This window comes from Rhinoraja longicauda, chromosome 5, assembly GCF_053455715.1.
Source record: "Rhinoraja longicauda isolate Sanriku21f chromosome 5, sRhiLon1.1, whole genome shotgun sequence".
NCBI classification, from domain to species: domain Eukaryota; kingdom Metazoa; phylum Chordata; class Chondrichthyes; order Rajiformes; family Arhynchobatidae; genus Rhinoraja; species Rhinoraja longicauda.
The window spans coordinates 19420730-20574162 of NC_135957.1; the positions used below are offsets into that span (position 1 = coordinate 19420730).

The 1153433-nt window shown below is 43.3% G+C and overlaps 5 protein-coding genes and 1 long non-coding RNA gene across 10 annotated transcripts; 3 read left to right on the top strand and 3 right to left on the bottom strand.

Moving 5' to 3' along the window:
- The first annotated feature begins 30711 nt into the window (after nucleotides 1–30711).
- On the top strand, nucleotides 30712–379709 carry LOC144593848 (protein eyes shut homolog). Its single transcript, XM_078399967.1, has 18 exons — nucleotides 30712–30776; nucleotides 32567–32826; nucleotides 49858–49954; nucleotides 52700–52807; nucleotides 75615–75760; nucleotides 105057–105228; nucleotides 112229–112307; nucleotides 137954–138153; nucleotides 201853–201977; nucleotides 205488–205612; nucleotides 217750–218005; nucleotides 239661–239813; nucleotides 248274–248462; nucleotides 330528–330724; nucleotides 332973–333064; nucleotides 334867–335017; nucleotides 351247–351359; nucleotides 379409–379709. The coding sequence occupies exons 1-18, from the start codon at nucleotides 30712–30714 to the stop codon at nucleotides 379707–379709; spliced, it is 2829 nt and encodes a 942-aa protein (XP_078256093.1).
- A 5895-nt stretch (nucleotides 379710–385604) lies between these two features.
- On the top strand, nucleotides 385605–577880 carry LOC144593849 (protein eyes shut homolog). Its single transcript, XM_078399968.1, has 13 exons — nucleotides 385605–385623; nucleotides 414205–414375; nucleotides 420364–420517; nucleotides 463529–463637; nucleotides 468176–468396; nucleotides 518167–518339; nucleotides 531140–531322; nucleotides 544411–544577; nucleotides 547546–547690; nucleotides 554553–554727; nucleotides 561367–561539; nucleotides 569559–569720; nucleotides 576624–577880. The coding sequence occupies exons 1-13, from the start codon at nucleotides 385605–385607 to the stop codon at nucleotides 577817–577819; spliced, it is 3048 nt and encodes a 1015-aa protein (XP_078256094.1). The 3' UTR covers nucleotides 577820–577880.
- A 14362-nt stretch (nucleotides 577881–592242) lies between these two features.
- phf3 (PHD finger protein 3) lies at nucleotides 592243–689317 on the bottom strand. 5 transcript variants are annotated; one of them, XM_078399007.1, is made up of 17 exons: nucleotides 689141–689317; nucleotides 682354–682439; nucleotides 673425–673688; nucleotides 668962–669123; nucleotides 662929–665194; nucleotides 657464–657707; nucleotides 645932–646127; nucleotides 630890–631037; nucleotides 627501–627657; nucleotides 626551–626667; nucleotides 625284–625412; nucleotides 624237–624381; nucleotides 622926–623127; nucleotides 619357–619504; nucleotides 617360–617449; nucleotides 598284–598479; nucleotides 592243–595871 (listed from the first exon to the last, which is right to left on the bottom strand). In XM_078399007.1, exons 3-17 carry the CDS (start codon nucleotides 673666–673668, stop codon nucleotides 593368–593370), a joined length of 6948 nt encoding a protein of 2315 aa, XP_078255133.1. In that variant the 5' UTR covers nucleotides 673669–673688; nucleotides 682354–682439; nucleotides 689141–689317; the 3' UTR covers nucleotides 592243–593367. The 5 variants fall into 5 exon arrangements, with proteins under 5 accessions (XP_078255133.1, XP_078255134.1, XP_078255136.1 ...); XM_078399010.1 differs by lacking the exon at nucleotides 673425–673688 and having other exon boundaries at nucleotides 592246–595871; XM_078399008.1 differs by lacking the exons at nucleotides 673425–673688; nucleotides 682354–682439; nucleotides 689141–689317 and adding an exon at nucleotides 688719–688769.
- A 48313-nt stretch (nucleotides 689318–737630) lies between these two features.
- On the bottom strand, nucleotides 737631–745011 carry ptp4a1 (protein tyrosine phosphatase 4A1). Its single transcript, XM_078399012.1, has 5 exons — nucleotides 744874–745011; nucleotides 743594–743686; nucleotides 742939–743069; nucleotides 741942–742016; nucleotides 737631–740804 (listed from the first exon to the last, which is right to left on the bottom strand). The coding sequence occupies exons 1-5, from the start codon at nucleotides 744982–744984 to the stop codon at nucleotides 740687–740689; spliced, it is 528 nt and encodes a 175-aa protein (XP_078255138.1). The 5' UTR covers nucleotides 744985–745011; the 3' UTR covers nucleotides 737631–740686.
- A 277-nt stretch (nucleotides 745012–745288) lies between these two features.
- Nucleotides 745289–754824, bottom strand: LOC144593850 (uncharacterized). Its single transcript, XR_013547293.1, has 3 exons — nucleotides 754801–754824; nucleotides 754376–754405; nucleotides 745289–745384 (listed from the first exon to the last, which is right to left on the bottom strand). It is a non-coding gene; the product is annotated as an uncharacterized LOC144593850 (long non-coding RNA).
- Nucleotides 754825–791075: 36251 nt separating this feature from the next.
- On the top strand, nucleotides 791076–801934 carry lgsn (lengsin, lens protein with glutamine synthetase domain). Its single transcript, XM_078400012.1, has 4 exons — nucleotides 791076–791143; nucleotides 794881–795619; nucleotides 797237–797409; nucleotides 800736–801934. Exons 1-4 carry the CDS (start codon nucleotides 791099–791101, stop codon nucleotides 801924–801926), a joined length of 2148 nt encoding a protein of 715 aa, XP_078256138.1. The 5' UTR covers nucleotides 791076–791098; the 3' UTR covers nucleotides 801927–801934.
- The last annotated feature ends 351499 nt before the right edge of the window (nucleotides 801935–1153433 follow it).

Below are 1153433 nucleotides of genomic sequence, written 5' to 3' on the forward strand. Positions count from 1 at the left end.
TGCATTAAAAGCATGGTAAGGCCAGAATGTTATTGTCCATCCTTAATTACCCCAGGAAGCTGGAGGTGAGCTGTTTCCCTCAATTGTTGCAATCCTTGTGTGGAAAGTTGCATTTTGTTGTGCCAAGATGCATGCTTGCCCGTAACCAACCACAATACTCTCGGAGAGAGTTACATATGGCTTAGATTGGGTGATGAGGGTGGTAGATTTCTCCCCATGAAGAACATGGGAGACCTTGGTACGTTTTACAAAGTTTTGGTAATTTTATGGCCAATGCTGCTGATTGTTATATTTTTTCTTCATCGCAAGGTGATAACACTAATTGCTTTGTTTCGGTCAATAGACAATAGACAATAGGTGCAGAAGTAGGCCATTCAGCCCTTCGAGCCAGCACCGCTCAGTCTGTAAAGGTCGGGAAGTTGGAGAGAGGACGACCGTTGGCTGAAAGTAAGTACCTGCTAATAGTGGTAGGAACGGCAGTTTAAAAAGAGCGCCAATAGGGCACTGTTAATCAGTCTGTAAAGGTCGGGAAGTTGGAGAGAGGACGACCGTTGGCTGAAAGTGAGTGGCAATTACAGTGTAATAAGTCAGTTAGAAGAGAATACGTGGATTGGTTGATCATTTAAGTGAGAAGTCTGGTAAATTGGACAATCAGGCAATTTAAATGGTGATATAAGCAAGACTTGCAAAAGGGTGCAGCCCAGTGAGAAAAGTGCGAGTCTTCGGCGAGGAGGCTGAGGTGAGGAGGGTACAAGGTAATGGCGGAAAAGTTGGTGCAGTGTGTTTCCTGCAGGATGTGGGAAGATATGGACGTCGCTGGAGCTTCTGGGAGCTACACCTGCAAGAACTGTGTCCAGGTGCAGCTCCTGAATGGACGTGTGGTGGAGTTGGAGAGGCAGTTGGATGACCTCAGGGCCATCCGGGAATGCAAAAGTTTCCTCGACAGGACCTATTGTGAGTCTGTCACGCCAAGGGTCCAGGTCGAGCGAAGGTGGGAGACTGTTTCAGGGGGGAGTGGACGTGGACGTGGACTACAGGAGACCCCAGTGGCTGTGCCTATTGCAAATAGGTATACCCTCTTGGGAACTGTCGGGGCAGAAGACGTTTCCAGTCCGAGTGGCGGACCTGTTGGCAAGGATACTCGACAGGGGAGACCGAAGTCAGGAAGAGCCGTAGTGGTGGGTGAGGGACGGACAGAAGATTCTGTGGCAGCAGGAGGGACTTGAGGATGGTCTGTTGCCTCCCTGGTGCCAGGGTTCAGCACATCACGGACCGGCTTCAGAAAATCCTAGTGAGGGAAGGCGATCAACCTGAAGTCGTTGTGCACGTGGGCACGAATGACGTCGGGCGGAAGAGGAAGGAGGTGCTACAGCGGGAGTTTAGAGAGTTAGGAAAAAGGCTGAGAAGTAGGACGTCGAAGGTGGTTATCTCTGGACTGCTACCGGTACCTCGTGCTGGTGAGGCCAGGAACAGAGAGATAGAGGGTATGAATTTATGGCTGAGGGGCTGGTGCAGAGAGCAGGGATTTAGATTTCTGGACCATTGGGATCTCTTCTGGGCTAGGGGTGACTTGTACAAAAGGGACGGGTTACATCTTAACAGCAGGGGGACAAATATTCTGGCAGGCAGGTTTGCTAGTGCGACACCTGTGGCTTTAAACTAAGTAGTGGGGGGGAGGGGTTAACAAATTGGGAATATGAAGATGAGGTAAAAAAAGGGAATACAGGAGATATTGCAGATGACTCTCGGAAGAATGGGAACAGAAGTTCTAGAGGGGAAAAGAGATTAAGGGCAGGGCCATTTGTGACCGATGTGAGAGGGCAGTGGAGGCCAGTTCATTGGATGCTTTCAAGAGAGAGCTGGATAGAGCTCTTAAGAATAGCGGAGTGAGGGGGTATGGGGAGAAGGCAGGAACGGGGTACTGATTGAGAGTGATCAGCCATGATCGCATTGAATGGTGGTGCTGGCTCGAAGGGCTGAATGGCCTACTCCTGCACCTATTGTCTATTGTCTATCATGGCTGATCACTCTCAATCAGTACCCCGTTCCTGCCTTCTCCCCATACCCCCTCACTCCGCTATCCTTAAGAGCTCTATCCAGCTCTCTCTTGAAAGCATCCAACGAACTGGCATCCACTGCCTTCTGAGGCAGAGAATTCCACACCTTCTCCACTCTCTGACTGAAAATGTTCTTCCTCATCTCCGTTCTAAATGGCCTGCCCCTTATTCTTAAACTGTGGCCCTTTGTTCTGGACTCCCCCAACATTGGGAACATGTTTCCTGCCTCTAATGTGTCCAATCCCCTAATTATCTTATATGTTTCAATAAGATCCCCCCTCATCCTTCTAAATTCCAGTGTATACAAGCCTAATTGCTCCAGCCTTTCAACATACGACAGTCCCGCCATTCCGGGAATTAACCTAGTGAACCTACGCTGCACGCCCTCAATAGCAAGAATATCCTTCCTCAAATTTGGAGACCAAAACTGCACACAGTACTCCAGGTGCGGTCTCACCAGGGCCCGGTACAACTGTAGAAGGACCTCTTTGCTCCTATACTCAACTCCTCTTGTTATGAAGGCCAACATTCCATTGGCTTTCTTCACTGCCTGCTGTACCTGCATGCTTCCTTTCATTGACTGATGCACTAGGGCACCCAGATCTCGTTGAACTCCCCCTCCTCCTAACTTGACACCATTCAGATAATAATCTGCCTTTCTATTCTTACTTCCAAACTGAATAACCTCACACTTATCTACATTAAACTGCATCTGCCATGTATCCGCCCACTCACACAACCTGTCCAAGTCACCCTGCAGCCTTATTGCATCTTCCTCACAATTCACACTACCCCCCAGCTTAGTATCATCTGCAAATTTGCTAATGGTACTTTTAATCCCTTCATCTAAGTCATTAATGTATATCGCAAGTAGCTGGGGTTCCAGCACCGAACCTTGCAGTACCCCACTGGTCACTGCCTGCCATTCCGAAAGGGACCCATTTATCCCCACTCTTTGCTTTCTGTCTGTCAACCAATTTTCTATCCATGTCACTACCCTACCCCCAATACCTGACATTATGAAAGGATCATTATCGACAGGTCTTTGATTGAAGCATCTTTGAAAGAATGCAGTATGTCTGCTGACTTGAGGGAAATTCCAGTACTTGGCTATTCCAAGTGGAGAAGGAACATTCAAGATGGTATTGAGTACCGTAGGTCCATGCATCAGACGCACACAGAAGATGTGCATAAACAGTGGAAGGTGGGCACCATCTCACAAACGATCTATCCATCCACTCACCCTACCCTGGCAGCATTTGCCTCATCTATGGAATAAACTGCAGTTCCCATATTTGCCTCATGAGTTGTCCCAATCCAAAAGATGCTGCAGAAGAAAACAAGGGAGAGACTTAATTTGCAAGTAATATCAAATCCGCGTACTTGTGCATTATAAAATGCTGCTTTTCAAATAGTTTCTCATTTATTCTATTTTCATAGAAATCAAACACAGAAACATAAGGTAGACACAAAATGCTGGAGTAACTCAGGGGGTCAGGCAGCATCTCTGGAGAGAAGGAATGGGTGACGTTTCGGATCGAGACATTGTTACTCCAGCATTTTGTGTCTACCTTCGATTTAAACCAGCATCTGCAGTTTTCTTTCCTAAACACAGAAACATGCACTGCATCTGATTGCCCATGCCTATGATCCACATAAGCATTCTCCTTCACTGTTCATCTCACTCTGTTACATATTTCCTTTTTGTACATATCAAGTTTAGCCTTAAATACACCTGCCTCCTGCATCAATAACTCTTTGTAGTGATGTTTTCTGCATTTTAACAATTTTGGTAAAAAATCATCTCCCAAATTACCTACTGCATTAATTTATGACTATCATATCTCCACAGCTGTAATTTGTGATGCAGAATTTGTATCAACATTATCTCCACATCGATCTTGACTTGGTGGTTATGTTTGCAGGAACACTGAATATAATGAATGTTAGACAGCAATGTGTAGTTTTGTACCTGCTAAAGTTACTATCACCCCTTCTTTCCCTTTCCCTAAAATATTTGCTTCTGCAGTATGGAAATAGACTCACTCTGAATTGAAACTTTTCCTAAAAATCCTAAGAGATGACACAGAGATGCGCAAGTTGTACAGTCCCAGGTTTGAGGGTAAATTTACATCTTTACCCAATAGTGCTTCTTTAAGTTATTTCCCCATCATAACACAGGTGCCATGTTGATGAACTAAGTGTGTTGTTCAATGGCACACATGTACTACGCATCCCTCTGTATTTAACTGTCAAGAAATTTTCACAGTCTTCAAGGTTAATGCAGTGTGACTGTTGAAAAACATTTCCTTCGATATAAAAAATATATCGTTGGATGTCCTGTTCATTTTGGTGCTCATTAAAGTGAAAATTGACAGTTCTGGAGCCAGAGCTACTTTGCAGTCAGAGTCATTCTTCGTCAACTCAAAGTGTAGATCACAATATTTTAAGTGAAGTTCATCATATAATTGCATCCTAATTGTGAAGTTAGGGAGTATGTTTCCTTCTGGTATCAATTTCCCAGAGTTGTATCAGAGGTATACTGTGTGTTAATGGAAGTATCGTCAATCTGTTGATGCAAAGCTCATAGTCTTTGATATTAGCTAATGGTTCTCTCCAGAATCAAGGGTGCAGTAGCAAAGGAAATACACTGTCATAACCCATCAAGTACAGTAACCTAATTTCCAGGATATTTAAAACTCTCCTCGTCAAATCATTTTGTCGTGGAAAATGTTGTTTCCAATACCAACACATTACATCATTTTTGTTTTGTACTCTTTGAAATGTAACAAAAAAAATGAGTAACTTGTGCGATTTGCAGATTTTTTTCCCATATTGTTCTATTTTCTCATATTATTTTGCAGTAGAACTTGCAATGTTAATTAAGTAATGTTAGAAAAGACGCACTTATATTTGTAATATTAATGGTATATACTTCAGTATCAGAGGTCTGTTGAATAAGGCAGCTGAGTCGAGGGGACAGATAGACACATGAGAACCAATGTCAGAGTTTTAAAAAGGGCAGGAATAGCAGCTCATCATTTCTAGTTACAAGATTTTCAGGCAAGATGGAGAGCAAGATAAAAGCTGAGCAGTGAAGCAGGGAGGTCCACACAAGAAATTGTGACAATTATGAAGAGTGATATCCTCGAAAGATTACCAATAAAGACTATCCAGATTGAACAAGAGAACAAACTGACTAACTGCAGAGCATACTAAGCACTCCTGTAGTGACTAAATTTACTGATAAATGCAGAAACAACAGGGCATTAACAGCACAGGATTTCAGATACCTTTGTGTTAACTGGAGCAGAATTGGTGTAAAATGTAGGAATGGCACAGAAATGTTAAAATACATTTGTGAAAACCTTTTAAGCCAGTCCTTAATGGGCTGCATGTGCTCCAGTGTTGTAATGGTTTGATGACTCTAATATGTGGCAAAATTAACATGGAGTGGGGTTGAGGAGATGGGAGAAGGGTTGCTGTAGTAACCTCCTCAAATTTTACCTAAAAAATCTGTCTCCCATTGGTCAGACATAACTTTCCCTCACAAATCCATGTTAACCATCACTTACTATTCTGCACATTTCCACATAATAATGAACCCTATTTCCAAAATATTTTCCTGACATTTTTCCCCTACTGTGCTTGAGCTGTCATTCCATTCTTGTTTTTACTTTCACTATTGCATTTTTTATAACCTATGATTATATCATGAGTTGACATAAGATTCTTCTTTCTGCCTCACTTCTTACCTGTTGCACTGTTTACCATGTAGCAAACTCTTGATTTGACAATCTCACCCATTTGGTTTGCCAGAAAAATATATCCCCAAAATATGTGGCTTGATTGCCTTCATTGGTGTGACACTGCTATCTTCTGGGTGCTACTTCTACTCTTATCATCTCCATATTTCATGTTATGTTCAGCACGGCATAAAGATAAAGTACACTCACACGTTCGTTGCCTGAATCGCGCCAGCTTTTATTTACCCAGCGTTCTCGGCTAAAGGAACACCCACTCATTAACATGGCACATGAATATGCATGAATACATTACACTGCTCTCCCTTTTTTAAAGTATTAAATCCAAGTACTCAGTTACAATTTTGATGTTGTGATACTTGATTTAAACCAATACCTTTAACCATATTCACAAAATTTCAAATGCTAAACATAATACATTTATTTTACATATTCACACATTTTCGTTTTAGTTGTAGAGTGAGTTGTCTAACTTACAAATTTAACCTAATTACTGGTTTGCGGTTCCTGCCTGATCGTCTAACAGTAACAGGTGCAACAGGCGTAACAGATGTACGTATAGACTCAACTGTTGGCTTGTTTGGCTCTATGTTAGTACGCTGACCTTGACTAGACAAGTCTGTTTCTTTATCTGTACTCACTGGATTTTGTGTATCAACCACAATAGTCTTTTCTAACTTACTTTCAGATGAATACTCAGGGATTAGGAATTCATGCTCAGTTTTTGGTTCATCTTTGGCTGGAATCATTTGATCCACATGAACACTTTTGATCTCAATAGTCAATAGTCAATAGTCGTTTATTTGTTACATACACATAAATGTGTAGTGAAATGAAACATTACCCGCAGTTGAACAATAAGACCAATAAGATTAATCAATAAAAATGCAATAACACATACAATCACAACTAACACCAAACAAAAAGAAACATCCATCACAGTGAGTCTCCTCCAGTCCCTCCTCACTGTGATGGAAGGCCAGAATGTCTTTTTCTCTTCCCTGCCGTCTTGTCCCGTGGTCAGGCTGTTGGAGTTGCCACGTCGGGGCGGTCGGGGCTCCCGATATTGAAGCCCCCGCTGGGCGGTGAAAAAAAATCCCGCGGCCTATTTCAGGCCGCGCCGGATGGTGAAAGGTCCGTGGCGGGCCGACCCAAGCCCCGCGATTCGGGGCGGGCGGACACGTTGCCTCTGCCGCTGCCGGAGCTCCCGATGTCGGCCCCCATCCAGGGGCCTGCGGGCTTCCGACGTCCACGCGGCCCGCGCCGGAGCCTCCGGAGACGAGTCGCAGCCGTTCCCGCAGCATTCGCAGGCAGCCAGCGCCGCAGGTGGTGAGTCCGGACCGCGGGCTCTGCGAACCAGAGACCCAGGTGGTCCCAGGTGCATGGCCGGTGGATGTCTCCAACATCCACTAAGTATCTTTTTGTCCCACACACTTCCACTATTTTCCCAACATCCCATTTGTCTCGACTGGACTTGTTGGGAGGACTGAGCACACGAACTTGCTCATCTGGCTTGAAGTTCCTCTCCTTTTTGTGGAAGTCAAAGTGGTGTTTTTGACTTAACTGTTTTTGCTCAACTCTCGAGGCCAAATTGGGTTGAACTAGACTTAGGCGTATTCTTAGCCTTCTCTTCATCAACAGTTCTGCAGGTGAATAACCCGTAGTTGTGTGTGGTGTGGTTCTGTACTTCAGCAAGAAACTAGCCAAACGATGTTTCATGCTGAGCTTTGAACTACCCTGCAAAACCTGTTTCTTGAGAGCCTCTTTGACTACTCTAACAGACCTTTCCGCCGCCCCATTGGAGGCTGGATGGTATGGAGGAACAAGTGTGTGTTTTACCCCATTACGCTGCATGAACTCTTTGAACTGTTCTGAACGAAACTGAGGTCCGTTATCAGAAACAAATTCTTCTGGTAAACCATGACATGCAAAAACCGATCTCAACTCGTCTATGGTACGCTCAGCAGTAGTGCTTGACCCCATATGCTTAGCCTCAATCCATTTGGAATGACTATCTACTAGTACCAGAAAATTATCATTACCCTTTTCACAAAAGTCTACATGAACTCTCTGAAACGGTCTACTTGGCCATGACCAGGGTTGCAGTGGTGTTTTTGGTGGTTTACTGCGGCAATTTTGACACACGCTACATTTGCTCACCAGTGACTCAATGTCACTGTCTATACCAGGCCAATATACAAAACTTCTAGCAATTGACTTCATGCTAACTATGCCAGGATGTTCGGCATGAAGTTCGTACATAATCTTGTTTCTTAAAGACTCTGGTACAACCACTCTGTAACCCCACTTTATGCATCCCTGCTCACATGATAATTCATGTCGTCGATTATAGAAAGGCTTCAGTTCCGAGTTTGATCCACTCTCGATTTCAGTCCAACCATTCAATGTCTATTCATAAACACTCTTCAGCACAGTGTCCTTCTCTGTTTCAGCTGCTATTTCTGTTGCAGTCACTGGAAAGTCTTCATCTACGACTTGCAGTGTGTAGATTGAGTTCTCGCTTCCCACATCAGAGTTCTCATGGGGCAATCGGGACAATGCATCTGCCACTGCGTTGCATTTGGAGCTTCTGTACTCCACCTTGTAGTCATACTGGGACAACAGAATTGCCCAGCGCTGCATCCTTGATGCCGCCATGGAAGGTATAGCTGACTTGGGACCCAGTATCGTGAGTAGTGGTTTGTGATCAGTCACAAGGGTGAATGGTCTGCCAAGAAGAAACTGGTGGAATTTCTTGATTCCGAACACAATGCTGAGTGCTTCCTTCTCTATCTGTGCATAGTTGCGCTCACTTGGTGATAGGGTGCGGGAGGCAAAAGCAATAGGCTTTTCCTGTCCGTCATCCATTACGTGGCAAATCACTGCACCTACACCATAACTTGAAGCATCACAAGCAAGTTTCATCTCGCGCGTCGTGTCGTATTGAACAAGGAGTTTGTCACTTGTCAGGTTTTTCTTGCAGATGTCGTATGCATGTTGTTGTTCCTTTCCCCATATCCAATTCTCATCCTTTTGTAACAGATGATGTAGTGGCTTTAGCACGGTTGCTAAATCTGGAAGGAATCGTGCATAGAACTGCACCATCCCAAGGAATGATCGTAGCTCTGACACATTGTTGGGCGTTGGAGCATTCACAATTGCTTCAATTTTCGCCTTCACAGGGCGCAGTCCATTGGAATCTACTTTGAGTCCAAGGTAGATCACCTCTGATTGTGCAAATGCACATTTGCTCTTTCGCAGTTTGACGTTGTGGCAGTTCAATCGTGTGAGAACTTGCTCGAGTATCTCCAGATGTTCTTCCATGCCCACTGTGAATATCAGTAGATCATCCTGGTTGCACACACAGTGTGGAATGCCTTGCAACATTTTGTCCATGACGGACTGAAAGATTTTCGGGGAAGATTTCACACCATAGGGCAGCTTTGTGTATGAATACAAGCCCTTATGGGTGTTGATGGTCAAGCACTGCTGACTTTCTTTGTCAACATTGAGTTGGGCATAAGCGTGAGACAAATCCAGCTTAGTGAAGACTCTTGCTCCGCTAAGTTCTGCATACAGATCCTGCGAGTTTGGCAAAGGATACTGTTCGTCGTCAACAGCTTGGTTGATTGTGACTTTGTAGTCACCGCATAGTCGAACAGTTTTGTCAGCCTTGAGCACGGCCACAATTGGCGTTGCCCAGTTGCTCTGGTCTGTCTTCACGAGTACTCCATTCCGCTCCAACCTGTTGAGTTCTTCCTCCACTTGTTGCTTTAGCGCATATGGTACTGGTCTTGGTCGACAATACACAGGTCTCACATCTTGCTTCAGTCGAATGTGTGCAGAGTACCCTGTTATTCCCGTGTAACTATCAGCAAATATTTCAGCATGTTTGCTTATGACATTTTCAAGACGTGATCTGGACGCATCGATGCTGAAAATGTTCTTCCAGTCTAATTTTATTTTACTCAGCCAATCCTTTCCAAGGAGGGTTGGTTTATTTCTGTAGCTGGCCACTATGATGGGCAGTGTTACTGACTGTCCATTACACTGAACTTTGCAATTCATTTGTCCGCACGTCTCCAAGGCTTCGCCCGAGTAGGTTCTCAGTTTGACCTTACTCTCGGACAATGGTATCTGTGAGAACTTTGTTTCATACAGATCTTTGCTCATGACCGAACTGTCTGCTGCCGTGTCAATGCACATATCAATTAACTGTTCATTAACCAATAGTTTAATTCGAAAGTCCTTGTCTTGGCTGGTTGTAGGCTTATTGACATCAGTTGCATGAATGATGTACAACCCAAGTTCACTATCATCCGGGTTCATCTCTAAGTTGTGAACTCTTTTCTGGTGTTGTCGTGTGTTTCCCACTTTAAGCTTAGCCCGACATGCTGAGGCGATATGGCCTTTCTTCTGGCAGTTATAGCACTTAGCTGTTTTGAACTGACAGGATTGGGATGGGTGCTTACCGTTGCAACGATAACAACTGACTGCACTCGGCTCCCCGCCATACTTCGGTTTCAGTTTTGCCCCTTTTGGATTGGCCATAGGCGCTGCTTTGTGTGTGTACACGGCCACTGCAGAATGTGGTGAACGAAACTCGCGAGCATTCTTTGATGCCATCTCCATTGTAGTAGCAATCTTGCATGCCATCTCAAACGTAAGATCAGGAGTGCTCATGAGTCTGGACTGAATTCGTTCGTCCACTAGACCACAAACAAATCTGTCGCATAGTGCGCGTTCAAGAAAGGTTCCAAAGTTACAGTGCAACGTTAAGTTTTTCAAGGCAACAATGTACTCACTGATTGTCTCGTTTTGCTTCTGGTTTCTCATGCCGAATTTGTAGCTTTCTGCAATTTCCAGAGGCTTTGGGTTGAAGTGCTCCTCCAACTTCTTTATAATGTGACTGAAGGGCACATCTTTTGCCTTTATGGGCGCAAGGATATTCACGAGTGTGCCGTACACTTCAGGTCCGATCTCCGTGAGCAGAATCGCTTTCATGCGTTCACGAACGGCCTTGTTTGTTGCAGCCACTACCTCTCCTTCACCACTGGTCTCCGTGATGTTGTTTGCCATGAAGAACATGTTGGCTCTTTCTATATAGGAGCTGAACGGCTCTCTACTTTTGTCAAAGATGCCCAGGCTTCCAATGTAGCCCGTGGACGCGGCCATTTTGTCCTTCTCTTTTTTTTTAAAACAAAGGAACGAGGAGAGTTTTTTTTCCTTGCACAAGCTCAGATTTCCTGCCTGTTCTGGTGTAGCAAAGCAACTAAAAATTAGCAGTACAAAAGCTATGCTAGCTATGCAAAACAAACTGTCTCCTCCACAATCCCATCCTCGTCGCCAAATTTTGTTATGTTCAGCACGGCATAAAGATAAAGTACACTCACACGTTCGTTGCCTGAATCGCGCCAGCCTTTATTTACCCAGCGTTCTCGGCTAAAGGAACACCCACTCATTAACATGGCACATGAATATGCATGAATACATTACACTTACCCCCCAAAACTAGTCTCCATCCGTTTTTGAAAGCTCGATTCCTGGTCAATTCCAAACAAGATGTTTCCATTTGGTTCTCATGCTGGCAAGTCCAACCTGTTTCCACCACCAAATAGTGCAGCTGGAAACATTAACTCCCTCCCCCCATCTCTACTACAGCACTGCTTTTCAGTATTGCCAACATAGGTTGGAGCTTTTAGGCCCCCACTGTAGTTGGGCGGTCATGAATAAAGCAGTTTGTTGTAGCACTGTGTGCTTCAACGCAATGCTGTTTCAAAAAACACTTGCATTACAACAGCAAACGGTGGTAGGCTGCCCTATTGGAGCTTATGTTGAAGAGCAAAAGAGCTCAGAGCCAACACAGCCAAGCTGTAAAATAGGCACCTGCTGAACACCTATTGCAGGTGTTTCCATGGTCACACTGCTTCTGAGTGGAAGGGTGGGGCTCATGATGAAGGCAGGCTTGGGACTAAGCATGGGGAAATGGACATGCATGCCGTCAAGGGACCATCCCCAAAGAGTCTATGTGACCTGCATTGATGGTTACGCGAGGAAGAAGAGCAGTAGTGTGAAGAACATCCATCACAAACGCAGGGACATAATCATAATCATACTTTATTAGCCAAGTATGTTTTGCAACATACGAGGAATTTGATTTGCCATACAGTCATACCAATAAAATCTCTTGCCTTGCCTTAAGAGGGAGGCTAGATCTGGCGATGCTATCAGAAATATTTTAATACCCGCAGATTCACTTCATCACTTGTTAAACACTGCTTGTTTATCTTGTACATGATATATGCACATATCGATTATCAACAGCCAGAGGCAAAGCTGGTGGAGCTGCTGCCTCATAGCTCCAGCAACCCAGGTTTAATCCAGACCCCGGCTGCTGCCTGTGTGGAGTTTAACCATTCTGCCTGTGAACATCCATTTCCTCAGGGGCTCTGGTTTCCTCCCACATTCCAACACTATGGACTGGGAATGCGGCGGGAGGCCGTTATCGAGGCGCCGCTTTCTTGATGCCTCCCGGATCGCCACGTAGAAGCCAAGGTTGGGGCACGGCCGGGGGCTCGTGAGTCAGAGTCCAAGTCTGCGGAGCGGCTGACGGAGCCCTTGGCTGGGGCCCTGGTCAGCATCACGGAGCCGTGAAGTGGGGCATCGACAGCGGTGAGGCCTCGGTGGTGATGATGCGACAGCAGTGGTGAAGCCTCGCGATGATGGGGCCTTGGCGGTGGTGAAGCCTCACGGCGGCAGCGATGCCTTGCGGGTCGATGAGAGCATGGAGGACCACCATGAGTGGGGAGGGGAAGAACAGTGGAGGACCCGGCGTGAGGGAACTGTTGGGGGGATTGGGGAACAAAAGGGAGAGCCGGCGTACTTTGTAACTTTGTCAGCGCCGTAGGTGGCTGCTATTTGTATACATTGTGTATGCAAGCAAAGAATCTCACCATGCCTAGTCACATGCGACAATAAAGTATTCCTATTCCTATTCCACTTTGTAATTTATTATGACTTAAGTTGCCCCTCATATGAAAGTGAGTTGTAGAATCTGGGGAGAGTTTAATGCAAGTGAGGAGAGAATAAAATGGTTTAGTGTGGGATTAGAATAAATGGGTGCCTAATGGTGAGCACATTTTCAGATGGTCAAAGTGACTGTTTCCGTGCTGGTTTACTCAGAGTCATAGAGTCATGCAGGATGTAAATGGACCCTTCGGTCCAACTTGCCCAAGCTAACCAACATGCCCCATCTACAATAGTCCCACTTGTCTTCGTTTGGCCCATATTCCTCTCAACCAATCCTATCCATGTACCTGTTGGATCATTCATTATCATTGAATTTTTAAACATTGTAATCATCCAGGACTCCATGATAAAGGTGAAAGAGTACAATATTACTGGAAATTCGGGTCATTCGGACAAAAAAAGTAAACATTACTCGAAGGACATCAATATGCCGAGGTAATAGAGGTAATGAGGTAATTGGTTACCTCATGCCCACAATGTCCTCTCAGGTACTGTCTATGGATTTGAATTGTAAGCAACTGAAATGGTAATATACTTGGTCTTAAAGGATTATATAACATGGTCCATGGAAGCCATGTGAGAATAAGGAGCTGTGGCCATTGGACACTTTAATAGATTAAGACATTTGCAAGTGTCTATTAGCAATGGTTCTTAAAAACTTGCATCAAAAAACTTATTCAACCAACTGTTAAAGGACTCTCACTGAAATCTGAATGATGGCTGATTTTAAGATGGCAGTTTTCTCAATTAAAGGGGGATTATGAGATCCTCTTGTCAGAGCTAATGGCATTTGGGAACAAAATTATCATGGAGAAAATTCAGCGTCAACAATGATTATATTTTTCACACCGATGAAATGAATATCTGAGTTGAGTGAGGTTACCCAGGATGATAGTTTCCTCTGGGCAGATGTATTCAGATTACTGGAATCTTAACTGCGATCTTCTGCCTGAGCCATTCCAAGGAAAGGTAACAGCACAGCTGAAGCCTAAGTTGTTGCAAACACACTTCCTGAAAGGTGATTTATTGATGAAACCCTTCGTGTTCACAATAAGCCATGCGGAGGATGGGACAGCAGGGATCTACAAGCAGCAGTGTCATCAAACTTTGCTTTTTAACATTGTGTGTTAACATTGGCACTGTGTATAATGATTTATTGAATATACCTCAAGGATGCAAGGTCATGGCACTTTGAATGAAAGGGAGATTAACCCCTGTGTGGATCGCAGGCAAATCAACAATACATATGCTGTCTCTATTTCAGCATCAAATTCCCCAACTCTACGGAGATCCCAGATAACATTTTTTTTAATCAAAAAAGTTTGATTGTAATTGGGAATCGAATCCTTGAGTCAGATGCTGTGGATTCATCAAGGAGGTGATCTCTGAGATACCTTATTAGACAGTAATTGAATTTCTTAGTTTGGGTTTGCTTTGAAAAAGAGGTTTATTGAGAAGGCCAGCAGCATCTGATGTAATATCTGCAAAATATGAATGATTTCTTGGAAGGAGTCTTTAAAAATATTGTGTACTCTGCAGTGCAGGGGAGATTCAGAACCAAGCCTTGTTAACTTCACAATTCAGATTAATGGCTTGCTAGCCTGTCCAAGGTGAAATTAAACAAATACTATGCTTCATTAAGCTAATTTTAATTAACTTTAACATCAATTTTATGGCTGAAATGAAAGTTGGCTACTGTTAGTGAGTTCCTTTCCGATGGACTAAGATGACCCAGTACCACAACATAGAATGTTCCCCGATGTCAATAGTGTTGGGTTATTGGTTAGGCTGCTTCTTTCACTTGGAGAATCTGTGGATGCCCAAGCTATATGACTACAAGAATCTCTTGCTCTTGTTGGGACAGCTTCTGACTGTTGTCTTTTGCTACCTGAAGTCTCAGTCTAGGTAGGTTGGCAATGGGGCAAAAGTAAGCGTGCTTTAGTTTAGTTTAGATACAGCATGGAAACAGGACCTTCGGCCCACCGAGTCCACGCCGACAAATGATCACCGTTACACTAGTTCTATCCAACACATTTGAGACAATTCACAGAAGCCAATTAACCTTCAAATTTGCGTGTCTTTGGCATGTGGGAGGAAACTGGTGGAGGAAAGTGAAAGGCCATCGATGATCTTATTGAATAGCAGAATGGATGTCCATTGCTTCTATTGCCTGTGTCAATACATTCTGGGAAACTGTTCCTTCTATCCACCAAGTCAAGTATTAGGAGTATAAAAACCAAAAAAGTTGCAAACATTTAGCAGGATAGACCTCATGGACAGAGTACGTGTTGACATCAGGTGGGCAAGAGAGAAAGCAAATTAGTTTTAAGATGCAGAGGATGGAGAAGAAGGATGGTTAGGGCAAAGGGAATATCTCTGATAGGGTAAGACCAAGGTTGCCTGACCTGCTGAATATCTCCGCATTTCCAGTTTTTATTTCAGACTTCCAGCATAGAGTCATAGAGTGATACAATATGGAAGCAGGCCCTTTGGCCTAACTCATCCACACCGGCCAACATGTCCCAGCTACACTAGTCCTACTAGTTTGGTCCATATCCCTCCAAACCTGTCCTATCCATGTACCTGTCTAACTGTTTCTTAAGTGTTGGGATAGTCCCTGCCTCAACTACCTCCACTGGCAGCTTGTTCCATACACCCACTACCCTTTGTGTGAAAAAGATACCCCTCAGATTCCTATTAAATCTTTTCCCCTTCACCTTAAACCTATGTCCTCTGGTCCGCGATTCACCTACTCTGGGCAAGAGACACTATGCATCTACCCGATCTATTCCTCTCATGATTTTATACACCTCTATAAGCTCATCCCTAATCCTCCTGCGCTCCAAGGAATAGAGTCCCAGCCCAGTCAACCTCTTCCTATACCCTTTAGTCCTGGCAACATCCTCGTGAATCTTCTCTGTACCCCTCTGCATAATTTTCATTCAAACTCAGAGGTTCACAGTCAAATGTCCCTTTGAGGTGTGGTCACATTTGTAATTCAGGAAATTAAGTTGCCTACTTTAGTCTAGTTTAGAGATACAGCGTGGTAACAGACCCTTCAGCCCACCAAGATGGTGCCACCTAGTGTTCACCATACAAAAGTACTATCCTACAAACTAGGAACATTTTTTACAAAAGCCAATTAACATACAAACCTGTACATCTTTGTGATGTGGGTGGAAATTGGAGCACCCAGAAAAACCCACATGGTTACAGGGAGAACATGCAAACTCCATACAGACAGCACCCGTCGTCAGGATTGAACCCGGGTCTCTGACGCTGTAAGGCGGCAACTCTACCTCTCTGCCACCATGCAGCACTTATTAGTTGTGCTTAGCAAGGTTCAACATGCAATATGAGGCAATGATCAAACACTCTTTATATTTTATTGATTTTTGTTGGTAGATAATTAGAAGGATTGCCCTGCTCCTCTTTAATTTTTTTATGATAGGCTATTCTGGGACCATCTGGGAGGACACACATGATTCATCTAAATGTGTTCAGTGTTTCCAGTAGGTCCTATCACCGTGGATTCTGTTCTGTACTCAGACTGGCAACTGAACCTCATATATTTTGACTACTGAAGTAAGAAAGTGACCATCTGGGGCATGGCTGACATTAATGGGCAGGCAGAAGTTAGGCCAGGCCCACTGCCCTGAATCACACACGCACCTGTGGGCCTCTTCTGCTGTCCTTTACCCTCTGGTGTGGTCCTTAGACAGAAGGCTTTTGCTGCCCTGTTCTTAGAACACATCCAATGAACTCAGATAGAAGTCAAAATACTGCATGGAGATGGACCTCCCGTTAAAGCCTGTAAGTGCTTTCATCGTTTTATTGTTGCTGCCCTTTTAAAAACTATAAAGCAAAATAATGAAGATAAAAATGGCCTTTCCTTTTATCTCTAAATTTTCAGGCTAACTAAAATCCCTATTCAACGATACAATTTTCAATTCCATCCCATTACCCACCGTAATACTGGGGATATCTGCAGTGTTGGACTCCATGGGGAGTCTGGTAACAAAGCATATTGCCACAGAAGCAATAAATGGTGGAGAAGCTCAGCAGGTCAGGTACTGTCAGTCCGGAGAGAGAGTGAATGGGGCCAGGTTATGGAGGGCTTTGTAGGTTATGAGGAGGATTTTGTACTGGATTCTCTGGGGGATGGGGAGCCAGTGGAGTTTGTAAAGGACGGGGGTGATATGGTCACGGATCGAGGTGTGTGTGAGTAGACGGGCAGCGGAGTTTTGAATGTATTGAAGTTTATTGATGATTTTTGAGGGTGCGCCATAGAGGAGGCTGTTGCAGTAGTCCAGACGGGAGGTGATGAAGGCGTGGATGAGGGTTTCTGCAGCTGTGGAGGAGAGGGATGGACGGAGACGGGCAATGTTTTTGAGGTGGAAGAAGGCTGTCTTTGTGATGTGTTTGATGTGTTTGTCGAAGGAGAGGGTTTGATCAAGGATGATTCCAAGATTCCGGATGTGAGGTGAGGTGGATACTGGGAGACCATCAATGTTGAGGATGAAGTTTTGGGTGGATTTGGTGAGCATTTTTGGACCAATGATGATGATTTCAGATTTGTTGCAATTGAGTTTGAGGAAGTTTGATTGAAGCCAAGATTTTATTTCAGTAATGCAGTTTGTCAGTGTAGAGTGTGTGGTGGAGGAGATTGACTTGGTGGAGATGAGGAGCTGGATATCATCGGCGAAGCAGTGGAAGTTGAGACCATGACGGCGGATTAATTGACCAAGGGGGAACAGGTAGAGGATGAAGAGGAGGGGGCCAAGGACTGAGCCTTGGGGGACACCTTGGGGGAGGGGAGCGGTGGGGGATTTACAGTTGTTAATGGAGATGAACTGGTGTCTGTCAGAGAGGTAAGATTTGAACCAGGATAGGGCTGTGCCGGTGATGTTAAGGGAGGTTTCAAGTCGGGTGAGGAGAATGGAGTGATTTATTGTGTCAAAGGCGGTGCTGAGGTCAAGTAGGATGAGGATGTTGAGGTTGCATATATCCATTTCGACCAATCTTATTCTAGCCAGCTCATATCTATGACTCAATGATAATTTCAAAGAACTTCAAAGCGAGTAATTGAATTGTCTATCAAACCAAATACTTTGATGCTGGGAATCTGAAATAAAAACAGGAAATGCTGGAGATACTCAGTGGGTCAGGCAGTATCTGTGTAAAGAGAAACAGAGTTAATAATTCAGGTTAACGACCTTTCATAAGATGTAGAGATCATCTGACTGGTTCCATCAGTTTAAAGAAGGGTCCTGATTCAAAACATCATCTGTCCACATGAGCCTCACTTGCTAAATTCCTCTAGCACTTTGTTTTTTTGCTCAAGGAGTCAACATCTGCAGTCTCTTGTACATCCATGTTTGCACTGCGGTCTAGTATGGCAATCCAAAGCACATGGACACAAGATTCTGTAGAGTGTGGTGGACTTAGCCTGGTCTATCATGGGCACAGCCCTCTTTAACATTCAAAGCATCTATATGGGATGCTGCCCCAATAAGGTGACATCTATCATCAAGGGTCCCCACTATCAATGCATCTGTCAGGCAGGGGGTGTAAGTTCAGGAACAGCTGCTTTCCAACAACCATAATGTTCCTGAACAGTCATGCACAAACCTAATCCTACCCTGGCAATAGAACACTACAGTACATCTCATGCAATACCGTCAACTTGTTTTTCTAATTGTGTATTTTTGCACTATTTTTTTCCTTTTCACTGTCTTGTGGAATTTATGTGGAAGTTATGTATAATGTAATAATTGGAGTGAGTCTTTCTGCCTGGAATGCTGCTGCAAGCAAGGGTTTCATTGTATGTACCTTACCATACTTGTGCATATAACAGTAAAGTCAAAGGTTGACACAAAATGCTGGAGCAATTCAGTGGGACAGACAGCATCTCTGGAGAGAAGGAATGGGTGATGTTTCGGGTCGAGACCCTTCTTCAGACTGATCAGTCTTTCAAAAAAGAAGGGTCTCGACCCGAAACGTCACCCATTCCTTCTCACCAGAGATGCTGCCTGTCCCGCTGCCTGTCCCGCTGCTTTTTATGACTAATTTATTCGTTTTTTTCTTCAAAGCTTGGTTCAGATGTTCAGTCAGTTGATGTTCTTTCAGTGCACAATGTTTGCAAACATTGAGGCCACAGAAAAGCTGATCTTGACAACTGTCATTGCCAGGTCATGCCTCTGGTTTCATCAGCAAGATAATAGCTGACCTTTACACAACGTCTTCAGAGATATTGTACGAAGAGCCCACGATATTTGTTTTGTTTCTATAGAAAAACGATTTCCAATCAGGTCACCTTTAAGACATTAATCCGGAGAGAGATGTTTCTCTTTCGGCCTACAGGGACTGCCTTTGACATTTTGGAGTTTAGATTGTATCCTTTTTTTAGGTCTGGTGAAAGGAGGTAGTGACCTTTCTAGCTATTATCACAGTAGGTGGGGAGGGCTTGCTCTGATTTATCAAACTAGAAATTGATGGAAGTCCATGTTTGTACCAATTGGAGCTGCAGAGTGTAGACAGCCACAAATGTCACCTGTCAGAGCTTTAATGGAGTCGCCACTGTTACCTCCCAAGCTGGAATGATTGGTAAAGCTGTACAAGAATGTATGTAGGCACACCAAAAAAAAATGCTTCCTTTCATTGTAAGCCTGATTACACTGAGTTGATTTAAACCGATGACGACCTGAGCAGGGGACAAATCTCTTATTTTCCTGCATTTTAATAAAGCGCACAGGTTCAGCCTACATCAGTGAAACTCCTGCCAGTTCCTGTCAAAGCTCTGTAATGTTCCAAGAATAAAAGTGACCTTTCAATTGTGATAGTCACTCCAGGCACCGATGAGCTATCTGCAAAAAAAACCTGACAGCAAAACTGAGGTCTTCAGGTTCATCATAGGCTGCATGTAATTGTAGCCAAAGCTAATGCCACATTAGATCTCCTCAGAAGAACTACTCTGCAAACTATTATTAAAGTGGGATTTGTCACTCCAGCCTTGGAATGCCTTTAAGGTGATTAAATATATACACATTTTCTGGAATAGAACCAAGGAGAAAATTAGATACTCTCCTCTCGTGTTGGCTTTACTTTCTGTCTGGTTAGAAAACGAATGAAAATGAGCTGTCGAGGCAGAATCCCATCATGTATTCTTGCCAAAGGATTGCAAGCAATATGTCTGAATAGAGCTGCCTCATTGTCGAGGTCCACCACCAATTTTCCGGCCCCTTGATTACAGAGTCTTGCTGGATTATCTATTTTGCCGGGACAACAGAGATCACATAATAATGATACAATACACTTCTGATTTAGACTTTAGACTTTAAACTTTGGAGATGCAGCGTGGAAACAGGCCCTTCGGCCCACCAAGTACGTGCCAACCAGCGATCACCCTATACGCTAACACTATCCTACCCTCTGGGGACGATTTACAATTTTCCCAAAGCCAATTAGCCTACAAACCTGTTGGTTTTGGGGTGTGAGAAGAAACCAGAGCACCCGGAGAAAATATATGCAGTCAAAGGAAAAATGTATAAATTCTATAGAGACAACACCCGTAGTCAGAATTGAACCTGGGTCTCTGGAGCTGTAAGGCAGCAACTCAACTGTTGTGCCACTGTGCCTCTCCTGATCCACTAATTTTATCCCTCCCATGTCTCCAAAGCACCATGGACTGCTAGAAACTTAAATAAAACAAATATTAAATGTCAATTAAATTTAAAGTGAAATGTTTATTTTGCGCATGGGCAGCCCAGGCACCCGTTAACGATTTGCCCTTGGAAGTCCCAATGAGAGTTGGATTGGAGGCTGCCCATGGTGCCGTGGTGCCAATTTTCTGGCAGATCCCCGCTGATCTGAGACTTGCCAAAAATACAGTAGGGCGGGCCCAGCCTCCGAGAGGAGTTGAAAGGCACTAGAAGTCTGCCTAGGCCGCCAGGGGGGCCGAGATACTGGCCTGCAAATTTGGGCTCAGAGGTCGGCCATGGGAATGGATCCAGTGGCCCCGGCCGAGCTGGAATTCCAGAGCCCCGGCCGCAGGGGGGGGGAATTTGACACGCCTATCGGAAATCCCGACACGGACGTCCCCATGAGTTTGAGATTGGCCATCTCACCCGACCTAAGCGTCACATTTTCGTGTTGGCCTCTGGGGAAGATTTCCCCAGTGCTCTCTCGTAATTTTGGCTTGATTAAAGGAGATGCCAGACAATCAGTTGCCTGAAAATCGGCAGTGGGCCTATATAGATATAATTCAGGATGTCGGGAAGGGGCAAAAGTGTTTTATGCTTTCTTAGCTAGAGATTACAAACTAACTTTGAAGGCTACTGACCAAAATAACTCCAGTGCAACTGCGAGTAACATCTTTATTAGGCAGGATGTGTTCAGCAATGATGAGGAACTTAAGCCACATTTCATCAATCTCCTGGTCTGAGTTTCTCCTTCATGGGGTCGGGAAGAAAATGTTTCCGATTTCTGCTCCACTATCTTCTCCCATTCTTTTACCCAGGGTAGGAATGTCAAAGACTAGCGGGTATAGATTTAAAGTGAGAGGGGCAGATTTTAAAGGAGATGCGCAGGGCAAGTTTTTTACAGAAGATGGAATATGTTACCAGGAATGGTGGTGGAGGCAGTTACACAGGCTTTTAGATCGGCACATGGATATGCAGGAATAAGGGGGGTATGGATCATGTGCAGGCAGATGAGTTTAGTTTATCTTGACATTATGTTCGGCACAGACATTGTGGGCCAGAAGGCCTGTTCCTGTGCTGTACTTTTCTATATTATATGTTCATTCTCCACCTTCCCTCTCCGATCATTTTTTTTTATTTACACTTTCTTCTCTCCCAGATGTTGCTTGGTTTAAGGTGGGATAACATATAACATTGTGATGAATAAAATAGAACAATTGCACAGAACATGTTGGATGAATATTCTCTTTCCATGCCAGGAATCGTTCAATAGATTTTACACCCCATATGTTCATTTCAGTTTGGAGTCATTAACAGGTTGAGCTCAATTTGTGTAGTTGAATCTCCACAGAGTAATTTGGACATCATAACCAACCTCCCAGTCATTCACCCATTCTTAACACAGTCATATGTACACATCTTTAAATTGCACAACCAAACATGTTAGCGAATGAGGATGTGTCTACCTTCGATTTAAACCAGCATCTGCAGTTCTTTCCCAAACAAGTCAGCAAATGAATTGTTTAACAATTAGAATCAAAGTGCCAGTGGGGAAAAACAAACTGGCAAATATTCAAGATAACATTGTAATTATTTTCCCTGGATCTTTTTTTCTGCAGTAATCAATTTGGAAGCATTCAGCAACCTTAGCTCAAATAGAACTGATGCAATTATTAATTACTCTGTACTTTTTTGATACTTATATTTACATATGAAAGTTCACATTGCATCAGATCAAGCTGTTGGATATCATATCACAATGAAACTGCATCCAAAGATAATACACACTTCTGATGTTGCACTGTGATATGCTTTCCAAAAGCAACAATGTTATGTTGATGTATTTAAATCAATGGAAATAACAAGCTGTAGAGAAAGATATTTGCAACTACTTTGATATTACTTGCTTTACACTTGTGTCCAAAGTCAAAATTACTACCAATGAATGTAACTGGCAATTAGTCTTCAAGGCAGTTTTTCTTCGTCACAGCTGTTCTCAGATGTATTCTGTCTGAATTCAGTGAAGTCTGGAATGATGAAGACACTCAATTTCTACTTCTGTTCCTGGTAGAGCTGATTAAAGCTTTGCTCTCCCTGCTGGTTTGGGCTTGGCAGAAATAGATGCTGTCAGCTTTAATAGATATGTTAACCATGTTGAGGATTGCCGTCTGAGGCCGTTGCGAATAGAAAGACAAGTGGTCGAGGAATGGATCGCGAGAATGAACTGAGCAACAAATTGAAATGGAGTAAGCCGAACGATGGAGTTAGTGGAATACAAGAAACTAAGCTGTTTTATACTATCAATAAAAGAAATGTCTGTGAAAAGGGAAAGTGAATGCTCGAACAAGCAACTGAGGATGATACAGAAGGAAAAAAACAGATTGATCAAGAGCAGCTCATTCAGCTCCTTGTTTTATATGTGGCATTGATTTCCAATAAGAATTTCCATTTCTGGGTTGGAATGGAAGGTTTTGAATGGAAATTTGAATGCTCCTTGCCATCTTTATACTGAATCAGCCAAGGGACTATAAGTAAACAATGCAAATGTTTCTGTGCAAGAACATGGAAGATCAGAGCTTCAGAATAGGAAAGTACCACAAGGTTCAGAGAGTGCGTTTAACCTTCCAGCAATATTCTTCCATCCAAGGATTGTTCTCATTTGACATACATTGTGTTATGCTTTTGCACCTAAATGCTAGTAAACACAAATGATGTGTTTAGAGAGAAAATAACTAGATTGCTTCCTTCTTGACAGTTCCTTTCCTCCTATGCAGAGCTACCTGTGCATGTGTCTTCCAGGCTGGGAAGGGAATTTCTGTGAACAAGGAATCAATGAGTGTGCCTCCAAACCTTGTGCAAACAGAGGAACCTGCACGGATCTTGTAAATGGCTATCAGTGAGTACCCAATCCAAAAGTCATGGACATCCTTGATCATGAACTATAAGGTCTGTGTTTGTGGGTAATTAAAGGGTTTTACAATCCGAGTATGAAATTGTGTTGAACCTACAATCCAGTTGCATTCAACCCTCCATTCTCTCCTGATAAGGTAATAATTTTCTTCCTTTCTCCTTCAGCTACCCCATGTTTTCTCCTTTATCTACTTCATGTCCTCTTGCCCTTAACATTCTGTGCAGTTTTTCTTCGATCCCCAAAGTGAATTTTTAGTGATTATCTTCTATTCGTTTCTTAGCTCTTGATGTGAAAACAGGAAGCCATTCAACCCATCAAGTCTATGCCATCTCTCGTGAACGTTCCGATCAGTTCCATTCCCTACTTATTTCTCTATGACATATTGTCTCTCCAAGACTATTAATTCCTGCCTATTCTCCTGCCAGCCACCTACCTTAGTCACAAACCAGTATGTCTTTGGGGTGTGGTTGAAAAGTGGAACACGTGGAGGAAACCAACATGGTCACAGGGAGAATATGCAAACTCCACAGACGCAGCACCCAAGATCAGGATCATACCTGAGTCAAAAGAGCTGAACGGCAGCAGCACTAACTGCTCCACCAAAAGCCTTATATTATGGCTCCTGGTTTCGAACACCAGCAAGTGGAACCACCATATCCCTATCCACCCTAACAGGTGAATTTTTACTTTAAACACTGTTGCACCGCCACTCGTTTTCTCCTTTATTGAGAAAAGAGCCCCAGCCCATTCACCCTTTCTCAACAATTATAATCTCTTGGTTCGATTAACTTGTAGATTTTTGTTTTGCAATTTCACCTGAGTCTCCGTATCGTCTTTATAATGTCAAGACCAAAACTGAGGTATTGGTGGCAGAGTGACTTCCCTTTACACTAAGGTGGGAGTTGGCCACCTGGCATCAAAGACTTCTTGAAAAATTTAAATCAATTGACATCAAGGGGAAAACGCTCCCTATAGTTGGAGACATACCTGAACAAAGGAGGTTGGTTATGGTTTTGGAGATTAACCATCTCAACCACAGGTCATCACCTCAGAAGTTCTTCAGGACAGTTTCCAAGGCACATAAGCTGCTTCATCAATGACCGTCTTCTATCATAAGGTCAGAAGTGGGGATGTTTGTTGATGATTGCAGAAAATTTGCTTCCATTCACAATTTCTCAGCAAATGAAGCATGCATCGCTTGCATCCAACAAGAAGTAATCAATATTGAGACATAGGCTAGTAAGTGGCTAGTAACATTTGTGCCACTAAAATGCTAGTCAATGACTGTCTCCAACAAGAAAAGTCTAACCATCCACCGTTAATGTTCAATGGCATTACCATTACTGCATCTTCCAACGACAACATCCTCAATCAAAAACTCAACTTGACCAGCTACATCAATTTTGTTGTTACAAGAGCAGATCAGAGACTGGATATCCTATAAGAGATTACTCATCCACTGATTTCAACCATTTGCAAATAAGCAGTGTGAGGTGACGTCAAATCATGTTGAGTTTATTATCATATGTATAAGTTCAGGAGGTACAGGTAAAATAAAACCTTACCTCTCGTTGCATTACAGGCACAAAGACTGAGACAAACATACGAAAACATTAAATTTTCCACAAATTATACATAAGATTCTGCAAGAAGAAGTAAAAAGAAAGAAGATTGTGAATAAAAAAAATTAGTTAAAACACAATTAGACAAATAAAAACAAGTCCATGATAGTGCAAGAAGTAGTCCGCAGTACTCTGTTGATAAGGTAGGATTTGGGTTGTGCAGGCTGGTTCAAAAACCTGATAGTTGCAGGAAAGTAACTGATGCTCAACCTGGTGATGTGGAACGTCAGGCCTCTTTACGTCTTGCCAGGTGGTGGGAACGAGAAAAGGGTATGGCCCGGATAGTGGGGATTCTTCTTGAGGAGGTGTCTCATGTAGATGCTTTCGATGGTGGGGAGGGCTGTGCCCATGATGGACTGCGCTGAGTCTCTGCAGTCTCGTATGTTCTTGTACTCCCCATTGCCTGAATGAATGCATCTCTAAAAGCTCACACAAAGCTCAGCACTGTCGACCAAAAAAAGCTTCATTCCCCTCCTCCCCCCCCCCCCCCCCCACCGATACCTAAACATTCATGGCCCAATAATCTAGCACAGTGGCTGCACTGTGAATCATACTGGAATAACTTACTTGGATCACATCAGCAGTACCTTGCAAGCTTGTGATCGCTCTATCAAGAAGAGTAAGGATGGCCGATGTATTGGGATGACAACCCCTAATGGTTATCCTCTGATGCATCTGACTTGAAATTATACCACCAGTCATTAATCAATCCTTCTAAATCCTGGAACTCTCTCCCCAGCCATATTTTGGTACACAATTCAACAAAAGGACTGCAGCAATTTGAGATGGAAATCATCACCACCTTCTCAAGGGCACTTAGAATTTGGCAATAAACACTGCCCTTGCCATTGAGAGCCAGCTACTAAGAAATTAATTAGAAAAGAATTATGTATTTATTGGAATTTTTAGATTTAAAAAGCACTATTTCATAAAATTAAACATTATAAAGATGGAAGCAAAAACCCATTGAAAACCCAAGAGCTTCAGTTTAAATACTGAAGCAGATATGTGGCTATTCAACTGGTGATCCATCCAAAGTTTGTAGGATTTAGTAATTATTCAAAACAGGCTACCAGCTCTTTCAATGGAAGTAATGCCTCCGTAAAAGTCTAGGATTTATCTGTCCAAGAATGACAGAGTTAGTGATGGCACTTGGTAATCTGTCTCTGGATCCTGTGCAGCTGGACCTAGACTTTCTGCACTTTCCCAAATTACTTGGGAGAAATTATCTCTGTGATCCTCGCAAGGTCAGACTGATTGTGGGAGTGAAAACCAAATTAATTTCATTCTTGGCCTTTGGGTTAGGAAAAAAAAGCCTGGTTGACTTTAGACTTTAGACTTTAGACTTTAGAGATGCAGCGTGGAAACAAGCTCTTCGGCCCACTGAGATCCATACACTAACATTATCCTACATACTTGGGACAATTTACAATTTTACCAAAGCCAATGAACCTACAAACCCGCAATGGCTGCCTCGCCAACAGTCTGTCTGTCACTTTCTTCTTCGTTGTTTTTTAGTATGTGTTAAATGCATGTTTTTAGTGTTCTTTAGTTTGTTTTATGTGGGAGGTGGGGGAGGGGGTTGGGGGAAACTTTTTCTAATCTCTTATTTTGACGGAGATGCGATTTTTTTTTTCCGTATCGTATCTCCGTCCGCACTGTTGCCTAACATGGAGGAGTTGGCGGCCTTTGCTGGAGACCGATTTCGATAGCTCCACCGCGGGTGCCTGCGGGACTTTAAATTTGCGGAGCTCGCGATCCCTTTGCCAGGGATCGACCTTTAATCTCTACCGCTGGTGCCTGCGGACTATAACATCATGGAGCCCGCGGTCTCTATTCAGAGACCGACTTCGGGAACTCCAAGCCACAGGAGCTTCGACCGCCCCGACGCGGGGGCTTCAACCGCCCCGATGGATGGTTTGACTGCCCCGACCGCTGGAAAAAAATAAGGGAAGAAGTTTGACTTTATTGCCTTCCATCACAGTAATGAATGTGGGGAATCCACTGCGGTTTATGTTAACTTTTATGTAGTTGTGTGTCTTGTTGCTTTTTTTGGTATGGCTGAACGGTAATTCGCATATCACTTGGTGATACACACCAATTTGCATAATTGGTACACGTGACAATAAAAGACCTTTGAAACCTTTGATCTTTTAGATGTGGGAGGAAAGCAGAGCACCCAGAGAAAACCCATGCAGCCACAGCGAGAGCGTACAAACTTCGTACAAACGGCAACCATAGTCAGGATCGAACCCGGGTCTCTGGCGCTGTAAGGCAGCAACTCTACTGCTGTGCCACTGTGCCGTCACTGATGGACTTGGGCAGTAGGAGGCCAACGAGGTCAGCTGCCCACCTCTGGACAGGTGAAGGTGCGAGTGGTGTCATACCCAAGAAGATCTTTATCCAGCAGATTAATAGTAAAGTAAATGGAATTTGCTTTAACATTTTTGCCAACCCAGTCTTCTTTATGGCAAACTATGGAAGTCTACAGTAAGTGAGCACAAGCTTGGTAGTGAGAGAAAGAGGAGATTATAAATCTCCAAAAAAATCTATAGTTTTTAACCAAACAGAAATTGCTGGAAGCTTGGTTGGAATTGGAATTCATTTAGAGAAAAATCAAAGTTGCTGGCTCAGGAAAATCTTATTTTGCCAAAATCAATTTCAAAACTTGTGTTTCCTTTCATGACAAAGAAGAATTGATTTTTATTACTGCTCTGGTGCACTTATTGGTGTAACATAAAGAAAGGCCCATAAACAAAGCAATAATCAGACAATTGGCAGTATAGATTTTAACACACTTGAGGAAACCTCTCTCAATTTTCTTCTCCCACCCTGAGCTGTTGCTATTCTTTGTGCCCCCCACCCTTGTATGAACCTCGAAAGGGAGTTTTAATATCCCTTCTAAATGTGCTATGCACAATCACTGCTTTAAACATCAAATATCACACAAATCACACCTCCTCATCCCTGTAACCTCCCTCAGCTCTAAAATGTCCCTGCTGAGGTTTCATACTTCACTGAGTCTAACCTCTCTCAGGCCCTGACTGCCTTTGCCGCATCATTGTTAGGCCTGATTTGAGCTGACAAGATCCGAAGCTCTGAAATCCCTTTCCGTGTTTCTGCACTTCACCATTTGCCTCTCTCCTTTTTTGGGAGGAACCATCATCTTGCTCATCCATCCTAATATCGCTTTACGTGGCTATCTCAGATTCAGTTTGCTGAAGTCGATTTGAAACACCTTGGCAATTTTCACTCTGTCAAAGACCCTTGACAAATACATGCTCTTATTAGACTGCACTGCAGGACATTGAAAAATGCAACAGGAATGTTCAAGAGGAAAACGATACGTACTTAGTTTTAGTTTAGTTCAGATATACAGTACAGAAACAGGCCCTTTGGCTCATCGAGTCCGCACTGACCAGCGATCCACGCACATGCCTGCACACTAGGAACAATTTGCACTTATACCAAGTATGCAAACCCAGGCCTATTAACCTACAAACCTGTACGTCTTTGGAGTGTGGGAGGATTTTTTTTTAAGGATGTAACTAGGAAAATTGACAGGGGAGAGCCGGTCGATGTGGTGGACCTCCACTTTCAGAAAGCCTTCGACAAGGTCCCATATAGGAGAATAGTGGGCAAAATTAGAGCACATGGTATTGGGGGTAGGGTACTGGCATGGATAGAAAATTGGTTGGCAGACAGAAAGCAAAGAGTGGGGATAAATGGGTCCCTTTCAGAATGGCAGGCAGTGACTAGTGGGGTACCGCAAGGCTCGGTGCTGGGATTGCAACTATTTACAATATACATTAATGACTTGGATGAAGGGATTAAAAGTACCATTAGCAAATTTGCAGATCATACCAAGCTGGGTGGTAGTGTGAACTGTGAGGAAGATGCTATGAGGTTGCAGGGAGACTTGGACAGGTTGTGTGAGTGGGCGGATGCATGGCAGATGCAGTTTAATGTGGATAAGTGTGAGGTTATCCACTTTGGTGGTAAGAATAGGAAGACAGATTATTATCTGAATGGTGTCAAGTTAGGAAAAGGGGACGTACAACGAGATCTGGGTATCCTAGTGCATCAGTCACTGAAAGGAAGCATGCAGGTTCAGCAGGCAGTGAAGAAAGCCAATGGAATGTTGGCCTTCATAAAAAGAGGAGTTGAGTATAGGAGAAAAGAGGTCCTTCTGCAGTTGTACAGGGCCCTAGTGAGACTGCACCTGGAGTACTGTGTGCAGTTTTGGTCTCCAAATTTGAGGAAGGATATTCTTGCTATTGAGGGCGTGCAGCGTAGGTTTACTAGGTTAATTCCCGGAATGGCGGGACTGTCATATGTTGAAAGACTGGAGCGGCTAGGCTTTGGTACACTGGAATTTAGAAGGATGAGAGGGGATCTTATCGAAACATATAAGATTATTAAGGGGTTGGACATGTTAGAGGCAGGACACGTGTTCCCAATGTTGGGGAAGTCCACAACCAGGGGCCACAGTTTAAGAATAAGGGGTAGGCCATTTAGAACGGAGATGAGGAAAAACTTTTTCAGTCAGAGAGTTGTAGATCTGTGGAATTCTCTGCCTCAGAAGGCAGTAGAGGCCAATTCTCTGAACGCATTCAAGAGAGAGCTAGATGGAGCTCTTAAAGATAGCAGTGTCAGGGGGTATGGGGAGAAGGCAGGAACAGGGTACTGATTGAGAATGATCAGCCATAATCACATTGAATGGTGGTGCTGGCTCAAAGGGCCGAATGGCCTACTCCTGCACCTATTGTCTATTGAAACCGAAGATCTCGGAGAAAACCCACGCGTTCAGGGGAGAACGTACAAACTCCGTACAGACAGCACCCTTAGTCGGGAACGAACCCGGGTCTCTGGCGCTGCAAGCGCTGTAAGACAGCAACTCTACAGCTGCACCACCGTGCCGCTCAGAAAGAAAATGCAGGTGTATGAGACTAATTGGATAATCCCATTGAAGACCACCTAGCTGTGCCCTCAATCTTTCTGAAGAGGACCATGGCTTCTTGAAGACGTCATGCAATTTGAAACATGGCATCAATATTTTAAATTCATCGTTGAAGAGTTAGATGGCCTTAAATTTTACTTTTGTTGTGAATTCAATTTTGTATCAATGAAGGGCAGTTTTTTTTCCATTGCATTTCTTTTATAGCCAGTCTTTCCATTGGCAACAATTATGCAGTTCCTGAGAAAACATTGTCTGCAATATGTGGGTACATGTGGGAGCTTTGATGGCACGGCATAATTTTAATTTGCCAGATGAATCGATGAGATGATAAGAATTAGACCACAGATATTAGCCAACCCGTGAATTACATGCTTTGGCTGTTGCTGAATCATCATTTAGACTGCATGATTCCATGACTCAGAAAGTTTTCAAGGAACACTACTGCAAATGTGCAACAGGCTGTCTTTTCAATGGACTCGAGATTTGTTTAAGCTTCTCTCTTGTTTCCCACTTTGTTTTGTCCATGCATCGTCCAATTTTAGCCATTTTTAGCCAATCTCCAATTGTCACCACTTAAGGCATCTCGGGCTCATTGCAACAAGGCGCAAGAATCAGACAACACATAAGAGATAAATAACACATAAATTAAAAATGAATTCTACTAGACGATGAAAAAGAAAAAGACTACGCAAAAACAAAAGAGTGCAAAACACAACTATTTCAAAAGTCTATGGTATTGCAAGCAGTGATCCATAGTGCTCCTTTCCAGAAGTAGGAACAGGGTTGGGCAGTTCAAGTACCTGATGGTTGCAGGAAAGTAGCTGTTCCTGAATCTGTATCTGAATCTGAGGGACATGAAGCTCTTGTACCTCCTGTTTGATGGTAAGAGCGAGAAAAGTGCAGAGCCCAGATGAAAGGGATCCTTCATGATAGTTGCAGCTTCCTTGGGCCAGTGCCTTATGCAAATGCTTTTGATGGTGGAGAGCACTGTGCCTCAAATGAACCAGGCTGAGTCCACCACACTCTGCTGCCTCTTGCATTCCTGGACGTTGGAATTGTCATACCAGACCATGATGCAACCAGTCAAGATACTATCTACAGTGCATATGTGGAAGTTTGTTAGTATTTGGTGCATGGCATGCCTTCTTAATGATTACATCTGTGTGTTGAGCCCTGGATCGGTCATCCGAAATGTTAACACCCAGGAATTTGAAGCTGCCAACTCTCTCCACCACTGACCCTCTATTGAAAACTAACAGGCAGTCTCCTACCTTTCCCTTCCTGAAGTCAACAATTAGTTCCTTGGTTTATTCATATTTTATTTTCCCTATATTCCCATTATTAGCCCGCCCCCCCCCTCCCACACATGTGCTGCACATCTAAATACTAGGGGGTATTTAGTGTGGTCAATTAGTCCACCAACCACCACATTTTTGGGACATTGGAGGAAGCATCAGAGGTCAGAATTGAACCTATGACACAGAGCTGTGCGGCAGCAACTCAACTAGTTAGCATTACAAAGGGAAAGGTAATTGGCAAAACACCAGTGGGAAGAATTGCTTTTAAGCAGTAAGTTGTTGTGATCAAGGATACATTGAGTGGTAAAGAATAATTCAATATTAACTTCCAAAAGGGAATTGGATAAATTCTTGAATTAAATTATAGGCTTCAGGGAAAGATCAAGGGAACTGGGCTTATTGAATAGTTCTTTAAATAAGCAATCCTTTCTACCTAGGTTAACACCCAGGGGGGGAAAAAAATAAAGTCCGTCAATCACGAAATAGAGTGGTCAGAACTCTCTTGCTGATCCTATCGGAAATGTCTGTTCTGGATATTCATTGTCAAGATGAATGGCAACCTAAGATTCAGTGATTTGTAACGTCAACGTTTTCTAAATGATTTTATATTTCTTGTGATTTATTTTCAATTTATTACCCCCAAAAGAGTTGAAATTAGGCTGGTGTTGACTGGATATTGCTAGCTTCAATCTATATGCATAAAACAGGGGCGTTGAATAAGGAGTCCCTGCACCATTTGTCTGTGTACATTGCGTATATGTATCACTATGCCTTTTGACCCCATGACTTAACTAAATTCCAATGAGTGTGTCTGAGTTAAAACAACACCACAGAAAACATCTGGTAATATGTTCAATGATATAAGCACCTGTTTGAGATGAAGTGTTTAACTGAAAGGACAAAAGACAATCTGCTTGCAATGCAAGCACATTTGAACTCCAGAACAATGCATCTTTTTAGTGTATAATGGAGTTTTTTAAAAAACACTCTGATGTTATATTGAAAATGTTATTTATCTACAGTGAAATATTTTATCTTCCTTTATTAAATCAGATATTGGCAGGAACTCTCAATTGTGATTTGGTAGATTAGATATTACGCTGGCCTCCTTTTAGTATGGATGCCTAAAGCATTGTCAGAGTATTGAGATAAAGAACTGAAGTATGGCTATTCGTTGTCCAATGGTCCATTAAGCTAATAACCTTTCTGTTTAATGTTTTTGTAGCTGCACATGTAATGCAGGCTGGCAAGGGTCAGATTGCACAGAAGATGTGAATGAATGTGATTGTAATCCCTGCCAGAATGGTGCCACCTGCTTTGAGCCTGCCATTCCTGGAATATTTGAATGCATCTGTCCTCCATTCTTCACTGGCGACCTGTGTGAACAGTGGTTTAATCCCTGTGCCGTCCACAACAACCCATGCAGTAATTTTTCCACTTGCATTACACAAAGCAACGGGACAGCTCTCTGCATCTGCCAGCCAGGTAAGAAAAATAATGCATGTTCAAATATCATAGAGCCATACAGTACAGTAGCTGCTCCTTCAACCCAGTGAGACTGAGCTAAATATCATTTAAACTAACTCTACCCTCTTTCCATTTCTTATTCTTCCCAAATTCCCATCAATTCCCCTGGATTCTACCACTTACCTACACACTCGGGGCAATTTACAATGGCCAATTAAACTACCAATCAGTACATCTTTGAGCTTGTAAGCAAATCGGAGCACACGGAGGAAATCCACGGGGACATTGGGAGAACGTGAAAATATGTACTAACAGCACCAGAGGTTAGGATTGAACCTGTATCGCAGAGGCTGTGATGCAGAAGATCTATCTGCTGTGCCTATGTGCTGCCTGAAGATTGACCTCTATAGCTGGAAATAATTTTTGTATGGCTTACTCTTTGTACGTGGTTTCCAAATCCAATCCAGCGATGCTCTCTGTGGCTGCAGCTTCCTCACATCCGTACTTAATACATACCCCTCCATACTTAATACATACCCCTCCATACTTAATACATACCCCTCCATACTTAATACATACCCCTCCATACTTAATACATTTCCTTTTTAAAGAAACTATCAAGTGTCTGTCTTTGTTCAAACACCTTTGATTTGCTTTATTTCAGGAATGCAGTCATTGTAGAAATTTGATCTGTAACTGAAATGTTTGCGTATCATATGTTTTCTTTCTCCCTTCAATTCTACCAATATTTTCAGTGCACCTTCCCACAAATGGTCTCATCAGCTAAGATAATGGTCTCTGTCGATACATGTAGTCCCAGTGACATTGGATGTTTTGCATGGATTACTTTTCAGATTATTCCTGAAATGTTGGGGAAGACATTGCAAGGAACCAGGGATAAAGCATGGAAGTGAAACAATTTGACAGCTATTTCATAGTTGGCACAGCCCAAATAGACCAAGTGGCTGCCTTCAATGTTGTATAGTTCCCTGATGCTATAACACTCCAAATCTATATTAGTTCATAGCAACGCTGTTGCCTATTGATAAAAAAACGTGATGTGTAATTATATAAAATGAACTAAGTGTAATTGCAAATCTGAGTTTATCATGCATCAGTTGATGGTAAGAAAGCAACTGTCATGCTCCAGAACATTCTGTCCATCACATTCTACCATGTTTATCAACTTATAATGTAGATAAGTGGTAAAAGAATAAAAGGAAAGCTGAGGGTATTATGAAGTGGAATAAATTGCAGGGCCACAAGGAAAGACAGAGAGAGGAACTGATGAAAAATTGAACTTAATTTTTTTTTCTAAATTATACCCACCATCTCCAAAACTGCATTGCCTACTTAGGATGCATGTTGGCTTGCCAGCTTTACATCAATTTGAAAATGATATCCTGAGTTTTGATAAGCAATCTCTAATTTATTCATTTAAAGGGGTGACACAAAAACCAAACAAAATAAATGAGCTCAAGCTGGGGAAAGAGAGAAATTCAAACACACAATCAGGCCATGGCATTTCAGATTTCCATTAAATATCTAGGCACTAGTCATTAAATTGCAAAGTTCATTTCACCCTAATGGGGTACAACACGTATTGCATAAATACTACTTAATTTTCAAAATAATTTGATTAGTGCGACAAAGCAAAATTGGTAAGAGATATATTGTGTGATCTCAGTAACAAAAATATTGTGTGTGTTTGTACTATAATGAAGCCTGTTTTGTATATGAGTTAGTCAGGGCATGGCTTTTGCATTTTTTTGTCATTTCCATTTTGGGTATTCACCTCATCTGTGATATGAATACCATTGCTCAGATAATGTCTTTATGAAAAGAGTTTGTCAAGGTAACAATGCGGTTTCACCATGACTCACATTATTCTCCAGGCACTAAAGGCTCCAAAGTCATTGTTTTTTATAATGGGAATTTCCATGCCTAATAGACTAAAATGATTGCATCCACTGTAAAAGTTTTTTCTTGCACAACATCAGATCCAACAATAGTTAATCATCACTGTTTCCCACATTGCAATAACTAAGTATATTGATGCAAAATTTCATACTTTGAATTTCATACAACTTGATGTCCTATACCAGTAACAATGAATTAATCCACTTGAAAGTGAAAATATTTTGAGCGTCTTTTTTTCCCATGAACGTGTTAGTTCAATTTCACAGTTATTTTTATAAAGAGAGCTTCTTAAATTAGCTTCAGAGTCAATGTGATGAAATTGGATCTTTCATGAGAGTCTCAAATAAACCTTGTCATTTTGTTTTAAAGGCATTAATTGAGAGTAGGAGGAGTTGCTAAGTTTAACTTATTTCCTTTTGTTCCCTTCATCCATTATCCCAAGGATCTGAAAATAGATATCAGGGGATAAGTATTAGTACAGGCTATTGTTGTCAGATCTTAAAGTCACCTACAGTACAAAATCAAAGCAGAATGTATCAGACTCCTGCTGAAACATCATGAACTTAGGACAATGATGGAATAGATTTTCTCTTCTTCCCTTGAATCTGATGTAGTTGCTGACCATTCAGAACATCACATCTGTGACAACTGTTCAGCAGAGCAGTTCAAAACTCATAGTTTGCCATATGCTCCCTCACGTAATGTCTACCTCAATGGTATGAGAGGCATTACCGTCAAATTTTACAGGGACTTCTCCATTGATGTTAACATTGAGCTTGATGGAGTTCTGGTGCTGATTAGCTGTGATCTAGTTAAATGGTAATATGGCGAGTCCGAAAACTTGTTGGTTGTAGAAGAAGTTTATTGCAGCCGCAATATTCGAATACAGAGTTAAACAACAAGGTAAAGGACAACCATCAAAAACTTACTGTCTTCTTCGAAGACTTCGCCGAACTGAACATTTCGGGCGCCAAAAGCGCACATGACCACGCTGGCCAATCAGCGATGTCGCTCCCTGGACCAATCCCCATGGTCGCATTCACACGTGACCTCGCTGGCCAATCTGAGGGTTCGACGACCTGGACCATTCTCTATGGTCGCTACATGACCCCCCCCAGAACCCGAGGTACGGAACCTAGCAGGGAGCCGGATTTCGCGACCATAACGAGTACGGAGAGGGACAGCCTGAACCACAGGAGCCGGGGGTTCCGGACTTGGAGGAACTGCCGGAACGGGGGGTCCTGGAGGAACTGCCGGAATGGGGGGTCCTGGAGGAACTGCCAGAACGGGGGGTCCTGGACTGAGCGGAACTAACGGAGGTCGGCCTCTCCTAGGGGTTTGACCGACCAGGACTGGTTGATCTGGATCCAAGTGTGCAGGTTTGAGCCGGGACACCGAGACGAGCTCACTCTTGCCGCACATGTCTAAGGTGAAGGTAGCCGTTCCCTTACGCAAAACCCGGAACGGCCCTTGATAGACCCTCTGCAACGGGGCGCGATGGGAATCTTTTCGCAGAAAAACAAACTCACAGTCCTTCAGGGAAGGCGCTTCATGTACCATGGGACACCCATGACGTGAAGTCGGAACTGGAGCCAGGGAGCCCACCCGTGCCCGGAGAGATGCTAACACTGATGGGACTGTAGGCAGCTGGTCTGAAGGGTCCGGAAACAAATCTCCGGGTACTCGAAGTGTCGAGCCATATACTAGCTCCGCGGACGACGCACCGAGATCTGGCTTAGGAGCAGTCCGGATGCCCAGAAGAACCCAGGGGAGCTGGTCTACCCAGTCCGGGCCTTCAAGCCTTGCACTGAGGGACGCCTTAAGTTGACGGTGGAACCTTTCTACAAGTCCATTTGCCTGGGGGTGATATGCAGTGGTGGGTTGTAACTTGGAACCGTACAGTTCTGCGAGCGCGGCCCAGAGGGACGAAGTGAACTGCGGCCCCCTGTCAGTGGTAATAACTGCCGGGACCCCGAAACGAGCTACCCAATGGAGGGCCAAAGTCCTGGCACAAGACGCTGACGAAATATCAGACAATGGGAAAGCCTCTGGCCACCGGGTGAACCGATCCACCACCGTGAGGAGGTGGGTGTAGCCCCGGGAGGAAGGCAAAGGCCCGACTAAATCCACGTGGATGTGGAAAAAACGAACTGCTGGGACCTCGAAATCCTGTACGGGGGGCTGGACATGGCGCTGGACTTTAGCGGTCTGACAGGGAACGCAGGAACGTGCCCAACCCGCTACCTGTTTCCGTAGGCCATGCCAGACAAACCGAGCTGCTACCAAAGCAGAGGTGGAGCGGATGGACGGGTGCGCCAGCCCATGAATGGCATCAAAAACCCGGCGCTGAAGGGAGGGCGGTACTACCGGCCTGGGACGGTGAAGAGAAACATCGCACCACACTTTTGTGCCTTCTGACCCGCAGGCTACCTGAGCCAACTTCAATCCCGAAGTGGTGGACTGGTATGCCGAAGCGGTATCCGCTAGAAGCTGTGCCTCCGCAAGCTCCTGGGGATCCACCTCGCAGTCCACCGCCGAAATAGGGGAAAAAGCAGGTCTAGACAGGGCGTCAGCAACGGCATTAAGCTTACCCGCGACATGACGGACATCGGTGGTAAATTCGGAGATAGCAGTCAGGTGCCGCTGCTGGCGGGCCGACCATGGGTCAGACAATTTGAAAAATGCAAATGTTAATGGTTTGTGGTCCGTAAAGGCCACAAATGGGCGGCCCTCAAGGAAATACCTGAAATGACGAACAGCTAAATAGAGGGCCAGAAGCTTTCGGTCAAATGCGCTATACTTCAGCTCAGCCGAATTTAGTTGCCGGCTGAAAAACGCCAAGGGCTGCCAACGGCCACCGACCTGCTGCTCTAAGACCCCGCCCACCGCCACGTCAGAGGCGTCAACCGTCAGGGCCGTGGGGGCGGAGGGGCTCGGGTGGACCAACATGGTGGCGTCTGCTAATGCTGCCTTAGCTGCTGTAAAAGCCGACTCTGCGGCCGGGGACCATATCAACTCTACCGGTTTTCCCGCAAGGCACTGGAAAAGCGGGCGCATGACCCGCGCAGCTGCCGGAACGAACCTATGGTAGAAGTTAACCATGCCTACGAACTCCTGTAGTCCTTTTACTGTGGTGGGCCTGGGAAATGCCCGGATAGCCTCTACCTTCTCGGGCAAAGAGGAGGCGCCAGCAGGGGTAATTCTGTGCCCCAGAAAATCAAGAGAAGGGAGGCCGAATTGACACTTGGAAGGTTGGATAATGAGCCCGTGGTCTTGGAGCCGCTGGAACACAGTCCGCAAGTGGACCTGGTGTTCCTGCACTGAGGGGTGGCGACCAGGATGTCGTCTAAATAAATAAACAAAAAGGGTAAACCCCGACCCACACGGTCCATCAGTCGTTGGAAAGCCTGTGCCGCGTTCTTTAAACCGAAAGGCATACGCAACCATTCAAACAACCCGAACGGAGTAATCGTTGCAGTTTTCTGTATGTCCTCCGGACGCACCGGAATCTGGTGGTATCCTCGCACCAAATCGATTTTGGAGAACACCACCGCTCCTTCCAGCCCAGACGAAAAGTCCTGTAGGTGCGGTATGGGGTAGCGATCAGCCGTGGTGACAGCATTGAGACGCCGATAATCGCCACATGGTCTCCACCACCCAGATGCCTTGGAGACCATATGCAACGGCGAGGCCCACGGGCTGTCGGACTGACGGACAATTCCCATTTCCTCCATCTTCCTAAATTCCGCCCGTGCCACCACCAGTTTGTCTGGCGGTAGTCTCCTGGCCCGAGCGAAAACGGGAGGGCCCTCGGTGCGGATGTGATGGACCACGCCGTGCTTGGCCGAAGGCGTGTCAAAACGTTGGATGAGCAGCTCTGGAAACTCCGCCAGGATCTCAGCATACGAGTCAGGGGCCGCGACGACGGCCTGGACAGTAGGGCTGGGCGGGGAGGCGATTGTCGGAGCGACGGGCTCCTCTCCGGCGGAGGGTCGGAGGTCATTACCACGGACATCAGGGACCAGTGAAAAAGCCCAGAGAAAATCTGCGCCCAGGATCGCTTGTCTGACGTCTGCTATGATGAATGGCCATTCATACGTGCGGAGGCCTAACACAAGGGACATCTTCCGTATACCGAAAGTGCGAATGGGGCTGCCATTAACCGCGATGAGGGTGGGACCTGTCTTACCCATTCTGGTTTCGAGGTCGGTCGGCGGCACTATACTGACGATGGCTCCCGTGTCCACCAAAAATTCTGTGTCCGTGAATCGATTGTGGATGTAGAGGCGTTGGTTCTGGCCAATCGTAACTCCCCCTATGTACGATCGGCCGAGGGATTTCCCGCGAAGGTACAAGGTGAGCGGCAGTTGCGGGATTCGCTACCCCATCGTAGGTGATAATAGCACCAGCCGCGCTTGTGCGGATCTTTTTGGCGGGCTTTCGGAGAAATGGCGGGAGACGCGGCGCCATCTTGATGTCGCTGTGGCGTGGTCACTGATGTCGAGACCTTGTTGATCGAACCGCTTGCCTTGTTTTTAGCCGCTATGAGCACGTCCGCTTTCGCTGCATATGCTTCGGGGTCCTTAAAAGAACAATCCGTGAGTAGCAGTCGGACATCCTCCGGAAGCTTCTCTCGGAATGCCTGTTCGAACATAAGGCAATCCGTATGCTCACCGGCTAGCATCATCATTTCGGCCATGAGAACGGAAGGCCGTCGATCTCCGAGGTCCGGTAGGTGCAGAAGTCTTGCAGCGCAATCATGCCTATTAAACCCGAAGGTTCGCAGTAACACTTTCTTCATGGCCTCGTACTTGTTTTCCGCAGGCGGATTAATGATGAACCGCATCACGCGTGTGGTCGTCTCCGGTGAGAGAGCGCTGACGAGATAGTAATACATCGTGGAGTCGTCCGATATCTTCTTTATATGAAATTGAGCTTCGGTGTGGACAAACCAAGATTGCGGTGAATGTGTCCAAAACAACGGAAGGTGAACGCTTACCGCGCTTAACTCCGGTGTGCCAGGCGCGGCAATCAACAACGAGGCGTCGTGTCCCTGCATAGTCGGTGATCATCCAGATCACGTCGGGGTCACCAATATGGCGAGTCCGAAAACTTGTTGGTTGTAGAAGAAGTTTATTGCAGCCGCAATATTCGAATACAGAGTTAAACAACAAGGACAAGGACAACCATCAAAAACTTACTGTCTTCTTCGAAGTCTTCGCCGAACTGAACATTTCGGGCGCCAAAAGCGCACATGACCACGCTGGCCAATCAGCGATGTCGCTCCCTGGACCAATCCCCATGGTCGCGTTCACACGTGACCTCGCTGGCCAATCTGAGGTTCGACGACCTGGACCATTCTCTATGGTCGCTACAGTAAGACATTAAAAAAAATCAATGTCCTGACGCTGTTCTTTGTCAAGACATAGTAATGACTGAGAAACTTATTGTTTTCCTCTCTCCCAAAGGAGGTAGTGGAACCCAATATGATGTAAATTGATTGGATTATTAATTAACATTTATCCACTCTTATTCTGACTGGGGCTTGGCTTGAATTCTGTCTGAACCACTTGACTCCAGGCCTTATTACAACCATAGTTCAAACATAGATCAAAGGCGTGGCGAGGTGAAAGTGACTGTCCTTGACCACAAGGCAGCTTTTCAAGGAGTGTGACATCAAGAAGTCAATGGACATAATGGTAAGAATTTTCCAATGGTTCATGGATAATCTCATATGAAAGCTAATTTTGTTAAAGATCCATTCAGCCCCAGAACATCACAGAATCCTAGCCCTAACCATCTTCAGCCACTTCATCAATCGTTCTAACCATCATCGAGTTAGAAGTAGGGATGTTCAATGATGATCGCCCAATATTCAATTCCATTTGCAACTCTTCAGCAAATCAAGCAGTCAATGTCTGCATACAGCAAGACCTACACAACTGACAGGTAACAAGCAACATTCACATTACTGAAGTACCAGATCAAGATGGAGATTTAGGTTTATTATTACTACATGTACCGAGATACAGTGAAAAGTTTTGTTTTGCATTCTATCACATCAGATCAGATAAATACAATCAAGTCAAACTCAGTACAATATTTAGAGCAAAGGAGAAAATGCAGAGTGCAGAATATATTTCTTAGCACTGTAACGCAGCAGTTCCATAGACAAAGTCCAATGTCCGCAATGGGGTAGAGGTGAATCAGACAGTACCCTCGTTAATGGTAGGACTGGTTGGAACCCCAATAACAGAGGAAAAGAAGCTGTTCCTGAGTTTGGTGGTGTATGCTTTGAAGTTTCTATACCTTCTGCTGGATTGGAGCAGGGAGAAAAAGGAATAACCGGGGTGAGACAAGCCTTTCTCTGAGAGAACTTAAGTGAGGATGAGCACGACGGAAGTCCATATACTCAGCATCCAAGATGCCACCATTACACAGAATACCAGTTGGAGCCACGACTGTGATGACAGATCAGAGGCTATGTATCCTGCAGCAAGTAGCTTGCCTCTGTCATATTTTTTAGGCATAAATCAGGAATGTAATGCAATAATTTCCACGCCTAAATGAGCGCAGCTTCAAGAAGACTAGCGGGCAATTTTTTGTGTTTAGTTATCCTGCCTCCCTCCCACGCACAGTATAAAAAATAGCTGCATTCATTATTTTCACACTCTAGATACTAGTCATACGAAGAACAATACGTTATCTTCAAACACATGTTGCTCTTAAAAGGGAGAAACAGCACGATAGCGATAGAATTACCAAGAACCATACTGCTGCATCAACCTGGACAAAGCAGTTCACTTTTTTTGACATGCTGTCCACCATCCGAAACCTTCATTAATACATAGGCTGGCCACGAACACCTATTACAAGCATAGAGACACCCACAACTTCCTGACCATATGCCTGTTAGGATTTATTCCCATTTTGTGAGTGTCTCCATCTCCTCCACATTTAATTTTTTAATGAGACAATATGTACAGGTGTCGCTGAAACTCCTTCCTCTCTCCTGAACTGTGGCTTCCCTTCTACTGCAGGTGAAGATCCTTGAACATACTGTGTTTTTTCCCAAACCTCTGCTCTCACTTCAGTGACAGAGAAAGCAAATGCAGATTGTGCATTTGTTTTACGGAGCAATTGTATCCACTGACCCCTATGTTTCCAGTGAGTTCTTGCACTGATGCAACAAGGCACACTGGTGCAGTGGTAGAGTTGTTGCCTTACATAGATTGAGATCCGGGTTCGATCCTAACTACGGATGCTTGTATGTATGTAGTTTGTTCGTTCTCCCCGTGGCCCCTGTGGGTTTTCTTCCCACACTCCAAAGACGTACGGGTTTGTAGGTTAATTGGCTTGGTAACATTGTAGATTGTCCCTTGTGTGTGTAGGATAGTGTAAATGTGTGTGAATTGCTGGTCGGCGTGGACTTGGTGGGTCGATGTAAATGTAGATGGGTTGGTGAGTAGGATTGCTGAGACAACCAAATTGGAGCAGTTGGAGACAGTGAGGAATGCTGTCAGAAGATTCAGTAGAATATATGGCAGCTAAAGAAATGGCAGATGGAATTTAACCTAAGCAGCTGTGAGGTGATGCACTTTGGGAGGTTGCATGTAAGGAGAGAGTACACAGTTAAAGGCAAGACCCATAACACCATTGATGCGCAGAGAGATCTTGCAGTCCAAGTTAATAGCTCACTGAAGGTGGCAGCACAAGCAGCTAGGCTGGTTAAGAAGTCATATGGTATGTCTGCCTTCATTGTTAGGGGCATTGAATATAAGAGTCAGGAAGTCATGATGCAGCTCTGTCGGACATTGATTAGGCCGCATGTGGAGTATTGCATACAATTTTAATTGCCCCATTACAGGGAGGGTGCAATGGTGGTTTACCAGAATGCTGTCTGTATTAGAGGTTTTCATTAAAGGGAGAGTTGGATAGACTTGGGTTACTTTCACTGGAATGTCAGAGGTTCAGGGGAGATGATAGAATTATATAAAATTATGAGAGGCATAGATAGGCACTAGAGGGCATAGCTGTATGGTGAGAGGGAGAAAGTTTAATGGAGATTTGTGGGCAAAGTTTTTTTACACTGAGAGTGGTGGGGGCCTGGAACGCATTACCAGGGGTGGTGGTGGAGACAGATTTAAGAGGCTTTTGGACAGGCACATGGAAGTGCAGGGAATAGACCGATGTGGATCATGTACAGGCAGATAAAATCAGTTGAACAAGCCATCATGTTTGGCACAAACATTGTGGGCTGAAGGGCCCTTCTCTGTGCTGTACTGTTCTATGTTTTATGTTAATCAGGTTTGGGCTTCACACTAACCTTTCAGTTTCAATACTGAGTGCTTTGGAGACTAAGAATAAAAAGCTGTCCCTCACCTTGCAATCCATTATAATAGCATTTACTTTGGAACTAAAATTTAACAAATTTAAAACTGCTGGAGGAGACCAGCAGGAGTCTGAAGGAAACCTGAATGTCACTTTGGCTATTTGGGAATTTGCTATAGATTGTCTCTGACTAAAATAATTTTCCCTGAAATCGACTCTTGGAAATGATAGTTTTGATCAAAGCCCTTATTCAGTAATAGTTCTGGCTTGGCTGCAAAAGTTTGAAATTATTATTTCAGTATTTATTTGTCAAATGATGAAGCACCCATTATATCCCAACTTCATGGAGGTTACTGATGCTTCTTTCATAAACATAATATCCTTTCACATTGATCCAATAGTGCTGGGCGTCATAGAAAGGTGAACAAAAATATGTGCCACATTCCAGTATGTGAAATTAATTCATCATTGACAAGCTCAAGGAATGATATTTGACACTAAGTCATTTGAGCATGCAAAAAGATACACAACCTCAATACCTCAAAAAAAAAACAATTGCCTAGAACAGATCATTTATGGTTGCCATCGATTTTCAATTTCAGGTCTAAGCTTCAGTGATTTGTGCAACCCAAGAAGCAATAGGTTGCATTTAAATGTGCTTTTTACCCTGACACGTGTATCACTAAATAATATCAGATTGAAAACATTCTCATTTTCTGCTTAATTTAATATCAAAGCAAGGTGGCTGAGTAATAGCTGATGAAATAATATATCAAATTTTTAAAAAACTAAATATCAAAATAAAACCTGTGACGTGATATGTTTCATGGATTTTATTTTTTTAACTTATATTTTAATTTCATTCGTGTTTCCATTTTAGCAGATTATTTATTGATCAGGGAGAGTTCTGAATTCTGATAGATTTTGGATCATTTTATTTTCACCTCTAATCATGGGGACAGTGCAAATGGGGCATTTGACATTCAGCAAGTCACGTCGAGTTTTTGTCATATTTTTCCGAAATAGTGCATATACTGTAAATAAACAACAGTGGTTCATCCAAAGGTTTATAGAATGAGTTTTGAACCCAGTGATCCATGTTTTCCAGGATCTCAACATGAAGCTCTATTGTTGGAGGACAGTGTTATATAATGGAGTGCAACTTGATTGAGTACTTTCCCCTTGCAGTGTAAGACCCATCCTTTTCTATACTTCCACCAATGAGTTAATGGTAGATTATTCTCTGATTGGAGATTATTCTCTGATTGTGCACCACGAGCACCTCACGCCATTATGGGGATGTGCAGTTAAGCAAAAACCTTTGTCAAGAAATTGAGGTGATCAGCAAACTGCGATGGAGCCACAGGGTAGAAGAGGTGATGTTGGGGTAGAAGTGCATTTTCTGTTCTATGCACAAGACATCAATGTAATGACCTTTGTATATTGATGTCAATGGAAACAAATTTCAGAAGCAGAATTCAACATTGTACGTTCAGTGCATGGAACAAAACATATATTTCCCCCCCCCCCCCCCATTATTTTGCAGCATGTTGTTGCAACCTGAAATGTGTGGTGGTGCAGAGTGGTGAAAGCAGATTTGATAAGATCTTTCCGAAGGAAACCAAATAAACAGGGAAAAAAGCCACAAAGTACTGGAGTAATTAAGCTGGTCAGGCAACATCTCTGGAGAACATAGGCAGGTGATGTTTCGGATTAGGACACCTTTTGGTGGGGGAAAAGCTGGAAGAGATGCGGAGGCAGGACAAAGTCTGGCAAGTGATAGGTAGATGTGGGTGGGGAAGTTTTGATTAGTAGACAGTTGTACAAAGGCCAGAGATGAAAAGTCAAGAATTGTGGTATATGGATAGAAGATGCACAAATTATGATGGTAGAAGATGGAATATAGGTGAGGCACATTGGTCCACATAACTATCCTGGCAATCATTTTCTGTAGTTTAGTCGTACATGGTTTATCATGTCTCTGCCTGCAAAAAATTGAACTAGTTGGTTATGCCTACTTTGCAGCTCTCAATCTGTACAATCCACTCATTGGGCTCGTATGGATTGAGAGCTGTGAATTAGGATCTTACCTCTGTCATTCCTTCAGCATTGAGTTGCAGACCAAAATTGTTCTGGAGTGAAAAAAAAATCCCTAACGTCTTTCTCATACCAACACCAATTAATTTTGATTTATGGCCCCATTCCAATCAACCTTTCTGCCTAAATAACCAAGAGAACAGGAACAAAGCTAAGGTAAGCCATATGATTTTGTGCATTTCAGTTAAAGTTCCCCCCACTCACTTGTTCTAAGAAATCAATGTTAGTCCAATGAGTATCTTACCATATCTATAGTTCTACCACACTGGCAACATCCTCCTGCAATTTGTGCACCTAACTGAATCAATTCCCACAAGTAAATTGTCGGCCTCCATTCTGAGAGCTTTTAACAAGCCGACAAATAGCTGGATGAGTCAATGACTAGTGCAGTGGCTGGTGACCTGAGTGTAGAGATGCAGCATGAAAACATTCCCTTGGGCCCACCGAGTCTGTGCCGACCTGTGGCCACAGGTTCTATCCGACACACTTGGGACAATTTACAGATGCTAATTAACCTACAAACCTGCACGTCTTTGGAATGTGGGAGGAAACCAGAGCACATGGAGAAAACACAAGCAGTCACAGGGAGAATGTAAAACTCCTTATAGACAGCACCCATGTTCAGGATCAAAACTGGGTCTCCGGTGTTGTAATACAGCAACTCTACCGCTGTACCACTGAGTCGCACCCCTGTAGTAGGAAATTCTTCCCAAGGTTTCAACTAGTTAATTTATGTTGGTGTGTGCTTTTTATTCAATGGCTGTTGTGATTTAGTGCTGAGACTAGTTTTCAAGTTTGAGCTGGATGCGATGATCTGCTTTCTAAATTTCATATTCTCCCTTGCTGGATTAGTGTCGAGGCATGGCATTTAGCATCACTTGCTGTGTGACTAGTCGAGAAATATGTAGATGAGAATTAATGGTCGGTGCGATAAGGACATTGTTCCTAATTTATTCTGTCATTCATTTGTTTCATAGAGTAGATTGGGATCAAAGTGATGATTGGAAACAGACACAAGCAATCCATATTCCTTTCAAATGCAGACGATATAATTATTTTTTATGAATAATAGAGCTGGTGACATGCTGTTAAGAATACTGGCTTGCAATACCATGTCATTTCCTCAAGAAATTAGACTGTGGAACTCCAGCAGAGACCTTTTGCATATTTTTTGAAACACATTTAATAATTGCTGCCTTATTGCAAAGTGTTTGTATTGGAAAAAGTTTCAATGTTAGTTTAAGAGGATTTAAGGCATTTGAATTGGGTTGGCATAGGTAGTATAAGACAATAACTGCAGATGCTGGTACAAATCGAAGGTATTTATTCACAAAATGCTGGAGTAACTCAGCAGGTCAGGCAGCATCTCAGAAGAGAAGGAATGGGTGACGTTTCGGGTCGAGACCCTTCTTCAGACTGATGTCAGGGGGGCGGGACAAAGGAAGGATATAGGTGGAGGCAGGAAGATAGAGGGAGATCTAGGAAGGGGGAGGGGAAGAGAGGGACAGAGGAACTATCTAAAGTGGGAGAAGTCGATGTTCATACCACTGGGCTGCAAGCTGCCCAGGCGAAATATGAGGTGCTGTTCCTCCAATTGGCATAGGAGTCATTATGTTTCCTACATTGGCTGGGAGAAACATTTTAGAAGCACTATTGCCTCTGACAGCTCCATGGAGGTCATTCAGCCCAATGAGGCCGTACTGGCTTCTTGGGAGAGCTGCTCAGCTAGTCACATTCCCTTGTTCTTTCACCACAGCTTCATAAATTTATCTCACCTTCATCCAATTATCTTTGAAAAGTTCCCAGAGAATCTGCGACCACCAATCTTACCAATCACAATGTGACCCTCACCCTCGCTTCTCCTCACCCTCGCTTTTAAGAGTGCTTTTAAAAAGACAGTTCACAGTTTGTTTAGTTTAGCTTAGTTTGTTGTCAATCAGCAGAAATACATGATTACAATCAAGCTGTCCACAGTACAGTTACAGGATAAAAGGAATAACGTTTAGTGCAGGATAAATTCCAATAAAGTCCGATTAAATGGATTCAGCTGCTTAATAGTTTCTCCCACCAGCCCTACCAACCTCAGCCTTTTTCCACAATTTTGTCTTCCACCCATCAAAGCAGAAGTGGTGGTCCCTGGTCAGAACCTGGCTCATGCCTAAGTCTAAATAGCAAATGCCAGCCAACTGTTTAAACAAAGGTGCTGAGATTCACAATGAAGGCTCCTGTCTAACATCGCCTCACCAAAAGCACAGTGTTTAGTAGCTGTCATAGTACACCAGCAAACAATGGAAATCCACACTGAATTAGTATTTACTTGTTCCCTCCCTAGCCCCGGGATATTGAAATTAATTAAAGAATCTAATCATACACAAATGGGGGGCAGAAAGTGGAAGAAATTCGGCATTTCTGTGGCTTGGTTTTCAATAAGCTGCAAGGAAAACAAATTTTAAAAGCAATATTACAATTTTAGGATTTCTATTTCCTTGTTATACTTTTCCATCTGGGTACCAAATACTGGGACACAGTTAATGTTGGTTTTGAGAGATTTTGCTATTTTCTAATTCATGTTATTCCCTTTAATAAAATTAAAGATTCAATAATGAATGTAGTATTCAGAGAAATGGAATCACAGAGAATAATATACCACAAATGCATGCATTACCGGAGGATTATCCTTGCGTAAATTTTGAACGACATCGAACTTGAACTAAGATCTGAAAGTTGACATCAACTCGCATTTCTAAAGCACCTTTAATGACATTTCTGGGTCATTATCTTCATTGGATATTTATGAAGAAAATTATTGATTCTGATTCACATGAAAAGAGTATCAGAGTTAATTTTAAAGTAGATAAAAATAGAAATTGCTGGAAATATTTAAGAGGCCAGCATCTGGAGAGAGAGAGGGACAGTTGATCTGAAGCTCTACTTTGGTACTTTTCCCCACAGACACTGCCTGGTTTGATGAATAACTCTACTTTGGTACTTTCCCTCACAAACTGCCTGATCCAGCATTATTTGATTTTTCCAACAGATTTCTGCTTCTTGATTTTGCTTTACAATTGGATACAAGGTAGCATTTTAAACGTGGAAATGGAGGTTTCATTTTGTACAGTTTGGAGATACAGCATGGAAACTAGCTATTTGGCCCACTGAGTCCACACTGACCATTAATCACTAGTTCTGTGTTATCCCACATTCTCAGTCACTCCCGACATGATAGGGTCAATTTACAAAGATCAATTAATCTACAAACATGCATGTTTTTAGGATGTGGGAGGAAACAAGAGCAATCTATACAGTCACAGGGAGAACGTGCAAATTCCACACAGACAGTACCTGAGGTCAGGATCAAACCTGGGTCTCTGGTACTGTGAGGCAGCAATACCAGCTGCGCCACTGCGTCACTGTAATTGAAGTAATGTGGCGGAAATCCCTAAGGAGAATATTGCAGATCTTCAAAGGTTCAGCAGGAGATACATCCTGCAGTTTCAAAGCAATGGAAATCTGGCATGCAAGTCGGACAAGTTTGAGATCTTGAAGAGTGTAGGAACTAAAGGGCAAGAACATAGAGCAATTTAAACACCAAGATAAGCATTTTAAGATTTCAGTACATTAGCATATACAATTGTGATTGGAACTCATTTACATATTGTGGCACCAGGGTCACCCCCAGATCAGCCATGACTACACAGGCACTCATAGTAAGGTGAACTCACGCAGTTGTCAAATAATAGAGTCGGTAAGGTCCAGGTGGACAAGTCCTTTATCGTCAGTGTGGAGGCACAGTTGGCAGAGGTTCTTCCACTCTCTCCCTTTGCCCCTCCCTCCTTTCTTCCCCTTTGCCCCATGTCCTTTCTCCCATACTCTTTTCCCTCCCTTTTCCCATCCTCCTTACTGCCCCTATCCCCTCCTGAGTTTTGAAAGGGAATAGTTTAGTTTATTGTCACATGTATTGAGGTACAGAGAAAAGCTTTTGTTATGCGCTAACCAGTCAGCGAAAAGACAATACATGATTACAAATGAGCCATCCACAGTGTACAGACACATGATAAGGTGAGTAACGTACAGTGCAAGATAAAGTCCAGTAAAGTCCAATCAAAGATAGTCGGAGGGTATCCAATGAGGAAGATAGTAGCTCTCCAGTTGTTGGTAGGGCTGACGAGGTGCAGGTGAGTTGATCCAATAACCACTAATTGGAGCCAGCTGAGGCTTGTTTACCTGTGGCCTCAGTCTACTGCAGTGATGGTGATTTCCAGCAGCCAGGCAGTGTTTGTGCTGCTGCTCCTAGGCTTCTTCTGGCCCGGCTGCTGGGGATGGGAGTAGCCCTAAGGGAGGGGATGTCGTGTCAAGAGTGTTTTATTATCGTATGTCCCCGATAGAACAATAACATTCTTACTTTCAGCAGTGCAGCAGTATGTAAAATATTTTTTAAGGACTGTGTATTATTGGTCTCTTTCTCACGAAGTCTCAGTGACCACATATTTCCTCATTTTAAATCTATCCATCTCCTTTCTTAAAGGTTTGACTCAGTTTTTAATTATCCAAGAGGGATGATGCCTGACGTTTGAAGCATAGGCTATCTGGGTTACTTGTTTCATTAAATGTGCCCAGTGGGGTTTTTGGTATCAATGGGAAAGACATTTATAATGTGTACTGGAGATTATTGAGTCATGACAGCTTCATTTGCTATTTCAGGTTTCGAAGGAGCTTGCTGTGAAATTGACACAAATGAGTGTCTCTCCAATCCTTGCCAGAATCGGGGACCCTGCTTGAATGAGGTCAACGGCTATAGGTAAACTCAAGGATTGGCGTTGTGTATCTTTGTGCCTACTTAGAAAGTGCTGATCTATGAGTAGCCATGTGTGGGGAAACAAGTTTCCTGAATTGTGGACCAACGGACTCAAACATAGTTAGTAGGAAAAGCAATAGGATTTGTCATAATGAATTATAGCTTATTATTAGCCATGACACCTCTATATATTTAAATAACAATTTAATCTGGTCCTCACATTACCCACAGTGATCATGATTTCAGGAAAGTAATACGTTTTCGATGAGGCTTCAGTTAACTGCTGATTGAATGGTAAACAGACTGAAGTTTGCAGCAGAAGGAGCTAAGTATTATTAACATACATCATTATTAATGCATAAATTAGCCATCAGACTCCAGGGTAAAAAAAAGATGTGCCATGACTTGTGTATCATCGCAATTTGCTGGTCAATTTACTCTGCTCTGTCATTTACTTTGCACAAGCAGTGTCTTGCCCTCAAATTTCTAGCTGTTTTTAAGAATTTCTTGATTTGAATATTAATTACCCATTAAGACCAGCAGGACAATTTAGGATTGGACCTGAGCATATTTTTTATGTGATCATTTTCAATGCAGTGGTAATTGAAATCTTTGTGCCCAGAGGGAACAATATGGACTCTTTTATACCATTCTTCTACATAATCGTTCTTGGTATTTTAAATACAAAATATTTTTAATATGTATGTTTTTATTTTCCTTTTTGCATGTTCTTTTAGTCCAGTCTGTTTCACTCTCTTTAGTTCACTGTCTGTGCTTGACGAGTGCACAATTTGTCTGGTTTCTTCCTCCATTGTTCCTTTACAATGGATGTTCATCTTTCACCATTGATGTATAATTTTTTCACACCTCCATCCTACAACATAATAAGATGAGGGCCCTCCATATCTTCCTTGTTCAGAAACCCAATGACTTCCCCTCCAATACATTATTGCAACTAGCTTGTTGTTCAAACATTGAACAACTTTTTCAACTCCGTTCTCTTTCTTCCAGATCGAAGCTGCAGCCATGCAAACTCACATGGACCCACGCCATTCTCATCATCTTGTGGGATGCATGGAACAGTCTTTGTTTCACTCCACTTGGCTTCCTTCCTCAACTGAGGACAAGGTTAACCTGGCCCCTCGCCTTCCACCACACCAGTCTCTGCGTTCAATGCATTGTCCCTTGCAATGTCCATCACCTTCAATGTGATTCAATTGCGAGACCAGACCTCTCCAGTCAGCTTCTCATCGACGAATACAACACTCCCCTCTTACAACACAGTGCTATGAAAAGACAAGACATGTAACACTGTCAATTCACTTCTTTCCTTCCCACCATCCACAGATCCAGACGTTCCAGATGAAACAGTGATTTACTACTTCTAATCTACATTCAGTGTTCACAATGTGGTCTCCTCCAAAGTGAATAGTTTGCGGCTCGCCAACATTCTGATCGTGAACGTTCTGTTGCCAGCTATGTTAATTCTCCATCCCGTTCCGACTCTGATCTATCTGTGACCTCCTGTACTGTTACAGCGAGGCCCGATGCAAATCTGAGGAACACTACCTCATCTTCTGTAATGCCACTTTGCAGCTTTAGGAACATTAAGCTGCCACAGCTTAGGATAACTTATTTTCCCTGTGAAAGAATTGGCCAGTTCTTCTGTTGGTTATTCATCTGAGTAGAGTATCTTAACTTTAAGTAATAGCAGCCCAATTACTGCTGCAAATGAGCAGGAAAGGTGTGGTTAGCACACTGCAGTGATTGGAAACCACAACTGCGTTTGTCACAAACTATGACGGTCTGTCAATTTCCAGAGGAATGGAAATATGAGAGGAAGGGGAAATAAAGAAGGAGCAAGGAGAGTAAGTTGGAAGGATGAAAGAGGCAACAATTTGGACTGGAGAATGGAAGAAGGAAAGAAAAGCAAGGTGGACAGAAAAGTTAGAAAATGGCAAAAGGGGGGAGGTTATCGATTACATAATCTCCTGTTGCATGAGTGGAGTGACCAATGACATAAGCAGATAGTCTGACTGCAAGCAAGGTTACAAAGCCCGAAACCATCCGTACCTCTGCAAGAAGTGCATTAGACTTGCCAATAGGACCTGCCCTCCTGCCACAACCACCTCCTGCTCCCACTCCAGCTCCCTCAATCCTGGCTCACATCTCTCCTTACTTTGATAACAGTGCAGCGATCTGCTTGCAGCAGCACTTTGCAACAAATTAAATACTGTTGTAAGCACGTTTACAGTTCTAATGCTTGATGTAAAGCAATCAATTTCAACACAGTAGGGCACCACAAACAGTCTGAATATAATGATCAAAGAATCAGTTTTAACAGTGTTGGTTGAAAGATGTATACAGGCCGGGACTGTTCGGAAAACTCCCCTGTTCTTTGAAAAAGTACCACAGGATGTCTACTTGTGGATGGACTGCAGATGAGCATCTTTGATGAAATCTGACCTCGCTCACAGTCAGCCTGGAGTGACAGTTTAGATTTTAGTCTCTGAAATGGGAATTGCACCTACACTCACAAACCAACAGAATTAACAACTATATCAGAGTTCATTTGCCACTGCATGTTTGACTTGATTTTAACAACCATCCTTTGAAGTGTTAGACATGCAGATTAATTGCTTATATTATTATTCATTTCTTTTAGCTATTGTTGTCAACCTCTCTAATGACTACATGGTTGTAAGCACTTTTCTTGCTATTAATTCTCTTCTCTTCCTGCTCTGCTAGATGCCTCTGCTTGCCGGGTTTCTCTGGGACGCATTGTGAAACAAACATTAATGAATGTTTATCTGGCCCCTGCCAAAATAACGCTGCTTGTGTGGATCTTGAAAATGGGTAAGTTTGAGTGAACATGCATGATAGTGTAGCGACCATAGAGAGTGGTCCTAGGTGTCGAACCCTCAGATTGGCCAGCAAGGTCACGTGTGGGTGCGACCGTAAGGATTGGTCCAGGGAGTGAGACCGCTGATTGGACAGCGTCGTCACGTGTGGTTTTGGTGCCGAAATAGTCAGTTGTAAGACTTCTTCGAAGTGAACAGTTAGTTTTAATGGTTGTCTGTAATCTCGTTAAATAAACTTTGTGATCGAATATTGCTGTCGCAATAAACTTCTTCAACAAAGAACGAGCCTCCAGACTCGCCATATTGGTGACCCCGACGTGATCCAGCCGATCACCTACCATGAGTGAACAAGACGCCTCATTTTTGGCTTCTATGCCCGGCACACCGGAGCTAAGCGCGGTCAGCGTTCACCTTCCGTCGTTTTGGGCACATCAACCACAATCTTGGTTTGTCCATACCGAAGCCCAGTTTCACTTAAGAAACATCTCAGCAGATGCGACAAAGTACTACTACCTCGTCAGCGCTCTACCGCCGGAGACGACCGCACGGGTGATGCGGTTCATCGTCAACCCTCCCGCAGAAGACAAGTACGAGGCCATGAAGGCACTGTTGTTACGAACCTTCGGATTCAGTAGGCATGACCGAGCTAAGAGGCTTATGCACCTACCGAATCTCGGAGATCGACTGCCGTCCGTTCTCATGGCTGAAATGTTAGCGATAGCAGGTGAACACACGGATTGCCTCATGTTCGAGCAGGCATTCCGAGAGAAGCTTACCCGAAGATGTCAAACTCATGCTCACGGATTGTTCTTTTAAGGACCCCGTGGCATATGCAGAAAAAGCCGATGCGCTCATGGCGTCCAAATCAAAAAGAAGCAGTTCGATCAACAAGATCTCGGCATCAGCGACCGCGCCACAGCGGCATCAAGATGGCGCCGCGTCTCCCGCCATTTCTCCAAAAGCCCGCCAAAAGGATCCACACAAACGCGGCTGGTGCTATTACCATCTATGATGGGGTGGAGAATCCCGCAACTGCCGCTCACCTTGTACCTTCTCGGGAAATGCCTCGGCCGATCGTACATAGAGGCGGTTGCGATTGGCCAGAACCGACGCCTCTACGTCCGAGATCGATTCATGGACACAGAAATTTTGGTTGACACGGGAGCCATAGTCAGTATCGTACCGCCGACCGGCCTCGAGACCAGATCAGGTAAGACAGGTCCTACCCTCATCGCGGTTAACGGCAGCCCCATCCGCACGTATGGTACGCGGACAATGTCCCTGACTTTAGGCATCCGCACGTACGAATGGCCATTCATTATCGCGGACGTCAGCCAAGCGATCCTAGGCGCAGATTTCCTCTGGGCCTTTTCACTAGTCCCCGATGTCCGCGGTAATGACCTTCGACCCTCCGCCAGCAGCGATGAGCACGCCGGCCGCCAACCCGCCCAGCCCGACGGTCCAGGCCGTCGTCGCGGCCCCCGACCCGTATGCTGAGGTCCTGGTGGAGTTTCCAGAGCTGCTCATCCAACGCTTCGACGCCCCTTCGGCCAGGCACGGCTTGGTCCACCACATCCGCACCGAGGGCCCACCCGTTTTCGCTCGGGCCCAGAGGTTACCGCCCGACAAGCTGGTGGTGGCGCGGGCAGAATTCAGGAAGATGGAAGAAATGGGCATTGTCCGTCATTTCGACAGCCCGTGGGCCTCGCCGTTGCATATGGTCTGCAAAGCATCTGGGGGGTGGAGACCATGCGGTGATTACCGGCACCTCATTGCCGTCACCACGGCTGACCGCTACCCCATACCGCACCTCCAGGACTTCTCGTCTGGACTGGAAGGTGCCGTGGTGTTCTCCAAGATCGATTTGGTGCGGGGCTACCACCAGATCCCTGTGCGTCCGGAGGACATACCAAAAACTGCCACGATCACTCCGTTCGGGTTGTTGGAATGGTTGCGCATGCCTTTCGGTTTAATGAACATGGCACAGGCTTTCCAGCGTCTCATGGACCGTGTTGGTCGAGATTTGCCTTTTGTGTTCATTTATTTAGATGATATCCTGGTCGCCAGCCCCTCGGAGCAGGAACATCTGGCCCACTTGCGGACTGTATTCCAGCGGCTCCAAGATCACGGGCTCATCATCCAACCCTCCAAGTGTCAATTTGGCCTCCCTTCTCTCGATTTCTTAGGGCACAGAATCACCCCTGCCGGCGCCACCCCTTTGCCCGAGAAGGTGGAGGCTATCCGTGCATTCCCGCGGTCCACCACAGTGAAGGGTCTGCAAGAGTTCGTGGGCATGGTGAACTTCTACCATAGGTTCGTCCCGGCAGCAGCGCGGGTCATGCGCCCACTCTTCCAGTGCCTCGCGGGTAAACCTGCAGAGTTGGTATGGTCCTCGGCCGCGGAGTCGGCCTTTGCAGCAGCTAAGGCGGCTTTGGCAGACGCCACCATGCTGGTCCACCCGAGCGCCTCCGCCCCCACGGCCCTGACGGTTGATGCGTCTGACGTGGCGGTGGGAGGGGTTTTGGAACAGCAGGTCGGTGGCCTTTGGCAGCCCTTGGCGTTTTCAGCCGTCAACTGAGTTCGGCTGAGCTAAAGTATAGCGCCTTTGACCGAGAGCTTCTGGCTCTCTATTTAGCTGTCCGTCACTTCAGGTATTTCCTAGAAGGCCGCCCGTTTGTGGCCTTTACGGACCATAAACCATTAACTTTTGCTTTTTCCAAATTGTCCGACCCATGGTCGGCCCGCCAGCAGCGGCACCTGACTGCCATCTCTGAGTTTACCACCAATGTCCGTCATGTCGTGGGTAAGCTTAATGCCGTTGCTGACGCCCTGTCTCGTCCTGCTGTTTCCCCCATTTCAGCGGTAGACTGCGAGGTGGATCCCCAGGAGCTTGCGGAGGCACAGCTCCTGGCGGACACCGCCTCGGCATACCAGTCTGCCACTTCAGGGTTGAAGTTGGCTCAGGTGGCCTGCGGGCCGGCGGGCACAAAGGTCTGATGTGATGTTTCCCTTCCCCGTCCCAGGCCGGTGGTGCCGCCCTCCCTTCAGCGCCGGGTTTTTGATGCCATTCACGGGCTGGCGCACCCGTTCATCCGCTCCACCTCTGCCTTAGTAGCCGCTCGGTTTGTGTGGCATGGCCTGCGAAAGCAGGTAGCTGCTTGGGCCCGTTCCTGCGTTCCCTGCCAGACCGCTAAAGTCCAACGCCATGTCCAGTCCCCGGTACAAAAGTTTGCGGTCCCAGCAGTCCGTTTTTTCCATATTCACGTGGATTTAGTCGGACCTTTACCTTCCTCCCGGGGCTACACCCATCTGCTCACGGTGGTGGATCGGTTCACCCGGTGGCCGGAGGCTTTCCCATTGTCAGATTCCTCCGCTGCCTCTTGTGCCAGGGCCCTGGCCCTCCATTGGGTGGCCCGTTTCGGGGTTCCGTCTGTTATTACTACCGACAGGGGGCCACAGTTCACCTCTACCCTCTGGACCACACTAGCAGAGCTGTACGGCTCCCGGTTGCAACACACCACGGCGTACCACCCTCAGGCTAATGGGCTCGTGGAGAGGTTCCACAGACAACTCAAGGCGGCCCTCAGTGCGAGGCTGGAGGGCCCGGATTGGGTAGACCAACTTCCCTGGGTCCTTTTGGGCATCCGGACCGCTCCTAAGCAGGATCTCGGTGCTTCGTCCGCGGAACTAGTATATGGCTCGCCACTTCGAGTACCCGGAGATTTGCTTCCGGAGTCCTCTGGTCAGCTGCCTCCAGTTCCATCAGTTTTAGCAGCTCTCCGGGCACGCGTGGGTTCCCTGGCTCCGGTTCCGACTTTGCGTCATGGGTGTGTCATGGTGCATGAACCGCCTGCCTTGAAGGACTGTGAGTTTGTATTTCTGCGTAGGGATGCCCATCGTTCCCCGTTGCAGAGGGTCTATGAAGGGCCGTTCCGGGTTTTGCGTAAAGGGACGGTCACCTTCACCTTAGACGTGGGCGGCAGGAGTGAGCTCGTCTCGGTGTCCCGGCTTAAACCTGCGCACTTGGATCCGGACAGCCCTGTCCTGGTCGGCCAACCACCTCGGCGAGGCCGTCCTCCTGCAGTTCCACCCGGTCCGGGACCCCCCACTCCTGCAGTTCCACCCGGTCCAGGACCCCCCGCTCCTGTGGTTCCGGCTGCCCCTCTCCTTACTCGTTCTGATCGCGAAATCCGGCTCCCTGCTAGGTTCCGTACTTCGGGTTCTGGGGGGGGGGGGGGGTCATGTAGCGACCATAGAGAGTGGTCCTAGGTGTCGAACCCTCAGATTGGCCAGCAAGGTCACGTGTGGGTGTGACCAGCGTCGTCACGTGCGGTTTTGGCGCCGAAAAGAGTCAGTTGTAAGACTTCTTCGAAGTGAACAGTTAGTTTTAATGGTTGTCTGTAATCTCGTTAAGTAAACTTTGTGATCCAATATTGCTGTCGCAATAAACTTCTTCAACAAAGAACGAGCCTCCAGACTCGCCATAATAGGATTATTAATGAGCTGAATAACGTTGCGTTTGATTGGATGAAATGGGATGAAGAATCATCACATTATGTATTTTTAGTGCCAGCAATCAGGGTGAGGGGAGCAGGTTTGGTTGCTTGGATTTGAGTAAACTGTTTTTCTTCCTGCACATATGCATTACTGTAACAGAGCTTGCCTTCCACATTCAGCCCTTCTGATCTCTTTAAAGCTCCCTGATGCTTGGAAAATCTGGCCAAAATTGGATGAACAATTTTGTAAAGTCTATTTAACTCTCTGCTAGTGGCCTCTTTAAAAGCTTTTACCCGTTAAACAACTACCTGAGAACAGCTTGTTTACCCACCATGCACCTTCACCTCCATTAAACCAGATGTGTACAGCTGTGTGGTGGCTTGGGCGTTGTTCTGACAATGTACTAACTTAAATTCTCACTTGGTTCCTAATCACTTCAAAGATTTATGGGTTTGTACATTAATAGTAAATTGTCCCTGGCATGTAGGATAGTGCTAATGTACAGGGTGATTGCTGGTTAGCGTGGAATAGGTGGGCCAAATGGCCTGTTTCTGCGCTGTGTCTGAAGTCTAAATTCCTTGAATGCTTTAAGATCTGGGGTCTGTTTATTATTGATCTATAATAAGCAAAGAATGAAAATATAGGCCCGTGCAAAAGAATTCTCCTTTGCGACTCAGAAATTCATCATGTTGTATACCTTGCCTATCAATCTCTTAATGTTCATTTTGTTTTTATTAACTTGCTGAGTTCCACATAATCTCCACACCTCTTTTGACCTGCTAAGCTCTTTAGCAAGATCTATCTACCATTTACATAATGTATTCCTTTGTCCTGAGCTTTCTGCAGCTTTTTTTAAGGTCACAATTTACTATCTTCCTTTGCTATTAGTGCATTAAACTAATTTCTGGTCTGAGAAATTGATGCTTTTTGTTTTAGAGTACACTATTTATTTTCCCTTAACAGTGATATTGAAAAGTCCATAATCCTTTAATTGCTTTCTCTCAGATGAGCTGACTCCTGAGAGTTAGAATCACTCTGAGGTTGCCTAATTAAGGCATAGTGTTGGTGAAAACATTGACACCAGCAAAGGGGATACAAATGACTAAGAGCAAAACACAAAGTGCTGGTGAAATATGGCAGGTTTTACCCAAGATCCCAGCATCTGCAGTTTCTTGTTTCTCCACAAATGACCAATGGATGATTAGTTTCCCTGTTCATTTCATAGGAGTTATGTGTCCTGACAATGCCAGTGTTTATTGTCCATGTCCAATTGCCCTTGTGCTGAGTGACTTTCTGAACAGTCACTAGTTTAGAGGGCAGTTAAGAGTGATGATTTTTCTTTTTAATTCGGAGTTGCATATAAGTTGAACCAGGTAAGGTCAGTGGAGGTCCTTCCGTGAAATGCATTAGTGAACCATATGCATTTTACAACAATTTGAAAGTATCATGGTTATCTTTACTGACAAATTTATTACGGAAATAACGTAATTACCTACATTTCAGTTCACCCACTGCTCTGGTGAATTTCAGCACATTGCACTGCATTATTAGATCAGACCTCTTGATGTCAGTTAAGTAAGCTAATCACAACGCTAATATACCATGCACCATTTGTTATGGTATATGAACTTCCACAAGGTACTGAATCTTCGGCACAAGTCCACGATATTGGTGAAACCCTATTACAGAATTTCACTAGGGTTGTGCTATGTTCACCCTGGTGCCTTATTTTCTAACTGGAACTAATTGCACAAATATTTATGCAGTTGAGGTCCAGATCCAGAAATCATTGCATTGGAGTGTGCAGGTTCAACAAACAATTAAAACATCTAATGGGATATTTCCCTTGATCACAAGAGCGTTGGATCACAGATCAGTAGAACTCGTGTTCCAACAGCTCAGACTTTGCTTGGGTCCAATCTGGAGCTCCCAACTGTTCTGTTCTGTTCTGTACCTCCAGTTAGGTATAAATGTCTGAGAGGGAAAATAATGTAGATTCAGCAAAATGATTCAAGGACTAAAAGGGTTAACATGAGATGACAGCTTTCTCAAGGGTGTAAGAGAAGGGCAATAATATATTTTTTAACTCGCCTAAATTAGTTTATTCTTTTAGATTAAAGAACGGGATTAATAAAAAACCTAATTGAGGTATGCAACCTGATTGGAGGACTTTAGACTCTTAGACATAAGAAAGTGTTCGGCCCACTGAATCCGCACAACCAATGATTGCCCCAGACATTAGCACTTTCTTACACACTAAGGACACTTTTACAATTTACAGAAGCAATTAACCTACAAACCTGTATGTCTTTGGAGTGTGGGAGCAAACCGAAGTACCCTGAGGAAACACATGAGGTTATGGAGAAAACGTACAAACTCTGTACAGACAGCACCCACAGTCGGGATCGAACCCAAGTCTCTGACGCTGTGAGGCAGTAGCTCGATCACTCTGCCAGAGAAGTTGACCGGTTGGAGCTGGATATTAATTGATGATTTTCTTCACACTGAGAAATTTAAACTCTGTCAAAACATTATTTAGTGTCCAGTGTCCAGGAAACATGCCATTAAAGTGTCCAGGAAACATGCAAAACTGTAGTGATGGATTTTTGTTTTGAAGATAATTGGGATCAATGAATTGTGGAGTGGGCTTGAGGGGCTGATTGATCCACTGGGACACCTTTGTAAAGGTTCTGCTCTACATGGAGCCTTCCCAGTAAAGAAGCAAGGCTCAGTTGCTATTTCCACCACATTTTGTACCATTTGAATAGAACCATTTCTGTCCAGGTGGTATCTGCTCCTTGCTTCTTATTCCTCGAGATTAATGCAACCTATTATATTATGTGTTGATGCAGCTAGAAAATGTATCATGGAACTAAAACTTCAAATTATAGGCTAAGGAAGTTAAATGAAATCACGTGGTTTCCAAGTTAACTTTCAATCGGATGCATTTCAAATCATTGAGACATTAATAAAACTGGACAATGATAAAATTGCATAGTGTAATTAAACCTCCCAGAGTAGATTTACTTTGATTGCTATAGACTGCTTTTGACTTGCTTGAGTGTGGGTTTTCTTGTTCTTTGTTTGACTTGTGCTATTACCTGTCGTTGCATCCTTCTTTCCGATGGTTTGCCTGACCATGCCAGAGGAAAGAAACACTGCTCCGGCTGAGTACATTCCCAAAGGTCTTATCACAGGATCTCTCTACCTCAAGCTCACACTCCTGTCTTTGGCTGCCCCTCCAGTATTATTGAAAGAGCTTGAAGAAGATAACAAAACAACAATTATGTTTTATATTATCCCAATATTTTATTTCCTGTCTTGTTCCAATTTATTTATTCACAAAATGCTGGAGTAACTCAGCAGGTCAGGCAGCATCTCGAGAGAGAAGGAATGGGTGACGTTTCGGGTCGAGACCCTTCTTCAGACTGATGTCAGGGAGGCGGGACAAAGGAAGGATTGTTCCAATTTATCATCTATATATATATATATATATTGACTTTAAACACCTAGAGAATATGGGCATTGCTGAAGCCTTGGCAACAGTTAATTGAACATTGCCCTTATGAAGATAGACACAAAAAGCTGGAATAACTCAGTGGGACAGGCAGCATCTCTGGAGAGAAAGAATGGGTGATGTTTTGGGTTGAGACCCTTCCAGCTCTTATGAACATCAGCAATTGTCTTTAAGTTAGCACACTTCACAACCTCAGGACTGCAGAAAGGGCTCCATAGCCATTGAAAGATTTCTGGAACATAATTACTTTTAAAAATGACAGAAGTATAAAAGCGGATATAGTAAAAACGCTAGGTTCCACAAACTGGTTTGAAATAAGTGTCTATGTTATAGGATGTAGGTGTTTGGTAATACATGAATATTGATCAGGATAATTGCAAGCTCATCTCCTGGAGAGGGTAGGTTAGGCCTTGGTTTAATCAGCCACTTCTTCATGACTGTTTTGCAGTATCAGCCTTGATTAGCTTCTTATTCCGAAACAAGACTACTACCAAATGGACTGAAGATTACAATCACCTCATCAATGCAATTTAATTCTTATTTTAGAAATGTATGGCACATCCTCAAACTCTGATCACTAAAGTTTTGACAATGATTTGTCTTTTCCTGCTGCTCCAAGATCCACCCCTGAGGTGCTTTCATGACTATGCTTGCTTCAGAAGCAACAGTTTAGTTTAACTAAGGTACTTGCCTCATTAATTATTATTATTATTTTTTAATGTAAAATCGTTAAAAACATTAGCGACACAGTGGTGCTGGCTTCCGACAGGCACGATGACGGACGCACCACATATCTCTGTCCTCCACACAGCTGGCAAGCTCCTCTTTTGTCTCTACATATGCGTCTTCCATCAACGTCTTCAGCACGGTCTTCTTTGGTCGTCCCGGGTTCTGTCTTCCGTGGGTGGGTTCCCACAGCACAACCTTGTTTGCTGGTATTTCTGGATGGCGGTGGCAATGACCAGCGAGCTTGATCTTCTCGGTCAGAGGCGGAATCTCCCCAAAGACCTGGGCGTTGGTGGTGTGATCCCTCCAACTGACATTTTGAACTTTTCTGAGCCTTCAAGGGCAGATACCATCGAGACACTTGGACAGTGCTCGAGTGAGAGTCCATGCCTCACACCCGTACAATAATATTGTCTCTACAGTTGCATGGAAGAATCCCAGTTTGAGACACTTAGACATTCGAGACGTCCAGATTTTACCCATGTTATTGAGGGCTTTCCATGCGAGCGCTTTCTGGACCTTGATGTCATTCTCCGAGCTCTGCATCCTCGCTCCCAGGTACTTGCAGTCCTCCACTTTCCTGAGAGATGCACTGCCACTGGCCTTAAGAGGCTCATGGTCACCACGGTTGAACGCCTTGTACTCCGTCTTCTTGGCATTGAGGTGTAGGCCCACTTTCTCGCACTCCGTCTCGACCCTGCCGAGCAGCTCCTGTGCCTCCTCAATTTGGTCTGACAGCAGGACGATGTCATCAACGAAGTCGAGGACTGACAAGTTGACAGACCCGATTCTCCTCGTCGCTTATTGAACATGGTGTTGACTGCTAGGAGACTATACTCTTGGAGAAAGCTGGCTAGGTGTTGACCATTCCCGTTAGTGTCACCAGTGTGATAGATGTAACATACATCCTCTGGTCCAAGGCGGGCATTGAAGTCCCCAAGCACAGCCACAAAATTGTGCGCAGGTACTCGACCCATTGCAACTTGGAGGACAGAGGAGAATTGTTCCACTTTCGCCTCAGGGCTGCTGTTGTGAGGAGAGTAGCATACTATGGCAGTGGTGATAGGGTTACCCCTAAACTCTGCAATAAGGACTCGAGGACTGACAGAGTGGACACCCTGTAGCGCGTTCCTTACTCTCCGACTCAATAGCAGACCCACTCCTCCCTGAGCAGAGTTGTTTATGGGACCACTCCACGCTGACGATGTGATGAGGTCCATGCCATCCGCTTTGTCAAACTTGATCTCGGTGTGTGTGCTTCATCATCATTCCTTACAGTGCTATGTACAGCAGTGATCACAACTTCTACTGAAGTGTGGATGGCCGTTGGCTCGATAGGATCTCATCCACCCTTTGGAGAGCTGAGGCTGACCGGAGAGAGGGGAGTGGGATGGGGAGAGCGGGGCCATAGAGGTGGTGAGTGGGCCGGAGAGAGCGGGGAGTGGGATGGGGAGAGCGGGGCCATAGAGGTGGTGAGTGGGCCGGAGAGAGAGGGAGTGGGACGGGGAGAGCGGGGCCATAGAGGAAGGGAGTGGGACGGGGAGAGCGGGGCCGTAGAGGAGGGGAGTGGGCTGGGGAGAGCGGGGCCGTAGAGGAGGGGAGTGGGCTGGGGAGAGCGGGGCCGTAGAGGAAGGAAGTGGGCTGGGGAGAGCGGGGCCGTAGAGGCGGAGAGTGGGGCCGTAGAGAAGATCAATGGGCCGGGGAGAGTGGGGATGGAGATGAGGTGAGCAGGGTCAGGGTGAGCAGGGCCACAGAGGCGGTGAGTGGGCCGAGGAGAGTGGGGATGAAGAGAGGGTCAGTGTACTGCTCCCAAAGAGCTCCCCGAGTCTCTGCTGCCTCCCAAACCTCCATGGATTCCTATGTAAAATTTGCCTCCCTCAGCCAAGGAAGGGACAAGATTTTCAGAACTACTCAGTATGCAAACATATTATTAAATTGTCTCATTGACAAGAATGGCAGCAACAAGGAGCCGGCTGCCAAACTTAAACTTGAGTTCAGGACGGAGTCTGTGCTTGGGGACTTAAATGCCCGCCTTGGACAGGAGGGTGCCTGTTACACCTATTACCCTCGGCCGACCCAAAGGCAACTCAGGCTTACAAACATAGGGAGGTTGGGAATTCTCCCCGCCACGAGTACCATGTCATCCCATGCTACCTGCTCCATGGTCGGATAGCTGGCGACTAAACCGTCTCCCCCACCTGGTTTGCGAGGTGAGGAGGGGGCTGTGGACCCCAGCAGGACCAAAAACAAGACTTGCCTCATAGTTATTAAAAGCCTAGTTTATTTCCCTTTCCCTTAAGTGCTGATTGTTCCATCACATGTAATTGCCAATCATCTAAGAATTAGTTCATCAGATGTTTATTTTACAGTTGTTTAAAATGTTGGTTAGGCCGCATTTGGCTAATGTTTGCAGTTTTGGTTGTGACACTCGAGGAAGGACATGATTAACCAGGAGAGCATGCAATAAAGATTCCCAAGGATATTACCTGGATTGGGGGCCTTGTAGGCTGGTTCAGTTCCCCAGGAGTAAAGGAGTCTGAGTGCTGACATGTGAGACTTTAGCCAGGTTAGTGTCTGTTTCCCAAAGTAAGGTATCAAAAACTATTGGACATAAGATTGTGAGAGAAAGGAGGTTTAAAGGGAATCTCAGGGTGGCACTCTCTTGGTGCAGAAGGGCAGCACAATGGAGCAGCGGCAGAGTTGCTCCCTTACAGTGCCAGCGACCTGGGTTTTATCCTGAGATCGGGTGTTGACTGCATGGAGTTTGTACTCCATGTGACCATGTGGGTTTTCTCCGGTTTCCTCCCACAATCCAAAGACACGCTAGTTTGTAGTTTAATTTGCTTCAGTAAGAATTGTAAATTGACCCCTGTGTGTAGGAAGTGCTAGTTTAAGGTGTGATCGTTGGTCAGCGATGACTTGGTGGGCTGAAGGGCCTGTTTCTGTGCTGTATCTCTGTATCTGAGGGGCAAGCTTTTCTCACAAATAGTAGTTTGTTTCTAAAATGAGTAGCCAGAAGGAGTGGTTGAGGCAGTAACAACATTTAAGAGGCATCTGAGTGGGTATTTGAATGAGCAGGGCAGAAAAGGTTATGGAATGAATACAGGCATGGATGGCATAGATGTGTGGGCAGAAGGGCCTGTTTTGATGCCATACCACTCTGCACTTTGACAACAATTCTTTCAATGTCATCCACTACCTGCTCTTAAAGTTATCCCATTAGTATAAAGTGGTGGTTTAGTACAAGGATAAAAATGGCCTAGAGTTTAATCTTTCCCACAGGCCTGGTGACATAGCTTTGTTGGTTTGCTGATCGACAAAGATGCTGCCCAAATGCAAACAACAATTCAATCATGCAGATGAACATGATCAAAGGAATCAACAAATTCTCTGCAAGAAAGCTACTTCACTGCTGTGGAAATCAGGATAAGAGATTTTCTAGCCGACTTATTTATGACAGCAATTGGGGGTTATTTATTCAAATCTGGACCTCTTTGCCTCTACAAAAACTTTGATACTGGATTGGTTTGACTTCAAGATGCAGATTGATATATTTTGTGGGTTCAGGCTACAACAAAACATGGAGTGAAGGACAAACAGTCTGACGAGGGGTCTCGACCCGAAACGTCACCCATTCCTTCTCTCCAGAGATGCTGCCTGTCCCGTTGAGTTACTCCAGCATTTTGTGTCTACCTTTGATTTAAACCAACATCTGCAGTTCTTTCCTACATATGCAATGACACAGCTGAAAGACCCACTGCCACACCTCCGGTGACCCGAGCTCAATCCTGATCTCCAGAGTTAGCATGTTGCCCCTGTGTTTTTTGACCCGGTGCCCTGGTTTTCTCCCACACCCCAAAAAGACAAGGATTGGTGGGTTAATTGGCCATTGTTAATTGCCGTGTGTATGCGGGTGCCTGGAGAGAGTTGATGGGAGTATGGAGAGAATGAAATGGGATGAATGTGGGGACACTGTAAATGGGTGCTCTATGGTCAGCATGGACTCAGCAGTCAAATGGTCTGAATATGTGCAGTGTGACTGCATGTGAATGGATTTGGGGTACAGATCAGCCATGGTTAAATAGAACGACAGAGTAGCTGAATAGTCTACTTAATACAGGTCCTTTGGCCCACCATGACTGTATCCACAATGTCTGTGCTTTTAATCAAATGTTCTCCAGTGATTTCCTCTAACTTCCGGTAGTAGCGGTCATCGACAATGAGATTACTTGAGTCAGGTCAGGGAATACATTATTGAAGGGCAGTCATCATGAGGATCCCTCGGGCATAAAAACATGAAATATAACTAGCAGTAGTTAATCAGTCCAGTTACAAAATCCTGGGCGATCTTCCACCACCCGCACAGCTTCCAAATCTCTTCATTTGCTTCGTGTCTTATGCTTCCAGCTGTAGCTCTTTACCAGTCTGTTTTCTCTGCTTCATTAACTCTGCCCCACAGGCAGAACTGCTCAAATTTATTTTGTTTGTTGTTGAAAATAGTAAGATTAACACAGCAGTCTGTGCCTGATGCCTGATGCTCCACTGCTTGACTCCTGCATGCAGCTGGATTTTAATGCACATTTTGTGGAGATTTAGATGGATAAATACTAAGCATTTTATTTTCCCAAACCTTAACGGAAATCTGATCAAGAAGAAAATTAAACTTCTTATTGCTAAATAACTCTTTAAAATAAACATATGAAAGGGTGATTTATTTTTCTTTGGAGTGATTATTTTAGCAAATATGTAACTCCTGCCCCTTCAGCAGCTTTAATGCATTCCTGGGCTGGGTTCCAGATGCCAGTTGGTCGTTTTTGTTCTTTGTATATGTAGGCATACACACTGAAGGGTAATCTTTTTTTTTTGAGCAGGAAACTGAGGGCAATTGGAGTTGGGGTAAAAATAGAAAAAGCTGGAAGCACCAATGGACACATAGTGCTGGAGTAACTCAGTAGGTCAGGCCCCATCCCTGGGGGTGACATTTCCGGTTGAGACCTTTCTTCCCTCTGACCCTTCTTCATATCAACCCAAGATGTCACTTATTGGAATCTGAAAGGATAGTCTTAACCTGAAAGGTCACCTTTCCATGTTCTCCAGGGATGTTCCCTAACCTACTAAGTTATTCTCGCAGCTTGTGTCCTTTTGTGTATTAACCAGCAACTGCGGTTCCGTGTTTCTAAATGCTGGAAGCACTTATTTAGTCTGACAGCATCTGTAGAAAGAGAACCAATAATTCTTGTTGAAAACCTTTCTCGGAATGTACCTCTGCTGTATATTTGTGAAATGATTTTTATTTTCAATATCTAAAGTCCTTTGTTTTCATTTTCAATTGACCTGGAAACTTGCACGATTTTGCACAAACTTGCATGACTTCTCTGCCTAGGATTCTTTACAGTAAGCATGTGTTCTTTACAAGTTGTGCATCACTGATTGTGATGGAAGAACCATTGGACAGAGGCTACCAACAGGTACCAACATAGGTTGTATGTGGAATCATGTTCAGGGGTTGGGGGTAGTGACCACAATCCTACCAGATTGTCACCTGGCTATTAACTTGCCACTGTGGTCTTTGGTGCAACATCAGAGAGACTCCCACTGAACCTGGCAAGTGCCTTTGTTCTGCAAAGATAGACCTCTTTTGAGGTATTATGAGATGTGGGTGGTGTAGGAATGGGCAGTGAGCTTTGCAACAGTAATTTCACCTGTATGAAAAGCCATCTGCTCAACTGCAGACGGTAACTGGAGCCAGCCTGAGTGGCTATTTTATTTACTTACACACTCGCACCTTTCCAGCAAGAGATCCCCTGGCACCTGAACCCTGTTCAGCCATTGAACTTGTAACTTAACACAGCAGATAGGATGAAATGAGGCAGGGTGGGAGGAGGCTGGAGTGGAATGTAAAGAACAGATGGACAAAATGAACTGTTTCTGCACTGGAAATTCCTCTTCATTGCGATTGGTGGGCTGGAAAGCCAGTTCCCATGCTGAATGGCTGTATGATTCTCATTCCATCAGGTTTGCTTTCCATTGATGTACTCCTGTAATAGAGTGAGTGAGTCTGTGGACAACGTGTCAGGTCGTGTGTGCAGGGTTAGTCTGTGCAGGGAGATCTCGTCCTGCAATGAAGATTAACACATGAAGCAAGCTGTGCACACATGTGAAGCAATCCACGTGCAAACCTAATGCATGTTTAGTACCCATGCACAGAGTTGGGTTGCTCACCCATTACAGGAATTGGGAGAAACGGCTGGAGACTTGTTGAAGAGATGCCTGCCAGTTAAGGAATACCACAGGTGGTTGGACAATTGGGCCATTCTGTCTTTACCTTTGCTAAGATGGCAGCTTACTGTCAACCTGCAGATGGGGTTCAGGAGGTTTCTGCACTAGTTCAGGAATTACGAGTTCACTGACCAGACGAGCAGATTTTCTTGAGGTGATGTGTTCCTTCTGCCACTTATGCACAATTGGCATATGCTTCATCTCCACTTCGAATGATCGTGGAACAGAAGTTCCAAACAATGCGTATGTTGAACCTCTTCAAGGGTACTTCAATCACATCCTTGAATAACTGAGTCCTTCCACCTTGCTAAGTCCATACTTCTAGCCACTTTGTAGAAAAGGCATTTTCAACTTAGAAACAAGAAACTGCAGATAATGGTTTATACACAAAGTGCTGGATAACTCAGCAAGTCAAGCAGCATCACTGGAGAACATGGATAGGTGGCATTTCAGGTTGAGACCCTCCTTCAGACATTCATTTCAATGTGAATGGTTCGGGTGCCGATGCAAGTCATCGAGTTTATTGTCACTTGTACATGTAGGGTGAGGTGCAGGTGCAAAAAAACATCTAGTTTCCAGAGCATCACAGGCAAGTAAGCACAGACAATGCCGCAAAACATTAATTACACATAGATTATACATAACTCTCCTATGAGACAGTGGGGAGAAAAAACAAGGTATTTTGTAAAATATACACAATTAGAAAACAAATCCTTTGGTAGTGCAAGAGAAGCTTGTAATGTTCTGTTGAGAAGTTGGATTGGGGTTGTGTAGTAGATTCAAGAGCTTGATAATTGTAGGAAAGAAGCTGTTCATGAACTTTTGTCATTGAATTATTGAAGTTGGTGGTGTGAGACTTTAGGCTGCTATATATACCTCCTGCAAGCTGGACTGCACTCTTGGGGAAGATTTCACCTGGTACCTCTTGTAATTCCCAGGAGTTCCCACCAATAGTGGTTATTTTCAACCTGTGCATTAACTGAAAGCTCGGCTTCAAATTCTAGACTGGCAAGAGTCAGGATTTCTTTGGACAAGTGACCTTCATTTGGTTTTGCTGCTCAGGAATGTGAGCATGTTCAAAGTAAAGATCTGTATAAATGTTTGAAGTGAGAGATGTCGCGTGATCTGAAATGTGTCAGAGTTGCAGTGTGTTTAATTTCTGTGGGACATGGTGCCAAGGATAGCAAGGACAGAGAGTATTTTTCTCTTGTACACTTGTAATGTGTTTATTTTCACTGACGTGATAGATGACTGGTAGCAGGATTTGTAAAAATAACGCAAGCAGATGTTTTGTCAATAAAGCTGTAAAATATTTCTGGCTGTGCTTTGGAGATATGAAGAGTGAGGAGCTCTCAAAATAATTTAACCCACATGATGCTTTGGTAGTTGTCACCTGCTGATAAAGTACAAATGATGGTGTACTTTTGAAGCCTAAATACGACTGTGACTTGTCACCTGACTTGACCCCCCCCCCCCCCCCCCCCCCATCCAAACAGTTCAAGCCAAGACTGTGATGGAATACTCTTGCCAAAAAAAATGTAGATTACATATTAATGGTAGCTTTATGTTATCTATAAATTAGACTGTGAAGTTCTTTGGCACAAGATACCACAAGATGACCTCTGATATAAGGTCTCTAACTTTGGTAGTTGCCTTGTATTAAATTCAGAGAGAGAGAGTAGTACAAAATAAGTAATACTGGGAGAGTTGCTGAAATCAACTGTAATCAATATTCAAGAAGATGGAAAGAAAAGCATTGTTCTCTAATTCCAAAATTGAATATTTTTTAAATTGTTTTCAGAAGATTCTTGCAGATAAATCTTTAATTCCTAGAAATTCTAGGATAATATTGGATGTTTGTTAGCCTGATTTTACTTTCAGCAGGTGGGAAGTAAGGAGTTATTAGAATATAAAAGCATGTCATCTCATGAGTTGATAGAGGTAAAAGGATCATCACAATAGCTATTGAGCTCCAACTCTTTGTCAGGGGTTTTGATGAGCATCAAGGGGCTGGATAGTTTGACATATTCCCAACTGATAATTGATTGGATGGATTGAACTAGTCAATGGTTCCATTTTTTGGGGTCGGGACCCTTCTTCAGGTGCTTGCAACATCCTTGCAAATGGTCTCTGCACTCTTTCCAGCTTAATGACATCCTTCTTACAGTATGGTGACCAAAACTGAACAAACTGAACAAAGTACTCCAAATGCAGCCTCACCAACATCACAAATCATTGAAGTTAGGTCCATTGCTGCAGGTTATTGAGAACAGTCTGCTTTGGCTGCGGTTTCCTTTTTAGCAAAGATGAGACGGGGGGGGGGGGGGGGAGAGAATGAAAGTAAATTGGCTGCATCTTGTGGCCAATTTACAATAGTAGTCCATACTTGGCATCCAATCGTTGTGCAGCATATTCCCTGAACCAGCAGACACAAGGTGCGTGACCAGATAATCTGTTCAATGGAGTTCATTCAACTGCAGTGCATCCCTGTCTAAATACAACACTGAGCTGTTCGTTTGGGGTTTGGGCAATAGATTCATTTCAATGCTTTTGATGAATTTTATGTGGTAGTTCTTGACTTGTTCTCCACTGCAGTTTAATGCAAATCAAAGTTGGGAGTAATTACTGACTGATCTGCAAGAAACTTCTGCAAATAATTCAGAAAATATTCCATTTTGGAATTGGAGAATAAATGCTTTTCATTCCATTTTCTTGAATATTAATTACAAAAGTAATGGAAGTGGGAATCAATATTGTTTGATTGTTATCCAGTCTAGCAGTGATGACTGCTGTTCTGGTCGAAGGTATCACAAAATGCTGGAATAACTCAGCGGGTCAGGCAACATCTCAGGAGAGAAGAATGGGTGACGTTTCAAGTTGAGACCTTGTTTTGATGTGATTCCTTCTGTTGTTCTGGCATCGGCACAGAGGGTCAAATGGCCTTCTTGCAAGCCTTAAATTCCTGATTTTTTTCTTGTATTTGAAAGAAGGCTGAGTGGTGCGAGACTGGATGTATGTGTCAGTCAGCCAAAGGCAGGACGGCGGGTTGGGGTAAGAATGAATGTTCCATCTGGGATAGTTGAAGCAAAAGGTGGATATCACAACACCAGAATATACCCAACCAGCTTTGGCAATGATCGGATTTCAAGAGATCCAGTCACGACTGACCTCGTTTTCCAAGTCTTTAATGCATCCACTCATAATTACCTCCCACGATTATTACCATATAGGTATATGATTAGTACATAACCTCCACATTTGTCAATCCTCTGGAAGGCAAATGCTGGTAAGATGCTGAAGTTGTACCTTTGCTTGAGCTACAAGCATGTCACCACTTATACCAATTAACTAGCTCTTTAGCTGCTTTAAAAGGTGTTAAGCCTTATTATCACAGGTACACCGAGGTTGGCTGTGATTTGCCACAAATTAACAACATGATGTTTGCGAGATCCACGGGTTTAAAAATATGGGAATTCATTAAATTATCCTCGCTGCGCAGGGCCATTGAAAAGAGAAAACTCCCATATTTTTGAGAAAAATTAAATAATTGTAACTTTTATAGTTATGATTATTAGTTATTGCAAAAATAGGAAGTCCTTGCAGCCACGCAAATGCTGTGGAGGGAAGGAAATATGGCCTTCCTTGAGACTGGAAAAATGCTAAAGATATTAGCTTTGGAAAAATATCAGCTGTTGTAGATTTATCAGCCAATCTAATAGTTGTTACCCAAATGATAATGCACGTGTATTAGGAATTCTAACCTTAAGGTGAATCTCAAGGTGCACATCAGGTAGAGCTGCTGTCTCACAGCAGTACAGACTTGGGTTTGATCCTGACTTCAAGTACTGTCCATGTGGAGTTTGCACTTTCTCCCCATGACTGTGTGGGTTTCCTATGGGAGCTTTGGTTTTCTCCCACATCCTACCTGCTGGGTTTGTAGGCTAATTGGCCTCTGTGAACTGTCCATTGTGTGTAGGAAGTGGATGAGAAAGTGGGATACTTGTGTGAAAGTGTGATCAGTGTGGAGTGGGTGGGTCAAATGGCCTGTTTCCATGCTGGATCTTTCAATCAATTTCAAAAGGAAAACATCAGCAGAAAATGCTCTCATTAGGAGTTTCCAAACTCTGAAATTTTCCATCATGAATGGAATGCGCAGTGGATGGTCGGGCTCTGGGTTGTGTTCCAGAGCAGACGGATCTAGGAGTGCAGGTGCCTAGTTCCCTGAAGGTGGGGTCGCAGGTAGATTGGGTGGTCAAAAAGGCTTTTGGCACATTGGCCTTCATCAGCCAGATATTGAGTATAGATGTTAGGACCTCACGTTGCAGTTGTACAAGACGTTGGCGAGGCCACATTTAGTGATTTGTGTTCAGTTCTTGGCACCGTGTTATAGGAAAGATGTTGTCAAGCTGGAAAGACTACAGAGAAGATTTACGAGGATGTTGCCAGGACTAGAGGGTCTGAGCTATAGGCAGTGGTTGAGTAGGCTGGGGCTCTATTCCTTGGAGCGTAGGAGGATGAGGGGTGATCTTATTGAGGTGTTTAAGATCATGAGAGGAATAGATCGGGTAGATGCACTGTCTCTTGCTCAGAGTAGGTGAATCAAGGACCAGAGGGCAGAGGTTTAAGGTGAAGAGGAATAGATTTAATTGGAATCCAAGGGGTAACTATTTCACACAAAGGTTGGTGGACATATGGAACAAGCTGTCAGAGGAGATAGTTGAGGCAGGGACTATCCCAACATTTAAACAGGTAAATAGATAGGCCACATTTGGAGAGATATGGACCAAATGCTGGCAGGTGGGACCAGTGTAGCTGGGATATGTCGGCCGTTGTGGGCAAGTTGGGCCAAAAGAACTGTTTCCGCACTGTATCACTCTATGACTCATCTTCAGAACTTGTTTTAACCTGCTTTATTTCTTTGGTTGTGTAAGCAACCTGACTTGGATTATTTCATTCAGTGTTGCGTACTGCTTCTTGGACAGGATGTTCTGACCTTGGAGGGGTCCGGCTCAGACTCTCCAAGGCTCAGAGGTTTAGACTCTAATGTCAGACTGCATCGATTCCAGGTGGTGCAACTCCAGTGACCTGGTTTGAAAGCTGATCTTGGTGCAGTCTGTGTGGAGTTTGCATGTTTTTCCCATGACCGTGAGCGTTTCCCCCAGGTTTCCTCCCACATGACTAAGATGAACTGTGAGGTTAATTGCCTTAGATTCAGTGGCTGGTGAAAAATCAGGGTATGTTAATGGAGACGCAAGAACTGCAAATGCTAGAATATTGAGCAAAGCACAAAACGTGAATATCTCAGCGGGTCAGAGAGCATCTGTGGAGGAAATGGAGAATGGAGGGAACGTTTTGCATTGGGAAATTTCTTCATGGGCATGATGGACATGTGTTACAGGATCGGTTGCAAGGAAATGAGATTATTTTAAGGGCTGGCATAGAATTAATGGGTCATTTGACTTTTCAAGTGTGAGGGGAAAAAACCCCATCTAGATTGAAGGAGTTTTTAGTTTTAGAGATGCAGTGTGGAAACAAGCCCTTTGGCCCACCGAGTTTGCACTGATCCCTGCACATTAATCCCTGCACATTAACTTAATCTCTGCACATTAACCCTATCCTACCAACTAGAAACAATTTTTATAATAGGGCTGCAATGATGAGCTGAATAGATACCTCCTGGACGAACACTTACAAATACAAAAAGATGAAGCTGCAGCTTGAAATGGAATTGCCATGAAATCTGCTCAACTCTTGAAAATCAGTGGGAATATCCAAGCCAGACACATTAATCTGTTTTACAGCAGCATATCTGAAGGGAACAGTCCTGTGCCCTCAACACTCTCAGGAGGGAGAATTGTGTTCTGGTGGAGTGCTATTCAGAGACTTAACCTCACAACATAGCCCTGACTCCAATCCACACTTTCCCCTACGTGTTACTGCCCTTCTGACAGTGAGGAATAAGCAGACTCGCACCTGCATAAACAGCTGTGGGAACATCGACTTTATTAAGCTCAATTGCACCTCCTGCTTGAATTCCCCAGTACTCACTGTTCAAATAGAAATAGCCCCAAGAGTGGAAAATAAGCAAATAAAATGTGCTTGAAGTTTTAACTTTAATGCTTATAGTGTAATTCCTATCATGTAAGTGAATCTGTAAACATTCATGGGATTTATCGGAAACCACTAACATCATTAATAAATGATGTCACAGACTATACCTGCCTTCCAACATTATCTAAACGGAAGCTTCAAAAAAAGAAAAGTTAATATAGATAAAGGAAAACACTTGCTTTTATATTGTACCTTTGATAACTTCAGGATACCACACAGGGCATCACAGCTAATTATTGTTTAGAAGTGTAGTTATTGCTGCAATGTTGGGAACAGAGGTTAATTTGTACACTGCAATCTCTAAAAAATGGGATTGTAATAAACCGGGAAAATCTGTTGAGAGGTAAATGATGGCCAAAGCATTGAGGATAACTGTTTTAGTTTAGAGATACAGCATGGAAGCAGGCCTTTGGCCCACTGATGACCCACATTAGTTTGATATTATTCCAATTTTGCATTCGACACACAGGGGCAATTTACAGAAGCCAATTAACCTACAAACCAGCACGGTTTTTTAGAGATAGTGTAGCAACAGGCCCTTCAGCCCACTGAGTTTATGCCAACCAGCGATCACCAGTACACTAGTTCTATCCTATGCACAAGGGACAATCTCCAGAAGCCAATGAACCTACAAACTTGCATGTCTTTGGAATGTGGAAGGAATTTGGAGCACCCTGAGAAAACTTGCGAGGTCACATACAGAACCCTGCAAACTCCATGCAGGCAGCTCCTGTGGTCAAGATCGAACCTGGGTCTCTGGTGCTGTAAGGCACCAGTATCTCTACTATCGTGCCACTGTGCTGCCACAGTTCTTTGATTCATGTCTCCTTCAAAAAACAGCACCTCTGATAAGGCAGCATTCCTCATCAGTGAAAATTAATTAAATTTTCTCGCTAAAATGTACAAATTGCAAACATTTCTGATTTAACACATTTGTGCTGTCAGCCACCTTCTTACCAGAGGGCGAAAGTAGCTCAATGCAATGCACTCTTGTCTCTGACCCATCGTCAGGGTGGTCTTGGAGTGTTTTATATCTGTTCCCACTGAACTGAGATTTCAATCTGCAACCACCTGACTCAGACGCAACTGGTGTTGGCACGATGTCCAACTCGGAGTTTGCTTGTTCCCCCTGTGACCGCGTGGGTTTCCTCTGTGTGCTCCAGTTTTCTCCCACATTACACCCATCTTAGATGTTACTCTTCCTTCGAAATACTGAATTTGTGGAAAAATGTCTAATTGCTTTAAGAATAATGAGTGTGTGATATATGCAACACTGGCTTGGAGACTACTCTTGAAACAGGGCTTGGCATAAAGGGAGTAGTCTGATTTGGAGTAAGTTGAATTAAGACAGAACCATTAATACTCACAAAGGCATTCCATCCAATCTTAGTCTGTAGTTTTTGTGATTTGAAATTACTGTAATGTTAACTTGCTGTCCGATACAACCTCTGTTGAAAGACAGGGAATGTCTGGAACAAATTAACTTTGCGCTGGTAGTAGTCCAAATAAAAAATTAAGTTTCAGCTAATTATACCACCTCTATATGTAAATAGACCCAAGCCCTAAATCAATGTGCAGTTGGATAACATGAAAGGTATCTTTATGATGCGCACGCTTGGTTGATTGATATTATTGATGTAATTTGTGCTTGGCTGTGCATTTCTCCCCTCAGGTTCCAGTGCAATTGTACAGTGGGATACCACGGGATTTTATGTGAGCTGGATGTGAATGAATGCGAACTTCTACCTTGTCTGAACAATGGCAGCTGCTATAATATGCCAGGAGGCTTCCAGTGTCTCTGTCCCCATGGATTTACAGGTAGAAAAACGCTGTCTGAATGTCAATGCAACATCAGCACTTTGCAGTCTCTCTTGTACAGAAATATGCAACTCGTGAAACGCCATGCATAGGGATGCATCGGCACACGATGTCGGACAGCCAGGCCCAGCTGGTTTCATGACTTAAAATCCCTCCACGACCACAAGATTTCTCATCTCTGTACTTTACAAATATCTGAAAACACTAACTATAACAGCAAGTTTGCAAATGATACAAAAGTTCGTGGTTTTGCAGAAAGTGAAGATGGTTGTGAACGATTGCAGCAGGATCTGGATTGATTGGCCAGGTGGGCGGAGGAATGGTTGATGGAATTTAATACAGAGAAGTGTGAGGTGTCGCATTTTGGGATGTCGAACAAGGGCAAGACCTACACAGTAAATGGTAGGTCTCTGGGTAGTGTTGCAGTGCAGAGGGATCTAGGAGTACAGGTGCATGGTTCCTTGAAGGTCGAGTCACAGGTAGATAAGGTGGTCAATAAGGCTTTTGGCACTTTGGCCTTCAGTCAGAATATTAAATATGGAAGTTGGGAGGTCATGTTGCAGTTGTATAAGACATTGGTGAGACCGCATTTAGAATATTGTGTTCAGTTCTGGGCACCATGTTATAGGAAAGATATTGTCAAGCTTGAAAGGGTTCAGAAAAGATTTACGAGGATGTTGCCAGGACTAGAGGGTGTGAGCTCTTGGGAGAGGTGCAGTAGGCTGGGTCTCTATCCATGCAATGCAGGAGGATGAGGGGAGATCTTATAGAGGTATACAAAATCATGAGATTAATAGATCGGGTAGATGCACAGAGTCACTTGCCCAGAGTAGGGAAATCGAGGACCAGAGAACATAGGTTCAAGGTGAAGGGGAAAATTTTTAATAGGAATCTGAGAGGTAACTTTTTCACACAAAGGGTGCTGGGTGTATGGAACAAGCTGCCAGATGAGGTAGTTGAGGCTGGGACTATCCCATCGTTTGAGAAACAGTTAGACAGGTACATGGATAGGACAGGTTTGGAGGGATATGGACCAAGCACAGGCAAGTGAGACTAGTGCAGCTGGGACATTGTTGTCCGGTGTGGGTGAGTTGGGCCGAAGGGCCTGTTTCCACACTGTATCATTCTATGACTCTATGACTCTTGTTCATCTCACTTATGCATCTTGATTTTCATCACTCAGCATTGGTGGCAAAGCATAAGCTTCCTTATCTCTATCGTTGTTCCTTATAATCTACCACATTTTGCAGAAGTCCCAATGTGATTTGACATCATTTTTTGTTGCAGAAGCTCCTGAATAGCACCTTCACTCTGTTAAAGACACTTTATGTTGTTGTTGATTAAAATATTTTTTTTAAGTTTAAAGATTAATATAACTAACTGGTTCATTGCTGCATTTTTCTCACAACCTCATTGAAATGGTTTTCCTTCCTCTTACATTCTGCCTTCAATTCAGCATTAATAATATTGAAAGAGCACGGAGCTTGAAAGAACATGGGCCTTTTGAGATTAGAGTCTGACATGGACATCCTAATTCCCAACACGGAAAATTTCATTTTGGGCACCTGCTCAGTACGTCTCAAATTATTACTTTCCATTTCCCCAAGCTCTGCTGAGAATAGTAACTCCTCCACCGAACACCTACCCAGGGAATGTACAGCTATAATGTTCTTTCAACAGCTTTCTGAAATATTAGACAAAAGCCTGCAGGGAATAATCAATTCCGGACTGAAATCTTAGATTTTCTCTTTTTCGGTTTAAGTCCAAAGGCAAAAATGTGTATCCGTACTTTAATTTGCTTCATGTCTTTGATTTTGGGAGTGTTCAGATGAATTGATTCAAGGTACAATGAAAGCAGCAGATTTGAAAGGGGCCATGTTATGTCTACATTCTCTCCTGAAAAAAATAGTATAACGTGTTGTTTGGTGTTGTGTCCTGTACAAGTATGATTTGCAGTGGAGAGTGTCAAAGCAATTAGATACAGAACACCCTCGTTTTTCTTAAGCTGCAGGGAGGTCGATGATGGGGAAGTCATCCATTTTCAATATTCTGAAATTTGGCAGCGTTCCCATGCTAATAGTTCTTCTGGTTAAAAGCAATTTAGTGGCAAGACATCTCAAAGTCCTTTTACAAAAATATCTTGACGAGACGATTAAAAGATGCATGGAATGATATATGCGCAATGCAGCCATTTATATTGGGTTTGTGTCAGTATTTTATAGGGATGGAAAATGCACTCATTCACTGAGAATTTAGCAATCACACGTTTGAATAATGAAGAAGAGACAGACATTCAAATCAATATGTCAGTTATTACGGTAAAATATGTAGCAGTTAATAAGAGCTGCGTTATTTTATTATTGTTGTTGCCGCTTGTAGTTTACCCTGAGGGAGCATTTTAAATCAAAAGCAGGTGCATAAATATACATTGTAATCAAAGCATATTTTTCAGCTCTCCAATCCTTCCCTTTCTTTCCCCATTGACAGAATGTAATTAACATTGAAACTGCACAAAATGGCTTGAATCTTCTTCCCGGCTGCGTCCAGAAGCTGCAAGATTTGGTTTGTTATCCCATAATTTTATAGGCATTGGAGACATTAAATTGGTCCCAATATGATGTGCAGAATTCATGCATCCATTTGTGACATAAGCTGTACTAACTATCACATTCGTGAGCAGGACTGCGTGGTTGCATCTCTCATCTGCCAGACAAATAGGAAGAACTTGAAATTAGGGAGTGTAGCACCAGTTTGATGCCAGAAATTATATTTTGGAATCTGTGCCCACCTTTCCCTCACACAATTTCTGATGCAAGGCCATAAGGTCATCGATGATAGGAGCCGAATTAGGCCATTCAGCCAATAAAGTCTACTCTGCCATTCAATCATGACTAGTCCATCTCTCCCTCCTAACCCCATTCCCCTGCCTTCTCCCCATAACACCTGACACCTGACCTGATCATTGACCTGAAACATTGTCATGAGTTCTCGTTCTATAGATGCTGCCTACATTTGATGATTCATTCCAACTTTTATTTTTAATTTCCAACATCTGTTATATTTTGCTTCCATGTACAAGGAACATGTTTATCCAGCTATTCCTCCCCTTGCTGGAAATTAAGGTGAATGAAACATACATTTTGCAAATTAAAACATAGGTGACCAATCTAGAGGAAAAAAAGGTCTCTTGGGTAAATAAAACCCGGCTGACCTCCTCACAAGATCCCTTAAAACATCCTTAAGGCAGGAAGAACATTTAGAAATATGACAAGATTGGCTCGACAAGATATTGCATCTATAAGAGCTTGCAGCTACAGTATAATATTGGATGGCATATCTCGGAGCATTCACAGAATTGTGCAATATCTTACAGGTAAAAGCTGATCAAAGTGTAGGTTTTGAGGAACACCTCAAAGGATGAAAGAGATTTAGACAAGCAGGGAAGAAATTCAGACCTTGGGATCTGGGCAGCTGAAGGGATTTTCGACTTGGATTTTGCAGGTACTATCTGCAGGTTTAAGGAACATTTGGACAGGTACATGGATAGGAAAGGTTTAGAGGAATATGGGCCAAAAGAAGGCAGGTAGAACTATTGTAGATGGGACATGTTGGTCAGTATGGGCAAGTTGGACCGAAGGACTTGTTTCCACGCTGTATGACTCTCGGACGATTGAGAATTTTAAATTTTGAAACTAAGGCTCTGGGAACCAGAAACCTGTACAAGTTATGATAGGGGCAGCAGACTCATCTTTTTTATTATATTCTCCATTCTCTCTCCAGAAACACATCTCATCACCTGTCCTCTGTTTTAGTTCACTTTTACAGATCATATTTAGCCTCATCATTTGGAAAAAACCAAGGCCAAAAACAGAAGAAGAGTGCTTTAAAATCTTAAATAAGCCAATGCTGAACTGTTACTTTTTAAAAGTATGATGTTTGTTTACGACTGCCAGTCTCATGGTTGACCATCAATGACACCAATGATGAATGTTCTGTCAGCTCACGCACCATCAGAGAATAGTCGGTCAGGGCACAGAAGAAATTCCTAAATCACTTGTGTTACTTATCAGTAGATATGAGGAAGAAGAGTGCCTTATCTTTCTAATTCTCTGCTAGACATTGCCTAATTAGAAATAAAAAGGCTGATATGGAAAATGTAGGTTAAAATCACAATCACAATCACAATAAAACTTTATTAGCCAAGTATGTTTTGCAACATACGAGGAACTTCATTTGTCATACAGTCATAATGATAAAAAGCAACAGGACACACAAAATACATTTTAACATGAACATCCACCACAGTGACTCCTCCACATTCCTCACTGTGATAGAAGGTGAAAGAAAAGTTCAATCTCTCCCTTCATTGTCCTCCAGCGGTCGGGGGCTCTAACCTTCCGTTGACGCGATGATCTTAATCCAGTAACCGGCGGCGAGCCTTCCTCGTCGGGGCGATCAAGCTCCTTCATCGGGGGTGATCTCAGCTCCCCCGTGCCGGCGATCTACCCCGGGTCGGGACCAGTCGAACCTCGTGCAGCTTTCGGAACTCCCGATCGGTCTCAACCCGAGACTGCGAGCTCCTGATGTTAAAGTCCGCAGGCTGCATTGGAGCGTCGATCCCAGGCAAGGGATCGCAGGCTCAGATGATAAGTCCACGCCCCCGAGGGGACTCAAGGTCAGTCCCAGGCAAGACCTCCAGCTCCGTGATGTTAGGCCGCAGAGCGACCAGAGATACAATCCGGAAAACAATCGCATCTCCGGCAAGGTAAGCGATTGAAAAAAAGTTTCCCCCAACCCCCTCTCCCACCCCCCACATAAAACAAACCAGAGAACATTTACACAAACTTTTAAAACTTACCAAGCTTCATCCCAGAGGCAGCCTGCACTGACACATCACTAATCATCTGCTGTAACCAAGGGAGAAAGTTGCGAAGGTTCCATTCATTATCACTTTCAATACTTCAATAAGCAATCTCCCACTGAAGGGGCTGGGAAGGTGGCACAAGGTGAGTGCATGGGTGCTGTGCGAATTAATGTTGTCTCAGTATCTTTCTCAGGCTCCTGGATTATATAAGGCAAATTAAACTAACAAACCCAAAAATATATATTTAGTTGACCTTACTGAGAGTAAGGACATGTTTTTAGCGACGTCTTTGCTGCACAGAGGCAAGCAGATTCACAGAAGCTTCCCAGACAAAGCATTATTTCAACAGAGTCCAATTATTCATGGATACAATGCTGTAGTGGTACACTACCAATATTACAAATGATATCTAGGTTACATTCTTCCCTTTGTAATGAAAAGCCACTAGGAGAAAATAGGCATCCAAAGAAACTGTGTACGAAGGAACAGTAATGCTGGTTTACACTGAAGATAGATAGGGCAGCACGGTGGCACAGCGGTAGAGTTGCTGCCTTACAACACTTGCAGCACCAGAGAGCCGGGTTTGATCCTGACTGGGTGCTTTCTGTATGGAGTTTGTACGTTCTCCCCGTGACCACGTGGGTTTTCTCTGAGATTTTCAGTTTCCTCCCACATTCCAAAGATGTACAGGTTTGTAGGTGAATTGTCAGGGTATAAATGTAAATTGTCCCGAGTATGTGCAGGATAATGTAATGTGCAGGGATTGCTGGTCGGTACGAGCAAGATGGGCCGAAGGGCTTGATCCTTGCTGTATCGCTAAAACTAACACTAAAAATACAAAATGCTGGAGTTACTCAGTGGTTCAAGCAGCATCTCTGGAGAATAGGAATAGGTGACATTTTGGTTGGGATCCTTAACTCAAGCATTTGTTGTGCATCTGCAAAGAAACTATTGTTTTTAAGTGATTTATGTTGGCACAAGGTCACTGAGTTACCGAGAGTCAGCAAAGTGATCTTGCAAACCTAGCTCTGAATGGTTGCAGGTCTCGTGGGGCTTGAGGTTGTGTCCAGGGGTTCTTGCTCTGCAATTTAAAGGCTGCATCCTTTGGCATCTTCACAGCCATAACCAGATAAACAAGCCACCACCATGGTCTGCCCGAGATGGCAATTGTTCCTCTGCCATAACTTCACATCAAATGGAATGTGGAGTATGGTGACAAATGGATTTTCTCTAAGAAATGTGGCACCCCAAAATTAGAGTGGTAATCAACTGTCACCAGACACGCTTCGCTCCATCCAGGTGAACCAGCGCTCACCTGACTTTTACCCAAGGTCTCTCTGGGACTCAGTCAGAGTGAAATATTTTCTTTGTTTAGTTTAGAGATACAGCGTGTAAACAGGCCCTTCAACCCACTGAGTGCACACTGACTAATGATCACCCGTACACTGGTTTTATCCGACACACTAGGGACAATTTACAGAAGCCAATTAACCTACAAACCTGCACGTCTTTAGAATGTGGGAGGAAACTGGAGCAGCTGGAGAAAGCCCACAAGGTCACAGGGAGAATGTACAAATGTACTGTGCCCGTAGTCAGGATTGAACCCGGGTATCTGGTGCTGTAAGGCAGCAATTCTACTGTTGTACTACTGTGCCATCCTTTACTCAGTTCCTTTCTGGAGAACCGCAGGTCTTGCATTTCTGCACAATGATACTGACCATCCCTATTCACCCTTGGTCAGTCGATATTTTCTCTTCCTCTGCGGAGGCGACAATTTCTTCCAAAATGTGAGAAATAAATGTGTTTGATCCTGCTATTCCTTTGCAGCTTAGGGACAATTATTCTTTCGCCTCAGAGAGTCAGATCATTTTAGGTATCCAGTTCATCTCTCAGATGGAAGTATGTCCTGAGAACTTGCTCGACCTTGCACTTTTTCCATCCTGTCTGCATCACCTGCTTCCAGCAATGTCGTCTGTGGTAACCTTCTCCTTCAATGGGCGAGAGATCTGAAAACATCTTGCCATGCTGATTGTCTCAATTTACATCCTGGAGAAGGCCAAGTGTTGGTGATAGGATGTTTTTATCACAGATATTACTGAATCTTTACCTTGCATGCCTGCATCCTGACAAGAATTTTCTGTAACCTCTGGAGCTGAAGATGCTTAACAGCAGAGATCCCAAATAACGAGATCACGGCACGTCAGCACCATTTTCCCATGCTGTTACCGGAGGAATTTCTCCCTTTAAAAGATCACAGCATGAAGGACAATTTCCTTGTGATACATCTGTCAGAATTCTATCCTTCATAATTACTCTTTAAGATACTGGAGAATAGAAGTTAAATTAAACTAACACAGTCCATTGTTGATGATAAACTTAGAGGGCCAAGGCAACATTGGTACTGTGTGCTTTCTCCACAGACATCTGGAGCCTTTAACATCACATGTTGTTGCAACATGTAGGGAACAATTAGCCACGGTACAATCCTTAGGTACTTCTGAAATAATACTGCAAAAACATTTAAATTACAAATGGTTTCTTAGGTGACAGTTTTAGTCAAAAGTCAACAGTGTTTTATTGTCATATGTCCCAAATGGAACAATGAAATTCTTGCTTGCAGCAGCGCAACAGATATATAAACCTTGTACTCTGTATACACCATTAATAAAGGACAAAAAAGTTCAGTATATAAAAAAACAAACACAATAATAAGGCTAAGATAAAAATAAAGCCTCCAAGTCTACATCATTCAGAGCTTGATTGCAGCTTGACGTGTTCAATAAATACTGATGGTTGTTGGGAAGAAGCTGCCTGTGAACCTGAACAATTTTCAGGCTCCTATACCTTCTTCCAAATGGCAGGTATGCAATGCAGGCTACTTTTTTTAGGCAACGACTCCAGTAGATCCCTTCGATGGTGGGGAGGTCAATAATTGTAATGGTAGTGTTCACCACATTTAGCAACCTTCTTCGATTCTGGCCATTTGAGTTGCTGAACCAGGCCATGATACAACCAGTCAATATGCTCTCTATTGTACACCTGTAGAAGTTTAAGAGTATTTGTCTACAGACTGAATCTCCTCAATTTTCTAAGCTGCCATCATTGGTAGTACTTGGTGATGATGAAATTCTCTGGGATTCTCAGTTGCCATTTCTATCGAGGCAACACTTTTTGCAGCTCAGGTGAAATGTACCACATACTTTGAGCTGAATGAGTTGGTCACATTAACCACTCGACTCAGTCGCACAGCAGGCAGTTTAATAATCCATAAGACTTGCGACGTGAGGATAAATCCTATAATGCAACAATTTCTTTGCTGGCCATTTCTCCTGCACTTTGATTCCTTGTGCTGAGCTTCTAATTCCCTGCAATTTCAAATAGGACAATTGAAATAATCCTCCAATTTCTTTACATCTCCGGCTCTCTGTGAGGCTACCAGATTAGTAAACCTGCGATAGGTCTCGAGACTCAACTCTGTCACTCCTCATGACACTCTCACAGCAGTATGCAGTTACTGCATGCCTTCAGTGTGATCTTTGCTTGGAGAATACTATTGGCAATAAAGAACATCTCTGCCCTTTCTCTGCACCCTGACTGCAAAAGTGATTGAGCTGCCATTTCATTCCCTTTCTTCCCACAACACTGGTGCTGCACCACTCTCTGTGTGTCTGCCCTCTGCTTACTCTGCACCTATGGCCGACTTCAATGTCGAGCTGGCTTCATCTCCCTCAATGCAGAATTTCAAGGACCCAGCTGTCGACAATGCTTAGTCGGTGCTTCAAAGCAATTTCTTTTTTCCAAGCACCATTTAAGTGTTCTGGTTATTTTCACTGCCTACACCACGGGTTGTGTATTTGTAAGATAAAGCCACCATTCAGTAACCTCTACCTTAGTGCCATTTTTTCTGCACGCTCTGCATAGCATTTGATTCCCTCAATATCCAGAAATCCATTAACATTCATTTTGAATTAACTCGAGGACCAAGCCTCCACAGCCATCCAGGGTAAAGGAATACAAAGATTCACCACCCTCTGCATGTAGATTTTTTTCCTCATCCCTGTTCGAGACGGCCTACCCCTTACTCTGAAATTCTGACTCATTAATTGGCACCTCCTCAGCCGGCACTACCCCTTTCATGCATGAAAGCTGGGGTCCTGTAAGAATTTGGCAAGTGTCAATGAGATTTTGTCTCATTCTTCTAATCTCCAGAGAATGCATGCTTCGTCTTCTTGAACCTGTTACGTGATAACACCATGAGACTGGGAGCATGAAGATGCTCATCAACTAATTTGTGCTTACTTTAGTACCATTTGATGATGATCGCATGCTTATGTGCCTCATTTACTTATTTACAAATGAATATATTGCAGTGTGTAAACCTGTTGTGCCTGTATATGTGCATTTGTGTTTTGAGTGCAAGCATGTACATGTGTGGAGCCCAATGTTTTAAAGGATGCTCTTTTATTTCCTTAGTGAATAAGCAGAGACCATCTTGAGCTTGACAATAGATTGGCTTACTTAAAAGGGAGAACATATTAAATTTTGGTTGCATGCTCACTTAGACAAGTGCAAACTCCTCAAAGCTCTTTCAACTTCTGTGTGTAATGTAGTAATTCTATAATTACAGGTTGTAAATAAATGCTGAAACAACATAGTTTACGTGCACCTCGGCATGTGCTGTACACCACCGTCTCCTACTGAATCAATAACAAATTAGGTCCAACAAGTCTTTTACTTTTACACGTGATTATCTTTGATTCTGCTTATTGGTAAATTGACATTCATAATTGCACTTAAGCCTCTGAATTGTGCCTTATACTGGGCAAGGAAAACCATCATAAGTTCTTTAAAAGTAAACCAAGCTGTATGTAAAAGAAAAGGCTTGCATTTATACAGAGCTCTTCATGATCTCAATATTTTCGAGAGGACCTGCAAGCTCAGTCATTCAGTACACATAAGTATTTGTATTCCGTTGAAACCTTTTTATGGTTTCTCGTGGTGAAACATATTCTCTATTGCGTCTATCCTCATCATCTGGCACAGTGCGTTTACAGCTGGTTTGTAAGCCAGGCTAGAGCCAGGATATACTTTCTATAATAACCTCTAAAAGACACCAGGAGATTCAGGACGTGTAGACTTCAGGTAATCAATAATCAACATATGTTCACACATCGTGTATATGAAGACATCATTGCATCACTTACATATGTGATCATTTACATAAATATGGACAAATATACTATACTCACGCTAGCTCACAGATTTCATTCTTGATACTGAATTGTACATAAGGTATAAAGATGACCTTGCTACAGATATACATATTATCTTTATTTGATTTGGGAGAGACACAATGCAGCTGATTCATGGAACCATGGTAGCAGTGATGACCCGCTGAGGTTACATTAGTATGTGCACCAAGTAGATTTTACCACTTACCACTGGAGAATGGGTTTAACGTTTTAGACAAATTATTATCTGTCTCCGCTCTAGACATCATTCCAATACATTGTTTTATTTCTGTTTCTTCTCCTTGGTGACAGGTCAATAATGGACACATGGTATTTATAAAAACTCAATGGGTCAGGCAGCATCCCTGAAGAACATGGGTAGGTGACGTTTCAGATCGGGACCCTTCTTCAGACTATTTCAGGTCCAGACCCGAAATGTCACCTATCCATATTCTCCAAGGATGCTGCCTGACCTATCCATATTCTCCAAGGATGCTGCCTGACCTGCTGAGTTACTCCAACACTTTGTGTTTGTTTTGTAAACCAGCATCTGCAGTCCCTTTTCTCAACATCTGGTACTTTACCTTGCTTGGTGTGAGGTAGCTGAACAACAAGGCTGTTTGACCATGACCATGTTGTACTACATTGATCCTCTCTTTAGCCACATTTCACAGCTTGCAAACACTTCCTGAAGATAAGGCGATACAGGTAGTCCATTGTTCAGATTAGTTTAGTTTATTGTCTGTATCAAGCTGCAGTGAAAAGCTTTTGTTGCATGCTAACCAGTCAGCAGAAATACAATACATGATCGAGCCATTTACCATTTACATGATAAGGGAATTACCTTTAGTGTAAGGTAAAGCCAGCAAAGTCCGATCTAGGGTAGTCCGAGGGTCATCAAAGAGGTAGATAGTGGTTCAGCACTGCTCTCTGTTTGTGGTAGGCTGATAACTGCTAGGAAGAAACTGTCCCCAAATCTGGTGGTGGCACACTCACCATGTTGAAGCAGCCATACTGTTTTGCGGACCAGCATATTAGCCTGGTGTTGCGCAATACAGAGCAGTAAAATTGGTCCTAATCTACCAGCTACAGCTGGGCATGAGTTTGTTACTTGATCACATCAACATAGAAACAATATTCGGTCCCCCTGCTTCATCCAGTGGTCCCCACAAAATATGATACCTTGGGAATGCACTCCACTCGCTACTTCATTCCTTTCCAAATGTATTTGATCTCCTGGTGTTGATCATGTAAATATAGAAATAACTAGACCAGTGGACCCATTGGGCCCAAACCTCTCCTGCATTGGTGCAGCACCCTCTCACCCCCCCTCCCTCCCCCCCTTTCCCCCCTCCCTCCCCTCCCTTTCCCCCTCCCTCCCCCCCTCCCCCCCTCCCACTCCTCCTCCCTCCTCCCCTCACCCCCCTCCCTCCCCTCACCCCTTCCCTCCCCTCACCCCTTCCCTCCCCTCCCCCTCACCCCCCCCCTCCCCCTCACCCCTCCCCTCCCCCTCCCCCTCACCCTCACCCCTTCCCCTCACCTGAAACGTCACCTATTTCTTTTCTCCAGAGAAGCAGCCTGACCCGCTGAGTTACTCCAAGATTTTGTGTTTATCTTCTGTGTGAGCAACAGCTGTTCTTCCATGACACTTGCCATAACGCAACAGGAAAGCAGGTTGTTTTGGTTGAATGAGCCGGGAGGGAATGTTGGTGTCATCAGAAATGTAATGTTTTCAATCTCTTCACTTTGAACTGCATTTGAACTTAAGATCTCAAAGCAGAAGAATGAAGCCTCTTCCTGTTCCACTTTGCTTCGCTTGTGTGTCAGACGACGTTCTGCCAGCGCTTTGCCACAGCCAGTGCCACATCTGTGCCTCTGCGGATATCGTCTCTCCGCCACACGTCAGTAGGTGGGCCATTGTCTGTACCTATTTGCATTTGTCAGAGTCCGAGAAGCCTCACTTCTTCAGGTTGTGTCCGCAATGTCCCACTCCAGTGCGTAGGCGGTTTAGGGCTTTGCAGGTAGTATTAGGCAGGTGGTGTCCTGGTGCCATCTGTTGTTTGGTTTTGGTACCTGGTACAGTTGGCTCTCGTTCCATGAAGCTGTTCCGACTCTTCAAGCTTTTCTTGGCAAGTTGGTGATTGTGCAAGGGGTGATCACGTCTTTGAGATGGTTCGTCAATGCCAGCCAGCTCGTACAGATGTTCAACCTTTGTCGGCTTCAGGCATCCTGTGATTTACCTGCAGGCAGTGTTCATTGCAGAGTCCACCTTGCGTGCATGTTTAGAGTGGCTCCAGACGGGGCTTGCATATTCTGCCACTGAGAAACAGAGCGCCAGGGCTGCAGTGCGGAGGATTGTTGTGGGTCACTTCCAAATGAGCTGTTTGCCAGTTTTTCAATGACATTGTTCCGGGTGTTGACCTTTGCCTTGGTTTTCTCAACATGTTGGCGATATGATAACGTGCAATTGAGGACCACACCGAGGTACTTTGGGGCTTTGCAGTGTTCCAACAGGACATCATTCCACCGCACCTGCAGTTGATGTTTCGCATCCTGGTTCCAGAGGTGGAAAGCTGCGCTTTGCGTTTTTGTTAGGTTTGGACGCAGGGAATTCTGTTGGTAGTATGTTGTCATATTCTGCAGAGCAGTCTCTAGTACGATCTCAATCTGGCTGAAGTCTGAGTTTCACTCATGCCTTGACATGATTTGAAGTAAAGTTTGAAATTATCTTTTCTATTCAAGAGGTGTTAACATAGGCATATGTAAATGTAGGGAATGGAGGGACATGGATCACATGCAGGCGGAGGAGATTAGTTTAACCTAGCATCATGTTCGGTACGGACATTGTGGGCCGAGGAGGCTGTTCCTGTGCTGATCTGTTCTTTGCGTGTATTCATCCTACAGATGCAGAGGTTGCTGACAGTTATTGTCCATTGCAAATTACCATTATCGATGTCAGGTTGTGTTACCTTCCTGAATCTTTGTATTTTGCATGGTGAAGGCACTCCCATTACCGTAAAATTCCAATAATCTGCCATGTTTGGGACTTTGATGGATGAGTTTTCCAGATGAGTTTTCCAGACTATTAGATGTTATCCATCACATTTTAAAATTACTTTTGTTTTTATATTTGCCTTAGAGTACAATAAATTTAGCAGTGAACCTGCTAAATTTAAAGGGAGCGCGGGGAAAGGAACTCTGGTTCGTTTAAGGAGAGCATAGGAAATGGTGCCCATCTGCTTGGAATGGTCACGCAAACTTAATCTAGTGAGTGAAAGGAAGCACGGGACCAGAGCCCGGTGAGTCGGAAGGGAGCATGGGAACTGGAGCTGGGATGAGTTAGAAGGGAGCGTGCGAACTGGAGCCCTCGTGAGCCAGAAGGGGGTGCAGAAAATGTTACCTGACAGTCCAAATTCTGAGTCATCAAGATCTCTGAATCATAGAGGATTCTTGGAGCTTTACTCCAAGCCATTTCAGGACTCATGAACCAGCAACGATGAAGGAATGTAGGTTATTTCCAAGTCAGGCCAGTGTGTCGCAGAAGAAGAGGTGATGGTACTCCCGTGTGTCTGCTCCATTGCCCATTTCGGCGAGAGGTTTGGAAGTGTTTGTACTTTAGACACTACTGTGTACCATCCATAAGAAAAGTTCCATTCTTGTAGTTGGTACACAGTACAGCCATTACTGTAGGGTGTCTGTCATATATAGGAGTGCTGGCAAACTGAAATATGGCTCTTACAATCAATGTACTGAAAGCTCATGGAGATCAGGGCCGTCACCTGACTAAAATCTATCTGCTTCTGCCTGGAAATCCCCAGAAGGCAATAAATTATGTTTTAAATAAAGCTCATAAAACAGTTTCAGCATGGGGTGGTGAATGCAACATCAAAAATGATCCCACGCAATAACTTAATGGCATTACATTTTTGTAACTAATTTGCCTTTGTTCAGTGAAGTCATACAACTTTACTGGTTCTGTGCAGAGCTATTAAAATAGAAATTGATTCATTAATTCAGTATGGCTCAGTTAAAGCGCTAGCTATGTGGACCTCATAGAAAAGCACCAACAACCTTGTTGAAATACAAAATGTTAATTATCTTCTTGTCCATGAGTGCACCATCACTCTTCCCATCAGGACAGAGTATGTTTTTTACAGATTCCACAGTGTGTTTGAGGATTTGCTGAAAGCAAACAGACAGGGCCCACGTCAAAGCTTAATGATAAGCAAAATCAATTCAGATAGCAAACATCAACCAACTCTTTGATGGCTGAAGATGGGTCTCGACCCGAAACGTCACCCATTTCTTCTCTCCAGAGATGCTGCCTGTCCCACTGAGTTACTCCAGCATTTTGTGTCCACCAACTCTTTTATATGTGATGAAACAACCAGGTAAAGAACGTCTATATAGCCTAACGTATATTGTATATTCCCCACCCCAGCTCAGAGTATCTGATCTCTTAGGATTAAAACTCAGACGAGTTTTAGGTAAATTGGAGAGAGATTGGTACAAACTGGGAAAGCCCATTCAAACAAATTTATAATTGATCGATCCAGGAGATTGCTCTGTTCCTGACTTTCCTGAACTATGTACCTTCTGTAGGTCTGATAACCGACATAGTGTCTAGTAGGTTTCTCTTGCCTGAAGGATCTTAGCCAATTTTTCATCAGCCAAATTGACAGCTTTTAGCTATTCTCTGGTTATGTTTGTTTCCTGTCCTGTTTTTCAAGAAAGTAAGAAATGGAAGCAGGAACAGAAAATACGCTACTTAAAGAATCCTCCACTATTCCGTGAGATTGGGTCTTTTCCTTTACTTCAGCAAGATTTTATACCAATGCCAAACTCTGTCTCCACTCTTTGCCAAGAGTCTTGCAAATTATTTTCTTTCAAATGCTTATCCGGTTTCCTTCTGAAAACCACAATTATTTCCATTGCTCTTCAAGAACTTGGTATTGATTCTACAAGTCAAAGATAATTTGTGCTGTTACAGTTCTATGACTCTGTACCTCAGCTTGCATCATACATATTGTCTAGGCCGTTGAAGAAAACACTTGCATTAGATTTTTAAAGAAATCCATGAGAATATTTACATTCAGCTGAAAGAGATTGGTGTCTTTATCCAATGTCTCCTCTGAAAGGTGGCACCTTTTCAGAATACTGCACACCCTCAGTGACATATTGAACGGTCAGTATAGATATTGTACCCAATTTTTTATCGATTATGTTGAACTCACTAGCTTCGAGCTCGGAGCAGTATCTGCAGCACACTGAACAAGTTTCAGGTAAATTTAGGGTTAGGCAGAGCAGCCCCTTTTGTATTCTCTTCAATTGACTCTCTATTATGGTCTGTCAATGTAGCCAAAGTAAGTTTGTACCCAGTGAGGTTACCATGAACCGAGGTGTATGCTGAGGAGTATGCCAGTCACATGTAATTAAGTGATCACTTTTAAGTCGCACGGATTTGAATGCTTGAAATGTAAATGTGTCTCCCTCGACTGTGATGTTTCTGCAGAGATCAACATATTTGATGGAGGTCATGTTTAATGTTCAAAAGTGCTTCATACAAGTGCAAAAGAAAAAGAGAAAAAGCACTTGATTCTGAGGAGAGAGTGAAGAGACCAAAGGGTTTTGTGGAGTCATAGAGTCATAGAGCCATACTGCACAGAAACAGGGTGTTCTGGCCAACTCATCCATGTTAACCAAGTTGCCTAATCAAACTAGTCTGAGGATATGTACTTGGTCCATATCCCTCTAGACCTTGCTATCCATGTACCTGTGCAAGTGTATTTTAAATGTTCCAATTGTACCCATCTCTACCACTTCCTCTCACAGCTCATTACATATATGCCCCACCTTATGTGTGGAAAAAGTTGCCTCTCTTGTTTTGTTAGTGTGTTTCCTTTCTGTAACCTGCTACAGTACAGCTACACAACTAATTAACAGAGGCTTTACACTCGAGTCTTGGGTTCAGCCATTTTAATTCAGGATCACTCTGGCTACAGCCTCATGGGTAATATATCCCCGGTACTGCACCACCGGGTGCGCTATTCCCATAACATCCCCCTTTATATACAAAACAGATATGTACAGGAACTTTACATGTATAGCCATAAATTAAATTCTTCCATGGTATCTTATTTCACTGAGTCCAACATGTCTCCAACAGTCCCTTTTCCAACATGCCTTTGACAATCCATTTCCGTGGTAGCTTCCAAATTTTCCTCCCTTGGATCTGCGACAGTTCAGTGCTCAGAATTATCTAAACTTTGAACAACACATGTCTGGTTCCTCATTCCCTTTCCCTTTTTATCTATTAATGTGTTTGTTTATTTATTTAGTTTTATTAGCCATTACATAAAACAATGCATATCAAACTATAACCGAAAATATAACATTAACTTTTTAAACATAACCTAATAGCCTTTACATCTATATTTAACTACATGTACAGGCCCTATCCTTATTTGGGCACATAATCCTGCAGAAGCGTGGTTTTCGAACGCATCTACCAGATCTTGTTGTCAGGGTTTGATGCTCCCTGGGGACCGGTGGTCGGCTCATAGGTCGATTTTCTCGCTCTGGTTCAGGCAACGTCACCAGGTCATCTAGGTCAACATCAACGCGATGAAATGGCTCGTTGGTCTTCCTCAGATGGCGCCGATTCCGACGATAGATGACGCCGTCCTCGGTTCTGACTTCATAAGATCTGGGTTGCGCAACACGGCCTACAACCACAGCCTTCCTCCAGGACTGATGTCGATTATCGGTCGGCTTCACTCGAACTGGATCGCCAGCTTTCAGGGGAATCAGATCTTGAGATCCTCTGTTGTAGTAGTCTGCTTGTCTGTCTCTAGCTGCTCTCAACTCATCTCTTACTTTTTTTGGAATTTCAGGTTTGAGCAGCCTCTGAGTAGTCGGTAGAATGGTCCTGGTACGTCTGTTCATCAATCTTTGAACTGGACTGCTACTCATGCCAGGTGTTGGTGTGTTGCGAAAAGCTAGTAGGCTCAGGTAAGGATCAGCTCCGGCAGCCTTAGCCTTCCTCAGCAATGACTTCGCAACTTTCACACTGCTCTCCGCCTTTCCATTACTCTGTGGATAATAGGGTGATGTGCTCGTATGTTCAAACTGCCACTTCTTGGTAAAACTCTTGAACTCTTCAGCTGTGAACTGTGGCCCATTATCTGTGATGAGCTGATCTGGTATTCCATATCTTGCGAACTGGCCTTTCATTTTATGGATGACATTCACTGCCAGTGTTTTCTCTAGATAGTCTATTTCCCAATATCCTGAGAAATAGTCCACAGTGATCAAATAGTTCCTTCCATCCAAGTGGAACAAATCTGCACCCACCTTCGCCCATGGTCTCTCTGGAATTTCATGGGAATGCAGCGTTTCTTTTGGTTGCTCTTTCCCTTGAGCTTGACATGTCTCACATTTTTGTATGAAGTCCTTGATTTCTGCACTCATTCCGGGCCAGTGCAGACATTCTCTTGCCCTTCTTAGACAGCCATTCACACCAATGTGGGAATCATGTACTCTTGTGAGCATGTCGCATCTCCTGGCTTTAGGGATGATTACTCTCTCTCCCCTAAATATGAGACCATCTCCAACACTCAGCTCGTCCCTCACATGGAAATAGGAGATGAGCTCTGGGTCAACATCCTTCTTGTTCTCTGGCCAGCCTCGTTTGATCACCTCTTGCAGTTTCTGCATAGTCTCATCTTCTCCTGTTGCATCCCTTATGCCATTTAGCAGAGGCTGTGCTATTGGGATGTGCCTTGCCAGGTTTACAGTCTCCAGTTCTCTCATGGTCTTGTCAGTCTTGCCAGTCTGAATATATGCTCTGCTCAGCGTGTCTGCAAGGTGCATCTCCTTCCCTGGTCTGTATCTTATTGTCACATCATAGGTCTGCATCCTCACCAGCATCCTCTGCAATCTCTTTGGTGCCCGATGAAGTGGTTTTGTGGGGATTATCTCCAGTGGTTTATGGTCTGACTGCACATTCACTGGCCTTCCATATGTGTACACATGGAACCTCTCTAGACCAAACATCACTGCCAGCAATTCTTTTTCTATTTGTGCATATCTGGTCTCCGCATCCGTCAGGGCCCTGCTGGCATAGGCAACTGGATGGCCCTCCTGCATCAGCGCTGCACCAAGTCCAGTTTCTGACGCGTCGGCCTGTACTGTCAGCTCCTTGGATGGATCATAGTATCTGAGTACTGGCTCGGCAGTTACTAGCTTCTTTATGTCCATCACCGCCCTGTCATGCACCTGTGCCCACCACCAAACTACATCCTTCTGTGTCAGCTTGCTTAGCGGTTCACATAGGTCACTTAATCCAGGAAGGAATTTGCTCAAGTAGTTAACAAAGCCAATAAATCGCTGAACTCTTTGGACATCCGTTGGGTTAGGCATATGTAGCACGGCTTCTACCTTCCCTGGATCTGGTTTCAGTCCTGCAGCAGAGACTCTATGTCCTATGAAAGTGACTTCCTTCACCTTCAGCTTTGCCTTCTCTATGTTCAGCTTCAGGTGACGGTCACGACATCTCTCCATCAGAGCTTTAACCTTCCTGTCATGGTCTCTTTCTGCTTCCTCTGCCGTTTTTCCTTCCCCAAACACCAAGATGTCATCAGCAATAGACCTCACTCCTTCCAGGCCCTCCAGCACTTGGTTCTGTCGTCGCTGGAACTCCTCAGGGGCGGTGGACAGACCAAACGGCGTGCGTCTCCACCTATATCTACCATATGGTGTGTTAAATGTCGTAAGCTGAGAACTCTCATCATCCAGTTCCACATGCCAAAACCCGTTCTTGGCATCAAACGTGCTAAAGACCTTGGCATCATTCAGGTCGGTGAGGACATCTTCGATCGTCGTCATTGGGTAATGACTTCTTTTAAGCCCCTTGTTCAGATCCCTCGGGTCTAAACACACTCTCAACTTCCCATTGGGCTTTTCTACACACACAAGGCTGGATACCCATGGTGTGTGGGTCTCTACTGGGGCAATTATTTCCGCTTCTGTCAGTCTGCCCAACTCCTCTTTCAGCTTACTCCGTAAGGCTACTTCCTCTCACAGCTCATTACATATATGCCCCACCTTATGTGTGCAAAAAGTTGCCTCTCTGGTCCCCTTTAAACTTCGATGAAGGCAAATGTGTCAAACGCCTTGCTGCCTTCACCACCCAGTCTGGGTCGCTATTTTCCTAGAACTATGTACCTGTATCTCTCAGTCTCTCTGTCCTATGATGCTCCCCAGGGCCCTGACATTTATTATGTAAGTTCTGCCCTTGGTTTCTCTTACCAACACTTTGTACTCATCTGAATTAAACTACAGCTGCCGCTCCTCGTTTATTGACTCAGTTGATCCTGCTGTCATCTTAGTTAACCTTCTTCACTATCCACTACACCACCCTGCCTGGATTCTTTCTGTAATCGCATGTATGAGGAACTGAGCAGACTCTTAATCTCAGGGTCTGCAACAACAGCATTAATATTTATTCCAAGTCTCTCCACATTAGTTGGGCAAACCTCAGCGAACAATTGGTACAACCCTGAAAGTAAGTTAACAAAGTAGCAGCCTAGAAGCAACAATCACCTTGTTAGACCCAGTACCGTCTACACTCCTCCTTCTAAGGCAGTCCTTTGGAATTGAAGATGACTTGCTTACATGCCGATTCTGTAGGTTCTGAGACCAATGTGGGAACTGCAGACTCTTCCACAGACATAGCATGAGATGAGGTGGGCGGGCGGATAATTAGTGAGACGGTGCTTAAGCAGGGTTTCTGTATGCTGCCAATGCATGGACTCTCTGCTCCCAGTGCCATCCTGAATGTTATTCCTCCACTTTGAGCAGTGATATGCCAGAGATTCCCAGAAGTTGATGACTTTTTTAAAAAAAGGCAGATGTCGAAAATCAGGAGTCAGTGGAGATATTGGACATCCTTGAATCTTTTCCACTGACCTCCCATGTTAGGGCTCGGAATAGTGTGTCTGTTTCAGAGCACTGGCTTCTTGCATTTGGATAACGTGGCCAATTCACATGGTGCACCGAGTGAAACTAAGGCCTCAAACAGTGTTGGCCTGGGAGTGAACGCTGATGCTGTTTCACTGTTTCTTCTGGTAGATACGGTGTGTTTACAACAATGGTGTTAATTATTTCTGTTTCTTAGGATGTCAGCTGTAGGTATTTCGGGTCTCAGAAGCATACAGGAAAGCAGAGATAATGGCTGCCTGACAAATACAGGGGTGAGGAGAGAACTCAAACACCGCCAGTTGAAAGAGAACACTGCTGCCAAAAGTGAAACAAAAGGAAGGGTAGGAATGAGGATTGCAAATGCATCTGGATGCTGTGACACGGAGAGCTGTAATTAGCAATGTTGAGGGTTAAAAATGGGATTAACCACACAAATGAAAATTGGAAATTTGAAGCATTGCAGGCAGGGAGTAATGGTAGATCAGTGATGCTGGCAGTGACTGGGCAGCTGGGTTCTGAGCTGAGGTTTATAGACCCAAGGATGGGAAACTGATCAGGAGAATATAGAAACATAGAAAAATGATGCAGGAGTCGGCCATTCAATCCTTTGAGCCAGTAGCGGCATTCATGGGTGATCATCCAGAATCAGTACCCCATTCCTGCTTTCTCCCCATATCCCTTGATTCCATTCGCTCTCAGACCTCTCTCTTGAAAACATCCAGTGAATTGGCCTCCACTACCTTCTGTGGCAGAGATTTCCACAGATTCACAACTCTCTGGTTGAAAAACCTTTTCCTCATCTCAGTCCTAAATGACTTTCTCCATATTCTTAAACTGTGACCCCTGGTTCTGGACTCCCCCAACATCGGGAACATTTTTCCTGCATCGAGCCTGTCCAATCCCTTAAGGATTTTATATGTTTCTATAAGAACCCCTCTCATCCTTCTAAATTCCAGTGAATATAAGCCCAGTCGATCCATTGAGGATATTAGAGGAGTGTGGCTTTTTTTTTACAAGGCAAGTATGGGGATATCAGCTGCAATGGATTAAAGCAATGCAATGTCACAGAGGTGTGAGTGATTGATGTTTGTGATAAGATCCAGAGGACATAGGTTTAAGGTAAAGGGGGAAGTTTAATAGGAATCTGAGGGGTAACTGTTTCATACATAGGGTGGAGGGTGCATCGAACGAGCTGCCAGAAGAGGTCATTGAGGCCGGTACTATTGCAACGTTTAAGAAACATTTAGACAGGCACATGGATAGACAGATTTAGAGGGATATGGACCAAACGCAGCAGGTGGGACTAGTGTAGATGGGACATGTTGGCCAGCATAGGCAAGTTGGGCTGAAAGGCCTGTTTCCATGCTGTAAGGCTCTATGACTTTGACTTTCGAATGAGCACAAGAGGAGGACAATTCATCACGGGTGAAGAAGACGCTGGGGTTACAAATAGTTTGGGATCGGGTTTGACCAAGGCTGGAGAATGGGACAATGACAATGGCTCAAGCTTGCCCAGAACTCAGCTGTAGTGTATTGTAGTTCATCCAATATATTTCAGGCAGTCTAACAGGTCAGAGAAAGTATGTGCAGTATCTTGATGTTTGACCAATTAATTTACCGCAACAAGTGACATTCTGTTGTTAACCACATAAAAAATGCCCTGACAATTAAATAAGCTCTAAGCTGCAATGACTGAAATAGTGTAAACTGTACCTTTGTTTAAAAAAAATATGGGCAATGGAGGTCAAATGGACAAAGCAAACTTCTTCCTTTTAATGTTTCAATGCCAGCAATCTTTCTACAAAATCCTCTCAAATTTTATATTCTTTACAGGCACTTAAGAATCAATTTTAACACTGTTTCATTTGCCTTTCTGGCCCTCAATTATATTCCTATCTTTTGTTGAAAACAGTTGTTTGATTTCTGTGCCATATAATGATGTAAACTATGGCTATTTCACAACAGTTGAATGTGATATCTGAACAGTTTTGATTGCTTTTTGCCTTTCTCCAATAACAAACAATTGGGAGAGATTGGAGCAGCAATTAGGAAAGCTGCAGGGATCAGGTAAAGGTGGAGGAGAGAACAGTGAGGTTGCGGTGATGGGAAGAGGAGATTGTTGAAAACTGTGCTGTTTCAGTGAGTGTCAGGCAGATGAGTATTTTAAAAAGCATAGCTCCCTTGTGGCGGGTTAAGATTAGTGGGTTTGGCTGCATATAGACTTAGTTTCCTGAACATAGTTAACCAGTTCTTGTCACAACTTTGTCCTAGCTCTGCTCAGGAGAAATGGTTGGATCAACGTTAGGCTCTCTACATGCATATGCAAAGGGATAACACTCCTTCTGGCTGAAGGACACCATGGAGACATAGGATCATAGAGAGATATAGCATGGAAACCAGGCACTTCGGCCCACTGGATCCCCACCAACCATCAAACACCCCATTTATACTGATCCTACAATAATTCATTTTTTTATTATCTCCACATTCTCGTCAACCCCTATAAAAATCTACCATTCGCCCACACATTAGGTGCAATACAATGGGCAATTAACCTACCAACTCAAACATCTCTGGGTTTTCCAGTTTCTTCCCTCATCGCAGAAAGAATATACAAATTCCACACAGATGATACCCAAGGTCAGGATTGAACCTGGGTCTCTGGCTCTACTAGCTATGCCATTGTGTGGATTGGATGCCCCTTCTCTCTACTTAACATAGTGTCAGTGCCATCCTTGCAGGATATGTTGAGTAGGTGCATTCTGTTGGGAGGTTGAGTACTTTGGCTTCTGCTTTGTCTTTTAACAACAGATGCTATACTGCTGAGTTTCTCAGCCTTTTGTGATGGATGCATAGCATCCAACAAATTAATGTATTGCCCCTTTCTAATTGTTATCTCAATTTTTAATGAGTTCCCTCACACTTGAAATGTACACGGTAACTGAAATATCCTGTACCACTCAAATGTTTTAAAGCAGATAATATAGTGCATCTTGAGTTAATTATGAGGCTGAGCTTATTCAGGTCATTCATCATTAACTAGTTCCAGGCATGGAGTGCTGAGAGACAAGTAATAAGATATTCAGCTGGATTCTTATGGTGCTCCATAAAATTAGCCTTAGAGTGCCCTCTACTGCTCCAGTGTTAAAGGTTTGATGCAGTTGTCGCCTGGCATGGTCAGGGTGCGAGGACATCTTGGAATGGACACCGTTTAAGCAAAAAGAAAGAGAGAAGCAACCAGCAAGTCTGGGCAACAATACCAAGTTCAAGAATTTAGCCTGAAGCATTATCACACAGAGGCTAGGGTTCAGCTGGGGGACTGTAAGCAGTTCAAAGGTTCGAAGGTCAGTTTATTGTCACGTACCAATTAAGGTACAGTGAAACTCGAATTACCAGGACCATGTTTTATGTCAGGAATCAAGCTTGGAGAGAGTGTAGTGGGGATTTACTGGAGTGGTCTCAGGAACAACTGTCTTAGTTACCTGGAGGGACTGGAGAAGTGTGTTTGTTTTCCTTTGAACAGAGATATAAGGGATTGATAGCCCCTATCTGCAAATTTTGGCCTAGCTATTGTCTGATGCTTGGAAAGGCTCTAATGGGGCAATGTGTCACAAGCGAACAGGCGGTTAGTTCAAGGGATCGCTTTATAAAATTCTGTGGTGAATGTGGCGGAAAATGTCCAATCAATAGAAACGGACTTCAACATTTAGTGCAGTCAAAATGCTTCTGACTATGTTTTCAGGCAATGTGGGAGGGGTCAGGGAAGTTTGGAATATCAATCTGGATAGCATTGAAACCGGAGGCTTGAGACCATTTATCTTTGGTGGTGCGGATTGTGATCAGCCGGTGGTGATGGGGGGCCTGGAGATGGTTGATGGGAGGGTTAGATTGGAGATTGCTGAGAGGAAGAGCAAGTTGTGTGGGGCTATGCAGGCTGGAGATACACCATGATAGATGGCTTGAGGGTCATGGTGCTTCCAGTCTGGATGCTATTTATTCCGGAGAAGGGAGTCCAGAGTCTTCAAGTCACAGAGCACAACATTGTCGGAATTTCATTTGAAGAAGATATCGAAAGCAGAGAGATGTTCTTAATTCAATGTGCTGGATGACTCTGACAAGGCAAGAGACCAGAAGCAAGGATGCTTATTTGTCATATTCATTGGATAGGAACCTGGAAAATGATTTTCTTACTTGCTGCAGCTTTACAGGCACATTATAGTCAACAACAACAGTATATAAATTACCAGTTATCTCAGTAAACAAGACCACAATAGTGAAAATTCTATAGTGTGTAGGGAAGAACTGCAGATGCTGGTTTAAATCGAAGGTAGACACAAAATGCTGGAGTAACTCAGCGAGTCAGGCAGCATCCCTGGAGAGAAGGAATGGGTGACGTTTCGGGTCGAGACCCTTCTTCAGACTGATGAAGGGTCTCGACCCGAAAAGTCATCCATTCCTTCTCTCCAGAAATGTTGCCTGACCCGCTGAGTTACTCCAACATTTTGTGTCTACCTCAGTGCAAATTCTAAAATGGTTGGTCTTTTTTGGGATTAGATAAGTATTTAAATGTTTCAATTGTTTGGGTTAGAGTTTAACTATTTTAATGACACAGTGGAGAGGACTTAAAGGGCACAAAATATTTGAGTCCAGTTCTGTAACTAATGATACCGTGAGCAATAATCCCGTGTACAAAGCCTTCATTAGTTTGCCATACACACCAATATATATTTTTAACTTAAAAAAAAAATTGCTGGGATTTAAGAAGTCAAAATTTTAATGGTTAAATTGTGCTGGTTCCCCTTCTCAGGTCGGTCAGTCCTAGGTTTAGGTGAACACAGTTTAAGTCAGGGATTTGCTGGGTGACAGATACCAGCACACCTATCACTCTGCTCTGTCCCTGGGCTGCAGGCTTCCAATGGTGCCGTCCTGTCGTGCTGAGATTCTCTAGCAATATGCTGGTAAATCTGCCTCTCTAATCTGTTTCCAGCCAACTCTGCCCATTTATTGGGACTGTAGGCCAAGTTAATAAGAGATGGTATGTCTTTTTCTTTTCAAATCATATTACCCTTTGTTTAGTGTTTTTATTGATTTGTGATTGTTTTTTTTTGTTTTACTTTATTTAAATCATGTGCAGAGATCACAGACACTGACTGCTAATTGATGGAAAAGTCTAGCTAAGCCTGAGCAGAATTTAAAGTTACATGATCTCTTTTGTCGTTGTTGAACATAATATTATCTAACGTGCCACAAATGAGCTTCTCGTGTTTTATGAGCACCAAGCGGAAGAAAACAATTATCAATGCACATTGTAGCAGTGGTGTTGTACAACTGGCACTCGTGTTTGTAGCAGTAATTCTTATTAACTTTTCAACATCCTTGAGTAACCTCCATCCCAGGATACTCAAGGAGGTGGCTCCAGAAAACGTGGATGCATTGGTGATCATTTTCCAATGTTCTATAGATTCAGGATCAGTTTCTGTCGATTGGAGAGGAGCTAATGTTATCCCACTTTTCAAGAAAGGAGCAAGAGAGAAAACGGGGAATTATAGACCAGTTAGCCTGACATCGGTGGTTGGGAAGATGCTGGAGTCAATTATTAAAGAAGTAATAACGGTGCATTTGGATAGCATTAAAAGGATTGGACCAATTCAGCATGGATATATGAAGGGGAAATCCTGCTTGACTAATCTTCTGGAATTTTTTGAGGATGTGACAAGTAAAATGGATGAAGGAGAGCCAGTGGATGTAGTGTATCTGGACTTTCAGAAAACCTTTAAGTTCCCACACAGGAGACTAGTGGGCAAAATTAGAGCACATGGTATTGGGGGTAGGGTATTGACATGGATAGAAAATTGGTTGGCAGACAGGAAGCAGAGTAGGAATAAACGGGTCCTTTTTAGAATGGCAGGCAGTGGAGTGCCGCAAGGCTCGGTGCTAGGGCCAGAACTATTTCCAATATATATTAATGATTTGGATGATGGAATTAGAAGTAACACCAGCAAATTTGCAGATGACACAAAGCTGGGTAGCAGTGTGAACTGCGAAAAGGATGTTTGAAGGTTGCAGGGTGACTTGCACAGGTTAATTGAGTGGGCAGATGCAGGGTAGATGCAGTATAGTGTAGATAAATGTGAGGTTATCCACTTTGGCGGCAAATACAAGGAGGCGGATTATTATCTCAGTGGTGTCAGATTAGGTAAAAGGGAAGTACAACGAGACCTGGGTGTCCTTGTACACCAGTCACTGAAAGTAAACATGCTGGTAGAGCAGGCAGTGAAGAAAGCTAATGGCATGTTGGCCTTCATAACAATAGGATTTGAGTATAGGAGCAAAGAGGTCCTTCTGCAGTTGTATAGGGCACTGGTGAGACCACATCTGGAGTATTGTGTGCAGTTTTGATCTTCTAATTTGAGGAAGGACATCCTTGCTATTGAGGCAGTGCAGCATAGGTTCACAAGATTAATCCCCGGGATGGCGGGACTGTCATATGAGGAAAGATTGGAAAGACTGGGCTTGTATTCACTGGAATTTAGAAGGATGAGAGGGAATCTTATAGAAACGTATAAAATTATAAAAAGACTGGACAAGCCAGATGCAGGAAAAATGTTCCCAATGTTGGGGAGTCCAAAACCAGGGCCCACAGTCTAAGAATCAAGGGGAGACCATTTAAAAATTAGGTGAGAAAAAACTTTTTCACCCAGAGTTGTGAATTTGTGGAATTCTCTGCCACAGAAGGCTGTGGAGGCCAATTCACTGGAAGAATTTAAAAGAGAGTTAGATAGAGCTCTCGGGGCTAGCGGAATCAAGGGATATGGGTAGAAGGCAGGCACATGTTACTGATTGTGGATAATTGAAGAGCTAAATGGTCTCCTCCTACACCTATTTTCTATGTTTCTATGTAACATCAGGGACAACATCTGTTAATGATAACATTTATCCACAAAATAGATTTTGTCCTTTAACTCCTGGCGACATTCTATTCCTCAAATGCAAACTTTTATATATCCTATCCCTACATATTTCTGTAATCTTTACCAGTCCTAATGTATGCTGTGTATCTTTCCCATCCTCGTCTCTTGGATACTCCTGACCACCATTGTTGGCTGTTCTTTCTGGCATTTTGAATATTGGTAAGGTGGAGATTGACATAATCTTGATAAGTACGGGTGTCAGGGTTATGGGGTGAAGGCAAGAGAATGGGGTTGAGTGGGAAAGATAGATCACCCATGATTGAATGGCGGAGTAGACTTGATGGGCCGAATGGCCTAATTCTTCTCCTATCACTTCTGAACTTATGGACATGTACACCCCATGCTGTGGAATTCCCATTCTCCAATTCCCAGTACTTCAGCGATGTACAGACAGCTTTTTAATACAAAAGCAAAATTATTGATATTTATATCTGTCCTTTATTGGATAATTTTTCTTAGACTGATGGAATAGAGCCTTTTAGTATTTCTTGTTATGTGATTTTTCTCAACTGCATGTGGTATTGATCCTGTCCAAAGTTTTTATTTTTAACGATGATCTATTTGGCAGCTAAAAATGGATGCACTATTTTTCACTTATCTGGTAATATCATAGTGCTAAATGTGAAGGGAAAGATATTCAACTTTTACCAGAAAGCTGTACCATTGTGTTATTAATAGTATAAAATAATAGAATGGTGGCTAATACAGGAGAATTTAACAGCAGCAACCGTAATAGCTAAAATTGATAATATGTACTTTGTTGATTAATGAAATATTAATTATTTTTAAACTTTCCTCCTCTAACCCTTCTCAGAACTGCGGTAAACGATTTTATGGTTCTTGCTTTCTCCATTGTCATTTCTCATAGTCTCCTTACGGTTTCTGCATTTCTCCAAATTCCTGCTCATCCTCGAGTTATGCTTTCACCTACTCTGTTTCCAGCTAAGTTTCTCCGTCTCCTTAAGACCCTCCTTCAAACCTTTTTATGGTCACATGCTGTGCCAACTCCTTATGGGGCTCAGTTGTATTTGATTGTTTTGAAGTACCTAGTTTAATTTTGCCATACTTAATGTACTATATAAATGAAAGTTGTTGTTTTTTACCGGTTTTTGAAGGCATGCTGTGTAGGAAAGAACTGCAGATGCTGGTCAAAATCGAAGATAGACACAAATGCTGGAGTAACTCAGCGGGACAGGCAGCATCTCTGAATAGAAGGAATGGGTGACATTTTGGGTCAAGACCCTTATTCAGACCCGAAACGTCACCCATTTCTTCTCTCCAGAGATGCTTCCTGTCCCGCTGAGTAACTCCAGCATTTTGTGTCTATCTTCAGTGTAAACCAGCATCTGCAGTTCCTTCCTACACGAGGGGATATCTATGTAGATTGTAAATACTGTCACAAAGTGGTTAGGCAAAATGGTCTCTCCTGGTGCTGTACAATTCTGTGCAGAATTGTATTTTATTTTACTATCTTTTGGATGATGTTGGTTGATGCAGATATATTGGTGGAGAGGCTTGCCTGCTCCTCTTCAGAATAATATAATCAGGTACTTCTGTTCACCTGCGAGGGCAGACGGGACCCTGGTTTAACTAGCATCAGCAGCCTGATATATCTGACATTGCTGCAACTCTTCACTACTGTATTGCAAGAGCCCGACAGGATTATGGCCTCAGAATGCAGTGGTGCAGCTCAGAGAATACAGTGGCACAGCTCGTAGAGGTGGTGGTGCAGCCGGTAGAGCTGCCACCTGACAGCTTCGGGGACCCTGGTTCAATCCTGACCTCTGGTGCTGTCCGTTTGAAGTTTGCACGTTCTCCCTGAGGCTGTATGAATTTTCTCCCGATGCTCTGGTTTCCTCCCAAATGCGCTGGGAGATAGCTGGCCACTGTAAATTGCTGCTAATGTTTGGATGAGTGATAAAATCTGAGGGGAGCTTTGGGAAGAATAAAATTGAATTAGTGCAGTATTTGGATGCGCAAACACATTGGGCCAAAGGGCCTGTTTCGGTGCTGTATGACTCAGTGACTCTGTAACTAAGTCTCTGAACGGTAATCAACGAAAAGACAGCCGTGTTTAAGGTTTGTTATGTTGACTTTATAAAGAGCCCTTTTGTATGGGTTAATAACTGTCATTTCTCAATCCCTGGAAGAATAATTCCACAGCTGCTTTAGTCAAAGCTGCAATCACTGAATATATTGGTGGGCCAATTTGCAAAGCAGCTCACGTGCTCTCTTATTCTCTTTTCTAGGTAGAAGATGTGAAGTTAATATCAATGACTGTGCATCTGCTCCATGCAACAATGAGGGGACGTGCATCGATGGTATCCGTCTCTACAGCTGCATCTGTTTGAAAGGGTTTGCTGGAACGAATTGTGAACACAATGTCAATGAATGTGCCTCAAACCCTTGTCTTCAGGGCATGTAAGTTCAGAATGATAAGCCTTTCAACATTTACAGTGGGATCGTTTTGTATGGAAAGCGATACCATAGTGCTTGAAGCACTGTACTGAACCACAAGCTCAGCTATTCTTGTCGCTGTTATTCAAGGAAGAGAATTTTCTTTTTATACATGTGCAGCGAACATTACCACAGCAACTGTGCTCGGAAACTGCTTCTTGATGTGGTGGCTTGTGTACAACTTGGAGACATGACAAGCACTTTTGCATTCCCCTTAATGAATCTCTGGGGTTCTCTGTCTGCGGCAATATTGGCAGCAAAAGTACCTCCCTTGGATCCAGAAATGCAACCAAGGTGGCACCAAATCAGCTCCAATTCACCTCTGCTCAGAGATCACCTTCCCCCATCCCCAATATTCCCCAGGCATAGCCGTCCAAAAATACAGCAAGAATTTACATGAGAAGTATAGATGCTGGTAGCAGTAGCTCAAGTGGTTTGTCCTTGTCAGCAGCAGTGCCCTTTTCAATCACCAGCTTATAAAGCATTCTTCTGGCACTGAAGAACTGCCAAGCATAGACTTGCAAAGAGCCTGCTGGACGGGTTACATCTTCTCTTAAGCTGCAGACTGCAGAAAATACGTCTGTGATACCAGTTACTCTGTAACCAGCCACATCAGAATATGGCTCAAGGTGGTTCTATCTCCCATTTGGTCACAAACACAGACTATGGCCTTGCCAACCTCATGGATGGTTGGAATGGAATATGCTAACTCATCTCCCAATCTTACCTTCGCTATATAGCAGTTAGTCCAGCTCATTTGAGAGGTAGGTAACTCAGGCATCCTAAGAAACCAATAAGGTGGATGAAGATAATCCAGCATAAGGGAAAGAAAGCAACCTAGCATTTGACCAAAAACACCTGTGGAAGGTTTTTTTTCACAGAACAGTTGAGGCTGGGGACCAATAAACAAAAATATAAATAGACAATAGCAGGAGTAGGCCATCTGGCCCTTCGAGCCAGCACCGCCATTCAATGTGATCATGGCTGATCATCCACAATCAGTACCCTCTCCCCATACCCCCTGACTCCGCTATCATTAAGAGCTCTATCTGGCTCTCTCTTGAAAGCATCCTGAGAATTGGTCTCCACTGCCTTCTGAGGCAGAGAATTCCATAGATCTGAGGTGGATAGAACCTTGCTCTGTCCTTGTGCAGGGTCTCAACCCAAAACGCGGACTACCCCTCTGCCTGCACAGATGCTACTTGACTAGCTGAGTTCCTCCAACAACTATTTTTGGGCGTTTAGAATTAATCTTCAGATCAGCCACAATCTGAATGACAGCAAAAACATGCTTGAGAGGATGAAATGTTTATCCTGTTTCTGGTTTTCCTGTCATATGTGGAGAGAGGATGTAAATGAGCATCAAGCTGCCTTTGCTTTTGTCCAATTGGTATTCCAGTCAGTTGGGTTTGGTTCAGTTTGATTGAGGAGATGAGATGTGGTGAGAGTGAGATAGTATTTGTTTAGTTTAGTTTCGAGAAACAACATGGAAGCCGACCCTTCGGTCCACCACGTTCACACCAACCAGCGACCACATGTATACTAATTCTGTCCACACTAGGGATAATTTACAGAAGCCAATTAACACAAACCTGCTTGACTTTGGAATGTGAGTGGAACTGGAACACCCAGAGAAAAACCACACGGTCACAGGGAGAATGTACAAACGGCGTACGAACAGCACACATAGTCAGGATCGAACCCGGGTCTCTGGCTCTGTAAGGCAGCAACTCTACCATTGTGGCATTGTGCCACTGTACCGATTCAGTTCAATTTATAACTGAACGATTGGAGTCAAACTTATGCACTACATATCTCATTATGACACGTAAAAGGGCCATTTCCCCCAAAGAGTCTCTGCCATCTCCCAGAGAAATCCCATTGATTCAATTCCCCTATTTATTTCCCTGTCACATATTCTCTCTCATATTCACTTTAACTCTCATTTGATTCTTTTGCAACCCACCTAAAGGGTCATTTTCAGTCGCCAATTTATTTAGAAAACCAAACATCTCTCGGATGTGGGAGAAATCTGGAGCACCCAGAGAAAACCAATGGGATCACTGGAAGAACGTGCAAACTCCACCGGAAGTCAGGACTGAACCTAGTTCACTGTAGCTGTGAGGAAGCAGCTCTACAAGCTGCACCACTACACTGCTTCTGTCTCTCATGTCCCATAGCAAAGTTAACACCTACATATCTAAAATAAAATGTTGCAGATATCATTAATCTGAAATAAAAACAGAAAACGCTGGAAGCATTTAGCAGCATCGATGCAGAGAGAAACCGCTTGAGGTCGATAACTTACATCAGAACTGAACACTTCTAAACATCTTAAATTAAAAAAACAATACTTCCATGCCCAATGCACATCACAGACTCTTCAACAAAACAACATAACGGCATATTAGGGCAGGTAACCAAAGCTTTGACGCACTGGCATAAAAACAGCATCTTAACTAAGTGGAAAAAAGAGAGGAGAGGCATAGGAAGGAATTCCAGAACTTATGGCAAAAGTCGTTAAAGACTATTGATGCATGAATGGTGAGATCCACAAGTCATCTCATCGAGTAATATTCTGAGCCTGAGTTTTCACTGTGGCTGCCTTACTTAATGATGAGTTTTGCACAAGGTTTTTTTTTACTTCTCCAATTTTCACTCAAAGAGCACTGGTAAAAACAAAATCGGCCATGAACTCATGCATGTATAAATGCAGTTTAAAAGGATGCTTTTGTATTAAATACTATTTTTTGATACCCGTGAGAGACAAAGGTAGGTGGCATTTGGAGCATTGTGTGCAGTTCTAGTCCCACAATGATGAAAGAACATGGAGACCTCCAAAACGATGGAGAGAGGTTTACCAGAATAATGTGTGGCTAGAAACATATAAAACATAGAAAACAGGTGCAGGAGTAGGCCATTCGGCCCTTCGAGCCTGCACCGCCATTCAATATGATCATGGCTGATCATCCAGCTCAGTAACCTGTACCTGCCTTCTCTCCATACCCCCTGATCCCTTTAGCCACAAGGGCCACATCTAACTCCCTCTTAAATATAGCCAATGAACTGGCCTCAACTACCTTCTGTGGCAGAGAATTCCACAGATTCACCACTCTCTGTGTGAAGAAATGTTTTCTCATCTCGGTCCTAAAAGACTTCCCCCTTATCCTTAAGCTGTGACCCCTGGTTCTGGACTCCCCCAACATCGGGAACAATCTTCCCGCATCTAGCCTCTCCAACCCCTTAAGAATTTTATATGTTTCTATAAGATCCCCCCTCAGTCTTCTAAATTCCAGCGAGTACAAGCCTAGTCTATCCAATCTTTCTTCATATGAAAGTCCCGCCATCCCAGGGATCAATCTGGTGAACCTTCTCTGTACTCCCTCTAAGGCAAGAACGTCTTTCCTCAGATTAGGAGACCAAAACTGCACACAATACTCCAGGTGCGGTCTCACCAATGCCCTGTACAACTGCAGTAGAACCTCCCTGCTCTTAAACTCAAATCCTCTTGCTATGAATGCCAACATACCATTCGCTTTCTTCACTGCCTGCTGCACCTGCACGCTTGCTTTCAATGACCGGTGCACCATGACACCCAGGTCACGTTGCATCTCCCCCTCTCCTAATCGGTCACCATTCAGGTAATACTCTGCTTTCCTGTTCTTGTTGCCAAAGTGGATAACCTCACATTTATTTGGGGGTATTAGCTACAGGGAGAGATTAGACCAACTTGGAAAGGACACAAAGTGCTCAAGTAACTCAGCTGGTCAGACAACATCACTGGAGAACCTGGATAAGCGATGTTTTGGGTCGGGACACTTTTTCAGACTGATTGTAGTGGGGGGGGAAGCTGAAAGAGAGATGGGTATGGGACGAATACAGACGAGTGATAGTCAGATTTTTTTTTAGTTTAATTTGTGTACTGACATGTACTGTACAGCTTCTTGTTGGTATAGGTGAGGTGATATTGTGGGGGTGTGGTTTGATTGGCCTTTTAAATCTGTTTTAAATCTGGCCTTTTAAAGCATTTTAAATCTGTGGCTCAGTACATTCACGGAGAATAACTTGTTTTAAGTTATTGAGGATAACTGAAAACCTATATCGAAGCTATTACTATAATATTGATGTATATTTCCTTTGTAAATTAAAATTTTCCTTGTGGGATGGCAATTGGGAACTATTAGAATTAATTTGCCATGCCAATTAATTCAGTTTGTGATATTTGTAGATGTTTCCTTGTTACAGCATGTTATTTCAAAATAGCTGAAATTTGAGTTACACTGAATATAATTAGTGCTTAATGTTCTTTCACTCTAGTTCAATTAACTTTGTGGAAAATTGTGTTGGCTAAAGAACCAGTCTACAAACACCAGTCTAAAAAATCTCTTCTCTACTGAAATAATCCTAGATAGCCCAGTGGTTTTCTTTTGTTTCAAGATAAATGTACAAATATCGAGATAATTCCCTCGAGTAGTCATTGTAAAGATAGTTTCTCTTGCAGTTCATTTATAAAAAGAAATCATTTAAAGGATGACAGATGCTGTATATTGATACAATCTGTTCCTTCTTTCGTGTTCATTAGCAAAAAGACACTTTTAATAAATGAGGAATAATTAGATTTTAATACAGCTGAAAGTAGCTACTATAATTGACAGGTCAAAATGAGCAGGCAGATTCAAGCAGTTGTCACTTCCAGTGTCAATTAATATTTTAAACCAGATTCTCAGTATTTTTTTTGCCTGAGCAAAATCTGCATGTTTTTAAGAGTGCAGCAATGTTGCCAAGGCTGATGTTATAATCCTGTTTAAATAGAATGACTTGTATTTTTTGAGGATCTTTCACCTCCTCGGGACATTCTAACGCAGCCCAAAAATGAAAGGGCTTTTTAAACATGCTCTCTGTTGTAATGTCAAAAAGAGGAACTGCAGATGCTGGTTTTTCAAGGAAAGACACAAAATGCTGGAGTAACTCAGCCGGTCAGGCAGCATCCCTGGAGTACATGGATTAGTCTAAAGATTGGTCCCGACCTGAAATGTCACCTATCCATATTCTCCAGGGAGGCTGCCTCACCCTCTGAGTTACTCCGGCATTTTGTGTCTTACTCTATTGTAATGTAGAAGCAGGTGCCAATAAAAATATGCATAGTAAACAGCAGTGTGATAATAACCACAAGACACACTTCCTGGTTATGGATGAGGGTACCTCAGAAGACCCTGAGGTCTTGCAGCACAACATCTTGAATGGTGTGGTGGGATCTTTACCATCCTTTTGAGATGGAAATGCAAGTGGTGTTGAGTTTGTATTTTTATGCAACATACAGCTTAATTCCAATGTAATTGCTAATCTGCACTAGCCACCACACCCCCCCCCCCCACCCAGCAAGCTCACATCCCCCACCCAAACCAACACTTTCAGCACCACTGATCTGCAGCCCGATCAAACCAGACTGTCCCTCGTAACATCTGATGGTATCCCGATCACCTCTTCTTCCAACAGCCGATCATACTCTTAACCACATATCTCCATCCCAGAATTTGATCACTGATATATTTCTGATTGCAGCCCCTCCTCCCTTACTTGATTGGTGACCTCTCCCTCAATCAGTGACAACCTCATTCCTCATTCCTGATCCAGTGGCTCATCCCTTGTGAGACTATTCCATGTTTACTCTCAGACATGAAGCCACCTACATCCATGCTGGTCACCAGGTAGCTCCACCTCAGTGCGTTAAGTTAATCATTGCAGACTGGTTTCCAATTGAATGGTCCTCCTTGCCACTGGCCCCAAGCCTTGCTCTGTCAGACCTGCCTGGTAGCTGATGTGAAACGGCTATCCCACATTAAAACAATTCATTGATAGGCAGCTTCTAATCTTCAATTGCAGTGAAGCAAGTCATTCTTAATCCCGAGAGATTATCAAAAACAAAGATTAACGTTTGTATTGATGAAGTCGGAAGTATTGTGTCATTAACATACATGTAAACTGGAGATTATGTTTTTCTATTTTTATTCATAGTGAAAATAGTACTTTTCACCTGAATGTAAAAAGTGACAATGGTGTAAACATACAATAGATCAGTTAAAATCAATACTGCTAACATTCTGCATTGGTGGGTTGCATGTCAAACATTCATCTCCCTGTTTATTTCTGATGCTGATTTATTTACTGATGCATTTTCTGCATTCAACCTCTTAATATTTTTCACCCGGTTATTACTGAACGTTCGTGTGCTACAATATGTTACGTTAATCAGGAACCATTTGCCCAAAGGGAGCTCTGTCCAACTGGCAAAGAAAAACAATTGCTTCTGATACCATGCCCTTGGTATCAATCAGCTGGCTAAATATTTACACTATTCAATACCTGCTCACTAAGTACTGACAGCAATGCTCAACCAGTATGTTGCTCCTCATTATTAAGGCCTGCCAATGAGAATTGGAAGGAAGGCAAGATATATCTGATCTACACACACTTAACACCCAGAATCCGGTGGTATAAATTTAAGGACTTGCAGCAAGCCGAGACTCAGGCTGCGGACAAACCTAGCACTGCCGTAGTCCCAACAGTGGAGGCCAGGTGATGCTGTCATTGCCTTGATGTTATTTTGCAGGACAGGTTGGTTGAGGTTGGTTCAGATTCACCTCTACCAAAGGTAGCCTGGCAGGTGATGCCACCTGAATCCTGAGGATCTCAAGGTTCCATGACCAATTTCCTCATTGCCCTCCTACCCAACTTAACTCCCGGTATGTTTATGAGGGAGACTCCAATGTGTTAATTCATGGAGAATTTTGTGTTTAAAAAAATCCTGCACTGCAGCCTCTGTGGTATTTCCCTTTCCACTCAACCCGTTGCCTTTAAATCATGTTTCCCCTCTCTGAAATTAAAATTAAGGTGTTATTTTCACGATATATTTGTCAACAAATCAATCTGGTAATTTAATAACCCTTTTAATTTTATTTTTCAGTTGCATGGACTTGGTGGATAGATACAAATGCCACTGTAAGCCAGGATGGATGGGTTCACGATGTGACGGTGATATTGACGTATGTTTCATTCAGTATTTTACTGTAGGCTTCTTTCAGCTTTGATAGTGGTTAAGGTTTGTTGTAGAATTTCCAATCTGTATCTAAAGAGGGAGATCAGAGGGGATGGGCAGAGTAAGGGTGGGAAGGAGGGGTAGGGGGAAAGAGAGGGCAGAGGGAATTGCATTCAAAATTATGCTTGTTCATTAGTCTTGTACATACTTTGGACCAAGCATCGATTGAACTGAGATAAATAAACCGACTGGGTCGGATTTTGATCAGTTCAGCGCACTGCCCATAACTCCAGGACAACACATTTGGCCTCGACACCTGGCTGTTGCAGCCATCCTACAAGGGGGATTGGGTGCAACTTTCAACAAGATGGTGGATCTGAAGGTCTTGCCCTCCAACCTTACTGGGAGCTCAGTGCTGTCAAAGCCTTAAGGCCCTTGAATTGCTTTGAAGAACCTCTGGTGGTACTTAAAACGGTTCAAAAGGATTTGAATTATTTAAAAAATAATCTGGCTGTTTATTTTATTTTATTATTGTCACAAGTAGCAAGGTACAGTGAAAAGCTTTCTTGTGGTGTGCTATCCAGTCAGCAGAAAGACCACACATGATTATAATCAAGCTGTCCACTGTGTACAGATACAGGGTAAAGCGAATATCGTTTAGTGCAAAGTCTGATTAAAGATGGACTGAGGGTCTTCAACATTGCTCTCTAGTTGGTGATAGGATGATGCAGATGCCTTCACTATCACTGAACCTGGAGGTATGCGTTTTAATACTCCTGTTTCTCTTGCCTGATGGAAGAGGGGAGAAGAGGGAGAGGGGAGAAGAGGAAGTGACCGGGATGAGGCTGGTCCTTAGTTATGCAGCTGGCCTTGCTGAGGCAGCGTGGTGTAGATGGAGTCAATGGAAGGGAGGTTGGTTTGTGTGATGGTCTGGGCTGCGTCCACAATTATCTACAGTTTCTTGCGGTTTGGATGGAGCAGTTTCCAAACCATGCTGTGATGCATCCCAAAAAAATGCTTTCTATGGTGCATCTGTCGAAGTTGGTGAGAGTTGTTGGGGACGTGCGGACCTTCCTAAACCTTCTAAGGAAGTAGATGTATTGGTGTGCTTTCTTGGCCATTGCTTTGATATGGTTGGTCCAAGGCAAGTTGCTGGTGATATTTACTCATAAGAACTTGAAGCTTTTCACCATCTCTACTTCGGCACCATCAATGTATACGGGGTATGTGTACTGCTTCGCTTCCTGAAGTCAATCATAATCTCCTTTGTCCTGCTGACATTGATGGATAGATTGTTGTCTTAGCACCAGGACTAGAGGCCTCTGGTGAATGAGCAGCCTGACCACACCCAATGGTTCACATCAATGATTTACCATCAGAATTTGGACTGGAGGAATAAGCAAAACAGATCTCACTACCATTGGATCAGTACCAATGTAATCCTGCCTCATCCAGTCATCGGTGGTGCTTGGCCATTAAAATAGTAATGGGAGCACAAGGCTAGTGAACATCACCTCCTCATTGGTGGCAAAAAGACAGAGCTGAAACAATTGAGATCACCTCCAGCCTGTCGTGTGGAATAGACGATGCATCTTGGCTTCCTCCTGAGATGACATGCCATTCAATATGCCTGTCTTCAGCCAATTCAATTAATCCCATATCAAGATACAGCTGAGGGCACTGATACACCAAAGATCATGGGACCAGGCAACATCCTGACTGTTAAGATCAGGACCCCTCTTCAAACCTATCCATGTTCTCCAAAGATGTTGCCTGACCTGCTGAATTACTGCGGCACTTTGCGTCTTTATTTGTAAATCTGCATCTGCAATTCCTTGTATCTTTTTGTTGGGAATGCAGAATTCAATTGACTGAAAATGGAAGAGAAACTGAACAGAGAGTGAAATGGGTTGCACAATTCCTATTGCTCAGGATGAATTTCACCCCCCACAGACTTTCCTTCTCCTAATTTAATTCTTTTAAATTGAATTTAAATTGAACTAAATGAAGTTGTAATTATCAGCTACATAGAATCTTCAGCACAGAAACAAATTATTCAAACCAACTGCTCTATGTTCACACATGTTCTTATTGCACAAGTGCCTTCTATATATTTCCCACCTGTTTTTATATATCCTTGCATTTTTTTAAATGCATGGCAGATGCAGTATAATGTAGATAAATGTGAGGTTATCCACTTTGGTGGCAAGAACAGGAAGGCAGATTATTATCTGAATGGTGTCAGATTAGGAACGAGACCTGGGTGTCCTTGTACACCAGTCACTGAAAGTAAGCGTGCAGGTACAGCAGGCAATGAAGAAAGCTAATGGCATGTTGGCCTTCATTGCAAGAGGATTTGAGTTTAGGAACAAGGAGGTCCTACTGCAATTGTACAGGGCCCTGGTGAGACCACACCTGGAGTATTGTGTGCAGGTTTGGTCTCCTAATTTGTGGAAGGACATTCTTGCTATTGAGGGAGTGCAGTGAAGGTTCACCAGGTTAATTCCCAGGATGCCGGGACTGACATATGAGGAAAGAATGGGTCAACTGGGCTTGTATACACTGGAATTTAGAAGGATGAGAGGGGATCTTATAGAAACATATTCATTCTTAAGGGATTAGACAGGCTAGATGCAGGAAAATTGTTCTCCATGTTGGGGGAGTCTAGAACCAGGGATGTTGGGGGAGTCCAGAACCAGGGGTCATGGTTTAAGAATAAGGGGTAAGCCATTTAGTGCTGAGATGAGGAAAAACGTTTTCACCCGGGGAGTTGTGAATCTGTGGAATTCTCAGCCACTGAAGGCAGTGGAGGACAATTCACTGGATGTTTTCAAGAGAGAGTTAGATTTAGCTCTTAGGGCTAAAGGAATCAAGGGATATGGGGGAAAAGCAGGAACGGGGTACTGATTTTAGATGATCAGCCATGATTATATTGAATGGCGGTGCTGGCTTGAAGGACCGAATGGCCTACTTCTGCACCTATTTTTCTGTTTATATTTTTCTATCTTTATATTTTGTAATCCAGCATCTGCAGTTCCTTGTTTCTATTTCTTCTATATCCCTCTATCCTTTGAGTCTGAAGAATGATCCTGACCCAAAATGTCACCTATTCATGTTCTCCAGAGATACTGACTGACCTGCTGAGTTACTCCAGCAATTTGCGTTCCTCTTCCGTTTTCCTTCTTGGTGCTTCATGTCTCTTCTTAAAGCTCTGCCTCTTGTGACAACCGTTGATGTGGGTTTGTTCTCCACAATTGCCACTCTGTCACTTTGCATTCTCGAACTGCGCAACGGTGCAAATTAACTGCATGGCTGCAGTGATCTAAATTGCAGTTTGGAGGGCAACATATTGCGTGAAGAAGCCAAGATGAAAGCTTAGGGAAACTTGAAATTGGCCTGAATTTCTTGTTAAAATCATTGATCCAAACATCTGTTATCAGTCAAAGTGCTCTCTGGCTCAGAGCATCATCCTTCCACCGTCTTGGTTTCAGTTGGGAATTATGCATATCTGACAGAAAAGTTACAGTGCTAAATGCCCTTTTTGTTCTGTGGCACCCTATCAAACACTGCAAAGCGCCTGCACTACATAATGTGCAATTAAGCACAAATCGGTTTTCAGCTGCACCTATTAATTGTGTTGCACATTAAGAAGTGATCTTTTGTCACTGGAAACAAGAACTCCAGCAGTTTATAAACATAATAAAGTCTTGCTATTTGGGCAGAGTTAAGGTACTTCCCATGACTCGCTGCTCTATTCACAAACTAAATGCATGTCGCTGTGATTGTAAAGCAAATAGCTAGATGATTGTACGGTATGGTGGCACAGCAGATGGTGCTACTGCCTCACTGCACCAAAGGCCCAGCTTCGATCCTGACCTCCGGTGCTGTCCGTGTTGGGTTTACACGTTTGCCCTGTTACTGTGTGAATTTCCGTTGGGTGCTCTCATATCCCAAAGGTATGCTGTGAGACGTGGAAAGCCGATGTGGCCCATGTCCTCCACTGCTGCTCTGCCATTCCATGCCACTGCAGGCTGCACCTGATCCACCGCTCGGCCAGCTGCAGGGCCTCCAGCAGCACACTCCATTGGCGCCTCGATTCGGACACATCGGCCCAAGAATACGCCGTCCCTGGTCTCATACGGACACCACTCCAAATCCATGCCCTGCGTGCCTCCTGCAGCCAACCTCTGAACAACCAGAGTGCCTCCGAGGTTGTGGGAGCTAAAGTTCCGGCCTGCTTACAGGCACCAGGGGTTTTCTTGCATCCACCACTACTGCCATCTTGAATCAGGAACCTCTCCTTATAGTTTATACACTCTAATCTGGGCAGCATTTTGGTAAATCTCTTCTGCACCCACTCCATAGCTGAAAGCGGAGGGGAGTAGAATATGTGTCTTGTCATGGAGTCTTGCTGGCGCTGGCAGAAATTGTGGAGGATGATTCCAGGATAAACCAGACTTTGCATCATATGTAACACAGGAATGACAAATGATCTCAACTGATCCTTAACCACATTATTTCAACATGTCAGGGAAATTCCTTTTGTTTCTCCCATTGCACCCCCCGCCCCCCTCCCCCCCCCCCCACACCACCTCTTCCACGCTACCTACACTAGCATGGCTTCTTTCTTTGTCAGTTCTGATGAAAGGGCCTCGACCAGAAACACTATCATTCCACAGATACTGCCTGACCTGCGAAGTTTTAACAGCATTTTATGGCGAGTCCGAAAACTTGTTGGTTGTAGAAGAAGTTTATTGCAGCCGCAATATTCGAATACAGAGTTAAACAACAAGGTAAAGGACAACCATCAAAAACTTACTGTCTTCTTCGAAGACTTCGCCGAACTGAACATTTCGGGCGCCAAAAGCGCACATGACCACGCTGGCCAATCAGCGATGTCGCTCCCTGGACCAATCCCCATGGTCGCGTTCACACGTGACCTCGCTGGCCAATCTGAGGGTTCGACGACCTGGACCATTCTCTATGGTCGCTACATGTGCCCCCCCAGAACCCGAGGTACGGAACCTAGCAGGGAGCCGGATTTCACGACCATAACGAGTACGGAGAGGGACAGCCTGAACCACAGGAGCCGGGGGTTCCGGACTTGGAGGAACTGCCGGAACGGGGGGTCCTGGAGGAACTGCCGGAACGGGGGGTCCTGGAGGAACTGCAGGAACGGGGGGTCCTGGACTGAGCGGAACTAACGGAGGTCGGCCTCTCCTAGGGGTTTGACCGACCAGGACTGGTTGATCCGGATCCAAGTGTGCAGGTTTGAGCCGGGACACCGAGACGAGCTCACTCTTGCCGCACATGTCTAAGGTGAAGGTAGCCGTTCCCTTACGCAAAACCCGGAACGGCCCTTGATAGACCCTCTGCAACGGGGCGCGATGGGAATCTTTTCGCAGAAAAACAAACTCACAGTCCTGCAGGGAAGGCGGTTCATGTACCATGGGACACCCATGACGTGAAGTCGGAACTGGAGTCAGGGAGCCCACCCGTTCCCGGAGAGATGCTAACACTGATGGGACTGTAGGCAGCTGGTCTGAAGGGTCCGGAAACAAATCTCCGGGTACTCGAAGTGTCGAGCCATATACTATCTCCGCGGACGACGCACCGAGATCTAGCTTAGGAGCAGTCCGGATGCCCAAAAGAACCCAGGGGAGCTGGTCTACCCAGTCCGGGCCTTCAAGCCTTGCACTGAGGGACGCCTTAAGTTGACGGTGGAACCTTTCTACAAGTCCATTTGCCTGGGGGTGATATGCAGTAGTGGGTTGTAACTTGGAACCGTACAGTTCTGCGAGCGCGGCCCTGAGGGACGAAGTGAACTGCGGCCCTCTGTCAGTGGTAATAACTGCCGGGACCCCGAAACGAGCTACCCAATGGAGGGCCAAAGTCCTGGCACAAGACGCTGACGAAATATCAGGCAATGGGAAAGCCTCTGGCCACCGGGTGAACCGATCCACCACCGTGAGGAGGTGGGTGTTGCCCCGGGAGGAAGGCAAAGGCCCGACTAAATCCACGTGGATGTGGAAAAAACGAACTGCTGGGACCTCGAAATCCTGTACGGGGGGCTGGACATGGCGCTGGACTTTAACGGTCTGACAGGGAACGCAGGAACGCGCCCAACCCGCTACCTGTTTCCGTAGGCCATGCCAGACAAACCGAGCTGCTACCAAAGCAGAGGTGGAGCGGATGGACGGGTGCGCCAGCCCATGAATGGCATCGAAAACCCTGCGCTGAAGGGAGGGCGGTACTACCGGCCTGGGACGGGGAAGAGAAACATCGCACCAGACTTTTGTGCCTTCCGACCCGCAGGCTACCTGAGCCAACTTCAATCCCGAAGTGGTGGACTGGTATGCTGAAGCGGTATCCGCTAGAAGCTGTGCCTCCGCAAGCTCCTGGGGATCCACCTCGCAGTCCACCGCCGAAATAGGGGAAAAAGCAGGTCTAGACAGGGCGTCAGCAACGGCATTAAGCTTACCCGCGACATGACGGACATCGGTGGTAAATTCGGAGATAGCAGTCAGGTGCCGCTGCTGGCGGGCCGACCATGGTTCAGACAATTTGAAAAATGCAAATGTTAATGGTTTGTGGTCCGTAAAGGCCACAAATGGGCGGCCCTCAAGGAAGTACCTGAAATGACGAACAGCTAAATAGAGGGCCAGAAGCTCTCGGTCAAATGCGCTATACTTCAGCTCAGCCGAATTTAGTTGCCGGCTGAAAAACGCCAAAGGCTGCCAACAGCCACCGACCTGCTGCTCCAAGACCCCGCCCACCGCCACGTCAGAGGCGTCAACCGTCAGGGCCGTGGGGGCGGAGGGGCTCGAGTGGACCAACATGGTGGCGTCTGCCAAGGCTGCCTTAGCTGCTGTAAAAGCCGACTCTGCGGCCGGGGACCATATCAACTCTACCGGTTTTCCCGCAAGGCACTGGAAGAGCGGGCGCATGACCCGCGCAGCTGCCGGAACGAACCTATGGTAGAAATTAACCATGCCTACGAACTCCTGTAGTCCTTTTACTGTGGTGGGCCTGGGAAATGCCCGGATAGCCTCCACCTTCTCGGGCAAAGGGGAGGCGCCGGCAGGGGTAATTCTGTGCCCTAGAAAATCAAGAGAAGGGAGGCCGAATTGACACTTGGAGGGTTGGATAATGAGCCCGTGGTCTTGGAGCCGCTGGAACACAGTCCGCAAGTGGACCTGGTGTTCCTGCACTGAGGGGCTGGCGACCAGGATGTCATCTAAATAAATAAACAAAAAGGGTAAACCCCGGCCCACACGGCCCGTTGGAAAGCCTGTGCCGCGTTCTTTAAACCGAAAGGCATACGCAACCATTCAAACAACCCGAACGGAGTAATCATTGCAGTTTTCTGTATGTCCTCCGGTCGCACCGGAATCTGGTGGTATCCTCGCACCAAATTGATTTTGGAGAACACCACCGCTCCTTCCAGCCCAGACGAAAAGTCCTGTAGGTGCGGTATGGGGTAGCGATCAGCCGTGGTGACAGCATTGAGACGCCGATAATCGCCACATGGTCTCCACCCCCCAGATGCCTTGGAGACCATATGCAACGGCGAGGCCCACGGGCTGTCAGACTGACGGACAATTCCCATTTCCTCCATCTTCCTAAATTCCGCCCGTGCCACCACCAGTTTGTCTGGCGGTAGTCTCCTGGCCCGAGCGAAAACGGGAGGGCCTTCGGTGCGGATGTGATGGACCACGCCGTGCTTGGCCGAAGGCGTGTCAAAACGTTGGATGAGCAGCTCTGGAAACTCCGCCAGGATCTCAGCATACGAGTCAGGGGCCGCGACGACGGCCTGGACAGTAGGGCTGGGCGGGGAGGCGATTGTCGGAGCGACGGGCTCCTCTCCGGCGGAGGGTCGGAGGTCGTTACCGCGGACATCAGGGACCAGTGAAAAAGCCCAGAGAAAATCTGCGCCCAGGATCGCTTGTCTGACGTCGGCTATGATGAATGGCCATTCGTACGTGCGGAGGCCTAACACAAGGGACATCTTCCGTATACCGAAAGTGCGAATGGGGCTGCCATTAACCGCGATGAGGGTGGGACCTGTCTTACCCGTTCTGGTTTCGAGGTCGGTCGGCGGAACTATACTGACGAAAATTCTGTGTCCGTGAATCGATCATGGACGTAGAGGCGTCGGTTCTGGCCAATCGTAACTGCCCCTATGTACGATCGGCCGAGGCATTTCCCGCGAAGGTACAAGGTGAGCGGCAGTTGCGGGATTCGCTACCCCATCGTAGGTGATAATAGCAACAGCCGCGCTTGTGCGGATCTTTTTGGCGGGCTTTCGGAGAATTGGCGGGAGACGCGGCGCCATCTTGATGTCGCTGTGGCGTGGTCACTGATGTCGAGACCTTGTTGATCGAACCGCTTGCCTTGTTTTTAGCCGCTATGAGCGCGTCCGCTTTCGCTGCATATGCTTCGGGGTCCTTAAAAGAACAATCCGTGAGCAGCAGTCGGACATCCTCAGGAAGCTTCTCTCGGAATTCCTGTTCGAACATAAGGCAATCCGTATGCTCACCGGCTAGCATCATCATTTCGGACATGAGAACGGAAGGCCGTCGATCTCCGAGATCCGGTAGGTGCAGAAGTCTTGCAGCGCAATCATGCCTATTAAACCCGAAGGTTCGCAGTAACACTTTCTTCATGGCCTCGTACTTGTTTTCCGCAGGCGGATTAACGATGAACCGCATCACGCGTGTGGTCGTCTCCGGTGATAGAGCGCTGACGAGGTAGTAATACATCGTGGAGTCGTCCGATATCTTCTTTATATGAAATTGAGCTTCGGTGTGGACAAACCAAGATTGCGGTGAATGTGTCCAAAACAACGGAAGGTGAACGCTTACCGCGCTTAACTCCGGTGTGCCAGGCGCGGCAATCAACAACGAGGCGTCGTGTCCCTGCATAGTCGGTGATCGTCCAGATCACGTCGGGGTCACCAATATGGCGAGTCCGAAAACTTGTTGGTTGTAGAAGAAGTTTATTGCAGCCGCAATATTCAAATACAGAGTTAAACAACAAGGTAAAGGACAACCATCAAAAACTTACTGTCTTCTTCGAAGACTTCGCCGAACTGAACATTTCGGGCGCCAAAAGCGCACATGACCACGCTGGCCAATCAGCGATGTCGCTCCCTGGACCAATCCCCATGGTCGCGTTCACACGTGACCTCGCTGGCCAATCTGAGGGTTCGACGACCTGGACCATTCTCTATGGTCGCTACAATTTTCTGTTTTTGTCTCTTTCTTTCCTGCGCCATTTACCGCAGTCGCAGGTATTTTGGAGTGTCAAGTTTTGTGCAACTTAATTCACCTCCTTTGCTCAAACTGCGTTGTCCAAAGATTCTACTTCAAAACATTGATGTTTCGTCTGTTTGTAAAATAAATAAAAAGGAAATTGAATGTGTTCGTAGACAATGTCCAGCTGGCGTTTGGGTTGGCATCGGGTTTGGATGGAAGATGAGTTGAGCAGAAAATGAGTAAATAGAAAATTAATGAGTGGACAGGCAAACTAATACATGAATGCTGGTATATTGACAGATCTGTTGAATTCTGCTTAAGTGGCTATATACAGTAGAGTGAGAGAACGGCATATTGGGCAGAATATGCATAGCAGTGAGCCAGATAGCTATGCCAGGTACATTCGAATCGAATGGATAAGTTGGTAGTTAAATTTATTTAGCAAACATAGATAACAGGACATGCATAAATTGGTAGGAAGATGGATTTGGCAGTCAACTAGTTGTAAAGAAATGTGGATGGAAATGCCCAATTCCAATAAGAAGACAGGAAAAATAATAGATTGATAAAAAGATAGGCAGCGGGGGTGGGGGGGGGGGGGTGAGAACAGCCAATATTATACACAACAGGGGAAGATTACATTTGGCAGGCAGAATTGTTTTTTTCATTGCCTCCAAATTGAGAATGCTTTCAAGTCATGCTGTGAGGATGATTATTCATCTGGGATTAGTGTGAACAAACAAATTCACACACTTGTTAAAAACCCTTTCATGAAATCTATCAAATGGCTATCAAGCTCCATAACTTATTTAATGGAAAGAATACTGATAGCTTTCTTCAGTAACAACAACGACAACAATTTCAAGTTAGATTCAGCCTAAGTACAACAATCCCAGCTATAGTTTGAGAATCCATTCTATTCTGTTCTCTTCAATAATAAGCAACAACGTGAATTACAGCGAAAGTTGAGCTGTACAATTTATTTTGATGCAATATGCTGTACAATTTATTTTGATGCAATATGTTGTCGGCTTCACAAACTGCATGGTGTAATTGAATTGGAAAGTCACACAAATTAGAATGAAGCAGTAATGAAAGTCCATCTCCAAAACGTAGTTTCACCTTCCTTTTGGCCTCATAGATGCTAATAGTGATAGCAGATTTCAAAATAACAATACCAGTGGTTCATTTCCTGATATATCCAAAAATAAATTCCATTTATTAATTTTTCTTGAGTCAACAAAAGTATTAGCACAGTTGTCATTCTACTAAACATAAACTGGAGTCTCGTTTGGTTAATGAGAATATTGGACCAGGAGAGCACTATTCAGCCTCTTGAGGCTGTCAAGTGAGATATTGAATGCTGCATATCTCTTGATACCGCTCCCTTACAAATATCTATTGAACTCACTTTCGAAAAAATAAATTAATGCATAAATCTTTTTTTTCCCTCAGAAATGAAAGCAAGTATAACTAATGGTGTTTTTTGAATGGCAAGGAATTGCCAATGTTTAGTGAGGAAACGTGGACCAGAGAAATCAACTCTGGTTCCCTCCCCACAGATCTTGCCTGTCATGCTGAGCATTTCCAACATTTTCTACTTTATTTCAAACTTATTGGTGTAGCAAGTGTGCTTTCTTACATTCAACAAAAAAATGCACTTCAATTGTTGTCATCTCTTTGGAGAAAATGTATAGTTCAAGATAGCCCAGAGGTCTCAGATATAAGTTCATAAGGCATAGGTGTAGAATTAGGCCATTTAGCCCATCTATAGAAATTCCTTTCCATCTCCATTCTAAAAGTATGTCCTTTTTTTCTGAGGTTGTTCCCTCTAATCACTACAGGAAACCTTAACAGAAACACCTGCATTTTTATTTTGTATGATGTTGCAGCAAATGATAAGAGGTGTCCATATTAAATGAATAGTTGGTGTAGACCAGGGAAAGGAATCTGCAGAAGAGAGCATAGTTTTAAAGTGAAAGTTAGGCACTTTTAAAAGGGATTTGATGAGCGAAAACATTTTACAAGATCTGGAACTCGCTGCCAGAGGAGGTGGTGGAATCGGATACAATTGCTGCATTTAAAAGTGCTTCCGAAAGATACTTGAAAGAGTAAAGTATAAAAGGACATGGCCCTAATGTAGTCAAGTGGAGATGGACAATGGTTGGCATGGATGTGTTGGGGATCAAAGGGCTTGTTTCTCAAACGTACAACTCCATGTCTGAATGATACTCGCCATGGAAATTTGGGAAAACTTCTGTAAGCCTCTTTTGTTCATTATTGACATGTCACAGGTAACAGTCATTGCCCCAGAGGCAACATGATTGTCCCTGGAAAACACCAAAATTGGCTTGGATTGTATATGAAAAGAGGAGGGTGGAGAATTGTTGGCACAGTCAGGGTAACACCGTGTGACTGAGATTGTGTGACTGATGAAGCCCAATGTTTTCAAAGTGAAGAGATAGCTTAACAGATGCATAAGAGGGGGTGGCATGTGGTGCAGCTGGTAAAGCTGCTACCTCACAGAGCCAGAGGCCCAGATTTGATCCTGACCTCGGGTGCTGTCTATATGGAGTTTGCTGCATAGGTTTCTCCCCGGTCCTCTAGTTTCCTCTCACATTCCCAAATATAGAGTGGATTGTAGGCTAATTGGTCACTGTAAAAATTGCTCCCAATGTATAGGGAGTGAAGAAGAAAGCGAGATAACATAGATTGAGTGTGAACGAGTGATCAAGGGTCGGCATGGACACAGTGGGCCGAAGGACTTGTATCTCTAAATTAAACCTAACTAAGCAGCTGGCACATGCGGTAAAAGAGCAATTATAGAACAGGTAGCCAGTTAATGATAGAAAAGAAGTCGCCCGAATGGTCCAGTGTCAGGTAAAGGGAAAGGCTTAAAAGGCTTACTTTCCAAATGATAAATGGTACAGATTTATAAAATTAATATATGAATACATTTAGTGGGGGGGGGGGGGGATAATAGTCTTGACTTGGTAAGGATGTGTTCAAAGCACATGCTCACACTTGCCAGGAAAGCACTTGCCTAATTACGAGATAAAGACCACAATAAGCAACATGCTAAATTTGGCATGAAAAGAATGCTTCAATCACATTGTGAGAAGCTAGCAGGGGTCTGATTGTGCTGAAGAATTTTACTCGTTTGTACATCGAACAATCCCGTATGAAAATTAACATCCTAATCACTGACTCATTTCTGTTTAATCATTTGAAACAAATACCATTCCATTTTTTAACTCGGGCTTTTGGTGTTTAAAGCTCATAATCAGTATTTTAATAGTGATCCAAATGGGTGAATAGTTACCAGTCGCACTTTATAATATGTAGTTGATGTTTGCCGCTGAATTTTTAATATGCCAGTCATCTTTTGCAGTGAGGAACAGTGCTAAGTGTGAACCTGGTGGTTTAAGAGCAGCTCACACTGAAGGAACATAGTTAAAGCTATGGTGTTTTGAACTTTCTGTCAGGAAATGTGGTTCAGCCAAACGGAAGTTGAATAAATACCTAATAGAGATAGAAGCAGAAATTTATTGGGAAAATATTAAATGAATCAGAATGAGGGAATGGTGAAGTTGAATATAAACACCAGTTTAGATCAGTTACATTACCATAAACAGGGGTTTACGCTGAAGGACTATAAGGTGCCAACTAGTTTAGTTCAGTTTAGGTTAGTTTATTGTCACGTGTACCATGGTACAGTGAATTTTTTTTTATTGTTGGCTATCCAGTCAGCTGAAAAACTATGCATACGGTGTGCAGATACATGTTAAGATACATAACAATGTTTTGTGCAAGATAAAGTCTATTAAAGTCTGATTAAAGTTAGTCCAAGGTGATAATAACTCAGGTCCATTCTTTAATTATTGCTAGGATAGTTCAGTTGCCTGATAACTGCTGGGAAAAAATCTGGAGGTGTGCATTTTCACATTTCTGCACCTCTTGCCTGATGAGCGAGGGGAAAAGAGGGAGTGACCGGGAGTCAGACTGGTCCTTGATTATCCTGGTGGCCTTGCTGAGGCAGTGTGAAGTATAGATGGAGTCAATGGAAGGGAGGTTGGCTCGTGTGGTGGTCTGGGCTACATCCATAACTCTCTGCAATTTCTTGCAACTATGGGCTCGGCTTTGGTGCGTTCCGTTAAGGCAACGTGGATCTGCCATTTGCAGTGATCAAAACTGATCTGCACCTTAGTATAAGAAAATAACTGCAGATGCTGGTACAAATCGATTTATTCACAAAATGCTGGAGTAACTCAGCAGGTCAGGCAGCATCTCGGGAGAGAAGGAATGGGTGACGTTTCGGGTCGAAACCCTCCTTCTGCACCTTAATCTCTCCAGCTGCCTCCATATAATTTAGACCAGAAACTGAGGTCATTGGACAAGGGTTAAACTGATGTGTTACTCTGCATGCTGCATCAGTGCGAGGAGCAAACATTCCCAGTGTTCAATTCAGAGTTCAGTGGTTTGCTGTCCAATTTACAAACTCTATGATTGTGTTCAAAGTTCCTCTTAATAAATGAACTAAAATGTACATTCTGCACCATTGTAATCTAATAGAGTTATACTGGAGGCCCAGATAATGAGCATAGATGACTAACAATCAAATAGCTTCTGATGGGATTTAGATTTAGATTTCATTTGTTTGGTAGAATGAATGAGTGCAATGATAGAGTATTTCTGAATGGTGGACACCAAGATCAATCTGAAGCTTTATGATTTATAATTCCACTTTAAAAGATATGTAGAAACAAAAAACTGCAGATGATGGTTTACAAAAAAAAGACAGAAAATGACAGAAATTTTGTGCAGGTTGGAAGCATCCCTGGAGAACATGAATAGGTGACGTTTTGGGTCGGGGGCCTTCTTCAGACTAATTGTATTGACGACAGGAGGGGGAAGGCCAGAAGAGAGGAGGGGCTGGAAAAAGCCTGGCAGGTAATAGATTGAGAAGATACAGGTGAAGGGGAGTTTTGATAGGCAGATGGTAGATAGATATGCGTTGATACTGTTGATGTTTGGCTATATTTTAGCTTTCAATGTCTCATCTTGATACTCTTCATGTTTCCTCTGTTGGGAAAATCTAGATTTCGTAGTCACTGTTTAAGAATAAGGGGTCACCCATTTAAAACGGTGATCAAATGTACTTTGTTTCTGATAGAGTAATGAATCATTGGAACTGCCTTCCTCAAAGTGTGGTGGAAACAGGGTCTTTGAATACTTTTTGAGGCATTGGATCTTGCTTACTTCATGAATAAAGAGGTAAAAAATGGCAGAAATGAAAAGTTGTGGTAAAGGCTGAAACGACCATGATCTTGTGAAATGGTGGATCAACCCAGATCAGCCAAGTGGACTGTTTCTAAAACCAATTTTGTGATGTTTGTGTTCAAATAACAATGGCATTTTTGTTATGGTACAATTTGTGCTGAGGCAGCAGGAGCTTTTTCTTTCTCTTTTCTCAATATTTTTTCCAGTTTTTTGCTTTTACACTAAAATCAGTCTACTTGTTGCCTCAGTTTATGGAGTTTGTGAACTTTCAACAGTAATGGTGTTTGCTGTAAAATCATATGGCAGTCTGGGAAGATGGAACAGCGATCTCTTTTTATTTTTTAAAAAAATCAAGTACCAATTTTAATGATCTCGGTGAAGTGATTATTGGCTTGGCCATATTTCAATTAATTTACGATCATTATTGGTTTAACAGGGAGGTGAAATTTCAGAAATTATCTTTTCCTGATTTTATGGCTTGGGGAAGGGCCAAATGTGTGCCAAATTAGAGTGTTTCAACCTTCACATCCTGCAACAAGTGACAATGATAAAATGTGTGTCAGTGGCAAATGGCCTCTAGAAACTGGCATAACAGCTGGTCTGCTAACATTACTGCAGCGTCGATTTGTGTTGTGCAAGACATCCCCTATTGTTCCAGATCACAAAAATGCAAGGCAAATGCAAGCATCTATTCTACATCCTCTGAGGCCATTGAGAAGATTGGGGTGAACTGCCTTCATGAGCCACTTTATTCCTTCTGGCGCAGAAGAGACAGTCTCAGGATTTAGACCAGTGATATTGAAGGGCCAATTAAGTATTTGCGAATTTAAATGGTGTGTAACTTTGAAGGCAATCTGTAGGTGGTGCTGCTACCAAACTGCTTGGATGTTTCTGGAAAGTGCTGTGGACACGGAGAGCCTAGGCGAGTAATTACTACGCATCAGGAGTGCAAACAGGGGGCTCTGGCAGATAAGATTTTGGAGAATCCAAGTCTGAGGTCTAAGGCCCCCCTCGGTCATGGCTGACCATGGGTGATGCATCCTGCTTGTTGGCTGCTTGCTCCAAACCTCGGCTAGAGCAGCTTCGATGTGTGGTCGGATGCAAGCCTGGGCGATGTCATATGAAGGACAGGCTGTTGCCCATCCAGCACGACCCACCCTCTCCACGTCGCTGATTGATCCAAAGAAACAGCAGAGCCATTACAGTTTGGCACCAGCGCCGTCGCAGGAGCTGTCAGAACGAGGTTGTAGACAACGACAAACTGCCTTAGGGACTCTGGATTTTTCTTAAGGTTTACTCCTGGGGCCTTTTCCATGACTGGATATGGCTATAAGGCAGTGGAGGTTTTAGATCAGAGTTTTCCCTCTCCTAGATGGACTGCCTTCCCAGGCTGACGAGCCTCATCTGCCCGAGACTCGTGGGAGTGGAAGCGTTTACCTTTCCATCTATAGCACCTGCCCACTGCAGCCTTCATCCGCCTTCCCAGCCATTGTGACGCTCCACTAAAGTCAGCCATCATCCTCTGCCTGTTTCACCATTGAGGTCTTGGTTGGATTGCTCTTTGTCAGGGACCTCCCCCTCGACCTTACCACCATGGGTGACCCTACAGGTGCATAGCTCCAGGTGGCACCGCTCTCAGGATCTCAGGACCATACACGCTTCTCCACCATGGCAAGGTGACAATCCACGGAGAAGAGAGAATCCAAAGAGATATGGTAATTATATTAAGGGGAAAAAGGATAACCAGAAAGAGAATAAGGCTGCTCAGAAACCAAAGTGGTCATCTATGTGCGGAGGCATAGGAGATGGACCAGGTCCTCAATGGCGATTTTTCCTCTGTTTTATCATGGAGAAAGACATGAAGACTGAGGAACTTGGGAAAGTTAATGGTGATGTCAAGAGGACAGCCCGTTTCATTGTCAAGGAGGTGCTGGATGTTCCAAAACTTGTGAAGTTTAATAGGTCTTGTGAACCTGATCAGGTATATCCAAGAATACTAACAAGAGAAAAATTGCAGGAGCCCTGGCTCAGATATATAAATCATTGATAGTCATGGATGAGGTGCTGGAAGATTGGCCGATGTTGTGCTTCTATTTAAGAAGGACTGAAACAAAAAACCTGACAACTATAGACCAGTAATACCAACATCTGTGGTATGTCACTGGAATCTGTTGAATCTGGAATATATTAAAGGTTCCGCATGGGAGACTACTCATGGGACCCATGGAGAGCAAGCTAACTGGATACAGAATTGTCTTAATGGTAGGAAACAGAAAGTGGTGGAAATTTGTTTTTCAGGAGGTCTGTGACTGTGTTGCACCTTAGGGATCATTGCTGTTTGTCATCTATCTCAACAATTTGGATGAGAATGTACAAGGCCTGATTACTAAGTTTGTAGGTGACACCAAAATAAGTGGCATCATATACAATAAAGATAGTTATCAAGATTTATAGTGGAATCTTGATCAGCTGGGAAAGTGGGCTGAGGAATTGCTCATGGAGTTAAATCCAGATATGTATGAGGTGTTGCCTTTTGGGAGATCAAACTAAGACAGGACCTTCGCAATGAATGTAGGCCCTGAGGTGTGTTGTACAGCAGGGGAATCTAGGAATGCAAGTACATAGTTCTATGAATGTGGTGTTGCAGGTAGATAAGATGGTAAAGAGGACTTTTGTCATGGTGGCCTGCATCAGTTTGGACATTGAGCATAGAAGATTGGATGTTACATTGCAGTTGCACACGACATTGGTGGGGCCCTACTTGGAATATTGTATTCCGTTTTGGGCACCCTACCATAAGAATGATGCCATTAAACTGGGAAGAGAACAGAAAATTACGAGGTTGGTGCCAGAATGCAAGGGTCTAAGCTACAGAGAGAGATTGGGAAGGCTAGGATTTTATTCCCTGGAACGCAGGAGGCTGAGGGGTGTTCTTATAGAAGTGTATAAAATCAAGAGGGTGTGGCGGTCCCTGGTGGTGAGCCACGCATGGTGCGAACCCTCGACTCGGTGGGGGTGGCATCACGGAAGTTAGAATGGGGAGGAGTGGCAGTTGGTAGTGGAGTTCCAGGAAAGGTTGAACTGGTTGGGGGTTTGGGGAGCTGCCGGGTGCTTGAGTAATAAAGGAATAAAGGAAACTTTGCTTGACACGTGTCCCACTTCATTGGTTTTGCTTGACCTCGTGTCCCGCTTCATTGGTGATCCCGACAGTCCGAAATAGGTATTTTGGATCGCAATAAAGGACACCGCCAGCATTCAGCGTTTTACCGCCATCGGGGGTGGACACTTGTTCTGGGAAGCGGGGCCCTCGTTAACTGCTGCGAATGGCAGCACAATACGAACTTACGGCGGCCGCACCATTCTGCTTATCTTTGGCTCTTGCCACTTCACCTGGCCTTTCACCGTTGCAGACGTGACCCTGCCCTTGCTGGGCGCCGATTTCCTGTGGGCGCAATCACTTTTAGTTGGCATGAGGGGGCAACACCTCGTCCACGCTTCCACATTGGAAGTGATCTCCTTGCGCCCTGCTGCAACCGCCATGTCAATCTCTGGTTCGCTTCAAGGGGATTAAATACCATGGATGCATAGTATTTTTCTTTGGGTAGGGGAATCAAGAACTAGAGGGCATATGATTAAGGTGAGAAGGGAAAGATTTAATTGGAACGTGAGCGACATCTTTTACTCACAGTGGGTGGTGGGTATATGGAATGGGTTGCCAGAGGAAATAGATGAGGCATGTACAATAACAACATTTAAAAGACATCCGAACATGTACATGAACAGGAAAGGTTTAGAATGATATAGGCCAAGCATGGGCAGGTGGGATTGGCCTGGATGGGGATTGGCATGAGCGCCTTGGGCTATAGCCTTTTTTCTTGCTGTACTGTATACCGTTTTGGGCACCCTACAATAAGAACGATGCCATTAAGCTGGGAAGAGAGCAGAAAATTACAAGGTTGTTGCCAGGATGTGAGGGTCTAAGCTACAGAGAGAGATTGGCCAGACTAGGATTTAATTCCTTGGAGCGCAGGAGGCTGAGGGACATTCTTATAGAAGTGTATAAATTCAAGAGGGGAATAAATAGTAGGAATGCATAGTCTTTATCTTTGGCTCGGGGAATATTTGGGTAGGGACTATGACATTTTGTAGTGAAGTTCTCTGAGAGGTGCCACGACAATTGGTGCCAACCAAGTAGAAATGTGCTTACTCCTTGTTCACATGTGCGTTAAAGTTGCTTTTTTTCTTTGCAAAAAGCAGAGATTTATTCATGGAAACCTATGCGCTTGTGGAAATGGGTGGTGTTTTCTGATATGTTTCTGGACCTCTGAAGAATAAAATCGTATTCAGAGTTTTGATTTAACCTTTACATGAGTGCAGTTGACCAGCTAAAAGCTTATGATAGTTAGCAAATAAAAATAAACAGCAGTTCGCATGTGAATTTTACTAAATAATGGATTAAAATGTTATTGGAACAACTCTATAATTGTTGATGATCCTGGATGAAAGAAGCTTTGCATGATGGAGTTTGTCCTACCGCTGGCTTTGAATGCCTTGAGGATGGCCAATTCTGGGTCCTTCAATATGCTAAAATATGAACAGAAGTGACACCCTTAAAATATTTATTTTATAATACACCTGTACCCATTGCTGATCTTATAAAATCAAATGATTACATGTGGCTTTAATAGTGAAGCCACTTACTGCATTCGATACATTTAATACAACAATTCTTATCGGTGTCTGCTACTGCCTCAATGAGATACAAACAATCAATCCTTCAAGCTTTAGCAGAAAATAAATCTGCCAAGGAAAGGCAGCCATCAAATGCTTAACGATAAAACTGAAGGTTAAAAGTGAAAACATTGTTCTTAACTGTTATCAATCACAAATACAAATCTGACAAATCTATATAAAGTATGCATTATTTATATATAGATGCTATTTAATATAACTTAATGAAATAATGCTTTCCATCATTGTTGTTCCTGTATCAATCATCTTCTCTTTGTCTCTCCAATACTCATCCATCTTTGTCTCTTACACCCTCTCTCGGTGTCTGTCTCCATTTCTATCTGTCCAAGTTTGTGTTCTATCTCTCTGTATGTATCTCCTTTTCCGTCTTCATCTTTTTCCTCATCCCTCCTTGTCCTTTACTTGGTCTGATTACCAGACATTTTGGCTGCAAAGTCATTTTTAGCAGTGTCATAAGTGCAGATTTGGTTCCAGTCCTGGTCATGAATAGGGAATGCACATTATAAGTGTACATTATTCAGTAAATTGTGCATTGTGTTCATTACAAGCACACTCTGGAGGTTTGCACAGCAGGCAGTTAGCAAAGTCGATCCCTATGAAATGCTGATTCCAAACGAACCTTGCCAAATTGGATCATGATGATGCAGCTAATTCTGTATGTTACTTGGTCATCACAAAATTGATCCAAAAACAAAAGCCTGCAGGAGCTGGAAATTTAAAATAAAAACAGAAAATGCTGGAAATACTCAGCAAAATAGGCATCAACTCTCGAGAGATAAACAGAATTAACATTTCAGTCCTCTTGATAAAGAATCATTGACCTGAATCATTTTCCATTTCTCACTCTATAATTGCATGGAATCTAGGATAGAGAAATGGCTTCATGGAAGGAAGCAAATGTAAATGGTAATGGAAGGATATTTTTCAGATTGGAACCCTGTGACTATTGGTGTGCCTCAGGGATCGGTCCTGGGCCCATTGTTGTTTGTGGTGTACATCAACGACTCAAATGAAAATGTACAAGGCAGATTTAGTAAGTTTGCAGATGACACGAAAGTGGGTGGTATTGTAGATAGTGAAGATGGTTATTAAAAATTACAGCATGATCTTGATCAGTTGGGCAAGTGGGCTGAGGAATGGAGATTAATGCAGACAAGTGTGAGGTGTTGCATCTTGGGGAGTCAAATAAGTGGAGGAACTGCACAGTGAATGGCTGTGCCCTGGGTAGTGATGCAGAGCAGAGGGATCTTGAAGTACACGAACATAGTTCCATGAAAGTGGCATTACAGATAAATAGGGTGGTTAAGAAGTTTAGTTTAATTTAGAGATACAGCACGGAAACAGGTCCTTTGGTACCGAGTCCACGCTGACCAGGGATCCCCGGACATTAATACTATCTACAAACACTAGGAACAATATACAATTATACCAAGCCAATTAACCTACAAACCGGAGATCCTGGAGAAAACCCACGCAGGTCACAGGGAGAACATACAAACTCCATATAAACAGCACCCGTAGTCAGGATAAAATCTGGGTTCATGGCACTGTAAGGCAGCAAATCTATCGCTGCGCCACCGTGTCATTCCTTTTGGTATATTGGCCTTCATCAGTCAGGATTTTGAGTATCAAGATTGGAATGTTATGTTATTATTGTACAAGACGTTGGTGAGGTCGCACTTGGAGTATTGTGTTCAGTTTTGGTCAGTAGGCCATTCAGCCCTTCGAGCCAGCACTGCCATTCAATGTGATCATGGCTGATCATTCACAATCAGTACCCCGTTCCTGCCTTCGCCCCATATCCCTTGATTCCGCTATCTTTAAGAGTTCTATCTAGCTCTCTCTTGAAAGCATCCAGAGAATTGGCCTCCACTGCCTTCTGAGGCAGAGAATTCCACAGATTTACAACTCTCTGACTGAAAAAGATTTTCCTCATCTCCGTTCTAAATGGCCTACCCCTTATTCTTAAACTGTGGCCCCTGGTTCTGGACTCCCCCAACACTGGGAACATGTTTCCTGCCTCTAACATGTCCAAGCCCTTAATAATCTTATATGTTTCGATAAGATCCCCTCTCATCCTTCTAAATTCCAGTGTATACAGGCCTAGTCGCTCCAGTCTTTCAACATACGACAGTCCCGTCATTCCGGGAATTAACCTGATGAACCTGCGCTGCACGCCTTCAATAGCAAGAATGTCCTTCCTCAAATTTGGAGACCAAAACTGCACACAGTACTCCAGGTGCGGTCTCACTAGGGTCCTGTACAACTGCAGAAGGATCTCTTTGCTCCTATACTCAACTCCTCTTGTCATAAAGGCCAACATCCCATTAGCTTTCTTCACTGCCTGCTGTGCTTGCATGCTAACTTTAAGTGACTGATGAACAAGGACACCCAGATCTCTTTGTACTTCCCCATTTCCGAACTTGACACCATTCAGATAATAATCTGCCTTCCTGTTCTGACCACCAAAGTGGTTAACCTCACACTTATCTACATTAAACTGCATCTGCCATGCATCTGCCCACTCACACAACCTGTCCAAGTCACTCTGCATCCTCATAGCATCCTCCTCACAGTTCACGCTGCCACCCAGCTTTGTATCATCCGCAAATTTGTTAATGTTACTTTTAATCCCTTCATCTAAGTCATACAGCGTGGAAACAGGTCCTTTGGCCCAACTTACCAACACACTGACCAACATGTCCCATCAACACTCATCCCACCTGCATGTGTGTGACCCATATCCTTCTAAGCATATCTTATCCAAAGCATATCCTTCGAAGCATATCTGTCCAAATGTTTCTTAAACGTTGTGATAGTACCTGCCTAAGCTAAATCTCTTTTTTCCTTTCTTTCTTCCCTCATCCCTTTACCTTTGCTTGTCTCCTTCAATGGCTATCATTATCTCTGCTTCGGTCTATCTCTGTCCATCATTGTTCTTTCTGTATCCTCTCCTGTTCTTTTCTATCACCCTCTCTCCTTCTCTCTCCCTTTCATTTAGTAATTCTCTGCTCTGTATGCCTTACTATTCAACATCTCATCTCTCCCTTGTTCGTTTTCTCTCTTTCTCTCTTTCTCTCTTTCTCTCTCTCTTTCTCTCTCTCTCTCTCTCTCTCTCTCTCTCTCTCTCTCTCTCTCTCTCTCTCTCTCTCTCTCTCTCTCTCTCTCTCTCTCTCTCTCTCTCTCTCTCTCTCTCTCTCTCTCTCTCTCTCTCTCTCTCTCTCTCTCTCTCTCTCTCTCCCTCTCTCCCTCTCTCCCTCTCTCCCTCTCTCCCTCTCTCCCTCTCTCTCCCTCTCTCTCTCTGTCTCTCTCTGTCTCTCTTCCATTTCTATTGTTGACTTCCTTCTCCATCATTATATGTCGATAACTTTTTCTCTGTCCATTCTTTTATTTTTCTTTCTCTTCCATTCCTTTCCACTCAGTCTCCAGCTGAAATATTGACTATCTCTTTTGAATAAATATGCCTTTTATTTCTCCGTACTGTGCTTCATTATAAATATATAAAACTCCTGGGAACGTAGAACACAGGGCCAATTAAAAATGATGAGTTTTTCTTTAAATATTGACCTTTCAGAAGCCATTATTATATATCTTTTGGGATAAAACATTTGGAAGCCACCAAAATCAGCTGATTTTATATTTTGCATAAGCTACATAATTCAATTAGATTGTACTGCACATTGTAACAATTCTACTGACAGGGTGTCATAACATATAAAAAAAATCACTGAACCTTCTGAAGGAATTCCCAATAGAAAATCTATTTTTGCTTTCCTACTAAAAAAAAGGTTTGCTCTAGCTAACTGCTTCTACAACAACTTTCCAGCCTTGTGCTGTGGAAGGAAGGAAGAACGACTGGCAAGAAGCTCAGTAAAATTAAAATCAATTTGAATTGGAAAGATTCTGAATAAAAATCAAGTCCCCAAGGCTGAAGATCTGAAATAAAAACAGAAAATGCTGAAAACATGCATCAAGTTAGGCAGCGTCTCTGGAGAGAGAAGCAGATCTAACATTTCAGATCAATCTCTTGCAAAAGCAAGTTTGCACTTGATTTATTTGACACCCTGCACAATTATTTTACACAAAGGTAAAAAAAAACGAAGTGTGAAGTCAGGCACAAAAAGGTTCTTCGACCAGAACTATTAACTCACTCTTTTCACAGATGCTGCCCAACCTGCTGAGTTCCAGCATTTTTTGTTTCTGTCCAGGGAGAAAAATTATACCTGTTAGAATCATATCCAGAACAAAATAAATTGGCTGTGGCTGCCCAAGGCTAAATATCACTGCTTTGCTCTGCATGTGTTTCTTCAATGTTCTAGGCTTCAATAACCATCTTTCCTCTGTCAGAAGTTCTGAAGAGTGGGATGTTCAAGGATGACTGTGCAGTGTTGACTTTATTTCATAGTTACTTAGCTAATGAACAAGTTGAGTCCAGAAGCAGCAAGATTTGGACAAATTCTGGCATGGGTTAATGTGACAAATAGTATGCATGCCAGATAAGTGCAATGCAATAAGTACCTCCAGAGAGAGAAACAGATAGATCTGAAATGTAATATTCCAACACATCATAATGCAAATATGCATAAATTGAATTTGAATGATCATTGCTAAATTTGTAAATGGGAAATCGTGTTTTCTCATCAGCATCCATAAGAAATTACAGACTGAAATTTAAATTTGCAGGTGATGAAAATTTAAAAAATGACACTGGAAATTCAAAATCTAAGCAGCTAGTTGTGGTTTGTTTCATAGTTTCAATTTATTTTAAATAGCGTTTTCAGTTGATTGTATCTTTTTATTTGTAGGATATTCTAAGATTTTTTTTCATTTCCTTTTTAATTGTTTCCAAAACTAATAAAAGTTAGTCCACGTGGGCAAAAGGGGTGTGATGAGACAGAAGGCCTGTTTCTGTACCATGCAACTCCATGACTGTATGACATTTAAGTACATAAGGAGCTGGCAAAGCTGGGGCAGGCCTTTGCTTTCTGTCGGGGGACTTTCAGGTTCGTTGTGTTAAGGAACCTGCCCTTGCTCAAGCACTGGTTGCTGGGTTCAAGGATGGTTGGTGCCCACTGGCAGGCCTTCTTCATCTGATATTGGTGAGTGGTAGGTCTCGTAAAAGCAGCTCAAGTCCCATACACGCAGAGGTCATTTCTTCACTCCCCCATCAAAAGGCTCCACAAGCACTGCAGAAACTTGAGCTACATCTTCCATTGGAAGGTGCTCATTATTAGGCAGCTCATCCATATTGAAAAAGAAACAAAGGAAGCCATTTTTATTCATATGCATGTAGTTTTGCCATAACTCATGCTTCCCTAACGTAAATTGGATATAACGCAGATGAAAAATTAGGGAACACTGTTTGTATTACGTGGCCCCAGTTAGATAAAATTTGTAGTTTAGAGATACAGCTTAGAAACTAACTGGGTCAGTTTTACCGAGGCCAATTAACTGACAAAACCACACGTCTTAGGGGGTATGGGGAGAAGGCAGGAACGGGGTACTGATTGAGAATGATCAGCCATAATCACATTGAATGGCGGTGCTGGCTCGAAGGGCCGAATGGCCGAATGGCCTCCTTCTGCACCTATTGTCTATTGTCTTTGGGAAGAAACCGGAGCACCCGGAGGAAATCCATGCGATTACAAAGAGAACATGCAAACTCCACACACGGCCCGAGCCCAAGCACTGATTCCTGCCACTGATTCTCACCAACCACAGTGGGGGTCATTTATTCCTACTCTTTGTTTACTATCTGTTAGCACATTCTCAATCCACACCAGACTATTACACCCATTCAATTTGCTACCATTTCATTCCCTGAACACCTGTGAAGGACCTGATTGAAACACTTTTGAAAAACTAAGGGTGCCACATCAACTTGTTTGCTCTTGTGGGTACATCTTTAGAGAATCTCAATAGATTAGTCAATTATGAATACCTTTCTTTATGTTTATGTTGACTCTTTTTAATTGTATAATTACTGTATTTTCTATGTGTCTTGAGGTAGCCTCGTTTATTATAGATTCCAGAAATTTCCCAGCTGCCAATGAAAGTTTAACAGCTCTGTACTTCACTAATCTCTCCCTCCTATTTTTTAAAATATCGGGTACATATTTTTTAGCGCTTAGGCTGCAGGGGAACCATTCCAGAATCTTTAGAAGATAATAACTGGGGCATCATCCATCTCCTTTCTCACCTCATTCCAAGTTCTGGATCATTGGGATTTGGCAGATTTAGGACTCTTTAGCTACGTGCAGCAGAAAATTCAGCCTTTCATTGAAAAGTGACGTTCAGATCTAACACACTACCCTAAAGAAATAAACCTCTGTAGTTCTCTCATTGATGTTGTATTTTCTTCTAGGAGTGCAGTTCCGACCCTTGTTTAAATGGAGGAGCATGTCAGGATTTAGTTGGTGCCTATACCTGCACGTGTTTGGATGGATACAGTGGCAAGAACTGCCAAACAGACCTTGACGTCTGTAAAGAAAATGTTCTGAACTTCACCCGCTGTCTCAACGGGGGAATATGCATTGATGGACCAGGCACAAATTTCAGTTGCTGGTAAGTGAAACTGCAATCTTGTAACTTTTTGTAATGCTTTCTAAACCAATTATTTATTTTAAATCAATTTAGTGGAGGTAGAGTTAGTAGGCTGGGGTGAAGGGGCAAATTTGGGAGGAAATTAAGCTGGTGGAGCCACTGCCTCACAGCTCTAGTTTGATCCTCCCCTTCGATGCTGTCTTTTGAGTTTACATGTTCTCTCTGTAACTGTGTGTCTTGGTGCTCAGGTTTCCTCACACATTGCATAGACATGTGGGTTGGCCACTGTAAATTGTTCCTGGAGTTTAGGTGAGCAGTGTAACAAGGAGAGCATAAAATGGGATTAGTGTAATTATGTGCTTGATGGTTAGCACGGATGCAGTGGGCTAAGTGGCTATTTCCACGTTGTATACTCTTGCTTTGTCTTTGACTAAGACTTTGATGAGACCAAATCTGAAATACAGTGTGGAGATTAAATCTTTAAACAAAATCATTGCTCTCTTGAAGCTGCATGGAGAATCAGATTGGCCCACTAATTCAGAAGAATAAAAGATGATTTAATGAAACACAAAGCCTTCATCAGTCACAATATTGTATAGAAGTTAGGAAGTCATGTTGCAGTTGTATAAGACATTAGTGAGACTGCATTTAGAATATTGTGTTCAGTTCTAGGCACCATGTTATAGGAAAGATATTGTCAAACTTGAAAGGGTTCAGTAAAGATTTCAATAGTCAATAGTCAATAGTCGTTTATTTGTTACATACACATAAATGTGTAGTAAAATGAAACATTACCCGCAGTTGAACAATAAGACCAATAAGATTAATCAATAAAAATGCAATAACACATACAATCACAACTAACACCAAACAAAAAGAAACATCCATCACAGTGAGTCTCCTCCAGTCCCTCCTCACTGTGATGGAAGGCCAAAATGTCTTTTTCTCTTCCCTGCCGTCTTGTCCCACGGTCAGGCTGTTGGAGTTGCCACGTCGGGGCGGTCGGGGCTCCCGATATTGAAGCCGCCGCTGGGCGGTGAAAGGTCAACGGCCTATTCCAGGCCGCGCCGGACGGTGAAAGGTCCGCGACGGGCCGACCCAAGCCCCGCGATTCGGGGCGGGCGAACACGCTGCCTCTGCCGTTGCCGGAGCTCCCGATGTCGGCCCCCACCCAGGGGTCTGCGGGCTTCCGACGTCCGACGAGGATGTTGCCAGGTCTAGAGGGAGTGACCAATAGGGAGAGATTGAGTAGGCTCGGTCTCTATTCCATAGAGCACAGGAGGATGAGGGGAGATCTTATAGAGGTATACAAAATCATGAGAGGAATAGATCAGGTAGATGCACAATCTTTTGCCCAGAGTAGCGGAAATCAAGGACCAGAGGACATAGGTTCAAGGTGAAGGGGAAAAGATTTAATAGAATCAGAATCAGAATTCAGAATTACCTTTATTTGTCATCCAAAAAAACAAGTCTTTTGGACGAGGAGTAACTTTTTTACACAAAGGGTGGTGGGTGTATGGAACAAGCTGCCAGAGGAGGTAGATGAGGTTGGGCTGGATTTAAGAAACAATTAGGCAGGTACATGGATAGGACAGATTTGGAGGGATATGGACCAAGTGCAGGCAAGTGGGACTAATGTAGCTGGGATATTGTTGGCCGTTGTGAGCGAGTTATGCCGGAGGACCTGTTTCCACACTGTATCACTCTATGACTCTATATAGGATAGATTCCCCCAGCTGGAAAACCTGAAATTAAAAGTCTCAGGTTCAGATAAAGGGTTTAGCCATTTAACATCCCTTTACTCAGGTTGTTGCAGATGTTTGGTTCGCAGTGCATTAGAGGGCTGTGGACACTCCATTGTTGAAGAACATCAGTATGGTAGAGAGTTGGTGCTAAAACCAGTGTAGAGGTGCAGCATAATGAGTAAGGTTTAGAGAAGACCTGAGGAAGAGAGTAATTGGAATTTGGAATACACCCGAGGTGATGGTAGAGGGAGATATTTTCAAAATATTTAGGAAGTATTTTTTACAAGCAATTGAATTACCAAGGCATAGAAGATATGGACATGATGGGCCAGAGTGCAAAATGTGTGCTGTATGAATCTGTGCAAGTTCGTTAGAATTATTTCTTAAAATTGAGGCACTGAACCATATCATTCTGTTAGTATAGTCATAAAATCAAAGCATTGTAAAGCACTGAAGAAGGCCATTCAGTCTATTTTGCCCATGCTAGCTCTTTGGGGGAGCTATTCAGCTTATCCCATCCCCTGCTATCTCCACATATTCCTGCATACTCCTCCCATTCAGGATATGTGGAATTCCCTTTTGAACATTGTTATAGAGCTTTGCAACTGCTGCCCACATCCTGTCAGGTGTCATATCACAGACCACAACGCAGACCACAAAAAAGTATTCTCTTCCTCTCCCCTCTCATTCTTTGTTAGCTGCGGCAAATTAATCCACTAGGTTGTTTCCAAGCTTCCAACCAGTAGAAGCAGTTTCTCCTTGTTTACTCTGTGAAAACCTTTCATCATTTGAATCTCCCTTTGAACATTCTCAACTCTTGGGAACATAGCCCGACTACTCTAGCCTCCCTTCTTGAGTAAACTGAAAATAATAATATTTTCTTTCTTACATTTATCTGTTTACTTTTTCTACATATTAGAATTATTTCTGTCATCCTGATTCCTCTGCTCCTACCATTCAATTGGGCCCTGTTTCCTGCCCTTCTTGCACTTACCAGGGTTCTGTTTTCTGTTTCCGGCAGTCTTTTTAATCCCCAAGGATTTGTTTCTCATGCTCCTTTTACCAACCAAGAATTCAGGTTCAAATTCTGACCCAGATTATTTTGTTATCATGTGTGCAGGGTGCTATAAAATTCCCAGTTTTGATCTTCAAACACGTTTTCTCTCGCAAATCCACAGACAACATTGGCGCACTGAAGGTGATTGTGAATTTCATCTTCAATGTCAGTGTTGTAAGGTAAAAAATAGTGAGGGCTAATAATTAGTAAATAGAGATGTGAATTGTGCTAATGTGGTGACAGGAAACCACCGACAAAGCCTAAATGTAAAGACATGGAATGGAGCCGTGACGACACCCAAGTTTCAGGGACTTAATTGATTATGGATTATGGATTATAGAGTATACCTCTCATTGTAACAGAAAATTGAGTCTACTGTTTATGAAGTTAGACTTGTGGATAATAATCTCATTCCATTTGTCACCTAATTAAGTATTTCTGAGTTCCATCATGTGTAAGACCGCGTTTTACTGTTTGTCAAGTGTCCGTGGAAGACTTTATTTTCTTGTTAGTCAAGTTTCTGTAATTAGGACCTCATTTTACTGTCATGTTTCTGAGTAATCTTGAGAATATAAAAACTATACCAAAGTCACACTTGGTAGGTTAGCTTTAGCTGGCCTCCTGATGTGTATCAGTTTAATAAATCGCCCGTTACTTCAAACACCAACTCCGCGTGGCCTTTCCATTTTGCTCCTACAGTCAGCCTTTGCTGAGAGCTGGAGCTGAGAAAGAGGAAACTGTCCACTTTTTGTCTAGGGTCTTATTATTGAACTTTGTTGTTTGCAAAACTGACTTCTGTAATGGTGCCAGGTTCCATCAAGTCTAATGTGATTTCACTACTGGTTACATCTTCCTGCCCCTACCTTTCTCTGCTTTCTGTAGAGACCACTCTCACTGCACCTATTTAGTTCAGTCCCTATTGCAAATTTGATACATCTGCTTGTTTCATACCATTGTCTCCATAATGATGCAGGCTCAGGCCAAATACCTGAATCATGTCAATGCTCCCTACTTGTAAATGGGCTACTAACTAAAGTTCTGTATTTATAAATGGGAAACTAAGGGGGACGGACAAAAGAGTGGGCATTCCTGAATTATAATCTTCAAAATGTTTTCAGAACTGAAATAGTATAAACTATTGTACACGTAAGATAGACACAAAATCCTGGAGTAACTCAGCGGGTCAGGCAGCATCTCTGGAGAAAAGGAATAGGTGACGTTTTGGGTCAAGACCCTTCTTCAAACTGAGAGTCAGGGGAGCGGGTAAACTAGAGATGTAAAAATGTACAGAACAAATCAGAGCCGGCACTAATGACCACGGAAAGGTGGAGCCCACAATGGTCCATTGTTGGCTGTGGAAGAGGGATACAAACAGTGAAAATAGCAGGATGACGATGGTGTGGGAGGGATGGAGAGAGAGAGGGAATACAAGGGTTACTTGAAATGAGAGAATTCAAGTCTCATACTGCTGGGTTGGAAGCTGCCCAAGTGAAATTGTACTTATAATTGTACATGTAAACTCAGTGCAGAAAAGGATGCAAATAAACAAAAATGCCAGGGTCAGTTTAGAATTATATGCATAAAGCAACATGTATCGCCAGTCAGAGCTTATCATGAGAAACCAGCCCTGCACTTGCTCTTGATGGCCTTCAGAATGGTAATTTAAGTCCTGCTGCAGCAATGGATGGAAGGCTTCCCTTATGTATGGCATGTAGCAATACTATAAACATGTTCAGAATGAACTTATTTTTGATTCTGCTACATTGAATAATCACAGGAGGTTTTTCCCAATAATATCAGCCAATTCTGCGATCATGAGGAGATTCCAAGTCATATGCAATGTTATTAGAACAAAGAATATCACAACACATAATGATAATGCTGGAAAGAGAAATCTCTACGCCCAAGTTGCTGTCTGTTTCAGTCGCTTTGATGTATGTTCAACACCACTTCAACAAGCTACCATGAAGTAGAGCAAGGTGGTATAGATAGCTGGAGAGAATTGTGCCTTTGGGATTGATTTCAAACACAGCTTATATTGAGGGGATTATACTATCTCTTTGTTGGGAGATTCCCTTGCACAAAACTGCCTCTAAATTTGACTTTTTCACATAAGAAAATTCAGTGAAGCTACTATGCATCAGAGTTGAATTCCTAGGCCTGACATGGATCTGTTTAGGAAGGGCTGCATCCTTGCAGTATAGGGCGGCACGGTGGCACAGCGGTAGAGTTGCTGCCTTACAGCGTAAGAGACCCAGTTCGATCCTGACTACGGTGCTCTGTGCGAAGTTTGTACGTTCTACCCATGACTTGCGTGGGTTTTCTCCAGGTGCTCCGGTTACCACTCGTACTCCAAAGATTTACAGGTTTGGAGGCCATTATGCTTGGCAAAAATTGTTAAAAAATCATCTTTAGTGTGTAGGATAGTGTTAGTGTGTAGGATATTGTTAGTGTAGGGGATCGTGGTAGGCATGGTCTCAGTTCCGCACTGTATCTCTAAACTTGCACTTGAGAAATAACAAAGAAAGACTATCACATTTGAATAGGAGCTGAAGCCGCACAGAAGTTGCATCACAGGGGTCTTGGTGGGGGGATAGGCAAAGCTTTAATCTGCAATTGGCAAGGGGCTTTGAAATTAAACTGGATAGCTTGAACCAAGAAGGTGTCCCACCCTTTGTACAATAGTTGTGCCATCTGTTTTATTTCAAAATTAGCAATCCTTGTATTTCTTTTGAGAAGTTGTGCAGCTGGAGTCACGTCTGTCTCCAGAAGCTTACTGTGCACAGTTTGAATTCCCCTTTTCATACATCACAACAGCAACTGAACCTCAGTCTTTTTTTTTGTTTAAAAATGATTTAGGGCTTAATGTAGGATGCTGTGCAAGCTTCTTCTTCCAAAATTAAATTGAAGTTATCCAAATTCATTTCAAGTAGGCAAACGAGAAGCACCAGGAAACTTCCATATTATTAAAAGACATTTGGACAGATGCATGGATAGACAATAGACAATAGGTGCAGGAGGAGGCTATTCGGCCCTTCGAGCCAGCACCACCATTCAATGTGATCATGGCTGATCATTCTCAATCAGTACCCCGTTCCTGCCTTCTCCCCATACCCCCTGACTCCGCTATCCCTAAGAGCTCTATCTAGTTCTCTCTTGAATGCATTCAGAGACTTGGCCTCCACTGCTTTCTGAGGCAGTGAATTCCACAGATTCACAACTCTCTGACTGAAAAAGTTTTTCCTCATCTCAGTTCTAAATGGCCTACCCCTTATTCTTAAACTGTGGCCCCTTGTTCTGGACTCCCCCAACATTGGGAACATGTTTCCTGCCTCTAACGTGTCCAACCCCTTAACAATCTTATACGTTTCGATAAGATCTCCTCTCGTCCTTCTAAATTCCAGTGTATACAAGCCTAGTCGCTCCAGTCTTTCAACATATGACAGTCCCGCCATTCCGGGTATTAACCTAGTAAACCTACGCTGCACGCCCTCAATAGCAAGAATATCCTTCCTCAAATTTGGAGACCAAAACTGCTCACAGTACTCCAGGTGTGGTCTCACTAGGGCCCTGTACAACTGCAGAAGGACCTCTTTGCTCCTATACTGAACTCCTCTTGGTGTGAAGGCCAACATTCCATTGGCTTTCTTCACTGCCTGCTGTACCTGCATGCTTCCTTTCAGTGACTGATGCACTAAGATACCCAGATCTCGTTGTACGTCCCCTTTTCCAAACTTGACACCATTCAGATAATACTCTGCCTTCCTATTCTTACCACCAAAGTGGATAACCTCACACTTATCCACATTAAACTGCATCTGCCATGCATCTGCCCACTCACACAACCTGTCCAAGTCACCCTACAACCTCATAGCATCTTCCTCACAGTTCACACTACCACCCAGCTTTGTATCATCAGCAAATTTGCTAATGGTACTTTTAGTCCCTTCATCCAAGTCGTAATGTATATTGTAAATAGCTGCGGTCCCAGCACCGAGCCTTGCGGTACCCCACTAGTTACTGCCTGCCATTCTGAAAGGGATCCATTTACCCCCACTCTTTGCTTTCTGTCTGTCAACCAATTTTCTATCCATGTCAGTACCCTACCTCCAATACCATGTGCTGTAATTTTCCCCACTAATCTCCTATGTGGAACACCACATCCACCGGCTCTCCCTGTCAATTTTCCTAGTTACATCCTCAAAGAATTCCAGAAGATTAGTCAAGCCTGTTTTCCCCTTCGTAAATCCATGCTGACTCAGAACAATCCTGTTACTACTATCCAAATGCTCCAAAATCAGATCCAAACCCTTAAAATTCACTTACAAATGCACATATTTCAATACAGATCAACTATAAATTAAATGGACATCAGATTATTTTAAAAAACAGGTATCATTTAATACGCAATTTTGTCTTTTATAATTGACTCCAGCATCTTACCACTGATGTCAGACTAACTGGTCTATAATTTCCCGTTTTCTCTCTCCCTCCTTTCTTAAAAAGTGGGACAACATTAGCTACCCTCCAATCCACAGGAACTGATCCTGAATCTATAGAACATTGGAAAATGATCACCAATATGTCCACAATTTCTAGAGCCACCTCCTTAAGTACTCTGGGATGCAGACCATCAGGCCCTGGGGATTTATCAGCCTTCAGTCCCATCAGTCTACCCAACACCATTTCCTGCCTAATGTGGATTTCCTTCAGTTCCTCCGTCACTCTAGGATCTCTGGCCACTAGAACATCTGGGAGATTGCTTGTATCTTCCTTATTGAAGACAGATCCAAAGTACCGGTTCAACTCGTCTGCCATTTCCTTGTTCCCCATAATAAATTCCCCCGCTTCTGTCTTCAAGGGACCCACATTTGCCTTGACTATTTTTTTCCTCTTTACATACCTAAAAAAGCTTTTACTATCCTCCTGTAGCGACCATAGAGAATGGTCCAGGTAGTCGAACCCTCGGATTGGCCAGCGAGGTCACGTGGGAACGCGACCATGGGGATTGGTCCAGGAAACGACATCGCTGATTGGCCAGCGATGTCAGGTGCGCGTTTGGCGCCCGTTTTAGCCAGTTCGGCGAAGTCTTCAAGGAAGACAGTAAGTTTATATTGGTTGTCCTGTAACTTGTTGTTTTGACTCTGTATTCGTGTATTGCGGCTGCAATAAACTTCGTCTACAACTAGCAAGTTTCGGACTCGCCATATTGGTGACCCCGAACGTGATCTGGACGATCACCAACTGAACAGGAATCAACGCCTCGTTGACGATGACCGAGCAGGGCGCACCGGAGTCAAGCGCGGGAGGCGTGCATCTTCCGTTATTTTGGACGTACGCACCGCAAGCTTGGTTTATCCACGCCGAGGCTCAATTCCACATAAAGAAGGTGTCGGACGATGCAACGAAGTACTTCTACCTCGTCAGCGCTCTATCGCCGGACACAACCAAGCGCATGATGCGGTTTATCATAACTTCACCTGCGGAAGACAAATATGAAACCATGAAGAAGGCATTACTGCGAACCTTCGGGTTAAATAAGCATGGTGGTGCGGCAAAACTTCTGCACCTACCGGAGCTTGGAGACCAACTGCCTTCCGTCCGCATGGCCGAAATGATGGTGCTAGCCGGTGAGCACACGGATTGCCCGATGTTTGAACAGGCATTCCGCGAGAAACTTCCCGAGGATGTCCGACTGCTGCTTACGGATTGTTCTTTTAAGGACCCCGAAGCATATGCAGCGAAAGCGGACGTGCTCATAGCGGGAAAAAACAAGGCAGGGGATTCCATCAACAAAGTCTCGACATCGGTGACCACGCCACAGCGACGGCAAGATGGCGCCACGTCTCCCGCCAATTCTCCGAAAGCCCGCCAAAAAGATCCGCACAAGCGCGGCTGGTGCTACTATCACCTACGATGGGGTAACGAATCCCGCAACTGTCGTTTGCCTTGTACCTTCGCGGGAAATGCCTCGGCCGATCGTACATAGGGGCAGTTACGATTGGCCAGAACCGGCGCCTCTATGTCCATGATCGATTCACGGACACAGAATTTTTGGTAGACACCGGAGCCATCGTCAGCATAGTGCCGCCGACCGACCTCGAAACCAGATCGGGTAAGACAGGTCCCACCCTCATCGCGGTTAATGGCAGCCCTATTCGCACTTTCGGCACACGGAAGATGTCCCTTGCGTTAGGCCTCCGCACGTACGAATGGCCATTCATCATAGCCGACGTCAAACAAGCGATCCTGGGCGCAGATTTTCTCTGGGCTTTTTCACTGGTTCCTGATGTCCGCGGTAACGACCTCCGACCCGCTGCTGAAGACGAGCACGTCGCTCCGGCAATCGCCTCCTCGCCCAGCCCTACTGTCCAGGCCGTCGTCGCGGCCCCCGACTCGTATGCTGCGATTCTGGCAGAGTTCCCAGAGCTGCTCGTCCAACGTTTTGACGCACCTTCAGCTAAGCACGGTGTGGTCCATCACATCCGCACCGAAGGCCCTCCCGTTTTCGCTCGGGCCAGGAGACTACCGCCAGACAAACTGGTGGTGGCACGGGCGGAGTTCAGGAAGATGGAGGAAATGGGAATTGTTCGTCAGTCTGACAGCCCGTGGGCCTCGCCGTTACACATGGTCTCCAAGGCATCTGGGGGGTGGAGGCCATGTGGCGATTATCGGCGTCTCAATGCTGTCACCACGGCTGATCGCTACCCCATACCGCACCTACAGGACTTTTCATCTGGACTGGAAGGAGCGGTAGTGTTTTCCAAAATCGATTTGGTGCGAGGATACCATCAGATTCCGGTGCGACCGGAGGACATACAAAAAACTGCAACTATTACTCCGTTCGGGTTGTTTGAATGGTTGCGTATGCCTTTCGGTTTAAAGAACGCGGCACAGGCTTTCCAGCGACTGATGGACCGCGTGGGCAGGGGTTTACCCTTTGTGTTTATTTATTTAGACGACATCCTGGTAGCCAGCCCCTCAGTGCAAGAGCACCAGGCCCATTTGCGGACCGTGTTCCAGCGGCTCCAAGACCACGGGCTCATTATTCAACCCTCCAAATGTCAATTCGGCCTGCCTGCTCTCGATTTTCTAGGACATAGAATTACCCCTGCCGGCGCTGTCCCTTTGCCAGAGAAGGTGGAGGCTATCCGGGCTTTCCCCAGGCCTACCACAGTAAAAGGGCTGCAGGAGTTCGTTGGCATGGTTAATTTCTACCATAGATTCGTTCCGGCAGCGGCGCGAGTCCTGCGCCCGCTTTTCCAATGCCTTGCAGGTAATCCGGTAAAGTTGTTGTGGTCCCCGGCCGCAGAGTCGGCTTTTACGGCAGCTAAAGCAGCCTTGGCAGACGCCACCATGTTGGTCCATCCGAGCCCCTCCGCCCCCACGGCCCTGACGGTTGACGCCTCTGACGTGGCGGTGGGTGGAGTTCTGGAACAGCAGGTTGGTGGCCGTTGGCAGCCTTTAGCGTTTTTCAGCCGGCAACTAAATTCGGCCGAGCTAAAATATAGCGCATTTGACCGAGAGCTTCTAGCTCTCCATTTAGCTGTCCGTCATTTCAGGTATTTACTCGAGGGCCGCCCATTTGTGGCATTTACGGACCACAAGCCATTAACATTTGCTTTTTTGAAATTGTCTGACCCATGGTCGGCCCGCCAGCAGCGGCACCTGACTGCTATCTCAGAATTTACCACAGATGTCCGTCATATCGCGGGTAAGCTGAATGCCGTTGCTGACGCCCTGTCTAGACCTGCTTTTCCCCCTATTTCGGCGGTGGACTGCGAAGTGGATCCCCAGGAGCTTGCGGAGGCACAGCTCCTGGCGGATACCGTTTCGACGTACCAGTCCACCACTTCGGGATTGAAGTTGGCCCAGGTAGCTTGTGGGTCGGAGGGCACGAAAGTCTGGTGCGATGTTTCTCTTCCTCGCCCCAGGCCGGTAGTACCGCCCTCCCTTCAGCGCCGGGTTTTCGATGCCATTCATGGGCTGGCGCACCTGTCCATCCGCTCCACCTCTGCCTTGGTGGCAGCGAGGTTTGTCTGGCATGGCCTGCGGAAACAGGTAGCGGGGTGGGCACGTTCCTGCGTGCCCTGTCAGACCGCTAAGGTCCAGCGCCACGTCCAGCCCCCCGTACAGGATTTCGAAGTCCCGGCTTTTCGTTTTTTCCACATCCACGTGGATTTGGTCGGGCCTTTGCCTTCCTCCCGGGGCTACACCCACCTCCTCACGGTGGTGGATCGGTTCACCCGGTGGCCAGAGGCTTTCCCATTGTTTGACATCTCGTCAGCGTCTTGTGCTAGGACTTTGGCCCTTCATTGGGTAGCTCGTTTCGGGGTCCCGGCAGTTATTACAACTGACAGAGGACCACAGTTCACTTCGTCCCTCTGGGCCGCGCTGGCGGAACTGTACGGGTCCAAATTACAACCCACAACTGCATATCACCCCCAGGCAAATGGTCTCGTAGAGAGGTTCCACCGCCAACTTAAGGCGTCCCTCAGTGCAAGGCTTGAAGGCCCGGACTGGGTAGACCAACTCCCTTGGGTTCTTTTGGGCATCCGGACGGCTCCTAAGCCAGATCTCGGTGCGTCGTCCGCAGAGCTGGTATATGGCTCGACCCTTCGAGTACCTGGAGATCTGTTTCCGGACACTTCAGCACTGCTCCCTACAGTCCCAGCAGCGTTAGCAGCTCTCCGGGAACGGGTGGGTTCCCTGGCTCCAGTGCCGACTTCACGTCATGGGTGTTCCATGGTACATGAACCGTCTTCCCTGAAGGACTGTGAGTTTGTTTTTTTGCGTAAAGATGCCCATCGCGCCCCGTTGCAGAGGGTCTATCAAGGGCCGTTTCGGGTTTTACGTAAGGGAACGGCTACTTTCACCTTAGACATGGGCGGCAAGAGTGAACTCGTCTCGGTGTCCCGGCTCAAACCTGCCCATTTGGACCCGGATCAACCAGTCCTGGTCGGTCAAACCCCTAGAAGAGGCCGACCTCCGTTAGTTCCGCCCAGTCCACAAACCCCCATTCCGACAGTTCCTCCGGGACCCCCAGTTTCGGCAGTTCCCCTAGGACCCCCCGTTTCGGCAGTTCCTCCAGGACCCCCCGTTCCGGTAGTTCCTCCAGAACCTCCCGTTCCGGCTGTTCCACCAAGTCCGGAACCTCCGGCTCCTGTGGTTCAGGCTGTCCCTCTCCGTACTCGTTATGGTCGCGAAATCCGGCTCCCTGCTAGGTTCCGCACCTCGGGTTCTGGGGGGGGTCATGTAGCGACCATAGAGAATGGTCCAGGTAGTCGAACCCTCGGATTGGCCAGCGAGGTCACGTGGGAACGCGACCATGTGGATTGGTCCAGGAAACGACATCGCTGATTGGCCAGCGATGTCAGGTGCGCGTTTGGCGCCCGTTTTAGCCAGTTCGGCGAAGTCTTCAAGGAAGACAGTAAGTTTATATTGGTTGTCCTGTAACTTGTTGTTTTGACTCTGTATTCGTGTATTGCGGCTGCAATAAACTTCGTCTACAACTAGCAAGTTTCGGACTCGCCATACTCCTTTATATTATTGGCTAGTTTACCCTCGTACCTCATCTTTTCTCCCCGTATTTCCTTCTTAGTCATCTTCTGTTGCTCTTTAAAAGAGTCCCAATCCTCTGGCTCCCCACTCTTCTTTGCTTTGTTGTACTTCTTCTCTTTTATTTTTATACTGCCCTTGACTTCCCTTGTCAGCCACGGGTGCCTCTTACTCCCCTTGGAATCTTTCCTCCTCTTTGGGATAAATTGATCCTGCAACTTCTGCATTATTCCCAGGAATACCTGCCATTGCTGTTTCACCGTCTTCCCTGCTAGGTCCTCCTTCCAGTCAATTCTGGCCAGCTCCTGCCTCATGCCTCTATAATCCCCTTTGCTATACTGTAATACTGACACTTCTGATTTTCCCTTCTCCCTCTCAATTTGTAGAGTAAAACTTATAATATTGTGATCATTGCATCCTAATGGCTCTTTTACCTCAAGTCCCCTTATCAGATCAGGTTCATTACACATAGGGAAAGTTCAACGTTTCAATGGTTCTATTGTTCAATGGCTCTTAATTATCACATATGCAGTGAAATTCTTTTTTTGCATATTGTTCACTAAAGTATTGCCACACCTAAGCACAATCCCCGATTTATACAAAGTGCATAGAAATAGTCCTCTGAGACCATATGCAAGAGTCGCCAGGTTTTGCCGCCATTTTCAAAGTCCAGTCCGGTTCAGCTCTCGGTCTCCTGGAGCTGCGCCCAATCCAGATGTGCTTCCCAGGCTGCTGCAGGGCCTCCAGCCATCGTCTCTGTCTGGATCGTCCAACGAACCGTTGATGCTCTCCTCGCCTGGCCACCTTCAGCCTTTGTGTCCCAGGGAGCATCCCAATGCCAACTTTGAGGGCACGGAAGGTCAGACCCCTGCCCACCATCGCTAGCTCCCTTCATCCTCCTCTCCGGTCCTCGGGGAATGAACAGGCCTGGTTTGGTGGCCCAAAGCTCCTGCCTTCTAGCCGCATGTCCCTAGAGGAACAGGGTCAATCACCAGGGACTGTTTCCATGATGTATGACTCTATGGCTCTCAATCTTCACTGCATTCAAAGCTTGGTCACAGAAGTGAAAAAGTAGTGGGAGAAACTAACCTGCCACAAAGCCTCCTGAGAGCTTCCATTAACAAGAGATCTATTAACTAGCACATCCAGTGACAGTCAGAATGTATTCGTATTGATGGTAACATTTCCTTTTTTCTTTCATTTATAAATTGACCTCCCTAACCTTGCAGTAAATCAGATTATTTGTCTTTTCTACCATGGGTCTTTACTTTGGCCTCAATCCCCAGATTGTTCTGTCAACCACAGCCTTTTTGTCATTTGTTATTTCATTGATTTTCTAGAGATTTTGCAACTTTCAAATTTTTTTTGTCTGCAACCACTAACTTGACAAGAAAAACAAAACCTCCTTTGGCAGATGTTGCAGTGCAGTGTTCGTCAACATAATTTCCCTCTGAGGATAGCTGGAGCTGCATTCATTCACTTTGAAGCTCCCAAATTGTTTATATAGTGCCCTCCATAATGTTTGGGACAGAGACCCATCATTTATTTATTTGCCTCAGTACTCCACAATTTGAGATTTCTAATAGAAAAAAATCACATGTGATTAAAGTGCACATTGTCAGATTTTAATAAAGGCCATTTTTATACACTTTTGTTTCACCATGTAGAAATTACAACAGTGTTTATACATAGTCCCCCCATTTCAGGGCACCATAATGTTTGGGACATAGCAATGTCATGTAAATGAAAGTAGTCATGTTTAGTATTTTGTTGCATATCCTTTGCATGCAATGACTGCTTGAAGTCTGCGATTCATAGACATCATCAGTTGCTGGGTGTCGTCTCTGGTGATGTTCTGCCAGGCCTGTAGTGCAGCCATCTTCAGCTTATGCCTGTTTTGGGGGCTGGTCCCCCTCTTCAGTTTTCTCTTCAGCATATAAAAGGCATGCTCAATTGGGTTCAGATCAGGTGATTGACTTGACCACTCAAGAATTGACCATTTTTTCGCTTTGAAAAATTCCTTTGTTGCTTTAGCAGGATGTTTGGGATCATTGTCTTGCCGTTAAATGAACCACCGGCCAATGAGTTTTGAGGCATTTGTTTGAACTTGAGCAGACAGGATGTCTCTATACACTTCAGAATTCATTATGCAGTTACCATCAGCAGTTGTATCATCAATGAAGATAATTGAGCCAGTACCTTCTGCAGCCATACATGCCCAGGACATAACACCCCCACCACCGTGTTTCACAGATGAGGAGGTATGCTTTGGATCGTGGGCAGTCCCTTCTCTCCTCCATACTTTGCTCTTGCCATCACTCTGATATACAGGACATAGATTTTGTTTTAAACATATACATCGAGCAACCAGTTCAGATGAAGGATATGTGAAGTTGCTTTTCTAGAAATATGCTAAGGTCCACAAGACCATAAAACCATAAGACATGGGGGCAGAATTAGACCATTCAGCCCATCGGGTCTACCATACCTTTCAATCATAGTGGATCTATTTTTCCTTTTCAACCCCATTCTCCTGCCTGCTCCCCATTACCTTGGACACCCTTACCATTCAGAAATCTAACAGTCTCTGCTTTAAAAATACATGATGACTTGGCTTGAATTACATGATAACTTGAATTCCACAGATTCCTCTGGCTAAATAAATTCCTCCCCATCTTCATTTTGAGATTAGGCCCAATTTTCTAGGCAACCAGAGCCAGATAAAGATAAGATGTGAATCTGCAGAAGGTAGATCAAGTAAAGTTCGGCTATGAATTATTAAGGTTGCAAACTAATTATGATCACGAAACTGATTAAGGATTTGATGGCAAGGATAGAGTGGAACTATTTCCTTTGCTGACAATGTACAGAACAAAGAGGTTGTAACCTTAAAATAGTAAGATTAAACGAGAACTTACCAGTTCGAAGTTTGATCTGTATTTTATGAGGAGTTACGATGAGGGATTACGTGAAGACCCCGTCCAGCACGTGTGCGCGACATTCTTCAAAGCAGCGGTGTGGATTCACAGAAAAAACACAACAATTGAAATAAATATAGTAAAGAAAAAATAAGAACTTAATTACCAGTTGATCTGTATAATAGAGGGTGGGAGCGGAGGGCACGTAATCCCTCATCGTAACTCCTCATAAAATACAGATCAAACTTCGAACTGGTAAGTTCTCGTTTAATCTTACTATTTTATTTCGGAGTCACGTGAGTGACTACGTGAAGACTTCAAAGCTCTGTGATTCCGAACCGTGTACCAGCTCATGCTTCACTCACTGTCTGAAGACCTTAGAGGGAGGAAGTATGTTATCGCAATCAAGAACCTGTTTGTGAACAAAAAAGGTTTATTAATGACAACAAAAAACAGAGAGCTCCCCAGGGCTTAAATTAAATATTATCTGCAGACTCTAAAATTCTGTCTGCAAATGTAGCAGGTTGCGCCAGCGGCTTATTATAAAACCTTTGGAAAGTTCTTTCCGAGGACCATCCTGCTCTGGCCAGAATATGGTCCATAGGCACGTCCATTCGACTAGCCGCCGACGTAGATGCAGCCCTGGTGGAGTGAGATTTGTAAATATTAGTATTGACTCCCGCGGACTTAAGCACCTGCTTGAGCCACCTTGAGATGGTTTGGCTCGTCACCTGACCATGAGGCTTCTTGTGGCTTATCCATAAGGCTTTTTCTCTCCCTGTTAAGTTGTATGTTGTGTCTATGTAATTGGCGAGATGGGTCTTGGCACACAGCCGTGGGTCAGATGAATATGCCCAGAACTCCATGACTGGAGGCGTGGTACCTGGTCTAGTTTGTTTGACCAGTCCCTGAATATGGAATGTGAAACAGTCCAATGACTCTGTCATGCTGTCCAGCCTCAGAAGGTGGAGGGACTGTACCCTTTGAGCTGACACTAGTGCCATGAGCATGACTGATTTCAGTGTAAGTTGTTCCAGCGTGAGTGCCCTGGGCGGTGGCCATCCCCTAAGGTACGTCAGCACAATGCTGACATCCCAGATCTGAGTGTACCTTGGTCTGGGGGAGTTAGTATTAAAAAATGCCCCTCATGATTTTGATTACTAGTGGATGGGACCCGAAAGCCAGTTGTCCTGCTGCTGGAACCAAATAAGCTGACAACGCACTCCTGGCTGTATTTATGGCGCTGTAGCTGAGTCCTTCCCGATGTAATCCAACCAGGAACTCCACAACACTGGTGGGTGTCGCTGTAGTGTAGGTAGTTCCTGTTTTGGAGCAATACCGTTCCCATTTCCTTATGTTGGTCAGGTATTGTCTCCTGGTGGACTCCCGGTGGGATGCGGCATCATGTTGATGGCGTCCTCAGACAGTCCCAGGCCCAGTAGAGGTCTTTTTAGAATCTGCAAGCGAGGAGATTGACTCTGTCATGGCACGGGTGACTAATGCCTGACACTGGGTGGATTAATAATTCCGGACTGCTGGGGAATTCCAACGGTGTTTCGACAGCCATGTCGAGGGCCACTGGGAACCATGGCTGTGTAGGCCAGTCGGGTGTTATCAAGATTCCTGAAGCGGAATCCAATTGAATCTTGCGTAATACCCGACTGATGAGGCAGAAGGGAGGAAAAGCATAAACGAACATTTTCCCCCAATACAGTGTGAATGCATCAACTGCTGCTGCCTCAGGGTCTGGTTCCCAAGCGACATACGTTGGTACCTGGTGATTCAGCCTGGATGCAAATAGATCGATATCTGGTGTGCCATATTGCTTTGTAATTTCGGCAAATACTTTGGGATTTAACATCCATTCGATGTTATCGTTAAATTTGCGTGACCTGGTGTCTGCCACTGTATTTTGCTTACCTGGTAGGTAAGTTGCTGATAACCAAGTATGTCTTTCGACACACCATTGCCAGATTAGGTTGACCAATTTGTCACACGATATCGACTTTACACCACCCATGTGGTTGATATAAGCCACCACCGTGGTATTATCTAATTGCAACCGGACATGTGCATGATGCGTATTAGATGAATATGCTTTTAAACCATAAAACGCACCCAACATTTCTAAATAGTTGATACCCCGTGTCTGTAGGCAAGATGATTCAGAATTAGTCCATCTGCCCCCTGTGCTGGATTGCATGTTAGTTGCTCCCCAGCCCAAAGCACTGGCATCCGTTTGAATGGTTAATACTGGGTTGGTGATTATTATGGGACTGGAACTGAGCCTAATGTTCCTTGTCCACCATTGTAACTCTGGAATGGATTCAGCAGTTAAATCCATAGCTCGGTCAAAGTGACCTGAGTTTTGCTTTAGTGCGTGCACTTTTGCTCTTTGTAAATTTTGGTAGTGCAAAGGCCCAAATTGTACAGCTGGAAAAGCTGCTACCATTTTACCAATAACTCTAGCTACCTGCCGTATGGTTGGCTGACGTTTATGCATTAGTTCGTGGCATGATAGTGCCAATTCTGATGCTTTCCCCTTCGGCAGAGTTACAAACATGCGAATAGTATCAATCGTAAATCCAAGATAGTCCATGGTAGTGGACGGTGTAAAATTGGATTTATCTGGATGTATGACAAACCCCAAAGTTTCAAACAAACGTTTGGTGGCTGCTACTGCCAAAATAGCTGTCTCCAAGGTTTTCCCTACTATTAAAATGTCGTCTAAGTACGCCATGACTATATGCTTTCCTCAATAATGCCAAGGCGGGTTTTAAGATTTTAGTGAACAACCTTGGAGCGGAGGTTAGTCCATTTGGTAAGGCTTTAAATTGCCATAGCTGTTTCATCCAGATAAACTTTAAGTATTTACGATGCTCCTTGTGTATGGGTACTGAGTAGTAGGCATCTTTTAAATCAATGCCTGCTAGAAAGTACCCTCTAGAAATCAAAAGTCTGGCGGTTTGAAAAGTTTCCATCTTAAAATGTGTATACTTAACTGACTCGTTTAACGTAGTTAAGTCAATGATGATGCGACATCCACCATCTTTTTTAGTTTTAGTGAAAATATTAGACACAAATTCCAAAGGTTCATGTTTTGTTCTTTCAATGACACCTTTTGCTAGTAGCCTCACAAGTTCAGCTTGACCCTCTTGTTTCTCTTTGACTGAGAGGGTGAATACCCTTTGGGGTATATGCTGAACTGGCGGAATGTTTTCATGAACAAAGTCAATTTTATAGCCATGAATGCAGCTTAGTATGTACTTGTCATTAGTGATGGTTTCCCATGCATCCAAAAACAAGTGCAATCTCCCCCCTGATAGTATAGAGCCCCTACTGCTCATATGCTGAGAGGAACCAGATCCACCTACATCCATGGTTACTGGTGCTGTAGAGGGCTGCTGTTGATGTAGATGTTGACGTTGATGTTGTTGGGGGTGGCGCATTTTCCATGGGGTCCGCTCTGGGCGCGGGCCTAAAAAAGGCTTACGGGGAATGGTTGCGGACCCCGAGCTTTCACCAGTCCCATATGGTGGTCTACGACTGGTGGACGCCGTGGTGTACTGCCGCCTGGGTTTGTTAGGTCTGCTCGGTCCCAAACCTGCCCTCACGAGACCAAAGGTCTTGGATTCTTTCTCTAGGTCTTTCACCTTTTTTGGAAGGTCCTTTCCAAAAAGCAGAATTGGAGGTTCTGAACCCGGTGTTTTGCAAAGTCCCGCAAACTTAGGGTTGAGGGCAGGCTTGATGATTTCCTTCCGTAAATTGATATTGAGTGGTGCACAGCAGAGCTAATGTATCTTGCTGATTTGTGGAGATGTCCACACCATCAATGGACCGAGCATATGATGTCATCCCTGCAGTCAGGAGTTTAAGGATTTTCTGGAGCTTCAACTCCAGGTTCCTGATGTTCTGCCCCAAATGTCCCCAAATTTGGCTGTTTACAGCTGGTACATTCAATGATGTACAATTTTTCTGGGGCTGTATATAGTTCAAGAGCCTCATTGACCACCCGTTCTTGTAGGGGTTTTGAGGACAGGTGGTCAATGCTGGCTGCAAGTTTCGGCTCTAAAGGCCGACCCCCTCGTGGAATGACCACGTAGCGGTTGACCACACCCAGCAGCTCTTCCTGATCCTGTACACTCTGCGTACTCCGGACATCTTCAGCCAACAACCCCTCTTGTTGACCAGCCCAGACCTGGTCGCCAATGCTGCCTTCAAAAGAAGGTGAGGCAATGGCCAGTGCCGTAAAGGGCACTGCGGGAGTGCCTGGGCTCCCTTGGCGAGTCTGCTGCTGCTCTCTCAGCAGATCTCGCTGGAGCATTTGCTCCATAAGCCGTTCCATTCGGCTTAGGCGGCTGCCAGTGCCGCTCTCGAGCGGTGTGGCATCTTCATCCGAATCGTCGGATACTACCGCCCGGTTCTGGCTGCAGGTACCTACAGCTCGCTGCTCAGGCTGCACTAGCGGTGCTGGGCTCGGCTCGGTAGCTATTGCTGCCGCCTCTTGCCCCCCCTCCAAAGAACGTTCCTCAACGGAAGACGAACGGGGGCGAGCTGCAAATTTCTTCCCTCTGGTCTTGCTCATTCCCCTGGAACATAAAGCAGACCACAGAGAAAATACTCACGGCCACGGTAAAACTTACCTGTCGGCCCGACTTTTCAATTTGTAGCGGGAGCACCTTGAACTCCCGTTCGTCGCGGGTGCACTGCATGAACGCTAATGTCGCGCACACGTGCTGGACGGGGTCTTCACGTAGTCACTCACGTGACTCCGAAATAAAATTACAGGGCTCAGGAAGCATTATCTCACATTAGGAGCAATTAAAAATCCGGAAATTCCACAAAAATGGTAACTGCAAATTTCAAAACCAAAAGATACAGATGATTATCAACCATAAAAATTAAAAGTGTCAACTCCAAGGCGATGTGAAAATAGGGTCAAGATATGGATCAGCAGTAACTTCACTGAATTCTGGAAAGGATACAAGGCTGAAGGGCAAGTGCAAATTGATCCAAATTGTGTGGGGGGGGGGGGGGGGAGGGAACGGGAACTGTAACATTCTCTCTCCCGAACGGAGACGCGACCTTTGTTCTGTGTCGTGTCTCCGTTCCCGTTGCGGCCTACCATCGGCCATGCACCTGGGACCACCTGGGGCTCTGGTTCGCAGAGCCCGCGGCCCGGACTCACCACCTGCGGCGCTGGCTGCCTGCGGATGCTGCGGGAACGGCTGCGATTCGTCTCCGGAGGCTCCGGCGCGGGCCGCGTGGACGTCGGAAGCCCGCAGGCCCCTGGATGGGGGCCGACATCGGGAGCTCCAGCAGCGGCAGAGGCAGCGTGTTCGCCCGCCCCGAATCGCGGGGCTTGGGTCGGCCCGCCACGGACCTTTCACCATCCGGCGCGGCCTGGAATAGGCCACGGGATTTTTCACCGCCCAGCGGGGGCTTCAATATCGGGAGCCCCGACCGCCCCGACGTGGCAACTCCAACAGCCTGACCGCGGGACAAGACGGCAGGGAAGAGAAAAAGACATTCTGGCCTTCCATCACAGTGAGGAGGGACTGGAGGAGACTCACTGTGATGGATGTTTCTTTTTGTTTGGTGTTAGTTGTGATTGTATGTGTTATTGCATTTTTATTGATTAATCTTATTGGTCTTATTGTTCAACTGCGGGTAATGTTTCATTTTACTACACATTTATGTGTATGTGACAAATAAACGACTATTGACTATTGACATTGACTATTGACCATAAGCAAAAGGCTATCACTGGTTTATTGTCTGCTTCCCTTCCCAGGCACTGGTGTGTGACAGATGAGTGAGAGTAATACAGTTTGAAAAAAGGCAATTGTTTTAGCACTCCTCATTAACCGGAGATAGTACATTGATGTCAACGATGATAAATGTGTTTAATGTTTCACTGTGACTTGTCCAGCAAAGCTCTGTGAACATTTCTGCAAGTTGAATGGCAGCTCGAGAGCATCTTTGTGCTCAGAAACAAAATGGGGAAGTTTCTGTCCACTGCTTCCAAGATGATATGGTTGAATCAGAGGACATCAGTTTAAGGTGAGGGGAGAAAGGCTTAACAGGAACCTGAGGGGCAACGTCTTTACACAAAAGGTGGTAGGTTTATGTAATGAGTTGCCAGAGGAGGTAGTTGAGGCAAGTACTATCACAACGCTGAAAAAACATTTGGACAGGTACATGAATAGGATAGGTTGAGAGGAATATGGGCCAAATGCAGGCAGGTTTCCACGCTGTTTCTATGCTCCATGACTCTATGACTCTGACTCTAAGATCAGAATCAATTGTAAGAAGGTAACACAATGTATAGAATATTAAACATCAAATAATGATCGAAGTACTCAGCAGACCTGACACTAATGTGGAGAAAGAAACAGAACTCGTATTTAGGATCAGACATAGTTATAGAGCTTTTCGACCCAACTTGTCCACGCTGACTAAGGTGCCCCATCTTTGGAATCTTTGGAATTGGATCTTTGAAATATTGACTGCGTCTCAAGGGGATTAATTGCTTGACAATTTATCGATTCTAAATTATTTCCTCCACCCCTCTCTTATTGCTTGTGTCTTTCAAGGATTTATCCTTATCTCCTTTCAAATTTTCAGTCATTTCACAACAATATCATCCAAATTCAAAGCACAAATTCATGATGGCTGAAACTGAACAGACCTGGTGTTATTCCTGTGCTTTGAATTACATACCTATGGTGTCACTATGACCATCTATGGCTTCCTTCCCATTGGCTCAGCACACTTGTTGCTGAAACTTTTATCCACACTTTTCGCTGTTCCCATGCATTCCAGTGCCAGTGACTGTGATGAAACTCTGGGGTGAATTAGAACAGCACAGAAAAGGCTAGAATTAGAGGGCCACAGGAATCTCAGAGTGGAGTATATGGAGAGAGCCAAGAAGGGATTAGAAAATAAGAGTGAGAACTCTAACTCTGAAGCAGTCTATCCAGGAACCAATCCTTCCAAACCAGTTTGTACTCTTAAAAATTGATCACGTGCAAACATAACGTGTGGATTAAATTAACCGATTTAAATTTTCAGTTAATTAGCTCATACTAAAACCTGCCAGCAAAATCATTGAACTCTTATTCACTACCATCTTCACCTTAAAACCATTTGTCACTAATTTCTGAACCATTACCAGCTCTCTGGTACTTTTGTACTTAAGGTATTTCAAATTTGTTCCTTTATCTTTCTTTGTTTTTGTCTATAAGATATGGAGGCTTTGGAGAGGGTGCAGAAGAGGTTTATCAGATTTCTGCCTGGATTGGAGGGGATTAGGTCAAAGGAGAGTTTGAACAAACTTGGATTGCTTTCTCTGGAGTGTTGTGGGTTAAGGGGAGACCTAATAGAAGTCAATATCATTTTGAGACGTATTGACTGGGTGGACAGTCAGAATGTTTTTCCAAGGGTGGAATTGTCAAACAATTAGCTGAGCTTTAAGGTCAGAGGGGGAACATTTAAAGGGACATGTGGGACAGATTTTTTATACGAAGAGTGGTGGATGTCTGAAACGTGCTGCCAAGGGTGGTGATGGAGTCAAATACGAAAATGGTGATAAAAATAGCTTTCAGATAGGCATATGTATATGCAGAGAATAAAGGGATATGGATCACAAGTGGAGGATATTAATATAACATGATTTCATGTTTGGCGCAGACATTGTGGGCCGAAGAGCCTATTCCATTGCTGCACTATTCTATGTTCTATATTATATGAGATTAATAGTATATGTTGATTCCAATGGGATATTTCTTTATTTGCCAAATTGGTTAACAATTCCGAGGGGTTGTTAAGAAGTAAAAGCTGATGAAACTAACTTTACAATAAAATGTCCACAGACTTCATTTTGACAGCTATGTTGGCAACTTGTTGACTGTCTAATCTTAATCAATTTGAGTCCTTTTTTGAACACTTTATATTTTCTGCTTCTGTACATAGTCAATTTTATCCAGCCTTTCACTTTCTGTCCAAAACTATAAACAGCAATTTGTGTTTCTACAAGCTGTTTCACCAAGTCAGCCTGTACTCCACTGCCACCAATTTCATCCTTGAACCAACATTTAGTACAGATTGTCATGGAGGTGTCTGTACTGCTTCGTTTAATTTTTTTAGATTTAGTTGCCACACACCTCAAACAACAATCTCCATTCAGTTCTTGATTTAAAATGCATTTGGAAATGATTTTCTGAATTCAAGTTATTCCACAAGGACTTGGTGCAATCTGACCATGATGGAACATCATGCTACCAAGGAAGTTTTAGTAGGGAGAATGCATGTAAAGAATATCCTTTGTTTCCTTTGTGGCTCGAACTTGACCTCAAGGTGCATCTAAAGCGGCCATTGTAAAGATTCAGCCAAGCATTAGAATGAGACTGCACTTAAAATGGACACAATTGAGCCCCAAAGAATGCAGCCGGTATATTTCTTTAAGTTTGAATGTTTACATTTCGGATCATTTGAGCATCATTCAGGTGCAGCAGGCTGAAGAACCTGCAAATCAGGAAAACTTTTCAATTATTTATGTGACACACAGTTCTACCACAAAAAAATCCATTGAAATAAACCAAAATTCACAGCAGGACTTAGAAAGGATAAATTAAATGAAAACACTCAAAAGATTGCAATTGAAGGACCTGAAAAATGGCTTCCCTTCCCGCTGGGGCTGAAAATGTGTTCACAATGTTAAGAGATCCACGAGATTGGAGAACAGTTGGAGATGAGTGCAATTGAGGGTAATCTCAATTGAGATTGGGTGTTTGCCTTATTTTGCAGGTAAAGGCTTGTCCAGGCAGAGGCTTTGATGGGCATTTGTAAAAGACTGAGGATACTTACATAGGAAATTCATAGATGTCTCAACCTCTGATCTTTCAAGTTCCTCAATCGTTTTGCATCAGATTTTTTGGGGCCTGATGGAGGAAACTCAAGGTCTCATGTCAACAATGACAAGGCATAGCAATTACAGTGTTCCTGATTCAACTTTCTGCTAAAATGACACACTGAATGAATGAATTTAGAGCCCCCAGATCTATTCTACAAGAGAAAAGAATATTTCTGTGATTTAAAGATCTCAACCAGAAACGTCACCCATTCCTTTTATCCAGGGATGCTGCCTGTCCAACATAGTTACTCCAGCATTTTGTGTCTATTTGGGAATGAAAGCTTGGCATGGTCACATAGGAAGGCAACTATTTATTTATTTATTTATCTATTTATTTATTTATTTATTTACTAATTATAGTTTGTTTCTTCCAGTAGTATTTACACATCTTCAGGTGTAATGATGAATTCAGTGAGATGTTAAAAGGTGGTTTAAAGTCTTTGTTCATTAACTACCAGACGAGACAGTTGAGGCAGAGAATATAACAGTTAAAAGACATTTGGACGGGTGCAATGACAGGAAAGGTTTAGAAGAATATGGGCCAAACGCAGGCAGATGGGACTAGTGTAGATGGGGCACCTTTATCGGCATGGGCAACTTGGGCTGAAGGGCTTGTTTTTGTGTTTCTGGGTATAGCTCGATGACTCTAACTGAATTCGGACATTGCTGGCAGTGCCAACATCTATTATGTATTCCCCAATTGAGAAAACAGTTAAAGATCTACCGGATTAATGGTCACATTGGACTGCAGATTTCCTCCTCCAAGGATATTAGTGAACCTGTTTTTTTTTTTAACAACACGGGTAGTTTCATGAACTCCTTTATAGATGCCTTTATTCCAAATTTGTTCATTTGCTTGAAATTAAATTCCCAGATGTCATGGTAGATCAGTCTTCATGGTCCTGACCTCGGGACAATTAATCCATTGGTCAATCACTAATCTACTGTGCTATACTAAAGGAAGGAAGGGAAAGCATTCTGACTCAACCCTGCTCGTGTTCGGGGTGATCATTGGTCAGCATGGGCAGTGGGCCGAAGGGCCTGTTTCCGCGTTGTATTGATAAAGTCGTAAGTAAAGTAATCCTTATGCCTGCAACCATCGTGACCCCACGCTCCCACTGATCACCCAGACACATGATGCATTGCCGTTCCACAGCCAAATTGAAACTTGGAAGAATAATTCTTAACAAGTCTAAATCAAAGTATTTTCCAATTCATTTTCATCGAAAGTTTTAAAAGTACACCCTTTTTTTAAAATTGCCATCATGCCTCAGAAAGCTGCACTCTTCAATTTCAGCATGAAGAAAGTTGAAAGGACAAAAACAGTTTGTCCCCTCCTGAGAAATGTTGCATTATTTGGCTTCGGCTCCAACGTACTTTGGCATTTTGTCCCTGGTCCAGGTTTAAGATGATTGATTTGAATTCATTATTGATCCCATCACAAATATGTTTTTCCACGCTATCCTCATTCTGGAGCCTTCAGGATGTGATTGTGAGCAGCACTCGAGGGCAATTTAAAAAAACAGTGTGTTCTTTTAAAACTTTGAAAATTAGTTGGAATATACTTTGATTTTGACTTGTTAAGAATTATTCTTCCAAGTTTCAATTTAGCTGTGGAACTGCAATGCATCATGTGTCTGGGTAATCAGTGGGAGCGTGGGGTCACGATGGTTGCAGGCATAAGGATTACTTTACTTACGACTTTATCAATACAGCGTGGAAACAGGCCCTTCGGCCCACTGAGTTCGTGCAGTGATCACCCCGTACACGGGCAGTACCCTACACACTGGAGTGTGGGAGGAAACCGGAGCACCCAGAGAAAACCCACACGGGCACAGGGAGAATGTAAAGAAAGCGCCCATAGTCAGGTCTCTGGTGCAGTAAGGCTGCAACTCTACTACTGTGCCGCCCATGTGATGTGATGTGATGATATCCCAAGTAAAATGCCCAGCCAGGGGTTTGCAACTCTCATCATGTTTAGCATCTGACATGCTGCTCCACCCTGAAGCTTCGTGTTAGTGAGGGCCAGCTACACAAAGGACTTCTAGTTTTGGTTCCATTAAATGCTTTGTGACAGTTCTCTTGGCCAAGTGTCAAGACATGATAGGGCACAAGAAGATATTGGGCATGTGCATTTTCCTGTAATTACATCAGCACTTCAGCACTTGGTCGGCTGTAAGCAATGTCTGCTAATTGTAGAGCACATTTAAAACATAGTACAGTGTGGTAGTACTGTGTAAGGTGGTAATATGTAGAACATATAATGACAGGGTGACACAGCAGTTAGTGCTGCTGTTTCACCATTACATTGACCTAACGATCCTTATCTCAGGTGCTGTCTGTGTGAAGTTTCATATTTCTCCCCACGACTGCCCTAGGTTTGCACTGAATGCTTCGATTTCTGCCCACATTCCAAAGACATTGCTGAAACTTTAATTGGCTACCTCAGCAAATTGCAAAAGTATCAAAGGAGAGTCGATGGAAGTGCATGAGAGAATAAATTACAAGTGTATAGGGAAGTAACAGGAAGCAGGAATGAGATTGCAGAAGAGGTTCAGAAGAATATTATCTGGATTGGATGGTGCTAGCTTTAAGGAGAGATTGGACAAACTTGGATTGTTTTCTCTGGAGTGTCAGAGGCTGACAGAAGACATGATAGAAGTATATACAATTATGAGAGTCATAGAATAGGTAGACTGTCAGAACCTTCTTCCCAGAGTGGAAATGTTACAGACTAGAAGGCAGAGTTTAGTTTTTTTGGATAGAGGACAGAAACAGGTCCTTCGGCCCACCGTGTCCATGCCGACCAGCGATTCCCAACACACCAACACTATCCTACACACACAGGGGACAATTTACAATTTTACCAAGTCAATTGACCTACAAACCTGTACGTCTTTGGAGGATGACACTGGAGCTCCCAGAGAAAACCCACGCAGGTCATGGGGAGAACGTACAAACTCCATACAGACAGCACCCATAGTCAGGATTGAACCCGTCCATATTCCTGGCACTGTAAGGCAGCAACTCTACCACTGCACCACCATGCCAAACTAAGCTTTAAGATAAGAGATGCAACGTTTAAAGGAAGTGTGCGGGACACGTTTATTTTATACAGAGTGGTGGGTATATAGGGCACACAATCAGGGATGGTGGTGGATGCAGATAAGATAGTGGCATTTAAGACACTTTTGGGTAAGCACTTGGAAATGCGCGGTATGGAGGCAAAGATTAGTATAACTTGGCATCATGTTCAGCCTGAACATTGTTGCCAAATGGCCTGTTCCTGTGCTCTACTGTTCTATTTCCTATGTTCTATGCACTGATGCACTGGAGGTTGCAGCTTTAAATTAAGAGGGGCAAAGTTTAAAGGAGATGTGTGGAGGAAGTTTGTTTCACACAGAATGGTGCTGCTTGAGATGGTGGTGCATACGAATACAATAGCAACATTTTAAAGGCAATTATACTGGCAAGTGAATGGAAAGGGGATGGATGGATACCGACCATGTGCAGGCAGATGGGGTTAGTTTGAATTGGCATCATGGTCAGCATGGACATCGATGTTCCTATGCCGCACTGTTCTACACACCATGTTTTATGGTCTCTGCTGGCAGCCATTAGGCCTGACCAAATGGGCTTCTGTGTTGTAATAAATAAATATGCACAACAGGGCACTTCCCAGGAACGTTGTCAAATAATAGGATTGTGTCTGACATCCAGTCACATGAAGGGAAAATCAGATAAGTAACAGTTTGATTGAGACAAAATCGTTACACTGATAACCCATGAACATATTGCACAAACAGTCTATCCCTAAAGTACATGGGTTAACTTGCCGCTAAAATTGTAGTCAGTATTACTATGAAGACTGTGGCTGGATACAATCAAATAGCTTACGAAAACAAAAATCATTCCCTTAACATGTGAAGCTGAAGAAAATCGTATTTTTCTTGCGGTCTTGATCGGTTGATTGATACCTATGTTTTGATGTCAGCATCAGAAATATGGACACTGTAACGACAGCCAAATTTTCAATGATTCAAGAAAAGTCTTTTAAATTAACTTAAGACTGTGGCAGTCAATAGATAAACACATGCTTGATCCCAACATTAAATTTAATTGTTCCTTAATCACTATCCATTCATTCATGTTAGAAAGAATTGTCATTCTGGCAGACAACTCATATCTGTAACACCAGCCCTGGAATAAATGTTTCAAGTTATTCATTGTTCAATGTATTTAATGTTATCAGGGTGGCCTGTCAAACATCTTTTGCACCTTAACAGCATCTTGTAAAATATATTTTCAACAGTAAAGTGTTCTAATTTCAATTCTATTGCAATGTACAAATGATTGAATAGAACGAGGTACAAATGTTACAAATTGGTGACATTTTCATTGACACTCAATGGAAATCCCAATCCACCATATCCTGACCCAAGCATCAGACTTTTCTGTGGCAATCGAGTTATCCAACAGTATTCACCCAGTGTTGCAATGAATCTTTCTTAATAATGCAATGACAATAGGCAGCTTAGTGTGGTGCTGAAGTGAAATTAAATCTAGTCCTCTTCTTGCAAACCCATTCACTCGTATCAGAGTAAAACCTGGTTGTGAAAATTGGCAGGTTGGTTGCATTTGCACAGGCTGTATGTAGTCAAACAGAACACAGGAAGCTGATCAGAACATTTAGTTTAAAAAAAATAGGAATGTTGGGAAAAAAATCCATTAGGTTCTTCAAAGTCCGAGTTATTCCACTTCCAGGTATTTAACAACATGGTCATTGCCCATAACTCAAAAGTATACAAGAGACTGCATTGTCATTGTCCGTAACTCAAAAGCGTACAAGAGACTGCACATCTCCATGTGTAGTCATAGTGATCCACTCATCATGGTGAAGGACGGATCAGGGGAGGATGGGGACAAATTCGGGTGATCCCAAATTTAATTGTCATCATTGTCTGCATTTACCAGCAAAATGGTCACCCAACTGGTTCAACTGCTGTTGCTGACTCTCAGTACTGGAATCACCATGTTAGATAGAGCTCTAAGGGCTAGTGGAATCAAGGGATATCACGGTAGGCGCAGTGGTATTGGGCAGCACGGTGGCGCAGCAGTAGAGTTGCTGCCTTACAGCGAATGCAGCGCCGGAGACTCAGGTTCAATCCTGACTACGGGCGCCGTCTGTACGGAGTTTGTACGTTCTCCCCGTGACCTGCATGGGTTTTCTCCGAGATCTTCGGTTTCCTCCCACACTCCAAAGACGTACAGGTTTGTAGGTTAATTGTCTGGGCAAATGTAAAAATTGTCCCTAGTGTGTGTAGGATAGTGTTAATGTGCGGGAATCGCTGGGCGGCGCGGACCCGGTGGGCCGAAGGGCCTGTTTCTGCGCTGTATCTCTAAATCTAAAAAATCTAAATCTAAATCTAAAATATGGGGAGAAGGCAGGCACAGGTTATTGATTGTGGACGATCAGCCAAGTCAAGTCAAGTCAAGTCAAATTTATTTGTCACATACACATACTGTGCAGTGAAATGAAAGTGGCAATGCCTGCGGGTTGTGCACAAAAAAGAATTACAGTTACAGCATATAAATAAAGTTAATAAGTTACTATTAGTGTAGACAAAAATTTAGTCTCGGGGTTATAAAAGTTGACAGTCCTGATGGCCTGTGGGAAGAAGCTCCGTCTCATCCTCTCCGTTTTCGCAGTGTGACAGCGGAGGCGTTTGCCTGATCGTAGCATCTGGAACAGTCCGTTCCTGGGGTGGCAGGGGTCCCTCATGATCTTGCTTGCTCTGGATCTGCACCTCCTGATGTATAGGTCCTGCAGGGGGATGAGTGTAGTTCCCATGGTGCGTTCTGCCGAATGCACTACTCTCTGCAGGGCCATCCTGTCCTGGGCAGAGCTGTTCCCAAACCAGACTGTAATGTTGCCGGACAGGATGCTCTCTACAGCCCCAGAGTAGAAGCAATGAAGGATCCTCAGAGACACTCTGAATTTCCTCAATTGTCTAAGGTGGTAAAGGCGCTGCTTAGCCTTACCCACCAGTGTGGCAATGTGCGTTGCCCACGTCAGATCCTCTGTGATGCGGACTCCCAAGTATTTAAAACTGCTCACCCTATCCACAGTAGACCCATTTATCTCCAGTGGCGTGTACGTCCTTGGATGTTTAGCCCTTCTGAAATCCACAATCAGCTCCTTTGTTTTAGTGACATTCAAGAGGAGGCTATTGTCCTGACACCAGAGTGCCAGATCAGCCACCTCCTCCCGGTAGGTGAGGTGCAATGATCATGTGCCATGATCACAATGAATGGCGGTGCTGGCTCGAAGGGCCGAATGGCCTCCTCCTGCACCTATTTTCCATGTTTCTATGTACCCCCCCACCCCAACCTGGTCGTTTAAGTTAAGAGGCTGACAGTCTGCCTCAAGTCTAGGAAGGTCCATCTGGGGTAGTTGAACTTGACAGGGCTGACATAGGTCAAGCTGTCTCAGTACCAACCTCTGGCACTCACCTCCCTAGAAGATGGCTACTGAGTGGGGTTCCCAAGATGGTATTGCAAAGATGAGGGACAAATTGTGGGTGGGACTTGTTGTGGGAGGTGATTTTGTGTGTGGGGCTTAATGCAGGAGGGGCTTGGTGTAGATTGATTTGTGGGCAAGATTTTTGTGAGAGGGAGAACAACAAGACCCACTGCATAACAGAAGATCCTGGGAGAAGCAGAGGCACATTGGACCAAAATGCCTCCTGTAACCACGTACATTGTATGCAATTGTGTTAAAAGAATGAAGGAAGTAAAGTAAAATCTAACCCAGGATTTGCCAATTACTGGGCTTCTGAACTGAAATCAATAAATTCTAAAGACAACGCATCAGGTCATTCAGAAAATATACATAAAGAGTCTGTGTACATTCCGCAAGTTTTACACTTTAATCTCAAAGGGGTAATATTTCAGGAGTTGTACAAATTCCCTCCCTGTTCACCCTCGGATGCCATGGACTGCAGCTTCAGCTCTCCCTGGGTTGTGATTCAGGTGTGGCTGCCAGTCTCCAACTAAAGTGAAAGCTGGGAGAAAGGGCAGGACTGAAAGATAAATCAAAGAATATTGTAAACTATCATGCTTCTAACTGCTCTTTGGAGTTGCAGTTAGTGGCAACAAGACACCTAACATGGCTTAGGCTGGTCACTGGTGCCCAGCTGATGCTTGTCCCTCAGCATCAACACCATGATCAAAATCATCTGCTTTACTGCTTCTCCTTCAGCAGGCGAACTGACAAACACAACAGGGAACAGAGAATGAGAAACTTTAGAGATATAGCTTTCGGCCCATGGAGTCCGCGCCGACCAGCGATCACCCTGCACACTAGCACAATCCTACACACTAGGGACAATTTACAATTTTACGGAAGCCAATTAACCTGCAAACCTGTATGTCTTTGGAGTGTGGAAGGAAACCGGAGCACCCGGAGAAACCCCACACGGTCACAGGGAGAACGTACAAACGGCGTACAGCCAGCACCCACGGTCAGGATTAAACCCAGGTCTCTGGCGCTGTCGGGGAGCACCTCTACCGTTGCACCACTGTGCCGCCCAAGACGCCCAAACGTTTGGAAATTTCTTATATGTAATCACTGCAAACAGAGTGGGTGGAGAAAACTGGTTTTCATTAGCAGGAAGAATAATCTTTAGTCTTGTAATATTGACTACGATATTGCTCAAAGAAGATTTAATAGAACTATTAAAACCCATTTAGCATTTTGAAAGGCTGAATACACAACAAATATTTCAATGATGATGGAGTCATAAGAACAAGAAAATCAGAGAATAATCAAGCCACTTGGCCCCTCAAGCCTGCTCCACCATTTAACATGATCATGGTTGATCTGCCGCTGGTCTAATCTCCTCCTCTGTGCAAGTTCTCCATTTCCTCAGTTCCACTTTGAACAATGCATAATATAAGGATCCTCAGAAGGATCCTGATTGTACTTACGCAGTGAAAGATGACTTACTTCCACTCCATCTCACTTGAAATACTTCTAATAATCTGGAGATAACACATTCCAACTAATTGTCTCCTCTGGTCAGTCACCTGTGGACAAAATCCACATGTATTAATGAAATACAAAAAAAAGCGATAAATGGTTAAAAAACATTTCAGTCACAATCTAATTGAACAACCAGCTTGAAAGGCTCTACAGCTTGCTCTTGTTTACATATTTATTTTGCGGATGATGGTAGCAAGACTGACATTTATTATTCATCTCTCATGCCCTGTGAATGTTCTTGTGAACCTTCTTATTGAACTGTTAATTTGATTCAACTAATACCTCAAATGGTTTAAATGCTGGGTGAGTCAGGCATGTTGGCATGTGCCTGTAGTCAAGGTGATATTCACTTTAGCTTCATACCAGACCAGTCCCATTGCTGACATTGCTGAGATAACCACTTTATATTAATTTTACTGGTGACTTTTTTACTGGTGCTCTGTAAGGCCTTTCCATAATGGTGATTTGAATGAGAATGCCAGACTCCCTATAGGTCAATAAGGAACCAAGGGTTTTACTTACTAGGGTTATGATGTCATGGACAGATTGGGAGAGTGCGTTGTTATGATCAGGAATGCATTATCTGAGGGTATGGTGAAATCCGATGTAATGGTAGCTTTCAAAAAGAAATTGGATAAATATTTTAAAAGGGAAATGTTTTGCAAGGAAATCTTGGGAAAGTGTCTTAAAAAGGATACCATATTCAGTGGTACACAGACATGTTAGGCCGTGTTAAGCATGAATCATTAAGTTGTTGTTTAGACAAATAAATGAAGCTTGATTGGGGTCCTTGCTACCATGATCTGCTCCTATATTTGTCAAAGACCAATAAAAGAGGAAATAGTAAAATATTCAAAGTCAATAGATGTATTGCGTCATGGCCTCGAGTGTTCTTATTCATTTTGCAATCCCTTGCTTTCTGAATATTAATTATGTTTAATTTTTCATGGTTGCATGCTGCCTAGCTAATGTCAATTAATTTGCATTGCTGTCACGGCTATTTAAATAGAATTATGTTATGGCATGGAAGCTAAAGTCCAATTCTTCCAAGACAACTCTTCAAATTATTGAAGTGCCTCCTGCGTTTTATTAAAGGAATTAAGTGTCTAATGATGCACAGCAGTAAATTAATATTCATACAAGAAATGTCCATCACTTTTCAAATTACCGTCACAATTAGCTCTAATCTGTTTTCCCTTCTCAGTGGTGATAAGGGAAATTTAAAAAGTACTAGACCAAGTGGACCCGTTGGGCCAACACTTACATTACAATCCAATTTTCTACCATCCCTCTTCTTTTTACTCACAATACATCCAACCTTCATCCGCCTCACCACACCTCAAACCTCTTGATATAACATGCCTCCACATGTTAAGCATGAATGTTAGACAATAGACAATGGACAATGCAGGAGTAGGCCATTTGGCCCTTCGAGCCAGCACCGCCATTCACTGTGATCATTGCTGATCATCCACACTCAGTACCCCGTTCCTGCCTTCTCCCCATATCCCTTGACTCCGCTATCTTTAAGAGCTCTATCTAACTCTCTGTTGAAAGCATCCAGGGAATTGGCCTCCACTGCCTTCTGAGGCAGAGAATTCCACAGCTTCACAACTCTCTGAGTGTGTGTCATCTGATGACTATGCCTACTGAGAGATGGGATACATATTTCAGTGGAACTTGTACAATTTTGTAATCATTAATGAATCAAGAGAAAGGCAATGGTGTGAGCTGAGTGAAATTCAAGTGGGTAAGTAGAGATGCTCAATTTTATAAAGTCAGGTGTTAACAAATACCAAGTTTAGATGTATTTTTCAGGATCTGGATATCACTGGAAATGTTAGCATTCACTACCCACCTTTAACACTTTTGAACTGAATGACAGGATATTAATTGAAGTCAAACTGTAAATCCGATCAGACCGACAGCTTCCATTCTCTTACCATCAGCTGAAAGATCGAGAAACCCTTTTAAAAGGATCCTGATGGTAATTACACAGTGGAAGATGACTTCCTTCCACCCCAGCTTGAGCAAAGAAGAGTGAAAAAGACCAATTAAAAGAAATTTTACTTTTAACAATTTAATCAGGATTGCCGATTCAAATAATTTATTGCCAGATGTTTCGAGGGACTCCTTTTCTCTGTTATTGGAATGTTAATAATTGTGAAATACTGTTGCTGGGGAGGGCTGAGTGAGGTGGTGGGATGGTTTGGAACTTACATTTGCTCCATCTCCCTATAATTCTTAGAATTTTATCAGAATGCTCCTTGGGCCTGCTAAACACCACCTGGCTAGCAATTCTCTTCTTCGCATATATTAGTTAACTGTGATCCAGCAGCATTTTAAACCTCTTCAGCTATGTCTCAGCCCTTTATATCCAAGTTCCATTCAGATTAAATAACAACACACGTCTGCATGCAAAATACGCACCCAAGCAATCTCACAAACAGATCAGATAAAAGCTCGGTAGCCCTGCCACATTCGGGGATGTGTGGTGCTGGTCGACAGTTAAACAACTGACAGGAGGTATTGTATATATACACATGTTAAAATGAACTATCTCAGCATCTTGCTGTAGATCGCACATCACAGATGCCAGTTTTAATGCAGTTCTATTGAAATCGTTAATTGTTCAGTTATGTTAAAGTATAATTCTATATCCTGGCAAGGTTGACAACTCTTAGCACTATTGGTCTTATTGTACAATCTTTATTGCATCCTAGTACACTACATGCCATACCCTTTACATCAGGGGCCACCTCCCACACACACAAACCCCACCAAGGTTGACTGTGAACCAACCAATATCCGGGCAATCTTTCTTGTATTGCAGAAGTCAAGAATAGCCATTCTGGCAAAGTGGACAAGCTTCCCATGTAAGTCTGTCTTCCAATTTCCAATTCCAACTTATGCATTCTCACCTGGAAGGAACATTTAACCGCAATTTCCAAAAATGTGAGGAATCACATAGGTTACTCATTTCTTCCTTGGCAATTTCCTGCTCTAGGCATCATCTCTTTGGTCAGATGGCTTTTCACATGGATTCTCTTCTCTTGTTACAGTATTTCTTCAACCATATCTGGCCATCTTTGAGGCAGAAGCTGCTGAAATCACCTGGGTGTGTGGTAGCATGATCCAGTTAGGGTCAGTCTTTTTGAAATTGTCTTGGCAGCACTCTGTCTATGACTGCAGAAGGGATGTGCCTGAACCTGGTTACTACAATTGCTATAGGTGCTCATCTGCATTGATTTCAGTGTGAGTCAGGAGACACTGGGATTTGCCAGTATTACTGGCTTCCCATGAATTCAAGCAGTCTCAGCAATAATCATATTAAAAGCTGGTGCTTTGTTGAGAGCAGGGTCATTGGTGAGACCACTGTGACTAAAAATATTGCCAGAGACAAATTGTGAATATAAATGGAGAGTTTTCATGGATACATGAGATTCTTACTGCAGAAAGTCTTTATTCATTTATGGCTGGTCTTAACTCAAATGGAGATGTGTGCAAAATTCATTAACATGGTTTCCAGCTTGAATTTCTTTAGGCATCGAACAGACAAATTTCTAGGTCCACTCTTTAAGTATAATAGCATTGGGACAAATTTATCATTTACTTAGTTTATTATGTAGAAAGGTGTTAACAAAATAAAACAATGACTGCATATTGTATTAAGTGTTTTATTCCAACAAATCATGAGCTGCGTACCAGACATTTCTGGGAATTTGAACCCATTCAATTCATAATTACTTCGATAATTGCATTATGCATGTTTTCATTAGACTTTGTCAAAAAAAGATTTCTTCGTCTCTAACTACTTCAACAATTTTGTCCCAAACTAGTGCCAGTCAAAATGTACTTCCATTATTTCTAAATAATTCCCACCATGTATGATATGGCCATTGTTCCTTAACATGCAATATTCAGTGATTAATAATATCATTTTTTTCTCAAATTTTCCCCCTCACTTCCATGCCAGGCATTCTCTAAACTATAAATTTTTCATGAACTACAATTTGCTGTTTTAAAAGCCCTTTCTTTGTTAGTGATTCATTGGTTGTCATGTTCTGAGGAAATTTGGTCCTTCAACGCTTCCAGCTGGCACGTCACAACACATTAAGCTCTCTATTACACTGCATTAGATGATGACAGGGAACTTCTTCCTTGGTTCTGCATTCTATTAAATGTCAAGGCTGTGGCATCATTTTATGTCAATCTCTATTTTAGTATAGTTATTCTCTCCTGGGATCAGGGGAGCTGCAGGAACAATGGGTGAGTGACCTTTCCACCAAATGATCAGGACACTCTCAGTAAATTTCTATTTAAAAAATAAGTTGCTTAAGGCTTTCATTTGCAAAAATCGGACATTGCAGGGAATGGAATAATATGGATTCTGTCCAGACAGATAAGAGTTGGTCTTGGCTTTATGTTCAGCACAGACATTGTGGGCTCCAGGGCCTCTTCTTGTGCTTTACTATTTTATGTTCTATATTTTTATGTATATTTGATCTCTCATCAACTACAATAATAAATGTGATCTGTCATTGCTACATTATTGCATGTCAGAGTTTCCATCTGCAAATTGACCGTCATGTTGCTTGCATTCCAATAGTGGCCACATTGCAAAATGCAAAGTAGTGGAAATCGCTGGTTTGGGATGTGTAATTTAAATAGTTTTGATGACTAGTTGCATACATACTATGCAGAATGTAGACCAGTCATAGAATGGTGGTGATGAAGAGAAGGTCTATTTAATGAAGTCATTTGGGATGCCAATTTAGAGCATGCAGATCTTCTTGTGTATTTAATCAACTTCATTAATATAGCTGTGTGGGAAGTGCTTCATCAGATAGTTTAACTTGTCACTTGAATGGTTTGCCACAAGCAGGCACTGACAGCTTTGATGTCTAAGCAATTGCAAATGCAACCGAGCATAATGAACTTATTGGTGATGTATCCACTCCTGATCTTAGGCAGAGATGGGGTCATTGATAAAGCTGCTAAAGATGTCTGGGCAAAGGAAACTGTCCTGAGGAGTTCCTGTAGACATTCTCCAGACTTGAGGTGAACTATCTTCAAAAGCCTCCAGTTATCAGATGATTTTTACCATTTTGCCTTGTAATAGCTCCCTGTTCATTTCACATAAATACCTCATTAATTACCAATTCATTATGCCTCAGACACTTCAGTAAGTATGAGCAAAAGTATTTTATTGAAGGGATAAAATGGTGTGCAGTTCTGGTCGCCAAATTATAGGAAGGATGTCGACAAAATGGAGAGGGTACAGAGGAGATTTACTAGAATGTTGCCTGGGTTTCAGCACTTAAGCTACAGAGAGAGGTTGAACAGGTTGGGTCTTTATTCTTTGGAGCGTAGAAGGTTGAGGGGGGACTTGATAGAGGTTTTTAAAATTTTAAGAGGGACGGACAGAGTTGACGTGGGTAGGCTTTTCCCTTTGAGAGTGGGGAAGATTCCAACAAGGGGACATAACTTCAGAATTAAGGGACAAAAGTTTAGGGGTAACATGAGGGGTAACTTCTTTACTCAGAGGATGGTGGCTGTATGGAATGAGCTTCCGGTGGAAGTGGTGGAGGCAGGCTCGATTTTATTATTTAAGAGTAAATTGGATAGGTATATGGATGGGAGGGGATTGGAGGGTTATGGTCTGAGAGCAGGTAGATGAGACTAGGTCAGAGAAAGTGGTCGGCGTGGACTGGTAGGGCCGAACGGGCCTGTTTCCGTGCTGTAATTGTTATATGGTTATATGGTTATATGGATTTTTCTTATAGCAATCTTTCCATCCAAGACTGAAATGTTAACGTGGAATCTCCTGCAGCAAGTAAATTATTCTCAAGAATTATATATTTTGTGCTTCACCCTTCTATTTTCTCCTTTTTTTCTGCATTGAAATTAACTCTGAATGATCCTATTTCTTTTCCTGCTCTTCCTCAAAGTTTTCCTGAGACTTAAACTCTTTGGACTGAAATGGTTATCTGGCAGTCCAGTTGTCTACCAAGGTGCCAGCTGCTCCATGTTATATGGCCATGCAGCATGGCAACAGGACCTCTGGCCCAACTGGTCAATGTCAGCCAAGATGCCCCAGAGCCAACCAAAATGCCCCAGTGGTGCCTCGTCATGGTATGAACAGAACATATGCCCAGCAGACTGCAGGGGTAAAGAATCTCCAGCTGAAGGATGTGGGAGGAGAATGAATAGTTCACTCTGCAGAAAAATTAATGTTATAAACTGGTATAATTACCAGCAGAACAAAATTGCTCAGAAATCATAAGAGTGAATTTAGAAGGAGAAAGCCAGATAAAACCAGGTCCTTAAGCTATCCCTAAATTACTAGAAGGAATTTAAATAATTCAGGGATAAGTATATTTAACAAACAATATAACTGCAGGAAAAGCATTAATTAGCACAAGAATTAATCCCTTGGGATAGAAGACAGCCAACAGCATGATATTTTATTTATTCAACATGTCAAATGGGGTCTAACCAATCTGTTTTTCATTGTCAACTTACTTACATTCTGTGATCGAACCCTTGGCAAACCTCGCTCAGAAAAGGCTGACACCTAGAGAACTTTTTAACTGCTTCGCTTCACTTTGTAATCAACCCAACTTTGTGAAATTCTATTTCCACTTTGTTGAACTCCTTACAATTGCCAGCTTTCCTTTCTTGAGATACGATGGGTTCTGCCATTCAATGGCACGTTTGCATGAATGTTGAACTGACTCTATTGTCACCCTGCTACTCTATGATCAGAGTGGGATTCCTGACCACCATCTCAACAGCAACGCTTTTAACCTGACCCTTGGACCAGGAATCATCACGTTAGCTTTCCTGAATTTGAACATGTGCCCGGCATTGAACCTTCACCAAGGCTACTGATCAGATAGCGCTAGAAATTCTAGCCCGTCCACAGCCCCCGACCTTATCGTTCCCCAGCCCTGCACAGCCACAGTTTTACCTTCTCCCTAAAATCTGTAAACACAACTGCTGTGGCTGACCCATTGTTTCTGCCTGCCCCTGACCCACTGAAATCATTTCCATGTACCTCAACTCCATCCTCTCCCCCAAGGTCCAATCCCTCCCAAATAATGTCCAAGATGCCTCAGATGCCTTACATCTCTTTAATGACTTTTGCTTTCTGGGCTCCCACTGCCTCATCTTTTCTATGGATGTTCAGTCACTCTACACCTCCATCCCCCAGCAGAAAGGCCTTAAAGCCCTCCGTTTCTCCCTCGACCGTAGAATCATCCAATTTCCCCCTACTGACATTTTCCTCCCGTAGCAGAGCTGATCCTCACTCTTAACAAATTCTCCTTCAAGTCTTCTCACTTCCTCCAAATCAAAGGCATAGTTATGGGCACTTGCTTGGGTCCTAGCTATATCTATCTCTTTGTAAGATACTTTGAACGATCCCCGTTCCAGGCGTACACTGGTCCTATCCCAACTCTATCTCCGTTACATTGATGACTGTATTGGTGCTACCTCCTGCACCCTTGCAGAAGTCATGGACTTCATTAACTTCACCACCAACTTCCATCCTGCACTCAAATTCACGGACCATCTCCGACACCTCCCTCCCCTTTCTTGATCTCATCGTCTCCATCGCAGGAGATAGACTATTGACAGATGTCTATTATAAACTGACTCCCACAACTATCTAGCGAAATATGAGATGCTGTTCTTCCTATTAGCGTTTGGCTAATTCTTACCACACTACTCCCTGCAAAGACTCTATCCGCTACTTCCAATTCCTCTATCTACGCCGCATCTGTGTCCAAGATGAGGTAATCCATACTAGGGCATCCGAGATGTCCTAATTCTTTCGGGGATGGGGGTTCCATCATAGATGAGGCCCTATCATGTGTCTCCTCGGTGGCCCGCAGCTCTGCTCTTGCTTCCCCTCCCCCCATTCGCAACAGGGACAGAGTCCCCCTAGTCCTTCCCTTCCACCCCATCAGCTGTCGCATACAACACATAATCCTCCAATATTTCACCACCTCCAACGGGATCCCACCACAAGTCCCATCTTCCCATTTCCACCTCTTTCTGTCTTCCGCAGAGACCGTTCCCACCCCAACTCCCTGGTTAACTCATCCCTTCCCACCCAAACCACCACATTCCCACGTACCTTCCCCTGAAACCGCTGGAGATGCAACACCTGTCCCTACACCTCCTCCCTCAACTCTGTCCAGAGACCCCGGCACCTCCTCCAACCTTATCTACTGTATTCGTTGTTCAAGGTGTGGACTCTAATACATCAGCGAGACCAAACGTAGATTGGGCGATCGTTTCGCTGAACACCTTTGCTCAGTCCACCTGGACCTACCTGATCTCCCAGTTTCCAAACACTTGAATTCCCATTCCCATTCCCATTCCCACATAGATCTTTCTGTCCTGGGCCTCCTCCACAATTAGAGTGAGGCCAAACGCTAATTGGAGAAACAGCATCTCATATTTCGCTTGGGCAGTTTGCAACCCAGTGGTATGAATATTAATTTCTCTAGCTTCAAGTACCCCTTGCATCCCCCCTCTCTCCATCCTTCCCCCACCCATTTCATACTAGCTTCAACTCGTCTTGTTGAGTCTTATTGTCTGTCATTTGTTTTCACCTAGCTCACAGCTCACAAATGGCCTGTTTCCTTTATCATCATTATTTTTTTGTGTATCTTTCATTCATTTTTTTTCTATATCTCTCTATATCACAGTCTATATCTCTCATTTCCATTTCACCTGACTCTGTCTGAAGAAGGGTCTCGACCGGAAACATCACCTATTCCTTTTCTCCAGAGGGGCTGAGTGACCAGCTGAGTTACTCCAGCTTTTTGAGTCTATCTTCGCTAGAAATTGTAATGCCGCTGAAACCAGGAATTGGGCATGCTGTTGAAGGAGAGCCAAGTAGACAATGTTGGGGGTGTTGGGGATCTAATCAGGCAGGTGAGCAAGAAGTTGAAGAAAGATCATTTCAAGAAAGATAGAGGTTTGGGACTCCTCAGCTGTCGAACAGGGTCGTGCTCTTCAACCAACTAACTGTTGATGCACCCTTCCAGTTAAGGTCTAAATGCATGGATAAGGCCTATGGGCTGTGGCTTTTTATCATAATTCTGTACCGTCATTTGCTCTCCACCATTTGAAGTCACTGCATGCATGTAAATTCTGGTCATTGGCACATCACACGTACATGAAATTCCCAGCATTGAATCATCAGGGCATAACATAACAGCATTTCAGTCAGCCATGAATGTTGGTTTATGGATTAGAATTTCTCTGCTGTGGCATTTTGATTGATCTTGGTTTTGGAAGCACCAGAAGAGCAAAGTAGAGTGTTTCATGGATGAATGCCAAAGAATTGTGCCTACTGCAGTCCACCACAGTCATCAGTGGTGGACTGCAGTGAACTAGGACTTCTTAGTAAATGCTCAAAAATACTTGAGGATCTGTTGTATGTAGATTATGAGAGAGGAAGAGATAAGAATAGGAAGGAAGGTCAGCAGAAGGAATATAACTGGCTTTAAGCTGAGCTCAAAAAATAAATGGCCTTTCATGTCAGGGCCTCTCTGGGCCAGTGGAAGGATCAGAGGGAGCCTCAGAAGAATTCTTTGTGGAAGCCCTCAGCCCAGTCCACAATAATTTTGATTAAGCAGGCAACCAGAAGCCCAATTGAATTGCAATAAGAAGGAAAATGGGAGAAAGATGGGAGGGAGAGTGGGCAGGGAAAAAATAAGGGGACAGAGAGAGGGGGGTGGGGGAGAGTGTGAGAAAGGCAGGTGCAGGGAGGAGAGATGGTGGGAGGAAGAGGGATGTAAGATGAAAAGCGCAGCGGTAGAGTTGTTGCCTTGCAGCGCCAGAGACCTGGGTTCTGACTATGGCCTCTTGTCTGTACGGAATTTGTAATTTCTCCCCATGACCTGCTTGGGTTTTTCTTCAGGATTTCTGGTTTCCTCCCATGCTCCAAAGAAGTACAGTTTTGTCAGTTAATTGGCTAGGTATAAAAATGTAAATTGTCCCCAGTGTGCAGGATAGCTTTAGTGTGTGGGATCGCTGGTTGACGCGGACTCGGTGGGCCAAAGAGCCTGTTTTCCGCGCTGTATCTTTAAACTAAAAACTAAATGAAAAAGGAGAGGTAGGATTACTAAGAAAACACTGTATTGGACCGGCTTTCCTAAATAGAAACATTTTGCCCCACAATGTTAGCACTTCATACCCATTTTCTATATAATTCTCCTGAGACAGACACCTAGCAAACAAGGCATTAGTAATGGCCTTGGTCCTGAGCTTTATTTATTTATTCGTGCCATCACACAACTGTTTGCCAATAGCGAGCAAATTTTAGTGCCACGTTGTTGGCCTCTGCAAGATCCTTTACAGTGCATATGTCATGCAGCATGTCACAGCTCAGGAGATGTTCCATAGTCTGGAGGCCCCATCCACACTCGCAGTCTGCCGCATCTTCAGTATATCCCCACTTCAGCATGTTCGATTTGCTCCTCCCCATGCCTGTCCGCAGTCTGTTGAGACTGCGGCAGGTTATCCACGGTTTGTCGGAACCTGGTGGGAGTTTCTCAGAGGGATCGATTGCCATGTGAATGTCTTCCGGAGATTTCTCTAGTTTCTCTTCCCAGAGTTTGAGCCTTCTAGACGATGCACTGCAGTTCAGGGGATGGACAGAAGAGAGGAAACTTCTGCGTGATTTCAAACGCTGAGGTAGCAAAGGGTGGTCTTTCATCCTCTGATTGTCTGAGGCGTTCTTTTTGACTGGCTACAGCTCTGCTGATTCCAGGAGGTGCAATGCCAGAGAGTAGGTAGATGTTGTCAGTCTTGGTAGGTTTCATGCATCCACTGATGCAGTGATGGCTTGTGTTTAGCACAGGATCAGTCTTCCTTGCATGAGCTGAGCGCTCCCATACTGTGCAGGCATACTCGGCCAGTGGAGAAGCAGCGAGCCAGAGCTGTTGATTGAATGGTTTTAGAATTTGCTCCCCATTTTGAGGTACTCAGCTTGCTAAGAAGAGCATTTCTGGAACTGACTTTTCCTTTATGTTTGGTGATATGTGCTTTGTAGGTCAGAGATCGATCAAGAGTCACACCGAGATAGACTGGACTGTCACAGTGCTCCAATCTAACTCCATTCCATATGATCTTCAACCTTCGATTTGCATACTTGTTCTTCAAGTGGAAGGTGCAGATTTGGGTTTTAGATGGATTGGCTCTCTGAACGACTTCTGATCCCTGAGTCACCTGAGAATTCATATTCTATGGTGAATGGCCATGTTCCCAGCTCCCTGCTGGCATTCGAGTTATTTGAAATCTCTCTTGAAGTGATAGACAATAGACAATAGGTGCAGGAGTAGGCCATTCGGCCCTTCGAGACAGCACCACCATTCAATGTGATCATGGCTGATCAATCTCAATCAGTACCTCGTTCCTGCCTTCTCCCCATATCCCCTGACTCCACTATCCCTAAGAGCTCTATCTAGTTCTCTCGTGAATGCATTCAGAGACTTGGCCTCCGCTGCCTTCTGAGGCAGTGAATTCCACAGATTTACAACTCTCTGACTGAAAAAGTTTTTCCTCGTCTCCATTCTAAATGGCCTACCCCTTATTCTTATACTGTGGCCCCTGGATCCAACAGGAATGGTTGGAACCTACAACCTCACCCCAGTCACATCCCATCCACAGCAAGGTCCACCCAACTCAAGCCACATCCTTGATGGGTCCCTTGTGGTGATGCACTGAGTTGGCTGCTCTAGTACCCTCCCTACCTTCTGTATCATTGTTTTCAGGTACAGGCCAATTCTTAGGCCCTCAGAGCTTGTGTCAAAATAACGTCTTACTTTTCTACACTATAGTATGATGCCTTTTTTCATAATAAATCTGTGCACAGATTTACTGTGCGTTGGAAATAAACTATTGAAGAGCATACTGCTCCTTTGAAAACTTTCTATTTGACCACCTCTGTGAGTACCGTAGCAGACTGTAATCGCCTGTTGAGACTCAGCTGTTGTAGATAATTGGCATCACACTTGCACTGTGGAGGAAGCTGTCAGTTTGTGTTCCCCGCTGCAAATTTGAGCAGAAAAGCTGGGTTAACACTCCCAGAACATTATGAAATAGGCACTGCACAGTCAGAGTTGCTGTCTTTCAAATTAGATGCTAAATCCAGATCCTATCTGCCCTAATGAATGCAGTTAGAAGATCCCATTGTACAATACTGACAAAGGTCAGGGGATTCTTCCCCAATTTCATGGCTGTTCCTGTCCTTCAAATAGCCCATCTGGTCCTTGTCTCATTGATCCTCATGGGAAATTGCTGTGTACAAATTGCCACTGAGTTCTAAATATGACCAGAGTTTGGTTGTAAAGTGTTTTTTAGAAAATTCTGAAATTATAGCAAGAGCAATGTAAATGTAAGTTTTATCACACTGGATATAATGGAACATTATTCCTTTATTATAACTCAAATATTTGTGTGGCACAGTGGCACAGCGGTAGAGTTGCTGCCTTACAGCGCCAGAGACCCGGGTTCAATCCTGACCGCAGGTGCTGTCTGTAAGGAGTCTGTACGTTCTCCCTGTGATCGTGTGCGTTTTCTCTGAGTCCCTCCACCCTTTCCTCCTATTCCAAAGACCTGCAGGTTTGTAGCTTAAATGGCTTCTGTAAATTGTCTCTGGCGTATAGGATATTAAACTGGGATAATGTAGAACTACTGTAAGGGTGATCGTTGGTCATCGCAAACTTGGTGAAGCGAAGGACCTGTTTCCATGACGTATTGCTAAATTAAAATTTAAACTAAATCTAATGATTTTTCAGATTTTTTTTCTTCAACTTCTCTGTTTTAAAGCAGAGATTCCCAAGTTGTAATCAGGTCTCAAAGGCTGTGTTCAGCTATAAAGAGCATGCAGGTCCTGGCTGGATCTGGTCTGTGCTGAACTTACAAAAGAAAGTAATTCGAACCATTGTGCCTGTGTCAGAATTAATGGACCAGTTCCAATTGTTGAGAATTGGAGGTGTGTTGGAGACCCCAAGATGGAAATTCAGGATTTGTACTACTGGTCGTTCCAATTGGAAGAAAGTACATGTGTCCTTTTCAGAGTTAAATTTCAGGGAGAGGTTGTAAACTTGTCATAATTCTCTTTAACATGGAGGAACAGAGTATGATATACTCATTGAGAAGTTATTTACTCTAATATGATAGTGGTGTTTAAGAGGCTTTTAGCTAAGCATATGAATATGCAGGCAATGGAGAGACATGGTTGACTTACAGGCAGGGGAGATTAGTTTAATTTGGCATCATGTTTGGCATGGACACTGTGGGCTAAATAGCTTGTTCCTGTGCTGCACTGTTCCATGTTCTATGTTCTGAAGAGAGAAGTGTGGAAAAGAGCTCAGAAAATTAGAGCCATATCTTTCAAACACAAAATCAGGAGGCACACCTAACAAAAAGGGCATAGAAAGCCTATGGATGGTGACGGACATTTGGATTTTGTTTCATACGGATGTCAGCAGTGTGCAGAGGTTAGGCAGAGATCTGGTGGGAGTTAACTGAGTCCCTGTCCAAGGTAAAGTGTTGAATGACTTACTCCTGTTCCCCTGGATACAATGTGAGGCGAGTCACCTCCCCCCCCCCCCTACTGCTCGGTTGTGTGGTCTTCCGAAATGGGGAAAGCTTTGGGTGTATGCAGGGTGGGCGAGAGGGGGCAGCAGTGCCAGAAAGAACAATGCCTGAAGGATAAGAGAAGGCCTATTGCATGAAGCTCCATTTAGCAGCCTGAACATGGTGAAAGTTCATTCATGTAAAGTAAGTTATTATGAGTCAGTGACTAATAAAAATTAATTCATGTAACTAAAAGGTCATTATCCTCCACACATAAGTCACTTGCCAATTCCCTGACTTTTACATAGTTTATCTGGTGTGAGTACATATTAATAAAAATGAAGGTCACTACAAGTATCGTCCATTAATCAGTCGACATTGTGGTAACATTAAGCTGTTGCACCCATGTTTTGTTCAAATTATTTGAACGGACTTGAAAGGAGCAATCTTATTTATGTTTTACAAAGACGATACCCAGAAGTGAAAGGTTATAACTGACAGGTGAAACCAAAGGCCAGAGCTTCTTGCTCTTAGAAAAGAGAAAACTGTAAAGTAAATGCATTGCAATATTTGTAGTTGGAGACAAAAAGAGAAGAATGTTTCCGTGTACTAATGTGCAAATGTGGACACTTTAAATATAAAAACAAAATGTTGAAAATACTCAGCTGGCCAAGCAGCACCTGTGGAAAGAGAAACACATTGTGTGGCTCCTTGGCACAGTGTTAGAGATGCTGCCTCACAGCGCCAGACACTTGGGTTTGATCCTGACTACGGGTGCTGTCTGTACGGAGTTTGTACATTCTCCCTGTGATTACGTGGGTTTTCTCTACATGCTCTGGTTTCCTCCCACACTCCAAAGGTTAATTGGATTCTGTAAATTGGCTCAGGTTTGTAGAATGATCTCGCATGGAAGTAATGTACGGGTGATCAATGGTCGATGTGAACTCGGTTGGCCGACGGACTTGTTTGCACACTGCATCTCTAAAACTAAACTAAACTAAATAGAGTTAACGTTTCAGGTCCAGCTTTGTCAGGACTGTTCCAACAGTTAGATAGAGCTCTTAATGATAGCGGAGTCAGGGGGTATGGGGAGTGGGCAGGAACGGGGTATTGATTGTGGATGATCAGCCATGATCACATTGAATGGCTCGAAGGGCCGAATGGTCTTCTCCTGCACCTATTGTCTATTGTCTATTGTCTATTAACACAGTGTTCGATCTGAAATGTTCACTGTTTCTGTCTACACAGACGATACCTGACCTGTTAATTGTTTCTTGCATCTGTTTTTATTTCAGATTTCCAGCATCTGTAATTGATTTTATTACCTTCAAATTAAATTAGTTATTAATACATCCACAGTGGAGAATGCTGGATAAAATTCTTTACGCAGGAAGTGGTTAGAATGCAGAAGCAATAATATTATTTTTTTTAATATTATTTTTCTTTTTTGAAAAATCCAGTGTTATTGAATTTCAATTATTTTGACAAACACTTGATTTAAACAACAGGATTAAGATCCAGGATGGTTGGGCCACAAAGCTGTCAGTGGTGTCCTTGTCACTGCAGCTGGTCTGTTGCCATTAGAGGCTCTTGAACTGACTGATGTGATGGAAACCTGTCTCCCAACAGAAGTCTACGCCCAAAACTACAATGGAGAAACCCAGCATGGTCCACGATATAAACAACAGTACAAATCTAAGTCAGTGGAAGATCTGTCCACAATATAGGCTGGGATTCCAGTGCAGAACTGTCAGAGTACTCCATTAACTCAGATGCCACTTTTCTAACTACTGTAGATGTGACAACAGTACTGCAACCCTTCACTTGGGTAGATCAAATACCGTGGTTCAAAAAGAAAAGGTTGTCTGGGAAATTGGGATGAAAGGTTATCTAGGGTATCTGGGAATGTGGTGCTGAAGTTACAATATTATCTCAATGAGTGACAAAATAGACTTGAGTGGAATTACATCTGCTCTTAATTTACATGTTTAAATATAGTATATTGTATATACTGGAGGTAAGGCATTTCAGTGCGTTTTGAGTTTGTGAAAGGCATTATTAGAAATGTGAAGCTTGCCTTTCTGTTCAACAAGATATTCAATTGCACCATTTTTGTATCGAAACCAATTAATCTACAAACCACATGTTTTATGGGAGGAAACCGGAGCATCCGGAGAAATCTCACGCAGGCAGGGGGAAAACGTACAGACTTTGTACAGACAGCACTCATGGTCTGGACTAAACCCAGTTCTCTGGTGCTGGAAGGCAGTAACTCTACCGCTGCGCCACCGTGCAACATTTCTGCCCAAAAAGAAGAGTTATTTAAACAACTTTGAACAGATTTAATTGCATGCAATTTTCTGTCAAACATCTGACTGTTTTTTGGCACGTCAGTCAAAACACAACTCTGTGGGCAAGCTTACTCTCACCCTTGTGTGTCTCCACTCAAAGCCAATCCCTGCACACTGGCTTTGCAAAAACAGAGTCATTGAGCTGCACAGCAAGGAAACAGGCCCTTCAGCCTATCTTGTCCATGCTGACCAACTACACATGCTGGGCTAGTAAAATTTGCCTGCATCTTGAAATATTTAAATAACATTTTGGAATATTTAAATATATTTCCTTTCTTTACATTTAATTTATATTAACATCCTCTTATTTCACCACAAAATAACAGAGAGGAACACCATCATCCCCTCTCCAAGGCACATAAGGAGTGAGCAAATTAATTGAAGTGTTTCAGAGAAGGTAAAATGACTCTGGTAAAAATCTCGTCTTCTGACAGCAGAGCTTTTTTGGACATTCCTGATAGTACAAATTCTTTTACATGTTTTATTTATTTCAGATACAGAAAATGAAATAGATAAGTGGTTAAAATCTTGCAAGTTCTTTATCCCTGTGCTCGATTGCACTTCATGGTTTCTGGCTGAAATTTTCACTATATTTTATCTTTAATTTAAGCAAGTTGACAGATACCTAGCATACAATCAATGTGCATTATTCTAATGCAGCTTCGTGCAGTGATGCTTTTTGTATCCCTCAGCACACAGCACAATGAATGGCTTCTGATCTAATTAACTGCTAAAACAATAGGCTGAGGAGGTACATTAATCTGCCATAGCAGTTAATTTACAAGGACATGATGAACAAATTAAGATTGCTTTGCAATTATGCTGTGTTTTCTTGGAAAGACATCAAGAAGAAAAATATTATTTTGCTAACCCTTTTGCTCCTTGTATGGAATTGTGGGTTGTAGACAGATAGTCTAATTATATTATGATGGAAATAATCATCAAAATATTCCCAAGTTGCTTCGCAAGACTATATTAATGCAAACCATGTGAGGAGATTCTAGGATGCGCAGGTAAAGTTTGGTCAAAGAGATAGGCTTTTGGATCTTCTTTGAAGGTGAAGGAGAGGTGAAGAGGTTTGGGGGAAAAGGTTGTGAGCACAGTGGCGTGGAAACTGACAGCAGAGCTCATAATCTTTTTTTTTAAGTGATTGGGATTGTCGAAAAAGAGAGAACTGAACGAGTCCCGAAAATACAAGGATTTATATGACGGAGAAGGCTTCTCTGGAGTGTCAGAGGTTCAGATGAGACTATAAAATTAGGATAACCTTTTTTCAGGGTGGAAATGTCAAAGCTAGAGGGTATTTATTCACAAAATGCTGGAATAACTCAGCAGGTCAGGCAGCATCTCAGGAGAGAAGGAATGAGTGATGTTTCGGGTCGAGACCCTTCTTCAGACTGATGACGGGGGGGGCGGGACAAAGGAAGGATATAGGTGGAGACAGGAAGATAGAGGGCATAGTTTTAAGATGAGGGGGGGGGATTTAAAGGAGATGTGTTGTGCAAGTTATTTACACAGAGAGTGGGGTGCCTGGAATGTGCTGCCGGAGGTGAAGGTGGAGGCAGATACGGTCATCGCATTGGAGAGGCTTTAAATAGATGGATGAATGGCCGGAAATGGAAAGGAATGAATCATTTGCAGGCATAAGTGATTGGTTTAATTTGGGATTATGTTCAACACAGCCATTGTGGGCCGAGGGGCCTGTTCCTGAGCTGTACTTCTCATTGTTCTATGTTAGAGAGAATGGAGATGAAAGTAGTCAAGTATCAGAATTTTAAGGTTGAGACATTGCAAAACCAGAGGTCAGCAAGCACAACCTGAGGATTGTCTCAGCCATAATAGTTCAACAGGAAAAAAGAAAAATGCTATTGAAAGGGAGAGATCCCATCCAAAAAATACAATTGACTTCTCCGAGTAGACACAAATACTTGCAGATGCTGGAATATTATGTAGAACACAAAATGCTGGAGGAACTCAGCGGGTCAGGCAGCAACTCTGGAGAACATGCGAGGCGATATTTTGGGTTGGGATATTTCTTCAGACTGAAGTGTGGATTCTCGGAGTGGTGACTTCCCAACAAGACAGCAGAAAAGATATGAATATTCTGTACTCTGACCTCCAAAAGACATTTAACATCTAATATCTTACACTTTGCACCCAATGGTAAAATCTTTCCTACAGGCCGAACAAAGTGGATGACTGTAGAACAGTAAAATAGAACATAAGCTAACACAATCTTTAGGAATTGGACTCTTGTGCTTTTTCTCCTTCATTTCTTTTTCTGGACATCTGTACAACATGCTCATTTCATTTTGTACCATTATCTGCAATTGATCGTCTTATTGTTGACAAGTCTGAAATAATGTTCCTGCACTTAGCTTCTGCATAGCATTCATTTATTTTCAATACCTCGATTAAATCAACTATTAAATGTTATCTTTGAACACTGAAAATCACTGGGATTAGTAGGGCGTGACATGAGGGATCACTCCTTGCATTTTCATCAAAATAATGCCACAGGATCTGATTTGTTCTACTCAAAGGCCAATTAACATTTCTTCATAAATTAGCTCTACTCAACGTTTGTAAATTTAATGGAACAACACCCACACCAAATTTGTCTCCAATAATTCATATCACCTAATAGCTGTTACTTTGCAAATGCTCGGCGGAGATCTGTAAGAAGTTATGGACAATGATTCCTGTAATAACCGAGAGGAAAGGTCTTCCACTCAACATCTGCAAGATCAAGGGCCTCTACAGTTGCCTTCATTGCATAGCACTGTCCTTCCACAGTAAAAGTTCACAGACCCTAGATCACGGCCATATTGTTGGTACATGAACTGAGGGAAAGAGTGAAGGATGCGTTCAAAGTTTCAATGAGGATATGCAAATCTCCACCGACTCCTGGAGAGCCTCAAAGTGGATTTGGCATTGACAACCTGTGGGACCACAGAGATTTGAGGATGACTAATGCTGAGGTGCTGGAGAAAGGACCTGGAGAAAGGAGTGCACCAGCTCTCAATTTGTTGAGGCTATGGGGAACTGGCAGAGAAGAAGATATTGAATGATGACCCAATCCTGGTCCTATTTTTTATGTTTTAAACACTCACTGCCAGCCCATCAGCCACCTCCTCTGTGGAAGAGTCTGCAGTTCCCACATTGGCTTCATCAGCACCTCAGCATTAGTCATCCTCAAATCTAAGGGACTGCCTAAGAAGAAGTACAGCAATTCCTTCCATCATATAATCCAACAGTTGTAATCCAACAGTTTTCTTACTGCATTATGGATAATATGCAGGCCATGGAGTAAATGTGGTGCTCATATTTCGAAGGATTGACATTTTGCTCTCATGAGATGACGTTATTATTTCCTTCCAATTCAGATCTTAAGCCATGTGATTTTAGAAGACTGAGTAAATAATCCCGAGCTGCCTGAATCTATCTAGTGTGCTGAGTTTCAGACAGAAATCAGGGATCTAACTGCTGCAAACAACCATTAACCTGATGAGGGCAACATCAGAAACCAAACATTCTCTGATCTGTCACGAATTTACCACTTCACCGAGCTGTTTGAGTTATTGCACTGCAGTCAGATTGCTGAGATATTGATGATACATTTAACAGATAATTCACAGTTAGCAAATAGCACAATGTGCAAAGAAGGGAGACAGGATTCGAGCTGAGAAATATAGAGATATTCACTTCTGGGCAGGAAAAATAATCAATGACACAGAATATAGGTGTGTGTGTGTGTGTGTATATATATATATTTTTTTTTTTTTCACACACACATATGTATAAGAGGATTGGGGATTCATACAATAGAATTATATTCATATAACAGAATTTACTATTTTAAGGAGTGGCAGTAAATACACTGTCCAAAGACGTACAGGTATGTAGGTTAATTGGCTGGGTAAATGTAAAAATTGTCCCTAGTGGGTGTAGGATAGTGTTAATGTACGGGGATCGCTGGGCGGCACGGACTTGGTGGGCCGAAAAGGCCTGTTTCCCGCTGTATATATATGATATGATATGATATGATATGACTCGTTCTGTGGAAATGAAAAAAGTATGGCCACTTTCTGCTTGGACATCGTCAGTCAATCAATTTGTCAACTAACTTGTGGAGAGAAACTTAGCTTCTTGATTCAGAAGAATAATTTCCCGGGAAATTGAGGAACCCAAAATAATACTTCCGTAAGAAGCGGTCTGGAAATGTTTTGTAAAATCAAAAACTTGACAACTTTGAAATGTTGCTTGTCACAGAGAACCACGGCAATTTTCTTCAAACTACAATGAGATGATTTTGATACGTATGGAGAAATTGGTCTTTGTGAGCCTGTTTTTAAGGTGACAGTAAATGAGCCTTTCGAGTTCCAAAGTGATGTCCATGATACCAACACCGTGTGCACCTCAGAGTGCCAACAGCCAACAAAGTCCAAGTGCAGAATGTGCAGATAAATGCAAATAAGACCCAAAAAAAAGCTCAAAGTGGGCATGTCCACCTAATTTAAGCATTTCACACAAAGAGCCTTGATGCCAGAGATACTGCCTGACCCTATGAGACACTCCAGCACCTTCTGTTTTACTCAGGATTCTAGCATCTGCAGTGTCTTGTGTCTCCAGTCTTCCTGAAACCTTTTATAAACAATGCGCTGGCTCTGGAATAGGTTAGTCACATGACACAAGGAGCTGTAGGTGCTGGTTTACAAAAGAAGATACATAGTGCTTGAGTAACTCAGCGGGTCAGACAGTATCTGTTCTCCTCTGGAGAACATAGGTGATGTTTTGGGTCGGGACTCTTCTTCAGATTGATTGTCGTGGGGGAGGGGGGAGAAAGCTGGAAGAGCCAAAACGTTGCCAAGTCTCATGACACGTGCTTAACAACGTAACAGTTTTAATGTTTGAAATATTGTATGCATTGATTGCAACAGCAAAGAGCCCCACAACCAGCACTTTAAAGGGATCAATAATTAGATGAGATGATGCTTTATTTCTTCAGGCTGTTGCTACATTATTATGTTTTTTGCACTCTTTTGAGCTGGTTAAAGTTGCAGAAGTCATTGCTTTTTGAGTCCAACATGGCTGAGAAAACAAACAAAAAGCAGGGGACACCATGGGGAGGATAAAGAGAAAGTGGGGGGGGGGGGGGGGGGAGATGAGAGAGATGAAGATGGGAAGGGAGAAAGAGTGGAAGGGAGAGCAAGGGGAAGGAAAAAGAAAGGTAATAAGGGAAGAGGAAGAGATGAAGGAGTAGACAGAGGAGGAGTGGAAGGGAGAAGTAAGTGAGGGAGCAGTAGAAAGAAATAGTGGAAGGAGGAAGGGAAAGAAGAAGAGGAAGAGCGAAAGGCAAACAAGAGAGGAGGGTTTGAAGGAGAGCTCTCAGCAAGAGGTTTTAACTTCCCAAGGTGATGAAGGAACAAACTTCCTTCCTGTACATCAGCAATGGACCAAGTGTTTCCACGGCAATGCCTTCCTCAAAATCTGGCACAACCTGATTTACATTTTAGAAGGCATTGCTTTTGGAGTCCAACATGACTGAGAAAATGAACAAAGAGCAGGAGACACCACAGCGAGGACAAAGAGAAGGAGGAGATGATGGGGAAAGAAGAGTGGGGTGAGGCTACAATGTTAGACACAGCCAGTGGCTGAGATTTTCACTAGGCAAATGGATATGGAGATGATTCCCATCCATTATTGCATATGGTAGATCACTAACACTCTTACATAAAACCGGCCTCAATTCATTCTTTCTTACCAGAGAGCAACATGAATAAAATGCTTGCGGTCTTATGAAGTCTGCTATCTTCCTTTCAGTATCAGTGTTGTTGGTGGCACAAATTGAGTTGTTCAGCTCTTGTCAACTCTGCCATATACACTACTGGAAGTGAAAGGGATTCTGTTCTCTGATGTGTGATGTGTAGACCAACACCTGATAATCTGCCAGTTGTAATCTTCACACTGTGGCAGATGGTCTTAAACCAATACAACAAGGCTGGCATCTGTGTCATGATTCTCATGAGCAACATGAATGGAATGAAAGTCGTGCGTTCACACGAGGTGTTTTAGGGTCAACTATTGGCCTTTTGGAATATTTTTTTTTATCTCACTGACTGCCTTGAAGCAGTCCTGAAGCACTCAACAGAGTGTCAATTCCTGCTGGTGTGCTATTTGTTTGGTTTAGTTTAGTTTAGTTTAGTTTAGTTTAGAGACACAACGTGGCAACAAGCCTTCGAGCCCACTGAATCCTCAATGGTCAAGAATTACCCTTACACTACTATCCTAGATACTAGGGACAATTTACAGAAACCAGTTAACCTACAAATCCACACGTCTTTTGGAATGTGGGAGGAAACTGGAGCACCCAGTGAAAACCCACGTGGTTACGGGGAGGACGTACTAATTCCATACAGTCAGCAACCCCTAGTCAGAATCAAACCCATGTCTCTTGCACTGTAAAGCAGCAACTCTACTGCTTCCCCACCATGATGCCCTTTGCTGCGGGTCTTCACCACTGTATGGGGAGAAGGCAGGAACGGGGTACTGATTGAGAGTGATCAGCCATGATCGCATTGAATGGCGGTGCTGGCTCGAAGGGCTGAATGGCCTCCTCCTGCACCTATTGTCTATTGTCTATTGTCTATTGAGATGGGGAGGCAATTCTGAATTCACTGTTAATCCCGTTTGTTACCTGTAATCAAAAATACAATTGTTCAACATTTCTTTTGTTCTGCATTCATAATCATGAGGGATTGGCAAAACAGTGAAGACATTCTGTAAACATTGATATAATGATCAAGCTGATCAATATTTCATTATTTTTAATTTAGTGGTGTAAAGTATCTGTCGTAATTCAGCTGAAGAATGGGAGCTCGGTTAATAGAAGGGCAATCAGAAAGGGAGCTAAATGTTAAAATTTACATCCCTAATGTCAAGGCACCTTGTGTTGGCTGATGATTAAAGTAAAACTATTTTCCATATAAATCCTGTGACTTGGCTGTATTTCAACCCTTCAGTGACATTTTGCCTGTGCTTCCTTTTGCCTTCTCAATGATGTATAGCTGTCCAAATATAAATGTGAGCAAATGAGTTTGACACAGTAAAAAACAGCCAGTAAATTAGATTTATGTTCAAACACCGAAAAAATAAAATGCATATTTGGCCAAGGAATGTGATTAAGGTAAATAGAGATTGCCTTTTGGGATCCAAAAATATTCAAAGGGTTCTTCTAGTAATTAACGATTGCTATACAAATAAAGGATTCTCACTTTGATTTAGAACTCATTCAGAGCTTCAATTATCCAGAGGTGAAAGATGTTATAAATTACATTTTTGTCATCAGGAATTGAATTTTTAGATCATAAAATTAATATTAGAAATTGCTATTTAAATCATTACCTCCATGGATCAGTCTAGTACTTATCCACAACCAACATCATTTAAAAGCAGCCTACCTGATCACTTTTTTCAATGTGGGTTTTTCGAGCAGGCTTTGCATGACGTGGCTGCGGCATTATTACAGTGACTGCACTGAAAACTACTACCATCCAGTGGCTGCCTAACTGGTGATGCCCCTAACCACATTCCATTCCTCAAGGTGTACGTATGGCCATGGCTGGGTACACAGGATGGACTGATGACTTAGTGCAGGAGTAAAGGTATGCCTATCAGTGAAGGACCTCTTCAAGACCCCACCGCTCACCGAGATGTCTCAGATGAACGACCGAGTTGTATGCTGAGTTTTTCCAAGGTTCCAATCATGGTACTTACCACAAGATGACTTTTTTTTTTAAACGTATGCTTTCTCACAATAATCGTTCCATTCCATGGAACTTTTTTTTTTCAATAACTCATCCAATGAATGAGTGGCCAAACCCGGTATTAATTTACTTTGGTCATTCATTAGCCTTAATATGAACCAAAATTTTCTTGGGAGTTGTTGCATTGTTAGTTCCATCAAACTTTTCCTTGTACACTCTAAGACCTAAATGTTCATACAATTTGAAAGCATCTCTAATTTGTGTGCTTTAACGTATACTTCATGGTTTATTCACAAAATGCTGGAGTAACTCAGCAGGTCAGGCAGCATCTCGGGAGAGAAGGAATGGGTGACGTTTCGGGTCGAGACCCTTCTTCAGACTGATGTCAGGGGGGCGGGACAAAGGAAGGATATAGGTGGAGACAGGAAGATAGAGGGAGATCTGGGAAGGGGGAGGGGAAGAGAGGGACAGAGGAGCTATCTAAAGTTAAAGAAGTCAACGATCATACCACCGGGCTGCAAACTGCCCAGGCGAAATATGAGGTGCTGTTCCTCCAATTTCCGGTGGGCCTCACTATGGCACTGGAGGAGGCCCATGACAGAAAGGTCAGACTGGGAATGGGAGGGGGAGTTAAAGTGCTCGGCCACCGGGAGATCAGTTTTGTTAATGCGGACCGAGCGCAGGTGTTCAGCGAAGCGATCGCCGAGTCTGCGCTTGGTTTCGCCGATGTAAATAAGTTGACATCTAGAGCAGCGGATGCAATAGATGAGGTTGGAGGAGGTGCAGGTGAACCTTTGTCTCACCTGGAAAGACTGTTTGGGTCCTTGGATGGAGTTGAGGTGGGAGGTAAAGGGGCAGGTGTTGCATCTCGTGCGGTTGCAGGGGAAAGTGCCTGGGGTTGGGGTGGTTTGGGTAGGAAGGGACGTGTGGACCAGGGAGTTACGGAGGGAACGGTCTCTGCGGAACACAGAGAGGGAAGGGGATGGGAAGATATGGCCAGTGGTGGGGTCCCGTTGTAGGTGACGGAAATGTTGATGGATGATATGTTGGATCCGCTGGCTGGTGGGGTGGAAGGTGAGAATGAGGGGGATTCTGTCCTTGTTGCGAGTGGGGGGAGGGGGAGCAAGAGTGGAGCTGCGGGATGTAGAAGAGACCCTAGTGAGAGCCTCATCTATAATGGAGGAGGGGAAGCCCCATTTCCTGAAGAACGAGGACATCTCGGAAGCCCTAGTGTGAAACACCTCATCCCGGGCGCAGATGCGACGTAGACGGAGGAATTGGGAGTAGGGGATAGACTTTTTGCAGGGGACCGGGTGGGAAGAAGTGTAGTCCAGATAGCTGTGCGAGTCAGTGGGTTTATAGTAGATGTCCGTCACTAGTCTGTCTCCTGTGATGGAGATGGTGAGGTCCAGAAACGGGAGAGAGATGTCGGAGATAGTCCAGGTATATTTAAGGGCAGGATGGAAATTGGAGGTGAAGTGTATGAAGTCAGTGAGTTCTGCATGTGTGCAAGAGGTAGATGTAGCGGAGGTAGAGTTCGGGGATGGGGCCAGTGTACGTCTGGAACAGGGATTGTTCGACGTACCCGACAAAGAGGCAGGCGTAACTAGGGCCCATGCGAGTGCCCATAGCTACGCCTCTGGTTTGGAGGAAGTGGGAGGAGTCAAAGGAGAAGTTGTTGAGGGTAAGAACCAGCTCTGCTAGGCGGAGGAGAGTGTTGGTCGATGGGGATTGGCTGGTTCTACGGTCGAGGAAGAAACGGAGGGCTTCGAGACCATCCTTGTGGGGGATGGAAGTGTAGATTGACTGGACATCCATGGTGAAGATGAGGGAGTGGGGGCCTGGGAACCGGAAGTTATCGAGGAGATGGAGAGCGTGTGAGGTGTCTTGGACGTAGGTGGGGAGGGATTTAACCAGGGGGGATAGGATGGAGTCGAGGTAGGTAGAGATAAGTTCGGTGGGGCATGAGCAGGCAGAGACAATGGTTTACCAATTTTACCAAACTTCATGGTTTACCAATTTTGAAGCATGTTTTTCAGCCTGTCATCTTAGGTCTGCCTGTTTGTGTCTGAGGTATGGATATTGTCCAGGGAACACATCACCCGCTGAAACCGTGTCAAATTTGATTTGTTATACCATTAAAAATTCTTGGATCAAGAATGGTTAACTAAATGGGTGGCTTGCTGAAACAGACCTAGCTAGATATGCCATGATTAATTATGACTTCCGTGCTTCATCTCACTTAAGTTGAAGGTAAATGTTTATCAGATCTATCTGAAAATATTTGTCTGCTGTCAACCTTTTGAACCAATCTTCCCCATTTGGCAAAGTATCAGGTGGATTACATTCAAGAACTTGATTAATAGTTACTTTATAAACTCCGTACCTTTGAACTATCACCTGATTTTGCATCTCAACTATAGGCATGGACCAATAACATTGTATAATCTTGAGAATTATATTCACGGTCTAGACTTTTCAGTTCTTGCTTTATTTTTCTTCTAAGACCTGGTAATACTGGGCATGGTTTGGAATGAATGGACTTTATTTATATGCTGTAACTGTATTTATATGCTGTAACTGTAATTCTTTTTGTGCATAACCCGCAGGCATTGCCACTTTCATTTCACTGCACATCGTGTATGTGTATGTGACAAATAAATTTGACTTGACTTGACTTGACTTGACTTTGCATTGCTTTCATCTCCTTGAACCCTTTCACTGAAACCCTCAAATGTTTCTTTACCGTATTGTGAATTGTAATCCAACACAACTAATCTGATTGTATATTCAAAGACCCCAACCAATTTCTTCCCATCGAGACTGGTTTCTCTACATAAGATCATAAACTCATGTCATAAGATCAGAATTAGGCCATTCAGCCCATCGAGTCTACTCCGCCACTCAATCATGTTGATCCATCTTTCCCTCTCAACCACATTCTCCTGCCTTCTCCCCATAATCTTTAACACCTTTACTAATCAAGAACCTGACAATCTCTGCTTTAAAAATACCCAATGACTTGGCTACCACAGCCATCTCTGACACTGAATTCTACAGATTCATCACCGCTGACTAAAGAAATTCCTCCACATCTCCTTTTGAAAGGTATGCCCTTTTATTCTGAGGCTGTGCCCTCTGGTCCTAGACTCTCCCACTAGTGGAAGAACCATCTCCACATCTACTCTATCCAGGCCTTTAAATATTCGGTAAATTTCAATGAAATCCCCGTTATAATGATGGGCAAGTTGATATTTGTTTCATGTCGTGGTTGGTCCAGTCACACTTCCATAGTCTTTTCCTCTGTAGCTTTATAACTATCTGTGATATTTCCAATTTATGATTACACACCTTTCACGGTACGCTGCAATGTCACTAACTGATGCATCGGTGTTGACCTCCGCAGACATTTCCAGAATGACAATGGATTGGAAACACTTTGATTCGTATAATCAGGTCACATATCTCCTCATTTTGGAACGGATTCAAAACAGCTTTCAGCAATTTCCAAGGGCTCAGGATTGTAAAATTGTCCTTCTCTGGGTTTGCTGCGTTAAGTAAGTTGTTAAGAATTTCATAAACTACAGAGCATGTTTCAATCCAAAAGATTGCCCATTTTCACATCAACAGTGACTGGATCATAACAGTATCATATCATATCATATCATATATATACAGCCGGAAACAGGCCTTTTTCGGCCCTCCAAGTCCGTGCCGCCCAGCGATCCCCGTACATTAACACTATCCTACACCCACTAGGGACAAATTTTACATTTACCCAGCCAATTAACCTACATACCTGTACGTCTTTGGAGTGTGGGAGGAAACCGAAGATCTCGGAGAAAACCCACGCAGGTCACGGGGAGAACGTACAAACTCCTTACAGTACAGCACCCGTAGTCAGGATCGAACCTGAGTCTCCGGCGCTGCATTCGCTGTAAAGCAGCAACTCTACCGCTGCGCTACCGTGTAGCTCTAATAATGTTACTCAGATAGCGATGCCAAGCAATTCCTGTCAGATATCCTTGTGCTCTGGATGCTGTGAATCACAAATGAATCCTCAATCTGCCAATTTTCCTCATTAGTGTGGACAACTTGCATTTGCTCCTTTTAATGTTTCAGATGCTGCTCTTCTGAAAGCATGGCTTAGCAACGTCACCGATCGTCTTCCCAGAGAAGGACAATTTTCAGAGAAGGTTTCAGAGGAGGACAATTCTGCACCAACTGCAATTTAAAACACCCAAATTGAGACCTCATCTTGGCTCCATCATTTCCAACATTAGCATCATATTCACCATGGCAAAATCCACTTCTCTGGGAACCATGACCATTAGAACCTATCTACAACTTGTTCACTTCCACAGGTTTCTGTGAGTTATTCTGGATGTAACATTCATACAAATTTCTCTGGTGAACTGTGGATATGGTTATCTGACTTTTAGTGGAGGAAAAAGGGGGAGGGGTAGTGAGGGGAGAGATGAGAGGAATGTTTGTTCGCAATATGTATCCCTCTTGTGATCATACCATCTCTAGCCAGCAATTGGCCTATCAGGGAACCTTCCTGATTGAGGTCATCTGTTGCCGGCCCTGATTTGCTATTTTCTTGCTTTCAGTTTACCCCCCCCCCCCCAAATCATTTTGAAAAAAACACCCCCAACCTGAAACAAGACCTATCTATGTTCTCCAGCGATGTTGCCTGACCCACTGAGTTACTCCAGCATTTTGTGTCAGTCTATGTCCAGTATGATGTTTGCAGTAAAAAAAACCTATCTCTAATTTCTTCACAGACACACCAAAATCTTAGGATTGCAGCCATACATTCCCCATCACAGTTATTTCCATGGGCACACCATCTTGAATTGGCAGATCTATCACAGGCCCAAATTTAATGGCCTCTTCACCCAATCTTTTGGTCTGTGCTACTTGATGTAAAAGTGGATTTTCCCAGCTTTAACAAACCAAGAACAGCATCACATAATTGCATGGGTTGGCAGGATTATTCTCTGAGCACTGAACTCTCATAGCTCTGCATTAAAATGTCAGCCAAGATATTGGGTTCAAGTTTCTGAAGGCTGTAGTTTAAACCTGACACAGACATGTGGCAGCGCCATACAGCTGATACTCGAGGGTACAAGTTTTTTAAAAATATATATTTTGGGAATATATAAAATGCACAATTTAATATAACCCCTTAAATGTCGTTTGACTGAGAATAAGTTAAGAACAAGAGAACAAGTTAAACACAGGTTTTGCCATTAGGCAGAAGCTGTCTTTATATGGGAAGGAAGTTTCTGACACTAACAAGTAGTGTCAAAACTCCTCAGTTTTGCTCAGTTTTTCCAACCATTTCTGGCACTTGTTCAGATGAGTATAGTGTGCAAGGTGAGTTAGCTCATGTTGCCATTGCTCATCACACATAAAAAGGCTTTTTTTCTGAAGAAAGATCTCGACCCAAAACGTCACCCATTCTGTCTCTCCAGAGATGCTGCCTGTCCTGCTGAGTTACTCCAGCATTTTGTGTCTATCTTCGATTTAAACCAGCATCTGCAGTTCTTTCCTACACAAAAAGGCTTCCTTATTTAGTTAAGATTTCCTTCAAAGTAATTTTTCAGGCAATTTATGAGCACAAAGCCAAAGGATGGATCAGAGACATTCGGAAGTTCATCAAACTAAAGTGAAGAACTTCGGGCAATGTAAGAATGATTTTATTTGAGAACCACCCACACAAAAGCTTAGGTCCTTGCCCAGACAAACAAAGGCAGTGCAATGAAAAGGAGAAAGGAGGACATCATGGGTCTATGTGTAACAAATGGAACACTCGATGGATAATTCATTGTGGTCAACAACGTGTGCTTCAGAATCCATCACGAGAACTCTAATCCACTTTTGAAACTAAAACCCGAATTCACTCGCTCTGGAACTTCAAAGATAGAATGTAATTCAAACCCATTGAAAGCCTTTTCCCAATAACTAGGAAAATAATACATGCTTCAACCTGGTGTATTTCAGTGTGCCAAATTAAATGAGTGATTCTTCCTGTGATTCATACACTTTTCTGGCCCTTTATAAATACCAGCTGTTTCTGATGAGAGCAAACTACCCAACCAAGGCATCAGATGATTGATCAAGGAACCGTGAAATAGGACTCAAATCAAAAATTATAGTGCGATCCTACTTGAAAAGGAACATAAAATCTTAGCCTTTGGCATAGAGACAACAGCCATTTGAAATAATAATTATTTTATAGGTTTAATAAAACATAAGATAGATCTTTCAAAGATTATTAGTATGGCGGTCATCATCCTTGGATTGTCACATTTCCAATATACAGGAACAGCATAGCATGTTCAGTATCTTAATCCTTTTCTGCCATTCAATTAGATGATGGCTGATCTGTATCTCAGTTCTATTGCTTCTGTATCCTCAGTATTCTTGCCGTTCAAAAATCTGTTAATCTTGGTTCTGAAATTCTCAATTGGCCTCCAATCTCAGCAATTTTTTTGGCAGAGAGTTCCATTTGTCCGCAAGCTTTTGCCTGAACTATTGTTTCCTGTCATTTTCTTGGAAGTTCAATGCTCCAATTTGAAGGTCACACCTCCCATTTTGATGGATTCCCCCCATCCCACCATCCAACTCCAGCAGAGGAAATAGTTTGTCCCAATCTGCCCCATCAATTGATCTAAAAAATCGCTGGATATACATTAGTTAGAGATGCAACAATCAACGATCTAACTAATGTGTAGCCTGCTTTCATAATTTGATCTTTATAGCTCCAACAATGCAATAGAGTCATGGTCGTACAGCACGGAAACAGGCCTTCAGCCTGACTCATCCATGCTGACCAAGATATCCCATCTAACCTAATCCTATTTGCCCAAGTTTGGACCATGTCGCTCTAAATCTTTCCTATCGATGTACCTGACAATTTGTTTTTTTAAATGCTGTTCTAGTACCTACCTCAACTACCTCCTTTGACAGCTCATTCCATATACCCACCACCCTCTGAATAAAAATTTGCCCTTCAGGTTCCTATTAAATCTTGCTTCTCTCACCTTAAACCTATGACCTCTGGGTCTTGATTTCCCTATCCTGGGTAAAAGACTATGAACATCCACCCCATCCATTCCCCTCATGATTTTATTTACATCTATAAAGTCATGCCTTAAACTCCTGCACACTGAGGAATAAAATCTTAGCTTGCCCAATCTTTCCCTGTACCTCAGGCAACATCCTCGTAAATCTTCTCTGCACTTTTTGTACTCTTAGTGGCATCCTTACTACAGCAGGGTGACCAAAACCGAGCACAGTACTTCATATGCGACCACACCAACATTTTTTACAACTGTAACATAACATCCCAACGTCTAATGTGTAGGAAAGAACTATAGATGCTGGGTTAAATCAAAGGTAGACATAAAATTCTGGAGTAACTCAGCAGGACAAGCAGCATCTCTGGAGAGAAGGAATTGGTGACGTTTCAGGTCAAGACCCTTCAAACTGAAGAAGGTTCTCAACCCAAAACGTCACCCATTCCTTTTCTCCAGAGATGCTGCCTGTCCCGCTGAGTTACTCCAGCATTTTGTATCTACCATCCCAACTTCTAAACTCAGAACCCTGATTGCTGAAGGCCAATGTGTCAAAGGCCTTCTTTATCTATCTATGATGCCACTTTTAAGGTTCTGTCTACTTGTCCTTCTATTTCACAAAGTGGTCTGTTATTTGGTCAATAATCAAATGATGTGACTTTGTTCTTTTCATGCAGGTGTCTTTCAGGCTTTGGTGGGCAATTTTGTGAGAAGGAGGTTGATGAATGTAGTTCTGGACCTTGCCTCAACAATGGATTCTGCCAGGACTATGTGAACGGCTATTCTTGCATCTGCACACAAGGTAAGCCTTCAAAACACAGCAACTGGAACCCAATATCCTGGCTAACATTCGGCCTGTTCCAGTTTCAAATCTCCTCCCCCCCCCACAAATCCCCACTCAAAGGCTGAATTTTCTGTCTTCATCTGTACATGCAGGCAGCTGATTAGCGTTGAGTACATAATATTAGTTTGAAGCAAGATAGAGGAGGCAATTGTGGTGTATGAACACTGACAAAGGTTGATTGGACCAATCGTGTGTTGGAAAATCTGTGTGCTTAGCAGCCGTTGTCCCTTTTGTTGGTTATTTGTCTGGATATTCTAGTTACAGGTGTGACTTCGACTTGTTTTATAACTGAGAAAGGATACTGTTGCTCTCTCTCAGTTCCCATCACCGACGTCTAGGGTTTTTTGAATGAATGCATCAAAAGTTCCTTTGAGATTAAGAAAAGGGCCTGCACTAATAAAACACTTGTTGTAACAAAGCTTGTTAAAGATAAAAAATCCCAATGTGACCCATTAAAAACAATTTATATACATACAGTGTCACATGTAGATGAAAATAGACTGCTGGAGTTTCCTTTCCCCCACCACTCATTACTTTTTACGCCATCTGATTTGCTGTCAACTGCTTTCTCAAACATGACAGATATCTGTAAAATGTTTCCTGTATAAAGAAACATGTACACCACCAGAAGGGAGACACAAAATGCTGGAGTAACTCAGCGGGTCAGACAGCATCTCGGGTGAAAAGGCCTGTTACCTATTCCTTTTCTCCAGAGGTGCTGCCTGACCCGCTGAGTCACTCCAGTATTTTGTGTTAATCTGCAGTGTAAACCAGCATCTGCAGATCCTTCCTACACATGTATACCACCAACATGAATTGAAGCAAGCAGCATCTTTTGGCCAATGGATACATGGGGAGAGCGTGGAGCATCTGGCATTTTGAACTGTTAGTGTTAACTCCAAACCCTCAATCACCCTTGCTTAATGAGTGACAACCCTCGGTCACAATATCCCCAGTTTAGGGAGGTCGCAGGAGAATGATGAGTTTATAGTTGATTGGGATATAAGAGGAAAAATGGAATTGGTGTAGATGTGTTCTTGATTAAAAGCATTTGGATTTTGTGATCTAATTCCTCTTCCTTGTTGTATGACTCTGTGGCCATGCTATTTATGCACCTGTTTCCAACTAGTTTCTGGTCAATGGTGACCCTAGAATGTTGGTGGTTGGGGACTCAGTGATGGTAAAGTCAGGAGTAAGTGTCTACACTCTTTTAGAAGATTAATATTGCCTGGTACGTTTGCTGGTGAATGTCACTTGCCACTTCTCAGTCCATGCTTAAAGTGTTGACCAAGTTTCGCTGCATTTTCGCATGGATTGGTTCATTTGCTGAGGAGATTAAAATGAAATTGAACTTTGTGCAATCGTCAAAGAGCCTCCCCACTTCTGACATTACGATGGAAGAAATGTCATTAACAAAGCAAATGGAGATGGTTGTGCAAGGATTGTGCCCCAAGAAACTCCTGCACTGATGTATTGAGGCTGGCCTGAATGCATAGACTCATAGAGAGATTTTATATGGAAACATACCCTTTGGCCCCATTCTGGACCAACCACTCATTCACCCTGATCCTACGTTAATCCAATATTTAATTCTTGCCACATTTTCATTAGCACCCCCAGACTCTACCAATGGCGTACACATGATGGACTATTTACAGTGGCTATTATCCCACCAACCTGCACATTTTGAAATGTGGGAAGAAACCAGAACATCTAGATGAAACCCACACAGTCACAAGGAGATTGGGCAAACTCTCTACAGAAACGGTCAAAACAGTTCTACTTTATCCGTAGCAGAATTCAATGCAACCCAAACAATTGCTTTGTCGTCAGGGTGTGTCGGAGGTGGGGAACAGCCGATCTATCTTTTAGACTTATCTAGTTCCAACTTTTTCTCTGGTGGATTTGATGGCACTACAACAGATGGCTTAGTTTTACCACATTATTTTTTTTGTGCGGATTTGTTGTTTGCAATTAGCTGCCATGCTTCCTATTATCCCAACAGCGACTACGTTTTGAAAGTACTTAATTGACTGTGAAGCGCACAGGGACTTCCCAAGGTCAGCTCAGGTTTCCATGACAGTGCAACACATCAAGTGCTGGAGTGCCACTTTAGAATTAAATCTCTGTTAAGGAACAACCCACTGACAGTCTGATTGATTGGACGGGGAAGCCGAGTCATACAATCTGTCACGTGCTCTTTGGAGAAAAGATATGCAATAGGCAAAAAACCTGAGAGAATTACAGTCTGAGGTTTGTTGACGTTATAATAATCAAACAACAAAAAAAAGACTAAGATTAAGCTGAAGGAGGGAGGAGGTAGGAGGAAAGACTAGAAGTATATCCTGCCTATGATATTAAATTTGGTCTCCGTTGTAAATCTACATAAATCCATATAGGATTGTTTCTTAGATAGTAAAATATAAACATGGAGCATGGAGTTATAAAGCATGAAAAAGGCTCCTCGGCCAAACCCGCTCATGATCAGCAGTTGCAGAGTACTGACAGTCAAGAATGTGAATAAGTCGGGTGGTGGATCACAAAGTTCTGGAGAGAGTTGCAATGAGGAAAGCAATTTAAAATTCAAAGATATTACAATGAATCAAATGAGAGCAACGTTGAAAACATGGGTGATGGGCAATGAGAACCAGTGCAAGTTGGGGCGCCAGCAAACAAGATTTGGATGAGCTCATGCCAATATTGACTTACAGCAGGACAGTTTCACCCAGGCCACTCTCACACTGCTCCTTAGACCCCACCACCCTTTCCTTATCCGTGTGTGTATCTCAATGAACATAGAGCAGTACATCACAGGAAATAGGTCCTTCAGTCCACAATATATCTGTGCCTAACATTGCCTGCAATATGATCCACATCTCATCATATTAATGTGTTAATTTAAAAGCCTATCATATCTGCTAGTTGAGAGTCGAGATAATTTAATTACTGAAAACAATGAAATTCTTACTTGCAGCAGCTTAACAGGTTTGTAAACAAAGTATTCATAGATAACATAATAAACAAAAACACAATTTAAAACCCCCAATATTAGTGCAAAAAACCTCTAGCATCACTTTCCAGGTGCTCACCACTCTCTGTGAAAATAAAACTTTCCCTGCATGTCTCTTTTAGATAATCCCTCTTTGACCTTAAAGATATACCCTCAAGTATTTGACATTCTCACCCTGGGAAAGAGGTTTTGACTCTCTAGTCTATCTGTGGCTCTCATAATTTTATAAACTTCTGTCGGATCTCCCCTCAGCCTCTGGCACTCCCGAGAAAACTATTCAAGATAGTCCAATCTCTCTTTATAGCTAATGCCCTCTGATCCAGACAGCATTCTGGTAAGCTCTTCTGCACTCTCTCCAAAGGTTCCACATCCTTCCTGTAATGGGGCGACCAGATTTTTGTCTTATTTTTAATATCTTTCTCATATCACATGTCTTTGGTCTCTTTTGTTTCTGACAGGTTGGACAGGGTCACACTGCCAAGTGGACATTGATGAATGCCAACCAAATCCATGCATCAATGGGATTTGCTTCCAGAAAACTCCTCGGCCTGGCTACACCTGCTTCTGCAACCCGGGATTCGTGGTGAGTCACAATGGCTGGCTTCATTGGGGCTTTGTATTGGTATTGATATTGTTTTATTATTGTCACTTGTTGGAAATACAGTGGCACACTTTGTGCACCATCCAGTCAAATCATGTTATACATGAGTGCAATTAATCCATACACAAGTACATCAGTTGGTTTACGTAGAAACCCCATATAAGAGCAAGTAGATGAATTGGGTGCACTCTGTGATTTCACCCATCCAGTTAGAAAGAAAGGCTCACATTTATAGCACACCTCTCATGTCTTCAGAGCCATTGACTAAAGGGCTTCAAAGCCAATGGACTAGTTTTGGAATGTTTGCTTTTTTAGTTTAGTTTAGTTTAGAGATACAATGCGGAAACGCCCTTTGGCACACCGAGTCCGCACCCACCAGTGATCCCCGCATATTAACATTACCTTACACATACTAGGGACAATTTACACTTATACCAAGCCAATTAACCTTAAAACCTGTACATCTTTGGAGTGTGGGAGGAAACCGAAGACCCCAGAGAAAACTCAGGCGGTCACGGAGAGCATGTACAAACTCCATACAGACAGCACTGTTAGTTGGAATCAAACCCAGATCTCTAGCGCTGCAAGCGCTGTAAGGCAGCAACTCTACCGTTGTGCTACCGTTGCACCGCTATGCCGCCTGTAGTATTTAATATAATGTGGGAAACAATGCAGTCATATTGTGCACAGCAAGTATGAACAAACCAGCAACAATGACAATATCGGATTATTAGCTAGAGAAAATGAATAGGCAACGTTTTGGGTCAGGACCCTTCTTCAGACTGTTCTTCTGAGGGAGAATGGGGGAAAGATACCGGAAGCGAAAAAACACAGGACAAATCGGGGCCGGCATCACATGTGCACCTGCACAACAGTGAGACCAAACGTAGACTCGGCGACCACTTCGCTGAACACTAGCACTCGTTCTGCCAGGCCTACTGGATCTCTCAATTGTTAACCTCTTTAACTCCCCTTCCAGTTCCCACATTGACCTTCCTGTCATGGTTCTCCTTCATTGCCACAGTGAGGCCATATGGAAGTTGGAGGAACAGCACCTCATATTTTGCTTGGGTAGCTGAGAACCGAGCGGTATGAATACTTCAGGTAGCCCTGGCATTTCCTCTCTCTCTATCCCTGTCTGTCTTTGGTATAAAGCAGCATCTGCAGTTCATTTTTATTACATTATCAGATTATTAGTTGCTTTGAGCTTAGCTGTGAGAAAGCTATTGGCCATATGAATTTGCTGGCACGTTTAATAGTGCAGCAGTCCCTCCATGATGCACTATTTAATTCATTCAGTATCCAACCACTAGAACGTATGACGATAATAGTCAGGAGAACCCATTATTAATATTAATGACTTTCTATCTCAATCTGTATGCTAAAGACAAGTTTTAGTATTTTATTGAAAATTAGTGCTGAATAAAATGGATTAGCTGAACTGAAGTAGTTGAGGCCTGTTCTCCAATTTTGAAGATTTCAGAGTTGAAGTCTTAAAAACAGAAAATGTTGGACAAACTCAGCAGACCACATACAGGGTCTTAGACTTGAAACATTAACTCTGTTTCTCTCTCCACAGATGCTGCCTGACCTGCTGAGTGTTTCCAGCATTCTCTGCTTTTATTTTGAAGTTCCAGAACCTACAGTCTTTTCATATTATTTTTCGTAGCTTAAACAATAGGTATGCATGGGCACCTGAACGTCTTGTCAAACAGTGCAGCTGCACTTGCACTTGCCTTGTGCACTGCTACAATGCAATTAAAACTGTCTGAAGCATTTCAGTGCAGCCGTTCTTGGTTCACTTTTATCTACGTCCTTTTTTTCAAGTACCACATTCCTCCACCCAATTGAAGCATCTAAAAAAATACCTAAGATAGACACAAAAAGCTGGAGTAACTCAGCGGGACAGGCAGCATCTCTGGAGAGAACGAATGGGAGATGTTTCAGGTCAAGACCCTTCTTCAGACTGGTTAAGGATAAGGGAAATGAGATAGAGATGATTATGTAGAGAGATAAAGAACAATGAATGAAAGATATACAAAAAAGTAATGATGATAAAGGAAACAGCCCATTTGTTGGGTGAAAACAAGAAGCTGGTGCAACTTGGATGGGGGAGGGATGAAGAGAGAGGGAATCCCTGAAGTATTCATACCACTGGGTTGTAAGCTGCCCAAACGAAATATGAGGTGCTGTTCCTCCAATATGTGTTTAGTCTCACTCTGACAAAGGAGGAGACCTAGGACACAATGGAGGAGAATTAGGTCTGCACTGGATTTTAATGGCTTCCCCATTATTAATGGTTAAAGGATGCAGCAACAATGAATTGAGGATCATCCCAAATTGCTAGATGACGAATCTCTCTGCCCTCAGTCTCCCTCCATAACATCTTTTGGGTTTCATTAAGATACTGAAATAAGTAAATAAAGTGCCAACGAAGATCCTGCAGAAGGTTGTCTTGCAATTAAAAGCACAGTTATCCTTTTAATTATGGGATTCATATCATTCAGACTCAGAATATACCGGTTATAAATTCCTTTCAGAAATCAATTTTACTCTTCATTTTCATCGTCTTCTTTTCTTTCCCAATTTTCCTTTCCCTCTCCTTATTTCATTATCTGTGTGTGATTTGAGTCTAATTCACTCATTATTCCCTGTTATGTCACTGTTTCTTTCTAAATCCTTCATGCTCATGGGGAAAAGTGCAATTTCATCCCAATAAATGCCGAGTTGAATATTCGGTTTCGAAAATTCAGTTCTGTTCTTTGAACGGAGCTGAATTTCCAGAATGACGTGAAAGACTTTCTTTGTTGTTGCATTGGACATCTGGTAAACATGATCAAGGATAAACATCTCTACCTACTGTTGTTCCTAAATCCCACATTATCCTCATAGGTGAGTTTGTTAACTTGCCAAACAAGCTTGCCATTTATTGCACTGACGTTTGAGAGGAAAGGTCTATCTGAAGCAGCAGTCTGAGTGATGATGTGGAGCAGCAGTAACCCAGCTTCACGTGGTTCCCCTTGGATTTCTACACTCTGGGTATCTGAGGCACTCTGGGCATTTGAAGTTCTGCAGCAAGCTGGATCGTCATGAGGTACAATCACTTGGGAAGATACTTAATGTTAATGAGATCCTTGAGGCTCGTTCTGAAAAATACCCAGTTGCCCATTGAGACAAAGAGAAATTACTGGAAAATAGTATGAAAAGACCATTTCAGTGTCAATTATTTTGCACACTGTCTGTCCTTTGTCTTTGAGTCATACAGCATGGATTAGGACCCCAATGCCACTGAGTCTGTGTCAACCATCAGTCCCCACTATACTAATCCTATGCTCATCCCATATAGTCCATACTTTCACCTCATCTCCCCACAGATTCACCCACTTATTCACATACTAGGTTTAATTTAACCTGGCCAATTAATGTACCAACCCACGTGTCTTTGGGATAGAACAGAACAGCACAGGAACACACCGTTATGCTCACAATGTCTGTGTCAAACATGATGCCAAGACCAACCACTATCTGCCTGCACGTAATCCATATCCCTCCCTTTCCTGCATATTCATGTCCCTATCCAAAACTCTCTTAAATTAGAGAGGTAATTTGTGGGATGAAACAAGAACACGGATTAAATCCAGATGGTTGGAGGGAGAAACGGCAGATTCCACACAGACAGCACCAGAGGTCAGATCAAGCCTGGTCCTTGGAGCTGTGAGGCTGCAATTCTGCTCGCTATGGCACAGGCATTGACCTCCAATACCATCTTTAAGCAATTCATAAACACACTGCAGTTATTTCAAGTCAAATCAAGTTGAAAATATCAATTTTTTGTGATTTTTAAAAACCTTTATTTAACCTTATCAGAGAAGAGTTAAAATAGTTTGGTTTGTATCATGCATTGTGAATGTTGAAGCAAATATAATATCTCCTAATCCTGTTCATATGCTAATGTGGCTCCCTTACACATATTATGGAGATCTCATGGTAAATATCATATCCCAATAGCTGAGAATATGTCACTAAAAATTAAAATATCCCCGACTAATCCAAGAAAAATTGTTAGGCGTGGAAACAACAAATGAGATAGGGTTAACAAAAAGGTAGAGTTTATGAAGCTCAATCATTGTATTATTAACATCACCGGCACAGCCCTATCCTGGTTCAAATCTTACCTCTCTGACAGACACCAGTTCATCTCCATTAACAACTGTAAATCCCCCATCGCTCCCCTCCCCCAAGGTGTCCCCCAAGGCTCAGTCCTTGGCCCCCTCCTCTTCATCCTCTACCTGTTCCCCCTTGGTCAATTAATCCGCCGTCATGGTCTCAACTTCCACTGCTTCGCCTATGATATCCAGCTCCTCATCTCCACCAAGTCAATTTCCCCCACCACACACTCTACACTGACAAACTTCATCACTGAAATAAAATCTTGGCTTCAATTAAATTTCCTCAAACTCAATTGCAACAAATCTGAAATCATCATCATTGGTCCAAAAACGCTCACCAAATCCACCCAAAACGTCATCCTCAACATTGATGGTCTCCCAGTATCCACCTCCCCTCACATCCGGAATCTTGGAATCATCTTTGATCAAACCCTCTCCTTCGACAAACACATCAAACACATCACAAAGACAGCCTTCTTCCACCTCAAAAACATTGCCCGTCTCCGTCCATGCCTCTCCTCCACAGCTGCAGAAACCCTCATCCACGCCTTCATCACCTCCCATCTGGACTACTGCAACAGCCTCCTCTATGGCGCACCCTCAAAAATCATCAGTAAACTTCAATACATTCAAAACTCCGCTGCCCGTCTACTCACCCACACCCCGATCCGTGACCATATCACCCCCGTCCTTTACAAACTCCACTGGCTCCCCATCCCCCAGAGAATCCAGTACAAAATCCTCCTCATGACCTACAAAGCCCTCCATAACCTGGCCCCATCCTACCTGACCGACCTCCTCCACAGGCACACTCCCACCTGCACTCTCCGCTCTGCTGCTGCCAATCTCCTATCCCCCCACATCCGGACCAAACTCAGATCCTGGGGGGACAGGGCTTTCTCCATCGCTGCTCCCACCCTATGGAACTCACTACCTCAAACCGTCAGAGACTCCTCCACACTCACCACATTCAAAACATCACTGAAGTCTCACCTATTCAGTACTGCCTTCAACCACTGAAGGTCACCCCACCCTCTGTCTCCTTTCTCTGTTCGTTTACTTATTTATCTATTTATTCACTTCCCTATGTTCTCTAAATCCCTGTAAAGCGTCTTTGAGTATATGAAAAGCGCTATATAAATGTAATGTATTATTATTATTATTATTATTATTAAAGCCAGGCCAAGTTTCATTTATACTTGTCCAGCCTTCGTTAGCAGTTTAACAGAGGTTATAGCCAGGAGTCAGAGATTAGAAGAGACCAATTAACATTATCAAAATAACTGATTATCAAATGAACATTATCAAATGAACATGTTGGCCTTCATAACGAGAGGATTTGAGTATAGGAGCAAGAGGTCTTTCGGCGGTTGTATAGGGCCCTGGTGAGACCACATCTGGAGGATTGTGTGCAGTTTTGGTCTCCTAATTTGAGGAAGGACGTCCTTGCTATTGAGGCAGTGCAACGTAGGTTCATGAGGTTAATCCCCAGGATGGCGGGATGTCATATGAGGAAAGATTGGAAAGACTGGGCTTGTATTCACTGGAGTTTAGAAGGATGAGTGGGGATCTTATAGAGACGTATAAAATTATAAAAGGACTGGACAAGCTAGATGCAGGAAAAATATTCCCAATGTTGGGGGAGTCCAGAACCAGGGGACACAGTGAAAGAATAAAAGGGAGGCCATTTAAAACTGAGGTGAGAAGAAACTTTTTCACCCAGAGAGTTGTGAATTTGTGGAATTATCTGCCACAGAAAGCAGTGCAGGCCAATTCACTGGATGAATTTAAAAGAGAGTTAGATAGAGCTCCAGGGGCTAGTGGAATCAAGGGATATGGGGATAAGACAGGCACAGGTTACTGATTGTGGATGATCAGCCATGATCACGATGAATGGCGGTGCTGTCTCTAAGGGCCAAATGGCCTCCTCCTGCACCTATTTTCTATGTTTCTATGTTTCTATATAACTTTTATAGTTACACGGAATGATTTACCGAAGTTGCTTGAAGCAGTTTTTTAGGCCGCAACAGGAAAACTAAAATAATATGTAGAACTGAATATCAGAGATAAAAATAGTAATGAAAGAAACCAAATAGTCAAACATTCAGTGAAGAAAGGAGAAAACAATCTTATAATTTTTGTCAAACTTTAATCAACTTTATTTTCTACAATTAGTCAGGTCATTCATCATGCAGTATTCAGCATGAAGATCTTTTAACATTTTCTGTGTCTATGAACACAAAATCTGGCCACTCAGTCATGAGTGTAGTCAGTGATGAGTCAAAATCAGTCTAAATGGAGATGGAACTCAGAGGGTCAAGCCGCATCTGTTATGTTTGGAGTTAGTCTCAGTCAGGTTCGTGTTGAGTAGGCAGTGATCATAGTTAGCGAGGTGGAAGAGGTAAAGCACTTGTCAATAAACTAAACTGAACTGAACTAAACTGAACTGAGATTTTTGTCCCGATTGTTTTCCCTGAGTTGTCCACATCCACGCATTAATGGCAAAATAGTGGTGCTCTGCACTGATAAACAGTATGCAAACATTCCTTCCTTGAAAAGTAACCACTGAACGATAACTTCAGCATGAAAGCCTCCCCTTAACAAGGTTACATACTTTTCACACTAAAGAGGGAATAGAGGCAACTGGAAAGAATTACAGAGAATCATACAGCACAGAAAGAGGCCAGATATCCATCGGCTATATACTAGCTCTTTGAAAGAAGAACCCAGTTCGATCCACTGATTCCCTGAAAATAAGAACTAGAGTAACTCAGTGGCTCAGGCTTCATCTCTCAAGGGCATGTAAAGGTGACGTCTTGGGTTGGAACCCTTCTTCAGACTGAAGATGGGTCCCGACCTGAAATGTGGCATCCATGTCCTTCTTCCCTGACCCACTGAATTAGTCCAGTATTTCGGCTTTTTTTGTAAACCTGCAGCTGCAGTTGCTTATATCTCCCTGAAGGTTTTTCGTAATTAGCTGAAATCTACAATTTCATTTGCCAAAATCATCCTCTCAAGCAGCATATTCCCGATCATAATAATGTTACGAAATCACCCTTCACCCCTTTAGTTCATAAATCTTTGACCTATGGATCCTGGATATCTGCTGTAGATGAATCGATGCAGGTTCATCACTCTGATCAGTGCACTGTTTATCAGTGATATCTCAGGCAGAATGTGAACCTAAGGCATTTCCTAATCATTAACACTAAGGATTCTACCTGCTGAATTTGTGCCAGGAACTCCACCTCCTATTGATAATCCGAGTTCTTTACCTTCAGCCTGAATAATATGCATCTCATACTGGCTGAGTGCAACAGATTTATTCCACAGTGGGGTTCTTCCCGTGAGGATCTCCAAATACACTGCTAGTGTCTGAAAAGATCTCAACTGGGGAGAGGGAAAGAACAACTTTTCCACGATTGTTTACTTTTTAATACAGAAACGAAAAAGGGGTGTAACAAATAAAATCAAGGACCAATTACAATTCTAATACAATTCCCATGGTTACAGAGAAAACAAAACCATTAATACAAGCCACATGCTTAGAAAACAAACCATTAATATAGGTCACATGCTTTCGGGGAAACGCATCAATTTACCTAGAGTGGATTCGAAACTTTTCCTACTTTCACACGCACCCATATAAGGAGTTGTTCTTGAGAAAGAAACGTTTTATCTATATATGAGCAATCTCACAGCTGCACGACCTTGCTTCTAACTGTTTTAGTACACAAGCTACCGCCTAGAATACTGCAACTCCCTATACACTGGGATCAGCCAATCTTCCCTGTCCCGCCTGCAACTGATCCAAAACGCCGCAGCGAGACTCCTGACGGGTACCCGTAAAAGGAACCACATCACCCCGATTCTGGCCTCTCTCCACTGGCTCCCTGTACGGTACAGAATCAACTTCAAGCTCCTCCTATTCACGTATAAAGCCCTAAATGGACATTCCCCCCCATACATCAAAAATCTTCTAACCCCCCTCTCTAACTCCAGGTCCCTCAGGTCGGCCGACTTGGGGCTACTCACTATCCCGCGGTCTAGGCTTAAGCTCAGGGGTGACCGCGCTTTTGCGGTTGCAGCTCCTAGACTGTGGAACAGCATCCCTCTCCCCATCAGAACTGCCCCCTCCATCGACTCCTTTAAGTCCAGGCTCAAAACCTATTTCTACTCCCTAGCGTTTGAGGCTCATTGAGGAGGCGCTGTGAACTGTTTGCGTGCTACTGTATGTTTCATTTTTTTTCCTTAGTACCTAATCAGATGTACAGCACTTTGGTCAACGTGGGTTGTTTTTAAATGTGCTATACAAATAAAATTGACTTGACTTGACTTGACTTGACTATCAGACAAGGGAGTAATTTAAGAACAAAGAACCCCTATACTCCTCTGTCTACTCCCTATCACTCGCAAAGGGACAAACACATTCCATTCCCAATGATAACATTTCTGCCACAAGCATCCATCTTACTGCTTTCTACTGAAAATAAGCATTAATTTTATATTAGCTAAGACAACAGCAAAATAAACCATCTTCAACCATCTACAACAAAGTATCAATATCTCTATAATTAACTATATCAGCTAATAGCATATATCTCACTATCAGTGCATTGCTTGAATAGAAGAGAAAGATTGATAGAGACAAGTATTTGCTATGTTTGTTTTGTTTTAAATGTTTAATTTTTTTTTAATTGTTAGAAAGGTTATAAATGGTAGAATTGTAAAGAAGGCATATGGTATGCTTGCCTTCATTGGTCAAAGCATTATGCATAAGAGTCAAGAAGCCATGATGCTGCTTTGTAGGACTTTGGTTGGGCTGTATTTGGAGTATTGCATGCAGTTTTGGTTGTTCTTTTCCAAGAAGGATGAATGAATGAATTAATTAATTAATTAATTAATTAATTAATTAATAAGTTTATTGGCCAAGTATGCATATACAAGGAATGTGCCTTGGTGCTCCGCTCACAAATGACAACACAAACATACAATTAACAATTAAGAATAAAGCATAACCACATCAAAACAATAAGGATACAACATTACGGTCTAAACATGTGGGTGAAAATAAACCAGAGCAAAAAAAGAGACTACAGACTTTGGTTATTGAGTAGAATTATCACTCGTGGAAAAAAAGCAGTTTTTATGTCTGGCTGTGGCTGCTTTGACAGTCCGGAGTCGCCTTCCAGAGGGAAGTGCTTCGAAGAGTTTGTGGCCAGGGTGAGAGGGGTCAGAGATAATCTTGCCGGCTCGCTTCCTGGCCCTTGCAGTGTACAGTTCGTCAATGGGGGGAAGGTTGCAGCCAACAACCTTCTCAGCTGTGCGAACGATCCGTTGCAGCCTCCGGATGTCATGCTTGGTGGCTGAGCCAAACCAGACCATGATGGAGAAGGTGAGGTTGGACTCAATGATAGCAGTATAGAATTGGACCATCATTGCCTGTGGCAGATTGTGTTTCTTCAGTTGCTGCAGGAAATACATCCTCTGTTGGGCCTTTTTGACTGTGGAGTCGATGGTGGCCCCCCATTTAAGGTCCCTTGGGATGATGGTTCCAAGGAACTTAAATGACTCCACAGATGTGACTATGGTGTTGTTGATGGTGAGTGGGGGGAGGGGAGGGGGATCTCTACAATTAGTCTACAATTAGTTCCACTGTCTTGAAAGCATTGAGCTCCAGGTTGTTGCAATGGCACCAGGACGCCAGCTGTGTCACTTCCCCTCTGTAGGCAGATTCCTCCCCATCCTGGATCAGTCCAATCAGGGTGGTTTCATCTGCAAACTTGAGGAGCTTGACAGGGGAGTCTGTGGAGGTGCAGTCGTTGGTGTAGAGAGAGTAAAGGAGAGGGGAGAGTACGCAGCCTTGCCGAGCTCCTATGCTGAGGGTCTGCGGGTCCGAGGATGCAGAGGCTTTGAAAAGGGTAAAGAGGTTTACCAGAACAATGCCTTGATTGAAGGAGAGGTTAGACAGACTTGGATTGTTTTCTCTGGAATGCCAGAGTTGAGAAGAGACCTGACAGAGTATATAAATTTATGAGGGACTTAGATAGGGTAGGTAGTCAGAACCTTTTCCCCAGGATGGAAATATCAAATGCAAGAGGGCATAGCTTTAAGGTGAAAGGGGCATTAATGTGGGAGTTGTCTGGGATGGTGGGTTCTTGTCCGAGGAGAGAATCAGCATAGATACTATCTCCCTTGATTTCAGGACAATGAGAAATTAACTCTATGAATAACATTGAATATGAATGGGGTTTGACAGCATAGATGCAGATATGCTTAATCTCCCAATTGGTGTGTCTAGAACCAGGGATTGCAGGGGGGAACAGGCTTATTTTAAATGTAATCAGTTTTGTAGAGGGTGGTTAAATTTAGAATTCCCTGTCCAAGGGCTATGAATGCTTAGTCATTGAGATTGTTCAAGAAAGAGATCAATAGATTGTTATATTTGTTCGATTCTTCGATATTAGGGAAATAACGGGATATGTGTTTGGTGCAGAAACATAGGGTGAGATTAAGATAAAACACCCCAGATCTCTTACAATGGAGGAAAGGGCATTTTGAGATAAATGGTGTACTCTTACTTATGTCCTCATGGTAAATGTTCTTGGTGGGTGCGTGATAATGCATATTGAATAGAGCAAGGTTTGAGGCTCATTTTGGTGCATTCATTTATTATTGTCACATGCATTGAGATTCAGTAAAAACCTTTCTTTTGTGTGTTAGTCAGACAAATTACACTATCCACGAGTACATCAAGTGGTGCAAACGTGAAAATAAATTGAATGTTGAATATAGTGTTGCAGCTGCAGAGCAAGGGCAGATGTAGAAAAAAAAGTGCAACTAAGTATTGGAAGATTGGAAAATCCATCCCTAGCCTATGAGAACTCCATCCAAGAGAGTGGTAACAGTGAGAAACCTTGGATCACACTCTCTTCGGTGTTGCTGAATGGTACCTCTTCCAGGATCAGGTTTACTCCCTGCACACCTCCCGACACCTGCATTGAATGTGTCATTGAATGAATGAATGAATATTTCATTTTCACGTGTGACAAGTTACAGTGAAATTCTTTGCTTCAGCCGGCATGTGAAACTTACTCATGGGCCCATCCATGCAACCAATAAACTGAAAGTTAGTTGTGTCTGCATGCTGAAATCTTTATAATAAATAGGCAGAACGACATTTTCGAGTAGCCTGCATTTCCATCAAGCTCATTGTGATCCCTGTGATCATTTCCATTGGCTCTCCAATTTAGCACTATAAATATTCAAGCACTCAAACATCATTTGAAATTCAAAAACCGAACCAACAACTAAGAAATTTAAATGCCTTATAATTTTGGGCACTGTATCCGCTTTCATTGAAAGTTATGAATGCAGGTTTGTGACAATTTGATATATAATATATCTTTCCTGACTGATATGTCTGATTAAAGCATTCTGATAGCCTGGAGCCTGAAACACTCAATATGAAATTATTGTACTTTATGCCTGCACCACCCCACAATGGTTCATATGGTCAACGTATAAATTGCAATTAAACCATTGAGAGGACTGCGATTGGCTTCAACTGAGTCATTCTCCCTCATGGTCATCTCCCATTATATATCTCAGCATGTGGTGGTGAAGTGTCTTGGAATTTTAATGACATTACAATAGTTTATTTTATAAATGCAAGCAGTAATTCCTAGCTATCAAGCCAAGGCTCAGGTATAAGAGCAGAAGATGTTGAAATTACACAGTAGGTCAGTCAGCATCTACAAAGAAAGATGAACTTTTTGAGCGATGACCTCTCTTTTAAACAAATAATAATTAGCAGGAGAGAAGAAATTTGCTGTTATCAAGTTTGTAAGCTACAAGTTAATGCTGGATATCAACAGCCACAAAGCTTGTCAAAATACTCGAGACTGACTTGTTTGTGAACAGCTCAATTTTTGTTCCTTTTTGTTTCAGGGAATAAATTGTGAGCAAAATTACAATGATTGCTTCATCTATTCTTGCCCCATGGGTTTTAAATGTGTTGACGGCCTGAACAATGTGAGCTGCATTCCGGTTTTCACTACAACTGAGACTACAAACCCCGTTACAACAACGCCTATTGCAACACCACATGTCGTTCCTACCTTGATCTCAACAATGCCTCTCATGTCAGACAACACCGGCAGTCAGCATGACAGAGAATCTGAGAGTAATTCATCTGACATTGAAGGTATGTGAAAATGGTGACAGGTTTTGTAACCGTGTTGTTTGTAGAATACTGCATTATTATATTAGAATTGTGCTTCTCTCTTTTGCAACAGTGATTGCATTTCAAATTATATGTTATAATTCATCTCATGACCAACAATATTTCAGATTTCACAGCAGATACTTAAGGATTATTTAAGGTCAGCCACTTCGAACTGAGATGAGGAGAAATTCTTGAAACAGATGATTGTAAGGCAAGTAACCTGCGGGTACTTTGCCATTGAGTAAGTTCAAGATTGAGTTTAGTTTAGACTAGAGATATAGCATGGAAACAAGCCCTTTGGTCCACTAGGTCCGCACCGACTAGAGATTGCCATACATTAGTTCTATCCTACACACTAGGGACAATTTACAGAACCCAATTAACCTACAAACATGCACATCTTTGGAGTGTGGGAGGAAACCTAAGCACCCAGAGAAAACCCACATGGTCACAGGGAGAATGTACAAACTCCATACAGGCAGTACGCATAATCAGGATCGAACACGGGTCTCTAGCACTGTAAGGCAGCACCTCTACCACTGTGCCACAGTGCCGCCTTTGACAGGTGACGTTTCGGGTTGGGATCTTTCTCCAGACTGAGCCTGAAGAAGGGTCCTGGCCCGAAACATCACCTATCTAGAGATGCTGCCTGATCCGCTAAGTTACTCTAGCACTTTGTGTCCTTTTGTGTAAACTAGCATTTGCAGTTCCTTGTATCTAGTGACATGATCTTGCTGGATATTGTAGTAGGTTCCTGCTTCATTTCCTTTTGTAGATTTTGTTAATTGAACTTGCTTCCATTCTATTATTTCTCCAATCTCACTGTCATCCTCAATATCGCAACGCAAAGAATATAAATTAGTAGCAAATGAGATCAATGCTAACCTGCCACCTGGTATGTATGTTATCCAGCCCACTGGACATTTGTTCCATGGAGCAGATTGATACACTTGAGACTCCTTTACTGTCCTCATTGATTGCTCAAACATCACTGTAATGTCAGTGTGATAATAACAGACAGGTTTCATTCGAAGACTAGACAGGATCACTGCTATGAATCTGAAATTAAAACTGTAAATATTGTGAATAGGCAGTATTAAAAATGAGAACACTGGGCACCATTTCAATGCAATGATCTTTCATCAGACGTGGAAGACCTTTCTATTTCTATACTGGATTTATTAGTGCAGGTGACCTAAAGCTTAGGCAAAGGAATGGGTTTTAAGGAACTCTGAAGTTGGAAAGTGAGATGGAAAGGTTAGGGTGAGAGCTGTGACATTTAGAGGAAGACATGGTCTTTGATGATGTGGTAAAAGACTCAAATATATGAGGGGCAGCATTGGAGCGGTGCTGGAGGTAAAGAGAGCAGGTCCACAGGTTTGAACTCAAGGATGGATATTTTAAATCCCAGGCATTGGTCATTTGGGAGAGTAGGGCTCTCCTAGAGCCAGGGCTGGGGAAATGGATGAATTGTATTGTGTGTGATGGAAGTCAAGTGGTAAAGTTTTAAATAAACTCAAGTTTGTAAATAGGCCTGAAGAAGGGTCCAGACCTGAAAAGCCCTCCACAGATGCTGCCTGACCCAATGCATTATTCCAGCATTTTTGTTTTGTTTATAAATAGGCCAAAGTTTTCTTGTCAGAGTTATGTAAGATGGCAAAGTTTGAATCCAGGTGATTGAGAATGAAATGTACATCAGTCTCAGGCCAAGGGAGTGCAGCACTGTTGAGGTGTTGCCTTTGGGAGATTTATCCTCCTCCTTGCTCCATCCTTTGCTTAGCGAAAGAAACGACCTGGGCACCTCAAAAAATGCATAATGGAAGGTGTGTTCTATGCCATGACAGATGAAACCAGTCAGTTGTGCTTAGCAGTGGAGTGCGAGAATTTGGAGGATCCTCCCAGGCTGCTGCTGTCAGATATATGCTGAGTGCACCCTGCTTCCTGACTATTTTGTACACCGCAGCCTGAGATCTTTACTTTAGAGATACAGCATGGAAACAGGCTCTTCGGACCATCGAGCCCACGCCATCCAGTGATCACCCCATACACCAGCACTATCCTACACACGGGACAATTTGCAATTTTACAGAAGCGAATTAACCGACAAACCTGTTACGTCTTGGGAGTGTGGGAATAAACCGGAGCATTCGTAGAAAACCCATGCGATCACTGGGAAAATGTACAAACTCTGTACGGACAGCACCCATAGGCAGGAGCGAACCCGGTCCCTGACGCTGTAAGGCAGCAACTCTACCGCTGCATCTGTGCTGCCCAGGACTGGCATCTCTGCAGTGAATACCCTGACCTTGACCTGGCTCCTCCAGACCGAGCGGTTGCCAGTGGGAATACTGAATGGCTTTGCTTGATAAGCGGTGGCACAGTGGCACAAACTAAACTCAACTCATGTTGCAGGGGTTGGTGGAAGGAGGGGTGGGAAGGTGGTGGTTGATTCGAATAAAGGCGAAGTGATTTAGGGTATTGAATATAATAGGGTATTGAACTAGTTTATCTGAAAGACAATCTACAGAACATTAAATGAAGCCTCAGGTATCACAAAATGCTGGAGTAACAGCAGGTCATGCAGCATCTAGAAGAGAGGGAATGGGTGACGTTTCGGGTCGAGATCCTTCTTCAGACTGATCAAGACTTCTTCAGTTCAGTCTGAAGTATTGTCTCGACCCGAAATGTCATCCATTCCCTCTCTTCTAGATGCTGCCTGACCTGCTGAGTTACTCCAGCATTTTGTGATACTTTCGATTTGTACCGGCATCTGCAGTTATTTTCCTATTAAATGAATCCTTGTCGCCTTCAGATATTATCAAGAATACAATACACTCAGCTGTAATTCAATATATAAAATAGTGAATTGTGTTAGCTGTGAATTTTAAAATTCCTATACGGTACACAGAAATACATATATATTTGATACTAGGGAACTCACACAGAACAAGGACCAGAGCACAATATATATTCCACACTCGGGTACAGTCCGTGTAGAAGGGTGAGAAAGAATATGGAGATGTGTGAGTAATATTGCTCTTGTGTACAATGGGCAATGTCAAACCACTTTCCATTGCACATGTCTCACAAGCTCTCTCATGGTCATAACAGCACTGTGACTAAGTTACTGCAATGACAACTGAAGTTCTGGCCCATTAACTAGAGATATGAGCTAAAAGTCCACCAGGGAAGCTGAGGAATATAAATGCAAGGAATTAAATAAAATCATTCATCAACAATGACAAGAGAAGATGAACCATTGTGAGAACCCTGGAGAGAAGGAATGGGTGATGTTTTGGGTCATGACCCTTCTTCAGACGTCAGAGACTGTTTTTTCAGTCTGATGAAAGGTCTTGACTCGAAACATCACCCATTCCTTTTCTCCAGAGTTGCTGCCTGTCCCGCTGAGTTGTTCCAGCATTTTGTGTCTATCTTCGGTTTAAACCAGCATCTGCAGTTCCTTCCTACACATTGTGAAAACCCATTTGGTTCACTAAAGCCTCTGACATCCTTTCCTAGTCAGAATCTGTCTCACCAGCGTACCATTGCCAGCACCTCCATGTCCTGTGAATAAAAAGATAAAACTAAAATTAGTTCTGTTACTTTCATGGAAATTAAAATGGGAAATGGCTGATCTCTATTTAACACAGATTTCCCCAAGTCAAAATGTTTCCCTGTGATCACGACGCCATTCATCACTGTACCATACAACCTTTGTGCTCCCCACACTTGTCCCTCTACCTGCTCTTTCCAAGAGCTATCAAAGTACTCCCATTTGTTGCTTCTTTCCTCGTTAACATTTTTTTCCAAACATGTGTCTAGTTCTACTTTAAAGGTTTCTATTGTGTTTGCTGTCAGGCAGTGCATTCCAGATTATAAATATTCCTGTGTAGAATAAATTGTTCCTTCTCCTCAGATTCAGTTTTCGATTTGTTGATTGCCATACACACCAGGGTGCAATAAAACTCCTTGTTTGCATGAAGCTCATAGTTATTTTGTTATTTCGGTAGTTTTCTTAACTCTGTCCCTTGGTAATGGCCCAGATTCCACTGGAAATAGACCTTCACTATTTATCTGCCTAAACCCAGCATTTTAAATGCATAATCTATTGAAAACACGAGTACATAAAGCTCTCAAGGAAACCCATATGTATGATGTATGTTAAGAAATAGGGCATGCTGACAGTAGCTGTGATATATTTCTAACAGAGCTAAGCAGACCACAGTTGAAATGCCAGAGTAGCCCAGCATCCTTGCATGTTTCAGCAAGGTCACAAAAGCCATCAGGAGCATTATTTGTAAATTCAGGAGTCTGAATCCAGTGATAGAAAGCTCCAAATCAGAGACTTGTGGCAAATGAGATATTTCCATTCAATCAAGGAGCTCGCGGTGATATTTTGTAGGATTGTAAAGGATTTGGTTGGAAGAAATGACATGTTCATTGCTGCCTGCTGCAGGCTAGGAAGGATATTTGGCCCATGGAATGGTAGACATTAAACTCACTGAATGAGTACTGTTAAGGATGAAATTGGGAAGAGATGCTGCCTCATAGCACCACAGACCTGGCTTTGGTCCTGACTTTGCATGCTATCTGCATGGAGTTTGCATGTTCTCTCGGTGACTGTGTGCGTTTCCTCCAGGTGCTCTGGTTTCCTGCACATCCAGAAGACATGCAGATTTGTGGGTTAATAGGCCTCTGTAAAATTGTCCTCAGTATGTAGGGAGTGGATAAGAAAGTGGGATAACGCACATCTAATGTGAACGGGTGATCAATGGCCGGTGTGGACTCGGTAGGATGAAGGACCTCTTTCCATGCTGCATCTCTAAACTAATCTAAATTAAACTAAGCATCTCCGACAAATAGAGTTAATCGCACATTTAGGAGAATGAGTGGTGACTAATTGAGGTTTTAAAAATGACGGGGAGGATTGTTTGTGTGGATAATCAGTTCCTCTTGTTGGTGAGGCCAGAACAAGAAGGCATAACGGAGTTCGTACGTTCTCCCTGTGACCGCGTGGGTTTTCTCCAGGTGTTTCAGTTTCCTCCCACATTCTAAAGATGTGCAGGCTTGTAGGTTGGTTGGTTTCTGTGAATTGTCTGTAGTGTTTAGGATTGAACTGGTGTATGGGTGATTGCTGGTCGGCAGGAACACGGTGGGCCAAAGGGCCTGTTTCCCACTGTATCTCTAAACTAAACTAAACTAAACTAAACCTAAAAAATAACCTTTACCTGAGAGCCAAGCTGAAGTCGGCTGATTGCCTCCTCTGCCCACCATTGATTACCCGTTCACACTAATTATCCCACTACACATTGGGGGCAATTTACAGAGGCCAATTAACCTACAAACCTGCACATCTTTGGAATGTGGGAGGAAACCAGAGGACCCGGAGAAAAAACGATGCAGTCACAGGAAGATTGTACAAACTCCACACTGACAGTGCCTGAGGTCAGGCCCAAACCTGGATCTCTGGCACTGTGAGCGACATACTGACTTGATGAGGCGGATGGTCTCCTTTTTAATGTAAGATATGTATTTAACTGATATGTGATTTTAACAGATTGTGTTTCTATTTGTGTGCATATTGCCAGGTCAGTGTTATTTTTTCTATCATTAAGGTATCCTATCCAAAGTTTAGTCAAATGAACTTGATGCACTTCAATAGATCTGTTCTTTGTAATGTGCCTCAGATTATGTTTGCTTCCTATAATTTAATATCTCCCTTCTCAGGCACAAGATAAAAGCAAACTAGGATTGGGGAGGGAGCATTTAATATTATGGATCTGAAACTTGTGCACTGTGACCAAATAGGTCTTGCTGTGAGCAGAAGTCTGGCGATATAAATTACCAGACCCCTCTACTAAACCTCTCTCGTGAGCATTAATTTTCAGGGAATAAAGATGCTCTTTTACAAGCTTCAGAGTGTCCAAGGTTGCAGTCACGCTTCAGTAACATTGCCAGCACTAGATCATTTTATTCACTGGATAATAATTGGTGCTCGGAAATTTATGGCCATCCCGTTGTTGTTTTCTTAATGGATGATAGGTTGAACATACTAAACATAGGAAATTTTTGAAACATTTGTCAGCGATGTCAGGCTAGGGTTGCCAACTTTGTTTGAATGATTTGCTTGAGGCTTCATCAGCACCTTTGTTCATTATCCTTCACCAATCTCCACCCCGCCTTTCCCGCCACTCAACAGAGACATCAAGTATACAGACCATTCAGCAACCAGTTTACCTTCACATTAAGTTTCTCGTTCCCGCACCTCCAACCTTCCTGCAGCAGACAGTTAAGTTGTTCAAAGAGCAAAGTGCTGGAGAAACTCAGCAGGTTAGGGAGCATCTGTGGAAGGAATGGAATGACTATGTTTCAGGTCAGGATCCATCCTCAGACTGATGGAGTAGAGGAAAGGGAACTGATAAAGAGGTGAGGGTGATGTGCGGGGAGGGACTGGCAAGTGATAGGTGGGTTCAAGTGAGGAGGAGTGATGGGCGGACGGAGTGGAGGTGGCCACCAAGGCTGGAGGTGAATTGGAAACAAAACAGTGTGGATGGGTGAATTCTGATAAGGAAGGAAAATGGTTGATAAAATGTAGAGCCAGAAGGATAGATAATAGGTGGAAAGGAAAATAGAAAACTCGGTGTAGGGAGGGGTGTGAGATGAGTGGATGGAGGAGGGGATAGGAATTGGGCAGAGGGAGTGGAAAGAAAGGTACGTGTGGGGGTTGTGGGGGGAATCTAGGTAGATGAGGGTGGAGGGGCAGTGTTTACCTGAAATTGGAAAATTCGATGTGCCAATTCAAGGTGCCAATAGATTTTCTTAAAGGTATAATCAATTTATCTTCATGATGCCTTCAGACCGTCAATCCAGGACTACAAAGGAATCAAACAGCCAAAATGGAAAGGGTTCACCACTCTCCTGGCTTTTACCTGTAACCTCGCAATTTTCTTTAACTTTGCACACTTTGATGTACTTTGCATTGTGGACCTTTAAAATTTACAATCTGGACCTGCCTCATTTTAACCCTTTCTGTCGATCCTCACATTGTTTGTGTGATGCCTGCACTTCTTTCCACCAAAATTAAATATCTCCCTGAAGAAAGAAACACAGTATTCTAAATGAGGCACAACTCGTGATTCATAAAGCCACATTTTATTAGGTCCACCATCTTCAAACATTCCTATTGGATGGTTAGAGATTTGAGTGATGGAAATAAGCAATTTATTAAGCTTAATTCATTAAGCCTAGACTTGAAAAAACAAGGAAAACTGTAAAGTCCCTGGCTGTGCCTCAGTTAGTACCTACGTCTTCTTGTGGCTTTTTGATCAGTAGGGTTTTGTTTCCAACATTGCATCAATTTGAACCTACCCACCTCCCTTTGTTGGTACTGCCCCATTAATCTTGAGTTTTCCTCATTTCTACAGATATCAAAATGACTGTAAGTGGTTTAAAATCATATGGTGGGGAAAAAAAAGGTGCCAATAGATTTTCTTAAAGGTATATCCAAATTTATCTTCATGCTGCCTTCAGACCGTCAATCCAGGACTACAAAGGAATCAAACAGCCAAAATGGAAAGAGTTCACCACTCTCCTGGCTTTTACCAGTAACCTCGCAATTTTCTTTAACTTTTCAAGTTGTGTAACCACTTCTCTGCTGCCCATTTTACCTCAGTCAACATCACAGGAGTATTTCCCAATAAATACCTCTTCATTCTCCTCACTGATTCATTCATCCGTGATCATAAATCTTTGCCCACTGATTGTCCTGTCATTAAAATCAGCTTTAAAATATTTACGACGACTTCCGGTGGCGCCATGTTGGACTAGACAATCTAAAAAGTTAGCTCTCAAAGAAACCAATTAAAACTAGCTCTTTTAAACATTAGTAACAATAGGAAGCGGGCCAATCGCAAGTTATATCGACAACGAAAGTTAACGATAAATAAAAATATGGAGACAAGGTTAAACAAAAAGGATAATGCGGATACTAAAGCTACGGACTTGGCAAAGAGAGCCACGCCAGATAAGGGAACCAGCTGTGGGGAACAAGACTCCGTAATATTGGCGGAGCTACGCAAGTTAAGACAAGAGCACACAGAAGCGGTAAATGACAACAAAAAAGCTCTGGTGAGACTAGAAACTAATTTAAAGGAGCTTTTGGAGAGAACCGCTTCACTGGAGCGACGAACAGTGAACATAGAAGAAAGGTTGGGGGAGACGGAAGACAGGGCAGCGCGGCTGGAAAGATCAGTCGCCTTTCTTCTTCAAAGAGAGGCGGCGTTAGCCGCAAAATGTGACGACTTGGAAGCAAGAGCGAGACGTAATAACATACGGATACATGGGATCCCGGAGGGCGCTGAGAAAGGCGACACCATAGGATTTGTGACTGATTTCATCCGAACAACATTACAAATCTCGGCGGCTGTCGATATCCGCATCGAAAGAGCGCACCGCTCGCTGACTACCAAACCGAAAGAGAGTGCGGCTCCCCCGCGAGCCATCATCGCCCGCTTCATTGACCACCAGGTGAAAGACCGCATCATACAACAAGCATGGAAACAAAAAATAACATATGAGGAACGGACCATTTACTTCAACCATGACTACACTACCGAGATACAGAAGAAGAGGAAACAAGTGCGGGATGTAATAAAAAAGTTGAAGGAGAAAAACATAAAGGCACAGTCCCCATATCCTGCAAGACTGAAGGTGTTTCTGGGAACAGAGACGAAGACATTCAATACACTGATGGAGGCTGCCCCCATGCTGAAGGACATGGGGATCCATGTGGAGGAGGACGAGTGGGAGAAACTACAGAGAGTGAGGATGGAGGGCAGCTGGACTACGGGGACAGGACAGAAGGGAAAGAGGAGACAGCCACCCATCACAGAGGCGGACATACAAGCCCTCGGTCTGTGAAATCTGAGGTTCACAGTGGTAAGGACTAAAAAAAAAAAACAGCCTGGAACTAAGGGTAAAAAAATAATGACAATCCTGAAGTATATATAATGCGGACAATCTGAATTTATGTTTAATGTTCAAAGAATTGAAAAGGAGCTAGTTATGGGATTTAAGTAACACTTATACTGAATAATGTCAAAATTGGTTGAAGGAGCAAAGCTGGATCTCAATTTGAGCAAGGAGCAACTTAATTCTGAGAAGTTGCAGGTGCACATTGTGCTATTTCCCCAGAGAGATTGCCACACTCTCTGATGACGGGACTTTTGGGAGTCACATGTTATTTTTGTATAGTAGTTCAGAGGGAGATGTGTATTGTTTGTTTGTTTTTTCGCTGTGTATCGTTTTGCACAGTTGTTTTGATTTATAGGAGGAACCGAGTTTATGGCCTACATCTTAAAATGTCATGAATAAGTTGAACCTTGTTTCTTATAATGTGCACGGTCTAAATCACCCTATTAAGAGAAAGAAAATATTGAGTCAGTTGAAGAAATTACAATGTGCCATTGCACTAATCCAAGAAACTCACTTGAGTGAAAATGAACATAAAAAACTGAAAAGGGAATGGGTAAACCAAGTATTCCATGCTTCATATGGTAAGAAAAGGGGGGTGGCCATACTAATTAATAAATCCCTACCATTTTCTGTAGAGAAAGTGATTAAAGGTGATATGGGAAGATATATCATGGTGGTTGGCACAATAGGAGATATGAGTATTTCAATATTAAACATCTATGCCCCAAATGAAGAAAATGAAACATTCTTTAAAAACATAGCCAATATACTTACCAGTAACGGACGAGGGATGATAATTTTGGGAGGGGATTTTAATACCATACAGAATGGTAACTTAGACAGGTTGCCATCTGAGAGGGGACCAAAAACAAAAAAATCTAGAGTCCTAAATAATGTTATAAAAGAATTAGGTCTGGTTGATCCATGGAGACATAATAATCCTAAAGGAAGAGATTTTACCTTTTATTCTAACCCACATGGGAGTTATTCGAGAATAGACTTTTTTTGTGTGTCAAAACAACAGATACATACAGTCAGGGACTGCAGTATAGAATCCATAACTATAAGTGACCACGCCCCTGTCATACTATCCATTGAGCTGGGCAGGGAATCCTTCTTTAAGTACTGGAGACTTAATGTGTCAATCCTATCAGATGAAAAGGTTGTCAAAGAACTAAAACTAAACTTAAAGGAATATTTTCAAATAAATGACAATGGCGAGGTCTCACCATCGACATTATGGGAGGGAGGAAAAGCAGTCATGAGAGGGAAAATAATAGAGATAACTTCCAGATTGAAAAAAACCCGAATGGAAAGGCAAGGAAAGCTAGAAAGTAAAATCAGAGAGTTGGAGTTAGAACATAAAAGAACAAGAAACAAATCTATTCTCGTCGAATTTAAAAAAATGAGACAAGAGTTAGACGAACTTTTAACATATAAAGCAGAAGGAGCTCTTCGTTTTATAAATCAAAGATATTATGAGATGGGTAACAGAGCAAGCCGGTTACTGGCATTCCAACTGCGAAAAGCTCAAACAAATAGAATAGTTACAAAAATAAGACATCCCACTTCCAATTTTATTATGGCTAAGCCAAAAGAGATAGCAAAGGCCTTTGCAGAATATTATGAAAACTTATACAGTGACTCAGAATCTAATCTCACTGAGACCAAAACACAAGAATTTTTCAAAAAACTACATTTACCAGCATTAAAGGTAGAAGAAGCATCTGAAATGATAAAACCAATTTCGTCACAAGAATAGCCGATACTATAAAAACCCTTAAAAGTAACAAATCCCCAGGTACAGATGGCTTCTCAGGGGAGTATTATAAATGTTTTGCAGAAGACATAACACCAGAATTATGTAAAGTTTTTAATTATGCGCTATCAACAGGAAACCGCCCAGATACTTGGTCAGAAGCCATAATTTCCGTATTACATAAGGAGGGCAAAGATCCGACTTCATGTGAGGGATATAGACCGGTCAGCTTGCTCTGTAATGATTTAAAAATATTAACAAGCATACTAGCAAAGAGAATGCAACAACATATAACTAAATTAATCAAGCCAGATCAAACGGGGTTTATCCCGGGGAGACAGGGGGCTAACAATATCAGGAGAACACTAAATCTTATATCATGTGCTAAAAATAATCCCAGACCTACCATGCTGCTTAGCCTAGATGCACAAAAAGCGTTTGACCGTGTGAAATGGAACTTTTTATATCAAACATTGAAGGTTTTTGGGTTTCACTCAACGTTTATAGACTGGGTAAGAATTGTTTATAAAAATCCCAAATCACGGATCAGAATTAATGGCTGCTGCTCAGACTTCTTCTACCTCAAAAGAGGAGTCAGGCAAGGAGATTGCCTGAGCCCGCTACTGTTTGCTGCAAGTATTGAACCGTTAGCAGAGTCAATAAGACAAAATAAAAACATTAAAGGAATAAAAGATGAAGGGGGCATAGAACACAAGACGTCATTATTTGCGGACGATTTATTAACATACATAGTGGAGCCCTCCACGTCTATACCAGCTCTACTAGATAACCTAAAAGAATATGGTGAAATATCAGGATATTTGACAAATGAAGCCAAATCAATAGCAATGATGCTCTCAGGAGATTGTCCAGTGGAACTTAAAGAAAAAGTCCATTTTAAATGGACCAAAAAAGGGTTTAGATACCTTGGTATAATTATCACTTCGAATACAGCACAGCTATTTGAAGCTAATTATGGGAAACTGATATCTGAGATAAAGGATGATTTGGCTGGATGGGAGATTTTACCGTTGACTCTGGTGGGAAGAGTAGAAACAGTCAGAATGAATATATTGCCAAGACTGTTGTTTTTGTTCCAATCGTTGCCTATTATGATCTCGGGAGCTTTTCTAAAAAAACTGGATAAAATTATATCGAAATTCTTATGGCAAAGTAAAAAAGCAAGAATTAAATACAAGACGCTTCTTAGCAAAAAAGAAAAGGGAGGGTTGAACTTGCCTAATTTAAGAAATTATTATTGGGCAACGCAACTCAGAGCCTTAATCATGTGGACCACTAAAGAGAAAGATTCAATGTGGGTGGAGATGGAGCAAAACGCTTGTAAAAATTTGCCTTTAGAATCACTCCCATTTTTAAACGAGAAGGCCCTGAAGAGGCTCAGGATGAGCAACGAGTGGATTAGGGTAACAATGAAAATCTGGTCAGCAGTAAGAAAGAAGCTGAAGCTGTCAAATTCGGTAAGCAGGGCTACTAGAATAGCAAAAAACCCAGACTTTGTACCATCTACCATGGACTCAGGATTTGACAGATGGGCTGACAAAGGGCTAATATACATAGATCAAATGTTTCAGGGACAAACAATGAAAATATTCACACAACTTCAAAAAGAATTCAATTTACCTGCTCATGACTTTTACAAATTCTTACAGCTAAGAGATTACCTACAGAAACATCAGGAATGGGAGAACATCTGCAAGACTCCATCTAAATTAGAGGAAGTGTTGTGGGGGTTCTCGGAAGACAAGTCAAAAAAAGGGATTATATCAAAAATTTATGAAGCACTACAACATGAATCCAAAGAGAACAACTTACATATCAAAGAAAAATGGGAACTGGAAGCGAATATCATAATATCAGAAGAAGGGTGGGAGGAATCATTTAAAGAGGGACATAAACTAACTAAGAGCCCAACATGGAGGGAATTTGACTGGAAAGTTAAAATGCGTTACTTTTATACTCCATTCATTACATCGAAATATAGTAATACAACTGATTTATGTTGGAGGGAGTGTGGAGAAGTTGGGGACTCCACTCATATATTCTGGGATTGCCCAAAAATACAGGATTTCTGGAAGAATATTCAAAAGGAAATTAAACAGATTATGGGCATTAACTTCCCTCTGGAACCAGCACTTTACATTTTGGGTATAATTCCTGACAGTATGACAGATAAGAGTTCGAAACATTTACTGACAATCCTGCTGCTGATAGCAAAGAAGACGATAACAACTTCGTGGTTGAAACCACAGCCTCCAAGCATAATGCAATGGAGAGATAGGGTAAAAAATGTGTATATAATGGAAAAAATCACAGCAAGGTTACAGTTGACAACAGACATGTTTGATAAAAGATGGTCATTATTAATACAGGCAATGCCGGGACTCGAGTCTCTTCCGTTTTTGGGAACTTAAAGTAAGGGTATTTACATTCAATATGCATCTCCTATGTTTGTTTAGTTTGTGTTTGTATGTATGTAAAAAAAAAAATAATAAAAATAAAGTAAAAAAAAAATAAAAATATATATATATATTTACGACTTTCAGCACTTATATCTAATCTCCCCTTAACTTTGAAAATCTAAACTAAAACTGTGGATGTTGGATGTCTGAGACATAAATGCTGGAAATATTGAACATGTCAGGCAGTATCTGTGGAGAGAGAAACAGTAATGGTTTGGTTTGATCACCTTTAAAGAGCTAGAAAATTCACTATTCCTCTCTCTATAAATGCTGCAGACCTGCTAACTGTTTCTCTAGCTCTTCTGATTTTGTTCCCCTTAATCTTCTCTGGTTTAAGAGCAAGAGTCTCAGTTTCTGCATTCTCTGCATAACTGAAGACCCTCAACCCAGCCTGTTTTCTATAGATCTTGTTAATTTTGTTCTTAAACAGGATGTGGGTGTAATCGCCAATGCCAACATTCATTGTTCATCCCTGGTCATTCCTGAACTGAGGAGGTAGTCAAGAAAAGACATGGTGCTGGAGTAACTCAGCAGGTCAGGTAGCATCTTTGGATAACATTGATAGGTGACGTTTTGAGTCAGGAACCTTCTTCAGATTGAGCAGCAGGAATCTCAGAGGGGGAGCGGTGAGAGAGGGTCTCACAGAAATCCCATTGGAAAGAGGAGGAGAACTATTTCAAATTTAGATTTAGAGATACAGCGCAGAAACAGGCCCTTCGGCCCACCGGGTCTGCGCCGCCCAGCGATCGCTGCACACCAACACTAGACCTACACCCACTAGGGACAATTTTAAATTTACCCAGCAAATTAACCTACATACCTGTACATCTGCGTCTTTGGAGTGTGGGAGGAAACCGAAGATCTTGGAGAAAACCCACGCTGGTCACGGGGAGAACGTACAAACTCCGTACAGACGGCGCCCGTAGTCAGGATCGAACCTGAGTCTCCGGCGCTGCATTCGCTGTAAGGCAGCAACTCTACCGCTGCGCCACCGTGCCACCCACACGGGGCACCTTGGGCATTCCTTGAGGGAATTTTGCAGTGGAGCAGTAAAATGTAGATACAAGGAACTGCAGATGCTTGTTTATGAAAAAGAAATGGTGAAAGATTGTAGTAAATCAGAGGTGTTTTTCTGTGACATGGTTTACTGGTGCTGAGACTAGATTTATCTCTCAATTTATAATTACTTGAATGTAAATTCCCCATCGGACATGATGGGATTTGAACTTGGAACTCCCTTTCACTAATCCAGAATGGCTGGCCAGCATGTAATACATAGGAAAAAGATAGACACAAAATGCTAGAGTAGCTGAGCGGGTCAGGCAGAATCTCTGGAGAAAATGGACAGGTGACGTTTCGGGTCGGGACCCTTCTCCAGACTTCAGTTACTCCAGCATTTTGTATCTATATATGGTTGGGCAGCAGTTGGTGCAGCTGTCTTACAGCTCCAGGGACCTGGGATTAAGCATAACCTCCAATACCCTCTGTGCAGAGTTTGCGTATTCTCTCTGTGATCATGTGAGTTTCCCTTGGGTGCCCCTTTTTCCTCCCACTTCCCAAAGATGTGCTGGTGGATCAATAATTACTTAAATTACACTTTAGTGCAGATAAGTGGCAAAAGAATTTAAAAAAGGGTTGATAAGCATGAGTTAGAGAAAGAATAAGTTTCAGGAATACAAAGAGAAAGGAAAATGGAACTAACAGTAGCTGGCATTAACCTAGTAAACTGAATAATCTCCTTCTGTGCCATAATAAATTAATGTTCAGAAACTCCAGCAATGATCTTGACTATGATGTTGCACTTCTTTAATGCTGCTAACTAAAGAGGACCTTCCTCCCAAAGGGATTTCTGAAGAAAGAAACATTATGTTCTCCATCCTATTCCCCCAGGTCCAATCTCCCCCGACCTATGTCCAAGATACCTCACATGCCCTTCGTCTCTTTAATGACTTCCGCTTTCTGAGCCCCCACTCCCTCATCTTTACTATGGACGTTCAGTCTCTCTACACCTCCATCTCCCACCAGGAAAATCTTAAAGCCCTTTGTTTCTTCCTCGACCACAGAACCATTCAATTTCCCTTTACTAACACTCTACTCTGCTGGTCCTCACCCTCAACAACTTCTCCTTTGACTCCTCCCACTTTCTCCAAGTTCATGGCATAGCTATGGGCACCCGCATGGGCCCTAGCTATGCCTGCCTCTTTATAGGGTACGTTGAACAATCCCTGTTCCAGGTGTATACTCGCCCTATCCCCAAACTCTATCTCCGTTACATTGATGACTGCATCGGTGCTACCCCCTGCACCCATGCAGAACTCATGGACTTCATCAACTTCACCACCAATTTTCATCCTGCACTCAAATTTACTTCGACCATCTCCAACACCTCCTTCCCCTTTCTTGATCGCACAGTCTCCATCACAGGAAATAGACTATTTGCTGACGTCTATTACAAACCCACGGACTCCCATAACTATCTCGACTACACTTCTTCCCACCCAGCTTCCTGCAAAGACTATCGCTTACTCGCTATTCCTCCGTCTAAGCCGCATCTGTGCCCATGATGAAGTGTTCCATACTAGGACATGTCTGAGATTTCCTCATTCTTTAGGGAACGGGGGTTCCCCTCTGCCATCATAGATGAGGTCCTTATTCGTGTCTCATCGGTACCCCGCTGCTCCAACCTTGCTCCTTACCTTCCACCCCATCAACCATCGCATGCAACACATAATCCTCTGAAATTTTCGCCAACTCCAATGGGATCCCACCACTAGCCACATTTTCCCATCTCCACCCCTTTCCACCTTCCGCAGAGACCGTTCCCTCCGCAACTCCCTGGCTTAACTCATCCATTCCCACCCAAACCACCCCCTCGGTACCTTCCCCTGCAACCGCAGAAGATGAAACACCTGTCGCTATACCTCCTCCCTCGACTCTGTCCAGGGACTCTGACAGTCCTTTCAGGTTAGGCAGAGGTTCACTTGCACCTCCTCCAACCTTATCTACTGCATCCGTTGTTCAAGGTCTGGACTCTTATACATCGGCAAGACCAGGCGATCATAGACTGGGCGATCATATCGCAGAACATGTTCACTCAGCCCGCCTGAACATACCTGATCTCCCAGTTGCTGGACACTTTAATTCTCCTTCCCATTCCTACACAGATCTTTCTGTCCTAGGTCTCCTCCATTGTCAGAGTGAGGCTAAATGCAAGTTGGAGGAACAGCATCTCATATTTCGCTTGGGCAGCTTGCAGCCCAGTGGTATGAATATTGATTTCTCTCACTTCAGGTAGCCCCGGCATTCCCTCTCTCTCTATCCCTCCCCCACTCAATTCACACTAGCTTCTCATTTGCACCCTACAAACAGCAAACAATGGCCTGTTTCCTTTATCATCATCACATTTTTGCATATCTTTCATTCATCTTTCTTTGTCTCTCCACATCAGCGTCTATATCTCTCGTTTCCCTTATCCCTAACCAGTCTGAAGAAGGGTCTCGACCCAAAACATCACCCATTCCTTCTCTCCAGAGATGCTGCCTGTCTGGCTAAGTTACTCCAGCTTTTTGGGTCTATGTTCTTACAAAGGCCTAACTAATAATTTATAAAGATTTAGCAAGCTTTATTGCTTATTTCCAACTTTAGAGATCAGTATAACACAGGTGCAGGCCCTTCAGTCCACAATGTCTGTTCCAAACATAATGTTACGTTAAATTAATCCCTTCTGCCTAGACGTGATCCATTTCCCTCCATTGCATATCATTGCAAGTATTCAGTCTTAAATGGCACTATTGTATCTGTCTCCAGCCTCGCACATCTCCGTTAAACTTTGTCACCCTCACCTTAAAACTATGCGCTCCAGTCCTTGACATTTCCACGCTGGGAAAAAATTCTGACTGTCTACCTTATCTATACCATATAATTTTATACACTTCTATCAGGTCTTCCCTCAACCTCCATCATTTCAACTTTTTACCAAATCATTGCGAAACATTGAAGCCAATAGGCTTCATAAAAATATCGATTCAATGTAATGACATAAACTCTTCTTTAAAGTCATCTGGTGCATTAAAATAAAGAATAGGTTTAAAGCACTGAAGAAGTTTTGTAGGATTTGTCACAAGTACCTGAAGGGGGTTCTATTCCTTCCTGACAGAGATAAGCAAATTGTATGAGATTCAATTAGAAAATGTAATTGTGGTAGTTACCCTACTGATTCTGAATGTTAAAGACTCTGAACATTTCAGGGACACAGATTTGTAATTCATATATTTTATATTGATTCAGAGCAGTAAATTTGATTTAGAAAATTTAATGCACCTTATTTGAACAGTACCATTTGTTCTGAATAGTGGCCTCACACAGGCTATGAATAATTGGATGGTTTACATTTACTAAGCTCTTGAGGTCACTAAAATTCCACTTACATGTTTATTAAGAATATGATTTACTGAGCAGTATTCAACTGTGCTTTTGAAGCTTTTTGCCTATCGAAGAATTAATGGATTCTTTTAGCAGTACCATTTGCTGTAATCTCAGAAAACAAGCCCAGAGCAAAACGCTGTTCAGGCTGAAAAATATACTTTCCTCCTTCCCATCCCCCTCATCTCGTTTCTTTCTCCTTAGGTCTATAAATGACAAAATTCTTCATCCAGCCGTTTATGACAGCTTCCATTACCAACGAAACAGTCAGCAGCCCCTCATCCGAAAACAGTTTGCAGGGGATGGGTTCACCTGGATACCTCTGCTGGTGTTTGGGAATGGCTGGCACTCCCCTTCATTGTCACGGTTACTATTTTCTCTATCAATCTTTGCATGAGATTGTGCTGGGGAGCTTATTCAGTGTATTGTTTCCAACAACATAACCGAGGCCATTTTGAAATACATGTGTTTCTTTTTTATTTTCGTAATAATCAATAGTGTTTGAAGGACATTGCTGATAATGCTGAACAGCCACTCCACCAAGATACAAAGGGCTCCTCTCTCAATATCCCCCACTTATATAATAAGGATTCATCACCTCGTTTCTCTTATGCTTCTAATTTATCTTTCCCATGATCATAAGCAACTCCAGTAATTCCAGGTTCCTGATTCATTACCCTCCACAAGATTTCTGTTTTGCCATTGATTCGATCCATTACTCCTGCACTGAGGAACATCTCCCTATTAGATTGGACCCACTCAGTCAACGGGAGCCTGTTGGGGTTTGAGGTATTCACGTAGGTTGCCACACTGAAGGAAGTGTACACTGCACCATGCACGGGACATCAAATTTCACCCTGTGCTATGGAGGAGCTTAAGTAATAGGAACAGGAGGAGGTCTTTAGGCCCCTTGTGTCTGCTCCACCATTTAATTAGGCCATGGCAGAGCTGTTCATTGGCCTCACATTTTCCACTCCCGAAAACCTTTGAAACACGTAATAAAAGTCAATATTCTGTCTAACTTCTTAATTATATGGTGGACCCGCACAGTAACTTTCTGTACATCTCATTCAACGACACCAAGATCTCACCGACGTTTCATATTGTCATACCATTTAAATAATCTTTTGCTGTTCTATTTGTCCTGACAAAGTGAATAACCTTACTTTTCCCTCATTATACTGCATCGGCAATCTTTTTGCCCGTTTATATAACTTCAATCTCTTTGTTGACTCTTCTTGTGTGACCTTGGCAACTTTCCCACCAAAAACCCAAACAGTTGTTATGATTACTCCTCCCCAGATGATTGTTTTAAGAGGTTTAGTTTAGAGATGCAGCATGGAAATATGCTCTTCGGCTCACCGAGTTTGTGCCAACTATTGATCATCCGTGCACACAAGTTACTCCGCTTTCTCATCCACTCCCGATACACCAGGGGCAATTCACAGAGGCCAATTGACCTACAAACTCATTCATCTTTTGTTTGTGGGAGGAAGCCAGAGCATCCAGAGGAAACTCATGCGGTCACAGGATAAATGTGCAAACTCCACACAGACAACACCCATAGTCAGGATCGAACCCGGGTCTCTGGCACTGTGGGACAGCAGGTTCGCCAGCTGTGCTACTGCTCCACACTCATTTTGTTTCATGACACGTGAACAGATCTAAAAAATCCAGTTCTATGAACTTATCATCAAGTCTATCATTGCCAACTTGATGTGCCCAACCTATCGAAAGATTATAGATTAATTGGTCAGTGTGGGAATACATCTCTTTTCAAAATATAACTTAATTTTCTATTTTCAATATAAAAGGCAGAAGTGGAATGTTTGCTGAATGTTTACAACATTCAAATCCATTTGCAATTTGTCAGCAAACTAAGCAACCCATGCCTGCAAGATCTACACATCATGTAGACATGAAATGATTTGTAGCAAGTAACATTCACATCACTAAGTGCCAGGCAATGACAATATCCAACGTGAAAATCAAACAATCTACCCTTGACCTTCAATGGCATGATCATCGCCAACTCCCTGCCATCAATATCCTCAGGGTCATCTTTGATTAGAAACTCAGTTGAACCAGCCACATACACACTATGACCACAGAGCAGGTCAGAGACAAGGTATCCTGTAGCAAATGACTCATCTCCTGACACCCCAGACGAAGAACAAGGTCAGAGCGCCTAATGCTATTATGTAAATCAGAAGTAGTGCAAGTGAATTGCTGCTTCAGCTTGAGTCCCTGGATGATGGAAACAGAAGAAATAACATGGTGGCCGCTGTATCTCATGTGGTTGCTTGGGAAATGGGTGTTGGTGGAGATGGAGGCATAGGCCAGGGAGTCACGAAGGTCATAATCCCTTCTTTTGAACAACAGTTACGGAGAAAAGAGCGTGTGAGATTTCTTTGAATTCGCATCCCTGCCACAGGCCCTGTCTCAACCTTTGGTTAGGGATAACATGATGAGCTCTTCAAAACTTCCTCCCACGAGGTTCTTTACATGCATTTGTGAAGGCTCACCTATCAGACTCATGGGGCACTGCAATGTTGTATCATTGAGTCATAAAGTCATGGAGTTGTACAGTATGGAAATTCCAGAAAAATACAATCCAAATTTATCCAACCTCTCCTTATAACTAATACCCTCTAATTCAGGAAGCATCCTAACAACCCTATTCTGTCCTTTCTCCAAAGCCACAACATCCTTTTTGTAATGAGTTGACCAGAACTGTACACAATACTCCAAATGTGTCTGAACTAAATTTACTTTCAAGTATGGTGAGGTACGGCACAGTTCTTCCTGGCTCTTATACTCAATAACCTAAATGTAACGATGACAAATTTAAAACGTTAACAATTCTGCTAGGCATCTGATAATGCTTTCATATATTAAAAATGCAAAACACTAGGATGAAAACATATGCTTGTTTGTTTGTCCATAGTGTGCTATGATACATTTCAATCTGGAACTATTTTGATTTAGATTTCAGTTGATATCTCTTTTTCTAGCTTCTTTGCTGGTGATATTTTTTTTTCTGGATGGTGTGGGTCTTTGAACTTTGCAAATGTTTTAATTCTTTCAGTACTTTCGGTCTCGAAACCTGGCAGAATACCAAGATGTTGTTCAACCCATCACAGCTATGAAGAAAATCAGTAAAATTCCTCAGATAGTCATACATGCCCGCTTTCACTCTGCAAATGCTACATCTCCAGCTTCCCTTTCAAAGTTCTTATTGAATCTCCTTCTCTGCCCTTTCAGGCTCTGCAGTCCAAATCACAACAGCTCAAGGCAATGGAAATATTCCTTTTCCTTTCCCCTCTGGTTCCTTTGCTCATGTGTGCTGTTGGGGTTATGCAAGTCATCATTCAATGACAGCAGTGTACCTACTGCAGAATGATAGGGATATCTTAATAAGTTCAAAGTTAAAGGAGCAGAATTAGGCCACTCGGCCCATCGAGTCCACGATCACTAAAGCTTACCTCTTTCGGAACCCTGGGGTGCAGCCCATCTGGTCCAGGTGGCTTATCTTGGGATGAATGGAGGAACCACCAGAGACATTTGAGAAGTTAGGGAAGATTAGCAAATAGGACAAAGAGAATTACATGCTAAATGCAATTACAAAAAAAAATCACTTTTGGACAAGTCCATTGAAAGTGAATCAGAAAAAAATAATGCAATTGTGACCTAAACTAATCTTTAATATCAGGTGTGTCAGTTACATCCACAATTATTCCCTGCAAAATTATTCCCTGCCCATGAAATCCCTTCTAAATTAATATCTGTTTGCAATGTTTGCAGCCTTTGAAAGTGTACTTCCTTACTCCATTGGTGCTCAAATGGGAACAAAGTGATTCTTTACAGCTTAAAAATATGGACATTGAGTAGGAACCAGTCACCTTTTTGTCCAGTTGCTCAAATGGTCACTGGGCTTTGCTTGTAACCTGTGGCATTTGATATCCTTCCCACCCCAGTAACACCTCCTCTTTCTCAACAGGCATCTGGCCTTCGAAGGCGGCAGTGTCATCAGAGAGATTCCTGTGGTTACCTGCTGTCTCTGCTGGAGGTACCGTTGATTCATCCTCAACATCCGCTCGCAGCCTTGCATCAGCAACTCAGACTCAGCCTCTACCACCGCCAGACTTAACAGGTACAGGACACTCCTGCTTGAGTTCAGTAGATTCTCATCATTTCTTTCCGAATGCTGCTTCACCGTGGCACAATCCTGTCGCTTCCCCCCCTCACCAACAGGCCTGCTGCAGGAGCAACACGTTATTCTATGGCTTGTCTCTCTCACCTTGCCAGCCATGTAATCACTTCCTAATCTCTTGACACCTTGTCTGTAAGCTTCTTGAAAAGGTTGCTCTGTGCTTTTCCAGATATCTTCTGACACACCTGAAATTATGTGTTAATTCCAGCTGTCACAGAGCATGATTTAATCATTATTCAGCTGTCTTCCATTGGCAGCTCTCGTGGGATTGAGCAGTAGCTGTCACTGTTACATAGTTGAGCACCGATTGGACCCTAGGTCGTGGATTAACAGCTGTTAAACATTATTTTTCTTCCTGTTCATTGCCTCCCCTTTTCAACGAGAAACTGCAAAAGCTTTGAAGCCAGGGATGATTGAAGGAAAGGTATCAGTAAGTATTCAAAATTCTAATGGTACCAAGAGTACCAATTCCCTGGCTGGTGGAGATTAAGATAAAACTACAGATGATGGAAATCTTCAAGTCTGGCAGCAAATTTTCAAGGAGAAACAGTTAATATTTCAGGTCAGAGATCTTTTTGCAGAACTGGAAAAGAAAGATGTAAAAAGCATTGTGAAACACGGAACTGTACTTGCTGGTTTACAAAACAAATACAAAGTACTAGAATAACTCAACAAGTCAGGCAGCATCTCTGGAGGACATGGATAAGTGATGTTTTGGAACTGGGGCCTTCTTCAGGGTCCCTTTTTGAGACAGGACTCTTCGGAAGTGTCCCGATCCGAAATGTCACCTATACACATCCTTCAGAGATGCTGCCTGACTCACTGACTTACTCAAGCACTTTGTGTTTTCATAAAGGTGGGTGTGAGTTGCAGAGAAAGTGATGGGAAGCATAGGTGTCCCACAGCCCTGTTAGTTACAACAGATGACACAGACAATGAAGCACTCTCACCGTCTAACTCTCTCCATTGACCCATTTGACCTGGTCTCAACCTATCGTAGATATTACCTTCGCCCTATCCATCCCTCCCTCAAACATTACCATGGAATCAGCCTTGGTGCAATGAGTGCAGAAGAGAATTCCCAAGGTAACACCAGATATACCAACACGATGAAGCCACAGCAGCAGCAGTGGAGGACATCAACAACTTTGCTTGGTCAGGCTAACCCTGCAATGTCGCCAGGACAATGGGCCTTTATGGCCAGCTTATGAACAATATTTATAACAACTTGAGACTTCAGCCATGAATAATGGTGCCAAAACATGGCGACATGGTGTCTCAGTGTACTATTCCTATACACTTGTACTTAAATAAGATTGTACATATGTAGAGTAATACTTTCACTGAACTGTGTGTAAAAAAGGAATTTCTCTGTACCTTGGTACATGTGACAATAAAGTATCAGTGAACCATTGAACCATTAGGTTATGTATAAGCTAAATAGCAGAAACAAAAGAAAATAATTGTAAAAAGACCTGTAGATGTTGCAAATAGAGTCATGGAGTCATATAGCACGGAAACAGTCCCTTCAGCCCAACTTTCCCATGCCAACCAGGTTGCACCATCCACTCTAGTCCCACCAGTCCGCATTTGGCTCATATCCCTTTAAACCTTTCATAAGCATGTACCTGTTCAAATGTCTTTTCAACCTGAAATGAAAGCAGAAGATGCCAAAAATACTGAGCAGGTCAGGCAGAGTGTGTGGAAGGAGAAACCGAATTAACATGCCAGGTTAGAACTCTTTTGTCAGACTTGACGACTGGTGGAAGCAGCATGCTATGGACAAAGCTGAAAGATCTCATTAGCAATGGATCACATTACAGTTTTGCTATTATTTAAACAGTTAACAGGATGAGGGGCTTTATGACTGACAGTGGAGACCATATATTAGGGATGAGGCTAAGACGAAAGCAGCTTATGTGAGGGGTGGAAACCTGTTGATGTATATCTGCAGGCAGTGCATCTGTGTGGGGGAAATCCCAAACCCATGCTGAGAAATATTGGCAGTAAACTGCCCTGCAATAACCATACCAGCAACCAATCTGCCAAAATCAGTCTGAGAATGGTCCCATCCCACAACCTCACTTGTCCATTCCCTCCAGAGATGCTGCCTGACCCGTTGTGTTCCTCTAGCGCTTTGTGTTTTGATTCTGCGAAAATAATTAAAATCGTGGCAACCTCTTCTTTATGCTTAATTCAATATTCTTTGCCTATCGCAGTGAACTTGCATGAATTGAAATTTGATTACAATCAAGTAATCTGAATAATTCTTCACTGGAGCACTCGGCTAGTTTGGGGGAGGGTGGGGATGACTTATCTGCATACTTACCGAAGGGGCCAAGCAGGTGAAGGAGCAAGTAAAGGGGCCTATTTAATCCAAATGTCTGCAATGGTTTGAACAACAGTGCAGTCTAACCCCGGACTCTCAGCCTAAATCATATGTTCTCAGGGACACAAAGCCACAGCATTATGCATCAAAATTTCGAGTGCTGCAACCAGAGACGAGGTGACATTTATCTCAATATGATACCTGGAAAACAAAGTCATTTTCCTTTGAAACACCACTGGAAATGGAATGCTTGGAACCAGGACACTTGCAGTGATCAGGGAGAATTTCTGAACCTGTCAATGCCAAAAGTCTGCTTCCGTGTCACGATGTCAGCCATGACTCATTGAAAGCACTCACGCATTTTCTACATTATCATAGTGAATATCACTTTAAATGTACTTCTTGGCTGTAAACTGCTTTAGGACATTGTGAAGGGCACTGTTTACTTATTCTGTTCCTTATTAAGCTGTGACAGTACAGCAAGGTCAACGATTCAAACTGACAAGCAGCAAACTTCAGCCTGCTTATCGGGATTCTAATCAATACCTGGAATGTCATTCGAGTTCAAAAGCGAACACAGATTCAGATAGCTGAATGTTGTGAGGCTGGAATTGTTGTACTGAACTGCAACCATGTAAGAAATGTGTAGTCAAACAGCAAGATTGCACGCACGCACAGGTGGCACGGTGGCACAGCGATAGAGTTGCTGCCTGACAGTGCCAGAGGCCCAGGTTCGATCCTGACTACGGGTGCTGGATGAACGGAGTTTGTACATTCTCCCTGTGACCACATGGGTTTTGTCCGGGTGCTTAGGTTTCCTCCCACATTCCAAAGACATACAGGTTGTAGATAAATTGGCTTCTGTAAATTGTCCCCAGTTTGTAGAATATAACTAGTGTATGGGTGATTGCTAGTTGGCATGGACTTGGTGGTCTGAAGGGCCTGTTTCCATTCTGTATATCTAAACTAAACTAAACTGAATATAAATGTAATTGTTTCCATGCAATCTGTGGGCTGCCAAATAGATAATGGTTGGATTCCAAGGGGAACACATCTTCAGACAGCACAATAGTACACAATATTCTGCTACCTCACAACCGAGGTCCAGGCCTGACTTAGGTGCCATTTATGTGGAGTCTGCATGTTTTTCCTGTGGCACCATGGACTTTCTTCGGGTGCTCTGGTTTCTATCAACATTAAACATGTGCAAGTTGAAAGGATGACTTACAGTGGCTAATTAACCTGTGTTGGTGGGAGGTGGGAGAATAAAGTGTTGGGGAGAGAGCCCATATCTGGATTTAATTGGGACGTGAGAGTAAAAATGAGCTTTTGGTGAGCACGGACAGTGGTTGAAAGTCCGGTTTCCATGCTGGATGACTGTATGATTGTCATATCTACTGCTGTAGAAATAATGACAGGGCATAATCAGCACACATCAGCGGTTCCTGTGCTCCGTGTTTTCTCTCTTTACTACTTTAACCTGAAATTCAGCCTGATCTGTTGAGTTAATAAACAAGTCTTGTGGCATTGCTTTAAAAGGCTCGATAACTTATTCCAAATTTGGCATTTTCCTTTTTGATGCTGTAGGGTTATTTTTTAATTTGTGAATCCAGTCGAACCTTCCTGTCAGAAAGATATTCATGTTTGCTTTGAAAATTGCCCCATCTAAGTAAATGTCAGATAATAGACAATAGACAATAGACAATAGACAATAGGTGCAGGAGTAGGCCATTCAGCCCTTCGAGCCAGCACCGCCATTCAATGCGATCATGGCTGATCACTCTCAATCAGTACCCCGTTCCTGCCTTCTCCCCATACCCCCTCACTCTGCTATCCTTAAGAGCTCTATCCAGCTGTCTCTTGAAAGCATCCAACGAACTGGCCTCCACTGCCTTCTGAGGCAGAGAATTCCACACCTTCATTCCATAATAAAGACCCATCAGTCAGGGAACCTGGAGTTCACTGACCATTCGGGGAAAGAAAGTAATTTTTCCTTGTAAAGAACAAATTCCCACAGTAACATCATGCAATGTATTCTACATACAGTTTTTTTAAAAGGGGAATTTAATTGGTGGAAATGTTTTCGTGTAAGGACCCCAGGAGCATCGATGTACAGTTGGATCTTGGGATGCAATTCCACAGCTCCCTGAAAGTGGCAATATGAGAAAATAGTGCAGTAAAGAAGGCGTGTACAGTAGTATGCTTGCCTTTGTCAGTCAAGGCACTGGGTATATTATAGTTAAAGTGGAGTATTGTGTGCACTTCCGGTCACTCCATTAGGATGTTTAGTTAAGTTTAGTTTAATTTATTATCTTCACATGTACCAAGCTTTTGTTTGTGTGCGATCCATTAAAAATGCGATCCAATGCGATCCATTGCGCTATCGTGTACCGTTTTTGCTGTATTTCAGGAACGTACTAAAATGCAATATATATATCTAGATATATATATACGCATATATATACTTATATATAGATATATATATGCATATATATACTTATATATAGATATATATATATGCATATATATACAATATGAGAGTTTTAGTAATCTATTGATCAGCTCAACTCTTAATCTTCTGCACACAAGGGAAATGTTTGGAATTGAGTTTCAGAATGTATGCCTTTTATCCCAGTATCATTCATATGACTCTGCACAGTTTCCCTTCCAGTATCAATATATATGGCTAGTGAGGTGTTGCCCAAAAACAAATATGAAACTGAATCAATCGGTTTAAAGACCGACTCCTGTCCACCAAGAAATTGGGCAAGGGAAGAATTTTTCTTCCAATGTATCCCAAGGGGAAAGTGCTGGTCTTATTGAAGATATACTGTATGTCAGTCTATTCGGCTTTATTTATTATTTTTTCAGGGTATTGTTTGAGGACAGCATGTACTGCCCATACTAATTGCTTTTGAACTGAGAAGCTTGATAAACAATTTCAGAAATTAGTATTAGTATTGTACACAAAATTAACCAATTTGCTGATTGCATGAAAATTGACTGCTATATTTCTTGCTTTACACTGGAAACTGTTTTCTAATTAGGCATTGGTGGGAAAATGCTTTGGAGCATTCCGAGGTCATGAAAATTCCACAAAAAAACAAGGACTTCCTGGTTTAAATTCAAAGGTCTCATCAGCATCATTTGAATGTCTACACAGCCATCTCAGGAGAACAAATAGAAGCAATCTGTCTGGATTAATATCAGGAAGAGTGCGGAGAAAGCTAAGCAGGAAAGAGTGCAGAGAAAGTTTGCAAGGATATTGCCTGGTCTTGAAGGCTTGAACTATTGGGAGAGGTTGGGCAGATAATGAGTTTATACCTTTGAGTGCAGGAGGATCTGGGGTGATCTTATAAAGATGTATAAGATAATGAGGGGAATCGATAGATTAAATGCACAATCTTTTATCCAGAGTTGAGGAATCAAGAACCAGGGGACATAGGCTTCAGGTGAGAGGGGAAAGATTTAATGGCAATATGAGAGACAACGAGGGGCAATGAGGGAATATGAGGGGGAACAAGCTGCCAGAGGAGGTAGTTGAGGCAGCTACTATAACAACATTTAAAAGGCATTTAAACAGGTATGTGCATAGGAAAGGTTTTTGGGTCAAAGTGGGACTAGTGCAGATGGAGCATGTTGGTTGACATGTGCAAGATGAGACGAATGGCCTATTTCCGTGTTATAAGATAAGACCAGAAAATACTGGAAACTTTCCACAGAACAGGCAGCATCTTTGAAAGAAAAACATTGTTAATATTTTAATGTTATAGATCCTTCAAGGAAGATGCTTCCTGACCTGTTAATTGTTTCCAACATTTTCTGGTTTTATGGAAGATTTCCAGCATCTCCAATTCATCTTTAAATTTCCATTTTCTGCCTAGTTTCATTTTGTCCTTGAATCCTGGGCTAAGTTTGCAGAAAGTTCTGAGGAAATGTGTGGAGAATCTTACTCATCCTCAGTATATCCCATTGTGCTTTTCATCCAATGGATAAGCCAGAAAGTCAATTTGTGGTCAAAGTTGAATTGTTGAACTTGTCGTTTGCACAGAGAAAGCACTTCACAGCAGTTAATATAAACTAAACCCAGGCAAAACACTGAATGGTAACATCGATGTTGGCTTTTAATGTAGCATGGAGGCACAGTGGCGTAGTGGTAGAGTTGCTGCCTTACAGTGCCAAAGTCCCAGATATGATCCTGATTACCGGTGCTGTCTGTACGGAGTTTGTACATTCTCTCTGTGACCGCGTGGGTGCTCCGGTTTCCTCCCACACTCCAAAGATGTACAGGTTTGTAGGTTTCCATAAATTTGTAAAAATTGTCCCCAGTGTGTAGGACAGTGTTAGTTTATGGGATGATCGCTGATCGGAGCCTGTTTATGTGATTTAAAATAACATAAAGTCTAAAGGTGGTCTTAAAGGAAGAGAGGATGAGGGAGACATAGGCAAGGACATGGTTACCAATGGTGAGATGATAGTCATTCACCTGTACTATATCAACCACTTTGACCTCCTTTCCTCCACCTTAAAGCTCCATCAAATGATGTAATTTTTGTAACCAAGAGCTGGAGTTATGAGTAAGCACTGTAAGAAGTTTGGCAAATTGTCTAGCTCTGTACCCTTTCCAATAATGAGGCAGTGGTCTTACTGGAGATGCTAAGTTTTGGAGGTACTTTTAAAATCATATGCTTTGCACATTTGCTACGATGCACATAAATGACACGGGGGGAAGCATGTAGAGCTTGCTCACAATGTTCCAATTATAATTAATTCTTCAATTGCCTATTCTGTAATTCTAATGCCAGTAATCTAATGCCATCCCATTCCAAGCATTAACGTGTCTCTCCTTCATCAGCTTTTCTTTAAAAGCCTCTTAAAAATTAACTCTTTATCTCTGTAACCTCCAGTCACTCTGCCATAACTTCATATTGTTCCAATTGTGGTCATTTTCTCATGTCCATTGTTGATTGTGTCTTAGGGTGGTGGGCCATGAACTCTAGAGTTCATTCCCCATCCCTGTCCCTTTCTTCTCTTTTAAAACATTCACAATTGTTTCAATCAGAAGTGTTAGGATTTTATTTTCAATGATAAAGACTTGATTTAAATGTGTGTTGTTGGAACTGATGCATTAGTTGGCCATTACCTTGGTAACAGGAAAGCATTTTGGGATACTGCACTGTTGCTATGGTTACATCAATTTAAGTGTTAAATATAGTCTGAAAACAAACCAAAAAGTTTGCTTGCTCGTAACTGCATAGAATTATTTTTGGACGGGGTTAAGTGGCAGAAGATTCTAAATAGAAGGAAATAAAGTTTTATTGTAAATGCACCCTCACAGGCATCTACCTTTCCCCTTGCCATAGAAATACTTGTGGCACCATCTCTTCCCCCGGATGATTACTGTGTAACTGCCAACGGTAGTTTGCTCCCCTGTAAACACCAATGTGAATTTATTTCTTCTATTGTACAATTCAAATGGTTAACACAAACATTTGGTTTGATGAATCTAGCTGTTCGGTATCTACTGGATCAAGATTCATAGATAGGGACATTGCCTACGGTAATAAAGTAGATTAACTCCTTCTGTTAGTGCCATTATCATGCTCTGCAGAAGCATGATCCCACCAACGTTTCCCAAGATTTTCCCCACTTTCAGCTGACCTATCATCAGTGCATGCCTTTGGCACTGACATTTAATAAGTGGGTATATCTATGTCTGGGTTTCTGGCATTAACATAGAGTGCCATGGTGAAGGAAGATATTAGAAACCAGAAGCAGCAAGTGAGTTTATTTAATCTAATCTGCTCTTGTTTCCATGCAATATTAGTTCCTCCTGGTGATAAATCATGAGTATAAAAAATGGCCGGGTACGTAGAGATGGGAGATAATGATTAATCGGAAAACTTGCTATGAGGTTATTCATTTTAATTACCTTTTTCACAGCTACAGTATATCATACTAAAATATGTTTCCATTTAGTGATCTTACCATGTGACATTGTTTAATGGCAGCTCTCCATTTTTTTAAATACTGTGATGTTTGACACCTAACACACATTTCTTTTGTTCCAGATGTCTGGCCATCAATTATTCCCTCTTCTGTACATGTTCCTGACATCTCCCTGACAACCGTCTCCATAGCAACCACGGTGTCTTGCGCAGATAGTCCTTGCCCGGCTGGGGCAACCTGTGAGGATTTAGACATCGGAAAAGTGAAATGTCACTGCTCATCACAACAAGGTGCAGAAGGCTGTAAAGCAGGTACAATTATTTAAAGCATTGGAGTATATTTTTTTCTTCTCTGCTATACAAATTGCCCAACTGGTTTACAGAATGACCATTTCCTTCAAATAGAAAAGTGGGGAATAATTCCAAAGGCAATACTGGCTAATGACATGGCGGGGTATGCTGCTGGGTAAGAGTTGGCACATGTGGAGCATAAATAACAACATGGCCTATGCATGGAAAAACATGTTTATGCATTATATATTCTTAAGTAATACTGCCCAAATCTAGACTGCTTATTAATTATTCACATTGTGATGTCTTCAGAATGCATGAAGATACCCACTGGTGATTAGATTGAAGGCCACCAGCATAATCAAGGACGAGTCTCACCGTGGTCACTCCCTTTTCTCTCTTCTCCCAGCAGGCAAGAGGTACAAAAGTGTGAAAATGCATACCTCCAGATTTAGGGACAGTTTCATCCCAACTGTGATCAGGAAACTGAACCATCCTCGCACCAACTAGGGAGTTGTTCTGACCTACCATCTACCCCATTGGAGACCTTCGGACTATCTTTAATCAGACTTTACTAAACGTTTGTCTTGCACTAATCGTTATACCCTTTTTCCTAGGGACAGCTTGATTGTAATCAGGTATAGTCTTTTCACTGACTGGATAACACGCAACAAAAAACTTCGATACATGTGACAATAATAAACAAAACTAAATTAGTTACCTTTCTAAGAATCCCTGCATTACAGAAAATCGCGTTAGAGAAACAATTGTGTCAATGAGGAAAAGGAGGGTTAGGGGTCAGAGAGTTTCAGGCACGTAATAAAGATGTTATTTTTCCTGTAGGATTTTGAAATATATAAATCTTTTTAATAGCAATAAGTTTATTTTTGTTACTGCAAGGCATAGTTAAAAATACTAAGGGCTCTATGTTACATTGCTTCATAGAGCATTGTTGCAGAAGTGTCAATATAAACAATTGCCTGTCAACATCAATGAAAATCCATGGTGAAACTAATAGCTACGTCCTTAAGAGACAAAGGTGTCTGTGGAAACAATATTTTTCCACATATTTTTTTCTGCTTGCCAATTTACAAAGTCACTGTTAAATGCTTCCCTAGTTCCTGATCAAAATCAGATTATTACCAGTTCGGCCAGTGCACGCTAATTTATTGGTGGTGTTATCTCCAATTAGTGAGCAGCACCCACTAGTGAGCAGCGTCAGTGGTTGCGGACAGATTCTTGTGCACAGGGCAGGCTGCTAGATCCATCGTAAGGCTCTGCAGCCAGCCTCTCTTGCTGGCAGAACTTCCAACCACACCTGATGTTTGAAGTCTGAACCAAAGACAGAATATGCTGGAAGTACTGTGTTGGAAGGAACTGCATATGCTGGTTTACACCAAAGATAGACGCAAAATGCTGGAGTAACTCCTGTCCTGCTGAGTTACTCCAGTATTTTGTTTCTATGTGGCAAATGTGAAGTTAATATGCGGTTAACCTTTCACCTGAAAAACCGAAGCTTTAACCATTTTTCTCTCTGCCTTGACTGCTGAGTGTTTCCAGCATCTTCTGCTTCTGCTTCTGCTTTAGCACTGCCCTCCCTAAGATTACTCTTTTTTTTAAATGCTCTCAGCATTTCCCCAGGTTCCTGATGATGGATCTCACAGAAGCAATCTACAATTTAAAGTTGGACACAACAGATGAATGATGTTGAAACCTGTGGTGCTGGGTTGACTTTTTCACATCTAGTCATGGCTGAGCGGGTATTTGTTGTGTCTATGATTCAGAGATTTGGGCATTGAAACCCCACTTCAGAGACTTAAGTGTAAAGGTTTATGCTGAGAGTTCAGGATTGCTGCACTCTCTGGTCCACAGTCTGGATCAAATGTTAAGCTGAGTATCTCAGGTGATTATAATAGATCCCAGGCCATTAGTTTGAAGAGAACCAGATAAGTTCTCCCTGGGTAGCCCAGATAAATTTTATTTCTCAGCAGCAAAAGAAATACAGATATGCAGCTCATTTTCTGTCAGAACAAGTTGTGAACATTTAAGGATTGTGTATTTCAAAGTACAAGTGTTTCCCCTTTGTACGAATGATCAAACTAATTGGTCTCATCCTCCTTCAACCTTTCCCATTGGCCCTGCATGTCTTTTCTTTTCCAAGAAGGAATTTAGTCCAGTGGTGACAGATGCCTGTGGGATGATGGGTTCAGTGGAATCAACACTGGCGATTTCAAAATGCGTACTTGCGGATCCAAGAATAATTGACACTTGTACATCAGGTTACTGAGATGGTGGGGTGAAAGCCATCGTCAATTAAATGTCTGAATGGATTCCCTTTAGTATGCATGAAGTTGGTTTGGGGCCTTAATCATTTTAATTCTAAGGCTTTGACTATCATACATTAACAGCCAGGAGGAATATACTTTGCAAAGAGGGATATACTTTGGTCGTCATATTTTCTTGGGACTATCCCCATTAAACAAAGCCGAATCTCAGAGCAGAGTGAAATACACATCCATGTTGTGAACTATGATTTGGCCTTTGATCCTGCAGGTCTAGAGAATCAATGGCTGCACCTTCTTGCCAGCCACCCTACATGTGGACCTGTGAAAGTGCCCTAAATTGCGTGTGGTCTTACCCATTGGATGCTGAACTTTAGTATAGGGATCTTTGACAACAAATTAGGGAAATAATGTATTTCTCATCGCACCTTGACTTCCAATCCGCCCCATCTCGGCCTACCTGGCAAAGAAGGACTATAAGTGATAAAGCCTCTAACAGCTATTTGATTGTGGTTGCTTTCCCAAGGTGTTTTGCAAGTCTGAGGTGTACTTTGCTGTGTGTGATGACTGCCAACTTTATATCCATCTGATGTTTATTTGGACCCAAACCAGTAACTGGACTACATTGAGACATCTTGTGGCGTTTCAACGTTTGGAGATGAGTTGCTTGCAGCATAGCTGGTAGCAACATTTATTTTGTTGCAGTGTATTTACCTAATCTGTTTGTGTGTGTTCCAAATATCTTTGCCATTGATAAGGTGTCTGCATAGAACTCGTAATATACAGTGTGGTGTGTTAATATACTGGGTTTTTTTCACTTTTAATGAAGAGAATTTAAATGTGGCATAAACTTGTGTGTTTGGAGAGCACATATACAATGTTGTGATCTATTGTGTCATTTGTGGCTGCCATCACATAGTCAAACTGTTGTGGGTTCAAGTCCCATCCCAAAGACTGGAGCACAGACAAGACTGACACAGTCAGGTATGCTCTGAGAGAAAGCCCCATTCTCCAATGACATTAAATTGAGTGGATGTAAACTCCTTTTGAAGAAAAGAAGAGTTATTTCTACATACAGAATAATATTTATGCAAACAGAAATAATAAGTTTGATTGCTTGATGATGATCACATTGCTGTTAGTAGGTGCTTGCAGTAGTCTTGTGATAGTATTTCTGTTAGTTCCCATTGTGGGAACAATAGCACAAGCCTTCCTACCGAGCTCTCGTAGTTGCAGCTCCTTTCTACGTGAAATAAATTAGTCCTGCTAACACGTTGGAAGGGACAAATGAATGCATTTGCAGTTTGACCTATGCTACATCCAACGATTGGATATGTGTCCTCTTTGGCGGACCACAGACAACAACAATCGTCATGTGCAGTGTTGACCACAGAGTCTTGAAATGGCTCTCCTTTACACTCAAGACAACAGGTGCAATCATCCCAGGCTCACAGGTTTGTGATTGCAACTTTCTCTCTCCATCCTCGAGCACCTATGGTCAGAAGAGTCTCACATAGCTATCTAAGCTCTCAGAAGGTAGTTTTCCAAGGTGTCAACGTCTCTCATCCTGACCATTGACCCTGTGCCGCCATTGCCTCCAGCAAATTCCAGACCTGTTTTGCTAAATTGTGTCCAACCCTGCTTCTCCCAAAGCCCTCAATATCTGACCAGTCTCTTACAGATCCAGGGCTCTCTGTTATCGGCACCTCTTTCGTTCTTGCCTCCTGTGCAATCCTAATTTTATTTGCTGCATACTGATCATCATGGTTTCAGTTACCAGGGGATAAACTGAATTAAATACCCAACATCTTTCTGCCTTTCTCAACCTCTCTCCCACTTTAAGTCAACTTTTAATATGTTTTGCTTTAATATGTTTTGCTTTGTACAAAAGAGGAACAAATATTTCATTTTCATGATCACATCACTGCTAAGCATATTGGACTATCTCCGTGTATTAAAGGTAAAATGTTGCTGTTCAGTACTATCTCTGTTTGGTAGAAACAGCATTATTCAGGTTTAATTGGCTGTTCTGGTGATAGAAAGAGCACTGATGTAGCTGCCTTATTTATATGAGTGAAAAGGGGTCAGTGCTCCAAATGGAAGATCACAATGATATTCAAACCTGACCCTCTGAGCTTATACGTGGGGAATACTAATTCTGCAATAACATTTCAAATGCAGGATCTAAAAGACAGTGGACACAGTTATTTCCTCTCTCTGTAACACCTCCAGTGTCGGAGAGAGCGCTACATTTATTGGACAGTCTTTGCTTTCCTTACAAATGTGTTTGTTTGAATTCCCTATTCCCCCCACGTACAAGGAGCCAACGCTTTTTCTAACATGGTTGCACACTAATTGCAAGTGTCAAGCTATGTTTTGACAGAAATCAAAGCAGCTTGCCAGAGGTGCCCCCATTACCAAACACCTCCATCCTCTGACCCTCATTTTATAAGATGGTTTTGGTTCATATAGAATGACATAGAATTGATAACACTGAAATAGGCCATTAGTCTAACTGACCGTCTGTAATACATACAAGATTCCTCCTTCTCAATTTAGTGCATCTCACCGTCTCAGCAAATTCTTTCTTATCATTCTCATTCGTCTGCCTCTGCTTTGGAAAATATTAAAATATTCTGCTTTGCTACCCTTTGAGTAAGAAAGATCCAAAGACTATAAACCCACTGATTCCCACAATTGTCAGGATTACACCTCCTCCCACCCTGCCTCTTGCAAAGATGCTATCTCTTACTTTCAATTTCCCCATCTCCGCTGCATCTGCTCTCAAGATGAGGCTTTCCACTACATCCAAGATGTTCTCTTTCTTTAGTAAACATGGTTTATCTCCTGCTGCTGGAGATGGATTCCTCATCCACATTTCCTCTGTGTCCTGTGGTTCTGTCCTCGCTACCCATACCCCCAGCTAGACCAAGGTTAGAGTTTTCCTGGTCCTTACCTCACACCCCACCAGCCTCCTCATCCAACACATAATTCTCCGACACTTCTGGCACCTTTAATGTGATCCCACAACCAGTCACATCTTCCCATCCCCACCTTTCAGCTATCCACAGATGCTGATTTGTCTGCAGCTCCTTGATTCACTCATCCCTTCAATCCAAAGCCACTCCCTTCCCACGTACTTTCCCCTGTAATCGCAGGAGATGTAACACCTGTCTCTATACCTCTATCCCTCACATTCATCCAGGAACTCCAGCCGCCCTTCCAGGTGAGACAGAGCTTCACGTACAAATCCTCTAACCTTACCTACAGCATTTGGTACTCCCGATGTGGGCTCCTTGACATTGGCAAGACTAGGGAACCATTTCATGGATCACCTTGGGCTTTGTCTGCCAAGGCTTGCTGGATCTCCCAGTTGCTAACCATTTTAACTCTCCTTGTCATTCACATACTGATCTTTAAGTTCTGGGTCTTCTCTGTTGCCAGAGTGCAGATGTGCACCCATTTTCCCACTATTCCTCCCCCCCCTTTCCCTTTCCCTTTCCCCCAACCACCTATATCCCTTCCTCTGGCTTCCCATTCCGGGCATCTTTACTCCGAATCTCACAGACTTTTGTCTTCTTCCCATCTGCCAATCAAAACCCACCTCACCTTTATCCACCTATCACTTGCCTGGCTTTGTCTGGTCCCTACCTCTTTTCCAGCTGACTACAATTAGTCTGAATAAGAGTACTGACCTGAAACATTGTCTGCCCTTGTTCTCCAGAGATCCTGACAAAACTGCTGACTTTCTCTAGCACTTTATGTTCTTTTTGTTTGTAAATTGGCATCTGCAGTTCTTTGTGTTTTCCAAGACTCAGTCCCCACCAAGAAATGAAATAATCCATTTCAGTTCCGTCCTAAATAGATGATCGTTATTTTTAAATAAATGACTATAATTTCCAGATTTTCTTGCAAGAAGAAGCATCCTCACAGCATACATCCCACCAAGACTCTACAGGAATTTATCCCACAACATTGGTAATCTTTTGTTTTGATTTCCTGGTCTTTCAGCTGTAGGTGCAGTCCAGGGGAGTTGAAAAGTTTAGCATGTCACATTAGTTGGTGACCGTGCAGAAATAAAGAAAAGTGTGGTATTAATACCCACTATACCACGGCGAACCCACATACCTCTCCTCATCATAACAAAGCATGAGCACAGCCTGCTCATGTGGTGATGTTTCCTGTACGTTCTGAGATGGATGTGTGAACTGGTTACAACCAAGGCTGTTGAACTATTCAGGGCCTTGAATCTCACATCATCAAAATCAGGTGGAGACCCTTCTTCAGACCCGAAACGTCACCCATTCCTTCTCTCCTGAGATGCTGCCTGACCCTCTGAGTTACTCCAGCATTTTGTGATACCTTCGATTTGAACCAGCATCTGCAGTTATTTTCCTCCTCATCAAAATCAGGAGTCAAAAGATCTATAGCATTAATACTCAAGCCAAAGTAGTGAAAAATTGGAACCATTGAAAATAGATGAGGATTTCATTTGGACTGGTGATTTCAAAATTAAAACAGAATTAAAGTGTCTGTCCCACCTCGGCGATTTTTAAGGCGACTGCTGGTGACTAGGCTGCCGCCGCACAGTCGCCGGTGTGTCGCGGTGTGTCGCGGGCGTGGTCATGAGTCGTCTCCAATGAGTCGTAGCTTTTCTCGGGTCGTCGAGAAAATTTCTCTCTGCTCGAAAATTTTCGGCGACAGTTGGCTTGACGCCAATGACCGCAGCTTGTTGTATCCTGTCGTGGGCGCTGTCGTAGGTTGTCGCCAGGTTGTCGCCAGGTGACTTTGGTTGTCGCCGGTGCTGATCCACCTTTTATAAGAATTTTGTTTGTTTGAATTAAGTAAATTTTGCTCATTTTGACCAAAGATTGATGTTTGAAGTTATTGTATTTCAGAGTAGTTTCTCATGGCATCTCTTTCAAATATTTAAATTTCATTTATTTTGACCAATAAAACAAACACAGACACAAGCATTGCACTGCATTGAAAAGCGAACTCTTTTAATTTATTATGACATTGCACTGCATTGGGTCTCTTCAGGGACAAGGGCTTCAACCACACAGACCTCTTCTTGGGCTTCTTCTTCCCCATTCTACTTGTCCTTCTGTCTTGTAGAATTTTAAGCACGAGGGCCACTGCAAGCAGCAGGGCTTGCATTTGGTGTTGGAGCAATGCCATCATATGTTGCTTCCTGGCAGTCATGATGCTGAATGATCGGAGACCCTTCCCAAACCCATTTTTGCGCCAAAATTACATGAAATGGCTACCGTTGTCATCAGTTGTAACCTGACAGGGTCGTAGCTTGTCGAGGGTGGAGGTAGGTTGACTTTGGTTGTCGTAGCTTGTCGTAGTCGCTGTCGTAGATGGACGTCGACTGGGTCGCCGCTTGTTGGCAGCTTGCCGTCGCCTAGGTGGTAGGTTGTCATAGCTTGTCGTAGGCATTGTCATGGGGGAGTCGTGGCCATTGTTGTAGGGTTAAAAAAAATCAAAGGTTTTTCGGCGATCTGCTACGACTTTGACAGTCGCCGGCAGTCGCCTTAAAAATTGCGGTGGGACAGGCCTTTAAGTTTTCTTCAAACGTTTTGCAACAGTGTAAATCCTTTGATACCTTAATCCAGCCCATTTTTATATGTCATGGAATAAAAAGTTGCATTTCTACATTTATCAGATACTTGCTCTCTTTTCTTTCAGTTGTTCTGGCGACTGAATTCCACATGTCTATCTAAAAGCCTCATCTATCATATCTATCATTTCTATTATATCTGCCTCTGCCGCCAAACCTGGCAGGCGATCCAGGCACCCACTATTCTGTGCGTGTAAAAAAGCTTGCTCCACACATCTCCTTTAAACTATTCCCCTCTCACCTTAAATCTAGTCTTTAACATTTCCACCCTGGGGAAAAAAAATTCTGACTGACTTCCCTACCTGATTTTATATACTTCTCTGCTCTTTTACCATTGCCATTGTTGTGATTGAGAATTGTTTGTAATACTTTCTCTATTGAGGTAATTATTTTCCCCTCCCCTCCCTTCTCTCCTAATTTTAAACTGAAAATGGACCAATAATTAGGATTTAACAGCTGGATGAACAGAGATGCTTTACATACTTTGGCTGTGAAAGAAGCACTATTAATCTTTGCCAGTGTTTTCCATGCAGAACATCACGAGTTAAGTCTCTGGAAAAATATGCCCAGAGAGCTGGAGGTTTATTGCAACCCAGTTCGGCCAGTGTTCTAGTGCTGAAATAGTGCATAAACAGTGCTGCTGAAATATTCTGTCATGGTGCATTGGGTTTTATGTCTAGCTTGAGTCTCTTGGTGCTCTTGAGCCGGATGCGAATTTCACAAAGTCATGCGATAGTCTGTCAAAAAAACAATAACTAGTTTTCTCTGTAGACATCACCAAAATAACGCATGATTTAATATGCGATAGACTGTGGCTTATACAAATATCTCACTGTTATTCTTTAAAAATGATAATGAAGTTAATCCAAGGAGGGTGTCGTAAGTGTATGCGCAAGGAAAAGCAGTATGATTTTATCCATTTAGTAACATGCGATTGCTTCAAACTTTCATCAGATGTAATTGACTGATATGGGCAAATAATGAGCAGAAATATTTATAATTATATCAGGCCTGCTTTCTTGTGATGAGCCAGAACTAATGTCTAATGGTTTGCAGTCACTCTGAATGGCACTGCTAGTTATTAGACAAAAGCAGTCGATAATTGTCCTTTCAATTAACTGCAATTTATAAAAAGTATTGGTTTATCTGGTCCAAAAAATCTATGAAGTCCAGTGCAGTTCATTTCATACTGAAGGTTGTTTTATTATCCACAACAATCTCCACATAACCCGGTCAGTCATGGTCATAATATTTTCGACAGGGCAGTCCTTTAAAAAGAATCTACCCAGGTTGATCAATAGTGAGGACATTGTGAAATTACATTTTGTCTTATGCAGCATGTTTTAATTTCAAAAAGCATTCAGTTACATTGTGATGCTATGAAGCAGCCAGAGAGGCAGACACAGACCAACAGAAAGACTCCGTCCATCCAATCTTTTCACCCAGCTTGAAGCCCTCACTTCTGGCAGCATTCTGATAAATCTATCCTTGGTACCAAAGTACAAAGACAGGGACTGACGGTGGGTGAGGAAAAACAAAGCAAGTTATATCTTTGGAATCTGCTTTTGCTTACGATTCCTTCATTTTGTTCGAGAACAAACAAAATGTTTAAGTCCCTGCATTTATTGAGACTAAGTGTTATTACCCTTTTTATATTTCCTGCATTTGAGTTCTCACTTTGCAGTGCAAACCATAGCCCTAAAAAGGACCAGCACTTCAGGTTGATAAGTCCCAAGGTTTCCTTAAATAAATATTTGGCTGAAATCCATTTTCTAGTTGAACCGTGTGAGGAAGCAAAAGCAGTGTTCTTGTCCTTCAAAGATTATGAGAGCAATTCCTTTTCAGCTAAGCTGGGGTAAAATGGTTCAGAAGGAACCTTAATTCTAGATTGAGATATTAAACATGCAGCCTCCATTAACTTCTTGTCCAGCAACAGTACTAAACCACATAGCATTGCAGTCATTGCATCATACATTAATTAACTTCTGTGTCATACAGAAATGTTAAACTTGGGCAAAGTTAGAAGCCACGCGAACCTGTAAACATTTAGTTGGATCGGGGCTGGTTTGCATTTTAATCCTAACCAATCCAAGTCCACAAGCCTTAATTCACTTGTTTAATTTTAAAAATCCATCAACCTCAATTTTGAAATGTTCACTGACCCTCAGCCTGGGCAGCATTTTGTGACAAAATGTTATAGATTTCCAATACCGTTTTGTTGAAGAAATACTGCCTGAAAACAGTCTAGCTCTAATTTTAAGGGAATATCCCTTGCTCTGCCGCAAGATTATTTAAAAATAAAACTAAATATCCTATATGGTTCATATAGTGAAGTGATACAAACAGTGAAACTGGCAAGATGACGGGTGGGGAAGGGACACAGAGAGAGGGAATGCAAGGGCTACTTTGCTACTAGGGCTATGTTCCTCCCTGGTCGTCTTGCTAGTTTTACTGTTGGTATCCCATCATTATCACCTCTTCAACAGCCAACAATGGACCATTGTGGGATCCACATTTCTTGAGACATTGGTGCCGGCTGTGAATAGTCTTGTACCTTTTCATACCTCAAGTTTCCCTCTCCCCTGACTCTCAGTCCGAAGAAGGGTCTCAACCCGAAATGTCACCTATTTCTTTTCTCCAGAAGTGCTGAGTTACTCCAGCATTTAGTGTCTATCTTTGGTGTAAACCAACATCTGCAGTTCCTTCCTACACATGAAATCATGGGGTGTAGTCCCCTGCCTTTTTCATGGGGTGCAGTTCCCTGCCTATGAAACTGTAATTCAGCTTTAAGGAGAAAGTTTGAGGTAAAGAGTAAGCTGCGAACATGGTGATTTATAGCAAGACAAAGTTGACCCAGGGTGAGCAGTTTTTGGAGGAATCTGTAATTTTATGATAATCTCTTCTCAGGGTGGAATGATTTGATTGAAATTGTTGCCCGATATGTTTCAAAGAGTTGTTGTAAGTTCATACAAAGTTCACAGAAGACCTCTCATTTCCTGTCTTATTTATTGGAATGACTGCACTGCGAGGAGCCCTGCTGAGAAAACCTCATTTGGTGCACTGAAAACCTATGCAATCACACCCTGCCTCCTGCTCTATTTCTGCTGGAACTCTGCAGTTGTACGGTTAGAAAAGTGCTGATTTGGAGTGAAGTAAACACCAAGTAAAGCGGCAGGAGGAGAAATGCTCAAAGTTTACTACAAACTTAAAGGTTACTTATCGCAACAAAAAAATTGCGACTTGCACAATTCCAAACTCCGATATCAGAGGTGAACCTGTATATGTTGTTCATTCAGTTTGGTGCCACCGATTTCAGGAAAATAGTTTTCGAGGAAAAACACAGCACGGTGGCGCAACTGGTAGAAACGCTGTCTCACAGTGTCAGAGACCCAGGTTCGATCCTGACCTTGGGTGCTCTCTGTGTGGAGTTTGTAAGCTCTCCCTGTGCCCATGTGGGTTTCCTCCAGGCGAACTGGTTTCCTCCCACATCCTAAAGACGTGCAGGTTAGTGGGTTAATTGGCCTCTGTAAATAGCCCTCATTAGTAGGGATTAGATGAGAAAGCGGGATAACATAGAACTTGTGTGATCGCTTGATCAATGGCCAGTGTGAACGGTGGACCAAAGGGCCTGTTTCCATGCTGTAGCTCTAAACCAAAATAAACAAAATTAAAACCTTGACACCTTTTAAGTCCAGTTGACGAAGAGATGTCCACTTTGTGAATCGTATCCAGAATTGAAAAACAAGGTTTGAAATCTTGCTGACTGTGCTTGAAACCAGTACCCTGACCTGCCGTTTGTGGATGGCGGCAGAATGGGCACTTCTAGTGAGAGAGCAGTCAAACCGTGGAGAAGCAGTGGGAGGGAATATTTCCATGCTATAGAGCTGTGACTTATAGTAGGTCGACTTATACCCCAGTATTTCTGGTATGTTATGCTTTACGTAGTCTCAGACTGTCCCAAAACGCTACATTTTATGGACTAGCAATTGTTATTTTATGTGTTTTCCACCTTTACATCGTTGGTATTATGGCAGCCAATTTATGTCATAGGGTCATAAGTCAGAGTCAAACAGCATGGAGATAGATCCTTTGCCCCAACTTGCCCATGCTGACCAAGATGCCCCATCAATGCTAGTATCACTGTGTTTGGTCCATATCCCTCTAAACTTTTCCTATCCAAGTACCAATCCAAATATATTTTAAACGTTATAGTGACTGCCTTAACTACCTTTTCTGGCAGCTTGTTCCATATATCCATGACCTTCTGTATGAAAATGTTGCCTCTCATGTTCCTACCTATTAATTATTTCTCTTCTCAAACATGTCCTCTGGTTCTTGATCCTCCTACTCTGATAAAAAGATTGTGCAATCTATCTATCCCCTTCATGATTTTATACATAAGATCACTCAGCCTCTTGCACTCCAAGAAATAAAGTCATAGTCCGCCCAACCTCTCCTTATACCTCAAGTCCTTGCAACATCTTTGTAAATCATCTCCACACTCTTTCCAGCTTAACATTCTATAGCAGGGTAACCAAAACTGAATAGAAAACCTCAAATGCGGCCTTATCAATGTCTTGTACAACTGTAACATGACATTCCACCTTCTATGCTCAATGCCTTGACTGATGAAGGCCAATGTACTGGAAGCCTTCAGGGGCAACCCTATCTACCTGTAATGCTACTTTCAGGGAGCAATAAGCTACAATACCTGGCGACACGCCAACTGTCGGCGAGAAATTTCTATCTGGAAATTTTGTCCGTGACGCGCCGAGATCCGCTATGATTCATTGAAGACTCCTCACGATCATGCCCGCGACACCCCGGCGAATGTTTGGCGACAGCCTAGTCGCCGGCAGTAGCCTTAAAATCACCTAAGTGGGACAGGCCCTTTAATTGTCCCAAGTTCCCCACAGTAAAAACAGAGGGGAAATACTCTTTGAGGACCTTGCCCATTTCCTCTAGCACAACAAGAGATGATTGCTGTGGTTTCTGAGAGACCCTTTTCTCTTTCTAGTTACGCTCTTTCCCTTAAATATACATAAAATCTCTGGATTTTCCTTAACATTATCTGCCAGAGCTTGCCTTTTTACCATCCTGATTTCCTTCTTAAGTATGCTCCTCAGTTCCCAAAATGCCTCCAGGGATACATTTGATCCCAACCCCTATATGTGTACCATGCCTCCTTTTTCCTGACCAGACCCTCAATTTCTCTTGTCATTCAGGCTTCCTTACTCTCACTTGCCTTCCCTTCACTTTAATAGGAATATGTATTCCCTGGACTCTTGTCATCACTCTTCCCAAAGCTTCCCACTTTCCAGATGTTCCTTTTCCTGCAATCAACCTATTCCAATCAACATGAGCATGTTTTTATCTAATACAATGAATGTTAGCCTTGTCCTGATTCAGAATTTTAACTTGAGTCCTATCCTGTCCTTATCCATAACTATTTTAAAGCTAATAGATCTGTAGCTTCTGGTCCTAAAAGCCTCACCTATTAATATTTCAGTCTCTTCCCTTCCCAATTTCCTAAGAGTAAATCAAGCTTTGGCCTTTCCCTTGCAGGGCCCTCTACATATTGCTTGAGGAAATATTCCTGAGCACATTTGACAAACACCACCCTGTTTAAGCCCTTGACACTATGGCAGTCCCAATCTAAACTGTTCAAAACCCCTTAAAAGATCTCACACACAGTCATAAAATGTTGACAAGGTGGCCATCTTGTTGTTGTTCATTGAGGGATAGTTCATGTCAAAAGCACCAGGAGAGCTGCCTTCTTTTAAATTTATTCATTCTGATCTTCCTGCTATGGTTCTTTCAGTATTCAGTTCAATGAGGTGTTTGATTTCAGTAAGGAAGCAGGTTGCCATCATACATCAAGTGGACACAAGATCTGAATTGGAATTGTAAAAGTTACTTTCTCTGACTCTAAGGCAACAGTAAACCAAATGAAGCATCAAGAAACCTTGAGTTAACTAGCATCTGGAGGAAAGTTCTCCACTGAATGGAATCATTTACACAAAGGCATATCATCATGGTAATCGTAATCCTAATTTATTAGCCAAGTATGTTTTGCAACATACGAAGAATTTGATTTGCCATACAGTCAGACCAAAAAAGCAACAAGACACACAACTACATAAAAAATTGACATAAACATCCACCACAGCAAATCCTCCACCTTCCCCACTGTGATGGAAGGCAATTAAGTCTTATCTTCTTTCCTCCTTTTTTCCCCGCGGTCGGGGGAGTCGAACCATCCATAATCGGAGCGATTGAAGCACCCGCAGCCAGCGATTGAAGCTCCCGCGTTGGGGTGATTGAAGCTCCCGCGATTGGGGCGGTCGAAGCTCCTGCAGTTTGGAGCTCCCAAAGCCAGTCCCTAACCAGGGACCGCGAGCTCCACTTTGTTAAAGTCCGCAGGCTCCCACGGTTGGAGCTTCCGAGGTCGATCCCTGGCAAAGGGATCACCAGCTACGAGATGGTAAGTCCGCACGCTCCCACGGTTGGAGCTCCCAAGGTCCCAGCAAGAGGCTGCCAGCTCCATGATGTTAGGCCCCAGTGCAGACAGAGTTACGACACAGAAAAAGTCGCATCTCCTTCGATCATAGTGGTTGGAGCCCAATTAAAATACCGGCAGGTAATGACTAACTCTAACAGAAGAGAGCAATAACCACTTCTTAGTGTTCAATGTTATTACCATCTCTGAAATGCTGACCAGAAAGTCAAGAACACCAGCCTTATGGGTTAAAACAGTTGAATCGTTGAGTTCAGGCCAATAATATTGCAGCAATGCTCAACTGCTTACTCCTCTGAAGCCCTTTCCCCGGCACAACACAAGTCAGGACTTTAATGTAATGCTCCCCACTTAAGAGATGAGTACACCTTCAACAATACTCAAGTAACTCGGTATCGTTCAATATAAATTTGCTTGCTCAGCACCCATCCCCATCATAATCATTCACTCTGCTCATCACTTGTTCAGTATGACTGTAGTCTGTACCACAAACTGACACCATCTCCCAAACGTACAAACTATGCTATCCAGAAAGATGAGTAGCAGACCTATGGGAATGTCATCAATTCCATGTTGATCTGTACCTCTTACACCACCTAGACGTGGACATGTTTTGGTCTCTACTCTTCTAATGAAAGGTCATCAACCTGGAATGTTAACTGTTTCTCACTCCATAGATGCTGCCCGACCTACTGGGCATTACCAGCATTTTCTGTTTTCATTTTAGATTTCCAGCATTTGCACTTTTTTTGTGTAATTTGTGTAATTTTCTCATTGAAGTCCTGGATCTGTACATTTGGAACATGTCGACCATGTGGTTGAAGCTGAAAGTCAATGAACATTGTTTTCCAACAATTAAGGATGGTCATGGATGTTGGTGTAACCAGCAGCACATTCATCCCATGTACTAACAGGAACAAAAAAACACATGGCAAATATAGAATAATAGAATAGGAATTGATTCTAAAATTCCCTCTATCCCACCCGGAGGGCCGGAATGGTTTCCTTCTGTGCTATGCATTTTTCGTGTTTCTCTGATATGGGTCAGTTGTTTCATTCTCCCCCAATTCATCCTCACAAGGGTGCCAGCGAAGAAGAATTGCACATCTTTCATTTGGCTCCCAGATGCAAAGCAATAAAAGTGTTACTCATCAATCAAGTAATAGTTCACCATGAAGTCTAACCACTGCAATATTATTTTTTTCTCTATCGACTTTTATTTTTACTGATGATGAATGTAAAATGTCAACTATATCAAAGGCTGGTCTATTCCGCACTGAGCTGTCATATGTTGGCATTTCATTTTGTTCCATTGCAATCAGGCAAATTAAGGCAGTTTAGTGATGATTACATTTAGACCCTGATAAATTTATCCTTGCAAAAGAATGGATAATGTTACCAAGGGACTGAAATTGGAAGCATCTCATGACCAAAGTTTCTCTATTTATTTCTTTATCAAAATATCAAATACAAAGTAACATGGGAAGAGTAGGAAGTCAATAAATGACATCATTCAATGAAATCCTCATTGGTCAATCTGGATCTGTCCCTCCTTTCAATCATTGAACCTAGAACAGTACAACACAGGAACAGGCCCTTCAGCCCACAATGTCCATGCCAAACATGATGCCAAGTTAAACTAATCTCCTCTTCCTGCATGTGATCTATATCCCTCCATTCCCTGCACATCCACGTGCCTATCTAAAAGTCTCTTAAATGCCACTATCATATCTCCAAATGGTTTGCAACTGCTTCTGCAACTCCTTTTTGTCCCTTCCTTCATGCTCCGAGCCAACAAAAACATTCTATCAAGCTCATGAAATCATTCTGCAATAAACTTCTGTAACTAAGCCAAATTTCACAAAGGGAAAGAAAAATGAACTCATGTTGTGCTCGTTCATCTCAAAGTGTAACAGAAACTGAATGTAAATTCAAAGGCATTTTTGTTCACCCAAGAGTTTGAAACTTAACGATAAATAGCAGTATAATTAACTACTTAGGATCCTAATGCATCTAATACATTTACCAATTACCAATGCTGTTTATTATTTCAATTCTGAATGATGATTATTAAGTGCTAAGCCTGTTCTTTCTCTGTTATCCCTTCACTGTCTTCTCAGTCCCCCTTCACTAAGCATTTACATTAAGGCAAATTAACTGGTATTTGCGTGGTCCTGTGACTGATCATGTGGACACAGGGAAGAAACCCTCATAAGTGTCCCTCCATCTCACACCACTCTGTACGGCGCTACTCTTCTTTCCTTTTGTGGAAAGCATAGCTGACATATCTGTCCGAAGAAGGATCCCGACTCAAAACATCACCTATCTTTTATCTCCAGAGATGCTGCCTGACCCGCTGAGTTACTCCAGCACTTTGTAGTTGGTCACAGAAACTGATGAGGCAACATGGTTCCAACCTAAAGCACTTACTAGCAAATCTGAGACCACTGATTGTGTGACCACTTTGTCAGCAGTTTACATTTAACTCTATCCCACTCTGACTTTTTTTGTCTGTATTGTTCCAGTGAGATTCAACATGAGCTTGAGGAACCACACAACATTAGGGTGGCACAGTGGTGCAGGCCGTAGAGCTGCTGCCTCACAGTGCCAGTTATTCGGGTTCAATCCTGACCTCTGTGTGGATTCAATATCTCATGTAATGATTGCAGGTAATGTGCTTTCTCTGTATGTGTCAGAACGAACCAATTCTCCATCTATTACATCAGCTCCATTTTCCTCTCACCACAGACACTGCCCGATCTACTGGACATTTCCAACATGCTCTTTTTGATTTAATTCTCTGCAACGACTTGCATTTCACTGTGCTTTCACATATCCTTTTGTTTGTTCTTTCTTTACTGCCATCGTTAATCTATCAACCAGACAGGTTCATAAACAGCATACTAATCTGACAACTTGGCTCCACTCTATAAGAGATATTCCCTTTACCCAATCCCTTCCTCCCCAGCCTCTCCACAACCTGAAACTAATTTAGTTTCTCACTTCCCCAGTGCTAATTAATTTGAAACACCATCCCTGTTTCTCCTTGCCCAGATACTGCTTGACCTGCAGTCTTTCCAGCATTTTCTGTGTTTTTTTTTATTTCAGATTGACACCAACTGTATTTTTGCTTTCCAGCTGTTAGTTCTGGTGAAGGCTGTAGAATTGAGTTTTATGGTTGTCAATGTGATAAAATTCTTGCAACATTTCAAAAACGTTCCACATAAACACCAACGGCAGAACATATTGCATGACTTATTTTGTTTATAATGACAACAAAAATTTGCTTCAGTGTAAATGGGGTACATTTTGTGGAATAAGTAGTGGAATCACTATATTTTATTTTCTTATGGTGTCCTATCAAAAGCTGTTGAATGTACTGACAAATAAGTACCTTGCAACCAAACTGGCATTTAATGCTTTGGATATATCCATAACCGAGTGCATTTATTAAAAATCTAGCCTTACAAGGCTATTTGGTTAAGAATTTAACTTGATCAGAGGATACAAAATTATTTAATAACAAGGAACTGTAAGATGCCAGTTTAAACCAAAGAAAAACACAAAATGCCTGAGTAACTCAACTGGTCGGGCAGCATCCCTGGAGAACATGGATAGGTGACATTTTGAGTCAGGACCCTTCTTTGAAATTATTTCCTTTACCTTGCTTTGCTGTAAAGGTTGAAGCTGGTATGACTTTGTGCACTGAGTTCTGAAGCCATTCAACTGATTAGACATTCCTTAATTGGTTCCTGACTCACACTGCAGTGCTCTTGTGTTATAGTCATTGTGGATCAAAATTCATCCTATTATTTTACCATAAGGATCCGAGGACTAAAACAAAATTTAAGACTTAACGGGCTAATCATGCTTAGAGTCAACCAAAACTCAAAGTAAATGAGTCTCTGCGTTCATAACCATGGCAACAATCATATAAATTAAACAAAGACTGCAGAATGAGAAGTCGTGAATCTAAGCTTCCACCGAACGTGGATATTTAAGCACAAATTCGCGATTCAGGCACCACCAGCTCGCAGGAAGCATCAGTTGAGAAATGGACTGGCAACAACAGCAGATTATTATTTATTTATGTATTTTGAAATGGGGTGATGGCAATAATTACTGCAGCAATGTATATTCCTTGTGGCTTGGCTTGTTAGACTGCTAGCCTTGGGTCCATCATTGAACAAACATTTCATTGCTTGGCGCAAGTGCTACTGAGACGGGAACAGTTTGGGGCCTTGAGTCAAAATATTGAGAGTTCAAATTCCTCTCTGGAGACTTGAACACAAAACCTGGGTTGACTAACTAGTTTGGTACTGAAAGAATTTGATGACATTAATCCTAGGCCCCAACAGCTGCCTCAGGATCCATAATTCCTTGCCACCATTTGGAAAAAAGCAGAGAAGTCTGGTCAATATTTCTCCTCAATTTAATGCGGACAATTTCATTATTGTTCTCATTTTTTTTGTGGGGCACAACAGTGCAGAAATTTGCTGACACCCCTATCCTAATATTAGAACACTCTTAAAGTTGAAATGGCTGCCTTGAGATAAAGAATGTTTTTTTATCTTGTTAACTTGCAAATGCTCAGTGTTTACAATTATGGGTAAGTATTTCAAGGAACTCTGCTATTATAGAGTTTTGATGAACAAGGACACAACAGCAGAGCGGATAGAACTGCTGCCTCACACAGCCAGAGACCCAAGTTCAATCCTGACTTCGGGTGCTGTCTGTATGGAGTTTGCACGTTTTCCCTGTGACTGCCTGGGTTTCCTTTGAGTGCTCTGGGTTTCCTCCCACATCCCAAAGATGTGCGGGTTTGTACGTTAGTTTGCCTCTGTAAATTGCCCCTAGTGTGCAAGGAGTGGATGAGAAAGTGAGATAACGTAGAACTAGTGTGAATGGGGGATTGAGGGTCAGTGTGGACTTGAAGGGCGGAAGGGCCTCTTTCTAGTTTGTATCTCTCCATCAATCAATCATATTGTGTTCTATTAACAACATTACATGAATTGGTAAAACCCTTACGTAGAGGATTCAGGAGGGAGCTGAGTGGTGTGTTTAACAGATTTTAGTATGGCAACTCAAGAAAAGAAATCCCTTGGTGGTGATATAAAATAAACTTGGTGGAGAGATCAATACCCAAGGGTCAAAATAAGAGCCAAGAAAGAGTGGAGAGAAATCATGAAACAGATTTTCCAACTTTGGAAGAAAGGAAATTAGATTAGTATGGGTGTCAGGGGTTATGGGGCGAAGGCAGGAGAATGGAGTTAGGATGGAGCGATAGATCAGCCGTGATTGAATGGTGGAGCAGACTTGATGGGCCGAATGTCTTAACTCTGTTTCTTATCACTCATGACCTTATGAAATCTTTCTTCCTCTGAAAGCTGAGACTAGTGGAACTTTCAAATAGAAGTTAAGCAGGATTTTGCTGGGTGAGGTATCAAAATACTAAGAGAAAAGGCAAAAAGTCACACTCTAGAAATAAGCTGTTTGGAGAACAAGAAGTTAGTAAATACGTAAAGAAGTAAAATAGAGAAAATATGACTGTGGAGAAAAATGCACCAATTAGTTAGACCACAGTGGTTCAGAGCATACATTTATCATGTGCTGTCTCCTGCAACTATTTGCTTCCAGGCTTAACTGAAAATTAAAACTGACTCCAGAAAGTGTAAAGCTTGATGAATGTGCACTTGTATCTTGCAATTGTCACGGTTGCTGGCCTGTGTAACTTTATTTGTTGCCAAGCATTTTAAAGACTTCTAGTTGCTAATTCTATTTGCTCTGATGTACAGCCATAAGACAAGGCTTTTATGACCTCAAAACAGCCTAAAGTGCTTTATAACCAACGAGGTACTTCTGTGGAGTCGTTATTCCTGTGGGAGATGTGGCAGCCAATTTGCAGAAAGCTGATACTGAAACAAATAAAAACTGTACAGTAGCAGGAGCTTAAACTCAACTCTGTACTTCGTTAAAAAAAATGTCTGATATATTGCATTTTAACAGTCCTGCCTTTTCATTCGTTCCCATTTGTGTTGGGTTGGAATTTAGGTTTAGTTTCACAGATACAACATGGATACGGGCCCTTCGGCCTACCGAGTCCTGTGAGCACCCATTCACACCAGTTCTATGTTATTCCATTTTCTCATCCACTCCCTACACATTAAGGGCATTTGTACGGAAGCCAATTAATCTACAAACCCGTACGTCTGTGGGATGTGGGAGGAAAGCAGAGAACCCAGAAGAAATCCATTGTGGTCACTGGGAGAACGTGCAAACTCCACATAGACAGCACCAGAGGTTAGCATCAAACACAGATCTCGGGCATGGAGAGGCAGTGGTTCTACCAGCTGCATCACTACAGATTGGTGACATATATCATATTGATAATGCATGAACAGCAAACATCCTGCTGAAGCTTAGAATTTGCAGGAAATGCCAGAGTAAATGAATTTTGCTTTTGCTTTCAATATTTTTCTGAGGCATTTGCCCCATCCCACAGATACCGTCACATACACTAAGGATCATGGAATTTCCTCACTCTGCCTAAACTTGCAGGACTTTGGCCAGCAGGGATTTTCACTTTTGCAGGATTTCGGTCATATTTTGAAAAATAATAATGAAATATTTAAAGGAGATCTGAGAGGCAAGGTTTTTGCACAGATAATGGTGGGTACAATCAACAAGTTGCCAAAGAAGGTGGTTGAGTCAGGTAAATCACAACATTTAAAAAGCATTTGGACAGATACTTAAATATGAAAGGAAAAGAGAGATATGGGCCAATTGCAGAAAATGGGCAGCTTGGTGGCATGGATGGTTTGGGCTGAAGGGCTTGTTTCCGTGCCGTGCAGCGCAATGACTTCTACTATCGCTGGAGGTAAAGTAGTTTTGTCAAAACTCTTTATTGGATACACCCTGAGTTTTTCTTTCAGCAGAGACTTGAAGCTGTCATCAGCAGCGACTTTGAAAAGGCTGTTTCCCCAGGCAACAGGCATTTATAATTGAATTGCCAATAGTTCTACTCTCATCTGAATAAAGATATCACAGCTCAGGAGACCTGGATGGTCCTGGCCTTTTCAAACAGAAATAAAAACACAAATCTTTATACCACCTGAAAAATTCTACTTACACAGTCAACTTTTGATTCGTATTTTCTTTATAAAATTCTGAAGCAATACTTCTGAAGATGGGCAACATTACCCCTAGCTCACCATCTAAAAACAACACCGCCAGCGCGCTGGCTAGCGAGGCTGGAGGGGGATCCACTGCTGGGGATGTGCACACATTCTTGGTGTCCGAGCACGACGTGAGAAGGGCTCTGACGCGTGTGAACATGAGGAAAGCTGGAGGCCCAGATGGTATATCTGGGCGAGTATTAAAGTCTTGTGCCACTCAGTTTGCTCCAGTGCTCACCACAATATTCAACCTCTCCTTGGCCAAGTCCGTGGTCCCTGCATGCTTCAAAAGATCCATCATCGTACCAGTGCCAAAGAATGCCTCTCCAGCTTGTTTGAATGACTATTGACTGGTGGCCCTCACCTCGGTGGGCATGAAATGCTTCGAGAGGCTGATCAAGAACCACATCTGTGCCTTCCTCGCAATATGGACCCGCTGCAGTTTACATACCGTCCGAACAGATCCACGGATGATGCGGTCTCCCAGGTTCTGCACACCGCTCTCTCTCATCCTGACAGCCAGAAGGGGGGCTATGTGAGGATGCTGTTCATTGATTTTAGTTCAGCTTTCAACACAATAGTCCCCACCAGACTGGCTGAGAAGCTGCTGAAACTGGGGCTTAACACTCCCCTGTGTGCCTGGGTCCTGGACTTTCTCACCGCCAGGCCCCAAGTGGTCAAGATGGGGAGACATACATCTAACCCCTTCACCCTGAACACAGGATCCCCCCAGGGTTGCGTCCTTAGCCCCCTACTGTACTCCCTGTACACACATGACTGTGTGGCCAGGTTCAGCTCCAACTCCATCATCAAGTTTGCTGATGACACTGTGGTGGTGGGCCTGATCTCTGATAACGAGGAGAAGGCCTACCGGGAGGAGGTGGCTGATCTGGCACTCTGGTGTCAGGAAAACAGCCTCCTCTTGAATGTCACAAAAACTAAGGAGCTGATTGTGGACTTTAGAAGGGCTCAACATCCAAGGACGTACACGCCACTGGAGATAAATGGGATTACTGTGGATAGGGTGAGCAGCTTTAAATACCTGGGAGTCCACATCACAGAGGATCTGACATGGACAACACAAATTGCCGTACTGGTGGTATAAGACAATAACTGCAGATGCTGGTACAAATCGAAGGTATTTATTCACAAAATGCTGGAGTAACTCAGCAGGTCAGGCAGCATCTCAGAAGAAAAGGAATGGGTGACATTTCGGGTCGAGACCCTTCTTCAGACTGGTGAGTAAGGCAAGGCAGCGCCTTTACCACTTCAGACAGTTGAGGAAATTCAGAGTCTCTCTGAGGATCCTTCAGTGCTTCTACTCTGGGGCTGTAGAAAGCATCTTGTCCGGGAACATCACAATCTGGTTTGGGAACGGCCCTGCCCAGGACAGGAAGGCTCTGTGGGGAGTAGTGCGTTCGGCTGAACGCACTATGGGAACTACACTTGCCCCCCTGCTACATCAGGAGGTGCAGATCCAGAGCCAGCAACATTATGGGGGACCCCTACCACCCCAGCAATGGACTGTTCCAGCTGCTACGGTCAGGCAAATGACTCCGCTGTCACGCTGTGAAAACAGAGAGGATGAGACGGAGTTTCTTCCCACAGGCCATCAGGACTGTTAACTCTCATATCACCATGGACTAATTTAATTTACTGTATTAATTTATTTGTGTTAAAAAAATAATTCTATTCTGTTTTGTAGTTTAGCACAATCCGCAGGCGTTGCCACTTTCATTTCACTGCACATCTCGTATATGTATGTGACAAATAAACTTGACTTGACTTGACATGAAAAAATCTTGACAAAAATGGTCATGTCTTGGCAACAATCACTCAATCATGGGATGTTTCAATTGGTATTCAGTTCCTTAGATCCTGCAACCATTCTTTCTGACTCACCTGATAAGGAGGATGTTCCTCGGTTAGTTGGCTTCACTGAAAGGAAAATTGCTGTCATTTGTCCTGAAAGCATTTCATTGCAATGTGCCAGAAGCACTCTAGGACTTGGAGTGATCCTGAGCCTCCAGTTGCCTGCAACTTTAATTCACTTTCACCGATCTTTCGGTAGCTCCCTATAACGAGGCCCAATGCAATCTTGAGAAACAACACTTTATCTTTTGTCTGAGCGCATTGCACTTATCTGAGTACTGAATTCAGGACTGAAATCTGCAACTTCAAATCATTCACTCTTGCTATTACACTGTATTAAAACTGGACATTTCTGCCTATCATTTTGGCTCAGTTTTCTTTTTCTGTTGTTATAGTCTGGCTTTAAGTACATGTTCCACAACCTTGCTATTAGCAACACATTACACAGGCACCCAAAACATAATCTGATGTTAACTGCTATTTAACTGCGACTTCTGGTATCACCTTATCAGAGGTATTCCATCTATCCACCACCTCTGCTTCTGAAAACTAACTTGTTTTGTCCCATTTCTGATGAAGGTTTCTGGACCTATAATATTGACTTTTTTATTGAGTCAGAGAGTCATAGATTGATACGGTGTGTAAACAGGCCCTTCAGCCCAACTCGCCCACACCAGCCAACAATGTCCCAGCTACCTTAGTCCCACTTGCCTGCGCTTGGTCCATAACCCTCCAAACCTGTCCTATCCATGTACCTGTTTCTTAAATGATGGGATAGTCCCAGCCTCAACTACCTCAGCTTGTTCCATTCACCCACCACCTTCTGTGTGAAAAAGTTACCCCTCAGATTTATATTAAATCTTTTCCCCTTCACCTTGAACCTATGTCCTCTGGTCCTCATTTCCCTTACTCTGTGTATCTACCTGATCTATTCCTCTCATGATTTTGTATACTTCTATAAGATCTCCTCTCATCCTCCTATGCTCCATAGAATAGAGACCCAGCCTACTTAACCTCTCTCTACAGCTATCTCCTTGGATCCCATGAGATCTAACCTTCCAGAGCAGCCTACCATGTGGCACCTTGTTGAACCCCTTACTAAAGTCCATGTACACAACATCTACAGCTCTGCCCTCGTCAACCTATTTGCCCACGTTTTCAAAAAATCAATCAGATTTGTGAGACATGACCTCCCAAGTACAAAACCATGTTGACTGTCCCTAATCAGCCCTTGCCCATTCAAATGCCTGTATATCCTATCCCTCAGAATACTCTCCAGTAACTTACCAACTACAGATGTTAAGCTCACCGGCCTATAGTTCCCAGCATTTTCCCTGCAGCCCTTCTTGAATAGAGGCACAACATTTGCCACCCTCCAATCCTCTGGCAGCTCTCCTGTATTTAAGGACGACTAGTAAATTTCAACCAAGGCTCCCGCAATTTCTTCTCTAGTTTCCCACAATGTCCTCAGATATATCTGATCAGGCCCCGGAGATTTGTCTACCTTCAAACACAACAGTACCTTCAGTACTTCCTCGACGGTAACCCTGACTGCTGTCATGACACTTCCAGCGACTGCTCCAATTTCCTCCGTCCTACTGTCTTTCTCCTTGGTAAATACAGAGGGGAAATACTCATTAAGGACCTTGCCCACCTCCTGTGGCTGCGCACAGAGGTGACCGCTTTTATTCCTGAGAGGTCCCACACTCTCTCTAGTTACCTTTTTCCCCCTTATGTATTTATTAAATCTTTTGGGATTGTCTTTTATGCTACCCACCAGAGCTATCTCCTGGCCCCTTTTTGCCCTTCTGATCTCCTTTTTTAGTTTGCTCCTTAGTTCCCGAAACTCCTCCAGGGATGCACTTGATCCCAATTGCCTATACCTGTCCCCTTCTTGTTTTTGACTAACGTCTCAATTTCCCTCGTCAGCCAAGCTTCCTTACGTTTGCCTGCTTTGCCTTTCACTGTAACGGGGACGGACACATCCTGAGCTCTCTTCAGTACACTTTTAAAAACATCCCACTTGGCCGATGTTCCTTTCCCCTCAGCTCACCCATATAGCCTCACTAGACAAAGCGTCCGTAATGTCACTTCTGAACACAGCCGTTTTCTCTGGGTGCTCCGGTTTCCTCCAATGCTCCAAAAACATGTAGGTTTATAGGGTAATTGGCTCCTTTAAATTGTCCCTAATGTGTTGGATAGAATTAGTGTACAGGTGATCGCTGGTCATGTGGACTTGGGCCAATGGGTATGTTTTCATGCTGTATCTCTAAACTAAACTGAACTAAACTAAACTAAGCTAAAATAGAGCAGTCGAAACTAAACTATTGTTTTTGGGATTTTCAAATAGTGAATCATACAAGTTTGCAAAAGGTGATGTTCGGACATTGGAAATAAACTTTTTGCATTGTTTTACCAGTTTCATTTAATTTAACTTCTATAGAACTATTTCAAAGTGATTTTGCAGGATCGAACTGGGCGTTTTGATTGGCTATTAAGCAGTGTTCTTTCTCATTGAGTCATAGACACAACACAGAAACTGCCTATTAGACAGCATTTATACAATAATCCTACTCTAATCAATTTTATTCTTGCACATTCTCAACAATTGCCCCCTAGGTCCTATCACTCATCAATGCACCAGAGAGAAATTTACACAGATTGATAAACCTATTGACCTGTATGTTTTTGGAATGTGGGAGGAAACAGGAGCACTCTGAGTAAACCCACTGGGAGAATGTGCTAACTCACCACAGAGAGTACCAGAGGTGAACTCAGGAAAATTTGCTGAATCGTTATCCAGAAAATCTTAGTCCACATCTGGTTGGACAAAAGCAGGAAGCGCAGATCCTCTGGTTAACAGAGTGTTGCCGATCAGTATAGAGTGGACAAAGGCAGCATGGGTACGTCAATTGAGAGTTGATCAATTTTGAACCTTTGATCCACAAGTTCAAATCCCCCCATCAGCTGGGAAAAACTACTACCAATAATAATACCCATTAAATTGTGAGTTGAACTTATCCTGTTCTAGCAGCAGAATTAGGCCATTTGGCCCATCAAATCTCCGCCATTCGATCATGGCTGATCTATCTTTTCCTCTCAACCCTATTCTTCTGCCATCTCCCCATAACCACTGACACCCTTGTTTACTTATATACTTCATCCTTACTAAAAAGGCTTTTTGGCCCACCAATATTGTTGAATCTGAATTCTCTCCACATTTCCAGGGTAAATAGAGATGAACAATGAGTATTGTCATGTACCAATGATGCACACATCTTTCAAATGAATAAGCAAAAATAAAACATCTGTGTAAAATGGAAATATGTGGTTAGAAGCACAAATGGCCAATCAAAATAAAAACGCATATGTTCCATAAATTCAAAGCAATTAGTGAGTGGAGAGGTGGAATGGAGAATCGATGAAGAATTCAAATGCACGGGATAGAGAAAAGAAAGATTCTTTTGACGAGAAAGGGATGAATAGTGGGTGAGGGAGGAACAATGGGTGGAAAATGGCAAACTACAAACTGCAACAAACTCTGTCCCACTACTTTAGATTTGCATTTTGCAGGTAGCAAGTGAGATAGTCCAGCTTCTCAGAAATAGTTAGCTGTTAATAAATGATTTTCATGCCCTTATCTTAACTCCTGCATCTGACCATCTGCTTCAGAAGTAAGAAAAAAAACAGCTGCTGATTAATTGAAAACTCAGCAGTCCAGACGTGATTGGCTCATCAGAAGTGCAAGCTGGTCAATCTATGAGGTGAACTTCCAAGACATTGCTCCACGGGTGTTAGTCATCTCATTGACAGCACAGGTCACTCCAAACTACTGAACTTAATTCAGAAACAACAAGGTTCAAAAACTTAACGCAAAGTGGAAATTTGCACAAAGGTCTGTTAACCATCATTAGTTTCACTGGGGATAAATAGCATATGCTGTTTGCAGCTGCCCAATTGTTTAAGTGTCAATAACTTGCATTTTTATCTCATCTATACAAAAGAACTGAAAGTAAAATAGACTCATAGAGTTATATAATGCACGCAGGCCTTTCAGCCCACCATGGCCATGCCAACCAGCAAGTGCCTCAATATATTTTACCAGTATTTGTCTATAGCCAATGCCTTGGTGATTCAAGTGCTCATCCAAATACTTTGCAATGTTATGAGAAACCTGCCTCCACCATGTTCTCATCTGTGTGTTCCAGACTGAAACCAGCCTCAGGGTGAAAAATAATTCCTCACATTCTCATCAACCTTCTAACCTTCTGCCTTCTGCCTTAGACACATGCATTAAGAGGAAAGATTCTTCACCATCCACTATGACAGCGCCCCCTCACTTGGATGCTGCTCTGGTCCCTATCATTGGCTGACTAACAAGGAAAACAAACTTAAATCTACACAAATCCTCCTACACAAACTCTCCAGGGTGTTCATTTCATAAGTGAATGCAATGAAAGAGAACTACACACAATACTCTAGTTGTAGCTTAACCAAAATTTTATAAATTTGTACCATGACCTTCATACTCGTCTATTTCATAGCACAGCTAATGAAGACCAAAGACCAGTTTGCCTTCTTCACCATCTTACCTACCTTTGCTGCCACTTTTGGGAATCTTTGGGCTTGTTCGCCAAGACCCCTCTGATCCTTAATACATACTGGTCATATCATTCTTGATATATCTTCTTTTCTTATTGGGGGACCTTCCAAAATGCATTGCTCCAACTTTGGGATTAAATTCCATCTGACAATGTTCTCGCAATTTAACAGCAAATCGGTATTGTTCTGTAAATTAAGAATAAACTCCTCACTGTCAACGTCACTACCAATTACAGTAGAAAACAAAAGGTTTGCCCCAGAGATCTCTGATGATTTTTATGCTCCCCATGACAAATGACCCATTCTACTTTGCCTGTCCCTTTCAACATATCCTTCTGATCCTTTTTGCTTCACATATTTATTTAGCTGTTTCTCAAATGTACCTGTGCTACTTGCCTCTACCATTTACTATGGTGGTGTGTTCTCAGTTATTCTCACTTGTATTTTCTTGAAATTCCTACTGCATTAATTATCTTACACCCTGGATCACCTCATCTTGGGCAACTGCAGAGCAGAGTGCCAAAGGACATCTCATGATGGAGACCAGGTGATATGGTATTTGAACAAAATTAGGTCGAAAAAGTAGATAACAAGGAGCAATCGCAAAGAAAAGAAAATCGCAAAGAGAGAAAAATCATGAAGGAAAGCTGCAATTTGAGACAGTTTATCCAGTGGCATAGGTTCATAAGTCATAGGATCAAAATTAGGCCATTCTGCCCATCTAGTCTACTCCGCCATTCAATCACGGCTAATCTATCTTTCCCACTCTCCTCCATTCTCCTGCCTTCCCATCATCTGTTATGTGACTTTGTATGTCGGTCTGTCATCGCAGAGCTGATGTGATGGCACATTTCTAGTTGCCAGATGATGGTATCTAACAAAGGATTAGAAAAAAACAATAAATCTGCTTCGCTTCAGCTTTAAAAGTTCAAACTATCAAAACTGTTATTGATTTTTATGCACGTGTCTTGCTGAACTTAATTTGTTGCAATTTCATGACAAATTAAAATGTTAAGCCAGGTTTGGTGGATGAAGAGTTATGGGTCATTGGTATAACATCTGCCAGCTGCATTAATAGATTATCTGAGCTCAGCATAGGTAGTTGATTTATGTGTCATGTTAGGTGACATACATAGATTTATTGTATTTATTACTTCAGTGGTAATAGAGCTGCCACACCATGGATTCCCTGGAAAATTTTAAGTTCACTCATTTAATCATTTTTGGGTTTTTTACATTTTAGTTTACAACATAACTGCATTGCAATATTTTGGTTACGATAAAGAACATGCTGTAGAAAGGTTGTAGAAGCAGATTTATTAACTCTCAGAAGGAAATTGTGTAAGTAGTCAAAAGGGGAATAATTCCAGGGTTGTTGGGAAAAGACGGCGAACTATGACTGGCTGGTAGTCTGCTCAATGGGTTGGCACAAGTATAATGGTCTAAATCCATTTGTGATTGCCGACTGTTTCTCTAGCACTGTGACTTACATTCTTCATTTTAATAACCCTTCTTCAGAAAAGGTGTTCTCTAAGTGCATGCAAGATTTTACCGGTAAGTATCATATTACCAGCTAGATGGAATGTAGGCAGGGCAGTATTGAAGTTTAATGATGCCAGTTGAGAACTGGAATTCAAATCCTGCAATGTCATTTGGTTGATGTAGATTTTGTTAAGGTACTGGAGAGGATTTTGAGAGATAAAATATACATGCATTTGGCTAGTTAGGGGCTGATGAGGGATAGGGTTTGCACGTGGGTGTTAGTATCTTACTAGACCAAGTGGACCCGTTGGGCCCAAACCTCCTGCAATGGTGCAGTACCCTCTGCTCCCACCCACCGCCCACTCCTACTTCCCCCTCCCCTCTCCCCCTCCTCCCCCCTCCCACCCTCTCCCCTCCCTCCCTCTTCCCCCTCCCTCCTCCCCTCCCTCCCTCCTCCCCTCCCTCCCTCCCCCCTCCCCCCTCCCCCTCCCTCCCTCCCCCCTCCCCCCTCCCCCTCCCCCTCCCCCTCCCCCTCCCCCTCCCCCTCCCCCTCCCCCTCCCCCTCCCCCTCCCCCTCCCCCTCCCCCTCCCCCTCCCCCTCCCCCTCCCCCTCCCCCTCCCCCTCCCCCTCCCCCTCCTCCACGCCTCCTCCCCCTCCCCTCCCCCTCTCCCCCTCCCCTCTCCCCTCCCTCCCTCCCTCCTCCCCTCCCTCCTCCCCTCCCTCCCTCCCCCCCTCCCCCCTCCCCCTCCCCCTCCCCCCTCCCCCCTCCCCCTCCCCCCCCTCCCCCTCCCCCTCCCCCTCCCCCTCCCCCTCCCCCTCCCCCTCCCCCTCCCCCTCCCCCTCCCCCTCCCCCTCCCCCTCCCCCTCCCCCTCCCCCTCCCCCTCCCCCTCCCCCTCCCCCTCCCCTCCCCCTCCCCCTCCCCCTCCCCCTCCCCCTCCCCTTCCCCTCCCCCTCCCCCTCCCCCACCCCCTCCCCCTCCCCCTCCCCCTCCCCTCCTCCACGCCTCCTCCCCCTCCCCTCTCCCCCTCCCTCTCCCCTCCCTCCCCTCCCACTCTCCCCCCAACCCCCTCCCCTTCCCCTTCCCCCACTCAATCCCCCTCAACCCCCCTTAACCTCCCTCTTCCCCCCTCCCTCCCCCTCCCTCCCTAGGAGATAGATTTAAACTTTAAAATGCGAATAACTTAAAAAATATAGCACCTTCAATGAAACTTCTTCCATTAGCACCAAAGGGACGACGGTGAATAAGGTGGGCCTACAATTGTTGCGCTATTGTGTACCCTTTTGGCTGTAGTTCAGGAACGAACAAACAAACAAACGAGAGTATTAGTATATAGATGAATTTGATTGAGATTTTTGAACAAAAAAGAAGGGCAAAGTCAAGGTTGTCGGCATTATCTACATGGACTTCACTTGATAAGGTTCTGCATGGTAGGCTGCTCTGGAAGGTTAGATTGCATAGAATCCAAGCAGAGCTAGCTCACTGGAGACAGCATTGACTTCATGAAGGAAGCAGATGATGGTGGTGGAAGCTTGTTTATCGGACTGCAGGCCTAGTGGTGTGCCTCAGGGATTGGTACTGGGCTCATTGCTGTTTGTGGTTTCTTACAACAATTTGGATGAGAATGGGTAAGTTTGCAGATGGCACTAAAGAAGGTGGTATTGTAGATAGTGATGTTTATCAAAAATTACAGTAGGATCTTGATCAGCTGGGCAAGTGAGCAGTGGAATGGCGAATGGAATTTAATTCAGGTGTGCAAAGTGTTGCATTTCGGAGAGTCAAACCAGCGCTGGACCACAGCGAATGGTAAGGCCCTGGGGAATGCTATACAGCAGCGAGATCTAGGAGTACAGGCACATAATTCCCTGAAAGTGGTGTCACAGGTAGTTAAGGTGGTAAAGAAGTCTTTCAGAACATTGGCTTTCGTCTGTCAGCGTGTTGAGTATAGGAGTTGGATGTTATGTTACAGTTCTCCAAGACATTGGTGAGTCTGCATTTGGAATATTGTGTTCATTTTTGGTCATCCTACTATAAGAATGATGTCGTTAAGCTGGAAAGAAAGCCGACAATATTTACCAGGATTTTGCCAGGCCTCAAGGGCCTGAGCTGCAGGGAAAGAGTGGGCAGGCTAGGCCTTATTCCTTGGAGTGCAGGAGGTTGAGAGGCGATCTTATAGAGGTGTATAAAATCATGAGGGGAATAGATAGAGTGAATGCACAGAATCTTTTATCCAGGTTAGGGAAATCAGAACCATAGGTTTAAAGTGAGAGGGGAAAGGTTTAATTGTATCCTGAGGGCCAACTGCTCTACTCAGAGGGTGGTGGGTATATGAAACAGGGTTCCAGAGGAGGTACTATAACAGCAAAGACACTTGCACAGGTACATGAACAGGAAAGGTTTAAAGGAATATGGTCAACGCAGGCAATTGGGTCATCCTCACTCAGATTGTGCCTGTTGGTCAGCATGAAAGTGTTAGGCTTAAGTTTCTGTGCTATATGACTCTATGACTCTATTAGATTGGATCCTTCAGTCTGTATAGCTGGGGCTATGGCCATACCGTTCAAACAAATGCAGGGTCTCCAGACTTAATGACCGTAAAGCGTACCATCTGACCTGAACTCTGTCAACATGGCACACCAGTCTCTCACTATCCTCTTTCGGAACACAGAGGCATTTTATTAATGCATACCCTTTGGGGGAAATAGCCTCTCTCACATGGCCATGTGGTAATTGAGTTGCTACACCATGGGTTCCCTGAAAGATGTTAGCTTCACAGGTTTAGTACCACTGTTGATCGCACTGTGACCTATGAACATAAGACCTTGCCCTTCCAGCCTGAAGTCATCCCAGTGCACTTCACAGCCAAGGAAATGTATAAAAATTGTGGGGAAAGTGACAAGGGTGAACCGGGAAGACCTCTTCCTTCCGCCAGGGAACTCTAAAACTTGCGACTGGGAGAGGAAGACACAGATTTTAAGTCGCAAATAGACAATGAGAATAGTTGAGGCAAACCTTTTCCCCCTGAGGAGTGGCTGGTATCAGGAGCTCCTGGCGTTGAGCTGGAAACCTACGTCACATTTATCTGGCTCTTTACATCCTGTTAACCACAGTGCTGGAAAGTAGAGGGAGTCACAATAGCTGAAGAAAGGTCTCGACCCGAAACGTCACCTATTCTTTATCTCCAGAGATGCTGTCTGATTCGATGAGCTACTGCAGCGTTTTGTGTCTTTCTTTGAGTCCCAATAGCTATTGTAAAGCCAGCGTGGGTGGAAAGGGCGAAAAGTTCTCCTTCTATGCATCCATTTATATAATACTAAGTTCTTTTGACATGTTTTCCCTGCTCTAATCTGGGAAGACATCAGTCAATTTCAATGCAACAAGTTTCCACAAGTGGTAGAATGATAATGACCAGGTATTCTCTTTCACTGGTGTTGGTTGAGGGATAATGCTGGCCAGAACACTAGAGGTAATGACTCTGCTCCATTTTTAAAATGCATCATGGAATATTTAATTTGCACCTGAGACTGTTGAAAGGGTCTTGATTTAATACGTCATTTTAAAAGACAATCCCAACACTGTGTATTCTGCTGTGCGATTGTGAGGAATGATTAATGCTAAACCAGGATGCTTTGCTAGAAATACCGATAGGGTGGCACAGCAGTAGAGTTGCTGCCTTACAGAGCCAGAGACCCGGGTACAATCCTGGCTATGGGTGCCTGTCTGTACGGAGTTTGTATGTTCTACCCGTGACACGCATAGGTTTTTTTCCGAAAGCTTTGGTTTCCCCCCGCACTTCAAAGATGTACAGGTTTGTAGGTTAATTGGCTTGGTATAAATGTAAAAATTGTCCCTAATGTAGGATAGTGTTAATTCTGCCGGGATCACTGGTCGGTGGGGACTCAATGGGCCAAAGGGTCTATTTATGCGCTGCATCTCTAAACTAAACTAAACTCAATTATATCCCAGAGACGAGAATGCAGAACAACTATTTGATGCAGCAAAACTATTGCCAAGTAGAACATCTCCTGGAGGCATGAATATTATTGGAGCTCCTCCAAAATCAGACAAACAGCAATGGTTCTCATTAGCAAATCCCAGTTTAATTCTTGGGAAGGTCATGCATCAAGATAAATGGACAATGGGAGGGAAAATGTTTCCATGGTTAATTGTGTCACATGCAGTTCGTGACATATTCTCTTCTGGGTTCAACAGCCTTGAGGTCCACTCCATTCTTGAAACCTCAGTCTGAATAATGCCATTCTTGGGCCGAGGGAATGCTGCATTGTTAGAGCTGCTCTCTCATGGGAGATATGATAAGCCTCGGCCCTATGCTCCTGCTTGCATGTATGCAATACATCACACTATACAACTTTGATGAAGTGCAGGCATTATTGATACTTTAAACAACACCACAAAAATGCAAGTTTAGGTCAGGTCACCATTGCTGACTGTATTTATGAGCTTGTGTGGAAATCAGCTGTTGTGCTTTCTACTTTAAAATATTTCAGAGCTACTTCATTAACTAGAAAGTGCTTTTGGATATGCTGAGTTTGTAAAAGCCACAGTGAAAATGCAAGTCTTTTTTTTATTTCCCAGCCAAAGCTGGGAAGTGCAAAAGACACATTTAAGGTTGTCATGGTTCCCAATGCTGAATCACATTTTAGGCCGCATAGGTCAAAGTGTTTGGGGAACCTGTGGAGATGATATTATGGCAGGTGGTGGTTCGGGATGCTAAGACGCTATATTCAAAATTAGGCTAAGCAGAATGTTCACGTTTAGAGCAGAGTCATCTCACCATAAGTATTTTTTAAATCACGTGGCTGAGGAATAATGGTTAGAAATGAAACTTTACTTATAGCACATTTTTTTACAGGGCTTGACAGAGTTGATGCAGGGATAATGTTTCCCTTCATCAGCTTGCTGTCTACATGGAGTTTACATGCTCTCTCTGAGACTACATGGTTGTGGAAGGTAGACTAGTCGCCCACTGTAAAAGTATCCCCAGTGCGTAGGTGAATGTTATGGAATCTGAGAGGAGTTAATGGAAGGGTGGGGAGAATAAAATGGGATTAGTATTGGATTGGTATGAATGGATGTCTGATGGCCAGCATTGACCTAATGGGCCAAAGGGCTGGTCTAGGTGCTGTCTGGCTCTCTTTGATGCAACTTGTGACATCAACGGCACAGTGTAAAAACAAGGTGCAGTTCTTGAGATTGAAGACTTCAGTTTAATTGCAATATTGTTCCCTCAGAGTTCTGTAATTTTAAACATAATCAAGCTACAGCAAAAATAAATTACTGTCCCAGTTCCTTTTAACTATGCATGTGGCACAGCGATTTATGGCTGATTAATGAGCTTTATTATGTTCATGTTCTACATCATTACTTTCTGAAAATGCATCAGTTTTTGGTTTATATTCAAACTTTAGATCCTCTCGGCTGAAGATTTCGTAAAGACAGTGGCCCTGATGTAGTTGAGTGGGCGTCACCACATACATTCCACTCAGGCTCGGATTGTCCGGCGCTTACCCATTTCCCTTAGGCTGGTCAAGGCTTCCAGTCTGATCTGCAAGGCCTCAGGCCTCTGTGTGTCACAACTGGGTCAGGTGGGTGAGCCTGACCAAGCCCCAACCACAGAACCACAAGGAAAATCTCTGGCAAATGGCCAAATACACCCTTCACTCTTTCTCAGTGCTACTGAGTGTCCCCACCATTTTCACACTGAGGTTAGTAGATTTTGGTCAGGTAAGACTGCTAATTGTTATGGGGACATGGTTGGTACATAGAGCTGACTTGTAAATCGCCCATAATCTCATTCAGGGGCAAGCCAAGACCATGAGCCTCCCTCTTGTCCTGCAGTCAGTTGCGTGAAACTAAGTTGCTTCTGCCTAGTTCAAGTAACTAAAGATGCATGTCCTTCAGTAATATTTCTTGATGGTGACCTCAAAATTACTGATTCATGAATGTCCTTCTGGATAAGGAAGATTCCTAACCTTGCATCTTCTGGTCAAAATGCAATGATGGACTGGGATTAATAAATATCCTTGGCATTTAAAACAGACATGTTGCAAATGACAGGCATATAGCCCAAATTGAAGATATTGAAAGATGAGGCGAAAAGATGTTGAAAGCTACAGTAACACAATCTCATAAATAACACAGAGGGAATAAAATTTAATATAAGCAAGGTACAGATGGGATGTTTTCTATTCTGAGAGTGACCATATTTGAATATAGAAACATATTAAATTCTTCAGGGGTTGGAGAGGCTAGATGCGGGAAGATTGTTCCCGATGTTGGGGAAGTCCAGAACCAGGGGTCACAGCTTAAGGATAAGGGGGAAGTCTTTTAGGACCGAGATGAGAAAACATTTCTTCACACAGAGAGTGGTGAGTCTGTGGAATTATCTGCCACAGAAGGTAGTTGAGGCCAGTTCATTGGCTATATTTAAGAGGGAGTTAGATGTGGCCCTTGTGGCTAAAGGGATCAGGGGGTATGGAGAGAAGGCAGGTACAGGTTACTGAGCTAGATGATCAGCCATGATCATATTGAATGGCGGTGCAGGCTCGAAGGGCCGAATGGCCTACTCCTGCACCTATTTTCTATGTTTCTACGTTCTAGAACAGTACATCACAAAAACAGGCCCTTCGGCCCATGATGTTTGTGCTGAACATGATGCCAACACCATCTCTTATATACCTGTGCATAATATATATCCTTCAATTCCCTACATATCCATATAACTATCCAAAAGCCTCTGAAATGCCACTTGAGTATTAGCCTCAGCCATCAAACATGGCAATGCATTCCAGGCACTCATCATCTCTGTGTAAAGACGTTGCCCTGCACATCCCCTTTAAACGTTGCCCCTCTCACCGTAAAGTTATGCCCTGTAGTATTTGATTTTTCCATCTTGGGTACAAAGATTCTGAATGTTTAACCTATCTAAGCTTCACATAATTTTATATACACTGTTTTGCTGTTTTAGTTTTTTCTACGAAGACTGGCCCCGACTCTCTGATGTTTGCCTGAATTGTCAAATGGCATTACCAATCCTCATTTACAGCCTACTGGGTCTATGCCAGGTCCATGTAAAAGAGTCAAATGCCCTTAGTTCCCTGTAACCTATTCTTTCTCACAAGCCTATCAACTCCATCCAGATTCTCCTGCCACCCAACTGCATTCAGGGTTTGTCACACCGGTTAACCCACCAGCACATCTTTGCGATAGGGGAAGAGACCCACACAGTCATGGAGAGAAGATACAAAGTACAACACAGCACCTGAGGTCTATTTTGCCGACGGTTACTATTGCTATGAGGCAGCAGCACTAACTGCTGCAGCATTATGTAACCTGCCTACATATAGCTCTGGATCTATTAATTTGTTGACTGTTTGAAATGACCTGGCAAGTGCTCACTTGAAGGAGCATCTAGGCTTGGATAGCAAATATTTAGCCTTTGCCAGCGGTCGCCTCGTCCCTTCAGTGCAACTGCTTTGGAATGAAGCACCTTCTTTTTGCATAGCATAGCAGCTGTTCTGACTTGGCCACAACTGCAATGAAAAGCAGTAAGACTTGAATTTATTTAGCACTTTCCATGATCTGGAGTGTTTGCAAGGTGCCTGGCCAGTGTGACTTATGAAGTCACAATAAACAAATTCGTTTTAGTAGATTAAAGTACGAACATTTTCTTGGGCACTGAGGAGAACTCAAATTAAGATGGAAAGCCATCTTCATTTTTTTGTTTTTGCTTTCTGATGTCTCGCATCTGCAGTCTTTTGCTTTTGGATCACAGAAGTGGAGTCACTTGCCTGACTTTTAAATAATGTTGTGCGATCTTTTGTGGCCACCTGACAGGTGCTCAGTATAAAAACTAATTTGAAAAGATGACACATCTGGCTGTGCTGTGTTATCTGCTCTGCACGGGAATGATATGCACATGTCTCTGGAGTGGGACATGAATGAAAAGCTTGTGACTCAGAGACAAGAGTGCTACCCTGCTACCCATTGAGCTACAGCCGACAACACAGCGATTCATGGGTGAATGATTGTCAGACTCAGGTCATGAATCTTCCACCCCTCTCCCCCCAACCTTCACCTTCCCACCCCTTTGTGGAGGACAACAGTTTTAAAACCTGGTGCTGACAATTTTGTTCCTTTTTTAAAAAAATGTATTTATCTGTGGGATGAATGTGTGCTCAAAATATTTTAAACTAAAAGTTAATTGGTTATCATACACTTAGGATTCATAATGAGCCATGCCGCAACCATTTCCAAAACTTCTTTGTCTTTTTCTAAGTGGCCTAAAGGGAGTTCTAATCACGTCAGATGATCTATTCCATACGAAGCAGGCAGTATTGTTTGCAAGAAAGATCTGCTTGAAGTTAGAGGCAGGCTGATGTTTTTCTTAAACCCTCTGAGATTGTGATATTGTGAGATAGAAATTTATTCATGTACCATTTGCATTTCATATGCCAGGGTCCCCATTTATGGATGAAGTTTGTGACTGATATGTTAACACACACCTTACCTCCTAACTCCAAGCATTCCATAGGCATCCAGAGAGCAGAGTGTTCAGAGGGATGGCTTCCGTTCTCGTTCATTGATCACAATTTTGTTCTGCTCCGATGTCTGAACAGCAAGAAGTGGTCCAGCCCTTCAGCCGGCTAATGCCCTGGGGATATCCAATGACTAGCTCTGGTGACTAGTGACTTTATGGCTCTATGTCTCTGATGAACCATTCCTGATCATCACGTATCATCAGGTATACATCAGCACAAATCAGAAACACAAAAAACTAAAGCAATGAGCCAAGCAATTTAACATCAAATTAACCTGTAAACCCGAATACCAAAACCCTACAATTGTCAACTAATTATCCATGGGTTCTACTTTATAGTTTCTTTAAGACAGGAAAGCGTGGGATCAAAAGATAGACTTATCTAAATTGAAAAAGAGTACAATGGGTGTTCTTGTACGTGAAGCACAACAGTAATCAAGGAGGTCTGCAAGTGATGAGGAAGGCATCGCATATTAATCTTTATTGCCAGGAGTTGCAATTTATTGCAATTGTACATGATGTTGAGGTCACACATGGAACACTGGAGACTATTTTGCCCCCCCCTTGTAAATGGAGGAATGTGCTAGCGTTGGGGGCAATCCAAAATAGATTTCCAAATTGAGAGCAGCACAGTGGCAGAGCTCCTGCCTCAACGCACCAGAAATCCGGGTTCAATCCTAACCTTGGGTGTGGAGTTTGCACATTCTCCCTGTGACTAAGTGGGATTCCTCTGGGTGCTACTGTTACCTCCCACATTCCAAAGGAAGGTGTGTTTCTAGGTTATATGGCCTCTGCAAATTGCTCCTAAATCATAGCAGATCTATCTTTCCCTCTCAACCACATTCTCCTGTCTTCTCCCCGTAAACGTTGACACCTTTATTAATCAAGAACAGGTCAATCTCTGCTTTAAAAATACCCAAAGACTTGGCCCTGCAGCTGTCTCTGTCAATGAATGCCACAGATTTACCACCCTCTGAGGCTGTGCCCTCTGGTCCTAGATTCTCCCACTAGTGGAAACATCCTCTCCACACATCGACTCTATCTGGGCCTTTCATTATTCGGTAAGTTTCAATGAGTTTCTCCCTCGTCCTTCTAAACCCCAGTGAGTACAGTCTCAGAGACATCAAACGCTCATCACATGCTAACCCAATCATCCCCAGGAACATTCTCGTAAACCGCCTCTGGACCCTCTCCAGTGCCAGCACATCCTTCCTCAGATGTGGGGCCCAAAACTACTCACAGTACTCCAAATATGATCTGACCAGTGCCTTATAAAGCCCCAGCGTTACATCCCTGCTTTTATATTAGAGTCCTCTTAAAATGAATGCTAACATTGGATTTGCCTTCCTTCATACTGATTTAACGTGCAAATTAACCTTTTGGGAATCCTGCACCAGCACTTCCAAGTTCCTTTGCACCTCCAATTTCTGAATCCTCTCCCCATTCAGAAAATAGTCTATGCCTTTATTCCTTCTACCAAAGTGCATGACTGCACACTTTGCTATGCTGTATTCCATCTGCCACTTGTTTGCCCACTCTCCCAACCCATCCAACTCCTTCTGCAGACTCACTGCTTCCTCTACACTACCTGCCCCTCCCTCCACCTATCTTCGTATCATCCGCAAACGTAGCCACAAGGCCTTCACTTCCATACCGGCCCTGTGGGTGTGTGGTAGACTTGATAGAAAGGATATAACGGAATTGGTCTAAGTTTGGTGTAAGTGGTTGGTTGAAACCAATAAAAACACTTCAAATAAAACAAATTAAAAATAAAGGAGGAATATTAAGAAAATGGAAAATTTTGTTTTCAGAACTTGGGGATTGCTGAAATAAAAAATCCACAAGTTTTATGGAATTCTGCTTTCAATGTAAACATTGCCATGTACTAATTAGACCCTCTGTTTTAAACCATTCATCCAGAATCGTGCTATATTCAGCATAGTCATTCAGTATCCAGCTAGGATGAGAGCCTCACCTTGCAATCTCAGAAGGCAAATTCAGAAGGAACGTGGAAGGAAGCTTGGGAGACACACCATCTGGTGTGCAGGGCTGTGGGCATTTGATTGGCAAACCATTGGGTATAACTGGAATTACAATCTGATCCCTTCCGATCTCTATTTTGTCTCTTATTGCTTTCTCATTTCCTGAGCACATTCTGTCTGCTTCTTATTGTTTTTTTCTCTCTCTCTCACTCACTCTTGTGGCTGCTTAAGAGCCCAAGTAGAATGAGTAATGGCTGTTGCAGTTTGAGCACTTTCTTGATTTATGGTCACATAGTGCAGTTTGTATAAGCAGTCTCACATCTCCAATCAGCTGAAATTTATCACCCCATGCTTGCTATAAATGTGAGGAATGTGCCTCGGAATTACCAATTAGCCTATTACCACATTATTTTTTGCAGTAAATTGCATAGGGGGCTTGTTGTGAATTCTTGTCCACACCAAAAGGTACAACTTATTAAGAAATGTGACATAATAATTCAAACTAAAGTACATGCTTAAGAAGCTTGCATTTATGCACAGCCTTATGTGACCTCAAATCATCCCAAAACAGAATAGCAAAATGTTGGTTCATGGTATTGGGTTTATTATTATTGCCATGTTTACTGGGATAAAGTGGAAAATTTGGTCCAGGATTAAATATTGGCAAGTACACCGTGAAAATTCCAATTTAAGATTGTGCCATCAGATCTTTTGCATCAGATCTGAGGGAGAAGAAATAGCCGAGGTTAAAATTGCATTGAAAAGACGGGAAGTCCAATTGATGAGCTTCCTCAATTCTGTGTCCGATTGTACTGAACACTGAGATTTTGTTTTCATGTAACTTGAATGGGATTTGAAACTACAGCTTGTTAAACCTGTGTCTTTGTCAGATAGATAATAGGTGCAGGAGTAAGCCATTCGGCCCTTCGAACCAGCATCACCATTCAATGTGATCATGGCTGATCATTCTCAATCAGTACCCCATTCCTGCCTTCTCCCCATACCCCCTGACTCAGCTATCCCTAAGAGCTCTATCTAGCTCTCTTTTGAAAGCATTCAGAGAATTGGCCTCCACTGCCTTCTGAGGCAGAGATTTCCACAGATTTACAACTCTCTGACTGAAAAAGATTTTCCTCATCTCCGTTCCAAATGGCCTACCCCTTATTCTTAAACTGTGACCCCTGGTTCTGGACTCCCCCAACATTGGGAACATGTTTCCTGCCTCTAACGTGTCCAACCCCTTAATAATCTATATGTTTCAATAAGATCCCCTTTCATCCTTCTAAATTGCAGTGTATACAAGCCTAGTCGCTCCAGTCTTTCAACATACGACAGTCCCGCCATTCCAGGAATTAACCTAGTAAACCTACGCTGCACGCCCTCAATAGCAAGAATATCCTTTCTCAAATTTTTTGTAGAGGCAAGAGTGGTAGCCACTGGGAACCTGACTGACAAATACATTAAGGCTATTTCAATTAAAACTATAGCACACAGCTGAATAATCAGCAATTAAATTCTCTGCTTTATGCAGTACACTCAGATGTCTGGAAGATAAAAGCCTAAAGGTTTTCCACAATTTTTTAATGGGCCTTTTAATCATTGGGACAGGCAACAGCATATTTACTTTTTTCGGCATCTGAGAAGATTCGGCATTTCCACAAGAATTCTCTCGAACTTCTGCAGATGTGCTACAGAAAGTATTCTGATGGGATGCATCTCTGCTAGCTCTGGTAACTGCGCTGCCCTTGACTGCCTGAATGTGCAGAGAGTGGTGAACTTAGCCCAGTACATCTCAGACTCACCACTTCCTTCCATTCAGTCCATCTTCACAGTGTGCTGCATCAGGAAGGCTGGAAGTATTGGCAAAGATGTCTGTCACCATGGCCATTCACTTTTCATTCTTCTGCATTCTGAGAAGACACAGGAGCCTGAATGCTCCAGATTTAAGAACAGCTTCTTTCCTACTTCCAGCAGTCTCCAGAACCAATCACCTTTTTCACACCACATTCCCGGAGGTGCTGCCACACTCTTAATTCTACCTCATTCAACTATTCCATTATTGCACTTTAATTTATTTTGTGCTACTGCAAATTGCCCAACAATATTGCACTATTATGCTGTTTTTGCAATCATCATTGTATTTATTGTATTTGTCATTAATGTATATATACTGTTTGCTTTCTGAGGTTTATGTGAACAAGGAATTTCATTGCACCCTGGTGTATACGACAATAAACAGAGCTGAAATCTGAAATCCACTTTCACTCATGCAGTTCCATCTTACATTAATATACAAATGGTTGAAGATCAAGGTGGAACAGAAGAGGGAAGCCAAGCTACATCTATTATGTCTATTGTTTTCCGGATGCGATTGTTTTCCAGATCTTATCTCCGGTCGCTCTACGGCCTAACATCATGGAGCTGGAGGCCTTGCTCGGGACTGACTTTGAGGCCTTGCTCGGGACTGACTTTGAGCCCCACCACGGGGACGTGGACTTACCATCGGAGCGTGCGATTCCTTGCCTGGGATGGACCCCCCAACCGCGACCTGCAGACTTCAACATCGAGGAGCTCGCAGTCTCGGGTAGAGACCGATCTCGGGAGCTCCAAACCATGCAGAAGGTTTCGTTTAGCCCCAACCCGGGTCTGATCGATCGGTGCGGGGGAGCTGAGATTCCCCCCGATGCAGGAGCTTGATCGCCCCGACAAGGAAGGCCCGACCGCTGGCTACGGGAGTCAAGATCGTCCCGTCAACGGAAGGTTCGAGGCCCCCAACCACAGGAGGACAAACAAGGGTTGAACTATTTTTCGCCTTCCATCAGAGTGGGGAATGCAGAGGAGTCACTGTGGTGGATGGTCATGTTAATATGTATTTTCTGTGTTCTGTTGCTTTTTATTGATATGACTGTATAGCAAATGAAATTCCTCGTATGTTGCAAAACATACTTGGCTAATAAAGTATGATTATGATTAAGATTATGATTATCATGGTTATGATATTCTGGCTAATATTTATCCCTCAAACCCCATCACTACAACAAATCATCTCTTCATTATTACATTGCTACTTGTGGGAGCTTCCTATGTGGAAGGTTTATGCCTCTCTTAGGCAGTGCGTTCCAGACCCCATCACATTTTATCTTGATTTACTTTCCACCTTCTTTGCCAATTCAGATCTCTGTCCCTTTGTTGTTCACACTCCAGTGAAGGGAAATAGGTACTTGATCGAGTTGTCTCCTAACTCTGTACACCCCAGTTAAATCTCCCCAGTGTTTATCCCTTGATACCCATTGACCTCTGTTTCTGAAGAATCTGTTTCTGCTTCTGAAAAGTCTGAAGAAGGGTCCTGACCCGAATTGTCACCCATCCTTTTTCTCCAGAGATACTGGCTGACCTGCTGAGTTACTCCAGCACTAAGTGTCTAGCTTTGGTATAAACCAGCATCTGCAGTTCCTTGTTTCGCCTTCTGTTTCGCCAGGGTTCCTTCAGGCCTCAAACAGTCAGATGTCACCTTAATGTCAAAGGTATTTTGCAGTCAATTTCACCTCATCTTTGGAATTCAAGGCTGTAATGAAGTCAGGAACCATCTGGTCCAGGTGAAAACATGTGGACATTTGTGATGATGATTAAGTTATCAATGAATAATTGTTACTTGAATGTACTTTCAACATCTTCTACCATTTTGCTGATGATTGAGATATGTTACAGGATGATTAGTCAGATTACATTAGTCCTGCTTTTTGTCAACAGGACATCCATTGGCAAGTTTCAACATTGTTGGGAAGTTACCAGTGTTGTGACTGTTTTGGAATAGCTTGGCTGAAGACAAGGCTAATCGTGGAGTACAAATGCCACAGCACCATGGCTGAGACATTATGTGGTCCCATGCCTTTGCAATATCCAGTGCTTCTATACATTTCTTGATCTCACATGGAGTGCATCAAATTAATTTCTGGGGAGGTTGGATGAAGCTGAGGTTGATCATCGACACTGTATTTTAAGCTGAAGATGATTAAAAATGCTTTAGTCATGCGTTGTGTCCCTTATGTGGGTCGCATATGTCCTTGCAGATGCCTCCTTCCATTATCTGTTTAATTCTCAACCACTATTCATGATTAAATGTGGGAGTATTGCAGTAATTTGATCTGATCCCTTGATTGTGGGATTACTTAGTTATGTCTTTGGCTAGTTTTGCTCATTGCACACTGTAGTCCTGCGTTTTAGCTTCAGAAGGCCAGTATCCTACGCCATCATATATTGTGGCACTGATACTGGAATGTCAAATATTGTATCCTTAGATACTTTGCGGACGCCTGCAAACTTAAAACCAAATGCTATTGAAAACGCAATAATTATTTTTCAGAAGGTCAGGCGATCAAGTTAATCTCAACAAATGTACAAATCATCAGGCAACTTTGTCGTACACAAAGTACTGGAGGAACTCAGAGGGTCAGGGAGCATCTGTGGAGTGAATGGAGTTGCAACATTTTGGGTCGGGACCATTCTTTGGACTTGCAGACTCACCGAATCTGCAGTCATTGCGTCTCCAGGCAGTTTTGTAAACACATTTGTTCAATCTGCCCATACAAATGAAGTAAATCCTTTCAGAAAGTAACTCTGTTCTATTTTTAACTTACTCAAAATCAATTTAATTCGTTTCATCAGGAAAAAGCCACAGTAGGAGTAATTGCAATTTAAGGCAAGGATCAACAAAAGTGTTTGCTCACAGCAGGATCTGGTTGTTTATCGTGAGATGATAATTGATGTGGCATTAACAGCAACCACCTTCCGAGGACCCCACCCAACCCAGCTCCTTGAACACAGTGACATTCTTCATCATGCATGACACTTTGCCGAATACATTAATTACTGGCATAATGTTGACCGCTATCTTACAGTGGCTACTTTTTGTTTTTGTCTTTGGAGCACAATGACACGGCATCAGTATTTTTAGTGATTTATTAATGCTTTCTCAACATGATTTTCTTTTGAAAGCCTGGCCTATTTTGTCACTTGAGTATGCAGTAAGCAGCCATTAATTTTGGCAAAGTGTGGGCAATGATTTAATTATTTGGGTCATTGTTTGTGCAGAAGTATAATAAGCCTATCTTTCAGAACAATACTACAAACTGCAATTCCAAAACTGCAGAAATACTAGCAGCTGTGAGGGTAGACCTTGTAAAATGGCACCCCGTGATCAAGAGCACATGATACTGAAATATCACTGCACTTAATAACTTACGTAATTCTTTATTTCTTGATGTAAAAAATAACAGGTGGGTCATGTACTTGCTGCATTTACTTACTGTCATAGTCATACAGCACTGAAACAGGCCCTTCAGCATAACTGGTCCATGCCAACCAAGATGCCCCGTTCAAATTTGCCTGCGTATGGGTCAGATCCCTCTAAACCTTTCGTATCCATGTACCCATTTAAATATATTTTAAATGTTGTTATTGTACCTGCCTCAACTATTTTCTCTGGTGAATGTGCTCCAACAATGCAACTGGGAGCAAGTTCCGCGAGTTAGACCCAGTGATGATAGTGGACATATTTCCAAATCAGGATGGTGTTTTACTTGGAGTTTGGGGAACGTGCAGGTGGATTTGTCCCCATGCTCATGCTGGCCTTGGCTTCTTGGTGCTTGGGGTCAATTGTTTGAATATTGGTATTCAGTGTAGCCTGAGTGAGTAACTGCAATGCATTTTGCAGATGGTGGACTCTGCAACCACTGTGCATCAGTGATGGAGGGAATGCATGTTCAGGGTGGTTGATGGGATGGCAAGCAAGCAAGTGAGCTGCTTTGTCCTGATGGGTGTCAAGTTGCTTGAGAATTGTTAGACCTGAACAACTCTGATACAACTGAAGGGTATATAATCTCACTCCTGACTACTGCTTTATAAATGGTGTGGGCTTTGGGGTTTCATGAGATAAGTCACTGTGACAGGATTCCTAGCCTCTGACCTTCTCTTGTAGCCATGGTATTTATGTGGCAAGTTGAGGTGAGTTTCTAGTTGATGGTGACCCCAGATTGTCGATGGGGGTGGACTTAGAGATGGTTATGCCATTGAATGATAAGGATAGATGTCTCGCTTGTGGGAGTCTGACACTTCTGTGGAATGACTGGTACTTCCCAATTATTACCCGTTCCTGAATGTTATCAAGATCTTGTTGATTGCAGATCTGGACTGCTGCATTTGCTGAAGAGTTGCATGTGGAATTGAACATTGTGGCATCAGAAGCAAACATCCCTACTTCAGGCCTACGATGGATAATTTTTTGAACCAACTGAGCCCAGGACATTGCCGTTAAGAACTCTTGCAGTGATGTTCTAGAGGTGGAATGATTGACCTTTGACAAATCTAACCATTTTTGATGTGTGAGGTATGGATTTATTCATGGCAATGCTTTTCCTTTGAAGCCCATTAACTTTGGTGTTACCAGGGCACCTTGCTATCACTTTTGGTCAAATGCTGCATTTACGTCAATGACAATCACTTTAACCTCACCTATGGCCCTTTTGGACCATACTGTGATGAGGAATGGAGGGTCTTGGTCAGACTGGAGAGTGAGTAGTATATTGGTGATTAAGTACCTTTAGATAGCACTGTTGGTGACAGAGTGTAAAAACAAGGAACTGCAGATGCTGGTTTCCAAATAAAACCCCATAAAAAGCTGGAGTACCCCAGCGGGTCAGGCAGCATCCTTGGGTAGGTAATATTTCGGGTCAGGACCTGTCTTTAGACTAATTGTAGGGGAAGGGGGAGGGGGAAGAACGGTGGAAGAGAGGAGGGACAAGGCAAAGCATGATAGCTTCCATTCCCCTTGCTGATGATTAAGAGTAGATCGATTGGGCATCAATTAGCAAAATAAATTATGTCCTTTTTGTGAACAGGGTATACCTGAACAATTTTCTACATGTTTTGGTAGAAGTCGGTGTGTAATTGTACCGGGATCTGGTTGTCAAGTTGTGGAGCACAAATCTTCAGTTCTGCAGCTGAGCTGTTGTCTTTTTTCATAGTCTTTGCTGTATCCAGTGCTCAGACATTTCTTGATAGCATGTGGAATGAATTGTATGAGCTGAAGGCTCTCTCCGGTGATGGTGCAGGATCTCTGGAGGAAGCTCAGATGGATCATATATTTGTTACTTACGGTTGAACATGGTTGCAAATGTTTCAGCCATTTCTTCAGAGCTCACATACTGGGCTCTGCCACTGATGAGGGGTTCTGAGGTAACTCTGGGCTGCTAAAGTTGCTGTCTTTTCGTGAGACATGAACTGTTGACCTTGTTTGATTCGGAGTGAAGTACAAGTAACAGTGCATCTACCTTGAATTGGAGCAGAGGAATTCTTCCTGGCTGATATTAATTCCATTTGTGCCTTTCATCTAACATCCAAGATTGTACTTTTGGGTCTTTCAGCACTGAAGTAACAAACCATAACAACATCCTCAAACCTTTGACTGGGCCTTGGCTTTCTAACTTTCTAAATCAAGGTATAGTGTTATTTGATGAGCTGTGGTGTCCGATTCTAGATTATGGCTTTAATTTTTTTTTAAATATGCTCAGAAAATGGTACTCACTATTTTAAAAGAACAGCAATGCTAATGTACAGTGTAATTTGAAACTATACAGGTCACATTTGATTTAAGTAATGGTTGGGTTTGATACTGTCAATGGACACAAATTAGTTTCAAGGTATGTAGGAAAATAACTGCAGATGTTGGTTCAAATTGAAGGTAGACACAAAATGCTGGAGTAACTGAGTGGGTCAGTTCTCCCACTGTCTTCCTGTCTCCTACTACATCCTATCTTTGTCCCGCCCCCTCCCCTGACATCAGTCTGAAGAAGGGTCTCGACCTGAAACGTCACCCATTCCTTCTCCCCTGAGATGCTGCCTGACCCGCTGAGTTACTCCAGCATTTTGTGTCTACCTTCAAATTAGTTTCAAGATCAGTGTGTGACGTAGGAGCCAGGGGGCAGTAATAAAATTGGGGAAGAAAAAAGGCCAGTGGTGAGATGAGGGAACTGTTCTGCTTTATGCAGTGAGCTGATACGACCTGGGATAAAACTGCTTGAATGGGTGGTGGAAGCAGCTTGCACCTTGGGTTGAATAAATGACAGGAAAGAAGAATTGGTAGGGAAAGAATAGGGAGGGGGCTTGGGTTTCCATGACTCAATGCTCTGCTTGGTCTTCATTTGTGATATCTGATTCCATGATGAATTAGCCTGAGAGCCAATGTGTCAGTCTGATATCATTCTGGCAAAGCAGCCTCGTGTTCAGTGGAGGTCAAATGTCTCCCCACGCAACAGAGCAAATTTGTTGAGCCATATGTTCATCCTCGATGTATTTGTGAAGCTTGAAAGTGTAGGAAAATAACTGCAGATGCTGGTACAAATCAAAGGTATTTATTCACAAAATGCTAGAGTAACTCAGAAGGTCAGGCAGCATCTCAGGAGAGAAGGAATGGGTAATGTTTCGGGTCGAGACCCTTCTTCAGACTGATGTCAGGGGGGCGGGACAAAGGAAGGATATAGGTGGAGACAGGAAGATAGAGGGAGAACTGGGAAGGGGAGGGGAAGAGAGGGACAGAGGAACTATCTAAAGTTGGAGAAGTCAATGTTCATTCTTGCTGGGCTGCAAGCTGCCCAAGCGAAATATGAGGTGCTGTTCCTCCAATTTGCAGTGGCACTGCACTATGGCACTGGAGGAGGCCCATGACAGAAAGGTCAGACTGGGAGTGGGAGGGGGAGTTGAAGTGCTCAGCCACTGGGAGATCAGGTTGGTTAAGGCGGACTGAGCGAAGGTGTTGAGCAAAACGATCGTCGAGCCTGCATTTGGTTTCGCTTGTGAAGCTTGAAAAGTCCACTGGATGAGGAACAGGAGAGGTTTCTGATCTCCATTGTGCTGACTATATATATATATTCCTCATTTAAAGAAATCCGTAATGCACTGAAGAAATAATGCACCAACATCTACTGGAATGGTTATCTTGTGAGGTACATTTATTCATTCATTAACAGGATGTGGGTATACTTTGAATTACCAGCATTTATTATTCATCCCGAAATACTCTTCATAAAATAGTGTCATAGAGTGATACAGTGTGGAAATAGCCCCTTTGGCCCAACTTGTCCACACTGGCCAACATGTCCCAACTTGCCCACTGAGTCACTCCAGCTTTTTGTTTCCTTTTCATGTACCTATCTGTTTCTTAAATATTAGGATAGTCTCTGCCTCAATGACCTCACCTGATAGCTTGTTCCATACAGCCACCACCCTTTGTGTGAAAAAGTTACCCGTTAGATTCCTATTAAATCTTTTCCCCTTCCCTTTCAACTTAAACCTATGTCCTCTGGTCCTCGATTCACCTACTCTGCACAAGAGACTCTGTGCATCTACCCAATCTATTCCTCTCATGATTTTATACCTCAATAAGATCACCGCAGTCAGGTGATGCACACCTCCTGCGCTCCAAGGAATAGAGACCCAGTCTAGTCAACCTCTCCCTATAGCTCAGACCCTCCAGTCCTGGCAACATCCTCATAAATGTGGTGAGTTATCCTCGTGAACCGCTCCAACCCTTCTCATGAAGGTTCTCCTGCAATTCTATCAGAAATAGATATTTTGGATTTAGATCAAGTGGATCAGTGGTGCAATTGTGTAGAGATGCAGCCTCACAGCACCAGAGATCTGAGTTCAACCCTGACTATGGTTACTGCCTGTACGGAGTTTGTATGTTCTCCCCGTTTTCCGGGTGCTCTGGTTTCCTCCCATGCGGTCACGGGGGGGAAAATACAAACTCCATACAGACAGCATCCATAGTCAGGATCGAACCCGTGTTTCTGGCACTGTAAGACAACAACTGTGCCGCTGTGTCACCGTGCCGCCCTCATGATGAAGAAAGAGCAATATGTTTCCAAGTCAGGATGCTGTGCAATGTCAAGTGGGACCCACAGGTGGTGATGTTCTCCAGCGCCTGCTGCCTTTGTCCTTCCTGGTGGTTGAGGTCATGGATATGTGAGAGGCTTATCAAACAGCCTAGATGAGTAACTGCAGTGCACTTTGTAAGTGGTACCCACCGTGTGCCGATGATGGAGGGAATGACTATCTGATGTGTTGGATGATGTGCTAATTAAGTCGAGAATTTTGGGCAGGAAGGCATTAAGCCTTTTGAGAATCATTGGAGCTGCACTTATCCAGACTAGTAAAGAGTACTTCAGCACATCCATAGTTTGTACTTTGAAGGTAATGAAAGACATTGGGTACTTAAAAGTCAGTTACTGCACACTCAGTGTTCACAGAGACACAAGAGAAAATTGATGGTAGAATCTGGAGCAACAATTTATCTGATGGAGGAACTCAGGGGGGTCGAGCAGCATTTGTGGCTTGGTCCAATTCAGATATCTTTCAATAATCATCCCCAGGCATGATAATGGAGGAGTCAGCGCTTTCATAATGCCATTGAATGCCAAAGGGTGTTAGATCTGTTAGTTTCTTTTCTCTCCATTTTAAGAAAGTTTTTGCAGCCTCAAAAGCTGATGTTGCAAGGTGATACTAATGCCAAGAGCATTGAGGTGACTTGGTCCTTAGTGGGAACCAGCTGTAAAACTGAAGAAAGTTAGGATTAAGCAAGAGTGGACTTGCATGAAAGGAGATGGGTGAGTTAAAAATTATATTTAAACTAGAAAACTAAAGTGCATAGGTTTATGGTAAAGGGTAAAAGATTTAGAGATCTGTGGAAGAAAGTTCTCACCCGGAAGACGCTTGGAATCTGGAATGCACAGCCTGAGTGGGTGGTTGGGGCAGGTATTCTCAGAACATTTCAGAAGAATTCAGATGAGCACGAGAATTGTCAATGTAAAGGGCCTGTCCCACTTAGGCGATTTTAAGGCGACTGCCGGCGACTAGGCTGTTGCCGAACATTCACCGGGGTGTCGCAGGCATGGTCGTGAGGAGTCTTCAATGAATCGTAGCGGATCTCGGTGCGTCACAGAAAAAATTTCCAGATAGAAATTTCTCGGCGACAGCTGGCTTGTCGCCAGGTATCGTAACTTATTGCGGGCGCTGTCGCATGCTGTCCCCAGGTTTGCTAGGCTGTCGCAGATGCATTTAGAAGCACATAATATGAAGTTAAGAAAAGGCATTTGAAGATACCAGAAGATAGTTTTGTTTAACCAATTTATTTACCGTCAGGACATTTGACAGGTAGATTGGAGGCGACAGTTTGACGGTCAGGTAAGCGTGGGAATTTTGCGATGTTTCCGAAGACGGTGTAATCTCTTAGCCAGGTGCTAGTTTCACAAAAAAAGTAACTTGTATCGACCTGACTTGGCATTGTCGTGGTCATTGTCGTAGGGTAAAAGAAAATTTCGGCGATCTGCTACGACTTTGACAGTCGCCGGCAGTCGCCTTAAAATCGCGTAACTGGGACAGGCCCTTAAGGATCCACTTGAGCACAACAGGATCAAGTGCTGCTGAATGGAATTAGTACAGACAGGTGGCCAGCATGGTCATGGTGAGCTGAAGAACTGATTCCTATGCCCTATGATGACATAATTAGAGAATGAAGAGTAGAAAAAGGAAAAGAATAAAGGGGTGGAAGATGAGCAGATGGAGGATGGGAAAGAAGCTGGAAATGGGGGTGGGAGGAGAAAGTAGAATTAAAAGTGTGCATGTGGATGGGGTGGGGTAGTTAGCTGAGAAGGAGGGGGTAGTCATCTGCAATTGGATCCACTTGCTAGTTCTTGCCCCACCCTTTTTGCTCACCTCTATCTACTGGCTATCTCCCCTCTCCTCCAACAGTCTGAAGAAGGGTCCCGACCTGAAATGTTGTCTGTTTATTTCCTTCCACACAGAGATAGAAACATAGAAAATAGGTGCAGGAGTAGGACATTCGTCCCTTCAAGCCAGCACTACCATTCAATATGATCATGGCAGATCATCCAAAATCAGTACCCTTTTCCTGCTTTTTTTCCATATCCCTTGATTCCTTTACCCATTAGAGCCAAATCTAAGTCTCTCGTGAAAACGTTCAGTGAATTGGCCTCCACTGCCTTCTGTGGCAGAAAATTCCACAGATTCACAACTCTCAGGGTGGAAAATGTTTTCCTCATCTCAGACCTAACTGGCCTACCCCTTATTCTTAAACTGTGACCTCTGGTTCTGGACTCCCCATACATGGGGAACATGTTTCCTGCATCTAGCCTGTCCAATCCCCTAAGATGTTTTTAATGTTTCTATAAGATCCCCTCTCATCCTTCTAAACTCCAATGAACACAAGCCCAGTCAACCCATTCTTTCATCATGTCAGTCCCACCGTCCCGGGAATTAACCTGGTGAACCTAAGCTACACTCCCTCAATAGCAAGAATGTATTTCCTCAAATTAGGAGATCAAAACTGCACACAGTACTCCAGGTGTGGCCTCACCAGGGCCCTGTACAACTGCAGTAGGACCTCTTTGCTCCTAAACTCAAATCGTCTTGCAATGAAGGCCAAGATACCATTAGCTTTCTTCACTGCCTGCTGTGCCTGCATGCTTACCTTCAGGGACTGATGTACAAGGACACCCAGGTCTCGTTGCACCTCCCCTTGTCCTAATCTGACACCATTCAGATAATATTCTGCCTTCCTGTTTTTGCTACCAAAGTTTATTTTCCACCTTTTTTACATTTATCCACATTATACTGCATCTGCCATGCATCTGCCCATTCACCCAACCTATCCAAGTCACCTTGCAGCCTCATAACATTTTCCTTGCAGCTCACACTGCCACCCAGCTTTGTGTCATTCGCAAACTTGGAGATGTTATATTTCATTCCCTCGTCTAAATCGTTAATATATATTGTAAATAGCTGGGGTCCCAGCACCGAGCCTTGCTAGTCCACTAGTCGCTGCCTACCATTCTGAAAAGGATCCATTGATTCCTACTCTTTGCTTCCTGTCTGCCAACCAGTTCTCTATCCATGTCTATACCCTACCCCCAATACCATGTGCTCTAATTTTGCACACTAATCTCTTGTGTGGGACCTTGTCGAAGGCTTTTTGAAAGTCCAGATACACCACATCCACTGGCTCTCCCTTATCCATTCTACTTGTTACATCCTCAAAAAATTCCAGAAGATTAGTCAAGCATGATTTCCACATCATAAACCCACGCTGACTTTGACCGATCCTGTCACTGCCTTCCAAATGCGCTGCTATTACATCTTTAATAATCGACTCAAGCATCTTCCCCACTACTGATGTAAGGCTAACTGGTCTATAATTCCCTGTTTTCTCTCTCCCTCCTTTCTTAAAAAGTGGGGTTATATTAGCTACCCTCCAGTCCACAGGAACTGCTCCTGAGTCTATAGAACTTTGGAAAATAATCACCAATGCATCCATGATTTCTAGGGCCAACTCCTTGAGTACTCTGGGATGCAGACCATCAGGCCCTGGGGATTTACCTGCCTTCAGTCCCAACAGTTTACCCAACACCATTTCCTGACTAATGTGGATTCCCTTCAGTTCCTCCCTCCTACTAGATCCTCGGTCCCCTAGTATTTCTGGGAGATTGTTTGTGTTTTCCTTCGTGAAGACAGAATCAAAGTACTCATTTAATGGGGGGTCTGACATTTCCTTATTTCCCATTATAAATTCACCTGTTGCCTAACCTGCTGAATTCCTCCAGCAATTATGTTAAGGATAGAGATATTCAGGAACTACTTTGATGAGTCTGGGTCGTCCATGCTGAGTAACAATTCACAGTTCTAAACTGGATTATATTGAGCTGTTCTCAATCTGCACATCCGCTGGGACTTTCCTAGGTAATCAGTTTCTTCCAAGTTCTCTGCAAAATCACAGGTGTTCGCTTCTGGCAGGTTTGCTCTGCTTGATGTCTCTGCTAGTGCTATGTTTTTCTCCTTCTTTGTACTCTATTTTCCATCAAATCTTTTGTGTTCTCAGAATCATTCCCTCAAGGTATTATTATGTGGTTTGACAACAATGGTTTCCCATGATGTTTCATCTGTTTCAACATTTATCATGCCCCGGCCATAGACACATGGTTCAAACTCATCACAGGCCGTACAGTTGTCATGAGCACTTTGTTGATTTATTCATGTTATTTATATGTCTCCTTCTGTTAATGCCCTTGATGCATTAGAGACTGGGTATCTATTGTACATCTTTGTTTCTCCAAATACTAATGAAATTATCTAAGAACTGACTTGCCAATTATTGCTACTTTTACATTTCTGAATCACTAAATTTTGGGATTCCACGAAAAAATGCATCTTTCCCTATTAGATACAAAACATGGAGCAGTACATTACAGAAACAGGCAATTCAGCCCACAATGTCTGTGCCAAACTTGATGCCAAGATAAACAAATCTCCTCTGCCCGCACAGGATCCATATTCCTCCATCCTCCGCATCTCCATGTGCCTATCTAAATGCCCCTTAAATGCAATGATCATATTCACCATCACTCTTGGCAGCTCGTTCTAGGCACTCACCATCTAAAAAAAAACCCTGCGCACCTCTTTGGATTTCCCCCCATCGTCTTAAATCTATGCCTTCTACTCTTTGACCATTTCACCCTGGGAAAACAATTCTGACTTTCTACCCCATCTGTGCCTCTCATGAGTTTATATGTTTCTCTCAGGTCTCCTCTCAACCTCCAGAGAAAACAAACCAAATTTGTCCAACCTCCCCTTGTAGCTAATACCTCCTCATCCAGGCAGCATTCTGGTATCTGAGTGGATTCACCATTTCTGCCACATGTGTCAGTGTTGGCATCTCTAAAACTGCTTTAAGGTCAGTTGGATCTACCAAAAGCCCTTGCTTGACCTGTAACAATATTGGGTGGCACAGTAGCATTAAGGTGGCATGGCGGCACAGCGGTAGAGTTGCTGCCTTACAGCGCCAGAGACCTGGGTTCAATCCTGACTGCAGGTGCTGTCTGTACGGAGTTTGCATGTTCTCCCTGTGATCGCCTGGGTTTTCTCCGCGTGCTCCCGTTTCCTCCATACTCCAAAGACATACAGGATTGTTGGTTAATTGACATCGATAAAATTATAAACTTATCCCTAGTGTGTTTAAACTGTTAGTATAAGGGGTGATTGCTGCCAGTGGGGACACGGTGGGCCAAAATGCCTGTTTCCGCGCTGCATCACGAAACTCTAAAGTCTACATATGGTTGATGAAAATTACTCTTGATTCCAAACTTTTACTTTATCTTTATTTATTGCAAATCTAATCGCAAATAAATGTCTTTTAAGGCCTTGACTTGCTTCTTCCAGCATTTTGCATAATGTATGGCCACATAATCCTTAACGTTGATTCATAGAGGAAGAGGAAAGATATTCTGCAGCGTGACTTTAGAGAGCTCGGAAGAAGGCTGAAAAGCAGTACCTCTAGAGTGGTTATCTCCGGTTTGCTTGCAGTTCCTTGTGCTGGTGAGGGCTGGAACAGGGAGATAGGGGATCTGAATGTGTGGCTGAGGAGCTGGTGCTGGGCTGGGATTTAAATTCTTAGACCACTGGGAGCTGTTTTGGGGTAAGGGTGGATTGTACAAAAGGGACGCGTTGCACCTCAACAGGCAGGGGACCAGCATTCTGGCAGGCAGCTTTGCCATTGCTGCACGGGTGGTTTTAAACTAAACTAGCCAAGTGGACCCGTTGGGCCCAAACCTCCGCTGCATTGGTGCAGCACCCTCTCCTCTCGCCCTCCTCCCTCCCTTCCTCCCACACCCTCCTCCCTCCCCCTCCCTCTCCCCCCTCCCGCCCCCCGCCCCCTGCCCCCTCCCTCCCACACCCTCCTCCCTCCCTCCCCCCTCCCTCTCCCCCCTCCCGCCCCCCGCCCCCTGCCCCCTCCCTCCCACACCCTCCTCCCTCCCTTCCTCCCACACCCTCCTCCCTCCCTTCCTCCCTCCCCCCTCAACCCCCCCTCCCCCACCTCCCCCCTCTCCCCCTCCCCCCCTCTCCCCCTCCCGCCCCCTTCCCTCCCTCCCCCCCTCTCCCATCCCCCCTCCCCTTCCCCTCCCTCCTCCCGCCCTCCTCGCCTCCCTACTCCCCCCTCCCTCCACCTGCTCCCCCTCCTTCCTCCCCTCCCCCCTCCTCCCCTCACCCTCCCTCCACCCCCCTCCCTCTTCCATCCCCCTCCCTTTCCCCTTCCCCTCCCCATCCCCTCCTTCCCATCCCCCCCACCCCCTTCAACCCCCCTTATCCTCCCTTCTCCCACCTCCCTCCCTCCCATCCCCCTCCCTTCCTCGGAGATAGATTTAAACTTTAACATGTGATTAACTTTAAAAATATAACACCAATTTCAATTAAACTTCTTCCATTAGCACCAAAGGGACAATGGTAAGTCAGGTGGGGCCTAAAATTGTCGCGCTATCATGTACCATTTTGGCTGTAATTCAGGAACAAACAAACAAACAAACAAACAAGAGTTTTATTATATAGATTGTGGAGGAGGGGGTGTGTCAAATGGGATAGACAAGGATGGAGTTGAAGGGAAAGAGAGTATAGGAAAAGTTAAGAAAGACCCCAGAATTAATGGGACAGAAAGCTCATGAAGGGATAGGAACGAATGGCCAATTGTAATAGAAATCGATGTGAAAGGTGAGGTGAGTAACTGATTAAAAGTATTATCTATGAATGCGCAAAGTATAAGAAGTAAAGTGGATGAGCTTGAGGCTCAGTTACAGATTGGTAGATATGATATTTGTAGATATGATATTGGGAGTAGGGTTGGCAGACAGAAAGCATAGAGTAGGAATAAACGGGTCCCTATCTGAATGGCAGGCTGTGGCGAGTGGAGTGCCGCAAGGCTCGATGCTGGGGCCGCAACTATTTACAATATATATTCATGATTTGGACGATGGAATTAGAAGTAACACCAGCACGTTTGCAGATGACACAAAGCTGGGTGGCAGTGTGAACTGCGAAGAGGATGTTAGGAGGTAGCAGGGTGACTTGGACAGGTTGAGTGAGTGGGCAAATGCATGGCAGATGCAGTATAATGTAGATAAATGTGAGGTTATCCACTTTGGCGGCAAAAACAGAGGCAGATTATTATCTCAATGGTGTCAGATTAGGTAAAGGGGAAGTGCAACGAACCCTGGGTGTACTTGAACACCAGTCACTGAAAGTAAGCGTGCAGGTACAGCAGGCAGTGAAGAAAACTAATGGCATGATGGCTTTCATAACGAGAGGATTTGAGTATAGGAGCAAAGAGGTCCTTCTGCAGTTGTATAGGGCCCTGGTGAGACCACATCTGGAGTATTGTGTGCAGTTTTGGTCTTCTAATCTGAGGAAGGACATCCTTGCTTTTGAGGGAGTGCAGCGTAGGTTCACAGGCCATTTAAAACTGAGGTGAGAAGAAACATTTTCACCCAGAGCGTTGTGAATTTGTGGAATTCTCTGCCACAGAAGGCAGTGGAGGCCAATTCACTGGATGAATTTAAAAGAGAGTTAGATAGAGCTCTAGGGGGCTGGTGGGATCAAGGGATATGGGGAGAAGGCAAGCACAGGTTACTGATTGTGGATGATCAGCCATGATCACAATGAATGGCGGTGCTGGCTCGAAGGGCCTAATGGCCTCCTCCTGCACCTATTTTCTATGTTTCTATATTATCTGAGGTTGTTCCACCAACTTGCACACTTCCCTGTGGAAAACTGGAACTGCAGAGCAGAGTTGATGCCAAAAGATACAGGGAAAGTATTTCAATACAACAACTGTTGTACAAAAAAAGCACATCATCTTTCCCTATTAAACATGGAACATAAAACAATACTGCACAGGAACTCATTTAAACACTGTTGCCAAAACTATTTCCAATATCTAGAGTAATAAAAGCTCTAGCATTATGTATAGCTACATCTTTGTAGCTCAAAGATCATGCTCCCTTTCAATTTCTTTGAGTCAAATGTGCAGTGATTTAACCTTTTGATATTGGCCAGTGATCTGATCCAAGCACTCAGCATTATTACTGGAATTATCTGCACGAAACATTGTGTTTTATTTTAGCTTACCTTCACGGGCTCCCATCACCAGTGGTGGTGCACCGGACCTGCTGTTTCAATTAGCCTGATTCAATACCTTCCTTTAACTTGTCAAGTGCCAACACTGAACACCTGAGGGTATTTCTAAATCAAACACAACTTGGCTCTCAGCATATTGTCACTTAACATTTATAGTACGTTAAAAGTACAGAGCCGGCTGTACTTTTTGAGAAGATTCCGCTCCTTCAATGTCTGCACCAAGATGCTGCAGATGTTCTACTAAACAGTGGTAGCCAGTGCCATCTTCTTCTTCCCTGTCATGTGCTGGGGCAGCAGGGTGAAGGCCGTGGACGCCAATAGGATTAACAAACTCATCAGGAAGGCTGGCCCCGTCCTAGGGGCGGAAGTGGATTCATGGAGGTGATCTTGGAGGGGAGGATGCTCCTCAAACTGCGGAGCATCTTGGACAATACGGCTCATCCCATCCATGACACACTGGTCAACCTGAGGAATACCTTCAGCAACAGACTGGTTCCACCAAGATGCAGTACAGAACGCCACAGGAGATCCTTTGTCCCTGTGGCTATCAAACTGTACAACTCCTCCCCCTTCTGTTGTGGAGTAGACTGACTTCTCCCTCCACCCTCCCCCCCCCCCCCCCACCCTTCTCCCTCGCCAATCTTTGCACATCCTTTCCACTCATCACTTTAATTTTGTGTTTTATGACAGTTGGCAGATCATTTTCCCTCCCGTAGTTCGGATCGAACCTGGGTCTCTGGTGCTGTAAGGCAGCAACTCTACCGCTGTGCCACTGAATTAATAATTCAGACATGCCTTTCGGGCCAGAGGAAATCTTATTCCTGCTGTACACTAGTTTGCAGCCCAGCAAATATTTACAGTTAATACACTAAACCAATTGCATTGTTTCTCTGACAGGGAGATGAGCTCCTAGTATCGCAGCTTGAAGTAATTCCACATTTGCAAGAAGAAAATCTTTGTTTCCTTCTGTCAGCGAAGCAGAATTTGATTACTTTTGAAAGCTCACATAGTTGCCTGACTGTAATTTAAGTGCAACACCCTATTCATCATCCAAACTGTTAGTGCTGACCTCGTCGACAACAGGAATACTTGTTCCTGGTACTTCATCAATTGTTCAGACTTGCTTGTTCAACTGCAGACAACATTTTGTGCAGCATTTCCAGTCACTCGAGATTGCTCTTTCTGCATTTCTTACATATTTTACCAAAACCAGGACACAATTTTCTTTCGTAAAAGCAATGTTTCCTCCCACAGTTCCAATACTCCCATGAGCTTGCAATTGTTTTAATTTGCACTTGAAACCTTTATCTGTCACACAGTACAATGAAGAGGCATGGAGACTGGCACATGAACAGGTAGGGAATGGAGGGTTATTGACCAGGCAGATGGAATTAGTTAGGTTAATTTTGCATCACGATCAATAGGGACATCATGGGCCAAAGGGCCATACTGCAATACTGTATACTGTTGACATACAGAATACAGAATAGCTTTATTGTCATTCGTTTTACCAAACGAGATTAATTTGCCAGCAGTACAAAAAAACAAAAAAACACAAGACACACAACCCCAACACAAACATCCATCACAGTGACTCCAAACACCCCCTCACTGTGATGGAGCCAAAAAAACTTCCTCTCTCTTCCCCCATGCCCCTCCCACGGACAGACAGCTCGACCTCTACCGAGGCGACCGACCCGCACAGCCCCCGCAAGGGGATGGAAGGTCCCGCGGCCGAGCCGCACCAGGCACTGGAAAGTCCCGCGGCAATACTGCAATCATGTTCTACCTTGTTGATTCACTAATAATTTTAAGATGAACATCCATACTTTCCAGCAGATGCAACGTCTTTCTGTTTCATCAGAACCGAAAATGAATGGACAATCTGTTTTGTTTACTTCATGGCTACTGCCTGACCTGTTGGGTACTTCCAGCTTTTTCTGTTTTTATGTAGAAATAAAGAGCTGCAAATACTGGTTAACGCACAAAAATACACAAAGTACTGGAGTAACCTAGCAGGTCAGGCAGCATCGCTGGAGCACATGGATAGGTGACGTTTGGGTTGGGAATGGACCTGACCCGAAATGTCACCTGTTCGCCTGAGTTCCTCCAACAGTTTGTTTTTTTTTGCTTAAGTTTCCAGCATCTGTGGTCTCTTGTGTTCCCTCCATTGTATGATTCCCAGAGAACAAATCCAAGTGAACCACTGTTAATGGTGTCAATGGCACCTTTCCAACATTCGCCATTCATTACATTCTTCATTATATCTTTCAAAATTGCCAATCAAGGATGATTTGTTCTCAATTTTAGACAGTTTTATAGCCAAGACTGCCTGGAACAAGTAGCCTCCCCATTTCCTTTGTGTTTTATAGTTCCCAAATCACAGAGAATAATTTTTAATCAACTGCATTTTTAACTACAGAGAGCAGGGTTTTGATCTAGTGGTATATATTTACTCTTGCTCTTCAGTCTTCTATCTCTTCTTAAATATTTTGGCTGTGAATTTACCCATCCTTGCCAAGTAGAAAACACCCCATTTATGACACAATCTCACCTTTTTAGTTTTGCCCAGTTGTGTAAAGATTCCTTGCGTTTAAGTAGCCTCTAAAATATCCTTTTCCTAGTCTTATTGGTTTTTAACTGTGCTGTTGTTCTCATTTGTACCCCTTTCCAACCTTGGAGCAATTGATAGTTTACAACACTAAAGCCAGCCATTTGGCTCTAGCTGCCTCCAAGCAGTGCAATCTCATCATTTCCATTCCCTCTGAATTTATTTCCCCATCAACCCGCTAAACATTCTCTCTCGCATGCTCAGCCACAAAGGGCGGCACAGATGTGCAACTGGTAGAGCTGCTCCCTTACATCACCAGGGACCCTGTTTCAATCCTGACCTTTGGTACTATCTGTGTGGAGTTTGCACATTCTCCTTGTGACCGCGTGAGTTTCCTCTGGGTTCTTCACTTTCCTTCCACATCCTAAAGAGATGCGGGTTTGTAGATTAGATTGGCCTATGTAAATTGCCCCTAGTGTGTAGAGAATGGATGCAAAAGTGAGATAACATGGAACTAGCCAACAGGGACCTAGAGTGAATGGCTGCTTGATATTGGCGTGCACTCGGTAGACCAAAGAGCTTGTTTCAATACCATATCTCTAAATTAAACTCCCTTTTGATTGTCTTACAACTTACGTACAGCATGGGGTAAAGTACAGAAGTCATTAACCAACAAGCACAAACTGCAGCACCCTGCAGAATCTCACATAATCAACATACAAACTCCACAAAGAAAATACCTGAGATCAGGGTTGAACCCAGGCCCTTGAAGCTGTGAGGTAGCTGTGCTTAATATTGCACTGGTTTGCCCCAATTAACCAGGAGAAAATTAAGTATAAATTCATCTTTTGGTTGCTGATAATAAATGGATGATACGATATCTCCAACCTGTTGTGTAGACACTTTGGACCTCTGCCATGGGAAGAGATTCAAGGATATGACAGAGGAAAAGATTCAAGGATATGCTCAAAGGCTCCTTGAAGAAATCCAGCATCTTATTGACTCTTGGAAATCCAGCGCATGACCACTCAGAGTAGTGAAGGAGCATTGAGATGGCACTAAGAGCCTCTTGGTAATGCATCAGAACTATTAAAAGCCCTGTGTAAGTGCAGAAGGCACATGCCACTTCATTTTATACCTACCCATCTTCCCCATAAGCCACTTCCTGTCCCATCTATCGAAGACTCCACAGTCCCCACATTGCCCTAGACAATAGACAATAGGTGCAGGAGGAGGCCATTCGGCCCTTCGAGCCAGCACCGCCATTCAATGTGATCATGGCTGATCATTCTCAATCAGTACCCCGTTCCTGCTTTCTCCCCATACCCCCTGACTCCGCTATCCTTAAGAGCTCTATCTAGCTCTCTCTTGAATGCATTCAGAGAATTGGCCTCCACTGCCTTCTGAGGCAGAGAATTCCACAGATTCACAACTCTCTGACTGAAAAAGTTTTTTCTCATCTCAGTTCTAAATGGCCTACCCCTTATTCTTAAACTGTGGCCTCTTGTTCTGGACTCCCCCAACATTGGGAACATATGCCACCATCAGCCACCATCATAAAAAGCGCAGAACTGATTGGAAGTAAGTTCATAAGTACATAACACAAAGGAGCCGAATTTGGCCATTTGGCCCATCGTCTCTACTCTGCCATTTAATCATGGCTGATCTATCTTTCCCTCTCAACCCAAATCTCCTGCCTTCTCCCCATAACCTTTGACATCCTTACTAATCGGGAACATATCAATCTTTGCTTTAAAAATGCCCCATGGCTTGGCCTCCACTTCCATCCGTTGCAATGAATTCCACAGATTCACTCTGGCTAAAGAAATTCCTCCTCATCTCCATTCTAAAGGTACACTCTTTTATTGTGAGGCGTGAGCCACAGGGTGTTGCATGTGTCTAGAGCCCTGGTATAAATCCAGATGCCGCTAGCTACCAATTTTTGCGAAAAAGGGAGCCGAGTGCATGACTCCCCCTGCCAGTACATAATCTCTACATCATCAAGACTCTCACAGTGCCTCCTCGTGGCAACACATGGTAACTGGGACCACTTTCAGTCCCAGGCTAAACTGCGAGGGGATCTCAGTGGAACTCTGGCCCCAGAGATACGCCCTGGCGTCCGTCAACCAGGTCCCAGCTATGGGTTAACTAGCATCCCGCTGCCTTGTGGGTAAGGCTCATGAAAGCCAAAGTCACTGGAGCTGAGTCCCTAGAGATGGTCATCTAATCCCTCGTGTATCCCCCTTCCGGCAACTCCAGCAACCGATTAGGCCTCAGAAATCAGCCTATTAGTTTGAGAGGGAAACGCAGATGCTGGGCAAGTCTGTAATCCCATTTACCTGCCCAGGCTCAGCGGCCTAATCAAATAGAGAGGACACTTCATCCTTGCTGATCACAGAGGACAACACCAAGCCGCACCATCACCTCCCGCAGATGGACGGATGCCAAACGGTGCCCTCTGGCCCTAGACTCTCCCTTTACGGAAAACATTCTCTCCACATACACTCTTTTAGGCCATTCATCGTTCATAAGTTATCCTCAATCTATAGACACTGCTTGAAAAGTATTCCCCACCAGAAGTTAGTTTCTATCAAAGGAATGTGGGAGAAGTTGTCAAATAGTTCATGACATGCAAGGTCCTTGCATTTATAAATGGGCACAAGTGGTCTGATATGTTATGCAGAGGGTGCGTAGGTAGGGATTCTGCACTTGGGGTCGTGGGACTTTTCATTCATTTTCTGACAAGTTTATGAATAGAAAAAATGTAGAGGGATATTGGCTAACCGCAGGAAAATTAGACGAGCTCAGTTGGACATCTTGGACGATTTGGGCTGTTGGGTCTGTTTCCTGACCCATTCAGAAGATCCATTCAGAAAATGAATGGAATGTCCCACATCCCCTAATACAGATTCCCAACCTATGTACAGGACATCAGGCCGCTTGTGCCCACTTCTAAAACTCACCATTTTGCACTTACCACAGGATTATTCCGTTTCATAGAGTGTCAGGGCTATGCCTAACAAGGTGAATAAATCAGCACTGAAGCTAGAACCAAATTTAAAGAAAAAAAATTAATTGAATTATTCAGTTCATAAATAATTTAGCAGCAATGCCTGCCAAACGAAACAAACAGATGGGCAAGCAGCAGCCACTTAGTCAATCCATTGTTGCAGTGCAAATGTATTTTGGGAGGAATCATTTAGAAATCCTAAATTGAAGCATTACCTTTAAAAAATGTAGAAGGAAATTTAGTCTAAAGGCCTGTTAGGGAAGAATATCCATTATATTATCAACCTTTATCGGTCACAAAATGTCATTTTGTTGCAGGTTAGCTGATCCCAGATTAGTTTCTGCAACACTTTGCACAGATGCCCCTAAATTAAGAAAGAATAAAATAGAGTATAGAAATAATCCCAACATCCCAACTCATCCATGCCAACCACGACGATCATGTGAGCTAATCTCAATTAATCGCTCTAAACCTTTTCAGTTCATAAACTTGTCTTTTAAATGTTGTTATTGTATCTGTGTCTGCTGCTTCCTTTGCCAGCTTGTTTCATGTCCCCACCACATTCTGCGTGAAACATTTGCCATTCAGGTTCCTATTAAATCTTTCGCCGATATCTGAGATAAAATATATGTCCTCTAGACTCCCCTAGCCTTGGAAAAAGATTGTGACAATTCACATTATCTATTCTCTTCATGATTTTATATACCTCTGAAAGGTCACCCCTCAACCTCATACTCTCCAGGGAAAAAAGTCCCAGCCTATCCGGTCTCTCATAATTCAAGCCCTCCTGTCCCAGTAACATCCTGGTAAATCTGTTCTGAACAACTTTCCAACTTAATGACATCCTTCCTAGAGCTGGCCGACTGTGCACAATACTCCAAGTATCAGTGGTCTTACCAACGATATGTACTGTTGCAGTAAGACGTCATAGCTCCAGTACGCAATGCTCTGACCAACGAAGAACATAAATCAATGAGAATTCCACACCAACAAACCAGTCCCAGGGTCATTCACTTTATTTGTATCATTCATGTTATTACAGAGTATTTACATGGTTTTCGTAAGGGTATAGAGCATAGAATTAGAGCAAGCTACAAACCATCACTGCTCCACTTGAGTCCCCTTCCATAGGTTTCTATTTGTGTTTATCAGCATAGCTCCCTGTTCCATTCTCCATCTAATTATTGTTGTTAATGAAAGTTACCAATTGCTCACAACTCTCACTGATACTGTAGCGTTCTATATTCTCTCCACTCTGGGTAAAGCGGTTTATCCACAATTCCTTGTTGTTTTTCTTCAGTAATGTCTTGTGTTGATGCCATCTAATTTTGTGAAGAAATTCACATGGAGACTTTGTGCTTTATGTTCATTCTCCCAAAATGCTTGAGAATTTTAGTGAGTTCTCTTCATTTGCCTCTCCCACAAAGGAAAAGTGACCGTCCCAATACCTGTGTTCCTGGCGGCATCCCTGTAAATCTAGTTGGCATCTCTCCTGTGTCTCGCAATTCTTTCTCTATTAAGAAAAGCAGAACAATTTTAAGTATTGCATGGTTTGATAAGGGCTGAGAATAACTTTTCCACAACCGTTCTGCCCTTGTGAAATAACCACAGAATTCGGTTTGATTTTTTATGGTCTTAATAACTGACGTCACAATGTTACTGATTTATGCATTTGTACTCCGAGATACCTTTCGTCTCTCCTATTTTAATTTTTCTCTTCCCAGTAAACTGTGATTTTTCAAAGCATAATACAATAGTGTATAACTTCGTAAGGCAACCCATTCTAGAAATATATTGCTATCTTGTAGTTAGTTGCAGCTCCGCTCCATGTTGGCTATTTTCCCGCTGCATCCTGGAGCAATTAGGCTTGTATACACTGGAATTTAGAAGGATGAGGGGGGATCTTATTGAAACATATAAGATAATTAGGGGATTGGACACATTAGAGGCAGGAAACATGTTCCCAATGTTGGGGGAGTCCAGAACAAGGGGCCACAGTTTAAGAATAAGGGGTAGGCCATTTAGAACGGAGATGAGGAAGAACTTTTTCAGTCAGAGAGTGGTGAAGGTGTGGAATTCTCTGCCTCAGAAGGCAGTGGAGGCCAGTTCGTTGGATGCTTTCAAGAGAGAGCTGGATAGAGCTCTTAAGGAAAGCGGAGTGAGGGGGTATGGGGAGAAGGCAGGAACGGGGTACTGATTGAGAGTGATCAGCCATGATCGCATTGAATGGCGGTGCTGGCTCGAAGGGCTGAATGGCCTACTCCTGCAGCTATTGTCTATTGTCTATCTCCCAATAAATTGTCAGAGCAATTGTGAGCGATGGTGATGCTGGTCCCAGCACAGCTACTTGTATGTCCCCACTTTCAACATCCTGTCGTTCCGAATACCTACTCTTGTTCCTTTCTGTCTTCAAAATATTATCGCTCCATTCTATTACTTTTTTCATTGCTCTGCATGTATTACTTAGTGGTGGTTTTTTTTAGGCCCCTTCACTAATCTTGATAAGTAGCATCTTTTGCATTCACTTTATTCCACCACTCTGTCCCCTCTCCAAGCAGTTCAATGAAATTGGTCCAGCAAGACTTGCTTTTACGAAAACCCTGCTAAATATAGATTTCATTTTTTTGCTTCCTCGTCATTTTTTCTATTTTTTTCATTTGTAGGGATACCATAACATTTAATAGTATCAAAGTTAAATGGGCCTGTCACTGCTTTCTTGGACTGTTTCATCCTTTTTCCTAACTATAGGTGTAATGTTGGCTGACTACCAGTCTCTTCAACGGCTCAATTTTCTAACAAATAGTTACATATGTAAAACAGCGCCCTTTATCTCTTCCCCAAACTCTCTTAGAATGCTTGGGACGGGGTAATTTTCTTCATAAATCTGGGGTTTGATTAGTCAATTTAGTTATTCCTATAATCTTGAATATGATATTTTTGCTTTCTGATGATCTATGTTGTAGTCATGTCCACCTGACCAGTTTTCCAGCTGGAAGGTCATTAGTTACCATTTTTACTATTTTTCCATTTCTGTCAGGAATTTCTATCCGACTCTACCAGTGACACTCATCCCATTCCAACAATCTTTTATTGATATGCCTGTAGTACATTTATCTCCTCATTGTTTCCATTCCATTTTGCCATCCTGGTTGTCTTTTTGGTTTTTCCTGATCTTTATCATTCTCCTACCCCTGTCCTCTCCGTTGTTCCTGTATTTTGTGTTTGATTATTTCTGTATTCTATTGGTGTTCTACATCATTGTTTGCCAGTATTGTGTCCACTTTATTACAAGGTATTTACATTTTTAAAAATTCAGTCTGTAACCTTAATCAACATATTTACGATCCTCACATTTAATATAATCTGGAGTAAACTAAAATAATTGTATTATTGCCATCCTTTTACTTCAGAGAATAGTGTCAGAGCAAGGAGATCTGAACATAGAATCAGAACTCTATTTTACTATCCTCCACATTGACTTCTCATGCTGAATTAACCACCCCACAAAGATTCTTATTCCATGTTAATGACTCATTGTCCGTAATTTTTTTGGAAATTCCTTCCTCCATCTCCTTTCCTCAGTTAAGTTGCTTGTATATTAATATCAAGGTGGTTCATTTATTATCCTTTACCTTTTTCACATATGTTCTTTTTTTGTATTGTAATATCTCCATTTCTTTTCTTATACTACTATGTTATCTCTAATAATACTGCTTATTTCTCATAGACATAGAAACATAGAAAATAGGTGCAGGAGTAGGCCATTCGGCCCTTCGATGGCTGATCATCCAACTCAGTATCCCGTACCTGCCTTCTCTCCATACCCCCTGATCCCTTTAGCCACAAGGGCCACATCTAACTCCCTCTTAAATATAGCTAATGAACTGGTCTCAACTACCTTCTGTGGCAGAGAATTCCACAGATTCACCACTCTCTGTGTGAAAAAAAACGTTCTCATCTCGGTCCTAAAAGACTTCCCCCTTATCCTTAAACTGTGACCCCTTGTTCTGGACTTCCCCAACATCGGGAACAATCTTCCTGCATCTAGCCTGTTAAGGATTTTGTAAGTTTCTATAAGATCCCCCTTCAATCTTCTAAATTCCAGTGAAATTCTCGCACTCAACCTCTCTCTCTCTCTCTCACATTGTCTTTTTCAATGTTACATTCCCAATTCATTTTTTTCAATGCCATATCTCAGTAGTATCTGTCCTATCTGTTTGCTCATAATAAATTACTGCCTCCAATTGTTTTACTTGCTATGAACATTATTCACCTAGTGATATTACAGACTAATTCTTCTCACTGTATTTAAACCTACACATATTTAAGAAAATAGGTGCAGGGGGAGGCCATTTGGTCCTTTGAGCCAGCACCGCCTGTAGTTGAACAAGTAGTTATTTTATAACTACTTATTCCTTAGTATTTATGATTTTGTTTTGCCTGCTGTATGCTCTCTTTTCCCTTGTTGGTTATGGTGTTTGAACTTCCCTGTCGATCCCTTCAGTCCCTCATGAGTTCATCCATCATTAGCATATCCTTGTGGTGGTCTGTTAAATGAGCTTCATCAATTCTTCATATGTGAAGAGTATTAAGCGTTTGCATTCTCCAGAATTATTTATGAAGGTGAGGATTTGAATTCATGGAGCACATTTTATGGAAGAAGACATTAAACGGCTCTCTTCCCAAAAATAATGAAGAACTGCACATTTAGAGTGCAGGGAGAGCTAAATAGCAAAACAAAATATGAGATCGAAGGAAAAATAAACTGTGGATGCTGGTTTACAAAAAAGGCAAAAAGTGCTGGAGTAACTCAGTGGATCAGGCAGCATTTCTAGAGAACATTTATAGGTGGACCGCTGGAAAATGATGCAGGAGAAGTGATAATGGATAATAAAGAAATGGCAGAGGAATTGAATATCTTTTTTGCATCAGTCTTCACAGTGGAAGACACCAGCAGCGTGCCTGAGATTCTAGAGTGTCAGGGGGTGGAAGTTAATGGAGTGGCTATTACTAACGAGAATGTGCTTGGGAAGCTGAAAGGTCTGAAGGTGTATATTAATGATTTAGATTAGGGGAATTGAAGGCTTTGTGGCCACGTTTGCAGATGATACGAAAATAGGTGGAGGGGCAGAAAGTGTAGAAAAAGCAGGGACTCTGCAGAAGGACTTGGACAGGTTGGGAGAGTGGGCAGATAAGTGGCAGATGGAATACAGTATAGCAAAGTGTGGAGTCATGCATTTTGGTAGTAGGAATAAAGGCGTAGACTATTTTCTAAATGGGGAGAGATTCCAGAAATCAAAGGTGCAAAGGGACTTGAGAGTGCTAGTGCAGGATTCCCAAAAAGTTAATTAGCAAGTGGAATTGATAGTAAGGAAATTATAGCAAACAGAATGCTCACAATTATTTCAAGAGGACTAAAATATAAAAACAGGGATGTAATGCTAAGGCTCTATAGGGTGCTGGTCTGGCCACAGTTGGAGAGGGTCCAGAGGAGGTTTACAAGAATGATCCAAGGAATTAGTATGTTAACATATGATGAGCGTTTGGTGGTACTGGCCCTGTACTTGCTGGAGTTTAGAAGGAAGAGGGGGGACCTCATTGAAACTTACTGAATAGTGAAAGGCATGGATGGAGTGGATGTGGAGAGGATGTTTCCACGAGTGGGAGAGTCTAGAACTGGAGGTCATAGCCTCAGAATTAAAGGACATTCCTTTAGGAATGAGATGAGGAGAAATTTATTTAGTCAGACGGTGGTGAATCTGTGGAATTATTTGCCACAGTGGAGGCCACGTCAATGGATATATTTTAGGGCAGAGATAGATAGATTTTTGATTAGTACATGTGTAAGGGGTTATGGGGAGAAGGCAGAAGAATGGGGTTAGGAGGGAGAGATAGATCAGCCATGATTGAATGGCGGAGTAGACTTGAAGGGCCAAATGGCCTAATTCTGCTCTTATCACTTATGATCTTCCCGGTTGGTGCCGCAGTGGCTGCCTCACCAACAGACTGTCTCGTCCTTTTCTTCTTTGTTGTTTTTTAATATGTGGTAAATGTATGTTTTAGTGTCCTTTAGCTTTGTTTTATGTGGGGGGGGGGGGGGGTTGGAGGAAACATTTTTAAATCTCTTACCTCGACGGAGAAGTGTTTTTTTTCCGAATCGTATCTCCGTCCGCACTACGGCCTAACATCAAGGAGCTGCCGGCCTCTTGCTGGGGATCGACTTTGAGAGCTTCAACCAGGGGAGCCTGCAGGACTTAACATTGTGGAGCTTGCGGTCCCTGTCGGGGATCGACCTCGGAGCTCCAACCGGGGGAGCCTGCAGATTTTAACATTGTGGAGCTTGCGGTTCCTTGGTTAGGGACCGACTTCGGGAGCTCCAACCGCAGGAGCTTCGACCGCCCTGACTGCAGGAGAATAAAGAGTGAAGAAGATTAGACTTTATTGCCTTCCATCACAGTGAGGAATGTGGAGAATCCACATTGGTGGATGTTTATGTTAACTTTTATGTAGTTTGGGTGTTTTGTTGCTTTTTATAGTACGACTGTACGGTAAATCGAGTTTCACTGTACCTTAATTGGTATATGTGACAATAAAATGCCCTTTGAACCTTTGAACCTTATGAAAGCAGAACTGTGGGACAAAGAGGTGACATGGGTGAGGGATCCATCTATGACAGCAGAGAGTTAGAAAGAGGTCATCCCAGATGTCCAAGAATGGAAAGCCTCATCTTGTGAGCAGATGTGGCGGAGATTGAGAACTTGAGAGAAGGGGATAGCGTCTTTGCAAGAGATAGGATGGGAGGACGTATAGTCCAGATAACTGTGGGAGTCGATAGGTTTGTAGTAGGCATCCGTCGATAACCTGTCCCCTGTGATGGAGACAGCGAGATCAAGAAAGGGGACAGGGGATTTATTTGTCAGCAGGGTGGAAGGTAGTGATAAATTAATGAAATTAACGGGATCAATATAAAGTGCTGAAATAAGGTCAGGCTGCACCTCTGGAGGACAGGGATAGGTGATGTTTCGGGTCGGGACCCTTTTTCAGACTAATTGTAGCAGGGAACAAAATCTGGAAGAGAGGTGGGGGTGGGACGAAGCCTGGCAAGCCAGCAGCCTTTCCAAGTGAGACATGTACCTCCTCTAACTACATCTACAGCAGTTCGTGCTCCCTTTACATCGTAGACTATGCAATCGCTTTGCCTAACACTTGCATGTGGTCCATTTTTTCCTGGGCCAGAGTGAGGGATCTGGTGGAACAGCACCTCATATTCCACTTGGGTTGCTTACAACCCAACAGTATGAACTTTTAATTTGCCATTTTAAGTAACTAACCAGTAAACATCCCCCCACCCCCAACCCCCTTTTTCCTGCCTCTCTTCCGTGTATCACAACTGCATGTACACCCATTTCTCCCACAACCCCAGCCACCTTTCCACCCAGTCCCCTTCCACCTGGATCCCTTCCTCTGGATTCACATTTCACGCCTCCTCTCTCCTTATCTCGCTATGTTTTCTCTATTCATCTCTGGCCTTTGTCCAACCATCTGCTAATAAAGCCCCCCCCCCCTTATCTATGTCCATCTGTCACTTGCCAGGCTTTGCCCCACCTCCACCTCTCTTCCAGCTTTTTGCCCCTTACTACAATCAGGCTGTAGAAGGGTCCCGACTCAATGTCCTCCAGAGGTACAGCCTGACCCGTTGAGTAATTCCAGCACTTTGTATCTTTTTCTGAGGACAAATGAGTTACTTTGGGTTGAGAACCTGGCTCTCTGGCACTTTATATCTTTAATATTAAAGTAAATATGTTATTAAAATATATATATTTTAAAATAGCCAATTAAACAGAATGAGACCAAGTGTATATGATGGGGTTGTTTATAGAGGCGAGGCTCATATCCACGTGCATAAAAGGGTAATCTAATTGATATATTTAAGGCTGAAATGGGGTGAATGGAATGAAGGGAGACGTGTAATGAAATATAATCACTAGCAAAGTCAAGGAGACCAAATGGTCTGTTTCTGTGCTCAGCATTTCATATCTTCTCTCTGTCTCTTGCTGGCATAGAGTCAGGTTTCTGAATTTCTTCCATAACTCTTCAGGATTGACCTTCACCTTTTTTCAGCTGGGAATTTGCTGATGATAATGTGCAAAGAATTCCAAATTTTAAGTCTAGTTACATTTTTTAAGTCTTGTTTCTTTTACTTCTCCACATACGCCTGCTGGGAAAGTCATTAGGAGCACAGCTGCAAAGAATAAACGCTGTGGTTCATAAGGACAAAAAGAAGACTCTTTGAAAAAGGAAGTAACAAAGTAGTCTCCCAAATTATTCAAAAGAATTACACAGCAGCCAACTTAAAACTTATTATAACTTTTCAGTATTCCTTTAGGCTAACCCATCTGAAAGTCCAATCTTCACAGAATAGTGTTTGATGTATAGAGCAAAGGTCTGAACAATGTGAGTGATTAGTGAAGTTATTTGGTTTTGCCGATAAAGATAAATAGTTTCCAGTGTTATTTATGTGTGTTAGTAGCCAAAGGACAAAGGGTTAGGATAATTGGCAAAGATGCCAACTGGGAGAAGATATTGTTTTACTTTTACTTCACCATGAGTTGTAACAGTACAGAATTTACTCTCAAAGGGGCAAAATATCCAGAGCCCAGGGGAAAGAACATAGAAGGGGGACTCCAAAAGTAAAAGATGCTTAAACTACTCAGTGAGCCAGGCAGCATCTGTGGAGAGCACCTTTGGTCAGCATTTGGAAAAAATTGAGATAAAGCAAGTTTGAAATCACAAGGACAGAGATTGGGCCATGAAAGAAGCTAAGACATCAGTTAGTAATACTCACATCTGAGTCAGAAGATTTGGAATTTTTGCGATGAACACAAACGTTTCTGTTAATACGTAGCTAAAAGTAAACCAAGCACAGACATCAATCTCAATGAGTGCAGAAGACGGCATGGCAATATATTGCAAAAGTGCTACTGAAATGTGAGCCCATCCTTTCCAATCAGATGTGTAGGCCGGTTTTTATTTTGCAGTCCAATCTAGTTGTTTCCTTGCAGGTAAACATTTGATCAAGATACTTTTGTATCTTTAGAAGTTATCAATGTCACCACTGTTCCACAAATAGTGGTAGCAAATTTGCTCAAAGATGTACTGTTTACAGTCTGTGAGTTTGTTACGTTGGGACATTGAGACCAATTCCAGCCAACTCAATGTTTATATCAGTGCACCATCCAGCAAAAAGTTGTAGAGTGCAGGCAAAGAGGTAGAGGAAGAGAATGGACAGAGGTGGTTATTATTCTTATAACTTCATCGGTAGGCTGTGGAAAATGAAAATAATGTACAAAAGGAAATTAAATGTAAAGCCAAAGAACAAATGTGTTCCTATTCCACCCATGGTTTCTATCACATGTGGTTTACAGCCAACATGACACTTGTCTCTCGTTAAAGGGAAGGTAAATTGCTTCTAATGTAGCAGACTGGATTCAGCAAAACTTAGGAGCACGAAGAAGCCCTAATATTTTTAGATTTAGATTTAGAGATACAGCGCAGAAACAGGCCCTACGGCCCACCGGGTCTGCGCCGCCCAGCGATCCCCGCACACTAACACTATCCTACACCCACTAGGGATAATTTTTACATTTGCCCAGCCAATTAACCTACAAACCTACACTATCCTACACCCACTAGGGATAATGTTTACATTTGCCCAGCCAATTAACCTACATACCTGCACGTCTTTGGAGTGTGGGAGGAAACCGAAGATCTCGGAGAAAACCCACGCAGGTCACGGGGAGAACGTACAAACTCCATACAGAACAGCACCCGTAGTCAGGATCGAACCTGAGTCTCTGGCGCTGCATTCGCTGTAAGGCAGCAACTCTACCGCTGCGCCACCGTGATCGCGTTGCTCAATGTTCTAAGCAAGACCATAAACTAGGATGAAGAATCTGGAACAGCAACTATGATATTGATTGAGGCAGTCTGGACTAGTGGGTCTAACTGGTTAAAATAATAGTGATGCTTCCCATGAATTTGAGGAGGTGTGTAAGAGTCAATGCTTGTATGGGCATTCAGAAAATATTCAGTGGGGCTCCACATATGAATATGTTAACAAAAGTAAAAGTTGATGGGATTGGAAGGAATCTATAGCCTTGTACTGTGATGGTAAAAAGAGGGGGGCAACAGAGTCAGATGAAAGGAGACGATTAACACAATGTGTTTTCTATATTGCACTAGTCATCTCACCTTTTCACAGTTTATAAACAATGGAAAAACAGAATTGTTTATTTACGTTTAATGGCATGATTAAGTTAGATGGCAAACTAAAGAGTATAGCTGCGTGCAGAAGATTGTAAAGGGACTGCATGGTGGCACAGCAGTGCTGCCTTACAATGCTTTCAGCGCCAGAGATGTGGGTTTGAACCCGACTACGGGTGCTGTCGGCACGTTATCCCAGTGACTGTGTGGGTTTTCTCTGAGATCTTCGGTTTCCTCCCACACTCCGAAGACGTACAGATTTGTAGATTAATTGTCTTGGTATAAATGTGAATTGTCCCTAGCATGTGTACGATAGTGTTAATTTGCGGGGATCGCTAATCAGTGCGGACTCGGTGGACCGAAAGGCCTGTTTCTGCACTGTATCTCTAAACTAAACTAAACATATGTAGATGAATTGATTGGATGATACCATGGTAGATGATGCTCAGGGTGGGGAATTGTAAACTCATTCACTTTAGAGATAAGGAAGATAACTAAGTATTTTCCAAGTGGTCAAAAGGTAGGAATATGAGAGTAATATTTAAGAGTCCATATACAAAAATCACCAGGACTCAGTGGACTAATACAAGAAATAATTTAAAACATTACTAAAGCTTTGATGTTTATACAAAGAAAAATACAATGGATGAAATTATGTTTTAACAATAGAGAGACTGTCCCCATTCTGGAGATCACATGTCAGGAAGAATGTTTCGGCCTTAACAACGATATCGATTGATATTGTGATTGAAAGATATAGCATGGAAAGAGGCTCTTCGGCCCACTGACTCTATGCTGGCCATTGATCACCGGTTTTCACCAGTTCCATGACTCCCACTTGCTCATCCACTCCATACACAATAGAGGGCAATTTACAGAGGCCAATTAACCTACAAACCTGCATGTTCTTTGGGATGTGGGAAGAAATTGGAGCACCTGAAAGAAACCCATGTGGTTGAAGGGAGGACATGCAAACTCCACACTGGCAGCACCTTAGGTCAGAATCAAACCTGGGTCTCTGACACTGAGTACATAGAGCCAATAACCAGAATGAGACCAGGTGGAGTCGGCTACGGAGGTGAGGCTCATATCCACAAATGAAAAATGGTGATCCAATTGATACATTTAAGGTGATTAAAGCACACGGTACAATAGGGAGCAACCATGTCCACTAGTGAAGGAGTCCAGATAAAAAAGTTAGTATAACCGTACTATTAAAGTCAAACTATTGAGAAATATCCCACAATACTTCTGTGCAGAAAGGGAATAGAAAATCCTGAACTCTCTTCCCAAAAAACTATTGGGGCTGGTGATCTACTGAATTTCTGCATTGGGATCATTTACTGTTTGTTCGCTGCTCATCCATATTTCCATATTTCAGGTTCCATATTTTAAATTACGATTGGGAAATTGACATGTTTAAGATGTATATCATAATTTCAAAAGTCATAGGAGCAGAATTAGGCCATTTGGCCCATCGAGTCTACTCTGCCATTCAATCATGGCTGATCTTTCTTTCCCTCTCAACCTAATTCGCTTGCCTTCTCGCCACAACCCCTGACATCCTTATTAATCAAGAAACTATCAATATCCACTTTTAAAACACCCAATGAGTTGGCCTCCACAGCCTTCTGTGGCAGTGCATTCACTACCCTCTGACTAAAGAAATGCCTCCTCATCTCCTTTCTAAAATTATTTCCTATTATGAGACTGTGCCCTCTGGTCCTAGACTATCCTACTAGTGGAAACATCCTCTCCACATCCACTCTATCCAGGCCTTTCACTATTCGGTAAGTTTCAATGAGATTCCCCCTCATCTTTTTAAACTCCAGCGAGTACAGCCCCAGTGGTGTCAAATGCTCATCCTCGACGGGGTAATTCTTGTAAATCTCCTCTGGACCTTCTCCAATGCCAGCACATCCTTCCTCAGATATGGGCCCAATCTTGCTTACAATATTCCTAATGCAGTCTGACCAATGCCTTATAAGGTCTCAGCGTTACATCGTAGTTTTTATATTCTAGTCCACTCGAAATAAGTGCTAACATTGCATTTGCCTTCCTTAGTACCAATTCAACTTTCAAATTAAGCTAAGGTAGACACAAAATGCTGGAGTAACTCAACGGGACAGGCAGCTTCTCTGGAGAGAAGGAATGAGTGACTTTTCGGGTTGAGACGCTTCTTCGGACTAGTCATGGGAAAAAGAAATGAGAAATATAGACAGTGATGAAGAGAGATAAAGAATAATGAATGAAAGATATGCAAAAAAGTAACAATGATAAAGGAAACAGGCCATTGTTAGCTGTTTGCTAGGTGAGAATGAGAACCTGGTGTGACTTGGGTGGGAGAGGGATGAAGAGAGAGGGAATGCAGGGGTTACTTGAAGTTAGATAAATCAATATTCATACCACTAGGCTGTAAGCTGCCCAAGCCAAAATGTGAGATGCTGTTCCTCCAATTTGCATTTAGCCTCACTCTGACAATGGACAGAAAGGTCAGTGTGGGAGTGGGAAGGGGAATTAAAGTGTTAGGCAACCGGGAGAACAGGTAGGTCCTGCACCAGCACTGCCAAGTACCTTTACACCTCCGATTTCTGAATCCTCTCCCCATTTAGAAAAGAGTCTGTGACTTTATTCCCACTACCAAAGAGCACTGCACACTTTGCTACGCTGTATTCCATCTGTCACTTCTTTGCCCATTCTCCCAATACTTCAACCCTATGTGTCCCTCCACCTATCTTCAATCACCCTAACGTGAACCTTAAACAACATGCATCATATTGTCGGTTGTTTCCAATTAAATGTTTATTGGATCGATAAAATTATTTCTAATGTGTTGATTTTCTGCAGTCTAATAATCCCACAACATACAACTAATTCAACAACACAGATCCAAGTGGAACAGTCATTGCTTTTTTTTTTATTACAAAAAAGGTGCCAATTTGCACAGTTAAATATACATGTCACATGACTGAAAACAAAATAATGGCATTTAACTTTAGGGGTGCTGGTATGCTCTCTCAAACCACAGCACTGGGAATGTGTTACTGTTAGAGAGCTATGATCTGATTGAATGTTGGAATAGGTTTGTGAGACTGAATTACCTTTTCTTCTTATCTCTTACACTCTTATTTTTATGAGTGTTAAAATGCCATCTATGTATTAATGTATATTTATTATTTATATTCAATAAGATACAACACGATTGCAATAAGATTCTAAAACCATCTATATTTTCATTCATTATGTGTGACAGTTATTGGTAAATTGGTATTCCATACACTATCTTTGTGTCGTAGGTTAATTGGCTATGGGAATGATGCTGAATTCATGTAGGATTATTGGACTACAGAAGATCAACACATGAGAAACAATTTTATTGATTTAATAAACATTTATTCGAGGAAAAGGACACCAACAATATGATGCAAATTGTTTAAGGTTAAGGTTAGAGTAATTGATATGCATCTCAAACATGACAACTTCCCAATCTTAATTGAAAATGTGGATCCTTGTTAGTAGATAATAGCCCTATATTAGCAACTGGTCGATTGTTGTTTTGAACACTGGAAATTTGTACAGCCGTAGTGTCCAGAAAAAAGGTATGATTGGCACAGTCACCAAATGAACCTGAAACTTATTAGTATAAACAATCTTACAAAAGACAGCTTTGATGAGGATCTGCATGTGAGCTATTAACCCAAGTTCTCACCTGCCTATCAAGAGCTCGAGGTCCCACATGAAAGACGGGCAATATTGATGGATTCCTCAGAGCGTGCTGTGCTGTTGAAAGTGCAGAATGTTGAAACAAGGAACTGCACATGATGATTTTTTAAAAAGAGACACAAAGTACTGGAGTAACTCAGCAGGGCAGGCTGCATCCCTGGAGAATGCTTAAGAAATGTTCTTAGTCTTGAGCCTACAGTGTGCTCTTTAGTTCAAGATAATTTTCTCCCACGAATTTGATGAAAGTATGAACAGATTATATAATGCAGTAAATGAAACCAAACACCCAATATCAGTATGGATTGGCCTATCACTGGGTTACCAGCTGAATCAGTCAGAATTAATGTTTTTTTGGCAAATATATCAAGTCTGATTGGCTACGCTGCTGTCCATATAAACAATTGCACCCTACTTATTCTTCAATATCTTTTTATCCTCACAGCACCATATGAAAAAGAGTACGCTAATTTAACCCTTCAAGCCTATTTTGCAAACTAAGAATTATTCTGTTGCCTGCCCTTTTCATTTGGATCCTATGTGGTCTTGGAGAATATATTCTCTGAACTGATGTAGGGGAACCCAGTCCTATCTGGACATTCAAATTCTCTCTCAATATTTACATCAATTTTAATTGCATGGCACTGTGCTTACTTGAGGAACAGATCAAATTATGTTTCCTGGATGCTTTTGGGTTCAAAATGCTTTCAAACTTCCTTCACTCCCACCCTGCAGAGACATGAAATCAACCACTGTTCTTTTACTTGTCTTCTGCTCTTCTGGTTTGTGCCTGAGTTGTATTGCATCATGGGAAGCACTTATGAGACGCTCAACTCTGTTTCAATGTGTTAAAATTTTAAAAGTTACAAAGTTTTTGAAAATATGTTTAGCTGTCAGAAAGAATCTAAGCCTATTCCTTGGCAACTCAGAATATGATTTCTGTTTAATAGTCTAAACGTGTTCTCCTGGGCACCCTCTATACCTATCACATCCTGCTCCCCACTTCCTAACACACTCTCACATTCATAGTCATATGGTCACACAGTACAAAAACCGTCTCTTCGGCCCAACTCATCCATATCAACCAAAATGCACATCTGTGCTGGTCTCGTTCGACCCATTTCATTTTCAACCTTTCCTATCCATATACCTCCCCAAATGTCTTTTAAATGTTGTTATACCTGTAGTATCTTCCTCAAGCATTTCCTCTGGTACCTCATTCCTGATATGATGAGCGTTTGACAGCACTGGGCCTCTACTCACTGGGGTTTTGAAGGATGAGGGGGGGGACCTCATTGAAACATAAAATAATGAAAGGCATAAATAGAGTGGATGTGGAAAGGATGTTTCTACTGGTGGGGGAGTCTAGGACCAGTCATAGCCTCAGAATTAAAGGGCGCTCTTTTTGAAAGGAGGTGAGCAGTAGCTTATTTAGCCAGAGGGCAGTTAATCTGTGGAACTCATTGCCACAGAGGGCAGTGAAGGCCAAGCCAGTGGATATTTTTAAAGCAGAGATAGACAAATTCTTGATTAGAACAGGTGTCGTGTTATGGGGAGAAAGCAGGAAAATGGGATTAGGAGGCAGAGATCAGTCATGATTGAATGACGGAGTTGACTCGATGGGCCAAATGGCCTAATTCTACTCCCATAACGTGTGGGCTTGTGGATCACCACCTGTGGAAACCTGTCCATTGTCCCTTGTGCCATCATGGACACCACCAGATTTGCAAGGACTGCACTGACACTTGTAGTAAAGGCGACTCTCACAATAGGCTTTATTTCCAATGTCAAACAATAGAGTCTCTAAGGTACCGTGTGCTCTAGGGAGCAGTCCCTCATCATCAGCGAGGAGGCAAAGGCAACTTTGATCCATCCGAACAGCTTCCCCTGGCTTCAAGAGGAACTGCTGACAATCTCAGGTTTGTCTGGGTGGCTCAATCTTATTCTGAGCCTGAAAAAAACCCAGAAACACGGGTAGCAGGGTATCATCTATTTCCCCCTCCCCCATCTCCCCCTCCCCCATCTCCCCCTCCCCCATCTCCCCCATCCCCTCCCCCACCTCCCCCCCATCTCTCCCCCTCCCTCTCCTCCCCCCCTCCCCCCTCCCTCCCCCCCCTCCCTCCCTCCCCCTCCCCTCCCTCCCTCCCCCTCCCCCTCCCCCTCCCCTCCCCCTTCCCCCCCTCCCCCCCTCCCCCTCCCCCCCCCCTCCCCCTCCCCCTCCCCCTCCCCCCCCTCCCTCCCCCTCCCCCTCCCTCCCCCTCCCCCCCCCCCCCCTCCCCTCCCCTCCCCCCCCTCCCCTCCCCCCCCTCCCTTCCCCCCCTCCCCTCCCCTCCCGGGTTTATTTCCAAGGAGTAGGGCTGACGAGGTGCAGGTGAGTTGATCCAATAACCACTAATTGGAGACAGCTGAGGCTTGTTTGCCTGTGGCCTCAGTTGACTGCAGAGTGCTGGTGTTTTTCAGCAGCCAGGCAGTGCTTGTGCTGCTGCTCGTAGGCTTCCTCTGGTCTGTCTGCCAGTGATGTGGATCGGTGAGGCCCTTAGGGAGGATGTGTCATCACACGCTGTGCTCATTTACTCACACCAGCATTTGCTCAGGTAGTACCACAACTTCAAGATGTGCATCCTTGTGTTTAAGCCCTTCCACACCCTCAATCCCTCCTCTGTAACCTCTGTCAGTGGAGCAGCTGCTCAACTAATGGCTTTCCCCTCTTCCATTTGACCCGCAACACTTTTGGAGTTTGCCATAGTTTGTTAAGATTATAGAGTTGGTAATGAAAAATCTGGAATCAGCAGTTGTAAGCACTGTTGACACACTATTACAAAGATAATATTTCCAAGCTGGACAAGGTAAATTTAAATCAAGTCAAGCTGAGTTCATTGCCATGTGCACAAATACAGTGAGGTAAGGGTGCAATGTAAAAAGGTAAAGGAAATAACAAGCACAGAAAATGAAAGAGAGATATGCTAAAAAAAACAGGTGAAAGTGTATTTGCTGATTGGACCCATCTCATGATGTTCAGTTCCATTGGCCACAATGAGATTGACTATCAGAGGATGAGTACAACTAAGTGACTGACACAATCACACCAATTTAACCCAAGGAATCAATGGCAAATTGCTATTAAATTGAGGCTATTGCAGCAGAGCAGAGAATCGAACAAATCAGATGTATGTTGAACGGTTCATCTTTGAGCAAAAATATTGCAGATTTCAATAGAACACAGAATGCAGTAAGTAGATCTTTTTAATCAATTTCAACTTATTCCCAAGATCCAAGCATGTGACCTACTGGGCCTGGGATGAGAACATAAAATTAATGTGTGGATGGTGGTCCGTGGATGGAAGTGTGAGGACAGTTAATGTTGATGTAAATGGAGATTTCTATCTTCTATTTCCTCCCAATATTCTGAACAGTACAGCATAGGAACAGGCCCTATGGCCCACAATGTCTGTGCCAAATATGATCCCAAAACCAACTCTTGTCTGCCTGCATTCTCTACAAAACCCTGCATATCTGTGTGCTGAGCCCAAGGCCCTTAAATGCCACTATCATGTCTACCTCCACTGCAACTGTAATGTATGAGGTGATTTGCGATATGGTACATATAGTGTATTTAGAAGAAGCAGGCTACTGGAATTCTTCACCACTGGGTACTTTATCTTCCAATAGATGGGTCTTCTGTCATTGACAAGGAAAGAAAATAAATTGCCACAACTGGTGAAGTAGTAGATAAACTCTGGCCTTTTTACCTCCATTAGATTTCACAGTCTTGCCATGTATTTTAGGTATACCAAACTTCATAGCCAAAACTTCAGTGCCAAAGTTGCAATGAAGCAGATTCTGTCATCAAAACCTGGAGCATGTATATTATGAAAACATGGGCATTTTATTCAGTTTGGCTTGAGAAAGGATAAGTAATTTGATTTTGTTGAAAGCCTTTTATCTGAAACATTTATCTCTTTTGTTCTCCACAGATGCTGCCTGGCTGGCTGATTGTTCCCAGCAATTTCTATTTTTATTTCAGCTTTCTAGCATATTCAGCTTTTAATTTTTCAGTGCACAACATAGTGGCTAGCTGGTAGAGTTGTTGCCTCACAGCACCAGAGACCTGGGTTTGATCCTGACCTCGGGTGCTGCCTGTGTGGAGTATGCCAGTTCTCCCTGTAACCGCGCGTGTTTCCTCTGGATGCTCTGTTTTTCTCCTGCCTCCCAAGTCATGTGGGTGAATTGACTGCTGTAAAAAGTGCCTCGAATGTGCAAGGTGTGGATGAGAAGGTGGGATTATGTAGAACTCGTGTGAACAGGAGATCAATGGTCAGTGTGGTCTCAGTGGGCTGAAACATTTGTTTACAGGCTGTATCTCTAAGCTAGAAAGTCATCTCTGATAATGTTTCTGCTCTCTCGCCCTCTGCAGATTCCCAACTCAGTTATGCTCAATACCATGGGAATTCGCACTTGGAATTTTTAGGTTTCAATTTGCTACCTCAAAACAACATCTCGGTTCGATTCCAGACCTTCAGCTCCAGTGGAACACTCTTCTATGCTCAACAAAGCCAGACAGCAGCTGATGTTTTCTTCTTCAAGCTCTTTATTGAACAAGGCTTCTTGCAGGTACAAAGTGACTCCAGCTGTGATGAATGGTTCTGATTCTTACATTACAACCTTAACTAAATTGTGAGCAAACCTGTCGACATTTAATTTTCTTTGATATATCTTACACAGAAGATAATGAACTGCCCTGTGTCAATTCTCTACGGACCCTTCAGATTTTGTGAAGTACAAGTGTTTGATATTATAATTTGGCGAAATGATTTAAAGTAGATAAACAGGATAATCATATCACTTTTTAATCCTTCCACAAGGCTCAATGCTCAGTCTCTAAGGTGTGTGTGGATTATAGGGGTGGGGTGGGTTTCTGGAATTGGTTAGGAATGTATGGCAGGGCATTGCAATTGGCTGTCTTAACTCTGGACGAGAAGCAAGGTAAAATTGAGAAATCAAGGTTTTATTTTTCCAGAATTCTCCACGTGTCAAGGGAGATGGAATAAAATAAAGGTTTGAGTTTATAAGCATAGCAGACCTGATCTTCAGTTTAGTAGCCCATCCCTAAACACTTTACAGGGGCTGAAATCATACAAAATCTGACATCATGCCATACAGGGAGATGTTAGGTAGCAAAAACCTGGTTGAATATGGAAGTATGAGGGAGTGTAGCATTTCAAGAAAGAAAGATGATTCGAATAAAGATCATATAGAATCCGGGGAAGGTCTTGATGAGGTCATTTGTGAGGCGATGTTCCCCCTTGTGGTGGAATCAATTCATCAAGTAGGAGGGATATTTTCAAAATAATTGGTTGCCTGTTTACGATGAAGATGACGGAGAACTGCTTCCTTCCATGCACTGTGAATCTTTGGAACTCTCCATCCAAGAAAGTTGTGGAGACTGAATCGTGTGGTATTGGTTTATTATTGTCACGTACCAAAATACAATGGAAAAACTTTGTTTTGCGTGCTCTCCAGGTAGATCAAAACGTAGAACAGTCCAATTATACCATACATGAATACAGCAGGTGGTTGAAAAAAACAGGAAGGAAACAGAATGCAAAGTATAGTGTTGCAGCTACAGAGAAAAAGTGCAGAGAAAAAAAGTGCAAGGTAGATTGAAAGATCAGGAATACATCTTTAGCATGTGAGAAATTTGTTCAAGAGTCTGATAGCTGCTGGGAAGAAGCCTTTCTTGGATCTGGTGGTATGTGCTTTCAATCTTTTGTATCTTCTGTCTGATGTGAGGGGGGATAAGAGAGAATGTAGTGTGAGTGGTGCTTGATTATATTAGTTGCTTTCCTGAGGCAGCTTGAAGTGTAGATGGAGTCCATGGAGGGGAGGTAGGTTTGCTCAATTAACTGAGCTGCGTTCACAACTCCCTGCAACTTCTCACTGAAGGCAGAGGTTGATTTTGGAAGTGTTGGGGATGTGTGTATTGAAGGGAACAGTCAGCAAGGGGAGGTGTACCCAAGATTAGATTAGGCATGATCTTATTGCATGGCAGAGACAGCAAGGGTGTGTCGGGATGGGATATGGCCTACTCCCCTCCTTTTTTTCATGTTATGTTACAGAATCATACAGCATAGAAACAGTCCCTTTTGCCCAACTTGTCCATGCAGACCAAGGTGCCCCAACTATGCTCGCTCCACCTGCCCACGTTTGGTCGATGTATTTCTAAACCACCTCTATCCATGTACTTGTCCATGTTCGTACGGTTACCACAATGGAGATTAATGAGTAATGGGGGTGACTGCGACGTCTTGTTCAGTGCCAAAAAGGTGGTAAATATTCACGCTTGCTCATCACCATTGTTCAGGGGAGCAAGGTGGCACAAATGGTAGAGCTACTGACTCTTGGCTCCAGAGTCCCGGGTTCAATCCTTGCCTCGGATGTTGTTTGTATGGAGTCCCAATGTTCTCACTGCGACCCCATGGGTCTCCTTGGCTGCTCTCGGTTTCCTCCCACGTCCAATATCATCCCATTGTTTCAGTTGGTGTGTTAATTTGCAACTGATAATTGCCTCTTGTGTGTTGCTGTGTTTTAGAGTCTGAATGAGTTGATGGGAATGTGGGGAGAGTCAAATGAATTCAGTTTAGATCGGTGACAAAATAGGGTGGTGGTTGGCACAAAATTTGTGGGCTGAAGGGCGTGCTTCAGTGCTCACCAAGTATATAGAGGTGCATTTAAAAGCCCACCATATCAAGTAAATTGCAACTGAGGTAAAATTTTCTATTTGAAATGACAACTATCTTTACTTCCAAGTTTACTTTTTCTTGTTTTGCTTCCTTAAAGTCAAAAATTATTTTTTTTTCAGTTCCAGTTTTTATGCACGCCTCCAGGAGAAGTAAAGAGTGCAAACACGTCTGCAAAAGTCGACGATGGGAGGATGTATGTTGTTCACATCAGGTGAGAAGCCTTTTGTAGTTATACTTGCAGAATAAAAACTCTCACATTTACTGCAGGTGTGCCTTTTTGCCAGAGCTTTGGCATCACTAAGTGTTCCTTTATTTTCCGCTCTCTCATCTGAGTGGGTATTTCCCACAGACCATATTTACACATCAATTTCTCTGTGGAGGTCTAGCAACGTGGACTAAACTTTAAAGGTTTCTATGTGGTGAATTTAAATTGTTACGCTTCTCAAAAGCCTAAAACTTGGACCAGTTTCCAAGTGTTCAAGCAAGTCCCTGCTCAGATCTGCAGCCATCTATGCTTTGCTTATCCTGCAGTGCTGGGAGCTGCAGTTGGATTTTCACTCAATACAATGGATACAATCAGGGTCACAAAGCAGTACAATGTGATGTGATTGCTTTACCTCCTATGAGGAATTCAAGTATGACCATTTCTTAAGAGAAACAAGGAACTGTAGATACTGGTTTACAATTAAAGACGCAGAGTGTTGGAGTAACTCAGTGGGTTAGGCAGCATCTCCGGAGAAAAAGGAATAGGTGAAACGTCACCATTGTTGGGGGGGCAATGTGACACAAATGGTAAAGCTACTGACTCACAGCTCCAGAGTCCCGGGTGCAATCCTTTGGCACGCTGAGTTATTTCAACATACTGTGTCTGTCCTCTAGTAGATTGTTTGTTGGCTAAAAGCATGATTCTTCCTACTGGAGGTGTATTGAGTAACCTTCAGCTTTTTGTTAAATTCTAATTCATCTTGTAGTTGTCGTGCCGGATATCACTAAAGCTTGTGTCAGTGTCAAGAGTCAGGAGAGGGTCAATGGTGTTTAATCTTCATAAGAACAACAGAACAATGCAATTCTTGCAGCAGCTTAACAGGCCCATAAATGCAATACAGACAGATAAATATAAGAATTAAAAAATTAATAACTGCAAAACTATTGCAAAATACTAAAGTCCACACTGCAACCAAAGACAGTCCATAGAAGTTTATAGTCACGGAGGTTAGTGTTGTGTAGTGTTCAATAGCCTGATAGTTGTGGAGAAGAAACAATTCTTGAGCCTTATGGCCTGTCTTCAGATTCTTGGACCTTCTTCCCGATGGTGGGAGCAAACTGAAAGGGTGGCCAGTGTGTTGTGGGTCTTCGATATTGGCTGACGTTTTAAGGCTGCTTCTCCTATAAAACCCCTTGCTGATGCTAAGGTCAGTACCTGTGATGGACACAGGAGTGTCTACCAGTCTCTGTAATCTCCCTTGTTTCTGGGCATTTGGGTTGCCGAAACCAGACCATGATGAAACACACGATTCTTTTCCCAAGGCCCTGGATATCTTTTATTTTCTGCAGTTAATGATTTATTCAATTTCTCTTCTGAAGTGATTATTGGACAGCTACACATTTTTATATTGAAACATAGAATATAAAATGAGCAATGTTCAGCAAGCAGTTAAGAAATCAAAGCATGTATACGCAATGCGGAGTTTATTTGCTGGCTTTGTAAACTTATTGTGCTGTTGCCATTGCATCTATGATCTGGATAGGTCAGAATGAATGAATGAGGGAAGTTTTAAGTTACATGCAATTTGTATTGAACTTCAATGATTTAACTCTCAGAACTAGCTACGTGGCTGTACAATTACCTTCTGAAATAAACAATGCATTGTATTTTAGAATAAAATCAACGCGCATCTAACCACATTTATTTACATTTTTAGGTGCCAAAAGTTGAGCTTGAATATAAAATTTATTGACATTCATGCCTTATATGTAAAAATATTTAATTTTCTGTTATAATGTTTCACACAGACAAGACCTACGTCCTTGCAATGCTGCAGTCACATTATCTGGAGTTACCATGGTGACCAGCACATCCCACAATATCTGGTCTCGTCTCATCAATCAACAGACAGGGCCAGTCTTTGTAGGCGGCCTACCAATCAGCTACCACCCAAATCAGGTAAGGCATCAGATCCTCCAACATGCCTCTGTTAGATATTTTATTCCTTTATGTTTCTGATGCAGAATGAAGAATCAAGAGGCAGCACAGAGACGCAGCGGTAGAGCTGCTGCCTCACAGCACCAGAGACTGGTTCGATCCTGACCTTGGGTGCTGTCTGTGCGGAGTTTGCACGCTCTTCCTGTAACTGCGTGGGTTTTCTCCCACATCCCAAAGACTTGCGGGGTTGCAGGTTAATTGGTCACTGTAGTTGCCACTAGTGTGAAGGGAATGGATGCAAAAAGTGAGAAAACATAGAACTAGTGTGATCGAAGGTTGGCATGGATTCTGTGGGAAAAGGGCCTGTTTCCATGCTGTATTTGTTTAAAATTCTGGCCTTTAGCAGAAGGCTTTGGCCTCATGGTGAACGTATCAAAAAAGCAAGCAATTACATCCTTTCTTTATTTTCCAACATATTCCTAAAGATATTTTTGAGCAAGCTTCCATCGTCCCATTAGGCACATCATCGCATTACAATTTGCTATGAAGATTTTCCTTATCTTCTTTTCCATAAGACATGGGAGCAGAATTAGGTAATTTGGCCATCGAGTCTAGTTCACTATTCAATCACTGCTGATCTATTCTTCCCTCTCAACCACATTATCCTGCCTTCTCCCTATAACCTTTGACGCCCTCATTTTCTTTACTTACTTTATCAATGTGTGAATGTTGGTTTATCAAATAGTGAAACAGTTTTTGCCAACTATTCTGTCAAATCCATTTCTTACTTAGAACATCTCTAAAGGTAGGGACCTGGAGAGTATTGTAGAATGCGGGGACCAAGGAATACCAATACATCGTTCCCAGAAAGTGGTGCAGTAAGTGGACAGGATGTTGCAGAAGGCTTTTGGCACACTGGTTTTCATCAGTAAGGGCAATGTGTATAGAAGTCAGGATGTTATATTATAGTTGCACAAGATGTTGGTGTGCTTGCACTTGGAGTATTGTGATTAGTTTAGCTCACCCTGTTATAGAAAAGACACCATTAAGCTGGAGAGAGTGCAGAAAAGATTTGCGATGATGTTGCCAAGATTTAAGGGACTGAGCTATAGGGAGAGATTGGGCAGGCTAGGACTTTATTCCTAAAGAGATTGAAGGATAATCTTATAGTGATGTATAAAATCACGAGGAGCATAGATAGAGTGAATGCACACTTTATTTCCCGGTGTAGGGGAATAAAAAAACTGGAGGGCATAAGTTTAAGGTGGGACAGGCAAGATTTAACAAGAACCTGAGGGGATACAGAGGGCGGTGGGTAAATGGACTGAGCTGCCAGCAGAAGTGGTTGTGGCAGATATTTGGAAACATTTAAAAGACATTTGAACAGGTTCATGGATAGGAAAGGTTTAGAGAAGTATGGGTTCAACATGAACAAATGGGACTAGTGTAGATTGGTATTTTGTTTGGCATGGATGAGTTGGACTGATGGGCCTGTTTCCATCTTGCTGATACTAGGACTTGATAATTATAACTAAGATTCCTCAACCAGCGTTTCTCAACCGGGGTTCCCCAGAACCCAGGGGTTCCACGAGAGGTCGCTAGGGGTTCCGAGAGAAATAGTGATAAATAGGCTAATCATATGTAAATGCATATTTTAGTCATTTTTGTGTTTAATTTCATATTTGTAATTTTATTATACACATACGGCATATTCTTGGAAAATTCTTGGGTATTATAATAAAGTCTTCAACCGGTTATCTATTTACCCTCGCTGTCGGCCGCGTTCAACGTCACAATGGGACCTGCCCCAGTGACGGGAGTGGTGGCCAATGAGGACAAGGGGGGTGCCAGCTGAAACATTAATAAATGCACTCCCCTTCCCCCCCCCGGTGTGCCCCGCACCTGACCTTCCTCCCGTGGTGCGGCACGGCGGCAGACGGTCAAACAAGGTGGCCATGGCCGCCGAGCTGCCGCTACAGGAGAGGTTTCCACCCAACGGGTCCACAACTCACTATGGCCGACGCGATGGCCGCCCGGGGCTGAGGTGAGTGGCTCCCTCTCCCCTTTCCTGTCCTCCCTCGGCCCATGGGGACACTCCCTGGCTGCCAAAGGGTCCATGAGCCGTCAGTTGGGGGAGGGTTGCCGGGCCCGCAGGAGAGGCTTGCACCCAACGATGTTTGCCGCGCACGCAGGAGAGGTTTGCACAGAGGGTTCAGTTTTATTTGTTTAAGTGGTATTTATCAAGTTAATAAAGATATATAATAATTTTTATGTAGGGGTTCCCTGAGACTTGTAAATAATTTCAAGGGTAAAAAGGTTGAGAAACGCTGCTCTAAACCTTTATTCTTGAAAGAGAACAACCTCAACTTTTCTAATTATTTCGTGGACTTCCATCATAGTTCTAGTCCAGCAAATCCAGTGTGCTCCCTCATTTGACTACTGCATCCTCGAGCATTTTGACCAGACTTAAACCATGTCAATTGTAACACAGCAATGTCCCATGCTCAGGAATGGCAGAATGACTGGACAACTTATTCGAGCTGAGATTTCGGTATAGATGTTGACTAAGGCCCTGGACAAAAATCCTCTGTTCCTGTTCATCTTGCAAATTATGTCATTGGATTTTATATTGTTCATTAATGTCAGCCTTCTAACAACTTTCAAATCTTCAATTGTGCAGATCAAAAGAAAAAACATGTCACTGTGGTTACTGACTAAGGACTAAGAATTGCCATACTCTTCTGTCATTTAATCATCTTCATTAGGAATCCATTTTCAAGTCACTCCATGGATATCCCTTCATCCCAAACCTACCATGCTACTCTTTAATAACTGTGGCAGATTTGTAACAAATAAAAACAAATTAAGATCTGAATCGATGAAATGTTTAAGTGGGGGGAAAAAAACTGCAGATGCTGGTTTAAATCGAAGGTAGACACAAAATGCTGGAGTAACTCAGTGGGTCAGGCAGCATCTCGGGAGAGAAGGAATGGGTGACGTTTCGGGTCGAGAACCTTCTGACTAATGTCAGGGGAGGGGGCGGGACAAAGATAGGATGTAGTCGGAGACAGGAAGACTAGAAGGAGAACTGGGAAACCCACTGACTCCCATAGCTATCTTGACTACACTGAGGAATTAGGAGTAGGGGAGAGTAGGGGCCACCACCAACGGGATCCCACCACTGGCCACATCTTCCCATCTCCACCCCTTTCTACTTTCCGCAGAGACCGTTCCCTCCAAAACTCCCTGGTCCACTCGTCCCTTCCCACCTAAACCGCCCCCCCCCCAGATACTTTCCCCTGCAACCGCAGGAGACACAACACCTGTCCCTTTACCTCCACCCTCGATTCCATCCAAGGACCCAAACAGTCTTTCCAGGTGAGACAGAGATTCACCTGCATGTCCTCAAACATCATCTATTGTATCCGCTGTTCCAGATGTCAACTTCTCTTCATCGGCGAGACCAAGCGCAGGCTCGGCGATTGTTTGAATGAATGAATGTTTATTGGCCAAGTATGCAGATACAAGGAATGTGCCTTGGTGCTCCGCTCACAAATGACAACACAAACATACAGTTAACAATTAAGAATAAAGCATAAACACATCAAAACAATAAGGATACAACATTACGGTCTAAACATGTGGGTGAAAATAAACCAGAGCAAAAAAGAGACTTTGGTTATTGAGTAGAACTATCACTCATGGGGAAAAAAGCTGTTTTTATGTCTGGCTGTGGCTGCCTTGACAGTCCAGAATCGCCTTTCAGAGGGAAATGTTTTGAAGAGTTTGTGGCCAGGGTGAGAGGGGTCAGAGATGATCTTCCCCGCTCGCTTCCTGGCTCTTGCAGTGTACAGTTCGTCAATGGGGGGAAGGTTGCAGCCAACAACCTTCTCAGCTGTGCGAACGATCCGTTGCAGCCTCCGGATGTCGTGCTTGGTGGCTGAGCCAAACCAGACCATGATGGAGAAGGTGAGGACAGACTCAATGATAGCAGTATAGCATTGGACCATCATTGCCTGTGGCAGATTCTTCAGTTACCGCAGGAAGTACATCCTCTGTTGGGCCTTTTTGACTGTGGAGTCGATGGTGGCCCCCCATTTAAGGTCCCTGGAGATGATGGTTCCAAGGAACTTAAATGATTCCACAGATGTGACTACGGTGTTGTTGATGGTGAGTGGTGGGGGGGGGGGGAGGGGAGGGGGAATCTCTTTGAAAGTCTATAATTAGTTCCACTTTCTTGAGAGCATTGAGCTCCAGGTTGTTGCGATGGCACCAGGACGCCAGCTGTGTCACTTCCCATCTGTAGGCAGATTCCTCCCCATCCTGGATCAGTCCAATCAGGGTTGTGTCATCTGCAAATTTGAGGAGCTTGACAGAGGAGTCTGTGGAGGTGTAGTCGTTGGTGTAGAGAGAGTAAAGGAGAGGGGAGAGTACGCAGCCTTGCGGAGCTCCTATGCTGAGGGTCTGCGGGTCCGTGGTGTGCTCTCCCAGTCTCACATGCTGCTTCCTGTCCCTCAGGAAGCTGATGATCCACTGACAGAGGGGTTCAGGCTCTGTCAACTGGGAGAGTTTGTAGTGTAGTAGCTCTGGCACAATGGTGTTAAAAGCAGAGCTAAAGTCCACAAACAGAATCCTGGCATAGGTCCCCTTGTGGTCTAGGTGCTGGAGGATGAAATGCAGGCTGAGATTGACTGTCGTCCACCTCTGAACACCTCTGCTCAGTCTGTCTCAACCAGCCTGATCTCCTGGTGGCTCAGCATTTCAACTCCCCCTCCCATTCCCAGTCTGACCTTTCTGTCCTGGGCATCCTCCATTGCCAGAGTGAGGCCCAGCATAAATTGGAGGAACAGCACCTCCTATTTCGCTTGGGCAGTTTACACCCCAGCGGTTTGAACATTAACTTCTCCCACTTCAAGTAGTCCCTGCTTCCCCTCTCTATCCCCTCCCCTTCCCAGTTCTCCTACTAGTCTTCCTGTCTCTGACTACATCCTATCTTTGCCCCACCCCCTCCCCTGACATCAGTCTGCAGAAAGGTCTCAACCCGAAACGTCACCCATTCCTTCTCTCCTGAGATGCTGCCTGACGCGCTGAGTTACTCCAGCATTTTGTGTCTACCAAATGTTTAAGTGGACTGTTTAGAGTTGTAAACTAAATTAAATAGACTAATATGGTTTCAGTACAAAACGACAATGACAAGCTCATGAGCTAGAACAGATGATAGATTGAGAATAGATATGAAATAATTGCAAATGTCTGAATATGCATATTCTATTTTTCATTTTAATCTTGCTTGTAACGCTTGTTAGGCATTAATCATTTGTTTTATTTTCAAATTGAGTAGACTATGTAATGCACCATTGTTCATTAAATGAGATAAATATAAAGCAGTGAACAAGGTGATGGAAACCTTGGGATTTAGAAAGTGGCAGAGGGCAGTAGGAAGGAGAAACTAAGAAAATGTGCTCTTGGTAATCTCATGGAAGACTATGGATACTGATTTATTAATCAGACAATAACCATAGTAGTGCAGCAGTGCTTTGGCAGGACAGACTAGAAGGCTCGATTAAGGAGGCTGTTTGGGTGGAACTCAGAAATGAGAAAGGTTTAGCAACACTTATAGGGGTGTATTATAGACCGCCAAATAGGGAACAAGAATTGGAAGAGCAAATATGTAAGGAGATAGCAGATATTAGTAGTAAGCACAGAGTGGTGATTGTGGGTGATTTCAATTTTCCGTATATAGACTGGGAATCACATTCTGTTAAAGGGCTGGATGGTTTGGAGTTTGTAAAATGTGTGCAGGATAGTTTTTTGCAGCAATACGTAGAGGTGCCTACCAGAGAAGGGGCAGTGTTGGACCTCCTGTTAGGAAATGAGATGGGTCAGGTGACGGAGGTATGTGTTGAGGAGCACTTTGGGTCTAGTGATCATAATGCCATTAGTTTCAATATCATTATGGAGAAGGTCAAATCTGGACCAAGGGTTGAGATTTTGGATTGGAGAAAGGCTAATTTTGAGGAGATGAGAAAGGATTTAAAAGGAGTGAAATGGAAATTGTTGTTTTATGAAAAGGATATAATAGAGAAATGGAGGATATTTAAAGGTGAAATTTTGAGAGTACAGAGTCTTTATGTCCCTGTTCGGTGGAAAGGAAAGAATAATAATTTGAAAGAGCCGTGGTTTTCCAGGGAAATTGGACACTTGGTTCGGAAAAAGAGGGAGATATACAATAAATATAAGCGGCAGGGAATAAATGAGGTTCTTGAGGAATATAAAGAATGTAAAAGGAATCTTAAAAAGGAAATTAGAAAAGCGAAAAAAAGATATGAGGCTGCTTTGGCAAGTAATGTAAAAGTAAACCCCAAGGGGTTCAACAGATATGTCAATAGCAAAAGGATAGTGAGGGATAAAATTGGTCCATTAGAGAGTCAGAGTGGACAGCTATGTGCTGAGCCGGAAGAAATGGGGGAGATATTAAACAATTTCTTTTCTTCGGTATTTACCGAGGAGAAGGATATTGAATTATGTGAGGTAAGCGAAACAAGTAGAGTAGTGATGGAAATGAGGATGATTAAAGAAGAGGAGGTACGGACACTTTTGAAGAATATAAAAGTGGATAAGTCTCCAGGTCCTGATAGGATATTCCCTAGGACATTGAGGGAAGTTAGTGCAGAAATAGCAGGGGCTATGACGGAAATATTTCAAACGTCATTAGAAACAGGGATGGTGCCGGAAGATTGGCGCATTGCGCATGTTGTGCCTTTGTTTAAAAAAGGTTCTAAAAGTAAACCTAGCAATTATAGACCTATTAGTTTGACGTCTGTGGTGGGAAAATTAATGGAAAAGATACTTAGGGACAATATATATAATTATTTGGATAATCAAGGCCTGATTAGAAACAGTCAACATGGATTTGTGCCTGGAAGGTCATGTTTGACTAATCTTCTTGAATTTTTTGAAGAGGTTACCAGGGAAATTGATAAGGGCAAGGCTGTGGATGTTGTCTATATGGACTTCAGTAAGGCATTTGACAAGGTTCCACATGGAAGGTTGATTAAGAAGGTTAAATCGTTGGGTATTAATAGTGAGGTTGCAAGATGGATTCAACAATGGCTGAATGGGAGATACCAGAGGGTAACGGTTGACAATTGTATGTCAGGTTGGAGGCCAGTGTCTAGTGGAGTGCCCCAAGGATCTGTGTTGGGTCCACTGTTGTTTGTCATTTACATTAATGATCTGGATGATGGTGTGGCAAATTGGATTAGTAAATATGCAGATGATACTAAGATAGGTGGAGTAGTTGATAGTGAGGTAGATTTTCAAAGTCTACAGAGAGACTTGGGCCTTTTGGAAGGGTGGGCTGAAAGATGGCAGATGGAGTTTAATGCTGATAAGTGTGAGGTGCTGCATTTTGGTAGGACAAATCAAAATAGGACGTACAGGGTAAATGGTAGGGAATTGAGGAATGCAGTGGAACAGAGGGATCTGGGAATAACTGTGCATTGTTCCCTGAAGGTGGAATCTCATGTGGATAGGGTGGTGAAGAAGGCGTTTGGTATGCTTGCCTTTATAAATCAGAGCATCGAGTATAGAAGTTGGGATGTAATGTTAAAATTGTACAGGGCATTGGTGAGGCCGAATCTGGAGTATGGTGTGCAGTTCTGGTCGCCAAATTATAGGAAGGATGTCGACAAAATGGAGAGGGTACAGAGGAGATTTACTAGAATGTTGCCTGGGTTTCAGCACTTAGGCTACAGAGAGAGGTTGAACAGGTTGGGTCTTTATTCTTTGGAGCGTAGAAGGTTGAGGGGGGACTTGATAGAGGTTTTTAAAATTATGAGAGGGACGGACAGAGTTGACGTGGGTAGGCTTTTCCCTTTGAGAGTGGGGAAGATTCCAACAAGGGGACATAGCTTCAGAATTGAGGGACAAAGGTTTAGGGGTAACATGAGGGGGAACTTCTTTACTCAGAGGGTTGTGGCTGTATGGAATGGGCTTCCGGTGGAAGTGGTGGAGGCTGGCTCGATTTTATTATTTAAGAGTAAATTGGATAGGTATATGGATAGGAGGGGATTGGAGGGTTATGGTCTGAGTGCAGGTAGATGAGACTAGGTCAGGGAGAATGGTCGGCGTGGACTGGTAGGGCCGGACAGGCCTGTTTCCATGCTGTAGTTGTTATATGTTATATATGTTATAGTAATACGAGAGTTTTTATCTGCATTCTTGAAAATCTAGAAGGTGATGAAGTCTGAGAGCAAATTAAAAAATGCAGATGATGTAAGTTTATAACTTCAAGTCAAAGAAGTAGAATTGAGCCATTCGGCCCATCGAGTCTACGCTGCCATTCAATCATGGCTGATCTATTTCCCCCATTCTCCTGCCTTCTCCCCATGACCTTTGACACCCTTACCAATCAGTATCTGTCAATCTCTGCCCTAAAACTACCTGATGACGGCCTCCAATGCCATCTGTGGCAATGATTTCCACTAATTCAACACCCTCTGACAAAATACATTCCTCCTTGTTTCCTTTCTACGGGTACGTCCTTTTATTCTGATGCTGTGCCCTCTGGTTGTAGACTCTCACGCTAGTGGGGAAAAAAACATATTCCAGGCAACACCTGCATTAGACATCTGGATTATGATAATTCACCTTTACAGAATTCACAAATCACTACCCAGTAAGTTGGTATGAAATAATATACACCCTCATGGCATTTTTGTGGAGAAAAAGTAAATAGCATAAAACTTATTATTTTTTAACTCTCATATTTCGATGTTTGTGTCGATGACACAGTTTCATTTAGCAAAGTTCTGAAATCACCTACTTTCTAGGAATGTAACCCCCTTGTAATATGAAGGACAACTGTATCCATTAAAAAATTCCAATGGGACATTTTGGAAGAGGAACTGGGTAGGTTGTCTCAGTGTCTCAGCCAACAATTAAATTGCAAGTCACAACAATCAAACCACTTGTCCAGTCACTGTGCCATTCCTGTGTAATGGGCATTATAAAGCAAAAATTGACAAATGTGTTTCAAACATTATAATAGCATCTTACTCCAACAGTGTTTCACAGATTGTGAGGCAATTTGGGGAATTTTGGAGTAAGAACAGTGCGGTTCTGAAGATAAGAAGAGCACAGTTTTGGAGATCTGAGCAATATTGTCCTGGCGATGGGACCGGTGTAGTCAAAAACTGACTTCATTGTTATCGGCAAAATTGACCACAGTTCTTTGAGTCTGAGAGAAGGGATCCAGAAGTCTCAACAGTCACAAATGGAAAATGAATGGCCCTTGACATTTGGGGAATGGCTGAAGCTGTTTTTAAAATATGCATATGTTCAGTCCCTTTATTTTATCTGGAGGATTGTATTATACAATCATGTTGCCTTGTGGTTCAGATTAATTTTAACCCAGAATGATCACCTTTGCATTTCAACCATCCACCGACCCAACCTGAGAGTTCCTAGATGCTGCAGGTATGTGGCTGAGCAACTGGGTGGACATGTTGACCAGCTGATATAACATGTAGTCATGGCCATGACTTAGTATGAATGAGGTCTGATATTCATGTTCATGTTTTTATTCAGGAACTGCTGTCATTTAAAGCCAGAGCTTGAAGCGCATAGATCTAATTAGAGTGCTTATTTTATACAGTCACTGAATCTGATCAACTGACAGGACTCATTAGTTCTTTTTTAATAAAGTTGAAACCTGTTATTTGGGCTGCCTTCGTGGAAATGCGAAGATTGCCATTTATCAGGCCATTTCTATAAATAAAACCATCAGTGCTAATTTAGATACATTGGAAATCAATTAGCTTGGGAAAAATGTCCTCTTTAAAGTAATGTCCTTATTATCTATGCCCCTATTAACTAGTGCCAACGATAATGTATTTGCATTGGAAAATTAAGACGTAAAGCAGATGGTAGGCGTCTGAGAGCAGTTGAACAAGTTGTCTGTTTGATTTCTCTCTTGACCAGGCTCCTACCTTTCACCTTTTTTTAACCGTGATCTCTAGTCTGTCTCCCCCTCCAAGTTGTGATCATCAATGCATCATGTCGCCTTTATTCATATATCATCATTTCGCAGATGGCATTCTTTACTACCTTTTTAAAAATTGCTTGGTGCATTAAAAGGAACTAAATAAATGCAAGTATTATCCAAAGGGAGGATAACTGAGACCGTAATGGCATGGCAACAATTATAGTTTTACTTAATAGTTAACTGTAAATTTCCCCGGTGTGGGACGAATAAAGGAATTTATTATAGTAACTCATGTTAACATTAATCCTACTTGCATTTTATAACTATTCAACTAGGAAAGCGAGACCATGCTTGACAAATTTACTGGACTTGTTTGATGAAGTAATTAGTGGCGTGGATGGGAACGAATAGAGAACCAGTGGTAGATTTCGATTTCGATTTCGATTTAGAGATACAGCGCGGAAACAGGCCCTTTCGGCCCACCAAGTCTGCGCCGCCCAGTGATCCCCGCACATTAACACTATCCTACACACACTAGGGACAATTTTTACATTTACCCAGTCAATTAACCTACATACCTGTACGTCTTTGGAGTGTGGGAGGAAACCGAAGATCTCGGAGAAAACCCACGCAGGTCACGGGGAGAACGTACAAACTCCGTACAGACGGCGCCCTTAGTCAGGATCGAACCTGAGTCTCCGGCGCTGCATTTCGCTGTAAGGCAGCAACTCTACCGCTGTGCCACCGTGCTGCCCAGTGGTAGTGGTGTATTTAAACTTCTGGAAAGCTTGAAATAATTCTACCTACAAAATAAATGTGCAAAATTAAAGCAAATGAGTTTGGGTGCAATGTACAGTCGTTGTCAGAGGGCTGATTGGCAGACAGGAAACAGTGTAAGAACAAACAGGTCCTGTTGTGAGTGGTTGAAATGACAGCGAAGTACCACAGGGAACATTTCCTAGACCCAGTGGTTAAGTAAAATAAATGTATAGTCTCCAAGTTTGCAGCTGATACAAAGCTGATACAAAGATAAGTGGCAGTGTTAGCTGTGAGGAGGATGCACAGGGAATTCACTGTCACTTCCACAGGCATAACGAGTTAGGTGATGCAATCAATCGAATGTGGTTAAATGTGAGGTTGTCTACTGTGCTTGTTGAAATAGTTAAGCCAATTATGATCTGAGTATTGTTGTATTGGGAGAGGGAAAAATACACAAAAGTTAGGAGTGTAGTAGAATGCTAACTGTTCCAACAACTGACAAGGATTTCAATGCCATGCAGGACAAAACTTGACTGGAACACCACCTTAAAATTCCTTTCACGACACCGTGCAAAATGCATTGCGATTACTAAACAAACCTATTTCTAACAGCACTTCACAAGCAGAAGCCCTCTGCCATTACCAAGGGCAAGCATAACAGGCGCATGGGAATACTGTCATCTTTTCTCCAAGTCTTACATTGGGGACTCCCTCCCCAACAGTATCGTGAGAACATCTTCACCATAGGGATGGCAGCAATTCAAGAAGACATGTCCTGACCACCTTCCCAAGGGCAGTTTCACATGGGGAATGCATACTGGCCTGTCTAAGGAAACCAGTGACATGAAAATGGGTTTTAAAGTGGGTGTAGTTGACTGTGGGGTCAGTCGTATCAGAGACTATGGTGAATAGAGATATCAGAAGAAGATTGCACCTAACATTCCCACAAACGCTGAATGTTGATGCTGATTAGTAAGTTTAACATTCGGGGGTGTTGTTTCTATATCTTGAATGGATTCAATTTCCTTCATTGTTTTGGGAGCACATCCTAAGCTCGCTTCTGTGAGCCTGGAGCTTCAGCAGATACAATATCAAAACACTAATGCACGACCAAAAATATTGATAACTAGAATGAAACTTAGTAAACCTGACTGCTCAAGTTTAGTTTAAAGTTACAACATGGAAACAGGCCCTTTGTCCCACTGAGTCCACACCTATGTATTTACAGTCCAACAAGTTTCCCTTCAATGTTATAAACAGCAGAGGATAAGCTGCAATCATGATTTTACTCTGATTTGCACACAATTGGGATGCAACACTTTTGGAAAATATGTCACGTCACCCAGTTTCTACATCGGCAATTATGCTTCTGATTCAAAATCCAACGTAGCCCCATGGTTTGACACAAGCATTGATATACATTTGTGAATTCAAGCAATGATCATTGTGCCAGATTGTGAATAACAATTATCAATTACACAAAATGTCTTCCTGATTCCTTTCCATGAACAGAAAGTCACATCGCATCATCTTTTGCCCAATATTCTCCTTCAAATTGCTAAACCTTTCTTCAACGGGCATGCATTTTCGCGATAGAGAAGAGCCGTACTTTGAACGGAGAATATCCATAATGGATATGTATTCCATTTTCAGCCTGCAAATCCATCACTTTAATGGACGTATCTTTTTTCAAATGGATTTAGTTATCTTTAAAGTCACAGCAATTTTGTGAGGCTTTGCATCCCGTGTGCTCGTTATTGAAAGATAGGGCCTGACTTTGTGCCTCTAATTGCTTCTCAGTTAAATGTTTCAGAGGGAAACAGAGATGATCCCAGGTGCTTCTTCATAGAGAAGGCAAGGAAATAAGTGTGTGCAATGCTTTCCCCACACCCTTTATTGAAATCAAACAAAGCAGAACCTCTTAATTTTAATTTCCATTCAGAGGGCTGATTGGCAGACAGGAAACAGTGTAAGAACAAACAGGTCCTGTTTTGAGTGGTTGAGATGATAGTGAATTACCACAGGGAACATTTCCTGGACCCAGTGGATAAGGAAAATAAATGTATAATCTCCAAGTTTGCAGCTGATACAAAGCTGATACGAAGATGAGTGGCAGTTTTAGCTGTGAGGAGGACAAATTGACAGCAAGGAGAATATGTTTAAAAGTGAAGGGGTTAACAATAACCCCAACAACTTGTGCTTATTTCAATATGTGAGAGAGACAAATTTCTGAAGTACTGTCTTTGAAACTGTGGAGAGATTAGACAACATTTCTACGAAAAATTACTTCTATTCCACTAACCAGTGCATTTAAGTGGTATAATAGTAGATAGCTTTTCCTTGATTTTTATTTCCATTTTCATTCCATTTTATATTTAAAATAGAAACCTGATGCAATTTTCTAATTCTGAAAATAAGGTCATGATCATATCATATCATATATATACAGCCGGAAACAGGCCTTTTCGGCCCACCAAGTCCGTGCCGCCCAGCGATCCCCGCACACCAACACTATCCTACACCCACTAGGGACAATTTTTACCTTTACCCAGCCAATTAACCTACATACCTGTACGTCTTTGGAGTGTGGGAGGAAACCGAAGATCTCGGAGAAAACCCACGCAGGTCACGGGGAGAACGTACAAACTCCTTACAGTGCAGCACCCGTAGTCAGGATCGAACCTGAGTCTCCGGCGCTGCATTCGCTGTAAAGCAGCAACTCTACCGCTGCGCTACCGTGCCGCAAACATGCATTTAAATACAACTGTTGAGTCCTTCATCTGTAGGTAACCTGACTTAAATTTATTGAACATGACTGAAACAAATACAGTGCATCATTTAATAGTTTCATGGTGTACACTGATCAGTTTCTTTGTCAATTAAATGTTTTGACATATTTTAATATATACCCACTACTATTGGTGTGCCCAAGGAAACCATCTTCCCAAAGCAGCATAGGTTCGTGGAAGCTCAGTTTCAATCTGTTTAGAAGCAGAAAACTGATTCAGGCAAATTGCTTCTTGACCTAAGATAGATGATGTCAGAAAAAAACAGATCTAAGTTGCTTTAATCACAGTTAACATTTCCCAAGCTGATGCATTGGCTCATTTGATTCCACTCTGATGATTTGGATACTGACAGCAGAAACGTGAATGATGCAAGTCTGTTGTGGTCCTAGCGACACTCTCGATAAATCGATGTGATCAGCCAAGATGTCCTGCCGATGTTAATTTCAACTTCATTTCTCACAAGAGTACTCCAAACCTGCGAGTTGTAATGGTTGGAGTTACTGATCAAGGATGTAGAGGCTAGTGCATGAATCACAAAGTGTTGGCAGGCAGGTCCAACAGGTAGTTAAGAAGGCAAATGGCATGTTGGCCTTCACTGCCAAGAGGTTGGCGTTTCAGGAATAGGGAGGTTTTGTTGGAGTTGTACATTGTGTTGGTGAGGTCTGGTCTGGAATGCTGTATACAGGTTTGATCCCCTTAGCTAAAAATGGAGGTGGGTGCATTGGAGGCAGACCACAGAAGATTCTCCAGGCTAATTTCTTGGGATGAAAAGGTCGTCCTATCAAGAGTAGCTAGACAGTTTGGATCTGCGTTTCTTGGAATTTAAAAGAACGAGGGATAGCCTTATTCAAACATGTAAGACCCTAAGATATGGAGATTTTTGCACTCATGAGAGAATCACAAACAAGTAGACATAGCTAAAAATACGTTGCTAGTCATTTAAAACTGTGGTAGTTAGAAATTTCTTCTCTCAGAGGGGGGTGAATCTCTGAGGTTGTTGGAGGCCCGATCATGTTATATTTATTGAAGGGATCAATAAATATTTGAAGGAATTAAGGGTTTTGGGAACTTGCAGAGAAGAGGAGTTGAGGCCAGCAGAGATTGAGTACACTCTTATTTATTGTAAATCTCCTTTGCCCCCTTTCTATAACATGGATTCTGTAATTCAAAACAACCTCGTCCTGGACACCCTTTCCGCATTACTCGAATGCTCCTTGTAAATCTCCTCTGCCCCCTTTCTATCTCATCTACTCTGTAATGTGATCAGGATTGTCATCTAACTAGTGCTAGATTTATTTATTTATTTTATAGCATCGATATGGAAGTGGCAATTCTTAATCTCGTTGTACTTGTACAATGACAATAAAGATATTGTATTGTAAATACCACGATCATGTCATATTCTGTGTTTCATGCAGTGCAGGCAAATCTAATGCACACCTTCATACCACCTTGTCTACCTGATGTACGAACAACGTGATCATGCTAGAATGGTATATATCACAATCCTATATTATATATGTCATGTCACCCAGTGGTATTTTTACTTCTGGAAAGCTTGGGAAATGATTCCACCAGGGGTGCAGTGCTTGCCTTAGCTCACCGGAGCGCCATCCTGGCACCTCTGTAAAAGAAAGCCGAAATAAACAGCGGGGAATTTTAACCAGCAGGGAATTTAACAGCAGCCGCTCCAGCACCAATGACAGCTCTGGCACCTAGACAATGATAAGTCAAGTACCCAGTGGATAGGTAAAATAAATGTAACATTTTCAAGTTTGCAGCTGATATAAATGGAATACCATGCACCCCGCATGGGGGAGGGATGCACTTTGATCCTGTTTTGATTTTCATGAAGGGCATTCAATCTGCATTTACAGAATGATATCTCGATACAATGTTAAATTTTGAGGGCAAGCCAGGTTTGCATAATGTTCTTCCTGCAGATGCAAGTCTTGCCGCTTACATGGTATTGTATAGCATGGTGCAAACCGTCACCACTCTGCAGAACCTGGAGGAAAATCTTCAAAGAGTTACTGCCTCAGAAGGCTTAGGAAGTCCAGCATGTCACAAACAACTCTCTCTCAAATTGCTACAGATACACCATATCCCTCTATTAACTATCTATGAAGAGGAGGGCAATGTTGGGTGGGAAAGGGGTATATCTTCATATACCATATAGGCAGTTCCTCTCGTCTCGGGTGTATTTCCAACTCTGATCTGTCTGACTGGTCCATACTTACCAAAGACATCGTACATTTCTTCAGCTGTTATTTTGTATGGCAAGAATAGAATGGATATTGTAAATAGTGCTTGAGATCAGAATGGAATGGGTGAGCCAAAGGCCCTCTTTCCGTGCTACATGACTTTGTGGCTCTAAGGCCATATCATTGAGCAATTCATAAACTGAAACTGACACCTCACCTGTCCCAAGCTTTGTGGAAATGGAAAAAAAAATGTGATAGGTTGGAACAGGCTTCCCAGTGCCCAGTCACATTTTCAAGTATTTTCAAGTTGCTTGATCTTGCATGTTAAAATTCATTCCAAACATCTGTAATTGGCTGTGCAAATGCTCATTCAATCAACAACCCTTTCTCCTGTAAGATCTACTGTTTCACAGGGAATTAAGAGATTTATAAAATGTCCACAGAAATTAGGTGGATCTGTGCAGTAAATGTGAGACAACATATTTTGAGCTGCCGATCCTTGTTTTGCAGATTGCAGAGCCATTCAACAATTTTACTGGCTGCCTGGAACTAACGGAAATCAATGGGTTGGGCCCTTTCATCCTATTAAAGGCTGTCAACAGACACAATATTGACCGCTGCAGGTAGGGAAAAGATAACTTTGGATTTTGAAGTCGCAATATTTAATGCAAATCTACCTTTTTTGTGTTCTGCTTAAGAAGAAAGACCTTGTTTGCAGTTATTGTTCAGACTTGCACGTAGAATTACATTTGAGCCTATAACACCCAGAGTAGGTGAGTCGAGGACCAGAGGACATAGGTTTAAGGTGAAGGGGAAAAGTTTAACAGGAACCTGAGGGGTAGTTTCTTCAAACAAAGGGTGTATGGAACAAGCTGTCAGATGAGGTAGTTGAGGCAGGGACTATCCCAATGTTTATGAAACAGTTAGATAGGTACATGGATAGGATAGGTTTGGAGGGATATGGACCAAACGCAGGCAGGTAGGACTAGTATGGCTGGGACTTATTGGCCGGTGGGGGCAGGTTGGGCCGAAGGGCCTGTTTCCATGCTGTATCACTCTATGACTCTAAAACACAAAAATAGCAAATTTAGCACCATGAACCAACACTGAAAGAATCTGAAAGAAATTGAGGGAACTGTAGTGAGAATAAAGTGAAATTAGTGGGAGATTAGTGCAAATGATTGGTGTGTACCATGTGACTCTGTGCCTCCTCGTGTCATCAAGTCAGGTCTGTATAACAAGAAGTAGAAGCAGACAGACCATTCAACCTCTTGGGTCTGCTTTATTGCTCAATAAATTCAGAGGTGATCAGGCCTTTCCTGATATGTATATCATTTAAATTCTGGTCCTGCCTAATTATGAACGTTCTTTCAAGCTTGTAAAATGTTTTGTTTTAATCTTCCTGTATATTCCTAAACGATGTGCGTTTAAAGTGCCCATTACACGAAGTGTTGATTGTGCCTCTAGCAAAGTTTATTGTAGAATTGAAGAGTTGGCAAAGTTGCATAGCCAAACACTTTGGCATATCTGAAATATTCTTCATGATTGATTGTGCGCTCTTTAAATATTGATTGTGCGCTCTTTCCAGAGAAGATGGGAATTGCTATTGCAAATGGCACTGCTGTAAAAGTAAAAAATGCATCCCTGCATGGAAGTTCCTTTTGTATGAAGATTCATTTAAACATCATGCTTTCTTAAGAAGGATCCAAAGAAAATTAAAATTGGAGATAATTTGGTGGAACCCCTGGTGCAAAATGAGAGTTTGCACTGCATTTGGTATGGCATTTAGAAACAGGCTTGCCCAGGGAGAATAACCGTGCAATCTATTCAGATCAAATGTTGAACAGACCAATTTCCCTTTGGCAGTTTTGCCAGTTAATTTGCCACTGAGTTAATGAAAAAGAAGAACAAGTTGCTGATCTCGCGGCCTGCCGTTTTGCTCCAGATCTTGTCTGAAAACTGCCTCCTTCCCCCTCTGGCTTCTATGGCTTGAAGGAAAGAGCGACGTTTGCAGATTTAGAAGCAGTCTCACTCCCCTGCAATCATCAGCAAGTAAAATAAAGCCACAGTAAAGCATATTTAAATGTTAATTTTATTTACTTACTCATCCTGGATGTGGGTGTCATTGGCAAGGACAGCATTTCCTCTCCATGCTTTGGTTTCCGTTAAGAAGCTGGTGGCTCCCTCTATTTATTTCTGTCTTTGCCCATGATGTTTCTTTCAGAAATGTTAGCTAAGAATTGCCGTCTTGGCCGTCCTGATAAAGGAAAGACTTCTAGGGGTGGATGCAAGGAACTGCAGACAAAATGTGTAGGAAGGAACTATGGATGCTGGTTTAAACCGAAGATAGACACAAAAAGCTGGAGTAACTCAGTGGGTCAGACAGCATCTCTGGGGAAAAGAAATAGGTGACGTTTCGAGTCGAGACCCTTTTTCAGACTGAGGACTGAGACCCTCAGTCTGAAGAAAGGTCTCGAACGGAAATGTTACCTATTCCTTTTCTCCAGAGATGCTGCCTGTCCCACTGAGTTACTCCAGCTTTTTGTGTCTATTAAAGAACTGCAGATGCTGGCTTACAAAAAAGAAAAAAGTGCTGGAGTAACTGCAGTTCAGGCAGCATCTCTGATTAAGATGGATAGGTGACATTTCGGGTCATGACCATTTTCAGACTGATTGTGGGGGGGGGGAGGGGGGCAGTGGTGGGGGGGGGAGAAAGCTGGAAGAGAGGAGTAGCAGAGCAGTGCAGCTGCAGGAGATGTTTCTCTGCAATGTCAGAGATTGAGGGGAGACTTGACAGAAGTATATAAAATTATTGAGAGGCATAGATAGGGTAGACAGTCAGAACCTTTTTCTCAGGATGAAAATGTCCAACACAGGAGCTAATCGCTATAACGTGAGAGGCAGAAGGTTTAATGGCGATAAATGGGGCATTTATTTTAATGCAGAGTTCGATAGGGGCTGGAGCAGGTTTGGATAGGCACATGGAAGTGTAGGGAATAGAGGGATGTGGATCATGTACAGGCAGATGAGATCAGCTCAGCCAGGCATCATGTTTGGCACAAACATTGTGGTGCAAATGAGCCCGTTCCTGTGCTGTCCTGTTCTATGTTCTATGTCCTTATAACTCTACTCTCAACAACACCCAGCAGTCTTGCCAGATGAGACAGAGATTTACACGCACCTCCTATAACCTCTTTTACTGCAGCCGGTGTTCCCGATGTGGGCTCCTGTACTTCAGTGAGAACAAACGTAGACTCAGTGACCGCTTTGCTGAACACTTGTGCTCAGTGTGCCAAGGCCATTTGGAACACCTGGTTGCTCACCATTTTAACTCCCCTACCCATTCCCCTCCATTGCCTGATTGAGACCACACTCAAAATGGAGAAACAACACCTTATATTCCGCTTGGTGGCTTGCAACTCACCCGTATAAACATTGAATTCTCCAATTCTAGGTAATGTCTGCAAACACCCGGCCCCCTCTCCTTTCTCCTCTTGCCCAACACTCTCCACCGTTACTCTCCCCCCCCCCCCCCCCCGACCCCCCCTTCCACCTGAAGCCTGGCCAATCTTGCACCAGTCGTCCCCCCTCACCACTTTAAAGTCCATTAACCAGCTTTGCAGTTCGCATCTATGTATCCCTCATGGGCACACCCCTGCTTCTATATCTAACCTTTGTCTAACAACGAGGCCATCCGAAAACCCCCATGCCTGAGGTCATCTGTTTCCGACCATGATTTATCTTACCTTTCTTTGCTGCCAGTCTTTTCCCTATTACAATCAGTCTGAAGAAGGGTCCTGACTGAAATCGTCACCAATCTATGTTTGCCAAAGATGCTGCCTGACACATTAGGTTATTCCTGTATTTTGTGTCTATCTCAGGGGCAGGACAAAGCCTGGCAAATAATAGGTTGACACAGGTGAGGGGGGCTTTCGACAGGCAGATGGTGGTCAAAGGCCAGAGATGAAAAACAGAAGGTGTGAGATAAAATTATTAGTGTTTAGAAGCTAGAGGATAGAATGTAGAAGTGCACTGGGGTACTCTTGTGATATGGGAGGCATGGATGAGGCTTTGGGCAGCAGGTCAGCTGCTGTCAGGTAGAATTGTGATGATGTTATGGAGGTGATAATTAATAAACAGCATTATTTAAGACAGTGATCTCACCTCAGAAGAAGGGTGTCCCTGAAGAAGGGTCTTGTCCCGAAACATCACCCATTCCTTCTCTCCAGAGATGTGCCTGTCCCACTGGGTTACTCCAGCATTTCGTGTCTACCTTCGATCTCACCTCGGGGTCAAATGTGGTACCAAGGATTTGATTGACAAATTCATTTTTAAGTAGTTGCCAAAGAGTGGGGTGTCTGGTGATGGAAGTTGTTACAGGAACCAAATCTGTCCATCGTTCCAATTGGAGAAAGTATCTATTCAAGCAATACTGACTGTTAGACAATTGGAGGGTGATACGACAGGTGGAATGATGGCAGGATGCCTGTTAAATCAATGGATTAATAACCTAGAGGCCTCGATTGACAATCCAGTGATCTGAAATCAAATCCTTCTATGGAAGTTGTTGAATTTAAACTCGGATTAGCAGTTTGGAATTAAAATAAAACTGGGCAGTGGTAATGATGAACAAAAACCCATCTGGTTTGCTAATGTTCATTAGGAAAATAAATTTGCCACCTTTATCCACCATGGGGCCTTTGTGACTATAGGTTCACCACCGTGAAATGGTTTATGAAGCCATTTGGTTCCAGGGCAGGTAGTGATCAGCAATAAACAGTGGTCTATTGAGGTATTAATGAACACAATATGTGAAAAGTGACGATGTGCTTTTAGATGATGCTACCAGGGAAAGAATTTGACCGGATGTGGCAAAAATATGTATAAACCTAATGAGAATTAATTGCTTGCATGATGCAAACAAAGATTGCTGAGGCCATCTGGTCAAATGTTTGTAGCCTTTGGTATGAGTTGTTGTATTAGGAATTAGTTGTTATGAGCAATTAAAAACAGACTTGACTTGAATTCTAAACACTTTTTTCACTGACATCCCAAAATGAATATACATTTCTTCCGACTTCAAAATGCTTCACATGTGCTTTGCTTGTCTCCATCTGGCAGTCCAGAATTTTATGCCGTAATTATAAAAAAGAAAGGTGACACAGGAACTGCAGATGCTGCAAACTTGAATAAAACACGAAGTGTTGGAGTAACTCAATGGGTCAGGCGGCATTTCTGGAGGACACAAAGCACTGGAGTAACTTACCAGGTCAGGCAGCATCTCCTCAGAACATGGATTGGTAATGTTTCAGATCGAGACCCTTCTTCAGATTGGTGTCTGAAAAAAGGGTCTCAACATGAAACGTCACCTATCCATGTTTTCCAGAGATGTTGTCTGCGTTGCTGAGCCCCTCCAGCACTTTGTTTCCTTTCGTGTATTAACCAGCACGTGTGGTTCCTTGTTTTTACATCTCTGGAGGACATGGATAGTGCTGTTCTGATATGTGCTATCAGAACAGCGCCTCAGGTGATAGACCCAAAATGAGATGTATTAATTCTGTAAGCTCTCCTCTGAAATGAGATCCCATATCTCATAAAAGCATAAAGTGGTGCAAACACTCAGCAGGTCAGACATCATCTGTGAAGATATAAACAGATATTGCATTTAACATAAGAAATGGTAGCTCTGCTTTTTCCACAAATCTCCCTGACCTGTGTATTTTGACTCTTTCCTGTTTTTATTTGAGATTTCCAGCATCTAGGTCTTTGCCTTTATAGTCCTGCTTTAGAAGTTGGACATTGCTGCAGGCAATGACAAGAAATTAATGTTATGAGAACACAGAGCAGCATTGGAATATGCAAGGTTAAGTTATGAGTTAGGCTTTAGACTTTAAGCTGGGCCTGCATTTTCTTCACCATGGTCAAAGAGTTATACAGCATAGAGTTATGCAGCAATGGCCCATTGGCCCAACTTGTCTATGCTGACAGTGGTCTATCCAAGTCAGTCCCATTTGCCTGCATTTGGCCATATCCCCTTAACCTTTGCTATCCATGTACCTGTCCCAGTGTCTTTTAAGCATTTTAATTGTACCCACCTCTATAAACTCCACAGCTACCTCTGGCAGCCATCTATTTATGTGCCACCCTGTGTGAAATGTTGCCTCTTTGGTTCCTTTTAAATCTTTTTCCATCTCATCTTAAACCAATGCCCTCCAGTTTTAGATTTCCCTATACCCAGGAAAAGTTGTGACTATCCACCTTTTATAAATGTCCCTCATGGTTTTATATACCCTTTTTGTGATCTCTATAAGGTCAACCCTCAGCTTCTTATGCTCCAGGGAAAAATGGCCCTGCCTATCCAGCCTCTCCTTATAACTCAAACCTTCCAGACCCGGTAACTGTAACATGTACTATACACAGTGCTCCAAATGCAGCCTTACCAATGTCTTGTACAAGTCTCCTTAACTCAAGTCCTCCAATCCTGGTAACATTCCAGTGGATCTTTTCTCCATTTCCAGCTGGAATATGAAAGATTGAAGTATGGTCCAAATGAGATCCTAAGTATAACTAAAGGAGTTGATAGTGTAGATAGAAATTATGTTTACTGGTGGAGGAAAGGAGGGAGTGGGTGGGACTCAATGTTATGCTTAAATTTAGAACTGAGGCCCAATGTCAGCAGCAGCTTCACCTAAAGGGGGGTGAAAATCTGAGCCACTTTTTCACAAAAACCCATTGAAGGTTCAAGTCAGTTTAGACAGACATTCGTGTTAGGTAAAAATGCTTAAGTTATGAAAAGTATGGCCCTAATTGAGAATGATCTAAGTGAATAACAGATCTGGCTTAAAAGGCTAGATGGCTCTCTGTTTCCAAGTTCCTTGGAGTAAAAAATACCAAATGCAGCCAACTGTTAAAAGCAATGGTCTTAAGAAGTTAACTTGCATGCCAATTAGCAATAGAAGTAGACTCCTCAAGCCTGCTCAGCTTATATAATAAGATCATAGCTGATGTGTTTGTAACCTCATTCCTCCTACTCTGGTTACATTTCACCCCCTTGTTTATCAAGAATCTGTTTACCTATGCCTTAAAGTATTCAGATCCCCTGCTTCATTTGATCTCATAAGAAGTGAGGGAATTAGTTCTATGTCATTTTCATCTTGAATGTCAAACTCTTATTTTTAAACATTGATACCCCATTTTGGATTCTCCCATAAGCAGAAACATTCTCTCAAATTCACCATGGAAAGGCCTCTCTGGATCTTTTCCTCGTCATAGAAACATAGAAAATAGGTGCAGGAGTAGGCCATTCGGCCCTTCGAGCCTGCACCGCCATTCAATATGATCATGGCTGATCATCCAGCTCAGTAGCCTGTACCTGCCTTCTCTCCATACCCCCTGATCCCTTTAGCAAAAAGGGCCACATCTAACTCCCTCTTAAATATAGCCAATGAACTGGCCTCAACTACCTTCTGTGGCAGAGAATTCCACAGACTCACCACTCTCTGTGTGAAGAAATGTTTTCTCATCTCGGTCCTAAAAGACTTCCCCCTTATCCTTAAGCTGTGACCCCTGGTTCTGGACTCCCCCAACATCGGGAACAATCTTCCCGCATCTAGCCTCTCCAACCCCTTAAGAATTTTATATTTTTCTATAAGATCCCCCATCAGTCTTCTAAATTCCAGCGAGTACAAGCCCAGTCTATCCAGTCTTTCCTCATATGAAAGTCCCGCCATCCCAGGGATCAATCTGGTGAACCTTCTCTGTACTCCCTCTAAGGCAAGAACGTCTTTCCTCAGGTTAGGAGACCAAAACTGCACACAATACTCCAGGTGTGGTCTCACCAAGGCACTGTACAACTGCAGCAGAACCTCCCTGCTCCTAAACTCAAATCCTCTTGCTATGAATGCCAACATACCATTCGCTTTCTTCACTGCCTGCTGCACCTGCACGCTTGCTTTCAATGACTGGTGCACCATGACACCCAGGTCACGTTGCATCTCCCCTTCTCCCAATCGGTCACCATTCAGGTAATACTCTGCTTTCCTGTTCTTGCCGCCAAAGTGGATAACCTCACATTTATCCACATTATATTGCATCTGCCATGCATTTGCCCACTCGCCTAATCTATCCAAGTCACTCTGCAGCCTCCTAGCATCCTCCTCGCAGCTAACACTGCCACCCAGCTTCGTGTCATCCGCAAACTTAGAGATGTTGCATTCAATTCCCTCGTCCAAATCATTAATATACACTGTAAATAACTGGGGTCCCAGCACTGAGCCTTGCGGTACCCCACTAGTCACTGCCTGCCATTCCGAAAAGGACCCGTTTATTCCTACTCTTTGCTTCCTGTCCGCCAACCAATTTTCTATCCACCTCAACACTGAACCCTCAATACCGTGTGCTTTAAATTTGTACACCAATCTCCTATGTGGGACCTTGTCGAAGGCCTTCTGAAAGTCCAGATATAATACATCGACTGGTTCTCCCTTATCCACTCTACTAGTTACATCCTCGAAAAATTCTATAAGATTCGTCAGACATGATTTGCCTTTGGTAAATCCATGCTGACTTTGTCCGATGATTTCACCACTTTCCAAATGTGATGCTATCACATCTTTAATAACTGACTCTAGCATTTCCCCCACTAGGCTAACTGGTCTATAATTCCCCGTTTTCTCTCTCCCTCCCTTTTTAAAAAGTGGGGTTACATTAGCTACCCTCCAGTCCTCAGGAACTACTCCAGAATCTAAAGAGTTTTGAAAAATTATCACTAATGCATCCACTATTTCTGAGGCTACTTCCTTAAGCACTCTGGGATGCAGCCTATCTGGCCCTAGGGATTTATCTGCCTTTAATCCATTTAATTTACCTAACACCACTTCCCGACTAACCTGGATTTCCCTCAGTTCCTCCATCTCATTAGACCCCCGGTCCCCCGCTATTTCCGGCAGACGGTTTATGTCTTCCTTAGTGAAGACAGAACCAAGTGTAGCAGGTCCAATCTTTCTGACACGTGACAATCTGCCCATTCCAATAAACTTCCTCTGAACTGTTTCTATTACATTTACATCTTTTCTTAAGCATAACAGTCATTGATGTTCATAGCAATGTAAATAATTAAATTACAGGAATTGAAAATGCATCATGTAAAAACAGTTTTATGCTTTTATTGATCCAAATGATTTCACAATTAAGATGAAACAGGATTTAAAAATGTACTACAGCCAATATTATCTACCAGTGTTTGTGGAGCATTTTGCTGGTTGGATGTCAATGCAACTCCATGTCCACTTTCTCTGAAATATGTCAGCAAAGATTCCTGGCACTCCTATAACTTCATGCAGCATCTCTTTGATAATGTTTTATACCTCTATCTGGTCTCCCCACAACCTCCAGCATGCCAGAGAAAATTATCCGAGGTATAGATAGGGTAGACGGTAGGAACCTTTTACCCAGGATGGATAAAAATCATATACTGGAGGGCATGGTTATAAAGTACGAATGGCAAAGTTTGAAAAAAATGGGAAGTAAGTTTTTTACATGGAAGGTGATGAGTGCCTCGAACATGCTGCCAGGTATGGTGGTGGAGGCAAATAAGATAGTGACATTTCAGAGACTTCTGGATAGGCACATTGATATGCAGGGCATGGAGCGATATGAATTATATGCAGGCATACAAGATTTGGTCACTGTATCATGTTCCTCACAAACATTGTGAGCTGAAAGGCCTGTTCCTTTGTTGCTGTGTTCTATGTTCTATCTCATTGCTCCCACCTTCTGCATCATTTCTCTATTGTTCCTCAGATCAGGGACAATGCCCTCATCTGTCTCCTCTTCCCCTGTACTGCTGCATTTGTCACATCTGCAGCCAAAACTTCATTTTGTACATCACCCCTTGAACACCTCTGAGGTAGCCAAGCTGTCACACTGGTAAACTTCATGCTGTGCAACATGAAATGTCGACAAGTGCCAGATCCCATGCACAATAAAAGCAAAAACCTACTCTGTCTTTACAATGCCATTGATGTGGCAAAATTAGCAAAGTACGGTTAAGCTGGGAATTGACAGCCAGTGAGTCTTCTGTCAACACAGGAAATTATGGAAAATATTCTAAGGGACAAGATTAATGTTCAGTTAGAAAGACAGTAACTGATTAGAAGAAGCATTAGAGTCAGCATGGTTTTGTGTAGGGAAATTCCTGTTTCACCAATCTGAAATCTTTGAGGATGTCACAGAAAACTGATGAAGGAAGGGCAGTCAATATGGTTCACATGCTGACAGGGCATACTTCTGTTCGATTGGTTGGATGCTTTATGATCAGGATGCAAAGCCAGCTTGATCCAACCCATTGCAGCAGTGGCCAAAGTACTTTCAAAAAGTACTTTGTCAGCGATAAGACTTTAGAGATACAGTGCAGAAACAGGCCCTGCAGCCCACCTAGTACACTCCAGCCAGCGATCAATAGACAATAGGTGCAGGAGTAGGCCATTCAGCCCTTTGAGCCAGCACCACCATTCAATGTGATCATGGCTGATAATTCTCAATCAGTACCCCGTTCCTGCCTTCTCCCCATACTATGCTAGCACTATCCTACATTCTAGGAACAATTTACAATTTTACCGAAGCCATTTAAGCTACAAACCTATACATGTTTGGCGTATGGGAGGAAACCAGAGCACCCAAAGAAAACCCATGGGGTCACAGGGAGAATGTACAAACTCCATGCAGGCAGCACCTGTAATCAGAATCGAACCCGATCCCTCGTGCAGTAAGGCAGCAACTATACCTCTGCACTATTGTGCTGCCCATGAGGCTCCCTGTGATCAAGACATGGAAGTCATTCCTATTTCAGGGGGATAGCCTTGTAGGGTTAACATTTTTTGCCAACAACATGTGGTTTATTTTGGGAAGGAAATGGACTTTATTAAAGCAGCAGACCTTTGTTACATTTAATGTTTTTACAGTGCTGCAGTGCCCCCTGCAGCAGCTTTTATTGTTTATTAAAGAATGAAAAGACAAGAGTACATGGTGTACCCTGCTGTTATTTACAGGGTGATGTTTTCCACACTGCAATAATCTGTGGCTGTAACCTGTTATCAATCTGGATTGATGTCAAGTCAAGTCAATTTATTTGTATAGCACATTTAAAAACAACCCATGTTGACCAAAGTGCTGCACATCTGACTAGGAAAAAAAATGTGGTATCAGTGACACTCTGTTGCTTTATAAATTCTGTGTACATTTACCACCTGCCAAATTCATTTACAACAGGCAATGACTGCAGCATCTCAAGTGATCCTCTCGGGTGACTTGCATACATTTTTCGCTTTGAGAAAATAATGTGGTGTTTGTTCAGTTTGAGCACTGAGAGCCAGTAAACTAATTCACTTCATAAAAATAACAGGGAGGCTTTTAGCTAACAGTAAATGGGCAAATCAGACACTCAAAATAATTGCTGCGCTTTTAAAATGTATTCATATTTGACAAAAAAGGGAATTTGTACAGCGAGTCTTTAGTATTACACTGACAGGTGAACATTTACCAAGCACATAGTGTGGCCCCTCACGTGAACTTCAAAGATTCTGTTTTGAGGGAAAGGAATGTTCTGCCCAGTGTCATGGCCAATTGCAGAAGCCTGAAAACCAATTATCTGTTCATTACCGCTCTTTGCGCTTGAGATACCCAAATCCGTGATCTCAAAGGACAAAGGCAGCAGGTGTAATGGAGCACCACCACCTTCAGATCCCTCTCATGATCAGCATAGATAAATGGTGTGAAGGGTCTGTTTCTATATTCTCTGTCTCTCCTTGCAGGGCATCCTGAATTAGAAAAATATTGTCAGTCCTTTATCGCTGCTAGGTCTAAATCTTGGGATTTCCTACCCGACACCATTGCCAGAGAGACTGGCGCAAATGAAGATGGCCAGTCACCACCAAATTCTGAAGAATTTTTAAGAGTGGACAATAAATCCTGGCCTTTCAAGCAGTATCGAGATTGGTTCAGAGATACAGCATGGAAACGGGCCATCCGCCCCTCTGGGTCCACACCAACCATCGACCCATTCACACTTCTTCCATGTTAACCCACTTTCACATCCACCTCCTACACACAAGGGGCAATTTATTGAGGCCAATTAACCAATAAATCCGCACATCTTTGGGATGTGGGAGGAAATTGGAGCACCAGAGGAAACCCACACGGTTATAGGGAGAGCATGCAAACTCCGCACAGAAACCCGAAGTCAGGATTGAACCAGGGTCTTTGGTGCTGTGGGACAGCAGCTCTACCAGATGCGCTACTGTGCCGCTCACAGATAATGAAATAAAAATAATAATTGCTGCATTTCCTACAGTACGGATCTGAACCTACTTCACAGGTGGACTTCATTGGACGTTATGAAAATATCTATATAAATGTATGGCCTTTCCTATAAGTCAATTCATGCATGCACAATTAACATTTCAGCAGCTCAACAGCTGAGAGTTAATTCCGTTCCCCTTTCATCTGAAGCAGAGGCAGGTGAGGAGGACTTCATTTGTTTGCTTCTGAAAATGGATGGGCTTAAGGTGGAGGGGACAACATGATACCTGAATACCCACACCCATTGAACACGTTGCCGGCAGCATCCATCCGTGCTGTCCACATCAAAGACTTCCAGGATTACAGCATCCAGTCTGAGCTACCACAGGTTCCCATGGCTGGAACCATGATCATGGTGGCTAGCTTCCGTTAAAGGGAGGTGCACTGCTCTGCTCTATACCAGCTTGCATCCCTGGAAGCAGCATTCCAATTTGACTGACATTTTAGGTGAAACTGACTCGGGAGGCATTGAAGAAAGCATCAATGCAAAATGTGCAGGCTTCAAGGTTTTTAGAGACCTGCTATTCTACTGTGATGGCCACATCATCCACTTGTAGCCTTTAAGAATCTTGTCAAGGAACACCATGAGTGAGACTGAAATTGTGGAGTCACCCAGAAGTGACCAAATCCACCCACAAAATGGCTTCAAAGTAATATTCTGCAATGCTTCAATAGTGACAATACTAATTATGTACACCTCTGCAAAATCATCTGCTTTGTTTCTCCGATATCTGGTTTATTTGAATGAGCTTGGTATGCTGTCTGGCATCTTCTATATACTAAAACTCTTGTTTGTTTGTTTATTTGTGATCGAACTACAGCCAAAACGGTACATGATAGCCTGACAATTTTAGGCCCACCTTACTCACTGTCATTGTTTTAATGGTAAAGCAAGTCGTTTTATTGAAATCGGTGTTATATTTTTAAAGTTATTCACATTTTAAAGTTTAAATCTATCTCCTCGGGGGGAGGGAGAGAGGGAGGTGGGGGGTTGGGGGGGGGGGGAAAGGAGGGTGGATAAGGGGGGTTGAGGGGGATGGAGAGGGGGAAGGGGAAGGGGAAATGGGGAGGGAGGGGGTAGGGGGGTAGGAGAGGGTGCTGCACCAATGCAGGAGAGGTTTGGGCCCAACGGGTCCACTTGGTCTAGTACATGCTAAAATTGTGTGTCTATTGTTTAATTTTTGCTGCATTTCGCAGATAACTATGTTGATCTTGGCCACTGATACAATTACCCAATGGCTCTTCTGCTTCAAATATGATATCTGCATAAATGCACCAATCTTTAAATAGCGGATTTACGAGTGCAAAACCAAAGTAAAATATAGATCAATACATAAATAATGAGTTTTCAATTCTGTTATTTTTATTCACGTGCTTCTGAATAGTCCATAAGCTAGGGTACTGTCCGATTCACCTCTATCTCATTACGGTCATTGGACTTTTGTCTGTGGAACCAGTGCATTACAATGCTGTGAACTATATTCTTCACTCTATGTCTTTTCCTTTGCTTTCCCAATTGTATTTGAGTTTGGCTTCATTGTATTTATTTATGGTTTTATCTGATTTGATTGGTTAGTATGCAAAGCAAAGCTTTTTGCTGTACCTTGGTACATGTGAAAATAATAAATTCAAAACTAGAACTTTTAATATCCACTTTCTACACTAGGAGTAATATCACACTCAGCACCTGCTCCTCTGAATGTGAATCTATTATGCACAAGTAATGCAGGGCATGCAACAAGCATGTCATCGCTATGCAATGTATGCTTGATGCCTTTCACGAAGCTTCAGACTTCAGATAGACGAGTTAACACCGTGAGCTACGAACAAGAAATCAGGCCCTGACTGAAAGAAGTGGGTTCATGAATGCACATTAAGGGGTCAGAGATTTTGGTCCTGGGAAGTATGCTATGGAAGCCAGAATGGGTTCAGTTTCATGTCAATTTGTCTAGCATTTTAACAGGAGAGCCCTTTGAGGCGAAGCTGTCCAACTCTGACGATCCTCAGCCATCAGAACATAAATGCACCATTGGAGAAGTTGGTCACTCATTGCCATGTGTGACCAGTCAACCTTTACATTGGGTGAACCCAATCCAACCTCCACCTCCAGACACTGCCCTGGCTAGGAACAACCACTATTAGAGCTCCAGACAGGATGGACCTTGGGCAGATTAGTTCATGGCTCAGCACATCTTCCAAAGTTGAGACACCCGCAAATTGCCAACATACTCTACTTTGTACATCACAAGTGCCTGCAAATTATTCCCTAACTGCCCCACGTGATATTAACACTTAGACAGGAAGTTTAAATGCAAAAACAACAATGCTTTTTTGGACACTAGAAAACTCTCCTATTGATATCAGCTGGCCAATACTGAGGATGCAGTTTATTTTTTAAGTTATAACTCTCTGTGCGAATGTGCACTGACGGTTTTGGCTCATGATCTTATAGAAACTTACAAAATTCTTAAGGGGTTGAACAGGCTAGATGCAGGAAGATTTTTCCCGATGTTGGGGAAGTCCAGAACAAGGGATCACAGTTTAAGGATAAGGGGGAGGTCTTTTAGGACCGAGATGAGAATTTTTTTTTCACACAGAGAGTGGTGAATCTGTGGAATTCTCTGCCACACAAGGTAGTTGAGGCCAGTTCATTGGCTATATTTAAGAGGGAGTTAGATGTGGCCCTTGTGGCTAAAGGGATCAGGGGGTATGGAGAGAAGGCAGGTACGGGATACTGAGTTGGATGATCAGCCATGATCATATTGAATGGCCGAATGGCTCGAAGGGCCGAATGGCCTACTCCTGCACCTATTTTCTATGTTTCCATGTTTCTATGATTAAATTTCCTCATGTCCACGCTACATGGGGATCTTGGAGGTATTTGGGATAGGATACATTTATCTAATTTGGACCTGAAGCTGGTTTTCATTTTGTTGACTGGATGTCCCAGCCATGCCTGTCTCTTTGTTTCTTTCATTAGAATCTGACAGTTGGTGCTCGCATGATTCTCAAGCTGACCTCGAGAGGAAAAGAAAACTCTTGCAGCTTTCTTTTTTTTTTCTATGTTTATTTTGTCTTCCTTTTCCTCTCCAGGATATTTGCCATGACAACTTGCTCGCCAAAACGGATTCTTGATTGGTGAGGCTTGTGCAGTTTTGACAGGCAATTAAGGGGCTATGTAGGTCTTTGACATTTACAGATGTTCAGAGCTTAAACAAAATAGCTCTAAAATGAAAACCAGCTTTAAACCTATTATAAATATTGTAACGGCTAGCTTCTTGTCGTCCTTATAAAGCCCAATAAAAAGCTTACCTATGACATGGAAACGGGAGCAGATACCTTCCTTACGCACATAACAACAGAAAGATCTACACGACGTAGTAGTTAATCATTTATTTGAAGTTGCAATAAAACATATTGACATATCTCTTGTCATTGACTTATTTATGACTTGTTGTTAACTTGTGTGGTAAAAATCGAATATCCTATCGTCGTTCCTACGTGGCTTATACTGACTTGCCAGACCTTTTATCCAGCAGGCACTGACTTGCATGGCCTGCTAACCTTATGTAGCATGTTCATTTTTGTCACATACACACACATACTAAAGCATTACGTAAGTGTTAGGCAGGTTATACTAATGATCTGGTCCTGCCCATGGCACCTCCCAGTGGTATATGTAAGCATAATATTGCTGGCTATCCACCGAGGTTGAGGATGATGGTCTAGTTCCAAAGAACTAAGACACTTGTGCGTGTGTTTGTTTAACGTGTTGCACTCCAAGAAGCACACAGGCCTTCACAAATCAATCAACTAATTCCAATGGCAAGGGAACCAAGACGATTGGAGCTGATAGATCTGTTGCAGCCTTCATCCGCCTTCACAGCCGTTGAGTTCAAGATAACTTTGTCCGCTTGGTCTGCCATTGAGGTCTTGTAGGTCTGATCGTTCTTAGTCTGGGCCCTCATCCTCGACCTTACCGCCATGGGTGGCCCGACCAGAAGCTAGTGCTTCCGACGGCATCGCTCTCGGAATCAAGGTGACACGCAAGCCTCATCACCACAACAAGGTGAACGATCTGAAGAGGTCGATTAACCTCTTGGTGTCCAAATAATACAGCAGGATACAAAGTAGTATAATAATGTGAAAGATAATGAATAAACATAAAATGGCTCCTACAAATATGTCAATATAGATATTTCAAAAACTAAAAAATTATAACAAATAGTAATTAAGGAAAACAGTAGTAAATGTGGAAAATGATTAAGTATATTTGTTAGCAATTAAATACTTTAAAATAAACCAATTTAATTCAGAAAAAAAATGGAAATGACATGAAATTTTCCCGTTTCCCTGAATTTGCCTCAGAAGGCAGTGGAGGCCAATTCTTTGAATGCATTCAAGAGAGAGCTAGATAGAGCTCTTAAAGATAGCGGAGTCAGGGGGTATGGGGAGAAGGTAGGAACGGGGTACTGATTGAGAATAATCGGCCATGATCACATTGAATGGTGGTGCTGGCTCGAAGGGCCGAATGGCCTACTCCTGCACCTATTGTTTATTGTTTAACAGGTCTAATATAGCAGAGATGTAATATGCCAAGTCTTACCTGCTTCAAGACTTAATTGATGGCGATCTTTCCTGTCCCTGTCTAATATGGCACATGGTATAATTAGCTTCAGGGCTAATTGCATAGCACAGATCAAATATGGCATAGTGTTAGCATGCCTCAAGCTGAAAATCTAACATCACATGTCAGATGTTTCAAGTATTATTAAGCATTAGACAAGTCTCACAAAGAGAGATTGGGATAGTCAAGCTGATATTCAGTGGAGGGTAGAAAATCGAGAGGGGATCTCAGAAAACACCATAGAACGGAGTTAACAGATAAACAGGTCTCCGATAGATAGGATGCCGGAAGAAGGTTCCTGATGGCTCAGGACTCTAAGAATAGAGGTTACAATCTAAAAATTGTGGAGGTAGCCTTTAAGTTTGAGAAAATGAAATATTTCTTCCCCAGAGAGAGAGCGACCTGTGGAATTTTCGACACAGAGTGTAATCAAAGGCAAGTCATTGAATATATTCAAGAAGGTGTTGGATATTTTACTCAGGACCAGAGGGTATTGAAAATGCCAGAGGCAAGAATAATAGGGTATTTACTTTTGATGATCAGCCATGATTAAATTGAGGCACATACATAACCTTAAACTTTCTGCACCGAGTGTAGAGCAGACTCGAAGGGCCAACTCTTGCTCGTACTCCCATTTTTCAATATTTCCCTGTCAAACATGGTAAAGATCTGACTTTTCTTAACCTGCAATGCCAAGATGCTGAAGATAGATTTCCTCGCACAGTGATTGCAATCTGCAGGAGTTCAGTGTTTCACCACTAATAAGCACAGAATGTAAGGTCAGATTAAGAGCAATGAGGACCTCTCTCGGAGTTCATGACTACTGCATTCCTGTGAGTTGTCCTCAGATGTGCTTCACGTGCTTGTTCTGGCTCCTCACAAAATAGTCGAGCATCACTGTTGCAGCATTATTGTTTGTTCGCACTATTTTCCCTTTGTGAGCCTACATCTTGTCAGCTCGTGTGTTTGAAGAGCCTGCCAAGAATTGGCCAATTGTTTTGTTTATTTATAATGGTGAAAAGAGGTTTGAGCAGATGATTTCAAAATTTCTTTCTCAACAATTTTTTAACTAGATGAACCTACTCCACCCTATAATTAATCTATAACCGTTGTCTCATTTTGTGGAAATTGTACAGTGTGCTCTAAAAAGACTTAATTTATTCAAATTTCCAGAATCCCACTGGAGATAGTTTTTGTATTTAATTACAGTGTGTGCAAATTGTTCCTTCTCTGGCTTGCTCTATCATGAAGATGTGGGAATTGCATATCATTTTGAGCATCCCATAAAACAGTGAAAGCATGATATTTGAGATACTGTCATAAAAACAGAAGCTGAAACATGGAAAAGGTCAGAAATCTTATAGAGATGATCGATTGCTTATTTATCTTCTGCCACGTGCCTCAATCCTTTCAGTTACCCAAAAATGCATCCAATTGTCACTTGAACCCTTTCTTCATCAGTGATCTTCACCAGTAATTAACCCTGCGGTTCTCTCAGCTTTTTATTCTACTTCTAATTCCCACATTTTTAACTTATCTTGTCTGACATTTTCAACTCAGTGAGCAACTTGCTAAGATTAATGATGTGAATTCCATTCATTATCTTCAACTTTCAGTCGGTCACCTCCCCCCCCCCCCCCATACCCTCGTGTACAAAAAGAACCAGTTATACCTGCTTATCCTTTCCTGGTGACTTACATTTTTACTACTTAAATTGCCCACCTTATATCCTCTGAAGAATGCAAATTATACGATTATACACATTTTAACATTAAGCAACAAATAACTTGATATGATCTGTCATACGGGCATGTGTTTTATGCAAAATAGTCTGCTTTCGACCTCTGGTTCCCAATGCGACTTGAAAACCTATTCATTCCACGGTCTTTCATAAACCAGGGCGTTTTCTTCACCACATCTCTGTTTTTTTTGTAGATTGATTTATAGAGGGTAAATGGCTATGATTTCATCTGTTCATAGGTTATAAGATCAGAATTCGGCTCATTGATTCTACTCCACTACATAATCATGACTGATCTACCTTCTCTTCTCAACCCCATTCCTCTGCATTCTCTACCTATGTTTGCCAACTGCACCATTATCATTGCATCGTGTAAATACCAGGACAGTAGAAAATGATCTAGATTAAGGGTACTCAAACCTTTAGACTGGAAAACTGCATTCACACCAGAGCAGAAGACCCAAAGCCAAAGTTGTTCTCTCATTTCTCTGCACCCACTGGACCTGCATTGGACCTATTAATACTACCCATACCACATCTGCACAAATTCTTTCATCTGCACAAGGCTTATGAATAGTAAAGACTGACATATGCCTTAACTGGAGAGTTGAGACCTGCTTTGGCAATAGTATAGAGGGCCTGAACTTGCCTGGGCCACTGCCATAGAATTGAAAATAATTCCCCCAGTCACTGTGATTGTCATCATCCTCTGAACCTGCTGATTGAGAGTCCAACTGTATAAATAGTAGACTCAACCTGTACTTCATATAGTTCCAAGAGATCATTGCTTTCATTTCTTTGCCAGGGCAGCCAAGTTTATGATAATTTAATAACAGCAGTTTTGCACTATTCTGTATCATTTTTTTAACCATTGTAACCTTATCCGAACAACTGAGCATGCAACTTCACTGCTCTGTTGCGTCCATGTTAGTTGTTGGACTGTTATTCACATCAAATTACCCTGAGAGACTTTGCCTGAGAGATCTGATTCCTTTTGAATATGTCAACTATAATATGCATTTTCGTTGATGAATCAGAACATGTTTGGTACAAAAACTACTTCTGAAATTAGTTTACATAATCTAGCCTGACACTTGTGGACAAGGTGTCAATAAATATTTCTCATCTGTATTAACCCTGGAGGAGGTCACGGAGGCTATGTAATTGTGGGAAATAAATAGTGAAGTATTGGTTATTGGTTTGTTACTGTTACATTGCTACCAAGATACAGTGAAAAAAATTGTGTGCCAACCAAATCAATCATAGCATACATGAGTGCATGGTTCGATGGTACTTTATTGGCACATTTCCCCCAGCACAATGAAATTTCACTTTTGCATACAGTTTAGTAAAAATCTAACTATAAATAAACACAATCATACAAGTACAAGAGCATAAAAGAATAGATTAAACTGAGGCAGGTGACACGGATCACCATGTTTCTGGCGCCACCTTATACCGTTCAACCTCAAAATTGTTAAAATTATAGCGTCTAACCTTGGCTATAAATGCCCATTATCCTGGCAGAGGCACTGGATTAGGGATGAAGGGGCAGCCTTATCAGTGATGATGTTGATGTCCTCCACTGCTTCTCCACTGCTCTGTGCTGCTGCAGGCTCTGTCTGATCCGGGTCCTTTGGAGCAGTGCCCAATCCAATCAGCCTCCGTAGGTGCTTCCCATAGCCAACCTCGGAACATGCAGAGCACTCAGGGGGTACGGGAGCTGTGTCCCCTGCCTGGTCACCGGCACAGTTCCTTTCCTCTGTCCGCCAGCACCGCCATCTTGAATAAACTCTCATGTGGAGCAAAAGGAAAAAATGAACAGTGCAGAATACAGTGTTACAATTCCAGATAGACTGGGAGATAGGAAATTCATCCCTCTGATACGAGACCCAAAAAGTCACTTTTCCTTCTCTCTCTCGAGATGTTGCCTGTCCCGATGAGTTACTCCAGCACTTTGTGTCAATCCTGTGATGCGAGAGGTCCACTCAAGAGTCTGATAACAACGGGGAAGAAGCTGCTCTTGAATCTGGTGGAACGTGCTTTCAAACTTTTGTATATTCCGCCTGGTGGGAGAAGAGAGAATAACTAGGGTATGAGTGGTCCTTGATTATGTTGGCTCCTTTCCCGAGGAAGCATAAAGTGTAGATGGAGACGATGGGGCAGGGCTTGTTTGTGTGATGGACTGGAACATATAAACACTACAAATGATAAAGGAATCAGGACAGTCGATTTGAACAACGCAAGATTCCAGATGCGTCAGTGCAATGATGACCAAATGATCTATAAAATAATATTAGCAGAGAGATAAATATAAACCAGGACTAACCTGCTCTTTTAGAAGTAATCAAATGAGATTTTGTTTTACCTTCATTGATACGGGCTAGACAAGACCTTGTTTTAACATCTCATCCAATGTTTTTAAACAGCAGAAGTGCAACATTCTCCTCACATCCTCCTCTCGTCTGTCTTTTGTGTTTTTTGTTGTTTTTTTGTATGAATTGTAGTTTTAATACGGTGTAGTGTTTGTGTGTTATGTGGGTGGTGGGGGGGGGTGGAGGGAACGGGAACTGTAACATTGTCTCTCCCGAACGGAGACGCGACCTTTGTTTTCTGTGTCGTGTCTCCGTTCCCGCTGCGGCCTACCATCGGCCATGCACCTGGGACCACCTGGGGCTCTGGTTCGCAGAGCCCGCGGCCCGGACTCACCACCTGCGCCGCTGGCCGCCTTCGGATGCTGCGGGAGCGGCTGCGACTCGTCTCCGGAGGCTCCAGCGCGGGCAGCGTGGACGTCGGAAGCCCGCAGGCCTCTGGGTGCGGGCCGACATCGGGAGCTCCGTCTTCGCCCGCCCCGAATCGCGGGGCTTGGATCGGCCCGCCGTGGACCTTTCACCGTCCGGCCTGGTCTGAAATAGGCCGCGGGAATTTCTCCGCCCGGCGGGGGCTTCAATGTCGGGAGCCCCGACCGCCCTGACGTGGCAACTCCAACAGCCTGACCGCGGGAGAAGACGGCAGGGGGAGAGAAAAGACATTCCGGCCTTCCATCACAGTGAGGAGGGACTGGAGGAGACTCACTGTGATGGATGTTTCTTTTGTTTGGTGTTAGTTTATGATTGTATGTGTTATTGCATTTTTATTGATTATTCTTATTGGTCTTATTGTTGAACTGCGGGTAATTTTTCATTTCACTACACATTTATGTGTATGTGACAAATAAACGACTATTGACTATTGACATTGCACTGGAATGTCCCCTGCATTATGTATTCAGTCCTTGGCTGGAGCTCAAATTTTGAACATTATGACCCAGATTTACAAGTCCTACCACTGAGCACCAGCCAAATCATACACATCTGCTGCCTCGTGGTCCATTATTATCAAATGGTGCACTCCTTGAACACACAATAGCAAAGTTTCTGCCATTCACAAATGAAATGTAGCCATTGTCCCAAGAAAGATCCTTGGCTGCAAGGTTTGTAATTTATGTTTTGCCTGACTGGTTCTAATTCTGTGTTTTAAAATGATTTTCTGTCTGACAGATAATATTGCTTCCCTCTGCATGATTCTTTACCCTAGGCATTATAAAAAGAAAACCACCATGCAAAAGTCATCAGGCGCTTCTGTCAAACTCTGTATATAATCTCCACAGCATTCTCTTGGTTAGCCTGTCCACAATAAATCCAGCAGGTTAATTAAACATGACCTCCCTTGCTTGAATCCGTGCTGACAGTTGCTTAACAAGTTATGCTATTATAGATGTTCTCCTACTAAACCATTCATTGTAAATTTACGTACAATCTCTGAAGTTAGTTCCTACCTTTCCAAAGCCCTGGATCTATATTTAGAAAACAAAGATATTTTAGCCATTTTCCAAACCCCAGCAATATATTTTGCATTTAACAAATTTGCTTAAATTATTAAAGATGCAATATATACTGACACTCTCTTTCCAAGAAATCTTACATTGTGACTTACTTTCCATCCTCTTTCTGGTCCAATATCAAGAGTGTTTAATTGTCAAAGGTACCGACACCAGAACATTGAAATTCTTACTTGCTGCAGCTAAACAACCCTGTAAATACAATAACACACAAATAATATATATAATAATCAAAAATACAATCAACTCGTACTGTAACCATAATACTGGATGATCTTAATAGTGCAAAAACCAAAGTCCGTATTGCAATTAAAGTCGCAGTTCAAAGAAAATCACAGTTGCTGAGGTTAATGTTGCGTTGTGTTCAAGAGCCTGATAGTTGCTGGGATGAAGCTGGTCCTGAACCTGGTGGTCACGGTTTTCAGGCTCCAATTTATCATCACTTATTACCAATAAGTATCATCTCTTCTTCCATGTTTTAAATATAAAGCGAGTCTAATTCATTCTGTGAGAAGAATTTTTGTGGGACAACATTTTTCATGAGCAGCCTTTCAGCAGTTTGGAAAACTTGGGTCTTTAAACTTTCACTTTGCTTGATATTTGTTTTTTTTCAGTTGTTCATGAGGTGCATTTAAGAAACAACATCTACACAGCAGAAAGAAAAAAATAGAGTGTGCTGTTAGGGTGAGATGAAGTAAGGCTGAGTCTTGTGTACAATTTTGATCTCCTTGACAGCCTTTGTAAGGATGCATTGCCCTAGAGAGAAAACTCCAGGCATGCCATTTATAGAGCGACGAGGTCTTCATTCTCTGTAGTTGAGAAGAATGAGATATCTTAGGAAACTCATAAAATTCTCAAAGAGCTTGACTAGCTGAATACATGGTGATTGACTCCCCTATTCAGAGGGTCCACGACCACAGGACACAGCTGGGGAATAAGACATTACCATTGAGGGTTGAGCTGGAGAGAAATTTCTTCACTCAGAGGATAAGGAATCTTTATAATTCTCTAAATTTGGTCAATCATGGAAGCTCGGTCATTGAGTTTATTCAAAACAGAGATTGCTACATCCATAGCCATTAAGGGAATCCTGGGGTATGGGATGAGCACGGTGGTTGAAGATTGGCGCTGATTTTAATGCAGAACCATTTGCAGAGCATGCACTTTGGCAAGGATCAGTTGCTTCTGTTATGTTATCTACCACTGGAGTGAGTATGTGTAATCCCACACAAAAGAAGATAATCAGTAACATTTTATCTCTGGTGCCTTCCAGTCTTCCATTGAAAACAAATTGAGAGATTGAGAAAAATCTCGCCAGGTAGCATCTATTGAAGGAGAAATAGAGTTATTATATCAGATCAATGATCTTTTATTGGGATTGAAGATAGACACCAAAAGCTGGGTCAGGCAGCATGTCTGGAAAAGAAGGAGGTGATATTTCGGGTCGAGACCCTTCTTCAGACTATTGGGATTGTTCTGGTGGGCTCAGGAGAACAGGGAGATAGGAAATCATGAAAATCCTTGATTCCCCACACCTTGTGATAGTTGCATCTAAAACTGCAATTAAATGTTCAGCAAAACTCTGCATCGTTTATAATGTAAAATGCATTTCAGTATGACATTGAAACTGCAGCCAGCATTTGTGTGTGTTGGATTTGAAATTTTTTCGTTCAGACCTTTTAATGCTTCAACTGATATATTTTAAAAGGGTCAGTGCTTCTGCCTGTCTGATTTTGTTATGTTTGCTTAAATGTGGTCCCTTCATTCTTATCATCTGTACAACTTCATTGTTTGCAGAACTTTGAAGGATGCATTTAATAGTCACTTGTGCATTTGCCACTATTCTTTTATCCACTGAAGGTATTGCCTGATCTCTGAATCTGGGAAAAGATGAATCTGATTGTTGATGGTGAACTTCAGTCATAATGGGTGGAAATTGAATATGTAGTGCTTCTTCGGTTTTTGTTCCAATCTAAGTGTCCGAGAGAGAGAGCTCACAAAGATTTGTATGTTGAAAGCAAAGGCTTAAGAATTCTTAAAATTTCTTCATTGGATATATTCTGCAACTCACTACCTTATAACTGCAGTTGGTTTGCAATGCAGTAAGAAGAACATTCTTAGGTTAATTAACAATGGGCAATAAATACAGCTTCACCGATATTGTCCAAATTAGTCCCACAAATAAAGAGAAAATCAAAGCCAACCTTCCGATAAGGCAAAGCTGCAGTGTAAGCTTTGTGCTTAAGTACTGATAAGGGACTTGTACCCTCAAACGTTTTGACCCTTGAGGTTGATAAAACTGCTAGCTGTGCTTAAAATGCACTGGTGTAATGATCATTGTGTCGTGAACACCCCAGCACATCAAAAATTATTGCTGCTCTTCTACCTTTACACCCATGATGCCTATAAATGTGAGCTTAATTTCCCAAGCTCCCACTTTCTTCTTTTCACTTAAGAAAAAGATAATTTAGCAGGGATCTCACCTTGCAGAAAAGGTAGATTAAAGAACCATAGACAATGTCGTAACACTGCATTGGACTGGTGCAAAGCAATTCCACTGGGAGTCTAAACTGCAGATTTAACCCTATAAGTTTCAGCAGCACGATGGCGCAGCGGTAGAGTTGCTGCCTTGCAGCACCAGAGACCCGAGTTCAATCCTGACCATGGGTACTGCCTGTGCGGAGTTTGTATGTTCTCCCTGTGACTGCATGTGTTTTCCCCGGGTGCTTTGGTTTCCTCCCACATCCCAAAGATGTGTGGGTTTGTAGGTTAATTGGCTTCGGTAAAAGTTGTGAATTGTCCCTAAAGGGTAGGATAGTGCTATTGTATGTAGGTCATTGGTCGGTATGCAAATAAGGATAGTAAATCTGCTACGTCACAGCTCCAACGATCCAGGTGAAGGGGAGGGGGCATCGATCCATGTATAGGGTGGAAACTGAGGTTGTCCACATGACCAGGTTGCTTTGTTGCCATCCGAATGAAGTATGACTGACCCGAATCAAGTCAGTGGCTCGGGCACAGCTTGACCTGCTGAGTATTTACAGCTGTTTCTCGTTTTATTTCCAGCATCTGCAGTTTTTCTGCTTTTTAATCTGCCTTGAATGTTCATTCAGATGGAGAGGAACACGGTCAGCTTCAGGCTCCCCACTGAGTTTCATACCATCAAGTTCCTTCAGCGTAGTAGGCTGAAAATGTAGTAGGATCTCTCCTCATCACACTGACTGCAGTATCTCAGAAATATAGCTGACCATCTTTGCAAGGGCAAGTGGAGAGAGGATTTGCCTGCAATGCCTGCATCCCAAGAAATATTGTTTTTAATGACCCTGGGATCATGATGAAAAGATTAGAAAAGAAAAATTATACCAAAAAATGAATATTTAATTTTTTTGCTTCATGCAAAATATTTAAAGGTCTATCGGCTTTTTGGGTATAGTGAACATGTGCACCAGAAGCAAAGATTTCTTCAATTATCCAGGTTTCGTTTAGAGCATAGAAAATACAATGGAAGAATCAGCCCTTCGGCCCACAATGTCTGTGCCAAAGATAAGATGCCAAGATAAACTAATCTCATCTGCATGAGCATGATCCATATCCCTCAATTCTCTGCATATCCATGTGCCTATCTAAAAGCCTCTGAAACGGCACTTTTGTATCTTCCTGCATCATTGTCCTAGGTAGCAAATTCCAGATACTCACCACCCTCTGTGCATACTGAGTACAAATCCAGGGACTGCACCTCCGAATGTATGGCAGGACAAAGAATAGGATGAAGAGGAGTTATGCTAGAATACCAGATACCAGGTACAGGTTAGGCACGTGAAGAGAATAGAACAGAGATTTGAAGAGAACAGAGAATTATTTTTCAAGCTGACAATGATGAAAAGGATTTAATCATGACTTTCAAATTCACAAAGAGTTTTGAAGGATTGGTTTGGATGTTATTTCCACTTGCAAATGGGTCAATAACTACAGGGAAATATTTAGTCATGAAGCTATTCAGCATGCAAACAGACCCTTCAGCCCAACCTGTCTAGGTTGGCATTCTGTGCAAGCCCCCTTTGCGTGCATTTGCCCATATCCCACTAAGCCCTTCCTATCCACATATCTATCCAAATGTCTGTTACGTCATAATTGTATCAGCTTTCATACCTTCCTCTGGCAGCTCATTCTTAGATACGGACTACCCTCTGAGTGAAAAATCTGCCTCTGAGATCCCTCCTAAATCGCTTCTCTCTCACCTTAAGCCTTTATCCTCCAGTTTTAGAAACCTCTGCTCTGGAAAAAAGACTGTGAACATTCATTTTATCCATACTTCAAAGTATACTATGATACTTTGGAGCTGCCAGATGAGGTAGTTGAGGCAGGTACTATCACAACGTTTAAGAAACATTTGGATAGTTACATGGATAGGAAAGGTTTGGAGGGGTATGGGCCAAATGCAGGCATGTGCAACCTGTAGCTGGGGCATGTTGCTTGATGTGGACAAGTTGGACTGAAAGGCTTTTTTCCATGCTGTATGACTCTATGACCCTATGACCCTCTGTTCCACAACACGGTCCATGTTTCACTGTGTAAATCCTGCCCTGGTTTTGACATACCAAAGTGCCATATGTCGCATTTAGAATATGGAACAGTAAAGTACAGGAACAGGCCCTTTGGCCCTCTATGCCAAACATATGAAGGGAAGCACACAATACAAATTATTTACCATTCTACTTGTTTGTGTTGCCATATTGAAGGGTCTTTGGATTTGGACCTGTATATCCCATTGTACATCAAAGTTGTTAAGTGTCTTTCCATTAACTGCCATTTGTCGGTGTTAAATTTCAATTGCCATTCATGGCCCAACTTCACAACTGATCTTGATCCTGGATAAATTTAGATATCTTTCCTCACCATACCAGTTTGGTGGTTTGGCTTATACTAGTTTGGTATAACATTGGTGTCATCTGCGAAGTTACCAACAATGTTAACTACATTGGCATCCACATCATTAATGTTCATAATAATATGGATAAATGGACACAACATGCTGGAGAACTCAGCAGACAGAAGATGGAGGCAGAATGTCGAAACAAAGAACTGCAGATGCTGGTTTATCCCAAAGATAGACATAAAGTGCTGGAGTAACTCAGCGGGTCAGGCAGCATCTCTAGAGAAAAAGGATAGGTGACATTTTATTTTTAAACATTTCACTTTCTGAAAGGGCAGTGAAACAGGTTCAATAGTAACTTCTGAAAGATCATTGAACCAACATTTGTAAGATGAAGGTGTTTGCTCTTTGAAGTCTGTGTGGTAAATTAAGGCTGATTAGTAGTTCTTTTTAAGAATGGATATTGCTTGAATGACCTTGTACTGTCAGGTTGTGGGATTCGATGCTGGGAGTATGCAGGAAAGGATTTTTGGAGTAAGAGGTTGAAGAGAGGACTTAATTTTTTAATGGTCTACTGTCACATCTATTAATTTTTGTGAATGTTTAAAAAGAACTCATGGGTGAATAAATGTCACTCCAAGAGATAGGCCAGACAAGAGTCATAGAATCGTAGTATCATAGTTATAGAGTCATACAGCATGGAAACAGGCCCTTCAGCCAACTCGTCCATGCTGACCAAAATGGCCCTTTTAAGCTAGTCCCATTTGCCCGTGTTTGGTCCATTTGCCACTAAACTCTTCCCATCCATGTGCCTGTCCAAGTGTCTTTTAAATGGTATTGTAGTACCTGCCTCAACTACCTCCCCTTGCACTTTGTTCCATATACCTACCATCCTCTGAGATGGAAAGTCAACCTGTCCAAATGTCTATTTTTTATGTTGCTATATATCTCCCTCAACCACTTCCTCTGACAACTCGTTCCATATACCCACCAATCTCTGTTTCCCTTCAGGTTCCTATTGAATCTTGCCCCTCTCACCTTAAACCCCTGACCTCTGGTTTTTGATTCCCCTACCCTGGGTAAAAGATTCTGTGCATTCATCTGATCATTTCCCCTCATGGTTTTATACAACTTGATAAGATCTTTGCCACATTTGGTATTGTAACTGATTGCAATAATTTTGCTTCCTTACAGCTTTCCTGAAATAGATGGAAACCACCTGAATTCTGCAGCAACACCTAGGTCAAGGCTTGGCAAGGATGCCACCTTTTCGTTGCTTCCAATGCCACCATCCTCTTTTCTCTCAATAATGGCCACAAGGGCTCCATCTTCAGAGACCTCCAACTGCCAAGGAGACGTGTGCCAGAACGGGGGTACCTGCCGTGAGATCTGGGGGACCAACGGAGCTGCATCCTTACAGTGTGATTGCCCATTACATTTCGTTGGGCACTTCTGTGAAAACGGTACATTTCTGTTAATAAGAACTGCTCTGTAATATAAAATGACGCAAAGTGCTGGGGTAACTTATCAGGTCAGGCAGCAGCTCTGGAGAACACAGATAGCCAATGTTTCAGCTCGGGACTTTTGTTCCATCTGAAGATAGGTCCCGGCCGTAAGCGCTACCCATCCAAGTTCTCCTGAGACGCTGAGTTATTCCAGCACTTCGTGTCCTTATGTGTAAAGCAGCAGCTTCAGGTTTTTTTTGCTCTGTAATATAACTGAGATGGAAAAGTGAGGCACTGAGAGCTGGAGAACTTCCTTGATTTTCCATATTTATGTTGTTGAGCTGTGGTAAATCTTTCCAGCAAGTACAATGTCTTTAGGAGAAATTTAAGGAAAATAACTCATTTGTGTAATCTTCCGAGCTAAATTTGAGGAAAAAAAATCAACAAACAGGAGTGCCCTTGCAGACACATCGTTTAGAGTCATAGAGTGATACAATGTGGAAACAGGCCCTTCGGCCCAATTTGCCCACACCGGCCAACATGCCCCAGCTACACTAGTCCCACTTGCCTGCGCTTGGTCATATCCCTCCAAACTTGTCCTATCCATGTACCTGTCCAACTGTTTCTTAAAAGTTAGGATAGTCCCAGCCTCAACTACCTCCTCTGACAGTTTGTTCCATACACCCACCACCCTTTGTGTGAAAAAGTTACCCCTTAGATTCTGCATGCTCCTGCCCCACCAATCTTATCTTCAAATACCTTGATTCTGTCTTGTTCCCCATTGTCCAATCCTTTCAGATCTGTGTTTGAGAAAAGGGCTCCCCTTGACTCATTTGAATTTCTATTGCAGAAATGGCAGTTTCAGGATGTCCCAAACTGTGTCAGCTGAGTTGGCTTAGATTAGCCAGACTTGGAGTAAATAATTGTTGCCAAAATAGTTGCTGATATATATCAAAATGCTGGAGTAACTCAGTGGATCAGGCAACATCTCTGGAAGAGAAGGAATGGGTGACATTTTGGGTCGAGTACAGAAATATCATCTTTAAAGAATTATACTCAGTAATTAGACTCACCTGCCGGTGTTTTTTAATGTGCAATTTTTACTAAAGAGCCATTTTGCAGATGAGTTAACATGATAGCAAACAATGCCAATTGATGATCAGCACATCCAGAAATTGGATCAGGCACTTTCCTACACTGCTCGCCTTAACACGACATGCTGATCCAGTGTTAATATTATTTCATATTTCTTTATTCTATGGGAGGAGGCCATTCAGCCCATCAAGTTCATATCTGCTCATTGAGCAATCCTGTCATTGCTCGTACCCCTAGACCTATTCTCTCTCACATGCCCATCAATTCCCATTGATTCTCCTATCTCCTCCTACATGAAGGATAACAACCAATGCATCTTTGCAATGTGTGAGGTAGCCAGAGCACACAGGGAGAACATACAGGATCACATGGAGAATGTGTAGGTTCCACACAGGCAGCATTGAAGGTCAGGATTTAACCCAGGTGCCTGGACTGCATCGGCAGCACTAATTACTGTGCCACTGTGCCTTTCTTGCACACAGGATGTTATCGATGCATGTCCCTCATTTCTATCTACCTGACTGACTCTGGAGCAATAATGCGTAATCCTCATTTATAACAGCCGGTATATCAAAGAGCAAGTCCTAACCACAAGAAATAATAAACTGCTGGGAGAACTCAAAGTCAAAAGGCATTATGAAGGAAAATGGACAGGCGATCTTTAGGGTCAAACCCCTCTTCAGATTAACCTGCTTCCTGACCTACTGAGTTCCACAAGCAGTTTAAAAAAAAAATTATTGCAGCATCTTCATTCACTAGTATTCCATCTTAATTAGTGAAAATAGCACAAAATAGAACTGGCAGGTGAGTCCAATTTCTATGTACAAATCTTTAAAGATTATATTTATCTAATATCTTGCAATAGTTAAATCCTAACTGGGGCATTGATGTTTAGTGCCTGCATATGTTGGCCTGAGCTTCCAATACCTTTGGTATACTTGTTTAAATTATTGCTGGGACTCACAGTGCTTACAGCAGCCTCTTAAAATACCACAAAGAGATGTTTTGGAGTCTGCCTGAATAATGAGATCTCTCCCTGCTGAGACTTGGGGGCCATTCACTGCACAACATTCAATCAGTGAGAATGATCTTGGTTTGGAGGAGATGCAGTGTCACCTCTGACGTCCATCCCTTGTATTTTCCTCCATTTTGGAAACATCCTTTGCAAAAGGATTTTACAAAAGTAAATGTTCTCCAGTTTTGCTGTTTTGGGGGGAGGTTGAGCTGCCCCCAGTTGAGTTTTGTGCCAAACAAAGCATCAAGTAATTGCATCAAATAAGTGTGAGATTCAATTTCTACGGTTTTGGTATTAAATGCAATGTGACTTTCATTGTGACCTTCAAGGGTGAATTGGACGATTATATGGTGAGGAGGAACTTGTCGGGATAGAGAAACAGTGGATGTGAGATAATGGAACTGGAAAGTTGTTCTGGTGCAGATGAGCTGAAAGGTCTCTTGAAAGTAACCATTCAGTGATTCTATGATTCATTTTCAGTGTCTTTTTCATTCTCACACTTGTGGTCTTGCTATACTTCTCTCTGTGGTGTATGGTTCAACAATGCATAAGCTCTCATTATAAAGGACCCGCGTTGCAATGGTAATGAAATTCACAAAAATTCCATTACAAGGGTTGGAATAAAAACACTTGAACAGCAACATTATTTCAATCCATGTTGATCAAATACAATAATATCCTGACAGATTCTGCTGAAATATCTGTTGGCATTTTTATATATCAAACCACATGCTAAAAACAATGCTGTTGATAGCTCTGGTGTAATTAAGTTATTGTTTTCCTCGCAATGTTTGGGTATTAACAGGAGTTCAACCAATAACTTTCGGTGCTATAATAGCAATTTGAAGTTTATACATAACAGTATTCCCAGTTATAATCCTTCCTCATTATTGCTTCCTCCTAGGCTTTTTAAACAATCCACTGATTCTTGAATATAATCTTTATTGCTATATTTCTGTATCTAAATATTGCAGTATGCAGTATTTCCCATCTCTAAACCAAACTGCAATAGGCAAGTAATTTTCTAATGTCCACTCTATTACCGTTTAGACAATACTGAAATGAGGTTATCAAAATTTCCTCTTTTCCCTGCTTCTGTCTGGCAGAAGCTATGAAAGCCTGCACTGCCAGACTCAGGAACAGCTTCTTCCCCTCCATTATTCCCCTCCAGGCTTCCGAACAGTCATATCATATCATATCATCATATATATACAGCCGGAAACAGGCCTTTTCGGCCCTCCAAGTCCGTGCCGCCCAGCGATCCCCGCACATTAACACTATCCTACACCCACTAGGGACAATTTTTTAGATTTACCCAGCCAATTAACCTACATACCTGTACGTCTTTGGAGTGTGGGAGGAAACCGAAGATCTCGGAGAAAACCCACGCAGGTCACGGGGAGAACGTACAAACTCCTTACAGTGCAGCACCCGTAGTCAGGATCGAACCTGAGTCTCCGGCGCTGCATTCGCTGTAAAGCAGCAACTCTACCGCTGCGCTACCGTGCCGCCCATAAGTTCAATTTAATTTATTCAGTTCAGTTGTAGGTACTGTCCAATTCACCTCTACCCCAGTGAGGACATTGGACTTTGTCAAGGACCAATGCGCTGCAATGCTGACTGTAATCTTCACTCTGTATCTTCCCCTTTGCTCTACCAATTGTAGTTCAGTTATGATACGATATGATACGATAGAATTTTATTTATCCCAGGAGGGAAATTGATCTGCCAGCAGTCATAAAACGCACAAAACACACTTTGAGTTTGAACTGATTGCATCTATTCATGGTATATCTGATCTGTTAGGGTAGCATGCACAACCAAGCTTTTCACTGTTCCTTGGTACATGTGGCAATAATAAACCCGAAACCTAAAATTGAATTAATTTTCACAAATTTAGTATAATTCCATGATTATTGCAAGAGTAAATAGATATCTATATTCCTAAAGGCACTTGCATCAAGCCAAGTCAATTTGAGTTTATTGTCATGCGCATAGGAATGGGAATGTTTCGATGCAATTGAAGGTCTTTCTGGCAGCAGCATCATAGACACATAAACAACACACAAAGATATAAATTACATGTAAATGATACATAAATTACACATAAATTCTGCAACACAGTGAAAAGAGGAAAAGAGAAACAAAAAGTCCACCGTAATGCAAGAGGTGATCGAAGGTATTCAATTATCAAGGTAGAATTAGGGTTTTAATGGGTCAACTCAAGAACCTGATAGTTGTAGGAAAGTAGCTGTTCCTGAACCTGGTGGTATGCGACTTCAGGCTTCTGTACCACTTGCCCAAAGGTAGCAGAGAGAATAGGGTACTATCTCTACTTGGGTACTGCAACACTCATTGGTTCAATATTTCTTATAGAAATGTTACATTCTATCTCTGACACTAGATAGAATAAGAGAAAATCTAAAACACAGAGGAACTAACATGTGCATTGTATTGGTGGCAGTCAAAAAAGAGCTTTCCAGTTTTGTTCCACCTTACAGCTCCTCACAGTCCTGATGGTTACAGCTCTTTGGATGCATCCCAAATGCAGATAAGTGCGAGGTGTTGCATTTTAGGAAGTCAAATTAAGGCAAGATCTTCACAGTGAATGGCAGGGCTCTAGGGAGTGTTGTAGAGCATAGGGATCTAGGAGTGCAGGTACAGAGTTCCTTGAAAGTGGTGTCGCAGGTAGATATCGTGGTCAAGAAGGCTTTCTGTATGTTGTACATCATCAGTCAGGATATAGGTTGGGAAGTTAAGGGCCTGTCCCACCTAAGCGATTTTTTAGGCGACTGCCGGTGACTGTCAAAGTCGTAGCAGATCGCCAAAATTTTCTTTTACCCGACGACAATGACCACGACAATGCCGAGTCAGGTCGAGATTACACCGTCTTCGGAAACATCGCGAAATTCCCACGCTGTCAATGCTTCTCCGGTGTCCTAATTTTTGCTGAAATCACTGACAAGTCGCTAAGTACTTGAACTATAACATCTTGTATGTGTTACTTAGAAACCAAGCTTCATGGTAACAAGGCATAAACTGGATTGACGTCCAGTTTACTAATGGCAGTATTAAGAAAATTAATTTAAAAAGTGGTTAAATGGATTTTTTGTGAAAAGTGTGTGAGCATTCTTTGAAAATGTACGGGAGATGCATATCTTGTTTCTGGGTTGCATATCTGGGTTGGGAGCCTACTTTAAATGTGATCGCTGATGGCCATAAACATCGCGAAAATTCCCACGCTTACCTGACCGTCAAACTGGCGCCTCCAATCTACCTGTCAAATGTCCTGACGGTAAATAAATTGATTAAACACAAGTATTTTATGGGATTTTGAAATTATTTTACTTATTTTAATATTATGTGCTTCTAAATGCATCTAAGAGAAACTAGCAAACCTGGGGACAGCATGCGACAGCGCCCGCAATAAGCAACGATACCTGGCGACAAGCCAGCTGTCGCCGAGAAATTTCACTCCGGATGATTTCTCAGCAATGCGCTGAGATCCACTACGATTCTTGGAAGACTACTTACGATCACGCCCGCGACACCCCGGCGAACTGTCGGCGACAGCCTAGTCGCCGGCAGTCGCCTTAAAATCGCCTAAGTGGGACTGGCCCTTTATGTTACAGTTGCACAAGATGTTGGTGGGTCAAATTTAGAGTATAGTGTTCAGTGTTGGTAACCTTGCCGTAGGAAAGATGTTATTAAGCTCAAAGTGCACTGGTTGTCCGCCGGGGCTTCTTCCCACTCAAAACAACAGCCGTCGCCGTCGAGCTGCCGTTGCAGGAGAGGTTTGCACCCAACGGGTCCATGAGTTGCTCTAGATGCCGCAATGGCCACCTGGGGCCAGGGTGAGTGGCTCCCTCTCCCCTTTCCTTTGGCCGCTCGCCCGCCTCCAGCCCAGGGGGAGACTCCCCGGCCAGCAACGGATCCACAGGTCTTCAGTTGGGGAAGGGTTGCCGGACCTGCAGGAGAGGTTTGGACCCAACGGGGGTTGCCAGGCCCGCAGGAGAGTTTTGGACCCAATGGGTCCACTCCCCTCTAGTAATATTTAAAAGACATTTGGACAGGTACATGGATAGGAAAAGTTTAGAGAGATATATGGGCCCTGCGTGTCCAAGTGGGATTAGTGTAGATGTGGCGTTTTGGTTGGCATGGGCAATTTGGGCTGAAGTGCCTGTTTCCATGCTGTCTGACTCTATGAATCTAAATTCCTTGGAATTGTGATGAGGGTTTGTGCATTCACCAGCCTTTCAGGCAGTGGGTTCCAGACTCTCATTCCCTTCAATAAAAATAACCATCAGTGACCTATTTATTGGAACTGAATTTGATGCAGAAGCATATATCTAGTGCTAGATCTGGCATTAGTTTGTGAATATTTCAAGGATGGCTTATAATTGTAATTTAAAGTTTTGCGTCGGGCCTCTGATTTATGCAGTCGAAATAGATTTTATCGCAAATTGCAGGTTTGCTCTGAATTGTAAACTGCTCAGAATCTCATGCAATCCAGGAGAGCACTTTCACCTCTTGATTCAGCTTAGTTCAGATCAACTCCAGACTATCTGGTAATTGCCATGTTTGTTCCTAAGATGTCTTTGGCAACATGAAATAGTTGTGAGAGCTTCTTCATTGCCACAATGATTCCATATTAAAGGTAGCAAATTGAAAGTAACGCATTTTGAGATGTCCTGTAGTTATGAAAGATGGACCATTAATGAAAGCCTTTATTTCAAAATAAGTCCCCGAGGCTATAAATCGGTTAGTATAATAGTTTTAACACTAATTGTCTCATTGGCAACCAATACCTAAATGGTTCCTGGTGTCAATTGCTAGGTCTGGGTGGAATAAATTCATTCAGCTTTTTGCTGAGCTTTTGGACATAGCAATTTCAAACAGGAGACTGCAACAAATTGTTTCAAATTATTGATCCAAATCCATAGTTTACTCATCTTTGATTACCAAATCTAATACTCTTTCACTCATATTTTATTTCACAGCACTTCACAGATATAATACCAGTAATAGAACATTGCAGGATTTTCATAATGTCTATACGTCACTATACTTGTGTAAATGACAATATACTCAAGTTGATTTGGTGTGACTACTTTCCAAGATCCTTGCTCATGCATGGAAGAACAAGAGAAATTGTCCTGAGAAATGGTGGTGAGCTGCCTTAGTCCCTTCAGCTTCCAGTGACGAAGATGCTGCTCAGATGCCATCAGGTGGCAAGTTCCAGGATCTTCACTCGGAAAGTTATTCCTTATGCATTGCTGTAACTATTTTTGCTGCCCTCAGACTACTGCAAAGTAGTGGCAAGTAGACTTACTACCTCACAGTTCTAAAGACTAGACCCAATCCTGCTCTCTGGTGTTTGCACATTCCCCTAGGATTGTGCAGGTTTCTTATGTGTGCTCTGGTTTCCCACCATGTCCCAAAGACTTTCAGGTTGGTATGTTAATTGGCCACTTTAAATTGCTTCAAATCTATGAACCTGGAAAGAAGTTAAAGTGAATATGGGGAGAATAAAAGGACAATCATGCAATTGAATGCTTGATGGTTAATATAAACATAGAAAATAGGTGCAGGAGGAGGCCATTTTGGCCCTTTGAGCCAGCACCGCCATTCATTGTGATCATGGCTGATCATCCACAATCAGTAACCTGTGCCTGCCTTATCCCCATATCCTTTGATTCCACTCGCCCCTAGAGCTCTATCTAACTCTCTTTTAAATTCATGCAGTGAATTTGCCTCCACTGCCTTCTGTGGCAGAGAATTCCACAAATTCACAACTCTCTGGGTGAAAAAGTTTCTTCTCACCTCAGCTTTAAATGGCCTCCCCTTTATTCTTAGACTGTGTCCCCTGGTTCTGGACTCCCCCAACATTGGGAATATTTTTCCTGCATTGAGCTTGTCCAGTTCTTTTATAATTTTATGCGTCTCTATAAGATTCCCTCTCATCCTTCTAAACTCCAGTGAATAAAAGCCCAGTCTTTCCAATCTTCCCTCATATGACAGTCCCTTCATCCCAGGGATTAACCTCGTGAACCTACGCTGCACTGCCTTTCTCAAATTAGACCAAAACTGCACACAATACTCCAGATGTGGTCTCACTAGGGCCCTATACAACTGCAGAAGGACCTCTTTGCTCCTCTATGTTATGAAGGTCAACATGCCATTAGCTTTCTTCACTGCGTGCTGTACCTGCACGCTTACCTTCAGTGACTGGTGTACAAGGACACCAAGGTCTCGTTGCACTTCCCCTTTACCTAATCTGACACCATTGAGATAATAATCTGTCTCCTTGTTTTTGCCGCCGACGTGGATAACCTCACATTTATCTACATTATACTGCATCTTGCATGCATTTGCCCACGCACTCAACCTATCCAAGTCACCCTGCAACCTCCGAACATCCTCTTCGCAGTTCACACTGCCACCCAGCTTTGTGTCACCCGCAAACTTGCTAGTGTTACTTCTAATTCCATCATCCAAATCATTAATATATATTGTAAATAGTTGCGGCCCCAGCACCAAGCCTTGCGGCACTCCACTCTCCACTGCCTGCCATTCTGAAAAGGACCTGTTTATTCCTACTCTTTGTTTCCTGTCTTCCAACCAATTCTCTATCCATGTCAAAACCCTACTCCCAATATCGTGTGCTCTAATTTTGCTCACCAATCTCCCATGTGGGACCTTCTCAAAGGCTTTCTGAAAGTCTGACGTGGACCATGCTCTATGCCTTCATAACACACTATGCAGAATGTGCCGCACTTGTCAATAGCTGTTGTGAATTAGTATGTTTAGGGTTTGCTCTTGTGACCAGAATAGTGATACTGTCTTCCTTTTCTGGCACACTGGCGTTAGCTTTCACAGTGTCTCGTCAACAAACTCCTTCAGTGCCAGTTGCCTGTTCTCTTTGGACTTTTAATTTGGTTTAAGTCTGCCTTGCACAAGTGCTGGTACTCAAGCTTGCTTCATTTTCATCCTCCCTCACCTCAGATTCTCATCCATTTTCTCCGCCTGTTCTAACCAGGTATGGGTACTTACACTAAGTCCTCATTGTATGCTGACTTACCATGCGCTTGTGAAGTCAGGGTTAGGATTAGGATCACTGGAGGTCAGGTATTATGGAAGGAATACCTTCAAGCTGAAACCTGCATTGTAGTTGTTATATTATTGGAGGGGTTGTATATCACTGACAGCAGTTTTGGGGGTTTCCGCATTTTTTTAAATACATATGTGAGGACTCTGACCCCATCACAAATAACAAGGACTTACTGTAATTTAATTTTCGTAACCTTCTAAAATCACCTTCAACAACTGCTACATTCTTGCACATCATTCTTGCAGTACAAACCAAAGGAATCTCCTAACCAGAGCAGAAACAAGAGATTCTAAAAGAATCTCCAAAAATGAAGTAACCTTTGCTATTCTGCTCTTTTCAGACAGTTGTAGACATGCAAAACAAACCAATGTCAGAATTTTAGGTAACATTTCTTTGCATTTAATTGACTGATCAATCATCTCAAATCAGGAAGCGAATCAAGAGATTCTACAAAGACCTAGCAAAGATAACCTGCCTTTGGTACTCTGCTGATAAGCAGATACAAACAGATAAAGCCCAGCTGAATCAAGCTATCAGATGCTTCTTCCACTGAATTGGCCAGTCAGAGTACTGTGTGTATTACAAGATTTTTCCCCATCAATGGCATGTGTTGATGGATATTGAAAACCTTGTTCAAACATAGTTCACCAGCTCGTTACCTGTTCACCTTTTACTTCTATAAGTGTCCAGCTTGCCAAGATGAGACCTGAATGTTGGGGTTAGAAGGTTTACAGTTCAAATTCAACACAAGAGACTTGAGCACTAAACCTGTGTTGTAATTTCTCAGCAATATCAATGCTCCACTGTCAGAGGTGCCTTTTTTTAAAATGAAATGTTCAAGTAAGGCAAGATCTGTCCTGTCAGGTGCAAGTAAAAATCCCATGGCAATACCACCCCGAGGAACTGGCTAATAATTAATCCTCTAATAAATCCTAAACAACATGCACCAGTAAGTTTAATCACTGTTTTTGGAATCTAGCGTGCAATTGTGCAGTCAAGCTTGCAAAACTGCAACAGTGATAACACTTAACTGATGGTATTAGCAATTATGACAGGTGTAGTAAGGGTGCTAATCTGTCCTTGATTCACACAAATTAGGAAGTGAGTCATTTTCCTCCTGCTCAGACAAATTCTATTTTTTTTTCCCCCAAGTACCTTTGAGCTACCAGTAAGAAATCTCTGCACACAATCCTTCAAGATGTAGCAATGTCTAATTTAATTAGCATGCGAGCTTTTGTTTCCTGTTTGACAAACTGAATATCTTCTTTTATATTATTGGCAAGATGACTTTCATCTTTTCCCCCCCATGTTGCATTATTAGTTGCCTTCTGTTATTTTTTAAAGCTTCCCAATCCTCTTGCTTCTCACTAATCTTTGCAATATTATATGCTTGGAAGGTATATAACAGTAAAAATTTCAGGTCAAAAACCTACATCAATACTGTTCAATCATATCTAAGCAATTGTTGATGAATTCTGTCTGGCATGTTTCAAGAACCAATTTCAAGAGAGAGGTAGACACAAAATGCTGGAGTAACTCAGTGGGTCAGGCAGCATCTCAGGAAGAAGGAATGGGTGACGTTTCGGGTCGAGACCTTTCTTCAGACTGGACACAAAATGCTGGAGTAACTCAGTGGGTCAGTCAGAGAGAGTTAGATTTGGCTCTTGGGGCTAAAGGAATCAAGGGATATGGGGAAAAAGCAGGAATGGGGTACTGATTTTAGATGATCCTATGATCATATTGAATGGTGGTGCTGACTCGAAGGGCTGAATGGCCTACTCCTGCACCTATTTTTCTATGTTTCTATGTCTAACCATTTATAGGGGCACAAATTTAAAAGGCAATAGATGCTTTCTTTGTCCTAGAAAAGACCAGAGACTCGTACGGTTCTGAAACCAGCCGTCTTTTCTGCTGGTTGCAGAGAAATGATACCATTAGTGACCCTTCGGCCCTGTGCAGTTTTAAGTGAGGCTTGCTGAAACTGCCAGATTGAAATAACTCTTGTTATTTTCTGAAGGAAAATCGCATGCTTCAAAAGCACCCATGTAGCAATTACCGGTGCACTTATTGTACAGCAGCCCTTTTCAAACCACAAATGTCTTATGGCCAGGAGCAGGAGGAAGGTCTTTTAAAAGACTGCTAATTATTTAAGACTTACGCTAGACAAAGAAACAGCAACTAAATTTTAATCTTGTCGAAAAGTTTCCATGAATGTTTTGAATCTTCTGAATCTTCTGACCTGCCAACAGTATCCTGGACCTTGCTGGTGTTCATGCCCTTGCAATCAGGATTGATGGGATATTTGGTCATGGAACTTGGCAAAATGTTTAAATGCATGAAGATAAGAACATTTAGGCATAGGTCGAATTAAAGCCTTACTCAATATGAATGATAGTTTAAGAAATATAAAAATGCTGAACAGAAGGAGATCATTTGGCCCATCAATGGCCTGTGAACACCTTTTTTCTACTCCCCTCCATCACCCAGTTCCTTTCATCTCTTCCACCCATTTATTAGCCACCCTCTACTCCAAATTCTCCATCTCCAACTCCCTCAGTTTTCCAGTACTCTCATTCCTCTCTTTATTTCTATATTTAACTCGCACCGTCCTTTCCTATCATCTGCACGAGATAACCACTTATGAGATGTTTGCGCAGTAATCAACCAGAGCCAGAATCCACCATCAATTCTCTTTTGTCTTCTCCACTTATCACCTCCAGCCTTTGTTTCTATCTCCACCCTTCTCTACCCCACCTGACTCGACAGCCAATCGGCCTATCCTTAACTTGGATCCTCTGCCATTCAACCTCTCCTTACCTGGAGCCAGCTTTGCCGCACCTCTTCTCTCACCTCTTTCTGTCAGTTATCTCTTATCTTGACCATCAATGTGAAGAAAGGTCCCAATCTGAAACATTGTCCGTCTGTTGCCCTCCACAGACACTGCCTGACCCGCTGAATTCCTCCATCAGTTTGTTTTTCCTTAAGATTCCAGCATCTGTATTCTCCTGTATCTTTATTTGTCCCATCATGTCCATGCCAGTTGATAAAAATGTATTCTGATCCCTACATCCGAGGTAAATATCCTGAATATCCTATTTGCTTTTGGAATTACTCATGAGTGATCAAAGTGTTCCCGCCAACCTTAGAGACAATGCATGCTAAATCGCAGCTAATATTGCATACAGTGATGGGAAATGGATCTACAATCAATAGCAGTTGATTGGCTGGATCCCAATGGCTTAGATGATGATGAATTCCAAATGAGTCCCTAATTGCATTTAAAATGGGGCATCAGTAGGAATAATGGTTATTTGCCACCTTGGGACTTGTGCAGGAAGGAACTGCAGATGCTGGTTTAAACCGAAGATAGATGCAAAATGCTGGAGGAACAAAATGGGACAGGCAACATCTTTGGAAACAAGGAATGGGCGATGTTTCGGGTTGAGACCCTTCGTCACATTTCAGACTAGTGAATATTTGGACAGCACCCTCTGTAACTGAGCCAGGAAAGGCAGCTCTGTCCCAGGCCTTTATGGTTTTAGCTCTGTTTTTCAAGTTAAATATTAAAGTTGGCAGAGAGACGATTATTTTCTTTAAAGTATGATGTTCAGTTCACCATATTTGCCCTCATTGGAAACCTTCTAAACGTCACTTTGTATTCTGCCACCAGAATCTTTACATTAGCAACCTCGTGAGGCCATAATGCCAGCCTCAACCAGACATTATCCTCCACTGGTTGGGGGTCATTTTTAGCATGTTGAAGTCTTTCTGGTGTTGCTGGGGGAAGGCTACAATATTTCACTCATCTTTCAAAGATTGCTGCTTTCATTTTAGTCAGAAGGATGAATAGTTTTGCACTAATCCCAAGCCATTTGCAGTCTTTAAAAGAAGCCTGTGGAATATTTAAAATGACTCTGTGATTTGCTGTTCAAGAAACACTTCCTCGTTCCCAATAAACTAAAATAATTGGTTTGATGAACAATTATGCTAAATAGCTCTTACTTTTCATTTAGTCAATTTTGCAGGGTGGATAATCCATAATTTAGAATTAACATTATCTAAAGGAATATGAAGAATTGTACTCTTCAAATTATTCCAAGCAATTTTCTTTTTTGAAGTGATAATATTAGCGAGCTCCATCTATGTTGTGGGAGATGACTGACTTATTCTACCACCTGTGAAGTTCAGAGGGAATGTCAAGGCTTTCTGAGAATCACGTGCTTAATAAAAGGGATTTGTTGTCTAATTTATGTTCTAATAATACCAAACCACTTCATCACCACATACAGTTTTCTCTTGTATTGCCATGGCTTCTGCCATCTGTGCTGTTTACTGCTAATTTACAGTCAATTAAGCTCTCCCTGAGATCTGTTGATTGTTCCTCCCAGATGTTAAGGGAAAATAACTGGACTCCCCTAAATGGAGAATATTATTTGCATGTGTAGGAAAGAACTGCAGATGCTGGTTTAAATCAAAGGTAGGCACAAAATGCTGGAGTAACAGTGGGTCAGGCAGCATCTCTGGAGAGAAGGAATGGGTGACGTTTCGGGTCAAGACCCTTCTTCAGACTTACTTTTAGCATTACTTTCTGAAAAGCTTTTGCATAATGTGGCTTATTAAGTATTGAGGCAGTTCCTCTGAGCTTTATTACATTGTCTGAAAGGAAAATGTTGCTTTTAAAAAAAATTGATATCCTTACAAAAATCTTGGCCGACTTTATGTATTTGCATTTTTGTTTTGTGAATTTGTACAAGCAATCCCACTGCACCTGTCTTGAAATGCCTGCACAACAAGGTCTAAGTTCATCTGTTTGGGGATAGCATGTTCATAATATATGATATGAAATATCTAATTTGGGTGTGAAGAAAGCGAACAGCGTTCCAAATATATTTTGCACCCGTTCAGTCTCAGTCCTCTGGAGTGGAGTATTTTGCACATCATAAAGAGATGTGAGAGACAGTTAACTCCCTTGTACCTTGCATAAAATAAACATGACGTTTAGTCCCCGTGGCCTGGTAATCTTAAAAAAGGAGAACTGAAAAACGCAATAAAGGTTGGATGAAATGCCTTCACACGATAACCAATATTTACTAACCATCATATTAGTTGAGCTGCCCTTTCAGGGGACAGGTTGTATTGCTGGTTAGCAGGTTCTCCGCAATCCCAGGAGACCAGGTAATGAGAAAAAATAGCTAAGTTGATGAGAAAATTGTGTTGTCTTCTCTGAGGTCCGGGTTGAGCTGAAAGCTTCCTATCTCTCATTTGTTTCAATGATTTCCATAAACCGCAATAGATGGGCTTCTGTCCGAGCCTGCTGAACCAAGCTGCCCTTAACTCTGCCTAAAATGTGGCATAAAGGTCAGGACGACATTAGAATGTCACATGCTGCTGTCTGTAATACCAGAGTCTCCTTGATGATTGAGGTGGGTAATGGCTCCAGAGATGACTTGATTCAGTTTCTAAATGTGCACCCCCTGACTTGTGATACTTTGATTCTGAATGGCAAAAAAAGCTCAGATGCATCTTCCAAATGCTTTAGATCAATTATCTTGTTGTCTGTGGAATAGCAAGTTATAAAGGGGTTGAAACTGCTCTTTGATATATCCTTTTCCCAGTGTTTATGATACAGGCCCAAGGTAGCCCGAAAATCATAAAATCATAGAATCATATATCATGTAAACAAACCGTTCATCCCAACACATCCAACGCATGCCTAACCAAGCTAGTCTCATATCCCTCCAAACCTTTCTTTCAATGCACCAGTCCATGTGTATTTTTAACTGTCATAACTGCACCAACCTTTACCACTTTGGCAGCTCGTTCCATTTACACACCGCCCTTTGAGTGGAAATATTGGCCTACAGGTCCCTTTGAAATCATGTCCTTCTCACTTAAACCTATGCCCTCTAGTTAAAGACTCCCATACCTTGGGGAAAAAGACTGTGGCTATTCACTTTATCTATGCCCCTCATGATTTCATTAACTTCTAGAAATCATGAGGGGCATAGATACAGCCTCCTACGTTCCAGGAGAAAAAAAAACAATGTCTATTTAAAAAACAACCTTTTCAGATCCGGTATCATCCTCGTAAATATTATTTGCACCCTTTCCAGCTTCACGATGTATTTCCTATATTTGGATGGCTAGAACTGTACACATCAGTCTGAAGAAGGGTCTTGACCCGAAACGTCACCCATTCCTTCTCTCCAGAGATGCTGCCTGTCCTTCTGAGTTACTCCAGCATTTTGTGTCTATCCACACTATTTCAAATGTGCCCTTACCAATGCTTTGTATATCTGCAGCACGACATCCCTACTCCCGTACTCTGACCGATGCAGGAGAGCCAAACACCTTCACCACCCTGTCTACCTGTGTCGCCACTTTCATGGAATTATATACTTGCGTCTCCAGGTCTCTGTTGTAACACTGCCCAACTTACTCAAATGTAGCACATCACATTTATCAGTATCAATCTCAATCTGCCATTTATCGGCCAATTGGCCCAGCTTATCAAGATTCAGTTAGAATCGGAGTTACCCTGTTTCACTGTACATATGCCGCCAATTTTCATGTCATCTGCAAACATAACAGGTATAACAGAGCTTTATTTGTCGTTCGGCACCGAAGTACCGAACGAAACTACATAGCAGTCATAGAAAAAAAGAACACAAGACACATAACCCCAACACAAACGTCCATCACAGTGACTCCAAACACCCCCTCACTGTGATGGAGGCAACAAAACTTCCACTCTCTTCCCCACGCCCACGGACAGACAGCTCGTCCCCGACCGACCCGCACAGTCCCCGCACCGGGCGCTGAAACGTCTCGCGGCCGAACCGGGCGATGAAAGGCCCGCGACCAAGCCTTGCGCAGCTAAGTCCAGTGGCCGAGCCGCACCGGGCGATGTAAAGTCCCGTGGTCGAGCCGCACCAGCGATGTTAAGTCCCGTGGTCGAGCCGCACCGGGCGATGTTAAGTCCCGTGGTCGAGCCGCACCGGGCGATGTTAAGTCCCGTGGTCGAGCCGCACCGGGCGATGTTAAGTCCCGCAGTCGAGCCGCACCAGCGATGAAAAGACCCGCAGCCGAGCCGCACCGGGCGATGTTAAGTCCCGCAGTCGAGCCGCACCGGGCGATGTTAAGTCCCGCGGCCGAGCTGCACCGGGCACTGTTAAGTCCAGCGGCCAAGCCGCACCGGGCGATGTAAAGTCCAGCGGCCAAGCCGCACCGGGCGATGTAAAGTCCAGCGGCCAAGCCGCACCGGGCGATGTAAAGTCCAGCGGCCAAGCCGCACCGGGCGATGTAAAGTCCAGCGGCCAAGCTGCACCGGGCGATGTTAGGCCCCGCAGCCGAGCCGCACCCCGCGCCGTGAGGAAGAGAAAAGTCCCCCCCCCCCCCCCCACACCACCACCCCCTCCCACACATACACAACCAAAAAAATATATAAAAACCATCCCAACACCGACACACAACAAAAAAAAAAAGGAAAAAAGACGAACAGACTGCTAGTGAGCCGCTGTCGTTAGGCGCCGCCACTTCCATACATTTTAAGTATGCCACCAAATCTGCTTCCAAATCATTAATATAAATAACAAGCAACAGTGAACTCAGCACCAATCTCTGTGGTTACTCACTTGTTACAGGGCTCTGGTCTGGAAAAACAACCCCAATAACACCACCCTCGTTGTCCTGCCTTCAAGCCAGTTTTGTATCCAATGGACTCGCTCCCTCGGGGTCCCTTTCGATCCAACCTTCTAGACCAGCCTACCATGTGGTACCTTGTTTAAAAAGGCCTCACTAACGTCCATGTAAATAACATCTACCACACTGTCCTCATCAATCTTTTTGGCCCCCTCTTCAAAAAAGCTTAATGAAACACAATTTATCACAACATTAGCAACCCTCTAATCTTCCGGCGCCTCACCATTGGCTTTCTATATCAAAATATCTCTGCCAGAGGCTCCACAATTTCTTCCCACAAAATCCTAGAATATACTTGGTCAGGTCCTAGGGATTTATCATCGTTTTTGTGTTTTAAGACCTCCAGTACCTCCTCTTCAGTTCTCTGTACTTCTCTTCAAGACATCACCATTAACTCTTTAGAATCCATATCATTCTCCATGATGAATACAGATGAGAATTTATCACCTCGTCCATCTCCTGTGGCTCCATACATAGATGAGCTCGTTGATCTTTAAGAGGACTGAGTCTCCCCCCCTAATTACCTTTTCCCCTTAATATTTTTTTGGAATCTCTTTATCTCTTTTATCTTATCTACCAAATCTATCTCATGTCTTAGTGTTGCTCTCTTGATTTCCCTCTTAAGTGTCTCCCTACACCTCTTGTACTCCTCAAGGTATTCATTTGATCCCAGCAGCCTAAACCTGACTTAAGCCTCAATTTCTTGTCATCTAGGATGCCTACTCCTGCAGGCATTGTCCTTCAATCTACCAGGAACATGCTGGCCCTGAACTAGGGTAGCACAGTGGCATTGACAGTGGAGCTACTGCCTTAGAGCAATGAAGACTCGGCTTTGATCCTGACTATGGGTACTGCCCGTACGGAGTTTGTACGTTCTCCCTGGGACCGCATGTGTTTTCTCCGGGTGCTCCAGTTTCCTCCCACACTCCAAAGACGTACAGGTTTGGAGGTTAATTGGCTTCAATAAAATTGTAAATTGTCCCAATCGTGTAGGATAGTGTTAGTGTGCAGAGTGATCACTGGTCGGCGCTTACTCGATGGGCCGAAGGGCCTGTTTCCCTGCTGTATCTCTAAAGTCTAAAGTCTAACTCCTCTTACCTCATATTCAAAAGCCTCCAACTTATCTGACATCCCTTTACCTCCAAATAGCCTCTACCAATTATCTTTTGAAAGTTCCTGTGTAATACCATCAAATTTCTCTTGCGTCAATTTAGAATCAATTTTGGACCAATCCTATCCTCCATAATTATTTAAAAACTAATAAGATTATGATCAATGGTTCCAAAGAGCTTGCGACTGACACTTGGGTCACATACCCTGCCTTAGTTCCTATGAGGAGTCTAGTTTTGCCCCTAATCTAGTAGTGCCACCTGTATCTTAATTGAGAAAATATTCCTGAACACCCTTAACAAATTCAACTCCATCAAAGCCCTTTGCACTATGGCAGTCCCAAATGAAATTTGAAATGTTAAAATCCTGCATAATTACAACCTTATTATTGCAACTGTAATCTTTAAACTCAGAACCTCTCATTACTGAGCAAAGTGAATAATCCAAAGTAAGAATCTTACTAACAGACCAACGAGCCACTGCTGCAAAGGTTTCAGACACGTTTCAGGCATCATTGAGAGTACTAAAGAATCATAGAGTCAAATAGCAGAGAAACAGGCCTTTTGACCGACTCATCCATACCAATCAAGATACTATGGCGAGTCGTAGGCGAAGTACGTTGAGGTAGACGTTTATTATAACATTAACAACCGTGACAATCAACGCATCAAACGACAGACAACCATAAATCTTACTGTCTCCGCTGGAGGACTAAACGAGACTGCCTCGTTCCCTTTACCTGCGTACCACCTCACCTGTCTACCAATCAGAGGGTTCGATGGCCTGGACCAATCCCTGTGTCCCTACTTGACCCCCCCCCCCCCCCCAGAACCCTCGGTGCGGTACCGGGCAGGTGCCCGGACCACCCGACCGGAGCGGGTGCAGAGAGGAGAGGGGGGCCCTGCCGGGGGTGGGGACGGGGAAACCGGCACCGCGGGAGGAGGGGAAAATGCTGGAGCCTGAGGGGGCAGTGGCAAGGAGACCGGGGGAAGCGGGGTCCCGAACGGGGGCAGCGAGGGGGGAAACTGCTGTACAGGAGCCGCGGCCGGAGGGCGGCCTCTGCGAGGAGGTTGAGCCGCTGTAACGGGCTGGCCTGGGTCCAAATAGGCAGGCTTAAGGCGGGATACCGAGACGACCTCTTGTCTTGTACCCACTTCTAATGTGAAGGTGACTGTGCCTCTCTTCACTACCCTGAACGGACCCTGGTAAACTGGTCGGAAAGGGGGGCGGTGGGCATCTATGCGCCGGAAAACGAACTCGCAGTCGCCCAAAGCCGGCGGGACGTGTGAAGGGGGATCCCCGTGACGAGAAGCAGGGACCGGGGCCAGGGACCCCACCCGCGCTCGGAGTGCGGCTAAGAGTGCTGTCATGGAGGGAGGGGGGGTGGAGCATTGGGGGAGAACGTCGCCTGGTACCCGCAGGGGCGAGCCATAGACCAGGTCTGCCGAGGAAGCTCCGAGATCGTGCTTTGGAGCCGTGCGGATACCCAGGAGAACCCATGGGAGCTGGTCGGCCCAGTCGGGGCCGGACAGGCGGGCAGTGAGTGAGGCTTTAAGCTGCCTGTGGAACCGCTCCACCATCCCGTTGGCCTGGGGGTGATATGCGGTGGTTTGTTGTAACCGGGACCCGCACAGCTGGGTCAGAGCCACCCACAGGGATGAGGTGAATTGGGCGCCCCGGTCGGTAGTGATGACGTACGGGACGCCAAAACGGGCAAGCCAATTTAGCGCCAGAGCCCGCGCGCAGGAGGCTGCTGAGATGTCGGACAACGGGAGCGCCTCTGGCCACCGGGTGAACCGCTCGACTACCGTGAGGAGGTAGGTGTAGCCCCTGGAGTGGGGTAACGGGCCGACGATATCTACATGGATGTGGAGGAATCGGACTGCGGGGATCGTGAACTGCTGGACGGGGGGCCGAGTGTGTCGGAACCTGGCGCCGCATGGAAGTGGGTACTACCGGGCGGGTGCGCAGCAGGGAAACGTCGCGTGGGACCACAGGCTACCTGTGCCAACAGCAACCCCGAGGTGGTGTGGGTACAGGGATGGGGTGTCTTCCAGGCGCTGAGCCTCCGCGAGCTCCTGGAAATCCACCCCTGAACTTACCTCGGCCACCAGGGAAACCGCCGGTCTGGACAGGGCATCCGCGACGGCGTTTAGTTTTCCCGCAATGTGCCGAACGTCGGTGGTAAATTCCGAAACGTAAGTGAGGTGTCGCTGCTGGCGGGCCGACCACGGATCGGAAACCTTCGAAAAAGCAAACGTCAGTGGCTTGTGGTCAGTGAAAGCCACGAAAAAGCGACCCTCTAAAAAATAGCGAAAATGATGGATCGCCAGGTAGAGGGCCAGGAGCTCCCGATCAAAGGCACTGTAAGCTATCTCGGGGCGAGTAAGCTGGCGGCTGAAAAAGGCCAAAGGGTGCCAGAGGCCGTTAACCTGCTGTTCTAAGACGCCCCCCACCGCCACGCCGGAGGCATCGACGGTGAGGGCAGTGGGGGCAGAGGCGCGCGGATGGACGAGCATGGTGGCGTTCGCGAGGGCCAGCTTGGCTGCTGCAAAAGCCGCGTCGGCAGCAGGGGACCACACGAGCTCGGTGGGGCTACCCGCGAGGCATTGGAAAAGGGGGCGCATGATCCGGGCTGCTGCCGGGACGAAGCGGTGGTAAAAGTTTACCATCCCTACAAACTCTTGTAACCCTTTGATAGTGTCGGGGCGGGGGAAGGAGCGGATAGCAGCCACCTTCTCGGGCAAGGGAACGGCACCGGCCTGTGTGATCCGATGACCCAGGAAATCTACTGCGGATAGTCCGAATTGGCATTTGGACGGGTGTAGGATCAGACCGTGGTCCTGCAACCTTTGGAATATGGAGCGCAGGTGGGACCGGTGTTCGTGAGCCGACCGACTTGCCACGAGAATATCGTCGAGGTATATGAATACAAAAGGCATACCCCGACCCACATGATCCATGAGACGTTGGAACGCCTGGGCGGCGTTTTTGAGGCCGAACGGCATCCGCAGCCACTCAAAAAGCCCGAACGGGGTGATCGTGGCGGTCTTAGGGATGTCTGCAGGGCGAACCGGGATCTGGTGATACCCTCGGATTAAGTCCAGTTTTGAGAAAACCGTGGCACCCTCTAGGCTGGCAGAAAAATCCTGAATATGCGGGATCGGGTATCGGTCAGCCGTGGTGATGGCGTTCAGGCGTCGGTAATCGCCACATGGTCTCCACCCCCCAGATGCTTTTGGGACCATGTGTAACGGTGAGGCCCACGGGCTGTCTGACGGGCGTATGATCCCCAGTCGTTCCAAAGTGAGGAACTCTTCGCGAGCGACTGCCAGCTTATCAGGGGGTAGGCGTCGGGCTCAGGCAAAAACAGGCGGTCCCTCCGTAGGGATGAAGTGTACGACTCCGTGCTTGGCAGCAGGTGTGTCGAAACGCTGGACTAGGAGCTCCGGGAATTCAGCGAGTATCGCAGCAAACGGGTCGGGGGTCGTGGTGACGGCCTGGACGGTCGGGCTGGATGACACGGAAACTGAAGGAGCGGGAGGGTCAACGCTACTGGACGACGGTTGCAGGCTCTTCCCGCGGACGTCAGGGATTAACGAAAAAGTCCAAAGGAAATCCGCTCCCAGGATTGCCTGGCCTACCCCTGCGATGATGAATGTCCAGTTGTAGGTCCTGGAACCAAAGGACAGGGACATGTCCCGTGTTCCGTAGGTACGGACAGGGCTGCCGTTGACCGCAATGAGTGGGGGGCCGGTCTTACCTGATCGCGCTTCTTGGCAGGATGGAGGCACAATGCTGACGATCGCCCCGGTGTCCACGAGGAAAACGGTACCCGTATGTTGCTCCGCCAGGTAGAGGCGATGGTTCTGGCCGATCGAGATTGCCTCTACATTTGATCGGCTGAGGCATTTCCCGAGAATGTGCAGGGGCTTCTACAGTTGCGTGCCGCTGCTCCCCACCGTCTATGAAAGAAACACCAGCCGCGCTGGTGTGTTTCTGTGTCGCGGGCCTGTTTCAAAATGGCCGCCGTCGACGTAGCAGCTTGGCGGGCTTTTTGAAAAGTGGCGGGCGGATGGGCGCCATCTTGGCCGCGCAGTCGGTCACTCACCTGTGTTGAAACCCGATTTACTGACCCGGGGCGCCTCGCCTTTGCCGCGACCAGTGCATCCGCCTTTTCTGCGAAATCCATCGGGTCCCCGAAGGTAACGTCTGCTAGGACTATGCGGACGTCCTCTGGCATCTTTTCGCGGAATGCCTCCTCGAACATGAGGCATTTGGTGTGTTCTCCCGCTAGAGTCATCATCTCCGTCATGAGGACCGACGGCGGTCGGTCCCCGAGCTCAGGTAAGTGCAGGAGTGTGCTGGCCCGCTATTGTTGGCTGCGCCCGAAGGTTTTCAGCAGCAGCCACTTGAGGCCCGCATACTTGTCGGTTTCTGGCGGGTCGGTGACGTACTGCGCGACCCGTGCGGACGTTTCCGACGGCAGGACGCTCAGTAGGTGGTAGAACCAGGTCGCGTCCTCCTGTATTCCCCGGAGGTGGAACTGTGCCTCCGCTTGGGCGAACCACAGGCGTGGTTGGTGGGCCCAGAACGGGGGCAGATGAACGCCAACTGCGTTTGGCGTCGATGCCTCCCGTTGGGACATCTTGGTGATCTGTGATCACGTCGGGGTCACCACTATGGCGAGTCGTAGGCGAAGTACATTGAGGTAGACGTTTATTATAACATTAACAACCGTGACAATCAACGCATCAAACGACAGACAACCATAAATCTTACTGTCTCCGCTGGAGGACTAAACGAGACTGCTTCGTTCCCTTTACCTGCGTACCACCTCACCTGGTTTACCAATCAGAGGGTTCGATGGCCTGGACCAATCCCTGTGTCCCTACAATACTCCATTTAAACTAATCCCATTTGCCCATATTCCTCTGAAACTTTCACATATAAAACTAATCACATATGGCCCATATTCCTCTGAAACTTTCCTATCAATGTACCTGTACGAGTGTCTTTTAAATGCTGCTATAGTACCTGCCTCAACTAACTCCTTTGGCAGCTCATTGCATTCGAATGAAAAAGTTACCCATCAGGTTCCTATTAAATCTTGTCGCTCTCACCTTAAACCTATGGTCTCTGACCCTTGATTCCCCTACCCTTGGAAAAAAGATTCTGTGCCTTCACTTTATCTAATCCACCCATGATCTTTTACTCCTCTTATGATCACCCTTCAGACTTCCTGCGCTCCAAGGAGGCTGGCCCCTTGCTTGCTCCGGTATACTCTTATAGAGGGATGTGTTTTAGGTCCAGTCTAAAAAACATGACTTATGCCTGATGCCTTCAGGTATTTTTACAACTGGTAGTGGTTCATGAAACAGGTACCATAAAAAAGTTAGTTCATTAATTTATTTTTAATAATTTATGCATTGTCAAAAGATGTAATATCCCTCTGTTATCCTTCATGGTCATGCATCATTTGCCCACTCATAGTCCTACAGAGAACAGGAGGGTTTTGTATCCAAATGCAGTGCCGGATTAAGCTGGTGCGGGGCCCATAGCATATGTTATAAAGGGTCCTTAAATACGAGACAAGGTGATGTCACCGTCTGTGACCCATGTGATCTCATCCAGCCAGCGGCCACGTGCTCCCGTTCCACCAATGACGGCCGCCCGGGCCGGGAGGTGGGTTGCAACCTCCGTTCAGCGAACGCGATTGGCTCCGCTACCCGAACACACTCGGCCCCGCTCCCTGAACACACTTGGCCCCTTTCCCCGAACTCTGTTAACGTAAACGAGTCTGTTAGCCTACACTGTCCGGGCCTACAGTGTCAGGGACTACAGCGGCCCGCGGGCCTGATACGGGACTTTCAGAGAGTGTGTGATGGAAGGCTTTAGTTTAGAGATACAGCACGAAAACAGGCCCTTCGGACCACCCTCCGTACTGACCAGCGATCCACTCACACACTAGGGACAATTTTACGCATACACCAAGCCAATTAACCTACAAACCTGTACGCCTTTGGACTGTGGGAGGAAACCTAAGATCTCGTTGAAAACCCACATGGTCACGGGGAGAACATACAAACTCCGTACAGACGGCGCCCGTAGTCGGGATAAAACCCGGGTCTCCAGTGCTGCAAGCGCTGTTAGGCATCAACTCTACCGCTGTGCCACCGTGGGGAGAATGACAGAGGGTTGTGAGGAGGTGGTTGGTGAGCGGTGCACTCAACACAGCGTCCCTGCCGATTTCAAGCATTTGGGGATGCCGATTTCAAGCATTTAGCGCGGGGCTCTCGAAACCACGGGGCCCTTAGCAAATGCTACTTTTGCTACTATGTTAATCCGACCCTGTCCAAATGGGCAATGCCTTACCTAATTCAGTGTTGGCGCTGGTTGCATACCTTCCACATAGCGTTACTGATCTCGGCATCCACTTTGAATCCCTGGCAAGGCAGGACTGAATGATTGGGTAAAGCAGGCAGGTGCCTACAGACACAATGGGTGATGAAGGAAACATTCCCGAGAAGACAAAGCAAGCCCTGAGCACAGATTCCTTACACGCTCAGATTCAAAGCAGATTTGCCGTTGCAGTATTGGGCTTATGAGCATGAGATCAGCATGTCAGGCATTGCTTGTCTCTGCCCTTGTCACAACCCTTCCACTTTTCCCAATTCTGATAAAAGGTCATTGATCTGAAGCAGTAACTCTGTTTCTCTCTCCACAGATGTACTGAGTATTTCCAGTAGCAGTCTATGGCTTTATTTTGTTTTTGCTAGTATTTTTCCGTTTTTTACTGTTTTTTTTAATGTTGCAGACTTTAAAAATAGACAAGCTTTATTTCAAAGCAGTCAGTGAGGATACCGTACACTGAATGTACTGTGATCATTTCAGGTCTTTGCATAATAAAGATTATATAGAGTACAGGACAAGGGACAGGGAAGATTTTCAAAATGATATTAGAACAGAGAAATTATATAACTGTCAGAGAATAATTAATCGACTGGGACTTCTTTAGCTTGGGGGAGAAATGGGCTGAGAAGTGACCAGAATGGATTTTGTTTGAATAGTTGTACAGAGGAAAATGCACTTGCAAGAGAGATCAAAGGCAAAGGCTGCAAATATTAAATAGACAGCAATAAATGCCACAGAGAATTGAGCAGGAACCTCGGGACCAGTGAGAATTGATCATTATGATGAGGAGTCGTGGAGGTAAATATTACAAATGCTCTTAAGGAGTAACTTGATAAAAATATGATGGAAAATAAATAGCAGGCTTCACTGAAAGCTTCACTGAACGAAGGTGGGAGGAGGCTCACTTGAATCATATCCTCCAAGACAATTTTCTTGGCCCACCTAGGTGTTTCTGTGCTTTTAGTTGTTCAGGGTGTTTCAGTTCTGGCAGGGTTTGAGGCTATGCAATGCTCTTTCATCACAGTGAATTTCGTGGAGCATAGAACAGATGTTTCATTTTAAAGTTTATCGATGCATATTTGCTCAAAGGCAGAGAAATGCTCGGGAAACAGATTTCAAATACTCTGCGGTATCACATTTCAATGTCCAATATAATCGTGCGCAGATCGTATTCAGAACAGAACTTCAGAGCATTGAACCAGTGACACCTGTTTCTTGCCATTCCACCGGAATCCCCATCACACTACCACCCTCTAGTTCTATGGCCAAGTATTGTTCATATTGTTGGAAATGCCAAGTACAGCACTCACAATGGAATTTTGGATGTAAAACGGGTGAGGAAGCTGAGAGAATAACTGATTGGAGAACTTTTAACCATTACTCAGGTATGAGCTTTGAGGATGAGTGCTTTCATGCTGCTTTGGATCTTTGTACCAGCATTTCAATTTGTTTATTTGTCTCTTGGCAAATAATGACATCAGTAAGTTTTTAACTGACTTCAATTTCTATAATTGTGACCCCTTGTTCGCTGAACGATCCAACAGCCGGAGGCCCTGAGGCTCGCCTGGATCAGGCACCACTCTATAAGACCTAGGGCACAGACCGTTTTTTGTAACTTTGGAAATGGTGCCGAATCTGGAACCTCGTAAAATAATTTCAGTGTTGAGCGTTGAGCCATTGAACCAATGAGTCTCTCGACACTTGTGGAAACATCTCAACATTTACCCTGAGGATAGACACAAAAACCTGGAGTAACTCAGCGGGACAGGCAGCATATCTGGAGAGAAGCAATGGGTGTCTTTCGGGTCGAGACCAAGTCTCAAATATAATCTTTCATCTTTGCCGATGAAGGTCAAAACCATTGCCTTTTGCTGCTTTCCCAGCCCCAGAATCAGTCCAGGTTGCTACTGCTGATCCCTAGCTTATCTCTTGGTTTACTGCTCACTGCTACATTTGGAAGATCTTCAAAACTCAACCCTAAAGGAGACTTCATTTCATTCATTTCCACATTGTTAAATGATGGTGCGAGTCTGACTATGTACATACACATTGCAATATGCAGTTGGCTTTTTTATGGCATTTACAATGAAGTGTTGGTAATATCCCACAAGCCGGGTGTCAGGCCTTCAGTTAAGCAGTCAATTGCAGCTTACCTCACATTTTCTGGCAATTTGGTTACAATAATAAGCTTGGTCTTCATGGGTCATGGCTCTCAACTGTTGAATCAGAAGACTGAAGGTTTGACTCGATTAGTACGGGTGTCAGGGGATACGAGGAGAAGGCAGAAGGATGGGTTTGAAAGGGAAAGATAGATCAGCCATGATTGATTTAGATTTTTTAGATTTAGAGATACAGCGCGGAAACAGGCCCTTCGGCCCACCGAGACCGTGCCGCCCAGCGATCCCCGCATATTAACACTATCCTACACACACTAGGGACAATTTTTACATTTACCCAGTCAACTAACCTACATACCTGTACATCTTTGGAGTGTGGGAGGAAACCGAAGATCTCGGAGAAAACCCACGCAGGTCACGGGGAGAACGTACAAACTCCATACAGACGGCACCCGTAGTCAGGATCGAACCTGAGTCTCCGGCGCTGCATTCGCTGTAAGGCAGCAACTCTACCGCTGCGCCACCGTGCCGCCCGCCCATTGAATGGCAGAGTAGACTTGATGGGCCAAATGGCCTAATTCTGCTCCTATAACCTATGAAGCTGAAGACTAAATGCATCACCCCAGCTGGATGTGTTAAATGAAGGTCTGCATTATTCTCCCAGAATGGATGTAAAAGATCCAAAAACCAAGGGATTTTGTTCAGTGCACCCTGATCAACATAACAAGCACATTACCTGCTTGTTCCAGCTTTAGCTGGAGTAGAAGCTTGCACTGTGAAAATTATTGATTACATTTCCTACAGCACCACAGTAAATGTACTTCAAAAATTATTTTTCACAATTTCACAAATGTTTCTTCTTTCATGTTGATTTTGAGTCCTCAGTGATATCAGATTAAAGTCAGCCAAGAAAAGACAGCAAACTCAGTTGTCATGTGATTATCATATGATGGTCACATGATAAGTCAGCTGCACTTTATTGAAGACATAGAGCACAAAATAGCTTGGCTGAGACCGTATTGATCCTGATTTCCAAGAATACTTCATCAGCAATGTACCTCACAGTCTACCTAAACCTATTGCAGTCCAGGGAGGAATCATTCATTGTTAAAACTGACAGGCTAATCCCTCCTGGCTCAGTGGAACACCAGCATACTTACACATGATCTCTCAGTTGCATGCTTCTTGCAACCTTGCGTCTAATTTTGTTGGAGACTGAAGTTCCCTATCGATCGGCCTCTAAAAGTTGTAAATTTGATGTATGAGATGTGTTTGATTAAAACATTGACCACAGGAAGGAATTGAGTATTGTCTTCCTTGATAACAACTACTTAAGTCTGCACCTGCATGTGAGATGATGTAGAGTCACGAGGTTAAAGGATCTGAAGGTCACTCAGGACAGAAGAAATGTAGGAAGCATTTTTCCAAAGCCAGACATTTTCTCATCTTTGATTTTCTTTTGCCTTCTTTTCTCTGTGTGATGTCTTCACAAAGGTATTAATATCTTTATTTTAAAAGGTAGTAGGTTATTTGTAAAACACTGCAGTTAATGTATCCCCCTGTAAAGAACACAAAATGCTGGAGTAACTCAGTGGGTCAGGCAGCATCTCAGAGAACATGGCTAGGTGACCTTTAGGGTCTGGACCCTTCTTCAAACTGAATGTAGGGTGGGAGTGGGGGGAAGAAAGCTGGAAGAAAGGAAATGCAGGACAAAGTATGGCAGGTAATAAGTAGACACATGCGAGAGGGTGGGGGTGATAGGGAGATGGTGGAACAATGGTCAGAGATTAAAGCAGGTAGGAGACAGACATAGGAAGGAATGGAGCAGTTGAGGAAGAGGGAGGAAAGAAATAGGTGCAAGTGGGTGGGCGAAGGGGAGGGGGGATGGGGGGAGAGAAAGAGGGTGTGTGGGGGGGGAAAGGGGAGGGGGAAGAGAGGGTTGTTAGAGGTGACCTAAAATTGGAGAATTCAATGTTCATACCATTGGGTTGCAAGCTACCCATGTGGAAGAAAAGCTGTTGTTCCTCCAGTTTGCATGTGGCCTGACTCTAGTAGAATCGCCTTTTTGTACCACCTTACTTTGGCTCTTCCATTATTTAGTTTCTCTTCCCGTATCAAGGCCAACCGTCAGTCTTGGCTGCAACATTCTCACATGGGAATCTATGGAGACTGTGTGATCACAGTGTTTTACCGTCATTGTGCACATTCCCAAATACTTTAGACACCAACACCACAATGGTGGTCAACTCACTGAACCAAGTTCAGAGTGAAGCTTGCCCTACTGTGGAGCAATTGGTTCACGTCAGAAGGAAAAGAGGAGAAAATGTTTGTAAATTCATTCATTCATAATCCCACTGTTATGTCATCCTTCATCATTAGAGACAGGATGAAGGTGTTTTATACAAAACAACGTCCAGGGCAAATGGTGCAGGGAAGAAACTGTGCATGCTGGTTTATACTGGTTTAGATTGACACAGTGCTGGAGCAACTCAATAGGTCAGGCAACATCTCTGGAAAAGAATGGAATTTGCCCAGGGCAAATACATATGTAGTCATCATGAGATAAAATATCTGCATTGCCAAATGTTGAAAGGAACATAAACTTCGAATAATCGCCATGAAACACAGAAGTGGAAGAGAACTTTGAAATTTATCTCGTAATCATGTCTGAATGAAGGGAAAGTTTACCGCTGTGAACATTTCATTTATTTGGCTGTGAGTTGAGAGAATTTTTATTCAATTTGACCTGACTTCCTTGTGATGTGAACTTTAAATAGGAGAGTTCAGGAATCAAGGCTCATTGCAAACTGCGGTCAGCATGGTACTGGGAAGTGACGGGTGCATTTTAAATCATTTATCTTTAAATAAAGCTGAAGAAGTCGATCATAAGCAGCATTGGAAGGAGACACAACAAAAGAATGAGGAGCCATTGTAAAGCTGCTCTGAAATAGGTGGTAGTATTTGATTAGATTCACTGAAAGGTCAGCACTGCTCCTGCATTGATAAGCCAATGTATGTGTTTTTCCTTTCCTGGGTTAACCTGCGATCACTGAATACTTTTGAAAGCCTTCAAAGTACAACTGAGTTTAATTTAATCTGTTTGCAGGGAAAATGAACTGCTCCACATTTCCATTATGGCATTTCAAAGGTGAACCACAATGCAATATAAAGGGTCTGAGTTATATAGGGAGCATTTTCATCTCCGGGTGCTGGATATGATTTTGCCATGCATGCTGAAATGAGAAATCTTTCTCTCGTTATCACACTGGTGCCCTTATACATTGTTGTCCATATGACAGTTGTTCACTTACCTTTTAAAATTCTTGATTAACCTAGGATACAATGGTGAACCCGTCATTTGTTTGCCACCATAACTCGTATCATCCCATTATTTTTAGCACCTCAATGTCAAATCAATACAACAACTCGGGTCAAATTTCTTTCAGTCTCCTGATGGCAAACTGCCAGATTCTTCAAGGATGTTCAACCAATGTTGATTATTTGTAACCCTTGGTGAATCTGGCAGTTGTTTTCTTATCCTATGGAATTCTTGCCTTTTATTGCATTACTTTCAAACTGTATCAACATATCCCATCCAAAAATAGTGCTATTTGCTCCTTTGTGCTCGGTATTGATTGCTCCGCTTCAAAATCCCTGGGCTTTCTATCACATCAATGATTTGAATTTAGATCTCCTGCAGTTGAAGTTGTTTTTCTTTCTTTTATATTTCTGATTTCAGAGTCGCATCCTTGATGGCAAATACCCGTTATGTTGAGCAGTGCAAGTAGGTTCAATCATGTTTAGGTTTATTATTGTCACAAGTACCAAGGTGCAGTAAAAAGCTTTGTTTTGCATGCTGTCCAAACAGATCAGGTAATACTATACATAAGAACAATCAGTTCAAATGCAAAAGGTAGAGCAGAGGGGAAGATAGAGTGCAGAATATAATTCCCAGCATTGTAGCATATCAGTTCCATTGGCAAAGTCCAATGTCCTCAATGGGGTAGAGATAAATTGAAAGCACCCTAGCTTATAGAAGGACTATTCAGAAGACGGACAAAAGAGGGGAAGAAACTGTTCCTTGATCTGGTGGTGCATGCTTTCATGCTGCTGTACCCTCTGCTGGACAGGAGCAGGGTGAAGGAATGACCTGGGTGGGACAGGCTTTTGATTATGTTAGCTGCTTTTCCGTGTAGATGCAGTGAATGGTAGGAAGTGTGGTCTATGTGATAAATCTTCCTATATTTACAACTCCATGCATTTTCTTGGGGTCTTGGGCAAAGCTGTTCCCAAACCAACCTATGAAACAACCAAACAATATACTCTCCAGGGTGCATCTGTAGAGGTTTGTAAGAGTTACTGGAGATATGCCGAATTTCTTGGATGTCGCATGGGTCTGCTTGGTCCATGACAGATCACAGGTAATATTAACGCCAAAGAACTTGAAGCTCTCAACCATTTCCACCTCTGCATCATTGATGCTGATTTGTGGCATGCACTCCTCCATGGTTCCTGAAGTCAATAACTAGTTCCTTCAACTTGCTAATTGAGGAAAAGGTTACTTGTCTTGAGGATTTAATTGAGGAAAAAGTTATTTATCTCTTTCCTTTATTCCATCTCATCATAGTTTGTGACTCGCTCATTCGATGGTGTCGGCTGCAAACATGCAGATGGAATTAGAGCTGAATGTGGCCATATAGTTGTGTGTGTATCGGAAATATAGTAGGGGGACAGGAAACGCATCCTTACAGCGCACTGACGTTGAGAATTACTGGAGGAGGTGTTGACACTTATTCTCACTGATTGAGGTATGTGGGTCAGAAAGCCGAGAATCCAGTGACAGAGGGGGGAGCTGATTCTGAGGTCAATAGACAATAGGTGCAGGAGTAGGCCATTCAGCCCTTCGAGCCAGCACCGCCATTCAATGCGATCATGGCTGATCACTCTCAATCAGTACCCCGTTCCTGCCTTCTCCCCATACCCCCTCACTCCGCTATCCTTAAGAGCTCTATCCAGCTCTCTCTTGAAAGCATCCAACGAACTGGCCTCCACTGCCTTCTGAGGCAGAGAATTCCACACCTTCACCACTCTCTGACTGAAAAAGTTCTTCCTCATCTCCGTTCTAAATGGCCTACCCCTTATCCTTAAACTGTGGCCCCTTGTTCTGGACTCCCCCAACATTGGGAACATGTTTCCTGCCTCTAATGTGTCCAATCCCCTAATTATCTTATATGTTTCAATAAGATCCCCCCTCATCCTTCTAAATTCCAGTGTATACAAGCCCAATCGCTCCAGCCTTTCAACATACGGCAGTCCAGGAGTTCGGAGATGTGTTTGGATGGGATTATAGCATTGAAGGCAGAGCTATGGTCGATAAATAAGAGTCTAACGTAGGTTACCATCGAAGTATCCCAGAGATAAGTTTAGGGTCAGGGTGATGGCATCTACCGTGGATCTGTTGCAACAGTAAGCAAACTACAGTGGATCAAAGCTGGCTAGCGATTCAATCCAGACCAGTTGCTTTCTCCAGATTCTCTCACAGGAAGGCCGAAGTTACATCTGCCACAGTAACCCTTGGTACAGGTACACCCGAGGTGACCTTCTTTGCACAAAGGACGTAGAATGCATTGAGTTCATCTCAAGGGGAGGGACCTTTTGTTGCCAGAGGTACTGCCCGCCTTTACTTTGTAGCCCGTTAAAGCGTGAAAACCTTGTCGTAATCTATGAGTATCCTTGTCATTGCCTCAAGACTGAAGCTTAGTGCAGAATTCACTCTTGGCATTCTTAATGGCTCTACAAAGGTCGTAGATAAATTTCTTGTACATCTCGGGATCACTTGACTTGAAAGCTGCAGACTTGGACTTCACCTAGGAATGGATCATGTGGTTCATCCGTGGTTTCCTGTTGGGGGATGCATGTATTGTGTTCTTTGGTACACCGACCCCTACACACTTGCTGATAAAGTATGTGACAGCAGTAGCATATTTATCTCGGTTAGCCGCAGATTCCCTGAATATAGTCCCAGACTATGGGATGCAAAAAAAATACTGTTGCAAAGAATAAACATCTGGCACATTTGCTGCACATGTGTCAGCACTGTTAAGGGTCCCAACCCGAAACATCTCCTGTCCATCCCCTCCACAGATGCTTCCTGACCCACTGAGCTCCTCCAGCACTCTGTGTTTTGATTGTTACTGTTAATATTGTCGTGGGACTTGTTCAGAGTCCTTTCAGTTTATGAGAACATTTGTGAAATTTAAATCATGCCCTTTTTTCCGTCCTCCAAAGTTTAATTTTTCGCTATAGGGATCAAAATGGCAAACACATCTTTAAAATTGAGTTTAATTTGAATATCAATTACTGCTGAATCAGTTCTGAGTTAGCTGATGTGCAGAAACCTCAGCAATATGTCAAACCCATTTACTGAGAACCGAGCCCACCTGTGATTATTTACTTTTTTGAATTGCGATTTTCAGTCTCATCCAAAACAGAAACTTGTCAATGCAGTGATTTTACTTCACACAGATTATACCAACACAAATAAAATACACTGATTTTGTAGTTACAAAATTACCACACAATGTTGTTTAAAATTATGAGTGGAATCGATAGGGTAAATGTTTTTTTCCCAAGGTAGAGGAATCAAGAACTAGAGGACATAGGTTTAATGTGAGAGGGCAAAAATGTAATTAAAAAGTGAGATGTAATTTTTTCATTCAGAGAGTGGTGGGTATATGGAACAATCTGCCAGAGGAAGCAGGAACTATAAAAATAATAACAACGCTGGTAGGGTTCGATCTTGACTTCAGGTGCTGTCTGTATGGTGTTGCACCTTTCCCTTGTGGCAGCATGGATTTCTTGTGGATGTTCTGATTTCCAGAGTGGTTGGGAAAGTGGGATAATGTATAACTAATGGAAATGGATGGTCATTGTGGATTTGATGGACCAAAGGACCTGTTCCCTTGCTGTATCTCTAAAAATAAACCTAACGACATTTGGACGGATACATGGATAGGAAATGCTTTGAGGAATAATGGGCCAAACGTGGGTAAATGGGATTAGCTTAGATGGAGCATCTTGATCAGCAGTGATGAATTGGGCCAAAGAGCCTCTTTCCATACTGTAAGGTTTTTTGACACTGTAAAATCATTTATGTTTACAATGTAAAGATTTGAGCTAGGTCGGGTAATTGGATAAGAAGTGATACTAAGGAATGGCAAAACGTGAAAGGAACAGCAAAGTTTTGGATAATTACAGAGGAAAGTTTGTTTAACAATTTATTCTTCTGCTCTGTGGTGAATGTGATGAAAAGAACTCAGTTCCAGGAGCCTGAGTAGCTAGTGTGCTCAAATCAGAATACCAGGAAAACTGGAAGCAAGTTGTCACTTATCTGGAACAGATGCTGGAACCTGGAGTAAAAATTAAACTGCTAGAAGAACTTGGCTGGTCTAGCAGCATCTGTTGAAGCGAAGTGGTGATCATTGTTTCAGGTCAAGACTCTGCATCATTATGCAATATTACTTTCAAAGTGCTTAATTGACAATCACACTCGATTGTGATGTTCTTGGTGCTATCAGCTGAGCTGTAGTGGTCATTAGAATAACACATCATGTACATAATTAAGTAAAGCAAAAGGATACAAATAATTGAAAGCATTTCATTATTACTGCAGTCCACAGTTTTTGTAATGAGGTGAATTTTGAATCACTTATTTCTAGATTTGGCAATAAATTTGCAAACTGAATTCACTTTGGAGCCAGTGAGTAATCTTATTTGATTAATGAACTCGTTATATTTTTCCTCATTAGGAATTTATCATATTTTGTGATTCACTTTATGGTTCTTGGTGCTATTTTCAGCTGTCGAGTTAGACCAGAAGTGTAATTACCAGTATTTATGCATTTTGTTTCAAGTATTGCCATGGTGCAGTTTTTGCACAACTGTTGGAAACAAAGTGTAATGTGCCACCTCTTCTTTTTCAGATATCACCCTGATTTTTCCATCATTCGATGGCAATGCTTACCTAGAGCTTCCGTCACTTACATCAATACTGAGAAGAGATACGGACTTTAATAATAAAACAGCAGTTGAAGCAGATGTGACACTGTACCTTATGATAAAAACATCCTCTTCCAGCGGAACTATTCTTTATAGTGAGTATTTACGACGCTTGAAATTATGCATTCTGTGGCTTTAGATGTGCTTCAAGCTGTCGTAGGGTAGGGGAAGCTCTTGGATTATGATTAGCAATGATCTACATGCCAATCAGCCTGGTTCTGACTTATCAGTTTTCATGTAATTCTTTGAATAGCACCTTCACATTGCTGCAACAACCCAACAAAGTCAGGCTAACCCATTATTTCACCCTTCACATTGTTCCTATCAATGCCCTCTCCCTGCAAGCCAGTGAGCGAGCCATGGATCAATGGGAGGGAAGTTGCTCGAGACCATTGTGATTGAGAATTCATCGGCACTTTGACATGCAACAATTGATCAGGAGGAAATAGCGTAGTTTAATTCAGAGGGCTTCATATCTCCCATGACTTAATGAGTTTTTGAGGTGGTAACCAAGGCCGGGCATTAGATGTTGTCTATGTGGACTTTAGTAAAGCTTTTGATGAGATCCCGCAGTGTAGGCAGAAGGCAGCTGAGACTTGTTGGCCTCAGAACTGGACCCAAAATTGGATACGTGATAGCTGCAGAGATAAGTGGTGAAATGGTGTTTGTGTGACTGGAAATCTGTAGCAAGTGATGTACTGCAGGGATTGATGCTGGAATCTTGTTTGTTTGTAACACATATAAAATACTTGGATGAGCATGCTGAAGGTACAATTAGTGAATTTACAGACAACACAAAAATTGGTTCAGTCATAGATAACAAAGAAGGTTTATTAAAGCTATAGCAGGACATGGATCAGTTGGAAAATTGTGCAGAACAGCAGCAGATAGAAGTTAGTCCACATATGTGCAATGTTAGATTTTGGTCAAATTCTGGTAGAATGTATAGGGTTGGGAGTTTTGGGGTAAAAGTTGGGCTAAAAGCCTTCCTAAAAGTTGTGACATGGTGGATAATGTAGTGAAAAAGGCATTTAATATACTTGCTTGAAAAGGCCAAGGCGTTGAGTATAAGATTTGAAACATTGTGTTGCAGTTACACAAAACATTCATAAAACCACATAGTTTTGATCGCCACACTGGAGGATGTGATAGCAATAAGAAGCAGGTAGAAGAGTTTAACTAGGGTATTGCCTAGAACGGAGGGTTGTAGTTATAAGGAGAGATTGAATAGACTGGATTACTGATGGATGACTTTATAGAAGTTGGGAAAATTCAGAGGGACATAAATAGTATAGGTGGTCAGAATCTTTTTTTTTTTCCCCAGGGCAGGGAAGTCTAGAACTAAAGGGCAGAGGTTTAAGGTGAGAGGGCAAAATTTAAAGGAGACCTGATGGTTAAGGTTTTCACACAGAGGATGTTGAGTATTTGGACCAGAGAAAGTGGTGAAGGCAGATCCAATTACAATGTTTAAAATACTCTGGACAGATTTTTAGGTAGCAAATGTGCAAAGGAAATGGTCTTAATGTGGGCAAATAGGATTAGCACAGATAAGCTTCACAGTTGGCAAGGTGGACTGGTGGGAATGAGGCACAGTGGAAGTAGGTTACCTGAAATTGGAAACTTCAATGTTCTTGCCATTGGGCTGCATTCCAAGTGGAATGTGACCTATCCTTTTTCTAGTTTTCATTTGGCCTCATCGTGGGAGAGAAGAAGTCTGAGAAAAGACAGTTAGTGTGGGAATGGAAAGAAGAGTTGAATGGGAGGGCTATTGTCCCTCTACACTCTCAGTCCCGAGGCACGGTCATGACCCAAAATGTTGACCATCTTTCTGCCTGACCAGCTGACCAGATTCTGCTTGACCAGCTGAGTTCTATGTCAGAGCCAAAGCCAAGTGATCCTACGTCTAACTACTCAAATAATACATCTAAATTTCTGCCACACCCAGTTGTGCATGGGGATGGCAATTTAAGAAGCGGGGTTCCATGCATATAGTCAATTTCAAAATGTAAGCAAACACACTGTAAATATCTTTGATTATCCAAGAACCCTGGAAGAGCTTTACTACCCACTGCAATACTTTAGCCCATGTGCTAAATGAACAGACCCCCAAACAGCGCTCAAATGAACAAATCAATCAGTTTGTTTCTTCAGCCTCTGTAATAATTGTTTGCACTGAGCTTTTTATATTCCCAAAGCCTGCCACTGCATCAAATTTTAGTTAAGTCTGTGTACTTAAGTTCTTGATAAAGAACTATTCTTGACATAATTACTTCATTTATCCTATTTCCTTTTGCCAATTTTCAGCTTGTCTTGCTGTGCCCGACCAGTGATAGCATTTCCCTTAGATGGGTGTAAAGGACTTCATGACACTCTGTTAAAGGCTGCATTTGGAGTATTGTGTTCAGTTTTGGTTGCCCCATCACTGGAAGGATGTGGAGGCTTTGGATAGGAGTGGAGAAGAGGTTTACGAAAATAATGCATGGATTAGAGTGTATTAGCTGCAAGGAGAGCTTGAACAAACTAGGGTTGTTTGCTCTGGAATGCCAGAGGTTGAGGAGAGATCTGATTGAAGTATCTAAAGTTATGAAAGGCACAGATAAGGTGGGCAGTCAGAACCTTTTTGCCAAGGATGGAAATGTCAAAGACGAGAAGGCAAAGTTTTAATGTGAGAGGAGTAAAATTTAAAGGAGATGTGCTGGGCAAGATGTTTTACACAGATGGTTGGTGTTTGGAACGCACTGCCAGGCATGGTCATGGAGGCAGGTACAATAGTGGCTTATAAGAGGCTTTTAGTTCGGCACATGCAGGGAATGCAGAGATATAGATCATACGTAGACAGATGAAATTAGTTTATCTTGATGTTATATTCAGTACAGACGTTGTGGACCGAAGGGCCTGCTCATGTGTTGTACTTTTCTATGTTTTAAGATAAGGTTTGACTTCCTCCAAAAAAACAACACTAAAACAGATTATCCAATCACTGCACATGCTGTTTGCAGTACTTGGTAGTTTGCAAACTTGATGGTGCAATTCTAATGACTGACTTGAGGGCATATTATCAATGAATTACTTTGTTCATCTATAGCTTTTATATCACTGACGGGTTAGCACACAACAAAAGTGTTTTACTGTACCTTGGTACACGTGACAATAAGCTAAGCTCAGTTTATGAAAAACAGAATAGAAGTGCAATTCTTTCATTTTCTTTAGAGATCTCAAACCTGCTTCTAGATTTCAGAATCTGAAAGCTTGTTACTTCAAGAGCCAAAGACTTTAATTAACTTTAAAATATTGTTTCATTTGATTGAAACATATAAAATCCTGGCGTCTTGACGGAATGAATCTGGAAAGGATCTTTTCTCCTGTGAGGGATCTAGAATTAGGGATTAATGTTTCAAATATTCAATGGGATGATGAAAGAAGAATGGTTGTATAGCTGTGCTTCTCCTGAAAGATTCATTGCTTGATTTCCTCCCTCAGAATAGTTACGTCAGAGGACCAATCATCACATTGTAGGGGAGGGAATCGACTTAAGTTGAATGACATTTTCTTCTTCCATAAATTCTCCAGCTCTGCAATTAAAGCTCAACCACAGGGTGCTATTTTCCAAATCGCTGTTTAGTTTAGTTTAGATTCAGCGCGGAAACAGGCCCATCAGACCACCGCGTCTGCGCCGACCAGGGATCCCCACACACTAACACTGTATGACACATTCACCAGGGACAATGTTACATTTATGTTACATTTATACCAAGCCAATTAGCCTGCAAACCTGTACGTCTCAGGAGTGTGGGAGGAATCCGGAGATTCCCGGAGAAAACCCATGCAGGTTACAGTGAGAATGTATAAACTCCGTGCAGACAGCACCCGTGGTCAGGATCGAACCCGGGTCTCTGACGATGTAAGGCAGCAACTTTACCGCTGCACTGCTGTGCCATCACTGGTCCTTCCTTTCTACAGTATGTCTGTCTCCCGCCTCTGCCCTCTCACCTCATCCCTAAGGAAGTCATCATGTTCTAAATAAAACAACGAATTGCACTCATATGTTACCATTGACATTGTAAAACATTTTACACAGCTTTACAAGAATGTTACCAAATTCTAACACGTCACCGTAGATGGAGAAATTAAATCAGGTAACCAACCTGTGTTCCCTATCAATTACATTCAGCTCTGAGAAACTGAAAATTATTTGGAATCACACATGGGAGTAAGATAGACTGAAAAAATGGATGAAGGTATTGGGAATAATCGCGATAAATAACTTCAACGTCATAAGTACTTGATCATTTTGGGATTATTCATGGAAGCTACTGACATCTTTGCATGTGGGAGATGCTTGAAGTTCATGTGGGTTGGCTTGTCAGATGTTTTATTAGTCACAGCCGAATAGATGTACCTTGGATATCAGAGGCTGTGATGTTGTGAGCAGTTCCCGTAATACCCCCACCCCCCCACCCCCTCACCCCACCCCCCCCCCCCCCCCCCACCCCACCCCACCCATTGAGGTCACGCTCCAATAAACAAGTGAACTGTTAGCTCTAGTAAAGGTGATTCTTTGCCATTTGGAAGGCATCACAGCAAGGGAAACAGAGCGCTGACATGCTGCGGTTATCTTTCTGTCTGCAATGGGAAAAATAGACGATCACACTTAATTATGACAGGTCTTTCATCATTTTATTACCTGACAAACAATACCAGTTGACATTTAATTTTATCTTTCAATCAAGTGTGGGATTTTGGAGGATAGATTCATTCACGATGTAAGCTCTGTTATACCCACTCACAGGTTAACCAGACAATGATTTTGCCACCTTCTCCCGGAGTCTTTGTTCCCTGTCACATACGATCCCTGAAGGTGCTAGAGCCGCCCACCTCCTCCAGTTGCTTGACGTAGTCTCAATTAAAGTAATAAGCATTGTTCATTTTAACTGGAGCATGCAAATTTAGCTCCACACACTAGAAGGTGCTTTGTTTACCTAGATGTTCAGTTTTTATCTTGTGCCAACAGTTTGCAGATAAATTGAGATGAATTTGGGTGGGAGGAAGCTCTCGAAGACTATGAATGTTGCGTGGGCTTATTGAGCGGAACTGTTCATGTCTGTACTATAAACTCCACGTGATTGTTCATTAACTATTTAAAGTTTTCATTTCAATCAAAGTAAAAAATGAACAGCTATTATTTCAAAAATTAAATCATCTCCATCATGCATTACATTTGCAATATAAAATGTAAGCTTCGGGACCAGTTCAATAGCAAAAAGAGGAATACTGGCAAATTATGGAGTAAATTGGTTGGGCAAGTTGCAAGATTTAAGTAAAGGCATTACGTAGAATTTGGAGTATAATATTTATTCTTGTGTTTACTCACAGTAATTTATTGATTTGTCAACTTTGACGTAGTATGTTTAGTTTACTTCAGTTTAGCTCGGTTTAGTTTCGTTGAGAGACACAGTGTGGAAACAGGCCCTGCGGCCCACTAGGTCCAATAATTACCCGTACACGAATTCTATGTTATCCCAGTTTTGCATCCTATCCACTCAGAGCAATTTACAGAAGCTAGTTAACCTATAAACCTGTAAGTATTTGGAATGTGGGAGAAAACTGGAGCACCTGGAGAAACTACAGTGGGTTACAGGGAGAACATACAAAGTCTGTACGTACAACACCCATAGTCAGGGTCGAACCCAGGTCTCTGGCTCTATAAGGCAGCAACTCTTTTGCTGCACCACTGTGCTTGCATTTTTTCTTTTGCCCCAATTATTTTAAAAAACAAGTCTGAGTCATGTATCATTCACTGAAGTTGTGTTTCTAAATGCCGTGAATGAGGAGTGTGGTGGGGATATTACTCTTATGCCCTATCTCATTGAAACATCTCAGATTACTTTAGAATGTTACTTTTGGAGCTGTTTTGAATTTTGTGTAATGGTTAAACTGTGGCTCTTCTGAAGTAGGTTACTTGAATTTTCAAAAGTTCAAGTAACCTACTTCAAAAGCTGACAAAATTGCTTTTCGCCGATGTATGTACTTTAATGATCGTCCATTACTTAAAATCATCAGCAGTGAATTAATTGCATTTCCAGCCACCGCTGAAAATTTTGGAAGCCAGTTCCTTCATCTGTTTCTCCTCAATGGAAAACCTACAGTGAAACTAGGATGTGGATGGTCACGAAGACCATTGATTGTATCTGCCAGTCAAAGAGTTGACGCTGACCAGCTGACTTCCATCACAGTGCGGTAAGCCATTCCGATATTCAATGTTGATAAGAATTTGAAACTGACGGCGTACTGGAGGAGAATAAACTAGTGGAAGCCAAATTAGTCAATGAGAGGAAGAACTGGAGGCAAAAGAGACTGCAGATGCTGGGAATCTGGAGGGAAAAAAAGGAAAGTTGCCAGAGGAACCTAGCTGGTCAGGCAGCATCTGTGGAGGGAAATGGACAGTCAACATTTCCAGTCAAGACCCTTCATCTGAACTGAAAGAGTAGAGGGATATAAAGAGGTGGGGAGGAGATGGGGCAACAGCTGATGATGAGTATACTGGTGAGGAGGGGTTGATTGGCAGATAGAGGCAAGTGATAGAAGGAATGGTGGAGATAGCAACATCGGCTGGAGGTGATAAATGGGGACCACAATAGGCTGCAAATTCTGTAACCTGATAGAAAATCAAGGGGAAAAGTGGAACTAAATAAGGAGAGATGGTGACAGATGGGGACACCGAGTGAAGGGTGAGCAGTGGGGGGAGGAGAGGGATAGGAAATTCCTGAGGCAGAGGTGTGGGGGTGATGACAGAATGGGGTAGGTGGGAAAGAAACAGGATGATAGGAAATGGGAGAGCATTGTGGGGAGAAGCATATATGTGAGAGGACCTGGATAGATAGGAGGTGAGAGAAAGGTAGGGTGGAGGGGCAGGTTACCTGAAAATGGAAAATTCAATGTTCTCGCTGTTGGATTGTAGACCAGCCTGAGATGCTGTTCCCTATGCCTAGCTCACCCTGGCAGGCTGACGATAGACAGGTTGGTGTGGGAATGGGAAGAGGAATTAAAATAGCTGGCAACCAGGAAATCCAATGGCGGAAATTGTGGGATGAGCACCCCAAATAATGGGGAAATAGGCACATAGGATGAGGTGAAGGGAATGTGAGGAGACAATGGATGAGAAGTGGAAACATCAGTGTAGCACGTTAAGGAATAGAAACAAGGATCATGTGGGCTGAATGGCCTGATTCTGTGGTGTACTTTTTTAACCATGTAAAATATCATCAAGAATTGTTTGAATCTTTTCCCCTGCCTGTTGCATCTCTTGTTCACAAGCCATTGTTTTGGTGAACGACATTATCTATATACTAAAACTGTCGTTTGTTATCTTCTTTGTGACTGAACTTCAGCCAAAACAGTACACGATAGCGTGACAATTTTAGGCCCACCTTACTCACCATTGTCACTTTAGTGATAATGCAAGTAGTTTTATTGAAATCGGTGTTATATTTTTAAAGTTATTCACATTTTAAAGTTTAAAAGGAGGGGAGGGGGTGGGGAGGGGGGAAAGGGGGAGAAGAGAGAGGGGGGTTGAGGGGGAGGACAGGGTGCTGCACCAATGCAGGAGAGGTTTGGGCCCAACGGGTCCACTTGGTGTAGTGATTATTAAAAAGATTTGTCTGGTAGAAATAAAAGTTTTCTTGAAATAGTGCAAAGATATAATTTCTCCTCAGGTGAAAACACTGCATTGAGGCCAATGCGTCGCCTTGGAACTGCATTTTTTCATCTTTTCAAACTCTTTATTTCAATTTTGTAGTATTGCTGGTTGTGATTTGTGGAAAGAACTGTGTCAGAAATAATTGTTCAATTTGCGCAGCACTATACAAAATACAGCAAGAACTGTATATACATCAAAGGCCTTGCTCATCGATGTAGAGGTAGGATCTACAATGTTCAATATCCAGATTCACTCTGATACTGTTAAGTGGGGTGATCTTAATGAGAGCAGCCATATACTGCAAATGTGCTGATGTCCACCTCTCCTAACCAGGCAATGCATCAGTGTGAAAGCATTTCTGAAAGGGAAAGTATTAAGATGTCAAGAGTCAAGAGTCATGAGTGTTTTATTGTCATATGTCCCAGACAAAACAATGAAATTCTTACTTGCTGCAGCACAACAGAATATGTAAACATAGTGCACTGTAAACAATATGATAAACGAGAGTGAAAAAATAAAGTTCATTGTTTACACATACCCACAAGTACATTACATATATACATATATATGCATACATACACACATATTCAAAAATCAAACAATAGTAGTGCAATAATAATAATAATAGTCTATTGAAGTTCAGAGCTTATTTGAGGCTGTTCCTTATTACAGTTTCCAGGCTCCTGTACCTTCTTCCTGATGGCAGGGTTTAAATGAGTGTGTGGTCAGGATGGTGTGGGTCTGTGATGATGCTGGATGCATTTTTGAGGCAACGACTCCGATAAATCCATTTGATGGTGGGGAGGTCAGTCGGTGATGGACTAGGCAGTGTTCACAACTTTTTGCAGTCTTTTCTGCTCCTGGGCATCCAAGTTGCCGGACCAGACCTTGATGCAACCAGTCAATATGCTGTACACCTGTAGAAGTTCAAGAGAATCCTCTCTGGCATACCGAATCTCCATAATCGTCTCAGGAAGTAGAGGCGTTGATGGGCTTTATTTATAATTGCATCAGTGTGCTGGGTCCAGGAAAGATGTTTGGAAATATGCACGCCCAGGAATTTAAAGTTTTTGACTCTCCACCATTATATGTTGATATAAACAGGATTGTGGGTCCTCATCCTTCCGATTCCAAAGTCCACAATCAGTTCATTGGTTTTACTGATATTGAGAGCCAGGTTGTTGTGCTGGCACCGTTTGGTCAATCGGTCGATCTCACTTCTATACTCTGACTCATCACCATCTGTAATTCGTCCAACAATGGTGGTGTCGTCGGCGAACTTGAAGATGGAGTTCGCACTGTGTCTGGCTGAACAGTCATGCGTATAGAGTGAGTAGAGCAGGGGGCTGAGCACGCAGCCTTGAGGTGCTCCCGTACTGATTGTTAATGGGAAAGAAGTATTTCCGCCAATTCCAACAGACTGTGATCTGTGGATGAAGAAGTCGAGGATCCAATTGCAGAGGGATGCGCAGAGATCCAGTTCCATGAGCTTGGTAACCAGCTTAGAGTGGATGATGGTATTGAACGCCAAGCTGTAGTCTATAAACACGGAATACGGAAAGTATCAGATGTAAATCTAACCCTGCCACACCCCACCAAAAACCACACACACACAGATGCACACATGCACCCCTTATTGCTGATCCACATGAATAAAATATGAGCATTTGTACCAAGCTCCACAGGACTTATATTGTCTAGATAAACCTTTCAGGCTAGAACCAGCGTTTTCAGATGGGGAGCTGAGAAATACAAAAGTAAACATCAAACTTTGCACAAAATTATGTATTAATGTGTGCTCTGTCCAGTTCACCTTATAATATTGCTCACGTGCCTCACACAAATCACCGCCCAGCTAATCTAGAAGCAGTGATGTTGCAGTCCTTTTAAAAATTGTGAAAGCAGGTATTACTTGGCCTCTCAATGGGTCAAGCCTGAAGGGACAGACGCCCTTGTATCTCGTCAACAGTGGGCATTACTTCACTGAATTCATCACCCTTAATGGGAAGCAGGATGAGTGAGGACAGTGCAGTGCTCAGTGTGTGGTTTCACTCTGGGATGGCATTAATACAGTGGATAAATTCAGAGAGTACGTGTACATGTGCATGTATGTTTGTGTGTGTGTTTATGCAAACATGCTTGTTTAGGTACACACATGTGCATGATAATACATGTGCAGTGTGTGTTTCCATGAACGTGTATGTAGTTTCTGGCAGGGCTGAGGATTGAGCAGTATGTGGGGATAATACACTAAGACTAATGTATTTAGATGCTTGATGGTCAGTAGGACTCGATGGGCCAAAGGGTCTGTTTACGTGGTGTTTTACTTATGATGCTGTGGATGTTGCTCATCTCCATGGATGTAGACAGGAATTTTGCAGTTGAGCCATTTTGTCTGACGGTTTCTGCAACAATGTTCATTGTGACTGTGACTAGGTCGGTGCTGCTTCTCACCAAATGACCTGTCAGGTTTGCTGAGCTTTTTGCTCTTTCCCACCAGCCACATTGGGCTTTACTTGTGAGCAGGCATTGATGAAAGCGCACAAGCTTCAATATCCCCAGCTTTCTCAAACCATCAGAATGAGCTGAAGCAGAAACCCGATACCTCTTCACTCTGAGGGAACAATTAGGAGCAAGACCTCATCTTGAACAGCTCCGAGCTAACCTCTGTCAACCAAATGCAGTATAGCATTGGCAGAGACCAAGACACAAACTGTCTGCTTGACAATCTAACCAGATAACAATGTGTGAGATGCCAGCAGGAGGAAATACTAAAGATATAGAGGTACATACAGATCATAGGAGAAAATATTTTTAAAGATAAATTTCCATGCAATGATTCAGTCATTTGTTCTGAGTGCAGTTACGGTTTTGTGGTCATTTTAATGACACCTTGGGTGGAGTGGGAGGATTTGCATTTCAGTGAAGTGTCATTCGAACGAACACTCCTTGTGAGGCAGGTTTTGGCATGTTGCTCATATTGGAGTAGAGATTGAAGGTGTCCATTCACTTTGGAGTGCTGTGGACTGAAAGATGATGACTGCAAAAAATACTTGCAGATGCTAGAAAACTGAAACAAATATTGAAACAGAACATGTTTGTCTACACTGTTCTTCTATTGTTTCAGGAGACTCTATCGAGTTATCTTCCAGCCAAAAAACAAAAGTAGAAAATGCTGGTGATACTCAGGGGGTGGGGCAGCATCTGTGAAGGCAAGAACACAACTATTTTAGAAATACAGCACGGAAACAAGCCCTTCTGCCCACCGAGTCCGTGCCGACCAGCGATCCCCGCATATTAACATTATCATACACAAACTAGGGACATTTTTTTACATTTACCAAGCCAATTTACCTAGATACCTGTATGTCTTTGGAGTGTAGAAGGAAACCAAAGATCTCGGCGAAAACCCACGCAGTCACGGGGAGAACGTACAAACTTCGTACAGAAAACACCCGCGCAAGTCTACTGCTGCGCCACCTTCTGCGCCCTTCTGTTTCGGGTCAGGGAACGTTCTACTGAACTGGGGCAGTGTGAAAACAAGTGTTTTTTAAACTGAAGAGAGAGGGAGAGGACAAGAGGAAATATTTGCAATCAGGTGCTGATCAGACTTGCCAAGGTAACAATTACTTTAAAAAATGACAAAGGAGTCAATTAAAAACTGAAATGTCCAGCAACAGCTGTGGTAAAGAGTGACACAAATGGAACATAATCACTTTCAACCCCATACTAAATTCAACAATTTTCGATGACCAGCTTTGTTTTTTCTCTCCACAAATGTTGCTGGATATTTCAGTTTCAGTTTGTTCCTTTGTTTCTTTTCCCACTGTCTATAACTGCTGGTATTAAAAGTAATTGGTACCTTGACAAGTTGGGCTGCAACATATAGACATTATCTCTGTTCTCCCCACCCCTCCCACTTCTTCCGCCTTGCTTTCTCTCTTTTCAAGTTCTAGTGAAAGGTCTTTAACCTGAATAGTTAAATCTGCTTCGCTCTTTGCAGACGCTGGCTGACCTGCTGAGCATTTCCAATATTTTCTGTTCTTATTTTCAACTGAGAAAACAACCTGAAAGAGACCCTAAAACACAATAGAAAGGCAGTGAAGAAAGGCAATTATCAACAGATGGCTGCATCACATCCCCATTGATTGAATATTTGTGTTTCACAGTTTGGGAGGATCAGGTAAAATATTAAATGGCACAGAAACAGCAATAGACTCGATGTCCAGACCTCAGTAGCGTGGTCCTTTCCAGGGTAATGGGCAACTCTCTGTGCAGCTTGAAGTGGAAGCTAGACTAATTCTTCACTGCAGCAGAGACCACAACCGTCTTCAGAGCTAATGCCTAATATTCTGAAGTGGTTTCCCTCATCTCAAGCGATCACAGAGAGAATTTACAGATTTTCCTTCCTTTATTCGTTCTGATTACTTTGTTTTTCCTCTGCTACCTGATGATGGATTGCTGCAGTTGTGAAGTGTTCAGATTTTCTGAACTATTGGATGTTACACAGTAGTATCTTTTTGTTTTGAGTGAACAAATTGTGTTTAAAGGAAACAGAGCCCGAGTCTATTTAAAGGGAGCATGGAAATCAACACAAGGTTACTAGATACTAAACCATCAAGATTCCCAAACAATCAATAGTTCTGCTTTAACTCGATAGTTGCATTCTTAGAAACATAGAAAATAGGTGCAGGAGGAGGCCATTCGGCCCTTCGAGCCAGCACCGGCATTCATTGTGATCATGGCTGATCATCCACAATCAGTAACCTGTGCCCAACTTCTCCCCATATCCCTTGATTCCACTAGCCCCCATTCATGAAGAAGTTCTCCGACAAGAGTTCTGCAGCATCCTCTCTCGCTGCTCCCCCTCTGTGATTCTATATCACTCTACATCATTGCCTATATCTCTCATTTCCCTTTCCCGTGACTTTCAGTCTAAAGAAGGGTCTCGACCCGAAACGCCAGCCATTCCTCTCAAGAGATGCTGCCTGTCTCGCTGAGTTACTCCAGCATTTTGTGTCTATCTTTGGTTTAAACCAGCATCTGCAGTTCCTTCCTATACATTTTGTCTGCTCTACTGCGAAATCTCCTCAAGGTATGTCTACTTTGAATAAGTTCTCCTCCTCTCTCTGACCAGTTCTGCAACATCCTCTCTCGCTGCTCCCCCTCTATGTTTCTATATCTCTCTACATCATCATCAATATCTCTTGTTTCCCTTTCCCTTTCAGTCTCCAGAGATGTTGCCTCTCCCGCTGAGTTACTCCAGCATTTTGTGTCTATCTACTATTATAGAAAACGCGTTATAAAAGTAATTGTGTCTGTGAGGGAAAGGGCCTTAGGGGTGAGAGTGTTTCAGACTCACAATAACAAAGTTATTTCTCCCACAGAATTTTAAAAAAATAAAGGCTTTTTTAATAGCTGCATTTTTATTTGTTATTGTAAGCTCAAAATACTGAAGACTACATGTCAAATTGTTTAATTGAGTATAGTTTCAATGTCTACCTGTGGTGAAACTCAGATTATGGTGAGACTGCGTTAAAATGAAAAACAAACAAAAAAGAAATAAAAAAGAGAATAAAGACAAAATCTAAAACAAAAGAAGGAAAAAAGAGAAATGGAAAAATTACACAATGATGTCTGATTAATGTCAGATGGTGAGGGTGGGGGTGGGATAGGTGGGGAGGGTGGCATGCTGTGATCAGATGGAATCAGTTTATTTTCCCAGGATAGATTTTCCAAGGCAGGTTTCTTTTCTGCTCATCAGTTTCCAATGTTGCTTTTATATCGGTCTCTAGAAATCTAGAAGTAGAAATCGACTTTTAATCAATTAATCTCATGCAATACAAAAAGTTTAGTATAGTTCAGTTTGGAGATATAGCAAGGAAACAAGTTCTTCGTCCCACTGAATCCATGCTGAAAGGCAAGCCCCGTACACTAACAATATCCTACATACCAGGGACAATTTTACAATTTTTACCAAAGCCAATTAACCTACAAGCCTATTCGGCTTTGGAATGTGGGAGGAAACCAGAGCACCCGGAGAAAACCCACGCGGTCACGGGGAGAATGTACAAACTGTACAGATAGCACCTGCAGTTAGGATCAAACTCAGGTCTCTGGTGCTGTAAGGCAGCAACTCTGCTGCTGCGCCAATGTGCCGTCCCTGGTATTCCCTAAATTCCCTAAAGGTGTTCCCTAATTCATCATTCGCGTTATTCGCATAATAAACACTGGTGTTGGAGCTGAACTGGTTGGTTCCGTTCATAGTTTTAAAGGCAAAAGTGCGATGGAAAAGAGCAAGCAAAATAGAATAAGGGGAATGGAATGTGTCAGCTTCAATCTGTTTTTCATCACTTTGGAACAATACATGTAGGAAAATAACTGCAGATGCTGGTACAAATCGAAGGTATCACAAAATGCTGGAGTAACTCAGCAGGTCAGGCAGCATCTCTGGAGAAGAATGGGTGACGTTTCGGGACTCAAAACGTCACCCATTCCTTCTCTCCAGAGATGCTGCCTGACCTGCTGAGTTACTCCAGCATTTTGTGATACATTTGATTGGAACAGTGCATGAGATACGTGTAGAACACAATATAACAATAGAATCACAGTGTGTTTTAACAAGAGTCTTTTTCAGAACCAAGGGTAATAACTTTTAACGATATCAAAATACCATTTTGCATAAAATGTTAAATCGAAGCCCATCTGTCTCTCCAGTCAATGTAAAAAATACTATGGCAATTTTCAAAGAACGGAGGCATTTTTCCAGACCCCAGTTTAACATTTGCTTCCGACCTAACATCTCTCTATAAATGGCCATCAACGTCTTGTCATGGGACTTTGCTGTGCATGAATTTGCTGTCAGCTTTCTGCCAATGAAATATAGACTCAGAATCTTTTGATGCTTTTCTATCAGAAATTATGTTAAAGGGTGGGGAATAGGTTGATCAGCCATAATTAAGCATCCACCCTAACGCATTATTTCTGCCATTTTAATACAATACATGGATGACAAATGTTAAAACTCTGGGTGACCAGAGAAGGAGGGCCGTAGAATGGGTTGAATTACTGGTGTTGCTAGTCTCCCAGACAGCCATGATCCAGTACAATTTGCCTACCGAGACAACGCTCTATCCTCCTGCTCCTCGCTTCCAGCTTCCCCCACTTTACAATCAGTCTGAATAAGGGTCCCGACCCAAAACATCACCTATCCATGTTCTCCAGGGATGCCTGACTGATTGAGTTACTCTAGCACTTTGTGTCGATTTTCCTATTTACTAACTCAGCTCTGCCTTCAACACCATAATCCCATTTAAATTCATCTACAAACTCCTGGACCCAGGAACCAGCAACCACCAACCCCTGCCCCACCCCACCCCTTTGCCACTGGATCATTGACTTTCTGACCCATAGACTGCCATCAGTGAGGATCGGAGATGACACATCCTCTACAATAATTCTCACTATACTTTATTCAATAATTCTTACTATACTCCCTATACTCTCACAACTGTGCAACCAGATTCTCCTCTAACTCCTTGTACAACCTTGCAGATGACATCACTGCAATAGGCTGACTTTCAAACAATGATAAGATGGAGTATAGGCAGCAGATAGGTAACTTAATAACATGGTGTCAAACTTTTCCCTCAGAGTCAGCAAGGCGAAGGAGCTAGTTGTTGACCTCCGGAAACATGGTGGAGTACATACCCAAATTAGCATCAATGGTGTCGAAGTGGAAATGGTTGTCTTCAAGTTTCTAGGTGGTATATATTACCAACATTGAAGCTATGGCCAAATTGTACACCAACCCCTCTACTTCCTCACAAGACTAGGGAAATTTCTGCAGATGCACCATAAAAAGCATACTGCATGACAAAATCATATTGCATGACAGCTTGGTTTGAGAACTGTTTTGACCAAGATTGCAAGGATTTACAGAGATTTGTGGATGTAGCCCAGTCCATCACTCAGACCAGATACTCCACCATTGATTACATCTACATATTATGCTACCTCAGGAAAGCACACAATGAAATCAAGGATCATGCTTACCCCAGTCATTCCCTCTTCTCCCCGGTCCCATCAGGCGAAAAGATATAAAATCTTGAAAATGCACACCTCCAGACTCAGCAACAGGTTTTTCTGTTATCAGACTTCTGAATGGTTCTCCCATAAGCTAAAGTGTAGTTCCAATTTTTCAAGCTATCTCATTGTGGGCAATAGGCTTTTTCTCTGAAACTGTAACATTACAGTGTGGAAAACTGTATTCTGCCTTCTGGTATTTGTCTGGTGTTGTGTGTTGCTTGATTGTATTCATGTACAATGTTATCTGATTTAATTGGACAGCTTGCAAACAAAAGCTTTTTATTTATATCAGTGCATGTGACAATAATACACCAATACCAATACCACTGCAATTTTGGGTAAGATGAAAATAATTGCAAGCTCACAATGAGGTAGGTTGAGAGACTTAGTTTCTTAATATGTTCAAGACAAAGATGAATTTACTTCTCATATTGTAATCAATGGATATAGCTTTAGTGCATGAAAGTGAAGCAAAAGTAAAAGATCAGCCATGATGTTATTGAATTTAGGAGCAGGTGTAGAAGGGCTAATGTTCTAATGTTTCAGAATTTCAACCCAGCTTACTAAGTGAAACTAACCACCAGTACACCAGTTTTTCAATTGTAAAATTTCCATTCTACCATTCAAATTCCTTTCATGTTCTCTTCTGTTAATGACCGTGCCTTCCATAACCTCAGTCCTAAACTCTGAAATTCTTTACAAAAACATCTTCCATAACATGCAGCTCATAACCTTTTTTATTGATCAAGCCTTCTGTCACCTCTGTTAAAAGAGCTCAGTGCAAATTAATTTCCTGTGATGATTGCCTGAAGGTTTCCCATTTTGTCTTGGGGCATGTTTTTGTTTGATTATATCTTTGTAAAGTCTCCTGGGTACCGGTTCATCAGTTTTGATATCCCCTTTGTGGCTTGGTGCCAAATTTCGATTGACAAAGTTCTTGAGAAGCACCTTGGTATATTTTGCTGCACTTAAGGATTGGATACATGGAAATTATTAATAAGGTTGGAGCCGGCAAGAAAAACAATTGCTGGAGTTACTATCAGCCATCAAATTTGAAATTAATTTGGAGAAGGAAAAATACAAGGTCACAATACAAAATATGTGAAGAGGAAAAGATTGGTGAAGACAAATGTAGGTCCCTTCCAGTCAGAAACAGGTGAATTTATAATGGAAAACAAGGAAATGGCAGACCAGTTAAACAAGTACTTTGATTCTGTCTTCACTAAGGAAGACACAAACAATCTCCCAGAAATACTAGGGGACCGAGCATCTAGTAGGAGGGAGGAACTGAAGGGAATCCACATTAGTCAGGAAATGGTGTTAGGTAAACTGTTGGGATTGAAGGCAGATAAATCCCCAGGGCCTGATGGTCTGCATCTCAGAGTACTCAAGCAGGTGTCCCTAGAAATCGTCGACGCATTGGTGATCATTTGCCAATGTTCTATAGACTCTGGATTAGCTGGATGGTAGCTAATCTAATCCCACTTTTTAAGAAAGGAGGGAGAGAGAAAACAGGGACAAGTTTGCTTGACATCGGTAGTGGGGAACATGCTCGAGTCGATTATTACAAATATAATAGCAGCGCATTTGGAAAGTAGTGATGGGATCGGTCAAAGTCAGCATGGAATTATGAAGGGGAAATCATGCTTGACTAATCTTCTGGAATTTTTTGAGGATGTACAAGTAGAATGGATAAGGGAGAGCCAGTGGATGTGGTGTATCTGGACTTTCAAAAAGCCTTTGACAAGGCACCGTACAAGAGATTAGTGTGCAAAATTAGAGCACATGGTATTGGGGGTAAGGTATTGACATGGACAGAGAACTGGTTGGCAGACAGGAAGCAAAGTAGGAATTAACGGGTCCTTTTCAGAATGGCAGGCAATGACCAGTGGGGTGCAGCAAGGCTCAGTGATGGGACCCCAGTTATTTACAATATATATTAACAATTTAGACGAAGGAATTAAATGTAACATCTCCATGTTTGCAGATGACACAAAGCTGGGTGGCAGTGTGAGCTGTGAGAAGGATACTATGAGGTTACAGGGTGACTTGGATAGGTTGGGTGAGTGGGCAGATGCATGGCAGATGCAGTAAAATGTGGATAAATGTGAGGTTATCCACTTTGGTGGCAAGAACAGGAAGGCAGATTATTATCTGAATGGTGTCAGATTAGGAGAAGGGGAGGTGCAACAAGACCAGGGTGTCCTTGTACATCAGTCACTGAAAGTAAGCATGTAGGTGCAGCAGGCAGTGAAGAAAGCAAATGGCATGTTGGCCTTCATAGCGAGAGGATTTGAGTAGAGTAGCAAGGAGGTCCTACTGCAGTTGTACAGGGCCCTGGTGAGACCGCACCTGGAGTATTTTGTGCAGTTTTGGTCTCCTAATTTGAGGAAGGACGTTCTTGCTTTTAAGGGAGTGCTGCATAGGTTCACCAGGTTAATTCCCAGGATGGCAGGACTGACATATGATGAAATAATGGATCGACTGGGCTGACATTCACTGGAATTTAGAAGGGTGAGAGGGGATCTTATAGAAACATATAAAATTCTCAAGGGATTGGACAGGCTAGATGCAGAAAAAATGTTCCCAATGTTGGGGGAGTCCAGAACCAGGGGCACAGTGTAAGAATAAAGGGTAGGCCATTTATGACTGAGATGAGGAAAAACATTTTCACCCAGAGAGTTGTGAATCTGTGGAATTCTCTGCCACAGAAGGCAATGGAGGCCAATTCACTGGATGTTTTCAAGAAAGAGTTAGATATATCTCTTCGGGCTTACGGAATCAAGGGATATGGGGAGAAAGCAGGAACTGGGTACTGATTTAGGATACTCAGCCATGATCATATTGAATAGCGGTACTGGCTCAAAGGGCCAAATGGCCTACCTCTGCACCTATTTTCTCTGTTTCTATGTTAACACATCAAACTTATTTAACTCAGCCAGTCTGAGGGAGAAAGGACATAACATTATCTCTACTCTTGAATTCTCACTCTACTACTCACCTTCTATCATTAGAGATAACACTTTGAACCTCCTCCACCTTTCAGTGAGATTTGGGCTGATATTGTGTCTCGTCTGTTTTTCGTCCCAATCCCCATATTACTCAAATCTCAGTGTCATCTTTGTGGAGAATACCAGATATTTACAACGCTATGTACTTTGGTTTTTCACTATTGTAGTCTGGTTACCTAGTATTACTAATTATTAATTTATTGTATTACTTTTTATTATATATTCATGTGTGTGCTATTATGTTAACACACCTACAAAGCTGCAAAGTTGCACAAATCTGTCCGTTGCCTCCACTGATGCTGCCCAGTCCATTGTGTTTCTCCAGCACATTGTGTTTTGCTCAAGATTCCAGTATCTGCAGTTCCTTGTGCCTCCTCTCTAGACTCTTGACTCTCTTGAAACTTGGGTCCTGACCCCTCTGAGTAAAGAATTGTTTCCTCATCTCAATTGTAAATAGTTTGTCCTGAATCTCTGCTTTCTACTTCTCAAAGTAGCCACTCAGTACTAAATCAAACTATTGATGAGCCTGTCCGTTTAAGTGAGACGTCACTTTATTCTTCGAAAGCAAAATTAAAATGGTGGAAGTACTCAGCTGGCCAGGCAGTATCTCATTTCTCTAAAATTAAGTGAGGTCAGAACATAATAGCATTAATGGAAACACGAGTACTGCTCTGCCTATTTGCCATTCAATAACATAATGTACAGTCTTTCATCACAATGCCACTTTCCTTCACCGACACAACATCCATTGATGTCCATAATAAACCAAAATCAATTGGTCACTTTTCAATCTAACTCAGTTTCTTGAGGAGTGATCTTATTGCAAAATATTAACAGACCTTGACTGAGTAGATGCCGGGGAGATGTTCCCTATGACTGGGACGTCTGCAACTGAGGGTAACAGTCTCAAAAAGGACAGAGATGAGAAGAAATTTCTTTACCCACTAACCAGTGCTTAGTGGATCTTTGGAATTCATTATCCAGGAAGAGTTGTGGAAACTCAGTGGTTGAGCGTACTCAAGATTGATGGATATTAATGCATCAAGGGAATCAAGCAATATGGGGTTATAACAGGAAAATAGTGCTGAGCAGTCAAGATCTTATTGAATGGGTGAGCAGACACAAGCACTCTACTTGTGCATTTGCTTCATATGCTGGAGGTTAAAATACATAATATTGTACAAGAGTTACACTCCCACTTCTAATGTGTGAAAAGAGATGGAATTGAGGCAAATGCCCAATTCGTGTGTGACAGCATTTAATATTTAAATCTTCAGTCTTTTAATATAAAATGCACATATTTTCTGCCACTCTCTTTTTTTAATTGATACCTATGATAGTCTCTCTTCTACTTCTTCCCTGGCCTATTTTTAGTGTAAACAGTTGTCATCTATTTGGCATGGGGGATTTTGGTGTTAATCATCAGGTTCTCTGTCTTAAATGTCATTTTGACTTACTTCTTCCATGGATGTTCTGTCCACTCTGTGGGACTCCCTCATAGGGAGTAATAGCCAATTAATATTTCTACAATAGAGTAGAGTCATGGAGTCATACATTGTGGAAACAGGCCCGTTGGTCCAACATGCTTATGCCGTCCAACATGCCCCATCTGAAGAAAGGTCCCGACCCGAAACATCACCTATCCTTTTTTTTTCCAGAGATGTTGCCTGACCGGTTGAGTTACTCCAGCACTTTGTCTATCTTTCTCCTATCTGCACTAGTCCCACCTGCCTGTGTTTGCTCCATATTTTTCTAAACCTATCGTATTCAACTACCTGTCCAAACGTCTTTTAAGCATTTTGATTGTACCTCCAACAGTTTTTATTTCAGATTATCCAGCATCTGAAGTTGTTTTTTTATTTCAAGTGACTACCACATTGGTTGCCTATTGGTAAGATTACTTAAATTATATTTTCTATTCTATTTCAAAAAATTACTCTCAGGTGCTGATTGGTGTGCTTTATATTTTCAGTATTTTTTTGCTTTCTGCTCCAGAACTTATATCAGGTGATCCAGGTTCCTCAGAGCTCTTTCCCATGTAAACTGCCCTGTATTTTCAGACAAATGTGTGGAATCTCAAAGGCAATTTTTACATTTTAATTTTAATTCCTCCCCAAGACTCTGCCAAGTTAATAGTTCCGATGTCTCTTTCCTGAGCTCCCAGTATAATCATGCTTTCTGTGGTACAACTTTTGTTCTTTTACTTGAGTTAATCTTTCAATCTATTCCATTGACAGGTGTCTAAGAATGTGGTGTTTCTAACTTTGATTCATTGTGTTAGCCTTTCTCAAACAACTCAATACTTTTCCTCTGTGATATGACTGATCATTTTATTGACTGGCAATTCACTCTTTATGTATGAGTAACCTGCTTCTGTCTCCTTTTAACAATGACCTTTTTCTACCTAGGATCTCCTCAACTTCCGATTGCATCCTATTCTTTAACATCTGTAAACGGAAACTGTCTGATCTTGAGTCCCATTGACTCTCTTTCTACTGTGACTACCCATTTTTATTCATTCTTCGGATGTCTATTCTGCTCCATCAGCATACTTCACTGTTATGTTGTGTATATCCCTCAACTGTACAGATTGTTTCTTTCTGCTGTTCAGAAGACTGAGCTGTTAGGCACGGTTTGAAACAAATACTTTCACTTACACAGTGCTTTTCACATTTGGTTGTTGGAGGGACTCAATAGGTTAGCCAGCATCTGTGGAGGGAAATGGACAGTCAATTTTTCAGACAGAGACCTTCATTTGCATTGAAAGAGAAGAGGGGAAGTAGCCAGAATTTAAAGAAAGATGGGAAGAGAAGGATGGGACAGGAACTGGCAAGTGATGTGGGTACAGCAGAGACAGGAGGGGTGGGAGGAGATAAGTGGAGAACAAATAGCCATAGAGGCTGGGAGGAGATAAGTGGAGAACAAAAGGCTGCAGATTCTGCAATCTGATAGGAGAGGCTGGAGAAGCATGGAACCAATTGAGGAGGGGTGGTGGCCGATGGAACAACTAAGGACGGGTGGGGAGGGGGAGGGCATCCAGTGTGTGGATGATGGGCAGATGGGGTTGGTGGGGGAAGGGAAAGAAACAGAGTGATCTGGGACTGGGGTTATTGAGGGAATGTGTGTGAGAGGACCAGGGTAGATAGGTGGAGAGAGAAAGGACAGAGAGAGAGAGTGCAGTTCCCATGAAATTGGAGAGCTCAAGTTTGGGATGGAGATTACTGAGGCAGAATAATAAGTACCATTCCTCATGTTTACTCAAACCAAAAAACAGCAACTTATCTGCCACCGTCCTTCCTTATTTTGGGTTCACTCTTCACCTTCCCATTTTCCCTCACTCAGGTTTGATCGATGAATGAAAATCCAGTATTTCCTGTACATAACATTCTCTTACATTATTTTGCTCCATTACAAACTAAACCTGAAGTTCCCTGGAAGTGCAAGACAATGGGAATAGGATTCAAAGGGGCAGCAGAGGCAAAAAGGGGGCAGAAGGGCCTCCTTCCGTGCTATAAGATTCAATGAATCAATTTCAATTTACCTCAGTCAACAGTGAAGCAACTATTGCTTGTGCAACTTCCCTGTCAATTAAATAACTAAACAGAATCCCAATTACAGAATTCAGACTTCCAATTTTCTTCTCTCTGTTGAACTCGATTAGTCATATATTATTGATTGGTGGACAAGTTCCAATGTTGCACTCAGTTTTCCAGTACATTGTAAATTAGATATTTATGCATTTGACCATTTGTTTCGAAGGTGACATTAGTAGAAGGTCAGACAGGCATAAGCAGCTCAATCATTCTGAGTGGAGCTGAGATGAATTCAGAATGAGCCTCTGCCCTGAACAAATGTAGAGTGGGCTAAAATAAATTTCTTCCCACTCTCAACTGCAGGCAAATCCTCATAATGCATGAAAACATAACAAATAGACACAGGTACGGTCCATTTGGTCTCTCACACTTGTTCTGCCATTTAGGTTTAGGGTTAGGTTTATGTTTAGGTTTATTATAATTGTCATGTGTCCCAGGGTACAGTAGTAAACTTTGTTTTGCATCTGTCTAAACAAACCAGATACTACACTACATAAATACAATCAAGTCAAACTCAGAATGTGGAAAGAAGGAACTGCATTTCCTGGATTAAAGACTTTCCTTAAACAATCCAAGATTAAAGCTTCTCGTTTAAAGGGCTCCCAACATAAAATGCTTCCAGCAAAGAGTGCTCTCAATTTAAAATATAAAGATATAAAGATTTCCCATTTTAAAGATCTTCCAGTTCAGACTGCCCCTGGCTACAACTCTTTCTAGCTGCTGGCTTAATGTGCTGTCAGCCACAGGTTGAAACTGCACCAAAATTCACAAACATCAGTGTTCTCTGTTTACAGAGCATCCTGCTAAAAGCGTAGCCATCGTAAATTGCTCCCTGTATAAATATGCTGCCTGTATAAAGTACACACAGATAAAAAAGTTCCCACTTTTTTAGCACTCTGACCAAAATATTTCCGAGTGTAAAGTGTTGCCGAGCATTCCTGGCTTACAATGATCCAGGTATGAAGTTTCCTTGGTTAAAAGTCCTCTCGGCATTAAGATATCCTGGTTTAAAGTCGTTCCGGATTACAGGGTGTCCCATTTAAGGAGCTTTCCAAGTGATCCTGGTTTGAAATCTACCCTTTATAGTGTAATTCCAGTTTGAAGATTTCTGAGTATCAAATTTCCAGCTGAAATTGTTCCTGTTTTAGAATACTTTGAGTTTAAGTAGTGTCTGTCTTAAAAAATGTCCATTTTATCATGCTTCCAGTTTAAGGCACTCCAGGCTAGAATTGCTCCTGGTTTATGCACTCCTACCTAAAACTGCTCCCAATGCAACATGTTCCTGGTGTAAATACTACCTGCATAAAGATTTCCTGATTGAAGTTCCCCCAGTTTAAAAAGTTCCCAGCATCACATGCTCCCTGCTTAAAGCTCTTCTGTCTCAAAATGCTCCTGACCAATGTGGTTCCAGTTAAAATGTCCCTGGTTTAGAGAGCTCCTACGCTAAAATTCTGCCACCTCAAATTGCTCACAATAATTGCAAAAATTATTCCCAGTATAAAGGACTGCTGCACAAAAGAGCTTCTGGCTTAAAATAAAATCCTAACTAAAACTGTTCCTGGCACTGAATTCTCCCAGAATACAGAATCCTGGTTAAAAGTGTTCAGAGTATAAAATTATATTTTATGTTGAAGTGGGCAGTACAGCGGCAGAGTTGTGGCCTTACAGCTCCAGGAACCCGGGTTCAATCCGGTCTACGGGTGCTGTCTGTACAGAGTTTGTACGTTCTCCCCGTGACCTGCGAGGGTTATCTCTGGGTGCTCCAGTTTCCTCATATGTTCCAAAGATGTACAGGTTTGTAAGCTAAATGGCTTGGTAAAATTGTAAATTGTCCCTAATATGAATAGGATAGTGAAAGTGTGTGGGGGTCGCTGGTCTGTTTCTATGCTGTGCCTCTAAGCTAAACGAAACAGGGAAATGTAAGAGACAAAACAGCAAACTGGCATATTCCACAGATGCTGTCTGACCTGCTGTGCATTTCCATCACCCCTTGTTCATGTTGTAGATTTCCAACATTTTCTGCAGTTTGCTTTATGATGAGAATTTTATAGTCCACCTCTTGCTAGGATCTAATGTAAGCCTGCAACCACAGCTCTGGGGGGCAGGAGTTGATGTGAGCTTGGATCTGAGCTTCAGAGTTCAACATAGCTAAAAAAATATATCCTAACTTCCCTCATCTGTGCTCTCAATCCTCAAATAAAAGACAGGAGAGCTTTAAGCAGGGAGCATGTGATGCGGGAAGGTTTTATACTGGGAAGAAAATAAAATTCTTCTGACTGTTGAAATACATTTTCCTAAGTATCTGACTCAATTGCAGCACTGCCCATTTAAGCTAAAAGGCAGTGCATGGTTAACCCAGCATTTGAAGTCTGATTTGTGTTTTTGCAGTGATGAACCACATCTTTACACTGCTGCAGGCTTATTCAAGCTACCCTCTCTGAGCTGAGCTGGATTAGTCTTGCCGAATCTTGATAAATTAATTATCCTGTTAGCATTTAGCTTTTAATAAACACTAGCCCATAGTGTTAAAGTGATGTACTGCAATTAACACCACAACTTAATACACTATGGTAATATTGACCTCAGCTATTTTACAGTTTGCTTCTTTTGGGAGTTTGGCATTGCTCTAACTTCCAGAATAACACTTCTGACCAACTGCCACCTGCCTTGAAAGATTAGTCACTCTTCATTTATTTTTACACACTGAGCTCCCAGGCCTGCTGTTGTTCTGTTAGGCTGCCATTTGTCGTAAAAGAAGCTGAACAGCTCTCCATATTAGGCACACTTTCATTTTCCCATGTGCCAGAGGACGAAACATAAGTTATGTGGCACAGACAACTGTGAGCATTAATGACTGTAAGCTGTTATGCATTAGACAGACAACACACAGGACAGACAACACGCATCCAGCCTTCTTATGTTGTTTAAGCTCCACACATGCTGTAGTCTTTATCCAGTTTTTCCATTTCCTTCAAAACCAATCAATAACATTTGCAGCACTTAGCATGAAATGGTGGTGCGTTCCCTGCTGTATCTCCATTATGTCGTTGCACTAAATGTTGTCCCCCTCTCTCCTTTATCTTTGCACTGTGGAACAGCTTGATTGTAGTCATGAGCAGACTTTTTTTTTACTGAATAGTACACATTTAAAAGCTTTTCACTGTTTCTCAGTTCACGTGATAATAATAAAATAAACTAAAATTCCAACTTCACAATCCTCCGTATCAACAAAGCACATCCACATAAAGGTCCCATTCACACTTCTCCATTGTAATGTCTGTTATCGTGCAATGGACAACACTCTCCCCTTTGAGTTAGCAGGTCATAGATTCAAGTCCCACATCGATAAAGCTAGCTGAAACTGCTGGTGTTTTTTTCTTAGAGTAGAACAGAAATTTATCCTGCCTTTTCTTTTGGGTCCCATGGCACTATTTACATAAGAGCAGGGCAGTCTTTAAACTCATGTGAACATTTCTTCCTCAATTAACATTATGGGATCAAAACTTGTCATTGTTACATTGCTGCTAATGGGAGCCTGATGTGCACATTGTAGCTGCCACATTTCCTACTTTGCAACAGCAAAAAACTCCTTCAAAGAAGCTAATTAGGTCAAAAGCTCTTTTAGATTTTTAAGGCTCTTCAATGTGCTAATAGAATGTTCATGGAACTTTATTTAATTCCTTTCTGACACTGAAAACTATCTGGAGGTGAAACTGGCTCTGCCCATTTTCAGGTCCAAATTTCAATTGACCACGAGTGTGAGTTTCTGTGAAAAGGCCAGCACGCGGGGCTCAGAGGCTGGAGGCAGGCTTTGGACCTGACTAATATTAACTAAGCAGGCTGCTTAATAAGGAGCATGGAAAAAGAGTGCACATTTCCTTGTGTTTTAGAGCTAGTCCAGTAATGCCATACATTATGTGGAAGGAAACCGGAGCACCCGGAGAAAACCCACACATTCACAGGGAGAATGTACAAACTCTGTACAGACAGCACCTGTAGTCAGGATCGAACCAGGGTCTCTGGCGCTACAAGGCAGCAACTCTACCGCTGCACCGTTGTACAACAAGCTCTCGGTAATGATTTCCTAATGATGGGTGAAGGAAGTGCAAGAGCTATTGATGAATATAATGGACCAAACCTATTGTTAGGTTCACTGAGGACAAGCAGATACAAAATGAATCTTTCAACAAATCAAGAGGACATTATGTGGGCACATAAGAAGATTATTCTTATAGTACCCCAATGATGAATCTTGAGTATGTGACAGTGTAGCATGGTGTATATGTTGCTGGCAGTGCCTGACCATTTTAATGGCCTGGAATAGATCAAGGTATTGAACATATGATTAACACATGGAGTAGCACAGTGGTGCAGAGGTAGAGTTGCTGCCTTACAGCTCCAGAAACGTAGGTTTGATCCTGACTATGGGTGTAATCTGGACGGAGTTTGTACGTTCTTCCTGTGACCCTGTGGATTTTCTCTGGGTGCTCCGGTTTCCTTCCACATTCCAAAGACTTGTAGGTTTGTTGGTTAATTGGTGTATGTAAATTGTCCCTAGTGTGTAAGATAGAAGTAGTGTACTTGTGATCATTGGTTGTCGCAGACTCGGTGGGCCAAAGGGCTTGTTTTCATGCTGTATCTCTAAACTAAACTATACATATGTTCGATTTTTCAAGACTGGGGGGCCCAACCTCCAAGATGCCAGAACAGGCACAGGAGTGGCTTATGCAATTATTCCAAAGGATCTACATTGATCATCCAAGCGGTGCTGGCTCGAAGGGCCGAATGGCCTCCTCCTGCACCTATTTTTTATGTTTCTATGATTATAGCCAGGTGTAACCGGACAACTACCTCTTGTCGGTAGACAGCCATTCATGTGGTTGAACGTGCCATCAGTGGAGTCCTCTGCCATGATTTAATAGACCATTGGTGAAATCCACTTGACCGTTACGACCAATGCATTAACAAAGAAAATGTATCAGGCAAAGCGCCACAGTCTTGCTACAGCCAGTTTGGGGAGATTTATCCGTGGTCACAACATTAAAGTCTCAGTCTCCATGTCACTGTGTCCCAGAGGGAGACACAGAAGGGTCCTTCCAGTCTGTGATTGTAAATAAACAGCTGATGAACAACAAGTTAGGCAGGTCCATGCAGGGCAAAGTTGCTATTTTTTCCACTGACCTATTTGACAACACACCACTGATATCATAATGCTGATAAAATGCAGACTCAGAACAAGGTTAATCCTGGATTAAAACTGGAAACGCTCAGCTATTTCCAGCATTTCAAGCAGTTCCTGGTTTTATTTCAGATATCTAGGACTTGTATTTATTTAATTTTTATTTATATCATTTGCGATAAAAAGAAGCTGGATAAACTTGAACAATCTAATCTGGGGCTTTGGAAGCTGAGGAGAGACCCAATAGGAGTTTATAAAATGATGAGTTTGCCGCTGAGATGCTAAGAACCGCAAAAGATTATCCAAGTATAGATTGAGTTTATTCCAGTGCAACACCAATTCTGGGGCCAAAAATGACTCGTGGCCTTTGTCTGAACTATATTATTGCAGGGTCGAGATCAGTCTCAGAATTGGAAAAGCCTTGTTCTTGAGCCTATGTAAAAGATGTTGTCTGCAATATTGGGTCTAAGTGAATTTAACATCCAAATTCAATGAATTTGACTTCTGTCATCGCAACAGGTAGTAGCTCGAGTAATGGTTCACTTTAATGATGGGGCATTGTAGTATGTTGGGCCAGATTCACGATCTATTGATTCAGCGGTCAGACTGAACAAAGGTTGGTGGAGCTCCAGTAAATACAAAGCCCAGAAATCTTAACGTTCAAATGTGGCATTCTTGAATGTTGAGGAAAGTAGTTAAGCAAACCAGACCTAGTCGTAGAGTGGATGCATGGTGCATTTTTGTACTGGTACCTTTATTCGTATGCTAAAGCACAGAGCAAACACAGAGCCATATTTCATCATATGGAGGTTGTATTGATTAACATAGCTTATGCATGTGATTGTCTTTTCATACAATGAAACTAGACAATGTAGAATTGTCTAGTTTCATTGTATGAAAAGACAATCACATGTTGTTACCCCAATACAATCTAGAGAGTTGTATAATATGGGCACAGACCTTCTATTGACCTTCTATCCACTACCTTCTATTGGATTGTTGAATAGAACATAGTTAAATCAGAAAGAAAAACATATTCATTGTTGCTGTCAGGAAGCTTCAAAACACTTGATCTATAATGAACATAGTCATACAGCTCAAAAACAGGCTCTTTGGCCCAACTTTGACCATGAGACCAGAAGGCATAGGGAGCAGAAGTAGGCCACTCAGCCTTTCAAGCCACTACCATGGCTGAACTATTGTTCCCTCTCAATCCTAACCTCCTACCTTCTCCCTGTAACCTATGATGCCCCTCCTAATCAAGAATTGTCCATGTCGACCTAGATGCCTGATCTACACTAGTCCCATCTGCCCGCATTTGGACCATATCTCTCTAAACATTTCCTATCATGTACCTGTCTAAATATCTTTTAAATGCTGTTATAGTATCATATCATATCATATCATATCATATATATACAGCCGGAAACAGGCCTTTTCGGCCCTCCAAGTCCGTGCCGCCCAGCGATCCCCGTACATTAACACTATCCTACACCCACTAGGGACAATTTTTCACATTTACCCAGCCAATTAACCTACATACCTGTACGTCTTTGGAGTGTGGGAGGAAACCGAAGATCTCGGAGAAAACCCACGCAGGTCACGGGGAGAACGTACAAACTCCTTACAGTGCAGCACCCGTAGTCAGGATCGAACCTGAGTCTCCGGCGCTGCATTCGCTGTAAAGCAGCAACTCTACCGCTGCGCTACCGTGCCGCAACCTCCAACCTCTGCCTCAACCTCCAATAACATTCTTGTGAAAGGCCTTGAAGCAATTCACTCTACTCTAGGCAGTGTATAAATGTAAGTTATTATTAAAGATCTCAACCTCAACCCTCTGTATGAAAAGGTTACCCCTCAGGTTCCGATTCAATCTTTCCCTCTCACCTTAAACCTATGTCATATGGTCCTTGATTCCCCTACTCAGGGTAAAAGACTCTATGCATTCACCCTTTCTCTTCTCATAATTTTGTACACCTCTAGAAGTCCACCGCTCAGCCTCCTGCACTCCAAGGAATAATGTCCTAACCTGCCCAACCTGTCCCTATAGCTCAGACCCTCAAGTCCTGACTTCTGCTCTGCACTATTCTGAGCAGAAGCAGTAAGATTTCATAACATAGCACCGAAATGCCTAAATCATTCATCTTTATTTCCTGGTGGTGGTGTGTCTGGGGAAGATTGTTGGCCCAAACCATGGACAGATGACTTGCTCCTCTTGGGAATAGTGTGAATTCACAGAAGTAGGAGGTGAGGTGATTTTATTATTGTATCTGTTTTTCAATTGACAAGAAGCAGAGCAGGCAACTGAATAACTGAGTGTTTGTGTGCAGTTCCAGACTTGTTTTATTGCCAAGAATTCCCAAACCATCTGTATACTTCTGTTGCTGTTGTTTTTACCAATAATTAGTCTATTTGTCATTGAGGAAAATCTACTAATTTGTTTCAAAACAATTAAATGGAAATGGATCCCACCCCATTTTGTTTGGATGACTGGGACGCAGTTAATGTACTCCGCACTCTTTGCACTATTACTTATTACTCAACCCATTAGTATTTCAGCCTGACCCTCTTCATCATGAGCTCCATGTAATTGCACTAATAGCAAAATGCTGAACCATTAAAGTTACATTAAAGATGCCATTTTGTTTGAAATATTTCCATGCTGTTTACCAGCTAATGGGATAGATTAATTTTAAGCTAACAACTGAAATGATATCATTAGGAAGAAACAAAAGTTGTAAAAGTACACAAAATACCTTGACAATGTCATTGGTAAATACCAAGGAGTGCATTTGATCAGTGGAATGTAGGTTTACTCATTGGATTGAGAGTGCAACGGTGAAAATTATAAATTTATATGATGTCAAAGGAAAACTAACAACTATTTTAATCTACACTCAGATGCATGTTATTTCATTGCTCCGAGTTTATTTATAGGGAATTAAAACCAAATACAAGACGGTTGAGCAAAGTTAAAGTGCTCAGCACAACAGGATCTGCAGATATATTTCAGACATGTATTAAGTTCCCAGAATCGCCTCCACAGATGCTTCCTGACCTGTTGATTTTCTCCAGCACTTTGTTTTTTGCCAAAGATTTCAGCATCTGCTGACTGTGTGTCTATCCATTTTACGTTTTAATCCTTAATAGCAATGCATCTATTCGCTGCCTACGGCAGAGTGAATTGCTTCAAGGCCTTTCACAAGAATGTTATTTGAGTATATTCTGCACTGTAGGTGGATAGGACAATGGTGCAGCTAGAAGAGCTGCTGCCTTGCAGACCAGAGACCTCGGTTTAATCCTGACCTCCAATGCAGTCTGCGTGCATATTCTCTCTATGACTATGTGGGATGCTACAGTTTCCTCCCACATCCAAAATCTTGCATTCGAAGAAACCTCTGTTTTTTACTAATTGTATAATTTTTAGTTATTAGTTTCAAATTCATCTGCAGGATTAAACAGAACTGGAAATGTTCAAACTAAATGGCATCTTTAATGTAGCTTTACTGATGCCCTAACTTCTACCCACAAGCCAATACTTGCATTGGCCACTCTAGATTGCCCCTAGTCTGTGTGTGGTTCGTAGAAAATAGGGAGAGTTGATGAGGATGTAGGGAGATTAAAATTATGGGATTACTGTAGGATTAATGTAAATGGGTGTTTGATGGTCAGTGAGGGCTCAATGAGCCATCTATTTCAGTATATATAATAGTATATATTCTATGTTTATTAGCTCGTGTGAACCAAAGGCTTGATTAAAAATGTAGATTTTAGGGTGAGATTCATGTGAATGGAAGAGAGGTAGTGATGGTTTGGGAGAGATTTCAGGGTCAAATGGCCGAAGCCGACGGTGGTGGCACGGTGGCACGGAGGTAGAGTTGCTGCCTCACAGCGCTAGAGTTTCCAGATTTGATCCTATCTACAGGTGCTGCCTGTATGGAGTTTGTACTTTCTCCCTGTGGCCCCATGTGTTTACTCCGGGAGCTCCGGTTTTCTCCCACATTCCAAAGTCGTGCAGGTTTGTAGGTTAATTGGCTTTTGTAAACTGCCCTTAGTGTGCAGGATGTGAAACTGGGATAACATATATATAGATAACTGTAAGGAGTTTGCACGTTCTCCCCGTGACCTGCGTGGGTTTTCTCCGAGATCTTCGGTTTCCTCCCACACTCCGAAGACGTACAGGTATGTAGGTTAATTGGCTGGGTAAATGTAAAAATTGTCCCTAGTGGGTGTAGGATAGTGTTAATGTACGGGGATCGCTGGGCGGCACGGACTTGGTGGGCCGAAAAGGCCTGTTTCCGGCTGTATATATATGATATGATATGATAACATATATATATATACAGATAACATAGAGGAGGATAACATGGATGTGTGATCGTGGTCAGCACGGACATGGTGGGCTGAAGGGCCTGTTTCCACGCTGTTTCTCGAAACTAAACTAAACAAAGCTGCCACCACCTTCTCGAGGGAGTCTGCGGATGGGTAAAAATATTGTCATAGAGGGTATCCTGAAAATGAATGAACGTTATTAAGCCGAAGAAAAAAATGGTAGCACACTTGCACAGCCGGTAGAGCTGCTGTCTAGAGGTCCAGTGATCAAGCTTCAATCCTGACCTTCAGTGCTGTCTGTGTGGAGTTTACATATTTTTGGAGTGACAGCATGTGTTCTCTCCCCAGTAGCCCTGTCATAAATATGAGGATTAGTAAATTAATTTACTACCCTAAAATTGCCTTTAATGTGTAGATGAGCAGTGTTGATGGGAATGCGAGGGGAATAAAATGGGTCAGGGAAGGATTTGTGTAAAAAATGAGTGCTTGATGGTCCGTATGGGTTGAGTGGACCAAGGATTGTTTATTTGCTGTGTCTCTTTGTGCCAAAAATGTGATTGGTATTAAAATGTTCATAATCCTGGAATTCCAATTAAAACTGCCAATGGGAACACAGTGTGGCAATCTGAATGTTACTTTGCATTGAATATATCTGAGTTGAGGTTTCTAGATGCAAAAGCAACATCGAGTGGAAAAATATTTTAGATAGACACAAAATGCTGGAGTAACTCAGCTGGTCAGGCAGCATCTCTGGAGAAAAGGAACAGGTGACATTTCGGGTCAAAACCCTTCATCAGACTGACTAATATTTTAATATTTGATATTTTTAAATATTTTGATGTCACTGAAAATTCACAAACAAATCTTCAGATTATCTGTAGCCTAAAAGAGTGTTGTCAAATGAAGCAAAACCATGGAAACTTTCACTGATTACATTCCTGTTTTTGCATGTTCTGTCCCTAAATGTGGTGAATTGTGTTTTAATGGAAATTTATACTTAACACCATGATAAATCATGAATTAAATATGATTTTAGAATGAACGTGAATTAGATCAGATGGGCAAAAATAGTCCCAACTGCTGAGTTTTTCCTATGAATCCAGCCAAACTGAGGAGTTGAATGACCCATTCTATAAGAGTCAGTAAGCAGCATTAGGATGTCAAGGTCTTAGAGAGGATGCAGAGGAGATTTACGGGAAAAATGCCAGAGATGAGGGATTTCTGTGATGTGGAGAGATTAGAGAAGATGGAACTAATCTCCTTAGAGCAAAAAGGTTAAGGGGAGATCTTACAGAGGAGCTCAGCACCATAAAAGGTTTTGATGTAATAAATCAGGAGAGCTTGCTTGCATTGGCAGGTAGGTCAGCAGCCAGAGAAGGCAAGATTAAAGGCAACTGGCAGAACCAATGCTGAGAAGAGGAGGGAATATCTTAAGCTTCAAAAATCACTAGAAGCAGGAACTTTCATGAGGAAAATTGAACACATAATTGAAGTGAAATAACTGCGGAGTTACGAGGAAAGAGTCAGGGAATGCAATGAATTAGAATTTGTGAGCAATAAAATATCTGCTGGAGGAACTCAATGGGGCAGGCAGCACCTGTGAGTTGAAACCTTGCATCGTGGACCGGATAGGTAGATGAAGACACCCTCATCATATTAGATGAACTCTGGGAATATAGCGAAGAGCAGTAATCTACAGGGCTACAGTCCTGATGTTGGACGGTGTTATTAGGCCAGATGGCATATTTTTGACCACCCTGAACTGAACAGGCGGAATGGTCACCTTCTGCTTTGCGCTACCTGTTGTATTTGTGTCTGCCTTGATTGTTCTCTCACATGGTATGATTTGACTGGAACTTTTTTTACTGCATCTTGGTACATGTAACAATAACAAACCAATACCAATTTTATGAATGAAGCAAAGGTTTATTTGTTACAATGTCAGTGTCTCATTAAAATAGGAAGTTATAAACTATGCTCACAATGTGATCATCTCACAACCAAAGGACATCATTTGCTACAAACACCACACAACAGTCAGTTGCGAGAGGATATATTCTCCATTTCACGGTTAGACTCATTTTTATTAAAATATCAACTTTTGAGAAGAATGGGTTAAGGAAATTGATTATCTAGGTGCATTGCAATATTTTATATGGATACTTTATAAAATCTGTATCAATTCCCTGCTGACAATTTAAAACCACAAAAACCTTTTGGCCAATGTTTGTCATGTTTACATTTCCTTCTAATTGCACGTATCAGTTATCATTGCATTGGATCTACAGCAAGCACTGTGCCACTGCCTAACAATCCATCCCCAGAATCATTTACAGAGAGCTCTTCTAAAATACATCTCTCGCTTAATGCTTTCAGCATTGATCCTTCGGCTCTGTATGGACATCTGTCTTGAAACCACGAAAATTATACTTTCAGTGTTTTTTCTCTTGAATGGTTAAGCACAAAGAGTGCCAAGACGATGCACTGTGTGATTACAAACCACAGCTCAGTTTGCCACAAAATATCAGTATGGCACCTTTGAAGGAACCATGAAAGATTCATTGGCTAGTTCTTTGCAATGATTAGGACTTATGGGAACACACTCAAACCAACTGAAACTGTGAACGTTTTTTTTAATGATTGCATCAAATTAAGCTAATCAGTAGCATTGTGGAAATTTTTAATGCATTACATTCAGAGACAAATCACAATGTGTAATTAATCTCAGAAGGTTTGTGGAAATATTTTATCTTTGAACACGAACAGAAAGGGAGGAGTAAAGCAAACTGCATTGTCAGTGTGAATCTGATTAAGGGCTTTTGTCCTTTAACTGAGATGGAATGATTACTTTTTGATATGTTCCTCCACTGCCATCTAGTGTCATTTTGCTGGGGAGGATACATTGTCCCTGAGTATAAATTAATTTTCCAATTTTAGGTAAACACCCCTCCACCCCTTTCCCCCCCCCCTCTGTGCCTCACCCAGGAACTGGCCCATTGCTCCCATTATCCCACCCCATTCCCCTCCCCCTTTTCCCCTTCCACTTTCCCTTCCTCTGGTTTCACATTTCACTACTCCTCTCTCCTGATATGAAACCCTTTTATCTCTTTTTATTTCTAACCTTTGTCCACCCCCCTCACCTTGTATCCACGCATCGCTTGCTAGGCTTTTCCCGCCACCACCTCCTTTCAAGCTTTCTCCCCTCTAATCACAATCAGTCTAAAGAAGAGTCCCGATCCAGAAAGTCACCTGTCCATCCCTTACAGAGATGCTCCCTGACCCGTTGAATTACTTCAGCACTTTGGGGGTTTAAAAAAAATCAAACTAGCATCTGCAGTTCCTTGTGTCTATAGTATAAACTAGACCAAGTGGACCCGATGGGCCCAAACCTCTCCTGCATTGGTGCAGCACCCTCCTCCCCGCCACCCCTCTCCCCTCTCCCCTCTCCCTCTCCCCTCTCCCTCTCCCTCTCCCCTCCCCTTCTCCTCCTCCTCCCTACCCCCTCCCCCCTCTTCCTCCCCTCCCCCTCCCCGCCCCTCCCCCTCCCCCTCCCCTTCCCCTCCCCCCCTTCCCCTCCCCCCACTCCATCCCCCTCAACCCCCCTTATCCTCCCTCCTCCCCCTCCCTCCCTCACGCCCCCTCTCCCTCCCTAGGAGATAGATTTAAACTTTAAAATGTGAATAACTTAAAAAATATAACACCAATTTCAATGAAACCTCTTCCACTAGCACCAAAGGGACGTTGGTGAGTAAGGTGGGCCTAAAATTGTCATGCTATCGTGTACATTTTTGGCTGTAGTTCAGGAACAAACAAGGAAACAAACAAGAGTATTTCGATGAGTGAGTAGGAAAGTGTAAGGGAAACACTTTGTACTGTTAGAGGTTATTATCCTGACACATTGCTATTCTTTCTCACTGCGATTTTGGACCTCACCTCCAACAAACATCCAAGGAGATGAAGCTAATATTCATAACTAATGGGAAATTATGCAACCTGCTGGGACCACACTCCAGAACCAAGGTTGCATGAACTTGTGTGGCTGAGCTGCAGACTGCAGACAATTTTTAGTCTGCATGTGCTTAGAACCTCAATTGACTCTTTCATGTAAACACGTATGAAGATAGGCCTTACACTCAACATTGACTAAGTTCCACTACCAGCTGGATCATGTTGTAACACGTAAGCTTTTGAGATGGCGTTGAGAACCTCTGGGCCATGCATCAGGAGCACACAGAGGCCCATCGCAAGAGGTAGAATGAGTGGCCTACCTCACCAAACCTACCCAACCATCCACCTCCATCAGCCACCTACTTTGCTTCGCATATTAGCCTCCTCACCCCGCTCCTGGCCCACAAAGCCAGAGTGAAATCGTCAAGATCTATCCTGAGGTATGTCCGAAGAAGGTAGATTAGAGTTTAATGATTGAGCATTTATGAGTCATAAACACTCATTCTCTCTTTACTCGGTCTGGGCTCTGAAAAAGGGTCTCAACCTGAAACATTACCCATTCCTTCTCTCCAGAGATGTTGCCTGTCCCGCTGAATTACACCAGCATTTTGTGTCTATCTTGGGCTTTTGAGCCCACTGCCCGACTCAGATAGTTGGAGGTTCTAACAGACATTGGAGAATGAATGAATGAGCATGCATCATACAAGTCCAAACGGTGGCATTAATGAGCCACCTCACAATTGAACCTTAGGCTTTGATTAGAAGTTGAGAGGTTAGAATGAAGATAAAATTTCCTCTCATGGGGAGTCCAGAACAAGGGGTGTGAGCTTGGTGGGCAGCACAGTGGTAGAGTTGCTGCCTTACAGTGTCAGAGACCTGGGTTTGATCCTCATTATGGGTGCTGTCTGTACAAAGTTTGTACGTTCTTCCTGTGACCGCGTGGATTTTCTCTGGGTGCTCACATTTCCTCCCACACTCCAAAGACGTGCAGGTTTGTAGGTTAATTGGCTTCTGTAAATTGTCCCTAGGGTGTAGGATTGAACTAGTGTATGGGTGATTGTTGGTCATAGGAGCTGGATCACTCAGGAATTCACACAAAAGGGAATGGATGTTTGGGTTTTTCTCCTGCAGCATTGCGAAGACTGAGGGCCAATTAAAATTACAAAACCAACTCTGGTATTCTATTTATTCACAAAATGCTGGAGTAACTCAGCAGGTCAGGCAGCATCTCGGGAGAGAAGGAATGGGTGACGTTTCGGGTCGAGACCCTTCTTCAGACTGATATTCTATTGTTAGCTGACTTTTATTCGGAGATACAGAATCAAGGCAGGTGAATAAAGCTCAGGTACCAATTAGCAATAACCTGCTTCAGCAATTTAGTTTGCTGTGACTGGTTCAGAGATAGAAACAAAATGCTAGAGTAACTCAGCGGGACAGACAGCATCTCTGGAGAGAAGGAATGGGTGACGTTTCGGGTCTCGACCTAAAATATCACCCATTCCTACTTTCCAGAGATGCTGCCTGTCCGGCTGAGTTACTCCAGCATTTTGTGTCTATCTTTGGTTTATTGGTCCAGCATCTGCAGTTCCTTTCTACACACCTGATTCAGAGAAACTTGTTCCTCCGACACCCCTGTCGTTAAACCACAGGCTGCCACCAGTTTACGAAAAGATTCTATTTTGACATTTGTCCCTAGATCAACTTTGTCCTTTAGTCGGAAAATATACATAACCACTTGATACATTTACCTAACCTCCACGGTGCTGTAATTAGTGAACTTAATGAGGGCCAGTTAACATCGGCATTTATTTATTGTCTCCCCCTGCCTGGTTACAGTGGTTTAGAATCAGGATGTTGCATGCTCAATGTCTGGTTTCGATGGGCTTGAAGTCTCAGTGAATGTTACATTGTCTAATGAAGTATCATTGTACAACGATTGCTTGATAATTTCCAGAGCAACTCGTTGATGTGGCCTCCTGCAGAGAAACCGCAGCCTGTGTTCTTACGAGACAGTGGTGTCCGATTACAGTGGGAAGGTTACAGGTTTTTGCTTGAAGACTGGTTAGCATAGAACATAGCACAATATAGGCCCTTGAACCCACAATGTCTGTGCAGAACATGATGCCAGGTAAAATAATCTCATCTGCGTGCACATAATCCATATGCCTCCATTCCCTGCATATCTATGTGCCCATCTAAAAGCCCCTTAAATTCCACTATCGTATCTGCCTCCGCCACCCCCCCTGGCAGCGTGTTCCAGGCACCCACCAACCTCTGTGTAAAATAACTTTGCCTCCCACCCATCTCCTGGTTCTCGTTTGAATTTAATAATATTAACAGGAGCTTGTTCGTTGTTTCCATAAGTCGGGACGTCAGTACACAATGTCGGTGTCGAACATGATGCCAGGATAAACTGATCTCATCTTCCAATATCAACTAATCTCAACTAATCATCGTTCGAGGTACCCACCACCCTCCGTGTAAAAAAACCTACCCCGCACATATCTTTTAAACTTTGCCCCTCTCACCTTCAAGCTATGCCCTCTGGTCTTGGCGGAATGGCGGGACTGTCATACGTTGAAAGACTGGAGCGACTAGGGTTGTATACACTGGAATTTAGAAGGATGAGAGGGGATCTTATCGAAACATATAAGATTATTAAGGGGTTGGACATGTTAGAGGCAGGAAACATGTTCCCAATGTTGGGGGAGTACAGAACCAGGGGCCACAGTTTACGAATAAGGGTAGGCCATTTAGAACGGAGATGAGGAAAAGCTTTTTCAGTCAGAGAGTTGTAAATCTGTTGAATTCTCTGCCTCAGAAGGCAGTGGAGGCCAATTCTCTGAATGCTTTCAAGAAAGAGCTAGATAGAGCTCTTAAGGATAGCGGAGTCAGGGAGTATGGGGAGAAGGCAGGAACTGGGTACTGATTGAGAATGATCAGCCATGATCACATTGAATGGTGGTGCTAGTTCAAAGGCCCAAATGGCCTCCTGCACCTATTGTCTATCGTCTATTGTCTTTGACATTTCCATACTGGGAAAAATGTTCTGATTGTTTACCCAATCTGCACCTCATAATTTCCTTCACATCCTTCCTGTAATGGGGCAACAAGAACCATCAAGAGGTGCAACCCACAACAGCCATTTAGCCAAACAATCCTTACGTCATTGGGATGTGAGAGGAAACTAGAATGCGCAAGGGAAATCCACAATGGTCACAAGAAGATTGTGCAATATTTACACTGTTAGCTTCCAAGATCAAGAACAAACCCAGATTGCATGAGGTGTGAGGAATAAACTCAGACTGCTGCGTCATTGAGAGGTTTTTCACCTTGTTGCGGGTCACTCTCTCTAGCTCCGTGGGACTAAGACCCTATTGTTCCGGAACTGCCCTTCAAGTTTCCAAATTCTCCTGTAGCTTTCTAAATAAAGAGCTACACAAGGAGGAGTATCAATATCATCATCATTACATGCACCCTAGACGGACAAATAGCATCGAGCTTTTAGACATTATACTTTAAAGGTACAGCATGGAAACAGGCCATTCGGCCCACTGAGTCCATGCTCACCATTGATCACCCCATACACTAGCACCATCCTGGACACTAGGAACAATTACCCTACAAACCTGTATGTCGTTGGAGTGTGGGAGGAAACCGGAGTTCCCTGAGAAAACCCATGCAGTTACAGGTAGAACATACAAACTCCATACAGACAGCACCCGTAGTCAGGATCAAATCCGGCTCTGGCGCTGTAAGGCTGAGTCACAAGCAAAGATAATAGAGCAGAGCAAGATAGACCACTCGACCCTAAAAACCGTAGTATGTCATGGCGACATTTTAGTAGGCAGAAAGTTGCAGAAACATTTAAAAAGAAAAATAACAAAAATCTGTGAATTGATAGATGAGATATATTCTGCATTTTTACGGTATCATCACACATACTGTTCCCCCGAAACACTGATTACACTGCAAGTGGCATAGCGAACAGCGGGTTTTGCTTACTAAAATGGCGAACTACACTTCAGTATAGGCGATTTCAAGGGACTGGTCCATCTTGCTCCTCTAGTATCTTTGGTCACAAGGAAGATTCGTTGCAGGAAGTATGTAACTAAATTTCAGGATTTGCACATCTTTTTTTCGAGAAACCGTCATAAATATTATTTAGTCAAATTAAATTGATTTCCAATCTCCTAGCGGTGGAGGAGAAAATAAGCATAATGTGATTGAATTTGGAGATGAAAGGAACTTGTGTGCATTGTATGTATTGGTATTTTGTCTACATCGAATCACCAAAGTTCTTGTCAGATTTCCTTTTCATTTTTATTAAGTCTTTAAGTCAGTGATAGAAATATAGAAAATATGATTAGAAGCAGACATTCTGTCCTTCCAACTACTCCACCTCAACATTATATTCCTGCTCTCTCCCCATCCCCCTACATGCCTTCAGAGTCTTGTTTTTTTTTGTCTCTTTTAGTTTAGTTTAGTTTACAGGTGCAGCTTAGGAAATAGGCCCTTCAGCCCATCGTATCCATGCCAACTAACGATCACTCACACACTAGTTCCATGTTATCCTAGTTTTGCATCTCACACACCATGGACAATTTACAGAAGTCAATTACCCTACAAACCTGCACTTGTTTGGAATTTTCAAATGGGTTATCTTTTATGTTTGTAACTGGCTTATCAAGTTTTGCTAAACCTTTTCCCTTCCATTTAAATGTTCTCAGCCTACACAGAAAATAAACCCACTTTGATCCAATAGTCTTCCAAGATCGAGATTTCACACAGTTCAACTTCCATTATAGCTAGCTGCTGTTAATGGATTATACATATATGCATTGCATCCAAAATAATTCAAAGATTCAAATGCAGCCACCCCATCTCAATCATACCAAGCCACTCAATCCATAAATAAATTGAGACCAAAAAGGTCATGTAAATATATATTTTAAATTTTTAATTCTTACTTTAAAATTTTCTGAATAGTTTAGGGAGGTGAATTCAATTTAAAATATTTTTGCGCCAACATTAATTAAATTGAAGGACACTGATCCTGAAGAGTGCAGGCCATACTGCCCAACAGATCCATAACAGTACTCATGTTCTAATTCAACCCCGTTTCATTTCTTTTGATCTCACCCTTTCAGCATTGCTATCTTTTCCTTATTCCCTCCTGTCTTCATTTCTGTACAGCTGAATCTTTAAAAATGTATGCTGCTTTAAAAAAAAACCTCTTTTAGTCAGATCTGCCACATTGCATCAGTTCTGCGGATTCAAAACTAGCTGTGGATAGCTTCAGATCAATGGATTTACCCATACATCTAAGCTCAGCTTCCAGCTGATGGACTCCCTTAATTTATCAATGCCCATGAAACCAAAAGTCATTTGCCATTAGCCTTACTCAGCTCCATAGCCTGCAGATAAACTAGTTTCAAATAAACTGCAGTTCAATGTGGTGAAGATGCTCCCAAGTTGGCAATATTAAATCTGATTTGAGAAAGCTCTTCACATTGTGAGTGATCAAGGCAAAGAGTGCATTGCTGCATGGTCCTTGGGACATCATTTCACTCATTTTGATGCTGCAGAGATATAGAACAACAGCATCATTCTGGATAGACAGAAAGAATTGCATACCCTCCCCTGACATTTGACTTCACAAAGTGCCACAGTTCTCACTTGCTTGGCAGTTCTCACTTGCCACATGCCATTTGTCCACCCATTTCTTTGGTTGAACAATATCATGCTCTATACTTTGACAGCCTTGCTCCCCATCCACAATTCCAGCAATCTTGGTGTCATCTGAACACTTACTAGCCAACCCATCTACATTTATGTCCAGGTCATTTATATATATATATCAAGAACAACAGAGGTTCCAGCAAAAATCCTCGCAGAACTCCACTGGTCACAGACCTCCAGCCAGAATAATGCTCTTCCACCACAACCATCTGCCTTTTAAGGATTTTTTTCCAAAATATATTAATTTTTAGGAAGTTGATCATGTACCATTTAATGAACATAAGAACATATAGAAATATTAGGAGCAGTAAGCCTTTGGCCTTTACACACTGATACACCATTACGCAGCACTGATCAAAATTTTGTCAACTTACTCTTACCCCTTGATTTCCCAAGTGTTCAAAACTACGTTGGTTGCACACTTGATCATATTCCACAGCCGTCTGGGGGAGAATTCCAATGATTCACTCCCCTTTCCATGAAGATTTTTTCTTCCCCATAGATACATAGGCAATTGGTGCAGGAGTAGGCCATTCGGCTCTTCGAGCCAGCACCGCCATTCAATAATATCATGGCTGATCATCCACAATCAGTACCCCGTTCCTGCCTTCTTCCCATACCCCTTGATTCCGCTGGCCCTAAGAGCTCTATCTGTTTTGAATGCTTCTAGTGAATCAGCTTCCACTGCCTTCGGAGGCAGAGAATTTCACAAATTCACAACTCTCTGTGTGAAAATGTTTCTCCTCATCTCAGTTTTAAATAGCCTACCCCTTATTCATAAACTGTGGCCCCTGGTTCTGGACTCCCCCAACATTGGGAACATGTTTCCTGCATCCAGTGTGTCCAATCCCTTAATAATTGTATATGCTTCTATAAGATCCCCTCTCATCCTTCTAAATTCCAGTGAATACAAGCCCAGTCGTTCCATTCTTTCATCATATGACAGTCCCGCCATCCCGAGAATTGACCTCGTGAACCTATGCTGCACTCCCTCAATAGGAAGAATGTCCTTCCTCAAATTAGGAGACCAAAACTGCACACAATACTCCAGGTGTGGTCTTACCAGGGCCCTGTACAACTGCAGAAGGATCTCTTTGTTCCCATACTCAACTCCTCTCTTTAAGAAGGCCAACATGCCATTTGCTTTCTTCACTGCCTGTTGTACCTGTTTGCTTACTTTCAGTGACTGATGTACTAGGACACCCAGGTCTCATTGTACTTCCCCTTTTCCTAACCTGACAACATTCAGATAATAATCTACCTTCCTGTTCTTGCCTCCAAAGTGGATAACCTTACATTTATCCACTTTATACTGCATCTGTCATGCATCTGCCCACTCACCTAACCTGTCCAAGTCAGTCTGCATCCTCATTGCATCCACTACATAGTTCACACTACCACCCAGCTTTGTGTCATCTGCAAATTTGCAAGTATTACTTTTAATTCCATCATCTAAATCATTAATGTATATTGTAAATAGCTGCGGTCCCAGCACAGAGCCTTGCGGTACCCCAGTAGTCACTGCCTGCCATTCTGAAAGGGACTCGCTAATCCCAACTCTTTGCTTCCTGTCTGTCAACCAATTTTCTATCTATGTCAATACCCTACCCCCAATACCATGTGCTTTAATTTTGCCCACTAATCTCCTGTGTGGGACCTTATCAAAGGCTTTCTGAAAGTCCAGGTACACTACATCCACTGGCTCTCCCTTGTCCATTTTACTGGTTACATCCTCAAAAGATTCCAGAGGATTTGTCAAGCATGATTTCCATGCTGACTTGGACCGATCCTGTTACTGCTATCCAAATGCACCGCTATTACATCTTTGATAATCTATTCCAGCATTTTCCCCACCACCGATGTCAGGCTAACTGGTCTATAATTCCCTGCTTTCTCTCTCTCTCTCTCTCCTTTCAAGAAAAGTGGGATAACATTAGCTCCCCTCCAATCCACACGAACTGATCCAGAATCTATAGAACATTGGAAAATGACCACCAATGCATCCACAATTTCTAGAGCCACCTCCTTGAGTACATAGAAACATAGAAAATAGGTGCAGGAGGAAGCCAGTCGGCCCTTTGAGCCAGCACCGCCATTCATTGTGATCATGGCTGATCGTCCCCAATCAATAACCCATACCTGCCTTCTCCCCATATCGCTTGATTCCATTAGCCCCTAGAGTGCTATCTAACTCTCTTTTAAATCCATCCAGTGATTTGGCCTCCATTGCCCTTTGTGGCAGAGAATTCCACAAATCCACAACTCTCTGGGTGAAAAAGTTTTTTCTCACCTCAGTTTTAAATGGCCTCCCCTTTATTCTAAGACTGTGGCCCCTGGTTCTGGACTCCCCAACATTGGGAACATTTTTCCTGCATCTAGCTTGTCCAGTCCTTTTATAATTGTATATGTTTCTATAAGATCCGCTTTCATCCTTCTAAACTCCAGTGAATACAAGCCTAGTCTTTTCAATCTTTCCTCTTATGTCAGTCCCGCCATCCCAGGGATCAATCTCATGAACCTATGCTGCACTGCCTCAATTACAAGGATGTCCTTCCTCAAATTAGGAGACCAAAACTGTACACAATACTCCAGATGTGGTCTTACCAGGGCCCTATACAACTGCAGAAGAACCTCCTTACTCCTATACTGCAATCCTCTTGTTATGAAGGCCAACATTCCATTAGCTTTCTTCACTGCCTGCTATACCTGCACGCCCACTTTCAGTAACTGGTGTACGACACCCAGGTCTCGCTGCACCTCCCCCTTATCTAACCTAACTCCATTGAGATAATAATCTGCCTCCTTTTTTTCCGCCAAAGTGGATAACCTCACATTTATCTATATTATACTGCATCTGCCACGCATCTGCCCACTCACTCAACCTGTCCAGGTCACCCTGCAACCTCCTAACATCCTCTTCACAGTTTACACTGCCACCCAACTTTTTGTCATCCGCAAACTTGCTAGTGTTGCTTCTAATTCCCTCTTCCAAATCATTAATATATATGGTAAACAGTTGCGGCCCCAACACCGAGCCTTGCGGCACTCCACTCGCCACTGCCTGCCATTCTGAAAAGGACTTGTTTGCTCCTACTCTTTGCTTCCTGTCTGCCAACCAATTTTCTACCCATGTCAACACCCTACCCCCAATACCATGTACTCTAATTTTAGTCACCAATCTCCCGTGCGGGACCTTATCAAAGACTTTCTGAAAGTCTAGATACACTACATCCAGTGGCTCCCCTTCATCCATTTTACTTGTCACATCCTCAAAAGAAACCCTGGGATGCAGACCACCAGGCCCTGGGGATTTATCAGCCTTCAGTCCCATCAGTCTACCCAACATCATTTGCTTACTAATGTGAATTTCCTTCAGTTCCTCTGTCTGTCTTGGCCCTCTGTCCCCTAGTATATCTGGGAGATGGTTTGTGTCTTCCTTAGTGAAGACAGAACCAAAGTACATGTTCAACTCGTCTGCCATTTTCTTGTTCCCCATAATATATTCACCTGTTTGTCTTCAAGGGACCCACATTTGTCTTAACTTATTTTTTTCTCTTCACATACCTAAAGAAGCTTTTACTGTCCTCCTTTATATTCTTGGCGAGCTTACCTTCATTCTTCATCTTTTCTCCCCGTATTGCCATTTTAGTTACCTTCTGTTGATCTTTAAAAGTTGTCCAATCCTCTGGCTTCCCGCTCAACTTTGCTATGTTATATGTCTTCTCTTTTATTTTTATACTGTCCTTGACTTCCCTTTTTAGCCACGGCCTCTTACGCCCCTTAGAATCTTTCTTCCTCTTTGGAATGAAATGATCCTGCACCTTCTGGATTATGCCTACCCTTTCAATTCTATTCAGAATTCTATGTTTAATTTGAGATAGCCACTTGTGTTTTCAAACTCTGGAGAATCCAATCCATAAAATTTATTTTCATAAAAGTCTTAATCCCTTCAGCTGCATCTATGAAGGGAATTTACAGGCAATGTTTTTGGTTGGTACCCTTCTTGGATGGAGGTGAAAGAGAGGAGATGTAGGGATAGGTATTACATCACATGATCCCACTACCAGTCACATCTTCCCGCCTCACCCTTTCCACTTGCCCTAGAGACCACTTCCTCCGCACTCCTGGGTTCGCTCTTCCCTTCCCATCTAACCTCGCTCCTCGGATACTTCATCATGTAGCCGCAGGAAATGTAAAGCCTGTCCCTGCACCTCTTTTTTCACTTTCATGCAGGATCCCAGCAGCCCTTTTGGTCAGACAGATGTTCCCATTAACTTTTTCAAACCATGCCCAATGCATTTGATGCTCCCAATTTTGCTTCCTTTACATCAGCAAGACCATGCATAGACTTGGCAACATTTTCACTGTGCATTTGTGCACTGTGCTCCAAGGCCTTCTGGATCCCCCGGTTGCTAACCATTTAAAATCCGCTACTCATTCCCATGACGTCTTTCTCTCCTTTGCCCCCTCCATTGCCAGAGTGAAGCCATGCGCAAGCCAGAGGGTCAGCACCTCGTATTCTGCTGGATTGCTCACAATCTACAATTTGACTATTGAATTCTCCAAATTGAAGTTATATCCCCCCAACCCCCTCTTTCTTTCCCATGCCCCCACCATCATCCCAGTATGCTCCCATTTCTTCAAACATCTCCCACCCCTGACATTCGCTCCACTCACTTCCCCCCAATCCTCTACTCATCTTTCATCCCTGAATTCCCCATTTCCCATTTTACCCTCCTCTTTTCCCTCACACTGTCCCTTTCCACCCACACCCATTCTTCCGACTTTACATTTCATTCCTCATTTCCTCTGTTTTCTCGCATCCTTTTGTCTCCTTTTCATCTCTCCCCTTTGTCACTTACTCCATCCATCTGCCAACTAAACCCCACTCACCCTTATCCACCTATCACTTGATTGGCTTTATCCCAGCCCTATCTCTTTTGCTTCCCTTTCTTCCCCTACTCCAATCGGTCTGAAGAAGGGTCCTGACCTGAAATGTCATCTGTCCATCCCCTCTACAGATGCTGCCTGACTCTACAGAACTTTGTATTGGCTCTATATTTCTGCTTAACTAGTTTATGAACAGCAATACATTTGGCTTGAAAGTGTAATAATAAAAAATGTACATACATTGGTTTAATTAGTGTAAGTTCAGGTCAATTGATAGTTAGCACATTATGTAAATCCTTCATATGTGCTGTAATCATATTAATTTTGCAATCACTCTAAGATGACAAGCCTCATACAGAAACACTTTGCCATGTATTTTTTTCTTCTAATGGTGACCATTGATAGTAGCATCTCATGATTTGATAACATCTTTCTCTTTGCTTTTTCGCTTATACAGCTTCCCTTCCCTTCTGGCCTCTTTAACATCCCCACTTTTCATTTTTCTATCTTTACCAGTCATGCCTCCTGTTGCAAATATGCTTTGGAGAAGAAAGATTTTCTTTTCACTACACTCATTTTTCAATCAGAACCACGAAGCCAGGGCTTTATCATGCTTGGCATAGCAACCAAATCAAAATAAATTAATCTTTGGAAATACAACAAGCTGCTATGTTCAAATCAGGTGGGAAAAAACAATCTGGGTTCCTCCGAACAAAGGACTTAGGTTTATTTCCTATCTGAAGGTTCCATGGGGTGTTGTTTAAAGTTATATTAAATGAGTAATTCATAATAGAAACAGCATAGATATTAATATATTGTGGGAGACGCCTGAAAATTTAGTGCTGAAAAGTCAATCCTTTATTTGTTTCAGAGTTGCTTGGTAAAAAAACACAGGACATCAAGTTTTCTACAACCAAGAGAAAAACATATTTCGGGTCAGAGCATTAACTCTGCATGTTGGGAAACACAGTTCAATGGACTTGTTCAAACATACACATTGCATGCTGGGAAATGCAGTCCACTAGACGTGTTCAAATACATGCATTGCATGCTGGGATAACATCTCAGAACACATGTTCAAATACACACTGCATGCTCCAATATATAACTCGCTGGATATGTTCAAATACACTGTTATCAGACAACTAAAAAATCCTCTCATCAGCTAGTGAGTGGTTCTGACCTCCCATCTATCTCATTAGAGATCTTTGATCTTTAATCAGACGTTATCAGACTTCAATGCTATATCTTGCACTATATGTTGTACCCCTTATCCTTTATCTGTGTACTGTGGATGGTGTGATTGCATTCATGTATTGTCTTTTCATTGACTGGATAGCATGCAAACAAAAGTTTTACACTGTACCTCAGTAAGCGTCAAAATAATAGACGAAACTAAACTAATGTATATTCATTGCATGCTGGGAAATGCTGCCTGCTGGATGTGTATAAAATCTACACATTGCATGCGAGCAGATGCAATTCAATGCATGTGTTCAGAAGGCATTCATTGCATTCTAAGAGAGTGAAGCAACTGCATGTGCTCAGAATGTGCACAATGTGTGCTTGGATATTCAGCTGGCTGCACATAGTCAAAATCCACATGACACATATTGGAACTTTCTTTCAACTACATGTGCACAGAAAGCACACACTGCATGATGGGCTATCCTGCAAACTGCATGCATTCAGAGTCCATTCAGTGCACACTAAGAAAAACAGCTTGCTGAATGTGTACAAAATGCACACATTACATGCTAGGAAATACAATTCAATGCATGTATTCAGGAGGCATAAATCGCATGCTAAGAAATCAAGGCAACAGCACGTGCCCAGAATGTGCACAATGCGTGCATGGAAATTTAGCTGACAGCACATGCTCAAAATGCGCATTACATATATTGAAAGTCTCATCCAACTGCATGTGTTCAGAATGCACATTTTGCATGCTGGGTTTTTCAGTAATCTGCAAACTTCATTGGGTCTGTGTGAGAACTGCCAAGTCTGCTTCCAATAAATGGACCTTTACCATTTATATTTTCAATTGTTTAGTCCAAACAAGATAGTTTTTCCATTGTTTGTGTTCAGTTCTTTCTTGTGGGATGGGACTTGTGGAACTCCTCTCTTCTCTATGCCCTCAGATTTAATTTCTGTCCACAGATGGTAGATCAGCTGGTGCCAATTAATATTGCAGACTGTGCACAGCCAGCAAATATTTCCAGCACACCTAATACAAGCCAAGGCAACATTTTTTTTGTAAAATTAAAATTAAAAATCACATTTTTATGTGATTAAAAATGCACTAGCTATTCAACATCACCAAGGAGTAATGAGCCCTGGTTGTTGGTATGTTTGTAACAAGATAATATTTATGCAGATAAATGCTGGGCATGTGTCACTGAGGTGTCTTTTTTTAGATACCCAGTATCACACAACATAAGAATGGGTCAGTGATTAGCCTAACTGAACTTAGAAAATGTCAGAAACCTTCTAGAATTTTGTTTCAAATGTCCAACATCTGTTTATGTTTCTTTTTCCTTGACTGAATTCCAGAATGAACCAGTGCTAATTTGATGCTATCTTGTTCTGGATTATCCCACTCCCAACCCCAATAAAGCAAATTATATCTCTCCACCTATTCCCTATTCCAATGCATCAAAAAATCATCCCAAACCATTTTTGTAGCACAGCACACCAGCTGCATTTACCAGCAATATTAGTCTCCATAGTAGCATCAAATATTTATTAAAACCCCACTTTTCCTTTCAGATATCAACTTCCACCTGCCTCCAAGGATGGATCCTGCCTGATTGAAGTGAGTGTCGCAGGGGGCATGCCGGTACAGCGAGGAGAGTTCTTCTCTCAACGTGTCTCGGAGGTAAGACTGTGCGTTACTGTGATTCTGTTTCAATTAATTATTTTATTGGGAAAGTGTTTCGCCTTGATAAATATATCACAGTTCACAGGCTGGCAAAGAGTCTGGGATTTGTCTGATTTAATAAAATGTTCAGTCGAATACATTCCTCATCCTCTTTGCGAGAATCTTCACTGAATAGAGTATTGAGTTTCGTCCTTTATGTGGAAGTGTGCAAGGATCTTGTCATGTCAAGCCTAAGAAACAGTGAAAATGCCTGCTTAATACAAACATTAGACCAAGCCACTGAGATAATAAAATGTAAGCCCTTACATGTGGTAAATATGAGATACAGGCACCAAATCTTTCTTATCACCTAATCCTTCAGAAGTCACAAACTTGTTGTCATGACTACTTTTGGGAGAGACAAGATTTAACATCCCCTAGAGATTTCCAATGTTCGTGTACTTTATGTTTAATTTATAAAATGCAGTTGTTTGAAGAAAAAAACTCAAATAATTCTCTACCAGTAGCCATGAAACGTCACTGCTTAAGTCTTTCTTAGATAAAGATGACTGACTTTGTAGGAATCAAATCTTCTCATTGAAGGGTACCTCTGCTTTTAACTCTCTTCTGTGGATTTATTGAGCAATGAAGACAAAAATACAGAAATGTACAGATATCGATGGTGAATTGGCAAAACTAAGAGCAGAATGGCATTAATGTCCTGCGACTTCGGTTTTTGCTCAATTCAAAAGGCTTCTTTTGCTCTCCACACATTGATACTCGATCACTGGGTGCTGTTAAACTCTATTTTGCGTGGCATCTTCTGGACCACAACTGCACCTATAATTAGGAAAATATCACCATGTGTGTTCTGTAGAAACATGGAACTGCTAATTACTTTAGCTGTTTTGTGTTAATACAGAAAAAGACACAAAGTGCAGTTGTAATTCAGTGGGTCAGGCAGTATCTCTGGAGAGGTGATAGTCATGGAGTGATACAGTGTGGAAACAGGCCCTTCGGCCCAACTTGCCCCCATCGGCCAACGTGTCCTAGTTACATTCGTCCCACCTGCCTGCGCTTGGTCCATATCCCTCTATACCTGCCCTATCCATGTACCTTTCTAACTGTTCCTTAAATGTTGGGATAGTCCCAACCTCAGCTACCTCCTCTGGCAGCTTGTTCCATACACCCATTGCCCTTTGTGTGAAAACGTTACCCCTCAGATTCCTATTAAATTGTTTCCACCACCTTGAACCTATATCCTCTGGTCCTCGATTCCCCTACTCTAGGCAAGAGATTCTGCGCATCTACCCAATCTATTCCTCTCATGATTTTATACACCTCTATAAATCACTCCTCATCCCCCAGCGCTCCAAGGATTAGGGACCCAGTCTGCTCAACCTCTCCCTATAGCTCAGACCTTCTAGTCCTGGCAACGTACTTGCAAATCTTCTCTGAACCCTTTCAAGTTTGACAATATCTTCCCTACAACATGGTGCCCAGAACTAAACACAATACTCCAAATGCGGTCTCACCAACAACTGCAACGTAACCTCCCAACTTCGGGTTGATGTTCAACTTCAAGTGATTTTTCTGGTTGAGACCCTTCTTCAGGCTGAAGAAGTGTCTCAACCTGAAATGTACCTATCCATTTTCTCTAGACATACTGCCTGACCCGTTTAGTTACTCCAGCACTTTGTGCCTAGCATGTCTATTCTGCTTGTTTTACATTTAAATGCACCAAACAGGAAGTAGCATTTGGTCTTTATTGATCCTTATTTAATTCACCAGGATGCCATTTCATAAATAATGCCTATGTGCACATACGCACACAAACACACAGCCTGAGCTATTTGCACTTACAAGTTTACCACTTTTAACAGCAGACCAACCACCCACAATAACAAGGCACTCCCACATTTCGGGACCAATGTTCTCCCTTGGAACTCAGCTCCGCAGAACATGTAATTCAATATGAAATGATAGTGATCAGAAGATAAAACTAAATACGAATTGAACTTGAGTAAAACACAAAGTATTGGAAGAAGTCGGCAAGTTAGGCAGCAACTGTGAAGGGAATGAACAGATGGCATTTCAGATTGGTACCCTTCTTCAGACTGATTGAAGTAGCGGAGAGATAGCTGTAAATGAGATGTGCAGGTGGGACAAAGCCTAGCAAGTGACAGGTGGATACTGGTAAAGGGGGAGGGGGTGTTTGGCAGACTGGGTGGAGTAAGTGACAAAGGCTAGAAATGAAAAGGGAGACAAAAGGTGTCAGGGAAGGAGAGAAAAGAATGAGTGAAATGTAAAGCCGGAGGTGGGAGTGACACAGGTGGAACGAGATAGGGGAAGGGGAGATGAGTGTGGGAAGGAGAGGAAATGAGCAGGGTGATTGGCTGGGTGGGAGATGGTGGGAGAAATGTAACACATCTAGGTGGGGTTGCCCGGGAAAAAGAGGGGTGGAATGAGGGGGTATTACTTGGAATTGGAGAATTCATTGTTCATGTTAGGTTGTAAGCTGCCCAAGCAGAATAAGAGGTGCTGTTCCTCCAGTTTGTATGAGGCTTTACTTTGGCAATGGAAGGCAGAAAGGTTGGCATGGCAATGTGAAGGGGAATTAAGATGGTTAGCAACTGAGAGATCTAGTAGGCCTTGGCGGATGGAGTGATGTGTTTGGTGAAGCAGTCGCTACCTAGCCTGCGCTCAGTCTCACTGACGTAAAGGAGGCCACATTGGCGAGACCAAACGCAGGCTAGCCGAATTGAAGATGTCACTTTTTTTCTATCGCTAAGTCTGTAACTTGAGCAGATGCAAAGATCAACAATAAAATTATAGATATCCTATCTCAAGGCACAGACAGGTTTGCCACAGCTTAAACATGAATGCACTTGTGGTTTCTAATTCCTTGGATCAAATTAATATTACAGAAATGAAATGTCGGTGCATTCTCTAAACTAAATCTTCCCTGAGACCATGAATGAAACAGACGGATCGCTCAATTTGACAAGCCCACAAGGATAAGCATGTCCAGTTGAATTATTCACGGCGCAATGTGGGTATGGATAGTGGTATGGAGAAAGAATGCAGATGGAATATTGTCATTATTTCCAACTCTGAGAAATTTGCGGGATATTTAGGTTTTGTGAATCAGGCAGTAGCACATGATCCTTTTTGAAAAACAAAGTTGAATTTGTCTTTTCCCAATGTGGGTGTCGCGTCCAAGGTTGGTTTTCATTGATCATCCCCAGGGTCCCCCAAGAAAGCGTTGACAGCTTTGCTCCTGAGCTGCTGCAATCTGTCCACTGACTATTTCAACTCCGTCACGTCTGCATTTCCTCCTGGCAACATCAGCAGGAGGTGCAGAAAAAGAGCTGACAAAATGAGAGTGGGACTGAAAGATTGCAACCAAAAGGAGAGACCGAAGATACTGGAGCTCAGTTCTCTGGGAAAGTGGAAGCTGAGAGATGGTCTTCAATAATATGATGTGATTTAAGCAGGTTGATAAAGAGGGGTTCATTTCTGAGATCGGGGCATCACTGGCAAGACCAGCATTTAATTCCTGTCCCTTGCATGTGTCTGCCTCTTGAACCCCATGTGGTGAAGGTGCTAGCATTGTGCGGTTTGTTTGGGAGTGACAAGAATTTAACCCAGAAGTAGGAAAATATAGTAAAAAGTGTCTGATCTGGAGGGCCATGAGCAGCTGGTTATGTGCCTCCCATGTGCCTCCTACCCTTGTCTTCCCGGGTGGTAAAGGCGGGTGCTGAAAGGAAAAATAAAAGGACCAACATTTCAATAATGTCTTTCATAGCCTCAGCTCACCTGAAAGCATCACATGCTCAACAAGGTGCCTTGGAAAAGATTGGTCATGCTGGAACCCAGTTTAATGCAGCAACCTATTTACCCACATCTGGCTGCCATTCACAGTGGGGTGATAACAGGGCAGATCTTCCGGCTCACTGCCAATGGCCAATTCCAGGAATTGCCAAGCTACCCCTGGGCAACTCCTGGTTTCCAGTATCAGTGATGCAAACCATCCCCACCACCCCCCTCCCTGCACCCCTCCCCTCCCCCCCATTGATCCAATGCTGATACCTAATCTATCAGCTTGGCACAGTGCTGTGGCGCAGTTAGCAGAGCTGCTGCCTTACAGCTACAACGTCCCTGGCTCAAACCTAACCTCTGGTTCTGTCTCTGTGGCATTTGCCAGTCCTTCCTTTGACCACATGGGATTCCTCCAGATACCATGGTTTCCTCCCACAACCCAAAAAGCACATGTGTTGGTTGGTGAACTGGCCACTGAAAATTGCCCTGGTGTGTAGGTGAGTTGTAGAATCTGAGAAGTAGTTGATGAGAATGTGGCAGGGAATAAAATGGTTTGGGGTTGGATTAGTGTAAATATGGGTGCTTGAAGGTTGAACTTGATGGGCCGAATGACTTGTTCCTGTGTTTTATCACTCTATGACTCTATAAATCCTCTTGTTTCATTGATCCTTCAGTTGTGACTGAGCAGATCCTGAGTACTGAGCCTTAGCTTTATCCCTATTCTTTTTACCCAGGGAAGCCTTGGACCTCTTTATCTTGGTGGTGCTCCGATGGAAAGTGAAGTAGTTCCAGAGATGGGACAGATGGAGAGTTATGTGGGCTGCATCCGGGAGCTGCAGGTGAACAACAACGAGCTGTTCCTTTTGGAGGAGGCAATACGTGGGAAGAACATAATTAACTGCGATGTTGCAATCTGCGATTACCAACCATGTAGAAATGGTGCTACCTGCATCAGGTAAGCATTTGGGCACAAACAGGACATCTCTTGGGTGAGCAAACTGGGAATATTATGGCCTGCAAATTAAAGGAGGTCATGATTCACATATCTTAGAATAAGATGATTGGTGCCTCAAGCTTCAGAGAAAACAGATTTCAATTAACTGGCAAAAAAATGGAGAGATGAGGAAATGTATAATTTGGCAAGTTGCTGTGATCCAAGTCAATGCCTGAACGGGTGCTGGAGGAAGATTCAATGATAACTTACCAAACAACTGAATACAAGCTGATACCAATTACAGTGCTGGGGTTAAAGAGAAATGTGCAGTGCTAGTTGGATTGATTAAAGATCTGACACAATCATTGGGGGCCAAATAATCTCCCTCTGTGGGTTGGATTCAATGGTTGTATGGTCTGGAATTTCCCATGCACCCACAACGGTGTGATACACTGGCATGGAAGTGACTGTTTCTACTGTATCTTCGAAACCCATTGCAACCTTTAGGTTGCACCTAAGACTCGAAGCCCATTCCCTGAAACAAAAGTATTGTCTGGTAATTGATGTTGCCTCAGTTTCGAGCCCTGAGGAGCCAGTGCATGTAGACCTGTTACAGCCACTGCTTGGGGAGGGATTCACTAGCAACTCAACCATCCTCTCACCAATTATAGAGCAGTCCTGACCTCCCATTTACCTCATTAGAGACCTTCAAACTATCTTTAATCGGACATTATTAGACTTCAATGCTATATCTTGCACTAAATGATATTCCCTTTATCTTGTATCTATACACCATGGGCAGCATGATTGTAATCATGTATCGTCTTTTCGATGACTGGATAACACGCAGCAAAAAAAAGCTTTTCACTGTACCTCGGCACATAATAATAAACTAAGCTAAACTAAACTAAGCTGCTATGTTGGAGAATGTGGTGGTGGGGGGGCTATTTTGTGCTGTGGTCAGGGATGTGTGAGGAATAAGAGGCATTGAAGGCCTTTGCATTGGTGTAACTTGGAGAGTTGATAATGTGATGGGGTGGAAGTTCAGGCCAAGAATAACATGAGTAGGGTGGGGCTGATCAAGGCTTCCCTGTCAAGCACCTCAGCAATGAACCAATTATCCTTCTTGTCACATGTAGCTAGGTACAAAGAAATTCTTTGTTTCTGCATACAACCCGGTAAAATCATACAGCAAACCTCACCTCAGCAGTACGCAAAGAATCAGCACTTTCTGTCACCGACAAATGCACAAAAGCTCATCGAACAGTTTGAGTCAGCAGATTCTAGGTTCAAGGCGTGGGCCTTGTTGGGAATCAGTGCCTCCAAAGGTGCAGGTGGATTGGACATATGGACGTTAGTGTGGGGTTGGGAAAGCAAGTAGAGGTGTTGGCCTGATGGGGAGTTGCAGCAATGTGGGGTGGTGGGACAGAAGAATATAAGGTAAGAGAGGTTCTTACTTTGACCCGGATCCCAGTTCAGTGCCATGCTGGGATGCAAAGATTGTCTCACGAATAACCAACATGGTTACTGTCAAGGTGCTCAATGTGGCTGTGTTTTTGGGCTGCCAAGCCAAATATGCTCCCAAACTGAGCAACGATACCTGGCGACAAGCCAGCTGTCGCCGAGAAATTTCATTCCGGATGATTTCTCAGCGACGCGCTGAGATCCACTACGATTTTTGGAAGACTCCTCGCGATCATGCCCGCGACACCCCGGCGAACTGTCGGTGACAGCCTAGTCGCCGGCAGTCACCTTAAAATCGCCTAAGTGGGACAGGCCCTTTAGTAGAGATTAGGAATCAAATCAAGACATCAGCCCCTATCGTAGCCAGGCATTAAAGTTTCTAGTACTGCAGAAAATGGAAGGATTTAGATCTTGTACGGGCTGATGAGATTAATGTATTTTGTATTATGTTTGTCACAGAAAGCCTTCGACAAGGTCCCACATAGGAGATTAGTGGGCAAAATTAGAGCACATGGTATTGGGGGTAGGGTACTGACATGGATAGAAAATTGGTTGACAGACAGAAAGCAAAGAGTGGGGATAAATGGGTCCCTTTCGGAATGGCAGGCAGTGACCAGTGGAGTACCGCAAGGTTCGGTGCTGGGACCCCAGCTATTTACGATATACATTAATGACTTAGATGAAGGGATTAAAAGTACCATTAGCAAATTTACAGATGATACTAAGCTGGGGGGTAGTGTGAATTGTGTGGAAGATGCAATAAGGCTGCAGGGTGACTTGGACAGGTTGTGTGAGTGGGCGGATACATGGCAGATGCAGTTTAATGTAGATAAGTGTGAGGTTATTCACTTTGGAAGTAAGAATAGAAAGGCAGATTATTATCTGAATGGTGTCAAGTTAGGAAGAGGGGATGTTCAACGAGATCTGGGTGTCCTAGTGCATCAGTCACTGAAAGGAAGCATGCAGGTACAGCAGGCAGTGAAGAAAGCCAATGGAATGTTGGCCTTCGTAACAAGAGGAGTTGAGTATAGGAGCAAAGAGGTCCTTCTACAGTTGTACCGGGCCCTGGTGAGACCGCACCTGGAGTACTGTGTGCAGTTTTGGTCTCCAAATTTGAGGAAGGATATTCTTGCTATTGAGGGCGTGCAACGTAGGTTCACTAGATTAATTCCCGGAATGGCGGGACTGTCGTATGTTGAAAGGCTGGAGCAATTAGGCTTGTATACACTGGAATTTATAAGATAATTAGGGGATTGGACACATTAGAGGCAGGAAACATGTTCCCAATGTTGGGGGAGTCCAGAACAAGGGGCCACAGTTTAAGAATAAGGGGTAGGCCATTTAGAACGGAGATGAGGAAGAACTTTTTCAGTCAGAGAGTGGTGAAGGTGTGGAATTCTCTGCCTCAGAAGGCAGTGGAGGCCAGTTCGTTGGATACTTTCAAGAGAGAGCTGGATAGAGCTCTTAAGGATAGCGGAGTGAGGGGGTATGGGGAGAAGGCAGGAACGGGGTACTGATTGAGAGTGATCAGCCATGATCACATTGAATGGCGGTGCTGGCTCGAAGGGCTGAATGGCCTACTCCTGCACCTATTGTCTATTGTCTATTGACATTGTGGGTCAACGGGTGTGTTGTCGTGCTGTACTTTTCTACGTTCTATGACTCTGTAGCCAGCTTTCCCTATGGTCTAGAGCAATAGAATCAACATGGCTGATAACATCAATGCACAAATCTTGGGAAGGGCTTTGTTAGAAACAGACTAAGGGGGCTATTTTAGTTATGTGTCTCCTTGGAACTATTTGAAGACCTAACCATTGCAGTATTATAACAAATTGTATGGTAATGTGCTGCGTAAGGTAACTATTAAGACATATAATGCCTCTGCAGCATGTCCATGCACTCGTCCTAACCTTGCTCAACAACAAATGTTGCCTGATAAGTACATTGTCCTGACTGTATTAAAGTTGGAGAACAGATTTATGTTCATTTATTCCTTTTGTTATTCTTTCTGTTCTAATCTGGTTAGGAATTGTATATTGGACCGTTAGATATTTTCAATTGCCTGATCTCCTGGCTGAGCCCAGGGGTGAAATAAAGGAATGGAAGGTCAAGAGTAGAGCCCCTGACAGCAAGGGTTGTTAGTTTGCCAACTGACCTTGAAATGATGGATCAAATTTGGATAACTTGTAGCTTTACATTTAAGAAAGACAAAAGTGCAAAATAGAAGACTGGATTACTGAAAATCTTAGACATTTGTAATGTACAATGAAAAAGGGGCAGCACAGTGGTGCAGCGGCAGGGTTGCTGCTCTACAACGCCAGAGACCCAGGTTCGATCCTGACTACGGATGCTTTCTGTACAGTGATTGTATGTTCTCCCTGTTACTGCGTGGGTTTACTCCGGGTGTTCCAGTTTCCTCCCACATTCCAAAGACGTGCAGGTTTATACGTTAATTAGTTTTTGTAAATCGTCCCCAAGAGTTTATGACACGGCACGGTACGTGGCGCAGCGGTAGAGTTGCTGCTTTACAGCGAATGCAGCACCGGAGGCTCAGGTTCGATCCTGACTACGGGTGCTGCACTGTAAGGAGTTTGTACGTTCTCCCCGTGACCTGCGTGGGTTTTCTCCGAGATCTTCGGTTTCCTCCCACACTCCAAAAACGTACAGGTATGTAGGTTAATTGGCTGGGTAAATGTAAAAATTGTCCCTAGTGGGTGTAGGATAGTGTTAATGTACGGGGATCGCTGGGCGGCACGGACTTGGAGGGCCGAAAAAGGCCTGTTTCCGGCTGTATATATATGATGATATGATGATATGAACTAGTGTACAGGTGAACGTTGGTCGGCGAGGACTATTTCCACTCTGTATCTCCAAACCAAACTAAATTAATCAGTGATCTCAGGACCACCTACTACTTTTAAGACAGATTTCTGCTGGTGTGGTATTGTGGTGTGTGTGGACATCACCCTTGGCGTCCAATGGGGCAGTGAGCTATCAGCAGTGGACACTCGGGGCAGGACTGGTAATGTTCAATGAGGAATAGTGCACACAGACTTTGCAATAAGACACTGGTCTTTTAGATCATCCTTTGAGGTGTGGTGAGGTCTTCCCTGCCTGACTTCCAGCAGTGTCAAGATGCAAGAGGCCCCCCACAGTAGTTGGTCTCAAGCATGCATCGAAAGCCTGCTTCCTGCAGTCAACGCCAGCAACATTGCCATAAAGAAAATCTCAAGAGGGGTGCCAACCATGCCACTCACTGATGAACATCATTCAAGTGTCCCCAGCAACGTCTGTACGTGACTGTTCTAAAGGGACATGTATATCCAATTCAAGGGAGGCCGGCAGGGCCTTAATCTAATGTCTAATCAGAAACACCACAGATCATTTTTGATCAATCTCTGGCTGAGAAAAGATTGCCTGACTCCAGTGCAAAAGTTGTTTTGAGTGATTTGATCCTTATCTCACTTCCCTTACTGATAGTTTTCTGAATGAGCTTTATCAACTTTATTTATCACCTTCCCTGTCTTATCCTGTCAGGTTTGACGACCTTTTCTTCATTATAATTTACTTAACCATTTTCGTTGTTACAATTTTACTCATCCCACCCTTTCCACAGACCAAAGAGCCCAGAAATTGCATTTCACCCTTTTTTGTTTGGTTTGCTGGACCAGTTTTGTTTTAAGCACAGATGTAGAACCAAGACTCATGCAAATGGATGGTGCAGCTGGTAGAGCTGCTGTCTCACAGCGCCAGAGACCCGTGTTCAATCCTGACCTTAGGTGCCTTTTGTGTGCAGTTTGCGCGTTCTCCCTGTGACTGCGTGGGTTTCCTCCAGGTGCTCCCGTTTCCTCCCACATCCTATTGACATGGGCGTTTGTAGGTCAATTGGCCTCTGTAAATTGCCCCTGCTGTGCAGGGAGTGGATGTGAAACATAGAACTAATGTGAATGAGTGATCGAAGGTCGGCATGTACTCGTTGGGCCGAAGGCCCTGTTGCTATGCTGTATTATTCAATCGATCAATCAAGTTCAAGTAATGAAACTATCTAAATAAAAGATCCCAAAGAACATTGGGATGGTTTCCTCAATAAGGTCATCTTTGCAAGACCATCAGTGAATGTTTACCAGTGGTCGCCGACTCCTTGATTCGATCAGCTTTAAACACCCTCATGACCAACAGTGCTGCTGTGAGTCTGGCTGCAGTTTCCACATGCACCTCTCTTGTTTCTGCACGGTGATGGGAGGGGCTTCTGATTCCCCCTCCCCTGAAGAGGTCATCGCTGAGCAGTGGGTGAGCAAGAACATGATGGGGCACGGGACGGAGAGGAGGACGGGGGATGACGATGAGCATACTGCACCTTTCCATCTGCACCATGCGACGGAGCTGCAAGAGGAGGGACCAGGCGGGAGATTTCAAATCCTTCCGTCAGTGTCTGGGAGTGACTGCTCCTGGTGGTGAAAAAGAGGAAGGCAGGCACTAATGGAGCAGGCATTTCAGGAGAGGCTGTGTTCTGAGGTCCAAGTGCTGTGTTTGATGGACAGTGCTGAGGCTTTTGCTCCAGAGGCTTCAGCAAAGCGGCTGAAAGTAAGAAGTAAGGTAGAAAGTAAGATAAGGTAAGGCCTTTTTTTTGTAACTCTTCTGTGGTGCAAGTGCAGTAAGAATGGCAGGTAGTGCAGTGGTATGCTCCTTCTGCAGGATGTAGGAAGTGAGCGAAACCTTCAGTGTCACTGAGGACTACACCTATTGGAAGTGCGTCCAGCTGCGACTCCTGACTGACCGCGTGAGGGAACTGGAGCTGTGGCAGTAGACTGAAGGCTTCATAGATAGGAGTTACATTGGGGTGGTCATGCCAAGGGCAGGGAGAAGGTAGATGAGTGATACAACCATGCTATATGCTCTCTACCCTACATACCATCCCGTACCAAGGTGATGCAATTTGCTCTCTACCGTGCACCTATAGAGGTTGAAGAGAGTTTTGAACAGGAGTTACAGTGGGGTGGTCACACCTAAGGTGCAGGCAAAATGTAGATGGGTAACCATCTATGATTTGCCTACTGGAGCTGCTTCATCCGACAGTTAACAAGGCTGGGTGTGGGGCTTACTGGCTAAAGACCAGGCCGAAGCAAGAGCTTTCATTGTCGGGGGTCATCAGTGCATTTCCCCCCATTACATTAATCACGAAAGAATCTGTTTGAGTGACTTTGGTTGAACATCGACCTGTATGCCGGATGGAACGCCTCTTCAGATGATGGACTGGAATGTTTAAATCCATGTTAGAGGCAGACAGGAATATATGAAAAGGAAGCAACAACAGCACATATTTATGTAGCCATTTTTAATGTAGCAAGAATATTTCAAAGGCACATTATCAATGAAAATTGATAAATGAAATTCAGTGCTTTCTAACATATGTACCATGTGTAATATTAGCCTTTAATGTTATCACCACTTTAAGAACATAGTACATAGAAAAGTACAGCACAGGAACAGGCCTTTCATCCCACAATGTCTGTGTCAAACATGGCGACAAGATAAATTAATATCATCTGCCTGCACATGATCCATATCCCACCATTTCCTCATATTTGTGCTTATCTAAACGCCTTTGAAATGCTTTAAGGACTGTGTTGTGTGCTCATTTGCCGGTTTGGTTTCAACCAAAGATACTAGAGGAACAAGATGGACCACTCCGTTGAAATCGCCTATACTGAAGTGTAGTACGCAAAGGAGCCATTTCAGTAGGCAAACCCCGCCGTTCGTTATGCCTCTCGCAGTGTAATCAGTGTTTTGGAGGAACAGTATATGCGATGATACCATTAAAATGCAGAATATATCTCATCTATCAACTCACAGACTTTTGTTATTTTTCTTTTTAAATGTTTCTGCAAGTTTCTGCCTACTAAAATGGTGCCATGACATACTATGTTTTTTTAGGGTCGAGTGGTCTATCTTGTTCCTCTAGTATCTTTGGTTTCAACAGCGTCAGGGTAGAAATTCCCGGAAGAGCAAGCTGAAAGAAAGCTGCTGTGGGCATGTTTGGTGTCCCTGTTTCAGAACTAAAATACTGTTGTTGATAGTGCAAATTATTGCTAATTCCAAGTATCCGAGGGAATTAATAAATGAGAGACTGAGACGGCTTTTAAGGAGTGGAGAAACTGGGAGAAAACCCAGGTAACTGAAGAGACGTGTTCCAAACTAAGAGAATAACCCAGTCAAATGTATGAAATAAATTGGCAAGGATATCAGGGGAACAGATCAGCTATTTACTCGATGTTCAGACCAGGGTACAGAGTGTTCAGCTGAAGGGATAAAACTGTTACTTAATGGCATTGAACAAGGCTGACTGAGGCGTCTTTGCAGCAGCCGAACATGCTGATTATTTAAGTTTGGAATAGTATCCAGTATCACAGTATATGCACAAAAGTCCCTGAACTTGGCAGGTGTGAAACAGAGACATTGCATTTCAAAAGCACTTTAGTAGTTATCCTTCGCAGAAGTACTCGTGAAAGCTAATGTGAGGGGTTTTTTTGTATCCAGAATGTGAACTTCCTGAAATAATGAGCACACTCGTTTTCAACATGTATTCATTTGGAAACTCTCCAAATAAAGTCTCATGTTAAATAATACTGGGATAATGTGAATGAGAGTCAGATGTACCTTGTTGAAGAAAACCAACCAAAGGAGAATGAAAGGGCCCTTTGGTTCTGCCACTCTTGTGTGTCTTTCAGTGGCACATTACACTTAAAAGAACCAAAACCACTTGCCAATGTTAAACCATAGCTAAAGAGATCGAATTAGTTATTTCAATTCTTATTTTCTTGACATCCATTTGATTCTTTGTAGTATTGAAAAGCGCTGAACACTGATTGGAAAATATTCTACTGTGGTGACATACATTACTGATTCTATGCAAATGCAGCTTAGATAATCAGGAAAATGTCCGTCTAATTGTGGCTTAAGAATTAATAGACAAATTACCAATTGCGTTATGTGATAGTGTTTAGTTTAGTTTAGAGATGCAGAGCGGAAACCTGCCCTTCGACCCACCAAGCCCGCACTGACCAGCGATCCCCACACATTAACGATATCAACACACACTAGGGACAATATACAATTACACTGAGCCAATGAATCTACAAACATGTATGTCTTTGGAGTGTGGGAGGAAACTGGAGATCCCAGCGAAAACCCACTCAGGTCACGGAGAGAACGTACAAACTCCGTACAGACAGCACCCACAGTCAGGATCTAACCCGGGTCTCTGGTGCTGTAAGGCAGCAACTCTACCGCTGCGCCACCTGTATGTAGGGAAACTGTCAGCAACAGCGTAAATGATAAAACGTTTATGCAGCAGCATGAATCACAATAGCTGAACCACAAAGTGTTGAAGAAGAGTGACAAAAGCATTGTAAACAGCCCAACATCACAGCAGCTAATGCTAAAGCCATTGAGAGTCAAGAACAGGCTTGGATCCAAATGAAAATACAGTTCAGAAATGCTGACAGCAAAGTCCAGAACAGACCAGAGCTAAATATTATTTTTTTGCAAATTTCTACTTTTCACAGGGGATTCTCACTATATGATGTTCAACTTTTTCAATCCAGTGCTAAATTATATTAGAAGAATACTATTGGACTTTCATGTTCTCAAGGCTGGCTCCCTGTAAATGACAGCTGATGGACACTTCATGCATTTACATTGGCAGCAACCCACAGCTGAAGAATTATTCCTGGTAGTTTCAACTTAGCCTTCCGCATCACCACAGCCAATATTAATGAGGACAAGAATACTATCAACGTAAAGCAATCATTCCCATTTGTTTCAACTAGTATTGCTGAATATTCTACTTATCAGGCAACTGAACTGTCCTCTCGCCAGCTAGAGTGTGGTCTAACCTACCATCTACCTCATTGGAGACCTTTGAGCTGTTGCTAATCGGACTTTATCTTGCACTGAATAAAAGACCCATTATCCTCTATCGGCACACTGTGGTCAGCTTGATTGTAATCATGTATAGTCTTCGTTGACTGAATGCCCACAACAAAAAGCTTTTTGCTGTACCTCAGTACAAATGACAATAATAATTTGCCAAAGCAATGTTGAGCTCCTTCTGTGTAAAATCTGGGTAGGCCTTGAACCCTAAAGTCACGAAGGATTTTGACCACAATTTTTCAAATGCAAACTTGTCGGAATGCAAGGGTTTTACATCTTCTGCGCTTTAGGGGAATGTACCTGTGGGGGAGTGGTTTGGGTGGGAAGGGATGAGTGAACCATCGGAGTTGCGGAGGGAGCGGTCTCTGCGAAAAGCAGAAAGGGAGATCAGTGGCAGGATGAGATTGGTGGTAGGATTACATTGAAGGTGATGGAAATGCTGGAGCATCATGTGTTGTATATGGCAACTGCTAGGGTGAAAGGTGAGGACCAGGGGACTCTATTCTCATTTCATCTGCCGAGAGAGGTGAGCGAGGGCAAAACTGTGAGGGCAAAGACGAGGTATAGGTGAAAGATCCATCCACAACAGCAGTTGGTAAACCATGTTTACTGAACAAATGATCTTGTTAATCTTGAAGTGTTTATCGTGGCCTGCACATGGGTCGAAGGGCCTGTTCCTATGCTGTACTGTTGTATGTTTTACGAATATTGCATCAACATTTTTCCCAATATGTGTGACTGAGGCTGAGTGGAAGAAGAATGCTTCTTGAAGAGGGTGACAGCTTGATGCATGAAAGGAATGGTTTACATGGTTTCTGGCCAATCATTCGTAAATCGCTTTTCCTGTTGCTCTATCTTTTGCTATTGCGTTCTGTAGAATATAAATCGGAAAGGAATGACATATTCTTTGCCGTTTCCAGGCAATTGTGCAGTAAATTATGCAGCCAGCTTTCAGCTGAGCATTTGTTTCAGCACTGAGGGAATAGCAGCTACCGTATGCCTTATTTCAAAAGCATTCCACATGGGAGTTGGTTTATCTCCCTTCAGTAATAGTCCGGGACTTTCTCTCTGAGAATCGGGAATTAAGGGAAATGAAATGATTAATAATATTCATGAACTGACAACAAAACCCACGACAAACATCTTTTTTTTATAATTCTCTAAAAATTGAACATACCCTCTTTCAAACACATTGCATACAGGAGAATTGGCCTGGGACTGATACAAAATTATAAAAGGCATTTTTGAACCACACCATGAAGGGATATCTAGACTAATTTTCTGGTATTAAAAGAGCGCTTTAGTTCATCCTAATATTGTTTGTGGCAGTTACATAACAATGGATATATTCAATTATAGAGCACTGTTGGGGTTTATTGATATTATTGTTTCAGAGCAGCATTCTTTTTTAATTGAGACACAAGAAATTGCATTTGCTCGAATCTTGAGCAAAACACAAAGTGCTGGAGTAACTCAGCCAGTAAGACAGAATCTGTATAAGGTTTTGATAGACAGTGTTTCGGGTTGGAACCCTTCTTCAGTGATTATTTGATTATTTTGTAATTTATTGCTGCTGCAAGCATACAGCAGAGCAGGCGTGACATTTGCAGCCAGCTGTTAAAGAGACATGTCCCCAGATAGGCAACACTTGCAGCCACGAGGTAATGTTGCTAATGAATGGATTCCACATTGATTGGAGGTAATATGGGAGAATGCTCCCAAATAATCAGATGCTCCTGGATTATCCAGATAAAAATATTACCCAGTGGAGTCAAGCCAGTTACTCCAGGCAGAAGGTTTGAAGAAGGGTCTTGACCCAAAACGTCACCCATTCCTTCTATCCACCCTTCTATGCCTGTCCCGCTGAGTTACTGCAGCATTTTGTGTCTAACCCCAGGCATAAGGTTGCCAGGGGAGGTCTGTCTGAGGAGTAACGTTACACAAATGTGAGCAATGAATAAATGCACTTTGTAGAGGATTACAGTTCAGCAAAATTATTGTGTCCATTGGGCTGAATGATTCATTGAGCAAAGAGTGTGGGTAATATCTTCAGTGAAATGAGAGATCAGCAGAGACAACTGACTTTGAGGCTGAAAAGCTGAAAGTATCTGCAACTATGACCTCCTCAGCATTCTCAACACTAGTGTAAGTTTATACCTATAGTCATTATGGGGTAGCACTGTGGCACAGCAGTAGAGTTGCTGTCTTACAGTGCCAGAGACCCGGATTCAATCCTGACTACAGGTGGTGTCTGCCGAGTTTGTACGTTCTCTGTGTGACTGCGTCTGTTGTTTCCAGGGGCTCCAGTATCCTCTCGCACTCCAAAGACATACAGGTTTGTCGGTTAATTGGCTTCAGTAAATTGTAAATTGCCTCTAGTGTGTAGGATGATCGTGGACAGGGTGATCGCTGGTCAGTGCTGGCTTGGTGGGCCAAAGGACTTGTTCCCACTCTGTATTCCTAAAGTCTTAATAAGAGGATGTCAAGATCTGGGTGAGAACCAAGAGGGTGGTTTAAGTGTCATCCGTTTAAATGGCACAGTATCAAGGGAACCCGGGTTAGTAATGGCTGGTGGTTCTTTACATGTTTATTTCCAGATTAGTGAGATCAAAAACCTCACAGCAGGCTCTTCTGCGAGTTGCAATACTGTTGATATTTGGGGGGTTTAACCTGGGGGAAAAACTTCTCTGTATGATTAAAATCCCATCAAAAATGGAATGGAAAGCTTCCAGTGGGTGCTGAGGCACCATGAAAAACATGAAAAGCTGTGCTCTAGGTAGAACTGACCAACAGCACAACACTGATTTTGGTTTTAACAAACTTCTAATCTATTGTGTAGAAAAGTGATAACTATTGGATAGTATGGCAGAGATTTCTCAGGGAAATATGTGGGCAATTGCGAGACAGTGTTGAAGAGATCAGAATATGAACATTTCATGGCTAACTATTTTATAGGGATCTGAACATTTGCACTAAATTTCTATTAATTTACATTTTATAAGTAAAAGATAAAAGTAGAAATTTTGGAAACACAGCAAATCAAGAACATCTGCAAAAAGAAAAATAATTAACATTTCAGGTCAAGGTCTGATCTGACAAAGAGCCCTTGATATTGGAATTGTCTGTCCATTTCCTGCACAGATGCTGCCTGGCCCATTAGTTTCCTCCGAAGATAGGCACAAAATGCTGAAGTAACTCAGCAGGTTAACTTTGCTTCGTAACTTCAGAGGGGAAGAAGGGTCTCGATCCGAAACATTACCTACTCCTTTTCTCCAGAGATGCTGCCTGTCATAGAAACATAGAAAATAGGTGCAGGAGGAGGCCATTTGGCCCTTCGAGCCAACACCTGGCCCGCTGACTTGCTAAAGAATTTTGTGCCTATCTTCGATAGAAAACCAGCATCTGCAGTTCCTTCCTACACCATTAGTTTCCTCCACCACTTTGTGTTTTGTTCAGGATTCCAGCATCTGCAGTCTCTGGAGTCCCAGATATTAACTGTTTTTCTTTCTGCAGATGTTGCCTGACCTGCTGAGTTTTTCCAGAATTTTCTGTTTTCATTTCATAACTGCAGCATCTGCATATTAAAGTTTTCTTTCCCTTTAGATTTTGCAAACTTGTTCTTCACTTTAAGTCCCAAATTCATGTTGTCTCTAATACAATGTGAAGTTGTGTTGTGGGTTTTAAACAAGTTCTGCCCATTTTGCACATTTGAAAACTTCAGCCAATTTAATACTAATTGAAATTGCATGTGTTACTATAATTATATAATACAGGGCATTTCAGCTCAATCATTAACCCATTTATTTCAGATGTATTATTGAATGATCATATGTGCCCTGAAGGAATTTCATTGAAATAAATTAATCAAAGCATTATGAGAGGAAATTAAAATCTGTGGGAATTTTATCAGTTCTACAATAGCATAAATGTGCATAATTTTTTCTGTACATTTCCCATTGTGACATTGGTGTAGACAACTTGTATCTTCTTGTGGTCTGACGTTTTCCCACTTATGTCAACCATACAGCCAAGTTTGTACTATTCGCAAACATCTTTTTCATACCTAATTTACTGTAGTCTAAATCATTAATATCGGTTTCCAGTAGTGGGACTGCCAGAGGGCACAACCTCAGAATAAAAGGACAAACCTTTAGAATGGAGTGGAGAAGGAATTTCTTCAGCCAGAGGGTGGGAATCTGTGAAATTCATTGCCACAGATGGCTGATATTTTTAAGGTGAAGATTAATAGGTTTGTTATTAGCAAGGCCATCAAAGGTTATGGGCAGGAAAATGGGGTTGAGAGGGTAAATAGATCAGCCATTATCAAATGGCAGAGCCAACTCAATGAGCTAAATGGCCTAATTTTGCTCCTTAGTCTTTGGTCTTAATATAGTAAAAAGCAAGGGACTAAATATTGAATCGTGTGAAACAGCCTTCCAGTTACAAAACACCTCTCAATTTGCCTCTCCTTTGGATCCCGTTAAGTTTTAATTTTTTGACTAGCCTACCAAGTGAGACTATCTAAAGCCCTGCAAAGATCCATGTTTGGTACATGGATTCATGGCCCTCATCCACAGTACTTGTAACCTGCTTGATAAATTTAATTTAATCTAGTCAGACCTGACTTTCTCTTAACAAATCCATACTGACAGCCTCTTATTAATCTGCACCTTTCCAAATGAATGTTTAGACAGTCTCTTAGAATAGATTCCAACCATTTGCTACTCACCAAAGTTAAACTAACTAGCCTATAATTATTACTTTCTTCTTTCCTTGTTGGCAGTACTCCAACTCTCTGGCACCACTTCTGCAATTATAATCACAGCCTCTGCAATTTTCTTTGCTTCCTTCAACAGCCTGGGATATATTTCAACCAGGTGTAGTGATTAATCCACTTTCAAATATGCTAAAAACCCATAATATTAGTTATTTTTCTGTGTTTGTCGCGTGGACTACTTCACACTGATTCTCATCAGTTGCAAAAAAAATCACTAAATGCTTGATTTAGGCAGCATTTGTGGAGGTAATGGACGTGATATTTCGGGTCGGGACCCTTCTTCAGACTAATTGCAGTAAGGATGATAAAGAGGTTGGGCAAGACTAAATCTGGTAAGTGGTAGCTGTATACAGGTGAAGGGGGGTTTTGATTGACAAATAGATGGACAAAGTTTAGAGATGAAAAAGAGACGAAGGGTGTCAGGTATGCAGAGGAGTGAAATGTAAAGTCAGAGGGAGGGATATAAGTGGAAGGGGATGATGGGGAGGGAGGAGGAATAGTGGGAGAACGGGTGTGGGGGTGTGACAGAGGAAAGAGAGGGGAGGAAAAGGTAGGATGTTATTTTAAATTGGAAAATTCAATGTTGATATTGTTGGGTAGTATGCTACACAAGCAGAACATGAGTTGCTGTTCTTTCAGTTTGCATTTGGCCTCACTCTGGCAATGAATGAATTCCAGAACAGAAAGGTCAGTGTGGGAGTTAAAATAGTTAGCAACCTAGTGATCCACAGCAGACATTGGCAAAGAGAGTGCAAGTGCTTGGGGGAACAGTCGCTGAATCAACATTTGGTCTTACCATTGTAAAGAGGGCCATTTTAGGAGCACCAAGTGCAGTAGATAAGGTTAGAGGAGTCTCACCTGGAAAGCCTGCTGGAACAATTTCTAGGCCAGGCCGTGTTTTGTTTATCAATCTATTTATGAAAAGAACAAAACACATCTGACCAAGGGTCTCCAACCTAAAATGTAAATCTGTTTTTCTCTTCACGGATGCTGTCTGACCTGCTGATTATTCACAGCATTTTCTGTTTTGATTTCAAATTTGTAACATCTGCAGCTTTGTTTTTACTTTCACATAACATTTGGAGACTTGATCGTCTGTCAAACATTTAAAACATCGCCATTCCTTTTTCTTATGCAATTGTTTGTTCGACTCGGCTTGAAGTGCCACCGTCTGTTGTCATAGAGATAAACAAAATAAAGGCTGGTTGTTTGAAGTAGCTGAGCTTCAGAGCAGACTGAGAATTAAATTGGATCCACTTTTTTTTGGACAATGTACAAACTTCTTGCAAAGCAACTCTATTGATTAAAATAAGCGACTGACCACTGTTCTCCTCCACAGGCAGGCAACCTGCTTCAGGGTGTAATCATTTCAAAACTTTAATACATTCCATCAATCTGTTTGAGAGCATGGAGATCGCTGAGGGGTTGTATGGTTAGACACCCATCACCTTGGTTGAAAATGTTAGAAATACTTCAAAGGAGACTGCAAGGCAAGTCACCAGTTTTTATAAAATGCTGCCCTTGGAGAGAGTTTGCACTGTTCAGGTAATAGTTGAAAACCTATATTTGATGTTGCAAGGCAACAGAAGATGCCCATCTGGACCAGGGGATTAATAATAAATGAGACCATGCCTGATTTCCCATCATTCATCATTACATTCCAAGTGGCTAGAAAGGAAGTAGAAATGCCATGCCTAAGTTAGTGGCAACTCCCTCACGTTCGAGAAGGGACAAGCGGGTTAAAGCGTGGGCTTCAACCGATCCTGCCGTTAGGTGGTGATGATGAGAGGCCAATGATATGTGCCCCAGTTATACTTTAACAGGCTCAGAATCAAATAACGTCAGTGGATGTTCCCACCGTTCTCTCCATCCCTTCCCCTTCTCCGTAATGTAAAGATTGAATTTCCAACATCTGCAGTTTTTGACCAGATTCTGTCCATTCACCTGTTTGCCAATTATACACATTTTCCTTCTTGGTCCAGGGCATGCTGCCAAGTTAATCAGAACTGAAGGGGAACATTTTGGTACTGCTGGATCTGAGGCCCTTATGGGCCTAGTGCAAGAATCATTCTCATTCCCCCTCAAGTTAGCACAATTAATCCTCTTCATCTGATTCATAATTTCTTGGTTATGCAACAGAGAAACAAATCCTTCAGTCCAAAATCCACGATGACAATTAATGATGCATTTACACTGCTCCCATTTTATTGTTCCTCCATACCCCTGAACTCCCCCCAGATTCTACCATTCACTTACATACTTCAACATTGCAATCTCAGTTCAGATTTTGTCCAGCCCTCTCCAGAAGGTAGCACCTTATCTGCACTGACCACGACTTGATTGGCATTCTGAAAAGTGGTCAAGGGAATTGGAGGAGGGGAAATGCTTCGTATCATCAGTGAATAAAATGAGAGCTGACATCTAAAGGCTTGGGGAAAAGAAGGGCCATGGATGAATCACATAGATTCTATCACTGATAGTGGGAAAATGAACTCAAACTGTAGCTAGAGGTGTAACACCGGCTCTGTTTTTTTGGGAGGCATGAATTGGGAAACTAAGCCACCCCCTGGTGATTGGTCAGCATAAAATAAATGATTCTTCATCTGATTAGGTTGGCAAGGAGGACATGCTCAAGTGGATAGGAATGATTTTGAGGGATATGAGCCAAACGCAGGCAAATTGGAGTAGCTTAGATGGGGCAACTTGGTCAGCGTGGACAAGTTGGGCCGAAGGGCCTGTTTCCGTGCTATATGGCTCCATCATGATTCTCGTTTTGAAGTTTTTAGTTCATAGTCAAAACTGGGCCACCTTCTCTTAGTGCTGTAAACTCGATGTAGGGATGTGATCGGAGGCTAAGTAGATATTCGACTGAAGCTGGAAACTGAGCCAGTGGCAGAATTGAAAAGGGAACAATGTTGGGAGAACTGCAGTGAATACATCTCAAATGTACTATTTTGTGCATCCCAAGTTGTTAGAGTCTTTCCTCCTCTCATTGATGGGCTTATTATGGGGATTATTTTGACTGCACTAGCAGAGCATTTGACTGATATTGAAAAAGAAAAAGAAACTGCAAATGCTGGAAATCTGAAATATAGTAGAAAATTCCTGGGATACTCAGCTGATCAGTCAGCATCTTAGGAGAGGGAAATGGACGTAATATGTCAGGTCAGTGCTACCTCGTCATCAGAACAGGGTTAAAGACTCAAATGTTAAATCATTTACTCTCTTTATGGATGCTATGAGTATTACATACAATTTCTGTTTTATTTTCTTGGATTGCCACCTTATTACATCCAATTCCAAGTCTAAGCATCTGTATTTCTCAGTACAGTCCAGTCCGAGAGGTCGGCCTGGTCTCTGTTGTTTAGGGGAGCTGAAACAGACAATACCACAAAGGCTATCAAAAATGCAAGAAAAAAAGGCATCCTAGCTGTCAATGCTTTTCTTTCCTGATAAACTGTTGTAATCCTTGGAAACATTTATCAATGTGCGGTCTTCTTTTGAAAACTCTTGATCCAAAAAGTCATTTATATAGCCTTATCCCTCTGAATACTCCTTTCTTTCACACTGACTTTTGCTGCAACATTTACTTCAGGCTACATGTATACATACAATTAATAAAAGAATCAGAAGCTGTTTATATTCTGAATATGCGTGCACATTTCTTATCCCAAGCATCTTGAAAGAAAACACCTGCAGCTTTAGCAAGCAAATGCGAGTCCCAGGTGGTAATATATTTGTGCATCCCCACATGGTGCAGAATACCTTTAAGTCTGAGGTATTTTTTTCTATTCACTCAAAAATAATTAAATAGGACAAAATGATTGAATCAATGTTTTCTCCAGAGCTTATCAATATGCAGGAGATTCATCCTTCCAAGGATGCCTGATCCGTGATAGACTTTAACCAAATTAATTTTGCTTCAGTGGCGGTGAACTGTGTTGTTAATCTCATCGAAATTGACCTTGAATTCCCTAGCAGATTATGTCAGGAAGTTAATGTGCATGTGAAGGGGATGGGACAGTAGGCCAAAGTTCACCCACACTGAATAACTCCGCTGTTTGGAGTTAGTACATGTATTGTGTTTGCATCTGCACATGTTGCAATGGGTTCTGTAGTGCCGCGTACATCGCAGGCAAGGGCAGGGAACTTGAAGGAGATAGAGAAGTGTTTCACACTACACCCCTCCCCTCTCAGCCCCCCTCATACCCCAACAGTACCTCCAGAGAGGGTAGAAGGCCAGCATCCCCCTGACCTCACCTCTCACCCTTGTCGTGTTTTCACCATCCACCCCGACATCCCTCTATCAGATGCAGAACGGTCAGTCCTCAACAGAGGTCTTACTGTTGATGGACCCTTGCACAGAAGAGTGTGTCAATGGTTCAATGTGTCACCTTCTTAGTGGAAGTGATACTGTTCAGGGTCCTGACCATCCTTTGCATTTGGTCAGCCAGCCCTGACAATGCATCCACCATCTCTCTGTGCATCCCCTCCAGCCTTAGAGTCATTGACTGATACAGTATGGAAACAGTACTTGCCCACGCTGGCCAACATGTCCCAGTTACACACATCCCACCTCCGTGCATTTAGTCCATATCCCTCCAAACCTGCCCTTCTCAGGATTTAGTAATCCTCAATTGAATTCACCAGGACATTACTGACATGCTGATTCCCTTGAGGTGAGGCATCTCACTCGCTTCCTTTTTTCCCTCATGCTTCACTGCAGCCTACTAGTGCCAGGTACACTGGGGCCTAACCTATTTTCCTCTTATCTCATGGTGATGCCTACTGGAGTCAAGCATATTGACGCCATAACTGCACTTGCTCCATTTCATCAGCATCCATCTGACATGCCATGCCATGCTTGTGTGCAACATATGCACTCAAACACCCTCCCCCCCACCTGGTGTGCAACATGTCCAAACCCACTACCTTCCTAACCCACACGCACCCACTCCTCTCCAAACATTCACCGTCCCATTCTGTCCTTAATTTGTGGCTGCATGTGTGCAATGGTATTGGTGTGACCATCATGAATTGTATCACGTAACCAGTTGGGAAAGAGGCCCACGTGCTCAGAGCCTCTGCACACCATCATCCCCCATGGTCGGTACGGTGACGCAACGGTAGAGTTGCCTTACAGTGCCAGAGACAGGGGTTCGATCCTAACTACCTGTGTTGTCTGTATGGAGTTTGTACGTTCTCCCCGTGACCACGTGGGTTTTCTCCGAGATCTTCGGTTTCCTCCCACACTCCAAAGATGTACAGGTTTGCAGGTTAAGTGGCTTGTTTATAAATGTAAAATTGTCCCTAGCATGTGTAGGATAGTGTTAATGTGTGGGGATCGCTGGTCTGTGCAGACTCGGTAGGCTGAAGGGCCTATTTCCACGCTGTATCTCTAAAAAAACACTTTTTCATTTCCCCCTGGAAAGAAGTAACAGAAATGCAAGCACTTTTCTCTTTTTGTTGTTCTATTGCCACGGCATTACTTCAACGCCATATTCATTGATCCAACAGACCTCCTCTAATCTTTGTCATCACTTTTAACTTATTTCAATGCATTTTCCAGCAAAGCAGTTAGATTGAAAGTACAAGCTTAGATTAATTACAGCTGAATGCTATTCTGAAGCAGATAACCTGAGCTCTATTGTTCCTTCTGCATTTCCCTCTGGTGAAGGGGAATGGATTTCCACAAAACTAGGCAGCTATGTCTGTTCACAATTGTATGGAGTACTGCACTCCAGTATCTTTAACACTAACACTGAGCTAACTGTATATGATTATCATTAGATTGGTCAGAGAAAAAAATCAATTCAGAGATTTCTTAGAATGATGTGGGACTTTATTTATGGACTGTGCAAACTCGAAACATTACCTATCCATGTTCTCCAGGGATGCTGCCTGACCCACTGAGCTACGAGCACTTTGTGTCTTTTTTTCAAACCAGAATCTGCAATTCATTGTGTCTCTATTTTGCTTCCTACCATAAAGAAGAGACATACATAGTTCACTATGGTGCCATAGCGTGGCGACTCTTTGCGAGCTAGTTCACTCATCTATTACAATAAACAATTTAGGGCAGCACAGTGACTCAGTGGTAAAGTTGCTGCCTTGCAGTTCTAGATGACCCGGTTTGATCCTGTTTACGGGTGTGGTCTATATGCAGTTTGTACGTTCTCTGTGTGACCGTGAGAGTTTTCAAAGACATGCAAATTTGTAGGTTGAGTGGCTTCGGTAAAATTGTAAAATTTTCCCCAGTCAATAGTCAATAGTCGTTTATTTGTTACATACACATAAATGTGTAGTAAAATGAAACATTACCCGCAGTTGAACAATAAGACCAATAAGATTAATCAATAAAAATGCAATAACACATACAATCACAACTAACACCAAACAAAAAGAAACATCCATCACAGTGAGTCTCCTCCAGTCCCTCCTCACTGTGATGGAAGGCCAAAATGTCTTTTTCTCTTCCCTGCCGTCTTGTCCCGCGGTCAGGCTGTTGGATTTGCCACGTCGGGGCGGTCGGGGCTCCCGATATTGAAGCCGCCGCTGGGCGGTGAAAGGTCAACGGCCTATTTCAGGCCGCGCCGAACGGTGAAAGGTCCGTGGCGGGCCGACCCAAGCCCCGCGATTCGGGGCGGGCGAACACGCTGCCTCTGCCGTTGCCGGAGCTCCCGATGTCGGCCCCCACCCAGGGGTCTGCGGGCTTCCGACGTCCACGCGGCCCGCGCCGGAGCCTCCGGAGACGAATCGCAGCCGCGCCCGCAACATCCACAGGCAGCCAGCGCCGCAGGTGGTGAGTCCGCGCCGCGGGCTCTGCGAACCAGAGCCCCAGGTGTTCCCAGGTGAATGTCCGGTGGTAGGCCGCAACGGGAACGGAGACACGACACAGAACAAAGGTCACGTCTCCGTTCTGGAGAGAGAATGTTACAGTTCCCGTTCCCTCCCACCCCCCCCCCCCCCAAAACATAACATACAACACTACATCATATTAAACTACAATTCAGACAAAAACAACAAAAAACACAAAAGACAGACGGACTGCAGGCAAGCCGCAGCTGCGACGGCAGCGCTGGCTCCTCCCCGAAGTACAAGTGTAGGATAGTGCTGGTGTATGGGGTGATCACTGGTTGGTGCGGACTCAATGGGCTGAAGGGCATGTTTCCGCGCTGTATCTCTAAAGTCTAAAGTAACAAACGCATGCATGGTGTGACTTGTCCGGATAGCGCGCAAAACAAAGTTTTTCACAGTATCTCAGCACATGTGTCAACAAGAAATCAGTACCAACACCAGGAGGTTGTGGGGAGATGCAATATGTGTTCAAAATTGTGCAGAGTTTTGATTGCATAGAATAAGGGGAAACGATTTCCACCAAGTAGGTCAATTATCAGAAGACGTGTTTTTCTGATCATTGGCAAAAATGCCAGGGCGGAGAATAGGAGAAATTTCTCCACATGGCAAGTTGAGGTCATACAGAAAGTGCTGTCTGGAGCATGTTCAAAAGTAGCCGTCTAAACAAATTTTGATAAATACTTGGAAAGTGAAATTCAGGTCTGTAAAAAAAGAAGAGTAGAATAGGGGCTAATTGGAAGACTCAATCAAAGAGCCAACACATAGCCTGGTGGATAGACTGAGTACTTTCAGGCTAGTCTGCCCATAATATGGTGCTGGCTCTTTGAAAGAGCTCTCCTTCTGCGCTGTAAAATTTTACAATTTGATATATCCCCTGAGATATCTGAAAAATCTGTCCCATTGGATTGCTTATTATTTTAAGTGTATTCTTCCCATTAAAATTGATGTTGATAAAATCTTTACCCGCACGAATATTGACATCGATTAAGGACCGGGAGATAAGTGCAGGCTATTAGCTCCCTCAATCCAAGCCCATTTTTCAAGACCATGTTTTCTTTTCAAGAAAGGCTTGTTCACAGTTAACCCATGCTTCCGTTCTGCTTGGAGAGGAAGGTGATTGAAATGATAGGGTAAACAACTAATAAAGAGGGGCAAAGAAATATCAACAAAGGTTTCCAAGTTGGTTTGAGAGCTTTTATTAAGCCCTGGCAATGAAACCAACCTCACCTGCATGTAAGGTTTAACTATAAAAGTTACAACCCCTGACATCCGTCTGAAGAATGGTCTCGACCCGAAACTTCACCCATTCCTTCTCTCCAGAGATGCTGCCTGCCCCGCTAAGTTACTCCAACATTTTGTGGCTACCTTAACTACAAAAGATGTTAATTTAACTAAAAATCCTTCAATTCAATTTGCCAAATTCATTTCCTGCTTTACTGAACTATCTTCAATGAAGGTAGACACAAAATGCTGGAGTAACTCAGCAGGACAGGCAGCATCTCTGGAGAGAAGGAATGAGAGAAGGAATCTCCAGGGATGCTGCCTGTCCTGTTGAGTTACTCCAGCATTTTGCATCTACCTTCGATTTAAACCAGCATCTGCAGTTCTTTCCTACATATCTTCATTGAAGTATTTTCTTGGCTGCCAATTAATTTCAGATGTACTAAGATGATGACAAACAGAGCGGCATGGTGGCGCAGCGGTAGAGCTGCAGCACCAGAGACCCGGGTTTCTGGGTTGAAGGGCTGTTTCTGCACCATATCTCAACACCGGGTGGCGCCAGCAATGGCTGCCTCGCCAACAGTCCGTCTGTCCCTTCCTTCTTTGTTGTTTTAATAGTTTTTGTTAAATGTATGTACAAAGACGTACAGGTATGTAGGTTAATTGGCTGGGTAAATGTAAAAATTGTCCCTAGTGGGTGTAGGATAGTGTTAATGTACGGGGATCACTGGGCGGCACGGACTTGGAGGGCCGAAAAGGCCTGTTTCCGGCTGTATATATATGATATGATATGATATGATATGTGTTCTTTAGCTTGTTTTATGTGGGGGGGTGGGGGAAACTTTTTTAAATCTCTTACCTCGACGGAGATGCGATTTTTTTCCGTATCATATCTCCGCCCGCACTGCGGCCTAACATCCAGGAGTTGGTGGCCTTTGCTGGAGACCGACTTCGGGAGCTCCAACCACGGGAGCCTGCGGACTTACCATCGTGAAGCTCGCGATCCCTTTGTCAAGGATCGACCTCGGAGCTCCAACTGCGGGAGCCTGCGGACTTTAACATCTTGGAGCTCGCGGTCGCTGGTTCGAGTCCGACTTCGGGAGCTTCAAGCCACAGGAGCTTCAACCGCCCCGACGCATGGTTCAACTGCTCCGACTGCGAGAGAATAAAGAGGAAGAAGCTTGGACTTTATTGCCTTCCATCACAGTGAGGAATGTGGGGAATCCGCTATGGTGGTTGTTTATGTTAACTTTTATGTAGTTGGGTATCTTGTTGCTTTTTATTAGTATGGCTGTACAGTAAATCGCATATCACTGAACCTTAATTGGTACAAGTGACTATAAAAGACCTTTGAAACTAAACTGAACTGAACTAAACAGTGATCTTTTTTTTCTTTCTTGCCCTTCTTTCATTCGTTCTTCCCTTCCTGAGGAGTATATCTTTCAATAGATACGCCAGATAGGTCTTTGACAGTCCTGGATAACTTCAGTGGAATACAGAAAAGTTGCTGGAAGGTAGAAGGGCTACCTAAATGTTATACATGGTGCTTGGAGGGGAAATAACTTAAAGACAACAGTTACATCTTTCTTTTTTCCTGCAAGCTCTATTTTTGTTTAACTAAGATTCTAGTTCTAGGCCAGAAAATGGAAACTTCTAAATCTCATTCATCTTTTGTGCACCATGCCAGGAAACAGAAAATCAATAGCTTGATCTTGCTGCTCCTTAACACATCCCCAGCCTAACCTCAATCCTTCCAAAATAATTGGTTTATTGTCGCGGGTGAGTGGCTGTCGGCTGTGCGTGACACAGAGCCTGACTTCCTGCAACTACAGGCCCCAGAGAAGGAGGAATCAAGGGGAACGGATTCTTTAATGACAGTAAATGTAGGAGCGAGGGAGCATGAAGATTCAGAGTGGGTATTCAGAATGGCGGATGTGTTCATAGACGTGGGGGAGAAAGGAGAAGGTGGGTATCTCTGAAAAGAATGAATTGAAGACAGTTAATCCACAATATCCAGCCCTCTGATCAGACCTGTGTGCTAAGTCTGTCTGGCTCACAGAATTACCAGCCCCAAAGCTCCCACCAGCTCGGCCTTTATCCTGATTGCTCACTTGCCATGCCAGCTCTCAGGGCCCATGTTTTGCGAGTGTCTGCTTGGGTACCTCAGACGGAAATTATCTATTCCGCATGGCATATACTTTGGACACCAATTTTCCTATAAAACCAGCAATTGCTATGAGGGTTGAGTCTGGAATACCCAGGACATACAGAGGTACTTAAAGGTAACCCCATGGTGTCAACAGGTACCTACCACATGTTACATCTGTCATTGCATAACTCTGGGGTACAATACTTGTGGGGGCAGTTCTATCATTGTATGACTCTGTGGTACAGTACCGGTGGGGTCAGGTCTATCACTGTATGACTCTGTGGTACAGTACCGGTGGGGTCAGGTCTATCATTGTATGACTCTGTGGTACAGTACCTGTAGGGTCAGGTCTATCACTGTATGACTCTGTGGTACAGTACTGGTGGAGTCGGGTCTATCACTGTATGACTCTGTGGTACAGTACCTGTGGGGTCAGGTCTATCACTGTATGACTCTGTGGTACAGTACCTGTAGGGTCAGGTCTATCACTGTATGACTCTGTGGTACAGTACTGGTGGAGTCGGGTCTATCACTGTATGACTCTGTGGTACAGTACCTGTGGGGTCAGGTCTATCACTGTATGACTCTGTGGTACAGTACCTGTAGGGTCAGGTCTATCACTGTATGACTCTGTGGTACAGTACTGGTGGAGTCGGGTCTATCACTGTATGACTCTGTGGTACAGTACCTGTGGGGTCAGGTCTATCACTGTATGACTCTGTGGTACAGTACTGGTGGAGTCGGGTCTATCACTGTATGACTCTGGTACAGTACCTGTGGGGTCAGGTCTATCACTGTATGACTCTGTGGTACAGTACCTGTGGGGTCAGGTCTGTCATTGTATGACTGTGGTACAGTACCGGTGGTAACGGGTCTGTCACTGCATAGCTCTTGGTGTAGTACTGGTAGGGATAGGTCTGTCACTACATAATGCTGGGGTATGTATAGTACTGATGGAGGCAGGTCTGTCACTGTATAACATCACAATGCAATACTGGCAGGGATAGGTCTGTCAGTGTATTCAATTTTCCTCCTGGGAAATAAGGTTCAATCATATCATATCGTATCGTACACCTCTGGTGTACAATACTGGTTGGGACAGATCTGTCACGCTAGAATTCTGGGGTAGAGTACTAGTGGGGACATGTCTGTCACTGTAGAACATGAGCGCTATATTGGTGGGGAAGCGCGCTGACAGAAATTTCATTTTGTTATTTTAAGAAGTAATTTCAGGCATGATGGATAATAGCATTGAATGAATCATTGTCCCTGTCTTGGTCTCCATCCCAATTTTTGCCCTTATTAGAGACTGGCATGTGTAAGTGAACCTTGGGGTTTCCCACACAAAGTTAGTGCTTTGAAGGAGAATGATTACCAAGAGTGGTCGGAGAGGTTAGGAACAAAAGGAGGAACATAGGGTGGCCATTCAGCCATCAAGCTTGCTCCACCATCAGATAATGGATGAGGTTTTATCCCAACATCATTTTCCTGTCCAATCCCAATATCCCTTGCTTCTTTTAATATTCCTACCTCTGTTGACACCTGTTTTGAATAAGTATGACCAAGCCTACACAGTCTGATGTGGGAGAGGGTTTTACAGATTCACCACTCTACAAAGGAATAAATTTCCCCTCGTTTCTATCCTTATTGAAACCATGAAGCCTGTTTCCCTAATCCTTGGCCAGGCAAATTATCCATTACACATACCCTGTTGATAAGAAATGTGTATGTTTCCATGAAGTTATCTCTTATTCTCGTATACTGCAGAGAATGGAGGGTGAAATTAAAAACTATTGCAGATGTTGGAAATCTGTAAATAAAAACAGAAAATGCTGGAAACATTCGGGTAAAGCAACATCTGTTGAAAGCAGAGTCAATATTTCTGGCAACGTTCATTAGAACTTCCACAGAGAAAAGCTGAGTTAAGGGGAGAGAATGCTGATCTTTCATCAGAACTGACACAAACTGGAAAGGTCCGATATCTGAAATTGTTCAGTTTGGTGTTGAGCTCAATCATGCTCCCACTCTAACAGTGTAGAACAAGGCTCAGAGCCAGCAATCTTGCTGGCTTAGAAGATCTGCCCCAAGGTGTAAAACATTTCATATTGCTTTAAAAAGCATTCTGTTGATCCTCAGCCTGTCTTATGATGTCTCCCCACCTGTGGGATGTTGAGATTACTTTCCTCAGACAGCTCCCTTTCACCCACTCGCATCAGTCTTCTGCTGTGTCGTTGGTATTTTACCAACACAGTGAAAGTGTTAAATTACTCCAAGCAGTTTGTAATGTTGTATGAAAAGCACATTACACAGATTAGGCGACCCAGAAGTAAAACCAGCCAAGAATGGGTCTGTGGAACAAAAATAGCATTTTAGGATTGAATTTAGCTTTTGTTTCTTTTTGTTGCTTGCAATGAAAGAAACATTTGCCGTGTCTTTAAATCTGATTACAATGCTCATTGCTTTAGTGATATTGTTAAATGGTATCCAACAGCAGCATCTAGTGGTAAAGAACCAGCCTGCACCTGTGAGTGCAGTTGTTTCACATCAGCTGAGGTTCCAGTATATGACATTTGCAATAAAGAACTACATGCATGTGCATGGGTGAACTGGTGTGGATTGGCTTTCAAACAGTGACACAGTTGTAGAGTTGCTGCCTCCCACTGCCAGATACCCAGGTTCAATCCTGACTACGAGTGCTGTCTGTGTGGAGTTTGTGTGTACTCCCTGTGATCCTGTGGGTTTTCTCCGGTTCCCTTCTACACTCTAAAGGTGTACAGGTTTATAGATTAACTGGCTTCTATCAAATTGTAAATTGGCCTAGTGTGAGGATAATGCTCACTTTAGTGGGGTAATGGTTGGTCCATGTGGACATGGTGGGCCGAAGGGCCTGTTTCCACGTTGTATCTCAAAAGATGCTAAAGACACTTTAATTACTGTTTAGATTTTTCCAAAGGGCCCCAGTAGGTCCTACCAAGTGATGTGTGCATTTACAACAACAAATCATGGAATCATAGCAACATACAACATGGAAATGGGACCATCAGCCCACTTCATTCATGTTGGTCATGGTGCCTATCCACACTAATCGCATTTGCCTGCATTTGGCCCATATCCCTCTCCTATTCAAGTACCTGTCCAAATGTCTTTTAAGCGTTGTATTTGGATCTCCCTCCACAACTTCCTCCAGCAGCTCGTTTCAAATATCCACCCCCTCTGTGTGAAAAATTGATTTCCTTTCAATTTCTCCCCATCACCTTAAACCTTTACTGCCTAGTTATGGACTCCCCTGCTGTGGGGAGAAGTTTCTAACTATCCATCCTATCTATGCCCCTCATAATTATATAAATGTCTATAAAGTCACCTATCAGCTTCCATTGTCCACTGGGAATAAACCCATCCCATCTTAGCCAAGCTCTCCTTATATCTGCAGCCTTCCATTTCAAGCAGCATCCTGGTCAGTCTCTTCCTCACTTTCTCTATTGCTACCACGTTATTCCTGCAGTGTGGCAATCAGAACTCTATACAACACTCAGCCGTGGTCATTATAATGTTTTGCACAACTGCTACAATCCCCAACACTGTACAAGAAAAGTTGAAAAAGTATCTTGTTTGGTTGCTGAGACACGGCATTTCATAGAATCATAGTATTTCTACCCCAAGGTTTCGCTGTTATTCCTGCCCCAGTGTAAAATGCATCACTTCATACGTGTTCAAGTTAAATTTCATCTGACATTCCTTGGCACACTTTCCCAGTTGATTTAGATCCCATTGTAATTTTAGGCAATCTTCTTCACTGTGCACCACACCACCAATTATGATCCCATCTGCAAACGTATAAATCATGTCACCTGAATTCTCATTCGAATCGTCGATATATATGACAGACAACATGGGACTCAACACCGATCCCTGCAGCAGACCAGTGGTCACAGACCTCCAATCTGAAAAACAAACCTTTGTCTGCTTCCACTAAGTTAATTTTGTGGCCAAATGGCCAGTTCTCCCTGGATCCAATATGATCTCGCCTTCTGGATCAGCTTACCCTGTGCTTACCATGCATGCGCCCCTCAAATGTAGAGCCCTGAATAGTGTTGGAAGTGTGGACTGAGAACAGGGTTACAAAGAAAATAAACATTTTTTTTAAAAGACAGGGACAAATATCAATGGCTTCAAGTCATGAAATTTAAAGAGAATTGAAATGGCAAAGTCAGATACAAAATGTAAATAAAATGAAAAAATGAACATTTACATTGTAGGTGAAAGAAATAAGGGCTGAATAAATCATGATTTTTAGATATTGAAAGAGATTTATTTTCATGCAGGAATGAGTATGGACCATGCAAATGGTTTTGTTCCTGTACCAGGGAGGCTAACTGACATGACATTAGCAATTATTATAAACCTAAGCTCTATATTGCAAACTCTAGCATGGTGAGTTTAATGGGTATTTAATATGAACATTGAGCGGTTAACATATCATTATATTTTATCTGATATTTACTGCATTAGAAGGATTTAAATAAATATGCAAAATACAAATAAATAACATTTTCATTAGAAATGATCCTGGCTAAGATTATCAGTCCTCAAAAATGAAATGCCCTTTTTAAAATTTTCTACTCTCTTTGGAAAAAGGATGGCTTGTAAAATGAACTGTGAAGTTTAAAGAAAAGTACCAAATATAGTAAAAACTAGATGTTTATTTGTGCCATGAAATCTGTTCCTGAGCCACCAGTTTCAACCCTCTCCCTAGCAACTATACAAGGCTGAACCACACTCTCCCAACATCAGTGTTCTATTTGCCCCTAAAATGAGCTGCTGCTGTGGTTGTTAAACGTAGTCTGGCGAAGATAATAGCCTGGTTAAAATTTATCGATGTTAATCTTGCAGAAAATGTTCAACTCCCTTATCTCAATCACAGCAAATATCATTTTATTACTTCTTTTCTGCACCCTTTATCTAACAATATTCCCTAATCCATAATTCCGAACCTGGTTCCCTTCTATGTACCGTCGCCATGGTAACCGTTGTGAAGACAGAAAAGAGCCTCATCTTAGTTCAGTTTTCAATTCATATTAATAAGGATCTCAGTAAGAATGGGTTCCCATTAACTCGAGATCTTAGGATGACAATCAATTCCTGCATTAATCTTCACATGTTACCTCAGGTGATAACTTCACCAGCAAATAACATAATTTTGAAGTTACGCTCAAAATAATATGCCTGTCATCAGCCTGCTGCCTGATAGACAAAAGAAATTACTGTTAGTCTCCCTTGTCTCCGTATTATTTTAAGAATCAGTTATCTTCTTTCAGTGGTAATTCAAGTCAAGTCAAGTCAATTTTATTTGTATAGCACATTTAAAAACAACCCACGTTGACCAAAGTGCTGTACATCTGATTAGGTACTAAGGAAAAAATGAAACATACAGTAGCACACAAACATAACAGCACATACAAAACAGTTCACAGCGCCTCCTCAATGGGCCTCAAACGCTAGGGAGTAGAAATAGGTTTTGAGCCTGGACTTAAAGGAGTCGATGGGGAGAGGGATGCTGTTCCACAGTCTAGGAGCTGCAACCGCAAAAGCGCGGTCACCCCTGAGCTTAAGCCTAGACCGCGGGATAGTGAGTAGCCCCAAGTCGGCCGACCTGAGGGACCTGGAGTTAGAGAGGGGGGTTAGAAGATTTTTGATGTAGGGGGGGGAATGTCCATTTAGGGCTTTATATGTGAATAGGAGGAGCTTGAAGTTGATTCTGTACCGTACAGGGAGCCAGTGGAGAGAGGCGAGAATCGGCGTGATGTGGTCCCTTTTACGGGTACCCGTCAGGAGTCTCGCTGCGGCGTTTTGTACCAGTTGCAGGCGGGACAGGGAAGATTGGCTGATCCCAGTGTATAGGGAGTTGCAGTAGTCTAGGCGGGAGGAAATGAAAGCGTGAATGATTTTTTCAGTGTTGTCGAATTGGAGGAAAGGTTTGATTTTAGCTATGGTACGAAGTTGGAAGAAGCTGGCTTTTACCACAGCGTTGACTTGCTTGTCAAACTTTAATGCAGAGTCAAATATCACACCGAGGTTTTTGACATGCGGTTTGACTAGGCAGGATAGGCTTCCAAGACTGCCTGTTATCGATTTGATGGAGTCGGGGGGGCGAATAGGATGACCTCAGACTTGCTCTCGTTTAATTGGAGGAAGTTCTGTGCCATCCAACATTTTATGTCCTCAAGGCAGTGTAAGAGGCTGTTTAAATTTGACTGGTTGTTGGGTTTCAGGGGGAGGTAAAGCTGAGTGTCATCGGCATAGCAGTGGAAAGAAATGCCGTGCCTTTGAATGATTTGGCCAAGGGGGAGCATGTATAGAGAGAAGAGAATGGGGCCTAGGATGGAGCCTTGTGGAACTCCGCAGGAGAGGCTAGCTGGAGAAGAGGAATAACTGCCTATGTTGATGGCGAAACTCCTATCTTTGAGGTAGGAAACGAACCAGCTCAGGGCAGTGCCATCAATGCCAACCGCGTACCGGAGACGGTCAATAAGGATGGTGTGGTCCACTGTATCGAACGCTGCGCTGAGGTCGAGAAGGAGCAGGATTGCACAGTCGCCGGTGTCGATGGCGAGAAGCAGGTCGTTGTGTACCTTCAACAAGGCAGACTGTGCTGTGTTGGGCTCTGAAACCTGACTGGAAACTTTCCAGGATGGTGTTTTGGTGTAGGTAGGGCACTAATTGGTTTAGAATTGCCTTTTCAAGAACTTTTGACAGGAATGGCAGTTTGGAAATGGGTCTGTCGTTGCTAGGCAAGGTGGGGTCTAGGTTAGGTTTTTTCAGTAGGGGCTGGACCACCGCGTGCTTGAAACAGGTTGGAACAGTGCCAGTGGCCAGAGAACTGTTGATAATAGAGAGGATGCTGGGACCGGCTATTGCAATGACATCCTTCAGAAGGGCAGTGGGGGCAGGATCAAGGGGGCAGGTTGCAGGTTTCATAGCGGAGACAAGCTTTGCAAGGGAGGATAGAGTGACGGGTTGGAAACAGTCCAATTTAGATGAACAGACTAGTGAGACAGCTAGGTCACGGGTGGGAGGGGAAATGTTCATTCTAATGTTCTCAACTTTGCTGGTGAAAAATTTAGTGAATTTAGCAGGATCAAGGGGGTTTTATCAAGATTGCTGCCTTATAAAAGACACAAAGTCCTGGAATAACTCAGGGGGTCAGGCAGCATCTCTGGAGTACATGGATAGGTGACGTTTCAGGTCGAACACCACCTATCCATGTTCTCCAGAGACACTGCCTGACCCAATGAGTTACCCCAGCACTTTGTGTCTTTTTTTGTAAACTCGCATCTGCAGTTCCTTGTTTCTGCAATTTGCTCCATAACAAATTATGTAAAAATGACAATGGATTTTACAACCTCTCTCTGAAATGTGTCTCTGAAATGTGTGTTCAGAAAAAAAGAAACAGGTACATGGAATGTGTCATCTGTTATCAGTCCTGAGGTTTTACACCAGTAAGGTGGAACACCATTTCTTTGGGCCGCCAGTTGTTGGACTCTGGGGAGTTGCAAGATTTAACCAGACCACTACAAGTTAATGGGAGCAATGTATCGAGGTCAGTGGGGAGTTCTCTCCTGGAGATGGTGGTTGTTTCCGGTGTTTCTGTTTATTGTGTTGGTGGAGGTCAGTGGGCTGAGTCAGGCTGTGTAAGTCTATCTGGGGTTGTTGCACAGCAGCAGATACACTGGCGGTGGAACAGGAGAGACGGAGACAAAGGAACATGCAATTTTGTAAGGAATATAATAAAACCTTCGATGGCCTCAGGATATTGCAGAAGGTTCAGTGGCCAATAAAATGTAGACAGTGCTACAATGTGGGGAAACATTGGAAATCAAGCAAACGAGTGTCACATGACTGACAGTGAAGTAAAGACCAGAGGTTGATTTCAGTGATGTTGGCTGATGAATAAAATTAGAGTACCCCTGCTCCCTGCCAAGCAGTGCTGTGGAATCTTTTACATTGACCAAAGATGGCATGGAACCCATAATTTAATATTTCATCCAAACAACAGCAATTATTGACAGTACAGCTCTTCGTCAATAGAACATCAGGCTGAATGTCTACTCTGAAGTCTTTAGTGTGGATATTGAACCCGGATATTGAACTAGATAGAGAAGTGAAGGTGCAAATAAACGGGCTAAAGAAAGATTCACTGAGCTAAAGATGAACAGCCTGTGCTGTACATGGCAGTCCCGTGGCATGAATAGTGTGGATGTGATCTCTTACCAAATGATTTTAGAAGGAGTATACTTGTTTTGTTAACTTATTTAAGCAATTCAGCTCACTGTTAAACCATGTGTAGGAAAAAAAACTGCAGATGCTGGTTTAAATTGAATGTAGACACAAAATGCTGGAGTAACTCAGCGGGTCAGGCAGCATGGTGACGTTTCGGGTCGAGACCCTTCTTCAAACTGATGTCAGGGGAGGGGTGGGACAAAGTAATGTATTGTTAGGTCCTGCTGCATGTCTGGTCTCAATGAAGATTGTAGAGGTTGCAAATGACAAAACACAGTTGAAAAGTGGGCGGCACATTGGCGCAGATGGTAGACCCACTGCCTCACAGCACCAGAGACCCAGGTTCGATCCTGATCTCGGGTGCTGTCTGTGTTTGCACGCTCTCCATGTGACCATGTATGTTTCCTATGGGTGCTCAGTTTTCCTCCCACATCCCAAACACATGTGGGTTTGTAGGTTAATTGGCCTCTGTAAATTGTTCGTATTGTGTAGGGATTGGGTGCGAATGTGGTATAATGTCGAACTAGTGTGAACTGGTGTTCGATGGTCGACGTGGACTCAGTGGGCCGAAGAGCCTGTTTCCATGCTGTATCTATGAACTAAACTAAGAAGTTCCTTCTTTTATAACTGTTTCTAGTCTTCTTTCATCACTTTTGTTTTTATTTTAATATTTTAATCCATTTATATTTATATTTATTTCACTTTTAACTATTTTTTAAATGCCATTGCATGTCAGAGACATTCGGGATCATTTTAAACGCCAACTGTTTTGACAGCTGGCAACGTGGGGCAGAGCACGTCCAACAACAAACAGTTGGAATCTCTGCACCACCACTCAATCCAGAGACTGAGAAATCACAGCTAAACATAACGGGTTCTCAACAGGTAGGCCCAGTAACTACAAGGCTGAATGCAAGAAATGGACTCTGGACGGCAAGATATGGCCATTACTTCACTGCATGACAGCTGGGAGAGTTCAAAATCAACTTATTAAATGCAGAGTTATTGATGTCAGTAATGTTGACCACAAAACAAATGAATTGTCATAATAACCCATCAGGTTCACTAACATTCTTTTGGGAAGAAAATCTGCATTTACAAGCGGCCACACACCAACATCAATGCAGTTAAATGCAGTTGACTCTTATATGACAGTGATATGGTCTTAGTGTTTCAACTGCGGGTAATGTTTCATTTCACTACACATTTATGTGTATGTGACAAATAAACGACTATTGACTATTGACATGTAAACGAGGAGTGAATAAAATAATCCAGCAAACCACAATCATTAACAATTAGGTGTGGGCAATAAATGATGATTTAGCTGCCAATGCTCACATACCACAAATGAATTATAAAAAGCAGTTACCATTGCCCAAGATTATATGATATAAGTATTGTCTAATATAATTTACAGGAGATTAAATATGAGCTGTACAGGAATGAGAGTAGAACATTCTGTACATTGAACCACTTTTCTCATTCAATTAGATCATGGCTGATCATTGCATATCTCCAATTACTTCCAGCCTATTCTACCAGTGTTTAAGAAAAAAGTACTCTTTCTGTCTTAGAAATGATGGGTAGAGGATATATGGAATGAGCCACCAGAGGAGGTAGTTGAGACAGATACTATAATAACATTTAAAATAAATTTGGACAGAGACATGGACAGGAAAGGTGTAGGGGGATAGACACAAAAGTGCTGGAGTAACTCAGTGGGTCAGGCAGTATCTCTGGAGAAAAAGGGTGGGTGACGTTTTGTGTCAGGTCCTTCTTCAGAATATATCTTTGGAATAAACCAGCATCTGCAGTTGCTTGTTTCTATATTAAGATATAGAGGAATACGGGCCAAACACAGGCAGGTGGGACCAGTGCAGATGGAGCAACATTGTCAGCATGGCCATGTTGGGCCGAAGGGTCAGTTTCTGTCCTCTATGACTCTAAGTGTCAATGGTTGCAGAGGGCCGAGAGTTGCCTATTTCCACACCCATTCATGTGAAGAGTTGATTTCTCATCTATATACTAATACTCTCATTTGTTTGTTCCTGAAGTACAGCCAAAACGGTACATGATAGCACGACAAATTTAGGCCCACCTTATTCACCATCGTCCCTTTGGTGCTAATGGAAGAAGTTTCATTTAAATCGGTGTTATATTTTTTAAGTCATTCACATTTTAAAGTTTAAATCTATCTCCTAGGGAGGGAAGGGGGAGGAGGGAGGATAAGGGGGGTTGAGGGGATGGAGTGGGAGGGTATGGGAAGGGGGGAAAGGAGGGGAGGTGGAGGGAGGGGAGGGGAGGTGGAGGGGGGAGGGGGAGTGAGAGTGGGGAGAGGGGGGGAGGGGAAGGGGTAGTGGAGGGGGGAGGGGGAGGGCAAAGGAGAAGGAGAGAGTGATGCACCAATGCAGGAGAGGTTTGGGCCCAACGGGTCCACTTGGTCTAGTATCACTCCAAAAGTGATTGATCTTTTTCAAAGGATGCTTCTTTGTCCCACATCCTATTCTCGAGGACAGACCATCAGAACATTCCCCCTTTTAATGACCCTGAGCACCACAATTTGATCACTTTGATCAAGAATGCAAATCCTGGCCTAAACATAGCCTAACAATAAAAGGCCCAGTTTATGTTGGTGAATCTGTTTTAGCATTCTTCCAGTATATCCTTCCTGAGGTCTGATGCCAGGGTCTGAAGGCTGTATTCCAGGTGCAGTTTAGTCAGACTGCTAAATAATTATAACTGCCTTCTACCCTTTGGTAATCCTGCCTCATGCAATAAAGATCAACATTGCATTAGTTTAAAATATTGTTGGAACCTGTCATCTTTCATTTGATCACTTCCATGTTTGGATCTCCAAATCTCTCTGCTGCTCCAGAGTTCCAGGCTCACCACTCAATAACTTAATATACCTCTGTACATCAACAAGAGTGCCCTTTGCTATGGCATGTTTTGATTCCATTTGGTATATCATGTAATCTTGAATCTATCTTTATTTGCCTTTGAGCTTCCTATCAATTTGCTTGTTTAGTCCTGAATTGGCATGGATTATAATAGTGGCAGGAATTGCCAAGATAATTGGCACATGTCGATCTACCATCTGTGGTTAAGTCCAATGAAATAATTTCCTTCTAAAATAATGTCCATGTTCTCAGCTGATGTGCAAGGAGGCGGACAAAATGCATTGCAAATAATTTGCTTAATATTGTAACTTGAGATTGAGTAAAACAATCCAGCGAAATGTAACAACTCACTGTATTAAGGTTGTGATAAATTTTGGTTCCAATCAGGAAGGCTCTGGATTCATTCCTCACATCATATTGAGTTGATCAAATTCTGCCCAGAGGTTACAATCTACACAATGTTGAGAAGAGAAATAAATTAGCCATGTTTCATTTACTTACAAGATATTTTTTATTCAATCAGTTAGCCCAGATTAGGCAATACTAACTTAGCATAAAAATATAGATGACACCCCCCCTCCACCCAGTGTGTCTCTCCATGGATAGTTGCTTCATTCATTGTATTGCCCGTACCTGGCATCGAGTCATGGAGTCATGCAGCATGGAAACAGGGCCTTTGGCCCAACCCGTCCATGCTGGAGAAAATGCCCCATCCAAGATGGCGCCATTTCCCCATGCCTGACCCATATCCCTCTAAATCTTTCTTATCTATGTACCAGTCCAAATGTCTTTTAAATGTTGCTATTGTACTTGCTTCAACTACTTGCTCCGGCAGCTCATTCCATATATTCACCACGTCCAATATGAAAAGGTCGTCCCTCAGGTTCCTGCTAAATCTTTCACCTCACACGAAACCTACATCCTCTAGTTCGTGACTCTTGGGAGAAAAACTGTGTGTTCACTCTATCTACCTCTATAAGACCACCCTTCAGCCTTCTGCACATTACAGAATAAAATCCTGGCCTACCCAATCTCTTCTCTCAGCTCAGGCACTCGAGCCCGGGCAACATTCTCAAATATCTTCTCTGCACCCTTTCCATCTTAATGGTATCTTTCCTCCAGCAGGGTCATCAAAATGAATACAATACTGCCAGTGCTGGCTCACCAATGTCTTGTACAACTGTAACATGACATCCAAACTTCTATACTGATGAAGGCCAGAGTGCCAAAGACTTTTTCAACAACCGCTCCACCTGCAATGCCACGTTTCTGTTCTGCAACACACCCCAGGGCCCTACTGTTCACTATAAAGGTCCTGACCTGGTCTGACTTCCCAAATACAACACCTCACAAGTATCTGAATTAAACTCCATTTGCCATTCCTTTACCCACAAGATCCCACTGTAATTCTTGATAACTATCTTCACTGTCTACAATACCATCTATTTTGGTGTCATCACATCATTCCTTGTACATTCTTATCCAATCGCCGATGTAGATGACAAATACCAATGGGCCCATCACCAATCCCTGAGGTACACCACTAGTTACTGGTCTTCCGTCTGAAAAATAATCCTCTACCACCACCCTCTGCTTCTTACCACAAATCCAATTCTGTATCCAGTCGGCTAGTTGTCCTTGGGCCCTATGTGACCTAACCTTCTAGAGCAGCCTGCCACGTGCAACCTTACCAAAGGCCTTGTTGAAATCCATATATACGATGTCCTCAGCCCTGCCTACATCAACCTTCTTGGTTACTTCTTCAAAAAACACAATCAGATTCATAAAATGATCTCCCATAAACCCATGATGACTATAATCTAATCAACCCTTGTTTTCCCAAAATGTGTAGGAAAGAACTGCAGATGCTGGTTTAAATCGAAGGTAGACACAAAATGCTGGAGTAACTCAGCGGGGCAGGCAGCATCTCTGGAGAGAAGGAATGGGTGATGTTTCGGGTCTCGACGTTGATGCTGCCTGACCAGCTGAGTTACTCCAGCATTTGTGTCTACCTTGTTTTCCCAAATGTATGTATATCTTAATCTTCAGAATCCTCTCCAGTAACTTTCCTACCACAGACATTAGGCTCACCGGTTTATAGTTCCCAGCTTTTTCTATGCTGATTTCACTGATTTATCACAGGATCCTGCAGTGTACTGATCGGCCGCCTTGTTTCATACATTGCAACAATGACCATACTTAAAAATGACTTAATTGGCTTTGAAACACTTTGAACTTGTCCCAATATTCTTATTCTTAATGTCCTGACTTTCTGCTTTCTTTTGAATGAAAACCGAATCAATGAAATATTACCACACACACACATCCATCAATCAATCAACTAAGTCATATCTATGACTTCAGGCATTGTCTGTCAATTAAGCACACTGACTGATGATTAACAGACCCAAGTAGCACCTGTGAAAAATATCCTATCATCCACCAGTAATTGGCTTCTTCTGTAATGAGTTAATTGCATATCACACTCAGTAATGCATTGACAATGCTGAAGAGACTTAATCTTGCAGCACCTAGAATTGAATATCATCAGCAATGAGGTTATTTGTGAATGGCAGCATTGAAAGTGGGGAATCTAATTTGTTAATGCATTATTTGGATGGAATGCTTGTTTTTAATTACTCTGTGATACAATGCTGATTGCATTGTTTTAACTAAATTCATTGATTTCATAATCAGACCTAAATGTGTTGTAGAAAGACCTGATTAAAAATTAACTGAGGATGTGTATCTTCAAGATTAATGAGCCTAGAGGTTTTTGGGAAATCTGCAACCATGTCATTCAGACCATCGATTTAATACCACACAGACTGAAGGAAAGGAGGTTGTTTTTATATCTGCTTCCCATTTGAGACCAATCAGTTTTTTTCCTGTTATTCTGTGGGGGGAGGGGTAATTTAATTGATATTGTTGACTATCACTTAGGATGCATCCTAGTTGCAACCGAGGTCAGCACTTTGCAGGGGAAACAAGCAAAGTAAGTGTTTTTGAGGAGTACAGCAAGATTTCAAAGTTGTGAATTTATCCCCAAGATACACTACTCTCATACTTCATCTGTAGCGAACATTTGAGGTACAACCGCAGAGTTTTACATTTAGTTTATTGTCCCGTCTACCGAGGTGCAGTGAAAAGATTTCTGTTGTGTGCTGTCCAGTCGGCGGTAAGCCTATACATAATGACAATCTCTCCCCACCATGCTCAAGCTAACATTTATCAATCCACCAACGCCTAATAACAAAAAAAAACACTCTGATCACTAACACTTCAGTGTTGTTGGGAGCTTGCCAGGCACATTTTGACTGCATCAACAGTGACCACATTTGCGGCACGGTGGCGCAGCGGTAGAGTTGCTGCCTTGTAGCAAATGCAGCGCCGGAAACTCAGGTTCGATCCAGACTACGGGCGCCGTCTGTATGGAGTTTGTACGTTCTCCCCGTGACCTGCATGGGTTTTCTCCGAGATCTTCGGTTTCCTCCCACACTCCAAAGATGTACAGGTATGTAGGTTAATTGACTGGGTAAAATGTAAAAAATTAAAAAAATTGTCCCTAGTGTGTGTAGGATAGTGTTAATGTGCGGGGATCACTGGGCGGCGCGGACTTGGTGGGCCAAAGGTGCCTGTTTCCGTGCAGTATCTCTAAATCTAAAATCTAAATATAATTTCAAAAGTACTTCATGGACTGTGAGATGTTTTAGGAATATCCTGAGGTCATGAAAAACACAATATGAATACAAGTTCCCTTCTTTCTTTAGTCAGCGAGATCAGTTTAATGAAAAAGAAAACATGAGAGTGGACAGGGCAGCAAGCAACACTACACAGCAGTAATGGACTTTTCATTGATTTCTATCACTTCTTTGAGGCTCCCTCCTGTGATAAAACCACCAGAGAGGAAAAAAAATCTACTTGCTAAGCATCTGATAAGAAAAGATCTAAAGGGCTGAAGGAAAACTTTTCAAATAAAGGTTTTTGATAGAGAAACTGTTTTCACTGCCAAGAGGGCCAATAACCATAGGACCTCACTTTCCAGCTGTTGGCAAAGAAAATGTTTGTTTTTTTATCAGCAGCTACTTGCTGTTATCAGGAATGAGCCGTCGAAGGAGATTCAGAAGTAACTTGCAGAAGGGGAATTTGATAAGTTGTAGAAATGGAAAAGCAAACGATTATGGGGAAGAAGCAGGGTAATATGATTAATTGGAAAGATCATTCAAAGAGACAGAACAGGCATGATGAGCTTCCTACCATGCCATAAGATTTTGTGAGACCACATGCGGAGAGGTAAATAGGAAATGTCTGAATCTCTAACTCGGCACTGCCCGCAGAGTATTGATGCAGCTGGAATGTACTTATTTAAGCCAAAGGTCACACTGTAAAATAATAAAACAACAAGATTATTGATAAATTGCATCTGTTTTACGAGTAAGCCAATAAGTAGCTGAAATAATTTAAAGGAAGATATATTTTATGCATGAAAAGAGGTTCAGGCATCTGAAGCACTGCAAAATGCCCAGTTGTAGTTTTCTTGTTGTCAAGAGTATTAATGCAACTGGAATGTACTTGTTTAAGCTAAAGGTCATACTATAAAATGAAACGGACTTTCGGTCCTTGCTAACCTCTCTCACAATGACCCTGTGCATGGTTCCACCACAGACACACTGAAGGTAACTTTGCATTTGTCTTTCAACTGGACCAGATTAGGTCATTCTTCATGGCCATATGTCACCCTGCTCCATTACAAGGGAGAAAACCTTCAATAACTTGTCCGCTGCCAGAGGAGAGCTATTAGTAAGTCAGGCAAGAGGCAATCAGGAAGATGAGCACAAAGGGATGGCACAAAGTGGTTACATACCGATTGTAATGTGCCCTGCATCCATGTGGGTGATGAAATGCTTGATAGTAGCTTTCATGTTGTGATGAACACTGGAAGGATCAGTAACTGGGGAAACTTGAATTGAAACTCAGTCAATGCAGCATTTTAAACTTAGAATATACAACAGTATAGCACAGGAATGGCCTTTCGGCCCACAATGTGTGTGCTGAATATGATGCCCCAAGTTAAGCTGATCTCATCTGCCTGTGGATGATTCATAACCCTTTATTCCCAGCACTTCCATGTGCCTATCCAAAAGCAACTTAAACAACACTATCATATCTGCCTCCCTCACTACCCCTGGCTGGTCGGCCGATGTGCACTCGGTGGGCCATTTCCATGCTGTATCTCTAAAGTCTAAACTAACATAGATATAATTGGCTGGGGAAAATATACAGAACAGTAACAGGTGGTGCCAAGATGGATAATAAGCACTACAAAAAGGATGTCCAAAAATAAATTTAATAAGGATATCAAAGGCAATATAAGAAGTATTTATACAGTGCACCCTCAGCCACACCACATCTATGGGAAATGAGGAGTGCTAGTTGTAGGAGAATTGATTTTAAAAAACATTACTTTGCATTGCAGGCTAGTATTCCATGCATAAACCTTTAAATAAATTGTCAAACTATATGCCATCTCCTTACCCTTTCAAATAACAATATTTCACACATCAATTCTTTATGAGATTGCTTAATGTTTTACACTGCAATTCAGTATGAATATTCTTTGAAATATTTGGCAGTTACATGAGAATCCCAGAAGCATAAATACCAGACAAACTAGAGTTTACTGTATTCGGAAATAATTCAGTCAGTGGGAATGTAATCCCTTTGGACCTAAAAAGCATGGAACAAACTGATCGTAAGAGAATTGATGGGCAATGAATGCAAATCATTACAATGTGACCGGCAGATGTACAAATGAATGACGGAGGTGAATGAAATGCTATTCCTTGAATTCTAAGAGACTGAAGTGTAAGATGGAGTTAAGCTACAGCAGTACAAGGTCCTAGAGCATTGTCGATAATTTTGGGATCATCTTTAGGAAGGATAATCAGGAGGGGAGTACAATGTGTATTTACCACATTGGTACCTGGATTCCAACAGTTAATTTGATGAAGGGATTACACAAACTAATATTCTGCTGCATGGACTCTCTGAAATTAGACGGTTAAAGGCTGATTTAACTGAAGCTTTCAATGGAATAGACAGGGCCATTAATAATTAACCACTTCCATGGGTGGGGATTCGAGGAGTAAGGGGCCTGTTCCAAAGTTAAGAGTCAGCTCTTTCAAACATGTGTGGTAGCAATGGGGAGAGAAGTAGATTTTCTCTGCAACTAGCAGTTGCTTTGGTTCAATTGTTAACATGAAATCTGAGAATCATTGATTTTTGTTAACCTAAGGTACTCGGGAACATGAGCAAAATGGAGTCAGTTCACAGAATAACTATGATCTTTCTCTGTGACTGGCAGAACAGGCTCAAAGGCTAAGTAGGCGAAGCCTATTCTTATGTTCCTCCTGAGGTGGCCAATTTGTGCGTGGCATGATCCCACAAGCTGTACTGTGAAGTTGACCAGATGATTTGATGTTGTTAACTGAGGTATAAATATTGGTCGTGCCAGCAGAGATAACTGCCCAAATTTAAGGAAGGATATTCTTGCTATTGAGGGCGTGCAGTGTAGGTTTACTAGGTTAATTCCCGGAATGGCGGGACTGTCATATGTTGAAAGACTGGAGCAACTAGGCTTGTATACACTGGAATTTAGAAGGATGAGAGGGGATCTTATCGAAATGTATAAGATTATTAAGGGGTTGGACACGTTCGAGGCAGGAAACATGTTCCCAATGCTGGGGGAGTCCAGAACAAGGGGCCACAGTTTAAGAATAAGGGGTAGGCCATTTAGAACTGAGATGAGGAAAAACTTTTTCAGTCAGAGAGTTGTGAATCTGTGGAATTCTCTGCCTCAGAAGGCAGTGGAGGCCAATTCTCTGAATGCATTCAAGAGAGAGCTAGATAGAGCTCTTAAGGATAGCGGAGTCAGGGGGTATGGGGAGAAGGCAGGAACGGGGTACTGATTGAGAATGATCAGCCATGATCACATTGAATGGTGGTGGTGGCTCGAAGGGCCGAATGGCCTCCTCCTGCACCTATTGTCTATTGTCTATAACTCCCCAACCGCACCAAAAAGCAAACATGGCTGCAGGTTGAAAAAGGGTGTGAAAAGATTTGGATGGATTGCGGTGAATTTGGTTGTCACTTACTTTATCCAAACATAAAATTGTTCACTTTTTGAAGAAAGAGCAAGGTCAGTCATTAATCGATTCAGGGACCAGTACAAGTTTTCAAACTCCAAAATTTTAATGCGAGATGGAGGTTATTCAATTGTTTGAAGAAAATGTCCTCCTCCTGCAATAATAATCGGGGATAACAGCAGGTCCTCAGGGAACCTCTGCAGAGGTCAATCCAAGCACACAAATAATGATGACTAGATTCTGGTTGTCTTGATTTTTCATAGCTGATTTAAGTATGGTTATATTCTTACCTATTGCTAAATATTCAGAATGGTTGGGACTTGACAAGGACCCCAATTACAGAGTGTAACAAATTCCAGGTCAGAAAAATCAATGTTAATCATATTCCCATTTCATGCTGCATGACAAAGATATAATGGGCAGCAGGAAGCTTCGATTCCTGAATACCAAAACACTTGATTGTGAATTTATTTGTCTGTTTTCTGACTCTATTTCTGCCGTTAAATAATTTATACAACAGATATTTGCATTTACTTTCTTGAGACTTCATTTTTCCCCAAATCATTCATTCATTCATCAAATGCAGCATTCAATTTAGTGGCACAATATCACTGCTTAATTTAAAACCATGCACTTAAGATAATCTGTGCTCAGACGGAAAGATAAATAGCACCTTGAATATAAAAACAACAATTTAAACACAATCATAACATCTGCCTTGTCCCAAATGCTTAATGATTGCTCCGCTGACACTCTGTGCATGTTTTGCAATTTATATGCAGTGAAGCGTAAGAAATTATAACAGTAATATCATATTTATAATGAGGAGTAATGACAGTCAACTCACACTGAAATATTGTTAAATCGGTCTAAAGTGCTACACCACCACCAGAAAAATCATTTGTTAAAACCAACTCACAGGGAACCATACTTTAGACTGTGGTTTTGTTTCCATCAGAACGTACTTGCAAGCACCGGTCATTGCTTATTTGGTAACCAGCTTGTCTGCTATTCGTTGGGGTTGGGTTTCGCCCGAGAGATGTAAGCTCCAAATCCAGACTTTTGTCAGCATTTCACATGAGACTTGAAACTGTCTCCCCACCAACTATCGGAAGGATGCCATTGAATTGGAGGGGGTGCGGAAGAGATTCACGAGGGTGTTGCCAGGACTAGCAGGCTTTAGTTATAGGGAGAGCTTGGATAGACTGGAACGTCATTCTTTGGAGCAGAGGAGGCTGAGCAATGACCTTATTGAAGTATATAAAATCATGATGGGTGTGCTTGAAGAGAACGCTCATTTTCGTTTTCCCAGCATAGAAAATTCTAAAACTAGAAGACATTGGCTTAAGTTAAGAGAGGAAAGATTTTAGAGGGACCTCACTGGAAACCTTTACCACTCAGAGGATAATGCGTATCTGAAATGAGCTGCCGGAGGAAGCAAGACAAGCAGATATAATTACAACTTTCAAAAGACATTTGTTCATATGTATTGATAAGTGGTTTAAGGAGGTATGGCCAAATACTGGCAAATGGAACTAGCCCAGAATGAAAACTTGATTGGCTGGAACAATTTGGGCTGAAGGGCCTTTTTGCGTGCTCTGTAGCTCTAAAGGATCCCAAGTGCAGAGATAAATATTTCTCCCATATCGAATGTCAGTCAAACATGTTATCTAGTTATTACTCCCTCACTGGAGTATCAGTCTGCATCTTGGGAATGAGATGCATCCTGATTCAATCTACCCGAGATGGGATGCTGAGATACTGAGCCAAAGAATGGGCAATAACCATGTTCAAAAGAGACCAGAGTATTGACTAACATGGTGGTGCAGTGGTAGAGTTGCTGCCTTAGAGCACCAGAGGCCGGGGTTCAATCCTGACCAAGGGTGCTGCCTGTACATTCTCCCTATGACCACGTGAGTTTTCTTCAAGTGCTCCAGTCCTCCCACATTCCAAAGATTTTGTAGGATGCGAAAGTGGGATAACATAGAACTAGTGTATGGTTGAAGACTGGCTAGCGCAGGCTCGGTGGGCCGAAGGGTCTGTTTCCACGCATCAAAGAAAGATCATGCTATCCAGTTAGCACATCTACCAAATCACTGTCTATCCACCCAGCTCCTGTCAAGAGTCTTGTGCATCCCAAATACAATTATGGTACTAGAATTATCAGTGTGAAGGTGCAAATTCAAACTCTCTGTGGCAAGTTGCAAATCTCAGTTAAGTAATCTGTACTGCATGGGGAGGTACCAGAACATATCAGCGGATTACATTAATTTCATTATTACTCTTCTGGAGAAAGGACCTGTTACCCTTACCTTACCTGACCTTTGAATACCTAATCCCCTGTTCCCAGCATGGTTGACCTTTAGCACTTGCTGAAGTAGAGGAGCCCAGCAGGTTTGTGCTCCACTGCAGGATGTCAGATGCACCACCATGTTATTTATCCCAAATCAAATTCTTCCCTCACTGTAGTATCAGTCTGCATCTTGGGGATAAGTCCTGCTTCCATAACTGTCTAACCAAGATGGCACGATGAGACACTGAGTCAAAGAATGGGTGATGACCATATTCAGCAGAAACTAGAGTACTGAAGAACACAGTGGTCCAGAAGGGTCTCGACCTGAAACGTCACCCATTCCTTCTCTCCAGAGTTGCTGCCTGTCCCGCTGAATTACTCCAGCATTTTGTGTCTATCTTTGGTTTAAACCAGCATCTGCAGTTCCTTCCTACACACACACAACACCACCATGGTAGGCTGGCTTCCGAGTATCTATCAGTAAATTTAGGATTCAGGCACAGTAACACTCAGGAAATGAACCTGCTTGTGATTACCAGTGTAAGCAGCCGTGGTTACCCGCACTTCCAAACAAGGAGATGCAGTAAAGTGCAGGTGCTGAAATCTGTAGGGAAAAAACAGACTGCTGGAGTAAATCTGCAGATCAGACAGTGTCTGTGGAGGCAGAATGGCACAGTGATGGAGTTGCTGCCTCACTTGCTGGCTTTGGTAAAATTGTGAAATTGTCCCTAGTGTGTAGGGTAGTTTTGGTGTCAGTGCGAACTCGATGGGCCGAAGGGCCTGTTTCCACACTGTATCTCTAAAGTCCAAAGTTTAAAGGGAAGGTCAATATTTTGACCCTCCATCAAAATCCTGCCCTGCTCAATCACCTCTTTCTTCCTGCCTGCCTTCTATTTTTTTAATAAACCTACTTTTCTTCTTTCTACTCTTCCACCAGCACTTTCGCTTTCTTTGCTTCTTACGACTTATTTTATCTTCTCCCAGCTCTGATGAGAAGTCAGAGACCTGAAACATAATGGTGCCTGACTTGTTGACTCTTTCTAATTTGAGCTTTTCCCACCTCGTAGGTGGATGAGAAAATTCCACGGTTCTATTTTGAAGAAATATGTAGAGCTCTCACTGTACACTGGCCAATATTTATCAACATCACAAAACCAGGTTATCTGACCATTATCACATGGCTTTTTATGTGACCTTGCTGTGGGTAATTGATGCCTGCATTCTCCCTGGTATAGAACTTCAAGAGTATTTAATCGACTATAGGGTGCTTTGGAATGTCCTGGGGTTGTGAAAGCTGCAAAATAAATTCAAGTTATTTTTCTGAAGACTGCGCAGATGAGGTTGACTTTGGAAACCTGCATACATTACTTAGCTTTCCTTCAGTTTCACACTTGGAAAGTAATATTACAGCACAAAAGGAAGCCATTTGTCTCCTCGCGACTGTGGTAAATTTTTAAGTGACCTATTTAGTTGGTCCCAGACTTCCCCTTGGTCTTTTGAAGTTGTCCATTCCAATCATTTATCTGATTTTCTTTTGAAAGTTGCTATTGAATCTGCTTCCATCAAGTCTATCGGGTGGTGGTTTCCAGATCACAACAATCCATTGGGGTAAAAATATTTCTCCTCATCTCTCTTCAACAATTATTTCAAGCCTGTGACGTCTGGCTCTCAGCTTTCAGCTGATGAAAACAGTTTATCCCTCGTTATTCTTTGACTTAAAATGCAAAACATATTGCCTGTAAACACCAACTCTATAATTAACTTAATCTTCCTCTCTGGGGTCGGAGAGAACTGGTAACCTTTTGACTTAATTTTCAGGCAGTAAATCCAAATTGATTTAATGTTTTACAAGACCAGCACCACACTGATTAATTAATTGTTTCATTGCAAGACGTAATTGACAGAGAATTTAAAAGATGTTTAAACTGTTTTGCATTGAACACAATATTACAGCAACAATTAAAGAATGCAATTTGTCCTCCTCTTGCCTTTCTTCCCCACAGCCCACTGAGAGGTCTAACCTAGGGTGGGATCCATGAGTAGATTATTTCAAGATTTCAAGATCAATTTATTGGCACATGTACCAATATAGTGAAATTTGAGTTATCTAAGTGAAAATTTGAGCCATACTAAGTGAAAAGCAACAAGACATACAGCCACATAAAGTAAAATTTAACATAAACAACCACCACAGTGGATTCCACATTCCTCACTGTGATGGAAGTAATAAAGTTCAATCAACTTCCTCTTTGTTCACCCGCGGTCGGGGCTGTTGAACCATCCGCAGTCGCCGCAGCCGACGGTCCGATGTCCGAAGCCCTCACGTCGGGATGATCAAAACCCCTCGCGTCGGGATGGTTGAAACACACTCCGCAGCATGGAGATCCCGAGTCAGCCTCATCTTACCAGACACCGCGGGCTTCGTTAAAGTCCACAGGCCCCGCAGTTGGAGCTCTCCACAGTCGATCCTCGGCAAAGGATCACAGCTCCACGATGTTAAAGTCCACGGCTTGAAGCACCAGGCCGGTCTCTAGGAGAGGCCGCCAATTCCTCGATGTTAGGCCACAGAGAGGACGGAGATACGATACAGTGAAAAATCGCATCTCTGTCGAGGCAAGAGATTGAAAAAAAGTTTCCCCCAATCCCCCCCCCACCCCCCACCCCCCACCCCCACATAAAACAAACCAAGAAACACTAAAACATACTTTTAACCCATAATTAAAATAATAAAAACAGTAGAAAGGACAGACAGACTGTTGGCGAGGCAGCCACTGTGGTGGCGCCACCTGATGGATATTTGGAAGATAGACACAAAATGCTGGAGTAACTCAGCGGGACAGGCAACATTTTTGGAGAGAAGGAATGGGTGACGCTTCGGGTGGAGTCCCTGCTTCACCAACACAGTAGATTATTTGGCATGTACTGGGAAATATGAGCAAGTTTGTGCTCCACCTCAGGATTCCACGCAGAGTTCAAGAGGAGAATCTACTGACTGATGATCCATTGGTGGGGCCCATTGGTGACTGTAGACTAGTAGTTTCGACATGCAGGCACTTACATCTTCTTGCATTTATCTTTGGAAAGACCAGTAGTTTCCCATGGAACTGCTGGTATTTGCAAGCAAAATGTCCCTCAGGAGATGAGTAAAGTGTGGTTTAGTAAGAGGTTAACCAACTAAAGGGAAAAAGGTACATGGACATAACTAAGTGGATCTCAGAAAGCTGCAGTACATAAGCAGAAAAATACAATGCATTTTATTTATTTTTACAAAGCTATAATAAACAGAATTTATTTTTTGATGAATGACCTACTCATCCAATTAGGAATTGAGCCACTTTGTGGGTGTAAAGAGGATGGGGAGCAGTGGGTCATTGCTTGGGGTGGGGCAAAGCATGCAGAAGATTATCACCTGAAGTGAGGATAGGGAGTAATTCGGTCATTGCTTGGTGGAGTTAAGGTTTGGGACTAGCGGCACTTTAGGGAATTATGATCTGTGGTACCAGCACACCAATAAGGATCTTTGAAAATATTTGGGGTCTGGAGAAGCAGTGCAAAACAGAATGGGCATATTTTTTGAGGTGGGATTGGGAGTGGAGCAATCAGCAGACCATTGGTGATGAGGTCTGGAGTTGGTTCTGGTACTTTCAGTGGTGTTGGCTATAGGTTAAAGTTTGGTGATAATGAAATGTGTGTTTTTGAATTGATAAAGGCCAAATGGGGAAGGGATGGTAAAACTGGAGCTGGAGTTGAGGTTAGGAACGAAGGTAAGTGATTTCCTTATCTGCAATCTCTCCCAGAGCAGACATCTGCCACAAAGATATGTTGTCCCGGTGTGGGCCAACGACAAGTACTCCTTGACGACATGTTGTGTGATCCACTGCAGCATTGCACCATTGCAGGGGAACTTGTCCTGCATCACTGCACGATGACTTCATCCCACATGGCCATAACTCAACAGCTGACTCACACCAGCAAGTTTAGTTTCGTTTCGTTTAGAGAAACAGCTTGGAAACAGGCTCTTCGGCCCACCAAATCCATGCTGACCAATGATTACCTGTACACTAGTTTTATGTTATTCCTGATCCACGCCGAGTCAACTTTCCAAAGTGAGACACAATGGCAGTTGTTTGCCCCAGAACTGTTCAACTACATACAAATACAATTATTTTCCTACATCAACATGATTTAGTTGTTAATAATGTCATGGGTAGCATCGATGAAAACCTGGCATCTAATAGTTTAAAAGCTTTGCATCTTCCCTTAGTTTCTTTGTGATCTGGACTTTCTTTCTCTTCTTTTACTGTTGTGCCCTAATAAACCTAGACGTATGGTCCCTTTCCACGTCATTCCTGTCTAACAATCCTTCAGTCTCTCTGGCTAATGGGATACCCTGTTGGCACAGTTATTCTGCACCTGCAGATGTCTTGTTTCCCTGACTGCACTGCCTGTAGCTCGCACTAGGTTACAACACAAAATAATTCTGAGCCAAATGGTAGGGGTATAAATCCAACGGTGACCCTCTCCAGAAAGATTGGATGCTGTTGGTGAAATTAAATGATGGTGATAGAACCAGAGAAAAAAAAGCCCATTACTAACAAGCCTCAAGTAAATCTAAAGATCACAGCTTAAAACTGCGACTGCCAATACGGCATATAAAAAGGAACAAGCTCAAGAATGTATTTTCCCTTTACATTTTGTCCTCAGCGGGTGCCTGCAATTTAAGATGTTCCTGCCTTCTCTGTCTTTCTAATGACTGCTTTCCTTTCCATCAGCGATACTGAAGGCTGGTTCTGTGAGTGCCTGAAGCCCTACAGCGGAGAGCTCTGTCAGTTCTGGGGATGTGAGGGAAGCCCCTGTGCTCACGGTGCGAGTTGTGTGCTGAAAGCCACTGGTGATCCTGTCTGCATTTGTCCCTATGGAAGAGCTGGAGTCCTCTGCGAGGAAGGTAAATAAATGAACCAAAAATATGCCAGACAATTTTTCTTTTAAAGCATCTTGAACAGTGAGCCGACAAAATGTGTAGGAAAATACCTGCAGATGCTGGTTTAAACCAAAGATAGACACAAAAACCTGGAGTAACTCAGCGGGACAGGCAGCATCTCTGGAGAAAAGGAATAGGTAACGTTTCAGGTTGAGACCCTTCTTTAACCAGTGAGCTGAAGTGTAAAATTACTTCTGCTGGATGTGTGACTGCAACGTGAGCCTGATCAACGCTGAGATTACGTCCACTCGCAATTCTTCAGCGGTCCATAACTTCTATCGGCTCACCTATGTTTCCGGCAGCAACAACCCTACCATCTCAGACCTCCTCCACTGCCACATGTTCTCGTTGCCAGAGCAGTATCTACAGATCTCTTTTATGTACCTGTGACCATCAGAGAATGTAGAATATAGAACAGCACAGGAACAGTCACTTTAACCCCCATGTCTGTGCCAACAACCACGATCCCAATCTAACTAATTCTATCTGCCAGCTCATGTGTCCGTCTAAATGTCTCTTAAACGTTGCTCTCATGCCTGCTCCTGGCAGCTCGTTCCAGGCACCTACCAGTCTCTTCTTGAAAAACGTCAATCTTCGTTGAACTTTCCCCTTTTCACCTTAAACCTATGCCCTCGTGTATTTTATATTTTCATCCTGGGAAAAAAGACTGTCTACCCTATCTATGCCTCTCATAATTTTTTTCTACTTCAATCAGGTCGCCTCTCCTGACGCTCAATCAGATTGAGGTGGAGATAGAATAGTACACCATTTATTGAAGACAATAACTCTACCCTGAACTCAGCGTCGGAGTATAACTATAATTCCCATGTGATACAAGCCAATTATTAATGTTGCCCTACACAAACATATGCAATACATTTCTTATAATACAAGGACTCCATACCAATTACTCAATATCTCCAGGAGAATGTAAGGAAATGGCATTTTTTCTCATCAAATTATGTATGTTCAAGCTTAAGAAAGTTATATGGGAAGCCTCGATATCACATCTAATTAGCGTTAATGAGAAAATGCTCATAGCTAAAGGTCAGTTATCTATTCCACGGCTCTGCTTATTTCTGCCTTTACTAGTATGGAAGTCGACAGATTGGATTCAAAGCTTTATCTTTAAATGTCTAAATGAAAGCCCTTGGGGTCACAGGGAATTTTGCATTGGCGAGTTTGGAATGTGCATTAAGAATAGTTCAGCAGAGCCCTACCTTTTAAAGCTGCACAGATTAATGATTTATGACAAAATCTGCAGTGGATTTGATTTTTGCTACTTACTCATTGTCACTCTCTCCAGCAAAGGGCAAGATGACACATGGGGTGGGGTAAGGGCTGAACAGTGGTCTTCAAAACAATAAAGTGGCTTGATTGGGTAGATGCGAATAAGGCATTTCTACTTCAAGGGAGACTAAGACTACGGAGGATAATTCTGAGATAGTCCTTGAAAAAATTAAATGGGGAATTTAGGAAATTTCTTTTTTCCAAATGAATGTGTAACAAGCTGCCACATGGAGTGGCTGAGGTGAATAGCAGAGATTAAATTAGCGGGAAGCAAGTTAAGAATTTGAGGGAGACTGGGATAGAAAGGAACGCTGAAGGGCAGTTCAGTTTAGTTTATTGCCTCGTGTACCGAGGTAGAGTGAAACGCTTTTTTGTTGCATGCTAACCAGCCAGCAGAAAGACAATACAGGATCGAGAGATGGATACTTATGTGGCACAGTGGTGCAGGAAGCAGAGCTGCTGCCTCACAGCTCCAGTGACACGGGTTCAATTCCGACCTCGGGTGTTGCCTATGTGGAGTTTGTATGTTCTCCCTCTGACTATGTGGTATTTTCTCAGGTGCTCCAGTTTCCTTCCACATCCCAGAGATTTGTGAATTGGTAGGTAAATTGGACACTAAATTGTGTGACTGAGTGGTAAAAGCAATAAAATAGGTTGAGATAGAATTTGTGTAAAAATATTCTATATGTTGTTTTCATGGAAAGAAGGAAGATAGAAAGAAGTTTTGATCTTGCCAGTCACAAATTACAGATTAATGAGGAAGAGTTCTTATTGTGTGTACTTATAAATAAATTGCGCACAATTTGTTGATAAAATCGATCTTCTCTTCAGTGTTGGATATTTATCTTATTGCATTGCCTCATTGTCCATTGTAAACTGATGCTGAATGATTGTTTTGATCAATCAGGACTCCATTCATCTTTGTTACATGTGGCCAGTTGAATGGGAGAAGAACCAGATGAACTTTGGCCTTCATCCACTGATGTTTACATTGGCTTCTATTTTGAACAGCCACTGTTTCACGAGCACCATTTGTTGGAGTATAATCACCAAACATTTTGATTTGCAAATATCTCTGGCAAGTTTATTAAATTGTGCTGTAATTAACATCTTTAAAGAGTATCAATGCTTTAACATCGATGCATGGATATACTGCCGGTATAGTCAAGGGAGTCAAGAGACAAGAGTACTTTATTGTCATATGTACTGAAACGGAAAAATGAAATTCTTACAGGTTTGTGAACATAGTACTCAATCGATAATATAATGATTAAACACAAAAATGTTCAATAAGTTTAAAAAAAACAATATAATGCAAAAAATGTTATAATGCAAAGCCTGAAGTCCTGAGTGCAATCAAGGGATTTCATAGTTCAGGGTTTGGTGGTGTTTGTAATGTTCAATAGTCTGATGGTCATTGGGAAGAAACTGATCCTGAACACGGATTTTGCAGTTTTTAGACTCCTATACCTTCTTCCCGATCCTTTGCTTCTGGGCGTTCGAGTTGCCAAACCAGGCCATGATACAACCAGTCAATATGCTCTCCATCGCGCACATGTAGAAGTTCAAAACTATTTGTTTACGCCCATTCCTTTACAAGAGGGTTGTCTATAGGTCCATGTTGGTGTTGGTGCCATGACCCCTGATACACCAATTGTTTTTCTGAGGTTAATCGTGAGTGATACATTCTTCAGTAATTGATCTCTGCGGGTGCAGTTTGGTCAACACTTTTTCATCATTCGGCTCTGCACAGTGATGAGTTATACACCCGGCTCCTATTTGGTATAGCACGGGTACAGAAGAGCAGAACTGTGTTTGGTTACCAGATCAATTGCCACTAAGAAAAGTCATGTGAATGTTAACTTTATCAAGGTCCAAAGGTGGATTGATGACTAGTTATGATATTGGTACCTCAGTCAATGTCCAGTGAATTTACAATGAAGCAGCTGCCATTGGATTCTTATTTTCTGAAGAACCTTTGATTCATTGGGATCAAACTGATGCTAAACACACCTGCAGGTTATATGAGGTATTCTCAGCAGTCAAAATAGATGCAATTGGGTGCAATGTCATTATGCCGGGCAGGGATATAAAGTAAACCTTTTTCAGGCTTGATCTTTTGTTGTTGATCTTGGTTAAAGCAAAAAAAAAAAGAAATACATTGCATTTATATTGAACCTTTCTGAACATCAGTCACCCCAAAGTGCATTATAGACATATTACTGAAATTACATAGAGCCCTGGTGAGACTGTGTCTGGAGTACTGTCCACAGACCTGGGTCGCCTACCTTGCGAAACTATACTTGTAATAGATGGAGTGAAATGAAAGTTCACAAGATTGATTGTTGGCATGAAGTATTGTCTCCTGAGGAGAGATAACATAGACCAGGCGTATGCTCCCTAAAGCTTAGAAGAATAAGAAAATGTCTTGCTGAAGCATACAAAGCTTTTGATTGCGATACCCCAAACGTAGAGCGTCCCCTTGCTTCCACAGATGCTGTTTGGACAACTGAATTCTTAAGCAGTTGGTCTTGTTGCCCATGCTTTTAATGGTGCTGGGCAGGGTGGATGCAGGGATGATATTGTTGATCCTCGAGAGAATATCAACATGTCTAACAAACGACTCTAAATCAAGATTTACTACAACTTAATCTTTATTACCATTCAAGTTACTTAAGCATGCATGCAAACCATTGACTTCTAATAACTTCTCATTTACTTTATTATTCCAACATCACTTCTGAAACTAAATCACAAAACACATGACTTGGACTCAAATATTACCCGTAACTCTTATCTGAGTTTGGAACTCAGCTCCCCTCTTCTTGCGATGGTTGTTCCCAGGTAGTCACTGCCGATGTCTCAGACCGCCCTTCTTTTATACTAACCCAAGGCTCTCATGACTATGAAGTCAATCATTTCAAGTTGTCATTTCACCAAGAGCTGAATAAACAAAACACTTCTTCGTTCCTTGTCAGGCTAGAGAGTTCTTAATTGCGTTGCTTGTTCATATCTTCTCATTATGCAGTTATTTTGCAAAATGTCTTCCAGGCACCTTATCTTCTCAAGGACATGCTGCATAGCCATGAAGTTACCTTCAGCTCTGCTCTCACCAGATGTCAATCACGTGACCGTTTTCTCTGTTCTCCTTTGTTCTTCTGGCTCCAACAATTCGCTCCGTCTCTCTCTAGCAAGTAGCACACTCCCAAAGCCTGTCGGGATACTTGACATCCAGTCTCTGGCTATAATGTCTACCCTGTGAACCACCTTGTGAGTCATAGAGCCGTACAACAGAGAAACAGGCCTTTTGGCCCACCTTGTCCATGTCGATCAAGTTGGTATAATGGGTGAGTCCCATTTGGCCCATGGTCCTTTCAACCCTTCCTATCCATATATCAAATACTTTGCTATGCCAATGGTACAATAGAAAACCAATCTGTAGCTTTCAATTCTACAAGGACTGGACGATTTATCTCCTTGATTGATGAGAAAGTGGACCTGTTAAATGGACCTGTTAAAGGGACATTAAGATGTCACAAATATTATAGTGCAGTATGTCTTGTATTGATCTTTTTGTGTGAAATATCGATCTGGCCAGAAGTTAGATTACAAGTAGTTATGGGCCCTAGAAAACAACCCTCTGCTTTCAGATGACACGTGCTATTATGGGACGTTCCCATGGTTTGCCCACATATTAACATTGCACCGAGTTCTCCTAGACTCCAAAGGAACAACAGCAGATAAGAGCAATTTAAAGAAAACAAGTGTTACTAAGAGCAAATCACAAACTCAGCCGGCCTTAACAGTATCTGTGGGTGGAAATGGACAGACCACGTTTTGGGTTGGGAACCTTCTCTAGCAGCTGCAGTCTCTTTTCTCACAAAGTGTTATGAAGATTTATTTGCAATTAAGGCTCCTATGGGTTAGACCTAGGGTTTTTTTCATTATTGGGCAGTTACCCTCCATTAATGTAACTAATAAAAGTTAGTTTAGTTAAGTTTATTATTGTCAACTGTACTGAGGTACAGTGAAAAGCTTTTTTGTTGCATACTATCCAGCGAGCGGAAAGACAATACATGATTGTAAAGCTATCCGCAGTGTACAATACATTAAGCCATCTGCAGTGTACAAATAAGGGAATAAGGTTTAGTGCGAGATAAAGTCCAGTAAAGTCTGATTAAAGGTAGTTTGACAGTCTCCAATGAGGTAGATGGGAGGTCAGGACCACGCTCAAGTTGGTGAGAGGACGGATCAGTTGCCTGATAATAACTGGGAAGAAACTGTCCCAGAATCGGGATGTATGCATTTTCAAACTTCTGTACCACTTTGAAGGTATTTATTCACAAAATGCTGGAGTAACTCAGCAGGTCAGGCAGCATCTCGGGAGAGAAGGAATGGGTGACGTTTCGGGTAGAGACCCTTCTTCAGACTGGTGTCAGGGGGGCGGGACAAAGGAAGGATATAGGTGGAGACAGGAAGATAGAGGGAGATCTGGGAAGGAGGAGGGGAAGAGAGGGACAGAGGAACTATCTAAAGTTGGAGAAGTCGATGTTCATACCACTGGGCTGCAAACTGCCCAGGCGAAATATGAGGTGCTGTTCCTCCAATTTCCGGTGGGCCTCACTATGGCACTGGAGGAGGCCCATGACAGAAAGGTCAGACCGGGAATGGGAGGGGGAGTTGAAGTGCACGGCCAAAGTTTATGAGCCATTCTGTACCACTTGCCTGATGGGAGAGGGAAGAAGAGGGAGTGACTGGGGTGAGACTGATATATCTTTAAATTAAGGAAAGAATCATCACTTTCTTCAGCTTGTTCTTTATCTTAAGGCACCGATGATTGTCAGGTCCAGTTCCTTGGTGTCGGCCCACCGTGCCATCCTCCCATTTAATAGCCAATGTTTATGAGCCATGATGAACTAATAACCTGAGGTATAAATGCCAAGGTATTAGCTTTGGGCCAGGGATTCACTGTTGCCCCGCATTCAGAAGATTTTGACTTCAAGTCCCACTGCAGTGATTTGAGGTCATAGTCCAGCGAACAGAACAATACAGCACCACCTACCATTGAGATTTTAAATGTCATTCAATCAGGTGAATTATTAGAGAGCACCAGTGCAAAGGTGAGTTCAGAAGTTGTAGGAGCAGAATTAGGCCATTGAGGCATTGTCCCAAGAAAGCTGCATCTATCATCAAAGATCACCCCCAGCAGGGCCATGCACACTGCTCACTGCTACTTTCAGCCTGTAGATACAGGAGCCATGAAATCTCACACCACCACCAGATACTTTCCTATAACAATCACGTTCTTAAACTGACCTGCACAACCCTAATCCTATCTCAGTAATGGAACGCTATGGACCTTTGCTTTACCACAGATTGTTTTCTAGATATGTTTTGCACAATGGTCTTACTTTTGCACAGTCTTTTCTCTTTTCACTGCCTGGTAGAATTTGTATAATTTAAGTAAAGTTTGTGCTTTGTATGTCATCTGAGTCTATGTGCCTGTGATACTCCTGCAAGCAAGGTTTTGATTGTACCTACATCTCACCGGTTTGTGTATATAAAATAAACAAGACTTGACATGAGCCTTGCAGGCACATGATATGGTCGTTTGACAAAGGCTGCAGACTGTAGATTATGAAGGATGAGGAATGCCCATTTGCTTTTGATAGAATTACACAGGAAAGATTTACCTCATGGGCAATCTTCCTTTACATCAGGGGATTAATTAAACTGGTGAGGGTTTCTCAGAATGGAAGGTATGTGTTTTCGGCTAGAAGTTAGAGAATCCAAAACCAATAACTTATTTTCATTCTGTACATCGAAGGATATATAATTTCATCGAAGGATATTTTCATCAATTACATCGAAGGATATATTTCTGTCACAGAGTATTTGACTGGGTTTCTTCCATCTACCTATATACTAAAACTCTTATTTGTTTGTTTGTTTGTTCCTGAGCCAAAACAGCACACGATAGCATGACAATTTTAGGCCCAACTTACTCACCGTCGTCCCTTTGGTGGTAATGGAAGAAGTTTGATTGAAATCGGTGTTATATTTTTAAGTTATTCACATTTTAAATTTTAAGTCTATCTCTTAGGGAGGCAGGGGGGAGGAGAGAGGATATGGGGGGTTGAGGGGGATGGAGTTTGGGGAGGGGTAGGGGAAGGGGAGGAGGGAGGGGGAGGGAGAGGGGAGGGGAGGGGGGGTGGAGGGAGAGGAGGAAGGGGAAGGGGAGGGAGGGGGGAGGATGGGGAGGGAAGGGCGGGAGAGGGGAGGGAGGGGGAGAGGGGAAGGGAGGGGGGGAGGAGAGGGTGCTGCACCAATGCAGGAGAGGTTTGGGCCCAATGGGTCCACTTGGTCCAGTATATATATTAATAAAACTCTCATCTTGTATGAATGAATGTATGAATGTTTATTCCCAAAATACAGCCACAACAGTACACGATAGCGCAACAATTTTAGGGCCACCTTAGTCACCATTTGCCTGCAGAGTGCAGTATCAAGTATCATTATATTTTAAAAGTAATTCACTTTATAAACTTTAATAAACTTTGTACTGTGAATGGGATAAGTCATTTTGATCTAATACTTCCATGCTCGGCATCACAATGGGAACCCAACGGGTCATATATGAGATCGCTATTTTGAGATCGCCATTTTGATCTAATACGGCATCTTAACAGGGGAGGGTTGCCAGACCTGGTGGCGGCGCGCCTGCGCTGCAGTGCCGGGAGGATCGGCACCCGTCCCGGCGTTCCCCGCACCTGACTTTCCACCTGTGCTGTAGCGCGGCGGCAAAGAGAAGGTCAAAGAAGATTGCAGCCGGCAGGGCGAACATGGGTCAGCGTCTGGTGGCCGCTCTCCTGCTGCCACAGCAATGGCCACCCGGGGCCAGGGTGAGTGGCTCCCTCTCCCCTTTCCTCTCCTCCCTCGCCCGCCCCCGGCCCCAGGGGGGGACTCCCCAGCCGCCACAACTTCGAATGTACCCTGGGATCTTGCTGTGCGCTTTTGGAGTGGGGATGGGGAGGGTCCACGGGTCGTTTAGTTGTTGCTTAAAACTGAATAAAAATAAATCCCATCAGAAGTGGCTACCCCCTGAATCAAAAACGTCTGGTATTGCCTAATGGTGAGCCAAGATTGTTTGCAGTGTTGCTGTCCAATGGTTGCAGTGCTGTGCAGTTTTCAAAATCAAGAAAGACCAAGCAGGTTGGAGCTCTTGTTGTAGAGATTGTGGTCAGGACATTCTACTGTGTACTACCATACAGCAGAATTTAATTTAAGGGCGGCACGGTGGCACAGCAGTAGAGTTGCCTTACAGCGCCAAAGACCTGGATTTGTTTCCAACTATGGGTGCTGTCTGTACGGAGTTTGCACATTCTCCCTGTGACTGCGTGGGTTTTCTCCAGGTGCTCCGGTTCCCTCCCCATTCCAAAGATGTGCAGGTTTGTAGGTTAATTGGTTTCTGCAAGTTGCCCTAGTGTGTAGGATAGAACTAGTGGATGGGTGATCGCTGGTCAGCACGGAATCGGTGGGCAGAACGACCTGTTTCCATGCCTTATCTCTAAACTAATCTAAAGCTAAAACTAATTGAACACTTCAAAATTAAAATTAGTATCTACTGTGACTTCATTAAAGTTTCCAGATTATATTCGGGGATACAGGTCAGTTGTGCGGAGGGGTGGGCAGGGCGGGTTTGGATGACACTTTACGGATGTATAATCGTGGGATCAGAGTTATGCAAGGCCTTAATGCAGACACAGACCCTCACAAGAGGTATGAGACCTTGACATCCAAAACGCGTCCTTCACCATTGGTCTCCCTCGAAAAACCCCAATCGAACCAAGCTTGGAACAAATGCTCCCTAGGCATTTTAACATTGATATCAGATTCCTCCCCCCCACATACATGCACACACTCAAGCGTGCGCACGCACGCACGCACACACGCACGCACGCACGCACACACGCACACACGCACACACACACACACACACACACCCCCCCTCTTTCATCTTTATTTCAGATTTCCAGCATCGGCAGCTTGTTGATTTTCTTCTGACAAATGATCGGAACATTATCATCTGTTTAGAAGTGCTTGCTATATCTACATTGACTGGTGTTTTTCCTGAGTTTACAACAATGCTTGAACTTCATAAGTAATGCGTTTGTTTTAGGATTCCCTGATATTATGAAAGACACCATATGAACCCAAGTTGTTTCTTTCTTCTTGCTGAATGTGTTTTTGCAATGAATTGCACATTTAATTGGCAGTGTGTAAACCTCAGGCTGCAATTCCCAATGGCCCCTGAGTTTTTAAAGAGTAAAATCAAGATCATCAAATGCATTAATGTAGCTTCGAGCCACAAACTGGGGGCATCAGCTCATTTCCTGACTGATTTCGGTAACCTCTGCAGCCTTCTCAAAAAAACATATGCCCGCCTGACATAAATACACGGAGCTATCATCTAATTTCATTGCCAAAGGAGCACGACTTCACTTTGCATCTTTACTTTGTACTAGTTCCCCAGACAGAGGGAGGGAATAACTTGAAGATACTTAACAGAGCCTGGATAATTGGCAAACGTGCCAGAGGGAAGATGCTGAGTCCTTTTTATACGCAGCACGTTGTTGTGATCTGGTATTCAATGCCTGAAAGGGTGGAGGAAGCAGATTCATTAGCAATTTTCAAAAGGGAATTCAAAAGGGAACTTGATGGGGGAATATTTACAGAGCAACAAAGAATAAGCTTGAGGACTTGGACGAGTTTGATAGGTTTTTCAAAGAGCTGGCACAGTGGCTGATTGCTGCCTTCTGGCCAATATGATTTTATGACACAACTTGAATTTTTATATCGTGGTCTTGCAGTCGTGTAGAATTATTTGTTTGAGGCTAATTGATTATTTTGCCACATCTTAGTGCAGTATAGAAACAAGCCATTTGTCTCACTGCGTCTATGCTAACCATCATGCCTGTCCATACTATTCCCACTTCCCTGCATTATTTCCATATTCTTCATTCTTAGCTCATTCTGTCCTGATGCCTCTTAAATGTTGTTACTGTTCCTACCTCCACTGCCTCCTCGGATGGCTGATTCCAAATATCAACTACGCTTTTTGTGAAAAATGTATACCACAGATCCCCTTTAAGCCTTCTTCGTCACACCTTAAACCTAAGCCTCCTTGTCTTATACACCTCTAACATGGGTAAGACGCCATCTATTTATCTATGGCTCCCATAATTTTATGTACCTCTATCAGCCTCTCTCAGCTTCCCTTTCTCTGGGGAAAACAGGCCAGTCTATCCAATCTCTGCCAATAAGTCAAGACCATCAGTATCCTTGTGAAACCTTTCTGCATCCTCTCAAACGTAATCAAGTACCTCCTATCGTGTGGCAAGCAGAAGTGCACACAAAACCCCAAGGCTGCCTCACCAACATTTTGTACAACTGTGCAGTTGTAGTTCCAACTCTTATACTCGGTATGGCATACAGCTTCCTCACCACCCTACCTACCTGTTCCCATTTCCAGTGAGCTATGGTCTCTCTGTTCAGCAAGACTCACCAGGGCTCTTCTATTCATTGGATATGTCCTGCCCTGATTTAATCTCCCCAAATTCTTGACTTTTCACTTGTCCGAGATAAATTCCATCCGCTATTCCAACACCTACTTTCCCAGTTGACCTATATTCTGTTGCAAACTTACGCAACCTTCTTCGCTGTTCTCTATATCGATAATTTTGGTGTCAATTGCAAACTTATTAACCCCGCCACTTACTTGCGCATCCAGATCATTAATATTTATCACAAACATCAAAGGATTAGCACTGATCCCTACTGCACACCACTGGTCACAGACCTCTAATATAAAAAACAATCCTCCACTGCCACCGTCTGCCGCCTATCATCGAGCCAATTTTGTATCCAATTTTCAGGGTGAGGAGGCATCGCGATGCAAAATGCTGTCTGTCCATTTCCCTTCACAGATGCTGCCTGACCCACTGAGTTCCTCCAGCAGTTTGATTTTTGCTCCAGATTTCAGAATCTTCATTTCTTGTGTCTGAAAGAAATTCGAAGGTTGTCTACTACTCTTCAAATCAACCTATAAATCAGTTGAATAGCTCTTAATTCAATTCGAATTGACAATTGTTTGATCACAACTGTTCTGCTTTAATGCTTGCCTGAATTTCTCGATTCCCATGTTGTCTCCAAGGATTAAATACCCTGGAAGACTGAAGTTCAATTTTTGAATTGAATTTTCAAATATCACTCATTTTACTGGTGATTTGATTCAAAGATCTAGATTGTGTTCAAAGGGCACATTAAACTTACAATGAGTTGTCAACAAAATGTCAATGCATTTTGGTCTATCCTGCTGTTTTACTCTGTAAAACTAGAGTTCCAATAGATTTAGCTTGCAGACTTTGCATGTGGAAAAGCTTACCATCCATTAGCTCCCAAAAGTCCAAACCCAACGTTTCTCAATGTGGGAACACGTTTTCCATGAACCACTTGAATCCCTTCATGAATTCCTCCCATGCTCTGAGACTGAACTACCCTCAAGCAACCGTTTCCAGTCCACCTTTGCAAAATCACTTCCCAGTCAAGCAAGAACTTTAATTCCGAGTTGTTTTCGTCTTTTTCTGAAAACTAGACAGAATCCAAATAAATTATGATCACTACTAGAATGGTTCTCCCTCTACTATTCCTCCAATCTCTCCAAACTCATTCCCTAATACTAAATCCAGAATTATTCTGCCCCCTTATCCCTGTTAGATAGAGCTCTAGGGGCTAATGGAATCGAGGGATACGGGGAGAAGGAAAGCACGGGTTATTGATTGGGGACGATCAGCCATAATCACAATGAATGGCGGTGCTGGCTCGAAGGGTTGAATGGCCTCCTCCTGCACCTATTTTCTATGTTTCTATGTTTCTTTATCAAACTTATTTTCAAGGAAAGCTTGAAAGGAGACAAGAATGGTAAAGAGGAAAATGTTTAAGAGAAATTCCAGAGTCGACATTTCAGATGGGGGAAGACGGTCATCTGTGGTGTCATTTCATGTGCGATGAGAAAGAGAAACTCAGCTGAAATAAATGGTGGTACTTGGTAACATCTCATATTTCACAAAGTTCTTATATTTCCTTATGGGATAGATGGAGCCCAGTTAGCCCATCAAGTTTATGCTGGCTGCCAGACAAATCCTTTCAATCCCATTCCTCACTTACTTTCATGGAACCTATTTTCTTTCACATGCTCATTGAAAGTGTGCTCCCAATTCTCCTTCCATTATCTCTGTGACGGGCAACTTATAGGGGCCAATTGACCTCACAAAAGCATGTCCTTGCAGGGTGAAGGGCTAATTGAAGAACATCCGAAAAGCACTCTGTTGTTACACAGTCAAAGATACTCTTGCAGATTGAGCTGTTCTTACAAGCGCCGTGCTTACTCACAGACTTGTTCCTTTGTTTTTCAGCTGTGAACGTCACATCCCCACACTTCAGCGGCATGGATGAGTTTGGTTTTACCTCCTTCATTGCTTATTCAATGATCCAGAATATCAGCTCTTACTGTGAATTCAGACTAAAATTTACTCTAGCTGATCCAGACATGGCCACAAAGGACAACCTTATCTTCTTTACCGGGCAGAAAGGCCAAGGTAAGAATCGCCTAACTGATCAGCGTTTTAATTTGTCATCAAACTCATTGTTTTAAATCTATTGTTTGCTGGAATTAGTGAGAGTTGACAAACGCCTAATATTGTTACTCTTGGGAGATGGTGAATCTCCTTCTCAGACTATTGCAGTCCCATGGCGATGACCCTCCCATGCTCTGAACATAGGGAACTCCAGGATATGAATCCAGCTAATGTTTAGGTTAAGGATACAGCATGGAAACAGGCCCTATGGCTCACTGATTCCACGTTAACCATTGAGTTTAGTTTAGTTTATTGTCACATGTACTGAGGTACAATGAAAAGCTTTTGTTGCGTGCTAACCAGTCAGCGGAGAGACAATACATGATTACAATCAAGCCATCCACCTTGTACTGATACATGAAAATGGGGATAATGTGAATAACGTTTACTGCAAGATAAAGCCAGTAAAGTCCAATCAAAGATAGTCTGAGGGTCTCCAATGAGGTTGATCGTAGTTCATGACTGCTTACCCACTCACACTAGTTCTACATTATTCCATTTTCTCATCCACTCTCTACACACTAGGGGCAATTTACAGAGTCTAATGAATGTACAAACCCGCACATCTTTGGCATGTGAGAGGAAACCAGCAATGGAAACCCATCAGTCACAGGGAAAATGTGCAAACTCCACACGGACAACATCCGAGCTCAGGATCGAACAGGGATCTTTGGGTCTATGAGGCAACAGCTCTACCAGCTGTGCCATTGTGCCACCCATTACACTGGAGCAAAGGTCACCTACATGCAAGCAGGGATTATTGTGAGCATTGGAGGTTGTGGCTAGACTTTGACATGTTTCCATGTCGGCAGTGATCTAAATGTGTTATATATTCCTTATAATTAGAATTTGTAGCACAGAAGCTAATCATTCACACCAGTTGTTGATGTTTATGCTCTGCACCAACTTCCTCTCCATCTAGTTGACTATATATATATATATATATATATATATATATACAGGAAAGGAAATCAATTCTGTTTCCCATAATTACATCTTCATTGTTCCTTTTGCTGAGGTCCATATTTTTGCCACCTACTGGAAGTTTATTTTCCCGAATATATTATTTATAACCTACCAGTGGAAACACTGGCTATACGTTAATCATCCTACCTCTCCAGGCAAAGGGTGAAGGAAGCAGAGTTGACAATGACTTTCAGAAGAGAAAGGGCTGAATAATTGAGAAAGCAGCACCTGTGGGGCAATGGGAAAAGACCAGAAGAAGCTGGACTGATTGGATTTCTTTTTCAAAGAACGGGCTCATGCTGTTCTGTTGGATTATGTGAAATGAATAGGCTGGGGCTTCTCTGCATTCAGTGCTTGTGCAACTTGGAAGGTGATAGAGGCCCTTGTGGCTTCTATGGAACCATGGCACGGTTACATAACATTTGGCCCAGTGTGTCAATGCTGGCTCTCTACCAGAGCAACACAGAACATTCAAAATATAAAAAATAACCCCAGGTGACTGAAATCTATACTAAAGGTAGAAAATGCTGGAAATACAGAAATGCAGCAGGCCTGACCTGCTGAGTTTTTCCAGAATTTTCTGTTCCGAACATAGTTAGTTCCACCCAAGCCCCCACACTGTAATTATTTCCTCACCATTCAAAATGAAAACCCATAAGACATAGGACCAGAATTAGGCCAAGCGGCCAATTGAGTCTACTCCCCCATTCAATCATGACTGATCTATTTTCCCCTCTCGCCCCCATTCTCCTGCCTTCCCCCTGTAATCTTTGATGCCCTTACTCATATAGAACCTATTAATCGCCGCTTTACAAATACCCAATATCTTTACCTCCACAGCCGTTTGTGACAATGAATTCCACAGATTCACCACCTTCTGGCTAAAGAAATTGCTCCTCATAGAGTCATAGAGTCACAGAGTGATACGGTGTGGAAACAGGCCTTTCGGCCCAACTTGCCCACATTGGCCAACAATGTCCCAGCTGAACTAGTCTCACTTGCCTGCACTTGGTCCATATCCCTCCAAACCTGTCCTATCCATGTACCGTCTAACAGTTTCTTAAACGATGGGATAGTCCCAGCCTCAACTACCTCATCTGGCAGCTTGTTCCTTACACCCACCACCCTTTGTGTGAAAACCCCTCGGATTCCTATTAAATATTTTCCCCTTCACCTTGAACCTACATCCCCTGGTCCTCGATTTCCCTACTCTGGTCAAAAGACTGTGCATCTACCTAATCTATTCCTCTCGTGATTTGGTATACCTTTACAAGATCTCCCCTCATCCTCCTGTACTCCATGGAATAGAGACCCAGCCTACACAACCTCTTCCTATAGCTCACACCCTCTAGTCCTGGCAACATCCTCGTAAATCTTTTCTGAACCCTTTCAAGCTTGCCAATATCTTTCCTAAAACATGGTGCCCTGAACTGAACACAATATTCAAAATGCGGTCTCACCAACGTCTTATACAACTGCAATATGACCTCCCAACTTCTTTACTTAATACTCTGACTGATGAAGACCTGAGTGCCAAAAGCCTTTTTGACCACCTTATCTACCTGCAACTCGACCTTCAAGGAACCATGCACCTGTACTCCTAGATCCCTCTGCTCTACAACACTACCCAGAGGCCTACCATTTACTGTGTAGGTCCTGCCCTTGTTGGCCTCCCAAAATGCAACACCTCACGCTTCTCTATACTAAATTCCATCAACCATTCCTCCGCCCACCTCGCCAATCGATCCAGATCCTGTTGCAATCTTTCACAACCATCTTCACTATCTGCAAAATCACTCACTTTTGTTTCATCAGCAAACTTGCTAATCTTGCCCTGTATGTTCTCATCCAAATCATTGATGTAGATGACAAACAGTAACGGGCCCAGCACCAAACCGTGAGGCACACCACTAGTCCCAGGCATCCAGTCTGAGAAGCAACCTTCCACCATTCCCCTCTGCTTCCTTCCATGGAGCCAATTTGCTATCCATTCAGCTATCTCTCCGTGGATCCCATGCAATCTAACTTTCCAGAGCAGCCTACCATGCGGAGCTTTGTCCTCATCTCCATTGATGCTCATTATCTCTAATATGTCAAATATTTTTTCCAATCTAAGCAAATCCTATCCCTGAGGATCTTCACCAATAATTTCCCTAGCACTGATGTAAGACTCACTGACTATTGGCTTAGTTTAGTATCTTTCCCACTATTTTTTGCATCTATTCATTTCCTGAGTTGTCCCAGCTGCCCTTCTGAAACAAAGGCACAACTTTGGCTAGACTCCAGACTTCTGTTACCTGACCGATGGCTGAAGAAGATACAAAGATATCTGTAAAGGCTCCAGAAATCTCCTCCTTTGCCTCCCTCAGTATCCTGGAATTGATCCTAACAGGCCAGTGAATTATCCACCTGAATGTTTTTCAAAAAAACCAACACCTCCTCCTTCTTCATATCAATGTGCCCTAGAATATCAACATACACTTATCAACATATGTTGATCACTCACGATCACTCACGTCCTTCTCCTTGCAAAGTACTCATTCGAGATCTCACCACTTCCACTGTTTCCATGCATAAATTCCCGCCATTGTCTTTGAGATGATTTACCTTTCCCTGGCCTCCCTCTTGCTCCTAATAAATGTATAAAATGCCGGGATTCTCCTCAATCCTCTGTGCCAAGGACATCTCATTGAACCCTTTAGCACCCTCTTCCCCCCCCACCTAATTTTTTGTTCTATCTTGCCCCTTTCATATTCTTTGAGGGCCTTGTCTGAGATCAGCTTCCTAAACCTTTTACATTTCCTTTTTCTTTTTGACTAAACTTACAATATCTCTTATTATCCAATTTTCTGAACCTTGCCATCCTTATCTTTGATCCTCGCAGAAACATACTGGTGTTGAACCCTAATCAACCTGTCTTTAAAAGCCTTCCCTGTGTCAGGATTGCTCCACAGCAGCCTGCAAGCCATGACGCAATTCAATGGGCCGTCAACCAGATCAATATCAGTGAAGACCAGAGTCAAATAAGGTGGCATCATTGTTCCTCACTGCAACCTTGCATCTCACCTCCAACAACCTTACTGAGCTAATCTTCAGAATAAACAGCAATCAGTTGAACCTACAATAACTGCTGTCCAGAACCAACATCTCCTCAACCTCATCAGACAGACCTCAGTACACAGACAAAGCTTGAGTTCTCAACATTTTCACCTGCAGTTTTAGTTTTATGGCAGATTTGCTTTTTGTTGCTTGATCTACAGATGTTGGTGTGGTTGACAAGGCCACCCTTTATTTGCCCCAACTTGCCACAAGTTGGTGGTTGGAGAGTACCTCATCAACCCTTGTGGTTTGATTCATTTTGTGTACCTGCCACGATAAGCTCAGTACAGTTAAAAACTACCCAAATCTGCCAAAAGATTCTCTCAAGCTGTTTTCGTGATCTGTTATCTTTAATGAATTACACCGCTTGAGTCATATTTAATGTGGATCCCAGCTTTACTCCTGTTTAATGGACATTCCCGCATGGGGGGGTGTATGCTGTGCATCGCCGCATGAGTTGTGCTAAATGCACATCTCTGTGAGGGTTGTGTTTAATTTGCTCCTCTGCATGAATCACATTTAATGTGGATCCCTGTATGGGTTGTGTTTTATGTGGATCCCTGCAAGGTGTTGTTTAAAGTATCGTTTAATGTGCATCTCACAGGTCTCGTTTAAAGTGCATCTCTGTATGGGGTTCCATTAATGTGCACCCTTTTATAGGCTGTGTTTACTGTGAATCTCTGCATGGGTTGTGCTTAATGCAAATCTCTGCAAAGGTTGTGTTTAATGCAGATTGCTGCATGGGCTGAATATAGTTCACATCTCTGCGCGGGTTGCATTTAATATGGATCTCTTTATGGGTTGTGTTTAATGTGCAAATCCGCATGGGTTATGTTTAATATGAATCTCTGATTGGTTTATGTGTAATGTGTATCTCTACTCGGGTCTTGTTTAATTTGCATCTTTGTACTGGTTGTGTTAATGTAGATCTCTGCATGGATTGTGTGTAAAGTGCATGGGTTGTTTTTAATGTTCATCGGTTTTGTATATCATCATATCATATCATATATATACAGCCGGAAACAGGCCTTTTCGGCCCACCAAGTCCGCGCCGCCCAGCGATCCCCGCACATTAACACTATCCTACACCCACTAGGGACAATTTTTACATTTACCCAGCCAATTAACCTACATACCTGTACGTCTTTGGAGTGTGGGAGGAAACCGAAGATCTCGGAGAAAACCCACGCAGGTCACGGGGAGAACGTACAAACTCCTTACAGTGCAGCACCCGTAGTCAGGATCGAACCTGAGTCTCCGGCGCTGCATTCGCTGTAAAGCAGCAACTCTACCGCTGCGCTACCGTGCCGCCCTATCTTTGCAAGGGTCTTGTTTTTGTGCATCTCTGCAAGGGTTATTTTAACGTTTATCCCTGCATGAGTTGTGTTTACTGTACATCTTTGCATGGGGGTTGTTAATCCCGGATCTCTGCATGGGTTGTGTTTAATGCTGATCCCTGCATGGGTTTATCTTTCAATGTATATCTTTGCACGGGTCTTGTTTATGGTGCATCTCTGCATGGGTTAAGTTTAATGTTCATCTCTGCATGGATTGTGTTTAATGCAGATTTTTGCATGGGTTGTGTTAAATGTGGATCCCTACATAAGTTTTGTTTAATGTTTGTGTCTGCTTTAATGCGCATCTCTGTACGAGTTGCATTAATGTAGATCCCAGTATGGGTTGTGTTTATTGTCCATCTTTGCATGGGTTGTACTTTATGTACAAATCCACATGGGTTGTGTTTAATACACATCTTTGCATGGGTCATGTTTAACATGGATCTCTACATGGGTTGTTTTTAAAGTCCATCTCCCAACAGATTGTATTTAAAGTGCATCTCTGCATGGGTCATGTTTGATATGGACCTCTGCATGGATTGTGCTTAATGTACTTCTCTGCATGGTCATATTATCATAACCACCTCAGTGTTAAATGTTGGCTTAAAACTGGTATGTGGAATATTTTAGTGTTAAAGGCAGCCAATGAACACAGATGTTCATTGTTATTCTTGTTCACCACAGGTAACCTCTTCAACTCACTGATCTAATCAATCTTGTGATTTGATCAGAATTCCTGGATCAAGAGCTACATATTTAATGACCAGTCTGAAGCATGAACAGCTGCATTCAACCGTCCACTGGGACTTCCAGTTGGGTACCTTCCACAAATACTGGTGGGCTGTGCAGAACCCTGCCCATGAGTGACAAGGCACAAACATCAGGCACTGATAATCCTGCAGTTAATCCCTTGACCCCGTCCTTACCCGCTGAGACCTTTTAATTAATCACCATAGCTACCAGGTCATCCCCAGATTGCAGAGATCCCCAGCTTTATATTTGAATGGGTTTTCATTTAAATACTCATAGTTTAATCTGTGACGGCTTGCCGGTCTATCTTACCTCTTAACCCTCTGTCGAAAACAAACAAGTATCCAACCTTCCTCTCTATGTGGCTGCTGGACAGGTAGCTATCTGTCTTCCACACTTAAAGACCCTAGGCACACTTCACCTGCATCCCTGGGACACCTTGAGTTTGGTCCACTACTAACATTTGTGCAGAACACATTACAGGCGTGTGTGCTCTTGGCTGCCCTGCTCTGGATTAGTAAAGTGAAAGGAGACATTGATTTAAGAATCATTTTTTGGTCGAGTACAAGCTTTGTGAAGGGTTGTGATGCCACCTACTGGAGTTTTGTATGTTGTAAACAGACATGAACGAGAAATTCCAATTAGTATGCCTAGTCACAACTCCCAGGACCTTCAGAGTTTGGCCCATCCTGAGGCTTAAACATAGCATCCAGATCGATGTTCCAGTGGCCTCAGATATCAACCCAAGTCCCCAAAACTATAAAAGACCCCATGGAACTCTTTAAAGAAATGCAGGATTGGTCGTCCAAGTATCTCAGTCAAAACATTCCCTTCAACCAACAGCCTAGTTATTGCTGTATTTGCCTGACCTACTGTTACTCCAGCACTTTGTGTCATTTTTTTGTAAATCAGCATCTGCAGTTATTTGTGTCTCCATTGCTCTATTGCTGTTTATGGCCATTTGCTGAAAACAGATTCACTCCCATCATGCAAGAGTTACAGAAGTGCAAACAGTCACACCTCCAGATTCAGGGACAGTTTCTTCTCAGCTGTTATCAGGCAACCGAACCATCCAATCACCAACCAGAGAACAGTCCTGACCTATGATGAAACATTAGTTGTCCATTTCTCCATAGATGCTGCCTGACCTGCTGAGTTCCTCCAGCATTTTGTGTTTTGCTCTCGATTCTCAACTGTAGCTCCTTGTGCGTACATTTAATTAACACTCGTCTGTAAAACCTACGCAGTCAAGACAAAGTAGGCCCCTGATGGAAAATAAAGTTCAAGACTTTCAGAAAAGTGCTGCAGGTATTTATATCAGTAGAAACCTTGCAATACTCCCATAACAGGTCTTTATAAAATAACCACCTTGCCACTGATTAATCTACCAAACTTCACCCTCTAGGGGTCAGGGCTGGTGAGTCTCACGGTGTGAGGCTATTGGAAGTAGACCTTGTGATTTGGTTTTTTGTTACACTAAAGAGAAAGCTGCCGTTCTGTGTGACATTTCCATGGTGACACTTTACAACGGTGATTAAGCTTCCAAACTACTACACCTGCTGTTCACGGTCATGAAAGGTGTTATTGCCTTTGCTTTGTTTTTAATTGGCTGGTGTTCAGATGGACAACTGTTTACTGAGTGTTAAAGTGTGAGCTCTGGAACATTTGACCACAAAATTGTCACCTGAGACACCAAGAAGGTGAAGAAAATCAGAGATGGAGAGGGGAAGTTAATCAATTTTGTATTCCTATTCATGTTTTAGGATTGGGCGTCACTAGCAAGTGATGAGTGTCTAATTGCCTATTAATGTCACATGGCCCAGGTCCAAGCCAACAATTGAACAAGCTGGGATCCCTTTTATTAAGGCTGGCTGGTGGGTGGAATTATCACCATATCTTGGTTTCTGTGGACCTGACATTTATAAAGGAGGATTGCAAAATTATTTGTCGGGAGGAACTGCATATGCTGGATTATACTGAAGGTAGACACAAAATGTTATTGTAACTCAGCAGGGAAGGCAGCTTCTCTGGAGAAAGCAGGTGATGTTTCAGGGCAGAACCTTGGCCTGAAGAAGGGTATTGGATTTTTCCAGGAAGCTTCTCTCAACCTGGGAATCTCTTCCTGTGATGAAGTTCAGTCGAGAGAGTCTGCTGCAGACTTCTGGTGTCAACCGTTGTAAAGTGTCACTAGGGAAATGTCACACAGAACGGCAGCTTTCTCTTTAGTGTAACAAAAAACCAAATCACAAGGTCTACTTCCAATAGCTTCACACCGTGAGACTCACCAGGCCTGACCTGTAGAGGGTGAAGAAGGGTCCCAACCCTTCACCTATCCATGTCACCTATCCATGTTCTTCAGATATGCTGCCTGACCCACCGAGTTACGCCAGCATTTTGTGTCATTTTGTGTATTAACCAGCATCTGCAGTCCCTTGTTTCTTCATGCTAACAGCATGACCTGTCCAATGCAACAAGATGAGGAGGATATGCAGGAGTACCTCAGGCACACTGCAAAAATGACTGACCACTTCGTAAAAGGACTCTAAACCAACGATATAATGTAACATGATCCATCTGTTACATTCGACCAGCCAGCATGTTTTATGGCACACAACCCACCTGTTGGTTACACGCACCACCAGGTACGATGCATAGCATGGGTATCTGCACCACAATGCACACCGCAAAATGCACGCCTTGCTCTTGAGGCTGTGGAGATTGCTGGGTTCTCAGGCAGCTGTATGTTCATTTACTGCTGCAGCCAAATGCCTTCATTTGCCCTCGTGGCTTGGCTCTTTATTACCATGGGGGTCTAATACTGTTTGATTACCTTGCTCACAGTTAAAGGAGCATTGATCGTTTCCACTTTTAAGTGTATCCTCGTTCATTATGCTTTGAATTAGAGATAAAGCATTGATCTCGCTTTTTTTTCATCATGATGTCAGACATGGCTCAGTCTTGCCTCCGAGTCAGTAATTTCAGGTCCCAGTTTAGTTTTTGTTTAGTTTATTATTGCAATCACAAGGTACAGTGAAAAAGTTGGAAGTTGCAAAGTTGGAGACTTGGAAGTTGCAAAGTGTTACCAGAATGTTGAACATGGAACGTAGAACATAAAACAGTACAACACAGGAACAGCCCCTTTGCCCACACCGTTCTGGACTGGAGCACAAAATCACAGAATCATCTCATTCTAGTCCATCTAGTCCAGCTGCATCACAATCCTAGATGGATGTAAGTTCAGTGCAGAGACGTGGCTGCTCTCTATCATTTGACACGTTTCATCGAGGACCCTCTTGTCCCCTCTGATGGATGTGACAGACCTTATAGTGCTACGCTGAGGAGAATCAGGGTGGAATCGCGCACAATCTGTGTCAGCTGTATGGAGTGGCGGTGGAACGAGCAGAGGGCATCGCACCGGGCCAGGCCGACCCCTACTTCATCACCCCAGTGCCACCACGACACCGGGCCTTAAAGTGAGAAGATAAGAAATTGCACATCGCCTTCATCCAAGATCGCACTTTTCAGAGACTTGGAAGTTGCAAAGTGGCACCGGAACGTAAAACATAAAACAGAACATAGAAGATTACAACACAGGAACAGCCCCTTCGGCCCATAATGTCTGAGTCCAAACATGATGCCAAGATAAACTATTCTCATCTGCCTGCACATGATCCATATCCCTCCATTCCCGGCATATCCATGTGCCTATCCATAAGCATCATAAATGGCACAATCATATCTACCTCCACCACCACTCTGGCAGTGCAGTCCTGGAACCCATCAGCTCTGAAACACCTTCTCTCTCTATCCCTCCCTCACCCAATTCGCACTAGCTTCTCATTTTCACCCTACAAACAGCTAACTTCCTTTATCATCGTTACATTTTTGCACATCTTTCATTCATTGTTCTTTATCTCTCCACATCATTGTCTACATCTCTCGTTTCCCTTATCCCTAACTAATCTGAAGAAGGGTCTCGACCTGAAACGTCCTTCCTTCTCTCCAGAGATGCTGCCTGTCCCGCTGACTTACTCCAACTTTTTGTGTCTTCTTCATTTTAAACCAGCACCTGCAGTTCCTTCTTACACATCATTCTACGAAACCTCTTCCGCACCCATTCCAATGCTTCCACATCCTCACTGTATTGGGATGACCAGAACTGCACACAATACACCAAATGCAGTCTAACCAAAGTCATATAAAGCTGCATCATAACTTCATGACATACTCAAAGCCTCGACCAATAAAGGCAAGCATATCATACGCCTTCTTTACCACTCCATCTACTTGTGTTGCCACTTTCAGGGAGTTATGGACTTGGAGCCCAAGATCCCTCTGTACATCAATGCTGTTAATAGTCTTGCCATGAATTGTATATTTTCCCCTTACATTTGACCACCCCGATTCTCTGTGTGCTGTTCCAGAAGATGATCTATTGTACGTATGTATAATAGGATTTGACTGGATAGCATGCAGAACAAGCTTTCACTATATCTCTGCACATGTGACAATAAAGACACCATTGATGTTCCTAAGACAGATGGTCTGACCATTATCAACTGGCTACATGTGGGAGCTTGTTGTGAAGAGTTTGCTGCTGTGTCTCCTGTGTTGTATTAGTAACTGCAACTTGTGGATTGATTTCATTGGGACCTATTAAGTGAACAATCATGCTAAATAAATGCTGGTGATTCAGTTTCGATTTCAGTTTCAATTTCAGTTTCAGTTTAGTTTATTAGTTTATTGTCACGTGTACCGAGGTACAGTGTAAAGCTTTTGTTACGTGCTGTCCTGTCAGCGGAAGATTATAATCAAGCCATTTACAGTGCACAGATACATGATAATGGAAGAAATGTTGCTGTAGGAGTAGAGATTTATGTGGAGTGATTGTAATACGTGATTGTAGATCACATTGTACTTGTTCATCCAGATCAATGCCATGAACACAAAACGTTGAACATTAGGTAATGCACAAGTACCTGCAGGAAGCTGGGTAGCAGTTAGTGCTCAGTCAGTTACACTGACTTGAGTGTGAAAGCTCCCTTCATTGAATGCCAGGTTTCGAAGGCTTCACATAAGAGGATTCTCATAGTATTGGTTTATTATGTCACACGTGCATATGATAGATGCAGTGAAAAAACGTTGTTTTGTGTGCATCCAGGCAGATGATGCTATACAGGGTGGCACGGTGGCGCAGCTGATAGAACTGCTGCCTCACAGTGTCAGAGACCCGGTTTGATCCTGACGTTGGGACTATACACGTGCTCTTCCTGTGACCGCATGGGTTACCTCTGGGTTCTCCGGTTTCCTCCCACATCCCAAAGACGTGTGCCTTTGTAGGTTAATGGGCCTCTGTAAATTGCCCCTAGTGTGTAGGGGAGTGGATGAGAAGGTGGGACACATAGAACTAGTGTGGATGGGAGAACAATGGTCAGCATGGACCTGGTGGGCCGAAGAGCCAGATTCCATGCTGTATCTCTGAACGAAACCAAGCTAAACATGGGTAGAACTGATAGTGTAAAAGAGAAAATAAACAGTGTGCTGAATAATGTGGCAGCCACTTCTCCCCAACCCCATCTTCATCCTACCTAATTTCCTCAGCAATCACTGATGCGAATATTAGAACAGTTGCAAATGCCTTTGAAATGACTTCAAAATCTTCTGTTTGCAATGAGCCACAGCTCTTGTTGAAAGCAAAGCTTCAAAGGTAAATAACATCTAAACAGCTAATCTTTGCCCACAAATAACAGTTTTAACTGACCTGATGAAGAAAATGTCTTTTTGCAATAATTAACACCATTAACTTAGAACACAGAACAGTGCAGAACAGGGAGATTATCACCATTCACACAATCAACAAGTCCCAAATCGTGCTTGCCAGGCCAAACACTCATCTGGCCACAAGATGCTGGTGTAACTCAGCGGGTCAGGTGGTTAAGACGGACTAAGCAGAGGTGTTCAACGAAATGATCGCCGAGCCTGCGCTTGGTCTCACCGATGTAGAGAAGTTGACACCTGGAACTCCACTGTTCCAGGTGTCAACTTCTCTACATCGGCGAGACCAAGCGCAGGCTCAGCGATCGTTTCGCTGAACACCTCCGCTCAGTCCATCTTAACCAACCTGATTTCCTGGTGGCTCAGCACTTCAACTCCTCTTCCCATTCCCAATCTGACCTTTCTGTCCTGGGCATCCTCCATTGCCAGAGTGAGGCCCAGCGCAAATTGGAGGAACAGCACCTCATATTTCTCTTGGGTAGTTTACACCCCAGCGGAATCAACATTGACCTCTAACTTCGGATAGTCTCTGCTTTCCCTCTCTATCCCCTCCCCTTCCCAGTTCTCCCACCAGTCTTCCTGTATCCGACTACATCCTATCTTTGTCCCGCCCCATCCCTTGACATCAGTCTGAAAAAGGGTCTCGACCCGAAACGTCACCCATTCCTTCTCTCCAGAGATGCTGCCTGACCCGCTGAGTTACTCCAGCATCTTGTGTCCACCGTCGATTTAAACCAGCATCTGCAATTTTCTTTCCTACTCATCTGGACGAGAATGCAACATGCAATCATTTCCAACAAGCTGATGCAGTCTCCTTTCTTCCTTTCAGAGCTTGCCTATTATTCCAGTTTAATTGAAAATTCTTGATCTGTTTTGCACAAAACAAATATTTTACTCCTTATTGGTCTCTGAGTTATTTAAGGCAGAAATCAGTAGTTTTTAGGTAATCAAGAGTTTAGTGCAGATAAGTGGTGCTGTGGCAAAAATAACCTTACTGATGCAGCAGGCACATGGGTCCGAATGGTCTTTAATTATAGTATGCTGTGCTCATATCTGCAGTGTTCTGAATCATGCACTAAGTCTTGTTATCTCTCAATCACCTCTCTCTCTTTCTGTTCCCAGGGTTGAAAGGAGATGATTTTCTTGTTCTGGGCCTGCAAAATGGAACAGTAGTTTACAGCTTTAATTTAGGCTCTGGCACCACCACGATAGTCAGTGAGCCATTGGATCGACTCCTTGAGATGCACGTTGTCCGTCTCGGAAGATTCCTCAGAACAGGATGGCTGAAGGTTTGTAAGGGGTGGTGGACTGGAGGGAGCAAAAATCTCATAGGAATCCTCAAATAGTTCCTCTCAGAACCTATACATTTTGAAGAGGGTTCTGAAAGTATCCAACTTGGAGAAATATCCAACTCCATGAAGAGTGGAATGATTACAAGGTTGGGCTTTAGATAAGGCTTCCAGTTGACATTTTCATCAGCCACATGTTACGTTTAGTTTAGTCGATTTTGTTTAGAGATGCAATGCGGAAGCAGGCCCTTCGGCCCACCAATTCCGCACCGACCAGCAATCCCCGCACATTAACACTATCCTGCACACAGTAGGGATAATTTAGAATTTTACTAAGCCAATTAACCTACAACCCTGTTTGTCTTTGGAGTGTCGCCCAATGTGTGTTTATCAAATGTGTCTAATACTGATATAGTTTCAGAAGAACAAATTGCTGGTGTCCCTTTAAAGCAGTGAAAAATACATCCTATGCTGTAAGGAGTTTGAGAATGCCCGTATTGATGAAATGCATGTGGCCTTTTTTGCTAGTTGTGATGATCAGATGGGTAACAGTTTACTGCCATGGGAGTGTAATCGTAGGCATCAAGCAAGAAACTTTGACAGGTAACCATAATGTGGGCACCTGAACTGAAGAGAGTGAGAAGAGAAGAGGAAGTCAACTCACCACAAGAGCAAAGTTGTGTTGGAAGGAACTGCAGATGCTGGTTTATACTGAAGATAGATACAAAGTGTTGGAGTAACTCAGTGGGCCAGACAGCATCTCTGGAGAAAAAAGATGGGTGACCTTTCGGATCAGACTGAAAATAGAGGGGTGGGGGGGAAACTAGAGATAAGAAAAGGCCAGAACAAATAAGGGCTGCCAACAGATGACCAAGGAAGTATGGAGCCCATAATGGTTGGCTGGGGAAGAGGTGACAAAGAAGGGATACAGGGATGCGAACAGTGGTACTAGTTGGGGGGACCCTGTCCCTGTTGTGACTAGGGGGGGGAAAGGGAGGAAGAGCAGAACTACCTGTGATAGAAGAGGAGACCCCCTCCCCCCACTCCCTACAGAATGAGGACATCTCGGATGTCCTGGTATGGAATACCTCATGGTGGATGCCGAAGAGCATCTTGGGAGCAGCTCAGCATCTTGGAAAGCAGAGCTGGTTGATCAAGCTGATGGCTCCAGAAATCTGGGTTTGATCCCAACCTCTGCTGCTGTCTACTCGGAGTTTGCACGTTTCTTACAAATATGTGGGTTTCATCCACGTGCTCCAGTTTTTTTCCCATATTTCAAAGTATTCCAAAAACATACAAGTTGGCAGATTAGTTGGCCCAATAATGCTTGTGTGCAGGTAGGTGGTAAATTCTCAGATGAGTTATTTTTTTAAATCTCCAGGTAACATAGAACATAAATTGATGGGAATGTGAGAAAATAAAATGGGATTCATGCAGGATTAGAGTAAATGGGTGGTTGCTGGTCAGCAGGTTTCTGTGCTGTATGACTCTATGACTCTATGACCCTCATCCACGCCTTCATCACCTCCCGTCTGGACTACTGCAACAGTCTCCTCTATGGCGCACCCTCAAAAATCATCAGTAAACTTCAATACATTCAAAACTCTGCTGCCCGTCTACTCACCCACACCCCGATCCGTGACCATATCACCCCCGTCCTTTACAAACTCCACTGGCTCCCCATCCCCCAGAGAATCCAGTACAAAATCCTCCTCATGACCTACAAAGCCCTCCATAACCTGGCCCCATCCTACCTGACCGACCTCCTCCACAGGCACACTCCCACCTGCACCCTCCGCTCTGCTGCTGCCAATCTCCTATCCCCCCACATCCGGACCAAACTCAGATCCTGGGGGGACAGGGCTTTCTCCATCGCTGCTCCCACCCTATGGAACTCACTACCCCAAACCGTCAGAGACTCCTCCACACTCACCACATTCAAAACATCACTGAAGTCTCACCTGTTCAGTACTGCCTTCAACCACTGAAGGTCACCTCACCTTCTGTCTCCTTTCTCTGTTCGTTTACTTATTTATCTATTTATTCACTTCCCTATGTTCTCTAAATCCCTGTAAAGCGTCTTTGAGTATATGAAAAGCGCTATATAAATGTAATGCATTATTATTATTATATTATTATATAACAGATGAGAAGAACTCTCTTTTCACAGTGAGTGTTATGATATAGAATATTCTGCCTAACAGGATAGTAAAAATAAATTTAATTTGGAGTGCAGTATATAACTGAAGTTCCACAGCAATGGGGAAAGAGAAGGGAATTGAACTTGATGGAGCAGTCTTCTTGAAAGAAGTACGTAATTGCTAGGTAGAGGGGAATATTCATCATCACCATGGGGCGATGTAAATTCCCATCAAAGATCAGCGGCATTGGAAGTTGCGGATAAAGAAGTAAGGCAGTGCATTCTGAGTATGCTCGCATTGTGTCCTGTCCAACCATTCAGTGATTTAAAGTAACGAGTAGCCTCCAGCCTCTAATTATGATACAGTCTAAAAAAGAATGTGCCAAGATGCCGAGAAAATGACTTCATCTCTTGCAAGCTCAGAATCAAAGGATGTACCTTTAAAAAGGAGGCAGGGAGGAATTTCTTTAGTCGGACGGTGATGAATCTGTGGAATTCATTGCCACGTACGGCTGTGAAGGCCGTCAATGGATATTTTTATGACGGAGATTGACAGATTTTTCATAACCAAAGGTATCAGGGGTTATAGCGAGAAAGCAGGAGAAAGGGATTCAGAGGGAAAGATAGATCAGCCATGATTGAATAGTGGAGTAGACTTGATGGGCCGAATGGTCTAATTCTGCTTCTAGAACTTATGAATTTATAAGATCAAAAGTGGTGACATCACGGTAGGTTTTAATGTCTTCCAGAATTGAATCAGAGCTGTGAGACTTCTCCAAAGAGAATTGGTTTGCATGCAAATATTTTTTTTTAACTGTTTGTTTTAAGGTGGACAACCAACTGAATAAAACTCGCACTTCCTCTGGGACTTTGATGGGCCTCAATGTTTTCAGCCAGTTTTACGTGGGCGGTTACAGCGAGTACACCCCAGAACTGCTGCCCAACGGAACTCATTTCAGTGATAGTTTCCAAGGTAACCTCTTCTCACTCTCCCAGTTGAACTTTCAGATGTTTTGTATGAAATCTGAACATAAATGAGATAAAAAAGGAATATTTCGTCTTTACCCTGCAGCTTGATTTTTCTTTGCTTGAGATCATTTTATATTGAAGATATGCTTTTGATCAATAAAACTGAGAAAAAATGCTCTCAAAGTAATGCACTCAAACACCGAAGAAATGATTCATCTCTTTCACCATTGCTAAAGGTGACCAACTTATTTGATGCTGATTCCTTCTTTTAAGCTAACCTACAATATTTTATATGAAACATTGACTTTATTGTCAGTAGTATTTCATGGCAGCCTGTCTTAGTTTAGTTTAGTTTATTGTCACATGTACCGAGGTACAGTGAAAAGTCTTTGTTGCATGCTAACCAGCCAGTGGAAAGGCTTTGCATGATTACAATCGAGCCATCCACAGTTTGCGAGTGGCATTGCAGAATACAACTATCCCACGTGGCACTCCTTTGGTTCCCTCGTTTTATTATTATCGTCATAAAAATAATCCCAAAGAACAGTCATTGTGAAAAAATAAAACCACAACGTGCTAGAAAACACTCAGCACAGCTCTAACGATGCTTGAATTGCTTGACACAATCCAGAACAAAGCAGGTCATTTGACCAGCACCCATCCATCACACCGCTCAGACTTTGATAGTAAATCCATGAGCAGGAAAGACATGAGCAGCTGATGTATGGAAACACTGCCACCAGCAGGTGCTTTAGTTTAGTTAAGTTTAGTTTGGAGATACAGCGTGGAAACAGACCCTTCTGCCCACCGAGTCCGTGCCATCTAGCAATCACCCATACACTAGTTCTATCCTGCGCACCAGGGACAATTTATAGAAGCCAATTAACATACAAACCTGCACGTCTTTGAGATGTGGGAGGAAACCGGAGTGCCCGGAGAAAACCCACGTGGTCACAGGGAGAACGTACAAACCTTGTACCGACAGCACCCAGAGTCAGGTTCAAATCTGGGACTCTGGCTCTGTAAGGCAGCAACTCTACCACTGTGCCACTGTGTTGCCCTAAATGTTAGGGGGTGGTGAGAACGTGGAACTTGGCGCCACAGAGGGTGGTTAGGAGGTGGGGCAACGTATGATTTAGGTATTGGTGGGGGTTTTTTTGCCATGTCTATGGTACTGTTGCACTACAATGTTGATAATTATATTCTGCACTCGATATCTTCCTCTTTGCTCTCCCTTGAACTTGAGCTTGACGTGATTATATTTCTGTGCAGTATTATCTGATCTGATTGGACAGCATGCAAACAAAGGTTTGCACTGTCCCTCGATACACATGGCAATAACAAACCTGAACCTAAACCTAACGGGGAAAAGCATTATTTTACATGCTATCCAGGGAGATCATACCATACTTGAGTGTGATCACAGGTAGTGCAAAAAGCAAAAGAAAATAGACAGAAAAAGTGCAAGAGCCTCAATGAAGTAGATTGGAAAACTGAGAATTGATAATTAGCATATGAGAGGTCCGCTATTTAAAAGAGATATATCTTAACCTGCATGTATGCAAGTTAAGTTTCTTACAATGAGAGTGATGGGTAGCAGGAACGCAGAGTCAGCAGCTGTGGTGGGAGCAGATATGGTAGTGATGTTTAAGAGGCACATATATCTGCATGGAATGGAGGGATGTGGATCATGTGCAGGAAAAAGGCATTGGTTTAATTTGGCATCATATTTGGCACAGATATTGTGAGTCAAAGAGCCTGTTCCCATGCTGTACTGCTATATGATCATCTAATTCTGCCAGATTAACCCCTTTTTCCCTGATTTCTCATCCCTTTTTCCAGTTTCCAGTTAAATGAATCTGTATTTTGCATCCTAACCACCCTCTGTGGCGCCAAGTTCCACCTTCTCACCACCCCCTAACATTTAGGGCAGCACAGTGGCACAGCGGTAGAGTTGCTGCCTTACAGAGCCAGAGTCCCAGATTTGAACCTGACTCTTGGTGCTGTCTGTGCAAGGTTTGTACGTTCTCCCTGTGACCACGTGGGTTTTCTCCGGGCACTCCGGTTTCCTCCCACATCTCAAAGACGTGCAGGTTTGTATGTTAATTGGCTTCTATAAATTGTCCCTGGTGCGCAGGATAGAACTAGTGTATGGGTGATTGCTAGATGGCACGGACTCGGTGGGCAGAAGGGTCTGTTTCCACGCTGTATCTCCAAACTAAACTTAACTAAACTAAAGCACCTGCTGGTGGCAGTGTTTCCATACATCAGCTGCTCATGTTTTTCCTGCTCATGGATTTACTATCAAAGACTGAGCGGTGTGATGGATGGGTGCTGGTCAAATGACCTGCTTTGTTCTGGATTGTGTCAAGCAATTCAAGCGTCGTTAGAGCTGTGCTGATCCAAGGATGTCTTCCATCATTCAGTTATACCTTGCTGATGGTGAAAGTCTCTGGGGAATCAGGAGGAGAAATACACACAGCCATATATCTAGCCTCTGGACTATTCTGGCAATCCCAAAACCTGGTCCAGTCATAGAATCATAGAGTCATACTCTATGCCCAACTCATCCATGCTGACCAACATGCCGCATATTTGACCCATACCCCTCTAAACCTTTCTTATCCATGTACCTATCCAAGTGTCTTTTGAATATTATTATCATTACCTGTCTCAGCCTCCTCCTTTGGCAACTCATTCCATATTCCCACCACCCTCTGAGTGCAAAGGTTGTCCCTCAGGTTCCCATTAACTGTTTCCTCTCTCACCTTTATCCTCTTGTTCTTGATTCCCCTACACTGGATTTTTTTTTAAACTGCGTTCACTCTATTTATTCCCTTCATGATTTTATACACCTCTATAAGATCACCCCTCATCCTCCTGCATTCCAAGGAATAAAGTCCTAGTTTGCACAATCTCTCCCTATAGCTCAGGACCTCGAGTCCTGGCAATATCCTCATAAATCTTCTCTGCAATCTTTCCAGCTTAAATTCAGTTCAGTGGCGTCTTCCTACCTGTTTATTACAGGATGATGCCAACGTGTATCAAGGAATGGTGGCCAGCCTTTTTCCTGCTGAAGGTGGTCATTGTGAAGAATAATGTTACTTGCCATTGATCGGCCATGTCCAAGTGTTGGTCAGCTGCTGGCCGACATGTACTTCCTCACAATCTGAACAATGACAAATGGAGTGTAACATGAGCTAAATGTCCCCACTACTAACCTTACGATGGAAAGAAGTTCATGCAGCAAACATCGCAACTTGGTTGACCTGAGGAATTCCTGCAATAATCTTCTGGGTCCGTGGTGACTGACTTCTGACAACCATGAGCATCTCCCTTTGTGCGTATGAAAAAAGGGGCAAGAGTAGGCCACTCGGCCCCTCAAGACTGCCCCACCACTCTATCTCCTCATGGTCGATCTAATCTAGGCCTCTACTCCTTCTGCTATTCTCCATAGCTCTCAAATCCCCAACCTTTCACAAATGTATCTACCTACATTTTAAATACTTCTAACAAGCCAGTCTGTGCAACTCTATTGGTGATTTATCACCCTCTTCAACAAGGAATTTCATGCATCTCAGATTAAAATGACTGCCCCCTTATAACTATGTTTCCTCATAAGAAACTCTCCCTCTGAACAAACTAAACTAAACCAGGAGTGGTCTCACCAACAGCCTGTGCAATTGTATCACAACGTCCTTATGTCTAAACTCCAACCTCTGTGAAATAAAGGTCAATATGCCATTTTCTTCTTAACAATAAGCCTGCTGACATTTTGTGATTCCTGCTCTCAAACCCTGTGAACTTTCATTCACGCAGTCTCTCCAGTTAGATAATAACCTGCCTTTTGATACTTCTTACTGACCTCACACTTTCCCACATTGAACTCTATTTGTCAAGATTTTGCCCACGCACTCAGTCTACCTATATCCAGCTTCACGGTCACTATATCCTCTTCCAACCATTTTATCAACTCTCTGTTTCCATATGAAAACCCATTTAAATCTATGCTAGAGACACAAGGAACAGTACATGCTGTAATCTTGCGTAAATACAAAGTGCTGGAGAACCTCAGCCGGCTAGGCAGCATTTATGGAGAGTATGGATTGGCAATGTTTTGAATTGGTAGTCTTCTTCAGTCTGAAGAAGGGTCCAGACATGAGATGTCACCTCTCCATATCCTCCAGAGATACTGCCTGACTCGCTGAGTTACTCCAGCACTTCATGTTTTGTTCAAACCATGCTTACACACTTCCTCTGAGTGTTAGCTCAGGTTTAGTATTGTTTAGTTTAGTTTAGAGATACAGCGCAGAAACAGGCCCTTCAGCCCACCGAGTCCACACCGACCAGCGATCCCTGCACATTAACACTATCCTGCACACATTAGGGACAATTTACACATACACGAAGCCAAGTAACCTACATACTGTACATCTATGGAGCATGGTAGGAAACCAAAGATCTCAGAGAAAACCCACGCAGTCACGGGGAGAACGTACAAATTCTGTACAGACAGAGCCCGTAGTCGGGATCGAATATCATGAGGTTTTTAAAGTTGTGCACAGCCTCTTAAGTGGCCATTTGTCAAGTGCCATTTTGTAAATCTAAATACATTACATCTACAAATTCTCCTTTATCAAGTTTGACTGCCACATCCTCAAAGAATTCTAGCAAATTTCTTAAATTTCATAAAACCATGTTTTGATTATTTCCAGTTTACCTAAATAATGACCCATTTCTTCTTCAATTATCCACTTTATGATTCTGTTTATTGCATTGTTTTTTCCTTGATGTCCGATGATTAGTTTTACCAGGGCTTCCTAATGCCACATTCAGTCAATCAATGTCAAGAGCAATCACTTTCACTTTCACCTCTGAAATTCAGCCCTCTGGCCCACTTTTAATGAGTTTGATTGCATTTACCCTGCTTTTTATCATGGCCGTTTCCCTGTTGCTGGATAGATGGAGGTTTTCTACGAAGATGATGCTGGATAGATGGAAGTTTCCATGTTCCTATGGAACAGCTTGGTTCGCATTTAGGTATGAGGGGAGCACCTATCACTTGCCAGGCTTTGTCTTGCCCCCCCCCAACCTCTCTTTTCCAGCTTTCTCTCCTGTACTACAATCAGTCTGAAGAAGGGCCAAATCCAAAATGGAACCTATGCATTCCCTCCACAGATGCTCAGATGCTGCCTGGCCTGCTGAGTTAATCCAGCATTTTTGTGTTGAATGCTTGTTAATCTCAGCTGAACTGTCTGAAGAAATACAAGTGAAGGGAGATAAATGAAGCAAGTTGGCAGCAAAATAAAAACTATGTTGGAATAATAAGATTCGTGGAGCTGGCGGCCTTGCACGGGACTGACTTTGAGCCTCACCGTGGGGCGTGGACTTACCATCGGAGCTGATTCCTTGCCTGAGATCGATGCTCCAAACGGGGCCTGCGAACTTTTACATCAAGGAGCTCCTAGTCTAGGGTGAGACCGGTGGAGAAGCTGCAAAAGCCGCACAACGTTGGGGTAGATCACCTGGCGCAGGGAAGCTGAGATTCCCCCCCACCCCCCCCCCCCCCCCCCCCAATGCAGGAGCTTGATCGCCCCGACGAGGAAGGCCTGCCACCGGCTACAGGAACAAGATCGTCCCGTCAACAGAAGGCTCGAGGCCCCCGACCGCAGGAGAATAAAGAAGGGAGAGATTGAACTATTTTTCGCCTTCCATCACAGCGAGGAATGCGGAGGAGTCATTGTGGTGGATGTTCATGTTAAAATGTATTTTGTGTGTTCTGTTGCTTTTTATTGGTATGACTGTATGGCAAATGAAGTTCCTCGTATGTTGCAAAACATACTTGGCTAATAAAGTATGATTATGATTACAATACTCAGCAGCCGTGGGAAATCCGAAACAAAAAAAAGAGAATGCTGGAAATACTCATTTGACCTGGTTGTTTTATAGGAGGGCAAGTAACGGATTTTATTTTACATGTGGATGACATTATTCGAAACTCTTAACAGAAATATGAAAGGTTGTTTATTTGAAAATCTTATTGTTCGTGTCAGTATTGACCTGATCAGGCGTAAGGTTGTTCCTGGGTGGTTTGTCATCTTCAAAATATTCCCTTGGACATTTTTGTCCAAAACCTTCGACCTCAATTTAATGCCTTATGTGAAAGGTGGCACCTCTGACCCGGCAGCACTCCCTCAGTACTGCACTCAAGTGTGGACGTGCCCTTTATGTGAAGAGGTGTAATTTTGATGCTTATTTAATGCTTTTGTTGTTGGACTGTGGGTGATTGAATTAACATTTTGTTCAAGATGGCCGCGCCGTTGTGTTTGGCTGCCTGCCACTGTATGTTTCTTTTTTTTTCCTGGTCAGATGTGCAGCACTTTGGTCAACGTGGGTTGTTTTTAAATGTGCTATACAAATAAATTGACTTGACTTGACTTGACTTAAATGGGTTCATTCTGGGAGTTATTCCCTGTTATCTGCCCTCCTTTCCTTTTAGGAAATACTTTTAGGTCTTTGCTGAATCTTTTGTCCTCTCTCCAAGTTTGTGTAAGTAAAACACAAAGTGCTGGGGGAACTTAACGGATCGGAACAGCACCAGTGAAGGGAATGAACAGGTGACGTTTCGAGGCAGGACCCTTCTTCGCTTTTTGTATCTTATCCTGATTATATAACCCTTAAGATAAATAGGATTGATCCTACTTTTGTGGTTCTCATTTGTGAAGATAACTTCTGCAAAGCGCAAATATAATTTGATTGCAAACAAAACACAAACAATATAATTGCGGTTCCTTCGACAAGTAAAACTGCTCATAGCCTTTAATTTATCAAAAGTTGATTAATTTATTTTGCACTTTTCATTGCAGGCTGCATTTACGAATTGCTGGTTCGAACAGGGAAGGATAGAAGATTTAGAAAACCTGGAAGCCCAGAAGGACATCCTAATGCCGGCCGGAACGTGGGCCAATGCAAAGTTTCCTCGTGTAGTCGGATGAAGTGTAGGAATGGAGGTACATGTGTGGAAAAAGCTTCGACAGTCTAGTAAGTATACAATTATACCAAACCCATGTTTAAAATATGAACTACACCTCCATTCTTTATCTGTTAAAGGGGAGATCTCCACTGGTTTCTGTTATTTGTGCTCGTGCCTAGTTTTTACAGTCACCACATCAGTGCACAGGTTTGTGGTGTTTTCAACCAAATTTAATTCCAATATTCTTTTAACAAAAACGGGGGTTGCCAGGAGCACTGGGCAGGTCAGGCAGCATCTAGTGGGAAGAGCTAAAGAGGCAACATTTTGGGTGAAGGGATCTTTATTAAAACTCAGAAAATGAGAGCACAAGCATATTTTAGGCTGCAGAGAGGGGGAGGTGGAGAGAACAGAGGAAACCAGAGGAAACCCAACACAGACACCACCAGTGATTAGGATTAATCTAGGACACCTAGGATTAATACTAACCTCTTTGGAACGGTCTCTGGTGCTGTGAGGTAGTGGTTCTATTAGCCCTCAAATAAGAAAAATGAGACAAATTGAAACAGAAAAATACAGCTACATTTATCTTCAGCCTTCTACGTGATTCCAAAAATGCTCAATATAAGCAGAAGATGAGGGCAGCACCTCATCTTCTTTAATTGTGTGACTCCTCATGAGGCTGGCATTACAACAAGTGAAGCACGGATCTCCATATGGGGTGATAGAATATCTACTCTACCTCCCTCTGGGACTAACGGCAAGTGAGCAACTCCCTCCTGGTGGAGACGCAAGTTGGGCCAGATGGAAATGCCTCAATCGATTGAGAACTGGTGTTGGCAGAGCTAAGGTGTCTCTAAACAAGTGGGGATATAACTCCACCGATGTCACCTGCGAATGTGGTATTGAACCGCAAACAATGGAACACCTGCTGAAATGCCCTCAACTGGAAAACCAATGCACAGCTGCCGATCTCACTGCCTGCAATGAAGATGCCGAGAAGTGTGTTCAGTTCTGGCTGAACAATATATAATCTTATGATGTGGACTCGATAAGAAGACCTCATCTTCTGTCCGAGTTCATTGCATCCGCAAGAACTGATGATTAAAGTTAACAATTTTGTACCTTTTTTTTCTTCTCCAGGGATGTAATTGCACTTTTGTTCTTCAATATGATTCATTTTGCTTTCTGTCCTCAACTGACAGTTTTTTAAAGTAATTGCTACCTGGACAACTCTAGTTTGCACCCATTCACGTACATTGCCTCTGCAGAAACATTGCCTCTGCAGAACTGCAAATATTGGTTTACACAAAAGACACAAATTGCTGGATCAGATTTTTTTGTTGTTGTTATATATCAAAAAATACTTTATTCCAGTATTAAATATTTACAAAACATTTTCTTTTCAAGAACTCCATCCGACATTCCCGGAGGTTATACATTCATTACAGATATTCATTGCCAGATTTACACAGAATCCCTTCCCTTATTTGGAGGGGCGTCTGTCTCCACACCCTGCCCCCCATGTCCAGCAGCGGAAGGACCCTAGAATGTGGTCCTCCCCCACAGAGCCTTGGCGTTGGCTGCACAAAGCTTCAGTGCGTCCCTCAGCACGTACTCCTGCAGTCTGCAGCGGGCCAGTCGGCAACATTCCCTGATGGACAACTCGTTCCGCTGGGAGGTGAACAAAGCTCGGGCAGACCAAAGAGCGTCTTTCACCGAGTTGATGACCTTCCAGCAGCACTCGATGTCAGTCTCTGAATGCGTCTCTGGGAACAGTCCGTAGATCACAGAGTCCTCTGTGACGGAGCTGCTCGGAATGAATCGTGACAGGGACCCCTGCAGACCTCTCCAGACTCTCTTGGCAAATCCACACTCTGAAGAGGTGGGCCACCGTCTCCTCTCCGTAGCAGCCGTCCCGAGGGCAGCGTGCGCTGGTAGTGAGGTTCCGGCGGTGCAGGAAGGATCTGACTGGGAGGGCTCCCCTCACCGCCAGCCAAGCCAGGTCTTGGTGCTTGTTGGTGAGTTCTGGCGATGAGGCATTTTGGGCGGTCTGCTCTGGGAACCACGCCACAGGATCCATGGAGTCATTCCCCTGCAGTGCCTGCAGGACGTTCCGTGCTGACCACTGCCTGATGGACTTGTGGTCAAAGGTGTTGGTCCGGAAGAACCTTTCCACGAGCGACAGATGGTGCGGCAATGTCCAGCTGACTGGCACATTGCGTGGCATCTGCGCCAGGCCCATCCTTCGCAACACCGGGGAGAGGTAGAACCTCAGCAGGTAGTGGCACTTGGTGCCCACGTGCCTTGGCTCTATGCTCCGCCTGATGCAGCCACACACGAAGGTGGCCATCAGGATGAGGGCGACATTGGGCACGCTTTTACCCCCGTTGTCTGCCAACTTGTGCATTGTGGCCCGTCGCACCCGGTCCATCATCGACCCCCAGATGAAGCGGAAGACGGCCCGGGTGATCCCCTTGGTGTGGGAGGGAGGGACGGGCCACACTTGCGCCAAGTACAGCAGCCCCGAGAGCACCTCACACCTGATGACCAGGTTTTTCCCCGTGATGGAGAGGGAGCGCTGCTTCCACAGCTCCAGCTTCTTCCCCACCCTGGCTATCCGCTCCAGCCAATTCTTGTCACATGCCTCAGCCCTCCTGAACCAGATCCCCAGCACCTTCAAGAAGTCAGACTTGATGGTGAAGGGGATGGTAGATCGGTCAGGCCAGTTGCCAAAGAGCATGGCCTCGCTCTTCCTGCGGTTTACCCTGGCCCCCGTGGCCAACTCAAACTGGTCGCAGACGCTGATCAGACCCTGGATCCGAGCAGAAGACGGCGACATCGTCCATGTACATGGAGGCCTTGACCTGAGTGCCCCCACTGCCTGGCAATGTCACTCCTCTTATGCTCGCATCCTTCCTGATGGACCCGGCAAAAGGCTCAATACAACAGACGAACAAGACAGGGGAGAGAGGGCAACCCTGCCTGACTCCAGACCTGACGGGGAAGCTGTCTGATTCCCACCCATTGATTTGGACTACACTACCGATATCGGTGTAGAGCAGTTGGATCCACTTCCTGATTCCCTCCTCAAAGCCCATTTTGGAGAGCACGTCCCTCATGTACGTGTGCGATATCCTGTCGAAGGCCTTCTCCTGGTCCAAGCTGACCAGGCAGGCATCCACCCGTCTGTCCTGCACGTAGGCAATGGTATCTCTCAGCAGCACCAGGCTGTCTGAGATTTTCCTGCCAGGTACAGCACAGGTTTGGTCCGGGTGGATCACCATTCCCAGAGCAGACTTGACCCAGTTGGCCATGGCCTTAGACAGGATCTTGTAATCTACATTCAACAATCTGATGGGTCTCCAATTCCTTATATCATTCATCTCCCCCTTCTGCTTGTAGATTAGGGTGATGCTGCCCTTCCTCATAGAGTCTGACATGCTGCCGGCTAGAAGTATATCGTTGTACACTTCCAGCAGGTCCGGGCCCACCCAGTCCCACAGAGCCGAGTACAACTCTGCCGGTAAGCCATCGCCTCCGGGAGTTTTACTCGAGTCAAAGGAACGGATGGAGCCAGTCAGCTCCTCCAGGGTCAGTGGTTGGTCCAGACTCTCCCGCTTGCTGTCGTCCAAGACTTCCGTGATGGAGGACAGGAAGTTCTGGGAGGCGGTGCTGTCTGTGGTCTTTATGTCGTTCAAATCCTTATAAAAGGATCTGCAGATCTTTAGCATGTCTGTCTGCGAGGATGTTACCGAGCCGTCCTCCGCCCTAAGGCTGTTGATCACAGAGCTCCCCCTGTGAACCTTATGGAAGAAGAAACGTGAGCACGTCTCATCCTGCTCAACATGGCGGACCCTGGACCGGAAGATGATCTTGGAGGATTCAGAGGTAAAGAGCCGAGCTTGCCGGCCCTTCAACTATCTAAGTTCCTCCCTCACATCCACCTCTCTCGACTGCAGAAGGAGCCGTTGCTGCAAATCTGTCTGGAGTTGACAGTTCCCTCTTACTCTGTCTTGCTCTCTGAACACCTCTGAACACCTTTGGAGATGAAGAACTTCTTGATGTTCTCCTTGGTTGCTTCCCACCAGAGTGTCGGGGAGTCAAAGAGGGGCCTCACAGTTCTCCAACATGCGTAGTCCCTCTTTAGCTCCTCGATGTTCTCTGGGGTCAACAGCTTCACATTTACCTTCCACGTCCCTCAGCCCGCCTTCTGGTTCTCCTGTAGGTGACAGGAGGCCTGAAGGAGGCAGTGGTCAGAGAAGAACACCGGCTTGAGGTCGGTGTGTCTGACTGTGATGGCCCTCGATGTGAAGAGGAAGTCTATCCGGGACTGGGCTGAACCGTTCGGTCCTGACCAGGTGAACCATGGCTGGGCTCCGCCTGCAGGGTCGCTGAAGGCGTCGCGCAGCTTTGCGTCTTTGACCGTCTCCACCAGGAGTTTGGAGGTGCTGTCCAGTCTGTGGTCGGCGCTGCCGGATCGTCCAGCCGCATCGATGATGCAGTTGAAGTCACCGGCCAGAACGAGCGGTCTGGACGTGGACAGCAGCGGTGGGAGCTGCTGGAGGACAGCCAACCGCTCGCTCCGCACGGGTGAGGCGTACACATTAATCAGCCGGAGCGGAGAACCACGGTACATTACATCCACCACCAGGAGACGCCCCCCCACCACCTCCCTTACCTCAGTGATGGTGAAGCTCCCTCCCCGCAGCAAGATCCCCAGACCGGACGCACGACAATCATTGCCCCCCGACCATACCGACAGTCCGTGGGGCCACCATCGCAACCACCTCCGATAGCAGCAGAGGTGTGGCAGCCCGCACTCCTGCAGAAAAGTCACGTCCGCCTTGACCTTGGCCAGGCACTGCAAGGCATTTACACATCGCGCGGTGCTCTTCACACTGCGCACGTTTAGGGATGCCAGTTTCAGCTCCATTGTCCGTTAGAGGCCCAGGCCATCCTTCTGCCCAGCATGTGCATCGTTTGGGTGAGTTTCAGCACCTTTTCGTGACACAGGTACTGGCTGCTGGATTCTTCAGTAATGGGCGAGTTTTCTGGTGTGGCTGGAGTTGTTAGAGGGGAGCTCCTTGTTTTACCCTCTTCTGGGCACACCGTCCCCTCTGTCTCCTGTAGCTGGGGTTGAATTTGTCCAAATCACATACCACCTACAAAGTTGATCATTGACCCTGATTTAGCTGATTTGAAAATGTGTTTCTTATTGCATTCACCTTATGAGCTTGTCTTAAATAGGCAATGGGGTTTATGGAATGTGTAGAAGGGAACTGCTAATGCTGGTTTACACCGAAGATAGACACAAAATGTCAGAGTAACTCAGCGGGTCAGGCAACATCTCTGGAGAGAAAGAATAGGTTACGTTTCAGGTCGAAACCCTTCTTCAGACTCTTTGGAAATCTGAAGAAGGGTTTCGACCCGAAACGTTACCTATTCCTTTGCTCCATAGATGCTGCCTGACCCACTGAGTTACTCTGACATTTTGTGTCAATCTTCAGGGTTAAAGGAATGACAAACTCACTACCTTGTAATTACAGTATATCTTTTACATAATTATATTTTAGCATTTTCACAAGGCAAATCACCAACTGAAAAAGACTACAAAGTGCGGCAGTAACTCAGCGGGTCAGGCAGTATCTCTGGAGAATATGGATAGGTGAGGTTTTAGGTTGAGACCCTTTCTCAGGCTGATTGTCGGGGGAGAGAAAGAAAGCCGGAAGAGAGGTGAGGCAGAACAAAGCCTGGTAGGTAATTACTAACAGGTTTGACTTGGGCTGCTGAACAAATCCTGCTGCCTGCTGGCATTGTGAATGCAGGGAGTTAACTCTCTGCATCGTGTTTTGTTTGGCCATTCTCAATCCTTTCAGAAAATACTTGAGGTTCAGAGGGTGGGGGTAGATTAGAACTGCCTCAAATAATCAATTGGGGCTTCAAACAGATATGTGTGCCTGCAATGTGCATGTTATTTAGGAGTGGGTAAAGCAAGATTGCATTGAAGCTCAACTCATACAGATAAGGAAACTCCCACCTCTTTGTTGAAGTGGAAAGATTGCAGTCCAGACTACCCACGCAGATGATGGCCTTGGGCAGCTTAAGACTACATTTCCGACTTGCATACTGTTCTGGTTACAAATAGATCTCAGGAACAGAACCTTCTTGTAACCTGGAGAGCACCTCCCGTAATAAAACCTTTCTGCAAAATAGAGGTATCTAAAACTAGAGAGCATATATATTTTGAGTAAGAGGTATTAGATGTAGAAAGGATCTGAGGAAGAACATTTTTGCCCAGAGGGTGGTTGGAAGCTGGAACGCATTGCCCAAGCTGGTGGAGGCAGGTATTCCCACAACATTTAATAAACATCTAAATGAGCACTTAAATCACCAACTCATTGATCACAACTGACCAGGGGTGTTGATAGCTAGGATTAGTATAGGTAGTATAGGTCAGCAAGGTCATGTGGGCTGAAGGGCCTGCTATAGTGCTGAATGAATCTGTAACTCTAAATATTGCTGGTGTTTAACAACTAGATAGGACAAGTTTGGAGGGTAGGTGGGACTAGTGTAGCTGGGACATGTTGGCCGGTGTGAGCAAGTAGGGCCAAAGGGCCTGGTTCCACGCAGCATCACTCGATGACTCTAACCAAATCGATTGTATTTGCCCATTCTGAAGCTCTGGTGTGTTTTCATTTTCATTGTAGCTGCCAGTGTCGCCCAGGGTGGAAGGGAGCCTTCTGCACCGAGACTGTCAGTGTGTGTGACCCTCAGCACAAGCCTCCACACCGGTGTGCCCCAGGTTCTCTCTGCATCCCGCTACCTGAGGGTTACACCTGCCGTTGCCCCTTGGGCACCAAAGGGGTCCACTGCAAGGAAGGTATGTCTCCACCACACACACTAACCATCTCCTTCTTTTCTCCTCTTACTGTTTTGTTTAGTTTAGCTTAGAGATACAGCATGAAAACAGGCCCTTTCAGCCCTATGAGCCAGCGCCGACCAGTGATCACCCTCTAGTTCTATCCTACACACACTAGGGACAATTTACAGAAGCCAATTAACTTACAGACCTACACGTCTTTGGAATGTGGGAGGATACCAGAGCACCTCGACAAAACCCAAGCAGTCGCAGGGAAAATGTACAAACTCCATACAGACAGCACCCGTAGTCAAGATCGAACCTGGCTCTCTGGTGCTGTTGGACAGTAACTCTATCGCTGCACCACTGTGACACCCCTGTTGAAAGTCGAATGCTTATTTCAAGAGAAATTTCTACCCCGTGAACTTATGGGGACAAGCTCAATGGAACCATTTGAAGTGTAGGTAGATCCTGTTATGGAAGTGGTCACTCTGAACACGGGTCCCGACCTGAAATGTCACTCTATCCATGTTCACCAGAGATGCTACCTTACTCACTGAGTTACTCCAGCACTTTGTGTATTTTTTTTAAAACGTTTTGAAAGATTGAGTTATGGTGGGATGTGGCACAGAGGAAGTGATAAGGTCTGCAATAAATCAGCCATGATCATATTGGATAGCATGCAAATCTGAAGGGCTGAATGGCCTACGACTGCTCCTATTTTCTTGTGTTTTGAGTGTGCTATACGTCAGATAGTGCTTTTTGATTTTAATGTTCAAGTATCTTCTCTCTCAAGTGGATAGTAAAGGGCCCCAAGAAGCTACTGCAAAGTATTCTGAGCAATATTTATCTTCAAGCAGCACCGCTTAAACAGATTATCTGACCAGTCTCGCATTGCATTTTGTGTACGTAAATTATTTGCTGCATTTCCAACGCCGCAGCAGTAATGTTAAAGCAACAAAGGATTCTCTATCAGAGGTGGATAACCTCAGTGAAACGGCATGAATGTCTCAAACAGATGGTCCATAACAGCCTTTCTCTCAGGTTTCAACCCAGTACAACAACAAAATAAGTAAACTCAGAAATACTGTGTAAAATGGCTCCAATCACATTTTTTAGCATTTATTTTTCAGCTGGTTATTGACTATCAGTTAATTGCAGCGACAGAATTTAATGAGCAAATTGTCATCCTTCCTCCTTACATTTAAGATGATGAGAAATAAAAGGCTGGAAATAGAAGAATTGGAAGGAAATAACTCTTCATTGATCCGAGTCTCCAGTGACTGCCTATCAAGAAACTAATGAAAGAATGTAGCCTGTGGTGAAAAACCCTGTCTTCCCTCTTCCAACCATTGCACTCTCCACAGTGAAACCCAGACAGAGTCTGAAGAAGGGTCCCAACCCAAAACGTCACATCCTTTTTCTTTAAAGATGCTGCCTGACCCACTGAGTAACATCTGCACTTCTTGCTATTGAGGGCGTGCAGCGTAGGTTCACTAGGTTAATTCCCGGAATAGCGGGACTGTCGAATGTTGAAAGGCTGGAGCAATTAGGCTTGTATACACTGGAATTTAGAAGGATGAGGGGGGGTCTTATTGAAACATATAAGATAATTAGGGGATTGGACACATTAGAGGCAGGAAACATGTTCCCAATGTTGGGGGAGTCCAGAACAAGGGGCCACAGTTTAAGAATAAGGGGTAGGCCATTTAGAACGGAGATGAGGAAGAACTTTTTCAGTCAGAGAGTGGTGAAGGTGTGGAATTCTCTGCCTCAGAAGGCAGTGGAGGCCAGTTCGTTGGATGCTTTCAAGAGAGAGCTGGATAGAGCTCTTAAGGATAGCGGAGTGAGGGGGTATGGGGAGAAGGCAGGAACGGGGTACTGATTGAGAGTGATCAGCCATGATCGCATTGAATGGCGGTGCTGGCTCGAAGGGCTGAATGGCCTACTCCTGCACCTATTGTCTATTGTCTATTGTCTATTGTCTATTGTCTATTGTGCCTATCTTTGGTGCAAACCAACCTGTGCAGTTCCTTGATTCTACAAGCCCAGATAGTGCTGGTTGAGAACTCCTTCCCTTTCCCCCACCTGTCCTACCTTTCCCTTTCCCCCCCACCCCCCTTCCCCCGGCAGATGCTACGGATTCTTGAAAGTAGTGTCACAGGTGGATAGAGTGGTCAAGAAGGCTTTTTCTACATTGGCCTGCATCAGTCATAGTGTTGAATATAGAAGTCGGGATGTTACACTGCAGTTGTATAAATATGTTGGTGAGGCCATATTTTGAGTATTGTGTTCAATTTTTGTTACCCTGCTATAGGAAGGGAGTTGCTAAGCTGGAAAGAGTGCAGAGACGATTTATGATGATGTTGTCAGGACTTGAGGGCCTGAACTATGCGGAGAGGTTGGGCAGGCTTGCACTGTATTGGAGCATAGGAGGCTGAGGAGTGATCTTATAGAGAGATATATATAAGATCAGAGGGCAATAGTGCAAATGCTAGTTAATACAAAAAAGAACACAAAGTGCTCGAGTAACTCAGCAGAACGGGCAACATCTCTGGAGAACATGAATGAGTGGCGTTTCTGGTCGAGACCTTTCTTCTTCAGGGTCTCGACCCGAAATTCCACCTACCCATATTCTCCAGATATGCTGTCTGATTTACTGAGTTACTCCAGCATTTTTTTTCCTTCCATTATCAGCTCATTATCACCTTCTTGCAAAGGGGAGCTTTGCTATGTTAGCTGTTATGTTTTCTCCAGCAGTGACCACTTCAACAGGACTGCATTAGCTGTAATATAGCTTGGCATGTCTTGACACTATGAAAGGCAGGAAAAAAACAGGCCCATTAAAACGCAGACGCACTCATCAGAAGCATTGTGTTGACGTGTTAAAAATAGCACATTGTCTGCTCATCCATCATGGTCTGTGGCCTAATGAGATTTATTTCGTGCTATTCCTGCATCCAGTTCTGGGAAGCGGCTGAAGAAATCAAGCTACTGACTAATTGGTTGTGCCAGCCAGCATGCCTCTGGATTACTAACATTCGAGCTGGCACCAGAAAATAAAACAAAGTGTGAATTCTGTGGCTGAACCGGAGCCACACAGAAGGGCCATTGTGTAGATGTTAATTGACATGAGTGGCCAGCCAGGTTCTTTGCCGTCGCCCAGACGTGAGGCTCGATCAAGGCAACAGATCCTCACTGCTTTGCCAAGAAAATCAACCTGCAGTGAATCACAAAAAACACTGCAACCTTCGGCTTCTGGAATAAACAAGGAATTAAAGGGATTTTTTTAATGAATCATCCATGGGAATCCATAATTGAAGATTAGCTGCCACAGTTTTATGATTTTCCTTCAAACAGGTATGTTTGATGAGAAAGTTTTTTATCACACAGAGAGTGGTGAATCTGTGGAATTATCTGCCACAGAAGGTAGTTGAGGCCAGTTCATTGGCTATATATATATATATATTTTTTTTTATTTTATTTAAATTTTAACAAAACAAATACATGTATGAACTCATAGTACGCGATGGTACCTACATTATAAAGTCGATTATACATTTAAATTCGATTATACCTGTATTGTTCTGTATTATCTCCCCACCCACAACCCCCCTCCCCCCCACCCCCCAGTTAGAAAAAAGAGGAAAAAGGAGAAGAAGAAGATAAAGAAATAAAAATTTTAAAAAAGGAAAGAAAGAAAGAAAGAAGAAAGAAGGGAACCTGGAGACAAGAAGGAAACACTTCCGGCTAATTTCTTATTAAATTCTTTTTAGGGGTATCAAAACAATCCTGAAATTAAATATTTCCAATTCTTAATCCTAGTTTTAAAGTGAATGGGTTCAAAAGTTTCAAAAAGAAATCATATTTATCTCTCAGATTATAAGTAGCTTTTTCTAATGGGATACAACTACGCATTTCTGCATACCATCTTGCAATTCTTATTTCATTGTGATCTTTCCAAGTGACTGCCACACATTTTTTTGCTATTGCTATTGCTATTTTGAGAAATCTTTCCTGATATTTATCTAAAATTAATCTTGGTAATATTCCTTTAATATCTCCCAATAAAAACAACCTTGAATCCAATGGTATGGTCTTATTCATCAATTGTTCCAAAAAGTTTTTTAGGTCTTTCCAAAAAGGAGTTACCTTAGGACATGCCCATGTGGAATGTAAAAAAGTACCCACATCCTGGTTGCATCTAAAACAAATTTCAGGTAAATTTGGATTTAAATTGTTTAATTTTTTCGGAGTTAAATATAGTTGATGTAAAAAATTGTATTGTACTAAACTATATCTCACATTAATAGTATTTTTCATACTTTCTAAACACAATCTTTCCCAACTTGGTTCATCAATGCTAATATTCAGATCTGTTTCCCATCTTTGTCTTGATTTTTGAATTCCTGTCTTTGGAAAGATCTAGTAGACAGGGATGTCCCTTGTCACCGGCTTTATTTGTATTGGCCATTGAACCTCTGGCAGAGCTAATAAGATCAGATTTAGACATTGAAGGATTTAAAGTGAATCAGGAAAATCACAAAATTACTTTATTTGCAGATGATGTTTTACTTTGTCTTACTAGACCATTGGAATCCTTAAGAAAATTATATTTCAGACTGGAAGAATATGGGAAAGTATCAGGATATAAAATTAATAAAGATAAAACTGAAATAATGCCTCTTTCTGAAGGTAATTATGATCAATGTAAAAGAGAAAGTCAGTTTAAATGGCAAAAAGAAGGCATGAAGTACTTAGGGGTTAAAGTAGATAATAAGTTAAATAATCTGTATAAACTAAATTATAAACCACTAATTAAAAAAATTGAGGAGGACTTGAAGAAATGGATGAATCTTCCAATTACATTGCTAGGGAGAGTGAACTGTATTAAGATTAATATTTTTCCAAGGTTACAGTATTTATTTCAAACACTGCCTATACCTTTACCAAATAATTTTTTTCAAGAATTGAATAAAATTGTGAGAAATTTTCTTTGGAAAGGTAAAATGCCAAGAGTGTCTATGGAAAAATTAACATGGAAATTTGAATTAGGTGGACTGCAATTACCAAATTTTAAAAATTACTATCTGGCAGCACAAATGAGTTTTATTTCATCCTTTTATCAAGAGGGTGGAAAAACAGCATGGGTTAAAATTGAAATGGATAAAATAAAAGAACTATGCCCAGAAGAATTTATCTATAAATGGGAAGCGAAGCTATTAGTTAAGGATCAAGAGTCACCTTTGCTAAAACATTTAATTAATATATTGTTGAAAACAGTTAAAGCTAATGATAAAAGATTTTTTCTAACAGCTAAAACTCCATTAGTAAAAAATAGATTACTGCCGTTTGCTTGGAATAATCAAATATTACAAGTCTGGGAACAGAAGGGTATTAAACATGTGGGAGATTGCTACGAAGGAAATAATTTTTTGACATTTTCTCAATTGAGAAACAAATATCAAATTCCAGGGAATATTATTTTTTTCTATTATCAATTACAATCTTATTTAAGGGAAAAGTTAGGTAATTCAATGTTTTTATTTCAAATTAAAGGAATTGAATCCCTGATTCAGGGCAAGGGAACTAAAAAAATTATATCTTCAATGTATAAATTGTTCATTGGCTATATTTAAGAGGGAGTTAGATGTGGCCCTTGTGGCTAAAGGGATCAGGGGGTATGGAGAGAAGGCAGGTACGGGATACTGAGTTGGATGATCAGCCATGATCATATTGAATGGCGGTGCAGGCTCGAAGGGCCGAATGGCCTACTCCTGCACCTATTTTCTATGTTTCTATGTTTGCAAGAGGCCTGCAGCGTGCATGTTATTTAGGAGTGGGTAAAGCAATATGGCCTTGAACCTCAGCTCATACACATAGGGAAAGCCCCCATCTCTTTAGACTCCGTTGAAGTGGATGTCTGCAATGAACAAACTTGCCAGACTACCTACACAGACTATAGCCATGGTAGGCTTAAGACTGCATTTACGACTTGCTGTAACTGTTACTGTTGCTGTTCCAGTTTTCAGGAATAGAACCCTGCTGTAACCTAGGTTAAATACTACTCTGATTTCAAAGGCAGTGACTCTCCAGAGCTCAGCTCCTTTTTAAAGCAAATATTTTTGATGGATTAAATTAATTGAAAGATACAGCATTGAAACAGGCCCATTTGGCCCATCGAATGCATGCCGACCATTAATCGCCTGTTTATATTAGTTCTATGTTATCTCACTTTTGCATCCACTCCCTACACACTCGGGGCAATTTACTGAGCCCAATTAACCCACAAGCCCGCATATCTTTGGGAATGTTGGAGGAAACCAGAGCAGCCAGAAGAAAGGTCACAGGATGAACATGCAAACTCCACACAGACAGCGCCCACAGTCTGGATCAAACCCGGGTCCCTGGCACTGTACCCGTCTGCACCACTGTGCCACCGGTTGCAATGAGATCTGGTGCTAGCAAAACTAAATTGGGACTGTGTGAGAAAGTTATTGATGGACCATTTGCTAACCCAACCAATGGTGCCTTTCATCACTTTACTGAAGATTTAGAGTGGACCGATGAACGAAAGATGCCTGAATTGGATTTGGCCTGTGGACAGTATGTGGCTGTGTACTTATCCACATTGTTGGAATGATGCCAGTGATCTAACTGCACTGAAATAGTATGACTAGCCATTCTGGTTCTGGAGGACGTCTTCAACACGACAAAGGCATTTTATGGCCCCATAACAGTGATGTTTATCAAAATCAATCAACCACATGGCGCAGTTTCACCATCGCTGAGGATGTGGCCATTCACAACACTTTGATTGTTTAATTGTCCACCAGCGTGCATGACTAATTGTGACCATGCCATGAAGCTTTGATCTGCTCTGGCTACACAGAATAAATTGTTATGCATGTACACATGAGCATAGATCATAGAAAAGTACAGTAGAGGAACAGACTCTTCATCCCACTATGTCCGTGTGAGTATTCTTGACCATGGTGGTCACCATTTTCAGACTTTTATACATTCTTCCCAAAGGTAGGAGTAAAATCAAAGTGGTATGGGTTTTGATGATGCTGGCTGCCTTTTTGAGGCAGTGCCTGCTATATGATATGATACTATAGAACTTTACTTATCCCAGGAGGGAAATTGGTCTGTCAACAGTCATAAAACACAAGATACATGAAACATGAAATTAAAAACATGAGCCCCTATGTTTCTCACTACCATGTCCGAGACACAGTTCTGTGGCCTGTGGTACTTAGTTAGATTCCTTCTATAGTGGGGAGGTAGTACCTGTGATGGCCAGTGTCTACTACTCTCTGCAGTTTCCTTCATTCGTGAGTGTTCGCGTTGCCGAACAGGCTGTGATACAACCAGTCATCTACAACCTGTTCCTTCTGATGCCGAGTGAAGAGCAGGTCCAAGGCCAGAAAACAGGGATATCTCCCTTGCTCTTACAAGCAGGGCTGTCTTTACAGCATTATGGGCCCCGGGCAAAGCAGTGTACTGGGGCCCCTACAACAACTACTCACAGGAATAAAAATGTAAATGGTCGATAAAATGAAACATATAAGCTCGTGGGGCCCCGGGCAAGTGCCCATCAGGCCCATGCGTTAAGACGGCCCTGCTTACAAGTAGTGTTGTGGGACCTTTTGCATCCACTTTCAGTTAGCAACTGGTGATTTGGTTTCACATCTTCCATCAGTACAGTGCTCTTTCAGTACTTTATGGGATTTTACACCTGAATTTCCATGCCCCGGGCTGTGAAGTGGGAACAGAACCCACGGCTTACCGGCTCGGATGTTAGCTTATTATTCATTGAACCATAGCTAATAATGTCTCATTGGTGTTACCTGGGAATCTGTGAATCTTCTCACTACTTTTAAAACAGTGTTAACCCTAGCACACTCCTGTTTCTCATCATTTTGCATCAGGCAACATCTTTGTCCAGGTGGCTGCAGCATTCTGCAAATGGACTGGATGTCGATCTCCAGCTGATTTGTCGATTCCCATCACCTTACTAAGGTTTGTCTTTTCCAGCTCAGACCATCAGCGACCCCGCCTTCCGCAGTAACGAGTCTTCCTGGATGGCATTCTCACCCTTCAACATCCGCCACAAGACCCACATTAAGATGCAGTTCCTTCCTCGGTCACCAGATGGCATCTTGTTCTACACTGCACAGCATCTCGGCACGCAGTCGGGTAAGGTCCGGACTCTGTATCATCTGTTAATCACTAACATGGGCTGATCAAACTGCAGCTTAGTAAGAGAATGTCATTGAAAAAACTCCAAAACCTTTAGCGTATTGACCTTGATGTAGATTATCTTTGAATTACTTAGTGCATGGAAAAACCTTTCAGCTAAATGCTGCCTGTTTGATTGAAAGATATGGTATGGAAACAAGCCCTTCAGCCCACTAAGTCCATGCCAACCATTGATCACCTCTTCACACTAGTTCTACGTTATTCCACTTTCGCACCTACTCCCTACACACAAGGGGCAATTTACAGAGGTCAATTAATCTACAAACCCAAACGTCTTTGGGACATGGGAGGAAACCGGAGCACCTGGACGAACACACACGGCCACAGGGAAAACATGCAAATTCCACATAGACAGCTCCTGAGGTCAGGATCGAATCTGTCCTGGGTCTCTGGCGTTGTGAGGCAACAGTTTTACCAGCTACAGCCATGTAATACAGGCACAGGCCCTTCAGCCCATCTTGTATGTGCTGGCTGTCGGGTAGCAATCTAGACTATCCCATGCTGTTTAGGAAAAGAAACTGCAGAAGCTGGTTTAAATCGAAGGTAGACACAAAATGCTGGAGTAACTCAGCGGGTTAGGCAGCATCTCTGGAGAGAAGGAATGGGTGACGTTTCGGGTCAAGATCCTTCTTCAGACTGATGTCAGGGGATGGGGCGGGACAAAGATAGGATGTAGTCGGAGACAGGAAGACTGGTGGGAGAACTGGGAAGGGGGAGGGGATAGAGAGGGAAAGCATGGACTATCTGAAGTTAGAGAAGTCAATGTTGATACTGCTGGGGTGTAAACTACCCAAGCAAAATATGAGGAGCTGTTCCTCCAATTTGCATTGGGCCTTACTCTGGCAATGGAGGAGGCCCAGGACAGAAAGGTCGGATTGGGAATGGGAGGGGGAGTTAAAGTGCTGAGCCACCGGAAAATCAGGTTGGTTAAGACGGACTGAGTGGAGGTGTTCAGCGAAATGATCGCCGAGCCTGCACTTGGTCTCGCCGATGTGGAGAAGTTGACATCGGCGAGACTAAGCGCAGGCTCGGCGATCGTTTAACATGTATATAAAATTATGAGAGACATAGAGTGGACAGTCAGAACCTATTTCTCAAGGAACACACGTGAAAATAGAGGGCATAGCTTTAAGATATTATAGACAATAGACAATAGGTGCAGGAGGAGGCCATTCAGCCCTTCGAGCCAGCACCACCATTCAATGTGATCATGGCTGATCATTCTCAATCAGTACCCTGTTCCTGCCTTCTCCCCATACCCCCTGACTCCACTATCATTAAGAGCTATATCTAACTCTCTCTTGAAAGCATCCAGAGAATGCATCGGGGCAAGTTTTTCTCACATAGAATGTGCTGGGTGCCTGAAATGCATTGTTGGGGTGGTGGTGGAAACAGATACGATAATGGTATTTAACAGGCACATGGATATGCAAGGGATGGAGGGGTATGGTTCAAGTGCAGGCAGATTAATTTGGCAACATGTTCGGCACAAAAATGCAACTATCGGATCTGCCTCTGTAACTACCTCTGACAGCATGTTCCAGCGTCTCACCATCTGTGTAAAAACATGCCCCGCAACTCACCTTTAAACCTCTCCTCCCCCCCCCCCCCCCCCCCCCCCCCCACATTATCTGAAAGCTGTGCCCTTTAGTTTTGTCATAGTTCCACCTTGTGATAAAGGTTCTGAGTATCTACCCTATCTATGCCCTCTTACCTTTATATACTTCCATGACGTCTCATATCAGCCTCTGATGCTCCAGAGAAAACAATCCAAGTTTGTTCAACCTCCCCTTATAGTTTCTACCCTGTAATCCAGACAGATTTCTGATAAACCTCCTCTACACTCTTTCCAAAGCCACTTCATCCTTCCTGTAATGGGACAATCAGGACTGCACACAAAACTCCAAATGCAGCCTAGTTGAAGTTTTATAAAACTGTATCATGATGTCCTGACTCTTATACTCAGTGCCCTGCCTGATGAAGGCAAGCATACTGTACATCATCTTCAGGGACTACTACTTTCAGGGAGCTATGGACTTGAATCCCAGTTATCTATCTACATCAATATTGTTAACAATCTTGCCATTGACCCTGTACTTTCCTCATACATTTAACCTCCCAAACTGCTATTCCTCCCACTTGCTTGGTTTAAGCTCCTTCTGCCATTTCTCCACCTATCCTTCTGTATCCTCTGACACCTATCCTCATAGGCTGCAACTCCACCAATTCTGGTGTTGTCTTCAAACTTATTAACTAACCCATCTACATTATTGTCCATGTCATACATATATCACAAACAACAGAGGTCCCAGCGCTGATCCCTGTGGAATACCACTGGTTGCAGACTGACGGCTAGAATAACACTCTTCCACCGCCGTCCTCTGTACTGGGATGCCTCACACTCATCTCACTGTCCTCCATGTCCTTCTACTTGGGGAATTTCAGTGCAAAGTACTCATTAAGTACCTCACCTACATCTCTGACTCTAAGCAAAATATTCGTCCTTCATCCTTGAGTAGTCCTAATCTTTCCCTAGTTACCCACTTGTTTTTAATTTACGTATAAAAAGCCTTGGGATTCTCCTTAATGTCAAGGCTCCTTCTGGTCTTCTTATCTCTCACTCTGCTTCCTGACTCTCTTTCAGCCTCACTCTTTCCGACTCTTGTTTTCTCTCATTCTATCGTACTCTTCACTTTCACTCCCACTTGCTCTCTTTCCCTCTCTCTAACTCTCTCTTCCTGTGTCATTCTGTCCCTCCATGTTGGACATTCCCATTAGTCTGTCTTGGGCTTGAACCCATTCAACAATGACCATCTCAGTTAAAGTTTGAATGGTGTTTCATGTTCCTGCTGTTCATTCCTTTTGGCTAATTCTCCCAGTGTCCACACTTCTACTCTGTCATGTGCTGGGGTAGCAGGGTGAAGGCAGCGGATGCGAATCAAAAGGCTCATCAGGAAGGCTGGCTCCGTCCTGGGGGCGGAGTTGGATTCATTGGAGGTGGTCTCGGAAAATAGGACACTCTTCAAAACTGTGGAGCATCTTGGACAATACAGCTCACCCCCTCCATGATACTGGTCAATGTGAGGGGCACCCTCAGCAACAGACTGCTTCCACCAAGGTGCAGCACAGCATGCCATAGGATATCCTTTTTTCCTGTGGCTATCAAACTGTACAACTCCTCCCACTTCTGTTGTGGGGTAGACTGACTCTCCCTCCCACCTTTGCATTACCTGGTTCAAGTAGATATATATTGAAAGAAAATAATGTAAGGAGTACCTTAAAGGAGAGAGGAAAGGCTGCAAAGCGTTGAGGTTTGGGTGGAAAGCTCCAGATCTTAAAGCACAACCTGCGATGAAGGCCATTGAGAGTTGAGGAGAGAACAGGCTCGAACTGGCCGAGCTCAGTGACCTCAAAGAGGTGCAATGGTTTACAGAAATAACAGCCACACATAAAGAATATTCTTGACTTCGCACAGAATTTTGAAGAGAACCTTGCTTTTAATTTAGAGGATTGATTATCAAGATAAGTTGTAAAGAAATGCACATCCCACAGGCCTTGGAAGCTGCGTGTCCCATAGTACACCTTTTTCTTAACTCAATGAGCCATTTCTGTACAGAACTGAAGTTGCCAAGAAAAGGAAGGCCACATACAAATAGAAAATCTTTATTAGCTGAAGTCCACAAAGAGCTTGTAGTTTTCTGAGAGCATAGATTACAGAGTCTCTAAGTTGTAAAAACAAGCCTTTTACGGTTTACTGTGCTGACAACTAAACCTACAGATTGCACTGAGCTCAGGGGAATATTCTGCATGTCAATATTATGGTTTAAAAATAATGTGACCCTTTCAACATTGAGCTGTTTACTGAGCATGGAATGCACTGCTAATTATATCTGAAAGGTGGTGTATCAGAAGCCTTAAATGTCAGGAGTTATAAATGTCTTTCATTTTGAACTTGCATTTCCCTGGTTATGTTTGCTGCATTGGAGAATTTAAGATGGATGAGATGCTAAGAGAATAAAGGCTATTTCATTGGTCCTCTGTCTGTTTGGGTATTGCACTTATGTCATCGGTGATTATTCTTTAAACCTCTCAGAATGCAAAGACTTTCTATGAACGAGTACTGCATATTAAAGCAGTGTGGGGATCGAGATAGGAAGACCTTGGTTTAAGTTGATATATATTTAAAGGAGCCATGCCTGGGCTCTGTGGTTTGTGCTTACTGCCGAACAACGCCAGATACCTGGCTGTGAGACTATCCCACTTAGCAAAGTGTAGAGTCCTCGGTGTGAAGACGGCTTTGTCTCCTCAAGGATCGTGGGGTTTAGTTTAGTTTGGTTTAGTTTATTGTCACATACACCGAGGTACAGTGAAAGGCTTTTTAGTTGCATGTCATCCAGTCAACGGAAAGATCATGCATGATTGCAATCAAACCGTCCACAATGTACAGATACAGGATAAAGGGATTAACGTTTAGTGCAAGATAAAGGCCAGTAAAGTCCGATAGAAAATAGTCTGAGGATCTCCAACGAGGTAGATGGTAGGCCAATACTAATCTCTAGTTGGTGAGAGGATGGTTCAGTTGCCTGAAAACAGTGTCCTCGGTGTAAAGACGCTCTGTCTCCTCAATGATCATTGGATGGTCATCTGCTAATGCTATCATTAAAAGCTGGAGTAACTCAGCAGGTCAGGCAGCATGAGGTTGGAGGAGGTGCAGGTGAGGTTCACTGCCCAGGCATCTGCAGTTATTTTCTTATGCTAATGCTATCATGACAGTTGCGGCCTCCACAGTAGGTTCACCTGCACCTCCTCCAAACTCATCTATTGCATTCGCTGCTCTAGATGTCAACTTATTTATATCGGCGAAACCAAGCACAGGCTCGGCGATCGCTTCGCTGAACACCTGCGCTCGGTCCGCATTAACAAAACTGATCTCCCGGTGGCCCAGCACTTTAACTCCCCCTCCCATTCCCAGTCTGACCTCTCTGTCATGGGCCTCCTCCAGTGCCATAGTGAGGCCCGCCGGAAATTGGAGGAGCAGCACCTCATATTTCGCCTGGGCAGTTTGCAGCCCGGTGGTATGAACGTCGACTTCTCCAACTTCAGATAGCTCCTCTGTCCCTCCCTTCCCCTCCTCCTTCCCAGATCTCCCTCTATCTTCCTGTCTCCACCTATATCCTTCCTTTGTCCCACCCCCGACATCAGTCTGAAGAAGGGTCTCGACCCGAAACGTCACCCATTCCTTCTCTCCCGAGATGCTGCCTGACCTGCTGAGTTACTCCAGCTTTTTGTGAATAAATCGATTTGTACCAGCATCTGCAGTTATTTTCTTATGCTAATGCTATCATGACAGTTGCGGCCTCCACAGTAGTTTGGTGAAGATGAGGTTGCCCTAAATGACTGCTTCCACCACTGTGGGCTCCTACTGTTTAGGGACTGGTGTCTAAATTGGGAGAATTATCCCACGGACTAATCAAGCAAAAGCCAGTTCATCCTCATGGAGTCATATCTCATGGACAACATTCCTCCATCACATAGAAACATAGAAACATAGAAACATAGAAACATAGAAAATAGGTGCAGGAGTAGGCCATTCGGCCCTTCGAGCCTGCACCGCCATTCAATATGATCATGGCTGATCATCCAGCTCAGTATCCTGTACCTGCCTTCTCTCCATACCCCCTGATCCCTTTAGCCACAAGGGCCACATCTAACTCCCTCTTAAATATAGCCAATGAACTGGCCTCAACTACCTTCTGTGGCAGAGAATTCCACAGACTCACCACTCTCTGTGTGAAGAAATGTTTTCTCATCTCGGTCCTAAAAGACTTCCCCCTTATCCTTAAGCTATGACCCCTGGTTCTGGACTTCCCCAACATCGGGAACAATCTTCCTGCATCTAGCCTCTCCAACCCCTTAAGAATTTTATATGTTTCTATAAGATCCCCCCTCAGTCTTCTAAATTCCAGCGAGTATCCAGTCTTTCCAGTCCTGCCATCCCAGGGATCAATCTGGTGAATCTTCTCTGTACTCCCTCTAAGGCTAGGATCACAATCCTTAGTTTAGTCAGTGTAGTTTATTGGCAAGTGTACCAAGGAACAGTGTAAAGCATTTTTGTTGCATGCTATCCAGTGAGCGAAAAGACTATACATGATTGCAATCAAGCAGTCCACAGTGCACAGATGCAGGATAAAAGGAATAGCATTTAGTGCAAGATAAATTCAAGTAAAATTCCAATTAAATCCTTAGGCACATCCGTCAGCAGGACAGTTGAGAGAGAGTAGCCCTGAGAGTTTGCAACATTAACTCCACTCTGTGAAGTCCACAGCATAAGGCCAGAAACCTCCTCCTGATTACCAATTGCTCTCTTTCCCTGGGAAAACCTATGCGGTCACAGGGAGTATAGACTCATGTCTCTGGGTTCAGATTTGCACCTCTGAACAAGGCCAACACTGTCATTTACGTTAAACCACTTCCCAGCACTGTGAAACAAAAAGAGCTGGAGTAACTAAATGTGTCAGGCCACATTTGTGGACGGAATAGATTGGGTGACGTTTCAGGCTGGAACCCTTTTTCAGACTGATTGTAGAAGTGGGGAGAATGCTGAAATCGGTCTGAAGGAGGATCCCCACCCAAAATGTCACCAATTCATTCCTTGCACAGATACTGCCTGACCCATTGGGTTATCCCAGCAATTTGTGTTTTGCTGAAGATTCCAGCATCGCAGTTCTTTGTGTCTCCTGCACTGTGCACTGTTACAATGTAGATAATGTTGGTATTAGAAATCATACACTTTATCTTGACTGACTAATTTGGCATTGTAAACCTTTCATTTACTTACAGGAGACTTCTTGAGCATTGGACTAGCGCGTGGCTTTGTGCAGCTTCGTTATAATTTAGGGGATGCCACAGTTGTCTTGCGCACAACCAAGGCAGTGGACACAGCTGGGAAAACCTGGCACTTCATAGAGGCTGGCCGGACTGGAACGCAAGGATACTTGGCACTGGATGGAATCAATGTGACCAGAGCCTCCATTGTTGGCATGACTGCACTGGACACCAAAACGCTTTTCTTTGTGGGCGGTGTACCCAACTTGAACGAGATCAATGCGGTGGCAGTGGAGCATGAGCCTTCGGGCTTTGATGGCTGTATCAGGGAGGTTGTGGTGAATGATTTTGAACTCAAATTGACCGAGAAGGGGGCCAAAGATGGTAGTAATGTCGGCGATTGTGATGGAACAGCCTGTGGTTATAAAATATGTGTAAACGAAGGAAACTGCAGTTTGGACTCAGCAGCTAACTTCTTTTGCTCCTGTCCACCTTGGTGGGTTGGAACCAATTGCGAGATACCAGTGATCTGCCTCAATAATCTGTGCAAGCATGGCTCTCTCTGTATTCCTACTCCCTCCACTGCAACATACAGATGTGCTTGCGCCTTAGGATGGGCAGGAGTCCATTGTGAGAACAAAATTCTGCTTTCCACTGTAAAGTTTTCTGGCAACTCTTATGCCAAGTACAGCGACCCATTGTACCTGAAGAGAGATCTGCGTTTTACCTCCATCTCTCTCAATTTCACCACCAGTGAGAAGGATGGCCTGCTTTTATGGATGGGGAAAGCGGAGGATGAAGACAACGATTATCTTACCATTGGTATCTCCAAAGGAAACCTCAAGATCGGAGTAAATCTAGGGGAAAGAATCATTCTGCCATTTGTCTTCGGAAATTCCTCAGTCTGTTGTGACAAATGGCACTCTGTGTCCGTTCATCAAGACCGAACTATCATCACAGTGAAGCACAACGGCAAGAGGATACTCTATGAAGACCTGGATCCACGGAGCAGATACGTTGCTTTGAATTATGGGGGGGTTTGCTACTTTGGTGGTTTTGAGCTCTCCAGGAAAGTGAAGAGTGTCACTGCTGGCCTCTTTACTACACGATTAGTGGGCCGAATTAAAGATGTTTTTATATATAAGGACCCAAAACCGGTCCTGTTTTCTAGTAACATGGAAGGTTACAATATCTTAAGTGGAGATGAATGATGAACTGCAATGATAACATTGTGAGGTACTACATTCATCAAGATTGTAATTTACAGTTAAACACACACTAAAAACAAATCCTTTAAATTTTAAACTCTGATATTACATGTAGAATAACATTTTCATTTAGTTCCATTTTAAATAACTAGTTGATTTTTCCTTATGGTCACTTGCCATGTTTTAGTTAAATTAGTTAGTATATTGTACTTGCTAATTAGACATTTTAAGTGCAGAAAACAATATTAAGTTAACAGTTTGAATTCATCTTTTTACAGTATTAGTTTAAAAACATATTGGTCAATTTTGTCTATCAAAATGCCTGCTTTAAGCAGTGTGAATTTTTTTAACTAAGATTAGTTTTGCTTCAACGATTTGTTTTATTCCCAATCAGCTTATTTTATTGCCTTTTGTGATGTAGATTAATATTTTCTAAGTGAAAATAGAATGATATATTTCTGTGCTCAATGGTTATTTTGAAAGTCTGGAACCTCCACTATTTTAAAAGCAGCTATTCTGATGTTAACTTTGAGTTTCAAACTGATTTAAGGACTGTCCTTTCACCAATGATAACACATGCTGTGTCTGGTAACACCTAACGCTCCTGAATAATTACTTACTGTAAAATTCACAAATGAGTCAATTTCTCTTCACTGTGAGCCAATAGGTTGCATGGATCTTTAGAAGAGAATCAGCACTCAATGGAATAAGGATAGACAATAGACAATAGACAATAGGTGCAGGAGTAGGCCATTCAGCCCTTCGAGCCAGCACCGCCATTCAATGCGATCATGGCTGATCACTATCAATCAGTACCCCGTTCCTGCCTTCTCCCCATACCCCCTCACTCCGCTATCCTTAAGAGCTCTATCCAGCTCTCTCTTGAAAGCATCCAACGAACTGGCCTCCACTGCCTTCTGAGGCAGAGAATTCCACACCTTCACCACTCTCTGACTGAAAAAGTTCTTCCTCATCTCCGTTCTAAATGGCCTACCCCTTATTCTCAAACTGTGGCCCCTTGTTCTGGACTCCCCCAACATTGGGAACATGTTATCTGCCTCTAATGTGTCCAATCCCCTAATTATCTTATATGTTTCAATAAGATCCCCCCTCATCCTTCTAAATTCCAGTGTATACAAGCCCAATCGCTCCAGCCTTTCAACATACGACAGTCCCGCCATTCCGGGAATTAATCTAGTGAACCTACGCTGCACGCCCTCCATAGCAAGAATATCCTTCCTCAAATTTGGAGACCAAAACTGCACACAGTACTCCAGGTGCGGTCTCACCAGGGCCCGGTACAACTGTAGAAGGACCTCTTTGCTCCTATACTCAACTCCTCTTGTTACGAAGGCCAACATTCCATTGGCTTTCTTCACTGCCTGCTGAACCTGCATGCTTCCTTTCATTGACTGATGCACTAGGACACCCAGATCTCATTGAACCCCCCCTCCTCCTAACTTGACACCATTCAGATAATAATCTGCCTTTCTATTCTTACTTCCAAAGTGAATAACCTCACACTTATCTACATTAAACTGCATCTGCCATGTATCCGCCCACTCACACAACCTGTCCAGGTCACCCTGCAGCCTTATTGCATCTTCCTCACAATTCACACTACCCCCCAACTTAGTATCATCTGCAAATTTGCTAATGGTACTTTTAATCCCTTCGTCTAAGTCATTAATGTACATAGCCATTGAATTCAGCAGGGAACTATGATTCATCTCGTAATGACGTATGTTATTAGAAACAGGTGGCATTATTTAATCAAGCCACTATTTCACAGTATGCTGCCTGTCCCGCTGAGTTACTCCAGCTTTTTGTGTCTATTTTCGGTTTAAACCAGCATCTGCAGTTCCTTCTTACACATTTCACAGTAACTGTTGTTTTGTTATTGATGTTAAAAAGTTACTCTAAATGCAGCATGGAAACAGGCCTTTTGTCCCACCGAGCCTGTGCTTTCAAACACATATTCACAATCATCCTGCACTGATCCCATTTTAATCTGCTCACATTCCTATCAATCCCTCTACATTCTACCACTCACCTATACACCAGGGATAATTTACAGTGATCGATAAACCTACCAACTTGCATGTCTTACTGATGCGGGAAGAAACCATACCACATGGGGAAACCTATGCAACCACGGAGGGAAAGTACAAACTCTAGGCAGAGAGCACAGGACTCAGGATTGAACCTGGGATATTGGATCTGTGAGGCAATCGCAATTCCTCAAGTCCCAAAGTTACAAATACTTCCAGTAACCAAGAAGACAGTAGCCACAAGATGGCTTACCACGAGCCTGCCCCGCCAGTCAACATTATCATGGCTGATTTGCCCAAGCCTCATCTCTTCTGTGCCAGTTCCACAGAGTGCTTAATTCCCCAATCTTTCAAAAATGTATCCACCTTTACCCTAAATTCCTCCAATGATCCAGGTTTAATAATTTCTGATAATTCAATATTGTGGTTCCATTTTTATTTTGTCATCCGAAGTTTTGCAGAGTACAGTTACTGTTATTTTGTAGTGTCTTGTAATATAAACGATTCAATAAGTTGCATTTGACCCTTTTCCCTTAATCAAGCAATGCACTGGAAACATCCACACCCACATATGCAGCCAGGTGTAACATAGTTGAATTTTGCATTTAAGAGTTATTATCTGCAGTCATCCTTTATTCCCTTGGAGCTGTGTCTGTTTGTAATACTAATGACTCTGTACACTATGAAATGAAGATCTGTCATGGGGCCATCTGGCATTCAAGTGTTTCATTGTCATTTGTATGAAAACAGAACAATTAAATTCTTAATTGCTGCAGCAACAGCAGCCCAACAGCAAAACATTCCAGGGGAAGACAGAACCTAAAGGGAGTAAGAGGCGACCGTGGCTGACAAGGGAAGTCAAGGAAAATATAAAAATAAAAGAGATTTATAACATAGCAAAGATGAGCGGGAAGCCAGAGAAACATAGAAACATAGAAAAACGGTGCAGGAGGAGGCCATTTGGCCCTTCAAGCCGGCACCGCCATTCATTGTGATCATGGCTGATCATCCACAATCAGTATAACTTGTGCCTGCCTTCTACCCATATCCCCTTGATTCCACTAGCCCCTAGAGCTCTACCTAACTCTCTTTTAAATTCATCCAGTGAATTGGCCTCCACTACCTTCTGTGGCAGAGAATTTCACAAATTTACAACTCTCTGGGTGAAAAAGTTTCTTCTCACCTCAGTTTTAAATTGCCTTTATTCTTAGACTGCAGCTCCTGGTTCTGGACTTGCCCGACATTGGGAACATTTTTCCTGCGAATCTAGAGGATTGGGAAACATTTAAAGATCAACAAATACAGGGGGAAGGAGGATAGTAAAAGCTTCTTTAGGTATGTAAAGAGAAAAAAAAGAGTTCAGACAAATGTGTGTCCCTTGAAGACAGAAACAGGTGAATTTATTATGGAGAACAAGGAAATGGCAGACGAGTTGAACAGATACTTTGGTTCTGTCTTCACTAAGGAAGACACAAACAATCTCCCAGATGTGCTAGGGGACAGAGGACGTAGGGTGACGGAGGAACTGAAGGAAATTCACATTAGTCAGGAAATGGTGTTGGGTAGACTGATGAGACTAAGGCTGATAAATCCCCAGGGCCTGATGGTCTGCATCCCAGGGTACTCAAGGAGGTGGCTCTAGAAATCGTGGATGCATTGGTGATCAGTTTCTGTGGATTGGAGGGTAGCTAAAGTTATCCCATTTTTCAAGAAAGGAGGGAGAGAGAAAGCAGGGAACTGTTGACCAGTTAGCCTGACATGGGGAAGGTGCTGGAGTCAATTATCAAAGATGTAATAGCGGCACATTTGGATAGCAGTAACAGGATCGGTCCAAGTCAGCATAGATTTACGAAGGGGAAATCATGCTTGACAAACTTTGGAATTTTTTGAGGATGTAACAAGTAAAATAGACAAGGGAGAGCCAGTGGATGTATTGCACTTGGACTTTCAAAAAAACTTTGATAAGGTCCCACACAGGAGATTTACAATATACATTAATGATTTAGCTGAAGGAATTAAAAGTAACATTAGCAAATTTGCAGATGACACAAAGGTGGGTGGCAGTGTGAACTGTGAAGAGGATGCATGAGGATGCAGACTGACTTGGACAGGTCAGGTGAGTGGGCAGATGCATGGCAGATACAGTATAACGTGGATAAATGTGAGGTTATCCACTTTGGAGGCAAGAATGGGAAGGCAGATTATTCTCTGAATTGTGTCAGGTTAGGAAAAGGGGAAGTACAATGAGACCTGGGTGTCCAAGTACATCAGTCACTGAAAGTAAGCATACAGGTACAAGAGGCAGTGAAGAAAGTTAATGGCATGTTGGCCTTCATAAAGAGAGGAGTTGAATATAGGAGCAAAGAGATCCTTCTGCAGTAATACAGGGCCCTGGTGAGACCACACCTGGAGTATTGTGTGCAGTTTTGGTCTCCTAATTTGAGGAAGGACATTCTTGCTATTGAGGGAGTGCGGTGTCGGTTCATGAGTTTAATTCCTGGGATGGCGGGACTGTCATATGATGAAAGAATGGAGCGACTGGGCTTGTATTCACTGGAATTTAGAAGGATGAGAGGGGATCTTATAGAAACGCATAAAATTATCAAGGGATTGGACACGCTAGATGCAAGAAACATGTTCCCAATGTTGGGGGAGTCCAGAACCAGGGGCCAGAGTTTAAGAATAAGGGGTCAGCCATTTAGAACTGAGATTAGAAAAAACATTTTCAGACAGAGAGTGGTGAATTTGTGGAATTCTCTGCCTCAGAAGGCAGTGGAGGCCAATTCACTAGATGCATTCAAAAGAGAGTTAGATAGAGCTCTTAGGGCTAATGGAATCAAGGGATATGGGGGAAGGCAGGAATGGGGTACTGATTTAGGAGGATCAGCCATGACCACATTGAATGGCAGTGCTGGCTCGAAGGGCCAAATGGCCTACTCCTTCACCTATTGTCTATGTATCCATGTCTCTTAACACAGTATTCAGTGTAGGTAGGATACAGACCATGGTTATGTTCATGGAGGTGAATTCCCTAGGGAGGTAGAAGGGATGGCATTTTACTGCCAAGTATTTGAGGTGCGAAGAGCAGGAGTTGGACAGGATCGCTACGTCTGAGCACCATGAAGAGTTTCCCATGAGGTAGATTCCTCTGCCTCTCCCCAATGCCTCTGTTCAGTCTGTATGATGAACGGAGAAACCTTCGGGCTCGAGGGTCGAGTCTGGGAGTTACGGATGAGATGTCTCTGTGAAATGGAGCACACAGCTTTCCCTCATCTCTGATAAAGCAGCCTTGCCCTTAAATCCTCAACTTGAATCTCTCGGGACTGTAGTGGCCAGCCGAATGGTAGGGAAGGGAGGGTCATTGTCGCCTGCACTTTAGTCTTACTTGGAGCAGCCCCAGTGACCACATGGCCTCCACTATGATTCCTGGCACTGAACTCGCTCCACCTGTGATTCTCTGCGAGCTGGAGGAAATCCCCTACCATCAGGTGCCAAATGTGCAAGCTGAGACAGGCAAGTTATATTTTATCCTAACATCAGTGGTGGGATGGTTATTGGAGGGGATTCTGCAAAACAGGATCTACATGCATTTGGAAAAACAAGGACTGATTAGGGATTGTCAGCATGGCTTTGAGTGTGACTCATGAACTTGATTGAGTTTTTTAAAGAGAGGAAGAAGATTGATTAAGGCAGTGTAGTAGATGTTTTCTACATGGACCATAACCAAGCCTTTGCCGAAGTATTATACATGGTGGGCTGGTCTGGAAGGTGAGATCACATGGAATCTAGGGCGAGCTAGCCAACTAGATACAAAATTGGTTGAAGGTTGGAAACAAGTTGTGTTTCAGGCAGGAGGTCAGTAATGAGTGATGTGCGAATTGGATTGTGCTAGATCCACTGTTTTTTTTAACTGAATTGGATGTGAATCCTCCTGCATCAAGCTCAAATTTGCATGAAGCACAAATCTGCTCATTTTGATTAACAGCTCAAACGTTTGCAGAATTCGGTCTGAACTGATAATATCTTTTATGTTATTAGTTCAAATATCTGTAATAAGACAAATACTGTCTGCTGTGTCTACAATTATCGCAACTGGTAGATATAATAGTAGTCATTTTTACATTAGATACACTTGAGCTACTTGACAACTATGCATGTTTGCTGCTTCTGAATAATTATGAATAATGCGCCAGGCATCATTTGACTGAGGTGAGAGTCACAGGAGAGGGGCAGAGCCTCTGCAATCAGGTTTTAAATATTAGGGGAAAAAAAGTCTGATCTGAAGAAGGGTCTCGACCCGAAACGCCACCCCATTCCTTCTCTCCCGAGATGCTGCCTGACCCGCTGAGTTACTCCAGCATTTTGTGTCTATCTTAGGTTTTAAATATTCATCATTCAGATTTAACCACCAATATTTACAGTTTAAATAAAAAGTTAAACCTTTATATAAATATAAATAGTTTAAATAACAGGTGTGTAGGTTAATTGGTCTCTGTAAATTGCCCCAAGCATGTTGGGTGAGGATGTGAAAGTGGGATAACGTAGAACTAGTGTGGACAGATGATCAATGCTGGGTGTGGGCTTGGTGGGCTGAAGGGCCTGTTTCCAGCAATTACCCATATGTTCTTGTATCTTGGAATCTGGAACAAAACACAGAATGCTGGAAGAACTCAGTGGGTCAAGCAGAATCTGTGAAGGCCTAAGATGTATGTTGATGTTTTGGGTTGACATCGTGCTTCTGGGCTGATGTAGAGTTTCGAGCAGAAACATCAATATACACCTGCTGCCTCCACAGATGCTGCTTGACCCATTGAGTTCTTCCAGTGTTCTGTCTTGTGTTACAAATCCAGTATCTGCAATCCTTTTGAAATGAAAAATGGTTGGTGTTACTATCCTTTCAGAAAAATGTTTTTGTACTATGATTGTTTGCTAAGATGCCTTTTAGAGGTATTTAATAGAAATAAATTAAACGTGGGTTTGTATCTTCTTTCCAACAGCATTAAGAAATGAATAAACTTGACGGATAATTTTCAGCTGTTTCATTTTCAGGATGCAAGTACGACTCCAAATGAGTGAAACTTGTTAAATGTGATTATGTTCTGATAATTGAACTCTCAGGATTTTAATCTTCTGGAAGCCATTCTTTTAATTCAGTTTAGAGATACAGAAACAGGCCTTTCGGTCCACCGAGTCCGCACCGACCAACAATCACATCTGAAGAAGGGTCTCATCCCGAAATGTCACCCATTCCTCCTCTCCAGAGATGCCACCTGCCCGCTGACTTACTCCAGCATTTTGTGTCCACCCCGTACACTAGTTCTATCCCACACTCTAAGGACAATTTACAGAAGCCATATGGCCTACGTATATCTTTGGAATGTGGGAGGAAATGGGAGCACTCGGAGAAAACCTACACTGTCACAAGAAGAACGTACAAGGTCCATACAGACAGCACACACAGTCAGGATCAAACACGGGTCTCTGGCGCTGTAAGGCAGTAACATTACCACTGCGCCACCGTGCCATCCATTCTTCTAAATAGGCCGCAGAGAAAAACAATCTGGGAACATTCTTGGGAGTATCAGAAAGATGTACAAGTACATGTCCTCAGATTCCAAATGCCCAACTAATGGACACCTTGTACATAAGAGCGGGTGTTTGGGAGATTTCCAGGGTGGGTTTGCTGGCTACACCGAGGCTGCAGGCATCTTCTGCTGGTTGGAAAGGGGCCATATCCATGGTTTCTTTCCCCATACCTTCCCCCAACACAAGCTGCAACAATCGGGGCTGGGTCAAGCTGAAATAGTACAGGGCGTGCTGAGCAGACTCACTCACTGACTCACCGAGGTCAGCTGCTAGCCGATCCTCCTGCGCTCTCACATCACAGCTTTCTGTGATCCTTTCTTGTGCACTGCTCTTGGTCACTTCTGACTTACGAACTGTTATAGAGTCAGAGTCACAGAGTCATACAGCGTGGAAACAGGACCTTCAGCACAACTTGCCCACGCCGAACAAGATTCCCCATCTGCACTAGACCCACCTGCCTGTGTTTGGCCCATATCCCTCTAAATCTTTCGTATCCATGCACCTGTCCAAATGTATTTTAAATGTTGTTATAGTACCTGCCTCAACTACCTCCTCTGGCAGCTTGTTCCATATACCCACATCCTCTGTGTGAAAAAGTTGTGCCTCAGGCTCCTATTAAATCTTTCCCTTCACACCTTAAACCTATGACCTCAGGTTCTTGATTCCCCTATTCTGGTGAGTTCTCAGAACTGGAACCCTGTTGTAACCTAGGCATGCCTGGTCACGTACTTTGGGACATTCAGCCCTAATCCCTTCTCTTAGAGAGTGATCTACATTCATCGTGATCTGCAACCCCCGCCCTACCAACATCCTCACATGAGGGGATTTAAGTGTGAATAGTCCTGTCACCATGCAGGGCTTTGCCATGAAGGGTCAAGCCAATTACAAGCTTAAGTACCTTTTTACCAACACCCTATTACACGCAAATAACGTTTTTGACATTGAACATTAATGCAGACTTCAAGTATTAATTTTAAAATCTCAAAGATTTTCCACAGGGTCATTATCAGCCTACACTCTCAGCAAAAGATTTAAGATCTAAAACGTGCAAGGGCACGACTAACAAAGATATAATGCAGTGAAAAACGATCCTAGAGTAAAACTTGAGCCGTTAATAAAAGTCTTTGGTGTGGCGTTGTCTCTTCCTGCTTTTCTGCAGGAAGAGACAACAGTTAAAGGAACATAATGTAATAAAAATGATATAATAAAAATGAATTGCAGATGCTGTTAAACATGTTATAGTTAAAGATGCCGTTATAGTTAAAGGAACGGTCATTTCAGAATATAGTAATTTAACCAGCTATTTTTAAGTATTTGCACTGTATTCACGTAAACAAGTTATTTATATACAGTGCATTCAGAAAGTATTCCGACCCCTTCACCTTTTCCACATTTTGTTATGTTACAGCCTTATTTTAAAATGGATTATATTTTTTTATCATCAATCTACACACAATACCCCATAATAAAAAAGCGAAAACAGGTGTTTAGAAATTTTTGCAAAATAATTAAAAGGAAATAACTGAAATATCACATTTAACTAAGAAACATAGAAAATAGGTGCAGGAGTAGGCCATTCGGCCCTTCGAGCCTGCACCGCCATTCAATATGATCATGGCTGATCATCCAGCTCAGTAGCCTGTACCTGCCTTCTCTCCATACCCCCTGATCCCTTTAGCAAAAAGGGCCACATCTAACTCCCTCTTAAATATAGCCAATGAACTGGCCTCAACTACCTTCTGTGGCAGAGAATTCCACAGACTCACCACTCTCTGTGTGAAGAAATGTTTTCTCATCTCGGTCCTGAGTATTCAGACCCTTTACTCAGTATTTTGTTGAGGCACCTTTGGCAGTGATTACAACCTCAAGTCTTCTTGGGTATGACGCTACAAGCTTGGCACACCTGTATTTGGGTAATTTCTCCCATTCTTCTCTGCAGATCCTCTCAAGCTCTGTCAGGTTGGATGGGGAGCATCGATACACAGCTATTTTCAGATCCCTCCAGAGATGTTCGATTGGGTTCAAGTCCGGGCTCTGGCTGGGCCACTCAAAGACATTCACAGTCTTGTCACAAAGCCACTCTTGCATTGTCTTGGCTGTGTGCTTAGGGTCGTTGTCCTGTTGGAAGGTGAACCTCCGCCCCAGTCTGAGGTCCAGAATGCTCTGGAGCAGGTTTTCATCAAGGATCTCTCTGTACTTTGCTCCGTTCATCTTTCCCTCGATCCTGACTAGTCTCCCGGTTCCTGCCGCTGAAAAACATCCCCACAGCATGATGCTGCCACCACCATGCTTCACTGTAGGCATAGTATTGGCCAGGTGCTGAGCGGTGCCTGGTTTCCTCCAGATGTGAAGCTTGGCATTCAGGCCAAAGGTTCAATCTTGGTTTCAACAGACCAGAGAATCTTGTTTCTCATGGTCTGAGTCCTTTAGGTGCCTTTTGGCAAACTCCAAGTGGGCTGTCATGTGCCTTTTACTGAGGAGTGGCGTCCGTCTGGCCACTCTACCATAAAGACTGATTGGTGGAGTGCTGCAGATATAGTTGTCCTTCTGGAAGGTTCTCCCATCTTCACAGAGGAACTCTGGAGCTCTGTCAGAGTGACCATCGGGTTCTTGGTCACCTCCCTGAACAAGGCCCTTCTCCCCCGATTGCTCAGTTTGGCCGGGCGGCCAGCTCTATGAAGAGTCCTGGTGGTTCCAAAGTTCTCCCATTTAAGAATGACGGAGGCCACTGTGCTCTTCGGGACCTGCAATGCTGCAGAAATTGTTTTATACCCTTCCCGAGATCTGTCTCGACACAATCCTGTCTCAGAGGTCTACGGACAATTCCTTCGTCTTCATGGCTTGGTTTTTGCTCTGACATGCACTGTCAACTGTGGGACCTTATATACAGTGGTATGCCTTCCCAAATCATGTCCAATCAATTTAATTTACCACTGGTGGACTCCAATCAAGTTGTAGAAACATCTCAAGGATAATCAATGGAAACAGGATGAAACTAAGCTCAATTTTGTCTGTCATAGCAAAGGGTCTGAATACTTATGTAAATGTGATATTTCAGTTATTTCTTTTTTTAATTACTGCAAAAATTTCTAAACACCTGTTTTCGCTTCTTCATTCTGGGGTATTGTGTGTAGATTGATGATTTAAAAAAAAAGATTTAAATCCATTTTAAAATAAGGCTGTAACGTAACAAAATGTGGAAAAAGTGAATGGGTCTGAATACTTTCTGGATGCTCTGTACATACAATTAAATCAGTTTTACAAGTTCCAAAACAAACTACAGATAAACAATTTCCATGTGCTATTCTAAGAACTGGAGCTCATGAGAGTTCTGTTCTTTTGTTACCTGTTTGCAGTAACATTGTGAAACATAAAATCTCATATCTTTGTATTTTAAAATTTCTGCTTCAACCATTCATTAACAGATGAACAAGCTCACTTAAGTCTATCTTGAATAATACAAATTATCTAGGGAAGTTATATCTTTCATTATGAATGAAACACTGTCCAATATAGCTGAATGGAAATTGCCCTAATATTTTGGCCATATTAGCGATAAATTTAGAATTTCTTTGGTCAACATATAAAATTTGAATTTTTTCCTTGATTTGCAGTTTTGGAGATAATTGACACATCAGAGATAAGAGTTGATGGGGTGTTAAAAAGATGTGTGAAGGCACATCGTTATGAAGCTGGCACTGGCTCTTTGCAATGGTCAGAAAGGCTTCATGTTTTGTAATACCTTCTGTAAATTAATAAACAGATCACACTTCAGACATTAAACAATATGTGGAAACGTTCAAAAGTGTTTGGTTCGGGATAAGTACAGCAGAAGTATCTTGCTGTAGGAAGGTCAGGACGTTGTGTGTAAACTCATGAGCTAAACCCATACTGCCACCAGGACTGTCCTGGTAAGTGGTCCTTTTCCCATGTGCCAAGGGCGAATCTTTCACTCCAGAATGGTGTCCCGAGAGGCAACCGCAAGCTCACAGCTTTGATATGATTGATATACATAAAAACTAATCAAAGATTTTTAAGTGCTGTTAAATATTAATAGATCAAAAATATAGCAACCTATGTGTCTGTGATGCAAATCAGATAATTGGGGTTGTGTTTGGTTATTACCTGGTGGGTTCAATGGCTGCTCGAGATGCCTGGCGCACTGCCTTCTATTCTTCAGCTTGACTTTGTTTAGTTGTTCCACTATAGGATGATGCACTGCAGAACCTCCACTGTCAATTGGCTTAATACAGCCCATAAATTATTATCAGTTCTGCTTTAAATTAAGTATTAACAGGTGATTTAAAGATGGCCATAAACAGATTTAACAGCAATGACAAATTAAGGATAAACAGTTAACTCTTCAGGTGGATAATCTTTCACCAGAAGTGAAAATGAGAAGATTGCTAGGGAAAACTACAAAATGGGCATTAAAATGTTTAAACTTCTAAATATTTGCTTTGTCTTTAACCCCAGGGAAAGTTCTGGAAGATTGGATATGGCTGATATTTTACCGCTACTTAAGATGGGCAGCAAGGATAAGCCAAGGAACTATTGGCCTGTGAGCCTAACGCCAGTGGTGAGAAAGTTGTGGTAGGAAATTCTGAGGGGTAGGAACTACCAGCATTTGGATAGGTACGGACTGGTTCAGGATAGCTGGCATGGTTTTGAGTGTTAAGGAATCACACATCTGATTAGTTTTTTTTGAAGAGGTCACAGAGGATTGATGAGGGCATGCAGCGGGTGCTACCTATATGGACTTTAGTGAGGCCTTTGACAAGGTCCCGCATGGTAGGATAATTTGGAACGTTAGTGTGCATGGAATTCGAGGTGAGCTTGCCAATTGGGATTCAAATTTGACTTGGAGAAGGAGTCAAAGGGGAGTTTCCGGAAGGTTGATTTTCTGATTGGAGGCCTGTGACCAGTGGAGTGTCGCAGGGTTCAGTGCTGGGTCCTCTGTTGTTTGTTAACTACATTAACGATTTGGATGGCAATGTAGTTAACATTGTTGGCAAATTAAAAGATGACACCAAAATTGGTGGTATATGAGACAGTGAGGAAGATTATCTAAGTTTACACCATGATCTAGATCAGTTAGGAAGTTAGGCTAACAAATGGAAAGTGGAATTGAACTCTGACAAATGTGAGTTTGCAATTTAGTTTGTCTAACCAAAGCAGGGCTTATACAATAAATGTTAAGAGCCCTGGAGAGCATTGTAGAACAGAGATCTGGGAGTGCGGATGCATGATTCACTAAAAGTGGCAAGTCAGATGGACAAAATAGTGAAGATGACGTTTAAAATGCTTGCCTTCTTTGGGAAGGGCAATATGTACAAAAGATGCAGTTGTATAAGTTGTTGGTGAGACCACATTGGAAAACTCTGCACAGTTCTGGTCACCTAGTTAAAATAAGGTGTCATAAAGTTGGAAAGGCTGCAGAAAATGTTCATTAGGATGTTAACTGGATTTGCAAGTTTGAGTTATACAGAGGTTGGATATGCTAGGACATATTTCATTGAAGCTTAGGAAGCTGAGGAGTGACCTTATTTAGGTGTACAAGATCACGAGGGGTATGGCTAAAGTAAATGCTCAGTCTTTCTACCAAGGTAGAGAATTTTAAAAATAGAGGGCAGAGTCTTAAGGTGCGAGGGCAGAGATTTAAAAGGGACCTAAGGAGAAACTTTTTCACTCAAGAGCGTAGTCCTTATTTGGAAAGAGCTGCCAAAGGAAGGGGTAGAATCGGATACAATGACAACTTTCAAAAGATATTTGGACAGATATATGAACAGGAGGGCCATGAGCCAACTTGGTCAGCATGGACAAGCTCTGTGACACTTAAGGAAGCAGCCATAATAAATCTGTAGCATATGATGAGCGTTTGACAGCACTGGGCCTCTACTCACTGGAGTTTAGAAGGTTGAGGGGGGACCTTACTGAAACTTACAGAATAATGAAAGGCATAGAGTGGATGTGGAAAGAATGTTTCCACTGGTGGGAGTCTAGGGCCAGAGGTCATCGCCTCAAAATTAAAGGGCGCTCTTTTAGAATGGAGGTGAGGAGGAACCTCTTTAATCAGAGGTTATTTAATCTGTGACTCTCATTGCCACAGAGGACTGTGGAGGCCAAGTCAGTGGATATTTTTAAGGCAGAGATCGACAAATTCTTGATTAGGACAGGTATGAAGGGTTACGGGGAGAAGGCAGGAAAATGGGATTAGGGGGCAGAAATCGGGCATGATTGAATTTCAGAGTGGACACGATGGGCCGAGTGGCTTTATTCTAATCATAAATTGTGAACTTGTGTTGCATGAGCACCATGCATAATTTGGAGTACTGGAAGGCGCATCGAATACCTAGAAAAAGTACATGGAATTGAGTGACCCAGATGTAAGATGGAAAAGAGAACTTGATACAGATTTGAAATGTTGTGGTTATTTCCACTAAAGCAGAGATAGATTTATTGAGTAGAGGTTAAGAGAATTTTATCTTGAGGCAGTGATATATAGGGTATGTTGAGGCAGAAACTACAACATCCTCTTTGGAGAGTTAATGGAAAATAGTTTAGGACCGAATTTGTCGGCAAAATAATTGTTAATTATAAACTCATGCCACTGTTTACAAAGTGCTACGATTTGTCGCATGAGAGACACTGTGTTTTGTAGTAAAAAATGTGATAATCAACTGAGATTGGTAAGTCAGTGTTGCAAGACATAATAAAATATCAAATTAAACTTGGCATAAGATTCTCAGAGCTGTTAAGGGATGCTTTTATTAGATGAATTATGTTTTCAATTTTTAATTGAATGGTAAGTTATCATTTATTCATTTGAAACACATATTGATCAAACAGTGAAAGAGGTTGTATTTATTGGAGACACTTTCTTTACCATGTTACCATCACCAATGCAAGAAATGAAATGCTTTAACTTTATCAGTGTCCAGTCATTCTATTAAGATACAACATGACATCTCCTAATGTAGCCGAAGGTTGTCCTTCCACCAAAAACCAGCAGGGGTATCTCCCATGGTGATATATCATCAGTGCTGACACTTTCACATTGTTTACTATACAACATAAATCACTTGTACTATATTGAAACCAAAACACGACTGTGTGGAGAAAATTCATTTTATAATCATTTACAATGAAAACATCATTTAAAATATTTACAGATTCTTCAGTAAAAAGATTGATGAATTTAACAGAAAAGGTAGTATACAAGCAATAGTCTACAATGTTGAAGCAACAAAGAGAATAGCCAGGTAAGAGCAACAATGTGACAATTTTCACAAACTATAGATGGATGTATAGTTTTATTTTCAATGCACCTTTTTATCTAAAACTTTAATACAACACTTACATTGTAGTGATTGCCTGTTTAAACATTGAAACAGTGCAATAGTTAACAGCCAACTCTTGCAAATGAAATTAATACATTGAAATAGAAGTACAACATAAAACTTCAGAAATGTACAACCACAACTGGTTTGAATAAGAACATGATACCTTTGTGTAATTATTCATAGGTGTGCGCCACTGCAAATTGCCTAAAAAGCGTACATTATTTCAGGAAAGAACCTGGACAACAGCAAAAGCTGTGGATTTTATCCTTTTCAAATTTGACGTATAGTAGCTCATGCTAGAACTATCAGTTTGGCTAATAATCAGAGGTAATAAAATTACTTAAAAAGTTATACTACCAGCTTCTTGTATTGTTAATTAATATTTTAGAGCAGCAAGACATGGTTGTAAATACTGTATGTTGTACAAGGAAACACACAAGTGAATCATGTCATCATAACATTGCAATATTAACTGGCATCCTAGTTGACAAGTACAGGTAAACCAATTGGTACTTTTTCAAATTATCAGGACAAAGTTCACAAATTAGCATGTTTTGGTTCTGTACAGTTGCTAATCAGAAGTAGCCTCTTGGGAAATCCTCCGCTTCTTGCTTTTGCTTTTGTCACTGTGGTCCCTTTTATCATGGTCCTTATCCCTGTGGTGTTTATCCCGTTCCCCGTCTTTTTCTCTTTCATGAACCTTCTCTCTGTGCTTGTCCTTGCTCTTTCCTTTTCCCCTCTCTTTGTCACTGTCGTGATCTTCATTTTCAGACCTATTCTTATCTTTGTCTTTGCTTCGTTCTCTTCTCGAATCCACACCATCGTGGCTCCTTTCACGATCCCGATATCGGTCGCGATCTTTATCTCTATGCCTGTCCTCGTGACTTCGCCGCTTCTCTCTTTCTCTTCCTTTATCTCGGTCTTTATATGTGTCCCTGTCTCGTTCAGACCCTCGATCCCAGTATTTGTCCTTCTCCCTTTCTTTGTGCCGATCTTTTCTTCGATGATAATCACTATAAAGCCTATGTCTATGATGACTGCCATGTTCCTTGCTAAGATTATGCTCTGACCTTTGGCTATATCTATCCCAAAGATCATCCTGATGCCTTTCTTGTCTGTGATCCTCCTTGATAGATTGAAACCGTGGTACACCTGAACTTGGTACAAATCTGTTAATATCAATTGGGCAGTTGGAAGTGAAAGGTGGCATTACTTGCCCGTGTGCAAGATGCAGAAGACCCAGGTGATGCCGCGGCGGACAGGGAATTGGTGGTGGCCAAGGCATCATATGGTTTGAGCCCAAGACATGTGCTGGACCAAGATCTGGAGCATGAAACCTCAAATGAGGATCAGTTTGAAGGCTAAATGGTGGTGGGTGGAGTAGTGGGCCCCGTACAGACATGAATGAAGGCATCATATTCCCTGGTTGGAAATTAGCAGCAGGCAAAGTTCGCTGAAATGGAAAACCAGAAGGATGACGATGAACTTGGGAAAAGTTGTGCAGTTGTGATATTGGTGGAGGGAAGATGTTTCCACTCAGTACAGGGCCAGCTGAAGGGCCGCGGTTTGGTGATGAGGTGGACACTGCCGACACCTGAGTTTTGTTGTGTGTGGGCGCTGCTTTTGAAGAGAATTCAAAATGCGGACCTGTACGTGGCCCATGGAATGGAGGTAATGGGACATTTTCCCTTCGGACTGATTGCACGGTTTCAATGGTGTGTGTTTCTACCATTCCGGTATCAGAAACAGTTTGACCTTTATGTGAAGAACTTGTAGATTCTGTTTCTGATACTGGTTTTGAAATATTCTGAGCAATTGACGGAGAAATCTCTGTACTACAAGGTGTTGGTTTCTGCAATTGTTTACTGGACTGTTCACTTTGTGAATCAATTGTCTCTTCAGGAACCTGTTTTGGGTCTGTTTTTTCTTGGTGTTCTTTTAAGGATTTCTTTGCAACTTCCTCTGGGTCCTTTGTGTTTAAGCTCTCATTCTCACATTTATCTTCTCTGTTTTCCAAACACTGCTCCTCAGCATTGTCCTCCGGTGGCCTATTTATTGTGGAAACACTTTGTTGCTTTCGTACAGCTGCTTGTCTTGGGTCTCTGCTTGCACTAACAACCTTCAAGACGTTCGCAAGAGTTTCATGTGTAGGATCTACCTCTTCTGCTTCTGTATTGGGCTCAGATAGAGCTAACTCAACTTTGGGGCTCACAGTTTGAGTTTCAGAACCACTAGAAGTCTCATTTTTCTCTTTTGAGTTTTCCAATTTTACCTTTTTGACTTTATAGTGATGCCGAAGTTTCTCGTGCTCTTCTTTTTGACTTGGCTGTGATTTTAAAGCTGCAAGACTGGAAAGAAACACTTCAGTTGAAACATCTGGTGGCTTGTCTTTCAGTGTGAGAGTTGTAAGGATTTCAGTTCCCTTTGACATTTCAGCAACTTTGACATCCTCTACGACATCTGCTTTCTCATTTTCCTCTGGAAGATCATGTGAAGCATTTTTATCACTCTTTGGATCTTCAGTGGTTTCTTCAGGTTGTGACATATCTGAATATTTTTTATCGGTCATAGCATCTCCTAATTCAGGCTCAGTACTGGAGACAGGCTTTGCTTCAGTTTCTTTACCTGCATCTCCCAAAAGACACTGAAGAATGTCATCCAGTGGTTGGTTTGATAATTCAAGGGATGTGGATTGGTTTTCCCAACCGACCAAAACTCCGGGAAGAAATCTCAATGGCTTTGTGGACAGGATAGGAATCGGCTCAGCTGGCGATGCAGGTGGTGTTTTCAAAATCTGAGGTTCTGCAGGTGGGGACTGTTTGGGCTTACTTCTAAACTTAGGCAACACCGAAGTGAAGGAATTAAAGAATTGATTTTCTTCTTCTTCTTCCTCTTCCTCTTCAACTTCCCCTTCATCTTCCACATTCTCTGGTTTGCTTTTCTTTTCTTGAGGCAAACTAGTAGGCAGCTTCTCAGATTCCGAGACTTCTTCAGAGGGTGAAGCACTAAATGATTTTTTCATTCTTTGTCGAATGATCAATCCAAGGAGAAGGTTCTTGCGAACTAGTTCCAGACCTGTAAAATGATAAAAATGGCTTGTTATTACAGTTTAATCTTGCATTCACTTATCAAAACACAACAATGCAACTCATTATTTAACCATGCATGATGCACATCAATTATATAGCTTAAAATGAAATGACACCATATTTAGGTTCTATCTTTATTAAGTAATTCAGTCATGCATTTTGGATTTGAAATGAGCCATAGTTTTAAAAACTACAATACTGCAATGGAAGTTACACATTGCTATAGCATAATGACAGTGATTTTTTCAAATAAACCTCTGACATTACTGTTACATATCTAGAAAACATTGGAACCTTGATAGATATCCAAATATATGGCACCAATCCAAAATTATATTTGTGACTTCAATCGTTCAATATAGTAATTGAACTTTAATTTCAATATGCAATCAGGAAACATCTTAATCATAGATACAATACAATACAATTACAATATATCGTATTGTCATTGTACAGGGGTACAACGAGATTGGGAATGCGCCTCCCATACGATGCAATAATTTAGTTAATTTAAACAACAGCAACCCAACATCCCTTTTCATTTCAATGGTACAATCAAAGCTATAGTAAACACATTTTACTGAGTCTTATTTCCAAGATAAGCACGTTTCAGCCAACCCTGACAGTTTTTGATTGCTTTTCGGATGGAGGAGATCACAACTTGTACAAGGAAGACAGTACAGTCATTATGTTACTAAATATAATCAAGGGGCTAGGAAAATGAATCCAGTAAAAACAGTCTTCCTTTCTATGGGGTTTTAAAGTATTTCTAATCAATGTTACACATTCAGAAGTGAGTCCAGTCAACAGATTAAGTAGCAAAATAATGATCCAACCAGCCATGGGTTTTGGGTGCTTTCTCTATTGACAAGGGAGAGTCAGTGGATGTGGTGTACCTCGACTTTCAGAAAGCCTTCGACAAGGTCCCACATAGGAGATTAGTGGGCAAAATTAGGGCACATGGTATTGGGGGTAGGGTACTGACATGGATAGAAAATTGGTTAACAGACAGAAAGCAAAGAGTGGGGATAAATGGGTCCCTTTCGGAATGGCAGGCAGTGACCAGTGGGGTACCGCAAGGTTCGGTGCTGGGACCCCAGCTATTTACGATATACATTAATGACTTAGACGAAGGGATTAAAAGTACCATTAGCAAATTTGCAGATGATACTAAGTTGGGGGGTAGTGTGAATTGTGAGGAAGATGCAATAAGGCTGCAGGGTGACCTGGACAGGTTGTGTGAGTGGGCGGATACATGGCAGATGCAGTTTAATGTAGATAAGTGTGAGGTTATTCACTTTGGAAGTAAGAATAGAAAGGCAGATTATTATCTGAATGGTGTCAAGTTAGGAGGAGGGGGAGTTCAACGAGATCTGGGTGTCCTAGTGCATCAGTCAATGAAAGGAAGCATGCAGGTTCAGCAGGCAGTGAAGAAAGCCAATGGAATGTTGGCCTTCGTAACAAGAGGAGTTGAGTATAGGAGCAAAGAGGTCCTTCTACAGTTGTACCGGGCCCTGGTGAGACCGCACCTGGAGTACTGTGTGCAGTTTTGGTCTCCAAATTTGAGGAAGGATATTCTTGCTATGGAGGGCGTGCAGCGTAGGTTCACTAGATTAATTCCCGGAATGGCGGGACTGTCGTATGTTGAAAGGCTGGAGCGATTGGGCTTGTATACACTGGAATTTAGAAGGATGAGGGGGGATCTTATTGAAACATATAAGATAATTAGGGGATTGGACACATTAGAGGCAGATAACATGTTCCCAATGTTGGGGGAGTCCAGAACAAGGGGCCACAGTTTGAGAATAAGGGGTAGGCCATTTAGAACGGAGATGAGGAAGAACTTTTTCAGTCAGAGGGTGGTGAAGGTGTGGAATTCTCTGCCTCAGAAGGCAGTGGAGGCCAGTTCGTTGGATGCTTTCAAGAGAGAGCTGGATAGAGCTCTTAAGGATAGCGGAGTGAGGGGGTATGGGGAGAAGGCAGGAACGGGGTACTGATTGATAGTGATCAGCCATGATCGCATTGAATGGCGGTGCTGGCTCGAAGGGCTGAATGGCCTACTCCTGCACCTATTGTCTATTGTCTATTGTCTATTGTCTAAATCAGGCTATATGAAAGTATGCTAACTTTTTTTATTTTGAGTTACCAAGTTCCAACTGTTGAAAATTGTTCAACCATAAAAATAATCTAAACATTTTCAACTGCCAGTGGTGAAAACAGATCATACCAAGTTCTCTTGGTGAACTGTAGCGGGAAGGACACCATACAAGAAAAATAAAGGATTCATTATCTGCAATTGAAATCACATATGTTTGATATCCAGTAGTGGAGTATTATCAAATTTAATGTTCTACAACACAAGCAAAATGAAAAACTACTACCAGTTATGGAAACTCACCTGGCCCTTCAAATGGTAAGAGCCGATAAGGAATTTTCTCCACGGCGCCCAATGGAATAAGATACATGTCCTTAACCTGTTTCACATTGTTGGCTACCACTCCATACCGTTGCCTGCTGTTGAAGTATGCATACAGTGAAGTGTACATTATCTGATCTTCCTCAGTCACTGGACAGAAACGGATGATACATATCTCCTGTACAGAATCAAAACAAACAACATGAATATTAAATAAAAATTGTTTACACTCTATGTGGGACAATAAACTTTGATTAATTTCTTACAAAGAAAACCTGTATTTTGATGTTGGTACAATGCAAACAAAATCTAAAAAATATTTATATAGCAAATGGTCACTTAGTGAATAGGAACAAAGTGGATCATTTTGTATAAAGTTAATGCAAACGGTACGTAACCTATTATCCTATAAATTGTATAATTCTTTGTATAGTTGTCATGATTTAAATTGCTGCTATCTTCTTGTCAATGCTAAATAAAGAAATAACCAAGATGTTGATTCTGTGTGTAAATACTAGCATATGTATCCAAAGATTTGCCACTATAATCAGTTAGTATTCAGCAGCACATGAAACATAAATCTTACATTAGTACAATTTAATGGTTCTAAATTGGCAATGACTCGTTGCAAGTGAGCTACTGATAGCAGCACTTTGAAACAATGGAAACTTTTCATGATTATATGATTCTCCTTGCACAACATATATGTGGAGTCAGTATACAATCAACACAGAATTTGTCTTCATTAATCTCCCAGTGGTGTGTTTCACATTTAAGAAACATTTACTCTTATGAAAGCATGCTAATCCAACAGTTAACACAAATGCAAATTAATCTACAGTAAAATGTTCTTCAATAAGGCCAAGCAATTTTTTTTAAATACCAAGAATTGAAAAATATTGATCCAAGGAAGGGAGAGAAGATGTACGAGAAATTGAGACAATGATATTGAAAGTCATAGAGTCCTAGTGATACAGTGTGGAAACAGGCCCTTCAGCCCAATTTGGCCAACATGTCCCAGCTATAATAGTCCCACCTGCCAGCATTTGGTCCATATCCCACCAAACATGTCCTCTACATGTACCTGTCTAACTGTTTCTTAAATGTTCTTAAATGTTTCTTAAAAGTTGGGATAGTCCCTAGTGTTTGAGTAGATGGGAAAAAGCACTTGCCTCCAACTTCCTGGTCCAAACCGCTGCCTCCTCCAACTCTTCATCTTTCAATCTTGCTCTCCCCGCCCTTTCCACTTTCTCACCCTTACTCTATGGTGCACCTCCTGTTTTTCCTTCCCAACATCCCCTCTATCTTGCACTCATCCCCTACCCATCCCTTTCTCTACCCTCACTATCTCCTTAGCCTTCCCCTCCCATTCTCCCTCCCCTACCTCCTACACTTCTTCTGCTCTACACTCTCCTTAAACTCTTTCTCGACCCATCTTCCATTTTCACTCTTCTCCCTCCTGCTTCATTATCCTTCCCCTCGCTTCTTTTCCCTGACCCTCCTCCTCACACACCTTTTAACCCATAACCTCCCGCTTACCTCACTCTTCCTACTCTTTGCCATTTCCCACCCCTACTCATTCAGCCCCTCACATAATTTCACTCACTATCTGCACCCTTTCATTCTTTCAACTATCCCCCCGCCCGCCCCCTCACATTTCCATCCCCTTATCCTCCTCCTCCCATGACTTACCGTCCCATTCCTCCCCAATCCTATCCCTCCCAATTATCCCAACTCTCCCCGTTCCACTCTATCCAATGGCAGAGAAACAAAATTTCTGGATACATGCCATAGATTAATCCGTGATATTTATTTTGCCTGCCCCAGCTCTGTACCCGTAAAAATGGCCAGTGGCATTGAAATTATGAATAATAATTGCATGTGAAGTGACATGCAAAGTTGAGAGTTGGTTTACTTAGCTCTAGGCTGCTTTTGGTTTCCTTACCAGCAGATGGCTGAGATAAAAATAATAACCAGTTCAGTACAAACATTTGTGTTGACAAATCAGAGCTATCAAATATTTTAAAAAGCAGCTTACCAGCTGAAAGAGGGTATAACTGAAGGCTGAATACAGTGTCACCATTTCCAGCCAGAATGCAAATAATTTAATCATCCATGAATACTGTTAATAAGTTCATTGGTTACAAGAGCAGAATTAGGCCATTCGACCCATCCATTCGATCATGGGTGATCTATCTTTCCTTCTCAACCCCATTCTCCTACCTTCTCCCCATATCCACTGACACCCTTACGAATTAAGAATCTGTCAATCTCTGCCTTAAAAGTATCCATTGACTTGGCCTCCACAGCTGTCTGTGGTAAAGAATTCCACAGTCACTCTGACTAAAGAAATTCCACCTCATCTCCTTTCTAAAGGTACGTCCTTTTATTCTGAGGCTATGCCCTCTGGTCCTAGACTCTCCCACTAGTGGAAACATTCTCTCCACATCCACTCTATCCAGGCCTTTCACTATTCGGCAGTTTCAATAAGGCCCCCCCTCATCCTTCTAAACTCCAGCGAATACAGGCACAGTGCCACCGAGCGCTCACGACATTAACCCGATCATTCCAGGGATCATTCTCATAAACCTCCGCTGGATCTTCTCCAATGCCAGCACATCCTTCCTCAGAAAAGGGGCCCAAAAGGCCCACCGGAAATTGCAGGAACAGCACCTCATATTTCGCCTGGGCAGCTTGCAGCCCAGTGGTATGAACATCGACTTCTCCAACTTTAGATAGTTCCTCTGTCCCTCTCTTCCCCTCCTCCTTCCCAGATCTCCCTCTATCTTCCTGTCTCCACCTATATCCTTCCTTTGTCCCACCCCTGACATCAGTCTGAAGAAGGGTCTCGACCCGAAACGCCACCCATTCCTTCTCTCCCGAGATGCTGCCTGACCTGCTGAGTTACTCCAGCATTTTGTGAATACCTTCGATTTGTACCACCATCTGCAGTTATTTTCTTATCTTACAATACTCCAAATGTGGTTTGATCAGTGTCTTGTAGTTTCAGCATTTGCATCCCTGTTTCTATATGCTAGCCCTCTCGAAATAAATGCTAGCATTGCATTTGCCTTCCTTACTACCTATTTGACTCTCAAATTAACTTTTCAGGAATCCCCATTTAGAAAAGAGTCTATGCCTTTATTCTTACTACTCCAAAATGCACAACTCCTCACTTTGCTACATTATTCACAAAATGCTGGAGTAACTCAGCAGGTCAGGCAGCATGACCTGCCTGACCTGCTGAGTTACTCCAGCATTTTGTGAATAAATCGATTTGTACCAGCATCTGCAGTTATTTTCTTATCCTCACTTTGCTACACTATATTCCATTTGCTGTTTTTTTACCCATTCGCCCAACCTATCCAAGTCCTTCTGCAGAGTCTCTGCCCTCTTTACACTATCTGTCCCTCCATCTACCATCGTATCATCTGCAAACTTGGCCACAAAGCCTTCAATTCCCTAATCCAAATCATTGATATACAACGTGAAGAGCAGTGGCCCCAGCACCGACCCCTGCAGAAAGAAAAGGCCCCCTTTATTGCCACTCTTTGCCTTCTGCCATCCAGCCAACCTAGCATTTTCCCTCTGATACCATGGGCTCTGATCTTCTTTAACAGCCTCAAAGGCCTCCTGAAAATCCAAGTAAACAACATTCACTGACTATCCTTTATCAATCCTGCCATTTACTTCCTCAAATACTTCTCATTTACTTCTGAAGAAGGGTCTCGACCCGAAACGTCACCCATTCCTTCTCTCCCGAGATGCTGCCTGACCTGCTGAGTTACTCCAGCATTTTGTGAATGAATACTTCCTCAAATAATCCCAACAGATTTGTCAGGCAAGATCTCCCTTTCACAAAACCTTGCTTACTTTGAACTATTTTATCAGTGTGAAGCTAGGGTTGATTTTATGCACATTTGCAGTATGTAATATTGTTACTCACTGCATCTTGCTGGAGAAATTGCACTGCTTTAATTGGGAGAAGTTGCCAGTGTTGTGGTCATACCTAAATTTTGTTTGTTGCACTGTAAATTAATTGCATCACTCTTTCCAGAGTGTGTCCACATGTGCAATAAGATAATCAGCTATAAATCCTCCAAGTCTCTACCCAGCACCAATGACTCTTACATTGTTCCAACAAATCCCACCAAATAAGCTCATGGATCACATTTCATCTTAGAGCTCTGCCTGTTACAGAGGCTTAACACTGATTACAATAATTTCAGATAACCAACCTTTCTGGTTGGTATTTTTCTCTCTCTCCACAGATGCTGCTTAACTTACCATTTCCTAGATTCCACTTTATTTCAAATATCCGGCCACTGCAGTCATTGTATCTCACAATTTCATTTTTACGTTCATTTTAAGTTCATAAGTTCTAGGAGAAGATTTAGGTCATTCAGCTCATCAAGTCTACTATCTTTCCTTCTCAGCCCCATTCTCCTGCCTTCACCCCATAATCCCCGACACCCTTACTAATCAAGAATCTGTCAATCTCCACCTTAAAAATATCCATTGACTTGGCCTCCACAGCTGTTTGTGCCAATGAATTCCACAGAATCGTGCACCTCTGAATAAAGAAATTCGAGACCTCTTGAAATAAATGCATTGTGAAACAAATGAAACAAATGCATTGCATTTGCATTCCTACCGATTCAACTTGAAAATCTACCTTTTGGAAATCCTGCACCAGCACGCCCAAGTCCCTTTGCACCTCCGATTTCTGAATTCTCTCCCCTTTTGGAAAATAGTCTACGCCTTTATTCCTACTACCAAAATGCATGACTCCACGCTTTGCTACTCGGTATTTCATTTGCCACTTCTCAGCCCACTCTCCCAACTTGTCCAAGTCCTTTCGCAGAGTCCCTGCTTTCTCAACACTACCTGTCCCTCCACCTATCTTTGTGAATCACTCCTCTGCTATTAACACGTCCTCCATCCAGACAGATAAGCAATTATTAAGAAGCCATCACTACTCCACTTGTACCATTCCGTCCCTCCTTGTCTCCAAGGTATCAGTCACCCCCTTTGTTCTCTCTACAAACCACACCCCCACCATCTCTGTAACTTTAAACATGTTTGAAATGTTAACTGTTTCTCTCCCCATAAAAGCTGTCTGGCATCCAGAGTATTTCCAGCATCCTTTTGGTTTATTTCAAATTTCCAGCATATTTTTTGCATTTCAATGCCAAAATATCAGCCGACACAGAGCAAAACACTAGCTGGTAGAGTGGTATCAATAGCCGGCAACAATGGATGTGTTTGACGTAGACGCTATCTCCAGTCTTAGATAACTCGTTGTACATAGATTCACTTTTTTTATGGGATGAATGCATCACAGTCACCATTCAATATCATATCAATACTTGACCTTGAGATGGTGTTCATGAGTAGTCTTATTGAAACACTGCAGTCCATATGATAAAGGGTCTCCTGCAGTAGTCCTTAACAGGTAGATATCTTAGAAACATAGAAAATAGTTGCAGGAGTAGGCCATTCGGCCCTTCGAGCCTGCACCGCCATTCAATATGATCATGGCTGATCATCCAGCTCAGTATCCCGTACCTGCCTTCTCTCCATACCCGCTGATCCCTTTAGCCACAAGGGCCACATCTAACTCCCTCTTAAATATAGCCAATGAACTGGCCTCAACTACCTTCTGTGGCAGAGAATTCCACAGATTCACCACTCTCTGTGTGAAAAAATGTTTTCTCATCTCGGTCCTAAAAAACTGCCCCCTTATCCTTAAGCTGTGACCCCGGGTTCTGGACTTCCCCAACATCGGGAACAATCTTCCCGCATCTAGCCTCTCCAACCCCTTAAGAATTTTATATGTTTCTATAAGATCCCCCCCTCAGTCTTCTAAATTCCAGCGAGTATATAGAAACATATTCTTAATTTCTAAATTTCTTAATTTCCCACTGGCATTGCTACATTTAAAACTACTGTTTTGCGGAAAACAAGTTGAATTAATGAAATAGTCTTCCTGCAACCTGCCACCCACCATCCTCACTGCCGACCACAAAGGTTCAGTTTTGGTAGGAGCTTCCATACGAGGGCAATACTGTGGGGCTGGTCAGATGGACGTGACTTAAGCTATGTGCATCAACTCGTAGCCGATAAAGACCAGCCGTGTCAGGAAACAGAACTGATTCCTCAAGCAGTTTGCACATTTTTCTGAATTTGCATTTGTTTTTGTACATTTGCTCTGCTACAGAACAGTGCAGCAATTCTGAGAAAATTTCTGTATCAGGTTAAAAAAGTGATAGCAGTTTCCGAGGCTGACACCGGGACTAAGTGTTTTACTGCAGTGTAGGTGGAATACCTTTTCAGTGTGGATTGGGACAGTAAATATTTTGACCAAAGACAGTACTTTGCTTGTCAGTAGAGTCAATCTTCCCATGAGTCATACTGCCAGGAAACAAACTGCAGCAGCCCTCCAGGGGAAAAGTTATAACTTACTGGAATACACTTGTTATAACTGACCTGTCAGACATCATGACACATAGTATTTCAGTCTGCAGTCATGTCTCCTTCTGATGCCCTTCCAATTCTCAGCCTGCATTTCTTCATCTCTCTCCTAAGAAATTCTCATTTAGACCAAACGTTGTCATTTTTTTCTTAAAACTGCTTATGTGTTTTAGTGTCAGATTTTATTTGCTTACTCCAAGGTGCTTTGGTCTTCAGTGCAAGAGGATCTGACACAAGTGAAATAATCACAGCAGAATTTTATAACTGCTCGGTGAAATCACACCTGGAATACATGGACTGTTTTGGGCCATCTTATTTGTAAAATGAGTATACTTGCTATAAAGGGACTGAAGCAAAGATTTGTCAAACTGGCTCCTGGTCTGTCAAATGAGGACATGTTCAGTAGGCTAGACTGCTATTCCCCACAGTTTAGAAGAATCAATTTCACAGAAATGCACAAAGTGTTTGGAGAGCTTTAAAGGATTGATAGAGTATTTTCACTGGCTGAGGAGTCTAAACCCACAGCTCAAAACTCAAACTAAAGGGTAGGCCATTTAAGACTGGAATAAAGATAAATGTCTTCAGTCAGAGGATGGTGGAACTTTGGAATTTTTGTACCATGGGTGCTCAATTACTGATTGTTTTCAAGTGTGCAATTTATAAATTTCTGGATATTTGAGGAATCAAAGGATGAGGATAAGGCAAGAAAATAGTGTTGATGTACATCTGCCATGACAGTATTGAATGGTCGAATGGTCCCAAGGGCTGAATGGTCTACCCTTGCTCTTATGTCCTTATGATCTAACATTGTTGAGAAGCACCTAGGGAGTAGTTTGTTTCTCAATAAAGATGAAGACTCTTCATATAACTTAGCAGTGCTTCTATTTAATGGATGCCAATCAATTTTAACGAAGGCGAATATAAAGAGCAATTTGGAAGCTTAACTATTTACAAACTTTACTGTTATCAGATATTTCATCTGATTCTTAAAGAGTAAAATAATACCCTGTTAGAATTATGTGGCATTATTCAAAGAAAATAAAATAATCATAGAATGTAGGAAAAAAACTGCGAAAGATTAATGAAATGGGTATCAAAAGATTTGACATGGACTCAAAAAGCTAATTGGTCAACATCCTTCGCCATATTATTCTATAGCATGTGTTTGTGGTGTTGGATGAAGGATAAATATTGAACCAGGACACTTGAGGACACTTCCCTGCTCTTCTTCCAAATCCTGCCATGAGATCACTTGCATCCACCTGAGAGAGCAAGCATGATTTAACATTTCGCCTATAGGATGGTACTCTTGACAATTCAGTAATCCTTCTGCAGTTAACTGGTCACAAGTTTTTTGTTGTGCTACAGTTTCTGGAAAGGAATTTTAGCCTGCAACATGACCCAGAAATGAGTCTGTCACCAGCCAGGCCACAGCTGACACCTGACTTCTTATTTGTGAAAATTTGCATTTGCAAAAACTGAAATCAGCAGCTGCGTCAAAGATGAAAGATTGATATTAAAAAAAGATTCCAAAATAAGTGAGCAATGATCATGATAGTTTCAGAAAACATGTGGAAACTTGTCAAGCATGGAGGTTCCAGTGATGTAAATCCTGAATTCTACATTTAGAGATTAAGTAAAATATACTTTTTTACTGAACTAATGCTTATATTAATGCATCCGATGCTGCTCCCAAAGAATTGGACATGTTAAAATTTTCCAGGACAACCTATGTCCATAACAATTGGATATGGAATGCCTGCCTAATGGACACCCCATACATACACATAAGCTCCCATGATATTATTTGATTAAATAGCCCAAGTAATAGCCCATAGCTTATGCTATGAATGGCAGAATTAGTTTCCCCTCTCTTTCCCTTTTTAGTAATTGCTCTTTCTTATGAGTCTTATATGAATTTGATGCTATTTATTACAATATGGTAATCTGGAAACATAGAAAATTGGTGCAAGAGTAGGACATTCGGCCCTTCCAGCCAGCACCGCCAGTCAATATGATCATGGCTGATCATCCAGAATCAGTACCCTGTTCTTGCTTTCTCTCCATATCCCTTGATTCCGTTAGCCCTAAGAGCATTATCTAAGTCTCTCTTGAATACATCCAGTGAATTGGCCACCACTGCCTTCCATGGCAGAGAATTCCACAGATTCACAACTCTCGGAGCGGAAAGGATTTTCCTCATCTCAGTCCTAAATGGCTACCCCTTATTCTTGAACTGTGACCCCTGGTTCTGGACTTCCCCAACATTGGGAACATTTTTCCTGCATCTAGCCTGTCCAATCCTTTAATAATTTAATATGTTTCTATAAGATCCCCTCTCTTCCTTCTAAATTCTGTTGATCCATTCTTTCATATGTCAGTCCCGGCATCCCAGGAATTAACCTACGCTGCACTCCCTCAATAGCAAGAATGTCCTTCCTCAAACTAGGAGACCAAAACTGCACACAATACTCCAGGCGCAGTCTCACCAAGGCCCTGTACAATTGCAGTAGGACCTCCTTGCTCCTATACTCAAATACTCTCGCTATGAAGGCCAAGATGCCATTTGCTTTCTTCACTGCCTGTTGTACCTACATGCTTACTTTCAGTGACTGATGTCCCAGGTCTCGTTGCACCTCCCCTTTTCCTAATCTGACACCATTCAGATAATAATCTGACTTCATGTTCTTGCCATCAAAGTGGATAACCTTACATTTATCCACATTATACTGCATCTGCCATGTGTCTGCCCACTCACCCAACCTATTCAAGTCACCCTGCAGCCCATAGAATCCTCCTCACAGCTCACACTGCCACCCAGCTTTGTGTCATCTGCAAACTTGGAGATGTTACATTTAATTCCTTCGTCTAAATCGTTAATATATATTGTAAGTATACCTGTGTCAACAGCACGCTGCTGTACGGCAGTGAGACATGGACTACATATGCCAGACTGGAGAGAAGACTCAACACCTTCCATCTTAGAAGCATCCGCCGTATCCTGGGTATATCCTGACAAGACAGAGTGTCCAACGCCGAGATTCTGTCTCGCGCTGGCCTTCCGAGTATGTACACTCTACTCCGGCAGCGCAGACTGCGGTGGCTGGGCCGTGTCCACCGCATGGAGGATGGCTGTATTCCAAAAGACATCCTCTATGGAGAGATAATATTTGGGAGGAGAACCATCGGCCGCCTCCAGCTACGTTACAAGGATGTCTGCAAGAGAGATTTGAAGGCGCTCGACATCGATGTGGAGTCCTGGGAGAGCCTTGCAGCTGACCGTACGAGGTGGAGAGGTACCCTGAACCAACATCTCAAAACGGGGGAAGAGAAACTGATGAATGCAGTGGCAGAAAAGCGGGCACTCAGAAAGGAGCGCAGCAACTTCAACAAACCTGAGACCACACACAAATGTGACCTTTGCGACAGAGACTGTCACTCCCGCATTGGTCTCTTCAGCCACAAGCGACGCTGCTCTAGCCGAGGTGTGGAGCAAGCAACCAACTAGGATGCATCACCCATGGTCACCCATGATCGAGGTGGCCTAAGATTGTAAATAACTGGGGTCTCAGCACTGAGCCTTGCGGCACCCCACTAGTCACTGCCTGCCATTCTGAAAAAGACCCGTAAAGTCCTACTCTTTGGTTCCTGTCTGCCAACCAGTTCTCTATCCATGTCGATACCCTACCCCCAATACCACGTGCTCTAATTTTGCACACTAATCTCTTGTGTGGGACCTTGTCAAAAGTTTTTTTAAAGTCCAGATACATCACATCCACTGGCTTCCCCCTCTCTCCTTTTCACTTGTGACATCGTCAAAAAATTCCATTAGCCAAGCATTATTTCCCCATCATAAATCCATGCTGATTTTGACCGATCCCGTCAATGCCTTCCAAATGCGCTGCTACTACATCTTTAATAATCAACTCAAGCATCTTCCCCACTACCGATGTCAGGCTAACTGGTCTATAATTATGTTTTCTCTCTCCTCCTTTCTTAAAAAGTGGGGTTACATTAGCTACCCTCCAGTCCACAGGAACTGATCCAGAGTCTATAGAACATTTGAAAATGATCACCAATGCATCCACAATTTCTAGGGTCACCTCCTTGAGTACTCTAGGATGCTGACCATCCATTCCCATCCAAACCACCCCCTCCCCAGGTACCCTCCACTACAACTGCAGAAGATGCAATACTTGTCCTTATACCTCCTCCCTCGACTCTGTCCAGGGACCCCGACAGTCCTTTCAGGTTAAGCAGAGGTTCACCTGCACCTCCTCCAACCTCATCTACTGTATCCGTTGTTCAAGATGTGGACTCTTCTACATCGGCAAAACCAAACGCAGACTGTGTAATTGTTTCGCAGAATGCCTTCGCTCAGCCCGCGTGAACCAACCTGATCCGGTTGTTGGACACTTTAATTCTCCTTCCCATTCCTACACAGACCTTTCTGTCCTGGGTCTCCTCCATTGTCAGAGTGAGGCTAAATGCAAATTGGAGGAACAGCATCTCATATTTCACTTGGGCAGTGGTATATTGATTTCTCTCACTTCAGGTAGCCCCGGCATTCCCTCTCTCTCTATCCCTCCCCAACCCAAGTCACACTAGCTTCTCGTTTTCACCCTACAAACAGCAAACAATGGCCTGTTTCCTTTATCATCGTCACGTTTTTGCATATCTTTCATAAATTGTTCTTTATCTCTCCACATCACTGTCTATATCTCTCGTTTCTCGTATCCCTAACCAGTCTGAAGAAGGGTCTCAACCCGAAACGTCACCCATTCCATTTCTCCAGAGATGCTGCCTGACCCGCTGAGTTACTCCAGCTTTTTGTGTCTATCTTCGGTTTAAACCAGCATCAGCAGTTCCTTCTTACACAAGCCTTTTTTCTGGAACAGATTTTTTTTTTTAATTCAATTTATCAGGAGAGCAATTGTTATTCAGGAATATAGATCTTTTTCAGATGTGTGTTATGTTCCTGATATGTGTTTTCTCGATTCATTCTTACAGTATTGGGGGTGTCACTGGCATGCCATTTCTAATGCTCCTTGGGAAAGTGGTGTTGAGCTGTTCTCTTGAACTAACAAAGGTCTTCCAGTGAAGGCACTCCCAGTGTTGTTAGGATGGGAATTTCAGGACTTAAGAAATAACATTAAATTTATTTCCAATGGAAGCAGAAAATGCACAAAACACTCAGCAGTTCAGAGCAGTCTTTGTGGGAAGAGAAACTGAATTAATGTTTCAGGTTGAAGATGAAGGGGCCACAGTTTAAGAATAAGGGGTAGGCCATTTAGAACTGAGATGAGGAAAAACTTTTTCAGTCAGAGAGTTGTGAATCTGTGGAATTCTCTGCCTCTGAAGGCAGTGGAGGCCAATTCTCTGAATGCATTCAAGAGAGAGCTGGATAGAGCTCTTAAGGATAGCGGAGTCAGGGGGTATGGGGAGAAGGCAGGAACGGGGTACTGTTTGAGAATGATCAGCCATGATCACATTGAAGGGCGGTGCTGGCTCGAAGGGCCGAATGGCCTCCTCCTGCACCTATTGTCTATCCTTCGCCAGAACTGGGAAAGTGAGAAAAAAATTTAAATGGCAGAGAGCGTAGGGAAAGAAGGAACGTACATAGGGGAATAGCTTTGACAAGATGAGGGCAGGTGATCCTGCTGTTTATGGAACCACCTGGCAGAAGGTTAATGATGACAATTATAGAGAGAGAAAACAAACAAAGAGACATGTAAAAGCTGTGAAATGCAAAACAGAGCTGTTGCTGACACCTGAAACCAAAATGAGAATGATGGAAATACCCAGAAGATCAGGCTGTAGAAACGGAAAACCTGAGTTAACAATAAAATCCATAAACAACAGTGTCATCATGACAGTCCTGGCCTCACCCTTTCAGATATGTCCTTTGTCCAATCCATCTGTCCCTCATCCTTAAAATAATTAATTTCTCATGTTCCTGGGTTTGATTAACATTCTTTGACCTGCAAAGCTAATTCTGTTTCTTTTCCCACAGATGCTGACCTATTGAGTGTTATTTTTTTTTCTTTTCAGAATTCCAGCTTCTGAGTTTTGTTTTTGATTTTCATATTTATATCCAAGTTAGGATGGTGTGCAACATGGAAAGGAACCTGCTGGTGGCTAGATATCTCTGTTGTCATTATCCTTCTCACTGATAAAGATTGCTGGTTGGGGAGGCAATGTTGCAATAGCCGAGACAATTAATCTCAGGGGATTTTGTAAATGGTGCACTCTGAAGTTTATGGTGTGCAGTGGCAGAGTGCATTAATGTTTAAAGCAATGGATATTTGAATATTTAAGATGGTGGATGGGGACAAGTGAGCTGTTATGTCCTTCATGGTAAGTGTCATTTGAGACCTTCAGCTAAGATAAAATATACTTCACATTATGGGGATGATAATAATTATTTTGAAAAATTAAAGGCATATAATTCATTAGAAACAAAAATAATTTACTTAAGTTTGTAAAATTCAGTAAGGAAAAATATCCTATCCACCAAATTCAATGTCTATCTCCTGTTACAAATTCATGCACAAAGCCTCAATGCGAAAGTTTTAACAAATTGTAACAAGATGGACAGCATATTCCAAAACAATATCATTCTGTCCTAACAGCTATCCTTAGGGGTTCAGCCATAAAGAAATATTACACAACTTAGGATTCATGAATTCAATGAATGCCATAACTTCCAAATGTTTTTTCCAATAATTATAGGCTGGTTGGTTTTTAAAACATCAACTTCAAAAGTAATGTCTTCGTTACTCAATGATCTTATTACATTTTCATTGAACACTGTACAGAATGACAGGATAGAGGTCTTTGCCTGCATTTTCATGTGACCTGCAGTGATTCTTTGCCCAGCTAATGATTGGAAAATCAGAGGCTGTATCACATAACCACCGAACATGCATTCCCAGCATTCCAAGTACATGGTGTTCTTGGCTCAGACTTTTGAGCAGGACATCTGTCCATCTCTTTAACGTGAGCGTGTTGCAGGCTACGGTTGGAAGGGACATTAAAACATATGATATTGGAAAGTGTGAGCTCATGATATTGTTGAGGAATAAGAAGACTCTCTCCTTTTTGTATCTATTAGGCACTAACTGCACAGATTTGCTATCACAATAATACACATTAACTTCCAGTGTAATATTACAAATATCTTCACCAGGTGACAGTGTGCACTCAAATGTTTGAATTTTCAAAGTTGCAACCATTTCAAAATTGGGAAACTTGTTGTGTTGCATTAAGCTGTGCTAACTAATGTCAACTATGTACATAAACCATAAGATCTACAAGTGGGAACAATATTAGAGTTATTAACATGGGATTCCAGAGACACGAGGTCAAATCTCACAGAGGCAGTTGGTAAATTTAAATTAAATTAATTGGATAATCAAAAATTTGTAAAGGAATTGTCAAATAAAAATTATGCTCAGGAAGAAAATCTACTGCCCTTGTTTATCCAATGGGTGACTGCAACCACTTAACTATGGTTGACTCTTTATGCCCTCAGAAACAGTCCAGCACACGACCTGCTGTATCAAACTGCTGCATTGAACCAAAGCAAGAACAAAATTGGACTGACTGCCCGGGTTAACTTGTTCCCCACAAAAAAATGCTAAACAATAGTGGAACACAACATATGAGGGCTTACTACAGGAGTGAAACACCTGTAACCAATGTCAGCTGGAATTCTCAAGTGGGTGATCCATCTCAGCTTCCTTCATTCGACCCCACTTTCACAGTAGCTAGTTTTCATCTAATATGATTCATTCCACAAGATATTTCAATATGTCTGAGAGCAATATATCCAAGCAAACTGCTGCCAAACCAGTTACAAGACTGGCTTCTATCAAACATGGTGGAAAACTGCCCCGCAATAACCTGACAAAAGGATTAAAAAATCTATCTGGCTCACTGTTAATCTACTGTTCCAGTCCACCATTAATCAGCGAAGGGAGCAAAGGTGTTATCTATTGTGTTATCAAATGGTACTTGCTCACAAATAGGCTGCTCACTAATTCTCAGTTTGGACTTCACCAGAAGCTCATTATAGTTTTGGACAAAAACATTATCTTTACCACCTAGAAGGAAAAGAGAAGCAGGTCTGTTATGTTCCCCTTTAAGTCGCACATCATCCCGATTTGGAATGATATCAGTTCTTTTATCATCACTGGGTCTAAATTCTGGAATTCACTTTACAACTGTACTGCTTCAAGGTAGTTGTTTACCAAGTCATCATGGCAATTAAAAATTGGTAATAAATATGGCCTTGTCTAGGTTCAATAATATTTTGTTCTTTTTCCCCTTCTACAAATGTTTAATAAAATTGTCCCATTAAGAAATTAAGTAATTATGAAATTAACAGTACTCCACATTCTCTTCAGGTTTATTTGCTGCAGTTTTGAACGCGACTTGCTGACTCTATGAACCACTAAAATACTGATGATAAAACAAAGGGATTCTGAAGGATTTTCTCTATGCTGACACTATTTTCTCCCCACCATTGGTACATTCAGTATTTTCATATTTGCTCCAACAATTATTCCTTAGTTCACTGTCCTTTGGCTATCTACAGATATTTCCTCCAAAGTGACAGCTATTTATTGCCTTCGGACATTCTTAATAATTAAATTTCCTCCACTGATGGTAACGTGCATTTGGTAGCCTTCCCAAATGAGTCATAAAGTTATGAATTCAATTTCTACATGAGAGATTTGGGCACAGGAATCTAGGTTGATACTCAAGTGTAGTACTGAACGAATGCGACATTGTAAAAGGATTGATCTTTCGGATGAAATATTGACACACCATCTACCACCTCATTGGAACATTGATGTGCAGAAGATTTGTACCTGCCCAATACTTAACTCTCAATATAGCATGCTATAAACAAATTGATTACCATGCTTCCTTGTACTTCGTTCACTATAACATTCAAGGGCTGTGAAAGATGCACTTTTAACACAAGTGTGTCTTTCTTTTATACCATTAAGCAAATATTTAACACAGAATCTAAAATTCATCCTCACTGAAACAATTCTATATGACATTCTGATATTGTAATTCAAGTGAGATGGATTTCAACTCAATCATCAGCATTCTTTCCAGTTCTAGGAGTTGATTAGTCCCATGGAGTATGCATTGATCTTTCTATTGACAGAATAATTAACAGGTCAAATGGCCCTTTCTACAAATATTGGAATATTACGAAAACTGTAAATCAACATTTTCGGCTGTGTGCTAAATAAGTTATTTGGTTTAAACAGCTATACCTATTAGCTGAGCCAAAGGGCAGGATTGTACAGGTTGAACACCGATTTTCTGGCACCCTCGGTTCCAGAGCCTTTCTGGATTATCCGTTTTCCTGGACCAATAGAAGTCACGTGATAATGAAACAACAATACACCCCTGGTCCACTAATCACTCCCCTTCCGTGTCTCTAAAGCACCATGGAGTGCCAGAAATGTAAATAAAACAAATATAAAATGTAAACTGAATGTGGACGGAATGACCTACCGACCCATCCCTGGCTCACACCGGGCCGCCTAGAGCCCCAGCTTCCGACACCATTCCCAACTCGCAAGATGCACCACTGAGCCCTTCTTCACCCACTGAAAGGCACATAATGTTGGAGTAACTCAGCAGGTCAGGATCTTTGGAGAACATGGATAGGTGATATCGAGACCCTTTCTCAGACTGATTCAGTCGGCTGAATTACTCTAGCTATTTGTGTCATTTCAAACTAGGCGCCAATGCTGCTGGTCTGCACCTGTGAGCCCTTCGTCACCAGTTCACAAATATTTGTGTCTTTAGACATTTCAATTTAGCATTTATCTGATAAAACGATTAAGGGTCTCGACCCGAAACGTCACCCATTCCTTCTCTCCAGACATGCTGCATGACCCGCCAATGTACTCCAGCATTTTGTGTCTATCTTCGATTTAAACTAGCATCTGCAGTTCTTTCCTACACTATCATAATAAATGTCCTTATATCTCAGGTGAGTTAGAGATGGCTTTTCTATATAATACACCAGAGAAAACACCAAAAAAAGAATCCCAACTGCAATCTTTTTCCCCTTGCATAAATCCAGAAAATAATCTTGATTATTTGATTTTAATTGCATTTGGAATTTGCTTTGAATTCTTCTTATTTAATTATAATGTAATTTATTTTCATCCTGAGGTTCCTGGTATTGTGCAAAGTATCCAAGGAAAAAAATAAAATACTGATTAATAATCATCTCTCTAATGCCCAGAGTAACCATTAGAGGACACACAAGAGCAGACTTGCAAGGTTTGAGATTCCCTTACTTTCACATTTGAAGAGCCACCTTGCTCTCAAATAGCAGGTTTTTTATGATTGGATCTCATGAGCTAACATTTGTGGAATCTACACGTTCAGAGTACTAACACATTCAACTATTAAGTTCTATAATTTTCAAATTTATTCTAGAATTCATTTGATCTAACATGTTTAATAATTGATGTACAACAGAATAATGGAAAGAACAATCAGCTCTTTTGTGAGAAAGTGGTTAGGTATTCCTCGATGCCTGAGCAACGTAGGCCTGTACGGTCAGGGGGTACTTCAGCTGCCTCTCTCTAGCCTCACAGAGGAGTTCAAGTGCACTAAAGTCAGACTAGAGATGACCCTGGCAGAATCGAGGGACACTGTCATCCGAGCTGCTGCCCCAACCCTGGCAACAGGAAAGAAGTGGACGGCTAAGAATGCGACACAGCAGGCAAAATCTGCTCTCCACCAAGGCGACATGATTGGCCAACACGGACGAAGTGGCTTGGGGCTTGGCGGAAAGCGACCTTGCTGGAACAAGGCATCCTCACTGGAGCGCTGGAAGTTGGTCACGGCCGAAGTCCGCCGACAGGAGGAGTCGAGTAGGTGTGCCAAGGCTGTGTCGCAAGCTAAACAGGGCCAGTGGATGAGATGGGAGAGTGTGGAAAAGCGGAAGATCAGCTGGAAGGACATGTGGGAGATGGAGGCAAGCAGGATAAGCTTCCTCATTCGGGCAACCTATGATGTCCTTCCTAGCCCAAAAAATCTCAACCAATGGCTGGGCGAAGATCCATCATGCCCCCTGTGTTCAACACCAGCCACGCTTAAGCACATCCTCACTGGGTGTAAAGTAAGCCTCTCCCAAGGACGGTACACCTGGAGACATAATCAAGTGCTCAAATGCCTGGCAGCGACTCTGGAAAGCAGGAGAACAACCAACAATGCCCTGCCGCCCAGAACAACCAACCCAGTTATGCCAATTGCCTTTGTTCGGGAGGGGGAACAAAAGCAACGGAAAATTCCACCAAGGACAAGGTTTGGACAGCTGGAGGCAGCCCGGGACTGGCAGATGCGGGTGGATGTGGACCAACGGCTTAACAGTTCCACCAGAGATAGCCATCACCAACTTGAGGCCTGATCTTGTCCTCTGGTCCAACTCTCAGCGCATGGTGTATTTTGTGGAGCTCACAGTCCCTTGGGAGGATGCTGTGCAGGAAGCCTTTGAAAGAAAGAAACTGCGCTACACAGAGCTTGCAGCGGAGGCAGAACAGCGGGGCTGGAGAGCAAAGATCTGCCCGGTAGAAGTTGGATGTCGAGGATTTGTGGCAACATCTACTGTAAGACTGATGAAGGACCTGGGGATCAGCGGACAAGCCCTACGCCAGGCTATCAAGGAAACATCACAGGTGGCAGAGCGGAGTAGCCAGTGGCTCTGGCTGAAGAGGAAAGACCCCATCTGGTCTCCCAAATAAGCCGGCTAGGCAGGTGCAGAGGGGAGTGGGGAATGCACTGCTGAGCCTACTGGAGATGTCGTGGGTCCAATCAGCGAAACGTAGATGAAAGTAGGTGCCCACTTGATAACCCCAATGACGTGTCTGCCTAGCCTTTCTCAACATCGGAGGAGCATAGGTGAGTGCATAAGCCTCCCATCACCACCGGGAGCAAGTTGACATTTGGCACTTTGGATTTCTAACATCTTGTCCTGTGTATTTGGAAACTTACTGGTGATTTTGCCACTGCAACAATGTGCTTTCAGAAAATTATTTCAACCAGCAGTAACCAGCACTCGTTTTATAACTGGAATTTTGTTGTCGGGTTGACACAATGCTTGCACTTTTCTTCCATAAGACCCACTACCTTATAATTTAATGTCACATCTCAACCATTTTATGCATAGTGGATTTGTAAATTGGAAATGGAAATTAAGTCGTTTTTTTTTTACAAATTATTGCTCATGACTATTTGTTTAAAAAAATGAAATGAATACAATAATTCAGATACGGATTTCATTATCTATTAAAATTAATACATGAAAATTGTAAATGTAATATTGAATCCGTGACTCAATTCCAGATATGAGTTTTAAATCACACTGCGGCAGAAACAATAGTGCAAAAAATTATCGCACAAATTCATTTGAAACATCAACTATGTTAATAATATAAGCATCGACAAATCGGTTATTTCTTATTCCATAATATTAATATCTTTTTTAGATAAATGTGCTGTGGATCACTCGTACATTCAAATCTAATTTCAGACTGTACCTTAGTTCCTGAAGCTTTTATCTTGTCCACATAGTCCCAAACCATCTGAGGAGGAATCCTCCCTCCTACTTGTACGGTATCTGGCAAATCCTTTAGAGGGAAAATATTGTTAATTCATTAAACATTTGTAAAAAACACCCAACGTTTTTCAAATGTATTCAACTTGTCTTTCCAATCATTTCTCTCTTCTACCATTGTGCCCTCTTAGTCCCTAGAACGAGCAGGTGATGACCTCCCACTGCATAAATAAAAGCACCGCTTCTCAAAAGTATTGGAATTGTAACCTGGTTATTATTTTCCATTGACACTGGATAAGCTCCTCAGAGCAATTCCACTGAAATTTATACCGATTTTAAAGCAGCAATGGAAAAAAGATGAACAGAAACTTTAATCTACTTGTATTCTTTTTCTTGCCAGGTTTTTCCACTCCATATATTCATCTGAATGAAAAAAAAAAAAATTTCTTGTGCTTTTTCCCTCATGCTGTGCTAGGATTAGGAAAAAAAAAGATATTCCCTCTGACGTCTCAGCTTGACCTTTCACAAGATCAATATGATTGAGACGGAGACCAATTGGTTTGGTGAGTAGGAGAGGACGAAATGGTAATGGCGCCAATTCTCTCCGACTTATTTCATTTCCTTCAAACTCCACAGATCTGAAACCATTGGTTTAGGTTAATTATTGCCACATGTACTGAGGCACAGTAAAAAAACTTTGTTTTGCATGCAATCCAAGCAGATCAGATATACTATAGATAATCACAATCAAGACAAATCTGATCCACCTTCTTGAACCACTGTCAGAAACAACATTATATATCCAAGTCAGGATGGTGAGTGACTTAGATTTAGGTACAGTTTTTATCAGTGTCATGTCCAATCAGATCATATAATACTATACATGAATACAATCAAGTCAAACTTAAGTACAATAGATAGAGCAAAGGGGAAGATACAGAGTGCATAATATAGTTCTCAGCAATGTAACGCATGGAAGGCCCTTTCTGAAGCCTGATATTTGAGGGAAAGAAGCTGTTCCTGTGTCTGGTGGTACACGTTTTCAAGTTTTTGCACTTTCTGCCAAACGGGAACAAGGGGAAGGAATGACCAGGGTGAGACAAATCTTTAATTAAGTTGGCTACTTTTCCAAGGCAGTGTGAGGTGTAGACGGAGTCAATGGTTGGAATTCTGGTCTGGGCTACATCTACAACTCTCGGAAATTCCTTGCGGTCTTAGGCAAAGCTGTTTGCGACCAAGCTGTGATGCAACCTGACAGTATGCTTTTTATGATACAACTGTAGAAGATTTGAGTTATTGGAGACATGCTGTATTTTCTATGTCCTCACCAAGTAGAGGCGATGGGTGTGCCTTATTACATGTCATGTTAATATGGTTGGTCCACATCAGATCATTGATAATATTAATGCCCAGGAACTTGAAGTTCTCAACCATTTCCACTTTGGCACCATTGATGCTAATTGGAGCATGTACTCCACCATGCTTCTTGAAGTTGATAACTAGCTCTTGCTGACACCGAGGGAGAGGTTATTTCCTGACACTATCTCTATCTCTTTCCTGTATTCCATTTTGTAATCCAGTCCACCAGTGGTATAATCTGCAAACTTGTAGATTGAGTTAGAGCCGAATTTGGCATAAGTGCATAGGGAGTATGTTAGTCGATTGAGAATGCATCCATGTAATTGCTAACAATTCACATATACTCAAGCTGCTATTCCAACTTCCTTCTACTTACCACTCCCTATATGTCTTGAAATCAAAGCAACAACTGCAAAATTCAGTCTTGCAATCAGCTACTTATTTGAGACTTTGATCATTCCTCAATAATGAAAATATTTGGCAAACTTTAATTAAGTACAGTATCCTGAGTTGTATTTGTTGCAATAAAAAAAGACAGAATAACAAAAATTGCTATCCTTTGAAATGCTGCAAAACAAAAACCTCATGGCTATTTAAAAAGACATAAAATAGATACGGCACCTCTGTTAAGTGATTTGACGAGCCAGAGACTGGATATGCTTTGGTAACAAACTTGGCCACACTGGGCATATTGATAAATCCCTTCCAGAGAGAATCCAGTCGAGCTAGAAATTTGGACTCATCTTCTGCAATATCATGCAGATCTGACCTGAATTTAAGACAAAGCAAATGAAACACAAATTTAGCTGACAATACCATGTAAATCCCACTAAAAAAAAGACCAATTTGCAATTGCTCACACTATATCATGACTTGCTTTGGAGAACAAGTTGCATTAAAATACTCCCTTGAATGCATCAAAAATACCAAGAAAATTTAAAGAATGAATTAAATATGAAAGGACACTGAGCCATGACTGGAGAGTATGACGTGTAAAGGAAAAAATGAACGCCTGGGGAAGATTTGAGCTTTAAAACCAAAGGCTTGCAGCACAGTCATTTGGGCTATCATGTCTCTGCCAACGTTTGGTTAATGAAATCCACAGCAGATTGCACCAACCTGTTTCTCCCACCCAACCTGTTTATTCACTTACTACTATACGCAGGTCCATTTATGACTACTTCCCTTCTCATTTTAAATAAATATTAAAAATGTATTTGTTACTGACTCACTATTCATATATTTGGGCAAGTAGAAGCAAGGCAGAAGTGAAAGGACATAGAAAAGTACAGCACAGGAAAGAGCCTTTCGGCTAACGATGTCAGTGATATGAAGCTAATTTATTGCTGCACATCTGCCTGCACATGGTCTATACTTACTGTTAAAATGCCTAATGAAGATCACATGCTATGCCCTTTCCCCTCTGCATGGTAAACCTTTTCCCTTCATTTCACATGATGAAGATAAATTGAATCCATTCTGCAATTGGATTTTCAAAGTTGTAATAAATTAGGAAGTGCCACAGCAACCTAGTGATCAACAAATCGGACTACCCGCCAGAGCACAAGGTACAACTTGGTTGTTCTTTAAAACAGTGTCAGGGAATTTTTTGTCCCTCAGTTGAGGTTAAAACAGAACCTCAGTTTAACAATCACCAATGACAATAAGCACTTCACCAATGTTTACTGGTCTGGACTTCAGCACAAAAGGCACTGAAGTGCACATGATAATTGCTTCCTTATGACTCGCAGAACATAGAACAGTACAGCGCAGGTACAGGCTCTTCGGCCCACAATGTGTCAGGGGTCATGGGGAGAACGCAGGAGAATAGGTTTGAGAGGGAAAGATAGATCAGCCACGATTGAATGATGGAATAGGCTCAATGAGCCAAATGGCCTAATTCTGCTCCTATGACATGAATTTATGAACTCCGCAGGTCACCGAACTCCAACCTGAATATCTTCCTTTCATCATAACCCTGTCTTCTATCAATCAGCCAGTTATGAATCCACGTGACTGAGTCATTGTTAATCGCATGCATCTTAATCTTCTGGATCAGTCTACCATGGGGGACATTTCCTTCTCCTCAGTGAACACAAATGCAAAATTCTTATTTAGTACCTTGGCAAGATCCTCTGACTCCAACCACAAATTCCCTCCTTTGTCCTTGAGTGGTTCTATCCCCTCCCTGATTATCCTCTCTTTTAATGTAGGCACAGAAAGCCTTGGGAATATCTATAATCCAACTCACCAAGGATGGGTCCTGACCCGAAACATCACCCATCCTTTTTCCCTTAAGATGCTACCTGGCCCACTGAGTCACTCTTGCACTTTGAATGTATTTATTCACCAAGGCCATTTTCTGGCTCCTTTTGGACCTGCTCATTGCTTGGTTGAGTTCTTTCCTCCTTGCTTTAAATTCCTCACAGGCCCTGTTTGATTTCATATTCTTAAACCTTGTAGGTGCTTTCTTTTTCGTTTTAACCAAATGTATAAGCTCTTTGGTCATCCAAGGGTCCCTTATTTTGCCATCCTTATTCATTCTCATTACTGGAATATGCCTGCCTTGAACTTTGATCAACTCTCCTTTAAATGGCACCCATAATCAAATCAAAATAGGACGTACAGGGTAAATGGTAGGGAATTGAGGAATGCAGTGGAACAGAGGGATCTGGGAATAACTGTGCATTGTTCCCTGAAGGTGGAATCTCATGTGGATAGGGTGGTGAAGAAGGCGTTTGGTATGCTTGCCTTTATAAATCAGAGCATCGAGTATAGAAGTTGGGATGTAATGTTAAAATTGTACAGGGCATTGGTGAGGCCGAATCTGGAGTATGGTGTGCAGTTCTGGTCGCCAAATTATAGGAAGGATGTCGACAAAATGGAGAGGGTACAGAGGAGATTTACTAGAATGTTGCCTGGGTTTCAGCACTTAAGCTACAGAGAGAGGTTGAGCAGGTTGGGTCTTTATTCTTTATTCTTTGGAGCGTAGAAGGTTGAGGGGGGACTTGATAGAGGTTTTTAAAATTTTGAGAGGGACGGACAGAGTTGACGTGGGTAGGCTTTTCCCTTTGAGAGTGGGGAAGATTCCAACAAGGGGACATAGCTTCAGAATTGAGGGACAAAAGTTTAGGGGTAACATGAGGGGTAACTTCTTTACTCAGAGGGTGGTGGCTGTATGGAATGAGCTTCCGGTGGAAGTGGTGGAGGCAGGCTCGATTTTATTATTTAAGAGTAAATTGGATAGGTATATGGATAAGAGGGGATTGGAGGGTTATGGTCTGAGTGCAGGTAGATGAGACTAGGTCAGGGAGAGTGGTCGGCGTGGACTGGTAGGGCCGAACGGGCCTGTTTCCGTGCTGTAGTTGTTATATGGTTATATGGTTATATGTCAAATGTCAGACCCACTAACAACTAGTCCAAAGGTACCTTCCCAAGCACTTGCCTAATAATGTTGTAATTTGCCCTCCTCTGATTTAGTGCCTTCTCGCAAGGTCCAAACTTATCTTTATTCAAAACAATATTAAATCTAATAGAGTTGAGATCACTATCCCCAAAATGTTCTTGCATTGAAATACCAGTCACCTGGCCAGGCTCATTTTCCAACTCAAGGTTCAGTATGTTAACTTCTCCAGTTGGACTATTCACATACTGTCTCAAGAAACCCTCTTGGATACAACTAACAAATTCTGCCCTGGCTAAGCTTTGGCACTGAGCGAGTTCCAGTTAATATTGGGTAAGTTAAAGTCACCCATTAAGACAACCCTGTTGTTTTGGCATCTATTGGCAATCTGTATACATATCTGTTCCTCCATCTCCTACTTGCTATTTGGGGGCTTTGCATAATCTTATTAGAGTCCAAGATTGCTAAATCAATAGAAATTTTCAAGATCATAATAGATATATTTGTTCAGGAAATCATTAGGGGCTATGAATGAGAGGCACATGAAGGGTTCTGAAGAGCAGGTCACCACTCAATTCAATGAAAGGGATTACAGGCTCAATGGATGAATAGCCTACTCCTGCATACATCTCCTTGCAAATAGACAGCCTAGTTGCCAATGTAAGCCATTAACCACACACCAAGCAATTGTTTGGCGGTGAAGTTCTACCCAATTGAGTCATCACTTTATTTGCAACTGGCAAGTACTTTGGAACGATACTGTGGAAATCATAAATAAATTCTCTACCTTGTCTGAGAGGAGGTGGATAGCTGAACTGGTTCCGGTGTACCTGCCGCTATTGCATCAAAAGACAAGATGCTGGTAGCAGAGGAAAGAGCATCTGCCAAATAAGCTGATTCAGCATCAACGTCCGATTGACGTCTTGTCACGCTTGTAGCTACTTTGACTTTCAGCAGAGGTAGTTCCTCAACAGGTGGAGCCATTCGACCTGAAAATGAAATCTGTTAGAAGGAATGCCATACCAATTCTTGCTTTTGTTCAATTTCTAGGTAGGTTAAAATATTTCATTTCACTACACATGACTACTTATTGTTTGGAGGTCTTTTAAAATATTTTTGGCCAGTTATTTGTGTAGGGTAAAATTAGTTGGAAGTCTTCAAAAACACAGCACCACATTCCTCCCATTGTCTTTGAGTCAATGTGACTTCAATTCAAATCAACTTAATGACAAGAAGCAGGCTCAGTTTCTGGGAAGATCTGATAATGCTCAAATGTAAGTCTCACATATCAATTAAACTTCTCTGGACAAAATATGCAAATGTTATACATCTTAAAAAATGTAAGAGATTTCTCAGATTTAACAGATTTCTCCATACATATTCCAATATAAAATGAATAGCAAAAAAATCTGCATTTACACATCAAGCCCAGTAAGCATTTTGCACCTTTTAATGTAATCACTTCTCATCTCTAAACTCTACAAAGCGTAGGCCCAGCGGAGTCAAATCCACTATCTTTTGGAATTATACTTCTGCTCTGATGCTGCAATACCAACCATACTGAAACACCCTCACAAGGAAAGGAAGTGTTCAGTCAAATGGAAACAGAAACTTCCGTTATGGTCCACTTATAGCCACATTTGCACAATGGGATTTTATTCAGATGACAACTTGTCAGGTTCCATGGTCAGCGTGTTCCATCTCATTTGTTGACTTGGTTTCCTTAAATATTGTAATACATGGCAAAATCATCTGGGAAAAACTGAGGAAGGTAAAGGTAATCCGACTGATGTATTTGAGTGGAGAATAAATGCCAAAGACCAGTTGGCCAAATTGTTATCATGTTTTTGTGATATATCTTAATATTACTATGTGAGAATATGGGCAGAAGTAGACCAAACAGCTGAAACCAGTAAGCTTCATTGACTGGAAAAAGACTGCTACGTATCAAGTTTGCCAAGTTTACCCTGTGAATAAGAAGCTAATCTACTCCGGAGTACATCCCAGGTTACATAATAACAAATCCATTAAAAAAAAAGATATAAATACTTTTGTTCATTTTTCCAACATACTTCCTTAAACCTCTATTATTTATTACCTGTACAAATTTTGCAATTTAAGTCAAAAAGATGGTTTTTGTGCTGACAAGTGGTGTCTTCAGCGGCATCTATTGGAGCTTCCTCTTCAATCTCTTCTAATTTCTCCACAGTGGGTTTGGGGTCTGCAGCTTTTGGTTCAGCCTCCTAAAAGTTCATAAAGCAAAATTTTCACTTTAGTTGACAAGATGCACCTTGTTTTAGTCCTTCTGAGCTGTGCGGTTGGACCTCAATACAAACTGTCCAGTTTACTTATGTACGGTATTCAGATAAAAGCAGATCTAGCGGCTTAACTTTTAAAAAATGGCTTGGTAAATGAAAAGGGAGCTAAGCTATATGATACTTAAATGATCCTACTAAAATGCCATGTTTATCTCGTGTAAGCTAGATTCTAGCAATCAAAAGAAGACATTTTATTTGTCTAATAACAATAAAAATGTAATTGCAAAGTTAGCTTGTCACGTTTTAATTTATTAAACACAACATAAAACTCCCTACACTTTCCAATAAGTAATATCAAACCGCTTGCTTTATGTTTTTAAGAGTGAAAATTTGTAATTACTAGAGAAGGAGCTTTAAAAAGCATAAAGAAAATCACAAGTTACCAGTGAGCTTTCATTCTGTAGAAACAAGGAACTGCAGATGCTGGTTAATACACAAAAGGACACAAACTGCTGGAGTAACTCAGGTCAGGCAGCATCTCTAGTGAACATGGATAGTGATGTTTCGGGTCTTGATGTTCTCCACAGATGCTACCTGACCTGCTGAATTACTCAAGCACATAATGCCCTTTTGTTGACTAAACTGTAATCCAGCTACATTTTGTCACTTTCACCCCTAGGCTTCTCTGTTCTCTACTACACCCCAGAGCCCTAGAATGTACTGAGGAAGTCCTGCCATGATTTGTCTTACCAGGTTGTCCTGGTTTGTAAACTTCAAAATGAATCGGTATTATAAAACGCATCAATATAACCACTCTACGTAATCCATTATAAAAGAGAAAGACTGCCAAAGCAGATTCACGAAATGATTTTATGTTTATTATTTACCTCTGTGATTACCACTTCAGGTTCTTTCATTGGCGTCTCGCTCTCAATTTCAATTTCTCCTTTATGGGTTATTTTTGTAATCGGCCGCCTTTTAACTTCCCTTTGTTCCTTTTCTATCATTTCAATCGTCTGTACATGTAATAGGCACATTTCACATTAAAAATCCTCAAAAATGTTTATAAACACATGATCTAATGATCCGTGCTCCCCAAATAATATTCACAGCAACAGGTTACCATTGTGAAAATTCCAATTTTAATCATTCTCATTAGAACGTACCTGTGGCACGGACCAGAAAAAAATATTTGCACAGCCAAAATGCTTTTATGGAGCTTGGGTTTTCTGATTGCAACACTAACAATAGCTAGTATAAGAAATAGGTTATTGTGGTCTTATCTCACGAGATCACTAGGTCAATTTAATCTGTCAAGCATGCTTTCCCATTTATTGAGCACTTGAAGAACATTCTGCATGTTGTTTTGTTTAGTTTAGAGAAACATCGCTGAAACAAGCCCATCGGCCCACCAAGTCCGTGCTGACCAGCGATCACCCAAACACTAACACTATCCTGCACACGAGGAACAATGTACAGAAGCTAATTGACATACAAATCTGCACGTCTTTGGAATGTGGGAGGAAACCGGAGACCCAGGGTAAACCCACCCGATCACAGGGTGAATGTACAAACTCCGTACAGACCGCGCCCAAAGTCAGGATCGAACTCGGGTCTCTGGCGCTGTTAGGCAATAACTCTACCGCTGTGCCACCCAAAACATTGTGTTAATAAAATAAAGCTAAGCACTAAAACATCTAATTCTGTGTTCCAATCAAATTAATATTATCGATTACATTATTTCTACCTCTTGGGATTCATTGAACCGCAGGGCTATTAATCAGACTTCACAATTTAGAACTGTAAGCGTAGAATCATTTTTCATGCACTTTAAGGGATACATCATCATTCATTTGAACGTAAAATGTGAAAGAAATGTACAATTAAATACAATTCAGAAATATTAGAACTGTTTTTACAACTAATGTGCATTTGGAGATGAACAGTGTAGTTATGAAACTGCCAAATCTGCATTTTACTAAATAGATCTTCTTCACTTAGCAAATGAACACTCGAGGACATCCAACTCAGCAATGAAAAGAAATAAATTGGGAAATAGGAATAACAAGTTAACATTGCCACTGAAACATCATATAGACTTTAAAGTGCAGGAGGATGTATAGAAGGATATTAGTCATAATCAACAGATCTTACATGTCTATTCTCTCTCTGTCGCCATGCAGCTAATTCCTTTGATGCCAGTTCCTCTGGACTCATACGAATTAAATGATCAGGTACAATGTCACCTTTTAACACTCGTTTGAACAACACCTGAAATGATTTAAAGATTTTTTTAATAAAATAAAATTCTGTAGTATGTTACTAAAACATAGCTTACTTCGAAGTACAACGAATAAAAGTTCACTAAATCACAACAAATTTTGATGAAGTTGAATTTTAAATTGCTTTTAATACAATTTTAACTTATCAAGGTTCACAGATGAGATTGTGAAAATAATTTTCCAGTGACGAGGGAGGTAAATTGAAAGGGAGCGTGGGAAGTGGTGTCCCAGGGAGGTGCAAGGCAGTGCAGGAACCAGTGCCCGATGAGTGGAAAAGGAGCAAGGGAACTGGGGCCCTGATGAATGTTTATTAAAGATAATAGTTCTAACTACATTTTTCTGGGGGACAGTGTCACCAGCGAGGTTCATATGTATTGTGCATTTGTAAATGCCCTTGAGAAAATGATGGCAAGCAATGTTCTAATGTTCTTAAACCAGTACAGTCTTTCTGGTGAAAGTATTCCCAGAGCTGTTTGATAAGAAGTTCCAGGACTAAGACCCACTAACAATTAAATAGGCAAATTAATTAAGCAGATTAAACCTATTATAATTATACAATGTCACATCCTGCAAATAACCAGGTGCCAGGACATGAATATTAAGAATTGACTATTCAGAGAACACAGTCTTCTGCAAATACTCAACATGGACTCCCAAATTTAATTATGCCCAGCTTTAAGTTGTATGAACCTGCAGTAATCCTGCTCCGCAGAATGCACAATGTACCCATGAGATGCCTTTATAATGCATTTGCATTATAATCTTTAAAAAAAAATCATATTTGACAATATAATCTTTGTTGAACAATTGTTATTTATGTACCTGATTTTTGGGATCTTTGAGATTAAACATCAAGCTCCTGTATTTGTTTTTGTACTTAGTATCTGTGTCTCCATAAAAAGAAAACAGCTTTCTCTCAATCCTGGCTGCAACCTTGGTTGCTCGTTCCTTAGGAACCTTCAAACCCGAAGCCGAGAGCCTGAATGAAAGTAGAATTTGCCGTGTTTAGTTCAGAAATATTGAAAATTATCAGCTGAAGTACATACCGCATGAGTATGAGATGCTAAATATAAAATGGTACAACACTTAAGAGTTATGTACTTTCCCAACATCGTGGGAGCCCCAAGAAATGTATCGATTTTCAGCTGAAAACTACTATCAAACTTGCTTCCACTGCCTTTCAGTCAGTGCAGTTCAGATTAGAATAACCTGATCCATTTATGCAGCCTTTCGTTCATTTGCCATTTACAGGTCATCCCCAGACTTCATCAGGGTTCTCTTCCTGTAAACTGTTTGTAACCTAAATAGTGTTTATAACCTAAATAGTGTTTGTTACCTAAATAGTGTTTGTTACCTAAATAGTTCGCAAATCGGAAATGTGGCCGCAAACTGAATTCCCACATGGCAGAAGATGCCTGCAGCCACATAGCAGATGACAAATCCAAACACCATGTCTCCTGAATGCTTGATTGTATGTATGAGCTGTATATAAATTGAGTATTCCAATGTAAAATCTAGATCTTCCAGCACAAAACAGGTACTCAATTTATTTTGAACTATCCTAACAAATCTCTTCTGTACAGAAAGTATACTTAGTCTTACTCAAACCAAGTTTCCCTGCTCTCTTTTCAGTGAAGGGCAATGGAAGTGATTGGGAGATATTTAATGAGTGATATTTGCATAAAAGTGTGATATGGCATAAAAGTGTATCCTTTTGTGTCATGGGTCCAATTAAATAGCATTACGAACAAGGACTTAAATGTCAATGAGTATTTCTACTCTGTATTTACCAAGGGGAAGGATAATAGGATGGAGGAATTTGGGGCAGTCAATGGAAGTGTTTTGAGAGCAGTCAGGGTTACCGTCAAAGAAGTACTGAAGGTATTATCGTGTTTGAAGGTAGACAAATCTCCAGGGCCTGATCTGATATATCTCAGGACATTGTGGGAAACTAGAGAGGAAATTGCGGGAGCCCTGGTTGAAATTTACTAGTCGTCCTTAAATACAGGAGAGGTGCCAGAAGACAGGAGGGTGGCAAATGTTGTGCCTCTATTCAAGAAGGGCTGCAGGGAAAATGCTGGGAACTATAGGCTGGTGAGCTTAACATCTGTAGTTGGAAAGTTACTAGAGAATATTCTGAGGGTTAGGTTATACAGACATTTGGATGGGCAAGGGCTGATTAGGGATAGTCAGCATGTAGTGGGAGGCCGTGACTCACAAATTTGATTTGAATCTTTTGAAGACGCGACCAAAAACGTCGATGAGGGCAGAGCTGTTGATGTTGTATACATGGATTTCAGTAAGGCATATGACAAGGCTCCGCATGGAAGGTTGCTCTGGAAGGTTAAATCGCATGGGATCCAAGGAGAGGTAGCCGAATGGATACCAAATTGGCTCCATGGAAGGGAGCAGAGGGTGATGGTGGAAGGTTGCTTCTCGGACTGGAGGCCTGTGACTAGTGGTGTGCCTCAGGGTTCGGTGTTGGATCCGTTACTGTTTGTCATCTACATCAATGATTTGGATGAGAACATACAGGGCGAGATTAGCAAGTTTGCTGGTGATGCAAAAGTGAGTGGTTTTGTAGATAGTGAAGATGGTTGTGAAAGATTGCAACAAGATTGCAGGATCTGGATCGATTGGCCAGGTGGGCTGAGGAATGGTTGATGGAATTTAATACAGAGAAGTGTGAGGTGTTGCATTTTGGGACATCTAACAAGGGCAGGACCTATACAGTGAATGGTAGGCCTTTGGGGATTGTTGTAGAGCAGAGGGATATAGGGCTGCAGGTGCATGGTTCCTTGAAGGTCAAGTCGCAGGTAGATAAGGTGGTCAAAAAGCTTTTTGGCACATTGGCCTTCATCAGTCAGAGTGTAGCGTATAAACATTGGGAGGTCATGTTGCATTTGTATAAGACAGTGGTGAGACCGCATTTAGAATATTGTGTTCTATTGTGGGCACCATGTTATAGGAAAGATATTGTCACACTTGAAAGAGTTCAGAGAAGATTTACGAGGATGGTGCCAGGATTAGAGGGTATGAACTATAGGGAGAGGTTGAGAAGGCTGGTTCTCTATTCATAGAAACATAGAAAATAGGTGCAGGAGGAGGCCACTGCCCTCTGTGGCAGAGAATTCCACAAATTCACAACTCTCTGGGTGAAAAAGTTCCTTCTCAACTCAGTTTTAAATGGCCTCCCCTTTATTCTAAGACTGTGGCCCCTGGTTCTGGACTCGCCCAACATTGGGAACATTTTTCCTGTATCTAGCTTGTCCAGTCCTTTTATAATTTTATATGTCTCTATAAGATCCCCTCTCATCCTTCTAAACTCCAGTGAATACAAGCCTCGTCTTTTCTCATATGACAGTCCTGCCATCCCAGGGATCAATCTCGTGAACCTACGCTGCAGTGCCTCAATTACAAGGATGTTCTTCCATAAATTAGGATGTCCTTCCTCAAATTATTCCTTGGAGCACAGGAGGATGAGGGGTGATCTTATAGAGGTATACAAAATCATGAGATGAATAGATCGGGTAGAGGCACAGACTTTATCATATGCCTTACTAAAATCCATGTAGACAACATCCACCATCGTTTCCTCATTGATCACCTTCGTTACCTCCTCAAAAAAGCAATCAATTTAGTAAGACATGACCTTCCACATACAAAGCAGTGCTGACTGCCCCTAATTAACACACTTCTACAAATGGGAGTAAATCCTATCTTGAACAATCCTCGCTATTAGGTTCTCAACCCTGACACGAGTCCCACTACCCTATAAACCCTGGGTTTTCTCCAATTTCATTAAACAAAGGAACATCATGAGCTACTGTCCAGTCTGGGACTTAGCTTAGGAAAGAACTGCAGATGCTGGTTTAAATCGAAGGTAGACACAAATGCTGGAGTAACTCAGTGGGACAGGCAGCATCTCTGGAGAGAAGGAATGGGTGATGTTTCGGGTCGAGACCATTCTTCAGACTGAAGAAGTCTGAAGAAGAGTCTCGACCCGAAACGTCACCCATTCCTTCTCTCCAGAGATGCTGTCTGTCCCGCTGAGTTACTCCAGCATTTTGTGTCTACCTGGGACTCAGCTTAACAGCCTAATCCCACAAAGCTTCATCAGATGAGTACTGCTTCGCGAGACATTGCACCGAGAGCTTTCTCACCGTGATTGATTGTACAATGCCGACTTAAATCTAAACAAGGTTATTTACCTTTTTGCTAAAATGTCCTTCAGGGAATGGCAAACATTCTGTCTAATTTGTTCAACAGTTGGTTGAGGTGTAGAAGGGCTTGTTGGAGATGGTGCATTATTTGATCCTTTCTCTCCTTTCTTTTTCACAGAGATTTTGTCCTTTAATTCTGAAATAAATATAGTAAATCTTTAATCTGTATTCATCATAATTCTGTAAACATTCCATGAAATTAGAATTCAATATGTTAGACCATAGGAAAGGAGGCCAGGGGTTCATGCTTGCTTTGCTTTCTGCAAATATGACCAGCACTCTGAAGAATGTTTGGACATTTTATACTGGAGAATTTATAAAATTTCAGAATATCAAATCAGCGAAGTCCATGTGATGTATAAACAAAATATATGAGAAGCATGAACATATTCATCCTCGAATTATACACTATATAATGAGTTTGCCATTTTCACCAACTCCATAACATTCTTACTTTTATCAAAATGTAACACTTTGGATCTATGCCTTTGTTCGATATGATACGATACTTTATTTATCCCAGCAAGGAAATTGTCTGCCAACAGTCATAAAACACAAAATACATGAAACATGAAATTAACGTGACGAGTAAAAAAGATTGGGTATGTCCAAAGATTTGGGGGGGGGGGGGGGGGGGGGGGGAAGAGGAGTCAGTCAGTCTACCCCACAACAGAAGGGGGAGGAGTTGTACAGTTTGATAGCCACAGGGAAGAAGGGTCTCCTGTGGCATTCTGTGCTGCATGTTGGTGGAACCAGTCTGTTGCTGAAGGTACTGCTCAGGTTGACCAGTGTGCCATGGAGGATGTGAGTTGTATTGTCCAAGATGCTCTACAGTTTGTGGAGTATCCTCCCCTCCATGACCACCTCCCATGAATCCAATTCCGCCCCCAGGACGGAGCCAGCCTTCCCGATGAGTTTGTTAATCCTATTGGCGTCGGTGGCATTCACCTTGGTGCCCCAGCACACGACAGCAGAGAAGATGGCACTAGCTACCACCAATTGGTAGAACACCTGCAGCATCTTACTGCAGACGTTGAAGGAGCGGGGCCTTCGTACAGCCGGCTCTGTCCCTTCATGTACAAGACCTCAGCGTTCCTGGACTAGTCCAGTCTACTGTCCAGGTACACTCCAAGGTATTTGTACTCCCTGGTAAACTGCACATCCACACCATTGATGGAGACAGGGGTGTTCCTCTCCTCCTAAAGTCCACCACTAACTCCTTAGTCTTGTCGGTGCTTCCCTAATGTCATAGAATGACCAATTTGTATAAGGAGAAATGAAACACAGATGATCAGATAGTATTTGTACAGTATTCAGAAACTAGTGACAACACAGATCGCTTGAAAATTAATAACCTTTTTTGCACATTTCCCAAAATGTAATTCTCACTATTTTAGTGTTTCATTTTAACATTCTACGTCCCTTCATAAAATACTCGGGTGCCTTCCACTGTGAAACAGAATAGTTCCTTTAGAAAGGAGAACTGCAAGTCGGTGTATTACTTTAATTAAGAAGGGTTTAAAATAGATCACTGCAAAGATAGTAAATGCATTGGTTATGATCTATCAAACTTCTCCAATCTTAAAACGTCTCTCAAATGTGGTACCAATGTTATTATTCGAGAATGAAGAGATAATGGGAAATTACAAATAAAAGATTTCAACAAATGTATATTAGAATTTTTGAGGACATGACTAGCCAGGTACAGGGGAACCAATGGTGTACTATACGTATATTTCAAAAGGCATTCGTTAAAAGATAACATAAAAAGTTACAAACGTTCTGAGTTAATTTTAATATATTAGCAGGGAAAAGGGATTGGTTAACAGACATAAACCAAATTGGCGGGATATAACAAGTGTGCTCCAACAAGAATCATTGCATGGGTTCCAGCTACTTCCAGTGCTTTAATCAATTTGATGAAGTGTCGCAGCGCGCTGATAATACATAATACATAACTAAATGGAGGCGTTAAGATGAGGATGACAAAAAGAAGTTTCAAGCAGATATAAACAGTCAAAGACATAGCTGTAAGGTTAGAAGGGGGAAGATTAAAGATGTGCGAGGTAAGGTTTTTTTGCATAGAGTGGTGGGTGCCTGGAACGCTCTGCTAGGGGTGGTGGTGGAAGCAGATATGGTGTTCAAGAGGCACAACGACATGCAAGGGATTATCTTAACTTGGCATGATGTTCGGCACAGATATTGTGAGTCAAAGAGCCTGTTCCTGTGCTGTACTATATAAACAAGTTTGTGAGTGGCCAGAAAGGTGGCGTATAATGTGGAACAAAGACAAAAGTGATAATATTCACTTAGATGAACAGAAATGCAGATTTCTTTTAAGGACTGGTGTTCATAGAGATTTGGGTGCCTGGATCTGTGACTCAATAAAAAATTGATGCAAGGGGATTTGCATAAAAATAAAACAAAATCTTGGTAAGACTTTAAAAGTCTTTGGAAAGACTGCACCTGAAGTATTATGTAGTTTTCATTCTGTCCCTGGAAGAATACATCTGCCCTGGCATAGCGCAAGATCAATCAAGAATAAATCTGATCCCTGGAATGAGGTACCTGTTCCAGGACTATAGATTAAATGAATGAGCCTTCAGTCACCATGTTTATAAGATCTCATGGAAACGAGATTCTGAGATGGATGATGAAGGTAATTGCTAGGAGTTGGTTTCCAGTAGACAATAGACAATAGGTGCAGGAGTAGGCCATTCGGCCCTTCGAGCCAGCACCACCATTCAATGTGATCATGGCTGATCATTCTCAATCAGTACCCCGTTCCTGCCTTCTCCCCATACCCCCTGACTCCGCTATCCTTAAAAGCTCTATCTAGCTCTCTCTTGAATGCATTCAGAGAATTGGCCTCCACTGCCTTCTGAGTCAGAGAATTCCACAGATTTACAACACTCTGACTGAAAAGGTTTTTCCTCATCTCCGTTCTAAATGGCCTACCCCTTATTCTTAAACTGTGGCCCCTGGTTCTGGACTCCCCCAACATTGGGAACATGTTTCCTGCCTCTAACGTGTCCAACCCCTTAATAATCTTATATGTTTCGATAAGATCCCCTCTCATCCTTCTAAATGGCCTTCCATCACGGCCTTCCATCACAGTGAGGTGACTGGAGGAGACTCACTGTGATGGATGTTTCTTTTGTTTGGTGTTGGTTTATGATTGTATGTGTTATTGCATTTTTATTGCTTATTTTTATTGGTCTTATTGTTGAACTGCGGCTAATTTTTCATTTCACTGCACATTTATGAGTATGTGACAAATAAATTGACTATTGAAATTCCAGTGTATACAAGTCTAGTCGCTCCAGTCTTTCAACATTCGACAGTCCCGCCATTCCAGGAATTAACCTAGCAAACCTACGCTGCACGCCCTCAATAGCAAGAATATCCTTCCTCAAATTTGGAGACCAAAACTGCACACAGTACTCCAGGTGCGGTCTCACTAGGGCCCTGTACAACTGCAGAAGGACCTCTTTGCTCCTATACTCAACTCCTCTTGTTATGAAGGCCAACATTCCATTGGCTTTCTTCACTGCCTGCTGTACCTGCATGCTTCCTTTCAGTGACTGATGCACTAGAACACCCAGATCTCGTTGTACTTCCCCTTTTCCTAACTTGATACCATTCAGATAATAATCCGCCTTCCTATTCTTACCACCAAAGTGGATAACCTCACACTTATCCACATTAAAATGCATCTGCCATGTATCCGCCCACTCACACAACCTGTCCAAGTCACCCTGCAACCTCATAGCATCTTCCTCACAGTTCACACTACCACCCAGCTTTGTATCATCTGCAAATTTGCTAATGGTACTTTTAATCCCTTCATCCAAGTCATTAATGTATATTGTAAATAGCTGCGGTCCCAGCACCGAGCCTTGCGGTATCCCACTAGTCACTGTCTGCAATTCTGAAAGGTACCCATTTATCCCCACTCTTTGCTTTCTCTCTGTCAACCAATTTTCTATCCATGTCAGTACCCTACCTCCAATACCATGTGCTCTAATTTTGTCCACTAATCTCCTATGTGGGACCTTGTCGAAGGCTTTCTAAAAGTCGAGGTACACCACATCCACCGGTTCTCCCCTGTCAATTTTCCTAGTTACATCCTCAAAAAATTCCAGAAGATTAGTCAAGCATGATTTCCCCTTCGTAAATCCATGCTGACTCGGAACGATCCTGTTACTGCTATCTAGTAGCTGGATGGATTAGAACTGGAAATCGTTACTTTAGAACACCAGGCATGAGAGTGAGGTAAAAAAAGAAGAGTTGAGTGATTACGCAAGGCATAAAACAGCGGTCAAAAAATAGGGGGGAAAAATGAAAATTTACACACAAAATTACCAGTTTCAAGCTTCTTTTAGTGCATATCAAAGTAAAAACAGACATTACAAAATAATGTGAATATGTCACTGTACAATAATAACATTTTGAAGTGAATTCACACATTAATTGATAATCAGCCCAAAAAGGTGGTAATTGGCTTTTCTGCTGTGTTTTATGTTTTAACCCTGTCTTAATTAATTTAGTTATATAATCTTGCACTTAAATTTAATATTTACTCATTACAGTTCCACCACTAATTTTCTGGCGATCTTGGTTCCAGAGCTTTGCTGGTTTATCCTGCAAGCCAAGGAAGTCGGCTATGAGGATAGATTTGCTGGCTCCAGCTGGGCTGGAGTTCCAGAGCCCCGGCCACAGGTTGCAAATTCAACCCACCTATTGGCCGTGGAAGTCCCGACGAGGTCGTGATTGGCTGCCTTGCCTAGCCTAGGTGCCACATTTTCGGGGAGACTGCCAGTGCGGGGGATTTCTCACGGAACCCCTAGCGACCTCTAGCGGAACCCTAGTGTTCATTACAAGTCTATACATCGGGTTTTTTCATTCTTTTTTTCGATCCGACTTCTCCGTTTATTTGACAAAGTGAAAAACGCAGAAATCTTGCAATAGCGCGGAAAATAGATTTTAAAAACGCGGAAATCCACGGAAAATTTACATGCCTGGAACACAGAATCAGAGGCAAGGGTTGAAATCAAGAAAAATGTCTTTACTCAAATGGGTTTTGAAAGCTCGGCAGTTCTTTGAAATCTAGCAAATTCAAATTACATGAGAAGTAAACAGAAAAGTGGAGTTAGAAACATAGAAAATAGGTGCCATTCCTAATAGGTGCCATAAGGGTCATTCAGCCCTTTGAGCCAGCACCACCATTTAATATGATCATGGCTGATGATCCAGAATCAGTACCCTGTTCCTGCTTTCTCCCCATATCCCTTGATTCTGTTAGACCTATATCTAACTCTCTCTTAAATACATCCAGTGAATTGGCCTCTTCTGCCTTCTTTGGCAGAGAATTTCACAGATACACAACTCTCTGGCTGAAAAAAAATCCTCATCTCAGTCCTAAAAGGCCTACCCCTTATTCTTAAACTGTGACCCCTGGTTCAGGACTCCCCCAACATTGGGACCATTTTTTCAGCATCTAGCCTGTCCAATCCCTTAAGAATTTTATGTTTCTATAAGATCCCCTCTCATCCATCTAAATTCCAGTGAATATAAGCCCAGTCGATCCATTCTTTCATCGTATGTCAGTCCTGCCATCCCGGGAATTAACCTGGTGGGTTAAAATAAATGATCCGTGATTTTGGGTCATGGTAGTTCGGAGTCATTGGCCTATTCATATTCTTGAATCCAGAAATCTAAATTTTCCAATAACATAAATATAGGAATTATTCTAGTCTGAATAAAATGAAGTGTAGACTTTTAAACAAAAAGTTATTAATCAACAGATTTCAATGGAAGCACTTGCGAGGTCACTCACTTCAGTCGTTATTAGGAGAGAAGTGTACTTTCTAAATAGTTAAATGTAGTATACATATCATTAAAAATATCATGTTTACGTATGGGAAGGAATTAAAATGAATGGAAAGCTCTTAATATATTGGAGACTGCTCTGCAACACTTTGGATATGGTTAAACCACACTTGTCCTTTGAGCAGTTTCTGGCACCATACCCAAGCAAGAGTGCATTTTACCTTTACCAAAATCCCACTTGGTCTCATAAAACTTATATTGCAAGAGTACAAAAATCAAGCTTGGAAGTTTTTTAATATTAATTATATGATAATTTATTTCTATCCACTGCCTCATTAAGGACTCCAAAAGCACCATCTAAGAAGATTCCAAGTACTTTCTAAATATTATATCCTGGCTTGTGCATGCAATGTATGGTTCTGTCTGGCAAAACAAAAAGGCCAGCAGGGTCAACATGAGTCAAATGTTTTCTCTTGCGGTGGAATCTAGAACTACAGACCTGTTTAAAAATAAGCTGCTTCCCATACAAATGAGATGCCATTTGTTCTTCAGAGGGTCATGAGAATTTGTAACTCCCTCACTTCCAAGGGCAGCAGAAGCAGAATCTTTTGAATGTTTTTATTCAAGATGGATGGATTCTTTATGACAAGGAGATGAAAGGTTACCATGGGCAGATGGAATGCAGAGCTGTAGAGATAGTCACATTAGCTACGGCCTTATTAAATTACAGAACAAGCACAAAGGGATGAGTGGTCTTTTTTCTTGCTTCCAATTTGTAGATAACAAATCTTGCATCAATTAATACTTTTAAATCTGGAATGTGTGGTATTTTAACCTAGGTTATTTAAACATGGGTATTAATAGAAACAGACATGAGGGGTGGGGGAAGAACAGGTCTGATAAGCCAAATAAGCTTGCACCCATTTCAATGCTCCTATATTCCTACTTCAAACAGCTTAATATCCAGTCAGAATGCAGTACATCCACCGATTTGTTTGAGCTACGACCCTTCTTCACAATTAAAGATATTTATGGTTTATTTTTCTATCATAAAGTGGAAACCAAAGAATTCAATTTAAAATTGATGTGTGGTACTGAAACACTGCCTACGTGAGCGTGGGATCAAAGACTATGATTTCAAATGGAAAACTAGTAGGTATGAGTGATTTAACTTAGCAAGGCTGCGGTGATGAAGCTGGAAGTAGGACAATCAATGATTTCATCAGTCAAATGATCACCATTGATTCAAAAAGGATTAACTAAAGTGTTCCATAGAGTTTACACTGTCTTAAATGTTTGTCTTCCCACAGATAAAATATTTGAATCAAAGAATACTATCCAGAGAGTTTCAATTTGACTACCAAAAACCTTTAAGTCCTTCTGGGCAAGACAGGAGCAGTTCATCTGCAACCCAACCATTAGGTACAATCAGGAGGCAGGCAAGGACATAGGTTGAAAATGCAAAACAGTGGAGCATTGTCAAAATAAGTTTGAGCAGGGAAGATAAGCTCAAAGTGCCTGAGAGTATCAAACAAGGCTCTCATCATTCATTGAAGGGTCATATGTTGTGATATGGAGTGGTCACCTGCTAAATTGAAAACTAGGTTTTCCAAATTGCTCCATACTAAAGAGCCTACTAAGCTTAATATTTTTCTCCAATTCTGTCTTTGCAAAAGAGAAAACAAAGCTCACAAATGGTTACAAAGCTAGAATAGGTGAGAAACAAATCTCTAATTTATGACCTCAGGCAATAAGTTGAAACGATTCTGGGCATTTAATGCAGATGGACTAGATCTGAGACAGGTGAAAGTGTTGTCAATCAATAGTCAATAGTCGTTTATTTGTCACATACATATAAATGTGTAGTGAAATGAAACATTACCCGCAGTTGAACAATAAGACCAATAAGATTAATCAATAAAAATGCAATAACACACACAATCACAACTAACACCAAACAAAAAGAAACATCCATCACAGTGAGTCTCCTCCAGTCCCTCCTCACTGTGATGGAAGGCCAGAATGTTTTTTTCTCTTCCCTGCCGTCTTGTCCTGCGGTCAGGCTGTTGGAGTTGCCACGTCGGGGCGGTCGGGGCTCCCGATATTGAAGCCCCCGCTGCGCGGTGAAAAATCCCGCGGCCTATTTCAGGCCGCGCCGGATGGTGAAAGGTCCGTGGCGGGCCGACCCAAGCCCCGCGATTCGGGGCGGGCGAACACGCTGCCTCTGCCGCAGCTCCCGATGTCGGCCCCCACCCAGGGGCCTGCGGGCTTCCGACGTCCACGCGGCCCGCGTCGGAGCCTCCGGAGACGAGTCGCAGCCGTTCCCGCAGCATCCGCAGGCAGCCAGCGCCGCAGGTGGTGAGTCCGGGCCGTGGGCTCTGCGAACCAGAGCCCCAGATGGTCCCAGGTGCATGGCCGGTGGTAGGCCGCAACGGGAACGGAGACACGACACAGAACAAAGGTCGCGTCTCCGTTCGGGAGAGAGAATGTTACAGTTCCCGTTCCCTCCCACCCACCCCCCAAAACATAACATACAACACTACATCATATTAAAACTACAATTCAGACAAAAACAACAAAAGACAGACGGACTGCAGGCAAGCCGCAGCTGCGACGGCAGCGCTGGCTCCTCGTGGGATCATTGATGGTTGGTGGTGGGTGGAAATGGGGTTTGAGGATTAAGAACTGGTTGGAGCAGTAAATACAAATTCCACCGCCCAGGATCAAATCATAAATCCTGAATAATCCACAGCAAATCTATTTAATAAATAGTTCAAGTTAAGATGCAGAAGACTCTGAAAATAAAGCGGGAAGTGAGATGATGATAAGAAAATGTCAGAGGAGATGATGGGAGGAGTCTCTGGCTTTGTTATGTAAATAATATCCATAAAAACAGATGAAGTAGAGTCTATGGAAAGGCAACTACTCGGGAGTTCAGCCTTTAGTTCGCTTTCAAGCCCATTCCAGTTAATTTTTGTGAAAATATTAAATCAGGATTGCCATATTGATGGATACGAGATAGCCATACTGATGGATACGAGATAACAATAATCAGAACTGTTATTTCTGATAAAGAAAAGCACTTTTACAAACGCTTGATTTACTTGGTTCAAGGGTATCAACATTTAGCACAGTGTCATCAAAATATTTACATTAGAACTCAGATTTACAGAACGTCCACATTTTTTTTGCAGACTTTTACACCTTCTTAACTTAAAATGGGCATTTGCTATAATAAATTATAACATATTTAACTCATTATAAAATTGTTATTACTGTCTTTAACAATGGGTAACACTGTTATAATTAAAAGAATTAATACAAAGCGATCAATGCCAGTGGAGGAAACTTCTGTTTGTCATCTCTGAAGATGGAGGTTGGGCTCCTTCGGACGTTGGGCTCCTTGAAAGGTTGCACTCCCAGTGCGCGTGTCTCTGTGTGTATGTGCATGTCTGTCTGTGTGTGTGCGTGTGTGTGCGCGCGTGTCTGTCTGTGTGCATGTCTGTCTGTGTGTGTGCGCGCGCGCGTCTGTCTGTGTGCGTGTCTGTCTGTGTATGTGCGTGTCTGTCTGTGTGTCTGCGCGTCTCTGTGTGTGCGTCTCCTTGTGTGTGCGTGCGTGTGCGCAGGGATTGCTATTCAGCACGGACTCGCCGAAGAATCATATTAAAAATAAAATTTTGAATGATGCACATAAACTAGCTACCAATTCTAGGCTTAGTATCTGCAAGAGATTGTAACATCACATTAACCATGCAAACAAATGCATTCCAATTTAGAACATTATTCTTGGAAAATATTAAAGAAGTTTTAGAAAATTACAATACAGATTTTCAAACTAGAAACAACTGGCGAGTTTTGAACAAAGGTTCAACATTATTGTCTTAGGTCTTGGGAAAAATCAGGTAAAAATTGGTCTTTGGGGTTAAAGATGGGAAGAAGCAACTAATTGCATATGAATAAGTCCCCATTTACAATTACAGGGTGTAAAGTCTAAAACAACACTTTTATTATAAATACAGAAGAATTTAAAAGAAAATATTGCAGTGGTGTGGAAATATATTTTTAAATTAATTTGTACATAAATGGTGATCACCTTCATGAGAACTAAACCGAATTAATACATATAAAAAAACATAATAATAAAATATAATGGCAAAGACCGAAAACCATGGATGAATGTGAGGTCTACTCCCAGGTGAAGTTCAAGTCTGCAGCATTCAAGTCATATGATCCTGAACAAGAAATCCATCCATGACCTTCAGATCCATTAAGGATAGCAAGAGGAAATTCTGGGAGAAGCTGGAGGTCTGAGGCAATGACACGGACACCCGTAGATTGTTGCATGCTATAACAATGCTACAAAGCAAAGGCATGCAGTATCGCTGGCAACAATGGGTTCCTCCCCAATGAACTCAATGCATTCTATGCCTGCTTTGAAGAGAAGGGCAGTCAAGTCAAGTCAAATTTATTTGTCACATACACATACTCGATGTGCAGTGAAATGAAAGTGGCAATGCCTGCGGGTTGTGCACAAAAATAATTACAGTTACAGCATATAAATAAAGTTAATAAGTTACTAAACATAGCACAAAAAGTGTCGACAAAAATTTAGTCTCTGGGGTTATCAAAGTTGACAGTCCTGATGGCCTGTGGGAAGAAGCTCCGTCTCATCCTCTCCGTTTTCACAGCGTGACAGCGGAGGCGTTTGCCTGACCGTGGAGGGATGCCACCTGACCCGCCAGTTTCTGTTGTGCCTGTATCAACTGTTACTGTGGCAGATGAAATAGCGGCCTTCCTGTGTGAATCCACGGCAAGCAACTGGTCCAGATGGTGTCCCTGGACGTGCGGATCAGCTGGCAGAGGTATTCACAGACATCTTTAAAATCTCACGACTCCATTCTGAGTTCTCCAACTGGTTCAAGACAACTACAAACATCCCAGTGCCAAATGAAAGTAAAACCACTGACTCCCACAGCTATCAGGAGGACTACACTTCTTCCAACACTGACTCCTGCAAAAAGTCTATCCCCTACTCCCAATTCTTCCATCTACGCCGCATCTGCGCCCAGGATGAGGTGTTCCACACTAGGGCATCAGAGATGTCCTCATTCTTCAGGAAACGGGGCTTCCCCTCTCCCATTATAGATGAGGCTCTCACTAGGGCATCCTCTATATCCCGCAGCTCTGCTCTTGCTCCCCCTCCCCCCATTCGTAACAAGGACAGAATCCCCCCTGTCCTCACCTTCCACCCCATCAGCGTATCCAACAAATCATCCTCCAACATTTCCGTCACCTCCAACGGAACCTCACTACTGGCCACACCTTCCCATATCCTCCCCTTTCTGCGTTCCGCAGAGACTGTTCCCTCCGTAACCCCCTGGTCCACTTGTTCCTTCCTACCCAAACCACCCCCTCCCCGGACACTTTCCCCTGTAACCGCAGGAGATGCAACACCTGTCCCCTTACCTCCCCCCTCAACTCCATCCAAGGACCCAAACAGTCTTTCCAGGTGAGACAGAGGTTCACTTGCACCTCCTCCAACCTCATCTATTGTATCCGCTGCTCTAGATGTCAATTTCTCTACATCGGTGAGACCAAATGCAGGCTCGGCGATCGTTTCGCTCAACACCTTTGCTCAGTCCGCCTTAACCAACCTGATCTCCCGGTGGCTGAGCACTTCAACTCCCCCTCCCACTCCCAGTCTGACCTTTCTGTCATGGGCCTCCTCCAGTGCCATAGTGAGGCCCACCGGAAATTGGAGGAACTTACTAGGGCATCCTCTATATCCCGCAGCTCCACTCTTGCTCCCCCTCCCCCCATTCGTAACAAGGACAGAATCCCCCTTGTCCTCACCTTCCACCCCATCAGCCAGCATATCCAACAAATCATCCTCCAACATTTCCGTCACCTCCAACGGGACCCCACTACTGGCCACATCTTCCCATCTTCTCCCCTTTCTGCGTTCCGCATATATTTCTTGACACATATATGGGTATGCTTTCAAACTATTTCAAACACTAAAACCTATTTAAAAACCACTGCACATCAACCTTTCAATATTAAAGCTTCTAGTTCTCAAACAATCTTTTGACAACCGAAGATAGCAATGAAATAATTCATTACTTATGTTCAATAAGCAAAGGAGAATCTATCAAGTTTATACAATTCTAGTTTGAAACTGATGAACATCTGAAATTAAATCTAGCAATATCCAAAGAATATTTATTGCTTTGTACTTCTGAACATATTTTTCTACAAATTGGTTCCAAACAACCTATACGCTAGAAATCATACATTTAATAATAAATTGCAATGTCACAAGGCAGTGCATTGTCATCACAATTGTTTTATGTTTTTAAATAATAGTACCCATTTCTAACTTTACCAGAAGCCTGTGAGGGGAATGGAGGCACACCCTTTTTGAAAACCCAGGGACCATGAGACCTGATTAAGACGTTTGAAAATAAATTTTCTCATGGAATATTGTGATCTACAAGTATGCAGGCAATAAAAGATAAAATTGTTTCTAATGGTGTTGTGTAGAAGAAAGGGCATGTACAAATATACAGCGAGATAAACTTGAGTAAGAGCAACAGTGAGAGAGCAACAACACCAACAATAAACAAATGTGCACAAGAGGAAAGTAACAAAGATTCAGAGGCACACCGAACATTCTCCCTGTGACCATATGGATTTTTGCCAGATACTCCGGTTTCATAAAATCAAGATTCAAGATTTCAAGATCAAGTTATTGTCACATGTACCAATTAAGGTACAGTGAAATTTGAGTTACCATACAGCCACACTAAGTAAAAAGCAACAAGTAAAAAGACACAAAATAAAATTGAACATAAACATCCGCCACAGCGGATTCCACATTCCTCACTGTGATGGAAGGTAATAAAGTTCAATCATCTTCCTCTTTGTTCAACCGTGGTCGGGGCTGTTGAACCATCCGCAGTTGCCGCAGCCGACGGTCCGATGTCCGAAGCCCTCGTGTCGGGATGATCGAAACTCCCCGTGTCGAGACGGATTGAAACACTCTCCGCAGCATGGAGCTCCCGAGTCGGCCTCTTCTTACCAAAGACCGCGGGCTTCACGATGTTAAAGTCCACAGGCTCCGCAGTTGGAGCTCTCCACAGTCGATCCTCGGCAAAGGATCGCATACTCCATTGTTAAAGTCCACGCCGCGCCCGTGGCTTGAAGCGCCGGGCTGGTCTCCAGGAAAGGCCGGCAACTCCTCGATGTTAGGCCGCAGTGCGGACGGAGATACGATACGGAGAAAAATCACATCTCCGTCGAGGTAAGAGATTAAAAAAAGTTTCCCCCAACCCCCTCCCCCCACATAAAACAAACCAAGAAACATTAAAACATACTTTTAACACATACTTAAAATACCAAAAACAGTAGAAAGGACAGACTGTTGGCAAGGCAGCCAGTGCTGGTGGCGCCACCTGGTGGAGCATAAGGGATCGGAGCAGAATTACGCCATTGGGCCCATCAAGTCTACTACGCCATTCAACCATGGCTGACCTATCTCTCCATCCTAACCCCATTCTCCTGCCTTCTCCCCATAACCTCTGACACCCGTACTCATCCTATATCTCAAAGGCATGCAGGTTTGTAGATTAATTGGCCTCTGGTAAATAGCCCCTAGTGTATAGTGAATGGATGCAAAAGTGCGATAACAGAGCTAGTGTGAATGGGTGATCGATGGTCAGCGTGGTCTCGGTGGGGCAAAGGCTTGGTGTTTCCATGCTCTCCCTCTCTAAACTAGAGAGATAAGCAAAATTGAGAGAAATAATAAGAGCTATGGTGGATATCTAGAAAGAGTGTGAATCAAAATAGATTTAAGGGAAAAATACACCATGAATAATGCTGAAAGGGACAATTTATATTAATGACATGTGTATGGCACTTACAACTTAGAAACTGTTCTTAAGCATTTTAATGACGCATAAAGCTCTATTCATACCTTTGTCTTGATTACTGGCCCTGAAAACCAAATGAATAAAGAGTTTCCTACAAATCCTGTAGTCAAGAAAGCAAAAAGCAAGCACCAGCAGATTTGAGTGGCAGAGTCAGACAGCAATGCCAACAAGGGTCCAACCATTTTCAGAAACCATGGAAAATTTACAAGAATATCCTGTGAGAATTGCAGACTTTATGAATTAGTAAAAATGCAAGTTTTGACCAAATGCTGGGCCAAAGATAGAAGCTTAATACCAAGGGCCTCTACCTTACTGCCTGAATGTAAATGGGAATATTTTTATAGAACAGGATATGCTTGCTCCTACTGTGGATCATAAATATGTTGCATCAAGCTAAAGTGGAGGGAAGAAATGGAACTACGATGTAAATTTAAGATCGGCTCCAAGGTAAGTCAAAAAGCAGCAAATTAGATTACTAATAAACGTGCGTTTAAAATATTAGTGCACTGTTCCAAATATTCCCACTGGACATAGGTGGTTAAACCTGACACAAGCACCTTTCCACAGCAGCCCCTGAGAATCAGAAGTATTCTTATTTACAATGCAACAATAAGTCATTCAGTCTTTGCTTTAACTTTCAGCAGATAGATCCAAAATCAAATCCATGATCATGTTTTCTCAACGTAGACTACTGCTTTGCACATTTAGCCAAATTTTTCTTTTTAAAAAAGGTGCTCCTTTAGCCATTGAAGTGTTGTTGAATTTGTTTTAGGGAAGCCTGACATTGTTAAATCTGAAGTTTCATTGAACAAATTGAAAAAAACAAGTGCAAAGCCAAGACACCATAGTAAAGTACAATAGAATAGTATCAAATACGAAAGAAAAGTTAAGGGAAATAGAAGGGAGCGCATTTATTAAAGTTTATTAGGTAAATTGATTATTAAAAGTAACAAAAGTTGATTTATTCAGACCGCGGGGGAATGGTAAGTAGGGTGGGCCTAAAATTGTCGCGCTATCGTGTACCTTTTTTCACGGATGAAAACCGCACAAAGAAGCACGGGACAAACAAAGGGGGGAACAAACAAGATGAGAGTTTAAGTAATATATATATAATAGATTGCAAGGGTAGAAAGAGTTTACAATGTATTTGACCCCAAGAAATGTTTCTAGTTGTATAACATTTCAATAGACATGAAAGTACATTTAAATGACAGTATTTACATTCTTGTCTCCAATTATTATGTGCGTATAAATCATTTTCACGCACCTAGTTTTGGAAGCTTTTCTCCTTGACCAAGCCGTGTGGTTGTAAGATCTTTGAGCAGTTTATCTTTCTTGTGTTCAGGTGTTGGTGATGTTCCTGTGAACTGTCCGACCAGGCGCTCATTCATCAAATGTGCCTTTTTGGCATCCTTCATCTCCAAATCCTTAGCGTTAGTCATACCAGTTCTCAAGCCAGGGGCCTAAAAACATGATATTAAAATAAATCCAACATACATTAAAGATTGGTATTTACAAAAAGATTTGAAACTGAAACTAAGATAGTTAACATGACCTACCCGCTTAAATTTTGTTCATTAGCTTAAAAGACCATTTGAAATCAGAACATATATTTTGCAAACCACACAATAGTGAATCTTAGTTGTTGGAGATTGATGTAGCAAATGACATTTAGTGTACAAGCTCTGTTCAAAGGTTATCAATGGTACACGTTCAGTCATGGGATACACTACAATTATAAGATTGATATAGAAAGGGAAAGACAGAACATAGAGTACAGCATAGGAATAGATTCAACAGCCCACCATGTCTGCACCGAACATGATCCCAAGACCTAATCTCATCTGTCTGCACATGATCCATATCCCTCCATATCCCAATCAAAAAGCCTCTCAAATGTCTCTTGGAGCCTGAACATTTTTATTAAGCTCAATAACTCCGAAGAATTATACTTTTCAGTCTCAGAAGGAGCCGAGGTGCTCCTGACCCTCATACATCATCATGCTTACTGCAACCCAGCTAAGCATATGAATGGATAAGTTTAAACGATCAATATCAACTTAGCGTGTTAAGAGAGTTATGCTACACTGGCCCCAGCACTAAATTGAGCACAAACTATAGTTTTTATTACTTTTTTATTTTGCATTTCTTTTCGAAGTAAGCATCCAATAATTAAACAGATTCATCAAATTCATCTGTCTGACATTATCTGGAGCTCTCAAGATATAGTTTAGCTTAAAACAGTGAAAAAGCTAAAGGTTCCAAACAAGAGCAAAGCAAATTATAGCTCCTTTGCAGTAGTGCTGCGATTTTGCCTCCCAACACATTAATACATGGGGAAACCAACTTAAAGGAACTTTGATTATAGCAAATAGACAACAACCCGCCTTGGCTCTTTAAAATTGAGATTTATTTGCAGGTGCCTGCCTTTATTTCAGCAAGGCAAGATTATTCAATAAAGAATACATACTGACGATATATAGATTGTGTAAATGTAAATGTGTAGGAAGGAACTGCCGATGCTGGTTTAAACCGAAGATCGACACAAAAAGCTGGAGTAAATGTAAATAAATGTTTGTCATACTTGTCAAGTTCTCTTCCAATCTAAACTTTGTACCTCGAGTTTCACAATTAAGACATATGACAAGGACAATGTAAGAAAATAACTGCAGATGCTGGTACAAATCGAAGGTATTTATTCACAAAGTGCAGGTCAGGCAGCATCTCAGGAGAGAAGGAATAGGTGACGTTTCAGGTCGAGACCCTTCTTCAGACTGAAGAAGGGTCTCGACCCGAAACGTCACCCATTCCTTCTCTCCTGACAAGGACAATGGTCATTGGGCTGCCATACACTCTCCACCACCTCCAGTTGCCCCTCCATCTGCTCCCCCACTTGAACAAGGGATACTAGAATGCCTTACAGAGTGTACACAACGAGCTGCAGCCCCGATTTATGCAGTACCAGATTCCTCCCTCACTGGGACTGGGAACAAGTAGTAAAAAATATATAATCTGGGGAATATAATTGACCACCATACATGTAGAATAGAGTACTGAAAAGCCTGGTATGAGCAATTTGATTCAATTTAATCTGGTTTAGAGTCATGTGCAAACTCAACCAGTCTGCAGTGAGTTTTCAATGGATAGTCATCATGTCCAGACATGCAGAGATTGGGCAATAAACTTCATTCCATTATTCCCCACAGCCGAAAGAACAGAGGGAATAACTAACGGTTTAGTTTAATGGAGAATAATGCACAAGAGAGGGGGAGAAATAAGGCAGAGACCAGAGCATCTATTGAGGGAGAGGGGGTCAGTATCCTGCTATGTGGCAAGTGAAATAAGCCATGGCTTGGATAAGAGACCAAGTAGGATATAATGGGGCTATCATGTATGTTCGTGCCACTGTTAACAATTTATAATACCTTTCCTTATCAAAATTACATCAAGTATATTTCCAAAATTTTCATTTCATATTTCTTTGTTGTATTTACCAATAAAACATTCACAGCCATTTTCCAAGCTCCCAAAGTTACTTTCACACTTTCAAGCCTCTACCACGATCAACTAACCAATAGTACTAACATCTCTCAATTGTTAGTATGACAGATAATCCTGTAAAAATGTTTGGCAAATTTGCATCCAAAATGCCCCCTTACTGGACACAGTACAAAGGTAGTAGAAAGGCTGTGGTACAATTATAAGTCTATAACATTTGGCACATTTTGAACAACAATTATCTTTCTACCTCCAGCAGTCATCTTAAAACACATCTAAATGCAATCTACATGAATATGGCAGAATTTGAATAGCAGGTTATAAAACTACTAGGTTAATTCCCGGAATGGCGGGACTGTCGTATGTTGAAAGGCTGGAGCAATTAGGCTTGTATACACTGGAATTTAGAAGGATGAGGGGGGATCTTATTGAAACATATAAGATAATTAGGGGATTGGACACATTAGAGGCAGGAAACATGTTCCCAATGTTGGGGGAGTCCAGAACAAGGGGCCACAGTTTAAGAATAAGGGGTAGGCCATTTAGAACGGAGATGAGGAAGAACTTTTTCAGTCAGAGAGTGGTGAAGGTGTGGAATTCTCTGCCTCAGAATGCAGTGGAGGCCAGTTCGTTGGATGCTTTCAAGAGAGAGCTGGATAGAGCTCTTAAGGATAGCGGAGTGAGGGGGTATGGGGAGAAGGTAGGAACGGGGTACTGATTGAGAGTGATCAGCCATGATCGCATTGAATGGCGGTGCTGGCTCGAAGGGCTGAATGGCCTACTCCTGCACCAATTGTCTATTGTCTGAAAATTGACAGCATTATATAACAAAGAGGAATGCAATCAATTTACTGCAAAAATAATTATTTAAAAACTATATGTACAAAATATATTCTAATGTCAGGAAATATACTGAGAAAGAAATTCATTCCTGCATTTCAAACTGATAGTAACTTGAAATTTACATTTTGTTTTCAAGGTATCAAACACAGCTGCAGGATGGACACGTCTCCAATTTTCAATCAGGAGTCACAGGCAAGAAATTCTGTCAATCTTACAAACTGAATCCAAGGAAAAGGTTGTTTAATATGTATGTATAAAAATAAACCTTGTATTTTATAGCACAAATAGTAATCGACACATTTCATTATATATTGTATTATGGACCTCAGAATTCATTCGTAAGTTCAAGCACACCTGCCAGCAAGATTTAACAACACTGATTTATTCACAAAATGCTGGAGTAACTCAGCAGGTCAGGCAGCATCTCGGGAGAGAAGGAATGGGTGACGTTTCGGGTCGAGACCCTTCTTCAGACTGATGTCGGGGGTGGGACAAAGGAAGGATATAGGTGGAGACAGGAAGATAGAGGGAGATCTGGGAAGGAGGAGGGGAAGGGAGGGACAGAGGAGCTATCTGAAGTTGGAGAAGTCGACGTTCATACCACCGGGCCGCAAACTGCCCAGGCGAAATACGAGGTGCTGCTCCTCCAATTTCCGGCGGGCCTCACTATGGCACTGGAGGAGGCCCATGACAGAGAGGTCAGACTGGGAATGGGAGGGGGTTAAAGTGCTGGGCCACCGGGAGATCAGTTGCGTTAATGCGGACCGAGCGCAGGTGTTCAGCGAAGCGATCGCCGAGCCTGCGCTTGGTTTCGCCGATATAAATAAGTTGACATCTAGAGCAGCGGATGCAATAGATGAGGTTGGAGGAGGTGCAGGTGAACCTCTGTCACACCTGGAAAGACTGTTTGGGTCCTTTGACGGAGTTGAGGGGGGAGGTAAAGGGACAGGTGTTGCATCTCGTGCGGTTGCAAGGGAAAGTGCCCGGGGTTAGGGTGGTTTGGGTAGGAAGGGACGAGTGGACCAGGGAGTTGCGGAGGGAACGGTCTCTGCGGAACGCAGAGAGGGGAGGGGATGGGAAGATATGGCCAGTGGTGGGGTCCTGTTGTAGGTGACGGAAATGTTGGTGGATGATATGTTGGATCCGCTGGCTGCTGGGGTGGAAGGTGAGAACGAGGGGGATCCTGTCCTTGTTGCGAGTGGGGGGAGGGGGAGCAAGAGCGGAGCTCAACACTGATATCTCCAACACTGTCAAATTTCCTTATGTACCAGCCCTTATCAGAAACATTGACCTAATGATAATCCATTATAACGAACTGTGAAATCAGAAGCTGCTGTCAAAGATAAAAGGTACTCAACTATCACCTACATTTTTAATTCACAAAATGCTGGAGTAACTCAGCAGGTCAGGCAGCATCTCAGGAGAGAAGGAATGGGTGATGTTTCGGGTCGAGACCCTTCTTCAGACTGAAATTTTAATATCACAATTTTTCAGAATATATAATATTCGATTAAATTTTTAGAAGACTGGCAGGCCGAGCCACTTTACGTGGACCTGGCGTGATCTGGGCCGACCAAGCAACGCTGACCTGGGTGGTCTGCTGGCAGCGGGCACAGAGCTACTTTTCACCTCACAGACAACATGTTAACACACACCTTGCCCTCGTACTAATTGTTGAGCTGTATCGTTTAAATATTAAACTGAGTATTTATACAACACGTGAACCTCTACAGTAGTAACCCCGACGATCCAAAACATCCTCTTTTGGATTTCATCAAGCCTGGAGGAGACAACCCAGATCAGCAGAACGCAGTTTCATTCAAACTGCCCACCTTCTGGACATCACAGCCCCAAGGGTGGTTTGAACAAGCTGAAGCCCAATTCCACATTCGCCAGATAACTGCCAACATCACCAAGTACCACTACGTGGTCAGTGCGCTGGATCAGGACACCGCCGGGCGCCTGAACATTACCTTCGCCAGCCACCAGCCGACAACAATTACAAAGGGATCAGAACGCTCAAGGACACTTTCGGTCTCAGCCACCTCGACAGGGTGGCACAACTCCTGGACGTGGATGGCCGAGGCAACTGCAAACCATCCGTGCTCATCAACAAAATGCTCGCCCTGATGGATGAACACAAGACCTGCCTCCTTTTCGAACAGGTCTTCCTCAAGCAGATGCCCGAGGACATCTGCCTGCTCCTCGCGGATGACGATTTCACCGACCCCCAACGGCTGACAGCCTGTGCGGACGTGCTGTGGCAGGCCAAACAGCAGGGTGGCGCCACAATCAGTCGGGTGGCGGCGATGCCTCGGCAGGTCATATGGGCGGTCCCAGCCTCCACGGAAGGAGCTGCAGTGATGTCGGCCACGAACGGCGCCAGCTAGGACAAGTGGTGCTACTATCACCAAAGGTGGGGCTCCGAAGCTGGCCGATGATGACAAGTTTTAATATCAACTAGCTTGCCTTTACACAAGGTGATTTATTTTTAATTGGCTCTTGAACCACTGGACGTTCAGCAAGTACCATGCATATGATAATTAAGCAAATGATTATTGAATGAATTGCAAGTTTAAATTATCTGTGGAATTGGACCACAGGTCAGTTTGTCTGATGGAAAGATTGCACATGAATAGTACCACAATCCCCAACCACCATACAATGTTTACAACCTTTACAGGACACATTGTAGGCTTGATAAAAGCAACAGGAACGGACTTCACAATACCAAATGTTTTTAAACGCACTGTCTGACCACCCTGGAAAATGATCCAGATCATTCTGGCCCTGGCCCACTGCCAAGCCATATGGCCCAAAGTGCCCGCCACCTAAATTTAATTGGGCAGACGCGGAATGCTAAATGAGCTGACCCAACAAGCATCTGTTGAACTGGACATGCCTCAGACTCGTATCCCAAGGCCCCATCCCTAGACCAGTCTGACAAAGACCTTGCCAACTTTCACAGCTTCAAAGGGTTCCAACAGTTTTTACACCGTTCTTACAGTCTTAAATGTAAACTCTAGTTAAAGCAATTTCAATAAAAAATAAATCAACCAGACAAAAAGTATTTCCAAATAAGGCAAATTACTGAAGTAAGAGGGATAGGAGGGTAATACTTGAAGTGATTTTTTTCCTTCCCACTGGGTCAGGAACATCTTTCAAATTAGGATTGGCATTCCAACACAGGCCTTTCCTGGTGTAAAACCAAGGGTCTTGTCTGAAGTGCAACCAGGCCCTTCCTTTAACAAGTCACTGCTCTAACACCGGGTTCCAAGATAAGTCCAAGAGTGGAGACACGAGGAACCACAGCTCAAATATTGAGCAAAACACAATGTCTAGAAGTAAACTCAGAAGGTCAAGCAGCATCTGTGGAGGGAATGGATAGGCAAAGTTTCAGGCCAGGACCCATTTTGATTCCCTTTACAAATGCCGCCTGAGTTATTCCAGCACTTTGCGTTGTGCTGGAGATTCCAGCATCTGTAGTTTCTTGCATCTCTATTTTACTGGTCCATCGTGAAATCTCCTCAAAGCATGCCTACTTTGAAGAGATCCTCCTCTCTCTAATGAGGGTTCTGAGAGACCCTCTCTCACGGCTCCACCTCTGCGATTCCTGCTGCTCTCCGATAATGTTCTAACCCAGAATCGCTACAACTACATAGAAAAATAGGTGCAGGAGTAGGCCATTCGGCTCTTCGAGCCAGCACTGCCATTCAATATGATCATGTCTGATCATCTAAAATCAGTACCCCATTCCTGCTTTTTCCCCATATCCCTTGATTCCTTCAGCCCCAAGAGCAAAATCTAACTCTTTTGAAAACATCCAGTGAATTGACCTCCACTGCCCTCTGTGGCAGAGAATTCCAGTTTCACAACTCTCCAAGTAAAAAAGTTTTTCCTCATCTCAGTCCTAAATGGCCTACCCCTTATTCCAAAACTGTGACCCCTGGTTCTGGACTGCCCCAACATCAGGAACATTTTTTCTGCATCTGGTCTGTCCAATCATTTAAGTATTTTATATGTTTCTATAAACAAGCATTTCTCAACACTTGATTGCGCCTCTATCTTGTACCCTGTGACTTCCAACTCCATTTCCAGACTTCTCAATTTGGGCCCAACCAGGATTTAAAGCATCCACATCCCTTGCACTGCTTCTTGCAGCAGTTCCTCAATGCACTGCATTCCTCACATTTAACCACATGTCAATACTTTCTGGCCCTCACTCCCGCAGTTCCAGGCCTCACTCTCCCAGACGAGAAAAGTTGTTCAACTCCACTTCCCTCTCCACAGGATCCATGCTTTCAACCAGTGCTACTTCACCTACCTGACCTCCACTTAGGATCACAAACTGAAGAAGGGTCCTGATCCAAAACATTGCCTGTCTACTTCTTCCAGATTTTTGCCTGGCCACTGAGTTACTCTCACACTTTGTGTTTTGCACAAGTTCGAGAGTGGCGCATTCAGCTGGTACATCAACATCTGATCTTCAGGATGTCTCGACTTTGGCATTTGGATGCACATGCCACAAAATCTGAGACTTCTTCCATATTGTGATTGGTTGACAACCAGCAGTTCCCTTCAGCCAGTATAATTTAGGCCAATAAATCTTCACATTCACTTTGAACTGCATCACAAAAAGCAATGGTTTGTTCCATTTACAATCTAAATTATAACAGGCTCAGGCAGCATAGAGAATTTTAGATTTAAATTATTGCCATTATAAGTTAGCTTATATCCCAACTGCTTATTAATAGTTATTTCAGACCAGTCAATTATTCCAAAGTCACTGGGTCAGGTTTTGTTCATTTATTGATGGAGATTGTTGACACTCAAGGCTTTGAGTCATTTAAACACAGAAGTCTTTTTTCACCAACATAAATCAAAGATGAGTAAACATTTACGAATGGTAAATGAATAGAATTATACAATTAATGAATACAATTAGATAAAAATCTCGTATGGGTAGGCGACCTGGTTACATTTTTGCAGATTTGTCCCATTTTTTCAACACTGAGATGTTGTGGTTTTCCCATTTTATCATTGTGAAATATTTACCAGTACAATTTTCTGCTATAAATACTTTTCATTCACGACAGGAATATGCACAAATTGCACCATTGTATTAAGAGACTGTTAGAAGGCTTGCAGAGAAGTAGGTGCTATGTAAGTTACATGGCATTTCTCCCATAACACTGCTGGTAAGCTAGAGGGCATACTGTTTAACAGCTGAGTAAAGGAAAATAAATCACATAAGCTTTTATCATACTGACACTCTAATCAGCTGTTCAGGGCTTATTCATACTTAAATGTTTTAAATTCTCCACATCCGTATTATATTAAACAGTTTGACATACTAAACATAGGAGGTGGTGCCAAGAAGGAGGGTAAAAGGATGAAGAAGAGAAGTAACACTGTTTGAGATGGTATGGGGACACAGACTGAGAAGTTATGTGGACCTCATTCTGTCAAGTCCATCTGGTAACTGGTGTTCAACAGCCTCCCCATTTTAAAATAACTCATGCAAATGCATTTTCTATCCTCAGATCTGGAGAAACCAGTTATCGCAATCTCAGGGGACTGCCAAAGATTGGAAGACATATTTTACTTTTACAACTAGCACTTAACCTTTGCTGTGCAATTCCATTTTTAATATTCCCACCGGACTTATAGTAATCAAGCCTTAAATAGATCAAATAAATGTGGCTGTGAGAAAAACTCACGTTATACTGCTATTTTTTAGGCTTTAATATTACCATGCATGAATCTAAAGGCACAAAAAAATGTTTAAATTAAAAATTACAAAGCACATTGCTGCCTGCAGCATTCATTCAACTATTTCAGATAAATCAGCATTTCTGAAGCCATTTCAGATTTTCAGCACTCACTCTCTCATCCTCTAGTGATTGGGTAATTATTTTGTTTCTCCCATGAATACTTCTCCTGATCCACCTTTAATTGTCGGGTCTTATCATTACCACTGCTTGTCACAGCTCATTTCCATTGTATCACAGTGCTTTGCACTTGTTCTCACCACTTTCCACTCCTTTTCATGGTTCCTGTCAATATCTATCCCTACTCTTCACTTCTACACATTTCTACTGCCAATATGGTTTACTTTTGGAGACAACTGATAAGGAAAGTGAATAATGTGTGATATTCATCTTGATTCTAACCACCATGTTTGGAATGATCAGCTTTGTGCCTGTTTTTTAAAATAAATTCACTAATGCTTAAGATTGAAATAAATGTACTATTACACATTAGCAGACAACATACAGCAGGGAAATTGTTATGGCTTTTAATTTAACTTATTTCAGAGCTTAAACTTGCAACCCAGCTTCTAACATAATTTTGATCATTCAACTATTCTACACTCAGTCTCAATTTTAAAATAAGCTTAATTTCATTACAGAATCATAGGTAGGCAGTTTGCCAGAGGTCACAACAGTATCCTCTAGTCCTGAAGATCTGGCAGAAGTATAATTTCTGGATGGCCACATTTTGAAGATCAGTTTAATCATCTTCAATGGAGCATCAACTTGTAGACCATATCCTTACTCAAGATATTGCTGTCTGATTCAATAAAGCAAGGTTTGCCACAACAGATGTGTTCAGTTTCTTTTATATCAATACAGGAATGTGAGTGAGGTAAAAAAAAAAAAAGGAAATGAGCCGAGCGCTTGCGCAAGGCGTACAGTGGGGGTCAAAAAATTGGAAATTTTACACACAAAATTACTAGTTTCAAGACTCTTTTAGTGCATTTCATAACGGACATTACAAAATAACGTGAATATGTCACCATCTACTAATAACTGAAGTAAATTCGCACATTAATTGATAATCAGCCCAAAAAGGTGGTAATTGGCTTTTCTGCTGTGTTTTATATTTTAACCCAGTCTTAATTAATTTAGTTATAGAATCTTGCACTTAAATTTAATATTTACTCATTACAGTTCCATCTCTGATTTTTCTGGCACTCTTGGTTCTAGAGCGTTGCTGGTTTATCCAGCCGGCCAAGGAAGCCGGCTAAGTCGATAGATTTGCTGTCTCCAGCTGGGCTGGAGTTCCAGAGCCCCACCCACAGGTTGCAAATTCAACCCACCGATCGGCCGTGGAAGTCCCGATGAGGTCAAGATTGGCTGCCTTGCCCAGCCTTGGTGCCACATTTTTGGGTAGACTTCCAGGACGCACTGGGGGATTTCTTGCGGAATCCCTAGTGACCTTTAGCGGCCGAATTGACAAATTGGCCGTAGAAGTCCCGATGAGGTCGAGATTGGCTGCCTTGCCTAGTCTAGGTGCCACATTTTCAGGCAGACTTCCAGGGCGTGCGGGGGATTTCTTGCGGAACCCCTAGCGACACCTTAGTGTTCATTACAAGTCTATACATCGTTTCTTTTCTTTTTTTCCCCAATCCGATTTCTCCGTTGGTAAACGCGATGTTGGCAAAGTGAAAAATGCGGAAATCATGCAAAAAGCGTGGAAAATTGATTTTTAAATCGTGGAAATCCGCGGAAAATTCACATGCCTGTCAATAAGAAATTAATCCACTCTGGCTGATCATGTAACCAATAACAATCACAGTCAATACAAATATTGACAGCTCTGATAAATATGAAGGCTGCCTACTGTATTTCAGCTTAATCTAATGAGTCCTGACCTGAAAGATTGCCTATCCATGCCCTCCACAGATGCTGCCTGACCTGCTGAGTTACTCTAGCATAGTGTATTTTGCTCAATTTTCTAACATCTGCATGTCCTCTTATCTGATAAATTTAATGTTCTTCAGTGATTATATCTCAATTTATGCTTTGATCCACAATCATGGCCAGTTCTTTTTTAAAACAGTGGAGAACATCAATTTTAAATAACAAAGATAGACACAAAAAGCTGGAGTAACTCAGCAGGGCACGCAGCATCTCAGGAGAGAAGGAATGGGTCAGACCCGTTCCTTCGCTCCAGAGATGCTACCTGTCCCGCCGAGTTACTCTAGTTTTTTGTGTCTATCTTTTGTTTAAACCAGCATCTGCAGTTCCTTCCTGCACATTAAATAGCAAAGATTTCAACTTGGATAATTTCAAAATGGAAATGTAAAGGGCAGGAATTGTTTATCTTACTTTCAGCTTCAGTTGATTGGAAAAACTGAATATTCAGAACTCGGAAAATAGTGTTGCAAAGCACACAATTGCAATTTGGGGTATATATGTTTATAAACTCACATTACTAAAGAAAATTGAGCAATAAATCAATTTTATTAAACTGATTTCTTTGGTTCAAATGGAAATTGCAACAGTGGATCGGTTCCAATGAATTTGAACACATGACACTCAAACATAAAACACCTTGCCTTTCTTAACATTTTGACCTTGTGTTTCTTCATATCTGGCAAATTTTCAATTAATTCCATATTTGGTTTTACATCAGACGCATTAGTTATAGTATTTAGATCTGAATAGCTCACCTTTTCACTTTTTAAATGGTTTGAACGCTCGTGGACCAATTCAGGCTTTGCTTTTTCCATGTCATTATGTACAATATGTTTAGTGTGACTGTGATTGATTGATGGAGCTTTGTCTTCCACAGCACAACATTTCAAACAAATATATTCTTTGTCCTCTTTCTCCAGTTGCTGGGCTTGGCCAAGTGTCAATCCAACACACTCTCCGTGAAACCAATCATCGCATCTCCCACACCCGACCATGAACCTGAAAACAAACATCCAAGTTAATTGCATGTTGAATTCAACATCTACCTTCTTCAAATTAATTGGATTAGGTATGAAAGATACCTAAAAACATTCCCCCTAAATATTATTGATTGTTTTGTAACATTTTTGCTGAGTAGATTTTTTCATCTACTATAATGGATGCCTTTCTAATAGAACTGTTCATTTACTTTTCAGTAACCCCTCACTATTCTAGCCACCCATGCTTATATACATTAATGTAAAAAGTCAATGTTGTAACAAATCATTTTTATTTTTACAAAACAATGCCCCAATAACGAAAACAGGACTAGAAAATCTATTGTTATTGTTGATAGGAGAGGAAACCCCAAAAAATAGCTTTGCTCTGGTTTGAATATTACCACAGGATATATTATGTGAACTGTGGGAAAGTGAAGGAAAATGAAGCAGCTATAAAAAAAAAAGGACACGCCTGAGTGATGCACTTCATTAGGATTGTAGCTACATTCTCACTGCAGTCTGGATCAGTTGATGAGCAAAGGGTGTTACCCATTAAGCCCATGGATGTATTTATTAATGTACCAAGAAGGGACCCACTGCATTTCTTTTTAAAACAAATATACATAAAAATACACCAGCTGCAATAAAAGTGACACTCTTTGCACAAAGAAAATAGCACGTAAATTTGAGCATTTTGTAATATTTAATCTTGGATCCATTATGCCAGCCCACAATATTTCTGCCCCCGCCCCCTTCGACCCGTCTACACTCATCCCATTTACTCACTTTAGATGCATAGTTTTCTATGACTTGGCAATTCAAGTACATGTCAAGTCATGTTTTAAATCAACCTTAACCACCTCTTCCGGCAAAGCACTCAAGACTCCAACCACCCTGTGTGTGAAACACTTCCATTTCAAATCACCTCTAAATCTCCTATCACTCCTAAAATCTCTTATCGACCCAAAATCTTGTTGCAATCTGCACTTCACAATTTTACATACCAAAGCTCTTTCTTCAGCCTCTTCTGCTCCAGGGAAAACAAACCCCTCCTATCCAGTCTCTCCTTAAACTAAAATGCTTCAATCCACACAAGTGCCCGTAAATCTCCTCCACCTCTTCTTTAAAGGAATCACATATTTTCTGCCATTCTAAACCATCTCAAATGCAAAGATAGGCTGCCTCTATCAAACTTGACTACTATTTCATGATCGCAAATTACTGTACAATTTAATCGAAAAGTTTAAAAGGTCTACTTCTTAAATAATTTACATTTTTGGTGACAGTCTTAGGTGTTCATTGAATTGTGCACTTTGAGATATGAAGATAATGTTCTCAGTTGAAACACATAGCAGCCAATTAGAATTGTGATAATTTGTATTAAATATTTGCTCATCATCCATTTTTCCAGTTCTGATGCCTGACATACTAACTTGTTCAATGTTAGCCTTTATCACAAGGATGCTAGAGTACGAGAGTCTGAAGACTTGTTGCAATTGTACAATGGTTTAATAAGATTAAACCCAGAGTATTGTTTGCAGTTTTGGTCATATCTGAGGATGGCTGTACTTGTCTTTGAGGTGCTGCTGCAAAGGTTCAAGTAGATTGAGCAGCAAAAATCTATACTCCCTGGAGCTTGGAAGAATGCAGAATAATCTCAATGTAATAAAAAGAAGCTTCACAAGATAGAAATTGTAAGCAGTTTTCCCTTGCTCAAGAGGTCTTAAACCAGGAAACAGTATCAAGATAAGGATTGGCCATTTCAAACTGAGGAGTAATTTCTTTTCTCATAGGATTGTGAATCTAAAAAATCTCAACCCAAAAGAGAAGACACAAAATGCTGGAGTAACTCAGCAGGTCAGGCAGCATCTCGGGAGAGAAGGAATGGGTGACCTTTTGGGTCGAGACCCTTCTTCAGCATTTTGTGTCTACCTTCGATTTAAACCAGCATCTGCAGTTTTTTCCCTACACATTCCAACCAAGAGAGTGATGGATACCAAATCATGTAGCACATTCAAGGTTGAAACAGATGGATACTTATACCATATGAAAATCAAGAGTTATGGTAATCTAGCAGAGGAATGATGTTATGGCCAAAGATTAAATTACCAAAATCATATTATGGCACAGCAGATTTAAAAAGTCGCACAATCTATTTCTCATTGCCCACATTCTGATAATTGTTTGCGCAGTCTTTTTGTTTCCACATTCACCAGTAAGGTATGTATCACAATTATCTGGAGATTAAAGCTTACCCACCAATGGAAACATTGGGAGGGGTTTGCCAAGAACAGTGAGTGGACCCGGCGTGGGGGGCGCTCACCGAGAACAAAGGGAGAACCGGAGGCCTTCTACCACGTGCAGCGGCAAGCAGTACAGGTGCTCCTCAAACTACGATGGGGTTACCTTCCGCGAAACCCATCGGAAACCGAAAATATCGTAAGTCAAAATGCATTTAATACGTGGTCGTATAGCCTGATCACGTGGCCGGAAGCGAATGCGGCTCTCGACGGGTAGCTGCCTTTTGTACCATCACAAAGTCGAGATATCTTACGTCGAAGCATCATAAGGCGGGGAGCACCTGTAGATAGGACGTTTCGGTACTTTTGTACATTTGTCGGCAGGAATACGTTGCGATACTTGTCTACTGACTAGGTTGTATGCAAAACATGGTGACAATAAAGTATCATTCATCTGTCAAACATGCCTGTACAGAACAAATTTTATATTTATTTTTGGAGGGGACAGGAGAAAAGAATTGCAAAGATTAATAGGAAGCTAGAGGATAGAGAAGCTTTTAAAAACCAACAAAAGGCAAATAAAAAGCAATAAGGGGAGAATATGAAATATGAAAGTAAGCTAGTCAACATTACAAAAGAGGATATCAAAAGTTTCTTCAGATATATAAAGAATAAAAGAGAGACAAGAGTGGACATTGGACTGCTGGAAAATGATGCTGTAGAAGTAGTAATGGAGAATAAAGAAATGGTAGACAAATTGAGTATGTTCTTTGTGACAGTCTATTACTGAGGAAAAGGTGCTTACGAAGCCGAAAGGTCTGATGTTGAATAAATCACATGGACCAGATGGACTGCATCTCAGGCTTCTGAAAGAGGTAGCTTCAGAGATTCTGGAGGCATTAACAGTTATCTTTCAAGAATCACTGGAGTCAGGAGTGGTCCCAGTGGACTAGAAAATTGCAATTTTACTCCACAAGGAGTGAGATAAAAGAGGGGTAACTATAGGCCAGTTAGCCTGACTTCAGTGGATGATAAGATTTTAAAGTACATTATTAAGGATGAGGTTTCTAAGTATTCGAAGCACATGATAAAATGGGCCAATCAGAACGGTTTTGTGAAGAGAAGATCCTGCCTGACAAATTTGATGTCATTATTTGAGGAAGTAAATAGTAGGATAGACAAAGGAGAGTCAGTGAATGTTGTTAACTTGGATTTTCAGAAGCCCTTTGATAAAATGCCGCACATGAGGCTGCTAAACAAGTTGAAAGCCCATGATAGCAGAAGGGATAGAAGGTTGGCTGAATGGCAGAAGGCAAAGAGTAAGAATAAAGGGGTCTTTTTGTGGTTGGATGCCAGCGATCCACAGGAGTTAGTGTTAGGTCTTCTACTTTTCACATTGTATATTAATTATTTGGACGCTGGAATTGATCGCCTTGTGAATGATACAAAGATAGGTGGAGGGGCAGGTAGTGTTGAGGAAACAGGGAGTCTGCAGAAGGAAGACAAAAAGCTGGAGTAACTTAGCGGGTCAGACTGGAGAAAAGGAATAGGTGACATTTCGGGTCGAGACTCTTCTTCCGACTCAGAATCAGGGGAAAGGGAAACGAGAGATATGGACAGTGGTACAGAGATATAGAACAAATGAATGAACAAAATGCAAAAAAATAACGATGATAAAGAAAACAGCCCATTGCTAGCTGTGGGCTTGGTGAAAACAAGTTACAATGAGGCTCCACAAGAGAAGGTATGCAGGGGTTACTTGAAGTTAGAGAAATCAATATTCATGCAGCTGGGATGTAAGCTGCCCAAACGAAATATGAAATGCTGTTTCTCCAATTTGCGTTTGGCCTCACTCTGACAATGAAGGAGGCCCAGGACTGGCTCGAAGTGCCGAATGGCCTCCTCCTACAGCTATTGTCTATTGACTAGGACAGAAAGGTCAGTGTGGAAATGGGAATTAAAGTGTTTGACAAACCAGAGATCGGGTAGGCCCAGGCGGACTGAGCGAAGGTGTTCAGCAAAATGATCATCCAGTCTACGTTTTGTCTCGCCAATGTACGAGTCCACACCTTGAAAAACGGATGCAGTACATGATGTTGGAGGACGTGCAGATGAACCTCCGCCTAACCTGAAAGGACTGTCGGGGTCCCTGGACAGAGTCGAGGGAGGAGTTATAGGGACAGGTGTTGCATTTGTTACGGGTGCAGTTACAAGTTAACCAGAGAGGAAGAGGGAAGGCAGAAAGGGGTGGAGATAGGAAGATATGACTAGTGGTGAGACCAACAGACCACATCTCCAGGGATGTAATGCTGAGGCTTTAAGGCACTGGTCAGAACACATTTGGAGTATTATGAGCAGTTTTGGGCCCCATATCTGTGGAGGAATGTGCTGGCATTGGAGAGGGTCCAGAGGCGTTTTGCAAGAATGATCCCAGGGATGATTGGGGTAAGGTGTGTTGAGTGTTTGACTGCTCTGGGCTATACTCGCTGTGGTTTGGAAGAATGAGAGGGGATTACATTGAAACTTACCGAATAATGAATGTCTGGATAGAGTGGATGTTTCCACTAGTGGGACAGTCTAGGACCAGAGGGCACCGCCTCAGAATAAAAGGACGTACCTTTAGAAAGGAGATGAAGAGGAATTTCTTTAGCCAGAGGGTGGTGAATCTGTGAAATTCATTGCCATAGACGGTTGTGGAGGCCAAGTCTTTGGATGATTTTAGAGTGGAGATTGATAGGCGCTTTGTACTACTATGAATTCCATGCTAGAAATACCTATCTGCATAATACAGCTACAAAAACTAAATGCTCCACTGCCAGTAATGCAAGATTGCTACTCAATTTTTCAAAAAACTCTTTAAAATTTCTAACATTTAAGTTGATTTTTATTGTCAATACACGAGGAAACACTTCAGATGTCAGCATAACTGTTCCAATTTTTAACCTAGAATATTCTCTAATTATGGAAAAGTTTCGGTACTCCAGTTACAGAAAAACATACCTGCTATTATGGGGTTTCCTGCAAAAGCCACAGAGTTTTTTGGGGTCCCACAAATCTGAGGGAGCAACAGGGTTGGAATGGTCCACATCAGTTTCCTCCTTTTTTACCAGAGGCAAGTTATCTGGGATAAATAATGGTGGCTCATCCAGTGAGAGGCTTTTGCTGCTCCTCCGCTGCCTTGGCAGAATACCCTTCTCAATTTTTCTGGCTTTCATTTTATCTCTATCATCTTCATTAGAATGGTCAGCATGTTTTCCTTTATCTCTTTCCTTTATGTTATCTGTCTGCTGAGGAAATATTTTGCCTGAGGGGATAGGTTTGTGGCTACAGTGTAGCCCTTGTTTTGCTGATATCTCACTCAGTTTTGAAACAGAATTAGAACCATGTTTAGATACCTGGACCACTTTCCTCAGCTTATCGTTCCCTGAAGCAGACATTGACGTGGTCTTGCACATCTGTGATGTAACTGCAGTCTGCATTTTTGTACCCTGTGAAATAGGAGAGGGTTTGCCAAAGTTTTTCTTTTGTGGATGATCAATTTTGAATTTAGCATCCTGTGCAACCTGTGTTTTCAAACTCTTAACTGCCTTGTGAAGGTGTCGTTCGTCTTGGTCTGTTGCCTTCCTTTTACTAGTTATTGAAGAAGTATGTGATTTAGATTGTTTAAGTGTTTCAGACGACTGAACATCCGATTTAGTTTTCTTCCTATTGGTGCGCAGGACGTTTTCAGTCTGGTCTGATTTTGAATCTACTTGTTCAGGGTCATGCTGAGGCTTCAATGGTGACGTCTCCTGTTTTAAAGACTGACACTTAGATTCCATCGCACCCTCCTTCACTGGGGGAATTTCAGCATCGTCCTTATGTTCAGAAAGATCCTGGATTATTTCATTAATGGGATCTGACTGTTGCTTAGTTGATTTATCTTGCACCCTGTTTGCCAAGTGATCGCTGGCACAATCATCACTTTGAGAATCATTGGCACCTTTGGCAACTATATTTGAGGAAACAGGTTTTACTATTTCTTGTTCAGGTTTGATCTCAAGTATCCCACTCTCAAGCTTCTCCGAATCACCAACTCGAGCTTCAAGTTGAATTGACTTAATGTTCTCAGAGTCTTCAACCATTTCCACCACACTTGAAATGTTCTGTTTTATGACACAGCTGGCATTATTTGGAATAGTTTCATTACTTGGCTGGATATCATGAGCACCCTGTACGTCTACATAATTTATGGGAGTAATTAATTCAGAAGATATTGGTAATTCTCCACCAATTGGATTTTGAACATTTTCTTCCAGTTTTGTATGGAGGTCTCCCATCTTAGCCAGTGCTTCAGTATTTACTCCAACAAGATTCCCCTCAACTGACTCATTCTTCTGTTCATTAATAATATTACTTTCCACAGTATCCATTTTTTCAAAAGTTTCTACAATCTTCCCTTCTGCTGCAAGTTCCTTTGACTCCTCTGCAGCTTCATGTATGGTTCCACAAGGGATATCACCTACATTCTGAAGGTCTCCTATTACGGCATCAGCACGAACTCCATCAGAATTTGGAGCAACTAATGATTCAGCAGAGCACTGCAATTCTTGAACAGACTTGACTAGGCTGGGAGCTGAAGACATGGCTTGCTCATCTAGATGAGTGTCACAGAGTGCATTATTTTGTGCACTAACATTCTCTGCCGTTGATTCTTGACTAGTTTCAGTTATTTCTGCTAAATGCTGTGATTGCAAAGCAGATTCAAATGAACTTTGGCTAAGCGATGCAACTTGTGCCTCTAGACAATGGAGATCATTTACATCTTCTACAACTGTATCTGAAGGGTCTTTTTCTGCCTCTAAAACAATTTGCGGCTCTCTAGAGCACTGTGATTCCACTCCAGGGTCTATTGCTTTATGCTCCATTGATTCTACTGACGTACATTTGTGACTTTCACAAGTTATTTCCAGTGTACTTTCCGGCTCATTGCTCTGTTCTATTGATCGGAGCATTGGGCTGCTTGAATCCATAGGCATAGGATCAGAGTCTACAGACATATGATCTGTTTCTGCATTGCTCTGTACATTTTCTGACACATGTTGCTCCTGTGATTGAACCTTTCCTCCACTTTTTTGCGGACTTTGCTTCTCATGTCTATCTGGCAGTTTTGGTGACCCTGCTCCAATAGAGACAAACTTTACTTGTTCCTTCTTTTTTGTAAGGGTTAAATTTGCTGGACTGAGCCTCTTAGCTATGGTACTGTTGCGCAGACTTCGAACTGGTTCTAATGAGAAAGAAAAAATAATTAGTAATTTATCGAATACTTAAAATATATCCTTGCTTTAAAAATTTGTATAACCAATATTCCAAACTGTTACAATCGTGATGTTTGAAGAATCAAAAATCATGGAAATAAAACACACGGGCATTCAACCTTATGCCAGGGCCAGATAAATGAGCATGATATGAGCAAACAACGTTTGACTACTAAAGGATCAGCACAGCATATTTTTAAGTGAGGTCTCCTATTTTGATATCAAAATTGATGAATTAGCTCAGGAAAGCTTAAATTTTCCTTTAAATTATCAGTTACATAAACTTAGCTTTGCCTTATCTAAAACAAGAATAGCACCAATTTACATAGCCTAAATAGTTGACTGCAATTTTGCTTCTGAGCGCATATTATCATATGCTTTTAGATTCATTGATTTCCAGTCTCAAGTTTAGTGTCTTTATACTCCGAAAATTTACAATCTCAGAATAAGTTTCTACTGTTTTTTATTTAAGTGACTAAACTAGAAGCATATTCTTAAGGAAGGACATGAACAGTGTTTTTTGTATCCCTCTCAAGATATCCCAAAGTTCTTTTTGGCATAAACATAATTACTATTGGAACAAAGGAAATCGGACTACCATTTCTACACACGACAATCTCTGTATAGTAGTGGATAGTAAAACAACCTCTGCTCTTCTTGAGATCGTTTGTACCCAAGGAAACAGAGGGCTTTGGTCTAATGTTTCATTCTCAAGGCAACATACCATTACCTCAGCACTACACTGGAGGAGGTAGAATTGAGTTAAATCTATTATCTGAATCAGAAGGCTTTCTAATGAGCCATAACTGGCAGTTACACACTTAACTTCAGTCATGTTAACTATAATCTATATCTATATCTATCTATATATATATTATTATTATACTACTAAAACTCAGATCTTGTATGGATATATATATATATATATATATATATATTTGTATGTATGAATATCTCTCTGAGAGACATGTGACATGTGGACCAGCAGCCAAAACGGTAAACCATAGCGCCACAATTTTTGCGCCACCTTAATCACCACTCTCCTGGCGACTGTTAAAAACAAGTTTTATTTAAATTGATCCTATATTTTAAAAATTAGAGATTTTTAAGTTTAAAACTTTCATTTCTGAACATTTTTTCAAAGTGCTGTGCGTATGACGTCACCATTGGGCATGCACAGCCTCTCTCCTCACTCGCACAAACAAGATGGAAGCCGTTAGCGGAGCCGTTCGCCCACAATCAGGGGCTCCCCTCTCCTCTCGCTTCTCTCCTCCCTCCGCTCGCTTCTCTCCTCTCTCCCACACCTGGGGGACACTCCGAGCAGGAGGGAGATGGTCGGACTGATGGTCCACTCATCCTTCCCTTCCGTCCCTTCACCCCACGGCATCCTCGAGTCCCCGCTATTGCCCGGGCCCAGCGCCCCGCACCATCACCGCACACAACCCGCAGCGGGCAGTTTCTCCTCCTCCTTCAGGAGCAGCTGCCACCGACGGCCTCGTCACGACTTCACAAAGATGGCGGACACTCTCCTCCTCCTCACGCTCCGCCATCTTGTGCGCGCCACCGGCCTCGAGTAGTCCCAGCCCCTGCCGCACTATCCGCCTCCCACTTCTGCCGGATCTCACCGCGATATCCACTTCAATGTCACTCTCCCCTCACCTCTCGCCCGGCGCCGGCGGAGACTCGCACGTCGGCAGTCAGCGTTGAACGCACGGCCAGTGGTAAGTGCCTTTCGCAGCCAACGGCTCCACGGAGGGGAGTGAAAGCTGAGTGGGTGGAGGGGAGGGTAGGGGGGGAGTGGGGGTGGGGGGAAGAGAGTGGGGGTGGGGGGGAGGGGAGAGTGGGGGGAGGAGGGGGTGGGGGGGAAGAGTGGGGGTTGGGGGAAGGGGACAGTGGGGGGCAGGAGAGAGTGGGGGTTGGGAGGAGGGGAGAGTGAGGGTGGGGAGGAGAGAGTGGGGTGGGGGAAGGGGGTGGGGGAGAGTGGGGAGGAGGGGAGGGAGGTAGGGATGAGGGGAGGGGGAGCGGGCAATAGGGGTGGGAAGGGGGGAATGGGGGTGGAGGCAGGGCCGGGGGTGTGGGCAGGGGAGGGACAAGTGGGGGTGGGGTAGGGGGGATGGAATGGGTCAGTGGGGGGAGGAGGGGGGGATAAGGGGGATTGAATGGGGGGGTTGAGGGAGCTACACCAATACAGGAGAGGCTTTGGGTCCAGGGCTCACTCAGTGACACCCTCTCCCCTTCCCTGTTCCCCCTCTACAAGGAATGGGCCCAACGGGTCCACTTGGTCTAGTGGCATTATAAAGATCAACTTAACACAATTTTCCAGAAACACACAGGCTGATTCTGGAGGATTAGACTAAATCAAAATGCAAATCCTTGGGGTAGAAGAGTTTTACAAGTAAGAGTGACTCAAATGTGATTATTATGTCGAGTTAGCTCTAACTGCTGTTTGAATAACTATTTCTGTTCCTTTTCATTAGGAATGTGGAATTGCCATGATTCCTAACCTGGATAATTAAAGTGATCCTCACTGAAGATGAATATTAGAGAATTGGACCTGTAAGAATAGCTACACTCAACCTCATGTAAAATATGCTGCTGACAGAATGAATCAATGAATTTCCTATATATTAATGACAGCCACTGACAATGCAATGGAAAACAATAGGTTTCATATCCCAATAAGTCATTCCTGACTCAAAGGCGAGGAAGTAAGAAATCTGACAAGATAATAAATTCAGAAGATATTGGTCTAGATCTATATAGTTTTGTTACTTTAGACAAACTCCTTCACTGTCCACTATTCTACCAATTTTGGTGACATCTGCAAACATACTCATCATGTCACCTACATTGTCATGCTAATCAGTGATATATGACAAATAGAGGACCTAGCTCAGATCCCTGCAGAACACCATTGGTCATAGACCCTCCACTCCACTACCAGCCTTTGCCTTCTACCACCAAACCAATTTTGTATCCAATTGGTTAGTGCACCCTAGATTCCATTTGATCTCACTTTCCACTAACGGGATTTTTTGCTCAAGGTTAACTAAGGCAACAATATGCATTTATGTAACACTTTTTAGCAAAAAGATCTCAGAAAAGAGCAGAGAAGGGAAGAACATATGGTGGGTGTGCTAAGGGTATGAAGAAAAAGCACTTAAAAGATTTATTTGAAAACCCAAGAGGTTGGCCCCTAAGATTTAGGGAGGGAACTTCAAGAGATGGTCACAGTGAATAAGCATTGCACAAAATAGAAAATACAGAATTCCCTCATATGCTGCTTGGCAAGTAACAAAAGACAAGGATAATTTCAGAGACGAAGTCAAGGAGCAGCTTCATGTTAGAGAAATAATGGAAAGAGAAGAGACACATGGTTAATGCAAAATTGCATGTAGAATATATTAACTCACATTTAAAAGAGGCAAAGAAAAGCAATACTCCAATTATTGTAAAAGCCTCTTGCACATGTCTATCTTCATTCATGACACACAACAGATAATAATTGCTTGTATTAAAGTGCGAAAAACTACATATACAAGATTCTCCCTAAAGTCCAGTCAATGATGTTTTAACTGTACTATTATGAAAACTACATTTAAGTACATTTCAATATTCAAATTGAAATAGTTATCCATATCCAAAAACAAAAGTTACATTTAACCAAAATAATTAAAAGGAGCAAAATTAAAACAGTTACCACTGTGAAGAGCAAAATGATTTCATAACATCTTACCTTGGGCCAACAAACGTGGAGACTTTCGAGGTGATTGCACAGTGGGTTTATACGATTTCCCCTTTGCTTTCTTGTTGGAAAGGTCTGACAAATCCTCTTCCTCCATAGTATCAAGGGTACTTTCTTTCATTTCACCCTCATCGGTGAGTTCAAGTTCAGCATCTAGAAAAAGAGAAAATATTATATTTGTTACTGCTATACCAAAGATGATTAAATGATTCACCACGTAAACTAGATTTAGTTAGTTATATCAATGGAGAATAGCAACAAAATAAGAGCATTTGGTTAATAAAATTGGCCTTTATATCATACTGTGGTTCATATTTTTGCTAAAACTTTAATATAAAGTGCACAAATACTGCACAATGGGACTCCTCAGCTCAATCAGGACAGCAAGCACTGAGGATCCTGAAATGATATTTTAATTTAGTACCATTGGAAGTCACAAAGTGAATCTCTACAAAATTGCATTACTGAAAGCAGGATCTGCATCACTCATCAACTGAACCATTATAGACTGCTTCTACACTTAGAAATTGATGGCTGACAAACATCCCAGTGCGGTAACTTCATGTTCTTTATCTGTACAATAGTCATATGGTTGTGCTCTACCCAATTCAATTATGTCACATATTCTCTGATTCTATAACAAATATAAAACTGAGAACTTTATCAGAACCTGCAACTTTAAAATAACTGCATTATAATTGGATGCCCTGGTTCAATTATCTGCTGCCCTCCAATCCACTAACTGAACACCACACGTAGGCCCAATTCCTTATGTGCAATGTTCTTGGAGATCAACTGCTAATTATAATTTCAAGTGTCCTTGGCATTGCTCTGCCTCATGGTTTAAAAACATCACAGACAAGTGTTAACGCGCCTGATGTGACTGCTCTCGGAGGAATTCACATGTGGTGCAATCCGATCTCTACCACAATATTAAAATGACACTGAAGTTCCACCAGCATCCTTTGTAAAGTTGTCCTATCCTTTGTCCTTCACCAACGATGTACGGCACCTAACATGATTACCCTCACGATCCTCCACCAGATCCTTTCACTATATCCAGGTTGAACGGACTTGCAGCTTTCGTATCTGATTGTGGCCAGCAACAGCAATGGCCTAGCTGCCTTCGCCAACATCATTAAATTTGGTGTTCCCTAAAGATATATCCTTGGTTCCCTATATTTCTTTTTCATGTACATGCTGTCTCACATCAACATAATCCAGTAACTGTATACTTTCCACATGTACATCTGCATAGGTTTCACTATTTCTCTTGACCCTTCACCTGACTACTCCACAGTGCATGTCCGATTCAAGATGGATATCAAAAGAATGTTAATTCCCTTTGTTTGGGTCACGTTTGAACTGGTCACAGGTGAGTTAAATCTTAATTTGATATGTCTAAACAGATTTTTCACTTTCTAAATATTGTAAAACTGCTTATCCTCCATACCAGGAGCTGAAATTTCTACTAAATATCACCCATCGGCTCTTACACCTAATGTTCTCATCATTGTTTTCAAATTCCACTACAGCCCCATCCTCTATTTCCGTTATCTTCCCTAAACCAGCAACTTTCTACTGTTTTTGTAAACTCCCATAAGACATCTGTGTGTCCCTGATTTTAATTGGTCATAAGGAATAGGAGTAGAATTAGGCCATTTGGCCCATCGTCTACTCCACCATTCAATCATGGCTGATCTATCTCTCCGTCCTAACCCCATTCTCCTGCCTTCTCCCCTTAATCTCTGACACCTGTACTAATCAAGAATCTATCTATCTCTACCTTAAAAATATCCACTGACTTGGCCTCCACAGCCTTCTGTGGCAAAGAATTCCACAGATTCATCACCCTCTGACTAAATAAATTTCTCCTCATCTCCTTCCTAAAAGAATGTCCTTTAATTCTGAGGCTATGACCTCTAGTCCTAGACTCTCCCACTGGTCCATCATTGACAGCCATGATTTCAGATATTAAGACCCTGAGCTCTGGAATTTCCTTCCAAAGCCCAAGATTTTATATCTTTGCTTCTTTGAAATCTACATTTTTGACAGCCTTTTGATAATTATCGGCTTACTTATCATAGCATCAACTTTTTTTGTTTGATACCACTCCTATGTTGTATTCTGGGATGTTTTTGTTAAGGCATCATAGACATAACTTGTTCTGATTTAATCAAGAGTTCATCCATATACAAGTCAGTTTTCATGTTTTCTATCCAAGTTATAAAAGAAACATTTTAAAGAAGAACCTTTATGAACAATGGAATAACCTCAGAGCGACAAAGTTCTGTCTTGGTTAACATAATCTAACAATGGATAAACTATCCAAGTGATAAAACGTTATAGTGCGCAGACAAAGTGCAAGACATTCACTTGCCATTGTCAGGTGTCTGGACATCAGAATGCTGGAGTAACTCAGCGGGACAAGCAGCATCTCTGGAGAGACGGAATGGGTGACGTTTCAGGTCGAGACCCTTCTTCAGACTCGACTCGAAACGTCACCCATTCCTTCTCTCCAGAGATGCTGCCTGTCCCGCTGAGTTACTCCAGCATTTTATGTCTATCTTCGATTTAAACCAGCATCTGCAGTTCTTTCCTACACGTCTGGACATCAGTACGTTTAAGTGGAGTTTTGCAATAAAGCTCCAAGACGGTAAAAATATGCTTTCAATGCACTTTTGCATGGTGCATAATAAGACATTATCCAACTTCACCATATACACTTGCAATACTTGTCATCCCAAAGAAAATCACATCATTTTCACAGCCTGTTCTAAAAAAAATTACCACACTAAAATCTGCCAATCTAAATGCTACAACTCAGCTCATCATAGACAAGGAGTGGCCCAGAATAGTAAATAATAGCTCATGGAACACACTATACCATATAATCTTAAACTGGCTTGAACACCAGCCAATCTACACTATACCAATATTTTGCTTTCCTATATCTTTCACTACATTATCCAAGCAGATCTACGATGGAATCCAATAGCTCTCGGCAATTCTCAGATGGTCAGACTCACATTCATCCTTCCCACCAGAATTCCAACATGTTGGTCCCAAGCCAAATTGAGTGCCACACTACCACCACCCTTGATGAAATCAGCTACTTTAACAATTATTCTGGCAAGTTTCTGCTTTGTCAGATTTGAGTTAATTAAAAAGCCTGTGGGATAACATTAGCTAAACTCTTTGATTTAAGGATCAAAACTTGTTCAATTATACTTGTTCATGAACAGCAAATCCTCAGTGGTATTCATACACAACTGCTGATTTACATCTTTGCAGTCATAATAGATATTAATCAGCAAATGGAAATCTGGCATTGGTGAAAACAATCTTAGGCAAATTCTCAAAGCTAGAGGACTGCAGAAAATAGATAAACTCCCATTTAAAATAATTAGCAAAACCATTTCAAAAAAAGATTTCAAAAAACAGTTGTAATAAATGCACCAACCCAATAAAGAGATGAAAAAAAAGTTGTGGTGTGGGTACTACTTTCTTCCAAAATATTCAATTAATGGTACATTTTATTCTCAGAAAATCAAATGTTTTTCTTGGCTGTTAGTGCCATAATAATGATCTTCATCCAAGGGTTCAGAGATATATAAACAAGTAACACAAATATTACTGGTGGCTTATGCTTTACAAAATAAGTTGCACAATATAGAAAAAATGTACAAAAGCTCCATTCCAAGCACAGTTGCATATTTCGTCAATGTATCTTCTACCAAAAAAACACAATGAAATTATTCTTGCACTTAACTAATCTTTGACTAGATTTGAACAATTTCTGACATGACCAATAAACTACATTTAAGAACTACTTTAGTCAACAAATTGCAGACAAATGTTTTGAAGAACGACGAAATAATTTTGCTGTTAAATCACCCCCGCGTTACGATGCTGAACTCAACTCGTACTACCAGAAATGGTATATCTGTCCGTTATAAGCATTGCTCATTCAAATCATTTTTAATATGGCTTAATTAATAATAACATTGTTACAACTGTAATCCTCCTCCCCACCCATCTGCCCCTCCCACTCTTATCAACTACACACTGAACTATAATTGCTCAGTTTGAAGCTATGTTGGTTGACATAGTACTAAATACAAGGTATACATAACATTGGAAAAAAGATTCCAATATGTCAAAACAGCAATAGGTCATCACCTTCCCCCAATAGACTTATTGACCATATGAGTAGTTCTCTACTTTCAGATCAAGCAGTTTCAAAGAAATTGCCAGAGTAAAAGCAAAGATTCCCCAATTTGAAATGATTCTTTACAGATCCAGTGGAGACTGCATGGTAGCGTTTCTAATGGTATTTTGTTAAGGAAGACTTGGTGGAAAAATCTGCCTGCCCACTTATTCAAGTACTAAATGGCTACATTAGCCCACATTATTTTTGCAGGCACACGAGCCAAAGAGTAAGTCAGACCTACCTGTTGAGCAAGTTAGCTGAAAGTTGCTATCTTCAGTATCTGAAAAGGGCAGGCTGAACTGTGCACTAGCAGATCCTAGCATGGGATCTTTGTCACTCAGCATATTTCTTAAAGAACCTCCCAGGGTGTCTGGTTCTGTGCCACAATCATCACAAACTTCACTTTCTAAGTTTGACTCTAAAATCAGAATGTCATCCAAATGGTCCGTGGATATCAAAGGGTTAAATATATCAACAATATCCATGAAGACATCCACTCGGACTCCTGCATAGATAAAAAGCATGACATATTTCAGATATTAATTTCAAAGCAATCCTAGATCCTCTAATAGGGTTCAACATTTTCACTAGTTTACACTCAAATCACAAAACTTCTTTATTAGAAAATGATAAAATAAAAGCTTTAAAAAAACATGAAAGTTAAATTGTAGAAATCTATCACTGATTTTGAAATTTCCTTAATCATTTTATTTTCAATTGAAAGACTGGCAAATTAAACAAAAAAGATTTGGGATCGGCAGTCATGAGTTAAATTTAAACTTTGAGAAACAGCTACTCCCTTAATGAACTTCTTTGTCATTTACCACCTATCTCCTCCTCCAACTTTATTCAATCATCACATCCACCTCACCCAAACCAATGTTAATGCAATGTACTCTGAAACCTTGAGGTTTTCAGCTTGTTTTGATGAACACAGGGGTGATTCACGTAAACTTAATGACTTGTACAAATACAAATCTTTTGCTCCAACATGAAATCAGTGATGTTGAAGAAGCGTTTGCATATCATTCAAAAATAATTAAATCATGAGAGATCCATATCGATGTGATGGATTTACAACTGATTAACTGAGCTAGACAGGGAGGAATATTGCCAGTTTCCACCAATGATGCACCATCAGGTGATGTCAAAAAGAAATGCTTTAATTTGCCCAAATTCCTGAATTGGTGAAGTCAAGGCAAAACACTGACTCATTACTATCTATTAACCATAACCACTCTGCAAGAACATCAGACTGCTTCCACAAGCATCTCATGTTTAATGGGTCCCAGTTTTAACTGGGGGAAAAGGACAAAGGTCTCTCCGATTATTATAACTTCCATGCATAAATCTGTGCTGATGTTAAACAAAATGTTAACCACTGACAATTTACATTTTTATCATTTTAGCTTCAAGACTGTTCCATGTTGCTTTCAAATAGGTCACACAATTGACCTATTGCATTTTCTTGCAGAATGTATTGGTCATGGAAATGACAACAGCAAAAGCACCAAGAGCTAAAGGTCAAAATGGGGCAAAAGAAATGGTGATAATTACATGAAAGTGAAGATTTTCCTAAAGAATTAAGGTAAAGCCTAAACTAGTCTGCAATGGTTATTAATGATTGCAATCTCTCCACACTTTGCAGAGATTGAAAATTAATGCACTGTCAATGTTTTTTAAATAAGCAAAAAAAAAACATTTTATTAAACATCGACACATGAAATAATAAACTTCCCATAGCCCAAATGAACCAAGAATAAAAACCAAATCCCTACACATGACAAATTGTGTACATACATGAACTGCTAATTAATTTGTACCCCAGTATTTCTTCAGGGATGAAAACAGATGGTAAAAATCAATAGACATGGGAAATAAAAAAATAGATTGAAATATGCAGATAAATTTTACCCTTATTTCTAAAATAATCTACACTGCTTCATGATGCAAGATATTATGTTTTAGATATATACACTGCAATTGGAATTCTCTGCAGTGAGCAAAATGGTCATTCCTCCTCTTAACTGAATAATGTGATGAAAAATGAAGAAAATATTATTAAAATGGAAGCTAGTATTATTGTTAAGAAAATTCTAAGCCTCAAAATATGCAAATTCAGTTGAATGGCTCAGAGAAACAAATGGAACATGCTTCACAAAAATAGGTCTAAAGTTACCAGTCAAAATGATATTAGAGTGAGAAAGTGTTGGTAAACACATTAATAACACTGGCAACCGAGGGAAAGCTTCTATCGAATCACTGAGGATGAAACTACTACTGTCTAAAATACACTTAAACCAGTACAGCAAAGGGACAATGGAATGGTGCTTTCTATGGTTGAATGGCTACAACATCTATATTCATTGCTTAAAATCATTTGGTAGGCGCTATTAGAAAATGCAATACCTACAAAATCATAACAGTCAGAAATTAATAAGTGAGCAGGTCAAAGTGGCAGAATCAGTTGTAAATCACACCTAAAATAGTGCCAAAGGAAAGAGAAAACAAGGATTAACACTGGATTTTTTCAGTTGAACAATAGTTTGACCTATTAACTGTAATCTATTAACTCATCCATGACCTGATTAAATGGCAGAGCAGGTATGAGGGGCCAAATAAGCTGCTCTTGATTGTAATTATGTTCTTACGAGCTGAGCATTATGTGGTCATTCTTCAATACCAATGTTAAATCCAAAAGAAACAAAAAAAGCCTTTTAAATACTGACAGAAAGGTTCATAATTCATTTGTAGAGTTCATGTTAAGGTAAAATTGATACCAAAATTCATAGATTGCAAAGAGAATATGATGAAATACGGAAGAAAGTGCGTGAAATTTTTTTGCTTCATAATTTCCAAGCAATTAAGAATTTGAAACTGCCTGATGCTCTGGCACTGTTATAGTGGAGGAAACCAACACCAATTTCTGAAGTACATGTTCACTTAAATGTCGAAATCCAAAAGCTATTGTCACTGATATTTAACTCTTTTACAGGATGCACTTCTGCCATGCAATCTGCAGAAATTAGTATACTGATAAGTACTTATTAACAACTCTCAAAGCCCTGAAAATATGCTTTATTGCACAAAGCATTCACAAGTTATTTAAATGGCTTATTAAGCCACTATTGTTGGCCCTGTTAAATTAATTTTCATTGTGCGGACAATGAATATTCCCTTGAAGAGCTCAAAATTAAATTCTTAAGTTTATACTTATACAGCTTCTACCTTAAGCTCATATAATGTTGAAATCTGCTTTCTAAAACAAGTTAAAATGCTATATATTAAAAAAATCCTCCTGCAAGGCTCAGAGAAATCCACAATCGGTCTTGCTACTCAATCAACTTGATGGCAATACAGGATAAAGATCCCATAGAACTGGCACGAAACAGGAACCAAAATCAAGTAAAGTGAAATCAAAATACTTTTGTGGATAGCTTTTAAGTCAGCAGAGTGTTGAAAGGCTGGAGCGATTGGGCTTGTATACACTGGAATTTAGAAGGATGAGGGGGGATCTTATTGAAACATATAAGATAATTAGGGGATTGGACACATTAGAGGCAGGAAACATGTTCCCAATGTTGGGGAGTCCAGAACAAGGGGCCACAGTTTAAGAATAAGGGGTAGGCCATTTAGAACGGAGATGAGGAAGAACTTTTTCAGTCAGAGAGTGGTGAAGGTGTGGAATTCTCTGCCTCAGAAGGCAGTGGAGGCCAGTTCGTTGGATGCTTTCAAGAGAGAGCTGGATAGAGCTCTTAAGGATAGCGGAGTGAGGGGGTATGGGGAGAAGGCAGGAACGGGGTACTGATTGAGAGTGATCAGCCATGATCGCATTGAATGGCGGTGCTGGCTCGAAGGGCTGAATGGCCTACTCCTGCACCTATTGTCTATTCAGCTGGTAACAGAAACATTGAAGCTTTTTTTCCTATATTAGATTTTGGTATTAGAGTCATCGACTCACTCATTAAACTACGCAGCATAAAAATAGACAAAAAGTGCTGGGTTTGATTAGTACGAGTGTCAGGGTTATGGGGAGAAGGCAGGGCAATTGGGTTCGGAGGGAGAGATAGACCATCCATGATTGAATGGCACAGTAGACTTGATGGGCCGAATGGCCTAATTCAGCTCCTAATCAGGGCGGCACGGTAGCGCAGCGGTAGAGTTGCTGCTTTACAGCGAATGCAGCGCCGGAGACTCAGGTTCGATCCTGACTACGGGTGCTGCACTGTAAGGAGTTTGTACGTTCTCCCCGTGACCTGCGTGGGTTTTCTCCGAGATCTTCGGTTTCCTCCCACACTCCAAAGACGTACAGGTATGTAGGTTAATTGGCTGGGTAAATGTAAAAATTGTCCCTAGTGGGTGTAGGATAGTGTTAATGTACGGGGATCGCTGGGCAGCACGGACTTGGAGGGCCGAAAAGGCCTGTTTCCGGCTGTATATATATGATGATATGATATGAATCACTTATGAACTCAGCAGGTCAGGCAGCATTTCTGGAGACATGCTGAGTTACTCCGGCATTTTGTGTTCTTCTGTGTGTTAACCAGCATCTGCAGTTCTTGGTTTCTACAGCAGAGAAAGAGATCCTTCTCCATGTTATGCCAACCAAATTGCCTAAGCAAGCTAGTCCTACATCTGCACCTGGCTCTATCTCCCTACAAATCTTTCCTAGCCAAGTATCTATCCAAATGTCCTTTGAAAGTCATAATTGTACTCACCTCTACCATTTCCTCTGACAACTCATCCCACAACACACTATCTGCTGTGTGAAAAAGCTCCCCATCTGAATCCTTTTAAATCTTTCCTCTCAAACCATAAGCCTATGCCCTCTAGTTTTAGACTCCTACATCCTGGGGGGGGGGGGGGGGGGGGGGGGAGTGGATATTCACACTATCTATACCCCTCATGATTGCATAAATCTTTATAAGATCACTCATCAGCCTCCAACGCTACAGGGAAAAAAAAGATCCAGACTCTGCAGCTTCTTCTTCAAACTCCCATGCTCCAGACCCAATAACATCCACTTTATTATTTTTTGCACCCTTTCCAGTTTAATGAGATCCTTCATATAGATGAAGAAGGGTCTCGACCCGAAACGTCGCCCATTCCTTCTCTCCTGAGATTCTGCCTGACCTGCTGAGTTACTCCAGCATTTTGTGAATAAATACCTTGGATTTGTACCAGCATCTGCAGTTATTTTCTTACACTATCCTTCCTATAGGTTGATTAGTATTCCACAGGTGGCTGTACTAACGTCTCCTACAGCTATAACGAGGTTCAAACTGCGGTACTCAGTACCCTGACTGGTGAAGGCAGCATGCCAACTATCTTCCTCACCACCCTGTCCACCTTTATCACCACTTTAACACACAAAACCATGCTATCTCTAATAAGTCACGCCTTTCCAGATAAACGTAGATTCTATCAGAGAATCCACTCCAATAAGCTTAACCACTACTGAGGGGAAGCTCACCAGTTTATAGTTCCCAGGCAATTCCTTGCAGGCTTTCCAAAATAGAGGCACGTCCTAGCCATCCTTCAGTCTTCCAGGACCTCACCTGTGGCTATCGATAATACAATTCTTTCTGCTTGTGGCCCTGCATTTTTTTCTGCAGCTTCCCAACATGTCACAGGATAAACTTGATCAGGTCCAAGGAATTTATTTACATTTATGCGTTTTAAGATCTCTAGCACCTCCTATTCTGCAATGTGGATTCTCTTTCAGAATCACTATTCGGTTCACCGTTCCCTACAATCCATGTCTTCTCCACAATAGAGACGAGAAGTATTCAATCAACACCGCGCCCATCTCCTGTGTCTCTACACACAGATGACATTGTTCTTTGCGGGAACTTATTGACTCTTACTGAATCACCTACTCTGCTAATGAGTAAAAACTGTACAACAAATATCAATTTCACACAATTTGAGATTTGTAATAGAAAAAAATCACATGTGGTTAAAGTGCACATTGTCAGATTTTAATAAAGGCCATTTTGATACATATTGGTTTCACCATGTAGAAATTACAGCAATCCCCCCATTTCAGGGCACCATAATGTTTGGGACACAGCAATGTCATGTAAATGAAAGTTGTCATGTTTAGTATTTTGTTGCATATCCTTTGCATGCAATGACTGCTTGAAGTCTGCGATTCATGGACATCACCAGTTGCTGAGTTTCTTCTCTGGTGAAGCTGTGGTATTGCAACCATCTTTAGCATGCTTGTTTTGGGGGCTAGTCCCCTTCAGTTTTCTCTTCAGCATATAAAAGGCATGATCAATTGGGTTCAGATCGGGTGATTGACTTGGCCACTCAAGAATTGACCATTTTTTAGCTTTGAAAAACTCCTTTGTTGCTTTCGCAGTGTGTTTGGGATCATTCTCCTGCTGTAGAATGAACCGTCTGCCAATGAGTTTTGAGGCATTTGTTTGAACTTGAGCAGACAGGGTGTGTTTATACACTTCAGAATTCATTATGCTACTACCATCAGTTGTATCATCAATGAAGATAAATGAGCCAGTACCTTCAGCAGCCATACATGCCCAGGCCATAACACCCCCACCACCGTGTTTCACAGATGAGGTGGTATGCTTTGGATCTTGGGCAGTTCTTTCTCTCCTCCATACTTTGCTCTTGCCATCACTCTGATATAAGTTAATCTTTGTCTCATCTGTCCACAAGACCTTTTTACAGAACTGTGGTTGCTCTTTTAAGTACTTGTTAGCAAACTGTAACCTGGCCATCCTATTTTTGTGGCTAACCAGTGGTTTGCATCTTGCAGTGTAGCCTCTGTATTTCTGTTCATGAAGTCTTCTGCGAACAGTGGTCATTGCCAAATCCACACCCGAGTTCTGAAGAGTGTTTCTGATCTGTCGGGCAGGTGTTTGGGGATTTTTCTTTATTTTAGAGAATTCTTCTGCCATCAGCTGCGGAGGTCTTCCTTGGCCTGCCAGTCCCTTTGCGATTAGTAAGCTCACCAGTGCTCTCTTTCTTCTTGATGATGTTCCAAACAATTGATTTGGGTACGCCTAAGGTTTGGCTGATGTCTCTAACAGTTTCATTCTTGTTTCTCAGTCTCATAATGGATTCTTTGACTTCCATTGGCACAACTTTGGCCCTCATGTTGATAAACAACAAAAGTTTCCAAAGGTGAAAGACTGGAGGAAAGACCAGGTGCTGAGAGCTCTCTTATACCTGCATTAAGGAGGCAATTAAACACACCCGAGCAATTACAAACACCTGTGAAGCCATGTGTCCCAAACATTATGGTGTCCTGAAATAGATGGACTATGTATAAGCACAGCTATAATTTCTCCATGGTGAAACCAAAATGAATAAAAATACCCTTTATTAAAATCTGACAATGTGCACTTTAACCATATGTGATTTTTTCTATTACAAATCTCAAATTGTGGAGTACAAAGGCAAATAAATAAATGATGGGTCTTTGTCCCAAACATTATGGAGGGCACTGTAGCAATCAAACATCCGTTCGAAAATAATTTGCCATGGACCTTAAAGATTTTCCTTGTAAAGCTTTACTGATATTCGATGCTTACAAGTATCCTGCAATAGCTCATCAAACTTGTACAACAGAGCAATAGAGTGCAGACTGAAACTGGTGGTTGCTTCTTCAAAACTAAACATACTTTTTATATCCTTTTGAAATGTAGTAGATGCAACTTCCCAATGGTTCTTCCCTTATATTCACTCAAAAAGAAAAACTAATGAACAGAGCTGCAGCAACTTGGACAGTAGAAAAATAAATCTATCGTGCCGAAAAGAAAAAGAAAGCTCAATTTTCTAACTTTTTGTATCATTACAAGTCATAAAAATGCCTAACACTGTTGACAATGTTTGGTTGCTTTTACTGCTGACCAGATGGAAAGCAAAATAAAAATAGTACCTAGCTCCAAATGCTTTTTTGCCAGGAAATGCCATTTATGTACCCAAACCAGGAATAGAAATGGGCTGCAATATGGAAACCAGAAACCAGCTAAATTCCTGATCGAAGTAGCAAAAAAAACTTACTAGAAAAACAAAATGCTCAGCAATGAACATATGAACACCAAATCTGATGTTTGGTCAATCCAATGGTGGAGGATTTAATAAAGTATATCCATCAATTGAGGCAGACACCGATGCTGGAAATCCGAGCTCTATTCTCCAGTGCAACTGCAGCACCACCAGGATGCAACTGAATGCAAACCAGTGAATCTTATAATAGCCACAAGCTGGTATATTATATTGGAAAATATTCAAAGCAACATTCCATCAAGTTATCATTCTGTAAGCCGGGAATGATTGCAATCCTAGTATAGATCCACACTAAACATAGTCCCACAGTATGGAAGTTTTTTAAAGTTATGAGAAGAATAGATAGGGCAAACAGTCAAAACTTTTTTCCCCAAGATAGAAATTACAAAGTCCAGAAGGGCACTGCTATAAGGTGACAAGTTTAAAGAAGTGTGGAGCAAGTTTTTTTTAATACACAGATGGTGGTGGTTCTTGGAATGCACTATCAGTGATGGTGATGGAGGCATCAGATGTAATAATGGTGTTTAAGAGGCTTTTAAACAGGCACATGGATATGCAGAAAATGAAGGGATATTGTTGTGCAGACAGAAGAGATTTGTTTTGTTTCAGCATAGTGTTTGGCACAGACATTGTAGACTGAAGGGTCTGTTCTTGTGCTATACTGTTCTATAGTCTAGGTTCGAAGATTTGTCTACAGACCAATACTCAGTGATCATATTCAATTGCCTTCTAAGAAATAACAAATACTGTCTGCACTGCCGAAAAAGCTTAAAACCTTCAAATGAAAAATCCTATTCTTCAGAGCCAAGTGAGAAACCGTTGTGTGTAAAGCCAATGATAGCAATACAATCTAAGGATTATATTGATGTGGTAGATGAGAATGCAAGAACTGATGTTAAGGGACGTATTTCTATAAAAAACTGTCTAACAATTCATATATCTAAATTAAAGTTCATTGTGGAGAAATCGTTCCCACAGGAACAAACATAAATTAAGTTACCATGTACATCGAACCTCAGTTTTGCACATAGGTTCGACACTGATTCAATTTGATAATCCTGACCTCTGTTATCCTGACCTCAATAGCTTGCCTTGAGGGTTCAATACTGGTTGAATTCATTTATTCTGACCTCAACAGCTTTGTCTTGTAGATTCAACATTGGCTGAATTCAGTTTTGCGTGCAGGTTCAACATTGGTTGAATTCAGTTATCTTTTCTGAAACAAGAGGAACAGAACAAATATAACTATAACTTTCTGAGAAGATCAGTGAATTAAGAGGGGAGGAATTGGTTGAGGAAAATCCATCTTAAATGTTAAGAAAAATTGAGAAGGGCTATACTATTATTTATTTTTTTAAATCAGTAGTAATGTGTAATAACCCTCAATGGAAATAAAAGGGCAATAACTATGTTTAATAAAATACTATTTATTTGATTGCAATGCAGTACCAAAAGCAAAAGGGCAATACCAGTTCACTTGTGGAGCAGTACTTTGAATCAACATCTCTTTCCAAACTTCCTCGACCTAAAACATCCTATTCATTCCTCTTCAGATGCTGCCTGATCTGCCGAGTCTCTTCAGCACTTTATGTTTTGATATAGGACAGTAGTTGCAGAGGCTGAATAAATTATTTAAACTCACTTGATGATCAACATAACTTAGGTTATAACTTGTTATTCAAAATCAATATCTGTGTACAGTAATCAGAAGCTGTTGCAAATATCAAATATGAAATTACTACTATGCCAACAGTTTTCCAAAATGCCAGAATCAAAAAGTAGCTATCTTGGAACATAGACCAGTATAGCACAGAAACATGCCCTTTGGCTCTGCCTGCATCTCCTCTGCCTGCCTGTGGTCCATATCCGTACACCTATCTAAAAGCCTCATAAATGCCACTGAAAGTGCGTTCCAGGCACCCACCACTCTGTAAAAAAACTGGTCTCGCACATCTCAGTTTTACCCCCCTCACCATAAAATCCTGCGCTCTAGCGTTTGACACTGCCATACTGGGAATAAGGTTGTCCACCTGTCTATCTTCTCTATGCCTCTCTTATACTTCTATTAAGCCTCTGCTCAGCCTGCAATGCTCCAGAGAAAACAATCCAACTTCTTCTTATAGCTAATACCTTATATTCTGGTAGCATACTGGCATACAGGCTTCTGTACCCTCTCCAAAGCTTCCACATATTTCCTGAAATGGAGCGACGAGAACTGCAAACCATACACCAAATGCAGCCTAACCAAAGTCCTCTAAAGCTGCAACATCACTTCCTGACCTATACTCAGTATCAACCTGAGGAAGGCAAGCATACCTTATGCATTTTTTACTATTTACTTGTGCTGCCACTTTCAGGATATGGGTTTTCAGCTATGGACTTAGGCACCAACATCTCTCTGTTCATCTCTGCTGTCAAGAGGTCTTGCCATTATCTGTATACTTTCCCCTTACATTTGACCTTCCAAAGCACAACACCTCAATTTGCTTAGATTACACTCCGTCTTGCATTTTTCTGCCTATTTCTTAAACTGGTCTAACTATTTTTTATACTTTGACATCATTCCTCACTGTCCACAACTATGTAAAAATACACTTACTTATATAGCAACATCCTTCCACCATAATTCTATCTTCAACGAGTAAACCAGTACCAAATCCAAATGACCAAATCGCCATGGATTCCATGCATCCTACTCAGCAGATAAACCCTCCAATATGTCCTCACTGAATGCCACCATGACATTCGTCCTGATTAGTAAAGCAGCTCCTTTAAATTCTTCCTGATTAGTAAAGCAGCGGGTCTGAATAAGGGTCTCGACCCAAAATGTCACCCATTCCTTTTCTCCAGAGATGCTTCCTGTCACGCTGAGTTACTCCAGCATTTTGTGTCTACCTTCGATTTAAACCAGCATCTGCAGTTCTTTCCTACACAGCTCTTTTACCTCCCTCTCTATCACGTCTGGAATGTCAAAACCCTGGAATATTAAGCAGCCCATTTTGTCCCTCCCGCAACCATGTCTCCGCAATGGCCACAACATCACAGTTCCAGGCACTGATGCAAGTTCCTCTGCTATACCCATGATACTCCTTGCATTTCAACCCGTCGGCTTCAACCCCTCCCTGCCCATCCTTCCTTTAAGACTTACTGGTCATAATCTCTCAGTCCTTTGATTTGCTGACCATCTACTCTGATATCCAATTTCCTGCCACCCCAGTTCAAATCCTCCAGAGCAGCAAATTGTACCCCCTGGAAGGATATTTGTCCAGGATAAAAGATCCTTTGATAATGTGATTAAAGAAACACGATGGCATTTAAGCTTCTTTCACCACATTTGACGTAATTTATCACCAATTAATGTGTTATAACAAAATAACATCAATTGAAGAAGTAATCAAAATAAAAAGGGGCAACAAGGAACATCATGTCGAAAACTTAACTCAATCGTTGACTACTTTTTTGTGCCTAATTTCATGATGCGTTTAGATCAATTTCAGGAACATTTGTACCTGTATGCTGTTATTTCTGGTCCAAGATCCTCAAATCAAAGCATTATACAGGTAAAAACTGAAACATAGTAAAAAAGTTCAAAAGAGCTTCAAAATCTGAATGATGAGTTTTTAAAATTTACTTTAAGTAAGCTAACAGGCTAAACCATTCTCATTCACCTTAAATTGAGCAGATCTTAAATGTACCCTCCTGAAGCATCTTCCAAGATGATAGCAGTGGAAGGCAAAGGCGAGAAGCTAGACATGGTAACAGCTGCGCACATAAGCAGAGGGGTGGCTATTGGAGGTGACGAACATAGTGCTTGCAGTGATCGCGGGTAGTGATGTTAGTGGAGGTGGTCGCAGGAGGCCATACAGTAGCTGGGTGAGCAAGTGAAAGAAACGCAGCCTTTGGGAACTACATGGGGCTGCAGTGGAAGGCATTGTGCTGGGCTATCGATGCAGTGGTACTAGGACCCTGCGCCTTGAAAGTAGAAAATAGGAAATTGCCTTTTGCCACGGCCCAAAATCAACCCTTTCAGAGACTTGGAAATCGCAAGATGACGCAAGAACGTAACGACACTGCATGCTGTTTCAGAGGAAAATCTATTCACGTATAATAAGACTGGATATTTCACTATAGCATTTCCCTGTATCTCTGTACATGTGACATTGAATAATCTAACTAAAACAAAACTAACAACCAGAAACAGATCAGTTGTACAATGACTCTTGCATTAGATTCCTATTTATTCACAAGCGCACTCACTGCCTTCAACACCATAATCCCTTCATCTCCAAACTCCTGGATTTAGGAATTAGCTCCCCCTCTGCCACTAGATCTTCAACTTTCTGACCCACAGACCTCAATCGGTAAGTATAGGTAACAGCACCTCCTCCACAGTAATTCCGAACACCAGTGCCCCGCAAGGATGCATTCTCAGTCCCTCTAGCCTCACGACTGTATAGCCATATTCATCTTTAATTCCATCTGCATTTACAGATGAGATCATTGTGGTGGGCAGAATTGCACACAAGGACGAGGCAGAGTATAGGAAGGAGATAAAAAGATAATTGACGTGGTGTCAGGACAATAACCCCTCCCTCAATGTCAACAAGACAAAAGAGCTTACTGACTTCAGGAAGCATGATGGAGTACATGCCCCAATCATCATCAATGGTGCGGAAGAGGAAATGGTTGAGCACTGCAAGTTCCTTGGCATTAATATTACCAATGATCTGTCATGAACTAACCACGTCGATATAACAGTAAATGCGGCACACCAACACTTCTAATGCCTCAGGAGATGGAGGAAATTCGGTATATCTCCTGTGACTCTTACAAACCTCTACAAATGCACCAGAGAAAGCATACTGTCAGGCTGTAACACAGCTTGGTTTAGATAGATGCAATCTGCTATTGACTCCATCTACACTTCATGCTGCCTCAGAAAGGCAATATCAAAGCACAAAATCAAAGACGTCCCATCCTGGTCATTTTTCCTCCTCATCTGTGATAAAAAGGTACAGAACCTTGAAAGCTCAACACCAAACTTAGAAACAGCTTCTTCCCCTTTGTTATCAGACTTCTGAATAGCCCTTCCTTTAGCTAGTGTACTGCCCGATTCACCTCTACCCCATTAACGACTTAGGGCTTTGCCAAGGGAATTACTAACCCTACAATGTTGAGAACTATTATCTGCACTCTGTATCTTCCCTTTCGCTCTATCTATTGCACTCGAGTTTGACTTGATTGTATTTATGTATGGTATATCTGATGTGTTTTGAAAGCATGCAAAACAAAGCTTTTCACTAATCCTCAGTATGTGACAATAATAATAATAAACCTAAACCTTTGCCAAATCATAATCAAGAACTCATGTTATTGCCTTTGCCCAACCACATTTAAAAGTATCCCACTCAGACTTGTGGAAGTGACATACATCCTTGAATTTCTTACACCAAAGCAGAGAACTGAATTTGTTATGAAGGTACAGGGGACGCCTGTCTAATGTGGCCTCAAAGGTTTTTCCACATATTTGAGGCTATGTACCTCCAGTTCAGGAGGCTTACATCTACACTCATTCTGATTTATATGTTAATGTAATTTATTAAAGACTGTTACTTAGGAAATACAACCATTAGGTTATGTCTGAAATCCACTTGTCACAAGGCCACAGATAAGGAGTCACGGCAGCTGTGCAGGGCACATGCCCATGTAATAAGAGCATCAATATGATTTCAGCATACACACACAAGCACTGCAGCTTGCCATTGAGGATACTAAAACACAAGGCCATTGGGCCCGTCTAACTTAGCACGCTATATCCTTCTGCAAAAAAAAATCTGTATGCACTTGTAAGGAATTATTTTCATGTACAACGAGGTCTCGGATCTTCCAAATACAATTGCAGTAAAATAAATCCCCCTGCAGAAGCTCCAGTAAAGAACAATTCTCAGAGAACTTTTACTTTCACAATGGCCAACGGTCTTGAAGTCGGGTTCAGATATGAAACGTCGTCAGTCAATTTCCCTCCACAAATGCTGCCTGATCCATTAAGTTCCTACAGCATCTGCAGTATCTTATGTCTTCATCGTTAGGCTCACTACAACTCTGCTTCTAAAATCTGCAAAATTATAAAACAACAACTATATGAGGTGTTAGGAATTCAGAGGTCATAATTCCGGGCAGTGCAGGGGCACAGCGGTAGATTTGCAGCCTTATAGGCCCAGAGACCTGGGTTTGATCCTGACTACAGGTCCTGTCTCCACAGATTGTACATTCTCCCTTTGACCGTATGGGTTTTCTCCGGGTGCTCCGGTTTCCTCCCACACTCCAAAGATGTACAGGTTTGTATGTTAATTGGCTTCTGTAAATTGTAAATTATCCATAGTTTTAGGATAGTGGTAGTGTATGAGGCAATAGCAGGCCCGTGTGGACTCGGTGGGTCGATGGGCCTGTTTCCAAGCTGTATCTCTAAAGTCTAAAGCTCAAGGAGAACCCAGATATTATTTTAAAAGGTATCATAGTAAAAATTGTGTTAAAGGAAGGTATCCCTCTGGGGAAAGAGCAAAATATTTCCATCACAAATAGCTTCACTTGTACTTACAAAATACTTGACTTGCAAGCCCTTTACAGATATAAATACTATACACAACAACAGATTCAAAGCATAAATATACTTTTAATTTCATATTTTTCCAATCATCCACATAAAGCCAAACCACAATAATAAATCCACATATTAAAACAATCCAAGTTTATGGACAATAAATCAAGTATTCAATCAAACATCAACTCTCCTCTCACCCCAATAAAAATCCTCTCCCTCAAATTCATTAATTTTTAAGGGATAAAATGTGACACTGAAAATTACAAACGTTGCAAGCTAGACTGAGAACAGAGCCTACATTCACTTTGATATTGTCAGAATCGCATTACAGTCCAAGTCAGACATACAAAATTAGCAAAGAAACCAACCTCTTTTAATCAACGCTCTCTGGAACTTCCTAAAAGGTTTAACCCATTCCAATCACTTCCCCTGTTCCACATTCTTCATTTTCATCAATATCCTCTTTCCAATCTCATCCACACATGCAGCTGTGGCTCAGTTGCTTCAAAAACCGTGGGTTCAAGTCCTGCTCCTTACACATATCTAGTTGTGTAACACGAGTACAACACCTATGGTGCACACTGTCATTAAAAATGCTGTCTTTTAAATGAAACGTTAAACCGAATTCCCACTACTCTCACAATTCTGATTTTACAACTTACTGAAGCACGAAACAAAAACGGAGACTGGTCTGGAACCCATTGGTCACAGGCCGAGGGGAACCAAGACCCTTCCTTGCCAACCCTGCAAGGATAACCAAAAGACATGGACATGCATATTGATTGGTTTTACAGCCACTGTAAATTAACCCTGGTTTGCAGATGAGAATCAGAGGTTGTTAGTGTCAATATCAAAGGAAAATAAACCACTGCTGCAACGAGGCAGGACGCTTACACAACCAATAGCTCGGTCTAAAATGCACTGCCTTTAAACACCACATCCAACCACGGCTTCAACCGGCAGACAGCTCCCACCATGGCGTAATTCTGCAGAGCCGGGGGAGGGGGATAGTTGTCCGTTAACCTGGACCAACATTCAGGCGGCGAGCCTCTACCGTGCTGCCGTTAGTGGGATCTTGCTGAGCACGCTTGGCCCTCTCCGCCTTCTCCTCTCCCAGCAACGACGCGGAGGGGGTGTTAACGCCGAGCTGCACAGATACCCTCGTCCCCTGTACCTCCTCAGGGGCTGTGCAACGAGCCTCCCCTCATCCACACACACGCCCGGCCCAGCCAGGCTGAGCCGAGACCTGGGCCTGACGCTGGGAGGCCTCAGGCTTCACCGGGAGTTGATTTATTTATTTCGCGGCCGCCGCTCACCTGATCGCCGGGCTCGGGGGGGATTTGTGTGGGGCTTTTATTTTTTAAATTCTCGTTTTTCCCCGTCCTCTTTCAGGGGCCTCCGGAGATCTGCGGCCGAGCAGAGACGTCGAACGCCGCTCTTTGCTCGCCTCTACGCTGCGCTGGGTCGCTCGGAGCCGCCGCCGCTGTCGTCGCCGCCGCCATGGGGGGAGAGAGAGAGAGAGAGAGGGGGAGGGATTAAGAGAGACACAGGGAGGGAGGGGGGGAGAGAGAGAGAGAGAGAGGTGGGAGGGGCAAACCGTCCCCGGCCCTGGCTGTCTGGCGTCACGTGGAGCCGCTCGCGTCAGGCCCCGCTCAGCCCGGGAACTCGGGGGAGCAGGCGGAGGAACCAACCAGCAGCGAGACAGGCCCTCACCAGCGGGCGGGAGCAGGAGCAGGAGCTGGGCGCATCTCGGCGCCATTTTGGTAAGCGGGTCCGCGCGAATCACCATGGCCTCTGCAAGCACCTCCACAAGCTCAGCTCACTGCTCTGCTATACACTGCTCAAATCGCCAAAGCAAACGACCCGACCTGTCTTTCTTCAGGTTCCCCAGGAACAAAGAAAGGTGAGAAAATATTATTTTCTGTCGTTTTATTTTAAATTGTGTCGGGTAAATATTATTTTCTGTTCTCCCCATCAACAGTCATGGGGAAACTAGGGGGTTCGGCTGCACGTTAGAAAGTTATGCAAACCTGTTTGGGGTTTTTTTTTTTTTTTACCACTACGGCAAAGGTATCACTATTATTTACATTTGGTGATAAAAAAAATAGGCAAATAGATTTGGGGTTTTCTTTTCCTCTTCCTCTCTCTCTCAAGTTCTTGTGGGGAACATTAAGGATGGTTGTTCCCCCCCCTTCCCCAATCCAGGAAACCTGGCTATACTAATGACAAAATGTAACAATATTTTTAAAGATTATAAAGTATGCATAACTTAATTTAAAATCCTTTTTTTAAGTTATCAATTTTTACACTTCTGTACATTTTCGGTTTTGTTCGTGTTCTGCAGCATCTATGCTTGTGTCTTAAGTCCAAAAGAGGATAGAAAGAAAATGCTAAAAAGGGTCTATGGAGGAAGATTTTTAAAAGTTGTTCTACATTTAAGATAAATTGACATATTAGAGGAAAAATGCATCTTCGATATACAGGTCTTTCCCCACCCCTGAAAACGATTGCACTTAAGTGATATATCATCAATTCTGCAGGTTTGTAGTTACAATCAAATTTGTTCTTATAAGTTAATCCTATATGATCTTTTCTGTAATTTCAGATGTCAACTGTGGGTCCAGAATACTCGTCGACAAGATCTCCTACACCAAACTCCGGAGTACTTGTCAAACAACTGCCGTCTTTGTTCTGAACACTTCGAACTTCTCCAATTTTCCAACAAGCTGACCAAGAACAGGCTACAATGGAATGCAGTTCCAACGCTCTTTGATATCCCTAATCTGCCGAAACATCTGTCTACCGTATGCAGGTCATTCAAGAGGAAGAGTGAGAACCTCCCATCTTCACCAAAGCCTTCAAAGTGGCAAAGAGGTAGGCCTAATTGCAAATATTTTTTTCATTTTTAACATTACATTAATTTTCTCACATTGACTAAATTACAAATTTGTATTCTAACTGATACAATTGGTACGTACAATATGTGATAGAATGTATGGTACTTCTCTTTTCATTTGTGAAATGTTCACAAATTACAGTGTAGGCTAATAGAATGTGTATTTGTATTTAATTCAATTATGAACAGCCATTTAAAACTTCCTCATGCATAATTTAGACAATATTTAAATGATTTAATGGGACTTCAAAACATCAAGATCATGATTTTCTTTTGGTAGACTGAAATTGGTGCATCACATCTATTTTAATTGATAATTAGTAGTAGATGCTGATTTATTTATATGTATATGCTAAATCTATCTCATTTGTATACTTCTCTTTTTTTCCCCCCTTTCTCATGTTTTTTTTTGTTGTCTTGGCAGTGTCACACAACACACGAGCCGAACATTCTTACTGCTTAGCTGCAGACCAAATTCATGACAATGAACCCAGCTGTGTTTCTCGAACTCATGATACAGATGATCCTAAACTCACACCAAATGTTACTGACACCAGAGCTCTGAAGAAGGAAAGACAGCTTACTTTCCGCCTCAAAAAAAGAGTAGAATTGTTGAAAAGATCAATGGACAAGGAAACTAAAAGGAAAACAATTAGTGACCTGATCAGAGGAGCTGGTGAATTTTTACAAAAACCAGCACTGTCTTTCTTTGCGTCACAATTGCGGAATGCATCAGGACTTAAAGGATCAAGAGGAAGACGATGGAGTTATTCAGACAAGGTCCTTGTCTTGTCCCTCTACCATCAGAGTCCCCATGCATACCAGTTCTGCCAGCGCATTTTTGCACTTCCATCAATCACATCACTGCGTAGATGGTTGAGTAATATCGAAGTGAGGCCTGGGTTTCCCCCTAATGTCTTTGAACTTTTGAAAGACAGGGTAGCAGGGATGACAGAGAGGGATACGTTCTGTGTAGTGTCCTTTGATGAAATGAGTCTACATGCAGGCCTCTCATACAATATTACAGAAGATTCGGTAGAGGGTTTTGAGGACTTTGGATCCCTAGGGAAAACGTCACGGCATGCCAACCATGCTCTCGTTTTCATGGTTAGAGGCTTGATGGGGAAATGGAAACAACCTCTAGGCTACGTTCTGTCGCGAGGCACCACAACGGCTAACAAACTGGAACCATTACTAAAAGAATGCTTACAAAAGGTGAAGGCCATTGGACTACACCCTAAGGCCGTGGTTTGTGACCAAGGCTCAAACAATGTTCGACTCTACACAAAATTGGGTGTGAAAGAAGATCATCCTTTCTTCATCCACCGGGGAGACAAGATCTATTGTATGCATGTCCCACCACACTTGTTAAAAACCACTAGGTCAAATTTGGAAAAGTATGTATTTGAAGTCAAGAGAGAGGATGGCACTAAGAAACAGATCCGATGGTCACATATTTGTGACTTTTATGACCTTGATTCTCAGTTGCCCATTAGAAAAGCCCATAAACTGACCAGAGGCCACTTTGTTCCAAACAGCTTCTCTGAAATGAGAGTTAACAAGGCAGCGCAGGTGCTCAGCCATTCGGTAGCAGAGGGCGTCTACACCTATTCAGCTCTTGGAAAGTTGCCTGGGGAAGCTGTTTATACGGCGGAGTTCATTGAAATGATTGATGGACTGTTTGATTCATTTAACAGCAGGTTTTTCACGGACCCCAAGAAGTTGAGGAGGCCTATTTCAGACAATTCTGCGCATAAGTCATTCTTTGATTCATGCTTGCCTGTACTCCAAAGTTTGACAGTGCTTGGATCAAAAAATGTGTTGTTTGTCAATGGATGGCGGCTTGCAATTTCTTGCGTTTCACAGCTGTGGCAGCACATGAAGGAAAGCACAGACGTTCGTTTTCTGTTCACATCTCGTCTTAATCAGGATATTGTTGAGAATTTGTTCTCTATTATTCGGCGAAAGGGCAGATTCCGAGACAATCCATCAGCAAAGGAGTTCCGATGTGCTTTTCGAATGGTTATGGTAGCTGAACTGATAAAGCCAGCCATGAGTGCAAACTGTTACCCCGACTCTGACACATTTATCTTAAAACTGCAAACACTCACAAAGAACAGAGTAAAGAGACCATCTCCATCTATCTCCCATGCCAATAAGATAAAATGGGACAATGCAGTCTACAGCATTTTACGTGATCTCCCTGAAGTGAATACACTGGCTTACATTGCAGCTCACATCTGTCACAGAATCATCACGTCACATGAACTGCCCTCAACATGCCAGACATGCAGAGAAGTTCTACTACGACCTGATGCACCTTTAGTTGATCCTGCCCTCAGATTCATCCATCACAAAGCATATGGCACATCTACGTCTGACTTTGGTTCCTTGATAGTGCCTTCTGAATACTTTCTAGCGTTCTGTGAAGTGTGTGAGAAAGTGTTTCACACAGAATTTGACAATATCAAAATGACCAGGAACAACATCTCCCATCTGATAAGCCAAGCAATACAGAATACACAAGAATACAAGGACATGAAGTTGTGCAGCAAAAGAATCAAGGCTAGAATTATCTCAATCTTTGTGAGTGTTCACATGCATTATGGACTCAAATTTAAGAATAGAAAACTGCGGGAAATGACCGTTAAAAGGAAGTGTAAGAAAGTTCAAGAAGTGCAACATAAGTAAAGTACATAAGTTGCTTGAAATATATTTTTAAAGTAATACACTTGTTTATGTATATAGTTTTAAAATTTGTTTTGTTGCCCACACAAAATGATGCAAATTACGATGTAATTATTATTGTCTATAATTTGGGCATTTTGTCCTTTGTGGTAAGGAAGGGGTGGGGCTGTCTTTGTTTGAAATATGTTGAATTTTACATCACTTTCATTCGTTACCTGATATGACAGAAATAAAAAGTGTTATCCTTGTTTATGAAGTTTAACTTTGAATTATTTAAAATTGAGGGGGCTGGTGCAATATACTGCTAACCAACAAATGAGTCGTTATGAGATATTCACATTTTAAAACTCCATAAATCACAAAAAAACACGGTGCCTATGTTATTTCAACAACTTATCGGTTGAATTTAAATATTAATTTTTTACAGGTTGTAGGGTAGTGGGTAAGGATCATGTTAATGCATGTAACTCATTTTTCACAAGAGGGAGAGGCAGATTGAAAGAAAAAGGTTGCTAAACAAATAATTAGAGGAAATCACAAGAAAGAAACTATATATATATATATAGAAAATTAAACCATAAACATAAACCAAAACGGTCGAATCGCCTTTATGGTTTATGCACATCATGTGAAAAATAAGATTAGGGGAGAAATAGAGCGTTGCTTTAAATCAAAGTTGCTTCTCATCCACGAGAAGGAACTTTGAGATCTATTTATCACTATCTTGCCTCACACACAAACACATTCATATATATATATATATATACACATACATACATATATATATACACATGTACATATATATATATATATATGAAGGTTACATTTGTGCAGAGTTAGAGCAATACAAGGGAAGCTGCACAAAAGAGGGGGCTGGGGAGGAAGGATGGGAGGGAAATGGGCAGAAACAGTAAGAAATAATAAAATCAGAGATTAAGCAGGGGGAAAACATTTTTTAAAAATAACAAAAAACTGAATTGATGATTTATACTGCATTTTTACGGTATCACACATACTGTCTCACAACACTGATTACACTGCAAGAGGCATAATGAATGGCGGGTTTTGCTTCCTAAAATGGTGGACGTTCCGCTCCATTGCGTACTACACTTCAGTATATGTGATTTCGCAGGAGTGGTCCATCTTGCTCCGCTCTATTATCTTTGGTAGGAACGACCTGCAGAGAAACTGTAGATAGGAACTGCAGAGGAACTATGTGTAGATAGGAACTATGTGTAGGAACTGAAGGGAAATTGTGTAGATAAGAACTGCAGGGAAACTATGTAGGAACTGCAGAGTAAATATGTGTAGATAGGAACTGCAGAGGAACTATGTAGGAATGACCTGCAGAGAAACTATGTACAGATAGGAACTGCAGAGGAGCTATTTGTAGGAACTGCAGAGAAACTATGTGTAGGTAGCAACTACAGAGAAACTGTAGGAACGACCTGCAGAGAAACCATGTGTAGGAACTGAAGAGAAACACTGCAGATGAACTATGTGTAGGAATGACCTGCAGAGAAACTGTGTACAGATAGGAACTGCAGAGGAGCTATTTGTAGGAACTGCAGAGAAACTATGTGTAGGTAGCACTACAGAGAAACTGTAGGAACGACCTGCAGAGAAACTAGGTAGGAACTGCAGAGAAACCATGTGTAGGAACTGCAGAGAAACACTAGATGAACTATTTGTAGGAATGACCTGCAGAGAAACTGTGTAGATAGGAACTACAGAGAAACTACGTGTAGGAAGGACCTGCAGAGAAACTGTAGGAAGGATCTGCAGAGGCACTATGTGTAGGAACTACACAGACAATAGACAAGGTGCAGGAGTAGACCAATCGGCCCTTTGCGCCAGCACCGCCATTCATTGTGATCAAGGCTGATCACAATCAGTACCCCGTTCCTGCCTTCTCCCATATCCCTTGACTCCACTATTTTTAAGAGCTCTATATAATCTCTCTTGAAAGCATCCAGAGAATTGGCCTCCACTGCCATCTGAGGCAGAGAATTCCATAGATTCACAACTCTCTAGGTAAAAAAGTTCTTCCTCATCTCCGTTCTAAATGGCCTACCCCTTATTCCTAAACTGTGGCCCCTGGTTTTGGACTCCCCCAACATTGGGAACATGTTTCCTGCCTCTAGCTTGTCCAATCCCTTAATAATCTTATATGTTTCAATAAGATCCCCTCTCATCCTAAATTCCAGTGTATACAAGCCCAGTCGCTCCATTCTTTCAATAGTCAATATAGTCAATAGTCGTTTATTTGTCACATACGCATAAATGTGTAGTGAAATGAAACATTACCCGCAGTTGAACAATAAGACCAATAAGAATAATCAATAAAAATGCAATAACATATACAATCACAAACTAACACCAAACAAAAAGAAACATCCATCACAGTGAGTCTCCTCCAGTCCCTCCTCACTGTGATGGAAGGCCAGAATGTCTTTTCTCTTCCCCTGCCGTCTTGTCCCGCGGTCAGGCTGTTGAAGTTGCCACGTCGGGGCGGTCGGGGCTCCCGACATTGAAGCCCCCGCTGGGCGGTGAAAGGGCCGCGGCCTATTTCAGGTCCGCGGCGGGCCGACCCAAGCCCCGCGATTCGGGGCGGGCGAACATGCTGCCTCTGACGCTGCCGGAGCTCCCAATGGCGGCCCCCATCCAGGGGCCTGCGGGCTTCCGACGTCCACGCGGCCCGCGCCGGAGCCTCCGGAGACGAGTCGCAGCCGCTCCCGCAGCATCCGAAGGCGGCCAGCGCCGCAGGTGGTGAGTCCGGGCCGCAGGCTCTGCGATCCAGAGCCCCAGGTGGTCCCAGGTGCATGGCCACTGGTAGGCCGCAGCGGGAACGGAGACACGAGACAGAAACAAAGGTCAGGTCTCCGTTCGGGAGAGAGAATTTTACAGTTTCCGTTCCCTCCCACCCCCCCCCCCCCCCCAAACATACAAACCCTACACCATATTAAAACTACAATTCATACAAAAACAACAAAAAACACAAAAGACAGACGGACTGCAGGCAAGCCGCAGCTGCGACGGCAGCGCCCCACCACAGGGAATTCACCTTGTGAACCTACGCTGCACGCCCTCAATAGCAAGAATATCCTTCCACAAATTTGGAGACCATAACTGCACACGATACTCCAGGTGTGGTCTCACTAGGGCCCTGTACAACTGTAGAAGGACCTCTTTGCTCCTACACTCAACTCCTCTTGTTATGAAGGCCAACATGCCATTAGCTTTCTTCACTGCCTGCTGTATCTGCATGCTTGAATTCAGTGACTGATGAACGAGGACACGCAGATCTTGTTGTACTTTCCCTTTTCCTAATTTGACACCATTCAGATAATAATCTGCCTTCCTGTTCTTGCCACCAAAGTGGATATCATCATATTTATCCACATTAAAATGCATCTGCAGGCATCTGCCCACTCACCCAACCTGTCCAAGTCAGAATCAGAATAACCTTTATTGTCATCCAAAAAAACAAGTCTTTTGGACAAAATTCCATTACCCACAGTCCAACAATAAGAGCAATAAAAATAAGCAATTGCACACAAAATCACAAACCAACACAAAAAGAAACATCCATCACAGTGAGTCTCCTCCAGTCACCTCCTCACTGTGATGGAAGGCCAGAATGTCTTTTCTCTTCCCCACCGTCTTCTCCCGCGGTCAGGCTGTTGAAGTTGCCACGTCGGGGCGGTCGGGGCTTCCGACATTGAAGCCCCCGCCGGGCGGAGAAAATCCCGCGGCCTGTTCCAGGCCACGCCGGACGGTGAAAGGTCCACAGCGGGCCGACCCAAGCCCCGCGATTTGGGGCGGGCGAAGACTACTGCTGCCGGAGCTCCCAATGTCGGCCCCCACCCAGGGCAGGGCCTGCGAGCTTCCGATATCCACGCGACCCATGGCCGAAGCCTCCGAAGGAGAGTCGCAGCCGCTCTCGCAGCGCGACCACAACCACCACAGTCACCCTGCATTCTCATAGTATCCTCCTCATAGTTCACACTGCCATCCAGCTTTATGTCAACTGCAAATTTGCTGTTACTTTTAATCTCCTCATCTAAGTCATTAATCTATATTGTAAATAGCTGTGGTCCCAGCACCGAGCCTTGCGGTACCCCACTAGTCACTGCCTGCCATTCTAAAAGGGACCCGTTAATCCCTACTCTTTGTTTCCTGTCTGCCAACCAATTTTCTATCCATGTCAGTACCCTACCCCCAATACCATGTCCTCTAATATTGCCCACTAATCTCCTATGTGGGACCTTATCAAAGGCTTTCTGAAAGTCCAGGTACACTACATCCACTGGCTCTCCCTTGTCCATTTTCCTAGTTACATCCTCAAAAAATTCCAGAAGATTAGTCAAACATGATGTCACTTTCATAAATCCATGCTGACTCGGAACGATCCTGTTACTGCTATCCAAATGTGCCGCTATTTCATCTTTTATAATTGACTCCAGCATCTTCCCCACCACTGATGTCAGGCTAACTGGTCTATAATTCCCTGTTTTCTCTCTCCCTCTTTTCTTAAAAAGTGGGATAACATTAGCTACCCTCCAATCCACAGGAACTGATCCTGAATCTGTAGAACATTGAAAAATGATCACCAATGCGTCCACGATTTCTAGAGCCACTTCCTTAAGTACCCTGGGATGCAGACCATCAGGCCCTGGGGATTTATCAGCCTTCAGTCCCATTAGTCTACCCAACAACATTTCCTGCCTAATGTGTATTTCCTGCAGTTTCTCCGTCACCCTCAGTCCTCTGGCCACTGATACATCTGGGAGATTGTTTGTGTCTTCCTTAGTGAAGACAGATTCAAAGTACCTGTTCAACCCGTCTGCCATTTTATTGTTCCCCATAATAAATTCACCTGTTTCTGTCTTCAATGGACCCACATTTGTCTTAACTATTTTTTTCTTCCTCACATATTATCCTCCTTTACATTCTTAGCTAGCTCACCTTCATACCTCATCTTTTCTCCCCATATTGCCTTTTTAGTTATCTTCTGCTTCTCTTTAAAAGTTTCCCAATCTTCCCAAGGCTTCTGGCTCATCTTTGTGAGATTATATTTCTTCTATTTTATTTTTATACTGTCCTTGACTTCCCTTGTCAGCCACAGTCGCCTCTTACTCCCCTTAGAATCTTTCTTCTTTGGAATGAACTGATCCTGTATTATTCCCAGAAATACCTGCCATTGTTGTTCCATCGTCATCCCTGCTAGGGACTCTTTCCAGTCAACTTTGGCCAGCTCCTCTCTCATGCCTCCATAGTCCCCCTTGCTCAACTGTAAAAAAAAAAGGTAACCAGGGAGAAGATAGGTCTCAAGGATAAAGGAGGGAATTTATCATCAGCGGATGTAGGGGAAGTACTAAACAAGTACTTGCCACCACCTGTGTAGGAAAGAAGAAACTGAAGATACTGGTTTAATTCGGAGGTAGACACAAAATGGTGGATTAACTCAGCGGGCCAGGCAGCATCTCTGGAGAGAAGGAATGGATGACGTTTTGGGTCAGGACCCTTCTTCAGACTGATGTCAGGGGATGGGGCCGGACAAAGATAGGATGCAGTAGGAGACAGGAAGACTGGTGGGGGAATTGGGAAGGGGGAGGGGAAAGAAAGGGAAAGCATGGACTCTCTGAAGTTAGAGAAGTCAATGTTGATACTGCTGGGGTGTAAACTACCCAAGCAAAATATGAGGTGCTGTTCCTCCAATTTGCGCTGGGCCTTACTCTGGCAATGGAGGAGGCCCAGGACAGAAAGGTCAGATTGGGAATGGGTGGGGGAGTTAATGTGCAGAGCCACCGGAAAATCAGGCTGGTTAAGACGGACTGAGCAGAGGTGTTCAGCGAAACGATCGCCGAGCCCGCGCTTGGTCTCGCCGATGTAGAGAAGTTGATACAGTGGATGAGGTTGGAGGAGGTGCAGTTGAACCTCTGCCTCGCCTGGAAAGACTGGGCCCTTGGATGGAGTCGAGGGGGCGAGGTAAATGGACAGGTGTTGCATCACCTGCGGTTCCAGGGGAAAGTACCTGGGCAGGGGGTTGTTTGGGTGGGAAGGGACGAGTGGACCAGCGAGTTTCGGAGGGAATGGTCTCTGCGGAAAGCAGAAAGGGGTGGAGATGGGAAGATGTAGCCAGTTGTGGGATCCCTTTGGAGGTGGTGGAAATGTTGGAGGATAATATGTTGCATGCGACGGCTAATGGGGTGGAAGGTGAGGACAAGGGGGACTCTATCCTTGTTACGAATAGGGGGAGGGGAACAAGAGCGGTGCCGCTGGATATTGAGGAGACCCTAATGAGAGCCTCATCTATAACGGAAGAGGGGAACCCCTGTTCCCTAAAGATTGAGGATATCTCCGATGCCATAGTATGGAACACCTCATCCTGGGCGCCCTTTAATTCTGAAGCTATAACGGGTTCTAGACTCCCACCAGTGGAAAGATGTTTTCCACATCCACTCAATGCCTTTCATTATTCATGTAAAAAATGAACAAATATAAGGAGGAAAAAAACCAGCAGCTGACCGGTTGAGTTCCTCCACCAGTTTGTTTATTGCTCGAGTTTCCAGCATCTGCAGTCTCTTTTGTCAACAAATATAACAATTATGTCAAGAAATCCTTGCATTTGCATCTATAAATGGTATTTGCATTGTAATAACAAACCTCCCACACAGACGGACTTGCTGGGGATTTACTTATGGAAAGGGACTGACTAACGAGTGGTTGGTAAAAATTAACATTGTCCTGGGTACATAATGCTGGAGTGACTCAACGGGTCAGGTAACAACCATGGAGAACATGGATAGGTGACGATTCAGGTCAGGACCATCAGACTGAAGAAGGGTCCCAACCCGAAACATCACCTATCCATGTCTTTAGGGATACTGCCTCACCCGCTGAGTTGCTTCAACTGTTTGTGTATTTTTTTTTTGAATCCTACGTGTGCAATTACTTCTTTCTACATTGTCCTATATATTTGATTTGAGCACCCAATAACAATGTTTTTAGCTGGCTGATTATAAATTGACTTCACCCTATTAAAGAAAACTTTAAAACACATCACAAAGATCAGGAAAGTCATAAAGACTTTATTCAAGAACATCAAATACCACAGCTGTTGGGAACATTCAAGACTCAACTATTCCATGAACAAAGATTCATGTGATGTATATAGTTTTCCCCTTTGATGTTTGTTTACCCATACAGATTTCACACAGAGACTTAAGCTTTTCTTGCTTCTTCAGAATGGTCTAACAGCAGCACGGTGGCGCAGCGGTAGAGTTGCTGCCTTACAACGAATGCAGTGCTGGAGACCCGGGTTCGATCCCAACTACGGGTGCTGTCTGTACGGAGTTTGTACGTTCTCCCCGTGACCTGCATGGGTTTTCTCCGAGATCTTCGGTTTCCTCCCACACTCCAAAGACGTACAGGTTTGTAGGTTAATTGGCTTGGTAAATGTAAAAATTGTCCCTCGTGGGAGTAGGATAGTGTTAATGTGCGGGGATCGCTGGTCGGCGCAGACCCGGTGGGCCGAAGGGCCTGTTTCCGTGCTGTATCTCTAAACTAAAATCTAAACTAAATAGTTATAAATCATGTACCTCCGACAGACACAGAGCAACAAACACTTATAGTGCCAGTAGAACATGATGAGATGCTCTGCCATTGTAGGTCTCCTCCTGTTCAGCAGCAAATGTGGGGTCCTCAGAACCACATAGCTCAAACAATGCCACATAGCACAGGCAAGTATGCAGTGAAAACCTTATAACAAATCCACCTCTAGAAGTTCAACAGCACTGGTGACATCCCAGCACAGATTTTGTATGGACAGGGTTCCATTTTTTGCTTCATGGATGACATCCTGGTTTCAACACCAAGAGTGGCAGAGAACCCGATAGTCCTGGGAAAGATTGTGTCCAGAATGTTTATTTTAGCAGTGCAGAATCAGAGTGAAGCTAGCAAAGTGCCAATTCCTGCAAAGATCATAATGTCAAAGAACATGGAAACAGGTTTATCCACCTAATTCATCCAAGCCCACTAAGTTGGCATCCTAGGCATAAAGTCAGTAGAATACCTAGACTATTGGATTACTATGTAAGGCTGTGTCTGACTCAAAGCAATGTGGAAACTATAATTAATGTACACACAATCAACATGGCAGAACTCCAGTTACTTGGGATTTGTTGAATGATTATGGATGTTTATTCGCTAACCCATTAATCATTTAAAGCCATTCCATGATCTGACACAAGCTGAGGCCAGGTGAAATTGTCTCCACAGTGTGAAGATGCATTAGCAATGCAAGCAGCTACGTTTGAATAGCAAGTGGAAGGCATGCTACAACTCAGAGACGCCTCCGGGACTTGCCTATGACACATCCCCATATGGAGTCACTTCGCATGTATTACCTTTGAGTGTAGAATGTCCAGCTGCTCTCACTTCCAGAACCCTGTCATTAAGTTAGCAAATTTAGGAAACCGAAGCACCCAAAGAAAACCCATGCAGTCACAGGGAGAACATACAAACTCTGCAAAGACAGCACCTGTAGTCAGTGTCGAACCAGGGTCTCGGGCGCTGTGAGGCAGCAGCTTTACTGCTGCGCCACCGTGCCACCTTGTGCCACTTTTGAAACAAAAAGTGTGTTGTAGCACATCCTTAGAGCCATGTATTGGCTCTGCTAATCATCCAGCAGTGCCACTGTATGACAGTTAGATGGTGCTTTAGTGTCTTGATGGGCTAGCTCCGTGTAAAATATAAGGTTGGCAAAGCTTTCATTACATTTAATGCAAATTTTGCTGAGGTGTGGCACTCCATGAGGTGCAATGGCAGACTGCAAGATACATTGAGAAACTGGCTTTGGTGTAAATGATAGATAGACTGTACTTGGTTTCACACAATCTTGAGATATTTAGGAAGTGAGACACTGTCAATGAGACTTGGCAGATTTCTCAAAGTGCACATTCATCTGCTGTCTCTGATCCCATCTCCCACGTGTGCTGTCTATAGCTATAGAGGCCATTATTACTACACACTGCAAGCATTCTTGTACTTGCCTACTTCTCCAGTCTGACACTGCCACATGGCTCAGAAATGTACTGGCCTTTCATTCAGTTTTAACAACAACCACTGCATTTCATCGGCCACTTCTTCATCTCTTCATTATAAGAAGGGTTTTGCCTTGTTTGCTTATAAAAGTTCTGTGTGGAGACCAGTGGTTTCCATTTTTAATTGATGCTTCCAATTTTAAATATTTCAACCAACATTAATTTTGTCTAAACACAACATAGCAAGCTTGTAACATATTTACAAGTCCAAACGGTTAGGTTTCTTGCTAACGCGTCCACTCCTGGTAGTGTATTCAGCTTGTGGAATTACTGGACGAGCTGGATGGGGTTGACTTCCTTCTGATGCACTCGGCTGTGCAGACCTGGCCTGGCTGGTAGCTGACGACTGAGAATGGGAGGCGGAGCCAGCGGTAGCGTTCACGAGGCGTATTGAAGGTCGTTAGCAAACTCGACTCGTAATCAAGTTTCATCTGGAGAAATCCTGATTTTGCATCTATGACGGAGAAGACTTTGGCATCTGGCATCGATGCCACTACCTCCTCTATGGTTGGTATGGGGTAGTGTTCTAATCTGATTGCTTTGTTGAGGTCTTTGGGGTCTATGCAGATGCGTACTTTTCCGTTCTTCACTACCGTCACCATTGAGTTGACCCAGTCTGTTGACTCTTGCACTCTGTCAATGTGCCCATTTCTCTCCATCTCATGTAGCTTCTCTGAGATTTTCTTGGCCAAGGCTTGCAGTTGTCGCCTTGGTGCATGCACAACCAGTTGGTGAGTTGGGTCGATTTTCAATGTGTACGTCCCAGGGAGTGTGCCAGTAGTGTGCATCAATTCTGGATACTCATCGATGTTGTGGAGCCTTTGTATCAGGTTCAATCTGGCACTGTCTGCCCCTGACATCAGCACTGGCTTGCCATCAGCCTCAACCACATGATACTCAACGTCAAGGGTGTTGTCTTTATATGTTGTGGTCAATTTCACATACCCAATGTGTTCCAGTGTGTGGTTGGAGTAGGACACAAACCGCCTCTTTGCTTTGTGCAGTTTTGGTTTGTTCTCCATCTTTTTGAAGATATGCGCTGGCATTATTAAGTACGAGCATCCTGTGTCTATTTGCACTCTCATCTCCTGTCCGTTGACGTGCAGTTTCATACCAGTCATCCCCTGACTGAGTGAGTGACATGTCATGTACAGCATACATGTGTGCATATCCATAGCCGTCCTCACTATCTTCGTCTGCGGAAGAGTCTGGTGGACAGGAAGCTGCTGCTTTCTCCTCAATCATATTTGCTTGCTGCTTTCTCTGTCTGCAGACTGCTGCAAAATGGTTGAGTGTTTTGCAGACTGAACACTTCCGACCTTTGGCAGGGCAACTCTCATGTTGTGCAGAGTATCTGCATCTCTTACACTTCGAATCGGACTCCTTGCTTACTCTTTGTTCTTTGCCTTTATCTGGCCGCCTGTAGGGAGCAGGGTTTCAAGTTTCTGGATCATTGGGACCTCTTCTGGGGGAAGTATGACCTGTACAAAAAGGACGGGTTGCATCTGAACCCGAGGGGAACCAATATCCTGGCGGGGAGATTTGCTAAAATAACTGCGGAGACTTTAAACTAGTACGGTTGGGGGGAGGGACTCAAACACAGATAGCTAATAGGCAGTGTGTGAGGCAGGAGGCAGAAAAGGGAAACACTCAGACCCAATATGTAGGAGAGAAAGAAGGGAAAAGAAATAAACTGAGAATAAGAAATGATGGGTCCCTTAAATGTGTATATTTTAATGCTAGGAGCATTGTAAGAAAGGTGGATGAGCTTAGAGCCTGGATTGACATCTGGAAGTATGATGTTGTGGCGATCAGTGAAACATGGTTGCAGGAGGGTTGCGATTGGCAATTAAATATTCCAGGATTTCATTGTTTCAGATGTGATAGAATCGGAGGGGCAAGAGGTGGGGGTGTTGTATTGCTTGTCAGGGAGGATATCACAGCAGTGCTTTGGCAGGACAGACTAGAAGGCTCGATTAAGGAGGCTGTTTGGGTGGAACTCAGAAATGAGAAAGGTTTAGCAACACTTATAGGGGTGTATTATAGACCGCCAAATAGGGAACGAGAATTGGAAGAGCAAATATGTAAGGAGATAGCAGATATTAGTAGTAAGCACAGAGTGGTGATTGTGGGTGATTTCAATTTTCCGTATATAGACTGGGAATCACATTCTGTTAAAGGGCTGGATGGTTTGGAGTTTGTAAAATGTGTGCAGGATAGTTTTTTGCAGCAATACATAGAGGTGCCTACCAGAGAAGGGGCAGTGTTGGACCTCCTGTTAGGAAATGAGATGGGTCAGGTGACGGAGGTATGTGTTGAGGAGCACTTTGGGTCTAGTGATCATAATGCCACTAGTTTCAATATCATTATGGAGAAGGTCAAATCTGGATTGGAGAAAGGCTAATTTTGAGGAGATGAGAAAGGATTTAAAAGGAGTGAAATGGAAATTGTTGTTTTATGAAAAGGATATAATAGAGAAATGGAGGATATTTAAAGGTGAAATTTTGAGAGTACAGAGTCTTTATGTCCCTGTTCGGTGGAAAGGAAAGAATAATAATTTGAAAGAGCCGTGGTTTTCCAGGGAAATTGGACACTTGGTTCGGAAAAAGAGGGAGATATACAATAAATATAAGCGGCAGGGAGTAAATGAGGTTCTTGAGGAATATAAAGAATGTAAAAGGAATCTTAAAAAGGAAATTAGAAAAGCGAAAAAAAGATATGAGGCTGCTTTGGCAAGTAATGTAAAAGTAAACCCCAAGGGGTTCTACAGATATGTCAATAGCAAAAGGATAGTGAGGGATAAAATTGGTCCATTAGAGAGTCAGAGTGGACAGCTATGTGCTGAGCCGGAAGAAATGGGGGAGATATTAAACAATTTCTTTTCTTCGGTATTTACCGAGGAGAAGGATATTGAATTATGTGAGGTATGCGAAACAAGTAGCGTAGTGATGGAAATTAGGAGGATTAAAGAAGAGGAGGTACGGACACTTTTGAAGAATATAAAAGTGGATAAGTCTCCAGGTCCTGATAGGACATTCCCTAGGACATTGAGGGAAGTTAGTGCAGAAATAGCAGGGGCTATGACGGAAATATTTCAAACGTCATTAGAAACAGGGATGGTGCCGGAAGATTGGCGCATTGCGCATGTTGTGCCTTTGTTTAAAAAAGGTTCTAAAAGTAAACCTAGCAATTATAGACCTATTAGTTTGACGTCTGTGGTGGGAAAATTAATGGAAAAGATACTTAGGGACAATATATATAATTATTTGGATAATCAAGGCCTGATTAGAAACAGTCAACATGGATTTGTGCCTGGAAGGTCATGTTTGACTAATCTTCTTGAATTTTTTGAAGAGGTTACCAGGGAAATTGATAAGGGCAAGGCTGTGGATGTTGTCTATATGGACTTCAGTAAGGCATTTGACAAGGTTCCACATGGAAGGTTGATTAAGAAGGTTAAATCGTTGGGTATTAATAGTGAGGTTGCAAGATGGATTCAACAATGGCTGAATGGGAGATACCAGAGGGTAACGGTTGACAATTGTATGTCAGGTTGGAGGCCAGTGTCTAGTGGAGTGCCCCAAGGATCTGTGTTGGGTCCACTGTTGTTTGTCATTTACATTAATGATCTGGATGATGGTGTGGCAAATTGGATTAGTAAATATGCAGATGATACTAAGATAGGTGGAGTAGTTGATAGTGAGGTAGATTTTCAAAGTCTACAGAGAGACTTGGGCCTTTTGGAAGGGTGGGCTGAAAGATGGCAGATGGAGTTTAATGCTGATAAGTGTGAGGTGCTGCATTTTGGTAGGACAAATCAAAATAGGAAGTACAGGGTAAATGGTAGGGAATTGAGGAATGCAGTGGAACAGAGGGATCTGGGAATAACTGTGCATTGTTCCCTGAAGGTGGAATCTCATGTGGGTAGGGTGGTGAAGAAGGCGTTTGGTATGCTTGCCTTTATAAATCAGAGCATCGAGTATAGAAGTTGGGATGTAATGTTGAAATTGTACAGGGCATTGGTGAGGCCGAATCTGGAGTATGGTGTGCAGTTCTGGTCGCCAAATTATAGGAAGGATGTCGACAAAATGGAGAGGGTACAGAGGAGATTTACTAGAATGTTGCCTGGGTTTCAGCACTTAGGCTACAGAGAGAGGTTGAACAGGTTGGGTCTTTATTCTTTGGAGCGTAGAAGGTTGAGGGGGGACTTGATAGAGGTTTTTAAAATTTTGAGAGGGACGGACAGAGTTGACGTGGGTAGGCTTTTCCCTTTGAGAGTGGGGAAGATTCCAACAAGGGGACATAGCTTCAGAATTGAGGGACAAAGGTTTAGGGGTAACATGAGGGGGAACTTCTTTACTCAGAGGGTTGTGGCTGTATGGAATGGGCTTCCGGTGGAAGTGGTGGAGGCTGGCTCGATTTTATTATTTAAGAGTAAATTGGATAGGTATATGGATAGGAGGGGATTGGAGGGTTATGGTCTGAGTGCAGGTAGATGAGACTAGGTCAGGGAGAATGGTCGGCGTGGACTGGTAGGGCCGGACAGGCCTGTTTCCATGCTGTAGTTGTTATATGTTATATGTTATATGACTCTTATCCAGTCTAGGTTTGGGCCTTTTCTTTCTGGATCCCATGAAATTGCCTCTGCCAGCACCTGTGTACATAGCATGCACTTTATCCTCTTCTTTGTCGATGGCTTCCATACTCTCTTGGGCTGTTTCATAGTTCTGGCCAATACTGATTGCCGCATCCAGTGTTAGTTCATCTCCTTTCTCAAGGCATTTCTCACGTACTGTCTGGTGGCGGGAACGGAGCACAATTGCATCTCTGAGCATTCTCTCCTCCTCCTTATAGTGACAATCCTTGACCAACAACTTCAGGTCAGTCACAAAGTTGTCAAACGTCTCGGTGTCCCGCTGCCGTCGTCTGTGAAAGTCGACAGTGGCCTTGGGCTTGACATACATCTCATAGTGCTTGTACCCTCCTTGCAGAGTCTCGTTCTCAAGGATTTCATCCCCGTTTTGGAGAGTAATTGTGTTCCATCGGAAGGTTAGGTAAATCTCCCTCCCTTTATCGCCTATGTATGTCATCAGATAGTTCATCTTTTCTTTCTCAGACTTACTGGCTAGTGGACCCTCAAACGTAAAATGGCAGTGCTGTTTGAAACATTTCCATTCTAAGTGCAGATCTTTTGCCTGCCAGTTCATCGATGGCCTATCACTCGCCGACATCATGCACTCAGGTCACTTCCACCACACTGTATACACGGGACTGTGGTCTAGCGCACTCTCTGTGCCTTGAAACACTCGACGTTCGGCGCTCGATTTGTCCCTTTTCAGCTTCAGGATTGCTAATTTCTGTCAGGATTCTCCCTTCACGGACTTTCCTTTTCCCAATTCAGACGTGAATTAAGGACACCGGGACTATTTCAGTGTTTCAGGTTCGAAAGTTCTGACACCATGTCACATACCGCATCTCAGTCTGAAGAAGGGTCTCAGTCTGAAGAAAGGTCTCGACCCGAAACGTCACCCATTCGTTCTCTCCTGAGATGCTGCCTGACCTGCTGATTTACTCCAGCTTTTTGTGAAAAAATAAGCAGTTTCCATTTGCAATGCACTGGAGACAGTTTGTCCAGCAGCTCCTGTTATTCCTCCAGTCAGCATCATATGCTCCCCTGTACTCCAGCTTTTTTCCTCAATAGGTGCTGTGTCCGCATGCTCACTAGGATAAGCTTCTTTCAGGAATTTGCATGGTTATGTTGGTTATTGCTGCATGATTTGATTCTCTCCGCAGCCATCATCAAAGCTCAACTGACAGCTTTGTGATCAAATTCACTGGTTCGCCCTTATCAAGTTTTCCAGTTGTAGCCTCAAAGAAAGACACAAAGTGCTGGAGGAACTCAGCGGGTCAGGCAACATTTCTGGAGAACATGGATAGGCGATGTTTCAGGTCGGGTCCTTTCTTCAGACAGATTGTAATGGGAGTATTTGTTTAATTTGCCTACCATTTCCTTCTTGCTCATTTTAATTTCTCCAGTCTCTGTAACTGAATTGAATTGCAATCATTAGTCTTCTTTTTTAGATATGCATAGAAGCTTCCTTGGCCTGTTTTTTTATGCTTCTCATCAGTTTACTCCTGCAGTTTAACTTCCTTTTTAAAAAAAATCTTGGTTTTCCGTTGCTGAGTTCTAAAATGCTGTCTGTCCTCAAACTGTTATTTCTGGTACCTTTATAAAGCCTCTTTCATTGATTTTACAGAGCTTTAAATATTCCTGTCAGTTTTTGATGAACCACTTTTCTGTTATGTTTCTGTACCAAAAAACAATTTTTCTTCAAAAATCATGCTTCATGTCTTTAAATGGCAGCCATTGTGCGTCCAACCTTATATTCTCTGTATGAAGGTCTGAAGAAGGATCCGAACCCAAATGTCACCTACTCATGCACTCCAGACATGCTGCCCGACCCGCTGAGTTACTGCAGCACATTGTATTATACCCTTTAATGTAATTTTAGCATCTACCACGACCAACACTCCTATTGTACATTCATAGCATCCTATGTTTTAATTTAAGACCCCAATTTGGGATTTATTTCAAACTTGTAAAGGCACTTTTGCAATAATATTATTGGTTAGCCCTTTCACATGGATCTAGAATATCTTTTTCCCAAATTGATTCCTCATATGAGATTTAGAAAAACAATTCTTGAACAGTTAATGAATTCATCCTCCCCCTTTATACAACTAATTGCACTTGTCCAGACTGTCCAGACTAAAGTCTGCCATGATTGCTGTATTACCCCTCTCACATGCTATTTTAATTTCCTGAATTTTGCCATGGCATGATTACAACTATTATTTGGTGACCTATAAGTAATTCACAACAATATTTCCTCCCCTTTGCTTTTTCTTAACTCCACCTAAACTGATTCTAATTCGACGTTAATTTGCTGAGCCAAGATCATTTCTCACTACTTGCACTAATTTCATTCTTATCAACCACCTTTTATGTTTTGGCTGCCGTTCTTAACTGTTAAATATCTTAAACATTCAACTCCCAGATCTAATCACTTTATCCACATTTCTGTAATTTGATTTGGACCAAACCCACATTCTTCTAAAGGTGGCCATTAATTCATCCAGCTTTTAGTAAACACTGTGTGAATTTAGATAGAGCAACTTTAATTTTGCCTTTTTAACATTTTTCTATACTTTGAGCCCATTTTACGCTTGCCTTTTTTCTTCTGCTGATCTTTTTCACATACTACTTTTCTAACTTCCACTTAATGCAAAGTTTCCCTCCATCTGAATTCCTTCAGAGGTCTCCACTCACCTGCCAAGTTAGTCTAAAACCTCCCAAATAGCCCAGCAAACCCCCAGCTGTGAGAGTCAAGGTGCATGCCCTGTCTAGGTGCAGCCTGTTGAACCTGTACAAGTCCCCGGAGACATAATGAATTACAGATGCTGGAATCTTCAGTAAAATGCTAAATGCTGGAGTAACTCAGTGTTTCGGACTGAGACCCTTCTTCAGAAGAAGGAACCCAACCCAAAAGGTCACCTATCCAAGCCCTCTCGAGATGCTGCCTGACCCGCTGAGTTGCTCCAGCCAACATGTGGCGACACTTGTGCATTGCCTAGGTTGTATGCAGAACAATGCATTTCACAATGCATGTGACAATAAAGTATCATTCAGTCATTCCTGTTCCACAAACGGTCCCAATGACTCAGGAATGTTCTATTAAGTGAAAGGAATCAGTCGTGCACAAGGGAACATAATTGAGGATTGCAGCAATCTCGAGGAGCTCTAAGTTACAGACAAAGGGATAGGCAGAGTCAAGACTTGAAAACTGCAATGAGATTATTGAAATTGAGACGTTGCTTAATGGGAACCTAGGTAGAGAACTAAGCACAGCAGAAGTGCAAAAACAGGACATGTTGCAATTTGCATTTGCTAATCGTGTTTGAAGAAGATTGTGAAATAAAATATTTTGAATTATACGTTGAGTTATAATGATTGATTTTTGTCATATTCTGTGCAGTTGCAGAAAAACTTTGCTAAGAAGGTCATTAATATATATTTTTATGTACTCCTGTTCCAAAAATCCATTAAATAATAAAACAGTTATGTCATAGTCATACAGCACGGAAACAAGCTCTTCAGCAAAGCTTGTCCATGCCAATCGAGATGCCCCATTTATGCCCCTGCATTTGGCCCATATCCCTTGAAACCGTTCCTATTCATGTACCTATCCAAATATCTTTTAAATTTTGTTATTATACTTGTCTCAACTACATCTTCTGGCTGCTCGTTCAATATACCCACCACCATCTGTGTGAGACAGTTACCCCTCAGGTTCCTATTAAGTTTTCCCCCCTCTCAACTCAAACCTATGCCCTCATGCTCTTGATTCCCCAGCTCTGCGAGAAACAAACTCTGCGCATTCACCCTATCTATCCCCCTCATGACTTATCAAACTCAACATGATCAATCATCAGCCTTCAGCACTCCAAGGAATCAAGATATCCATATATCCCTGTTCGTATCCATATATCCCTTTGTTATCACCTTGTCCACAGCCAACAATGGACCATTGTGGACTCCACCTTTCATTGGTCATCGGTGCTGGCTCTGATGTGTTCTGAACCTTTTCATTCCTCTGGTATTCCTCTCCCCTAACTCTCAGTCTGAAGAACGGTTTCAACCCGAAATGTCACCTATTCCTTTTTTCCAGAGAAGCTGCCTGACCCTCTGAATTACTCCAGCATGTTCAAACGTTCAAAGGTCAGTTTATTGTCACATGTACCAATTAAGGTACGGTGAAACTCGAATTACCATACAGCCATACTAAAAAAAAAGCAACAAGACACACAACTACATAAAAGTTAACATAAACATCCACCACATCGGATTCCCACAATCCTCACCGTGATGGAAGGCAATAAAGTCCAATCTTCTTCCTACTTATTCTCCCGTGGTCGGGACAGTGGAACCATCCGCAGTCAGAGTTGGAGCTCCCGAAGTCAGTCTCCAACCAGGGACTGCGAGCTCCACAATGTTAAAGTCCACGGGCTCCCACGGTTGGAGCTCCGAGGTCGATCCCGGACAGGGAGTGCGAGCTCCACGATGGTAAATCCGTGGGCTCCCGTGGTTGGAGCTTCCAAAGTCGGTCTATGGGAAAGGCCGCCAACTCCTCGATGTTTGGGCCGCAGTGCGGATGGAGATAGATACGGAAAAAATCGCATCTCCGTCAAGATAAGTGATTTAAAAAAGCTCCCCCCAACCCCCCCCCACCACATAAAACAAACTAAAGAACACTAAAACATACATTTAACACATACTAAAAAAAACAGCAAAGAAGGAAGGGACAGACAGATGTTGTGTTTAGCTTCAAGATATCAAATGTTCATTTATCTCCAATTAGTAGGTAAATACGATACATTTTCTTTACTGAAGCCACAAATAAAGATTGGCACAGCCTTTGGAAAACTCTTTACAAGGTTCTTTCTGAAGTGTTATATGGAAGATCCCTCCCCAACTTCAATCCCAAGGCTGTCAGCACCAACACAGCTGGATACCCACAAGGGGCAGTGCCGCAACTTTTGAACAAAGGCATTTTTAATTTAAAATTACTTTCACTCTTTAACTTTTCAAATTTGTTTTGGGAGGAAATTATTCAAATTATTTCCAAATGCTTATAATATTTGTTGTTTTACCCATCTCCTAATGGATAGCAGAAAGGCAAGATTTAATGCTTCAGAACACTCATAACTTGCATTGTACTTCTGTGTAAAATAATACAATGACAGTATCAATTTCCGTATTTTAAAAAAAATTCTTCATGCTGAGCTGCCACAAACATGATGGGCCAAATGGCCTTCTTTAAAGTAACCAGGCTATAATGCTGTGACGGCTGATTCTTACCACTTGGTTCGTAAGTTCATAAGTCTTAGGATCAGAATTAGGCCATTTGGCCCCTCGAGTCTACTCTGCCATTCAATCAAGGCTGATCTATCATTCCCTCTCAACCCCATTCTCCTGCCTTCTCCCCATAAACCTTTGACATCCTTCCTTTTTGCATATAGTTGTGAAAAACATCGGCATACCTAAGCACAATCCCCAATTAGTACAAAGAGAATAGAAATAGTCCATTGAGACTGCATGCAAGAATCAGCCGGTTTTGGTGTCATTTTCAAAGTCCAGTCTGGTCCACACGCTCAATCATCTGGAGCTGCGCCCAATCTGGGTGATACCCATTCTGCTGCAGAATCTCCAGTGAACTGTCATCCCTCTCCTTGCCCTGCCACCTACAGCCTTTGTGCCCAGGGGCGCCTCCTGCAGCCAACCTCTTTTTGTGTCCTTTTGCGGTAACAGTGTGAACAGGTCAGGCAGCATCTTTGGAAAAATGTCTGAAGAAGGATCTCGACATACCACCTGTCCTTGTTCTCCAGAGATGCTGCCTGACCTGCTGAGTTACTACAGCACCTTGTGTCCTTTTGCTTGTCTCCATGCTGCATCTTTAAAACTGAATTACACGAAGGTGAGCGATCAGTCTGTTTAACAGGATGCTAGCGAGGATTTTACCAGCAGACTTAACAGTTACACTTACTGAGGCATCCTTGAAGTCCTGAGGTGCTTTTCCCTTGTTCCAAATCGTTTGAATTAGCTCTGTCAGTATCTCAAACAACAGTAGTCCCACTCTGAAGCCTTCTGCTGGTATAACATCGGTTGCCACAGTTTTTCCACCTAATAATTGTGACTAACTTTTGATCTTCTGGGGGTTCAGCAAGAGCGAAGTTTGTTGGAAGTTGTAGCATGCGAGCTATTGCTTCACCTCTGATCCTTGGTCTATTTGAAATCCTCGACCCATCTTTCTAAGATCTGCTTTTTTTCGATGATGAGTGCCGTCCATCTGCATTCAGTAGAGGTGAACCAGATGGCTGAGGATCGTATACAAATTTTAGAGCGGCAGTAAAATTGTTAGCGTCTTTCCGATCGGTGTAGGTCTGAATTCCATTGGCCATGTTATTAACCCACAGGTTCCATATCTTGCTGAATTTTGTATATGCCATACGGCAACCAAACTGCACAAAGCAAGCTCCCATGAACAGCCATATGATAAATGAGAGAAAATCTATTTTTAATTGTTCGTGGCAGATATTAGAGGTAGGTCACTGAGGAGAAACACCTGTCCTTCTACACAAGAGCGTGGATGGAGTCTAGTTTTAACAATGTGTTCGAGGCTTGAATATCTGACGATGCCATTACGATGGTTGAATCCACCCAAGGTTATTTAGGCAAAGATGCAAAGTTACCTTCGGTAAATTTTTCTTTCAATTTTCATATTATTATTAGAGACATTAGAGACTGCAGATGCTGGAATCTGATGACCGAGGTAGGCTGTAACCTCTCAAAGTTGCTGAAATTGTGCATTGCTACTTCTTAGGCAGTCCCTTGGGACCGAGTGTGACTTCTGGGTTCCGAGGTGACTGATGGGGTCAATGTGGGACCCACAGACTCTTCAACAGGTGGGGAGGAGGTGGCTGTCAGGCTGCACAGGTGAGTAGTTTGCAACATGGTGCATTTACAGTCAGAGTACATGCTCTTATATTGGCTTAAAGACAGGGTATTGGATGGATTTAAAGTAAAGTTTCAGGGAGAACCATCATTTAATACAGTTCATTTATGAAGTAAACACAAAAGCTGAGAAAAATGAACTCCTGTGCTGCAGTGAGATTAAAAACCTTTGGGGAATGTTCAGCAGAGTATTATCTGAAGAAGGGTCTCGACCCGAAACGTCACCCATTCCTTCTCTCCCGAGATGCTGCCTGACCTGCTGAGTTACTCCAGCATTTTGTGAATAAATACTGAAAGCAAGTATATTTACAGAGCAGTTGTGGGATTTTCATCTCATGTCACTTAAGTATAAATAGGCAATATATCTTCAAGCATGAGGAATCAAAAATAGGAGGTTAAGGTTACTGGCATGCTTTTTAAAAGTCTCATTTGTGAATCAGTAGCTCTTCACCTCTGAATTATGGTCTTCTTCTGCTGTAGAGACTTAAAACACAAAACCCAGGCAGACACTTTGGAACAGTAATGAGATATTGATACAATCTTAGTGGTGCGAGTTAGGAAGAGACATTAAACTGCAGTCCCCCTATGGTGCATTTACGCTTCTGTGAACTTGGGCTTCTAGATACTCCCTCCCCATTCTGAGTGATGGTGGGGAATGTCAGTGGGGATGGTGCATTTCTTCAGTGAAGCTTTGAGAACATTTTTCAATCTATTCCTCCAATAATAATTTCTCCTCATGGCAGAGCTGTCAATATGGTACCTGTTTAGGCAGTCAGATGCCGAACAAGCAACCTACTGTAGCGACCATAGAGAATGGTCCAGGTCGTCGAACCCTCGGATTGGCCAGCGAGGTCACGTGGGAGCGCGACCGTGGGGATTGGTCCAGGGAACGACATCGCTGATTGGCCAGCGATGTCAGGTGCGCGTTTGGCGCCCGATTAAGACAGTTCGGCGAAGTCTTCAAGGAAGACAGTAAGTTTATATTGGTTGTCCTGTAACTTGTTGTTTTGACTCTGTATTCGTGTATTGCGGCTGCAATAAACTTCGTCTACAACTAGCAAGTTTCGGACTCGCCATATTGGTGACCCCGACGTGATCTGGACGATCACCAACTGAGCAGGAACCCGACGCCTCGTTGACGATGACCGAGCAGGGCACACCGAAGTCAAGCGCGGCAGACGTTCATCTTCCGTTATTTTGGACGTACGCACTGCAAGCTTGGTTTATCCACGCCGAGGCTCAATTCCACATAAAGAAGGTGTCGGACGATTCCACGAAGTACTTCTACCTCGTCAGCGCTCTATCGCCGGACACAACCAAGCGCGTGATGCGGTTTATCATAAATTCACCTGCGGAAGACAAGTATGTAACCATGAAGAAGGCATTACTGCGAACCTTCGGGTTAAATAAGCATGGTGGTGCGGCAAAACTTCTGCACCTACCGGAGCTTGGAGACCAACTGCCTTCCGTCCGCATGGCCGAAATGATGGTGCTAGCCGGTGAGCATACGGATTGCCCGATGTTTGAACAGGCATTCCGCGAGAAACTTCCCGAGGATGTCCGACTGCTGCTTACGGATTGTTCTTTTAAGGACCCCGAAGCATATGCAGCGAAAGCGGACGCGCTCATAGCGGGAAAAAACAAGGCAAGTGATTCAATCAACAAAGTCTCGACATCGGTGACCACGCCACAGCGACGGCAAGATGGCGCCACGTCTCCCGCCAATTCTCCGAAAGCCCGCCAAAAAGATCCGCACAAGCGCGGCTGGTGCTATTATCACCTACGATGGGGTAACGAATCCCGCAACTGTCGTTTGCCTTGTACCTTCGCGGGAAATGCCTCGGCCGATCGTACATAGGGGCAGTTACGATCGGCCTCTATGTCCATGATCGATTCACGAACACAGAATTTTTGGTAGACACGGGAGCCATCGTCAGCATAGTGCCGCCGACCGACCTCGAAACCAGATCGGGTAAGACAGGTCCCACCCTCATCGCGGTTAATGGCAGCCCAATTCGCACTTTCGGTACACGGAAGATGTCCCTTGTGTTAGGCCTCCGCACGTACGAATGGCCATTCATCATAGCCGACGTCAAACAAGCGATCCTGGGCGCAGATTTTCTCTGGGCTTTTTCACTGGTTCCTGATGTCCGCGGTAACGACCTCCGAACCGCTGCTGAAGACGAGCACGTCGCTCCGGCAATCGCCTCCTCGCCCAGCCCTACTGTCCAGGCCGTCGTCGCGGCCCCCGACTCGTATGCTGCGATTCTGGCAGAGTTCCCAGAGCTGCTCGTCCAACGTTTTGACGCACCTTCAGCTAAGCACGGTGTGGTCCATCACATCCGCACCGAAGGCCCTCCCGTTTTCGCTCGGGCCCGGAGACTACCGCCAGACAAACTGGTGGTGGCACGGGCGGAGTTCAGGAAGATGGAGGAAATGGGAATTGTTCGTCAGTCTGACAGCCCGTGGGCCTCGCCGTTACACATGGTCTCCAAGGCATCTGGGGGGTGGAGGCCATGTGGCGATTATCGGCGTCTCAATGCTGTCACCACGGCTGATCGCTACCCCATACCGCACCTACAGGACTTTTCATCTGGACTGGAAGGAGCGGTGGTGTTTTCCAAAATCGATTTGGTGCGAGGATACCATCAGATTCCGGTGCGACCGGAGGACATACAAAAAACTGCAACTATTACTCCGTTCGGGTTGTTTGAATGGTTGCGTATGCCTTTCGGTTTAAAGAACGCGGCACAGGCTTTCCAGCGACTGATGGACCGCGTGGGTAGGGGTTTACCCTTTGTGTTTATTTATTTAGACGACATCCTGGTAGCCAGCCCCTCAGTGCAAGAACACCAGGCCCATTTGCGGACCGTGTTCCAGCGGCTCCAAGACCACGGGCTCATTATTCAACCCTCCAAATGTCAATTCGGCCTGCCTGCTCTCGATTTTCTAGGACACAGAATTACCCCTGCCGGCGCTGTCCCTTTGCCAGAGAAGGTGGAGGCTATCCGGGCTTTCCCCAGGCCCACCACAGTAAAAGGGCTGCAGGAGTTCGTAGGCATGGTTAATTTCTACCATAGATTCGTTCCGGCAGCGGCGCGAGTCCTGCGCCCGCTTTTCCAATGCCTTGCAGGTAATCCGGTAGAGTTGTTGTGGTCCCCGACCGCAGAGTCGGCTTTTACGGCAGCTAAGGCAGCCTTGGCAGACGCCACCATGTTGGTCCATCCGAGCCCCTCCGCCCCCACGGCCCTGACGGTTGACGCCTCTGACGTGGCGGTGGGTGGGGTTCTGGAGCAGCAGGTTGGTGGCCGTTGGCAGCCTTTAGCGTTTTTCAGCCGGCAACTAAATTCGGCCGAGCTGAAATATAGCGCATTTGACCGAGAGCTTCTAGCTCTCCATTTAGCTGTCCGTCATTTCAGGTATTTCCTCGAGGGCCGCCCATTTGTGGCATTTACGGACCACAAGCCATTAACATTTGCTTTTTTGAAATTGTCTGACCCATGGTCGGCCCGCCAGCAGCGGCACCTGACTGCTATCTCCGAATTTACCACAGATGTCCGTCATATCGCGGGTAAGCTGAATGCCGTTGCTGACGCCCTGTCTAGACCTGCTTTTCCCCCTATTTCGGCGGTGGACTGCGAGGTGGATCCCCAGGAGCTCGCGGAGGCACAGCTCCTGGCGGATACCGTTTCGACGTACCAGTCCACCACTTCGGGATTGAAGTTGGCCCAGGTAGCTTGTGGGTCGGAGGGCACGAAAGTCTGGTGCGATGTTTCTCTTCCTCGCCCCAGGCCGGTAGTACCGCCCTCCCTTCAGCGCCGGGTTTTCGATGCCATTCATGGGCTGGCGCACCCGTCCAACCGCTCCACCTCTGCCTTGGTGGCAGCGAGGTTTGTCTGGCATGGCCTGCGGAAACAGGTAGCGGGGTGGGCACGTTCCTGCGTGCCCTGTCAGACCGCTAAAGTCCAGCGCCACGTCCAGCCCCCCGTACAGGATTTCGAAGTCCCGGCTTTTCGTTTTTTCCACATCCACGTGGATTTGGTCGGGCCTTTGCCTTCCTCCCGGGGCTACACCCACCTCCTCACGGTGGTGGATCGGTTCACCCGGTGGCCAGAGGCTTTCCCATTGTTTGATATTTCGTCCGCGTCTTGTGCTAGGGCTTTGGTCCTTCATTGGGTAGCTCGTTTCGGGGTCCCGGCAGTTATTACAACTGACAGAGGGCCACAGTTCACTTCGTCCCTCTGGGCCGCGCTGGCGGAACTGTACGGGTCCAAATTACAACCCACAACTGCATATCACCCCCAGGCAAATGGACTCGTAGAAAGGTTCCACCGCCAACTTAAGGCGTCCCTCAGTGCAAGGCTTGAAGGCCCGGACTGGGTAGACCAACTCCCTTGGGTTCTTTTGGGCATCCGGACTGCTCCTAAGCCAGATCTCGGTGCGTCGTCCGCAGAGCTGGTATATGGCTCGACCCTTCGAGTACCCGGAGATCTTTTTCCGGACCCTTCAGCCCTGCTCCCTACAGTCCCAGCAGCGTTAGCATCTCTCCGGGAACGGGTGGGCTCCCTGGCTCCAGTACCAACTTCACGTCATGGGTGTCCTATGGTACATGAACCGTCTTCCCTGAAGGACTGTGAGTTTGTTTTTTTGCGTAAAGATGCCCATCGCGCCCCGTTGCAGAGAGTCTATCAAGGGCCGTTCCGGGTTTTACGTAAGGGAACGGCTACTTTCACCTTAGACATGGGCGGCAAGAGTGAACTCGTCTCGGTGTCCCGGCTCAAACCTGCCCATTTGGACCCGGATCAACCAGTCCTGGTCGGTCAAACCCCTAGAAGAGGCCAACCTCCATTAGTTCCGCCCAGTCCACAAACCCCCGTTCCGACAGTTCCTCCAGGACCCCCCGTTTCGGCAGTTCCCCTAGGACCCCCCGTTTCGGCAGTTCCTCTAGGACCCCCTGTGCCGGTAGTTCCTCCAGAACCTCCCGTGCCGGCTGTTCCACCAAGTCCGGAACCTCCGGCTCCTGTGGTTCAGGCTGTCCCTCTCCGTACTCGTTATGGTCGCGAAATCCGGCTCCCTGCTAGGTTCCGCACCTCGGGTTCTGGGGGGGGTCATGTAGCGACCATAGAGAATGGTCCAGGTCGTCGAACCCTCGGATTGGCCAGCGAGGTCACATGGGAGCGCGACCGTGGGGATTGGTCCAGGGAACGACATCGCTGATTGGCCAGCGATGTCAGGTGCGCGTTTGGCGCCCGATTAAGACAGTTCGGCGAAGTCTTCAAGGAAGACAGTAAGTTTATATTGGTTGTCCTGTAACTTGTTGTTTTGACTCTGTATTCGTGTATTGCGGCTGCAATAAACTTCGTCTACAACTAGCAAGTTTCGGACTCGCCATACTACAGTATATGGCCTTCCCAGCAGAGCAAACTGAGTGCGACTAGAAGCTCACTATTGCAATGCTGGGAGGAAGGGAATGCTGACATTAGATCACTTATCCTTGCAGTGTTTACTTTTAATTTCTTTTAGTTTAGTTTAGACATACAGTGGGGATACAGGCCCTTCGGCCCACCGAGTCCACGCTGACCAGCGACCACCCATCAATAGTTCTATCCTACACACTAGGGATAATTTACAACCAAAGCCAATTAACATACAAACTTGTACGTCGTTGGCATGTGGGAGGAAACCGAAGCACCTGGAGAAAACCCACGGGGTCACAGGGAGAACGTCTGATTTGGAGCCATGATTTGGAGCTAAGCTCCCAAAAGTTCACAAAGGAGAAGGTCACCTGGGTACTACAGCTTGAAGTTGGGGTGACCTTATTTCTGGAGTGGAGGCAACATGGATCGAAAGGTTTCCCTTTAGTTCAGCAGATTAGCACCACTCCAGCGGGGAGTTTGTTGGAGGAGTGGTACAACACTGTGGTGAAACGATTAACAAAAAGTGTTGGATGGTGACTAGACCTTACTTGAGTTTGAGTTTAGTTTATTGTCACGTGTACCGAGATACAATGAAATGCGTTTGTTGCGTGCTAACCAGTCAGCAGAAAGACAATACATGATTACAATCGAGCCATACAGATAGAAGATAAAGGGAATAACATTGATCTGCAGTGAGATCCACTCTGTCGTGGGCCTACCAGTTTGGATAACGGCTTGCATGGCATCATGATGCACCATCTTAGAGTGTACATACATTGCACGTGTATGGCATGGTGCTGTGGAAAATTCAGTGCAAACTAACCACAAATGACTTTAGCCTCGGTTCAGAACGGATCCAACAGGAAATAGTGGATTAGTACATGTGCACTGTGTACATTTGTGTTTCTACACGGCTGTGAATAGGTTAGTGTTACAGAAAAGGTTCAAATTCCAATGAAGGTAGTGAAGCGATCCGTGTTTCTGAAGTCTGATACTGTATTACGTTAAGACTTAAGTTGTCGGACATTTTAAGCTATCAGAAAGGCACGAGGTGAACAGTGTAATTACTCAGCATGCAATGTTCATTTTGTTTCTCAAACATAAAACATGATGGGAGTGAGTAGACACTGCCAGGCATTGAAAATGAGTTCGGACTTGAATTTCTCAGCTTTAGTTTGTGATTCAGATCGTGCTTTTTTGGTTCTCATCATAATGTGACAATTGGGTCGTATTGGGACATATTGGGTTGTTTCAGTTATTAAAATAACTTTAGGCAAATGCGTAAACTTTTGGTTTTAAAATAAGTTGCTGCTAAATGAATAATGACAAGAAATACCCATGTTTTATGAATCCTCCTTTCACTCATCCTCCTCAATAAAGTTACCCAATCATGTCATCAAACAGGCACATCCTCTTGTGTGCACAAGCATATGTGATTGATCAGTTGTTTAGGCATAATATCCACATTTTTCAAAGCAAAATACAAGATTGACTTTTTATGAGCATCCAAGAGAAAGAAGCCTACTTGACTGGCATCCCCTCACCCACAGCTGACCCAAAACGTCATCCATTTCTTCTCCCCAGGGATGCTGCCTGTCCTGCTGAGTTAATACCAGCTTTTTGTGTCTACATCCTCTAGAAAATGCATTGTTATTATTTCTTCAGGATTCACGTCCAGAACCTCCCAAAACTGTGACCTTTCTCAGCAAGAAGGACGAGGGAGGGCAGCAGGTACACAGGAAGTCCACCAGCTACAGGTTGTCTTCCGAGTGGGTCACACACCATCCTGATTTGGAAATTATCAGTGGTCCTTCACAGTGGCTGGGACTCAATCTTGCTCAACAGCACTGTGGCAACAACGTCACCAGAAAGGCTGCAGCAATTCAAGAAGGTAGCTAGGCACCACCTTCCCAAGGGCAGTTTGGGATGAGCAGCATCCTTGACATCTACCAGGTTCTACTAAATAGATACATTTATAAACAAACTTTTGATCACTTAATTGCTCTCGGTCATGAAACATTTAGTCCAAGCCCATGACCTTGATGGCTGTCTGCTCCCAAGTATGTGCCAGAAGGACTTTCTGCCTCACTGAGGATCGAGGGGAGAGAGATGCACGGTGGCACAGCGGTAGAGTTGCTGCATAAATAGCGCCAGAGAGTGGGGTTTGATGCTGACTGCGGGTGCTTGTCTGTGCGGAGTTTGTACGATCTCCCCATGACTGCATGGATTTTCTCCGGGTGCTCCAGTTTCTTCCCACATTACAAAGTTGTATAGGTTTGTATGTCAATTGGCTTTGGATGTAAATTATCCCTAGTGTGTAGGATAGAACTATTGATGGGTGATCGCTGGTCGGCGAGGACTCGTTGGGTCGAAGGGCCTGTTTCTGCACTGTTTCTCTAAACTAAACTTAACTAAACTCCTCGTGTCAGCTCCTGACACCCCTTTCTGATATGCAGGCTAGCTTGAAACTCGTTCATGACACAATGGGGCCCTGCTCTTGTGTGCAGCTTTAAAAAACAGAAGTCACACTAAGGGCACAAGGGATCGTTGTAATGAGCAGAGCATGCAACAGAACATTGCTTCATTAATCCGAATGAACACTGATTAATCACCCATTGCAATCCTGGACTTGTTTTAATGACATCCCATGTAAACACATTTTGTGCAAATAATCAAGTCAAGAGTTTTTAATTGTCATATGTACTGAAAGCAGAACAATAACATTTTTACTTGCAGCAGCATAACAAGCCTGTAAACACAGCACTCGTAGCTAACATAATAAACAAAAAGGTTGTGTAGGAAAATAACTGCAGATGCTGGTAGAAATCGAAGGTATCACAAAATGGTGGAGTAACTCAGCAGATCAGGCAGCATCTAGGAGAGAGGGACGTCTGAAGAAGGGTCTCGACCCGAAACGTCACCCATTCCCTCTCTCCTAAATGCTGCCTGACCTGCTGAGTTACTCCAGCATTTTGTGATACCTATAATAAACAAAAAAGGTTCAATAAATTAGAAAAACAAACAATATTAGTGCAGAAAAAACTAAAGTCCTTAGTGCAATCAAGACAGCCCACAGTTCATAGTTCAGTTAATTTTTGGAGTTTTCAAGAGCCTGATTGTTAATGGGATGAAGCTGTTCCTGAAACTGGAGTTCACAGCTTTCAGACTTCTTTCCGATGGTAGGAGTGAAACGAAAGCATGGCCAAGATGGTGTGGGTCCTTGTTGATGCTAGAACTCATGAAGCATACAGATTGAACTTATTTTAAACTGATATATATATATTATATATATGTAAAAAAACAAGAGATCCTTTATTAATTGACCCATGGGGTCCTAGAGTCACAAGGGGTTAATTACCAAACACAAGCACCACTCAATTCCTGGTGTTCTTCTGTCATGTGGGTAATATCTCTTCAAATTAATAACGCTTTGCTAATATGTATTTCTATTCGGCAAAGCACTGAGGAAAAGAACGAAGCGGAGTTAATCTGATGATGAACACCACCAGAAAAGCAGAACTGCTTGGGGAACAAGTTAACTTGAAAAGAAGTGAGACCCAGACATCATTGATCATTGTCAGCCCGTGTCTCGCTACTTTTGAGAGCTTTCAAGTAAACTTTATAAAAACAGTTGCCAAATGAAAAGGAACCAAATTACTTTTCCAAAGTCTGTGTGTGACTACGAAGCTGCACAAAGCTCCTGATTCAGTTAAAGTCACAAACAAATCTTTGTTTCACTTTCACCTCCAATTTTCAAAACATGATGAATGGGAGCACAAACATTATCTCAATCTTTTATCCATTCCCAGGTATTGAAAAGCTTTGCGTAGATATCATTGTCACAAAAGTAGCAGTGAAGCTCTTAACTGTTCATTTCCTTTTCTTTTCCTTCCTGTCTCTCACCCTTGTCGCTCTGTTTTGACCGCAGTCAATTGCAACTGCACAAACAACATATTTACAAACAGCTGTCATATTTAACATTCACACCTCAACAACTGAAAGATTTGGGGAGATGTGAGAGAAATTGTAAATGTTGCTTGGCAGAGGAAAGATCCTTTGCGTGGGTGGCAGCTTGTCTCAGAGTGTCCATGGGGGTACTCAGAATAAACAGTTTGGGGGTGCTCAGAATAACCCAGTTCTGGTGGCACTTGGAGAGTCTGTCTGCCCCATCCTGAGGTCTCCATGGTGGCAGACCAGCATTGACCTGACATCTCCTTCAGACCCGTGCTCCCAGTTATCAATGGGATCTTTTGACGCTGTGTTGGCCCATATCACCATGTCGGAGATGGGACCTTCCTCTGAGCACAGGGTAGTTCTTCAGTGGCAATAAGAGTGTAGGTTTTGTCAAAGGAGCCTGGTAAATAAGGTTCTGGGGTCACAGTCAGTAGAACCTGCTGGTGCCCAGTAACATTTGTGTGAGCTGCAGTGAGGTACCCCAAGGGCTCATTGTTGGTGATCCGTTGGATCCATGGCGACTACAAGGATTTTTCCAATATGTTGAAGGTGGAAGCTGCTCAATCTCCTCTCCAGCCTGGAGTAGATGTCCCAGCTTTCACAGCCATGGACCACAACACAGAGGAAGACATTTGATGGACACATACCTTTGTTATCAGAGATAGCGGATGCTAAGTGTTCAGCAGGTTGTTGTTCGGTACCCAGGTGAGACGTTTTACGGTGACAAATGCTTTGCATTGTCCATCAAGGCTGAGGGAGCTGGGCGGAGCTGAACCAAGAAAGCAGAGGTGAGCGCATAGTGCAGAGCCATGTTGTTGACAGGGAGCGTGAGAAGGTGGGGCTAGAATTGGTGCTCAATTACATGGCAAGTGTTTCCTGATGGCTGTTTGTGGCACCTGCCTGTGAAACCTGTTATTGTGATCTGCAATTCATCAGCTGAATTAGTGGCTTTTCTATAAAAAGCGGTTCCCAAATAATGAGTTTGGTGATGTGTTTTTTACTCGGAAATTATCTCAAGAGTTGACCAAGTTGTGTGAGCTCAAATCATCAAATCAGTGGTTTGGTCCAGAAATTTAAAAAATCCTGTTTAAACAATACTCTCATAACTGAAAACTGGACAGTTGCACAGTTTCCAACAATGTGAATTTTATTGCATCTATAATAATTTTTCTATGACCTACTGTTAAGCTCCATAACTTCAATTTAATTAAATCCAAATGAAGTATAGAATTGTAGGATGGCCCAGTACGAGTCCATTCACCCCAATATACTCTGGACTAGCTTTTTGGAATAGCTATCTAAGTGATCCCACTTTCCTAATTCTGTCCCCATAGCCCTGTAATGTTGCTGCTATATGTCACTACTGAATCTGCTTTGAATTGTGTTTTGGGCTGTATATTCCAGATTATAACCACATGCTGTGTAACAAATTGCTTCCTAACATCACTTCTGTTTCTATGGCTAATCACCTTAAATCTGTTTCCACCGAATACTAGTCCTGGAAGCATTTTCTCCTTATTGAAACAATCGTGATTTTGAACACCACTACCAAATCTCCCATTGACTTCCTCTGCTCCCAGAAAACAGCCCTACATAATCTAAATCCTGGTAACATGCCTGTAAATCTTTTCTACATCCTTGTCAAGTCTTTAATGTCTAATTAAAGTATTTAATGTCTAATTGTGTGCAGTTTTGGTCTCCAACTTGAGGAAGGACATTCTTGCTATTGAGGGAGTGCAGCGTAGGTTCACGAGGTTAATTCCCGGAATGGCGAGACTATCGTACGTTGAAAGACTGGAGCGACTGGGCTTGTATACTCTGGAATTTAGAAGGATGAGAGGGGATCATTGAAACATATAAGATCATTAAGGGATTGGACACGCTCGAGGCAGGAAACGTTCCCGATGTTGGGGGAGTCCCGAACCAGTTTAAGAATAAGGGGTAGGCCATTTAGAACGGAGCTGAGGAAGAACATTTTCACTCAGAGAGTTGTGAAGCTGTGGAATTCTCTGCCTCAGAAGGCAGTGGAGGCCAATTCTCTGGATGTTTTCAAGAGAGGGTTAGAGCTCCTAATGATAGCGGAGTCAGGGGATATGGGGAGAAGGCAGGAACGGGGTACTGATTGTGCATGATCAGCCAAGATCACGGTGAATGGCGGTGCTGGCACGAAGGGCCAAATGGCCTACTCCTGCACCTATTGGCTATTGTCCAATTACCCCTGAACTGAGGAGGTGATAGAGAGTTGACTGCATATGTGAGTCTGGAGTCACGTCCAGTATAATACAGACCTGAGAAGGTCAACAGATTTTATTTACTGGAGGATATTAGTGAACAATTTGTTTTTAAAAATTATAAAAACCTATCACTTCAGAAGTACTAATTGCAGATTTTATTTAATTCCTTGAATTTAAATTCTCCTATTGCCACAGTGTAATTTATACTTGTGTCTATGGATCAGGCAGACAGAATGCTGGCCATTGGTGGTTTATTGAAACTCGACTCTTTGATGGAATAGCGAAAATTGTATAATGACCATTTAAAAGTGTCTATGAATGTTTAGTCAAGATTCAAGATTCAAGATAGCTTTATTTGTCATCCTAATTGGACGAAATTCAGTCATCCACAGTCCAACAATAAAAGCATTAAATAGGCATTAAAATTACACAACCCCAAAAACACACAAAAAAAGAAACATCCATCACAGTGAGTCTCCTCCAGTCCTCTCCTCACTGTGATGGAAGGCCACAATGTCTTTCCCTTCTCCTGCTGTCTTCTCCCGCAGTCAGGCTGTTGTGGTTGCAGGCCGCGCCGGACGGTCCGCAGCGGCCCGAGCCTAAGGCGAGTCGCAGCCGCTCCCGCAGCCTCCGAAGACGGCCGGCTCCGCCGATGATAAGTCCGATCCGGGGCGGGCGAACACGCTGCCGCTGTTGTTGCACGTCGGGGCGGTCGTGGCTCCCGACATTGAAGCCCCCGCCCCCGCCCTATTTCAGGCCGCGCCGGACGGTGAAATGTCCGCGACCCAAGCCCCGCGATCCGGGGCGGGCGAACCCGCTGCCGCTGCCGGAGCTCCCGATGTCGGCATCCACGCAGCCCGAGCCTAAGGCGAGTCGGAGCCGCTCCCGCAGCCTCCGAAGACGGCCGGCTCCGCTGATGGTAAGTCCGATCCGCGGGCTCTGCGAACCAGAGCCCTGGAGGCCGCCAGCTCCAGGAGTTGGGCCGATGGTAGGCCGCAGCAGGAACGGAGACACGACCCAGAACACAAAGGTCGGGTCTCCGTTCGGAAGGGACACATATTTACAATTTTACAGTTCCCCCCTCCCCCCCACATACACACATAGTACACAAACACAAAAGCACGACATCACAACTACAATTAAGACAAAAAAAACAACAAAAACACAAAGACAAATGGACCGCAGGTAAGCGGTACCATATTAGACCAAACTGAATTGCACCTGGTTTAAGGCAGTTAAAACAAGTATGGGGGATCCTTGTTTTTTTTCATAGAATGGACCATAAAAGTAAGGACGATTTGTTTACTTTATATTGAAGAAAAAAACATTTGTTACATCGCTGGTGGAATACGGCACTCAATTCTGGTCACCACGTTTCAGGAAGGACATTAAAGACTTGACATGATTGTCCTACATAGTCTCGTGGAGTCAGAGCTGGAGTGTTGGAACAAGCAGTGAGAGAGGCTGCCATGTCTCTTCTAGATGTTGGACTGACAAAAGGAGTGGGAGTCTCCCCCTTTACTCTATCCTCTACCCTCCCAGCCATGTGCCAACAGTGAAGAATGATCAGGCAGCATTGGAATGATAGGAGGCCACAAACCTGGAACTAGTAGCGAATGGGGTGAAGTAAGATTTAAAAAAAATTTTTATCCACTCACAGGATGTGGGTGATGAAAATAATGTTCAGAACAAAAATCTATCCATGTAAAGGAAAAGGGGAGTTTAACCAACATCATGATCCTCAAGGATATCTTGGGAGACACAGGGCAGAATCAAATGGGGAGATTAGTACAGGAACTAAGCTCTCAACATCATGGAATGCCTGGAGAGAGATAGTGGTGCATGGAGGAATTATAAAGGAATTGGAATACAGGGGCTACGTGAATAAAATGACTGATAGAATCAAGGAAAACATTCAGATCTTGTGACAGGGAAGAGTAGGCCTGTGTTTGGAGTAGGTCTAAATGGGAGGCTGAGGGTGAACAGTGTGTAAAGCTCTCAATCAAATTCGTTGCTCTGTCCTCACAGAAGGGGCAATGGTATAGACGTCAGTATTAAAAAGGAAGGCATGTAAAGAATGGAAGTGATGAATATAAAGAGGATTCATAGCGAGGGACCAATGTCTTTAAAATTAGATACAGCTCAAGGCCACGGTAAATCGACAGGCTCTGCCACTGAATGCATGTAACATTCAAAACAAAGCAGCTGAATTGAGAGTACAAATACAAATAAATGAGTATGATCTGGTAGCTATTTGATAGGCAGGCCTGCAGAATAGTACAGATTGCGAACTAAACATCGAGGAGTACCTCATTTTCAGGAAGGTGATGAAGCTAGGAAATAATGGAGAAATAGCAGAGTTAATTAATGGAGAGAGGCAGTCTGAATTCAGGAAGCATGAATGTTTTAGGTCGAAATAGTCGCCTGAGGCAGAGGTGTACAATCCTCCAAATAGTTGATAGTTGAAGAGGTGGGTTAAACTGCATTTATTTCAATACACGAAGCTTAGCAGGTAAGGCAGACAATGGTAGATTGATTTGGGGGAATGGGACATTATGATCATAACAGAAACAAAACTGAGAGAAGGGCAGGACTGGCAGCTCAATGTTCCAGTGTATAGATGCTACAGGATGATAAATATGCAGGTGAGAGTGGAAGGGTTGCATTTTTGATCAGGGAGTACATACCAACACTGCTTACAGGCATGTTCCTTGGAGATTGAACTTAAAAATTAAAAGGGAATGATCCACTTTAATGGGACTGTATTATACTCTCCAACAGTTGGAGAGGGTGAGACAATATAAGGAAATGACAGGTGAGCTGAGTCAGTGTGATGTTTGCACGATGTGGGAGGTCAGGGACACTGTGGGTGTCTCTGGCTGCTGTGAATGTGGTAAGTGTGTGCAGGTTCAGCTCCTTAAGGACCGTGTTGGGGAACTGGAGAGCCAACTGGATGACCTCAGGATCATCTGAGAAAATGAGATGTTCCTGGACAAGACCTTCAGTGAGATTGTTACACAGAAGGAACAGGAAGAGAGAAGGTGGGTGACGGTGAGGAAGGGAAGGAAGCTTGTAGTACAAGAGACCCCAGGGGTTGTATCTCTTAAAAACAGGTTCACCAGCTTGGAAGCTGTCGGGACAGAAGACACTGCCAGTCTGAGCCGCAAACAGGTCTGCGAGACAAAATGTGGCGCTGAGCCAAAGCTGAAGAGACCGACATCAGGCAGAGCCGTGGTAGTAGGGGACTCCATCGTGAGAGGTACGGACAGGGGTTTCTACGGCAACAAGTGGGATTCAAGGATGGTGTGTTGCCTCCCTGGTACCAGGATCCAGGACGTCATGGACCGAATGCAGTGCATCCTCAAGGGTGAAGGTGAGCAGCCGGAAGTGGTAGTGCATGTCGGCACAAACGACATCGGGAAGAAGAGGAAAGATATTCTGCAGCGTGACTTTAGAGAGCTCAGAAGAAGGCTGAACCAGATTTAATAAGGGAACTCAAAGTAAAGAAACCGCTTGGAGGTAGTGACCATATTATGATTAGTTTTAATCTGCAATTTGAGAGGGAGGTTAAATCAGGAATGTCAGTGTTGCAGTTGAACAAAGGGGACTATGAAGGCATGAGAGAGGAACTGGCCAAGGTCGAATGGAAAAGGATCCTAGTAGGAATGACGGTGGAACAGCAATGGCAGGAATTTCTGAGCATAATCCGGAAGATGCAGGATCATTTCATTCCAAAGAGGAAGAAAGATTCGTGGCTGACAAGGGAAGTTAGAGATGGAGCGGGAAGCCAGAGGAGTGGGCAACTTTCAAAGGACAACAGAAGATAGCAAAAAGGGCAATACGGGCTGAAAAGATGAGGTACGAAGCGAAGCTGGCCAAGAATAGAAAGGACAGTAAAAGCTTCTTTAGGTATGTTAAGAGAAAAAGATTAGTAAAGACAAATGTGGGTCCCCTGAAGGCAGAAACGGGTGAAATTATTATGGGTAACGAGGAAATGATGGAAGAGTTGAACAAGTACTTCGGATCTGTCTTCACTAAGGAAGACACAAACAATCTCCCAGATGTACTAGTGGACAGAGGATCAAGGGAGACAGAGGAACTGAAAGAAATTTGCATTCGGCAAGAAATAGTATTGGGTAGACTGATGGGACTGAAAGCTGATAAATCCCCAGGACCTGTTCCAGGTGGTCTGCATCCTAGGTTACTCAAGGAGGCGGCTCAAGAAATCGTGGATGCATTGGTGATCATTTTCCAATGTTCAATAGATTCAGGATCAGTTCCTGTGGATTGGAGGGTAGCTAATGTTATCCCACTTTTCAAGAAAGGAGCAAGAGGGGAAACGGGGTATTATAGACCAGTTAGCCTGACATCGATGGTGGGGAAGATGCTGGATTATTAAAGAGGTAATAATAGTGCATTTGGATAGTGGTAAAAGGATTGGTCCAAGTCAGCATGGATTTATGAAGGGAAAATCCTGCTTGACTAATCTTCTGGAATTTTTTGAGGATGTGACAAGTAAAATGGATGAAGGAGAGCTTGTGGATGTAGTGTATCTAGACTTTCAGAAAGCCTTTGATAAGGTTGCACACAGGAGGTTGGTGATCAAAATTAGAGCACATGGTATTGGGGGTAGGGTATTGACATGAATAGAGAGTTGGTTGGCAGACAGGAAGCAAAGAGTAGGAATAAACGGGTCCTTTTCAGAATGGCAGGCTGTGGAGAGTGGAGTGCCGCAAGGCTTGGTGCTGGGGCCGCAACTATTTACATTATATATTAATGATTTGGATGATGGAATTAGAAGTAACACTAGCAAGTTTGCGGATGACACAAAGTTGGGTGGCAGTGTGAACTGCGAAGAGGATGTTAGGAGGTTGCAGGGTGACCTGGACAGGTTGAGTGAGTGGGCAGATGCATGGCAGATGCAGTATAATGTAGATAAATGTGAGGTTATCCACTTTGGTGGCAAAAATAATGATGCAGATTATTATCTCAATGGTGTCAGATTAGGTAAAGGGGAAATGCAATGAGACCTTGGTGTCCTGGTACACCAGTCACTGAAAGTAAGCGTGCAAAGGTACAGCAGGCAGTGAAGAAAGCTAATGGCATGTTGGCCTTCATAGCGAGAGGATTTGAGTACAGGAGTAAAGAAGTTCTTCTGCAGTTGTACAGGGCCCTGGTGAGACCACATCTAGAGTATTGTGTGCAGTTTTGGTCTCCTAATTTGAGGAAGGACGTCCTTGCTAATGAGGCAGTGCAGCGTAGGTTCACAAGGTTAATCCCTGGGAAGGAGGGACTCTCATATGAGGAAAGATTGGAAAGACTAGGCTTGTATTCACTGAAGTAAGTTTAGAAGGATGAGAGGGGATCTTATAGAGACGTATAAAATTATAAAAGGACTAGACAAGCTAGATGCAGGAAAAAATATTCCCAATGTTGGGGGTGTCCAGAGCCAGGGGACACAGTCTTAGGAATAAAGGGGAGGCCATTTAAAACTGAGGTGAGAAGAAACTTTTTCACCCAGAGAGTTGTGAATTTATGGAATTCCCTGCCACTGAAGGCAGTGGAGGCCAATTCACTGGATGAATTTAAAAGAGAGTTAGATAGAGCTCTAGGGGCTAGTGTAATCAAGGGATATGGGGAGATCACAGGCACATCTGATTGTAGATGATCAGCCATGATCACAATGAATGGTGGTGCTGGCTCGAAGGGCCAAATGGCCTCCTCCTGCACCTATTTGCTATGTTTCTAGAACCCCTATTGGTCAGACATAGGGGAGCTGATGTGTAGGGAAATTGCAGATAGCTGCAAAAATAATATGGAAGTAAAGTGGGAGTTAATATTGACTAAGGCTCCCATAGCGTTAGGGGCACAAAGTGTTGGAGTATCTCAGTGGGATATCATTCACTTTGTAGGAAAAATAAAGCCAAAGCAGATTATCTAGATGCTGAGAAATTGCAAAGCAGTGATATGCAAAAGAACCTGAGTGTCAGAGTGTACGGTTCACATAAGGATGGCGTGCAGGTACAGCACAGGTGTAGGCTGTGTGCAGGAAAGGCTGGTGTGCAGGTACAGCAAGTAATTAGAAAGCTACCAGAACGGTACTCTTTATTACTTGTGCCTGGGAACTCGAATACAAAAGTAGGAGATCATCCTTCATTTATATAGGGCATCGGTGAGATCATATGTGGAGTATTGTCTAACTGAAGAGACATCGGAGATGCTGAAAGGAGTTGGACAAATGGAGAGACTGCCTGCCTTATTAGCTGATATTAGAGCAATTACATTGAGGGATATGCGACAAATTAATAGCTCAGCCTTCTTCTGCTCCTTTATATATATATATATTTAGTTTACTCACATTTAATCAAATTGGTTGATTGATTGTTTGATTGATGGCAAAGCTATGTGCTTACATTTTAATCCTTGGGTGTAGGCATTACTGGTGAGGCCCATAATTAACTACCCCCTGCCTTTCCAGGTCAATTCCAATTTGAGAGCCAGCCGCAGTGATAAAGGAGTCACATATTGGCCCAAGCCAAGTAAGGGAAATCTCCTTACCCAAAGGGCATCTGCTAAATGTAATAACAATCTGTTAGCTTCATGTGACTTGAGCTGATTTACACTTGCACGATGCTTTAGCGATCCGAGGCCACATTTTCAGTGGTGAGCAGACAAAAATGCAAATAGTTTTGTTATTAAGACTGTAGAGCACAGATTAATAAAGATTCACACAAAAGCTAGAGTAACTCAGCGGGACAGGCAGCTTCTCTGGAGAGAAGGAATGGGTGACGTTTCGGGTCGAGACCCTTCTTCAGACTCAAGAAGATTGGAACAGAGGCCTACTTTATGCACAATAGAAATATATGCACATTTTGCAACATAACCAAGCAATATTTAAAAAAACCCTCTTATGTTGCTTTGAGAGTTATCCCATCAAGGCCTTCTGGTCAGAATGACTTTTCTTGAAAAATTTGGCTGAAGACTGCAATATTGGTACTGGGGAAAGTAAAGGCCACAGCACATCATTATGCACTGATATTTTAATTTGCTTTTTATGTTTCTGTTTACTGGTCAGAACACTGCTATTGTTGTGGTGCACATGTCCTGGCATAAAATGCATGGAATATGAAAGACCATTCAAGTTATCCAGTTTATTCCCTGCAGAACATCATGTACAACGTACTAACTTGCTATTTTATGCATCATCAGGCAAAAAGTACAGAACTCCGTAGTCCCACACCATGGTTTCAGGAACAGCCATTTTCCTACAATCATCGAGTTCTCAAACTGAAACACACAACCAGCAACTGAACATAACGGACTACCACTTGCACAACCATGGACTTACTTTTTAATGTTCTTATTTTCTAAATAAAAGCACAAATATCTTGCTTTTTGTACAGCATTTACTTTTTCAGTCGTGTAGAAATGATGTATAATTTATATATAATTTGTTTTTGTGTGTTGTCTGAGCCTCTGTGCTTGTGATACAACAGCAAGGGAGATTTTCATTGTACCTGTACCTCACCATACCTGTGCAAATGATAATAAACTCAACACGACGACTTGACTCAAAACAGGAAAAGATAAGCTAATGTAACATAAAACAATGTAACATGATTTTTCAGTATCAAGTGTTTTAATTCAATCAGTGCAGATTGTGGTCTTGCAAGCTATGTCGGCGATGGGGAGTCAGAACATTTCAAAAGACAACATCGTTGGAAGGTCTGCAGTTACATACAGGCCAGAGCAAGTAAGGAGGAACATTTCCTCCCTAAAGAGCATGAAATGAATAAGAGGTGACATTTTAAATACAATTTTGTAATTTCAGTGCTAAAATAGTCTTGGTGGACCCAAAGGCCTTTTAGAGTTGTAGAGTTATACAGCAGAAACAGGGGTATGTAGGTTAATTGGCTGGGTAAATGTAAAAATTGTCCCTAGTGGGTGTAGGATAGTGTTAATGTACGGGGATCGCTGGGCGGCACGGACTTGGTGGGCCGAAAAGGCCTGTTTCCGGCTGTATATATATGATGATGATGATGACCTTCAACCCAACATATCCATGCTGACTAAGCTGCTTTCCTCAGGTGGTCCTAATTCTCTGCATTTGGTACAGTTCCCTCTCATGTGAGATATTTGGCTAATCGTATTCCTATAAATGAATCAGTCCTATTGTCTTTAAATCAGTCCGAAGAAGGGTCTCGACCCGAAACGTCACCCATTCCTTCTCTCCTGAGATGCTGCCTGACCTGCTGAGTTACTCCAGCATTTTGTGAAATAAATACCTTCTATTGTCTTTAAACATTGACATTAAACATTGTAATTGTATCTTCTGTGGCAGTTTGGTCCATTTACCCACCATCCTCTGTGTAAAAAAAAATTGTCTCCAGGTCCTTTAAATTTTTCCCCTCCCACCTTAAACTTATTCCCCCTAGTTTTAAACTCCTGTGCCCTTGGAAAACGATTGTGACCATCCACACCATCCATGTTCCACAACTCCCATAAAGCCACCCCAGACCCTCCCTTGTACCAGGCAACCATCCCCAACCTATCTGGTCTCTTCTTTTAGCCTAAGCCCTCAAGTCATACCAACATCCTTGTGAAACATTTACAATATAATACATCTTTATTGTCAATGTACAGGGGTACAACGACATTGGGAATGCACCTTCCATACGATGCAATAAATTAATTAGCTAATCAGTATTAATTTAAACAACCCAATGAAACAAATCAGAAACAGTTTAAAAACAGAATAAAGTGTAAGTAGATCTGTGCCAGTTCACTGTGCGATGTGACCATCCGGCTCAGCAGGACCAGTTCATGGCAGCTATGGTGGCCCTGGGGATGAAGCTGTTCCCGAGTCTGGAGGTGCGGGCGTAGAAGGTCTTGTAGCGTCCGCCCGATGGTAGAAGTTCGAACAGACTATTGCAGGGGTGTGAGGAGTCTTTGTAAAAGCTGGTGGCTTTTCTGAGGCATCATGTGTTGTAGATGCCCTCCAAGGCTGGTAGCTGTGTTCCGATAGTCTTCTGAGCTCTATGGACTACCCGCTGAAGAGCTTTCCTCTCTGCCTCCGTGCAGCTGAGATACCACACAGGGATGCCATGTGTTAGGATGCTCTCTATGGTGCAGTGGTAGAAGGTCGTCAGCAGCTGTTGGTGTAGACCAGACTTTTTCAGTGTTCTTAGGTAGAACATTCGTTGCTGCGCCTTCTTGACCAGCGCAGCAATGTTAGTGGACCATGTTAGGTCCTCCGAAATGTGAGTGCCCAGAAACTTGAAGCTGGACACTCTCTCCACACTGACCCCATTGATAAGGATCGGGGCATATTCCCTGTTGTGTGACCTACGGAAGTTGATGATCAGCTCCTTGGACTTGGAGGTATTTAGGGACAGGTTTTTATCAGAGCACCAGTCCACCAGGTTCTGCACCTCTGCTCTGTAGTTTGTTTCATCACCGTTGGTGATCAGCCCGACCTTCTCTAGCTTAATCACATTCCTTCTGTCGTAGTGTCCAAACCTACACACAAAATTCCAGCTGCCGTCTCACCAATGGCTGATACGGCTGTAACATGAATCCCAACTCTTGTACTCAGTGCTCCAGTAATGCCATACACCTTGTGTAGTGTGTTGCATTCAGCGGGTCAGGCAGCATTTTTGGAGAAAAAGGATAGGTGATATTTCTGATCAGGCCCCTTCTTCAGACTGAAAGGTCAGTCTGAAAGGGTTTTGTCCTGTTCTTTTCTCGCCTCTAATTCTTTCCTCACATCATCACTTTCCATCTGAAGAAGGCTCCTGACCCGGACCGGCACCCATCCTCCAGAGATGCTGCCTGACCCGCTGAGTTACTCCAGCGCTTTATGTTTATTTATACCATACACCTTCTCCACCATCTCGTCCATGAATCTATAACATCCCAGCTACTTATTTTAATGGAAGATTTAATTTACTGATGGCAAATTCCACAGCAGCTGTAGTGGGATTTGGACTTGTAACCGCAGGTCACTAGTCCAGGCTGACAGATATAAATTCAACAGCTTAACCATTCTGTTACTTCTCATAAATTAAATAATATATTAGTATAATAATGGAATACACAATCCTAACACCATGCAATTTAATCCATTTAATTATAACATAAATACGTAAACATACACTTAAACAAGTGATGTTATATTAACTCTTCACAGATTTATTTATGCAATGTAAAATACAATATCTATATCTATATATCTATATAACTACACACTCTCATCTTGTATGTATGTATATATCTATGCAGGTATGTAATGTTCCCAAAATACAGCCGAAACAGTGCACAACGCAACAATTTTACGCCCACCTTACTCACCATTCGCCTGCGATGTGCAGTATCGAGTTTCGTTACTTTTAAAGTAATTAACTTTATAAACTTTAATAAATGCGCTCTTCCTCCCCCCCCCGTGCAGCAGCGCCGGGAGGACTGGCGCCCGTCCCGGCATGCCCTGTGTCTGCCCTTCCTCCTGTGGTGGCAGAGGGTCAAAGAAGATGGCTGTCAGTAGGACGAACATGCGGCAGCGCCTTGCGGTTGCTCTCCTACTGCTGGTCGCCGCGATGGCCGCCCGGGGCGAGTGGCTCCCTCTCCCCTTTCCTCTTCCCCCTCGCCCGCTCCTGGGGGAGACTCCCCGGCTGGCAGTGGGTCCACGGGTCGTCAGTTGGGGGAAGCTTGCCGGGCCCAGTGGCGGCCCTCGACCCTGGGATCTTGCCGAGCGTTTTTGGGGTAAATAAAATTGTGTTTAGAAGTTTATTAATGCAGGAGAGGTTTGTACCAACAGGTCCACGGGACTTCTAGTATTTTAATAAATGTAAAAGACCTTTCAGATAGAAATGATCCAGCACTGATTGTCCATACTGCTAACACTGTAACAAACATTAAAAAAACTCATCCATCCCTAAAGGTATTAATGCAAAAGCTACAAGCCAAACAAACAATATTATGCTATCCTGTCAGTACTTATTCGGCAGATCAGGGCAAGACTGGATTACATGGTATTTATTCATCCATGCTGTTTCAAATGCACAAGCAGTTTTTCAGCCAGTTTTGTGGTACAACCCAGCTGCTGCTATAGAAATTATCATGTTATTTTGATGCAATTAATTCCATTCAAGCTAAATAATTTGGGACATTCAAAGGGCAAGGCTTTCAAACTAATTATTGTGCATGCAGCTGATTAATTTACCTCTCACTCTGGAGTCTTCTGGATTTAATTGCAGTTGAAGTTTTTTATTTCAGGGATACAACCCATTGATGAGTCAAAAATATTAAATGAGGAAACGCTTAGCTTCCGAAACAAAGGACATCACCTAACACGTCCGTCCTTATCCTGGAAGCTTGTTATCAGATGCAGTTCGCTCATTGTAATTGCAAATGGCTTGCAAAAGGATGCAGGATGCCAAAGGGTTTGTTTTGGCCATGGGGACTCTCAACTCTCACCAATTATAGCATTTGAACACATTTATGATAAGAAATATTAAATTAATGCACAATCTGACACTAAATTTGTATCACCTTGAGGAGTTGATGGTGCATTTGGTGAAAAACGAATTTTAATGCTGGGGGACTCAAGCAAGGCAAAATTAGATAGGCTGCTTGGCAAAGATTATGAGAAAGCAACCTTTGACAGCATTTGACAACTCCCCAGTAGAATAAACAATCAATGCCTTTATGCACCAAGCGTAACATTTGTGCATACTAAGGAACTACAAAAGAAAATGTAAAATGCTAGAGAAACTCAGTGGGTTACTCAAGTGGTAGGCAACCATGACAAATCTAACCATCTAACCTGCATATCCAATTGCATTACTATCCTTGAATCCACACCAGCAATTACCTTGGGGATCATCATTATTTAGACAATAATTTGGATCAGGCACATATTCTAGCCATGGGGTAGTCAGAATCAAGTCCAGTCGAGTTTATTGTCATGTGCGCAATTACAGTGAGGTACAGGTAGAATGAAAATCTTGCTTGCTGCATCTTGAAAGGCACACAGCCGCAGACAGCACACAAGACCATAAATTATCCAGAGACAATGAAAAGAAAAAGATTTAGTGTAAAAATGCACAATTTGAAAAACCGGTCCAAGGCAGTGCGAGAAGTGGTTCGTAGTGTTCTGTTGCAGAGCCAGAATTGGGGTTGAGCAGGTTAGTTCAAGAACTTGATAGTTGTTGGAAAGTAGCTGTTCCTGATCCTGGAGATGTAGGATTTCAGGCTTCTATACCTCTTGCCTGATATGGGAACACTCAGTTCCCCTTCAACCCATCTTGAATTGGAAATATAATAAAAGGGAACTATAGATGCTGGTTTATACCAAAGATAGGCACAAAATGCTAGAGTAACTCAGCAGATCAGGCAGCATCTCTGGAATGTCTCCTAACCCACTGAGTTACTCCAGAATTTTATGTCTACCTTTGAATTGGAAATATCATGAAGATAGCACTTCACTACCCATACTTCCAGGCCAAGGAGGGATGGGTAATCATGCTTCCCTTATCTGCAATGCCATGGTCCTGTATGACAACAGTGTTAATATTAACCATTCTGGCGTGGTGGCATGTGAAAGATCATGAGGATTAGATAGGGTAAATGCAGTCTTTTGCACAGTGTAGGGGAATCAAATACCAAAGGACATAGGTCTAAGGTGAGAGGCAAAAGATTTAAAAGGAACCCGAGGGGCAACTTTTTTTTTACACAAATGGTGGTAGATGCATGAAATGGGCTGCCAGAGGTGGTAGTTGAGGCAGGTACTGTTACAACATTTAAAACACATTTGGGCAGATATAGGGATAGGATGGGACTAGTGTTGATGGGGGCATGTTGGTCAGCGTAGGCAGGTTGGGCCAAAGGGCCTGTTTTCATGCTGTATGACTATGGCACACCTTCTTTGTGATTACATGTATGTGTTGGGGTCAGTATCCCCATCAAAGGGATCTCTAGGAGGTGCTGCCTAAAAATCATCAAAGATTCACACTACCCTGGCCACACTCTCATTTCATTCCAACCATCAGGGAGGTGGTACAGGAGTCTGAAAATCAAGACCATCAGATTCAAGAACAGCTTTTCCCCTTGAATATTACACAAAACTAATCTCAACCATGTACTGTCTTTCGTTACACTAATTACTTATTGTTGGCATGTTGCTACCAGAATTAACCCCTGTAATTCCAGGTAGAAGTATGCACTCCTGAATCTCTCCAAACACCTGGATAATCTTGTTTCTCAAAGAATGAAATAGGCTTTGGAGTTAGGCTGTACTTAGTCATGCTATATTATCATTTCAGCAGAAGGCAATTGATACCTCGCTGGCCAATTTGCAGGTGATTGGACACATGGCATGATTTATTTAGACTTTGCAAAGAGAATATTCAAAAAGCCCAGGATAGAAACAGAATCAGTCTGAAGAGGACTGATCTGTCTGAAGAAAACTATTAAGTTTTTACCTGTATAATCTTGATATTAGTTTTTTGGACATAAAATAAATGGATTTTTAAAACTAAAAGTAAAAAAAATAAGCAGCAATTACAAATATTTGCTTTTCCCCACTTTATTTCAGATGACAAGCTCTCGCACTAGATTTTAAACAAGCTGGTGAATGCTGGCAAATTATTTCCCCCACTGAATTATACCACACGCTCCCAAGACAGTATAAATATGGTTCATCTAACATTAATACAACATTGCATCAAATGACATAATTAATTGATCAGGTATCCAAGTATTAACTTATGCAATCAAAAGGCATACAAAATATTACAGACATCATAGCCTGCATAGTTTAAGCAGAAACTCAAAAATTATGCTTCTGACAAGTTGGTAAATTTCCAATATTACATCAAGAAAGATTACAAGTTTCAGAAAGTTACGGTACAATATGAATTTAGCTACAACAAAGCATTTCTAACTTTAAAAAAAATTACTCTGTATGTAATGGGCAAACCCCAGTGTAGATTTTCTGCACAAGACAAAAGGCAACACACTATTAGCCTGCCTCCCCTGCCAAATCCTTGTCTCAGGCTTTCCCTATAGATCATTTGTGGAGTGACAGTAAGGCCTTATTTTTAAAACTAAACCCGTGTGCTTCTATATGCGATGAGCAATGCAATGTGCAGTCTAGTGAACCAAAATGCCCTTTTGGTACACTGGAGACCAATGTGACAAAAGGAGGGATTTGAATCAATGGTATGTCACATGATTCTCAATTAAAATACACTTTTAAGCCGTTTTGAAAATACAATATACATTCGAAGAGGGCATTCAAATGTACTGTTCTTGACTTCAGTTAATGATATTTGTTTTTAAAGTAACCTAGGCATATGTTGTGCAGTAACTAGATCCAGTGTGACTGTGGGAGGCATGTAAAGTTGAAATGTATAGTGAGCAGCCAACAGAGTTAAATCTTTTGACACTAGTGTGCAGGACACTTAACCAAAGGAGCTGTGCAAAAGATTCTTGAGCATTGCCCCATTCAGGCAAACTTTCAATGAGATATTAAAAAGCTAACAGTTATTTAGCAATGCACGAAATGACTCAAGAGAGGAAGCAGGGTGGGACGAGGGGAACTGTTTAAAAGGTTCCAAGTTTTTACACAGATATGTGGAACACAGTAAGTAAAAAAAAAAAAGTGGCAGCAATTTAGTGCTTAATTTAGCCATTCTACATCTTTGCATCTGTAAACAGCAATGCACATACTGCAGTCTAGACGCTCAAATCAATTGTGGCGGAACTCTCTTATTCTAGTTCAGAAACATACAGCAGCAACTTTTTAGCTCACAAAAAGTAGATCTGAAGGCAAGAATCTCAGGGTTGAAAACAAAACACCACCTCATCTCTCAACTCTTAAGGAAGCACCAGTTGACATTACAAAGCACATCTAAACATTTTACGTTCCTCTGCTGAATTAGCCAAACTGGCCATCTCCAATGCCTTCAAATGAATTAAGTGATCAAACTTCCGATATTATTGGATGCAGCAATTATTTCGATGACCATTGGAATCCTTGAACCGTAGACGCATCTTGGGACGGTATTTCTCCAAGTACAGGAGCTGCTTACTATTAAAGGCCCCACGTCGTTTTCTATAATATAAAACAAAAGGTTTGAATGTGCTCCCATGCAAGCTACATCTTCCCATTCACCATTCAGTAACTTTTCCAAAGCAGAATCCTTCAAAATCATTTAACTGCATTCCTCACAAATATTAGCCATGTCATTTGGTTACTTCAGTTTAAAAAAAAAATCCCATTGGTTAAAAAAACGAAATTATACATTGTTAGACAATTCAACCCAATATTAATGTACTGAAGTAGTTAATTAGGGGCATGTGGGGTGCCTGCCAATTCAAAATGTTCAAAGAATAAGGTTCCATTCAAGATGGAACTGTTGTCTACTGGTCATAATTTTGATGCTAATGCTTAAATATTTGGAAAGGGTATAGGAGAAAAATACATCTAAAGTCAGCATTGAGGCAAAGTTTCAGACTGAGGGGGAATTGAGGCTTCAAAGAGATAAATTGCACCTGCATTTATAACCACAATTAAATACAAAGGGAGAAAGTAACACCACATTGGTAAGATAAGAGGTAAAATGGGCAAGTGAGTTGGGAACTTATGATAGTTATGATTTAACTTATTTGTACACTGCAAGCAAATTAATAGGAAAATGTTAAATGACATGACAATCTTCTTTCTCTCAAAGGAAATTTTAGCACAAGTTAGTAATTTTCTAACAAACATTTGAAATTAGTTTAAAATAAATAGACTGTTGCACATGTAAAGCAATGTTTGTGAAGTCAAATTTCCAATTTTCTTTAAACCATGAAAATGTGTTTAAATATGAGTAAAACTAGGTGTTGGAGTAACTCAGCTGGCCGGGCAACATCTGTGGTGGGAAAGGAGAGGCGATGATGCCCTGACCTAAAAAGATGGCTTATCCATTCCCTTCCACAGATGCTGCCTGCCTGAGTTATTCCAGCACTGAGTTTTGCTCAGTTCCTTGTGAAATAGAGATCAATTAAATACATATGACATTGCAATTATTTCACCCAAAAGAACTGTCAGCTGTGTCTTTTAGCTAATGTTGAGCTCCAAGACATTAAAAACTGAATCCAACTAAAACATTTCTTGGAGTTTCAATACCTTACTTGAGCAGAAATAATTTCATATCAGCACATAGCACAACTAGTTATTTTGCAGGACAATACAAACTTCACTTACTGTCGAATGAAATGAACTGCATCTTCGTACTTCATTCCACATTCAATAAGCGCCAAGGCCACCAGAACTGGAGCTCTGTTTAAAAAGATTTGTTTCATTCACACCCAGTCACTTTAGTACTTAAAAAGTAATTGTATCCATCATGTTCCATAATCAATTTTAGGCTGTATGAGGCCTGGAGACTTAGTGCCCAAAGGAGCTCTAATAGCAACCACTGAGGGCAATGCTTTTTGATTGACACACCTCAGCTTCTTGCACCATGAACTACTTGTGCCATTCTCAAAAAAGGAGACCTGCCACTTATAATCTTATGGTGCGATGTCTTTGCAGAACACACCAGAAGGTAGCATAATCAAAACAAATGTATTCTTCCTAACAAGGCCAACAATCACTTCCCATCTCCAGAATATTGCAGGACTCTTCAAACACTGTACTAGTTATGTCCATACCCTGGACACTGTCATGATTCTAGTCAAAACCCTTGTTCCTTTCTGATAAAGCAAAATCAATTTATCCATGTACGTGTAAACTTTAAATTATATTGTGAACACTGCCACCAAGGTCTCGCAATTACCCTCTGTCTTAGATTTGATTTTGATGCTTTATTTACACAGTAATATAAAAATCTGGATGTTGGAAATCACACCTATTATTTCAGCCTCTAACTAATCTGTAGCAACCCTTAACATGCAGAATTGTAAACATCACTCTTCAACCCCACTATTGCTGGTTATAAACTTTCTTCCAGCTACAGCTGCCTCAATTTAATCACATAGAAGAAAACATTTTGTTTTCACTGATTGTGCTCACCAACCAGTCCTTTATTCCAGTATCTTTTCCTCTTTCTCTAGAGCAATTAATTCCTACCTTGTACATTCTACATAAACGGAGAAGAGATAACTAGTCTAAATTTAGCTTGTTTATACTACAGAGCTAATTTTAAAGCCATGATTCAAGGACAATGTATTAAAGTTCAGAATGTCAGAATAATACGCACCGTCCAAGTCCTGCCACGCAATGGACAGCAACACAGCAGCCAGGCTCTTCTCGGAACTTAACTCTCAAAAGACTAAGCCAATCATCCACAATCTGATTGGAAGGTGGAGCACCATCATCAAATGGCCAGTCCTGTTAAAAAGACAATTCCTATTATGTTTTTATAAGCAAATTTGGTACGTTTAGATCATCACAACCATTATCAACATACGACAGCGTGCAAAATATTTTTGTTAGTAGAGCTGTTTATACACTCCAGCATCTATTGGGCATAAACCAAGGGATATGCACAATAGATCATTCTTTGTAATAACCCTAGGGATTAAGAGTCCAGTGAGAAGTTTGCAACCAAATTAGGCCAGGTACACAATTTAGCATTCATATAGAAACATGAAGCTCATGCTTTAAGCCGCCTTAACTTATATTAGGTAGAATGATAGAATCAAGTGCAACTATTTGAGACAATTGGGAAACTTACAAACCATACTGATCATTCACTCAACTCAGGATAGCCACAGCTAGCCAAACAAAACAGGATTTTTGCAGTGGGCCATCTGCTCAATCATTTGTGCAACTTTCAAGATCAGCATTGCCTATTTGTACTTGATTTATCAGATAGAAATTACAATTTTAAAACCAAAATCAATTTTACTCACCAGAAACTGAATGCCTTCTTTTTCGACTGGAGATGTATCATAAGTTGCTTCACATACTCTAACAACTGTGGTAACACTGTATTTCTTCAATTCCTGAAAAATCATTTAGTATTGTAAAAGACATGACTTAGAGTTGAAGGCAGCCAGCACACAATATTATATTCCTTATATCCAAAATCCTATGGTTAAAAAACATCACTAGATTTTGGGCTATTCAAAGACAAGAAATTAAGCCTTAAATGCCTCATCATATCATATCATATATATACAGCCGGAAACAGGCCTTTTCAGCCCACCAAGTCCGTGCCGCCCAACGATCCCCGTACATTAACACTATCCTACACCCACTAGGGACAATTTTTACATTTACCAAGCCAATTAACCTACAAATCTTCCCATTTAATTTCAGATTTTAATATATGTTACTAAATGAGCATTTGCTCCTGTGTGCAAAGGCTCCACAACACTAATGCAGAACTGAATGGCACACAATATGAAGACTGTATTTCTTGCGGCTTTTTAATTAATCAAGTTCTTGCTTTGAAAAATATACACAGGCGGTCTTCTATAAGAGACCAACCGAGTGGGAAGAAACCCTCAACTAAATTTAGAATTTTCTTAGTAGAAATTAGTACGCTGAATCAGACATGGCGACCTAAAACTACAGAACTCAACTACAAATGAGACAGCATAAAAATATATGGATCTGATTTATGTTACTATTACCAATGGGATCAGGTTATGAAGCCGTAACCTATTCTTTAACTGACTTTAACAGCCAGCTGTTTTAGTATCCCAACTACCAAGATAATGCAACCAACCAAAAGCAGTATCCTGTAGGTGAATAAGGTTCAACCACCAAGAGAATCATTACATGCACAAAAAGTGCTGGAGGAACTCAGTGGATCAGGCAACATCAAAGGGGGCCAGACAGTCGGTGTTTTGGGTTGGGACCCTTTTTCAGACTCATTACGTGACCCTGTTACACCCATAATTAAAGACTGAATGGTGCAAGAAAATCTCATTAGGTAAAACCTCAAGACCATATATTAATGATCAGATGGTCTCAGCAGATTGTAGTTCAAAATTTTATTGCCTGGCCAAAAGTACATTTCCACATAGAAACTCAAGGCATTGCAATATCTCTGAAATAGTTTCTAGCAATGAAGCAGTAGGAAGGGGGCAACTACAAGGAATTATAATGACTTCATCCACTTCTGCAAACCATCTGCATACTAAATAATTATTAAATGCACAAATTCTTCAAAATGGACTCTCACCTCTATGAACTTATTTACGGTTGCATTGGTAGGGTTGTGTGTGATCAGGAATCTCATGTTTTTGTAGGTAATTTCCACAGGTGCTGGGCGATTCATTCGAGCCATTTTCATATAAAATTTGCACAAATCTTAAAAAGTGAAAAACTATCGGGCAAAACAAAAGCTGAAAATAAAAGGTTCCGTTTTGTAAAATTCCACCGTCAATGGAGTGCTCACACTTTCAAAAGCTTTTGATGAAGCTCTTGACAAGCCACAAATCTTCAATCCAGTAATACTGTGACCAACAAAATAAAAACAGCCCACTTGGTTACCCCATCCAGATGCAGTCTCCGAAGAATCTTCCTCTAACTCCCATTTGCTAGTAATCTGCTCTTGAGGGGGTTTATTAAGTGGAATAGCAGTAGACTTCTACAGTTCACTTGTCTGCATAGACGTCGTGCTGTGCCTGGCAGTAGTCTCCACTGCCCTTCAGAAACTCCATAAATGTGTGACCTAGAACACCACAGAACTGCTGCAAGAGAAATAAAAATCATTAAGTAGAACATTTTTCAGAGCTTGCACATCTTTATGAAATTAAACTTGCTCGGCAAAATTATATGCAGCCTGATAAAAAGCCAAATCCTCAAATGTATGCACTCAACTTGCTGCTCCCCCCTCCCGAGTTTGATGAGACACCGAACTAAGTGGTACATCAAGAAAATGCAAAAACGATCATTTAAAATCCCATTATAAACGTAGTCAATTCAACCAGTGTATCGCCTACTGGGAAAATCAAAGTTAAAGCTACAAGTTTTTACTTGTTCGCCTACCAGCTTCAAAATTCATTACTGCCAGTAATAGTTCACTTTCCGGCACACCAGAGCTTTGCAATTAAAGAATTTAAAATGCAAGGCCATGAACTAGTCTACTTAAAACACACAAAAAAAGCTTTGCTTTTACTGTTCAGGGGTATTAATTTTACTATTTCATATGATGATTTGAATTCCATGCAAATGGCCAGTGAGAATGAACAATCGTAGGCAGACAAACACACACGCATATATACACAATAACAATGTTTGTTCCTTTGGCAACAAGATGTTGGAATGCAGATTAAAAGTCAGTAGGCAGGCAGAAATCAATGGAATGTAACTGTGTGGCCAAAGTCCTTTATAATTTTGACGTTGCCATTATGAAGTTCACTTCCAGTCTCATTGCCCTTGTAAAATCTTCAATATGAATTTTCAAAGTACATACTGCACAGAAGCAAACAACTGCATCTAGTTTTCTAGAAATGTTTTCATTCGCCGAACCGTCTGTATGGAAAATGCATTTGACGGCAATAGTTCGAAATTTCTCTCCTTCCCTACTCCATTAATGCAATAGAATAAAGATTAGCACCGAACGCAACAATAAGTGGATAGCAACGTAGTGCTCGGTAATATTAGATTTCATCACTTTGAGTTGCATCTGGTTGCATCACCTCAAAACTGTAGTGCCATTGAAAATCTCATTGCAATGTACAATGAAACATAGCTTACATGAAATTGAGCACATGGGGGTGGTCCAAACATATAATAGAATATTGTCAAATGGAAGTGAAGTGGACAAATCCTGCAGAACTCCCAAATGTTCTTAACCTTCATTGAATATTGTACAGGTAATTAGATCGAGGTGAGAGGTTAGATCGAGGCACATTCTAAGTAGTCTTGCTTAACACACAAACTGTATGATAAGGAAAAAGTTACTTTTAGATGACGAGAAAACCATGCAGGTTGGTGCGTTAATTGTCCACTGTTAATTCCTCTTGTGCAGGGTGTCAATAGGAATTTAGGAAAAAATAAAATGATTAATGATCAGCGCTAGTGGATGCTTAACAGTGTGCATGGTTTCAGTGGACCATAGTGCCTGCTATCATGCCATGTGAATGTAAATTTAAATATACATATCACCAAACAATGGTGACTTGGGCGATGAATATTTATGCTTGGAGTCAGTACAACTACCCTGATCATTGTCCCTTGAAGGTGAACACTTTGTTCTTGTCAGAAGATAAAGCAGATCTCTTGCCTCAGACATTGCTGGTTCACATTCCATTAGACACCAAATAGTGGACACCCTCAGCACCAGTCCTGTCATTTGTATATGACAGGAAAGGGAGGCCTTCCACACCGTCCTATGGCGATCTGAAGAGTTGGCATCCAGACCCATGTATATCCCCAAATGAAAATAAATAAATAACCAAGTTATTTTTATTGTTTGCAAGAACAAAGTACAGATTTGCGGCTGTTTTTGTTTGCATTACATTGGCAGGTACAATGTACCTTTCTGCCTACAATGCATTCTGAAACTCTCAAGACTATAAAACTAATTATTCTACCCATACACAATACACATATAATGCAGCAAATCAAATTAAATGGGATTAAACGTTTTACAAGCATAAATCAAAACACTAATTTAAAAATAAAAGCCGAAGTAAGACTGTGTGAAAGGACCAATAGTGGAGTCATTAAGACAGCTAGAAAGTACCAAAAGATTGAAAAAGGGTCTACATCAAAATACTGACAATTCTAACAAGATTCAACCCTTAATTGAAAGAACTGGATCAGACGTAAACTAGATTATAAACATATTTAGAAGTCATACATTTGCCCGAATACAACATTAATCATTATTTACTCAAATTAACATTCCAATAATACTCATTATAAACTTTATCTGAGGGAATTTTGGAAAGTCTCAAGCATCTCAAATCTCAACTTTAAGCTTTACCTGTGGGGATTTTAGAATAAATCTGTTATTGGATTAAACAGAAGATAAATGTTGGACTTAAACAGGAATTTTTTTTACAAAGAATCTAGTTTTTAGAAGAGATCAGTTCCAAATCAGAGAATGCCAAATGAAATGTAGAATCCTACTATTTAATAAAACTTGCATCGGTTTCACCTTCTTTTAACCCACGGTGGCCTCGTAGCTTGTGCCCATTCATTGAAAACAAGTTAAGAGATGGTTCTATCTATTTAAATAAAAATGAAAATAAATCTCACTTCCCCCACTGGCAGGATATGGAGAAAAATCATCAACATACATAGTAGTTAAATAAAGCCTAACACGTTAAGGTGACTGTTAATTTATCAGTAATTAAATGTTTAGGCTGTGGTGACAATCTTTTCCAGTCTGTTAAACTAGATTGTATTCAGTACATCCCAATTACGACAGTGCATCTTTGAGTCGTGCAACAAAAATTTGATCAGCGATGCAATCTATCCAACGAAAGATCAATGTATAATCAGAAGTTACCAGCAAATTATTTAGCACAGTGGCACTCTGAGTCACTCTATCAAAGCTTCAGTGACACAGATTGAAATCCTGACTATTGGACAGTCTGGAGTTTGCAATCTCCCAGTAACTACGTTTCCTCCAATTTCTCCAGATTCCTCTCATATATTAAAGATTTGCAGGGTGGGAATGCAGGGAGAATAAAAATGGGATTAGCATAAATGGGAGCCAATTGGCTCTTAAACACTACAATCAATGAGCTCTGATCCACGTAGACTATTATGGCACATTATTGTTTGCTAATTATGTGTACGTATGTGTGCATGTATGTGTAGAAAATATAAATGCAAGTATGTGTTTTTATACACAGAACTTTTTTTCTCGTTTACTATATTGTCTGGAGTGTACTACGTTTACATATTCTGTTGTGCTGCTACAAGTAAGAATGTCATTGTTCTATCTGGGATATACAACAACAAAACACTTCCAACTCCTGTAGACTCACTGGGCCAAATAATTTGTATCTATGCCGTATGACTCTCTGACCTCCATGACAAAGTAGTTCATAAATATCCTTGACTACCTCTATATATTTAATATATGAAAGATTAGTTGCAGGTCACAATACAAAAAATTCTACCACCATGTGGGAATCTTCCACAACAAAAGCAGAGAGAATTAAAGCAAAAGTGTGCTTTTGACAAGATGCACAAATTACATAAACAAGTCACAGGATTTGAGTGCACTGAAGATGCACATGGGATGCAAATAGTTAGCTTCATTCAAATAAGCCACACCTAATGAAAGAGTTAATGGCTATTAACTTTGCATGATGGGATGCTTGGCTATTGTCTGTAAACCTGTTTGTATGCTTGTGGAGCTTCTATATTGTTCAAAATGGAGGAATGTTAATTGCTCATAAGGATGTGTCTGGTAGCTGAAACTTACAATCCCTGGAAACCACAGGACTAATAAAATGGAATGAATGAACAGGATGAGCCTGAACTTTGGGTCCTGAATAGCTGATGTTTGCAAAATTGCACATGGCAGGATATGACTATGTGATTCCTAAAGCTTCAATTCCAGCTTCGACACTATATCCTGTTTTGCCTGGGATGAATGTCTGGGAAAGACGATGGACAATGCTCTCTTTAAGATTAGGATGTGGTTAACTGTTGACTATTTGTGGGAGTGTGTAAACAAGACCTTCTGTGGTATGATAAGGATCCTTACCTTCGACTAATGACTTATTGTGTGGAATATTTTATGACTAGGGTGTCAAATATATTGTATTCGATAGTTTGTGATTGATTTGAAGGAAATGCTGTGTTAAACATCCTGGCTGCAAATTCTGTATAAAAATGCTGCGAAAATGCTGTATCTTTGAGTGAAAGCAAGGGGAGTGCTGAGTATGGTCGTACACCCTTAGCACTGATCCCCCCCACTTCCGTCTGACGATAATTAAAGCTTTGCTTGGTTTACCTTTAACTGTTTGTGTTGTCTGTTTTAAGAAACAAACTTTAACACTAACACTGGCTAGTTCAAACAGAAAATCAAAATACTGCAGAGGATAGAAATCTAAAACAAAATCAGAAAATGTTGGAAACATTCAAGTCTAGCAACATCTGCAAAAATTGAATGTCTCAAGTTGAAATCCAAAGCATCAGAATCTGAATCCATCCAGCATGTACTGCTTCTATTTCAGCAAGTCAAGCTGTTTGGCAAAAAGGAACTGATGAATAACACTGACTCTTAACTTTATTGCTTAAAAGAACAATTAAAGGGATGTGGTGGATGGGAGCATGGAAAATCTTGGTGTGGAACTACAGTCCAGGAACTACTATGTAATCAAACCAAGTGCTGCAAAAAGAAAATAAAACAGCAAATGCCAGCAATACAGCACATTCTCTGCAGACAGAAGTGGTCAATTACCATGGCTGCAGTCTGAAATGTAGACACTGCATTTAGTGATATGGGCCTCAATGGTAAGCTTATGTAACTAACTAAACTTTGGCATCAACTACCAAAAGCAAGGATGTTGGAGATTGAGGTCTCCGCATTTATGCCTGTATAGGTTCTGGCCCCACAATGCTTTGGTGTTAAAATTCAACTAGGATTTTCACATTCTCCCAATGTTGATCTGATCTAGAACTTGCTGAAAGGTGCACCTTAATTCAAGTCTCTGAATCTCAACATGCCTTCAGCGGTCCTGGCCTTAAGATCTCCAGCTCTACCCAGTTGCAGCAAACTCTTTAAACCTACAAATGACCTAGCTACTACAGTCATTATCACCCTCTATTTAAGTCTCAAATCTTACTTGAATCTTCCTGAGCAATTGTGCAAAATTTAACTACAATCAGTACACAAATACCAACCATGGATTTATGTGACTCAACCTACATAAGACAAAATACTCACATGGTGGAACAATCATTCCCTCTATGGAGGCAGATTAAAACCTTTATTTATGTAGTCTCTCTCACCTATGTGCCAGAAATGAAAGTCATGTATGCAATTCTACAAATATGTTAAGCAAATCTGGTGACAGCAGTCAGCCACTTGTGTTTGACCATGGGCACTAGATTTAAGCTCTGGTTTAACGTCAACATGAATCAGAACCAATGAATCAATGCCAAGCAGAAGATTTGTGTTGATGTGCTAGAATTTTATTATGAAAAATCCAAATTGATCGTGCGGTACAAGTTTTTCCTTCAGAGGGCAACTCCACCCAAATCCTGCTCACATATGGAAGATCTTTTGTAGAGGCACTCAGAAAATCAAGCATGCAAATCCACCTTTTTAAAGTCACGATTACCATCCACTCACTTTGCGTCACTTGTCATTTGAAACCACTGAAGCTCAAACGTAACTTTAATGAATAAATATTTCTTGGAAACTGTGTCATTGGGGAATTCAAAAGGCAGGTTAGACCACACTAGTTTGGCAGAGCAATACTAGACACAATCATCAGCCCGCAATGAAAGCAACCATGTCCTGGCTTCCCTGATGAGAATTGTGCACATGAGATATTTGGAAAGATCTTACTTAAGACTCCCTCTAGCCTAGGGTTATCTTTGGGGTTGCCTCCAATCCATCCAAACCAATCTGTCCCCCAAAAAGATGTGAAATTGAACAAAGGATTTCCTGCAATCCAATTCACTAACTTAAAAGCAGTCAGAGTAAACATAAACTGCCAATTTAATAGCTACCACCCATTACATTCACTTTAAAAAAAAATCAGTCACAAAATGTAGATATCACTGGTGATGTTTGTGTTTTATCCATCTTAATTGGCTCTGAACCAAGGAGTCAATGGTATTGGTTGGTCTGGCACAACGCAAGTTATAAACTGGATATTGACTTGCTCCCTTATGGGGTATAGGTGAGCAGATTAGTTTTCACAATAATCCAATCACTTTGTGGTTACAGTTACTAATACCAGCTCCAATTCCACATTTATTTAATCGCTTGGATTCAAATTCACATCTCTGTGTTGGCGAGCTTCAAACCTGTCACAATACCCCCGCAGCCATATGCATTCACATCTACTTTGTGGATCAGCAGCCTATGTTACAGGCCTAATCGGTACAGATGTCTATTTTCAACAATATAGTATTAATAAAATGAAGAAACAACTATTTCTCATCTATCTGAGAGTTGGAAACTAATTGGAACACTAGGAAAAAACAAATAATGGGCTAGGGATCATCAAGAGATGTACCTAATTTAGAAAGCCCAACTAAAATTCCGGGATTAATTCCTTGCCCTCATCTTCTATCAATCCCTGCAAATTCTGTACAGTGTTTGTACTGTGAATAATGCTAGCCACATTCAAAACACTCAAGTCAATCTAGAAATGATGGTCTATACATTCTTAGTCCCAATGTCTCATTAACACAATTGTTCTCATTAACAGAATAACTGCACATTAATCTCAATGTTAAATCACAAATTTCAACTGTGGAGATTGATTTTACTAAGATTACCAGATTACACATTGGAGCATTCAATTTTTGATCAAAAATAATGTTCTACTGATTCAGGATTAAAGGGACACAATTAAAATTTAAATAGACAACGATTCAGTGGAGAGTTATAAATTGCCACCCGTGGCACTGATTAACCATTACAACACCACAGATAAATCTACTCAAACAATGCACAACTGTAGAATCCATTGTAGGCATATTGTCTGACCTGAAATATTACCTATTCCTTTTCTCCAGAGATGCTGTCTGACCTCCAGGATTTTGTATCTATCCACTGTATGCAAATGTTGTTCCATAATTTAGAATTGAATCATATATTTGCTATAGCACATGCAACTCTTCGCAAAATTCACTCTCCCCAGAAATATCTTAACTAACCCAAAAAATATTTGGATTTTCTTTGCAATGATACTGGTTGATTACTCAATCGGTTTTAAAAGATAACCTTAACGATAATTGGCCTTTTACAATGTCTTCCCATATGACAGTTCCGGCTCAGAAAATTACAAGGGAACCCCACCGGCTTAAACCAGGATGGCAAGACGGCCAACACAGCACCAAGATTCGAGCGCAACAGGTGCATGGACTGAAGGGCATATTTAATGTCACAGAATCAAGAGATGTTAAAATGTCAAATGACATACTGGGCCACAAACATCGACCAGTTGCAGTTCATCAAAAGAAACTGCACTGCGATACGAATCGGAACATCCATTTTAAGCTGAACTAGTGACAGGGAGGAGGTTGGCTTATACTGAAATCTCCACTCAAGCAGCTTAAGGTGTGGAGACTGGTATTAAATGCAAGCAGTCTCCCGGCCGCCATGCGATTTTACACGTTGCACAGAGACCAAAACCCGCCGGGCAGCATTCCTGGGAAGTCTACAAGCCCGATTGCCTGCTCGACAAGCGAAATCTCCGGCTAAACTTTCCAGGCGGCCACAGAGATTTTTTTTAAAAAGCAGCTGCAAAGGGACCGGCACGCACCTACAGGGCCTCTGTCGACCGCCGGGGACCCGCCGAAAAAGCTCCACAAGCCAACGAGGAGTGCATCGTGATGCGCCGCCGCCGTGTTGCAGGAAACGTGGCAGCCAAGGCACGATCCCAGCACTGCGCCGGGAGAGCGGAGCAAGGGAGCAGACAGCTGGTGGGCAAGGCAAGGGGGCAGGAAGGGCGCCGGTCCGTCCGCAGAGAGCAACAGTCGATGTGAAACGCTGCACGGCAGGCGCTCGGCGAGACTCCAGAGGCGGGCAGGGCAGGGCAGGGCGGACAACGAAACGACGACAACCCAGTAATCAACCACAACCAGAAGGGGTGGGTTCAGGAGGAGGGGAGGCAGGCCGTGGGATCTTCTTCCGCTCCGCCGCCGACGGAGCTGAAGGGGAGGTGTATGTTGAATGTAGAGAACATTTGTTGGGGGTGGGTGGGGGAACAGAGACCCGGCTGCCTTAGCCTTAGGAAGACGCAGGAACCATTTCAGCGGCGGCCGGGAGTGCGGAGACCACCCCATCGCCGGCCCCTGTAATAAATATTTCATGCCGATTGCATGAGAGAGAGCAAGAGAATGAGGGGGGGGGGGGGTGCTGCTGCTCGCCCCCGTCCCTGGCTCAGTGAGGGGGGGTGGTGGGCTGCTGCTCGCCCCCGTCCCTGGCTCAGTGAGGGGGGTGGTGGGCTGCTGCTCGCCCCCGTCCCTGGCTCAGTGAGGGGGGTGGTGGGCTGCTGCTCGCCCCCGTCCCTGGCTCAGTGAGGGGGGTGGTGGGCTGCTGCTCGCCCCCGTCCCTGGCTCAGTGAGGGGGGTGGTGGGCTGCTGCTCGCCCCCGTCCCTGGCTCAGTGAGGGGGGTGGTGGGCTGCTGCTCGCCCCCGTCCCTGGCTCACTGATGGGGTGGGGAGCTTGGAGGCGAGGGTGGGGAGTGTAGGGTCAGCCAGCCCTCGAGCCTCCTGCCCGGGACCCCCCAGCCGAGGGCCGGAGTTTGGTATCTTAGTCGGAGGAGGCGACCGTTTAACGGCGCTCGTGCTCGGTGGGGGGGGGGGGGGGGGGCGCGAGCCCGTCCCCGCCGCCGCTGTTGCTGCCGCGCGCTCCACCGGCCGCCCGGGGGGAGAGAGGGAAGCGGCATCGCGCCCCGGACACGCGAGCCCCCGGACACACACACGGAGACAGGAGCGCGCGCCCGGCCGGCACGGACGCGCGCCTCTGCTCCCCCCTCCGGACACGCGCCTGTGCTTGCCCGCGCGCGCTCCCGCCGCTCACTTACAGGGATGTGCTTACTCATTGAAGTACGCGTCTTCACTCAGGCGCTCCGCTCCACGCTGCTGCCCTGGTTGTCTTCTGTGTGATCTGTTGTCCAGTTTCCCCCTCCTATCGCCTAATCTTTCTTTCTCCTTCCCTTTTTTCCCCCCCCTTCTCTTACCCCCACCCCGTTTTTTATAGAGAGAGGGAAATAAATAAGTGTTTTGTCGTGTTTCTCCGGTGACGAGCTCGGGCGCCGAGCTGTGTCTCCGCGTCAGCTCGCCGCCCCCACCGCCCGCGGACCCGCCTTCTTATAACCTCCGCGAGCCGCCTGACGCAACGACCACGTCACCCGCCGGGCTCTCCGCCAATCAGAGGAGGAGCGCGAGCCACGCGGGAGGCAGCCGCCCGGCGCGAGCCGGTTCACCCGGGTCCTGGGAGGGGACTCACCGTGTGCATGCAATGCCTCTTCATGTCTGCATTTTAACGCGTGCACATAGAAGGAAATAATATTAAAAAGAAAGAACGCAAAAAAAAAAAAGATTATGCACGGGAAGAGTATGGGGGAAAAAGGAGAGTGTAAAAACGATTAAATGCAGAATTAAGTGTGCTTCGCCGGTGCAAAGCTTATACCGGCAAATGTCACTTACATATTTCTGGAGAGGTCACGAGTGCTTCTAATGTTATAAATAAGTGTCCTCATATTTTGGAATTGCAAGATGGAAAATACGCCTAAGCGTCGTGTCTCCGAGCCACCCCCTCCCGTTTCCCATTTCATACGTGAGCATGTAAGCAATAGTGTGTAATGATAGATGGTGTGCTTCCAAGACAATTAACAGGGAATGCTGTCAGATCACGAATTGCTCGAGCTGCGTGGGAGGGGATTTGTCCTTCTCCATGACATAAAGAGCAGTGACAGAGGATAATCAGAAGTCCAGAAGAAAGGTGCAAATTAAGGCTTTGTAAAAATGAAAGTCAGAGAGTTCAAATAAATGTTGAGTTCTATTGGAAATCTGTGAACAGATTGAAAGAGGTGAGAAGGGGGCATTTTGTTAATACGCAGGCTGCAAAAATAAGAACACCAAATATGCTACTTTTCCGGGGAGCTGAGCAAAAGATTTTTACTAAAAATTAATGTTTGTTCGCATATTCGAAAGGTCAACAATTTCTGAAGAATATTGAGATTAAATTAAAGTATAATGCATGAGAGACAGCAGTGGATATGTACTAGTTTCAGTCTACTGCTGAATAATATATTTCAAACTTAACCCAGCACAATCTCAGAATGAAAACTTGTAAAATTTATGTCTATTTGAAGAAAAATGAAAAACCTCAAAAAAGTAACATTTTCAACCACAAGTTATGACAATACTTTTATTTAAATAATATGTTAATATTCAGTATTAGTTACAACTTTATACATATTTAAAACATTTGTAACTAAAAATAAATATTCTCATCTAACTTTTGAATGAACATTGTAGTTAATAATGCTAAAAGGATCATAATGTAGCTACAAAAGCATACATTGCCAATGCTGGAAATTCAAAGTAAAAACAGAAACTGTTAGAATTGCTCAACCGGTTAAGAAAGTCCTGTAAATGGAGAATACAATTAACACATCAAGGTCAATGACCTTCTGAAGCTTTAAATGTTGACTTTTCTCTGACCTTGCTGAGTGTTTCCAGCACTTTCTGCTCTTAGACAAGGTCTACCTTGTTTAACTCTTTATGCCCAGTTAGCCACACGATGCAATGATAAAGAAATTGTAAACTAATCATAACCATCAATTCTGTTTAATTCGGAGACAATAGATCCAGACCATTGGTGAGGAAAACTCCATCGGTAGAGTTTTCAGACCCATCGCTTCAGTCACCTGTTGGTCCCAAGCATGGTAGATTTACCACATACAAGTATCACATTTCTTATATCTCGGAATATCCTCCCACGTTAATAATAGCTCATCTATATTAGGACCTCAAAGAAAACCAGCAAAGTGCGTGGGACTTCATATATAAAAGAAAAAATAAGAAGCAGGAGCAGGAGTATTCTGCAAGACTTTCTGAGCCTGCTTTACGACTATCTAAATTTATACTGAATTTATTCCTATGTGCAAGTTTATATTTCATGTCTTGTTAAATATATTGCACTTTTGCAAACTAGTTATCCATTCCCTAACCATAGTATTTCCAAATAAGTATAAAGCTAATGATTAGCGGGAGACCATAACTAAAATATTAGCTTCAGGTACAAATTAAGACTATAAAACTTATATAAAGTAACTATTGGACATTTGTCCTCTGACTCCTGAAAAAGGTGAGGAAATACAATGAAAACAAATGCAAAATCATTGTCCTAAAGCACGCTAGTTTGCACTGAGGTGCAATTCACTTGTGAGGGAGATGAAAACAAGCTAGCAAGTATAAATTCACTTGAGAGGGAGATGAATACAACCTAGAAAGTATACATAACCTCAAATAAATTCAATAAAGGATACAGGTGAATTTTCTTTACCCCACCAGTGGAACCCTCCAACACCGGAAATATAGTTGGGACAAATAGTATTGATGCATGGAACATAGAACACTTCAGCACAAGAACAGGCCCTTCTTCCTACAACATCTATACCAAACATGAGCCAAGCTAAACTAATCTCTGGCTGCAGGTGACCCATATCTCCCAATTCCTTACATAACCAGGTGCCTATCTAAAAGCCTCTTAAATGCTACTATTGTATTTACCTCCACTAGCACCCCTGGCAGCGTTCCAGGCACTCACCATTCACTGTGTATTTACGTCCACCAGCATTCCTGCACATTTCCTATATTTCTTTCACAAGAAGGGACAGAGAAGGCTCCTCTCCTTCAACGTCTGCAGTAAGATGCTGCAGATATTCTACCAATTGATGGTAGCCAGTGCCATCTTTGCTGTTGTGTGCTGGGACAGCAGGGCGAAGCCTGCGGATGCCAATAGGATTAACAAACTCATCAAGAAGGCTGGCTCCATACTGGGGACGGAGTTGGATTTATGGGAGGTGGTCTTGGAGGGGAGGATGCTCCACAAACTGCGGAGCATATTGGATAATACGGCTCACTCCTTATAGCTAATGTTGTCTAATCCAGGCAGCATTCTGGTAAACCTAATTAAGCTCTTATTCACCCTTTCCACAGCCTCCACCTCCTTCAATGGAACAGCCAGAACTGCGTACAATACTCTAAATGCGGCTTAATCAAAGTCCTATAAAGCTGCAACGTGACTTCCTAACTCTAATACTCAATATCCAGACCGAGGAATGCAAGCATACCATATTCCTTCTATACCACTTCTACTTTCAGGAACCATTGGATTTGGACCACAAGAACCTTCAGTACATCAATCTTGGATTAAACTCAATCTGCCATTTCTCCGCCCATTTCTGTAGCAATCTATTTCCCAGACTTCCTCATTGTCTGCTACTCTGCCAAAGCAGTTCAGGGAAATCTAAACAAGATGACAAAGAAAGAAATGGAAGGATCAGTTTATTGGATGAAAAGAAAGATTATCACGTTGAGAAAAAGTTAAATTATAAGCCTATTGTGCTAGGTTTTCATTATTTTCCGTTTTATAATGCAAAGATCACAGATCGATATCATTGCTAAATTGTTCCGTTTCATTTTGGCCATGAATAATCATCCTTTCTTTCTGCAAGGTGGACAACATTGTTCCCAATTCATGAACAGCAGATTCTTTTACAAATCAGAAATAATTTCCCCCAATAAATTATACCTGAGCAACAATGAAGTGAGAGAAGAATCATCAGTGGTGCCACAGTGGAAATTAGATACAATTAACAGGCCAGAAATGAAGGGACAAAGAAATGTTGAAGAGTCGTAGAAATAGAGTAGGCTGCAGTGACAGTGAGCAGCGACGCTATAGATGGTACAAACAGGGTATAACAGCACTATAATAAAGCAAAGTATTGTATATGTATGGATTATGCATTTGCAAACCTTCACTCATTGGTCACACTTTCACCTCTGCTTCAATAGCGTTGTGAATTCAAATCTCATTTCAGAGGCTCAGCCCAGGCTGACACCCGAGGGCAGTACTAAGAGAAAGAAAGAAAGATGGATTTATTTAGTTCTCCTTGCAATCACAGGAATGATCTGAGCCACCGTACATGATTAGAACTGCACATGACTATCTAGTTGCCATATTTGGTGATTTCTGATGGTGTCCGCAACACCTTAATGGTTGTGGAATCAGTTTCTTATTTGCAATAAATATCTCCTAAAAGCCTGAAAACCACCACCACCCCTGGCAGTGGCCTTCCATGCACCCACCACCTTCTGGGTAAAATATTTGCCCCCCACTCTCTCTACTTGTATTGCCACTTTAAGGGAGCCACCAGTTGTTGCTAAACGGCAAGAATAGTGGTAAGAAACCTCCACCCCCAAAGGCTGCTGATGGCAACAACCGAAACGACGGATAGTACACACAACCTTTCACTGAGGACGAACTCAACAAAGCCCTGAACAAACCCTAACAAGGCAGCTGGCTTAGACAACATCAAAATTGAGATGCTGCAACATCTGGGTCCCAGAGCACGAGAATGGCTGCTGGAGATGTTTAACATCTGCAAAGCAACCAATTCCATTCCACGAGTCTGGCGGAAATCGAAGGTTGTTGCTTTACCAAAACCAGGCAAAGATGCCAATCTTCCCCGTAGCTACCGGCCGATATCCTTGCTGTGCCAATGGAGGCCAATTCTCTGAATACATTCAAGAGAGAGCTGGATAGAGCTCTTAAGGACAGCGGAGTCAGGGGGTATGGGGAGAAGGCAGGAACGGGGTACTGATTGAGATTGATCAGCCATGATCACATTGAATGGCGGTGCTGGCTCGAAGGGCCGAATGGCCTCCTCCTGCACCTATTGTCTATTGTGCCACCCATACAAACTGATGGAAAGATGCATACTGAACCACATTACGCTGGACGTAGACGATGTCCTGAGAGGGATGGGAACATGTGCGGGAATATGTTGGCCTTGAATCAATCACAAAGTGATCACGACCAGGTAGTGTGATGTGAATGAGTCACTGCAATATTTTGGATGCGATGTTGTGTTAGTGTTGACGTGTTCAGTGCGTGATCCTGAGTCACCGCATCACTGGCCAGAAACACGATCGCTTGAGTTCAAAAGACGTTGTTTCACTCACCCTGATCGGATGTAATAAATTCGCCCGTGGTTGGAAGGCTGCATTTCCCTTGCCGAATGCTGAAGGGACAAGGGGACAGGATCACACACCGAGCGCGGTTTGAGGTCAACTTGGGAGGTGTGGCAAATAACATCTCCTTTAACTTCCAGCCGTAAATCAGAAAGATGATTGATGCCGTCGACTATATTGTTGCACGGACGATGCCGCGATCATTGAATCGCCGGCAGCTCTCTCTGAGAACAGGAAACTGGGTGTTTCTCTGAACGTCGAGTTAACCTTGGTGGGGGGAAAGGGAACAATGGGAAAGGAATGCAAGGAATTTGTAATGTGAGTCACTGGGTCTGTGCTCCATTATCCTTGCCCGGAAAGTCCTGGTCAACTTTAGGGACGGGCCACCGATCAATGGTGTTAGCACCACCCTGCACAATGCGGACACCACCCTGACCAATTGTTAACCCTCACTCAGCACCAGCGAAAGCAGATTTTTCCGCTCGTTATCACTTTCTTGTTGGCGAGATCTTGTTTTTTCTCTCCAAAATTCTCTATTTCTTTGAGAACAGGTTTTAGTCAAGTTCCACGTCAAGCAATTTCAAAGGACCAATTTACTTAATGGATTGACGTTGGAAAACAGGCGAAAGCAAAAACAATAAGTAGATGAGGCTGTAGCTGGGGCTTTGGTTGGCATTGTTGGAAGAGGTGGCAACATCAAGTCATCTACTGACCTCAAGCTACATGGGCAGGTGACAAGGAGATGGATATATTTGCAAGTTACCCTGGGAAAGTATAGTAATGCAACTGAACGGGTAACGGATAGGTTGAATTTCTTGCTCATTTTTACCAGATGTGGACATCAATGGAAAGTGTGGCATCTAATGCCCATCTCTAGTTTCTCTTGGACAGATGGTAGTGAGCTGCCTTCTTGAGCCACGTCATTCTTCTGGTGAAGGTTTTCCACGATGCTGCTGGGGAGGGAGTTCAAGGACTTAGACCCAGTGATGACTGAAGACTGGTGGTATCTTCAAGTCAGGATGGTGTGTTTTTTGGAGATAAAGTGCAAGTGGTGGTATTTGTAAGCATGAGCTATGCTTGTCCATGAATGGTGGAGTTTGAGGGTCTGAGAAATGTTGTTGAAGTAGTCAAGGGAAGTAAGTGAAGTGCGTTTTTGTAGATCAGGGGCCTCCAAACTTTTCAGCATGAGGGCCACATTATATATTTGGCACATTTTTGAGGGCTGGAGGAAAAAAAGAAAGAAATGTCAGTTTTATAAATTTAATGAGGTTTATATGGAAACAAATAAATAATATTGAATTTTTAAAAAGAGCTTGAAATATTGGAATATATATATATATATATATATATATATATATACCGTAGGTATACAATTATTTATAAAACAGAAAAAGTACAGTGACCACCAGTGGGCATGTAGTCAATATAGAAATATTGTATGATATCATGGCGGACTGACCACGGGTGGGCATTCTGCTAAGAAATCATTAAAATTAAAAATTATTATTGTCGACACCTGCATACAAGCCCTCAACTTGATAGCCTACCTGACGTGTAAGATTGGAAACTGCCGCTGAGATGGGCCCTGAAGACTGGAGAACCAAGGAGGAGGGAGCCGCTTGTGACGATGGACATGACGAGTGGGCCTGTAGGAGAGGGGTAATGTCTCCAGCGCCTGCAAGGTCGGCTGCTGAAGGGTTTTCCCACGGGACACACAGGCAGTCGATCGGGCGAGGAGAGGGACGTCGATCGACGGGCCAAGCCAGTCGAGGGCGACGGAGGAGGCCCTGCAGCAGCCCAGGGCTCGCCTAGATCGGGAGCCACTCCAGCACATCCAGCGCACGGACCCGACTTTGGACTTTTGTAAACGGCGCCAAAATATGGTGGTGACCTGTGCACATGTGATCTACGCTAAAATAATTCCACTGTATAGTGCATACGTGACAATAAACCACCATTAAGAAAAGGGCCGCTAAAAAAAGTTCCCACGCGACCACAGAACCCGCAGCACGGATCGTGTTAAGAGCTTGCTGCGGGCCGGATAAAATCCCGTGGCGGGCCGGATGTGGCCCACGGGCCACAGTTTGGAGACCGCTGTTGTGGATAGTCCACACAGCAACTTCTGTGCACTGGTGCTCAGTATGTGTGTATGCATATCTGTATACGAAAACTCTCGTTTGTTTGTTTGTTCCTGAACTACAGCCAAAATAGCACACGACAGCGCGATAATTTTAGGCCCACCTTACTCACTGTCGTCCCTTTGTTGCTAATGGAAGAAGTTTAATTGAAATCGGTGTTATATTTTTTAAGGTATTCACATTTTAAAGTTAAAATCTATCTCTTGGGGAGGGGGGAGGGAGAGAGGGAGGGGGGGGAGGATAAGGGGGGTTGAGTTGGATGGAGGGGGTGGGGAAGGAGGGTGGAGGGAGGGTAGAGGTGAGGAGGGAGGGAGGGGTGAGGGAGAAGAAAAGGGGGAGGAGAGGGTACTGCACCAATGCAGGAGAGGTTTGGGCCCAACGGGTCCACTTGGTCTAGTGTATATATAATTTATATGTGTGTGTATATATATAGTGTGTATGTGTACTTGTGAGTATGTGTGTGTATATATATATATATATATATATATATATATATATATATATATATATATATATATATACACATATATATATATATACTAGAAAAGAGGGCCCGTTGGGCCCGTCCCCACACCCCCCATTCTCTCCTCCCCCAGCCCCACTCTTACTCTCCAAGTGTGCCCGTTGGGCCCGTCCTCCTGATCTGTGTATGTCAAGTGACCACTATAGCCTTCTTTTTTTTTTTTTTCCTAATCAGATGTGCAGCACTTTGGTCAACGTGGGTTGTTTTTAAATGTGCTATACAAATAAAACTGACTTGACTTGACTTGACTTGACTTGCAATAACAAAAAAGACTACTTGGAAGCTTTTCGAAACAATGTAGCCGTCACAAGCTGAAAACTAAATCCTTTTCTGGAAACTTTCGAAACAAATGTAGCCGTCACAAGCCACAAGCTGAAAACTAAATCTGCACCGCAGCGCCCCCCTGAAAAAGGGGGGGGCAGCGCTTTAAAACCTCTGTAACTTAAAAAACACGCGACCAAATTAAATGAAAATATCACGGCCGAGCGAGCGCGAGATTGGCGATTGAGGCGGTGCGAAAACCGTCGTGCTACGGTCGGCCGTTTTGCCGCAATCGCTGTTACGTATAAATATACGGTATATTCAGGTCAAACCCAAAAAAAATATATAAATAAGATCTGAGTTTTAATAGTATATAGATAGATATATACACACACTGAACTTTTTTCTCTCTCGTTTATCATATTATTCACAGTGTACTATGTTTAAATATACTGTTGTGCTGCAGCAAGTAAGAATTTCATTGTTCTATCTGGGACATATGACAATAAAACACTCTTGACTCTTGATAGGGAATGAATATTTGGGGTGGTGAATAGTGTCATTCAAGTGGACTGCTTTGTGTTGGATAGTGTTGGTCTTCTTGAGGGGTTTTTACAGCAGTACTCATTCAGCAAGCAGAGAATATTCCATCACATTCCTGGCTGGTGTCTTGGAGATAGTGGAAAAATTGGAATGACAGGGGGTGTATCATTTCCTCGACACCTATTGACTTGGCCTCCTTGAAGTCACACTTGTGATGTACATTGATACCAAGGATGAGGACTACCCTGGTCCAACGACTACTTTGACACCAAGGGCAGTCACTTTCACCTTAGCCAAGGCTATGTTGAGCCTTGGAACTGGGTGATGCTGATGAAATGCAAACTGGCTATCAATGAGCAGTAACTCACGAGTAAATTCCACCTGGCAGCATTGTTGACATTATCTTCCACCATTGTCACCGTACTGTCCATTCAGGACCAGAATCAGCAGGCCTGCAGACCGTTGATTTAATCTGTTGGTAGTGGGATTTTTTAAAGACGACTATGACTGCTATTGTTGAGAGATGCACATATGGACTTTGTGTTGCAGCTTCACTGGTTTTCAACTAATTTTTGGCTCTGCCTGCTGTTGTTCCTGGCATGCCCTTTTACGCGTCTTATTGAGCCAGGGTTCATTCCTTGGCTTGATGTCAATGGCAGAGCAAGGGGTATGTTGAACAATGAGATTATACATTGATTTTGTTGCGCATGGTCATGAGGTGGCTACATTTTGAGTTTCCAGATCTGTTCTATCCAATTTCGTACATTTGTGGTGCCTCACAAAGTGCTGGATTGTGGCCTTGCTGAGAAGGCAGAACTTTACTTTCACAAAGATAGTGCAGCGATCTCTCCTAAAATATGATAATGGACAGGTACATCTGGCACAAGTAGGACAAGATCAAATGGATGAATCCCTTATGTTGGTTGACTAATTGGATTGTAATTCCAGATTTATGGATCACGAGCCTGGTATTTTAACCACACAGACATTGTAGGCAAAACAAATCATTTTGATAACGAAAGGCATTAATTGATGGGCCAGAAAACAATATTTAAACAGAAAAGGACTTTAAAATGCAATGCTGTTAGTCTCACTCTTCAGCTTCTTCCAACATTCTTATCATTTGTTTTCTCTTTCTCTTTCAATATGCTTTACAAAAGTTCCCTTTGAATCTGTCTCCCCCCCCCCCCCCCCCACCTCTCAATTTTGTAGCAACTTACAGCATTACAAAGTGATTTGAATGTCATTATCTCAAAATTCTTTATTATTAATTAGGTTATTTTATGCATCAAGATCCTATGAGCAGCTGTAATATTGAGAAATGAAATAAGTTTTGATGACGATGACTGCAGGTCAAATTTCCCCCCAAAACTGCATTTTCCAGAATTGCAAAGGTTCTTTGATTTATTTGTTTTGCGGGAAGCATGTTCAATTCTGATTAACAATAATTTGGTTTAAATCTTAGCCGAAGGATGACACCGCTGACGATGTAGCTTTACTTTAGCTATTTAAGGATTCTTGCTGTACAACTATAAATGTTGCATCTTATTTCGATAGGTTGTTTGGTGGAGGAATGATCTGACATATCTTTCAAAGTGCTGGCATTGGCATGAGAGATCTAATGGCCACCTGTTCTCCTTGATTTTATGATATCTTTGGCTTGCGGCATTCTAACTGAGAAACAAGAGTGTTGCCAATAGCACTAAATTGATACAAACAATGGGACATATTTCCACATTGGCAATGATGGAAAACTACATTAAATAGTTTGGCTGTGATTGAACTGTGAACATTGAAGTTGGTGTAGGGCCACAAAACCAGTAGGCCTCAAAATGCAATAAAGTTTGACTCGAGGAACAGGAGATCTGTGAAATTTATACACATTAAAATAAATTTATATCATTAAAAGTGGAGAATTGATATAATAGCCAATTAAATATATGTTTAAAGATAATGGGAAGATAAACTGGAATGTGCAAACAATCCATCAAATGCTTTGGTTCAGTGATGTAAAAATCAAACATAATTTCTGCAGAGAAAGCTGTCACTGGCAAGAGAAGCATTTATTGTCCATTCTTAACAAGACCTGTGAAGATGGTTGATCTATTTTCTGACTGCTGCGGTCCACATCATTACAGTGCCTATTCAATTGCTGGTACAGACAGAGTTGCAAGCATCCAATGGGAAAAAAAAAGTTGACATATTTCCAAAATGGGGCACTATACAAACCTAAAGAGGGCGCGTAGAGATGGGGGTGGGGATGGAGATAGAGGGAGGAGGGGGAACAGGGGGTGACAAGGCCCTAATGCATCTTGTTCTTTCTGGTACTTAGGTTGGGAGTTTAGAAGAATCACTGAAGAAATTTTGAAGTGTTGTTGTTTAATGTAGCTTTTAACTGTGCATAGCAGAAACCACGGTGCATCAGTTAAACTATTTACCCTATCTGTGGATGTCATCAAGTGGTTATTAAAGCTCAATATCCACCTTTGTGCCTTTATAGCTCAAAGTAGCTCAGTAGCTCAAAGCTGCATCGTAGCATCTCTGAAGAACATGGATAGGTGATGGATCGGTCAGGACCCTTTTTCAGACACATCTGAAGGGTCCCAACCTGAAACATCACCTATCCATATTCTCGAGAGATGTTACTTGACCCGCGGAGTTACTCCAATACTTTGTGTCCTTTTGTGTAAACCAGCATCTTCAGTTCCTTGTTTCTCCATGTTTAACTCTTTCTTTTTATCATTCCGTACCTTGATTTTATTCTTATGAACATTTTGAGAATATTCATTATGTGTTATACATGCAACTAAAATACACCATGCATGAAAACAAGTAAAAGTATAATTTCCACACTCCTCTCCTGCAGCACAGAAGTTGCTGAACTTGCTGAACTCTTGCACCCTAAGTACGCTAGAGTTGCAATTGAAAATGGGTTAAATGTAAGAGGGAGGGGTAGGGGAGTGGTCAAAAGAAACAAGGCATATAGTATTTTCCATAGGAAATTTGCAGATTTAGTTAGAGACGTCTACTTAAAAACAAAGGAAACAGAAACAACAACAACTTCTTTCAATAACATTAAGATAATTTTCCACCAAAAAATTCCAGTGAATGGAGGATAGGATAAATTATATGCAAAAAGACACTTCATCCAGCCTGGGCAGTAACCTTTTTTGAAAGGTTTTGATTAGCCAACCATTACCATTCTGCACAGCTACCTGTTAGTCATACAACATGGAAACAGGCTCTTCCGCCCAGCTTGTCCATGCCAACCAAGATGCTCTATATTGTTGCTATATGTAGCCATCCAGTATTTGTTAGACTGATGACAAACTAATAGCATTACGTGAGAGATCCAATTCCAGCTAATTCTATGCAACATATAATTATGTTCTCCATATAGCTGTCATTTTGTAAACAGTTACAATTTTTTTGTTCCATATGTAGAAATATTTGGACAGTTTATTCTATAATTCTAACAGAACTGTGTCTTGTCTAACAAAATCAATGTAATGAGATCAGGAAACTGACAGCCAAAAGGCAATGAATGTAAATTGAAAAGATCAATGTTTCAAAATAAGATATAAAGTCATTCTATAAAAATATGTACAAAACATGAAAAAACACAAATTTTACAATGTATTTCATTTCATTCGTGTCTAAAAAGCTTTACCTAAATTTTGGTATGATAAGGATGATATTTTAAAGCATAATACCACAATATAATTTGTTTTCAATACATTTTGTGAACTTGCCACCATTCGAAGAACAGGACAGTTCTCCCTAATGTGCTGGCCAATACATATCATTCCATCAAACCCATTTTGCTGACTCAGTCATTTAATTACTGTTAATGGGCATTGCCTCATTTTAATTAGATTCTTTATTTCCTATATTACAATGATGACTACTCTTCAAAATTAAATTATTTTTTCCCGAAGCACTTAATATCCCGTGAGTGCAAAATGACCAACTTAAAGATGTTTTCTCGAGGCATTCCAATCTATACACTCAACAGCAACATGCAGATACTCAGAAGGTCAACCTCCAGCAGTTTTTTAAACTTAAGATTCCAGTATCTGCAGTCTCTTGAGTCTGCCCTTGTATTTAATTGTATTTATATAATGCGGTTAGTGGAGTAAAACACTTGAAAATGTATCACTGGAGTATTGTCAGATGAAACTTGACTTGTGGCGAAATAGATCAGGCGATCCAATGCTTGGTCAAAAGAGGTTGGTTTAAAAGAGCTTATGAAAAGGAAAGAATGAGATGGAGGTCAGGTTTGGAGAGGACATTTCCTAACTTATAGGTTAACAGCTGAAGGCATGGCTGCCAGTGAAAGAACAATGAAAATTATGGATATTCAAGAGAATTAGACAAGTGCAGAAATCTTGGAAGGCTCCAGTGCTGGAGGAGGAATAGTGATAAGGAGGAACAGGGGCATGCAGAAATTTGAAGATTTAAAAATGAAAGAACTGTGTAGCCAAGAGCCACTGTTAGATAGTGAGGTAGCCTTCCTAAAGAGCAACTGTTTCAGTTTGTTCCTTCCATCAGCATGGACATCTACGGCACTGTAATCAATGCCACTAAAGAGTTAAACTGGATTGACTAAAGAGTTAAACTGGATTTAAGATTGACTATAACAATTTTATTGGTGTTTTGGAAAATCAAATTGGGTGATTTTTGTCACACTTTCTGTAGAAACTATAAATATGAATTTGTGGAAACATTGTTTTGACATACAATGTCACTGTCATAATTAAAATCACATTGACATAACTTAGCTTCAATACGTAACTTCAAGAAATAAAATATGACACTTCGTCTTTTTAATTAGATCATTCAACAGGTTGACAGATGGAAATTTTAGCTTCGCGTTTTGTAATTTCAGATGGGATTACTTACATAAAATGTACAACCTGATTATTTGGGAAGATTAGCAACTTGCTTAAAGCAGTTCATCCTGTTTCACCTCTGGGTTTTGTTTTGGATAATTCACTTGTAATCTATTTTTCTCACTTAATGCGCATTGCACATGTTTAAACTGTTGCATTCTGTCCTTGAAATTATGCCACGGGATATCACATGCACAACCTTTATCTGGAAGTTACTCAATCTGCTTCTTTCATGGTTATGTTCACTCATTTTAAATAAACAGGTATGTTCGGCAGCTGTTAAATGGAAAGACCCAGCAAATTGGGTGTGTATCTGATCGGATCTGAAGTGGGTTGCACAATAAAGGATTAAAAACTAGGCTTCTCGGTAATCTCCAGCACTAAAGCTCCTGTGGGATCTCAGCTATATCATATGAGCCCAGCTTTAATCCTCTCTCTATTGGTGATAGAGCCTTCAGCTACCAGGTGCCTAATCTATAGAATTTTTCCCTGAACGTTTCTAACTCTCTTCCCTACTTTAAGATGCTCCTTGAAACTTTTTTTCTAAACAAAACTCTTGGTTATTTGGCTTAAACTTGTGGAACAGATTTTGACTAATAGGCTAATTGAGGTGTACCCTGGGACTTGATTTAAACTATACTAAAGGTACTGCATAAATAAAACTTGCAGTTGTATCCTTATATTGATGCCTGCCCTTTTTTGATATGCAGTAATTGCCAATTTTATTGAAACAGATTTAACAACAACATTAACAGGTATCAATAACATTTATGAGTTGTTAAAACATTCCTACTAAAATATAAGAACTAGGGAAAGGTTGGGCAGACGAGGACTTTATTCTTTAGAGCACAGGAGGCTGAAGGGTGATATAGAGGTTATAAAATCATGAGGGGATTAGACAGGGTTAATGCACTTTTATTCAGGGTAGCGGAATCAAAACTAGAGGACATAGGTTTGAGGAGAGACGGTCAAGATTTAATTGGAAGTAGAAAAGCATTAAAATGTATCAAGGAAGTATATTTCCTAATGTTTTTGGGAGTGGCTTTTGTTTGGTTTAGTTTTAAGGTTAGTTTAGAGATATGGTGTGTTAACAGGTCCTTTGGCCTACTGAGTCCATACCAACTATCGATCACCCGTACACTAGTTCTATGTTATCCCACTTTCTCATTCAACATTCTAGGGGCAGTATACAGAAACCGATTAACCTACAAACCTGCACCACCAAGGAATATGGGAGGAAACCAGAGCACCCGAAGAAATACCACGTGGTCACAGGGAGCACGTACAAACTCTGAACAGACAACATTGTGGTAAGGATCGACCCAGATTTCTGACTCGATGAGGCAACAGTTTTACCGCTGCGCATTGTGCCAAAGAAATGTCACATTGCTAAAATCTTTGGAAATTAAACTGCCTTTGCTAGTAATAAATGCAGTGTAGTTATGTAAATTGCCCCAAAATTAATTCCAGGTAGCTCTGAATTTTGGAACCAGAGAAGAATGGTCTGATGCAACCATAAGGCACACTTGGTGTTACTGGCTGGGAATGACTTTCTACACAGCAGATTTGTTGTCCTTGTTCCATCCTCTAGCAGAGGCAGTATACTCCTGTCACTTATATCAACTTAGAAGAAAAATAGTTCTTAACTAAACATTTTCTGAAGTACATTTGAGTACTTCCACAAAATAGAAACTGCAACAGATCTGCATAACCTCTTGAGCCTGCACCTCATTGAACCAGATCATGGCTGATCTGTACTTTAATTTTTTTCTCTCTACCCTTGTTCCGTGACATGTAATATGAGTTGCTTAATGAAGTTCCATCAATCTTGGCTTTGAAATTTTCAGTTGACCCTTATTTTCAGCAGCATTTTAATGCCGAGAAAATTTACCCAGTACTCTCCAACTTTCAGTCACAATAACTATTAGCAGATGTGCAGACTGCATGTTATGTGGAAGTACTCGAGACCTTTGTATGGAGCTGGTAAGCCGTGGAAATATTTGAGAGTTTGAAAGTAAACCAGTCCTGTCATAACCTGTTGCAGATTTCCAAAGGTGTTCTGTTTGTTTTATTCACTGTTGCTGTTCATTATGGTTTAACCCCTTAGACAAAAGACATTTTAATCTGGGTAGTGAGTCTCTTGTTATATCAGTAATTTGTGGAAGCTGTGAAGTGGTTTTATGCAACCCCCCCCCCCACAAAACACAGAGAGAACTGGTGCAACTTTTAATGAAAATTTGCTCAATTCTCTCTTCTGGGCTTGCTCCTTTTCTTAAATATCATCCTTTTCAACACCCATCAGGTAGTTTGGTTCGGCAGATTTAAAAGTGGGTGATTGTGTTGCTGCTTCACAGCACCGGCAACCAGGTTCATTTCTGATCTTGGATGCTGTATGTGTGCAGTTGACAATACATGGCCAAATGGGTTTCCTCCAGATGCTCCAGTTCTCTCCTGAATTGCAAAAACATGCAGGTCCTTTGGTTATTTGGCCTCCTAGTGTGTAGATGAGTGGAAGAATCTGGCACCACATGATGGGAATATGTGGATTAGTGTAGGAACAGTTTAAGTAGAAGCTTGGTGATGGGGTAGACTCAATGTGCTGAAGGGACGGTTCCATGTTGTATGATCCTCTGTGCAGTTGATTTGAGACATGGAGCATGCAGAAGCCTTCCAATCTTTCACAGTGCTTGGCATGAGCCTACCTTCAGGGGGGAAGAGGTAGGCGCCTGCTTCAATGGTACATTATTGTCTCATTTACCTTGATACAGTGAAATTCTTTAATTTGTACAATTCAATAAAATCATACTCTACATAAGTACAATCATAAACAAGTACAAGAGTGCATTAATTGTAGTGCAAGAATAGTGATCCTGGCAGATCCAGCCACAGGGCAGAAGGATAGTTTTCAATGTGGAGACCACCTACATCTCAGTACAATAATAGAAACTTAGAACAGTGCCATTGATTCACTGTTTGCCACATGCCAGGTACAGGTGACTGTCAGCAGGTAACTGGATTTCCAAGACGGTGATGTCAGAGGGATTATCCCACAAATTCATCTCCATTTGACATCTGCTGCAGACTGCTATATATGATGTAACCCCTGCCAATGCGATCAATGCAGATCCTTTTCCAGTACAAATTCCAACATACTTCTCAACCTTTCTTGTTGCACATCATCTTGTGTGCTTCCTGTTAAGAGTGAAATCTGCTGTGAAAATGGGGAACTGTTTAACCAATTTCATCTCCATCCAGAACATAGGGAATATAAAATTATAGTTATTGAGATGCAGTGTGTTGACAATGCCATGTGAGTTCATTTGTGACCAAGCTCCAAGACATTTTTGAATCATTCAATGATATAACCAAATAGGCTTCACACTGGAAAGTACATAAATTTAGTTAAGGTCTTAGGATTTCCTAATCTAGGATCCTAATTAGGATCCTAATTAGGATCTAGAACATCCTGGATTTGAACCTCATTAATGGATAGTTGGATGAGAATGGGTAGAAATTTTGTGTCATCACTCTGATTTTCGCAACCTTCCATCTGTTGCTGCAGATCCATTCACTCACATTCCATCTTCAAAATGGCTGACCTGCTGAGTTCCTCCAGCACCTTTGTGTTTTACTGAAGACTTTTTTCCAACATTTAAAATTCTTTGTGTTTCCATTTTCCTGTTTATGTATTCGATTGCTCTCGCAATCAGCAATAACATTTTGTTAGCCTTGCTGAATCTGTATTTTTGTGAATCAGACACTAGGTACCCAGATCTCTCTGCATCTCACAGCCCTGTGGCTGAGTTCCAACCTACTATGGTATCTGGGGAATTCAACTCAAAGAACCAAACAAATAAATAAATAAGAAACTTTACAAAAATAAAAGCAAGCTTGAGTAACAATAGCCAACATCAATGTAAAAATCTATCTGGTTCTTCTGTTGAAAGGCTGGAGCGATTGGGCTTGTATACACTGGAATTTAGAAGGATGAGGGGGGATCTTATTGAAACATATAAGATAATTAGGGGATTGGACACATTAGAGGCAGGAAACATGTTCCCAATGTTGGGGGAGTCCAGAACAAGGGGCCACAGTTTAAGAATAAGGGGTAGGCCATTTAGAACGGAGATGAGGAAGAACTTTTTCAGTCAGAGAGTGGTGAAGGTGTGGAATTCTCTGCCTCAGAAGGCAGTGGAGGCCAGTTCGTTGGATGCTTTCAAGAGAGAGCTGGATAGAGCTCTTAAGGATAGCGGAGTGAGGGGGTATGGGGAGAAGGCAGGAACGGGGTACTGATTGAGAGTGATCAGCCATGATCGCATTGAATGGCGGTGCTGGCTCGAAGGGCTGAATGGCCTACTCCTGCACCTATTGTCTAGTGTCTATAAAATCAGCCATTTTGAACCCAGTCTGGGCCTATATGACTACTGCCCCATGGGAAGGGCTGACTATTAATTGCCTTGAGTCCAGGGGCAATGTGCAAACATTGTTAGTAATATCTATATCCCATGAACAAGTAAATAAAGTTTCTATGGAACAATTAGTCTGTATATCCTCCCTTTTATTTCTCCCTCATATTTATCCAGCCTTCCTTTAATAAATTTATGCTTTTCACACCAAGTACTGAGGTTCCACACTCAAAACTGTTGTCATTCATGTGAATCACATGGTGTTATTTCTATTACACTGCAGTTTCTAAAATGAGAATTCACTTAGGTACTGATGTTTTGGGAGTGTTATGTAATTTGGAATAATGGTTTGTATGAGTCAGGAATACTTTGTTCCAAAAAACAATTTTAGTTTGTGTAATACTGGTTGAGCACATATAACACTTAAGTAATAGCTAAATATCTTTGAGATCTATGAAAAGTTCCCATAACACATGGGGTTATAGTGCACATGGTATAGTGCACATCACAGCGACATGCGTCACAGACTACAAAGGGAAAAACAGGAGCACTGTTCAGCCTACCGCATCGTTCTCGGACGAGCTTAACACCTTTTACGCCAGGTTCGATGCAGACAACACAGCGCCCACCATGAGTCCACAGATGTGCAGGGGGACTACCACACTGTCCTTACAAACGGCAGACGTGAGGCGGTCCTTCAAAAAGGTCAACGAACGCAAAGCTCCAGGGCCGGATGGTATTCCAGGGCGGGCCCTCAGAGCGTGTGCTGATCAACTGGCAGAGGTGTTCACCAACATCTTCAACCTCTCTCTGAGTCAGTCTGTGGTTCCCACCTCCTTCAAAGCATCCATCATCGTTCCTGTTCCAAAGAAACCAGTAACCTCCTGTTTAAATGACTAACGTCCTGTCGCACTGACATCAATCATCATGAAGTGCTTCGAGCGACTAGTCAAAACTCACATCTGCTCCTCTCTCCCAGACACCTTGGACCCTTTTCAGTTTGCATATAGACCAAACAGGGCCACGGACGATGCCATCACCATGGCAATACATACTACGCTCACCCACCTGGACAAAGGAAATACATATGTGAGAATGCTCTTTATTGACTACAGCTCGGCATTCAACACTATTATTCCCTCAAAACATCCACAAGCTCCTTGATCTTGGACTGGAGACCTCCATCTGCGGATGGATATTCGATTTCCTGACGGGCAGGCCCCAGGTGGTGAGAATTGGCAATCACACCTCTTCCTCACTGATCCTCAACACAGGCATTCCACAGGGCTGTGTGCTCAGTCCTCTCCTGTACTCCCGGTTCACGCACGACTGTACTGCTAAGCACAACTCAAACAGCATCCTAAAGTTTGCTCTCGACACAACCATTCCCCTCCCCTTCCCTGTCCCCCTCGCCGGCCCAAGGCCCCGGGGGAAACTCCCCGCCTGGCAACAGGCTTCGTCAGTTGGAGAGGGTTGCCGGGCCCGCAGGATCATCAGTTGGGGGAGGGTTGCCCCAGTAGAGGACGAGGGAGAGATTTGGACCCAACGGGTCCACCTCTGTCTAGTATATATTACTAAAACTATCATCTTGTTTGTTCTGTATCCCTTATGCCCTTCTCATCCACAAAACAACAGTACACGACCTGCACAATTTTAGGCCCACCTTACTCACCATTGTCCTGGAGAGTGTTTAACACGTTTCATTCACATTGTTCTTATATTTTTAAAGTTAGAGAGATTTTAAAGTTTAAAAATTACCTTATTAAACTGATTGCTTGCCATATTCGGTGTATGACGTCACAATGGGACCCGGCCAAGTGACGGCCAATGAGGGAGGAGGGAGGCCCAGGGAGTTGCGGCCAATGAGGGGGGGTTAGGGTATAACTAACAAATGCGCTCCCTCACCCCCCCCCAGGAGGACCAGCGGGAGGACCGGCACCCGTACTGGCATGCCCCGCGCCTGACCTTCCTCCCGTGGTGTCAGAGGCGGCGGCAGAGGGTCCAACAAGATGTCCGTTGCCGCCGTTCCCCGCCGCTCGTCGCCGAACAGCGCTGGATGCACGGGGTCCAGGTAAGTGGCTTTTCCCTGTCCCCCCTTGCCCACCCACAGACCCGGGGGACACTCCCCGCCCAGCAATGGGACCCGCCCACTGTCCCGGGGGATGCTCCCCACCCGCCAACGGGTCCACAGATCGGTAGGGTTGCTGGGCCCTAAGGAGAGCTTTCCACCCAATGGTTCCGGTCCCAAACCTCTCCTGCATTGGTCCAGCACCCTCTCCTCTCCCCTCCCCCTCCCCCTCCTCCCCCCCTCCCTTCCTCCCCCCCTCCCTTCCTCCCCCCCTCCCTTCCTCCCCCCCTCCCCCCCTTCCTCCCCCCCCTCCCCCCCTTCCTCCCCCCTCCCTTCCTCCCCCTTCCCCCCCTCCCTTCTTCCCCCCTACCCCCCTCCCCATCCCCTACCCCCTCCCTCCCGCAGGACCGCCCGCAGCAGACATTTCCACCCAACGGGTACACACCTGTCTAGTTCTTTCTAAGTATTGTTTATAAATAGAGTTCAATAATATTCTGAATATTATATGAATATATATAAATAGTGTTAAAATATAACGTAGAAAAATGAGTGTAGGTTGTGATAGAATCCACTTTGAGAATAATTTATAAAAATAATTCATGGCATAACACTTTGCCATTACTCAGAACCTGGCCTTTTAACATTAGCTTTGCTAAAATAGGTTCTAGAATGGCTATAAAAAGCAACATGTGCTTAAGTCACTATATTCCTGGGGCTTTCATAAACACGTTTTGCTGAAAGGCATTCATCGTAAAGTGGCGCAGGTGACACTCTGCTTGAGTTTTAAATTAGGTTTATGATGTCGTTTAAACCCTTGATTAAGTTACAGCCTTGTGCCACAATTTGAGGTATTTGTTACCCAATACTTTATTCTATATTTAATCGTTAAACTGCACTCCACTGCTGACAGAGTTTTACAGCCAGTCCAAGGTACAACAGGACCAATCTGTGCAGTGTTCCCAATAACTTTTGACTGGGGTCCTTGTACATCAGGGATTCGTCCTGAGGGAGCAATGCTATTGAACAAAATCCTGGTGGGTTAAATTAGTCTCCAAACAGGTGAGAGAGATTGTTTTTTCTAACACCTGATGCAGCCTCAGTATGTTTCTGAATTGTTAATAGACAATGACGTACTTCCTGTCACTGCTGGGCGGCAGGAATTGAGCAGTCAAATGATGCACAGCAAGATCGCATGATTAAAAATGAGATAAATGATTGGACAATCTGTTTCAGTGATGTTGATTGAAGGAGGCACTGGAACAAACTTTGTCTGCCCTACAAACAGCGGGATCTTGACCACCAGGCTTCTTCTGAAACCTTCTTCAGATAACAGGATGTTATACATCCACCTGACATGTAATGTCCCAACTCAATGTTTTAATGTCTTGTCCAAAAGGCTGGACTACCAACAGTGCAGTGCTCTCTCAGTGCACCACATGAATGGAGGTTTAGACATTGTGCTTCGACTTGGGTTGGGATGAGACCTTTCTGGTTCAGGATTAAGCGTGCTACTTACTGAGCATTGACTGACACAGTGAGCCCGAAATGAGCCAGGACTGGGGCCCAATGAAGCTGAACCTATGCCTGGCAAAAGCCTTGTCAATTGCCAGTGCTGCCTGCAACTTCGTTGGTGAATGTTGGAGCTTGTTTATTTGTAACCATGAACTTGGGATGTGCCACCTATCTTTGTATCATCCGCAAACTTGGTCACAAAGCGTTCAATTCCCTCATTAAATCATTGATATACAACGTGAAGTGTAGCGGCCCTAGCTCCAATCCTTGCGGAACACCGATAGTCACTGGGAGCTAACCAGGAAAAGCCCCCTTTATTCATACTTTTTGTCTACTGCCATTTAGCCAGCCTTCTACCATTAGAATGGTATCTTCCTTCTAATACCATGGGCTCTCACCTTCTTCAGCAGTCTCATGTGTGGCACCTTATCAAAAGCTAAAAATGTGGGATAACACGGAACTGGCATAAATGGGCGATCGAGTCGGTCTGGACCTCAGAGGGCTGAAAGGCCTCTTTCCATGATGTATCTTTAAACTAGACTAAAGTCAAAATGACTGGTTAGATGTGCATATATACTATTGTGACAAAAGAGTGCAAAGGGTCTAATAATCTAGTGTCATCCATTTTAAGAGTAGACTTTATCCATTTTGTCTAGAGGAACAGTAGTCAAAGAAAGACTAGCCTTCAGAGAGGTGACACTCAGATATGGTCTAGAATCACAGCCAAAGCCTGAGATCTCTGGACATTGATAGAGACAAGACGTTCGATGAAGCAGAGGAAAGGCGGCCTATGACACAAGCCAAGCGAGATTTTCTCTCCCATGTCCTTCACATTAGCTGGTGACCAGAAAAATATACCCAACAGAAACAACTGCTATGCTTTCTTAACTCTTAACCACAAACTCTGACCTTAATATTTCTCTCCAACATTTTCTCTCCATTTTTCTCCAATATTCTTTTTCATCAATAGTTCAAAGTGAGCTAAGGAACAGTATCTCTCATCTTCTGACCATGCACTGAGCTCTATAATTTCAGTAAGCAGACTTTGGTTTGCATCAGAATTGCCAGTTCTCCTAAAACATTAATTCCTTCTCCACAGATGCTGCCTTACCAAAGGAGCATCTCCAGCATTTTTTGTATTTAATTTAGATTTTTGGCATCTCCTCCTCCCCTCCCCTCCCCCCCACACCACTTTTCTACTGTGCATCTTATAATTACAGAATTATTTTGTTTTATTTTTAAAGTTATCTTCCTCTTTATCTTCATACTCAGATCAGTTACAATTAACAAACTTTCACCACTCTCTCTCAGTTGGAACCCCCACTATTGTGTCATTAAATCTTTCTTGACTTCCACCTTAATGCAGGCATTATCGTGGTTCTCTCCCCCCTCTCTCCTTTCTCCAATCCTGTTTGACTTCTACATTTTCTCAGTTCTGATGGAAAGTTAATTCAAAGGTGAGATACAAGGAACTGTAGATATTGGTTAGCAAAAAAAGACACAAAGTGCTGAATTAACTCAACGACCCATTGATCCATCTTTGGTGAACATGGATGGTTGACATTTCATATTAATCGTGGTGTGGAGTGTGGGGGAAAGCTGGAAGTGATAGGTGTAGGAAAACAAATGCAGATGCTGGTTAAAATTGAAGGTAGACACAAAATGCTGGAGTAACTCAGCGGGTCAGGCAGCATCTCGGGAGAGAAAGAATGGGTGACGATTCGGATCGAGACCCTTCTTCAGACACCGAATCTGAAGAAGTGTCTCGACCCGAAATGTAACCCATTCCTTCTCTCCCGAGATGCTGCCTGACCCGCTGAGTTACTCCAGCATGTTGTGTCTACCGTGTGATAGGTGGATACGTGTGGGGGGGATTTCAGTAGGCAGATGGTTGGACAAAGGTCAGAGATGAAAAGATGAAAAATGCACGATCAGGATAGAAGTGCAAATTGTGAAAACAGTGGAAGGAATATAGATGGAATGGCAGGGGGAAGGGTAGAAATGGAAGTTAGTCCAAGTGGGGCAAAGGGGAGAGAAATAACCTGCAAACAAATCCTCCCCTTCTCCCCCCCCCCCCCCCATCAAATCCATACCAGCTCTAAGATCATCCCATTTCTCCACTTACTTCCCTGTAATCTAGTCTCGCTCACATTTAGTTTAGTTTAGAGATACAGTGTGGAACGGGGCCTTCGGCCTACCGAGTCCGTGTTGATCAGAGATCACCCGTGCACTATCCTACACACGAGGGGCAATTTACAGAATCCAATTAACCTACAAACCGTGGGAGGAAACCGGAGCACCCAGAGAAAACCCACGTGGTCACAAGGAGAATGTACTAACTCCGTACAGACAGCACCCCGTGGTCAGAATTGAACCCGGGTCTATGGCACTGTAAGACAGAACTCTATTGCTGTGCCACTGTGCCGCCCTGTCCATCAACTCCACCCTTGTTCTCCTCCCACCCACCTACGCAGAGACAATTTCCAATGACAGCAAATATCTGTGATCTGGGCCGAAACCACTGCATCATGTGATCATACGGGAGGATGTACACACTCACAACAAACAGCAGCGGAGGTCAGGGATGCTGCTTATCACCTTGCTAGTTCTTTAGTTGCCTGTGGCTAATATCCTATCATGCCACCCAACTCTCATTTTGTGACCTCACTGAGCTTCACAAATTCCTGTCATGAATATGCTTGTGCTTGCCTAGAGTAAGAGAAGTGAATTCCTGCATAGTACCATCATGCTGCACTGCAGCAACACTCCATTACCTGTGCAACATCCTGGGATGTTCTGTGTTTGTGAAAGATAGCAAATGAATAATACTCATTGCCTCAGCTACGAGCATGATGTAAAGTAAACGTTACCTATCTTTTGTGCAATTGTGATGATACATAACATGGGCTTCACAACACAGGGAGAAAAAATAAATAGACTAGGGAATATGTGGCTTAATAGCTCTGCATAAGAGCAACATACAATGTCAACCTTCATTATGTTTAACAGCAAAGCACAAAGAACATAATCCAGATTACTGTGCCGGTGATTCACTTCAACATGACTTAAAATGGCAACATCTTAAGCCTGTTACGAACCTCTGTTTATCTAACCATCCTCTAAATATTTCTAGAGTTGGCATCATACACAGATGTTGTGTCAGCGATCTCCAGCGTGAATCACTGTTGACACATCCATCTTCTGCCTTGGCCACTAGTCTGCATGTGGGACATTTGCTTCTGACGCAGAAGGAGGCAGTTTCACATTTCACTTCAGAAACTCGAGCACGAAAGCCAGGCTGACAGTTTCAGTGCCTGGTGTGGCACAATGCCCCTTTGCTGAAGTTCCTCCAGAGTGTATATTAAACGGATCTAGGAGTGTAGGAACATAGTTCCTTGGAAGTGGCGTCACAGATAGATAGGATGGTCAAAAAACCTTTTGGCACTCTGGCCATCAGCAGTCAGGGTACTGAGTATAGAACATAGACACAAAATGCTGGAGTAACTCGAATAGGTGACGTTTTGGGTCGGAACCTTTCTCTAGACTGGAGTATATTCAGACTGTATAGAAATTGGGAGGTCATGTTACAGTTATATAAGACATTGATAAGGTCACATTTAGAGTATTGTGTTCAGTTTTGGTCACCATGTTCCAGGAAAGATATTGTCAAGCTGGAAAGGGTGCAGAGAAGATTTACGAGGATGTTGCCAGGACTCGAGGGCCTGAGCCCTAGGGAGAGGTTGAGCAGCTAGGACTTTATTCCTTGGAGTGCAGGAGAATGAGGGGTGATCTTATAGAGGTATACAAAATCATGAGAGGAATAGATCGCGTATATGCAGTCTTTTGCATAGAGTTGAAGAATCGAGAACCACAGGACATAGGTTTAATGTGAGGGGGGAGAAATTTTATAGGAACATGAGGGGTAACCTTTTTTTTACACAAAGGATGGTAGGTGTATGGAACAAGCTGCCAGAGGAGGTAGTTGAGGCAACATTTAAGAAACATTTAGACAGGTACATGGATAGGAAAGGTTTAGAGGAATACGGGCCAAACAGGCAGGTGGGACTAGTGTAGATGGAGCATGCTGGTCAGCCTGGGCAAGTTGGGCTGAAGACCCTGGTTCCATGCTGTATGACTATGATTAAACCGAGGGCTTGTCTGCTTGCTCTGCCTGCTGTTACAGATCCCAGACTGCAGATTTGAAGATTACAGGTGTCCCCTCCTTCTCTTTGCTATTATTTATCCCTGAGCTAATGCCACTTAAATAGGTCATCCACTCATTATCACACTGTTTTCTGTGGGATCTTCCCGTGTTTGAGTTATTGGTGCATTTCATAGAGGTATGCAACACAGAAACTGGCTCTTTGGATTACCAAGTCGACACCGACCATCAAGCATCTATTTACACTAATCTCATTTTATTCCTCCCACATTCCTTCCACTACAATAGTGGCTTCACATCAAAATTAATTAACTAAATGTAAAACAACTTGGACATCCAAAGTTTGTGAAATCCATGGCATTAATGCATTTTTTGTTTCTTTCTTCGTGAAGATAGCAATGTCATTAGCAGGGTGATCCAGATGCCTAACATTGCAAATGCAGTTGCCATGGGGTCCCAGTCAACGCCTCTGATGATCTAATGCAATCTGAGCAACTTTTCAATGGCTGCCGGGAAAGCAAAGCTGAAGGCCAGCCTTGCTTGGAGAGCTGCAGTATAGCACCCTCTGCTGGATGCTGTGCTCAGCCACAGCTGAGCGAGTCCCTCTCACACAGAAGACCGAATTAATTGTGCTCAAGAAGCATCACAAGTGGAAGGAAAAAGACAAGTTTTCATATTTTGGGTGGAGTTAAACCAGTTAACCACTGCAAAAGCAGAACCTCTATGGGTGATGAATCTGTGAAATTCATTGCCACAAACGGCATTAGAGGCCAAGTCATTGGGTATTTTTTTTAAAGGGAGATTGATAGGTTCTTAATTAGGAAGGGCATCAAAGGTAATGGGAAGAAGGCAGAAGAATGGAAGGAAAGAAGGATGGAAGGAACAATGAGAAGGAAAAATTGATCAGCCATGTTCTAATTAACTCAAGTGACCATCTCACTCAGCCTGTCCTGTGGAATAGTAATACGTTTACGGTATAATAGACATTACTGCCACACCACCTATCCAAGTGACTTCCTTGAATCAAAATACCAGGTAAAAAAACAAGCAAATTAGCCAAAAAAAACAAAATCTGTGTTGGAATTAATTAAGGAGACAATGCTGGCCTTGATTTATGTTACCAGTTGCCTACCCTTTGAAAGATGTGTCCATTCCAACTGGAAGGAGATGTGACTCTTACATGTGGGAATGCTGTAAATCAGCATCCAGTGCATCAGACAGCAGCCTGTTCTCACAGTCCACTGTTCTCCGAATTAACTAGCTCATCACATTTAACCTGTTTTCTTTTTGCTTTGGATAACATATCAGAGTGATCTTTGCTCCTAATTTATTCAGTTGAAACAATTGGTCCGTACAAACACAATCATTGCAGTCTCTTTGTTATCTTATAAAACCTTGATCAAATCAGGTCTGATTCTAGGTTTTTCGTTTTTGAAAAATTGCTGATAGAGCGAGGGTGATTCACTAATTTGTTGTGTCTATCATTACTTTAACTGTGAACAAACAGTGAATATGGAGAAACACACACAACTGGTGGAATAGTGCAACTAATTAATTCAACTTGCTGAGTACTCTGAGCATCTATATCTTAGCTTATAGGTGAAACACCACACAACTTTCCTTTTCCACAGTATTCTCCAAAAGTACAATTCATATTCAGAGAATTTACAGATTTAACCTTTTCACAGGTTTTCCAAGCATCTTTGATCTTCTCAGACGAGCTTGTGTTGTACCAATTTCTTGACTTGAAAAGACACAAGGTTCTACTGAACTTTGATTTTCCACACTCTCTTTTGGCCAGTGTACCATTCTACATTTCCTTGACATTCGTCTGCTTTGATCTGTCATTTTTACACTTTACCCAACCATATCCCTTGTCTCCCCTTCCCCTGACTCTCAGTCTGAAGAAGGCTCTTGACCCGAAACGTCAGCCATTCCTTCTCTGCAGAGATGTTATTTGTCCAGCTGAGTTACTCCAGCATTTTGTGTCTATCTTCGGTGTAAACCAGCATCTGTTATGTTGTTTCGTCTGGTTCTCTTAATGACAAGAATCATAATTGTGTTCCTGTCTCAACTGCCTCCTCCACTCTCTCCTCATGGAGTCAGAGTGATATAGTGATACAGTGTGGAAACAGGCCCTTTGGCCCAACGCCCACACCGGCCAACAATATCCCAGCTACACTAGTCCCACTTGCCTGCGCTTGGTCCATATCCCTCCAAACCTGTCCTATCCATGTACTTGTCTAACTCTTAAACGATGGGATAGTCCCAACCTCAACTACCTCCTCTGGCAGCTTGTTCCATACACCCACCACCCTTTGTGTGAAAAAGTCACCCCTCGGATTCCTATTAAATCTTTCCCCCTTCACCTTGAACCTATGTCCTCTGGTCCTCAATTCCCCTACTCTGGGCAAGAGATTATCCGATCGATTCTTCTCATGATTTTATACATCTCTATAAGATCCCCCCTCATCCTCCTGCACTCCATGGAATAGGGATCCAGCCTACTCAACCTCTCCCTATAGCTCACACCCTCTAGTCCTGGCAACATCCTTGTAAATCTTTTCTGAACCCTTTCAAGCTTGACAATATCTCTCCTATAACATGGTGCCCAGAACTGAACACAATATTCTAAATGCTGTCTTACCAACGTCTTATACAACTGCAACACGACCTCCCAACTTTTACACTCAATATTCTAACTAATGAAGGCCAAAGTGCCAAAAGCCTTTTTGACTGACTTGTCTACCTGCGACTCGACCTTCAAGGAACCATGCACCTGTACTCCTAGATCCCTCTGCTCTACAACACTACCCAGATACCTACCATTTACTGTGTAGGTCCTGCCCTTGTTCGAGGTCCCAAAATGCAACTCACACTTCTCTGTATTAAATTCCATCAACCATTCCTCTGCCCACCTGGCTAATCGATCCAGATCCTGCTTCAATCTTTCACAACCATCTTCACTATCTGCAAAAGCACTCACTTTGTATCATCAGCAAACTTGCTAATCTTGCCCTGTATGTTCTCATCCAAATCATTGATGTAGATGACAAACAGTAATGGGCCCAGCACTGAACCCTGAGGCACACCACTAGTCACAGGCCTCCAGTCTGAGAAGCAACTTTCCACCATCACCCTCTGCTTCCTTCCATGGAGCTAATTTGTTATCCATTCAGCTACCTCTCCTTGGATCCCATGCAATCTAACCTTCCGGAGCAACCTACCATGCGGAACCTTGTCGAATGATATCGCTGAATGAAGTTCAATAGGTGTTCAAACTTTTACGCATTAATAATTCAGCCGGAGTATAACATGTTCGACTAATATATATTATAATATATCCTATCCCTCAGAATACTAGAGAGTATTCTGAGGGATAGGATGTATTGGCATTTAGACGGTTAAGGGCTGATTAGGGATAGTCAGCATGAGTTCGTACGTGGGAGGTAGTGTCTCACAAATCTGATTGAGATTTTTGAAGACATGACCAAAAAGGTAAATGAGGGCAGAGCTATAGATGTATATATGGACTTCAGCAATGCATTCAACAAGGTTTTGCATGGTAGGCTGCTCTAGAAGGTTAATTTGCATGGGATCCAAGGGAAGATATCTGAATGGATAGAAAATTGGCTTCATGGAAGGAAGCAGAGGGTGATGGTGAAAAGTTGCTTCTCGGACTGGAGACCTGTGACTAGTGGTGTGCCTCAGAGTTTTGGTGCTGGGCCCGTTACTGTTTGTCATCTGTATCAATGATTTGGATAAGAACATACACGGCAAGATTAGCAAGTTTGCAGATTATACAAAAGTGCGTGGTTTTTCAGATTGTGAAGGTGGTTGTGAAAAATCGATTGGCCCGGTAGGCTGAGGAATGGTTGATGGAATTTAATACAGATAAATGTGAGGTGTTGCATTTTGGTAAGTCTACCATGGGCAGGACCTACACAGTGAATGGTAGCTCTCTGTGGGGGTGTTGAGCAGCAGAGTGGTCTGGGAGTGCAGGTGCATGGTTCCTTGAAGGTGGAGTCACAGGTAGAAGTTGGGAAGTTATGTTGCAGTTGTATAAGACATTGGTGAGGCTGCATTCAGAGTATTGTGTTCCGTTCTGGGCACCACATTATAGGAAAGATGTTGTCAAGCTGGAAAGGGTACAGAGAAGATTTACAAATATTTTGCCAAGGCTAGATGGTCTGATCTATAGGGTGAGGTTGAGTAGGCTGGGACTCTATTCCTTGGAGTGCAGGAGGATGAGAGGTGATCTTATTGAGGTGTATAAAATCATGAGAGGAATAGATCAGGTAGGTGCACAGAGTCTCCTGCCTAGGGTAAGTGAATCGAGGAACAGAGGACATAGGTTTAGGGTGAAGGGGAAAAGATTTAATAGAAATCTGAGGGGTAACTTTTTCACATAAAGGGTGGTGGGTGTATGGAACAAGCTGCCAGAGGAGGTAATTGAGGCAGGGACTATCCCAACATTTAAGAAACAGTTAGACAGGTACAAAGATAGGACAGGTCTGGAGGGATATGGACCAAACACGGGCAGGTGGGACTAGTATAGCTGGGACATGTACCCTTTCCAGCTTGACAACATCTTTCCTATAACGTGGTGCCCAGAACGGAACACAATACTCTAAATGCATCCTCTCCAACGTCTTGTGGGCGTTGGGCCGAAGGGCCTGTTTCCACACTGTATCACTTTATGTCTCTATGTTGTAGAATGAGACATTATTTGGCGATAGAGCAAGCAGCTTAATAACAGATGCCTCACTGCTGCACTTAAGGACTATTGTACACTTATATTTTCAGTGTTTCTTTGAAAAATCTCACCAACCTTTATCCCACATCATTTGATGCTGAATAATGCAAAATTAGTGTGTAGTGAGTTCAATTTGGTTTGATACGTTGTTCAAATGGAAATTAATGAAACTGTCGAAGACTTTCCAAGACTAGTTCAACTGGCATGTCAAAACAAGAAAATGGATTACAGTTGAATAACAGGACCCAACATGTTTTACCTTGATTTAGTTTGACCGATTACGAGTACTAAGATACTTTGAGTTCCCTTCTCACACTAATTAATGTGCACTTTTTGGAAAGGAGTTGTTGACTATTCCCATCTCTGTAGAGGTATTTCACTGGAAACCTATTTCTCCCAAATTGAACTTTGAGGGACATTCAATTCTTTGAATGTGTGCCTCGAAGGTCAGTCAGTGTCGGAGAAAAGGTTTCAATTCTTGGGCACTGGAACCAGTGATGATAAGGAGAGCTGTTCTTTAAGCATGGGCTACATTGAATCAGCCTGGGATTGGTCTGAAACAAATAATGGGTATGGTCGATAAGGCCATAAACAAAATATTTCTTTTGGATGAGAGGGAAAGCGGGCAAAGGCTGAGACCTGGTTAACACTTAGGTTAAGGGGAAGGAACAAGACTCCTAGTGCAGAGTAATGAAATGCAAGATCTGCCAGGAAGAGACAAGGTTTCAAGGTCAGTTTATTGTCACATGCACGAATTAAGGTACAGTGAAATTCGAATTACCATACAGCCATACTAAAAAAAAACTACAAGACACACGACTACATAAAAGTTAACATAAACATTCACAACAGTGGATTCCCCATGTTCCTCATTGTGATGGAAGGCAATAAGGTCCAATCTCCTTCCTTTTTATTCACCCGTGGTCGGGGCAATAGAACCATCCACAGTTGGGGCGAACGGAGCTCCCGCAGCCGGCGGTCGAAGACCCCCGTCGGGGCGATCGAAACACCCGTGTCGGGGCGATCGAAACTTCCATGTCGGGGCGGTCGAAACTCCTGCAGCTTGGAGTCCCCGATGTCGATCTCTAAGCAGAGACAATGGGCTCCGCAATGTTAAAGTCCATAGGCTCCTATGGTTGGAGCCCCAAAGACGACCCCCGACAGGGATCGCGAACTCCGTGATGGTAAGTCCGCAGGCTCCTGCGATGGAGCTCCCGGTCGATCACCAGCAAAGGCCGCCAACTCCATGATGTTAGGCCGCAGTGCGGATGGAGATACGATATGGAAAAAATTGCATCTGTGTCGAGGTAAGAGATTAGAAAAAGTTTCCCCGAACTTCACCCCCCCCCCCAACCCCACATAAAACAAGCTAAAGAACACTAAAAAGCATACATTTAACACATACAAAACAGACACAAAGAAGGAAAGGACAGCTACACTGTTGGCAAGGCAGCTATTGCTGGTGCCACAAGTGACTGATCGAGATTTAGAGAAGGGAAAAATGGTAATAAGCAAAACTGAAAGCTCTTTTTCTGAACACTATTCATAACAAAATGGATGAAATGAGAAACTACTGGATGAAATGAGAAACAAACAAAATGGATGCACTATTCATAACAAAATGAATGAAATGTTCCAGAATATTTACTTTTAGAAGAGATCTGTGAAAGGAAAAAGGAGGAAAGTTAGCCGTAGTTATAAAGGGCAAGATCTAGTGATAAAGGGCAGGGTCTAGTGATAGAGCTCTATACAGTGCTGCTAGAACCAACCTGAAGAGAGGCATCAAGGATGCCAAAGCGTCCTACAAGAGGAAGATTGAGGACCACTTTTCCAACAATGACCCACGGCGGGTATGGCAAGGCATCCAGCACATCACCAACTACAAGACCAGCAACCGCACGACTGCCGACGGCGACGCCTCGCTGGCAGAGGAACTTAACTGTTTCTTTGCTCGTTTCGAGGTGAAAGCTACAGTGGCAGACATAACACCCTCTCCAGCACCTGACAGCAACACCTTCACTGTGCAGGAGTATGATGTTAAGCGCGTGCTCAGAGCAGTGAATCCCAGGAAAGCTGCAGGCCCCGATGGTGTGACGGGCAGAGTGCTGAGGGAATGTGCAGACCAATTATCTGAGGTCTTCACAAAAATCTTCAACCTATCCCTTTTAAAATCCACCATCCCTCCCTGCCTGAAGTCCGCCATAATCATCCCACTGCCGAAAAAGTCTGTCATCAGCGGTCTTAACGACTACCGTCCCGTAGCACTCACACCGGTCATCACAAAGTGCTTCGAGAGACTGGTCCTGCAGCACATCAAAGCCAGCCTCCCACCCACCTTCGACCCACACCAGTTTGCCTACAGAGCAAATAGGTCTACAGGGGATGCCATCGACACTGCTCTTCACACTGCACTGACCCACCTTGAACACCAGGGGAGCTATGTGAGGATGCTCTTCCTCGACTTCAGCTCTGCCTTTAACACGGTCATCCCGAGCAGACTGGTCACCAAACGTTCCGACCTTGGATTTTCCAAAACCATCTGCCAATGGATCAAGGACTTCCTGACCAACCGCCCCCAGATCGTCAAAATAGGCCCTCACCTCTCCTCCACCATTACACTGAGCACCGGCTCACCACAGGGCTGTGTGTTGAGCCCCATCCTTTCCTCCCTCTACACTCACGACTGCGCCCCCACCCATCCCACCAACACCATCATCAAGTTCGCGGATGACACGACTGTGGTTGGACTCATCTCAGAAGGAGATGAGACAGCCTATAGGGATGAAATCCAAAGGCTGGCAGCATGGTGTTCAGTGAACAATCTGGTCCTGAACTCCTCCAAAACAAAGGAACTTATAATTGACTTTAGAAAAACCAGTGGAGATTACGACCCACTCTACATCAATGGGGTCTGTGTGGAAAGGGTACCAGCTTTCAGGTTCCTGGGTACGCACATCGCAGAGGATCTTACCTGGTCTACCAACACCATCACCACAGTAAAGAAGGCACAGCAGAGACTCCACTTCCTGAGGATCCTCAGGAAAACCAACCTGCAGGAGAAGCTCATGTCCTTCTATCGCTGCTCCATCGAGAGTGTGCTGGCATACTGTATAACCACATGGTATGCCAGCTGCTCAGAAAAGGACAGGAAGGCCCTTCAGAGGGTCATCACGACGGCCCAGAAGATCATCGGCTGCTCACTGCCCTCCCTGGAGCACCTGTTCAGCCTACGCTGCCTCAGTAGAGCAGGCAAAATAATAAAAGATCCATCCCACCCCGGCCACCGTCTGTTTGTTCATCTGCCCTCTGGTCGATGTTTCAGGTCGATCAAATCCCGAACAAACAGACTTAAGAACAGTTTTTACCCCAGGGCCATACGAGAACTGAACACTACCTTTGCACTAGGCAACACCGTTAAAAAATCTTGTACTTAATATAATTGTATTTAATTGTATTTATGTATTTATTTGTTTTTGCATTTATTGCATATATGTTTGTACGCACCGTCAGGATTGGCTATTTTTTAATTTCGTTGTACTCGTTGCAATGACAATAAATGAATATTATTATTATTATTATTATAAAGGATCTGTTTGGAAAATCTGTTTGGCTGGAGCTAAGAAACAACAAGGGGCAGTTAATATTGGTGCAATTGTATGGAGGGCAAATCCATGATGATCCCAGATCAGAATGCCCAGGCAATTAAAGGGCCTGTCCCAGTTCGACGATTTTTAAGGCGACTGCCGGTGACTAAGCTGTCGCCACACGGTCGGCGGTGTGTCGCGGGCGTGGTCGTGAGTCGTCTCCAATGAGTCGTAGCTTTTCTCGGGTCGTCGCGGAAATTTCTCTCTGCTCAAAAATTTTCGGCGACAGCTGGCTTGACGCCAATGATCGCAATACACTGATTGATGAAGGCAAGCGTGCCAAACTTGTCCATCTGTGTCACCTCTTTCATGAAACTACTTGTTAGACAGCTTGATCGGCATGGGCGAGTTGGGACGAAGAGGCTACTACTCCTCCACTTCCCCTCTCCAGCAAGCCATCCCTTCTCCTTCGCTAGCATGTTCTTCCCACCCCCTCATTAGCAGTTCTTCCCTCACCTTCACCAACTCCACTTCCCCTGCTGCTTGCCAGCACACTGAAACCCCCCCCCCCCACCTTGCAGCAGATCCTCCCCTCCCCTCCCCTTCGCGAGGGCAGGTCCTTCTTTCTCAGCCCATCCATCATCTTTGCTACCTCTCCTTTTACTGAGAAGTGACATCTTCTTCGCTCGTAATGACGGAAATTATTTACCAAATATTTAAGATACGTTTCCAGCTTAATGTCAAATGATCTTTTTAATACCTGGTTAATATTTATATGCCATAGAAAACCTTTGGGATTCCCTGCTATGTTAGTTGGTTATCTGCGAGGGATGATAATGCAGCTTTGATGTTGGCCTACTTAGAGAGGGGAACGTTTCATCTGTGGTTGCATTTCCTGCTGTGGTTGACTAGGCCTGTGCTTGACAGACAGACCCAGCTTCCACGGGTGACGTTGTCTGGTGGTTGGATTGGGCACTTTGTTGCTGTTGCCGCTGATCTGTGTGTGGCGTTGGCACCTGGCCTCCAGTTTTCGAACCATATGCTGTCATGGTGCTTCATACACACCTGGAGGTCCTTTCTTCACCTCCCCCCATCTTCAGCAGCCGCTTCCCAGTTGCCAGTGTCAATGTTAATGTTTGTCATATCTCTTTTTAATCATATCCTTGTCGCGAAGCTTCGGTCTTCTTCTTGGCCTCCGTGCATTGATGACCTCACCATAGAGCACATTTTTGGGGATGCGTCCTGTGTGCACGTGCAAGCCAGGGGAGGCGCTTCTGCTTGAGGATCGCAGGGATGCTAGGTATTGTCGGTCAGGGAGAGGACAGATTCATTGGTGATTTTGTCCTGCCAAGAAACTCCCAGGATGTGACGAAGACAGCCAAAATAAAAACTATTTGGTTTCCGTTCTTGATGTAGGTAAGTCATCCAAGCTTCACTACTTTACAGCAATGCGCTTTGTGGACAGTTATCTTGGTCTTGATTGTGAGTTTCCTGTTCTTCCACATCCGCTTGATTAGCCTCCCACAGCTGGTTACTGCCTTTCCTGTATTCGAGTTGAGCTCCTCATCCAGAGAGAGGCTATTAGTCACTGTCGATCCTCGGTAGGTGAATTTGTTGACAGTTTCCAGCAGAGTGGCATTTAGGGTGATTTCAAGGGGGAGTGGAGTGCCCTGTACCATGACAACAGTCTTCTTAATGCTAATTGTTAGTCGGTACTTGTCACAAGCAAGAGACAGTCTAACCATTAGCCCCTGAAGTCCTTCTTTCATTGGGGCGATGAGTTAACTTTTTATGTTAACTATTAAGGTATTTTGATACCTTCTTATTTTCTCTCTTCCCCACTGAACTTTTTACATTCAGCCACGTCTCATTAACTTGTATCATTAACCTGACGTGAATCATACATCCACTTTTTTTTGCATTATGTTACTCTCTCTTTCTTTATTCAGGAAGCTCTAGCATTGGTTACACTACCCTTTCTACCTCATAAAAAAAATTCTAGACTACTTTATTTCCTAATAAACCATGTCCATTTTAAAGCTACCAATGGTGGGCATATGAAGGAAACCATAATGGAACAAGATTACTTGTTTAGCTCTTAGAAAGACACATATCGACCGGACAGGCAAAACAAACTTCCGTACTGCCAGACTTGGTTGTGAGCCACTCATTAAAGTGCAAGCAATGAAAGAAGGGGTGGATCTCAACCGTGGAAAACATAGCAAAAATTAAAATGGGAGTGAAGCTTGAATGTGGGAACCTATGTAAACGTTTTAAAAAAATGATTAAACCTTAACTGATTTGTTGTTGAGGCAACAGGGGGTTATTCAGTTTGAAATGAACACAAAGCAACTTGGCTCTTCAACCAGTTATATTTTCCGTGCTCACAATTGAACCAACATGTGATCTTGTATTGTTGGGCTGTGGTGAAAGGGGCAGGAATTCAGGCAGTTTCCACTCTGGCTTCCAGGACTAGTCAGCTGGATTAGCTGCTGCATTTGTTGTAAAAGGCAGCAGATGCTTTGGGAGGAACCAATCATCACACTGCCAACCAGACAAACAAAAAGTCACTGATAAAACAAATCACAGAATTTTCTCTCTGCTCACCATTGTCCAGCTAACTATAAATATGCACCAGATGACAGCCATTTGTACAATATTTTGCTCAATTAACATTATGTCGCATGGTCAGTTGAATGGAGAAGCTGCAAGATACATATGAAGAGGCCCTCACTGTGACAGTAAGCTCAAGCGATTAGTCTTATTGCATCAATGCTATACTAGTTGAAGCAAAGGGTTGGAGGGGGTGAGGGAGTAGTTGTCTAAGGTTTTGACGTCTGTGATGTCTGTTGTATTCATTGGACTTAAACTGAGTTGGGGAGGTTGGAATCTGCCTCTGGATCTTACCCTCCCTTTATTTAAAGTGATAATTGTCTAAGAGTCTGTTCATACTATTCCTATGTTATCCCACTTTCTCATCCATTACCCAACACACCGGGTGCAATTTACAGAGGCCAAATGACTTACAAAACCCACATGATTTTGAGATGTGGGAGGAAACCCATGTGGTCTCAAGGGGAAAGCACAAACTCCACAAGAGGCCAGGATCAAACCTGGGTCTCTGTTGCTGTGAGATAACAGCTCTACCAGCTGTGGCACTGTGCCACTCTTGAGAGAAAGCTCGATAAAGATAAAGAAGAAGAGTTAGAAGGGACGATTGATAGAATGTGACGATGTTATTGGGAGTGGGTCAGATGGAGCATAAAAGCCTGCATCAATCAGTTGGACCAAAAAGCGATATGTGCGCTTATCGTGTCATGTATTGATTTAATGTTAATCTTTTGTTCTAATTGAGAATTTGAATTTTGTTTTGGATCAACTCAATTTTCCTTCTGCTTGCTGAGATTATGTTTCAGGTCAAGATGAACATGAAGCACTCACATTCCAAAATCCAGGCACTTCTTAATGACAGACTTAATAGGAATTCTCTGGAATGAAAATTGAGGTGGCGGAGAACGCAGTAACAAACAGATTATCTTTTAATAATCAATCATAGAGCTAGTTTTATTCTCTAGCTTTGTGACTCCTCAAGAACTGCTAGTGAGAAAAGAAATCTAAATTGTTTTCAAATTGACAGCCTTGTTGGTAACCATTGGTAACCTGCACCCTTTGTGTGTAATGAAAGGAACTTGCACTGCATGTTTTTGCAATTTGGCATCATACTTTGATCTCGAGTTTAAGCTTCTCATCCCACATCTCCACAACTAACTCTTCTACCTTCACAATCATGACCATACCTGTCAGAACCACTGCCCAATCCAAACTGTTGCTGAAGCCTATCTCTATATAATTACTACCTCAAGCCTCCACTTTTCCAGAGCACTCACGACAGCCTCCTATCTTGTACCCTATATAAACTGGATGTTATCCAAAAAATTTGTGTCTATATTCGACTAGTGTAGCTGGGACAGACTAGTGTAGCTGGGATATGTTGGCCAAAGTGGGCAAAATGGGCCGAAGGGCCTGTTTCCACACTGTATCACTGTGACTATTCCACCTTGTTTTGAATCATAATGTCTGCAACTCTGTTGACTATTTGCAAGGAGGAAAGGATTAATTTATATTCCTTTTCTCCAGAGATGCTGCCTGACCTGCTTATTCCAGCCTTTTGTGTCTCCATATCACCGTCTATATCTCTCGTTTCCCTTTCCCCTGGCTCTCAGTCTGAAGAAGGGTCTCAGCCCAAAACATCACTCATTCCTTTTCTCCAGAGATGCTGCCTGACCCATTGAGTTGCTTCAGATATTTGTGTCCATCTTTGATTTAAATCAGCATCTGCAGTCCCTTCCAACACGTTACTTTATATAATCCCTTTCATGACTTCAGATTTTGTCAACTAGCTTTAAAAACAATGAAATGGTTTGTGAAGCAAGAGATGTATTAGTGACTTGTGCACACCTAACTCCAGAAAGCAACACTGATAACGCCCAGATGATGTTAGTTGAGGGATAAGTAACATCCAGGACTAGGTTTGTCTTCAAACCATATACTTAAGTAATAGTTACACGTGGAATCCTGGACCGTGGCAAAGATTTAGATACACTATAAACTGACTCCTAAGCCTCAGGCTAAATGAGAAAGAAATGTTATCCAACGATACCTTTACACATCCTACTGTTTGCACATGACAGGCTGTGGCCCATTGTGTTGTTAAAGACGTCATTATTTATTGAATTGTTTATAACAAACCTCCAGCATACTCAAAAATGGAACTGTATTTTCCAGTAATCACTTCAGAATCTTTTTTGTGACTGTTCTACTGGGATTGTAAAATTCCAACTACAGAGAAATATTGCAAAGAAAATACATTCAGTCAAAGATAAATCCAAGAGTCTTGTCAAAACTCTAAGATGCTGAAAACACTCAACATGTCAGGCAACATCTGGGGAGAGAGAAACAGAATCAACATTTTAAATCAAGGGCACTTAATCGGAACTGGAAAAATGAGAAAACTAGTGTTTTAAGTTGCAGAGGGGGAAAAACAGGACAATGAGGCCTGCCAGAATGGGATGGTGGAGAGAACAAAGGGGATGTCAGTGTTGGACAGAGACCAAGTCTGGATAATTCAAAACACAAGTGCTGGACGAACTCAGCAGATCAGGCAACATGTCAAGAGTTAAGAGTGGTGAATTATCAATGAAACAATGGACAACGGAACAGTTAATTTCTTACTTGCAGAAGCATATCAAGCCTGTAAACACTAGACATCTATTACAAACAACTGACTCCCATAGCTGAAAACACAAAAACAAACAACACAAAACAAAAACACAAAAAACCCACACAAACCACCTCATCTACTGTATCCACTGTTCCAGGTATGGACTACAACGACGAGACCAAGTGCAGGCTCGATGGTCGTTTCGCTGAACATCTCCGCTCAGTCCACCTAAACCTACCTGATTTCTCGATTGCTCAACACTTTAACTCCCCTCCCATTCCCACAATGACCTTTCTGTCCTGGGCCTCCTCCATTGTCAGAGTGAGGCCCAGCCCAAATTGGAGGAACAGCACCTCATATTTCACTTGGGCAGCTTACACCCCAGCAGTATGAACATTGACTGTTCTAACTTCAAGTAGCCCTTGCTTTCCCTCTCTCTCCATTCCCTCCCCCTTCCCAGTTCTCCTACCAGCCCAAGCACCTTGACATAGATTGATATTGTAGTTCATGAATTTATAAGCAAATAAAAATCATAAAACTCTACGGATCACAATGCAGAATCAGGTTTTTCATCCATTGGACATGTGTAAACATCCTGTCAAATTAGTCTCAATTCTATGCCTCTTCCCAATAGACCTGCAGCCACTTTTCACAATTGCCATTGAAATATATTTTTCAGACAAAGCATAACGTATTGGTGTGTTATATTGGAAAAGCGGGAAAAGTCTTGGCATTCTGACTTATCACAGAACCTGATTGGTTTCAAAATCATTTTGGAGAAACAAATCATTCAAATTGTGCTTTGAGTTTTTGCACCTCTATACTCAGTAAAAAACATTTAAATTGCAGTCCGTCTCAGTTCAGTTATTGATGACCTCCTCCACAGGCACACTCCGCTCTGCTGCTGCCAATCTCCTATCCCCCCACATCCGGACCAAACTCAGATCCTGGGGGGACAGGGCTTTCTCCATCGCTGCTCCCACCCTATGGAACTCACTACCCCAAAACGTTAGAGACTCCTCCACACTCACCACATTCAAAACTTCGCTGAAGTCTCACCTGTTCAGTACTGCTTTCAACCACTGAAGGTCACCTCACCTTCTGTCTCCTTTCTCTGTTCGTTTATTTATTTACTTATTTATCTATTTATTAATTTCCCTATGTTCTCTAAATCTCTGTAAAGCGTCTTTGAGTATATGAAAAGCGCTATATAAATAAAATGCATTATTATTATTATTATTATTGTCTTACTGATAGGAAGCAACTGATGTTACAGATGAAGTTGATGGCAGTGGGATATCCTACACTGGGCGGAAGAGGGGCGTCAGGGTCAGTGGGAAATATATGCCGCCACTTGACTGGGAGAGAGTAGTAACTAAACATACAGCAAGCTCGTCAGGACATTCCTACCTTCACAGACCAGGCCTCTCAATTGTCACAGCGGCACCTCGTGCCACGCCTGCCCAACCCATGCTGGCTCAGGAGCAAGTGGGAAATGGAAAGCAGGAAGGAAGCTGTCAAAAGGAAGAAGAGAAATCTGAAGAAGAATGGGAAACAGGCAGTGCAAACGAGGAGGCAAAGAGCCACCACATTTTTGTTTCAAAGACAGGAATTTCAAAAGATACAATAGAAGAACTGAAAGCCCTTCTGAAGGAGAGTCCCTTGATTACCAGTCGGCAGAAAGCAAACAATAAATTGAATTCGCCCCAGAGGTTGGCAATGAAGGACTGGGATGGGAAATCCAGAGAGGCAGTTGGTAAACTACCCACTAACTCAAAAGCATATCCTGGCATCCCTGAACCACCGAGTGCTCCGAGACCAAGTGAGCCGTCCATCAAAGACGGGCCATCAAGTAATGCAGTGGAAACTCCACAGATCCAGACACAAGAGAAAGCCAACATCAAACCCTCAGCCTTGATATCATCAGCTTTGCATGGTCGCACTGATAGCAGACCAGCATCAAGGCATGACCCAGCCTCGAGTTCAAATGTTTTGGGTTAGTACTTTACCTTGCTAACAATCCAATAACCATGCCCGAGTATAATGCACATTGTAGATGGAGGGGCAATTGTTTGAATAATTCATTTGAATGGGATCATTAACAGAGTGAAATGTTTCAAGGGCCCTTCACTGGAGTGTCATCAAACAATAGAAACAAAGATTTGGTTTATACCAAAGATACACTCAAAGCACTGGAGTAACTCAGTGGGTCAGGCAGATCGCTGGAGAAAAAGGATGTGATGTTTTGGATTGGGACCGTTCTTCAGACTGGAGACTGTTCTTTGGGAATGGTGACCAAACGTGATAGGTTTTATAGAAGCATCTTAAAGGAGGAAGAGAGATGGATAGGAATTTCAGGCATTGGACCTTGGCAACCGAAGCGCTATAAAATATTGTTGGACTTATGTAATTCGTAAGAATTAGAGATCTCAGAGTTGGAGAGGGAAGAAGTCACAGGGATTGGAAAGAGAGAGTCCATAGGTGCTAAAAATCATTGGCCCTATTCTGCATTTACAGGAGATGACAAATTACTTTGAACTAAACTATTCCATCTCGGAAAACACACCTGAAGCAGGGTTACTTAACTTCTTTCAAAAGGAAGACAAGTAATGAGGAAATGACCTTCTTGGGCTTCTTAATGTTTAGTCATTTTGAGCCCATACTTGAATGTTGTCCAATTCTCGCTACATGCAGGTGAAGACTGTTTCATATGTCAAGGATTTCCAAATGAAATTGAACAATAAGCAGTCATCAGCTGATGATGGAAGGTTGATAAAACAGCTGAGGATAGTTGTGCTTGAGACATTCCCCTGAGGACCACCTGTTCTGGGGTGAAAGTGATTAACCAACAAAATAGGACCCCCCCCCCACCTTAAATAGGTGATCTTTTATTTTTAAATTATGACCTCGTTTTACATTTTCCCACAAAAGATACTCTCCATACCCACCCCGTCAAGGAAAGGGGAGGGGGGGGGAGGACAGGGTGCTGCACCAATGCAGGAGAGGTTTGGGCCCAACGGGTCCACTTGGTCTAGTCTTATATAACAAGAGAATAACTTTCCATATCTTCCATTCAATGAGCAGTAGCATAGTTAGCTTTCCTAATCACTGACTGTGCCTGCGTACCAACTTTTTGTGAATCATGCAATGAGCCACTCAGATCCTTTTGTCTCCTGGAGATCTGCTGTCTCTTACCATTTAGATACCTACTTCTAGATAGACGCAAAAAGCTGGAGTAACTCAGCGGGATAGGCAGCATCTCTGGAGAGAAGGAACATCTCTTTCTCCGGAGATGCTGCCTGCCCCGCTGAGTTACTCCAGCTTTGTGTGTCCATCTTTGGTTTAAACCAGCATCTGCAGTTCCTTCTTGCACAGATACCTGCTTCTGTTTTGCTTTTCGTGCCAACATGGGCTGTAAAGCACATTATGTTATGCTGAAGCTATTAGAAGCATTACAGAAAGTAATATTATTCAAATTTATATTATTTCGTATTGGAAAGTCAGGACCTGTAAAGAGTGATGTCCTCTTAAGTACTGCAACGCATCAAGAATGCCCAAAGGGTCTTCACATCACCCAAGTATGGAAATAATTTGGCTTTTTATCCTTTTACAGGAAACATCGAAGACAGTGTTCTGACCAACAGTTCAACTCCTTCACAAATAGGCTTTACGATTGAGCAAGTGAAACAGCAGATCACAAGAGAAGATATACGGTTTATTCGCTTTGAAGCAGGTGATCTTAATGGAATTTCAAGATCAAAGACAATACCAGCTCGATTTTTTCAGGTACGATGTATTGTTTGCCATTGAATGGACTTTAGGGCAGTGGTAGAGTTGCTGCCTTACAGCGCAAGACACCCAGATTCGGTCTTGACTATGAGTGCTATCAATGTGAGCAATTCTGGGCACCAGATCTGAGGAAGGATGTGCTGGCTCTGGAGAGGGTCCAGAGGAGGTTTACAAGAATGATCCCAGGAATGAGTGGGTTAACATATGATGAGCGTTTGATGGCACTGGGCCTGTACTCACTGGAGTTTAGAAGGATGAGGGTGGACCTCATTGAAACTTACCGAATAGTGAAAGGCTTGGTTAGAGTGGATGTGGAGAGGATGTTCCCACTAGTGGGAGAGTCTAGGACTAGCATTTATAGCCTCAGAATTAAAGGACGTTCCTTTAGGAAGGAGATGAGGAGGAATTTCAGTCTGAAGAAGGGCCTCGCCCCGAAACGTCACCCATTCCTTCTCCCCTTAGATGCTGCCTGACCTGCTGAGTTACTCCAGCTTTTTGTGAATAAATACCTAGGAATTTCTTTAGTCGGAGGGTGGTGGATCTGTGGAATTCTTTGCCAGAGAAGGTTGTGGAGGCCTAGTCAATGGGTATTTTTCAGGCTGAGATAGATTCTTGATTAGTATGGGTGTCAGGGGTTATGGGGAGAAGGCAGGAGAATGGGGTTAGGAGGGAGATGATTGAATGGCGGAGCAGACTTGATGGGCGGAATGGCCTAATTCTGCTCCTATCACATGACTTTATCAGTAGAGCTTGTACATTCTCCCTGTGCCTCGTGGGTTTTCTCCAGGTGTTCTGATTTACTCCCACTCCAAAGACGTATAGGTGTAACAGTTAATTGGCTTCTGAAAATTGTCCCTCAAAACTGAACTGGGATAGTGCAAGTTTAAGGGGTGATCGCTGGTTGGCGCGGACTTGGTGGGCCGAAGGGCCTATTTCCATGCTGTATCTCTAAAGTAAAGTCTAAAGACTTATTGAAAAACTGAATGAAGAAATCAACTCTGAGTGAAATATGAGCCAAAACCGCTCCATCATTTTCACATTATACTGATGGAATATGATCAGCACAGGCCTGGGTTAATTGTTTAACTATGAACATACGTTCATACATACGTTCATAGTAATAGAAGAGATAAGCTTGACGTTCTTAATTGGTTGCCTTTAGTGTTGGTGAGATGAGAGGGCGGAATTTTGTGTGAACTTGACCATGGATGAATGGGCATGAAATAAAGACTGAGTTTTGTGATTAGTCAGTGTAGATCAGTCACTATATTCCTGATTCATGTCGGGTATTCCCTTGGACTGTTCCTGGAATGTCGTATCTAGCGCATGCGTGCTATGGGTGATCAGTCAGACACGGGAGTATTCGGATGGAATGTACAGGCTTGGTCTTTGTTCTACAGCCATATGGTTAATAATGCACATTATGAAGTTAAACAACTTATTGTTATTCACACAACTTCATCGTGGTGTCAGAAGTTTTAGTCCGGAACTTCATCGGCTTGGGATTCATATGTTTTTCACTCTCTTTTTCTCTACAAGAGAGATGTAAAAGTTTGTTTGCCTAACAATCATGACTGATGCATTCCGGAGGCCGGACCCACTCATCTTCGACAGCAACATCGGCGAAAGATGGCGCATCTTCGAGGAAGAATGTGACATTTTCATAGCAGCCGTGCACTCCGACAAGCCACCCCGCACTCAAGAGTATATTCTTCTCAACCTTGGGGGACAGGAGGCTATCGAACGTGCAAGATTGTTTGTGTATGCGGGGGAGGTGAGACAGCCTGCCGCGGGTGGCGGAGAAGAGGTTGTCACCCCCGCTGAATCGAAAGAGGATCCTCAGTGTCTCAAGAGGAAATTTCGTGAGTTATGCAGCCCTCAAATTAATCTCAACCTGGAACGGCACAAGTTCAACACCCGGAATCAGAAGGCGGATGAGACTATTGAGTCATGTGTTAATGCTTTAAAGTTACAAGCAAGGAGCTGCAGGTTCGGAGGGCTCTGTGACGAGCTTATCAGAGATAGATTGGTATGTGGTGTTTGTGACGATAAACTAAGGAAGGTACTTCTGCGTGACCGTGACTTGACATTAGTTAAGGCTATTTCTACCGGTCAAGTTCACGAGATGACCGAAGCGCATACTGAAACGCCAACTGTGTTGATGCTGTTCAGGCTGGGTTCCGGAGAGAACGTAAGCCTAAGATAATGATGAGGATCCAGTCGGAAAAGGCTGGGACACGATTTATCACTGTCTGCAACAATTGTGGAGGCAGCCGTGCTGCTCAAAGGGAAAAGTGTCCAGCTTTTGGTCAGCAGTGTTATGCCTGTCGGAAACGCAATCACTTCAGGAGATGCTGCAAATCCACACAACAGACTTATCTCAGGGGAAACCCAAACAGCTTGTTCACCAGTTGCAATCAGATCAAACCAACAGCAGTGCCGATGAGACGGTCTGTGTTGATGGGATCACACTGGAAATGGATTATTTTGATGCACAGAGGGTAAGAAACGACGAAGCTATGGTCACCATGCAAGTTAATGGTGTTTCGATAGAAATGAAGGTAGACACTGGTGCTAAGTGCAACGTGATGTCGAGTAAGTCCTTTATGCGTCTGTGGGATGGGGAACAATTAAAATCATGAACAAAGCCACCACCCTAATTGCGTATGGTGGCACCAAAATCAAACCAGTTGGAATGGTGTAGTTGCAATGCCACCTGGAGGGACAGTGATACACACTTCCATTTTATGTTGTCCAAGAAGGTACTGTGCCACAGTTAGGACTTTGTGCATGCCAGAAAATGGGGCTGGTCTTGTTCAGCAAGGATGTATACCAGTTGACCCCTGTTAAAGATGAGACTCCACACCAAATTCTTACGGAGTATAGCGATCTCTTCACTGACGAGCTTGGAAAGCTGCCAGTGACCTATTCAATGACAGTTGACCCAGATGTGAGACCTGTTGTTTATCCTGCACATTGCATTCCTGTGGCCATGCGGGACCAAAGAAAGTTGGGATAAAATAGTTAATAAAGTCTCTGAAAGGTGCAGACTGAATGGGTCCTGTTGCTTTTGCATGTTCACGTGTTCTAAACAATATTTGAGGTACTGAGGAAATATTCTCACACTCCAATGATTTTTTCTCCTGCTCCTGACAAATGTAAACGGTGGTTTGACTTTGTGATGGATCAACTCAATTAACAATTTTACTTTGCACTGAACTGGCAACGTAAAGACACTTACTGATTACAAACGTTAAATGCTTTGGAATTATGAACGAGAATTATGAAGTTTAACACAGCCAAACTCTGTGCTTCATCCACAGGAGAAAGTGCTCCATGGCATACCCATGCCCAGAAGTTACCTGGAGCTGATTTTGAGCCCAAAGGAAAACCCGGTTGCAGATCATCCCGGTTGCAATGGTGAAGACATCCTCTTGATGCCCGACATTTCGACCTTCAGGGTGCTCCTGTGGGTGGAGAAGACTGCGAGTGTGATTTGCGATTGCTGTTCGGCCACAGGTTGTCCCCTGCCCACCTCCCCCAGGCAGGTGGCCAAGGTGCAGTTGCGCCATCTTAGTGCCCTTGGCCTCACCTTGCGTTCCTCCTTCACCTACCAGTTCTGCCTCGACACCTGCTTCGAGCAGCAGTTGAAGATTCCGGCAGCTCTCCCCGCCGCCACCCTCCTCAACAACCACGACCTGAGCTTCGCGCAGGAGTTGATGGAGGGGATGTACGGCGCCGGGGTGGACGTGGAGAGCTTCTCCTCGTCGCGGCATCCTGGGCAAATGGAGGTGTCGCTGCGGGCCGAGTCGGGGCTGGGCGCGGCGGACAACGCCTTCGCCTTCAGGACGGGGCTGAAGGAGCTGGCGAGGAAACACCAGCACGATGCCAGCTTCTTCTCACCCCTGAGCTACGGCAACCTGGGCACCCTCTCCCACAGCCTGTGGGAGGCCGGCGGCAGGATCAACCTCTTCGGCCAGGCCGGGGAAGATGGCGATGGCGATGGCAAGGCAGGGCTGTCGGGTGAGGCCAGGGCATGGCGGGCCGGCCTGCTGCTCCACGCCGCCGCCCTCAGCTGCCTGGCGGCGCCGGGCGACAGCTGCCGCCAGCAGTACAGCCCGGGGAAAGGCCAAGGCCAAGGGACGATCTGCAGCTCCGACCACGACAGCTGGGCCTTCACCGGCAAGCTCCACGGAGATGAAAGAAGAGGAGCCCGCCTGGAAAACCGGCTGGGATCAGCAGCCGCCAACCCCTACCTTGTGCTCGCCGCCACCGTGGCGGCCGGGCTGGACGGGCTGAGGGGCGGGTTGACCGAGGAGGGAGTACAGACGGCGAAGATCTGCACCATCCCAGTGCGGCTGGAAGAGGCCCTCGATGCACTGGAGAGTGACCACTGCATGCAGAGGGCACTGGGGGAAGCCTTCACCCAACACTTCATAGCTGTCAAACGGCATGAACTGGCGACTCAGGCACCAGATGGTGAGGACGACAAGTACTTGGAGTATTTCATCTAGTAAAACATTTACAAACGGCAGAGATTATTCATTCCATATGCAAGAGACCATTTACAGGATGTGTCACATAATGAGAAACACATTGTATCACATTGTATCACATTGTATCAAAATGGCGGCACTGCCCTAGCAGCTGCCGCTCACCTGCGGTCCATTTGTCTTTGTGTTTTTGTTGTTTTTTTTGGGGTCTTAATTGTAGTTGTGATGTGGTGTTTTTGTGTTTGTGTACTATGTGTGTATGTGGGGGGGAGGGGGAAACTAACACTGTAAATAGATGTCCCTTCAGAACGGAGACCCGACCTTTGTTTTCTGGGCCGTGTCTCCGTTCCTGCTGCGGCCTACCATTGGCCCAACTCCTGGAGCTGTCGGCCTCCGGGGCTCTGGTTCGCGGAGCCCGCGGATCGGACTTACCATCACCGGAGCCGGCCGTCTTCGGAGGCTGCGGGAGCGGCTGCGACTCGCCTTAGGCTCGGGCCGCGTGGATGCCGACATCGGGAGCTCCAGCAGCGGCAGCGTGTTCGCCCGCCCCGGATCGCGGGGCATGGGGCGCGGACATTTCACCGTCCGGCGCGGCCTAGGATGGCCGCGGGATATTTCTCTGCTGGGCGGGGGCTTCAATGTCGGGAGCCACGACCGCCCCGACGTGCAGCAACAGCGGCAGCAGCGTGTTCGCCCGCCCCGGATCGGACTTATCATCGGCGGAGCCGGCCGTTTTCGGAGGCTGCGGGAGCGGCTGCGACGCGATGCGCCTTGGGCTCGGCCCGATGTGGACCGTCCGGTGCGGCCTGCAACCACAACAACCTGGCTGCGGGCGAGGCACAGCGGGAGAAGGGAAAGACATTGTGGCCTTCCATCACAGTGAGGAGAGAGAGGACTGGAGGAGACTCACTGTGATGGATGTTTCTTTGATGGATGTTTCTTTTTTGTGTGTTTTTGGGGTTGGGTGGTTTGAGTGCCTATTTAATGCATTTATTGTTGGACTGTGTTTTGGGGGGTTTTTGGGGTTGGGTAATTTGGGTGCCTGTTTAGTGCTTTTATTGTTGGACTGTGGGTGATTGAATTAACATTTTGTTCAAGATGGCCGCGCCGTTGTGTTTGGCTGCCTGCCACTGTATGTTTCTTTTTTTTCCTAGTCAGATGTGCAGCACTTTGGTCAACGTGGGTTGTTTTTAAATGTGCTATACAAATAAATTGACTTGACTTGACTTGACATCCAGATTGCAGGCAACATATAAATATTTCAAAGTACAATCAGCCTTCGTTTTTTTACGGACCTCCTTAGATACATAGAAAATAGGTGCAAGAGTAGGCAATTCGGCCCTTCAATATGATTATGGCTGATCATAATCAGAACCAGGGGCCACAGTTTAAGAATAAGGGGTAGGCCATTTAAAACGGAGATGAGGAAAAACTTTTTCAGTCAGAGAGTTGTGAATCTGTGGAATTCTCTGCCTCAGAAGGCAGTGGAGGCCAATTCTCTGAATGCATTCAAGAGAGAGCTAGATAGAGCTCTTAAGGATAGCGGAGTCAGGGGGTATGGGGAGAAGGCAGGAACGGGGTACTGATTGAGAATGATCAGCCATGATCACATTGAATGGCGGTGCTGGCTCGAAGGGCCGAATGGCCTACTCCTGCATCTATTGTCTATTGTCATCCAAAATCAGTTCCCTAGTCCTGCTTTCTCCTCATATCTCTTGATTCAGTTAGCCCTAAGTGCTATATCCAACACTCTCTTGAGTACATCTTTATAGCGGATCTCAGTTATAGTGGACTGATCTACGGACCTTCATTGCCAGGCCGTGCTGCCAATGCCACCCTCGGCCCATGCCACCTCTCCAGCCGCATCTGCCATCACGCCTTTTCCGTCACCCTGGCCACGTCCGTTGCCACTACGACTCAGGCTGTGCCTACCACCTGCACCCCTTGCCTGCACTCTGGCCGTGACCGATGACTCCGCTGACCCACGTCTCTCCCCCGGTTGCCAGAAGGTTGTGGCTGTCAATGCATCTGGATTCCAGGCCCAGTTCCAGGCCGAAAGCCTGAAGCAGATTCTCGAACCGACTCTTCATTCCGAAGTTAAGCCCTCGTTTTCTCAATTGGCATACAGATGAAGTAAATGTAATGTACTAATAATTTGATGCGATATCTGAGAAGTTGGTTTACTTGAGAAAGAAACCATTCGTCTGATTCTGTGTATGGGTAATTTGACATGATGCAATCTTTGAATGAAAATTGACATGTTAAAGAAATTGGGAGAGGAACATTATTTTCTTTAAAAGAATGCCGTATCTGTTATTTGTTTCTGTTTGAAATAGCTAAAGATTTATTCTTGTGCTTTTACTTCAATAGATATTGGGCCACATTTTATTCTGAACATTAACACAATAGTTCTTGAGTGTGAATAAAAACACACAAAGCAGTGATGTGTTTCTCATATCACATAGACTTGGAGTCATCTCATCTGTAAGCCAGTTAAATGATGTTGTGGCCTGTGTCAGAGCACCTCCTCAGGCACATCTGCAGACTTGCTTAGGAAGATGAGTCATGTCATAATCAAAAAGTGAGTCTTTGAGACAGCATTAGGCTGGTAAAGGGCAAAAGATCTGAACCCTAGTGTTAGCATATTATTGAAATAAATGATCTGTGCCGAGGGCTCTCAAGTCTCATAAATAGGTCCCGCAGACTTTGTCATAAGGATAGGCACAAAATACTGGAGTAACTCAGCGGGGTAGGCAGCATCTCTGAAGAGAGGGAATGGGTGACGTTTCGGCTTAAGGATATCATTGCATGCTGTATTAGCAGATGGGATGGAAAGGAAATCACAATGTTATTAGGCAAGAGCGAGGGAGAATACATTAGAAGTGGTTGTTATTGGGTAAGTATACATCCGATATCTGGGGGGTTGGTTAAGATAAACTGTTCCGAATAAATGAGTTTGGTATCTCGACCGTGCATGCGCAGGTCATAGGTCACTTGTGCTAGACATTCTCGTCGCCTGAGCGGCTGTGTGTATACAGACCTGCGTTTCATCCCTATCTTCCAGTTTTGCTTCTGCGAGGTAAGAAAAATACTGCTTTCAAAACTATTAATTAGGTGTATTTATGGTTAATTTGTAAAAATTAAGACGATTTTGTAGGTTTTAATCTTCGGTGAGTGAGCGAGATCGTGACGATTTTCTTTTGCATTGTAACTTGTACCGGAGCTGCTCCTCAAGCGGGAATATGCCGCACTTCCCAAACCAGGAGTTACTCTTCGTTTTCTCAATCGTTCTTGGATTGTCGGCGATGCAAAAGAAAAACAAAGGTTTGAGTGAATGAATTGCTGCTTTGTGCGGGCGGTGGCTGCAGTCCGGAATGTCAATGGATGACCACTGTAAACTTGAAGCTGCTGTTCGTGCAGCGATTAGACAACTGCAGAGGTCAGCAACCAGTGGAGCTAATCAAACCCTCCCTTTAATATCACCCAGAAACACATCACTCCGGTAGACACAAAATGCTGGAGTAACTTACCGGGACAGGCAGCATCTCTGGAGAGAAGGAATGGCTGACGTTTCAGGTTGAGACCCTACAGGAAGGGTTTGTTTTTCTTTTGCATCGCCGACAATCCAAGAACGATTGAGAAAACCAAGAATAACTCCTGGTTTGGGACGTGCGGCTTGAGGAGCAGCTCCGGTACAAGTTACAATGCAAAAGAAAATCGTCACGATCTCGCTCACTCACCGAAGCATAAAGCAATAAAACCTACAAAATCATTGTATTTTTTACAAATTAACCATAAATACACCTGAATAATAGTTTTGAAAGCAGTATTTTCTTACCTCGAAGAATCAAAACTGGAATATACGGATGAAACGCAGGTCTGTATTCAGGCAGCAGCTCAGCCGGCGAGAATGTTTAGCACAAGTGACCTATGACCTGCGCATGAGCAGACGAGATACCGAACTCGCTTATTCAGGACCAACAGGTTCCAGTAAAGAAAGGGGGGGTGGGGGGGATAAGGATGGCAAAGTAAGGGAATCTTGAATGATCAGGGAGTTTACATTTAGTCAAAAAGAAAATGGATGCATATCTAAAGTTTAGGAAGAAATCAGACAGGGTATTTGAGGAATATAAAGGAAGCAAGAAATCAGAAGGGACCATGAAATGAAATTTGGCAAGTTGTATTGAGAAAAACCCTGAGGTTTTTTATACCCACATTAAAAACAAGAGGTAACTAGGGAGAAGATAAAGGAGTGAATTTATGCTTGGATTCAGAGGTTGCAGGCAAAGAGTGGAAGATATTGAGATCAGCGTGACATATATTTGGGAAAGAGGTGATGCTGTGTCCCCTGAAGAACATTAAGGTGGATAAATCCCCAGGGCCTAATGTAAGGGGAAAGTATACAGTTAATAATATTGTGGTACAGAGGGAGATGGTCCTTAAAAGTGCAAACCCTTTCTGGTTGTAGATAAAATGGTAAAGAAGGTATATGATCTGCTTGCTGTCATCAATTGGGACACTGAGTATAAGGGCCAAGAAGTCACGTTGCAGCTTTACAAAATTTTGGTTAGGCTACTATATGCATTTCTGGTCGCCTCATTACAGGAAGGATGCCAAAGTTTTGGAGAGGGTGCAGAAAAGAGGTTTACCAGGATGATGCCTAGATTAGAGAGTATCAGTTATATAGATTGGACAAACTTGTCTCTTTTCTGTGAATATCCAGCTCTACCAAATGATGTGAGCTCTTCACTGCCTCACATTCAATGCTCCTCTGACATCCAATGTATCACAAATTTCTCCATCAGAAAGATTAAAGATGGCAAATTCTATGCCCTTTCCTAATCATACCCGTTCACTGCCTCAGGTTGAACCAAACTGTTCACCTGGCTCCTAGTTAAAAGCTGCCGTGATTGGATTTGAGTTTCAGTCTTGGAATGCAACAGATGTTGCAATGGGGTGTGAACCCTTCAGATTGAGAGGCAGGAGTAAGTCACAGTGGCATGGTCATGACTCCAAAATATAATTGGTTTTCACACATCCAATACTTCCTGTTCAATTTCTTGAATGATGTTGGTTCCCTTCTTACTTTACATACTGCCCAAAAGTGTAGGTTAATGACATCCTGACTGTCCACGCCACCACTGAAATTTTGCCCTTGTGCAGTCAGACTGCTTGTACAACAGGAAGTCATGTGTGTAAATCTGATTAGTCAGACATTGGGAAGACGACGCCTTATCTTTAACGTTACTGCAAGCTCTTTACCCGCGTCACCATCCCTGCCCGTTCCCTCGGGCTGAACCAGACTGGTTGCAGCCTCAAAACAAAAACAGAAAATGTTGGAAGAACTCAACTGATCAGGCAGCATCAGTGGAAAGTGAAATAGTCAATTATCTGGGTCTGTGACCCTGCCGTCTGAACTGGGAAAGAGGGGAGATACAAGGAGGGTTTCAGTGGGAGTGAAGGTGTTGAAGGAATGTGGAACAAATAGAGTGGTTTAGTTTATTATTGTCATGTGTACTGAGTTACAGTGAAAAGCTTTTTTGTTGCGTGCTATCCAGTCATCGTAAAGACTATACATGATTACAATCATGCTGTCCACAGTGTACAGATACCGGATAAGGTATCATGTTTAGTGCAAGATAATGTCTAGTAAAGTGCGATAAAAGATAGGTTGAGCGTCTCCAATGAGGAAGATGGGAAGTCAGGACTGCTGTCTAGATGGTGGGAGGGTGGTTCAGTTGCCTGATAACATCTGGGAAGAAACTTCCCGAATCTGGAGGTATGCATTTTCAAACGTCTGTACCTCATGCAAATGGGGAGAGGGGAGAAGAAGGAGTGGCCAGAGTGAAACTAGTCCTTTATTATGCTGGTGGCCTTCTTGAGGCAACGTGGAGTTTATGGAGGCCATGAAAGGGAGATTGGTTTGCGTGATGGTCTGGGCTACGTTCACAACTCTGCAATTTCTTGCGATCTTGGATAGAATTGTTCCCCATCCATGCTGTGATGGATCCAAGGATTTATTTCTCCTTTCTCTCCAAGGATTTGAGTCATAGAGTCATACAACATAAAACACACCCTTCCATGCTGACCAAGATGCCCCATCTAAGCTAGTCCCATTTTCCCATGTTTGGCCCATATCCCTCTAAACCTCTCCTATCCAAGTACCTGTCAAAGTGTCTTTATATGCTTTTACTGTACCTGCCACAAATACCTCTTCTGGCAGCTCATTCTATATACCCATCACCCTCTGAGTGACAAAGTTGCCCCATAGGTTCCTATTAAATCTTGCCCCTCTCACCTTAAAACTATGTCCTCTGATTCTTGATTTTCCTGAGCTGGGTAAAAGATTCTGTGCATTCACTCCGTCTTTAATGCTCATGATTTTATACACCAAATGTAACTAGCTTAGATGAGGCATCATGGTTGGCATGGGCGAGTTGGACCGAAGGGCCAGTTTCCGTGCAGTATGACTCAATGAGAGGTGATCTCATTGAAAGGTATAAAATACATATGGAGCTGGACAGAGTTAAGGTGCGGATGATGTTTTCCCTGGCTGGGTTTTCCGGAACCAGGGGTCACAGTAACAAAATAAGGGAGTGGTCGCTCAGGACTGAAATGAGAAGAAATTACATTACATAGAAAATAGGTGCAGGAGGAGGCCATTCAACCCTTCGAGCCAGCACCACCATTGTGATCGTGGCTGATCATCCACAATCAATAACCTGTGCCTGCATTCTCCCCAATGGAATTTAGAAGGATGAGGGGGGATCTTATTGAAACATATAAGATAATTAGGGGATTGGACACATTAGAGGCAGGAAACATGTTCCCAATGTTGGGGGAGTCCAGAACAAGGGGCCACAGTTTAAGAATAAGGGGTAGGCCATTTAGAACGGAGATGAGGAAGAACTTTTTCAGTCAGAGAGTGGTGAAAGTGTGGAATTCTCTGCCTCAGAAGGCAGTGGAGGCCAGTTCGTTGGATGCTTTCAAGAGAGAGCTTGATAGAGCTTTTAAGGATAGCGGAGTGAGGGGGTATGGGGAGAAGACAGGAACGGGGTACTGATTGAGAGTGATCAGCCATGATCGCATTGAATGGCGGTGCTGGCTCGAAGGGCTGAATGGCCTACTCCTGCACCTATTGTCTATTGTCTATTGTCTTCACTTGGAAGACAGTGAAACTTTGGAACTCTGCACAGAGAGCTGTTGACACTCAGCTGCTGAGTACAGAGATCAATAGATTTTTCGAGATCAAAGGATATGGGATTAATGCAGGAAAGTGACACTAAACTAAAAGATCAGCTATGCTCTTACTGAATGGTGGAGCAAGCACAAAGGGCCATATGCCTCCTCATGCTCCTATTTCAGCTATCTTTGTTTTCTTATGTTTGCAGTTCTAGTGGATGTATTATACTGTAGGTTTGACACAAGCTTTGAAGCAAGTTTAACATAAGATCTCATCTTTTTGATTAAATTCTACTAGAAATGAACTGTTTAAAGTTTTACATCCTAGGGTATGCCAGTGGGAACTGACTTTAAGGAGAACCTTAAACAGATCCAATGAACCAATCTGACTAAATAGGAGTCATTGAATGAATGGCCTTGAAGATGAAACATTAAATCAAGACTTATATCTGCTGTCCCATCACACCTGAAAAATAATATCTAATTTTTTCAAAGGTGGACTCCACCAGCACAGTTAATCTGCTCGTTTTCTCATCAATCCAGAGCATACTTGCGGTGTGCAGATTGACTGATGGGGTTCCTTTCCCAGTAGTGACCACATAGGCTGTAAATTACATCAAGACTTCATGTGCCTGTGAAAGGCTTTATTTAATTTCTAGTCTTTCAAATAATTTCCTTTGCAGTGTGTCTGTGATAACCTGTAAAATGTATCAAGTGTCACAGTAGAGTTTTTTTTCTTTTCTTCTATAACTAATTTATTTCTTTATATCTTCTATCGCTTATGCACATCACACAGATAAAGGGTAGCCATTGAAGAAACCTTGATTATCAGATGGAACAGGTTGCAGGTTGAAGTCAGCAATAAAAAAATGGAACAAATTACAAATAGGTGCACAGATTCTGAATACAATCATATTAATTTGATAGGTGCACATATGCAATCTTGTCTAACACAAACCATTCCCAAAAGGAACTACAATATGTCTACAATGTAATGGCATGTGACTTGGAAGGGAACTGGCAGGTGTAGGGGAAACATTGCACTTTCCAGGCAGATGTTGTAGGTTTAGAGATGGTATCAATGTCCTCTTGAGTTGCACATATGTCGGACAACATATTCCGTTCCTACTGTTAGAATATTGCAAATCTTGGCCTCGCTTTTCAGGAATTTTGCACAGCGGGTAATAAATTGGGCCATCGCACAGTTGTGTTAAGGGAATATCTGGAATCTGTTGGTCTTTGAAATGGAATACTGCACTGTTGGGACAACAATTGCTGGGTTGGAGCTGAGTCTTGTTTCTGAAGAAGAAAACCATCATTCAGTACTCACTAAAAACTTCAGAAAGCTGTAATTTAATGTTCCTATAGGTCAACTATAACACACAAGGTGACAGATTAAATCTACAGCCAACAGCTCCAGGGAGGCACATAAAATGTTCAAGTTTTCCTAGTTTGTAAATGATAGTCTTTCTTTCAAATTATGATGTTGATTTTTATGGAGCTTGATCTGCACACAATGATTTTACTCTTTGTGTAGGAAGGAACTGCAGATGCTAGTTTTTACCAAGGATAGACACAAAATGCTGGAGTAACTCAGCAGGTCAGGCAGCATCTCTGGAGAAAAATAATACATTGCCTTCCTTCCCCTCTCTCTCCCTCTTCCCTGTAACCCACCCATTCTTCTTCCCCTGATGTCCATCGTTTTCCTTTCTTTGTATCCATGCTATTTGCCTCAGTCGCTCTTTGTGTTTTGTGATTTCCACATTCTCACCATTCTCTAACTAAAGAGGATTTTCTCCTTATTTTCCCACTGCATTCATTGATGAAATGTCTAAACCTCTCGGAGGGGTTGACAAGTTAGACGCGGAGAGGTTGTTTCAATGAAATGCGAATTTACAAGTCGGGGTGATGGTCAAAGAATAAGAGCTCGGTCACGGAGGACTGGCGAGAAATTCCTGCAGTCCGAGAGTTGTGAATCTTTGACATCATGTCTGCAGAAGGTTATGGCTACTCTGCCAATGACTTTATTTCAACTACGATTAGTAAATCTCGTGGAATCTTATGGAATTAAAGAATATCAAAATGGAGTTAATTTCAATCAGCTATGATTTATTTCAATGCGCAGGCCTGGAGTGGCCATTTGGTTATTTTTTGTTATTGTCTCTTGATCAATTCATACTTCGGAACTTTCCCAATGAGCTTACTCTGCAACATCCAAGGACACACTTATTTATTTGTTGCCCTCATGTGGGTGCCTTCAGACAAAGTTAGCATATGGCTTCCTGCCTGAAAGGCAAGAGTTTGGGTGCAGAAGTCAAATTCACAGTCACTGGGTGTGGTTGATATTCATGGTCTCTCTTTGTTTGAGGCACCCTGAATAACAAATGGGAATCTGGACAGAGAGAATGCAACCACTTGGAACCCAGTAAAGAATAATTATTTGCCATGAAAAGTGGACTATTGTGTTCAATGGAGATGAGTGCTGAGTATGATGAAACCAAACTCCGTGCAGGGGTGGTGACATATCCAATGCTGAAAGGATTGCAACAGTGCAGCACAGTGGTGTCCTACAACGCCAGAGACCAGCGTTCGATCCTGACCATTAGTGCTGTCAATACGGAGTTTGTACGTTTTCACTATGACCACGTGGGCTTTCTCTGGGTGCTCCAGTTTCCTCCCACATTCCAAAGACTTGCAGGTTTGTAGGTTAGTTGGGTTCTGTAAATTGTTCCTGGTGTGTAGGATAGAACTAAATCGTTGGTCAGTGTGGTCTCGGTGGGCCGAAGCCCTGTTTTCATGCTGTATCTCTAAACTACCTAAACTGAAAACTAAAATACATTTTAAGGGCGTGTTAATAATGTTGCAGGAAGGACAAATAGCTCAATAAATGAAGTTAAACAATCTTAAATGTAAAGGAGTACATTTTAGTAGGAGAAATAAGGAGGCCACTAATTACTCGGAAGATGCATGGCTGGTTGAATACAGCAACTTGGAGCACCAATACACCATTCACCAAACATTGTGTCACTATTCAGCAGAGCTGCAATGATAGCAAGTGTGGGATTTATTTCCATAGGATAATAGAGAAATTATGCTAAACCAGTTTTGAACCATGGTCAGACAACCTAGTTTAGAGTCATAGAATCAAAGCGTGGAAACAGGCCCTTTGGCCCAACTTGCGCACACTGGCCAATGTGTCCAAATTACACTGGTCCCACCTGCCCCGCTCTTGGCCAATCTCCTCTGGCAGCTTGTTCCATGCACCCACCACTCTTTGTGTGAAAACGTTACCCCTCAGCTTCTGAATGAATCTTTTCCCTTTCATCTTAAACCTATGTCCTCTGGCCCTCGATTCATCAGGCAAGAGACTGTGCATCTACCCGATCTATTCCTCTTATGATTTTATACACCTCTATAAGATCACCCCTCATTTTCTTGTGCTCCAAGGAATAGTCCCAGCCTACTCAACCTCTCCCGATAGCTCATACCCTCTAGTTTTGGGAACATCCTCGTAAATCTCTGTACCCTTTCCAGCTTTAACTCACCATTTTATAAAAATAAATAATGAGCCATTGGAAAGGGTGAAAATAAATTTACATAGATGATTGAGGAATTGTGAGGATTTAGTTAATGGACTAATTGATGGGATTTCTTTTCCCTTGAGAAAACAAAGCTGAGGGTTCTTTAAAATGATAAAAAGTTTTGATTGAGTGGAACCCAAAGCAAAAGTTCCCCATCCACTGGGTGGAACATAACTGGAGTCCATCATTATGAGACTGACAATGAATTACAAAAGGAAATTCAGAAGAAACCTCTTCTCCGAGAGCATGATGAGGGTGGAATACTCAACCGCAGTGTGGTGGAGGCAAATAGTATGGATACTTTTAAAGGATATGGATACTTTTAAGGGCTAGATGCACAGAATCTCTTGCCCAGAGTAGGGGAATCGAGGACCAGAGGACAAAGGTTCAAGGTGAAGGGGAAAAGATTTAATAGGAATCTGAGGGGTAACTTTTTCACTCAAAGAGTGGTGTGTGTATGGAACAAGTTGCCAGAGGAGGTAGTTGAGGCACGGATTATCCCAATATTTAAGAAGCAGTTAGACAGGTACATGAATAGGACTGGTTGGGAGGGATATTGACCAAACACAGGCAGGTGGGACTGGTGTAGCTGGGGCATGTTGGCCGGTGTGGGCAAGTTGGGCCGAAGGGCCTGTTTCCCCATTGTATCACTCTATGACTATATTGGACAAGCAAATGATGGAGAAGGGAAGAGAGATCTATGCTGAGAGTTTTAGGTGAGGACAAACATTGGCATGGACTGCTGAAGATGAATCTTCAGATTAAAAACTCCTTTCCTTGGGAGGTCTAAGTGAAATTCGCATCACTAGTCTGAACTCTGCATTTATTTGATGTAACCCAGATAAAGACTAGTTGTTAGCCCCAAGTGACACAAAGTAGCAAGCTCAGTCAAATAGGTCGTTTTGGAGGTTGATGCATCAAGATCTCACTTGTCGTTGGTGGAGATGTGGAGTTCATGTTTGCAACTGGTAGGCTGAGATCTCGCATCTAAACTAGACAACCAACTGCCCAGTTAAATTATACTAAAAGCAGAAAATGTTGGAATCAGCAGGTCAGATAGCACCCGTGGAAAGAGAAGCAGAGTCAACATTGCTAATCGATGATCCTTCATCAGAATTGGTTCAATGAGAAACCATATGCTTTTGAGGTGGCCTTTCCCCTTGCCTCCTCATCACTTTGAGGCATTGAATCTTGCAAGTGTGGTCAATGGTTGAAGTGGATTCTAACTCTGCATGTCAATAAAGTGTTAACCTACTGGATCCCAATGCCTCCTTCAACTGTTCCTTTGGATTATTGCCTGTTTGCTGTATGCACTGTTGCCAATCATGGGAGTCTTGAGCTAGATTCTGCTGGAGAATTAGGCATTGATCAACTGTAACTCGTCATTATCCGGGGCTTATGTGGGACCAATGTGGCTGGGAAGGCAGAGCTCCATGGATATCAGCTGCCCAATGGCAGGATCGTGGATGAAGCTCCTTCCTCTCCTCAGATTCTCTTTCCCCCTGATAACCTCAAGATTCTAGCAGCCTAACTCTTGTACCACTTCCACATGGAACATGGAAAGGTATAGGACAGGAACAAGCCCTTCGATCCACAATGTCTGTGCCAAACTTGATGCCAAATTGAACTAATCTCATCTGCCTTCACATGATCCATTTTCCTCCATTCCCTGCATATCCATGTGCCTGCCTTAATGCCTCTTAATTAAACACCACTAGATTACCACTTCTTTCTAATCTACTTTGTAACCCCTCGTACTCTCAACGACCCGAACATTGCCTTTACTATGAAGTTGGAAAGTCCAAAATCAGTTGCAAGTCCTTTACGGTAGACAGTACATACAGCATAAGTGCTTAGCAGACCAGTGGGATGGATCGAGATGGATTTGGTGGTTGCTACAGGCACCCACTGCCAGGTGTGAATGGGGCATTTCTATGCGCCTACTCTTCCTCCTGCCCCACCGAGCTGCAACATCCAGGGGCTGGGTCGAGTTGAGCAGAGCTGGAGTGTTGCACAGACTTGCTCACTCACTAAGTCAGTGAGGCTGGCTGGCTGGCTACCACATCACCTGCACCTGCCCACTCTCCTATCTGATGTTCTAATCCTGACCCACGCACTGTTTTTATACATTCACGACTTACTAACAGTTCGGGTTATGAATAGTTCTCAGGAATGGAGCCCTCTCCTAAGCTGGGGGCTTCCTGTATTGTAAAAATGTCCATAATTATTAGGGAGTAGAAACAAGGAACTGCAGATGCTACTTTTACAAAAGACACAAAGTGCTGGAATAACTCAGCTGGCTCTCTGGAGAACATGGACAGGTGACACTTCGGGTCAGGATTCTTCTTCAGACTGTCCAGAATTATTGCTTGCTGTGGATAGAGAACAAGAACACTAAAAGGAGCAGGAATTTTAGTATTTGCATTTTTAGCCTTTGAAGAGTGCAAAAGATTCAGTGTTTGCCACAAGATGAAAGGAACAACTTTAGCACTCCCTCCATGGTAGTTAAGATCCTGCAATGCCTTTCAACCAGACCATCATTTGAAACAGCCCCTGACTCTTGGGACCAAGCTCAGGCCAAATTAAGGAGAATTTGTGTTCTTTGAAGCTTTGTCCTCCCTGTTTGTACTTGACCCGGAGTTGATTAAAAATCTTGATCTCCAGCTGCCTCTGCCTCACAGGAACAGGCCTGGACAGAATTAAACTCTAAAACTCGAATTATCCAATAATTCTGCCAATGACACCCATAATCTTGTCTTACTTATACTGTTGTGAGATCATTTTCTTATTATCTTTCGTCAATAAGCAGAGATTTTAAAAAAACCTCAGATATGTTTGAACGGTATCTTTGAATGTAAGACTCACAGAATGGGAGATAGACATAAAGTGCTGGAGTAACTCAGCATCTCTGGAGTAAAAGGCTCGGTGACGTTTCGGGTTGGGACCCTTCTTCAGACATTCATGGATCTGCTCAAAGTCCTCATGAAGAAATGCAGCATCTGTATGGATTACTGGGAATCCCTGATTCATTACTGCTACATGTGAGGAAGGACCATTTGGAATGGTATTGAGAATTTTTGAGTACATGTATCAGAGCCCTGTGTAAGCGATAGTCATGGGCCACTGCACAAACTACCAACTCACCTACACACCCCATCAGCTACCTCTTGACCCATCTATGGAGGATTTTGTGAGTCCCACTTTAGTTACCTCAGAACCTGCAAAACCAGAAAGAAGCAAAGCATCCTTGATCCCAAGGGATTGTCTAAAAAGGAGGCATGTGCTGTCTGAGTCTATGTGCCTGTAATGATACTGCAAGCAAGATTTTCATTGTACCCATACCTCACCATACATATGCATACGATAACAAACTCAACCTGACGTGAAAAAATGTTAGCATGGAGCGAGACATCATTTTCTTTCAAATGAACAGGATGTAATGAGCATGTTAACTTGTAAGTGCATTAAGTCAGTTTAGTATTCCAGACTCCTCGTCTGCCTGTTCTGGTAGCAGTTATAAGGCAAGCCTTTGGTTGAGGCAGCAGAAAAGTATTGCCTAGCTTGTGAACTTACAACTGGGCGATGATCAGTTTGCAATGAAACCATTGTAGAAAAAGATCAGATCTTTCACATTCTCAGGATGTAATGAATCATTTTATAACTAATTAAGTACTTCCTTGTATGCACACTCAATACTTCAGTGCAAGAAATGCACCAGTCAGCATTCACACAGGAATATCTTATGTACGACAGAGTTATAATGGCCAGATCTCCTCCCACTGCATATCGGTCAATAAGTGGAGTTATCAAGGAGTTATCTGGAAGAACTCCCTTACATTTAGTAGGAACAGCGCCTTGGGATTTTTTAATATCTAGCTGAGAGGGGAAACAAAGCCCAAGTTTAAAAATCCAGAATTAAATACCTTTGTCAATACAGCTTGCCCTCAGTACTGCACTGGGAATGTCAATCAAGCTGGTGGCTCACACCAAGAGAGTGGGATCTGAAGCTGATCTCAGAGGCAAGAGTGTTGCTCACTGGACCCCAGTGGTCACTTGTTCTGAAAGTATTAGAACATTTATAGATTTGTTCTATCTGCCGTTTGAATATTACATGGCTTCCTACACCGTTTAGTTTAGAGATACAGCAAGAAATAAGCCCTTCGATCCACCGAGTCCACAGCGGCTATCAATCACCCTTTCACACGAGTTCCAAGTTACCCACTTTCTCATCAACACCCTTCACATTAGGGGGAATTTTACAGAGGCCAATTAACCAGCAGCACGGTGGCGCAGCTGGTAGAGCTGCTGCCTCACGGCGCCAGAGATCCAGGTTCGATCCTATGTGCTCTCTATGTGGAGTTTGCATGTTCTTTCTGTGACTGCATGGATTTCCTCTCGGTGCTCTGGTTTCCTCTCGCCTCTAGGACGTGTGGGGTTTGTAGATGAATTAGTCTTTGTAAATTGCCTCTAGTGTGCAGCGAGTGAATGCGAAAGTGGGATAACTTAGAAATGGCGTGAACGAATGATTGATGATGGGCATGGATTCGGTTGGCTAAAGGACCTCTTTCCATGCTATACCTTTCAATAAAAAAACACAAGATTCAAGATTCAAGATTCAAGATAGATTCAAGATAGCTTTATTTGTCATCCAAATTGGACGAAATTCAGTCACCCACAGTCCAACAATAAAAGCACTAAAATAGGCATTAAAATTACACAACCCCAAAAACACACAAAAAAAGAAACATCCATCAAAGAAACATCCATCACAGTGAGTCTCCTCCAGTCCTCTCCTCACTGTGATGGAAGGCCACAATGTCTTTTCCCTTCTCCTGCCGTCTTCTCCCGCGGTCAGGTTGTTGTGGTTGCAGGCCGCGCTGGACGGTCCGCAGTATATACTCACAAAGTATGTGGCAGGAATATAACAACATATAAAAGATATATGGATAGGAAGGTTTACAGGGATATGGGCCAAATGCGGGCAGGTGGGACTAGTGTAGATAGGGCATCTTGGTCGACGTGGGCAAATTGGAGTGAAGGACCTGTTTCCTTGCTGTATGACTCTATGACTCTCATATACTAATACAATAATATAATACAATTGAAATAAAGAAAAATACTGACAATATATTTCTTAAATACTCACCAAACAGCCAGACTGCGTTTGGTTTACATCTTGCATTTGGTAGATTTTCTCACTAAATTGATTATATTTAATTTTAAGGTAAAGTTGCTTCATTCCAGGTTTGACCACTAGGTGTCAGTGATAGACTTGCTTTAATCCAGTTAAATTGCAGGTTCCACCTTTCCAATCTTAATAACAACCAGGAAGAGTCACCGCAAGGCTTTTAATTTTTCCACTTTTACATCAAAGCTGAAATTATAGATCCGATCTCATGTATATTTCACAGTCAGACTTGGAATGAATAGAATTGCTACAGAAGGCCCAGAGGTGGTCAGTGTCAGAAATCAGCCTTTGAGCAGTGAGAGATGGCAGCACTTGGCATAACCCAGGCCAACAAGAAAGATTTTCATGCTGTGATTGGGACTATAAAGAAATACATGGGCATAAATAAAACATGTCCTTGCTAAAAGAAAGATACTGTGGGGCGCTGTATTGGAAATCACAGTATGTTGCTTTAAAACTAGACTGTACAACATTTCCTACCTGATTCTGAGCTGAAATAGTCCCCCCCCCACCCCCACACCAACCTTTCTCCCTAAAACCTTTCTCTTTCGCAAGTTTATTTTGTTCTCTGCCCTAATATCTCCTTTGGTAACCCAGTGTCAGACGATACTTGGTGACATTGGTGTGTCATGCCTTGGGAAGATTAGCTTCATTAAAGTGTGAAAATAATGTACGGTGCTAATAAACACACAATAATCTACTTAAAGCAATAATAACACTTTCCCAAGGTGAAACACAGAGTGCAAAGCATTTCCCAAGGTAAAATGACAACCTTTACATGCTAATCCATGTTTTACATTTATTACATATACAAATGGTGTTTGTCAAACAGTTGAATAATTTACCAGGGAAATAACGGTAAAATTAAAATGATAATTTTCTCATGCATTTTTCATTTTCATAACATTGATTTCATCTTGTACTTGGACAGTTCTTCTCATGCCAAATGACTGAAAACATTACGCACAAGTTACTTTTAATTATCGCCCAATGTCACACAACTAACTCTATAAATTCCTGACCTTCGTTTGTTCTGTTCCTGGTAAACAGCCAAAAAATCGTTTACAAAGTCAGTGGATTAATTGGTTATATTTTACCCCAAAGTTCTCCAGAAACACTGTGAAAAAAAATCCGAGAATGCAAGGGAAAATGGTAGTGTCAAGAAATATTTTCTCTTCCCCACCCTGCATCCCTTGGTCAGCACTCATTGTGGAACAGAATTTATTCAGCACTGAATCACTAACAATTCAGAACTTCCTGGCGGGGGAACAAAAATTCCAGTTATTAAGGATCTCATTAATCTTTGAGTGATCTCAGTGTGAGTACCTTACATTCTCTCTTTCTCTCTCCGGTGATGTATAATGGACAGGAAACAGTTACGATTTCTCCAGAGCCAGAACCAGAGCAATTGATGTTCTCCCAATTTATTTGAAGCTATTTCACTCTGCATTCCTTTTAACCTGGTGGGGGAATGAATTTCCATTACAAGGCTTTTTGTTGTTGCTAAGAATGAGGCCTGCAGTACATTATTTTTTATCATTACATGAACAACAGCTGTCATTTTCATTGCAGTCAACCAGCAGAGGAGCGCAGTGGATTCAACTGCAAGCATCCTGGCCTAATTCTATACCTGAAATAAAAAACAGAAAAAGGCTGGAAATGCTCAGCAGGTCTGATGGCATCTGTGGTGAGGGAAACAGAGCTGCTGGTTCGGTCGAAGACCCTTCATCAGAAGAAGGCAGGGGAATATGTGTGTAGAAAGGAACTGCAGATGCTGGTTTAAACCGAAAATAGACACAAAAAGCTGGAGTAACTCAGCACAACAGGCAGCATCTCTGGAGAGAAGGAATGGGTGACATCTCGGGTTGAGACCCTTCTTCAGACAGAATTGGATTGAGAGGGAAAGATAGATCAGTTATGATTGAATGGTGGAGAAGACTTGATGGGCCAAATAGCCTAATTCTGCTCCTAGATCTTATGAACTAGGAAGAGAGAAAGACAAGTTATATAAGAAAATAACTGCAGATGCTGGTACAAATAGATTTATTCACAAAATGCTGGAGTAACTCAGCAGGTCAGGCAGCATCTCGGGAGAGAAGGAATGGGTGACATTTCGGGTCGAGACCCTTCTTCAGACTGAAGAAGGGTCTCGACCCGAAACGTCACCCATTCCTTCTCTCCCGAGATGCTGCCTGACCTGCTGAGTTACTCCAGCATTTTGTGAATAGAAAGACAAGTTAGTTATGTTGGGGGAGGGGGAGGACCAAATGATTAAAATGTCACTTGTGACCCAAGTTTGTCACCAACATTAAAGGTTTGATATTATAATTTCATTGGAGAGAAGGCAGCTGAGTGTCTCAGATAGCTTCTCTGCAGAACAGAGATAAAGATGCATTATTTTTCGTTCATATCTGCCTGGCACCAAACCTATAGTACAATTGATTACATACACTACATGCATGCCCAGCCAAGAGTCTAATAAAATATTAGCCAATGGTTTAACCATCTTATTGACTGGGTCATCCCATGATGTTTACATTATGTCCTTGAGCCAGAACAATGGCTTCAGTATTCCTTATCCTCCTGATCTCAGCTAGTGCAGTCTAATGGCAGTCCTGCTGGATGAATGTGGTCATGCCCCATAGTAGCTCTCATCCAGTTAGTTCTCCATTTTGTAACATAGTTCTCCATTTCCACATACTTGCTTGTGCATTGCACACCCACTTATACCATGCTGTTTTTGCTCTGGCCATCTAGAGTCATAGAGTCTTACAGTGTGGAAACAGGCCCTTCGGACCAACTTGCCCACGCCAACCAGCATGTCCCATCTACACTAGTTCCACTTGCCTACGTTTGCCCCATATCCCTCTACACCTGTCTTATCCATGTACCTGTCTAAATGTTTCTTAAATGTCGCGATAGTACCTGTCTCAATGACCTCCTCCGGCAGTTCGTACCTTTTAGATTCCTATTAAATCTTTCCCCCCTCACCTTAAAGCTATATCTTCTGGTTCTCGATTGCCCTACTCTGGGTAAGAGACTGTGCGTCTCCCCAATTTATTCCTCTAATATCTCCAATAATTTTAAATTGCAATGGTGGGAGGGGGGGGGGGGGGGGGGGTGGTTGGGGGGGAGGGGCTGGTGGTGGTGGTGGGGCGGGGAAGGATCTTTGACCTGAAATATTAAGTGTGTTTCTCTCGCTACCAATATTGCCTGACTTGCAGAACATCTCCAGCATTGTCCGTTTGCATTTTAGATTTTTGAGGATTTTGATTTCCAAATCTTTTAACTGGTTGGATCAATGTCTGCTGCACAAGCAACTGACAACTTGCCTTTAATACATTAAAACCTCTCACAGTATTATTATTATCAGGTTTAAAAAAAATTGATGGCAACCAAGGAAGGTAATAGAATGTATGGCAAGTGAAGTGAGTTTTACACCTTAAACAAAAGGTGCTCAACCCGAAAGGATGTAAACCTGCACGCAATGTGGTGGCACTATTACCAAAATTCTGCAAAACCTGTTGGCTGGGAATGGATGCCATCGGTCACGCCATTATTAGCCATCCTAAACTTTCCCTGATACGACTGGGTGGGTATTTCTGGAGGTAACTTTGTTCCCAATGGAATTGATGGATCTGAAGGTCACAGACCAGAAGATTCCTGATCAGAAGGGTTTTGCAATCTGGTACCAGCCAATACTGGGACCAGCTTTTTATTTCAAATGTTTTATTTAATTACTTGATGCCCAAGCTGCATGGGGGCAATTCAAATTCATACATCTGAATCAATAGTTTCGACCATGGCATGCCAACAGCTTAACCACTATGTGTTCACCTCATGATTACATATTTTCCATATTTCATTATGGCTTGTAAGCATACCATTGTGCTCATCGTATCTTTCTAGCTCGCAACGCTATTCCACTTGCTTCTTATTTCTCTGTAACCTATTCTGTCTATATTCCCTTTAACATTCCCTCCTCCTGCCATATCCTACCACTTATGGAAACAGTGGGAGCAATTTATGCTGGCAAGTTAGCCGACCAATTCACATCTCCTTGCAATGAGGGAGGTAGCCAGGGCTCCCAGAGGAAACCTATGTGGTCATAGGGAGAATGTGCAAGTTGCACACGGGCATTGGTGGAAGTCAGCATCAAACCTGGGCCACTGGTGCTGTTAGTAACTACCACTGCCCGGTGTTGATTATGGGATAAATAATGGCCTTGGTAATGATGGAGAAATTCTTTGAACTTCCATAAAAGAATGCTGTAGGGTGGTTTTATTTCCCTTTCATCGCATAACTATATCTCTCCTAGAATCTGATCCATTGACTCTTTCTCATTCCACCTTTCACCCACCTCTGTATTCCAACTCCGCCTCTGACTTCCCCACCTGACTCCATTTGCCCGTCATCGATTAACCCTCTCGGTCGACCTATCATCTGCTGGTCCATGCCACGTCTCTCCATCCTCTCCCCTTTATATTGGCTATTTTCCTTCTCTGCTCTCAGTCCCGAGGCAGGGTCTTGACCTGAGATGTTGACAATTAAACCCCATGGATGCTACTTAACCTGTTGGATTCCTCCAGCAGATTGTTTCTTGCTGTGTTGAACTTCTTCCACTTAATATTTGCAAAACCAGGCAAGCAGCAAAGCTAGATGTCTCTGCTGTTGCTCTGCCATCAGCAACTCATCTTGATGGAGTTGCTCAGGCATTAAAGTTTGGGAAAAGAAACAGAGTTAAGGAGAATATAGAATGGCAAGATGTGGCTACTTAAATAATAAATAATTGGAAAGAAATTGGAAATTAGCACGGAGCTCATTTTACCCACGCTCTGGAATTTCTGATGATGTGCCATTATGGAGAGTGTAAAGTTGCAACATCTTGATGGATGCAGAAGTAGATAATCCTTGTGTTTGTCATGAAATATCAAGGAAGTGGGAGTGTGACGTTAAAAAAAAGACTGCAAAAAAACTTAAATTAAGCCTTTAGAACAAACATAGAACAATGCTGTGCCGGAACAGGTCATTCAGCCCACCATGTTCATGCCAACCATGAGGCCAGTCTATACTAATCCCATCTGCCCACACATGGTCTGTATGCCTCCATTCTCTACTTGTTCATATGTCTGTCGAAATGCCTCTTAACATGCTGCTATTGTATCTGCTCCTAACACCTCTCCTGACAGCATGTTCCAGGCTGCTTCTACTCTCTGTCTTTTAAGCATATGCCTCGTAAACCACCTTTAAACCTCTCCCCTCTGACCTTAAACCTATTCCTTTTAGTATTTGATTATTCTACCTGGGAAAAATACTCTATTTACCCTATCATTGCCTCTCTTAATTTTATACGCTTACTAGACCTAGTGGACCCATTGGGCCCAAACCTCTCCTGCATTGGTGCAGCACCCTCTCCTTCTCCCCCCCCCCCCCACCCCCCTCTCCCTCCCCCCTCTCTTCCTCCCTCCCCTCCCCTCCCTCCCCCTCTCCACCTCCCCATCCCCCCACTCCATCCCCCTCAACCCCCCTTATCCTCCCTCCATCCCCCTCCCTCCCTCCACCCCCCTCCCTCCCCTTCCCTAGGAGATAGATTTAAACTTTAAAATGTGAATAACTTTAAAAATATAACACCGATTTCAATGAAATTTCTTCCATTAGCACCAAAGGGACGATGGTGAGTAAGGTGGGCCTAAAATTGTTGCCCTATCATGTACCGCTTTGGCTGTAGTTCAGGAACAGACAAACAAACAAACGAGAGTTTTAGTATATAGATATCATGCTGTGTTCCTCAATTGCTGACACACCAGAGACAACAATACTTTCCTCAGAACTAATGCACTCCAATTCCTCTTCTGGACCGTCTCCAAAGCTTTTCCATTCCCTCTTATAGTGTGGTAACCAGAACTTCACACAATGAGTTCAAGACAGCTAGGTGCGAATGAAGTAATTTAAAAAAATGTAATTCCTGTTATACTGCAGGAAGTAAGAATAATCTGCCAGGGAATAATGTCCATTTTATTTATTTTGAAGACGTTGGTTGAGGGACAATCATTGGCCAAGATAGCATGCTCTTCGAAGTAGTTACATCGAAGGTTTCACAACCCACCTGAACATACACAAGGGTTCAAAAAAACAAATTACTGCAAAAAAGTGCCAGAGACCTGGGTTCCATCCTGACTACGGGTGTTGTCTGTAAGGAGTTTGTACGTTTCCCCATGACCACGTGGGGTTTTCCCGGGTGCTCCGATTTCCGTCCACACTCCAAAGAGAGTTTACAGGTTTGTAGGTTAATTCGCCTCAATAAATTTGTAAATTGTACTTAGTGTGTAGGATAGTGTAGATGATCAGCCATGATCACAATGAATGGCGGTGCTGGCTCGAAGGGCCAAATGGCCTCCTCCTGCACCTATTGTCTATGTTTCTATGTTTCTAGTGCAGGTGTATGGGGATCGCTGGTCGGCGCGGACTTGGTGGGCCGAAGGGCCTGTTTCAGTGCTGTATCTCTAATCTAAATTTAGCGGGTCAGAAGGGAATAGATAGACAATGTTTTAGGTCAGGTCTGAAGAAGGGTCTATCCGTTTCCTTCCTCAGATGCTGCCTGACCTGCAGAGATCCTCCAGTAGTTTGTGTTTTGCTCATGATTCCAGCATCTGCATTCAGTTATTGATCTGCAATCAATCCAACACAAATAGGTTCCTGGTTGTGCTCTTCACGCAGGCAACAGAACCTTTGATGGTACAACACTCTCCTGGAATTGCACCAAAGTACCAGCCTAGCTCTCATGAACCAAGTCCACCGCATGGGATTAGAACCTGTGCTTTCTCATTGAATGCTGCCATTGAACCACAGCTTTTGCAGCCTCTTGATTATCCTTTATGTCGGTGACCTCTGGATCTTGCCTATTAGCCCTTTCCGTGAATAAGTAAATTATTCAAACATTTTCATTGTTGTCATCTTTTTGATGTATTTTTTTCATATTTCATATTTCAGAGACAGCGCGGAAACAGGCCTTTTCGGCCCACCAAGTCCGCGCCGCCCAGCGATCCCCGCACATTAACACTATCCTACACACACCAGGGACAATTTTTTTTTACATTTACCCAGTCAATTAACCTACATACATGTGTCTTTCTGGAATCCCTTGCTTATCATTCAGTGATTTCTGTGCCATATAACATTGTGTCATCTCTCCCCCATTCTCCTTACCTCCAAGGAATTGCTTCTACTTGTGTTTGGGTCTCCTATATCACAGCGCTTTCCATTCACTATCTATCCATTTAGCTAAAGCATTAATTCTGAGACTTTGTCTTCCTCTGGCTGCAGTTCAATCTCTTCTTATCTGCCTCCATAATTCTTACCTGAAGGTGACCAATACATCGACAAGTGGAACTGGTTGCTTTGCATTATGAATGAGGTAGTGCTGGTTCTCGTAGACAGTTTGTGCGTGGTTTGGCAACACAGAATGAACTGTGCTTTCACGATTGGGAAAGGTGTGTAGGAAATAGGAGATTTTAAATTTGAAAGTAAATAAATGGGACTGCTTTAATTGGGCCGGGTAAATTCCCACACTGAAAGGGAATATTACAACAATGCCATGCATTTATGCAGCAACCTTCACTGAAGTAAGGCTTCCTAGTGTAAGAAAATAATTGCAGATGCTGGTACAAATCGAACATGGGGAAACGTACAAACTCCTTACAGACAACACCCGTAGTCAGGATGGAACCCAGGTCTCTGGCACTTTTTTGCAGTAATTTGTTTTTTTGAACCCTTGTGTATGTTCAGGTGGGTTGTGAAACCTTCGATGTAACTACTTCGAAGAGCATGCTATCTTGGCCAATGATTGTCCCTCAACCAACATCTTCAAAATAAATAAGATGGACATTATTCCCTGGCAGATTATTCTTACTTCCTGCAGTATAACAGGAATTACATTTTTTTAAATTACTTCATTCGCACCTAGCTGTCTTGAACTCATTGTGTGAAGTTCTGGTTACCACTATAAGAGGGAATGGAAAAGCTTTGGAGACGGTACAGTCTAACCTCTGTTCCCCCAATCTAGAATCTTTCTTTAGAAACTGCAAACCCTTTTATTCTCCAAGGGAATTTACCTATTTTATTCTCGCTGGAGTTTACTTCCCCCCCAAACCTGTGTACATGAGGTGCAAACGCAACGAATCGTTCGATCAACTGAGAAGGTTGTTGGCTGCAACCTTCCCCCCTTTGACGAACTGTACATTGCAAGGGCCAGGAAGCAATCATCTCTGACCCCTCTCACCCTGGCCACAAACTCTTTGAAGCATTTCCCTCTGGAAGGCAACTCCTGCACCTATTATCTATTGTCTATTGACTCCAGACTGTCCACAGCCAAACACTAAAACAGCTTTTTTCCGCAAGTAGTAGCTCTGCTCAATAACCAAAAGTCTGTGGTCTCTTTTTGTTCTGGTTTATTTCACTCACATGTTTAAACCGTAATGTTGTATTCTTAATGTTTTAATGTTTTATGCTTTATTCTTAATTGTTTACCGTATGTCCGTGTTGTTACTTGCGAGCGGGGCACCAAGGCACATTCCTTGTGTGTGTACATACCTGGCCAATAAACTTATTCATTCATTCATTCATTTTCCAACTTTCTTCCCCTGCTCCAATCAATTTGAAGATAGAATGCAACCCAGAACATTGCCTGTCCATTCCTTCCCCAAGTGCAGACTGACCCATTGAGTTCCTCGAGCACTTTGTGTTTTGCTCAATTGCAAATTCATGTTTGACAGGAGTTTTAAAGGTAAGGGGGTCTGTGCAAATGATGGAGTTAAGAAACCAAATAGGCCACAACTTAATTGAATGAAAAAACATGCTTGAGGAGTTGAATAGCCACCTTTTCTCCCTGTCTTCCTTACTGATTTCTATGGCTATGGCAGCAGTTAGCACCATTTGTTTAATATAGACCTCTGTCTATGCCATGTACGGATGTTGTAAGATATGGAAGTTGCATGTGAAGAGGTAAGATCCTGTTGTAATTTCCTCAGCCCTGCTCAATACCTGCAAATAATGTTCCATGACCTCTGAATGAAGCTATTACTCTCTGTCTTTCAATTCTTCAATGGAATGAAAACCTCTCCAAATTAAAATTAGAACCTTGTTTATACTGTTGCACTAAATAATGACAACAGTGGTTGCATTTTTCCTCATTTTCACCTTTCTGGGGAATCGTCGTGAATATCTGGAGACATCATCTAATTTTCGCAAAGGCCAAATCTGCCAACCAAATAAAGATGGCAGAACAGTCCCAATTCGTTCCCTGAGACAGAAAGAAAGAGAACCAATTCGTAAACAAGGTGCATGAATGAAACAAGACTTCAGTGGATTATACACAGAAAATGTTGGTTACTACTGAACAAATAGGCAACACCTATGAAGAAAAAGAAAATGTGGGACTATTTCCTTATCCACAAATTTTGCCTGAACTGTAAGGGTAGTTCCAGAATTGTTTCACATTTCTAGAAACTGCTGTAATTTCCGTTGATCCAGTATAACATTGGAGATGGTTATCATTAGCATTTTAATGATTTTAGTATGAAGCACTGAGTTAATGAAAATTTCATTCCAGTCTACTTGTCTTCCAATAATGGAATGAACCTAACCGATAACTGTTTTAACCTAACTGCTTTTTATTTCATTTCAGAATCTAGGCAATGCTGGTAGGTTATTCCTTTTAAAAAGATTCATTGGCGGGACCCCACTACTGGCCACAACTTCCCATCCCCTCCCCATTCTGCATTCCGCAGAGACCGTTCCCTCCGTAACTCCCTGGTCCACTCGTCCCTTCCTACCCAAACCACCCCATCCCCAGGCACTTTCCCCTGCAACTGCAGGAGATGCAACACCTGTCCCTTTACCTCCCCCCTCAACTCCATCCAAGGACCCAAACAGTCTTTCCAGGTGAGACAGAGGTTCACCTGCACCTCCTCCAACCTCATCTATTGTATCCGCTGCTCTAGATGTCAACGTCTTTACATTGGCAAAACCAAACGCAGGCTCAACGATCGTTTTGCTCAACACCTTCGCTCAGTCCGCCTTAACCAACCTGATCTCCCGGTGGCTGAGCACTTCAATTCCCCCTCCCACTCCCAGTCTGACCTTTCTGTCATGGGCCTCCTCCAGTGCTATAGTGAGGCCCACCGGAAATTGGAGGAACAGCACCTCATATTTCGCTTGGGCAGCTTGCAGCCCAGCGGTATGTACATTGACTTCTCCAACTTTAGATAGTTCCTCTGTCCCTCTCTCCCCCCCCCCTCTTTCCAGTTCTCCCTCTAACTTCCTGTCACCACCTATATCCTTCCCCCCTATTGTCCCGCCCCCCTGACATCAGTCTGAAGAAGGGTCTCGACCCGAAACGTCGCCCATTCCTTCTCTCCTGAGATGCTGCCTGACCTGCTGAGTCACTCCAGCATTTTGTGAATAAATACCTAAAGCTTCCTAGTGCACTACATGCGAGTCTTGTCAGGCAAAATGTGACACCATACCACCGAGATATAAGTTCAGTGCCAGAGATCAAGGTAGCATCCTGACCATGGGTGCTGTTTGTACAAAGTTTGCACATTCTCACTCTGATTGTGGGTTTTCTCTGAGTGTTCCAGCTTTCTCCCTCATTCCAAAGGCACGCAGGGTTGTAGGTTAATTGGCTGCTGTAAATTGGCCCTGATGTGTAGGATAGAATTGGTGTATGGGTAATCATTGGCCGACCTGGACGGGGGGCCAAGGGGCCTGTTTCCACGCTGTATCTCTAAACTAAACTAAACTAAACTGAGTTACTCCAGCTTTTTGTGTCTATCTTCGGTTTAAACTAAAGTAAATGTATTTAATAGTTTGATCAAATAAGCAGGTTTATGGAATTTTCTAAAGAAGGTGAAGTGTGGACAAACCTGAAATTGCAATTACAATTGTCCCTCAAGTCCGCTGACTGACTCGAGTGCATTACAGCCAATGAACCAATGTGACCAGAGATATGTATATGGGGAAAATAGAGCACAGCAAAAGAACGAACAGGCCCTTCAGCCCATGATGTCTGTGCTGACCACAAGGCCTAATTTAAGCGGCAGATCTGCCTGCACATGGTCTACATCCTTCCATCTTCTGCTTGTCCATGTGACTGTCTAAATGTTGCTTAAATGTCGGTCATATCTGCTTCCACTATCTCCTCTGGCAACACGTTCCAGGCACCGTCCACTATTCCGATCTGCCCACCGTCCCTTTCTTATCCGGTTAAGATTCCATAATCTGCAGCCCTTTGTTATCTTCACTAAACACTCACCGGTTCCTCACTCTTCCTCACCTGAATCCACCACTTACATGCCTTCTCCTGCTCCCCCCTCCCCTTCACCTCTTTATACCAGCTATCTTCTCTTACATTCTCAGTAAAGGGAAAGGATCTCGACCTAAAACCTTAAGGATAGCGGAGTCAGGGGGTATGGGGAGAAGGCAGGAACGGGGTACTGATTGAGAATGATCAGCCATGATCACATTGAATGGCGGTGCTGGTTCGAAGGGCCGAATGGCCTCCTCCTGCACCTATTGTCTATTGTCTATTGTCTAAAACGTTGCCTTTGCCTCCACATTTGTTGTGTGATCCGCTGATTTTATGCAGCAGTTTGTTATTTTCTCGGTTATCTCTACTTCATTTGTCTTGCAGTTGGATTGGTATCTTGGATGGATTTGCAATGACACTCCAGTCCTGCACATTGCAATATATACCCCGATCTTCCAAACCTCTTCCGAAAATTATATTGAAATACCAAGATTATCCTCTTTGAAGAAACACTCTGGTGCTTCTCAACCTTATTACCTCTTGATTTAAGCACAGACCACTATCCAAAGCTTCCAACTAAAACGGGATTTAATAGAATCTGGTCCAAAATTAGTTCTTTCCATAGTGACACGAATGAGTATTCAGAGGAGTGACATCTGCTGTTCCTGCAACATTTAAAAAAAAAGTTTACATTTATTCCAAGTTTTTACTCGATATGATACGAAAAAAATTACAGAAGTCTCACTGAAATGAAAGAACCACGGTGAAACCAGTGCAAACTCCAAGTATTGGTAACACGGGATTTTTTCTTAGAAATGTTGCTACTTAAAATAAATTTAAGAAAGCTTATTAAGCCAGAATAATGTGTGACAGAATCTGAAAGTTTTCAGTGCAGTTCTATGAATAATTAAAGAGCTGAACAGAATGGAGTATGTTTGCAGCAAGGATAATATGGATAAGAGTAAAGGGACTATTTGATGTTCAGAATAAAAGAAATGTTGTGCTTTTCACAAGGTGAGGCTGCCTGTGAGCAGTTTACATCCTAGGAGGTATGTTTGACGTTTATTCACTGGTCTGAAAAGGAAAAAGATGCAATACGTTTTCAGAGAGCAAGGCCCCACATATAGCAATGATATGGGGGCCATAATTCTCAACTGGCATCATTGTTGACCAGGAGGGTTTTACTCTGAGTAATGAACTGGTGTGTCCCATCCGAGAGGATGGTTGGTGTCGTATTTTAGCATCTGAGTTACACTACACTAAACAGTTCAACATTCCCTCAGTAGTGCAGTGGCACTGCCAGTCTGGATGAGGCCCTTGAGTGATTCAATAGACAATAGACAATAGGTGCAGGAGGAGGCCATTCGGCCCTTCAAGCCAGCACCGCCATTCAATGTGATCATGGCTGATCATTCACAATCAGTACCCCGTTCCTGCCTTCTCCCCATACCCCCTGACTCCGCTATCCTTAAGAGCTCTATCCAGCTCTCTCTTGAATGCATTCAGAGAATTGGCCTCCACTGCCTTCTGAGGCAGAGAATTCCACAGATTCACAACTCTCTGACTGAAAAAGTTTTTCCTCATCTCAGTTCTAAATGGCCTACCCCTTATTCTTAAACTGTGGCCTCTGGTTCTGGACTCCCCCAACATTGGGAACATGTTTCCTGCCTCTAACGTGTCCAACCCCTTAATAATCTTATACGTTTCGATAAGATTAGTGCTGCTGCCACACAACTTCAGCGGCCCGAGTTCAATCCCGACTACTGGCACATTTTCCCAGTGACTGCATATGTTACCTCAGGATACTCCAGACGAAAGGTATGCGGTCATATTCCCACATCCCAAAGACATGCCAGTCGGTAGGTTAAATGCCCACTGTAAATTGCTCTAGAACTGAATTGATGAACACTTGGCAGAGATTGTGGGAATACAATTTGGGGAATTGCTTTTAGAATTCCTCCGAGACCTAGCATAGACACTGTGGGTTGAACGGCCTTCTTCACAGAAAAAGCAAGTGGAAAAGTCTCTGGCGTTTTCATTCCAGGTTTACGTTGGAAAGTAAAATGCTACTGCTGGATCACAACTAGTATCTACAGTGAAGGTATGGACACCATGTTCATGCAGAATCATACCCTGTGTGATTCTGCACTTTCCTGCTCCTCAGCGTAGTGTGTGGTGTCTCTTTATGCCTCGGAGCAGCCCTGCCCTGCTCGTCCTCTGAAGACCGGAATAGCAAAGAGGAGGGAGTCGGCAACAGCGGCCGAGAGGAGGAAGGCCGATCTGCTCAAAGACACTTTGTATGCAGAAATTGTATAGATAACCAAGGTGGGGCAGTCAGATCTCATCATGATTATGGATCAATAGGGACAGAATCTTTGCATACACAGCTGCTCACACAATCCCCGGCACCGGCAGCGTGCTGGCTGCAAGAGGCCATGTCTAATGGCCAACATTGAAATGCAGGCAACACAGGCATGTTGCTGCACTTGCCCACAAAGACACCTGGGGAAAGGTTTGGGGGTGTGCATTCAGGAGTAATTCGTAATGCCACAGTAATTGATAAAAACTAATTAAACAATCTCACTGGCCCCAAATTAATAAACACAATGGCATCTCTCACTTTTAAATCACAGTATTTGTTGGAGGGCTCTATTTAAAATATGAACTTTATAAGCAAAATTCTGCCTTTTGAAAAGCAAGGAAGTTCTCTCCAGAATCCTGGCAAATCAAATATTATTAAGTTAATAAAAGAGGTCAGAGTGGAACAAAGACATAACCATAGGATTGTAAAATTATCTAATAATTACAGTCGAAGGAGGCCAGATTATACCCGTGCCAAATTGAAATTTGGCAATTGTGTGCAAAAAATAAATGATTATATTTGCATTGTTCACCTCTGGGACCTAGCTTTGAATGCAGCCCACTCTAATGACACAGGAGAGATGTATTAAGAAATGACTTTGGACTGAGTCCATTCCCAAGAGGGCGCAGTTCTCCTTGGCTTAGCACCTTCTGTCAGTTTCTTGGAAACTTTAAACGTGGCAAAGTAAGTCATGGACTTATTGTTCCAGAAGACCAGGGAGCTGACTAGAGCACAGGACATGCTTCTGAGCTCTGTGTTCAAATCGAGGTTGAACAGAATGAGATATCTTCCCTTGCTTCTGAGATTTCAGCACAAAATGCATTTGGAATGTTTTAGCATAATCGCTACAGGATTTGCCATAAATGTATCAAACTGTATCAAGAATAGCTGCCTTTCAGAGAAGGGACAAAAACAGAAAATGCTCCAAACACTCAGCAGGTCAGGCAGCATCTTACTTTACATCTGTCACCACACAGGAGGAGGCCACTTGGCCCTTTGTGTCCATGCTAGCTCCCAGCAGAAGGATCCCATCAGTCCCATTCCTCCTCTCCTTATCCCCCCGTGTTACTTTCACAAATGTCCATCAACTCTCCTTTGCTTCTTTTCCCCATTCATCTACATTAAAGGACAATTAACATGCAGCCCATCTTTGAGATACGGAAGGAGATTGAAGCATCTGGGGGAAGTAGGTGGGTGGGAGTGGGGGGGGGGGGGGGGGGGGGGATGAGGGGGGACCTCATTAAACTTACCAAATAGTGAAAGGCCTGGATATATTGGATGTGGTGAGGATGTTTCCACTTGAGTGAGAGTCTAGGACCTCACAATAAAACACAGCCTCACAATAAAAGGACGTGCCTTTAGAAAGGAATTTCTTTAGTCAGAGGGTGGTGAATCTGCGGAATTCATTGCCACAGACGGCTGTGGAGGCCAAGTCATTTTTAAAAGGGAGATTTAATTAGGTTCTTAATTAGTACGGGTGTCAGGGGTTATGGGGAGAAGGCGGGAGAATGGGGTTGAGAGGGAAAGATAGATCAGCCATGATTGAATGGCAGAGTAGACTTGATGGGCCAAATTGTCTAATTTTGCTGCTGTGAGTTACAAACTTATGAACTAAACCGACTTGGTCACCAGGGGAATTTGCAAACTGCATACAGACATCACTTGAGGTCAAGCATTTGAAGAAGGGTCTCGAGCCGAAACATCACCCATTCCTTCTCCAGAGAAGCTGCCTGTCCCGCTGAGTTATTCCAGCATTGTGTGTCTATCTTTGTCTCACTTGAGGTCAAGGTTGACCCTGGAACCATGGGACAGTCTGGTCACAGTCGAGCTGCTACCCCACCTGTGTGGTCCCTGCAAAGGAAAACAAATCAACAACATTTCATCGGAGGAGATTGATGAAAGGCCATTGATCTTAAGCGTTGGCTCTTATTCACTGGCCACAGATGCTGCCTGACCTGCTGAGTGTTTCCAGCATTTTCAGTTTTAATATTGACTGCTTGATTTTCCCTCGTGCCAGCACTAATTGGGGCAACCTGATTTGCTGACCTGACTCAGTGCAAATAGTAACCAGGTTTCTTTGCCTCATGTCCTGCATTACAATGAAGTTTCTAATGCAGTGGGAGTCCAGTTGTGCCCACTCTTTGCACGTTGTGTAGGAAAATAACTGCAGATGCTGGTACAAATCAGTGTGAAGAAGGGTTTCGACCCGAAACGTCACCCATTCCTTCTCTCCTGAGATGCTGCCTGTCCCGCTGAGTTACTCCAGCATTTTGTGATACTCTTTGCACGAGTCTTTTAATTCGTTTCATAAACCCAGTCTTTCTCCAGAGTTCGACAACTGGTTCCTTTTCAAATATTAAAAATAAAACAAAGTGCTGGGGTATTTCAGCAGCTCAGGCAGAATCCCTGGAGGACATCGATAGAAGATAAATTTTGGACCTAGTTCCTTCTTCAGACTGGGGTGAGATATCAGCTTGTAACGCTCTTCCTTATTTTGTACTCTACCAACGTGCAGTACGTTCCAAAAACACTAGCTATCTTCATAACCATTGCTGACAACTCTGCTGCTTTCAAATTTCACTTTCAATAGAGCCAGCACGGTGTTTTCACACACTGCACCAGCCATTCAATCACACCGGTCCTCAAGTCATCCGCAAGATATCCTAGTTGCTACGCACTTTGTAGTATTTCAATCATGCCAACAGAAGTTCAGTGACTTTAATATCAAAGCTTTGAAACTTCAGCAATGCTCATTTATGATCCCAATTACGGCCAATTTTTGCAGAGCCCTGGATGCACGATCCAATCAAACATCACAATGTGAACACACAAGACTGCAAAGGCTGGAATCTGGAGCAAAAGAGAAGCAATTCTCTTCCCAGAGGAACTCTGTGAGTGAAGCAGATTCTGTGGAGGCAGAAGGATGTATAGTCAATATCCAAGGTCGAGACCCTGCAATATGACTAAAAGTGTAGAAGGAAGATATGAAGGGGGAGGGACAAGGCAGGGACTGGCAAACGATAGGTGGATCCAGGCAGGGAGCTGTTGATGGGCAGACAGAGCCTAGAGGGGAAGTGAGGTGTGGAGATAGAGAGAGACTGGGGGTAGTAGATGGTAGGTCAGATTTTCTTATTTAGAGTTTAGAGAGATACAACGTGGAATCAGGCCCTTCGGCCTACTCAGCTAGCGCAGACCAGCGGTCAGCTGTACACTTGTTCTATCCTACACACTAGGGACAATTTACAGAAGCCAATTAACCTACAAACCTGCACGTCTTTGGAATGTGGGAGGAAACTGGAACACCCGGAAAAAACCCACGCGGAGTAAACCTGGAGGATTCCCAACTAACCCACTAAGTTCGTCCAGCACTGTGCTTTGCTCAAGATTCCAGCATTTCCAGTTTCTTGTGTCTCCGTAAACTAATCTGAATCTGAATCTAAAATCCCTCTGACCAATATTTACTGTTCACACATCAAAAGGCATCAAAGAAAGACAAAAAAAAAGCTGAAGTTACTCAGCGTGTCAGGCAGCATCTCTGGAGAATGTGGATAGGTGGACGTTTAGGGTCGGCTCCCTTCTTCAGGCTAAAGGTACGCTCATAGTTTGGTCGTTGTCACACTGCAACATGTGGGATCTTGCTATGTACACCTTGGACGATATGACAAGCAGTGACTTGCACTTCCAAAAACATTTCAAAGTCTGTAAAATCCTTTTCGATGTCCTGAGGTCATGAAAGGTGTTACAGAAATGCAATTTACAGTTTATTGATCTAAAAGGTCTCAGCCCTTGGGGTTAAAATCGACCCAATCAGGAATGCTTACACATGTATCGCACATATGGATGCCTGTAGTTTTGAACAAGGTCTGCTGATGAATTTTGCATCATTCAAAATCAATACATATATAGCAGAATTTGTAAAGCCTGATGACTGAACAGATTTTATTACCATTATAAATAGAGGACCAGACTTCCTGATATTGGATTAAAAGGTCCTCTAGTAATACTGAATCAATCTGGCACACTGGCTGTGGTTGTAAGTTATCACTGGGTAAATAATCACAATCACAATCAATCACAATCACAATAATAGTTTATTGGCCAAGTATGTTTTGCAACATACGAGGAACTTCATTTGCCATACAGTCATAACAATAAAAAGCAATAGTTTCCACCGACCCCCTCTCCCACCCCCACCCCACATAAAACAAATCAGAGAACATTAACACAGACTTTTAAAACACACTAAAAATAACAAAAAGAGTTTGAAAAGGACAGACTGTAGGCGAGGCAGCCATCATGCGGCGCCCCCTAGTTCCCTAATAAGAACCCTAAGCAGAAAAGGGGAAGGAATCCAATCTTTAAAAATAAATTCATGTATAAATAACTCTTGGATGAACCCAGTCCAATTCTGTGATTTTCAAGACGACCGCTGAACATAGTTGGCATTGCATTAAAACATGTGCAAAATGGCCTTCATGAACGACTTGCACATAAAAAGCAGACACAAACCGGTCTCTTCTCTGTCCTCAATGTCTGCCCCTTATTTAAAGATTTTACCTTTGGCACTAGGTAACCCTAGTGCTATCCCTGCATCCACCCTCTCTAGTCTTGTAAGTGTAATGCATTTCAATAAGTTCACCACACATTCTTCTAAACTCAAGAGATTAAATGCCCAATTGCTCCTCAAAGTACATAACCATACCATCTCAAATTGGTTAATCATCAAGATATTTGCTAGTATATCCTCCCACGTAGGAAGATTAGACCTGTACATAATATTCCAGCTGTGGTCTCACCAGGGCTTTATGCAACTACAGGAAGACAAATTTAACATTGTACTGAAATTCTTCTGCAATAAAGACCCAAACTGTTTGCCATCCTGCTCCCTTACTGTGTCTGCACATTAATTTCCACTGAATCATGTACAAGGACATTTGGGTCCCTGTGAATACCAACACCTTTCAATCTCTCGCCATTAAAAAAAATAACTCCATCTTTCTATTTTTCTACTGAAGTGGATGCCCTCACATTTTTTCACATTATTCCATCTGCCATCTCTCTGCCCATTCACTTAGTCTGTCCATATCTCTCTGAAGCCTACAATGCCAGCCTGTTTTGTATCTACGGGAAGCTTGGATATGTTGCACTTTGATGTTTGTGAGCATGTGAGGCCCCATCACCAAGTCCTGCCACACACCAGCTTTCTATGTCCACATATACTACATCTATGAGTCCCCCCCCCACCTTCTATTCTGCTTGTCACGCCTTTAAAATATGTCTAATAATAAATAGCTGGCATGATACCTCTTTCATAAATTAGTGTTAATTCAGCCCAGACTTATTGCTTTTCACATGGCCTATTACCATTTATTTAATAATAAATTCAAGTAATGTTCCTACGACTGATGTTGGGTGAGCTAGTCACTCATCATAGAGTCATACAGTGCAGAAACAGGTCCTACCGCCCAACTTGCCCATACCAACCAACATGTCCCATCTACACTAGTCCCACTTGCCTGCATTTGGCCCATATCCCTCTAAACCTGTCCTATCCATGTACCTGTCTAATTGCTTCTTAAATATTGCCATAGTCCTTGCCTCAACTACCTCCTCCAGCAGCCCGTTCCAAACACCCACCACCCTTTGTGTGAAAAAGTGACCCCTTAGATTTCTATAAAATCTTTCCCCCTTTACCTTAAACCTATGCCCTCTGGTTCTCGATTCCCCCACTCTGGGCAAGAGACTCTGTGCGTCCACTGGATCTATTCCTCTCATGACTTTATACACCTCTATAAAATCAGTTCTACTGATAAGACACTAGTTCTACTTTTTCTCTTGCCTGCCTTTTTTAAATAGCAGGGTTACATTTGCTATCTTCCAATGTGTAGGAACTGTTCCAAAAGCTATGACATTTTGAAAGATGACTGCATCCACCATCTCCATTACCACCTCTTACCATTCTTTGGGAAGCAGATTGTCATTTATTGTCTGTCAGCTTCCTTTAAATTAATGCAGCCAATCTGACATTGCTCTCCCAAATCTAGTTTCCTGAGGTTTAGTCATTATGGCGTGCGATGTTTTCCAGTATTATAGTATTATTTCAATTGTATTGAATTCAATTGTTAAACATCTTAAAATAGTCGAAATGTGTAAGAAAGAACTGCAGATGCTGGTTTAAATCGAAGATAGACACAAAAAGCTGGAGTAACTTAGCGGGACAGGCAGCATCTATGGAGAGAAGGAATGGGTCTGATGAAGGGTCTCGACCCGAAACGTCACCCATTCCTTCTCTCCAGAGATGCTGCATGTCCCGCTGAGTTACCCCTGCGCAGCGGTAGAGTTGCTGCCTTACAGCGAATGCAGCGCCGGAGACTCAGGTTCGATCCTGATTATGGGCGCCGTCTGTACGGAGTTTGTACGTTCTCCCCGTGACCTGCGTGGGTTTACTCCGAGATCTTCGGTTTCCTCCCACACTCCAAAGACGTACAGGTATGTAGGTTAATTGGCTGGGTAAATGTAAAAAATTGTCCCTAGTGGGTGTAGGATAGTGTTAATGTACGGGGATCACTGGGCGGCACGGACTTGGAGGGCCGAAAAGGCCTGTTTCCGGCTGTATATATATGATATATGATATGATATGTTAGGCCCCGCGGCCGAGCCGCTGTATCTTGTTAGCCACAGCAGGAACACCATTCCAGCTGGAGTTTTGCGCATTGAAAGACCATAGATCTGTGGTATAACATGTATTAACTCTTTAAATGTTAGCTACCTCTTGCTTTCAGCAATGCCTTTGAATGTAGTCATTTAGCCAACTTATAGCCAATTTATAATCCATTTTGAAATTCCTTTGCTTAAATTTATGACCCTGGTTTTGTATTGAATTACATCACTTTTAATTTTAATGCAATATTCTATCGTATTACGATCAGTCTTCCCTGAAGGCTTCTTAATTTCAAGATTATGGGCGGCACGGTAGCGCAGCGGTAGAGTTGCTGCTTTACAGCGAATGCAGCGCCTGAGACTCAGGTTCGATCCTGACTACGGGTGCTGCACTGTAAGGAGTTTGTACGTTCTCCCCGTGACCTGCGTGGGTTTTCTCCGAGATCTTCGGTTTCCTCCCACACTCCAAAGACGTACAGGTATGTAGGTTAATTGGCTGGGTAAATGTAAAAATTGTCCCTAGTGGGTGTAGGATAGTGTTAATGTACGGGGATCACTGGGCGGCACGGACATGGAGGGCCGAAAAGGCCTGTTTCCGGCTGTATATATATGATATGATATGATATGATATGATATGATATGATATTATTAATTATCTCTCTCTCATTGCATTTATATAGGTGTTTTAATGCAGTAAAAACATCAAGTTGTTTTGCATGAACAGGCTTGGCATTGAGCCAAAGACCAAAGCAGATGACATAAAACTTGATCAAAGGGTTTAATTAACACATTATAGGGGGAAGAGAGGTAGAAAGACAGAGAGTGATGGTGTTGGAATTACAGAGCTGGGAATGTAGAAAAATTGGCCAAAGCTTAAGGTCAGAAATAGAGGGAAAATGGGGAAAAGCTCTTCAGAAGAGCGTAACATAGGCAGGGGTGAGTGGATTATTAATAGGAAGAGGACTTACCAGCAGAGGAGGTTGTTGGCATATGTCATAGGTAATATTGATTGCTAACCGCCGATGATATTTTAAGGCTGAGTCACTCTAAAGATAGCATCATGTTGCAGACTATTCTAGCAATGGTGTGTTATTAGGCAGACTCTCGCAGTTAATGCTGACGGTTTACTACCACCCAGATTTAAGGGTTCTGAGGTGACTTATGAGGCTCATGTGGGAAGGGCAGGCTCTTCCACAGATGATGTAGGAGGTGCCCAATAGTTTGTGAGGCGGTTGTACCTTCTGTCATTTGTGCCAGGCTCACAATGTATGGAGTCGCGGTTCTGAAGACAATCCTGAATGCTGCTTCTTCACTTTCACTGGTCATGGGGCGGAGATTCTCTGGAATCATTGGGGATTTTAGTTTAGTTTAGATTAGTTTAGAGAAATAGCATGGAAACAGGCCCTTCAACTCACTGAGTCCATGCTGGCCATCGATCACCTGTTCACACTAGTTCTATGGAGAGAAGGAATGAGTGACACATTCCTTCATTCCTTCTCTCCAGAGATGTTGCCTCTCTCCGCTGAGTTACTCCAGCATTTTGTGTCTACCTTTGATTTAAACCAGCATCTGCAGTTCTTTCCTGCGCACGAGTTCCATGTTATGCCATTTTCTCATCCACTCCATACACACTAGGGGCAATTTACGGGCTAATTAACCTACAAACCTGTGTTTTGGGGGATATGCGAGGAAACTGGAGCACCTGGAGGAAACTAGCATGATGACAGGAAGAACGTGCAGATTCCACACAGATAACATCCGAGGTCAGGATCAAACCCGGGTGTCTGGCAGTGTGAGGTGGTAGCTCTGCCAACTGTAAAAGTAATCAGATTCCTGAATCTTTTAGTCTTTCTGCCCAATATTCTCCTCCCAAGACAAAGCTCGGAACAGAGCGTCTGTTTGAGGAATCTGAAGTTGGGCGTGAGGACCACATGGATTACTGGTCGAACTGACTGAGTCTTACTAGGCCCTCAATGGCTGGGTGAGGACACTGGCATTGTTCTGTTTATCCTTCCAGTGAATTAGGAGGACTTTGCAGAGATGTAGAGTCCGGAACTGAGTGCAACTGGTTGATCGCTTTTGGAAGTAAGCAAGAGCAACAATACTGTCCTTCATTGGGTTTATTTTTGTTTAATAAAGTAGCTTTTTTGTTAATCACAGACTGTTTCCTGGTATCTTAGGGAAGGATAGCAAAAGGGCTGCCTTGATCTATCTGTTTCCCGATATATTTCCTCAACATTTTCTCATTACTGCATTAGTGATTTTTTAAACTTCAAAGGCTTTGAAGAAAGTGCAGAGGATTTTTACCAGAATGCTCTCTGGATTAGAAGGTATCGACTATAAGGAGAGGTTTAGATTTAGATTTTTTAGATTTAGAGATACAACGCGGAAACAGGCCCTTCGGCCCACCTAGTCCGCGCCGCCCAGCGATCCCCGCACATTAACACTATCCTACACACGCTAGGGACAATTTTTACATATTACCCAGTCAATTAACCTACATACCTGTATGTCTTTGGAGTGTGGGAGGAAACCGAAGATCTCGGAGAAAACCCACGCAGGTCACGGGGAGAACGTACAAACTCCGTACAGACGGCGCCCGTAGTCAGGATCATTATGCGACACATAGATAGGGTAGATAGTCAGACTTTTTTTCCCAGGGTAAACATCAAGACTGGAGGGCATAGCTTTAAAGTGAGAGTGGCAAAGTTTAAAGGATATTTGTGGTGCATGTTTTTTAACACAGACAGTGATGGGTGTTTGAAATGTGCTGTTAGGGGTGGAGGGGTAGATAAGATAGTGACATTTCAGAGACTTGGAAAAGCACATTGATATGCAAGGAATTAAGGGATATGGATCATGTGCAGGTAGAGGGCATTAGTTTAACTTGGCATCTTGTTTTGTGTAGATATTGTGGGCTGAAGGGCTTGTTCGTGTCCTGTACTGTTCTATGTTCTGTGTACGTCTTTGCCAGTCTTTTTGCTAGGATGGAGATGTTACATACTTGTGAGCACAGATTTAAGGTGAAAGGGGGGAATGCTTAATGACATTTACAAGACAAGTTTTTTTTACACAGAGTGGTAGGTGCTTGGAACAAGCTGCCAGGGGAGGCTGTGGAAGCAGGTATGACAGTAATGTTGAAGAGGCATTTAGACAGGCACATGAAGAGACAGTGAATAGAGGGATACAGGCCATGTGCGGACAGATGGGATTAGCTTAGAGTGTGTAGGAAAGAACTGCAGATGCTGGTTTAAATCGAAGGTAGCCACAAAATGCTGGAGTAACTCATCGGGACAGGCATCATCTCTGGAGAGGAGGAATGGGTGACGTTTCGGGTCGAGACCCTTCTTCAGACTGATTGATGGCTTAGAGTGGCCCCCATGGTTAACATAGACACGATGAGCTGAAGGGCCCGTTGTCTGTCCTACAATTACAAAGGTGACCAGACATGGGTCAATAGCCTTATTTCTCAGACCCATTTGTTCTCATCATTAACACCAGAACTTCTTCCTCTGTGGCCTTCTTGTCAGATAAAGGCAACGGTCGACATTCATTGTGAGTGTTCAAAAAGATGATTTGAATCACCAGTGGTCACAGTCAGTAAATCCATCTGTGAAATTAGGCATCCAAGCACGCTCACAGCTCAGAATGTTTGAGCAAATGTCACTATGCTGAGAGCCATCAGCAATTTGCATGACAGACAATAGAGAAAGTGTAATACTCAATAAAAGATGTGGCTCTCTGAACAGTCAAAGGCACTGGAATGCTTTCAAGCTGCATGGTTAAATGTAGCTGTTAACACGTTTCCTATTAATGAATATGCACAATGGCTGAATTTTCCTTCAAACTGTGTAATGACTGTGAACCCAGGTCACAAAATTGCTATTTAACAATGGTGATGACAAATTATTAAACTGGAATTTAAGGATAAGCAGATTAATCTCAGTTTGATTGAATATAAACCCTTAACAATCCATCAAGTTTGAAAAGATGAGCATTGAAGTTGACTTAAATCAGTAGATGTGGAGTCGCAGATTTTTTCATGCGTTGCTATGGTGGCCACACCTTCAATGGGGCCGTGTGACTGTGGTATTTAAGATCATTCGAGAAGTTGATGGGGCAGCTGCAGAGAACTTTGCTCCACTGGTGAGGAACTCCAAGGAGTGATGGTCTCAAAGTCAGAACCAGGCCGTCCATGACAAAGTTGGGAAGCAATTCACGAAAAGTGAAAGTTAGGAATATTCTTGACTAGGAATTTATTGAGGTCAGAGGTCAATTACAATTTTTGAACCTGGACAGATACAAGCAACTGCAGACACTGGTTTACAAAGAAGTCACAAAGTGCTGCAGTAACTGAGCGGCCAGGCAGCATCTCTGGAGAAAATTGGTACACATCACTCCAGCATTTTTTTGACTTTTTTTAACTGATAAACCTTTACTAGATGGGTGTTTTAAGAGTTGTGGAACCAATGTAGGTAGATAATGTTATGACATGGGCTTGCCCCATTGACTCTAGTTTTAGAGATGGAGGCTATTCGGCCCACTGAGTCTGCTCTGGCCACCAATCATCCGTACACTAGTTCTATCCTATACGCTAAGGCCAATTTACCGGAGCCAATTACCCCACAACCCTGTACAAATGTAGAATGTGGGAGAATGTACAAAGTACGTACAAACAGCACCCGTAGTCAGCACCGAGCCCGGGTCCCTGGCACTGTGAGGCAGCAACTCTATCGCTGTGACACTGTACTGCTCTTTTATCTTCATCAATTAAACATATTTATTCAAATTTGTTCTGAACAAGACAAATTTGCATATGTCAATAATAATAGTGCACTGTGTAACCCTCGCCTCAGACAGCCACAAATTCTCCTGAGTACAAAGGTATTTGAATGGATATGAATAACCTCAACAGAAGGAAGAATAGAATTTCATCCCCACTGTTGTGATGCAGGCACCGATCGAACAGCAGCGTGTGCATGAAGGGCTAAATAGCCTCCCTCAGTTGCCATATTCTTCTGTTAATTATGAGGGGAAGATAATGTTGTTTTCATAACTTCATGAGTCGCAGGAGCAGAAGTAGGCCATTCAGCCCAGCGAGTCTACACTGCCACCTTTCCTTCTCAACCCCTTTCTCCTGCCTTCTCCCCGTAACCCTTGACACCCGTACTAATCAAGAATTTATCACTCTCCAGTTTAAATATACCCAATGACTTGGCCTCCACAGCCGCCTGTGTTTTCAGAAATGAGAAACCATAATACTTCCACGTGCAAATACCTGGTTATTTTAATTTCTCCAGCAGTTCGTATTTTGCTCTGGATTCCACCAGCTGCGGCCTCTTGTGTCACTGGCTAGATTTTATTCTACATTTTCTTTATGATATGTTGTAATCCACAGGAAACATGATAGAAATTTTCCTTTTTTGACCACCTGCCTAACCAGTGACCTCCACCATCTGGAATGACAAGAGAGTCTTGGGTAGGAACGTCAGTCCCTTCCAGTTTCTATTCAGGCCACATGCCATATTGGCCTGGACTTGCATGGACGTTTGCTTATTGATGTTGGGTTAAAAATAGGCGGTCTCTATCCGATGGCATTATGGAAGTACTTTCACCACATGGAGTACAGTAGTTCAACATTACCACACGTTGGCGCAGCTGGTATAATGGCTGCCTTACAGCGTCAGTTGTCCGGGTTCAATCCGTACCGAGGGTACTGCCTTGTGTGGATCTTGCATGTTCTCCCTGGGACTGAAGGGCTCTTCCCCTGGGGACTGAGTTTCCTGGTACCAAAGATGTACAAGCTGGAAGATTAATTGGCCACTGTATCGTACTTCTAGTGGTGGAACACGTGACAGATGACGAGAATGTTGTGAGAGTTTGGGCAGCACAGTGGCGCAGAGGCAGAGTTGCTGCCTTACAGCGCCAGGGACCTGGGTTCAATGCTGACTACCGGCGCTATCTGTATGGAGTTTGTTCATTCTCCCTGTGACCATGTGGGTTTTCTCCGGGTGCTCTGGTTCCCTCCCACACTCCAAAGACATACAGGTTTGTGGGTTAATTGCCTTCAGACAATTTGTAAATTTTCCTTAGTGTGTAGGATAGTGTTTAGTGTTCAGGATATTCAGTGGACTCGGTGGGCCGAAGGGCCTGTTCCGACGCTGTATCTCTAAAGTAAAGTAAAAATAAAAATGGGATTAATGTCGGATTGGTGTAAATTGGTGGTGAAGGGTGGACATGGATTGGTGGGCTGAATGACCTGCTTCTGTGCTGTATTTCTCTATGGATTTATGACCTTCTCAATGGCAATTAACAAGGAGTAATAAATTCTGGGTTTGCTTGTAGCACTTAAAATAGAAGGTAAAATAATAGTTGGCATGTAAGTAGAGCATTGAAGCAGCCAGACTCTCCAGGTGCACTTGAATCACTGCTTCCAGATTTAACCACTCAAGAGTTATGTACTGCATTCGTGGTGATTACTGGAGTTTACATGAATGGCCCATTTCATTGCACGCACAGGTGAATTTCCCACTAATAGCACCAGCGGACAACTAATTTGAAAGACATCATCTCCAACATTTTTCTCAGCTCTGCAGAACAGAGGAATGAGTCTTCAAGTCTCTTAATCTAATATTACCATAGAAGAGCCCAAAAGCCCCGGATTGCAGGATTTTGACGGTCCTTTGAAATCTTCAACTTACACATCACACAAGTTCAAGATTGGGGGAAGTTACAGGGAATAGAGCTGGAGGGGACAGACACAAAATGTTGGAGCAACTCAGCGGGACAGGCAGCATCTCTGGAGAGAAGGCATGGGTGACGTTTCAGGTCAAGACCATTCTTCAGACAGGAGGACATTGCAGGTTTAAATAGGATTGCAGTGGTGGAGAAAGTGACAGAGAGGGAGAGATAATTTAAGAGAGGTGATAAGGACAAGGATCCAATCCATTGCAAAACTATCCAAAGTAGTATCTACCGCTGGCAGCACGGTCGCGCAGCGGTAGAGTTGCTGCCTTACAGCGAATGCAGCGCCTGAGACTCAGGTTCGATCCTGACTACGGGTGCTGTCCGTACGGAGTTTGTACGTTCTCCCCGTGACCTGCGTGGGTTTTCTCCGAGATCTTCGGTTTCCTCCCACACTCCAAAGACGTACAGGTATATAGGTTAATTGACTGGGTAAAATGTAAAAATTGTCCTTAGTGTGTGTAGGGTAGTGTTAATGTGCGGGGATCGCTGGGCGGCGCGGACTCGGTGGGCCGAAGGGCCTGTTTCCGCGCTGTATCTCTAAAAATAAAAAAATAAAAAATAAATTAAAAACTAAAATTACTTTATCATGACAACTCCGCATTTACCTCCGCACCATTCGCCTGGCTTAATCCCATCTCTTTTGTTTCCTTAATATACAAAAATCTTTTAATCATGACTATACCCAGTGACTGAAACCTGACTGCCCACTTAGAACATGGAACGTAGAACAATGTAGCTCAAGAATAATCTGAAGAAGGGTCTCGACCCGAAACGTCACCCATCCCTTCTCTCCAGAGTCCTGTCTCGCTGAGTTACTCCAGCATTTTGTGTCTACCTTTGATTTAAACCAGCATCTGCAGTTCTTTCCGACACAAGAATAGGCCCTTCGGCCCACAATGTCTGTGCCAAACCTGATGCCAAGACCAACTCTTATCTGCCTGGACATAATCCATATCTCTCCATTCCTTGCATATCTATATGCCTATCTAAAACTCTCTTTAGTTTTATTTAGTTTAGTTTAGAGATATAGCCCTTCGGCCCACCAAGTCTACGCCGATCAATGATCACCCATATACTAGTTTTAAGTTATCCCAGTTTTGCATCCTACACACTAAGGACAATTTACAGAAGCCAATTAACCTACAAACCTGCACATCTGTGGCGCATGGGAGGAAACCGAGGCACCCAAAGAAAACCCACTTGGTCACAGGGAGAATGTACAAACTCTGTACAAACAGCACCCGTAGGCAGGTTGAACGCGGGTCTCTGACACTGTAAGGCAGAATTCTGTTGCTGTGGCACTGTGCTGCCCCTTAAATGCCACTATCATATCTATCTCAACCACCACTCCTGGCAATGCGTTCCAGGCATTCACCTCCCTAAGTAAAAAAACGCCCCACAGTGTAGAGAAATACAAAGATTCACTAACCTGAGTGTGAATCAATTTCTTTCAGTGTAGAAACAAGGAACTGCAGATGTTGGTTTGCCAAGGAAAGATACAAAATGCTGGAGTAACTTTTATCCATCAACTTTTGATCTACTTCACATTTCCCCTATTACATGGCATCTGCCATGCCCTTGCCCACTCTGTTAGTCAGTCTACATCCATCTGAATCCTTTCAGTATGCTTTCTTACAGCTGCCACCCAGGTTGGTATTATCAAACCAGGGTAGGCTACCTTTGGTCCATTAAATTTAGGGATAGATTAGAGTCATAGACTCATACAGTGTAGAAACTGACCCTTCGGCCCAACTTGCCCACGCCGACCAAGATGGCCCATGTACACAAGTTCCACCTGCCTGCATTTGGCCCCAAACCCTCGAAAAACCTATCCTATCCATGAACTTGCCCAAATGTTTCTTAAACATCGTGATAGTACCTGCCTCAACTACCTCCTCCAGCAGCTCATTCCATACACCCACCAGACTTGGTGTAATAAAAGTTGCCCCTCAGGTTCCTATTAGATCTTTCTGCCCTCACCTTAAAAGCTTTTCCAACCAAATTCTATGATGCACTACACACAAACATATGCTATGTGATAGGATTTCTGCTTGCTGTGAGTTCTGTTGCACGTCCTTTCCTTTTTTTGTCTCACTAGCTAATGGAGTTTATTTCAATAAATTAATCCCATTCCAGTTTCACTGGGAGGCAGCGGAATGAATTTGTTACACATGTCGTTACTGGGTCATTAACAATCACGATTGAGCCAATTTTTTAAAGACTGGCCTAATAATCATTGTTTTGGAGGGGGTGCTGATGCTCAGACCATTTCTCGACCATTTTCTATTGACATTACAGCACTTTTATGGAATCTGCAAATTGTATCAGAGAGTTGAACAAGCTCTGAGGGCAATTCCACATAAAGAACAGCCTGATGTACAAGCCCATGATTTTCCATCAATTAAAATGGAAAATTATAAATGAACTCCAACACCTCTTGAATGAGCTGTGCGGATGACTGACAGTTTTAAACATAATGACTATTTTTTTGGGCTGCATGGTGTGATCATTAGACCTGAAGTTTGAGCATGCCAGATAGATAACAACCTTTTTGTACATGGCCTTTAAAAACTCCCAGCTGATCATTATGCACCAGGGAAGAGATTGTTGAAAGCTTCTCTCCATTGGCATTAACATTACAAGCAGACAACTGCAGCTAAAGGTCTGAAGTTAATCAACAGCACAATTGGCAGGCTGAATGTGGAACGAGGGGAGAGTTACAGGGAACTGCAGATGCTAGAATCTTCAGCAATACGCAAAGTGCTGGAGTAACTCAGCCTGTCAGGCTGCATCTGTGGAGTGACTTTATGGGTCGGGACATCACAAAATGCTGGGGTAACTCAGCAGGTCAGGCAGCATCTAGGAGAGAGGGAATGGGTGACGTTTCGGGTCAAGACCCTTCTTCAGACATAATTCAGTCCCTTCTTTAGAGAATGATCACAGCTGGGAACCATATGCACTAGCCAACTCCTCTCCACCCCCCCCCCCCCCCGATTTGCACCACATTACGCTTTCTACAGTGGTATAATCTGGTACAAAATGCATCACGTGCCTCAACGGCATTCATTTTTTGCCACTTCTGCACATCTAACTTGGCTCTTGGCAATTTTTTTGTTGCAAACGTACGATTTCTGTGGCCTATTTTATAAGTCAAGTCAAGTCAAGTCTACTTTATTTGTCACATACATATACAAGATGTGCAGTGAAATGAAAGTGGCAATGCCTGCGGATTGTGCTAAACTACAAAACAGAATAGAAAAAAAAATTTAACACAAAAAATAAATTAATACAGTAAATTAAATTAGTCCCTGGTGATATGAGAGTTAACAGTCCTGATGGCCTGTGGGAAGAAACTCCGTCTCATCCTCTCTGTTTTCACAGCGTGACAGCGGAGGCGTTTGCCTGACCGTAGCAGCTGGAACAGTCCGTTGCTGGGGTGGTAGGGGTCCCCCATAATGTTGCTGGCTCTGGATCTGCACCTCCTGATGTATAGGTCCTGCATGGGAGGCAAGTGTAGTTCCCATAGTGCGTTCAGCCGAACGCACTACTCTCTGCAGAGCCTTCGTGTCCTGGGCAGAGCTGTTCCCAAACCAGATTGTGATGTTCCTGGACAAGATGCTTTCTCCAGCCCCAGAGTAAAAGCACTGAAGGATCCTCAGAGAGACTGAATTTCCTCAACTGTCTGAGGTGGTAAAGGCACTGCCTTGCCTTACTCACCAGTGCGGCAATGTGTGTTGTCCATGTCAGATCCTCTGTGATGTGGACTCCCAGGTATTTAAAGCTGCTCACCCTATCCACAATAATCCCATTTATCTCCAGTGGCGTGTACGTCCTCGGATGTTGAGCCCTTCTAAAGTCCACAATCAGCTCCTTAGTTTTTGTGACATTCAAGAGGAGGCTGTTGTCCTGACACCAGAGTGCCAGATCAGCCACCTCCTCCCGGCAGGCCTTCTCCTCGTTATTGAAGATCAGGCCCACCACCACAGTGTGTCAGCAAACTTGATGATGGAGTTGGATCTGAACCTGGCCCCACAGTCATGTGTGTACAGGGAGTACAGTAGGGGGCTAAGGACGCAACCCTGGGGGGATCCTGTGTTCAGGGTGAGGGGGTTAGATGTATGTCTCCCCATCTTGACCACTTGGCGGAGAGAAAGTCCAGGACCCAGGCACACAGGGGAGTGTTAAGCCCCAGTTTCAGCAGCTTCTCAGCCAGTCTGGTGGGGACTATTGTATTGAAAGCTGAACTAAAATCAATGAACAGCATCCTCACAGAGCCCCCCTTCTGGCTGTCAGGATGAGAGAGAGCGGTGTGCAGAACCTGGGAGACCGCATCATCTGTGGATCTGTTCGGACGGTATGCGAACTGCAGCGGGTCCATATTGCGAGGGAGGAAGGCACAGATGTGGTTCTTGATCAGCCTCTCGAAGCATTTCATGACCACTGAGGTGAGGGCCACCGGTCGGTAGTCATTCAAACAAGCTGGAGAGGCATTCTTTGGCACTAGTACGATGATGGATCTTTTGAAGCATGCAGGGACCACGGACTTGGCCAAGGAGAGGTTGAATATTGTGGTGAGCACTGGAGCAAGCTGAGTGGCACAAGACTTTAGTACTCGCCCAGATATACCATCTGGGCCTACAGCTTTCCTCGTGTTCACACGCCTCAGAGCCCTCCTCACGTCGTGCTCGGACCTGAGACTGTGTACACATCCCCAGTGGTGGATCCCCCTCCAGCCTCGCTAGCCAGCACGCTGGCGGTGTTGTTTTTAGACGGCGAGCTAGGGGTAATGTTACCCATCTCGAACCATGCGTAGAAGGAGTTCAAGTCATCAGCTAGGGAGGTGCCGGCACTTCCGGTTGAGGGGGGCTGCACTGGTAGTTAGTTATAGTCCGTAGCCCCTGCTAAAGGCGCCTGGTGTCCTGCTGCTCCATTTGCGACTCCATCCTCTCCCTGTACCTCCTTTTTGTGCCCTTCACCACCCTTTGCAGTCGGTAGGACTCTACCTTTTAGTCGTCCATATTGCCGGATGCCAGGCCAGAGTTGTAAGCAGTGGTGGGAGCATTCAAGGCAACGCGAATAGACCTGTCCACCCAGGGTTTTTGATTAGGAAAGATACTAACCCTTACCGTGGGGATGATGTTATCGGCTATTGCAATGAAGTCCGTAACTGCTTCCGCAAACTCACTGACGTCTCTGGAACTTGCTTGGAACATATTCCAGTCGACATCGCTCAGTGCATCTTGCAGCATGGCCTCTGAATGGTCAGACCACCGCTTACGTCCATCATCACCGCCGTTTCCCGTACTATCCGTTGTTTATACTCCGGCAGCAGGAAAATGGCAGCATGGTCAGATTATGCTATTGAACAGTTTTAACAACAGGTACATTTTAGTTGGTCGTGAGGATTTCACAGTTCTGAGCTCTGTGCATCCAGCCCAGTATCCATTTGCCTCAACTAGGTTGCCGAATGCCCATCTCAATCACTATGCTGCTGTCTCCCACAGAACCCTCATACAAGCCTTTGTTCCTTCAAAACTTAATCAGTCCAAAGTTTCCCTGGTTGGACTCTAACTTTACATAGGCTCTATTGTGGTTCTCTAGTTCTACTGATTCCTGCGCGCTCAGCATCCTGTTGACCAAGGCTAGTTGAATGTCTTGCAACATTTGACTTTAAAGATTCCAGTGCATATTTTCAGATCCCTGCAAGGCCTCACTCAGTGCCTACAGTTGTCTCGGCCCTAAGCTCTATGATTTCCTTCCCTAAATCTCTTCATCATTCTCTCCTCCCTTCATCTGTCCTAGTCTAAGACAATAGACTTTAGACTTTAGAGATACAGAATGGAAACATGTCCTTCAGTCCACCGACCAGCGATCACCCTGTTTACTAGCACTATCCTACACACTAGGGACAATTTACAATTTTACCGAAGCCAATTAACCTACAAACATGCATGTCTTTGGAGTGTGGGAGAAAACCAGAGCACCTGGAGAAAACCCACGTGGTCACAGGAACATGTACAAACTCCGTACAGACAGCACCCATAGTCAGGATCGAACCTGGCTCTCTGGCGATACAAGGCAGCAACTCTACCGCTGGGCCACAGTGCTGCCCTTATCAGCTGGCATAATATTTTGGCTAATAGGTCTGCCTTGAAACATTTTTATTGTTCTAATGACATGATGCAAATGCACATTGTTGTTGCTGTATCGATGGAACAGCCATCCAACTATTAGAGAAGGATTTAAAAATGTCACGTAATCTTATAAATCGATCTGATGTGCCGTGATCTTTTTTTTTGCCAAGCAGAATTTAATAAGCTGATGCATGTGACTCTTGTTAGAAGTCAAATTTCAAACTTATACCAGTTAAAGTCTGGAATGAATAGTGAAATATTGCTCATTATTAGTTTTTGGACAACTCTCTGACTCTCTTTGGAACTGTTTGTCCATTTAAATCCAAATGATTTAATCCAACATTCATTTTATTGAAAGAAGGAATATTAAGCAAGGTTTTTCCATTGGTTTTTCAAAAGAAAGAGTGAGAGAGAAGTTGCATTTATATAGCATCTGTCACAGCCGCTTGATATCCATCCCAATGGGTTCTCTCATTGGCCGAGTTCTTTAAAGGCAAAGTCACAGTTTTTGGAAAAGATTATTTTATCTTGTTAAAGCTATCACAGAATAGTAAAATAAAGACCAGTATCCATTTATATTGCCTTCTACAATCTTGGTCATCATAAGACATAATCACTATAGATTTGTGTTAACTAAACATAGTAGTCAGTCCCTATTAATCAGCAACCAACATTAATCGATGTAGTGGAGAACTTTCGTAGCAGGGGACTGCATTAGGATAAGGCATCAGCCATTTCTAACTGAGGTGTGGGAGAAGATATCAACAATGTTAGCAGTGCTGTGGACTGGAGGCCAAGGCCTTTGAATAAAAAGGCGTACCTTTAGAAAGGAGACGAGGAGGAATTTCTTTGGTCAGAGGGTAGTGAATCAGTGGAATTCATTGCTACAGATGGCTGTGGAGGCCAGGCCAATGGGTATTTTTAAGGCACAGATTGACAGATTCTTGATTAGTAAGGGTGTCAAAGGTTATGGGGAGAAGGCAGGAGAATGGTGTTGAGAGGGAAAGAGAGATCAGCCATGATCGTATGGCAGAGTAGATCTGGTGGGCCAACTAGCCTAGTTCTGCTCCTGGGACTAATGAACACTCACACACACTTAGTGCTAGCAGGGTAAATGGTGCAGTGGTGTAGCAGCTGATATTGCTGCCACCCAACTCCAAGGACCTGGGTTCAAAGCTGACCCTCCATTGATACCTCTTTGATTGCTTAAAGTGTGTAGGTGGCTGGCAGGACAAACAGGGGACATTGTTGGGCCTGTGAGAAGGAATAGATTATTGGCAAGTCTCTGAGGTAATGGTACTGATGGGAATGCAATGAGAGCCAGCATTGAATGGCTTCTTTCGATGTTTGAAATAAAGACAGAGGTGAAAGTATTTATGGGGATTGGAATAGGTAGAGGTGGAACAAGAATTCTAATTCTTGCTTGGGGAAATGGCATAATGAATATGGATTGCATTTTAAACTAGAAGCAAGGTCTTCCTATTGCATCAATTAAAATATTAGGAGAGTAATTATAATGCCACTATTGGATCAGTGGCTAGTGTTTTAGGTGGATATCAATGTAAAAGGACCAGTATAAACCGAGTGCAGCATTGCTGAAAGAGATGAGATTCTGACTGACCCTTTCTCTGAGGCCATTTCACACCTCGTCCTTCATACGGTGTAACCAAGAGAAAAAGAATTGTACATTACATTGTGATTCTCCAAATTGTATGCGATGCCTTGAATTGCATAAAGCTGAATTATAATGGAAGACAGATTGGAATAGCAACGGTTCAGGGGTCAGATACACATATTGATCAATGTAAGCAGTGTGAACACTAAATCCAATATATGGGTATATTAACTTTCCGATTCATGCCCACTTAACAGAGAATTACAATTGATTCATCATCAACAAGACAACATATCAATATAACTCATCAAACATTTACAACTGGAAAATGAAGCAACTCAGGAGAAGACTGGTTCTCAACCGTAAAATTAGAATAATAATAATAATAATAATACATTTTATTTATATAGCGCTTTTCTTATACTCAAAGACGCTTTACAGAGATTTTGAGAACATAGGGAAATGAATAAATAGATAAATAAGTAAATAAATAAATGAACAGAGAAAGGAGACAGAAGGTGAGGTGACCTTCAGTGGTTGAAGGCAGTACTGAACAGGTGAGACTTCAGCGATGTTTTGAATGTGGTGAGTGTGGAGGAGTCTCTAACGGTTTGGGGTAGTGAGTTCCATAGGGTGGGAGCAGCGATGGAAAAAGCCCTGTCCCCCCAGGATCTGAGTTTAGTCCGGATGTGGGGGGATAGGAGATTGGCAGCACCTGAGCAGAGGGTGCAGGTGGGAGTGTGCCTGTGGAGGAGGTCAGTCAGGTAGGATGGGGCCAGGTTATGGAGGGCTTTGTAGGTTATGAGGAGGATTTTGTACTGGATTCTCTGGGGGATGGGGAGCCAGTGGAGTTTATAAAGGACGGGGGTGATATGGTCAAGGATCGAGGTGTGTGTGAGTAGACGGGTGTGGTAGAATGCTGTCCTTTAGGGGGTTCACAGGTAGAATACTTTGACACAGAGCAGCCAAAATCTTCAATCCAACCTTTCAAAACGTTGTTAGGCTTGGGGGTGTCAAGTGAAAGTTTCAAAATAAGACTGGTACTTTTTTAATGAGAGGCGCAAAATATTGCAGATGCTGATGATCCGAAACATAAACCACTACTGCTGAAAATACCGAGTACAAACAAGGACCTGAAGATGCTGGTTTACAAAAATAGATACAAAGTGCAGGAGTAACTCAGCTGGTCAGGAGATCTATGGAGAACACGGATAGGTAACATTTTGGGTCGGGACCCGTCTTCAAGGCGGTACAGTGGCGCAGCGGTAGAATTGCTGCATTACAGCACCAAAGACCCGGGCTCAGTTTTCAGTTTTGTTTATTGTTACGTGCACTGAGGTACAGTGAAAAGCTTTTGTTGTGTGCTAACCAGTCAGCAGAAAGACAATACATTATTACAATCGATCCATTTACAGTTCATAGATACATGATAAGGGAATAATGTTTAGTGCAAGGTAAAGCCAGGTTCGATCCTGACTATGGGTGCTGTTTGTGTGGAGTTTATACATTCTCCTTGTGACCATGTAGGCTTTCTCTGGGTGCTCCAGTTTCCCCCCACACTCCAAAGATGTGCAAGTCTGTAGGTTAATTGGCTTCTGAAACAATTGTAAATTGTCCCTAGTGTGTAGAATAGTGCTAGTGTATGGAGATCGCTGGTCAGCATGGACTCGGTGGGCCGAAGGGCCTGTTTCCATGCTGTATCTCTAAAGTCTAAACAAAATACCCAGCAGTTCAGGTGGAATTTGTGATGCAGATTTAACATGAAGCAAAAAAACAACCTGCTGGAGGAACTCAGCATCTAAGGAAGGAAATGGACAGTTAACATTTCAGGTTGAGACTCTTTAATGCATAACTCAATGCCAATGTAGTATAAGAAAATAACTGCAGATGCTGATATAAATCGAAGGCATTTATTCACAAAATGCTGGAGTAACTCAGCAGGTCAGGCAGCATCTCAGGAGAGAAGGAATGGGTGGCGTTTCGGGTCGAGACCCTTCTTCAGACTGATGTCAGGGGGGCGGGACAATAGGGGGGAAGGATATAGGTGGTGACAGGAAGTTAGAGGGAGAACTGGAAAGAGGGGGGGGGGGGAAGAGAGGAAAGTTGGAGAAGTCAATGTACATACCGCTGGGCTGCAAGCTGCCCAAGCGAAATATGAGGTGCTGTTCCTCCAATTTCCGGTGGGCCTCACTATAGCACTGGAGGAGGCCCATGACAGAAAGGTCAGACTGGGAGTGGGAGGGGGAATTGAAGTGCTCAGCCACCGGGAGATCAGGTTGGTTAAGGCGGACTGAGCGAAGGTGTTCAGCAAAACGATCGTTGAGCCTGCGTTTGGTTTTGCCAATGTAAAGACGTTGACATCTAGAGCAGCGGATACAATAGATGAGGTTGGAGGAGGTACAGGTGAACCTCTGTCTCACCTGGAAAGACTGTTTGGGTCCTTGGATGGAGTTGAGAGGGGAGGTAAAGGGACAGGTGTTGCATCTCCTGCAGTTGCAGGGGAAAGTGCCTGGGGATGGGGTGGTTTGGATAGGAAGGGACGAGTGGACTAGGTAGTTACGGAGGGAACGGTCTCTGCGGAATGCAGAAAGGGGAGGGGATGGGAAGTTGTGGCCAGTAGTGGGGTACCGCCGATGAATCTTTTTAAAAGGAATAACCTACCAGCATTGCCTAGATTCTGAAATGAAATAAAAAGCAGTTAGGTTAAAACAGTTATCGGTTAGGTTCATTCCATTATTGGAAGACAAGTAGACTGGAATGAAATTTTCATTAACTCAGTGCTTCATACTAAAATCATTAAAATGCTAATGATAACCATCTCCAATGTTATACTGGATCAACAGAAATTACAGCAGTTTCTAGAAATGTGAAACAATTCTGGAACTACCCTTACAGTTCAGGCAAAATTTGTGGATAAGGAAATAGTCCCACATTTTCTTTTTCTTCATAGGTGTTGCCTATTTGTTCAGTAGTCACCAACATTTTCTGTGTATAATCCACTGAAGTCTTGTTTCATTCATGCACCTTGTTTACGAATTGGTTTTCTTTCTTTCTGTTGCATGCTGGTCTCAGGGAACGAATTGGGACTGTTCTGCCATCTTTATTTGGTTGGCAGATTTGGCCTTTGCGAAAATTAGATGATGTCTCCAGATATTCACGACGATTCCCCAGAAAGGTGAAAATGAGGAAAAATGCAACCACTGTTGTCATTATTTAGTGCAACAGTATAAACAAGGTTCTAATTTTAATTTGGAGAGGTTTTCATTCCATTGAAGAATTGAAAGACAGAGAGTAATAGCTTCATTCAGAGGTCATGGAACATTATTTGCAGGTATTGAGCAGGGCTGAGGAAATTACAACAGGATCTTACCTCTTCACATGCAACTTCCATATCTTACAACATCCGTACATGGCATAGACAGAGGTCTATATTAAACAAATGGTGCTAACTGCTTCCATAGCCATAGAAATCAGTAAGGAAGACAGGGAGAAAAGGTGGCTATTCAACTCCTCAAGCATGTTTTTTCATTCAATTAAGCTGTGGCCTATTTGGTTTCTTAACTCCATCATTTGCACAGACCCCCTTACCTTTAAAACTCCTGTCAAACATGAATTTGCAATTGAGCAAAACACAAAGTGCTCGAGGAACTCAATGGGTCAGTCTGCACTTGGGGAAGGAATGGACAGGCAATGTTCTGGGTTGCATTCTATCTTCAAATTGATTGGAGCAGGGGAAGAAAGTTGGAAAATGAATGAATGAATGAATAAGTTTATTGGCCAGGTATGTACACACACAAGGAATGTGCCTTGGTGCCCCGCTCGCAAGTAACAACACGGACATACGGTAAACAATTAAGAATAAAGCATAAAACATTAAAACATTAAGAATACAACATTACGGTTTAAACATGTGAGTGAAATAAACCAGAACAAAAAGAGACCACAGACTTTTGGTTATTGAGCAGAGCTACTACTCGCGGAAAAAAGCTGTTTTAGTGTTTGGCTGTGGACAGTCTGGAGTCAATAGACAATAGAGAATAGGTGCAGGAGTTGCCTTCCAGAGGGAAATGCTTCAAAGAGTTTGTTGCCAGGGTGAGAGGGGTCAGAGATGATTGCTTCCTGGCTCTTGCAATGTACAGTTCGTCAAAGGGGGGAAGGTTGCAGCCAACAACCTTCTCAGCTGATCGAACGATTCGTTGCGTTTGCACCTCACGTACACAGGCTTGGGGGGGAAGTAAACTCCAGCGAGAATAAAATAGGTAAATTCCCTTGGAGAATAAAAGGGTTTGCAGTTTCTAAAGAAAGATTCTAGATTGGGGGAACAGACTGTACCGTGATGTTGCTGCACCAGACCTGGTTAGTATAGAAGCATACACCGATCAGCCAAAACATTATGACCACCTGCCTAATATGCTATTGGTCCTCCGTGTGCAGCCCCATACGCAGCAGGGTGCGATGCACTGTGTATTGTGACACATTCCTCCCGTGACCACCATAAAAAATTTCTGTGGCTTGTGCCACAGTAGACCTTCTGTCGGTTCGGACCAGACGGGATAGCCTTCGTTGCCCTCGCGCATGGATGAACTTTGGCCGCCCAACACCCTGTCGCCGGTTTGTGGTTTGTCCCTTCTCGGACCACTGTCGGTAGGTACTCACCACTGCTGACCGGGAGCACCCCACAAGCCTTGCCGTTTCAGAGATGCTCTGACCCAGTCGTCTGGCCATAACAATTTGGCCCTTGTCAAAGTCGCTCCTGCCCATTTCTCCTGCATCCAACACATCAACTTCAAGAACTGACTGGTCACTTGCTGCCTAATATATCCCACCCCTTGACAGGTGCCATTGTAACAAGATAATCAATGTTATTCACTTCGCCTGTCAGTGGTCATAATGTTTTGGCTGATTCCACCTCTTGATTTTCCCGCTGCCTCTGCCTAGCGGTCTGCTCTGTGTAGTTGAAAGCCAGCCAGTTACAGCGCATTAGACAATAGACAATAGACAATAGGTGCAGGTGGAGGCCATTCGGCCCTTCGAGCCAGCACCGCCATTCAATGTGATCATGGCTGATCATTCTCAATCAGTACCCCGTTCCTGCCTTCTCCCCATACCCCCTGACTCCGCTATCCTTAAGAGCTCTATCCAGCTCTCTCTTGAATGCATTCAGAGAATTGGCCTCCACTGCCTTCTGAGGCAGAGAATTCCACAGATTCACAACTCTCTGACTGAAAATATTTTTCCTCATCTCAGTTCTAAATGGCCTACCCCTTATTCTTAAACTGTGGCCCCTTGTTCTGGACTCCCCCAACATTTGGAACATGTTTCCTGCCTCTAACGTGTCCAACCCCTTAATAATCTTATACGTTTCGATAAGATCTCCTCTCATCCTTCTAAATTCCAGTGTATACAAGCCTAGTCGCTCCAGTCTTTCAACATATGATAGTCCCGCCATTCCGGGAATTAACCTATTAAACCTACGCTGCACGCCCTCAATAGCAAGAATATCCTTCCTCAAATTTGGAGAGCAAAGCATTGTCCGGGGTTGACTCACACAGCCAGGTCTCGGTGAAGCGCAGGGCAGCGGCTCGAGAGAAGTCCTTGTTAGTGTGGCACAGGGGTTGCAGTTCGTCCACTCTGTTGTTGAGAGAACGTAGATTTACAAGGAATATACTCGGGAGCGGTGTGCGTAATCCTCGTCGCGGAGTCGGGTGAGTGCTCCAGAGCGCTTCCCATGGGTCCTCCTCCGTTTCAAGACCTTGGACGCAGCCGCAGCCCCGCCGACCAGAATGTCCAAATAATCCAGCGAGTGAGAGACATCCGGAACGATGTTTGAAGGTACTGATGTTAAGGAGTACCTCTCTCGTGAAAGTGTTCTTTCTGGGATTTTCAGACAACACAAAGAAACAAACGCATACAAAACAGCAAGGAGCAGTACACCATGGCAGCCATCGTTGGTGCCATCCGGAAGAATGCTGTGTGGGAGAAAGAGAGAGAGAGTGCAGAGTGTGTGTGTGTGTGAGAGAGAGTGCAGAGTGTGTGTGTGTGTGAGAGAGAGTGCAGAGTGTGTGTGTGTGAGAGAGAGTGCAGAGTGTGTGTGTGAGAGAGAGTGCAGAGTGTGTGTGTGTGTGAGAGAGAGTGCAGAGTGTGTGTGTGAGAGAGAGTGCAGAGTGCGTGTGTGTGAGAGAGAGTGCAGAGTGTGTGTGTGAGAGAGAGTGCAGAGTGTGTGTGTGTGTGAGAGAGTGCAGAGTGTGTGTGTGAGAGAGAGTGCAGAGTGTGTGTGTGAGAGAGTGCAGAGTGTGTGTGTGTGAGAGAGAGTGCAGAGTGTGTGTGTGTGTGAGAGAGAGTGCAGAGTGTGTGTGTGTGAGAGAGAGTGCAGAGTGTGTGTGTGTGTGAGAGAGAGTGCAGAGTGTGTGTGTGTGAGAGAGAGTGCAGAGTGTGTGTGTGTGAGAGAGTGCAGAGTGTGTGTGTGAGAGAGAGTGCAGAGTGTGTGTGTGAGAGAGAGTGCAGAGTGTGTGTGTGAGAGAGAGTGCAGAGTGTGTGTGTGTGAGAGAGTGCAGAGTGTGTGTGTGAGAGAGAGTGCAGAGTGTGTGTGTGAGAGAGAGTGCAGAGTGTGTGTGTGAGAGAGAGTGCAGAGTGCGTGTGTGAGAGAGAGTGCAGAGTGTGTGTGTGAGAGAGAGTGCAGAGTGTGTGTGTGAGAGAGAGTGCAGAGTGTGTGTGTGAGAGAGAGTGCAGAGTGTGTGTGTGAGAGAGAGTGCAGAGTGTGTGTGTGAGAGAGTGCAGAGTGCGTGTGTGAGAAAGAGAGTGCAGAGTGCGTGTGTGAGAGAGAGTGCAGAGTGCGTGTGTGAGAGAGAGTGCAGAGTGTGTGTGTGAGAGAGTGCAGAGTGCGTGTGTGAGAAAGAGAGTGCAGAGTGCGTGTGTGAGAGAGAGTGCAGAGTGCGTGTGTGAGAGAGAGTGCAGAGTGTGTGTGTGTGAGAGAGTGCAGAGTGCGTGTGTGAGAGAGAGTGCAGAGTGCGTGTGTGAGAGAGAGTGCAGAGTGTGTGTGTGAGAGAGTGCAGAGTGCGTGTGTGAGAGAGAGTGCAGAGTGTGTGTGTGAGAGAGAGTGCAGAGTGCGTGTGTGAGAGAGTGCAGAGTGCGTGTGTGAGAGAGAGTGCAGAGTGCGTGTGTGAGAGAGAGTGCAGAGTGTGTGTGTGAGAGAGTGCAGAGTGCGTGTGTGAGAAAGAGAGTGCAGAGTGCGTGTGTGTGTGTGAGAGAGAGTGCAGAGTGTGTGTGTGAGAGAGAGTGCAGAGTGCGTGTGTGTGAGAGAGTGCAGAGTGTGTGTGTGAGAAAGAGAGTGCAGAGTGTGAGGTTGGGGCAGGACAAAGCCAGATACGGGAAAGAAAGACCTGCTGGATCTGTCTGCTAACCTTCTTAACTCTCTTCCAATTCCCATATCAATCTTTCTGTCTTTGATCTTCTCCATTGCCAGCGTGGGGCCATAAACCCAGAGAGATGTGAATCTGTGGAATTCTCTGCCACAGAAGGCAGTGGAGGCCAATTCACTGGATGTTTTCAAGAGAGTTAGATATAGCTCTTAGGGCTAATGGGATCAAGGGATATGGGGAGAAAGCAGGAACGGGGTACCGATTTAGGATGATCAGCCATGATCATATTGAATGGCTGGCTTGAAGGGTCGAATAGCCTACTCCTACACCTATTTTCTATGTTTCTATGTTTCTAATGGACAAAGGTTCTTCAGTCCAATAAGGGTTTCCAAAAGGATTGTCTTTGAGAGTGAAGCTCTTGTATATAATTATCTGTTTGTAACATGAATTCAATATTGAATAAATGTTCTCAGCTCAGATACCAGCTGGACACTGAATTTCAACTCCCCCATAAAATTAAATTAGAATGTAAGGGGCAGAAATATTGTGCTAGTCGTGGCTGAACGGTTAAGGTGATGGACTGGAAATCCATTAAGGTTTCATTGCACAGGTTTGAATCGGGCCCACTGTGAGAGTAGTAGGTCCACCTGGAGTAACCCGGAGTGTACAATTTAGTGGTGCATCTGGTGGAGTTGCTGCATCATGGTTCCAGAGACCCAGGTTTTGACACTGGCGAGCTGTGCGGAGTTTGCACGTTCTCCCCGTGACCTCGTGGGTTTCCTCCGATTGTCGGTTAATTGGCCTCTGCAAACTGATCTTAGCATGTAGGGAGTGGATGAGAACATGAGATAACATCGAACTAGTGTGAACTGGTGATCGATGGTCTGTGTGGACTCGGTGGGCTGAATGTCCTGTTTCCACACTGTAGATGTGAATGTTTCAATGAAAATGCACCATTCACCCAGCTCTTTTACCTCGACCTTTGATCACTAATGCTTCATCTCACTGTACCTGCATATTCTTTTACTCCTTTCTCTTTCATGATCTAACTTCCTCTTGAGTGCATCAATACTATTCAGTTCAATTACTGCTCGTGGAAGTGAGTTCCACATTCTTATAGACTTTGTGTAAATAAGTTCAAAGGAGGGTTGGAGAAAGCAGGGAAGACTACCTCTAAGCCTTACTTGCTTCTTAAATGATATATTATTAGAAGCAGCAATCGGTAAGTGTAATACCCTTTATAAACCCAGCCTACAGCCTTTTTAACAGAGCAGAACGCAAACTGACTGCAGTACACAAAACTAAAAGATGAATCCTTTCATACTTAAAATCAATCCATTAATTATTCATTGTCATTCATTGGATTATTTCTGCTGACAGAAATAATTTCAAAAGGCAGTAATTTAAGTGGGTGGAGGTTATTCTTAATTTATTAACTTCTTACCGTACAAAAACAAAGTTAATTAAACAGAAATTGCTCTGTGAATCCCCAGAAGAGCACATTATTTTATTGACGATGCTTTTTCATAAATAAATAACAGTTATAACTGTCTCGTTATGTAACCTTGTTAAGAAGCATCTTATACCTCGAGCTTTGATCACTAATATTTGAAACTGGATGAAATATGAGAGCATACTGTGACTCCTTTGGGACTTCCGTAATAAATAACTTGATTTAATCGACTATTTTATAGTGGAAAACTCCAGACACAACATGAAATGACAAAGTGATAAATTCACCCATACTCATTAACCTTTGCATCATTATTCCAGTATGAGACTTATTCCTCTTTTGATGCTTTGTGATTTGTTTAGTTCGACTTTACTTGATTATGCCGGCTGCTTGCTCTGATCCAAATTAGTGCATTGTCATACACACCGGGGTGCAATGACATTCCTTTCATGAGGCTCAGAGTAAACAGTATAAATGGTAATAATAGATATAACAATAAATGCAACTAATGGAAAATTATTAACTTCAAACATGTCCCTTCTTCCCCTCCCCCTTCCCCTCCCCCTTCCCCTTCCCCTTCCCCTCCCCCTTCCCCTCCCCCTTCCCCTTCCCCTTCCCCTTCCCCTTCCCCTTCCCCTTCCCCTTCCCCTTCCCCTTCCCCTTCCCCTTCCCCTTCCCCTTCCCCTTCCCCTTCCCCTTCCCCTGCCCCTTCCCCTTCCCCTTCCCCTTCCCCTTCCCCTTCCCCTTCCCCTTCCCCTTCCCCTTCCCCTTCCCCTTCCCCTTCCCCTTCCCCTTCCCCTTCCCCTTCCCCTTCCCCTTCCCCTTCCCCTTCCCCTCCCCCTTCCCCTTCCCCTTCCCCTCCCCCTTCCCCTCCCCTTTCTCCTCCCCCTTCTCCCCCCCCTTCTCCCCCCCCTTCTCCTCCCCCTTCTCCTCCCCCTTCTCCTCCCCCTTCTCCTCCCCCTTCTCCCCCTTCTCCCCCTTCTCCCCCTTCTCCCCCTTCTCCCCCTTCTCCCCCTTCTCCCCCTTCTCCCCCTTCTCCCCCTTCTCCCCCTTCTCCCCCTTCTCCCCCTTCTCCCCCTTCTCCCCCTTCTCCTTCCCCTTCCCCTTCCCCTTCCCCTTCCCCTTCCCCTTCCCTTTCCCCATCTCCTTTCCCCATCTCCTTCCCCTTCTCCTTCAAGTCCTAGAGTCATACAGCATGGAAACAGGCCCTTCAGTCCAATTTGCCCACACTGAGCAACATACCCCATCTCCACTAGCCCCACCTTCCTAGTTCCACATCCCTCTAAACCTATCCTATCCAAGTACCTGTCTCATGATTTTGTACGCTTCTACAAGATTAACTCCTCCTCCTCCTCCTCCTGCGCTCCAAGGAATATCTGACCTTTGTCTGTGAATGCTAGTGATCTAATCCACATAGGGAGAGCAACATTGGAATATGTGCCCGCTTGCACCTCCAGTGCCGGACGGCGACTGAAGCAGCAGCCATTTGTTTTATCTTCATTCGGTCAATACATGCATTCACTGCTTCAAACCCTGTCCCAGAGAAATGAGAGTGCAATTCAGGCAAGCTGCTCAGTATTGCAGTCCAGAAAATCCAGAGTCACAGAGAGATGCAGCGCAAAATCAGGCCCTTCCGCCCACCAAGTCTGCAGGAAATACCAAGACCCCCTTTTTGCACTAGTCTTCTGTAACCAATATTATTTTCCCCACATTACCAGCAAATCTCCCCACCCCTCTCCCCCCACCCCCCAGATTTCTACCATCAATCTGCACACAATGAGGAATTTACAGCAATCAATCAACATACAGACATGCATGACTTTAGGACATGGGAAGTAACTAGAGCACCAGGAGGAACCCCCACACGTTCACTGGGAGGACATGCAAACTCCACGCAGCACAGGTCAAGAGGAAGTATGGCTCTGCCACCCCGGCTTTTCCCAAGTAAGATGCTCATCTGAATTGCTGTCTGCCCTTTCATATGGGCATTAAAGATTCAGAAGCACCACCTCATATGTTTTCTTGGTATTCTTTCCAATATTCATATCTCAATAAGTATCATTAAAATTAATTACTGTACCTGGTTCTTTTCTTCACTGTTTTATCAAGAAAATGCCTGTGCATAAGATGGTTATGCTGTGTTTCCTACTTTGCAGCTGAGTCTGCAAAGCACTCAGCTTAGCCTTGGCTGTGAAAGGCACAACCAAACTACATGACACTGGTGCATAATGCGTTCTGCAGCGAAGTTGCATCGTTCTGACAACATTTATGTAACACCTTTAATGTGGAGAAGATGATCCATGGCACTTCACGGGAGTGCTGTCTAACAAAAAGTGACTGTGAGCCTCACGAGGCGAAAATGATGCTATGGGGTGGTGAGGTTGTGTGGATGTGGTGGGAATAGAATGCAGGGTGAAAAAAAGGGATTAATAGATCTGAAAAAAATGAAAGGAGCTAAGAGCCGGCAAATGGGGAGTGAAGAGAAAAGACAAACTAGAGGTGAAGTGGTAAATTGACCAGGAGTGAGAAAATGCACTCTGTCAGTAAAATAGAAAGATAAGATTCAAGATTCAAGATTCAAGATTCAAGATTCAAGATAGCTTTATTTGTCATCCAATATTGGACGAAATTCAGTCACCCACAGTCCAACAATAAAAGCATTAAATAGGCATTAAAATGACACAACCCCAAAAACACACAAAAAAAGAAACATCCATCAAAGAAACATCCATCACAGTGAGTCTCCTCCAGTCCTCTCCTCACTGCGATGGAAGGCCACAATGTCTTTCCCTTCTCCTGTTGTCCTCTCCCGCAGTCAGGTTGTTGTGGTTGCAGGCCTGCACATGAAGTTGCTTTGTCCAAATGCATGGAGAATATTGAATAATTTGACTGAATTATGTAACTATCAGAGGACACAAGAGGCTGCAAATGTTGGAACATTTGAGTAGAAAAGTTAACTGCTGGAAGAACTCAACAGGTCACAGATGCTGCCCTACCCTACCCACTGAGTACCCCCAGCAATTTGTTTCTTACGTAGGTTTCAGAGGCTTTGCTGCAATGGGGATGTGGGGTGGGGGGGGGGGGAGGTGGAGGGGGGGGGGGGGGGGGTGGGGGCGAGGTGTTAGGGGGGAGCGGGGGGAGCGGGGGTGAGCTAAAACCTTTAATTCACAGTTAAAAGCTGAAAGCTTTTACATTTTAACTGTGAATTATTTTAACTTCAGCCAGGCATTCCCAGGAATCAGTAGGGATATTGCATTCTTCAACACCTATGCGGGAATCATTGAAATTAATGTTTCTGGATCCTGTGCTTCATTACATCCAGGGTGTTCTTTTGCCAATCTACATACCCCACAGCCCATTTTACCTCCCCCCCCAATGTTCTTCAAAGGTCAGTTGCTCCTCATGGGATCCCACTTTTTAACAAGTAGTCGTGGTCACCCATTAGTAGCTCAGTGAAGTGATTATTCTTCAATACCTGACCTTTGGCATTGAACATGTAACATATCCTGAGGTTAGTAATAGGAAACTTCTATGACACTTGGAACGATTGGGGAAAGCCCAGAGGTAAGCATAGGGAAGTGGAATTTCTGATGCATGCAACACTTTCCAGCAAAATGTTGAAATCAATGTTGTTAGACGCAAAGTGCTGGAGTAACTCAGCGGGTCAGGCAACATCTCTGGAGAAAAGGAATAGGTGACGTGTTGGACCTGATCACTTCTTCAGACTGAAAGTAGGGGTGGGGGGTGGGGACACTGGAAGTAGGGAAAGGCCAGAACAAAACGGGGCCACAACAGATGACCACAGGAAGGGTGGAACACACAATGCCCATTGTTGGCTGGGGAAGAGATGATAACTGACCACAGGAAGGGTGGAACACACAATGCCCATTGTTGGCTGGGGAAGAGATGATAACTGACCACAGGAAGGGTGGAGACTATAATGGCTCATTGCTCACCGTGGTGTTTGGTTCTGGGAAAAGTACTCTCAAAATGTAACAATATTTGTTTTACTTGAAGATTGACATGACTTGAAGTATTCTATATGAAAAGGCGCTGCCCTTATCCATCATGGTGTAGGTTGGTCATTATGGAAAAGTTGTTGGAATGGAGGTGTTGCTGGGGATCTGTGCAAAGTGTGACTGCTCTTACAAAGAGCCAGTATAGACAAGACGGGCCAAATGGCTTCCTTCTGTGAGGAATGTTTTCTATGATTCCATGATCCTTTGAAAAGAAACAACTATTTGGATTTTTTTCTATGCGATGACTTCAGCTTAACAGTGATGCGGGAACCAATCGATATTATCAATTCCAGCCAGCTACTCTGACAGAATCTGTAGCAAACACAAAAGGATTTTTAGTGACACTTTATTGATTTGCTAAGCTAGAGGTTTTTTTTTCTTTCCCTTTTCTCGATTCATCTGTGCCTCAGTCTTCTTTTTCATGTGGATAAACACGGGATGCCAACAGTCCACAACTGGCCCGGGCTCCCCAGGAATTCAAGATGAACCACCAGGCCACTGCTGTGAACAACCCAGGAATAAAATCTATTAAAATAAATCATGTGCTTATTTTTGTTTTCATTTTCTTTGAGCTATTTTCGTTTTTATTTTAGTTTATTATTGGTCCGTTCGTTATAAAAGTATCAGAGACAGAGAGAAAGTAATGTTGAGAGTCACAAATTATCCACTCCAGTAAAACTCACTGCGTGTAGCTTCTTCTGTTGGCCGTCCAACATTACCAACATGGTAGTTCTGCCGGGGGTAGACACAAAATTCCGGAGTGACTCAGCAGGTCAGGCAGCATCTCTGGAGAATAGGAATGGGTGATGTTTCAGGTAGAGTCCGATTCATCTGTCTGAAGAAGGGTCTCGACCCGAAACGTCACCCATTCCTTAGCTTTGTTAGCTTTGTTAAGAGAGTAAGAATGGATTCACCGCCCTCTTGGACGTGTGTAGAGAGCACGGTGATCATCAAGTGCTAAACGTTATTCATGTTATTCCCTTTATCATGTATCTGTGCACTGTGGATGACTCTACTGTAATCATGTATTGTCTTTCCCTTAACTGGTTAGCACGCAGCAAAAGCTTTTCACTGTGCCTCGGCAATAAACTGAACTCAAACAATAAACTAAACTCAAAGCCTGACTGCATTACGCTTGTTCCAGGGTCTCAGGTGAAGACTTTACAGTATGCTTCAGTTCGCTTTCTTAACGATCAATGCGATAAAGTAATATTGTAGCAGGAATGAAATGGAGTCCAGCCAAAAACTAATCGGACACGAGTTGCGTGCACTAGACGTGTTTATTCTTTCCAGTACAGCTCCCTACTACTCCCCCAGTCTCGGGCGTTGCCCGGCCTTAAATACCAACACCGGTACCGCCCCCGTGGCTGGCGCCTCCCACACCAAGACACTGCCCCCTAGAGCCGATGGTTCGCTGTGCCCTGGGGTTGCCACCAGGTGTCACCACAATATCTTTAATTTGTTGCAGTTTGTCTTCTGCAGTCAGGCCACTTGTCTGGAGATCAGGCCGGTGAGGCAAAGTCAGCAGGTGCAGGATTTAGACCCCGTGATGAGAAATGGGCCAGCAAAATATTCTCAAGCCAGGATGGTGTGTGACTAATGGTGTTTCCATGCTGCTGCTACCCTCATCCCACTGGTGGTAGAGGTGCTGTCAAAGTAGCTTGGTTGAGCAACTGCAGTGCATTTTGTAGACTGTACCTCCTACAAATTCAGGCAAGATGCCGACCTTTCCAGCTTCATCTCTGTGTACTTCTGACACCATGTTTCAGTGTCTTTGTTGCAGGGTACAGATTAATTAGCCACATGCGACAATGCTTGAAATGCACAATCAACATTACAAGTGCCAGACACAAGCAACTGCAGATGATGGAATCTTGTGGAACACAAAGTGCTCTGCAGAGTATGAAGAAGGTTCCCAACCCGAATTGTCACTGATCCATGCCCTCTACAGATGCTGCCAGACCTACTGAGCAACAACAAGCAAAGCCAAAGTGCAGCCTGTCCAGACAATGAGAATTCCTCCTATTGAATCCCTATCAAAATTGCAAGCAATTAAACATCCCAGGTGTCATAGGAAAATAAGTGCAGATGCTGGTACAAATCCAAGGGATCACATAATGCTGGAGTAACTCAGCAGGTCAGGCAGCATCTTGAAGAGGAATGGGTGACATTTCGGGTCGAGACCCTTCTTCAGACTGAAGAAGGGTCTCGACCCAAAACGCAACCATTCCTTCTCTCCAAGATGCTGCCTGACCTGCTGAGTTACTCCAGCATTTTGTAATACCTCCCAGGTGTCGTATGCTTCCCACTCCTCAGATCAGACTTCATGCGTGTTAGGTATATTTACACAGCCCAGTGTGATGTGCCCTGGTCAATGAGCATTGCTGCTGCATGGTCTGCAAGCTTTGTGCATACCTGCATCTGAGCATTAGGTAATGCATTGCTACAGGTTGCAAAGAATGGATCAGAACATGTTGGATTAAAGAAGGAAAATAGAATGATGGCCTCTTTGACCAAAACATAAACCTAAACCTAAACCGAATCATATTCTTTTCACCAGACAGATAACTGAGATGATGCGACTTTTGTGTGAGGAGAGCTCATCAACCAAAGCTGTATTCACCAGCATCTGCAATCTTGAGGGATCATCTTATTAAAGTTCACAAGTTATAGGAGTAGAATTAGGCTTTTCCATCCATCGAGTCTACTCCACCATTCAATCATGGCTGATCTTTGCCTTCTAGTCACATTTTCCTCCCCATAACCCTTGACACCAGTTCTAATCAAGAATTTATCCATCTCTGCCTTAAAAATATCCTGACTTGGCCTCCACAGGCAATGAGTTCCACAGATTATCTATCCTCTCACTAAAGAAGTACCTCCTCACCTCCTTTCTAAAAGAGCATCCTTTAATTCTGAGGCAATGACCTCCGGTCCTAGACTCTCCCACCAGTGGAAACATCCTCTCCACATCCACTCTATCTATGCCTTTCATTTTTCTGTAAGTTTCGATGAGGTTCCCCCTCAACCTTCTAAACTCCAGCGAGTAGAGGCCCAATGCTGTCAAATGCTCATCACATGCTGAGCGTACAAAATTCTGACATTTAGAGGATATTTGAACATGGATATGAACATTTAGAGGGATGTGGGTCAAATTTAGTGAAATGTGACCAGTTTAGATGGGGCATCTTGGGTGACACTGGGGTTAAGGGCCTGTTTTGGTGCAGTGTGACTCCATGAATCTGTGTTGATCAAGTTGATTGAAATTGCTCCTCGGAAGGGATTGTGGTCCATGTGCAATACCAGTGAATTTCAACTTGGGAGAGTTGACAAAATTGCATGTCATTGTGGTTAAAAAAGTAAAGAAAGTAGCAAGCTTTGAAAATATGTAACAATTATCCCTCAATGAAGAAACGAAAACCTGCACAATAGTAATCTAAAACATGATTCAAAATGTTGATCAAATAATAATAATGCCTGGCCAGGAAATAATGTTGACACAGGAACTGCAGTTGCTGGAGCAAAACACAAAGTGCTGGAGTAATTCGGCAGGTCAGGCAGCATCTGCGAGGTGATTCGCAGGCAAAATTTTGGGTCAGGACCCTTCTTTAGATTGGAAATAATGTTATTTGCCAATAAACGCATGGCCTATTTTCTTGCTGATGGAAGCAAGCCATTGAGCTAGGATTTCTCTTCCAAATAGCACTTCCTTTTTCCTGCTGGTAGATCAAGTGATTATTCAAAGCCTTAATTATTATGGCCGATGGTGATCAGATGATTAAAAGTTGGCAAGCTATCAAAACAAAGCAAGAGTTCATAAAAATCCTACAGGGAGTGATGAGAAGTTATTAAAGAAGCATGCGGATTGGTAAAATAATTTTATAAATAGTCATGTGTGTATGATCTATCCCAAGACCCACAAGATGACTACTGTGAGGCATTCAGTGTTGATGAAAACAATTAAGCTCCATATGCAGTTGTTGGATTGTAGCCAGTGGCTTTTGTGTGAATGAATAGGACAATGCACAGAAAAGCTGGCAGATGGAGATAGCCCTGTCTCCACATTAAAGGGTCATTGCAACTGCTGTGATGCCGATGAGGATTGGGATGCAGAGCCCATTTTCACCACATTGAAACATTAGCTGATTTAGTTTAGAAATTTTAATTTAGAGATACAGCGTGGAACCAGGCCCTTCGGACCGCTGACTCCATGTCGACCATCGATGACCTCGTACACTAGTTCTATGTTATGCCACTTTCGCATCCTACACCCTCGGGACAATTTACAGAAGGCAGTTAACCTACAAACCTGTACATCTTTAAAATGTGGGAGGAAACCAGAGCACCCGGAAACTTCGCACAGACGGCACCCGTAGTTAGGATCGAACCTGGATCTCTGGCATGTGAGGCAGCATTGGTGCGCCACTGTGCAACCATGTTAAAAGATAGACAATAGACAATAGACAATAGGTGCAGGAGTAGGCCATTCAGCCCTTCGAGCCAGCACCACCATTCAATGCGATCATGGCTGATCACTCTCAATCAGTACCCCGTTCCTGCCTTCTCCCCATACCCCCTCACTCCGCTATCCTTAAGAGCTCTATCCAGCTCTCTCTTGAAAGCATCCAACGAACTGGCCTCCACTGCCTTCTGAGGCAGAGAATTCCACACCTTCACCACTCACTGACTGAAAGATGTTAGAAGATGATGGATGTCTCACTCCAATAGTTTGCCCATAAACTTTTGCTTTGTGATGGTATTTTGCCAACTTTTAAAGAGATGAAAGCCATTAGTTGCATTGCTTAAGACCAAAACCAAAGCAGTTCTGTAACCATTCAATAGTCTTACGAAGATCAGATGTGGAGAAGTGAGTGGTTTGGAATTTCACCTTTCGGAGCGTACCTTGGCTCTGAAGGAATACAATATGGATTTACTAGAATTCATTTTCACTCCATGTGTTAAGTATGAAGAGATTACACAAATTATGATTATATTGCTGAGAATCTCCAAGTCAAAGGAAACATAGGTACTCATCGCAGGTACTGCCCCAATGTTAAATAAACATTTAGACAGTTGCATGAATAGAATAGGTTTAGAGGGATATGGGGCAAAAGCAGGCAGGTGGGACTAGTGTAGATGGGGCATGTTGGTCGACGTGGGCAAGTTGGGCCGAAGGGCCTGTTTCCACCCTGTATGACTATGATTCTACGACTTTTTGGTCTAAAAATGCAAGCTAACAATTTTGAGAGTTCAGTAACACTTCTGCATTCTGATGGATGTGACAGTTTGAAACTTTCCTCCACAAATAACAATTGATGTCAGGTCAATTATTAATTTTCAGCCTGCGACTGAAGGATTTTTATGAATCAACGGTGTTAAGAGACACGGGGCAAAGATGGATATATTAAATTGGCTCACGCATCAGTTGAATGACAGAACAGGCTAGAGTTAAATAGTTTCCTTTCCCGGTCCCGTGAGATAAAAACAATTCCAATGTATATGAACAGCTAACAACAAGAGAAGGGAGTGTGAGAAGAACTCTTTTGGTCATCTGGATGGGTCAGGGAGGACTTTCCAAGATCTTTTGCCACATATTGGCCTGAGATTTTCATTGGTTTATTCCCCCGTCAGGAAGCTCCATTTTGAATTGATTGAGAAATGTACCTCGCAATGGACAGATCTTGAGTTTGTTGTCAATCTTGCAATTGTGAGGGACAGATTGGTGAACCAGGACATCCTTACATGTCCATCAGTCTCAGTTTAGTTTATTGTACCGAGGTACAGCGAAAAGCTTTTGTTGCGTGCTATCCAGTCAGCAGAAAGACAATACATGATTACAATAGAGTGATTTACAGTGTACAGATACATGATAAGGGAATAATGTTTACTGCAAGGTAAAGCCAGCAAAGTCCGATCAAGGATAGTCCGAGGGTCATCAAAGAGATAGATAGTGGTTCAGCACCGCTCTCTGGTTGTTGTAGGATGATTCGGTTGCCTGATAACAGCTGGGAAGAAATTGCCACTGAATCTGAAGGTGTGCGTTTTCACACTTCAATACCTTTTGGCTGATGGGAGAGTGGAGAAGATGGAGTGGCCAGGGTGCGACTCGTCGTTGATTATGCTGCTGGCCTTGCCGAGGCAGTGCGAGTTATAAATGGAGTCAATTGTTAATGTTATTGAAGTGAATCATTGTTATTATGTTCGGATTCTGTAAATGGAAAAGAAGCTCCACGGATTACCGTTCAGTTTTTCTTCATGCAGAGTGCTTGCCTCGGATCACCCCAATCAGAGGTAATAGTTCTTCCTTGTTTTCACAACCACAATTTTTCAAGAATGCAGTGCGCTGGCAAAATAGGAAACAACAAGACAAATGCCAGTTAGGAATTGAACACATGGGAGGAGTGCTCTGGAGTGCTTTAGAACGGAGATGAGGAAGAACTTTTTCAGTCAGAGGGTGGTGAAGGTGTGGAATTCTCTGCCTCAGAAGGCAGTGGAGGCCAGTTCGTTGGATGCTTTCAAGAGAGAGCTGGATAGAGCTCTTAAGGATAGCGGAGTGAGGGGGTATGGGGAGAAGGCAGGAACGGGGTACTGATTGAGAGTGATCAGCCATGATCGCATTGAATGGCGGTGCTGGCTCGAAGGGCTGAATGGCCTACTCCTGCACCTATTGTCTATTGTCTATTGTCTATTGACAAGATTTGGCAACATGTAAGATTGATGGAAAATGCTGTGTCTCACCAGATTATATCAAGCAATTTAAGTATTAAAGTGGGTCTAACTTTCTGCAATAGCCTGAGGTGTGACATATATGACCTGCCTGCTTTATGTCTTACTTTTCTCCTAATTGACTAAAATGGAAAGTAAATTAAGAAAGAGGCAGCCAATCCACTGTCACCTGACTTGCGATGTTCTACAAGGTCAAGAAATTCTGCATGGAGGCTGTGAATAGAGTTTGCCGTCTGTGAATGGAAAATGCTACACGTTAATGGAGTACAATGTGCAGTAATGGGATACATCATGTGTGAATCACTTTAAGAAATGTTGTACAATCGATATGAACTGACACTGCAGATGATTAAACTGCATCACATGTGAATTAGGTACATAATACATGACTGGAGAACGGTAATATGATAAATATGAAATTCACAGTAAACAAATTAGATTGAAAGACTCAACTTTAACTCTTAGTCAGGGACAGAGCTTCCTGCACTCCCACATGTCTTCGGTAGCCGAAGCAGAATGTCATTAACAGCACTTAGCAACAGCAAACTGATGGAAGAGTTCATTATCGTGTCACCTATGCACAATGACAATGAACTTTAGTGCTCATAATTTAATCTGGTGAATAGTGCAATTAATCCTTTTGATTAGAAACAAAGAATATGATTTGCAGTATAAACTAGTCAGCCTGCTGGAGGCTGCACATAAATATTCAAAGCACTCTGCCTAAGGAAGCCACTCAGTCCATTAGGTTCATGCTGACATTCTAAAATCCTATTAAGCCCGAGCAAAGCACAGAGTGGGTTAGAGGAACTCAGCGGGTCAGCTAGCACCAGTGGAGGGAATGGATAGGTGGTCTTTTGGAATAGGACCCTTCTTCAGACTCAAAGGTTCTGACCTGAAATGTTGCCTGCCATTCCCTGACTCGAAACGTTGCCTGTCCAGTCCTTCCACATAAAAAGCTTTTTCACTGTACTTCGGTACACATGACAATAATGCACTTGTTTAGTTTAGTTTAGAGATACAACGCAGAAACAGGTCCTTTAACCTGTCACCGAATCAGTGCCAACCAGTGTTCCCCGCACACTAACACTAACCTACACACACTAGGGACAATTTACAATTTTACCAAGCCAGTTAACCTACAACTGTCTGTCTTTGGAGTATGGGAGGAAACCACAGGTCCCGGAGAAAATAGAGCCACCCCATGCAATTAACTATTGGAAAGGAAAGCAATGGTTGCACCACCCTTTCCCAGGGGCATCTGAGGATAGGCAATACATGTCAGCCTTTACACTGATACCCATATCCTGAAACGCAGAACAAATGAAGCAAAAACTACAATGATCCAAATATATTTCCGAGGATTAAAACCAGAAGCAGATGATCACATCATTTATCTCAAGTCAGCTTGTGGAATTGTGCATTGAGCAACCTGAATGGCATGTTTCCCTGCACTGCAACAGTGAGCTTCCCTTAAAAATAATTAATTGACAGTAAGTCACTTTGAGATGTTGTGAAGGCTCCTAAACATGATGCAAATCCTTCTCGCATCCAAGGAGGATGACTGCGAATAGCTTCCGTTGAGACTAAACGGCAAAGCCAGAGGTCAAACACAGTTACATCTGGCGCTCTCTATCTGCCTGGAAGTCTACCTTCTGAAGGATCAACCATTGCTCAAAGGCAGAACCTGTCACTTTGCACAAACATCTGGCCCATAAAACTGCAGATGACATGCAGTCATTTACTAACTGCAGATGAACACCTCAGAAACAGGACTGAAACAGCAACCTTCAGACTGGAAAAGCATCATCCATATTGCACAAGCTGATAAATATTTAACGTCTTATTCTTCGGAACAATCAGAGTGAGAGATAACAGTCTACACTGTCAATTTAAATAAGACGCACAATCATAATGGCTTAAAATATGTATTCTGGTACAAAAAGATACTCAGTGTTACAAAACAAACCTGTCGCTTTGCAGGAAAACTTTTTTTTAGGCTTGGTTTTGTGGAGCATGGTGGCTGAAACTGCCAGCAGCAACAACTTGCTTCAAAATTCTTTGAGGAATAAAATATTATTCAGTCGTTTGAAATACTGCACATTAAGAAGATGCAAATGTAATGCTGGAAATTTTACATGGTAATATTGAAATGAGCAACTTTGAATGAAGAGATAGGATCAAAATAATGTTGTTGATTTCAGAGAAGACTGTCATCATTTGACTGAAATAAAAGGAATACGTTCATAAGCTTAAATGGCAGAAGAGTTGAACAGGTACTTTGGTTCTGTCTTTACCATGGAAGACACAAACAATCTCCCAGATGTACTAGAGGACAGAGGATCCAGGGAGACAGAGGAACTGAAAGAAAATTGCACTAGGCGAGAAATAGTATTGGGTGGACTGATGGGACTGAAGGCTGATAAATTCCCAGGGCCTGATGGTCTGCATCCCAGGGTACTCAAGGAGGTGGCTCTAGAAATCATGGACGCTTTGGTGATCATTTTCCAATGTTCTACAGATTCAGGATCGGTTCCTGTGGATTGGAGGGTAGCTAATGTTATCCCACTTTTCAAGAAAGGAGCGAGAGAGGAAACGGGGAATTATAGACCAGTTAGACTGATATTGGTGGTGGGGAAGATGCTGGAGTCAATTATTAAAGAAGTAATAACGGCGCATTTGGGGAAATCCTGCTTGACTAATTTTCTGGAATTTTTTGAGGATGTGACAAGTAAAATGGATGAAGGAGAGCCCGTGGATGTAGTGTATCTAGACTTTCAGAAAGCCTTTGATAAGGTCGCACACAGGAGAGTAGTGGGCAAAATTAGAGCATATGGTATTGGGGGTAGGGTATTGGCAAGGACAGAGAATTGGTTGGCAGTCAGGAAACAAAGAGTAGGAATAAACGGGTCCCTGTCAGAATGGCAGGCAGTGACTAGTGGGGTCCACAAGGCTCGGTGCTGGGGCCACAACTATTAACAATATATATTAATGATTTAGATGATGGGATTAAAAGTAACTCTAGCAAATTTGCAGATGACACAAAGCTGGGTGGCAGTGTGAACTGTGAAGAGGATGCTAGGAGGTTGCAGGGTGACTTGGACAGGTTGAGTGAGTGGGCAGATGCATGGCAGATGCAGTATATTGTAGATAAATGTGAGGTTATCCACTTTGGCGGCAAGAACAAGGAGGCACATTATTATCTGAATGGTGTCAGATTAGGAAAAAGGGAAGTGCAACGAGACCTGGGTGTCCTTGTACACCAGTCACTGAAAGTAAACATGCAGACACAGCAGGCACTGAAGAAAGTTAATAGCTTGAGGCCTTCATAACGAGAGGATTTGAGTATAGGAGTAAAGAGGTCCTTCTGCAGTTGTACAGGGCCCTGGTGAGACCACATCCGGGGTATTGTGTGCAGTTTTGGCCTCCTAATCTGAGGAAGGACATCCTTGCTATTGAGGCAATAGGTTCACAATATTAATCCCCTGGGATGGAGGAACTGTCATATGAGGAAAGATTGGAAAGACTGGGCTTGTATTCACTGGAATTTAGGAGGATGAGAGGGGATCTTATAGAAACATATAAAATTATAAAAGGACTGGACAAACGAGATACAGGGAAATTGTTCCCAATGTTGGGGGAGTCCCGAACCAGGAGCCACAGTCTAAGAATAAAGGGGAGGCCATTTAAAACTGAGATGAGAAAAAACTTGTTCACCCAGAGAGTTGTGAATTTGTGGAATTCTCTGCCACAGAAGGTAATAGAGGCCAATTCACTGGATGAATTTAAAAGAGAGTTAGATAGAGCTCTAGGGGCTACCGGAATCAAGGGATATGGGGAGAAGGCAGACATGGGTTACTGATTGTGGGTGATCAGCCATGATCACAATGAATGGCGGTGCTGACTTAAAGGGCCAAATGGCCTCCTCCTGCACCTATTTTCTATATTTCTATGTTTCTAAGCTCATAGGTTAGAGGAGCAGAATTAGGCCATTCAGCCGATCATGTCTACTCCGCCATTCACTCATGGCTGATCTATCCTTCCCTCTCAACCCCATTCTCCTGCTCCCCCCACCCATAAACCCCTGACACCTGTACTAATCAAAAATCTGTCAATATCCACCTTAATAATATCCATGACGGCCTCCACAGCCGTTTGTGGCAATGAATCCCACAGATTAACGAAATTCCTCCTCATCTCCTTTCAAAGATACGTCCTTTTATTCTGAGGCTGTGCTCTCTGGTTCTCGATGCTCCCACCTTTGGAAACATCCTCTCCACATCCACTCTTTCCACTCAATGCATTACCACCAAATTAAATAGAAAGACTATGACAATATAAAAGCCCCACACACTAGGTTCAGGAACAGCTAGTTTCCCACAACTATCAGGTTCTTGAACCAACTCGCACAACCCTAATCCTACCTCGATAATGGACCACCTCTTACACTACCATAGATTTCTATCTTTTTCTAATTATGTTTTTACGTTACGTTAATGCCTGGTTTTTTTTTGCAGTCTTCTTTCTTTCAGAACATTATGTGTAATTTATGTATCATTTATGTTTGTGTGTTGTTCTGATTCTATGTATCTATAATGCTGCTCCAGGCTAGATTTCTCATGGTACCCTGTACCTCACTATACGCAAGCATTTTAATGATAAACTTGAACAGGAAAGAAGGGAGGTTGGTTGCAATAATAGTTCTGAATTAAGTAACGTGTGACCATCTCCAACACTGCAATCCCATATTTTTGGATTTTAACCATGTTGCCGTGAAGAAACTGGGAAACCTATTGACCATAAAGGTAAATTCAGCATCCACATAAAGACTAAAGCTGCAAAAGCTATATCAGCCAGACAGGGTGGCCTGTGCTGAGTGCTTCATCTCCTGATATTGTGTGGCCCTCCATCATATTGAGGATACAAGGCAGGGGTTTTGTGGAACACATACGTCAGTCTGGGCGATCGATTCGTGGAACACCTCCGCTCAGCCTGCCTGAACCTACCTGATCTCTGGACACTAATTCTCCTTCCCATTCCTACACAGACCTTTCTGTCCTAGGTCTCCTCCATTGTCAGTGAGGTTAAATGCAAATTGGAGGAACAGCATCTCATATTTTGCTTGGGCAGCTTACAGCCCAGTGGTATGAATATTGATTTCTCTCACTTCAGGTAGCCCCTGGCATTCCCTCTCTCTCTATCCCTCCCCCACCCAAGTCGCACTAGCTTCTCGTTTTCACCCGACAAACAGCAAACAATGGCCTGTTCCCTTTATCGTTGTTACTTTTTTGCACAAATCTTTTATTCATTGTTTATCTCTCCACATCATCATCTAAATCTCTCGTTTCCCTTATCCCGAACCAGTCTGAAGAAGGGCCTCAACCCGAAACTTCACCCATTCCTTCTCTCCAGAGATGCTGCCTGTCCCACTGAGTTACTCCAGCTTTTTGTGTCTACATATGTCAGACTGGGTGGCACCAGAACTACAATCTTGCTCTCAACGTTAGCAAGACCAATCAGCTCACTGTTCTTCAACAATCAGCTCCTTGGTCTTGCTAACATTGAGAGCAAGACTGCTATCAGATTTTTGAACTGACCTGCACAACCCCAACCCTACCTCAGCAAAGGAACACACAGACTACCTCTTGCACTGCCATGGACTTGTTCTCTCATTGTGTCTTTTTGCACGAATGTCGTGTTTTTTCTTGCACTGTCTTTCTCTTTTCACTGTCATATAATGTATGTGTAATTTATAGATTATTTTTGTGTGCCTGAGTCGATATGCCTGTGATGTTGCTGAAAGCCCATTTTTCATTGTATCTGTATCTCAACATGCTTGTGCATATGACAATAAACTTGACATGACTTGACTTGACTTCAGGAAAGTAAAGCTCAGGGACCCGGCACCTGTCTTCATCTGTGAGATGGCAGTGAAGAGATCTTCAGCTCAGAGTTCCAGGGTGCACACATCTCTGCCGGCCTGTCATGGGCCAGCACATTGACTATTGCTCACCAGAAGAAACTCACCAATACGTCTACATTGAAGCCTGAGGCAATTTGGCCTGTCACCAAGTACTCTATTGAACTTCTATAAATGTACAGTGGAGAGTTTACCGACCGGTTGTATCACAGCCTGTTTCAGAAATCCGGATTCTCACTAATGAAAGAAGCTGCAAAAAGTGGTGGACATTGCTCAGTTGATCAAAGGTACTGACCTGCCTGCCACTGGAAGCACTGCCTCAAAGCAGCTTATATCATCAAAGCTGCCTGCCCAGGCTCTCTTCGCTCTGTTACCATCAGGAAGAAGGTGCAGAGCCATTGAACCATTTCAAGAAGAATTTCTTCCCATCGGCCACCTGGTTCTTGAACCACCCTACATAACCTTAACCACAATCCTACCTCAACCACCTAACCCTTGCCGAACCATTATGGACTTTGCATGACAGTGGTTGTTTGAACTTAGAACAGAACTGCACAGGAACAGGCCTTTCAGCCCACAATCTTTGTGCCGAACATTATGCCTGTTAAACTGATCTCATCTGCTTGTACATGATCCATTTCCTTCTGGTAATTCTGGTAAACCTCTACTGCACCCATTCCAAAGCCTCCACATCTTTCCTGAAATGGGTCAATCAGAACTGCAGGCAATACTCCAAATACTGCCTAAGCAAAGTCCTATAAAGCTGCATCATGATTTCCCAATTATTATAATTCAATGGCCCTAGCAATGAAGGCAAGCATACCATACACCTTCTTTACCACCCAATCTACACGTGCTGCAACCTGATGAACTTGGACTCCAAGATCGGGTTACCTATCAATGGTGCTATGAGTCTTGCCATTAACTGTTTACTCTCTCCTTACATTCAACCTCCCAATGTGCGACACCTCACGTTTGCTGTGCTTAAACCTCTTCTGCCATTTCTCCACCCATTTCTGCAGCTGATCTGTATCCTGCTGCATCTTCTGATAGCTATCCTCGCTGTCTGCAGCTCCTCCAAATTTAGCGTCATCGGCAAAAACGAACTCACCAGCACATCCACATTTACATCGATGGCTATGCACTTTGGTCTTTGTATTGTCATGGTCTCGTTTATTGAGAATAACTCATAATTTATCGTAGATTTATTGTCATTGTTGTTGCAACTAATGTGCTTGTAAAGCTGCAGGAAGTAAGAATTTCATTGTTCTGGTTCAGATGACGAATAAACACTCTTGAATAAACGTTCCTGAATTATGGAAAAACTTCTCCTGGACTGCAACCTTGACGTGGTGGAGGGGCTTGCGTACTCCAGTGATCCCGTGAGCTATGCCGGGTGGGGTTTTATATCCCTGGCAGGTTCAATCAAACCGGCCAGGTCAAGGGTGAGGAGGCAGATGAAGCAGTGGTTAACTACCCCACCCTGGAAAAAAGTGTGAGTTACAGAAACTTTGATGAATGAAAATCAAATTACACACCTGGTTGAAGAAGGTGGGGAACTAGCGATGGGGAACATGACGTTTCCCAGCCAAACCTGCAAGGGCGCCTGGAAGATGACACACCTTCTGACGCATAAGAAATCCATCCTTGTGGGGACATGGAACATCCGAACCATGTTCCAGGCTGGCAAGGCTGCCACAATTGCCAAGGAAATTGTGTTCTACAATCTCTCAGTCCTGGGCTTGGCAGAAACAAGGTGGACACAGTCAGGGGAGATCAAATTGGCCAGCGGGCAGTCCATTATCTACCCTGGACATGGAGATGAGGGAGGAGAGACAAAGCAATGTGGACCTGTGTAAAAGAACAAGCCAGGATCCCATTGACTTACAAATTCGAAAGAGAAAATGGAGTTGGATTGGTCACATCCTCAGAAAACCTGCCACAAATATCACCCGGCAAGCCCCAAGGAAAAAGGAAAAGAGGTCGCCTCAGGAACAGCTGGAGAAGAGGTGTCTAGGCAGAAATGTCTGGGAGTGGGCTCAACTGGGGAGATCTCGAAAGAACTGCCAACAACCAAGTGAGGTGGAGGACATTTGTCAATGGCCTATACTCCCTAGAGGAGCAAAGGGCTTAAGAAGAAGAGGAATTGTGGAAAAAGATCCACTTACCTGAATGAATGCAGCTCCATCAATACCCAAGCAATTCAATAGAGTCCACTGGTGCTTTTACCTTTCACTGCCTCCTCCATCGGCACATTGTGGCTCTGTTAGCTACCATGAAACAGCACAAGGAAACACTAGAGAAGTTCCAACCATTTGCCTATCAAACCCCCCATTCCCTCCATCCACTTATTACCTGCTACACATTGTCCTGCCTGTCCCCTCTTCCAACAAGCTTCTCCCTCCATAAAATCAGTCTGAAGAAGCGTCCCGATCCGAAACATCACTTATCCATGTTCTCTAGAGATGCTGTCTGACCTGCTGAATTACTCCAGCACATTTTTTCTTTTTGTGTAAACCAGCATCTGCACTTCCTTGCTTCTTCTTCATCTATCCATTTCCCTCCACAGATGTAGCCTGACCTGATGGCAGTTCTCCCCTTGGAGCTGGCATTGATCCTGATTCTGGGAGCTGGCATAGATCCTGATGGGCTGAGTGGCCTCTGTGTCATTACAAACACAAGGAGCAGTGCAACAAACCACAAAGGCAGCTCACCACTATCTTTTCAAGAACAGTGAAGGGCGGCACAATGGCACAGTGGTAGAGTTGGTGGGTTACAGCGCCAGAGACCCAAGTTCGATCCTAACCATGTGTGCTGTTTGTACGGAGTTTGTACGTTCTCCCTGTGACAGCGTGGGTTTTCTCCAGGTGCTTCGGTTTCTTCCAACACTCCAAAGACATGCCGGTTTGTAGGTTAATTGGCATCGATAAAATTGTAAATTGCCCCTAGTGTGTAGGATAGTGCTAAATTCCAGTGTATACAAGCCTAGTCGCTCCAGTCTTTCAACATATGATAGTGTAAGGAGTGATCGCTGGTTGGCACGGACTCGATGGGGTGAAGGGCCTGCTTCAGCACTGTATCTCAATCAAAATAAAATCAACAATGAAGGATGAATATGAAATGCAACCCTGCCATTAATTTCCACTTCCTGAGAATGAATGAAGTGAAAAGATAGTGATAATGTGGCTAAATTGAGAGGAATTGACTCTCCTGAATCTACTGAAATAAAAGGAATAGGCTGCAATAATATGCATGATTGGTATATTGGGATGGAATTAGTCAAATCCTGGTTTCATTAAATAAGATTCCTGGAACTTTATTGGAATTAGGTATCCATTCACCTGAGCTATCCATTCATCTTATTTTGCAATCAGCAGGCAGCCAGGCTGGGAATAAAGGTTCAGATTCTATGATTTTTCTATTCTATGCTGTATCCAGAGTATCTTGTTCAGTTAATCAGATGAGACTTGTCAGGCTTCTGACGTTTCCCATAAGTCACAAAAAGGCACAAAGACAAAGAATGCAAGAACATTTGAGCTGGAGTAGACAATAGACAATAGGTGCAGGAGGAGGCCATTCGGCCCTTCGAGCCAGCACCGCCATTCAATGTGATCATGGCTGATCATTCTCAATCAGTACCCCGTTCCTGCCTTCTCCCCATACCCCCTGACTCCGCTATCCTTAAGAGCTCTAACCAGCTCTCTCTTGAATGCATTCAGAGAATTGGCCTCCACTGCCTTCTGAGGCAGAGAATTCCACAGATTCACAACTCTCTGACTGAAAAAGTTTTTCCTCATCTCCGTTCTAAATGACCTACCCCTTATTCTTAAACTGTGGCCCCTTGTTCTGGACTCCCCCAACATTGGGAACATGTTTCCTGCCTCTAACGTGTCCAACCCCTTAATAATCTTATACGTTTCGATAAGATCTCCTCTCATCCTTCTAAATTTCAGTGTATACAAGCCTAGTCGCTCCAGTCTTTCAACATATGATAGTCCCGCCATTCCGGGAATTAACCTAGTAAACCGACGCTGCACGCCCTCAATAGCAAGGAGTAGACCACTCAGCCCATCTACCCTGCCCCACCGTTCAACATCATCATAGCTGATCTGCCCCAGGCCTCAACTCCTCTTCGAAGCTAGTTCTATGTGGTTGCACGCAATTGTAGACACAAGGAACCGCAGATGCTAATTTACAAAAAAAGACACAAAGGGCTGGAGTAACTCAGCAGGTTAGGCAGCATCAATGGAGAACATGGATAGACAATGTTTCGGGTCGCTACCCTACTTCAGATGATCATGTTCAGTCTGAAGAAAGGTCCCAACCCGAATGATCATCTCACCATGTGACTCCAGAGATGCTGACTGAGCCGCTGAGATACTCCAGCACTTTATGTTTTTTTTTGCTAGCAATTGTTCTGCACCCTTTCTTACCTCCCCCTCTCTTCCAGGTAGTCCAGCTGGACTGGCTTCCATTTCTTCCCTTCCACCTAAATTCCTTCCTCTATCCTTATTTCACACTTGTTATATTTTCATTTCCGGTCTTTGTTCAACCATCTGCCTATCAACCCCTCCCCCCTCATCTGTACCCACCTCGCACTCACCAGGCTTTGGCCTGCTCCAGCTTGCTTCCAGCTTTCTCTCCTCCACCACAACCAGTCTGCAGAAGGGTCATGACCTGAAGGGTCACCTATCCATGTTTTCCAGAGATGCTGCCGGACCCGCTGAGTTTCTCCGGCACTTTATGTTTTACTTTGCACCCATCCTTCTGCAGTGTGTGTGTAGGTTAGATAATGTGGGTGCTGTTGGCATTTATTATCTCACTAATGGCTGCCTTAAAGTGTGGACCTCTGAAGTCCTCACAGTCAAGAAGTTGAACCTATCCCTACATTAGTCATTAGTTTATTGTCACATGTACCGAGGTACTTTGAAAAGTTTTTGTTGCGTGCTAACCAGCCAGCGGAAAGACAAAACTGTACATGATTTCAATCGAGCCATCCACTGTGTACAGATCGATGCAGGAAAAAAACCATTAAAGTCCGATCAAAGATATTCCGAGAGTCTCCAATGAGGTGGATAGTAGTTCAATAGAGAGTTCCAAGGTCCTCACCCTGAAGAGATGAAGTAGAGGAAGCTGGGGGCTGGTCATTTGCATCTTCAACCCTTGTCCTTTAACACAGTGGAGGTCATGCGTTGGTTTCATTCTGTCTTTGTGGCCAAATGCCATCGCTGATCCTCAACTAATACCACAGACAAGTAAAATAAACATGGTTAATATTTAAAGACATCTGTAGGAATATTTTGTTTTAGTAACCCAAAGGACTCCTGTACTTATCACTAATTTGAAAAGAGGAGTCAGGCCCATAGCTTTGCCAAAGGACATAGAATAGTAAAGGTGTAATTAGAATTCCTCCTGAATTAATTTATCTTGCATGATGGAAAATATGATGCTGTTCATTACATAATTATTCAGAAAGCACCCAGTACTTAAGGGCATCCAACTGCAAATTAAAAAGACAGCAATATCAAACTATTTTTGTTACAACTGTGCATTAATTAAATTCAAGCCTGAAAGAACTTGAATTTCTATGGTATCGTTCGCAGCCTCAGAACTCCAAAACACCTATCGGAGGGTCTACAACCTAAAACATTAACTCTGTTTCACTGTCCACAGGTGATACCTGTCTTGCTGAGTGTTTCCAATAGATTCTGGTTTTATCTCCCAAAACGCTATGCAGGAAATGAAGTATCAATAGTTAATGACGCAGTGTGAAAAAAAAGTGACATTTGATTTTTGGAGATGAAAATCCTGCGAGCAGCAATAATAAGAAAATTAATATCTAGTTATTTTTGGTGGAGGGATAAATATTGGCCGAAAAACTTATTGATTAGTATGGGCATCAGGGGTTATGGGAAGAAGGCAGGAGAATGGGGTAAGGAGGGAGAGATGGATCAGCCATGATTGAATGGCGGAGTAGACTTGATGTGCCAAATGGCCTAATTCTGCTCCTATCACTTATGACCTTATGAACATGCTCTTTATCGAGAAGTTCCACTGGGTTTTTTAAATATTAATTTGGGTTGATAAATGCAGCCTTGGTTTAATATTTCATCCAAAAGACGTGATAACCCCCATGCTTAGGCATTCACTCGGTAAGCAACTCGTACAACATAAACTGGAGTACAAATAGCAAAGACCACTTCCATTGCACTGGAACGCAAGTGGTTCCAGAGAGTGACGGACTCGACACTCTTCATCACGGCCACAGCACTCCCTAGCATCAAAAGCATCTACATGAAATACAGTCTCAAGAAGGTGGCATCAGTCGTCAATCAGCTTCACCATCCAGGCCATGTCCTCACATAAGGTCATAAGTGATAGGAGTAGAATTAGGCCATTCGGTCCATCAAGTCTACTCCACCATTCAATCATGGCTGGTCTATCTCTTCCTCCTAACTCCATTCTCCTGCCTTCGCCCCATAACCTCTGACACCTGTACTAATCAAGAATTAGATCAAAACTACTCCTCACTGCTATAGTGGGTTAGGAGGTACTGAAGCCTGAACTCCACACATCCAAATTCAGCAACAGATACTTGCCTATAACCATCAAGTTCTTGATCCGTCCTGCACCACACTACCTCAGCAATGGATCACTAAGGACCACCTCTTGCACTGCCATAAATATGTTTTCTAATTGTGCTTTGCACAAATGTTTTGGTGTTTGCACAGTTTTATCTTTTCAGTGTCTTGTAAAATGAACATGTAAATTATGTATAATTTATGTTTTTGTGTTCTGTCTGAGTCTATGTGCCTGCAATGCTGCTGCAAGCAAGATTTTCATTGTACCTACACATCGCTGTACTTGTGCATACTCGAGTTGACTTAGGATTTACACAGAAGTAAAAAATATATACTTCAAAGGTTTCAAAGGTTTTTTATTGTCACATGTACCAATTAAGGTACAGTGATATGCGAATTACCATACAGCCATACGGAAAAAAAATCACCAAGACACACAACTGCATAAAGTTAACATAAACATCCACCACAGTGGATTCCCCACATTCCTCACTGTGATGGAAGGCAAAAATGTCCAAACCTCTTCCTCTTTATTCTCCCGCGGTCGGGGCAGTCGAACTATCTATTGGGGCTCTCCTGCAGCCGGCGGTCGAAGCCCCTGTGTTGAGACGATCAAAATTCTCGCGTCGGGGCGAACAAAACTCTCACGTCAGGGCGATCAAAACTTCTTTGTTGGGGCGATCGAAACTCCTGCGTGGGGCGGTCGAAACTCCTGTGGCTTGGAGTTCCCGAAGTCGGTCTCTCACCAGAGACCACGGGCTCCGTGATGTTTAGTCTGCATGCGACTGCAGTGGAGCTCTCGAAATCGGTCTCCGGCAAAGGCTGCCAACTCCTCGATGTTAGGCCGCAATGCGGACGGAGATACGATATGGGAAAAAAATCACATCTCCGTCGAGGTAAGAGATTAGAAAACATTTCCTCCAACCCCCCCTCCCCCCAAACCCCCCATATAAAACAAGCTAAAAAACACTAAAACATACATTTAACACATACTATTTAAATGCAAAGAAGGACAGACAGACTGTTGGCGAGGCAGCCAACCAGTGGTTGACAGCCAGATTGAGTATTTCTAGAACTTTCTGTTGAGATTCGAGATGTGAAAGATTTTGCGTATTTAGGCTTTTGATTTGAAAGCAACACCCAATTTGCTGAGAATAGATTCTAATATGCTTTTAAAACCACAGTAAGGTACAATTGTGCTGTGAATGAATCACGATCTGTCTGCTGATTTTTGTAATCAACATTTCGGCATACTTTATAATGGAATAAGGATTAAACTACTTAATGCTCCATGTTCTAATCATTATGCAGTCACCTGGTTTGTATAATGCCTGGCTGAGATAAAGTATTAATAATTTTGCCATGCCTGATTTAAGTCGTTAATTGCCTTTCACTAGTCTACATTCTACTAATTCTAGTCTACATTCTACTAGTCTACTAATTCACTGAATTCACCACATTATAATAACAAAAGATGAACCAAAGAAGTTTCAGTTTGAGACCAAGTCACAAAAATCTGCAGATGGAAAATAGGGGATTATTTTTTTATCACAAAAACAATTGAAAGAAGATTAGCTCAATCATCTACTTATAGCCATAATGCAGAACTGAGGTAATTCATAATGGAAGAGCTGATTAAAGCAATCAGCTACTTGTGTGCAATCATCTCCTCATCCCTTTTACCAATACAGAGTTTATACTAACATCCACAAAATGATCAGTCAACTATAGCCCATTGAATTGATGCATGAGGCTATGAAACAATTTTAGATGCAATGTGCATGTGTGTTTGTGGATGTGCATGGATATAGTTGTGTATATCTGTGAACGTGTGCAAATTGTTTTATGATTCTGTATGAGTGTACATGTGTGTTCTCCAAAATTAACTTTTGTGTCCTAACTCATGTCATTGTAGACATCCACAACCTCTACATTGATCAATACACATCAATTCATATAAATTTCTCAATGAGGAGACTGACAAAATTTGACATGTCCCCAATGACTTATAAACTTGTACAGATGCATAGAAAGCATACGGTAGGGTTGCATCATAGCTTACTTTGGGAACAGCTCTGCTCTAAACTACACAAAATTGCAGAGAGTTGCAAAATGTAGCCCAGTTCATCACACAGATCAGATGTCCCACCATTGACTCCATCTACACTTCATGCTGCCTCAGAGAAGCAGAAAATATAATCAAATATGTCATACTGTGGTCATTCCTTCTTCTCTCTGTTCCTGTCTGGTCGAAGGTACAGAAGTTGAAAGCGTGCACCACCATCTCTGGAACATCTACTTCCCCTCTGTTATCAGGCTTCTCAACAGTCCTTCCTTAAACTAAGGATCTGTCGGATTTACTTCTATCCCACTGCAGACATTGGACTTTGTCCATGAAACTGATGCGTCACAATGCTCAGAACCATATTCTGCACTCTGTATTTTCCCCTTTGCTCTATCTATTGTACTTGAGTCTATTTGATTGTATTTATGTGATGTTTTCTTTGATCTGTTTGGATAGCATGCAATACAAAACAATAAACCTGAAGCTAAACCTAAAGCTAAGTCTGAACCCTCGGTGTTAAAGTTTTCATCCTTGCTTTCAAGTCTCTCCAGGATTCCACTTTCACTTAGTTGTCACCTCGTCCTGCTCTGTAAACCCTTGAAATAACTAAATTCCTCAAGTATAGGCATTTTGATCACCCCTGAATTTAATGGCTTTACCTAATAACTTCCTGAAAGAACATTTCTATTTTCTGTTCCACTCTTAAAACAAAATCTGAAAACCTATCTTTACGCCCAAGTTTTGAGTCTTTACGCCCAAATTTAGAGTTTTAATGTGTGAATAAGCATCAATTTCTGTTTGATACAGTTCCTCTGAAACATCATGGCATGTGGCTCAATGAAAAAGGGGCTTTATAATTGAATGTTATTGTGCTTGTGTACGGATCTGAGAGTATATTTGCATGTGTTTTGTAGGTGTTTATGGGCAAGTCCATCACTATTAATAGAAAGATTAGCATCAATTTCAAGGACCAAGCTGAAACTATACGTTTCAGAATCTATCTGAGCTCATAAGAAGCTCAAAGAATGAGCACCAAAATCACTTTATTGATGTTGAATCTAATTGCATCACATTAAAACCTTCATCATCCTTCAATGAGTGGAAGCTCCCTGCTGCTGCTATAATCGAGAATAACGGGTTTAACTGGCATGCCTAAATTGCTCTTCAGGAGTTTAATGAACATTCCTTAACATCACCTGCATCCTGACTCAGTGGCGACTGCATAAATTGTGAATATCACCTAATCCTGTGTTGTATTACGGACCGTGATTCACATTAAGTCAAGTCAAGTCAAGTCAAGTCAATTTTATTTGTATAGCACATTTAAAAACAACCCACGTTGACCAAAGTGCTGTACATCTGATTAGGTACTAAGGAAAAAAAAAAGAAACATACAGTAGGATCTCTAGGTGAGTGACGACAGGCAGCCAAACACAACGGCGCGGCCATCTTGAACAAAATGTTTAACTAAAGCAGAATGGTGTCCCGCGGCCGCGCCGCACCGGGCGATGGAAGGCCCCGCGGCCGAGCCGCACCGGGCGATGGAAGGCCCCGCGGCCGAGCCGCACCGGGCGATAGAAGGCCCCGCGGCCGAGCCGCACCGGGCGCTGTTCAGTCCCGCGGCCGAGCCGCGCCGGGCGATGGAAGCTGCACTGGGCGATGGAAGGCCCCGCGGCCGAGCCGCACCGGGCACTGTTCAGTCCCGTGGCCGAGCCGCACCGGGCGATGGAAGGCCCCGCGGAAGAGACCTAAAAAAAGAAAGATTTCCCCCACCCACAAAGGTGGTCAAAAAGGCTTTTGGCACATTGGCCTTCGTCAGTCAGAGTATTAAGTACAGAAGTTGGGAGGTCATGTTGCAGTAGTATAAGGCAACAATTTACAATAAATAATGCATGGGAAGTGTGGTGACAGGACGACGATGAGCTTATATCAGCTGAAGATAGACACAAAATGCTGGAGTAACTTAGCGGGTCAGACAGCATCTCTGGAGAAAAGGAATAGCTGTCGTTTTAGATCGAGACCCTTCTTCAGCCTAGATCAGCTAATCAGTGTCATTCCCATTCCTGTTTGAGAGACGAATTCGTGGGATTGTAAGATGGTAATGATGTGGTAACTGGCCATGCTACTGTGGATTTCCCTCGCCAGCCACAATCGCAAAATAACGTGCCAGGGACTGAAAAAGACAAGGCAAATTACAATGAATGAACTTGTAGCCAGAATAGGGCGACACAATAGCACGGTTGGTAAAGCCGCTACCTCACAGCGGCAGAGACCCCAGTTTGATCCTGACCTCGGGCGCTACCTTTGCGGAGTTTGCACGTTCTCCCTGTGACTATGTGGGTCTCCCCCATATCCAAAGGTGTGCACATTTGCAGCTAAATTGGCTTCAAAAGATCACCCCTTGTGTGTGGAAAGTGGATGTACAAGTGGGATAACATAGAACTAGTGTGAATGGTGATTGATGGTTGGTGTGACTCAGTGGGGGAAGGGCCTGTTTCTGTACTATATTTTTAGTTTAGAGATACAGCTTGGAAACAAGCTCTTTGGCTCACTGAGTCTACATGTACCAATAATCACCCAAACACTAGTTCTAAACCTGCATGTTTTTGGAATGTGGAAGGGAACTGGAGCACCTGAAGAAAACCCATGCGGTCATAAGGAGAATGCAAAAAATCCATGCATACAGCACCATTGGTCAGGATCGAACCGGGGTCTCTGGCAGTGTAAGGTGGCAACACTTCCGCTGTGCCACTCCGCTGCCCTCTTTCAATCAATCAAATCAAAAGCAACAAGAAGGTAGTAAGGTAAGGGGAAAAGTTAAATGAAGAGGTAATAACACAACAAAGGAAATTCAAATGTAAATTATTTTTAAATAATATCTCCAACAAAAGCTGAAACCTCACTTGTCGTAATGTTCAGTGCTCAAGTGGGCTTGATTGGCAGTAATTAACACTCATCACATCATTAAAATGCCAGCAATGGTACATTCCATGAATTAAATAAGAAATTATATTTGAAATGACAATTCTTAAAATTCCGTTGCAAGTTAGTTTGTGACATTGCACATAAACCTCTCACTATTCAGTGCATTTCACTGAGGAGGCAGGTAGTGGCAATGTTTTCATGAAGTTGATAGGAAAGTCACACAGCTCAAGTCACAACTTTCTATCTCCACATTTTATTGCCTGTGGCATATGCAAGAAATAACAGTGAATGCAATTAGCCCCATCAATGTTTTGACAGTAAATTTTAGACCAATAATGGAGTTGACGTTTATGAATTTGTGTTCCCAAATAAGGAATTGGAAGCATTTATCTGGAATTTGAGCAATGGAGATTTCTGAGCCCAATTACTATTATGGGCAGGAGCTGGGTGGAGAGAATGGATTTTTGCAGGGTTAACTACAGATGGAATTGATTGAATGCAGCAAGTCTGCGCTTGTCCCTAAATTGTTTGGATCTTGAAATGTTAGTGATAAGTGAAGATAACCAGTTTGCGATCGGGGGTGATGCATACATTCCAGACCTTTATCTTATTTGTGGGGAGAGTGACGAACCTGACCGAATTAATGGGTTGGGGAGAGACCAACTAATAATTAAGTAGATTTTCTGACCCCTTTGGGAGGCGCCCGGCAATCGCTTTCTGGCATTTTATTGAACATATGGAAAGAATGAACAATGATTCTTCATCCACTGAGGTAAAGAAGTAATTAATCTCGAAAATATCGCAGGGCTAATCTCACTATTGGCATCAAATGCTGTTAGGTCATTAATATCAATTCCCAGCGCAAAATCAGTTAAATGTTTTGGATTCATTGTAATGCATTTATGTTTGTAATATGGACATTGTTGACAAGGTGGGCATGTAATGGTTACCCTTAATTGACTACAGTTGATAGAGTGTGTAGGAAAGAACTGCAGATGCTGGTTTAAATCGAAGGTAGACACGAAATGCTGGAGTAACTCAACAGGACAGGCAGCATCTCTGGAGAGAAGGAATGGGTGGCGTTTCGGGTCCTTCTCGCATTTTGTGTCTACAGTTGATAGAATGATTGGCTTCTGATAGAGTGATAGTTGATAGGATGTGGAGAGGGTGTTTCCACTTGTGGGAGAGCCTAGGACTAGAGGTCATAGCCTCAGAATTAAAGGTTCTTTTAGGAAGATGAGAAAGAATTTCTTTAGTCTGACGGTGGTGAATCTGTGCAATTTGTGCTACAGAAGGCTGTGGAGACTAAGTCAGTGGATATATTTAAGGCAGAGATAGATAGATTCTTGATTAGTACAGGTGTCAGAGGTTATGGGTAGAAGGCAGGAAAATGGGTTTCAGAGGGAGAGATAGGCCAGCCATGATTGAATGGTGGTGTAGACTTTATGTGCCGAATGGCCTAATTCTGCTCCTATCACATGATCTTATGATAGTGAGACATCTCAAAATGCTGGTGGTTGCTGGATAAAGCTGGATAGCTTGCAAGCTGACTTCAGAGGGCAGTCAAGAGGTATGGGGCTGGGATCACATGGAGGTCCAGGGCCATTCCAGAGATTTGCACATATAAGCCAAGCTGACTCCACAGTAGAGTAATGAAAAAGTGCTGCACTACCAGGGATAGTACCAGGGTGGTGCAGCAGAATAGTTGCTGCCTTACAGCGCCAAGACCCAGGATCGATCCTTACTGTCTGTGTGAAGTTTGTACGTTTTCCCTGTGACCTCATGGGTTTTCTCCGGGGCTCCGGTTTGCCTCCCACATTCCAAATATGTGCACGTTTATAGGTTAATTGGCTTCAGTAAATTGCTGCTCGTGTGACATCATGTATTTGGTAGGTGCTGTCTGTGTACCCTGGGCAAATAAGTGCATGTTTTTTTGCAGATGGTTCACACTGCACAACAGTGTTTAGGGCAGGAATGTTTAGCGTGATGAATGGGGAGCAGTCAAGCGAGTTGTTTATCCTGGATGCTGTCAGCCTTCTTGAGAATCGCTGGAACTGCACTCATCCAGACAAACAAATTGATCACAGTCCTAACCTGTGCCCTGTAGATGCTTGGCAGACCTTGACGTATTGGGAGGTTAGACATTCACCACATTGGTGTCTGACCTCTGACCCGCTCTTGCATCAATACCCTGGGGGTGCTCGCCGACCAGAAACACTATTGGACTAACTACCTAAACACTGACCTGTTCTTGCAGTCTGTGATTACGTAATTAGTCCAATTGTGTTTCTGGTCAGTGATCGCCCCTGCAGGGTTATTGGTGGAGGGCGGCCCAGTAATTTTAATACTTTTGAAAGTCAAGGATAAGTGGTTGTTCTCCCTCTCAGTCACAGCCTGGCATTTTTATTGGCACACACTTTATTTGACACCTCTCAGCCCGTGCTTGAATATTGTATCGATTCTGCTGCATGCAGGCATGGATTGCTTCATTTTGCTGACGAGTTGCGAATGGAATTGAACATGGAATTAAACATTGTGCGGTCGTCAGCGAACATCCTCACACCTGCCCTTGTGATGGTCATTGATGAAGCAGCTGAGGACAGCTGGGCCCTGGGCACCAGGGTAAGCAGCGGGGAGGGACACTCACAGCAAGCAGTACTCCAAGCAAATGGGCCGGCTGGACGTTGGACTGTGAATAATGGCGCCAATAATGTCAGTGCCCGCATGTGTAATAGATGCAAAATAAATGTCACTGTGCAGTTGCATATGTGACAAATAAAGCAATAGTGGTCATTGATCCTGAGGAACTCCTGCGGTGCTATCCTGGGACGGGGATACCTGATCTCTGACGGACACAACCATCTTCCGATGTGCAAAGAATGACTCCAAACTTTGGTGTGGTTTCCCCTTGATGCTGCTTACCTGTGGTTTTACTGGGACTCCTTGATTCCCCGCTCAGTCAAACGCCATCTTACGATCAAGGCCAGTCACGCTCCCCTCAGCTCTGGAATTCACCCCTTCTGGAGCTGTGTAGTCCGAGTGAATCGCAAACTGGGCAAATGGTGGGTTGTTTATTGGTGAGTCAGTCTCGTTTGTCAGCACTGCCCGCAGCATTCATCACATTGCCGTAGGAAAATAACTGCAGATGCTGGTACAAATCGAAGGTATCACAAAATGCTGGAGTAACTCAGCAGGTCAGGCGAGAGGGAATGGGTGACGTTTCGGGTCGAGACCCTTCTTGAATGGGTGACGTTTCGGGTCTCGACCCGACCCGAAACATCACCCATTCCCTCTCTCCTAGATGCTGCCTGACCTGCTGAGTTACTCCAGCATTTTGTTATTCATCACATTGCTGATCGTTGAGGGGGGAGTGAAATAGCTTTTGCACGTGCTACATTTTCGATCAGCAAACATTTACAATCCCCTTTGTAATCAAATTCTCCCGTAAAGAAGGGAATTACACAAGACTCACAATTGCCATAACAATAAAAATACATTAACACTAATGTGTTTACATGCTCAGTTGAACCAACTTCTGATATCATGTAACTTCCTTTACTGGGATATTAAAGCTAATTTGCTTTGTTTTAGTGTGTCAAAATTAGAGATTAGATTGGAAAACTATTGTTTTAGTATAACACAGGTGGCATGAAAAGCAAGTCTTTAGGTTAACGTTTAACATGATTCTAATCTGTGTGGCACAGTCTCATTAAAACCCACAGCAGAACAAACTGATCTAGTGGTAGATTGCAGCTTTTAGTCATAGTAGAGGCAATTCTGAACTGCTTGAGGGCGTGACTTCATGAGTCTAGCACCGTACAAAGTTATTAAAGAAATTTTGAATCTTCATGTGCTTGAATCCATCTTGCATACTGGATCTCCCTGCCTGAGTCCTCAGTCTAACTCAGTCTAGACTGAAGGAGGGTCCCAACCCGAAACGTCATCTGGCCATTTTCCTCCACAGATGCTGCCTGTCCCTATGAGTTCCTCTATCAGTTCTGATTTGTACCTAAGTCCTGGTTATCTTTATGCTCTCTATCCTACACTGCTTCTCAGTTACGAACACACAGATTTTAATATTCTAATCCTTGGGTTTAAATTTCTCCATGTCTTTACCCCTCATTATCTCTGTAACCCCCTCTTGAGAGCTTGGCCATCTTCCAGCTACAGTGCCAGGACGTCAGCTGTCTCCACCGATGCTTTTGGGGCTCCCTTGGTAAATCTACCCACCCCTCTCTTTTCCTTTTAAGACAATTCAAACCAGTTCACATGCTTCTGTCCAAAAGGTGGGTGTCACATTTTCTGGTGTTACACTCCTACAGAGTGGTTCACAATGTTTCACTATGCCAGAGGCATGGTGTTATTAGTACCATTTGTTGTAGTTTCACAGCTTCAGTAAACCGTTGAAATAATACGATTGTTCAATGCCCCAGTGGCAGGAAACATGATAGTTCAGCTACTTTTGACCATATTTAAAAATAGAGGTATCAACACATTAAAAGCAGTGACTATTGCAAAGTGTGTAAATATTTATAAAATGTGCGCGTATAACTTTAACTGCAACTTGCATCAAATATTAGATCATTTTAAAGTTGATCTTCCATAAAAAGGCTTTGAGCAACAATAACAATATTCAGACTTAGCAGCCGAGGCAAAACAACGCGGCTGGCGTGCCCAGGTGCTCCCTGTAGAGGTTGGTTGTAGAGGGTTTATAGCCATGTCAACAACCAGACTCATGAAGGGAATGGGAGTCCGAGGACAGGCCTTCCGGCAAGCCGTCAGGTCGCTGTCAGAGGCTGCCGAGCGAAGCAGCAACTGGCTGTGGCTGAAGAGGATAGACTCCAACTGGGCTGCAAAATGACCAGCAACAGGGGTAAAAATGGAGGGGAGCGCACCTGGGATGCCAGGTATCGCTGTTGAGCCCTCTGGAGGTGTCGTGGGCCTATCAATGAAACACCAAGGAAGGAGGGTGCCCACCTGATGACCCCAATTAAGTCGTTACCCCTACCCCCACTCAAGAGATTAAGAAGGTGCCGATTAGAGTAGGGATTGTAATACCAAGTCCTATAAGCTCAACTGTTAATATGACATTCATAACTTGGTGGGTTGAAGGGCGTGTTCTCGTACTGCATCTCCAAACTAAACACTGAAAGAGATCATTAAGGCATATGGTATGCTTGCCTTCATTGTTAGGGACATTGAATATGCCAGAAAGTTAAGATGCAGTCTATAAGACTTTGGTTATGCCGTATTTGGAATATTACATGCAGTTCTGGTCGTTCCAATACCAGAAGGATGTGGGGGCTTTGGAGAGAGTGCAGAGGAGGTTCACCAGAATGATGTCTGGGATTAGAGGGTTTCAGCTACAAGGAGAAATTGGATAGACTTGGATTGGTTTCTCTGGAACTTCGGAGGTTGAGGGGAGACTTGATGGAAGTATATAAAATTATGAGAAACATAGATAGGATAGATAGGCAGAGCCTTTTCCTCAGGGTGAAAATGTCCAACACTAGAGGGCATAGCTATTAAATGAGAGGGGGGGGGGAGTTTAATGGAAATGTGTGGGGCAATGGGCCTGTTCCTGTGATGTCCTGTTCTATGTTCTATTTCTGACACTAACTTTTTGATCCTGAAATGGACGTTATGTTCAGAATGAAGGCATTAAAAAGGGAAGGAAAAATGGATTAAGGGAGTGAAGAGATGAACAAAAAGAAAACAAAAAGATTCAAAATATAGAATGGTATATTCTGGTGTTCTTAAAATACGCAAGATAAATACAGAATACAGAATACAGAGCTTTATTTGTCATTCGGTACCGAACGAAATTACATTGCAGTCACACACAAAAAAAAAGAACACAAGACACACAACCCCAACACAAACATCCATCACAGTGACTCCAAACACCCCCTCACTGTGATGGAGGCAACAAAACTTCCACTCTCTTCCCCACGCCCACGGACAGGCAGCTCGTCCCCGACCGACCCGCACAGTCCCCGCAAGGGGATGGAAGTCCCCGCGGCCGAGCCATACTGGGTGCTGAAACGTCCCGTGACCGAGCCGGGCGATGGAAGGCCCCGCGGCCGTACCGTGCGCTGCTAAGTCCCGCGGCTTCTAAATAACATGTAGAACTGAATTGACCAGTGCATTAGAACTGATTAATATTGCAGTGATGATTATTAGATTATTAGGTTTCCTTGCGCTGTTAATCATAAGCCCTTACTTTCCATGTGACTTTAATGGGCAATTAATCTGGAAACCCAGCAAGTTCTTAAAAATGAAGGGGTGACTGACGGTGAGATGCAGTTTATATGTAGAGAAAAAAAATGATCAGCAAACTCTTGAGATCAGATACCTGTGACATATTTCTTTGTCCCTGGCACTTGTTGGGCAATTAGTGCATTAATAATGGCATGTGTCATAAAACTGTTGTTATTTTATTCCAGCAAGATATAGCCCGTAGCTTTAAAAGGACATATTTCTATTTTTGACAGATTGTATTAACTGGGTCACACTCATGCACAGAGCATATTTCCATCTGCACCAACAGCATTCTAATAACATGACTCTCTGGAGTGGAGGGGAAAGCATCCAGTGGAGACATGGTTGAAGAAGAATTCACCTCACACTGCACTGATTTGTGCAGCCAATGTTTCTCCTGGGGCGGGGGCCATGACATGGCGTGCTGTCCTTGATGCTGACCCAGGCTTGCGTTTCAGTTGGTAGCCGGCTTTCCGTTCCCTGTGAGGACAGACAGCAATGACTCCCCCTCTGCCATGCACACTTTCCTGCGTGCACCTCAAGGCTTTGTCAGCAGCTTCCTCCTGAAGTCTCCCTGATTGAAAGGCACATATCGCAATTTTATTGAAGGCCTGTTGTCTATTCCCAACGTGCATTCCCACTCTTTGCTTTTAACCACAAATTTCACTGTAGTCTATTATCTTTGCACGTTTGTTCTTAAAAGGATGTGGAGGCAATGGATGTGGAGTGCAGAAAAAAATTACAAGGATGTTACCAGAACCGAGAACTTATACTTGTCAACGTGTAATTAACTTGGATATTGTTATGTAGACGGTGGCCTTGTCTGTGATGCTATTTCAATAGACTTCCAGAGAGAGCCTTTGATAAAATTCCCCCAAGGGGGGATTTTTTAATGAAGCCAGAGCTATTGGAATCTAGCGTGGAATAAATCAGAGGATGAATTAAAAAAGAATCAAGGAAAGAGAAACTGAATCCACTCATGAAATAAAATACATTTACTGAGGTTTACGAGTGGACTGGCAGTGGTGGGAAGTTGAGTGATGGCCGTGGGTCACTCCTTGTGGCACAATGGCACAGTATGTAGAGCTGCTGCCCCACAGTGCTAGACCCGGGTCCTGACCTAGGAACCTGTCTGTGTGGAGTTTGCACGTTCTCCCTGTGACCATGTGGCTTTCCTCCATGTGCTCGAGTTTCCTCCCACATCTCAAAGACGTGCGAGTTTGGAGGTTAATTGGCCTCCATTGCCACCAGCATGCAAGGAGTGAATGCAAAAGTCGGATAACGCAGAACTGGTGTGAATGGGTGATCGATGGTCGGTGTGGACTCGGTGGGCTGAAGGGACGGTTTGCAAGATTTATCTTTTAATCAATTCAATCCTGCTGTGCTTGATCTGCATGTGACCTAAATATTGACAGCACCAAGCTGGCCACAGCAATCCATGTCACACACCACGCCAGCTAACTGTCACCCCCAATGGGTCACCCCTACCCTACATCCCATTTCCTACATATCTCGGGGTGAAACTAGATCGGCAGCTGACCTACAAGCAACACCTTGAAGCTCTCTGTGCTAAAGTCTCGACACGGAACAACCTCCTGCGTTGCTTGGCCGGATTGTCATGGGGCGCCAGGACATCTACTCTTCGAACCAGTGCCCTTGCACTCGTGTACAGCGCCGCTGAGTACGTCGCCCCAGCATGGTGCCGCAGCGCTCATACCAGCAAGCTAGACGCCACCCTCAACGACACCATGCGGATCATCACTGGCTGCCTACGCCCTACTCCGATGGATCTCCTGCTGGTGCTCGCAGGTATCGCACCCGCTAAGCTTCGCAGAGAGTTCTTCACTCATAGGCTGGAGTGCAAGGCCCCATCGGACGCCAAACATCCTTTGCACCACCTCGCCCAGGATTCACAGCAACTGGGACCTCAACGCCTGTCATCTCGTCACCCTTTCTCCTGTCATGCAGCGAGCCTCTGTGGCTCCAGTTTCAACATACTGGGAGCATGGAGAACCAGCTGGGAACAGACATCGCGACCTCCTCAATTCACTGTCGCACCGAACACCACAGCCCCACCCGGCTCAGACATGCCCCGCAAAGAGTGGGTCGCCCTGAACCGGCTCCGCACAGGGGTCGGGCCGGTTCAACGCCAACATGCATCGTTGGGGGCTGCGTTCATCAGCAGCCTGCGTGTGTGGAGCAGACCAGCAAACAGCGCAGCACGTTATTTTCGACTGCGCTGTCCTCCGTCCCCCTGGTGGAGGGGTAGACCTCACGGCCCTTGACAACAGCACATTGCACTGGCTACAGCGCCTGGAGGGCGTTACATAATTTCAGCTGCCTCAAGCGCAAGAAGACACCACCCAGAGCAGGGTATGTGTCATCATTTCAATGTCCTCACTGCAATTAATCCACAGGCATCTTTGTGGGAGATGTTGGGAATAAACTTCCCAACAACTACATTTGTTCATGGGCCTACCACAAAACTTGCAGGGAAACTTAGACCAGGCACAAAGCAGCTTTGCTGCCAGAGATAGACACTGGAGTAACTCAGCGGATCAGGCAGCATCTCTAGAGAAAATGGATGTGTTATTTTGGTTCGGGACCTTCTTCAGACTGATTGTAGTAGGGAGAGTGGGGTAAAAAACAGTAACCAAAAAAACCAGGACAAATCAGGGCCGTGAACAGATGACTTTTGACAAGAAGGTTCTTGATAGGGGATTTTTGGATAAAGACAGGTGTGAGCCCCAAGAGGGATACACCATTGGACAGGTTTAGTTTAGTTTAGTTTTGTTTGGAGATACAGTCTGGAAACAGGCCTTCTGGCCCATTGAGTCCGTGCCGACCAGTGAATCCCATACACTAGAACTATCCTACACACTAGGGACAATGTACAATTTTCTACTGAAGCCAATTAACCTACAAACCTGTACGTCTTTGGAATGTGGAAGGAAACTGGGGCACCCGGAAAAACCAACTCGGTCACAAGGAGAAGGTACAAACTACGTACAAACAGAATCGAACCCGGGTCTTTGGCGCTGTAAGGCAGCAATTCTACCACTGCCGCCCTTAATTTGCTCTGTTTAGTTATAACAGGTTTTGCATATTAAGGGAGAACTTGAGATGCTGATGTTACAGGGCACAGGGAAGCTCCAGTTACTGTCTCTGACTTTGTAACTTGGTGGCTTACTTCTAAAACTACAACCAGGTTATCCAAAGAGCCTAGATAGCAATATAACTGTAAAGGCTGAGTGAACATAATCCCTGAAGGAATGACCTGTGCTATGCTAATTTGTCATGCATCTACTCTCGGATACCGCAAGCTGACAAAATCAAGTCCCATTATTTGGCAGACTGACTGTGCACCTGAAGGGAATTAGAACGCTCACTGCATCCAGCACCTTAACAACTCCACAGCTTTGTCCTTGTCATCTTATTTCATAGTGTGTAGGAGAGAGGGCTGAGTTCATACAGCCCCACTTGTGCTTTATTTATATCCGTCTGGGAAAGGGATGCTGAATGCAGTCAATACTGCCTTTGAACCACATGAAACAAAATAATAATAGCATCAGTGTGGGCAGTGAAAAATTGCACTTCAACTGTCCTGAAGGTGCTCAGAACTAGTTGTGTCTCTATATTGTTCCAGTCTAGTTAGAATGCTGACATCCATAAGACAATGTGGAGAATTGCCCAATATACCTAGGGCGGCACAGTGGCGCAGCGGTAGAGTTGCTGCCTTACAGCGCAAGAGACCCGGGTTCGATCCTGACTATGGGTGCTATAAGAAAATAACTGCAGATGCTGGTACAAATCGAAGGTATATATTCACAAAATGCTGGAGTAACTCAGCAGGTCACCCAAGGAAAGGGAAACGTCACCCATTCCTTCTCTCCTGAGATGCTGCCTGACCTGCTGAGTTACTCCAGCATTTTGTGAATAAATACCCGACTATGGTTGCTGTCTGTACGGAGTTTATACATTCTCCCCGTGACCTGCATGGGCTTTCTCCGCGATCTCCGGTTTCTCGTTGCCCATGCCAGATAAACACAGCCTCCATTTAAGATTTCTCAGCCTTGTTTTCGAATGCCTCCATGAGCCCAGCCCTCCCTACCGCTGCAATCTCCACCAGTACCAATGGGATCGCTGAACCTTTACACTCACTGTTCCCTGTACACATAGGCCAAGGTCCAAGCAATAACAAAGGAAATCTCTACCATTATCTCCCCTCAGTCTCACTTCCACAAGCCTTCCCACCCTGATTGTCACCACCTTCTTCCATTTCTCCCTGAAACCCAACTGAGTCAACAAGCCAGCAGTCATAACATCTCTTGATGTGGTTGTGTCAGACGCGGATAAATGCTCCTTCGTGCAGGTTTGGGTTCTTTCACTGCATTAAAGGTCATGTCTGCTTTGGGAGACAAAACTGGTAAAAATAAGAAAAAAAAGAAAAACTAGTTTATTTTTTGTTTAATTTAGTTCATTATTGTCACGTTTACTGAGCTACAGTGAAAAGCCTTTTTGTTGCTACGTGCTATCTAGTCAATGAAGGGCTATACATGATTACTTTTTTTGAGAAGGCTCTGCTCCTTCAACGTCTGCAGTAAGATGCTGCAGATGTTCTGGCAATCAGTGGTAGCCAGTGCCATCTTCGCTGCCATGTGCTAGGGCAGCAGGGCGAAGGCCACGGATACCAATAGTATTAACAAACTCATCAGGAAGGCTGGCTCTGTCCTGGGGGCGGTCCTGAAGGGGAGGATGCTCCTCAAACTGCGGAGCATCTTGGACTATACAGCTCGCCCCCTCCATGACACACTGGTCATCTTGAGGAGTGCCTTCAGCAACAGACTGGTTCCACCAAGATGCAGTACAGAACGCCACAGGAGACCCTTCTTCCCTGTGGCTATCAAACTGTACAACTCCCCCCCTTCTGCCCTGGGGTAGACTGACTCCCCTCCCCCCACCCCCTCCCCAATCTTTGCAGATCCCCAATCCTTTCCACTCCTCACTTTAATTTCATGTTTCATGTATTTTGTGTTTTATGACTTTTGGCTGATTAATTTCCCTCCTGGGATGAATAAAGTTCTATCGTATCATCGTACAATGAAGCCATCCACAGTGTGACCTGCAGGCAAACAGTCACCTGGCTTCGGCACCGCCTTGTCAGTGCAAAACTAGTGAAAGGTCCACTCTCTAATTCCTTGGCTGCACTTTTATCCTGGATAAAATAAAAACAGAAATTGCTGGAAATATTCGGGCAGGTCATTCTCCATGTGTGGGAAAAGAGACTGAGTCAATGTTTCAGGTTGAGGCTGATTCTTTGAGCTGAAATATTAAGCCTGTTTCTCTTCCCACAGATGTGGCCCTGATATGCTGAATATCTCCAGCATTTTCTGTTTCATTTTAGATTTCTCGCATCTACATCTTTTCTGATCTTATTTTTTTACTTGCTACCTTTTATTTTAGATTTCCAGCATCTACAGCTTTTTTAAAATCTTATTTTATTTTACCTGCTATCCTGACTAAATTTATTTAAAATGCCGCAAAACATCTCATTGGATAACGCTATTGATTTTTGCAGCGCGGGATTTTGGCTCTCCGTCTTTGATTCACACCTTAAGGATCATATTCTCTCTTGACACTGGTTCCTGTATCCAGAATAGACTTCACATTGTGCAGAGATTAGATCTTAATTATCAACACCAGAGTCTGATGAGACGAATTTACTTATAAAAAGATTATCTTCAGTTCGCCAAACTTTAATACTGTGCGACTTTAAAAACAATGGGCTTTTGAAATGGAATCTGTGCAATATAAATGTTAGGCAGATTTTAATTAAGTTTACCTCAATCAACGATGAATGTTCTTTTTTTCCATCAACGTTTCTTTTTTCTTTTTTTGTGTGTTGGTTGGGGTTGTGTAATTTGCTTATTTTATTGCTTTTATTGTTGGACTGTGGGTGACTAAATTTCGTCCAAAAAACTTGTTTTTTGGATGACAAATAAAGATATCCTGAATCCTGAATCCTGATCCTCAATCAACGATGAATGTTCACTCAACAAAGGCTTGGGCATCCTTGTTGCAGTAGCAGAAGTGATCCAGCAGGTTGCGACACATCAACACAACACAAGGGAAGGACTTGACTGAAGGCTCTCTCTGAGTCCAAGCACCTTGGTAATAACCTACGCTGAAAGTCATCTGTGTCCATCTCACCCCCGACGGAAGCTGACAGGGCATGATTAGCCAAGGGTGAAATAGACCGTGAAGGGACAGGGACAGGGACAGGCAATTGATGTGACACGCTGTGCCTTTCCTCTGCTTTGTGTAATGAAGACGTTGGTTGGGTGCTTTTATTCACACGGAGTCCTTCCCTGCCTCTTCCCCCAGCATCAGCTGGGATATTTTTTCTTGCGGGCATGATTCAATCGGAAAGCTGCTCCACAACATGGCACCTATCGCCTCACCTGGCTGTGAGCACATTTAATCATCGCCTTCACCGTGGGACAGAAAGGTCAGCCACTGTGCCGGGTTTTAACCTCATTAAGCAACCTATTTACAGATGATGTCCCTGGAGGACTTCTAAGACACTCAAAAGGAAATGAACTTCTGAACCCGGCAGTCTGCAATGTCATTAATCACACAGCCACAGTCAAAGTTTTCTCTTTATATTTTACTGTGATTAAAGAAAAGGTGCTTGTTTTTAAGAAACTTGCTCCATAATTTTTATTTAAAGGACTCAATATGGTTGTTGTACATCATTTTTTTTCTAAATTCTAAAATGCACAAAAGCCATTTAGTGTTTTATCTTTCTTCGTAACAGCAGTAACTGTAACGGACGCAGGTAGACCCAAATGCAGCACACGGAACCTGCTCGTGGTCGGGGACAGAAGACTGAGGCGTTCACCAGGGCTACGATGAGGCGTGAAGGTCGGGAGCAGGCAGGGTCGGCAATGGGAATTCAGTCCAAGGGAGAATGGTGGAGAGTCTTGCACGAGGGCTAAGAACAATCTGGCAAAGAGTGTGTGTGTGTGTGTGCGCAGGAAGGGTTTATATGCTGGCTTGATTGGTGATCTGGAGCAGGTGAGTGAACAGGTGAGGGGAGTTGGCTTAACGTGGTGGGCGTGGCTGGCAGGCAGGTGAGTGAACAGGACAGACTGTGACAGAACCCCCCCCCCCCCTCAAGGGACGGCTCCTGACGTCACCAAAAGTCAATAAACAGAAACCGGATGGGAGGCAGGTGCCGTGGAGGTGGGCTAATACTCTTCGGAGACGCCGTCCCATTCCATAGTCGCAACCGGGTGGGAGGCAGGTGACTGGTGGGGGGAATCATCCTCATCAGAGGATGGCCCCTCGAGACTACCAGCACTAGTGTGCCCGGGACTGGAAATGTCCTCGTCACCAGATGAGTCTTCTTCCTCCGGAGAATCTGGAGCAACAGACGGCGAGGTTATCTAGGGTGCCCCTCTGGAAGATGTAGTGGGCCTAGCCGGTTGGTCGGGGTGTCGAAGATGGAAGGCCTTGATGAGTCAGTCGGGAGTCGAGAATGTGTCGAGCAGGGACCCAGGACCTCTCCTCTGGACCATACCCCTCCCAGTCGACGAGGTACTGCAGGCCCCTCCCTCGGAGGCAGGACTGCAGCAGGCGTCGGACCGTGTAGACAAGGCCCCCATCGATGAAGCGTGGGGCCAGATTGTAATGTAACGGACCGCAGGTAGACCCAAATGCAGCACACGGAACCAAGGAAGTAGTTTTAGAATGAGCTTTATTTCTACCTGCTCATGGTCGGGGACAGAAGACTGAGGCGTTCACCAGGGCTACGACGAGGCGTGAAGGTCGGGACAGGCAGGGTCGGCAACGGGAAATCAGTCCAAGAGAGAATGGTGGAGAGTCTTGCATGAGGGCTAAGAACAATCTGGCAAAGAGTGTGTGTGCAGGAAAGGTTTATATGCTGGCTTGATTGGTGATCTGGAGCAGGTGAGTGAACAGGTGAGGGGAGTTGGCTTAACGTGGTGGGCGTGGCTGGCAGGCAGGTGAGTGAACAGGACAGACTGTGACAGTAACAAGTTTTGGCCTGCGTTTTGCTGGAATGGACTCACTGCCCTTGACTCTCCCAACCCAGATGCAGACACCCATTCTCTTTGGCCTGAATTCCCCAAGTTCAGCAATAAGACCCTGGCAGGACTGGCCATTCCAGGTACACTGCAAGGCTCGTTTTAATTTAATTTTTAGAAATACTGTGGAATTTACAGAAGCTATATAACCACAAACCTGCACGAGGTTGGAATGTAGAAGAAAAAACAGAGCACCGAGAGAAAACCCATACGGTTACAGGGAGAATGTATAAACTCCATACAGACTGCACCCATAGTCAGGATTGAACCCGGGTGTCTAGCGCTGTAAGGCAGCAACTCAAGCATTGCGCCACCATAGAAATCCCACTTCAGCTTTGCCAGCTGTCAGACCAACGGAGTAGATTTCTCTCTCTCTGATATCTAAGAATATTTAAATAAACATTTTGGCAGCTTCTATAGTTAGTTGAGGCAGGTACTATGACAACATTTAAAAGACATTTTGACAGGTACATGGATCGGAAAGGTTTAGAGGAATATGGGCCATACACAGGCAGGTGGGACTAACGTAGATGGGGCATTGTGGTCAGCCCGGGAAAATTGGGTCAAAAGGCTTGTTTCCATACAATATGATGTTATGACTCTGACTCTACAATTACAAGTCCAAAATATGGAGGATGGAATTTGTTTATAAAGCAAGTGGTCTAATCCTCTTTGCAGATAGTTTAGTACCAAATGCAGTCACTCCTGTAATGGCAATCAGTTCTCACATGTAAGGATTTTTTTTAGAGATACAGCGCGGAAACAGGCCCTTCGGCCCACCGAGTCCGCGCCGCACAGCGATTTAACATTAACACTATCCTACACACACTAGGGACAATTTTTACATATTACCCAGTCAATTAACCTACATACATGTACGTCTTTGGAGTGTGGGAGGAAACCGAAGATCTCGAAGAAAACCCACGCAGGTCACGGGGAGAACGTACAAACTCCGTACAGACGGCGCCCGTAGTCAGGATCGAACCTGAGTCTCCGGCGCTGCATTCACTGTAAGGCAGCAACTCTACCGCTGCGCCACCGTGCCGCCCTGTAACATCCTTTATATCAGTGACCTTTCTTCCATTGTAAGGACAGAAGTAGGAATGTCAGCTCAGGCTTGTGGAACAGAGAGCATTTTTGCCATTTCACACCAAATGAAGTAGCCCATGTATGCACAGACTTATGATCTGGACAACACAAAGTGCATGAAGAACTCAGCGGGTCAGGCAACACCTGTGGAGAGAATGGATAGGTGATGTTTTGTGTTGGGACCCTTCATCAGATGAATTCATTTCGCCTGATGGCCGTGGAGGCCACGTCATCGGGTATTTTTAAGGTGGAAATTGATCAGGAAGGGCATCAAAGGTTACGGGGGAAAGGCAGGCGAATGGGGTTGAGAAGGAAAAATGGATCAGCCATGATTGACTGCAGAGTAGACTCAAAGGGCTGAATGGCCTAATTCTGCTCCTATGTCTTATGTATTATGGTCTCAAACGTACCATGTACTGTACAGTGACTACAATGCCTATAGATGACCTTAGAGAGAGGTTTAAGAGATTTGTTATGAATCAAGTGGGAGGGAGAATAGAAAGAAAAGAAAAAGGAATAAGAATGAAGGAAAAGAACAGCTTCTAGATGCTTATTTATTGCAAATTTCAAATGTTTCTGACTCGATCTAACCTTTCATACTGAGTAGGCAGCAGATAAAAATTAGCTTCAAGATAACTATACTTCGGTGCGGCTAACTGCCTCAGCATTTCACTGTCTATTTCTGTAACTAATTATTATATATAATAAGCAAAACATCAATCAAATCAATCGAACCTCACGTGCAGAAACTTTTGTGATATCTGAACAACTATTAGTTCAAAACAGGCCACACCCTGCAGTGATTTTAAGAATGGTCTTGATTTTTTTTTAATATCTAAAAAAAATTTGGAAGGTGAAAGGAAGAAATAGATGAGATAAGGAATAAGGGTCCGGGATATCTCTGAGCAGTTGCAGAACATTCTCAAGGAGGAGGGCAGGTCAGCCAGTAGTCCTTGTGCATATCGGCACAAGTGGCATAGGTAGGAGAAAGGATGAGGTCCTACAAAGTGAATGTGGGGAGTTTGGCTGAAGATTAAAAATCAGGAGTCCAATGATAACAATCTTCGATTAATCTCCAAGAAAATTCCAGATGCCAAATGCCACTGAGGGTAGGAATAGAAAGGTAGGAGAGGAGAATGTATGGCTCAGGAATTGGTGGGCAGAGAACAGAGATTTAGATTTTTAGACAATTCTGATCTCCTCTCAGGCCGAGGTGACCTTAAAGAGAGGGAAAGTTTGCATCTGAACCGGGTGGAGAAAAAATTCTGTTTCTCAGAAAAAAATCAAGTACTAGAGGGCATAGCTTTAAGGTGAGAGAGCCAAAGTTTAAAGATAATGTGAAGGGCAAGTTGTTTATACATGTGATGGTGAGTGCCCGGAACACACTGATGACATTGGTGGTTGAGGTAGATAGGATAGAGGCATTTGAGAGACTTTTGGATAGACATATGGATATGTAGGAAATGGAGGGATATGGATTATGTGCAGGCAGGTAAGAGTTGGTCTTGCATCATGTTCGGTGCAGACATTGTGGGCTGAAGGGCCTGTTCTTGTGCTGTACTGTTCTATGATCTAGGTTCTAATAAGGAACTCAAAAATAAGGAGCTCATTTGGGAGTAAAGTCATTTGAAAAATGCTGAGTTCAATGGAGTAGGTGGCCAGTTTACTATTGAAGATAGGCACAAAAAGCTGGAGTAACGCAGCGGGTCAGGCAGCATCTCTGGAGAAAAGGAATAGGCGATGTTTCGGGTCGAGACCTTCCTTGAGTTAGCTAGCATCTGCAGGCCCTTGCTACATGCCAGTTTACTATTGGTCCCTTTATTGGACGAGAATTTCCACAGAAGGCTTTGGAGGCCAAATCAATGAATATTTTTAAGGCAGAGAAAGATAGATTCTTGATTAGTACGCGTGTCAGGGGTTATGGGCAGAAGGCAGGGGAATGGGGTTAAGAGGGAAAGTTAGATCAGCCATGATTGAATGGCGGAATAGACATGATGGGCTGAATGGCCTCATTCTGCTCCTATCCATTATGTCCTTATGTCAAAATTACATTATCAGACGGTGGAGTGAGAGGTGATGAAATTGGAAGAAACAAGCTGCCACAAACTTTGAAGGAAGAGAAGTTCGAAGAAGAAAGCAGATAGGTTATTAATGCAAAGCATTACTGAGGAGGGCAGTATGCTCTCACTTAGGAAGCTGAGAAAACTAGTTAAATTATGATTTACAATGAAGGCTCTTGGTTTGAACAATTCTCCCTAATGCCTCCAGTTTATTACTATCATAAAAAGTGGGGCCTTTGGTTGGATTTGACAATCACATTATTCCTGGATTCAGAAAGTTCAACTCTGATATTGGCCTGCTGAAATGTGAAGGTATGTAAGAAATACTTAATATTTCGTTAGTATCATAATATTAACGTTAATAAAGCCCTCAAGATGGATGAAGTGCAATTGCTTCGCAGGGCGGGTTGAATGAAATGATTGCGAGAAGACTTGATAGGAAAGTCTGCAAGGGTTGTGATTCAGCTCCATCAGGGAGGTGAGGGAGGTAAACACTGGTGTGAGCAAACGGCCATGCCGTCACACACTGACGGGGGGTACTTGCGTGACAAGAACAGTACGGCAGGGACTTTGTGTCTGACCCAAGGGGGGGAACAGACGAATCCTGTGAATGTTCTGGGAGCGGCCTTAATTAAACACTCAACGTGAGATCTCAGCTTGCACTGAAGCAGCAGCTGGGTGGCAGCTGGCATTCAAGTGCACTGCGTGGAGTGGTTGAGCACAGATAACCTGAACATCATGTGTGGGAAGGAACAGCAGATGCTGGTTTACACCGAAGATAGACCCAAAACGCTGGAGTAACTCAACGGGTTAGGCAGCATCTCCGGAGAGAAGGAATGGGTAACGTTTCAGATCGAGACCCGTCTTTCGGATGTTCCCTCTTCCCCGACTCTCAGTCTGAAGAAGGGTCTCATAGGTCATAAGGTCATAAGCAATAGGAGCAGAATTAGGCCATTCAGCCCATCAAGTCTATGCTGCCATTCAATCATGGTTGATCTATCTCTCCCTCCTAACTCCATTCTCCTGCCTTCTCCCCATAACCCCTGACACCCGTACTAATCAAGAATGTCTCGACCCAAAATGTCACCTACTCCTTTTCTCCATAGATGCTGCCTGACCTGCTGAGTTCTTTGTGTCTAACCTGAACATCAGTTCAGGCATGGGTACCCTCCCTCCACTCCAACCCCTCACCAGCTCTCTCACTGCAGCACTGCTTCTCAGATATCTCATCTTGGATGAGGTGACATTTTCTCCAGCTAAGCTTTTGAAAATCATCGACCACCAACTCCTCACCTCCTCTTTTACTTTTCACTGTATCTTCCTGCACATGACAATGATAAACCAATACCAACACTTAGAGTAAAATGAACAATTTTAACCTTTGCTTTCAATGAAGAGTAAAACCAAGCGGGACACAATGATGTCAACATCTTTGATCCCATCAGTTTCCAACTTTTCCTTCTGTTCCTAGGCTGTCCCTTGGGATTGAGGATGACTTGTTACGACCCCATTTTTATGGTCTTTGAGGTGATTGATGAGGCCCTGGTGGGAACAGCAAGCTCTTCCACAGAAGGGTGTAGGAGGTGGGTGGCTTGTGAGACCCGTGCTTTTTATTACTGTGAAAGGGCAGTGGCATAAATCGTGTGCTACATGGTGACCATTCATGAAGAACAGTAAAAAATAGGAAGAACATTTGATCCATCAAGCCTGCCTTGCCATCCAATACAATCATGGCTGACTTTCCCCAGGCCTCAATTCCTCTTCTGAGCCTATTGCCAGATAACCCTCAATTTGCTAACCTTTTAACATTTTATCTCCTTCCTCTTTAAATATCTTCCGATCTAACTTCCATAACCATCAGGTGGAGAATTCCAAAAGGCCAGGACTGCATCAAAATATATACAATTTATTGCATCTAGCAGAATAGTTTCCGGTAAAAGTTTCTGAAGTATTGAATGAAAACATTCCCCATATAGTATGATTTCTAGCCTTGTGATGGTCCATCTAGAAGAAGCACAAAGGCAGATTGCTGGAGAGGATCCGATCAAATGAGTCTCAGCTGAGCTGAATGCCATCATCAGTCAAAATCAAGGACAGCAAGAGTGCCCAAATATTTGCTGATGAATTGCAGACGCCAATGGATCGCCTGCAGATGGACATCACTGAACAGCAGCCAAGAAGTGGATGGGCCGGGTGCTGTGCAGCAAAACTATACCATCTACAGCTGATTGACCAAGGAACTACAGAGAAAGTGAGGGATATTGCAGGAAAAGTATCCGTAATAACTAGAGTGTTCCAGAGCAAGGACCATGAAGAGGATCATTTCTCTCATCTCTTTTAAAGCCCTCAGGGAAACGCCATGCCTTATACAAGTAAATTGTGGTTGTTGGAAAGCAATCACCTCAGCCCCGGGGCATTGCTTCAGGAGATCCTCTGGGCAGAGCCCTTGGCACTACTGCTTCAATAATGATCTTCCTTCCACCGCACGGCCAGAAGTGGGGATGTTTTGCTAATTGCGCCGCGTTCAATTCCACTGGCAGCTCCTCCAATAATGAAGCGTTCATGCCCACTTGCCACAAGAGCTGGACAGCATCCAGGCCTGTGCTGATGGTAACTGTCGCACCAAAAAAAGGTGCTCATCAGTGACCTCTCAAAAGAACAAAGTCTAACCATTACATGCACCTTCTCTGACCTCATCCATTGCAGAAGAGAATGGATACAGTGGGGATCCACTCAGGTGCTCCCAATGAGGCTTCCTTTACATTGCCGAGACAAAGCACGGTGGTGCAGCAGTAAAGCAATTGCCTCACAGCGCCAGAGACCCAGGTTCAATCCTGACTACGGGTGCTTACCTGTTCGGAGTTTGAACGTTCTTCCCATGACCTAAGTGGGTTTTCTCCGAGATCTTCGGTTTACTCTCACACTCCAAACACATACAGATTTGTAGGTTGATTGGCGTAGTATTCTGTAAAAGTAAAATTGTCCCCAGTGTGTGATGGGCAGTGTTAATGTGAGGGGATCGCTGGTCGATGAGGACTAGGTGGGCCGAAGGACCCGTTTCCACACTGGATCTCTAAACTAAACTTAAAAAAACATAGACTAGGTGACTGTTTCGCTGAAGACTTGCACCAAGGCCTCCTGGGTCTTCTAGTTGCTAACCATTTTAACTCCCCCTCCCATTCCCATACTGACCTTTCTGTTCTGGGCCTTCTCCATTGCCAGAGTTAGGCCACATGCAATCTGGACAAACAGCACCTCATATGCTGCTTGGGTAGCTTAGAACCCAATGGTATGAACATGAATTTTTCCAATGTTAGGTAACCAACCAATAAACATTTTCCCCTTCCCGTCTTCCCTCTGCCCCACTTGGATGCGCACCCATTTCCTCCAGTATTACATTTCCTTCCCCCCCCTTACCCCCCCCTTTCTCATTCTCTCTGTCCCCTTGCACCTGCATCTCTCAAAATTCCTCAAAATTCATACCTCTTCTCTCCTTATCTCACGGTCTTTTGTCTCATTTTCATCTCCGGCCTTTATCCACCCATTTGCTAATCTACCTCCCTCACCTAATCACCCATCACTCGCTTGGATTGGTCTTCCAGCTTTCTCCCCCCTTCGACACTTAGCCTGAAGAAGGGTTCCGACCAAAAATGTCACCTATCCATGTTCTCTGGGAATGCTGCCTGACCCGCTGAGTTACTCCAGCACTTTGTGTTTTATGCTCCTGGTTCTAACATTTGTAGTTCCTTGTGCTCACTACTTCTTGACATTCAACGTTACCATCATTCTGAGCATTTCTATGGACCAGTACCCAAATGGAGCTAAATATCGTGGCTAAATATCATAGGCCAGTCAGGTGCTACATATTGTGTTGCAATGTGCCCACCTCCTTATACCCAGGATCTTTCCACCATCTACAAGACACAAATGAGCAGTGTGTTGGAATTCTCTCCATTTATCTGCATTTGCAGCTTCAATAACACACAAGACGCTTTGCATCATCCCGATGAAGTATGCCACTTGACACTCAAGCTTGGCACTCAAATTACCAACCTAAACACCATCTCTTCAATTCACCTTGGCTGCAACTGTTAGAGTTTTCCCATTACTTTCTGTTTTTGCAACTATAACGAAGCTGTTGATGAATCATGACGTTCGCTCTCTATCAAACAATTTACATCAGCCCCAACCATTACATAACATAGGTCCCAACCCAACTCTTAGACCAAAATCAGAAGCTTTGTCCAAATATGCTGCATGTCTCATCTCAAATTATACTTCAACTGCATCCAAAATAATATTTTTTGGAAGAAATCTGTCGAATTTGCTGTGGAATGTATCATTATTATTTACGCCTCCCAATTCCCTTATAAGCCTAGCCATGGATTGCTAACGCACTCTGCAAAATGATGTTACTCCAGTTGAGCATTGAATCACACCCTTTCGAACCTAGGCTTCTGCAGATGAAACAGTTCCTCTTGACTGGTCTCCTTTAGAATAACATAAAAGAACAACCTCAATATCTCTCAACCTCTTTTTCAGTGGAGAACGTCCACACTTTATATGAAGAGAGGATTACGTCCTTTCCACCATCAATTTTGGCTGTACTTTGTATATCCAAACATAGACAACAAACCGACCCTTCATCTGACCCTTGTTGTGTCATCGAAATATAGAATATAAATTCCTAATTGTTATTTCTATCATGACTGCGGTTTTTTTGGAGCATCTTTATCATTATAACCTGTGAACAGAAAAAATAGTCCTCGTAGCAATAGGTTAGATTTGGGTTTATTATTGTCATGAGTGCTGAGGTACAGTGAAAAGGTTTTGTTTGTGTGTGTGTGTGTGTGTGTGTTATCCAATCAACCAGATAATACTCTGATAATACTATACATGAATACTATTTGTCAAGCCAAACACAAGTGCAAAAATTAGGGTGAAGAGAAAGATATCAGAGTGCAGAGTGTAGTCAAAGAAGATTAAAGTGAATATTGGGAGGTACAAGGAACTGCAGAGGCTGGTTTACAAAGAAGACACAAAGTGTTGGAGTAACTCAGCGGGTCAGGCAGCATCACTGGAGAACACAGATAGGTGTCATTTTGTGTCGGGACCCTTCTTCAGACTGAAGAAGGTTGTCTGAAGAAGGGTTCTGACCCGCAAAATCATCCATGGTTTCCTGAGATGTTGCCTGATCTGCTGAGTTACTCCAGCACTTTGTGTCTTTTTGAAGTGAATAGTGTTAGTACAGTTAGAAATAGTGATGGATTTACAAGCGGAAAAGAGACTTCAAAGAGCCGCACGGTATCAGATGACAAGAGATCTTCCACTGCATCCAGGACGCAAAGAGTCACCACACACTGCCGCCATCTTGTAGGCACAGTTAAAATGCTTTAATATGACAATTTTCACTTTTTATATAAATAAACCTAGAAATGTTAGCTTGCTCATTTCTCACTTCCAGACATCAAACAAATGAGTTAAAAAAAATCAGTTGTGTGCATTGAAAGTATGCTGTTTGACACTTTGGACTGAAATCCCTTTTTCAGCATCCAAAGTACACAACAAATGGTTCAAATGGTTTATTATTATGTTTCTAGCATTCTAGGACTGCTTTAGTTGGTGCTGGGGTATCCAAGCACACTGCAGATTTCTGTTGTTGTGGACAAAGAGCGCGGCGGAGAATTGTTTCCACACTTCAGGGAGAATGTCTCTCCTTCACCTAAAGGTGTAAAATCCCAAATTAATTTACCTGATGATTAGCTAAGTGAGCATGTTGCCAACCTACGGAAGTGAGGTGGGAGGACCAAATAATGTTGATTTGTGCAGAGTGATCTCTTTCAGAAAATACCACTTTGAGAGGCAGTGCAGGAGTAATCTAAGACTTGACCATACGAACGGTGTGGTACGCATGCGAGGGATAATTGAAGACAGACTCAAAACGCTGGAGAACTCAGCGGGACGGGCAGCATCTCTGGAGAGAAGGAATGGGTGTCGCTTGGGGTCGAGACCCTTCTTCACACTGTCTGAAGAAGGGCCTCGACCTGAAAAATCACTCATTTCTTCTCTCCAGAGATGCTGCCTGTCCCGCTGAGTTACTCCAGCGTTTTGTGTCTGTCTTTGGTTTCAACCAGCATCCGCAGTTCCTTCTTGCAAATGGAGGGATAATTTACTTTGTTTGCAAAACTGCAATGTGCGAGTCAGCTTCACATCTGCAAAGAGACTGTTGCTGAACTGTGTTAGTTGCTGCAACCACTCTCAGCGTAAGGATCGCACTGGCTGTGGCTGACAAGCTCAAGCTTTTATGACTGGGGTTGTTTCCAGTCTGTGCACGTTTGGTTTGCACCCACTCCGTTAGGAATGTCACCAAGGCACTCTGCACCGATGGGAGCTGTGGCCTCAAATCCAACATGCACTGGGTGAAACAGGGCACGGCAAAATGGACAGTAGTCCACTAGAAGGAAGAAAGGTCAGTGATGTAGAACCGCTGCTGGTTTACCATCACCCACTTAACACTATCTGATCCAGGGGAATAAATATGGAACCACAGTGTCACCAAGGTAGCAATCTTCTTGGTTAGGAGATGCAGTGTTCCATAAGAGGCTTCTTCTATCTCTCCTCACCTGTATCCTACCGTTCTGCTACATATTTCCCTCAAGTATTTATTAAGCTTCCCTTTAATTGAACCAATATTATTTCCCTCAATTACTGTTTATTACCGCTGATTGCAAGATTTATTCATGCCACCCCATGGTCTGAAGAACGGTCGCGGCCTGAAATGTCACTATTGCTTTTCTCCAGAGATGCTGCCTGACCTGCTGAGTTACTCCAGTTTTTTTGTGTCTATCCATGCTTATGACTCCTCATTTTCGATCTGCAAACTAGAGGAGAAGCTTATTCTGGAACTTTCAGAAAGTCGTCCAGAATGACGTTCGGATGAACCTTAATGTCAATAAGTACCTCGCGGCATCCACATCCCACCATCTCCTCCCTGACAAATTAACCTTTTCCAAAGCTCCACTGAGTGAGATGTAAGAGAATTCACACGCAACATAAATTTCTTCCCTGAAAGTGCTAATCTGTTTTACTCAGAAAGAAAACAGCATTGGAACAGATGGTGTCTCGGTAGGTGGTGGTTGAGTTCCACACACTGGCACTAAAGCCAGTGCCTTACTTCCTGCGCTTTTATGTACACAACTTAAAACTCCGCTGCCAATTACATCAAAAGCAGAAAGGTTGGCTCCTTAGACTTTAGACTTTAGAGATACAGTGCCCTTCGGCCCACCGAGTCCGCGTCGACCATCGATCCCCGTACACTGGCACTATTCTACACACTAGGGACAATTTACAATTTTTACCCAAGCCAATTAACCTACAAACCTGCACGTCTTTGGAGTGTGGGAGGAAACCGGTGATCCCAGAAGAAACCCACGCAGGTCACGGGGAGAATGGATAAACTCCGTACAGACAGCACCCGTAGTCAAGATCGAAACTGGTGCTGTAACTATGCCGCTATTCCCCTGTGCCTTCCCAGGCTCTGTGTGGATGGATGGGGGATGGGAGGTTAGAGCGGTGTAATAGAGGTCTGGTGCATGTTGGTTAAGGTCAGTGGTGTGTATGCTTTTGTACAGCCTCCATTTAAGAGGTGGCTTCCAATAGCATAGGAGGAGGAGGTTTCAATCACATGCCAATTTATATTTATTTTACAGGAGACATTGACTGCTCATCCCTTACCGCTTTTCAAAAGGTAATGGGAGCAACGTCTTTGAATCATTGCAATTTCAGAATAAAAAGGATGTGCCTTTAGATAGGAGATATGGAGAAATGTCTAGTCAGAGGGTGGTGATCATTGAGAGGGTGGAATTCATTGCCACTGACTGCTGTGGAGGCAAAGTCAATGGGTATTTTTAAAGCTGCGATTGACAGGTTCTTGATTAGTAAGAGTGTCAAAGATTACGGAGAAAAGGCAGGAGAATGGGATTGAGAGGGAAAGATAGATCAGCCATGACTGAATGGCAGAGTAGACTCGATGGGCCAAATGGCCTAGTTCTGTTCCTATTACTTATGAACTTATGAATCCGCTCAGTGAAGATTTCACCATCCTGACCCCCAACACCCCTGAGTACTGTAGGAATGCGCTCCAGCATGTTTAATGATGGTGACGTACTTTCAGGACAAGATGATATATGACACGGAAGAAGTCTTGGAGGTGGGTGCATTCCCATAGGCCTGATCCTCTTGTTCTACCAGTCGGTGTATCTTGTAGATGATGCAATAGACAATAGACAATAGGTGCAGGAGGAGGCCATTTGGCCCTTCGAGCCAGCACCGCCATTCAATGTGATCATGGCTGATCATTCTCAATCAGTATCCCGTTCCTGCCTTCTCCCCATACCCCCTGACTCCGCTATCCTTAAGAGCTCTATCTAGCTCTCTCTTGAATGCATTCAGAGAATTGGCCTCCATTTGCCTTCTGAGGCAGAGAATTCCACAGATTCTCAACTCTCTGACTGAAAACATTTTTCCTCATCTCCGTTCTGAATGGCCTACCCCTTACCCCTGATGCAGGCTACTGCCCTGTGGACTGATGGCAGAGGGCTTAAATGCACTTTTGGCTGGACTCCTTCATCTTGAATGCTGACATCCTTTGTGTGTATAAATTGAGCTGTGCTCATCCATACAGGCAGAGAGCATTCCTTCACTCTACTGACTTGTGTCTTGTAGAACCTTGAAAGAAGAGGGGAGGGAGGGAACTATAGGTAGGCAGAAGGGATCTACCCCTATTCTATTCTCCCCCCTTCTTCTTTCAGTCTGAAGAAGGGTTCTGACCCAAAACATTACGCATCCATTTTCTCCAGAGATGCTGCCTGACCCGTTGATTTACTCCAGCACTTTGTGTCTATTTTTGGTATAAACCAGCGTTTGCAATTCCTTCCTACACACTGTTAAAAATATATCAGACAACAGAAGTCTGGTTTATGTAAAAGCCTCGTGCAATGTAACTGTAATATTCTGATGGATCTGGTCTGTTCTCCTTCCTTGGCCAACATATCCTTTGAGGCGTGGTGGTCAGAACAATGCTCCTGCAATAAATCTTGCAGAGTTACACTTCTCTCGACATAATGCATCACATCCAGCAAACATTTGTGATTGTTTTTATTGTACACAACCACTGAATTTTTTTCTGAACATCACTGTTCTGAGTTTTATATTACTTAAATAAAACGTAGTCCTTTCCGTTTCTGGTCTAAAGTTGAATGCTTCATACTTGAATAAATAAAATACATCCACTCATTAAACTCTTAATAATTGCAATCTTGTGCTTTCTTCTACAATACTTACTAAGTAACCTATCAGTGTATATTTGATATGTTTTGGATATATATTCCCCTCTATTAATCAATTTCTGAGAACACTCATGATTCTTACTCACTGTCTGCCACTGCCTAACCATTCTCTTGATATCAATAATTTGCCTTCAGATGAATAACTAGTCATCTGTCACCTTATCCAATCTCTTGTGGAAATCTAGATAAACTGAACACAAATGCGTTCCCTTATTCCTTCTTCATCCGAAAAATGCAGCAGGTTGCTCAGATGTGATCAACTCTTCAGAATTCTGTGTTGACTTTCTTCAATCAGTCCAAATTGTTCCACTGTATAGTCCTTAATTACAACCACCTGGAACTCCCAAAGCCCTTATAGCTAAGGAAATACATTTTTTAATGTGGCCCCTGTTGCAGTTTAGGAAACATGGCAACTAATTTGGGCACAGCAAGCTTTTATGTCCTGCACTGTGATAATGATGGGATAATTTGCTTTTGCAATGGAGCTAAATAAGGGAAAATGTCGGCAATGGCTCTGGAGAGAAGTCCTTGTTCTTCTCTAAAGTACTGCCATGAGGTTGTTTACTTCCACCCTTAGAAAGCAGACTGAGACTTGCTTCCATGACTCATCTGAAAGATGGTGCATCTGCAAATGTACTGTACTGGAGTTTCCACTTCAAGTCTCACTGAGTCAGAGAACAGTATTAATTCCACAGCTACGGAAGATTGCAATAACAGAATGCAATTGCAGCAGGAGAAGACAGACATAATACTTTTGGGGGCAATCTTCACCGTTGCTGCACGAGGAGCTCATTTGTTGGGAACGATCTCGCTGATTCTGAGACCTACCCTTCGAGATCAATTGGCCTGATAAAAGACTAATTCTGCAGTGGGCATGGCCCCCTAGTTGCTGATTAAAACCGAAAGCTTATCCTTCTCTCCTCCAAAATGCAACAATGGCCGCACTTCAAATGAAAAATCATTCAGGCAGAAAGCCTCAAGGTGCAGATGTTTGCAGGAGTCACTATGTAAGAGTATGTTTCTCCATTGGATGCTTTGTTTAATAGATGTCCATTATCTGCTTTTAACTGTATTTCCCCTTCCCATCTGAGAGATAATGTGAAACTGAATAATTTTGGAATGTAAAGTCTGACCGGGGAATAGAAATAAAACTAAAATCGTATTTCCCCTCAGGATGACAAAGGAAACAAATAAATCCTGAAGGGACACACCTGCACACTTTATAGGCCTGAGTCACTTGCTCACTATTGCAGCAATCAAGACTTACTAAGACTATTTATTTTTTGTAACACATCTGCGACTTCTTCCGATAGTTGTGGATTGAAAAAAGAGTAGCGGGTCCCATTAGTTATTTTAATGGAGGCATTTCATTGCACAATCAAAGTGATATATCTGCAGTGATTTTCACCGTATTGTTTCACAGCTCTGTGCAAAACAATTAAATCTGATCAACTTAAATGTCTTTAATAGTTGATCACAACCAATTGCAATCACCAAAATAACCCACAAAGAGTACTACATATTTCCAGATGTCAGTCTTTGATTGCAATAAATGCTCATTAATTATAAGCTTTCTGCATTATAAAAAATCTATCTACTTTTAGTTCTTAGCTCTAGAGGTACAGCATGGAAACAGGCCCCACCGAGTCCACACCGACCATCGACCTGTTCCCACTAGTTCCTCATTATCATACTTTCACATCCACTTCCTACACACTCGAGGCAATATATGGAGGCTGATTAACCTACAGACTCGCAAGTCTTTGAGGTATGGAGGAAACTAGAACACCTGGAGGAAACCGATGTGGTCGCAGGGAGAACATGCAAGCAAACTCCACACAAATAGCACACAAGGTCTTCTGATCGAGTCCACATCACACGATTAGAAATTGTTCAGCCAGAGCTGACCACACCTCTCGGCATCTGCATACAATGGCGTCTTGTGCTTCTTGTGCGTAGTGGTGGAAAGATTGGTGGAAACAGGGCCGCGACGTGAACGCTCTTTCCTTGACTCTGCACACAAAGTAAGGATAGAACATGGATCTCTGGCGCTGTGAGGCAACAGCTCTATCAGCTGCACAACTGCAGTGAATTCACTGATACTTCTCCACAGCACCACAATTTAATCTGCTTTCAAATAGTGTATTCCAGACGCAACGCGTTAAAAAAAAAGTTTTTTCCTTATATTGCACTTGTATTTGATTAGCTTTAGCTTTAGGTTTATTATTGTCACATGCACTGAGGTAGAGTAAAGACCCTGGTTTTGCATGCTATCCAATCAGCTCAGATGATACTATATGTCAATGCAATCAAGTCAAACTCAAGTACTATAAGAAAATAACTGCAGATGCTGGTACAAATCGATTTATTCACAAAATGCTGGAGTAACTCAGCAGGTCAGGCAGCATCTTGGGAGAGAAGGAATGGTGACGTTTCGGGTCGAGACCCTTCTTCAGACTGATGTCAGGGGGGCGGGACAAAGGAAGGATATAGGTGGAGACAGGAAGATAGAGGGAGATCTGGGAAGGAGGAGGGGAAGGGAGGGACAGAGGAACTATCTAAAGTTGAAGAAGTCGATGTTCATACCGCTGGGCTGCAAACTGCCCAGGCGAAATATGAGGAGCTGTTCCTCCAATTTCCGGTGGGCCTCACTATGGCACTGGAGGAGGCCCATGACAGAAAGGTCAGACTGGGAATGGGAGGGGGAGTTGAAGTGCTCGGCCACCGGGAGATCAGTTTGGTTCGTGAAGATACACAGTGCAGAATATAGTTTGCAACATTGTAGTCCATTAGTTCCATGAACAAAGTCCAATGTTTGCAATGGGTTAGAGGTGAATTGGACTGTACCCTAGCTTATGGAACAACCATTCAGAAGCCTGATGAGAGGAGAAGAAACTGTTCCTGAGTCTGGTGGCACATGCTTTCAAGATTTTGCATCTTTTGCCTGACAGGAGCAGGAAAAGAAGGAATGACTGGGGTGGGAATTTATTTATGAAAAGCTCACAAATATGAGCAAATTACATGAATCATACTCAAAATAATCAACTGCGTGTTACAAATATTAGTCGATCTTGAAAAAAGTATCCAGGAAATAGTGACAAGTAAACCATGTGTACTCAATGATTTTTTTAAAATAAAATTGCTTTTTTGTGATTTAATTAGTTGTCCAGTATTCAATTTACTGAACAATGGATATTAGAGTTTTCTTGGTATAATTCGATGCAGGACAATGTATCCTGGGAAATGTTCCACACTACATACACTTCCACACTAGGGGCTGCACAGTCGCGCAGCGGTAGAGTTGCTGCCTCACAGCCCCAGAGTCCTGGGTTCGAACCTGACCACCGGTGCCGACTGTACAGAGTTTGTACGTTCTCCCCGTGACTTGTGTGGGGATCTCTGTTTTCCTCCTACATTCCAAAGATGTGCAGGTTTGTAGGTTAACTGTCTTGGTATAGTCCTATTTCTATGCTGTATCTCTAAACTAAAAGAAAACTAAACTGAACATCAGGAATCATCACAAATGTGTCACTTTTCCACACTTTTTTTGACGGAATCTTGCTGTGTCCATATTGGCTGCCGCACTTGGCTGGAAGGGCAGTGACTGAATGTAAACTATGTATTTGTTGTAAAATTTGTGGAAATGTCTATAAGTTGCTTAAAATACCAGAGAAAATCAACTCTTCTCATCCTCTGTTCTCTAATTCTAAATACTACGGGGCAATCAATTTACTTTTTTTTATGCTTCATTCCCATGTATTTTCATCCTTTCTTGGATTTCCCGTGGTGGACAAGACTGAAGCCAAGGCAAGAGTGTTCTTTCCTGAAGGTGCAGAGATTTCACCTGCTCAGATGCTTTATTCAATGCCTTTTGATCTCCAAGTTGCTGAGAATTCCTTTGAATAGGGCAGATCGTGACTATTCCTACAGTTAAATCCCAGATTTCTCAGCATGTTTAAAGTAGGAATTCATTGATCATTGTGGCCATTTTGACATCTCATATCATCCTATCACATTGAATCAGAACTGATTCAACTCGAGGGGGCGTGACTGCGTTCTGCAGCTGCGGCTCACCGGCAGTCTCTCTGTCTTTTTTTTTGTTTTTGTCTATTGTTATCGTTAAATGTATCTTTTGATTTATTTTTAACTCTGTTTATGTGGGGGGTGGTGGGGGGGTGGGTGGGGGAAACCTTTTTTTCCAATCTCCTCCTCAACGGAGATGCGACCTTTACCGTGTCGTATCTCCGTTCGCGCTACGGCCTAACACCGTGGAGTCAGCGGCCTCCAGCTGGGATCGACCTTGAAGACTCTGGTCGCAGGGCCTGGACTTACCATCTCGGAGGCTTCGGCCGTGGGCCCTGCAGACCGCAACAGCTGGAGTTCGCAGGTCCCTGGCTGGCGACCGGCTTTTGGGAGCTCCAGCCGTAGCAGCTTCGACCACCCCGGAGCGCGAGGTTTGATCGACCCGCTCGCAGGCCCCTCATCGCCCTGCGTGACCTGGCCACGGCACTTTCCATTGCCCGGTGGGGGCTCAGGACCTTCATCGGCCTGCTCAGCTCGGCCTGGGACTTTCCATTGCCCGGTGGGGGCTTCAAGAGTCGGGAGCCTCGATCGCCTCGTGGCACCACGGGAGAAGAGTGAGGAGGAGATAAGACTTTTCTTTGCCTTCCATCACAGTGAGGGTGTGCCTGGAGCAATCACTGTGATGGCTGTTTGTGTTAAAATTGTAATTGTGTGTCTTGTGTTCTTTATTGTCTACTGCCGGACCCTGACGTGAGAGGACGCTGGCGCTATTTGTTCGCCGCTTCTCCGTCAGGACAGTTCGTCTGTTTGTTTTTATGTCATGACTGTTTTTGTAAAGCGTCTTTGAGCATCTGGAAAAGCGCTATAAAAAATAAATGTTCATTATTATTATTATTATTATTATTATACTCTCCATACTTTTGGACCACGCTTAATGTCAGCAACACTGCATTCATTTGCCGAGTGGGGATTGCCGTGTAAATTGCATGCATGAATTAGAGCAGTAAAGCAGGCACGTGGCATGCTTGCTTTCACAGGTTGGGGCATTGAGTGTCAGAGCCAGGAAGTCATGATGCAGCTTTATAGGACTTTGGTTAGGCCGTATTTGTAGTACTGTGTGCAGCTCTGGTTGCCCATTACAGAAAGGATGTCGAGGCATTGGAAAGAGTGCAGAGGAGGTTTATCATGATGATCTTTTTCCCAGGTTGGAAAAATCAATACTAGAGGGCGCGGCCTTAAGGTGAGAAGGGCAAAGTTTAAAGAAAATGTGCAGGGCAGGTTTTTTTCTACACAGAGGGTGGAGGGATATGAATTATGTACAGGTAGATAAGTGATGGTCTTGGCATCATGTTCTGCACAGATATTATGGGTTGGAGGACCTGTTCTTGTGCTATGAATTCACCACCAAAGTCGGAATAACTTAGTGCTTATAGAGCTGAGAAATCCTGCACTGTTGTCCCAAATTATTCCTGCAGGAAATACATGTGTGAGAGTCATATTAGCAGCCATAAAGTCATAGAGTTGTGCCACACAGAAACAGGCCCTTCGGCCCAACACGTCCATGCCAACCAAGGTGCCTCATCTAAGCTTGGCCCATTTGCCCATGCCCTGGTCCCATTTTCTCACATATACTTAAATGCATATTTGAATTTACAGGTTATTACAGAGAGAGATAGATTCTTGATTAGTACAGATGTCAGATGTTATGGGGAGAAGGCAGGAGAATGGGGTTAGGAGGGAGAGATAGATCAGCCACGATTGAATGGCGGAGTAGACTTGATGGGACGAATGGCCTAATTCTACTCCTATCACTTATGACCTTATGAGCTTGATATCAATAATGAAATTAATATCCCTTTGATGCTATGACCAAACTGAAAAGAGTCAGAGAGGAACTCCTAATTTGCACCGAGGATCATCAGCACTGTTTTAATTCTTATGGGAATTTCCAATTTAACGAGCATAGCAAAACCCTGGAGATAGTTATTTTCTCAGAATGACCCGAGTTAATTAACAGTTTCAATTTCAAAGTCCTTCTAATTAACCAAACTCATTAAGTAAAGAAGCCAGGATTTTTTTTTTGTGAAATATTAATTGTCATTAAGAGTTGCTGGTCCTATTGTGAAATTCACTATAATTGAAGGCAGATCACATTCAAACCTCCATGATACAGGTTCAGGAGACTGACAGTCTTTCACATCTGGGTGTGTGAATGAAAATAATTAAATTCAATAATAATGCAGAAAAATATTCACAACAATCCTTCTTGTCACCATCACTGCACAGACTGTGATGTTTGGATGAATGCCAATAGAGAAATTCCATAAAAATATGCCAATTATGGGGAAGCGATAAATTCTAAGCCTTGTGCTGATTTAGAAAAAAATATTGGGATCATTATTCTCTGGTAATAATAATGCTTATTAAAAAGAAATAAATACCCTCAGAAATTGTGAAGCATATTTTCTGAATGAACTTTCAGTTGGGGTTTGTTGGTCATGTTTTATCAATTTTGTTAAATGGAACTAATTAATCCAAAAACAATTTTTACAATGCAACTTATACATTCATTGCACTCACCTCTGCAGACAAGTGTTCTCTGCTCAAATTATTCAGGGCCGTGTCATATATCATTGCAAAAAAACTCAAAACTGCCACCAGTTGTGCTCCAGTTCCAAATAAGACTTTTTGATTCATTTTATTTTTCAGCAGACACCGATTGACAAAAAAAATCTGTTCTTGCAACACCTTTCACTACCTCAGAATATTCTGAAGCATTTTTAAACCAATTAAACTCATCAATGCTACTGGCTGCTGTAAAGTAACGAGACATGGCAGTCAATTTGCTAGCATTGTTCACCAACTGCAATGTGATAATGTTCATATTATGTATTTTAATAGGAATGTTGAGTGAAAGATAAATATTATATGAGGCTCCAAGAGGGCAAAAATGGACCCTGGTTTAATATCTCAGCTGAAGGATGCTATCTTACACAGCGTAACGTCAAATATCGGCATGGACTCGAGGGGTTGAGAACTGTCAGGGGCTGGGCTTGAACACATAGAATTTGATTCAAACGTGAGAATGCCACCGGTTAAGTTCGAGGGGCAACAGCAACTTTATTGAGCAAATATTTGGGCTGCTCAATGATTTTACTTAAGTTCCATCCATTTATATTAAATGGGGTAAAGTTGTCCTTTAAAAGTAGAATCACCTCCATCATAGCTAGAGATGAACCAATTATGCATGGTTTTCCCAACAAAATTATTTAAGAATGATTTGATGGATTATTTGTAGCTCCCCTGATATTAAGGTGAATCACCGGTAACCAATTAGGTTCACTTCTATCATGCAATAGACAATAGACAATAGACAATAGGTGCAGGAGTAGGTCATTCGGCCCTTCGAGCCAGCACCACCATTCAATGTGATCATGGCTGATCATCCTCAATCAGTACCCCGTTCCTGCTTTCTCCCCATACCCCCTGACTCCGCTATCCTTAAGAGCTCTATCTAGCTCTCTCTTGAATGTATTCAGAGAATTGGCCTCCACTGCCCTCTGAGGCAGAGAATTCCACAGATTCACAACTCTCTGACTGAAAAAGTTTTTCCTCATCTCTGTTCTAAATGGCCTACCCCTTATTCTTAAACTGTGGCCCCTGGTTCTGGACTCCCCCAACATTGGGAACATGTTTCCTGCCTCTAACGTGTCCAACCCCTTAATAATCTTATACGTTTCTATAAGATCGCAACAAAGAACAGTAAAGCAACTGGCCCTTCAGCTCACTATGTCCATGTGGAACATGATACCAAGTTAAACTAATCTCTTCTGTTCTTTGTATGATACATATCCCTCCATACCCTACACATACATGTGCATTAAAAGCCCCAATCGTATCTGCCTGCACAACCACCTCTGTCTGAGCTCCCACCATCTCTGCGTAAAAAACTTTGCTTCACACATCTTCAGATATTGCCCCTCTCATCTTAAAGCTATGCTCTCTAATCTTTGACATTTCCACCCTGCGAGAAAGATTCTGTCTACCCCATCTATGCCTCTCTTGCCTCTATCCTTTTACCTTTTGGGGCTTCAGTCACTTCATTACTTCTGCAAAATCTTCCCAGATTCCCACTGTTACCTCTCTAGGTCTCGACCCGAAACGTCACCCATTCCTTCTCTCCCGAGATGCTGCCTGATCTGTTGAGTTACTCCAGCATTTTGTGAATAAATACCTTCGATTTGTACCAGCATCTGCAGTTATTTTCTTATGCTGCTTTTGCCCAAATTCTCTTTGCTCTTCCCTAAAAGATAATTTCTGCACCTAGCATTCCATCACTCCTGCCCAAAATCCAATAGCTTCCCTCAAAAATCTACTTCTCAAAATTCACCCCGACTGCAAATACCTCGCCCTTGCAATCCCAGTGATTCTTCCCAAGTGTTATTGCTCCCACACAATCCCATTGTTTCATAGAAAAATCCTAACTTTTCCTTCCAAACTCCCAAAGATTGTTATCAGTTGTTTGCTGCTTTGCCTCTGCCTTCTCACTTTTATTGGATGTCACCAATGTTGGTGGGTAATTAGTGACCTCAGGTGTGGATACGTAGTTCCCAAGGTTGTCAACTGGATAGTTGATTTTGATTTGGTTCCTTTATTATAAACAGGATCAGTGCTGGTGTGTGGGCTGTGGGCTCCCCTCCCGCCCTCTTGGAGGTGCTCTGAGGGTCCCGAGATCGGTCACAGGAGGCATCGCGGTGCACGGAGGCTGAGCGGTGGCTGCAGAGGTGAGGGGGATGGCATGTTGATGGATTGAGGGACCGGTGGAGTGGGCTGCTGGAAGGCCTGTAAGGGCCTGGAGGTCGCATGGATCGGGCACCGCTGGAGGCCCCGCAGCGGAGAGGATGGGGACTGAACATGAGCCGTAGTGGGACTGAGCAGCACAGCAACAGTGAAGGACATCGACAGCATCACCAGGCCAGGCCAAGTCCACAACACCCATCCACTGGCACCGTTGAATTGAAATTTGATTTGAAAATTTGAATTGCAATCTGCTTTCAAATTTGACTTGAAATTTGCTTTGAAAAATGAATTGAAACCTGGCAACATCTTGTGGACTGCCTCTAGAAGTCTACTATTAGACTAATAGAAGTCTGCTGTTCTTACACTACAATCATAATCAAGGACGAGTCGCACCCCGGCCACTCCCTCTTCTCTCCTCCCCCATCAGGCAAAAGAAAGAGAATTGGGAAAACGCACACCTCCAGATTCAGGGACAGTTTCTTCCCAGCTGTTATCAGGCAACTCAATCATCTACCACAACCAGAGAGCAGTGCTGAACTACTGTCTACCTCATTGGTGACCCTTGGACTATCCTAGATCGGACTTTGCTGGCTTTACCTTGCACTAAACATTATTCTCTTATCATGTATCTATACATTGTAAATGGCTGGATTGTCATTCCGTTGACTAGATAGCACACAACAAAAGCTTTTCATTGTACCTCAGTACACGTGACAATAAATCAAATTAAATCAATTTGGTACTTTTTTATGATTGTGTTTTTGTACAGTATGATTTTACTGAATTGTATGCAAAATAAAGAATTTCATTGTATCTTGGTACATATGACAATAAAGTACCATTGAACTATTTAAGTAGGAATTTGGTACTTATGATTGTGTTTTTGTTTAGCAGGACATTACTGAATTGCATGCAAAATAAAGAATTTCTCTGTATCCAGGTACCTGTGACAATAAAGTGCCTTTGAAACATTGAAGTAGGAAACGGCTTATCCATGCCAGAAGTGTCTCTGTGATCAATGAAGTGGCTCTATACCTCAACTCAACGTGTTCACATAATTAATCGGACTTTAATGGACTTTTCTTGCACTAAATGTTATTTCCTTTATAATGTATCTGTACACTGTAGATGGCTCAATTGTAATCATGTATACTTTCAGAAAGCCTTTGATATGGTCCCACATAGGAGATTAGTGGGCAAAATTAGAGCACATGGTATTGGGGGTAGGGTACTGACAGGGATAGAAAATTGGTTGGCAGACAGGAAACAAAGAGTAGGGATTAACGGGTCCCTTTCAGAATGGCAGGCAGTGACTGGTGGGGTACCGCAAGGCTCGGTGCTAGGACCGCAGCTATTTACAATATAGATTAATGACTTAGATGAAGGGATTAAAAGTAACATTAGCAAATTTGCAGATGACACAAAGCTGGGTGGCAGTGTGAACTGTGAGGAGAATGCTATGAGGATGCAGGGTGACTTGGACGGGTTGTGTGAGTGGGCAGATGCATGGCAAATGCAGTTTAATGTGGATAAATTTGAGGTTATCCACTTTGGTGGTAAGAACAAGAAGGCAGATTATTATCTGAATGGTGTCAAGTTAGGAAATGGGGAAGTACGAAGAGATCTGGGTGTCCTTGTTCATCAGTCACTTAAAGTAAGCATCAGGTACAGCAGGCAGTGAAGAAAGCTAATGGCATGTTGGCTTTTTTGACAAGAGGAGTTGAGTATAGGAGCAAAGAGTTCTTTCTGCAGTTGTACAGGGCCCTAGTGAGACCGCACCTGGAGTACTGTGTGCAGTTTTGATCTTCAAATTTGAGGAAGGACATTCTTGCTATTGAGGGCGTGCAGCGTAGGTTTACTAGGTTAATTCCCGGAATGGCGGGACTGTCATATGTTGAAAGACTGGAGCGACTAGGCTTGTATACATTGGAATTTAGAAGGATGAGAGGGGATCTTATTGAAACATATAAGATTATTAAGGGATTGGACACGCTAGAGGCAGGAAACATGTTCCCAATGTTGGGGGAGTCCAGAACCAGGGGCCACAATTCAAGAATAAGGGGTAGGCCATTTAGAACGGAGATGAGGAAAAGCTTTTCACTGAGAATTGTAAATTTGTGGAATTCTCTGCGTCAGAAGGCAGTGGAGGCCGATTCTCTGGATGCTTTCAAGAGAGAGTTAGATAGAGCTCTTAATGATAGCGGAGTCAGGGGGTATGGGGAGAGGGCAGGAACGAGGTACTGATTGTGGATGATCAGCCATGATCACATTGAATGGTGATGCTGGCTCGAAGGGCCGAATGGCCTACTCCTGCACCTATTGTCTATAGTCTATTGTCTATTTTCTATTGTTTTATGAAACAAGAGCCAAATGCATGTGCAAATACAATCACATCTTGAAAAATTGTAACCATGTTTCCACTCAACAGGTGAGCTCTGAGTAAGCTCAGGCCGAATCAGATCTGGGCTAATGTTGATTCGCAATTCAACTAACTAGGCTGGGACATCCCTGAGGATCCACTTCAGCCACATTTTGACAGGAGAGCAGCCTGAGGTATTTTGAGGATCGAGACAAGAACTTGTATAGATTTATTAAAACGCCTCACGATGCATGCGGCTTTATGTGTGACTCAAAAGGTTTTTCTTTGTATTGAAATCCAATCATTTTGCCGGCAAATTCTGTACTGACTTGAGTCCAATTTGCTCCTGTAAGTAAAAGCTCCGATAAGATCAATTTTGTCACGATGATAATAATGCAATCTGTTATCTTTAACGCAGCTTATGCTCTGATAAATACAAATGTGCACTAAACCAAGTTTCTATTTGATTTTAAAAAATCTGTCATAACTGTTCTTAACAGTATTTCAGTTAAGAGTTTCGCCTCCTGAATGATGAAAGAAGATATTAACAGAGCTGCTAAAAGGAAGAACACTTCAAGATGAAGGATAATATGTTTGCTGCAGATCCAATTATAGTGCAGAAGGGAACTAGTTACAATTCCTGTCAACGAACGGCTGAGTATTTCTGCAACCTCCTTCCTTAAAACAATAGCAAACACATAAATCACTGTCAGTTTCGCAGATTACCTTGCTCCACGTGGAAGAGTAGAAGCAAGCTAAAGTTACCTTAAGTATCGCCTCTCCTTAGCTCAACGAGTACACTGCGGCGACCTGGTTTACATGCACCCACCTGAACCTGTGGGAAAGCAGTGACTAATCTTCAATGTACCAAACATCAAGGTCAACACCTCAGTGCGTATATTTTGGTCCTAGAGGGACTGAAGCATAGATCCAACAGAACGATACTGGGGCTAAAAGAGATTACGTCTTGCACAGTCCAGGCTTGTAATTCCTGAAGTAGGGAAGATTAAAACTGAATGAGATATTTTAAAATGACTAAAGGAGATCAGGGGAGGTGTAGAATTATAGCCAGTCCACTTTGGATTATGCTGGGAAGTGCATAAGGTAGGTGGATATATGGAACCCAAGATAGTGTGCCTTAATGACTATCGTCCGGTGCCTCTGACATCCACCACCATGAAGGTCTTTGAGAGGCTGGTCATGGCGCACAACATTTCCAGCCTTCCGGGCTGCCTTGCTCCACTGCAATTCGCCTTTGCCGCAACTGCTCTATTGTAAATGTCATCTCCCTGACCCTACACTGGAACATCTGGATAACAAGGACATGGATTTCAGAGTCCTATGTATTGACTAAATCTACGCCTTCAACACCATAATTCCAACCAAACTCATCTCCAAACACCTGGACCGAAGACTCAGCACCTTCCCCCACCATCTCTGCAATTGGATACTTGTCTTCCTGACCAAATGACTGCAATCAGTAACGATAGACAACAAACCGTCCTCCATGATAATTCTCAACAATGTTTCCCTGCAAAGCTGTGCTCACAGCCTCTTCCTCCCTTGGCGGCCACATTTTCTCCAATTCCATCCACATGTGTGCAGATGATACCATCCTAGTGGGCTGGATCTCAAAAAATGATGACACGGAGTCCAGGAAGGAGTTTGAGAGCTTAGTAACATGTTGCCAAGATGCCTAGCTCTCCTTCAATGTCAGTAAAATGAAGGAGTTGGTCATTGAAACAGAGAGGATTACACGCCCCAGTCTGCATCAATGTTGCTGAAGTGGAAATAGTCAAGAGCTTCAAGTTCCTAGGTGTTCATATCATCAATTTGTCCTGGTCCAACCACATTGACACCAAGCCCAAGAAAGCACATCAACGCTTCAACTTCCTCAGCTGGTTAAGAAAATCTGGCATGTCTCCAATCACTCTTATCAATTTCTGCACTGCTGAAAGCATTCGACTTGGATGCATCACGGCTCATCATTACACAAATCAATCTCCCCCCCCCATTGACTCAACTTATAGTTCACACCATCTCTGGAAAGCAGAAAACATCCAACATAATCAATGACCACTCATATTCCTGTCATTCTCTCTACTCCCCTCTCCTGTTTGGCATACGATACAAAAGCTCACAAACATGTGTACCACCAGATTCAGGAACGGCTTCTTCCCTGCAGTTCTCAGACTGTTAAACAGTGCTCTCTAATGTACGGGGATCGCTGGGCGGCACAGACTTGGTGGGCCGAAAAGGCCTGTTTCCGGCTGTATATATATGATGATATGATGATGAATGCTGATGTATTAACGTATGGTATGTTTTGCCTCAAAGCATGCCACATATATTTTTTCACTGTAGCTTGATACATGCGACAATAATAAACCGATGCCAATTCCAATATCAATACCAACACCAAACGATGAAGTGGGAGTTGGGACAAAGCTGCTACAGCTGATCATGTTGCTGTACATGTTGCAACTTTATTGGACTTTGGTTGGACCGTATTTGTACTATTGTGTGTAGTTCTGATCACCCCATTACAGGAAAGATGTGAAGCTTTGGAAAAGGGGCAGAAGAGGTTTACCAGAATGCCATCCGGATTTGAAAGTCTTAGCTCTAAGGAGAGGTTGGACAAACTTAGATTGTTTGATCTGGATTGGTGGAGGTTGAGGGACAACCTGATAGAAGTATATAAAATAATAATTAGCATAAATAGAGTAGACTGTCAGAACCTTTCTCCCAAGGTGGACATGTCAAATTCCAGAGGACAGAGCTTTAAGGTGAGAGGGGGAAAGTTTAAAGCAGATGTGCAGAGCAGGTTTTTACCCAGAGTGGTGGGTGAGTGGAACACATTGGTAGGAGTAATGGTGGAGACAGATACGAGAGGGATTTAAGAGGATTTTCAATAGGCATATGGATAGGCAGAGAATGGACAGATATGGATGGTGACAGAGGAGACTAATTTGAAAAAGGGTCTTGACTCAAAACATCATCCATTCCTTCTCCCCAGAGACGTTGCCTGTCCCGCTGAGTTACTCCAGCATTTTGTGTCTACCGGAGATTAGTTTAACTTGGCATTATGTTTGGCACGGATATTGTTGGCCAAATGGCCTGACCTGTGCTGTACTGTTCTATGTTCGATAAGTTCTAAAGCTGGGGGGAGGGGCACAAATGTTGGAACTGACAGCTTCCTGTCAGTCATAAATACTGTGGAACTAATAACCTTATCTAATAAAAAACACAAATTCTTACTTTGGAACCAATGTTGTGCTTAAGTAACAAATGAGCCATATAATAATGGATTTAGCGTACCAATGTCAAGGTGGTGAGTCATCATAATTTCTATTTGTAGTGCAGGGGCAGTAACAGGTGCAAGATGTAAATGCTGGATGCCAAACAGAAAATAAGCACACAACTTGAAATTAATTTTTAACAAAGATGAATAATATTGAACAAAGCAACGTTCACTGTAACATTGCCATTGTACAAGGTCCACAAAAGGCACATTAGGAAGTCAACAGTCCAGTGGACAGAAGCCATGATTTGGTCTAACCCCTATCTGTAAACTAAACTAAGCTAAACCCAAGTATTTATACACAGTGGTGATCCAAGTGTATCGTTAGAGATACATTGCGGAAATAGGCCTTTTGGCACACCGAGTCCGCGTCGACCAGCAATCCCCACGCACTTACACTATCCTGCACACAATAGGGGCAATTTACAATTATACCAAGGCAATTAACCTACAAACTTGTACGTCTTTGGAATGTGGGAGGAAAACGGAGATCCCAGAGAAAACCTACCCTTCACGGAGACAATGTACAAACTTGGTACAGACAGCGCCCTTAGTAAGGATCGAACCCGGGTCTCTGGCGCTGTATGGCAGCAACTCTACCACTGCACCACCGTGTTGTATCTGTTATCTAAGTGTACTCTGAAAACCTTTTAACTGTAAAGCAATCTAAACCACAAGGAAATTCGGCTGGCCCCAAAGATTCATTTCCAGACCCATCATAATGACAATTGCTAGCAGTTTCCAGGAGTAACCTTTGTCTATTCATCCTAGCTTCACCTTGCATTACTCCACACAGCTCTCCATCTTCCTGCCCATTTACTTTATCTGCAGACTCCTCATGTTACTTTCACAGCTGTTTCATCAGCAATCTTCAATACCTTACACTCTGCCCTTCCTTCTGGCTCATTAACACATTTTGTAGACAGCGGAGGCCCAGCACTGATCCCACTGGTCTATCAATCTTAAAATAACCTATTTATTTTTAACTCGCTAACTTCTGTCCATTAATCAATCTTCTCTTCATCTTAACATGTTATTCTAAACCCCCTGAGCCCCTAATTTGAGTAACAACCTTATTGAATGCCTTTTGGAAAACCGAACCTGCGACATCTTGTGGCTCTGTTAATGGACAAGTTATCCAGACATCTGGCCCAATGGTCAATGTACCCATTGACTATAAATTCAGTCAATTAAATACTCTAGAATATGTGGGTGGAACGAGCTGCCAGAGGAGGTTGTTGAGGCTGGTACTATCGCAATGTTTAAGAAACATTTAGACAGATACATGGATAGGAAAGGTTTAGAGGGATATGGGCCAAACGCAGGCAGGTGAGACCAGAACAGATGGGGCATGTTGGCCGGTGTGGGAAAGTTGGGCCGAAGGGACTGTTTACACACTTTAAGACTGTATGATTCTAAAATGCTATTTTCATTTAGGGAGACCACTCAACAACTGGACTGTGGGAAGCTCCTCAAATCACTTTACAAGTAATGTGTTTCTGCATTAAGCTGAAAAAACAGAACATTTGTGATGTTATGGGTGTTGTTATAGTGGTGTCTTAAATCATGAAGGAGATAAACAGGGTGATTACAAAGGAAGTCATGGGTGAGAAATGTGAGGGTCAGGGTTTCTCCCAAGTTAGAGGACGCAAGACCTCGAGGGCAGAGATTTAAGGTAAGAGGGGAAAGATTTAGTAGGAACGAGACCAAGTGGACTCGCTGGGCCCAAACCTCTCCTGAATTGGTGCAGCACCCCCTCCTCCCCCTTCCCTTCTCCCCCCACGCAGGTCAAGGGGAGAATGTACAAACTCCGTACAGTCAGCACCTGTAGTCAGGATCGAACCCGGGTTTCTGGCGTTGTAAGGCAGTAGCTCTACCACTGCACCACCGTGCCACACTCAACTTTCCCATTTTACCTTAAACCTATGCCCTCTAGTCCTTCCTTTCAAATTGTATTTTTCCTAATAACGCTTCATGTTTTTGCATAGCTGCCTCACAGGAGGTGATGCCCACATGATTACAGAATTAATCAGTGCATAATTTACACTTTGTTTTGATGAAGTCTTCGGTGTTGGGTTGATTGGCTCTGGTTGCTAACCTTGTAAAGGGCCATTTTCAGGTCAGCATTGAATGATGGGGTTCCTCGTTACCATAAGCAGGCCGGTTCATCAGGAAGAAGCTTTCACTAAGGGGATGACCTCATGAAGTTTGCTCCCGAGCCAACGTGATTTACGAGCTCTGCTTCGCAGTGCTTAATTAGAGGCATAACAGTAGTCGGAAATTTCTGTTCAGGACTCAAGTGCTACTGCCATGACAGACACATTTCCTCACTGAAGTCCCAGTTTCCACTGGGCAGCACAGACCTCTCAGGTCACAGACGGGAAACCTGCCCATTGAGCCCACAGTGACTAAACGTGGACCATAAACAGCAGCCTCGATCAATGCGAATGGGAGGACAGGAGATGCTGACAAAGAGACTGACAGCCTTTATTAAAGTTTGTTTCAATGTTTTATATCTTTCTTGGGTGACTGGGTGCCTTTTCAGTGTCTTATATTGTAAAGGGAGCTTTTAATTATCTTCAGTCTGAAGAAGGGTCTCGACCCGAAACGTCACCCATTCCTTCTCTCCCGAGATGCTGCCTGACCTGCTGAGTTACTCCAGCATTTAGAGAGAGGGATTGCTAGGGTTACTTGAAGATAGAGAAATCTAAAGAAAAAAACCACTGGGTTGAAAGCTGCCCAAGCGGGGGTGCGTGTGGCCAAGACTGACATTCACAAAGATCTTAGGGAAGTGTAGGGCTGGAAGGGTTGGGAGAGGCAAAGGCATGGAGGGATTCACACCAAAGTATGGGATGCTAGTGTATCTGGGTAGAGGTGGAATAGTGCCGACAGCAAGGATGATTGTCAGGACCTGTTGGTCATGTTAACTTACAGGCAGCGGAGTTTGGGATAAGCTGATATAAGTAGCTCAGTTTTGTCTTTTTAGGAGTTATAGTCAAAGAGAGATTCAGTGCTGAAACAGGTCCTTTAGTCTGCCGACCATCGACCACCCATTTACACTAATCCAACACTATTCCATCTATAAGCGAGTTCGGTATTACACCTGCTCATGCCCAGCTCATGGGTCATTCGGGATAAACATTCTCTTCAGCTGAGCTGCTGTGTGTATACAGACCTGCGTTTCAAACGTATTTTCCAGTTTTGCTTCTTCGAGGTAAGAAAATACTGCTTTCAAAACTATTAACTAGGTGTATTTATGGTTCATTTACGATGATTATGATGGTTTCATTGGCTTTTCCTTGGTCGCTTGCTGGCCGCCTTCAGTGAGTGAGTGAGATTGGGATGATTAATAACAACCATTTTTTTGTTTTGGATGGGGGGGGGGGGGAGAATTAAATGAAATGTATAACTTCTATAACTATCAAAAGATAATATTGAAAGTATTTGCGAGGTTTTCACATGGTCCGACTACAAGAAACACAACACTGTGAAACTATTGGTTAGAGTTGCCCTAAACAGCATGATCACATGCTTATCAGAAGCTTGGGGTGGGCGATCATCTGATACACACATTGTGGATTTTTCAACTTAGTGGATCCTGGGGATTGCATAATGGCGGATAGAGGATTTCTCATTCAAGCAGACTTGATGTTTCGCCAAGCCTATTTAGAGATTCCCCTACCCAGCGGTGGTTACCAGCAAATGACCAGAGAAAAAATACACAAAACCACAAAGGTTGCCAATGTCCGCATTCATGTTGATCGGGCCATAGGTCGTCTAAAGTGGTTTAACATCCTGAGAAACACTTTACCTATCACTTTAGTTCCGCATACTAATGATATTTTCACCGTCTGCGCAGCATTATGTTATTTACTGCCTCCATTGGTGTGTAAGTGAGATTTTGTTGCACTTGCAGATCATTCTGATCAGAAGGTATTTATTCACAAAATGCTGGAGTAACTCAGCAGGTCAGGCAGCATCTCGGGAGAGAAGGAATGGGTGACGTTTCGGGTCGAGACCCTTCTTCTGATCAGAAGTTCAACTTTATGTTCAACCAGAGTTGATATGAACTGAAATCCAAATCCAGTCAATGTACAGAAGTTCATACAACTCTTAATTTCTTTCATTTATTTAATCATTTATCAACCATTGTTTCAGTGTACATTAGCCATTAAGTTCACTAGCAACGCTCTTTGTTTATCCCGAATGACCTTTGCCAAATCCCATGATTCCTGGTGTTTATCGAGATACTGAACTCGCTTATTGTTGGCACATTGGGGGTAATTTACAATGGCCAGTTAAACTACCAAAAAGTCACGATTATTCTGACTTGTGGAAGGAAAATGAAGAACCAGGGGGAAACCCAGCGATCATAGGAAGCACACGCTCCACACAGACAGCACTAGAGGTCAGAACTGACTCTGGGTCGCTGGAGATGTGAGGCAGTAGGGTCCATTACCTTCACCACTGCGAGAGTAAAATACAATAATTTCTGGAATAGTTTAGAGTTTTTATTTTTGCATGGAGAGCAAATTAGAGGCATTGTAGAACTTTCTTCAACACAAGTCCTCGTTTGTAAGCAACAAAAGTGGGCAGTATCACCCTGGTGACACGAAACAGTCACCAACTGACAAATCAGCACTCAGTAACCAGATTTATTCTTGTAATGCTGCACTAAACACAAATAGTTTGCATACAAAATGCGCTTCCACTCATCAACAGTGTGTGATGGAACTGTCGATGCATTATGGGAAAGCTACCTAATCAAACAAATGCCCACGAACAATATTCAGATTCAAAGACAAAACATTTCAGCATGCTGTTTGAGAACTGTATTAACACACCATTCTTTTAGCCCTGGTTCAGGGGGTTAGAACAGAGCAGATGGATTGCAACAATTCCTCCTTTTTACAGTGATCGTATGAATCTGGAGGGAGATTAGCTTAGGCAATATTAACTCCGAGCCGAACAGATAAGAACTCTCTGTACAGAGCTAACTATAATTCTGCACTAATTGTCACCGGCTTGGAAATCTTGATCAAGGACGAATTAAACATGTTTAGTGTTAATTTGAGTAAGGTTTTAATTGCATAATTTAAACACAAACAATAATAGTGACACCATTATTTATACAGCAGCTTTTGCATCACGAAACATTCAAAAACAGGAATAAAAGCAGAAACCGTTGGTGGCTCTCAATAAGTCAAGGCTGCTCTCAAAGTGGGAAAATGGAGCTAGCTTCGTGGGCAAACTAGCTTAGAAGGGGCATACATGACAGCTTTCGTAACAGACAAGCTGAGGCAAGGGCAGAATCAGGAGATCATTGAAAGGTCCATCCAGGGCACAGCTCTTCCCACCATCAAAAGCATCTACTGGCTCAAGAAGGAAGCAACTATCATCTGGGATCTCTACCATCTGGGCAGACTCTTCTTGCTGCTACCATTGGGCAGGAGGTATAGAAGCCTGAAGTTGCACACTATCAGTTTCAGGAACATCTACTTTCATACAACCATCAGATTTTTGAAACAACATGCTGGCATTTATTTCAAGAGGGCTTGTACACAAAAACAAGGATGTAATGTTGAGGCTCTATAGGGCACTGGTCAGGCCGTATTTGGAATATTGTGAGCAATTTAGGGCACCATATTTGAAGAAGGATGTCCTGGCTCGAAGAAGGTCCAGAGGAAGTTTACAAAAATGATCCCAGGAATGGGCAGGTTAACCCACGATGAGCTTTTCCCGGCACTGGTCCTGTACTCGCTGGAGTTTAGAAGAATGAGGGGGGACCTCTGAAACATACAGAATAGTGAAAGGCTTGGATAGAGTGGATATGGAGAGGATGTTTCCACTAGTGGGAGAGTCTAGGACTAGAGGTCATAGCCTCAGAATTAATGGATGTTTTTGTTTCTGATTGTGTTTTGGACAAATGTCTTGCTTTTTTGCAAAATTTCTTCTCTCTTTTGTTATGCCTTGAAGAATTTTGTGTATTTAATAATATATAATTTATATTTTTTGTGCGGTCTTAATCTACAATGTTCTCGTGATGTTGCTGCAAGCAAGCAAGACTTTCATTGGACCTGTGAGCACCACTGTGCTCGTACAAGTGACAATGACCTGACTCGGCAGTACTGGATGTGTGGCTGAATGGCCCAAAAGCAAAATTCCACAGCTGCTGGAAACTTGATGTAAAAACAGAAAGTGCTGGAATACTCAGCAAGTCAGGTAGTATTTGTGTAAAGATACACAGGCCTGCTCACACCCCTGGCCTGCTTTCCCTGTAGCTCTTGTACGAAGGTCTACCAGTAGCCGAGATGGTGAATGGCGTGGAGCTCAACCCAAGCAGCAGACCAGAAATTCTAGACATGTAGATACAGTGCATGTGGGTTTGCCAACTAAACTCCTGCTGAACTCCTGCGGCCTCCATCAAGTTATGCAGAGGGGTGATCCATTTGTAGTTTATATTGCTTTCTTGAACAGCATTGAGACATGACAGCAGAGGCAAAAACATCAATAACTAAATACAATTCTCAATTCTGGAGGCATCTCTGAGTCCCATGGTTCAACTCGATCAGGTTTGCTCTCAACCCCTGAAGAATTCACACTTGCGATGGGTTAGTTAGGATTTTGGGAACAGGGCGAACCCTGATACGTGGAGATATACTGGAAGGAATGCTTCTCAGTCCAAAGATTCCTGTGTTTATGTGAAAGGAAGTGCTGGCTCCCAAATAGGATACAACAAAACGGCTTGGCACACCACACGGATAAGTCAGGGCTTCCAGCTGGAAAGGGTGCAGAGAGGATTTACGAGATGTTGCCAGGATTCAAGGGCCTGGGCTATAGGGAGGGGTTGAGCAGGCTAGGACTGTATTCCTTGGAGCACAGAACTATGAGCAGTGAACTTAAAGAGGTGTAAAAGATCATGAGAGGAATATATTGGGTAAATGCACAGTTGGGTAAATGCATTGTCCAGAGTAGGGCAATCAAGAACCAGAGGACATAGGTTTAAAGTGATGGGGGACAGATTTAATAGGAACCTGAGGGGTAACTTTTTCACACAATGTTTAAGAAACATTTCAGCAGGTACATGGATAGGATAGCTTTAGACGGATATGTGGTCAAACACAGGCATGTGGGACGAGTGTACATGGGACCTGTTGGTCTGTGTGTGCAAGTTAGGCTGAAAGGCCTGCTTCCACGCTGTAGCACTCTGTGGCTGCATGTAGATGCCTTTATGAATAACCATATAATACACTATGGTCTCCATGGAAGGAATGACAGCCTTTGGAAAGTTTCAGTGACATTTTCTCTCCTTTGGACCTGAATCCCTTCTCTCTCATAAGAGATTACACGACAAGACATGTGCAGCCCTGACAGTATAGCCGGCAGGAACAGCGGTCATGCTGGACGAACCAGCTAGCCTTTTGCTGCCCATCACTTTCGTAAGTCTGCTTCAAGGTGCATTAAAGGTTAATTATTGCAAGCGTGTTGAGATTAACTGCCAGGCTTCATGAACAATAAGGAAACTGTGTGTTTTTGCATTAGTTTGGCAGTTTCAATGGCAAGCAGGCACTTTGCCCATTTTGTGATAAATTATCGCATCAGGCACGCAGTAGGGGAGGTGTAAGTGATTTTGCATTTTAGTTCAAGGGAGCCGAGTTTTGAGTTATTATTTCAAAAAACTAAACAACATGCCAACATTGTTAATCAACTACAGCAAAACTGAGAGGCAAAAATGGTTACTCTTCATGATATGACTCACCTCCTGCCACTGTCACAATCTAATCAGCGTTGTATGTAATTATGTGGAGACAGAGTAAAATAAGGATGTGTGGAGATCTGTCCTTTTTCTTTACTTCAGCCACCGTTCAGACTCCGCATGGGCTTTGCAGCATTGTGTGCTAGCTAGGCACATGCTTGAGGCTCTCTCTCTCTTTTTCTCACACCTGCTTGAGGCTACGTAATCACAAAAATACATAATCACATCCAACTGACCGCGAACGCGAACTCGACAGATGTACCACAGCAGCAATTTAAGGGAGTGAACATAGAGAACCTTTGGTAGAATCAAAGAGATGTAGCACAAGTTCACAAGTTCACGCTATAGGAGTAGAATAAGGCCACTCGGCCCATCGAGTCTACACCGCCATTCAATTATGGCTGATCTCTGCCTCCTAATCCCATTTCCCTGCCTTCTCCCCATGACACCCGTTCTAATCAAGAATTTGTCTATCCTAGCCTTAAAAATATCCACTGACTTGACCTCCACAGCCCTCTGTGGTGATGAGTTCCACAGATTAACTACCCTCTGACTAAAGAAGATCCTCCTCACCTGCTTATTTGCAATAAGCAAATATAATTTAAAGCTTGGATGGGCCCGAATAGGGCAGCTCAGTGGCGCAGTGGTAGACCTACAACCTCACAGTGCCAAAGACCCAGGGTTTGAGCCTGACCTTGGATATTGTCTGTGTGCTTTGCACCTTCTCCGTGGCACTGTGTGGGTTGCATCTGGGTACTCCCGTTTCCTCCCACATCCAAACACGTGTAGGTTTGCGGGTTAATTGGCCTCTGTAAAAGTGTCCCCTAATGTTTAGGGAGCAGATAAGGAAGTGGGATAACATTGAACAAGTGTGAACGGGCGATCGATCGTCGCCGTGGTCTCGATGGGTCAAAGGGCCTGTTTCCATGCTGTAGCTTTCAATCAATTCAATCCGACATGCTGGCATGTTAGATTCAGCATAATATAGACTGTAGATGCTGGAATCATTAGCAAAAAATATATACTGCGGGAATATCTCAGAGAGTCAGGCAGCAGATCGGGAAAGAAATGGGTGGCAATCCTTCTTCAGACTGATGGAGTGAAGGGGAGATGGTCATAGAGTCATGGGATCATGCAACCTTCCCGAGCGGCCTACCATGTGGAACCTTATCAAAGGCCTTGCTGAAGTTCATTTAGTTCCAGCCTCACCAACCTTCGTGGATACTTCAAAAAATGTCTTCAAATTCAAGAGATGTGATCTCCCACATACAAAACAATGCCGACTATCCCTAATCAATCCCTGAATATCTATATCTAAGTACATGCATATCTTATACCTTGAAACCCTCTCCAGTAACTTACCTACTATAGATTTTATGCTTATTGATCTATCGTTCCCAGGTTTATCTTTGCAGCCCTTCTTAAATAGAGGCACAGCATTAGCCACTCTCCAGTCTTCCGGCAGCTTACCCGGCTCTATATCTCAGCCAAGGACTCCTGCAATTGCTTCTCCTGCTTCCCACAATGTCATTGGACATATTTGATTAGGTCCAGGAGATTTATCTACCTTCAAACATCTTAGGACCTCCAGCGTTTCCTCGATTGTAATATGGACTGTCCTCAAGACATCTCCATTAACTGTGCCAAGTTCCCAAGTCATCATGTGCTCCATGCTGAAGACAGATTCATTGAGGACCTGAAACTCAACACACATATGGCTGCTTTTGCTACTGAGTGACTCTATTCCTTCTCTGATTGCCCTAAAGTTTCTTTGGATTCTCTTTAATCTTCCAGCTACAGCTATCTCAGGCTCCATTTTTGCCCTCCTGGTTTCCTTCTTAAATATGCTCCTCAATCCACTATACTCTTCCAGGGATACACCTGATCCCAGCTGCCTATACCTGATCAATGCCTTCTTCTTTTTTTCCTGACCAGAGCCTCGATTTCTCTTGTCATCCAGGGATCTTTACTCTCACCTGCCTTGCCATTCGCTCTGACAAGAACATGCATAACACTTTACACTTTTTAAAATTATTCCACTTTCCAGATGTCCCTTTGCCCACAAATAATCTACTCCAATTATTTTTTTGCAAGTTCCTGTCTAATACCATCAAATTTGGTCTTGCTTCAGTTTGGAATTTCAACTTGTGGACAAGCCCTGTCCCTATCCAAAAATATTTTTAAAAGGCTCGCTCACTGATCACAAAAGGGCTGCCGACTAATATTTCAGTCACTTTCCCTGCCCAATTTCCTAAAAGTAGGCCAAGCTTTGCCCTCCCCCTTGTAGGTTCCTCTACATTCCAGAACTTATTTGATAAATTCTGCCCATTTAAGCCGTTGACACTATAAACAGTCCCAGTCTGTATTGGAAAAGTTAAAATCTTGTACCATGGCAACCTTATTGGTCTTGCCGTTGCTTACAATCTCCCGGCACATTTGTTCCTCTATTTCCCATTGACGATGTGGGGGCCTATAGTGCCCTTCCAACAGGGTGATCATCCCCTTTTTATTTCTCAGCTCCAGCTGTATAGTCTCACTGGAGGATCCTTGAATAATGTCATCTCGGACTGCCACAGTGATGTTCTCCACAATAGATAATGCATCTTCCCTTCTTCTTTTACCCTCGCTTCTATCTCCCCCGTAGCACCAGTACCCAGCGATAAAACCCATCCACGTCTCAGTGAGAACGTACAATCTCCGTACAGACAGCACCTAAGATCAGGATCAAACCCGGGTCTCTGGTGCTGTAAGGCAACAACTCTACGGAGGTGAGGAGGGGGTTATTGGCAGATGTGTCAGGCGGGGAGAGAAGGGTGGAGATAGCACAAAGTCTAGAGGTGGTGAAGATTGGGTAACTAGAATTCCAGGTAAGAAACATAGTAAATATCCTAATTATTTTTAGCCAACAATGATTTACTTAGTCTGAAGAAGGATCTCGACCCCAAAACGTCCTCACCCATTGCTTCTCTCCAGAGATGCTGCCTGTCCCGCTGAGTTACTCCTTCATTTTGTGTCTACCAATGATTTACTTACATTGGAATGCACCATTCGACATAATGTTATGAGCAGAAGATAGACACGCAAAGCTGGAGTAACACAACGGGTCAGACATCCTTCCTCAGATGAAGAAGGGTCGCGACCCGAAACGTCACCTATTCCTTCTCTCCAGATATGCCGTCTGACCTGCTGAGTTACACTAGCTTTTCTGTGTCTATCTTCGGTTTGAACCAGCACCTGCAGTTCCTTCCGACACGTAATTTTATGAGCACCTTGGTTTTAAAGGAACAAAGCACAATGCTCAGACAGAAAATGATTTGATTGTGGAAATCTCCAACACGGAAAGGAGAAAAGAACAGAAAGACATGCTGACAGAATGAGATGAAGGGGTATTGGAGGAGAAGCATGAGGAACATAAACTCCATCATGGATCAGTTGGTTAAAATAACTTATTGCTGCATTATAAAGTCCGTATAGTGATTTCTCACACTGCAATACATTATCAGCTTATCATAAACCAAAAAAAGCGCTATTGAAATAGATGGGTTCTGCAATAGTTTGAATTTTCTGTACCAGTGTCACTTGTTTTCGAATATTGGTGTCACTAGGATCAGTAACATGGGCCACTGTGCTTTAATGTCACTGTGGAATTGCTCTGAACATCAAGCACTCCTGCACTGCTTGTAAAACGGACTGCAATCCCTTAATGACACTGTGTGACATTGACTACACACCAAGCCGCACTTCATCGGCTGCAGAATACTTTGGAATGCCCTGAGGTGAGAAAAGGCACAAGAGAAAAACAAGTCGTCTCTTTCTTATTACCTCAAAACAATTGCAGAAACATTAGCTACCGTGACTCGCAATAAAGTAAGAGGCAATATTTTACCATCGGCTTTGCAAAAATCAATGAGCGGCAGGCACAGCAGTGCGGCTGGTAGAGCCACTGCCTCTCAGCTGCAGCAGTCCGGGTTCAATCCCGACCTGATGGGTCGATGTGGAGTTTGCACATTCTTGGTACATGTCCATGGTGAATTGGTAGCTTGGATTGTCGGCGCCTTGTACATTTGTATACTGTCTAGGTTGTGTGCAAAACAAAGCATTTCACTGTACCTCGGTACAGTGATAATAAAATATCATTAATTAATTAATTAATTCATTCATTCATTCATTCATAGAGGACAGAGTGTAGTGGTGGGTGGCTGTTATTCTGGCTGGAGGTCTGTGAACAGTGGTGTACCTCAGGGACCTGTGGTGAAACCTCTGTTATTTGTGATATATAATCATAACGAACTTTGACATAAATGTATTTATTCACAAAATGCTGGAGCAACTCAGCAGGTCAGGCAGCATCTCAGGAGAGAAGGAATGGGTGACGTTTCGGGTCGAGACCCTTCTTCAGACTGAAGGGTCTCGACCCGAAACGTCACCCATTCCTTCTCCCCTGAGATGCTGCCTGACCTGCTGAGTTACTCCAGCATTTTGTGAATTAATACCTTTGATTTTTACCAGCATCTGCAGTTATTTTCTTACACTACCTTTTGACATAAATGTAGATGGGTTGCTTAGTAACTATGCCGACAACATCAATATTGAAGGAGTTTCAGACAGCGAGGACTGATATCAAAGGGTACAGCGGGATATAGATCAATTGCAGGTATGGGTGGAGAAATGAATGCATTTAATCTGAGCTATAAGGGGAGGTTGGACAACACAAATTGTTTTCTCTGGAGTGTCGGAGGTTCATAAGCGTGATGAAAGTTTATAAAATTATTATTATTATTAAAAAAGTTATTAGATAGGGTAGACAATCAGAACAATTTTCCCAGTATGGAAATGTCAAAGATTGGAGGGCATTGTTTTAAGGTCATATGGAGGAAGTTTAAACAAGGTGTGCAAGGCACGTTTTTACACAGAGATTTGTGGGTGCCTGGAATGTGCTGCCAGGGGTGGTGGTGGAAGCTGATGCAATAGTGGTGTTTAAGAGGCTTTTAAATGGACTTAAGGGTCTGTTTCCACACTGTATCTCTCAAGTCTAAAGTCTAACAATGGGGTATGGGAGGAGATGCACATGGTCATAAAGATTGCAGGGCCCAGCTCTCTGAAGTGAGTGCAACAAAATAATAAGTGCAGATTGAAGGAAGTTGGTAGTGGATTTTGCGCAGTATTTAACCTCAGACTGACACCTAATTAACATGCCATTTATCACCTTATAATATTTAGGGTCATGCTGTGCACAATTGAATCCATTCATTAATCCAGGTGGCGCAACGGTCGGGTTGCTGCCTTACAGCGCTTATGGCGCCAAAGACCTGGGTTCGATCCTGGCTGTGGGTGCTTGTCTGAACGGAGTTCAGACAGACAGAGCTCTTGATAGAGCTCTTAAGGATAGCGGCGTCAGGGGGTATGTGGAGAAGGCAGGAACGGGGTACTGATTGAGAATGATCAGCCATGATCACAATGAATGGCTCGAAGGGCCGAATGGCCTCCTCCTGCACCTATTGTCTATTGTCTATTGAGTTTGTACGTTCACCTGGTGACCTGCGTGAGTTTTCTCCGAGAACTTTGGTTTCCTCCCACACTCCAATGATGTACAGGTTTGGAGGTTAATTGGCTTGGTGTAAATGTAAAAATTGTCGCTTGTGTCGGATAGTGTTAATGTGCGGGGATCGCTGGTCGGTGTGAACTCAGTGGGCCGAAAGGCCTGTTTCCGCGCTGTATCTCTAAACTAAACCAAACTAAACTAAACTAAAGTAATGGTCTCACTGGCTATGAAATATTTCAGAATAGCTTGAAGCCACTAGAGTTGCTCTGGACAAAGAGGTTTGTTTCATTTTCCACTGCACCATTGGGAGGAGAACCCAGGCCAACAATACCAGTCAATCAGCCATTTACCCCAAGCCGCATGCAGGTACATCTAGTTTTCATTAAGAGAAAAGTATCAACCTCTCCACCGGAAAGCTTTAAAATGTGAACGATCAATACTTAGTCTGTAGCAAACTAAAAAAAAACATTATTCCAGCCAGCATAAACCTGAATTCAAATATACCCCGAGGAGCACAAATATTTTGTTCACAATGAGTTGAGATGCCGTAGAGACTCGGTGTGTGTATTTTCCAATAGGAATAGCAATTGGACCATCATTACATTAAAACTCTGGGTATCCAGCACTCTTGAGACTTTGCTAATGTCTGACACACCGATTTTCTGGACTTTATCAATGACCAAAAACACTTTGCATTTATTATTTTTTAAATGTTAAAAAAGTTTGCAGTGAATAGCTACGTTTAAGGGGGGCCCTGATTATTTTAAATGGAGTCCGGGAAGTGGGTCCCCAAGGTGCTTAAAGGGAACGTGGCAAATATTACCTGATGAGCCACAAGGCGGCAACAAATTATTGGACAAAATGTGTAGGAAGGAACTGCAGATGCTGGTTTACACCGAAGGTAGACACAAAATGCTGGAGTAACTCAGCGGGACAGGCAGCATCTCTGGAGAGAAGGAATGGGTGACGTTTCATGTCGAGACCCTTCTTCAGACTCAGACTTCAGAAGGGTCTTGACCTGAAACTTTACCTATTCCTTTTCTCCAGAGATGCTGCCTGACCTGCTGAGTTACTCCAGCATTTGTGTCTATCTTCAACATATTATAGGAGTTTAACTGTATTGTTAAATATAAGGAACGCACTGACACACACACCACACTCAGCCAGCATGTATGTCTGCGTAACCACCAGTCAGAGACCAACACGATCCAGGCCATTGATGCCCAGGGATGTGAATCAACCAGCAAAAGCTATGCTAAGTATGTTCCGATCTCGCTCCTTACATAGGCGGCTTCACTGGTTTACAGAAGATGCATCTCACCATTAACTTCTCCATTATTTTTAAGCACTTGCGGAATTTGAACATTATTTTCCCACTGGTAATGCAAGTAATTTTAGAGCTGTGATGTATTTTAATTTCAGCTCATGACCATGTGTTAAAATATAACATTTATTTCAAAATTTTAATTTCCATTGACAAATTAATACCTGAAGGAATAGGACACCCCCATTTGCAACGATTAATTTTTATGGACCAAGGGATTAATTCGAAGAAATAAACACTAATCATGTTGTTTCTGCAACTGCAGGAACTTCACATTTGCATTAAGATAGAACATAGGAAATAAAAGCTGACGTAGAACCATGCTCTGTTATTCAATAATAATCCTGGAGAAAGACTCTGAACAATACTGGATCCAGAGGGTCTGTTTGCAGGGTGCAACCTCTTGTATGAACATAAAGATAGAACAGTGCAGCACAGGAGCAGGCCCTTCGGCCCACAATGTCTGTGCCAAGCATGAAGCCAAGATCAATTCTTATCTGCCTGCCCACCATCCATATCCCTCCATTACCTGCATATCCATATGCCCTTCCAAAAGTCTTTCAATGCCAGCAATGTATCTGCCTCCTCCACAGAGGTCTTGGAATGGGCCGGAATCCCCAGCGTCCACACCCTCCTACGGAAAGCCCAGCCAGATGAGCAGGCCATGTCATCAGAATGCCCGAGAGTCGACTGCCAAAACAGCTTCTATATGGAGAACTGTGTCAGGGCAAGCACTCAATAGGAAGATAGAAGAAACGGTTTAAGGACTGCCTCAACGTGTCCCTCAAAGACTTGGACATCAACCTCAGCACTTGGGAGTCTCTTGCTCTGGACCGTCCAACCTGGTGTAGCAAGCTCACCACAGGAGCCCGTGCAGCAGAGAACAGACGCACTGCAGAGGCCCAGAGGAAACGCACCGCGTGCAAGGCCCGGGCTACCTCCACTTCCACTGCAGCACCCATCCACTTGTGTCCTACGTGTGGGCGTGCTTTCCGGGCCCGGATTGGCCTCACCAGTTACTTCCGGACCCACAGTCACCAATCCTCCAACTGAAAGTGAAGTCATGGTCATCTTCGAACCCGAAGGACGAACAACAACAACAACAATATCCCTGGCAGCATATTCCAGCTACTCACCACCCTACTTGAGAAAAACTTGGCTTGCACATTTCCTTAAAACTTTGTCCCCTTCACGTTAAAGCTGTACTCTCAGGTATTTGATATTTCCAACCCGGGAAAAAGGTTGCCACCAAATGTGCAAAATCCCTGCCCTGGACATCTCCTTAAAACTTTGGCCCTATCACCCTGAAGCTATACCCATACTACGATATTTTCATCCAGGGAAACAGTCTGACGACAAGAGCTGTCTGGCTGGCTGCCTATTCAAAGCATTATTGACACCTTCCAGCTTTGCAGAACACACAGGGGGCAAGCGCCTCAGTGCTCTGAGTAACGTGTTTAGAGTGAGGTTGCTGGACCAAGGAGACAACACGGTAACCCATTGTCATGTTGGCAGCAGCTCCAGCATAAGTTTATCGTGGTATGAACTTTTCCTTAGCTGATGCTTGACCCCCACACTGGGACAAGGCGATGCATTCACTCTACTCCATTAGGATTAGTTGACTTAACAGATCACAGACTCATTGTCATTATAAAAACACAGTGCAAGCTAGCGATATGACCTAAAAGAGCAAAATGACTCATTCAATCGTGGTGCCTCATGTGCAAGATGTCTTTGTCAGGCAATCCAGTACAGTTTTCCTTCACATAGCTTTTCAGAACTGGTATGCAGAAACAAGAAACTGCAGGTGGCGGTTTACACAAAACCGCACAATGTGCTGGAGTAACTCAGCAGGTCAGGCAGCATTTCCGGAGAACATGGATAGGACACGTTTCGGGTCTGAAGGAGGGTCCCAACCGGAAACGTCACCTATCCAAGTTCTCCAGAAGTGTTGCCTGACCTGCTGAGTTACTCCAACACTTTGTGTCCTTTTTCAGGACTTGTGTTCCTTTACTGGGACTGTTGCCCTGTTCCTGGACATGCTCAATCAGCGGGCTTGCCAAGACCGTTCTGTACACGTGAGTCAGTCAGATCCACACACGGAGACCCTGGGGGTGGAAGAGTTAAACTGCCTAGTTTCACAAACAAATAAAAACATTAAAAAAAACATTCTCTGCCCTGTCAGGTCTTTAATGATGTATGAATGGGGAGATTTTTCAAAGGTAGGAAGGTGCTGAGAAAATAATAAAAATCCAGAGAGATCTCACAGCAGGGCTTTGAACAAATGAATGTCGAACCTGGCTGCTCTACAATTTTTCCAGAAATCACCTGAGGGTATATCTTCTGATCTAGCCCAGCTTGCTGGTATCATATACTACTGACATCAGATGATTTCCCCAGGACATCCTCGTGAAATTTTCATATTAGGTTCCTGGGTGGATTTGGTTTTTATTGTAAGGGATGAGTTGATGCACTTTGCAGTTCTCAAAGAGTGGCTCAAAGTTGCAAAGTAAAGGCCATGAAGACTTGGAGGCTGGTGGGTAGAGAGGTCTTTCAGTCTTATTACCCCATTGCCGCTGAGAGAGATTCCTCCATGCAATTTTCAAACGTTTCAAAGGTCTTTTATTGTCACGTACCAATTAAGATACAGTGATATGCAAATTACCATACAGCCATACAACAAAAAAGCCACAAGACACACAACGGCATAAAATTAACATGAACATCCACCACAGTGGATTCCCCACATTCCTCACTGTGATGGAAGGCAAAAAAGTCCAATCTCCTTCCTCTTTATTCACCCGAGGTCATGGCAGTCGAACCATCCATTGTGGCAATCGAAGCTCCCGCAGCCAGCGGTCGAAGACTCCGCGTTGGGGCGATACAAACTCTCGCGTTGGGGCGATCGAAACTCCTGCGTCGGGGCGATCGAAACTCTCGCGTCGGGGCGATCGAAACTCTCGCGTCAGGGCGATCGAAACTCTCGCGTCGGGGCGATCGAAACTCCCGCGTCGGGGCGATCGAAACTCTCGCATCGGGGCGATCGAAACTCTCGCGTCGGGGCGATCGAAACTCCCGCGTCGGGGCGATCGAAACTCTCGCGTCGGGGCGATCGAAACTCCCGCATCGGGGCGGTTGAAACTTTCGCGTTGGGGCGATCGAAACTCTCGCTTCTGGGCTTGGAGGTCCCGAAGTCGGTCTCTAACCAGAGACCGCGGGCTCCATGATGTTAAGTCCGCAAGCACCCAAGGTTGGAGTTCCGAGGTCGATCCCTGGCAAAGGGATCGTGAGCTCTGTGATGGTAAGTCCACAGGCTCTCGAAATCGGTCTCCAGCAAAAGCTGCCAACTCCTCAATGTTAGGCCGCAGTGCAGACGGAGATACGATACGGAAAAAAATCGCATCTCCGTTGAGGTAAGAGATTGGAAAACGTTTCCCCCAAGGTCCCCCCCCCTTTCCCCACACCCCCACATAAAACAAGCTAAAGAACACCAAAAACATACATTTAACACATATTATTAAAACACAAAAGAAAGAAAGGACAGACAGACTGTTGGCGAGGCAGCCCGGTTGATCAGTTTTCCAATGCGCTGGGAACCATCAAATGACCATCTCCTGATCCAAATGTAGCTGGCCATCCCCACAGAAGAAAGTGCAATTTATCCCTCCACAGATGCTGCCTGACCCGCTGCGTTCCTCCAGTGTTATTTTGTGCAATATTCCAGTATCTGCAGCCGCTTGTGTGTCCAATACATCTGTTGAGGTCGGGGTCAAACAACAAAGGTAAAAGCCACAATTAATAGATTTTAATGTCAGTGGCCCAAGATGGACTAGTGAGAGTGGTTTAGTTTTAAATACAGACGAGCCATTTGTAAAGGTTGGAGTATTAACTGCACAACTTTTGGGTCCTAAATAGAAATTAAAGATTATGCTACCGGTTAGCAAGGCCAGAAGTAACTAAACCCATACACTCGTGTTTATTTCTGAAGGATAGGTAAGTAGAGAAGTATTGTTAAATTTGTATCTATCTTATCTTGACCACACTTAAGAGTACTGCAGACAACTCTGGCCACCATGTTATGAGGGGAGATAGAGGCGGTGGGAAGGGAGCAGAGAAGATTTATAAGGTTATCAGGACTGGGTCCCTTTTATCTTGAGAAAACTAGGCTGTGCGGTGACGTGACAGAGGCCTTTAAAATCTATGAAGGGACTTGGTAGAGTGAATGCAGAGCGAAGAGCATAGCTGGAGGCCTTCAATGCTAGGTAGTCAACATGAAACCCATTAGGGAATTGAGCTGAAACTTCTTTACTCAAAGAGTGTTGAGAATGTGAAATTCCTTACCAATGAGAGTGGGTGAAATGAATAGCATACAAACTCAGAATGAGCATACGAGGGAGAGATTTGTGCTGAGAGATTTAGATAAGTAAAGAAGGATTGAACGGAGCCATAACACTGCCAAAGACTGGTTGAATCTGCGTTGCTTTTTCCTACATTTCCTACATAAACTAAACTGGTTCCTATGACACAAGGGCATGGAATAACCCCTACCAGGAGATCTGGACCTTAGAAATAGAACTAATGTCATTTACCTGGCATGATCACACTCAACTCTACAGTTAATGCTCATGAAGATATCTACTGTTCATATCCATAATTTATAAGATATATATATGCATAAATATATGGAAAAACAAAATGCACAAGTTAAATGCATGCATATTCACATATACATGTTTACATATACGTATACATCTGTATATTAGATCAAGGGGTGATCTTATAGAAGTGTACAAAACCATGAGAGGAATAGATCGAGTAGATGCACAGAGTCTCTTGGCCAGAGTAGGGGAATCGAGGACCAGAGGACAAAGGAAAAAGATTTAATAGGAAACTGAGGAGTAACTTTTTCACACAAAGGATGGTGGGTGTATGGAACGAGCTGCCAGAGGAGATTCTTGAGGCAGGTACTATCGCAAAGTATTACGTATTAAGGAACATTTATACAGGTAAATGGATAGGATAGGTTAAGAGGGATATGGGCCAAACGCAGGGAGGTGGGACTATTGTAGATGGGACATGTTGGCCGGTGTGGGCAAGTTGGGCAATTGTAAGACTCTACGACTCTCTGAGACATATGTTCTAAAAAGTATAATGGCAAGTCTACTGTGGGAATACAGCCACCATCATCCTTCATTATGTAGCATTTTCACTTAATAGGCACTGGATTATAATCCAGGATCAGATCCAGGAATTCCTGCCGAAAGTGACGATCTTTTCATAACAAGAAAGGGAAAGGCATCAGGTGAAAATAAAGATTACCTTGAGTCAAGCACAAAAAGCATTGTAAAGAAGCAATGGCTGGAATAATCTTCCTCAGATGCGGGGGCATTGGCAGGCACATTGGTGGGGATATTTGTCTGGATGGGTTGGATAAAATCACCTGTCGGGCTCCTGAAGTGAAGCATCAATCAGATTTGTCAGAGGGCTGATTGCTCCATTAAATCACTCATACTTGCTTGATTTGTCTCGTCAGCTCAGGCGGAAAAAGAAAAGGAATTCTGACGGGGGGTTTATGTTTTGAAATGCTCTGTCAGAAGCAACTAAAAATAAATCTGGCTTTTGATTTGAACACCGGTAGCGGTGCATAAAACCATTTTTCATCGCTGGATGCTTCTAGTGTCTGCCCTTATTTCCTGCCAGCTTGTATTTCTCAATACCTCCCACTTTACTTATTTTTCTCTCTTCCCCGATGTAATGGTAATGATGGGAGTGCGAGTATCAAGTTTGACACTGAGCCACATAAGGAAATATAAGGGCAGGTGACTAAAATGTTTGTCAACCGGCTTCTAAAGTAACCCCTGATCCCAACACTAATGCCTCTTATATGAGGATGGAGGCTGAGAGGTCTCGGAAGGTAACTCCAAAGGATAGGACCTTGACACCCGGTAAAGGCGAATAATAAAGGGATGTACATCACGATGACTCAGATGTCAGGAGCACAAATATCTCTGAGAGGTTTGAGCTGGAGGACATTGCTGGAGGAGTTGAGGAAAGGAAGACCACGGAAGGATCTGAACACAAAGAGCTGGAGATTACAGAGCTTAACAACCATAGACATGTTGGGAGAACTAGCTTAGGATTGAGTTAAGAGATAAAATGAGGAGGAACAAGGCCCTGGAGACCTTTGAACACGTCCAAGTGCTCCATGAGATAGATTATCACTGCCTTGCAGGTCACGACAGTTATCTCAGTGATGTTGATGCAAACTACTCCAGGATGCATCAGGGTTTTTTTCATTCTTGACATGCAGGCACTGATGATGGCATTTATTGGCCATTCCTAAATTGACAAGGTGCTGGTGAGCTGCCTTCTTCAACTGGGGTACTCCTTGTTGTGAAAGTACTTCCTCGGTACTGAAAGGCATGAAATTCCAGAATACCTGGACATAAACTGTGTAGCAGGTTTGAGGCATGCTGTGGAAGAGATTTTGGTTCATCTGGGAGATGGCCCATACTTCAACACCAAAGGAACATTGTGGTTTGGCTGTTCAATCAGTCGACAAGCAGGTGAACTGCTTCAACCAGGATGATGTTGAATTTTATGGAGCTGCACTCATCCAGACATGTGAATAGTATTCCATCATATTGGACACGTAGATGATGGAAAAGGGGAGAGACAGGGGCACAACACTTGTAACTGCAGGATATGATAAGCTGGTCCTGTTACATTTCAGGTGAATAGTAATCTCCAGATGGAGGTGAATGGTGGTAATGCCATTCAGCTTCAACAAGAATTGGTTATAATCCCTTTTGTCGGAAATAGTTATTGCCTGCAACTGGATTTAGTGTCATATTAGCCCAAGCTTGCCCAGGTTATACTGCATAACAACATAAACTGCTTCATTACCTGAGTGTTTAATCGAACTGAAGGAGGGAAATTCACTGATGAAGCAGCTGAAGATGGATGGGTCCACCACTATTGCAGACTGGGGCACTAATGAGGTCAATTAAAACCAACACGCTTTTCTCCAGATTAATATATGATAAAGCAAACTACCTACCAAGAATCTCTGAAAACTAGACCCGGGCAATTTTCCTTGGTGGCCTGAATAATAGTTGACCCACAACCAATACCACAAGAAGACGCAAGGAACTGCTGATGCTGGAATCACGTAGAGCACAAAGTGCTGGGGTAACATCACGTAGAGCACACAGTGCTGGGGTAACATCACGTAGAGCACAAAGTGCTGGGGTAACATCACGTAGAGCACACAGTGCTGGGGTAACATCACGTAGAGCACACAGTGCTGGGGTAACATCACGTAGAGCACACAGTGCTGGGGTAACATCACGTAGAGCACACAGTGCTGGGGTAACATCACGTAGAGCACACAGTGCTGGGGTAACATCACGTAGAGCACACAGTGCTGGGGTAACACCTCTTTCACTCCTTTCTTTACCTGACATCCTTTTAACTCCATGACTCCTTTTTTGTTTCCATTTGTCTGCATTTTCTCTCCTTTTTATCTCTAGATTTGTCCACCCATTGGCCAATCAAAACTCCCTCACTCCCTTGTATCCACCTGTCCATTGCCAGGCTTTGTCCTACCCTCACCTATTTTCCAACTTCCCCCAAACCGCCTCTGCCCCCACTGCAATCAGCTTGAAGAAGGGTCCTGACCTGAAACATTGTGAGCAATTTTGGGCACCATATCTGAGGAAGGATGCGCTGGCTCTTGAGAGGGTCCAGAGGAGGTTTACAAAAATGATCCCAGAATGAGTAGGTTAACCTATGATGAGCATTTGTCGGTACTGGGCCTGAACTCGCTGGAGTTTAGAAGAATGAGGGGGGACCTCATTCAAACATACAGAATAGCGAAAGGCTTGGTTGGAGTGGATGTGGAGAGGATGTTTCTACTAGTGGGAGAGTCTAAGACGAGAGGTCATAGCCTCAGAATTAAAGGACGTTCTTTTAGGGAAGAGATGAGGAGAAATTTCTTTAGTCAGAGAGTGGCGAATCTGTGGAATTCTTTGCTGCAGAAGGCTGTGGGGGCCATTAGTGGATGTTTTTAAGGTAGAGATAGATAGATGATCAGTACAGGTGTTAGAGGTTATGAGAAGGCAGCAGGAAAATGGGGTTAGGAGAGAGAGATAGACTAGCCATGATTGAATGGCGGAGTAGACTTGATGGATTGAATGGCCTAATTCTACTCCTATCACTTATGACCTTATGATCTATTACCTCCGCTGAAGTTTAGATTTAGTTTAGTTTAGAGATACCATGCATAAATAGGCCCTTCGGCCCACCGAGCCCACGCCAACCAGCAATCCCTACACCCTAACACTATCCTACACACTAGGGACAATTTTTTACTATTGTCTTTGGTGTGTGGGAGGAAACCGGAGCACCCGGAGAAAATCCAATTGGTTAGGGAGAGAATGTACAAACTCTGTACAGACAGCACCCGTAGTCAAGATCGAACCCAGGTATCTGGCGCTGTAAAGCAGCAACTCTACCACTGCACCACCGTACCAACCTTAACGGTACTTCAGTTACTCCACAGAGTAATTGGAGTTACTCCAGCACTTTGTGTTCTAACCAACATAACAAGAACAGAACAGTTGTGTAACGGTAGAGTTGCTGCCATTACAATGCTAGAGACCCGGGTTTGATCCTGACTACGGGTACTGTCTGTACGGAGTTTGTACATTCTCCCTGTGACTGTGTGGGTTTTCTCCGGGTGCTCCGGTTTCCTCCCACACTCCAAAGATGTACAGGTTTGTAGGTTAATTGGCTTCTGTTAATTGTAAATTGTCCCTAGTGCATGGGATAGTATTAGTGTAAGGGGGGATCGCTGGTCGGCGCGGACTTGGTGGGCCAAAGTGTATGTTTCCTCGCTGTACCTCTAAAGTCTAAAAGTCTATAGCCTAAAGATGTCTGGACCATATCACACTGCTTGATGGATTTCCTCAAGAACAAAATGAATTACATTTGCTAAGGAACTTTTTCGCTGTTAAACAACTTGGACCATTCTGAAGTTGTGAAAGAAAAAATAAAATTGCAAGTTTTCCACTCATTACATGTTGGCAACAAAGGCAGACATCCCACTTCTGAATAAATCCTTCAGATGTGAATTTCTGTGGGTTTTTTGTTCAGATATTCCCCTGGTGCTCAACATCCCAAAGCACTTTTGCAAGCAAGCCCATCAGGTATTATGAGAAGCTCAAGAGATCAAAATAAAAGCCCTTGTAACAACCCATAGCTCACTCAATATAACATAACCCTCCAGAAATAAACTCTCTCTCACATGGTGACCTCAAGTATCAGCTGCAGAAATAGGTTGTTAATTAACAGTGAATGAGCAGTGAGTGGTACAGAGAAGATAAGGATTCACCATGTTATGGAGCACTTAACTCATTCTCCCTTGGCAAATTAAAAAGTTGATAACTAATCGTTTAAATGTCTTTCTGATTTTAGTTGTGAACTTTTGTTTTTGAGGTAGAACGATGTGGGTTCGAGTCCCAGTTCATCAGGTTTATAACAGTGTAATTACAATAGTGCACTGAATTCCCTCAGAGGTTTTGCCTTTCAGATGGACGTAAAAGGTTCTTTTGCATCGTTTGGAGAAGATAAAAGGAAATCTCCCTCATGCCTTCATCAGGATTATTCTAACATCGCTAAATCAGTGGTAGAATCGAGGAACTGCAGATGCTGTTTTACACAAGAGGACAAAAAGTACTGGAGTAACTCAGCAGGTCAGGCAGCAACTCTGGATAACATGAAAAGGTGATGTTTAGGGTCAGGACCCTTCTCCGGTCTGAAACGTCACCTATCCATGCTCTCCAGAGATGCTGCCTGACCTGTTGAGTTATTCCAGCATTTTGGGTCCTTTCACTAAATTAGTTCATCTGCTTACAATCAGATTGCTGTTTATGGGAGCTTGCAATGCTTAAACATTCATCTTGGTGAATGCACTTCAAAAGCTTTTCTATGACGGGTGTTGTCAACAAATTCACTTTTGCTGCCTTTTTATCACTGCAAAGTGTTCTTACAAGAAAGACACACAGTCATTGGAACAGCTTACAGAAACAATGGAAAAAAGACACAAAGTGCTGGAGTAACTTAAAGGGTCAAGAAGCATCTCTGGAAAACGTGGATTGGCACTGTTTTGGGTGGGGACCCTTCTCCTGACTCTAGCATCATTGTTTCACCAGCATCTGCAGTGCCTTGTTTCCATGTCAACCAGCATCTGCAGTGCCTTGTTTCCACAGAAACAATGGGAAGATTGCCTGATTTGATTTCTCCAGTTCACATTCGTCACTGGTGAACCATTCATGAAGAGATTTAAGCCAATATGATAAGAAACAGCAGAACAGTTATGAAACGGGAATGTATAAAGTACCAGAATAACCGGAGATAGAGCTGGGTTAACGCAGTAGAGGTCATAGATGGCCTACCGATCTACAGAGCTTCACAAGTACATATGGCTGGGACTCTATTCCTTGGAGAGCAGGAGGATGAGGGGTGATCTTATTGCGGTTTATAAAATCAGGAGAGGAATAGATTGGGTAGATGCACAGAGTCTCTTACCCAGAGTAGTTGAATCGAGGACCAGACGACACAGGTTTAAGGTGAAGGGAAAAAGATTTAATAGGAATCATCATCATCATCATCATCATATATATACAGCCGGAAACAGGCCTTTTTGGCGCACCAAGTCCGTGCCGCCCAGCGATCCCCGCACATTAACACTATCCTACACCCACTAGGGACAATTTTTACATTTACCCAGTCAATTAACCTACATACCTGTACGTCTTTGGTCTGAGGGGTAACTTTTTCACACAAAGGGTGGTGGGTGTATAGAACAAGCTGCCAGAGGAGGTAGTTGAGGCAGGGACTATCCCAACATTTAAGAAACAGTTTGGCAGGTACATGGATAGGACAGTTTTGGAGGGATATGGACCAAACACGGGCAGGTGGGACTAGTGTGGCTGGGACATGTTGTAGGCTGAAGGGCCTGTTTCCACACTGTATCACTCTATGACTCTATGACTCTAGTACTGTAATACTGCACAGATTATTCTGGTGCAGTAGCTGAATAAGCAGAGCAGATCTGCTGGCTGACAAGGCAAGAGACTGACTGCTGGTCTGTCCTTGGGTGATTGTATTTAATCCAGCAGGCTGGCAAGTGCACAGCTCTACCGCTACGTACCTGTGCCACCCTTCCTTTTCTGTTCTTGTAATGTTGGTTAGAACATAAAGTGCTGGATTAACTTTATAGATGGCCCACCGATGTACAGGGCCTCACAAGTACATGTGGCTGGCCCTTCCTCTGGAATACAGAGGGGCGGCACGGTGGCGCAGTGGTAGAGTTGCTGCCTTACAGCGAATGCAGCGCCGGAGACTCAGGTTCGATCCCGACTACGGGCACCGTCTGTACGGAGTTTGTACGTTCTCCCCGTGATCTGCGTGGGTTTTCTCCGAGATCTTCGGTTTCCTCCCACACTCCAAAGACGTACAGGTATGTAGGTTAATTGACTGGGTAAATGTAAAAATTGTCCCTAGTGTGTGTAGGATAGTGTTAATGTGCAGGGATCGCTGGGCGGCGCGGACACGGTGGGCCGAAGGGCCTGTTTCCGCGCTGTATCTCTAAATCTAAAAAAAAATCTAAAATTTACATTTAGCCCCACCCTGACTTCACCCGTCTATCGAAGCCGTGAATGAGACTGAATATTCACAAACATCCAAACATCCAACGGTACCTATTGAAAAATAAAAATATATGTTAAAAAAAATAAAATTACTCCATCATTTAAAAGCCGTGTTACTGAAACACACTCGCATCGATCAGCAATGATTGAATGGCAGAGTAGATTTGACGGGCCAACTGGCCTAATTCTGCTCCTATGACGTATGAAGAGAGAGCTAGATAGAGCTCTTAAGGATAGCGGGGGGTATGGGGAGAATGCAGGAACGGGGTACTGATTGAGAATGATCAGCCATGATCACATTGAATGGCGGTGCTGGCTCAAAGGGCCGAATGGCCTACTCGTGCACCTATTGTCTATTTTCTATTGTCTATAACATGAAGATATATGTAAAAAATCATTAAACTCATTTGACTGACTGAGATCAAATCAAAAGGTTGACTTGTCATTCTGATGGGTAGCTGGTCCTCACTTCGAATTCCCTGAGCAATGAGGAATCTGAGCAGGTCTCTACTATCCCTTGGAATTCCTTGAGGACTCCCTTGGCACAGTGCAGGCACTCTGTGGGTGGTAATCCCTGGAACATTAGCTAAACTGATCTGCTGGCTGTAAGTGGAAGATTTGACCATTTCCATTGATTTTACTTCCCAATGGAGAGATCCCAGGAACTTCCCAGGCAATTTCCTGCCACACAGCTGTAGCTTCCGTGAACATTTGTTTGAATCCTCCTACCTAAATTACACCAAGTGGGCGGGCATAAGGTCTTAACAACATCTTAGCTGTGCTGGTAGAGCAGCTGCCACAAAGCTCCAGCAACTTAGGTACAATCCCCAGTAAATTTCCCCGGTGTGGGACGAATAAAGGAATATATTATTATTATTATTATTATTATTATTATTATTATTATTATTATTATTATTATTATTATTATTATTATTATTATTATTATTATTATTATTATTATTATTATTATTATTATTATTATTATTATTATTATTATTATTATTATTATTATTATTATTATTATTATTATTATTATCCATCCCGATCCCTGGAGCTTCCTGTTTGGTGCTTGCCTTTTAGCCTTTTGATCACAAGGATTTCTGCTGGGAACAAGAATAAAAGGATGTACCTTTAGAATGGAGATGAGGAGGATTTCTTTTAGCGGGAGGATGGTGAATGTGTGGAATTCATTGCCCGTCGAGTCCAAGTCATTTGGGCATTTTTAAAGCAGAGATCGATAGGTATTTGATTAGTAAGGGCATCAAAGGTTACGGGGAGAAGGCAGGAGAATGGGGTCGAGAGGGAAAAAGAGTCGAAAAAATGCCACCCAGGGCAGAATAGCCCATTTGATTTTTACACCGCCCAACATCATAAACATTCTCTCCCTCCTCCACTGACTCATCAGAACGATAATTTATGCCATCTTCGAAATGCACAACAACACGCATTGTGTGGCCGCACAGTGGCACAGGGGTAGAGTTGCTACCTTAGAGCGCCAGAGACCCGGATTTGATCTGGACTACGGGTGCTGCCTGCACTGAGTTTGAACGTTCTCCTCGTGACTGCATAGGTTTTTCCCGGGTGCTCTGGTTTTCTCCCTCACTCCAAAGATGTAAAGGTTTGTAGGTTAATTGGCTTCAGTAAAAATTGTCCCTAGTGTGTAGGATAGTGCTTGTGTATGGGGAATGCTGGTCGGCACTGACTCAGGGTCAGGCTGGAGGGCCTGTTTCTGCGCTGTATCTCTAAACTAAAAACTAAACTAATCCTTTGAAAATATATATCGAGTCACAGAGAGATTCAGCCCACTGAGTCTGCACTGATGATCAGCCACCCGTTAACACTAATCCTGCATTAATCCAACTTTTAATTCTCCTACCAACACACTAGATGCAATTCACAGCAGTCAATTAACCCATCAACCCACATGTCTTTGGGATACAGGTGGAAACTGGAGCGCCCAGGGAAAACCCCTGGCAGTTACAGGGAGAACGTACAAACTCCCCACAGACAGTACCTGAGGTGAAGTGTGAATCCCAGGTCTCCGGCGCTGTGAGGCAGCAGCTCTACCTGAAGCAACGCTGCTCTCAAACCAGCGCGGTCCAGGACCTCGACGACACCAACATCAGGAAGATAAAACCTAACAATGTCAGATTACTTTCAAATTACAAGACGTCGTAGCTTAGAAATTTACCAGTGTTGATGCGTCAAAACCCAGCAAAGTAGCAAGCACCATTTGCACTGTGACAGTTAATGAAGGCAGCTGACCACAACATGCTGAAGTATAATTGGATCCATGCAATAAATGCTGGCCTTGCCATCCTAGAGAAAGAAAAGAAAATTAATGCAGCCAATTACAATCCACATAGCAGACTATTAATCATCAGTAGAGTGATGGGATGTGTCATCAGTATGCACTCACCAGAACCCACTCACTGGTGCTCACTCTGGACTCTACTAGGCTCGGCTCCAGAGCTCATTACGTTCAAATATAAGTTGTCTTCTTAAGTGGCAGCTTAACATCAAGGCAGGATTTGTCTTGAGGAAATGAAAACTTATGGTCTCATCACTGGCCAAGTCATTGGGTACTTTTAAAGCGCAGATTAACAGGTTCATGATTAATGAGGGTGTCAATGGGTCAGGGGAGAAGTCAGGAGAATGGGGTTGAGAGGGAAAGATAGATCAGCCATGATTGAACGGCAGTGTAGACTTGATGGGCCGAGTGGCATAATTCTGCTCCAATAACCTAAGAATTTATTAACTTATCACTGGTAATTTCCTTGGAAGAAGGAAGAAGGAAGAAGGAAGAAGGGTCTCGACCCGAAACGTCACCCATTCCTTCTCTCCAGAGATGCTGCCTGTCCCGCTCAGTGACTCCAGCATTTTGTGTCTCCCTTCGATTTAAACCAGCATCTGCAGTTCTTTCCTACACACTGGTAATTTCCTTTCTCCTCTGCTTATGACCTACTTTAACTTTGGGCTGGAAAATGGCGACGTTATGTTGAAAAGTGGAATTGCTGTTTCAAAATCCCCGTGGAAGGAAATGGACAGTTGACATTTCAAATGGAATAACATAACACATGTGTGAATGATGGTCGGCTTGGACTCGGTGGACCGAATGCCCTGTTTCCTTGCTGTATCTTTCAGTCAATCATTCAATCAATATAGGTTGGGATCCCTTCTTCAGACTGATGGAGTAGAAGGGCAGTAGCTAGTTTGAAGAGGTGGGGAGAGAAAGCAAGCAATTGGTGGATAAAGGTGAGGAGGGTGGCCTGGTGGGGCAGTGGTAGAGTCGTTGCCTTGCAGCGCAGAGACTCAGGTTCAATCCTGACGACGGGCGCTGTCTGCATGGAGTTCTTCTTGTGACTGCATGGGTTTCCTCCCACACTCCAAAGACATACAGGTTTGTAGGTAAATTGACTTAGTGCAAGTGCAAATTGTCCCTAGTGTGTGCAAGGTTGTGTTAATGTGTGGAGATCACTGGTCGGTGTGGACTCGGTGTGCCGAAGGGCCTGTTTCTATGACTGCAGACTGCCATGGCACAGTGTAAGGAATTAGCTTTGGAAACAGATAAGGCATTCCCTTCTATTGATAGTCACAGTTGGCGGTTCACAATGGGAGGCTATGAAAGGGGCTTGCAAAGTGAACTGGAGTGGGTTAGGCATATGTTTACGTAGGGAATTCTTGAGGCAATTCCTGTGCTCTGGCATTTTCTGTGGTCCGCACCAGTTAGGACCCAATGGTGCTAGATCGGAGAGTTCCAAATTATTGATGTATCCTCACTTTAGGGCTGAATTTAAAACAATGCTTCACTTGAGAGAGATACCATAAAGAACAATCAGAGAGATAACATTTAAGGGTATAGAAATCATAATAGAATTCAGCCCATATTGTGTCTGTACCCACGCATTAGTTTAGTTTAGTTTAGTTTAGTTTAGAGATACAGTGTGGAAACAGGCCCTTCGGCCCACTGAATCCATGCCAACCAGCAATCCCTGTGCACCAGAACGATCCTACACACACTAGGGATAATTTACAATTGCACCAAAGCCAATTAGCCTAAGAACCTGTATGCCTTTGGAATGTGGGAGAGAAAACCGGAGCACCCGGAGAAAACCCACACAGACACGGGGAGAACGTACAAACTCGGTACAGACAGCAGCCGTAGTCAGGATGGAACCCGGGACTCTGGTGCTGTAAGGCAGCAACTCTACTGCTGTGCCACTATTGATGCGCCCACTATTGATCTGGCATTATCATGAATCTATAATGGGAGAACCAAATTTTAAATATATTCAGAAGATAATGTGATGCACTTGGAGTGAATGCGAAACTGAAAGATACTTGATATAACTGGTCAATGGAAATAATCTACCAAAAATGGGAATCGCAGTGGTCACAGTGGAGATAGTACTCCAGCGACCTGGGTCCAAACCTAATCTCTGGTGCTCTCTGTGTGGAGTGTGACTGTGTGAATTATTTGTGTAGGAAAGAACTGCAGGTGCTGGTTTAAATCGAAGGTGGACACAAAATGCTGGAGTAACTCAGTGGGACAGGCAGCATCTCTGGAGAGAAGGAATGGGTGACGTTTTGGGCCGAGACCCTTCTTCAGACGTGAATTATTTGCCTACCCCCAACACATGCAGATTTGCGGGTTCATTGGCCATTGTGAATTGCCCCCTACTGTGTGATGAATGGTAAAACGTGGTCTGTTCATTCCCTTCACAGATGCTGCCTGACCCGCTGAGTTCTTCCAGTACATTGTGTTTTGCTTGTGATTAGTATAGGGTGAGTGGTGAATGGTTCCTGATGGTTGGTGTGGACACAGTGATCTGAAGGGCCTGTTTCCTATGATGTGACTCCTTATGGTCGAGACAGAGATGAACAAACCAGCCTGCCTTTTCCTGCCTGCCATTTTCCTCTATTTGAAATGAAATGGTAATATGATCTCCCCTTTAAATTAAGGTGCTTTAATAAATGCTTGATTGAGTATATCTAATGAAAGCATATTGTTTGTCCTTGTGAGGATATGTCAAATGATTGGCAGGCTCGTGCCTGTGCCTTTAGCAATTCAATCTCTCCTCAATCATACAGCAAGTGATGAGGCAATTAGTCTGGAGTTACCTGTGAGGTGTGATATGGGCATTAGTGTTGTGCTGATTGATAATCATATCTCACAAAATTGACCTTGATCTCCTGCATTCAACGTCTTTGTTATCAGGGCAGCCAAGCTGTTTGGCAAAAATGTTGACTGCATCATCGCAATTGCAAAAGATGTTTAAAAATCCAAAAGAACTTACAATTTTTCGAACATCAAAATCATCTTACTGCCACTTCCAGGCATGTTGACTATGTTCCACCGCTAAGATCTAATGACTAGGCTGCAATTTTTTTGTTTAGTTTAGTTTAGAGATACAGCGCAGAAACAGGCCCTTCGGCCCACTGAGTCCGTGCCGACCAGCGATCCCCGAAGAGTAACGCTATCCTACACTCACTAAAGACAATTTACAAATTTTACTGGCCAATTAACCTACAAACCTGTACGTTTTTGGAGTGTGGGAAGAAACCGGTACACCCAGAGAAAACCCACGCAGGTCACAGGGAGAACGAATAAACTCCGTACAGACAGCACCCATAGTCGGGATCGAACCCAGGTCTCTGGCGCAATAAGGCAGCAACTCTACCATCAACACTCATCCCATTTCCAGCACGACCTGTAGCCCTCTATGCCTTGTCATTTCAAGAGGTCATCTAAATACTACTTAAATATAACGAGAGTACTTGCCCCCATCAATCCCTCGGGCAGTGTGTTCCAGATTGTAACAGCCCACCGGGTGAATAAAGTCTTCCTTAAGTCCCCTCCACATCTCTTACCACTGACCTTAAAATCTATACCTTCTGCTCGTGGACACCTCTGCTGAAGGGAGAACTTCCACTCCTACCCTCTCCCTGTCCCTCGTATGTTTACGTGTTTCCTTGCACTTCTATTTTATGTCCTGGATAATGAAGACAAGTATTGCACTTGCCTCGTAAGCACAACTGTAATAGACAATAGACAATAGACAATAGGTGCAGGAGGAGGCCATTCGGCCCTTCGAGCCAGCACCGCCATTCAATGTGATCATGGCTGATCATTCTCAATCAGTACACCGTTCCTGCCTTCTCCCCATACCCCCTGACTCCGTTATCCTTAAGAGCTCTATCCAGCTCTCTCTTGAATGCATTCAGAGAATTGGCCTCCACTGCCTTCTGAGGCAGAGAATTCCACAGATTCACAACTCTCTGACTGAAAAAGTTTTTCCTCATCTCAGTTCTAAATGGCCTACCCCTTATTCTTAAACTGTGGCCCCTTGTTCTGGACTCCCCCAACATTGGGAACATGTTTCCTGCCTCTAACGTGTCCAACCCCTTAATAATCTTATACGTTTCGATAAGATCTCCTTTCATCCTTGTTTCGATAAGATCTCCTCTCATCCTTACTGTACTGCTGGCTTCTTGTCCATCTAAGACCTCAGTACTTTCTGGGGTCCTACCATTCATTATGTATATTCTAATCTTGTCGGACAATCCACAAGCCTTCACATTTTTCAGGATTAACTTCCGTCTGTCACATTTCTACCTCGCAAATCATCAATACTATTCTGCAGCAGAAGACTACCATCCTCACGATTAACAACGCCGCTAATTTTCATGTCATCCGCAAACAAATCATACCACCTACACCCGGATCGTTAAGGTAGACACGAAATACTGGTAACTCAGTGGGACAGGCAGCATCTCTGGAGAGAAGGAATGGGTGACGTTTCGGGTCGAGACCCTCCTTCCCTCCAGATCGTTAATACATACTAGACCAACTGGATCTGCTGGGACTAAACATCTCCTGCATTGGTGCAGCCCCCTCTCCTTCCCCCCCTCCCCCTCCCCTCCTCCCCTCCCCTCCTCCCCTCCCCTCCCCTCCCCTCCCCCTCCCCTTCCCTCCACCCCCTCCCCCTCCCCCCTTCCCCTCCATCCCTCCCCCACCCTCTCCCCTCTCCCCCACTCCTCCCCCTCCCTCCCCCCACCCCCTCCTCCCCCCTCACCCCCTCCCCCCCTCCTCCCACCCTCTCCCCTCTCCCTCCGCTCCCCCCCCTCTCTTCCCTCCCTTCCTACCCCCACCCTCCCTAGGAGATAGATTTAAACTTTAAAATGTGAATGACTTAAAAAATATAACACCAATTTCAATGAAACTTCCATTAGCACCAAAGGGACGACGGTGAGTAGGGTGGGCCTAAAATTGTTGCACTATCATGTACTGTTTTGGCTGTAGCTCAGGAACAAACAAACAAACAAACGAGAGTTTTAGTATATAGATAAAACAAGCAGAAGGTCCCAGCACCAAACCATGGTACATCACCAGCCAGAGGCCGTCAATCTCCATCTCCTAAATTTAATGCAATTTGCCAAATTGACGGATCCACTGGGCTCTTACTTTTTGGTCCAAACTCCCATGTGGGATTAGTTTAGTTTAGCTTAGTTTAGAGTTACAATGCGGAAACATTCCCTTTGGCCCACCGAGTCCGCGCTGACCAGCGATCATCTGTACACTAGTTCTGTCCTACAGACGAGGGACAATTTACAGATACCAATTAACTTACAAACTTACATGGCTTTAGAATGTGGGAGGAAACCGGAGCAGCCGGAGAAAACTCACGCGGTCAAAGGGATGATGTACAAACTCCATACAGACAGCACCTCTTGTATCCGGATCGAACCCGGGTCTCTGGCGCTGTAGGCAGCAACTCTACCGCTGCGCCACCTTATCTTGTCAAAGGTCTCATATAGTTGGCGTCATCTGCATCATCCTCATTTTAGTTACCTCTTCGGAAAATTCAATCAAATTAGTCAAATATGATCTCCCCTTAACAAATCCATGTTGACTATCCCTGTTCAATCCATGGTTCAATAAGCCTAGATTAATCCTGCCCCTTAAGTTGTTCCCCAATAATTTCCCTGCCTGTTAGAATATCTGGCCTGTACTTACCTGGCTTATCCCTGCTGCCCTTCTTGAGTAAAGGTACCACATTTGCTACCCTTCAGTCAAGGCACCTCTGTGGCTAACAATGATTTAAAAATCCACATCAAACTCCTCATTTAATTCTATTACAGCCTGGGATACATTTCATTAGGCCCCAGGGATATATTCACCTTCAAGCTCACTAATACATCTAATACCTTCTTCCTAATGATAAAACGATCTAGATATCACCATCCCATTCCCTGAATACTCCAAATGCAACGTTCTTCTCTTTAGTGAATGCAGAAAAGAAATATTTATTTAACATCTCACCTACATCCAAAGACATACAGGTATGTAGGTTAATTGACTGGGTAATATGTAAAAATTGTCCCTAGTGTGTGTAGGATAGTGTTAGTGTGCGGGGATCGCTGGGCGGCGCGGACGCGGTGGGCCGAAGGGCCTGTTTCCGCGCTGTATCTCTAAATCTAAATCTAAAAAATCTAAAATCTAAAAAATCTACATCCTTTAGCTCCGCATACAGATTGTCTCGCTGGTCCCCAATCTGCCCTATTTTTCCCTAGTAACCATTTTGCCCTTAATATATATAAAATGCTTTGGGATATTTCTTGCTTGCAAGTACTATTTTGTGACCTTTCTACCTTCCCCAACTACTGTTTTTAAATATCCATATTACCATTTTATACTTGTGCAGGACCATGCCTGTTTTCACTTCTCTAAACACACCATCATCTGCCTTTCTTTTCAATATCCTCATAATCCTCAACATCCAGGGCTCCTTGGACATGTTGGCCTCACCTTTTACTGTTTCAGACACATGTTAACCCCCAATTGCTCACTATTTCACTTTTGAATGGTTACCTGTTGAATTACCTTCACACAATCCCTCCCAGTCCACTTAACTTATCCTTTTTTTAATCATCCACCCCACCAAACTCCCCCATGTTCAAGACCTTAATTTCCAGTCTATCCTTGTTTACCTTTACCTAAAATTCTCGTCTGTTTGTTTTTTTGTTCCTGAACTACAGCCCAAACGGTACACGATAGCACGACAATTTTAGGCCCAACTTAATCACTGTCATTTAGTCCCTTTGGTGCTAATGGAAGAAGTTTCATTGAAATCGGTGTTATATTTTTAGTTATTCACATTTTAAAGTTTAAATCTTTATCCTAGGGAGGGATGGGGGAGAGAGGGAGGGAGGGGGGAGGAGGAAGGATAAGGGGGGTTGAGGGGGATGGAGTGGGGGGAGGGGGATGGGAGGGGGGTGGAGGGAGGGGGGAGGGGGAGGGGAGGGAGGGGAGGGAGGGGGAGGGGGGGAGCGGGTAGGGGAGAGAGGGAGAGGGAAGGGGGAGTTGGGTGGGGGGGGAGGAGAGGGTGCTACACCAATGCAGGAGAGGTTTGGGCCCAACGGGTCCACTTAGTCTCGTAACAACCTAACAGACATATGGCCACCACCAAAATGCAATTCGGCTGACACACCCTTCAGGTTTCAAAATATAGATCCAGTAACGCCCGCTCTCTTTTCTGCCAAATCAACTTCTCAAACGCATTTCACCGTTCATGAGATCATAAGATCATAAGAGATAGAGTAGAATTAGGCCATTGAGCCCATCAAGTTTCGTGGTCGGTGTCGGTGTGGACACGGTGGGCCAAAGGGCCTGTTTCCACTCGTATCTCTAATATCTCAAGTAAAGTCTAATTGGACGAGCTTAATTCATTCATGATCGCTGAAATTCAACAGGGTCTCCTTTAGAGTTGCTGTGTCTGCTTCATTGCATTACGTAGTTAGTTGAGGTGTATCTGAAGGGACCTCTCGGCTTGCATAGAAAATCTGGCCTCCACATGCCCACCAGGATCTGTGTCTGGTGCATGACAGCTTGCATTTCTATGGAACCTTTAGGCTTCTACTCGAGGAGTTTTTAGACTTAGATTGACATTGCATCAAAGAAGGATATATGGAATGAAAACAGAAAATGCTACAACTGTTCAATAAGTCAGGCACTGTCCGCAGAAAGAGAAACAGAGTCTTCACTTCCTGCTAACTGATGAAGAATTATTAACTGAAAAGTTAATTGTTTCCCCCTCCACACATGCTGCCTGACCTTCCTTTTTCCCAGAGTGGAAACGTCATTGACAAGAGAACACAGCTTTAAGGTGAGAGGGGCAAAGATTAAAGGACTGCGGTGGGTGCCAGGAGTGGTGGTAGAGGCAGATACAATAGTGGCATGAAAGAGGCTTTTAACACGGCACATGAATATACAGGGAATGGATCACGTGCAGACACAGATTAGTTGAACTTTCATCATGTTTGGTATGGACATTGTGGGCTGAAGGGCCTGTTCCTGTGCTGCACTGTTCTCTGTTTTATGTGCTGTGTGTCTTCTGCATTTTTCATCTTGTTTCAGATTTTCAGCATCTTTATTTATTGTTCCTTTTTGTTTAAAATGGAGGTAGGTCATTGTTACACTATGGAGGGAGGGAGAGAGAGAGAGAGAGAGAGAGAGAGAGAGAGAGAGAGAGAGAGAGAGAGAGAGAGAGAGAGAGAGAGAGAGAGAGAGAGAGAGAGAGGTCGTGTTTTTCTCTGCTCCGGCGACTGAGAAGTTTTGAAGCAACCTTTCAAGGTTCTTGTCGAAGGAGGAGGAACAGTTGCAGTGAGATTTCATAGTTCGACCGAACGTCGGACTGTGGAAACTTTCCTTTGTTTAAGGATTTCTCCATTTCGTGTGGAATTCCTGAGTTCCTCTGCACCGCGGTGGGAGCAGCCGTGGCTGGCGGATTGCCAAGAGTGCCTGGAGATCGTGGGTAGGAATGATTTCGGTGTCTTTGACATTTATAGCACCGACTCTCTGCCCCAATACCGTTTTGCACAGTGCTGTTGCCTGGGCTTAACGTGAAGAGGGTATCTTTTGCTTCTGTCAGGGCTTTGAAGAGCCTTCCAAAAGCTGCTCTGGACTGTGGAGGTGAGCTTGGGGACTTTCCTTTCTTTGGCTGGAGGAAACTGCTTCTGCTGCTTATTCAGACTGTGACTGTCTCTGAGGATCGCTTTTGAGCTGAGGTGCTGCTGTCCCTGGAGCTGAGGTGTGCCACTGTCATGAAGGCGGGGGCTCGGCCTAAGGTTCAGAGCTATGCAGTGGCGGCTTCGACGGCGGCCTCGAGGCCACTCGTGGATGAGCCTCATGTTGACTTGGACTGGGATATTTACGGGATCTCGGTTCAAACCGGGTTCACGTGGAGCAGGGCTGCAATTGCAAAGGGCTTGCATGATCTGTTCAAGAGGGATGTCATTGCCTCTTCCGAGAGTGCAGGAGGGAAGGTTCAGTTGATACTGAAGTCCCGGAAGGATGTGGCCCAAGTGTTGGAGAAGGGGCTCACGGTGGAGGGGGTCCATCTACAGGTGGAACCGTGGGTGTCCAATTTAAAATCGGTTCTCCTACGGAATTGTCCCACGTTTCTCCGGGATGCAAAAATCCTTCCACACTTGATGAAGATTGGGGAGGTGCGGTCTAAGCTTACTAGGCTCATGCACCCCGGGAATGACCCGTGTGAGAAAGGGGTGCTGAGCTTCAAGAGGCGCGTGTTTATGAAGGTGGAAGTGGGGTTGGGTGCCGAGGGGAGCTTCGCTGTGGAGCATAAGGGTCTCTCCAATCGCGTGTATTGGAGCTGGGGAGAGGCACAGTGTCATGCGTGCAAGGAGTTTGGACATCTCCGTAGAGAGTGTCCCAGGAGCCGGGCCACTGCGAGAAATTCTAACGCAGGGGCCCAGGAATGCAGTGCTGGCCCATCCGGGGCGGCCCTCCAAGCCTCGGTGGCCCGGGGTGGAACTACTGACTCGGCTGGGGCTGCTGGCTCCGTCTCGGTAACCCGGGACGGCACTGCCAACCCATCAGAGGCTGCAAGTACTACCTTGGTGACCCGGAGCAGTGAGGGCCCCCCCCCCCCCCCATGCCCTGAACCTGTGGAGGTGGTAGATGGCAAGGCGCAGGGGAAGGGTGAAGGGGGGGAGGGAGGTTGGGTGACGCAGAAGGGGAAGACTAAGAATAAGGATAAGAAGAAGAATAAGCCCCTCCAAGGGAATCAATCAACAGCAGATGGGCTCCTGCCCAGTGGGCCCAGTGAAGTCCAGGGCGCACCTGGTTTGGCTCAGCAAGGAGCTGAGGTGAACCGGAAGGGGGCAGGTGGGAGCAAACATGGGAGTAGAAAGGGGGCAGCGGGTGGTGCGGAGGCGGAGGACCCTTCCTCTATGGAGGTCACCGCACCTCCCATAGCCACCGGGACAAAAAGAAGGCTGTCGGAAAGCGAGGAAGAGCATGAGCGTGGGCCCAAATTAAGGGGGACGGATATTTCGAGACCTTCCACCCCTGTCGAGAGCGGTGACCACGGACTGGTGACTTGTGGGCCGGAGGATGAGCCTCTGGTTCAGGGACCTTCTGCAGGTGTTACCAGATCAGTTACTGGGATCGCCTCCCCTGAAACCGTGTCCTCTGGGTTGGTGGCGGCCCCCTCGTCTCTGGGGCCTTCCGAGGAAGTCATCTCATCGGGCAGCGGGGTTGATGCCCCTGGGAGTGTGTCCGCTGGGTCGGAGGAGGTCCCCTCGTTTCAGGGGCCTTCTGAGGGTGATGGCACGCCGGTTGATGGGTTTGACTCCCCTGGAAATGTGCCCCCTGGGATGGGGGATGAGCAGAGTCAGCCTGAGGGGGGAGGAGCGGGAGATCAAACGTTCCACTCTGAGCTCTGTATTAGAACCAGTGGAAGTGATGAGGGGAGTGATGCCTCATCGGTTGAGGTAGTAGGGGAGACTCCAAGAACACCTGGGACCCCGGGGGTGCCTGCTGTTTTTTCTTCCCCAGACCCAGATGTGGGGTGTGATGGGAGAGTGCAGGAGCCTAGCCTTTTACCGGACAGCTTGTTGCTGTCAGAGGCATCGGGACCCTCCCTCGGCATTGATCCTGGGGGTGGTGTCATGCCGGAGGAGGGGGAGAGCGATGGGCTCGGCCTGTGCAGTGGGGTGAGTGAGCTTTCAGCAAGCTGTAGTCCCACGGACTCTGACACTGGCCTTGAGCGATGTGCAGAGGAGGCTGCTGCTCCAGGTGTGAGTGGGTTGGCGGAGCGCCCAGATTTCAGGGCTGTGTTTAACGCAACCCTTATCCGTGAGATTCAGGACTTTCTCAAAACATCTAAAAGTCACAAGACTAAAGTTGAAGCAGCGCGGAGGCGGTGGGGAGAGCTGCCAGGATTTATTGAGGATCTTGAAAGCATCCTTGGCAGCAAGGATAGTGATATTTCTGCGTCTGTGAGGCATCAGCTTGGGGATTTCTCAAGGTTCCTCAAGGAGGATGGTTCTGTGACCAAGAGCAATGTGAGGAAATAATTCCAACGTGTTTGCAAATTCACAGTAGTTACATTAAATTTAAATGGCAGTAGAGCGAGCTTTCGCAGATTTCAGCATTTACAAGTCCTGAGAGAGGGGAAATACGCGGTATGTTTTCTGAAAGAGACGCACACTGTTGTCGGTGACGAACCCACCTGGCGACTGGAGTGGGAAGGGGGGGTTTACATGAGCCACCTCAGCACAAACTCGAGCGGGGTGGCTTTTCTGTTGGCCCTGACTTTTCAGCCAGAGATCCTGAAGGTGCAGGAAGTGGTGCCAGGTCGTTTGCTCTATCTGGCTGTGAGTCTGGATGGCATGCCGTTGCATTTTATTAACGTGTATGCCCCCAGCAGTGGCACGATGCAGGCCTGCCTACTTCAGGAGGTGACTGCTCTGTTGAGCACTATTGAAAGAGGAGAGTGTGTCTTTCTGGGGGGAGATTTCAACTGCACACTTGAGGTGCGAGATCGTTCTGGTATTCAGTGTGTCCCTGCTGTAGCAAAGAAACTGAGAGGCTTGCTTGATTCCTTTGAGCTAGTGGATGCATGGCGGAACCTCCACCCTGACTCAAACGCATTCTTGCGGAGGTCTGAGGGGAGCGGTTCCCGCATTGATCGAATGTATATCTCCGGTGCGTTTGTCTCCCGTGTCTCAGCGGCCTCAATGCGGCTGGTGCCGTGCTCGGACCACTGTCTGGTGCACGTGGACTTCAATCCGGGGCGTACGCGGGCTGGGTCTGCTTACTGGCATTTCAATAACAAGCTGCTGAAGGATCGGTGTTTCCGGGAGTCATTCAGACGGAGTTGGGTGAAGTGGAGAGAGAGGCAGGGGAGCTTTTCTTCACTTAGGCAGTGGTGGGATGTGGGGAAAGCTCACATCCGCCTCTTTTGTAAGGAATATACGTGGGGGTCGACCGGAAGGCGGGGACTCAGCGGTTGAGAGGCTCGAGAGGGAGCTATCGGGGGCGGAGTCTCGCCTGGGTCGGATTGGTGAGGACTCCTGTGAATGGGGAGAGTTTCAGGGGAAGAAGGAAGCCTTGAGGAACCTGCTGCTTGAGCGGTCCCGAGGAGCTTACGTGAGGTCGCGGGTCCAAATGCTGCACGATTTGGACCGAGCGTCACCTTTCTTTTTCTCTCTGGAGAAGGGGCGGGGAGCCCGCAAACAGCTCGTAGAGCTGCTCGCGGATGATGGCTCCTCTGTCACAGATCCAGAGAGGATCAGTGCTTTAGTCCGGTCCTTTTATGGGACCCTGTTCTCCGCAGATGGTTGCAGCGGGGAGGCTCAGCGGGTCCTGTGGGAGGGTCTACCGACTGTAGATAGGGAAGTGTCCGATCTTCTGGATGACTCCTTATCACTGGAGGAGTTGACACGTGCCCTGCACCAGCTCAGGAGGGGCAAGTCCCCTGGGCTGGATGGGTTGACGGTAGAATTTGTTAGAGCCTTCTGGGATGTCCTGGGGGATGATTACATGAAGGTTCTGGGGGAGAGCCTGGCGACCGGGGAAATGCCCCTCTCGTGGCGCAGAGCAGTCGTTGTCCTGCTGCCCAAGAAGGGTGAACTCCGCCTGTTGAAGAACTGGCGCCCGGTCTCTCTCCTCTGTACAGAGTACAAAATCTTTGCACGGGCGATGGCAAATCGCCTAGGCTCTGTGCTGTCTCAACTGATTCACCCTGACCAGTCCTATACAGTCCCTGGTCGGTCCATTCAGGATAACATCCACCTGGTTAGGGACCTGATTTATCTATCTCAGGGCACTGGTCAGTCAGCAGCCTTCCTGTCTCTTGATCAGGAGAAGGCTTTTGACAGGGTAGACCACGACTACCTACTCGGGACGCTGCAAGCGTTCGGATTTGGACCGCATTTTGTAGCCAGGGTCCGGCTCTTGTACGCTGCAGCGGAGTGTCTTGTGAAGGTTAATGGGGTGTTGTTGGCTCCCATTCATTTTGGGAGGGGGGTTCGTCAGGGGTGCCCCATGTCCGGTCAGTTGTACTCGGTCTGTGTAGAGCCATTCCTGTGTCTTCTTCGGAGGAAGCTGACAGGCCTGGCTCTACCAGGTCCGGGGGTGGAAGTGGTTCTTTCAGCCTATGCCGATGATGTGCTCCTTACGTTCACTGACCCTGGTGACCTGCGGAGGATGCGTGACTGCCAGAGGACTTTCTCGGCTGCATCATCCGCCAGGATTAATTGGAGTAAATGCTCTGGACTATTAGTGGGTCAGTGGCAGGTAGACTCCCTGCCGGAGGAGATGGCGATGTATGCGTGGAGCACCACGCACCTCCTCTATCTGGGGGTGTACCTGAGTCCCACTGAGGATGCCTGGCCGGCGAACTGGCAGGAGCTGGAGATGAAAATCGTCGCCCGGCTGGGACGCTGGTCAGGCCTGCTTGGAGTCCTTTCCTTTCAGGGGAGGGTGCTGGTCATAAACCAGCTGGTGGCCTCCATGTTGTGGTACCGGCTGGCTACTCTTGTCCCGCCCTCCATCTTTGCAACTACTTTACAGAAGAAGCTGGTGGACTTCTTCTGGGGAAATAGGAAGCATTGGGTTACCGCAGCAGTCCTGAGTCTCCCGTTGGAGGAGGGCGGCCAGTCCTTGGTATGCGTGCGTACCCAGGTGGCGGCTCTCCGTCTCAGGACTCTGCGGAGGTACATGTACACGGAGAACCCCCCCAGGTGGCACGCTCTGGCCACGTATTTTTTTCGTCGGGGTTGTTGCCTACGGGGGGTTTCGCGGCTGCCGGTGGCGGGCATCAGTCGACCCGCCTTACGGGGTCTGCCTAGTTTCTATCGGGACGTGCTTAGAGTGAGGAATTTGGTTGTTTTCAGTCGACGTGTTGCTCCACAAAGGGAGGGGGACGTCGTGGCTGCGGGAGCAGTTGGTCCTCACCCTGTCATGGCGGGTGTCGAGGAGAGGCGTGTGCCTAGAGTAGTTCTGACTGAGCTTACCCCCGCTCCGTCAGATTTGCTCATCGGGCCTAGGCTCCGGGATCTCTCCCGGGCGCCGGCTCCGCACAACTTGAGCCGCCTTTCCGAGATGCCCAGCGTGCTGTTTCGTGATGCGAAGAGACGCACACTGTACAGAATGCTCCTGCACATTCTACACCTCCTTGTTTTCGTACACCGCCCTGATACATCTTGGCGGTCTGTGTTATCACCTGAAGACGGGGACGGTCCTCAGTGGGGGGCTCTCTATAAGGGAGTTGTTCCCCTTTACATCGGGGACCTGGGGTGGAGAGTGCTGCACAGAGCGGTGGTGTGTAATAAACTGTTGAGCCGGTTCACGGGCTCGCCGACCGCCTGTATTTTCTGCGGTGACGAAGAGACCGTGTTCCACGTCTATATGGAATGTGAGAGGTTACTGCCCCTGTACCAATATCTGAAGGGGTTGTTCCTCAAGTTCTGGTTACACTTTAGTCCTACGATTCTAGTGTTTGGACACAAGGCAGGGGGTGGGGAGGGTCTTTCGGGGGGGTGGGACCTCCCTGTCGGTTTGCTCTTGGGCCTGGCCAAGTTGGCCATTCGCGGGTCCAGGCAGCGGGCGGTCGATGGTCTTGCCAGAGTCGGCTGCCTTCCCCTTTTCCGGGCCTACGTCCGTGCGCGCGTGACCCTAGAGAGGGAACACGCGGAGACCACGGGGACTATGGAGGCCTTCCGTGGGCGCTGGTCACCGCGGGGGGTTGAGAGCATTGTAAATAATGAAGGCAACATTGTATTATAATGACTATTTGATGACTTGTAACCCTTGAATGTGGTTTTGATGTGATGTATCATGTGAATGTGCTGAATAAAGTCTTTGAAAATGGAAAAAAAAAAAAAAAAAAAAAAAAAAAAAAAAAAAAAAAAGAGGAGAGAGAGAGAGAGAGAGGATAGGGAAAGAGGGAGAGAGGGAGGGTGAAAGGGAGAGAGGGGGAGAGGGAGAGGGGAGAGAGGGAGGGGGAGGGAGAGTGGGGGAGAGAGAAAAGAGGGAGAGAGAGAGAGAGTGTGTGTGTGTGTGTGAGAGAGAGAGAGAGAGAGAGAGAGAGAGAGAGAGAGAGAGAGAGAGAGAGAGAGAGAGAGAGAGAGAGAGAGAGAGAGAGAGGAGAGAGAGGAGAGAGAGAGAGAGAGAGAGAGAGAGAGAGAGAGAGAGAGAGAGAGAGAGAGAGAGAGAGAGAGAGAGAGAGAGAGGAGAGAGAGAGAGAGAGAGAGAGAGAGAGGTGAAGAGTGATGGTGTGCACAGTTGAAGGCATGGCTGTTTGTAGCAAGAGATGTGTAAAAGGTAACGACCAAAAAGTGGATATCTGGAACGCAGTAAGAGTTTTGAGAGATGGATGGTGGTGGGCCTGGTGATTGGTAATGGTGAAGACTGTAAAGGATTTGAAAATAAGGATGAGAATTTTACATTTGAAGATTAGGCCGGTGCAGGTCACCAAAGCATGGGGATGATGGATGGTCAGAACTTGATGTGCATAAGTAAATGGGTCTCTGCAGAGTCCCGATGCTCGATTGGGATCCCAGAGAAACTCATTATTTTAAATCGAGCTTTGCAAGCTGTATTCCTAAAGTTGAGTCAAAAACGCATTTCTTTCTGTACGGTACAGAATCAACTTCAAGCTCCTCCTATTCACGTATAAAGCCCTAAATGGACATTCCCCCCCCCTACATCAAAAATCTTCTAACCCACCTCTCTAACTCCAGGTGCCTCAGGTCGGCCGACTTGGGGCTACTCACTATCCCGCGGTCTAGGCTTAAGCTCAGGGGTGACCGCGCTTTTGCGGTTGCAGCTCCTAGACTGTGGAACAGCATCCCTCTCCCCATCAGAACTGCCCCCTCCATCCACTCCTTTAAGTCCAGGCTCAAAACCTATTTCTACTCCCTAGCGTTTGAGGCTCATTGAGGAGGCGCTGTGAACTGTATGTTTCATTTTTTTCCTTAGTACCTAATCAGATGTACAGCACTTTGGTCAACGTGGGTTGTTTTTAAATGTGCTATACAAATAAAATTGACTTGACTTGACTTGACTTTACAGTCTGATTTGTGCCACAGCCACCACCCCCCCTCCTCCCCCTCCCCACCACCCCCCTCCAAAAATGACACAGGGCTCCGCTGAGACCCATTTCTCTCAGGGATAAGATCAGGGTGCGGCAAGAAAACGTCTGGGTAAGTCCGATTGAAGATAGCCCGGGGGTCTTCAATAAGGTAGATTGTAGCTCAGGACTGCTCTCTAGTTGTTGATAAGATGGCTCAGTTGCCTGATAACAGTTAGGAACTAACAACTGAGGAAGAATGGGTCTTGGAGACTAAGATTGATGGGATTGTTCCATATGCTAGCCGAGACATGATGGGCTGGAAGCCCTATATACCCACTACCCTTTATGTGGAAAAACGTCACCCTCAGTTCCTAGTAACTCTTTCCCCCACCTCCTCTCTTTTTTTGCTAATTACCTCAAATCTGTGTCCTCTTTACTGACTCTCCTCACAGTGGAGACTCCCCCTTCATTTTCCCTGCACTATTTTGAACTCTGTAATCAAATCTCCATCCAACCTCTTCTGTTCATCCTTTCCCACTACAGGTCCACCACCAATCTTCTGGGAACTGGTGGTCTGGCACCTCCTTTAATCCAGCCAAAATTTCGAGAGCGCACTCGAAATGCCCCTTCAGTGGTCCCCCATGAAAAAGTGGCGCCGAGGCTGGGTGAGACGGCCAATCTCGACCTCATCGGGACTTCTGCAGCTGATTGTTGGGTCAAATTTGCTCCCTGCGGCCGGGGCTCTGGAACTCTGGCTCGGCCGGAGTTGGCAGTTCCGTTCCCATAGCCGAATTCTGAGGCCGACTTTGCAGGCGGGTATCTCGGCACCCCGGCGGCCTGGGTGGACCGTTCCAGTACATTTCGACTCCTCTCGGAGGCCGTGACCTCTGTTGGTCCGGCAAAATGGATAATCCAGAAATTCTCTGAAGAAATCTGAAGAAGGATCTCGATCCAAAAAGTCACCCATTCCTTCTCTCCAGAGGTGCTGCCTGCCCCGTTGAGTTATTCCACGATTTTGTGTCTGCAGTGTCTTCGGTGTAGAAACAGCATCTGCAGTTTCTTCCTGCACAAGGCTCGGGAAACGAGGGTGTCGGAAAATCGGTGGTGGACTTGTACGCCCACTTCTGCACATTAGTTGCAATTTGGTGAAAAGATTCTCCTTGGGATCTAACTGTTGGAATGGATATGAATATGATGCGGGTGTGAACTGCAGCTCAGGCGGATGAACTCAGCACTTTGGTGAGTAGTGGCAACTACATTATGAAGCCCCGACTCCCACTTGAATCCTGCTCACTCTCCAGAATTTCCCGGATGTCTTTGCTCTCCTTATATCATATCATATCATATCATATCATATCATATCATATCATATCATATCATATCATATCATATATATACAGCCGGAAACAGGCCTTTTCGGCCCACCAAGTCCGTGCCGCCCAGTGATCCCCGTACATTAACACTATCCTACACCCACTAGGGACAATTTTTACATTTTACCCAGCCAATTAACCTACATACCTGTACGTCTTTGGAGTGTGGGAGGAAACCGAAGATCTCGGAGAAAACCCACGCAGGTCACGGGGAGAACGTACAAACTCCTTACAGTGCAGCACCCGTAGTCAGGATCGAACCTGAGTCTCCGGCGCTGCATTCGCTGTAAAGCAGCAACTCTACCGCTGCGCTACCGTGCGCTATCGTTGCAGCATCATCCACTATCCAGGGATCCTTCAATGAAACTGGACTCAAAATCTCAGGCAGCAACAGAAAATTAATTTCAGAGCCATCAGCGTTTAGTGATCGACACAAGTGTCCATGAACTAGTAATAAATTCACATGTGCAATGTCTTGACAAATTCAGAGTAACCATTAGTGGTTGAAATATAAACTCAATGTCAACCCTCCCAGCACATCTTTGTTCTATTATGAATGTGCTGTTTCACCCTGATGCTTTTTTCTTCAGTATTCTTGGATGCTGCAGGATTGATCTTTCTTCCACAGCAAGATGATCTTTCTTCCACAGCTACTATACTTATTTCAAGCAATTCCGATCTACCTTCCAAAAAAGTTTTTTTTAAAAATTGATTCAATTGTTACTAATTTTATTTGGGACTACAAGACTCATAGAATAAATAAAAGACACTTATGTAAGTCTAAAATTAATGGAGGAATTGCTTTACCTAACTTTTTATTTTATTATTGGGCGGTTAATATTAAAAATATAACCTGCTGGTTGGATGATTCTGATCAACAACCGGATTGGTTAAAGATGGAGAAAGAGGATTGTTTACCATTCGATATTGGTGCGATCCTCTTAGCTCCAATAAATTTAAATAAAAAAACATATGGAGGTAATCCCATTATACATAGTGTTATCCGTACCTGGAAACAATTAAAGCTTACGTTAAAATTGAGTAAATTATCTGTTTTCCTTCCTATTGCGAATAATCCTTCTTTTAAACCGTCTGTCTTAGATAGAGGCTTTGCTCAATGGAAAAGTTATGGAATCAAAAGGGTGGGAGATCTTTATCATAAGGGAACTTTTCTTTCGTTTCAGGAGTTACAGCAGAAGTACGGATTACATGTTAATAATTATTTTAGATATTTACAACTTAGAGATTATGTAAAATCACACATGCAAGAATATAAGTTTAGAGGTCCAGAAACACTTGATGTATGCCTGAATCGACATTATAACTCAAATAAATTAATATCTTTTATTTACAATATTCTCCTTGACATTGACATTCCGTCATCAGAATCTTATAGACGAGCATGGGAGGACGAATTGAATCAATTTATAATGCAAGATATATGGGATGAAAGTTTACAACATATACATCAATGTTCATTGAATACTAGACATTCCTTAATACAATTTAAAATAATACATAGATTACATTATTCGAAGACGAAATTAAATAGGATTTTTCCTAGTATCTCTCCTATGTGTGATAAATGTCAATTTCAAGAAGCTAATTTAACTCATATTTTCGTAACTTGTATAAAAATGCCAAACTTCTGGTTGGAGATTTTTAAAATAGTTTCTAAAGTTATTAATAAAAAATTAGATATGGACCCAAAATTAATTATATTAGGATTATCAGAACATACTACAAATTTTACAGTAAGTCAGGTACATTTTCTTGATTACAGTCTAATAACTGCGAAAAAACTAATACTTAAATTTTGGAAAAAACCAATAACCCCCACAATTAAAATGTGGACTATGGAAATGACAGAGACCCTGCATTTGGAAAAAATAAGGTTTGCCTTAATCGACAAACCTGAGTTATTAAAAAAAATATGGTCTCCATTTATTGAATTTTTAGAAAAGTAAATGGGTTTGGCACAGGACTAAAATAAAAAAAAATTTAAAAAAATTTAAATAAAAAGTTGAAACTTGAGTTGGGGGTTGGATGTACAGCTGTGGTTTTTGTCTCCCGGATCTACTCCCGTTAATTTTTATTGTTAGATCTTTTTCTTTTTTTTTTAACCCTCTTACTCTCTCTTCCCAAGTTTATAGTTTTATATTTTTATTTTTACTTTCTCTCTTCAAAAATTTAAAAATTGAAGCTATGTAAGAACTTTGTAACAAATGTGTTTTTTTAAAATTTCGATTTGTACATATGCTTTTTAAAAAATAAATAAAATAAAAAAAAAAATAGAAAAAAAAAAAATAAAAAAAAAATAAAAAAAAAATAATAAAATTAAAAAAAAAGGATTGCCGTAGCCCATTCTCAAGATCTAAGTGTGTGCACGATGAGCAAACAAACAGTTTGACTCATTTCTACCTGCTTCTTTCTGAGATGTTGGCAGAGATATGCAAAATTTAATGCATCTAGCAAAAATATACCAGGGGATGCAGATCAAGAATCACCCATGGATTATCAAGTGGTAACATTTCAAGATAATAACAGAACTGGTTGGCTCGTGTAGTTTCATGAAACTGTGTTTTGTACTTAACTAGTAGGTTTGTCCATTGGTCAATCCATTCAGACCACAGGATCGCTCTACTTGTACTGATTGAGAGATCAGCCAATAAGAAAATAAGTTCATATATTCATAAGTGATAGGAACAGAATTAGGCCATTCGACCCATCAAGTCTACTCTGCCATTCAATCATGGCTGGTCTATCTCTCCCTCCTAACCCCATTCTGCTCTCCTTCTCCCCATATCCCCTGACACCCGTACTAATCAATCCTCAAAATCGAGGATGCAGTTACATGGGGAGGAGAATTTGTTGAGTTCGACGATCGGTTTAGAGGGGATGATGGTGTGTCAGCTGTAGTCGATGAATGATACCTATTGTCCAGGTGTATGCTCCTATTGTCCAGGTGTTCCAGCACAGAGTGGAGAGCCAGTGAGAGCACATCCTCTGTCCCTCTGTTGCGGTGGCTGGTCAATTGAAGTGGGCCCAGGTCACTACTGAGGGAGGAGTTGATTTGCGTCACAACCAACATCTTGAAGCACTTCACCACGGTGGACGTGAGTGGTACTACCCATCGGTGCTCATTGAGGCATGTCACCTTGCTCTTGTCGGACACCAGTATTATGGATGTCCTGTTAAAACAAGTGGAGCCCTTGGGCCATAGAAGTGAGAGGTTGAAAATGTCCATGAAAGGTCCATCCTGTTCACAATGTGGTTGCAGGTTTTGGGAATGCACCCAGATACACCATCGGGGCAGGACTTTTTCTGAGGCTTCCCCCTTGCATGGGGACTTCTGAAATCTGTCTCACAGGGTCTTCAGGGGCTGTTGGACTCGTGAAGGACTCTCTTTCAAATGGAGGAAGGAAAGCATTGAGCTCATCTGGCAGTGACACATCATTGTCACTTGATCTACTCAGTTTTGTTTCGTGGGAAATGATGGCAGTCAAACCCTGCCGATTTCCCGAGCCTCCAGTTTACTCGAGATGTTTCTCTTTGCATTCTTCATGGCCACTCGGAGGTCATTCCTGGATGTCTTCTACAAGTCTGGTTGACTGAGTTGAACACAGCAGATCTGGTTCTCAGATTGCAGATTTCCGAGTTCATCAAAGACTCCAGTTAGGACACCTAGACAGTCCTGTTAGGACACATGCCTCCACACATTTCCCCATGAAGTCGGTGACAACAGTGGCGTACTCGTTCAGGTCTGTTGCAGAGTTGTTGAGCATTGGCCAGTATACCGAGTCCAAGCGGGTAGAGTTGCAGCTTTACAGCGTTCTCAGCACCGGAGACCCGGGTTCGATCCCAACTCCAGGTGCTGTCTGTACGGAGTTTGGACATTCTCAGCGTGACCGCATGGGTTTTCTCCGAGATCTTCGGTTTCCTTCCACACTCCAAAGACGTCCAGGTTTGTAGGTTAATTGGCTTTCTATAAATGTAAATCGTCCATAGTGTGTGCAGGATAGTGTTAATATGCGGGGATCGCTGGTCAGCACGGACTCGGGGAGGCCGAAGGGCCTGTTTCCACGCTGTATCTCCAAACTAAACTAAACAACGGATTGAGAAACATTCAGGCTGGAGGGCTCTCTCTGGAGAGATGGGAATGAGCAATGTCTCTGTGAAACAGAGTGCAGAGCATTCCCTCGTGTTCCTTTTGTAAAGCAATCTTACCCTTAAGTTCTCAATCTTGTTTTCTAGGGACTCTACTGTGGCCAGAATACTGGGGGTACGGTGGTGTGGGTGGGTGATAGAGGTAGTCCCCATGCTCCATCACATTGTTAATCGACAGCAACCTCCCAAAGAGAAAAACTGAAGAAACAAATAAAACACAAAGAAGAACTTATGTAGTAAGTAGATGGTGAACAAGGACTCTTGTGTCGGCTATCAATGACACTACCATCAGCACTGGGAGTTACAAATGACCAACGTTAAACACTTGCACTGATATGCTGCTCTCGTGCAGGATTACTACCTCGAGAGTGTTGTCAAGAGTCATTTCACTTTGGCACAAAAAGGAGAAAGCAGGACAGGTGACGTAAAGCTTGGATAAAGCGGTTAATTTTGAGAGAATTCCAGAGCTTTGTATCCTTGGGGCTAAAAGCCACAACCGCCGATGGTGCGGTGATCAGAATCAGGATAGCCACAAAGTGCTGGAGTAACTCAATGGGTCAGGCAGCATCTCTGGAGAAAAGGAGTAGGTGATGTTTCGGGTCGAGACCCTTCTTCAGATCAAAATCAAGAAACTTGCAAGAAAGCAGGAATGGAAGAGCATCTTGGAGCTGGACAAGGGGACAGAGACAGGGAGTGGCATGCAACCACTGGCGGACAATGCCAAAACTGAGGGGTTTCTAGACTGGGAGCGCACGTTAATGGGCAACGGGTGGACAGGGCTGAGTTTAAATTTGTGAGTGGACAGCAGAGTTCTAAAGCCAAAAGTCAATGCCTCGACATTAAGAACCAGCTGCCAAAAAGCCCAAATTAACAGCCAGAATAACTGAATTCCCGGCGCTCTGTCTTCTGATAAGAGATTAGTGGCTTACACAAGAACGTTACTCAGAGTGGCATCATTAATAATGAAACCCAGACAGGGGATGAGAGCTCAGCCGATTGTCACAGCGCCTGCACCGTGCTATTTTTACCGCCTCCCACAGGAGCCAAGGTTTCTTTCCTCAATCAGCACCAAGGTGTTTGTTCCCAACTCAACTTTTTCATCCCTGAATTGAAGCTGACAACACAGTGGTCCCTCACAAGGCAGAGCGATGGCAACCCTGACTGAAACACACTGATCCCCCTCAGTCTCCTGCTGCAGAGTAACGTGTGTGACCCCCCCGTCACCCACCACTTGCTCGAATAACTATGCGCTGTGCGAAGGAACGTGGCTACTCATAAACTTGCTCAGAAGCAGGGAATGAATAATATAGAAAGGTGAAAGTTCTCCAATTCTTCTCCAGGCTGTTCTCCCTTTCCAAGCTTCTTTTCCCAAACACCAGTACGAGACTCAAGATAGCAGCTGATAACTGTTTTACCACCTGCAAGGATGTTTGGCAGATACTTTAAGTGCAATATCTAACACCATCAAGCTAGTACCGCTTTTGGTGAGATTTAAGTGTGCATTCCAAAATTATGCGTTTGAGAAATAAAACAATGCAGTTGGCAATACGCTGTGGACATTTTCCAGGACACTGTTGTGAAGGGATACAGCACTAAGTTACAGACAATGAGTGTTTTAGTGTGTAATCCCATTGACACCCCTCTTTCATCATTGCATCCCAAAATTAAATGGATACCTTTGCTTCCTGAGACAGCATTAAAGAACCATTCACTAGTGTAGCGAGATTAGGATGCACATTTTCCATTCTTGTGTCTCACTCTTCAAATAATTGAACCATCACCTACTAAACCACAACAGTACTACACAAACACCCAATATAACACATTGTTTAGTTTAGTTTAGTTTAGTTTAGTTTAGTTTATTTTAGTGTAGTTTAGTTTAGGAACGTACACCTGCCAAACTTCCCACTGGCCCATCCCATTAAGCTGCTCCTGCCCCACCCGTGGAAGAGTCCGTGGTTCCTAAATTGGGCTCATTAGCCACTTCAGAACCCATAAAGTTGGAATGGAAGCAAGTGATCCTCGATCCCTAGACTTTGCCTAAGCAGGTAATATAAAATCATGCACCCCTTGTAACCCTATATGAAAAGAAAAACAATCATTGCACAGTGCAATGGTCGGGCAGAAGGTACAGAAGCCTGATATCCCACTCCACCAGGTTCGGGAATAAATACCTTCCTACACCCATCAGGTTCTTGAACCAACCTGCACAGCCGTAATCCTACCTCAGCACCAGAACCTGCACAACCCAATCCAATCTCAGCATGAACCTACACAACCCTACCCTATCTCAGCATCAGAACCTGCACAACCCTATCCTATCTCAGCATGAACCTGCACAACCTTAACCTATCTCAGCATGAACCTGCACAACCCTACCCTATCTCAGCAACAGAACACTACGGCCCACCTCTTGCACTACCACAGACCTGTTTTCTAATTATGTTTTGCACCAATGTCATGGTCTTTACAATCTTTTTCTTTTAACTGAGTTGAAGAATTTATGTATAATTCATGTTTTTTTGGTGTTTTTGTCTATGTGTGTATGATCTTGCTGTGAGCAAGATTTTCATTGTATCTGCACCTCACCATTCTCGTGCATAAACTCAACTCTTCTCGACTCGACTTGACTTGGTGTGTCCTGCCCCTGCTTTTCTTATTCCATCTCTCTTTCCTAGACTACCACCTCCATTTGAAGTGTCCATGGCGCCCGGGCAGTCAGCAATGACCCTGTTATTCACCGTGACCCTTTCACAGTGCAGTGTGGTGCGCTAAGTAACCTGCAGTTTAATTCTGCAGCAATTGTGGTGGTAATCCCTCCCCCTTGGGAGAGCTCAGTTTCACAGCAAGTTGATTTGATGGGAAATTGAAATACCAGGAGACTGCGGTGTTGACGAAGAGAAGTATTGCAGCGAATTTTGTTTGGCGATAGAACAGTGAAGCCTCAGGACTCAGGTTTCAGCTGGAGCTCAGGACCATCTCTCCTGCCTCTGAGTTAGAAGGTTTGAAGACCAGCACAGAGGAGCAGACTTCAAATCCTGGGTTGTGCCTCCAGTGTTGAGTGTGTTGCCTTTCAGAAGCGATAAGCTCTTTAAGACAATAGACAATAGACGATAGACAATAGGTGCAGGAGTAGGCCATTCAGCCATTCGAGCCAGCACCGCCATTCAATGCGATCATGGCTGATCACTCTCAATCAGTACCCCGTTCCTGCCTTCTCCCCATACCCCCTCACTCCGCTATCCTTAAGAGCTCTATCCAGCTCTCTCTTGAAAGCATCCAACGAACTGGCCTCCACTGCCTTCTGAGGCAGAGAATTCCACACCTTCACCACTCTCTGACTGAAAATGTTCTTCCTCATCTCCGTTCTAAATGGCCTACCCCTTATTCTTAAACTGTGGCCCCTTGTTCTGGACTCCCCCAACATTGGGAACATGTTTCCTGCCTCTAATGTGTCCAATCCCCTAATTATCTTATATGTTTCAATAAGATCCCCTCTCATCCTTCTAAATTCCAGTGATACCTGACCTCCAGCTCTGAGATCGTAGTTGAAGTGAGATGCGGCAGGGAAACTAGCCCTTGGGTCCATCAAGTCCACACTGACCATCAACCACTCATTTACACGAATCCTACATCAATCCCCATTTTATATTGTCTTTCCCAGTTGGAAGAAGGGTCCTGACCCGAAACGTCACCTGTCCAGGTTCTCCAAGGATGCTGGCTGACCCTCTGAGATACTCCAGCATTTTGTGTCTTATATTGTCCTACATTCTCATCAGCTACCCCCACGTACGAGCCCGCTAGGGGCAAACTACATTGGCCAATTGATCTACCACCCTACACATCCCTGGGATGCAGGAGCAAACTGGAGAACCAAGGAGACACCCGCAGCACTACGAGATGAACATGCAACCTCCACAAAGGCAGCACCTGAGGTCAGGTATCACAAAAAGCTGGAGTAACTCAGCGGGTCAGGCAGCATCTCAGGAGAGAAGGAATGGGTAACGTTTCAGGTCGAGACCCTTCCTCAGACTGATTACCCATTCCTTCTCTCCTGAGATGCAGCCTGACCCGCTGAGTTACTCCAGCTTTTTGTGATACCTTCGATTTGTACCAGCATCTGCAGTTATTTTCCTCCACAACCTGAGGTCAGGATTGAACTGATGTCTCCAGCACTGCAATGCAACACCCCTACTAGCTGTGCCACTTGCTAGTGTTCCAGAGAAATGTAGAAGATTCCTTAGTGCATTGCTTTTCCTCCGAAGGTATTCATTAACGTCGCGACCACCTGATATTGCACTGCGGTAGCGTCGTTGCTTTTTACAAGGATGTCTATGCTGCATGGGGAAGCAGGTGTACTGTGATAGAGTCACAAGTCTACAGTTGATATAGTGCTGTTGCCTCATAGTTCCACGGACCTTGGTTTAATCCTGATCTCAGGTGACCTAATTAAATCTTGAGGTGGCACAGTGTGCCGGAATGCAGGAGTATTTTGTCTAGCAATTTTTTTGTCAAAGGTTTGTTGGGAATTTGTGTAAGCCGATGGCAGTTATGTCCCACACAACAGTACCCACACCAATGAATGATCCTTTCTGTAGAAGGGCCTCGATCCAAAATGTCACCTGTCCTTGTTCTCCAGAGATGCCAATTTAGTTTAGTGTTGTTTAGTTTAATTTAGTTTAGTCTAGTTTAGTTTAGTTTATTGTCGTGTACAGTGAAAAGCTTTTGTTGTGTGCTAACCAGTCAGCGGAAAGATAGTGCATGATTTCAATCGAGCCTTCCACAGTGTACAGATGCATGATAAAGAGAACAACGTTTAGTGCATGATAAAGTCCAGTAAAGTCTGATTAAAGATAGTCCAAGGGCCTCCAATGAACTTTTCAGATTATTTTCAGATGCTGCCTGACCTGAGTTACTCCAGCATTTTATCCTCTTTGCCATCCTGGTCAATTTGTATCTGTTACCAACATCGATATCTGGTCATTTGAGGAAGCAGGTTGTGTCCAAATTGCCTGGAATATCCCCCATTGGCTGTTAAATTTGTTCGGGTGACATGAAGTCAAGAGCAGGTGCTATATAAATGCAAGTCGTCCCTATCCGTATGTCCATGCCTGCAAATGTTAGAAAGTGAAAGGACCTATGGAATGCTTAATTGCAAAATGGAAGCCTGTTTAAAGATTGAAGCAATATCAATGTGAAACAATAGGAGGTATAATGAGAAGAAACCAATATTCATTCATGCAATCACCAGACCCTTGTGTAATTGATTTCCCGATACAACTAGCCTGTGTGCCAAATAGGAAGGCCTGAACATATGTTGCTGCTCATTATCAGTTTCCACACCTCAGCAAAAGGATTGATTAAGCAGTTTGCTGACAAACTGAACAGAACTAAGTAGCGGATCAATACCGAGGCTTTTAGTCTTCACAACAAGCTGAAGCACCTGCAAGTTACCCTCCCATTAATCCTTTGATCGGTCAGTACACCTACAGACCTCCAATGATCCGCCGAACCCACGTGCTTGTTGAATTGATAAACTTATCTTCCTTTTGAAGCGATCTGAAATGTGCACAAGGCTCTCTATCTTGTGGGAGCTAAAGCAATAAAACAGAGTAGGTAGACTCAAAAAGCTGGAGTAACTCAGTGGGTCAGGCAGCATCCCTAGAGAAAAGGAAAATGTGACGTTTCGGGTCGAGACTCTTCTACAGACCCTTACAGAGTATGTAATTTGCAAAAATATCACTCCTATAATTGTCCCAATCGTACAGCAAACAAAACAAAAAGGATCACCGTGCATAAACTTACATTTTGAAGCAGATGTCAACATGGCCGCATATATCCTGGGAGATATGGATGGAATTGATGGCAAGGATAACAGTGACCACCCAACACTTGACCCAAGATCTATAGTTGGTCACACCTTACAGTGATTCACCAACTAAACCAAGGTGGCACGTCCCATGTACATCAGGTTAGACTTATGATTGTCATGTGTACTGTGGAACAGCAAAAAGTTTCCTCGTGTGCTATTTAATCAAATCAGATAATACTTTGCATGGAACAAGCCAAACACTAGTACACCAGGTAGAGAAAAGAGAAAAAGTACCAGAGGGCAGAATATAGTTACTCAGCATTTTATTTTAACAGTTCCAGCGAAAAATTTGAATGTTTGCAATGAGATAGGTTGGAAAAATTGGGACTGTACCCTAACTTGTGGAAGGCCCTTTCAGAAGTCCAATAACAAAGGGGAAGAATCTGTTCCTGATTCTGATGGGGTGTTTACTTTCAAGCTTCTGTACCTTCTACCTGATGGGAGCGGGGAGAGGAAGGAATGACTGGGGTGGAAAAGGTCCTTGATTATGTTGGTTGCTTCTCCAAGGCAGTGTGAAGGATAGATGGTCAATGGTGAGCAGTCTGGCTGTTTGATGGACGAGGCTATAATCACAACTCTGCAATTTCCTGTGGTCTAGGGCACTGCTGTACCCAAGCCAAGCTGTATTGCAACCCGGCAGTATGGTTTCTATAAATGAGAAAGGACATTCAGTGGATCTGGCAGCATCTCTGGAAAACATACTTAAGTGACATTTCAGATTAGGACCCACTGAGTTACTCCAGCACTTTGTGCCCATTTATGTATTAACCAGCATCTGCATCTCTTTGTTTCTATATTATGCTTTCTCTGGTGCACCTAAGAATGTTAGAAATACACTCTCACTCAACTTACTCTGAAGACATGTTTTGGATCCGAAACGTCAGCCATTCCTTCTCTCCAGAGATGCTGCCTGCCCCGCTGAGTTACTCCAGTTTTTGGTGTCTTACTCTGAAGACAGTCACCGGTTACAGTTACAATTAACTGTGGCATAAACAATGATGTTGGAAGAAAGCAGAAACAAAGGGGAAAAAGGAAATAAAATAAATAAGCAAGCCACAGTTTAGTCTCTCACCCAAGGATGGCAACTCCTGAAGCTCATCGCTTCCTCAGCATTGCGGTTGCAGTTGTGGCCTACATTTTATTCTCAGTGAGTGAGATGGAACTTGAACCCTGATCCTTCTGAATCCCCATGGGCTGCTGATCCTGATAATGTAAGCATTGCGTTGCGTAGAATTGCAGAACCGTAGGATTGTGAATACCTGCATAATAGGAGGAGGCTATTGAGTGTTGTGTCGGTGCGAGCGCTGGCTCTTTGGAAGGGCAGTTAGTCTCTCCCACATCCATGCTTATTGTCCATTAACTCAGATAAGCTCATATGTTCAGAAGTTATAGGAGCAGAATTAGGCCATAAGGTCTACTCCGACATTCAATCATGGCTGACCTATCTTTTCCTCTCAACCCCATTCTCCTGCCTTCTCCCTCAAATATCTGTCCAACTCGCTTTCTAAAGCTATTTATGGAATAAATTTCCACCACTTATGCACGTAAGATGTTTCTTTTCATTGAAGGATTCAGCATGGAAACAGGCCTTTCTACCGACTGACTCCATCGATCACCCATTCACGCTAAATCTGTTATCCCACTTTCCTATCCACTCGGTATAAAATAGGGGCAATTTACAATGACTGTTAACCTCCAAACCTGCACGTCTTGAGATGTGGGAGGAAAACGGGACACCTAAAGGAATCTTACATGGTCTCAGGGAGAACATGCAAACTCCACACAAAAGCAACTGAGATCAGGGTTGAACATGGGTCTCTGGCTCTTTGAGACAACAGCCCTATCGACTGCACCACTGTGCCGCACTAAATGTTCTCCGTCATTCTCCTCATCTCTCTCCAGGCGAGTCCCCATAATTTAGATTCATGATCATTTTATTACCAACTCACTTGCCACAGGGAATAACATTTTGCCAGCTCCCCTATCAAACCATCTGCATCTTGAAAGTCTCCATTCGGCCATCTCTTTATCTGCCTTATTCAAAAGAGAATAAAGGGGTAGTTTCCAACTTATCCACATAACTGAAGTTTCTCATGCATGTTTACATCTTTAAGGATCGATGTATATGGACACCAAGACCTCGCTGCTCATCCAGACTTTACAATGTCAGGCCATTTGTTATGTACTGGTCGCTACTGGTAAAAGATACCAGCCTCAACTAGTTAGCATGTTCTCTCTTCAGGGAGTATGTGACTCAATAACACAAGGACGTGGGAGCAGAATGTTGGAATACATGGTAAAGTGGAACGCTTAGAACTCCAGCTTCCATAGAACTGGTAACAGAGAAACAAAAGGAGGTAATTCAGCCACTGAAGCTCGTTCCAAACTGAAGGAAGGTCATAGCTAATCTGTACCTTATGCTTAGCTTGGTTCTATAGTCTATGACAGTTGCCCATGGAAGCCTTGGCTTTTGAAATTTTTAACTGTCAACCCTGTTTTAACTTTTTTTTAACCCTGTTTTTAACTTTTTAACCCTGTCCAGGTTCAGTAAGCAGAGTTCCATTTTACAGTATCATCTGTGAGAAGGAGGGCTTCCTAACATTCACCCGCTGAAGGCCTCTGCTCTCATTTTAAGGACAAGATCCCTTGTTTGTGGGTCATCCAGCAGAGGAGGAATTTTGGTAGCAAGAGGGTGGTGACTCCCTCTTGGGAAGTACAAAGAGATTTGGGTGTCCTTGTTCATCAGTCACTTAAAGTTAGCATGTAGGTACAGCAGGCAGTGAAGAAAGCCTTTACGACAAGAGGAGTTGAGTATAGGAGCAAAGAGGTCTTTCTGCAGTTGTACAGGGCCCTAGTGAGACCGCACCTGGAGTACTGTGTGCAGTTTTGGTCTCCAAATTTGAGGAAGGATATTCTTGCTATTGAGGGCGTGCAACGTAGGTTCACTAGGTTAATTCCCGGAATGGCGGGACTGTCGTATGTTGAAAGACTGGAGCGACTAGGCTTGTATACGCTGGAATTTGGAAGGATGAGAGGGGATCTTATTGAAACATATAAGATTATTAAGGGATTGGACACATTAGAGGCAGGAAACATGTTCCCAATGTTGGGGGAGACCAGAACCAGGGGCCACAGTTTAAGAATAAGGAGTAGGCTATTTAGAACGGAGATGAGGAAAACCTTTTCAGTCAGAGAGTTGTAAATCTGTAGAATTGCCTGCCTCAGAAGGCAGTGGAGGCCAATTCTCTGGATGCTTTCAAGAGAGAGCTAGATAGAGCTCTTAAAGATATCGGAGTCAGGGGGTATGGGGAGAAGGCAGGAACGGGGTACTGATTGAGAATGATCAGCCATGATCACATTGAATAGTGGTGCTGGCTCGAAGGGCTGAATGGCCTATTCCTGCACCTATTGTCTATTGCCTATTGTCTATTGACTCTAACGGTGCAGACGGCCATGGAGGCCAAGTCATTAGGTATTTCAAAAGCAGAGATCGATAGGTTCTTGATTAGTAAGGGCATAAAAGGTTATGGGGAAAAGACAGAAGAATGGGGTTGAGAGGGAAAAATATATCAACCATGATTGAATGGCGGAGCATACTTGATGGGTAGAAAGGCTTAATTCTGCTCCTATGTCTTATGATCTCTTCTTCTCATAGAAATTAACTCTTGGCCGCGTGAACGAACGTCACAGTGTGGGTGTGCTTGCATACGGTGAGCCACTTTCAAAGTCTGGTTCCATTAAAGTCAGAGGACAATGCGCACACACTCCTACAGAGCATGCTTAGCTTCTGCAATCAGTATGAATTATCACAAAACATCGTGCCTTAAATTTTCTTGGCTCCGAATAAAAATATCTTGTCTCTCCACAGGAAAGCACCAAAAACTGGCCCATCTCCCATTGCAAAAGAAGTTGAATCTGAGACAGAGCTCATCACTTATTTACTTCAGGGGAACTGCAGCATAAAGTATAAACCACAACTTAATCAAGTTTTGGATTGACAGCAGCCTTTTGTTTTTCAATTCTTTCCATTGGTCGTTCTCGATCTTAGTGTTTGCCCGTTCAGTCAAACCGTTGTCTAAACAATATTCTGTGCAGGTCGTCAGTCTTCCTTTGGAAAGTTGAAAAGGACAATCGTATCACAGAAAAGCATATCTCCTTGACACCTGCCGAAAGCTGCCAGGAACATCACTGGATGACAAATAAAATCAAGCATCATTAGGCCCCTTCTTTAAATCTAATTAAAACCCAAATGTAATGCTTAATGAGAAATTTGCTAATGGAGCCTAAAGTACAATTAAAAACCCTTCCATAAAACTAAAAGTAAAGCTAAAATGTGACACGTAAAACCAATAAAATACAAATTGCAATTAAAATGTGAAACTGGATCCAATGAAAATCAATTGGTCTTTCATCCTAACACTTCTTGACTTGTTTACTGATGTCTGGTTGTTTTTGCTGAGACTAGATCATTCCCTAAATGTCCAATGCAAAGTTTATTCAGCCCAGTGGGATGAATATTGACTTCTCTCACTTCAGGTAGCCTTGGCATTCCCTCTCTCTCTATCCCTCCCCCACCCAAGTCATACTAGATTCTCATTTTTACCCAACAAACAGCTAACAGTGGCCTGTTTCCTTTATCATGGTTACTTTTTTGCATTTCTTTCATTCATTGTTCTTTATTCTTCCACATCATCATCTATATCTCTCATTTCCCTTATCCCTAACCAGTCTGAAGATGGGTCTCGACCCGAAACAACATCCATTCCTTCTCTCCCGAGATGCTGCCTGTGCTGCCTGTCCCGCTGAGTTACCCCAGCTTTTTGTGTCTACCATGGTTTATGAAATTTGCGTTCTTAATTTAACACTCAGTGGAGGCAGTTGCAGGGCTATGGGCAAGGATCAAAGGAGTGGGACTAATTGGATAGCTCAATTGATGAGCAAAAGACAAAGTGCTGACAGAATTTATAAGTGCTACTGTATATGCAGATAAGTTGGTTGGTAAACTTGCAGACAACACCAACATTGCTGGAGTTACGGACAGTGAGGAAGGCTGTCAAAGTATACATAGGATATAGATCAAATACTAAATTGGGTGGAGAAATGATAGTTTAAAGAAGATGTATAGAGCGTTTTTTACATAAATGCCTAGAACATACTGCTAAGGGTAGTGGAGAAGGCAGATACAATAGTGGTGTTTAAGAGACTTTCAGATAGGCACATGGATATGGAGGGAATGGAGGAATGTGGATCACATGGAGCTGAATGAGATTGGTTTGTCCTGGGCATCATGTTCGGCATTAGATCGTGGGCAGAAGGACCTGTTCCTGCACTCTATGTTCTATGTTCTATGTTCTATGTTCAAACTCAGCAAGGCAGGCAGGCCGCATCTGTGGAGGGAAATAGACAGAGGAAGTCTTGGTTCGGGACCCTTATTCAGACTAAATATCAATGTGAATATGGCTCAGTCAAAGAGCCAGGCTAGACGCGATGGGCCGAACGCTGCTCTTCCATATCCTTCTGTAATACGTGAGTGCATGAGCTTAACCAACCACCTGCACTGCAGGACTCATCTTAAAACTATCGATTTGTCTTACTGGTTTCATAACATTTCGAGTGTATGTAGTGATTGCTGATCATCGTGGACTCGGTGGGCCAAAGGGCCTGTTTCCATGCTCTATCTCCAAAGTAAAGTTTAAAATGCAAAGTTATAAAGCACACAATTTTCTACCTGGTCTAAAATGGACAAGCAAGATATCTTTACGATTTTCACTTCCCTGCACAAAATACGTGTTCACCATAATTAAAAAAACTGTGGTGACACAAGATATTGCATATGCTAGAATCTGGACCAAAAAACAAACTGCTGGATGAATTCAGCAGGCCAAGCAGCATCTGTGGAGGTAGAGATGGCCCATGTTTCGGTCGAGACACTGCATCAGGATGAGGATCGAGGGCCGGGAGGCGTATTGTAGGCTCTTGAAATGAATCATCAACCCCCCCCTTGTTTCCATAGGTGCTCTTTAACATGCTAAATTCTTCCAGCATTGTTTTTTGCTTGTTATTAAAGCCATGTTCATTTCCACCACTCTTTGACAAGGTATTTACAGTTACTGTAAAGATATTAATCATTCTGCTGTGGAAAAAGAAGCAGAAGCAAGAAAGGAGAATTAGTTTACTCATCGATTTGTTATGATCAAGAAAGCCCTGCAAAAGCGACTTAAATAGGTGTCACCGTGTTGGAGAATTAAACTATTGGGAAATTTTGAGTAGAAATGGGCCTTTACCTCTTGAAAATGGAAAATGGAGAGAGGTTTTGAAAAGTTAGAAAGGAAGCTTGGTAGATCATAATGTGTAGTACTTTTACTGCAGTGGAAAATACCAGATTAGAGGAGTATGAAAAGAAGGCAGTCACTGAACGATCAAAGAAAGAATGGGAATCAGTCCTTTCTGTTTGTGAACAGCAGCATAAAATGATTGTGATCATTGCCCTGTTGCTGTATTGAGATTTAATGTAATTTTACGTGCATAAGGTTGAATTGCAGGTCAGTTGATGAAAGCAGTGCTTTGATATATTTTCATCACTTGCACCAATTCAGAATTACCGAGCATTCAACAGATCCTTAAATGAGCAATTTATGCCAGCCTTGTAGATAGTTCAGCTCCACTACGCTAAACCAACACATTCCCGAGAAAACATATTGGAAGAGAGGTCAAATGGTATCAATCAAACAGAAAGTTGTAAAGTTATATCTGTGCTGTTACCCTCTGAGCAGTGATAAGATCAATTTAACTCGTACTGTCATTAAATCTGTCTGAAGATGTGACATAAATAGGGGTTTTGCAATATCTGCTGTTTTGACAACAGTACAACCAAGATATTATCCTCAAACTGTTGAGAGACCAATTGAGACTCAGCCGAGGCAGACGATCACTTCTCAGTGATTGCTCCTGAACAACTTCACCAACTTTGCAGTCTCAACCTACATTCTGCCAATTCAATGCATAAAATCTGTCTCAAATACAGTGCAGCTAGACCGAGGAAATCTTCAGCCAAATTACAGAGCTGCTGCAATTTCACCCCAGTTTCTCTAACATGCTTCCAATTCAGACACAGAATCAATAATACAGCAGAGAAAAGGGCTCTTCGGCCACTCGTGCCTGTGCCAGGTCTTTGAAGGAACCATTCAACTGGTTCCACTCCTATTCTTTCCTCATAACACTGCAAATATTTTCCTTTCAGTTCTGGTTGCAATCCCCTCTGATAGCTGTTATTTAATCTGATTCCTGGCAGTGTGCTCCAGATCACAATAACCTGCAGCATGAAAAGGTTTCTCATCCTCTCAACCATGCCTGCCTCATGTGTGATCGCTAGAGGATGCCTGCTGCACATTGATACTGATGATCAGTCTTTAGAGGCACAGCCAAGGTCTGCCATAGCTTAACATGATTATATTAATCAAGTATCTCACTATTAAGGCTTTGAATAAAATGTAGGTTCAACCTCTTTTAAAACCACCAATTTATTTGTGTTCATTCACAGGATGTCAATAAGAGGGCCATTGCTTATTTTCCATCTCCAGCTATTTTCGCAGCCGATTGGCAGCTAAGGCCATTCCACGGGCCAAGGCCATTAACAGATCGAGACACCAGACCGGTTAAGCATGACAGAAAAGGAAGGATGGATTTTTAATAACAATCCAACAGTTTCATTACCACCATTCAGGCTGCAAACTTTTTTTATTGCAGATTACTCTGGAAGTTGGAAATTGAGGGGAGGCTTGATGGAAGTATATACAATTATGAGAGGCATAGATAGGTAGACTTACAGAACCTTTTTAGCTTAGTTGAATATTTTAGAGATACACCGCGTCTGTGCCCACCAGCGATCCCCATACACTAGTTCTATCCTGCACACTAGGGACAATTTTCAAAAGCCAATTAACCTACAAACCTGCATGTCTTTGGGATGTGGGAGGAGACTGGAGCACCCGGAGAAAACCCACGTGTTTACGGGGAGAACGTTCAAACTCCATACAGTCAGCACCCGTAATCAGGGTCAAATACGGGTCTCTGGCGCTGTCAGGCAGCAGCTCGACCGCTGCGCGACTGTGCCATGGTGGGGTTTTTCTTAGCTTTTCCTAGGATGGGAATGTTCAACATTAGAGAGATATGTAGAAGTGAGAGGGGGGAGGTTTATCAGAGATTTTTTTACACAGAGAGAGTGGTGGGGACCTGGAACGCATTGCCAGGGGTCGTACAGTGTTTGAACGTTCTCCCTGTGACCGCGTGGGTTTTCTCCGGGTGCTCCGGTTTCCCCCCACACTCCAAAGACTTGCAGGTTTGTGGGTTGATTGGCTTTGGTAAATTGTCCCAATTGTGCAGGATAGAACAAGTGTATGGGTGATTGCTGGTCGGCCCATAGCCTATCACTAAAATTAAAACTAAACTTCTTGTTACTTCTTTTCTTGTTTGACTCTTTTACTTTTCTTTTAATCCCAATATTTGCTCTGCCTTGTGCGTGTGATTTAAATTAAATGAATATTCCTGCTGCCTGGCCTAGACATGCCTCTTTGCCGAGTCTTTAGTCTGTTTGGTGGAAGGAGCCCAACCGTTCTTTTTCTGCTCACAGCGGCCATGGATCCCTGTTGATCGTGCCACCCTACAGATTAGAGCAAATCTCTTCTCGCAAACAGCTTTGCAAGCAACAGTTAGTGACACGAACAGAGAGCCCTATTCCTCCCCCACTAACGACTAACTCTGGGCCATACTCTGTCAGCCTGGCAAATACCCTCAAGTTACACTGCCATCTTTGTGATGATAAAATGAGAACCTACAAACCTACAAATGAAAACCTACAAACCTGTATCTTATTAAGCAAAATCTGTCATATCATTCCTTGACAAATTTTAATTACACACAGTTGTTGCTTTCATTACATAAGTTCCTAAATTCGTACGTTCTAGGAGCAGAATTAGGACATTCAGCCCATCAAGTCTACTCCGCCATTCAATAATGGCTGATCTATCTTTCCCTCTCAACCCCATTCTCTTGCCTTAGCCCCATAACCCCTGACACCCGTACTAATCAAGAATCTCTCATCCTCCGCCTTAAAAATATCCAATGACTTGGCCTCCATGGTCGTTTGTGCTAATGAATTTCACAGATTCACCTCCCTCTGACTAAAAAAATTCCTCCTCATCTCCTTTCTAAAGGTGTGCCCTTTTATTCCTAGACTCTCCCACTAGTGGAAATATCCTCTGCACATTCACTCTATCCAGGCCTTTCACGATGATAAATAGATTTCTCAGGGTGTTTGTAGAAGTGTGCCAACCTTAAGTGGTGAGGTCCTTCTCGCGTCTTGGTGAAATGAATTCCCCTTTTATTTAAGATAGACTAATTTAAGATAGACTTTTATTTAAGATAGACTAATCCACACTTTCAAAACAAAAAATTCACCACAAGGCCCACAGAAGAAAATCTTCATGAAAGTAATTCCTTGCATTGCAATAACTTGTGATCTATTCATATCATATCATCATATCATATCATATCATATATATACAGCCGGAAACAGGCCTTTTCGGCCCTCCAAGTCCGTGCCGCCCAGAGATCCCCATACATTAACACTATCCTACACCCACTAGGGACAATTTTTACATTTACCCAGCCAATTAACCTACAAACCTGTACGTCTTTGGAGTGTGGGAGGAAACCGAAGATCTCGGAGAAAACCCACGCAGGTCACGGGGAGAACGTACAAACTCCTTACAGTGCAGCACCCGTAGTCAGGATCGAACCTGAGTCTCCGGCGCTGCATTCGCTGTAAAGCAGCAACTCTACCGCTGCGCTACCGTGCCGCCCTATTGACCTGAATTTTCCCTAGAAATAGCAATTGTTCCATATGGAACTGCAGGCATTTCCATTTGTAATAGTTACAGAGCTCAGTAAACTGCACGGGAAAGCAGAAATGGCAGATCTCTGGAGGTTTCTCAATGCTGGCAGAACAGCAACAGGGTGTTAACATCCTGCAGAACCTGCACCAGGGAGGGAGGCAAGTTTCCTATCATTTACATTTTCAATTGGGCTGACTTAAATGTATTGAATTGTCTAAAATTCTTTTATCTGTTTCTGATTTTTGATTTTTGTGTACAAATGTTAAAGCCGTAGACTCTGGTTTCTCTTCAGATCGTACAAAACTTTCGCATCTTATTATTGTCGTAGACTCAGACTGGTACAGAAAGGTTGTGTGAGTCCTTTGGCCCAACGTGTCCATGCCAACCAAGATGCCCCATCTAAGCTAGTCCTATTTGCTGGGGTCTGGCTCATATTCCTTTAAGATTATTAAGGGGTTGGACACGTTAGAGGCAGGAAACATGTTCCCAATGTTAGGGGAGTCCAGAACAAGGGGCCACAGTTTAAGAATAAGGGGTAGGCCATTTAGAACTGAGATGAGGAAAAACCTTTTCAGTCAGAGAGTTGTGAATCTGTGGAATTCTCTGCCTCAGAAGGCAGTGGAGGCCAATTCTCTGAATGCATTCAAGAGAGAGCTGGATAGAGCTCTTAAGGATAGCGGAGTCAGGGGGTATGGGGAGAAGGCAGGAACGGGGTACTGATTGAGAATGATCAGCCATGATCACATTGAATGGCGGTGCTGGCTCGAAGGGCCGAATGGCCTCCTCCTGCACCTATTGTCTATTGTCTATCTATAAACCTTTCCTATCCATTTACCCCTGTCCAAGTGTCATCTCCTTCAGGTAACAATGTACTTGTACTCCTCAATCCCTCGCAGGGCATCGGATCGCAGGACGACCGGAACGGAGGCGATGGCTGCAACGGTCCTTCATGACCAGCTTCAGCTGGGACTGTAAAATAGGGCTAAAATGGCACCTCTTGCATATGGACTCAGTGGGCAGTTCTGTGCATACTGTACTGACCAGGGGATTGTGCTTATGTACTGGGAAAGCCTTGATGAGCTGTACGCAAGAAATGGATTTCATTGTACCTGGTACACGTGACAATAAAGAAACTATTGACCCATTGAACCCTCTGCTCTACAACATTCCCCATGTCTTATCCTTCACTGTGATGGAGTTGGTCTGGTTTGACATCCCAAAATTTAATACCTCAGATATATCTGAATTAAATAAACCCCGTTAGCCATTCCTTGGTCACTGCTGTTTTACGCTCTCAGAGACATTGTCTACCTCTGGTCCACCCTATGCTTGTCCTAGCATCTTCTGTTTCCTTTCCAGGTCTGATGAATGGAATTTGACTTGGATCATTAAATCTGTGTCTCTTCCACAGGTGCTGCCTGACCTGTTGGGTGATTCCAGCATTTTTTATTTTTGCTTTCGATTTCCAGCATCTGCAGTATATTTCTGATTTTTGTTTTTCAAAACTGCAACACATGAGCTGGTCACTGCCATGTTGGTGTTTGTGAAATCTCGTTGTGCACACGTCGGCATTTTCTGCATTACGACCTCAGAATTAGTGCACCAACTGCACTGTATTCTGGGACAACCTGAGGTCATGGAAGGCACAATATAAATAGAAGCTTTTCTTCTATATTTACAGTGTGTAACAACAAGGCAGGAAGATCTGCTGGGTTTGCAGTCACTGGGGATGTGAAGTATTTTGCTCTTTTCGACTCCGAGAGTGACCTTGACTCCTTCCTCTTCTTTGCCCTTCTTACAAGAAGTTGCACCATCAGAATACTGCACGTTACGATAATGCTTCTATTTAGTATGGATGGATATGAATAAACCAAATGCAGAAGATTTGATATCGGCAAATGCAACATCAATTGCATTGGGTTGCAAGAAATTAACCTGATTATTCAACAAAAATGTTATTGCAAAAAATAGCTGAATAATTAAAACTGACAAACGGATTCCATCTGAATAGGTTAAGTCATTCATTCTCAGCACCGAATGCCTAAATGTTTTTTTTAATTACTTCTTCATAGAGTCATAGAGTCTTACAGGGTTGGAACAGGCCGTTTGGCCCAACCTGCCCATACCAGCCAATATGTCCCATCCACACGAGTCCCACCTGCCTGCATTTGGCTCATATCCCTCTAAACCTGTCCTATCTATGTACCTGTTTAAATGTTTCTTAAGCATTGCAATAGCACCTGCCTCAACTACCTCCTCCGGCAGCTCGTTCCATACACCCACCACCCTCTGTGTGAAAAAGTTACCCCTCAGATTCCTATTAAATCTTTCTCCTCTCACCTTAAACCTGTTTCCTCTGGTTCGTGATTCCCCAACTCTGGGCAAGAGACTGTGCTTTCCTCCTCCTCCTTGCCCCTCAGAAGCAGCATGCTCAAGAAACTTCAGACAGTGTTGTCAACACAAATCTGAGGTGAGCACTAAGTAAGCTCAGAGACGGGAACATTCACAACATGTGGACTATAAATATGAGCTGCAATATTGATGGACTGAACAAAAGAAAAACTGGAAAATCAATAGGAAGGGTACTTTTTACATTCCCTGCCACGGTTCTGCATGTAAGAAGAACATTCTTTAAGCTGCAAATGACAGGAAGGCGAGCGAAAAGTAGGGAAGATAATTGAACTGACAGCTTGGCCTTGTATTGGTCCAGAAAACCTGAAGTTGGTCCAAATGGGCGACTGTGTTTTGTGTGAGTGGAAACAACAATAATGACTACTTTCTTGGCGTTTTGAAGACTCCTGTTACGCTCTTTTAACAAATGTGATTAATGTGTTGTCACGCACCAGCCATACCTGCCATATGGAGGGTGGTTCACTTTTGTTCCCACAGTTCATTAAGCTTCCCTTCCTTCGCATGGAGCCAAGCTCCCAGCGTTCATCCATTGTCGCGACGGGCTCGTCAGGCACATCGGTTACGGACATTAATACATATTTGCTGCACCTCATCGTGCACCAGCCTGTAACGTAGCCAGGAATTAATGAGAAAATGCAATTTCTTAAAGAGGCGTTATTCACCCAAACGTGAGCAGATTTGCACAGCCTCGCTTAACCTGCAAAGTCAAAGCTGCAAAAGGGGTAGCAGAGTGGCGCAGAGGTAGAGTTGCTGCTTACAGCACCAGAGACCTGGGTTCGATCCTGACTACAGGTGCTGTGTGTACGGTGGTTGATGTTTTCCGCAGTGCTACACGGCTGGGTTTACACCAGAAAGTGTGTGGGGGGTGGAGTCAACAACGTGTCCATGTATCCGTGCAGTTAACGGGAAAGAGAGAGTGGGAAAGGTCACGTTTAAACTAACAGGGCAGGGGGATGGGACCAATGCAAGGAGACAGAGGGCCATAAAAGGAGGACAGAAGCAAAAGGTAGAAGGGCGATAAGAAAAACTAACCTGAAAGCTTTGTGCCTTAATGTGAGGAGCATTCGAAATAAGGTGGATGAATTGAATGCGCAGTTAGTAGTTAAGGGATATGATATAATTGGAATTACAGAGACATGACTCCAGGGCGACCAAGGCTGGGAGCTAAACATGCAGGGGTATTCGATATTCAGGAAGGATAGACTGAAAGGAAGAGGAGGTGGGGTGGCATTGCTGGTTAAAGAGGAGATTAATGCAATAGCAAGGAGAGACATTAGCCTGGATGCTGTAGAATCGGTATGCGTAGAACTGTGAAATAGCCAAGGGCAGAAAACGCTTGTTGGAGTTGTAGACAGACCACCAAACAGCAGTAGGGAGGTTGGGGATAGCATCAAGCAGGTGATTAGGGATGCGTGTAGTAAAGGTACAGCGGTTATCATGGGTGACTTTAATCTACATGTAGATTGGGCCAACCAAATTGGTAACAGTGCTGAGGAGGAGGATTTCCTGGAATGTATACGGGATGGATTTTTAAACTAATATGTAGAGGAACCGACTAGAGGGCAGGCCATCCTAGACTGGGTATTGTGTAATGAGTAAGGATTAGTTAGCGATCTTGTTGTGCAAAGCCCCTTGGGCAACAGTAACCATAATATGGTCGAATTCTGCACTAGGATGGAGAGTGACATGGCTAATTCAGAGACTAGGGTCCTGAACTTGAATAAAGGAGACTTTGAAGGTATGAGACGGGAATTGGGTAGGATAGACTGGAAAATTATACTTAAAGGGTTGACGGCGGAGATGTCTGTTTTCTAGCTGTATCTCTAATCTAAACTAAACTAAACTAACCTAAACCTTCTTTCCATCATTAGGTCAGAAACAGGGATGTTTGCTGATGATTTACATTGCCCAGTTTTCTTCATTACGCTTATCTGAAATCAAATCTGAAATCATCATCATTGGTCCAAAAACGCTCACCAAATCCACCCAAAACTTCATCCTCAACATTGATGGTCTCCCAGTATCCACCTCCCCTCACATCCGGAATCTTGGAATCATCTTTGATCAAACCCTCTCCTTCGACAAACACATCAAACACATCACAAAGACAGCCTTCTTCCACATCAAAAACATTGCCCGTCTCCGTCCATCCCTCTCCTCCATAGCTGCAGAAACCCTCATCCACGCCTTCATCACCTCCCGTCTGGACTACTGCAACAGCCTCCTCTATGGCGCACCCTCAAAAATCATCAGTAAACTTCAATACATTCAAAACTCCGCTGCCCGTCTACTCACCCACACCCCGATCCGTGACCATATCACCCCCGTCCTTTACAAACTCCACTGGCTCCCCATCCCCCAGAGAATCCAGTACAAAATCCTCCTCATAACCTACAAAGCCCTCCATAACCTGGCCCCATCCTACCTGACCGACCTCCTCCACAGGCACACTCCCACCTGCACCCTCCGCTCTGCTGCTGCCAATCTCCTATCCCCCCACATCCGAACCAAACTCAGATCCTGGGGGGACAGGGCTTTCTCCATCGCTGCTCCCACCCTATGGAACTCACTACCCCAAACCGTCAGAGACTCCTCCACACTCACCACATTCAAAACATCGCTGAAGTCTCACCTGTTCAGTACTGCCTTCAACCACTGAAGGTCACCTCACCTTCTGTCTCCTTCTCTGTTCGTTTACTTATTTACTTATTTATCTATTTATTCATTTCCCTATGTTCTCTAAATCTCTGTAAAGCGTCTTTGAGTATATGAAAAGCGCTATATAAATAAAATGCATTATTATTATTATTATTATGTGGACAATAGACAATAGGTGTAGGAGGAGGCCATTCCGCCCTTCAGACCAGCACAGACATTCAATGTGATCATGGCTGATCATCCACAATCAGTACCCCATTCCTGCCCTCTCCCCATACCCCCTGAGTCCGCTATCATTAAGAACTCCATCTAACTCTCTCTTGAAAGCATCAGGAGAATTGGCCTTCACTGCCTTCTGAGACAGAGAATTCAACAGATTTACAACTCTCTGAGTAAAGATAGAAGTCCATAGATTTCCAAGCTTAAAGTGTTGAGCCAACAATCAGAGCAGATCAGAGACTGGGTGCCATGCTCAAGTGAATAATCTCCTGACATTGCAAAGCTTCTTCAAGGCACGAGGGAAGCCTCTCTGCTTGCCTGGATGAACGATGTTCCAACTCGCTAGATGTTCAACACCATCCATTTGATGCACAGAGCCTTTTACCCAGAGTAGAGGAATCAAGAACCAGAGGACACAGGTTTAAGATGAGAAGGGAAAGATTGAATAGGAACCTGAGGGGCAACGCTCACACACAAAGGGTGTGAGAATATGAAATGAGCTGCCAGAGGAGGTAGTTGTGGCAGTCACATCATTTAAAAGATATTTGGACAGGTACATGGAGAGGAAAGGTTTAGAGGTTTACGGGCAAAACGCAGCCAGATGGGACTAGCGTAGATGGGGCACCATGGTTGGCATAGGCAAGTTGGGCTGAAGGGCTTGTTTTTGGGCTGTATTACTCAATAACACTATGACTTTATCCAGGACAAAGCAGCCAACTTGGTTGGTGCCTCCCAATCACTCATTCGCATCACCAGGGATGACACAGTAGCGCAGCTGTTAAAAAAATGTCCCATATGATTATGTCAATGGCGTTATGTTATGTCAGGGCAGCACGGTGGCGCAGCGGTAGAGTTGCTGCCTTACAGCGAATGCAGCGCCGGAGACTCAGGTTCGATCCTGACTACGGGCGCCGTCTGTACGGAGTTTGTACGTTCTCCCCGTGACCTGCGTGGGTTTTCTCCGAGATCTTCGGTTTCCTCCCACACTCCAAAGACGTACAGGTTTGCAGGTTAATTGGCTGGGCAAATGTAAACATTGTCCCTAGTGTGTGTAGGATAGTGTTAATGTGCGGGGATCGCTGGGCGGCATGGACCCGGTGGGCCGAAGGGCCTGTTTCCCCGCTGTATCTCTAAATCTAAAAAAAAATCAATGTTTTGTACTCTGAAATTCATTGTAATTACCATAATTATATCATGTACAGAGCCCAAGATTTCAAAAACTCTCTCTCCCCTTTCCTCATATTGTTCCCTCTACATCCATTCTGTCCTTTGTGTCTCAATCTATCCATATGCCACCTCCCTCTTTATTCTTTCACGTCTCCCTATCTCCCCACCCTCTCCTGTCTAGTCTGTTTCTGCGGTCAACTAATTGATAGCGATCAATTGCTGTGGGCAGTCAAAACTCCATTACTGCAGCATTGCCTGGTTAGCTGAAGATAGAAAAGGGACTTGATGGACTCCAGTCTATTTTTGTCCAGCATTTTATGTGCACCGAGTCACACTGTTACTTTGGCTCTGAACCCTTTGATCAGAGCAGTATAAAGTACACATCATAGCAAGTTACTTACAAATAAAACTAGAGTCAGGCTCTGAAAAGTCAGCCCGAGATGATGACTCCGAAAGGTAAAAAGCAAAGCTAGCTTTGGCTGTGGGAGCTCAAGGGATCTCTTTTTATTTTGGGAATTTTGTTTTTATCTTCTGCAAGAACCTGCCGATTTATAAATACATCTGCCAGCAGGTCATCCATTAAATAGAAAGGGATCACCAAAGCCTTTCCACATTTAAGAAGCAGTTAGACAGGTACATGGATAGGACCGGGTTGGAGGGATATGTACCAAATGCAGGCAGGCGGGACTAGTGTAGCTGGTACATGTTGGTTGGTGTGGGGCAAGTTGGGCCAAAAGGCTTGTTTCCACACTGTATCACTCTATGACTCCATAACTCTAATGCGATGTGGCATTTCTATGCAGTAATATCACTTTTATTTGAACACTGGCCTCCTTAATGTTCTCCTTTAAATCTTGACTCATTATCCAGCACTTAAAGGTATTTGATTAATTTACTTAAAGGTACGCCCTGATTTATTTTGTTTATTTTTTCCGCTGCCTCTCTCGCATTAGTTGTACTTTTCTCTCTAATCATGTCTCATCTATTTGATTTATTTCTGTGTGAGCCCACATTTCATTTATGTGATTTATTAATCTGTGCTACCTGTTCCACAAGCTCTCATTTATTAAATTCAGGCTCCCTGACACATTCTGCTTTTTGCCACTTTTTCTTGCTCCTTAGAAATACATTTATCGAGGGGAAGGAAGGTTCTCAATTCAAGGACTTTTTTTTAGCTGCAGCTACAAATACACAAGGTTAAGGACACAACGATATATGGGCGAAGCAAAGAGAATTCAGTTCGCCTAAAGAGGTCTTACTGTGCATCCTGACCACTGAATCTCCTGAGGAAAGTTCTCTTCATTTTTTTTCACCATATATCCTTTCAGTGATCGTGTAGGAATTAAAAACTGGTGCTTCTTGCACCAGTCAAAAAAAAAAAAGAAAGCCCTTTGGTGACACCAGGAACTGTAGGTGCTGGAGTCCTAAGCAAAACACAAAAGTGCTGGAGTAAGTCAGCGGGTCAGGCAGCATCTGTGGAGGAAATGGATGTGTTGAGTCGGGATCTTTCTTCAGACTATTGATTGCCATGCAGAATTGAATTGTGAGAATGCACACATCCATGATCTGCCAGATGTGTCAGAAGTTGGAAACTACAAGGAAAACTCTGGGGTTTTACAGAATGGGGAAAGCATTCATATTTGCCATCCAACCTCTCCATTGCCATTCCCTATATATATATATATATATATATATCTTGTTTATTATCATGTTCAAAGAGTTTACATATTCCTTTGTGCTGCTGCAAGTAAGAATTTCATTGTTCTGTCTGGGACATATTGACAATAAAACACTCCTGACTCTTGGGTTGGCCAGAATAAGCCCGACCTCCAAACTCACTGGAATGCTTCTGATAATCACGATTAATATGCACTAATAACATTGTACGATCTATTTATCTCATTCGTTAGAACTGTAAGACCAGCATTGAAATGAAAGGAACGCAAAGTGCTGGAGTTACTCAGCAGATCTGGCAGCATCCGTGGAGGGCATGCTTAGGCCAAATTTCAGGGCCCCGACCCGGAACGTCACCTATTCATGCCAATTTGGAGAAGGAGCATCGGAATGGGCAGAGAAATGGCAGATGGAGTTTAAACCAAGCAAGTGTGAGGTAATGCTCTTTGGGAGGATGAATATAAGGAGAGAGTAAACAGTTGATGTTAAGACCCTTAACAGCATTGATGTGCAGAGGGATCTTGGAGTTTCAGTTCATAGCTTACTGAAGGTGGTAGCACAAATAGATAGGGTAGTGGAGAAGGCATACGTTATGTTTTCCCTCATTGCAGGGGCATTGAATATGAGCCAGGAAGTCATGATGCAGCTCCATAGGACTTTGGTTAGGCCGCATTTGGTGTATTGCATGCAGTTCTGGTTGCACCATTACAGGAAGGATGTGGACGCTTTGGAGAGGGTGCAGAGATGTTTACCAGAATGTTGCCTGGATTAGAAGGTTTCAGCTCCAGGGAGAGGTTGGATAGACTTGGATTAATTTCTCTGGAACATCAGCAATTGAGGGGAAATGTATAGAAGTATATAAAATGATGAGAGGCATAGATAGGGTAGACAGTCAGAACCTTTCCCCCCAGGTGGAAATGTCCAACACTAGAGGTGGTGGAGACAGATACGATAGTGGCGCTTAAGAGGCTTTTAAATAGGTACATGGAAGTGCTGGGAATAAAGGGATATGAATCATGTACAGGCAGATGAGATCAGCTTAACGTGGCATCATATTCAGCACACACATTGTGGGCCGAAAGGCCATTCCTATGTTGCACTGTTCTATATTCTATGTTTAAAATGCTGCATTGACTGAGTTTCCATTCAAGTTTCCCCAGTTACTGATCATTCCAGTGTTCATCACAACATAAAAGCTACTATCAAGCATTTCATCACCCACATGGATACAGGGCACATTACAATCGGTCTGTAACCACTGTGCATTCCCTTAGTGTTTTAGAAGGATGAGAGGAGATCTTATCGAAACGTATAAGATTATTAAAGGGTTGGACACGTTAGAGGCAGGAAACATGTTCCCAGTGTTGGGGGAGTCCAGAACAAGGGGCCGCAGTTTACGAATAAGGGGTAGGCCATTTTGAACTGAGATGAGGAAAAACTTTTTCAGTCAGAGAGTTGTGAATCTGTGGAATTCTCTGCCTCAGAAGGCAGTGGAGGACAATTCTATGAATGCATTCAAGAGAGAGCTGGATAGAGCTCTTAAGGATAGCGGAGTCAGGTGGTATGGGGAGAAGGCAGGAACGGGGTACTGATTGAGAATGATCAGCCATAATCACATTGAATGGCGGTGCTGGCTCAAAGGGCCGAATGGCCTCCTCCTGCACCTATTGTCTATTGTCTCATCTTCCTGATTGCCTTTTGCCTGACTTATTAATAGCTCTCCTCTGGCAGCAGACAAGTTATTGGAGGTTTTCTCCCTTGTAATGGAGCAGGGTGACACATGGCCATGAAGAATGACCTAATGTGGCCCAGCACCTTGCTGGGACATTTTGGGATGATATTGCCTTGTTCTATAAAGGGTCCTGACCCAAACATCGCCTATTCATTCCCTCCACAGATGCTGCCTGATCCTCTGTGTTACTCCAGGACTTTGTGTTTTGTTCAGCATTCCAGCACCTGCAGTTCCTTGTGACTCAATTGAAATGAATGGGCTTGGAGACCTTATCCCAGATCGAACGAAGTACAGGATAAGACCCAGGATAAGCGCTGGGAAATCTCAGCAAGCTTCACTCTGTCCAGGGACTCTATGTGATACCCAGCGGCAGAGAGGTACTGTGTAGGAAGGAACTGCAGATGCTGGTTTAACAAAAGACAGACACAAAAAGCTGGAGTAACTCTGTGTCTCAGACAGCATCCCTGGAGAAAAGGAATGGGTGACGTTTCAGGTCAAGATCCTTCTTCAGGTTAAGAGTCTGGGGAAAGGGAAACGAGAGATTTAGACGGTGATATAGAGAGATATTAAGCAACTGACTGAAAGATATGTTGTGGCTATCCCTCGAGGTCGAGGATGTTGGTCTACTTCCCATTGTTTTTATGAACTCTCAGGTGGCTCATGAGTCCAATCCTGGCTTTGAAAGTCCCTTGGCATTCAGGGCAGGTAATTCCAGATGTCAGATCGGGCTTTGTTTGTTGCTGCCTCTCTTTCCGTTTACTTCTCTTTTCTTCTAATTCTGAGCTTCTGTTGGCTTCGAAGGTCGCTGTTCCTTTTTGGATGATGGTTCACCAGAGTTTCCTATCCTTGCATTGGTTTCCCAATTTTCGATGTCAATTTCACATTTCTTCATGCTGGCTTTTCAGGCATCTTTGAAACTCTTCTTTTGTCCGCCTCGATTACGTTTGCCTTCTTTAAGCTGGGAGTAGAAGGCTTGCTTTGGTAGACGTTCGTCTTCCATCTGAACAACATGACCGCTCCATCTTAGTTGGGTCTTGATGACGAAGGCTTCGATGCTTGCTGCTTGAAGGGAAAGACATGTAAACACGTAACGACGATGAAGGAAACAGGCCATTGTTAGCGTGGGCTAGGTGAAAATGAAGTACTGATTGACTCACCGTCCAGAATCCTCCAGCACATTCTGGGTTTCTACATTTGATCCAGCAAATGCTGGAACCTTTGTAAATAAGTGACTGTGGGAATTTTACCATCGAGATTTGGCCCAGTGTAACATTTATCTAAAACGGTACAACTTCATGCATTTTAGAGTAGAAGGTCTTGCCTTCGGAATGGAACACACTAGAACTGAAAAATGAAATGCTTCATCAACATGTGATAAATGAGTGTGCAAATACAAAACCATTTCCAATTATATGCAGTGATTCATTGCCAATGCCCACTCAGAAAAATATAATTGCACCAACTATCAAGAACTGGGGCTGGCACTTGATCATGTGTCAGGTCGCAGAGCAGAGTTTCAATTACAACGCAAACCAAAAGTCTGGACTAATTCTTCAGCTTGTTGGTCAAAGACTTGAGGAATACCTGATCAATTTTCGTAAATGAGTCTCCATCTGCCGTGTTATTTATTTCAAATTGTGTCTGCTCCATGGATCAATCTCATCTTGCACGTTATCATCCTTGTTTTTTTTAAAGTATTGTATTCCATACTTATCATTTTCTCTCCAACCCTCTCAAGTTAAAAAAAAAACTACAGATGGAACTGCACATTTCTCTTCAAAGTCAGAGAGTTGCTATCTTAAGACTCAGGTACTGCTTCTGAAAGTCTGACAATGAATTCAGAAATTTAGCTTGGAAATTCCCAGGTGACACAGTGGCACAGCTGGTAGAGCTGCTAGCTCACAGTGCTAGAGACCCACGTTCGATCCTATCCTCAGATGCTGTCTGTGTGAAGTTTGCACGTTCTTTCTGTGACCACATGGGTTTCCTCCAGGTGCTCGGGTTTCCTCTCACGTCCCAATGACCTGTGGGCTTGTAGGTCAATTGGCCTCTGTAACTTGCCCCCAGTATGTAGGAAGAGGATGAGAAAGTGGGATAATATAGAACTAGCGTGAACAGGTGATCGATGGTTAGCGTGGATTGGTGGGCAGAAGGGCCTGTTTCTATGCAGTATTTTCCAATCAATTCCAATCCAATCCAATCAATATTCCCAGCTCTGGCTGAGGGTTGGGGTTGGTTGGGAAACACCATTCCACATTACACAGGCACAGAGAGCCAACCTTTAATCAATCTTATTCTGATAGCAGCAGCTAAAGGTGAGGTAGAACATGGGCCATAAATCAATACAACCGATGTCAACACTTCATCCCAAGCTTTGGCTGGTAGCTCGCTCCTCATAGCAACCATCTCTGCATAGATTTACCAACCTTCCTGCAGTCGTTTGCAGTCTTGAAGTAAAAGAGATTAATCACAAACGGTTGACAGCAAGCAACAGCCAGGGAAAAAACGTCACGATATGATTCGAAACAAACTATGAACTTTTTGGAACATGATTGCTGATTGAGAAATATTGGAGATTGCGCATGGAGTTAGGAAGATGAACAAGGTTCCTGGCCATGTGGGATAATAGGAAATGGAAGGACATGTACTACAATATTCAGCAATAGTCAAACCAGAGTCAGCCACCAACCCTCGAAAAGCGGCAGATTCATTGTCCCTTTTAGATGTTGGTGTTGTTGCAATCCTCATAAAATGGAGAGCTTGGAGGACACGTTCAATAATGTAGAAGAGGATAAGGTGAATGCGTAAGCAGCAGGAACTTAAAATGAAGAGTTGTCAATATTATATCCAAGTAATCCCCAGTAAAGGGAAAAGATCAAAGAATAAAACAAATAGTCTGAAAAATGGTCTCGACCCGAAACGTCACCCATTCCTTCTCTCCCGAGATGCTGCCTGACCTGCTGAGTTACTCCAGCATTTTGTAAATAAATAGTTAGCACATTTGTTCGCATTTGATCTTGTTGAAGAGGGGCATCCCATTGTAGACCACTTGTCCCTTAATCTTCTGACGAGATATCAGGCAAGGGAATGATGACTCAATTAGAGTGCGAGAAAGACTGGAATTAAAAAATTGATCGTGATATATCATTCACTTTGCCATTCGTCGTCTGGGACACAGTGGCTAATCGGTAGTTACTGATTAGGACCTCATTGCGAAAAGGATATGTTTTCAATGGATATCTCTAAAACTAGGGTATAACCATCTAACCTTAACATTCAAAGACATTGACATCCCACCTCCCAACTTCCACACTCATGCTTTGCTCAGGACAAGTGTCATTTAGATGCAATGTTATTTTCAGTAAATGCCAGGTTGATTAGTACAGGTGTCAGGGATTATGGGGAGAAGGCAGGAGAATGGGGTTAGGAGAGAGAGATAGATCAGCCATGATTGAATGGCGTAAACTTGATGGGCCGAATGGCCTAATTCTATTCCTATTCCTTATGATCTTATGACATTATTCTTGTTGCTTCAGAAAGACCAAATATACTTACATATGAGAATCAAAAAGGTGGTGGTGAGCTATTTTTCTTCCTTGAAGATGGGTTCACCTGCTCAAAGTCAAAGCAAACCCTCACCGGCGAGCATAACATGGTCACTTTATCAAAGAGAAAAGGGGACAGTGATACAAATAGGTGCCAAGTTCAGCTGAGTTCAACCATCATAATAGGTTAGTATCCTGGATGCATTGTCTTTCACACACACGCACATTACATCATAATAGGTTCGTATCCTGGATGCATTGTCTTTCACACACACGCACATTACATTTTAATGGCCATCTCATGTTTCCTGTGGCTTTTCATCCCAACTGGCTACGTGTTTCTAATAGCCTTATAGTTGATCCCTGCAGCAGCACCAAAGAAACCACAGTGCTATACCACCCCGTAATAAAGATGCTAAGTGTCACTTTGAACATGGACAGCTTGATATGTGATATAACCATTTTGAACTATCTTGTGAAGCTGACAGTGCAGTGACAGATCAACTTAACCTGTCCATTATACATTGGAGCTCCATCCATAGCGTTACTGTTATATTCATGGTGCACTGCATAAATATAGTGAGAGTTTTTCCTCATTTTTATATATTCTTTTGACACCGCAGAGCAAAACAATTTAATAGACGTATTGCATAGCTTCGAGCCCTGCTTTTCCCAGCTGCAAAGTTAATGAAGCAAATTTGCCAAGACTGTTGTAAGGGGATACAAGCCACCCTTCAGAACTATTGTTCAAAAAATTGAGATGTACTTCCTCAGGACTAATTGCAGTCAGATCTTATTAGCAGTCATCTCCACATTGATCCAATCAAAGTTTCCTTGAAGAAACCTTTCTTGTTTTTCTGGAGCATCCGAGAACGGATAGAGGGATATAGAATTCCAAGATAGGTTAGACAGTCAGATCCCTTTTCCCCAGGGTGGAAATGCTAAAGACTAGAGGGCATAGCTTTAAGGACAGAGGGGCAAATTTTAAAGGGGATATGGGGAGCAGTTTATTTACACCAAGAGTGGTGGGTTCCTGTAATGTGCTGCCAGGGATGGTGGTGGAAGCAGATATCATAGTGGTGTTTAAGAGGTTTTCAGATTGGCTAATGGATATGCAGGGTATAAAGGGATTTGGATTAAGGTAGAGCAGATTAGTTTGGCATCCTGTTTGGCACAGACTTAATGGCTGAAGGACCTGTTCCTCTGCACATTCCCATGCAATAGGATTCCCAAACTTCTTCATTGTCACACCACAATCAATATGAATTGGACTTTGCTGGCTTTACCTTGCACTAAACGTTATTTTCTTATCATGCATCCATACACTGTGAATGGATCGATTGTAATCATGTATTGTCTTTCTGCTGACCGGATAGCACGCAACAAAAGCTTTTCACTGCACCTCGGTACACGTGACAATAAACTAAACTGAACTAAATGAATTGGCAACTTCCTCCTGGATGACCATCATTGCAGGAGCACCTCCAGGCTGGACATACTGTAAGTTCATTAGTTCTTGGAGCAGAATTAGGCCATTCAGTCCATCAAGTCTACTCCACCATTCAATCATGGCTGATCCATCTTTCCCTCTCAACCTCATTCTCCTGCCGTCTCATAACCCCTGACACCCGTACTAATCACGAACCTGTCTATCTCTTCTTTAAAAATACCCAATGCCTTGACATCCACAGCCGTCTATGGCAATGAATTCCACAGATTCACCACCCTCTGACTAAAGAAACTCCTCTTCATCTCCTTTTGAAAGGTACATCCTGTTTGCTCAGTCCCCTTCTCTTCTCTATCAATGCTCAATACTGTGCAGGCAGACAGTTCCAAAGCCATCTTTAAATTTGCTGCCAATGCCATCGTTGTTGGATGAATAACAGGTAACGATGAGTCAGCATACAGGAGGGAGATTGTTAATCTGATTGAGTGGTGTCAGAACAACAATGTTACTCACAACGTTAGCAAGACCAAGATTGTTGATTTCAAGAAGGGAAAGGAAAGGATCCATAAACCTGTCTTCATTGATGGTAGGGCAGTAGAGAGAGTCAACAACTTCAAGTTCCTGGGCGTTGTATAAATCTGAAGATCTGTGCTGGTCCCATTGCATTGATCCAGTCCCAAAGAAAGCTGATCAACATCTCTACTTCTTCAGAAGAGGAGATTCAATATGTCTCTGAATGCTCTATTGAACTGTGTACAGTAGAGAGAATATTGACTGGTTGCATCATGGCCAAGTTCAGTAATTTGAAAATCCAGGAACAAAAGAAGCTGCAAAAAAGAGTAGACATTGCTTGGTCCATCCTGTATACTGACCTCTGCGCCATCAAAAGGATCTATAGGATGCACTGTCTCAAAAAGACAATTATTATCATCAAAGCCCAACACCACCCTAGCCATGCTCTAATCTCACTACTACCATCGTTAAGAATGTACGTGAGCCTGAAACAACAGATTCTTAAACAGCTTTTTATCGCAACAATTAGAATCTTGAACTTTACAATCCTAATCAAATCCCTACCTCAGCAATAGTCATCTTCAACAAGGGTACATTGTTTGTCTAGTATTTTTGTTGCACAACTTACTTCTGTTTTACACTATTATGGTCTGGCTACCTAGTATTACTGATCATCAATTTATTGTATTATTGATTATTGCATATTTGTTTGTATGTTACTGGATTGATGGGTCTGCAAAGCTGCAGCAAGTAAGAATTGTATTTACTTGGTGCTGGTACATATGACAATTGAACATTCTTGACCCTTGACACTTGGAGGAGCAATAAAAAACAGAGGTGGACCACAAACCAGAACTTGGAGAAACTTGGGGAGGCACACTGGCACACTGGCACACTGGCACACTGGCACACTGGCACAGCGGTAGAGTTGCTGCCTTACAGTGGCAGAGTCTCAGGTTCAATCCTGACTATGGGTGCTGTCTGTAGGGAGTTTGTACGTTCTCCCTGCACCTGCATGGTCTTTCTCGAAGTACTCCGGTTTCCACCCACATTCCTAAGACGTGCAGGTTTGGTAAGTTAATTGGCTTCCGTAAATTGTGCCTTAGTGTGTAGGATGCAAAACTGGGATAACATATAACTAGTGTACGGGTGATCGTTGGTTAGCACAGGTGGGACTCAGGGTCTGTTTCCACGCTGTATCTCTAAACGAAACTAAACCAAACTAAACTAAATATTATAATCTACCAAGGAGGTAGGACCAAAGATGTTTGAAGACGTACAGGTATGTAGGTTAATTGGCTGGGTAAATGTAAAAATTGTCCCTAGTGGGTGTGGGATAGTGTTAATGTACGGGGATCGCTGGGCGGCACGGACTTGGAGGGCCAAAAAGGCCTGTTTCCGGCTGTATATATATGATATGATATGATAAGAGATAGGATGGGGTGGTCAATGGAGAGAGGCAAAAACAAGGGTGTGAATTTTAAAACGTTACCACTTTAAGAATACAGTAAACCCTTGTTTTAACAGACCTCTTTATAACGGATTTCAGTAACAGCGGACAGAGCTACTGACAGCTGCCCACCTCCCCCGCTGCCACAGCCGCCTCCACCGCAACTGCCTCCCTGGCCGTGCCTGCCGCTACCACCACCACTGCCCCGCTGTTTCCTCCTGCACCATCGCCGCCACCACTGCCACCCCCAACCCTTATCTGAACTCCGGCCACCATTGACTCCGCCAATCCTTGCCTCTCCCCGGCTGCCAGCAGGCCAGGGGAGTCCAATCACCTAGATTACAGGCCCAGCTACAGATCGAGTCTCTGTAAAGAAGGGTTCCAACCCAAAACATCATCTATCCATGTTCTCCAGAGATGCTGCCTGACCTGCTGAGTTACTCCTGCACTTTGTGTCCTTTTGCGTTTTAACCAGCAACTGCATTTGTTTGTACAATGATAATCCCTTACTCGGTTATAGTGGACAATCGGCAGTAACGGCCACCATCCCCCCTCCCCTATGGTCCGTTATAACGAGGCTTTAATTTATTGCACAGAGGTGAACATTGAGTCAAAATATCCGACATCTGAAGTAGCTGCACAGCTTGTGTCAGTCACTAGAAAACAACAGCACAACTGAGGCAATCAAACTGGCCCTGGCTTCATAGTAGAATGAGAGACATGTTACAGATTGTGGTGTAATATAGTTGTGCTGCAGATGGCCTACAGTACCTGATGGCGGCCTGTTATGGGCTGCTGGATCTGTCCTGAGTTGATCCATTCCGCATGGTGATAGAGCCGCCCAACAAGATGGCAGCCGTCCTCGGTGTGAAGAAGTCAATGAGGTACTTCTTAAGGCACAAGAGATGGCAGATACTAGAATCTGGAAAGAAACAGCAAGCTGTTTGAGCAAATCAGTGGGTTGAACAGCAACTATGGGGGGTAAGGAGTTGTTGATATTTGGAGTCGAGATATTGCATCAGGACTTCTGAAATGTAGTCACTAGTTAAGTGCAACACATAACAGCCAATTTAGTTAAGTTTGGTTTAGAGATACAGCATGGAAACAGGCCCTTTGGCCCACCGAGTCCACGTCATCCATCCATCCATCACCCGTTGACACTAATTCCATGTCATCCCACTTTCTCATCTATTCCCAACACACTTGGGGCAATTTACAACGGCAACTTAGCCTTCAAGCTCATATGTTTTGGGACGTGGGAGGAAACGGAGCACCAAAACTAAGAGAACCCAAATCAGAGGAAACCCTTGCAGTCGCAGGGAGAACTAGCACACTCCATATAGACAGCACTATGGTCAGGTTCGAACCCAGGTCTCCGGCGACGTGAGGCAGCAGATCTACCAACTGTGTCACTGTGCATGTTCCATGGTCAGAACTATGATATTGAGCAGATAATTTGCTTACTCAGTAAAGGTCATATCATTGATTATTGTTGTCCGTAACACTGGTTGCAACGTGTTGGAATAATACACGAGATTCCATTATATCCAGTCGAGAGGGCAGCCTTGGCTGAATGTTTCACTTGCACTGGGCTGGACTAGAGTGTCAGCTTTGATTTTTGTGCCCGAGTTTTTGGAGAGAAATTCAAACTCACAAGCTACTGATTCCAAGTTGACTAGCAACTGGCTGACCACCACTGACACAATCATATTGCCTGTCTTAAAACCACCAGCTACAGGCAACAATCTACACATTCATGTTGACTTTCAAGAACTCGGGGATGACATTCCCCCCAGCAAAACATACTCGCCATTATTTTTGAACTAACCAAAAGATGTTTTTGCCAATAAATTGCATTTGATGGAGTAATGCGAATGAAGTATGTTTTTGCCTCCAGCATTCAAAGCAATTTTCTGCTCAAAAACTGTAGGAGGGAAAAAAATAAAACCGAGACAGAGAGGATTGCACATAATCAGTTACGTCCCTGCTTAATTTCTGTCGGTCATACAGTGTGAAGTTCATAGATAAAGAATAAAGTCAGTAGATAATACCAGGCAAAATACTCGGCTGGATAGATGGGTTGACAGAAAGAAAGCAGCACAGGATGTCCGTGGATTGTGGGAGTGAGATCTGAAGGCAAAATGCTTGAAAAATATTCAGCCCAGGCATGGCCGCTGTGAATGTACCCGCTTCTAATTTTACAAATAACGAGACGGACCGTGGACCCATTGGGTCCAAACCTCTTCTGCGGGCCCGGCAACCCTCCCCAACTGACGCCCTATGGATCCGTTGCCAACCACAGGAGGAAGGTCAGGTGCGGGGCACGCCGGGACGGGCGCTGGTCCTCCTGGCGCTGCTGGACAGGGGGGAGAGCGCATTTATTAAAGTTTATTATGTTAATTACTTATAAAATGTAACGAAACATGATCAATGCCCACCAGAAGCGAATGGTGAGTAATGTGGGCCTAAAACTTTGGGGGTATCGTGTGCCGTTTTGGCTGTATTTCGGGAACAGCATACATACATACAAGATGAGAGTTTTAGTAATACACTAGACCAAGTGGACTCGGTGGGCGCAAACCTCTCCTGCATTGGTGCAGCACCCTCTCCTCCCCACCTCCCCCCACCCCTCCCCCCTCCTGTCCCCTCCCTCTCCCCCCTCCCTCCCTCCCCCCTCCCTCCTTAGGAGATAGATTTAAACTTTAAAATGTGAATAACTTAAAAAATATAACCGATTTCAATGAAACTTCTTCCATTAGCACCAAAGGGATGACGGTGAGCAAGGTGGGCCTAAAACTGTCGCGCTATCGTGTACCGTTTTGGCTGCAGTTTGGGAACAAACAAACAAACAAACAAACGAGAGTTTCAGTATATAGATAGATAGTAATTACTTAATTATCACGTACCAAGATGCAGTATAAAGGTATGTATTTCATACAATCCAGTAAAATCATACTATACATGAGCAGAATCGCGAATAAGTAAAAGACTAATAATTGAGTAGATTGAGGAACTTATCCAGGATTGATCGGGGAATGAGCCCTGGCCCGAAGCTTCTCCTATTCATGTTCTCCAGAGATGCTGCCTGACTCGTTGAGTTAATCCAGCACTTTATGCCCTTTTGTGTATCTGCATCTGCAGTTCCGTTTGTCCAGCAAATGGTTGGGTTACCTGTGCATAAACCCTGTAGGATTCTTAATACATGAAAGAGCTTGCTTGGGAGGTGTTTAGGAAGCTATTTGGACTTTATCCTAGGTTTTGTGAAACTGGCAGCTGAAGAGGAACGAGAACTGATAAAGCAGCAGCTACCCCTCTGTGGGCAATACTCACCAATCTGGATGAGCGGGGCTGGCTTCTCTGTGTCCAAGCTCCCCAGTAACACTCTGCAGTTCCTACCCCAGCCCTTCACAGTGAAGCTGGACTGTAAACACTGCACAAGAAATGCAAGCTTGGGACCTGCCGCACTGAGATCACGCCTAGCCAGCATTCCGCTGTGATCTCTGCAATCAGCAATCTTCCCCTGTCGTGGTTTCTTTCACCACTATTTTGCAACACAGAAGAAAAAAAAATCAGTTTGGAACAATTATCAATTTAAAATCTGCATTTGATTCATTTAACTTTTTTTTTGAGGAATATGGAGAACAGATGGAATGTGGAGCTGGATGAGCCATGAGGCACGGTAGCGCAGCGGTAGAGTTGCTGCTTTACAGCGAATGCAGCGCCGGAGACTCAGGTTCGATCCTGACTACGGGCGCCGTCTGTACGGAGTTTGTACGTTCTCCCCGTGACCTGCGTGGGTTTTCCCCGAGATCTTCGGTTTCCTCCCACACTCCAAAGACGTACAGGTATGTAGGTTAATTGGCTGGGTAAATGTAAAAATTGTCCCTAGTGGGTGTAGGATAGTGTTAATGTACGGGGATCACTGGGCGGCACGGACTTGGTGGGCCGAAAAGGCCTGTTTCCGGCTGTTTATGATATGATATGATATGATATCTAGTGAATGGTAGAAGGTTAAAGGGCCTCTAATTATTTAAAGGTTGCTGTGACCATCCGTGATACTTCCCTCCCCCCCCCCTCCGCTTCCCAACAGTGAATCCTGAGGCACACCACGACTGACTGTGCAAGAAAGAAACAAAATAAAGAATGTAAAACGGAAGAAAGGAAAGACGAAGTGGATGAGACAGTGAACCCATTGTGATTTTTAACTGTCATATCATTCCATGATATGAAACCCTCATCCCTTCCTCCTTCCTTTATACTCACTATTCTTGCAAATGTTTTCCCTCAAATATCTATCCAATTTCCTCTAGAAAGTAACAAATGACTCTGCTTATGTAGGAATTAACTGCAGATGCTGGTTTATACCGAAGACAATCACAAAATGCTGGAGTAACTCAGCTGGTCAGGCAGCATCTCTGGAGAAAGAGAATAGGTGACATTTCGGGCCGGAATCCTTTTTCAGAATTTAATCTGCTTCTTTGGCCAAAGCACTCCCGACCACAATCCCCTCATAAAATAATTCTCATTAACTTCCCTCCGGCTCTTTTGCTAATTATCGTCAAGGTGAATTACTTGAAAGATGCAACATCTACCTTATTTCTATAATTTTCACTCGTGTATATATATTTTTTAGATTTCCCTCATAATACTGTGATTGCGCAGTATTCTCAATTATACTGAAAGAAAATAACAGCGCAGTTTCAATACGGAAGACTCCCTTAGAAGCACAAAAGTCCCTGTTGACTGGGGTTAGTACATTAGTAAAATAAATCCTCTCCAAACAGTAATTGTTTGAATCTCCCTGACAAATTTGTAAAAGATGCATTTTAACATCATTCTCCAAACAAGCAAGAAGATGAAGATAAAATACGATGCTTGTCCTGAAATTTTAAATATTAAAGCTTTTATTAATGTTATCATTCTATGTCAGCCTAAGAAAGCTCTAAATCAGCACTAAAGACCAGGGGTCAGTGAAGTCTGATAGCAACATTGATCAAGGGACTGATGAATTTTTAATATGAGCAAGTTAAGACTTTCTGTCAGACCAATGATGAACCAAGGTCTTTTATAGGGCTGGTTAAACAGCTACCTAAATTAACCTGTTCCTGTGACAGACTTACATTCAGTGTGGGATTTTCAATTTTAATACCTTCTGGCTTCAAACAGCGGTTCCCAACTGATATAAATTGAGCAAGATTACACTTTGGAGGATACAACCTCTGCTTACGAAACTCCAACAGTTCCAAACAAAGGGCTGCAAGAGTTGTGGAAAACCAGGCTCCCGAACTTACTGAAACAAGGAACTGCAGATGCTGGTTAATGCACAAAAGGACACAAAGTGCTGACTTTTTCAGTCAGAGAGTGGTGAAGGTGTGGAATTCCCTGCCTCAGAAGGCAGTGGAGGCCAGTTCGTTGGATGCTTTCAAGAGAGAGCTGGATAGAGCTCTTAAGGATAGCGGAGTGAGGGGGTATGGGGAGAAGGCAGGAACGGGGTACTGATTGAGAGTGATCAGCCATGATCGCATTGAATGGCGGTGCTGGCTCGAAGGGCTGAATGGCCTACTCCTGCACCTATTGTCTATTGTCCATTGTCTATTGTAACTCAGATGATCAGGCAGCATTTCCGGAGAACATGGATATACATCTTTTCAGATCAGGACCCTTCTACAGTCTGAGAGATGCTGACTGACTCTCTTGATTCACTCCAGCACTTTGTGTCCTTTCCCTAAACTTGCTTAGCGGGCAGGTTCACTAGATGGGCTCTGTTTCTTTCTAACCTTTCCGCCAATCTCACACTCACCATCGAGTGCAGCAGCAGATTAATCTCACTGAGATTCCCTCCCTTAAGACTGCTTCCCTCCCTCCTTTGGTTTCCTACCATATTCCAAAGGAGAGCTGATTCGTAGAATCGTTGGAAATGTAGAATCACCCCTAATGTACGTGGGTGATAGAACTGACGGGAATATGAGGAGATCAGTCAGAGTTGTGAATCTGTGGAATTCTCTGTCTCAGAAGGAAGTGGAGGCCAATTCTCTGAATGCATTCAAGAGAGAGCTAGATAGAGCTCTCGAGGATAGCGGAGTCAGGGGGTATGGGGAGAAGGCAGGAACGGGGTACTGATTGAGAATGATCAGCCATGATCACATTGAATGGCGGTGCTGGCTCGAAGGGCCGAATGGCCTCCTCCTGCACCTATTGTCTATTGTCTATTAGTTTGCAAGGAAATAAGTAGCTGGTAAATGGGATGTTTCTGTGAGCCAACATAGGCTTGGTGGCCCAAATCCCCTCCGTTTACTTTGTTAGGAAATATGATGATATGGGAATGACTTACCCAATGATCTACTGTATCCCCAGGAATAGATTTCCCATGTCTGCTCTATATAATTGTACTATTGTGTTATCGATACTATCACACAATAGTGGCGATTGAGGTTTTCACATAGGTACATGAAAGTTCAAGGAATAGAGAGATACGGATCATTGTAAAGGCAGAGCAGATCAGTTCAACTTGGCATCATGTTTGGCACAACCATTGTGGGCTGAAGGGCCCATTCCTGTGCTGTACTGTTCCATGTTCTATCAAAACCCCTCTTAATTTTATTAACTTTCACCGTGACCTTCTGTGTTACAAGATTATCCCTTGTAGAAGGTTACCCCTGCACTGATCGTTCTACAATGTTGAGCGTTGGTATCAGTTTGCAGCAAAACAGAGAAAGAAAGAAGCAGTCTGTAGAAGGGCCCTGACCCAAAACACCACCTATCCCTATTCTCCTGAGATGCTGCCTGACCACTGAGTTACTCCATCACTTTGTGTCTTTCTGTAAACTGGCATCTGCAGTTCCTTGTGTCCACAAAAAAAGAGGCAGAGCAGGTTCATAAATTCAAAGATTATAGGAGCAGAATTAGGCCATTTGGCCCATCAAGTCTACTCTGCCATTCAATCATGGCTGATCTATCTTTCCCTCTCAGCCCCATTCTTCTGCCTTCTCCCCATAACCTCTGACACCCTTACTAATCAAGAGTTTATCAATTTCCACTTTTGACATATCCATTGACTTGGTCTCCATAGCCGTCTGTGGCAATGAATTCCACAGATTCGCCACCCTCTGACTAAAGAAATGCCTCCTCCTCTCCTTTCTAAAGGTGAAGAAAGGTTGAAGTTAAATTCAAAATATCAGTGCGAGGAAGAGATTTATTTTGATGGGAGATATAAGGAGAGCATCTATTCCTGCTAAGATAAGAAATCGTCTGAGATAGGAGATCGTAAATTCAGGAGGATAGATACGAGTGTCACAAACGGCAGCATCATCTGTTATTCCTCAAAGAACAAGATCTCTTTTTCCAGAGGGGGTAGAACATAAAAACTGAGAAATGTAGATCTACCCCGGGTAGACAACGCGGAGTGTTCTCGTTTCCATATCATGATAAGGAGATTGAAATGTAGGCGTGAAATAATTACACGTGTGTTACTCGAATAGTGGGTGCAGAGTAATGAAAAGATTGTAATCTTCTCTAGAAATAGTATGAACAAGTGGAGATCTGGTAGAGGGCCAGCTTTATAATTTAATATTGTGAAAGAGCTTGAAAGTGTGGCTGTGGAAAAGCTTTTCTCCACTTGTGGATGAATCCAGAATAAGGGGGTATGGATTCAACATAGAATATACAACAGTATAGCATGGGAACAGCCCCTTAGGCTCACAATGTCCAAGCTGAAATGATGCCAAGTTAAAGTAATCTCCGCTGCCTGCACATGATCCATATCCCTCCATTCTCTGCATTTACATATGCCTATCCAAAAGCCTCTTAAATACCACGACCTGCCTCCACCACCACCCCAGCAGCGCATATGTCTAAACTAGACCAAAGCTAGACTGATGTTTTTACAGTAATGTGCAAGTCTAATTGTTCAAGTCAAATTGTTCGGTCAATCAGCACCAGCTTATTCAATACATCAACATTTTTGTTTTGCGCCTTTATTTCTGTTTCCTATGCTTAAAATTCCTGTGTTTAAAATACAGCATGTTCATTTTCACAGACTAAGAAACCAGCAGAAACAGTCTCTGAAAACATGACTCACAAAATTTCAGCTCCTGACATCAGGATTTTGTGGATAATAAACTTGATTTTTTTTTAATGTAATGAGCACGAATCACACAGCCCTTTCACCTGGATGGAAGAGAAACAAGCAGGAATCGCCATTTTTAACAATGAGCCCATTCCTGTCAGTATGGACGAAATGCAGAGTATGGACTGTGGAACAACATTGGAAATAAGGGAATCAGATGTCTGTTCATCCCAGGAGGTTGAAGTTTTATTCTGATTCCCAACTTTGCAAAGTGCAAAACTAACAACCCTCAGGCAAAACCACATGTCTCCGAGAACCTTTTAACAATTATTATCGCAGAGTACTGGAAGTGCAGAATGAATTGCCTACAAACCCAGTTAATAAAGCTTCCATTTACTGCTTTTAAATAGAGCTGAGAAGTGAATGCATCCTAAGGTCAATATGGAGAGTGTGATGATCAAATGCTTGAAAGAGCTTGATGGTTGTGGATCTGATGGGACCTTGGAACAATCCTCCCATGGAAGCAGGCAATCAGAGATGAATAATGTAGGTGGGAGGTCACATAGTCAGTCTGGAGTACCTCTAATTACCTCAGGGAACAAGAGGAGACAGGGTGGAACTTTCCCTCATGTGATTAAATAGAGTTGAGATGTGTCAAAGTGTAGGTTTTTGTGATAGATTGAGATTGTAAGGTTTGCCTTAGCAGTGTGTGGTTTTACAGTACTGCTCATGTCGAATAAACTTCCAATGCAGTGTTCATTATGTCCGCATTTGAGGACATTGGCATGTGCACAGCTCCATACCCCTCCAAGTGTGGAGAGCAGGTAGAAAGAGTCAGAGAGTCATTCAGGACAGAAACTGGGCCTTCACTAACAGGTTTATATTACCATCAAGCCACCCATTGACTAATCCTAGGCATTTGCCATTTTATTTTCAACAAACCCCCTACCCCCAGTCCATCCCCACTCTGAGTCTACCATTCAACTACACACAAGGGGTGAATTACAGAGACCATTTAACCCTGCCAAACCCAACCCACAAGTCTTTGGGATATTGGAAGAAACCAAAGTAGCCATGATTGAACAAATAGCCACGAAGTAGCCAAGATCAGCCATGATTGAATGGTGAAGAAGACTTGATGGGCCGAATGGCCTAATTCTGGTCCTGTAACTTGTGAACATACACGTAGTCACAGTGAGAATGTGCAAACTCCACACAAACAGCACCAGAGGTCAGAAACAAACCCCAGTCCCTGGAGCTCTAAGGCAGGATCTCTTTCAGCTGTGCCATCAAATAGCAAAGTCAGTCAGCGACCTAGGTTAGATCCTGATCTCTGGTGCTCTCTTGCGTAGAGTTTGCATGTTCTCCCTGTGACCGTGTGGGCTTCGTCCTGGGGTCAGAGGTTTCTCCCACATCCCAAATACACGAGGGTTAGTACGTGAATTGGCTGGTGTAAATGAGTAGGGAAACCTGTGGGGGAATTGATGGGAATATAGCGAGAATGGGTTACAGAGAAAATTAGCAGAGGGATAGATTGCTCTGTGAGTCAGCAGAAATTTGATGGGTGAAATGTTCTCCTACGTTAAAAGAAATATTGATATACAATGCAGATATTGGACTGGAGATCAATGGTTCAACCAAGAGTTTCTGTGAATCTTATCAGCTGATGTATATGTATAAAAGAAAGAGAGAAAATGCTGCAATACCCACTATGCCACCCCTGTTTTTGTTTCTGGGCAATATTACTTCAGCAGCTGGTGGAAGGCTGGTGATTTTCAGTGAAGGATACTGCAGTTGGCTTCAGAAAATGACCTGCAGCAGTCTGGAGCCTTTTCAAAGATAGACACAAAATGCTGGAGTAACTCAGCGTGTCAGGCAGCATCTCTGGAGAAAAGGAATAGATGACGTTTCAGGTCGAAACCCTTCTTCAGACTGGAATCCAGTTAGACCCGCTAAGTTACTCTAACATTTTGTGTCTGTCTACAGCACCTGCAGGTCCTTCCTACACATTGAGCCTTTTTCATGCAGGTGTTCAGCGAAACGATCGCCAAGCCTGCACTTGGTTTCGCCGATGTAAATAACAACTTATTTACATCGGCGAAACCAAGCGCAGGCTCGACGATCGCTTCGCTGAACACCTGCGCTCGGACCGCATTAACCAAACTGATCTCCCGGTGGCCGAGCACCTCAACTTCCCCTCCCATTCCCAGTCTGACCTTTCTGTCATGGGCCTCCTCCAGTGCCATAGTGAGGCCCACCGGAAATTGAACAGCACCTCATATTTCGCCTGGGCAGTTTGCAGCCCAGTGGTATGAACATTGACTTCTCCAACTTTAGATAGTTCCTCTGTCCCTCCCTTCCCCTCCTCCTTCCCAGATCTCCCTCTATCTTCCTGTCTCCACCTATATCCTTCCTTTCTCCCGCCCCCCTGACATCAGTCTGAAGAAGGGTCTCGACCCGAAACGTTACCCATTCCTTCTCTCCTGAGATGCTGCCTGACCTGCTGAGTTACTCCAGCATTTTGTGAATAAATCGATTTGTACCAGCATCTGCAGTTATTTTCTTATACCAGAGATCCAGTTAGGCTGGTTGACAGGTGCCAGAGCAGACATTGTCAGAGCAGCTATGGTGGGACCATGAGAGCTATCTTCATAGAAGAGGACCATTCTCCAGCGAGTCAGGCAAAGCGATGATGGAAGAGTCAGCCCAGCCGATGGAGATAATATGGGAGTTATAGAGTGATACAGTGTGGAAACAGGGCCTTCAGCCCAAATTGCCCACACAGGCCAACATGTCCCAGCTACACTAGTCCCACCTGCCCATATTTGGTCCAGATCCCTCCAAACCTGTCCTATCCATGCACCTGTCTAACTGTTTCCTAAATGTTGGGATAGTCCCTGCCTCAACTACCTCCTCTGGCAGCTTGTTCCATACACCCACCACCCTTTGTGTGAATGGGACTTTCTATCTTCGGTTTAATCCAGTTCCTTCTGACACACATCTTCAGTGGGGCTGAAGATCAAATAATCCAGCAAGGTCATGATTAGTTTGGTTCAGACTCGACCCACTTTAGAAACAGCTCACAAAGGAGTTAATTAAACCAATCCATCAGAACAAACCCCTTAAATTATTCTTGCAGATGATATAAATAAGCAATCTTGTTCCACAGCAAAAACAATTTATTCTTATGTAGGCACAATGTAATGGAACTTAATTCATCTCCATCCGTCAGAGCAGAATAAACTGAGTAGAGTCATATTTAGCATTTCCCTAACAATTACTTCCAACATTTCCATGACACTGATGTGGAAGTTTGCCTTATGACGTTTGTCTTAGTTCATTCTTAACAATCTTTCCTGATCAAGAGAACTTGCAATTGTAAACCTCCTTTCATAACTCAGATCCCATCAGCGTACTTTTGAAGTATAATTAAAATTGCACTTTAAGAAACGCAGCAGGTAATTTGCATTCAGTACAAGAGTCGAATCGTAATGGTGCTATTAGCTGACTTCTTCAACAATCCTGCATTTAGTGTTAATCTAGAGTGTTCGATTAATTTTTGTCCAACATATAAGATCCCAAGGATCTAGACAAGCCGGATGTGGAGAGGAAGCATTTTGTTATGGGAGAACCAGATGCTGATTGTTTAGAACAAAGGGATCATTCACTTACGACAAAGATTGGGCAGTTCCTTTTCTTTAGAGAGCTGTGGATCCCCTCAGTGGAAACAGAATCTTTGGATATTTTTAAGGCAGAGGTAAATACGTTCTTGACAAGCAGGGAGCAAAATGTTGGCAGGGATAGATGAGAATAGGGTGCAGTTAGATTAGTCATTATCCTATTAAATAGTGGACTGCTCATGCTCTTAATTCATATTTGTGTATGCAACAATCGCGACCAGGGTTTAATGCAAAAAGGCATTTCACTATACTTAGGTACACATGACAATAAAGTACCATTGAACCATTGATTTCTGTAGCAGCCACGTAAAAGATTGCCTTATAATGATGGGCCGAATGGCCTAATTCTACTCCTATCACTTATGAATTTATGAATTTATGTCTCTTCATAATGGTCTCCCCTGCAAGGAAGAACTAGCTCGGTGTTTTGGAAATCTAATTGGAAATCATTTTGATCATATTTAACATCTTTCAAAATGTTGTTTTTCTTTTAGATTGTTCAGTTTCGACAGAGGTCACTGACGAATTGGGGATAATTAGCTAAAATGAATTTACCACAGCTGAGAGCAGGAATTAGTTGATTACGCAACCAGCATCTGTAGACATGGATCAATCTTGTCTACTGTGTGCAAAAATCATCGGTTCAGGTAGCATGTGTAGAAGGAAATGGACAGACGATATTCCAGTTCGGAACCCTTCTTCAGACTGGCTACTGTGTGTCATATTCAACCCTAGAAACCCTCAATCCTCCCAAATTCATCAGTCTGTAAGTAAAATCAGCTCAAAAAAAGCCACCATACACAAAGCACACAGAAGTTAATCACTGATTGAAACTACTAGAATCCTAGATTGAGCATCCTGAGAATGGAGTTCCAATTCTGCCTCATTTCTGATCATTCTGACAGATTATAAAAGAAAGCAAATGTTCGCCTGCTTATGCAAATTCCTGGTTGCTTTTAGATCTGAGAGGCACATCTTGGAAAAAAACTGGCCCAGAATTTCTGCTAGTTGTGAGCTGGCAACGTTTCAGGTGGTTTAATGAGATGTTACAGAGAGCTTGGGAGTAGCAACAGGAAAATAACTTTAAAAATTGTTAAAGCCACTAAATCGAAATGTGGTGTGTTTGGATCAAAGTTGATGATCAAGTGACAAAATGGATGAAATGGTGAGTTTAAGAGAGTAACTAATAAGGGCAGTGTAGCAGAGAGTAAATGACGGGAACTAAATAGCCTAGAAGATTTGCCTTCTAAAAATAATAGGTAAAAATAATAGGTAAAATACTAAATATAACACTTAGTGGTGGCACAGTGGCGCAGTGGTAGAGTTTCTGCCTTACCGTGCCAAAGACCAGAGTTTGATTCTGACTGCGGGTGCTGTCTGTATGGAAGCATGCAGGTACAGCAGGCAGTGAAGAAAGCCAATGGAATGTTGGCCTTCATAACAAGAGGAGTTGAGTATAGGAGCAAAGAGGTCCTTCTGCAGTTGTACGGGGCCCTAGTGAGACCGCACCTGGAGTACTGTGTGCAGTTATGGTCTCCAAATTTGAGGAAGGATATTCTTGCTATTGAGGGCGTGTAGCGTAGGTTTACTAGGTTAATTCCCGGAATGGCGGTACTATCATATGTTGAAAGACTGGAGTGACTAGGCTTGTATACACTGGAATTTAGAAGGATGAGAGGAGATCTTATCGAAACGTATAAGATTATTAAGGGATTGGACACGTTAGAGGCAGGAAACATGTTCCCAATGTTGGGGAAGTCCAGAACAAGGGGCCACAGTTTAAGAATAATGGGTAGGCCATTTAGAACTGAGATGAGGAAAAACTTTTTCAGTCAGAGAGTTGTGAATCTGTGGAATTCTCTGCCTCAGAAGGCAGTGGAGGCCAATTCTCTGAATGCATTCAAGAGGGAGCTAGATAGAACTCTTAAGGATAGCGGAGTCAGTGGGTATGGGGAGAAGGCAGGAACGGGGTACTGATTGAGAATGATCAGCCATGATCACATTGAATGGCGGTGCTGGTTCGAAGGGCCGAATGGCCTCCTCCTGCACCTATTGTCTATTGTCTATTGAGTTTGCACGTTCTCCCTGTGACCGCATGGGTTTTCTCCGGGTTCTCCGGTGCCCTCCCACACTCCAAAGATTGCGGGGCTGTAGGCTAATTGGCTTCTGTAAATTGCCCCTAGTGATTAGGAAAGTGTTAGTGTACGGGTGATCACTGGTTGGCACGGACGTGGTGGACCGAAGCACCTGTTTCCACGCTATATCTCTAAACTAAACTGAACTAAACTAAAAAGGGGAGAGGGCCAGCTTCCCAATAAATCTTTGAAGCTGAATTTTGCAGCCATTCTCTCTATTCAAAGGGAAAACTTACGACATTCAACTCCAGAAAATGTTTTATGAACGCTGCATTATTAGCATGAATCCCAACGACTGTTGCATTAATGAGGGTGTTTGTGCATGCACAGATTACGATCACAGTATGCAAGGAAGGGAACGTTGGAGCACAGTTAATTTAGCACCAGCGTAACGTTCTGCAGCCTAATAGTCCAGGAATGTCATCTCTGATCCTCTCACGGGTGGGCAAGTGGCCAAGTCCTGAAAGGGAAGCAAGGGTGTTGTTTAAATGGACTGCCCTTTGCTTCCTTCCTGTTTGATTTCAACCAGCATTTGCTTTGATTCTACATGAGTTTTCTGCTTTCTTTGAAGTTGCTAAAATGTATAAAGAGAGGTATCCCAGCGACTGAGGGACGTTCTCTTTCCCCCAAAGTAGTTGGTAGCTGGAGGAATGAACAGAGGGATTATGAACCATTTTTAGCAGCTTGAGAGAGAGGTGGGCTCTCAGGTGCAAGCCAATACACCAGTGTGGCCAGGGAGAAATTTTACTTGGACAGCAGTCAAGGGCAAAGATTGAGATGATTGTGCTTCAACACAGACATGCTCTGTGGAATCGTCCACCTCCTCCAGTCATAATCCTACATACAGCAGGATAAGTATCACGTTATCAGTAGATGGCAGCTTCACCACAGGCATAGAAGGCTAGGGCCAAGTGCTGGTAAACGGGATTAATGTGGACAGGTCTTTGATGGTCAGCATAGACAAGGTGCGCCAAGAGGTCTGTTTCTGTGCTGTGCAATTATGCCTCTGTGAGCTAATGTTCACTGGCATCCTTTCAGGCTAGAACTGGAGCGAACTTGGGAATTGCAACCTTGGCGTTTGCATCCATAAGACAAGAGATGACTTTATTTTGTTATCTCTTGCCAGCAAGCAGCAGGCAGAGCCAGCACCTGGTTTTGCAAAGTTAGCAGGTTTCCCCATGAAGCAGACTGACGTCAGCCGTGGTTATCCTTGCGGCCACTGTTACTGTGAAATGGCTTCCACTCCCTCAGCTTCCAGCTGGTATGTGCCATAAACAATGAGGCCGTGGGCTCTGCAGCCAGTCCCTTGGCTAATGACGCAGTGCCTTCATTTTACGGCAGCCACAGAGTGAGTTGCACTTGAATTCCAACAAACCAATGTGCGGCTACTACTCACGTGGCAAGGCATGGCTGTGGTGCACAGCCTCTAATCACACAACAAGAGCCTCGATAGGGGCGGCACGTGACGCAGCAGTAGGGTTGCTGCCTTACAGCGCCAGAGTCACGACGTGGCAACTCCAACAGCCTGACCGCGGGAGAAGACGGCAGGGGAAGAGAAAAATACATTCTGGCCTTCCATCACAGTGAGGAGGTGACTGGAGGAGACTCACTGTGATGGATGTTTCTTTTTGTTTGGTGTTGGTTATGATTGTATGTGTTATTGTATTTTTATTGATTATTCTTATTGGTCATTGTTGAACTGCAGGTAATTTTTCATTTCACTGCACATTTATGTGTATGTGACAAATAAATTGACTATTGACTATTGAGACCTGGGTTCGACCCTGACTACGGGTGCTGTCTGTACGGAGTTTGGACGTTCCCCCAGTGACCAAGTGGGTTTTCTCCCAGAGTTCCAGTTTCATCTCACATTTCATAGAAAGACAGGTTTGTAGGTTAATTGTCTTCGGTAGAATTGTTGCCAGTGTGTAGGATAGCGCTGGCTTGCGGTGATCGCTGGTCGGCGCAGACTCAGTGGGCTGAAGGGTCTGTTTCTGTGCTGTATCTCTCAACTAAATAACTCAACCAAACCATTGAGTAGACCATTGGACATCCATCTGGTAAACGCTCTGCAGCAGCCCTGCCATTCCACTTATTAGTGTCATTCTTCACAGAGATTGAAAAAACGCTGTTTTCACAAAGGTTCAGCCCTAACCACAGGCCAAGCCATGGACAGATGCAGAGCAAGAACATCAGGGTGGGAACAAAGTAGAGAGGAAGTAGGGAGGAGAGAACCTGGACTATCCCTTTCGGCCGGGAAAAAGGACACAAAGTGCTGGAGGAACTCAGCGGGTCAGTAGCATTCCTAGAGAACACAGATTGAGCATGCATAACTGGATCTATCCATGTTCTCCACAGATGCTGCGTTATTGTGATCTGAGTTACTCCAGCACTTAGTGTCCTTTTTCTTTGTAAACCAGCATCTGCAGTTCCTTGTTTCTACCCTTTCTGCCAAGGTTGCCTTCAATACATCTGCCAACAGTGAAGCAAAACAATAAATTCCCTGTCACCAACATCTTGCCTCTGCTGCTGATCAGCTCAACAACTGTTGGCCCGACGGCTGAAGTAAAATATAATGCGAAGCAACAATTCTAACTCAATTTATAAATAAACCTGTCATATTGTACAGAAGTCACATCCAATCATCCTCGAGTATACAGGCCTTTGTCTGAGTGCTCCTGAGCATTCCTGTGGCAGTGGGAGTGGAAGGCTCTGAGCTTCAAGCCACATGGAACATTACAGCTCAGGAACATGCCCTTCGGCCCACAATGTCCATGATGAACATGATGCACAGTTAAACTAACCTCCTCTTGCCTGCACGAGATACATATCCCTCTGTATGTCAGAGTGAGGCCCAACACACAAATTGGAGGAACAGCTGCTAACATCCAAGTGGAATGAATATTGACTTCTCTAACTTCAAGTAACCCTTGCCTTCCTTCTCTCTCCTTCCCTCTCCCAACCCTTCACTGTCTTCCTGATTACATTTTACTGATTGTATGTCTCATTGTCACCTTCCCCTCAGCTAACAATGTTCCATTCTACATTTTCCTTGATCACCGTCCCCTTTAATCTCTTGTTTTCACACCTTGCCCTTCCATATTTCCATGTCTCCCTCTCCCCTGACTCTCCGTCTGAAGAAGGGTCTCAACCCGAAACATCACCCATTCCTTCTCTCCAGAGATGCTGCCTGTCCCGCTGAGTTACTCCAACATTTTGTGCCTGTCTAATAGTCTCTTAAATGCCCCTATCGTTTCAGCCCTTCGCTACACAGTCTAGGCACCATCACTCTCTGTGCGAAAAAAAACTTGCCCCCGCAAACCTCCTTTAAACTTTGCCCATCTCACGTTAAAGCTATGCCTTCTGGACGTTGACATTTCCACTCTGGGAAAATGGTTCCGACTGTCTAACCTACCAATGCCTCTCTGAGCTACTCTCCCGCAACTCCTGCTCGACGTGAGCTCCAGAAACCGCTGCCCATGACTGTTGCAACCACGATACACCTTCCCTTTAAGAGGTAAAGGTCAGTTTTAATTAGAAATGACTAGCCTTAAGTGGTGTTAGCCTCACACGGAATTGGAAAGCACTGCTAATGAACAGGATGATTACCAGCGGCTGGGTTCAGCAGTCTTGCAAACAAACAGGCAACACAAAACTGCCTCGCTGCCTGCATCAGAAGTGATGAATACTTGAAATTCTCACAGCACATTGGCAAAAGTAGATTGGGAAAATAGATTAAAAGATACAATGGCAGGTAAGTAATGGCAGACATTTAAATAAATAGTTTATAATTTGCAATGGAGACCGCAAGGGAGAAGTGCCTGTGGTTAACAGGAGATTCGATCAGATTAAAGGCTTATTTATTGCTACACGCCATCATAAACCCAGGGACTGGAAGAATTTTTTAATTCAGCACAGGCTGATCAAGATGGAAAGGCAATAGAACATTGGGTAAACTAGCAAGGGTAAAGGAGCAGAGTATAAGCTTTGATGGAGAAACAAAGAATTGCAAATGCTGATTCATGCCAAGATGGACACAAAGTGCTGGAGTAACTCAGTGGGCCAGGCGACATCTCTGGAGAAAAAGGACGGGTGATGTTTCTGTGTTGGGACCTTCTTTGGGTCCTGACCCCAAACGTCACCTATACTTTTTTTTTCTCTCCAGAGATGCTGCTTGACCCGCTGAATTACTCCAGCACTGTGCTATAAGCTTTGATGTAGGTATAGCACTGTGAGTTATAAAATGTAACCATTCATACACTAAGCAAAGCAAATGGTGTGGCAGTTTTTATTGCAAGATAAAATGGCAAGAAATAACAATATTGCGCAGCACTTTGAGATTACTGCTGAAATAGTTTACACTGTATTCCTTATCGAGGGGAGGCTGCATTAGCTTTGTTTGGCATATGGGAATGAATGTTCACGTTCTGGGTGGAGGGGATTCAATGTAGAGGGCGTGAGTAGATCAAGTTGACATTCCCCAGTAGTTAAAGGCAATGCTTTTTTGTTGCAATGGGATATCTACCGGCACCACTGAGAAGTACAAATGTCATTGTGTTGTTTTCCAGCTTTGTGACACATATGTCTATTGAAGGTGCATTCTGGCAACTTTTTCTGTACCGATTATAAGAATATGAAGGTAGACACAAAAAGCTGGAGTAACTCAGCGGGTCAGGCAGCATCTCGGAAGAGAAGGGATGGGTGGTGTTTCGGGTCGAGACCCTTCTTCAGACTTAAGAATACGACGTGACCTCTTTGAAACCTTAAGTTCTTATGGGACCTGAGGGTAGACAGTGGGAAGATATTTACCCCCGGGGAGACAAGAGGTCAGTGATTCAGTGACAGTGAGTGAATCTTTAGCATTCTGTCATACCATGTTGCATGGACGTTCAGTCAATGACTACCTTTAAGGTTTTATTTAGTCACTAAGGGAATAGAGGGGATATGGGGAAAGAGTTAATATGTAGAGTTGTGGTTAATTTTCTTAATGAATGATGGAGCAGACAGCATGGGTCACCTTTGGGCCTGTTGCAGGTGTTATTTTATTTGTGTCTACTTGGAGATTTTGAACCAAGGCAGGTGGATGGAGTTAGGACACAGGGAATAATAATTTAATTGAATGGATTAATGGTATATTTTGCATTAGGGGCTTCGGCACATTCCCAGCTGCTTTGTTTCTTTCCTTAATAATCAAGGCAAATGTCCTCCTGAGCTTATCCCTGGTTCAGATCTGATCATACCCTAAATGTTCTATGACCCCTCAATACCCTCTTTGAACTCATCTTTCTACTCAAGACCCACCTCCTGGTCTCTTGACCACATTCCATAAAATTGGTACCTACCAATTTCCTGGTCCCAAGGTTATCGAAGACTGCCAGCAGACTTTTTTTTTGTGTAAGGGAGCTATATTTACCTGTTGAGGGAGATCCTGTTATAGATGTGGGAGCTACTATTGCAGCTGTACAAAGTTCATTTATGGCTTTGTGTCATGTGTATGTGATACTGCTGAAAGTGTATAAAGTTCATTTAACGGTATGTGAGAATACTATTATAGGTCTGAGAGGTTCATTAATCATTGTGTGAAATCCAACTATGGAGGAAATTAATCTTTTGGTCTGTGTGACATTAGGAATAGTGCTGCAAGATGTTCTCAATGTACCTTTGTACTTATTTAAAATTGAACTATTACTGTGCGTTCTTGAATAATGACTTGCACTTTGAACAACAGCACCAAAGATTTTTTAATTACTTCATAACATGTTGCTCAGAGGATTTTTGATGAAACTGCATTGTATAACAAAAACACATTTAAATTTGCTACGACAAGTGGGCCATAATTCTAGATTTGTGTTCACAGATGAGAAGAACAAATCTAAATATTGTTCCATTCTCAGGCAGGGATAGTTTCATATGTACTTATCATTTAATGTGCAGTATTTCACAGTATCGATAATAAATGAGGCATGACTTTTTAATGGCGCATATTAAATTTTTTAAAGTTACATCATTGAGATCTAAAATAGAATTACTTTAATTCCAATTTTAGAAACCTGGAATTGTGGAACAATACTGGGGTGATCAAATGGTGAGACATAACCTACCAGGGACCAGCTAAATAAACTAAAAGGGGATTAAAACTGGAATATGTTCTCTGCATATTTTGATCACCATTAAGCTCGATTCTAATCGGGTAAAATACAAGGTTAAAAATATAATAGTTGAGATTTACATTTTGAAAATCCGAACAGAAGCAACCTTTGGTCATTTTGGGTTGATTTTGGAGCCTAGCTAAAAGAAAAAGAAAAACAGGGAAAAAAGGAACTGCAGATGCTGGTTTACAAAAAAAAAAGGCACAATGTGCTGGGGTAACTCAGTGTATCAGGCAGCATCCCTGGAGAATATGGATAGGTGACGAAAGGCAGACTCTGAAGAAGGGTCCTGACCCGAAACATCCCCTATCCATGTTCTCTAATAATGCTGACTGGCCCACTGAGTTACTCCAGAACTTTGTGTCTTTCAAAAAAAAATGACAACCATCCTATTTGTGGCACAAAGACCTTTTCCACGAGGCCTATGTGAAATACGTGGAAGAGCAGCTGTTTTCACAACTTTGTTGTGATTAATTGAGGAATTCCGATCCTTTCATTGTCTGGCTGGAGGAGTGCAGGCAGCTAATTGCTGGCGTGTACATGTTTAGGGGAGAAAGTTAACTGAACCTGTCAGAACCCAATTTCACAAAAACAACAACATCATGTGTTCTGTCGCAGGAATCAGATGAAAATCACCTAAATGTCTTAGGTTTAGCACAATCCTTTGTGTGAGAATGACAGTCATCTCATGTCCCTGTCACTCCCAGATGGTAAACCAGCGAATCCTCCAATGTGGCCTTTTGCAAAGTCATATTGCCATATATTGTCTTTAAATGGCCAATGTTACAGAGAAAGCTGATGGGTTGCAACTTGAAATGGCTGATTTTTAAAAGTTTATTTTAATGCACCGATGTGAGTGATTGTAAGCCAGGGAATCTCATGAGTCAGTTGGGATATTATACCTTTCCAACAAGCTTTGAGAAAACCCTCCAATCATTTTGTCAATCCACCTCGATCTCTCGTCAGCATGGTGCTTGGAATGGAGCATGCTTGAGTAGCCTGGCGTGGGCATGTGGGCTGGAGTTGACGCGTTACGCTCAGCAGATTGGTTTAAGCAAAGACACTGACATTGGTTTATCCATCCTGTTAGTAGCGTTGGAGGATTCAGCAGTGTTGATGGTATCTCCCCAGTACTAGGGGCTGCACAGTGGCGCTGTGGTAGAGTTGCTGCCTTCCAGCATCAGAGATCCAGGTTTAATCCTGACTACAGATGCTATAATGTATGGAGTTTGTATGTTCTCCCTGTAACTGTGTGGGTTTCTCCAGGTGCTCCGATTTCCTCCCACATTCCAAAGACATGCAGGTTTGCAGGTTAATTGGCTTCTATAAATTGCCCTTAGTGTGTAGGATGGAACTAGTGTACAGGGCTTGATGATTGGCGCGGACTCAGTGGACCAAAGGGCCTGTTTCCATGCTATATGGCAGAATTGTTGAAAATGTGGAGAGAAAGATTGTCAGGGTATGAAGGTGGTCATAAGTTCATAAATGATAGAATTAGGCCATTCGGCCCATCAAGTCTGCCATTCAATCATGGCTGATCTATCTTTCCCTCTTAATCCCATTCTTCTGCCTTCTCCGCTTAACCCCTGACATCCGGACTAATCAAGAATCTATCTATCTCTGGCTTAAAAATATCCATTGACTTGGCCTGCACAGCATTCTGTGGCAATGAATTCCACAGATTCACCACCCTCTGACTAAAGAGAAAAGACTAAAGGTGCATAGAAAAGTATCACTCTGCTAGCTGTCATAAAGTGGATGGTCCTAAAGACCTCCTCTTTCATATGGAAATATGATAACAGCATGCAAACGTCACCACTTGCCAGTTTTTGCTTGTCTGTCTGTATCTGGTGGGGTTTTGCTGTGAAGACTGAGCAGTTCATATGGAAATATGATATCAGCATGCAAACGTCACCACTTGCCAGTTTTTGCTTGTCTGTCTGTATCTGGTGGGGTTCTGCTGTGAGTTCTGAGCAGTTCTTGCCACAAAAGTGTCTGTGCACATTGTGCAAGCACATCTGTGCTGAGTTTGAACTATCTTGCTGCCCAAACAAAACACACCACCAAGAAAAATACTGTGGTCCCAGCCCTTAATGCAGTCCATGTTGTGAATGTAGTTGTGTGAACATTGTCTTGCAACCAACAAACAGTTTGTATCCATTGCACTTTAAGAAAAGTGGGCGGCATTGGTGGCACGGTGGTAGAGTTGCTGCCTTGCAGCGCCTGAGACCCGAGTTCGATCCCGACTACGGGTGCTGTCTGTACGGAGTTTGTACGTTCTCCCCGAGAACACATGGGTTTTCTCCCATGATCTTCCGTTTCCTCCCACATGCCAAAGACGTACAGGTTTGTAGGTTAATTGACTTGGTGTCTAAGTGTAAATTGTCCCTAGTGTGTGTGTAAGATAGTGTTAGTGTGCAAGGATCGCTGGTCGGTGCGGACCTGGTGTGCCGAAGGGCCTGTTCTGCGCTGTATAAACTAAACTAAACTAAAACAAGATTGCGCCAAACAGGTGATTGAATTTTAGGCCCCATAACTATTATGAAGAGGGGAGAATGATGATTAATTTAAATGTAATGCACATAGGACAATATTTTACAGGAGTGCTTAAAACGTCATTCCATCCACACTTGATCGCCTGATCTATTTTATAAATTATCAATATAATTATAATTGTTGTCCAATTACAAATGTAATTGGTGCTCAATAAAGCTCATAACAAGCTGCAGTGACATGTTGCATCAAATTAAGTTTGAAATCATTCTAATAGATCACGGTATGGGCCTGAAGCAGACTTTGAAAAGAGCAATGTGAAAGTTGGTACTTGGTTAAATCATTTTAATTTGTTGGCTGAGCTAATCTCCTGACAATACAGTCATCAGGATGCACAGATCATCATCTGGGCATTGACACCCTTTGGACAGTTTTCATTGCAAATGGTACCCGGTAAGAGGTTCAGTGGCACAGAAATCACCTTAATGAGGATGCTTAATATCTGGAAGCAAACAAGGTGAACAAAGAGGGGCCACCCTGAAATCCAGTTGGAAGTGAATGGATCTTAAATGCAGCACAGTGGCATAGCTAGTCGTGCCACTGCCTCACAGCGTCAGAGACCCATGCTCGATTCTGACCTCTAGTGCTGTCCGTGTGGAGATTGCACCTTCTGCCAGATAACACGTGGGTTTCCTTCTTGCTGTTCCGGTTTTCTGCTGCATTCTAAAGACACACGGGTCAGTGGACAATTGGCTATTGTAAATTGCCCCTCGTGTGTAGGTGAGTGATAGAATCTGGGGGGAGTTGTTGGCAAAGTGGTGAGAATAAAATGGGATCAGTGTAAATGGGTTGTCGATGGGCCGGCATGGACTCGCCTGTTTCCATGCTTTATGACTCAATGCTGCTCAATGGTGCTCTGTATGACTCTATGAATCAATGAACAATGAGAAAGAAAAAGCATGCTTTGAATGTGTAGGGAGGGAGGAACTGCAGATGTTGGTTTAAACCGAAGATAGACACAAATAGCTGGAGTAACTCAGCGGGACAGTCAGCAAAAGGAATAGGTGATGTTTGAAGGAGGGTCTCGACCCCAAATGGCACCTATTCCTTTCTCCGGAGATGCTGTCTGACCCGCTGAGTAACTCCAGCTTTTTGAGTCTATCTTCGGTTTAAGCCTATTTTGGAACCTGAGAGGACTTTGGCCCCTGTAGTTTTGCAAGACTGATAGACTGCCTTGCCTTCCATGTTCAACCCCTTCTTGGACCAGGCTGCACGAGTCTTGTAGGCAAATGGGTGTTGTAAACATACACTACAATGATAACTGATAATTGTCAGAGGAAATGGCGGGACTGTCATATGTTGAAAGACTGGAGCGGCTAGGCTTGTATACACTGGAATTTAGAAGGATGAGAGGGGATCTTATTGAAACATATAAGATTATTAAGGGGTTGGACACGTTAGAGGCAGGAAACATGTTCCCAATGTTGGGGGAGTCCAGAACCAGGGGCCACAGTTTAAGAATAAGGGGTAGGCCATTTAGAACGGAGATGAGGAAAAACTTTTTCAGTCAGAGAGTTGTAAATCTGTGAAATTCACTGCCTCAGAAGGCAGTGGAAGCTAATTCTCTGAATGCCTTCAAGAGAGAGCTAGATAGAGCTCTTAAGGATAACGGAGTCAGGGGGTATGGGGAGAAGGCAGGAACGGGGTACTGATTGAGAATGATCAGCCATGATCACATTGAATGGCGGTGCTGGCTCGAAGGGCCGAATGGCCTCCTCCTGCACCTATTGTCTATTGTCTATTGAAACTGACTCCACAGATTGTGGTGAAGCCACAGCTATAAATCAACAAACTCTTAAATAGAGTGGATATGCTAATGACTGCAGGAAGTTTCAATCTGTTCCTTACCTAAACTCTGGCTGGTTTTGCTGAAGACGTACAAGCAGAGATGAGAAATGAAGGTGTCACGACATCCATGTAAAAGCATCTGCCCAGAATCGGACGTGAAGAGGTTGGAGCAGATTGGAGCCTTTGAAGAGCAACCTGTTGATAAAGCACTAGGCCAGCTCCAAAATGTAAGGATGCGGTCAGTCTAAGGCCTTGGTAACACTTCCCGAGCGGAGGTTGTATAGTTGCCTTTGACAAACTTAATCTTGAGTTGACAACATAATGCCCATTTAATGGCCTCTCGATTTTGATGATTATTACAGGTGTAAGTTATGATAAGGAATGGAGAAAAGTATTATTTTATCTTGCATCATCTGCTAAGAAAGCAGAGGAATGAAGCTGCAAGCACCCACTAGGACAAGAAACAGATGGATGAGCCTGATATTTCCAAGCAGTTATCTGAAAAATTAATTCCCCATTATTTATGTTGTACAATACGTCTTTGTTCACATTACTTCTCATGAAAGATTTGTGGAATGTACTTAAGCCCGTTAGATGTTAAGCCTTTCCTCCTCCCTCTTCACAGTCACTCACAAGTTATTAAAGGATAGCTCTCCCCTTTAAATACTCTGTCAGGGTTTCATGAGTGCACTTTTTAAATTATCCCATTTTATTAATATATGCCACAAAGCTTCTGATTAAATTTCAATCAATGTAGTAATTACCACAACCAGTAATTTAGGCATTTGCTCTTAAAATGACTTCACATCTCTCATGGTTTTGTTATTATGCTGGAGCATTAGTGGGGGATATGCAATAATGGATGACTGCAATTGAATTACAAGGCCAGAACAGACTGCAATGACAGTGTAAATCATGACAGGATACCTCAGGATTTGTGTCGCTGTCTTGTTATGTGCTCATTGCCATCTGTTATTTTATATAATATATACAATAGATTGATTTTCCTTGGTCGGAAGGGAAAATGGGTTTAACGTTTGCTTATGTGACTAAGCTGCGTATCTTTTGTTGAACAATGTCAGAGCAGTCACTGTGATGTCAGTCAATAAAAGAGCCAATAAACTTAATTAATTGATGGTATTAGCAGAAGAAGCACGGTAGCGCAGCGGTAGAGTTGCTGCTTTACAGCGAATGCAGCGCCGGAGACTCGGGTTCGATCCTGACTACGGGTGTTGTACTGTAAGGAGTTTGTACGTTCTCCCCGTGACCTGCGTGGGTTTTCTCCGAGATCTTCGGTTTCCTCCCATACTCCAAAGACGTACAGGTTTGTAGGTTAATTGATCGGGTAAATGTAAAAATTGTCCCTAGTGTGTGTAGGAAAGTGTTAGTGTGCAGGGATCACTGGGCGGCGCGGACTTGGTGGGCCGAAAAGGCCTGTTTCCACGCTGTATCTGAAATATGAAATATAAAATATGAAAATAAGGAGGTAATGCTGGCTTTTTTCCGGAGAACTCGTCGTGTTACCTTATGCCTTGTTAATATTACAAATGGCAGATTTGGAACTGGCTGTCTGGCCTAATAATTACTTTGCTGTGAAGGTCATTGAAACCACTGCACTCCTGCAAATTGAGCACTCTTCCCCGGTAATCGAATGAATAAAAGCGGCAACTAATTGTCCCCTGATAGTGAGTGCAGGTATAATAAGTCGGACAGTAGGCACAAACACTACAGCACAACTCTTCAATGTGAAAGCACCTCTGAGCTTCTCACTGTCAAGAGGATCGGAGTCCAGATAATTTTTCATGTAAGCCTGATTTATGCGATTTCAATAATTGCTCTTCAAGAAAGGATGTGTAATTGTCTGTAACTTACTTTGGGGTGACTAGTATTATGGAAGATGCTACATTGGTGCAAGTATCGTAAAAGAATTATGGAAAAGAGGAGCCCATTCAGTCCATCATGTCCTCCCTGGCCTAAAAAGGTTAATCCCTTGATGCCTGACCCTGAAGGCTACTGCTTTTTCAGAGATAAATTCATGTAAACTGCACCAAAAACCCTTCCTTTCTTTGATCATGTACTCCTGGCTGATTTCCACTCCAGCCCTGAGGGGGCACTGCACCATGGGAAGGGCCACCTTGTGGAAGAGTTAATAACCCGAGTCTGTCACTTGTCATGTGAATGGGAAGAGATTCCATGGCACCTTTCCGAAAATGGCCAAGGGAGTTTTCTCAGGTGTTCTGGACAATATTTATTCCTCAATCAGAGCTGGCCAGCTGACCAGGGACAATTTTCCAACTCTTCATTGCCACAGAGGGCAGGTGGACTGGGATGAGGGGTAGCGTGAGGAATTTGGGATCATGGGAATTGGTCTTGGTTCAACATCACAGTAAAAAGCCTCGAACTGTGCTGGGATTTCCTGTGGCATTGAAGACTCATAATATGTTTATTGCACAGAAAGAGACCTCAGAGCCCACTGAATTCATTTGGTTCTTTGAAACCGCATCAGCACCTTTCCCCTGTTCTTGTGTCTTGGCCATGAAAATGACTCTTAATTGGCTTTGTGAATCCCTTTCAAAAGACTCAAAATGATTATGTGCCCAAATCTTTAGACGCATGAGTTTTGTGCACGGGAACCGCGCAGTCAATTGAGGATAATTTCCCCTGTCAAGGTGTAAGAACGGAGGGAACGGTACCGGCAGGGTTTCTAAGAGCCAGCATAAACTCAGTGGGCTCTGTGGTCCTTTTCTGTGCCTTAACTACACCAAAACCATAGGTTTAAAGTAAGGGGCAAAAGGTTTAATAGGAACTTGAGACGTAACGGTTTTACATGTTTTTACAACTGCCGGAGGAGGCAGTTGAGAATGGTACTATCGCAAAGTTTAAGAAACATTTAGACAGGTACATTGATAGGATAGATTTAGGAGGATATGGACCAAAAACACAAGTAGGTGGGACTAGTGTAGATGGGGCAAGTCAAGGGCCTGTTTCCACACTCAATGACCCTAACAATATCTTTGGTCTATAACTCCATGAGGTAAAATGAGATTAGGGGTGGGAAGAATAAACCCTTGTAGCTTTACACCACATCCAAAAACCTTTTCAATGCTTCATTTGTTGAGAATGATAGGGAGTGTTAAGAAGTGATAGGCAACAGTGAAGGAACAGAAAGTCCAATGAGATTCCATGAGTCCAGAGGAGAATATTGACTGAAACCCTCTGGATGTCCTACTCTCTCCGGTGATTACTGAAGTTGGGGCTTATTGATTAAACGGTTTCAGCTGTCGGTTCACTCCAGGATGTCCCATCTTCCATCAGTACTGAGGATAACCGGCTGGAGGTTGCATCTGCAAGCCACTAATTGTAGCAGTGATATATCCACAAAGAAGGGTGGAGCAGATGGTACAGCTGGTTCTCTGCAAAGGCATTCTCCTGTGGTGCCAAGGCAGCACATTGATGCTTATTCTAGTTAGGCTGGTAGTTAATCAGCCTGGCATGCTTTACTGTCTGGCAATGTTGATGAGAAGATGACAAATGGCGACATGCAGACACCTCCAAGAATCTTCATGCATGGCATGATCAGAGATTCCAAGATTGACCACAGGCCCAAGGGTCTGTAAACGCCATGCAGAGAAACAGCCACTATGTAGAGTCATAAAGTCGTACAGCACAAAAGCAGGCCTTCAATTAGCTTCTCGAAGGTATTTATTCACAAAGTGCTGGAGTAACTCAGCAGGTCAGGTAGCATCTCAGGAGAGAAGGAATGGGTGACGTTTCGGGTCGAGACCCTTCTTCAGTCTGAAGAAGGGTCTCGACCCGAAACGTCACCCATTCCTTCTCTCCTGAGATGCTGCCTGACCTGCTGAGTTACTCCAGCACTTTGTGAATACATACCTTTGATTTGTACCAGCATCTGCAGTTATTTTCTTACACCTTCAATTAGCTAGTTAGTTTAGTTTACCGTCATGTGTACCGAAGTAAAGTGAAAAGCTTTTGTTTTGTGCTGACCGTCAATCTTCAGCCATCTCATCCATGCTGACCAAGATGCCCGCCCCATCTAAGCTAATCTCATTGACCCCTATTTCACTCATGTTTCACCCAGGAAGAAAGATCCTAAGGGGAGTAAGAGGCGACCGTGGCTGACAAGGGAAGTCAAGGAGAGTATTAAAAATAAAAGAGAAGACGTATAACATAGCAAAGATGAGCGGGAAGCCAGAGAATTGGGAAACTTTTAAAGAGCAACAGAAGATAACTAAAAAGGCAATGTAGGGAGAAAAGATGAAGTATGAAGTTAAGCTGGCCAAGAATATAAAGGAGGACAACAAAAGCTTCTTTAGGTATGTGAAGAGGAAAAAAATAGTTAAGACACATGTGGGTCCCTTGAAGATAGAAACGGGTGAATTTATTATGTGGAACAAGGAAATGGCAGAAGAGTTGAACAGGTACTTTGGTCCTTCACCAAGGAAGACATAAACAATCTCCCAGATGTATTAGGGGACAGAGGATCTAGGGTGACGGAGGAAGTGAAGGAACTTCACCTCCGTCAGGAAATGGTGTTGGTTACACTGATGGGACTGAAGGCTGATAAATCCCCAGGGCCTGATGGTCTGCATTCCAGGGTAGTCAAGGCAATGGCTCTAGAAATTGTGGATGCATTGGTGATCATTTTCCAATGTTCTATAGATTCTGGATCAGTTCCTGTGGATTGGAGGGTAGCTAATGTTATCCACTTTTTAAGAAAGAAGGGAGAGAGAAAGCAGCGAATTATAGACCAGTTAGTCTGTCATCGGTGGTGGGGAAGATGCTGGAGTCAATTATTAAAGATGTAATAGATACATTTGGCTAGCAGTAATAGGATCTGTCCAAGCCAGCATGGATTTACGAAGGGGAAATCATGCTTGACTAATCTTCTGGAATTTTTTGAGGATGTAACAAGTGAAATGGACAGGGGAGAGCTAGTGGATGTAGTGTCCCTGGACTTTCAGAAAGCCTTTGATAAGGTCCCACACAGGAAATTAGTGGGCAAAATTAGAGCACATGGTATTGGGGGTAGGGTATTGACATGGATAGAAAATTGGTTGGCAGACAGGAAACAAAGATTAGGGATTAACGGGTCTCTTTCAGAATGACAGGCAGTGACTAGTGGGGTACCGCAAGGCTTGGTGCTGGGACCGCAGCTATTTACGATATACATTAATGATTTAGATGAGGGAAGTAAAAGTAACATTAGCAAATTTGCTGATGATACAAAGCTGGGTGGCAGTGTGAACTGTGAGGAAGATGCTATGAGGATGCAGGGTGACTTGGACAGGTTGGGTGAGTGGGCAGATGCATGGCAGTTACAGTTTAATGTGGATAAATGTGAAGATATCCACTTTGGTGGCAAGACCAGGAAGGCAGATTATTATCTGAATTGTGTCAGATTAGGAAAAGGGGAAATACAACGAGACCTGGGTGTCCTTGTACATCAGTCACTGAAAGTAAGCATGCAGGTACAGCAGGCAGTGAAGAAAGCTAATGGCACGTTGGCCTTCATAACAAGAGGAGTTGAGTATAGGAGCAAAGAGGTCCTTCTGCAATTGTATAGGGCCCTGGTGAGATCACACTGGAGTATTGTGTGCAGTTTTGGTCTCCTAATTTGAGGAAGAACATTCTTGCTATTGAGGGAGTGCAGCGTAGGTTCACGAGGTTAATTCCCGGGATGACGGGACTGTCATATGATGAAAGAATGGAGCGACTGGGCTTGTATTAACTGGAATTTAGAAGGATGACAGGGGATCTTATAGAAACATATACAATTATTAAGGGATTGGACACGTTAGATACAGGAAACATGTTTAGGAGGCCGTTTAGATCTGACATGAGGAAACAATTTCACCCAGAGGGTTGCGAATTTGTGGAATTCTCTGCCTCAGGAGGCCGATTCACTGGATGCATTCAAAAGAGAGTTAGATAGAGCTCTTGGGGCTAGTGGAATCAAGGGATAGGGGGAGAAGGCAGGAACGAGGTACTGATTTATGGATGATCAGCCATGATCACATTGAATGGCTGTGTTGGCTTGAAGGGCTGAATGACCTATTCCAACACCTATTATGTTCCTCTAAACCTTTTCTATTTGTGCGTCTGTCCAAATGTCTTTAAAATGTTGCCTAGTTTAATTTAGTTTAGAGATACAGTGTGGAAACAGGCCCTTCGGCCCACTGAGTCCGTGCCAACCAGCGATCGCCCATACACTAGCTCTATCCAACAGACTAGGGACAATTTGCAGAGTAGAATTAATACACAAATCTACACATCAGACCTGTATGTAACTGTACTATAACGTCCCAGCTTCTGTACTCGATTGCCTGACTGACGAAGGCCAATGTGCCAAAAACCACCTTCACCACCACTGTGCACTTTTACTCCTGGGTCCTCTGTCCTAAAACAGTCTCCAGAGTCCACATAACCTTCAACTCAACCAAGCGCATCCTCTCACAGAACATCGAGGGCGAGTGGGCAGGAGAATAAATGGAATGAAGACAGCGGAGATCTGTAGTCGGTGTGAGTTTCTCATCCTCGCAGAGCCTGGGCCCCTTTAAAACTTATTGATGGAATGAATTTCCACCTTGTCGTCAGGTAGTGTGCTCCCAGTTCTAATAGAAGAAAATCTTCCCATCTTTCTCCAGATCAAGTGCCACTGGCCTGGACCATGTGGAACGGTGACCGACAGCTCCCAAAGGAGCAGGCAGGCAACGGCAGTGCCTTCCTGACCACAGTACCTCAGGCAGCATGCTGGCTCAGTGTAGAGTCGCTACCTCACAGCGCCAGAGACCAGGGTTCGATCCTGGCTACGGGTGCTGTCTGTGTGGAGTTTGTACGTTCTCCCCGTGACCGCATGGGTTTTCTCCGGGTGCTGCGGTTTCCTCCCACACTCCAAAGATGTACAGGTTTATAAACTAATTGGCTAGGTATAATTGTAAATTGTCCCTAGTGTGTAGGATACTGTGCTAGTGTACAGAATGAACGCTGGTCGGCGTGGACTTGGTGGGCCAAAGGGCCTGTTTCCACGCTGTATCGTTAAAGTTAAAACAAAGTACCTGTACCTTGTCCACATCATTGATCTCCTGCCCCATGGCTGGAGGCAGTTCAGGGTTTGTACACAGAGCTCCCTGGCCCTGAGCTGTGGGGTCAGATGAACTTCAATCCCTCAGCTCCCCACCGGTTGTAGGGTCTCCACAGTCAATTGAAAAGCTAATTCAATTTTTTTCAATTTTGCATTATTAATGTCTGCAATTTAAATGTGGCTATAAGTACTTCTGTTACATATTTAAAATTTGTTAATTATTTAAAGCTATTTTAACAGTGTTCAAATGTGTCTGATGTCGGAGACGTGGAGGGAGCAAGAGTTGGAGAGGACAGCAGGCATCGCAAGCTGTTCCGAGTCCATTGGGGCCCGTCAATCCACGGGGCCTCTGGACCAGCCGCAGTGCTGTGGCCACTGTTTGTAGTTGGCTCCTCAGCACCAACCATCTGCAACAACGAGGCTACAGTGTAATCATGCACGTGGGGCCACAGTGTGTTAACACGGTCATAGGGCAAACCTGGAGTGGACAGGCAAGTGACGAAGGGTGCCGGATGGATCAAGAGCGATCATTTTAAACTTATGGAGAAGCAAGATACTGTACGTGCTGGAATTTGGAGCAAAGTACAATCTGCTGGAGGAACTCAACAATTTGAACAGCATCTTAAATTGAGTTTAGAGTTAAGAGAGATACAATGCAGAAACAGGCCCTTCGGCCCACCGAGTCCGTGCCGACCGGCTACCATCCTAAGCAGTAGGGACAATGTATATATTTCTTTACCAAAGGCAATTAACCTACAAACCTGTACGTCTTTGGAGTGTGGGTGGAAACAGGACCACAGGGAGAATATACAAAATCCGTACAGACAGCACCCATGGTCAGGATTGAACCCGTGTCTCTGGCCATGTAAGGCAGCAACTCTACTGCTGCGCCACCATCTGCATGTGGAAAGCTTTGTGTCAATGTTTGGGGTCAAACCATGAAGAAGTTGTGCCGATACCTCTACTTTCTTAAGAAGTTCAAAGAGATTTGAACTTCTTAAGTTCAATCTAACAAACCTCTCAGGTTAGAAGTATCCTGACTGGTTACATCATGGGCTGGTAAGGAAATTCCAGCGCACAGGAATGCAAGTGGCTGCAGAGAGTTGTGGAATCAACTCGGTTCATCACAGGCACAGCCCTCTCCACCTTTGAAAGCATCTACATAAGGCACTGCAAGTAGAAGGTGGCATCTATCATCAAGGATCCTCACCATCTGAGCCATGCACTCTTCTCACTACTATAAACAGCCAGGAGGCACAGAAGCCTGAAATCCCACGCCACCTCAGGTCAGGAAGAGTTCCTTTCCTACAACCATCAGGTCCTTGAACCAATCCACACAACCCTAATCCTTTAGATTTTAGCAATACAGCCCCTTCAACCCACCAAGTCCGTGCCGAACAGTGATCACCCCGTACACTAGCACGATCCTACACACTAGGGACAATTTACAATATTTACCAAAGAACGTAACTAGTATAACGAGGAATGGGGCAAACCAATGCCCTTTCCCTATAGACATTTACCAGGGAGAATATTTTTTCTCTGCCTCTTCTGTCAAAACCTCTTCATCTTAAAGACATCCAACAGGCTATTGTGTAACCTGCTCTGTGAGAGGGGTTCACTTATCACGTCCAAGTTGCTGCAGTTGCTGCCGTCAGTGGTGAAGTAAACTATACCAGTGATGTGCAAAAGGACAACATCTTTCAGTGGTCAGATAGAACTAAATGGATGTTTGCCGGACTTAACGTTCTCATTATTGAATTGAAAGATGCAACACGGAAACAGGTCCTTCAGTGCACCAAGTCCACGCTGATCATCGATGTCCCATTCACGCTAGTTCCATTTTATATCCCACTTTTGAATCCACTTCCTGCACACTCGGGGAAATTTACAGAGGCCAATTGACCTAAAAACCTGCATGTCTGTGGGATGTGGGAAGATGCTGGGAACACCCACAGGAAGGCCTTGCAATCACAGGGAGAACATGCAAACTCCACACAGACAGCACCCGAGGTCAGTATCGAAGCCGGGTCTCCCGCATAATGAAGCAGGAGCTCTACCAGCTGTACCACTGTGCCCCCCTTAGATATAAGAAAATAACTGTAGATGCTGGTACAAATCGAAGGTATTTATTCACAAAATGCTGGAGTAACTCAGCAGGTCAGGCAGCATCTAGGGAGAGAAGGAATGGGTGATGTTTCGGGTCGAGACCCTTCTTCAGACTGATGTCAGGGGAGCGGGACAAAGGAAGGATATAGGTGGATACAGGAAGATAGAGGGAGATCTGGGAAGGAGGAGGGGAAGAGAGGGGCAGAGGAACTATCTAAAGTTGATAGATAGTGCCCCCCTTAGATATGTTATGATAGGCATTATCCCATTATTTTATATTTGAAGAATCATACAGAGAATAGATGTGAAGCACTGAAGTTTTGCAGTGTTGAAATCGAGGACTGGCTCAATCCCAGAAAATTTCAACTGAAATCAGAGACTAACATAATTGTATCCTTAAATCGGGTACAGTCTGGGAGATTCCCAGCAAAGGCAACTAGACGTGTGCCTGTGTACTGCTCCTAGTAGGGAGAATGATCAGGTTGACATCGGGATTCAAGGTTGCAGGTGTAAACAAACAGTTTGAGAGGCAGACCTTGTCCCTGAGGCTAGAGGTGGATGGATGGGTCAAGAAATTGGTTATTTTTGTTAGTTGTAGTCGGCCAAGGTTACTGAGAGAATACTTTCTGCAAACTACCTGTCTGTGATTTATGAAAGAAGAGTAGAAAATGCTGGAGATATTCAGCAGATCAGGCAGCATCCGCGGAGAGAGAAATGGAGCTGATATTTTGGGGAAATGACTCGGCAGAGAAATGCATCTATTCCATTTTCTACAGGTGCTAAGGGTCTTCAGTGTTATCGGCGTGACACAGTGGTGCAGCTGGAGAAGCTGCTGCCTTACAGCATCGGAAACCCAAGTTTGATTTTGACCTCAGGTACTGCCTGTGTGGAGTTTGCGCGTTCTCCCCACGACCATGTGGGTTTCCTCCGGGTGCTCCAGTTTCCTCCCACATCCCAAAGACACGTGGGTTTGTATGTTAATTTGTCTCTGTAAAAAAATAAAACCCTAAGTGGATGATGAAGTGAGATAACAGAACTGGTGTGAATGGGTGATCATGGACTTGGTGGGCCGAAGGGACCTGTTTCCAAGCTGCATCTCTAAACTAAATCTGGTTTTACTTCAGTGTTTCAGCCTCTGCTGTTTTTTTGCCTTTAGAATCTTTCATTTTTCATCATTATTTATAAGGAGCAGGAAGAATTATAGTGAGCCATTCTGCAGACAATTATGTTAGTACATTTGGATTGATTAAGCAGATTGTACATGGTTTGCAGAAAGATAAAATCGAACAAGTCAAAAAATTCATTTTTCATTCATCTTGATATTCACTTAATGTTGGACTGTGTCATTAATGAGGTATTTATCATTGTACCGTTAATCGTATCAATTTTATTTAGAGAAAGTGTTTTGTCATTTTGGTTTTATTGATGGATTATCAAAAAGGTAAACAGAATCAAAGAAATGGAGCAGACAGGGCTCAAATGGTTCATCTGTGAAAAAAAATGTTGCTGAGATTTGCTTTTGTCGAGCAACAGAAATTGTGCATTGATTTTTAGATAAATTAACCACACAATAGATAAATATGTGTTTGCATTGATTTTAATGTTGCCTAGATAAAAACAAATGAGGGTACAAAAATGTAATCATATAATAAAGTTAGTGCTTACCTGACAAACTCTATGCAAAGCCATTAGTCTTAGTTGCACAGTTGTGCTCTACTGAGTTGCTCTGGCAAAGCCTTAACATTGAAATTCACAGTCTTGACTTAAAATCCCTCTTCAATTCCCCCTTCTACTTTTCATTAACCTCCTCTTGCCCTGCAATAGTCCCAAAGATCTCTGGACTCTTCAAATTCTGGCCTTTGCTGTAACATTAACTGCACCTCAAAGTCACTCCATCAGATTGCCTATTAATAACCCTCCTGGATATACCAAAGATCAGTCTTTTTTTCCTTGCTACCACTTGCATTATAAATAGAGAGTAGTTTTAAAAACATTTAATAGGATCTTTTTCATACAGATGGTGCTATATATATATATATATATATATATATATATATAAATATATATATTTTATGTGTGTATATATATAATGAGCTGCCAGGGAAAGTGGTTCAAGCAGATACAATAACAACCTTTAAGGGGACATTTGGGCAGGCACATGGATAGGAAAGGTTGGCATCTTGGTCAGCAGGGATCAGCTGGGCGATCAAGGGTGTTTCCTTACTGTACGTCTCTTAGACTTCAGTGTTAAGAATTTAGTTTGGGAGGGGAATAGGTATAGAGGGGGAAAGGTGCTCCTTTTTGCTTCAAAATTGGAGGTCCAGCCCTTTTTGATGTGCTGAACTTGTGCTGTAAAAGCTCTGAGACACAAGAGACGGCAGATGCTGGAATCTGGAGGAACTCATCAGATCAGTAAACATCTTAGTTTAGTTTAGTTTTGAGATACTGCATGGAAACGTGCCTGTCAGCCCACTGAGCTCGTGCCAACCAGCAATCTCTGTACACTAGTACTATCCTACACACTAGGGACAGTTTACAATTCTTACTGAAGCCAATTAACGTACAAACCTGTACGTCATTGTAGTGTGGGAGGAAACTGGAGCACTCGGAGAAAACCTACATGGTCATAGGGAGAACGTACAAACTCTCTACAGACAGCACCCGTAGTCAGGATCGAACCAAGGCCTCTGGCGTTGTAAGGCAGCAATTCTATCTCTGCGCCACCGTGCCACTTTTTGTGGAAGGAAATGAACAGATGATATTTCAGGGCGGGATTGATGTAAAAGACTGATGTAAAAGCTTATTTGGTTCTCTGCAAATGAATTATGAACTTGGGATGAAAGGAAAGGACATTTGAAGCAACGCTTCATGGCTCACTCACAGAAGCACGCATACAATGGCACTGGATTTTTATTTATAGGAGGCCAATGATATCAGGGATTTATTCACAATGATATCAGGGATGTTGATAGGAATGAGACCTGATGTAAGGAGTGGGTTCCCTTGTCTCCCATCTTACATTAATCTAGGCAATACTGGAAAATGCCAACACATTACATAACAAGATCTAACTCAATGCAATTCTGTTGAATTCTGTAAACGAGATTAAAGGGTCTGTTTCCATGCTGTGTGACTCTACAATTGTCTAACACATCTCCTGACCCTTTCATGTAGAGCAATCTGAGGAAGTTGGGTCGGCAGTGAAGGAAATTCATTGCTTAAATCCATCCTCCAGTCTTCCAGAACTTCTGGAGTCAGAGGGAGCGAGTGAGTCGGTGAGAGTGAGTCATTCATAGATATGGAGTCATAGAGAACGGAAATATGCCCTTCAACCACCTCTGATCATCGAGCAGCCACTTGGCCTAATCATGTTGTAGCTGCCATTGAAAAGATGGTGGCTGTAGAGGATGGAGTCAAAGGGACTTGCCATTCTCGTCAGTGAGACACACAGCAATGAGTCGAGGAAGGGCTGGATGGCCGGATGGCCATTAGCAACAGGAGGCATGGTGTAGCTCCAGCTCTTTTCCCTTTGGGACCCTTCTTTAGACTGCTTCAGTATTTTTCAGTCTGAAGAAGGGTCCCGCCCCAAACCATCATCTATCCATGTCCTCCAGCGATGTTGTCTGTCCCGCCAAATTACTTCATCAATTTGTATTTTTTGATGGTTGATTATGATTTTGTTCTTTTGTACTCTATATTTCTATTCATAAAACCCATACTATGTGCTTTTTAATTGCTTTCTTATCTTACTCTGCCACTTTCAATGAGCTAACTTACACATTCACCACTAGGTTACTCTGTTCTTATACCACCTTTAAAATTCTGCCATCTGGTTTACATTTGTTCTTATTCTTCCTACCAAAATATGTTTTAAAAATATTTCTCAGTATTTTGTTTCACCTGCCATCTTGTGCGTCCATTCCACCAGGTTATGTCTCCTTGAAGTTTATTGTTTTTAGTGTAGAACCTGCACATTATTCACTACGTTTTCAAGTTTTGTGTCGTTGGCAAATGTGAAAAATGTGCCTGAAAATGCAAGTCTAACTCTTTAATATTTACGTAGAAAAGCAGCTGTCCAAAATCCACACCCCCGGGAAACTCCACTGTATATGTCCGTCCAATCTGATTAAAAGTCTTTCACTGCTACTCATTGTTTTCTGTAACTTGGCCAAGTTTCTAACCATGTTGCCACAGCTTCTTTTATTCCAAGGCCTTCAGTGTTGATGGAAACCTCTAACTGACACTTTATCAAAAGCTTGATGGAAATGCATAGATACAACATTTCTATGATCAACACTCTCTGTTTGTCAAAATGTGTCATCAAATTAGTTAGATATGATTTGCCCTTAGGGAGTATTAATGAGGCTAAGACATACACCATGAATTATAAAGTCCCGGGGAACATTGAGGAAGAGGGTGACCTTGAGTGCAAGTCCGACAAACCTTACAGGTAGCAGTGAAGGCAGATAAAATGGGAAATAGCCATGTGGAGCTATCGGAAGATTAACTCAACTAATATAAAGAATCGACTTGAATTACAACCATAATTTGTTACTTACTGTTATACATATCCTGCAAGAAACATGTTTAATTCCCCTGGCATTTGTTTAATTAAAAGCATGGTTAAACTTGCCAGATTTCTGTTCCCTATGTTTTTTACATTCCTTGCAGTTCTGTTTCTTGGGCTCCTTTTAAACTCTTTCAGCACAGTTTCTTCTGTCTTCCCATCTTCCTGCAGAATGCCACATAACTCGGTAGCAATGGTCTTAAACCAACGTGAGCCTGAAAGCCTGAGATCAGGTATAGTTGTTGTGTCTCTGAAGACTCTCTCATTTGGTGGACTAATTTTTGTCTTTTGCTCCAAGAGTTCCAGTACAACCTGGGAGACCAGTTATGGCCACACATATATCTCCAGGAATGAAATGGTACCAGTGGTCTCATCAATAAGGCACCCATTGAATGACTATCTTTAGCAGTTAAATGCTGAAGAGAGCACTTAATGTTGCTGTAATGCACCCTGTGGATTTTAAATGGTGAATGAGTAGTCTACCATCAATTCGCTCAGTCGACTCTCCTGTGCGGGGATTGCTGGTCAGGCGGACTCGGTGGTCCGCAGGGCCTGTTTCCGTGCTGTATCTCTAAAACTCAAACTAAAAAAACTTACTGTTAGATTGGTGTTTTCATCATGACAGATAATGGGAAAACTAAAAGATGTGGAAAAATTAAATAAAGTGAAGAGATTAAAAATGCTTGAGTAAATCAGGTTGAGGTGAGAGTGTAACGGCTCGACAGGTACTTGAGATTGCAAGGAATAAAACGGGACATATTGGAAATACTTAGCGAGTCAGGTAGCCTGCCTTGTGGCATATTCCTAGGGTTTTCTATTTTATTTTGGATTTCCAGCATCTGCAGTATTGGATTGTTCAATGTAAGGAACAAATAGAATGGGTTGCTACTGCAAATTAAGTCTGAAGAGAGTAAGAAGGTATCTCTCGAAGATGTGTGGCTGTAAAACAGCTAGGAATCAAAACTAAGTTTACAAAGTCCACAGGAAAGATAGGGGAAAAGGCAGGGGAGGCGGTTAACATCAGTTAATAAGGAAGAAGTCACTCAATTCTGAGAGATGTATGGATACACTGGAAGATAGGCAGACATTGGAAACTTAATAGGAGATTTGTGACAAAAAGACTTTGTAACCCGAGAGGGTGTTGTCTATGAAGTGTAACAAAATACAACAACTAGACAAGCACGTAGTAAGTTTGTGGAGAAGTTTAACTTTCACGTCGACCAGCTCATGGCAGAATGCTTGTGACTTACTTGTGTTTTTTTCAACATCGCTTCCCAAAATCAACAAGGGGGAGGCCATATTACATTTGGTGCTGACTAATGAGCCAGCTTTAGTAAACAGCTTAATGGTGCTTGAACATTCATCTCAAGACTATCATAATGTAGTGAAGTTCATTACGGCATCTAAAGGTGGAAACATAAAGCAGCTGCCAAGGTTTTATATTTAGCTTTAGGCTGATTTCTGCGCATTCAGACAGAGGTTGCTTCAGTGAACTGGGGCAATCAAATGGTGCAATTGCAGAAAATTATCCATAGGTATTTAAAAACGAATTTAACACAATTTGCTTACTCTTTAGTACCCGTGAGAGACAAAAGATCTATTTGCTGAAATAAAACAATCTTGGATAATGAAAGAAGTAATGAGGGAATTGCATTAAAGAAAAAGTATGTAGCAAGGCAATAACAAACATGCATTGGTGTACGGTAGAAATGTTGGCTAAAAGCAGAAAATACAGCTGTAAAAAAAAGTGCTTAAAAAATCTTGCCAATCATATCAAAATCGACGCAAATAAATTTCAACGATAATAGCCATAGAATGCCAGGAACAAAATGAGTCCCTCAGAAACCACACCAGTGATGTATAACCAAAAATAAGAGTTTGTGGATCCTCCTTCGCTTCACCATTTACAGCACTGCTAGTGAACTGATTGTACACATCTGATGAAAAGTAATATTGAGTCAGGAATGTGGTGAAAATGTACATGAACATAAATAATGGCACTAATGACAAGTTGGAGGGTGGCCCAGGGCTAGAGTTGTTGCCCCTCAGAGCCAGAGACCCAGGATGGATACTGACCGTGGGTGATGTCTGCGTGGGGTTTGTAAGTTCTCCTTGTGATGGCGTGGGTTTTTTCTAAGTGCTCTGGTTTCCTCCCAGATCCTAAAGACATGCAGGTTTGTGCGTTAATTGGCTTCCATAAATTGCTCCTAGTGTGTAGGATATGAAAGTGAGATAACATATAATTAGTGTGAATGGATGACCAATGCTTGGCATGGACTCGGTGGGCTGATGGGCCTGTTTCCATGGTGTATCATTAAACTAAACTAAACTAAAATAAAATAAAATAAAATAAAATAAAATAAAATAAAATAAAATAAAATAAAATAAAATAAAATAAAATAAAATAAAATAAAATAAAATAAAATAAAATAAATGTTTGGGACCAGATATATTTTATTGTAGGTTTTGCTTGAAAATGCTTTCCAAAATTTCCAAAATTCTCTGCATTCAGGAATTGTTTCTATTAGTGTTTTTTTTACCATTAAGCACTGGTATGGTGTACAAGCAGATATAAAAAGTTAACCTCACTGTTTTGTTTTCCAGCCTTGTATGTTTATTAATTGTGTGTACCGGCAACCTTTCATCTGCAAAAAGATGCACAGGTTATAATAGGTTAGAAAATAACAGTCTGCTATTTAAAGAAATTGAGGGAGGAAAGGCAGGGAATTGTGTTGTGTTGGCCTACGCTCAGTTGTTGGGGACTTATAGAGTCCATAATTAATGACAGTGACTCAATCCTTAGACATTTTCTGCTGATCAGAGAGAATGAGCGGGGATTTATAATACCTGTCAAACCTGATTCATTTTTTAAAGAGGTGGCATTATGTGTATGGATAGGCCAGAAGACAGTTGATGAAGTCCCTTGTAAAAGATGGCTCGCTGGAGTTAAAGGTCATGTAACTGAAGGTAAATTATTGGCCTGATTAGGAATTGATTGAGCTGCAAATCATAGAGATAATGAGAAAATACCTAAACTGGCAGGAGTGCTATTCAATGTATTTATAATTGAATTAAATGATGGAATAGAAAGCTATGTGCCTACATTTCGCAAAAGTACTAAAATATGCAGCACTCTAATTAACATGAATAGACTTATTAAATTAGAAGAGGTGTTAACAGAGTAAGCACAGGGGCAGAAATGGTTCTGTGTATGAATAACATTATGTTTAGACATTGCACAGAGGACATCCATATACAACTTTACATAGATTATTGCAGTTTTGTGGACAGATACGGAAAGAAGCCAAAAAGGGCAATTATCTGTTTTTGTTTCACACAGAGAGCGGTGAATCTGTGGAATTATCTGCCACAGAAGGTAGTTGACGCCAGTTCATTGGCTATATTTAGGAGGGAGTTAGATGTGGCCCTTGTGGCTAAAGGGATCAGGGGGTATGGAGAGAAGGCAGGTACGGGATACTGAGTTGGATGATCAGCCACGATCATATTGAATGGCGGTGCAGGCTCGAAGGGCCGAATGGCCTACTCCTGCACCTATTTTCTATGTTTCTAAATGCTAGTCTTTGTACTGAAGTACCAGACAGGTAGACATTGTACAACAAATACAGGCAATTGTACCAGACATTAATGACTGTGGACATTTTTGGGCACAATGCATTCAAAATATATTGATTTTGGAGAGTGCAGTATAAAACAGCACAGCACAGCTTTGGCCCACAATGTTTGTGCTGAACATGATGCAAAGTTAAACTGACCTCATCTGCGTTCCATATCCCACTATTCCTTGCTCTTCCATGTGCGTATCTAAAAGCCTCCTAAACATCACTATCATATCTGCCTCCTCCACCACCATCCCTGGCAATATGTTCCAGGTCCCCACCACTCTCTGTGTTTAAAAAAAACTTGCCCTACCCATTTCCATTAAACTTTTCCCCTCTCACTTTGTACGCTATGCCCTCTAGTGTTGGCCATTTCCATCCTGGGAAAAAGGATTCTGACCGTCTATCTAACTATGGCTCTTATACTTTTATATAGTTCTATCAAGTCTCCCCTCTACCTCTGACGTTCCAGAGAAAACATTCCAAGTTTCTCCAACCTCCCCTTGCAGCTGAAACCTTCTAATCCAGGCAGCATTCAGGTAAATCTCCAAAGCATCCACATCATTCCTGTAATGGGGCGCAAAGTGAGTGAAATACTCAAATCTTGGGGGATCGATTGCAACAGACAAGGTCTAAGAATGTCCATTGGCACTCGTGCTTACAGAGGGTGGAGGAAGGATGGTGCTTGATAATCAATAGTGACATGAAATTATGGTCCAAAGTCAGAAATACAATGGGATTTGGTCCCAGAACATTCATGATCTCATTGAATAGCAGAATTGGCTCAAGCGTTAGAGGGCTAACCCCTGTTTCCAGGAGAAGATACCCACCGAAGAAATTGGAGTGGGAGCAGTGTTAGGATTCCAACATTGGAATGATGGCGACCACTTGGTGTTCACCAAACTTCCACAAGGAACAATGTGATTTTGATCACCTGATCCCTTCCAGTAATGTTGGAAGAAAGATGAATAATTTAGTGCCATAGATTTGTTCTGTGTACTGGATGTGGCCGGCATGGGCCTTAGTTTAGCATCTCATCCAATACGTCATGTTCTCACCACCACTATGTTGCAGTGTCAGGAGGGTTGCTTGTTCAACTCTCTAGAGCAGGAAGTGATCCCACATCTTTTGACTTAAGTGTCTTTGACTTAAGAGATTAGTTGAAATATCAGTGATAACAAAAATGGTTTCAGGAGTGAGTATCTAACAGTACATCCAGCATGTAGACTGGACTTTGGACTTTTTATTTGTGTAAATGGTGCCAAAATATAGCAAGTTGTGCACGTGTAAATGTTGTAGTTCGTGACCTATTAACAGAATAGTCAGACAACCAAATTCGTTTAACCTCTTTATTCTACTCACCCAGGTGGGAGAGAGCCTAGGCACCGGAGCGTTCAGAAACGCTCAGGCAGCTAGTGTAGCCTCTCTCTCCGAAAGCTTACATTTACACACATTTTATACCCGTTATACATGTGCCAGTACTTTTCCATTGCTGCCTTATATGGCAAGTTTACAATGTCCTATAAATCTTTATGTGTCCTTCGGGACCTCCGTGTCCATCGTGACCTACGTGTCCTCTTCTTTCTTGGGAACAAAGGGCAGTCCATGTGGCAAGATGTTCTTCTTAACACATCCAAGCCTTAAACGCCGGTTGCTGATATCAGAGGATGCACTTAGCCATAAACCGCGCTACATGCTGACAACAGGATGCCCCAGCAATATAATCGAGCTGGAACTTTTACACTCCTGCAATAAAACCCACATAGCTGCATTCCTAATGTTAACCCTCACATAAGCTATGCAAAAAAGAATTTCACTGTTCAGTGCACACGTGACAACAAAGAACCACTGAACCATTGGACCATTGATTCTTGAGGTGAAAAGATTCTTCCCTACTAAACTTCATCACCTAACCTATACCCTCTGGTCTTAGACCCCACTCCCTGTCGAGATCTCTTTTCATTTTGTCAGGACCCCCCTCAACCTCCTCTGTACCAAGAAAAGCAAACCCAGGCCATCCAGTCTTGCGGCAGGTGAAACTTCTATCACGATGAACCTCTTCTGCACTCTCTCCAATGCAATTCTACCACTTGAGCCGTCCTTGGTATCTCTTAGTCAGTAACATGAGTTATATCATATCATATATATACAGCCGGACACAGGCCTTTTCGGCCCACCAAGTCCGTGCCGCCCAGCGATCCCCGTACATTAACACTATCCTACACCCACTAGGGACAATTTTTACATTTTACCCAGCCAATTAACCTACATACCTGTACGTCGTTGGAGTGTGGGAGGAAACCGAAGATCTCGGAGAAAACCCACGCAGGTCACGGGGAGAACGTACAAACTCCTTACAGTGCAGCACCCGTAGTCAGGATCGAACCTGAGTCTCCGGCGCTGCATTCGCTGTAAAGCAGCAACTCTACCGCTGCGCTACCGTTCTTGGTCCTAATGATTTTCTGTATATGGAGGAACTGCAGATGCTGGAATCTTGAGCAAAACATCAATTGCTGGGATAAATCGATATGTCAGGCAGCATCTGTGGAGGGAATGAACAGGCAATGTTTCACACTGGGACCTTTCTTTCGTCTTCACATTTGCTATTTGTGTTGCATTGGAAATGAGAACGCTGACTGAAGCATTTTCTGTATGTGACAAACCGTATTTTATTCATGACCAGGTGTGCAAGTGCCGCTGGATTGGAAATGTTCTGAACACAGGAGAATGGTCCGCGGGCAACTTTGTTACCGTCCATAATGATTGCATCAAGCTGAACACCACCATCAGCATTCAGCACAGCTCTGTGACCTCGAGGAAAGTATTCAATTTGTTAAAAGGTCAAACATGCTTAGCCTCAAGCTTTGGGAAGTGAAGCTGAAAAAACAATTCCATTGCAGTTTACCGACACTATTCTGACAATTTGTGTCCCCGCCACCCTTTAAGTAAATATATTGCCACCTCTTGTAAGTGATTTTTGTTTTTTTATTATTGTTCTACATTTTTCTCCTTGTTCAATGCAAAAACTGACTCGAAGCCCGCTAGTTATTGTTTGATTCAAACAATACTGACTACCAATGTGACAGTCAGTGTGAGCTTACTGCACGGGATTGGAGAGGATGGAAGATGCATTTAACTATTCGGAGCAAATCCTTTTTTTCGAATAAACGCTACACGACTTTGTTTTGTAAATCCCAAACCATGACAAATCCACATCACTATAATTCTTGACTATATTGAAAGAAACCACAAATCATAGGTACCATTGAGCTGTTCAGACAAAGTGGCATCAAATTAATCTATATAGCATCAATAAATCATTCTGTCTTTATCCTTCATTTTTTCTGCACATTCAATCAATTTGTCTACCTGCCGTGCCTGAGACAGCTTTGAATGTTTTATCTGTTGTCGCTCCGTCCACAAAATGTTCCAGAAACTTAACGTCAATGTTATTAATCAATTTGAACTTTAAAGCTCTCTGTTTTAAAGGTTGCTGTTGGAGCAGAGTTTTTGACCTCTGTTTAAACCAATTGAGACTTAGCCCCTAAATCTGGCACCTTATTGGTGCTGGAAGGAAACTCCAGATCTCACAAAACACTTAGTTTTGGATCATGGCACTTCAAACTGTATCGGGTTAAACATTATCCCATGTCTGGTTTAAACACATGACATCAATACTAAAATCTGCTTCAAGTATCACAGTTAACTTCGGTATTCAGACCTAATACAGTAAACCCTCATTATAACAGACCTTTAGGGGGTGGGGGGGGGGGGGCAATGATGGCCGATTGTCCATTATAATCGAGTAAGGGATTATAAGTAGTTGAAAGAGCTGCTGATGCTGGTTAATATACAACAGGACACAAAGTGCTGGAGTAACTCAGTAGGTCAGGCAGCATCTCTGGAGAACACGGATAGGTGACGTTTCGGGTTGGAACCCTTCTTCAGACTCATGGCCTGGAACTGGGCTTGGAATCCAGGTGAGTTGAGGCGAGGATCGGCGGAGTCATTGGTTGTGGCCCGCGGGAAGCCGGAGTGCTGGCAAAGGTTAGTGGTGGCAGCGGCAGCAGGCACGGCCTGGAATCCGTGCAGGCCAGTGGTGGCAGCAGTAAGTCCAGTCGGGAAGTGGGGGGCAGGTGGTATGGGCCGGCGGTAGCATTGGCTGCCCATACTGGAAGCGGAACCAGGGTGGCAGTGCGGGCCATCGGAGGTGGGTGCGGTGGCATCGGCAGCCTGGCCCGGAAGTAGCGGGAGAGTCGGTGTGTGTGCCAACGTGGGCAGCCTGGCCTGGAAGCTGCTGGGGATGCTTCGGTACGAACCGTGGCTGGCATCGGCAGCCTGGCCTGGCGGTGAAGATCGATAGGTGCATCCGCTATAACCATAAATCTGTGGTCCGTAAAAATGAGGGTTTACTGTATTTAGTCAAGTATTGACTTTGTTGTCATCAATTTGAAATAAAGTCTCAAATAACCAGTGCTTGATGTCAGCTCTCCATTATCCATACCAATCCATCAAGCATCCTTGACAGTGTGCGCTACAAGATATTTAGATTAATAAGCAATTGTAATCTTGTCAAATATAACAATTTCTATTTGCAAGTCTAATAAGGTAAAATGTTGAAAGATGTTTTGAGAGAGCTTAATCGGACAGGAAAAATTACAGTGATCTAATTAAGGCGATAGGCCGCACTCTCAAATGCTTGATTAAAGTTAAGAGGAGAGGTTGAGATGCAAAGAGTTTGAGGGAGGGGACTCCAGGGTTTAGGCTGCTGCAGGTAGGGTTCCCGTTGGTGGTATGATGGAGGGAAGGTGGAGGAAGGGGATGCCGTTCAAGAGGCTAAGAACGTAAAGATGTCAGAAGGTGATAGGACTGAAGGAAGCTACAGAGAAAGGAAGCAGTTGATCATCAAAGACATTTGGTGAGCATGCAAAGGACTTTGCCAGCGCAACCTTTCGGAAGCTTTAGTCAGTGGAGAATCTGTGGAATTCTTTGCCACAGAAGGGTATGGAGGCTGTCAGTGGATATTTTAAAAGCAGAGATAGATAGATTCTTGATTAGTACTGGTGTCAGGGGTTATGGGGAGGAGGCAGGAGAATGGGGTTAGGAGGGAGATATCGATCAGCCATGATTGAATGGCAGAGTAGACTTGATGGGCTGAATGGCCAAATTCTGCTCTTATCACTTATGACCTTATGGAAGACCATCATGGAGAATCATAGTTCCTGATCCCTGTGACCCTTTGTCCCTGCTATGGACACACTGTGCCTTGCAGAAGAGTTGTTGCAGTGATACAGACAGAGTAGATTCATAGCGTTACACAGCGCAGAAACAAGCCCCTTCATCCAACGTGCTCGTGTCGACCTGTGTGCCCCATCTACACTAGTTTGGCGCAATGCCTCCAAACCTTTCCCATCCATGTACCTGTCCAAATGTCTTTTAGATGTTGTTATGGTACTTACCTCTACTACCTCCTCTAGCATCTCATTCCATACACCCACCAACCTCTGTGTGAACAAGCTGTCCCTTAGGTTCCTATTAAATCTTTCCCCTCTCACCTTAAACATATGTCCTTTGCTTCTTGATAATCATATTCTGGGCAAAAGACACTGTGCATTCACCCTATCTACTACCCTTGTGATCTTATACACCTCTATACAATCACCCCTCATCCTCCTGCGCTCCAAGAAATAAAGTCCTAGCCTGCCCAACCTCTCCCTATAGGCCCTCAATTCCTGGCAACATTCTCTTAAATCTCCTCTGCACTCTTTTACAGCTTTAAAACATCCTATGGATGGGTGACCAAAACTGAGCACTGTACTCCAAAATGTCTTGTACAACTGTAACATTAGACTCGATGCCCGTCATCAGCCAGGGTAATGTACCGAAAGCCTTCTTGACCACCCTATTTACCCGTGACAATACATTCAAGGAACTATGTAGCTGTGCTCCTAGATACCTCTGTTCTACAAGTCCCCAGGGTCCTACCATTCACTGTGAACACCTTGCCCTGGTTTGATTTCCCAAACACCTCACACCTAGTTGCATTAAACTATATTTACAATTCCCCTTGCCCAATTGATCAATTGCTATTTTTGATAATCATCTTACTATCTACTCTACCACCCACTTTGGTATCATCAGCAAACTTACAAATCAGGGCTTCCACATTCTCATCCAAATTATTGCTATAACCCACAAACAGCAATGGGTCCAGCACTGATCCTTGTGGCACACCACTACTCACAGGCCTCCAGTCCGGAAAAAATACCCCTCCTCCATCACCCTCTGCCAGCAATCGCCGATTGTCATTGGAAACCATACCGCAAATTCTCTATCCAGTCGGCTAGCTCTCCCTGGATCCTATGCGATCTAACCTTCCAGAGCAGTCTGCCATGCAGAACCTTATCAAATGCCTTGCAGAAATAGAGTGCCTGTGAGGTTTGGGATCAGTGCAATCCAGCTCTGTTACTCCCTCTTCAGGATATGCCCAACCAGTTGGGAGTTCACAGCAGCATCTGATGTGTCAAACTTCCAGCATTGCAGCATTCTTACTCCATAGTTCTCTTTAAAAAGGGCTGCATAGAGGTGCAGCGGTAGAGTTGCTGCCTTCCAGCATCAGAGACCCGGGTTCGATCTAGACTATGGGTGCTGTCTATACGGAGTTTGTACGTTCTCCCTGTGACCTCGTGGGTTTTCTCTGGGTGCTCCTGTTTCCTCCCACACTCCAAGGACATATGGGTTTGTAGGTTAATTGGCTTCTGTAAATCGTAAATTATCCCTAGTGTGTCGGGTAGTGCTGGTGTACGGGCTGATCTCTGGTTGGCGTGGACTCGATGGGGCGAAGGGCCTGTTTCCACACTGTATTTCTAAAGTCCAAAGTCTAAATGTGGCTGAAGTCACAGAGTTACACAGCTGGAAACGGGCCCTTCAGTCTACCGAGTCCATGACCACTTTCAAACAACCAATTACACTGACTGCCGTAATCCTATTTTATCCCCCCTCCCCCCCAGATTCTACCACTCACCCACACATCAGGTGCAACTTGCTTTGGCCAATTGACCAGCAATTCGCATCTCTTTGGGATATGGGAGGAAACCGGCACACTCAGAGGAAACCCACTCAGTCCTTGGGAAAACAAATGGCCTGTTTCCGTGCTGTACAGCTCTATGCCTCTTGGACTCAATTACCAAACCTAACCAATGTGCATCTTCTGGAGATGGTGATCACAGCTTGGGCAGAAGCCACCCAGTATTTCATTGCAAGTAAAACACAACCTTGTAGTGAGTCTGGACGCAGCAGGAATCAGGCAAGACGCCAGGTAAGGATTAACAATAACTTTAATGCAGCATCAGAACATCCACTCTCTTCAGTCTCCCGCACGAGTAAAACTCTAGCCCCTTTAGGCAAACCCCGTAGCACCAGACCCCTTACAGCCCTGTCCACTCAGCTCAGTGGGGGATGACACAGGGAGTGGCCTAATCCCCCCTGTCCACTCAGTGCCGAGGGGAATGACCCAGGGAGTGGCCTAACCTAACCCGGGCACCGCCACAACCTATTCAAAATGTAACTTCCACTGATACTTTATGAGTCAATATTGGATGAGTCAATTCTGATTCTGTACCATTGTAACTATGCAGGGGAAGACAATGACTGAATGTGTATATGAATCAAATCTCATTGAAACCATGATAACAGACCACTCATTAAGTGGCCATCTCCTGTATTTACATGTGGTTAAAGACATAACCCTGTTACTTAAATCACAGTCCAGGATATATCTCTTTTGTCACTTAATATTCTGTTTGGTATTCAGCGAGCCATCCCTCAACACTGTGTCAAAAGAGATTTATTTTGGGTGCCTGCTGTTTTTGTGCTCAGTCACTGCACCAGTGGATCAGCCACTGGTATTTGAATATTGAAAGGTTGTGCATGTTCAGCTGTGCTCCCATTGTAAACGTTAACCACTACCTCAGCAATTATGATCTTCAATGCTTTTCATCTTTGGTTGCACTATAGACTTTAGTTTTGCACTATTATAGTTACCTAGTATTACCCTTATTAATTCATTGTATTATTGATTGTTAAATTGATATGTTATTGCATCGATTGGCCTGTTACGCACAAACAAGTAAGAATGTCGTTGTTCCCTTGTTGGTACATGTGACAGTAAAACAATTTTGACTCTCGAAACTGTAATTCTGCGAAAATACCTGTATACGCTCAAAATATTAAAGTTAAGTAGGTAATTTTAGTTAACTACTAGACCAAGTGGACCCATTGGGCCCAAACCTCTCCTGCATTGGTGCAGCACCCTCTCCTCCCCCTCCCCTCACCCCCCATCCCTACCCCCTCCCCTCTCCTCTCCCCACCCCTCCCACTCTCCCCCTCTCCTCTGCCCTCCCTCCCTCCCCCCCTCCCTCCCTCCCTCCCTCCCTCCCTCCCTCCCTCCCTCCCTCCCTCCCTCCCTCCCTCCCTCCCTCCCTCCACCCCTCCCTCCCTCCCTCCCTCCCTCCCTCCCTCCCTCCCTCCCTCTCTCCCTCCCTCCCTCCCTCCCTCCCACCCCCTCCATCCTCCCCGTCGCTCTCCACCCCCTCTCCCCTCCCTCCTCCACTCCCCTCCCCCTCACCTTGCCCCCATTCCATCCCCCTCAACCCCCCTTATCCTCCCTCCTCCCCCCTCCCTCCCTCCCTCCCCACTCCCTCCCTAGGATATAGATTTAAACAAAAATGTGAATAAATTTAAATATATAACACCGATTTCAATGAAACTTCTTCCATTGGCACCAAAGGAACGGCAGTGAGTAAGGTGGGCCTAATATTGTTGCGCTATTGTGTACTGTTTTGGCTGTAGTTCAGGAACAAACAAACAAACAAGAGTTTTAGTATATAGATATTATTGTATTTGTTCTGAAAAGGCAGACAGCATCATCAAGGGGTCACGCCACATGTACATTTTTGTCTCTAGTAGTTTTGAATTCAAAATTGTGGAAATATCCAACCCATGGCCAATCATCATTGCAGAAATGTTTCAGCTTGAGGCATTGAAGTGCATACGCATCTTGTTGAGGTGCAAAAAAAGTCACAAAATGTTGGAGTAACTCAGCGGGTCAGGCAACATATCATATCATATCATATCATATATATACAGCGCGGAAACAGGCCTTTTCGGCCCACCAAATCCGCGCCGCCCAGTGATCCCCGCACATCAACACTATCCTAAACCCACTAGGGACAATTTTGACATTTTTACCCAGCCAATTAACCTACATAACCTCTGGTGAAAATGGATAGGCGGCGTTTCGGGTCAGAACTGAAGAAGAATCCCAAGCTGAAATGTCACTTATCCATTTTCTCCAGAGATGCTGCTGGAACCATTGAGTTACTCCAGCATTTTATTCTATCTTTGGTATAAGCCAGGTTTTGCATTGTTGAGATACAATATCCTTTAACAAAAATACCATCATTACAGAAAGGGGCTTCTTAGCCTAAATAGTTCATATCTGTGTCTTTATTCCATACCAACATCCTAAGCTTTCTTTGTCCAATTCAATATTTCCTTCATTCACCTTTTCCCTCTCCTGTTTCGTTAACTTCCCATTAAATATGATTATGTTATTTTTCTTCAGTTCTACCTCCAGTAATAACTACTGCATTCTCACCATTCTCTTTGGAAAGATCTTTCTCTTGATTTCCCTCGAATCATTTGTCTGTGGTTGACTTAAATCTGTGACTTCAATGCTGAACCTGCCTACAAATGAAAATATCCCATTTACATCTCACCTGGTGTCCCAGTATTTAAATATTTAAATTAAGATGAAGGGAGGTCAGTGGGGTTAAGATGGCTCTGTTCTTGAGAGACTGGGATTAAGCCTGCTGATTGCACCAGGCACAGAGTCCACTTCTTGAGGATGCTGGAGTAACTCAGCGGGTCAGGCAGCATCTCTGGAGAGAAGGAATGGGTGATGTTTCGGGTTGAGACCCTTCTTCAGACTGATGTCAGGGGGGCGGGACAAAAAAAGGATATAGGTGGAGACAGGAAGGCAGTGGGAGAACTGGGAAGAGGGAGGCGAAGAGAGGAGCTATCTAAAGTTAGAGAAGTCAATGTTCATACTGCTGGGCTGTAAGCTGCCCAAGCGAAATATGACCTGTTTGCGCTGGGCCTCACTATGACAGTGGAGGAGGCCCATGACAGAAAGGTGGGAGGGGGAGTTGAAGTGCTCAGCTACCGGGAGATCAGGTTGGTTAAGACAGACTGAGCAAAGGTGTTGAGAGAAACGATCGCCGAGCCTGCGTTTGGTCTCGCCGATGTAGAGAAGTTGACATCTGGAACAGTGGATACAATAGATGAGGTTGGATGAGGTGCAGGTGAACCTCTGCCTCACCTGGAAAGACTGTTTGGGTCCTTGGATGGAGTCGAGGGGGGAGGTAAATGGACAGGTGTCATCTGCGGTTATTTTCATACACATCTTGAGGGAGACAAGTGTCCAAGCCACTCGATGATCTGTTAACTCGATAACCTGGAGAAGCACTGGAATCAACACATGACGCCAAATGTTTCGGTCAGTGACCATAATGGATCAGTGCTCCATGACAGCGGGGTGATAACTTGTCCTCTGTGCAGGTATCCTGTGTTACATTAATTGCTTGAACATAGTTAACATCCTAACATCGTAGCTTGTGGGTACATCAGATCCCTTCACATTTTCACTCTGGCCAACCAAGGTGAGCTCAGTGGACCATGTCCCAGTGTGGAAGGAGAATCAACTTCAGCTAAGGATGCAACCAACAGGTTATAGCAACGTGGTGAAACCTGTATTCATTAATCCCCTAACATGGGTGAAGCGTTTGAAAACCGTAATTATCTGGTTCTCTCTTCAGGTGTAAGGCAGGCGGTATGAAAATGTCAAGCTGCCTGCTAATTATAGTATCCCCACGCTGACAGTTTTGCCGTTCATTACCTGAACACTTCAGCCGGGATCATTTCCATGAGTGGCTGACACCTGCTAAACCAGGTCCGGCCAGATCTCTTATTTTCACACCTTACCCTTCCATATCTCCGTGTCTCCCTCTACCCTGACTCTCAGTCTGAAGAAGGGTCTCGACCCGAAACCTCACCCACTCCTTCGCTCCAGAGATGCTGCCTGTCTTGCTGAGTTACTCCAGCATTTTGTGTCTATTTCCAGCCAGTTAAAGCAAGCTTGTAGCACTCAAACTGCATCGCCTTACAAAAGGAACAGCTATACCACTGTACTTGTGGAGGCAGAGAGAGTGTTATAGGGTTCCCCAATGGTGCAGTGGAAGGTTCACTAGAGCAGCGGAGAGATCACACCCCCGTGGCTCAATCTGAAGAAGGGTCTTGACCCCAAACGTCACCTATCCGTTTTTTCCAGAGATGCCTCCTGACCCGCTGAGTTACAACAGCAATTTGTGTCTATCTTTACTTTCCTTAATAGCTTGGTCTAAGCAGGCGGGAGCTGGGATCAGTTCCTAACAATGTCAGAGATATAACATTTTTGTGCCTCCTTTGTTAACTACATTCCACATTATCTGCTCCACTGTTTTCAGTTGCCTGAGGAGGAGAATTGAATGGACGTTTTGTTCTGAATTGGTAGTGAGACCTTGCCTCCCCTCACCATGGCAATGACATGGCCCATGAATGTAGGGGCCAGGAAGGCTTCTGGAAGAGAGGTGAACATTTGAGAGGGCGGGGATTATGGTATGCCAATACTTGCATTATTATTATTCCAAGGCCAACAGTGTAAAATTAACTTCCGAACTGGCCAGATTTCCATGGGAAACATATTTTGTAAAAATATAGACAATGGTACTGGAATCCGCTGCCAGAGTGTTGGCGGAGGCAGAAATCATAGTGGCATTTAAGATGTTTTGAGATAGGCACATGGATATGCAGGGAGGGGAGGGATATGGATTACGTGCAGGCGAGAGGAGATTAATTTAACTTGGTATTACGTTTGGCACAGACATAATGGTCTGAAGGGCCTGGCCCTGTGCTGCTCCATGTTCTATGCTCTAAAAGCAGTACCTTGGACAGTGCTGCATTCCATCAGCACTGTTCTGCAAAGTCTGCATAGGTTGTACATAAGTTCAAGTCTCCAGAGCAGGATTGGAACCCTGATCTTATCCATCAGGTTGTATTGTCAGCCTAGATTACACACGCACAACTCCAGAGGAGAGAGGCACTCATGACCCCCTGACTCCCGAGGCTACAATGCTGAGGGGAGCTGACACCTATCATTGGCATTAGGGCACCAGCTTCAACGTGACTTCAAAGACAAGAAGAGTAGATGGATTTTCCTACATCTTTAATGCAGCAGAAGCCGAGAGCCAGTCTCCTGGTGATTTGATGATTGTGTATCAAGAGCAAATTTAATTTTGGTGGTGACTGTCTCCTTTCACTTCACTGGCATTTTATTTTACTCTATGACGCATTTCTTCATGGTGCCTTCCATTATTGGATTAAGGTCCTACTCCAGACTTATCTTCACCTTCTCAGGCAGTCCCTTGGGATTGGAGATGATTTGCTTCCACTGTGGTTTTGGGGCTCTGAGGGGGCTGATGAGGCCAAGGTAGGGAGAACAGACTCTGCCACGGACGGGGCAGTGGGACCTTGATGGAGCAGGTGACTGCTTATCTCCTACCATGAAAATCCACTTTGAAGTGACCCTATCAAACTGTGTACCAAAGTCCCCAAAACACAGGGCTTCGGGAAATAGAATTTTAAATCTTCCATTGGAAGTCAGAACATATTGGGAAAGTGGATTCACTGCATGGAGCTGAATAAAGCAAATCATTTGTTTAATTTAGTTTGGTTCAGTTTAGAGATACAGCACAGAAACAGGCCCTTCGACCCACCTAGTCCATGCCACCCTGAGATCCCTGTACACTAGCTCTATCCTACACACTAGGGACAATTTACTATTTTACTGGTCATTTAACTCACAAACATGTACATCTTTGGAATGTGGGAAGAAACCAGAGCACCCGAAGACTACCCACATGGTCACAGGGAGAACAAACAATCTCCGTACTGACACCACACAGAGTCAGGATTGAACATAGAAACATAGAAAATTAGAAAATAGGTGCAGGAGTAGGCCATTCGGCCCTTCGAGCCTGCACTGCCATTCAATACGATCATGGCTGATCATCCAACTCAGTATCCCGTACCTGCCTTCTCTCCATACCCCCTGATCCCTTTAACCACAAGGGCCACATCTAACTCCCTCTTAACTATAGTCAATGAAGTGGCCTCAACTACCTTCTGTGGCAGAGAATTCCACAGATTCACCACTCTCTGTGTGAAAAAACCCTTTCTCATCTCGGTCCTAAAAGACTTCCCCCTTATCCTTAAACTGTGACCCCTTGTTCTGGACTTCCCCAACATCGGGAACAATCTTCCTGCATCTAGCCTGTCCAACCCCTTAAGAATTTTGTAAGTTTCTATAAGATCCCCCCTCAATCTTCTAAATTCCCGCAAGTCTCTGGCTCTGACATGGGTCTCTGGCGCTGTAGGGCATCAACTCTACCGTTGCGCCACTGTGCTGCCCTGTCTTACCCATCCGGAGGGGGGTTTCACTCTTCTCTCTGATAGTTGTATCTATTTTAGTTCTATGACTATCTGTTCCCTTTTGTGTTTGATCAAGTTGAAGTGAAGCAAGATCCAGCAGAAGCACAGCTTCAGGTTTGGCACATTGCAGCCTTTCAGACTAACGTTATCCCCCTACCCCTGATTAACTCAGTGGGTCAGGCAGCATTTCTGGAGAACAAGGCTAGGTGACGTTTCAGATCGGGATCCTTCTACGGACTTTGTCGTCCCCTGCTGAGTTACTCCAGCACTTTGTGTCTATCTCGTCTCTTTATCCTGGGTACCTACTTCCAATCTATTTCCACTGGTAGAAAATCTGGAGATGAAACTGTGGAGGCTTTACACGGACAATGTTAAGATCCCCCTCCCAAATAGGAGGTCAAAAGATGAGAGGATGTAATAGACTGTGAATTTTGCCTATTAGCAAACAATAAAATTACTTTATTCCAAAATCAATATGGTTCAAGCCTACAGGCAAATTCAAAGATTTTGTACCCATCGGATAGCATGCAGGAAACCAACCGACTAGAGATAGAACTGTGGACGTAAATCACATTTATGGAATTATTGACACTTTCTAAAGGTTTTTAATCATTTACTTATAATTGACAGTCCAGCAATTATCCAACATAATTAAATAAAGAAATCCATAAGGTATTATATTGTTGGAACAATATATTGCCTTCGTATATCACCGTTAATGAAATAAAATACCCCAAAGTGCTTCACAGGGGTATTAGGAAACAAAAATAGACTCGGGGCAGAGGGGAGTATTGTTGCCAAATGTTTCCAGAGACAGGTCATGTCCAAGGAGTGACTTAAAGGAGTAGAGAGAGGAAGAGACATGAGAAGGTTTAGGAAGGGAATTTCAAGCAGCTGACAGTTCCGCTCATAAATTCACAAGTTATAGGAGCAGAATTAGGCCAATCGGCCCTTTAAGTCTACTACATCAATCACGGCTGATCTCTCTTTCCCTCTCAACCCCATTCTCCTGCCTTCACCCCTGACACCCGTACTAATCAAGAATCTGTCCATCTCCGCCTTAAAAATATCCATTGGCTTGGACTGCACAACCGTCGTAGCAATGAATTCCACAGATTCACCACCCTTTCAAAGATTCTGTGTTGAACATCGAGGATGAGCCAGAGACCTGAGAATTGCAGCGGTGGGGATGGTTTAAAGTGACGGAGAGGAGTGAATCCACAGGAAAGACATTGAAAACAAAGGTCAAACTTTTAAAAAGAAGGGATTGTTTTAACTGTGAGCCAACATAGATTAGCAAACGCAAAGATCTGGGGAAAATGGTTGAAAGGGCAAGAGCATCTGACGTCTATGATCACTAAATCTTATAAGCAGCACATTTATTTTCCAAATTTTTATGCTGGTTATACATTATTTAAATTTGTGCGATAAGTAAAATGACTAGAAATAAGAACTTAAGAAACATAGGCAAGCTCACAGGGTCATCAGATATAAGGCAGGCGGCACAAAAATGTCATGCTGGCTGCTAATTATAGTGTCCACATGCTAATAATCTTGCTGTTCATTAACTTTCACCAGGGTCCCAGATAATTACAGTGAGACATCTATACTCTTGTATTTAAATCCTCTTGCAAGGCCAATGTAGCATTTATTTTTCTAATTGCTTGTTGCACCTGCAATGTAACTTTCAGGGATTCATGTACAAGAACATTTGGTCTCTCTGGACACCTCTCAATCTCATACCTTTTAAAAACACTCCACCTTTCTATTTGTTCTACCAAGGTGAATGAAATGGTCGAGGGCTTCAAATTGCTTGGTGTTTATATTGCCAGCAATCTGTCATGGACCAACCATATTGAAGTGATAGCCAAGAAGGCGCTTCTACTTCCTCATGAGAGTAAGAAAATTCAGCATGTCTCGAAAGCCCCGTACAAATTTTTCAAGGTACACCATAGAAGTTTTGAATTGAATACTTTATTGTCACACGTGAAATTCTTTGCCTGCCTACCTGAGGTAGGCAAATAGTCGCAACATAAAGGGCACTTACAAAGTTACAAAGTATCCATGCCAGGCCCCCCTTGTTCTTCCCCCCAGCAGTCCCCCACGCCGGGTCCTCCATTGCTCTTCCCCCTCCCTCACCGCTCCCTCCCCCAGCATTCTGTGGAGTTGCCCCACAGCTTGGTTTGGGAACAATTCTGCCCAGGACCACAAGAAATTGCAGAGTTGTGGATGTAGCCCAGCCCATCACACAGACCAAACTCCCCATTATTGACTCCATCTATATTTCACGCTGCCTCGGAGAAGCAATCAACATTACCAAAGTCTTGTCCCACCTTGGACATTCCTTCTTCTCCACAGGCAGAAGATACACATTAATTTCCACCTATTCATTCTTTACACTTTCACTTTGCCTATCTACATCCCTGAGGCCTTTGCTTTGTAGCGTTATAAACTTAGATACGTTATACCTGGTTCTCTTGTACAAATCTCTCATTATGACAGCTGAGGTCCCAGCGTTAACCACTGCAGTATCCCATTGCTCTCAACTTCGGCACGGTAGCTCACTGGTAGAGTTGCTGCTTTACAGCGCCAAAGACCCAGGTTCGATCCTGACGACGGATGCAGTTTAAATGGAGTTTGTACGCTCTCCCCGGGACCTGCGTGGCTTTTCTCAGGGAAACTCCAGTTTCCTTCCACCCTCCATAGCCGTACAGGTTTGTAGGCTAATTTGCATGGTATCTTTGTAAATTGTCCCTGTTGTGTAGAATAGTGTTAGTGTGCGGGGACCGCTGGTCGGCACAGGCTCAGTGGGCCGAAGGGCCTGTTTCCGCGCTGTATTTCTAAACTAAACTAAATTAAAGTCCCAATCCAAAAAGAAAGAGCATTTTATTCCTATTTATTGCTTCTGTTTGTTAACTAATCCTCTAACCCAAATCAGTATGAGAATGGGAAGGGGAGTTAAAATGTCTTTCTATGCCTTTATTATTATGACATTCCCCACCACCCTTACCCCCACCTCCAACCTCCTTTTCCATTGTTCTTGACCTTTCCAAAAATTAAGTCACCTGGAAACCTAATTCCCAACTTTGACTGACCAGTTTGTAACTGAGTCTTCTTAAATTGAATATATTTAACTCAATTTTCTCCATGAATTTCATTGCTCTATCTGGGACATATGACAATAACACACTCTTGACTCAAGAATTCATCTAAACTGTTATACGTGCTGCATGCATTCAGATAACTCCATTTTGCCTTTTGACTATGTTTACCCTGTTCTGATTCTGGCTTAAACACATAATCATGGCTGATATTCCAGTGCAGTACAGTACTGAGGGAATGTGACACAGTTGTCAGTGCTGCCTTTGGTTGAGACATTAAACTGAGGCACCACCTGTCCTCGCAAGACACTCAACAGATTCTGTTCTGAAGGTCCCCTCTTCACCATTTTGACCCTGATCTTTCCATCGAAATCACTAAAACACATCATCATCTTGCAGCCATTCATCTGAGTTTAATGTGCTCAAATCACCTGCGGCATTTCCTGTATTGAAGCGGTGACTAACCTTAGAGAAGCACTTGCGTATCATTCTGCAGCTGAGAGCGGTGCAATGTGAATGCAAGTTCCTTTGTCTAAATCACGTAATGTTATTGGAATGTTATGACCAACCAGACTCTAACCCAGTCCACCCGTTCGTTGCAAGTTATCACCCAGCTACAATAAATAGTTCATTATTTATTTTCATGTCAGGATTTTATTGCTCTTTTATAACCCAACAAGAGCTCTTGAATATATACTGCTCTGGATGGCCTGTTTATTACATATTTGGGCCTCCACAGGCAAGCTGGCTGGTGGGATTAATAGCCCTGTGAAATTACCAGGGTAGACACAAAGTGCAGGAGTAACTCAGCGGGACAGGCAGCATCTCTGGAGGGAAGGGATGGGTGACGTTTCGGGTTGCGACCCTTCTTCTGAAGAAGGAGCTCGACGTGAAAAGTCACCCATTCCTTCTGAAGAAGGGTCCCAACTTGAAACGCCACCCATTCCTCTCCAGAGACGCTGCCTGTCCCGTTGAGTTACTCCAGCATTTTGTGTCTACCTTTGATTTAAACCAGCACCTGTAGTTCTATCCTACACAACTTACCAGGGGATATGCTCTTCAGAGGGGACTTTCGCCCAGTTTTATGAAGCTGTGATAAGCACCATTTCAAGTGGCTTGTCTCCTGATAGATCTGCGTGACTCACTCTCTCCTTGCCTTCTTCGCCTGTTATGGGAATCAGGGGACTAAATTGCAATAACAGGCGCAGGGATCACAATGCTGAATTAATCCCATTCACTGTTTCCGAGATTGGTAATGACCCCAACATTGGTATTGGTATTGGTTCATTATTGCCACGTACTGGGGTACAGTGAAAAGCTTTTGTTTGCATTTCCATCTAGTCATGCTATCCACTCAAACCATACTGTGCATGAGTACAATCAAGCCATACACAAGTACAACAGGTAATGCAAAGAGAAAGATACCACAGCACAGGATATAGTGCTATGGAGGCCAACTTGCCAAAAGCCTTCTTCACCACCCATTCTACCTGTCACGCCACTTTCAGGGGACTACATATTTGAGCTCTAAAATTCCTCCACTCTGCCACCTAGCCCAGGGCCCTGCTGTTAACTGTGAAGGTCCAGTCCTGGTTTGATTTACCAAAATGCAACACCCCATGCTTGTCTGAATGAACTCTGTTGGCTTTTCTTCACCCCGCTCACCCAGCTTATCAAGATCCTGCTATAATTAGAACAGTACAGGACAGGAACAGAACCTTTGGCCCACAAATGTGTGTGGTGAACATGATTCCAGGACCAACTCTTATCTGCCCGCACATAATCTACATCCCTCCATTCCCCACAGGTCCATATGCCTATCCAAACGTCTCTTAAATGCCACAATCGTATCTCCAGCACCACTGTTCAAGATGGCCGCGCCGTTGTGTTTGGCTGCCTGCCACTGTATGTTTCTTTTTTTTTCCTAATCGGATGTGCAGCACTTTGGTCAACGTGGGTTGTTTTTAAATGTGCTATACAAATAAAATTGACTTGACTTGACTTGACCACATCCAGTAGCGCATTCCAGACACTCACCACCCTCTGTGTAAAGAACCTACGTCCTTTAAACTTCTCGCCTCTCACTCTAAAGCTATGCCCTCTAGTATTTGATATTTCCATCATGGGAAAAAGGTTCTGACTATCAATCCTATCTATGCCTCTCATAATTTTATATACTTCCATCGGGTCCCCCCGCAACCTCTGGCATTCCAGAGGAAACAATCCAAGTCCGTCCAACTACCCCTAACCTTGCTTTGCAGCCAAGGAAACTTATTAAATGCTTTGCTGAAGTCTATATGGATTACATTTATGGCTCTGCCCTTGCTCTGATAAGAATAGAGAAAGTAAGTCACCTGACGCCATAGATTCTGGAAGGCTGCAATGTGCCCATTCAGAATATAAGGCGCTGTTCACCAGACTTACAGAGTGCATAGCTAAAACAGTGCAGGATGGCACAGACGGACGGGCCCTAGTAGGAAAGGGATGGAGAATTAAATTAGTGAGCAAGAGAAAACTCAAAATCCACCCTGTAAGTTTTTAGATTTAGTTTAGTTTAGTGATACAGCACAGAAACTGGCCCTTCGACCCACAGAATCCGCACCGACCATCGATCCCCACACACCAACACTATTCTACACACACGAGGGACAATTTACAATTTTACCAAGCCAATTAACCAACAAACCTGTATGTAATTGGGATGTGGAAGGAAACTGGAGATCCAGGAGAAAACCCACATGGTCACGGGGAGAACGTACAAACTCTGTGCTGACAGCACCCCTATTCAGGATCAAACCCGGGTCTCTGGTGCTGTAAGGCAGCAACTCTTCCACTGCGCCACCATGCCGCCCACAAGGGTGGTGCTCCACAAGGCAATCGCCCAACCTGCATTTGGTTTCTCCAGTGTAGAAGCAACTGAGTAGTAGCTTTTGGTTTTTGTTTACTGATGAATATGAACTATTAAAACCACTTTAATCAAAAAATGACATCAATAATGGAAAATGCACTTGACTATTTTAATTAATTAGGATAGTCCAAACCTTTCCCACTTCCCAATATTCATGCACCATCATCACTTTGGCCTCATAGCTCCGAATGGCTAATTTGCTTGCGTTATTATCCTGTTTTTCCTTGTGATCGAGAGAAACAGAGGTCAGAACAGGTTTGATTGATGAATTATGGCAATGTGATTTACACCAGAAGCTTGTGAGCTCTGACGATTTGCTTGTACTTCGAGCTTTGTGTCAGTTTAGCACGTATTGATTGGACCCAATTCCAAAAGAATGAGAGCATGTTTTTCATTTTGCCTGGGTGAATGCAAACATGTTTAATGTTTTGTTATAATGAAGATTAGATGCAGGGTTTGGTGGTTTACAAAATCATTATTAGCAATGTATACTTGAGTTCATTATTCCTCATTTGTAGCTTAAGTGTGTACATGAGATTTTCTATGGATTTTTCATTTAGAATACCTCGGCCTGCCTGAAGATTTTTGGGGAATATTGCAATTATTATGTTCAAATTCAAGTTGACATCACAAATGTTTGATGTACTATAAGCACCTTGGGTGATATTTCTATTTTCTTTTTGCAATTATATATTGGGAGACTTTATTAAATTCAATCTTAGAGTCATCGACAGTTCCATACCCTCTGGATAAAAAGAGGTGGCATAAAAATGACTGATCTTTTGTTAAAGTGTGACAGCCATTTGATTATTGGCACTTCAGGTGCCTTAAGACTTAAATTATTGTTCTCCACTTAGTAACTAATGTAAAATTGTAGATATATATATATATTACATATATATATATATATATATATATTTATATATAGCTATCTTGTTTTTAATTAAAAAAATATATAAATATAACTTCAATAAAGAGTAGCAAGCCCAGTAAAAATGATTTTGCGCGGGCTGTGACAGAACTTTCAAGGCTGGGTAAACACATCCCTGTATTCACAGCAATGTTTCCATCAGCTTCCTGGTTGCACTTTCAGAGATGCGGTGATACGTTAGATATTTTCCATCTTTATTCCGCACCACCACCCCAAAGCACTACCTCAGTAAATCTCTTTTCCATTGGAATAAATTTGGATTGTAAATTGACTTTGGGCAAGGTAAAAAAAATAAAAAATTGCGTAAAATTTACTATGCAAAACTTCTGAAAATGTGACATAGTTCACTACTCTTTAAATTGCACGCCCTGCTCCCATGCTGAGCTCTCTGCCGCCTCAGCAATTCTAATGAACTTGAGCTGGGGTTTCGAAGAACAGAAGAACGTATGAAATAAAAGCAGGTTTAGACCATTCAGTCCCTCATGCCTGCTCCCCCACTAAATAAGATCATGGTTGACATTTTACTTCAGCACCACTTCCCTCAACAAGGGCAGCACAGTGGCGCAGCGGTAGAGTTGCTGCCTTACAGCGCCAGAGACCCGGGTCCAATCCTGACTACGAGTGCTGTCTGTACGGTGTTTGCACATTCTCCCTGTGACCGCGTGGATTTTCTCCGGGTGCTCCAGTTTCCTCTCACGTTCCATAAAGACGTGCAGGTTTGTAGGTTATTTGGCTTCTGTAAATTGTTCCTGGAGTGTAGGACAGAACACGTGTAGAGGGTAATTGGTGGTTGGCACGGTCTTGGTGAATCCTTAATCCTTGATTCTCCAAATATCTCAGTACCCTATCAGCACACTATACTCAACTTCTACAAGAGCTCAACGGTTTCAACTGCTCCCATTTTCCCAGACAGCAGCCTTCCCTTTGCATCACACCATCCAATCTTTCAATCTGAAGAGGGGTCCCAATCCAACACATCACCTATCCACATCCTCCAGAGATACTGCCTGACCTGCTGGGTTACTCCAGCACTGTGTTTTACTCAAGATTCCAGCATCTACAATTCCTTGTGCAGCCAAACATTCCTGGAAAAGTGATATTTTTGAGTATTTAAGGGCCTGTCCCACTTAGGTGATTTTAAGGCGACTGCCGGCAACTAGGCTGTCACCAACAGTTCGCCGGGGTGTCGCGGGCATGATCGTGAGTAGTCTTCAAAGAATCGTAGTGGATCTCAGCGCGTCGCTGAGAAATCATCCGGAGTAAAATTTCTCGTCGACAGCTGGCTTGTCGCCAGGTATCGTTGCTTATTGTGGGCGCTGTCGCATGCTGTCCCCAGGTTTGCTAGATTCTCTTAGATGCATTTAGAAGCACATAATATTAAAATAAGTAAAGTCATTTCAAGATACCATAAAATACTTGTGTTTAAGCAATTTATTTAGTGTCAGGGCATTTGACAGGTAGATTGGAGGCGCCAGTTTGACGGTCAGGTAAGCGTGGGGAATTTTCGCGATGTTTATGGCCATCAGCGATTACATTTAATGTACGCTCCCAACCCAGATATGCAACCCAGAAACCAGATATGCATCTCCCGTACATTTTCAAAGAATGCTCACACACCTTTCACAAAATTCAATTTAACCACTTTTAAAATTAAATTTCTTAATACTGCTATTAGTAAACTGGAAGTCAATCCAGTTTATGCCTTGTTATCGTGAAGTTTGGTTTTCAAGTAACCCGGGCAAGATGTTATAGTTCAAAACTCTCAAGTACTTACCGACTTGTGAGTGATTTCAGCGAAAATTAGGACGCCGGAGAAGCATTGACAGCGTGGGAATTTCGCAATGTTTCTGAAGACGGTGTAATCTCGACCTGACTCGGCATTGTCGTGGTCATTGTCGTCGGGTAAAAGAAAATGTTGGCGATCTGCTACGACTTTGACAGTCGCCGGCAGTCGCTTAAAAATTCGCTTAAGTGGGACAGGCCCTTAACTCAATTATTGAATCCTCCCTCCGCACTTCTTGGCTGAATACTTTATTTAGTTTGCAAACAAAAGTTGCAAATAGATTTGGCTGTGTGAAGTCTCGATTTACTCAAAGTACTGCAAGGTGGACAGTACCTTTGGCTTGAAGGCAGAGGTTTATCGGTTATATCCCGCAGTGGAGGATCAGTACAAACACAGAGTGCAAGGTTCGGCTGAGGTGATGCAAAACAAAATTCCTGCCTCTCCCTCCTCCTCTTTGACCAAGCCTTTGGGTCATTAACCCTACCATCTCCTTTTGTGTCCTGCTGTCAGGTTTTGTCTGCTAATGCTGCTTTGAACCAAGTCACCTTAGGATATTCCACTGTCTTAAAGTGCTTCTTAATACAAATTCCTTCTTTTTGAAAGCACTTAAAAGTGAAAAGTGCAAACATTAGGAATGTGACAATATGTGAATCTCGGCAGCTAAGAAGTCAGAGGGTATAAAGGGATTGTGACAGACCCAAAGGGCTAACTGGCCCCAGATCAGGCGGCTCTTTTCACATTATGTACACTTCATAATATAGCAAGCTCAATCCTTTGCTTTCCTGCTCAACAGTTCTATGTTGCCCAAGGCATATCTTCCATTCCGAAAATAGTTATTCTATTCAGAACAGCCACTTGTTTTATACAACAATATTTTTTTCAGACAACCTTCTTTTAATCCCTTGGAATTAAAGCCCATACTTCTGCCAATTCCCTGATATGAAGGTTTTTAAACAAAGAGGACGGAGCTTCAAACAAATACACTTGACAGAAAATAGATATCTCAAAAGTGATTATTCCATAATCAGTACTTCACCAACACCAGTTAACCAATTCCATGCTACATTTTGTTATTTATTTGTTGTCTCACTTAGAAGCCCATCTCATATTGATTAGAGGTTTCCAACTTTTTCAAACTTGGAACCATTTTAGTCCATTGAATGCTCTTTCTGCTGTGGAAGGTAGTTCTTTCTGATTGTTTCCTCTCCCTGCCATCTGCCCCCATGGTCACAGCTGTCCCACCTCATCACTTTTCAGCTGTGGTTCAAAGAAGAAAATGCTGGTGATAGAGACATGGAGACATACAGCATGGAAACAGGCCCTTCAACCCAACTCATCCCAGATTCCACATCTGAACTAGTCCCAGTTACCCACATTTGGCCCATGTCCCTCTGAACCTTTCCTATCATAGAGTTATAGAGTCACACAGTGTGAAAACAGGCACCTCCTCTCAATTTGCCCAGGCCAACCATCATGCCCATCTAAACTAGTCCCACCTGCCTGCCCATATCCCTCTAAACCTACCCTACGAACCTGTCTAAATGTTTCCTAAACATTGCGATAGTACCCACCTCCTCTGGCAGCCTGTTCCATTCAACCACCACCCTTTGTGTAAACAAGTTACCTCTCAGGCTTCCATTAAATCTTTCCCCCCTCACCTTAAACCTATGTCCTCTGGTTCTCAAATCCCCTCCTCTGGGCAAAAGACTGTGCGTTTACCTGATCTATTCCTCTTGTGTACCTGTCCAATAGTTATCGTCATATACACAATGTCTCTTTATTTTAAATAGCTACATCTGAGAATAATTCTCCATCAAGACAAAGTCAAAAATTTGACAAAGTCAAAAATATCTGCAGGAATGAAACTAAATTAGTTGTTAGTTCTGTTCATGACTTTATTTTCATTATTTTTGAAAGGCGAAGGTCATGTCCATCCTTTCTCTCAATAGACTGAAACCATATTGCTAGTCTGGGTGTAGCTCTTCAGGCACTCGGTTGAGGGGGGTGTGTGTGACGACTTTACCTGTAGGGGAGGGGGGAGTAGGGGGAGGGGAGGAGGAAGGGGAGGGGAGAGGGGAGGGGAGGGGGAGAGGGGAGGGGGAGAGGGAGGAAGAGGGGGGAGGAGGGGGGAGGAGAGGGTGTTGCACCAATGCATGAGAGGTTTGGGCCCAACGGGTCCACTTGGTCTAGTACGAAATAAAACTACGTAGCATAAAATAATGTTATTACGCAGCATTATTAAACTCTTGCATTGAGCTGCACAGCCATAATGAGGCTCAACATTGGCAGAAGCATGCCTCAAAGTTATTGATGCACACGGATATTTGTTGTCACCATTAATGATATTGATGTAATTAACCAATATCACGTTTTAGGCAATCCAGCCATTGTAAAAACGAGACAAGAAATTCAAACATTGCCAAAGTTGTCCATTGACCATATGACAATGTCTCATCAGATTTCACTGACAGAGATAACTGATTACAGGCAGATGGCTTGATAGTATTGACTCGCTGACAAATCGAAACAAGTAAATTTATGCAAATAAAAAAGGGTCACGTCTATTTGCACCAATCTGGGACAGTCAGCATACTTCGTACTGCTGCTAATGAGATTTGGCAAGGCAATACACACACACAACAAAATGTCTGGAAAGTGCAAATTAATCCAGTCACTGTCAGGCAGGCTGCAGAGTCTAGACTAGCTATGTATAGTGCTGCTGATTCAGTGAACACACAATGTGAACACTCAAATAGATAGACACAAAGTGCTGGAGTAACTCAGTGGGTCAGGCATCATCTCTGGAGAAAAAGAATAGGTGACCTTTCAGGTCAGGACCCTTCATCAAGATTCCCATGTTCAGACAAGGCTCAGACCTGGAACTCTCAAGAAAGGTTTAGGTTTAGGTTTAAGATTATTGTCACGTGTGCCGAGATACAGTGAAAAATCTTGAAAGCACAGGGAACTGGCCCATGACAATTCTGAGTTCAACCAAAGCATAATGTTACTACTCCAATGTTCAGAAAGCCCAGCATGCTGACTATATTGTTCAGACAAGTGCAACAACTTGATATTATGTAATGCCTCTACCATACCTAGACTTCACAAACTACTTCACATCGGCAGCAGCAAATGACATTTGACACATGAGGCGAGTATACGTGAAACTTGGTTATAGAGATGGCATTCAAGTGAGTCTGAGAGATAAAGTTAGAGTTAATTAGGTAGAGAGCTGGGAAGGATTTCCACAATTTCAAACCTTGAGAGTGGAAGGTTCAGTCAGTCACCAATGGAAGTCCATTATGTCCGGGGATGCTTGAACCAGCAGAATTGAAGAAGCACAACGATGTTGGTGCATTGTAAAGCTACATGTGGGGAGTTCAACCTTTCAGTATCTTGGAGCTCAGACATGGAGTATACACAAGTGCAAGTGTTACATGCATGCAGTAGTAGGACCGGTGAGGTTCGAATGACCATGTGTCTGGAGAGAAGTCACAGCATGTTGAACAGTTTCCCATTAGCTCTGTAGATTAGTTCCACTCATGCAGGAAGCTTGATGGAGGTGAGATCTAACGTTGCAGCGAGAATGATTGAGGAAATTGCCGGGACAATGACTCAGGCTTGTTTGACACCCATCGTCACTTAGACTGTATAAAATCATGAGAGGAATAGATCGGGTAGACGCACAGTCTCTTGCCCAGATTAGGGGAATCGAGAACAAGAGGACATAGAAACAGAGAAAATAGATGCAGGAGTAGGCCATTCGACCCTTCGAACCAGCACCGCCATTCAATATGATCATGGCTGATCATGAAAAATCAGTACCCTGTTTCTGCTTTTTCCCCAAATCCCTTGATTCCGTTAGCCCTAAGAGCTAAATCAAACTCTCTCTTGAAAACATCCAGTGAATTGGCCTCCACCGCCTTCTGTGGCAGAGAAGTCCACAGATTCACAACTCTCTGGGTGAAAACCTTTTTCCTCATCTCAGTCCTAAATGGCCTACCCCTTATTCTTAAACTGTGACCTCTTGTTCTGGATTCCCCCAACATCGGCAACATTTTTTCTGCATCTAGCCTGTCCAATCCCTTAAGAATTGTATATCATATCATATATATACAGCCGGAAACAGGCCTTTTCGGCCCTCCAAGTCCGTGCCGCCCAGCGATCCCCGCACATTAACACTATCCTACACCCACTAGGGACAATTTTTACATTTACCCAGCCAATTAACCTACATACCTGTACGTCTTTGGAGTGTGGGAGGAAACCGAAGATCTCGGAGAAAACCCACGCAGGTCACGGGGAGAACGTACAAACTCCTTACAGTATATGTTTCATATGTTTCTATAAGACATAGGCTTAACGTGAGGGGGGAACAATTTAATAGGAATCTGAGGGGCACCTTTTTCACACTGAAATGGAGGGTGGAGGGTGTGTGGAAAGAGCTGCCAGAGGAGGTAGCTGAGGCAGGTAAGATTGCAACGTTTAAGAAACATTTAGACAGGTACATGGATAGGACAGGATTACAGGGATATGGGCCAAACGCAGATAGGCGGGACTAGTTAGATGGGACATGTTAGTCAGCGTAGGCCAGTTGGGCTGAAGGGCCCGTTTCCACACTGTAAGACTCTATGATTCTATGACTCTATCAGGACATGGGACTAAAAACATGGTCAAAAAGGCAGATAACTAAGAGGTGAAATAGTTTGGGAGGCAACCTCAGACTGATCCATGAAGCAATTTGAATACAAGGAACGGGAAATTAATTGAAAGACCATAGTTTTAAAAAGTGCTTGTCCAGATGCTGAATAATAATCTAATTTAACTAGATGTTGCTGGTAAGCAACTATCCCTTTTCTTTCCCAATGGAAAAGGCGTTGTTCAGAAGATTGAGGTAAAAAAGGCAGTGCTTCAACTCCAAGGAAAACTGATAGTTCATTGCTAAATGGTCCTAGCTGGATAATTTGCAGGTAAGGGACCTTACGACTTAGATATGTCACCTTAATGTGCGCACAGACACAAGCAACATTGTGGGTGAAATGAAAGGTTTCATGCACTCTGGGGAAATTAGCAGCCTAGTAAACTGCTCCACTCTATCATTCAAATGCTGCTGACACACAGGGAGCTGAAGGAGCTTGTTTGCATAGAAAGAAGGGCTTGCATCTCTCCAGTGCCTTTGCAACTTCAGGATGTATGAGGCGTGGGTGACCTCGCTAATGAAGCAAGGCGCAGCAAACTGCCAGATGTGGCAGAGATCAGCAGTGGCAGTGTGGAACGATCGCAATGCCAGGAAACCGGGTAGAGGTCGTTGAGGGTGCGGGCAGTCAAGGTTGGCGGTCGTTGAGGGTGCCTGTGGTCGAGGTCGGCTATCGAGGTCGGCAGTCGAAAAGGGTGCCGATAGTCGAGGTTGGCATTCAAGGTTGGTGGTCGTTGAGAGTGCCTGTGGTCGAGGTCGACTATCAAGGTCGGCAGTTGTAAAGGGTGCCGGTAGTCGAGGTTGGCATTCAAGGTTGGTGGTCGTTAAGGGTGCCGGTGGTCGGGGTCGGGCCAGCAGTCAAGGTCGGGCTATGTGGGTGCCAGAGGACGGACGTGCCACCAAGAACAAAGGAGGAGTCGGCGTGGGGAAACCGTGGTGAGGGGAGAGTGGGGGGAGAACAATGGAGGTCCTTCCGGTCAATTGTTGAACTTTTCAACAATTGAAAAATTGTTCAATCTTCCGAACAATGCCCTTTCCAGTGAGAAAGAAAATGGACAGATGCTCACCAACAACATCTAGATAAATTAGATTATTATTTGATATCTGGACAAGCACTTTTTAAAACTATTTGGGATACGTTGTAACTTTATCAGCACCCTTTATGTGGCGACTCTTTGCATACCTGGGGTATGCAAAACAAAGAATATCACTGTGGCTTGTCACATGCGACAATAAAGTATCATTCATTCATTCATTCATTCATTCATTCATTCATTCATTCACTCATTCATTCAAAAGTGATGACGCTCCTGAAGTCAGGGTGCGGAGAGGGACAGAGTCCCTAGGGATAAGATAATGTGAGTGATCCAGACTGTCAAAGCAGCCCACACACAAAATGTGAGGATGCATCTGTGACACAGGAGGTTACACATCGCAGTGAGGACAAGTTTGAGTGTCTATTCAAGGGAAACAAGGTGACTTAAACCTGGTTGTTCTTCCGTAAATGGAGCTGTCTTTTATTCAAAGTAAGTTTGAAAATCTTACCTCAAATCGTTTATGGGCATTGAGCTCATTGTTTATGTCATTTGGGCCACTTTTACACCAAATAAAAACTACAAGTAGGAACAAAAATGAAGACATAAATACATTAGGGGAAAAGAGCAGGAGGAGTCACTTGACTCTTTAAACCTGTCCTTCCATGAAATATGATCGTGGCTGATCTTCGCCAGGCTTCGCCTCGTCCCTCGATAGACACAAAATGCTGGAGTAACTCATCTGGACAGGCAGCATCTCTGGAGAGAAAGAATGGGTGACGTTTCAGATCGAGACCCTTGTTCAAATTCGCTACCACCTTCATCTCTTCCCTGCCTGTTTCCCATGGCCCCCAATTCCCTAATCTTTGAAAATATTTCTTCTCTTTAAATACTCCCAATGCCCCAACCTATATGATCAGCACAGAGGATTCCAGACATCCACCCTCTCCAAGAACTCATTACTCATCTTGGTTTTAAATGACTGCTCCCTGATAGAGTCCTAGAGAGATCCTTTGGCCCAATACATCCATGCCAACCAAGATGCCCATATACACCAGTCCCACTTGTCCATGTTTGACCCATATCCCTCTAAACCCTTCCTATCCACATGCCTATCCAAATGACTTTTAATTGCTGTTATTGTACTTGCCTCAACTACTTCCTGTGACATCTCATTCTATATATGTACCTACGTCACAATCATATCGGCTCACTCGAGATTCTCCCAGCTGTGAAAACATCTCAACTTCTATCCTGTCATACCCAAAGGATCTTATATCTTTGAATAAGATCATCCTTCATTCTTCTGAATTTAAAAGAATACAGATGTAATTTACAGATTCAATTTCTTTAGCTGCTCATGATAAGATAAGATCATCCTAGGATTGATCCTTTTGGACAGCGGAATAATGCAGAATAGAAACGAAAACTCCATTTGGGTGGACTCTAATTCCAGTGAACCCACCACTAAACCACAAGCAGGCATGGTTAGTAACAAGTTATATTCTTACCACCAAGGCAGTGTTTATCTCCAACAGCAGCTTACATTCAACAATGGATAGTATTGCCATAGTCATAGAGTGAAGCAGCATGGAAGCAGGCCCTCCGCATACTTGCCCACACCGACCAACATGTCCCAGCTACACTTGTCCCATCTGCCCACGTTTGGCCCCTATCCCTCCAAACCTGTCCTATCCATGTACCTGTCTAACTGTTTCTTAAATGTTGCAATAATCCCTGACTCAACTACCTCCTCTGGCAACTCGTTCCATACACCCTTTGTGTGAAAAAGCTATCCCTCAGATTCCTTTTAAATCTTTCCCCCTTCACCTTAACTCTGTGTCCTCGGGTTCATGGCTCTTCTACTCTGGGCAGGAGCCTCTGTGCATCTACTCAATCTATTCCTCTCATGATTTTGTACACCTCGAAAAGATCACCCCCTCACCTTCCTGTCTTCACAACCATATTACTGGGACACCATTGACCAGAAACTCAACTAGCGCAGCCAAGTCAAAACTATCTTCAACAACAACTTACATTTAACATTGGATGGAGTTATCTCCCCGGAAAATGAGTTAGAAGGGAATAGAAACAAAAACATACATTTAAAAGAATCCATAGTTCACAAATGTTTAGAATTGAGGCTCCGCTATTTCAATTGTTCTCATTCCGGGACACCTAGGCTATGTGTTGTGTAGTTTAGCTTAGTTTAGTTTAGTGATACAGCACAGAACAGATTCTTCGGCCCAACGACTCCGCGCTGAACAGCGTTCCCCGTACACGAGCACGATCCTACACACTAGGGATAATTTACAATTTTTACCGAAGCCAATTAACCCACAAACTGTATGTCTTTGGAATGTGGGAGGAAACCAGGGCACCCAGTGAAAACCCAAGTGGTCACGGGGAGAACGCACAAACTCCGTACAGACACAGCCATAGTTAGGATTGAACCTGGGTCCCTGGTGCCGTAAGGCAGCAACTCTACCGCTGTGCCAATCTGTTACAATTTGTTTCGTTGGGTTGCTGTTGTTTAAACTAACTAAATTATTGCATTGTATGGGAGGCGCATTCCCAATCTCGTTGTACCCCTGTACAATGACAATAAAGATATATTGTATTGTATATATTGTATTGTATTGTATTGTAAGCATGGGATTATTTTTCACAACCAACAAAGAGGTCGAGGGAGAGCTGTAACCGCAGAACAGTAAACATCATCCAGAAAGGAGGTGATTCGCAGCTCCTGAGGTATCTCTTTATAACCGTGAGATATCAGTCAATTTCAATAGTACAGCATGGAACAGTGAATGCATCATCATTTCGTTGGCAAACTGTGAGCCCTTCTCTGATGTACATTGAGGAATGAAATGCATTGAATTAGAATTGGCTTCTAAATACTCGACTATTGTTGCTCAGCACCAACCAAAGATAATAGAGCAGAGCAAGAAAGACCACTCGACCCTAAAAACCGTAGTATATCGTGGCGCCATTTTAGTAGGCAGAAACTTGCAGAAACATTTAAAAGGAAAAATAATAAAAATCTGTGAATTGATAGATAATATATATTCTGCATTTTTATGGTATCATCACGCATACTGTTCCCCAAAAACACTGATTACACTGCGAGAGGCATAACCGTTTTGCATACTAAAATGGCGGACATTACGCTCCATTGCGTACTACACTTCAGTAATAGGCGATTTCAACGGAGTGGTTCTTCTTGCTCCTCTAGTATATTTGGCACCAACTGCCCTGGCCCAGGACAGAAAGGTCAGTCGGGGGATGGGAAGGAGAGTTGACATTGTTAGCAACCAGCAGATCCAGCATGCCTTGGCAGACCAAGCACAGGTGTTTGACGACATGGTTGCCTAGTCCACGCTTAGTCTCGCCGATGTAAAGGAGGCCACATCGGGAGATGTAAATGCAGTAGATGAGTTTAGAGGAGGTAAAGATAATTGGAATTAAGCCAGTCCTCCTCAGAGCGCACTGGAGAACAGGAACAAATGGACTAGGATCATCGCACGCTGCCATTCTCTGTTGTGCAGCCAACCAGTGGATATGGCAGGACGAGCTCTAAAGTTGGATAATATCACCTTGTTGCAATGCACATACACAACTGCTTACTGGATCTGGCAGCAGGAGCATGATGGAAGTTTCTCATATAGTCCACATGGGTTAGATGTAGACAAAACTTTGCACTGTGCAGAGCGATGATGGTGATGAGATAGTGAAGTTTGCCCGGAATTTGAATGATGCTGGAGCATGATTTTGTGTGGACTGTGATTCAATTTCAACAGAATAACACATGGAATGATTCCAATTATATCGCATGGGTTAATGCTTATATGGCCCCTGGGCATCCAATAGGGGCCAGCATCCGGCCTCACAAGTAATATGACAAAGGCTAAAGGTGGACACATTGGGTCTTAGATCCAGTATGAGGGCCATGCACATGTGAGGATGCAAATCTCCCACTGTCTTACCCCCATTACCCCTCCCTCACCACCCCCATCCCCCTGCCTGCCATCCACACTCCCCTTCTTCATGACCCTTCCCCCGTCTCTCCACCCAATTCCAACATTCTCTATTCACAATATCCATCACTCCCCCTCAACAGTTTCACCTCCTGCTCCCTCTCTTGCAACCACCTCTCTCTACTCCAGATCCCCTCTCATGACCCCCACTTCCACTAACCCCTTGCCCCACATACCTCCTCTCCCATTGCCCTCTCTCTGAACCCCACACGTCTGCATCTAATCGCCCACTCCCCCTCTCACTGGAAAACCATTTTTGTGGTGCACTGGTCAAGAATATAGGAATTCCATTATTGTTTTGCAATGTGATTTGAACTAAAATGAACTCGTGACCTTTTTGGTTTTAATTATGATTAATATTTTAATTCACTGCACAGCTGGCATTATAATGTTGCAATGCTAAAGAAGTTGATAATGTCATGTTTCGTTATACTGTAATGTAATCAGAGTTTATTTTATGCCATTGGCACCAGGAATTCAGCTAGTGAATAGAATTCACTTTTTGCATCCCCTGGATTTAGATGAGAAAATATCACCAGTTTACACTGCTGGAGCAATAGAATAAATTGACGATAGACATAAACTGAAGATGGGTCCCGACCCAAAACACCACCCATCCTTTTTCTCCAGAGATGCTGCTAGACCCGTTGAGTTACTCCAGTATTTTGTCTCTATCTTTGGTATAATCTAGCATCTGCATTTCTTTGTTTCTAGAATAAATTGATGCCCTGCCTCACAGTTGCATTCACCAGAAGAAAATAGGAATGTAATTGTTTGGTGGGTCTTGGACTAATTTTATTTCTATCTTCAAGGTGTTTGCACTAAATTAACATATCGAGCAACCATGTAACTCAAGGTATTACTGAAAATTTAAATGAAATGACAATTGAAAATTTTAAAGAAGCCAAATTTAAAAAATAAATACAAGTTAGACCAGGCAGGCCAGGTGATCTTTAGTCAGAGGGCTCTCCCCCTCCCATTCACAGTCTGACCTTTCTGTCTCCTCCAGTGCCATAGTGAGGCCCACCGGAAATTGGAGGAACAGCACCTCATATTTCGCCTGGGCAGTTTGCAGCCCAGTGGTATGAACATCGACTTCTCCAATTTTAGGTAGTTCCTCTGTCCCTCTCTTCCCCTCCTCCTTCCCAGATCTCCCTCTATCTTCCTGACTCCACCTATATCCTTCCTTTGTCCCGCCCCCTGACATCAGTCTGAAGAAGGGTCTCGACCCGAAAACATCACCCATTCCTTCTCTCCTGAGATGCTGCCTGACCTGCTGAGTTACTCCAGCATTTTGTGAATAAATACCTTCGATTTGTACCAGCATCTGCAGTTATTTTCTTATACTTTAGTCAGAGGGTGGTGAATCTGTGGAATTCATTGCCACAGAAGGCTGTGGGGGCCGTCAATGGGTATTTTTAAGGCAGAGATAGATAGATTCTTGATTAGTACGGGTATCAAGGGTTATGGGGAGAAGGCAGGAAAATGTGGTTGAGAGGGAAAGATAGATCAGCCATAATTGAATGGCGGAGTAGATTTGATGGGCACAATGGCCTAATTCTGCTCATATAACTTATGAACCTATGTGTGCTGACTGTAGGGAGAGTTTAATTTAGTTTTAGTTCAGAGATACAGCACGGAAACAGGCCCTTTGGCCCACCGAGTCCGCACCGACCAGAGATCCCAGCACATCTAGTAACCGAGCACGGGGCTTTGTTTGGGGAGTATGAGTGCCAGAGCAGTTTTTTGTTCTGGGTGTCGGATGTGGGGAATCTGGGAGTCTGATAGTCTTCCAGACATCCACATCTGCGCCAGGTGTGACGAGATGGGGCTCCGAAGGGACCGTATTAGGAACCTGGAGCGGCAGATTGATGACCTCCGTCTGATCAGGGAGAGTGAGGAGGTTATAGATAGGAGTTACAGAGAGGTGGTCACTCCTAGACCACGGGAGGTAGACAAGTGGGTCACTGTTAGGGGGAGCAAGGAGCAGAGGCAGGGACTAGGGAGTACCCCGGTGGCTGTACCCCTTGGAAATAAGTACTCCTGTTTAAGTACTGTTGGGGGGGACAGCCTACCTGGGGGCAGCGACGGTGCCCGGGCCTCTGGCAAGGAGTCCGGCCCTGTTGCTCAGAAGGGTAGGGAAAGGAAGAGGAGAGCGATAGTAATAGGGGGCTCTATAGTGAGGGGGTCAGATAGGCGTTTCTGTGGACGCAGTCGGGAGACCCGGATGGTGGTTTGCCTCCCTGGTGCCGGTGTCCGGGATGTGTCTGAACATGTCCAGGATATCCTGAAAGGGGAGGGAGAGGAGCCAGAGGTCGTGGTACATATAGGTACCAACAATATAGGTAGGATAAGGGAATAGGTCCTGAAAGGAGAATTTAGGGGGCTAGGAAGAGAGTTAAAAAAAAGGACTTCCAAAGCAATAATCTCAGGCTTACTGCCTGTGCCACGCGATAGTGAGAATAGGAATGGAGTGAGGTGGGGGATAAATACGTGGCTGAGGAACTGGTGCAGGGAGCAGGGTTTCAAGTTTCTGGATCATTGGGACCTCTTCTGGGGGAAGTATGACCTGTACAAAAAGGACGGGTTGCATCTGAACCTGAGGGGAACCAATATCCTGGCGGGGAGATTTGCTAAAATAATTGCGGAGACTTTAAACTAGTACGGTTGGGGGGAGGGACTCAAACACAGATAGCTAACAGGCAGTGTGTGAGGCAGGAGGCAGAAAAGGGAAACACTCAGACCCAATATGTAGGAGAGAAAGAAGGGAAAAGAAATAAACTGAGAATAAGAAATGATGGGTCCCTTAAATGTGTATATTTTAATGCTAGGAGCATTGTAAGAAAGGTGGATGAGCTTAGAGCCTGGATTGACATCTGGAAGTATGATGTTGTGGCGATCAGTGAAACATGGTTGCAGGAGGGTTGCGATTGGCAATTAAATATTCCAGGATTTCATTGTTTCAGATGTGATAGAATCGGAGGGGCAAGAGGTGGGGGTGTTGCATTGCTTGTCAGGGAGGATATCACAGCAGTGCTTTGGCAGGACAGACTAGAAGGCTCGATTAGGGAGGCTGTTTGGGTGGAACTCAGAAATGAGAAAGGTTTAGCAACACTTATAGGGGTGTATTATAGACCGCCAAATAGGGAACGAGAATTGGAAGAGCAAATATGTAAGGAGATAGCAGATATTAGTAGTAAGCACAGAGTAGTGATTGTGGGTGATTTCAGTTTTCCGTATATAGACTGGGAATCACATTCTGTTAAAGGGCTGGATGGTTTGGAGTTTGTAAAATGTGTGCAGGATAGTTTTTTGCAGCAATACGTAGAGGTGCCTACCAGAGAAGGGGCAGTGTTGGACCTCCTGTTAGGAAATGAGATGGGTCAGGTGACGGAGGTATGTGTTGAGGAGCACTTTGGGTCTAGTGATCACAATGCCTTTAGTTTCAATATCATTATGGAGAAGGTCAAATCTGGACCAAGGGTTGAGATTTTGGATTGGAGAAAGGCTAATTTTGAGGAGATGAGAAAGGATTTAAAAGGAGTGAAATGGAAATTTTTGTTTTATGAAAAGGATATAATAGAGAAATGGAGGATATTTAAAGGTGAAATTTTGAGAGTACAGAGTCTTTATGTCCCTGTTCGGTGGAAAGGAAAGAATAATAATTTGAAAGAGCCGTGGTTTTCCAGGGAAATTGGACACTTGGTTCGGAAAAAGAGGGAGATATACAATAAATATAAGCGGCAGGGAGTAAATGAGGTTCTTGAGGAATATAAAGAATGTAAAAGGAATCTTAAGAAGAAAATTAGAAAAGCGAAAAAAAGGTATGAGGCTGCTTTGGCAAGTAATGTAAAAGTAAACCCCAAGGGGTTCTACAGATATGTCAATAGCAAAAGGATAGTGAGGGATAAAATTGGTCCATTTGGGAGTCAGAGTGGACAGCTATGTGCTGAGCCGGAAGAAATGGGGGAGATATTAAACAATTTCTTTTCTTCGGTATTTACCGAGGAGAAGGATATTGAATTATGTGAGGTAACCGAAACAAGTAGAGTAGTGATGGAAATTAGGAGGATTAAAGAAGAGGAGGTACGGACACTTTTGAAAAATATAAAAGTGGATAAGTCTCCAGGTCCTGATAGGATATTCCCTAGGACATTGAGGGAAGTTAGTGCAGAAATAGCAGGGGCTATGACGGAAATATTTCAAACGTCATTAGAAACAGGGATGGTGCCGGAAGATTGGCGCATTGCGCATGTTGTGCCTTTGTTTAAAAAAGGTTCTAAAAGTAAACCTAGCAATTATAAACCTAATAGTTTGACGTCTGTGGTGGGAAAATTAATGGAAAGGATACTTAGGGACAATATATATAATTATTTGGATAATCAAGGCCTGATTAGAAACAGTCAACATGGATTTGTGCCTGGAAGGTCATGTTTGACTAATCTTCTTGAATTTTTTGAAGAGGTTACCAGGGAAATTGATAAGGGCAAGGCTGTGGATGTTGTCTATATGGACTTCAGTAAGGCATTTGACAAGGTTCCACATGGAAGGTTGATTAAGAAGGTTAAATCGTTGGGTATTAATAGTGAGGTTGCAAGATGGATTCAACAATGGCTGAATGGGAGATACCAGAGGGTAACGGTTGACAATTGTATGTCAGGTTGGAGGCCAGTGTCTAGTGGAGTACCCCAAGGATCTGTGTTGGGTCCACTGTTGTTTGTCATTTACATTAATGATCTGGATGATGGTGTGGCAAATTGGATTAGTAAATATGCAGATGATACTAAGATAGGTGGTGTAGTTGATAGTGAGGTAGATTTTCAAAGTCTACAGAGAGACTTGGGCCTTTTGGAAGGGTGGGCTGAAAGATGGCAGATGGAGTTTAATGCTGATAAGTGTGAGGTGCTGCATTTTGGTAGGACAAATCAAAATAGGACGTACAGGGTAAATGGTAGGGAATTGAGGAATGCAGTGGAACAGAGTGATCTGGGAATAACTGTGCATTGTTCCCTGAAGGTGGAATCTCATGTGGATAGGGTGGTGAAGAAGGCGTTTGGTATGCTTGCCTTTATAAATCAGAGCATCGAGTATAGAAGTTGGGATGTAATGTTAAAATTGTACAGGGCATTGGTGAGGCCGAATCTGGAGTATGGTGTGCAGTTCTGGTCGCCAAATTATAGGAAGGATGTCGACAAAATGGAGAGGGTACAGAGGAGATTTACTAGAATGTTGCCTGGGTTTCAGCACTTAGGCTACAGAGAGAGGTTGAACAGGTTGGGACTTTATTCTTTGGAGCGTAGAAGGTTGAGGGGGGACTTGATAGAGGTTTTTAAAATTTTGAGAGGGACGGACAGAGTTGACGTGGGTAGGCTTTTCCCTTTGAGAGTGGGGAAGATTCCAACAAGGGGACATAGCTTCAGAATTGAGGGACAAAGGTTTAGGGGAAACATGAGGGGGAACTTCTTTACTCAGTGGTGGAGGCTGGCTCGATTTTATTATTTAAGAGTAAATTGGATAGGTATATGGATAAGAGGGGATTGGAGGGTTATGGTCTGAGTGCAGGTAGATGAGACTAGGTCAGGGAGAATGGTCGGCGTGGACTGGTAGGGCCGGACAGGCCTGTTTCCATGCTGTAGTTGTTATATGGTTATATGGTTATTAATAATACCGTACACACACTAGGAACAATTTTACATTTATACCAAGCCAATTAACCTACAAACCTGTACATCTTTGGAGTGTGGGAGGAAGCTGAAGATCTCAGAGAAAACTCACGTGATCATGGGGAGAACGTACAAACTCCGTACAGACAAGCGCCCGTAGTCAGGATCGAATCCAGGTCTCTGGTGCTGTAAGGCAGTAGGTCTACTGCTGCACCACTGTGCTGCCCTGAGGCTACAGTGATCTACGGGACCCACATATTCAGTAAGTTCCAGGAAAATCAGCTCTAAATTGATAGTTCAACTCAGAATTGGTGAGCTGTAGTTTGAGATTCAGATTCTGTGAGGTATCGGGGAATGAGAAAGTTAACTTAAAATTAGATTCATCGGGTTCACAGCCCTTAGATGAAGTTTTGTAGAGTACAGTGGACAGGGATGAGAGGGTGTGACTTGAAGTATAGATATGGGGGATCCAGGTGATGGGTGTGAAGATACCTCAGCTCTTGCAATTGCGAGCAGAGGGTAAAGGGAGGATAAACAACCCAACCGTTATGTCGGAAATCATTAAAATTGGAGGAGTGAAAAGTAATGGAGTGGTAATAGCGGACCTTGGAAGACAGATACATGAGGAAGACAATTGGAAAGGTGATTGGAGCACAGAAATGGCAATGTGTTCCAACAATAAAGTCCACGCTTGGAATACCGGGCGGCATGGTGGCACAGCAGTAGAGCTGTTGCCTTACAGTGCTTGCAGCGCCAGAGACCCGGGTTCAATCCCAACTACTGTCGATACGGAGCTTGTACGTTCTCCCTGCGTGGGTTTGCTCCAAGATCTTCCGTTTCCTCTCACACTCCAAAGAAGTACAGGTTAATTAATTAATTAACCTGTTAATTAATTGATTAATTAACCTGTTATTAATTGGCTTGCTATAAATGTAAATTGTCCCTAGTGTTAGTGTGCAGGGATCGCTGGTCGGCGTGGACCGAAGGGCCCCGTTTCCGCCCTGTTTCTCCAAACTAAACTAAACTAAACCATGAACATGTTTGATCTCCTGATTTGAAAAGGGAAATATTTGTACTGGGAGCAATTCAGAGGAGCTTGGTTATTGAATAAAGAAGTGGTCCTTTGAGGAATTATCGTGCAGTTGCTTCCCAAGACTGTGTCATTGGAAACTGACAATTCACTGGGAGACAGATTGTTGGGACCCACACTTACTTTACACACCTCAATGCAAAACTGGAATGGCAGCAGAAGGAAAATTGCCCTGCACAAAAAGGCACCCAATCAGTCTACGCTCATCATCAACAAAGTGATGCAAGCTCTCATTAACAATGCTATCAAGTGGTACTTGATATACAGAAATATCCAATATGGACCAAAGAGCTGATTTCTCATGGTGAAGTGAGGAAAACTGCCCTTGGTATTAAAGCAGCATTTGGAGGCAGCACAGTGACACAGCAGTGGAATTGCTGCCCTACAGAGCTAGAGATCCAGGTTCGATACTGACTACAGGTGCTCGTCTGTACAGAGTTTGTACATTCTCCCTGCGACTGCGTGGGTTTTCTCCGGGTGCTCCTGTTTCCTTCCACATTCAAAGACGTCCGGGTGTGTAGGTTAATTGGCTTCCGTAAAAGCACTATCCCTAATGTGTAGGAGAGAACTAGTGTACGGGTGATTGCTGGTCTGTGTGTACTCGGTGGACTGAAGGACCTGTTTCCACTGTGGATCTCTAAACTCAACTAAACGAAACTAGCTAAAATTTGAACAGACGTTGCAACAAGGAGTCTTGGCAAAATTTAATTCAATGGCCATCATAGGGAAAATGTCCAGTGGTACATAATCAGAAATGTTCTGCGTCTGGATGTCCATGTTAGGTTACATCAGGATAATTCATTCCAAACCACCCCAGATCTAGTCCCAACATGGACTAAAGAGCTGATTTCTCATGATTTCACAGCAGATTTCTCTGTTCACACAAAGGAAGCTGTACATGAGTGATGGGAATCAATCATTCTAGTCCCAGGACATCATTGTAGTTGCTCCTCAGAGCTGTGGCCCAAATCCAATCATCATCAGTTGTTTCCTCAATGATTTTTCTTCCACTATTCAGTCAGAAGTAAAAATATTTGCTGATGATTACACAATGTTTCACTCCACTTACATATTACTATTCCCCAGTAGATGAGGCAGCCCACTCCTGCAAGCAACAAGACCTAGTGGGCAAGTTGGGCCGAAGGGCCTCTTTGACTCATGCTGTACGACTCTATGACTATGACTCGAAGATGTAGTTTTAGCAATTTGTATTTCACGCCTGCTTCTTGTTTATGGCTCCACTAATTTACTTTCAACTTCTGGAGGAGCTTGGCATTGTTCAGTGTCGAGTTCCCTGGGGTCTTGGAACCAGTATCAGTACATCAGAATTGCTGATCGCTTTCCTGTTATTATTTGTGGAAAGCCATGCCAACTTGGCTCCACGTTTCATGTTACAGCAGTGACTACATTTTAAATGTACTTCAAAGGCTGTGAAGTTCTCTTTGAGTCATCCTGACTTTCTGTAAGGAATTATATAAATTCAAGTTCTCTTTTGACATGTTTGCACCAACCTTGTTACATAAAGAGCTTATTTCTTTGGATACAACAATCAGTGAGGCAAAAAAGATTCTCATTTGTATGCTGGATTCTCCTCTCTGTACATACCAAATATGTAATCATTTTGTATGCTAGTTAAAAAATTGCAGTGACAGCCTATGTCTCTAAGTATAATGCCAATACAATGTCGCTGTCAGTTTTAGAAAATTCAGCCATCTTTAACAAACGGACATTTAAGATCACTGTTGTGTGGTGGGTGGTGGGGCTGATGATGAATTAATCCTCTTCAAAATGGCACCTTTCCCACCCTCATTAGTTGCTCTCTCACGTCTGAATCAGAAGCTTCTGCGATCAAACCCCAGTTCAGGACCCCAAGTGCAGTCAGCTAACGCTCCCAATGTAGTACTGAGGGAGTGTTGTATTTAAGGTGCGATGTAACGACCTCTCAGGCCACAAGGCACTGTTTAGAAAGTGCAGGGGCACTCCCCATGAGCCCTGGCTAACGTTTTTCTGTCAACCCACTCCGCAGATTAGCTGACAATTTATCACATCCGCTGCTTGTGCAAGCTGATGCATCCTTTTCCTACCCAACGAACGACGAGGCTGCGATCACAAAGTCATTTGGTGTGCACTAAATTCCACTGGGCTCTCCAAAAGACGTGAAAGGTGCTACATAGTTCTCTTATCAGTTTAATCGTGTTAATTGCTTCAAAACCGATGTTGCCAGTATCTTGTTCAGAAAACAAAAATCAACATAAATATTCCTTAACCATGGTTAGAAGCAAAGAAAGATTCACTGAAGAAGATAGGTTATAGAGTCATAGCGTGATACAGTGTTGAAACAAGCCCTTCAGCCCAACTTGCCCACAACGGCCAACATGTCCCAACTACACCAGTCCCACCTGCCTGCCCTGGTCCATATCTCTCCAAACCTGTCCTATCCATGTACCTGTCTAAGTGCTTCTTAAATGTTGGGATAGGCCCTGCCTCAACTACCTCCTCTGGCAGCTTGTTCCATATACCCACCACCCTTTGTGTGAAAAAGTTACCCTTCAGATTCCTATTAAATCGTTTCCCCTTCACCTTAAACCCATGTCCTCTGGTCTTTGATTCGCCTACTCTGGGTAAGACACTCTGTGCATCTACGCGATCACCCCTCATTCTCCTATGCTCCAGGAAATAGAGTCCCAGCCTACTCAACCTCTCCCTATAGCTCAGACCCTCTAGTCCTGACAACATCCTCGCAAATCTTCTCTGTACCCTTTCCAGCTTGACAACATCTTTCCTGTAACATGATGCTCAGAACTGAACACAATATTCTAAATGCGGTCTTACCAACGTCATATACAACTGCAACATGACCTCCCAACTCCAGTGATCCAGTCCAATGTGTTGGACCACTCTGTGTAAGAGTTATCCAGGTACTTATTCTGCCTATGTTGTCCACATTGCCCTGCGAATGTTGCTTTTTTAGTTACAGATTTGATTCTCACTGAAGGTCATTGTTGAATCAGTTGTTTGTTGTCACGCATTCAGACAGTGGAGTCCAGTCCCTAATGGTTGAAGACTACAAGGAGTCTGGATATTATCTGAATCATCCTGACAACTGTGGCAACCATTAACCTGTTCACTGCCAGTTTTATTTTACACTATTGGCCAAGACCCGAGCATTACTCAGGAGTGGCACTGAATAGGTTAAAGAGTCGTTTGTGTGAATGCCATCCAACAGATAAGTTTTCTTGATGATGGAAATTTTGAGCAGTAACATTTAGACAGCTAACAGGCCACTTGCTCGCTCCACCCCGAACACCACCTGCCATCTGCTGCGATGGATTATTAATGCTTTCACCAACAGTACTTTTTCAGATGCATGTAAAAACAAGGAACTGCAGATGCTGGTTTACCAATAAAAGACACAAAGTACTGGAGTAACTCAGCGGGTCAGGCAACATCCCCGGAGAATATGAATAGATGACGTTTTGAATTGGGACCCTTCATCAGACTGATTGCAGGGGAGGGGTGAAAGAAAACTAGAAGAGTGGAGGGGCAGGATGAAGCCTGGCAAGTCATAGGTGGGCAGGGATAAGGGGGATTTGACGGGCAAATGGTTGGATAAAGGCCAGAGATGAACACACACAAGTTGTGAGACAAAAGGATTAGAGAGTTACAAATTGCTAGAAGATTGATGAGGTACGTATAGTAAGGAATGTAGGTGGAGGAGAGGAGGTGAAAGATGGGTGCAAGGTCAACTAGGGCTCAGGGGAGAGGAGGGGAGTGTGAGGGGGCTAAGGAGGAGAGAGGGGAGGGGGTGTTTTGTCGAGGTTGCCTAAAGTTTGGCCCTTGTGCAAATTTGGCACTTGCTTGCAAATAGGATGCGTGTAGGTTGGTTTCCACATTGGGAGGCATAACAGGGTAAATTCCAAATCCTGGGCAGAGGTGGTGAGTGGATGAGGAGGCCACTGGGTTGCTGAGAGATTAGGTAAAACAGAGTTGGGATTTCCTTGAAAGATTTTGATGAATGAATGAATGAATGAATGAATGAATGAATGAATGAATGAATGAATGAATGAATGAATGAATGAATGAATTAATGAATGAATGAATGAATGAATTAATGAATGAATGAATGAATGAATGAATGAATGATACAAGAATGATTCCAGGAATGAGCGGGTTAGCATATGATGAGCTTTTGACAGCATTGGGCCTCTACTCGCTGGAGTTTAGAAGGTTGAGGGGGGACCTCATTGAAACTTACAGAATAATAAAAGGCAAGATGGAGTGGATGTGGAAAGGATGTTTCCACTAGTGGGAGAGTCTAGGATCAGAGGTCGTAGCCTCAGAATTAAAGGGCACTCTTTTAGAAAGGAGGTGAGGAAGCAAAGAGTCACCACATAAAGGGTGCCGACAAAGTTACAAAATATCCCACGCCAGGACCTTTGATGCTTCAGATTTGATTGTAGAATATAAATCATTTTTTCATTTCAATGCCTAAAGTTGCTAAACAATCCAAGTGAGTACACATTGCAGTTACAAAAACGGCAATGTGATAATGTGTTGTATTTCAAGTCCTAAGTATTCTGAACATTAAACTTGAGAGAAGTACATAAATTTTATGAGAAGCAAGGATGGGGTAGCCAGTCAGAATCTGACTTGGGGGGGGGGGGATTAAAGAATAGAACATGGAACAGCTTCAGCATCGGAACACCCCCTTCACCCACAATGTTTGTGCTGACCATAATGCCTAATGTCAAATTAAACTCACCTCGTCTGCCTGCATGTGATCCCGATCCCTCCATTCCCTGCATTTCGTGTGCCTATCTAAAAGTGTCTTAAATGCCATTATTATATCTGCTTCCACCATCAGCTTTGGCAGACCCCAGCATTGAGGTACGCAACATTGAGGTGCTGCAATCTTTGTCAGTGATGCCTCTGGACGCGTGCTTCAATGTCAAACGTGTATGGCAGCACGATTGAGCAAAACATCACTGTCTTACTGAAGACTTTTAATCCACATTCCTTTGCTGACTAATTGTGGAGTCTGCTTCCTGTTTTACCGTGAGGAATGCAGGGCATAGGTTGCTCCTTTGACCACTCCAGTGAGCTGATGTGGAAATGGTCACTCAGTAATGGATGGCATCATTTGGTGCGCCACGAACACTGGGCAATATCGGCTGCAATAAGCTGAATCCCACCAACTTACTTTGGTCACTAATCGCAGAAAATAATCGTTACCATATTCTAACATGCACAACGTGTGAAAACTGCTCATAGAAGGATGAGAGGAGATCTTATCGAAACGTATAAGATTATTAAGGGGTTGGACACGTTAGCGCCAGGAAACATGTTCCCAATGTTGGGGGAGTCCAGAACAAGGGGCCACAGTTTAAGAATAAGGGGTAGGCCATTTAGAACTGAGATGAGAAAAGCTTTTTCAGTCAGAGAGTTGTGAATCTGTGGAATTCTCTGCCTCAGAAGGCAGTGGAGGCCAATTCTCTGAATGCATTCAAGAGAGAGCTAGATAGAGCTCTTAAGGATAGCGGAGTCAGGGGGTATGGGGAGAAGGCAGGAACGGGGTACTGATTGAGAATGATCAGCCATGATCACATTGAATGGCGGTGCTGGCTCGAAGGGCCGAATGGCCTCCTCCTGCACCTATTGTCTAAAGTGAATACACAAGAACTGCAGGTTTTGGAATCTTTGGTAGGATACAAAGTGCTAGAGTAACTCAAGGGATCGGACAGCCTCTCTGGAGGACATGGATGGGCAATGGTCAGAAAGCTTCTCCAAACATAAAGTGGGCCCATTCTTTCAGTTTAATTCTTTTGTGTTTCTGTGAAACTAGGAAGTTATGGCTTTTGAACGATGGAAGATGCTACATCAGAGACTTGTATCACGCTCCACTTGAAGGTTGGAAGGAGGTGCTACGTTTCAACAGGGACACATGGGTTTTATAAGAATGTTGATCAGAGGAAAGCCCGCGTATCTTCATTTATAATATATAAGTATAAAGTATAAAGTATAGGTAGCAACATGTAAACAATGGCCAGTTTGTATCATTTAGACCAAGAATCAACAATTAATCAATTGTATCAATCAAAAGTTTTTGCAGAAAATAGATCAAATAGCAAAGTGCCAGTCAATTATTAACGTTTAAGCCTTAGGTTAGTGACACAGGCTGGTAAACACCAGCCACAACAATTCTCAGCAAGAGTTGAAAGAGGCCTTTTACACAGATTGTCAATATTTCATCCATGTTTCACGTTCATATATTAATTTTATCTGTAAATCTTTAGCAAAAGAAAAATGCAGACGGTTGTTTCAGCCAGTGGCACAGTTTAATGATTTAAAATTTCATTGCTTTTCTTTTATTGATAACTACTACTGTGAAGCTATTTTTGAGTGATGGTGTTTTGAGCTTCAGGCTACTACCTGTTGGTGAGCATGTGGTGGGCACATCGTTTTGAATTACTACTTTCTTGACTTCCTTAGATGGCTTAAGGATGTTTGGCACATCCCCAACAACCTCATCAACCTCTACAACCTCTTGTGCCGTAGAAAGCATCTTATCAGGATGCATTACAGCCTGGTTTGGGAACAGCTCCATCCAAGACCAAAATAAATTATAGAGAGTTGTGGACATACCAGACCAGCCAAGAGACACAGAAATTTAAAAATGCATACCTTCAGATTCAGGAACAGGATTTTTCCAGCTGTAATCAGGCAACGGAATGGTCCTCTCATCAGCTAGAGTGTGGTCTCAACCTCCCATCTACCTCATTGGAGACCTTAAAATTATCTTTAATTGGACTTTATCTGGCTTCACTGTTATATCAGGCGTCGCTGTTACATCTTGCACTAAATGTACCCTTCATTCTTTACCTCTGCACTGTGGACAGCTTGATTGTTTTGTTTAGTTTAGTTTAGAGATACAGCGCCAAAACAGGCCCTTCGGCCCATCGAGTCCGTGCCACCCAGCAATCCCTGCACATTAACACTATCCTACACACATTGTGGACAATTTACATTTATACCAAGCCAATTAACCTGTGCATCTTTGGAGGGTGGGAGGAAACCGAAGATCTTGAAGTAAACCCATGCAGGTCATGGGGAGAACGTACAAACCCCATACAGACAGCACCCGTAGTTGGGATCGAACCTGAGTCTCTCTTCTCCCACCTAAAGCCCGTGGCCTCTAGTTTTGGAATCCTCTGCCCTGGGAAAAGGACCCTGAGTGTTCAATTTTTCCATGCCCCTCATGATCTTGTACACCCCAATAAAGTCACGCTCCAGTTTCTTACGCTCCAAAGAAGAACGCTCCCACGCTCCAGTCTCAGCCTATCCACCTATAAGTCAAGCCTGCAAGCCAGGCAACATCCTGATGAATCTCTTCTTCACCCTTTCCAACTCAATGACATCCTTCCTGTAGCAGGGTAATCAGAACTCCACACAGTACTCCAAATGTGGTCTCACCAATGGCTTGTCCAGCTATCTTCTGAATTACTATCTTTCACGTGAGGTTTCAGATTGAGATCTGCTCAGTTTTATGTGAAAGATCCTATGGCCACTTTCGGAAGACAAGCACATCTCCTGCCCTGCATAAATCCTACATTGCAATCGATGAAGGCTCGGTTGGATTGTTGCTGGTGGCATCCGTTGGTTAAATGGTACTTGGGGCAATGGTACTTGGTATTATTTATTACTTAAAAAGCAATTGGCGCCAACGCAGTAGTAAAATTACAGCAGAATCTCCAACCCCCCACAATAGCTAACAGCATAACACATAATAGCATCACTCCCTTTAGCCCATTTGTTGATATCTCTAGCTTTTGGGATCCCAATGAAGTTATGTTTTCCTCCCAAAATGTCACACTGTTTGTTCTCCCAACAAATAGACTGGAAGGACTGATGTGCTTCAAGAAACCAACTCATCACCATCTTCTCGTGTCATTAAGCATGAACAAAATACGGCACAGTGGCGCAAGGGTAGAGTTGCTGCCTTATAGGGCCAGAGCCCCGGATTTCATCCTGACTGTGGGCGCTGTCTGTACAGAGTTTGTTTGTTCTCCCTGAAACTGCATCTGTTTTCTCCGGGTGCTCCTGTTTCTTCCCACATTCCAAAGACGTACAGGTTTGTAAGTTAATTGGCTTCTGCAAATTGTTCTCAGTGTGTAGGACAGAACTAGTGTATGGGGTGATCGCTGGACAGCGAGGACTCATTGGACCGAAGGGCCTATTTCCACACTGTATCTCTAAGCTAAACAAAATTAAACACGGTCTTGTCAGCAATGCCCAGATCCTGAAAAAAACCCATGAAAAATCATCAGTACCAAGGATGATTTAATATGGGAACCTTTGCTTGCTGAGATTCTTTGAAGATCCCATCGTACTAATTAAAGACAGGCAAGAAGCCATCCAATGTTCACAGTAACATTTAATCCCCAACTAAAAGCAGGTCATGAAGAAATGGTCTCAGTTCTGTATGTGGGACCATGCCGTATAAAACCTGGGTTTCCCGACAAGTGACTACATTTCCAATGCGATTTTTTTGTTACCACAGCAATTTGAAAATGCCCTCAGGGACAGCACAGCAAGAATAAATGCATTTGTTTCCTGTTCTTTCCTACCACACCAGTGGCCTTGACTGTAATTTACTCCAATATATGCACTGTAGAAGAAAATGTGCAGTGGCTTCATAAAGAAAGATCAGCTATTTTTCCAGAATGTTACAAATTGAGGCAAAGAACAAGGACAATCAATGGAAATATGTGCTTTTTACACACAAAGAAAAATCAATCCAAAGATTTGTGCATCGTATATAAATTTGCTGATGTTCACTATATCAGGGGATTAATCGTACTGGAGCTTTAGATTAGTCATGTTATCTGGCGAGCAGGAGGAAAATTAGAGCTCTCCCCAACATTCACGTGGATGGGAGCATTAGCTCAAGTTTTTCAACTGGGAGGCTAGGGTCAATTGGGAAGTATTATTGATTGGGGGGACGGCGTGTGTGGGGGGGGGGGGGGGGGGGGTAGACAGAAGGCTCTTAGTTACTGCCACTGAGGAGGAAACAAGAGGTCGCTAAGAGAGCCAGTTCATAAGATTATATCAGATAGGAGCAGAAATAGGTCATCAAGCCTACTCCACCATTCAATCATGGCTGCTCTATCTCTCCGTCCTAACCCCATTCTCCTGCCTTCTCCCCATCACCTCTGACATCCGTACTAATCAAGAACCTATCTATCTCTGCCTTAAATATATCCACTGACTTGGCCTCCACAGCCTTCTGTGGCAAAGAATTTCACAGATTCACCACCCTCTGACTAAAGAAATTCCTCTCATCTCCTTCCTAAAAGAACATCCTTTAATTCTGAGGCTCTGTCCACTAGTCCTAGACTCTCCCACTAGTGGAAACATCCTCTCCACATCGACTCTATCTAAGTCTTTCACTATTCTCTATGTTTCAATGAGGTCACCCCTTATCCATCTTGCGGCACGGTGGCGCAGCGGTAGAGTTGCTGCCTTACAGCGAATGCAGCGCCGGAGACTCAGGTTCGATCCTGACTACGGGCGCCGTCTGTACGGAGTTTGTACGTTCCCCCCCGTGACCTGCGTGGGTTTTCTCCGAGATCTTCGGTTTCCTCCCACACTCCAAAGACGTACAGGTTTGTAGGTTAATTGACTGGGTAAATGTAAAAACTGTCCCCAGTGTGTGTAGGATAGTGTTAGTGTGCGGGGATCGCTGGGCGGCGTGGACTCGGTGGGCCGAAGGGCCTGTTTCCGCGCTGTATCTCTAAATCTAAAAATCTAAAATCTAAAAAAAAATCTAAAATCTAAACAGGCCCAGTGCCGTCAGTTATCCTGAGGTGGGAATTGCTCGCGTGCGCGGGAACACCACAGATCGAACGAACCCACAGGTAAAAAAAACGTGAGAGGTAGTATGACTGAACTTAACAGGCTGTGGAAATGCAAGGGTTAAGTCGACCCTCCTTGCATTCTGTCAATGGGCCAAAGTGGTTACAGGTAGGTTCAAGCTGGTGCAAATTGAGACGAGTTGCTGGGTGCTGATAATCTAATTTCCACCCCCCATCTCCTCTCTTCACCTTGTTTCCTATTTATTATATCTGACTTGAAGCTTTAATGAAATTTAAATTTTAATATCAAGAGGCTGCACACTTTTGGATCCTTTTCGTAGTATATCCAAATCCTGTCTGCACTGCTATTTAGTACTGCCTTCCACAGACTTAACATCGCACAGTAACCACAGTGTGATTAGCATTTACCCATCCTTCATTCCAGACCACATTATTGGCCATTGATTCCCAATAGATCACTGGGCAATTGATTAAGAGTATGAATCTTACAGTGAGGTGCCTTAAAACTGAAGTGCCTAATGTTATGCCTCTGTTTATGAAGGGCTGCAAAGAAAAAGCTGGGTATTCTAGACCAGTAAGCCGAATATTTGTCGTAGAAAAGTGACTGAAGAGTATCATGAGGAATAAGATATAAGAAGGGACATGCATTTGGACATGGTTGATTAAGGGTAGGCAGCATGGTTTTGTGTGGGGGAGATCATGAGAGAAGTAGCTGATGTGTATGCTTTTCATCCCCTTCTTTCAATAGAGTGTGCACTTTCAGACGTTCTTGGCCTAGAACTCAGGAGAGTCAAGAGAGAGTTAGATTTCATTGTTTTCAAGAAAGAGTTACATTTAGCTCTTAGGGTTAAATAAATCAAGGGATATGGGGAGAAAGCAGGAATAGGGTAATGATTTTAGATGATCAGCCATGATCATATTGAATGGGGGTGCTGGCTCGAAGGCCGAATGGCCTACGCCTGCATCTATTTTCCTATGTTCTACGTTTCTATGTTTCTATCCAATATTATGTCCTGAGGAAAGAAGTCTCCAATCCCCACAAGAGCAGAGGGGGTCACTCCACCAAAGTGCCAACATAGGCACAATGAAGGAAGGGGTCCCCCCCGTGTTCTATCACTCCACGGCGCTCAGACACAGGCCCAGATTTTTGCTCGGTAGAAAGGTGCTGATGTAGACAACAAAGTCTGATGATCTCACCAGTAAGGACTCGCTCCACTTCTGCCAAGGAGATCTAAATTGAGAAACACCGCAGCCAGCGAGCAGGCTTACGGTGAGTGATCACAATAGCTGTAATCGTCTTCACGACCCTGTGTGCTGCACATACAAGTGATTAATGACATTGATGCGCTCTATCTGAATTATTATGCAGGTTTTACATTAACCAGATCCAACTCTCACTCTGATCGAATGTGAGCAGTTTTGGAACCCAATTAGAGTATAAATTTACGTGTGATACAGAATAAGCAGGTATTGCAATCTGAGCCAAGCATTCCAGTTGGCATATCTGTACTGTGTTGGCACAGATTTGATGAACGACCTACTTCTGTGCTGTTGCATACAATCATGGAATGGTACAGTGCTGAAGGAAGCCAGTGTTGGTTGTGTGGGCAACTGTTATCCAATCTCTCCCATGCGCCTGCTTTATCCCTAGAGCATTGTTCATTTTCTTCACCACAAGCAATTACTCAGTTGGAAAGTTACCGAAGATAGACACAAAGTGCTGGTGTAACTCAATGGATCAGGCAGCATCTCTGGAGAAAAGAAATAGGTGACATTTTGGGTCGGAGCCCTTCTTCAGACTGGTCACAGCACAAAATGGTTTTGTTACTTTCTAAATGGCCAAGAAAAATAATGATGCATTTTGGGAGTACTAATAAGGGTAGGATATATTCAATGGCCCTGCGCAGTTTTCGGGAAGAGTGGGACAGTGGGACCTTGGCATATCACCCTGAAGATGATAGCACAGGTGATAAAGGGTGATAAAGAAGGCATATGAGGTACATTCCTTCATTAACTGTGGCACAGAATATAAAAGCAGGGAAGGACACCAAGTGACAATAGACAATAGGCCATTCGGCCCTTCGAGCCAGCACCGCCATTCAATGTGATCATGGCTGGAGTGACACAGCAGATTAGGCAGCATCTCTGGAGAACATGGATAGGTAACCTTTCAGGTTATCTTCAGAATGCATCAAACAGGGAGGTTGTGGTGCGGCTTTATAAAACATTGGTAAGGCAACATTTTATTGGGTGCGGTTTTGGTTTCCACACTGTATAAAAGACAAAGGAGAGTCAACACAATATTGCCCAAATTGGGGTGTCTCTGATATAAGGATAGACTGGAGCAGAAAAGGCTGAAGGAAGACCTTATAAATGGCATAAAATTCTGAGGGACATAGATGTAGTAGACAGTGGTAAACTTTCCCCGATAAGAGAGATAACCAGAGGGTATAGGCATAAGGTAAGGAATATAAGGCTTGGAGAGGATATAATTTTTTATCCCAGAGAAGTGTTGGAGTTTGGAACACACTTCCTGAGAGGATGGCGGAGGCCGAGATTCTCACAATACTTAAGACTGAAGAAGGGTCTCGGCCCGAATCGCCACCTATTCCCGCTCTCCTAGATGCTGCCTGACCTGCTGAGTTACTCCAGCATTTTGTGATACCTTTGATTTGTACCAGCATCTGCAGTTATTTTCCTACGATACTTGATGGGTGGCATGGACAAGGTGCGTTGAAGGGCCTGTTTCCACGCTGTATAATTCAATGACTCTATTTCAATTAATGTAAAGCCTTTTGGAAAGTCATAAAGTTAGAGCAATCCAAGTTTTCATTTCAAGAAGATGAAAATGTGCAGAATTCCATTATTATGGGTTCTGTCATATGGGCCAGTTCACCAAAAATCAAATGGATGATTCTAACAACATGAGGTAAACCAAACATTATTGTTCTTAATTTCATCCCATACACAGGCAATGTTTCTGGTCAAGTGTTGTTGCTAAATTGATTATAAATAATGTGTTTAGTATTGGGAACATGCTTAAAGGAGATTGATCGTGAGGGCAATAAATCAATTTGGCAGTCAGTTAATGAAATGCCATTGTGTTTGGGTCAGAATAGCAGGGATGCACAGGATTGAGAGTAAGTAGGAAACTTGCCTGCATTCCTAATTTTCTTTGGATGTGGTAATTGGATTGGATCGGGGTGCAAGGGGAAATGACAAACATTTTTCATCGCTCAGTGATATTGGTGGAGCAATGCTGAAGACCCCAAAATCTCTTCCTTTTCCTGGGTGAAGTGGGAGTGACCGGGGTGAGACTGGTCCTTGATTATGCTGGTGGCCTTGCCGAGGCAGCGTGATGCGGATGAACTCGGGCTGTAGATGAGTACGTGGAACTGGGACATTATAGAGTACAGAAACCTGGCGAAAGTAGGGACAGTACAGGACAGCTTAATGTTTCAGTGTCCAAGTACTGCAGGCGAGATAGAGGTGGGGTTAAAAGAGGAGGGAGAGTTGCTCTTGGATCTTAGTTTATTTTAGCATTATGTTCAGCGCAGGCATTGTGGGCCAAAGGACCAGTTTCTGTGCAGTACTTTTCGAAGTTCTATGTTTCACAAGTTAAAGTTCTAAATTGGGGTAAGGCCAACTTTGATGGTATTATACATGAAGTTGCAAAAGTTGATTGGAGTAGGTTGTTTGGGATGTTTTTAAAGCTGGAAAGAGTGCACAGAAAATTTACAAGGATGTTGCCAGGACTTGAGTGCCAGAGCTGCAGGGCAGGCTTTATCTTTATTCTTTGGAGTGTAAGAAGCTGAAGAGTGATCTTATAGAGGTATACATTATCATGAGGATAATAGATAGGGTGAATGCATCAGGTATTTTTTCCCAGGGTAAGGGATTCAAGAACTAGAGGCAAAGGTTTAAGGTGAGGGGAAAGATTTAATCTGAGGGTAAACTTTTTCACGCAAACGGTAGTGGGTATATGGAATTTGCTGCCAGAGTTAGTAGTTGACCCAGAACAATAACAATATTGAAAAGACGTTTAGACAGGTACACAGATAGGAAAGGTATAGATGGAAATGAGCCAAACCTGGGTAATTAGGACTTGCCTAGATGGGGCATTTTGGTCAGCATGTTGGAGTGGGTCGAAGGGCCTGTTTCCGTACTGTATGAATCTGTATGACTAAGACAGTAGATTGGACTGATTCAAAGTCAAGTTAACCCTACCGTTTCCTCCCTAATTTCAATTGCCTACACACGGCTGATGAATCTTGTGCAGCTTCCTGATGCACACTTTCCACAGAGCAATTAACGCGGTGATGGAATTCATTTCTAAAGGCAGCCGTGAATAGGCTTGAGTACCTTTTAATGCCAAATTAATTTGATTTATTCAGCCATTGTAAATAAGTGAAGTTATCTCTTGTGTGACATCAACAGCCCATAGCTACAACGTAGTGTATTCTCTGGCCACCATCAGCAATGTCATTGGATTGCGATTAGCATCTTACTCTGAATACAGTGCAATCACACACTTCATTGCTGTAGCATGGGAACATAAAAGAGTGAAGAGAGATTGAAAAAAAAAGTAATTTGATATAAATGGGATGATTAAATTTCAATCAAAGAAAAGTCATTAATATGATACATTTAAGGTTTTATTCATAGTACACGGATCAACTTAGCTCTTAACTACATGGGAATAAAATTAATATAAATAAAGTGGCATCAATCTAAGATAGTTCCAGTGATAGATATCTTCATGAATTGAGAATACTTAAACCACATCAAACTAAAATGTTAACAATCTTAAGAAGATAAAATAACATGTCGAAATTATACTGCTTGAAATTCAATATAACTAATTGACCTCCACCAATGTGTTATTCAGAGAAAAAGACAGGCTAACTCCGAAGCTTATGGTGGAATGAAACAGCTCCCTTAGCAGCATGCGATAGATTGCCATAAAGCAGCCAGACAGTCACACTGATCCTCACATTCCATAATACGAATGCAAATTTGTTATCTGTGGGCAATTAGAAATACTTTACCCGGAATAGCATGGACCGTATGCACAGCAAGAGGCCATTCAGTCCGACTGGTCTACACCAGTGTTCATGCACAATGTGATCTTGTTTCCTCCATACGCTCTTATCCATTACATGATGGTCCTCCATTCTGATACCCGACTCATACAGTATTTCTTATTCTTTTCTTTTAGGGCCGCAGCGGTAGAGTTGCTGCCTTACAGCGCCAGGGACCCGGGTTCAATCCTGACTATGGGTACTATCTGTACGGAGTTTGTATGTTCTCCCCATGACCTGCGTGGGTTTTCTCCAAAATTCTCCGTTTTCTCCCACACTCCAAACATGTAAAGGTTTATTGGTTGATTGGCTTGGTGTAAAATGTAAAAACAATTGTCCGTAGTGTGTGTAGGAAAGTGTTAAAGTGCAGGGATCACTGGTCGGTGCAGACACAGTGCGCCAAAGGGCCTGTTTCTGTGCTGTATCTCTAAACTAAACTAATCTCTCTCATATAGAGCTATACAATAAAGAAACAAGCCCTTTGGCCAAAACTTATCCAAGGTAACCTAACCCAGCTAGTCCTACTCGCCTTTGCCTGGCCCACATTCCTCCAAACCTTTCCTACCCATGCACCTGACCAAGTGCATTCTTAATGTCATAATTGTAGCTGCCTCGACCACTTCTTCTGGCAGCTCGTTCCATATATATGCACTGTCCTCTGTGTGAACAAAATTGCTAAGATAAATAGAATACGTATTACAGTCCTTTGCAGGATGAATACTCTGCTGACTGTGCATATCCATCATTTCCTGGTCGACAATATTGATTACACTGCAAAAGTGATTAATTGTCTGTCAGTTATTTCCGGATATCCTGTGGGAGCAAATAACACCAACCTAGTCTCCCAGGGTTTAAATATAACTGTGTGCTATTAGTCCGTCTCATGCCCATATTTAATTGAATAACAGGATGTGGCAATCTAAATAAAAGGTGTCCATTTTTGGTGTTAGACAATAGACAATAGACAATAGACAATAGGTGCAGGAGTAGGCCATTCAGCCCTTCGAGCCAGCACCGCCATTCAATGCGATCATGGCTGATCACTATTCATTTGGTAGTTTTGATATAGTTATACAGCACGGAAACAGACTCTTTAGTCTATCCTTGGTGTCGTGCATTTTCAGATTCAAGCCACGCTCCAGGTGTATGAGCCCAAAGCTTTTTCTCTTGGAAAACATTAAGGCAGATAGATCCATCAGACTTGAGCCGGATCCTAAGTATTGAGAGAGCAAGAGAGGAGAATGCAAGGGCCTTGACAAAGATGTTTGCATCCTCTCTCACCACAGATTAATATAATTTATTTGTCTAAGAAGGGAAGTGAAAATAATCTAGGAAATTATAGGCTTGGTTGGGAAGCAATTGGAGAAGATTCTTCGGGATAGGATTTACTCACATTTGAAAGAAAATGGAATAATTAGGGCCAGTCGGCACAGCTTGGTCTATGGCGTGTCATGCCTTACCAACTAGATTGAGATTTTTGCGGAGGTGATGAAGGTGATTCATAAGAGTTGGTCAGTGGATGTTGTCCACATGATTTTTAACAAGGCATTTGATAAAGTCCCTCATGGTAGGCTGACCAGAGTTCCCACCATTGATTCCAACTGCACTCCAAGCTGGCAACATAAACAAAGACTCGGCTCATTCTGGTTATTCCTTGCTCTAAAATCGACCAAAGGTACAGAAGCTTGCAAGTGCACACCACCAGATTCAGGAACAGCTTCTTCCCCTCTATTATCAGACTTTTGAACAGTCCTTCCATAAAGTAGGGTACTGTCCAATTCATCCCTACCCCACTGCGGGCATTGGACTTTTTCCATGGAATTAATGTGCTGCAATGCTGAGAACTATATTCTGCACTTTGTGCCTTCACCTTTGCACTACCTATTGTGCATGAGTTTGTCATGGTTGCATTTATTTATGGTGTTCAGATCTGTTTGGATAGCCTGCATTAGCTACAAGGAAAGATTGGACAAACCTTTCCCTGCAACAGTGGAGGTTGAGGGGTGAACTGATGGAAATAGATAAAAGAATGAGAGGCCTTTTTTTGGATAGGTCATCAGGACCTATCCCCCAGGATGGAAATATCAAATATAAGAGAGCACAGCTTTAAGGTCAGAGGGGCAAAGTTTAAAGGAAATGTGCAGGGCATTTTTTTCATGGAGAGTGTAAGTGCCAGGAACCATGCGAAGGGTGGTAGTGAAGGCAGATACGATGGCAGCATTTTAAAAGGCTTTTAGATAGGCAGATGGATCAGTTTAGTTTAATGTCAAGTGTACCGAGGTACAGTTAAAAGCTTTTGTAACATGCTATCCAGTCAGCAGAAAGACAATGCATTATTACAATCGAGTCATTTACAGTGCACAGATACATGATATGCAGCGAATATGGATCATATGCAGGTAGAGGGGATTAAATTGGCATTATGTTCGCCACTAACATTGTGGGCCTAAGGGCCTGTTACTGTGCTGTACTGGTCTATGTACTGAGTTGTAGAAAGCATTGCCATACTGAGGGAGCGCTGTGTCTGCTGTCAGTGTGCCTTTCTATTGAAGTGTTAAACTGAGATGTTGTTATACCCTCTCCCGTGAACATGACAAATCTCCTGGCCCTGCTTTGGGAAGAGATCTCTCCTGCTTCGTGACCAACGTTTATCCCGACTAATAGTACTGTGACACATTATCAGCTTGCTGTGTTCAAATCAGTTGGCGTTACAAAATGGCAAGATTTCAAAGGTGCTCGATTGTCTGTCAAACACTTTGAACTCATCGAAAGCTCATACTGTAAAAGGTCTGTTATGTCTGCTTTTTTTTCTTTTTACTTAAGGATACCATAATTAGAAGGATGCTTCATTGTCACCATCAACCTCCATCATCTGAAAGTGGTTGACACTAATACTTGGCTAACCTATTTACATCACCGTAATCTGCCTTGCTTCTAGCCCTGGCTGGAGACCTTTCAAACAGAAGACTTCTCTGCTGGTTTAGAGGGACACCACTTACCTCAAGTTAAATATAAAGTATAACTTGCACCAAAGTCACAGCTATGGGACGAGTTGTCATGGATACAAACTGGTAAACAGCACTGTGGGCCGCTTCTTCACACAAACATTAGATACGATGGTCAGCCGTGGGGAGAGTGTTGGGACAGTGTATTGAAACAACTTTGGTTTCCACGGGTGATAGACTGGCTGATTTCCCCATCTCTATTTATCTTAGTGATTCTCACTCTGTCAGCAGCAGTAATCCCTTACAATTATTGATAGCAGGAGATATTCTGAGGACGTTTCTTGCTTCATTAGATACAGAGGCTGTCAGACACTCTCATCCCAGCAGGTCTCATAGGCTTTGTCTCTACCCACTGAGCACTTAAAAGGATGTTCAAGGAGTATGACTCACCCGTGAAATGGACAGAATTGGGTTTCTTTTTTTGCAATGCAGCTTAAATTCAGCCTCACACCAGCTTCTGAATGTTTCCCCCAGACTTGCATTAGCATCCCTTGGTAAACGCGCAAAATCTTTTGCATAGAGCAGGGGAATCGAGAAACAGAGGGCATGTTTAAAGTGAGGGGTAACTTTTTTTCACAAAGGGTGGTGGGTGTATGGAATGAGCTGCCAGAGGAGGTAGTTGAGGTAGGTACTATCGCAACGTTTAAGAAACATTTAGACAGGTACATGGATAGGATAGGTGGGACTAGGGTAGGTGGAGCATGTTGGTCGGTGTGGGCAAGTTGGGCCGAATGGCCTGTTTCCACGCTGTATGACTCTATGGCTCTTTGACTCTAATATGGAAGGATCTTATTGGAATATCGCAAATGTCTCAAACACAGGACCTCACAAAGTGTTTGCCTGCAAATCAGGCGCTTATTTGCAAGTGTGATCAGTTTTACAATGATGGAAGATTTCGGGCTATTGGTGCACAGCAAGCTCCCACGGAGAGCAAAGTGAGAAGGGCCTCAGAATGTGACTGTGCTGGGAATTGTGCTTTGGATGCACTAGGAGTTGGGGCCAACCTGACCCTATCCACAGCACTGCAATCGTGAATCCCCCTCACTAATTTGATCACAATTTTCACCCAATACCAACCCGGTTGTTTAGGGCATTTGTATGTTTCACCAAGTATAATTTTAGTAGTTGTGAACCCCCCCCATCTGAAGACTCCCCTTATCCGCAACCATTGCTGGAAGTAAGCTTGCAATTTTAGACAGTCCTGATGCAAGCTGTGGCTCAGAGCGAATGAGAAGGGCATTTTCAGTTTAGTTTACTGAACTCAACTTAAACCGAACTGAATTGAACTCATTTGAATATGATGACATGGTTGCAGGAGTCCTGATTGAGAAGAGGAAGAGAGAGGTCCATCATACTCTGGGCCGGTAATCAAGTGGTAAGTGGAAGGCAGTCGACAACCAAAGAATTGGCACCGAGCATCCAACAGTGCCTTCTCTCCCACACAACCTATAAGCTACCCAAGTGGAATATGGAGTGCTGTTCCTCCAGTTTGCATGTGACCTCACTCTGGCAATGGAGGAGGCCCAGGTCAGACCGAAAGGTCAGTATGAGAATGGGAAGGGGAGTTAAAATGGTTAGCAACCGGGAGATCCAGTGGGCCTTGGTGAACCGAGCTTTGGCAAAACTTTCATTGTGACCTCCAGTGGATAGCGTAGAGTCATAGAGTAATACAATGTGGAAACAGGCTCTTTGTCCCAACGTGCCCACACCGGCCAACGTGTCCCAGTTCCACTAGTCCCACCTGCCTGGGCTTGGTCCATATCCCTCCAGACTTGTCCTATCCATTTACCTGTCTAACTGTTTCTTAAAAGTTGGGATAGTCCCAGCCTCAACTACTTCCTCTGGCAGCTTGTTCCATACACCCACCACCAATCAGATTCCTATTAAATCTTTTCCCCTTTGCTTTGAACCTATGTCCTCTGGTCCTCGATTCCACTACTCTGGGCAAGAGATTCTGTGCATCTACCCGATCTATTCCTCTCATGATTTTATACACCTTTATAAGATCACCCCTCATCCTCCTGCGCTCCAAGGAATAGGTACCCAGCCTACTCAACCTCTCCCTATAGCTCACACCCTCTGGCCCTGGCAACATCCTCATAAATCTTCTCTGAACCCTTTCAAGCTTGACAATATCTTTTCTATAACATGGTACCCAGAATTGAACATAATACTCTAAATGCGGTCTCACCAACATCTTATACAACTGCATCATGACCTCCCAACTTCTGTACTCAATGCTTTGACTGATGAAGGCCAATGTGCCAAAAACCTTTTTGACCACCCTATCTACCTGTGACTCGGCCTTCAAGGAACCGTGGACCTGCATTCCTAGTAGTGCTGGATGGGGATAGAAATCCAGTCTCGTGTTCTGCCCTGAATGTAGGCAAACACCTTCGATATAATTGAAGATTTCCATGCCTAAGCAAACGGACAGGCAACACCTGCAGCATTTTGCTTTGGGATAAAACTCACAATTTCTTTGTGATCCTGAATTTCGACTGAAATTCTGTACATGTACCCCTGAATCATCTGTGCAGACAACAGGCAGCACATGGACATATGCTCAGGAAGAACAAGCCAATTTTTGATTGATAACTTGGAACTTCCACACTGAGTCTGTTAACTTGGACCAATCAACATCTCTATTACCACAGGACTGGATGGATGGTGGTCATTTCACCCATGATCAAGGTAATTAAAAACCTGCACTTTGGGATGTTTTGGAATGTTTCCAAATACACAGGACAAGATGTTAAAAATCCAAAGTGGCAAATGTCAACTTGCTCCCGGTGGTGATGGGAGGCTTATGCACTCATCTATGCTCCTCCGATGTTGAGAAAGGCTAGGCAGACACGGCATTGGGGTTATCAAGTGGGCACCTACTTTCATCTACGTTTCGCTGATTGGACCCACGACGTCTCCAGTAGGCTCAGCAGTGCATTCTGGCGTCCCAGAACCACCCCCCTCTGCATCTGCCTAGCCGGCTTATTTGGGAGACCAGATGGGGCCTTTCCTCTTCAGCCAGAGCCACTGGCTACTCCGCTCTGCCACCCGTGATGTTTCCTTGACAGCCTGGCATAGGGTTTGTCCGCTAATCCCCAGGTCCTTCATCAGTCTTACGCTAGATGTTGCCACAAATCCTCGACATCCAACTTCTACCGGGCAGATCTTTGCTCTCCAAGGATAAACCACAAAATAAGTGATAAATGTTAATTGAAGTAAATAATCAGAGAAGTAGAATAAAAAATATGCTCCACGAGTCAGTGGTACAGTGGCACAGCTGGTAAAGCTGCTGCCTCACAGTAACGAAGACCCGGGTTCAATCCTGACTACAGGTGTTGCCTGAATGGAGTTTGCATGTTCTCCCATGCGAGAGTTTTCTCCGGGTGCTCCAGTTTCCTCCCATATCCCAAAGATGTGCGGGTTGGTAGGGTCATTCACCTCCGCTAAGGTTGTCCTTAGTGCATAAGGAGTGGAAAAGTGAGATAACACAGAACTAGCGCTAATGGGTGATCATTGGTCAGCGTGGACTCAGGGCTTGTTTCCACATTGTATCTTCTACACTTAAGCTAAGCAAAGTCAAGCAGCATTTGTGTAGAGAGGAATAGTTTGTGCTTCAGGTCCATGACTTTCACAACTCAGAAATGTTGGTGGGAGAATAGGTTTGAAAGGGGAAACGAAGGAGGGATTAAAGAACAAAATGAACAGACAAGCAGTGTTTAAACGAGCGCTAACCATACAGTGTATCATTGCAGAGGTGTTGTGCATTGATATGCAGTGGGGAAAAATATCACCGTGTTTAAAATATCTACAACCTGCTGCAGCATAAACACTATTCTTATACCGCTGAAGAGTTTCTTTTGTACCTAGCAGTGAATTTAACTGGCACGCATGTTGGTGGGTAATTTTAAAGAAGTGGTGCAGAACTCAGACAAAAAACATATGCATAGTGAGCCTCATTTGAATGATAATGATTATCCCTGCACCAACTATATTTTAATATGCGTGCTATCATTTTTAATGTCAAAGGGTAGAAAGGATATCGTTGAGATGAGACTTGATGGAAACTTAATCAGAAAAGACCACCCAGAGCAAGAGTCATTCAACCGTGTTGAATGACTGATATTGCTGAGGGGAAATCATGCTCTGGGTGGTGAACACAGAGCCTCGCTATGTGCTGACATTGTGTATGACCATCATCTACTATTCATGACTGCAAAACTCACCACAACTTTTTAAGTTATGCTTTTGTGTCTTTCCAGTCACTCGGGAAGGCTGGAAAACTATTGCTTAAAGGCATCACATCCATCTGGATTTAGGAGGCAACAGATGGAATGGAGACAAGCTCATCCATCTTTCTGCAAGGGCATAGGAGCAGGCACATAGCAAACAACATACAGAGGTTGATGGTCCACAGGATGACGTTCACATACTTGGCGTTATATAGTAACTGCACAGCCTCTCATCCGACAACAAAAACTTGCATTTCCATAGTATCTTTGATACAACCAAACATCTCAAGGCCTTTCACCATGGGGTTGTTAAAGCTTAACAGCAACATGCCTCGCCGCAGATGCACAAGGTTTGGCAACCGAGGTGGTGTTTTGAGGAGCATTGTAATGGAGAGAGAAAGAGAGGTGGAGAAATCTTAGGGAGAAATGTCTGTGTTTCAAGTCCAGTCAAGTGATGGCAGATCAACAGTGATGGAGATCAGAAATGCATGGAACAGACAAAACAGTTCAGATGACGCAGTCTACAGTCTACAGTCTACAGTCTACAGTCTACAAACCCCACACCTTGAATGCAGTGGCTGCACACCCCGAGCACCTTGCACGCAAAGGCCCGTTCCCCAATCGTTTGCGCTGCAGGAGACCGTGTTGTTTAATAGGAGGAAGTTACTCTCACTGGTCATAAGACCGTAAGACAGAGGGGCAGATTTAGGCCATTCAGCCCATCAAATTTGTTGAACCCGGGTCTCTGGTTTCCCGGGTCATTAGGTTTCAAGGTTTCAAGGTCAGTTTATTGTCACATGTACCCATTAAGGTACAGTGAAAGTTGAGTTACCATACAGCCATACTAAGTGAAAAGCAACAAGACACACAACCACATAAAAGTTAACGTAAACATCCACCTCAGTGGATTCCACATTCCTCACTGTGATGGAAGGCAATAAAGGTCAATCTTCCTCTTTGTTCTTCTGCAGTCGGGGCAGTCAACCATCCGCAGTTGGGGCGATCAAAGGCCCCGCAGCCGACGGTCGAAGCCCCCATCGGGGTGATCGAAACTCCCTCGTCGGGGCGGTTGAAACTCTCTCCGCGGCATGGAGCTCATGAATTGGCCTCTTCTGACCAGAGACCGCGGGCTTCACGACGTTAAAGTCCACAGGCCCCACAGCTGGAGCTTCGATTCCCAGCAAAGGGATCGCAAGCTCCGCGATGTTAAACTCCCGCAGACTCCCGTGGCTTGGAGCGCTGGGCCGGTCTCCAGGAAAGGCCAGTAACTCCTCGATGTTAGGCCGCAGTGGGGATGGAGATACGATACGGAAAAAAATTGCATCTCCGTTGAGGTAAGAGATTAAAAAATGTTTCCCCCAATACTCCCCCACCCCCCACATAAAACAAACCAAGGAACACTAAAACATATTTTTAACACATACTAAAAATAACAAAAAAGTAGAAAGGGCAGACAGACTGTTGGTGAGGCAGGTACTGCAGGTGGCGCCACCCAGTACCCTATACAAATCAATAAGATCACTCGCCCCTCAGGCTCCTGCACTCCAAAGAATAAAGTCCCAGACTACCCAACCTCTCCCAAAACTTCAGTCCTTTGAGTCCTGGCAGCATCCTGCTAGATCTTTTCTGCACTCTTTCCACTTAAATGGCATCTGTTCTGTAGCAAGTGCAACCAGTTGCCTCTGTAAATCTAGTTTCATGTTATATTAACCAGTCCTGTGATTCTCATCCCCTCATGATTCCAAGACATATTATTGGGATGTGATATGGAGGATTATTTAAACTATTGCTCATCACCCACTTACTCCACCCACTTTCTGGACAAGGCTGTGTCTGGTTACAGCACCAAGGAGTCAGAATTTCTAAGCTTCTGACTACCTTTTGCCTGCAGAGAAAATAGAAACAAAGGAGGCCTTTGGGGTGTCCCAAAGCATTTCGCAGCCGGTGAGCTACATCTGAATATCTTGAAAGGACTGCTACAATGTGGGAAAACGCTGCTGCCAATTTGTACTTAGCACGGTGTACACTCACTGTCAGATGATGGGTGACCTTTCAATGTTTGCTTTCAGAATGCCCCAAAGCTTTACTTCAGACTTTAGACTTTAAACTTTAGAGATACAGCGCGGAAACAGGCCCTTCGGCCCAACGAGTCCGCACCGACCAACAATCACACTAGCATGATCCTACACATACTACAATTTATAATTTTTACCGAAGCAACCTACAAACCTGTATGTCTTTGGAGCGTGGGAGGAAACCGGAGCACCCAGAGAAAACCCATGCAGTCACAGGAAGAACGTACAACTGCCTTACAGACAGCAGCCGTAGTCAGGATCGAACCCGGATCGCTGGCGCTGTAAGGCAGCAACTCTACCGCTGCTCCACCGTGCCGCTGCTAACTGCCAGCATGGCACTTTTTCAATGTGGCCACTATTGCAATGTAGAAAAAGAGGCAGCCAATTTGCACACAGCAAGATTCCACAAACAGCAACGTGATGATACATTTTAGTGCTGCTCATGTTGAATACATATTAGCCAGGAAACCACGTCGAACACCTGGTGGAGTAGACATGATGGGCCGAATGGCCTAACTTTGCTCCTATCACTTATGGCCTTCTGTTCTTCTTCGGGATGGAGCAGTGGGAACTCTTACATCCATTTGCGGAGGAGTCAAGAGCTTTGGTTGAACCCGCCATCCGTGAGAGTAATGTACAGGAGTCGCTGTGTAGATTATATATTCAGATTACCAGAGTGAGAAGTCCCAGCACTCATCGCCGTAGATAGGAGCGTTAACCGCTGAGCACTTGGGCTCCACGCCAGGCAAGCAGCAGCTCTACCAGCAGCGATATCGCAGTAGCTCGATTTGACGATGCACAGACATAATAGTTGGTGTCAGACATCTGTACACAAGGCATGAAAAGTGCCCCGGGCATCTGCTCATCACCACAGGGTTTCCTAAGGAGTTTGTGCTTCATTGTCCCCGGCGTGTAGTATTGTTGTGACATGTGCTTCGAACTGGTTGCTAAGTACTTTAAACCCTTGCTGGACATAACCATTGCTTCATTGGCTGCCCTGCTGTACAATTACTATAGGGCATAACAACTCGCACTGAATTGGCTGCTGAACATGCTTTAGAATGAGAAGAGGGGCTTAACCCTTCATTGGGCAGTTATGGATATGTCTTCCTGCACACAATTTCTCAACAATTAATGCCACACTGCTCTGTGCAGGGAGCAACTTTTGACCCTGTTACCTCTGCAGGGTATCAACTGATAGGTCGAATAAAAGATTCTAAAACCAATGGCTTAGGACAACTTAACCTTGATTGGTATTTGAGTTACTTAAGAATGAATGCACAAACAATGATTTCTAATAATTTTTCATTTGATTTATTGTTCAACTTATCACCTGCACAAAATGACAAGATTCCTGACATGGACCTTGCTATTGAGGGCGTCCAGCGTAGGTTTACTAGGTTCATTCCCGGAATGGCGGGACTGTCGTATGTTGAAAGACTGGAGCGACTAGGCTTGTATACACTGGAATTTAGAAGGATGAGAGGGGATCTTATCGAAACATATAAGATTATTAAGGGGTTGGACACGTTAGAGGCAGGAAACATGTTCCCAATGTTGGGGGAGTCCAGAACCAGAGGCCACAGTTAAGAATAAGGGGTAGGCCATTTAGATAAGGAAAAAACTTTTTCAGTCAGAGAGTTGTAAATCTGTGGAATTCTCTGCCTCAGAAGGCAGTGGAGGCCAGTTATCTGAATGCATTCAAGAGAGAGCTAGATAGAGCTCTTAAGGATAGCAGAGTCAGGGGGTATGGGGATTGAGAATGATCAGCCATGATCACATTGAATGGTGGTGCTGGCTCGAAGGGCCGAATGGCCTACTCCTGCACCTATTGTCTATTGACCATTACCCCTATGAATGAATGGACCACATCCACTCTGCATATGGGCGTGGAGCCATCTCCGAGCTTCAAACTCAGGGCCCTCCTCTTTGCAATGGCTGTTCCCGGGATGTCACTGCTGATGTCTTGAACTGCCCTTCTTTTACATGATCTTTCCTTCAATCTTCTTTAGGAAACCCTTGTTCCCACCCAAGGCTCTCATGACTCTGAAGTCAATTATTTCAAGTTGTCGCTTGTCCAAGGGCTGAATAAACGCAACACATCTTCTTTCCTTCGATAGACACAAAAAGCTGGAGTAACTCAGCATCTCTGGAGAGAAGGAATGCGTGACATTTCGTGTGGACCCTTCTTCAGAAGGGTTATCTTCAGTTTAAAACCAGCATTTGCAGTCCCTTCTTACACATCTTCTTTCCTTATCAGGCTAGAGAGTTCTTCATTTGTTGCCTGTTCATATTTTCCTTCTCTTCATATAGTCCATTGCAAAATGGCTGTTCCCATTTTGCAAATCTTCTCAAGGACACGAGTTATCTTCAGCTATGCTCTCACCAGATTCCAACCACGTGACATTTTTCACGATGGTTCTTTGTTTTCGAGGTATCCCAGCATTTCTCCCCCCCCCCCCTCACTCTCTCTTTCTTGCTCTTTCAACCTCACTCTCCCTCTCTCTGCCTCTCTCAATCTCTCCCTCTATCTTTTTATCTCCCTCGGTCTCAATCCCTCTCAATCTCTCTCTCTCTGTCTGTCCGTCTATTTCCCTCTCTCTATCCAGCAGCATCATCCAAAAACCATCTGGAATATCAAGTATTAATAATAGTCCACATACACAGGTTCTTTTAGTTATTTCAAGAACAGAAACTTGTGTCTATATGGAGACCTTTACCTGGAAGGTTACTCAAGGCATTCATAGGCGGACTATTGAAGAAAACTTGAAATAATACCATGTGAACAAATATTCGAGCAGGAGTAGCCACAGAAGGAGATTGTAAGGAGAGTGCTAAAGGAGCAGTGGAGTGAGTTAGAGGAGGCATGGCAGCTAAAGAAATAGCTCTGTGAAAGAGGCCAACCCTTTCAGATGTCAGCTGGATGTAATCTGTGACTCACCCTTTGCTAGTTATTCTCATTCATTTTGTTCACAGGCTGAGCTGAACTTTTGTCATTTTTTTATCAGGTTTCACTTAAAAATACCACTGGAGGGGCGAACATTTCAGTGCAGTTTCTAGCAGTTCACTGATATATCTTGCTAACTGTGCCTTGCAGCAGAAGGGCTAAGTTCCAGTCTTTGAGATGGATGGCCTCCTAAAGTTAGCCCTCCCTGCCTGAGCTTCAGTCCGCGGTTGGCTCCACTCTGGAGACACATGTATCTGCCAGATTAATAGCCAGGTGCATCAGACCTTACCCCAATCTTTCCCTGTTCACTTTCCATTCTTTGCCTTTTACACACTACGTTACCAATTTATTTTTTTAGAGAGACAGCGTGGAAACTTGCCCGTGGGCCCACCGAGTCCTTGCAGATCGGCGATCACCCTGTACACTAGCTCTGTCCTACACACTAGGGACAATTTACAATTTACAGAAGCCAATTAACCTAGAAACATATACGTCTTTGGAGTATGGGAGGAAACCGGAGCAACCAGAGAAAATCCAAGATGGCCACAAGAAGCTGGAGTAACTCAGCAGGACAGGCAGCATCTCTGGAGAGAAGGAATGGGTGATGTTTCGGGTCGAGACCCTTCTTCAGAAGCGGGACAGGAGGATCGCGACCCGAAACATCACCCATTCCTTCTCTCTAGAGATGCTGCCTGTCCCGCTGATGTTACTCCAGCTTTTTGTGTCTATCTTTGGTTTAAACCAACATCTACAGTTCCTATTTACACAGAGAAGGTCAATGCAGGTCACAGGAAGAATGTTCAAACTCCGTACGGACAGCTCCTGTAGTCAGGATAAAAATCTTGGTATTAACTTTACTCCAAAGTAAGGCACAAAACCACTTGCCAATGGTTGACTTCATCAAGGACAGACCTTTTTTAGAACAATTAGGAGCACAGGCGATTTTATATTAGGTCATGTATAAAGAGACTTATAGACAATAGACAATAGGTGCAGGAGTAGGCCATGCGGCCCTTCGAGCCAGCACCACCATTCAATGTGATCATGGCTGATCATTCTCAATCAGTACCCCGTTCCTGCTTTCTCCCCATACCCCCTGACTCCGCTATCCTTAAGAGCTCCATCTAGCTCTCTCTTGAATGTATTCAGAGAATTGGCCTCCACTCCAATTAGTTAAAGGAGGGAAGAGTGATCATAATTTGCAATATTTCATATTCACTTTGAGAATAAGAAACTCAGCTGTGAAACTAATGTCTTAAATTAAAATAAAGAGATTTACAAAGACATAAAGGCAGGGTTTGCTGCGATGGACAGGGAAAGAAGATTAAATGGTAAGACGGCAGATAAGCAGTGGCCAACACTTAAGGAGACATTGCAAAATTCTCAACAAAGATATAATCGATTAAGCAATAAACACTCTACAAAAAAGATAGTGCACTGCATCTATCTGCAGAAGTTAAAGGTGGCATGAAGGAAAAGGTGGATAATGTTGCGAAGATTAGTGTAAGAAAATAACTGCAGATGCTGGTACAAATCGCAGATTAGTGGTCGGCCAAAAGATTTTGAGATTTTTGAAAACCAGCAAAGTATGACTTTGAAATAAGAGGGGAATGGATAATTACGGAAATGTAGAAAAAAAGTCAGATCAAGAACTCCGAAGAGTATATAAAAATGAAGAGGCCAGATAAAATAAACATTGCTCTTTTGAATACAAGGCTAGGGAATTAATAGAAAATAGGAAATGACGGAGACTTTGAACATATAATTTGTGTCTGTTCTATCATTCGACAATACTAAAAATACCATGCCTGATTTTCTGTGAGACATGTGGAACAAGCTTAGTTTCAGTCCTACTAGAGCCCCCTCCGTTAATTCCTTTTTCCAGTACATTGCAAACTGCACTGGTGTTGCTTCCTGCATTCATACATAACTTGAAAATGTCATCACTTTTACTGCCAACTTCCACCCTGCCCTCAGTTGCGAAAATAACACATCTCTATCCTATCCCCTTCCCTTTCTGAATCTTTCTGTCTCCACCTCCAGGGAGACAGTTACAGTATAGTTACAGTCAGAGCGGTTTTCTGTAGACAAAAAGGCACCTGAACGTATGTATCAGTTAATGCGAATGCCACTGGCTTTTAGTTTCGTTTAGTTTAGAGATGCAGCACGAAACATGCCCTTCGGCCCACCGAGTCTGCGCCGACCAGCAATCCCCACACACTTGCACTATCCTACACCCACTAGGGACAATTTACAATTATACCAAGCCAATTAACCTACGTCTTTGGAGGGAAACCGGAGATCTCAGAGGAAACCCACACAGGTCATACAATCTCTGTACAGACAGCTCCTGTATTCAGGATCAAACCTGGGTCTTTGGCACTGTAAGGCAGCAACTCTACGGCTGCACTGCCGTGCCACCCCTGTACATGATTGCACTTGACTGACGCATATTAATCTAGTTTTTTAACATAGAGGTGCCGGTACATCGTACCAGTGCTCACTGTCACAAATAAAACACAGTTACAATACTCGTCAACTCTGCTGCCACTGAGTGTGACATGTTGTCAAGCTTCCTTCAGCCCTGGAACACTACTATGAAGAGACATGACTTGAGCGACAATAACAAACTATACTGCAGCTATATCAATATTTACACAAGTGCCTTATATAAAAGAGGAAAATTGGAAATAAAATGTAGGGAGGATCACTCATTAGCACTGGAGAACAGGAGCCATGCAAACTCAGGGGTATGATGGACCTCATGGATCTGCTGCCAAATGAATGAAAAGAAGTGGCTGCAGAGATAGTGGATGGATATTCAATGCATGCAAGTCTCACTCACCCTGGACACTCCCTCTTCCCCCTTTACCATCAGGCAAGAGGTACAGAAGTGTGAAAACGCACACCTCCAGATTCAGGGGCAGTTTCTTCCCAGCTGTTATCGGGCAACTGAACCATCCTGTCACCAACTCGAGAGTGGTCCTGAGCTACTATCTACCTCATTGGAGACCCTTGGGCTATCTTTCATCAGACTTTATCTTGCACTAAACGTTATTCCCTTTATCATTTATCTGTACGCTGTAGACAGCTTGACTGTGATCATGTGTAGTTTTTCCGCTGACTGGTTAGCATGCAACAAAAAAGCTGCATCACGGTACATGTGAAAATAAACTAAACTAAAGTAAACTAAACATATTGGCTGTAATATTCCAAAAGTCACGATCATGTCAGACAATAGACAATAGACAATAGACAAAAGGTGCAGGACGAGACCATTCGGCCCTTCGAGCCAGCACCGCCATTCAATGTGATCATGGCTGATCATTCTCAATCAGTACCCCGTTCCCGCCTTCTCCCCATACCCCCTGACTCCGCTATCCTTAAGAGCTCTATCTAGCTCTCTCTTGAATGCATTCAGAGAATTGGCCTCCACTGCCTTCTGAGGCAGAGAATTCCACAGATTCACAACTCTCTGACTGAAAAGCTTTTTCCTCGTCTCAGTTCTAAATGGCCTACCCCTTATTCTTAAACTGTGGCCCCTTGTTCTGGACTCCCCCAACATTGGGAACATGTTTCCTGCCTCTAACATGTCCAACCCCTTAATAATCTTATACGTTTCGATAAAATCTCCTCTCATCCTTCTAAATTCCAGTGTATACAAGCCTAGTCGCTCCAGTCTTTCAACATATGATAGTCCCACCATTCCGGGAATTAACCTAGTAAACCTACGCTGCACACCCTCAATAGCAAATTGGGAAATAAGAAATATATTGCCCTTCCTCAGGACAGGATAAGGGCAGAATAGAGAAAACCACAGGTCAGTCAGACTGGCATCTGTCAAAAGGAAAATGCTGGAATCCATTTTAAAGCAAGTGGTCACAGGATAGTTAGAAAATTGTAATTCAATCAAGCCGAAATAACAGTTTTCTGAAAGCGAAACTTATCATATAAGAAAGGGAAACGTGTGTTGACCATCGACCTCCTCATGTCTGTTCAGCCATTTAATATTGTGGATGACCTTTTATCTCATTGCAATAAACTCGATGAGTGTTTGACAGCACTGGGCCTGTACTCGCTGGAGTTTAGAAGAATGAGGGCATACTTCATTGAAACATTCCGAATAGTGAAAGGCTTGGGTAGAGTGGATGTGGAGAGGATGCTTCCACTAGTGGGAGAGTCTTGAACTAGAGGTCATAGCCTCAGAATAAAAGGACGTTCCTTTAGAAAGGAGATGTGGAGGAATTTCTTTAGTCAGAGGGTGGTGAATCTGTGGAATTCTTTGCCACAGAAGGCTGCAGAGGCCAAGTCAATGGGTATTTTTAAGGCAGAGCTATATAGATTCTTGATTAATATGGGTGTCAGGAGTTATGGGGAGAAGGCAGAAGAATGGGGTTAGGAGGGAGAGATAGATCAGCCATGATTGAATGGCGGAGTAGACTTGATGGACCAAATGGCCTAATTCTTCTCCTATCACTTATGACCTTATGACCTAATAACCCTATACCTCCACATCCTTTAATTTTCTCGAAAATCTAAGAAGCACTTCAACAAACTCAGTGACAGAATCCACAGGCCCTTTGGATTAAAAAAAACCCCAATACACTCATTACCTGGAATGGTAGATTATATGGAATCCAAGGTGAGATAGACTATTGGATTCAAATTGGCTTGGAAAAAGGGGTCAAATGGTAGTCACGGAGGGTTGTTTTCCTGATTGGAGGCCTGTTACCATTGTAATGCCACAGGGATCAGTGCTGGATCCACTTTTTTATTTATTTATACATTAACCATTTAAATGACAAAGTAGTAAATATTATTAGTAAATTTACAGATGACACCAAACTCGGTGGTACAGTAGATGGTGATGAAGGATAACTAACTGTCGGGCAGGATCTCGATCAGATGAGAAGGTGGGCTAAGAAATGGCACATGAAATCTAACTCTGACAGGTATGAGGTGTTGCACTTTTGTACGTCAAACAAGGAAATAGTAGAGCCCTGGAGAGTGTTGCAGCACACAGAGATTTGGGAGACAGGTGCATGGTTCCCAAGTTAGGTGGACAATGTGATGAAGAAGGCATTTGGCACATTTGTCTTAATTGGGATGGGTATGAGTACAAAACTTGGCACAATATAATGCAGCAGAGATTACCAGATGTTACCTGGGCTTAAAAGTGTCTGGATTGTAGGGAGGAGCTTTTTTTCTTTGGAGTGTAGGAAGCTGAGATTAGTTTAGCTTATTATTGTCACATGTACCGAGGTACAGTGAAAAGCTTCATGTTGCATGCTATCCAGGCAGTGGAAAGACAACACATGATTACAATCATGATGTGTATGTGCAGGATAAAGGGAATAACCTTTAGTGCAAGATAAAGTCCAATAAAGTCCAATTAAAGATAGTTCAAAGGTCTCCAATGAGCTAGATGGAAGGTCAGTTCTGTTCGCTAGCTGTTGAGAGGACGGTTTTATTGAGGACGTTATTGATGTCCACAGGATTAAGAGGGGTATGATTAAGTGAATGCTCATTGTCAGAGAAGAGTATTCTAGGATTAGAGGGCACAGACTTAAGGCGAGAGGAGAGATATTAAAGAAGGAACTCAGGAGCAACGTTTTCACCCTGAGAGTGGTCTGTATCTGGAATCAGCTGCAAGGGGAAGCTATAAAAGCAGAGATATTTACAACAGTTAAAAGACATTTGGACAGGATAAGTTTATAGGGCTAGGGAGCAAATGCTGGCAAATAGGACTAGCCCAGTATGCCAACTTAGTCAGCATGAATAAGGTGGGTTGTAGGGCCTGCCTCCCTGCTTTATGACCCCATGACCAAGATATGTCTTTACATTTGGCTGGGTTTAAATCTGCAGTGACATTTCTTGCAGATTTTTAATTAAAAAAATATTTAGATCAGGTGACGTAACCACGTTAAATGTGACACAGAAGATAGTCAGCATGAAGTATTACATTAATTAGGTTATGGTTTTATGGCTCAAAGTAAATTATGAATAATTAAGTTTTTCAGAATAAATCAAGCAGAAATATGTTAATTAAGGAAGGGTAAGAAAATAACTGCCGATGCTGGTACAAATCGAAGGTATTTATTCACAAAATGCTGGAGTAACTCAGCAGGTCAGGCAGCATCTCAGGAGAGAAGGAATGGGTGACGTTTCAGATCGAGACCCTTCTTCAGACTGATGTCAGGGGGGCGGGACAAAGGAAGGATATAGGTGGAGACAGGAAGATAGAAAGAGAACTGGGAAGGCGGAGGGGAAGAGTGGGACAGAGGAACTTTGTCCTTCCTTTGTCCCGCCCCCCGGACATCAGCCTGAAGAAGGGTCTTGACCCGAAACATCACCCATTCGTTCTCTCCTGATATGCTGCCTGACCTGCTGAGTTACTGCAGCATTTTGTGAATAAATACCTTCTGTTAATTAAGGAAAGTCAGTGCATATATTTTCACTAGTCTGAAGCACTGGGTGGAATTTTTTAGTGGGTTAGCATCAACACCAGTACACGTCTCGGTGTCTCAAAGCAGTGATCAACCCTCCTTTCCCTGTTACATAGAAACATAGAAAATAGGTGCAGGAGTAGGCCATTCGGCCCTTCGAGCCTGCACCGCCATTCAATATGATCATGGCTGATCATCCAACTCAGTATCCCGTACCTGCCTTCTCTCCATACCCCCTGATCCCTTTAGCCACAAGGGCCACATCTAACTCCCTCTTAAATATAGCCAATGAACTGGCCACAACTACCTTCTGTGGCAGAGAATTCCACAGATTCACCACTCTCTGTGTGTTGACCTTGGAAGCTATTTTGCACTGCCATCGCTATTGATAGTGAATTTGAATGTGTTTCCTCTGTGCTCTATCCTCTGTGCTATGTTAAAGTTTCAATCAGTGTTTCACAGAGAGAAAACCCTCACGAAAGGTTGATATCTAAAAGAAATCCATTCTCACCGTATGATATGGAATTTTCTGCATGTTTTTATTAAAACAAAGAAAAGACAACAGCAGAATATAAAATTGGTTGGCATCAAACAAACGAATGCTTGCAATATCACGACTTATCTGTAATTTGTGATGTTTTGCTTGCACAGAAAAGGCAAATAAAATGACAGTGGGCTGATTCCACTGCCCCCACTCACTTAGTCATTGGTGAGAGGGGTGCAGGCTTGTGTATCTGTCACTGAGCAGCTTGACACTGCAGTCTTGTGTCTTAGACAGTGCAGCTTGGGTTTCCTGCTCTGAATGGAACTGCTCCTAAAGGTTTCATTCTATGACAATCTTGAACTGTCTCGCCCATAGCCCCATACTGGTCCACACACCCAGAGCTTTTGACATTCCCCGGGTACAATATGAGAAGATGGAGAATTTGATGTTGGGACTGGAAGGCTACAAATGAAAAATGAGGTGTTGGTATACATATCGCTTTATTATTATCACGGGTACTGGCAATGCAGTGAAAAAGATTGTTTTGCGTGCTATCTGGGCAAATTATACCATACATGAATACAATCATATCGGACATGAATTGGTCAGGTAGTGCAAAAGAAAAATAAACAGAGCGCAGAATGTAATGTTTCAGCTAAGGAGAAAGTGCAGATAATGAAAAGTGCAAGGGGTGTAACAAGGTAGGTTGGAAGATTGTGAATGGGAAGATTGTGGATTAGGAGTGAAGAAGAAACTGTTCTTGAATCTACATTGTTTTCAAGCTTTTGATGGGAGAGGGGGGAAGAGAGGATGATTGAGGTATGAATTGAGGTAGGAATGGTCCTGGATTATGTCATTCCTCAAGCTTGCATTCAGCCTAGTTATTATGGTGCAGGAAATGTTAGAGTGGGAGGGAGATGGGGAACTGAAACATCAGGCAGCAGAAAGCTCAGGGTCACTCCTGTGGACTGATCGCTGGTGCTCTGCAAAGCATTCACCCAAACATGCTGACTGTCCCTAATGAGTCCATGCCTGTCCAAATGCTAGAAGACCCTGTCCCTCAGAATCCCCTCCAATAACTTTCAGACCACTGATGCCAGGCTCACTGGTCTGTAGTTCCCTGGCTTGTCTTTGCCACCTTTCCTCCGTAATGTTACAACATTAGGCATCCTCCAGTCTCCTGGAACTTCACCTGTGCAAAGATCTCTGCATGGACCTCCGCAGGTTCATTCACTGCCCACAAGATTCAAGGCTGCTCTTGGGGATTTATCCACCCCAATGCACATTGAAACCTCCTTCCTCTTTGAAATTGCATATGATCTAAGACATCACAACCTCTATGCCTCTATTCCTTAGCCTCCTTGATATTCGGCTCAATAAAGACAGATTAGAAATATTCATTTAAGATATCCCTCATGTCTTGTGACTCTGCTCAAATAGGACCATGCTGATCTTTATGGGGACGCAATCTTTCCTGAGCTATCCTTTGACTCTTAATCTACCTGTGGAGCCTCTGATGGTTTTGTATCATCTTGCCTGGGAGCTCCTCTTCATGACATCTTAGTGCCTCCACTGATTGCCTTCTTGAATGTCCTCCTTCACTTGTACTCCTGAAGTGCTCGCTGCAGTGTAGAAGGATGAGGGGGACCTCATTGAAACTTACCGAATAGTGAAAGTCCTGGATAGTGGACGTGGAGAGGATGTTTTCACTAGTGGGAGAGTCTAGGACCAGAAGCCATAGCCTCAGAATAAAAGGAGGTGAGGAGGAATTTCTTTATTCAGAGGGTGGAATTAATTGCCACAGACGGCCGTGGAGGCCGTGTCAGTGGATATTGTGAAGGCGGAGATTGATATATTCTTGATTAGTAAGGGTATCAGGGGTTATGGGGAGAAGAATGGGTTGAGAGGGAAAGATAGATCAGCCATGATTGAGTAGACTCGATGGGCCAAATGGCCTAAATCTGCTCCTATTACTTATGAACTTATGAAGTGATTTGCTTCATCCTGACTGCCTAAAGCTGATGTATGGTTTACCCATTTTCCTGATCAGAACCTGAACATCTCTCATGAACTAACTACCCCAAAAAATGCCAGCCTTGTCCTTCACCCTAACAGAAACATGCTGCCCCGTTACTCTTGACATTCGTCCTATGTATTTTGCTTTGCCACCATCGGGCAATTGGAAAGAGTAAAGTTAGTGAACTTACAAAATCTTACAAATTCATTGTCTTTGCAAAAAGAAAGAGAATTGGCAATATATAAATAACAGAGTTTAGAGACACAGCATGGAAACAGGCCCTTCGGCCACCAAGTCCATGCTGTCCATTGATCACCGTTTCACACTAGTTCTATGTTATCCCACTTTCCCATCCAATCCATACACACTAGGGGCAAGTTATAAAGGCCAATTAAATCGCACGTTTTTGGGATGAGGGAGGAAACCAAAGCACCAGGAGGAAACCCACACGGTCACAGCGAAAATGTGCAAACTCCACACAGACTGCATCCGAGGTCAGGATCAAACTAGGATCTCTGGCTCTGTGAGACAGCGGCTCTACCAGCTGCTCCAATGTGCCACAGTATATAGTTTTCTTTCTTCTTAATGATCATTCATTACTTCTAATGTCCCTGACTTGAAACCTCAATTGTTCCTTTCGCACAGGTCTTCCCGAGTCCACATCAGCCATCAAGCACTCATTCAAATTAATCTCATTCTAATCTCATCATCTGCCCGCAGATTCCACCACTCACCGTAGTTGTGAAGAAAGCCCAGTCCATCACACAAAACAGCCCCCCCCTGTTCCACCCACCATCACCCCTCCCCAAACCCACAACAACTATATCTACAGGTGATTTGTTTAACTTGGCATCCTGCTTGGCATTGGCAAAGTGGGCTGATGTGCCTGTGCCTGTGCTATACTGTTCTATGCTCTATACTTTACTGGAAAGCAACCAACCTTATCAAGGACCACTCACACCCGGTCATGCCCTATTAGCTCCGCTCCTGTCGGGAAGAAGATGCAAAAGGATGAAAGCACATACCACCAGATTCAAGAACAGATTCTTCTCAACTATTATCAGACTCTTGAATGGACCTCTTATATTGCTCAGGATGAATTCCTGATCTTCCAGTCTACCACGTTCCAACGTTTGCATTATATTTATCTATTTATTATGGAACAAGCTGCCAGATAGGTCATTGAGTCAGGGACTATCTACCAAGATAGATAGATTCTTGATTAGAACATGTGTCAGAGGTTAATGGGAGAAGGCAGGAGAATGGGGTTAGGAGGGAGAGATAGATCAGCCATGATTGAATGGCGGAGTAGACAGTGAGCTGTGTGGCCTAATTCTGCTGCTATTCCTTATGGCCTTCAGACCTTATGATTATCCTAATATTTAAGAAACAGTTAGACAGTTAGGCCTCTGGTCCTAGACTCTCCCACTAGTGGAAACATCCTCTCCACATCTACTCTATCCAGGCCGTGCATGGATAGGGCAGGTTAGGAGGGATATGGACCAAATGCAGGCATGTGGGACAGGTGTAGCTGGGAAGTGTTGGCCGGTGTGGGCAAGTTGGGCCAAAGGGCCTGTTTCCACACTGTATCATTATGACTCTATGACTCTCTGACTCTATGACTTTCTCTGCATCTGTGGCTACATTCTGCACTATTTTATTGTCTCCCTTGATGTACTCATGTACGGTATGATTTGCCTGGAAATCACACAGAACGGTATTTTTGCACTGTACACGTGACAATAATAAACCACCAACGATCACCTACAAACTACAGGGAAATTTACAGTGGACAATAAATCTAACAAAACACACTTCTCTGATTTGTGGGAGGAATCGATAACACCTTGGAGGAAACCCACAAAGTTATGGAGAGAACATGAAAACTCCACAGGGTCAGCACCTTAGGGTAGGATTGAACCAGGGTCGCTGGAACTATGAGGCAGCAGCTTTAACCTTTATGCCAGTATGCAACATTAAGGCTGCACAACTTGAAAATTGCAGAATCCTCTTTCGCCTCATCTAATAACATACCTGATTTATGTCGAGACTAGCTGAGCTTTTGCAACTAACAAGGTTTGATACCCAGTCTACGCTGGATTGACAGATTCCAGCTGGAAAATCAATTGGACTTTGAAAGATTTCTGTGTGTGTTTAATTATTGACAACAGTGCACAAAACAAGGAGTGGGAGGTGGGGTGGGCATCTGGTTCACAGCAAGCAGTCTATTAGAAAGTGAACAAAGTCGGCTTGCTCAGGGGCCACTTACAGAGCAGCAGCGACAACTATTGCAGCAGCTTCTCCCAATAAAAGCAGAGTCATTCTTTCAGGATAATGCATCAAGGTTCACACCAGACAACCTGGTCAGTGTACTGAGCAATTGGAATAGACCCTTGGGCCCACAATGTCTGTGCCATGCAACGTCTGTGCCAAACACGATGCCAACTCTAGAAACAAGAAACTGCAGATGATGGTTTACACTAAGTGCTGGAGTAACTCAGCAAGTCGGGCAGCATCTCTGAATAACATGGATAGGTGACGTTTCGGGTCGGGTCACTTCTTCGGACTCAAGAAGTGCCCCGATCCAAAACGTTACCTGTCCACGTTGCCCAGAGACGCTGACTGACCCGTTGAATTAATCTAGCACTTTGTGTCCTTTGATGATGCCAACTCTTATCTACCCGAATATAATCCATCTCACCTGGAAGGATTGCTGGGCTCCCTGAATGGACGCGAGGGAGGAGGTATAGGGACTGGTATTGCATCTCCTGCGGTCGCAGGGAAGAGTATCTGGGGACGGGGTGGTTTGGATGGGAAAGCATGTGTGAACCTAAGATTTGTGGAAGGTGGAAAAGAGTGGGATGGGAAGATGTGGCACAATGAAGGTGGCAGAAATACTGGGGAATGATGGGTTGGATGCAGAGGTTGAAGGGGTGAAAGGTAAGGACCTGGGGAACTCCATCCTTCTTCCGTTTGGGATGAGGGTGAGTGAGAGCAGAACTATGGAAAACGGAGGAGACACCGGTGAGGGATGCATCAGTGAAAACAGGGGAGAAACAGTGTTTACTAAAGAAAGAGAACATCTCGGTTTAAAAAAAATGTTAGAGTCTTAACCTGGCCACAAAGGCCCGTTGTCTTGGTGGCGGCAGTGGGACTGAGTTGCAGGGGCTGCGCTGGCCAGGCGATGTGTTGATGTCCTCCACTGCTGCTCTGTATTCTGACTCTCCATATTCCCATATGTTATTTCCCACTTTGCTGAGTTCTGTAACACTTGCAAAACTTTGCAATCATACTCTGTGCACAAATCCACTGCTCCAACATATATCAAAGAGTGCAGCAATCCGAATAATTACCCTTGGGAACACTGGCACAGATTTCCCCCTGGGATAGAGCCAACAGCTCACCACTAGTCTCTGCTTTCTGCCCTCTGGCCAATTTCCTATCGACGCTGCAGTCACTTCCCATTTAAATCCCACGAGTTTTCATTTTACCAACAAGTCTACAGCGTTAGAATTCACCAAATGCTATTTTGACACCATTTCAAACCCCATGCAGAGAATATTGAGCTGTCCAAAAATCAAATGAGTGGCAAAAAGAGAATATGAGAGTGGATTAGTAGAAGACATGAAGAAACTTTTAGAGATGAGTAAACAGTGGAAGCATATGAAAAGCAACATTATCCTTGCCACCCTAATCAACTCTCTGTGGAATCAGCAACGAAAAATCAGTCGTCAGAAACTATTCCTTTGTAACAAATCTTTGCTGACTTTCATATGTTGTTCCACATCTTCAAATGTGCCAATTAATTCTTATCCAGATTACTGTCTTTTGAAGGTTATCCACCCTTGAGTTCATGCTGACTGGCTTGTCGTGGGATGGATTTACTTTTTCTGCTTTATAAAATCCTTTCTTAGTTTTAGCTTTAGTTTTCGAGATGCAGCGTGGAAACAGGCACTTCGGCCCGCCGAGTCCGTGCCAACCAAAGATCATTAGTTCTATGCTTCATACTAGGGACAATTTACAGAAGACAATTAACCTGCAAGCCTGGACGCCTTTGGGTGGGACGTGGGAGGAAACCGGAGCACCCAGAGGAAACCCACGCGGTCACTGGGAGAACTTACAAACTCCACACAGACAGCACTTGTAGTCACGATCAAACCTGGGTCTCTGGAGCTGTGAGGCAGCAGCTCTACCACTGCACCACAGTGCCGCCCACAAGATAGAAATCCATGCCCTACATTGAACAAGCAATGGTAAATCACAAGCCTGTTTCCTCATTTTTCCACAATGGGGACATCTCAATTGAATCAGATGATCACTTTGAGATGTGATCACTTTGCCATGTTTTTAAATCTCCACTTTTATCTTCTCCATTATCCCTCCCACCTTCACATTCACTGTGACATTGGCAGCATCCTCTTCTACAGTCGTCTGATGTAATATTCATGCCCTTTGCCTTTGTGAGATCTCCTTTCCTGTCTATAATCAGCCTTGTCCTTTTGTTAATGACTTTTTTTTACTATTTATGTGTTCCCTGTTCTATTAGCTACTAATCTATTGTTTCTGCCTCTCTGTTCCTGTTATTCTTTTTTAAAATATTTGTTCTGTATTCACCTTATTTCTCCTCTACAATACATGCCCTGTATTGGTCAATAGCCTCCCTTTCTTTTTTTGATTTAATCTCAAATCTTCAGTCATCCAAGGAGCTCCAGCATTAGATGTCTTCTCTTTCCATTTCACGGGAAAGTGTCTAATTTATATCTGAATAATCAGCTCCTTAAATGTTTCCAGTTATTTGATTGCTATTTTGCCATTCATTTTTTTTTCCAGTTCATCTGAGCTGTGGAATGTACTTTATGTTCACCTGAGAAGAGAGTAAGGGCTTAATCTTTCATATGGCCCTGAGAATTATCTTAGACATTGACATTTGTTTTTATTGGATTCTGCTGGAAAATTGTTACCAAAGCTGTCCTGTAGAACTGAAATGACTGAGTGCTTGGGCGGCAGATAGGCACAGCAGTAGAGTTGCTGCCTTACAGCGCCAGAGGCCTTGGTTCGATCCTGACCTCGGGGACTGTCTGTATGCAGTTTGCACGTTCTCTCTGTGACCGCGCGGGTTTTCACCGGGCGCTCCGGATTCCTCCCACATCCCAAAGATGTGTACGTTCGTAGGTTAATTGGCTTTTGTAAATTGTCCCCTATTGTGTAGGATAGTACTAGTGTAGACGGGTGGTAGTTGGTTAGCATGGACTCAGTGGGCCAAAGGGCCTGTTTTCACGCTGTAGCTCTAAAACTAAAGATAATTCAATCAACTGATTGTATTGATCACCATAGTGTAAAGGTAAGTGCTTCAGAAACTAATTATACATTAGGAGTTAAAGGTCCTAATTGGGAATGAGCTATTTTTATCACATTAGAATACAGTTCCACAAAGGTGGACCCGAAGGAACTATTAAAATTTAAATCAGTGTCACACATACTACCAGCCTCTTCCACACTGCTATCAGACTACTGAATGGACATCTCATCAGACTTGACTTTACTTTAGACTTTAGAGATACAGCGCAGAAACAGGCCCATTAGCTCACCAAGTCCGCGCCGACCAGTGATCATTCCGCACACTAACACAATCCTACACCCAAGAGACACTTTACAATTTACATAAGTCAATTAACCTACAAACCTGCACGTCTTTGGAATGTGGAAGAAAACCAGAGCACCCAGAGCAAACTCACGCTGCCACAGGGAGAACATATAAACTCCATACAAACAGCACTCGCTGTCAGGATAAGCCCGGATCTCTGGTGCTGTAAGGCAGCAACTCTACCTCCGCTCCACAGTGTCGCCCTAAGCTAAGAGTATAGTCCAGGTCTCCCAACCTACCTTTTTGCTGCCCTTGTAAATTTCCCAATCAGCAGTTTTTCTGCAGCTGTAATATTATAATGCTGAAACACTTTATCCTGCACTCTGGTATTTTTCTCTTTGCACTACCTGGTGTACTGGTGTATGACTCATGTACAATCTTGAAAGCACACAAACAAAGTGTTTCACTTTATCTCGGTAAATGTGGCAATAATAAATCAATACCAGTACCAATCACTGGTCCTTCAATCACTGATCCTTTGATCATTAACCACGCGATCGCCAACCCGACAGTGACCATTTCCACCTGACCATTGACCCTTCGATCACCAGACTCTCAATCAGCAATCCCTCAATCAAAGAATCCTCAATCATCAGACCCTCAAACACCAGCCATTTGATCACCTACAGCAGATCCATCCCTGATGCCTGTAGAACTGGGGCAGCACGGTGGCGCAGCGGTAGAGCTGCTGCCTTAAAGCCAAAGACCCGAGTTCGATCCTGACTACCGGTGCTTGTCTGTACGGACCTTGTATGTTCTCCCCGTGACCTGCATGGGTTTTCTCTCAGAACTTTGGTTTCCTCCCACACTCCAAAGATGTACGGGTTTGTAGCTTAATTGGCTTGATATCAATTTTAAAATAGTCCCGAGTGTAGGATAATGTTAATGTGCGGGGATCACTGGTCGGTGCGGACTAGGTGGGTCGAAGGGCCTGTTTCCACACTGTATGTCTAAACTAAACTAAACTAAACGGAGGAGCCAGCTAAGAGTCAACCACATTGATAAGTCTGGAGCAGGTTAAGACACTCGGCTGGGTTCCCTAAAGGGTGTTCAAGAACTGTTCCAAGTTTTCTATCTAGAGCAGACATGAGGAAAACAGAGCATTTCGGACCCTAATTGTTGGTTACTCTGTGGTGCTATACACTACACCAGTTGACTTGAAATTCCATTTCTTGGCATTCCTCACTACTACCCCTTTCCCATTGGATGTGTTTTTTTAGCTATCCTTTGGATTTAGTGGGAAGATCCGAATTCCATGAGATTCGGGGTTAGGGAATCAGACTGGATGAATCACTCGACTAGCAATCGAGTCCTGGCCCATTGATTCAGAGCTGAAGTCAATTTCAAAAGACCTCAGGTAATTCATATAATCAAAACTATTCCAGATCAAATCTACTAACCTGTAACATAGAAGGGATATCCAAACATTCAACGGATGAACACCTGTTCGGATTCTGCAAGCAGAAGGAATATTTTTGAATTAACAAAGGACATTTTTGACTTTGCTAACTTACCTTGGAAATCACTTTCCCTGGAAATCACTCAATTAATCATAAGCCAATTAAAGTCTAATGAATATTTCAAACAAGGGCTTGTATCAGGATATCGATTTTAATTACTTGCACCATTTGATGTTGCTAGTTTTTTTTCCTCAAAGAATGATACCAGGAAAATGAATCTTAAGGCCATATTTGCAAAGCTAAAATGGTGAATAAGTAGTTGGTCTTGCTGGGGAAAAGCATACGGCCTTTGTGTTGTCAGGCAAATAAGTGTGATAATGCCGGAAAATGTATGCTCAGAGCATGTTGTGGGATTAAGCTGGACTTATTTGACCTTATGTAAAATGCACACAGAAAAATGACGCTTTGGAAGTCAGCCAATGGTCATAATATTGATTGTCTCTCTTGCCCCAGGCACTGCCTTACCTGCTGAGTGTTAACAGTATTTTCGTTTTTGTCTCAGGTTTTCCGCATCTGCAGTTTTCTTTTAAATTTTCATTTGCTGTTGAATTCATTGATGCACTTCTTCCAGGATTGTCATCCTTGAAGAGGCTCTCTGCTCTCCGACATGATCTATGGCTGTCCCTTTCACCTTGTTCACCCTCAGAGGTTCATTGGTCCCGTTAGTTTTCACAGAGACAGCATCTTCCGGCCTTCATCAGTGAGGGCATTGAGTAGAGAAGTAGGGATGTTATAGTGCAGTTGTACAAGATATATTGGTGAGGCCGCATTTGGTGTATTGTCTTCAGATGTGGTCACCCTGCTATAGGAAAGATGGCGAGGAGTAGGAGGAAAATAACTGCAGATGCTGGTACAAATCAAAGGTATCACAAAATGCTGGAGTAACTCAGCAGGTCAGGCAGCATCTAGGAGAGAGGGAATGGGTGACGTTTCGGGTCGAGACCCTTCTTCGACCTGAAACGTCACCTAATCCCTCTCTCCTAGATGCTGCCTGACCTGCTGAGTTACTCCAGCATTTTGTGATACCATAGGAAAGAAGGCATTATGCTGGAAAGAGTGCAGAGAAAAAATACGACAATGTTGCCAGCATTCAAGATATGGAGTGATGAGGAGGGATTGGACAGGCTGGGACTTTGTTCCTTGGAGCATAGGATTAAGGGGTGATCTTATAGAGGTGTATACGAGTGGACTATATAGGGTGAATGTGCACAGCCTTTTTTTCCAAGGATAGTGGAAACTAGAACTAGACAAATTTAAGATTAGAGGGGTAAGATTGAATAGGAACCAGAGGAGCAGCTTTTCCACACAGAGGGTGATGAAGACATGGAACAAGGTGCCAAAGGAAATGGTTAAGGCAGGTGCAATAACAACATTGGAAAGACCTTTGGATAGATGCATGGATAGGAAAGGTTTAGAGGGATGGGGTCAAACACAAGCAAACAGGACTAGCTTAGATGGAGCATTTTGGTCAGCAGATACAAGGAATTGCAGAAGCTGGATTACAAAAAAAGACACACAGTGCTGGAGTAATTGAGTGGGTCAGGCAGCATCTCTGGAGAACATGGATAAAAACAACCCTTTCCCATTCCCCTGTCCTTTTCCTCTTCTATCCCTTGCTATGGCTTTACATTTCATACATTTTCTCTCTCTTTTCTTATCGCACAGTCCTTTACATTCTTCCCGTCTCTGGACATTGTCCATTCATCACCGATCAACCCCCCCTCACCTATATCCACCTATCACTTGCCAAGTTTTATCCCACCCCCACCTTTGCCATACTACATTCAGTCTGAAGAAGGGTCCCAACCCGAAACATGACCTATCCACGTTCTCCAGGTATGCTACATGTCCCGCTGAGATACTTCAACACTTTGTGTCTTTCCATGCTGTATAACTCTATGACTCTAAGACCTCTATTGTATGCTTACTTTCACAGTTTGGGGCCTCTAGAGTCAAGAAGTCATGATGCAGCTTTATAGGACTTTGGTTAGGCGACATTTGGAGTATACATGCAGAACTGGTCACCCCATTACAGGAAGGATGTGGAGGCTATGGAAAGAGTGCAGAGGAGGGTTACCAGAATGATGCCTGGATTACAGGCTACACGGAGAGGTTGGACAGACACACATTGATCTCACTGGAATGCCAGAGGTGACCTGAAAGAAGTATATAAAATTATGAGAGACATAGATAGGGCAGAGAGTTAGAACCATTTTCCCAGGATAGAAAAATTGAAAACTAAAGGGCATAGTTTTAAGGTCAGAGGGGCAAAGCTTAAAAGAGATGTACGGGGCAAGTTTTGTTACACAGAGGGTGGTGGGTGCCTGTAACATGCTGCTGGGGGTGGTGATTGAGGCAGATTGGTAGTGGAATTTAAGAGCCGTTTGGATAGGCATATGGATATGCAGAGAATGGAGGGAACCAGGGGAAACATCGTCCCTGCATCCACCCCGTGAAGCAGCATAGGAACTTTATGTGCTTCATTGCAATCACCACTCATTCTTCTCACATCAAGAGTATAGACGCAGTCTACTTAATCCAGATTTACGTGACAAATCTAGCATTGCAGGGAGCAATCTGTATTTGCTTTGATGCATAATCACAGGGATTATTTTGAGGCTAGAACCGGTTGAAATTCAGCCAGCCTTATCACTTCAAAGAATCTGTTTTGTAAGATCAACCATTGGGAAAAGCAATTCAAAGGCTTTGTTCGAGGGTTTGCATTATTTTCTGCCCGCACACTTCAAATATGCATCAAGCATCAGACTGCCCTTCAGAATGTGGCCAAATAAGCACATGCACTTTCACATGCTCACTAAATATGCAGTTCCAACAAGCATGGCCCTTTATTAACTGTGATGTGAACCTCAATTTCATGGCCATTGCATCCAAGAATGACAGGTATCTGTTTCCCAGCTCTGAATATATAGCTGGCTTGGGGAAGGGTATAAACATAAAAAAAGGCCTTTTGAAGAGTTCCTCTCAGTAGTCAATCATATATAATAAAAGCATCTCAGTGGAATTATGATGAATTAAGTGCTTGTGTTACTTCCGATAGAGTTTAGACATTGATCTGAGTAGCTTTTCAGCACTTTAAACAATGCACGGGGGATGTGGAACACTTAAGTTCTAGTCTGACATTTTTGGTTGTGGTTTCTTTGATATATGAGAATGATGGTCTTGATATCAGCTACAAACCTTTACAGTTATTGTTTGAAATCCTTAATGTATTTTTCATAGCAACTTGGTGCTTTAGTTTAGGGACATTACTCCTTTTTTTTTAAAAAGGAGAGTGCATTATTATGTTGACAGTTACTGTATGGGGCAATAAGTTAGTCGCTTGCTTCTCACAACTCATTTGTAATGTGGAATAAATTCTACCAGAAATCAATCCCATAGATTTTCAGGGCACTATCACATACATTTACATGGTGAGCCTCTGCAATTAATTAGATTGGATTTCAGAGAAAGGCTGCAAACTACAAACTGGACATGGCTGATTATTGATGTTCTAATGGCATTGATTATGGCCATTTGTCTTTTTTTTCATGTACTCCTTCCAACACGAGCAAAAGAGTTCAAAACCATAATATAATGTTGACTATACTGTGATGAAAATAATCTGCATTATACTGTTAACTAAATACTAACAAGGTCGCATTGTGATAATGATAATAGTGGTAACAGGATATAAATATCTAATACACTAATTATTTATGGGTAACTGCAGTGTAGTAACAATGGTAGTGTAGTGATACAAGTAATATAGCCTTGGCTTTAATATTGCAATATGGCTAAATATCATAACGACAATGAGATTGTTATGATTTCAATATAATGAGAACTGTATTATACTGAAGCAATAATACAATTGAATGATGACTGCAATACAATAATAAATGACCAATAGAATGATAACCATCAGTAGTAATAACTGACGATAGTAGTCATGAATGTAAAATGGTGATAGGACTACATTTGGTGGAAATTGACTGAAATGTGATGAAAACAGACTGCTACATAGCAATAACTGTAAAATCGTGACAACTGGCAGTTATATTTAGCTACATTGATATTATGATAACTGTAAGATCAATCTAATGTACAGCTGCAGTACAAAAACTGTAATATAATTACTAACGGTAAGATGATATGTAGACTAAAGTGTAGTAATAACTGCTCACAATCGAGTGATAATGGATTACAATATAGTTTAACTGTATGATGGTGTACTGGAATTCCTCACTTTATGAATGGGTTAAGTTCCAAGAAAACTATTCGAGAAGCAAAAATTTATAAATTGAAATTGTCTTCCCACTAGTTTCACAGTGAAATCTCAGGATAGAGTCCTCAACTCAAGAAGCTTGATGGCTTTATCCTGGGTCCTTTACCCACAGTAGTGAAATCAAGAACCAGAGGGCATGGGTTTAAGAATGAAACGGGAAAGTCTGAAGAGGGGCAACCTTTTCACACAAAGGGTGGTGCGTATATATGGAACGAACTGTCAGAGGAGGTCGTTGAGGCAGGTACTATAACATTTAAAGAACATTCGAACAGTTACAAGGATAGGAAAGATTTAGAGGGATATCAGACCAAGTGGACCCGTTGGGCCCAAAACTCACCTGCATTGGTGCAGCACCCTCTCCTCCCCCCTCTCCTCCCCCCCCCTTCCCCCCTCCCCCCTACCCCCCTCCTTCTCCCTCCATCCCCTCCCTCCACCCCCCTCCCCCTCCCCCTCTCCCCTTCCCCTCCCTCTGAGATAGATTTAAACTTTAAAATGTGAATAATTTTAAAAATATAACACCGATTTCAATGAAACTTCTTCCATTAGCACCAAAGAGACGACGGTGAGTAAGGTGGGCCTAAAATTGTTGCGCTATCGTGTACCGTTTTGGCTGTAGTTCGGGAACAAACAAACAAACAAACGAGAGTTTTAGTATATAGATATATAGATGGGCCAAGCGCAAGCATGGGGCATCTTGGTTGGCTTGGACAAGTTGAGCCGAAGGGCCTGTTGACTTGTAGTATGAGTCTAAGAATCTGTGACTCTAAACTTAGTCAAATATACCTAAACACCTAAAATATATCAACACGGCAACTGAAATAATAAGTCATTTTATTAACAATCAAATCTTCAAGTAAGATTATAAAAACACAAAGCGTGTACAAACAGTGTCCTTTCAGGGAACCTACCAAGTGAAACATGCAAGACATTGAGGAGGTTCTGACAGGTTGGACACATCTAGCTGTCGGAGAATCTGGAACGAGAAAATAGCTCAAGCAATGAATGCAAAGATGAGATGAAATCTTTTCTCTGGGAAGTGACAAATCTTCAGACCTGTCTTCCTCACAGGATGGTGGAAGCAGAAACTCCTTTTAGGTATTTTTTGGTGGGCAAGGGGTGAAGGATTACTGCAAGTATTCAGGAATGCAAAGCTGAGATAACATTCAGATCAATCACGTTCTTATTGAATGAGTGGGCAAGCATGAGGGGCTGAGTGGCCCACTCAGTTTAGTTTATTGTCACGTGTTCCGAGGTACAGTGAAAAGCGTTTGTTGCATGCTAACCAGCCACTCGAGCCAAATCTCGCACAAACATCACACAGTCAAACTCGCCATGGCTGACTTTGAATCTATTGGCACTTTCATCAGTTTATAGGTCAAAGGAACAGAATTAGGCCATTTGGCCCATCAAATCTACTCCAATCATGGCTGATCTATCTCTCCCTCTCAACCCCATTCTCCTGCCTTCGCCCCATAACCCCTAACACCTGTACTAATTAAGAATCTGTCAAACCGCCCCTTAAAAATATCTATTGACTTGACCTCCACAGCCCCCCCTCTCCCCCCCCCCCCCCTTCTCCCCGCCACCCACATCTGAATTCCACAGATTCACCACCCCCTGACTAAAGAATTTCCTCCTCATCTCCTTTTGTTCTGAGGATATGGCCTCTGGTCCTAGACTCTCCCACTAGTGGAAACATTCTCTCCACTTGCACTCCAGGCCTTTCAATATTCGGTAAGTTTCAATGAGAACCCCACTCATCCTTTAGTTTTGCTTAGTTTAGTTTAGTTTAGAAGTACAACGCAGAAACAGGCCCTTTGGTCCACCGAGTCCACACTGACCAGCGATCCCCGCACATTAACTCTATCCTACATACACGGAGGACAATTGTACACCTACACCAAGCCAATTAACCAACATACCTGTAAGTCTTTGGAGTGTGGGTGGAAACCGAAGATCTCGGAGAAAACGTACAAACTCTGTACAGACAGCACTCGTAGTCAGGATGTAAGGCGGCAACTCTACCGCTGCACCACCATGTCTTTCTAAACATCAGCGTGCACTTCACGAATATAACTGTAGGAGGACATTTAAGAAGGCAAACAGTGGGGTCATTAAGGGCTCAAAGTGCAGCTCCCAGGCAAGGTAATATAAAATCCTAAGAGAGTCCCACTAGTTGAAACTTCCTCTCCACATGCACTCTATCCAGGCCTTTCAGAAGATCCATCGTAATGTCCCCCCCAACACCACCACCCCCCACCCCCACCCCTCCCGCCTCAGATTCTTTCAAGTCTTCCAACAGCAATCAATTTTCCAGGATTATCACCAAGCTCAGGGTGTTTGCTGTTGCTGTCGACACTGTGCATTTCACCACATGGTTAACTCTTCTTCCATTCCCTCCGTTGTAACATCTCTGTGCATTGTAACACACAATGCTTTTCCAGGGATAATATTCTCTACAAACCAATAGAGGTCCATTTGCCAATTTGTCCATGACGATTAACGTCAATTATTTAAATAGAATCTCATGTCAGAGACCAATGTAAAGAGCAGAGTATTTCAGCCTAGCTGCCAGTTGAGTGGATAACGATCTCTTTTGACAAAACTGCACCTGGGATTTCAATTGCATCTTATTGCGAATATCAACATAATTTCTCCCTCTGTCTCCTAACATTAAGGATTGTTGTTTATGGTGAAAATAGCTTCAGGAAGTAATGATGCGTACCCTGAAGAGTCAATTGTGTTATAATAAGGATCCGCAAAGCAAATGTTCTCCAGTGGAGGGGGAGCAGGGAAGTATAGTAGTGTTTAGTCAAGCTGCTGCTTCACAGCTCCAGCCACATGTACTGGTCCTGACCTCAGCTACAGTCCATGTGAGATCACATGTTTACCCTCGAACACCGTGTGTTCCCTTCCCGTGCTCACGTTTCCTCCCACATCCCACAGACAAGTGGGTTGGTCAGTTAATTGACTTTGTGACTTTCCCCTTGTGCATAGGTGAGTGGCAGAATATCTTATTGGGTGGAGAAGGGGAGTTTATGGGAATGTGGAGAGGAAGGGTTAAAGAGAAAATTAGCAGGGAATGGGATTGTTCAGGGAACAGGCAATGATTTGAGGCCTCTTTCTGTTATATATGGAACCATGATTAAAGAATCTGCCCTTAATTGTAAAGTCGTTAGATGCTATATGATATTATATCGTATATCGTATATGAGGAAAAACTTTTTCAGTCAGAGAGTTGTGAATCTGTGGAATTCTCTGCCTCAGAAGGCAGTGGAGGCCAATTCTCTGAATGCATTCAAGAGAGAGCTCGATAGAGCTCTTAAGGATAGCGGAGTCAGGGGGTATGGGGAGAAGGCAGGAACGGGGTACTGATTGAGAATGATCAGCCATGATCACATTGAATGTGATCACATTGAATGTGCTGGCTCGAAGGGCCGAATGGCCTCCTCCTGCACCTATTGTCTATTGTCTATTGTCTATATATTTCAGTTATTCTCATTCGTCAGTTTAGTTTAGTTTAGTTTAGTTTAGAGATACAGCATAGAAAAAGGCCCTTCGGCCCACCGAGTCCACACAACCATCGATCAACCGTTCGCACTATTCCCACTTTTTCATTCACTTCCTACACTAAAGGGACAAATTACAGAGGCCAATTAACCTACCAACTCGCACGTCTTTGGGATGTGGGATGGAACCGAAGCACCCGGAGAAAACCTACACTGTACACAGGGAGAACGTGCAAACTCCATTCAGACAGCACCCGAGGTCAGGATCTTACCCAGGCCGCTGGCACTGTGTGGCAGCAGCTCTCCCAGCTGTTCCACTGTGCTGTGAATAACTAACACGAGGGAAGAACTTCCTTCAGGAAATTGTATAACATTTACTCATGCAACTTACTCACTTCATCATGTATAGTCTTTCCGCTGACTGGTTACCAGTTTCAGTTTCAGTATCAGCTTAGCTTATTGTCACGTGTACCGAGGTACAGTGAAAAGCTTTTGTTGCATGCTAACCAGTCAACAGAAAGACAATATATGATTACAATCGATGCATTTACAGTGTATAGATACATGATAAGGGAATAATGTTTCGTGCAAGGTAAAGCCAGCAAAGTCCAATCAAGGATCATCAAAGAGGTAGATAATAATTCAGTACTGCTCTCTGGTTGTGGTAGGATGATTCAGTTGCCTGATAACAGCTGGGAAGAAATTGTCCCCGAATCTGGTGTGCGTGTTCACACTTCTATACCTTTTGCCTGAGGGGAGAGGGGAGAAGAGGGAGTGGCCAGGGTTTGATGCATCCTTAATTATGCTGCTGGCCTTGCTGAGGCAGCATGAGGTATAAATTGAGTCAATAGAAGGGAGGTTGGTTTGTGTGATGGTCAGGGCTGCGTTCACAATTCGCTGCAATTTCTTGCGGTCTGTTACCAAACCTAGGAGCTGTTACCAAACCTAGCTGTGATGCATCCTGATAAAATGCTTTCTATGGTGCATCTGTAGAAGTTGGTAAGAGTAGAATGCAACAAAAAGCTTTTCACTGTACTTCATGTGACAGTAAACTAAACTAAGCTAAACTTTCAAAGAAGTACTTTGGGATTATAGTAATTAAATTTGTAAGACATTGCACTATTCTGTGTGTAGTGAGTTCCCATAATAATGGAAATAATGATAATGATCCAGTAATTGGAATTGTAATGTTGGATGACGGATAATTATTGCAAGGACACCAGCCTGAACGCTTCAGATTTCTCTTAAAATAAGGTTCGTGGGATCATTTACATCCACAGGAAAACACAGATAGAGGCTTGAATTAACATCTTGTCCTTAAAAGCACCTTGCTCGGTGCTTAGTCTCTGGTGCGAGTGTGAAGCCACAATGTGTTGATTCAGAGGTGACACCATGGCCCACTGAGCTACAGCTGTTAATTATGCAGCAAAATCATTCTTTCTCTGCTTATTCACATTCTCATTGGTTACTAAAATTAAGAGAATGTGTTCAGCTCAATTTCGGCATCATACATCGTATTCTGTAAAAACATCATTGGAACTAATTGGGAAGAATATCGTTTAAATCACAGCCAAGGAACTCCTTGGTAGTAATATGACATTTTTTTAATGCCAAGCTTGCAGCCTTGTGACAAATTGTAAGAATGCATTACCCACTCCTCTCAGTGAAAGTGCAATAGCCCTTCTCGTATCTTTTGGATGGAAAACAGCCCACCCCATACATGCCAGCATCTGAAGAAGGGTCCTGACCCGGAACGTCACCTATCCATGTTCTCCAGAGATGCTGTCTGACCCACTGAGTTACTCCAATACTTTGTGCCCTTCAATGTTAATGTCATGTCCCACTCATGCCTCACACAGCCATACTTCTCAACCGATCTGTCGATGCCGGCTCTGATTTGTCTGTACCTTTTCATACCTCTAGTTTCCTTCTTCCTGACTCAGTCTGAAGAAGAATCTCGACCCATTCGTAACCTATTCTTTTTCTCCTCGGTGTTACTCCAGCATTTTGTGCCTATCAACATATTCCATTGCTTCCTCCTTCACACGTTGATCTAGCCTCCCCTTCAATGCAAACTTGCATTTTGTCTCAACTAAAACCTGCCGAGGTAGCTTCCGTCTCTCACCACTGTCTGGGTGAATAGATTTCTGCTCAATTCCTCGCCAAATCTATCAATCATTCTCCAGTTATGGGAGTTCTTTGCAACTTCAATAATGGAAATTTAATTTATCAGAACTTAAATGTTGTTGAGGCAAAAATGAACAGGCACTTGCTTTTGTATTCTTCAGATGCGCTAATTTGATCGTTAACTCAATGTGAACATAAATATTTTAGCCTCCCAGCAGCACAATTCTCAAGGCTTTCAGATAAAGAGAATCCCATTTTCTTTACAAACAGTATTCTTCAAATAAATGGTGCATTTATTTTGTAGCCAAAGGTGTAGGCCATTATGTTCATACTGGAGTGAGTCAACATGAAGTCAGCCTGCAGCTTGACAGAATGTGTAGGAAGGATCTTTAACCCAGACTCGCTACCACAGCCACGTGTGTTTTAACAGTTCCTTCCTACACATTTCAACTGCTCCACTGCGAAATCTCCTCAAGGAATGTCTACTTTGAAGTTCTCCTCCTCCTCTCCGACGAGATTTCTGCAACATCCTCCCTCGCTGCTCCCCCTCTGTGATGCCTCCTGCTCTCCGAATCTACGACCACCTTCTGATCCAGACGTTACCACAGCCACGTGAGTTTTCCCCCAAAAAAAGCGAACAATGTCCTGTTTCCTTTATCATTGTTACTTTTTTGCATATCTTTTATTCATTGTTCTTTATCTCTCCACATCATCGTCTATATCTCTCATTTCCATTGTCCCTAACCAGCCTGAAGAAGGGTCTCGATCCGAAACGTCACCCACTCTTTCTCTCCAGAGATGCTGCCTGTCCTGCTGAGTTACTCCAGCATTTTGTGTCTGTCTTCTGGAGCTTGGCAGGAGACACTTCAAGACATGAAGAAGCGATACTAGATCATCCCAAAGATGAATATTAACATCATCATCGCAATCATTCATATGTGCCTTCTCAGGGCATAAAAGACCCCTTGATAATTTTTTCAAAGGACAACAAAGTTCAGGTTTGTGGTCAGCGCGGTGGAGCTAGTAGACCTGCTGCCACTGACCACCAGCGGCTTGGATTCAGTCCTGACTTCTGGCGCTGTCTTTGTGAAGTTTACATGGATTTCCCCCACAGAGTTCTGGTTTCCTCCCACATCCCAAAGACAAGGGTTGGTAGATTAATTGCCCATCGTAAATTAGTGTTGGGAGGTGAGTGGGGAATTCAGGAAGAGTTGCTGCTGATGTGGGGAGAATAGGTTGCAGGGAAATGTACCTGGTGAATAGAAACATAGAAAAACAAATAGGTGCAAGAGTGGGCCAAACGACCCTTCAAGCCTTCAATATGATCATGGCAAATCATCGAAAATCAGTACCCCGTTCCTGCTTTTTTACCCGTATCCCTTGATTCCTTTAGCCCTAAGAGCTAAATCTAACTCTCTCTTGAAAACATCCAGTGAATTGGCCTCCACTGCCTTCTGTGGCAGAGAATTCCACAGATTCACAACTCTCTGGATGAAAATGTTTTTTCCTCATCTCAGTCCTAAATGGCCTACCCCTTATTCTTAAACTGTGACCCCTGGTTCTGGACTCCCCCAACATCGGGAACATTTTTCCTTGTTCTAGCCTGTCCAATCCTTTAAGAATTGTAGATGTTTTTGTAAGATTCCCTCTCATCCTTCTAAATTCCATCGACTAGAAGCCCAGTCGACCCATTCTTTCATCATATGTCAGTCCCGCCATCCCTGGAATTAATCTGGTGAATCTACGCTGCACTCCCTCAATAGAAATAATGTCCTTCCTCAAATTAGGAGACCAAAAATGCACACAATACTCCAGGTGCAGTCTCACCAGGGCCTGTACAACTGCAGTATGACTTCCTTGTTCCTAAACTCAAATCCTCTCTCAATGAAGGCCATCATGCCATTAGCTTTCTTCACTGCCTGCTGTACCTGCACGCTTACTTTCAGTGACTGATGTACAAGCACACACAAGTCTCCTTGCACCTCCCCTTTTCATAATCTGACACCATTCAGATAATAATCTGCCTTCCTGTTCTTGTCACCAAAGTGGATAACCCCACATTTATCCACATTACACTGTATCTGCCATGCTTCTGCCCACTCACCCAACCTATCCATGTCACCCCGCCGCCTCATAGCATCATCTTCGCAGCTCACACTGCCACCTAGCTTTGTCATCCGCAAACTTGGAGATGTTACATTTAATTCCCTCATCGAAGTCGGTAATATTTATGTTAAATAGCTGGGGTCCCAGCACAGAGCCTTGCGGTACCCCACTAGTCACTGCCTGCCATTCTGAAAGAGACCCGTTAATTCCTACTCTTTGCTTCCTGTCTGCCAACCAGAATGGGACTGCTCTTTGAGCCAGCATGACCTGAGTGGGATGAATGGACTTCTTCTTTGGCATGAAGGTATTCTGATCAATATTTAATTTGAAAAAGCATGCTCTAATTTTTAATCACTGGATTTTGTGGGGACTTGCCGGTGCCTATGTATTTCCTACATTACAGGGGTACTGCACTTCAATAATACTTGACTGGCTGTATAAACTTAGGACATCCTGATGCTGTGAAAAGCAAGGCAAAATGTTCCAACCAATACTTCTTTAATCACATTGGTATGGTATCTTGCTTGAAATCAGATAAAGAATATATGACTGAAAAGTAACCTTGAATTTCTATTATGTTTGAATGGCCTTGTGATTACACTAGTGTTTTACTGTCAATGAAGTGTTTTATGATTGGGACCCACCTCTATATTGTGGGAAACACAAACAACAATATCTCCAATATCAAAAAGATTACTTGTTGCAGAATAGGACATCGCTCAGTGCAAGGGCCAGTGAGGGACTCATGTAAGATATCTCAATGAGAAGCCCAATATATTACTTAGGTGCACTGAAGGGAATGACAATTTTCATGAGGAAATGAGTGCAAACAAACCATGTTAATCAATGAACTGCCAAGTGTTATGTGGTAGTGCCTTGATGTGGTAATGAAGCAAATTAATGGAGCTATTTATTATCTGCCGTAAAGTCGATCGTGTTGCTGGGAAATGCCACCATCTTGCAGATACTTCATCCAACTGGTGATGGTGAAAATCTTGCTACTTACTGTTTTAGTTTAGAGATACAGCGTGGAAGCAGGCCCTTCGACCCACCAAGTCCGTGCCGACTGTACACTAGTTCTGTTATCTCACTTTCACATCCTACACACTAGGGTCAATTTATAGAAGCCCATTCGCCTACAAACCCGCACATCTTTGGAATGTGGGAGGCAAGCAGAACACCCAGAGAAAGACCACGCAGTCACAGAGAGAGCGTACAATCGCCACACAGACAACACCCTTCGTCAGGATCGCCAGTGGACTGCTTGATGCTTGAACTTCCATGAGTGAACTCAGTTCTAATCATGTTGATGTCAGTATTCCTGTGTTGCCTCCTGAGGCTCATTGGGAAACTTTTGCAAAGGAATTCCAGTTTCATGCTGCACGTTGACCTGCTGTGTATTTACCAAAGATGATTGTCCCTAGGACAGGGCCCTGTGTCAACACAAAGACCTTTCACAACAAGAATCAAGAGAGTATAATTGTTAGGAAGGAACTGCAGATGCTGGTTTAAACCGAAGATAGACACAAAAAGCTGGGGTAACTCAGCGGGACAGGCAGCATCTCTGGAGAGAAGGAATGGGTGACGTTTCGGGTCGAGACCCTTCTTTCTCGAGATGAGAACGTTTTTTTTCACACAGAGTGGTGAATCTGTGGAATTCTCTGCCACAGAAGGTAGTTGAGGCCACTTCATTGGCTATATTTAAGAGGGAGTTAGATGTGACCCTTGTGGCTAAAGGGATCAAGGGGTATGGAGAGAAGGCAGGTACGGGATACTGAGTTGGATGATCAGCCATGATCATATTGAATGGCGGTGCAGGCTCGAAGGGCCGAATGGCCTACTCCTGCACCTATTTTCTATGTTTCTATGTTTCAGATCTTTATATGTTATATATTTATCGACAATGGAACGATTAAATTTCCTGCAGCAACTAAACAGGCCTGCAAACACAATACACACAGATAAATAGTAATTAAAAAAACCAATAAATGAAGGACTGTCATACTCGTGCAAAAAATAATAATTTAAGTCTGGAGCATAACGAAAGATACAGTTGCTGAGGTTAATGTCGTGCAGTGTTCAAGAGTCCGCTGGTTACTGGGAAGCAGTTATTCTTGAACCAGGTGGTCATGGTTTTGGGCTTTGTTGTGAGAAAGCCCAGAAAGGGGGATGTGGATGCTGAACGACCATCTCCACAATACAATTGATGAAACCTTCACAGCTGGCTAAGGTGTTCCCTTGCCAAGGGCTTTATTTTATTTCTGAATGTCCCTGACATTTAACGGTGTTCAATATCAATTGAAAGTTGATGAGGCAATTATAATTTTAACGTTTAAAAAGTAAAAACATTTAAAAGAATTAAAATCAATTAAACTCAGGTAGGTCAAAAAATGTATGTGGTCCTTTGTGCCATCTCTCCCAGACAGTTCCTGACCTATTTTCCTCAGAAGATATTCTCTTTTCAGTCTCTCCAGCCTCCATGTGCTCCAAAACCCATCTCTCCAGTCCACTTCCATCTCTTCCCAAAGCAGGTCCATTCCTTCAACCCATCTTGCCCCACTGAGCTTATTTATTCCTGCATCAACTCCTTCCTTTCTCAAAGCCCTCTGCCACATTGACCTTTAACAGTTCCCTGGGCCCTGGGCCCTGGTCCCAACAGACTCATCTTTACCACTTACACACAATCCTTTTATACCTCCATCCCACACCGGAATGGACTGAGGTCCCTCCACTTCTAGTTCTAGGTTATCCCACTTTTACATCCACTCTCTATACACACGGGGCAATTTACCACAGCCAATTAACCTACAACACACACGTTTTTGGGATGTGGGAGGAAACCGAGCACCCGGAGGAAATCCACGCAGTCACGGGGAGAACGTGTAAACTCCACGCAAGCAACACTCAGCGGATCAGGCAGTATGTATGGAAAGGAAAAGAGTGTTAGCATGGGTCACTGATCCCATGAGTTTAATGGAGGTGTGAATATGACTCGTCCTGTGTCTCAGTAAATCTGTGATCCCCACCCCCTCCACTCAGTGCCATTGTCAGTGGTGCAGTGAGTGGGTGTCTGGCCACTAATTCACGGCCCAACGTTGGGCTGCGGCTGGAAGTTGAGAACCAATGGCTTTGGCTGAGAGGCTTAAGTCAGCCGGGACTCTCCAGCCTTCAACCCTCCCATCTACTTGCACGTGGGTTTACCGGTGTTGAGGTTTCTTGTGCAAGGGTCCCATCCAGGAACTTTCACTCCTCACTCTCCTTCCGGTGACGCTTGAACTGCTGAAAAATTCCAGCATTTTCTCTCAAAGAATTGCCACTTTTGTGTCGTAACGATGTTACGAGTCCGTGATTGTTTTCGTATGGTTTATTTTGTAGCAAGCAATGCTGCACCTACCATCTGTCAATGCACATTTAATCACGAAGACAGCACATTTTCAACAGCAGATTAATTTATTACACTGATGAAATTCTCACCAACTCTTAGCATTTGCATTTTTCGATGGTCACACTTGCACAGCACATTACTTGCCAATCAATTATTTGCATAAGTATGCGCATCGCTAATTATAAATGAAAAATTCTCTGCAGACGCTATTTGCATATTAATACCTTCTTCATTGCAAAATCCTG

Excerpts from the sequence above, each read along its gene's own strand:
- LOC144593848 (XM_078399967.1), top strand. The coding sequence starts at position 30,712 with ATGAAAAAGAAAAAGACTACGCAAAAACAAAAGAGTGCAAAACACAAC. Across the intron at positions 49,955-52,699 it reads AATGAGGTCAACGGCTATAG|ATGCCTCTGCTTGCCGGGTT; the intron begins GTAAACTCAAGG and ends CTGCTCTGCTAG. Across the intron at positions 201,978-205,487 it reads TTCTTGCATCTGCACACAAG|GTTGGACAGGGTCACACTGC; the intron begins GTAAGCCTTCAA and ends TGTTTCTGACAG.
- LOC144593849 (XM_078399968.1), top strand. Across the intron at positions 468,397-518,166 it reads AATGGTGCTACCTGCATCAG|CGATACTGAAGGCTGGTTCT; the intron begins GTAAGCATTTGG and ends CCTTTCCATCAG. Across the intron at positions 531,323-544,410 it reads TACCGGGCAGAAAGGCCAAG|GGTTGAAAGGAGATGATTTT; the intron begins GTAAGAATCGCC and ends TTCTGTTCCCAG.
- phf3 (XM_078399007.1), bottom strand. The coding sequence starts at position 673,668 with ATGGATATTGTTGATATATTTAACCCTTTGATATCCACGGACCATTTG. Across the intron at positions 665,195-668,961 it reads TCCACGTTTGTTGGCCCAAG|AACCAGTTCGAAGTCTGCGC; the intron begins GTAAGATGTTAT and ends CTTTCTCATTAG. Across the intron at positions 646,128-657,463 it reads ACCATTTAAAAAGTGAAAAG|GCCCCTGGCTTGAGAACTGG; the intron begins GTGAGCTATTCA and ends TCATGTTTTTAG.
- ptp4a1 (XM_078399012.1), bottom strand. The coding sequence starts at position 744,984 with ATGAAAATGGCTCGAATGAATCGCCCAGCACCTGTGGAAATTACCTAC. Across the intron at positions 742,017-742,938 it reads TGCGTGGCAGGACTTGGACG|AGCTCCAGTTCTGGTGGCCT; the intron begins GTGCGTATTATT and ends CTTTTTAAACAG. Across the intron at positions 740,805-741,941 it reads GCAGTTCATTTCATTCGACA|AAAACGACGTGGGGCCTTTA; the intron begins GTAAGTGAAGTT and ends TTTATATTATAG.
- lgsn (XM_078400012.1), top strand. The coding sequence starts at position 791,099 with ATGGAGAAGCTGCAAGATACATATGAAGAGGCCCTCACTGTGACA. Across the intron at positions 795,620-797,236 it reads CTCGAGTTCAAATGTTTTGG|GAAACATCGAAGACAGTGTT; the intron begins GTTAGTACTTTA and ends ATCCTTTTACAG. Across the intron at positions 797,410-800,735 it reads TACCAGCTCGATTTTTTCAG|GAGAAAGTGCTCCATGGCAT; the intron begins GTACGATGTATT and ends CTTCATCCACAG.